This window comes from Vicugna pacos, unplaced genomic scaffold (genome assembly GCF_048564905.1).
Source record: "Vicugna pacos unplaced genomic scaffold, VicPac4 scaffold_19, whole genome shotgun sequence".
Classification (NCBI taxonomy): domain Eukaryota; kingdom Metazoa; phylum Chordata; class Mammalia; order Artiodactyla; family Camelidae; genus Vicugna; species Vicugna pacos.
Window position 1 is genome coordinate 38,414,439 of NW_027328740.1, and position 1,145,557 is coordinate 39,559,995.

The following is a 1,145,557-nucleotide window of genomic DNA, read 5'->3' on the forward strand; positions in this document are numbered from 1 at the left end:
TAATGTTTCACAGAAGCCTTAAAATATTATCACCCCAACTTGACACATCAAGAAACTGAGGTAGAGAATTTTATCACATTCTACAAGATTAGAGAGAGGCCACGTCAGACACCGTATTTAAATCCAAGTCCCTGCTCCGTTGCTCACACTAGAAAGTGTCACATACTGCCTCTTTCCTGCCCTCTCCCTGCAATAAATCTCTGAAGAGTCTTTTCTGTGTCACCTGCAATCAAAATCACATCAATTTTTCACAAAGAGCTATGTCACTCCTTGGAGGACATACCAAAATCTAAAGGGTTGGGTTGAGAGGAGATATTTGCATTTTCTGTTTCTCAAAGGAAACATGGCTTTAAAAGAAACTGAAAAGTATTTATCTAGTCTAAGCGCTCATTGTGCACAGAAAGAAACGGAGGCTCAGAGGAGAAGAGGAAAGGGCGTTATTAACAAATATTGCCTCAGTGCAGCACCAAGCCAGCCCTGGGCACTTCTGGGGGAGGATCTGGAAGGCCCAGGAGAATGAGTGTTAGAAAATAGAAAGAGAAGAAGAATATAAGGCCCCGTCTCTACACCACCATACCATGAATTTCCACCAAATTACCCAGTATGGGTGCAGCCAATAGTAAGGTTGTCTAAACAGGTTATTGAAACCTGGAATTCTCAACCATAGTGGAAATTCCAGCATTTACTGTGCTTTTTTCCCAGTTCAATCATCAATTCAGTGGGCATTCTGTACCAGGGACTACACGAGACCTGGAGTTCTCCCAAATAAAGATCTCTATTACCACGTGTGCAAACCACATAAAGGCAACCAGAAGAAAAGCGCCCACAGATAAGATGGAATTACTGAAACTGAAAGCAGCCAAAGAGCATATATTACTAGGAAAAATGGTGCTCCTATAAATGGACTCATGGACATAGAAAGCAAACTGTATTTAGCAGGCAGGAAAGGAGGGATTAACAGATACAAATTAGTAAATATAAAATAAATGACAAGGACCTGCTATATAACACAGGGAACTGTATTCAATTTCTTGTAATGAGTTATACTAAAAACAATCTAAAACATATATATATACATATGCATATGTTTATAACTGAATCTCTGCTGTACACCTGAAACTAACATTGTAAATTGACTACACTTAAATAAAAAATAATTTAAAAAATAAGTAAAAATAAAAGCAATGCCATTAAGAAAAAATAAAAGAACACTCTAATCCCCTTAGCTGTAGGTGGTGGAGAATTCTGGTTGCAAACACCAAGTCCACTGGATCACTCCAGCAATGGCTGTCACTCTTTCTGACCATCAGTGAGTCACTTGTTTCACTGAGGTTTCTTTTCTCTTCTGTGAAAGGCTACAGCTGCAACTAACGATGTATAGAATCTCATCATTCACAAGCCCAACAAGTAGTGAGGACTTCCCATGGGCCAGGCTCTGGACAGAGGAAAATATAGGGTCCGAAATATATTCATGGGTAGAAGAAGTTTGTGCCATAAAGACGTTAATTCTTCCTGTTTTGATAGACAGATTCATTGCAATTCTGATTAGAATTCCTACCAGATTTTTCTTGGAATGTAACAAGTGAATTTATGGTCAAGATTAGCCAAGAAGTTTCTTTAGAACCACCACTGGGGAGGGGTGGATAGGCCATTAATTTCCACTGCTCTTTCTGAAGTGATAAAAACGTTCTGGAATAATAATGGTTGCACAACTGTGAATATGCTAAAAGCTGCTGAATTTTACCATTTAAATGGATGGAATTCATGGTGTGTGAACTATATCACAATAACGCTGTTATATGAAAAAATATTTCTTGACAAATATTTTTCTTTTTATACCACTAGTCTGTCCCACAATTTAAGAAAAACAAAAAACCAATACAAACCAAACTGTGCCAGGAGTTCTTTAGGACTGCAATATCCCTGGGTCTCCAAGGCCTCTGGTGATGCTGTTCCTGTTAACACACACTAGCTGGGCTGGGCTAGTTAGGGACTGTAACTGTCTTTTTAAAATCGACGGTCACACGTTTCACCCTTGGAGAGGGAAGGAAGGAGGATATCACAGCTTCATGCCTTCAGCTCATTTTTAACAGAACCAAGCCCTGCTTTCACCACTGTTAATCCCTCTCACTATAAAAACACGTGACATCAACAAGCACCGCCATCATAATACCTGAAAGTGTTCAAGGTACTTACCTGCGGCAGAAACACTGAGGGAGGAGACAGAAGCTTGCTCAGCACTGATGCTCCCTTTTCCCGACTCCACCAGGTGAAGCTGGGCGCTACAGCCAGAGGCCCTCAGCCCCAGGAGCAGCACACACGCCACTGAGCTGGTCCTGAGGGAGGGTGAAAGGGAAAGGAGGGCAGCCCTAGGGGGGAGGGAAAGGGGGGGTGCGGGCTGCAGCCCCGCTCGGAGGCCAGCCCCAGCACCAGCATAAGCCGCCCGCTCCCGTCCAGGTCCGCAGACCACGCCCACCCGGGAAACAGCCCGCCCATTGGTGGGGACGGGCAGGCGGCCGAGGAGAGGAAGACCGGGAGGGGAGGACTCGCCGGCGGGAGAGGGGAAGCGGATGCCAGCCGCGGACTGAGGGGAGCCCGGCTGGGTCAAGAGGCGGCAGGGGCACACCTGGCCCTGGGCAGCTGTGGCCGGTGCGCCGGGGCAGGTGGCGCGGGCAGAGGGGTCTGGCCCGAGCAATCGAGCTGAACACACGCTGACTGGCGCCCTGGGGGGCTGTGACACGCCGACCGCCCTCCCGCAGCCGCCTCACCCCTTTCCCGATATCCCCTCACCTTGCACTTCCACAGCCAGAGGCCCCGGCCCCAGGCAGTAGCCAAAGGCCTACAGGGCGACAGAGCTGAGAAGCCATTGGGGCCGATCCCCGGCTCGGAGCTGGAGCTTCCAACCCGCGGTCCAGCTGGCAGCAACTGCGCATGCGCAGGAGGGCCAGCGATCCGCTCTGGGTCCTGAGAGGGAAGGGGAACCGAGGGAGGGAGAATAGGGGAGGAGGAGGGGAGGCGGGGAAAAGTGGAGGGAGACACATGGACAGGAGGAGCAGAGGGAAGGCAGTTATCTGGAATTGGGAGGGGAGTAACAGAGATGGGGAGAAAGCGTTTTACCTCTTGTGGCACCCCGAAGGAGGCAGCAGTCCTGCCTATACACCCTTCTCTTACCCGTTATTGCCCACAGATCATATTTTACGTCCCTGGCCCAGCCCTCCAGCTAAGGTCTCTGCAGAAACCCTACGGGTATCATACCCGTTGCCCCCACAAGGAGCTAGGTTTACTGTTGCTCAGGGAACCAAGCACCCGCAGGTGTTGTTTCTCAGAACTACCTTGGGAAGAGTACATATTCCCCTTTTACACGCTGGGAAACAGGCAGGCACGATCTCTGCCTTAGCTCCACTGTCCCAAATGTTGGGCTGGCAGGGAGCGGGAGGTAAAATGTCAGAGCCCCAGAAGGAGCAGACTGCCTGAGTGTTGGTGTAGAGTCCCCATCCCTCCTGGGTAAACCACACCCCAAACTCGGGGAATAATCAAGGGCTCACCGTAGGCCCCTGTGTGTGGGAGAGCTGCCCTCAGTCCCAGTGTCCAACTTGCTAGGTAGGTAGAAGTGTTATTGAGTCCAAATTCATTCTCCTCAGTGCAGGACAGGCCAGTAAGTTGGGAGACCAAGTGTTGGGGCATGGAATAGCAAGTTTCTGTAGACCTAGATGGCAAACTAATGTCCTGGAAAACCATCTCCCCAAGTCAGAATTCAGGCTGCTTTCCTATGTGCTTGGTTTTTGCAAACTTCTTGGTGTAGGAATTCCTTCTTGTTAGAATCCTTTGTTCTTGCAGCTATCTCCCTGGGTCAGATCCCTGTAAACCTCCAACAAAACAAACGTTATTTTCTATTCTGCAACGTGTTATCTTTATATGATTGGAAAAGTGTTAAATACCCTTAAAGGTCAGAGCCTTCAGAATAGGCTCTCCTGTATATTTTAGGCTCTAGGCAACATTGTTTTACAAGCAAGAAGAAGCCTAGGAGACAGAGCACAGGGTTAAAGTCAAAGGAACAGATCTAATATGGAGTCAGATTTCTTCTTTTCTATTACTGTGGCAGAAGCCACTTGAGGATTTAAATCCCTTAAAGTTAAAAATAAGTAAAACTTTAAAGGAATTTACATACATTGGTGGGAACTTGCATAGCATATCTGGAAAAGCACACAAAGGATTGTAAACATTGGCATCTCCAGGGAGGCATGTAAGAACAGAGGATGAGGGAAAACTTCTTTCACTTGAGTATTTTTTGCTCTGTTTGAATTTTTTTAACCATATGCATATATTTCTTTTTCAGTTAAAATAAATGTGTAATGGAGCAAAGGAGTAACTAGCTCAGCAAATACAGCAGCCATAGACTCACTGAGTCATCATTTTCGATTTAAGCCAGGAAGCATTGATTGTCTCTCTCCTATGTGCCCAGTGCTGTTTTAAAACTCTTTTATATATTTTTTTAATAAAATAATAACATGCTATCCCTCACCCCTGCTCAGGGCTGGTGGGAAACCAACTGAGTTTTTATTGAGTTGTTTTCCAAGGAGTAGAGATGAGTTATAAACAGAACACAACTTCAGGGCAAAACAGGCGGACTGGTTTTCCAGCAGGCCAGATAGCGATGACGGGTTTTCAATAGAGGCGCACAGAGGCTGAGAGAGAAAGCCTCCAGGACCCTACAGAAAGCTGCCCACAGTGCCTTCTCCATGGCACTACTGAAATAGGAAAGAACAAATCTGACTCCATATTAGATCTGTTCCTTTGACTTTAAACCTGTGCCCTGTTTCCTAGGCTTAGTCTTGCTGTTTCTGCACCTTTTGTGAAACAATGTTGCCTAGATCCTGAAATATACAGGAGACCCTATTCTCAAGGCTCTGACTTTGAAGGATATTATCACTTTTCCATTCGTATAAAGATAACAAGATACAGAATAGAAAATAACATTTGCTTGTTGGAGGTTTACACGGATCTGACCCAGGTGAAGAGCTGCAAGAACAAAGGATTCTAACAACAAAGAATTCATACACCAAGTTTGCAACAACCAAGCATTCCCGCTTCCCCTTTTTAATATAAGAAGAGCCTGAATTCTGACTTGGGATGATGGTTCTCCAGGACATTGGTCTACCATCTTCTCCGCTGGCTTTACAAATTAAAGCCGCTATTTCTTGCCCCAAATCCTTGTCTCCTGATGTGTTGGCCTATAATGCACGAGTAGAACAAGCGTGGACTCGGAAACACAAACATACATTGAAAGTACGCATTTGGTATATTAAATGACCTGCTTCCACTCGTATTCCTGAGGTTTTCTTCTCTTGACCACTCCTACTATATTTATGAAAAACCTGTCATGTGGACACATTTCCTTCTCTAGCCACTACCCTTCCATGTAAAAACTGATGCCAAGAAGGCAATGGAAGTTGCTAGAAGGTATTACCTGGCCAAAAAAGAGCAGAAGTGGGTTCTGGCTGATGTTCAGGAGCAGGCCGGGGCACCTGACAAGATGTCATAAGTACGGATAGACAGCTGGGCACCAAAGGAGAAGCTTCTAAACTTCCATGAGGGAATTGTTGGATAGGAAGGAACAGTCCCAGACTATAGCTCTGATCCCACCACGAGCTTCCTGGGCAAGGCTGGGCAAGTCATTTAAATTCTCTAGACCCGTGCTGTCCAACACGGGAGCCACCAGCCACATGCAGGATAATGATGTTATTCTGTAGCCAGACAGAATTATAAATAAACACTTTATTGCAAAGGGTCAGCAGGTATAATATTTAAAAACATTATTGGTTATCTTGCCCTAACAAGTTATTTTTGTATGTCTAGCTTTCTGTGGGTTGTAATGCCTGCAACTAATGTTTCCCTTACAGTGAGGTATTTTGAAATTATAAGTTACTGGACACAGTACACTCATATCACAGTTGAAAAAAAACTGATCTAAATAAGCAAGGTGATCTGACTTAGTAGTTATGAGCAGGGGCTCTGGGGCCAGCCTGCATAAGTATTAATTCTCACTCTCCCTCCAGGGAGTTCTGTGTGAATCTTGGACAAATTATTGTTGCTGTTGTTGTTGTTGTTGTCATTGTCATTGTTATTATTTGTGCCTCTTTTTCCTTACCTTTTAAATAGCGAGGAAAATGTAGACTCTATCCCCTACAGTGTTGGCAGGATTAAATGAGTAAACGTCTGTGCTGCCCACTTCCCTGGGTTTCAGCATTCTCCAGGCAATCAGTGCCAAACGCAGTGGCATTCTCCACTGTCTTCGTCAGTCTGGGATTCTGTAACAAATTACCGTGTGTCGGGTGGCTTAAACAACCAGCATATTCCTTATGGTTTGGAGGCTGAGGCTTTCAAGGTCAATGTATCTGGGAGAGGATTGCCAGCTCGAAGATGGCTGTCTTCCCACTATCTTCATGGCCCAGAGAGGAGAGAGAAGCAAGCACTTTGGGGCCCTGTATAAGAACACTAATACCATTCATGAGGGCAATACTCTCATGACCTCATTTTATCCTACTAATCACCTCCCAAAGGCCCCGCATCCTTATATCATCAACCTGGGAGATGAGGTTTCGACATATGGATTTTGAGGGGATGCATTCAGTCCACACATCGGCTAACTCTCCCAAACATGCAGTCATCAAACCTGTAGCTAATTTCAAAATAATGTTTATATCTCTCTGCCCATTTCCATTCCTACATCTACTAACACTGAAGCCCTGCTACATTTTATTTCTTATTTTCCTTGTAGAGGTTTAATTGATTCCTCTAACTCCAAGGATTCGCTCACTCCAGTCTGCTTGACAGCCCTGCCAGGTAGGACTTCCTTAAAACACCTTCCCACTTCACCTGGTTGTTTTTTAGGTGTAAATGTCAGAATTCTCTCCACACCCCATCCTAGACCTTTAATCCCTTACACTACCGCTCACTATGTTATTTTCCTATTACCACTGTAACAAATTCCATTAAGCTTAATAGCTTAAACCAGCACAGACTTATCAGCTTATGGCTGTGGATGTCAGAGATCCAACACAGTTCTCATTGGGATAAATTCAAGATACCAGCAGGGTTCCTTCCTTCTAGAGGGTCTAGAAGAGAATGTTTCCTTTTTTTTTTCCAGTTTACAGAGGTCACCCACCTTCCTTAGCTTGTGCCCCTCAACTTCCTCCATTTTCATGGTCAGCAGCCTTTCTGAACATTGCTCCATCGCTACACCTCCCTCTGATTTTAAACTCAGCTGGGAAATATCCTCCAATTTAAGGACCCCTGTGATTACATTCAGCCCACCTGGACAATCCAGACTACTCACCCTATTGTCTCATCTCAGGATCCCCTTGTCCCATCCCACTCAGGCAGTATGTATGTGGCTGTGACATTCACCTTGTGTAACATTTCCTCATGAGCAATTTATGGTTCAAGGCACTTATAAGTGACTTTTTGTTTTTCTTCCTTATCCTTTCTACATTCAGTTTGTCTGGTGAGATTATATGAATCCTTTTTATTTGTGCCCCTGCACTAATCTATAATAATGTATCATGGGTTTAAAGGCTAACTAATAGACAATTTAGGAGACAGAAATCCTCTAAGATTTTTAATCCTAAAATATCTGTCATCCCTTTTGCCATGTACAGTAACATGTCACAGGTGGCTACCCTGTGGCTGGGGAGGGACATGATTCTGCCATCACACTCCCCTCATTCTTACCAATGTGCTGATCAACTAACCAAGGATCTATGCTCTCCAACTCACTCACTTCCTCCTCCTTTGCATTGACTATCCTGTTCCCACCGCTTCCTTCATTCACCACATCAGGATTTCATGACCACATTCTCCCCTAAATGAAATGGGTATCTTGCATCTAATGCCTGACAGCTGTTCTTATTGTACATGCACACACTGACCTACACATAATCCCGTCCATCTCTTTATTTTCCTAGAATCTTCCAGAAGAATCAGTTCCATGATGATAATGATGATACTGACAATGATGACAGGGGCCTCTCAAGGATTCTGATAAAGAGGGAATCGATAAAGGGAGGGAATCATTGCAAAATTGCCCCAGAAACAGGCTTAAAGGTAAATAACTCTTATAGTGTTTAATGAAATTGACTAATATTTAACTATTTTTAAGACTTTATATCACTGAATTTAAAATTTTAACGGGAATTTTCATTCACCACTAACCAAGATTCAACTCTGGGACCAAAATCTAAGGATTTCTGTCTTCTAAAAAAGTGTCCACTAGCCTTTTAAACACGTGATCCTTTTAAAAAGTTTAGTGCTGGGCTGAAAATAAGCAGGATTCATATAATCTCACGAGACACAGTGAATGTGGAAAGACTAAGAAATAAAAATAAAAAGCCATTCATAACGTCTTGAACTTTACGTTGCTCACAGGGGAAAATGTTTGCCAATGTGTGTGTCACATCAACATGACGACTGAGTGGGATGGGGAAGCTGATCTTCCTCATCAGTCATTTATGCTGATTTGTTAGATGCCAAAACAGTTTCCTCATTGAAATTGCTTCTAACAAGTATGGAAGAATTTAGGTTCTACCAAAAGCAGGCTGAACATTTTCCCCTGCTTTCAGGTCTCTGGACTGAATGTCCCCACAAGAAGGACATGATTATGTTTCATAGGGAAGTCTTCCTGAGAAGCAACAGGCTTTTCTAGGGCAGAACTGCAGGGCCCCCCATGGAGGGCTGGAGGAGGTCTAGAGGGGACACTGGAAAAATAGCAGGAGTGAATTCAGATACTGCTGCTCAGGTCGCCAAAGACAGCATTGCTATCTCTAAGGATATGACATTCTCCCAAATTTTCCATGAGTGAAGGAGCCTGTGAACACTAAGCAGGTTGTTAAGACACAGCAGCACATAATTTGCGTGACAACACAATTAGAGTATGATTTGATATTTGCAAAATAACTAGCCCATTGTTCTTTGAAACTGCAGCAGTAGCAATAGAAATAAAAAAGACTGAGCCGTCTTGGAGACAACAATCAATAAACAATTCTAAATCTGCAGAATTCCTTGACAATATTCAAGCAATGAGCTAGATGTGTGCTGCAGATACCTCTTACTGCAGGGCTCACTCCTGCAAAGCATAGAACTAGTTTCTCAGCACACAGAGGGAACCAAGTCAAGATTCCTAATCTTTTGAGATTTACTAAATGGCTGGAAAGATCAGACAAGTACATACAGGCAAATATGATTAAATGGAATCAAATAATATCAAATGTGATTTGAGCACAGACGAAAGGGAAATTCCTTTCACCTGGGATCTAGAGAGACTTCTTCAGAAAATGTGGCTCTGGAGACGGCCAAAGACATGGGTGGAATTTTGGCAGAACAGGATGTAAGGAATTTAAAAACTTATTCTATAATTCATATAAAAATTCAAAGGATCCCAAAAATCCAAAACAACTTTGAACAAGAAAAACAATGTTGGAAGACTTGCACTATCTGATTTTCAAACTTTTTTTTTATAAAGCTACAGTAATCAGAAATTAGGGTGTTGGTGTAAAACAGGAAAATAGAATAATGGAACACAATAGAATGTTCAGAACTAAACCAAGACTTATACAGACAATTGATTCTCAAAAAGGATGCTGTGGAGAAAGGATCTTTTCAGCATGTAGTGCTGGAACAATTAGATAGTGATACGCAAAAAAAAAAAATGAACTTTGATTCACACCTCACAAAATATACAAAATTTACCTCAAAATGGATCATAGATCTTAATAGGAAATCTAAAACTATAAAACAGCTAGGAGAACAAGCATAGGCTTAAGCTTTATGGCCTTGGGTTTGGCAAATTTTTCTTTGCTATGACACCAAAAGTATCATCTATTTTAAAAAGAAACTGATAGAGTGAACTTTATGAACATGAAGACTCTTCAATGCTCTTCTAAACACTGCTAAGCAAATGAAAAACAAGCCATAGACAGAAGCTATTTGCAGATCATATATCTGATAATGGTCTCTCTTTGTATCTGATCCAGAATAAAGAGGTCTCAAAATTCAATAATAATTCAAACACCTGAATGAATGAGGCCAGAAAACACACTTCAGTAAAGATATCCAGATGGATAATAAGCATATGAAAAGATGCTGATTAAAGGTGTCATTAATGATTAGAGAAATACTTTTAAAAACCACAGTGAGATACTAGTTCACATACATACTAGAATGAATACAGTTAGAAAGACTGACCTTACAAGGTGCTGGCAAGGAAGTAGAGCAACCAGAACTGATACACACCACGAGGAATTTCAAATAGTACAACCATTTTGGAAAAGTCTTTAACAGATTCTTTTAAAAAGGTAAACACCTATGTACCATATAATCCAGACATTCCTCATCTGGTGCTTTAGAAAGGAAAAGCATATGTCCATACAAAGACTTATAACCAAATATTCACTGCTATTTTATTTATAATAGCACAAGTTGTAAATAACCCATGCATCCATCAAGAAGTAAATGCAGAAAGAAATGATGGTCTATACAAACACTGCTCACAATAAACTCTTCAGTAAAAACTCAGCACTAAACAATACTCTACTATAAGACAAATAAGCTATTAATACAGCAACACAGATGATTCTCAAAATAATTACACTGAATGAAAGAAGTCAGACAACATAGAGTAGATACTGCATGAATCCATTCATATAAGGATCTTGAAAATGCAAACCAATATGTTGTGATAGAAAGCAGATCAATGGTTCCCAGGGGAAGAGACGGGGAGGGAGGGAGGGACAAAAAAAGTCAGGAGAGAAGCTTTGTGGGTGATGGGTATGTTCACTGTCTTGAGTGTGGTCATGGTTCCTTGGGGATATTCTTACGTCAAAACATATTAAGCTGTACACTTTAAACGTGTGAAAATTATTTTGCCAAGTATACCTCAAAGCTGTTTTAAGAAAAAAGGCACTTTAGTCCTGATCCACCTCAGCGCCTGATTGGAGTGACATGATCAGTCGCTCACACTGTCTGCCTAACGGGAAGGTAGAAAAGCTCTCACAGAAGATAACATGGATTTTTCATTTGCAATGTCTGCCATGTAATAAAGAATTTCTAGACATGCAACATGTCCAGACTATATGACAGATAACATGAGAATAAGGAGCATTAGACAAAGGATGCAAACCCCAGGTGATGTAGGCATCAGAGTTACCAATAAAGGCTATAAAATACTTTTAATATATTCAAGAAAATAAGGAAATGATGGGAGAATAGATAACAGGGTAGAGACTTTCACCAGAGAAATATACTGGAATGTATTTTTAGGAAAAATCAAACTGATACTCTAGAACTGAAGCTTTCAGCTCTGGAAACAGGTAAACAGAGCTAATTAGGATCCCTTTTAAGTAAAACTTTCAGTAATTCTGGGTAAAATATAACAACAAAGTAACACAGAGCTAACTATGGAAAGAGAAGTTCCCTGATGACAATACAAAGAGGACACTTAAAGCCCAGAGTGGTCATCTTGTGAGCTGATGCCACCGCACCCTGGAGGGAAGGGGTTTTCATCTGCACATAAATAAGGATACAATGTCCATGTAGGAAAAAGGGTCCATACCAGATGTAGAAGACTCTTCCTCTATATCTATATAGTCAGAGACAGAGATGTAAAGTGGCAGCAGAGGTCACAGTGACACAGGGCCCTGGGCCAAGGAGTGTGAGCACCTCTGCAAGCTGGGAAAGGTAGGATGATGAATCCCTCCCAAGAGCCTAGGTGTGGAACTTAGCCTTGGCCACTCCTTGGTTTTAGCCCACTGACATTGACTTTGCACTACTGCACCCTAGAACAGTGAGAAGATGAATGTGTATTGCTTTAAGCCACTGAGTCTGTGGTCCTTTGTTACAACAGCAATAGGAAAGGAACTCAGGAACCAATATGAACTTGAACCACAGGCTGCCTTCTGTGCTGGCAGGGAGTCCTTTGTCTCTGATCCTGGGGGAGTGTCCTGTCCTCTGGCAGCATCCACAAACTACCTCATGCTAACTTGGCAGTTTGCAGAGGGTTAAATCTTATCCCTGCACAGTTCTTGATATTTAGTTAATAAAAATGATGGTGTCATCATGGGTATTTTTCCATCTTTTAAATACCCTTCAGTCTTCTAATAAAGCTACTTCTAATTAAGAGACCATGTAAATAGTTTTCAATCTTCATAATAAATAACTGTGGTTTTATCTGGTTACTTAAATTATGAATAATAATGTTCACATTTGTAAAAGTTATTAAAATCAACATTGTTTAATGAAAATATCATTTCTTTTCGCATGAACATGTATTAACTACAAGAAATGTTCCATGCTTTCTTCTACGATTTACTGTTAGAGCCTTAAAGAATAATATTTTCCTCAAAAGATATTACGGCAAAGGGATTTCTTTTGGTGGAACTGTTCCGGCATCAAATCTGGTGCATGTCTCAGGCCACTGGCAACATAGAGATGATAGAAATTAGGAGGCATTATAAACACAGAATCATTTTTAAAGGAATTAAAAAAACTGGATGTGTGTAAACAAAGAATCAGAGAATATTCTGGTGAAATAAATGTATTTTTCAGCTTAAGCAAGACATGGGGTGAATAAATCTGAAATGAAAAAACCACCCAGAGATTAGCAGCGAGTCATGCATGCAGTGTGAATGATCAAAACCAAGTTGTTTCCAAACCAGTGTGCAGGCTTGATGGCTTCATGAATCAAATCTGTGTGGCACCAGGCCACCTCGAATACATGTTGATGAGGTATTTATAAGCCCTTCACCATCCCAAATCAAAGCCCACGCACGAGCCACAAGACCATCACCTACACATTTGGAAAACACACAACATGGTGAATAGCACTTTTCTTGTTCAGTAGCCGGTGGCAGCGAACTGTCAGCAGACAGAGATACAGGGACACAGAGGCACCTCCCCTCACTCAGCTGATAAACTTCCGTGCATCCCTGGGGACAGGATTGTCATAAAATGCACCATGGATTGATCCTCCTCCTAGGAAAGGAACCGTAGTGCTGTCATTAGGTTTGAGCAGGGGTGGGTGGAGGATCTCAGAAGAGTTGTTTCAGCACACCAATAGAATTCTTGGCCACCGTGACCACGAAAGACAAGTCCCCTGCCATCCCGGTAGGCACTTGGGCTCCTGACAAAAGCTGGGCTCAGTAAAGGGTTGAGTAGAAGGCACAGACCTGAGGGATGCCCCAGCAATAGGCAGGAGGTAGGGCCTGGTTTATACTGCTCTGGGTGTATCCCAGACTCATCCGAATACGAAATCAGAAATTTGCAAAACAGCAGAGCTGGGGTGGATCATCTACTCCAGACTCCTCACCTTACAGTTAAAAGGGTGGCAACCCTGACAGGCAAAGCAACGTGCTAAAGGCAGAGCGTGGAAGTGGCAGTGCCAGGTGAAACGCAGCGTGCAACCCCCGTTCAAGGCCGCTGACTCTGACGACGGGGCCAAGGTTTCCAATGAGGAGAATAAGACAGTGTAAATACTTTGTTCCCCCTAAAACCCCAAATGTTTTTTAAAGGCACAAAAACTCACCTTAACTAGATCTCTTCTGAGGGGGCTCTCTTCTGCTTCTTCGTCTTTCTGTCTCCATTTCCCTCTCTCAGACACAAACACATTCAGTTTTGTGAAAGGGGACTTCCTTCCATACAAAGACAGACTTCACATCTTCAGAAAGATACCTGAGAAAGCACGTTTCTCAATTCAAGTCTTTGTGTGAGTTCTGGGCAACTGGCTTATTTTCTAGAACAATCGGTAGTTACAAAATCAGGAAATCATCTTCCACAAAGGCAGAGTTCTGGTCCGTGTTGATAAAGTTGGGGATGTCACATTTCATGAGTCTGTTCGGCTCCTCCTCTGGCCACCTGCTGCATCTGATGGCTTCCTGGAGCCGAATAACACTGTAAAGGGCTATGGTAGGGATACCAGCTTTGGCCTTGTCCAAGTGGTCCACTTCATTGATGTAGCAGTGAAAGAGGGACCTAGATTCGTCATTGCACTGCCAGAGAACACCTTGGGCAGCAGCGGTCTTCCAAAGTCTGACACAAAGCTGTTGAGTCTAAATCTCTTCTCGGGAGACTCTGCATTGCTACAAAGAAAACCAAAATAAAATATCGTTCACAGTGTAGCTCGGTGACCTGAAGAATCATAGTTTTTGCCATCTACTGAGAGTAAATCCCTGCACAGAGCATGCTGACATGCACTGGAATTGAAAGACATCACTTCTGAACACATACAATTAAACCCAAGGCAAAAGTCTAAAGTGAGGGCCCATGGACCATCCTAAAAAGACATCGTTCCCTGAGAATCCTCAATATTGGTGCCTCGCACACCAGTGTTTCTCCGTGGGACACTCAGATCTCTTCATCAGGATTCGTTAAAGTGCTTCTTAAAATGCAGAATCCTGGGGTGCACACCCTCAGAGTCTCCAGAGGTAGCGACTGGTAGTCTGTATTTTCATAGCCACCAGGATAACTAAACATGCTCAGGTTTAGCACCGCAGTCTACATCGGGTCACCTGAGCATCGACAATTCTGTCTCACGGGATGGGGGGTGCCATGTGTGTCAGGGTGCTGTCCTACCCATGTGTCTCCCCTGATTCTCAGAACTGACAGTGCTGCCCCATTGGGCACGAAATACCACCGTTTCACAATGCATACGCAGGGCGCCCGACTGAAAAACAATCAGTGATAGGAGAGGGGACAAAACTCAGCTTCCTGTTACCTTGTTTCACTTACTGTGGGACGAGTGATCAATTCAAGGGTAATAAATCAGTGAATGAGTGAATAACATGACTCGCGTTAGTCCCACGAGTGCCTGGAAGAGCAAGCCTGGGCACATTGAGAACCATAACAGCCCATCTACTTAAATGTCATCCTCCACAGATCTATGTAAAGGTTACTTCCACCCAGGCAGTGACTCCAGAAGGGCAAGAATCATGTATGAACACACTCTCAAATCCAGAACAGAACCTGACAACAATTAGGCTCTGGAGTCTGTGTTTAGCGAGTGTGGAATCTCAGTGATTCCAGCTCTTACACCTTGCCTTCCCATCCCACCACACACGATATGGCCCTTATGTCCAGTTCTCCCGGGGCTGGGGCCACGGAACCCATTTATAGGACTGGAAGAATCTGATCATTTAAACCATCCCCCAGATTATCATCAAGAGTCACCTGCATTTCAGGGATCAGTAATCCCAGAAGCTTTGCAGTTCAGGCAGCTGAGGGATTTTTATATCAGCTCTGTCTTCTACTGTGACTGCCTGGGTGACATCAGACAAGGAATTCTGAAAAGCCTGAACTTTTCCTTTCAGGAATAATCTAATTAACAAATCTCGTTGACCACTCAACAAATGTGATGTGAAGATCAATGATTTTACACAGGAGTACAACATTCACTAGGTCGTGGATTTAGAATCAGAGGAAAATCATTTTAGAAAGATTGACAGAATGTAGCTTTAATGCGAATTTAAGTATTCTTAGCTTTCAGTAAATCATCTTCCCCTACTTATCACTTCACCCAAGTTTAAAAGATGTCTGAGAACAGGGATGAGTGTGCCAGCAATCTGAGACCCAATAACCTAAAATGTCACCTAGGAAAAAGAGGGGAGTAACACATTTTTAAAAAGCATGGCAAGGATGGCGGGGCCATCCCCAACCCCAGACTAAGAAGCTCTGAGTAATAGCTTTCCTGCCTGCCTGGGGCATCAGCTGATGTGAAAATCCACCCAGAAACCTCACTGTCCAGCAGCTCTTCCATAACACAGGCTACACTTTCTCAGAATTAAGAATTGCGTCCAGTAACCACTTCGCTGAAGAATAAAGACAAAGGAGAACAAGAGAGTTCTGCCCCTCCCAAGGGAGAGCCCAGACCTCGGGCTGCATGCACTGCGCCCACCTCCCTGGAGAAGAATAAACTGGAGAAGGGCGTTCTGCGAAACTGGGGCAGCAAAGGTTGAGATGGGAACAAATTGACCAGCTGGCCAGGGACAGCCCCCTCCGTCGCTGCCTTGGCGGCTGCCTCAGCCCTCTCAGCCCATCCTGCCCACCTCTGGTGGCTAAGCTGTCAGGGAAATTGCTTTGCGATCTGGAGCAACAGAGGCTGCCCACAGGCCAATCTGCGGAAAAGATGGGCGCTAAACCCCCAGCTCCCGAGTGACAGGCTCCATACCCCCGCCAACACCCCGACGCCCCCGCACCCTACCGCAACCCCGGGGAAATATGACCCGAAGAAGTGTGACCTGGGAACGAGGGGCAGCAGAGGCCGCCCCCACGTCAGGCCTGCAGAGAGATTGGAGCTTATCCTCCAGCTCTCCAGGGGCAGCCCCTGTCCTCTCCACCTCCTGATCTCACCGCGCCCACCTTCCAGGAGCAATCAGACCAGGTGTGGGGTGTCAGGCGAATCTTGCGCCAGAGAGGACGTCCCCAGGCCAGGTCAGGGGAGAGGAGAAGAAGTGGCCCCATTAGGCGGGGCAGCCGGCCGTCGCAACTGCCTCTGCCCCTTGACCGCATCGGGCCCGTCTCCCAGGAGCAAGCTGACCTGGAGACGGGCATCCGGCTTCTTGGGCAGCAGAGGACGCCCCCAGGATTGGTCACGGGGAAGAGGAGAGCAAATTGACAGGCTCCGCGCTGCAGGTCTTCTACCCCCGCCATCGCCACCCCCGCACCTTAAAGGCACCGCCCAGGGCGCCCCTCCCCCAGCAGGCTGAGTGGGACAGGTGCGTCTGGTGACCTGGGGCAGGAGAGGCCACTCCCACACCAGGCCATCGGGGAGACGGGAGCCAATCCACCAGCTCCCCAAGGCAGCCCCTACCCCCGCAGCAGCCACCACTCTTGCCCATGACCTCACAGTGGCCTCCTCTAGGGAGCAGGCTGACCTGGAGATGGACGTCCGACGAACTTGGGACAACAGGGACCGCCCCCAGGGCAAACCATGGGGGGAAGTGGGAGCAAATGGACAAGTTCCATGGGAAAACCTGCCGCTGCTGCCACCACCCCCAAAGTACCAAGTCCAACTCCCGGGGTCAGGCCGACTAGGATACACGCGTCTCATAACACAGGGCAACAGCGACCGCCCCCAGGACAAGACGCGGGGAAGATGGGAGCAAATGGTCCGCTCCCCCGCTGCAGGCCCCCGACCACCGCCACCCCTGCACCCTGACTACCCTGCCTCCCGCCCCCAGCAGGCAAAGTGGGACAGGGGTGTCCCGGGACCTGGGGCAGCAGAGGCCGCCTTCAGGCCACGCGGTGCAGACATGGAGCTAATCCACAGTCTCCTCCGGGGCAGCCTCCCTATGCCTGCAGCCACCACCTTACCAGCCCCCTGACCGCACCGCACCCATCTCCCAGGAGCAAGCTCACCTGGAGTCGGACCTGAGGCAAATCTCCGGCGGCAGACGTCGCCCCCAAGCCAGGCCGTGGGGGAGAGAAGAAATGGAGCAACTCCCTGGAACACATCCCCTGCCCCTGCCGCCTCCGCCGCCGCCTCCCAGGAGCAAGTTCATCTGGAGACCCGCGTCCCGCCTCTAGGGCAGCAGAAGCCGCCCCTGGCTCCGCCTCTGGGGAGAGCGGAGCGAATTGATCGGCTCCCCCGCGGCAGCCTCCCTCCCCCCGTGGGTCCCGCACCTTAACGGCCCCGCCCCCACTCCGCACTCAGCAAGCTGAGTGGGACAGGAGTGTCCGGCGACCTGGGGAAGAAGAGGCCGCTCCCAGGCCCAGCAGCCGGGACAAGGCAGCTATTCCACCCGTTCACCAGGGGTAGACCCGCTCCGCCCCTCTGCCGCTGCCACTGCCTTCTGACCTAACCGCCCCACCTACCAGGAGCAAGCTTACCTGGAGTGCAACATCTGGCGAATCTCCGGCGGCCAAGCCCCACCCCAGGCCAGGCTGCAGGGAAGAGAAGAAATCGATCGGCTTGCCCGGGCAGCCTCCCAACCGCCACCGCCGCCGCCGCAGCCCAAAAGCATTGCAATAGCCTACCGGGGTCAGGCTGACTGCAAGGATGTGCACTTGCCTTCTTATCCTGGCCAGGTCCCTGAGCACCTCCCTGCATCCCTACACTCCCTGCACCTCTGCACCCCTGCTACTCTCTGCAATTCTGCACCCCTCCACCCCCACATCCCCTGAAATGCCTGCGCCCTCCACAGCCCCTGCACCCCTGTCACCAGTTACACTTTTGCACTGCTTACACTCCTGCACCCCTGCATGTCCCACACACCACCTCTTGGGCCTTTGGCAGAGTCTCTGCTGTTAGACCAATGCACAGTGACTCACTCTTTGCCAGTATATGATGCATCAGTGGACGTCAGGGTTTGCCTGCAGGAAGGTACATGTTCCCGGTCACTAGCCTGGGCCACTAGGGTGATCTCTGTGAGGTCACCCAGGACGGGTTCAGAGATGCTGTTCTCTGGGAAGAGAGGAGTTGAAACCGGTCTTGAGGGCAGAGCTGTGCTCACCAGGCCGTCCACGCTTCATGTTTTACACAGGGCTTCGGAGAAGTGAAATGGATCCGGCCAAGTAATACCGGCCTGCTGTGAGCCCACCTCAGTCCTGGGCTCTGAGTCAGACCGACTGGCTCCCTCAATCAGGGCCCAGTTTGGGCACCTGAATGGTCCCTTTGAGGCATCCCAACAGTTCTCAGGATGAAGTCTGGCTGCTTCCACCCCATGGCCCTCCCTCCTACTGTGCTGGCCTCAGGAAGGTTCCTTATATGGGGAAGAAGGCAGCCCACACCCTACCCCACCCCTCACCTTTCTCTAACCCAGGCTGGTGCTCTCTCTGCCCCTCAGAGTCTGGGAAGCCATCCCTCTTCAGTTATGTCCCTTCTGAGATGGACTTGCTTCCACTCAATTCTAGGCGAGGATGCACCATGGAATGCACTGGGTAAGAGAACCAAAATAAATAATTTCTTCTGTGAGGTTGTCTGTTTATCTACTGGGGCTGGGCTGTGTGTAGTTTGCTACAGCTATTGGTGTGAGAGGCTAAAACAGCCTGTGTGTCCTTGTTTTCATCTCCCCGCTGTCTTTGGGTTTTCCCTAGACACTCCTGAGACATTTACTTCTGTTAGTATTATTCCTGTTATTACACACGGGCCCTACTGACATGGAGGTAAGGTGTTGGGGGAGCGGGACAGAGCAGGGCATCTGCAGTCCTGTGATTAGTTCTCATTGAGCCTGTGCCCTGAGCTGTGACCTCCACAAGTGTGTCTCTTTCCCCCCACCCCAATTTGGGTGACACAGAAGGGATTTCCCTTCTCCCAGGTTGGTTAGGCTCTGGTAAAATAATTTCTCATTAAAAAAACAAACAAAAAACAACTTCCCCCAATGAAACAGAATGTTCTGGGTGTATTTCAATACAGTTATTTTCTCCTCTCCAGGCAGGAAGCATGAGGAGTTATCCTCTGACCTTCATTCTGAGAACAGGACACGGTCCTGGATGTAAAATACATGAAAAAGAGCATGGGGCCCCTCTGACTGGCCCCCTGGAGTTGTCACACTCTGATTTCCCCACACTGAGCCTCCTGCTGGCCTCAGGGACCTGTTAAATCTGCCTGCCCCCAGGGTTCTTACAAAAGCAGGTTCTGCCTTGGGAGCTGTGACTCTCCAAGCCTGCCCGCTGTTCCCTTTGCAACCTCTCTGGGTTGGAAGCAGCTTTCCCCCTCAGTCTTCTGGGATCTAAGAAGAGCAGTGGGTTTGCAGCTCCCTCAGATTTGGTGTTATTTTCAGGACAGGAGGAAGAACTTCTGAGCTCCACACGAGCTGGACCAGAGGCTGGAATCCTCCCTTCCTCTGCCACCGTGCAATCAGTGGCTGTGGTTCTAGCCGAGTTTCTGAAGATGTGGACTTAAACACACATATCCCAGCCCTCACAGGAGCACACAGTCCCATAAATCCCCCTAGTTTCCACTGGTAACTATGGAGCCGATGGGGACACGGGTTTCGGGACCACAGAGGCCTGACTGCACGACTTGCTCCGTGGCCTATTTACGTGGTTGCTCCGGGCCTTGTCTGAAGTGGCTTGTTTACCACACCTGGTACGTGGGAAACACAAAATAAGTACTAGAACCTTCACTTTTTCTCCCTCCAGGGCCTTCAAACATAGAAAGTAATAAGTGAACTCAGACAGCCTAGTCACCACAATGAGGTCCGTCCAGCCTGGCTCTCCTGAGTGATGGGCACTGACTTGCACCTTAACTCGGAACAGTAGGGGAACTGCCTTCCTCTAACTGGGCCTCTCCCCACACCAGGCACGCCCGCAGCTCAGACGGGGCCAGCTCCCCAACTGAGGTGTGTGCTGGTGGCTTCAGTGTGACCTGGCCCTGCCGGGACATGAACCTGCAGTGAGTGAGGTGGAGGGTCGGGTGGAGGGGGGTCCCTTCTGGGGTGGCAGGGGGCCCGGTAGCACCCCTCCCAGCCTGGTGCCTGGGGCTCCCTAACACCTCCTACAGCTCCTGGGTTGGCTCCGGTCCTGGCCACTCCACACACCCTCCCAGTATCTTTTCATTATGTCCCTTTTCTGCTTTTATCAGCGAGAAGTGGCTTCTGTTGCTTGTTCAGTGAAACAGTACATCGGGAAACCAGACTACTTCTAACATCAGTAAAATACCAACCTCGGTCAGCTCGCCGGGCAGACCGTGCAGCACAAAGGCCTGAACAGGGCTGTGCGAACGGCTTACGTGAAGGGTCCTCAGCATCTGTCTTCAGAGATACAGAAGCTGATGGTTCAGGTAAAACCTCAGGGTGGGATTGAGGAATCCAAAGCTGGTTGGTTTCAAAGGCTAACTGGTCAGACCAGACCCCTGAGCTGTGGTCAGAAGCCTGGCTCAACGTCACGCAGACTCAGCGCCCTAAGTGCCGGGTGGGGCCGGTGCTGTTCCCTTTGCAGGCTCTCGTTGGGGATTCACTGTAGCCCCTTAAATACAGCAGAAATTCCAGCCCCATTAGCCCCCACCCTGAGTGTTCCATGACACAAATCCCGGGAGTGTTTAATTTTCATCTTTGTTTAGGAGGATGAAGGTGGTTCAAGAGAAGACATAAATTCACACTTAGTGACACAAGGTCACAGCCAGTACTTCCTCCACGGAGAGCTCTGTGCTCCCACAGTGGTGGCTGGGGGCTGGGCAGAGACCCTCTGCTGGTCCCAGAGGGACTCGCTCATCTGGCCACAACTCATGGGTTGGACAGAAGATCCAGAGGGTGACAGAGCATCTTTCCTGGGAATTTGGAACTGACACATAGAAATCAAGTTCACTCATCTGGAGTTTGGCGGAGGGGAGGGGCGGTGGTTGGAAATCAAATGAAACCAGAGCATGAGAGAAACTTAGAAGTGAAAGAGCGAGAGACAGAGAGACTGAGCTTGTGAGAGCAAATAGTCAGAAAGAAGGCAAACAATCAGGGGACAGAAGAATTCCAGCTCCTGACTGTGTAGTCTGTCCCAGCCCATCAATGACCCCGCGAGATGTTTAATAACATTCCAGTTTTGCAGATTAGGAAACAGGCTGAAAGAGGTGGGGGCTGGGTTTGGGTGCACAGTTAATTCAATTGCCACTGGACCCCACACTTCCCATTGCCTGAAGGCACCCTAATCCTCACTGGGACCCCTGTGGTCCCCTGACAGCCCAGCACCCTGATCAAAGGGACCCTGCGGGAGTGGGAACCCCTCTTGAGTGTGGAGAGTTCCCTGCCCCGAGATGCCATGCATCAGCAAGCTCCCGCTCACCCCAGGTTAACATCAGCCCAGCTGTACAGTCTCCCAACCCGCTTCCCTCCCTGCCAGGCACCCCCATCCTTACCACCGAGTGTACTGCAGGAATTCAGGCACAGGGATGCCCAAATCAACACGAGCCCATCGGCAATAGAAAAAGCAGACTCCCAGGCCCACCTGGGTTGCGAGGGGACAGAAGGTGTCCTCAACTTTCATGTGTCTAAGACAATCTTCTTCAGCTGGAGGTTCTAGAGAAAAATAAAAGGTCCAAAACATAGTTCGGTGAGGAATTCCTCCAAGGACCTGACTCCAGTGTCTACAACCATGTGTACCTACCCCCGGAATTGGGGTGAAGGTGGATTATTGATCAGCACAACCCCTGGTGGCCCAGCTCCTTGGCTTGGCTGCCCAGAGGGGGCTGGGGGAATGGGTAAGGCCAGGGCACTCAGGAAAAGCACAGAGGACCTGACCTCTCCCTTCTGCACTCGTAAACCCTTCCCCAAATCTCAAGGCATTGGACAGAGATCCGCCACAATAATGAGATGCTCCCATCTCTTCACTCACTCCTGTCGGTTCACTTACATGCTGAGCATCCACTGGGTCCCAGGACAAGACACATAGGATGGCTGATGGGACAGGCTTGGTCCTTCCCCCTGGAACCTGTTCAATCTGATCAAAGAATGATCACTTATAAAGAGTTTCTCAAAATTATACAGAGACCAAAGACCAACTGCAGAGTGAACCAAATTTAAAAATATATATGAAGATCCCCCAGTCTCCCCGCCTAAGGTTAACAGCATAAAGCAAAAAGTTCTTGCCTTTAATCAGCAGGGAAGTTGTCACCCCCTCTCAGGTGGAAAGGAGAGTTATTCTTTGAGCACGTCACAGAAGTGCTCCATCGGATTGGACCAGGGCATCTACATTCATTCAGCAAATGTGTATAAGCTCCTACTACATACGGGAATCTCCTAACTAGACCGTTCCCAAGGCTCTCGGGCTTTATCAGTCAACAAAATAGACATGACTCCCCATCACTGGGGGCTCAGAATTTTAGCAGAGGAAACAGGCAGCATGTTGGGGTAGCAAGAGTTTGGAAAAATTTTTTAAAAAGAGTGATATGAGCAAACTCGGGTGATGGCGGTGGGGTGGGAGGCAGGCAGGAGAGAATAAGGCAATCCTGGCAGATCTCACGGAGTAATGAACTTGAAGCAGAATAGATCCGGAGGAAGAAGGAAGAGCCGGAGCCAGAGGCCCCCAGAGTGAGGGGGAGAGTGTGGGCAGAGAGGCAGAGCACGCCGGGTCCTGAGGCCTTTGTGACGACTTTGGCTCCTAATGACATGGTGACCCGTTTAGTGAGTTTTGAGGGGAGGGGTGATGTAGTCCAACTTATGCTTTTGTGTTTGTGTTTTTTGGGGGGAAGTAATTTATTTATTTTAATGAATGTGCTGGTGATTGAACCCAGGATCTCAAGCATGCTAAGCATGCGCCCTACCACTGAGCAACACCCACCACCCCCAATGTATGTTTTTACAGGCTCCCTCTGACTCTCTGTGGATGAGAGATTGTAGGAAAGCAAAGATGGAAACAGAAGGCTATTGGTATCCAGGAAAGGCTGAAGGTGGCTCTTAGGAGGGCGGGGAGCAGAGAGCAGGTATTTAATTAAGACAGAATATCCAGAATTTTCTAACAAGCTGGATTTGCTGTCTGTGAGTGTAAAAGAAAGAGAGAGAAAGGACATGGTTCCAACATCTGGGCCTGGACAATGGGAGGGATGTCCTCTCCGGATGGGAAAGGGGATGGGAAAAGGTGGGGCTGAGCAGGTGGAAAGGGGCTGGTATCAGCTCAGTTCTTCAATGTCATGGTTAAGGGGTGTGTTACATATTGCCACAGAAGTGCCTAATAGGTAGAGGAATCTGTTTTCTTTTTCTTTTTAACATTTAAAAAATATAATTAAACATATTAATTGTATTATGTGAATGATTTGGGAATTTTGTTTCATGCCAAGTTATATGTTATATATAGCCAAATGGAGCATATATCAAAAAGGGGAGAAATGAGGGCTTTCACATAAACTGACTGTCCGTAACGTAGGTAAAATTTCAATAAAACCAGTCTTCAGGGCAAAAACCTCATCTCGGTGTTACATAAAAATAAATGAAAAACGACTATGTTGATGTACCATTATTTCATGTTACATAATAGCCCCAAACTAACAGTGTTTAACTATGAGGCTTGTAGAAATACTATTCGCTTTATTCACATAAATACAGAAGTGCAGAAATGTTCTAAGGTAGAATTAGCATCTTAGTGGAAATAATACATATTTGAGCATTTTACATGATATATATGTACTGATTCAAAATTTGGAAAAGTAATTTCATAGTAGAACATATGTATGAATGTGAAAGCAAGATGAATGAAAGGAAAAGAATGTGATGTGAGTCTCAGGGATAAAGGCTCAGATGGAAAGGGGAAATCAGGGAATTTTGGAGAAATCGAGAAATTGATGGCATGCCAATTTCCAAGGCTGGGTTGCTTCCACCAAAGGAATAGCAGAGAGAGAGAGGAGAGGCCCAGGAACCCACCCTGGGGAACACCCACAGTATATGTTTGGAAAAAACAGGAGACATTGGCAAAGGACCAGCCAGCAGGCCAAAAGCAGAAACAGACAGAGAGATGGGCTGGGGGTTGAGTGAAGCAGGAACACGGGGTAGGAGGGATGGAAGAGCTGGGTCAAATGCTGCCGAGGGGCCAAGCATGATGAGGAGTCAAAATTGACCACTATATTTAGCAACATGGGGTCACTGATGGCCTTGACAGGGCAGTTTCCATAGAGCGAGGGATCAGGCGAAAAGCCAGAATGGGTGTAAAAGGGGATGGCTCAAGAGAAGATGCAGACAGTGAGTTTAAACAACTCCTTAAAGATTTGCTGCAAAGACACAGGGTGGCAATTGGTGGGGGTGAATTAGGGTCAAGGAGTGCTGTTGGTTTAAGAGGATGGACGTTTATATACTGATGGTGCCAACTAGCAGGAGAACAAAATAGATGAGGCAGTGAAAGAGAGGATGGTTTTGGGAGTGACAACCCAGAGAAGATGGGAGGGATGGGGCCTCGGGGACTTTTGGAGGAACTGGCTTTCGATGCCACTTTTAATAAGCGGTGGGGCACCGAGAGTGAGGTCACAGACATCAGAAGGCGAGCGGATGTGCTGGGAGTTGCTTGTGAAATTTCTCTTCTGTTGGCTTGTTTGCTTGTTCAAAGTAGAAAACTAACCTTACCAGCTGAGGAACAAGGAGGAAGAAAGAGTTACTGGAGCCATGAGCAGAAGATAAGAAAGAGCCTTCCAGGGAGAATGGGACAGTAAAAAGGGCAGGGGGAGGCGGGGGAGTGCGCTCCCAGAAAGTTACATTTTCTCTTTGACGTCCCCAAATGTGTGACGTGTTATTACCCTTCCTGCTGTCTACAAAATAAAAATTAATTATGGTTCAGAGGAAATGCTATTTCATTCTAAGAGGCTGCCTGTTTCTCAGGAATGGTCATCTTAAACTGCAAATATTACAAACAATGTTGAAAAGATGAACCTGTGTACCTAAAATCCCCTATTTTCTATTAATCTGTTTACTACTTAGTTCCCCTATCAATAACACATAACAAATACTGCCATGATGGAGGTACACCGATGCTTAAAAGGAAATGAGATCTGTATCCTTTTGCTAAATTCCATGGCTTCCTTAATATGCAGTTCCACTTGGAATTTAGGAATGTCTGGTATAAGAAGTGAGAAACAGTTTGAGAAAATCCCGGCTCAGAATTATACATCACAACCACATCTCACAAGTATATACAGCCGTAAAAAAGTTTAAAAGCAAAACTCCGTAACTACTCTTAAAGACCTTTGCAAACCTGGGCCTGCCAAGATGTTTCCAAACTGGAAAGGAACTCCAATCTCTTGCCTGGTACCGGACCAGAGGCTGGCCAGCCTTTTCTGTAAAAGCAAGAGAGTAAATATTTTCAGTTTTGCAGATCATTTTGTTGTAACCATGCAGGTAGGCAATAAGAAAGCTAAGAGCACTGGGAGATAGGAAACAAACGGGCATGCCCACACTCTCCCTTCCACTCAGGGCAGCTTCTCTGTGGTGGGGAGCTTTGCCACAATCACTTGCTTCTTTTTTCCATTGGTTTCTTTGTTTCCACCTTACTGCTCGAGCTCAGAACTTCAGGTGGGCCTGGTCCTTCAGCATCCATGCAGAGAAGGCTGAGCGGGGTTGGGAACCCCACCTGATGGAGAAGAGAGATTACCGGGAGGGACATTGTGGAGGCCACCATGACACGAGACAATCACACCTTCCGGGGTGAAAGGGAACGAAGACAAGGGAAGGACACAGTAGTGGGACCCCTAGGTCGCCTGCCAGGCTTGTTCTCCCTCCACGGCAACCATGGGGGCCTGGGGGGTGTTGGGCTTCAGCTACGGTGATTAGGATGAAGGGACTCAATATAAAGGACCCTCCAACTCCTCACTAGGTTCCAAACGCAGCCCCTCTAAGTCCACCCTCTGAGTTTCTGGAACTCTGCTGGAAGAATACATGAGCAGGCCAGAACCAGAGCCCAAGCCAAACATGACAGGGGTCTCGTGGGGCTGTAACCCCATGCTCAGTGGTCGGGGACTCCTTGCAAATCTGCAGAAATCCCTGTTCCACCTCATTCCTGGGAGAAACCCCAGATCTCCTCCTGCTCTGTCTGTTCTTCTCTTGAGGCTATTGTCCTGGAGGGATGCTGAGTCATTGAACCTGGTCCTCCAAATGTACATAAGCAGCCTGTTCAATAAAACAAATTATGCACTTTTTCACATTTGCCAGTTTTTTGATTCCAGAAAGGCTGTGGGACTCATTCTCACAGTCTCCTGTGCCCCCACCACATGGTGGCCCTCTGCTCATGTAAACACGATTTCCCACAACTGCACCCTGCCTCCCAGCTTGTCAGAGGGGAGTGTCCCACAAAGACACAGGTGTTTGTGAGGATCCTGTCCCCCAGCAGAAAACCTGCTCCTGGAGCCACGGTCAGGGATCTGGCCTCCTAAGCCGCTCAGCTCTAATTCAAAGCCTAAAGTGGGGGCCCCGAACATTGCTGAATGACTTTCTGAATCACCTGGACTGGAGGGGACTGATTTTCTTTCCAGGAATGGAGGTAGCGCAGCCTCCATTTTCAGGGCTGACCTTGACGATGGATCTAGTTCCCCCGACTGCAACACAGGAAGGAGTGGCCCTTCCATCCCACAGGTTGGAGACCCAACCCAAGGGAGTACTGAAGCAGTGCATTGCTGCCAGGTCCAGCATCCCTGCAGAGTGGCCTCTGCCCTTGAATGACCCCCTTCCCAGGGCCTTTCTTGCCCGGACACCACCACACCCCAGGCTGTGCCAGAGCTCTGGGGCTCTGCGTGTCCAGGGCACACAGGTGGCACCTGAGCCAGGTGTCCCCTGGGCCTCAAGGGAGAGAGGTCTGCTTCTGCATCAGGGGAAGGTGACCCCACAAGGCTGGCAGGACACTCTCAATATGGACCTCCAGGAGCCCTGGGAGCAGTTTCCCTGCAGGTGTTAAGAGCCATCATCAGGAGGGCAGGCCCCTCTTTGTGCAGACCATCCAGCAGTGCTGGGCCCACGTGCTGACCTCAGAAATCTACATGCCCCCACGATTCCCCAGGCAACCTCACAACTTCGTCACTTGGTGACCTGGGTACCACGAGCTCCTTGGCCATCCCATGAGGGTGGTCCTTGCAGGCATGGTCTCCAGGTTCTCCTGTTGAGAAATCCCCCTGGGTTTCTGTGGTCACAGAGCAGACACCAGAAGATTCTAGTCCTGCAGTGACCCCCACAGCAGTCAGCTCCCCTGTGCATGTCCAGGGACAAATGACAGCAATTTATTGCCAGGAACCGTGATTCCATACTAAGTTCAGGATCCTGGTAACTCACTCTGCACCCCAAAAAGCTTCCATGAGAAATGTGTGTATTGGGATGTCTGTGCCCCTAGAAGAGCTGTTCCTGAGGGTTCCTGGGACCCTCCAGCCCCTCTCAAGGTTCTCAGATCCTGGGTCTAAATTTCTATCTGCCTCTTTTGGTGTACGGCCACCTGTGTCTCGTGGTCACGGGTCACTTTATTGCATGACTTGGCATGTTCTTAGTGCTCGTCCTCCACCCCTGCACTAGACTCCCAAGATGTTCCCACTGACCCTTGGCTCCCTGGGTGGCTCAGGGGGCCCTAAGTCTGCACCCTTCACTCTCCTCCTCTACCCCCACCTCTGGGGCCACCCCTAGGTGGACTTGGAGGTGTTTGTAAATGAGTCTTACACAAGGACATATCTGGACAAAGCAGGACCCCACCCCCGGAAAACTCACCTGCTCCCTTCTCAGAAGAGGACCCCACAGCCCCACATTGCCTCCCAGGGGTCTGCTCAGGACACAGTCCCCCAGTTCTGGGCAAGGTGTCTCCCTGGAATCCTTGCTTCCAGGAAGAGTCTCTCTGTCCTTCTTCAGAGTTTAGAGGTGTTCCCATGTCCCTGACCACCAAGATGCCCAGCACAGTCCCTTCAGTGACCTGGAGAGACAAGGAACTTATGTGGCCACAGGTCTCACAGGACACACCTGCTGGGACCCCAGGCTAAAGGGCTGTCCTTCTGCCTTCTCAGGTGTGGCTCCCGTGGTATCTTTTTGCAGGGGGCCCAAACGGGGAGTGTGGCCCAAAGCAGTTCATGGGGCTCTCTGGGCAGGGAAGACTTGGGCCAGGTGGCCTTGCCTGGTTTCCCTGCTGGGCCACTCTGAAAACCCCCGCTCCTCTGGCTGTGGCTGGAGGCCCCTCAAACCTCAGGGCGGGGCTCTTTCTCTCAGCCTCCACTGACTCCAAAGCCACGCTGGTGCTGGCGAGGGGAAAGAGCTTTCTTGCCTTCTTTTGGCCAAGTTGCCACAGGTGGATGCTGCGGGGAGCTGGAGAGAGAGGTAGCACTTGCTCAGATGTGAGTGGTTAAGCAATTTGACACCCTGTCAACTAGCCTTAAACATTGGAATGAGGTCTTTCCCGGTAAAGCTGGAAGTTACTTTCAGTAACTTGTCTAAAGATTTCTTTTTTTTTTCCACTTAAAGACTCATAAAACCTCTCCCAGGTCATTCCTGGTATGGACCATTATCCAGGGATCAATCAGGAAATGCAGGAGGAGAGGGGTGGGGGTGGGGGAGAGGGGAGGCTAGATCAGAGCCCACGGAGAGGAGATGCCCCTCCCAGGAGCCTCACACTGGGCAGTGGCTTCTGGCATCCAGCTCTCCTGTTCTCAGGCCCATTCCATCTGCGGGGTTTTCCAAAAACATAATGGTGGAAGGGCCATGGAGGACACCTAGAACTTCCAGAATAGACAGGGGGAGCAGAGTTACCATGCTGGCCCTGGGTTTGGAGACAGACCTGCAGTGGAGACCACAGGCTTCTGAGAAGCCAGTTTCGAAATAAAGGCAGTATGCACTGGAATACCCGGCTCGAGAGAGTGCTTCATCATAGACATGTAATTTACATAGTTCTCACCACTAAATTCTGTGTTCCCAACACGCTACATGAATGACGGCTTCAACACACATTCATTTCTGAGATGTGAAAAAGTGTAGAGCCGCTCTTTCATCCTGCATAATGGGCATGGCTACACTTAAGAACACTTACCAAGATTTCTCAGCAAGAGCCAATTTCGAAATAAAGGCAGTTTGTGCAGGAAAACCCTGTTGGAGTGAGGGCTTCCCCATACACATGTAAGTTATAGAGTTCCCCTCACCATGAAACGCTGTTCCCAACATGCTACATGCATGAAGGCTTCGACACACATTCAGTTCTAAGCTGTTAGCATGTGGAGAGCCGCTCTTTCATTCAGCACAAAAGGCATGGTTACACCCAGGAAGATTTACCCAGATTTCTCAGCTGCTTCCTTCAGCCAGATTCAAAATAAAGGCAGTTTGTGCTGGGAAAGCCTGTTGGAGCGTGTTCAGAGCTGTTTCGGGCTCTGTCCCAGCTGGAGGGTGCAAAGCCCAACCTCCAGAAAGAGGGACCAGGACCCCACCCGCCAGGTGGTGTTGCCTTTGTAGGGGAACAGTGATCTTTGGGTAAGATATATTGCGGCTCTCTCTAAAAACTGCTTTGACTTAAGTTTGCATCCTAGTCACCAGTTCCAGGACAACAGAAAAGGCATACCCTACATCCCTTTGCACTCAACTCTTCCCAAAAGAGCAAATATTTGTCCATGAAAATACCAGCTGCTCTTCTAAGGCCCACTAAATACCCAGCAGTGTGGGCGGTGCACTCTTGATCAGGGACAGGTGGAGAGGGAACAGCGGTCCTCCAGCAGGCTTGGCCTGGTGTGGCAGCTGCGCTGTGGGTGCGTGGTGGGGAGGGAATGCAGGGAATCCTGTTTGAGGGGCCTCTGTGCACGCCTGCATTATAGTCTGAGGTTTCATACAAAGGCTCCAGGCATCCTAACTGGTCAGATACAGCCCCCACCCTTGGGCTGGAACCACCAGGAGATAAGTACCTGTAACAGGGACGGTGCCTGGTGTGGGGAGAGGTCATGGGACCCTCCGGGGGCAGGGGCGGTGGTGCTGGGGAAGGCAGGGGATGCAGTGAAGGGTGGAGGGAGCAGGGTCCTTTGCTTGGGGGTGCGAGTTCTTTGGGAGACCACAGGGAATGGCACACATCATCCCCACCCTATACCCCAAATTCCTAGCCCCGCCAACACAGGGGCTGCTCTGCACCCTCTCAACGTGGCTCTTCTGTAAGACCGCACCCAACCAGGCATCTGGCACCCTGCCCTACCTCCCCTCTTGGGACAGATCCCGTCTTCTTGGAAACTGCCTAGCAGCGCGTATTCAAGGCCGGCAGCCGGCCTGGCGGATCTGCACTTCAGGTGCCCTACCTGGCCAGCCGTGCCTGCCTGGGCTCAGTCCTCTATCTTGCCCACCGGTAGCCTGGGTCCACTTCCGGTGCAAGCGGAGGTCGCGGAGCCCAGGCTGAGCCCCGCACACAGACAGGTGAGGGTGCCCCCGCCCCGCTGCCCCGCCGCCGCGCCCACTGTTGGCAGCATTGCCCCAGCCTCCGGCCGGTGCCACCTGCAGCTGAGGACCTCCGCGCGGCCCCGCCCGCCCCGGCCCCACCCAGCTGCCCCATAAGCCTCCCCCCACCCCCGTCCTGGCCGCGCCCTTGCTCCCATTGGCTCCGAAAGTTCTGCTCTCGCACGTCTAACCTCGGGAGGACGCAGACGCAAGCGCTAGGGGAGGGCCCCGCGGCGTTGCCATGGATAAAGACGCCGCGCTCCTCGCGGGCTGGCGTGCGCTTCTGGGGCAGGCAGCGGGCTCCGGAAGTGTGCAGCTGCCCGGGGCCATGGCGGTGTTTGCTGCTGGGGATGGCGGCTTGCTTGGCCGGGCCACTAGTTCTGGCCGCGTCAGTCGGCGGCCGACATCCTTTCTGGGGCGGCGTCTCACAGACGGTAAACGTACGGCAGCGCCGTTGGCGGGGCCAGTGGACATGGACCGGGGTGGGATCCGGGTTGGTGTGGCGGCCGGGGAGGGCTGTGGTGCCGGGGAGCGGGTTGGGGCGGGGGGGACAGGGCTGGGGCACAGCCTCCGGCTTTCCTCCCCCTCGGGCTCTGGGGCTTGGACCGCGACTCCGGGTAGCCCTGCGTGGCCGCGGCCTCCCAGAACCCCTGGGAAGGGCAGGTGGAGGACCCGTCTTTTATGAAGCGGGGCCTTACCCGCGTTTTGAAGAGCCCCAGAATCAGATGTTGGAATAGGGTGGTTTATCAGCCTTGTATATCAGCAGGGAAATTTCAGTTCCATCCAGATGTTGGCTCCTTCGCTAAAACTCAGGAATAAGACAAGGGTCAGTGTCAATTAGCAGTTATCTAGGGCTTGACTCAAAATAGACTGTGCGGGGTGTAGAGATGGTAGATGGGCCCTCCCTTTCAAGGTTGGTAGTCTTCTGGGATTAGAGGCCTCAGTTGAGGATTACATCCTCATCTGCAGTAATGGAGGTTGTGGGAAACATTAACACAGAGAAGGGAGGGGTGTTGCTGCGGTAACTCATTAAAGAAGCCAGGACACTTGCCTGGCTCTTGTGTAGGAGAGTCTCGCCTAGGGTAGGGCAGCAGTTATCAAAGTGAGTCCGAGGCCCCTGAGATGCAAGACTATTTTCGTAGGAACGCCGGGAAGTCACCTGCCTTTTGCACACTCTTGCACTCCCGAGTTTCCTGTGGGGTTTTCCAGGGAAAACCTAGTCTGTGATATCACAAAACAGGTAATGTAGAGGCAGATAGAATTAAGCTCTCACCAGTCCAAAAGAGATTCTCAGAAATTAAAATCACTGCTATTCCTCTCATTAATGATTTTTGTTTAGAAAAATATACTTATTTTTTGCTTAAGAGTATTAATGGTATCATGTAGTAGGTTGTTATTATTTTTAAGTGAACTCATAAGCATTTTTTAAAGTTCTTATTTAACTTCTAACACAGGAACTATTGATAGATTTAACCCACATAAACAGCAGCCTTTTGAAGTCCTCAGTATTTAAGAGTGTACAGGGGTCTTTAGGCCAAGAAGTTTGAGATTCCCTGGAGAACGGGTGCTCAGGTACTAGTCAGGTGCTTAGCGTTGATAGACAGATGCCAAGATGTCTTCTGCATGTGCTCCCGGACTCGAAATAATTGGCCACACAGAGATCGGTGGGCAGTGCCTCCACTATACAAACCAGAAGCTGCTGAACGTGTCTTGAGTCTAGGCCATGTGCTGTGCAGAGATTCCCATTGTATCTGTTCTATCTAAGCCGGGATTCCTATGCAGAGACCTGGCTCTGAAGACCCGCTCTCCTTTGCTCCCTGCCAGGTACCTTCTGTGTTATGTCAACCCTCCGGAGGGCTTCAGCCTCCGTAGGGGCGTCTGTATCCACATCGCCTTCCTCCTGAAGACCCTGCTGAAAATGGAAGAGTCGGTGCTGGTGATACCCCCTTGGGGCCGCCTCTACCATTAGCAGAGCCTGGACATCCACCAGGTCCGGATTCCCTGGTCTGACTTTTTTGATCTCTCAAGTCTCAACAGAAACATCCCTGACAATGAGTACGAACAGTTCATTGCAGGTGAGATGGTGATCGTTTAACTGGGGCCAGACGGTGTTTGTTCTGGTTCCGATGTGAACATCGGGCCGTCTTGCTTCGGGTTTGTCAGTCTGCTTAGGGGCCGTGCTCATGTTTCCTGCACTGCAGGTGAATTTGGTCTTTCCACAGTTTTTCTCAGGAAATATATCTGAAGTGTATGAGCTCTGTGTTCCCTCCCCTCTGAAAACCCTGGCCTTCTGGTGAGATGGAGCGGTGACAAGGAGGCCACTGCCACAGAGGCCTTGTCCCAGCAGGACTCGCTCCCTGGGCAGTAAGGGCCATTCTTACCTGAAGGAAAACACGATGTATGTGTACCATGGGCCACGTGCTGGAGAAGGTATGTAACCTCTCATTCAGTATAATTTGGTCCTGCTCAAGCTTCCCATTTTACTTTTTGTAGGAGGTAAGATTTGAAGATTTTCTTTGAATACAGCTATTTAGAGCTTATCTTTTTTTTTAATTGAAATGTGGTTGATTTACAATGTTTAGTTAGTTTCAGATATACAGCTGTTTTGTTAGTTTCAGGTATACAGCATAGTGATTCAGTTGTACATATACATAGTCTATTCTTTTTCAGGTTCTTTTCCATTATAGGTTGCAAGATACTGAACATTTTCCCCTGTGTTCTACAGTGAATCCTTGCTGTTTGTCTGTTTTACATATAGTAGTTTGTAATTGTTAATCCCAAACTCCTAAGTTTGTTTCCTAAGTCTGTGAGTCTGTTTTTGTTTTGTAAATGTTTATTTGTATCTTTTTTAAAAATTCCACATATAAGTGGTATCATATGTTACTTGTCTTTCTCTGTCTGAGTTATTTCACTTTAGTGTGATAATCTCCAAGTCCATCCATGTTGCTGTAAATGGCATTATTTCCTTCTTTGTTACAACTGTGTAATATTCTTTTATATCTAAATACTACATCTTTATCCAGTCATTTGTCAGTGGGCGTTTAGGTTGCTTCTATGTCTTGGTCATTGAAAACAATGCTGCTGTGAACATTGGGGTGCAGGTATATTTTGAAATTAAGGTTCCCTCTGGATATATGCCCAGGAGTGGGATTGCTGGATCAAATGATGTCTTTTTTTAGTCTTTTGTGGTATCTCCATATTGTTTTCCACATTGGCTTCACCAAACTACATTCCCAGCAATAATGTAGGAGGGTTCCCTTTTCTCCAAGCCTCTCCAGCATCTATGGTGAGTGGATGTTTGAATGGTGGCCATTCTGAGTAGTGTGAGATGATAACTTATTGTAGTTTTGATTTGCATTTCTAAGATAATTAGCGATATTGTGCCTTTTTTTCATATGCCTATTGGCCATTTGTATATCTTCATTGGAGAATTGCTTGTTTAGTTGTTCTGCCCATTTTTGGATTGGGTTGTTTATTTTTTTTTCTTATTAAGTTGTATGAACTATTTTTATAGTCTACAAGTTAAGCCATGTTCAGTCTCATCTTTTGCAAATATTTTCTCACATTCCATAGGTTGTCTTTTCATTTTGCTTATGGTTTCTATTGCTTTGAAATAGCTGATAGGTGTAACTAGGTCCCATTTGTTTATTTTGGCTTTTATTTTCTGTTGCTTGGGTGGATTGCCCTAGGAAAACACTGCTGAGATATATGTCAAATAATGTTTTGCCTATGTTTTCTTCTGAGAGTTTTTTAGCGTCTTGTCTAATGTTTAAGTCTTTAAGCCATTTAGAGTTTGTTTCTTTTTTGGTTTTTTTTTTTCAACTCTATTATATGCTTTCGATTTGTGGTTACCCTATTTTTCAAGTATATCAACCCATTATCATATCTATTTCCTTTAGACTGATAATCACGTAGGCTCCAACACATCCTAAGAATAATGAGAAAAAGGAAAAAGAAAGAGAAAAAAATCTATCTTTTCTTGCTACCATCTCCCTTTCCCACCTTTTTGTATTTTGATATACTTTTTCTTTTTTACATCTTCATGTTTATTGTCTTGTAACTCGTTATTTCATTTCCAATGATGGTTTTCCCATTTCTATAGCATCCTGCTTCCTTTCTGTTTAGAGTAGAACCTTTTAATGTCTCTGTTTGGTTCCATAATGCTGAATTATCTCCCTAACCCCCTCCACCCTGAGCCTCTGAATACTCAGTACAGGGAAGCCAAACCATCCTAGCCTTCATCAGTCTTGGGATGCAATCTTCAGAGTGGGAAAGAAGAATCATTGAAAAATAATATTCTGTTTGTTGCTTTCTACCCTTGCCCAGAGAGTGAGAATCACCTCTGAAGGCGGAGGAAGAAAGATGGGGGCATGGGGCACAAAGTCTTTTCTCCTTTTGCTACTGAAAAAATGATTTCTTTTGTAATTAGTGATGATGCCCTTTAAATTGGTAAGATCGAGATTCCACAGCTTCAGCGCCTGTGAATAACCAGCTGGGAGAAAGCTCTCCAGGGCCCCTGCAGTGGGAAAGGCAGCCCCTCTGAGCACCTGTTGTTCTGTATTCTCCCGGCCTCCACACAGTTTCGCTAGGCACTGTGCAGGACGATGCAGTTCCCCAAGGTGGAGGACTGGGAGACCCCTGCTTGGTGGCAAGCCACAGGAGCCCACACTTGAAGGACAAAATGAAGAGTAGTGGGGCGGGCATAGGAACAGAGGATGGTTGAGACCCAGGATAGTTTCCTGGAGGCCAGCAGGTGAGACTGGCGGGGCAGATGGGGCCCTGGTGCATGGGCAGTCCTTGAGGGATCTGAAGCAAAGATATGAACCAAGATACTGGATTCGTGTGGGGGTAAATCGCCCCCTGGAGGCCACGTGGCAGTGCAGCGAGCCCAGGAGGAGAGGGCATTTCCCCAAAGTTGGGTTGACAGATCACAACCAACTCACTGGGAACCGAGAGGTACAGAGATATTGTTAACTTTTTGTCCCTCTTCCTGGAAAAAAAATTGCTTCCTGTTGAATAGCCTGTGTAGTTAGTGAGAATTAAAGACATGAAGTAACATTTCCTCAAAAGTCATCCATTGTGCAGTTGTTAATAATGGTCAAATGCAAACTTGAATAGATTAAATCAAACAGTCATCATCGTATTTTAAAATCTTTTAAAATAAAAAATCTTGCTGTCTTTGTTCTTCATTTCAGGGTTCACTTGGTGATAATAGTAACAAAAGCAACAGCAAACCTTTAAAGAATTCTGTCCTGCTGTTCAAGGAACTCTGTGTTCATGACAAACAAATGAGGTGGCACTTTACAGGAAGGACAGTCATTAATCACACAGCTAGTAAATGGCAGGGGTGGGACTTGAACCCAAGCTGTCTGACCCCAGAGCCCCCTCTCAGGCCCTTCAGTGCAGCTCATCACTTGGTATGCCCAACAGAGGCCAGCATTAAAGAGCAGCATGACCTTGGCTGCTTGGCCTCTGTTTCTTCATCTGTAGAATGGGGGTGTGGGCAGTGAACTCTGTGAGCTCAGTGGTCACTTCCTCCAGCTCTGCTATTCTACTGCTTTGAGTTAATTTAAGAAGTATCCGAGCCCCTGAATGGCCCACCCATAGGCTGGCGCTTTGCTAGGCCGTGGGTTACGGAGAAAAATAAGATCAGCCTGCTTCTCCAAGGAGCCTGTGTCCCTCCACGGCAAACGGCTTTGAGGCCCAGGCTCCCTCGCTGGCAGTCGGGGACTGGGCAGGAATGTCTGATAGAAGATGGAGGCAGAGCCCTTCCGGGAACAGTGGTGGCCACAGAGCTATCAGGAGCGGGAGCATCTGTCCAGGCTGCTGAGAGGGGGGCCCTCATGAGGCCAGTAGCCCCCCCAAACTAAGCCCTCAGGACAAAGATCCAGCCATTCCTGCAGTGTCACAACAGAGCCAGTCCATCCTCATCACTGTGCCCCTGTGCTCCTTTGTCCTGGGGCCTCTCTTCCCCCTACACCCAGAAGACTCATCTCTCTCTCTTCTCTGAGTGTCCCCTCACTTCACCCATGGTCCCTGCTTCCTAGGCCACCATCTCTGGAGTTGACGATTTGCCCCCTCACACTCTCCGTTTGATCAGGAGCCTGGGTTGACCTCCTTGTGCTCACTTTCCCCCATGAGGTGATTTCTCCTCCTCTCTTGGGAACACCTGGAAAACCCAGTCCATTCCTAGCAGTGCCTGCCACCCTGGCCTCCCTGCTCATCTGCCTCAGTCAGGAGCAGCTGGACCACCAACTCTGTATTGCCTCACCGCCTACCATCAAGACGTCAATGTTGATTCTCCCTCCACCACCCAGTATGGTCATTGTAGGGTCTTCTTCTCCGTCAGCCTGAGCCAGACACCTCCCATTCACCCTACCCCCGGGCTCATACCCGGGCGTGTCTCCACCCCAGGTCCAGCCTCTCTCCTTTATGTGCCCAACTCTAGCCATCCAGCTGCTTCTCCACCAGCCTCGTTGGCCCTCCTTCACCCTCACTGGGGCATCATGCACTGACTCCTCTGCTTTCCTACCTGTCCACGTTCCTCTTACTTCCACTTCCCCACCTTCCAGCTCTGCATCCACAGTCAGCACTCTCTTTATGACAAACAAAACTCCCTTGACCCTTGATCTTTTCATTTCCTCACCAGGATGACTTCCATCTCGGTTCACCCAGCTCTATTTGTTCTGAGCCTGCAGGCAGCAGGCTCTCCCAGCACAGATTTCTAAGACTACAAATCAATGCCCAGCATGTTGCCACTGCCAGGCAATCCTCCAGGATTTCTCTAGTGAGCACATTTCCCCACTTGCCACACAGTGGTGTCAACATTCTATGCTCTCTGCACACCTCTAAGCTTCCCTCTGTCTCTTCCCTGACTCCCAGCAGATGGCCTTGCCTCCTGCTTCAGAGAGAATGACATGTTACTTGAAGGGAACTCGCTCACCTGCAGCAAATCTGCTCACCTCACCTTTTATCTGTCCCTCTCCCACCTGGACTCTAGCTGTAGTTGTTCTTAATTTAGTGAGTTTAGTTGACATATATATACACAGTTAAAAGCTTAGCACACTATAGGCTACCTTCTTGGGCTTACTTTTTCAATTTAACATAGGGTGTATGATGCATCCACTTCGTTGCATGTACCTGCAGTTCATTTGTTTTAACTGATCTTAAATGTTGTGTGTGTGACAGTAACACAAGGCAAGTGTAAGCCAGGATTCAGGATGCTGGTTACTTCCTGTGAGAAGAGGCCTAGGGCAGGATAGGACACAGTATGTCACTGTCAATAGTCCTGTTCTGGTGCTGGGTGACAGGTTCACAACTGTTTCTTATAATATTAATTTTAATACATAAATACTTCTGACAGGCACCTAAGGTGAGAATGTGTCATGAGCCAAGATATACAATGGATAATATTACATCATTATTGTTATGTAATCTTGTTATAAAATATAATATTCATAATCCTACATTGTTATGTGTTATATATTATATAGATGCATGAATTATATATTATGTATATAAATAACTACATATGTATTATATACTATCTGATAATAAATAAACAGAACATAACATGCTAGTATATCTACTATTATGTATTATTTAATAAATAATATACTATATCCTGTTATATGACATGGCACCTAATCTTTAATCAAATAAAAATATGTCACTATATGTAATGGTAATTAATAAAATTAAATGAAAATGCCCGCAGCTTTTAACGCCAACACCGCTCCAGCTGTCACTGTCTATCTTCTTCCCTTTCATGGTCGAGGTCCTCACGGTGCTATCTGTTCCCCTTTTCGTCTCGTTATCCTGAACCTTCCTCCCCCTCCCATCCCATGCTGCCTTCTTCCCCGTGGTCCCTCTAGTCACCAGCGGCCTCTGGGGCACTGATTTCAGGGCAGTGTCTCAGGCCCAAGCTCACCCGCCTGTCCTCCACCTCTGCCACTGCTGGTGGGGACAGGGTGGGGGGCAGAGTGCACCTGTTGTCCTGGAAGAGAATACAGCACAGACTCCGTGACCAGCAGGAGGTGTGGCCGGAACCTGCAGGACTGGGGGGAGAGCCAGACTGTCTGCATCCAGACCGGGGGCACTTGGAGTGTGAAGAAGCCCAGTCCTCACTGCCCCTGAAGTGAGGAAAACACCCTCAGGTGAGTTAAAGTGCTTATGACCTAGGTCTGTTGGCTGCAAAGGACAAAGGGGTCCCTAAGGGGAGGTTAGTTGATGTTCCAGGCCCCACAAAGGCCCTAAGGGCTGGCGGGGAAGCAGGCTGGACGCTCCACTGGACCCAGTGTCCCCTCGGGGGTGGGGCCTTCCGGAACAAGCAGAAAGCCCTCAGTCTCTTGGGGAACGCGGCAGTGTGGGAGCATCCCTGCAGTGAATCAAGTGACGTCAGGGCCTGTGGGATCCGTTTTTATGGCCACATTGAGCCACAGCAGAAGCCACAGCAGGAGTGGATTCCTGTCTCTCCAGCTGACATCCTCGTGTCTGAGTGCCAGGCTTCAGACCCGATCCCCTGGGGTGCTAGGACAGTTATACACAGAGGCGGCTCGGGGAGGCCTCAAGAGGGCTGTACTGGCCTTGCTGTCGACATGATTACACAAAGATCAAACAATCCATCGATGGGAAGAAAATAAGAACCATGGTCACATCTGGACCGCAAGCTTAGATGTGGTATATGGGTGATATTTATCGACAATCTGGCGAGGATCTGGTCAAAGCTAGAGGCCAAGGCAGCAAACCGGTAGTGACACTAAGGAACATCGTGGTGCAGAGGCTGGATTGGGGGTCTGAAGGCTCCTCCCAGGAGGAGCCTCAGTGTTTGGGAGGTGGCTAATGTGCCTGCTTCATGTCACTAGCAAGTGATGCCACCTGCGGAAAATCAGCTATAATCCTGAGCCGGGTCAGCCCTGGGTGATGTGATAAAGGCTCCTACAAGAGGAGGCGCCAGACGGATAGTGAACCAACCAACAGGCTGATGAGTTTCTGGCCTGTGTTTATCGTGCTTTCGCAGCCAAGAATGAGGAGAGAGTTGAATGGTTCACCATGAAGATTTTAACAACTTAAGAGAGTTCCGTGTCTCACTGCATTTCAGTGTCACCCGGAGGAATTCAAGAGGTGTTTAGACCCAGAAGGGACTAACAGCCTCTTGGTTCCTCATCAACCTGACAAACCCACCAGCCCTCTATGGCCAGACCTTGGCAAGTGCCTTCCCTTGTTCTAACAAATCCCTTTCCACTCACGCCTGTGGTATGCTTTTATTTTTGTTTAATTAATGGGAATGAAGATACCTTACAGCCTCTTCAGACCTTTCCTTAGGCCTTCTGCTCTTAGACCCTGGCAAGGGGGCCCGCTGCCCTGGGTCCTGCACTGCAGAGGGTCCCTCTGGCCCTGACACTTCCTCTGGCCACGCCCTCCATGGGGTGGAGTCAGCAGGGCCAAGGGGGCAGGGTCATTGGCTCCATCCCATGCTCTAGAAGCCCAGGACCCCAGATGCCCTGTCTCAGCAGCCCCTGACCCATTCCTAGTGCCTGCACCGGCTCTCCCGGAAGCTCAGATTCCCAGGACTCACAGAGAGGCCAAAGGGCAGCTGTATGTATGGAGGGTATGAGCAGATCCCGAATGTGAGTTTTGAGTGTCCCCCTGTGAACATCCAAGGCCACTTGTGGCAAGGGATGGACCCAGCATTGGGAAGAAAAGGATCAGGCTAGTGGTCAGAGACTGGGAATCAGCTCTCCCCACATGCTCACTTTCTTTGCCGGACTCCCCTGTGTCTTGGAATTCTAAATTTGAACCTGGTCTTCCCCCTTATAATGAACGTATATTTGTAAAGGCAGGACTTTAGAACCTACTGCACTTAACATGTTTACATGTACAGGATGTGAGCTCCCAGGTATGCTCTGGCCTGCACTTCCAAAGGTCCAGAGCAGTTATGTTGGCTCTACTGAGACTGTAATTGGTAAAGACCATCTCCAGAGAGGAGAGCTCCTGCTTCACGTTCCAAAGTCAGGACCTTCTGAGTGGATAAAACAATGGACACTGTGACCCTCAATTGTAAATTGATTTAGAATAACGCCAAAGTGTGTAAGACGTGTGTGTGTGCACGCGCGCACCTGGGGACGTGTGTTGTACATGACTGTGTGTTTGTGTGTGCTCACGTGCACCTGGGGATGTATGTGGTTCTGTATGTTATGTGTGTGTGTGCGCCTGAGGATGTGTGTGGTTGTGCGTATGTTATGGGTGTATGAGTGGTACATGACTCCATGTGTGTGTGCCCGTGGGGATGTATGTGGACTAGAGCCAGTGTGTCTGCACGTGTGTTTGTGTGTACGTGCATGCATTACTTTTAATAGTAGAAGCTGTCCTTTAGAAATACGATGTAGTAAAAATTGTATGATGTCCTTTGCTGTATAAATCAAAATTAAAATTATCTTCAATCACCAGAAATTTAGTCCCCCTCAGATTCTGTTTTTTTTTCCATATTGATTATGTCTTCATTTTACTGATGAGGAAACTGTAGCTTAGAGATGTTGACTGACTCAACCAAGGGCATGGAGCTCGCGCGCCCAGGGCCAGGACCCAGTCCAAGCCGCACTGCTCCAGAGGCCTGGAGCCCTGCTCATGATCATGCGTGGCCTCTTGGCGGGGGAACAGATTCTGATGGGCTGTGGCCAGTGTGCAGGCTGCCCGTGCCGGGGACTCGGGAAGCCGGGTGGAGAGTACCAGACAGCAGACAAGAGTGAAGGGCTGCTCAGAAGTCAGATAGTTTCCTAGGTCTTGGATGAGGAAGGAGGCTCACTGCTCATCCTTGATCCCTTTGCTGGTGGCCAAAAGGGACCAAGGCCCACGAGAGCACTTCTGGGAGCTGCCTGCCAACACCTGGAAAAGGACTGCTCAGGACTGGCTCTGCAGTAGGAGCAGAGGAAGGAAATGTCGCCTCCTGGTGGACATCCTTTGTGATGGCAGTAGGAGGACTAGGAGCCTTGGTATTGAGGTGGCAAGGCAAGGTCCTAGTGGATGATCGTTTCCACGTGTCTTAAAAATCATTGCTTCATATATTTTATCCATTTTGTGGTTTATTTTTGGGTGGTAAATATGGTCAGTGTTACTCCATATTACCTAGATTAATTAATTTTTTTATTGTTAATTTTCTCTTCAGTGATTTGGAAGCTATATTGCCTCTTAAAGAAAATTCTCTCTAAATCTTTATAAATCATCTCTAAGTTCATAAATTTTTATGCAATTGGACCAGTATTCCTATAAGAGTCTCAAAAATGAAATAATCTATTAGATCCTGTTCCTCAATAATGATAAATTTAGCATATTTTACCTCTCTGTTGTTCTAAATTGTGTGTGTGTGTGTTTGTGTGCTCCAGTTACTACTTTTTAGACAGTTGCTTTAAGTTTGTTACATTAACAAAGAAAATATAGGTATATACATCTTGGATTTCATTGCTCACTACCACTATTTAATCCCATGTCTTTCCCACTTTTGAGTTATTTACTTATTGGGATTTCCCAATCAACTGGACACATGATTGACTAATTGTTTTTGAGTGGTGGACTTGGAACACTTACATATCTATATGCAGATTTATGTTCTCCTCGTCAACAATTCTCAGAGTGTTGTTGATGGCCCAAGCCTTGTTTTAAATTAAGGCATTGTTTTTCATCACCAAAAAAAAAATTATTAATTTAAGGTGTTGTCTTTTTATGGCTGGCTAGTCTTTTATGGTGAATGGATATTAATAGAGATTTCCTTAACCTTCCTCCTTCTTTTTGCCATAACTCGAATTCATTGAGAAACATGTTTTTACCATTTCTCAGATGGGCTTCAACTTTGACTTCTGCTTTAAACCATCACCCCACTCTTTTTCTCCATGCTTATTCCTGAAAAAGTGAGCTCTCTATTTGTTTATAGGTGGTTCCCGTCAAAGATTTGTGACTCCCTGTCCAAAGTTCCAAAGGAAGAGAAAAGGAAAGATTCCTGTTTCTGGTGGTTACATTTTGTCAGGTTAGAGATCTAGTTATCCATGTGGCTGCAGTGGAATCTGCAATATCTTGGCTCAGAGTTTCGTTTTTCTGGCTTACTAGGGGAACCGCATTAGCTGGGGTCACGTCGCTGTGGCCGTTGTCAGGATCCTGGGACTGAGGCAGCCCCTTTGCCTCCTTGTTATTTTGATCTTGCAAACTGGGTCCCAGTTATGTGAACCCTGCACCTGGTGGCCAGGATCGCCCCACACGTGACGTGTACCCAGTTCCTTGGCGTCCCTCACTGCTGTCAGCTAGTTCCAGTAAGAGTACGTGATGGCTTCCACTACTGTCCTTCCTCCATCCTCTCCAGGCAGGCCCTCCTTTCCCACTAGTTGGCCCTAAACCTTCTCTCCTGCTCTACATACGCTGACGGAATTCCTCAGGGTTTCCAGCAGGTAGATGGGTCTCTTCTATGTTTGGACCCCTTCAGTGCTTGCAGTGAAAATATAGGATGTGGGAAGGAGGAGCTTGGGGATTCTCCATATCTAGGGCCTCCCTATCCAGCAGATTCAACTAACGGTGGATTGAAAATATTGTTGAAAAAACAGAAAGTTTCAAAAAGCAACACTTGAATTTGCCATACACTGGCAACTACTTACATAACATTCATGTTGTATTAGATACCATGAGTAATCTAGAGATAACTTAAAGTACACAGGAGGACACAGTGAAAGAGAAAGTGACAACAAATATATGTGTATACTCATGTATAACTGAAAACTTGTGCTGTATGCTGGAATTTGATACAACTTTGCAAAATGACTATAACTCAATAAAAAAAGTTTGTATATATATATAAAAGTAGATGGGGGGATGTACATGAGTCCCATGCAAGTCCTATGTCATTTTATACAAGAGGCGTCAGCATCCATGGATGTTGACTTCAGGGTGAGTCCTGGAACCAGTGCCCCATGGTTACCAAGGGATTACTGGAAGTCCAGGCTCCTTATCCCAGCCTGCCATGTCCCCACATGGTCTGACTCCTACCTGTACCACACTTCCCTTGTCACTCTCCTCCAGCCCTGGCAGACTGCCCTCTGATTCTTGAACAGGCCACACTCACTGCACTTCATGTCTGGCCCTTAGAAATACCCATTACTTTCTGAGCATGGCTCTGCTTTCACAAGATGGGCTGCATTGTCACTAGAGAAGTCAGTGTGGAGGTTCCTTTAAAAACTGAAAATGGACTTAACTCATGATCCAGCCTTCCCATTCCCGGGCATATGTCAGAAGAAAACTCTAATTCAAAAAGTCACATGCACCTCAATGCTCACAGCAGCAGTATTTATAATAGCCAGGACATGGCAACAACCCAAATGTCCATTGACAGGTGACTGGATAAAGAAGTAGTAGTATATTTATACAATGGAATACTACTCAGCCATGAAAAAACAAATAATGTCATTTGCAGCAACATGGATGGACGTAGAGATAGTCATTCTAAGTGAAGTAAACCAGAAAAAGAGAAAAATGCCATATGATATCACTTATATGTGGAATCAAAAAAAGAAACATATGAACTTAAATACAGAAGATAAACAGACCCACAGACATAGAGAAACAAACTTACGGTTCACAGGGAGAGAAGGAGATGGGAAGGGATAAATATGGGGATTCGAAAAGTGCCCCTCTTGGGGAGTGATGGAAATGTTAGCTATCTTGATCGTGGTTATGGTTTTCTGGGTGTAGACATTTATCAAATTCACCAAGTAGTACATGTGAAATATGTGTATTTTATTGTACAGGTATCATACCACAATAAACGTGCCCTTAAAAAAAAACAGGAAAACACTGGCAGCATTTTGTCCTACGTTTTTATGTGTCTTAAGTGAGTGGGTCTTCAAGATTCTGGTCTGCCATATTTTCTGAACCAGAAGTGCCCTCCTTCCCTTTTCTTTGGTAAACTGTCAGTGGGTGGCATTTATTCCCATGGCTTCAACTGCCCTCTGTCCAATGATTAACTGTCAAATCTTTTCCAGCATGGACATCTCAGTTCAGTCCCAGAAATATATTTCTAATTGACAAGTAGACATTCACATTTGGTTAGCACATAAAAATCTCAAGCTCTGTTTGTCTGGATTTACACTCGCCCAGAACTAGTTTTACTTTTTCAAACAATGGCATCACTGTCCCATCTCTTTTCTGTGCCAAACATCTGGGAGTTTTCCTTTACTTTTCCACTCCCTCACCCCCATCAGTACTACAATTCTATTCCTTAATGTCCCCCAACTAAGTCCCTGCTCCTCGCTCCCCACTGCATTAATTCCCACCCCTTTCTAGTCTCCCCAGTGCTGTACTTTAGAGTGAACAATCCACTTTGCTCACTTTTAATGACTAATCTGTGTCACTCTCCTCCTTAAAACCGCAAAGAATTCCACGCTGCGTGTGTGAGGAAGTCCACGCTCTCTGATTTAACGTCACACCTTCTCATCACCTCATTGCTGCTTTTTTTCAGCCTCAGCTTCCGTTAGTTCCTCACAGCCTCTAGCCTCACTGACGTTCCTTCCCTAAGTGCAAAGTGCTCTTAGACATGACCAGGGGTCTGCACGAGACACGCAAGCTGCTGAGAATCCCGTCCCCACCATGCACTCTCCTGGTCTACAGATTTGCTGGAATCCGTCAGATGTCAGTGCAGAAAGCATTTCCTCTCTGACACCTTCCCTATCTTCTAGAACACAGCCCCAGGCAGTGCAAGAGCCCCTCTGAACATATAGTATATATGATGCAAAGTGACTCTTACCACATTGTTTTGAAAATCTATTTAAATTTGTATCTTCCACGACACACTGTGATCTCCTTGAGGGATGGGGGGCTGTGTGGTATTTGTCTAGACAGCTAATGTCTGGCATAGACCCCGGGCCATCGGAAACAGTGTGCTGACTCATCAAGAAGACTTGTCGTCTTTGCGATGTACGAAAGACTACATGCTCTCTGATCTTACACCATCCGGCAAGGGTCAAAATAATTTCACATAGAACTACAGAGGCAAAATATGTGTATTCTTTTCCTCTTTGTGAGCCCGAGATCATAGGCATCCTGGAACGGAGGTGTCACTCAAAGCTGTCTGTCCCCTAGGCTGTTACGCCCAGCTTCAACATATTTTTTGAAGTTGTAGGGATACGTGTACATCACCCCGTCTTAGAGCAAATGGTGCTTCAGCCTGACCAAGTTTAATGTCCATATAAAAATCAGAAATCTTCCAAACTGAAGCCTGAAGAAACATTTCCCTTTTCTCCTTCCAGTCTGTGTGTCATCTGCACCCCACATCCCCACTGCTCATCTGCGTCAGGCCACGTTCTATCTAGAAACATTTCCGGTGGGACACTTGGACAAGAACTAATTACAGCAGTAATGAAACTGGTCCCATGAACGTAGGCTCTGCACAACAAGGATGTTTGACGGGAGGCCTCAGCCGCGGCCTGCAGGGTCTGTTCACGTTTTCTGCCTGGCTTCCCTGCAGATGTTGTGCAGAAAATGAAGCCTGCAGTTAAAGTCATAGAAGGCCCAAGAAATCCAGAAAAAATGGAGTGAGATTCATCTCCTTGGGAATATTTTTGAAAACCATCCACTAATAAGAAGAAGAGATTTAAGAGGTACGTTTCAGACCAGATGATGTCCAACTGCAGGTGGGTCAGTTTTGTCATTGTTGCTCGCTAGTTGGCTTTCTGCTGCTTCTAACATGCCGCCTGTAAGAGAAGTGGCCTGAGTCGGCCCTCAGAGCAGAAAGGTGAGCTGGGCCTGGAGACAGCCAAGCTCCTCTGCTGTGTAGTGACCCGCTGAGAAGGAAGGGTTGGCCCAGAGCTTCCTCTGACTCTCTCCCTCAGTTATAAACTCTATGAAGGGAAAATGGAACAAAAATCTTAATTCAATATGGTATTGTCAAAGTATAAAAATAATTGTCTTTGGAGGGGATGGTATAGTTCAAGGGGTAGAGTACATGCTGGATTCAATTTGCGGTACCTCAATGTAAAAAAATAATAAAAAAAATCTTTAAAAAAAGAAAAATAACGAAGAAGAAAAGAGATCTCAAACAACCCCAGTTTAAAAAGAAAAAATTCCTTTAAAAATAGTAGTCAGCTAGGCCTTTTGCTAGACTAGGAGTTTGGGATTAACAGGTACACACTACTATGTATAAAATAAATAACCAACTCTCAGGTCCTTAATAAATTAGTTCAACCTGAATCCTTTTTCTTTTTTCCCCTAAGCAACCCGTGGAAGCCTCTGAAATTCTCATCTTATAAAAGAATTCATTTAAAGGTGGTTTGAAAGTTACTGGTTAAAACAGTTATTTGTGGTTCCATGAATATAGGTCTAGTAAGAAAGACAGACAGTAAACCAGTAAGCAAATAAATATATGATGTACTGCCAGGTACTAATAATTGCCACAAAGAAACATAAAGCATATTAGGAGAGAAAATGTTTGAATAGGAAATATGTGTGTGCTATTTTAAATAATCTGGTCAGATAAGTCCTCTCTGAGGGTAAATAATTTGAACAAAGTCCTGAATAAAGCAAAAGAATAAGCCACGTAGGTAACAGACAAGAAAAGCCTCCCAGGCCGGAAGAAGTGTAAGTACTAGACTTGGAGTTAGAAACGCAGCTGTCCTGGTGGGGACCATCGGGGCGGTGAAGATGGGCTGGAGCAGAACGGTGAGAGCTGAGGCTGCAGAGATCGGTGAGGGCCCGGATCACATAGGGCCTTGGTAGGGACTCTGGATATCCTTCTGAATACAATGGAAAATCACGAAAGTATTTTGCAATGCGGAACTACTTGATCTGATTCATACTTTAATAAGACCGTTGTGGGTAACGTATGGGGAATAAGCAATGGAAACAGGGCAAGGTAAGCTGATGGGAAGCCAGTGGGAAGAGTGCTGCTGACCTGGAGAGAGACACCGATGTTGGACTGGGATGATGGCGGGAGACGGGCAGAAAGGGGGACACGATTTAACAGTAACGGTCACAGGCCTTAATGCTCGAGTTGGACACAGACACAGAGTGGTACAGGGTGATGGGTGTGTGATATTTGGGGATGAGCCACAGTTTTTGTGCAGAGACCTGACAGGAGAATAAAGTGGGGACGTTGACGTCGGTAAGAAAGGTTGGTGGGTTTTGAATTCCCCCTAGAGTCGCGTCTGTTTCTCTGTACATGACGTCAGCAGAGCAGGGATGGGTGTTCCTACTTCTGCAGAGAATTGCGTGTCCTCCTCATCGACTAATTCGAGAGGCCGACCTGCCCATCCAATTGCAACATCTTGAATCTGCTTCTTTCTATCCAGGAGGAGATTTCCAACTAAGATGCCAATCAAAAATTCCCGTGTCCAGAGTTAGAGATTTGTGCCTTTGGGAGGGTCTCAGAGATGCCTCCACAGAGGCTCGGTGTGCTCTCTCTCCCTCAGAGAACACAGTTACCTTCAGTCCGCTGGGTCTCAGCAGAGAAGATTTCACACATAGCCCCTCTCAGGCCCTGGGGACCAACCTCCCGCTTGGCCGAGCTCTGAAAATGAGCACGAGTTCCGGGCAAAGGGCCTTCTCCAGGGGGCCATCTGGCAGATTACATGAGGACAGTGTACAAAAGGGTGGGAGGGTTGATGGTATAAATGCATTTTAATTTTTGCTCTGAAACTGATTCTGTCCTTCCGTTTTGTTAAGCAAGTGTTCTTAGGCCAGACATGATTCTCCTTTTTTCTTTATATTTGATCATCCAAGAGGTTTAGATAGGGGATTTGTTTTAGGGTAAGAATCTTTAAAAAAAAACCCTTGCAAATAGCGTCTTGTTAGGCATTTTGACAAGTGAATTCTCCAGGCAGTATTGAACCCCCTTGTTCCTCCAGGGGGTCTCCAAAGGTATACATGTTCCAAATCTGACCCAAAACCAATGAGACTTTTCTTTTTTATAAGAACTTCACCATGGACAAAAGATGTCACTAAAGAAGGTGAGAAAAGAGCAGGTCCCCATAATCCAGAGTCCCTCCCAAAGAGCCCACAGAAGTAAAGAGGAGATGAACGAGAGAAACGTTTTATTTATGCACACGCAGGAGCCAACCAGAAAAGTAACTACCATGTTAAATGGTGAAAGTTAAAGGCTTTTTTATCAACCTAACTTAATAGGGAAAAGGGAAAGGAGAGAATTGGCTTCCATGACAGCTTTTCTTCTGCATCTTTTGAATCTCAGTTATCTTCAGCTTAAAGAGGTTTTGTATTAACCGTGGGTTCCATCTGACTTTCCATTCCTCAAACTTTGTTCTTCTTTTTCAAGATTCACTCATGTATTCTGACCTCCTGGATTTTCCACGTGAATTTTAGATTGATTGTCAATTCCTGCAAAATACCACCTGGGATTTGGGTAGGCATTCTTTGAATCCTTAGATCTATTCGTGGACCTTTGTCATCTTAGTAGAATGAAGCCTTCTGCTCCATGAATATGGGATTATTCTCTTTGAATATAGGTCTTAATTTCTCTCAACACACTCTCTCATCTATTGTAGTCTTCAGTGTCCAAGTCGGGTACTTCTTGCTCACCTGTATTGGATGCTGATTCAGAAGAGACACGACCTCCTGGAGAACCTCTGCTTCCACTGAGCTGACATGGAACTGAGTCCTGAGAAGGCTTTAAATTCTTTTAAAAATAGGATTAATGTACTTTAATTACTCCATAGATGAGTAATGAATGGGTCACATTAGCATAGGATTTTAATCCTTTTAGAATTAGTAGAGTAATACAGACACAGTACAAAAAATTGAAATATTGCCTAAAAAAGAAGTGATTTGTAATTCCCACCCACAGCGGTGTCTGTCATGAATGATTTGGTGCTTATGTCTCAGTCTCTGTGTCTCTCAGTATGTCTCTCTCCATCTCTGTCTCTCACACACTCACAATCAGGTCAATTTCCATCTATATTGATTTCACACACATGTGGTCGTGCAGATGGGACCCTGGATGCAGAGAGTGGGTCTGCATACTTCCACCCTGAGGCCTCCCTTGACATTGGGTTGAGACCAGGCACCCACTTTTCCAACTGAACAGCATTCATTCATCCACATGAACCAGAATGAATGGACCCCATCCCCTCTCCATCAATATTAGTGTTGCCTTAATTCCGACTGTTTCAACCAGTGCTGTGATGGACACCCTTGAAAAGGCATCTTTGAATAGGTGTGTAAGGATTTTATTGGGATGAACTGTAAGTATCAGATCTTCTGGGGAAGAGATGCATCTGTGGCCCTTTGATGCGTCCTGCACCCTGTTCTCCTGAAGAGGAGTGTCCCTTCACTCTTCCCTCCAGGGGATCTGCTGGAGCCTCTGCCTGCTTACATTGTCACCAGGGCTGGTTGTCACCTGACTAAAGAACTGCCAGTGTGATGGTGACCGATGCTGTCTCTGCAGTGTTTCTCTCTGCCTCTGTTCTCACCTTAGAGGTCAAACATCTCTAACACACACTGGCCACCTGCATTGCCTCTCATTGGAACTGCCCATGCCTGTTCTGTTTCTGTTTAGAACACTGAGTTTCAAAAGGATTTTGGACTACAGGGATGGGAAAAATTTCTCCAACCTTTGGTTATGAGGAATGAATTTTCCAGGTTGTGGTTTGCCTTTCAAGCAATTTTTCTGGGCTTTTACTAATTTTTTTGATTCGTTTTGTTTTGTTTTTGCCACAGGAAGAGCTAAGCATCTCCCTTGTGTCTTCTGGCTGTGGTGTCACAGGGGGAACAGCAGTGTCTACCCTGAGATTATGCACAGAGTTACCAAAAGGGCTTAATTTTGTGCATCACATCTTTAATCCCCCTGGATATCCCCTGAAAATAATAAGAATGCTGTTTCAAGTGAAAACAAACAAAAATCCTCAGCCCCAGGTGAAAACATGTGGGCAGGAAGGAAAAAATCCTTTTTTAAAATTTCATTGGCAGGGAACAACCAGTAGAGGTAAAGACACGCAAAGAGAAAGAGGACTTGGGGTTGTCAGGGGCTGGGTGAGGAGGGAGGGGAGTGCATGCTCTGGATCCAAGGTTTCACTTTGAGGAAAGAAATAGTGTGAAACTAGATGGTAGTGATGGTCGCACAACATTGTGAATACCCCTAATGCTCCTGAATTGCATAATTTAAAAGGGGAAAAGTCTATATTTTATTACATGAAACTCTAAAAAGAAAAATAAAGGATGTCATAAATGATGTGAAACAAGCAAAGGAAACTAAAGAAAATGAAACAAAAACATCTCCAGTGGAAGGGACGTCAAGTTTGTGGGGGGACTGACGGTGGGATTTTGGAAAACATTTTGGAGAAGAAGGTGTGGGTGGGTGCAGAGGGGGCTCTACCCCAGGTGGTGGTGATGCCTGAACTGGTTCTCCATTGCCCAGCAGTCCAGCTGCAGATGCAGGTTCAGGAAGAGCTGCAGGAGCGGCAGGAGGTAGCTCGAGGTCTCCTGCAGGATCCAGTTCGTCCCATTTTTGGTCTCTGACATCTTCCCCTGCCCCTGCCTCCTCTGTAACTATTGGAAGTGGAGAGAGTTTTAAGTCTTGTGGAAGACCTCATGCTGTGAGAGAGGAAAATTTTACGCACCTGCCTCCCTTTCCATGTGCCTCTACAAGGACAGAAATCTTCCCAGAGCTTTCCAGACAGCTCCCACCCAGAAAGTGCCCACAGGATGTGTTCTGTGACTGAATTTTTCCAGACAGGTGGTCTGAGGCCATTCTTTTTTCTGGTCCCAACAGTAGCCTCTAGGGACACCTCCCTGTGTGGCCCAGCCTTTGCCCCACCCTCACCTACACACATACACCAGCCCTGCCTTTTTGACCTTTGGTCTCTGCTTCGGGGGCTCCTGGTCCTCCACCTGACTTGCAGCGAGGTGGGCACGGTGCTCCAGGTCAGACCAGGGTGTGCTGAGCTACCCGTCAGCCCCGGGTAGGTCCCTGGGAGAGCCCTGGGTGATGTCTGGGTCGGAGGCCTGCCCCACTGATTTGTGGGCCATGGTGGTGGGGACCCCTCCATATCCAGACCCACCAGGAGTCTGCGCTGGCCCTCAGAAGAGTGACACACCAGCCCTTCACTTGGGGAGGGGGCGTTGGTGTTCTTATTCATCAGCTTCTTTTCAATATGTGGTATCTGGCTCTGCAATGATAGTGACCAGCAGCTGACCCAGCATGGAAGTCTCAGAGTCCTTCCCGGCCAGGAACACTCCTGATTCCTTAGACTCTACCCTCTGCTGCTAGATCAGACCAGAACCTTTTTCAGCTCAGACATCCGGGAGGGAAAATACATACCCAGAGAGCATGGGCTCCACCTCGGGCAGCAGGACCCTTCCCAGCCTCTCCACATCTCAGCCAGCCAGCTTTGTCCTGGGCTGTCTATGTGACTGGGCCCCCCAGGCCTCTGTCCTTCTCTTTCTTGAGGCAGATACCCATCCCCAACTTGACTGCTCCACCTCCACCAGGCAGGATGGGGCCGTGTGGCTACCTGGATGGGATCTGAGTGGTGGCCCAGCCTGGAGGGGCCTGCCCTGGGCCTCCCTGTGTTACCTTTGGGTCTCTCTGTCCAAAAGGCCAGAGGTGCCTTGGGTGAGACCTGACCCAGTGCCGGCAGCGTTGGTAGAGACCCTCGCTGCGGGCTTTCTGGGGCCTGCGGCCTCAGGATAATGGAATGCAGCAGAACATGCCTCTGTCTCCAACCAGGTGAGCTGAGTAGGGACTTCTCTACAGAGTGGGTGCCTGGTGACTTCGGTTCCAAGTTCTGTTGGGCTCTATTGCCAGGGAAGTGAGGTCACTTCCTGGGGTCCACTTCTCCAAGCTTCCTCCTGACACAAAGCTCCTCAAGGGCCTTTCTGGGCTTCCAATCTCTCATTTCTCACTCCATGCCATGTCCACACACAGTGACACCAACTCAGGCCCCCCCCATAGCCCTGGGGAGGCCTGGATGCAACCAGTGCCGCAGCTCTGAAGACACAGCTGGGTTCAGACCTGGCTCCCCCTACTCAGCAGTGTTATCATCCTGGACAAGCCATGTGCCTCTCAGGGCCTCCCCAATCCCCCATCAGCACAGTGGGGATCATTCTGGCCCCTGCTTCCTAGAGAACCCATCCTGTCTCTAGACCTAGAAACACCTATTGCTTCTGTCACCCCCACGGGCTCGCATCACAGGGAGATCGTGCACAGACTCAGCAAAGGAAGGACCCCACAGAGGGCTGGCAGAGTTCAAAGCACACCCCACACAGGCCGGGGTCTGCCCTGGGGTCTGGAGAAAGTCACTTTCCTTGCTGCTTGCTTCCCCGCTCCCAGTCGTGAGACTGAAATTAAATACAACTCTGACATCGTCCGCTCTGGCATACAACCTCCTAGGTCATTCTGTCATGTTGACATACAGGCCCAGTGTCCCATCTCGGCCTCTGTGGTGGGCTGCCCCACAATGGATTCCTATTTTTTGCCTTCTGTTCCCACACCCTTGTGGGATCCCCACACCCTCCCCTGGAGGGTGGATCGACTTTGGGACCAGGTTCTGACACATAGACTGACTTGTGAAAATGTATGTGAGTTCCACTCATTACCAGCTCCAGTGTTCTTTCTCTCGGTCTCTGTCTCTCAGTGCCTCTCTGAGTTGTCTCTCTCTCTGTTTCTCTGTCTCCCCGTGCTTCTCTGTGTTTCAGTCTGTCTGTCTGTTTTCCTGTATGTATGTGTGTATATATTTATGTGTATATGTGTGTATTTATGTGTGTGTATTGTACGGGTCCAGGGCAGGTCACTTCTGAAAATCCCTTGATGACATATTGATTATTTTGAATTCATGTTACTGAAGAAACATTATCTTTGAAAATTGTGCAAGCACTTTGGTGGGATCTTCTCTAAGGCTCAGCACTGCTAGGGAAGGGATGCACCTGTGGCACTTTGATGTATCCTACACCTTGTTCTGCTGGAGAGGAGCGTCCATTTGCTCTTCCTTCCAGGGTACCTCCTGGGGCCTCTGCCTGCTCACATTGTCACCAGGGCTGGTTGTCACCGGGCTAAAGACCTGCCAGGGTGATGGTGGCCAATGCTGTCTCTGCAGTCTGTCTGTCTGCCTGTGTCCTCACCTGAGAGGTCGAGCATCTCCAGCACAAACCGGCCACCTGCACTGCCTCTCGTTGGAACTGACTCTGTGTGTTTTGTTTCTTTTCAGAACACTGGGCTTCAAGAGCTTTTTGGACCACAGGGATGTGAAGCTTTTTTCCGACCTTGGGTCATGAGGAAAGGTTTCTCCAGGCTGTGGTTTGTCTTTCCAGCTGTCTTTCTTGGCCTTTGTTTTCTGCTTTTGTTTGGTTTGATTTTGCCACAAGAAGAGCTAAGCATCTCCCTTCTGGCTCTGATTTCACACTTAGAACAGCAGTGCCTACCCCGAGATTATACACAGAGTTACTAAAAGGGCTTCATATGGTACGTCTCATCTTTAATCCATCTGGACTTTCCTCTCAAAATACAAAAATGCTAATTCACGTGAAAAAAAATAATTCACCCGCCCCTACTTAAGATATGTGGGCAGACAAACCAAAAAAAAGCCACCTTTTATACGATTTCATTGATAGGGAACCTCCAGGATAGGTAAAGACATAGAGAGAGAAAGGGGATTAGGGCTTGTCATGGGCTGGGGGAGGTAAGACGTGGGGTGCTCTTTGTATACAAGCTTTTACTTTGAGGAAGGAAATAGTCTGAAACAAGTGGTGCTGGTCTCACAGCACTGTGAATGCAATTAATGCTCCTTAAAATTGCACAATTTAAAATGGAAAAAGGCTAAACTTTATTCTTATATACTTAAAACAAAAATAGAATATAGTATAATAGAAAAGAAAAAATCTGACTCCATAGAAGATCTGTCCTTTTGGCTTTAACCCTTTGCCCTCTTTTCTAGGCTTAGTTTTACTAGCTCTGCACCTTTGTAAAACAATGTTGCCTTTAGCCTTAAATATACAGGAGAGCCTACTTTCAAGGCTCTGATTTTTAAGGATATTAACACTTTTGCACTTATATAAAGACAACAGGTTGTAGAATAGAAAACTACTTTTGTTTTGTTAGAGGACTTACAGAGGCCTGGTCTACATAAACAGCTGTAAACCAAGATAATGGCGGACTAATATCTTGGAGAACCATCTTCCACATGTCAACTTCAGGCTCTTATTCTGCTAAAAAGTGGAGGGGCTGTGGTTGGTTGTTGCAAACTTGTTGGTGTAGAAATTCCTTGTTCTTGGAATCCTTTGCAGCTGTCCACGTGGGTCAGATCATGGTGTTTCTGCAAAACCTGCAACAAAACTAACTTTTTCTATTCTGCAACTTGTTATCTTTATAGGAGTGCAAAGTGTTAATATCCTTAAAGCTCAGACTTTTGAGAATAGGCTCTCCTGTTTATTTCAGGCTAAAGGCAACCCTGTTTTACAAAAAGTGCAGAGCTAGCAAGTCTAAGCCTAGAAAACACTGCAGAGGGTTAAAGAAAAGGAACAGATCCAATATGGAGTCAGATTTGTTCTTCTCTATTACAGTGACTTTTGGTGAGAGCTAAGTGGATGATTCCTGGGTGGGTCCTCCACTGTCCCAGGCTGGATTTCAGGCAGGATCCTTGCCAGATTCACCATGATTTTGGACCTAATCTACCGCAGAGAAACTGACAATTATTGGATTAAAATTACCTTTCAAAATCCCTTCAATTGCCTGTAAACTATACCACAGCAGGGGATGTCTCATTGGCCAGTCAACTGCCAGTCTCCCCTGATGCAAGGGACAAGCGTCGCGGTGAGATCCATGGTGGCCTGGCCAGTGCACCTTCCTACTTTGCTCTAAAGCTTTGGATTCCTCACTTTGACACTTTAAAAACTCCCTTTCCTCTTCCCTCTGGCCTGGTGTGAATGAACAAGGTCCCTGCACCCACCTGTGCTGAGTCCATGCCATGCACACAGCCCCATGCACACAGCCCACCATCTGCTGTGTAACCCTGGGATCAAGTGCAAACTCTGAACTCCCCCACACCAAAGGTCCGCGTGCCCAGTGCCTCCGCCCTAGGGGTCCAGATCACCATCAGTACCATCAACCACCCAAAGCCCAAGGCCAGTGGCTGGCAGCCTGGGATCAACCTGACCCATCGGGTCAGTTGAGGCACAGGCTGCGGGGATCAGGGTGCCAAGGCGGGAATTGGAACCACCTTCAGCCCAGCCTGCCTCACCCTGTAGTCTCAGACATTAACTATGAAGGTGCACACTAGGCTCGATCCCCCACTGGTGGCAGTAGTCATCATTACTGGAGCACGGATTTCCCCACCCCAACCACAGGGTGGGGGTGAGTGAGTGAGCTCAGAGTAGGGGTGCACTCAGATTGAAGGGGATCCCATGGTGTGGGGGTACAGGTTGAGAGGTGTGGGGCCCGATCAGAGTGGAAATGACCTGGCTGAGAGGTGAGGGGGATAATTTCAGGTTGTTGGGTGTCCTGTGTTGAGGCATGAGGGGTAAGCTTGTGGGTGTAGGGGCCATAGGTTAGGACCTAGCAGGATGGAGTGTCAGGGCAGGGACAATGGTGTGAGGAGAAGGAGCCCTGTCTTCAAGGTCTGGTGGGAGACTGGGCCTGGCCAGTGGTGGGAGGGTAGTAACAGGGAGGGGAAGTTGATCAGGGGAAGTGGGGCTGGGTGGGTGAGGCCTAGCCTAGGGCAGTCGTGGTTCTAGTTCTGTGCCAGGACCCAGTCGGTGGCTGGGTGAAGGCTCTGGGGATGGAGACCCAGCGGGACAAGCAGGAGGGGCCCCACCTGGCTCCTCCCGGCCCCAGCGGCCAGGGCCGGTAAAGCAGGAGACCCACCCGAGCAGTTTGCGCTGCGGGCGGGAGGAGGAGGGGCGCGCACGCGCAGACGGACAGACGCGCGGACGCCGGAACCCACCCAGAACGCGTGGAAGCTGGCGGCAGCCGGTTGCTCCTGGACCAGCTCCTGGAAGAGGAACACGGCCTGGGGCCTGGGCCGCCGCTTGCCCGCGGCTCGGCTGCCGCTGCCGGACAGTTAAGAGGGCGCTGGTAGGGGCGCGCTTCTCGGGGACCCGGCGGGTGACGCCTGTGCTGTGCAGCTGAGGATGCGCCCAGGGAGGGGTGCGGAGGTGAGGTCCCGGCCGCGCGTCCCGTTAGGACCCAGAGGCGGGTCCCAGCCGCCGCTGTGGTTCGTGGTAACCCCGGTATTAGTAGTTCCTGAACACCGCGTTTTTGCCGCCGCTTCTACCCGGGTTTAGGAGAGCAGGTACAGCCCCGGGAGTTGGGAGGGCGCGTGGACGGTTCCAGAGCATCTCCGACTGGCCCTCAGACGATGGCCTGCTCCTGGCAGGCGGGTGTGGTGCGGTCGTGGGGCCTCGGATGGAATGGGGACTGCCCCATGAGAGCCCCTGGATTTGCTCCCATCTTACCCGCGGCCTGACCTTGGGGGCGGCCTCTAAAGACCCAGGTTAGTGGGACTCAGGTTACAGGTCAGTCTGCTCCTGGGAGATGGGCTCGGTGCGATCAGTGTGCTGGGATGGCTGCAGCAGCAGCGGGAAATTGTTGCAACCCCCGCTCTCACAGGGCAGCCCCAATCCCGCCATAGCAGCCGCCACCTTTCCCTGACAGCACAGCACCCGCCTTCCAGGAGCAGGCTGACCTGTAACCTGAGTTCCACGAACCTGAGGCAGCAGAGGCCAAGCTCAGGCCATGCGCTGGGGAGTTTGAAGCAAATCCAAGGGCTCCCATGGGCAGACACCATAACCCGCCACTGCCTTCGACCACACTGTGCCCTCCTCCCGAGAGCAGGCTGACCTGCGGACCGTGCCTGGAGCAGCAGAGGCCGAGCCCTTGACAGGCCGTGGGGGAGATGGGGGCAAATCTACCAGCTTGCCAGGTCGCTGCCCATCTCCCTGCCGCTGCCCCATGTTCGTGGACCACTTGTTTTCAAGTCAGTGGTTTCCTGAGAGGCAGGCGTGGTGCAGTCAGGTGGCGGGGGCTGCAGGGAGGGGTGCTGCCCCAAGGGGAGCAGGTGGACTTGCTCCCATCTCCCCTAGGGCCAGACCTGGGGACGGCCTCTGCTGCCCCAGGTTTGCAGGACGCATGTCATGTCCGCCTGTCCCTGGAAGGAAAGCTCAGTGTACTCGGGGCAGCCTCAGTGGCTGACAAGGATTTTAGAAGTCGGCTCTAGCCCAGCATAACTAACTCTCCTTTCTTCTCTTGCTTCCTCAGTTGGTGGCTGTATCGGCTTTTTCATTACAGGTTATTGCTAGATAATGAACATAGGTTTCTGTGCTATATAGAAGAAACTTAACTTAAAATCTCTTTTTATATATAGTGGCTGACATTTGTAAATCTCGAACTCCCAAATTTATCCCTTCCTATCCCCTTTCCCTGGTAACCTTGACTGTTTACTAAGTCTGCAAGTCTGTTTCTGTTCTGTAGATGAGTTCACAGTGTCTTTTTCTCTCTTTTTTTACATTGCACATATGAGTGGTATCATTTGGTATTTTTCTGTTTCTGGCTGCTTTCACTTAGAATGATGATCTCTAGCTCCATCCATGTTGCTGCAAATGGTTTTATTTTGTCCTATTCATGGTAGAGTAGTATTCCAGTGTATAAATATGCCACAACTTCTTTATCCAGTCATCTGTTGCTACATTTAGCTTTCCTCCATGTCTCGGCTATTGTATACAGTGGTGCTGTGAATACTGGTGTGCAGGTATCTTTTCACATTGGAGTTCTTTCCAGTTATATACCCAGATGTGGGATTGCTGGGTCATAGGGTAAGTCTACTTTTAGTTTTTTCAGGGATTTCCATGCTTTCCATAATGACTACACCAAACTAGATTCCCACCAGCAGTGTAAGAGGGTACCCTTCACTCTACAGCCTCTCTAGCATTTATCATTCATGAACTTCTGAGCGATGGCCATTCTGACTGATGGGAGCTGATACTTCATTATAGTTTTGATTTGAATTTCTCAGTTTATTAGTGATATCGAGCATTCTTTCATGTGCCTATTGGCCATTTGTGTCTTCATTGGAGAAATGCTTCTTTAGGTCTTCTGCCTATTTTAAGATTGAGTTGTTTGTTTTTTTGTTATTAAGTTCTATGAGCTGCTTATATATTCTGAAAATTAAGCCTCTGTTAGTCGTATCATTTGCAAATATTTTCTCCCATTAGTAGTTTGTTGTTTCCTTTTGTTTTACTTATGGTTGTCTTTGCTGTGAAGAAATTTATGAGTTTAATTACGTCCCTTTTGTTTATTTTTTTCTCTTATTTCCATTGCCTGGGTAGATTACCCTAGGAGAATGTTGCTAAGATTTATGTCAGATAATGTTTTGCCTATGTTTTCTTTTAGGAGATTTATCATGTCTTGTCCATCTGCATCTTAAGTCTGTACTCAACATCTGTGCTTCAGTTTTGAATTTTGAGCTTCTTAGAGAAAACCTACTCTTAGCTCATACGTCAGCTTCAACATGTCTAAAGCTGATTTCATAATCTTTTTTCTTGCAGCGTCTCCACTTATTCAGTGGGATAATCATTCTTCCGGTCTTGAATACACAAAGGCTTGGAGTGGTCTTTGATTTGTCTTTCTCTCACCACCCTCCACATTTTGTCAGCTTCTTGAACTGTATGTTGTTGGTTTCAAGTGTCTATTCTGATTGCTGATACTCTGATGAAGAGCTTTCATCCCTGATACACGAATTTTTCCTTCTGCTGAATTCTTGGATATTCTCTCCCCCCCTTTCAGTCAACCTAGAGTTTTGGTGCTCCAACATCTACAGTCAAGTCAAAGACTTAACACAACCAGATCTCAGCCAGGGAGTCTCGACCCTTCATCATTTTGGACTTACATTATTTTTTCCAATCATTATGTAACTTAGCCTCCTAGGGTAACCTGTGCCTTATTAAAAACCAGGAGTCACCAGCCTTTTCCTATCCAGTCCTCAGTTAAAACAGATTAGAATTGCCCTGAGAACTAGTTGGAGCCCCATCCCCTTCATAGAGTCTTCCCTATTTATTCCAAATACTTCTAGCTCTTCTTTGTATTCCTGTACTGTTTATGATCAGTAGCCTGTAATCTTGGATTTGAGTACTGACTTGGTACCATTCCTGGGTGATTTCCAATGTGTCTCCTCACTTAGCTGGTAACTGGAGAAGACTCACTTGTTCAGCCTTCATTATACCCCTCACCCTGCTTAGCATCGGGCAATAACAGGCATCCAGGCAGTGCTTGCCTTCTTTATTTATTCGCAGTGGTGGTGGTGTGGATTATAGCTAATAACTATTAATTCAGTGTTGCAGTTAAAAAAGAAAGCCAAGAAAATCCAAAAAACTTTATCTCCATGTTCAGTTTAGCGCTTTATCTCAATAGTTTTCTTAAGACTGTGTTTACATTCACATAGTGTTCAGTGCTTGTACAGTTCCCTGAGGCAAGCAGGTGAGATGTCATTATGTTTGACTTTCACGTTACATTTCATATTGGATATATTTGTGTAATGACAAAACCTTATTTTATAAGTAAACAGCCGGAAGCCCAGAGAGACTAAGAGCCTAACCCAGGATCACCTGGTTAGTGTTTGGCACAGGCCAGGACTGCAGTGCACATCTTCCAGCTGATCCTCTTCCAGTGCCTTTTCATTCCACTGCTGGGAAATGTAGCCCCATCAGCCAAACGGCCAAGTCACATTGCTGCCCCTTTACCTGCCAGTGATGGCAGTGCTACAAAAAGTGGCAAAGGAAAGGTCAGAAATAGGAGTGATAAAAGACATGGAAGTGCTGGAAATGGATCCTCAACCTCCTCCTCCCTACTTGAGCGCCTCACAAGTGTCCCACTCTGAGAGTGCTGTTCATTGTTTATAACATAGCCTTAAAATCAGACTGATCTTTTATAGGACATGCTTTTATCCTGGTCCCTTTCCTGCTAGTAGTCACCGTCATGGGCAGAAAGTGCCTGGCTGTGCTCTGTTTGTCACGTAGGTGGGAGGGAAAGTGGGAGAGGGAGTTGGTTGAACTGAAGCCGAGCTTTTTACAGCTCTGTTGTTCTAGGACCAGAGCAGTTCCACTCTTGCTTTCATCACCTCTCCACCTCCGAGTCCCAGCCACCCATTCCTGCCTGCTTCCCCACATGCCACGTCCTGGGGGAGGACAGAGTGGTGGGCAATGCCCCCTCCGCCCTCTGTTCTGGGAGGTGCAGGAGTCTGCTTTAACTTTTGAGCTGTTTTGGTAATTGGGCTTTTCCAGCTTTTCTAGACATCTCCTTTCCAGCTCTGAGAAATTGGAGATGTAACTTAACCATACATGGACTATACTAAAGTATTCAGTGACATTAGTGTCATGTTGTCTGTAATTGTGTTCTGTGACTGGATAGGAGGTTTTTTATCTCACAGGATGCTTCACATCCAATTCTAAAGGCCTAGAGGCTGCAGGTGTAATCCAAGTCCTTACATGTCTGTAAGGTAGACATGAACATTATTTGATAATATGACCATATGTTCATAGATTACGGTTAGTCCACTGGCTCTGTATCTAATGAAAGTTTAAATATCAAACGCTTGAAGAAAATTTGCGGGCCATGTCTTTTTGCCTGTAAGTAGTTGCAAAAACTGAAATCACAACTCTACCACAAGCCACAGTGTTTCCCAGTAGAGAAAGCCCTCTAATTTTACAACCTCTAAGTAATGCAGTGGTTCTTTGAGTGAGATGAGGGATGCCAGAGTATTTTTTGGGACACTAGAGTGGGATGACAAGCATTCTGGGACTGGTTACAGTTGAATCTCTACTTCCTATATCCTGGACTGATTACAGAGGCAATGTTAGTGCGGTAACCATCTTGTGGATGCAAGTGTAGCTAGGAAGACAACAGAGAAAATAGAAGGGATATAAAGTAATGGAGGGACTTCATAGCAGTACAAATGGCGACTTTGACACCACCAGCTGCTGATGTGAACTTTGCAAGAATTTGTGAGAAGTGGTGGGTGTCATTGCAAGCAGGAGAGTTCTGCAGCTTTTGGGGTGAACAGGCAAAGGGGAGAGCAGATATGGTGGCTATCCAGGGGCTACTTTTGTCCTGAATGTGAAAATGTCCAGTCCCCTGTTCAATTTTGCAGCCACAACTTCACATGACTCAGGGCGTTATTTCCACCAGAATACCATAAAAATATAAACAACCTGTTTCCCAAAGTGTTTGTTCTCGATCTGAGATGATTGTCCTGTGGTGGTAGGTAAGTGGGCGATGGGGCCTATTACATCACCCCCTTTCACTAGAAGTCTACCTCGCTACTTTTCACCCTACTCCTAGAGGTGCTGTCATTCTGTTACACCTAGGCCTGTAAGACCGTCTTGCCTGAATCCTCACGTGAAGAGGGATGGTTATGTGTAGTTTTAAAAAATTGCTTGGGTCATGTGGTCCTTTGTTCCTTCCAATGGAAATCACTATTCCAGAGCAAATAGTATGCCTCCATAGAAAGTATATTGTTTGTAAGTTGTCTTCAGAGGTTTTGCAGTTGGTTTAAATATTTGCTTGGTGATGGCATCTTGATTGATTGAAGGAGGCAACCCTCACTAGGGGCATTGTGTGCTTTCTGTCTGAGAGTTCCTTTACTGGCAGCAGAGTGTTCGTAGGCAGAGTTAGAAAGTTACCTGGTCTGAGAAGCCGAATTTGCCCGCAGCTGGGAATTGGCAGAAGAGTCTGTTATGGAAGGAAAGCTTTAGGATTATCTGGTAGCAGAGTTCTGGGATCCAAACCCCGGGAAACCTCAGCTTTTGTAGAGTATGTTCTGTAACAATAGGCTATAGGATAATTTTTACACTTGTTATAGGATGTAGAGTTGGGGAAAGGCTTAAAAGTGAAAGAACCTTAAAAGAGAATCTCCGAATATTTTAAAGAAGACAGTTCTCAGAATGAGAGCTTTTCTGGAAAAGACTAGCTCTTCACTTCACAGGGGAAGCAGGGAGCAGGTGTAACTGCACTTATGGTAACTTAAAAGGTAAACCTTACCCTCCCACTTAGCTGTTTCCTGGTGTAGGTTCATCTCCCACATCTGTAGTTTTAGACCTGATGTGTCATTTTCTGGTACTCCATTCTGCTTCTTAGTGAGAGACTGACCCAAAGTCACATAGCAATTGAAAAATTGCGCAAAGGTCTTTATTGTTAAAAATGTAGACCTGTGGCAGGGTGCTGCATTTGCAATTGACTTTCAGTACAGAGAACACTGAAAAGAATGCAGTGTTATTTCTTTTTTTATTCCTTTAAGCCTTTGAATAGAAGGTTTTCTTTGCAGAGTTTCTGGAGTACATCAGAACAAGCAGGAACTAAAATAGCTTTAAGAAATCTCCAGTATAGACGTTGCTTATAGTGTGGTATCTGTCTTATGTTAATTCTTTAAAGCAGGAAGTTGTAACTCTCAATTTCTTAAGCAAATATAAACATTCTTGACTCTTATTGACATTCTTTGTGGGGTGAAGCTGCTTTTGCTTCCATTCTGAGCATTGAAAGGCCTTCTATGATACTTCTACCAGTCCTCAGTATTTTATTTTCCCTCTGTTGTGAACTTGTTTTTAAATTTGAAGCAGATATAAATATCATTAACTTGCTACATATGTAGATATTCAGTGTTACATAGTCAGAAAGTTTGTGTACATCACACGTATCTACATAATTCCCCCCTTTCCAACTGTGTTCCTGATGAAAGGATGGTGGGAAATGGCATTATGGGCATATGTCTTACAGTACACAGTGTTTCCCCTGTTCCCTCTACCATATCTGGATGTTCTTTCATCTTTCAGCTTCTAGACTTACTTGCTCTTTTTCTTAAGCCAGGTGTATCTCATCCCCCTGCGCACACACACATGTGTACACACACACACATTCTACCGTAGGGAGTAGCGTGCACCATCCAATTCTCCCACTCCAGCTCTGGACCCACCCACTGGAGGCAGTGTCTTGCACGAATTCATTTGTAAGTTGCTTTTTAAAACTCGAGTGGTCAGGAATTAGGACTGATATCCACACCTACTAGGCAGGCCCTCAAGGACAACTTCTATGGTTAATGCCAGGTTATCTTAATGTTTGACTACCTGGGTTTCATGTCTTCCTGTGCCACCTGTGTGACCCATGATTCCCACATTTCTGTCTCCTGCTAGAATTTTTCTCTCCAACTCTGGACTCTTACAATCTTCTACTGATTTGACACCTTCAATTGAAACTCTGATATCTTAAAAGCAACATGTGTAAAAACTGAGCCCTTTGTTCTCCTACCCCCCAAACTGGTTCTTCCTGCAACCTCCCCCATTCAGTTAGTGGAAACTTAATCCATCCAGCTGCTTGGGTTAAAAAGCTTAGAGTTACTCTGACTTTCACTGACATACCACATGAATTCTGTCAATAGATCTGGTTTAACACTGCCTTTAAACCATATCCAGAACCCAGCCACTTCTCACCATGGCTCCTGCCTCGACTGCTGCTTCCCTGCCCTGAGCCACTGTCCTCTCCTCCTGCACAGCCCTTTTCAGAGGCTTCCCACCTTTCATCTCTGACCCGTTTTGACTATTCTCACCCGGCAGTCAAGTGAGCCTCGAAAACCTAAGTTAGATAGTGTCGTCCTTCTGCAGTGCCTCCCCATTTCACTCTGGGTAAAAGCCACAGTCCTTACAATGTCCTCCAAGGCCATGAAGGACCTGCACTGACCCTTCTCTGCAGCTCCAGCCGTGTCCCCATTCTGGAACATGTGAGGTGTGCGCTGCCCTTGGTGATGGTTATTCCGTCCACCTGGGACTTCTTACCTCCAAGTCTTAGTTCTAACCTCAGTCCTCAGTGTGGCCTGCTCTGGTATTTAATACAACATCACCCTCATCCCATACCCTCAACTCTCTTTACCTTGCCCTTTTTTGATTTTTCCATGGTTCCTCTTTCCTAACATGCCACCTCCTCTGCTGCTCTGTTGTGTGAATTGTCATCTCCACCCCCATCCCAGCTAGACTCCAACCAAGCTCCGTGAGGACAGGAATTTTGTTTTGTTTATTGATCTATTCCAAGTGCCTAGACTAGTCCTGGGTACATAGTAGGCAGTCAAAAATTATTTGCTGAATAAATTTAAAGACTATTTTAAAAATGAATCATCCTTTCAGGAACGGGTGAGGATCGGAAGCTGCATGAAGGAAAATGGTGCAGTAAATATTGATATTTGCCTGTTGTTCTTTGTGTGATATATATATGTGTTTTAGTCTTAATTTGGTATCCCAGTTTCTTAATTTAATAGCTGTATTAAGGTGTAATTTACAGGCCATAAAATTCACACATTATAATTGTACAAGTCAGCCATTTTATCTATTTCTAGATTTGTGCAACTTTGTCCTCATAAAGTCCCCTTGTGTCCGTCCATATGCAGTTTGCCCTCCCCTCAGTGGCACCCTGATTTTATTTCGTTTTTTCTTTTGGCAATCACATCTCAAACGGATAATTTACACAGCAGTACTAATATAGCTTTGCACTTTTTGAAATGACACACTTAAATATGAAATTAGCGGTCATTGCTGAATGTAGGTAGCAGTATCCGACATTGGTGAAAAGAATGGACTTGAGTGTCAGACTGGCTGCAGTCTTACCCAGCTCCACCATTTACCAAGTTACCCAAATTATTTTCTGCCTCAAGCTCTTTATCTGTTATATGGGGGTAATAATAGCAGCTTACAGAGTTGTTGTGAGGATTAAGCAAACAGGGAAAAAAAATTTAGTATAGTGGCCTGCTTATGTTATTACCTAAGAAATGGGCTTATGTTATTACCTAAGAAATAGCCTTGCAGGTAAAGGGCAAAATTCAAATCAGTTTCTAAAGTATATGTAAAATATAATCCAGTTCCTGCCTGGTTTGTAAACACGTATGCCTACTGAAGAATTTAAAAGCAGGCTAATTTCCAACAGAAAAGATCATTTCTCAGCATTTCTTTCAAAGATAGCTGCAAAATCACTTTTACTAAATGTTCCATGCCCAACTCTTACAGAAATTTGACACCACGGACGTAATTATCTACATTTTTGTTAAAATGATTCTGACCATCAGGAAGTGTTCTCAATTATATTTTAGCCTTTATGTTGAGAAATACTGTGAGACTTCTTCTAAATTAATGGGTGGGGGCATTCATTGTAGCTCTTGTAGCCTGATAAGCCTGCACTAAATTATCTTTTTTTAACTTTTAATTAAAGTAATAAATTAATTTTTTGCTGGGGGGTGGTAATTAGGTTTTTATTTATTTATTTTATTTTTAGAAGAAGTACTGGGAATTGAACCCAGGCCCTTGGGCATGCTAAGAACATGATCGTCCACTTGAGCTATACCCTCCCCCCTAAATTATCTTAAATAAGGTCTTTTTCTCTGTTTTGTTAATTTATGTACAGATGCACAAAGCAGGGTCATCAGAAGCCTCTCAATCACGAAGATGATAATAGTGAAAAACATTGCGCAGTGACAGTGAATCCTTGGCATATGAAGAAAGATTGTAAAGTCCTGAATGAATTAAGAAGGTATTGTTACATTAACATACGTGTAAGCATGGCTCTCTTACCTTTATTTTTCACTTTATAATGAAGATAATCCCCAACCGTCACGGTTGCTTTGTTTGATAGAGGCCATATCTAAACCCTTTTCTGCAAGTTTTTTAAATAAGAAAGAGCAGCTAATTTATCAGAAGTGTGAATGGTGTAATCTGGTCTGTCTAGTATGGTAGCCACGAGCCACATGTGGCTATTGTGAATTGAGATGTTCTATAAGTGGAAAATACATAATAGATTTTCAAGACTTCGTACAACAAAAATAATGTAAAATATTATTAATAAGTTTTAAAAGTGTCAATCACACTTTTGAAATGATAGTGTATTGGATATTTTGGGATAAATGTAATTATTACTGGAATTAATTTCACTTATTGCTTTTTATTTTCTAAATGGAATTACTAGAAAATTGTGACTTGCACTATGTTTCTATTGAGAGTGCTGGCTTCTAACTTATTGCAAATAATATGAAAAGAAAACTTTGATTAAAAATTTTGTAATTGAGTCGTTGATTTACATCATATTAGTTTCAGGTGTACAAAATAGAGGCTCAACATTTTCATAGATTATATTCCATTTAAAGTCACCATAAAATAATGGCTATATTTCCCTGTGCTGTATGATACAGCCCTGTAACCTATCCATTTTATACGTAGTACTTTTTACCTCTCAATCCCCTAACCCCTCCCTGCCTCCCCTCTTCTCCTTCTCCCCATTGGTAACCACAAGTCTGTTCTGTGTACCTGTGAGTCTATTTCTGTTTTATTATAGTCATTAATTTGTTTTATTTTTTAGATATACATATAAGTTAATACATAGAATATTTGTTTATCTTTCTCTGACTTATTTCACTTAGCATAATACCCTGTAGGTCCATCCATGTTATTGAAAATGGCATTATTTTATTTTTTAATGGCTGAACAGTATTCCATTTGTGTGTGTGTTCATGGTATGTATATATGTGTGTGTATATATATGTATACATGTATATATACATATATATATATATATAATATACCACAACTTCTTTATCCAGTCATCTGTCAGTGAACATTTGGGTTGTTTCAGTGTCTTGGCTATTTTAAATAGTGCTGCTGTGAACATTGGGGTGCATGTGTCTTTTTGAATTAAATTTTTCTCCAAACATATACCCATGAATGGGATTGCTGGATCACACGGAAGTCTATTTTCATTTTTTTATGGAACCTCTCTTCTGTCCTCCATAGAGGCTGCACCAATTTACATTCCCACCAATCGAGTAGGAGGGTTCCTTTTTCCTTAAAAGGTAAAAAATTCTCTACATTTACCTACCTTCCTTTCAGTTTAGGACACAGTTTGGCAAAAACCAGATAGAATTTAATAGGAGTAAATACAGTATTTATTTTGAATGTCCATGCATTATGGATAGATATGTTATTGATGAGTTGGTTCCCTATTTTTGTAGGTGCAGATGTTTTTATAGCTTCACAGACATTTCAGTCTTGCAGAGAGGAAAATTTCTTTTTATTTTGCTGAACTTGTCCGGGTGTCTTTATCGGACTTGGTCCAGGCCTGCAGAGGTGAATACACATCCAAACCTGAACCATTTGAATGTCTGCAAGATATTAAGAGTCTAGAATATCAGATCTGGACTGTAACTCTGGTAAATGACATCAGTGACTAGACTCAAGAAAACTCCATTTGAGGACAAAACCTTTCATAAGCCAAAAAGGCTTTGAAATTGTGGCAAAGCCAGAGACTTTTGTGCACCACTTATGGCCACAAACCCATGAGGACAACCACAGGCCTTCTGGAGTGCCAAGGAAATTCCATGTGAGGAGTCCAGCACTCACAGGAATCCAACAAGTCCCTGTCTGCCAGAACACTTTCATTGCTACTGTGCTGTTTTGAGTAAATGTCTTTTCATCAGGTTCAAATTGGTTTGTTGTTATTTTTTTGCATAAAAAAACAACTTCTTGTTCCCTGGTGAAAGTAAAAGCCTAACATTTTCTGATTTCTTTTGACAGAGAAAACATGAGCCTGTGGATCTAACCTCATCTGTGATGGTCTGCAGCTGGGAGCAACCAGATCAGTGTCAGTCCCCTTGCAGCCATTGGCTGGGAGCCTGCATGTTCCTTGGAATGGTATTTGAAACATGTCACACTAGCCGTGCCTTCGCTGTGGGCTGGGAGGCGAGTCACTCAGAATCTGCATTATGGAATGTATGTTTCAGATCTACAGTTAGGAGATCTTTTTTAATAGCCAGAGAATATAGTCATAAATATATCTATTAATGTATTTATGCAAGAACATTTTTAAAGATTTTTTTATTATAAAAAGTTTCCCCCCAAAATTGAAAATGAAAGAACAATGGAATTAAAAATCATCTGTACCTTAATTATACATAAAGAATCATAAAATCCTTCTAAACTTTTTTTGTTCAAATGAAGATATTTTTCCCTTCCAAAAAGGAAAATTATCATTTCACATTTTTTTACTTTCTCCTTTTATTATATATTCCATATCAATAAATATAAATCTTTTAAATCCCTTTTAATGGCTGTTTAACACTATATTGAACAGATATGTAAATAGTCCTAGGTTTCAGAAATTTAAAAAATTGTCATTACAATACCACTGCAAAGAATATTTTGGTGTTTCTATTTTTAGTTACTAATTTGGACTAAAAATTAACAAGTTTGCTTTTCTTCATCTAAAACATTGGTTATTTTACGAAGGAACTGTAAGGATTTTAAATAACTTTTCAGTAATTTCAACAAAGAAATTATCTTTAAGGCAAAAATGTATGATGGATTGCAAATCTATTTTTATTATATCTTCACTTTTACCAGTGTGACATATGTGTGTGTTTACACAAGTGCTTTAACTACCAGCAACGTAAGAAAAATCTGTGTACTAAAAATGTGAAAATACTTTCCCGGTTTGTGTTTTCATTCTCCCAATGTAGGTTTTGGATGACAAGCTTGTATTTGCAAAAGTACACCCACTGTGGGAGGTGTTCTGTACATACGCTGAGATACTGCACATAATATTGCCTCTGAAGCCCAATGATCTGAAAACCCGGTCCTCAGCCTTTGATAACTTGAGATGTTTTATGAAAGTCCTCCAAGTGGATGAAAGTATCAACAACCGGAACAAGAGCTTTTCTTTGCCCTATTTGAGAAGAGCTCCGTGAATGACTTTTATATTCAGCATAGAGATACATTCTCCAATCCAACCACCAGAAACCGCATTGTAAGTCTAAACCGAGTTTAGCTGCTGTCTTGGGGGTGATTTAGAACCTGCTGTTGAATTATCAGTGATTTGGTTTGGTTGGTTTGATTTGGTTTTTAAAAGCTGCCCATAAAAAGGAAAAAAGAGAAAGAAAAGAAATATGCCTACAGATTCCTGTTAGGATAGTAAACAGTGGCTGGTTAGTTACCTTGTATAAACCACAAGCTCTCTTAGAACATTTTTAGGTTTACTTCATCCTTTCTCAGATCAAGTATCAAGTAAGGGACAGTGTTAAAAAAAATTCAGGATTAACAGGTTTGTGAGCTCCAGGATTTGCAAGGCAGCTTTCCCTCCCCATGGTGTAAGTCAAATGGCAGAATTGAAATAAAGCACCTCATGTATCCTCCGGTGTTAACAGGAAAAGGCTAATCTTCTTGACCTTGTTTCTTCCTGGGTAAAATGAAGATAATATATCAGGAGGCGACAAGCTCATTTAAGGCAGGAAGCATGTTGTCTTGTTCACTGCTGAATCTCAGGCACTGGGAAGGCTGAGTTTAACGAGCGAATGAATGAACAAACTGTACTTCCCCCACAGTTACCATGTGGGACAGTGAGGATTAGAAGCTAAGAGCATAGACTCTAGAGGGGAGGGCACAGCTCAAGTGATGGGGCGCATGCTTAGCAAGCATAAGGTCCTGGGTTCAGCCCCCATCACGTCCTCTAAAATAGACATATAACCCTAATTACCTCCCCTCCCCCACCAGAATTACCTTATTATCTCCCCACCACCAAAAAAAAAAAAAGAGAAGTGGCCAAGAGCGTAGACTCAAGCTGGAACACCTGTGTTGGTTTCTCGCTGTCGACCTTGTAAATGTCATTTACCCTCTGTGTCTATCAAGTTCCTCACCAATAAAATGGGGATAATTGTAGTACCAACCTCGTAGAGATGCTATGGGGATTAATGAATCTGTGTCAGTGATACAACAGCCCTGGCTTATATTAAGTACTATGCATCTGTCAGCTCTTTTCATAATTACTGACAGATGTTATTATCGACAAAAGACGTATTAGTTCTTTGAAAGAGAAATGCATGTTAGACCATTTCATTTATCACTTTCTGTAATTCAGGCTTTTCCCTCTGAAATAACATTTTATGTCTGTGCACTAGAAAGCCACAGGGCTTTCCAAATTTCATCTGTCTGGGTTCTTGTCATGATGGCAATACTGCAGATTGCTGACATTTTTTAGGGACTCCGTCTGAGATGACAGCAACCCCTCAAATTTACGAGCGCTTCTCTAACTGATAACATCTCGCTAGAAATGAAGTTTTTATAATGTAACAGCTTCAGATGCTTAATGATGCCATAAATGCAAGGATGTTATATCTAAGCTCTTTAAATAAATCTTGTCATTGAAATAAAGGAAATACTATATTATAGCCCTCTATGACTTTGTTATCTTTGCTATCTGTTTATCTGACTCTCTAAGACCAAAGAAAGCAAATACTAAGATTGATCATTACTACTGTGTGGTACACGTATTTGTGGATGAAGACAATATTGAAATGCACTGTTTAAGATATTAAAATGGACATTAAACAGCTTCTTGATGCACATGCATGAACAGAACAGGGAGCTGGGTGCAGGGAGCAGACACTGAGCTTCCTGGATTAGAGACCCAGCTTAGCAGTCCAGCCCAGCAGTCCACATGTTTCATATTTATGTCCCAGCAAAATTAGCAGTGAGAGTCTTAAATGAACTTTGGGGACACTTGCAAACAGCTGTCATGATTACTAATGTGGGACACCAGGATTCTACAGTGTTTAGTTGGCATCTGTGCATAACCAGTTCTTTTCCACTAAAGCTTCTTGTAATTGCTGGTCCCACATCCAGGTTGAGGAATCATCTCATGTGGTGTTTGGGAGGGAGGTAAGTGGAGTCAGGACCCATGTTAAGGCTGGGTGGGTAATAATCTGGTGCTAGTACAAGAGAAAGGAAAGTAGGTCAGGTGGGAAGGAGAATGACTGGATTTAAACTTTGTTTCTTGAGTAAGCTAAATATATGACATCATGTCAAGTTACTTTGTTGTTTATATTCCATTTGCTGTCACCAAATAACTACTGAATTGTGGGGACAAAAATGCCTGGGTTTTAGAATTGACCCTGCCCCTAACCTGCCAGAGTCCAGGTTCCTCTGGGTGCCCAAAGAGGGGGCTGGACCATCAGGTGTCCCTCCACTGCAGCAGTTTGGGCACTTGGGTGGCCTAGATTTTTGCTGTGGAAGACTGGCCCGGTTGTAGGACATTAAGCATCTGCAAGGTGGTCCCAGGACTGTGACATCTAAGCGTTCCTTTCCACCCACGTTTGCAAATGACCCTCAAGGGGTTAATATTAATCCTGGGTGAGAATTATGAAAAATTATATGGTACCTCCATCCCTCCTGGCAAGTGAGGGCCCCTTATTTACAAATGACCATGAAGTATTAGCACCAGATTTTATCAACAGAACATGTGAACATTTTGTGACAGTGACACTCACCTGTTTGCTTCTGATTCCCAGTGCCACTTCAACCTCCATCAGAGGACTTCAGCTGCCCCAGCGATCAGGGCCTTCTGTACAGGGAATGGGCTCCTCCTCGAAGCACAGACAAGCAGCAGCCCTTAGGTCTCATCAGGTGAGCTGTTGTGGAGAGCACTCCAGTGGGAAGGGCTCAGGGTTGTCCTCATGGCATCTGAGTGTGACAGTCCTCCAAGAGTGTTAACAACCAGGAAGCTCACAGGAGCTCTGAACTTCGTTGCCCCAAGTTTTTACTGCAGGCTTTATTACAAAGCCATGATTTATTGGGTCACTACCGACATGGCTAACCCAAACCCTAACTGTAAGTCAAACCTTTCCTTAGCCCTAAACTTTGAGCCCCTTCCTCTCCTGGTGGCCACTCACTTGTCACAAAGCTTAAAGCCCCACTCCTCTAACCACATGGTTGGTGTCTCTGGCTGGCCAGTCCCCATCCTGAGTCATCTCATGAACACAAGCCATCCAAGGTTCCACCATGAATAGCATAGACACTCCTATCTTGGGAAATTTGGAAGCTTTAGCGGTTGCTGCCTAGGAACTGGGAAAAAAGACCTACCAAATTCTTCATTAAATAGGAGTAAATGTTATATTTCATTTAAATTATAAAATAAGAGAGAAATTCTCACTGCTTTTCTGTATCTGCTGTTCGACACCGTTTCACTACACCACGTGATTGTAATGTCGTGCTCAGCATGTGTCTTCTCAGAGCACCAGCGCTGGCTGCTCCCCGGGAGCTTATGCTGTTTGGGCAAGGCTGCTGGGGGGATACAGGCCAAGGACAACCGAGAAAACAAAAATAATCGGGCAAATAAGGAAACAATGTCAGATTGAAATGAAGAAATAACACAGTGTTGAGATGGGAGTCTTGGGGGGAAGTGAGTTAAGAAAGTTATCTTTGAGTAGGTTACATGTGAGCTGAGATGGTGAAAAGGAGGCTGGAATTTGAAGATCTGGGAAAAGTCACCCATGGAATAGAGGCAGCTTGTCTATTGGCCCTGAGGCACAAATGTGCTCAGCAGGTTTGAGGAGATACTGGAGCCAGCGCTGGTGAGAGTGATGAGACGCGAGGTTTAGAAGGGCATCAGGAGCACGGAAAGGAGTGTAGACTCTAAGCGCAGTGAGAAGCAGTCATGATAGCTTAAGCACTAAAGTAATTTTCTCTCATTCACATTTTGCAAAGATAATGTGGAGAATGTATAGCAGGGACTCAGGAAGCAGGGAGGCCAGGTAGGAAGCTCTTGGATTGGGCCAGATGAGAGATGGTGGGAGCCAATGAGGAATGCGTTTGGGGAGTGGGGCTGACAGGATGCAGTTATGGGCTGGCTGTGGATGGTTAGGAGAAGAGGAGGGTCAAGGTAGCCCCAGGTCGGTCTGGAGCCAGGTGTCTGTTCTTTCTTTTCTCAGTGCCCCATGCAGTTGCCCATCTACTTGGGCAAACCTCTTAACCTTCAAAGTGAGGGTTTTAAAACACTGAAGTCTATTTGTTGTTTCACATTTTATGGAAAGATTCAAACATGTACAGAAATAGAGAGAACAGTACAGCCAGCCTGCCTGTATCAGTCACCCAGCTCCAGAATTATAAACTCAGAGTCACTGTTGTTGCATCTTTCATCTCCATCTCCTCCCCTCCCCCACTATGGGGTCATTTTGAAGACAATCCTACATAGCTTAACCTTTCATTAGTGAAATGACAAGGTCTCTTTCAAATAAAATTGGAATATTCTTTTTTTTAGGGTTACAAAATAATTCCCTGCTTGTCACAAAAATACACTTTTAAGTAGTTTTGGGGTTGAAATCAAGATCCAGACAAGATTCAGACATTGCAGCTAGCATATCTCTCAAGTGTGTTCTAATCTATAATTTTCCTGTTTCTCATTTTCCTTGAAATTGCTGAGGGGTTTCTCTATTTCCTGTTTGGCTGATTTCATTCTCCCCTATGGTGTTAGACTTGTTTCTCCATCCTATGTATTGGCTTTAGCTAAGTGATTTAATCCTCCCCTAAAAGCTTGGTCTGATTGAGGTTCAACTTTGTGCAAAAATATTTTTTATGTGAAGTTTTGTACTCCTGTCATAAGGTACATAATATTACAGTTGACTCTCTTTTTTGTGATGACAGCAGCGAAAAATGATTGTCACCCGGGATCATTATTTCATAAGGAATTTTATTTCATGTGGTCATACTCTAATTTCCTCCCTCAATTATCAGCAGGATCAGTCACGAAGAGGCACTTTCTCCTTAACCCGGGTTATCCTTTAGAACACAGTTTTAAAGGAGGATATTTGTTAATATGTAAATATTTAAAATTGATAATTTTTTTTCTTTTTAATTTTTTTTTCTAATGGAGGTACTGAAGATTGAATCTAGGACCTTATGCATGCTGAGCACACACTCTGCCACTGAGTGTACCCAATCCCAGTTGAGATTCATATTTATTTGATATCTTCCTTCTGTTATTTTTGTTTTGTGTTATACAGAATTTGAAGGCAGGGCAATGGGTTTGACCGCTTTTTAATCATTCTTTATGGGCTTTTGGGGTTTGTGTGTGTGTTTGTGTTTGTAAAGAAAACAATTTTCCCACTATTTTAAGTATGTATTGCTAAGGCAATTATGTTGATCTTTTCCCTGCTCCTGGTCCATGTATTCCCTTGTTACTTCCCACTAGTGGCCCCTTGAGCTCTGTGACAAGACTAGCATGTCGTTAATCCATGTGGAAGGAGATCTGAAGAGATTTATTCAAGGAGATGAAATTTGTAGACAATGTATTGGAAAGTATTGTGAAAGTTGTTCGTTAAGAGAAGGTCTGAGGTTGAATTGTTAAGTGCACAGAAATCTAAGCTATGAACTACCAAGACAATTATTAACTCCAGGAAAACAAAGTAGGGAAGAAAAGGTAAGACTAGCACAAATTGCTACAGCTTTGAATAGTCTGTACAGAGTAATAATAATGTAAAGCAAGGATACTGAGCTGATGAAAATTATAATGTAACTGTATTAAAAGGTTGGAAGAAAGAAGGTTTGGGTATGTAGATGAGATGGGGTTTGAAAGAGATCTGAACCCTCATTTTCCAAAATAGAAAGTTAAATAGGTGATACATAAAGCTGAAAAAGTTATTAGGCTGTGTTACAAGGATATTAGTCAGAGAAAGGGAGTAAGTATTCCAAGAGTCAGCAGTAGGAGCTGAACGTGGTTGTTTCTGGCCAGGAAATGGGGCAGTTGTTGGGAACTGCTCCTTTTTACAATCGGTGTTCGAGAACTGTTTGACTCTTTATTGAATGTATGGCATTAGTTTGATAAAAAGAAATCAAAGCTGAATTTTGAAAAATTTATGTTAAGAATTGGGGTGCTTTTGCAGAGAGAGATAACAATCAGCAAAACTACATTTGAAGGGATCCTCATTATTCCTTGCATTTCAGCAAGGACTAGGAGGCAGACATCTGTTTAAGGTTCAAAAATTCTGTCTGACCTTCCTGCCGACTTGTAACCTTTGGAAGTAATGAACTCCCCGTCACTGTAAATATCCAGGCAGAGGCTGCCTGACCAGCTCTCTAACTGTAGCAGGGTGTGTTTACCATTGGGCAGTTAGAGCAGGCAACTTCTAACATTCTTTCAGTTTTGAATTTGGCATTTTCAGGATGGATAGTTGATAAGAATGTATTACAAAAAGCTTAACAAGAAAGTCCAAGACATCTCAAACCCATTGCCAGGGTTTTCTCTGCCAGACACCATCCTAAGCCTGCCACCAGTGAGGCAGGCCACAAAGCCCAGTCACATAAGAATGAACACACTTTGTCGCTCCTATCTGATTTGGCATCAGTCTCAGCCCTTTTCCCCATGGAATGGTCCACGCCCATGTCTCTGACGATGGAGCTGGTCTCACAGCAGCTCTATGAGCACTGGTCCAGCCCAAGGGATTCCTGCGTGAAGTTTTCCAGGATTCCAGGCTATTCTCAGAGCTGAGTCCCCCTTAGGCTAAGCCCACGGAACTCATCTTAGCTCCAGACTGAGCCGGAAGCCTCAGAGAGAACTCAGAGCTGAGGAAATCCACAGGTTTTACCCAGCACTGCCGAATCATCAGTGAGCCAGTTGAGGGAAGGATCAGCAACAGCAAGACACACCTGAGCTGCCGTCTCATTGTTCCACCTCATCCCTAAACCCTCTGTGTCTGCCTGTCTGTGTCGGTCTCCCTTTTAGGATCAGCCTGGCACCACTTCATGCCCTGCCTCCTTTCTTCTAATCTTGCCTCCCTGGCCTGTTCCATCTACTCCAGATTAACTGAGAAAAGGTTTTAAAACCTAGGAACAACAGACGTGCTAGATACAAAGAATACAGGGCAATGTCTTCCTCAGCCACATCCCTCCTGCCCTCTCCCATTCCCTCAATGTCAATGAGTTTTATAAATATTTTGTCAGACAGACATTGCACTCGCAGTTGTTATCATTATCAGCCATTTCCTTATTATCTGTGGTTTATGATGCATTTGCTCCAGGGACTTTCCCGAGATAAGGCAGGAGCAGATGACTGAGCCACTTGTTGATGTCCACTTGTGTCAAGCCTGTTAAGAATGATTTTTGGGGGGATTTGTTGAATGTGCCAGACTGTCCAGTGAGTGGTGATGATCCCCTGCATCTGCTCTCGAGTTGGCCTCATCCCCTCCTTTGCTCTGTTCTCATTTATCTCTCTTCAGCAGGTGAGCCAGTGATCTGTACTTCTATGATACATAAAACACTTCTTATTTCATGGTAGAATTTGGGGGCTGCTATGAAAACGGATATGTTTTAAGAGTGAATTGAGTCGGAGGTTTAAACTTAAAGCCCCCTTGATTTAGAATCAGAAATTAATATGATGGAGGGAGGGTATAGCTCAGTGGTAGAGTGCATGTCTAGCATGCATGAGGTCCTGGGTTCAATCCCCAATGCCTCCATTTAAAAACAAATAAATAAACCTAATTATGCCCCCCAAAAAAGAAAAAATAAATTAACATGAGGATGAAGCTACAGAGTGATTATTTGTGTCTTCTGAAACTTCCTTCTGTCTTTCTGCAGGAAATTCTAAGGAGAGAAGTTCGGAATCTACTTTGCTTGGCTGGGCTATTACACTCAGATGCTCCTCCTGGCAGCAGTCGTGAGGGTGACTTGCTTTCTGTGTGGATATTTTAATCAAAATAACTGTACCTGTGGGTAACTTGTCTTTATTCCTTCTTACCGTGCTTACTTAACTTAGAATGACATTCTCCAGGAGCATCCATGTTGCTGCAAATGGCCCTATATTGTCAGTTTATATGGCTGAGTAGTATTCCATTGTATAAATATACCACTTCTTTAGCCAGTCATCCGCTGATGGACATTTAGGCTATATCCATGTCTTGGCTACTGTAAATAGTGCTGCTATGAACATTGGGATGCAGGTGTCATCCTGAAGTAGGGTTCCTTCAGGATACATGCCCAGGAGCAGGATTCATAGGTCATATGGCAAGTCTATTCCTAGACATTTGAGGGAACTCAATACTCTTTTCCACAGTGGCTGCACCAAACTGCATTCCCACCAGAAGTGTAGGAGGTTCCCCTTTCTCCACAGCCTCTCTAGCATTTGTCATTTGTGGATTTTTGAATGATGGCCATTATGACTGGTTTGAGGTGATACCTCATTGTTGTTTTGATTTGCATTTCTCTGATAATTAGTGACATTGAGCATTTTTTCATGTGCCCATTGATCATTTGTATGTCTTCCTTGGTGAATTGCTTGTTTAGGTCTTCTGCCCATTTTTGGTTTAGGTTATTTGGTTGTTTCTTATTAAGTCATTTGAGCTGCTTATATATTCTGGAGATCAAGCCTTTGTCAGTTTCATTTGCAAAAATTTTCTCCCATTCTGTAGGTTGTCTTTTTTTTACATATGGTGTCCTTTGCTGTGCAGAAGCTTGTAAGTTTCTTTAGGTCCCATTTGTTTATTCTTGCTTTTATTTCTATTGCTTGGGTAGACTGCCCTAAGGGAACATTTCTGAGATGTATGTCAGATATTTTGCCTGTATTTTCTTCTAGGAGGTTTATTGTATCTTGTCTTATGTTTATCTTGCTGAAGAGACTGTCTTTATTCCATTGTATATTCTTCCCTCCTTTGTCGAAGATTAGTTGACCAAAAGTTTGTGGGTTCATTTCTGGGCTCTCTATTCTGTTCCATTGGTCTATATGTATGTTTTTGTACCAATACCATGCTGTCTTGATGACTGTAACTCTATAGTATTGTCTGAAGTCTGGGAGAGTTATTCCTCCAGGCTCTTTCTTTTTTTTCTTCAGTAATACCCTGGAATTTCTATGTCTTTGATGGTTCCATATAAATTTTATTGTGATTTGTTCTAGTTCTATGAAATATGTCTTGAGTAATTTTACAGGGATTGCATTAAATCTGTATATTGCCCTGGGCAGTGTGACCATTTTAACAATATTGATTCTTGCAATCCAAGAGCATGGGATACCTTTCCATTTTTTAAAGTCTTCTTCAATTACCTTCACCAATGGTTTATAGTTTTCTGTGTATAATTCTCTCACCTCTGTGGTTAGATTTATTCCTAGAAATTTTATTACTTTGGGTGCTATTTTAAAGTGTTTTATTTCTTTACTTCCTTTTTCTGTTGATTCATCATTAGTGTAAAGAAATGCAACTGATTTTTGAACATTAATCTTGTAACCTGCTACCTTGCTAAATTCTTCGATCAGCTCTAGTAGTTTTGGTGTGGACCTTTTAGGGTTTTCTATATATAGTGTCGTGTCATCTGCATGTAGTGACACTTTTACCTCTTCTTTTCCAATTTAGACCCCTTTTACTTCTCTTACTTGCCTGATTGCTATGGTCAGGACTTCCAAGCCTATGTTGAATAGGAGTGGTGATAGTGGCATCCTTGTCTTGTCCCAGAATTTAGTGAGAAGCTTTTGAGGTTTTCACCATTTAGTGCTATGCTGGCTGTAGGTTTGTCATATATAGCTTTCATGATGTTGAGTTATGTTCCCTCAATACCCACTTTGGTGAGAATTTTTATCATAAATGGGTGTTGAATTTTATCAAAAGCTTTTATGCATCTATTGAGATGATCATGTGGTTTTAGTCCTTTCTCTTGTTGATGTGAAGTATTACATTGATTGATTTGTATATGTTAAACCACCTTTGTGTCCCTGAGATGAACCCCATTTGAGCATGTTGTATAATCTTTTTTATGTGCTGTGGAATTCTATTTGCTAGTATTTTGGTAAGGACTTTTTTGCATCTGTGTTCATCAGTGATATTGGTCTGTAATTCCCTTTATTGGTGGTGTCTTTGCCTGGTTTTGGTATCAGGGTGATTGTGGCTTCATAGAATGAGTTTGGGAATATTCCTTCTTTTCAGTCTTCTGGAAGAGTTTGAGAAGGACTGGTAGGAGTACTTCTTTGTATGTGTGGCAGAATTCCCTGGTGAAGCTGTCCAGTTCTGGATTTTATTTGTAGGGATTCTTTTTTTATTGTTAATTCGATTTCATTCCTAGTGATCGGTTTGTTCAAGTGGTCAGTTTCTTCTTGATTCAGTTTTAGTGGACTGTATGTTTCCAGAAACTTGTCCATCTCCTCTAGGTTATCCCTTTTTTTATGTAGTTTTTCATGATATTCTCATATGATATTCTATATTTCTATGTTATTTGTTGTAATTTCTCCATTTTCCTTTCTTATTTTGCAAATTTGTGCTCTCTCTTTTTTCTTCTTTGTGAGTTTGGCCAGAGGTTCTCGATTTTATTTACTCTTTCAAAAAATTGCTTTTGGTTTGATTGATTATTTTCTCTATTACTTTTAATCTCTATTTTATTTATTTCCTCCCAGATCTTAATTATTTCCTTCCTTCTGCTGACTTTTGGGTGTTTTTACTCTTCAGTTTCTAGTTCTTTTAACTGGTGGGTTAGATTTTTTTTATGATATTGTTCTTCTTTTTTGAGGAAGGCCTGTATCACTCTAAACTTTCCTCTTAGCACTGCTTTTGCTTTGTCCCATAAGTTTTTTGTGGTTGTTTTCATTTTCATTTGTCTCAAGGTATTCCTTAATTTCAACTTTGATTTCATCATTGACCCATTTTTTTTTAATACCATGTTGTTTAATCTCTATGCTTTCCTTTTTTTTATGCTTTGTTTCTCTGAAGTTGTTTTCTAGTTTCAATGGCATTGTGGTCAGTAAAGATGCTTGAGATAATTTCTATCTTCTTAAAATTTTTGAGGCTTCTTTTGTGACCAAGTACATGATGAATCCTAGAAAATGTTCCACGCACACTTGAAAAGAATGTATATCCTAATTTGGGGGGTTGTAATGCTCTGAAAATATCCACTAAATCTAATTTTTCTAATGTATCATTTCATTTCTCTGTTGCCTTATTTATTTTTTGTGTGGAAGATCTGTCTAGTGATGTTAAAGTGGTGTTAAAACTTCTGACAATGATTGTATTCCCATCAATTTCCCCATTTATCTCTGTTAGTAGTTGTTTTATGTACTTAGGTGCTCATGTTGGATGCATATATATTAATGATTATAATATCCTCATCTTGTTTTGCTCCTTTAATCATTATAAAATGCCTTTATTTATCTTTCTTTATGGCCCTTGTTTTAAAGTCTATTTTGTCTGAAATCAGAACTGCTACACCTGCTTTTTTGGAGTTTCCATTTGCATGGAATATCCTTTTCCGTCCATTCACTCTCAATCTATATGTGTCCTTCTCCCTAAAGTGTGTCTCTTGTATGCAGTTTATTGAAGTTTCTTGCTTTATTATCCAGTCTGCCACTCTGTCTTTTGACTGGAGCATTTAGTCCATTATCATTTAGAGTAATTAATGATAAATGAGTGTTTATTGCTATTTGAACTTATATTTGCAGTTGATTTCATATTTCTTCTTTGTTCCTTTCTTCTTCCTTTTGTGGTATGGTAATTTTCCTTTGTGTTATCTTGGATTGTATTTAGTTTTTGTTACTCACTTGTAAGTTTTTGGCTTGTGGTTACACTTTTTTGTAAGTCTGTTAACCAATTACTGTGACTGTGTGTACTAAACAGATAGTAATGTAATCTCAAACCCATCCTACCGAGAACAAAAAATTTAAGAAAAAAGAAGAAAAAAAAGATACTCTATATTTTCTTGCTTCCCTCTCCCACTCAATGATTTAGATGTCTTCTTTTACAATTTCATGTTTATTCTATTTGTAATTCATGGTAGTATCATCTTTCCAGTTATAAGCTCTCATTTCTGTATCATCCTGCTTCTTTTTTATTTAGAGTGTACCTTACAATATTTCTTTTAGCATGGGTTTAGTGTTGCTAAAGTCTTTTAGTTTTTCTTCTCTGTGAAATTCATTACCTCTCCCTCTGTTCTAAAGGATAGCCTTGCTGCAGAAAGTATCCTAGGCTGCATCTGTTTTTTCATTCAGGACTTTGAATACATATTTCCACTCCCTTCTGGCCTGTAGTGTTTCTGTAGAGAAATCAGCTGAGAGCCATCTCTTGTAACTCACTCTTTGTTTTTCTCTTGCTGCCTTTAGGATCATTTCTTTATCCTTCAGTCTGGCCATCTTGATTTTGTTGTCTTGGTGTGAGTCTCTTTAGGCTCTTCCTGTTTGGGAACCTCTGAGCCTCCTGTACTTGGGTGTCTGATTCTTTCTTTATGTTTGGGAATTTTTCAGTTATGATTTCTTTAAATACCTTCTCCATCCCCTTTGTTCTTTCTTCCCCTTCTGGAACTCTTATGATGCATAGATTGGCATGCTTTATATTATCCCATAGGTTCCTTATATTGTTTTCATTGTGTTTTATTTTTTTCTCTCAACTGTTCTGATTGTGTGCTTTCTGTTGTCCTGTCTTCTAGGTCACTTATTCGTTCCTCTGCATTATCTAGCATGCGTTGTACTGCCTTTAGGTCAGATCTCATTTCAGCCAATGAATTTACCAATTCTACTTGGCTCTTCTTTATAGCTACTATTTTGTTTTTGACATATTTTATGTCTCTAAACACTATCTCTTTTAATTCCTTCAGTAATTCGATCACTTCTTTTTAGAAATCTTGATCTAATAGGCCATTAATATCTATTTCATTGATCGTTCTTTCAGGGGATTTCTCTTTCTCTTTTAATTGGGAATACTTCCTCTGCTTCTTCAACTGCTCATATCTCTCTGGCACTGTGGCTTAAGGAGTATCAGTTATCTATTGTGGCCCTTAAAGGGGTTTATTTCTTTATCTATCTAAGGCCTATGCTGGAATAAAACTTAAAAACAAGAGAGAGAAATAGAATTTTAAAAGAATGGAGGAAAAGAAGGTTTGAAAACAGTGCATAATCAATAATAGAAGAGCAAGTTGAAGAAGAATAGGAATCGAGTTGAGATGTCTTTTTAAAACCTTAATAAAAAGAAGAAAAAAATCAAAACACAATATTTAAAACCTGTGAATAATCAATAACAGATCAAATCCAAGAGAATTAAAAATGAAATGAAAATTGTAAACATATAGAACTGTTTAAAAAGTAAAGATTAAAAAGCTAATAGAAAATAAAACAGGTATAAAAAGATTTTAAAAACAAAGATGTGTTCTCCTAGAGACTGAACGCTCTTAATGGTTTTACTGAGAGGTCTTTGTGTCTTCGCCCTGTTTCATGAACTCAGCTTGCTCTGTTGGCCCCCTCGTCTGTGCTGCTCACAGTGTCCATTGGCAAGAAGATTGCACCCCTCCAACACTGGGTCAGGTGCTTCTCTCCTTCGCGGTGGGCGGGTGGGTCACTCCCCGTCCGGATGCCACAGTCAGTGCTGTGTCAGTTGCTCCATAGGTGGGCTCAGCTTCAAGAATAACAGGTTTATGGAGATATAATTCACATACCATAAAATGCAGCCTTTGAAAGTGTGCATTAGGGTTTTATGTACATTTCAGGGTTGTGTAGCCATCACCCCCAAAAGGAACCAGTACCCTTTAGTAAGTCAGTCCCTAACCTTCCTTTCCCTTAGCCCTCAACAGCCACCACTCTACTTTCTGCCTCTATGGGTTTGCCAGTTGTAGGCATTTCATATAAGTAGAACCATACAGTATGCTGCCTTTTTTGATTATCGTCTTTCATTTAGTGTGACGTTGTCAAGGCTCATCCATCGTGTAGCATATATCAATACCCAAATTCCTTTTTGTATTCATATAATATGCCATAGTTATAAATACACCACATTGCTTATCCATCCATCAGTTGATGATGAATAATTCTGCTGTAAATGCTCATGGACAAGTTTTTGTGTGAACACATTTTCACTTCTCTTCAGGATATATCAAAAAATGGAATTGCTGGGATGTATTCTACTTTTAAATTTTTGAGGAATTGCTAATATAGCTTTTAAAGTGACTGAAGCATTGTATATTTCCAGAAATAATGTATGAGGAGTCCAGTTTCTCCACATCCTCAACTACACTTTTTATAACTGGGTTTATAAATTCATATTTATATATCATATATCATATATATTTGTCATCCTAGTTGGTATGAAGTGGTATGTCATTGTGATTTTGATTTCTGTTTCCCTAATGCCTACTGATGTTGAACATCTTTTTATGTGCTTAGTTCCCATTCGTATGTCTGCTTTGGAGAAACACCTATTCAAATTCTTTGCCCATTTTAATTATATTTGTCTTTGTATTGTCATGTTTTAAGTCTTCTTTGTCTATTCTGGATAAAAGTCCCTTATCAGGGAAAATTTTGGAAATATTTTCATCCATCCTGTGTATTGTCTTCTTACTTTCTTCATGAAGTCCTTTGAAGCACAGAAGTTTTTAATTTTACTGAAGTCCAGTTTACTTGATTTTTTCCTTTTGTTGTTTGTGCTTTTGGTGTCATATATTACAAGTATTTGTAATCCAAAATCCTGAAGATTTTCTCATTGTTCATTTTCTAAATGTTTTATAGTTTCAGGTCTGTGATTTATTTTGAGTTAATTTCCATAAATGGTGTTAAGATAAAAGTTCAGTTTTCTTTCTTTTCAGATGTATGTACAGGTGTCCCAGCATCATTTTTGTAAAGATTATTTTTCCCCATTGGATTGTCATGGCACCTTTGTCAAAAATTATATGGCTGTGTGTAAGACTTTGTTTATGGTCTCTTAGTTCTTTTCTCTCAATCTATTTTTCTGTCCTTTCTGCAAGTATCACACTGTATGGATCACAGTTTTGTTAGTGAGTTTTGAATTTGGAAACTTCAAAACTTTGTTCTTTTTCAAGATTGTTTTGACTATTTTGGGTATCTTGCATTTCCATATTAGTTTTAGGATCAGCTTGTTCATTTCTGCCAAAAAGCCAGAGCTGCATTGAATGTATAGGTCATTTTGAGGACAATGGCCATCCTAACAATAATAAGGCTTCTGATCCATGAACACAGAAGAGCTTTCCATTTATTTTAGGTCATTTTTAAATTCTATCACTAGTATTTTAGTTTTCAATATACATGTTTCAGATATTTTTCTCAGTATTCCACATATTTTTCTTAATATTACTAATTATTTTATTCTTTTTGATGCTATTGTAAATGAAAAGGTTTCCTTCATTTTATTTTTAGATTATTCACTGCTGTTGAATAGAAATGTAATTAATTTTTATATATTCATTTGTGTCTTACAATTTTGGTCAGACTGGGTTATTAATTCTAAGAGGATTTTTTTTTCTTTTCTCTCTATTTTTACTTTGTGGATTCCTTGTGATTTCAATATATAATATCATGCCATCTGGAATCAAAACAGTTTTATTTCTTTCTTTCTAATCTAGAGGCTTTATTTTCTTTGTCTGATTGATTTGACTAGAACTTCTAGTACAATGTTGATTTTGGGAGGGAATAATTCAGTGCTTCTGCATTATGTATGATCTTTGCTTCAGGTTTTTCATAGATGTTCTCTGTCAAGTTGAGGAAGTTCTCTTCTATTCCTAGTTTTTATCCATTATTCTATTAATATGGTGTATTACATGAATTGACTTTTGTATGTTGTACTGCCTTTGCATACCTGGATACATCCCACTTAATAGTGATCTATTTTATATGTTACTGTTTTGGATTTGCTTGTATTCTGTTGAGGATTTTTGCATTTATATTCATAAGAGATAGTCTTTAGTTTTCTTGTGATGCCTTTGTCTGGTTTTCGTATCAGTGTGATACTAGTCTCATTGAATGAATTGGGAAGTGTGCCCACCTCTTTATTTTCAGACGAATTTGTGAAGCATTTTTTGTTTGTTTTTGTTTTAGTTTTTTCTTTAAGTACTTGATGGAATTCACCAGTAAAGCCATACGGGCCTAGCATTTCTTTGTGTGAATGTTTTGGATTGCTATTTCAGTCACTACTTACTGTAGGATTATTTGAGTTTTCTCTTTCTCCTTGAATTAGCTTCAGTCATTTATGTCCTTCTAGGAATTTATCCATTTCATCTAGATTATCTCATTTATTGGCTATATAATTATCCATGGTATTCCCTTATATTCCTTGTTATTTTTGTAAGGGCAGTAGTGACATCCTTCCTTTCATTTCTCATTTTAGTAATTTGAATCTTCTCTCTTTTTTTTTCAGTATTAGATAAAATTTGTCAATTTTATTGATCTTTTCAAAGAACCAACTATTCCTTTTGTTGATTATTCTCTGTTGTTCATCTATTGTCTATTCCATTTATTTCTGCCTTTAGTATTTTGATTAGAATGTTTAATTCATTTATATTAATGTAATTTCTTATCAGATTGAAGTTACAACTGCTGTCTACTTTGTATATGTCTTTTTTTCCCATTCCTCTATTACTACACATTTTTGTACATAGTAAGCATTTTCAAGTGTGCCATTTTAATTTGTTTATTTTATCTTTTTCTTCTCCTCCTCCTACTCTTCCTCCTCCTCCTTCTCTTCCATTGCCCTGGAGAGTAAAATTAACATCTTGTTTTAAAGCAATCTAGTTCACATGAATACCAACTTAATTTCAACAGTACACAAAAACTTTGCTTTGGTATCAGTCTTTTCCCTCCCCCTCCTCATGCTGTCATTTTCATACAAATTGCACCTTTATACATTTATAAGCTCATCTACACAGTTTCATAAGTATTGTTTTATGCAGTTGTCCTTTACATCAAATAGAACAAAACATTTACATGTAATGCCCGATTTATACTGTTTTATTTTTTTACTCATGTAGTAGTGCTCTTTATTTTTCAGGCGAGTGTCCTTTCATTTACACCTGCTGGACTATCCTTAGTATTTCTTGTAGGGCAGGCCTGCTAGCAATGGATTCTTTCAGATTTTGTTTTTGTAGGAGTGTCTTAATTTCTCCTTTAATTTTTTTAAAGAATCATTTTGCTGGCTATAAAATACTTGGTGACAGTCTTTTCCTTTTATCTCTTTGATGATACCATCCACTGCCTTCTGGTCTCCATGGTTTTTGATGAGAAATCAACTGTCTTACTGAGGAGCCTTTCTATATGTTGAGCCACTTTTCTCTTTCGGCTGTCAAGATACTTTATTCTTGTCTTTTGACACACTGAATCTGATGTGCCTATTTTAGATGTCTCTAAGTTTATACCACATGGAGTTTGTTGAGCTGCTGGGATGTACAAATTAATATTTTCATCAAATTTGGGAAGTTTTCAGCCATTATTTCTTTATATATTCTTTCTGCCCCTTTTTTTCTCTCCCTCCTTCTGGCGCTCCCATTATGTGTGTATTGGTATTGTTGATGGTGTCCCACCTATCTCTGACACAGTGTTCATTTTTTTTTCATTCATTTTTCTTTCTGTTCCACAGACAGGGAAATCTCAGTAGTTTTAATTTAACTGACTTTTTCTTCAACAAGTTCATATCTACAGAGAAACCACTTATTGAAGTTTTTATTTTAGTCATTATATTTGTATCTCTAGAATTTCTAGTTGGTTTTTATTATAAATTTTATTTATTGTTATTCTCTGTACAATGAGATGAGCACATAATTTAATCCTTTAGGCATGGTTTCTGTTAGTTTTTTGAACATATGTGTAATTGCTTATTTATGTCTTTGTCTAGTAAGTCCAGTGTCTGGGCTACCTCAGGGAGTTTCTGTTGACTACTTTTTCCCCGTCTGTTATGACCAAACTTTTCTGTTTCTTTGTACATCTTGTAATTTTCTGTTGAAAGCTGGACATTTAAAATATTACAATGTGGCAGATCTGAAAGCCTGATTTTCCTCATCTCCAGGGTTTATCGTTGCTTTCATTGTCATTGCTGCTGCTGCTATTTATTTAGTTACTTTCCTGAACAAATTCTGTAAAGTCTGTTTTCTTTATCATGCATGACCATGAGATCAGTGTGTGTGAAGAAAGCCTAGCTGTCATCACTGTAGTAATGATTGGACAGTGATTTCTTTCAATGCCTGGAGACAATCGTTTGAGCTGTTGCCAGGTGGCTGTGTGTCCACGTGCTGAGGGATGCCCTCAGCACCGGCATGCAGTCAGCAGCTCTTCCGTATCCTTTAGTTCTTGCTTATGCAGAACCTCAAGTTCAGCCAGAGTTGAAGGCTTAGGATTTTCTCAGATCTTTCCTTGCCATGTGCCACACATGTATATTGCCTTCTACAATTCTCAGAATTTTTTGGAGCTTTTTAACCCTACCTTCACCCCCAGAACGTCTCATTAATCAATTTTGCCTTCTAAGTTTCCTAGTCAGCACGTAGTTAGCCTCTACTGGTCCCACTGCCTCAGGCAGTTGTAATGTTAGATACTCACTGCTGATTGTTTCCCACACACACTCTGGGGACAGGCTGTTTGCACAGCATGAGTTTGTGACAGGTCACATAGTGACAGCTCTCTGGGGGCGGATTTTTTGGGTAACTTTAAATCACTTCTGCTCCTACCTTGATTGTGAGACTATTGCTTATAAAGGCCACCATTTAGGTGAGGATACAGGGATGGGGTAGATCAAGTTACAATGCCTCAAAACTCACTATCTTTATGGAGATTTAGCTGGGTTTTTTTTCTCAAATAAAGACTCCCCGAATTGCTGGAAGTGTTGGTTTAATTTCCAGAGTTCTACAGAGGTTAATTTTGACAAATTTTACAAAGCCATTGTCATTGCTTCATAGAGGAGTAAGTTTTCCAAGATGTTTACTCAGATAGTCTAGAAGTGTATCCCATTTGCATTTGTGTTTAACTGAGTTACTTGCAAGACTAACTAATTCTACAGCTCCAGCCCCATTCACATAAGAGTCCACCTGCATGGATTCTCCTACAGCAGTGTACAACCTGTTGTCAGATTGTTGTTTTTCTTATTAAAGTGTAGGGGTTTTTAAAAATATGCTCATGAATAGCCTTTTGTCATTGTTACACGTTACAAAACTTCCACTAGTCTGTAGCTATTTTTTCCCCTCACTTATCGTTGCTTTAATGAAGTTCTCACTTTTAAGGATTTTCAGTAAAGCAGTTTGTGGATGCTGATCACACGGGTGAGGCATTTAACTACTGTCTAAACCTCAGTCTTTGCTCTGATTCACTGTCTGGAACATCTGAACACATCTACTGAACCCCATATACCAATGGATGCTGACAGACCTAATTAAAAAAATGCTTTTTAAGTAAAGCAAAAAATATTAACTTTGACACTGGAAACGACAAATCTCAAATTTCCTAGCTGATCTTGCTTTCTGTGATCATGAGCTACATCATGTTTTTAGAGCCGACAGGCATATTGACCTACTGATTTTATTTCATCGGATTTTAGAATGCAGAACACATTTCAGGCCCACTTATAGTACCATATGTGTATCTTAAATGATATGTACATATGATGATGTCTTTATTATAAGTACCTTATTTTATTTTAAGTACCTACTGCTGTGCATCTCATTAAGGAAAGCTTGAAACTGCAGTACTGAAATTTTTCATACCACCATCATCCCATAGCATCTCTTTTCCACTTATATGTTGTGTGGCAGAATATTTTTCTGCTCCCTAGAAATGATCAATGTTGAAGGGGAAAAAAAACCCCTCCTCAAATAAATATACTCCAAATCACACACTTATCTGAACGATGGCCACCATTTTAGTCCATAGTCCACACCAATCCATCTAATCATACTGACTCAGAATACTCAACATAGACAATCCACCCCTGAATTCAGGGTCCTCAACACACGTTCTATCCCCTCCCCATTCCTTGTTGACTCTGACCTACTTTTGTCCAACGTGTCCTGCCAGTCTCTTTGCTACTTGACTGCACTTTTTAATTTTTACCTTTGAGTTCCAGGCTGCGCCTAGTGATTTCCAGAGAAACGCCAGACACTTGGCTCATCAGGAGGGGCGGTGAGGATTTCAGAAAGCTGTTAAACTAACTCACTTTCAGATAGTGAGTGGCTGTTGTGCGCATTCCTTCTAGATCTCTGCCATGCCGGCTGCATCCACCCCAGCAAAATAACGTAGCTCCTCCAAGCACCTCTGCCTCCATTCATCTGGGTTTCTGCTTTCAGTGACACTCAGATGCTGCTGAAGGGCAATATATATATATATTTTTTAATTGAAGTATAGTCAGTTACAATGTGTCAATTTCTGATGTACAGCGCAATGTTCCAGTCCTTCATATTCACATATATATGTATGAATTCCTTTTCATATTTTTTTACTAAAGTTTATTACAAGATATTAAATATTGTTCCCTGTGCTATACAGAAGAAATTTAGTTTTTTAGCTATTTTTATATATAGTAGTTAATATATGCAAATCTCAGTCTCTGATGGGCATTTTTAAAGCCACATCTGGAACCCTTGTTGCAGAAGTGTCTGAGAAATATATTTTCGACCTCATAGACTTTTGGTTAGGAAGTTGGAATAAAGGCTGACCTGGCTCACCTAACTTGTCTGCCTTTGTGAGTAAAGAGGTCTGGAGTTTCAAGTCCCAATGAAATGTCCCGGCCCTTCAGTAGCAAACTCTTAAAGCAACCAAAATGCTCCCGTCTACCAGAGCATGACTTGTCCTTAGACACTGCTGGACATAACCACCGATGTTGTCTAAGGCATCGTCTTCATCTGGTGCACACTTTCTTTAGATGTGTAATATCCTGATTAACAGGACAAGCTAGTTTGGATTCCCAAGGCCACAGGCAGCCTTCTGCCTGACTTTCGAGTATATATAGTCCTCTCTCAGATCAGCTAGAGCTGTCTGGTGTGTGCTTTCCCAGAGAATGTGGGTGCAGTGCTCCCCACCAGAGTCCTACCAGTTGTTTTATTGCAGGAAGAGAGAGAGTAAAGGAGACAGAACAGGAAGTTCTTGTCCAGCCTCAAACACAGTCACCCCCGTCCAGGGCTCTTGCTCTGGGACACACAGCAGTGCAGGTCAGCAGCGATGTGGCCCCGGTGTACTCCAAAACATGGTGTGGTTTTACTGGGCTATCTGTGTCTTTCATGGGCCCTGCAAAGTTCTCGGCTTTGTGAAATGGGGAACTAAGGAACTCCCACCCATGGCTGTAACTCCCAGGGTTTGCACCCTTACGGGTTTTGAGGATTTGCTGGCAACTCATTCTTTTTCACTGGGTCATTTCTCGGTTACACCTGCAATCCTGTGACTTCCTTATCAGAACTGCTCCTTACGTTCGGGATTTAGTGAAAGATGCCATTTTAGCCTGTAAGTTCATGTTCAGGGAGGAGGAGGAAGAAGCATAGATCAGAATTGCTGTTTTGCTTTTTTTTATTATTGTTTTCATAAGCCGTCTCCTGTTGTCGAATGGACACTGAGCAAATGAATGACTGTTACACTCCCATTTGAAAGATGAGAAAAACGACACTCAGGGAGAGGAGGCAAACTTCCTGAGTTTCCAAAGACCAAAAGGGATGAGCACAGAATAAGATCCCTGCAAATTTCTTGTCTGTCATTCGCCTTTAGGTCAATGACAGAGTGCCGTGTGTAGTAGTAAAGTTGTAACGTGCTTTTAAAAGGGTGCAGATGTTCTTGTTTTGTTTATAAAATCACAGTGTTTTGTCTGAGACTCTGAAAAAGAGAAATGGGTTAGTAAATGTTGGTTTCTCATCCTTGGTCCTTCCTCCCCTTCACAGATATGGACCCTTCCATCTGTAGCAGGAATAAGACAGCCCCAGCCTTGCCGTCTCATGAGATCAGTACTCATTCATTTCATTCCTGCCCACCAGTAGGTGATAAAGCACAGCGAGATTTTCATGTCCTGCTTCACTGATTCTTGTGAAATTAGGTGTTTGAAAAGGGAAGCTGCTTTTTTTTTTATATAAAGTGCAGTAATTTTCCTAGCAGAGAAGGAAATTGAGGATTTTCTTCATTGAAAATCAATAGAGATTTCAAGAGCATCTGTATTTCTGATGCATAGATTAAAATGACAAAATCTAGAGGGATTACCGAAACACAAGGAAGATACCAAAAGTGTCTTTAAAGAGCTTTTCTAAGACTGGGCTTTTAAAGAGACTGTTAGTTGACAGAGACCCTCTTCTCATCCATAGTCCCTCTCCTTAGGTTGGAAAGGGCCAGCGCTTCCCATGTGTGCAGTTCTGGTGCTTCAAGTGAGTTGTAGGGTAGGGCGGTGCACGTGGTGCTCCCTTCAGTTTGTCCATCCTAAGTAACCCCTGGCAGTCAGAGGGCGAGTGTTTTGCAACAACGTGAACCATTCACCATGCTCTCCGTGGTGTGTACTCATCTCAGCTCATCCAGGCTCAGGTGATGGCAGAGCAGAGAGTGGTGGCAAGAGGTCAGCCATGAGTAGCAGGAAGCAACTGGAGTCAGCTGGGGCCCAAGTGGCTAGGAGTTCCAGGTTGAATTCCCAGGACTTCCCACAGCTCATTCATTCAGCTAATACTTCTCCAGCACCTGTCATGTGCTGGTGCTTCATTGTGAACAGAACCAAATCCCTGTCCTCATGAAGATGACGTTCTAGTGGACATAAGAAATGATAAACGCAGAAGCAGATCCAGGTCAGGACACATGAGTGCTGTCTACTTTGGAGTGCACAAGGTGAGATCCTTTGGGAAGGAATGTATGATACAGGAAAATGTGGGGGAGAGGATGGCCGTATCCCAGGTCTTATTTGGGTCCCTGAGATGCACCTCGTGATGTGTGGGTCCTTGGTTTGCACAGGAACGAATCCAAGAGAGAGCCACAATTCAGTAAATGTAGATTTATTCAGAGAGATATATACTCCACAGACAGAGTGGGCTGTTTCAGAAGGCAACAGAAAGGCCATGAGGCGTGAGGGTTGGGTGCTCCAGTTTAAAGGAAAAGTAGATACACACTCCACAGACATAGTGTGGGCTGTCTCCCTCAGCAGAGAGAGCAGCCACGAGGTGTGGTTGTTAGTTTTTATGCACTCAGTATCTTCATATGCTAATAAGTGGGAGGAATATTCCAACCACTTTGGGGAAGGTGTTGCGATTACCAGAAATTGGGCCACCACTCACCCTTTGACCTTTCATGGTCAGCCTTGAACCTGTCCTGGCACCTGTAGGAGTGCCATTTAGCATCCTGCTGTATTTCAGTGAGTGTGTATTGAAGCTCAAGTTCTACTGGGAGTTGACTTTTCCACCGTCTCGGTGCTAATGGCTGTGCCAGTCTTTTAATGGCTGTGCCCTGCCCCCTTCCCTCCTGTCTCATGAAGGAGCTCTGGACTGATTGCACAATTGCAGAGCAGGGGACAGAGTGGAAAGAACTTTATAAGTGGAAGGTGGAAGGCAGTGTTGGTAGTAGAATTCTCAAGTCAATTATAAAGTAAGGGTCTTCTGTTTGCTGGGATTACCTGGTGTCACATTAGGGAGCTGTGAGCCTTGGGGACTTCAGTGAGTGGGTGGCTCACTGTATATACTGTGTTGCTTCTTAGGCGGCTCGAGAACAGTTGGCTTATATGTGACCCATTCACTCAAGCAGGGGTCTTTTTGGGGATTTTCTGCACTTGAGGCTAACATGGGTCACATGGGGGGGCAGGACCGGCCAGTCACAGCTTGGTCCACAGTCACCTAGTGCCCTCGTGGCTTTCATCCCATGGATGTGTCACCTCCCTCTCAATGGGGACAAGGTCAAAAGTGGTGGGGCAGCTTCTCAGTGGCGAAGGCATTGCTCTCCAGACCCAACACTCAACAGCATGGACCCCTGGTTTTGGCTACAGTCTTAGCTAGATGAGGCTGTTGAGTAGCTGAGCTCATGAGACGTGGGTGCCATGCTTCCACCCTCACCAAGAGCTCTACTTTTGAAGATTCTGATCAGACAGCCACAAATACTCCCTAGCCCATAAACAAGGAACAGTCCCTTTCACTCGGGGTAGGGCACACAGAAGGAGAACGGATCATCCCGAGAGCAGGAGAGGCCAAATCAGTCCTGCCCTCAGGGGTCTGAGAGACGAGCCAGCTCAGTTCCTCTTACTAGTGGTTTACTTGGAGGATCTGGGGTATTTTGGTGACCTGCAAGTGTCAGGAAATAGTACACGAGGGCTTTGTAGAATTTCTGGTCCGGTGTTAACTCACCCCATTGTAGCTGTCGTGCAAGGAAACAAAACTTGGTGGACAACAGGCCATGGCCTCTGCTCCCTGGTGGAGCCAGGAGATTACAATGTTAAGAACGACTGCAGGGGCATCATTTCTATGTTGAGAGGCCAGATGGCCTTACATATCTCTCATGCTGGATGCCTAAGTTGCAAAGGGAAACTGGATTTCATCCAGCTCTCCAGCCAAGGAGGAGACCACAAGTGGCCTCCCCCACCAACTGTGAGCTCTTTGCCTCCACTGACAGCAGCATGTATAGCAAAAAGCTGGGCTGCCACCTGCGTTTCCGTGTAAACATCCGAGTAGCCACAACAATGGCCTCGTGAGCGATGGTGTGCCCAAGGAAGCGCTATGTGGGGCAGAGGGAGGAGTGCCGGGGTCAGACACCGGGAGGGCAGGCAGGCAGTGAGGACATCTGTGCAGCGCAGATGCCATGGAACTGAGCCAAAGGGAGGCTGGTTTTGGAGCAGGGAGCCTGGGCAGTGCCATGTTGTTCGTAAGAAGATCCTGGGCTCTGGATCCAAGAAGTCATTGGCTTGATTCCTGACCTCAACCCTCATCTTGGGCAAATGTTTGAAGCTTTCTGTGCCTCTGTTTCTTGGTGTCCCAGTTGGGGACAATAGTAGCAATTACTTCTGAGAGTCAGGAGCGCCTTTATAGATGTCATTTCATTACGCTCACATCAGCCCACAAGCACGGTGCTTGGTCCCCCGTTTTACACGTGGCAGACGAGTAACTTTTAATCAGTAATCACGCAGCTAATAATGGTCATAATCAGCATTTGAATTTGATCCCTGTGTCCAGATAATTTCTATTCTCACTCAGTATTACTGGAAAACTAGTAAAGTCAGAACAAACACTGCTGGGAAGTGGGTGCTTGAAACATGTTTGTCATCTTTGCCATTGGGGAGTGTTGAGTTCACATTCCTCACAGCACTTCTGAGGCTCCCTGCGTCTCCGGCTGCCCCTGGTGGGGTCTACAGGGCTCTGGGCAGCTTCTCCTTGTTCTCTAACCCCAAGGCTCTCTGCTCTCTGCAGGTTGATTCTCAACCCTGACTGCTCGGTAGAGCTAGTGTCTAAAAACAAAAAAATGTGGGGAGGGTACGGCTCAGTGGTAGAGCACGTGCTTAGCATGCAAGAGGTCCTGGGTTCAATTCCCAGTACCTCCATTAAAATAAATAATGCTCAATACTCCCCACAAAAAGAAAAGAAGTATTTAAAAAATAATAAACAGTACAAAGGCCCCACTCCAGGCTGTGGTGCACTATTTTTTAAAGGCTCCCAAATGCATCCCATATGCAGGAGGGTGAGAGCTATCCCTATACACTTCTTGTGAGCTTGTCCACTCACACCCATTAGCCTCTTGAAACAGTAAAACTACTTGGCTCAGCCTAGAACTTTCTCCCGATTTCTAGAGTTTTATTTTCCTACTGCACATCTCTCCTGGAGCCCACAGGAACTCAGCCAGAACTGAATCAGTTGTCTCCTCTCATGACTTGCCCCTCTTCCTGCCCTTCTTTTTTTTTTAACATTTTTTATTCATTTATAATCATTTTACAATGTTGTGTCAAATTCCAGTGTTCAGCACAATTTTTCAGTCATTCATGGACATATACACACTCATTGGCACAATTTTTCTCTGTGATTTATCATAACATTTTGTGTATATTTCCCTGTGCTATACAGTGTAATGTCGTTTATCTAGTCTACAATTTTGAAATCCCAGTCTATCCCTTTCCACCGTCTAACCCCCTGGTAAACACAAGTCTGTATTCTCTGTCCATGAGTCTATTTCTGTCCTGTATTTATGCTTTGTTTTTGTTTGTTTGTTTGTTTTTGTTTTTTAGATTCCACATAATAGCGATCTCATATGGTATTTTTCTTTCTCTTTCTGGCTTACTTCACTTAGAATGACATTCTCCAGGAGCATCCATGTTGCTGCAAATGATATTATGTTGTCGGTTTTTATGGCTGAGTAGTATTCCATTGTATAAATATACCACATCTTCTTTATCCAGTCACCTGTTGATGGACATTTAGGCTGTTTCCATGTTTTGGCTATTGTAAATAGTGCTGCTATGAACATTGGAGTGCAGGTGTCATCCTGAAGTAGATTTCCTTCTGGATTCAAGCCCAGGAGCAGAATTCCTGGGTCATATGGTAAGTCTATTCCTAGTCTTTTGAGGAATCTCCACACTGTTTTCCACAGTGGCTGCACCAAACTGCATTCCCACCAGCAGTGTAGGAGGGTCCCCCTTTCTCCACAGCCTCTCCAGCATTTGTCATTTGTGGATTTTTGAATGACGGCCATTCTGACTGGTGTGAGGTGATACCTCATTGTAGTTTTGATTTGCATTTCTCTGATGATTAGTGATATTGAGCATTTTTTCATGTGCTTTTTGATCATTTGAATGTCTTCCTTGGAGAATTGCTTGTTTAGGTCTTCTGCCCACTTTTGGATTGGGTTGTTTATTTTTCTCTTATTGAGTTGTATGAGCTGCTTATATATTTTGGAGATCAAGCCTTTGTCGGTTTCACTTGCAAAAATTTTCTCCCATTCCGTAGGTTTTCTTCTTGTTTTATTTCTGGTTTCCTTTGCTCTGAAGAAGCTTGTAAGTTTCATTAGGTCCCATTTGTTTATTCTTGCTTTTATTTCTTCTAGGAGAAAATTTTTGAAATGTATGTCAGATAATGTTTTGCCTATGTTTTCCTCTAGGAGGTTCTTGCCCTTCTTATTTCAGGGAATGGCACTATAATTTAGACACTGCCAAAGCCAGAAAGCTGGCCGGCATCTTTGACCTCTTCCTGCCCTTCCATCACACCTGTGGCCAATCCGTCCACCTGCTGAAATGTTTTCTTCTCTCTCCTCCTGGCAGGGCCTCAGCAGGCCTTCACATGAACCTGCCAATAGTCCTCCCTGCCTCTATCTTGTCTCTTTCTAGATCACTTTGCATGTCTCCTCTACCTTGGAGGCACACAGAGTCCTTTGTGATGTGCCCCTGTGATCTCTCCACCTGGTTGCCTCACCTGCCTCCCACACCCTGTGCTCGCTTCTAGACTATTTGCAGTTCCTGGAAGGGACCTGGCTCTCTTTGGCCTCCCTCCTTTGCATGTGCAGCTCCCCAGGGAGAAATGGCCTTAACATTATAAGTTCACCTGATCAATTCTAGGGCATCTCAGAGCTCACCACAGTGGTTCTCTCCTCTGGGAGAGCCTTGGCTACAGTTCCGGCTCCCTGCCCCGAGCACCCTCTGCTGACTGTTATCCAAGCCCTCTTAACACGCCTCCTCAGCCATCATTTCACAATGAGTCCTGTGCACCTAGGAGCTCCCGGAAGCAGGGACTGTGTCTTTTTCCTCTTTATTCTCAGAGCATTGTAGAGACTCAGGTACAATGGTGGAGGACACAGTGGTTATTCTGCAATTTCTCTAGAGTTGGGGCCTAGGGGTAACAGTCTGGTGGGAAGAAGGGCTTAGGGGATTCACCCTGAAGCCACATTTTCAATTAACATTTCATGTTGTTTTTGTCTACTATTTAAAGTTACGAGTCTTAAAACACAATGACGATTTCTAAAAATTACATTACCGATGATTGAGAAAAATGGCAGTTTTCCATATTTAAGAATATTATTTTAAGTTTGTGTGACTGGGGTGGTGGAAAATAGAAATGCAGGGGCTACTAAAGCATTCTCATCCCCTTCCCCACCCTCAGGTCCTTCGGACAGAAGAGACAGAGGGATGTGAGGAGAAGGCTTGGATGGTGAACCGTGCAGTGCTTTTAAATTGTGACAGTTACTTGTGCTTTTTTTTTACTTTTTTTTTAATGGAGGTAATGGGGCTTGAACCCAGGACCTTGTACATGCTTAGCACGTGCTCTATCACTGAGCTATACCCACCCTTCCCCCCGATATTTGTGTTTTTAGTGGGCATAATGTGCTGGTAGCAGGTACTTTAGCATCAGATACAGTCACCTGCCTCTGACCATCACGTTAATACCTTTCCCTTGAGCTAGAGAGCTAGTCTGTTTCCAAACGTTCAATAAATTATCTACATTTTCTTTTTTCTTAAACAAAAGGTATTAACTCATTTTTTTCTTTAGTATCGCCTATAAATAAAATGTGATTTTATTAACCATTTACCAAAGTGTTAAGTGTAATAAATATTAAGTACAGATTTCTGAAGCATCAGGCATCACTGAAGATCCACATTCTGCTGTTCTGTCTCTCTGTTAGTCACCTTACTTTTGGAGTTCTGGAAGCGGTGCCAGGCAGAACTTGAGTACAAATGGGAGACGGTTGAGCAGGAAGAACAAGTCTGGCCAGAATAGGAGGCGAGGTGTCCCCACGTGGAGATAGATGAGATTACCCAGGAAAAGCGGGCGCTGTTTAGATGCACTTTATTCTGTTTACTTCTGGACTTGTCAGCCTTGGCTGCGTGTTGGAATCACCAGGGGACCTTAAAAAATGTTGGTGCCTGGGTTCCATCACTGCAAACTCTGATTGTACTTAGTGGCCTGGGGGCGCATTCTGGCATAGGGAAGTTTTTAAAGCTCCTCTGGTTATTCTAATGTGCAGCCAAGTTGAAGGAGCACTGCCTGGAATGGTGGACACAGAAGAGAAGTGAGGTCCTTCCTTCATAATAACAGTAAAAAGGGGGAAAAGAAAAAGACTGGTATAAGTGTATATGAAAAGAGGCATTGATTTGTATCCTTTCATGACACCAATAAAAAATGCAAAATATAAATTAGCTGCAATGACATAGATGTAGAAGGAAAGACAAATTGGTTTTTATAGTTGACTCCCATTTTTTTAAATGCGCCTTCATTATTGTGGCCTCCTTTTCATCATAGACTAGGTGCCCCTTTGTCTTGAACTAAGTCCCGGTCACTGCTCCCCCTTCCTACTGGGATGTGCACAAAGCAGCATGGCTCTCATCCTAAAGTCAGAGAAAGGGTAGAAGAAGCAGGGAAACATTTGTTGAGGTGCCATCAGTGTTTGAGCAGTGTTTGAGCTAGTCATTTTACATAACTGGAAATGTAAATTTATTGCTGCCACTCCTGCTGCAAAATTAAAAAAATAAAACTGTATATCTTTGTATCAACATTCCAGAGCTATGAAAAGATGATTTTTGAGTCATTTGTATTATTGCTTCTTTCCATCAGCTGAGATAATTTAGAGCTGATGGTGCTTGCAGTCAGCAGCAGCAGGACAGTAGGTTGTGAGAATGAATAACTCTTGGGAAAAAAATGCTTTTACTAGGAGTATCTGAAAATGTCTCCAAATATAGATTTAATAAATTGAATCACAGATCTACAGAATGTTGGCACTGAAAAGATATGGAGGGAGCAGGTCAAACTCCTCTTTTTATAAATGGAAAAAAATGAGGTTCAGCTACCAATAGAAAGTGACATTTGTCTTTTACAATGTAATAAGCTTCTAATAATCCCCATTATGAATAGTTCCCATTGTTTACAACTGAAGATGGGGGTAAAAGCATATGTTGGTGAAAGACTGTACATTCAGAGATGAAAGCTGAATCTTAGACAAAATTAGATGTTCATAATGCTTTTGAGTCCTGAAAAACAAAAACTTATCATATTGGCAGCATACAAAAAATACTGAAGAGAAGTTTTTTGGTCATTTAAACTGCCAAGTTTAAATTTAATTTTGCAAGCTAATAAGTTTAAATTTTCATTGGGACATGCTTGTTGAAAAATTGAAGATGAAGACTCATTTAACTTTATCATTCTTCCTTATTTAAAAAATTGCCTTATTTTTTTTTAGTTTTTTATTTGAAGTATTTTACTTTACTTGAGAAAGCATGCTCCATTGTTTAGAGAGGCCAGCGTTGTGGTAGTGAGATCTTGCGAATGAAGTTGCCTAAATTCATATTTGAACACAGCAGCTTGCTTCCTGAGTGATCTTGGACAACTTAACTTCTCTGTGCCATAGTTTCCTATAAAATAAGAATAAGAGAGTTGCTTCTTCATGACAGTGGTAAGGACGGGTCGAAGTAATGTATAGAATCTACTTGGAAGGCTTCCTGGCACAGAGGAAGGGCCATGTACTTAGTTACAGCTATTATTATACTATATCTGGTTTTATAATCCAGTTAAATCTTGATTCTTGCTGATTTCATCTCTTAAAAAATTCTAAATATAAACTCTAAAATGGAAACTCTTAAACTTCATAGTTGTAGCTAATTAACACATAAATCTCAACCAAGAAACACACAGTGGACACCAGTTAGCTGCAGACAACTGTGATTCTTTCTGTCCTGCACAGACCCTAAGCTGTCACTACCTTCACTTCTGAAATCAAAGGCAAGCTAAGGAATAGAGCTTTAAATCTTGGCCTCATCAGGTGCTCAGACCATGGCAGGGAAACAGTTTACTGTTCACATGTGCATTTTCAAAAAATAGTATTAAAACGAACACTGTACATATTTTGTTGTGTGTTTGACATCGTTAACAGAAAAGAAAAGGAAAAAAAACAGGAAAAAACCCATGCATTTACAAACAAGGAGGCTATGTCTGAAATTTTTTTTTATATTATGTTTAGGATTTACTGACCAGTTAGGAGAAATATCATTTCATTGGTGTAATCCCTTGATTGACTAAACTTGTTTTTTTAATTAGGAAGAAGAGCGTGTTCCCTTTACCACCTGGGGAAAGTGTATACATATAACCCTTTGCGCAAGTGCTCTTTTTCTGGGTAAGAACCTGCCACAGACTTTTAAAATCTAATGTGAAATGCTGAGAAATCTGAAAGTCAAGCTGGGAACTATGTAGTCTCATAGAGGAAACTTTTTCCAGAGAACATCTGAGCCAATGCAGGGCGCCGCTCTGGAGGTTCCACAGTCTCTTCTGCTCACAGTGCTTCCCCCAATTCTTTTCACCTCATTTGTTCAAATCAGATCAGTGGTTTAGGATTCTCCAGGGTCTGATTAAGAGACCAGATGGAGGCATTAAATTTCTAAAATTTTCCAAGTGTAACAACCTAGGTAAAATGTCTAAGAATAGCCTAACAAAAGGATAGTAGGAACTATCAAAAAATAAAAGTAAAAACTACTGAAAGATATAAAAGGTGCTTTAATCACATGATTCTAGATTAAAAGATCATATCTCCAAAATATCAGAAGTTATAAAATTGATTTGGGTTTATTGTGAATAAAATCATATTAGTAATATAAAAATTAATAAGATAATGAGAGTTTTACTAGTTCAAGAATAGCCAGATTATAAAATAAGGCAGGAAGTCCAGATATGGGCTCTGATATCAATAATAATTTAATATAAGAGATGGAAGGCATTACAAATCAGGGAGATAAATAAAGGTTATTCAGTGAATGAAACACTTGTTAGCTACTTGGGGGAAAAGAAAAGATTGAAATCATACAGTGAACCATATATTGTGATAAATTCCAGAAACATTTAAAAAGTAACACAATTAGAAAAAAAACTACAAATAAATATGGATGAGTATACAACCTCTAGATGGACAGTAAGTATCAGAGGAAATTATACAAAGATTTCCATGCATCAGAGCATCCTAATTTTAAACAAAACACCAGAGAATGTTATTTGCTTACAAATCCGACAAGGGGCTAATTCCTTCAATACATAGAGAGTTCAGATCACTTCAAAGGTAACATCAAAATATCTCAGAAGCGTAGAAGGCAGAGAAGATGAACACACATTCGCAAAAGAAAAAATAGATGTCACACTTCAATGGTAATTCACTCAGTGCACATCAAAATGAAATAGTTTTCCACTTCTCAAGTGACACAACTCTGTTTATGAGGATGAATTGCCAGTGATCACCAATCCCATGCCTAGGTTACTGGATAATTTTTGTGAAGTATGGTTGATTTACAATGCTGTGTTAATTTCTGGTGTACTCCTCAAGCCTTCTTAGAAAGCAGTCTGGCAGTTGATATCAAGAGTCAAAAATATTCATATGTTTTAATCCACTAATTCAGCTTTGAAAAACTTTTAATCAGGAATTATTTCAAAATGGCAGGGAAAAGTCAGTATGGATGCAAGTCACAGACATACTTTTATATGTGTATATATATATATAAAATCTCAGCCAAAATATTCTTCCAACTCTTCACAAAGTAGAATAGTATGCAGTCATGAAAAAGTGTGTCCATGAAAATATTTTATGACATGTCAAAGTGTTGCGCTTATGATAGATTGGAGAATTAAATTAATATATAAAATGATTTGTAATATACAAACAATGCACCATTCTGAAGGAATTATGTCTATAGGTTGAAGCATTATTCTTATTTTATTTTTTATTCATTTTCAGAGTTGGAGTCTTTTGATTGTAGGTGACAAAATCAATCTCCAATGTGTTTAAACAACAACCAAGAAATGGGGATCCATGGGATTTATTGGTTCCTGTAAATGAAAACCTCAGGTCTGAGGTCTGGCTTCAGTCAAGGAGAGATACTCTAGCCCAGATGATGTCAAGGGCTGCTTTTGTCCTGTCTTCATTCTGTGTCCAAAGATGTCTCAGCATGATGCTTCTAGGCACGCAGTATCCCAGATCATCCATCCAAACCAAGACAGGTCTCTTTTGGCAGCTTCCTCTCTTGATAGAAGAAGCTTATGTTTCACATGGGCACCAGCATGTATCTCCTCACATAATAGTGGCTCTTCCTGGGTTATTTGCCAATTCTCCAATCATGTGCAAGGCCAATACAATGAGGGGTATTATTTGTCTTAAACCAACTGAGATCTACTTCTGGTGCTTCAGAAAGAGTGGGTCAATCGAGGTTAAATCACAGGACTAAAAACAAAAGGGAGGTTATTTATCCTAAAGCAAGTTCTGGGTCCTCTTCTAAGACTGGGGACAGATCCAGGACAGCAGTTCTGTCCACTACTGAGTACTTTCAAATTTTCTTTAATGAGCAAATGTTAAATTTATGATCAGAAAAGATGATAAATAAGAAGAAACTTGAGGAAGGAGAACGGAAAGCTTTCCTGTTTCTTAAGAAATAGTGAACCCATTAAGTGCTTGGAAGAAAAATGGAAATGTGTCAAGTTTGTAAAAGTTCTGAAATGAATTAGAATTGATTTTACAGACCATGTAGGAGACAGTGCTATACAGTTAGTGTGTCTTTGGGCTCTTTGAGTATTTCAGTACTTTCACTTAATAGTTGCTTCATTTGGGGCAAATTGCAACATCTCCATGTGGCTCTATTTCCACATCTGTAAAAGAGATATAATATTACCTTCCCCACAGGGTGATTGTGAGGATTTTGAAAAATAGATGTGTGCTGAAGCAATAGTAAGTATTTACGCATTCTTAACTATTATGTTTACTTAATACATAATTAAAAAATTACTATGGAGACTTTTAAAAAATGCATACTATTTAAATGGCCTATATGAGCTGTACAAGAGAGGAAGGCTTAATATACCTTCTATAATACATTTTTCTCAGCCTTAACTAATTTTCACATTTAATCACAAACACACCAAAAAGTTATTCCTTTCACAAGCATGAAGACTTAACTGTGAAGAAAAGGATGATGAAAGAGAGTAGAGGAGAAAATAAAATGCTTTCTCTACAAACTGATGGCTTAAAAACTAAGAAAAAACACCTTTTTAAGACTTTGGTCACCATATTCATAGCTTATACTTAGGTAGAGTTTTTCACATGCCTGCGGTTAATGTTCCAATTGTTTTCACAATTAGTAAATAATTGACTCATCACAATAGTCCTATAAATTGCTATTATTATCTCCCCATTATATGGGTGAGGAGATTGAAGCCCCTAGAGGTTAAGAAATTTGCACAAGGCCCCACAGCTAGCATCAGAGCTGGGATCCAGATGCAGGAGTGTGGCTCCAGGAGGGGCTTGTAAACACTCCCTCTGCTCTCCCATGCAGGTGCAAGCCAGCCGCCTGCTATTACTGTAAATAACATGATGTGGTTCACTTAGTCCTGAAATTCACATTCTTTGTAGCTTTCTGTCTGGGGCACCCATCAGGAGCAGCCAGGGACACTGAGTACATGCTTCTGGACTATGACCAAGAAGGTAGATGGAAGGAAAACTGTTTAAAAATGGGATCTTTAATGTTCATTCTTCAGTGGCCAGAAAAAAAACCTGCCTAGTGAGGAACTGAAACCCTATTAGCCACGTGCAAATTTTGCTTCAGACACCCCCGCTGCCCTTGGGTCCACACAGTCAAAACTACTGTGGATTAGGGACATGAATCTTGTGCAAATGCAGGGAGTAGGAATACCTGCCATTTCAAGATCTCAAGGAGTATGAAAAGCATGTGAAGCTTTCATCAGCAGAGACCTGCTGTCACTCCCACTATTTCCCTCAGGGCATGTCCACAGCTTCACTGGTCCTATTCAGAATGAAGACGACAGCTAGCACCTGCTGACCCCTGAATCAGTGATAGGTTCTCCCTTGAAAGGAAGCATATCCCCTTCATGGGTTACAACTAGTTCATAACCTAAGTAATTCTACAGATGTAGAAGGGCTACTTTCATTTGTTCTGCTATCACAGACTTCCCTCCAAAAGATCATGCCACCAGTTACCCCATTTTCACCCATTAAAATATACTTAACAGGCTTCCTTCTTTAGTGCAGTTTTAGGTTTACAGAAAAATTCACAGAAAGTGGAGTTCCCATATATTCCCTATGCCCTGCACACAGCTGCTCCTGCTGCCAGCGTGTTACATTAGTGGATGCACTCATTCTTTTTGACATCTTTCATTCCTCCTCCCCTAAAATTTAACATGACTGATATTCACGTCTCTTATGGCATTTACGTGCGATTTATATCACTTCTCACGTTTATGTGAAGTTTACAACACATGCATGTTTTCTGTTTAAGCTGGGTTGGGGGCAAGTTTTCTGTGTAAAAATACGATCATTAGTGAGTCTCATGCTGCTGGGTTCTTGGGTTGTCAGGTCCTGTTAACCATTGTTTCAGTTATTGGGATCATTGTCTACGGACTTTCAGTGTTCATTGTATTTCCTGCAAAACTTCCCAAGAACCTGAATGGAACAGACCCAATCCAAAAGTACCTGACTGTGCAGGTGGGCCACGCCCATCACTGCTTCCCATATCAGTTTTATCATCATGGTGACCCTGAACGCCATATATGAGAAAGTGGCAATCATGATGACTGACTCTGGAAAGCTCCTCCTGCAGCTGAGATAATTTCTACACCAGTTTTAGAACCAGGTCAAAACAGAGACTATCTTTTAGGCACTTCAATTGCAGTACATTACAGTCTTTAGTTAACTTCAACTGCAAACCTATTTTCTCTAGCCTATATGAGAAGTGAATTAGCTCCATTTTTGCATTAGTAAAAGGGACAAAGGAAGCTTTAGAATGTCCAAGCTCTGTGTAAATATGTCAGTGCTTAATAATAATTTCAATTACATTAGATAATGTACCCTGTTGTTGAAAGTAAATAGTCTCTGTATTGCAAATAAGTGGAAGAGGGTCGTGGTTCCAGTGGCAGATTTGCTTGCGCGTTACGGAGAGGACAAGTAATCACACTGTTATGTGTCTTCCCCCCATGCTGTTCCTGTTAGTGTAACTCCATTCTCATCAGCTGCAGCTTCTATAATAAATGTTTCTTCTCTCTGGCTTGTATCCCACCCAGCGGCTTAGCGGCCTAAGTTAAGTGCTTCCAACACATTGCATGTGGCTGGGTGGTCCTCCCAGTGGTCTGCTCAGTGGTCATCTTCTGAAAATACTAAGACCAATTCAAATTCTGAACTAGGAGGATGACCCGTTTTATGTTCCCCAAATGCTTCTAGCAAGTTGCCCCGTGTTTTGTTTGTCTTCTTCAATAGTCCTACCTTACTGCCTTTCAGGGAGACAAGAGAATATTATCTAGCAGGATGTTTAGAAGTAGCTTTCTTTCAAATTACACCTAACAGAGGACAGTTCTTTCCCATTGGATACTGTTGTGCTTATAAATTTTAAGGAACAGGTGACTTTTTTTTTTTTTTGCCTTGTGGGATATCACTTTCTTAGTGGGAGAAACTCTTACAACAGTGTGTACAGTTGGAATTAACATAGTGGATATGTTAAGAAATTCAAAACAGCTGGTATGAAAACAGTGTGAATTGTGTGTGTGTATGTGTGTATATATGTATATATATATATATATATACACACACACACACATATTAAATGTGTTAACTCATGTGTCCGTGGCTTTGATTAGGGTCTCAAAGCCGTTCACAGTTTTACAGACTTACCTTTTCTTTATTCTAGCTGCAGAGCTCCCAAGGACCAGACTGACTATGAGAACAACCCAGCCATGAAGGTGTTCTTGTTCCATTTTGTCAACTACTACTCCACGTGTTTCTACATCACATTCTTTAAGGGCAGATTTGTGACTTATCCATGAGATCTGGTGTATTGGCTGTAAAAATACAGAAATGAAGAGGTGTGAATACAGCTTTGTGTTCTGACAATCTAACCTGTTTCAGGTTTTCTCTTAGTTGCCCAATGAAGAGTGTCTTTACTCTCTGCTCCTTAGATTTTTTTAGGCATAAAATAATGACTTTATTTCATGTTAGAGCTATCTAAAATTTAAATGAGATTTTCTTTCTAATATTCCAGTGTGACCCATGTGATGTCTCCTTGAACTGATGACACAGCTGACAATAATCATGGGAGGACAGCCCATCTGTAATAACATACAAGAGGTGTTAATTCCATGAGTACTCAGTCATGTGATCTTGGGTGGGTGAGAATGGCCCACCCACCCACATCATTTTCCTGCATGCCCATCTCTAGAACAGTGGAGACTCTCTGCTTATTAAATCTCTCCAGATAAGATGATCCAGCCAAAAGTATAAACGTACCTGATGTTTAATAATTATGTTTAAATACCTTCCTTTTTATGTTTAACATAAATCCCCAAGTGCTATAGTCTCTGCTTATTAGCCCACCACTGGGGACTGACTGATCAGAGCCCATTGAGAGATGGCCCTTTTTGGGGCCATGAACTTAGTTTTCCCACAATTTCCTGCAAATTTCTACTCCTTTTATATATGCATTTAAAAATCCATAACAGGAATTTGTTGAGTGCCTAGTATGTGCTAGTCACTGTATTAAATGTTGTACATATATGTATGTGTGTGTGTGTGTGTGTGTGTGTGTGTGTGTACAAGTTAATCACCCAAACAATCCTTATTCTTATCTTCCTTTTGCAAATGAAGATCCTGTGGCTTAAAGAGGGTAACTGATATGCCCAAGCTCTCATTGCCAATAAGAGACCACTGTGGGACTCAGATGTAAGACACTATCTCTCTGAATCCATGTTCTTCTAAGAAGAGACTCTCTTAGGGTCCTAAGGCACAGGGTTACATAAAGTTTTAAGAGACACTTGTCTAAAATAATAACAACAGAGGTTTTGACTTACTGTTCTCTTCCTAAAATGAGAAAAGCAGATGTTAGCAAAGGTCACACTGTCCTTTTGATTTTCACATAAGCCCAATCCCACATCAAAGTGGACAGTCCAGTGTTATCTGCAATTTCTGAACATTTCAAGGAGCTTACTCTATTCACTTTCTGTTGCTGTTGTAACAAGTATCCCCAAACGTCATGGTAGTAGGAAGAGAAAAGAAAAAGTCTCTACTAAACAACGCAAATTTAAACTTGTAGTTTTCTTGAATGCAGAAGCCTGCTGAAGTCAAAGTGTTGGCACGGCTCTTTCTGAAGGCCTCAGGGGAACCTGTATCTGACTTTTCTGGATTCCAGAGACCACCTGCGTCTCTTGGCCTGTGACCTCTTTTCTCATTCTCAAGGTCAGCATGGTTGTGTGCCTCTGACTCTGAACCTGTGGTCAGATCTCCTCTCCTCTCTCCCCTCTTCTGCCTCTTTCTTCCTCCTTTAACGACCCTGGTGATTACACTGGGCCCAAATCTATAATCCAGCTGGTCTCTCTTAGAGTCGACTGGTTAGCAACCTTAACCACATCTGCAACCATAGGCCCCCTTTGCCAGGGAATCTGACCTCTTCCTATGTTCTGGGGATAAGGACATAGACATATTGGGGGGGAACATTTTTCTGCCTACCACACTAACCATTTTAAGATAATTTCTGGCTTTGAGTTTCTGTTTTCATGAAACTGTTGAACTCTCTTCTGTCTTGCCTTCCACACCAGCATTCTGCTCCTGGCCAACCTAACTGCAGAGCTCGCCCCTCTCTGTGGTGTCCCCCAAAACCACTTACACAAGCAGGTCTTACTGTTGTTTGGAGAATGGGGGAGAAATTCAACCAACTTGAATTTTGAAATAAAAAACCTCCATCATTTTAAAATCTTCCATGCCACTATAAAAATATTTATTTTTTAACTTTGCTTTTTAATTTTTAAACTATTTTAAACTTTGTAACTTTTTTAAACTTTATTTTTTCTTATCATCCTTCATTGTAGGCTCCAGAAACCTGCTCTTCTGCCCACCGCATCCAAGTTCCCTTTCATTGTTTCTCCTCCCTTCACTAACCTTCCTTCTCTCTAGCTTATTACCAAGTTTCTGTCCATTCTCTTTATAGGGCAGTTAAATTATTTTTTCTTTCTTTCTTTCTTTCTGTTTTTGCAGAGTGAACACCTTTGCGTGTCAGTGTGTCCTTCCACATTTCTTCATAATGGCTTCATCTTTCAGCTTCAGTATGGATTACTGGGGTCTGTCTCGAAACAAAGGCATTTCCCTTGTCCCCCAGCTCACCACGCCCCTCAAAAAAAGATTCTGATCTTCGCTGTGAAATGAATCTTCTTTTTCCCTACTGTGCAGTAGACAATCCGTACCCTGAGCTCACAGTCAGATATTTCCAGAGAAGTAAAAGTAGGTCATGTGCAAATAATACTACTTTTCTCTGTGAAAAGAAATACAGCAGATAGAGGAAATACTTAACTCAGATTACTCAAAAGCATTTCCTGAAGGAAATAAGTAAATTATTTAACAATAAATTTTGTTGAATCTGGTTATCTGTGAGCTATTTTTACCAATCAAGGAGGATATATTTCCGAAACTGGTACTGAGCAATTCATGTGAAATGAAACTTGCTCACATGAACTAGTTTAAAGTAAAGGATGCATTATAGTATCTGTGGTCTGTTTATACCTTCGCTTAAATAAGCACATTGTTCTAGGTTCCAGTGAGCTGAACTTTGCCTCCATGTATTTCTACTATGGGCTAAAATATTTAGGGAATTTATTTTGAATTTTGTTTCCCTTTTTTGAAAACCAGGAATTCTGAATTGTAGCCAAGTTCAAGGGTGGCTTGTTTTTTCCTCACTGCCTCTTCTCTTTGTATAAGTGCAGTTTCCTTCTTAATTTTTCATATAAAATCCTACCATACCAAAGATCTATCAATTACTCTTGCTGCACCAAAACTATACCCATTCTCAAAAATACATAGGAAGGGAAAAGAAAACTTATCAAAATTAGCTACTATTTTCATGCTATTTGAATATGTCTAAAGGAACATAATGAAATGAATTTCACCATATCTCACCTGCCTCCACCCCCCCAATCCCATGTGGGGTTCTTGAGTAGGATTCTGGGAGCAAATGAAGGAAAGTGATGCCGTGATCCAGGCTCCCTCTGGGGTCTCCCCAGCACTTGGATTGGCACTGGTATAAAGTAGGTCTCAGTCCGAGCCAGCTGAGTGAGTGAGTGACTCACAGGCATCGAATGTGTAAAATCAGTGAATTAACAGCATTCTTTGTAGGACTCAGAGAATAAGCTGAGTGCCCTGTGGCCTTCCCAGCCTCACATACTATTTTGATGTTGGGGTCATTTCTGGGAATGTTATTCTGTACTGGACAAAAGGCTAGTACAATTCCAGGGTTAAGCAACTTTCCTAGGGAAATTTTATGATAAAATATTAAGAAAAATAGTTAAATGCCCCAAATGACATAGCATTGTCCTTTGGTGTTTAGATAATGTATGGCTGTAATTTTCTTACTTTATATGTTTTCTACATTTTCCACTATGTGTATGCACTACTATATAATAAGAAAAACAAATGTTTAAAAGAGAAAATCTCTCTTCTCCAGATATGATTTGGTTAGAGGATGAGTCAGATACATATAATAAGAGAATCTTATTTACATGTGTCCATAATTCACTCTTTAAATTCAGGAACAGGAAACTCAGGAATGAAATAGATTAAGAGAATCAAAGATACTTGTATTCAAGATTAGCAAGTAGGAGTGTCCTCAACAGAAATGGTGATAATCAATAATGCAGGGATTAAATGTGATAATGAAAGTACAAAGACAACATGAAGTAGAAAATGCCACGTGGCAAGCACAGAGTAAAGGGCAATTTACTATGATTATGCCAATATGTGTGGTCAATTCCCAAGCAAATGATTGTGTAACCCCTGCTAGAGGGAGAAAGCTTCCAGCCTTGGCTGAAGAGGGGGGAGGATCCAGTGTCTGTATTTTCTAAAATGTCTACAGTTGCTTCTCATGTGCAAATTGATATCCCTGCACGAGAACCATAACCCAACAGAAAACCCAAAAGACCGAGGACAATGATGGGTGGACGACAGCCCAAGCTTTTCTGCCACAGATGAGTGGTTCCACTCAGGAAGACTGAGCAAGAGGCTCAGAGTCTTAGCTAAGGACAAGCAAGTCGGGACTTCTAATACGACCTAATGCCATCGACAGGGGAGGGCATTTCAGCACAAGAAGGGAGCGCCAGGTGATTTAACATGGAAGTTTCACCCTGGATCCATACAGTGATGGATTTGGGTCCCGGAGGGTAAAAGCCCTGCTTCCCTGTGGCATGGACCGGATTCCACAAATGCTGAGACAGGAAGTATGAGGCAGAGAAAAATTCCCCCAGGAGAATCCCGAGTCTGGGTGCCAGGGAGGGTGATGGACGAGCGTAGTCCCAGCGCCCCCCGCACCGCAGGGCTCCGAGTGGCTGTGGAGCTGCGCGCCCCCGGCCGGACCTCAGACCTGCCTGCAGCGCTCCGGGCTGTGGCCTGGGGAGCGGCTTCAGCAGGAGGCTGGCCCCGTCATTCTCGTAGGTGCTGCAGTGACCCCCACCCCTGTGGCCACGGTGATCCCAAGCCAAGGGTCTAAGTGACTTCAACCCTATTTACAGGTGGCCACAGCCGGATAGCCAGTGCTGCTCAAAAGGAAGATCCCACATGGGGTTTTGCTGTGTCAGGGGGGTTGCTAATACCTGGCCTGCTTTGAATCGTTTCATCGTGACAGCAGTCTGGGCAGTGGAAGTTTCATCTCTCAATTTTATTTCAACTTTTTTTGTTGAAAGTATAGTTGGTTTACAATATTGTGTTAATTCTTGGTGTACAGCATAGTGGCTCATATATATATATATATTCCTTGTCATATACTTTTCCACTAAAGGCTATTAAAAGTTATTGAGTGTAGTTCCCTGTGCTATACAGAAGGATCTTGTTCTTTGAAACAAAAATTACTAAACAAAGTAACAAAGTAAGCAGACTAAACCTAGCCATGTATATGACACAGCTGAGTTTATCTAAGGATTTAAATGTGGTTTTGATCTCCAGGATCTCTTTATCCAAGTATCATATGTACAGTGCCTGTGGAACACTTCTCAGAAAAATGTTCTAAAATCATAATATATAGAGAATAAAGAAGAAAGATAATTATACTGAAAAGCAGATATCAAAATATAGAAATGGGCATTTGTGATACAGTAATATCTGAAATATTGGAAGAACGTGTTGAATAAGAGGATCCTGTGGTGAGTCTACTAACCGCAACATTCTGCCATAGCAGTGAGTGTAAATCATCTTCTGAGATCTGCAACAATTGCATTTTGAATGTAAATAAAGTTAAATAACAAATAAGCCATGAAGTGTGGATTCAGATTCAGGGGTATCTCGAGTCCATATCCCCAGCATTTCCCAGGGCTCCCTGCTCTTCCCCTAATGTCATTGAAAGAATTGGGGAACGTTTGTGAAGCGAAGGGCATGTTCCATTGCAAAGAAATCTCGTAGCAAACCTGGGAGCATGGCCAGTGAAAGGTTAATGCTGAAATTAGAGGCCGTGGGAAACCAAGCAGAGGCAGCTCTTTACAAGTCACATCATATGCTCTGTGTGTGTCTACGTGTGTATGCATACAGACGTGTGGGCATGTATGATGTATACACCTGCCTTTCGTGTGAAGCCGCCTCACTGTCCAAATTTGAAATACATCCAAACGTGCAGTGCAGTCAGCCGAAACTCAGCCAGATGCTAAGTTGTCTGTTGTTGCTCTGTCTCTTCTGCTGAACTCCACGAGTAAACCACGCGCCAGCTGTTGCTTTCAGGGACAACAGCTCTGTAGGCTACAGGTCCATGCCTTGTTTCACTGCCAACTCTGATTTCCTTTCAGGATAAATTGCCATTTGAAAAGGGGGAAGCATTCAGTTGGCCCACAAGCCTTTGAGTGAGGAAAAAACATAACTTTAGAGACAGCTCTGTGGGACAGCATCCAGAAGGGGACAGAGCATTGGGCTGGGAGTCGAGGCTGTGTTTCTTTCAAGCTCTGCACTGAATTTGAGGTGGCATGTCACTTCTTTGTCCCTTGATTTGTTCAGCTTGTATTAGGGTCTTGGACCTGTTCTATCCAACATTAGAGTATCACATTTTTGCTCGGTGACCCTCCATGGCTCCGCAATTCCTTCAAAGGGAAAAATGCCCACATCCTCACGGCAGCCTCTAAGGCTCCACCCCCAAAACCACCACTTATTTCCTATTCACTGTGGCCCACACCAGTCTCCATGCTGTCTGTCCAGCGTGAGGGACCTGCAGGCCTGTGATCACTGTTTCCTCTGCCCCTCCTCTGCCCACCCCTTTGCTTCAGTCTTTGCCTTATTCAAAGGTCACTGCCCCATCCCCACTCCTCCCTAGCACACATTCTTCGCTCTCCTTTATTTTCCTCCACAGCACTTATCACCAGCTCACAGAACCTGTATTTCTTTCTTTTACTTATTTTCTCTGACGACTTTCAGACTGGAAAGGCCATGGTGGATAATAGGAGAGAAGTGGGGGTAAAAAAGACAAATGAGGGAAGGCATCTTCTAAAAGCTAAAATGAACACCTGAAAAGGAGGTAGGAGATAAAGTAGTAGTAGTCGTTACAATTTTGGTAAACCCAAGGCACGTAGTCAGGACTAGTTTTCACAATATTTGAGGGTAGGGAGGCAGCAATAAAAAGAAATTTATCCTGAAAACAAGAAATTAAATTCTTGGGAAGATGATGTGTTCAGCTTGAGATATCAGTAATACCTTTATGACCTTGGTCTGATAATATCCTGCCTTATAATTTGATCTGTTTGACAGCTGGATCATGAATCTAATGATGCCACAGTTTTGGGAGCAGAACAGACCAACCCACGATGGGAACGGGAAAACCATCTGTATCCCATGGGCAAACTGGGGTTATTTTATGAATACCCTGAAATGAGTAAGTCATCAATGGAGATTTCTGTGCTGTCGGTTATACTAGAGTATGCTTTGGGTCTCAGAAGCATTGGTTACCGAGCCAAACAATGTCCTAGCATACTGAAACGGAGCCCGCTTCTCTCGATTAGATGCAATTATGCAGTCAGGCTTTCAAATAGGGTGCCTGTGTGTATCTTTGTCAATATTTATGTTGCACAAAGCTGAAGATTTACTGCCAAGGAATGAAATGGAATACTCATTCAGATACGTCTCCTCCATTGATTCTCAGATCCTTCTGGTCATGTCGTCTAAGGATGAACTCAGAACCGTTACTAGATGTGACTCAGCTCAGGCTGTAGCCCGTGTGGCACAGCTGTTGGCTGATATCCTTCTAAATAGAGTCATGTGAGCCAGCCAGCCTGTGCAGAAAGCCCGCAAGCACATCCTGCCTCATTGCAGCAAGGTTCACAGGGTCACCCCTTCCACATCTCACACCTGCCTTTGATATTGTTCCTATTTCTTCTGGCTGATGGTTTCTGCCTGATTCCTTGAGTGACATCATGTCACATCACTGGCTTGAATTCAGGATGAATTTGCTGATCTGGAGTATCGGTAGAACACAGATCCCCTCCTTCTCCAATGACTTTGTCCATTTCTGTACATTTGCTTGGGCTCTGTTCCTCTTTGGTTGAACTTGGTTTTGAGCTCTCAGTTGCCTTTAAATTGTTGAATCTCAAAATAGATTTCCATAGGAAACGTTATCTTTTCTATTATGCATGGCGCACTTTTATCTACTAGAAGGCTGATGATGTGCACGTTTTGTATCTGAGCCCTTTCAGCTCACCACTGCCTTGAAGTAGTTTTTTTTTAAGCTTAGGAGACAGGAAAGGATTTTTGTCAGTAGGCTTTGCATTTATGCATGCAGGTTCTTGTTGGCAAAGGCACCCCTTTGTGCTTCCTGTTTATAAGTCTACAGATGGAGTTTTCTTTTTCCTAAATTACATTCTATATATAAAATAATTGCTTTTAACAATATACATTATACATAGAAATGCATCTGGTTCCCTCGGTGAATGAAAGGTCATCTTGTGGCATCTTCAGTCAGCTATGCTTTGTGGCCTGGTGTCTGATTTGAGTTTCATCTTTGCTTTTGTTGTGTTTAGTGACCAGGTTCCATTAAGGGTGCAGCTGCTGTCCCTGGTGTAGTAATTATGTTCGTTTATTCTTCTTATTTTCAAAACGACTTTAAACCAATGACCTGTTATTCCAAAATGAGTCATAATTGTAAATATGTCTTATTGGGGCTATTATCAGTATTAATAATAACAACAACATTCTGGGGGCAGCATATCATTAGGTATTTTAACACACACAAAAAAAGCCTTGGAAAAAAGTTATTCTAATTAAGTCAAATAAATGTCATGAAAGGAAAAGTTGTACGCTTTTGGGAGAAATTGATAAGGCTTTTAGAAATTTATAGTCTCATTAAAATATCAATTAAATAATTCAGCCTAACTCTACCCTACATAACAGGATGGAGTAACAGCTATTCTAGAGAGATTGTTCAGATTTATTCGTTTTCCTATTATCTAAATAATCCCTGATGAATTAGAAAATTCAATCCATTTCTGAGAGTAGGCAGTCTGTTATTCTGTATTCAACGCTGGAGTGAAACTTATTTTGTGTTCTTTTCATTCATGGGAGATAGAATTTCCAAGTGCTTTTTGAATTATTTTTGTTCCTCTAAAATAAATTGCCTTTGGTGGTGATCTCCTGACCTCAATTTCCTCCTCCCAGTTTTCCCCATGATCATTAATGACACCCCACCTGCCTTTTTAGTTATGCCTCTTAGCTGCTGAAGGGGAACAGCTACTGACAGATGACCCTGGAGCCCTCCATCTGTGCTTCGTTAGGCCTTGCACCCAGCCACCAACCTTAGTCTCCTTCGCCTGAATTATATTTCTCTGCTTTTCTGCCTGGAAGGACACTTGCCAAGCCTTGGCAGGGACCCCTCCACTATTTAGAGATTATCTGCTCTCCTGTCTAGGCATGAATTGCACTTGATTCTTGTCTTGATGGTGTGTGATCGTGTCCATGTCCATTGTACTCCCCGACTGGACTGATCCTGTCGGAGGCAGTAGTCAGGCTTTTCATCTTCCCGTCCATGTCTGGAGCACCACAGCCTGGACCCTGGTTCTCCTACTTGTTTAAGTGACTTGAGCTTGGAGTTTCAACACACTCAAATAAAACTGTTAGATGAGGTGGCGGTAACATTGCCCCCAATGCCCCCACAAAGTTCTATATGACATATGGTTTTTTCTGAGTGAAATTTCTCTTTTATTTGTTTTCATGAATTCCCCACTGTCCTTTGAGATTATTAGAGTAACCCTGAGTTGTTAACCACAATATCTCTCCCCCCACCAGCGAATGATCCTGCTGCCTGAGAACTCAGACATGGGACATAAGAGAAATTATCTATCAGTCTTAAAATCTGGAAGCCATAAGATACCGTTTTGTACTTAGAGCACCCACAGCACAAACACCAGTCTCTCAAGAATTTGACACTGCCTTCACAGAGGGCAGGTGCCATAAGTGAAATGCTGTGAGGGATGAAGTGAGAGCTCTTCATCTCTGGTACTGCCTTTTCCACCCTTGCTTTGTTAACTTGATTTCCCCTTCATATATTATGTTCTCCATTTAATTTACTGCATTTAATATCAGTTGTTCTTCAACATCTCCTTGCACCCGCCCCCTCCATTCCCTCTCTCTCCAGTGCTCTCCCACCCACGCCTATCCTGCGCTCTCCAGGACCAGGCCTGTCTCCCCCACGCCCTCACCACTGTTCTGTCTGCCCACCACCTGCACTCACATTTCCTTAACTCCGCAGAATGAACTTCCCAAAATGGCAGCTGAGTAACTGGGGGGGATTGTAGACCTCTCATCTCTTTACTGATTCATTCATTTATCCAACCAACAAGCATTGAGCACTGCTATGCCAAACACTGTATCAACTGCTGGGGAGACCAAAACAGGTAAGACTTGGTGTCTGCATTCCCCAGGCTAGGCGAGGCATGGCGAGTAGTTGATGGATTGCTAAGCAGGTGAACACAAATTGGACTTCCTAGAGCTGGAAATATTTGAACTGAATCTTGAAAGGTGAAAGGACGTTAGCTCTCTATTTTGTGGTAGAGGGAGTGGACACTTCATGCAGAGAGGTGGAGACATATATGTGTACACAGCATGAAGCGGCTTGGCCAGACTGAAGAACAACAAGTAGGGCTAGAACAAAGGATCCATAGGTGGGAATGTCAGGTGCACAAGGCCTCTGTCACGATGGGCCTTGTGTGCTTAGACTTCAATGTATCCTTAAGGAAGCAGGGATATATTGGATTATTTGTAAGTAAGAGAATTGCATAATGTTTATGTTGCAGAATATCTGGTTATTCTGGCAGCAGAATGGAAGATACTATTTTAGGGGGAGAGGCCCATATTTTGGGGGGAAAGGATATTTCGGGGACCAACGCAGGTAACCCAGACAACAAATGGCACACGCCTGCTGAGAGGCCGTGGGCAGAAAGAGAGAGACATGGGCGGCAGAAGTGGTGACTGCTGCAGTGGGGATTGGAGGGCCGGGGCGGCGGGCCGCAGAGCTGCTGAGGTGACTTTCCAGTGACCCATACGGAGAGCAGATCTGCAGGGGGAGTGTAAGGAGAGGAGCTGGTTTCAAGGAGATGGTTCTGTGTGTGTCATTTTGAGTGCGAAGTGTCTATGGGACATATAAGGAGTGATGTCCGTTGTTAAGCTGGATTCACCAGTCAGGAGCTCAGAGGAGCTGTGGGTGAGGCCGTGGGGGCGATTCAGTCCTGCCAGGTGGAGGACTGAAGACGAGGCCCTGGGGAAAAGGGCCATGTACATGGCAAATGGGAGAAGAGAGGTCCACCAAGAGAAAGAAGAATAGCAGTGCAGTTGAGAGAAAACGATTTGAGGCAACACAGAGAAGGCTGTAACCTGGCTTAAGAGGAATTTGAACACTGACTAAAGGGAGCGAAGTGAGAAAGGGGGGGTGTGTGGGGCATAAAAGCAAGGGCTAAAGCCCACCTTTAATTGTCTAAACTGAGGAAAAGGCGGAGTTGGACTACACTAATGTAGCCTTTAAAAAACAGATCTGTGTGTATCTGTGTGTGTGCATATGTGCACACACACTTTTCTGCCTGGGCTTTTAAAATTTATTTAAGTAAAACAAAAATTAAGGGGGGAAAATGTTCCACTGAAAGGAAAATATTTGTCCACGGCAAAAGCTACCTGGTAATCAAATAAACAGGAGCTGAGAATGCCCACTGGTTTGAAACACGCAGCCACCGTCAGTGCAACTCCTGTATCAGTGCCGTGGTGGGGCTGTGGGGGATGCAGGGCTCTGAGCCCTGGAGGAGTCATCAGCGCAGGCACTTCTCCAAGAAACTGGACTTTAAAGGGAAGAAGAAAGTATAGAAAGTATCAGAGAGCAATACAGGTCCGTGAGAGAGGGTTGGGAGAGGGTCAGCTTTGTTTTACAGGGGGCGTTTCTGGCCTTGCTGAGTTGCTAGGCCTTTGCTCTTGTTGGTCTTTGTTCCAAAAGCTTTTTAGAAAGTTCTTCTCGCTTGAATATCTGAACAGATTAAATCATGTTGGGTTATTTCTAGTGTTTTATTTTTAATTAAAAATTTTCTGGAATTTATTTTAATGTCAAAATTGAGGACAGTGTACCAGGCCTTCTAATGATTTAGCTAATTACACCAGTACCTGAATCCACTGATTTTAAGTGTCAGTTTTATAATATTTCTAAAATCTCTTAAATATCCACGTCTATTCTTGAAATGTGTTCTATTTCATTCATTCTCTCAGTGCACTATTTCTATACTGTTTCCATGACCATAGATTAATATCTCCTACAGTTGGTCCTATTTTATCCTTTTCCAGAATGTCCCTAATATTACAAATTCAAACATCCCTCCTCATTATTTTATTTGTATATTTGTGTATATTTCTGGAAGAAATTTAGGATCACCTTTCAGAATTTTTTCTTAAATCCATTCAGGATTATTAACTAAATTTGCATTCAGATACTAAATTTATTTTGGAGAAAAAATGTTCAAGTCCCCCAAATTTGAGTCTGCCAACTGAAGAGGATGGTGCATTCTACTGTTCATTCAATTATCATTTTTTTCTCTTTTTAAGTCATTTATCAGAATCATTTTAACATTTTTCATTAATTTATTTCTGAATAGTCTGTGCCTTTGTTGTCATTATAAATGATATCTTTTCTGGGTTTGAAGAGGGATGATTGCTAATGAAGTCTTAATTTCTAGTTTCTCTTGAATAAGAAAGGGATCTGACAGTGTGGGGCCCTCTTTCCAATATGGTGACTGTGAGCAGTGCATTTCATTAAGATGTCCACTTGCCAATTTGCCAGTGGCTGCACCCACTCCACATATTTCTGCTACTTACCTGCCCCCTGTAGGCAGATGTGTTCATGTAGGGTTAGGTGGGTTATGGAAACATATACTGATATCACTGCTGCCACGCTGCTGACCCTGTGGCATCACTAACTCTGGTTCTTTCTCTGTGACCTCCCTGAATATGACAGCTCCTTTTAGGCTGTGGACATGAGGCTTCTTTCCAGCACTGTCGGTTTTTCTGCAACACACCCCTGCCTCTCAGGTCAGAAGCAAATGTCAGCTCCTCCTACCCATCCACCCAATCCACTGTCTTGCCATTCCTGGCCAGAGTGGTCCCTATCCCTTGACTGAGCAGTAATACTGAAGGGACTACAAACTTGCCTCTCATCCACTGTCTTAGTTACATACCTGTGCTAGTTTACTTAAAAGTCTGCCAGTTAGGGTCTAAAAGTCTTTTAGATCTCTGGCCTTATCATTTCTAACTGCTCCCCCACCCCATGGAACAGCTTACCGCAGATCTCTGCTGCCCCATCTGTAGCAATGTCCTGTAAATTACAGACAGAGAGAAAAGAACTTCTAAGCCACCACCATAACTTTGACTTCCTGTGACCACACAGACCATAGAAATATCAAGATAAAAATTCCTGAAGAAGGATATTTTGCTTAGGAAGACACTTTAATTGCATACCTTTCTGTGACTTGTAATAACTTCATAGACTCTCTGAATGTGCTGCACTCACCTTCCCAGACTCAAGGGAGCTTGCTCACTTGCCTATTTTCAGTGCATTTCCTCCAACATTCTCTATGCAGAGCTTTCCCAAAAGTACATTCCTTATTCCTTTTTAAATTCTTATATACAACCACAGTATTCTTTTTCTTAATCCTCAATGACAAATCATCTTCCAAGATTGTATTATCAACACTGAGAGTGAATAATATGCTTCAAGATTCCCAAGTTTATTACCAGCAAATAACTATGATTGGTTGAAGATTTTTAAGTATGTTATTCCTACTAAGGTTATATACGTGAAAGAAACAGTTTGTAATGAGTCTTCTTCCGAGAGATTTTATATTTGCCTTTTGTTTGGATTCTTTCACTGTTGAATAATATTATTACCATGAATGTCTTTTCTCTTTGGGATTTAGTTCACCATTTGCCCCTCTCTCTTTACAGGAGTAGAGGAATTGTTGTTGTCCTTCCATCCATCCACCACTCCATGTTGTGTGTCCATTCCTTTAACAGGTATTCAGTTTGGGTTCACCACCTTATCTGTGGCCTCTTTCCAGTGGCCCCTCCGTTGGCTCTGGAGAACAATATATTGCAAATCAGAGTGGGTATGTGGAAACTTGACTATCCAGTATAGACGCATGGTGCCAGAAAAAGCCCAGGACATTGCAGCGTGGCAGCCCACCATGCAAGGAACAGCAATTCTGGCTGTGGTGGACCAATGTGAGTAAAAAGGCTTCATGGGCTGAAGACTTTGAAAAGTCCAAACATGCATTGGCATTGCTTCCTAAGGAATCCAATGTTGGGTATTGTTTAATATGAGAGGGAGATGCTAACACTATCATTGCTATAAACAACATATTTGTTGTAACTGTAATTGTTATTATTTTAATATATTTTCTTTATAATTTTTATTTGTGACTTACAAGAGCTCTTACAGAGGCAGTTGTTAAGAAGCGTGGCCATTATACTGTTGCTGAAGTGTTAATTCAGTAGAAGCATGGTAATAGTATTAATAAGTACTCACTCATTTGATCCTCACATGGCTCTAAAGGTTACCCAGCAGTGCTTGTATAATGGAGATAGAAATCCATCCATTTAAGTGTTTGCAGAAACTAAAATAAGAGCAGTCATTCCACCGTATTTTACCATATATTCCAGACTATCATTTTAAAGTAGGAACTACCTGATGAGGCCATAAAAACCCTTTGTGAATCCCCAATCATTCATTACATTCCTGGACCCTGGGGCAGAGGTTCTTCTAGAAGGTGGTCCCATCTCTCCTCCCCACCCCACTCTTGGGCTTTGCTACCCACTGTTGGTCATTAGCTAAGCATCCTCATGTCCTGCATGTGTCTGAGCTGTGAGGGAACAGACCTCAGCTCTTTACAAACTGTAGTGACTTTGACCAGTCTGAACAGTCTTTCTCCTTCCCTGCCCACTCCCACACAGGGCAACAGGGGGCTCACAACCACAGCGATTCCCATGCCAGCCCATTAGGGAGCCTTCTTCCCTAGAAATGTTCTTACAACCAGGGCTGTTTCCTCCCTTACTTCACTGACAGTTTCACTCCCAGCTTACAGTCCCCAACAAAATTCTATCCCAGTTTGAATTCCTTAATCAAGTCATATTTATGCTAAGTCCATGGCACTTTCCCATGAACACTCATAGAAACAGAACAGGGCCTGGCAGTGGCTGTGGGCCAGGTTCCTGAGTGAGGGGACTTGCTGGGCCCTTCAGATTCTGTAGTCTGGCCCAAGCTTAGCTCCCGGCATGGCATCTTCCCATCTGTATGATTTCGGGCAAGGTTTCAACACTTTAGAGCTTCATTTTATCTCTGCTTCATATTTTAAGACTGTTATGTACCAAAAAGTGTGCTTAGGGAATTCAGTGAGTCAATGAATGGATGTCACATAAGATGGTCCTCAGGGAAGGTTAGTTATTTTCATTATGCACCATCGATAAAATTGGCTGCACAGACTTGGCCAGGTATCACAGCTACAGGCACAAGAATTTGACAGTGTGTCACTGTGGATCATAGTCACTATTTTACACAGTAAAACAGCTACCTGAGACCACCCAGCTGTCAGCCCACCCGACTCCCCACCCCACGATCCCTGAATTTATCTGATTTGCTTGCTACCCCTACTTTTTGGAGAAAGTTGGCAAATCACACACAGTCAATGACTGCTAGGTTATGTCCATTCCCATTCACTCAATTTGCCCCATTTTCAGTATCCACTGTGCTGCAAAACATAGACTAATATTCAGAATATGACAGCAAGGCCTTTCCCATTCCACAGTCAGAGAAGCATAAATCTGTCATGTTTAATATGGCATATGACACTAAGCAAGGCAGGAAAACAGGCTCCTGTGCTTTAAGAACATTTTTAATAATGACGTTTGAAACTAAAAGTGTTTTTGTTTGACCTTCAGCAAAGCAGAAAATTCAATTGACTCCTATTACCCATTCCTCAGATGTCCTGATTTGATTGTATTAGGCACTTTTTCCTCATCTCCCCAGCATGACTTTGCTCCATCAGCACAGATGGAGTGTCTCCAAGGCTGCTCCGTGTGCATGGGCGTGTGTGTGCACACATGTGCCCCCACTGGTTGGTGCCACTGATTCATATCCAGGGGTTGTTCTGTCTTATAACTCAGGCATTGCTTTATTATATCCTAGAAAACTGCTTTTAGATCTTTGATTGAACTATAGACCATCCTCTTGCCCACATTAGGAAGTGACGTCTTCCAAGACACAGGTCCTCTGTGCTTGTATTTATGTATAAATAAGAATTAAATATGCATGTCATCCCCTCATTTATTTAATTTGTGCCTTCCCAATTGAATGTGCACAGTAAGGGCTAACTCCATAACAGGAGAACTTTTAGGAAGAAAGAAGAAGGAATTAGCCACAAGGGAGAAGAGAGGACATCAAGCAGGCGTTTGGTATAAAATCATTTACTCTAAAGCTGCTCTAGCTCAATAAATAAGTGGAATTGACATTGTTGTATCATGCCAGAGCATCTGCTGTTGAAGACCGATTTTAATTTACTTTGATATAACTGGAAAATTGTGTTGGAACAACATGGGAAATGAAGCACACTGCATCAATCTGTACTCCTGAAGTGTGTCTCACAGCTACTTAGTTTTGAGGAAAAGTATCTTGTCTGGAGACAATAGAATTATTTTCATTGTTGGAATTTTTCTGGCTTCCAGAAGCACATCTGCAGGTGATTCTGTAAAAGTCTAGATTTGACTTAAATAGCAGGAAATTTTAGCCTATTGAAATCAGGAGAAGTGAAATATTTTTGCCTACCACCACCACCACCACCAGGCAAGCACGTGTACACCCAGAGAGATTTCACATCAGACAGAATGACAAAGCTGGTTCTGTTACCGAGGCCAAACTTTTTCTGCTCGCTACACAACAGTGATACAAAAATAAATCAGGAGACAAGGTTTTGGAGCAAGGTATAGTAACTTTATTCAGAAAGCTGGCAGACCAAGAAGATGGGGGACTAATGTCCTGGAGAATCATCTTGCCCAAGTCAGAATTCAGGCCCCTTTTAAGCTAAAAAGGGGAGGGAGTGTGGTTGGCTGTGCAAACTTCTTGCTGCAGGCATTCTTTGTTCTTGCAGTCATCCATGTGGGTCAGGCTGTGGTGTCCCTTTAAACCTCCAACAAAACAAAGGTTATTCTCTATTTTGCAACTTGCCATCCTTGCATAAGTGCAGAAGTGCTAACATCATTAAAGGTCAGAGCCCCGAGAATAGGCTTTCCTGTAGGTTTTAGGCTAAAGGCAACGTTGTTTTACAAAAGGTGCAGAGCCAGCAAGTTTAAGCCTGGAAAACAGGGCACAGTGCTTCAAACTAAAGGAACAGATCCAATGTGGTGTCAGATTTGTTCTCTATTACAGTTCGATTTAGGGGAAATTTTGCAGTAGAAAGTCCCCTCAGTTTTTTTTCTTGCTTTACCTGACATCTTGTTTGTTGGCTTGTGGTCTCATGGTGTCTAAACCGTATGTTCAGATGAATAATATTAAAATCATATGGTGCAGAAAACATATCTGTTCCGCTTCAAAAAATGACTAAAACATTTAGCTTTGTTTATTCCCATAGAATTTGGATTGAATCAATTCTCGACTTTCTTCTTCCTTCAAACCAGTATTTTATTGGAGGGTTTAAAGCCCAAATTAAAGAATTTTGCAGGGAAATATACACAAAATGTTATGATAACTCACAGAGAAAAAAATGTGATAATGAGTGTGTATATGTCCATGAATGACTGAAAAATTGTGCTGAACACTGGAATTAGACACAACATTGTAAAATGATTATAAATCAATAAAAAATGTTTAACAAAAGAATTTTGGAGAAGACTCATGTAATTCATAACAGCTTTACATCCGAATTTAAGGCTGACCCATATTTATACTTTTAATCAAGGAACACAATAAACTTTCTTAGTGGATCATTTATGGCGTTTTTAACTTTGTCCATGTAATCGTTTGGAAGTTAAGAGGCCTAGACAGCTGATCTAACAAAACAGGAATCATTGCTTGACTCTGTGAATGAAAGAATCCCAGTATAGTTTCCTGCAAGTATATTTTATTAAAAATAACAAGGAATTCTTGCTCTCTAATAAAGCAACAGACAGAAGAACATTCTGAGTGTTTAAAATAAATCAGACTATGGGTTAACTTATCTAAACAAGTCAAGATAGTTTAGGGAAAAAAGTATGAACTTGAAGGAAAATACATATTGTGTAATTAATATCCTATTTTTAAGAAGCAAATGATAAAATAACCCAAAATTTAATCATTTATTTAAAAAGTAGTTATATAAAGCCAACTTGTTTTCATAAGTTACATAAATAAGAGGGCTATCAAAATCTACATTATTAAAGATTAAATTATACCAAATAGATCACCAAGGTTGATTGATTTTCATGATATAAATAATTTTTGAAAATATAACTTACATATAACATATCCAAGCAGCCATTCAGTTATCCACAGTACCCTAGTCTACAGTTGTTCTTACTCTACTTAAAACAATTAATAGGCAAGGTTCAGGCCCTTTCATTTGAACTGCCGCTGGAATTCTGGATATTCCCTTAGTTTAAAGACCAAAAGCAAAGTAACAATTCTAGTTTAAAGCAGTTGCTAAAAGACTATAAAACATTCACTATCTATATCCAGTTACAGGAAAGAATTAAGTTTTCTGAACCATAAAAAAAGAAATCTGCTGAAAATGAAATTCTGTCATGTATGCTGACCATAACTATACAGGCTCTTAAATAATGCTCCCTTTACTGTTTTAATACCAACATAGGTCATTATAATCGCTTTCAAATTCCACTTATGCTAGATGAATGAACGCCTCTCCACATGCTCAATTCTGACAGCTGAGTGTGTGTGAAAGCCGTCAATCACCTAGCTAGTTGGGAACACACAGTTTCTTTTCAGTGGGAAAACACACGACATAAATATATATGGGGAGGTACTAGCTCCAACTCGGTTTAACAGAGAAAAGTGCATGAACTTGAAACTGACACTAAGAAGCATACTGAGAAATCACATTAAGTGTTTCTATGGCTCCTCAATCCCTTTATGCTACATTAATGAACGCGTCTCCACATGCTCAATTCTGAGAGTTGAATGTGCGTGTAATCAGTCAATGACCTATCTTGTTGTGAACACACAGTTTCTATAGAGTGTGGAACTAAAGTACATATATATATATGGATAGGTAGTAGCTCCAACATGGTTTTACACTGAAAACTGCATGAACTTTAAACCGGCACTAGAAAACATATGTACAAATCGCAGTAAGTGTTTCTAAAGTTACAAAATCCATTTTTGCTACATGAACGAAAGCCTCTACACATGTTCAATTCTGAGAGTTGAATGTGTGTGAAAGCCATCAAACAACTAGCTTGTTGGGAAAACACAGTTTCTTTTCTATTGGAAACTACACAATATCTATATGGTGAGATACTAGCAACAACCTGGTTTTACAGAGGAAATTGCATGAAATTCAAACCAGACTTTGGAAAAATAATGAGAAACCAGACTAAGTGTTTCTACTGCAACCCATTGCCCTCATCCTAGATGAATGAACGCCTCTCTCCATGCTCAGTTCTGAGAGATGAATGTGTTCAAAAGCCTTCTATCGGTTAGCTTGTAGGGAACACACAGATTCTTTTGAGTGGGGAAAAACAATACATACATATATATGGGAGGTAATATTTCCAAGTCGACTTTACAGTGAAAAGTGCATGAAATTCAAACCAGCACTAGGAACGAAACAGAGAAACCAGAGTAAGTGTTTCTAATGCAACCCATTCCCTTTATGGTAGATGAATGAACGTATCTTAAAATGCTCTATTCTGAGACTTAAGTGTGCGTGAAAGCCGTCAATCACCTAGCTTTTTGGGAACACACAGTTTCTTTTGAGTTGGGAATAACACTATATAAATATATATGGGGAGGTACTAGCTCCAACTCTGTTTCACAGTGAAAAATGCATGAAATTCAAACTGGCACGAGGAAATATACTGAGAAACCATAGTAAGTGTTTCTACGGCAAATCATTCCCTTCATCCTAGATGAACGAACGTCTCTCCACAGGCTCAGTTCTGAGGGTTGAATGTGTGCAAAATCATCTATCACTAGTCTTGTGGGGAACAGACAGTTTCTTTTGATTGGGGAACTACACTACATACATATATATGGGGAGGTACTAGCTCCAAGTCGATTTTACAGTGAAAACTGCATGAAATTCAAACCGGCACAAGGAAATATACTGAGAAATCAGAGTAAGTGTTTCTTATGCTACCCATTCCCTTTATGCTAGATGAACGAACCAGACTCCACATGCTCAATTCTGAGAGTTAAGTGTGTGTGAAAGCCGACAGTCAACTAGCTTGTTGGAAACAAACATATTCTTTTGAGTGGAAAACTACAATACATTCATATATATGGAGAGGTACTAGGTCCAACTGTTTCACCGTGAAACCTGCAGCAAATTTACCGACACTAGGAAACATACTAAGAAACAAGAGTAATTATTTCTAGTGCAAACCATTCCCTTTATACTAGACGAATGAAAGCCTGTCCACATGCTCTGTTCTGAGTTTAATGCTAGAGAATACCATCTATCACTTAGCTTGTAGGGAACACAGTTTCTTTTGAGTGCCGAACTAACTACATACATATATATGGGGAGGTACTAGCCCGAAGTCAATTTTACAATGAAAACTGAATGAACTTCAAACTGGCACTAGGAAACATAACTGAAAATCCAGATAAGTGTTTCAACTGCAACCCATTCCCTTCATCCTAGATGAACTAACGCTTCACCCCATGCTCAGTTCTGAGAGCTAACTCTGTGTGAAAGCCATCTATCACTTAGCTTGTAGGGAACACACAGTTACTTTTGATTGGGGAAATACACTACATACGTATAAATGAGGAGGTACTAGTTCCAAGTCGGTTCAAAAGTGAAAAATGCATGAAGTTCAGACCGGCACTAGTTAATATACTGAGAAACCAGAGTAAGTGTTTCTATTGCTAACTATTCCCTTTATGCTATATGAATGAATGTCTCTACACATGCTCAATTCTGAGAGTTAAATGAGTATAAAACCCGTTAGTAAGCTAACTTTTTGGGAACACACAAATTCTTTTCAGTGGGAAACAACACTAAATACCTATATATGGGGAGGTACTAGTTCCAAATCGGTTTTACAGTTAAAACTGCATGAACTTCAAACCCAAAATAGGAAACATACTGAGAAAACAGAGAAAATGTTTCTACTGCAAATCATTCCCTTTAAGCTAGTTGAAAGAATGCCTCTCCACATGCTCAGTTCTGAGTGTTGAATATGTTCGAATGTAAACTATAACTTAGCTTGTAGGGAAAACATAGTTTCCTTTGAGTGGGGAAATACACTACATATATCTATATTGGAAGGTAATAGCTCCAAGTCGTTTTTACACTGAAAACTGCATGAATTTCAAACCGCCACTAGGAAACATACTGAGAAATCAGAGTAGTTATTTCAAGTGTTACCTCTTCTCTTTATGCTAGATGAAAGAACGTATCTTAACATGCTCAATTCTGAGAGTAAGTGAGTGTGAAAGCCATCAAACACCTAGCTTGTTAGGGAAACACAATCTTTTTCATGGGGAAAATACATGACATGATTTTATATGGGGAGGTACTAGCCTCAACACGGTTTTACGGTGAGAACTGCATGAACTTCAAACCGGCACGAGGAAACAGACTGAGAAACCCGTGTAAGTGTTTCAACAGCAAACAATTCCCTTTATCCTAATTGAACGAAAGCCTCTACACATGCTCAGTTATGAGGGATGAATGTGTGCATATGTAAAACATAGCTTAGCTTGTAGGGAAAACATAGTTTCTAAAGAGTGCAGAACAACACTACATATATATATATGTATTGGGGTAATACCTCCAACTCGGGTTTACACTGAAAAATACATGAACTTTAACGGACACTAAGAAACATCCTGACAAACCAGGGAAGTTCTTTCTACTGCAAACCATTATCTTTTGGCTAAAAGAACGAACGTCTCTTCACATGCTCAATTCTGAGAATTAATTGTGTGTGAAAGCCGTCAATCATCTTAGCAACTTGGGAACACACACATTCTATCCAGTGGGAAACTACTCTCTTTCTATATATATATATATATATATATATATATATATATAGGGAGATACAAGCTCCAACTCGTGTCTAAAGTGAAAAGTGTATAAACTTCAAAACGGCAATAGGAAACATACTGAGAAACCAGAGTAAATGTTTCAACTGCAACACATTCCCTTCATGTTAGATGAAAAAACGTCACAACTCAAGCTCAATTCTGAGATTTAAGAGTGTGTGAAAGCCGTCAACCAACTATCTTGTTTGGAACACACACTTCCTTTACACTGGAAAACTACACCATATAAATATATATGGGGAGGTAATATTTCCAACTCGGTTTTACAGTGAAAACTGCATGAAATTCAAACCGTCACTAGGAAACATACTGAGAAACCAAGTTAGCGTTTCTACTACAAACCATTCCCTTTAGGTTAGATGAACTAAACTCTCTCCACATGCTAAATTCTGAGATTTAGGTCAGTGTAAAAGTCATCAATTACCTAGCTTTTTGGGAAAACAAAGTTTTATTGAGTGGGAAACTACACTGTATATATATATATATATATATATATATATATATATATATATATATATGGGATCATACTAGCTCCAACTCGGTTTTACAGTGAAAAATGCATCAATTTGAAACCAGAATTAGGAAACATACTCAGACCCCACAGTAAGTGTATATACAGCAATCCATTCTGTTTAGTGTAGATGAACGAATCCCTCCTCATGTAGTCAGTTTCAAAAATTGAATGTGTGTGAAAGCCGAAAATCAAAAATCTTATCGGGATCACATAGTTTGTTTACAGTGAGGAACACACTACATAAATATACATTGGCAGGTACGTTTTCCAACTAGGTTTTACAGTGAAAACATCATGAAGTTCAAACCGAAAATATTAAAAATACAGCGAAACCAGAGTATGAGTTTCTAGTGGCACCTACTCTATTTATGCTATATGAACAAATGTCTCTCCACTTGCTAAGTACTGAGAGTTCAGACGGTGTGGAAGCCATCAAAAAAATAGCATGAAGGGAACACAGACTTTCATTCAGTGGGAAAACAATCTACATACATAAATAGGGGGGTAATAGCTCAACTCGGTTTTACAGTGAAAATTGCATGAACTTCAAGTTGACACTAAATAACATACTGAGAAAACAGAGTAAATGAATCTACTGCAACCCATTCACTTTCGGTTAGATGAATGGACGACTGTTCACATACTGAACTCTGACAATAAAGTTTCTGTGAAATCCGTGATCACCTAGCTTGTTGGGAACACATAGTTGTTTCTACTGGAAAAAAACTATATACATATATATGGGGAGGTAATAGCTCGAACTCGATTTAACACTGAAAACTGCAGGAACGTCTAAGCAGCTCTAGGAAACATAATGAGAAACAAGAGTAAGTGTTATAACTGACACACATTCACTTAATGATACATAGACGAACGACACTACACATGCTCAAATATGACAGAGAAGTGTGTGTGAAAACCAACAATCACCAAGCATTTTGGGAACACAAAGATTCTTTTCATTTGGAAACCACACTACAAACATATATGTGGGGAGGTATAAGCTACAAAAATGTTTATATTCAAAATCGCAGGAAATTAAAATCGGAAATAGGAAACAGACTGAGAAACCAGGTTGAGGTTTCTAACAGAAACGAGTTTCAATTGTGCTAGATGAAAAAAAGTCTCTCCAAATGTGAAGCTTCAAACTGAAAAGAAAGATTGCGTTCCCAAAAAGTTAGTTGAAGGAAGCTTTCACACACACTTATATCTCAGAACTGAGCATGTGGAGAGACGTTCGCTCTCAAAGAACAAGGAAATGGGTTAGGAGAAACACTTACTCTGGTTTCTTAGTCTGTTTCCTAGTGCCAGTTAGAAATACCTGAACATTTCACAGTAAACAAGAGTTGGAACAAGAACTTCCCCATAAATAGATATGCAGTGGAGTTTGCAACTGAAAATGAATATTGCGTTCCCAACAAGCTAGGTGAAGGACCGCCTACACACATTATCTCTCAGAAATGGGCACGTGGATAGACGTTAATTCATCAAGCACCAAGGGAAAGGGTTGCAGGAGAGACACATACTCAGGTTTCTCAGTCAGTTTCCTACAGCCGTTTATAAGTTCCTGCAATATACAGTGTAAAAAAGGGTTAGAGATTGTACCTAGCAATAAATATGTATGCAGTGGGGTTTGATAGTGAAAAGAAACCCTGTGTTTCCAACAAGCTGGATGAAGGATGAGTTTCACATACACTTATCTCTCAGAATTGAGTATGTGGAGAGATTTTCCTTCATCTAGCACAAGGGAACGGGTTACAGGAGAAATAATTACTCTGGTTTCCCAGTATGTTTCCAGTGCAATTTGAACTTGCTGGAGATTTCACTGTAAAATACAGTTAGAGCTTGAACCTCCCGATATATAAGTATGCATTGGCGTATGCATCTAAAAAGAAACTTTCTGATCCAAACAAGCAAGATGAAGGACGGCTTTCACACACACTTATCTCTCAGAACTGACCACGAGGAGAGACGTTCATTCATCCAGCACAAAGGGAACGGATTGCAGGAGAAACACTTACTCTGGTTTCTCAGTCTGATTCCTAGTGCCGGTTTGAAGTGCCTGCGGTTTGCACTGTAAAACCGAGTTGGAGCTTATTCTTCCCCATATATATTTCTGGAGTGGAGTTTGCCACTGACAAGAAACTTTGTGCTCCCTTCAAGCTAGGTGAAGGACGGCTTTCACACACACTTATCTCTCGGAATTGAGCATGTGGAGAGACGTTCGTTCGTCCAGCACAATGGGAACGGGTTGCAAGAGAAACCTTTTCTCTAGTTTCTCAGTCTGTTTCCTAGTGCCGGTTTGAAGTGCGTGCCGTTGTCACTGTAAAACCGAGTTGGAGCTTGTACCTCCCCATATATATGTTTGGAATGGGGTTGGCAACTGAAAAGAAACTTTGTGTTCCCTTCAAGCTAGGTGAAGGACGGCTTTCACACACACTTATCTCTCAGAAATGAGCATGTGGAGAGACGTTCGTTCATCCAGCACAAAGGGAACGGGATGCAGGAGAAACAATTACTCTGGTTTCTCAGTCTCTTTCCTAGTGCCGTTTGAAGTGCCTGCTTTTTTCACTGTAAAACTGAGTTGGAGCTTCTACCTCCCCATATATATGTATGAAGTGGAGCTTGCAACTGAAAAGAAACTTTGTGTTCCCTTCAAGCTAGGTGAAGGACGGTTTCACACACACTTATCTCTCAGAATTGAGCATGTGGAGAGACGTTCGTTCATCCAGCACAAAGTGAACGGGTTGGAGGAGAAACACTTACACTGGTTTCTCAGTCTGTTTCCTAAGGCCGGTTTGAAGTGCCTGCCGTTTTTACTGAAAAACCGGGATGGAGCTTGTACCTCCACTATATAATTATGGAGTGGGTTTGCAACTGAAAATAAACTTTGTGTTCCTTTCAAGCTAGTTGAAGGATGGCTTCACACACAATTATCTCTCAGAACTTAGCATGTGAAGTGACGTTCGTTCATCCAGCACAAAGGGAACGGGTTGCAGGAGAAACACTTACTCTGGTTTCTCAGTCTGTTTCCTAGTGCCGGTTTGAAGTGCCTGCCGTTTTCACTGTTAACCCGAGTTGGAGCTTGTACCTCTCCATATATACTTATGGAGTGGAGTTTGCAACTGGAAAGAAACTTTGTGTTCCCTTCCAGCTAGGTGAAGAACGCCTTTCACACACACTTATCTCTCAGAACTGAGCATGTGGAGAGACGTTCGTTCATCCAGCACAAAGGGAATGGTTTCCAGGAGAACCAATTTCTCCGGATTGTCAGCCTGTTTCCTGGTGCCGATTTGAAGTTCCTGCCGTTTTCACTGTAAATCCGAGTTGGGGCTTGTACATCCAAATATATGTGTATAGATTGGGTTTTGAAACTAAAAGAAATTTTGGGTTCCCTTCAAGCAAGTTGAAGGGCGGCATTCACACACACTTATCTCTCCGAACTGAGTATGTGGAGAGACGTTCGTCCATCCAGCACAATGGGAACGTGTTGCTGGAGAAACATTATCTAAGTTTTCTAAGTCTGTTTCCTAGTGCCGGTTTGAAGTGACTGTTTTTTCACTGTAAAACGGAGTTGGAGCTTCTTCCTCCCCATACATATGTATGGAGAGGGGTTTGCAACGAAAAGAAACTTTGTGTTCCCATAAACCTAGTTGATGGACGGCTTTCACACACACTTATCTCTGAGAAATGAGCATGTGGAGAGACGTTCGTTCATCCAGCACAAGGGGAACGGGTTGCAGGTGAAACACTTACTCTGGTTTCTCAGCCTGTTTCTTAGTGCCAGTTTTATGTGCCAGCCTTTTTCACTGTAAAACCGAGTTGTAGCTTGTACCTCCCCATATATATGTAAGGAGTGGGATTTGCAACGAAATGAAACTATGTGTTCCCATAAATCTAGTTGATGGACGGCTTTCACACACACTTCTCTCTCAGAACTGAGCATGTGGAGAGACGTTCGTTCATCCAGTACAAAGGGAACGGTTTGCATGAAAGACAATTACTCTTGTTTGTCAGTCTGTTTCCTTGTGCTGGTTTGAAGTGCCTGCCTTTTTCACTGTAAACCCGAGTTGGTGATTATTCTTCCCCATATATATGTATGGTGTGGGGTTGGCAACTGAAAAGAAATTTTGGGTTCCCTTCAAGCTGGGTGAAGGACGGATTTCACACACACATATCTCTCAGACCTTAGCATGTGGAGAGACGTTCGTTCATGCAGCACAAACGGAACGGGTTGCAGGAGAAACACTTACTCTGGTTTCTCAGTCTGTTTCCCGGTGCAGGTTTAAAGTTCCTGCGGTTTGAACTGTAAAACCGATTTGGAGTTTGTACCTCTCCATATATATGTATGGAGTGGGGATTGCGAATTAAAAGAATCTTTGTGTTCCCTTCAAGCTAGGTGAAGGACGGGTTTCACACACACTTATCTTACAGAACTGAGCAAGTGTAAAGAAGTTCGTTCAACAAGCGCAAAAGGGACGGGTTGCAGGAGAAACACTTTCTCTGGTTTCTCAGTCTAATTCCTAGTGCCGGTTTGAAGTTCCAGCTGTTTGCACTGTAAAACCGAGTTGGAGCTTATTACTAACCATATATATTTCTAGAGTTGAGTTTGCAACTGCAACCCGTTCCCTTTGTGCTGGATGAACGAACGTCTCTCCACATGCTCACTTCTGAGAGATAAGTGTGTGTGAAAGCCGTCCTTCACCTAGCTTGAAGGGAACACAAAGTTTCTTTTCAGTTGCCAACTCCACTCCATACATATATATGGGGAGATACAAGCTGCAACTCGGTTTTACAGTGAAAACGGCAGGCACTTCAAACCGGCACTAGGAAACAGACTGAGAAACCAGAGTAAGGGTTTCTCCTGCAACCCGTTCCCTTTGTGCTGGATGAACGAACGTCTCTCCACATGCTCAGTTCTGAGAGATAAGTGTGTGTGAAAGCCGTCCTTCACCTAGCTTGAAGGGAACACAAAGTTTCTTTTCAGTTGCCAACTCCACTCCATACATATATATGGGGAGGTACAAACTCAAACTCGGTTTTACAGTGAAAACGGCAGGCACTTCAAACCGGCACTAGGAAACAGACTGAGAAAACAGAGTAAGGGTTTCTCCTGCAACCCGTTCCCTTTGTGCTGGATGAACGAAAGTCTCTCCACATGCTCAGTTCTGAGAGATAAGTGTGTGTGAAAGCCGTCCTTCACCTAGCTTGAAGGGAACACAAAGTTTCTTTTCAGTTGCCAACTCCACTCCATACATATATATGGGGAGGTACAAGCTCCAACTCGGTTTTACAGTGAAAACGGCAGGCACTTCAAACCGGCCCTAGGAAACAGACTGAGAAACCAGAGTAAGGGTTTCTCCTGCAACCCGTTCCCTTTGTGCTGGATGAACGAACGTCTCTCCACATGCTCAGTTCTGAGAGATAAGTGTGTGTGAAAGCCGTCCTTCACCTAGCTTGAAGGGAACACAAAGTTTCTTTTCAGTTGCCAACTCCACTCCATACATATATATGGGGAGGTACAAGCTCCAACTCGGTTTTACAGTGAAAACGGCAGGCACTTCAAACCGGCACTAGGAAACAGACTGAGAAACCAGAGTAAGGGTTACTCCTGCAACCCGTTCCCTTTGTGCTGGATGAACGAACGTCTCTCCACATGCTCAGTTCTGAGAGATAAGTGTGTGTGAAAGCCGTCCTTCACCTAGCTTGAAGGGAACACAAAGTTTCTTTTCAGTTGCCAACTCCTCCATACATATATATGGGGAGGTACAAGCTCCAACTCGGTTTTACAGTGAAAACGGCAGGCACTTCAAACCGGCACTAGGAAACAGACTGAGAAACCAGAGTCAGGGTTTCTCCTGCAACCCGTTCCCTTTGTGCTGGATGAACGAACGTCTCTCCACATGCTCAGTTCTGAGAGATAAGTGTGTGTGAAAGCCGTCCTTCACCTATCTTGAAGGGAACACAAAGTTCCTTTTCAGTTGCCAACTCCACTCCATACATATATATGGGGAGGTACAAGCTCCAACTCGGTTTTACAGTGAAAACGGCAGGCACTTCAAACCGGCACTAGGAAACAGACTGAGAAACCAGAGTAAGGGTTTCTCCTGCAACCCGTTCCCTTTGTGCTGGATGAACGAACGTCTCTCCACATGCTCAGTTCTGAGAGATAAGTGTGTGTGAAAGCCGTCCTTCACCTAGCTTGAAGGGAACACAAAGTTTCTTTTCAGTTGCCAACTCCACTCCATACATATATATGGGGAGGTACAAGCTGCAACTCGGTTTTACAGTGAAAACGGCAGGCACTTCAAACCGGCACTAGGAAACAGACTGAGAAACCAGAGTAAGGGTTTCTCCTGCAACCCGTTCCCTTTGTGCTGGATGAACGAACGTCTCTCCACATGCTCAGTTCTGAGAGATAAGTGTGTGTGAAAGCCGTCCTTCACCTAGCTTGAAGGGAACACAAAGTTTCTTTTCAGTTGCCAACTCCACTCCATACATATATATGGGGAGGTACAAGCTCCAACTCGGTTTTACAGTGAAAAAGGCAGGCACTTCAAACCGGCACTAGGAAACCGACTGAGAATCCAGAGTAAGGGTTTCTCCTGCAACCCGTTCCCTTTGTGCTGGATGAACGAACGTCTCTCCACATGCTCAGTTCTGAGAGATAAGTGTGTGTGAAAGCCGTCCTTCACCTAGCTTGAAGGGAACACAAAGTTTCTTTTCAGTTGCCAACTCCACTCCATACATATATATGGGGAGGTACAAGCTGCAACTCGGTTTTACAGTGAAAACGGCAGGCACTTCAAACCGGCACTAGGAAACAGACTGAGAAACCAGAGTAAGGGTTTCTCCTGCAACCCGTTTCCTTTGTGCTGGATGAACGAACGTCTCTCCACATGCTCAGTTCTGAGAGATAAGTGTGTGTGAAAGCCGTCCTTCACCTAGCTTGAAGGGAACACAAAGTTTCTTTTCAGTTGCCAACTCCACTCCATACATATATATGGGGAGGTACAAACTCCAACTCGGTTTTACAGTGAAAACGGCAGGCACTTCAAACCGGCACTAGGAAACAGACTGAGAAACCAGAGTAAGGGTTTCTCCTGCAACCCGTTCCCTTTGTGCTGGATGAACGAACGTCTCTCCACATGCTCACTTCTGAGAGATAAGTGTGTGTGAAAGCCGTCCTTCACCTAGCTTGAAGGGAACACAAAGTTTCTTTTCAGTTGCCAACTCCACTCCATACATATATATGGGGAGATACAAGCTGCAACTCGGTTTTACAGTGAAAACGGCAGGCACTTCAAACCGGCACTAGGAAACAGACTGAGAAACCAGAGTAAGGGTTTCTCCTGCAACCCGTTCCCTTTGTGCTGGATGAACGAACGTCTCTCCACATGCTCAGTTCTGAGAGATAAGTGTGTGTGAAAGCCGTCCTTCACCTAGCTTGAAGGGAACACAAAGTTTCTTTTCAGTTGCCAACTCCACTCCATACATATATATGGGGAGGTACAAGCTGCAACTCGGTTTTACAGTGAAAACGGCAGGCACTTCAAACCGGCACTAGGAAACAGACTGAGAAAACAGAGTAAGGGTTTCTCCTGCAACCCGTTCCCTTTGTGCTGGATGAACGAAAGTCTCTCCACATGCTCAGTTCTGAGAGATAAGTGTGTGTGAAAGCCGTCCTTCACCTAGCTTGAAGGGAACACAAAGTTTCTTTTCAGTTGCCAACTCCACTCCATACATATATATGGGGAGGTACAAGCTCCAACTCGGTTTTACAGTGAAAACGGCAGGCACTTCAAACCGGCCCTAGGAAACAGACTGAGAAACCAGAGTAAGGGTTTCTCCTGCAACCCGTTCCCTTTGTGCTGGATGAACGAACGTCTCTCCACATGCTCAGTTCTGAGAGATAAGTGTGTTTGAAAGCCGTCCTTCACCTAGCTTGAAGGGAACACAAAGTTTCTTTTCAGTTGCCAACTCCACTCCATACATATATATGGGGAGGTACAAGCTCCAACTCGGTTTTACAGTGAAAACGGCAGGCACTTCAAACCGGCACTAGGAAACAGACTGAGAAACCAGAGTAAGGGTTACTCCTGCAACCCGTTCCCTTTGTGCTGGATGAACGAACGTCTCTCCACATGCTCAGTTCTGAGAGATAAGTGTGTGTGAAAGCCGTCCTTCACCTAGCTTGAAGGGAACACAAAGTTTCTTTTCAGTTGCCAACTCCTCCATACATATATATGGGGAGGTACAAGCTCCAACTCGGTTTTACAGTGAAAACGGCAGGCACTTCAAACCGGCACTAGGAAACAGACTGAGAAACCAGAGTCAGGGTTTCTCCTGCAACCCGTTCCCTTTGTGCTGGATGAACGAACGTCTCTCCACATGCTCAGTTCTGAGAGATAAGTGTGTGTGAAAGCCGTCCTTCACCTATCTTGAAGGGAACACAAAGTTCCTTTTCAGTTGCAAAATCCACTCCATACATATATATGGGGAGGTACAAGCTCCAACTCGGTTTTACAGTGAAAACGGCAGGCACTTCAAACCGGCCCTAGGAAACAGACTGAGAAACCAGAGTCAGGGTTTCTCCTGCAACCCGTTCCCTTTGTGCTGGATGAACGAACGTCTCTCCACATGCTCAGTTCTGAGAGATAAGTGTGTGTGAAAGCCGTCCTTCACCTAGCTTGAAGGGAACACAAAGTTTCTATTCAGTTGCCAACTCCACTCCATACATATATATGGGGAGGTACAAGCTCCAACTCGGTTTTACAGTGAAAACGGCAGGCACTTCAAACCGGCACTAGGAAACAGACTGAGAAACCAGAGTAAGGGTTTCTCCTGCAACCCGTTCCCTTTGTGCTGGATGAACGAACGTCTCTCCACATGCTCAGTTCTGAGAGATAAGTGTGTGTGAAAGCCGTCCTTCACCTAGCTTGAAGGGAACACAAAGTTTCTTTTCAGTTGCCAACTCCACTCCATACATATATATGGGGAGGTACAAGCTCCAACTCGGTTTTACAGTGAAAACGGCAGGCACTTCAAACCGGCACTAGGAAACAGACTGAGAAACCAGAGTAAGGGTTTCTCCTGCAACCCGTTCCCTTTGTGCTGGATGAACGAACGTCTCTCCACATGCTCAGTTCTGAGAGATAAGTGTGTGTGAAAGCCGTCCTTCACCTAGCTTGAAGGGAACACAAAGTTTCTTTTCAGTTGCCAACTCCACTCCATACATATATATGGGGAGGTACAAGCTGCAACTCGGTTTTACAGTGAAAACGGCAGGCACTTCAAACCGGCACTAGGAAACAGACTGAGAAACCAGAGTAAGGGTTTCTCCTGCAACCCGTTCCCTTTGTGCTGGATGAACGAACGTCTCTCCACATGCTCAGTTCTGAGAGATAAGTGTGTGTGAAAGCCGTCCTTCACCTAGCTTGAAGGGAACACAAAGTTTCTTTTCAGTTGCCAACTCCACTCCATACATATATATGGGGAGGTACAAGCTCCAACTCGGTTTTACAGTGAAAAAGGCAGGCACTTCAAACCGGCACTAGGAAACCGACTGAGAATCCAGAGTAAGGGTTTCTCCTGCAACCCGTTCCCTTTGTGCTGGATGAACGAACGTCTCTCCACATGCTCAGTTCTGAGAGATAAGTGTGTGTGAAAGCCGTCCTTCACCTAGCTTGAAGGGAACACAAAGTTTCTTTTCAGTTGCCAACTCCACTCCATACATATATATGGGGAGGTACAAGCTGCAACTCGGTTTTACAGTGAAAACGGCAGGCACTTCAAACCGGCACTAGGAAACAGACTGAGAAACCAGAGTAAGGGTTTCTCCTGCAACCCGTTTCCTTTGTGCTGGATGAACGAACGTCTCTCCACATGCTCAGTTCTGAGAGATAAGTGTGTGTGAAAGCCGTCCTTCACCTAGCTTGAAGGGAACACAAAGTTTCTTTTCAGTTGCCAACTCCACTCCATACATATATATGGGGAGGTACAAACTCCAACTCGGTTTTACAGTGAAAACGGCAGGCACTTCAAACCGGCACTAGGAAACAGACTGAGAAACCAGAGTAAGGGTTTCTCCTGCAACCCGTTCCCTTTGTGCTGGATGAACGAACGTCTCTCCACATGCTCAGTTCTGAGAGATAAGTGTGTGTGAAAGCCGTCCTTCACCTAGCTTGAAGGGAACACAAAGTTTCTTTTCAGTGGCCAAATCCACTCCATACATATATATGGGGAGGTACAAGCTCCAACTCGGTTTTACAGTGAAAACGGCAGGCACTTCAAACCGGCACTAGGAAACAGACTGAGAAACCAGAGTAAGGGTTTCTCCTGCAACCCGTTCCCTTTGTGCTGGATGAACGAACGTCTCTCCACATGCTCAGTTCTGAGAGATAAGTGTGTGTGAAAGCCGTCCTTCACCTAGCTTGAAGGGAACACAAAGTTTCTTTTCAGTTGCCAACTCTACTCCATACATATATATGGGTAGGTACAAGCTCCAACTCGGTTTTACAGTGAAAATGGCAGGCACTTCAAACCGGCACTAGGAAACAGACTGAGAAACCAGAGTAAGGGTTTCTCCTTCAACCCGTTCCCTTTGTGCTGGATGAACGAACGTCTCTCCACATGCTCAGTTCTGAGAGATAATTGTGTGTGAAAGCCGTCCTTCACCTAGCTTGAAGGGAACACAAAGTTTCTTTTCAGTGGCCAACTCCACTCCATACATATATATGGGGAGGTACAAGCTCCAACTCGGTTTTACAGTGAAAACGGCAGGCACTTCAAACCGGCACTAGGAAGCAGACTGAGAAACCAGAGTAAGGGTTTCTCCTGCAACCCGTTCCCTTTGTGCTGGATGAACGAACGTCTCTCCACATGCTCAGGTCTGAGAGATAAGTGTGTGTGAAAGCCGTCCTTCACCTAGCTTGAAGGGAACACAAAGTTTCTTTTCAGTTGCCAACTCCACTCCATACATATATATGGGGAGGTACAAGCTCCAACTCGATTTTACAGTGAAAACGGCAGGCACTTCAAACCGGCACTAGGAAACAGACTGAGAAACCAGAGTAAGGGTTTCTCCTGCAACCCGTTCCCTTTGTGCTGGATGAACGAACGTCTCTCCACATGCTCAGTTCTGAGAGATAAGTGTGTGTGAAAGCCGTCCTTCACCTAGCTTGAAGGGAACACAAAGTTTCTTTTCAGTTGCCAACTCCACTCCATACATATATATGGGGAGGTACAAGCTCCAACTCGGTTTTACAGTGAAAACGGCAGGCACTTCATACCGGCACTAAGAAACCGACTGAGAATCCAGAGTAAGGGTTTCTCCTGCAACCCGTTCCCTTTGTGCTGGATGAACGAACGTCTCTCCACATGCTCAGTTCTGAGAGATAAGTGTGTGTGAAAGCCGTCCTTCACCTAGCTTGAAGGGAACACAAAGTTTCTTTTCAGTTGCCAACTCCACTCCATACATATATATGGGGAGGTACAAGCTCCAACTCGGTTTTACAGTGAAAACGGCAGGCACTTCAAACCGGCACTAAGAAACCGACTGAGAATCCAGAGTAAGGGTTTCTCCTGCAACCCGTTCCCTTTGTGCTGGATGAACGAACGTCTCTCCACATGCTCAGTTCTGAGAGATAAGTGTGTGTGAAAGCCGTCCTTCACCTAGCTTGAAGGGAAGACAAAGTTTCTTTTCAGTGGCCAAATCCACTCCATACTTATATATGGGGAGGTAAAAGCTCCAACTCGGTTTTACAGTGAAAACGGCAGGCACTTCAAACCGGCACTAGGAAACAGACTGAGAAACCAGAGTAAGGGTTTCTCCTGCAACCCGTTCCCTTTGTGCTGGATGAACGAACGTCTCTCCACATGCTCAGTTCTGAGAGATAAGTGTGTGTGAAAGCCGTCCTTCACCTAGCTTGAAGGGAACACAAAGTTTCTTTTCAGTTGCCAACCCCACTCCATACATATATATGGGGAGGTACAAGCTCCAACTCGGTTTTACAGTGAAAACGGCAGGCATTTCAAACCGGCACTAGGAAACAGACTGAGAAACCAGAGTAAGGGTTTCTCCTTCAACCCGTTCCCTTTGTGCTGGATGAACGAACGTCTCTCCACATGCTCAGTTCTGAGAGATAATTGTGTGTGAAAGCCGTCCTTCACCTAGCTTGAAGGGAACACAAAGTTTCTTTTCAGTTGCCAACTCCACTCCATACATATATATGGGGAGGTACAAGCTCCAACTCGGTTTTACAGTGAAAACGGCAGGCACTTCAAACCGGCACTAGGAAACAGACTGAGAAACCAGAGTAAGGGTTTCTCCTGCAACCCGTTCCCTTTGTGCTGGATGAACGAACGTCTCTCCACATGCTCAGTTCTGAGAGATAAGTGTGTGTGAAAGCCGTCCTTCACCTAGCTTGAAGGGAACACAAAGTTTCTTTTCAGTGGCCAAATCCACTCCATACATATATATGGGGAGGTACAAGCTCCAACTCGGTTTTACAGTGAAAACGGCAGGCACTTCAAACCGGCACTAGGAAACAGACTGAGAAACCAGAATAAGGGTTTCTCCTGCAACCCGTTCCCTTTGTGCTGGATGAACGAACGTCTCTCCACATGCTCAGTTCTGAGAGATAAGTGTGTGTGAAAGCCGTCCTTCACCTAGCTTGAAGGGAACACAAAGTTTCTTTTCAGTTGCCAACTCTACTCCATACATATATATGGGTAGGTACAAGCTCCAACTCGGTTTTACAGTGAAAATGGCAGGCACTTCAAACCGGCACTAGGAAACAGACTGAGAAACCAGAGTAAGGGTTTCTCCTTCAACCCGTTCCCTTTGTGCTGGATGAACGAACGTCTCTCCACATGCTCAGTTCTGAGAGATAATTGTGTGTGAAAGCCGTCCTTCACCTAGCTTGAAGGGAACACAAAGTTTCTTTTCAGTGGCCAACTCCACTCCATACATATATATGGGGAGGTACAAGCTCCAACTCGGTTTTACAGTGAAAACGGCAGGCACTTCAAACCGGTACTAGGAAACAGACTGAGAAACCAGAGTAAGGGTTTCTCCTGCAACCCGTTCCCTTTGTGCTGGATGAACGAACGTCTCTCCACATGCTCAGTTCTGAGAGATAAGTGTGTGTGAAAGCCGTCCTTCACCTAGCTTGAAGGGAACACAAAGTTTCTTTTCAGTTGCCAACTCCACTCCATACATATATATGGGGAGGTACAAGCTCCAACTCGGTTTTACAGTGAAAACGGCAGGCACTTCAAACCGGCACTAGGAAACAGACTGAGAAACCAGAGTAAGGGTTTCTCCTGCAACCCGTTCCCTTTGTGCTGGATGAACGAACGTCTCTCCACATGCTCAGGTCTGAGAGATAAGTGTGTGTGAAAGCCGTCCTTCACCTAGCTTGAAGGGAACACAAAGTTTCTTTTCAGTTGCCAACTCCACTCCATACATATATATGGGGAGGTACAAGCTCCAACTCGGTTTTACAGTGAAAACGGCAGGCACTTCAAACCGGCACTAGGAAACAGACTGAGAAACCAGAGTAAGGGTTTCTCCTGCAACCCGTTCCCTTTGTGCTGGATGAACGAACGTCTCTCCACATGCTCAGTTCTGAGAGATAAGTGTGTGTGAAAGCCGTCCTTCACCTAGCTTGAAGGGAACACAAAGTTTCTTTTCAGTGGCCAAATCCACTCCATACATATATATGGGGAGGTACAAGTTCCAACTCGGTTTTACAGTGAAAACGGCAGGCACTTCAAACCGGCACTAGGAAACAGACTGAGAAACCAGAGTAAGGGTTTCTCCTGCAACCCGTTCCCTTTGTGCTGGATGAACGAACGTCTCTCCACATGCTCAGTTCTGAGAGATAAGTGTGTGTGAAAGCCGTCCTTCACCTAGCTTGAAGGGAACACAAAGTTTCTTTTCAGTTGCCAACTCCACTCCATACATATATATGGGGAGGTACAAGCTCCAACTCGGTTTTACAGTGAAAACGGCAGGCACTTCAAACCGGCACTAGGAAACAGACTGAGAAACCAGAGTAAGGGTTTCTCCTGCAACCCGTTCCCTTTGTGCTGGATGAACGAACGTCTCTCCACATGCTCAGGTCTGAGAGATAAGTGTGTGTGAAAGCCGTCCTTCACCTAGCTTGAAGGGAACACAAAGTTTCTTTACAGTTGCCAACTCCACTCCATACATATATATGGGGAGGTACAAGCACCAACTCGGTTTTACAGTGAAAACGGCAGGCACTTCAAACCGGCACTAGGAAACAGACTGAGAAACCAGAGAAAGGGTTTCCCTGCAACCCGTTCCCTTTGTGCTGGATGAACGAACGTCTCTCCACATGCTCAGTTCTGAGAGATAAGTGTGTGTGAAAGCCGTCCTTCACCTAGCTTGAAGGGAACACAAAGTTTCTTTTCAGTTGCCAACTCCACTCCATACATATATATGGGGAGGTACAAGCTCCAACTCGGTTTTACAGTGAAAACGGCAGGCACTTCAAACCGGCACTTGGTAACAGACTGAGAAACCAGAGTAAGGGTTTCTCCTGCAACCCGTTCCCTTTGTGCTGGATGAACGAACGTCTCTCCACATGCTCAGTTCTGAGAGATAAGTGTGTGTGAAAGCCGTCCTTCACCTAGCTTGAAGGGAACACAATGTTTCTTTTCAGCTGCCAACTCTACTCCATACATATATATGGGGAGGTACAAGCTCCAACTCGGTTTTACAGTGAAAACGGCAGGCACTTCAAACCGGCACTAGGAAGCAGACTGAGAAACCAGAGTAAGGGTTTCTCCTGCAACCCGTTCCCTTTGTGCTGGATGAACGAACGTCTCTCCACATGCTCAGGTCTGAGAGATAAGTGTGTGTGAAAGCCGTCCTTCACCTAGCTTGAAGGGAACACAAAGTTTCTTTTCAGTTGCCAACTCCACTCCATACATATATATGGGGAGGTACAAGCTCCAACTCGATTTTACAGTGAAAACGGCAGGCACTTCAAACCGGCACTAGGAAACAGACTGAGAAACCAGAGTAAGGGTTTCTCCTTCAACCCGTTCCCTTTGTGCTGGATGAACGAACGTCTCTCCACATGCTCAGTTCTGAGAGATAATTGTGTGTGAAAGCCGTCCTTCACCTAGCTTGAAGGGAACACAAAGTTTCTTTTCAGTTGCCAACTCCACTCCATACATATATATGGGGAGGTACAAGCTCCAACTCGGTTTTACAGTGAAAACGGCAGGCACTTCAAACCGGCACTAGGAAACAGACTGAGAAACCAGAGTAAGGTTTCCCTGGAACCCGTTCCCTTTGTGCTGGATGAACGAACGTCTCTCCACATGCTCAGTTCTGAGAGATAAGTGTGTGTGAAAGCCGTCCTTCACCTAGCTTGAAGGGAACACAAAGTTTCTTTTCAGTTGCCAACCCCACTCCATACATATATATGGGGAGGTACAAGCACCAACTCGGTTTTACAGTGAAAACGGCAGGCACTTCAAACCGGCACTAGGAAACAGACTGAGAAACCAGAGTAAGGGTTTCTCCTGCAACCCGTTCCCTTTGTGCTGGATGAACGAACGTCTCTCCACATGCTCAGTTCTGAGAGATAAGTGTGTGTGAAAGCCGTCCTTCACCTAGCTTGAAGGGAACACAAAGTTTCTTTTCAGTTGCCAACTCCACTCCATACATATATATGGGGAGGTACAAGCTCCAACTCGGTTTTACAGTGAAAACGGCAGGCACTTCAAACCGGCACTAGGAAACAGACTGAGAAACCAGAGTAAGGGTTTCTCCTGCAATCCGTTCCCTTTGTGCTGGATGAACGAACGTCTCTCCACATGCTCAGGTCTGAGAGATAAGTGTGTGTGAAAGCCGTCCTTCACCTAGATTGAAGGGAACACAAAGTTTCTTTTCAGTTGCCAACTCCACTCCATACATATATATGGGGAGGTACAAGCTCCAACTCGGTTTTACAGTGAAAACGGCAGGCACTTCAAACCGGCACTAGGAAACAGACTGAGAAACCAGAGTAAGGGTTTCTCCTGCAACCCGTTCCCTTTGTGCTGGATGAACGAACGTCTCTCCACATGCTCAGTTCTGAGAGATAAGTGTGTGTGAAAGCCGTCCTTCACCTAGCTTGAAGGGAACACCAAGTTTCTTTTCAGTGGCCAACTCCACTCCATACATATATATGGGGAGGTACAAGCTCCAACTCGGTTTTACAGTGAAAACGGCAGGCACTTCAAACCGGCACTAGGAAACCGACTGAGAATCCAGAGTAAGGGTTTCTTCTGCAAACCGTTCCCTTTGTGCTGGATGAACGAACGTCTCTCCACATGCTCAGTTCTGAGAGATAAGTGTGTGTGAAAGCCGTCCTTCACCTAGCTTGAAGGGAACACAAAGTTTCTTTTCAGTTGCCAACTCCACTCCATACATATATATGGGGAGGTACAAGCTCCAACTCGGTTTTACAGTGAAAACGGCAGGCACTTCAAACCGGCACTAGGAAACGGACTGAGAATCCAGAGTAAGGGTTTCTCCCGCAACCCGTTCCCTTTGTGCTGGATGAACGAACGTCTCTCCACATGCTCAGTTCTGAGAGATAAGTGTGTGTGAAAGCCGTCCTTCACCTAGATTGAAGGGAACACAAAGTTTCTTTTCAGTGGCCAAATCCACTCCATACATATATATGGGGAGGTACAAGCTCCAACTCGGTTTTACAGTGAAAACGGCAGGCACTTCAAACCGGCACTAGGAAACAGACTGAGAAACCAGAGTAAGGGTTTCTCCTGCAACCCGTTCCCTTTGTGCTGGATGAACGAACGTCTCTCCACATGCTCAGTTCTGAGAGATAAGTGTGTGTGAAAGCCGTCCTTCACCTAGCTTGAAGAGAACACAAAGTTTCTTTGCAGTTGCCAACTCCACTCCATACATATATATGGGGAGGTACAAGCTCCAACTCGGTTTTACAGTGAAAACGGCAGGCACTTCAAACCGGCACTAGGAAACAGACTGAGAATCCAGAGTAAGGGTTTCTCCTGCAACCCGTTCCCTTTGTGCTGGATGAACGAACGTCTCTCCACATGCTCAGTTCTGAGAGATAAGTGTGTGTGAAAGCCGTCCTTCACCTAGCTTGAAGGGAACACAAAGTTTCTTTTCAGTTGCCAACTCCACTCCATACATATATATGGGGAGGTACAAGCTCCAACTCGGTTTTACAGTGAAAACGGCAGGCACTTCAAACCGGCACTAGGAAACAGACTGAGAAACCAGAGTAAGGGTTTCACCTGCAACCCGTTCCCTTTGTGCTGGATGAACTAACGTCTCTCCACATGCTCAGTTCTGAGAGATAAGTGTGTGTGAAAGCCGTCCTTCACCTAGCTTGAAGGGAACACAAAGTTTCTTTTCAGTTGCCAACTCCACTCCATACATATATATGGGGAGGTACAAGCTCCAACTCGGTTTTATAGTGAAAACGGCAGGCACTTCAAACCGGCACTAGGAAACCGACTGAGAAACCAGAGTAAGGGTTTCTCCTGCAACCCGTTCCCTTTGTGCTGGATGAACGAACGTCTCTCCACATGCTCAGGTCTGAGAGATAAGTGTGTGTGAAAGCCGTCCTTCACCTAGCTTGAAGGGAACACAAAGTTTCTTTTCAGTTGCCAACTCCACTCCATACATATATATGGGGAGGTACAAGTTCCAACTCGGTTTTACAGTGAAAACGGCAGGCACTTCAAACCGGCACTAGGAAACAGACAGAGAAACCAGAGTAAGGGTTTCCCTGGAACCCATTCCCTTTGTGCTGGATGAACGAACGTCTCTCCACATGCTCAGTTCTGAGAGATAAGTGTGTGTGAAAGCCGTCCTTCACCTAGCTTGAAGGGAACACAAAGTTCCTTTTCAGTTGCCAACTCCACTCCATACATATATATGGGGAGGTACAAGCTCCAACTCGGTTTTACAGTGAAAACGGCAGGCACTTCAAACCGGCACTAGGAAACAGACTGAGAAACCAGAGTAAGGGTTTCTCCTGCAACCCGTTCCCTTTGTGCTGGATGAACGAACGTCTGTTTCTCAGTCTGTTTCCTAGTGCCGGTTTGAAGTGCCTGCCGTTTTCACTGTAAAACCGAGTTGGAGCTTGTACCTCCCCATATATATGTATGGAGTGGAGTTGGCAACTGAAAAGAAACTTTGTGTTCCCTTCAAGCTAGGTGAAGGACGGCTTTCACACACACTTATCTCTCAGAACTGAGCATGTGGAGAGACGTTCGTTCATCCAGCACAAAGGGAACGGGTTGCAGGAGAAACCCTTACTCTGGTTTCTCAGTCTGCTTCCTAGTGCCGGTTTGAAGTGCCTGCCGTTTTCACTGTAAAACCGAGTTGCAGCTTGTACCTCCCCATATATATGTATGGAGTGGAGTTGGCAACTTAAAAGAAACTTTGTGTTCCCTTCAAGCTAGGTGAAGGACGGCTTTCACACACACTTATCTCTCAGAACTGAGCATGGGGAGAGACGTTCGTTCATCCAGCACAAAGGGAACGGGTTGCAGGAGAAACCCTGACTCTGGTTTCTCAGTCTGTTTCCTAGTGCCGGTTTGAAGTGCCTGCCGTTTTCACTGTAAAACCGAGTTGGAGCTTGTACCTCCCCATATATATGTATGGAGTGGAGTTGGCAACTGAAAAGGAACTTTGTGTTCCCTTCAAGCTAGGTGAAGGACGGCTTTCACACACACTTATCTCTCAGAACTGAGCATGTGGAGAGACGTTCGTTCATCCAGCACAAAGGGAACGGTTTGCAGGAGAAACCCTGACTCTGGTTTCTCAGTCTGTTTCCTAGTGCCGGTTTGAAGTGCCTGCCGTTTTCACTGTAAAACCGAGTTGGAGCTTGTACCTCCCCATATATATGTATGGAGTGGAGTTGGCAACTGAAAAGAAACTTTGTGTTCCCTTCAAGCTAGGTGAAGGACGGCTTTCACACACACTTATCTCTCAGAACTGAGCATGTGGAGAGACGTTCGTTCATCCAGCACAAAGGGAACGGGTTGCAGGAGAAACCCTTACTCTGGTTTCTCAGTCTGCTTCCTAGTGCCGGTTTGAAGTGCCTGCCTTTTTCACTGTAAAACCGAGTTGCAGCTTGTACCTCCCCATATATATGTATGGAGTGGAGTTGGCAACTTAAAAGAAACTTTGTGTTCCCTTCAAGCTAGGTGAAGGACGGCTTTCACACACACTTACCTCTCAGAACTGAGCATGGGGAGAGACGTTCGTTCATCCAGCACAAAGGGAACGGGTTGCAGGAGAAACCCTGACTCTGGTTTCTCAGTCTGTTTCCTAGTGCCGGTTTGAAGTGCCTGCCGTTTTCACTGTAAAACCGAGTTGGAGCTTGTACCTCCCCATATATATGTATGGAGTGGAGTTGGCAACTGAAAAGAAACTTTGTGTTCCCTTCAAGCTAGGTGAAGAACGGCTTTCACACACACTTATCTCTCAGAACTGAGCATGTGGAGAGACGTTCGTTCATCCAGCACAAAGGGAACGGTTTGCAGGAGAAACCCTGACTCTGGTTTCTCAGTCTGTTTCCTAGTGCCGGTTTGAAGTGCCTGCCGTTTTCACTGTAAAACCGAGTTGGAGCTTGTACCTCCCCATATATATGTATGGATTGGAGTTGGCAACTGAAAAGAAACTTTGTGTTCCCTTCAAGCTAGGTGAAGGACGGCTTTCACACACACTTATCTCTCAGAACTGAGCATGTGGAGAGACGTTCGTTCATCCAGCACAAAGGGAACGGGTTGCAGGAGAAACCCTTACTTTGGTTTCTCAGTCTGTTTCGTAGTGCCGGTTTGAAGTGCCTGCCGTTTTCACTGTAAAACCGAGTTGCAGCTTGTACCTCCCCATAAATATGTATGGAGTGGAGTTGGCAACTGAAAAGAAACTTTGTGTTCCCTTCAAGCTAGGTGAAGGACGGCTTTCACACACACTTATCTCTCAGAACTGAGCATGTGGAGAGACGTTCGTTCATCCAGCACAAAGGGAACGGGTTGCAGGAGAAACCCTTACTCTGGTTTCTCAGTCTGTTTCCTAGTGCCGGTTTGAAGTGCCTGCCGTTTTCACTGTAAAACCGAGTTGGAGCTTGTACCTCCCCATATATATGTATGGAGTGGAGTTGGCAAGTGAAAAGAAACTTTGTGTTCCCTTCAAGCTAGGTGAAGGACGGCTTTCACACACACTTATCTCTCAGACCTGAGCATGTGGAGAGACGTTCGTTCATCCAGCACAAAGGGAACGGGTTGCAGGAGAAACCCTTATTCTGGTTTCTCAGTCTGTTTCCTAGTGCCGGTTTGAAGTGCCTGCCGTTTTCACTGTAAAACCGAGTTGGAGCTTGTACCTCCCCATATATATGTATGGAGTGGAGTTGGCAACTGAAAAGAACCTTTGTGTTCCCTTCAAGCTAGGTGAAGGACGGCTTTCACACACACTTATCTCTCAGAACTGAGCATGTGGAGAGACGTTCGTTCATCCAGCACAAAGGGAACGGGTTGCAGGAGAAACCCTTACTCTGGTTTCTCAGTCTGCTTCCTAGTGCCGGTTTGAAGTGCCTGCCGTTTTCACTGTAAAACCGAGTTGGAGCTTGTACCTCCCCATATATATGTATGGAGTGGAGTTGGCAACTTAAAAGAAACTTTGTGTTCCCTTCAAGCTAGGTGAAGGACGGCTTTCACACACACTTACCTCTCAGAACTGAGCATGGGGAGAGACGTTCGTTCATCCAGCACAAAGGGAACGGGTTGCAGGAGAAACCCTGACTCTGGTTTCTCAGTCTGTTTCCTAGTGCCGGTTTGAAGTGCCTGCCGTTTTCACTGTAAAACCGAGTTGGAGCTTGTACCTCCCCATATATATGTATGGAGTGGAGTTGGCAACTGAAAAGAAACTTTGTGTTCCCTTCAAGCTAGGTGAAGAACGGCTTTCACACACACTTATCTCTCAGAACTGAGCATGTGGAGAGACGTTCGTTCATCCAGCACAAAGGGAACGGTTTGCAGGAGAAACCCTGACTCTGGTTTCTCAGTCTGTTTCCTAGTGCCGGTTTGAAGTGCCTGCCGTTTTCACTGTAAAACCGAGTTGGAGCTTGTACCTCCCCATATATATGTATGGAGTGGAGTTGGCAACTGAAAAGAAACTTTGTGTTCCCTTCAAGCTAGGTGAAGGACGGCTTTCACACACACTTATCTCTCAGGACTGAGCATGTGGAGAGACGTTCGTTCATCCAGCACAAAGGGAACGGGTTGCAGGAGAAACCCTTAATCTGGTTTCTCAGTCTGTTTCCTAGTGCCGGTTTGAAGTGCCTGCCGTTTTCACTGTAAAATCGAGTTGGAGCTTGTACCGCCCATATATATGTATGGAGTGGAGTTGGCAACTGAAAAGAAACTTTGTGTTCCCTTCAAGCTAGGTGAAGGTCGGCTTTCACACACACTTATCTCTCAGGACTGAGCATGTGGAGAGACGTTCGTTCATCCAGCACAAAGGGAACGGGTTGCAGGAGAAACCCTTACTCTGGTTTCTCAGTCTGTTTCCTAGTGCCGGTTTGAAGTGCCTGCCGTTTTCACTGTAAAACCGAGTTGGAGCTTGTACCGCCCATATATATGTATGGAGTGGAGTTGGCAACTGAAAAGAAACTTTGTGTTCCCTTCAAGCTAGGTGAAGGTCGGCTTTCACACACACTTATCTCTCAGGACTGAGCATGTGGAGAGACGTTCGTTCATCCAGCACAAAGGGAACGGGTTGCAGGAGAAACCCTTACTCTGGTTTCTCAGTCTGTTTCCTAGTGCCGGTTTGAAGTGCCTGCCGTTTTCACTGTAAAACCGAGTTGGAGCTTGTACCGCCCATATATATGTATGGAGTGGAGTTGGCAACTGAAAAGAAACTTTGTGTTCCCTTCAAGCTAGGTGAAGGACGGCTTTCACACACACTTATCTCTCAGAACTGAACATGTGGAGAGACGTTCGTTCATCCAGCACAAAGGGAACGGGTTGCAGGAGAAACCCTTATTCTGGTTTCTCAGTCTGTTTCCTAGTGCCGGTTTGAAGTGCCTGCCGTTTTCACTGTAAAACCGAGTTGGAGCTTGTACCTCCCCATATATATGTATGGAGTGGAGTTGGCAACTGAAAAGAAACTTTGTGTTCCCTTCAAGCTAGGTGAAGGACGGCTTTCACACACACTTATCTCTCAGAACTGAGCATGTGGAGAGACGTTCGTTCATCCAGCACAAAGGGAACGGGTTGCAGGAGAAACCCTTACTCTGGTTTCTCAGTCTGTTTCGTAGTGCCGGTTTGAAGTGCCTGCCGTTTTCACTGTAAAACCGAGTTGCAGCTTGTACCTCCCCATATATATGTATGGAGTGGAGTTGGCAACTGAAAAGAAACTTTGTGTTCCCTTCAAGCTAGGTGAAGGACGGCTTTCACACACACTTATCTCTCAGAACTGAGCATGTGGAGAGACGTTCGTTCATCCAGCACAAAGGGAACGGGGTGCAGGAGAAACCCTTACTCTGGTTTCTCAGTCTGTTTCCTAGTGCCGGTTTGAAGTGCCTGCCGTTTTCACTGTAAAACCGAGTTGGAGCTTGTACCTCCCCATATATATGTATGGAGTGGAGTTGGCAACTGAAAAGAAACTTTGTGTTCCCTTCAAGCTAGGTGAAGGACGGCTTTCACACACACTTATCTCTCAGAACTTAGCATGTGGAGAGACGTTCGTTCATCCAGCACAAACGGAACGGGTTGCAGGAGAAACCCTTACTCTGGTTTCTCAGTCGGTTTCCTAGTGCCGGTTTGAAGTGCCTGCCGTTTTCACTGTAAAACCGAGTTGGAGATTGTACCTCCCCATATATATGTATGGAGTGGAGTTGGCAACTGAAAAGAAACTTTGTGTTCCCTTCAAGCTAGGTGAAGGACGGCTTTCACACACACTTATCTCTCAGAACTGAGCATGTGGAGAGACGTTCGTTCATCCAGCACAAAGGGAACGGGTTGCAGGAGAAACCCTTACTCTGGTTTCTCAGTCTGTTTCCTAGTGCCGGTTTGAAGTGCCTGCCGTTTTCACTGTAAAACCGAGTTGGAGCTTGTACCTCCCCATATATATGTATGGAGTGGAGTTGGCAACTGAAAAGAAACTTTGTGTTCCCTTCAAGCTAGGTGAAGGACGGCTTTCACACACACTTATCTCTCAGAACTGAGCATGTGGAGAGACGTTCGTTCATCCAGCACAAAGGGAACGGGTTGCAGGAGAAACCCTTACTCTGGTTTCTCAGTCTGTTTCCTAGTGCCGGTTTGAAGTGCCTGCCGTTTTCACTGTAAAACCGAGTTGGAGCTTGTACCTCCCCATATATATGTATGGAGTGGAGTTGGCAAGTGAAAAGAAACTTTGTGTTCCCTTCAAGCTAGGTGAAAGACGGCTTTCACACACACTTATCTCTCAGAACTGAGCATGTGGAGAGACGTTCGTTCATCCAGCACAAAGGGAACGGGTTGCAGGAGAAACCCTTACTCTGGTTTCTCAGTCTGTTTCCTAGTGCCGGTTTGAAGTGCCTGCCGTTTTCACTGTAAAACCGAGTTGGAGCTTGTACCTCCCCATATATATATATGGAGTGGAGTTGGCAACTGAAAAGAAACTTTGTGTTCCCTTCAAGCTAGGTGAAGGACGGCTTTCACACACACTTATCTCTCAGAACTGAGCATGTGGAGAGACGTTCGTTCATCCAGCACAAAGGGAACGGGTTGCAGGAGAAACCCTTACTCTGGTTTCTCAGTCTGTTTCCTAGTGCCGGTTTGAAGTGCCTGCCGTTTTCACTGTAAAACCGAGTTGGAGCTTGTACCTCCCCATATATATGTATGGAGTGGAGTTGGCAACTGAAAAGAAACTTTGTGTTCCCTTCAAGCTAGGTGAAGGACGGCTTTCACACACACTTATCTCTCAGAACTGAGCATGTGGAGAGACGTTCGTTCATCCAGCACAAAGGGAACGGGTTGCAGGAGAAACCCTTACTCTGGTTTCTCATTCTGTTTCCTAGTGCCGTTTTGAAGTGCCTGCCGTTTTCACTGTAAAACCGAGTTGGAGCTTGTACCTCCCCATATATATGTATGGAGTGGAGTTGGCAACTGAAAAGAAACTTTGTGTTCCCTTCAAGCTAGGTGAAGGACGGCTTTCACACACACTTATCTCTCAGGACTGAGCATGTGGAGAGACGTTCGTTCATCCAGCACAAAGGGAACGGGTTGCAGGAGAAACCCTTACTCTGGTTTCTCAGTCTGTTTCCTAGTGCCGGTTTGAAGTGCCTGCCGTTTTCACTGTAAAATCGAGTTGGAGCTTGTACCGCCCATATATATGTATGGAGTGGAGTTGGCAACTGAGAAGAAACTTTGTGTTCCCTTCAAGCTAGGTGAAGGACGGCTTTCACACACACTTATCTCTCAGAACTGAACATGTGGAGAGACGTTCGTTCATCCAGCACAAAGGGAACGGGTTGCAGGAGAAACCCTTATTCTGGTTTCTCAGTCTGTTTCCTAGTGCCGGTTTGAAGTGCCTGCCGTTTTCACTGTAAAACCGAGTTGGAGCTTGTACCTCCCCATATATATGTATGGAGTGGAGTTGGCAACTGAAAAGAAACTTTGTGTTCCCTTCAAGCTAGGTGAAGGACGGCTTTCACACACACTTATCTCTCAGAACTGAGCATGTGGAGAGACGTTCGTTCATCCAGCACAAAGGGAACGGGTTGCAGGAGAAACCCTTACTCTGGTTTCTCAGTCTGCTTCCTAGTGCCGGTTTGAAGTGCCTGCCGTTTTCACTGTAAAACCGAGTTGCAGCTTGTACCTCCCCATATATATGTATGGAGTGGAGTTGGCAACTTAAAAGAAACTTTGTGTTCCCTTCAAGCTAGGTGAAGGACGGCTTTCACACACACTTACCTCTCAGAACTGAGCATGGGGAGAGACGTTCGTTCATCCAGCACAAAGGGAACGGGTTGCAGGAGAAACCCTGACTCTGGTTTCTCAGTCTGTTTCCTAGTGCCGGTTTGAAGTGCCTGCCGTTTTCACTGTAAAACCGAGTTGGAGCTTGTACCTCCCCATATATATGTATGGAGTGGAGTTGGCAACTGAAAAGAAACTTTGTGTTCCCTTCAAGCTAGGTGAAGAACGGCTTTCACACACACTTATCTCTCAGAACTGAGCATGTGGAGAGACGTTCGTTCATCCAGCACAAAGGGAACGGTTTGCAGGAGAAACCCTGACTCTGGTTTCTCAGTCTGTTTCCTAGTGCCGGTTTGAAGTGCCTGCCGTTTTCACTGTAAAACCGAGTTGGAGCTTGTACCTCCCCATATATATGTATGGAGTGGAGTTGGCAACTGAAAAGAAACTTTGTGTTCCCTTCAAGCTAGGTGAAGGACGGCTTTCACACACACTTATCTCTCAGGACTGAGCATGTGGAGAGACGTTCGTTCATCCAGCACAAAGGGAACGGGTTGCAGGAGAAACCCTTACTCTGGTTTCTCAGTCTGTTTCCTAGTGCCGGTTTGAAGTGCCTGCCGTTTTCACTGTAAAACCGAGTTGGAGCTTGTACCGCCCATATATATGTATGGAGTGGAGTTGGCAACTGAAAAGAAACTTTGTGTTCCCTTCAAGCTAGGTGAAGGACGGCTTTCACACACACTTATCTCTCAGAACTGAACATGTGGAGAGACGTTCGTTCATCCAGCACAAAGGGAACGGGTTGCAGGAGAAACCCTTACTCTGGTTTCTCAGTCTGTTTCCTAGTGCCGGTTTGAAGTGCCTGCCGTTTTCACTGTAAAACCGAGTTGGAGCTTGTACCTCCCCATATATATGTATGGAGTGGAGTTGGCAACTGAAAAGAAACTTTGTGTTCCCTTCAAGCTAGGTGAAGGACGGCTTTCACACACACTTATCTCTCAGAACTGAGCATGTGGAGAGACGTTCGTTCATCCAGCACAAAGGGAACGGGTTGCAGGAGAAACCCTTACTCTGGTTTCTCAGTCTGCTTCCTAGTGCCGGTTTGAAGTGCCTGCCGTTTTCACTGTAAAACCGAGTTGCAGCTTGTACCTCCCCATATATATGTATGGAGTGGAGTTGGCAACTTAAAAGAAACTTTGTGTTCCCTTCAAGCTAGGTGAAGGACGGCTTTCACACACACTTATCTCTCAGGACTGAGCATGTGGAGAGACGTTCGTTCATCCAGCACAAAGGGAACGGGTTGCAGGAGAAACCCTTACTCTGGTTTCTCAGTCTGTTTCCTAGTGCCGGTTTGAAGTGCCTGCCGTTTTCACTGTAAAATCGAGTTGGAGCTTGTACCGCCCATATATATGTATGGAGTGGAGTTGGCAACTGAAAAGAAACTTTGTGTTCCCTTCAAGCTAGGTGAAGGACGGCTTTCACACACACTTATCTCTCAGAACTGAACATGTGGAGAGACGTTCGTTCATCCAGCACAAAGGGAACGGGTTGCAGGAGAAACCCTTATTCTGGTTTCTCAGTCTGTTTCCTAGTGCCGGTTTGAAGTGCCTGCCGTTTTCACTGTAAAACCGAGTTGGAGCTTGTACCTCCCCATATATATGTATGGAGTGGAGTTGGCAACTGAAAAGAAACTTTGTGTTCCCTTCAAGCTAGGTGAAGGACGGCTTTCACACACACTTATCTCTCAGAACTGAGCATGTGGAGAGACGTTCGTTCATCCAGCACAAAGGGAACGGGTTGCAGGAGAAACCCTTACTCTGGTTTCTCAGTCTGTTTCCTAGTGCCGGTTTGAAGTGCCTGCCGTTTTCACTGTAAAACCGAGTTGGAGCTTGTACCTCCCCATATATATGTATGGAGTGGAGTTGGCAACTGAAAAGAAACTTTGTGTTCCCTTCAAGCTAGGTGAAGGACGGCTTTCACACACACTTATCTCTCAGGACTGAGCATGTGGAGAGACGTTCGTTCATCCAGCACAAAGGGAACGGGTTGCAGGAGAAACCCTTACTCTGGTTTCTCAGTCTGTTTCCTAGTGCCGGTTTGAAGTGCCTGCCGTTTTCACTGTAAAATCGAGTTGGAGCTTGTACCGCCCATATATATGTATGGAGTGGAGTTGGCAACTGAAAAGAAACTTTGTGTTCCCTTCAAGCTAGGTGAAGGACGGCTTTCACACACACTTATCTCTCAGAACTTAACATGTGGAGAGACGTTCGTTCATCCAGCACAAAGGGAACGGGTTGCAGGAGAAACCCTTATTCTGGTTTCTCAGTCTGTTTCCTAGTGCCGGTTTGAAGTGCCTGCCGTTTTCACTGTAAAACCGAGTTGGAGCTTGTACCTCCCCATATATATGTATGGAGTGGAGTTGGCAACTGAAAAGAAACTTTGTGTTCCCTTCAAGCTAGGTGAAGGACGGCTTTCACACACACTTATCTCTCAGAACTGAGCATGTGGAGAGACGTTCGTTCATCCAGCACAAAGGGAACGGGTTGCAGGAGAAACCCTTACTCTGGTTTCTCAGTCTGCTTCCTAGTGCCGGTTTGAAGTGCCTGCCGTTTTCACTGTAAAACCGAGTTGCAGCTTGTACCTCCCCATATATATGTATGGAGTGGAGTTGGCAACTTAAAAGAAACTTTGTGTTCCCTTCAAGCTAGGTGAAGGACGGCTTTCACACACACTTACCTCTCAGAACTGAGCATGGGGAGAGACGTTCGTTCATCCAGCACAAAGGGAACGGGTTGCAGGAGAAACCCTGACTCTGGTTTCTCAGTCTGTTTCCTAGTGCCGGTTTGAAGTGCCTGCCGTTTTCACTGTAAAACCGAGTTGGAGCTTGTACCTCCCCATATATATGTATGGAGTGGAGTTGGCAACTGAAAAGAAACTTTTTGTTCCCTTCAAGCTAGGTGAAGAACGGCTTTCACACACACTTATCTCTCAGAACTGAGCATGTGGAGAGACGTTCGTTCATCCAGCACAAAGGGAACGGTTTGCAGGAGAAACCCTGACTCTGGTTTCTCAGTCTGTTTCCTAGTGCCGGTTTGAAGTGCCTGCCATTTTCACTGTAAAACCGAGTTGGAGCTTGTACCTCCCCATATATATGTATGGATTGGAGTTGGCAACTGAAAAGAAACTTTGTGTTCCCTTCAAGCTAGGTGAAGGACGGCTTTCACACACACTTATCTCTCAGAACTGAGCATGTGGAGAGACGTTCGTTCATCCAGCACAAAGGGAACGGGTTGCAGGAGAAACCCTTACTCTGGTTTCTCAGTCTGTTTCCTAGTGCCGGTTTGAAGTGCCTGCCGTTTTCACTGTAAAACCGAGTTGGAGCTTGTACCTCCCCATATATATGTATGGAGTGGAGTTGGCAACTGAAAAGAAACTTTGTGTTCCCTTCAAGCTAGGTGAAGGACGGCTTTCACACACACTTATCTCTCAGAACTGAGCATGTGGAGAGACGTTCGTTCATCCAGCACAAAGGGAACGGGTTGCAGGAGAAACCCTTACTCTGGTTTCTCAGTCTGTTTCCTAGTGCCGGTTTGAAGTGCCTGCCGTTTTCACTGTAAAACCGAGTTGGAGCTTGTACCTCCCCATATATATGTATGGAGTGGAGTTGGCAAGTGAAAAGAAACTTTGTGTTCCCTTCAAGCTAGGTGAAAGACGGCTTTCACACACACTTATCTCTCAGAACTGAGCATGTGGAGAGACGTTCGTTCATCCAGCACAAAGGGAACGGGTTGCAGGAGAAACCCTTACTCTGGTTTCTCAGTCTGTTTCCTAGTGCCGGTTTGAAGTGCCTGCCGTTTTCACTGTAAAACCGAGTTGGAGCTTGTACCTCCCCATATATATATATGGAGTGGAGTTGGCAACTGAAAAGAAACTTTGTGTTCCCTTCAAGCTAGGTGAAGGACGGCTTTCACACACACTTATCTCTCAGAACTGAGCATGTGGAGAGACGTTCGTTCATCCAGCACAAAGGGAACGGGTTGCAGGAGAAACCCTTACTCTGGTTTCTCAGTCTGTTTCCTAGTGCCGGTTTGAAGTGCCTGCCGTTTTCACTGTAAAACCGAGTTGGAGCTTGTACCTCCCCATATATATGTATGGAGTGGAGTTGGCAACTGAAAAGAAACTTTGTGTTCCCTTCAAGCTAGGTGAAGGACGGCTTTCACACACACTTATCTCTCAGAACTGAGCATGTGGAGAGACGTTCGTTCATCCAGCACAAAGGGAACGGGTTGCAGGAGAAACAGTTACTCTGGATTCTCAGTCTGTTTCCTAGTGCCGGTTTGAAGTGCCTGCCGTTTTCACTGTAAAACCGAGTTGGAGCTTGTACCTCCCCATATATATGTATGGAGTGGAGTTGGCAAGTGAAAAGAAACTTTGTGTTCCCTTCAAGCTAGGTGAAAGACGGCTTTCACACACACTTATCTCTCAGAACTGAGCATGTGGAGAGACGTTCGTTCATCCAGCACAAAGGGAACGGGTTGCAGGAGAAACCCTTACTCTGGTTTCTCAGTCTGTTTCCTAGTGCCGGTTTGAAGTGCCTGCCGTTTTCACTGTAAAACCGAATTGGAGCTTGTACCTCCCCATATATATATATGGAGTGGAGTTGGCAACTGAAAAGAAACTTTGTGTTCCCTTCAAGCTAGGTGAAGGACGGCTTTCACACACACTTATCTCTCAGAACTGAGCATGTGGAGAGACGTTCGTTCATCCAGCACAAAGGGAACGGGTTGCAGGAGAAACCCTTACTCTGGTTTCTCAGTCTGTTTCCTAGTGCCGGTTTGAAGTGCCTGCCGTTTTCACTGTAAAACCGAGTTGGAGCTTGTACCTCCCCATATATATGTATGGAGTGGAGTTGGCAACTGAAAAGAAACTTTGTGTTCCCTTCAAGCTAGGTGAAGGACGGCTTTCACACACACTTATCTCTCAGAACTGAGCATGTGGAGAGACGTTCGTTCATCCAGCACAAAGGGAACGGGTTGCAGGAGAAACCCTTACTCTGGTTTCTCAGTCTGTTTCCTAGTGCCGGTTTGAAGTGCCTGCCGTTTTCACTGTAAAACCGAGTTGGAGCTTGTACCTCCCCATATATATGTATGGAGTGGAGTTGGCAACTGAAAAGAAACTTTGTGTTCCCTTCAAGCTAGGTGAAGGACGGCTTTCACACACACTTATTTCTCAGGACTGAGCATGTGGAGAGACGTTCGTTCATCCAGCACAAAGGGAACGGGTTGCAGGAGAAACCCTTACTCTGGTTTCTCAGTCTGTTTCCTAGTGCCGGTTTGAAGTGCCTGCCGTTTTCACTGTAAAATCGAGTTGGAGCTTGTACCGCCCATATATATGTATGGAGTGGAGTTGGCAACTGAAAAGAAACTTTGTGTTCCCTTCAAGCTAGGTGAAGGACGGCTTTCACACACACTTATCTCTCAGAACTGAACATGTGGAGAGACGTTCGTTCATCCAGCACAAAGGGAACGGGTTGCAGGAGAAACCCTTATTCTGGTTTCTCAGTCTGTTTCCTAGTGCCGGTTTGAAGTGCCTGCCGTTTTCACTGTAAAACCGAGTTGGAGCTTGTACCTCCCCATATATATGTATGGAGTGGAGTTGGCAACTGAAAAGAAACTTTGTGTTCCCTTCAAGCTAGGTGAAGGACGGCTTTCACACACACTTATCTCTCAGAACTGAGCATGTGGAGAGACGTTCGTTCATCCAGCACAAAGGGAACGGGTTGCAGGAGAAACCCTTACTCTGGTTTCTCAGTCTGCTTCCTAGTGCCGGTTTGAAGTGCCTGCCGTTTTCACTGTAAAACCGAGTTGCAGCTTGTACCTCCCCATATATATGTATGGAGTGGAGTTGGCAACTTAAAAGAAACTTTGTGTTCCCTTCAAGCTAGGTGAAGGACGGCTTTCACACACACTTACCTCTCAGAACTGAGCATGGGGAGAGACGTTCGTTCATCCAGCACAAAGGGAACGGGTTGCAGGTGAAACCCTGACTCTGGTTTCTCAGTCTGTTTCCTAGTGCCGGTTTGAAGTGCCTGCCGTTTTCACTGTAAAACCGAGTTGGAGCTTGTACCTCCCCATATATATGTATGGAGTGGAGTTGGCAACTGAAAAGAAACTTTGTGTTCCCTTCAAGCTAGGTGAAGAACGGCTTTCACACACACTTATCTCTCAGAACTGAGCATGTGGAGAGACGTTCGTTCATCCAGCACAAAGGGAACGGTTTGCAGGAGAAACCCTGACTCTGGTTTCTCAGTCTGTTTCCTAGTGCCGGTTTGAAGTGCCTGCCGTTTTCACTGTAAAACCGAGTTGGAGCTTGTACCTCCCCATATATATGTATGGATTGGAGTTGGCAACTGAAAAGAAACTTTGTGTTCCCTTCAAGCTAGGTGAAGGACGGCTTTCACACACACTTATCTCTCAGGACTGAGCATGTGGAGAGACGTTCGTTCATCCAGCACAAAGGGAACGGGTTGCAGGAGAAACCCTTACTCTGGTTTCTCAGTCTGTTTCGTAGTGCCGGTTTGAAGTGCCTGCCGTTTTCACTGTAAAACCGAGTTGCAGCTTGTACCTCCCCATATATATGTATGGAGTGGAGTTGGCAACTGAAAAGAAACTTTGTGTTCCCTTCAAGCTAGGTGAAGGACGGCTTTCACACACACTTATCTCTCAGAACTGAGCATGTGGAGAGACGTTCGTTCATCCAGCACAAAGGGAACGGGGTGCAGGAGAAACCCTTACTCTGGTTTCTCAGTCTGTTTCCTAGTGCCGGTTTGAAGTGCCTGCCGTTTTCACTGTAAAACCGAGTTGGAGCTTGTACCTCCCCATATATATGTATGGAGTGGAGTTGGCAACTGAAAAGAAACTTTGTGTTCCCTTCAAGCTAGGTGAAGGACGGCTTTCACACACACTTATCTCTCAGAACTTAGCATGTGGAGAGACGTTCGTTCATCCAGCACAAACGGAACGGGTTGCAGGAGAAACCCTTACTCTGGTTTCTCAGTCGGTTTCCTAGTGCCGGTTTGAAGTGCCTGCCGTTTTCACTGTAAAACCGAGTTGGAGCTTGTACCTCCCCATATATATGTATGGAGTGGAGTTGGCAACTGAAAAGAAACTTTGTGTTCCCTTCAAGCTAGGTGAAGGACGGCTTTCACACACACTTATCTCTCAGAACTGAGCATGTGGAGAGACGTTCGTTCATCCAGCACAAAGGGAACGGGTTGCAGGAGAAACCCTTACTCTGGTTTCTCAGTCGGTTTCCTAGTGCCGGTTTGAAGTGCCTGCCGTTTTCACTGTAAAACCGAGTTGGAGCTTGTACCTCCCCATATATATGTATGGAGTGGAGTTGGCAAGTGAAAAGAAACTTTGTGTTCCCTTCAAGCTAGGTGAAAGACGGCTTTCACACACACTTATCTCTCAGAACTGAGCATGTGGAGAGACGTTCGTTCATCCAGCACAAAGGGAACGGGTTGCAGGAGAAACCCTTACTCTGGTTTCTCAGTCTGTTTCCTAGTGCCGGTTTGAAGTGCCTGCCGTTTTCACTGTAAAACCGAGTTGGAGCTTGTACCTCCCCATATATATATATGGAGTGGAGTTGGCAACTGAAAAGAAACTTTGTGTTCCCTTCAAGCTAGGTGAAGGACGGCTTTCACACACACTTATCTCTCAGAACTGAGCATGTGGAGAGACGTTCGTTCATCCAGCACAAAGGGAACGGGTTGCAGGAGAAACCCTTACTCTGGTTTCTCAGTCTGTTTCCTAGTGCCGGTTTGAAGTGCCTGCCGTTTTCACTGTAAAACCGAGTTGGAGCTTGTACCTCCCCATATATATGTATGGAGTGGAGTTGGCAACTGAAAAGAAACTTTGTGTTCCCTTCAAGCTAGGTGAAGGACGGCTTTCACACACACTTATCTCTCAGAACTGAGCATGTGGAGAGACGTTCGTTCATCCAGCACAAAGGGAACGGGTTGCAGGAGAAACCCTTACTCTGGTTTCTCAGTCTGTTTCCTAGTGCCGGTTTGAAGTGCCTGCCGTTTTCACTGTAAAACCGAGTTGGAGCTTGTACCTCCCCATATATATGTATGGAGTGGAGTTGGCAACTGAAAAGAAACTTTGTGTTCCCTTCAAGCTAGGTGAAGGACGGCTTTCACACACACTTATCTCTCAGGACTGAGCATGTGGAGAGACGTTCGTTCATCCAGCACAAAGGGAACGGGTTGCAGGAGAAACCCTTACTCTGGTTTCTCAGTCTGTTTCCTAGTGCCGGTTTGAAGTGCCTGCCGTTTTCACTGTAAAATCGAGTTGGAGCTTGTACCGCCCATATATATGTATGGAGTGGAGTTGGCAACTGAAAAGAAACTTTGTGTTCCCTTCAAGCTAGGTGAAGGACGGCTTTCACACACACTTATCTCTCAGAACTGAACATGTGGAGAGACGTTCGTTCATCCAGCACAAAGGGAACGGGTTGCAGGAGAAACCCTTATTCTGGTTTCTCAGTCTGTTTCCTAGTGCCGGTTTGAAGTGCCTGCCGTTTTCACTGTAAAACCGAGTTGGAGCTTGTACCTCCCCATATATATGTATGGAGTGGAGTTGGCAACTGAAAAGAAACTTTGTGTTCCCTTCAAGCTAGGTGAAGGACGGCTTTCACACACACTTATCTCTCAGAACTGAGCATGTGGAGAGACGTTCGTTCATCCAGCACAAAGGGAACGGGTTGCAGGAGAAACCCTTACTCTGGTTTCTCAGTCTGCTTCCTAGTGCCGGTTTGAAGTGCCTGCCGTTTTCACTGTAAAACCGAGTTGCAGCTTGTACCTCCCCATATATATGTATGGAGTGGAGTTGGCAACTTAAAAGAAACTTTGTGTTCCCTTCAAGCTAGGTGAAGGACGGCTTTCACACACACTTACCTCTCAGAACTGAGCATGGGGAGAGACGTTCGTTCATCCAGCACAAAGGGAACGGGTTGCAGGAGAAACCCTGACTCTGGTTTCTCAGTCTGTTTCCTAGTGCCGGTTTGAAGTGCCTGCCGTTTTCACTGTAAAACCGAGTTGGAGCTTGTACCTCCCCATATATATGTATGGAGTGGAGTTGGCAACTGAAAAGAAACTTTGTGTTCCCTTCAAGCTAGGTGAAGAACGGCTTTCACACACACTTATCTCTCAGAACTGAGCATGTGGAGAGACGTTCGTTCATCCAGCACAAAGGGAACGGTTTGCAGGAGAAACCCTGACTCTGGTTTCTCAGTCTGTTTCCTAGTGCCGGTTTGAAGTGCCTGCCGTTTTCACTGTAAAACCGAGTTGGAGCTTGTACCTCCCCATATATATGTATGGATTGGAGTTGGCAACTGAAAAGAAACTTTGTGTTCCCTTCAAGCTAGGTGAAGGACGGCTTTCACACACACTTATCTCTCAGAACTGAGCATGTGGAGAGACGTTCGTTCATCCAGCACAAAGGGAACGGGTTGCAGGAGAAACCCTTACTTTGGTTTCTCAGTCTGTTTCGTAGTGCCGGTTTGAAGTGCCTGCCGTTTTCACTGTAAAACCGAGTTGCAGCTTGTACCTCCCCATAAATATGTATGGAGTGGAGTTGGCAACTGAAAAGAAACTTTGTGTTCCCTTCAAGCTAGGTGAAGGACGGCTTTCACACACACTTATCTCTCAGAACTGAGCATGTGGAGAGACGTTCGTTCATCCAGCACAAAGGGAACGGGTTGCAGGAGAAACCCTTACTCTGGTTTCTCAGTCTGTTTCCTAGTGCCGGTTTGAAGTGCCTGCCGTTTTCACTGTAAAACCGAGTTGGAGCTTGTACCTCCCCATATATATGTATGGAGTGGAGTTGGCAACTGAAAAGAAACTTTGTGTTCCCTTCAAGCTAGGTGAAGGACGGCTTTCACACACACTTATCTCTCAGAACTTAGCATGTGGAGAGACGTTCGTTCATCCAGCACAAAGGGAACGGGTTGCAGGAGAAACCCTTACTCTGGTTTCTCAGTCGGTTTCCTAGTGCCGGTTTGAAGTGCCTGCCGTTTTCACTGTAAAACCGAGTTGGAGCTTGTACCTCCCCATATATATGTATGGAGTGGAGTTGGCAACTGAAAAGAAACTTTGTGTTCCCTTCAAGCTAGGTGAAGGACGGCTTTCACACACATTTATCTCTCAGAACTGAGCATGTGGAGAGACGTTCGTTCATCCAGCACAAAGGGAACGGGTTGCAGGAGAAACCCTTACTCTGGTTTCTCAGTCTGTTTCCTAGTGCCGGTTTGAAGTGCCTGCCGTTTTCACTGTAAAACCGAGTTGGAGCTTGTACCTCCCCATATATATGTATGGAGTGGAGTTGGCAACTGAAAAGAAACTTTGTGTTCCCTTCAAGCTAGGTGAAGGACGGCTTTCACACACACTTATCTCTCAGAACTTAGCATGTGGAGAGACGTTCGTTCATCCAGCACAAAGGGAACGGGTTGCAGGAGAAACCCTTACTCTGGTTTCTCAGTCTGTTTCCTAGTGCCGGTTTGAAGTGCCTGCCGTTTTCACTGTAAAACCGAGTTGGAGCTTGTACCTCCCCATATATATGTATGGAGTGGAGTTGGCAACTGAAAAGAAACTTTGTGTTCCCTTCAAGCTAGGTGAAGGACGGCTTTCACACACACTTATCTCTCAGAACTGAGCATGTGGAGAGACGTTCGTTCATCCAGCAAAAAGGGCACGGGTTGCAGGAGAAACCCTTACTCTGGTTTCTCAGTCTGTTTCGTAGTGCCGGTTTGAAGTGCCTGCTGTTTTCACTGTAAAACCGAGTTGGAGCTTGTACCTCCCCATATATATGTATGGAGTGGAGTTGGCAACTGAAAAGAAACTTTGTGTTCCCTTCAAGCTAGGTGAAGGACGGCTTTCACACACACTTATCTCTCAGAACTGAGCATGTGGAGAGACGTTCGTTCATCCAGCACAAAGGGACGGGTTGCAGGAGAAACCCTTACTCTGGTTTCTCAGTCTGTTTCCTAGTGCCGGTTTGAAGTGCCTGCCGTTTTCACTGTAAAACCGAGTTGGAGCTTGTACCTCCCCATATATATGTATGGAGTGGAGTTGGCAACTGAAAAGAAACTTTGTGTTCCCTTCAAGCTAGGTGAAGGACGGCTTTCACACACACTTATCTCTCAGAACTGAGCATGTGGAGAGACGTTCGTTCATCCAGCACAAAGGGAACGGGTTGCAGGAGAAACCCTTACTCTGGTTTCTCAGTCTGTTTCCTAGTGCCGGTTTGAAGTGCCTGCCGTTTTCACTGTAAAACCGAGTTGGAGCTTGTACCTCCCCATATATATGTATGGAGTGGAGTTGGCAACTGAAAAGAAACTTTGTGTTCCCTTCAAGCTAGGTGAAGGACGGCTTTCACACACACTTATCTCTCAGAACTGAGCATGTGGAGACACGTTCTTTCATCCAGCACAAAGGGAACGGGTTGCAGGAGGAACCCTGACTCTGGTTTCTCAGTCTGTTTCCTAGTGCCGGTTTGAAGTGCCTGCCGTTTTCACTGTAAAACCGAGTTGGAGCTTGTACCTCCCCATATATATGTATGGAGTGGAGTTGGCAACTGAAAAGAAACTTTGTGTTCCCTTCAAGCTAGGTGAAGGACGGCTTTCACACACACTTATCTCTCAGAACTGAGCATGTGGAGAGACGTTCGTTCATCCAGCACAAAGGGAACGGGTTGCAGGAGAAACCCTTACTCTGGTTTCTCAGTCTGTTTCCTAGTGCCGGTTTGAAGTGCCTGCCGTTTTCACTGTAAAACCGAGTTGGAGCTTGTACCTCCCCATATATATGTATGGAGTGGAGTTGGCAACTGAAAAGAAACTTTGTGTTCCCTTCAAGCTAGGTGAAGGACGGCTTTCACACACACTTATCTCTCAGAACTGAGCATGTGGAGAGACGTTCGTTCATCCAGCACAAAGGGAACGGGTTGCAGGAGAAACCCTTACTCTGGTTTCTCAGTCTGTTTCCTAGTGCCGGTTTGAAGTGCCTGCCGTTTTCACTGTAAAACCGAGTTGGAGCTTGTACCTCCCCATATATATGTATGGAGTGGAGTTGGCAACTGAAAAGAAACTTTGTGTTCCCTTCAAGCTAGGTGAAGGACGGCTTTCACACACACTTATCTCTCAGACCTGAGCATGTGGAGAGACGTTCGTTCATCCAGCACAAAGGGAACGGGTTGCAGGAGAAACCCTTATTCTGGTTTCTCAGTCTGTTTCCTAGTGCCGGTTTGAAGTGCCTGCCGTTTTCACTGTAAAACCGAGTTGGAGCTTGTACCTCCCCATATATATGTATGGAGTGGAGTTGGCAACTGAAAAGAAACTTTGTGTTCCCTTCAAGCTAGGTGAAGGACGGCTTTCACACACACTTATCTCTCAGAACTGAGCATGTGGAGAGACGTTCGTTCATCCAGCACAAAGGGAACGGGTTGCAGGAGAAACCCTTACTCTGGTTTCTCAGTCTGCTTCCTAGTGCCGGTTTGAAGTGCCTGCCGTTTTCACTGTAAAACCGAGTTGCAGCTTGTACCTCCCCATATATATGTATGGAGTGGAGTTGGCAACTTAAAAGAAACTTTGTGTTCCCTTCAAGCTAGGTGAAGGACGGCTTTCACACACACTTACCTCTCAGAACTGAGCATGGGGAGAGACGTTCGTTCATCCAGCACAAAGGGAACGGGTTGCAGGAGAAACCCTGACTCTGGTTTCTCAGTCTGTTTCCTAGTGCCGGTTTGAAGTGCCTGCCGTTTTCACTGTAAAACCGAGTTGGAGCTTGTACCTCCCCATATATATGTATGGAGTGGAGTTGGCAACTGAAAAGAAACTTTGTGTTCCCTTCAAGCTAGGTGAAGAACGGCTTTCACACACACTTATCTCTCAGAACTGAGCATGTGGAGAGACGTTCGTTCATCCAGCACAAAGGGAACGGTTTGCAGGAGAAACCCTGACTCTGGTTTCTCAGTCTGTTTCCTAGTGCCGGTTTGAAGTGCCTGCCGTTTTCACTGTAAAACCGAGTTGGAGCTTGTACCTCCCCATATATATGTATGGATTGGAGTTGGCAACTGAAAAGAAACTTTGTGTTCCCTTCAAGCTAGGTGAAGGACGGCTTTCACACACACTTATCTCTCAGAACTGAGCATGTGGAGAGACGTTCGTTCATCCAGCACAAAGGGAACGGGTTGCAGGAGAAACCCTTACTTTGGTTTCTCAGTCTGTTTCGTAGTGCCGGTTTGAAGTGCCTGCCGTTTTCACTGTAAAACCGAGTTGCAGCTTGTACCTCCCCATAAATATGTATGGAGTGGAGTTGGCAACTGAAAAGAAACTTTGTGTTCCCTTCAAGCTAGGTGAAGGACGGCTTTCACACACACTTATCTCTCAGAACTGAGCATGTGGAGAGACGTTCGTTCATCCAGCACAAAGGGAACGGGTTGCAGGAGAAACCCTTACTCTGGTTTCTCAGTCTGTTTCCTAGTGCCGGTTTGAAGTGCCTGCCGTTTTCACTGTAAAACCGAGTTGGAGCTTGTACCTCCCCATATATATGTATGGAGTGGAGTTGGCAACTGAAAAGAAACTTTGTGTTCCCTTCAAGCTAGGTGAAGGACGGCTTTCACACACACTTATCTCTCAGAACTTAGCATGTGGAGAGACGTTCGTTCATCCAGCACAAAGGGAACGGGTTGCAGGAGAAACCCTTACTCTGGTTTCTCAGTCGGTTTCCTAGTGCCGGTTTGAAGTGCCTGCCGTTTTCACTGTAAAACCGAGTTGGAGCTTGTACCTCCCCATATATATGTATGGAGTGGAGTTGGCAACTGAAAAGAAACTTTGTGTTCCCTTCAAGCTAGGTGAAGGACGGCTTTCACACACATTTATCTCTCAGAACTGAGCATGTGGAGAGACGTTCGTTCATCCAGCACAAAGGGAATGGGTTGCAGGAGAAACCCTTACTCTGGTTTCTCAGTCTGTTTCCTAGTGCCGGTTTGAAGTGCCTGCCGTTTTCACTGTAAAACCGAGTTGGAGCTTGTACCTCCCCATATATATGTATGGAGTGGAGTTGGCATCTGAAAAGAAACTTTGTGTTCCCTTCAAGCTAGGTGAAGGACGGCTTTCACACACACTTATCTCTCAGAACTTAGCATGTGGAGAGACGTTCGTTCATCCAGCACAAAGGGAACGGGTTGCAGGAGAAACCCTTACTCTGGTTTCTCAGTCTGTTTCCTAGTGCCGGTTTGAAGTGCCTGCCGTTTTCACTGTAAAACCGAGTTGGAGCTTGTACCTCCCCATATATATGTATGGAGTGGAGTTGGCAACTGAAAAGAAACTTTGTGTTCCCTTCAAGCTAGGTGAAGGACGGCTTTCACACACACTTATCTCTCAGAACTGAGCATGTGGAGAGACGTTCGTTCTTCCAGCAAAAAGGGCACGGGTTGCAGGAGAAACCCTTACTCTGGTTTCTCAGTCTGTTTCGTAGTGCCGGTTTGAAGTGCCTGCTGTTTTCACTGTAAAACCGAGTTGGAGCTTGTACCTCCCCATATATATGTATGGAGTGGAGTTGGCAACTGAAAAGAAACTTTGTGTTCCCTTCAAGCTAGGTGAAGGACGGCTTTCACACACACTTATCTCTCAGAACTGAGCATGTGGAGAGACGTTCGTTCATCCAGCACAAAGGGACGGGTTGCAGGAGAAACCCTTACTCTGGTTTCTCAGTCTGTTTCCTAGTGCCGGTTTGTAGTGCCTGCCGTTTTCACTGTAAAACCGAGTTGGAGCTTGTACCTCCCCATATATATGTATGGAGTGGAGTTGGCAACTGAAAAGAAACTTTGTGTTCCCTTCAAGCTAAGTGAAGGACGGCTTTCACACACACTTATCTCTCAGAACTGAGCATGTGGAGAGACGTTCGTTCATCCAGCACAAAGGGAACGGGTTGAAGGAGAAACCCTTACTCTGGTTTCTCAGTCTGTTTCCTAGTGCCGGTTTGAAGTGCCTGCCGTTTTCACTGTAAAACCGAGTTGGAGCTTGTACCTCCCCATATATATGTATGGAGGAGTTGGCAACTGAAAAGAAACTTTGTGTTCCCTTCAAGCTAGGTGAAGGACGGCTTTCACACACACTTATCTCTCAGAACTGAACATGTGGAGAGACGTTCGTTCATCCAGCACAAAGGGAACGGGTTGCAGGAGAAACCCTTATTCTGGTTTCTCAGTCTGTTTCCTAGTGCCGGTTTGAAGTGCCTGCTGTTTTCACTGTAAAACCGAGTTAGAGCTTGTACCTCCCCATATATATGTATGGAGTGGAGTTGGCAACTGAAAAGAAACTTTGTGTTCCCTTCAAGCTAGGTGAAGGACGGCTTTCACACACACTTATCTCTCAGAACTGAGCATGTGGAGAGACGTTCGTTCATCCAGCACAAAGGGACGGGTTGCAGGAGAAACCCTTACTCTGGTTTCTCAGTCTGTTTCCTAGTGCCGGTTTGAAGTGCCTGCCGTTTTCACTGTAAAACCGAGTTGGAGCTTGTACCTCCCCATATATATGTATGGATTGGAGTTGGCAACTGAAAAGAAACTTTGTGTTCCCTTCAAGCTAGGTGAAGGACGGCTTTCACACACACTTATCTCTCAGAACTGAGCATGTGGAGAGACGTTCGTTCATCCAGCACAAAGGGAACGGGTTGAAGGAGAAACCCTTACTCTGGTTTCTCAGTCTGTTTCCTAGTGCCGGTTTGAAGTGCCTGCCGTTTTCACTGTAAAACCGAGTTGGAGCTTGTACCTCCCCATATATATGTTTGGAGGAGTTGGCAACTGAAAAGAAACTTTGTGTTCCCTTCAAGCTAGGTGAAGGACGGCTTTCACACACACTTATCTCTCAGAACTGAACATGTGGAGAGACGTTCGTTCATCCAGCACAAAGGGAACGGGTTGCAGGAGAAACCCTTATTCTGGTTTCTCAGTCTGTTTCCTAGTGCCGGTTTGAAGTGCCTGCCGTTTTCACTGTAAAACCGAGTTGGAGCTTGTACCTCCCCATATATATGTATGGAGTGGAGTTGGCAACTGAAAAGAAACTTTGTGTTCCCTTCAAGCTAGGTGAAGGACGGCTTTCACACACAGTTATCTCTCAGAACTGAGCATGTGGAGAGACGTTCGTTCATCCAGCACAAAGGGAACAGGTTGCAGGAGAAACCCTTACTCTGGTTTCTCAGTCTGTTTCCTAGTGCCGGTTTGAAGTGCCTGCCGTTTTCACTGTAAAACCGAGTTGGAGCTTGTACCTCCCCATATATATGTATGGAGTGGAGTTGGCAACTGAAAAGAAACTTTGTGTTCCCTTCAAGCTAGGTGAAGGACGGCTTTCACACACACTTATCTCTCAGAACTGAGCATGTGGAGAGACGTTCGTTCATCCAGCACAAAGGGAACGGGTTGCAGGAGGAACCCTGACTCTGGTTTCTCAGTCTGTTTCCTAGTGCCGGTTTGAAGTGCCTGCCGTTTTCACTGTAAAACCGAGTTGGAGCTTGTACCTCCCCATATATATGTATGGAGTGGAGTTGGCAACTGAAAAGAAACTTTGTGTTCCCTTCAAGCTAGGTGAAGGACGGCTTTCACACACACTTATCTCTCAGAACTGAGCATGTGGAGAGACGTTCGTTCATCCAGCACAAAGGGAACGGGTTGCAGGAGAAACCCTTACTCTGGTTTCTCAGTCTGTTTCCTAGTGCCGGTTTGAAGTGCCTGCCGTTTTCACTGTAAAACCGAGTTGGAGCTTGTACCTCCCCATATATATGTATGGAGTGGAGTTGGCAACTGAAAAGAAACTTTGTGTTCCCTTCAAGCTAGGTGAAGGACGGCTTTCACACACACTTATCTCTCAGAACTGAGCATGTGGAGAGACGTTCGTTCATCCAGCACAAAGGGAACGGGTTGCAGGAGAAACCCTTACTCTGGTTTCTCAGTCTGTTTCCTAGTGCCGGTTTGAAGTGCCTGCCGTTTTCACTGTAAAACCGAGTTGGAGCTTGTACCTCCCCATATATATGTATGGAGTGGAGTTGGCAACTGAAAAGAAACTTTGTGTTCCCTTCAAGCTAGGTGAAGGACGGCTTTCACACACACTTACCTCTCAGAACTGAGCATGTGGAGAGACGTTCGTTCATCCAGCACAAAGGGAACGGGTTGAAGGAGAAACCCTTACTCTGGTTTCTCAGTCTGTTTCCTAGTGCCGGTTTGAAGTGCCTGCCGTTTTCACTGTAAAACCGAGTTGGAGCTTGTACCTCCCCATATATATGTATGGAGGAGTTGGCAACTGAAAAGAAACTTTGTGTTCCCTTCAAGCTAGGTGAAGGACGGCTTTCACACACACTTATCTCTCAGAACTGAGCATGGGGAGAGACGTTCGTTCATCCAGCACAAAGGGAACGGGTTGCAGGAGAAACCCTGACTCTGGTTTCTCAGTCTGTTTCCTAGTGCCGGTTTGAAGTGCCTGCCGTTTTCACTGTAAAACCGAGTTGGAGCTTGTACCTCCCCATATATATGTATGGAGTGGAGTTGGCAACTGAAAAGAAACTTTGTGTTCCCTTCAAGCTAGGTGAAGAACGGCTTTCACACACACTTATCTCTCAGAACTGAGCATGTGGAGAGACGTTCGTTCATCCAGCACAAAGGGAACGGTTTGCAGGAGAAACCCTGACTCTGGTTTCTCAGTCTGTTTCCTAGTGCCGGTTTGAAGTGCCTGCCGTTTTCACTGTAAAACCGAGTTGGAGCTTGTACCTCCCCATATATATGTATGGATTGGAGTTGGCAACTGAAAAGAAACTTTGTGTTCCCTTCAAGCTAGGTGAAGGACGGCTTTCACACACACTTATCTCTCAGAACTGAGCATGTGGAGAGACGTTCGTTCATCCAGCACAAAGGGAACGGGTTGCAGGAGAAACCCTTACTTTGGTTTCTCAGTCTGTTTCGTAGTGCCGGTTTGAAGTGCCTGCCGTTTTCACTGTAAAACCGAGTTGCAGCTTGTACCTCCCCATAAATATGTATGGAGTGGAGTTGGCAACTGAAAAGAAACTTTGTGTTCCCTTCAAGCTAGGTGAAGGACGGCTTTCACACACACTTATCTCTCAGAACTGAGCATGTGGAGAGACGTTCGTTCATCCAGCACAAAGGGAACGGGTTGCAGGAGAAACCCTTACTCTGGTTTCTCAGTCTGTTTCCTAGTGCCGGTTTGAAGTGCCTGCCGTTTTCACTGTAAAACCGAGTTGGAGCTTGTACCTCCCCATATATATGTATGGAGTGGAGTTGGCAACTGAAAAGAAACTTTGTGTTCCCTTCAAGCTAGGTGAAGGACGGCTTTCACACACACTTATCTCTCAGAACTTAGCATGTGGAGAGACGTTCGTTCATCCAGCACAAAGGGAACGGGTTGCAGGAGAAACCCTTACTCTGGTTTCTCAGTCGGTTTCCTAGTGCCGGTTTGAAGTGCCTGCCGTTTTCACTGTAAAACCGAGTTGGAGCTTGTACCTCCCCATATATATGTATGGAGTGGAGTTGGCAACTGAAAAGAAACTTTGTGTTCCCTTCAAGCTAGGTGAAGGACGGCTTTCACACACATTTATCTCTCAGAACTGAGCATGTGGAGAGACGTTCGTTCATCCAGCACAAAGGGAACGGGTTGCAGGAGAAACCCTTACTCTGGTTTCTCAGTCTGTTTCCTAGTGCCGGTTTGAAGTGCCTGCCGTTTTCACTGTAAAACCGAGTTGGAGCTTGTACCTCCCCATATATATGTATGGAGTGGAGTTGGCAACTGAAAAGAAACTTTGTGTTCCCTTCAAGCTAGGTGAAGGACGGCTTTCACACACACTTATCTCTCAGAACTTAGCATGTGGAGAGACGTTCGTTCATCCAGCACAAAGGGAACGGGTTGCAGGAGAAACCCTTACTCTGGTTTCTCAGTCTGTTTCCTAGTGCCGGTTTGAAGTGCCTGCCGTTTTCACTGTAAAACCGAGTTGGAGCTTGTACCTCCCCATATATATGTATGGAGTGGAGTTGGCAACTGAAAAGAAACTTTGTGTTCCCTTCAAGCTAGGTGAAGGACGGCTTTCACACACACTTATCTCTCAGAACTGAGCATGTGGAGAGACGTTCGTTCATCCAGCAAAAAGGGCACGGGTTGCAGGAGAAACCCTTACTCTGGTTTCTCAGTCTGTTTCGTAGTGCCGGTTTGAAGTGCCTGCTGTTTTCACTGTAAAACCGAGTTGGAGCTTGTACCTCCCCATATATATGTATGGAGTGGAGTTGGCAACTGAAAAGAAACTTTGTGTTCCCTTCAAGCTAGGTGAAGGACGGCTTTCACACACACTTATCTCTCAGAACTGAGCATGTGGAGAGACGTTCGTTCATCCAGCACAAAGGGACGGGTTGCAGGAGAAACCCTTACTCTGGTTTCTCAGTCTGTTTCCTAGTGCCGGTTTGAAGTGCCTGCCGTTTTCACTGTAAAACCGAGTTGGAGCTTGTACCTCCCCATATATATGTATGGAGTGGAGTTGGCAACTGAAAAGAAACTTTGTGTTCCCTTCAAGCTAGGTGAAGGACGGCTTTCACACACACTTATCTCTCAGAACTGAGCATGTGGAGAGACGTTCGTTCATCCAGCACAAAGGGAACGGGTTGAAGGAGAAACCCTTACTCTGGTTTCTCAGTCTGTTTCCTAGTGCCGGTTTGAAGTGCCTGCCGTTTTCACTGTAAAACCGAGTTGGAGCTTGTACCTCCCCATATATATGTATGGAGGAGTTGGCAACTGAAAAGAAACTTTGTGTTCCCTTCAAGCTAGGTGAAGGACGGCTTTCACACACACTTATCTCTCAGAACTGAACATGTGGAGAGACGTTCGTTCATCCAGCACAAAGGGAACGGGTTGCAGGAGAAACCCTTATTCTGGTTTCTCAGTCTGTTTCCTAGTGCCGGTTTGAAGTGCCTGCCGTTTTCACTGTAAAACCGAGTTGGAGCTTGTACCTCCCCATATATATGTATGGAGTGGAGTTGGCAACTGAAAAGAAACTTTGTGTTCCCTTCAAGCTAGGTGAAGGACGGCTTTCACACACAGTTATCTCTCAGAACTGAGCATGTGGAGAGACGTTCGTTCATCCAGCACAAAGGGAACAGGTTGCAGGAGAAACCCTTACTCTGGTTTCTCAGTCTGTTTCCTAGTGCCGGTTTGAAGTGCCTGCCGTTTTCACTGTAAAACCGAGTTGGAGCTTGTACCTCCCCATATATATGTATGGAGTGGAGTTGGCAACTGAAAAGAAACTTTGTGTTCCCTTCAAGCTAGGTGAAGGACGGCTTTCACACACACTTATCTCTCAGAACTGAGCATGTGGAGACACGTTCTTTCATCCAGCACAAAGGGAACGGGTTGCAGGAGGAACCCTGACTCTGGTTTCTCAGTCTGTTTCCTAGTGCCGGTTTGAAGTGCCTGCCGTTTTCACTGTAAAACCGAGTTGGAGCTTGTACCTCCCCATATATATGTATGGAGTGGAGTTGGCAACTGAAAAGAAACTTTGTGTTCCCTTCAAGCTAGGTGAAGGACGGCTTTCACACACACTTATCTCTCAGAACTGAGCATGTGGAGAGACGTTCGTTCATCCAGCACAAAGGGAACGGGTTGCAGGAGAAACCCTTACTCTGGTTTCTCAGTCTGTTTCCTAGTGCCGGTTTGAAGTGCCTGCCGTTTTCACTGTAAAACCGAGTTGGAGCTTGTACCTCCCCATATATATGTATGGAGTGGAGTTGGCAACTGAAAAGAAACTTTGTGTTCCCTTCAAGCTAGGTGAAGGACGGCTTTCACACACACTTATCTCTCAGAACTGAGCATGTGGAGAGACGTTCGTTCATCCAGCACAAAGGGAACGGGTTGCAGGAGAAACCCTTACTCTGGTTTCTCAGTCTGTTTCCTAGTGCCGGTTTGAAGTGCCTGCCGTTTTCACTGTAAAACCGAGTTGGAGCTTGTACCTCCCCATATATATGTATGGAGTGGAGTTGGCAACTGAAAAGAAACTTTGTGTTCCCTTCAAGCTAGGTGAAGGACGGCTTTCACACACACTTATCTCTCAGACCTGAGCATGTGGAGAGACGTTCGTTCATCCAGCACAAAGGGAACGGGTTGCAGGAGAAACCCTTATTCTGGTTTCTCAGTCTGTTTCCTAGTGCCGGTTTGAAGTGCCTGCCGTTTTCACTGTAAAACCGAGTTGGAGCTTGTACCTCCCCATATATATGTATGGAGTGGAGTTGGCAACTGAAAAGAAACTTTGTGTTCCCTTCAAGCTAGGTGAAGGACGGCTTTCACACACACTTATCTCTCAGAACTGAGCATGTGGAGAGACGTTCGTTCATCCAGCACAAAGGGAACGGGTTGCAGGAGAAACCCTTACTCTGGTTTCTCAGTCTGCTTCCTAGTGCCGGTTTGAAGTGCCTGCCGTTTTCACTGTAAAACCGAGTTGCAGCTTGTACCTCCCCATATATATGTATGGAGTGGAGTTGGCAACTTAAAAGAAACTTTGTGTTCCCTTCAAGCTAGGTGAAGGACGGCTTTCACACACACTTACCTCTCAGAACTGAGCATGGGGAGAGACGTTCGTTCATCCAGCACAAAGGGAACGGGTTGCAGGAGAAACCCTGACTCTGGTTTCTCAGTCTGTTTCCTAGTGCCGGTTTGAAGTGCCTGCCGTTTTCACTGTAAAACCGAGTTGGAGCTTGTACCTCCCCATATATATGTATGGAGTGGAGTTGGCAACTGAAAAGAAACTTTGTGTTCCCTTCAAGCTAGGTGAAGAACGGCTTTCACACACACTTATCTCTCAGAACTGAGCATGTGGAGAGACGTTCGTTCATCCAGCACAAAGGGAACGGTTTGCAGGAGAAACCCTGACTCTGGTTTCTCAGTCTGTTTCCTAGTGCCGGTTTGAAGTGCCTGCCGTTTTCACTGTAAAACCGAGTTGGAGCTTGTACCTCCCCATATATATGTATGGATTGGAGTTGGCAACTGAAAAGAAACTTTGTGTTCCCTTCAAGCTAGGTGAAGGACGGCTTTCACACACACTTATCTCTCAGAACTGAGCATGTGGAGAGACGTTCGTTCATCCAGCACAAAGGGAACGGGTTGCAGGAGAAACCCTTACTTTGGTTTCTCAGTCTGTTTCGTAGTGCCGGTTTGAAGTGCCTGCCGTTTTCACTGTAAAACCGAGTTGCAGCTTGTACCTCCCCATAAATATGTATGGAGTGGAGTTGGCAACTGAAAAGAAACTTTGTGTTCCCTTCAAGCTAGGTGAAGGACGGCTTTCACACACACTTATCTCTCAGAACTGAGCATGTGGAGAGACGTTCGTTCATCCAGCACAAAGGGAACGGGTTGCAGGAGAAACCCTTACTCTGGTTTCTCAGTCTGTTTCCTAGTGCCGGTTTGAAGTGCCTGCCGTTTTCACTGTAAAACCGAGTTGGAGCTTGTACCTCCCCATATATATGTATGGAGTGGAGTTGGCAACTGAAAAGAAACTTTGTGTTCCCTTCAAGCTAGGTGAAGGACGGCTTTCACACACACTTATCTCTCAGAACTTAGCATGTGGAGAGACGTTCGTTCATCCAGCACAAAGGGAACGGGTTGCAGGAGAAACCCTTACTCTGGTTTCTCAGTCGGTTTCCTAGTGCCGGTTTGAAGTGCCTGCCGTTTTCACTGTAAAACCGAGTTGGAGCTTGTACCTCCCCATATATATGTATGGAGTGGAGTTGGCAACTGAAAAGAAACTTTGTGTTCCCTTCAAGCTAGGTGAAGGACGGCTTTCACACACATTTATCTCTCAGAACTGAGCATGTGGAGAGACGTTCGTTCATCCAGCACAAAGGGAATGGGTTGCAGGAGAAACCCTTACTCTGGTTTCTCAGTCTGTTTCCTAGTGCCGGTTTGAAGTGCCTGCCGTTTTCACTGTAAAACCGAGTTGGAGCTTGTACCTCCCCATATATATGTATGGAGTGGAGTTGGCAACTGAAAAGAAACTTTGTGTTCCCTTCAAGCTAGGTGAAGGACGGCTTTCACACACACTTATCTCTCAGAACTTAGCATGTGGAGAGACGTTCGTTCATCCAGCACAAAGGGAACGGGTTGCAGGAGAAACCCTTACTCTGGTTTCTCAGTCTGTTTCCTAGTGCCGGTTTGAAGTGCCTGCCGTTTTCACTGTAAAACCGAGTTGGAGCTTGTACCTCCCCATATATATGTATGGAGTGGAGTTGGCAACTGAAAAGAAACTTTGTGTTCCCTTCAAGCTAGGTGAAGGACGGCTTTCACACACACTTATCTCTCAGAACTGAGCATGTGGAGAGACGTTCGTTCTTCCAGCAAAAAGGGCACGGGTTGCAGGAGAAACCCTTACTCTGGTTTCTCAGTCTGTTTCGTAGTGCCGGTTTGAAGTGCCTGCTGTTTTCACTGTAAAACCGAGTTGGAGCTTGTACCTCCCCATATATATGTATGGAGTGGAGTTGGCAACTGAAAAGAAACTTTGTGTTCCCTTCAAGCTAGGTGAAGGACGGCTTTCACACACACTTATCTCTCAGAACTGAGCATGTGGAGAGACGTTCGTTCATCCAGCACAAAGGGACGGGTTGCAGGAGAAACCCTTACTCTGGTTTCTCAGTCTGTTTCCTAGTGCCGGTTTGTAGTGCCTGCCGTTTTCACTGTAAAACCGAGTTGGAGCTTGTACCTCCCCATATATATGTATGGAGTGGAGTTGGCAACTGAAAAGAAACTTTGTGTTCCCTTCAAGCTAAGTGAAGGACGGCTTTCACACACACTTATCTCTCAGAACTGAGCATGTGGAGAGACGTTCGTTCATCCAGCACAAAGGGAACGGGTTGAAGGAGAAACCCTTACTCTGGTTTCTCAGTCTGTTTCCTAGTGCCGGTTTGAAGTGCCTGCCGTTTTCACTGTAAAACCGAGTTGGAGCTTGTACCTCCCCATATATATGTATGGAGGAGTTGGCAACTGAAAAGAAACTTTGTGTTCCCTTCAAGCTAGGTGAAGGACGGCTTTCACACACACTTATCTCTCAGAACTGAACATGTGGAGAGACGTTCGTTCATCCAGCACAAAGGGAACGGGTTGCAGGAGAAACCCTTATTCTGGTTTCTCAGTCTGTTTCCTAGTGCCGGTTTGAAGTGCCTGCCGTTTTCACTGTAAAACCGAGTTAGAGCTTGTACCTCCCCATATATATGTATGGAGTGGAGTTGGCAACTGAAAAGAAACTTTGTGTTCCCTTCAAGCTAGGTGAAGGACGGCTTTCACACACACTTATCTCTCAGAACTGAGCATGTGGAGAGACGTTCGTTCATCCAGCACAAAGGGACGGGTTGCAGGAGAAACCCTTACTCTGGTTTCTCAGTCTGTTTCCTAGTGCCGGTTTGAAGTGCCTGCCGTTTTCACTGTAAAACCGAGTTGGAGCTTGTACCTCCCCATATATATGTATGGATTGGAGTTGGCAACTGAAAAGAAACTTTGTGTTCCCTTCAAGCTAGGTGAAGGACGGCTTTCACACACACTTATCTCTCAGAACTGAGCATGTGGAGAGACGTTCGTTCATCCAGCACAAAGGGAACGGGTTGAAGGAGAAACCCTTACTCTGGTTTCTCAGTCTGTTTCCTAGTGCCGGTTTGAAGTGCCTGCCGTTTTCACTGTAAAACCGAGTTGGAGCTTGTACCTCCCCATATATATGTATGGAGGAGTTGGCAACTGAAAAGAAACTTTGTGTTCCCTTCAAGCTAGGTGAAGGACGGCTTTCACACACACTTATCTCTCAGAACTGAACATGTGGAGAGACGTTCGTTCATCCAGCACAAAGGGAACGGGTTGCAGGAGAAACCCTTATTCTGGTTTCTCAGTCTGTTTCCTAGTGCCGGTTTGAAGTGCCTGCCGTTTTCACTGTAAAACCGAGTTGGAGCTTGTACCTCCCCATATATATGTATGGAGTGGAGTTGGCAACTGAAAAGAAACTTTGTGTTCCCTTCAAGCTAGGTGAAGGACGGCTTTCACACACAGTTATCTCTCAGAACTGAGCATGTGGAGAGACGTTCGTTCATCCAGCACAAAGGGAACAGGTTGCAGGAGAAACCCTTACTCTGGTTTCTCAGTCTGTTTCCTAGTGCCGGTTTGAAGTGCCTGCCGTTTTCACTGTAAAACCGAGTTGGAGCTTGTACCTCCCCATATATATGTATGGAGTGGAGTTGGCAACTGAAAAGAAACTTTGTGTTCCCTTCAAGCTAGGTGAAGGACGGCTTTCACACACACTTATCTCTCAGAACTGAGCATGTGGAGAGACGTTCGTTCATCCAGCACAAAGGGAACGGGTTGCAGGAGGAACCCTGACTCTGGTTTCTCAGTCTGTTTCCTAGTGCCGGTTTGAAGTGCCTGCCGTTTTCACTGTAAAACCGAGTTGGAGCTTGTACCTCCCCATATATATGTATGGAGTGGAGTTGGCAACTGAAAAGAAACTTTGTGTTCCCTTCAAGCTAGGTGAAGGACGGCTTTCACACACACTTATCTCTCAGAACTGAGCATGTGGAGAGACGTTCGTTCATCCAGCACAAAGGGAACGGGTTGCAGGAGAAACCCTTACTCTGGTTTCTCAGTCTGTTTCCTAGTGCCGGTTTGAAGTGCCTGCCGTTTTCACTGTAAAACCGAGTTGGAGCTTGTACCTCCCCATATATATGTATGGAGTGGAGTTGGCAACTGAAAAGAAACTTTGTGTTCCCTTCAAGCTAGGTGAAGGACGGCTTTCACACACACTTATCTCTCAGAACTGAGCATGTGGAGAGACGTTCGTTCATCCAGCACAAAGGGAACGGGTTGCAGGAGAAACCCTTACTCTGGTTTCTCAGTCTGTTTCCTAGTGCCGGTTTGAAGTGCCTGCCGTTTTCACTGTAAAACCGAGTTGGAGCTTGTACCTCCCCATATATATGTATGGAGTGGAGTTGGCAACTGAAAAGAAACTTTGTGTTCCCTTCAAGCTAGGTGAAGGACGGCTTTCACACACACTTACCTCTCAGAACTGAGCATGTGGAGAGACGTTCGTTCATCCAGCACAAAGGGAACGGGTTGCAGGAGAAACCCTTACTCTGGTTTCTCAGTCTGTTTCCTAGTGCCGGTTTGAAGTGCCTGCCGTTTTCACTGTAAAACCGAGTTGGAGCTTGTACCTCCCCATATATATGTATGGAGTGGAGTTGGCAACTGAAAAGAAACTTTGTGTTCCCTTCAAGCTAGGTGAAGGACGGCTTTCACACACACTTATCTCTCAGAACTGAGCATGTGGAGAGACGTTCGTTCATCCAGCACAAAGGGAACGGGTTGCAGGAGAAACCCTTACTCTGGTTTCTCAGTCTGTTTCCCAGTGCCGGTTTGAAGTGCCTGCCGTTTTCACTGTAAAACCGAGTTGGAGCTTGTACCTCCCCATATATATGTATGGAGTGGAGTTGGCAACTGAAAAGAAACTTTGTGTTCCCTTCAAGCTAGGTGAAGGACGGCTTTCACACACACTTATCTCTCAGAACTGAGCATGTGGAGAGACGTTCGTTCATCCAGCACAAAGGGAACGGGTTGCAGGGGAAACCCTTACTCTGGATTCTCAGTCTGTTTCCTAGTGCCGGTTTGAAGTGCCTGCCGTTTTCACTGTAAAACCGAGTTGGAGCTTGTACCTCCCCATATATATGTATGGAGGAGTTGGCAACTGAAAAGAAACTTTGTGTTCCCTTCAAGCTAGGTGAAGGACGGCTTTCACACACACTTATCTCTCAGAACTGAACATGTGGAGAGACGTTCGTTCATCCAGCACAAAGGGAACGGGTTGCAGGAGAAACCCTTATTCTGGTTTCTCAGTCTGTTTCCTAGTGCCGGTTTGAAGTGCCTGCCGTTTTCACTGTAAAACCGAGTTGGAGCTTGTACCTCCCCATATATATGTATGGAGTGGAGTTGGCAACTGAAAAGAAACTTTGTGTTCCCTTCAAGCTAGGTGAAGGACGGCTTTCACACACACTTATCTCTCAGAACTGAGCATGTGGAGAGACGTTCGTTCATCCAGCACAAAGGGAACGGGTTGCAGGAGAAACCCTTACTCTGGTTTCTCAGTCTGTTTCCTAGTGCCGGTTTGAAGTGCCTGCCGTTTTCACTGTAAAACCGAGTTGGAGCTTGTACCTCCCCATATATATGTATGGAGTGGAGTTGGCAACTGAAAAGAAACTTTGTGTTCCCTTCAAGCTAGGTGAAGGACGGCTTTCACACACACTTATCTCTCAGAACTGAGCATGTGGAGAGACGTTCGTTCATCCAGCACAAAGGGAACGGGTTGCAGGAGAAACCCTGACTCTGGTTTCTCAGTCTTTTTCCTAGTGCCGGTTTGAAGTGCCTGCCGTTTTCACTGTAAAACCGAGTTGGAGCTTGTACCTCCCCATATATATGTATGGAGTGGAGTTGGCAACTGAAAAGAAACTTTGTGTTCCCTTCAAGCTAGGTGAAGGACGGCTTTCACACACACTTATCTCTCAGAACTGAGCATGTGGAGAGACGTTCGTTCATCCAGCACAAAGGGAACGGGTTGCAGGAGAAACCCTTACTCTGGTTTCTCAGTCTGTTTCCTAGTGCCGGTTTGAAGTGCCTGCCGTTTTCACTGTAAAACCGAGTTGGAGCTTGTACCTCCCCATATATATGTATGGAGTGGAGTTGGCAACTGAAAAGAAACTTTGTGTTCCCTTCAAGCTAGGTGAAGGACGGCTTTCACACACACTTATCTCTCAGAACTGAGCATGTGGAGAGACGTTCGTTCATCCAGCACAAAGGGAACGGGTTGCAGGAGAAACCCTTACTCTGGTTTCTCAGTCTGTTTCCTAGTGCCGGTTTGAAGTGCCTGCCGTTTTCACTGTAAAACCGAGTTGGAGCTTGTACCTCCCCATATATATGTATGGAGTGGAGTTGGCAACTGAAAAGAAACTTTGTGTTCCCTTCAAGCTAGGTGAAGGACGGCTTTCACACACACTTATCTCTCAGAACTGAGCATGTGGAGAGACGTTCGTTCATCCAGCACAAAGGGAACGGGTTGCAGGAGAAACCCTTACTCTGGTTTCTCAGTCTGTTTCCTAGTGCCGGTTTGAAGTGCCTGCCGTTTTCACTGTAAAACCGAGTTGGAGCTTGTACCTCCCCATATATATGTATGGAGTGGAGTTGGCAACTGAAAAGAAACTTTGTGTTCCCTTCAAGCTAGGTGAAGGTCGGCATTCACACTCATTTATCTCTCAGACCTGAGTATGTGGAGAGACCTTCGTTCATCCAGCACAAAGGCAACGGGTTGCAGGAGAAACCCTTACTCTGGTTTCTCAGTCTGTTTCCTAGCGCCGGTTTGAAGTGCCTGCCGTTTTCACTGTAAAATCGAGTTGGAGCTTGTACCTCCCCATATATATGTATGGAGGAGTTGGCAACTGAAAAGAAACTTTGTGTTCCCTTCAAGCTAGGTGAAGGACGGCTTTCACACACACTTATCTCTCAGAACTGAGCATGTGGAGAGACGTTCGTTCATCCAGCACAAAGGGAACGGGTTGCAGGAGAAACCCTTACTCTGGTTTCTCAGTCTGTTTCCTAGTGCCGGTTTGAAGTGCCTGCTGTTTTCACTGTAAAACAGAGTTGGAGCTTGTACCTCCCCATATATATGTATGGAGTGGAGTTGGCAACTGAAAAGAAACTTTGTGTTCCCTTCAAGCTAGGTGAAGGACGGCTTTCACACACACTTATCTCTCAGAACTGAGCATGTGGAGAGACGTTCGTTCATCCAGCACAAAGGGAACGGGTTGCAGGAGAAACCCTTACTCTGGATTCTCAGTCTGTTTCCCAGTGCCGGTTTGAAGTGCCTGCCGTTTTCACTGTAAAACCGAGTTGGAGCTTGTACCTCCCCATATATATGTATGGAGTGGAGTTGGCAACTGAAAAGAAACTTTGTGTTCCCTTCAAGCTAGGTGAAGGACGGCTTTCACACACACTTATCTCTCAGAACTGAGCATGTGGAGAGACGTTCGTTCATCCAGCACAAAGGGAACGGGTTGCAGGAGAAACCCTTACTCTGGTTTCTCAGTCTGTTTCCTAGTGCCGGTTTGAAGTGCCTGCCGTTTTCACTGTAAAATCGAGTTGGAGCTTGTACCTCCCCATATATATGTATGGAGGAGTTGGCAACTGAAAAGAAACTTTGTGTTCCCTTCAAGCTAGGTGGAGGACGGCTTTCACACACACTTATCTCTCAGAACTGGACATGTGGAGAGACGTTCGTTCATCCAGCACAAAGGGAACGGGTTGCAGGAGAAACCCTTATTCTGGTTTCTCAGTCTGTTTCCTAGTGCCGGTTTGAAGTGCCTGCCGTTTTCACTGTAAAACCGAGTTGGAGCTTGTACCTCCCCATATATATGTATGGAGTGGAGTTGGCAACTGAAAAGAAACTTTGTGTTCCCTTCAAGCTAGGTGAAGGACGGCTTTCACACACACTTATCTCTCAGAACTGAGCATGTGGAGAGACGTTCGTTCATCCAGCACAAAGGGAACGGGTTGCAGGAGAAACCCTTACTCTGGTTTCTCAGTCTGTTTCCTAGTGCCGGTTTGAAGTGCCTGCCGTTTTCACTGTAAAACCGAGTTGGAGCTTGTACCTCCCCATATATATGTATGGAGTGGAGTTGGCAACTGAAAAGAAACTTTGTGTTCCCTTCAAGCTAGGTGAAGGACGGCTTTCACACACACTTATCTCTCAGAACTGAGCATGGGGAGAGACGTTCGTTCATCCAGCACAAAGGGAACGGGTTGCAGGAGAAACCCGGACTCTGGTTTCTCAGTCTGTTTCCTAGTGCCGGTTTGAAGTGCCTGCCGTTTTCACTGTAAAACCGAGTTGGAGCTTGTACCTCCCCATATATATGTATGGAGTGGAGTTGGCAACTGAAAAGAAACTTTGTGTTCCCTTCAAGCTAGGTGAAGGACGGCTTTCACACACACTTATCTCTCAGAACTGAGCATGTGGAGAGACGTTCGTTCATCCAGCACAAAGGGAACGGGTTGCAGGAGAAACCCTTACTCTGGTTTCTCAGTCTGTTTCCTAGTGCCGGTTTGAAGTGCCTGCCGTTTTCACTGTAAAACCGAGTTGCAGCTTGAACCTCCCCATATATATGTATGGAGTGGAGTTGGCAACTGAAAAGAAACTTTGTGTTCCCTTCAAGCTAGGTGAAGGACGGCTTTCACACACACTTATCTCTCAGAACTGAGCATGTGGAGAGACGTTCGTTCATCCAGCACAAAGGGAACGGGTTGCAGGAGAAACCCTTACTCTGGTTTCTTAGTCTGTTTCCTAGTGCCGGTTTGAAGTGCCTGCCGTTTTCACTGTAAAACCGAGTTGCAGCTTGTACCTCCCCATATATATGTATGGAGTGGAGTTGGCAACTGAAAAGAAACTTTGTGTTCCCTTCAAGCTAGGTGAAGGACGGCTTTCACACACACTTATCTCTCAGAACTGAGCATGTGGAGAGACGTTCGTTCATCCAGCACAAAGGGAACGGGTTGCAGGAGAAACCCTTACTCTGGTTTCTCAGTCTGTTTCCTAGTGCCGGTTTGAAGTGCCTGCCGTTTTCACTGTAAAACCGAGTTGGAGCTTGTACCTCCCCATATATATGTATGGAGTGGAGTTGGCAACTGAAAAGAAACTTTGTGTTCCCTTCAAGCTAGGTGAAGGACGGCTTTCACACACACTTATCTCTCAGAACTGAGCATGTGGAGAGACGTTCGTTCATCCAGCACAAAGGGAACGGGTTGCAGGAAAAACCCTTACTCTGGATTCTCAGTCTGTTTCCCAGTGCCGGTTTGAAGTGCCTGCCGTTTTCACTGTAAAACCGAGTTGGAGCTTGTACCTCCCCATATATATGTATGGAGTGGAGTTGGCAACTGAAAAGAAACTTTGTGTTCCCTTCAAGCTAGGTGAAGGACGGCTTTCACACACACTTATCTCTCAGAACTGAGCATGTGGAGAGACGTTCGTTCATCCAGCACAAAGGGAACGGGTTGCAGGAGAAACCCTTACTCTGGTTTCTCAGTCTGTTTCCTAGTGCCGGTTTGAAGTGCCTGCCGTTTTCACTGTAAAATCGAGTTGGAGCTTGGACCTCCCCATATATATGTATGGAGGAGTTGGCAACTGAAAAGAAACTTTGTGTTCCCTTCAAGCTAGGTGGAGGACGGCTTTCACACACACTTATCTCTCAGAACTGAACATGTGGAGAGACGTTCGTTCATCCAGCACAAAGGGAACGGGTTGCAGGAGAAACCCTTTTTCTGGTTTCTCAGTCTGTTTCCTAGTGCCGGTTTGAAGTGCCTGCCGTTTTCACTGTAAAACCGAGTTGGAGCTTGTACCTCCCCATATATATGTATGGAGTGGAGTTGGCAACTGAAAAGAAACTTTGTGTTCCCTTCAAGCTAGGTGAAGGACGGCTTTCACACACACTTATCTCTCAGAACTGAGCATGTGGAGAGACGTTCGTTCATCCAGCACAAAGGGAACGGGTTGCAGGAGAAACCCTTACTCTGGTTTCTCAGTCTGTTTCCTAGTGCCGGTTTGAAGTGCCTGCCGTTTTCACTGTAAAACCGAGTTGGAGCTTGTACCTCCCCATATATATGTATGGAGTGGAGTTGGCAACTGAAAAGAAACTTTGTGTTCCCTTCAAGCTAGGTGAAGGACGGCTTTCACACACACTTATCTCTCAGAACTGAGCATGGGGAGAGACGTTCGTTCATCCAGCACAAAGGGAACGGGTTGCAGGAGAAACCCTTACTCTGGTTTCTCAGTCTGTTTCCTAGTGCCGGTTTGAAGTGCCTGCCGTTTTCACTGTAAAACCGAGTTGGAGCTTGTACCTCCCCATATATATGTATGGAGTGGAGTTGGCAACTGAAAAGAAACTTTGTGTTCCCTTCAAGCTAGGTGAAGGACGGCTTTCACACACACTTATCTCTCAGAACTGAGCATGTGGAGAGACGTTCGTTCATCCAGCACAAAGGGAACGGGTTGCAGGAGAAACCCTTACTCTGGTTTCTCAGTCTGTTTCCTAGTGCCGGTTTGAAGTGCCTGCCGTTTTCACTGTAAAACCGAGTTGCAGCTTGAACCTCCCCATATATATGTATGGAGTGGAGTTGGCAACTGAAAAGAAACTTTGTGTTCCCTTCAAGCTAGGTGAAGGACGGCTTTCACACACACTTATCTCTCAGAACTGAGCATGTGGAGAGACGTTCGTTCATCCAGCACAAAGGGAACGGGTTGCAGGAGAAACCCTTACTCTGGTTTCTTAGTCTGTTTCCTAGTGCCGGTTTGAAGTGCCTGCCGTTTTCACTGTAAAACCGAGTTGCAGCTTGTACCTCCCCATATATATGTATGGAGTGGAGTTGGCAACTGAAAAGAAACTTTGTGTTCCCTTCAAGCTAGGTGAAGGACGGCTTTCACACACACTTATCTCTCAGAACTTAGCATGTGGAGAGACGTTCGTTCATCCAGCACAAAAGGAACGGGTTGCAGGAGAAACCCTTACTCTGGTTTCTCAGTCTGTTTCCTAGTGCCGGTTTGAAGTGCCTGCCGTTTTCACTGTAAAACAGAGTTGCAGCTTGTACCTCCCCATATATATGTATGGAGTGGAGTTGGCAACTGAAAAGAAACTTTGTGTTCCCTTCAAGCTAGGTGAAGGACGGCTTTCACACACACTTATCTCTCAGAACTGAGCATGTGGAGAGACGTTCGTTCATCCAGCACAAAGGGACGGGTTGCAGGAGAAACCCTTACTCTGGTTTCTCAGTCTGTTTCCTAGTGCCGGTTTGAAGTGCCTGCCGTTTTCACTGTAAAACCGAGTTGGAGCTTGTACCTCCCCATATATATGTATGGAGTGGAGTTGGCAACTGAAAAGAAACTTTGTGTTCCCTTCAAGCTAGGTGAAGGACGGCTTTCACACACACTTATCTCTCAGAACTGAGCATGTGGAGAGACGTTCGTTCATCCAGCACAAAGGGAACGGGTTGAAGGAGAAACCCTTACTCTGGTTTCTCAGTCTGTTTCCTAGTGCCGGTTTGAAGTGCCTGCCGTTTTCACTGTAAAACCGAGTTGGAGCTTGTACCTCCCCATATATATGTATGGAGGAGTTGGCAACTGAAAAGAAACTTTGTGTTCCCTTCAAGCTAGGTGAAGGACGGCTTTCACACACACTTATCTCTCAGAACTGAACATGTGGAGAGACGTTCGTTCATCCAGCACAAAGGGAACGGGTTGCAGGAGAAACCCTTATTCTGGTTTCTCAGTCTGTTTCCTAGTGCCGGTTTGAAGTGCCTGCCGTTTTCACTGTAAAACCGAGTTGGAGCTTGTACCTCCCCATATATATGTATGGAGTGGAGTTGGCAACTGAAAAGAAACTTTGTGTTCCCTTCAAGCTAGGTGAAGGACGGCTTTCACACACAGTTATCTCTCAGAACTGAGCATGTGGAGAGACGTTCGTTCATCCAGCACAAAGGGAACAGGTTGCAGGAGAAACCCTTACTCTGGTTTCTCAGTCTGTTTCCTAGTGCCGGTTTGAAGTGCCTGCCGTTTTCACTGTAAAACCGAGTTGGAGCTTGTACCTCCCCATATATATGTATGGAGTGGAGTTGGCAACTGAAAAGAAACTTTGTGTTCCCTTCAAGCTAGGTGAAGGACGGCTTTCACACACACTTATCTCTCAGAACTGAGCATGTGGAGAGACGTTCGTTCATCCAGCACAAAGGGAACGGGTTGCAGGAGGAACCCTGACTCTGTTTTCTCAGTCTGTTTCCTAGTGCCGGTTTGAAGTGCCTGCCGTTTTCACTGTAAAACCGAGTTGGAGCTTGTACCTCCCCATATATATGTATGGAGTGGAGTTGGCAACTGAAAAGAAACTTTGTGTTCCCTTCAAGCTAGGTGAAGGACGGCTTTCACACACACTTATCTCTCAGAACTGAGCATGTGGAGAGACGTTCGTTCATCCAGCACAAAGGGAACGGGTTGCAGGAGAAACCCTTACTCTGGTTTCTCAGTCTGTTTCCTAGTGCCGGTTTGAAGTGCCTGCCGTTTTCACTGTAAAACCGAGTTGGAGCTTGTACCTCCCCATATATATGTATGGAGTGGAGTTGGCAACTGAAAAGAAACTTTGTGTTCCCTTCAAGCTAGGTGAAGGACGGCTTTCACACACACTTATCTCTCAGAACTGAGCATGTGGAGAGACGTTCGTTCATCCAGCACAAAGGGAACGGGTTGCAGGAGAAACCCTTACTCTGGTTTCTCAGTCTGTTTCCTAGTGCCGGTTTGAAGTGCCTGCCGTTTTCACTGTAAAACCGAGTTGGAGCTTGTACCTCCCCATATATATGTATGGAGTGGAGTTGGCAACTGAAAAGAAACTTTGTGTTCCCTTCAAGCTAGGTGAAGGACGGCTTTCACACACAGTTATCTCTCAGAACTGAGCATGTGGAGAGACGTTCGTTCATCCAGCACAAAGGGAACAGGTTGCAGGAGAAACCCTTACTCTGGTTTCTCAGTCTGTTTCCTAGTGCCGGTTTGAAGTGCCTGCCGTTTTCACTGTAAAACCGAGTTGGAGCTTGTACCTCCCCATATATATGTATGGAGTGGAGTTGGCAACTGAAAAGAAACTTTGTGTTCCCTTCAAGCTAGGTGAAGGACGGCTTTCACACACACTTATCTCTCAGAACTGAGCATGTGGAGAGACGTTCGTTCATCCAGCACAAAGGGAACGGGTTGCAGGAGGAACCCTGACTCTGTTTTCTCAGTCTGTTTCCTAGTGCCGGTTTGAAGTGCCTGCCGTTTTCACTGTAAAACCGAGTTGGAGCTTGTACCTCCCCATATATATGTATGGAGTGGAGTTGGCAACTGAAAAGAAACTTTGTGTTCCCTTCAAGCTAGGTGAAGGACGGCTTTCACACACACTTATCTCTCAGAACTGAGCATGTGGAGAGACGTTCGTTCATCCAGCACAAAGGGAACGGGTTGCAGGAGAAACCCTTACTCTGGTTTCTCAGTCTGTTTCCTAGTGCCGGTTTGAAGTGCCTGTCGTTTTCACTGTAAAACCGAGTTGGAGCTTGTACCTCCCCATATATATGTATGGAGTGGAGTTGGCAACTGAAAAGAAACTTTGTGTTCCCTTCAAGCTAGGTGAAGGACGGCTTTCACACACACTTATCTCTCAGAACTGAGCATGTGGAGAGACGTTCGTTCATCCAGCACAAAGGGAACGGGTTGCAGGAGAAACCCTTACTCTGGTTTCTCAGTCTGTTTCCTAGTGCCGGTTTGAAGTGCCTGCCGTTTTCACTGTAAAACCGAGTTGGAGCTTGTACCTCCCCATATATATGTATGGAGTGGAGTTGGCAACTGAAAAGAAACTTTGTGTTCCCTTCAAGCTAGGTGAAGGACGGCTTTCACACACACTTACCTCTCAGAACTGAGCATGTGGAGAGACGTTCGTTCATCCAGCACAAAGGGAACGGGTTGAAGGAGAAACCCTTACTCTGGTTTCTCAGTCTGTTTCCTAGTGCCGGTTTGAAGTGCCTGCCGTTTTCACTGTAAAACCGAGTTGGAGCTTGTACCTCCCCATATATATGTATGGAGTGGAGTTGGCAACTGAAAAGAAACTTTGTGTTCCCTTCAAGCTAGGTGAAGGACGGCTTTCACACACACTTATCTCTCAGAACTGAGCATGTGGAGAGACGTTCGTTCATCCAGCACAAAGGGAACGGGTTGCAGGAGAAACCCTTACTCTGGTTTCTCAGTCTGTTTCCCAGTGCCGGTTTGAAGTGCCTGCCGTTTTCACTGTAAAACCGAGTTGGAGCTTGTACCTCCCCATATATATGTATGGAGTGGAGTTGGCAACTGAAAAGAAACTTTGTGTTCCCTTCAAGCTAGGTGAAGGACGGCTTTCACACACACTTATCTCTCAGAACTGAGCATGTGGAGAGACGTTCGTTCATCCAGCACAAAGGGAACGGGTTGCAGGAGAAACCTTTACTCTGGATTCTCAGTCTGTTTCCTAGTGCCGGTTTGAAGTGCCTGCCGTTTTCACTGTAAAACCGAGTTGGAGCTTGTACCTCCCCATATATATGTATGGAGGAGTTGGCAACTGAAAAGAAACTTTGTGTTCCCTTCAAGCTAGGTGAAGGACGGCTTTCACACACACTTATCTCTCAGAACTGAACATGTGGAGAGACGTTCGTTCATCCAGCACAAAGGGAACGGGTTGCAGGAGAAACCCTTATTCTGGTTTCTCAGTCTGTTTCCTAGTGCCGGTTTGAAGTGCCTGCCGTTTTCACTGTAAAACCGAGTTGGAGCTTGTACCTCCCCATATATATGTATGGAGTGGAGTTGGCAACTGAAAAGAAACTTTGTGTTCCCTTCAAGCTAGGTGAAGGACGGCTTTCACACACACTTATCTCTCAGAACTGAGCATGTGGAGAGACGTTCGTTCATCCAGCACAAAGGGAACGGGTTGCAGGAGAAACCCTTAGTCTGGTTTCTCAGTCTGTTTCCTAGTGCCGGTTTGAAGTGCCTGCCGTTTTCACTGTAAAACCGAGTTGGAGCTTGTACCTCCCCATATATATGTATGGAGTGGAGTTGGCAACTGAAAAGAAACTTTGTGTTCCCTTCAAGCTAGGTGAAGGACGGCTTTCACACACACTTATCTCTCAGAACTGAGCATGTGGAGAGACGTTCGTTCATCCAGCACAAAGGGAACGGGTTGCAGGAGAAACCCTGACTCTGGTTTCTCAGTCTTTTTCCTAGTGCCGGTTTGAAGTGCCTGCCGTTTTCACTGTAAAACCGAGTTGGAGCTTGTACCTCCCCATATATATGTATGGAGTGGAGTTGGCAACTGAAAAGAAACTTTGTGTTCCCTTCAAGCTAGGTGAAGGACGGCTTTCACACACACTTATCTCTCAGAACTGAGCATGTGGAGAGACGTTCGTTCATCCAGCACAAAGGGAACGGGTTGCAGGAGAAACCCTTACTCTGGTTTCTCAGTCTGTTTCCTAGTGCCGGTTTGAAGTGCCTGCCGTTTTCACTGTAAAACCGAGTTGGAGCTTGTACCTCCCCATATATATGTATGGAGTGGAGTTGGCAACTGAAAAGAAACTTTGTGTTCCCTTCAAGCTAGGTGAAGGACGGCTTTCACACACACTTATCTCTCAGAACTGAGCATGTGGAGAGACGTTCGTTCATCCAGCACAAAGGGAACGGGTTGCAGGAGAAACCCTTACTCTGGTTTCTCAGTCTGTTTCCTAGTGCCGGTTTGAAGTGCCTGCCGTTTTCACTGTAAAACCGAGTTGGAGCTTGTACCTCCCCATATATATGTATGGAGTGGAGTTGGCAACTGAAAAGAAACTTTGTGTTCCCTTCAAGCTAGGTGAAGGACGGCTTTCACACACACTTATCTCTCAGAACTGAGCATGTGGAGAGACGTTCGTTCATCCAGCACAAAGGGAACGGGTTGCAGGAGAAACCCTTACTCTGGTTTCTCAGTCTGTTTCCTAGTGCCGGTTTGAAGTGCCTGCCGTTTTCACTGTAAAACCGAGTTGGAGCTTGTACCTCCCCATATATATGTATGGAGTGGAGTTGGCAACTGAAAAGAAACTTTGTGTTCCCTTCAAGCTAGGTGAAGGTCGGCATTCACACTCATTTATCTCTCAGACCTGAGTATGTGGAGAGACCTTCGTTCATCCAGCACAAAGGCAACGGGTTGCAGGAGAAACCCTTACTCTGGTTTCTCAGTCTGTTTCCTAGCGCCGGTTTGAAGTGCCTGCCGTTTTCACTGTAAAATCGAGTTGGAGCTTGTACCTCCCCATATATATGTATGGAGGAGTTGGCAACTGAAAAGAAACTTTCTGTTCCCTTCAAGCTAGGTGAAGGACGGCTTTCACACACACTTATCTCTCAGAACTGAGCATGTGGAGAGACGTTCGTTCATCCAGCACAAAGGGAACGGGTTGCAGGAGAAACCCTTACTCTGGTTTCTCAGTCTGTTTCCTAGTGCCGGTTTGAAGTGCCTGCCGTTTTCACTGTAAAACCGAGTTGGAGCTTGTACCTCCCCATATATATGTATGGAGTGGAGTTGGCAACTGAAAAGAAACTTTGTGTTCCCTTCAAGCTAGGTGAAGGACGGCTTTCACACACACTTATCTCTCAGAACTGAGCATGTGGAGAGACGTTCGTTCATCCAGCACAAAGGGAACGGGTTGCAGGAGAAACCCTTACTCTGGATTCTCAGTCTGTTTCCCAGTGCCGGTTTGAATTGCCTGCCGTTTTCACTGTAAAGCCGAGTTGGAGCTTGTACCTCCCCATATATATGTATGGAGTGGAGTTGGCAACTGAAAAGAAACTTTGTGTTCCCTTCAAGCTAGGTGAAGGACGGCTTTCACACACACTTATCTCTCAGAACTGAGCATGTGGAGAGACGTTCGTTCATCCAGCACAAAGGGAACGGGTTGCAGGAGAAACCCTTACTCTGGTTTCTCAGTCTGTTTCCTAGTGCCGGTTTGAAGTGCCTGCCGTTTTCACTGTAAAATCGAGTTGGAGCTTGTACCTCCCCATATATATGTATGGAGGAGTTGGCAACTGAAAAGAAACTTTGTGTTCCCTTCAAGCTAGGTGGAGGACGGCTTTCACACACACTTATCTCTCAGAACTGGACATGTGGAGAGACGTTCGTTCATCCAGCACAAAGGGAACGGGTTGCAGGAGAAACCCTTATTCTGGTTTCTCAGTCTGTTTCCTAGTGCCGGTTTGAAGTGCCTGCCGTTTTCACTGTAAAACCGAGTTGGAGCTTGTACCTCCCCATATATATGTATGGAGTGGAGTTGGCAACTGAAAAGAAACTTTGTGTTCCCTTCAAGCTAGGTGAAGGACGGCTTTCACACACACTTATCTCTCAGAACTGAGCATGTGGAGAGACGTTCGTTCATCCAGCACAAAGGGAACGGGTTGCAGGAGAAACCCTTACTCTGGTTTCTCAGTCTGTTTCCTAGTGCCGGTTTGAAGTGCCTGCCGTTTTCACTGTAAAACCGAGTTGCAGCTTGAACCTCCCCATATATATGTATGGAGTGGAGTTGGCAACTGAAAAGAAACTTTGTGTTCCCTTCAAGCTAGGTGAAGGACGGCTTTCACACACACTTATCTCTCAGAACTGAGCATGTGGAGAGACGTTCGTTCATCCAGCACAAAGGGAACGGGTTGCAGGAGAAACCCTTACTCTGGTTTCTTAGTCTGTTTCCTAGTGCCGGTTTGAAGTGCCTGCCGTTTTCACTGTAAAACCGAGTTGCAGCTTGTACCTCCCCATATATATGTATGGAGTGGAGTTGGCAACTGAAAAGAAACTTTGTGTTCCCTTCAAGCTAGGTGAAGGACGGCTTTCACACACACTTATCTCTCAGAACTGAGCATGTGGAGAGACGTTCGTTCATCCAGCACAAAGGGAACGGGTTGCAGGAGAAACCCTTACTCTGGTTTCTCAGTCTGTTTCCTAGTGCCGGTTTGAAGTGCCTGCCGTTTTCACTGTAAAACCGAGTTGGAGCTTGTACCTCCCCATATATATGTATGGAGTGGAGTTGGCAACTGAAAAGAAACTTTGTGTTCCCTTCAGCTAGGTGAAGGACGGCTTTCACACACACTTATCTCTCAGAACTGAGCATGTGGAGAGACGTTCGTTCATCCAGCACAAAGGGAACGGGTTGCAGGAGAAACCCTTACTCTGGATTCTCAGTCTGTTTCCCAGTGCCGGTTTGAAGTGCCTGCCGTTTTCACTGTAAAACCGAGTTGGAGCTTGTACCTCCCCATATATATGTATGGAGTGGAGTTGGCAACTGAAAAGAAACTTTGTGTTCCCTTCAAGCTAGGTGAAGGACGGCTTTCACACACACTTATCTCTCAGAACTGAGCATGTGGAGAGACGTTCGTTCATCCAGCACAAAGGGAACGGGTTGCAGGAGAAACCCTTACTCTGGTTTCTCAGTCTGTTTCCTAGTGCCGGTTTGAAGTGCCTGCCGTTTTCACTGTAAAATCGAGTTGGAGCTTGGACCTCCCCATATATATGTATGGAGGAGTTGGCAACTGAAAAGAAACTTTGTGTTCCCTTCAAGCTAGGTGAAGGACGGCTTTCACACACACTTATCTCTCAGAACTGAACATGTGGAGAGACGTTCGTTCATCCAGCACAAAGGGAACGGGTTGCAGGAGAAACCCTTTTTCTGGTTTCTCAGTCTGTTTCCTAGTGCCGGTTTGAAGTGCCTGCCGTTTTCACTGTAAAACCGAGTTGGAGCTTGTACCTCCCCATATATATGTATGGAGTGGAGTTGGCAACTGAAAAGAAACTTTGTGTTCCCTTCAAGCTAGGTGAAGGACGGCTTTCACACACACTTATCTCTCAGAACTGAGCATGTGGAGAGACGTTCGTTCATCCAGCACAAAGGGAACGGGTTGCAGGAGAAACCCTTACTCTGGTTTCTCAGTCTGTTTCCTAGTGCCGGTTTGAAGTGCCTGCCGTTTTCACTGTAAAACCGAGTTGGAGCTTGTACCTCCCCATATATATGTATGGAGTGGAGTTGGCAACTGAAAAGAAACTTTGTGTTCCCTTCAAGCTAGGTGAAGGACGGCTTTCACACACACTTATCTCTCAGAACTGAGCATGGGGAGAGACGTTCGTTCATCCAGCACAAAGGGAACGGGTTGCAGGAGAAACCCTTACTCTGGTTTCTCAGTCTGTTTCCTAGTGCCGGTTTGAAGTGCCTGCCGTTTTCACTGTAAAACCGAGTTGGAGCTTGTACCTCCCCATATATATGTATGGAGTGGAGTTGGCAACTGAAAAGAAACTTTGTGTTCCCTTCAAGCTAGGTGAAGGACGGCTTTCACACACACTTATCTCTCAGAACTGAGCATGTGGAGAGACGTTCGTTCATCCAGCACAAAGGGAACGGGTTGCAGGAGAAACCCTTACTCTGGTTTCTCAGTCTGTTTCCTAGTGCCGGTTTGAAGTGCCTGCCGTTTTCACTGTAAAACCGAGTTGCAGCTTGAACCTCCCCATATATATGTATAGAGTGGAGTTGGCAACTGAAAAGAAACTTTGTGTTCCCTTCAAGCTAGGTGAAGGACGGCTTTCACACACACTTATCTCTCAGAACTGAGCATGTGGAGAGACGTTCGTTCATCCAGCACAAAGGGAACGGGTTGCAGGAGAAACCCTTACTCTGGTTTCTTAGTCTGTTTCCTAGTGCCGGTTTGAAGTGCCTGCCGTTTTCACTGTAAAACCGAGTTGCAGCTTGTACCTCCCCATATATATGTATGGAGTGGAGTTGGCAACTGAAAAGAAACTTTGTGTTCCCTTCAAGCTAGGTGAAGGACGGCTTTCACACACACTTATCTCTCAGAACTTAGCATGTGGAGAGACGTTCGTTCATCCAGCACAAAAGGAACGGGTTGCAGGAGAAACCCTTACTCTGGTTTCTCAGTCTGTTTCCTAGTGCCGGTTTGAAGTGCCTGCCGTTTTCACTGTAAAACAGAGTTGCAGCTTGTACCTCCCCATATATATGTATGGAGTGGAGTTGGCAACTGAAAAGAAACTTTGTGTTCCCTTCAAGCTAGGTGAAGGACGGCTTTCACACACACTTATCTCTCAGAACTGAGCATGTGGAGAGACGTTCGTTCATCCAGCACAAAGGGAACGGGTTGCAGGAGAAACCCTTACTCTGGTTTCTCAGTCTGTTTCCTAGTGCCGGTTTGAAGTGCCTGCCGTTTTCACTGTAAAACGGAGTTGGAGCTTGTACCTCCCCATATATATGTATGGAGTGGAGTTGGCAACTGAAAAGAAACTTTGTGTTCCCTTCAAGCTAGGTGAAGGACGGCTTTCACACACACTTATCTCTCAGAACTGAGCATGTGGAGAGACGTTCGTTCATCCAGCACAAAGGGAACGGGTTGCAGGAGAAACCGTTACTCTGGTTTCTCAGTCTGTTTCCTAGTGCCGGTTTGAAGTGCCTGCCGTTTTCACTGTAAAACCGAGTTGGAGCTTGTACCTCCCCATATATATGTATGGAGTGGAGTTGGCCACAGAAAAGGAACTTTGTGTTCCCTTCAAGCTAGGTGAAGGACGGCTTTCACACACACTTATCTCTCAGAACTGAGCATGTGGAGAGACGTTCGTTCATCCAGCACAAAGGGAACGGGTTGAAGGAGAAACCCTTACTCTGGTTTCTCAGTCTGTTTCCTAGTGCCGGTTTGAAGTGCCTGCCGTTTTCACTGTAAAACTGAGTTGGAGCTTGTACCTCCCCATATATATGTATGGAGTGGAGTTGGCAACTGAAAAGAAACTTTGTGTTCCCTTCAAGCTAGGTGAAGGACGGCTTTCACACACACTTATCTCTCAGAACTTAGCATGTGGAGAGACGTTCGTTCATCCAGCACAAAGGGAACGGGTTGCAGGGGAAACCGTTACTCTGGTTTCTCAGTCTGTTTCCTAGTGCCGGTTTGAAGTGCCTGCCGTTTTCACTGTAAAACCGAGTTGGAGCTTGTACCTCCCCATATATATGTATGGAGTGAAGTTGGCAACTGAAAAGAAACTTTGTGTTCCCTTCAATCTAGGTGAAGGACGGCTTTCACACACACTTATGTCTCAGAACTGAGCATGTGGAGAGACGTTCGTTCATCTAGCAAAAAGGGCACGGGTTGCAGGAGAAACCCTTACTCTGGATTCTCAGTCTGTTTCCTAGTGCCGGTTTGAAGTGCCTGCCGTTTTCACTGTAAAACCGAGTTGGAGCTTGTACCTCCCCATATATATGTATGGAGTGGAGTTGGCAACTGAAAAGAAACTTTGTGTTCCCTTCAAGCTAGGTGAAGGACGGCTTTCACACACACTTATCTCTCAGAACTGAGCATGTGGAGAGACGTTCGTTCATCCAGCACAAAGGGAACGGGTTGCAGGAGAAACCCTTACTCTGGTTTCTCAGTCTGTTTCCTAGTGCCGGTTTGAAGTGCCTGCCGTTTTCACTGTAAAACCGAGTTGGAGCTTGTACCTCCCCATATATATGTATGGAGTGGAGTTGGCAACTGAAAAGAAACTTTGTGTTCCCTTCAAGCTAGGTGAAGGACGGCTTTCACACACACTTATCTCTCAGAACTGAGCATGTGGAGAGACGTTCGTTCATCCAGCACAAAGGGAACGGGTTGAAGGAGAAACCCTTACTCTGGTTTCTCAGTCTGTTTCCTAGTGCCGGTTTGAAGTGCCTGCCGTTTTCACTGTAAAACTGAGCTGGAGCTTGTACCTCCCCATATATATGTATGGAGTGGAGTTGGCAACTGAAAAGAAACTTTGTGTTCCCTTCAAGCTAGGTGAAGGACGGCTTTCACACACACTTATCTCCAGGAACTGAGCATGTGGAGAGACGTTCGTTCATCCAGCACAAAGGGAACGGGTTGCAGGAGAAACCCTTACTCTGGTTTCTCAGTCTGTTTCCTAGTGCCGGTTTGAAGTGCCTGCCGTTTTCACTGTAAAACCGAGTTGGAGCTTGTACCTCCCCATATATATGTATGGAGTGGAGTTGGCAACTGAAAAGAAACTTTGTGTTCCCTTCAAGCTAGGTGAAGGACGGCTTTCACACACACTTATCTCTCAGAACTGAGCATGTGGAGAGACGTTCGTTCATCCAGCACAAAGGGAACGGGTTGCAGGAGAAACCCTTATTCTGGTTTCTCAGTCTGTTTCCTAGTGCCGGTTTGAAGTGCCTGCCGTTTTCACTGTAAAACCGAGTTGGAGCTTGTACCTCCCCATATATATGTATGGAGTGGAGTTGGCAACTGAAAAGAAACTTTGTGTTCCCTTCAAGCTAGGTGAAGGACGGCTTTCACACACACTTATCTCTCAGAATTGAGCATGTGGAGAGACGTTCATTCATCCAGCACAAAGGGAACGGGTTGCAGGAGAAACCCTGACTCTGGATTCTCAGTCTGTTTCCTAGTGCCGGTTTGAAGTGCCTGCCGTTTTCACTGTAAAACCGAGTTGGAGCTTGTACCTCCCCATATATATGTATGGAGTGGAGTTGGCAACTGAAAAGAAACTTTGTGTTCCCTTCAAGCTAGGTGAAGGACGGCTTTCACACACACTTATCTCTCAGAACTGAGCATGTGGAGAGACGTTCGTTCATCCAGCACAAAGGGAACGGGTTGCAGGAGAAACCCTTACTCTGGTTTCTCAGTCTGTTTCGTAGTGCCGGTTTGAAGTGCCTGCCGTTTTCACTGTAAAACCGAGTTGGAGCTTGTACCTCCCCATATATATGTATGGAGTGGAGTTGGCAACTGAAAAGAAACTTTGTGTTCCCTTCAAGCTAGGTGAAGGACGGCTTTCACACACACTTATCTCTCAGAACTGAGCATGTGGAAAGACGTTCGTTCATCCAGCACAAAGGGAACGGGTTGCAGGAGAAACCCTGACTATGGTTTCTCAGTCTGTTTCCTAGTGCCGGTTTGAAGTGCCTGCCGTTTTCACTGTAAAACCGAGTTGGAGCTTGTACCTCCCCATATATATGTATGGAGTGGAGTTGGCAACTGAAAAGAAACTTTGTGTTCCCTTCAAGCTAGGTGAAGGACGGCTTTCACACACACTTATCTCTCAGAACTGAGCATGTGGAGAGACGTTCGTTCATCCAGCACAAAGGGAACGGGTTGCAGGAGAAACCCTTACTCTGGTTTCTCAGTCTGTTTCCTAGTGCCGGTTTGAAGTGCCTGCCGTTTTCACTGTAAAACCGAGTTGGAGCTTGTACCTCCCCATATATATGTATGGAGTGGAGTTGGCAACTGAAAAGAAACTTTGTGTTCCCTTCAAGCTAGGTGAAGGACGGCTTTCACACACACTTATCTCTCAGAACTGAGCATGTGGAGAGACGTTCGTTCATCCAGCACAAAGGGAACGGGCTGCAGGAGAAACCCTTACTCTGGTTTCTCAGTCTGTTTCCCAGTGCCGGTTTGAAGTGCCTGCCGTTTTCACTGTAAAACCGAGTTGGAGCTTGTACCTCCCCATATATATGTATGGAGTGGAGTTGGCAACTGAAAAGAAACTTTGTGTTCCCTTCAAGCTAGGTGAAGGACGGCTTTCACACACACTTATCTCTCAGAACTGAGCATGTGGAGAGACGTTCGTTCATCCAGCACAAAGGGAACGGGTTGCAGGAGAAACCCTGACTCTGGTTTCTCAGTCTGTTTCCTAGTGCCGGTTTGAAGTGCCTGCCGATTTCACTGTAAAACCGAGTTGGAGCTTGTACCTCCCCATATATATGTATGGAGTGGAGTTGGCAACTGAAAAGAAACTTTGTGTTCCCTTCAAGCTAGGTGAAGGACGGCTTTCACACACACTTATCTCTCAGAACTGAGCATGTGGAGAGACGTTCGTTCATCCAGCACAAAGGGAACGGGTTGCGGGAGAAACCCTTACTCTGGATTCTCAGTCCGTTTCCAAGTGCCGGTTTGAAGTGCCTGCCGTTTTCACTGTAAAACCGAGTTGGAGCTTGTACCTCCCCATATATATGTATGGAGTGGAGTTGGCAACTGAAAAGAAACTTTGTGTTCCCTTCAAGCTAGGTGAAGGACGGCTTTCACACACACTTATCTCTCAGAACTGAGCATGTGGAGAGACGTTCGTTCATCCAGCACAAAGGGAACGGGTTGAAGGAGAATCCCTTACTCTGGTTTCTCAGTCTGTTTCCTAGTGCCGGTTTGAAGTGCCTGCCGTTTTCACTGTAAAACCGAGTTGCAGCTTGTACCTCCCCATATATATGTATGGAGTGGAGTTGGCAACTGAAAAGAAACTTTGTGTTCCCTTCAAGCTTGGTGAAGGACGGCTTTCACACACACTTATCTCTCAGAACTGAGCATGTGGAGAGACGTTCGTTCATCCAGCACAAAGGGAACGGGTTGCAGGAGAAACACTTACTGTAGATTCTCAGTCGGTTTCTTAGTGCCGGTTTGAAGTGCCTGCCGTTTTCACTGTAAAACCGAGTTGGAGCTTGTACCTCCCCATATATATGTATGGAGTGGAGTTGGCAACTGAAAAGAAACTTTGTGTTCCCTTCAAGCTAGGTGAAGGACGGCTTTCACACACACTTATCTCTCAGAACTGAGCATGTGGAGAGACGTTCGTTCATCCAGCACAAAGGGAACGGGTTGCAGGAGAAACCCTTACTCTGGTTTCTCAGTCTGTTTCCTAGTGCCGGTTTGAAGTGCCTGCCGTTTTCACTGTAAAACCGAGTTGGAGCTTGTACCTCCCCATATATATGTATGGAGTGGAGTTGGCAACTGAAAAGAAACTTTGTGTTCCCTTCAAGCTAGGTGAAGGACGGCTTTCACACACACTTATCTCTCAGAACTGAGCATGTGGAGAGACGTTCGTTCATCCAGCACAAAGGGAACGGGCTGCAGGAGAAACCCTTACTCTGGTTTCTCAGTCTGTTTCCCAGTGCCGGTTTGAAGTGCCTGCCGTTTTCACTGTAAAACCGAGTTGGAGCTTGTACCTCCCCATATATATGTATGGAGTGGAGTTGGCAACTGAAAAGAAACTTTGTGTTCCCTTCAAGCTAGGTGAAGGACGGCTTTCACACACACTTATCTCTCAGAACTGAGCATGTGGAGAGACGTTCGTTCATCCAGCACAAAGGGAACGGGTTGCAGGAGAAACCCTGACTCTGGTTTCTCAGTCTGTTTCCTAGTGCCGGTTTGAAGTGCCTGCCGTTTTCACTGTAAAACCGAGTTGGAGCTTGTACCTCCCCATATATATGTATGGAGTGGAGTTGGCAACTGAAAAGAAACTTTGTGTTCCCTTCAAGCTAGGTGAAGGACGGCTTTCACACACACTTATCTCTCAGAACTGAGCATGTGGAGAGACGTTCGTTCATCCAGCACAAAGGGAACGGGTTGCGGGAGAAACCCTTACTCTGGATTCTCAGTCCGTTTCCAAGTGCCGGTTTGAAGTGCCTGCCGTTTTCACTGTAAAACCGAGTTGGAGCTTGTACCTCCCCATATATATGTATGGAGTGGAGTTGGCAACTGAAAAGAAACTTTGTGTTCCCTTCAAGCTAGGTGAAGGACGGCTTTCACACACACTTATCTCTCAGAACTGAGCATGTGGAGAGACGTTCGTTCATCCAGCACAAAGGGAACGGGTTGAAGGAGAATCCCTTACTCTGGTTTCTCAGTCTGTTTCCTAGTGCCGGTTTGAAGTGCCTGCCGTTTTCACTGTAAAACCGAGTTGCAGCTTGTACCTCCCCATATATATGTATGGAGTGGAGTTGGCAACTGAAAAGAAACTTTGTGTTCCCTTCAAGCTAGGTGAAGGACGGCTTTCACACACACTTATCTCTCAGAACTGAACATGTGGAGAGACGTTCGTTCATCCAGCACAAAGGGAACGGTTTGCAGGAGAAACCCTTATTCTGGTTTCTCAGTCTGTTTCCTCGTGCCGGTTTGAAGTGCCTGCCGTTTTCACTGTAAAACCGAGTTGGAGCTTGTACCTCCCCATATATATGTATGGAGTGGATTTGGCAACTGAAAAGAAACTTTGTGTTCCCTTCAAGCTTGGTGAAGGACGGCTTTCACACACACTTATCTCTCAGAACTGAGCATGTGGAGAGACGTTCGTTCATCCAGCACAAAGGGAACGGGTTGCAGGAGAAACCCTTACTCTGGTTTCTCAGTCTGTTTCCTAGTGCCGGTTTGAAGTGCCTGCCGTTTTCACTGTAAAACCGAGTTGGAGCTTGTACCTCCCCATATATATGTATGGAGTGGAGTTGGCAACTGAAAGGAAACTTTGTGTTCCCTTCAAGCTAGGTGAAGGACGGCTTTCACACACACTTATCTCTCAGAACTGAGCATGTGGAGAGACGTTCGTTCATCCAGCACAAAGGGAACGGGTTGCAGGAGAAACCCTGACTCTGGTTTCTCAGTCTGTTTCCTAGTGCCGGTTTGAAGTGCCTGCCGTTTTCACTGTAAAACCGAGTTGGAGCTTGTACCTCCCCATATATATGTATGGAGTGGAGTTGGCAACTGAAAAGAAACTTTGTGTTCCCTTCAAGCTAGGTGAAGGACGGCTTTCACACACACTTATCTCTCAGAACTGAGCATGTGGAGAGACGTTCGTTCATCCAGCACAAAGGGAACGGGTTGCAGGAGAAACCGTTACTCTGGTTTCTCAGTCTGTTTCCTAGTGCCGGTTTGAAGTGCCTGCCGTTTTCATTGTAAAACCGAGTTGCAGCTTGTACCTCCCCATATATATGTATGGAGTGGAGTTGGCAACTGAAAAGAAACTTTGTGTTCCCTTCAAGCTAGGTGAAGGACGGCTTTCACACACACTTATCTCTCAGAACTGAGCATGTGGAGAGACGTTCGTTCATCCAGCACAAAGGGAACGGGTTGCAGGAGAAACCCTTACTCTGGTTTCTCAGTCTGTTTCCTAGTGCCGGTTTGAAGTGCCTGCCGTTTACACTGTAAAACCGAGTTGGAGCTTGTACCTCCCCATATATATGTATGGAGTGGAGTTGGCAACTGAAAAGAAACTTTGTGTTCCCTTCAAGCTAGGTGAAGGACGGCTTTCACACACACTTATCTCTCAGAACTGAGCATGTGGAGAGACGTTCGTTCATCCAGCACAAAGGGAACGGGTTGCAGGAGAAACCCTTATTCTGGTTTCTCAGTCTGTTTCCTAGTGCCGGTTTGAAGTGCCTGCCGTTTTCACTGTAAAACCGAGTTGGAGCTTGTACCTCCCCATATATATGTATGGAGTGGAGTTGACAACTGAAAAGAAACTTTGTGTTCCCTTCAAGCTAGGTGAAGGACGGCTTTCACACACACTTATCTCTCAGAACTGAGCATGTGGAGAGACGTTCGTTCATCCAGCACAAAGGGAACTGGTTGCAGGAGAAAACCTTACTGTAGATTCTCAGTCGGTTTCTTAGTGCCGGTTTCAAGTGCCTGCCGTTTTCACTGTAAAACCGATTTGGAGCTTGTACCTCCCCATATAAATGTATGGTGTGGAGTTGGCAACTGAAAAGAAACTTTGTGTTCCCTTCAAGCTAGGTGAAGGACGGCTTTCACACACACTTATCTCTCAGAACTGAGCATGTGGAGAGACGTTCGTTCATCCAGCACAAAGGGAACGGGCTGCATGAGAAACCCTTACTCTTGTTTCTCAGTCTGTTTCCCAGTGCCGGTTAGAAGTGCCTGCCGTTTTCACTGTAAAACCGAGTTGGAGCTTGTACCTCCCCATATATATGTATGGAGTGGAGTTGGCAACTGAAAAGAAACTTTGTGTTCCCTTCAAACTAGGTGAAGGACGGCTTTCACACACACTTATCTCTCAGAACTGAGCATGTGGAGAGACGTTCGTTCATCCAGCACAAAGGGAACGGGTTGAAGGAGAAACCCTTTCTCTGGTTCTCAGTCTGTTTCCTAGTGCCGGTTTGAAGTGCCTGCCGTTTTCACTGTAAAACCGAGTTGGAGCTTGTACCTCCCCATATATATGTATGGAGTGGAGTTGGCAACTGAAAAGAAACTTTGTGTTCCCTTCAAGCTAGGTGAAGGACGGCTTTCACACACACTTATCTCTCAGAACTGAACATGTGGAGAGACGTTCGTTCATCCAGCACAAAGGGAACGGGTTGCAGGAGAAACCCTTATTCTGGTTTCTCAGTCTGTTTCCTCGTGCCGGTTTGAAGTGCCTGCCGTTTTCACTGTAAAACCGAGTTGGAGCTTGTACCTCCCCATATATATGTATGGAGTGGAGTTGGCAACTGAAAAGAAACTTTGTGTTCCCTTCAAGCTAGGTGAAGGACGGCTTTCACACACACTTATCTCTCAGAACTGAGCATGTGGAGAGACGTTCGTTCATCCAGCACAAAGGGAACGGGTTGCAGGAGAAACCCTTACTCTGGTTTCTCAGTCTGTTTCCTAGTGCCGGTTTGAAGTGCCTGCCGTTTTCACTGTAAAACAGAGTTGGAGCTTGTACCTCCCCATATATATGTATGGAGTGGAGGTGGCAACTGAAAAGAAACTTTGTGTTCCCTTCAAGCTAGGTGAAGGACGGCTTTCACACACACTTATCTCTCAGAACTGAGCATGTGGAGAGACGTTCGTTCATCCAGCACAAAGGGAACGGGTTGAAGGAGAAACCCTTACTCTGGTTTCTCAGTGTGTTTCCTAGTGCCGGTTTGAAGTGCCTGCCGTTTTCACTGTAAAACCGAGTTGGAGCTTGTACCTCCCCATATATATGTATGGAGGAGTTGGCAACTGAAAAGAAACTTTGTGTTCCCTTCAAGCTAGGTGAAGGACGGCTTTCACACACACTTATCTCTCAGAACTGAGCATGTGGAGAGACGTTCGTTCATCCAGCACAAAGGGAACGGGTTGCAGGAGAAACCCTTATTCTGGTTTCTCAGTCTGTTTCCTAGTGCCGGTTTGAAGTGCCTGCCGTTTTCACTGTAAAACCGAGTTGGAGCTTGTACCTCCCCATATATATGTATGGAGGAGTTGGCAACTGAAAAGAAACTTTGGGTTCCCTTCAAGCTAGGTGAAGGACGGCTTTCACACACACTTATCTCTCAGAACTGAGCATGTGGAGAGACGTTCGTTCATCCAGCCCAAAGGGAACGGGTTGCAGGAGAAACCCTTACTCTGGTTTCTCAGTCTGTTTCCTAGTGCCGGTTTGAAGTGCCTACCGTTTTCACTGTAAAAGCGAGTTGCAGCTTGTACCTCCCCATATATATGTATGGAGTGGAGTTGGCAACTGAAAAGAAACTTTGTGTTCCCTTCAAGATAGGTGAAGGACGGCTTTCACACACACTTATCTCTCAGAACTGAGCATGTGGAGAGACGTTCGTTCATCCAGCACAAAGGGAACGGGTTGCAGGAGAAACCGTTACTCTGGTTTCTCAGTCTGTTTCCTAGTGCCGGTTTGAAGTGCCTGCCGTTTTCACAGTAAAACAGAGTTGGAGCTTGTACCTCCCCATATATATGTATGGAGTGGAGGTGGCAACTGAAAAGAAACTTTGTGTTCCCTTCAAGATAGGTGAAGGACGGCTTTCACACACACTTATCTCTCAGAACTGAGCATGTGGAGAGACATTCGTTCATCCAGCACAAAGGGAACGGGTTGAAGGAGAAACCCTTACTCTGGTTTCTCAGTGTGTTTCCTAGTGCCGGTTTGAAGTGCCTGCCGTTTTCACTGTAAAACCGAGTTGGAGCTTGTACCTCCCCATATATATGTATGGAGGAGTTGGCAACTGAAAAGAAACTTTGTGTTCCCTTCAAGCTAGGTGAAGGACGGCTTTCACACACACTTATCTCTCAGAACTGAGCATGTGGAGAGACGTTCGTTCATCCAGCACTAAGGGAACGGGTTGCAGGAGAAACCCTTATTCTGGTTTCTCAGTCTGTTTCCTAGTGCCGGTTTGAAGTGCCTGCCGTTTTCACTGTAAAACCGAGTTGGAGCTTGTACCTCCCCATATATATGTATGGAGGAGTTGGCAACTGAAAAGAAACTTTGGGTTCCCTTCAAGCTAGGTGAAGGACGGCTTTCACACACACTTATCTCTCAGAACTGAGCATGTGGAGAGACGTTCGTTCATCCAGCCCAAAGGGAACGGGTTGCAGGAGAAACCCTTACTCTGGTTTCTCAGTCTGTTTCCTAGTGCCGGTTTGAAGTGCCTACCGTTTTCACTGTAAAAGCGAGTTGCAGCTTGTACCTCCCCATATATATGTATGGAGTGGAGTTGGCAACTGAAAAGAAACTTTGTGTTCCCTTCAAGCTAGGTGAAGGACGGCTTTCACACACACTTATCTCTCAGAACTGAGCATGTGGAGAGACGTTCGTTCATCCAGCACAAAGGGAACGGGTTGCAGGAGAAACCCTTACTCTGGTTTCTCAGTCTGTTTCCTAGTGCCGGTTTGAAGTGCCTGCCGTTTTCACTGTAAAACCGAGTTGCAGCTTGTACCTCCCCATATATATGTATGGAGTGGAGTTGGCAACTGAAAAGAAACTTTGTGTTCCCTTCAAGCTAGGTGAAGGACGGCTTTCACACACACTTATCTCTCAGAACTGAGCATGTGGAGAGACGTTCGTTCATCCAGCACAAAGGGAACGGGTTGCAGGAGAAACCGTTACTCTGGTTTCTCAGTCTGTTTCCTAGTGCCGGTTTGAAGTGCCTGCCGTTTTCACTGTAAAATCGAGTTGGAGCTTGTACCTCCCCATATATATGTATGGAGTGGAGTTGGCAACTGAAAAGAAACTTTGTGTTCCCTTCAAGCTAGGTGAAGGACGGCTTTCACACACACTTATCTCTCAGAACTGAGCATGTGGAGAGACGTTCGTTCATCCAGCACAAAGAGAACGGGTTGCAGGAGAAACCCTTACTCTGGTTTCTCAGTCTGTTTCCTAGTGCCGGTTTGAAGTGCCTGCCGTTTTCACTGTAAAACCGAGTTGGAGCTTGTACCTCCCCATATATATGTATGGAGTGGAGTTGGCAACTGAAAAGAAACTTTGTGTTCCCTTCAAGCTAGGTGAAGGACGGCTTTCACACACACTTATCTCTCAGAACTGAGCATGTGGAGAGACGTTCGTTCATCCAGCACAAAGGGAACGGGTTGCAGGAGAAACCCTGACTCTGGTTTCTCAGTCTGTTTCCTAGTGCCGGTTTGAAGTGCCTGCCGTTTTCACTGTAAAACCGAGTTGCAGCTTGTACATCCCCATATATATGTATGGAGTGGAGTTGGCAACTGAAAAGAAACTTTGTGTTCCCTTCAAGCTAGGTGAAGGACGGCTTTCACACACACTTATCTCTCAGAACTGAGCATGTGGAGAGACGTTCGTTCATCCAGCACAAAGGGAACGGGTTGCAGGAGAAACCCTTACTCTGGTTTCTCAGTCTGTTTCCTAGTGCCGGTTTGAATTGCCTGCCGTTTTCACTGTAAAACCGAGTTGGAGCTTGTACCTCCCCATATATATGTATGGAGTGGAGTTGGCAACTGAAAAGAAACTTTGTGTTCCCTTCAAGCTAGGTGAAGGACGGCTTTCACACACACTTATCTCTCAGAACTGAGCATGTGGAGAGACGTTCGTTCATCCAGCACAAAGGGAACGGGTTGCAGGAGAAACCCTTACTCTGGTTTCTCAGTCTGTTTCCTAGTGCCGGTTTGAAGTGCCTGCCGTTTTCACTGTAAAACCGAGTTGCAGCTTGTACCTCCCCATATATATGTATGGAGTGGAGTTGGCAACTGAAAAGAAACTTTGTGTTCCCTTCAAGCTAGGTGAAGGACGGCTTTCACACACACTTATCTCTCAGAACTGAGCATGTGGAGAGACGTTCGTTCATCCAGCACAAAGGGAACGGGTTGCAGGAGAAACCCTTACTCTGGTTTCTCAGTCTGTTTCCTAGTGCCGGTTTGAAGTGCCTGCCGTTTTCACTGTAAAACCGAGTTGCAGCTTGTACCTCCCCATATATATGTATGGAGTGGAGTTGGCAACTGAAAAGAAACTTTGTGTTCCCTTCAAGCTAGGTGAAGGACGGCTTTCACACACACTTATCTCTCAGAACTGAGCATGTGGAGAGACGTTCGTTCATCCAGCACAAAGGGAACGGGTTGCAGGAGAAACCCTTACTCTGGTTTCTCAGTCTGTTTCCTAGTGCCGGGTTGAAGTGCCTGCCGTTTTCACTGTAAAACCGAGTTGGAGCTTGTACATCCCCATATATATTATGGAGTGGAGTTGGCAACTGAAAAGAAACTTTGTGTTCCCTTCAAGCTAGGTGAAGGACGGCTTTCACACACACTTATCTCTCAGAACTGAGCATGTGGAGAGACGTTCGTTCATCCAGCACAAAGGGAACGGGTTGCAGGAGAAACCCTTACTCTGGATTCTCAGTCTGTTTCCTAGTGCCGGTTTGAAGTGCCTGTGGTTTTCACTGTAAAACCGAGTTGCAGCTTGTACCTCCCCATATATATGTATGGAGTGGAGTTGGCAACTGAAAAGAAACTTTGTGTTCCCTTCAAGCTAGGTGAAGGACGGCTTTCACACACACTTATCTCTCAGAACTGAGCATGTGGAGAGACGTTCGTTCATCCAGCACAAAGGGAACGGGCTGCAGGAGAAACCCTTACTCTTGTTTCTCAGTCTGTTTCCCAGTGCCGGTTAGAAGTGCCTGCCGTTTTCACTGTAAAACCGAGTTGGAGCTTGTACCTCCCCATATATATGTATGGAGTGGAGTTGGCAACTGAAAAGAAACTTTGTGTTCCCTTCAAACTAGGTGAAGGACGGCTTTCACACACACTTATCTCTCAGAACTGAGCATGTGGAGAGACGTTCGTTCATCCAGCACAAAGGGAACGGGTTGAAGGAGAAACCCTTACTCTGGTTCTCAGTCTGTTTCCTAGTGCCGGTTTGAAGTGCCTGCCGTTTTCACTGTAAAACCGAGTTGGAGCTTGTACCTCCCCATATATATGTATGGAGTGGAGTTGGCAACTGAAAAGAAACTTTGTGTTCCCTTCAAGCTAGGTGAAGGACGGCTTTCACACACACTTATCTCTCAGAACTGAACATGTGGAGAGACGTTCGTTCATCCAGCCCAATGGGAACGGGTTGCAGGAGAAACAATTACTCTGGTTTCTCAGTCTGTTTCCTAGTGCCGGTTTGAAGTGCCTACCGTTTTCACTGTAAAAGCGAGTTGCAGCTTGTACCTCCCCATATATATGTATGGAGTGGAGTTGGCAACTGAAAAGAAACTTTGTGTTCCCTTCAAGATAGGTGAAGGACGGCTTTCACACACACTTATCTCTCAGAACTGAGCATGTGGAGAGACGTTCGTTCATCCAGCACAAAGGGAACGGGTTGCAGGAGAAACCCTTACTCTGGTTTCTCAGTCTGTTTCCTAGTGCCGGTTTGAAGTGCCTGCCGTTTTCACTGTAAAACCGAGTTGCAGCTTGTACCTCCCCATATATATGTATGGAGTGGAGTTGGCAACTGAAAAGAAACTTTGTGTTCCCTTCAAGCTAGGTGAAGGACGGCTTTCACACACACTTATCTCTCAGAACTGAGCATGTGGAGAGACATTCGTTCATCCAGCACAAAGGGAACGGGTTGAAGGAGAAACCCTTACTCTGGTTTCTCAGTGTGTTTCCTAGTGCCGGTTTGAAGTGCCTGCCGTTTTCACTGTAAAACCGAGTTGGAGCTTGTACCTCCCCATATATATGTATGGAGGAGTTGGCAACTGAAAAGAAACTTTGTGTTCCCTTCAAGCTAGGTGAAGGACGGCTTTCACACACACTTATCTCTCAGAACTGAGCATGTGGAGAGACGTTCGTTCATCCAGCACTAAGGGAACGGGTTGCAGGAGAAACCCTTATTCTGGTTTCTCAGTCTGTTTCCTAGTGCCGGTTTGAAGTGCCTGCCGTTTTCACTGTAAAACCGAGTTGGAGCTTGTACCTCCCCATATATATGTATGGAGGAGTTGGCAACTGAAAAGAAACTTTGGGTTCCCTTCAAGCTAGGTGAAGGACGGCTTTCACACACACTTATCTCTCAGAACTGAGCATGTGGAGAGACGTTCGTTCATCCAGCCCAAAGGGAACGGGTTGCAGGAGAAACCCTTACTCTGGTTTCTCAGTCTGTTTCCTAGTGCCGGTTTGAAGTGCCTACCGTTTTCACTGTAAAAGCGAGTTGCAGCTTGTACCTCCCCATATATATGTATGGAGTGGAGTTGGCAACTGAAAAGAAACTTTGTGTTCCCTTCAAGCTAGGTGAAGGACGGCTTTCACACACACTTATCTCTCAGAACTGAGCATGTGGAGAGACGTTCGTTCATCCAGCACAAAGGGAACGGGTTGCAGGAGAAACCCTTACTCTGGTTTCTCAGTCTGTTTCCTAGTGCCGGTTTGAAGTGCCTGCCGTTTTCACTGTAAAACCGAGTTGCAGCTTGTACCTCCCCATATATATGTATGGAGTGGAGTTGGCAACTGAAAAGAAACTTTGTGTTCCCTTCAAGCTAGGTGAAGGACGGCTTTCACACACACTTATCTCTCAGAACTGAGCATGTGGAGAGACGTTCGTTCATCCAGCACAAAGGGAACGGGTTGCAGGAGAAACCGTTACTCTGGTTTCTCAGTCTGTTTCCTAGTGCCGGTTTGAAGTGCCTGCCGTTTTCACTGTAAAACCGAGTTGGAGCTTGTACCTCCCCATATATATGTATGGAGGAGTTGGCAACTGAAAAGAAACTTTGGGTTCCCTTCAAGCTAGGTGAAGGACGGCTTTCACACACACTTATCTCTCAGAACTGAGCATGTGGAGAGACGTTCGTTCATCCAGCCCAAAGGGAACGGGTTGCAGGAGAAACCCTTATTCTGGTTTCTCAGTCTGTTTCCTAGTGCCGGTTTGAAGTGCCTACCGTTTTCACTGTAAAAGCGAGTTGCAGCTTGTACCTCCCCATATATATGTATGGAGTGGAGTTGGCAACTGAAAAGAAACTTTGTGTTCCCTTCAAGCTAGGTGAAGGACGGCTTTCACACACACTTATCTCTCAGAACTGAGCATGTGGAGAGACGTTCGTTCATCCAGCACAAAGGGAACGGGTTGCAGGAGAAACCCTTACTCTGGTTTCTCAGTCTGTTTCCTAGTGCCGGTTTGAAGTGCCTGCCGTTTTCACTGTAAAACCGAGTTGCAGCTTGTACCTCCCCATATATATGTATGGAGTGGAGTTGGCAACTGAAAAGAAACTTTGTGTTCCCTTCAAGCTAGGTGAAGGACGGCTTTCACACACACTTATCTCTCAGAACTGAGCATGTGGAGAGACGTTCGTTCATCCAGCACAAAGGGAACGGGTTGCAGGAGAAACCGTTACTCTGGTTTCTCAGTCTGTTTCCTAGTGCCGGTTTGAAGTGCCTGCCGTTTTCACTGTAAAATCGAGTTGGAGCTTGTACCTCCCCATATATATGTATGGAGTGGAGTTGGCAACTGAAAAGAAACTTTGTGTTCCCTTCAAGCTAGGTGAAGGACGGCTTTCACACACACTTATCTCTCAGAACTGAGCATGTGGAGAGACGTTCGTTCATCCAGCACAAAGAGAACGGGTTGCAGGAGAAACCCTTACTCTGGTTTCTCAGTCTGTTTCCTAGTGCCGGTTTGAAGTGCCTGCCGTTTTCACTGTAAAACCGAGTTGGAGCTTGTACCTCCCCATATATATGTATGGAGTGGAGTTGGCAACTGAAAAGAAACTTTGTGTTCCCTTCAAGCTAGGTGAAGGACGGCTTTCACACACACTTATCTCTCAGAACTGAGCATGTGGAGAGACGTTCGTTCATCCAGCACAAAGGGAACGGGTTGCAGGAGAAACCCTGACTCTGGTTTCTCAGTCTGTTTCCTAGTGCCGGTTTGAAGTGCCTGCCGTTTTCACTGTAAAACCGAGTTGCAGCTTGTACATCCCCATATATATGTATGGAGTGGAGTTGGCAACTGAAAAGAAACTTTGTGTTCCCTTCAAGCTAGGTGAAGGACGGCTTTCACACACACTTATCTCTCAGAACTGAGCATGTGGAGAGACGTTCGTTCATCCAGCACAAAGGGAACGGGTTGCAGGAGAAACCCTTACTCTGGTTTCTCAGTCTGTTTCCTAGTGCCGGTTTGAATTGCCTGCCGTTTTCACTGTAAAACCGAGTTGGAGCTTGTACCTCCCCATATATATGTATGGAGTGGAGTTGGCAACTGAAAAGAAACTTTGTGTTCCCTTCAAGCTAGGTGAAGGACGGCTTTCACACACACTTATCTCTCAGAACTGAGCATGTGGAGAGACGTTCGTTCATCCAGCACAAAGGGAACGGGTTGCAGGAGAAACCCTTACTCTGGTTTCTCAGTCTGTTTCCTAGTGCCGGTTTGAAGTGCCTGCCGTTTTCACTGTAAAACCGAGTTGCAGCTTGTACCTCCCCATATATATGTATGGAGTGGAGTTGGCAACTGAAAAGAAACTTTGTGTTCCCTTCAAGCTAGGTGAAGGACGGCTTTCACACACACTTATCTCTCAGAACTGAGCATGTGGAGAGACGTTCGTTCATCCAGCACAAAGGGAACGGGTTGCAGGAGAAACCCTTACTCTGGTTTCTCAGTCTGTTTCCTAGTGCCGGTTTGAAGTGCCTGCCGTTTTCACTGTAAAACCGAGTTGCAGCTTGTACCTCCCCATATATATGTATGGAGTGGAGTTGGCAACTGAAAAGAAACTTTGTGTTCCCTTCAAGCTAGGTGAAGGACGGCTTTCACACACACTTATCTCTCAGAACTGAGCATGTGGAGAGACGTTCGTTCATCCAGCACAAAGGGAACGGGTTGCAGGAGAAACCCTTACTCTGGTTTCTCAGTCTGTTTCCTAGTGCCGGGTTGAAGTGCCTGCCGTTTTCACTGTAAAACCGAGTTGGAGCTTGTACATCCCCATATATATTATGGAGTGGAGTTGGCAACTGAAAAGAAACTTTGTGTTCCCTTCAAGCTAGGTGAAGGACGGCTTTCACACACACTTATCTCTCAGAACTGAGCATGTGGAGAGACGTTCGTTCATCCAGCACAAAGGGAACGGGTTGCAGGAGAAACCCTTACTCTGGATTCTCAGTCTGTTTCCTAGTGCCGGTTTGAAGTGCCTGTGGTTTTCACTGTAAAACCGAGTTGCAGCTTGTACCTCCCCATATATATGTATGGAGTGGAGTTGGCAACTGAAAAGAAACTTTGTGTTCCCTTCAAGCTAGGTGAAGGACGGCTTTCACACACACTTATCTCTCAGAACTGAGCATGTGGAGAGACGTTCGTTCATCCAGCACAAAGGGAACGGGCTGCAGGAGAAACCCTTACTCTTGTTTCTCAGTCTGTTTCCCAGTGCCGGTTAGAAGTGCCTGCCGTTTTCACTGTAAAACCGAGTTGGAGCTTGTACCTCCCCATATATATGTATGGAGTGGAGTTGGCAACTGAAAAGAAACTTTGTGTTCCCTTCAAACTAGGTGAAGGACGGCTTTCACACACACTTATCTCTCAGAACTGAGCATGTGGAGAGACGTTCGTTCATCCAGCACAAAGGGAACGGGTTGAAGGAGAAACCCTTACTCTGGTTCTCAGTCTGTTTCCTAGTGCCGGTTTGAAGTGCCTGCCGTTTTCACTGTAAAACCGAGTTGGAGCTTGTACCTCCCCATATATATGTATGGAGTGGAGTTGGCAACTGAAAAGAAACTTTGTGTTCCCTTCAAGCTAGGTGAAGGACGGCTTTCACACACACTTATCTCTCAGAACTGAGCATGTGGAGAGACGTTCGTTCATCCAGCACAAAGGGAACGGGTTGCAGGAGAAACCCTTACTCTGGTTTCTCAGTCTGTTTCCTAGTGCCGGTTTGAAGTGCCTGCCGTTTTCACTGTAAAACCGAGTTGGAGCTTGTACCTCCCCATATATATGTATGGATTGGAGTTGGCAACTGAAAAGAAACTTTGTGTTCCCTTCAAGCTAGGTGAAGGACGGCTTTCACACACACTTATCTCTCAGAACTGAGCATGTGGAGAGACGTTCGTTCATCCAGCACAAAGGGAACGGGTTGCAGGAGAAACCCTTACTCTGGTTTCTCAGTCTGTTTCCTAGTGCCGGTTTGAAGTGCCTGCCGTTTTCACTGTAAAACCGAGTTGGAGCTTGTACCTCCCCATATATATGTATGGAGTGGAGTTGGCAACTGAAAAGAAACTTTGTGTTCCCTTCAAGCTAGGTGAAGGACGGCTTTCACACACACTTATCTCTCAGAACTGAGCATGTGGAGAGACGTTCGTTCATCCAGCACAAAGGGAACGGGTTGCAGGAGAAACCCTTACTCTGGTTTCTCAGTCTGTTTCCTAGTGCCGGTTTGAAGTGCCTGCCGTTTTCACTGTAAAACCGAGTTGCAGCTTGTACCTCCCCATATATATGTATGGAGTGGAGTTGGCAACTGAAAAGAAACTTTGTGTTCCCTTCAAGCTAGGTGAAGGACGGCTTTCACACACACTTATCTCTCAGAACTGAGCATGTGGAGAGACGTTCGTTCATCCAGCACAAAGGGAACGGGTTGCAGGAGAAACCCTGACTCTGGTTTCTCAGTCTGTTTCCTAGTGCCGGTTTGAAGTGCCTGCCGTTTTCACTGTAAAACCGAGTTGCAGCTTGTACATCCCCATATATATGTATGGAGTGGAGTTGGCAACTGAAAAGAAACTTTGTGTTCCCTTCAAGCTAGGTGAAGGACGGCTTTCACACACACTTATCTCTCAGAACTGAGCATGTGGAGAGACGTTCGTTCATCCAGCACAAAGGGAACGGGTTGCAGGAGAAACCCTTACTCTGGTTTCTCAGTCTGTTTCCTAGTGCCGGTTTGAATTGCCTGCCGTTTTCACTGTAAAACCGAGTTGGAGCTTGTACCTCCCCATATATATGTATGGAGTGGAGTTGGCAACTGAAAAGAAACTTTGTGTTCCCTTCAAGCTAGGTGAAGGACGGCTTTCACACACACTTATCTCTCAGAACTGAGCATGTGGAGAGACGTTCGTTCATCCAGCACAAAGGGAACGGGTTGCAGGAGAAACCCTTACTCTGGTTTCTCAGTCTGTTTCCTAGTGCCGGTTTGAAGTGCCTGCCGTTTTCACTGTAAAACCGAGTTGCAGCTTGTACCTCCCCATATATATGTATGGAGTGGAGTTGGCAACTGAAAAGAAACTTTGTGTTCCCTTCAAGCTAGGTGAAGGACGGCTTTCACACACACTTATCTCTCAGAACTGAGCATGTGGAGAGACGTTCGTTCATCCAGCACAAAGGGAACGGGTTGCAGGAGAAACCCTTACTCTGGTTTCTCAGTCTGTTTCCTAGTGCCGGTTTGAAGTGCCTGCCGTTTTCACTGTAAAACCGAGTTGCAGCTTGTACCTCCCCATATATATGTATGGAGTGGAGTTGGCAACTGAAAAGAAACTTTGTGTTCCCTTCAAGCTAGGTGAAGGACGGCTTTCACACACACTTATCTCTCAGAACTGAGCATGTGGAGAGACGTTCGTTCATCCAGCACAAAGGGAACGGGTTGCAGGAGAAACCCTTACTCTGGTTTCTCAGTCTGTTTCCTAGTGCCGGGTTGAAGTGCCTGCCGTTTTCACTGTAAAACCGAGTTGGAGCTTGTACATCCCCATATATATTATGGAGTGGAGTTGGCAACTGAAAAGAAACTTTGTGTTCCCTTCAAGCTAGGTGAAGGACGGCTTTCACACACACTTATCTCTCAGAACTGAGCATGTGGAGAGACGTTCGTTCATCCAGCACAAAGGGAACGGGTTGCAGGAGAAACCCTTACTCTGGATTCTCAGTCTGTTTCCTAGTGCCGGTTTGAAGTGCCTGTGGTTTTCACTGTAAAACCGAGTTGCAGCTTGTACCTCCCCATATATATGTATGGAGTGGAGTTGGCAACTGAAAAGAAACTTTGTGTTCCCTTCAAGCTAGGTGAAGGACGGCTTTCACACACACTTATCTCTCAGAACTGAGCATGTGGAGAGACGTTCGTTCATCCAGCACAAAGGGAACGGGCTGCAGGAGAAACCCTTACTCTTGTTTCTCAGTCTGTTTCCCAGTGCCGGTTAGAAGTGCCTGCCGTTTTCACTGTAAAACCGAGTTGGAGCTTGTACCTCCCCATATATATGTATGGAGTGGAGTTGGCAACTGAAAAGAAACTTTGTGTTCCCTTCAAACTAGGTGAAGGACGGCTTTCACACACACTTATCTCTCAGAACTGAGCATGTGGAGAGACGTTCGTTCATCCAGCACAAAGGGAACGGGTTGAAGGAGAAACCCTTACTCTGGTTCTCAGTCTGTTTCCTAGTGCCGGTTTGAAGTGCCTGCCGTTTTCACTGTAAAACCGAGTTGGAGCTTGTACCTCCCCATATATATGTATGGAGTGGAGTTGGCAACTGAAAAGAAACTTTGTGTTCCCTTCAAGCTAGGTGAAGGACGGCTTTCACACACACTTATCTCTCAGAACTGAACATGTGGAGAGACGTTCGTTCATCCAGCCCAATGGGAACGGGTTGCAGGAGAAACAATTACTCTGGTTTCTCAGTCTGTTTCCTAGTGCCGGTTTGAAGTGCCTACCGTTTTCACTGTAAAAGCGAGTTGCAGCTTGTACCTCCCCATATATATGTATGGAGTGGAGTTGGCAACTGAAAAGAAACTTTGTGTTCCCTTCAAGATAGGTGAAGGACGGCTTTCACACACACTTATCTCTCAGAACTGAGCATGTGGAGAGACGTTCGTTCATCCAGCACAAAGGGAACGGGTTGCAGGAGAAACCCTTACTCTGGTTTCTCAGTCTGTTTCCTAGTGCCGGTTTGAAGTGCCTGCCGTTTTCACTGTAAAACCGAGTTGCAGCTTGTACCTCCCCATATATATGTATGGAGTGGAGTTGGCAACTGAAAAGAAACTTTGTGTTCCCTTCAAGCTAGGTGAAGGACGGCTTTCACACACACTTATCTCTCAGAACTGAGCATGTGGAGAGACATTCGTTCATCCAGCACAAAGGGAACGGGTTGAAGGAGAAACCCTTACTCTGGTTTCTCAGTGTGTTTCCTAGTGCCGGTTTGAAGTGCCTGCCGTTTTCACTGTAAAACCGAGTTGGAGCTTGTACCTCCCCATATATATGTATGGAGGAGTTGGCAACTGAAAAGAAACTTTGTGTTCCCTTCAAGCTAGGTGAAGGACGGCTTTCACACACACTTATCTCTCAGAACTGAGCATGTGGAGAGACGTTCGTTCATCCAGCACTAAGGGAACGGGTTGCAGGAGAAACCCTTATTCTGGTTTCTCAGTCTGTTTCCTAGTGCCGGTTTGAAGTGCCTGCCGTTTTCACTGTAAAACCGAGTTGGAGCTTGTACCTCCCCATATATATGTATGGAGGAGTTGGCAACTGAAAAGAAACTTTGGGTTCCCTTCAAGCTAGGTGAAGGACGGCTTTCACACACACTTATCTCTCAGAACTGAGCATGTGGAGAGACGTTCGTTCATCCAGCCCAAAGGGAACGGGTTGCAGGAGAAACCCTTACTCTGGTTTCTCAGTCTGTTTCCTAGTGCCGGTTTGAAGTGCCTACCGTTTTCACTGTAAAAGCGAGTTGCAGCTTGTACCTCCCCATATATATGTATGGAGTGGAGTTGGCAACTGAAAAGAAACTTTGTGTTCCCTTCAAGCTAGGTGAAGGACGGCTTTCACACACACTTATCTCTCAGAACTGAGCATGTGGAGAGACGTTCGTTCATCCAGCACAAAGGGAACGGGTTGCAGGAGAAACCCTTACTCTGGTTTCTCAGTCTGTTTCCTAGTGCCGGTTTGAAGTGCCTGCCGTTTTCACTGTAAAACCGAGTTGCAGCTTGTACCTCCCCATATATATGTATGGAGTGGAGTTGGCAACTGAAAAGAAACTTTGTGTTCCCTTCAAGCTAGGTGAAGGACGGCTTTCACACACACTTATCTCTCAGAACTGAGCATGTGGAGAGACGTTCGTTCATCCAGCACAAAGGGAACGGGTTGCAGGAGAAACCGTTACTCTGGTTTCTCAGTCTGTTTCCTAGTGCCGGTTTGAAGTGCCTGCCGTTTTCACTGTAAAACCGAGTTGGAGCTTGTACCTCCCCATATATATGTATGGAGGAGTTGGCAACTGAAAAGAAACTTTGGGTTCCCTTCAAGCTAGGTGAAGGACGGCTTTCACACACACTTATCTCTCAGAACTGAGCATGTGGAGAGACGTTCGTTCATCCAGCCCAAAGGGAACGGGTTGCAGGAGAAACCCTTATTCTGGTTTCTCAGTCTGTTTCCTAGTGCCGGTTTGAAGTGCCTACCGTTTTCACTGTAAAAGCGAGTTGCAGCTTGTACCTCCCCATATATATGTATGGAGTGGAGTTGGCAACTGAAAAGAAACTTTGTGTTCCCTTCAAGCTAGGTGAAGGACGGCTTTCACACACACTTATCTCTCAGAACTGAGCATGTGGAGAGACGTTCGTTCATCCAGCACAAAGGGAACGGGTTGCAGGAGAAACCCTTACTCTGGTTTCTCAGTCTGTTTCCTAGTGCCGGTTTGAAGTGCCTGCCGTTTTCACTGTAAAACCGAGTTGCAGCTTGTACCTCCCCATATATATGTATGGAGTGGAGTTGGCAACTGAAAAGAAACTTTGTGTTCCCTTCAAGCTAGGTGAAGGACGGCTTTCACACACACTTATCTCTCAGAACTGAGCATGTGGAGAGACGTTCGTTCATCCAGCACAAAGGGAACGGGTTGCAGGAGAAACCGTTACTCTGGTTTCTCAGTCTGTTTCCTAGTGCCGGTTTGAAGTGCCTGCCGTTTTCACTGTAAAATCGAGTTGGAGCTTGTACCTCCCCATATATATGTATGGAGTGGAGTTGGCAACTGAAAAGAAACTTTGTGTTCCCTTCAAGCTAGGTGAAGGACGGCTTTCACACACACTTATCTCTCAGAACTGAGCATGTGGAGAGACGTTCGTTCATCCAGCACAAAGAGAACGGGTTGCAGGAGAAACCCTTACTCTGGTTTCTCAGTCTGTTTCCTAGTGCCGGTTTGAAGTGCCTGCCGTTTTCACTGTAAAACCGAGTTGGAGCTTGTACCTCCCCATATATATGTATGGAGTGGAGTTGGCAACTGAAAAGAAACTTTGTGTTCCCTTCAAGCTAGGTGAAGGACGGCTTTCACACACACTTATCTCTCAGAACTGAGCATGTGGAGAGACGTTCGTTCATCCAGCACAAAGGGAACGGGTTGCAGGAGAAACCCTGACTCTGGTTTCTCAGTCTGTTTCCTAGTGCCGGATTGAAGTGCCTGCCGTTTTCACTGTAAAACCGAGTTGCAGCTTGTACATCCCCATATATATGTATGGAGTGGAGTTGGCAACTGAAAAGAAACTTTGTGTTCCCTTCAAGCTAGGTGAAGGACGGCTTTCACACACACTTATCTCTCAGAACTGAGCATGTGGAGAGACGTTCGTTCATCCAGCACAAAGGGAACGGGTTGCAGGAGAAACCCTTACTCTGGTTTCTCAGTCTGTTTCCTAGTGCCGGTTTGAATTGCCTGCCGTTTTCACTGTAAAACCGAGTTGGAGCTTGTACCTCCCCATATATATGTATGGAGTGGAGTTGGCAACTGAAAAGAAACTTTGTGTTCCCTTCAAGCTAGGTGAAGGACGGCTTTCACACACACTTATCTCTCAGAACTGAGCATGTGGAGAGACGTTCGTTCATCCAGCACAAAGGGAACGGGTTGCAGGAGAAACCCTTACTCTGGTTTCTCAGTCTGTTTCCTAGTGCCGGTTTGAAGTGCCTGCCGTTTTCACTGTAAAACCGAGTTGCAGCTTGTACCTCCCCATATATATGTATGGAGTGGAGTTGGCAACTGAAAAGAAACTTTGTGTTCCCTTCAAGCTAGGTGAAGGACGGCTTTCACACACACTTATCTCTCAGAACTGAGCATGTGGAGAGACGTTCGTTCATCCAGCACAAAGGGAACGGGTTGCAGGAGAAACCCTTACTCTGGTTTCTCAGTCTGTTTCCTAGTGCCGGTTTGAAGTGCCTGCCGTTTTCACTGTAAAACCGAGTTGCAGCTTGTACCTCCCCATATATATGTATGGAGTGGAGTTGGCAACTGAAAAGAAACTTTGTGTTCCCTTCAAGCTAGGTGAAGGACGGCTTTCACACACACTTATCTCTCAGAACTGAGCATGTGGAGAGACGTTCGTTCATCCAGCACAAAGGGAACGGGTTGCAGGAGAAACCCTTACTCTGGTTTCTCAGTCTGTTTCCTAGTGCCGGGTTGAAGTGCCTGCCGTTTTCACTGTAAAACCGAGTTGGAGCTTGTACATCCCCATATATATTATGGAGTGGAGTTGGCAACTGAAAAGAAACTTTGTGTTCCCTTCAAGCTAGGTGAAGGACGGCTTTCACACACACTTATCTCTCAGAACTGAGCATGTGGAGAGACGTTCGTTCATCCAGCACAAAGGGAACGGGTTGCAGGAGAAACCCTTACTCTGGATTCTCAGTCTGTTTCCTAGTGCCGGTTTGAAGTGCCTGTGGTTTTCACTGTAAAACCGAGTTGCAGCTTGTACCTCCCCATATATATGTATGGAGTGGAGTTGGCAACTGAAAAGAAACTTTGTGTTCCCTTCAAGCTAGGTGAAGGACGGCTTTCACACACACTTATCTCTCAGAACTGAGCATGTGGAGAGACGTTCGTTCATCCAGCACAAAGGGAACGGGCTGCAGGAGAAACCCTTACTCTTGTTTCTCAGTCTGTTTCCCAGTGCCGGTTAGAAGTGCCTGCCGTTTTCACTGTAAAACCGAGTTGGAGCTTGTACCTCCCCATATATATGTATGGAGTGGAGTTGGCAACTGAAAAGAAACTTTGTGTTCCCTTCAAACTAGGTGAAGGACGGCTTTCACACACACTTATCTCTCAGAACTGAGCATGTGGAGAGACGTTCGTTCATCCAGCACAAAGGGAACGGGTTGAAGGAGAAACCCTTACTCTGGTTCTCAGTCTGTTTCCTAGTGCCGGTTTGAAGTGCCTGCCGTTTTCACTGTAAAACCGAGTTGGAGCTTGTACCTCCCCATATATATGTATGGAGTGGAGTTGGCAACTGAAAAGAAACTTTGTGTTCCCTTCAAGCTAGGTGAAGGACGGCTTTCACACACACTTATCTCTCAGAACTGAGCATGTGGAGAGACGTTCGTTCATCCAGCACAAAGGGAACGGGTTGCAGGAGAAACCCTTACTCTGGTTTCTCAGTCTGTTTCCTAGTGCCGGTTTGAAGTGCCTGCCGTTTTCACTGTAAAACCGAGTTGGAGCTTGTACCTCCCCATATATATGTATGGATTGGAGTTGGCAACTGAAAAGAAACTTTGTGTTCCCTTCAAGCTAGGTGAAGGACGGCTTTCACACACACTTATCTCTCAGAACTGAGCATGTGGAGAGACGTTCGTTCATCCAGCACAAAGGGAACGGGTTGCAGGAGAAACCCTTACTCTGGTTTCTCAGTCTGTTTCCTAGTGCCGGTTTGAAGTGCCTGCCGTTTTCACTGTAAAACCGAGTTGGAGCTTGTACCTCCCCATATATATGTATGGAGTGGAGTTGGCAACTGAAAAGAAACTTTGTGTTCCCTTCAAGCTAGGTGAAGGACGGCTTTCACACACACTTATCTCTCAGAACTGAGCATGTGGAGAGACGTTCGTTCATCCAGCACAAAGGGAACGGGTTGCAGGAGAAACCCTTACTCTGGTTTCTCAGTCTGTTTCCTAGTGCCGGTTTGAAGTGCCTGCCGTTTTCACTGTAAAACCGAGTTGCAGCTTGTACCTCCCCATATATATGTATGGAGTGGAGTTGGCAACTGAAAAGAAACTTAGTGTTCCCTTCAAGCTAGGTGAAGGACGGCTTTCACACACACTTATCTCTCAGAACTGAGCATGTGGAGAGACGTTCGTTCATCCAGCACAAAGGGAACGGGTTGCAGGAGAAACCCTGACTCTGGTTTCTCAGTCTGTTTCCTAGTGCCGGTTTGAAGTGCCTGCCGTTTTCACTGTAAAACCGAGTTGCAGCTTGTACATCCCCATATATATGTATGGAGTGGAGTTGGCAACTGAAAAGAAACTTTGTGTTCCCTTCAAGCTAGGTGAAGGACGGCTTTCACACACACTTATCTCTCAGAACTGAGCATGTGGAGAGACGTTCGTTCATCCAGCACAAAGGGAACGGGTTGCAGGAGAAACCCTTACTCTGGTTTCTCAGTCTGTTTCCTAGTGCCGGTTTGAAGTGCCTGCCGTTTTCACTGTAAAACCGAGTTGGAGCTTGTACCTCCCCATATATATGTATGGAGTGGAGTTGGCAACTGAAAAGAAACTTTGTGTTCCCTTCAAGCTAGGTGAAGGACGGCTTTCACACACACTTATCTCTCAGAACTGAGCATGTGGAGAGACGTTCGTTCATCCAGCACAAAGGGAACGGGTTGCAGGAGAAACCCTTACTCTGGTTTCTCAGTCTGTTTCCTAGTGCCGTTTTGAAGTGCCTGCCGTTTTCACTGTAAAACCGAGTTGCAGCTTGTACCTCCCCATATATATGTATGGAGTGGAGTGGCAACTGAAAAGAAACTTTGTGTTCCCTTCAAGCTAGGTGAAGGACGGCTTTCACACACACTTATCTCTCAGAACTGAGCATGTGGAGAGACGTTCGTTCATCCAGCACAAAGGGAACGGTTTGCAGGAGAAACCCTTACTCTGGTTTCTCAGTCTGTTTCCTAGTGCCGGTTTGAAGTGCCTGCCGTTTTCACTGTAAAACCGAGTTGGAGCTTGTACCTCCCCATATATATGTATGGAGTGGAGTTGGCAACTGAAAAGAAACTTTGTGTTCCCTTCAAGCTAGGTGAAGGACGGCTTTCACACACACTTATCTCTCAGAACTGAGCATGTGGAGAGACGTTCGTTCATCCAGCACAAAGGGAACGGGTTGCAGGAGAAACCCTTACTCTGGTTTCTCAGTCTGTTTCCTAGTGCCGGTTTGAAGTGCCTGCCGTTTTCACTGTAAAACCGAGTTGGAGCTTGTACATCCCCATATATATTATGGAGTGGAGTTGGCAACTGAAAAGAAACTTTGTGTTCCCTTCAAGCTAGGTGAAGGACGGCTTTCACACACACTTATCTCTCAGAACTGAGCATGTGGAGAGACGTTCGTTCATCCAGCACAAAGGGAACGGGTTGCAGGAGAAACCCTTACTCTGGTTTCTCAGTCTGTTTCCTAGTGCCGGTTTGAAGTGCCTGCCGTTTTCACTGTAAAACCGAGTTGCAGCTTGTACCTCCCCATATATATGTATGGAGTGGAGTTGGCAACTGAAAAGAAACTTTGTGTTCCCTTCAAGCTAGGTGAAGGACGGCTTTCACACACACTTATCTCTCAGAACTGAGCATGTGGAGAGACGTTCGTTCATCCAGCACAAAGGGAACGGGTTGCAGGAGAAACCCTTACTCTGGTTTCTCAGTCTGTTTCCTAGTGCCGGTTTGAAGTGCCTGCCGTTTTCACTGTAAAACCGAGTTGCAGCTTGTACCTCCCCATATATATGTATGGAGTGGAGTTGGCAACTGAAAAGAAACTTTGTGTTCCCTTCAAGCTAGGTGAAGGACGGCTTTCACACACACTTATCTCTCAGAACTGAGCATGTGGAGAGACGTTCGTTCATCCAGCACAAAGGGAACGGGTTGCAGGAGAAACCCTTACTCTGGTTTCTCAGACTGTTTCCTAGTGCCGGTTTGAAGTGCCTGCCGTTTTCACTGTAAAACCGAGTTGGAGCTTGTACCTCCCCATATATATGTATGGAGTGGAGTTGGCAACTGAAAAGAAACTTTGTGTTCCCTTCAAGCTAGGTGAAGGACGGCTTTCACACACACTTATCTCTCAGAACTGAGCATGTGGAGAGACGTTCGTTCATCCAGCACAAAGGGAACGGGTTGCAGGAGAAACCCTTACTCTGGTTTCTCAGTCTGTTTCCTAGTGCCGGTTTGAAGTGCCTGCCGTTTTCACTGTAAAACCGAGTTGGAGCTTGTACCTCCCCATATATATGTATGGAGTGGAGTTGGCAACTGAAAAGAAACTTTGTGTTCCCTTCAAGCTAGGTGAAGGACGGCTTTCACACACACTTATCTCTCAGCACTGAGCATCTGGAGAGACGTTCGTTCATCCAGCACAAAGGGAACGGGTTGCAGGAGAAACCCTTACTCTGGATTCTCAGTCGGTTTCCTAGTGCCGGTTTGAAGTGCCTGCCGTTTTCACTGTAAAACCGAGTTGGAGCTTGTACCTCCCCATATATATGTATGGAGTGGAGTTGGCAACTGAAAAGAAACTTTGTGTTCCCTTCAAGCTAGGTGAAGGACGGCTTTCACACACACTTATCTCTCAGAACTGAGCATGTGGAGAGACGTTCATTCATCCAGCACAAAGGGAACGGGTTGAAGGAGAAACCCTTACTATGGTTTCTCAGTCTGTTTCCTAGTGCCGGTTTGAAGTGCCTGCCGTTTTCACTGTAAAACCGAGTTGCAGCTTGTACCTCCCCATATATATGTATGGAGTGGAGTTGGCAACTGAAAAGAAACTTTGTGTTCCCTTCAAGCTAGGTGAAGGACGGCTTTCACACACACTTATCTCTCAGAACTGAGCATGTGGAGAGACGTTCGTTCATCCAGCACAAAGGGAACGGGTTGCAGGAGAAACCCTTACTCTGGTTTCTCAGACTGTTTCCTAGTGCCGGTTTGAAGTGCCTGCCGTTTTCACTGTAAAACCGAGTTGGAGCTTGTACCTCCCCATATATATGTATGGAGTGGAGTTGGCAACTGAAAAGAAACTTTGTGTTCCCTTCAAGCTAGGTGAAGGACGGCTTTCACACACACTTATCTCTCAGAACTGAGCATGTGGAGAGACGTTCGTTCATCCAGCACAAAGGGAACGGGTTGCAGGAGAAACCCTTACTCTGGTTTCTCACTCTGTTTCCTAGTGCCGGTTTGAAGTGCCTGCCGTTTTCACTGTAAAACCGAGTTGGAGCTTGTACCTCCCCATATATATGTATGGAGTGGAGTTGGCAACTGAAAAGAAACTTTGTGTTCCCTTCAAGCTAGGTGAAGGACGGCTTTCACACACACTTATCTCTCAGAACTGAGCATCTGGAGAGACGTTCGTTCATCCAGCACAAAGGGAACGGGTTGCAGGAGAAACCCTTACTCTGGATTCTCAGTCGGTTTCCTAGTGCCGGTTTGAAGTGCCTGCCGTTTTCACTGTAAAACCGAGTTGGAGCTTGTACCTCCCCATATATATGTATGGAGTGGAGTTGGCAACTGAAAAGAAACTTTGTGTTCCCTTCAAGCTAGGTGAAGGACGGCTTTCACACACACTTATCTCTCAGAACTGAGCATGTGGAGAGACGTTCGTTCATCCAGCACAAAGGGAACGGGTTGCAGGAGAAACCCTTACTCTGGTTTCTCTGTCTGTTTCCTAGTGCCGGTTTGAAGTGCCTGCCGTTTTCACTGTAAAACCGAGTTGGAGCTTGTACCTCCCCATATATATGTATGGAGTGGAGTTGGCAACTGAAAAGAAACTTTGTGTTCCCTTCAAGCTAGGTGAAGGACGGCTTTCACACACACTTATCTCTCAGAAATGAGCATGTGGAGAGACGTTCGTTCATCCAGCACAAAGGGAACGGTTTGCAGGAGAAACCCTTACTCTGGTTTCTCTGTCTGTTTCCTAGTGCCGGTTTGAAGTGCCTGCCGTTTTCACTGTAAAACCGAGTTGGAGCTTGTACCTCCCCATATATATGTATGGAGTGGAGTTGGCAACTGAAAAGAAACTTTGTGTTCCCTTCAAGCTAGGTGAAGGACGGCTTTCACACACACTTATCTCTCAGAACTGAGCATGTGGAGAGACGTTCGTTCATCCAGCACAAAGGGAACGGGTTGCAGGAGAAACCCTTACTCTGGTTTCTCAGTCTGTTTCCTAGTGCCGGTTTGAAGTGCCTGCCGTTTTCACTGTAAAACCGAGTTGGAGCTTGTACCTCCCCATATATATGTATGGAGTGGAGTTGGCAACTGAAAAGAAACTTTGTGTTCCCTTCAAGCTAGGTGAAGGACGGCTTTCACACACACTTATCTCTCAGAACTGAGCATGTGGAGAGACGTTCGTTCATCCAGCACAAAGGGAACGGGTTGCAGGAGAAACCCTTACTCTGGTTTCTCAGTCTGTTTCCTAGTGCCGGTTTGAAGTGCCTGCCGTTTTCACTGTAAAACCGAGTTGGTGCTTGTACCTCCCCATATATATGTATGGAGTGGAGTTGGCAACTGAAAAGAAACTTTGTGTTCCCTTCAAGCTAGGTGAAGTACGGCTTTCACACACACTTATCTCTCAGAACTGAGCATGTGGAGAGACGTTCGTTCATCCAGCACAAAGGGAACGGGTTGCAGGAGAAACCCTTACTCTGGTTTCTCAGTCTGTTTCCTAGTGCCGGTTTGAAGTGCCTGCCGTTTTCACTGTAAAACCGAGTTGGAGCTTGTACCTCCCCATATATATGTATGGAGTGGATTTGGCAACTGAAAAGAAACTTTGTGTTCCCTTCAAGCTAGGTGAAGGACGGCTTTCACACACACTTATCTCTCAGAACTGAGCATGTGGGGAGACGTTCGTTCATCCAGCACAAAGGGATCCGGTTGCAGGAGAAACCCTTACTCTGGTTTCTCAGTCTGTTTCCTAGTGCCGGTTTGAAGTGCCTGCCGTTTTCACTGTAAAACCGAGTTGGAGCTTGTACCTCCCCATATATATGTATGGAGTGGAGTTGGCAACTGAAAAGAAACTTTGTGTTCCCTTCAAGCTAGGTGAAGGACGGCTTTCACACACACTTATCTCTCAGAACTGAGCATGTGGAGAGACGTTCGTTCATCCAGCACAAAGGGAACGGGTTGCAGGAGAAACCCTTACTCTGGTTTCTCAGTCTGTTTCCTAGTGCCGGTTTGAAGTGCCTGCCGTTTTCACTGTAAAACCTAGTTGCAGCTTGTACCTCCCCATATATATGTATGGAGTGGAGTTGGCAACTGAAAAGAAACTTTGTGTTCCCTTCAAGCTAGGTGAAGGACGGCTTTCACACACACTTATCTCTCAGAACTGAGCATGTGGAGAGACGTTCATTCATCCAGCACAAAGGGAACGGGTTGAAGGAGAAACCCTTACTCTGGTTTCTCAGTCTGTTTCCTAGTGCCGGTTTGAAGTGCCTGCCGTTTTCACTGTAAAACCGAGTTGCAGCTTGTACCTCCCCATATATATGTATGGAGTGGAGTTGGCAACTGAAAAGAAACTTTGTGTTCCCTTCAAGCTAGGTGAAGGACGGCTTTCACACACACTTATCTCTCAGAACTGAGCATGTGGAGAGACGTTCGTTCATCCAGCACAAAGGGAACGGGTTGCAGGAGAAACCCTTACTCTGGTTTCTCAGACTGTTTCCTAGTGCCGGTTTGAAGTGCCTGCCGTTTTCACTGTAAAACCGAGTTGGAGCTTGTACCTCCCCATATATATGTATGGAGTGGAGTTGGCAACTGAAAAGAAACTTTGTGTTCCCTTCAAGCTAGGTGAAGGACGGCTTTCACACACACTTATCTCTCAGAACTGAGCATGTGGAGAGACGTTCGTTCATCCAGCACAAAGGGAACGGGTTGCAGGAGAAACCCTTACTCTGGTTTCTCACTCTGTTTCCTAGTGCCGGTTTGAAGTGCCTGCCGTTTTCACTGTAAAACCGAGTTGGAGCTTGTACCTCCCCATATATATGTATGGAGTGGAGTTGGCAACTGAAAAGAAACTTTGTGTTCCCTTCAAGCTAGGTGAAGGACGGCTTTCACACACACTTATCTCTCAGAACTGAGCATCTGGAGAGACGTTCGTTCATCCAGCACAAAGGGAACGGGTTGCAGGAGAAACCCTTACTCTGGATTCTCAGTCGGTTTCCTAGTGCCGGTTTGAAGTGCCTGCCGTTTTCACTGTAAAACCGAGTTGGAGCTTGTACCTCCCCATATATATGTATGGAGTGGAGTTGGCAACTGAAAAGAAACTTTGTGTTCCCTTCAAGCTAGGTGAAGGACGGCTTTCACACACACTTATCTCTCAGAACTGAGCATGTGGAGAGACGTTCGTTCATCCAGCACAAAGGGAACGGGTTGCAGGAGAAACCCTTACTCTGGTTTCTCTGTCTGTTTCCTAGTGCCGGTTTGAAGTGCCTGCCGTTTTCACTGTAAAACCGAGTTGGAGCTTGTACCTCCCCATATATATGTATGGAGTGGAGTTGGCAACTGAAAAGAAATTTTGTGTTCCCTTCAAGCTAGGTGAAGGACGGCTTTCACACACACTTATCTCTCAGAAATGAGCATGTGGAGAGACGTTCGTTCATCCAGCACAAAGGGAACGGTTTGCAGGAGAAACCCTTACTCTGGTTTCTCAGTCTGTTTCCTAGTGCCGGTTTGAAGTGCCTGCCGTTTTCACTGTAAAACCGAGTTGGAGCTTGTACCTCCCCATATATATGTATGGAGTGGAGTTGGCAACTGAAAAGAAACTTTGTGTTCCCTTCAAGCTAGGTGAAGGACGGCTTTCACACACACTTATCTCTCAGAACTGAGCATGTGGAGAGACGTTCGTTCATCCAGCACAAAGGGAACGGGTTGCAGGAGAAACCCTTACTCTGGTTTCTCAGTCTGTTTCCTAGTGCCGGTTTGAAGTGCCTGCCGTTTTCACTGTAAAACCGAGTTGGAGCTTGTACCTCCCCATATATATGTATGGAGTGGAGTTGGCAACTGAAAAGAAACTTTGTGTTCCCTTCAAGCTAGGTGAAGGACGGCTTTCACACACACTTATCTCTCAGAACTGAGCATGTGGAGAGACGTTCGTTCATCCAGCACAAAGGGAACGGGTTGCAGGAGAAACCCTTACTCTGGTTTCTCAGTCTGTTTCCTAGTGCCGGTTTGAAGTGCCTGCCGTTTTCACTGTAAAACCGAGTTGGAGCTTGTACCTCCCCATATATATGTATGGAGTGGAGTTGGCAACTGAAAAGAAACTTTGTGTTCCCTTCAAGCTAGGTGAAGTACGGCTTTCACACACACTTATCTCTCAGAACTGAGCATGTGGAGAGACGTTCGTTCATCCAGCACAAAGGGAACGGGTTGCAGGAGAAACCCTTACTCTGGTTTCTCAGTCTGTTTCCTAGTGCCGGTTTGAAGTGCCTGCCGTTTTCACTGTAAAACCGAGTTGCAGCTTGTACCTCCCCATATATATATATGGAGTGGAGTTGGCAACTGAAAAGAAACTTTGTGTTCCCTTCAAGCTAGGTGAAGGACGGCTTTCACACACACTTATCTCTCAGAACTGAGCATGTGGAGAGACGTTCATTCATCCAGCACAAAGGGAACGGGTTGAAGGAGAAACCCTTACTCTGGTTTCTCAGTCTGTTTCCTAGTGCCGGTTTGAAGTGCCTGCCGTTTTCACTGTAAAACCGAGTTGGAGCTTGTACCTCCCCATATATATGTATGGAGTGGATTTGGCAACTGAAAAGAAACTTTGTGTTCCCTTCAAGCTAGGTGAAGGACGGCTTTCACACACACTTATCTCTCAGAACTGAGCATGTGGGGAGACGTTCGTTCATCCAGCACAAAGGGATCCGGTTGCAGGAGAAACCCTTACTCTGGTTTCTCAGTCTGTTTCCTAGTGCCGGTTTGAAGTGCCTGCCGTTTTCACTGTAAAACCGAGTTGGAGCTTGTACCTCCCCATATATATGTATGGAGTGGAGTTGGCAACTGAAAAGAAACTTTGTGTTCCCTTCAAGCTAGGTGAAGGACGGCTTTCACACACACTTATCTCTCAGAACTGAGCATGTGGAGAGACGTTCGTTCATCCAGCACAAAGGGAACGGGTTGCAGGAGAAACCCTTACTCTGGATTCTCAGTCGGTTTCCTAGTGCCGGTTTGAAGTGCCTGCCGTTTTCACTGTAAAACCGAGTTGGAGCTTGTACCTCCCCATATATATGTATGGAGTGGAGTTGGCAACTGAAAAGAAACTTTGTGTTCCCTTCAAGCTAGGTGAAGGACGGCTTTCACACACACTTATCTCTCAGAACTGAGCATGTGGAGAGACGTTCGTTCATCCAGCACAAAGGGAACGGGTTGCAGGAGAAACCCTTACTCTGGTTTCTCAGTCTGTTTCCTAGTGCCGGTTTGAAGTGCCTGCCGTTTTCACTGTAAAACCGAGTTGGAGCTTGTACCTCCCCATATATATGTATTGAGTGGAGTTGGCAACTGAAAAGAAACTTTGTGTTCCCTTCAAGCTAGGTGAAGGACGGCTTTCACACACACTTATCTCTCAGAACTGAGCATGTGGAGAGACGTTCGTTCATCCAGCACAAAGGGAACGGGTTGCAGGAGAAACCCTTACTCTGGTTTCTCAGTCTGTTTCCTAGTGTCGGTTTGAAGTGCCTGCCGTTTTCACTGTAAAACCGAGTTGCAGCTTGTACCTCCCCATATATATGTATGGAGTGGAGTTGGCAACTGAAAAGAAACTTTGTGTTCCCTTCAAGCTAGGTGAAGGACGGCTTTCACACACACTTATCTCTCAGAACTGAGCATGTGGAGAGACGTTCATTCATTCAGCACAAAGGGAACGGTTTGAAGGAGAAACCCTTATTCTGGTTTCTCAGTCTGTTTCCTAGTGCCGGTTTGAAGTGCCTGCCGTTTTCACTGTAAAACCGAGTTGGAGCTTGTACCTCCCCATATATATGTATGGAGTGGAGTTGGCAACTGAAAAGAAACTTTGTGTTCCCTTCAAGCTAGGTGAAGGACGGCTTTCACACACACTTATCTCTCAGAACTGAACATGTGGAGAGACGTTCGTTCATCCAGCACAAAGGGAACGGGTTGCAGGGGAAACCTTTATTCTGGTTTCTCAGTCTGTTTCCTAGTGCCGGTTTGAAGTGCCTGCCGTTTTCACTGTAAAACCGAGTTGGAGCTTGTACCTCCCCATATATATGTATGGAGTGGAGTTGGCAACTGAAAAGAAACATTGTGTTCCTTTCAAGCTAGGTGAAGGACGGCTTTCACACACACTTATCTCTCAGAACTGAGCATGTGGAGAGACGTTCGTTCATCCAGCACAAAGGGAACGGGTTGCAGGAGAAACCCTTACTCTGGTTTCTCAGTCTGTTTCCTAGTGCCGGTTTGAAGTGCCTGCCGTTTTCACTGTAAAACCGAGTTGGAGCTTATACCTCCCCATATATATGTATGGAGTGGAGTTGGCAACTGAAAAGAAACTTTGTGTTCCCTTCAAGCTAGGTGAAGGACGGCTTTCACACACACTTATCTCTCAGAACTGAGCATGTGGAGAGACGTTCGTTCATCCAGCACAAAGGGAACGGATTGCAGGAGAAACCCTTACTCTGGTTTCTCTGTCTGTTTCCTAGTGCCGGTTTGAAGTGCCTGCCGTTTTCACTGTAAAACCGAGTTGGAGCTTGTACCTCCCCATATATATGTATGGAGTGGAGTTGGCAACTGAAAAGAAACTTTGTGTTCCCTTCAAGCTAGGTGAAGGACGGCTTTCACACACACTTATCTCTCAGAACTGAGCATCTGGAGAGACGTTCGTTCATCCAGCACAAAGGGAACGGGTTGCAGGAGAAACCCATACTCTGGATTCTCAGTCGGTTTCCTAGTGCCGGTTTGAAGTGCCTGCCGTTTTCACTGTAAAACCGAGTTGGAGCTTGTACCTCCCCATATATATGTATGGAGTGGAGTTGGCAACTGAAAAGAAACTTTGTGTTCCCTTCAAGCTAGGTGAAGGACGGCTTTCACACACACTTATCTCTCAGAACTGAGCATGTGGAGAGACGTTCGTTCATCCAGCACAAAGGGAACGGGTTGCAGGGAAACCCTTACTCTGGTTTCTCTGTCTGTTTCCTAGTGCCGGTTTGAAGTGCCTGCCGTTTTCACTGTAAAACCGAGTTGGAGCTTGTACCTCCCCATATATATGTATGGAGTGGAGTTGGCAACTGAAAAGAAACTTTGTGTTCCCTTCAAGCTAGGTGAAGGACGGCTTTCACACACACTTATCTCTCAGAACTGAGCATGTGGAGAGACGTTCGTTCATCCAGCACAAAGGGAACGGTTTGCAGGAGAAACCCTTACTCTGGTTTCTCTGTCTGTTTCCTAGTGCCGGTTTGAAGTGCCTGCCGTTTTCACTGTAAAACCGAGTTGGAGCTTGTACCTCCCCATATATATGTATGGAGTGGAGTTGGCAACTGAAAAGAAACTTTGTGTTCCCTTCAAGCTAGGTGAAGGACGGCTTTCACACACACTTATCTCTCAGAACTGAGCATGTGGAGAGACGTTCGTTCATCCAGCACAAAGGGAACGGGTTGCAGGAGAAACCCTTACTCTGGTTTCTCAGTCTGTTTCCTAGTGCCGGTTTGAAGTGCCTGCCGTTTTCACTGTAAAACCGAGTTGGAGCTTGTACCTCCCCATATATATGTATGGAGTGGAGTTGGCAACTGAAAAGAAACTTTGTGTTCCCTTCAAGCTAGGTGAAGTACGGCTTTCACACACACTTATCTCTCAGAACTGAGCATGTGGAGAGACGTTCGTTCATCCAGCACAAAGGGAACGGGTTGCAGGAGAAACCCTTACTCTGGTTTCTCAGTCTGTTTCCTAGTGCCGGTTTGAAGTGCCTGCCGTTTTCACTGTAAAACCGAGTTGCAGCTTGTACCTCCCCATATATATATATGGAGTGGAGTTGGCAACTGAAAAGAAACTTTGTGTTCCCTTCAAGCTAGGTGAAGGACGGCTTTCACACACACTTATCTCTCAGAACTGAGCATGTGGAGAGACGTTCATTCATCCAGCACAAAGGGAACGGGTTGAAGGAGAAACCCTTACTCTGGTTTCTCAGTCTGTTTCCTAGTGCCGGTTTGAAGTGCCTGCCGTTTTCACTGTAAAACCGAGTTGGAGCTTGTACCTCCCCATATATATGTATGGAGTGGATTTGGCAACTGAAAAGAAACTTTGTGTTCCCTTCAAGCTAGGTGAAGGACGGCTTTCACACACACTTATCTCTCAGAACTGAGCATGTGGGGAGACGTTCGTTCATCCAGCACAAAGGGATCCGGTTGCAGGAGAAACCCTTACTCTGGTTTCTCAGTCTGTTTCCTAGTGCCGGTTTGAAGTGCCTGCCGTTTTCACTGTAAAACCGAGTTGGAGCTTGTACCTCCCCATATATATGTATGGAGTGGAGTTGGCAACTGAAAAGAAACTTTGTGTTCCCTTCAAGCTAGGTGAAGGACGGCTTTCACACACACTTATCTCTCAGAACTGAGCATGTGGAGAGACGTTCGTTCATCCAGCACAAAGGGAACGGGTTGCAGGAGAAACCCTTACTCTGGATTCTCAGTCGGTTTCCTAGTGCCGGTTTGAAGTGCCTGCCGTTTTCACTGTAAAACCGAGTTGGAGCTTGTACCTCCCCATATATATGTATGGAGTGGAGTTGGCAACTGAAAAGAAACTTTGTGTTCCCTTCAAGCTAGGTGAAGGACGGCTTTCACACACACTTATCTCTCAGAACTGAGCATGTGGAGAGACGTTCGTTCATCCAGCACAAAGGGAACGGGTTGCAGGAGAAACCCTTACTCTGGTTTCTCAGTCTGTTTCCTAGTGCCGGTTTGAAGTGCCTGCCGTTTTCACTGTAAAACCGAGTTGGAGCTTGTACCTCCCCATATATATGTATTGAGTGGAGTTGGCAACTGAAAAGAAACTTTGTGTTCCCTTCAAGCTAGGTGAAGGACGGCTTTCACACACACTTATCTCTCAGAACTGAGCATGTGGAGAGACGTTCGTTCATCCAGCACAAAGGGAACGGGTTGCAGGAGAAACCCTTACTCTGGTTTCTCAGTCTGTTTCCTAGTGTCGGTTTGAAGTGCCTGCCGTTTTCACTGTAAAACCGAGTTGCAGCTTGTACCTCCCCATATATATGTATGGAGTGGAGTTGGCAACTGAAAAGAAACTTTGTGTTCCCTTCAAGCTAGGTGAAGGACGGCTTTCACACACACTTATCTCTCAGAACTGAGCATGTGGAGAGACGTTCATTCATTCAGCACAAAGGGAACGGTTTGAAGGAGAAACCCTTATTCTGGTTTCTCAGTCTGTTTCCTAGTGCCGGTTTGAAGTGCCTGCCGTTTTCACTGTAAAACCGAGTTGGAGCTTGTACCTCCCCATATATATGTATGGAGTGGAGTTGGCAACTGAAAAGAAACTTTGTGTTCCCTTCAAGCTAGGTGAAGGACGGCTTTCACACACACTTATCTCTCAGAACTGAACATGTGGAGAGACGTTCGTTCATCCAGCACAAAGGGAACGGGTTGCAGGGGAAACCTTTATTCTGGTTTCTCAGTCTGTTTCCTAGTGCCGGTTTGAAGTGCCTGCCGTTTTCACTGTAAAACCGAGTTGGAGCTTGTACCTCCCCATATATATGTATGGAGTGGAGTTGGCAACTGAAAAGAAACATTGTGTTCCTTTCAAGCTAGGTGAAGGACGGCTTTCACACACACTTATCTCTCAGAACTGAGCATGTGGAGAGACGTTCGTTCATCCAGCACAAAGGGAACGGGTTGCAGGAGAAACCCTTACTCTGGTTTCTCAGTCTGTTTCCTAGTGCCGGTTTGAAGTGCCTGCCGTTTTCACTGTAAAACCGAGTTGGAGCTTATACCTCCCCATATATATGTATGGAGTGGAGTTGGCAACTGAAAAGAAACTTTGTGTTCCCTTCAAGCTAGGTGAAGGACGGCTTTCACACACACTTATCTCTCAGAACTGAGCATGTGGAGAGACGTTCGTTCATCCAGCACAAAGGGAACGGATTGCAGGAGAAACCCTTACTCTGGTTTCTCTGTCTGTTTCCTAGTGCCGGTTTGAAGTGCCTGCCGTTTTCACTGTAAAACCGAGTTGGAGCTTGTACCTCCCCATATATATGTATGGAGTGGAGTTGGCAACTGAAAAGAAACTTTGTGTTCCCTTCAAGCTAGGTGAAGGACGGCTTTCACACACACTTATCTCTCAGAACTGAGCATCTGGAGAGACGTTCGTTCATCCAGCACAAAGGGAACGGGTTGCAGGAGAAACCCATACTCTGGATTCTCAGTCGGTTTCCTAGTGCCGGTTTGAAGTGCCTGCCGTTTTCACTGTAAAACCGAGTTGGAGCTTGTACCTCCCCATATATATGTATGGAGTGGAGTTGGCAACTGAAAAGAAACTTTGTGTTCCCTTCAAGCTAGGTGAAGGACGGCTTTCACACACACTTATCTCTCAGAACTGAGCATGTGGAGAGACGTTCGTTCATCCAGCACAAAGGGAACGGGTTGCAGGGAAACCCTTACTCTGGTTTCTCTGTCTGTTTCCTAGTGCCGGTTTGAAGTGCCTGCCGTTTTCACTGTAAAACCGAGTTGGAGCTTGTACCTCCCCATATATATGTATGGAGTGGAGTTGGCAACTGAAAAGAAACTTTGTGTTCCCTTCAAGCTAGGTGAAGGACGGCTTTCACACACACTTATCTCTCAGAACTGAGCATGTGGAGAGACGTTCGTTCATCCAGCACAAAGGGAACGGTTTGCAGGAGAAACCCTTACTCTGGTTTCTCTGTCTGTTTCCTAGTGCCGGTTTGAAGTGCCTGCCGTTTTCACTGTAAAACCGAGTTGGAGCTTGTACCTCCCCATATATATGTATGGAGTGGAGTTGGCAACTGAAAAGAAACTTTGTGTTCCCTTCAAGCTAGGTGAAGGACGGCTTTCACACACACTTATCTCTCAGAACTGAGCATGTGGAGAGACGTTCGTTCATCCAGCACAAAGGGAACGGGTTGCAGGAGAAACCCTTACTCTGGTTTCTCAGTCTGTTTCCTAGTGCCGGTTTGAAGTGCCTGCCGTTTTCACTGTAAAACCGAGTTGGAGCTTGTACCTCCCCATATATATGTATGGAGTGGAGTTGGCAACTGAAAAGAAACTTTGTGTTCCCTTCAAGCTAGGTGAAGGACGGCTTTCACACACACTTATCTCTCAGAACTGAGCATGTGGAGAGACGTTCGTTCATCCAGCACAAAGGGAACGGGTTGCAGGAGAAACCCTTACTCTGGTTTCTCAGTCTGTTTCCTAGTGCCGGTTTGAAGTGCCTGCCGTTTTCACTGTAAAACCGAGTTGGAGCTTGTACCTCCCCATATATATGTATGGAGTGGAGTTGGCAACTGAAAAGAAACTTTGTGTTCCCTTCAAGCTAGGTGAAGTACGGCTTTCACACACACTTATCTCTCAGAACTGAGCATGTGGAGAGACGTTCGTTCATCCAGCACAAAGGGAACGGGTTGCAGGAGAAACCCTTACTCTGGTTTCTCAGTCTGTTTCCTAGTGCCGGTTTGAAGTGCCTGCCGTTTTCACTGTAAAACCGAGTTGCAGCTTGTACCTCCCCATATATATGTATGGAGTGGAGTTGGCAACTGAAAAGAAACTTTGTGTTCCCTTCAAGCTAGGTGAAGGACGGCTTTCACACACACTTATCTCTCAGAACTGAGCATGTGGAGAGACGTTCATTCATCCAGCACAAAGGGAACGGGTTGAAGGAGAAACCCTTACTCTGGTTTCTCAGTCTGTTTCCTAGTGCCGGTTTGAAGTGCCTGCCGTTTTCACTGTAAAACCGAGTTGGAGCTTGTACCTCCCCATATATATGTATGGAGTGGAGTTGGCAACTGAAAAGAAACTTTGTGTTCCCTTCAAGCTAGGTGAAGGACGGCTTTCACACACACTTATCTCTCAGAACTGAGCATGTGGGGAGACGTTCGTTCATCCAGCACAAAGGGATCCGGTTGCAGGAGAAACCCTTACTCTGGTTTCTCAGTCTGTTTCCTAGTGCCGGTTTGAAGTGCCTGCCGTTTTCACTGTAAAACCGAGTTGGAGCTTGTACCTCCCCATATATATGTATGGAGTGGAGTTGGCAACTGAAAAGAAACTTTGTGTTCCCTTCAAGCTAGGTGAAGGACGGCTTTCACACACACTTATCTCTCAGAACTGAGCATGTGGAGAGACGTTCGTTCATCCAGCACAAAGGGAACGGGTTGCAGGAGAAACCCTTACTCTGGATTCTCAGTCGGTTTCCTAGTGCCGGTTTGAAGTGCCTGCCGTTTTCACTGTAAAACCGAGTTGGAGCTTGTACCTCCCCATATATATGTATGGAGTGGAGTTGGCAACTGAAAAGAAACTTTGTGTTCCCTTCAAGCTAGGTGAAGGACGGCTTTCACACACACTTATCTCTCAGAACTGAGCATGTGGAGAGACGTTCGTTCATCCAGCACAAAGGGAACGGGTTGCAGGAGAAACCCTTACTCTGGTTTCTCAGTCTGTTTCCTAGTGCCGGTTTGAAGTGCCTGCCGTTTTCACTGTAAAACCGATTTGGAGCTTGTACCTCCCCATATATATGTATGGAGTGGAGTTGGCAACTGAAAAGAAACTTTGTGTTCCCTTCAAGCTAGGTGAAGGACGGCTTTCACACACACTTATCTCTCAGAACTGAGCATGTGGAGAGACGTTCGTTCATCCAGCACAAAGGGAACGGATTGCAGGAGAAACCCTTACTCTGGTTTCTCTGTCTGTTTCCTAGTGCCGGTTTGAAGTGCCTGCCGTTTTCACTGTAAAACCGAGTTGGAGCTTGTACCTCCCCATATATATGTATGGAGTGGAGTTGGCAACTGAAAAGAAACTTTGTGTTCCCTTCAAGCTAGGTGAAGGACGGCTTTCACACACACTTATCTCTCAGAACTGAGCATGTGGAGAGACGTTCATTCATCCAGCACACAGGGAACGGGTTGAAGGAGAAACCCTTACTCTGGTTTCTCAGTCTGTTTCCTAGTGCCGGTTTGAAGTGCCTGCCGTTTTCACTGTAAAACCGAGTTGGAGCTTGTACCTCCCCATATATATGTATGGAGTGGAGTTGGCAACTGAAAAGAAACTTTGTGTTCCCTTCAAGCTAGGTGAAGGACGGCTTTCACACACACTTATCTCTCAGAACTGAGCATGTGGGGAGACGTTCGTTCATCCAGCACAAAGGGATCGGGTTGCAGGAGAAACCCTTACTCTGGTTTCTCAGTCTGTTTCCTAGTGCCGGTTTGAAGTGCCTGCCGTTTTCACTGTAAAACCGAGTTGGAGCTTGTACCTCCCCATATATATGTATGGAGTGGAGTTGGCAACTGAAAAGAAACTTTGTGTTCCCTTCAAGCTAGGTGAAGGACGGCTTTCACACACACTTATCTCTCAGAACTGAGCATGTGGAGAGACGTTCGTTCATCCAGCACAAAGGGAACGGTTTGCAGGAGAAACCCTTACTCTGGATTCTCAGTCGGTTTCCTAGTGCCGGTTTGAAGTGCCTGCCGTTTTCACTGTAAAACCGAGTTGGAGCTTGTACCTCCCCATATATATGTATGGAGTGGAGTTGGCAACTGAATAGAAACTTTGTGTTCCCTTCAAGCTAGGTGAAGGACGGCTTTCACACACACTTATCTCTCAGAACTGAGCATGTGGAGAGACGTTCGTTCATCCAGCACAAAGGGAACGGGTTGCAGGAGAAACCCTTACTCTGGTTTCTCAGTCTGTTTCCTAGTGCCGGTTTGAAGTGCCTGCCGTTTTCACTGTAAAACCGAGTTGGAGCTTGTACCTCCCCATATATATGTATTGAGTGGAGTTGGCAACTGAAAAGAAACTTTGTGTTCCCTTCAAGCTAGGTGAAGGACGGCTTTCACACACACTTATCTCTCAGAACTGAGCATGTGGAGAGACGTTCGTTCATCCAGCACAAAGGGAACGGGTTGCAGGAGAAACCCTTACTCTGGTTTCTCAGTCTGTTTCCTAGTGCCGGTTTGAAGTGCCTGCCGTTTTCACTGTAAAACCGAGTTGCAGCTTGTACCTCCCCATATATATGTATGGAGTGGAGTTGGCAACTGAAAAGAAACTTTGTGTTCCCTTCAAGCTAGGTGAAGGACGGCTTTCACACACACTTATCTCTCAGAACTGAGCATGTGGAGAGACGTTCATTCATTCAGCACAAAGGGAACGGTTTGAAGGAGAAACCCTTACTCTGGTTTCTCAGTCTGTTTCCTAGTGCCGGTTTGAAGTGCCTGCCGTTTTCACTGTAAAACCGAGTTGGAGCTTGTACCTCCCCATATATATGTATGGAGTGGAGTTGGCAACTGAAAAGAAACTTTGTGTTCCCTTCAAGCTAGGTGAAGGACGGCTTTCACACACACTTATCTCTCAGAACTGAACATGTGGAGAGACGTTCGTTCATCCAGCACAAAGGGAACGGGTTGCAGGGGAAACCTTTATTCTGGTTTCTCAGTCTGTTTCCTAGTGCCGGTTTGAAGTGCCTGACGTTTTCACTGTAAAACCGAGTTGGAGCTTGTACCTCCCCATATATATGTATGGAGTGGAGTTGGCAACTGAAAAGAAACTTTGTGTTCCTTTCAAGCTAGGTGAAGGACGGCTTTCACACACACTTATCTCTCAGAACTGAGCATGTGGAGAGACGTTCGTTCATCCAGCACAAAGGGAACGGGTTGCAGGAGAAACCCTTACTCTGGTTTCTCAGTCTGTTTCCTAGTGCCGGTTTGAAGTGCCTGCCGTTTTCACTGTAAAACCGAGTTGGAGCTTGTACCTCCCCATATATATGTATGGAGTGGAGTTGGCAACTGAAAAGAAACTTTGTGTTCCCTTCAAGCTAGGTGAAGGACGGCTTTCACACACACTTATCTCTCAGAACTGAGCATGTGGAGAGACGTTCGTTCATCCAGCACAAAGGGAACGGTTTGCAGGAGAAACCCTTACTCTGGTTTCTCTGTCTGTTTCCTAGTGCCGGTTTGAAGTGCCTGCCGTTTTCACTGTAAAACCGAGTTGGAGCTTGTACCTCCCCATATATATGTATGGAGTGGAGTTGGCAACTGAAAAGAAACTTTGTGTTCCCTTCAAGCTAGGTGAAGGACGGCTTTCACACACACTTATCTCTCAGAACTAAGCATGTGGAGAGACGTTCGTTCATCCAGCCCAAAGGGAACGGGTTGCAGGAGAAACCCTTACTCTGGTTTCTCAGTCTGTTTCCTAGTGCCGGTTTGAAGTGCCTGCCGTTTTCACTGTAAAACCGAGTTGCAGCTTGTACCTCCCCATATATATGTATGGAGTGGAGTTGGCAACTGAAAAGAAACTTTGTGTTCCCTTCAAGCTAGGTGAAGGACGGCTTTCACACACACTTATCTCTCAGAACTGAGCATGTGGAGAGACGTTCGTTCATCCAGCACAAAGGGAACGGGTTGCAGGAGAAACCCTTACTCTGGTTTCTCAGTCTGTTTCCTAGTGCCGGTTTGAAGTGCCTGCCGTTTTCACTGTAAAACCGAGTTGGAGCTTGTACATCCCCATATATATGTATGGAGTGGAGTTGGCCACTGAAAAGAAACTTTGTGTTCCCTTCAAGCTAGGTGAAGGACGGCTTTCACACACACTTATCTCTCAGAACTGAGCATGTGGAGAGACGTTCGTTCATCCAGCACAAAGGGAACGGGTTGCAGGAGAAACCCTTACTCTGGTTTCTCAGTCTGTTTCCTAGTGCCGGTTTGAAGTGCCTGCCGTTTTCACTGTAAAACCGAGTTGGAGCTTGTACCTCCCCATATATATGTATGGAGTGGAGTTGGCAACTGAAAAGAAACTTTGTGTTCCCTTCAAGCTAGGTGAAGGACGGCTTTCACACACACTTATCTCTCAGAACTGAGCATGTGGAGAGACGTTCGTTCATCCAGCACAAAGGGAACGGGTTGCAGGAGAAACCCTTACTCTGGTTTCTCAGTCTGTTTCCTAGGGCCGGTTTGAAGTGCCTGCCGTTTTCACTGTAAAACCGAGTTGGAGCTTGTACCTCCCCATATATATGTATGGAGTGGAGTTGGCAACTGAAAAGAAACTTTGTGTTCCCTTCAAGCTAGGTGAAGGACGGCTTTCACACACACTTATCTCTCAGAACTGAGCATGTGGAGAGACGTTCATTCATCCAGCACAAAGGGAACGGGTTGAAGGAGAAACCCTTACTCTGGTTTCTCAGTCTGTTTCCTAGTGCCGGTTTGAAGTGCCTGCCGTTTTCACTGTAAAACCGAGTTGGAGCTTGTACCTCCCCATATATATGTATGGAGTGGAGTTGGCAACTGAAAAGAAACTTTGTGTTCCCTTCAAGCTAGGTGAAGGACGGCTTTCACACACACTTATCTCTCAGAACTGAGCATGTGGGGAGACGTTCGTTCATCCAGCACAAAGGGATCGGGTTGCAGGAGAAACCCTTACTCTGGTTTCTCAGTCTGTTTCCTAGTGCCGGTTTGAAGTGCCTGCCGTTTTCACTGTAAAACCGAGTTGGAGCTTGTACCTCCCCATATATATGTATGGAGTGGAGTTGGCAACTGAAAAGAAACTTTGTGTTCCCTTCAAGCTAGGTGAAGGACGGCTTTCACACACACTTATCTCTCAGAACTGAGCATGTGGAGAGACGTTCGTTCATCCAGCACAAAGGGAACGGGTTGCAGGAGAAACCCTTACTCTGGATTCTCAGTCGGTTTCCTAGTGCCGGTTTGAAGTGCCTGCCGTTTTCACTGTAAAACCGAGTTGGAGCTTGTACCTCCCCATATATATGTATGGAGTGGAGTTGGCAACTGAAAAGAAACTTTGTGTTCCCTTCAAGCTAGGTGAAGGACGGCTTTCACACACACTTATCTCTCAGAACTGAGCATGTGGAGAGACGTTCGTTCATCCAGCACAAAGGGAACGGGTTGCAGGAGAAACCCTTACTCTGGTTTCTCAGTCTGTTTCCTAGTGCCGGTTTGAAGTGCCTGCCGTTTTCACTGTAAAACCGAGTTGGAGCTTGTACCTCCCCATATATATGTATTGAGTGGAGTTGGCAACTGAAAAGAAACTTTGTGTTCCCTTCAAGCTAGGTGAAGGACGGCTTTCACACACACTTATCTCTCAGAACTGAGCATGTGGAGAGACGTTCGTTCATCCAGCACAAAGGGAACGGGTTGCAGGAGAAACCCTTACTCTGGTTTCTCAGTCTGTTTCCTAGTGCCGGTTTGAAGTGCCTGCCGTTTTCACTGTAAAACCGAGTTGCAGCTTGTACCTCCCCATATATATGTATGGAGTGGAGTTGGCAACTGAAAAGAAACTTTGTGTTCCCTTCAAGCTAGGTGAAGGACGGCTTTCACACACACTTATCTCTCAGAACTGAGCATGTGGAGAGACGTTCGTTCATCCAGCACAAAGGGAACGGGTTGCAGGGGAAACCTTTATTCTGGTTTCTCAGTCTGTTTCCTAGTGCCGGTTTGAAGTGCCTGACGTTTTCACTGTAAAACCGAGTTGGAGCTTGTACCTCCCCATATATATGTATGGAGTGGAGTTGGCAACTGAAAAGAAACTTTGTGTTCCTTTCAAGCTAGGTGAAGGACGGCTTTCACACACACTTATCTCTCAGAACTGAGCATGTGGAGAGACGTTCGTTCATCCAGCACAAAGGGAACGGGTTGCAGGAGAAACCCTTACTCTGGTTTCTCAGTCTGTTTCCTAGTGCCGGTTTGAAGTGCCTGCCGTTTTCACTGTAAAACCGAGTTGGAGCTTGTACCTCCCCATATATATGTATGGAGTGGAGTTGGCAACTGAAAAGAAACTTTGTGTTCCCTTCAAGCTAGGTGAAGGACGGCTTTAACACACACTTATCTCTCAGAACTGAGCATGTGGAGAGACGTTCGTTCATCCAGCACAAAGGGAACGGTTTGCAGGAGAAACCCTTACTCTGGTTTCTCTGTCTGTTTCCTAGTGCCGGTTTGAAGTGCCTGCCGTTTTCACTGTAAAACCGAGTTGGAGCTTGTACCTCCCCATATATATGTATGGAGTGGAGTTGGCAACTGAAAAGAAACTTTGTGTTCCCTTCAAGCTAGGTGAAGGACGGCTTTCACACACACTTATCTCTCAGAACTGAGCATGTGGAGAGACGTTCGTTCATCCAGCTCAAAGGGAACGGGTTGCAGGAGAAACCCTTACTCTGGTTTCTCAGTCTGTTTCCTAGTGCCGGTTTGAAGTGCCTGCCGTTTTCACTGTAAAACCGAGTTGCAGCTTGTACCTCCCCATATATATGTATGGAGTGGAGTTGGCAACTGAAAAGAAACTTTGTGTTCCCTTCAAGCTAGGTGAAGGACGGCTTTCACACACACTTATCTCTCAGAACTGAGCATGTGGAGAGACGTTCGTTCATCCAGCACAAAGGGAACGGGTTGCAGGAGAAACCCTTACTCTGGTTTCTCAGTCTGTTTCCTAGTGCCGGTTTGAAGTGCCTGCCGTTTTCACTGTAAAACCGAGTTGGAGCTTGTACCTCCCCATATATATGTATGGAGTGGAGTTGGCAACTGAAAAGAAACTTTGTGTTCCCTTCAAGCTAGGTGAAGGACGGCTTTCACACACACTTATCTCTCAGAACTGAGCATGTGGAGAGACGTTCGTTCACCCAGCACAAAGGGAACGGGTTGCAGGAGAAACCCTTACTCTGGTTTCTCAGTCGGTTTCCTAGGGCCGGTTTGAAGTGCCTGCCGTTTTCACTGTAAAACCGAGTTGGAGCTTGTACCTCCCCATATATATGTATGGAGTGGAGTTGGCAACTGAAAAGAAACTTTGTGTTCCCTTCAAGCTAGGTGAAGGACGGCTTTCACACACACTTATCTCTCAGAACTGAGCATGTGGAGAGACGTTCGTTCATCCAGCACAAAGGGAACGGGTTGCAGGAGAAACCCTTACTCTGGTTTCTCAGTCTGTTTCCTAGTGCCGGTTTGAAGTGCCTGCCGTTTTCACTGTAAAACCGAGTTGGAGCTTGTACATCCCCATATATATTATGGAGTGGAGTTGGCAACTGAAAAGAAACTTTGTGTTCCCTTCAAGCTAGGTGAAGGACGGCTTTCACACACACTTATCTCTCAGAACTGAGCATGTGGAGAGACGTTCGTTCATCCAGCACAAAGGGAACGGGTTGCAGGAGAAACCCTTACTCTGGTTTCTCAGTCTGTTTCCTAGTGCCGGTTTGAAGTGCCTGCCGTTTTCACTGTAAAATCGAGTTGCAGCTTGTACCTCCCCATATATATGTATGGAGCGGAGTTGGCAACTGAAAAGAAACTTTGTGTTCCCTTCAAGCTAGGTGAAGGACGGCTTTCACACACACTTATCTCTCAGAACTGAGCATGTGGAGAGACGTTCGTTCATCCAGCACAAAGGGAACGGGTTGCAGGAGAAACCCTTACTCTGGTTTCTCAGTCTGTTTCCTAGTGCCGGTTTGAAGTGCCTGCCGTTTTCACTGTAAAACCGAGTTGGAGCTTGTACCTCCCCATATATATGTATGGAGTGCAGTTGGCAACTGAAAAGAAACTTTGTGTTCCCTTCAAGGTAGGTGAAGGACGGCTTTCACACACACTTATCTCTCAGCACTGAGCATGTGGAGAGAAATTCGTTCATCCAGCACAAAGGGAACGCGTTGCAGGAGAAACCCTTACTCTGGTTTCTCAGTCTGTTTCCTAGTGCCGGTTTGAAGTGCCTGCCGTTTTCACTGTAAAACCGAGTTGGAGCTTGTACATCCCCATATATATGTATGGAGTGGAGTTGGCCACTGAAAAGAAACTTTGTGTTCCCTTCAAGCTAGGTGAAGGACGGCTTTCACACACACTTATCTCTCAGAACTGAGCATGTGGAGAGACGTTCGTTCATCCAGCACAAAGGGAACGGGTTGCAGGTGAAACCCTTACTCTGGTTTCTCAGTCTGTTTCCTAGTGCCGGTTTGAAGTGCCTGCCATTTTCACTGTAAAACCGAGTTGGAGCTTGTACCTCCCCATATATATGTATGGAGTGGAGTTGGCAACTGAAAAGAAACTTTGTGTTCCCTTCAAGCTAGGTGAAGGACGGCTTTCACACACACTTATCTCTCAGAACTGAGCATGTGGAGAGACGTTCGTTCATCCAGCACAAAGGGAACGGGTTGCAGGAGAAACCCTTACTCTGGTTTCTCAGTCTGTTTCCTAGGGCCGGTTTGAAGTGCCTGCCGTTTTCACTGTAAAACCGAGTTGGAGCTTGTACCTCCCCATATATATGTATGGAGTGGAGTTGGCAACTGAAAAGAAACTTTGTGTTCCCTTCAAGCTAGGTGAAGGACGGCTTTCACACACACTTATCTCTCAGAACTGAGCATGTGGAGAGACGTTCGTTCACCCAACACAAAGGGAACGGGTTGCAGGAGAAACCCTTACTCTGGTTTCTCTGTCTGTTTCCTAGTGCCGGTTTGAAGTGCCTGCCGTTTTCACTGTAAAACCGAGTTGGAGCTTGTACCTCCCCATATATATGTATGGAGGAGTTGGCAACTGAAAAGAAACTTTGTGTTCCCTTCAAGCTAGGTGAAGGACGGCTTTCACACACACTTATCTCTCAGAACTGAGCATGTGGAGAGACGTTCGTTCATCCAGCACAAAGGGAACGGGTTGCAGGAGAAACCCTTACTCTGGTTTCTCAGTCGGTTTCCTAGTGCCGGTTTGAAGTGCCTGCCGTTTTCACTGTAAAACCGAGTTGGAGCTTGTACCTCCCCATATATATGTATGGAGTGGATTTGGCAACTGAAAAAAAACTATGTGTTCCCTTGAAGCTAGGTGAAGGACGGCTTTCACACACACTTATCTCTCAGAACTGAGCATGTGGAGAGACGTTCGTTCATCCAGCACAAAGGGAACGGGTTGCAGGAGAAACCCTGACTCTGGTTTCTCAGTCTGTTTCCTAGGGCCGGTTTGAAGTGCCTGCCGTTTTCACTGTAAAACCGAGTTGGAGCTTGTACCTCCCCATATATATGTATGGAGTGGAGTTGGCAACTGAAAAGAAACTTTGTGTTCCCTTCAAGCTAGGTGAAGGACGGCTTTCACACACACTTATCTCTCAGAACTGAGCATGTGGAGAGACGTTCGTTCATCCAGCACAAAGGGAACGGTTTGCAGGAGAAACCCTTACTCTGGTTTCTCAGTCTGTTTCCTAGTGCCGGTTTGAAGTGCCTGCCGTTTTCACTGTAAAACCGAGTTGGAGCTTGTACCTCCCCATATATATGTATGGAGTGGAGTTGGCAACTGAAAAGAAACTTTGTGTTCCCTTCAAGCTAGGTGAAGGACGGCTTTCACACACACTTATCTCTCAGATCTGAGCATGTGGAGAGACGTTCGTTCATCCAGCACAAAGGGAACGGGTTGCAGGAGAAACCCTTACTCTGGATTCTCAGTCTGCTTCCTAGTGCCGGTTTGAAGTGCCTGCCGTTTTCACTGTAAAACCGAGTTGGAGCTTGTACCTCCCCATATATATGTATGGAGTGGAGTTGGCAACTGAAAAGAAACTTTGTGTTCCCTTCAAGCTAGGTGAAGGACGGCTTTCACACACACTTATCTCTCAGAACTGAGCATGTGGAGAGACGTTCGTTCATCCAGCACAAAGGGAACGGGTTGCAGGAGAAACCCTTACTCTGGTTTCTCAGTCTGTTTCCTAGTGCCGGTTTGAAGTGCCTGCCGTTTTCACTGTAAAACCGAGTTGGAGCTTGTACCTCCCCATATATATGTATGGAGTGGAGTTGGCAACTGAAAAGAAACTTTGTGTTCCCTTCAAGCTAGGTGAAGGACGGCTTTCACACACACTTATCTCTCAGAACTGAGCATGTGGAGACGTTCGTTCATCCAGCACAAAGGGAGCGGGTTGAAGGAGAAACCCTTACTCTGGTTTCTCAGTCTGTTTCCTAGTGCCGGTTTGAAGTGCCTGCCGTTTTCACTGTAAAACCGAGTTGGAGCTTGTACATCCCCATATATATTATGGAGTGGGGTTGGCAACTGAAAAGAAACTTTGTGTTCCCTTCAAGCTAGGTGAAGGACGGCTTTCACACACACTTATCTCTCAGAACTGAGCATGTGGAGAGACGTTCGTTCATCCAGCACAAAGGGAACGGGTTGCAGGAGAAACCCTTACTCTGGTTTCTCAGTCTGTTTCCTAGTGCCGGTTTGAAGTGCCTGCCGTTTTCACTGTAAAACCGAGTTGCAGCTTGTACCTCCCCATATATATGTATGGAGTGGAGTTGGCAACTGAAAAGAAACTTTGTGTTCCCTTCAAGCTAGGTGAAGGACGGCTTTCACACACACTTATCTCTCAGAACTGAGCATGTGGAGAGACGTTCGTTCATCCAGCACAAAGGGAACGGGTTGCAGGAGAAACCCTTACTCTGGTTTCTCAGTCTGTTTCCTAGTGCCGGTTTGAAGTGCCTGCCGTTTTCACTGTAAAACCGAGTTGGAGCTTGTACCTCCCCATATATATGTATGGAGTGGAGTTGGCAACTGAAAAGAAACTTTGTGTTCCCTTCAAGCTAGGTGAAGGACGGCTTTCACACACACTTATCTCTCAGAACTGAGCATGTGGAGAGACGTTCGTTCATCCAGCACAAAGGGAACGGTTTGCAGGAGAAACCCTTACTCTGGTTTCTCAGTCTGTTTCCTAGTGCCGGTTTGAAGTGCCTGCCGTTTTCACTGTAAAACCGAGTTGGAGCTTGTACCTCCCCATATATATGTATGGAGTGGAGTTGGCAACTGAAAAGAAACTTTGTGTTCCCTTCAAGCTAGGTGAAGGACGGCTTTCACACACACTTATCTCTCAGAACTGAGCATGTGGAGAGACGTTCGTTCATCCAGCACAAAGGGAACGGGTTGCAGGAGAAACCCTTACTCTGGATTCTCAGTCTGCTTCTTAGTGCCGGTTTGAAGTGCCTGCCGTTTTCACTGTAAAACCGAGTTGGAACTTGTACCTCCCCATATATATGTATGGAGTGGAGTTGGCAACTGAAAAGAAACTTTGTGTTCCCTTCAAGCTAGGTGAAGGACGGCTTTCACACACACTTATCTCTCAGAACTGAGCATGTGGAGAGACGTTCGTTCATCCAGCACAAAGGGAACGGGTTGCAGGAGAAACCCTTACTCTGGTTTCTCAGTCTGTTTCCTAGTGCCGGTTTGAAGTGCCTGCCGTTTTCACTGTAAAACCGAGTTGGAGCTTGTACCTCCCCATATATATGTATGGAGTGGAGTTGGCAACTGAAAAGAAACTTTGTGTTCCCTTCAAGCTAGGTGAAGGACGGCTTTCACACACATTTATCTCTCAGAACTGAGCATGGGGAGAGACGTTCGTTCATCCAGCACAAAGGGAACGGGTTGCAGGAGAAACCCTGACTCTGGTTTCTCAGTCTGTTTCCTAGTGCCGGTTTGAAGTGCCTGCCGTTTTCACTGTAAAACCGAGTTGGAGCTTGTACCTCCCCATATATATGTATGGAGTGGATTTGGCAACTGAAAAGAAACTTTGTGTTCCCTTCAAGCTAGGTGAAGGACGGCTTTCACACACACTTATCTCTCAGAACTGAGCATGTGGAGAGACGTTCGTTCATCCAGCACAAAGGGAACGGGTTGCAGGAGAAACCCTTACTCTGGTTTCTCAGTCTGTTTCCTAGTGCCGGTTTGAAGTGCCTGCCGTTTTCACTGTAAAACCGAGTTGGAGCTTGTACCTCCCCATATATATGTATGGAGTGGGGTTGGCAACTGAAAAGAAACTTTGTGTTCCCTTCAAGCTAGGTGAAGGACGGCTTTCACACACACTTATCTCTCAGAACTGAGCATGTGGAGACGTTCGTTCATCCAGCACAAAGGGAGCGGGTTGCAGGAGAAACCCTTACTCTGGTTTCTCAGTCTGTTTCCTAGTGCCGGTTTGAAGTGCCTGCCGTTTTCACTGTAAAACCGAGTTGGAGCTTGTACCTCCCCATATATATGTATGGAGTGGAGTTGGCAACTGAAAAGAAACTTTGTGTTCCCTTCAAGCTAGGTGAAGGACGGCTTTCACACACACTTATCTCTCAGAACTGAGCATGTGGAGAGACGTTCGTTCATCCAGCACAAAGGGAACGGGTTGCAGGAGAAACCCTTACTCTGGTTTCTCAGTCTGTTTCCTAGTGCCGGTTTGAAGTGCCTGCCGTTTTCACTGTAAAACCGAGTTGGAGCTTGTACATCCCCATATATATTATGGAGTGGAGTTGGCAACTGAAAAGAAACTTTGTGTTCCCTTCAAGCTAGGTGAAGGACGGCTTTCACACACACTTATCTCTCAGAACTGAGCATGTGGAGAGACGTTCGTTCATCCAGCACAAAGGGAACGGGTTGCAGGAGAAACCCTTACTCTGGTTTCTCAGTCTGTTTCCTAGTGCCGGTTTGAAGTGCCTGCCGTTTTCACTGTAAAACCGAGTTGCAGCTTGTACCTCCCCATATATATGTATGGAGTGCAGTTGGCAACTGAAAAGAAACTTTGTGTTCCCTTCAAGGTAGGTGAAGGACGGCTTTCACACACACTTATCTCTCAGAACTGAGCATGTGGAGAGAAATTCGTTCATCCAGCATAAAGGGAACGCGTTGCAGGAGAAACCCTTACTCTGGTTTCTCAGTCTGTTTCCTAGTGCCGGTTTGAAGTGCCTGCCGTTTTCACTGTAAAACCGAGTTGGAGCTTGTACATCCCCATATATATGTATGGAGTGGAGTTGGCCACTGAAAAGAAACTTTGTGTTCCCTTCAAGCTAGGTGAAGGACGGCTTTCACACACACTTATCTCTCAGAACTGAGCATGTGGAGAGACGTTCGTTCATCCAGCACAAAGGAAACGGGTTGCAGGAGAAACCCTTACTCTGGTTTCTCAGTCTGTTTCCTAGTGCCGGTTTGAAGTGCCTGCCGTTTTCACTGTAAAACCGAGTTGGAGCTTGTACCTCCCCATATATATGTATGGAGTGGAGTTGGCAACTGAAAAGAAACTTGGTGTTCCCTTCAAGCTAGGTGAAGGACGGCTTTCACACACACTTATCTCTCAGAACTGAGCATGTGGAGAGACGTTCGTTCATCCAGCACAAAGGGAACGGGTTGCAGGAGAAACCCTTACTCTGGTTTCTCAGTCTGTTTCCTAGGGCCGGTTTGAAGTGCCTGCCTTTTTCACTGTAAAACCGAGTTGGAGCTTGTACCTCCCCATATATATGTATGGAGTGGAGTTGGCAACTGAAAAGAAACTTTGTGTTCCCTTCAAGCTAGGTGAAGGACGGCTTTCACACACACTTATCTCTCAGAACTGAGCATGTGGAGAGACGTTCGTTCACCCAACACAAAGGGAACGGGTTGCAGGAGAAACCCTTACTCTGGTTTCTCTGTCTGTTTCCTAGTGCCGGTTTGAAGTGCCTGCCGTTTTCACTGTAAAACCGAGTTGGAGCTTGTACCTCCCCATATATATGTATGGAGGAGTTGGCAACTGAAAAGAAACTTTGTGTTCCCTTCAAGCTAGGTGAAGGACGGCTTTCACACACACTTATCTCTCAGAACTGAGCATGTGGAGAGACGTTCGTTCATCCAGCACAAAGGGAACGGGTTGCAGGAGAAACCCTTACTCTGGTTTCTCAGTCGGTTTCCTAGTGCCGGTTTGAAGTGCCTGCCGTTTTCACTGTAAAACCGAGTTGGAGCTTGTACCTCCCCATATATATGTATGGAGTGGATTTGGCAACTGAAAAAAAACTATGTGTTCCCTTGAAGCTAGGTGAAGGACGGCTTTCACACACACTTATCTCTCAGAACTGAGCATGTGGAGAGACGTTCGTTCATCCAGCACAAAGGGAACGGGTTGCAGGAGAAACCCTTACTCTGGTTTCTCAGTCTGTTTCCTAGGGCCGGTTTGAAGTGCCTGCCGTTTTCACTGTAAAACCGAGTTGGAGCTTGTACCTCCCCATATATATGTATGGAGTGGAGTTGGCAACTGAAAAGAAACTTTGTGTTCCCTTCAAGCTAGGTGAAGGACGGCTTTCACACACACTTATCTCTCAGAACTGAGCATGTGGAGAGACGTTCGTTCATCCAGCACAAAGGGAACGGTTTGCAGGAGAAACCCTTACTCTGGTTTCTCAGTCTGTTTCCTAGTGCCGGTTTGAAGTGCCTGCCGTTTTCACTGTAAAACCGAGTTGGAGCTTGTACCTCCCCATATATATGTATGGAGTGGAGTTGGCAACTGAAAAGAAACTTTGTGTTCCCTTCAAGCTAGGTGAAGGACGGCTTTCACACACACTTATCTCTCAGAACTGAGCATGTGGAGAGACGTTCGTTCATCCAGCACAAAGGGAACGGGTTGCAGGAGAAACCCTTACTCTGGATTCTCAGTCTGCTTCCTAGTGCCGGTTTGAAGTGCCTGCCGTTTTCACTGTAAAACCGAGTTGGAACTTGTACCTCCCCATATATATGTATGGAGTGGAGTTGGCAACTGAAAAGAAACTTTGTGTTCCCTTCAAGCTAGGTGAAGGACGGCTTTCACACACACTTATCTCTCAGAACTGAGCATGTGGAGAGACGTTCGTTCATCCAGCACAAAGGGAACGGGTTGCAGGAGAAACCCTTACTCTGGTTTCTCAGTCTGTTTCCTAGTGCCGGTTTGAAGTGCCTGCCGTTTTCACTGTAAAACCGAGTTGGAGCTTGTACCTCCCCATATATATGTATGGAGTGGAGTTGGCAACTGAAAAGAAACTTTGTGTTCCCTTCAAGCTAGGTGAAGGACGGCTTTCACACACACTTATCTCTCAGAACTGAGCATGGGGAGAGACGTTCGTTCATCCAGCACAAAGGGAACGGGTTGCAGGAGAAACCCTGACTCTGGTTTCTCAGTCTGTTTCCTAGTGCCGGTTTGAAGTGCCTGCCGTTTTCACTGTAAAACCGAGTTGGAGCTTGTACCTCCCCATATATATGTATGGAGTGGAGTTGGCAACTGAAAAGAAACTTTGTGTTCCCTTCAAGCTAGGTGAAGGACGGCTTTCACACACACTTATCTCTCAGAACTGAGCATGTGGAGACGTTCGTTCATCCAGCACAAAGGGAATGGGTTGCAGGAGAAACCCTTACTCTGGTTTCTCAGTCGGTTTCCTAGTGCCGGTTTGAAGTGCCTGCCGTTTTCACTGTAAAACCGAGTTGGAGCTTGTACCTCCCCATATATATGTATGGAGTGGATTTGGCAACTGAAAAGAAACTTTGTGTTCCCTTCAAGCTAGGTGAAGGACGGCTTTCACACACACTTATCTCTCAGAACTGAGCATGTGGAGAGACGTTCGTTCATCCAGCACAAAGGGAACGGGTTGCAGGAGAAACCCTTACTCTGGTTTCTCAGTCTGTTTCCTAGGGCCGGTTTGAAGTGCCTGCCGTTTTCACTGTAAAACCGAGTTGGAGCTTGTACCTCCCCATATATATGTATGGAGTGGAGTTGGCAACTGAAAAGAAACTTTGTGTTCCCTTCAAGCTAGGTGAAGGACGGCTTTCACACACACTTATCTCTCAGAACTGAGCATGTGGAGAGACGTTCGTTCATCCAGCACAAAGGGAACGGGTTGCAGGAGAAACCCTTACTCTGGTTTCTCAGTCTGTTTCCTAGTGCCGGTTTGAAGTGCCTGCCGTTTTCACTGTAAAACCGAGTTGGAGCTTGTACCTCCCCATATATATGTATGGAGTGGAGTTGGCAACTGAAAAGAAACTTTGTGTTCCCTTCAAGCTAGGTGAAGGACGGCTTTCACACACACTTATCTCTCAGAACTGAGCATGTGGAGAGACGTTCGTTCATCCAGCACAAAGGGAACGGGTTGCAGGAGAAACCCTTACTCTGGTTTCTCAGTCTGTTTCCTAGTGCCGATTTGAAGTGCCTGCCGTTTTCACTGTAAAACCGAGTTGGAGCTTTTACCTCCCCATATATATGTATGGAGGAGTTGGCAACTGAAAAGAAACTTTGTGTTCCCTTCAAGCTAGTTGAAGGACGGCTTTCACACACTCTTATCTCTCAGAACTGAGCATGTGGAGAGACGTTCGTTCATCCAGCACAAAGGGAACGGGTTGCAGGAGAAACCCTTACTCTGGTTTCTCAGTCTGTTTCCTAGTGCCGGTTTGAAGTGCCTGCCGTTTTCACTGTAAAACCGAGTTGCAGCTTGTACCTCCCCATATATATGTATGGAGTGGAGTTGGCAACTGAAAAGAAACTTTGTGTTCCCTTCAAGCTAGTTGAAGGACGGCTTTCACACACACTTATCTCTCAGAACTGAGCATGTGGAGAGACGTTCGTTCATCCAGCACAAAGGGAACGGGTTGCAGGAGAAACCCTTACTCTGGTTTCTCAGTCTGTTTCCTAGTGCCGGTTTGAAGTGCCTGCCGTTTTCACTGTAAAACCGAGTTGGAGCTTGTACCTCCCCATATATATGTATGGAGTGGAGTTGGCAACTGAAAAGAAACTTTGTGTTCCCTTCAAGCTAGGTGAAGGACGGCTTTCACACACACTTATCTCTCAGAACTGAGCATGTGGAGAGACGTTCGTTCATCCAGCACAAAGGGAACGGGTTGCAGGAGAAACCCTTACTCTGGTTTCTCAGTCTGTTTCCTAGTGCCGGTTTGAAGTGCCTGCCGTTTTCACTGTAAAACCGAGTTGGAGCTTGTACCTCCCCATATATATGTATGGAGTGGAGTTGGCAACTGAAAAGAAACTTTGTGTTCCCTTCAAGCTAGGTGAAGGACGGCTTTCACACACACTTATCTCTCAGAACTGAGCATGTGGAGAGACGTTCGTTCATCCAGCACAAAGGGAACGGGTTGCAGGAGAAACCCTTACTCTGGTTTCTCAGTCTGTTTCCGAGTGCCGATTTGAAGTGCCTGCCGTTTTCACTGTAAAACCGAGTTGGAGCTTGTACCTCCCCATATATATGTATGGAGGAGTTGGCAACTGAAAAGAAACTTGTGTTCCCTTCAAGCTAGGTGAAGGACGGCTTTCACACACACTTATCTCTCAGAACTGAGCATGTGGAGAGACGTTCGTTCATCCAGCACAAAGGGAACGGGTTGCAGGAGAAACCCTTACTCTGGTTTCTCAGTCTGTTTCCTAGTGCCGGTTTGAAGTGCCTGCCGTTTTCACTGTAAAACCGAGTTGCAGCTTGTACCTCCCCATATATATGTATGGAGTGGAGTTGGCAACTGAAAAGAAACTTTGTGTTCCCTTCAAGGTAGGTGAAGGACGGCTTTCACACACACTTATCTCTCAGAACTGAGCATGTGGAGAGAAATTCGTTCATCCAGCATAAAGGGAACGCGTTGCAGGAGAAACCCTTACTCTGGTTTCTCAGTCTGTTTCCTAGTGCCGGTTTGAAGTGCCTGCCGTTTTCACTGTAAAACCGAGTTGGAGCTTGTACATCCCCATATATATGTATGGAGTGGAGTTGGCCACTGAAAAGAAACTTTGTGTTCCCTTCAAGCTAGGTGAAGGACGGCTTTCACACACACTTATCTCTCAGAACTGAGCATGTGGAGAGACGTTCGTTCATCCAGCACAAAGGAAACGGGTTGCAGGAGAAACCCTTACTCTGGTTTCTCAGTCTGTTTCCTAGTGCCGGTTTGAAGTGCCTGCCGTTTTCACTGTAAAACCGAGTTGGAGCTTGTACCTCCCCATATATATGTATGGAGTGGAGTTGGCAACTGAAAAGAAACTTTGTGTTCCCTTCAAGCTAGGTGAAGGACGGCTTTCACACACACTTATCTCTCAGAACTGAGCATGTGGAGAGACGTTCGTTCATCCAGCACAAAGGGAACGGGTTGCAGGAGAAACCCTTACTCTGGTTTCTCAGTCTGTTTCCTAGGGCCGGTTTGAAGTGCCTGCCTTTTTCACTGTAAAACCGAGTTGGAGCTTGTACCTCCCCATATATATGTATGGAGTGGAGTTGGCAACTGAAAAGAAACTTTGTGTTCCCTTCAAGCTAGGTGAAGGACGGCTTTCACACACACTTATCTCTCAGAACTGAGCATGTGGAGAGACGTTCGTTCACCCAACACAAAGGGAACGGGTTGCAGGAGAAACCCTTACTCTGGTTTCTCTGTCTGTTTCCTAGTGCCGGTTTGAAGTGCCTGCCGTTTTCACTGTAAAACCGAGTTGGAGCTTGTACCTCCCCATATATATGTATGGAGGAGTTGGCAACTGAAAAGAAACTTTGTGTTCCCTTCAAGCTAGGTGAAGGACGGCTTTCACACACACTTATCTCTCAGAACTGAGCATGTGGAGAGACGTTCGTTCATCCAGCACAAAGGGAACGGGTTGCAGGAGAAACCCTTACTCTGGTTTCTCAGTCGGTTTCCTAGTGCCGGTTTGAAGTGCCTGCCGTTTTCACTGTAAAACCGAGTTGGAGCTTGTACCTCCCCATATATATGTATGGAGTGGAGTTGGCAACTGAAAAAAAACTATGTGTTCCCTTGAAGCTAGGTGAAGGACGGCTTTCACACACACTTATCTCTCAGAACTGAGCATGTGGAGAGACGTTCGTTCATCCAGCACAAAGGGAACGGGTTGCAGGAGAAACCCTTACTCTGGTTTCTCAGTCTGTTTCCTAGGGCCAGTTTGAAGTGCCTGCCGTTTTCACTGTAAAACCGAGTTGGAGCTTGTACCTCCCCATATATATGTATGGAGTGGAGTTGGCAACTGAAAAGAAACTTTGTGTTCCCTTCAAGCTAGGTGAAGGACGGCTTTCACACACACTTATCTCTCAGAACTGAGCATGTGGAGAGACGTTCGTTCATCCAGCACAAAGGGAACGGTTTGCAGGAGAAACCCTTACTCTGGTTTCTCAGTCTGTTTCCTAGTGCCGGTTTGAAGTGCCTGCCGTTTTCACTGTAAAACCGAGTTGGAGCTTGTACCTCCCCATATATATGTATGGAGTGGAGTTGGCAACTGAAAAGAAACTTTGTGTTCCCTTCAAGCTAGGTGAAGGACGGCTTTCACACACACTTATCTCTCAGAACTGAGCATGTGGAGAGACGTTCGTTCATCCAGCACAAAGGGAACGGGTTGCAGGAGAAACCCTTACTCTGGATTCTCAGTCTGCTTCCTAGTGCCGGTTTGAAGTGCCTGCCGTTTTCACTGTAAAACCGAGTTGGAACTTGTACCTCCCCATATATATGTATGGAGTGGAGTTGGCAACTGAAAAGAAACTTTGTGTTCCCTTCAAGCTAGGTGAAGGACGGCTTTCACACACACTTATCTCTCAGAACTGAGCATGTGGAGAGACGTTCGTTCATCCAGCACAAAGGGAACGGGTTGCAGGAGAAACCCTTACTCTGGTTTCTCAGTCTGTTTCCTAGTGCCGGTTTGAAGTGCCTGCCGTTTTCACTGTAAAACCGAGTTGGAGCTTGTACCTCCCCATATATATGTATGGAGTGGAGTTGGCAACTGAAAAGAAACTTTGTGTTCCCTTCAAGCTAGGTGAAGGACGGCTTTCACACACACTTATCTCTCAGAACTGAGCATGGGGAGAGACGTTCGTTCATCCAGCACAAAGGGAACGGGTTGCAGGAGAAACCCTGACTCTGGTTTCTCAGTCTGTTTCCTAGTGCCGGTTTGAAGTGCCTGCCGTTTTCACTGTAAAACCGAGTTGGAGCTTGTACCTCCCCATATATATGTATGGAGTGGATTTGGCAACTGAAAATAAACTTTGTGTTCCCTTCAAGCTAGGTGAAGGACGGCTTTCACACACACTTATCTCTCAGAACTGAGCATGTGGAGACGTTCGTTCATCCAGCACAAAGGGAATGGGTTGCAGGAGAAACCCTTACTCTGGTTTCTCAGTCGGTTTCCTAGTGCCGGTTTGAAGTGCCTGCCGTTTTCACTGTAAAACCGAGTTGGAGCTTGTACCTCCCCATATATATGTATGGAGTGGATTTGGCAACTGAAAAGAAACTTTGTGTTCCCTTCAAGCTAGGTGAAGGACGGCTTTCACACACACTTATCTCTCAGAACTGAGCATGTGGAGAGACGTTCGTTCATCCAGCACAAAGGGAACGGGTTGCAGGAGAAACCCTTACTCTGGTTTCTCAGTCTGTTTCCTAGGGCCGGTTTGAAGTGCCTGCCGTTTTCACTGTAAAACCGAGTTGGAGCTTGTACCTCCCCATATATATGTATGGAGTGGAGTTGGCAACTGAAAAGAAACTTTGTGTTCCCTTCAAGCTAGGTGAAGGACGGCTTTCACACACACTTATCTCTCAGAACTGAGCATGTGGAGAGACGTTCGTTCATCCAGCACAAAGGGAACGGGTTGCAGGAGAAACCCTTACTCTGGTTTCTCAGTCTGTTTCCTAGTGCCGGTTTGAAGTGCCTGCCGTTTTCACTGTAAAACCGAGTTGGAGCTTGTACCTCCCCATATATATGTATGGAGTGGAGTTGGCAACTGAAAAGAAACTTTGTGTTCCCTTCAAGCTAGGTGAAGGACGGCTTTCACACACACTTATCTCTCAGAACTGAGCATGTGGAGAGACGTTCGTTCATCCAGCACAAAGGGAACGGGTTGCAGGAGAAACCCTTACTCTGGTTTCTCAGTCTGTTTCCTAGTGCCGATTTGAAGTGCCTGCCGTTTTCACTGTAAAACCGAGTTGGAGCTTTTACCTCCCCATATATATGTATGGAGGAGTTGGCAACTGAAAAGAAACTTTGTGTTCCCTTCAAGCTAGTTGAAGGACGGCTTTCACACACACTTATCTCTCAGAACTGAGCATGTGGAGAGACGTTCGTTCATCCAGCACAAAGGGAACGGGTTGCAGGAGAAACCCTTACTCTGGTTTCTCAGTCTGTTTCCTAGTGCCGGTTTGAAGTGCCTGCCGTTTTCACTGTAAAACCGAGTTGCAGCTTGTACCTCCCCATATATATGTATGGAGTGGAGTTGGCAACTGAAAAGAAACTTTGTGTTCCCTTCAAGCTAGTTGAAGGACGGCTTTCACACACACTTATCTCTCAGAACTGAGCATGTGGAGAGACGTTCGTTCATCCAGCACAAAGGGAACGGGTTGCAGGAGAAACCCTTACTCTGGTTTCTCAGTCTGTTTCCTAGTGCCGGTTTGAAGTGCCTGCCGTTTTCACTGTAAAACCGAGTTGGAGCTTGTACCTCCCCATATATATGTATGGAGTGGAGTTGGCAACTGAAAAGAAACTTTGTGTTCCCTTCAAGCTAGGTGAAGGACGGCTTTCACACACACTTATCTCTCAGAACTGAGCATGTGGAGAGACGTTCGTTCATCCAGCACAAAGGGAACGGGTTGCAGGGGAAACCCTTACTCTGGTTTCTCAGTCTGTTTCCTAGTGCCGGTTTGAAGTGCCTGCCGTTTTCACTGTAAAACCGAGTTGGAGCTTGTACCTCCCCATATATATGTATGGAGTGGAGTTGGCAACTGAAAAGAAACTTTGTGTTCCCTTCAAGCTAGGTGAAGGACGGCTTTCACACACACTTATCTCTCAGAACTGAGCATGTGGAGAGACGTTCGTTCATCCAGCACAAAGGGAACGGGTTGCAGGAGAAACCCTTACTCTGGTTTCTCAGTCTGTTTCCTAGTGCCGATTTGAAGTGCCTGCCGTTTTCACTGTAAAACCGAGTTGGAGCTTGTACCTCCCCATATATATGTATGGAGGAGTTGGCAACTGAAAAGAAACTTGTGTTCCCTTCAAGCTAGGTGAAGGACGGCTTTCACACACACTTATCTCTCAGAACTGAGCATGTGGAGAGACGTTCGTTCATCCAGCACAAAGGGAACGGGTTGCAGGAGAAACCCTTACTCTGGTTTCTCAGTCTGTTTCCTAGTGCCGGTTTGAAGTGCCTGCCGTTTTCACTGTAAAACCGAGTTGCAGCTTGTACCTCCCCATATATATGTATGGAGTGGAGTTGGCAACTGAAAAGAAACTTTGTGTTCCCTTCAAGCTAGTTGAAGGACGGCTTTCACACACACTTATCTCTCAGAACTGAGCATGTGGAGAGACGTTCGTTCATCCAGCACAAAGGGAACGGGTTGCAGGAGAAACCCTTACTCTGGTTTCTCAGTCTGTTTCCTAGTGCCGGTTTGAAGTGCCTGCCGTTTTCACTGTAAAACCGAGTTGGAGCTTGTACCTCCCCATATATATGTATGGAGTGGAGTTGGCAACTGAAAAGAAACTTTGTGTTCCCTTCAAGCTAGGTGAAGGACGGCTTTCACACACACTTATCTCTCAGAACTGAGCATGTGGAGAGACGTTCGTTCATCCAGCACAAAGGGAACGGGTTGCAGGAGAAACCCTTACTCTGGTTTCTCAGTCTGTTTCCTAGTGCCGGTTTGAAGTGCCTGCCGTTTTCACTGTAAAACCGAGTTGGAGCTTGTACCTCCCCATATATATGTATGGAGTGGAGTTGGCAACTGAAAAGAAACTTTGTGTTCCCTTCAAGCTAGGTGAAGGACGGCTTTCACACACACTTATCTCTCAGAACTGAGCATGTGGAGAGACGTTCGTTCATCCAGCACAAAGGGAACGGGTTGCAGGAGAAACCCTTACTCTGGTTTCTCAGTCTGTTTCCTAGTGCCGATTTGAAGTGCCTGCCGTTTTCACTGTAAAACCGAGTTGGAGCTTGTACCTCCCCATATATATGTATGGAGGAGTTGGCAACTGAAAAGAAACTTTGTGTTCCCTTCAAGCTAGGTGAAGGACGGCTTTCACACACACTTATCTCTCAGAACTGAGCATGTGGAGAGACGTTCGTTCATCCAGCACAAAGGGAACGGGTTGCAGGAGAAACCCTTACTCTGGTTTCTCAGTCTGTTTCCTAGTGCCGGTTTGAAGTGCCTGCCGTTTTCACTGTAAAACCGAGTTGGAGCTTGTACCTCCCCATATATATGTATGGAGTGGAGTTGGCAACTGAAAAGAAACTTTGTGTTCCCTTCAAGCTAGGTGAAGGACGGCTTTCACACACACTTATCTCTCAGAACTGAGCATGTGGAGAGACGTTCGTTCATCCAGCACAAAGGGAACGGGCTGCAGGAGAAACCCTTACTCTTGTTTCTCAGTCTGTTTCCCAGTGCCGGTTAGAAGTGCCTGCCGTTTTCACTGTAAAACCGAGTTGGAGCTTGTACCTCCCCATATATATGTATGGAGTGGAGTTGGCAACTGAAAAGAAACTTTGTGTTCCCTTCAAGCTAGGTGAAGGACGGCTTTCACACACACTTATCTCTCAGAACTGAGCATGTGGAGAGACGTTCGTTCATCCAGCACAAAGGGAACGGGTTGAAGGAGAAACCCTTACTCTGGTTTCTCAGTCTGTTTCCTAGTGCCGGTTTGAAGTGCCTGCCGTTTTCACTGTAAATCCGAGTTGGAGCTTGTACCTCCCCATATATATGTATGGAGTGGAGTTGGCAACTGAAAAGAAACTTTGTGTTCCCTTCAAGCTAGGTGAAGGACGGCTTTCACACACACTTATCTCTCAGAACTGAAAATGTGGAGAGACGTTCGTTCATCCAGCACAAAGGGAACGGGTTGCAGGAGAAACCCTTATTCTGGTTTCTCAGTCTGTTTCCTCGTGCCGGTTTGAAGTGCCTGCCGTTTTCACTGTAAAACCGAGTTGGAGCTTGTACCTCCCCATATATATGTATGGAGTGGAGGTGGCAACTGAAAAGAAACTTTGTGTTCCCTTCAAGCTAGGTGAAGGACGGCTTTCACACACACTTATCTCTCAGAACTAAGCATGTGGAGAGACGTTCGTTCATCCAGCACAAAGGGAACGGGTTGAACGAGAAACCCTGACTCTGGTTTCTCAGTCTGTTTCCTAGTGCCGGTTTGAAGTGCCTGCCGTTTTCACTGTAAAACCGAGTTGGAGCTTGTACCTCCCCATATATTTGTATGGAGGAGTTGGCAACTGAAAAGAAACTTTGTGTTCCCTTCAAGCTAGGTGAAGGACGGCTTTCACACACACTTATCTCTCAGAACTTAGCATGTGGAGAGACGTTCGTTCATCCAGCACAAAGGGAACGGGTTGCAGGAGAAACCTTTATTCTGGTTTCTCAGTGTGTTTCCTAGTGCCGGTTTGAAGTGCCTGCCGTTTTCACTGTAAAACCGAGTTGGAGCTTGTACCTCCCCATATATATGTATGGAGGAGTTGGCAACTGAAAAGAAACTTTGGGTTCCCTTCAAGCTAGGTGAAGGACGGCTTTCACACACACTTATCTCTCAGAACTGAGCATGTGGAGAGACGTTCGTTCATCCAGCCCAAAGGGAACGGGTTGCAGGAGAAACAATTACTCTGGTTTCTCAGTCTGTTTCCTAGTGCCGGTTTGAAGTGCCTACCGTTTTCACTGTAAAACCGAGTTGCAGCTTGTACCTCCCCATATATATGTATGGAGTGGAGTTGGCAACTGAAAAGAAACTTTGTGTTCCCTTCAAGATAGGTGAAGGACGGCTTTCACACACACTTATCTCTCAGAACTGAGCATGTGGAGAGACGTTCGTTCATCCAGCACAAAGGGAACGGGTTGCAGGAGAAACCCTTACTCTGGTTTCTCAGTCTGTTTCCTAGTGCCGGTTTGAAGTGCCTGCCGTTTTCACTGTAAAACCGAGTTGCAGCTTGTACCTCCCCATATATATGTATGGAGTGGAGTTGGCAACTGAAAAGAAACTTTGTGTTCCCTTCAAGCTAGGTGAAGGACGGCTTTCACACACACTTATCTCTCAGAACTGAGCATGTGGAGAGACGTTCGTTCATCCAGCACAAAGGGAACGGGTTGCAGGAGAAACCCTTACTCTGGTTTCTCAGTCTGTTTCCTAGTGCCGGTTTGAAGTGCCTGCCGTTTTCACTGTAAAATCGAGTTGGAGCTTGTACCTCCCCATATATATGTATGGAGTGGAGTTGGCAACTGAAAAGAAACTTTGTGTTCCCTTCAAGCTAGGTGAAGGACGGCTTTCACACACACTTATCTCTCAGAACTGAGCATGTGGAGAGACGTTCGTTCATCCAGCACAAAGGGAACGGGTTGCAGGAGAAACCCTTACTCTGGTTTCTCAGTCTGTTTCCTAGTGCCGGTTTGAAGTGCCTGCCGTTTTCACTGTAAAACCGAGTTGCAGCTTGTACCTCCCCATATATATGTATGGAGTGGAGTTGGCAACTGAAAAGAAACTTTGTGTTCCCTTCAAGCTAGGTGAAGGACGGCTTTCACACACACTTATCTCTCAGAACTGAGCATGTGGAGAGACGTTCGTTCATCCAGCACAAAGGGAACGGGTTGCAGGAGAAACCCTGACTCTGGTTTCTCAGTCTGTTTCCTAGTGCCGGTTTGAAGTGCCTGCCGTTTTCACTGTAAAACCGAGTTGCAGCTTGTACATCCCCATATATATGTATGGAGTGGAGTTGGCAACTGAAAAGAAACTTTGTGTTCCCTTCAAGCTAGGTGAAGGACGGCTTTCACACACACTTATCTCTCAGAACTGAGCATGTGGAGAGACGTTCGTTCATCCAGCACAAAGGGAACGGGTTGCAGGAGAAACCCTTACTCTGGTTTCTCAGTCTGTTTCCTAGTGCCGGTTTGAAGTGCCTGACGTTTTCACTGTAAAACCGAGTTGGAGCTTGTACCTCCCCATATATATGTATGGAGTGGAGTTGGCAACTGAAAAGAAACTTTGTGTTCCCTTCAAGCTAGGTGAAGGACGGCTTTCACACACACTTATCTCTCAGAACTGAGCATGTGGAGAGACGTTCGTTCATCCAGCACAAAGGGAACGGGTTGCAGGAGAAACCCTTACTCTGGTTTCTCAGTCTGTTTCCTAGTGCCGGTTTGAAGTGCCTGCCGTTTTCACTGTAAAACCGAGTTGGAGCTTGTACCTCCCCATATATATGTATGGAGTGGAGTTGGCAACTGAAAAGAAACTTTGTGTTCCCTTCAAGCTAGGTGAAGGACGGCTTTCACACACACTTATCTCTCAGAACTGAGCATGTGGAGAGACGTTCGTTCATCCAGCACAAAGGGAACGGGTTGCAGGAGAAACCCTTACTCTGGTTTCTCAGTCTGTTTCCTAGTGCCGGTTTGAAGTGCCTGCCGTTTTCACTGTAAAACCGAGTTGGAGCTTGTACCTCCCCATATATATGTATGGAGTGGAGTTGGCAACTGAAAAGAAACTTTGTGTTCCCTTCAAGCTAGGTGAAGGACGGCTTTCACACACACTTATCTCTCAGAACTGAGCATGTGGAGAGACGTTCGTTCATCCAGCACAAAGGGAACGGGTTGCAGGAGAAACCCTTACTCTGGTTTCTCAGTCTGTTTCCTAGTGCCGGTTTGAAGTGCCTGCCGTTTTCACTGTAAAACCGAGTTGGAGCTTGTACATCCCCATATATATTATGGAGTTGAGTTGGCAACTGAAAAGAAACTTTGTGTTCCCTTCAAGCTAGGTGAAGGACGGCTTTCACACACACTTACCTCTCAGAACTGAGCATGTGGAGAGACGTTCGTTCATCCAGCACAAAGGGAACGGGTTGCAGGAGAAACCCTTACTCTGGTTTCTCAGTCTGTTTCCTAGTGCCGGTTTGAAGTGCCTGCCGTTTTCACTGTAAAACCGAGTTGCAGCTTGTACCTCCCCATATATATGTATGGAGTGGAGTTGGCAACTGAAAAGAAACTTTGTGTTCCCTTCAAGCTAGGTGAAGGACGGCTTTCACACACACTTATCTCTCAGAACTGAGCATGTGGAGAGACGTTCGTTCATCCAGCACAAAGGGAACGGGTTGCAGGAGAAACCCTTACTCTGGTTTCTCAGACTGTTTCCTAGTGCCGGTTTGAAGTGCCTGCCGTTTTCACTGTAAAACCGAGTTGGAGCTTGTACCTCCCCATATATATGTATGGAGTGGAGTTGGCAACTGAAAAGAAACTTTGTGTTCCCTTCAAGCTAGGTGAAGGACGGCTTTCACACACACTTATCTCTCAGACCTGAGCATGTGGAGAGACGTTCGTTCATCCAGCACAAAGGGAACGGGTTGCAGGAGAAACCCTTACTCTGGTTTCTCAGTCTGTTTCCTAGTGCCGGTTTGAAGTGCCTGCCGTTTTCACTGTAAAACCGAGTTGGAGCTTGTACCTCCCCATATATATGTATGGAGTGGAGTTGGCAACTGAAAAGAAACTTTGTGTTCCCTTCAAGCTAGGTGAAGGACGGCTTTCACACACACTTATCTCTCAGAACTGAGCATGTGGAGAGACGTTCGTTCATCCAGCACAAAGGGAACGGGTTGCAGGAGAAACCCTTACTCTGGTTTCTCAGTCTGTTTCCTAGTGCCGGTTTGAAGTGCCTGCCGTTTTCACTGTAAAACCGAGTTGCAGCTTGTACCTCCCCATATATATGTATGGAGTGGAGTTGGCAACTGAAAAGAAACTTTGTGTTCCCTTCAAGCTAGGTGAAGGACGGCTTTCACACACACTTATCTCTCAGAACTGAGCATGTGGAGAGACGTTCATTCATCCAGCACAAAGGGAACGGGTTGAAGGAGAAACCCTTACTCTGGTTTCTCAGTCTGTTTCGTACTGCCGGTTTGAAGTGCCTGCCGTTTTCACTGTAAAACCGAGTTGGAGCTTGTACCACCCCATATATATGTATGGAGTGGAGTTGGCAACTGAAAAGAAACTTTGTGTTCCCTTCAAGCTAGGTGAAGGACGGCTTTCACACACACTTATCTCTCAGAACTGAGCATGTGGGGAGACGTTCGTTCATCCAGCACAAAGGAATCGGGTTGCAGGAGAAACCCTTACTCTGGTTTCTCAGTCTGTTTCCTAGTGCCGGTTTGAAGTGCCTGCCGTTTTCACTGTAAAACCGAGTTGGAGCTTGTACCTCCCCATATATATGTATGGAGTGGAGTTGGCAACTGAAAAGAAACTTTGTGTTCCCTTCAAGCTAGGTGAAGGACGGCTTTCACACACACTTATCTCTCAGAACTGAGCATGTGGAGAGACGTTCGTTCATCCAGCACAAAGGGAACGGGTTGTAGGAGAAACCCTTACTCTGGATTCTCAGTCGGTTTCCTAGTGCCGGTTTGAAGTGCCTGCCGTTTTCACTGTAAAACCGAGTTGGAGCTTGTACCTCCCCATATATATGTATGGAGTGGAGTTGGCAACTGAAAAGAAACTTTGTGTTCCCTTCAATCTAGGTGAAGGACGGCTTTCACACACACTTATCTCTCAGAACTGAGCATGTGGAGAGACGTTCGTTCATCCAGCACAAAGGGAACGGGTTGCAGGAGAAACCCTTACTCTGGTTTCTCAGTCTGTTTCCTAGTGCCGGTTTGAAGTGCCTGCCGTTTTCACTGTAAAACCGAGTTGGAGCTTGTACCTCCCCATATATATGTATGGAGTGGAGTTGGCAACTGAAAAGAAACTTTGTGTTCCCTTCAAGCTAGGTGAAGGACGGCTTTCACACACACTTATCTCTCAGAACTGAGCATGTGGAGAGACGTTCGTTCATCCAGCACAAAGGGAACGGGTTGCAGGAGAAACCCTGACTCTGGTTTCTCAGTCTGTTTCCTAGTGCCGGTTTGAAGTGCCTGCCGTTTTCACTGTAAAACCGAGTTGCAGCTTGTACCTCCCCATATATATGTATGGAGTGGAGTTGGAAACTGAAAAGAAACTTTGTGTTCCCTTCAAGCTAGGTGAAGGACGGCTTTCACACACACTTATCTCTCAGAACTGAGCATGTGGAGAGACGTTCATTCATTCAGCACAAAGGGAAAGGGTTGAAGGAGAAACCCTTACTCTGGTTTCTCAGTCTGTTTCCTAGTGCCGGTTTGAAGTGCCTGCCGTTTTCACTGTAAAACCGAGTTGGAGCTTGTACCTCCCCATATATATGTATGGAGTGGAGTTGGCAACTGAAAAGAAACTTTGTGTTCCCTTCAAGCTAGGTGAAGGACGGCTTTCACACACACTTATCTCTCAGAACTGAGCATGTGGAGAGACGTTCGTTCATCCAGCACAAAGGGAACGGGTTGCAGGAGAAACCCTTACTCTGGTTTCTCAGTCTGTTTCCTAGTGCCGGTTTAAAGAGCCTGCCGTTTTCACTGTAAAACCGAGTTGGAGCTTGTACCTCCCCATATATTTGTATGGAGGAGTTGGCAACTGAAAAGAAACTTTGTGTTCCCTTCAAGCTAGGTGAAGGACGGCTTTCACACACACTTATCTCTCAGAACTTAGCATGTGGAGAGACGTTCGTTCATCCAGCACAAAGGGAACGGGTTGCAGGAGAAACCCTTATTCTGGTTTCTCAGTGTGTTTCCTAGTGCCGGTTTGAAGTGCCTGCCGTTTTCACTGTAAAACCGAGTTGGAGCTTGTACCTCCCCATATATATGTATGGAGGAGTTGGCAACTGAAAAGAAACTTTGGGTTCCCTTCAAGCTAGGTGAAGGACGGCTTTCACACACACTTATCTCTCAGAACTGAGCATGTGGAGAGACGTTCGTTCATCCAGCCCAAAGGGAACGGGTTGCAGGAGAAACAATTACTCTGGTTTCTCAGTCTGTTTCCTAGTGCCGGTTTGAAGTGCCTACCGTTTTCACTGTAAAACCGAGTTGCAGATTGTACCTCCCCATATATATGTATGGAGTGGAGTTGGCAACTGAAAAGAAACTTTGTGTTCCCTTCAAGCTAGGTGAAGGACGGCTTTCACACACACTTATCTCTCAGAACTGAACATGTGGAGAGACGTTCGTTCATCCAGCACAAAGGGAACGGGTTGCAGGAGAAACCCTTATTCTGGTTTCTCAGTCTGTTTCCTCGTGCCGGTTTGAAGTGCCTGCCGTTTTCACTGTAAAACCGAGTTGGAGCTTGTACCTCCCCATATATATGTATGGAGTGGAGTTGGCAACTGAAAAGAAACTTTGTGTTCCCTTCAAGCTAGGTGAAGGACGGCTTTCACACACACTTATCTCTCAGAACTGAGCATGTGGAGAGACGTTCGTTCATCCAGCACAAAGGGAACGGGTTGCAGGAGAAACCCTGACTCTGGTTTCTCAGTCTGTTTCCTAGTGCCGGTTTAAAGAGCCTGCCGTTTTCACTGTAAAACCGAGTTGCAGCTTGTACCTCCCCATATATATGTATGGAGTGGAGTTGGAAACTGAAAAGAAACTTTGTGTTCCCTTCAAGCTAGGTGAAGGACGGCTTTCACACACACTTATCTCTCAGAACTGAGCATGTGGAGAGACGTTCATTCATTCAGCACAAAGGGAAAGGGTTGAAGGAGAAACCCTTACTCTGGTTTCTCAGTCTGTTTCCTAGTGCCGGTTTGAAGTGCCTGCCGTTTTCACTGTAAAACCGAGTTGGAGCTTGTACCTCCCCATATATATGTATGGAGTGGAGTTGGCAACTGAAAAGAAACTTTGTGTTCCCTTCAAGCTAGGTGAAGGACGGCTTTCACACACACTTATCTCTCAGAACTGAACATGTGGAGAGACGTTCGTTCATCCAGCACAAAGGGAACGGGTTGCAGGAGAAACCCTTATTCTGGTTTCTCAGTCTGTTTCCTCGTGCCGGTTTGAAGTGCCTGCCGTTTTCACTGTAAAACCGAGTTGGAGCTTGTACCTCCCCATATATATGTATGGAGTGGAGTTGGCAACTGAAAAGAAACTTTGTGTTCCCTTCAAGCTAGGTGAAGGACGGCTTTCACACACACTTATCTCTCAGAACTGAGCATGTGGAGAGACGTTCGTTCATCCAGCACAAAGGGAACGGGTTGCAGGAGAAACCCTTACTCTGGTTTCTCAGTCTGTTTCCTAGTGCCGGTTTGAAGTGCCTGCCGTTTTCACTGTAAAACCGAGTTGGAGCTTGTACCTCCCCATATATATGTATGGATTGGAGTTGGCAACTGAAAAGAAACTTTGTGTTCCCTTCAAGCTAGGTGAAGGACGGCTTTCACACACACTTATCTCTCAGAACTGAGCATGTGGAGAGACGTTCGTTCATCCAGCACAAAGGGAACGGGTTGCAGGAGAAACCCTTACTCTGGTTTCTCAGTCTGTTTCCTAGTGCCGGTTTGAAGTGCCTGCCGTTTTCACTGTAAAACCGAGTTGGAGCTTGTACCTCCCCATATATATGTATGGAGTGGAGTTGGCAACTGAAAAGAAACTTTGTGTTCCCTTCAAGCTAGGTGAAGGACGGCTTTCACACACACTTATCTCTCAGAACTGAGCATGTGGAGAGACGTTCGTTCATCCAGCACAAAGGGAACGGGTTGCAGGAGAAACCCTTACTCTGGTTTCTCAGTCTGTTTCCTAGTGCCGGTTTGAAGTGCCTGCCGTTTTCACTGTAAAACCGAGTTGCAGCTTGTACCTCCCCATATATATGTATGGAGTGGAGTTGGCAACTGAAAAGAAACTTTGTGTTCCCTTCAAGCTAGGTGAAGGACGGCTTTCACACACACTTATCTCTCAGAACTGAGCATGTGGAGAGACGTTCGTTCATCCAGCACAAAGGGAACGGGTTGCAGGAGAAACCCTGACTCTGGTTTCTCAGTCTGTTTCCTAGTGCCGGTTTGAAGTGCCTGCCGTTTTCACTGTAAAACCGAGTTGCAGCTTGTTCATCCCCATATATATGTATGGAGTGGAGTTGGCAACTGAAAAGAAACTTTGTGTTCCCTTCAAGCTAGGTGAAGGACGGCTTTCACACACACTTATCTCTCAGAACTGAGCATGTGGAGAGACGTTCGTTCATCCAGCACAAAGGGAACGGGTTGTAGGAGAAACCCTTACTCTGGTTTCTCAGTCTGTTTCCTAGTGCCGGTTTGAAGTGCCTGCCGTTTTCACTGTAAAACCGAGTTGGAGCTTGTACCTCCCCATATATATGTATGGAGTGGAGTTGGCAACTGAAAAGAAACTTTGTGTTCCCTTCAAGCTAGGTGAAGGACGGCTTTCACACACACTTATCTCTCAGAACTGAGCATGTGGAGACGTTCGTTCATCCAGCACAAAGGGAGCGGGTTGAAGGAGAAACCCTTACTCTGGTTTCTCAGTCTGTTTCCTAGTGCCGGTTTGAAGTGCCTGCCGTTTTCACTGTAAAACCGAGTTGGAGCTTGTACCTCCCCATATATATGTATGGAGTGGAGTTGGCAACTGAAAAGAAACTTTGTGTTCCCTTCAAGCTAGGTGAAGGACGGCTTTCACACACACTTACCTCTCAGAACTGAGCATGTGGAGAGACGTTCGTTCATCCAGCACAAAGGGAACGGGTTGCAGGAGAAACCCTTACTCTGGTTTCTCAGTCTGTTTCCTAGTGCCGGTTTGAAGTGCCTGCCGTTTTCACTGTAAAACCGAGTTGCAGCTTGTACCTCCCCATATATATGTATGGAGTGGAGTTGGCAACTGAAAAGAAACTTTGTGTTCCCTTCAAGCTAGGTGAAGGACGGCTTTCACACACACTTATCTCTCAGAACTGAGCATGTGGAGAGACGTTCGTTCATCCAGCACAAAGGGAACGGGTTGCAGGAGAAACCCTTACTCTGGTTTCTCAGACTGTTTCCTAGTGCCGGTTTGAAGTGCCTGCCGTTTTCACTGTAAAACCGAGTTGGAGCTTGTACCTCCCCATATATATGTATGGAGTGGAGTTGGCAACTGAAAAGAAACTTTGTGTTCCCTTCAAGCTAGGTGAAGGACGGCTTTCACACACACTTATCTCTCAGACCTGAGCATGTGGAGAGACGTTCGTTCATCCAGCACAAAGGGAACGGGTTGCAGGAGAAACCCTTACTCTGGTTTCTCAGTCTGTTTCCTAGTGCCGGTTTGAAGTGCCTGCCGTTTTCACTGTAAAACCGAGTTGGAGCTTGTACCTCCCCATATATATGTATGGAGTGGAGTTGGCAACTGAAAAGAAACTTTGTGTTCCCTTCAAGCTAGGTGAAGGACGGCTTTCACACACACTTATCTCTCAGAACTGAGCATGTGGAGAGACGTTCGTTCATCCAGCACAAAGGGAACGGGTTGCAGGAGAAACCCTTACTCTGGTTTCTCAGTCTGTTTCCTAGTGCCGGTTTGAAGTGCCTGCCGTTTTCACTGTAAAACCGAGTTGCAGCTTGTACCTCCCCATATATATGTATGGAGTGGAGTTGGCAACTGAAAAGAAACTTTGTGTTCCCTTCAAGCTAGGTGAAGGACGGCTTTCACACACACTTATCTCTCAGAACTGAGCATGTGGAGAGACGTTCATTCATCCAGCACAAAGGGAACGGGTTGAAGGAGAAACCCTTACTCTGGTTTCTCAGTCTGTTTCGTACTGCCGGTTTGAAGTGCCTGCCGTTTTCACTGTAAAACCGAGTTGGAGCTTGTACCACCCCATATATATGTATGGAGTGGAGTTGGCAACTGAAAAGAAACTTTGTGTTCCCTTCAAGCTAGGTGAAGGACGGCTTTCACACACACTTATCTCTCAGAACTGAGCATGTGGGGAGACGTTCGTTCATCCAGCACAAAGGAATCGGGTTGCAGGAGAAACCCTTACTCTGGTTTCTCAGTCTGTTTCCTAGTGCCGGTTTGAAGTGCCTGCCGTTTTCACTGTAAAACCGAGTTGGAGCTTGTACCTCCCCATATATATGTATGGAGTGGAGTTGGCAACTGAAAAGAAACTTTGTGTTCCCTTCAAGCTAGGTGAAGGACGGCTTTCACACACACTTATCTCTCAGAACTGAGCATGTGGAGAGACGTTCGTTCATCCAGCACAAAGGGAACGGGTTGTAGGAGAAACCCTTACTCTGGATTCTCAGTCGGTTTCCTAGTGCCGGTTTGAAGTGCCTGCCGTTTTCACTGTAAAACCGAGTTGGAGCTTGTACCTCCCCATATATATGTATGGAGTGGAGTTGGCAACTGAAAAGAAACTTTGTGTTCCCTTCAATCTAGGTGAAGGACGGCTTTCACACACACTTATCTCTCAGAACTGAGCATGTGGAGAGACGTTCGTTCATCCAGCACAAAGGGAACGGGTTGCAGGAGAAACCCTTACTCTGGTTTCTCAGTCTGTTTCCTAGTGCCGGTTTGAAGTGCCTGCCGTTTTCACTGTAAAACCGAGTTGGAGCTTGTACCTCCCCATATATATGTATGGAGTGGAGTTGGCAACTGAAAAGAAACTTTGTGTTCCCTTCAAGCTAGGTGAAGGACGGCTTTCACACACACTTATCTCTCAGAACTGAGCATGTGGAGAGACGTTCGTTCATCCAGCACAAAGGGAACGGGTTGCAGGAGAAACCCTGACTCTGGTTTCTCAGTCTGTTTCCTAGTGCCGGTTTGAAGTGCCTGCCGTTTTCACTGTAAAACCGAGTTGCAGCTTGTACCTCCCCATATATATGTATGGAGTGGAGTTGGAAACTGAAAAGAAACTTTGTGTTCCCTTCAAGCTAGGTGAAGGACGGCTTTCACACACACTTATCTCTCAGAACTGAGCATGTGGAGAGACGTTCATTCATTCAGCACAAAGGGAAAGGGTTGAAGGAGAAACCCTTACTCTGGTTTCTCAGTCTGTTTCCTAGTGCCGGTTTGAAGTGCCTGCCGTTTTCACTGTAAAACCGAGTTGGAGCTTGTACCTCCCCATATATATGTATGGAGTGGAGTTGGCAACTGAAAAGAAACTTTGTGTTCCCTTCAAGCTAGGTGAAGGACGGCTTTCACACACACTTATCTCTCAGAACTGAGCATGTGGAGAGACGTTCGTTCATCCAGCACAAAGGGAACGGGTTGCAGGAGAAACCCTTACTCTGGTTTCTCAGTCTGTTTCCTAGTGCCGGTTTAAAGAGCCTGCCGTTTTCACTGTAAAACCGAGTTGGAGCTTGTACCTCCCCATATATTTGTATGGAGGAGTTGGCAACTGAAAAGAAACTTTGTGTTCCCTTCAAGCTAGGTGAAGGACGGCTTTCACACACACTTACCTCTCAGAACTGAGCATGTGGAGAGACGTTCGTTCATCCAGCACAAAGGGAACGGGTTGCAGGAGAAACCCTTATTCTGGTTTCTCAGTGTGTTTCCTAGTGCCGGTTTGAAGTGCCTGCCGTTTTCACTGTAAAACCGAGTTGGAGCTTGTACCTCCCCATATATATGTATGGAGGAGTTGGCAACTGAAAAGAAACTTTGGGTTCCCTTCAAGCTAGGTGAAGGACGGCTTTCACACACACTTATCTCTCAGAACTGAGCATGTGGAGAGACGTTCGTTCATCCAGCCCAAAGGGAACGGGTTGCAGGAGAAACAATTACTCTGGTTTCTCAGTCTGTTTCCTAGTGCCGGTTTGAAGTGCCTACCGTTTTCACTGTAAAACCGAGTTGCAGATTGTACCTCCCCATATATATGTATGGAGTGGAGTTGGCAACTGAAAAGAAACTTTGTGTTCCCTTCAAGCTAGGTGAAGGACGGCTTTCACACACACTTATCTCTCAGAACTGAACATGTGGAGAGACGTTCGTTCATCCAGCACAAAGGGAACGGGTTGCAGGAGAAACCCTTATTCTGGTTTCTCAGTCTGTTTCCTCGTGCCGGTTTGAAGTGCCTGCCGTTTTCACTGTAAAACCGAGTTGGAGCTTGTACCTCCCCATATATATGTATGGAGTGGAGTTGGCAACTGAAAAGAAACTTTGTGTTCCCTTCAAGCTAGGTGAAGGACGGCTTTCACACACACTTATCTCTCAGAACTGAGCATGTGGAGAGACGTTCGTTCATCCAGCACAAAGGGAACGGGTTGCAGGAGAAACCCTGACTCTGGTTTCTCAGTCTGTTTCCTAGTGCCGGTTTAAAGAGCCTGCCGTTTTCACTGTAAAACCGAGTTGCAGCTTGTACCTCCCCATATATATGTATGGAGTGGAGTTGGAAACTGAAAAGAAACTTTGTGTTCCCTTCAAGCTAGGTGAAGGACGGCTTTCACACACACTTATCTCTCAGAACTGAGCATGTGGAGAGACGTTCATTCATTCAGCACAAAGGGAAAGGGTTGAAGGAGAAACCCTTACTCTGGTTTCTCAGTCTGTTTCCTAGTGCCGGTTTGAAGTGCCTGCCGTTTTCACTGTAAAACCGAGTTGGAGCTTGTACCTCCCCATATATATGTATGGAGTGGAGTTGGCAACTGAAAAGAAACTTTGTGTTCCCTTCAAGCTAGGTGAAGGACGGCTTTCACACACACTTATCTCTCAGAACTGAACATGTGGAGAGACGTTCGTTCATCCAGCACAAAGGGAACGGGTTGCAGGAGAAACCCTTATTCTGGTTTCTCAGTCTGTTTCCTCGTGCCGGTTTGAAGTGCCTGCCGTTTTCACTGTAAAACCGAGTTGGAGCTTGTACCTCCCCATATATATGTATGGAGTGGAGTTGGCAACTGAAAAGAAACTTTGTGTTCCCTTCAAGCTAGGTGAAGGACGGCTTTCACACACACTTATCTCTCAGAACTGAGCATGTGGAGAGACGTTCGTTCATCCAGCACAAAGGGAACGGGTTGCAGGAGAAACCCTTACTCTGGTTTCTCAGTCTGTTTCCTAGTGCCGGTTTGAAGTGCCTGCCGTTTTCACTGTAAAACCGAGTTGGAGCTTGTACCTCCCCATATATATGTATGGATTGGAGTTGGCAACTGAAAAGAAACTTTGTGTTCCCTTCAAGCTAGGTGAAGGACGGCTTTCACACACACTTATCTCTCAGAACTGAGCATGTGGAGAGACGTTCGTTCATCCAGCACAAAGGGAACGGGTTGCAGGAGAAACCCTTACTCTGGTTTCTCAGTCTGTTTCCTAGTGCCGGTTTGAAGTGCCTGCCGTTTTCACTGTAAAACCGAGTTGGAGCTTGTACCTCCCCATATATATGTATGGAGTGGAGTTGGCAACTGAAAAGAAACTTTGTGTTCCCTTCAAGCTAGGTGAAGGACGGCTTTCACACACACTTATCTCTCAGAACTGAGCATGTGGAGAGACGTTCGTTCATCCAGCACAAAGGGAACGGGTTGCAGGAGAAACCCTTACTCTGGTTTCTCAGTCTGTTTCCTAGTGCCGGTTTGAAGTGCCTGCCGTTTTCACTGTAAAACCGAGTTGCAGCTTGTACCTCCCCATATATATGTATGGAGTGGAGTTGGCAACTGAAAAGAAACTTTGTGTTCCCTTCAAGCTAGGTGAAGGACGGCTTTCACACACACTTATCTCTCAGAACTGAGCATGTGGAGAGACGTTCGTTCATCCAGCACAAAGGGAACGGGTTGCAGGAGAAACCCTGACTCTGGTTTCTCAGTCTGTTTCCTAGTGCCGGTTTGAAGTGCCTGCCGTTTTCACTGTAAAACCGAGTTGCAGCTTGTTCATCCCCATATATATGTATGGAGTGGAGTTGGCAACTGAAAAGAAACTTTGTGTTCCCTTCAAGCTAGGTGAAGGACGGCTTTCACACACACTTATCTCTCAGAACTGAGCATGTGGAGAGACGTTCGTTCATCCAGCACAAAGGGAACGGGTTGTAGGAGAAACCCTTACTCTGGTTTCTCAGTCTGTTTCCTAGTGCCGGTTTGAAGTGCCTGCCGTTTTCACTGTAAAACCGAGTTGGAGCTTGTACCTCCCCATATATATGTATGGAGTGGAGTTGGCAACTGAAAAGAAACTTTGTGTTCCCTTCAAGCTAGGTGAAGGACGGCTTTCACACACACTTATCTCTCAGAACTGAGCATGTGGAGAGACGTTCGTTCATCCAGCACAAAGGGAACGGGTTGCAGGAGAAACCCTTACTCTGGTTTCTCTGTCTGTTTCCTAGTGCCGGTTTGAAGTGCCTGCCGTTTTCACTGTAAAACCGAGTTGGAGCTTGTACCTCCCCATATATATGTATGGAGTGGAGTTGGCAACTGAAAAGAAACTTTGTGTTCCCTTCAAGCTAGGTGAAGGACGGCTTTCACACACACTTATCTCTCAGAACTGAGCATGTGGAGAGACGTTCGTTCATCCAGCACAAAGGGAACGGGTTGCAGGAGAAACCCTTACTCTGGTTTCTCAGTCTGTTTCCTAGTGCCGGTTTGAAGTGCCTGCCGTTTTCACTGTAAAATCGAGTTTTAGCTTGTACCTCCCCATATATATGTATGGAGTGGAGTTGGCAACTGAAAAGAAACTTTGTGTTCCCTTCAAGCTAGGTGAAGGACGGCTTTCACACACACTTATCTCTCAGAACTGAGCATGTGGAGAGACGTTCGTTCATCCAGCACAAAGGGAACGGGTTGCAGGAGAAACCCTTACTCTGGTTTCTCAGTCTGTTTCCTAGTGCCGGTTTGAAGTGCCTGCCGTTTTCACTGTAAAATCGAGTTGGAGCTTGTACATCCCCATATATATTATGGAGTGGAGTTGGCAACTGAAAAGAAACTTTGTGTTCCCTTCAAGCTAGGTGAAGGACGGCTTTCACACACACTTATCTCTCAGAACTGAGCATGTGGAGAGACGTTCGTTCATCCAGCACAAAGGGAACGGGTTGCAGGAGAAACCCTTACTCTGGTTTCTCAGTCTGTTTCCTAGTGCCGGTTTGAAGTGCCTGCCGTTTTCACTGTAAAACCGAGTTGCAGCTTGTACCTCCCCATATATATGTATGGAGTGGAGTTGGCAACTGAAAAGAAACTTTGTGTTCCCTTCAAGCTAGGTGAAGGACGGCTTTCACACACACTTATCTCTCAGAACTGAGCATGTGGAGAGACGTTCGTTCATCCAGCACAAAGGGAACGGGTTGCAGGAGAAACCCTTACTCTGGTTTCTCAGTCTGTTTCCTAGTGCCGGTTTGAAGTGCCTGCCGTTTTCACTGTAAAACCGAGTTGCAGCTTGTACCTCCCCATATATATGTATGGAGTGGAGTTGGCAACTGAAAAGAAACTTTGTGTTCCCTTCAAGCTAGGTGAAGGACGGCTTTCACACACACTTATCTCTCAGAACTGAGCATGTGGAGAGACGTTCGTTCATCCAGCACAAAGGGAACGGGTTGCAGGAGAAACCCTTACTCTGGTTTCTCAGACTGTTTCCTAGTGCCGGTTTGAAGTGCCTGCCGTTTTCACTGTAAAACCGAGTTGGAGCTTGTACCTCCCCATATATATGTATGGAGTGGAGTTGGCAACTGAAAAGAAACTTTGTGTTCCCTTCAAGCTAGTTGAAGGACGGCTTTCACACACACTTATCTCTCAGAACTGAGCATGTGGAGAGACGTTCGTTCATCCAGCACAAAGGGAACGGGTTGCAGGAGAAACCCTTACTCTGGTTTCTCAGTCTGTTTCCTAGTGCCGGTTTGAAGTGCCTGCCGTTTTCACTGTAAAACCGAGTTGGAGTTTGTACCTCCCCATATATATGTATGGAGTGGAGTTGGCAACTGAAAAGAAACTTTGTGTTCCCTTCAAGCTAGGTGAAGGACGGCTTTCACACACACTTATCTCTCAGAACTGAGCATGTGGAGAGACGTTCGTTCATCCAGCACAAAGGGAACGGGTTGCAGGAGAAACCCTTACTCTGGTTTCTCTGTCTGTTTCCTAGTGCCGGTTTGAAGTGCCTGCCGTTTTCACTGTAAAACCGAGTTGGAGCTTGTACCTCCCCATATATATGTATGGAGTGGAGTTGGCAACTGAAAAGAAACTTTGTGTTCCCTTCAAGCTAGGTGAAGGACGGCTTTCACACACACTTATCTCTCAGAACTGAGCATGTGGAGAGACGTTCGTTCATCCAGCACAAAGGGAACGGTTTGCAGGAGAAACCCTTACTCTGGTTTCTCTGTCTGTTTCCTAGTGCCGGTTTGAAGTGCCTGCCGTTTTCACTGTAAAACCGAGTTGGAGCTTGTACCTCCCCATATATATGTATGGAGTGGAGTTGGCAACTGAAAAGAAACTTTGTGTTCCCTTCAAGCTAGGTGAAGGACGGCTTTCACACACACTTATCTCTCAGAACTGAGCATGTGGAGAGACGTTCGTTCATCCAGCACAAAGGGAACGGGTTACAGGAGAAACCCTTACTCTGGTTTCTCAGTCTGTTTCCTAGTGCCGGTTTGAAGTGCCTGCCGTTTTCACTGTAAAACCGAGTTGGAGCTTGTACCTCCCCATATATATGTATGGAGTGGAGTTGGCAACTGAAAAGAAACTTTGTGTTCCCTTCAAGCTAGGTGAAGGACGGCTTTCACACACACTTATCTCTCAGAACTGAGCATGTGGAGAGACGTTCGTTCATCCAGCACAAAGGGAACGGGTTGCAGGAGAAACCCTTACTCTGGTTTCTCAGTCTGTTTCCTAGTGCCGGTTTGAAGTGCCTGCCGTTTTCACTGTAAAACCGAGTTGGAGCTTGTACTTCCCCATATATATGTATGGAGTGGAGTTGGCAACTGAAAAGAAACTTTGTGTTCCCTTCAAGCTAGGTGAAGGACGGCTTTCACACACACTTATCTCTCAGAACTGAGCATGTGGAGAGACGTTCGTTCATCCAGCACAAAGGGAACGGGTTGCAGGAGAAACCCTTACTCTGGTTTCTCAGTCTGTTTCCTAGTGCCGGTTTGAAGTGCCTGCCGTTTTCACTGTAAAACCGAGTTGCAGCTTGTACCTCCCCATATATATGTATGGAGTGGAGTTGGCAACTGAAAAGAAACTTTGTGTTCCCTTCAAGCTAGGTGAAGGTCGGCTTTCACACACACTTATCTCTCAGAACTGAGCATGTGGAGAGACGTTCATTCATCCAGCACAATGGGAACGGGTTGAAGGAGAAACCCTTACTCTGGTTTCTCAGTCTGTTTCCTAGTGCCGGTTTGAAGTGCCTGCCGTTTTCACTGTAAAACCGAGTTGGAGCTTGTACCTCCCCATATATATGTATGGAGTGGAGTTGGCAACTGAAAAGAAACTTTGTGTTCCCTTCAAGTTAGGTGAAGGACGGCTTTCACACACACTTATCTCTCAGAACTGAGCATGTGGGGAGACGTTCGTTCATCCAGCACAAAGGAATCGGGTTGCAGGAGAAACCCTTACTCTGGTTTCTCAGTCTGTTTCCTAGTGCCGGTTTGAAGTGCCTGCCGTTTTCACTGTAAAACCGAGTTGGAGCTTGTACCTCCCCATATATATGTATGGAGTGGAGTTGGCAACTGAAAAGAAACTTTGTGTTCCCTTCAAGCTAGGTGAAGGACGGCTTTCACACACACTTATCTCTCAGAACTGAGCATGTGGAGAGACGTTCGTTCATCCAGCACAAAGGGAACGGGTTGTAGGAGAAACCCTTACTCTGGATTCTCAGTCGGTTTCCTAGTGCCGGTTTGAAGTGCCTGCCGTTTTCACTGTAAAACCGAGTTGGAGCTTGTACCTCCCCATATATATGTATGGAGTGGAGTTGGCAACTGAAAAGAAACTTTGTGTTCCCTTCAATCTAGGTGAAGGACGGCTTTCACACACACTTATCTCTCAGAACTGAGCATGTGGAGAGACGTTCGTTCATCCAGCACAAAGGGAACGGGTTGCAGGAGAAACCCTTACTCTGGTTTCTCAGTCTGTTTCCTAGTGCCGGTTTGAAGTGCCTGCCGTTTTCACTGTAAAACCGAGTTGGAGCTTGTACCTCCCCATATATATGTATGGAGTGGAGTTGGCAACTGAAAAGAAACTTTGTGTTCCCTTCAAGCTAGGTGAAGGACGGCTTTCACACACACTTATCTCTCAGAACTGAGCATGTGGAGAGACGTTCGTTCATCCAGCACAAAGGGAACGGGTTGCAGGAGAAACCCTTACTCTGGTTTCTCAGTCTGTTTCCTAGTGCCGGTTTGAAGTGCCTGCCGTTTTCACTGTAAAACCGAGTTGCAGCTTGTACCTCCCCATATATATGTATGGAGTGGAGTTGGAAACTGAAAAGAAACTTTGTGTTCCCTTCAAGCTAGGTGAAGGACGGCTTTCACACACACTTATCTCTCAGAACTGAGCATGTGGAGAGACGTTCATTCATTCAGCACAAAGGGAAAGGTTTGAAGGAGAAACCCTTACTCTGGTTTCTCAGTCTGTTTCCTAGTGCCGGTTTGAAGTGCCTGCCGTTTTCACTGTAAAACCGAGTTGGAGCTTGTACCTCCCCATATATATGTATGGAGTGGAGTTGGCAACTGAAAAGAAACTTTGTGTTCCCTTCAAGCTAGGTGAAGGACGGCTTTCACACACACTTATCTCTCAGAACTGAACATGTGGAGAGACGTTCGTTCATCCAGCACAAAGGGAACGGGTTGCAGGGGAAACCTTTATTCTGGTTTCTCAGTCTGTTTCCTAGTGCCGGTTTGAAGTGCCTGACGTTTTCACTGTAAAACCGAGTTGGAGCTTGTACCTCCCCATATATATGTATGGAGTGGAGTTGGCAACTGAAAAGAAACTTTGTGTTCCCTTCAAGCTAGGTGAAGGACGGCTTTCACACACACTTATCTCTCAGAACTGAGCATGTGGAGAGACGTTCGTTCATCCAGCACAAAGGGAACGGGTTGCAGGAGAAACCCTTACTCTGGTTTCTCAGTCTGTTTCCTAGTGCCGGTTTGAAGTGCCTGCCGTTTTCACTGTAAAACCGAGTTGGAGCTTGTACATCCCCATATATATTATGGAGTGGAGTTGGCAATTGAAAAGAAACTTTGTGTTCCCTTCAAGCTAGGTGAAGGACGGCTTTCACACACACTTATCTCTCAGAACTGAGCATGTGGAGAGACGTTCGTTCATCCAGCACAAAGGGAACGGGTTGCAGGAGAAACCCTTACTCTGGTTTCTCAGTCTGTTTCCTAGGGCCGGTTTGAAGTGCCTGCCGTTTTCACTGTAAAACCGAGTTGGAGCTTGTACCTCCCCATATATATGTATGGAGTGGAGTTGGCAACTGAAAAGAAACTTTGTGTTCCCTTCAAGCTAGGTGAAGGACGGCTTTCACACACACTTATCTCTCAGAACTGAGCATGTGGAGAGACGTTCGTTCATCCAGCACAAAGGGAACGGGTTGCAGGAGAAACCCTTACTCTGGTTTCTCAGTCTGTTTCCTAGTGCCGGTTTGAAGTGCCTGCCGTTTTCACTGTAAAACCGAGTTGCAGCTTGTACCTCCCCATATATATGTATGGAGTGGAGTTGGCAACTGAAAAGAAACTTTGTGTTCCCTTCAAGCTAGGTGAAGGACGGCTTTCACACACACTTATCTCTCAGAACTGAGCATGTGGAGAGACGTTCGTTCATCCAGCACAAAGGGAACGGGTTGCAGGAGAAACCCTTACTCTGGTTTCTCAGACTGTTTCCTAGTGCCGGTTTGAAGTGCCTGCCGTTTTCACTGTAAAACCGAGTTGGAGCTTGTACCTCCCCATATATATGTATGGAGTGGAGTTGGCAACTGAAAAGAAACTTTGTGTTCCCTTCAAGCTAGGTGAAGGACGGCTTTCACACACACTTATCTCTCAGAACTGAGCATGTGGAGAGACGTTCGTTCATCCAGCACAAAGGGAACGGGTTGCAGGAGAAACCCTTACTCTGGTTTCTCAGTCTGTTTCCTAGTGCCGGTTTGAAGTGCCTGCCGTTTTCACTGTAAAACCGAGTTGGAGCTTGTACCTCCCCATATATATTTATGGAGTGGAGTTGGCAACTGAAAAGAAACTTTGTGTTCCCTTCAAGCTAGGTGAAGGACGGCTTTCACACACACTTATCTCTCAGAACTGAGCATGTGGAGAGACGTTCGTTCATCCAGCACAAAGGGAACGGGTTGCAGGAGAAACCCTTACTCTGGATTCTCAGTCGGTTTCCTAGTGCCGGTTTGAAGTGCCTGCCGTTTTCACTGTAAAACCGAGTTGGAGCTTGTACCTCCCCATATATATGTATGGAGTGGAGTTGGCAACTGAAAAGAAACTTTGTGTTCCCTTCAAGCTAGGTGAAGGACGGCTTTCACACACACTTATCTCTCAGAACTGAGCATGTGGAGAGACGTTCGTTCATCCAGCACAAAGGGAACGGGTTGCAGGAGAAACCCTTACTCTGGTTTCTCTGTCTGTTTCCTAGTGCCGGTTTGAAGTGCCTGCCGTTTTCACTGTAAAACCGAGTTGGAGCTTGTACCTCCCCATATATATGTATGGAGTGGAGTTGGCAACTGAAAAGAAACTTTGTGTTCCCTTCAAGCTAGGTGAAGGACGGCTTTCACACACACTTATCTCTCAGAACTGAGCATGTGGAGAGACGTTCGTTCATCCAGCACAAAGGGAACGGTTTGCAGGAGAAACCCTTACTCTGGTTTCTCTGTCTGTTTCCTAGTGCCGGTTTGAAGTGCCTGCCGTTTTCACTGTAAAACCGAGTTGGAGCTTGTACCTCCCCATATATATGTATGGAGTGGAGTTGGCAACTGAAAAGAAACTTTGTGTTCCCTTCAAGCTAGGTGAAGGACGGCTTTCACACACACTTATCTCTCAGAACTGAGCATGTGGAGAGACGTTCGTTCATCCAGCACAAAGGGAACGGGTTGCAGGAGAAACCCTTACTCTGGTTTCTCAGTCTGTTTCCTAGTGCCGGTTAGAAGTGCCTTCCGTTTTCACTGTAAAACCGAGTTGGAGCTTGTACCTCCCCATATATATGTATGGAGTGGAGTTGGCAACTGAAAAGAAACTTTGTGTTCCCTTCAAGCTAGGTGAAGGACGGCTTTCACACACACTTATCTCTCAGAACTGAGCATGTGGAGAGACGTTCGTTCATCCAGCACAAAGGGAACGGGTTGCAGGAGAAACCCTTACTCTGGTTTCTCAGTCTGTTTCCTAGTGCCGGTTTGAAGTGCCTGCCGTTTTCACTGTAAAACCGAGTTGGAGCTTGTACCTCCCCATATATAGGTATGGAGTGGAGTTGGCAACTGAAAAGAAACTTTGTGTTCCCTTCAAGCTAGGTGAAGGACGGCTTTCACACACACTTATCTCTCAGAACTGAGCATGTGGAGAGACGTTCGTTCATCCAGCACAAAGGGAACGGGTTGCAGGAGAAACCCTTACTCTGGTTTCTCAGTCTGTTTCCTAGTGCCGGTTTGAAGTGCCTGCCGTTTTCACTGTAAAACCGAGTTGGAGCTTGTACATCCCCATATATATTATGGAGTGGAGTTGGCAACTGAAAAGAAACTTTGTGTTCCCTTCAAGCTAGGTGAAGGACGGCTTTCACACACACTTATCTCTCAGAACTGAGCATGTGGAGAGACGTTCGTTCATCCAGCACAAAGGGAACGGGTTGCAGGAGAAACCCTTACTCTGGTTTCTCAGTCTGTTTCCTAGTGCCGGTTTGAAGTGCCTGCCGTTTTCACTGTAAAACCGAGTTGCAGCTTGTACCTCCCCATATATATGTATGGAGTGGAGTTGGCAACTGAAAAGAAACTTTGTGTTCCCTTCAAGCTAGGTGAAGGACGGCTTTCACACACACTTATCTCTCAGAACTGAGCATGTGGAGAGACGTTCGTTCATCCAGCACAAAGGGAACGGGTTGCAGGAGAAACCCTTACTCTGGTTTCTCAGTCTGTTTCCTAGTGCCGGTTTGAAGTGCCTGCCGTTTTCACTGTAAAACCGAGTTGCAGCTTGTACCTCCCCATATATATGTATGGAGTGGAGTTGGCAACTGAAAAGAAACTTTGTGTTCCCTTCAAGCTAGGTGAAGGACGGCTTTCACACACACTTATCTCTCAGAACTGAGCATGTGGAGAGACGTTCGTTCATCCAGCACAAAGGGAACGGGTTGCAGGAGAAACCCTTACTCTGGTTTCTCAGTCTGTTTCCTAGGGCCGGTTTGAAGTGCCTGCCGTTTTCACTGTAAAACCGAGTTGGAGCTTGTACCTCCCCATATATATGTATGGAGTGGAGTTGGCAACTGAAAAGAAACTTTGTGTTCCCTTCAAGCTAGGTGAAGGACGGCTTTCACACACACTTATCTCTCAGAACTGAGCATGTGGAGAGACGTTCGTTCATCCAGCACAAAGGGAACGGGTTGCAGGAGAAACCCTTACTCTGGTTTCTCAGTCTGTTTCCTAGTGCCGGTTTGAAGTGCCTGCCGTTTTCACTGTAAAACCGAGTTGGAGCTTGTACCTCCCCATATATATGTATGGAGTGGAGTTGGCAACTGAAAAGAAACTTTGTGTTCCCTTCAAGCTAGGTGAAGGACGGCTTTCACACACACTTATCTCTCAGAACTGAGCATGTGGAGAGACGTTCGTTCATCCAGCACAAAGGGAACGGGTTGCAGGAGAAACCCTTACTCTGGTTTCTCAGTCTGTTTCCTAGTGCCGGTTTGAAGTGCCTGCCGTTTTCACTGTAAAACCGAGTTGGAGCTTGTACCTCCCCATATATATGTATGGAGTGGAGTTGGCAACTGAAAAGAAACTTTGTGTTCCCTTCAAGCTAGGTGAAGGACGGCTTTCACACACACTTATCTCTCAGAACTGAGCATGTGGAGAGACGTTCGTTCATCCAGCACAAAGGGAACGGGTTGCAGGAGAAACCCTTACTCTGGTTTCTCAGTCTGTTTCCTAGTGCCGGTTTGAAGTGCCTGCCGTTTTCACTGTAAAACCGAGTTGGAGCTTGTACATCCCCATATATATTATGGAGTGGAGTTGGCAACTGAAAAGAAACTTTGTGTTCCCTTCAAGCTAGGTGAAGGACGGCTTTCACACACACTTATCTCTCAGAACTGAGCATGTGGAGAGACGTTCGTTCATCCAGCACAAAGGGAACGGGTTGCAGGAGAAAACCTTACTCTGGTTTCTCAGTCTGTTTCCTAGTGCCGGTTTGAAGTGCCTGCCGTTTTCACTGTAAAACCGAGTTGCAGCTTGTACCTCCCCATATATATGTATGGAGTGGAGTTGGCAACTGAAAAGAAACTTTGTGTTCCCTTCAAGCTAGGTGAAGGACGGCTTTCACACACACTTATCTCTCAGAACTGAGCATGTGGAGAGACGTTCGTTCATCCAGCACAAAGGGAACGGGTTGCAGGAGAAACCCTTACTCTGGTTTCTCAGTCTGTTTCCTAGTGCCGGTTTGAAGTGCCTGCCGTTTTCACTGTAAAACCGAGTTGCAGCTTGTACCTCCCCATATATATGTATGGAGTGGAGTTGGCAACTGAAAAGAAACTTTGTGTTCCCTTCAAGCTAGGTGAAGGACGGCTTTCACACACACTTATCTCTCAGAACTGAGCATGTGGAGAGACGTTCGTTCATCCAGCACAAAGGGAACGGGTTGCAGGAGAAACCCTTACTCTGGTTTCTCAGTCTGTTTCCTAGGGCCGGTTTGAAGTGCCTGCCGTTTTCACTGTAAAACCGAGTTGGAGCTTGTACCTCCCCATATATATGTATGGAGTGGAGTTGGCAACTGAAAAGAAACTTTGTGTTCCCTTCAAGCTAGGTGAAGGACGGCTTTCACACACACTTATCTCTCAGAACTGAGCATGTGGAGAGACGTTCGTTCATCCAGCACAAAGGGAACGGGTTGCAGGAGAAACCCTTACTCTGGTTTCTCAGTCTGTTTCCTAGTGCCGGTTTGAAGTGCCTGCCGTTTTCACTGTAAAACCGAGTTGGAGCTTGTACCTCCCCATATATATTTATGGAGTGGAGTTGGCAACTGAAAAGAAACTTTGTGTTCCCTTCAAGCTAGGTGAAGGACGGCTTTCACACACACTTATCTCTCAGAACTGAGCATGTGGAGAGACGTTCGTTCATCCAGCACAAAGGGAACGGGTTGCAGGAGAAACCCTTACTCTGGTTTCTCAGTCTGTTTCCTAGGGCCGGTTTGAAGTGCCTGCCGTTTTCACTGTAAAACCGAGTTGGAGCTTGTACCTCCCCATATATATGTATGGAGTGGAGTTGGCAACTGAAAAGAAACTTTGTGTTCCCTTCAAGCTAGGTGAAGGACGGCTTTCACACACACTTATCTCTCAGAACTGAGCATGTGGAGAGACGTTCGTTCATCCAGCACAAAGGGAACGGGTTGCAGGAGAAACCCTTACTCTGGTTTCTCAGTCTGTTTCCTAGTGCCGGTTTGAAGTGCCTGCCGTTTTCACTGTAAAACCGAGTTGGAGCTTGTACCTCCCCATATATATGTATGGAGTGGAGTTGGCAACTGAAAAGAAACTTTGTGTTCCCTTCAATCTAGGTGAAGGACGGCTTTCACACACACTTATCTCTCAGAACTGAGCATGTGGAGAGACGTTCGTTCATCCAGCACAAAGGGAACGGGTTGCAGGAGAAACCCTTACTCTGGTTTCTCAGTCTGTTTCCTAGTGCCGGTTTGAAGTGCCTGCCGTTTTCACTGTAAAACCGAGTTGGAGCTTGTACCTCCCCATATATATGTATGGAGTGGAGTTGGCAACTGAAAAGAAACTTTGTGTTCCCTTCAAGCTAGGTGAAGGACGGCTTTCACACACACTTATCTCTCAGAACTGAGCATGTGGAGAGACGTTCGTTCATCCAGCACAAAGGGAACGGGTTGCAGGAGAAACCCTTACTCTGGTTTCTCAGTCTGTTTCCTAGTGCCGGTTTGAAGTGCCTGCCGTTTTCACTGTAAAACCGAGTTGGAGCTTGTACCTCCCCATATATATGTATGGAGTGGAGTTGGCAACTGAAAAGAAACTTTGTGTTCCCTTCAAGCTAGGTGAAGGACGGCTTTCACACACACTTATCTCTCAGAACTGAGCATGTGGAGAGACGTTCATTCATTCAGCACAAATGGAACGGGTTGAAGGAGAAACCCTTACTCTGGTTTCTCAGTCTGTTTCCTAGTGCCGGTTTGAAGTGCCTGCCGTTTTCACTGTAAAACCGAGTTGGAGCTTGTACCTCCCCATATATATGTATGGAGTGGAGTTGGCAACTGAAAAGAAACTTTGTGTTCCCTTCAAGCTAGGTGAAGGACGGCTTTCACACACACTTATCTCTCAGAACTGAACATGTGGAGAGACGTTCGTTCATCCAGCACAAAGGGAACGGGTTGCAGGGGAAACCTTTATTCTGGTTTCTCAGTCTGTTTCCTAGTGCCGGTTTGAACTGCCTGACGTTTTCACTGTAAAACCGAGTTGGAGCTTGTACCTCCCCATATATATGTATGGAGTGGAGTTGGCAACTGAAAAGAAACTTTGTGTTCCTTTCAAGCTAGGTGAAGGACGGCTTTCACACACACTTATCTCTCAGAACTGAGCATGTGGAGAGACGTTCGTTCATCCAGCACAAAGGGAACGTGTTGCAGGAGAAAACCTTACTCTGGTTTCTCAGTCTGTTTCCTAGTGCCGGTTTGAAGTGCCTGCCGTTTTCACTGTAAAACCGAGTTGGAGCTTGTACCTCCCCATATATATGTATGGAGTGGAGTTGGCAACTGAAAAGAAACTTTGTGTTCCCTTCAAGCTAGGTGAAGGACGGCTTTCACACACACTTATCTCTCAGAACTGAGCATGTGGAGAGACGTTCGTTCATCCAGCACAAAGGGAACGGGTTGCAGGAGAAACCCTTACTCTGGTTTCTCAGTCGGTTTCCTAGGGCCGGTTTGAAGTGCCTGCCGTTTTCACTGTAAAACCGAGTTGGAGGTTGTACCTCCCCATATATATGTATGGAGTGGAGTTGGCAACTGAAAAGAAACTTTGTGTTCCCTTCAAGCTAGGTGAAGGACGGCTTTCACACACACTTATCTCTCAGAACTGAGCATGTGGAGAGACGTTCGTTCACCCAGCACAAAGGGAACGGGTTGCAGGAGAAACCCTTACTCTGGTTTCTCAGTCGGTTTCCTAGGGCCGATTTGAAGTGCCTGCCGTTTTCACTGTAAAACCGAGTTGGAGCTTGTACCTCCCCATATATATGTATGGAGTGGAGTTGGCAACTGAAAAGAAATTTTGTGTTCCCTTCAAGCTAGGTGAAGGACGGCTTTCACACACACTTATCTCTCAGAACTGAGCATGTGGAGAGACGTTCGTTCATCCAGCACAAAGGGAACGGGTTGCAGGAGAAACCCTTACACTGGTTTCTCAGTCTGTTTCCTAGGGCCGGTTTGAAGTGCCTGCCGTTTTCACTGTAAAACCGAGTTGGAGCTTGTACCTCCCCATATATATGTATGGAGTGGAGTTGGCAACTGAAAAGAAACTTTGTGTTCCCTTCAAGCTAGGTGAAGGACGGCTTTCACACACACTTATCTCTCAGAACTGAGCATGTGGAGAGACGTTCGTTCATCCAGCACAAAGGGAACGGGTTGCAGGAGAAACCCTTACTCTGGTTTCTCAGTCTGTTTCCTAGTGCCGATTTGAAGTGCCTGCCGTTTTCACTGTAAAACAGAGTTGGAGCTTGTACCTCACCATATATATGTATGGAGGAGTTGGCAACTGAAAAGAAACTTTGTGTTCCCTTCAAGCTAGTTGAAGGACGGCTTTCACACACACTTATCTCTCAGAACTGAGCATGTGGAGAGACGTTCGTTCATCCAGCACAAAGGGAACGGGTTGCAGGAGAAACCCTTACTCTGGTTTCTCAGTCTGTTTCCTAGTGCCGGTTTGAAGTGCCTGCCGTTTTCACTGTAAAACCGAGTTGCAGCTTGTACCTCCCCATATATATGTATGGAGTGGAGTTGGCAACTGAAAAGAAACTTTGTGTTCCCTTCAAGCTAGTTGAAGGACGGCTTTCACACACACTTATCTCTCAGAACTGAGCATGTGGAGAGACGTTCGTTCATCCAGCACAAAGGGAACGGGTTGCAGGAGAAACCCTTACTCTGGTTTCTCAGTCTGTTTCCTAGTGCCGGTTTGAAGTGCCTGCCGTTTTCACTGTAAAACCGAGTTGGAGCTTGTACCTCCCCATATATTTGTATGGAGTGGAGTTGGCAACTGAAAAGAAACTTTGTGTTCCCTTCAAGCTAGGTGAAGGACGGCTTTCACACACACTTATCTCTCAGAACTGAGCATGTGGAGAGACGTTCGTTCATCCAGCACAAAGGGAACGGGTTGCAGGAGAAACCCTTACTCTGGTTTCTCAGTCGGTTTCCTAGTGCCGGTTTGAAGTGCCTGCCGTTTTCACTGTAAAACCGAGTTGGAGCTTGTACCTCCCCATATATATGTATGGAGTGGAGTTGGCAACTGAAAAGAAACTTTGTGTTCCCTTCAAGCTAGGTGAAGGACGGCTTTCACACACACTTATCTCTCAGAACTGAGCATGTGGATAGACGTTCATTCATTCAGCACAAATGGAACGGGTTGAAGGAGAAACCCTTACTCTGGTTTCTCAGTCTGTTTCCTAGTGCCGGTTTGAAGTGCCTGCCGTTTTCACTGTAAAACCGAGTTGGAGCTTGTACCTCCCCATATATATGTATGGAGTGGAGTTGGCAACTGAAAAGAAACTTTGTGTTCCCTTCAAGCTAGGTGAAGGACGGCTTTCACACACACTTATCTCTCAGAACTGAACATGTGGAGAGACGTTCGTTCATCCAGCACAAAGGGAACGGGTTGCAGGGGAAACCTTTATTCTGGTTTCTCAGTCTGTTTCCTAGTGCCGGTTTGAACTGCCTGACGTTTTCACTGTAAAACCGAGTTGGAGCTTGTACCTCCCCATATATATGTAGGGAGTGGAGTTGGCAACTGAAAAGAAACTTTGTGTTCCTTTCAAGCTAGGTGAAGGACGGCTTTCACACACACTTATCTCTCAGAACTGAGCATGTGGAGAGACGTTCGTTCATCCAGCACAAAGGGAACGTGTTGCAGGAGAAAACCTTACTCTGGTTTCTCAGTCTGTTTCCTAGTGCCGGTTTGAAGTGCCTGCCGTTTTCACTGTAAAACCGAGTTGGAGCTTGTACCTCCCCATATATATGTATGGAGTGGAGTTGGCAACTGAAAAGAAACTTTGTGTTCCCTTCAAGCTAGGTGAAGGACGGCTTTCACACACACTTATCTCTCAGAACTGAGCATGTGGAGAGACGTTCGTTCATCCAGCACAAAGGGAACGGGTTGCAGGAGAAACCCTTACTCTGGTTTCTCAGTCGGTTTCCTAGGGCCGGTTTGAAGTGCCTGCCGTTTTCACTGTAAAACCGAGTTGGAGGTTGTACCTCCCCATATATATGTATGGAGTGGAGTTGGCAACTGAAAAGAAACTTTGTGTTCCCTTCAAGCTAGGTGAAGGACGGCTTTCACACACACTTATCTCTCAGAACTGAGCATGTGGAGAGACGTTCGTTCATCCAGCACAAAGGGAACGGGTTGCAGGAGAAACCCTTACTCTGGATTCTCAGTCGGTTTCCTAGTGCCGGTTTGAAGTGCCTGCCGTTTTCACTGTAAAACCGAGTTGGAGCTTGTACCTCCCCATATATATGTATGGAGTGGAGTTGGCAACTGAAAAGAAACTTTGTGTTCCCTTCAAGCTAGGTGAAGGACGGCTTACACACACACTTATCTCTCAGAACTGAGCATGTGGAGACGTTCGTTCATCCAGCACAAAGGGAACGGGTTGCAGGAGAAACCCTTACTCTGGTTTCTCAGTCGGTTTCCTAGTGCCGGTTTGAAGTGCCTGCCGTTTTCACTGTAAAGCCGAGTTGGAGCTTGTACCTCCCCATATATATTTATGGAGTGGATTTGGCAACTGAAAAGAAACTTTGTGTTCCCTTCAAGCTAGGTGAAGGACGGCTTTCACACACACTTATCTCTCAGAACTGAGCATGTGGAGAGACGTTCGTTCATCCAGCACAAAGGGAACGGGTTGCAGGAGAAACCCTGACTCTGGTTTCTCAGTCTGTTTCCTAGTGCCGGTTTGAAGTGCCTGCCGTTTTCACTGTAAAACCGAGTTGGAGCTTGTACCTCCCCATATATATGTATGGAGTGGATTTTGCAACTGAAAAGAAACTTTGTGTTCCCTTCAAGATAGGTGAAGGACGGCTTTCACACACACTTATCTCTCAGAACTGAGCATGTGGAGAGACGTTCGTTCATCCAGCACAAAGGGAACGGGTTGCAGGAGAAACCCTTACTCTGGATTCTCAGTCGGTTTCCTAGTGCCGGTTTGAAGTGCCTGCCGTTTTCACTGTAAAACCGAGTTGGAGCTTGTACCTCCCCATATATATGTATGGAGTGGAGTTGGCAACTGAAAAGAAACTTTGTGTTCCCTTCAAGCTAGGTGAAGGACGGATTTCACACACACTTATCTCTCAGAACTGAGCATGTGGAGAGACGTTCGTTCATCCAGCACAAAGGGAACGGGTTGCAGGAGAAACCCTTACTCTGGTTTCTCAGTCTGTTTCCTAGTGCCGGTTTGAAGTGCCTGCAGTTTTCACTGTAAAACCGAGTTGGAGCTTGTACCTCCCCATATATATGTATGGAGTGGAGTTGGCAACTGAAAAGAATCTTTGTGTTCCCTTCAAGCTAGGTGAAGGACGGCTTTCACACACACTTATCTCTCAGAACTGAGCATGTGGAGAGACGTTCGTTCATCCAGCACAAAGGGAACGGGTTGCAGGAGAAACCCTTACTCTGGTTTCTCAGTCTGTTTCCTAGTGCCGGTTTGAAGTGCCTGCCGTTTTCACTGTAAAACCGAGTTGGAGCTTGTACCTCCCCATATATATGTATGGAGTGGAGTTGGCAACTGAAAAGAAACTTTGTGTTCCCTTCAAGCTAGGTGAAGGGCGGCTTTCACACACACTTATCTCTCAGAACTGAGCATGTGGAGAGACGTTCGTTCATCCAGCACAAAGGGAACGAGTTGCAGGAGAAACCTTTACTCTGGATTCTCAGTCGGTTTCCTAGTGCCGGTTTGAAGTGCCTGCCGTTTTCACTGTAAAACCGAGTTGGAGCTTGTACCTCCCCATATATATGTATGGAGTGGAGTTGGCAACTGAAAAGAAACTTTGTGTTCCCTTCAAGCTAGGTGAAGGACGGCTTTCACACACACTTATCTCTCAGAACTGAGCGTGTGGAGACGTTCGTTCATCCAGCACAAAGGGAACGGGTTGCAGGAGAAACCCTTACTCTGGTTTCTCAGTCGGTTTCCTAGTGCCGGTTTGAAGTGCCTGCCGTTTTCACTGTAAAACCGAGTTGGAGCTTGTACCTCCCCATATATATGTATGGAGTGGATTTGGCAACTGAAAAGAAACTTTGTGTTCCCTTCAAGCTAGGTGAAGGACGGCTTTCACACACACTTATCTCTCAGAACTGAGCATGTGGAGAGACGTTCGTTCATCCAGCACAAAGGGAACGGGTTGCAGGAGAAACCCTTACTCTGGTTTCTCAGTCTGTTTCCTAGGGCCGGTTTGAAGTGCCTGCCGTTTTCACTGTAAAACCGAGTTGGAGCTTGTACCTCCCCATATATATGTATGGAGTGGAGTTGGCAACTGAAAAGAAACTTTGTGTTCCCTTCAAGCTAGGTGAAGGACGGCTTTCACACACACTTATCTCTCAGACCTGAGCATGTGGAGAGACGTTCGTTCATCCAGCACAAAGGGAACGGGTTGCAGGAGAAACCCTTACTCTGGTTTCTCAGTCTGTTTCGTAGGGCCGGTTTGAAGTGCCTGCCGTTTTCACTGTAAAACCGAGTTGGAGCTTGTACCTCCCCATATATATGTATGGAGTGGAGTTGGCAACTCAAAGAAACTTTGTGTTCCCTTCAAGCTAGGTGAAGGACGGCTTTCACACACACTTATCTCTCAGAACTGAGCATGTGGAGAGACGTTCGTTCATCCAGCACAAAGGGAACGGGTTGCAGGAGAAACCCTTACTCTGGTTTCTCAGTCTGTTTCCTAGGGCCGGTTTGAAGTGCCTGCCGTTTTCACTGTAAAACCGAGTTGGACCTTGTACCTCCCCATATATATGTATGGAGTGGAGTTGGCAACTGAAAAGAAACTTTGTGTTCCCTTCAAGCTAGGTGAAGGACGGCTTTCACACACACTTATCTCTCAGAAATGAGCATGTGGAGAGACGTTCGTTCATCCAGCACAAAGGGAACAGGTTGCAGGAGAAACCCTTACTCTGGTTTCTCAGTCTGTTTCCTAGTGCCGGTTTGAAGTGCCTGCCGTTTTCACTGTAAAACCGAGTTGGAGCTTGTACCTCCCCATATATATGTATGGAGTGGAGTTGGCAACTGAAAAGAAACTTTGTGTTCCCTTCAAGCTAGGTGAAGGACGGCTTTCACACACACTTATCTCTCAGAACTGAGCATGTGGAGAGACGTTCGTTCATCCAGCACAAAGGGAACGGGTTGCAGGAGAAACCCTTACTCTGGTTTCTCAGTCTGTTTCCTAGTGCCGGTTTGAAGTGCCTGCCGTTTTCACTGTAAAACCGAGTTGGAGCTTGTACCTCCCCATATATATGTATGGAGTGGAGTTGGCAACTGAAAAGAAACTTTGTGTTCCCTTCAAGCTAGGTGAAGGACGGCTTTCACACACACTTATCTCTCAGAACTGAGCATGTGGAGAGACGTTCGTTCATCCAGCACAAAGGGAACGGGTTGCAGGAGAAACCCTTACTCTGGTTTCTCAGTCTGTTTCCTAGTGCCGATTTGAAGTGCCTGCCGTTTTCACTGTAAAACCGAGTTGGAGCTTGTACCTCCCCATATATATGTATGGAGGAGTTGGCAACCTAAAAGAAACTTTGTGTTCCCTTCAAGCTAGGTGAAGGACGGCTTTCACACACACTTATCTCTCAGAACTGAGCATGTGGAGAGACGTTCGTTCATCCAGCACAAAGGGAACGGGTTGCAGGAGAAACCCTTACTCTGGTTTCTCAGTCTGTTTCCTAGTGCCGGTTTGAAGGGCCTGCAGTTTTCACTGTAAAACCGAGTTGCAGCTTGTACCTCCCCATATATATGTATGGAGTGGAGTTGGCAACTGAAAAGAAACTTTGTGTTCCCTTCAAGCTAGGTGAAGGACGGCTTTCACACACACTTATCTCTCAGAACTGAGCATGTGGAGAGACGTTCGTTCATCCAGCACAAAGGGAACGCGTTGCAGGGGAAACCCTTACTCTGGTTTCTCAGTCTGTTTCCTAGTGCCGGTTTGAAGTGCCTGCCGTTTTCACTGTAAAACCGAGTTGGAGCTTGTACCTCCCCATATATATGTATGGAGTGGAGTTGGCAACTGAAAAGAAACTTTGTGTTCCCTTCAAGCTAGGTGAAGGACGGCTTTCACACACACTTATCTCTCAGAACTGAGCATGTGGAGAGACGTTCGTTCATCCAGCACAAAGGGAACGGGTTGCAGGAGAAACCCTTACTCTGGTTTCTCAGTCGGTTTCCTAGTGCCGGTTTGAAGTGCCTGCCGTTTTCACTGTAAAACCGAGTTGGAGCTTGTACCTCCCCATATATATGTATGGAGTGGAGTTGGCAACTGAAAAGAAACTTTGTGTTCCCTTCAAGCTAGGTGAAGGACGGCTTTCACACACACTTATCTCTCAGAACTGAGCATGTGGAGAGACGTTCGTTCATCCAGCACAAAGGGAACGGGTTGCAGGAGAAACCCTTACTCTGGTTTCTCAGTCTGTTTCCTAGGGCCGGTTTGAAGTGCCTGCCGTTTTCACTGTAAAACCGAGTTGGAGCTTGTACCTCCCCATATATATGTATGGAGTGGAGTTGGCAACTGAAAAGAAACTTTGTGTTCCCTTCAAGCTAGGTGAAGGACGGCTTTCACACACACTTATCTCTCAGAACTGAGCATGTGGAGAGACGTTCGTTCATCCAGCACAAAGGGAACGGGTTGCAGGAGAAACCCTTACTCTGGTTTCTCAGTCTGTTTCCTAGTGCCGGTTTGAAGTGCCTGCCGTTTTCACTGTAAAACCGAGTTGGAGCTTGTACCTCCCCATATATATGTAAGGAGTGGAGTTGGCAACTGAAAAGAAACTTTGTGTTCCCTTCAAGCTAGGTGAAGGACGGCTTTCAACACACTTATCTCTCAGAACTGAGCATGTGGAGAGACGTTCGTTCATCCAGCACAAAGGGAACGGGTTGCAGGAGAAACCCTTACTCTGGATTCTCAGTCGGTTTCCTAGTGCCGGTTTGAAGTGCCTGCCGTTTTCACTGTAAAACCGAGTTGGAGCTTGTACCTCCCCATATATATGTATGGAGTGGTGTTGGCAACTGAAAAGAAACTTTGTGTTCCCTTCAAGCTAGGTGAAGGACGGCTTTCACACACACTTATCTCTCAGAACTGAGCATGTGGAGACGTTCGTTCATCCAGCACAAAGGGAACGGGTTGCAGGAGAAACCCTTACTCTGGTTTCTCAGTCGGTTTCCTAGTGCCGGTTTGAAGTGCCTGAAGTTTTCACTGTAAAACCGAGTTGGAGCTTGTACCTCCCCATATATATGTATGGAGTGGATTTGGCAACTGAAAAGAAACTTTGTGTTCCCTTCAAGCTAGGTGAAGGACGGCTTTCACACACACTTATCTCTCAGAACTGAGCATGTGGAGAGACGTTCGTTCATCCAGCACAAAGGGAACGGGTTGCAGGAGAAACCCTTACTCTGGTTTCTCAGTCTGTTTCCTAGTGCCGGTTTGAAGTGCCTGCCGTTTTCACTGTAAAACCGAGTTGGAGCTTGTACCTCCCCATATATATGTATGGAGTGGAGTTGGCAACTGAAAAGAAACTTTGTGTTCCCTTCAAGCTAGGTGAAGGACGGCTTTCACACACACTTATCTCTCAGAACTGAGCATGTGGAGAGACGTTCGTTCATCCAGCACAAAGGGAACGGGTTGCAGGAGAAACCCTTACTCTGGTTTCTCAGTCTGTTTCCTAGGGTCGGTTTGAAGTGCCTGCCGTTTTCACTATAAAACCGAGTTGGAGCTTGTACCTCCCCATATATATGTATGGAGTGGAGTTGGCAACTGAAAAGAAACTTTGTGTTCCCTTCAAGCTAGGTGAAGGACGGCTTTCACACACACTTATCTCTCAGAACTGAGCATGTGGAGAGACGTTCGTTCATCCAGCACAAAGGGAACGGGTTGCAGGAGAAACCCTTACTCTGGTTTCTCAGTCTGTTTCGTAGGGCCGGTTTGAAGTGCCTGCCGTTTTCACTGTAAAACCGAGTTGGAGCTTGTACCTCCCCATATATATGTATGGAGTGGAGTTGGCAACTCAAAGAAACTTTGTGTTCCCTTCAAGCTAGGTGAAGGACGGCTTTCACACACACTTATCTCTCAGAACTGAGCATGTGGAGAGACGTTCGTTCATCCAGCACAAAGGGAACGGGTTGCAGGAGAAACCCTTACTCTGGTTTCTCAGTCTGTTTCCTAGGGCCGGTTTGAAGTGCCTGCCGTTTTCACTGTAAAACCGAGTTGGAGCTTGTACCTCCCCATATATATGTATGGAGTGGAGTTGGCAACCTAAAAGAAACTTTGTGTTCCCTTCAAGCTAGGTGAAGGACGGCTTTCACACACACTTATCTCTCAGAAATGAGCATGTGGAGAGACGTTCGTTCATCCAGCACAAAGGGAACAGGTTGCAGGAGAAACCCTTACTCTGGTTTCTCAGTCTGTTTCCTAGTGCCGGTTTGAAGGGCCTGCAGTTTTCACTGTAAAACCGAGTTGCAGCTTGTACCTCCCCATATATATGTATGGAGTGGAGTTGGCAACTGAAAAGAAACTTTGTGTTCCCTTCAAGCTAGGTGAAGGACGGCTTTCACACACACTTATCTCTCAGAACTGAGCATGTGGAGAGACGTTCGTTCATCCAGCACAAAGGGAACGCGTTGCAGGGGAAACCCTTACTCTGGTTTCTCAGTCTGTTTCCTAGTGCCGGTTTGAAGTGCCTGCCGTTTTCACTGTAAAACCGAGTTGGAGCTTGTACCTCCCCATATATATGTATGGAGTGGAGTTGGCAACTGAAAAGAAACTTTGTGTTCCCTTCAAGCTAGGTGAAGGACGGCTTTCACACACACTTATCTCTCAGAACTGAGCATGTGGAGAGACGTTCGTTCATCCAGCACAAAGGGAACGGGTTGCAGGAGAAACCCTTACTCTGGTTTCTCAGTCGGTTTCCTAGTGCCGGTTTGAAGTGCCTGCCGTTTTCACTGTAAAACCGAGTTGGAGCTTGTACCTCCCCATATATATGTATGGAGTGGAGTTGGCAACTGAAAAGAAACTTTGTGTTCCCTTCAAGCTAGGTGAAGGACGGCTTTCACACACACTTATCTCTCAGAACTGAGCATGTGGAGAGACGTTCGTTCATCCAGCACAAAGGGAACGGGTTGCAGGAGAAACCCTTACTCTGGTTTCTCAGTCTGTTTCCTAGGGCCGGTTTGAAGTGCCTGCCGTTTTCACTGTAAAACCGAGTTGGAGCTTGTACCTCCCCATATATATGTATGGAGTGGAGTTGGCAACTGAAAAGAAACTTTGTGTTCCCTTCAAGCTAGGTGAAGGACGGCTTTCACACACACTTATCTCTCAGAACTGAGCATGTGGAGAGACGTTCGTTCATCCAGCACAAAGGGAACGGGTTGCAGGAGAAACCCTTACTCTGGTTTCTCAGTCTCTTTCCTAGTGCCGGTTTGAAGTGCCTGCCGTTTTCACTGTAAAACCGAGTTGGAGCTTGTACCTCCCCATATATATGTAAGGAGTGGAGTTGGCAACTGAAAAGAAACTTTGTGTTCCCTTCAAGCTAGGTGAAGGACGGCTTTCAACACACTTATCTCTCAGAACTGAGCATGTGGAGAGACGTTCGTTCATCCAGCACAAAGGGAACGGGTTGCAGGAGAAACCCTTACTCTGGATTCTCAGTCGGTTTCCTAGTGCCGGTTTGAAGTGCCTGCCGTTTTCACTGTAAAACCGAGTTGGAGCTTGTACCTCCCCATATATATGTATGGATTGGTGTTGGCAACTGAAAAGAAACTTTGTGTTCCCTTCAAGCTAGGTGAAGGACGGCTTTCACACACACTTATCTCTCAGAACTGAGCATGTGGAGACGTTCGTTCATCCAGCACAAAGGGAACGGGTTGCAGGAGGAACCCTTACTCTGGTTTCTCAGTCGGTTTCCTAGTGCCGGTTTGAAGTGCCTGAAGTTTTCACTGTAAAACCGAGTTGGAGCTTGTACCTCCCCATATATATGTATGGAGTGGATTTGGCAACTGAAAAGAAACTTTGTGTTCCCTTCAAGCTAGGTGAAGGACGGCTTTCACACACACTTATCTCTCAGAACTGAGCATGTGGAGAGACGTTCGTTCATCCAGCACAAAGGGAACGGGTTGCAGGAGAAACCCTTACTCTGGTTTCTCAGTCTGTTTCCTAGTGCCGGTTTGAAGTGCCTGCCGTTTTCACTGTAAAACCGAGTTGGAGCTTGTACCTCCCCATATATATGTATGGAGTGGAGTTGGCAACTGAAAAGAAACTTTGTGTTCCCTTCAAGCTAGGTGAAGGACGGCTTTCACACACAATTATCTCTCAGAACTGAGCATGTGGAGAGACGTTCGTTCACCCAGCACAAAGGGAACGGGTTGCAGGAGAAACCCTTACTCTGGTTTCTCAGTCTGTTTCCTAGTGCCGGTTTGAAGTGCCTGCCGTTTTCACTGTAAAACCGAGTTGGAGCTTGTACCTCCCCATATATATGTATGTAGGAGTTGGCAACTGAAAAGAAACTTTGTGTTCCCTTCAAGCTAGGTGAAGGACGGCTTTCACACACACTTATCGCTCAGAACTGAGCATGTGGAGAGACGTTCGTTCATCCAGCACAAAGGGAACAGGTTGCAGGAGAAACCCTTACTCTGGTTTCTCAGTCTGTTTCCTAGTGCCGGTTTGAAGTGCCTGCCGTTTTCACTGTAAAACCGAGTTGGAGCTTGTACCTCCCCATATATATGTATGGAGTGGAGTTGGCAACTGAAAAGAAACTTTGTGTTCCCTTCAAGCTAGGTGAAGGACGGCTTTCACACACACTTATCTCTCAGAACTGAGCATGTGGAGAGACGTTCGTTCATCCAGCACAAAGGGAACGGGTTGCAGGAGAAACCCTTATTCTGGTTTCTAAGTCTGTTTCCTAGTGCCGGTTTGAAGTGCCTGCCGTTTTCACTGTAAAACCGAGTTGGAGCTTTTACCTCCCCATATATATGTATGGAGTGGAGTAGGCAACTGAAAAGAAACTTTGTGTTCCCTTCAAGCTAGGTGAAGGACGGCTTTCACACACACTTATCTCTCAGAACTGAGCATGTGGAGAGACGTTCGTTCATCCAGCACAAAGGGAACGGGTTGCAGGAGAAACCCTTACTCTGGTTTCTCAGTCTGTTTCCTAGTGCCGGTTTGAAGTGCCTGCCGTTTTCACTGTAAAACCGAGTTGGAGCTTGTACCTCCCCATATATATGTATGGAGTGGAGTTGGCAACTGAAAAGAAACTTTGTGTTCCCTTCAAGCTAGGTGAAGGACGGCTTTCACACACACTTATCTCTCAGAACTGAGCATGTGGAGAGACGTTCGTTCATCCAGCACAAAGGGAACGGGTTGCAGGAGAAACCCTTACTCTGGTTTCTCAGTCTGTTTCCTAGTGCCGATTTGAACTGCCTGCCTTTTTCACTGTAAAACCGAGTTGGATCTTGTACCTCCCCATATATATGTATGGAGGAGTTGGCAACCTAAAAGAAACTTTGTGTTCCCTTCAAGCTAGGTGAAGGACGGCTTTCACACACACTTATCTCTCAGAACTGAGCATGTGGAGAGACGTTCGTTCATCCAGCACAAAGGGAACGGGTTGCAGGAGAAACCCTTACTCTGGTTTCTCAGTCTGTTTCCTAGTGCCGATTTGAAGTGCCTGCCTTTTTCACTGTAAAACCGAGTTGGAGCTTGTACCTCCCCATATATATGTATGGAGGAGTTGGCAACCTAAAAGAAACTTTGTGTTCCCTTCAAGCTAGGTGAAGGACGGCTTTCACACACACTTATCTCTCAGAACTGAGCATGTGGAGAGACGTTCGTTCATTGAGCACAAAGGGAACGCGTTGCAGGGGAAACCCTTACTCTGGTTTCTCAGTCTGTTTCCTAGTGCCGGTTTGAAGTGCCTGCCGTTTTCACTGTAAAACCGAGTTGGAGCTTGTAACTCCCCATATATATGTATGGAGTGGAGTTGGCAACTGAAAAGAAACTTTGTGTTCCCTTCAAGCTAGGTGAAGGACGGCTTTCACACACACTTATCTCTCAGAACTGAGCATGTGGAGAGACGTTCGTTCATCCAGCACAAAAGGAACGCGTTGCAGGAGAAACCCTTACTCTGGTTTCTCAGTCTGTTTCCTAGTGCCGGTTTGAAATGCCTGCCGTTTTCACTGTAAAACCGAGTTGGAGCTTGTACCTCCCCATATATATGTATGGAGTGGAGTTGGCCACTGAAAAGAAACTTTGTGTTCCCTTCAAGCTAGGTGAAGGACGGCTTTCACACACACTTATCTCTCAGAACTGAGCATGTGGAGAGACGTTCGTTCATCCAGCACAAAGGGAACGGGTTGCAGGAGAAACCCTTACTCTGGTTTCTCAGTCTGTTTCCTAGTGCCGGTTTGAAGTGCCTGCCGTTTTCACTGTAAAACCGAGTTGGAGCTTGTACCTCCCCATATATATGTATGGAGTGGAGTTGGCAACTGAAAAGAAACTTTGTGTTCCCTTCAAGCTAGGTGAAGGACGGCTTTCACACACACTTATCTCTCAGAACTGAGCATGTGGAGAGACGTTCGTTCATCCAGCACAAAGGGAACGGGTTGCAGGAGAAACCCTTACTCTGGTTTCTCAGTCGGTTTCCTAGTGCCGGTTTGAAGTGCCTGCCGTTTTCACTGTAAAACCGAGTTGGAGCTTGTACCTCCCCATATATATGTATGGAGTGGATTTGGCAACTGAAAAAAAACTATGTGTTCCCTTCAAGCTAGGTGAAGGACGGCTTTCACACACACTTATCTCTCAGAACTGAGCATGTGGAGAGACGTTCGTTCATCCAGCACAAAGGGAGCGGGTTGCAGGAGAAACCCTGACTCTGGTTTCTCAGTCTGTTTCCTAGGGTCGGTTTGAAGTGCCTGCCGTTTTCACTGTGAAACCGAGTTGGAGCTTGTACCTCCCCATATATATGTATGGAGTGGTGTTGGCAACTGAAAAGAAACTTTGTGTTCCCTTCAAGCTAGGTGAAGGACGGCTTTCACACACACTTATCTCTCAGAACTGAGCATGTGGAGAGACGTTCGTTCATCCAGCACAAAGGGAACGGGTTGCAGGAGAAACCCTTACTCTGGTTTCTCAGTCTGTTTCCTAGTGCCGGTTTGAAGTGCCTGCCGTTTTCACTGTAAAACCGAGTTGGAACTTGTACCTCCCCATATATATGTATGGAGTGGAGTTGGCAACTGAAAAGAAACTTTGTGTTCCCTTCAAGCTAGGTGAAGGACGGCTTTCAACACACTTATCTCTCAGAACTGAGCATGTGGAGAGACGTTCGTTCATCCAGCACAAAGGGAACGGGTTGCAGGAGAAACCCTTACTCTGGATTCTCAGTCGGTTTCCTAGTGCCGGTTTGAAGTGCCTGCCGTTTTCACTGTAAAACCGAGTTGGAGCTTGTACCTCCCCATATATATGTATGGAGTGGATTTGGCAACTGAAAAGAAACTTTGTGTTCCCTTCAAGCTAGTTGAAGGACGGCTTTCACACACACTTATCTCTCAGAACTGAGCATGTGGAGAGACGTTCGTTCATCCAGCACAAAGGTAACGGGTTGCAGGAGAAACCCTTACTCTGGTTTCTCAGTCTGTTTCCTAGTGCCGGTTTGAAGTGCCTGCCGTTTTCACTGTAAAACCGAGTTGCAGCTTGTACCTCCCCATATATATGTATGGAGTGGAGTTGGCAACTGAAAAGAAACTTTGTGTTCCCTTCAAGCTAGTTGAAGGACGGCTTTCACACACACTTATCTCTCAGAACTGAGCATGTGGAGAGACGTTCGTTCATCCAGCACAAAGGGAACGGGTTGCAGGAGAAACCCTTACTCTGGTTTCTCAGTCTGTTTCCTAGTGCCGGTTTGAAGTGCCTGCCGTTTTCACTGTAAAACCGAGTTGGAGCTTGTACCTCCCCATATATATGTATGGAGTGGAGTTGGCAACTGAAAAGAAACTTTGTGTTCCCTTCAAGCTAGGTGAAGGACGGCTTTCACACACACTTATCTCTCAGAACTGAGCATGTGGAGAGACGTTCGTTCATCCAGCACAAAGGGAACGGGTTGCAGGAGAAACCCTTACTCTGGATTCTCAGTCGGTTTCCTAGTGCCGGTTTGAAGTGCCTGCCGTTTTCACTGTAAAACCGAGTTGGAGCTTGTACCTCCCCATATATATGTATGGAGTGGAGTTGGCAACTGAAAAGAAACTTTGTGTTCCCTTCAAGCTAGGTGAAGGACGGCTTTCACACACACTTATCTCTCAGAACTGAGCATGTGGAGACGTTCGTTCATCCAGCACAAGGGGAACGGGTTGCAGGAGAAACCCTTACTCTGGTTTCTCAGTCGGTTTCCTAGTGCCGGTTTGAAGTGCCTGCCGTTTTCACTGTAAAACCGAGTTGGAGCTTGTACTTCCCCATATATATATATGGAGTGGATTTGGCAACTGAAAAGAAACTTTGTGTTCCCTTCAAGCTAGGTGAAGGACGGCTTTCACACACACTTATCTCTCAGAACTGAGCATGTGGAGAGACGTTCGTTCATCCAGCACAAAGGGAACGGGTTGCAGGAGAAACCCTTATTCTGGTTTCTAAGTCTGTTTCCTAGTGCCGGTTTGAAGTGCCTGCCGTTTTCACTGTAAAACCGAGTTGGAGCTTTTACCTCCCCATATATATGTATGGAGTGGAGTAGGCAACTGAAAAGAAACTTTGTGTTCCCTTCAAGCTAGGTGAAGGACGGCTTTCACACACACTTATCTCTCAGAACTGAGCATGTGGAGAGACGTTCGTTCATCCAGCACAAAGGGAACGGGTTGCAGGAGAAACCCTTACTCTGGTTTCTCAGTCTGTTTCCTAGTGCCGGTTTGAAGTGCCTGCCGTTTTCACTGTAAAACCGAGTTGGAGCTTGTACCTCCCCATATATATGTATGGAGTGGAGTTGGCAACTGAAAAGAAACTTTGTGTTCCCTTCAAGCTAGGTGAAGGACGGCTTTCACACACACTTATCTCTCAGAACTGAGCATGTGGAGAGACGTTCGTTCATCCAGCACAAAGGGAACGGGTTGCAGGAGAAACCCTTACTCTGGTTTCTCAGTCTGTTTCCTAGTGCCGATTTGAACTGCCTGCCTTTTTCACTGTAAAACCGAGTTGGATCTTGTACCTCCCCATATATATGTATGGAGGAGTTGGCAACCTAAAAGAAACTTTGTGTTCCCTTCAAGCTAGGTGAAGGACGGCTTTCACACACACTTATCTCTCAGAACTGAGCATGTGGAGAGACGTTCGTTCATCCAGCACAAAGGGAACGGGTTGCAGGAGAAACCCTTACTCTGGTTTCTCAGTCTGTTTCCTAGTGCCGATTTGAAGTGCCTGCCTTTTTCACTGTAAAACCGAGTTGGAGCTTGTACCTCCCCATATATATGTATGGAGGAGTTGGCAACCTAAAAGAAACTTTGTGTTCCCTTCAAGCTAGGTGAAGGACGGCTTTCACACACACTTATCTCTCAGAACTGAGCATGTGGAGAGACGTTCGTTCATTGAGCACAAAGGGAACGCGTTGCAGGGGAAACCCTTACTCTGGTTTCTCAGTCTGTTTCCTAGTGCCGGTTTGAAGTGCCTGCCGTTTTCACTGTAAAACCGAGTTGGAGCTTGTAACTCCCCATATATATGTATGGAGTGGAGTTGGCAACTGAAAAGAAACTTTGTGTTCCCTTCAAGCTAGGTGAAGGACGGCTTTCACACACACTTATCTCTCAGAACTGAGCATGTGGAGAGACGTTCGTTCATCCAGCACAAAAGGAACGCGTTGCAGGAGAAACCCTTACTCTGGTTTCTCAGTCTGTTTCCTAGTGCCGGTTTGAAATGCCTGCCGTTTTCACTGTAAAACCGAGTTGGAGCTTGTACCTCCCCATATATATGTATGGAGTGGAGTTGGCCACTGAAAAGAAACTTTGTGTTCCCTTCAAGCTAGGTGAAGGACGGCTTTCACACACACTTATCTCTCAGAACTGAGCATGTGGAGAGACGTTCGTTCATCCAGCACAAAGGAAACGGGTTGCAGGAGAAACCCTTACTCTGGTTTCTCAGTCTGTTTCCTAGTGCCGGTTTGAAGTGCCTGCCGTTTTCACTGTAAAACCGAGTTGGAGCTTGTACCTCCCCATATATATGTATGGAGTGGAGTTGGCAACTGAAAAGAAACTTTGTGTTCCCTTCAAGCTAGGTGAAGGACGGCTTTCACACACACTTATCTCTCAGAACTGAGCATGTGGAGAGACGTTCGTTCATCCAGCACAAAGGGAACGGGTTGCAGGAGAAACCCTTACTCTGGTTTCTCAGTCGGTTTCCTAGTGCCGGTTTGAAGTGCCTGCCGTTTTCACTGTAAAACCGAGTTGGAGCTTGTACCTCCCCATATATATGTATGGAGTGGATTTGGCAACTGAAAAAAAACTATGTGTTCCCTTCAAGCTAGGTGAAGGACGGCTTTCACACACACTTATCTCTCAGAACTGAGCATGTGGAGAGACGTTCGTTCATCCAGCACAAAGGGAGCGGGTTGCAGGAGAAACCCTGACTCTGGTTTCTCAGTCTGTTTCCTAGGGTCGGTTTGAAGTGCCTGCCGTTTTCACTGTAAAACCGAGTTGGAGCTTGTACCTCCCCATATATATGTATGGAGTGGTGTTGGCAACTGAAAAGAAACTTTGTGTTCCCTTCAAGCTAGGTGAAGGACGGCTTTCACACACACTTATCTCTCAGAACTGAGCATGTGGAGAGACGTTCGTTCATCCAGCACAAAGGGAACGGGTTGCAGGAGAAACCCTTACTCTGGTTTCTCAGTCTGTTTCCTAGTGCCGGTTTGAAGTGCCTGCCGTTTTCACTGTAAATCCGAGTTGCAGCTTGTACCTCCCCATATATATGTATGGAGTGGAGTTGGCAACTGAAAAGAAACTTTGTGTTCCCTTCAAGCTAGTTGAAGGACGGCTTTCACACACACTTATCTCTCAGAACTGAGCATGTGGAGAGACGTTCGTTCATCCAGCACAAAGGGAACGGGTTGCAGGAGAAACCCTTACTCTGGTTTCTCAGTCTGTTTCCTAGTGCCGGTTTGAAGTGCCTGCCGTTTTCACTGTAAAACCGAGTTGGAGCTTGTACCTCCCCATATATATGTATGGAGTGGAGTTGGCAACTGAAAAGAAACTTTGTGTTCCCTTCAAGCTAGTTGAAGGACGGCTTTCACACACACTTATCTCTCAGAACTGAACATGTGGAGAGACGTTCGTTCATCCAGCACAAAGGGAACGGGTTGCAGGAGAAACCCTTACTCTGGTTTCTCAGTCTGTTTCCTAGTGCCGGTTTGAAGTGCATGCCGTTTTCACTGTAAAACCGAGTTGGAGCTTGTACCTCCCCATATATATGTATGGAGTGGAGTTGGCAACTGAAAAGAAACTTTGTGTTCCCTTCAAGCTAGGTGAAGGACGGCTTTCACACACACTTATCTCTCAGAACTGAGCATGTGGAGAGACGTTCGTTCATCCAGCACAAAGGGAACGGGTTGCAGGAGAAACCCTTACTCTGGATTCTCAGTCGGTTTCCTAGTGCCGGTTTGAAGTGCCTGCCGTTTTCACTGTAAAACCGAGTTGGAGCTTGTACCTCCCCATATATATGTATGGAGTGGAGTTGGCAACTGAAAAGAAACTTTGTGTTCCCTTCAAGCTAGGTGAAGGACGGCTTTCACACACACTTATCTCTCAGAACTGAGCATGTGGAGACGTTCGTTCATCCAGCACAAGGGGAACGGGTTGCAGGAGAAACCCTTACTCTGGTTTCTCAGTCGGTTTCCTAGTGCCGGTTTGAAGTGCCTGCCGTTTTCACTGTAAAACCGAGTTGGAGCTTGTACTTCCCCATATATATGTATGGAGTGGATTTGGCAACTGAAAAGAAACTTTGTGTTCCCTTCAAGCTAGGTGAAGGACGGCTTTCACACACACTTATCTCTCAGAACTGAGCATGTGTAGAGACGTTCGTTCATCCAGCACAAAGGGAACGGGTTGCAGGAGAAACCCTGACTCTGGTTTCTCAGTCTGTTTCCTAGGGCCGGTTTGAAGTGCCTGCCGTTTTCACTGTAAAACCGAGTTGGAGCTTGTACCTCCCCATATATATGTATGGAGTGGAGTTGGCAACTGAAAAGAAACTTTGTGTTCCCTTCAAGCTAGGTGAAGGACGGCTTTCACACACACTTATCTCTCAGAACTGAGCATGTGGAGAGACGTTCGTTCATCCAGCACAAAGGGAACGGGTTGCAGGAGAAACCCTTACTCTGGTTTCTCAGTCTGTTTCCTAGTGCCGGTTTGAAGTGCCTGCCGTTTTCACTGTAAAACAGAGTTGCAGCTTGTACCTCCCCATATATATGTATGGAGGAGTTGGCAACCTAAAAGAAACTTTGTGTTCCCTTCAAGCTAGGTGAAGGACGGCTTTCACACACACTTATCTCTCAGAACTGAGCATGTGGAGAGACGTTCGTTCATCCAGCACAAAGGGAACGGGTTGCAGGAGAAACCCTTACTCTGGTTTCTCAGTCTGTTTCCTAGTGCCGATTTGAAGTGCCTGCCTTTTTCACTGTAAAACCGAGTTGGAGCTTGTACCTCCCCATATATATGTATGGAGGAGTTGGCAACCTAAAAGAAACTTTGTGTTCCCTTCAAGCTAGGTGAAGGACGGCTTTCACACACACTTATCTCTCAGAACTGAGCATGTGGAGAGACGTTCGTTCATTGAGCACAAAGGGAACGCGTTGCAGGGGAAACCCTTACTCTGGTTTCTCAGTCTGTTTCCTAGTGCCGGTTTGAAGTGCCTGCCGTTTTCACTGTAAAACCGAGTTGGAGCTTGTAACTCCCCATATATATGTATGGAGTGGAGTTGGCAACTGAAAAGAAACTTTGTGTTCCCTTCAAGCTAGGTGAAGGACGGCTTTCACACACACTTATCTCTCAGAACTGAGCATGTGGAGAGACGTTCGTTCATCCAGCACAAAAGGAACGCGTTGCAGGAGAAACCCTTACTCTGGTTTCTCAGTCTGTTTCCTAGTGCCGGTTTGAAATGCCTGCCGTTTTCACTGTAAAACCGAGTTGGAGCTTGTACCTCCCCATATATATGTATGGAGTGGAGTTGGCCACTGAAAAGAAACTTTGTGTTCCCTTCAAGCTAGGTGAAGGACGGCTTTCACACACACTTATCTCTCAGAACTGAGCATGTGGAGAGACGTTCGTTCATCCAGCACAAAGGAAACGGGTTGCAGGAGAAACCCTTACTCTGGTTTCTCAGTCTGTTTCCTAGTGCCGGTTTGAAGTGCCTGCCGTTTTCACTGTAAAACCGAGTTGGAGCTTGTACCTCCCCATATATATGTATGGAGTGGAGTTGGCAACTGAAAAGAAACTTTGTGTTCCCTTCAAGCTAGGTGAAGGACGGCTTTCACACACACTTATCTCTCAGAACTGAGCATGTGGAGAGACGTTCGTTCATCCAGCACAAAGGGAACGGGTTGCAGGAGAAACCCTTACTCTGGTTTCTCAGTCGGTTTCCTAGTGCCGGTTTGAAGTGCCTGCCGTTTTCACTGTAAAACCGAGTTGGAGCTTGTACCTCCCCATATATATGTATGGAGTGGATTTGGCAACTGAAAAAAAACTATGTGTTCCCTTCAAGCTAGGTGAAGGACGGCTTTCACACACACTTATCTCTCAGAACTGAGCATGTGGAGAGACGTTCGTTCATCCAGCACAAAGGGAGCGGGTTGCAGGAGAAACCCTGACTCTGGTTTCTCAGTCTGTTTCCTAGGGTCGGTTTGAAGTGCCTGCCGTTTTCACTGTAAAACCGAGTTGGAGCTTGTACCTCCCCATATATATGTATGGAGTGGTGTTGGCAACTGAAAAGAAACTTTGTGTTCCCTTCAAGCTAGGTGAAGGACGGCTTTCACACACACTTATCTCTCAGAACTGAGCATGTGGAGAGACGTTCGTTCATCCAGCACAAAGGGAACGGGTTGCAGGAGAAACCCTTACTCTGGTTTCTCAGTCTGTTTCCTAGTGCCGGTTTGAAGTGCCTGCCGTTTTCACTGTAAAACCGAGTTGGAACTTGTACCTCCCCATATATATGTATGGAGTGGAGTTGGCAACTGAAAAGAAACTTTGTGTTCCCTTCAAGCTAGGTGAAGGACGGCTTTCAACACACTTATCTCTCAGAACTGAGCATGTGGAGAGACGTTCGTTCATCCAGCACAAAGGGAACGGGTTGCAGGAGAAACCCTTACTCTGGATTCTCAGTCGGTTTCCTAGTGCCGGTTTGAAGTGCCTGCCGTTTTCACTGTAAAACCGAGTTGGAGCTTGTACCTCCCCATATATATGTATGGAGTGGATTTGGCAACTGAAAAGAAACTTTGTGTTCCCTTCAAGCTAGTTGAAGGACGGCTTTCACACACACTTATCTCTCAGAACTGAGCATGTGGAGAGACGTTCGTTCATCCAGCACAAAGGTAACGGGTTGCAGGAGAAACCCTTACTCTGGTTTCTCAGTCTGTTTCCTAGTGCCGGTTTGAAGTGCCTGCCGTTTTCACTGTAAAACCGAGTTGCAGCTTGTACCTCCCCATATATATGTATGGAGTGGAGTTGGCAACTGAAAAGAAACTTTGTGTTCCCTTCAAGCTAGTTGAAGGACGGCTTTCACACACACTTATCTCTCAGAACTGAGCATGTGGAGAGACGTTCGTTCATCCAGCACAAAGGGAACGGGTTGCAGGAGAAACCCTTACTCTGGTTTCTCAGTCTGTTTCCTAGTGCCGGTTTGAAGTGCCTGCCGTTTTCACTGTAAAACCGAGTTGGAGCTTGTACCTCCCCATATATATGTATGGAGTGGAGTTGGCAACTGAAAAGAAACTTTGTGTTCCCTTCAAGCTAGTTGAAGGACGGCTTTCACACACACTTATCTCTCAGAACTGAACATGTGGAGAGACGTTCGTTCATCCAGCACAAAGGGAACGGGTTGCAGGAGAAACCCTTACTCTGGTTTCTCAGTCTGTTTCCTAGTGCCGGTTTGAAGTGCATGCCGTTTTCACTGTAAAACCGAGTTGGAGCTTGTACCTCCCCATATATATGTATGGAGTGGAGTTGGCAACTGAAAAGAAACTTTGTGTTCCCTTCAAGCTAGGTGAAGGACGGCTTTCACACACACTTATCTCTCAGAACTGAGCATGTGGAGAGACGTTCGTTCATCCAGCACAAAGGGAACGGGTTGCAGGAGAAACCCTTACTCTGGATTCTCAGTCGGTTTCCTAGTGCCGGTTTGAAGTGCCTGCCGTTTTCACTGTAAAACCGAGTTGGAGCTTGTACCTCCCCATATATATGTATGGAGTGGAGTTGGCAACTGAAAAGAAACTTTGTGTTCCCTTCAAGCTAGGTGAAGGACGGCTTTCACACACACTTATCTCTCAGAACTGAGCATGTGGAGACGTTCGTTCATCCAGCACAAGGGGAACGGGTTGCAGGAGAAACCCTTACTCTGGTTTCTCAGTCGGTTTCCTAGTGCCGGTTTGAAGTGCCTGCCGTTTTCACTGTAAAACCGAGTTGGAGCTTGTACTTCCCCATATATATGTATGGAGTGGATTTGGCAACTGAAAAGAAACTTTGTGTTCCCTTCAAGCTAGGTGAAGGACGGCTTTCACACACACTTATCTCTCAGAACTGAGCATGTGTAGAGACGTTCGTTCATCCAGCACAAAGGGAACGGGTTGCAGGAGAAACCCTGACTCTGGTTTCTCAGTCTGTTTCCTAGGGCCGGTTTGAAGTGCCTGCCGTTTTCACTGTAAAACCGAGTTGGAGCTTGTACCTCCCCATATATATGTATGGAGTGGAGTTGGCAACTGAAAAGAAACTTTGTGTTCCCTTCAAGCTAGGTGAAGGACGGCTTTCACACACACTTATCTCTCAGAACTGAGCATGTGGAGAGACGTTCGTTCATCCAGCACAAAGGGAACGGGTTGCAGGAGAAACCCTTACTCTGGTTTCTCAGTCTGTTTCCTAGTGCCGGTTTGAAGTGCCTGCCGTTTTCACTGTAAAACCGAGTTGCAGCTTGTACCTCCCCATATATATGTATGGAGGAGTTGGCAACCTAAAAGAAACTTTGTGTTCCCTTCAAGCTAGGTGAAGGACGGCTTTCACACACACTTATCTCTCAGAACTGAGCATGTGGAGAGACGTTCGTTCATCCAGCACAAAGGGAACGGGTTGCAGGAGAAACCCTTACTCTGTTCTCTCAGTCTGTTTCCTAGTGCCGGTTTGAAGTGCCTGCAGTTTTCACTGTAAAACCGAGTTGCAGCTTGTACCTCCCCATATATATGTATGGAGTGGAGTTGGCAACTGAAAAGAAACTTTGTGTTCCCTTCAAGCTAGGTGAAGGACGGCTTTCACACACACTTATCTCTCAGAACTGAGCATGTGGAGAGACGTTCGTTCATCCAGCACAAAGGGAACGCGTTGCAGGGGAAGCCCTTACTCTGGTTTCTCAGTCTGTTTCCTAGTGCCGGTTTGAAGTGCCTGCCGTTTTCACTGTAAAACCGAGTTGGAGCTTGTACCTCCCCATATATATGTATGGAGTGGAGTTGGAAACTGAAAAGAAACTTTGTGTTCCCTTCAAGCTAGGTGAAGGACGGCTTTCACACACACTTATCTCTCAGAACTGAGCATGTGGAGAGACGTTCGTTCATCCAGCACAAAGGGAACGCGTTGCAGGAGAAACCCTTACTCTGGTTTCTCAGTCTGTTTCCTAGTGCCGGTTTGAAGTGCCTGCCGTTTTCACTGTAAAACCGAGTTGGAGCTTGTACCTCCCCATATATATGTATGGAGTGGAGTTGGCCACTGAAAAGAAACTTTGTGTTCCCTTCAAGCTAGGTGAAGGACGGCTTTCACACACACTTATCTCTCAGAACTGAGCATGTGGAGAGACGTTCGTTCATCCAGCACAAAGGAAACGGGTTGCAGGAGAAACCCTTACTCTGGTTTCTCAGTCTGTTTCCTAGTGCCGGTTTGAAGTGCCTGCCGTTTTCACTGTAAAACCGAGTTGGAGCTTGTACCTCCCCATATATATGTATGGAGTGGAGTTGGCAACTGAAAAGAAACTTTGTGTTCCCTTCAAGCTAGGTGAAGGACGGCTTTCACACACACTTATCTCTCAGAACTGAGCATGTGGAGAGACGTTCGTTCACCCAACACAAAGGGAACGGGTTGCAGGAGAAACCCTTACTCTGGTTTCTCTGTCTGTTTCCTAGTGCCGGTTTGAAGTGCCTGCCCTTTTCACTGTAAAACCGAGTTGGAGCTTGTAACTCCCCATATATATGTATGGAGGAGTTGGCAACTGAAAAGAAACTTTGTGTTCCCTTCAAGCTAGGTGAAGGACGGCTTTCACACACACTTATCTCTCAGAACTGAGCATGTGGAGAGACGTTCGTTCATCCAGCACAAAGGTAAAGGGTTGCAGGAGAAACCCTTACTCTGGTTTCTCAGTCGGTTTCCTAGTGCCGGTTTGAAGTGCCTGCCGTTTTCACTGTAAAACCGAGTTGGAGCTTGTACCTCCCCATATATATGTATGGAGTGGATTTGGCAACTGAAAAAAAACTATGTGTTCCCTTCAAGCTAGGTGAAGGACGGCTTTCACACACACTTATCTCTCAGAACTTAGCATGTGGAGAGACGTTCGTTCATCCAGCACAAAGGGAACGGGTTGCAGGAGAAACCCTGACTCTGGTTTCTCAGTCTGTTTCCTAGGGCCGGTTTGAAGTGCCTGCCGTTTTCACTGTAAAACCGAGTTGGAGCTTGTACCTCCCCATATATATGTATGGAGTGGAGTTGGCAACTGAAAAGAAACTTTGTGTTCCCTTCAAGCTAGGTGAAGGACGGCTTTCACACACACTTATCTCTCAGAACTGAGCATGTGGAGAGACGTTCGTTCATCCAGCACAAAGGGAACGGGTTGCAGGAGAAACCCTTACTCTGGTTTCTCAGTCTGTTTCCTAGTGCCGGTTTGAAGTGCCTGCCGTTTTCACTGTAAAACCGAGTTGGAGCTTGTACCTCCCCATATATATGTATGGAGTGGAGTTGGCAACTGAAAAGAAACTTTGTGTTCCCTTCAAGCTAGGTGAAGGACGGCTTTCAACACACTTATCTCTCAGAACTGAGCATGTGGAGAGACGTTCGTTCATCCAGCACAAAGGGAACGGGTTGCAGGAGAAACCCTTACTCTGGATTCTCAGTCGGTTTCCTAGTGCCGGTTTGAAGTGCCTGCCGTTTTCACTGTAAAACCGAGTTGGAGCTTGTACCTCCCCATATATATGTATGGAGGAGTTGGCAACTGAAAAGAAACTTTGTGTTCCCTTCAAGCTAGGTGAAGGACGGCTTTCACACACACTTATCTCTCAGAACTGAGCATGTGGAGAGACGTTCGTTCATCCAGCACAAAGGGAACGGGTTGCAGGTGAAACCCTTACTCTGGTTTCTCAGTCGGTTTCCTAGTGCCGGTTTGAAGTGCCTGCCGTTTTCACTGTAAAACCGAGTTGCAGCTTGTACCTCCCCATATATATGTATGGAGTGGAGTTGGCAACTGAAAAGAAACTTTGTGTTCCCTTCAAGCTAGTTGAAGGACGGCTTTCACACACACTTATCTCTCAGAACTGAGCATGTGGAGAGACGTTCGTTCATCCAGCACAAAGGGAACGGGTTGCAGGAGAAACCCTTACTCTGGTTTCTCAGTCTGTTTCCTAGTGCCGGTTTGAAGTGCCTGCCGTTTTCACTGTAAAACCGAGTTGGAGCTTGTACCTCCCCATATATATGTATGGAGTGGAGTTGGCAACTGAAAAGAAACTTTGTGTTCCCTTCATGCTAGGTGAAAGACGGCTTTCACACACACTTAGCTCTCAGAACTGAGCATGTGGAGAGACGTTCGTTCATCCAGCACAAAGGGAACGGGTTGCAGGGGAAACCCTTACTCTGGATTCTCAGTCGGTTTCCTAGTGCCGGTTTGAAGTGCCTGCCGTTTTCACTGTAAAACCGAGTTGGAGCTTGTACCTCCCCATATATATGTATGGAGTGGAGTTGGAAACTGAAAAGAAACTTTGTGTTCCCTTCAAGCTAGGTGAAGGACGGCTTTCACACACACTTATCTCTCAGAACTGAGCATGTGGAGACGTTCGTTCATCCAGCACAAAGGGAACGGGTTGCAGGAGAAACCCTTACTCTGGTTTCTCAGTCGGTTTCCTAGTGCCGGTTTGAAGTGCCTGCCGTTTTCACTGTAAAACCGAGTTGGAGCTTGTACCTCCCCATATATATGTATGGAGTGGATTTGGCAACTGAAAAGAAACTTTGTGTTCCCTTCAAGCTAGGTGAAGGACGGCTTTCACACACACTTGTCTCTCAGAACTGAGCATGTGGAGAGACGTTCGTTCATCCAGCACAAAGGGAACGGGTTGCAGGAGAAACCCTGACTCTGGTTTCTCAGTCTGTTTCCTAGTGCCGGTTTGAAGTGCCTGCCGTTTTCACTGTAAAACCGAGTTGGAGCTTGTACCTCCCCATATATATGTATGGAGTGGAGTTGGCAACTGAAAAGAAACTTTGTGTTCCCTTCAAGATAGGTGAAGGACGGCTTTCACACACACTTATCTCTCAGAACTGAGCATGTGGAGAGACGTTCGTTCATCCAGCACAAAGGGAACGGGTTGCAGGAGAAACCCTTACTCTGGTTTCTCAGTCTGTTTCCTAGTGCCGGTTTGAAGTGCCTGCCGTTTTCACTGTAAAACCGAGTTGCAGCTTGTACCTCCCCATATATATGTATGGAGTGGAGTTGGCAACTGAAAAGAAACTTTGTGTTCCCTTCAAGCTAGGTGAAGGACGGCTTTCACACACAATTATCTCTCAGAACTGAGCATGTGGAGAGACGTTCGTTCATCCAGCACAAAGGGAACGGGTTGCAGGAGAAACCCTTACTCTGGATTCTCAGTCGGTTTCCTAGTGCCGGTTTGAATTGCCTGCCGTTTTCACTGTAAAACCGAGTTGGAACTTGTACCTCCCCATATATATGTATGGAGTGGAGTTGGCAACTGAAAAGAAACTTTGTGTTCCCTTCAAGCTAGGTGAAGGACGGCTTTCACACACACTTATCTCTCAGAACTGAGCATGTGGAGAGACGTTCGTTCATCCAGCACAAAGGGAACGGGTTGCAGGAGAAACCCTTACTCTGGTTTCTCAGTCTGTTTCCTAGTGCCGGTTTGAAGTGCCTGCCGTTTTCACTGTAAAACCGAGTTGGAGCTTGTACCTCCCCATATATATGTATGGAGTGGCGTTGGCAACTGAAAAGAAACTTTGTGTTCCCTTCAAGCTAGGTGAAGGACGGCTTTCACACACACTTATCTCTCAGAACTGAGCATGTGGAGAGACGTTCGTTCATCCAGCACAAAGGGAACGGGTTGCAGGAGAAACCCTTACTCTGGTTTCTCAGTCTGTTTCCTAGGGCCGGTTTGAAGTGCCTGCCGTTTTCACTGTAAAACCGAGTTGGAGCTTGTACCTCCCCATATATATGTATGGAGTGGAGTTGGCAACTGAAAAGAAACTTTGTGTTCCCTTTAAGCTAGGTGAAGGACGGCTTTCACACACACTTATCTCTCAGAACTGAGCATGTGGAGAGACGTTCGTTCATCCAGCACAAAGGGAACGGGTTGCAGGAGAAACCCTTACTCTGGATTCTCAGTCGGTTTCCTAGTGCCGGTTTGAAGTGCCTGCCGTTTTCACTGTAAAACCGAGTTGGAGCTTGTACCTCCCCATATATATGTATGGAGTGGAGTTGGCAACTGAAAAGAAACTTTGTGTTCCCTTCAAGCTAGATGAAGGACGGCTTTCACACACACTTATCTCTCAGAACTGAGCATGTGGAGACGTTCGTTCATCCAGCACAAAGGGAACGGGTTGCAGGAGAAACCCTTACTCTGGTTTCTCAGTCGGTTTCCTAGTGCCGGTTTGAAGTGCCTGACGTTTTCACTGTAAAACCGAGTTGGAGCTTGTACCTCCCCATATATATGTATGGAGTGGATTTGGCAACTGAAAAGAAACTTTGTGTTCCCTTCAAGCTAGGTGAAGGACGGCTTTCACACACACTTATCTCTCAGAACTGAGCATGTGGAGAGACGTTCGTTCATCCAGCACAAAGCGAAAGGGTTGCAGGAGAAACCCTTACTCTGGTTTCTCAGTCTGTTTCCTAGGGCCGGTTTGAAGTGCCTGCCGTTTTCACTGTAAAACCGAGTTGGAGCTTGTACCTCCCCATATATATGTATGGAGTGGAGTTGGCAACTGAAAAGAAACTTTGTGTTCCCTTCAAGCTAGGTGAAGGACGGCTTTCACACACACTTATCTCTCAGAACTGAGCATGTGGAGAGACGTTCGTTCATCCAGCACAAAGGGAACGGGTTGCAGGAGAAACCCTTACTCTGGTTTCTCAGTCTGTTTCCTAGTGCCGATTTGAAGTGCCTGCCGTTTTCACTGTAAAACCGAGTTGGAGCTTGTACCTCCCCATATATATGTATGGAGGAGTTGGCAACTGAAAAGAAACTTTGTGTTCCCTTCAAGCTAGGTGAAGGACGGCTTTCACACACACTTATCTCTCAGAACTGAGCATGTGGAGAGACGTTCGTTCATCCAGCACAAAGGGAACGGGTTGCAGGAGAAACCCTTACTCTGGTTTCTCAGTCTGTTTCCTAGTGCCGGTTTGAAGTGCCTGCCGTTTTCACTGTAAAACCGAGTTGCAGCTTGTACCTCCCCATATATATGTATGGAGTGGAGTTGGCAACTGAAAAGAAACTTTGTGTTCCCTTCAAGCTAGTTGAAGGACGGCTTTCACACACACTTATCTCTCAGAACTGAGCATGTGGAGAGACGTTCGTTCATCCAGCACAAAGGGAACGGGTTGCAGGAGAAACCCTTACTCTGGTTTCTCAGTCTGTTTCCTAGTGCCGGTTTGAAGTGCCTGCCGTTTTCACTGTAAAACCGAGTTTGAGCTTGTACCTCCCCATATATATGTATGGAGTGGAGTTGGCAACTGAAAAGAAACTTTGTGTTCCCTTCAAGCTAGGTGAAGGACGGCTTTCACACACACTTATCTCTCAGAACTGAGCATGTGGAGACGTTCGTTCATCCAGCACAAGGGGAACGGGTTGCAGGAGAAACCCTTACTCTGGTTTCTCAGTCGGTTTCCTAGTGCCGGTTTGAAGTGCCTGCCGTTTTCACTGTAAAACCGAGTTGGAGCTTGTACCTCCCCATATATATGTATGGAGTGGATTTGGCAACTGAAAAGAAACTTTGTGTTCCCTTCAAGCTAGGTGAAGGACGGCTTTCACACACACTTATCTCTCAGAACTGAGCATGTGGAGAGACGTTCGTTCATCCAGCACAAAGGGAACGGGTTGCAGGAGAAACCCTGACTCTGGTTTCTCAGTCTGTTTCCTAGGGCCGGTTTGAAGTGCCTGCCGTTTTCACTGTAAAACCGAGTTGGAGCTTGTACCTCCCCATATATATGTATGGAGTGGAGTTGGCAACTGAAAAGAAACTTTGTGTTCCCTTCAAGCTAGGTGAAGGACGGCTTTCACACACACTTATCTCTCAGAACTGAGCATGTGGAGAGACGTTCGTTCATCCAGCACAAAGGGAACGGGTTGCAGGAGAAACCCTTACTCTGGTTTCTCAGTCTGTTTCCTAGTGCCGGTTTGAAGTGCCTGCCGTTTTCACTGTAAAACCGAGTTGCAGCTTGTACCTCCCCATATATATGTATGGAGGAGTTGGCAACCTAAAAGAAACTTTGTGTTCCCTTCAAGCTAGGTGAAGGACGGCTTTCACACACACTTATCTCTCAGAACTGAGCATGTGGAGAGACGTTCGTTCATCCAGCACAAAGGGAACGGGTTGCAGGAGAAACCCTTACTCTGTTTTCTCAGTCTGTTTCCTAGTGCCGGTTTGAAGTGCCTGCAGTTTTCACTGTAAAACCGAGTTGCAGCTTGTACATCCCCATATATATGTATGGAGTGGAGTTGGCAACTGAAAAGAAACTTTGTGTTCCCTTCAAGCTAGGTGAAGGACGGCTTTCACACACACTTATCTCTCAGAACTGAGCATGTGGAGAGACGTTCGTTCATCCAGCACAAAGGGAACGCGTTGCAGGGGAAGCCCTTACTCTGGTTTCTCAGTCTGTTTCCTAGTGCCGGTTTGAAGTGCCTGCCGTTTTCACTGTAAAACCGAGTTGGAGCTTGTACCTCCCCATATATATGTATGGAGTGGAGTTGGAAACTGAAAAGAAACTTTGTGTTCCCTTCAAGCTAGGTGAAGGACGGCTTTCACACACACTTATCTCTCAGAACTGAGCATGTGGAGAGACGTTCGTTCATCCAGCACAAAGGGAACGCGTTGCAGGAGAAACCCTTACTCTGGTTTCTCAGTCTGTTTCCTAGTGCCGGTTTGAAGTGCCTGCCGTTTTCACTGTAAAACCGAGTTGGAGCTTGTACCTCCCCATATATATGTATGGAGTGGAGTTGGCCACTGAAAAGAAACTTTGTGTTCCCTTCAAGCTAGGTGAAGGACGGCTTTCACACACACTTATCTCTCAGAACTGAGCATGTGGAGAGACGTTCGTTCATCCAGCACAAAGGAAACGGGTTGCAGGAGAAACCCTTACTCTGGTTTCTCAGTCTGTTTCCTAGTGCCGGTTTGAAGTGCCTGCCGTTTTCACTGTAAAACCGAGTTGGAGCTTGTACCTCCCCATATATATGTATGGAGTGGAGTTGGCAACTGAAAAGAAACTTTGTGTTCCCTTCAAGCTAGGTGAAGGACGGCTTTCACACACACTTATCTCTCAGAACTGAGCATGTGGAGAGACGTTCGTTCACCCAACACAAAGGGAACGGGTTGCAGGAGAAACCCTTACTCTGGTTTCTCTGTCTGTTTCCTAGTGCCGGTTTGAAGTGCCTGCCCTTTTCACTGTAAAACCGAGTTGGAGCTTGTAACTCCCCATATATATGTATGGAGGAGTTGGCAACTGAAAAGAAACTTTGTGTTCCCTTCAAGCTAGGTGAAGGACGGCTTTCACACACACTTATCTCTCAGAACTGAGCATGTGGAGAGACGTTCGTTCATCCAGCACAAAGGTAAAGGGTTGCAGGAGAAACCCTTACTCTGGTTTCTCAGTCGGTTTCCTAGTGCCGGTTTGAAGTGCCTGCCGTTTTCACTGTAAAACCGAGTTGGAGCTTGTACCTCCCCATATATATGTATGGAGTGGATTTGGCAACTGAAAAAAAACTATGTGTTCCCTTCAAGCTAGGTGAAGGACGGCTTTCACACACACTTATCTCTCAGAACTTAGCATGTGGAGAGACGTTCGTTCATCCAGCACAAAGGGAACGGGTTGCAGGAGAAACCCTGACTCTGGTTTCTCAGTCTGTTTCCTAGGGCCGGTTTGAAGTGCCTGCCGTTTTCACTGTAAAACCGAGTTGGAGCTTGTACCTCCCCATATATATGTATGGAGTGGAGTTGGCAACTGAAAAGAAACTTTGTGTTCCCTTCAAGCTAGGTGAAGGACGGCTTTCACACACACTTATCTCTCAGAACTGAGCATGTGGAGAGACGTTCGTTCATCCAGCACAAAGGGAACGGGTTGCAGGAAAAACCCTTACTCTGGTTTCTCAGTCTGTTTCCTAGTGCCGGTTTGAAGTGCCTGCCGTTTTCACTGTAAAACCGAGTTGGAGCTTGTACCTCCCCATATATATGTATGGAGTGGAGTTGGCAACTGAAAAGAAACTTTGTGTTCCCTTCAAGCTAGGTGAAGGACGGCTTTCAACACACTTATCTCTCAGAACTGAGCATGTGGAGAGACGTTCGTTCATCCAGCACAAAGGGAACGGGTTGCAGGAGAAACCCTTACTCTGGTTTCTCAGTCTGTTTCCTAGTGCCGGTTTGAAGTGCCTGCCGTTTTCACTGTAAAACCGAGTTTGAGCTTGTACCTCCCCATATATATGTATGGAGTGGAGTTGGCAACTGAAAAGAAACTTTGTGTTCCCTTCAAGCTAGTTGAAGGACGGCTTTCACACACACTTATCTCTCAGAACTGAGCATGTGGAGAGACGTTCGTTCATCCAGCACAAAGGGAACGGGTTGCAGGAGAAACCCTTACTCTGGTTTCTCAGTCTGTTTCCTAGTGCCGGTTTGAAGTGCCTGCCGTTTTCACTGTAAAACCGAGTTTGAGCTTGTACCTCCCCATATATATGTATGGAGTGGAGTTGGCAACTGAAAAGAAACTTTGTGTTCCCTTCAAGCTAGGTGAAGGACGGCTTTCACACACACTTATCTCTCAGAACTGAGCATGTGGAGACGTTCGTTCATCCAGCACAAGGGGAACGGGTTGCAGGAGAATCCCTTACTCTGGTTTCTCAGTCGGTTTCCTAGTGCCGGTTTGAAGTGCCTGCCGTTTTCACTGTAAAACCGAGTTGGAGCTTGTACCTCCCCATATATATGTATGGAGTGGATTTGGCAACTGAAAAGAAACTTTGTGTTCCCTTCAAGCTAGGTGAAGGACGGCTTTCACACACACTTATCTCTCAGAACTGAGCATGTGGAGAGACGTTCGTTCATCCAGCACAAAGGGAACGGGTTGCAGGAGAAACCCTGACTCTGGTTTCTCAGTCTGTTTCCTAGGGCCGGTTTGAAGTGCCTGCCGTTTTCACTGTAAAACCGAGTTGGAGCTTGTACCTCCCCATATATATGTATGGAGTGGAGTTGGCAACTGAAAAGAAACTTTGTGTTCCCTTCAAGCTAGGTGAAGGACGGCTTTCACACACACTTATCTCTCAGAACTGAGCATGTGGAGAGACGTTCGTTCATCCAGCACAAAGGGAACGGGTTGCAGGAGAAACCCTTACTCTGGTTTCTCAGTCTGTTTCCTAGTGCCGGTTTGAAGTGCCTGCCGTTTTCACTGTAAAACCGAGTTGCAGCTTGTACCTCCCCATATATATGTATGGAGGAGTTGGCAACCTAAAAGAAACTTTGTGTTCCCTTCAAGCTAGGTGAAGGACGGCTTTCACACACACTTATCTCTCAGAACTGAGCATGTGGAGAGACGTTCGTTCATCCAGCACAAAGGGAACGGGTTGCAGGAGAAACCCTTACTCTGTTTTCTCAGTCTGTTTCCTAGTGCCGGTTTGAAGTGCCTGCAGTTTTCACTGTAAAACCGAGTTGCAGCTTGTACCTCCCCATATATATGTATGGAGTGGAGTTGGCAACTGAAAAGAAACTTTGTGTTCCCTTCAAGCTAGGTGAAGGACGGCTTTCACACACACTTATCTCTCAGAACTGAGCATGTGGAGAGACGTTCGTTCATCCAGCACAAAGGGAACGCGTTGCAGGGGAAGCCCTTACTCTGGTTTCTCAGTCTGTTTCCTAGTGCCGGTTTGAAGTGCCTGCCGTTTTCACTGTAAAACCGAGTTGGAGCTTGTACCTCCCCATATATATGTATGGAGTGGAGTTGGAAACTGAAAAGAAACTTTGTGTTCCCTTCAAGCTAGGTGAAGGACGGCTTTCACACACACTTATCTCTCAGAACTGAGCATGTGGAGAGACGTTCGTTCATCCAGCACAAAGGGAACGCGTTGCAGGAGAAACCCTTACTCTGGTTTCTCAGTCTGTTTCCTAGTGCCGGTTTGAAGTGCCTGCCGTTTTCACTGTAAAACCGAGTTGGAGCTTGTACCTCCCCATATATATGTATGGAGTGGAGTTGGCCACTGAAAAGAAACTTTGTGTTCCCTTCAAGCTAGGTGAAGGACGGCTTTCACACACACTTATCTCTCAGAACTGAGCATGTGGAGAGACGTTCGTTCATCCAGCACAAAGGAAACGGGTTGCAGGAGAAACCCTTACTCTGGTTTCTCAGTCTGTTTCCTAGTGCCGGTTTGAAGTGCCTGCCGTTTTCACTGTAAAACCGAGTTGGAGCTTGTACCTCCCCATATATATGTATGGAGTGGAGTTGGCAACTGAAAAGAAACTTTGTGTTCCCTTCAAGCTAGGTGAAGGACGGCTTTCACACACACTTATCTCTCAGAACTGAGCATGTGGAGAGACGTTCGTTCACCCAACACAAAGGGAACGGGTTGCAGGAGAAACCCTTACTCTGGTTTCTCTGTCTGTTTCCTAGTGCCGGTTTGAAGTGCCTGCCCTTTTCACTGTAAAACCGAGTTGGAGCTTGTAACTCCCCATATATATGTATGGAGGAGTTGGCAACTGAAAAGAAACTTTGTGTTCCCTTCAAGCTAGGTGAAGGACGGCTTTCACACACACTTATCTCTCAGAACTGAGCATGTGGAGAGACGTTCGTTCATCCAGCACAAAGGTAAAGGGTTGCAGGAGAAACCCTTACTCTGGTTTCTCAGTCGGTTTCCTAGTGCCGGTTTGAAGTGCCTGCCGTTTTCACTGTAAAACCGAGTTGGAGCTTGTACCTCCCCATATATATGTATGGAGTGGATTTGGCAACTGAAAAAAAACTATGTGTTCCCTTCAAGCTAGGTGAAGGACGGCTTTCACACACACTTATCTCTCAGAACTTAGCATGTGGAGAGACGTTCGTTCATCCAGCACAAAGGGAACGGGTTGCAGGAGAAACCCTGACTCTGGTTTCTCAGTCTGTTTCCTAGGGCCGGTTTGAAGTGCCTGCCGTTTTCACTGTAAAACCGAGTTGGAGCTTGTACCTCCCCATATATATGTATGGAGTGGAGTTGGCAACTGAAAAGAAACTTTGTGTTCCCTTCAAGCTAGGTGAAGGACGGCTTTCACACACACTTATCTCTCAGAACTGAGCATGTGGAGAGACGTTCGTTCATCCAGCACAAAGGGAACGGGTTGCAGGAGAAACCCTTACTCTGGTTTCTCAGTCTGTTTCCTAGTGCCGGTTTGAAGTGCCTGCCGTTTTCACTGTAAAACCGAGTTGGAGCTTGTACCTCCCCATATATATGTATGGAGTGGAGTTGGCAACTGAAAAGAAACTTTGTGTTCCCTTCAAGCTAGGTGAAGGACGGCTTTCAACACACTTATCTCTCAGAACTGAGCATGTGGAGAGACGTTCGTTCATCCAGCACAAAGGGAACGGGTTGCAGGAGAAACCCTTACTCTGGATTCTCAGTCGGTTTCCTAGTGCCGGTTTGAAGTGCCTGCCGTTTTCACTGTAAAACCGAGTTGGAGCTTGTACCTCCCCATATATATGTATGGAGGAGTTGGCAACTGAAAAGAAACTTTGTGTTCCCTTCAAGCTAGGTGAAGGACGGCTTTCACACACACTTATCTCTCAGAACTGAGCATGTGGAGAGACGTTCGTTCATCCAGCACAAAGGGAACGGGTTGCAGGTGAAACCCTTACTCTGGTTTCTCAGTCGGTTTCCTAGTGCCGGTTTGAAGTGCCTGCCGTTTTCACTGTAAAACCGAGTTGCAGCTTGTACCTCCCCATATATATGTATGGAGTGGAGTTGGCAACTGAAAAGAAACTTTGTGTTCCCTTCAAGCTAGTTGAAGGACGGCTTTCACACACACTTATCTCTCAGAACTGAGCATGTGGAGAGACGTTCGTTCATCCAGCACAAAGGGAACGGGTTGCAGGAGAAACCCTTACTCTGGTTTCTCAGTCTGTTTCCTAGTGCCGGTTTGAAGTGCCTGCCGTTTTCACTGTAAAACCGAGTTGGAGCTTGTACCTCCCCATATATATGTATGGAGTGGAGTTGGCAACTGAAAAGAAACTTTGTGTTCCCTTCAAGCTAGGTGAAGGACGGCTTTCACACACACTTAGCTCTCAGAACTGAGCATGTGGAGAGACGTTCGTTCATCCAGCACAAAGGGAACGGGTTGCAGGAGAAACCCTTACTCTGGATTCTCAGTCGGTTTCCTAGTGCCGGTTTGAAGTGCCTGCCGTTTTCACTGTAAAACCGAGTTGGAGCTTGTACCTCCCCATATATATGTATGGAGTGGAGTTGGCAAATGAAAAGAAACTTTGTGTTCCCTTCAAGCTAGGTGAAGGACGGCTTTCACACACACTTATCTCTCAGAACTGAGCATGTGGAGACGTTCGTTCATCCAGCACAAAGGGAACGGGTTGCAGGAGAAACCCTTACTCTGGTTTCTCAGTCGGTTTCCTAGTGCCGGTTTGAAGTGCCTGCCGTTTTCACTGTAAAACCGAGTTGGAGCTTGTACCTCCCCATATATATGTATGGAGTGGATTTGGCAACTGAAAAGAAACTTTGTGTTCCCTTCAAGCTAGGTGAAGGACGGCTTTCACACACACTTGTCTCTCAGAACTGAGCATGTGGAGAGACGTTCGTTCATCCAGCACAAAGGGAACGGGTTGCAGGAGAAACCCTGACTCTGGTTTCTCAGTCTGTTTCCTAGTGCCGGTTTGAAGTGCCTGCCGTTTTCACTGTAAAACCGAGTTGGAGCTTGTACCTCCCCATATATATGTATGGAGTGGAGTTGGCAACTGAAAAGAAACTTTGTGTTCCCTTCAAGATAGGTGAAGGACGGCTTTCACACACACTTATCTCTCAGAACTGAGCATGTGGAGAGACGTTCGTTCATCCAGCACAAAGGGAACGGGTTGCAGGAGAAACCCTTACTCTGGTTTCTCAGTCTGTTTCCTAGTGCCGGTTTGAAGTGCCTGCCGTTTTCACTGTAAAACCGAGTTGCAGCTTGTACCTCCCCATATATATGTATGGAGTGGAGTTGGCAACTGAAAAGAAACTTTGTGTTCCCTTCAAGCTAGGTGAAGGACGGCTTTCACACACAATTATCTCTCAGAACTGAGCATGTGGAGAGACGTTCGTTCATCCAGCACAAAGGGAACGGGTTGCAGGAGAAACCCTTACTCTGGATTCTCAGTCGGTTTCCTAGTGCCGGTTTGAATTGCCTGCCGTTTTCACTGTAAAACCGAGTTGGAACTTGTACCTCCCCATATATATGTATGGAGTGGAGTTGGCAACTGAAAAGAAACTTTGTGTTCCCTTCAAGCTAGGTGAAGGACGGCTTTCACACACACTTATCTCTCAGAACTGAGCATGTGGAGAGACGTTCGTTCATCCAGCACAAAGGGAACGGGTTGCAGGAGAAACCCTTACTCTGGTTTCTCAGTCTGTTTCCTAGTGCCGGTTTGAAGTGCCTGCCGTTTTCACTGTAAAACCGAGTTGGAGCTTGTACCTCCCCATATATATGTATGGAGTGGCGTTGGCAACTGAAAAGAAACTTTGTGTTCCCTTCAAGCTAGGTGAAGGACGGCTTTCACACACACTTATCTCTCAGAACTGAGCATGTGGAGAGACGTTCGTTCATCCAGCACAAAGGGAACGGGTTGCAGGAGAAACCCTTACTCTGGTTTCTCAGTCTGTTTCCTAGGGCCGGTTTGAAGTGCCTGCCGTTTTCACTGTAAAACCGAGTTGGAGCTTGTACCTCCCCATATATATGTATGGAGTGGAGTTGGCAACTGAAAAGAAACTTTGTGTTCCCTTTAAGCTAGGTGAAGGACGGCTTTCACACACACTTATCTCTCAGAACTGAGCATGTGGAGAGACGTTCGTTCATCCAGCACAAAGGGAACGGGTTGCAGGAGAAACCCTTACTCTGGATTCTCAGTCGGTTTCCTAGTGCCGGTTTGAAGTGCCTGCCGTTTTCACTGTAAAACCGAGTTGGAGCTTGTACCTCCCCATATATATGTATGGAGTGGAGTTGGCAACTGAAAAGAAACTTTGTGTTCCCTTCAAGCTAGATGAAGGACGGCTTTCACACACACTTATCTCTCAGAACTGAGCATGTGGAGACGTTCGTTTATCCAGCACAAAGGGAACGGGTTGCAGGAGAAACCCTTACTCTGGTTTCTCAGTCGGTTTCCTAGTGCCGGTTTGAAGTGCCTGACGTTTTCACTGTAAAACCGAGTTGGAGCTTGTACCTCCCCATATATATGTATGGAGTGGATTTGGCAACTGAAAAGAAACTTTGTGTTCCCTTCAAGCTAGGTGAAGGACGGCTTTCACACACACTTATCTCTCAGAACTGAGCATGTGGAGAGACGTTCGTTCATCCAGCACAAAGGGAACGGGTTGCAGGAGAAACCCTTACTCTGGTTTCTCAGTCTGTTTCCTAGTGCCGGTTTGAAGTGCCTGCCGTTTTCACTGTAAAACCGAGTTGGAGCTTGTACCTCCCCATATATATGTATGGAGTGGAGTTGGCAACTGAAAAGAAACTTTGTGTTCCCTTCAAGCTAGGTGAAGGACGGCTTTCACACACACTTATCTCTCAGACCTCAGCATGTGGAGAGACGTTCGTTCATCCAGCACAAAGGGAACGGGTTGCAGGAGAAACCCTTACTCTGGTTTCTCAGTCTGTTTCCTAGTGCCGGTTTGAAGTGCCTGCCGTTTTCACTGTAAAACCGAGTTGGAGCTTGTACCTCCCCATATATATGTATGGAGTGGAGTTGGCAACTGAAAAGAAACTTTGTGTTCCCTTCAAGCTAGGTGAAGGACGGCTTTCACACACACTTATCTCTCAGAACTGAGCATGTGGAGAGACGTTCGTTCATCCAGCACAAAGGGAACGGGTTGCAGGAGAAACCCTTACTCTGGTTTCTCAGTCTGTTTCCTAGTACCGGTTTGAAGTGCCTGCCGTTTTCACTGTAAAACCGAGTTGGAGCTTGTACCTCCCCATATATATGTATGGAGTGGAGTTGGCCACTGAAAAGAAACTTTGTGTTCCCTTCAAGCTAGGTGAAGGACGGCTTTCACACACAATTATCTCTCAGAACTGAGCATGTGGAGAGACGTTCGTTCATCCAGCACAAAGGGAACGGGTTGAAGGAGAAACCCTTACTCTGGTTTCTCAGTCTGTTTCCTAGTGCCGGTTTGAAGTGCCTGCCATTTTCACTGTAAAACCGAGTTGGAGCTTGTACCTACCCATATATATGTATGGAGTAGAGTTGGCAACTGAAAAGAAACTTTGTGTTCCCTTCAAGCTAGGTGAAGGACGGTTTCACACACACTTATCTCTCAGAACTGAGCATGTGGAGAGACGTTCGTTCATCCAGCACAAAGGGAACGGGTTGCAGGAGAAACCCTTATTCTGGTTTCTCAGTCTGTTTCCTAGTGCCGGTTTGAAGTGCCTGCCGTTTTCACTGTAAAACCGAGTTGGAGCTTGTACCTCCCCATATATATGTATGGAGTGGATTTGGCCACTGAAAAGAAACTTTGTGTTCCCTTCAAGCTAGGTGAAGGACGGCTTTCACACACACTTATCTCTCAGAACTGAGCATGTGGAGAGACGTTCGTTCATCCAGCACAAAGGGAACGGGTTGCAGGAGAAACCCTTACTCTGGTTTCTCAGTCTGTTTCCTAGTGCCGGTTTGAAGTGCCTGCCGTTTTCACTGTAAAACCGAGTTGGAGCTTGTACCTCCCCATATATATGTATGGAGTGGAGTTGGCAACTGAAAAGAAACTTTGTGTTCCCTTCAAGCTAGGTGAAGGACGGCTTTCACACACAATTATCTCTCAGAACTGAGCATGTGGAGAGACGTTCGTTCATCCAGCACAAAGGGAACGGGTTGAAGGAGAAACCCTTACTCTGGTTTCTCAGTCTGTTTCCTAGTGCCGGTTTGAAATGCCTGCCGTTTTCACTGTAAAACCGAGTTGGAGCTTGTACCTCCCCATATATATGTATGGAGTGGGGTTGGCAACTGAAAAGAAACTTTGTGTTCCCTTCAAGCTAGGTGAAGGACGGCTTTCACACACACTTATCTCTCAGAACTGAGCATGTGGAGAGACGTTCGTTCATCCAGCACAAAGGGAACGGGTTGCAGGAGAAACCCTTACTCTGGTTTCTCTGTCTGTTTCCTAGTGCCGGTTTGAAGTGCCTGCCGTTTTCACTGTAAAACCGAGTTGGAGCTTGTACCTCCCCATATATAAGTATGGAGTGGATTTGGCCACTGAAAAGAAACTTTGTCTTCCCTTCAAGCTAGGTGAAGGACGGCTTTCACACACACTTATCTCTCAGAACTGAGCATGTGGAGAGACGTTCGTTCATCCAGCACAAAGGGAACGGGTTGCAGGAGAAACCCTTACTCTGGATTCTCAGTCGGTTTCTTAGTGCCGGTTTGAAGTGCCTGCCGTTTTCACTGTAAAACCGAGTTGGAGCTTGTACCTCCCCATATATATGTATGGAGTGGAGTTGGCAACTGAAAAGAAACTTTGTGTTCCCTTCAAGCTAGGTGAAGGACGGCTTTCACACACACTTATCTCTCAGAACTGAGCATGTGGAGAGACGTTCGTTCATCCAGCACAAAGGGAACGGGTTGCAGGAGAAACCCTTACTCTGGATTCTCAGTCGGTTTCTTAGTGCCGGTATGAAGTGCCTGCCGTTTTCACTGTAAAACCGAGTTGGAGCTTGTACCTCCCCATATATATGTATGGAGTGGAGTTGGCAACTGAAAAGAAACTTTGTGTTCCCTTCAAGCTAGGTGAAGGACGGCTTTCACACACACTTATCTCTCAGAACTGAGCATGTGGAGAGACGTTCGTTCATCCAGCACAAAGGGAACGGGTTGCAGGAGAAACCCTTACTCTGGTTTCTCAGTCTGTTTCCTAGTGCCGGTTTGAAGTGCCTGCCGTTTTCACTGTAAAATCGAGTTGGAGCTTGTACCTCCCCATATATATGTATGGAGTGGAGTTGGCAACTGAAAAGAAACTTTGTGTTCCCTTCAAGCTAGGTGAAGGACGGCTTTCACACACACTTATCTCTCAGACCTGAGCATGTGGAGAGACGTTCGTTCATCCAGCACAAAGGGAACGGGTTGCAGGAGAAACCCTTACTCTGGTTTCTCAGTCTGCTTCCTAGTGCCGGTTTGAAGTGCCTGCCGTTTTCACTGTAAAACCGAGTTGGAGCTTGTACCTCCCCATATATATGTATGGAGTGGAGTTGGCCACTGAAAAGAAACTTTGTGTTCCCTTCAAGCTAGGTGAAGGACGGCTTTCACACACAATTATCTCTCAGAACTGAGCATGTGGAGAGACGTTCGTTCATCCAGCACAAAGGGAACGGGTTGAAGGAGAAACCCTTACTCTGGTTTCTCAGTCTGTTTCCTAGTGCCGGTTTGAAGTGCCTGCCATTTTCACTGTAAAACCGAGTTGGAGCTTGTACCTACCCATATATATGTATGGAGTAGAGTTGGCAACTGAAAAGAAACTTTGTGTTCCCTTCAAGCTAGGTGAAGGACGGCTTTCACACACACTTATCTCTCAGAACTGAGCATGTGGAGAGACGTTCGTTCATCCAGCACAAAGGGAACGGGTTGCAGGAGAAACCCTTACTCTGGTTTCTCAGTCTGTTTCCTAGTGCCGGTTTGAAGTGCCTGCCGTTTTCACTGTAAAACCGAGTTGGAGCTTGTACCTCCCCATATATATGTATGGAGTGGATTTGGCCACTGAAAAGAAACTTTGTGTTCCCTTCAAGCTAGGTGAAGGACGGCTTTCACACACACTTATCTCTCAGAACTGAGCATGTGGAGAGACGTTCGTTCATCCAGCACAAAGGGAACGGGTTGCAGGAGAAACCCTTACTCTGGTTTCTCAGTCTGTTTCCTAGTGCCGGTTTGAAGTGCCTGCCGTTTTCACTGTAAAACCGAGTTGGAGCTTGTACCTCCCCATATATATGTATGGAGTGGAGTTGGCAACTGAAAAGAAACTTTGTGTTCCCTTCAAGCTAGGTGAAGGACGGCTTTCACACACAATTATCTCTCAGAACTGAGCATGTGGAGAGACGTTCGTTCATCCAGCACAAAGGGAACGGGTTGAACTAGAAACCCTTACTCTGGTTTCTCAGTCTGTTTCCTAGTGCCGGTTTGAAATGCCTGCCGTTTTCACTGTAAAACCGAGTTGGAGGTTGTACCTCCCCATATATATGTATGGAGTGGGGTTGGCAACTGAAAAGAAACTTTGTGTTCCCTTCAAGCTAGGTGAAGGACGGCTTTCACACACACTTATCTCTCAGAACTGAGCATGTGGAGAGACGTTCGTTCATCCAGCACAAAGGGAACGGGTTCCAGGGAAACCTTACTCTGGTTTCTCAGTCTGTTTCCAAGTGCCGGTTTGAAGTGCCTGCCGTTTTCACTGTAAAACCGAGTTGGAGCTTGTACCTCCCCATATATATGTATGGAGTGGAGTTGGCAACTGAAAAGAAACTTTGTGTTCCCTTCAAGCTAGGTGAAGGACGGCTTTCACACACACTTATCTCTCAGAACTGAGCATGTGGAGAGACGTTCGTTCATCCAGCACAAAGGGAACGGGTTGCAGGAGAAACCCTTACTCTGGTTTCTCAGTCTGTTTCCTAGTGCCGGTTTGAAGTGCCTGCCGTTTTCACTGTAAAACCGAGTTGGAGCTTGTACCTCCCCATATATATGTATGGAGTGGAGTTGGCAACTGAAAAGAAACTTTGTGTTCCCTTCAAGCTAGGTGAAGGACGGCTTTCACACACACTTATCTCTCAGAACTGAGCATGTGGAGAGACGTTCGTTCATCAAGCACAAAGGGAACGGGTTGCAGGAGAAACCCTTACTCTGGTTTCTCAGTCTGTTTCCTAGTGCCGGTTTGATGTGCCTGCCGTTTTCACTGTAAAACCGAGTTGGAGCTTGTACCTCCCCATATATATGTATGGAGTGGAGTTGGCCACTGAAAAGAAACTTTGTGGTCCCTTCAAGCTAGGTGAAGGACGGCTTTCACACACACTTATCTCTCAGAACTGAGCATGTGGAGAGACGTTCGTTCATCCAGCACAAAAGGAACGGGTTGCAGGAGAAACCCTTACTCTGGTTTCTCAGTCTGTTTCCTAGTGCCGGTTTGAAGTGCCTGCCGTTTTCACTGTAAAACCGAGTTGGAGCTTGTACCTCCCCATATATAAGTATGGAGTGGATTTGGCCACTGAAAAGAAACTTTGTCTTCCCTTCATGCTAGGTGAAGGACGGCTTTCACACACACTTATCTCTCAGAACTGAGCATGTGGAGAGACGTTCGTTCATCCAGCACAAAGGGAACGGGTTGCAGGAGAAACCCTTACTCTGGTTTCTCAGTCTGTTTCCTAGTGCCGGTTTGAAGTGCCTGCCGTTTTCACTGTAAAACCGAGTTGGAGCTTGTACCTCCCCATATATATGTATGGAGTGGAGTTGGCAACTGAAAAGAAACTTTGTGTTCCCTTCAAGCTAGGTGAAGGACGGCTTTCACACACACTTATCTCTCAGAACTGAGCATGTGGAGAGACGTTCGTTCATCCAGCACAAAGGGAACGGGTTGCAGGAGAAACCCTTACTCTGGATTCTCAGTCGGTTTCTTAGTGCCGGTATGAAGTGCCTGCCGTTTTCACTGTAAAACCGAGTTGGAGCTTGTACCTCCCCATATATATGTATGGAGTGGAGTTGGCAACTGAAAAGAAACTTTGTGTTCCCTTCAAGCTAGGTGAAGGACGGCTTTCACACACACTTATCTCTCAGAACTGAGCATGTGGAGAGACGTTCGTTCATCCAGCACAAAGGGAACGGGTTGCAGGAGAAACCCTTACTCTGGTTTCTCAGTCTGTTTCCTAGTGCCGGTTTGAAGTGCCTGCCGTTTTCACTGTAAAATCGAGTTGGAGCTTGTACCTCCCCATATATATGTATGGAGTGGAGTTGGCAACTGAAAAGAAACTTTGTGTTCCCTTCAAGCTAGGTGAAGGACGGCTTTCACACACACTTATCTCTCAGACCTGAGCATGTGGAGAGACGTTCGTTCATCCAGCACAAAGGGAACGGGTTGCAGGAGAAACCCTTACTCTGGTTTCTCAGTCTGCTTCCTATTGCCGGTTTGAAGTGCCTGCCGTTTTCACTGTAAAACCGAGTTGGCGCTTGTACCTCCCCATATATATGTATGGAGTAGAGTTGGCAACTGAAAAGAAACTTTGTGTTCCCTTCAAGCTAGGTGAAGGACGGCTTTCACACACACTTATCTCTCAGAACTGAGCATGTGGAGAGACGTTCTTTCATCCAGCACAAAGGGAACGGGTTGCAGGAGAAACCCTTACTCTGGTTTCTCATTCTGTTTCCTAGTGCCGGTTTGAAGTGCCTGCCGTTTTCACTGTAAAACCGAGTTGGAGCTTGTACCTCCCCATATATATGTATGGAGTGGAGTTGGCAACTGAAAAGAAACTTTGTGTTCCCTTCAAGCTAGGTGAAGGACGGCTTTCACACACACTTATCTCTCAGAACTGAGCATGTGGAGAGACGTTCGTTCATCCAGCACAAAGGGAACGGGTTGCAGGAGAAACCCTTACTCTGGTTTCTCAGTCTGTTTCCTAGTGCCGGTTTGAAGTGCCTGCCGTTTTCACTGTAAAACCGAGTTGGAGCTTGTTCCTCCCCATATATATGTATGGAGTGGATTTGGCCACTGAAAAGAAACTTTGTCTTCCCTTCAAGCTAGGTGAAGGATGGCTTTCACACACACTTATCTCTCAGAACTGAGCATGTGGAGAGACGTTCGTTCATCCAGCACAAAGGGAACGGGTTGCAGGAGAAACCCTTACTCTGGTTTCTCAGTCTGTTTCCTAGTGCCGGTTTGAAGTGCCTGCCGTTTTCACTGTAAAACCGAGTTGGAGCTTGTACCTCCCCATATATATGTATGGAGTAGAGTTGGCAACTGAAAAGAAACTTTGTGTTCCCTTCAAGCTAGGTGAAGGACGGCTTTCACACACACTTATCTCTCAGAACTGAGCATGTGGAGAGACGTTCGTTCATCCAGCACAAAGGGAACGGGTTGCAGGAGAAACCCTTACTCTGGTTTCTCAGTCTGTTTCCTAGTGCCGGTTTGAAGTGCCTGCCTTTTTCACTGTAAAACCGAGTTGGAGCTTGTACCTCCCCATATATATGTATGGAGTGGATTTGGCCACTGAAAAGAAACTTTGTGTTCCCTTCAAGCTAGGTGAAGGACGGCTTTCACACACACTTATCTCTCAGAACTGAGCATGTGGAGAGACGTTCGTTCATCCAGCACAAAGGGAACGGGTTGCAGGAGAAACCCTTACTCTGGTTTCTCAGTCTGTTTCCTAGTGCCGGTTTGAAGTGCCTGCCGTTTTCACTGTAAAACCGAGTTGGAGCTTGTACCTCCCCATATATATGTATGGAGTGGAGTTGGCAACTGAAAAGAAACTTTGTGTTCCCTTCAAGCTAGGTGAAGGACGGCTTTCACACACACTTATCTCTCAGAACTGAGCATGTGGAGAGACGTTCGTTCATCCAGCACAAAGGGAACGGGTTGCAGGAGAAACCCTTACTCTGGATTCTCAGTCGGTTTCTTAGTGCCGGTATGAAGTGCCTGCCGTTTTCACTGTAAAACCGAGTTGGAGCTTGTACCTCCCCATATATATGTATGGAGTGGAGTTGGCAACTGAAAAGAAACTTTGTGTTCCCTTCAAGCTAGGTGAAGGACGGCTTTCACACACACTTATCTCTCAGAACTGAGCATGTGGAGAGACGTTCGTTCATCCAGCACAAAGGGAACGGGTTGCAGGAGAAACCCTTACTCTGGTTTCTCAGTCTGTTTCCTAGTGCCGGTTTGAAGTGCCTGCCGTTTTCACTGTAAAACCGAGTTGGAGCTTGTACCTCCCCATATATAAGTATGGAGTGGATTTGGCCACTGAAAAGAAACTTTGTCTTCCCTTCAAGCTAGGTGAAGGACGGCTTTCACACACACTTATCTCTCAGACCTGAGCATGTGGAGAGACGTTCGTTCATCCAGCACAAAGGGAACGGGTTGCAGGAGAAACCCTTACTCTGGTTTCTCAGTCTGTTTCCTAGTGCCGGTTTGAAGTGCCTGCCGTTTTCACTGTAAAACCGAGTTGGAGCTTGTACCTCCCCATATATATGTATGGAGTGGAGTTGGCAACTGAAAAGAAACTTTGTGTTCCCTTCAAGCTAGGTGAAGGACGGCTTTCACACACACTTATCTCTCAGAACTGAGCATGTGGAGAGACGTTCGTTCATCCAGCACAAAGGGAACGGGTTGCAGGAGAAACCCTTACTCTGGTTTCTCAGTCTGTTTCCTAGTGCCGGTTTGAAGTGCCTGCCGTTTTCACTGTAAAACCGAGTTGGAGCTTGTACCTCCCCATATATATGTATGGAGTGCAGTTGGCCGCTGAAAAGAAACTTTGTGTTCCCTTCAAGCTAGGTGAAGGACGGCTTTCACACACACTTATCTCTCAGAACTGAGCATGTGGAGAGACGTTCGTTCATCCAGCACAAAGGGAACGGGTTGCAGGAGAAACCCTTACTCTGGTTTCTCAGTCTGTTTCCTAGTGCCGGTTTGAAGTGCCTGCCGTTTTCACTGTAAAACCGAGTTGGAGCTTGTACCTCCCCATATATAAGTATGGAGTGGATTTGGCCACTGAAAAGAAACTTTGTCTTCCCTTCATGCTAGGTGAAGGACGGCTTTCACACACACTTATCTCTCAGAACTGAGCATGTGGAGAGACGTTCGTTCATCCAGCACAAAGGGAACGGGTTGCAGGAGAAACCCTTACTCTGGTTTCTCAGTCTGTTTCCTAGTGCCGGTTTGAAGTGCCTGCCGTTTTCACTGTAAAACCGAGTTGGAGCTTGTACCTCCCCATATATATGTATGGAGTGGAGTTGGCAACTGAAAAGAAACTTTGTGTTCCCTTCAAGCTAGGTGAAGGACGGCTTTCACACACACTTATCTCTCAGAACTGAGCATGTGGAGAGACGTTCGTTCATCCAGCACAAAGGGAACGGGTTGCAGGAGAAACCCTTACTCTGGATTCTCAGTCGGTTTCTTAGTGCCGGTATGAAGTGCCTGCCGTTTTCACTGTAAAACCGAGTTGGAGCTTGTACCTCCCCATATATATGTATGGAGTGGAGTTGGCAACTGAAAAGAAACTTTGTGTTCCCTTCAAGCTAGGTGAAGGACGGCTTTCACACACACTTATCTCTCAGAACTGAGCATGTGGAGAGACGTTCGTTCATCCAGCACAAAGGGAACGGGTTGCAGGAGAAACCCTTACTCTGGTTTCTCAGTCTGTTTCCTAGTGCCGGTTTGAAGTGCCTGCCTTTTTCACTGTAAAACCGAGTTGGAGCTTGTACCTCCCCATATATATGTATGGAGTGGATTTGGCCACTGAAAAGAAACTTTGTGTTCCCTTCAAGCTAGGTGAAGGACGGCTTTCACACACACTTATCTCTCAGAACTGAGCATGTGGAGAGACGTTCGTTCATCCAGCACAAAGGGAACGGGTTGCAGGAGAAACCCTTACTCTGGTTTCTCAGTCTGTTTCCTAGTGCCGGTTTGAAGTGCCTGCCGTTTTCACTGTAAAACCGAGTTGGAGCTTGTACCTCCCCATATATATGTATGGAGTGGAGTTGGCAACTGAAAAGAAACTTTGTGTTCCCTTCAAGCTAGGTGAAGGACGGCTTTCACACACACTTATCTCTCAGACCTGAGCATGTGGAGAGACGTTCGTTCATCCAGCACAAAGGGAACGGGTTGCAGGAGAAACCCTTACTCTGGATTCTCAGTCGGTTTCTTAGTGCCGGTATGAAGTGCCTGCCGTTTTCACTGTAAAACCGAGTTGGAGCTTGTACCTCCCCATATATATGTATGGAGTGGAGTTGGCAACTGAAAAGAAACTTTGTGTTCCCTTCAAGCTAGGTGAAGGACGGCTTTCACACACACTTATCTCTCAGAACTGAGCATGTGGAGAGACGTTCGTTCATCCAGCACAAAGGGAACGGGTTGCAGGAGAAACCCTTACTCTGGTTTCTCAGTCTGTTTCCTAGTGCCGGTTTGAAGTGCCTGCCGTTTTCACTGTAAAACCGAGTTGGAGCTTGTACCTCCCCATATATAAGTATGGAGTGGATTTGGCCACTGAAAAGAAACTTTGTCTTCCCTTCAAGCTAGGTGAAGGACGGCTTTCACACACACTTATCTCTCAGAACTGAGCATGTGGAGAGACGTTCGTTCATCCAGCACAAAGGGAACGGGTTGCAGGAGAAACCCTTACTCTGGTTTCTCAGTCTGTTTCCTAGTGCCGGTTTGAAGTGCCTGCCGTTTTCACTGTAAAACCGAGTTGGAGCTTGTACCTCCCCATATATATGTATGGAGTGGAGTTGGCAACTGAAAAGAAACTTTGTGTTCCCTTCAAGCTAGGTGAAGGACGGCTTTCACACACACTTATCTCTCAGAACTGAGCATGTGGAGAGACGTTCGTTCATCCAGCACAAAGGGAACGGGTTGCAGGAGAAACCCTTACTCTGGTTTCTCAGTCTGTTTCCTAGTGCCGGTTTGAAGTGCCTGCCGTTTTCACTGTAAAACCGAGTTGGAGCTTGTACCTCCCCATATATATGTATGGAGTGGAGTTGGCCACTGAAAAGAAACTTTGTGTTCCCTTCAAGCTAGGTGAAGGACGGCTTTCACACACACTTATCTCTCAGAACTGAGCATGTGGAGAGACGTTCGTTCATCCAGCACAAAGGGAACGGGTTGCAGGAGAAACCCTTACTCTGGTTTCTCAGTCTGTTTCCTAGTGCCGGTTTGAAGTGCCTGCCGTTTTCACTGTAAAACCGAGTTGGAGCTTGTACCTCCCCATATATAAGTATGGAGTGGATTTGGCCACTGAAAAGAAACTTTGTCTTCCCTTCATGCAAGGTGAAGGACGGCTTTCACACACACTTATCTCTCAGAACTGAGCATGTGGAGAGACGTTCGTTCATCCAGCACAAAGGGAACGGGTTGCAGGAGAAACCCTTACTCTGGTTTCTCAGTCTGTTTCCTAGTGCCGGTTTGAAGTGCCTGCCGTTTTCACTGTAAAACCGAGTTGGAGCTTGTACCTCCCCATATATATGTATGGAGTGGAGTTGGCAACTGAAAAGAAACTTTGTGTTCCCTTCAAGCTAGGTGAAGGACGGCTTTCACACACACTTATCTCTCAGAACTGAGCATGTGGAGAGACGTTCGTTCATCCAGCACAAAGGGAACGGGTTGCAGGAGAAACCCTTACTCTGGATTCTCAGTCGGTTTCTTAGTGCCGGTATGAAGTGCCTGCCGTTTTCACTGTAAAACCGAGTTGGAGCTTGTACCTCCCCATATATATGTATGGAGTGGAGTTGGCAACTGAAAAGAAACTTTGTGTTCCCTTCAAGCTAGGTGAAGGACGGCTTTCACACACACTTATCTATCAGAACTGAGCATGTGGAGAGACGTTCGTTCATCCAGCACAAAGGGAACGGGTTGCAGGAGAAACCCTTACTCTGGTTTCTCAGTCTGTTTCCTAGTGCCGGTTTGAAGTGCCTGCCGTTTTCACTGTAAAATCGAGTTGGAGCTTGTACCTCCCCATATATATGTATGGAGTGGAGTTGGCAACTGAAAAGAAACTTTGTGTTCCCTTCAAGCTAGGTGAAGGACGGCTTTCACACACACTTATCTCTCAGACCTGAGCATGTGGAGAGACGTTCGTTCATCCAGCACAAAGGGAACGGGTTGCAGGAGAAACCCTTACTCTGGTTTCTCAGTCTGCTTCCTAGTGCCGGTTTGAAGTGCCTGCCGTTTTCACTGTAAAACCGAGTTGGCGCTTGTACCTCCCCATATATATGTATGGAGTAGAGTTGGCAACTGAAAAGAAAATTTGTGTTCCCTTCAAGCTAGGTGAAGGACGGCTTTCACACACACTTATCTCTCAGAACTGAGCATGTGGAGAGACGTTCTTTCATCCAGCACAAAGGGAACGGGTTGCAGGAGAAACCCTTACTCTGGTTTCTCATTCTGTTTCCTAGTGCCGGTTTGAAGTGCCTGCCGTTTTCACTGTAAAACCGAGTTGGAGCTTGTACCTCCCCATATATATGTATGGAGTGGAGTTGGCAACTGAAAAGAAACTTTGTGTTCCCTTCAAGCTAGGTGAAGGACGGCTTTCACACACACTTATCTCTCAGAACTGAGCATGTGGAAAGACGTTCGTTCATCCAGCACAAAGGGAACGGGTTGCAGGAGAAACCCTTACTCTGGTTTCTCAGTCTGTTTCCTAGTGCCGGTTTGAAGTGCCTGCCGTTTTCACTGTAAAATCGAGTTGGAGCTTGTACCTCCCCATATATATGTATGGAGTGGAGTTGGCAACTGAAAAGAAACTTTGTGTTCCCTTCAAGCTAGGTGAAGGACGGCTTTCACACACACTTATCTCTCAGACCTGAGCATGTGGAGAGACGTTCGTTCATCCAGCACAAAGGGAACGGGTTGCAGGAGAAACCCTTACTGTGGTTTCTCAGTCTGTTTTTCAAGTGCCGGTTTGAAGTGCCTGCCGTTTTCACTGTAAAACCGAGTTGGAGCTTGTACCTCCCCATATATATGTATGGAGTGGAGTTGGCAACTGAAAAGAAACTTTGTGTTCCCTTCAAGCTAGGTGAAGAACGGCTTTCACACACACTTATCTCTCAGAACTGAGCATGTGGAGAGACGATCATTCATCCAGCACAAAGGGAACGCGTTGCAGGAGAAACCCTTACTCTGGTTTCTCAGTCTGCTTCCTAGTGCCGGTTTGAAGTGCCTGCCGTTTTCACTGTAAAACCGAGTTGGAGCTTGTACCTCCCCATATATATGTATGGAGTAGAGTTGGCAACTGAAAAGAAACTTTGTGTTCCCTTCAAGCTAGGTGAAGGACGGCTTTCACACACACTTATCTCTCAGAACTGAGCATGTGGAGAGACGTTCGTTCATCCAGCACAAAGGGAACGGGTTGCAGGAGAAACCCTTACTCTGGTTTCTCAGTCTGTTTCCTAGTGCCGGTTTGAAGTGCCTGCCTTTTTCACTGTAAAACCGAGTTGGAGCTTGTACCTCCCCATATATATGTATGGAGTGGATTTGGCCACTGAAAAGAAACTTTGTGTTCCCTTCAAGCTAGGTGAAGGACGGCTTTCACACACACTTATCTCTCAGAACTGAGCATGTGGAGAGACGTTCGTTCATCCAGCACAAAGGGAACGGGTTGCAGGAGAAACCCTTACTCTGGTTTCTCAGTCTGTTTCCTAGTGCCGGTTTGAAGTGCCTGCCGTTTTCACTGTAAAACCGAGTTGGAGCTTGTACCTCCCCATATATATGTATGGAGTGGAGTTGGCAACTGAAAAGAAACTTTGTGTTCCCTTCAAGCTATGTGAAGGACGGCTTTCACACACACTTATCTCTCAGACCTGAGCATGTGGAGAGACGTTCGTTCATCCAGCACAAAGGGAACGGGTTGCAGGAGAAACCCTTACTCTGGATTCTCAGTCGGTTTCTTAGTGCCGGTATGAAGTGCCTGCCGTTTTCACTGTAAAACCGAGTTGGAGCTTGTACCTCCCCATATATATGTATGGAGTGGAGTTGGCAACTGAAAAGAAACTTTGTGTTCCCTTCAAGCTAGGTGAAGGACGGCTTTCACACACACTTATCTCTCAGAACTGAGCATGTGGAGAGACGTTCGTTCATCCAGCACAAAGGGAACGGGTTGCAGGAGAAACCCTTACTCTGGTTTCTCAGTCTGTTTCCTAGTGCCGGTTTGAAGTGCCTGCCGTTTTCACTGTAAAACCGAGTTGGAGCTTGTACCTCCCCATATATATGTATGGAGTGGATTTGGCCACTGAAAAGAAACTTTGTGTTCCCTTCAAGCTAGGTGAAGGACGGCTTTCACACACACTTATCTCTCAGAACTGAGCATGTGGAGAGACGTTCGTTCATCCAGCACAAAAGGAACGGGTTGCAGGAGAAACCCTTACTCTGGTTTCTCAGTCTGTTTCCTAGTGCCGGTTTGAAGTGCCTGCCGTTTTCACTGTAAAACCGAGTTGGAGCTTGTACCTCCCCATATATATGTATGGAGTGGAGTTGGCAACTGAAAAGAAACTTTGTGTTCCCTTCAAGCTAGGTGAAGGACGGCTTTCACACACACTTATCTCTCAGACCTGAGCATGTGGAGAGACGTTCGTTCATCCAGCACAAAGGGAACGGGTTGCAGGAGAAACCCTTACTCTGGTTTCTCAGTCTGTTTCCTAGTGCCGGTTTGAAGTGCCTGCCGTTTTCACTGTAAAACCGAGTTGGAGCTTGTACCTCCCCATATATATGTATGGAGTGGAGTTGGCAACTGAAAAGAAACTTTGTGTTCCCTTCAAGCTAGGTGAAGGACGGCTTTCACACACACTTATCTCTCAGAACTGAGCATGTGGAGAGACGTTCGTTCATCCAGCACAAAGGGAACGGGTTGCAGGAGAAACCCTTACTCTGGTTTCTCAGTCTGTTTCCTAGTGCCGGTTTGAAGTGCCTGCCGTTTTCACTGTAAAACCGAGTTGGAGCTTGTACCACCCCATATATATGTATGGAGTGGAGTTGGCAACTGAAAAGAAACTTTGTGTTCCCTTCAAGCTAGGTGAAGGACGGCTTTCACACACACTTATCTCTCAGACCTGAGCATGTGGAGAGACGTTCGTTCATCCAGCACAAAGGGAACGGGTTGCAGGAGAAACCCTTACTGTGGTTTCTCAGTCTGTTTTTCAAGTGCCGGTTTGAAGTGGCTGCCGTTTTCACTGTAAAACAGAGTTGGAGCTTGTACCTCCCCATATATATGTATGGAGTGGAGTTGGCAACTGAAAAGAAACTTTGTGTTCCCTTCAAGCTAGGTGAAGGACGGCTTTCACACACACTTATCTCTGAGAACTGAGCATGGGGAGAGACGTTCGTTCATCCAGCACAAAGGGAACGGGTTGCAGGAGAAACCCTTACTCTGGATGCTCAGTCTGTTTCCTAGTGCCGGTTTGAAGTGCCTGCCGTTTTCACTGTAAAACCGAGTTGGAGCTTGTACCTCCCCATAAATATGTATGGAGTGGAGTTGGCAACTGAAAAGAAACTTTGTGTTCCCTTCAAGCTAGGTGAAGGACGGCATTCACACACACTTATCTCTCAGAACTGAGCATGGGGAGAGACGTTCGTTCATCCAGCACAAAGGGAACGGGTTGCAGGAGAAACCCTTACTCTGGATTCTCAGTCTGTTTCCTAGTGCCGGTTTGAAGTGCCTGCCGTTTTCACTGTAAAACCAATTTGGAGCTTGTACCTCCCCATATATATGTATGGAGTGGAGTTGGCAACTGAAAAGAAACTTTGTGTTCCCTTCAAGCTAGGTGAAGGACGGCTTTCACACACACTTATCTCTCAGAACTGAGCATGTGGAGAGACGTTCGTTCATCCAGCACAAAGGGAACGGGTTGCAGGAGAAACCCTTACTCTGGTTTCTCATTCTGTTTCCTAGTGCCGGTTTAAAGTGCCTGCCGTTTTCACTGTAAAACCGAGTTGGAGCTTGTACCTCCCCATATATATGTATGGAGTGGAGTTGGCAACTGAAAAGAAACTTTGTGTTCCCTTCAAGCTAGGTGAAGGACGGCTTTCACACACACTTATCTCTCAGATCTGAGCATGTGGAGAGACGTTCGTTCATCCAGCACAAAGGAACGGTTTGCAGGGAAACCCTTTCTCTGGTTTCTCAGTCTGTTTCCTAGTGCCGGTTTGAAGTGCCTGCCGTTTTCACTGTAAAACCGAGTTGGAGCTTGTACCTCCCCATATATATGTATGGAGTGGAGTTGGCAACTGAAAAGAAACTTTGTGTTCCCTTCAAGCTAGGTGAAGGACGGCTTTCACACACACTTATCTCTCAGACCTGAGCATGTGGAGAGACGTTCGTTCATCCAGCACAAAGGGAACGGGTTGCAGGAGAAACCCTTACTCTGGTTTCTCAGTCTGTTTCCTAGTGCCGGTTTGAAGTGCCTGCCGTTTTCACTGTAAAACCGAGTTGGTGCTTGTACCTCCCCATATATATGTATGGAGTGGAGTTGGCAACTGGAAAGAAACTTTGTGTTCCCTTCAAGCTAGGTGAAGGACGGCTTTCACACACACTTATCTCTCAGAACTGAGCATGTGGAGAGACGTTCGTTCATCCAGCACAAATGGAACGGGTTGCAGGAGAAACCCTTACTCTGGTTTCTCAGTCGGTTTCCTAGTGCCGGTTTGAAGTGCCTGCCATTTTCACTGTAAAACCGAGTTGGAGCTTGTACCTCCCCATATATATGTATGGAGTGGAGTTGGCAACTGAAAAGAAACTTTGTGTTCCCTTCAAGCTAGGTGAAGGACGGCTTTCACACACACTTGTCTCTCAGACCTGAGCATGTGGAGAGACGTTCATTCATCCAGCACAAAGGGAACGGGTTGCAGGAGAAACCCTTACTCTGGTTTCTCAGTCTGTTTCCTAGTGCCGGTTTGAAGTGCCTGCCGTTTTCACTGTAAAACCGAGTTGGAGCTTGTACCTCCCCATATATATGTATGGAGTGGAGTTGGCAACTGAAAAGAAACTTTGTGTTCCCTTCAAGCTAGGTGAAGGACGGCTTTCACACACACTTATTTCTCAGAACTGAGCATGTGGAGAGACGTTCGTTCATCCAGCACAAAGGGAACGGGTTGCAGGAGAAACCCTTACTCTGGTTTCTCAGTCGGTTTCCTAGTGCCGGTTTGAAGTGCCTGCCGTTTTCACTGTAAAACGGAGTTGGAGCTTGTACCTCCCCATATATATGTATGGAGTGGAGTTGGCAAGTGAAAAGAAACTTTGTGTTCCCTTCAAGCTAGGTGAAGGACGGCTTTCACACACACTTATCTCTCAGAACTGAGTATGTGGAGAGACGTTCGTTCATCCAGCACAAAGGGAACGGGTTGCAGGAGAAACCCTTACTCTGGTTTCTCAGTCTGTTTCCTAGTGCCGGTTTGAAGTGCCTGCCGTTTTCACTGTAAAATCGAGTTGGAGCTTGTACCTCCCCATATATATGTATGGAGTGGAGTTGGCAACTGAAAAGAAACTTTGTGTTCCCTTCAAGCTAGGTGAAGGACGGCTTTCACACACACTTATCTCTCAGAACTGAGCATGTGGAGAGACGTTCGTTCATCCAGCACAAAGGGAACGGGTTGCAGGAGAAACCCTTACTCTGGTTTCTCAGTCTGTTTCCTAGTGCCGGTTTGAAGTGCCTGCCGTTTTCACTGTAAAACCGAGTTGGAGCTTGTACCTCCCCATATATATGTATGGAGTGGAGTTGGCAACTGAAAAGAAACTTTGTGTTCCCTTCAAGCTAGGTGAAGGACGGCTTTCACACACACTTATCTCTCAGAACTGAGCATGTGGAGAGACGTTCGTTCATCCAGCACAAAGGGAACGGGTTGCAGGAGAAACCCTTACTCTGGTTTCTCAGTCTGTTTCCTAGTGCCGGTTTGAAGTGCCTGCCGTTTTCACTGTAAAACCGAGTTGGTGCTTGTACCTCCCCATATATATGTATGGAGTGGAGTTGGCAACTGTAAAGAAACTTTGTGTTCCCTTCAAGCTAGGTGAAGGACGGCTTTCACACACACTTATCTCTCAGAACTGAGCATGTGGGGAGACGTTCGTTCATCCAGCACAAAGGGAACGGGTTGCAGGAGAAACCCTTACTGTGGTTTCTCAGTCTGTTTCCTAGTGCCGGTTTGAAGTGCCTGCCGTTTTCACTGTAAAACCGAGTTGGAGCTTGTACCTCCCCATATATATGTATGGAGTGGAGTTGGCAACTGAAAAGAAACTTTGTGTTCCCTTCAAGCTAGGTGAAGGACGGCTTTCACACACACTTATCTCTCAGAACTGAGCATGTGGAGAGACGTTCGTTCATCCAGGCCAAAGGGAACGGGTTGCAGGAGAAACCCTTACTCTGGATTCTCAGTCGGTTTCTTAGTGCCGGTTTGAAGTGCCTGCCGTTTTCACTGTAAAACCGAGTTGGAGCTTGTACCTCCCCATATATATGTATGGAGTGGAGTTGGCAACTGAAAAGAAACTTTGTGTTCCCTTCAAGCTAGGTGAAGGACGGCTTTCACACACACTTATCTCTCAGAACTGAGCATGTGGAGAGACGTTCGTTCATCCAGGACAAAGGGAACGTGTTGCAGGAGAAACCCTTACTCTGGATTCTCAGTCGGTTTCCTAGTGCCGGTTTGAAGTGCCTGCCGTTTTCACTGTAAAACCGAGTTGCAGCTTGTACCTCCCCATATATATGTATGGAATAGAGTTGGCACCTGAAAAGAAACTTTGTGTTCCCTTCAAGCTAGGTGAAGGACGGCTTTCACACACACTTATCTCTCAGAACTGAGCATGTGGAGAGACGTTCGTTCATCCAGCACAAAGGGAACGGGTTGCAGGAGAAACCCTTACTCTGGTTTCTCAGTCTGTTTCCTAGTGCCGGTTTGAAGTGCCTGCCGTTTTCACTGTAAAACCGAGTTGGAGCTTGTACCTCCCCATATATATGTATGGAGTGGAGTTGGCAACTGAAAAGAAACTTTGTGTTCCCTTCAAGCTAGGTGAAGGACGGCTTTCACACACACTTATCTCTCAGAACTGAGCATGTGGAGAGACGTTCGTTCATCCAGCACAAAGGGAACGGGTTGCAGGAGAAACCCTTACTCTGGTTTCTCATTCTGTTTCCTAGTGCCGGTTTGAAGTGCCTGCCGTTTTCACTGTAAAACCGAGTTGGAGCTTGTACCTCCCCATATATATGTATGGAGTGGAGTTGGCAACTGAAAAGAAACTTTGTGTTCCCTTCAAGCTAGGTGAAGGACGGCTTTCACACACACTTATCTCTCAGAACTGAGCATGTGGAGAGACGTTCGTTCATCCAGCACAAAGGGAACGGGTTGCAGGAGAAACCCTTACTCTGGTTTCTCAGTCTGTTTCCTAGTGCCGGTTTGAAGTGCCTGCCGTTTTCACTGTAAAACCGAGTTGGAGCTTGTACCTCACCATATATATGTATGGAGTGGAGTTGGCAACTGAAAAGAAACTTTGTGTTCCCTTCAAGCTAGGTGAAGGACGGCTTTCACACACACTTATCTCTCAGAACTGAGCATGTGGAGAGACGTTCGTTCATCCAGCACAAAGTGAACGGGTTGCAGGAGAAACCCTTACTCTGGTTTCTCAGTCGGTTTCCTAGTGCCGGTTTGAAGTGCCTGCCGTTTTCACTGTAAAACCGAGTTGGAGCTTGTACCTCCCCATATATATGTATGGAGTGGAGTTGGCAACTGAAAAGAAACTTTGTGTTCCCTTCAAGCTAGGTGAAGGACGGCTTTCACACACACTTATCTCTCAGAACTGAGCATGTGGAGAGACGTTCGTTCATCTAGCACAAAGGGAACGGGTTGCAGGAGAAACCCTTACTCTGGTTTCTCAGTCTGTTTCCTAGTGCCGGTTTGAAGTGCCTGCCGTTTTCACTGTAAAACCGAGTTGGAGCTTGTACCTCCCCATATATATGTATGGAGTGGAGTTGCCAACTGAAAAGAAACTTTGTGTTCCCTTCAAGCTAGGTGAAGGACGGCTTTCACACACACTTATCTCTCAGACCTGAGCATGTGGAGAGACGTTCGTTCATCCAGCACAAAGGGAACGGGTTGCAGGAGAAACCCTTACTGTGGTTTCTCAGTCTGTTTTTCAAGTGCCGGTTTGAAGTGCCTGCCGTTTTCACTGTAAAACAGAGTTGGAGCTTGTACCTCCCCATATATATGTATGGAGTGGAGTTGGCAACTGAAAAGAAACTTTGTGTTCCCTTCAAGCTAGGTGAAGGACGGCATTCACACACACTTATCTCTCAGAACTGAGCATGTGGAGAGACGTTCGTTCATCCAGCACAAAGGGAACGGGTTGCAGGAGAAACCCTTACTCTGGATTCTCAGTCTGTTTCCTAGTGCCGGTTTGAAGTGCCTGCCGTTTTCACTGTAAAACCGGGTTGGAGCTTGTACCTCCCCATATATATGTATGGAGTGGAGTTGGCAACTGAAAAGAAACTTTGTGTTCCCTTCAAGCTAGGTGAAGGACGGCTTTCACACACACTTATCTCTCAGACCTGAGCATGTGGAGAGACGTTCGTTCATCCAGCACAAAGGGAACGGGTTGCAGGAGAAACCCTTACTCTGTTTTCTCAGTCTGTTTCCTAGTGCCGGTTTGAAGTGCCTGCCGTTTTCACTGTAAAACCGAGTTGGTGCTTGTACCTCCCCATATATATGTATGGAGTGGAGTTGGCAACTGGAAAGAAACTTTGTGTTCCCTTCAAGCTAGGTGAAGGACGGCTTTCACACACACTTATCTCTCAGAACTGAGCATGTGGAGAGACGTTCGTTCATCCAGCACAAAGGGAACGGGTTGCAGGAGAAACCCTTACTCTGGTTTCTCAGTCTGTTTCCTAGTGCCGGTTTGAAGTGCCTGCCGTTTTCACTGTAAAACCGAGTTGGAGCTTGTACCTCCCCATATATATGTATGGACCAGAGTTGGCAACTGAAAAGAAACTTTGTGTTCCCTTCAAGCTAGGTGAAGGACGGCTTTCACACACACTTATCTCTCAGAACTGAGCATGTGGAGAGACGTTCGTTCATCCAGCACAAAGGGAACGGGTTGCAGGAGAAACCCTTACTCTGGTTTCTAAGTCTGTTTCCTAGTGCCGGTTTGAAGTGCCTGCGTTTTCACTGTAAAACCGAGTTGGAGCTTGTACCTCCCCATATATATATATGGAGTGGGGTTTGCAAATGAAAAGAAACTTTGTGTTCCCTTCAAGCTAGGTGAAGGTCGGCTTTCACACTCATTTATCTCTCAGACCTGAGTATGTGGAGAGACCTTCGTTCATCCAGCACAAAGGCAACGGGTTGCAGGAGAAACCCTTACTCTGGATTCTCAGTCTGTTTCCTAGCGCCGGTTTGAAGTGCCTGCCGTTTTCACTGTAAAACCGAGTTGGAGCTTGTACCTCCCCATATATATGTATGGAGTGGAGTTGGCAACTGAAAAGAAACTTTGTGTTCCCTTCAAGCTAGGTGAAGGACGGCTTTCACACACACTTATCTCTCAGAACTGAGCATGTGGAGAGACGTTCGTTCATCCAGCACAAAGGGAACGGGTTGCAGGAGAAACCCTTACTGTGGTTTCTCAGTCTGTTTCCTAGTGCCGGTTTGAAGTGCCTGCCGTTTTCACTGTAAAACCGAGTTGGAGCTTGTACCTCCCCATATATATGTATGGAGTGGAGTTGGCAACTGAAAAGAAACTTTGTGTTCCCTTCAAGCTAGGTGAAGGACGGCTTTCACACACACTTATCTCTCAGAACTGAGCATGTGGAGAGACGTTCGTTCATCCAGGCCAAAGGGAACGGGTTGCAGGAGAAACCCTTACTCTGGATTCTCAGTCGGTTTCTTAGTGCCGGTTTGAAGTGCCTGCCGTTTTCACTGTAAAACCGAGTTGGAGCTTGTACCTCCCCATATATATGTATGGAGTGGAGTTGGCAACTGAAAAGAAACTTTGTGTTCCCTTCAAGCTAGGTGAAGGACGGCTTTCACACACACTTATCTCTCAGAACTGAGCATGTGGAGAGACGTTCGTTCATCCAGCACAAAGGGAACGTGTTGCAAGAGAAACCCTTACTCTGGATTCTCAGTCGGTTTCCTAGTGCCGGTTTGAAGTGCCTGCCGTTTTCACTGTAAAACCGAGTTGCAGCTTGTACCTCCCCATATATATGTATGGAATAGAGTTGGCACCTGAAAAGAAACTTTGTGTTCCCTTCAAGCTAGGTGAAGGACGGCTTTCACACACACTTATCTCTCAGAACTGAGCATGTGGAGAGACGTTCGTTCATCCAGCACAAAGGGAACGGGTTGCAGGAGAAACCCTTACTCTGGTTTCTCAGTCTGTTTCCTAGTGCCGGTTTGAAGTGCCTGCCGTTTTCACTGTAAAACCGAGTTGGAGCTTGTACCTCCCCATATATATGTATGGAGTGGAGTTGGCAACTGAAAAGAAACTTTGTGTTCCCTTCAAGCTAGGTGAAGGACGGCTTTCACACACACTTATCTCTCAGAACTGAGCATGTGGAGAGACGTTCGTTCATCCAGCACAAAGGGAACGGGTTGCAGGAGAAACCCTTACTCTGGTTTCTCATTCTGTTTCCTAGTGCCGGTTTGAAGTGCCTGCCGTTTTCACTGTAAATCCGAGTTGGAGCTTGTACCTCCCCATATATATGTATGGAGTGGAGTTGGCAACTGAAAAGAAACTTTGTGTTCCCTTCAAGCTAGGTGAAGGACGGCTTTCACACACACTTATCTCTCAGAACTGAGCATGTGGAGAGACGTTCGTTCATCCAGCACAAAGGGAACGGGTTGCAGGAGAAACCCTTACTCTGGTTTCTCAGTCTGTTTCCTAGTGCCGGTTTGAAGTGCCTGCCGTTTTCACTGTAAAACCGAGTTGGAGCTTGTACCTCACCATATATATGTATGGAGTGGAGTTGGCAACTGAAAAGAAACTTTGTGTTCCCTTCAAGCTAGGTGAAGGACGGCTTTCACACACACTTATCTCTCAGAACTGAGCATGTGGAGAGACGTTCGTTCATCCAGCACAAAGTGAACGGGTTGCAGGAGAAACCCTTACTCTGGTTTCTCAGTCGGTTTCCTAGTGCCGGTTTGAAGTGCCTGCCGTTTTCACTGTAAAACCGAGTTGGAGCTTGTACCTCCCCATATATATGTATGGAGTGGAGTTGCCAACTGAAAAGAAACTTTGTGTTCCCTTCAAGCTAGGTGAAGGACGGCTTTCACACACACTTATCTCTCAGAACTGAGCATGTGGAGAGACGTTCGTTCATCCAGCACAAAGGGAACGGGTTGCAGGAGAAACCCTTACTCTGGTTTCTCAGTCTGTTTCCTAGTGCCGGTTTGAAGTGCCTGCCGTTTTCACTGTAAAACCGAGTTGGAGCTTGTACCTCCCCATATATATGTATGGAGTGGAGTTGCCAACTGAAAAGAAACTTTGTGTTCCCTTCAAGCTAGGTGAAGGACGGCTTTCACACACACTTATCTCTCAGACCTGAGCATGTGGAGAGACGTTCGTTCATCCAGCACAAAGGGAACGGGTTGCAGGAGAAACCCTTACTGTGGTTTCTCAGTCTGTTTTTCAAGTGCCGGTTTGAAGTGCCTGCCGTTTTCACTGTAAAACACAGTTGGAGCTTGTACCTCCCCATATATATGTATGGAGTGGAGTTGGCAACTGAAAAGAAACTTTGTGTTCCCTTCAAGCTAGGTGAAGGACGGCATTCACACACACTTATCTCTCAGAACTGAGCATGGGGAGAGACGTTCGTTCATCCAGCACAAAGGGAACGGGTTGCAGGAGAAACCCTTACTCTGGATTCTCAGTCTGTTTCCTAGTGCCGGTTTGAAGTGCCTGCCGTTTTCACTGTAAAACCGGGTTGGAGCTTGTACCTCCCCATATATATGTATGGAGTGGAGTTGGCAACTGAAAAGAAACTTTGTGTTCCCTTCAAGCTAGGTGAAGGACGGCTTTCACACACACTTATCTCTCAGACCTGAGCATGTGGAGAGACGTTCGTTCATCCAGCACAAAGGGAACGGGTTGCAGGAGAAACCCTTACTCTGTTTTCTCAGTCTGTTTCCTAGTGCCGGTTTGAAGTGCCTGCCGTATTCACTGTAAAACCGAGTTGGTGCTTGTACCTCCCCATATATATGTATGGAGTGGAGTTGGCAACTGGAAAGAAACTTTGTGTTCCCTTCAAGCTAGGTGAAGGACGGCTTTCACACACACTTATCTCTCAGAACTGAGCATGTGGAGAGACGTTCGTTCATCCAGCACAAAGGGAACGGGTTGCAGGAGAAACCCTTACTCTGGTTTCTCAGTCTGTTTCCTAGTGCCGATTTGAAGTGCCTGCCGTTTTCACTGTAAAACCGAGTTGGAGCTTGTACCTCCCCATATATATGTATGGAGTGGAGTTGGCAACTGAAAAGAAACTTTGTGTTCCCTTCAAGCTAGGTGAAGGACGGCTTTCACACACACTTATCTCTCAGAACTGAGCATGTGGAGAGACGTTCGTTCATCCAGCACAAAGGGAACGGGTTGCAGGAGAAACCCTTACTCTGGTTTCTCAGTCTGTTTCCTAGTGCCGGTTTGAAGTGCCTGCCGTTTTCACTGTAAAACCGAGTTGGAGCTTGTACCTCCCCATATATATGTATGGAGTGGAGTTGGCAACTGAAAAGAAACTTTGTGTTCCCTTCAAGCTAGGTGAAGGACGGCTTTCACACACACTTATCTCTCAGAACTGAGCATGTGGAGAGACGTTCGTTCATCCAGCACAAAGGGAACGGGTTGCAGGAGAAACCCTTACTCTGGTTTCTCAGTCTGTTTCCTAGTGCCGGTTTGAAGTGCCTGCCGTTTTCACTGTAAAACCGAGTTGCAGCTTGTACCTCCCCATATATATGTATGGAGTGGAGTTGGCAACTGAAAAGAAACTTTGTGTTCCCTTCAAGCTGGGTGAAGGACGGCTTTCACACACACTTATCTCTCAGAACTGAGCATGTGGAGAGACGTTCGTTCATCCAGCACAAAGGGAACGGGTTGCAGGAGAAACCCTTACTGTGGTTTCTCAGTCTGTTTCCTAGTGCCGGTTTGAAGTGCCTGCCGTTTTCACTGTAAAACCGAGTTGGAGCTTGTACCTCCCCATATATATGTATGGAATAGAGTTGGCACCTGAAAAGAAACTTTGTGTTCCCTTCAAGCTAGGTGAAGGACGGCTTTCACACACACTTATCTCTCAGAACTGAGCATGTGGAGAGACGTTCGTTCATCCAGCACAAAGGGAACGGGTTGCAGGAGAAACCCTTACTCTGGTTTCTCATTCTGTTTCCTAGTGCCGGTTTGAAGTGCCTGCCGTTTTCACTGTAAAACCGAGTTGGAGCTTGTACCTCCCCATATATATGTATGGAGTGGAGTTGGCAACTGAAAAGAAACTTTGTGTTCCCTTCAAGCTAGGTGAAGGACGGCTTTCACACACACTTATCTCTCAGAACTGAGCATGTGGAGAGACGTTCGTTCATCCAGCACAAAGGGAACGGGTTGCAGGAGAAACCCTTACTCTGGTTTCTCAGTCTGTTTCCTAGTGCCGGTTTGAAGTGCCTGCCGTTTTCACTGTAAAACCGAGTTGGAGCTTGTACCTCACCATATATATGTATGGAGTGGAGTTGGCAACTGAAAAGAAACTTTGTGTTCCCTTCAAGCTAGGTGAAGGACGGCTTTCACACACACTTATCTCTCAGAACTGAGCATGTGGAGAGACGTTCGTTCATCCAGCACAAAGTGAACGGGTTGCAGGAGAAACCCTTACTCTGGTTTCTCAGTCGGTTTCCTAGTGCCGGTTTGAAGTGCCTGCCGTTTTCACTGTAAAACCGAGTTGGAGCTTGTACCTCCCCATATATATGTATGGAGTGGAGTTGGCAACTGAAAAGAAACTTTGTGTTCCCTTCAAGCTAGGTGAAGGACGGCTTTCACACACACTTATCTCTCAGAACTGAGCATGTGGAGAGACGTTCGTTCATCCAGCACAAAGGGAACGGGTTGCAGGAGAAACCCTTACTCTGGTTTCTCAGTCTGTTTCCTAGTGCCGGTTTGAAGTGCCTGCCGTTTTCACTGTAAAACCGAGTTGGAGCTTGTACCTCCCCATATATATGTATGGAGTGGAGTTGCCAACTGAAAAGAAACTTTGTGTTCCCTTCAAGCTAGGTGAAGGACGGCTTTCACACACACTTATCTCTCAGACCTGAGCATGTGGAGAGACGTTCGTTCATCCAGCACAAAGGGAACGGGTTGCAGGAGAAACCCTTACTGTGGTTTCTCAGTCTGTTTTTCAAGTGCCGGTTTGAAGTGCCTGCCGTTTTCACTGTAAAACAGAGTTGGAGCTTGTACCTCCCCATATATATGTATGGAGTGGAGTTGGCAACTGAAAAGAAACTTTGTGTTCCCTTCAAGCTAGGTGAAGGACGGCTTTCACACACACTTATCTCTCAGAACTGAGCATGGGGAGAGACGTTCGTTCATCCAGCACAAAGGGAACGGGTTGCAGGAGAAACCCTTACTCTGGATTCTCAGTCTGTTTCCTAGTGCCGGTTTGAAGTGCCTGCCGTTTTCACTGTAAAACCGAGTTGGAGCTTGTACCTCCCCATATATATGTATGGAGTGGAGTTGGCAACTGAAAAGAAACTTTGTGTTCCCTTCAAGCTAGGTGAAGGACGGCTTTCACACACACTTATCTCTCAGACCTGAGCATGTGGAGAGACGTTCGTTCATCCAGCACAAAGGGAACGGGTTGCAGGAGAAACCCTTACTCTGGTTTCTCAGTCTGTTTCCTAGTGCCGGTTTGAAGTGCCTGCCGTTTTCACTGTAAAACCGAGTTGGTGCTTGTACCTCCCCATATATATGTATGGAGTGGAGTTGGCAACTGGAAAGAAACTTTGTGTTCCCTTCAAGCTAGGTGAAGGACGGCTTTCACACACACTTATCTCTCAGAACTGAGCATGTGGAGAGACGTTCGTTCATCCAGCACAAAGGGAACGGGTTGCAGGAGAAACCCTTACTCTGGTTTCTCAGTCTGTTTCCTAGTGCCGATTTGAAGTGCCTGCCGTTTTCACTGTAAAACCGAGTTGGAGCTTGTACCTCCCCATATATATGTATGGAGTGGAGTTGGCAACTGAAAAGAAACTTTGTGTTCCCTTCAAGCTAGGTGAAGGCGGCTTTCACACACACTTATCTCTCAGAACTGAGCATGTGGAGAGACGTTCGTTCATCCAGCACAAAGGGAACGGTTTGCAGGAGAAACCCTTACTCTGGTTTCTCAGTCTGTTTCCTAGTGCCGGTTTGAAGTGCCTGCCGTTTTCACTGTAAAACCGAGTTGCAGCTTGTACCTCCCCATATATATGTATGGAGTGGAGTTGGCAACTGAAAAGAAACTTTGTGTTCCCTTCAAGCTGTGTGAAGGACGGCTTTCACACACACTTATCTCTCAGAACTGAGCATGTGGAGAGACTTTCGTTCATCCAGCACAAAGGGAACGGGTTGCAGGAGAAACCCTTACTCTGGTTTCTCAGTCGGTTTCCTAGTGCCGGTTTGAAGTGCCTGCCGTTTTCACTGTAAAACCGAGTTGGAGCTTGTACCTCCCCATATATATGTATGGAGTGGAGATGGCAAATGAAAAGAAACTTTGTGTTCCCTTCAAGCTAGGTGAAGGACGGCTTTCACACACACTTATCTCTCAGACCTGAGCATGTGGAGAGACTTTCGTTCATCCAGCACAAAGGGAACGGGTTGCAGGCGAAACCATTACTCTGGTTTCTCAGTCTGTTTCCTAGTGCCGGTTTGAAGTGCCTGCCGTTTTCACTGTAAAACCGAGTTGGAGCTTGTACCTCCCCATATATATGTATGGAGTGGAGTTGGCAACTGAAAAGAAACTTTGTGTTCCCTTCAAGCTAGGTGAAGGACGGCTTTCACACACACTTATCTCTCAGAACTGAGCATGTGGAGAGACGTTCGTTCATCTAGCACAAAGGGAACGGGTTGCAGGAGAAACCCTTACTCTGGTATCTCAGTCGGTTTCCTAGTGCCGGTTTGAAGTGCCTGCCGTTTTCACTGTAAAACCGAGTTGGAGCTTGTACCTCCCCATATATATGTATGGAGTGGAGTTGGCAACTGAAAAGAAACTTTGTGTTCCCTTCAAGCTAGGTGAAGGACGGCTTTCACACACACTTATCTCTCAGAACTGAGCATGTGGAGAGACGTTCGTTCATCCAGCACAAAGGGAACGGGTTGCAGGAGAAACCCTTACTGTGGTTTCTCAGTCTGTTTTTCTAATGCCGGTTTGAAGTGCCTGCCGTTTTCACTGTAAAACCGAGTTGGAGCTTGTACCTCCCCATAAATATATATGGAGTGGGGTTTGCAAATGAAAAGAAACTTTGTGTTCCCTTCAAGCTAGGTGAAGGTCGGCTTTCATACTCATTTATCTCTCAGACCTGAGTATGTGGAGAGACCTTCGTTCATCCAGCACAAAGGCAGCGGGTTGCAGGAGAAACCCTTACTCTGGTTTCTCAGTCTGTTTCCTAGCGCCGGTTTGAAGTGCCTGCCGTTTTCACTGTAAAACCGAGTTGGAGCTTGTACCTCCCCATATATATGTATGGAGTGGAGTTGGCAACTGAAAAGAAACTTTGTGTTCCCTTCAAGCTAGGTGAAGGACGGCTTTCACACACACTTATCTCTCAGAACTGAGCATGTGGAGAGACGTTCGTTCATCCAGCACAAAGGGAACGGGTTGCAGGAGAAACCCTTACTCTGGTTTCTCATTCTGTTTCCTAGTGCCGGTTTGAAGTGCCTGCCGTTTTCACTGTAAAACCGAGTTGGAGCTTGTACCTCCCCATATATATGTATGGAGTGGAGTTGGCAACTGAAAAGAAACTTTGTGTTCCCTTCAAGCTAGGTGAAGGACGGCTTTCACACACACTTATCTCTCAGAACTGAGCATGTGGAGAGACGTTCGTTCATCCAGCACAAAGGGAACGGGTTGCAGGGAAACCCTTTCTCTGGTTTCTCATTCGGTTTCCTAGTGCCGGTTTGAAGTGCCTGCCGTTTTCACTGTAAAACCGAGTTGGAGCTTGTACCTCCCCATATATATGTATGGAGTGGAGTTGGCAACTGAAAAGAAACTTTGTGTTCCCTTCAAGCTAGGTGAAGGACGGCTTTCACACACACTTATCTCTCAGACCTGAGCATGTGGAGAGACGTTCGTTCATCCAGCACAAAGGGAACGGGTTGCAGGAGAAACCCTTACTCTGGTTTCTCAGTCTGTTTCCTAGTGCCGGTTTGAAGTGCCTGCCGTTTTCACTGTAAAACCGAGTTGGACTTTGTACCTCCCCATATATATGTATGGAGTGGTGTTGGCAACTGAAAAGAAACTTTGTGTTCCCTTCAAGCTAGGTGAAGGACGGCTTTCACACACACTTATCTCTCAGACCTGAGCATGTGGAGAGACGTTCGTTCATCCAGCACAAAGGGAACGGGTTGCAGGAGAAACCCTTACTCTGGTTTCTCAGTCTGTTTCCTAGTGCCGGTTTGAAGTGCCTGCCGTTTTCACTGTAAAACCGAGTTGGAGCTTGTACCTCCCCATATATATGTATGGACCAGAGTTGGCAACTGAAAAGAAACTTTGTGTTCCCTTCAAGCTAGGTGAAGGACGGCTTTCACACACACTTATCTCTCAGAACTGAGCATGTGGAGAGACGTTCGTTCATCCAGCACAAAGGGAACGGGTTGCAGGAGAAACCCTTACTCTGGTTTCTCAGTCTGTTTCCTAGTGCCGGTTTGAAGTGCCTGCCGTTTTCACTGTAAAACCGAGTTGGAGCTTGTACCTCCCCATATATATATATGGAGTGGGGTTTGCAAATGAAAAGAAACTTTGTGTTCCCTTCAAGCTAGGTGAAGGTCGGCTTTCACACTCATTTATCTCTCAGACCTGAGTAAGTGGAGAGACCTTCGTTCATCCAGCACAAAGGCAACGGGTTGCAGGAGAAACCCTTACTCTGGATTCTCAGTCTGTTTCCTAGCGCCGGTTTGAAGTGCCTGCCGTTTTCACTGTAAAACCGAGTTGGAGCTTGTACCTCCCCATATATATGTATGGAGTGGAGTTGGCAACTGAAAAGAAACTTTGTGTTCCCTTCAAGCTAGGTGAAGGACGGCTTTCACACACACTTATCTCTCAGAACTGAGCATGTGGAGAGACGTTCGTTCATCCAGCACAAAGGCAGCGGGTTGCAGGAGAAACCCTTACTCTGGTTTCTCAGTCTGTTTCCTAGCGCCGGTTTGAAGTGCCTGCCGTTTTCACTGTAAAACCGAGTTGGAGCTTGTACCTCCCCATATATATGTATGGAGTGGAGTTGGCAACTGAAAAGAAACTTTGTGTTCCCTTCAAGCTAGGTGAAGGACGGCTTTCACACACACTTATCTCTCAGAACTGAGCATGTGGAGAGACGTTCGTTCATCCAGCACAAAGGGAACGGGTTGCAGGAGAAACCCTTACTCTGGTTTCTCATTCTGTTTCCTAGTGCCGGTTTGAAGTGCCTGCCGTTTTCACTGTAAAACCGAGTTGGAGCTTGTACTTCCCCATATATATTTATGGAGTGGAGTTGGCAACTGAAAAGAAACTTTGTGTTCCCTTCAAGCTAGGTGAAGGACGGCTTTCACACACACTTATCTCTCAGAACTGAGCATGTGGAGAGACGTTCGTTCATCCAGCACAAAGGGAACGGGTTGCAGGGAAACCCTTTCTCTGGTTTCTCATTCGGTTTCCTAGTGCCGGTTTGAAGTGCCTGCCGTTTTCACTGTAAAACCGAGTTGGAGCTTGTACCTCCCCATATATATGTATGGAGTGGAGTTGGCAACTGAAAAGAAACTTTGTGTTCCCTTCAAGCTAGGTGAAGGACGGCTTTCACACACACTTATCTCTCAGACCTGAGCATGTGGAGAGACGTTCGTTCATCCAGCACAAAAGGAACGGGTTGCAGGAGAAACCCTTACTCTGGTTTCTCAGTCTGTTTCCTAGTGCCGGTTTGAAGTGCCTGCCGTTTTCACTGTAAAACCGAGTTGGACTTTGTACCTCCCCATATATATGTATGGAGTGGTGTTGGCAACTGAAAAGAAACTTTGTGTTCCCTTCAAGCTAGGTGAAGGACGGCTTTCACACACACTTATCTCTCAGACCTGAGCATGTGGAGAGACGTTCGTTCATCCAGCACAAAGGGAACGGGTTGCAGGAGAAACCCTTACTCTGGTTTCTCAGTCTGTTTCCTAGTGCCGGTTTGAAGTGCCTGCCGTTTTCACTGTAAAACCGAGTTGGAGCTTGTACCTCCCCATATATATGTATGGACCAGAGTTGGCAACTGAAAAGAAACTTTGTGTTCCCTTCAAGCTAGGTGAAGGACGGCTTTCACACACACTTATCTCTCAGAACTGAGCATGTGGAGAGACGTTCGTTCATCCAGCACAAAGGGAACGGGTTGCAGGAGAAACCCTTACTCTGTTTTCTCAGTCTGTTTCCTAGTGCCGGTTTGAAGTGCCTGCGTTTTCACTGTAAAATCGAGTTGGAGCTTGTACCTCCCCATATATATATATGGAGTGGGGTTTGCAAATGAAAAGAAACTTTGTGTTCCCTTCAAGCTAGGTGAAGGTCGGCTTTCACACTCATTTATCTCTCAGACCTGAGTAAGTGGAGAGACCTTCGTTCATCCAGCACAAAGGCAACGGGTTGCAGGAGAAACCCTTACTCTGGATTCTCAGTCTGTTTCCTAGCGCCGGTTTGAAGTGCCTGCCGTTTTCACTGTAAAACCGAGTTGGAGCTTGTACCTCCCCATATATATGTATGGAGTGGAGTTGGCAACTGAAAAGAAACTTTGTGTTCCCTTCAAGCTAGGTGAAGGACGGCTTTCACACACACTTATCTCTCAGAACTGAGCATGTGGAGAGACGTTCGTTCATCCAGCACAAAGGGAACGGGTTGCAGGAGAAACCCTTACTCTGGTTTCTCAGTCTGTTTCCTAGTGCCGGTTTGAAGTGCCTGCCGTTTTCACTGTAAAACCGAGTTGGAGCTTGTACCTCCCCATATATATGTATGGAGTGGAGTTGGCAACTGAAAAGAAACTTTGTGTTCCCTTCAAGCTAGGTGAAGGACGGCTTTCACACACACTTATCTCTCAGAACTGAGCATGTGGAGAGACGTTCGTTCATCCAGCACAAAGGGAACGGGTTGCAGGATAAACCCTTACTCTGGTTTCTCAGTCGGTTTCCTAGTGCCGGTTTGAAGTGCCTGCCGTTTTCACTGTAAAACCGAGTTGGAGCTTGTACCTCCCCATATATATGTATGGAGTGGAGTTGGCAACTGAAAAGAAACTTTGTGTTCCCTTCAAGCTGGGTGAAGGACGGCTTTCACACACACTTATCTCTCAGACCTGAGCATGTGGAGAGACGTTCGTTCATCCAGCACAAAGGGAACGGGTTGCAGGAGAAACCCTTACTCTGGTTTCTCAGTCTGTTTCCTAGTGCCGGTTTGAAGTGCCTGCCGTTTTCACTGTAAAACCGAGTTGGAGCTTGTACCTCCCCATATATATGTATGGACCAGAGTTGGCAACTGAAAAGAAACTTTGTGTTCCCTTCAAGCTGGGTGAAGGACGGCTTTCACACACACTTATCTCTCAGAACTGAGCATGTGGAGAGACGTTCGTTCATCCAGCACAAAGTGAACGGGTTGCAGGAGAAACCCTTACTCTGGTTTCTCAGTCGGTTTCCTAGTGCCGGTTTGAAGTGCCTGCCGTTTTCACTGTAAAACCGAGTTGGAGCTTGTACCTCCCCATATATATGTATGGAGTGGAGTTGGCAACTGAAAAGAAACTTTGTGTTCCCTTCAAGCTAGGTGAAGGACGGCTTTCACACACACTTATCTCTCAGAACTGAGCATGTGGAGAGACGTTCGTTCATCCAGCACAAAGGGAACGGGTTGCAGGAGAAACCCTTACTCTGGTTTCTCAGTCTGTTTCCTAGTGCCGGTTTGAAGTGCCTGCCGTTTTCACTGTAAAACCGAGTTGGAGCTTGTACCTCCCCATATATATGTATGGAGTGGAGTTGCCAACGGAAAAGAAACTTTGTGTTCCCTTCAAGCTAGGTGAAGGACGGCTTTCACACACACTTATCTCTCAGACCTGAGCATGTGGAGAGACGTTCGTTCATCCAGCACAAAGGGAACGGGTTGCAGGAGAAACCCTTACTGTGGTTTCTCAGTCTGTATTTCAAGTGCCGGTTTGAAGTGCCTGCCGTTTTCACTGTAAAACCGAGTTGGAGCTTGTACCTCCCCATATATATGTATGGAGTGGAGTTGGCAACTGAAAAGAAACTTTGTGTTCCCTTCAAGCTAGGTGAAGGACGGCATTCACACACACTTATCTCTCAGAACTGAGCATGTGGAGAGACGTTCGTTCATCCAGCACAAAGGGAACGGGTTGCAGGAGAAACCCTTACTCTGGATTCTCAGTCTGTTTCCTAGTGCCGGTTTGAAGTGCCTGCCGTTTTCACTGTAAAACCGAGTTGGAGCTTGTACCTCCCCATATATATGTATGGAGTGGAGTTGGCAACTGAAAAGAAACTTTGTGTTCCCTTCAAGCTAGGTGAAGGACGGCTTTCACACACACTTATCTCTCAGACCTGAGCATGTGGAGAGACGTTCGTTCATCCAGCACAAAGGGAACGGGTTGCAGGAGAAACCCTTACTCTGGTTTCTCAGTCTGTTTCCTAGTGCCGGTTTGAAGTGCCTGCCGTTTTCACTGTAAAACCGAGTTGGTGCTTGTACCTCCCCATATATATGTATGGAGTGGAGTTGGCAACTGGAAAGAAACTTTGTGTTCCCTTCAAGCTAGGTGAAGGACGGCTTTCACACACACTTATCTCTCAGAACTGAGCATGTGGAGAGACGTTCGTTCATCCAGCACAAAGGGAACGGGTTGCAGGAGAAACCCTTACTCTGGTTTCTCAGTCTGTTTCCTAGTGCCGATTTGAAGTGCCTGCCGTTTTCACTGTAAAACCGAGTTGGAGCTTGTACCTCCCCATATATATGTATGGAGTGGAGTTGGCAACTGAAAAGAAACTTTGTGTTCCCTTCAAGCTAGGTGAAGGACGGCTTTCACACACACTTATCTCTCAGAACTGAGCATGTGGAGAGACGTTCGTTCATCCAGCACAAAGGGAACGGGTTGCAGGAGAAACCCTTACTCTGGTTTCTCAGTCTGTTTCCTAGTGCCGGTTTGAAGTGCCTGCCGTTTTCACTGTAAAACCGAGTTGCAGCTTGTACCTCCCCATATATATGTATGGAGTGGAGTTGGCAACTGAAAAGAAACTTTGTGTTCCCTTCAAGCTGGGTGAAGGACGGCTTTCACACACACTTATCTCTCAGAACTGAGCATGTGGAGAGACGTTCGTTCATCCAGCACAAAGGGAACGGGTTGCAGGAGAAACCCTTACTCTGGTTTCTCAGTCGGTTTCCTAGTGCCGGTTTGAAGTGCCTGCCGTTTTCACTGTAAAACCGAGTTGGAGCTTGTACCTCCCCATATATATGTATGGAGTGGAGATGGCAACTGAAAAGAAACTTTGTGTTCCCTTCAAGCTAGGTGAAGGACGGCTTTCACACACACTTATCTCTCAGACCTGAGCATGTGGAGAGACGTTCGTTCATCCAGCACAAAGGGAACGGGTTGCAGGAGAAACCCTTACTCTGGTTTCTCAATCGGTTTCCTAGTGCCGGTTTGAAGTGCCTGCCGTTTTCACTGTAAAACCGAGTTGGAGCTTGTACCTCCCCATATATATGTATGGAGTGGAGTTGGCAACTGAAAAGAAACTTTGTGTTCCCTTCAAGCTAGGTGAAGGACGGCTTTCACACACACTTATCTCTCAGAACTGAGCATGTGGAGAGACGTTCGTTCATCCAGCACAAAGGGAACGGGTTGCAGGAGAAACCCTTACTGTGGTTTCTCAGTCTGTTTTTCTAGTGCCGGTTTGAAGTGCCTGCCGTTTTCACTGTAAAACCGAGTTGGAGCTTGTACCTCCCCATAAATATATATGGAGTGGGGTTTGCAAATGAAAAGAAACTTTGTGTTCCCTTCAAGCTAGGTGAAGGTCGGCTTTCATACTCATTTATCTCTCAGACCTGAGTATGTGGAGAGACCTTCGTTCATCCAGTACAAAGGCAGCGGGTTGCAGGAGAAACCCTTACTCTGGTTTCTCAGTCTGTTTCCTAGCGCCGGTTTGAAGTGCCTGCCGTTTTCACTGTAAAACCGAGTTGGAGCTTGTACCTCCCCATATATATGTATGGAGTGGAGTTGGCAACTGAAAAGAAACTTTGTGTTCCCTTCAAGCGAGGTGAAGGACGGCTTTCACAGACACTTATCTCTCAGACCTGAGCATGTGGAGAGACGTTCGTTCATCCAGCACAAAGGGAACGGGTTGCAGGAGAAACCCTTACTCTGGTTTCTCAGTCTGTTTCCTAGTGCCGGTTTGAAGTGCCTGCCGTTTTCACTGTAAAACCGAGTTGGAGCTTGTACCTCCCCATATATATGTATGGAGTGGAGTTGCCAACTGAAAAGAAACTTTGTGTTCCCTTCAAGCTAGGAGAAGGACGGCTTTCACACACACTTATCTCTCAGACCTGAGCATGTGGAGAGACGTTCGTTCATCCAGCACAAAGGGAACGGGTTGCAGGAGAAACCCTTACTGTGGTTTCTCAGTCTGTTTTTCAAGTGCCGGTTTGAAGTGCCTGCCGTTTTCACTGTAAAACAGAGTTGGAGCTTGTACCTCCCCATATATATGTATGGAGTGGAGTTGGCAACTGAAAAGAAACTTTGTGTTCCCTTCAAGCTAGGTGAAGGACGGCATTCACACACACTTATCTCTCAGAACTGAGCATGGGGAGAGACGTTCGTTCATCCAGCACAAAGGGAACGGGTTGCAGGAGAAACCCTTACTCTGGATTCTCAGTCTGTTTCCTAGTGCCGGTTTGAAGTGCCTGCCGTTTTCACTGTAAAACCGAGTTGGAGCTTGTACCTCCCCATATATATGTATGGAGTGGAGTTGGCAACTGAAAAGAAACTTTGTGTTCCCTTCAAGCTAGGTGAAGGACGGCTTTCACACACACTTATCTCTCAGAACTGAGCATGTGGAGAGACGTTCGTTCATCCAGCACAAAGGGAACGGGTTGCAGGAGAAACCCTTACTCTGGTTTCTCAGTCTGTTTCCTAGTGCCGGTTTGATGTGCCTGCCGTTTTCACTGTAAAACCGAGTTGGAGCTTGTACCTCCCCATATATATGTATGGAGTGGAGTTGGCAACTGAAAAGAAACTTTGTGTTCCCTTCAAGCTAGGTGAAGGACGGCTTTCACACACACTTATCTCTCAGAACTGAGCATGTGGAGAGACGTTCGTTCATCCAGCACAAAGGGAACGGGTTGCAGGGAAACCCTTACTCTGGTTTCTCAGTCTGTTTCCTAGTGCCGGTTTGAAGTGCCTGCCGTTTTCACTGTAAAACCGAGTTGGAGCTTGTACCTCCCCATATATATGTATGGAGTGGAGTTGGCAACTGAAAAGAAACTTTGTGTTCCCTTCAAGCTAGGTGAAGGACGGCTTTCACACACACTTATCTCTCAGACCTGAGCATGTGGAGAGACGTTCGTTCATCCAGCACAAAGGGAACGGTTTGCAGGAGAAACCCTTACTCTGGTTTCTCAGTCTGTTTCCTAGTGCCGGTTTGAAGTGCCTGCCGTTTTCACTGTAAAACCGAGTTGGTGCTTGTACCTCCCCATATATATGTATGGAGTGGAGTTGGCAACTGGAAAGAAACTTTGTGTTCCCTTCAAGCTAGGTGAAGGACGGCTTTCACACACACTTATTTCTCAGAACTGAGCATGTGGAGAGACGTTCGTTCATCCAGCACAAAGGGAACGGGTTGCAGGAGAAACCCTGAGTCTGGTTTCTAAGTCTGTTTCCTAGTGCCGGTTTGAAGTGCCTGCCGTTTTCACTGTAAAACCGAGTTGGAGCTTGTACCTCCCCATATATATGTATGGAGTGGAGTTGGCAACTGAAAAGAAACTTTGTGTTCCCTTCAAGCTAGGTGAAGGACGGCTTTCACACACACTTATGTCTCAGAACTGAGCATGTGGAGAGACGTTCGTTCATCCAGCACAAAGGGAACGGGTTGCAGGAGAAACCCTTACTCTGGATTCTCAGTCGGTTTCTTAGTGCCGGTATGAAGTGCCTGCCGTTTTCACTGTAAAACCGAGTTGGAGCTTGTACCTCCCCATATATATGTATGGAGTGGAGTTGGCAACTGAAAAGAAACTTTGTGTTCCCTTCAAGCTAGGTGAAGGACGGCTTTCACACACACTTATCTCTCAGAACTGAGCATGTGGAGAGACGTTCGTTCATCCAGCACAAAGTGAACGGGTTGCAGGAGAAACCCTTACTCTGGTTTCTCAGTCGGTTTCCTAGTGCCGGTTTGAAGTGCCTGCCGTTTTCACTGTAAAATCGAGTTGGAGCTTGTACCTCCCCATATATATGTATGGAGTGGAGTTGGCAACTGAAAAGAAACTTTGTGTTCCCTTCAAGCTAGGTGAAGGACGGCTTTCACACACACTTATCTCTCAGACCTGAGCATGTGGAGAGACGTTCGTTCATCCAGCACAAAGGGAACGGGTTGCAGGAGAAACCCTTACTGTGGTTTCTCAGTCTGTTTTTCAAGTGCCGGTTTGAAGTGCCTGCCGTTTTCACTGTAAAACCGAGTTGGAGCTTGTACCTCCCCATATATATGTATGGAGTGGAGTTGGCAACTGAAAAGAAACTTTGTGTTCCCTTCAAGCTAGGTGAAGGACGGCTTTCACACACACTTATCTCTCAGAACTGAGCATGTGGAGAGACGTTCATTCATCCAGCACAAAGGGAACGGGTTGAAGGAGAAACCCTTACTCTGGTTTCTCAGTCTGTTTCCTAGTGCCGGTTTGAAGTGCCTGCCGTTTTCACTGTAAAACCGAGTTGGAGCTTGTACCTCCCCATATATATGTATGGAGTAGAGTTGGCAACTGAAAAGAAACTTTGTGTTCCCTTCAAGCTAGGTGAAGGACGGCTTTCACACACACTTATCTCTCAGAACTGAGCATGTGGAGAGACGTTCGTTCATCCAGCACAAAGGGAACGGGTTGCAGGAGAAACCCTTACTCTGGTTTCTCAGTCTGTTTCCTAGTGCCGGTTTGAAGTGCCTGCCGTTTTCACTGTAAAACCGAGTTGGAGCTTGTACCTCCCCATATATATGTATGGAGTGGAGTTGGCAACTGAAAAGAAACTTTGTGTTCCCTTCAAGCTAGGTGAAGGACGGCTTTCACACACACTTATCTCTCAGAACTGAGCATGTGGAGAGACGTTCGTTCATCCAGCACAAAGGGAACGGGTTGCAGGAGAAACCCTTACTGTGGTTTCTCAGTCTGTTTTTCTAGTGCCGGTTTGAAGTGCCTGCCGTTTTCACTGTAAAACCGAGTTGGAGCTTGTACCTCCCCATAAATATATATGGAGTGGGGTTTGCAAATGAAAAGAAACTTTGTGTTCCCTTCAAGCTAGGTGAAGGTCGGCTTTCATACTCATTTATCTCTCAGACCTGAGTATGTGGAGAGACCTTCGTTCATCCAGCACAAAGGCAGCGGGTTGCAGGAGAAACCCTTACTCTGGTTTCTCAGTCTGTTTCCTAGCGCCGGTTTGAAGTGCCTGCCGTTTTCACTGTAAAACCGAGTTGGAGCTTGTACCTCCCCATATATATGTATGGAGTGGAGTTGGCAACTGAAAAGAAACTTTGTGTTCCCTTCAAGCTAGGTGAAGGACGGCTTTCACACACACTTATCTCTCAGACCTGAGCATGTGGAGAGACGTTCGTTCATCCAGCACAAAGGGAACGGGTTGCAGGAGAAACCCTTACTCTGGTTTCTCAGTCTGTTTCCTAGTGCCGGTTTGAAGTGCCTGCCGTTTTCACTGTAAAACCGAGTTGGTGCTTGTACCTCCACATATATGTGTATGGAGTGGAGTTGGCAACTGGAAAGAAACTTTGTGTTCCCTTCAAGCTATGTGATGGACGGCTTTCACACACACTTATCTCTCAGAACTGAGCATGTGGAGAGACGTTCGTTCATCCAGCACAAAGGGAACGGGTTGCAGGAGAAACCCTTACACTGGTTTCTCAGTCTGTTTCCTAGTGCCGGTTTGAAGTGCCTGCCGTTTTCACTGTAAAACCGAGTTGGAGCTTGTACCTCCCCATATATATGTATGGAGTGGAGTTGGCAACTGAAAAGAAACTTTGTGTTCCCTTCAAGCTAGGTGAAAGACGGCTTTCACACACACTTATCTCTCAGAACTGAGCATGTGGAGAGACGTTCGTTCATCCAGCACAAAGGGAACGGGTTGCAGGAGAAACCCTTACTCTGGTTTCTCAGTCTGTTTCCTAGTGCCGGTTTGAAGTGCCTGCCGTTTTCACTGAAAAACCGAGTTGCAGCTTGTTCCTCCCCATATATATGTATGGAGTGGAGTTGGCAACTGAAAAGAAACTTTGTGTTCCCTTCAAGCTGGGTGAAGGACGGCTTTCACACACACTTATCTCTCAGAACTGAGCATGTGGAGAGACGTTCTTTCATCCAGCACAAAGGGAACGGGTTGCAGGAGAAACCCTTACTCTGGTTTCTCAGTCGGTTTCCTAGTGCCGGTTTGAAGTGCCTGCCGTTTTCAATGTAAAACCGAGTTGGAGATTGTAACTCCCCATATATATGTATGGAGTGGAGTTGGCAAATGAAAAGAAACTTTGTGTTCCCTTCAAGCTAGGTGAAGGACGGCTTTCACACACACTTATCTCTCAGACCTGAGCATGTGGAGAGACGTTCGTTCATCCAGCACAAAGGGAACGGGTTGCAGGAGAAACCCTTACTCTGGTTTCTCAGTCTGTTTCCTAGTGCCGGTTTGAAGTGCCTGCCGTTTTCACTGTAAAACCGAGTTGGAGCTTGTACCTCCCCATATATATGTATGGACCAGAGTTGGCAACTGAAAAGAAACTTTGTGTTCCCTTCAAGCTAGGTGAAGGACGGCATTCGCACACACTTACCTCTCAGAACTGAGCATGTGGAGAGACGTTCGTTCATCCAGCACAAAGGGAACGGGTTGCAGGAGAAACCCTTACTCTGGATTCTAAGTCTGTTTCCTAGTGCCGGTTTGAAGTGCCTGCCGTTTTCACTGTAAAACCGAGTTGGAGCTTGTACCTCCCCATATATATATATGGAGTGGGGTTTGCAAATGAAAAGAAACTTTGTGTTCCCTTCAAGCTAGGTGAAGGTCGGCTTTCACACTCATTTATCTCTCAGACCTGAGTATGTGGAGAGACCTTCGTTCATCCAGCACAAAGGCAACGGGTTGCAGGAGAAACCCTTATTCTGGATTCTCAGTCTGTTTCCTAGCGCCGGTTTGAAGTGCCTGCCGTTTTCACTGTAAAACCGAGTTGGAGCTTGTACCTCCCCATATATATGTATGGAGTGGAGTTGGCAACTGAAAAGAAACTTTGTGTTCCCTTCAAGCTAGGTGAAGGACGGCTTTCACACACACTTATCTCTCAGAACTGAGCATGTGGAGAGACGTTCGTTCATCCAGCACAAAGGGAACGGGTTGCAGGAGAAACCCTTACTCTGGTTTCTCAGTCTGTTTCCTAGTGCCGGTTTGAAGTGCCTGCCGTTTTCACTGTAAAACCGAGTTGGAGCTTGTACCTCCCCATATATATGTATGGAGTGGAGTTGGCAACTGAAAAGAAACTTTGTGTTCCCTTCAAGCTAGGTGAAGGACGGCTTTCACACACACTTATCTCTCAGAACTGAGCATGTGGAGAGACGTTCGTTCATCCAGCACAAAGGGAACGGGTTGCAGGAGAAACCCTTACTCTGGTTTCTCAGTCTGTTTCCTAGTGCCGGTTTGAAGTGCCTGCCGTTTTCACTGTAAAACCGAGTTGGAGCTTGTACCTCCCCATATATATGTATGGAGTGGAGTTGGCAACTGAAAAGAAACTTTGTGTTCCCTTCAAGCTAGGTGAAGGACGGCTTTCACACACACTTATCTCTCAGAACTGAGCATGTGGAGAGACGTTCGTTCATCCAGGCCAAAGGGAACGGGTTGCAGGAGAAACCCTTACTCTGGTTTCTCAGTCTGTTTCCTAGTGCCGGTTTGAAGTGCCTGCCGTTTTCACTGTAAAACCGAGTTGGAGCTTGTACCTCCCCATATATATGTATGGAGTGGAGTTGGCAACTGAAAAGAAACTTTGTGTTCCCTTCAAGCTAGGTGAAGGACGGCTTTCACACACACTTATCTCTCAGAACTGAGCATGTGGAGAGACGTTCGTTCATCCAGCACAAAGGGAACGGGTTGCAGGAGAAACCCTTACTCTGGTTTCTCAGTCTGTTTCCTAGTGCCGGTTTGAAGTGCCTGCCGTTTTCACTGTAAAACCGAGTTGGAGCTTGTACCTCCCCATATATATGTATGGAGTGGAGTTGGCAACTGAAAAGAAACTTTGTGTTCCCTTCAAGCTAGGTGAAGGACGGCTTTCACACACACTTATCTCTCAGACCTGAGCATGTGGAGAGACGTTCGTTCATCCAGCACAAAGGGAACGGGTTGCAGGAGAAACCCTTACTGTGGTTTCTCAGTCTGTTTTTCAAGTGCCGGTTTGAAGTGCCTGCCGTTTTCACTGTAAAACAGAGTTGGAGCTTGTACCTCCCCATATATATGTATGGAGTGGAGTTGGCAACTGAAAAGAAACTTTGTGTTCCCTTCAAGCTAGGTGAAGGACGGCATTCACACACACTTATCTCTCAGAACTGAGCATGGGGAGAGACGTTCGTTCATCCAGCACAAAGGGAACGGGTTGCAGGAGAAACCCTTACTCTGGATTCTCAGTCTGTTTCCTAGTGCCGGTTTGAAGTGCCTGCCGTTTTCACTGTAAAACCGAGTTGGAGCTTGTACCTCCCCATATATATGTATGGAGTGGAGTTGGCAACTGAAAAGAAACTTTGTGTTCCCTTCAAGCTAGGTGAAGGACGGCTTTCACACACACTTATCTCTCAGAACTGAGCATGTGGAGAGACGTTCGTTCATCCAGCACAAAGGGAACGGGTTGCAGGAGAAACCCTTACTCTGGTTTCTCAGTCTGTTTCCTAGTGCCGGTTTGAAGTGCCTGCCGTTTTCACTGTAAAACCGAGTTGGAGCTTGTACCTCCCCATATATATGTATGGAGTGGAGTTGGCAACTGAAAAGAAACTTTGTGTTCCCTTCAAGCTAGGTGAAGGACGGCTTTCACACACACTTATCTCTCAGAACTGAGCATGTGGAGAGACGTTCGTTCATCCAGCACAAAGGGAACGGGTTGCAGGGAAACCCTTACTCTGGTTTCTCAGTCTGTTTCCTAGTGCCGGTTTGAAGTGCCTGCCGTTTTCACTGTAAAACCGAGTTGGTGCTTGAACCTCCCCATATATATGTATGGAGTGGAGTTGGCAACTGGAAAGAAACTTTGTGTTCCCTTCAAGCTAGGTGAAGGACGGCTTTCACACACACTTATTTCTCAGAACTGAGCATGTGGAGAGACGTTCGTTCATCCAGCACAAAGGGAACGGGTTGCAGGAGAAACCCTGACTCTGGTTTCTAAGTCTGTTTCCTAGTGCCGGTTTGAAGTGCCTGCCGTTTTCACTGTAAAACCGAGTTGGAGCTTGTACCTCCCCATATATATGTATGGAGTGGAGTTGGCAACTGAAAAGAAACTTTGTGTTCCCTTCAAGCTAGGTGAAGGACGGCTTTCACACACACTTATCTCTCAGAACTGAGCATGTGGAGAGACGTTCGTTCATCCAGTACAAAGGGAACGGGTTGCAGGAGAAACCCTTACTCTGGATTCTCAGTCGGTTTCTTAGTGCCGGTATGAAGTGCCTGCCGTTTTCACTGTAAAACCGAGTTGGAGCTTGTACCTCCCCATATATATGTATGGAGTGGAGTTGGCAACTGAAAAGAAACTTTGTGTTCCCTTCAAGCTAGGTGAAGGACGGCTTTCACACACACTTATCTCTCAGAACTGAGCATGTGGAGAGACGTTCGTTCATCCAGCACAAAGGGAACGGGTTGCAGGAGAAACCCTTACTCTGGTTTCTCAGTCTGTTTCCTAGTGCCGGTTTGAAGTGCCTGCCGTTTTCACTGTAAAATCGAGTTGGAGCTTGTACCTCCCCATATATATGTATGGAGTGGAGTTGGCAACTGAAAAGAAACTTTGTGTTCCCTTCAAGCTAGGTGAAGGACGGCTTTCACACACACTTATCTCTCAGACCTGAGCATGTGGAGAGACGTTCGTTCATCCAGCACAAAGGGAACGGGTTGCAGGAGAAACCCTTACTGTGGTTTCTCAGTCTGTTTTTCAAGTGCCGGTTTGAAGTGCCTGCCGTTTTCACTGTAAAACCGAGTTGGAGCTTGTACCTCCCCATATATATGTATGGAGTGGAGTTGGCAACTGAAAAGAAACTTTGTGTTCCCTTCAAGCTAGGTGAAGGACGGCTTTCACACACACTTATCTCTCAGAACTGAGCATGTGGAGAGACGTTCATTCATCCAGCACAAAGGGAACGGGTTGAAGGAGAAACCCTTACTCTGGTTTCTCAGTCTGTTTCCTAGTGCCGGTTTGAAGTGCCTGCCGTTTTCACTGTAAAACCGAGTTGGAGCTTGTACCTCCCCATATATATGTATGGAGTAGAGTTGGCAACTGAAAAGAAACTTTGTGTTCCCTTCAAGCTAGGTGAAGGACGGCTTTCACACACACTTATCTCTCAGAACTGAGCATGTGGAGAGACGTTCGTTCATCCAGCACAAAGGGAACGGGTTGCAGGAGAAACCCTTACTCTGGTTTCTCAGTCTGTTTCCTAGTGCCGGTTTGAAGTGCCTGCCGTTTTCACTGTAAAACCGAGTTGGAGCTTGTACCTCCCCATATATATGTATGGAGTGGATTTTGCCACTGAAAAGAAACTTTGTGTTCCCTTCAAGCTAGGTGAAGGACGGCTTTCACACACACTTATCTCTCAGAACTGAGCATGTGGAGAGACGTTCGTTCATCCAGCACAAAGGGAACGGGTTGCAGGAGAAACCCTTACTCTGGTTTCTCAGTCTGTTTCCTAGTGCCGGTTTGAAGTGCCTGCCGTTTTCACTGTAAAACCGAGTTGGAGCTTGTACCTCCCCATATATATGTATGGAGTGGGGTTGGCAACTGAAAAGAAACTTTGTGTTCCCTTCAAGCTAGGTGAAGGACGGCTTTCACACACACTTATCTCTCAGAACTGAGCATGTGGAGAGACGTTCGTTCATCCAGCACAAAGGGAACGGGTTGCAGGAGAAACCATTACTCTGGATTCTCAGTCGGTTTCTTAGTGCCGGTATGAAGTGCCTGCCGTTTTCACTGTAAAACCGAGTTGGAGCTTGTACCTCCCCATATATATGTATGGAGTGGAGTTGGCAACTGAAAAGAAACTTTGTGTTCCCTTCAAGCTAGGTGAAGGACGGCTTTCACACACACTTATCTCTCAGAACTGAGCATGTGGAGAGACGTTCGTTCATCCAGCACAAAGGGAACGGGTTGCAGGAGAAACCCTTACTCTGGTTTCTCAGTCTGTTTCCTAGTGCCGGTTTGAAGTGCCTGCCGTTTTCACTGTAAAACCGAGTTGGAGCTTGTACCTCCCCATATATATGTATGGAGTGGAGTTGGCAACTGAAAAGAAACTTTGTGTTCCCTTCAAGCTAGGTGAAGGACGGCTTTCACACACACTTATCTCTGAGAACTGAGCATGGGGAGAGACGTTCGTTCATCCAGCACAAAGGGAACGGGTTGCAGGAGAAACCCTTACTCTGGATGCTCAGTCTGTTTCCTAGTGCCGGTTTGAAGTGCCTGCCTTTTTCACTGTAAAACCGAGTTGGAGCTTATACCTCCCCATATATATGTATGGAGTGGAGTTGGCAACTGAAAAGAAACTTTGTGTTCCCTTCAAGCTAGGTGAAGGACGGCATTCACACACACTTATCTCTCAGAACTGAGCATGGGGAGAGACGTTCGTTCATCCAGCACAAAGGGAACGGGTTGCAGGAGAAACCCTTACTCTGGATTCTCAGTCTGTTTCCTAGTGCCGGTTTGAAGTGCCTGCCGTTTTCACTGTAAAACCGAGTTGGAGCTTGTACCTCCCCATATATATGTATGGACCAGAGTTGGCAACTGAAAAGAAACTTTGTGTTCCCTTCAAGCTAGGTGAAGGACGGCATTCGCACACACTTACCTCTCAGAACTGAGCATGTGGAGAGACGTTCGTTCATCCAGCACAAAGGGAACGGGTTGCAGGAGAAACCCTTACTCTGGATTCTAAGTCTGTTTCCTAGTGCCGGTTTGAAGTGCCTGCCGTTTTCACTGTAAAACCGAGTTGGAGCTTGTACCTCCCCATATATATATATGGAGTGGGGTTTGCAAATGAAAAGAAACTTTGTGTTCCCTTCAAGCTAGGTGAAGGTCGGCTTTCACACTCATTTATCTCTCAGACCTGAGTATGTGGAGAGACCTTCGTTCATCCAGCACAAAGGCAACGGGTTGCAGGAGATACCCTTATTCTGGATTCTCAGTCTGTTTCCTAGCGCCGGTTTGAAGTGCCTGCCGTTTTCACTGTAAAACCGAGTTGGAGCTTGTACCTCCCCATATATATGTATGGAGTGGAGTTGGCAACTGAAAAGAAACTTTGTGTTCCCTTCAAGCTAGGTGAAGGACGGCTTTCACACACACTTATCTCTCAGAACTGAGCATGTGGAGAGACGTTCGTTCATCCAGCACAAAGGGAACGGGTTGCAGGAGAAACCCTTACTCTGGTTTCTCAGTCTGTTTCCTAGTGCCGGTTTGAAGTGCCTGCCGTTTTCACTGTAAAACCGAGTTGGAGCTTGTACCTCCCCATATATATGTATGGAGTGGAGTTGGCAACTGAAAAGAAACTTTGTGTTCCCTTCAAGCTAGGTGAAGGACGGCTTTCACACACACTTATCTCTCAGAACTGAGCATGTGGAGAGACGTTCGTTCATCCAGCACAAAGGGAACGGGTTGCAGGAGAAACCCTTACTCTGGTTTCTCAGTCTGTTTCCTAGTGCCGGTTTGAAGTGCCTGCCGTTTTCACTGTAAAACCGAGTTGGAGCTTGTACCTCCCCATATATATGTATGGAGTGGAGTTGGCAACTGAAAAGAAACTTTGTGTTCCCTTCAAGCTAGGTGAAGGACGGCTTTCACACACACTTATCTCTCAGAACTGAGCATGTGGAGAGACGTTCGTTCATCCAGGCCAAAGGGAACGGGTTGCAGGAGAAACCCTTACTCTGGTTTCTCAGTCTGTTTCCTAGTGCCGGTTTGAAGTGCCTGCCGTTTTCACTGTAAAACCGAGTTGGAGCTTGTACCTCCCCATATATATGTATGGAGTGGAGTTGGCAACTGAAAAGAAACTTTGTGTTCCCTTCAAGCTAGGTGAAGGACGGCTTTCACACACACTTATCTCTCAGAACTGAGCATGTGGAGAGACGTTCGTTCATCCAGCACAAAGGGAACGGGTTGCAGGAGAAACCCTTACTCTGGTTTCTCAGTCTGTTTCCTAGTGCCGGTTTGAAGTGCCTGCCGTTTTCACTGTAAAACCGAGTTGGAGCTTGTACCTCCCCATATATATGTATGGAGTGGAGTTGGCAACTGAAAAGAAACTTTGTGTTCCCTTCAAGCTAGGTGAAGGACGGCTTTCACACACACTTATCTCTCAGACCTGAGCATGTGGAGAGACGTTCGTTCATCCAGCACAAAGGGAACGGGTTGCAGGAGAAACCCTTACTGTGGTTTCTCAGTCTGTTTTTCAAGTGCCGGTTTGAAGTGCCTGCCGTTTTCACTGTAAAACAGAGTTGGAGCTTGTACCTCCCCATATATATGTATGGAGTGGAGTTGGCAACTGAAAAGAAACTTTGTGTTCCCTTCAAGCTAGGTGAAGGACGGCATTCACACACACTTATCTCTCAGAACTGAGCATGGGGAGAGACGTTCGTTCATCCAGCACAAAGGGAACGGGTTGCAGGAGAAACCCTTACTCTGGATTCTCAGTCTGTTTCCTAGTGCCGGTTTGAAGTGCCTGCCGTTTTCACTGTAAAACCGAGTTGGAGCTTGTACCTCCCCATATATATGTATGGAGTGGAGTTGGCAACTGAAAAGAAACTTTGTGTTCCCTTCAAGCTAGGTGAAGGACGGCTTTCACACACACTTATCTCTCAGAACTGAGCATGTGGAGAGACGTTCGTTCATCCAGCACAAAGGGAACGGGTTGCAGGAGAAACCCTTACTCTGGTTTCTCAGTCTGTTTCCTAGTGCCGGTTTGAAGTGCCTGCCGTTTTCACTGTAAAACCGAGTTGGAGCTTGTACCTCCCCATATATATGTATGGAGTGGAGTTGGCAACTGAAAAGAAACTTTGTGTTCCCTTCAAGCTAGGTGAAGGACGGCTTTCACACACACTTATCTCTCAGAACTGAGCATGTGGAGAGACGTTCGTTCATCCAGCACAAAGGGAACGGGTTGCAGGGAAACCCTTACTCTGGTTTCTCAGTCTGTTTCCTAGTGCCGGTTTGAAGTGCCTGCCGTTTTCACTGTAAAACCGAGTTGGAGCTTGTACCTCCCCATATATATGTATGGAGTGGAGTTGGCAACTGAAAAGAAACTTTGTGTTCCCTTCAAGCTAGGTGAAGGACGGCTTTCACACACACTTATCTCTCAGACCTGAGCATGTGGAGAGACGTTCGTTCATCCAGCACAAAGGGAACGGGTTGCAGGAGAAACCCTTACTCTGGTTTCTCAGTCTGTTTCCTAGTGCCGGTTTGAAGTGCCTGCCGTTTTCACTGTAAAACCGAGTTGGTGCTTGAACCTCCCCATATATATGTATGGAGTGGAGTTGGCAACTGGAAAGAAACTTTGTGTTCCCTTCAAGCTAGGTGAAGGACGGCTTTCACACACACTTATTTCTCAGAACTGAGCATGTGGAGAGACGTTCGTTCATCCAGCACAAAGGGAACGGGTTGCAGGAGAAACCCTGACTCTGGTTTCTAAGTCTGTTTCCTAGTGCCGGTTTGAAGTGCCTGCCGTTTTCACTGTAAAACCGAGTTGGAGCTTGTACCTCCCCATATATATGTATGGAGTGGAGTTGGCAACTGAAAAGAAACTTTGTGTTCCCTTCAAGCTAGGTGAAGGACGGCTTTCACACACACTTATCTCTCAGAACTGAGCATGTGGAGAGACGTTCATTCATCCAGCACAAAGGGAACGGGTTGAAGGAGAAACCCTTACTCTGGTTTCTCAGTCTGTTTCCTAGTGCCGGTTTGAAGTGCCTGCCGTTTTCACTGTAAAACCGAGTTGGAGCTTGTACCTCCCCATATATATGTATGGAGTAGAGTTGGCAACTGAAAAGAAACTTTGTGTTCCCTTCAAGCTAGGTGAAGGACGGCTTTCACACACACTTATCTCTCAGAACTGAGCATGTGGAGAGACGTTCGTTCATCCAGCACAAAGGGAACGGGTTGCAGGAGAAACCCTTACTCTGGTTTCTCAGTCTGTTTCCTAGTGCCGGTTTGAAGTGCCTGCCGTTTTCACTGTAAAACCGAGTTGGAGCTTGTACCTCCCCATATATATGTATGGAGTGGATTTTGCCACTGAAAAGAAACTTTGTGTTCCCTTCAAGCTAGGTGAAGGACGGCTTTCACACACACTTATCTCTCAGAACTGAGCATGTGGAGAGACGTTCGTTCATCCAGCACAAAGGGAACGGGTTGCAGGGAAACCCTTACTCTGGTTTCTCAGTCTGTTTCCTAGTGCCGGTTTGAAGTGCCTGCCGTTTTCACTGTAAAACCGAGTTGGAGCTTGTACCTCCCCATATATATGTATGGAGTGGAGTTGGCAACTGAAAAGAAACTTTGTGTTCCCTTCAAGCTAGGTGAAGGACGGCTTTCACACACACTTATCTCTCAGACCTGAGCATGTGGAGAGACGTTCGTTCATCCAGCACAAAGGGAACGGGTTGCAGGAGAAACCCTTACTCTGGTTTCTCAGTCTGTTTCCTAGTGCCGGTTTGAAGTGCCTGCCGTTTTCACTGTAAAACCGAGTTGGTGCTTGAACCTCCCCATATATATGTATGGAGTGGAGTTGGCAACTGGAAAGAAACTTTGTGTTCCCTTCAAGCTAGGTGAAGGACGGCTTTCACACACACTTATTTCTCAGAACTGAGCATGTGGAGAGACGTTCGTTCATCCAGCACAAAGGGAACGGGTTGCAGGAGAAACCCTGACTCTGGTTTCTAAGTCTGTTTCCTAGTGCCGGTTTGAAGTGCCTGCCGTTTTCACTGTAAAACCGAGTTGGAGCTTGTACCTCCCCATATATATGTATGGAGTGGAGTTGGCAACTGAAAAGAAACTTTGTGTTCCCTTCAAGCTAGGTGAAGGACGGCTTTCACACACACTTATCTCTCAGAACTGAGCATGTGGAGAGACGTTCATTCATCCAGCACAAAGGGAACGGGTTGAAGGAGAAACCCTTACTCTGGTTTCTCAGTCTGTTTCCTAGTGCCGGTTTGAAGTGCCTGCCGTTTTCACTGTAAAACCGAGTTGGAGCTTGTACCTCCCCATATATATGTATGGAGTAGAGTTGGCAACTGAAAAGAAACTTTGTGTTCCCTTCAAGCTAGGTGAAGGACGGCTTTCACACACACTTATCTCTCAGAACTGAGCATGTGGAGAGACGTTCGTTCATCCAGCACAAAGGGAACGGGTTGCAGGAGAAACCCTTACTCTGGTTTCTCAGTCTGTTTCCTAGTGCCGGTTTGAAGTGCCTGCCGTTTTCACTGTAAAACCGAGTTGGAGCTTGTACCTCCCCATATATATGTATGGAGTGGATTTTGCCACTGAAAAGAAACTTTGTGTTCCCTTCAAGCTAGGTGAAGGACGGCTTTCACACACACTTATCTCTCAGAACTGAGCATGTGGAGAGACGTTCGTTCATCCAGCACAAAGGGAACGGGTTGCAGGAGAAACCCTTACTCTGGTTTCTCAGTCTGTTTCCTAGTGCCGGTTTGAAGTGCCTGCCGTTTTCACTGTAAAACCGAGTTGGAGCTTGTACCTCCCCATATATATGTATGGAGTGGGGTTGGCAACTGAAAAGAAACTTTGTGTTCCCTTCAAGCTAGGTGAAGGACGGCTTTCACACACACTTATCTCTCAGAACTGAGCATGTGGAGAGACGTTCGTTCATCCAGCACAAAGGGAACGGGTTGCAGGAGAAACCATTACTCTGGATTCTCAGTCGGTTTCTTAGTGCCGGTATGAAGTGCCTGCCGTTTTCACTGTAAAACCGAGTTGGAGCTTGTACCTCCCCATATATATGTATGGAGTGGAGTTGGCAACTGAAAAGAAACTTTGTGTTCCCTTCAAGCTAGGTGAAGGACGGCTTTCACACACACTTATCTCTCAGAACTGAGCATGTGGAGAGACGTTCGTTCATCCAGCACAAAGGGAACGGGTTGCAGGAGAAACCCTTACTCTGGTTTCTCAGTCTGTTTCCTAGTGCCGGTTTGAAGTGCCTGCCGTTTTCACTGTAAAACCGAGTTGGAGCTTGTACCTCCCCATATATATGTATGGAGTGGAGTTGGCAACTGAAAAGAAACTTTGTGTTCCCTTCAAGATAGGTGAAGGACGGCTTTCACACACACTTATCTCTCAGACCTGAGCATGTGGAGAGACGTTCGTTCATCCAGCACAAAGGGAACGGGTTGCAGGAGAAACCCTTACTGTGGTATCTCAGTCTGTTTTTCAAGTGCCGGTTTGAAGTGCCTGCCGTTTTCACTGTAAAACCGAGTTGGAGCTTGTACCTCCCCATATATATGTATGGAGTGGAGTTGGCAACTGAAAAGAAACTTTGTGTTCCCTTCAAGCTAGGTGAAGGACGGCTTTCACACACACTTATCTCTGAGAACTGAGCATGGGGAGAGACGTTCGTTCATCCAGCACAAAGGGAACGGGTTGCAGGAGAAACCCTTACTCTGGATGCTCAGTCTGTTTCCTAGTGCCGGTTTGAAGTGCCTGCCGTTTTCACTGTAAAACCGAGTTGGAGCTTATACCTCCCCATATATATGTATGGAGTGGAGTTGGCAACTGAAAAGAAACTTTGTGTTCCCTTCAAGCTAGGTGAAGGACGGCATTCACACACACTTATCTCTCAGAACTGAGCATGGGGAGAGACGTTCGTTCATCCAGCACAAAGGGAACGGGTTGCAGGAGAAACCCTTACTCTGGATTCTCAGTCTGTTTCCTAGTGCCGGTTTGAAGTGCCTGCCGTTTTCACTGTAAAACCGAGTTGGAGCTTGTACCTCCCCATATATATGTATGGAGTGGAGTTGGCAACTGAAAAGAAACTTTGAGTTCCCTTCAAGCTAGGTGAAGGACGGCTTTCACACACACTTATCTCTCAGAACTGAGCATGTGGAGAGACGTTCGTTCATCCAGCACAAAGGGAACGGGTTGCAGGAGAAACCCTTACTCTGGTTTCTCAGTCTGTTTCCTAGTGCCGGTTTGAAGTGCCTGCCGTTTTCACTGTAAAACCGAGTTGGAGCTTGTACCTCCCCATATATATGTATGGAGTGCAGTTGGCAACTGAAAAGAAACTTTGTGTTCCCTTCAAGCTAGGTGAAGGACGGCTTTCACACACACTTATCTCTCAGAAATGAGCATGTGGAGAGACGTTCGTTCATCCAGCACAAAGGGAACGGGTTGCAGGAGAAACCCTTACTCTGGTTTCTCAGTCTGTTTCCTAGTGCCGGTTTGAAGTGCCTGCCGTTTTCACTGTAAAACCGAGTTGCAGCTTGTACCTCCCCATATATATGTATGGAGTGGAGTTGGCAACTGAAAAGAAACTTTGTGTTCCCTTCAAGCTGGGTGAAGGACGGCTTTCACACACACTTATCTCTCAGAACTGAGCATGTGGAGAGACGTTCGTTCATCCAGCACAAAGGGAACGGGTTGCAGGAGAAACCCTTACTCTGGTTTCTCAGTCTGTTTCCTAGTGCCGGTTTGAAGTGCCTGCCGTTTTCACTGTAAAACCGAGTTGGAGCTTGTACCTCCCCATATATATGTATGGACCAGAGTTGGCAACTGAAAAGAAACTTTGTGTTCCCTTCAAGCTAGGTGAAGGACGGCTTTCACACACACTTATCTCTCAGAACTGAGCATGTGGAGAGACGTTCGTTCATCCAGCACAAAGGGAACGGGTTGCAGGAGAAACCCTTACTCTGGTTTCTCAGTCGGTTTCCTAGTGCCGGTTTGAAGTGCCTGCCGTTTTCACTGTAAAACCGAGTTGGAGCTTGTACCTCCCCATATATATGTATGGAGTGGAGTTGGCAACTGAAAAGAAACTTTGTGTTCCCTTCAAGCAAGGTGAAGGACGGCTTTCACACACACTTATCTCTCAGACCTGAGCATGTGGAGAGACGTTCGTTCATCCAGCACAAAGGGAACGGGTTGCAGGAGAAACCCTTACTCTGGTTTCTCAGTCTGTTTCCTAGTGCCGGTTTGAAGTGCCTACCGTTTTCACTGTATAACCGAGTTGGAGCTTGTACCTCCCCATATATATGTATGGAGTGGAGTTGGCAACTGAAAAGAAACTTTGTGTTCCCTTCAAGCTAGGTGAAGGACGGCATTCACACACACTTATCTCTCAGAACTGAGCATGGGGAGAGACGTTCGTTCATCCAGCACAAAGGGAACGGGTTGCAGGAGAAACCCTTACTCTGGATTCTCAGTCTGTTTCCTAGTGCCGGTTTGAAGTGCCTGCCGTTTTCACTGTAAAACCGAGTTGGAGCTTGTACCTCCCCATATATATGTATGGAGTGGAGTTGGCAACTGAAAAGAAACTTTGTGTTCCCTTCAAGCTAGGTGAAGGACGGCTTTCACACACACTTATCTCTCAGAACTGAGCATGTGGAGAGACGTTCGTTCATCCAGCACAAAGGGAACGGGTTGCAGGAGAAACCCTTACTCTGGTTTCTCAGTCTGTTTCCTAGTGCCGGTTTGAAGTGCCTGCCGTTTTCACTGTAAAACCGAGTTGGAGCTTGTACCTCCCCATATATATGTATGGAGTGGAGTTGGCAACTGAAAAGAAACTTTGTGTTCCCTTCAAGCTAGGTGAAGGACGGCTTTCACACACACTTATCTCTCAGACCTGAGCATGTGGAGAGACGTTCGTTCATCCAGCACAAAGGGAACGGGTTGCAGGAGAAACCCTTACTCTGGTTTCTCAGTCTGTTTCCTAGTGCCGGTTTAAAGTGCCTGCCGTTTTCACTGTAAAACCGAGTTGGTGCTTGTACCTCCCCATATATATGTATGGAGTGGAGTTGGCAACTGGAAAGAAACTTTGTGTTCCCTTCAAGCTAGGTGAAGGACGGCTTTCACACACACTTATCTCTCAGAACTGAGCATGTGGAGAGACGTTCGTTCATCCAGCACAAAGGGAACGGGTTGCAGGAGAAACCCTTACTCTGGTTTCTCAGTCTGTTTCCTAGTGCCGGTTTGAAGTGCCTGCCGTTTTCACTGTAAAACCGAGTTGGAGCTTGTACCTCCCCATATATATGTATGGAGTGGAGTTGGCAACTGAAAAGAAACTTTGTGTTCCCTTCAAGCTAGGTGAAGGACGGCTTTCACACACACTTATCTCTCAGAACTGAGCATGTGGAGAGACGTTCGTTCATCCAGCACAAAGGGAACGGGTTGCAGGAGAAACCCTTACTCTGGTTTCTCAGTCTGTTTCCTAGTGCCGGTTTGAAGTGCCTGCCGTTTTCACTGTAAAACCGAGTTGCAGCTTGTACCTCCCCATATATATGTATGGAGTGGAGTTGGCAACTGAAAAGAAACTTTGTGTTCCCTTCAAGCTGGGTGAAGGACGGCTTTCACACACACTTATCTCTCAGAACTGAGCATGTGGAGAGACGTTCGTTCATCCAGCACAAAGGGAACGGGTTGCAGGAGAAACCCTTACTCTGGTTTCTCAGTCGGTTTCCTAGTGCCGGTTTGAAGTGCCTGCCGTTTTCACTGTAAAACCGAGTTGGAGCTTGTACCTCCCCATATATATGTATGGAGTGGAGTTGGCAACTGAAAAGAAACTTTGTGTTCCCTTCAAGCTAGGTGAAGGACGGCTTTCACACACACTTATCTCTCAGACCTGAGCATGTGGAGAGACGTTCGTACATCCAGCACAAAGGGAACGGGTTGCAGGAGAAACCCTTACTCTGGTTTCTCAGTCTGTTTCCTAGTGCCGGTTTGAAGTGCCTGCCGTTTTCACTGTAAAACCGAGTTGGAGCTTGTACCTTCCCATATAAATGTATGGACCAGAGTTGGCAACTGAAAAGAAACTTTGTGTTCCATTCAAGCTAGCTGAAGGACGGCTTTCACACACACTTATCTCTCAGAGCTGAGCATGTGGAGAGCCGTTCGTTCATCCAGCACAAAGGGAACGGGTTGCAGGAGAAACCCTTACTCTGGTTTCTCAGTCGGTTTCCTAGTGCCGGTTTGAAGTGCCTGCCGTTTTCAATGTAAAACCGAGTTGGAGCTTGTACCTCCCCATATATATGTATGGAGTGGAGTTGGCAACTGAAAAGAAACTTTGTGTTCCCTTCAAGCTAGGTGAAGGACGGCTTTCACACACACTTATCTCTCAGACCAGAGCATGTGGAGAGACGTTCGTTCATCCAGCACAAAGGAAACGGGTTGCAGGAGAAACCCTTACTCTGGTTTCTCAGTCTGTTTCCTAGTGCCGGTTTGAAGTGCCTGCTGTTTTCACTGTAAAACCGAGTTGGAGCTTGTACCTCCCCATATATATGTATGGAGTGGAGTTGGCAACTGAAAAGAAACTTTGTGTTCCCTTCAAGCTAGGTGAAGGACGGCTTTCACACACACTTATCTCTCAGAACTGAGCATGTGGAGAGACGTTCGTTCATCCAGCACAAAGGGAACGGGTTGCAGGAGAAACCCTTACTCTGGTTTCTAAGTCTGTTTCCTAGTGCCGGTTTGAAGTGCCTGCCGTTTTCACTGTAAAACCGAGTTGGAGCTTGTACCTCCCCATATATATATATGGAGTGGGGTTTGCAAATGAAAAGAAACTTTGTGTTCCCTTCAAGCTAGGTGAAGGTCGGCTTTCACACTCATTTATCTCTCAGACCTGAGTATGTGGAGAGACCTTCGTTCATCCAGCACAAAGGGAACGGGTTGCAGGAGAAACCCTTACTCTGGTTTCTCAGTCTGTTTCCTAGCGCCGGTTTGAAGTGCCTGCCGTTTTCACTGTAAAACCGATTTGGAGCTTGTACCTCCCCATATATATGTATGGAGTGGAGTTGGCAACTGAAAAGAAACTTTGTGTTCCCTTCAAGCTAGGTGAAGGACGGCTTTCACACACACTTATCTCTCAGAACTGAGCATGTGGAGAGACGTTCGTTCATCCAGCACAAAGGGAACGGGTTGCAGGAGAAACCCTTACTCTGGTTTCTCCGTCTGTTTCCTAGTGCCGGTTTAAAGAGCCTGCCGTTTTCACTGTAAAACCGAGTTGGAGCTTGTAGCTCCCCATATATATGTATGGAGTGGAGTTGGCAACTGAAAAGAAACTTTGTGTTCCCTTCAAGCTAGGTGAAGGACGGCTTTCACACACACTTATCTCTCAGAACTGAGCATGTGGAGAGACGTTCGTTCATCCAGCACAAAGGGAACGGGTTGCAGGAGAAACCCTTACTCTGGTTTCTCAGTCTGTTTCCTAGTGCCGGTTTGAAGTGCCTGCCGTTTTCACTGTAATACCGAGTTGGAGCTTGTACCTCCCCATATATATGTATGGAGTGGAGTTGGCAACTGAAAAGAAACTTTGTGTTCCCTTCAAGCTAGGTGAAGGACGGCTTTCACACACACTTATCTCTCAGACCTGAGCATGTGGAGAGCCGTTCGTTCATCCAGCACAAAGGGAACGGGTTGCAGGAGAAACCCTTACTCTCGTTTCTCAGTCTGTTTCCTAATGCCGCTTTGAAGTGCCTGCCGTTTTCACTGTAAAACCGAGTTGGAGCTTGTACCTCCCCATATATATGTATGGAGTGGAGTTGGCAACTGAAAAGAAACTTTGTGTTCCCTTCAAGCTAGGTGACGGACGGCTTTCACACACACTTATCTCTCAGAACTGAGCATGTGGAGAGACCTTCGTTCATCCAGCACAAAGGCAGCGGGTTGCAGGAGAAACCCTTACTCTGGTTTCTCAGTCTGTTTCCTAGCGCCGGTTTGAAGTGCCTGCCGTTTTCACTGTAAAACCGAGTTGGAGCTTGTACCTCCCCATATATATGTATGGAGTGGAGTTGGCAACTGAAAAGAAACTTTGTGTTCCCTTCAAGCTAGGTGAAGGATGGCTTTCACACACACTTATCTCTCAGACCTGAGCATGTGGAGAGACGTTCGTTCATCCAGCACAAAGGGAACGGGTTGCAGGAGAAACCCTTACTCTGGTTTCTCAGTCTGTTTCCTAGTGCCGGTTTGAAGTGCCTGCCGTTTTCACTGTAAAACCGAGTTGGTGCTTGTACCTCCCCATATATATGTATGGAGTGGAGTTGGCAACTGGAAAGAAACTTTGTGTTCCCTTCAAGCTAGGTGAAGGACGGCTTTCACACACACTTATCTCTCAGAACTGAGCATGTGGAGAGACGTTCGTTCATCCAGCACAAAGGGAACGGGTTGCAGGAGAAACCCTTACTCTGGTTTCTCAGTCTGTTTCCTAGTGCCGGTTTGAAGTGCCTGCCGTTTTCACTGTAAAACCGAGTTGGAGCTTGTACCTCCCCATATATATGTATGGAGTGGAGTTGGCAACTGAAAAGAAACTTTGTGTTCCCTTCAAGCTAGGTGAAGGACGGCTTTCACACACACTTATCTCTCAGAACTGAGCATGTGGAGAGACGTTCGTTCATCCAGCACAAAGGGAACGGGTTGCAGGAGAAACCCTTACTCTGGTTTCTCTGTCTGTTTCCTAGCGCCGGTTTGAAGTGCCTGCCGTTTTCACTGAAAAACCGAGTTGCAGCTGGTACCTCCCCATATATATGTATGGAGTGGAGTTGGCAACTGAAAAGAAACTTTGTGTTCCCTTCAAGCTGGGTGAAGGACGGCTTTCACACACACTTATCTCTCAGACCTGAGCATGTGGAGAGACGTTCGTTCATCCAGCACAAAGGGAACGGGTTGCAGGAGAAACCCTTACTCTGGTTTCTCAGTCTGTTTCCTAGTGCCGGTTTGAAGTGTCTGCCGTTTTCACTGTAAAACCGAGTTGGAGCTTGTACCTCCCCATATATATGTATGGAGTGGAGTTGGCAACTGAAAAGAAACTTTGTGTTCCCTTCAAGCTAGGTGAAGGACGGATTTCACACACACTTATCTCTCAGACCTGAGCATGTGGAGAGACGTTCGTTCATCCAGCACAAAGGGAACGGGTTGCAGGAGAAACCCTTACTCTGGTTTCTCAGTCTGTTTCCTAGTGCCGGTTTGAAGTGCCTGCCGTTTTCACTGTAAAACCGAGTTGGAGCTTGTACCTCCCCATATATATGTATGGACCAGAGTTGGCAACTGAAAAGAAACTTTGTGTTCCCTTCAAGCTAGGTGAAGGACGGCTTTCACACACACTTATCTCTCAGAACTGAGCATGTGGAGAGACGTTCGTTCATCCAGCACAAAGGGAACGGGTTGCAGGAGAACCCTTACTCTGGTTTCTAAGTCTGTTTCCTAGTGCCGGTTTGAAGTGCCTGCCGTTTTCACTGTAAAACCGAGTTGGAGCTTGTACCTCCCCATATATATATATGGAGTGGGGTTTGCAAATGAAAAGAAACTTTGTGTTCCCTTCAAGCTAGGTGAAGGTCGGCTTTCACACTCATTTATCTCTCAGACCTGAGTATGTGGAGAGACCTTCGTTCATCCAGCACAAAGGCAACGGGTTGCAGGAGAAACCCTTACTCTGGATTCTCAGTCTGTTTCCTAGCGCCGGTTTGAAGTGCCTGCCGTTTTCACTGTAAAACCGAGTTGGAGCTTGTACCTCCCCATATATATGTATGGAGTGGAGTTGGCAACTGAAAAGAAACTTTGTGTTCCCTTCAAGCTAGGTGAAGGACGGCTTTCACACACACTTATCTCTCAGAACTGAGCATGTGGAGAGACGTTCGTTCATCCAGCACAAAGGGAACGGGTTGCAGGAGAAACCCTTACTCTGGTTTCTCAGTCTGTTTCCTAGTGCCGGTTTGAAGTGCCTGCCGTTTTCACTGTAAAACCGAGTTGGAGCTTGTACCTCCCCATATATATGTATGGAGTGGAGTTGGCAACTGAAAAGAAACTTTGTGTTCCCTTCAAGCTAGGTGAAGGACGGCTTTCACACACACTTATCTCTCAGAACTGAGCATGTGGAGAGACGTTCGTTCATCCAGCACAAAGGGAACGGGTTGCAGGAGAAACCCTTACTGTGGTTTCTCAGTCTGTTTCCTAGTGCCGGTTTGAAGTGCCTGCCGTTTTCACTGTAAAACCGAGTTGGAGCTTGTACCTTCCCATATATATGTATGGAGTGGAGTTGGCAACTGAAAAGAAACTTTGTGTTCCCTTCAAGCTAGGTGAAGGACGGCTTTCACACACACTTATCTCTCAGAACTGAGCATGTGGAGAGACGTTCGTTCATCCAGGCCAAAGGGAACGGGTTGCAGGAGAAACCCTTACTCTGGATTCTCAGTCGGTTTCTTAGTGCCGGTTTGAAGTGCCTGCCGTTTTCACTGTAAAACCGAGTTGGAGCTTGTACCTCCCCATATATATGTATGGAGTGGAGTTGGCAACTGGAAAGAAACTTTGTGTTCCCTTCAAGCTAGGTGAAGGACGGCTTTCACACACACTTATCTCTCAGAACTGAGCATGTGGAGAGACGTTCGTTCATCCAGCACAAAGGGAACGGGTTGCAGGAGAAACCCTTACTCTGGTTTCTCAGTCTGTTTCCTAGTGCCGGTTTGAAGTGCCTGCCGTTTTCACTGTAAAACCGAGTTGGAGCTTGTACCTCCCCATATATATGTATGGAGTGGAGTTGGCAACTGAAAAGAAACTTTGTGTTCCCTTCAAGCTAGGTGAAGGACGGCTTTCACACCCACTTATCTCTCAGACCTGAGCATGTGGAGAGACGTTCGTTCATCCAGCACAAAGGGAACGGGTTGCAGGAGAAACCCTTACTCTGGTTTCTCAGTCTGTTTCCTAGTGCCGGTTTGAAGTGCCTGCCGTTTTCACTGTAAAACCGAGTTGGAGCTTGTACCTCCCCATATATATATATGGAGTGGGGTTTGCAAATGAAAAGAAACTTTGTGTTCCCTTCAAGCTAGGTGAAGGTCGGCTTTCACACTCATTTATCTCTCAGACCTGAGTATGTGGAGAGACCTTCGTTCATCCAGCACAAAGGGAACGGGTTGCAGGAGAAACCCTTACTCTGGTTTCTCAGTCTGTTTCCTAGTGCCGGTTTGAAGTGCCTGCCGTTTTCACTGTAAAACCGAGTTGGAGCTTGTACCTCCCCATATATATGTATGGAGTGGAGTTGGCAACTGAAAAGAAACTTTGTGTTCCCTTCAAGCTAGGTGAAGGACGGCTTTCACACACACTTATCTCTCAGAACTGAGCATGTGGAGAGACGTTCGTTCATCCAGCACAAAGGGAACGGGTTGCAGGAGAAACCCTTACTCTGGTTTCTCAGTCTGTTTCCTAGTGCCGGTTTGAAGTGCCTGCCGTTTTCACTGTAAAACCGAGTTGGAGCTTGTACCTCCCCATATATATGTATGGAGTGGAGTTGGCAACTGAAAAGAAACTTTGTGTTCCCTTCAAGCTAGGTGAAGGACGGCTTTCACACACACTTATCTCTCAGAACTGAGCATGTGGAGAGACGTTCGTTCATCCAGGCCAAAGGGAACGGGTTGCAGGAGAAACCCTTACTCTGGATTCTCAGTCGGTTTCTTAGTGCCGGTTTGAAGTGCCTGCCGTTTTCACTGTAAAACCGAGTTGGAGCTTGTACCTCCCCATATATATGTATGGAGTGGAGTTGGCAACTGGAAAGAAACTTTGTGTTCCCTTCAAGCTAGGTGAAGGACGGCTTTCACACACACTTATCTCTCAGAACTGAGCATGTGGAGAGACGTTCGTTCATCCAGCACAAAGGGAACGGGTTGCAGGAGAAACCCTTACTCTGGTTTCTCAGTCTGTTTCCTAGTGCCGGTTTGAAGTGCCTGCCGTTTTCACTGTAAAACCGAGTTGGAGCTTGTACCTCCCCATATATATGTATGGAGTGGAGTTGGCAACTGAAAAGAAACTTTGTGTTCCCTTCAAGCTAGGTGAAGGACGGCTTTCACACCCACTTATCTCTCAGACCTGAGCATGTGGAGAGACGTTCGTTCATCCAGCACAAAGGGAACGGGTTGCAGGAGAAACCCTTACTCTGGTTTCTCAGTCTGTTTCCTAGTGCCGGTTTGAAGTGCCTGCCGTTTTCACTGTAAAACCGAGTTGGAGCTTGTACCTCCCCATATATATATATGGAGTGGGGTTTGCAAATGAAAAGAAACTTTGTGTTCCCTTCAAGCTAGGTGAAGGTCGGCTTTCACACTCATTTATCTCTCAGACCTGAGTATGTGGAGAGACCTTCGTTCATCCAGCACAAAGGGAACGGGTTGCAGGAGAAACCCTTACTCTGGTTTCTCAGTCTGTTTCCTAGCGCCGGTTTGAAGTGCCTGCCGTTTTCACTCTAAAACCGATTTGGAGCTTGTACCTCCCCATATATATGTATGGAGTGGAGTTGGCAACTGAAAAGAAACTTTGTGTTCCCTTCAAGCTAGGTGAAGGACGGCTTTCACACACACTTATCTCTCAGAACTGAGCATGTGGAGAGACGTTCGTTCATCCAGCACAAAGGGAAAGGTTTGCAGGAGAAACCCTTACTGTGGTTTCTCAGTCTGTTTCCTAGTGCCGGTTTGAAGTGCCTGCCGTTTTCACTGAAAAACCGAGTTGCAGCTTGTACCTCCCCATATATATGTATGGAGTGGAGTTGGCAACTGAAAAGAAACTTTGTGTTCCCTTCAAGCTGGGTGAAGGACGGCTTTCACACACACTTATCTCTCAGAACTGAGCATGTGGAGAGACGTTCGTTCATCCAGCACAAAGGGAACGGGTTGCAGGAGAAACCCTTACTCTGGTTTCTCAGTCTGTTTCCTAGTGCCGGTTTGAAGTGCCTGCCGTTTTCACTGTAAAACCGAGTTGGAGCTTGTACCTCCCCATATATATGTATGGAGTGGAGTTGGCAACTGAAAAGAAACTTTGTGTTCCCTTCAAGCTAGGTGAAGGACGGCTTTCACACACACTTATCTCTCAGAACTGAGCATGTGGAGAGCCGTTCGTTCATCCAGCACAAAGGGAACGGGTTGCAGGAGAAACCCTTACTCTGGATTCTCAGTCGGTTTCCTAGTGCCGGTTTGAAGTGCCTGCCGTTTTCACTGTAAAACCGAGTTGGAGCTTGTACCTCCCCATATATATGTATGGAGTAGAGTTGGCAACTGAAAAGAAACTTTGTGTTCCCTTCAAGCTAGGTGAAGGACGGCTTTCACACACACTTATCTCTTAGAACTGAGCATGTGGAGAGACGTTCGTTCATCCAGCACAAAGGGAACGGGTTGCAGGAGAAACCCTTACTCTCGTTTCTCAGTCTGTTTCCTAGTGCCGCTTTGAAGTGCCTGCCGTTTTCACTGTAAAACCGAGTTGGAGCTTGTACCTCCCCATATATATGTATGGAGTGGAGTTGGCAACTGAAAAGAAACTTTGTGTTCCCTTCAAGCTAGGTGAAGGACGGCTTTCACACACACTTATCTCTCAGAACTGAGCATGTGGAGAGACGTTCGTTCATCCAGCACAAAGGGAACGGGTTGCAGGAGAAACCCTTACTCTGGTTTCTCAGTCGGTTTCCTAGTGCCGGTTTGAAGTGCCTGCCGTTTTCACTGTAAAACCGAGTTGGAGCTTGTACCTCCCCATATATATGTATGGAGTGGAGTTGGCAACTGAAAAGAAACTTTGTGTTCCCTTCAAGCTAGGTGAAGGACGGCTTTCACACACACTTATCTCTCAGAACTGAGCATGTGGAGAGACGTTCGTTCATCCAGCACAAAGGGAACGGGTTGCAGGAGAAACCCTTACTGTGGTTTCTCAGTCTGTTTTTCTAGTGCCGGTTTGAAGTGCCTGCCGTTTTCACTGTAAAACAGAGTTGGAGCTTGTACCTCCCCATAAATATATATGGAGTGGGGTTTGCAAATGAAAAGAAACTTTGTGTTCCCTTCAAGCTATGTGATGGTCGGCTTTCATACTCATTTATCTCTCAGACCTGAGTATGTGGAGAGACCTTCGTTCATCCAGCAAAAAGCAGCGGGTTGCAGGAGAAACCCTTACTCTGGTTTCTCAGTCTGTTTCCTAGCGCCGGTTTGAAGTGCCTGCCGTTTTCACTGTAAAACCGAGTTGGAGCTTGTACCTCCCCATATATATGTATGGAGTGGAGTTGGCAACTGAAAAGAAACTTTGTGTTCCCTTCAAGCTAGGTGAAGGACGGCTTTCACACACACTTATCTCTCAGAACTGAGCATGTGGAGAGACGTTCGTTCATCCAGCACAAAGGGAAAGGTTTGCAGGAGAAACCCTTACTGTGGTTTCTCAGTCTGTTTCCTAGTGCCGGTTTGAAGAGCCTGCCGTTTTCACTGTAAAACCGAGTTGGGGCTTGTAGCTCCCCATATATATGTATGGAGTGGAGTTGGCAACTGAAAAGAAACTTTGTGTTCCCTTCAAGCTAGGTGAAGGACGGCTTTCACACACACTTATCTCTCAGAACTGAGCATGTGGAGAGACGTTCGTTCATCCAGCACAAAGGGAACGGGTTGCAGGAGAAACCCTTACTCTGGTTTCTCAGTCTGTTTCCTAGTGCCGGTTTGAAGTGCCTGCCGTTTTCACTGTAAAACCGAGTTGGAGCTTGTACCTCCCCATATATATGTATGGAGTGGAGTTGGCAACTGAAAAGAAACTTTGTGTTCCCTTCAAGCTAGGTGAAGGACGGCTTTCACACACACTTATCTCTCAGAACTGAGCATGTGGAGAGACGTTCGTTCATCCAGCACAAAGGGAACGGGTTGCAGGAGAAACCCTTACTCTGGTTTCTCTGTCTGTTTCCTAGCGCCGGTTTGAAGTGCCTGCCGTTTTCACTGAAAAACCGAGTTGCAGCTGGTACCTCCCCATATATATGTATGGAGTGGAGTTGGCAACTGAAAAGAAACTTTGTGTTCCCTTCAAGCTGGGTGAAGGACGGCTTTCACACACACTTATCTCTCAGACCTGAGCATGTGGAGAGACGTTCGTTCATCCAGCACAAAGGGAACGGGTTGCAGGAGAAACCCTTACTCTGGTTTCTCAGTCTGTTTCCTAGTGCCGGTTTGAAGTGTCTGCCGTTTTCACTGTAAAACCGAGTTGGAGCTTGTACCTCCCCATATATATGTATGGACCAGAGTTGGCAACTGAAAAGAAACTTTGTGTTCCCTTCAAGCTAGGTGAAGGACGGCTTTCACACACACTTATCTCTCAGAACTGAGCATGTGGAGAGACGTTCGTTCATCCAGCACAAAGGGAACGGGTTGCAGGAGAAACCCTTACTCTGGTTTCTAAGTCTGTTTCCTAGTGCCGGTTTGAAGTGCCTGCCGTTTTCACTGTAAAACCGAGTTGGAGCTTGTACCTCCCCATATATATATATGGAGTGGGGTTTGCAAATGAAAAGAAACTTTGTGTTCCCTTCAAGCTAGGTGAAGGTCGGCTTTCACACTCATTTATCTCTCAGACCTGAGTATGTGGAGAGACCTTCGTTCATCCAGCACAAAGGCAACGGGTTGCAGGAGAAACCCTTACTCTGGATTCTCAGTCTGTTTCCTAGCGCCGGTTTGAAGTGCCTGCCGTTTTCACTGTAAAACCGAGTTGGAGCTTGTACCTCCCCATATATATGTATGGAGTGGAGTTGGCAACTGAAAAGAAACTTTGTGTTCCCTTCAAGCTAGGTGAAGGACGGCTTTCACACACACTTATCTCTCAGAACTGAGCATGTGGAGAGACGTTCGTTCATCCAGCACAAAGGGAACGGGTTGCAGGAGAAACCCTTACTCTGGTTTCTCAGTCTGTTTCCTAGTGCCGGTTTGAAGTGCCTGCCGTTTTCACTGTAAAACCGAGTTGGAGCTTGTACCTCCCCATATATATGTATGGAGTGGAGTTGGCAACTGAAAAGAAACTTTGTGTTCCCTTCAAGCTAGGTGAAGGACGGCTTTCACACACACTTATCTCTCAGAACTGAGCATGTGGAGAGACGTTCGTTCATCCAGCACAAAGGGAACGGGTTGCAGGAGAAACCCTTACTGTGGTTTCTCAGTCTGTTTCCTAGTGCCGGTTTGAAGTGCCTGCCGTTTTCACTGTAAAACCGAGTTGGAGCTTGTACCTTCCCATATATATGTATGGAGTGGAGTTGGCAACTGAAAAGAAACTTTGTGTTCCCTTCAAGCTAGGTGAAGGACGGCTTTCACACACACTTATCTCTCAGAACTGAGCATGTGGAGAGACGTTCGTTCATCCAGGCCAAAGGGAACGGGTTGCAGGAGAAACCCTTACTCTGGATTCTCAGTCGGTTTCTTAGTGCCGGTTTGAAGTGCCTGCCGTTTTCACTGTAAAACCGAGTTGGAGCTTGTACCTCCCCATATATATGTATGGAGTGGAGTTGGCAACTTGAAAGAAACTTTGTGTTCCCTTCAAGCTAGGTGAAGGACGGCTTTCACACACACTTATCTCTCAGAACTGAGCATGTGGAGAGACGTTCGTTCATCCAGCACAAAGGGAACGGGTTGCAGGAGAAACCCTTACTCTGGTTTCTCAGTCTGTTTCCTAGTGCCGGTTTGAAGTGCCTGCCGTTTTCACTGTAAAACCGAGTTGGAGCTTGTACCTCCCCATATATATGTATGGAGTGGAGTTGGCAACTGAAAAGAAACTTTGTGTTCCCTTCAAGCTAGGTGAAGGACGGCTTTCACACCCACTTATCTCTCAGACCTGAGCATGTGGAGAGACGTTCGTTCATCCAGCACAAAGGGAACGGGTTGCAGGAGAAACCCTTACTCTGGTTTCTCAGTCTGTTTCCTAGTGCCGGTTTGAAGTGCCTGCCGTTTTCACTGTAAAACCGAGTTGGAGCTTGTACCTCCCCATATATATATATGGAGTGGGGTTTGCAAATGAAAAGAAACTTTGTGTTCCCTTCAAGCTAGGTGAAGGTCGGCTTTCACACTCATTTATCTCTCAGACCTGAGTATGTGGAGAGACCTTCGTTCATCCAGCACAAAGGGAACGGGTTGCAGGAGAAACCCTTACTCTGGTTTCTCAGTCTGTTTCCTAGTGCCGGTTTGAAGTGCCTGCCGTTTTCACTGTAAAACCGAGTTGGAGCTTGTACCTCCCCATATATATGTATGGAGTGGAGTTGGCAACTGAAAAGAAACTTTGTGTTCCCTTCAAGCTAGGTGAAGGACGGCTTTCACACACACTTATCTCTCAGAACTGAGCATGTGGAGAGCCGTTCGTTCATCCAGCACAAAGGGAACGGGTTGCAGGAGAAACCCTTACTCTGGATTCTCAGTCGGTTTCCTAGTGCCGGTTTGAAGTGCCTGCCGTTTTCACTGTAAAACCGAGTTGGAGCTTGTACCTCCCCATATATATGTATGGAGTAGAGTTGGCAACTGAAAAGAAACTTTGTGTTCCCTTCAAGCTAGGTGAAGGACGGCTTTCACACACACTTATCTCTTAGAACTGAGCATGTGGAGAGACGTTCGTTCATCCAGCACAAAGGGAACGGGTTGCAGGAGAAACCCTTACTCTCGTTTCTCAGTCTGTTTCCTAGTGCCGCTTTGAAGTGCCTGCCGTTTTCACTGTAAAACCGAGTTGGAGCTTGTACCTTCCCATATATATGTATGGAGTGGAGTTGGCAACTGAAAAGAAACTTTGTGTTCCCTTCAAGCTAGGTGAAGGACGGCTTTCACACACACTTATCTCTCAGAACTGAGCATGTGGAGAGACGTTCGTTCATCCAGGCCAAAGGGAACGGGTTGCAGGAGAAACCCTTACTCTGGATTCTCAGTCGGTTTCTTAGTGCCGGTTTGAAGTGCCTGCCGTTTTCACTGTAAAACCGAGTTGGAGCTTGTACCTCCCCATATATATGTATGGAGTGGAGTTGGCAACTGGAAAGAAACTTTGTGTTCCCTTCAAGCTAGGTGAAGGACGGCTTTCACACACACTTATCTCTCAGAACTGAGCATGTGGAGAGACGTTCGTTCATCCAGCACAAAGGGAACGGGTTGCAGGAGAAACCCTTACTCTGGTTTCTCAGTCTGTTTCCTAGTGCCGGTTTGAAGTGCCTGCCGTTTTCACTGTAAAACCGAGTTGGAGCTTGTACCTCCCCATATATATGTATGGAGTGGAGTTGGCAACTGAAAAGAAACTTTGTGTTCCCTTCAAGCTAGGTGAAGGACGGCTTTCACACCCACTTATCTCTCAGACCTGAGCATGTGGAGAGACGTTCGTTCATCCAGCACAAAGGGAACGGGTTGCAGGAGAAACCCTTACTCTGGTTTCTCAGTCTGTTTCCTAGTGCCGGTTTGAAGTGCCTGCCGTTTTCACTGTAAAACCGAGTTGGAGCTTGTACCTCCCCATATATATATATGGAGTGGGGTTTGCAAATGAAAAGAAACTTTGTGTTCCCTTCAAGCTAGGTGAAGGTCGGCTTTCACACTCATTTATCTCTCAGACCTGAGTATGTGGAGAGACCTTCGTTCATCCAGCACAAAGGGAACGGGTTGCAGGAGAAACCCTTACTCTGGTTTCTCAGTCTGTTTCCTAGCGCCGGTTTGAAGTGCCTGCCGTTTTCACTCTAAAACCGATTTGGAGCTTGTACCTCCCCATATATATGTATGGAGTGGAGTTGGCAACTGAAAAGAAACTTTGTGTTCCCTTCAAGCTAGGTGAAGGACGGCTTTCACACACACTTATCTCTCAGAACTGAGCATGTGGAGAGACGTTCGTTCATCCAGCACAAAGGGAAAGGTTTGCAGGAGAAACCCTTACTGTGGTTTCTCAGTCTGTTTCCTAGTGCCGGTTTGAAGTGCCTGCCGTTTTCACTGAAAAACCGAGTTGCAGCTTGTACCTCCCCATATATATGTATGGAGTGGAGTTGGCAACTGAAAAGAAACTTTGTGTTCCCTTCAAGCTGGGTGAAGGACGGCTTTCACACACACTTATCTCTCAGAACTGAGCATGTGGAGAGACGTTCGTTCATCCAGCACAAAGGGAACGGGTTGCAGGAGAAACCCTTACTCTGGTTTCTCAGTCTGTTTCCTAGTGCCGGTTTGAAGTGCCTGCCGTTTTCACTGTAAAACCGAGTTGGAGCTTGTACCTCCCCATATATATGTATGGAGTGGAGTTGGCAACTGAAAAGAAACTTTGTGTTCCCTTCAAGCTAGGTGAAGGACGGCTTTCACACACACTTATCTCTCAGAACTGAGCATGTGGAGAGCCGTTCGTTCATCCAGCACAAAGGGAACGGGTTGCAGGAGAAACCCTTACTCTGGATTCTCAGTCGGTTTCCTAGTGCCGGTTTGAAGTGCCTGCCGTTTTCACTGTAAAACCGAGTTGGAGCTTGTACCTCCCCATATATATGTATGGAGTAGAGTTGGCAACTGAAAAGAAACTTTGTGTTCCCTTCAAGCTAGGTGAAGGACGGCTTTCACACACACTTATCTCTTAGAACTGAGCATGTGGAGAGACGTTCGTTCATCCAGCACAAAGGGAACGGGTTGCAGGAGAAACCCTTACTCTCGTTTCTCAGTCTGTTTCCTAGTGCCGCTTTGAAGTGCCTGCCGTTTTCACTGTAAAACCGAGTTGGAGCTTGTACCTCCCCATATATATGTATGGAGTGGAGTTGGCAACTGAAAAGAAACTTTGTGTTCCCTTCAAGCTAGGTGAAGGACGGCTTTCACACACACTTATCTCTCAGAACTGAGCATGTGGAGAGACGTTCGTTCATCCAGCACAAAGGGAACGGGTTGCAGGAGAAACCCTTACTCTGGTTTCTCAGTCGGTTTCCTAGTGCCGGTTTGAAGTGCCTGCCGTTTTCACTGTAAAACCGAGTTGGAGCTTGTACCTCCCCATATATATGTATGGAGTGGAGTTGGCAACTGAAAAGAAACTTTGTGTTCCCTTCAAGCTAGGTGAAGGACGGCTTTCACACACACTTATCTCTCAGAACTGAGCATGTGGAGAGACGTTCGTTCATCCAGCACAAAGGGAACGGGTTGCAGGAGAAACCCTTACTGTGGTTTCTCAGTCTGTTTTTCTAGTGCCGGTTTGAAGTGCCTGCCGTTTTCACTGTAAAACAGAGTTGGAGCTTGTACCTCCCCATAAATATATATGGAGTGGGGTTTGCAAATGAAAAGAAACTTTGTGTTCCCTTCAAGCTATGTGATGGTCGGCTTTCATACTCATTTATCTCTCAGACCTGAGTATGTGGAGAGACCTTCGTTCATCCAGCACAAAGCAGCGGGTTGCAGGAGAAACCCTTACTCTGGTTTCTCAGTCTGTTTCCTAGCGCCGGTTTGAAGTGCCTGCCGTTTTCACTGTAAAACCGAGTTGGAGCTTGTACCTCCCCATATATATGTATGGAGTGGAGTTGGCAACTGAAAAGAAACTTTGTGTTCCCTTCAAGCTAGGTGAAGGACGGCTTTCACACACACTTATCTCTCAGAACTGAGCATGTGGAGAGACGTTCGTTCATCCAGCACAAAGGGAAAGGTTTGCAGGAGAAACCCTTACTGTGGTTTCTCAGTCTGTTTCCTAGTGCCGGTTTGAAGAGCCTGCCGTTTTCACTGTAAAACCGAGTTGGGGCTTGTAGCTCCCCATATATATGTATGGAGTGGAGTTGGCAACTGAAAAGAAACTTTGTGTTCCCTTCAAGCTAGGTGAAGGACGGCTTTCACACACACTTATCTCTCAGAACTGAGCATGTGGAGAGACGTTCGTTCATCCAGCACAAAGGGAACGGGTTGCAGGAGAAACCCTTACTCTGGTTTCTCAGTCTGTTTCCTAGTGCCGGTTTGAAGTGCCTGCCGTTTTCACTGTAAAACCGAGTTGGAGCTTGTACCTCCCCATATATATGTATGGAGTGGAGTTGGCAACTGAAAAGAAACTTTGTGTTCCCTTCAAGCTAGGTGAAGGACGGCTTTCACACACACTTATCTCTCAGAACTGAGCATGTGGAGAGACGTTCGTTCATCCAGCACAAAGGGAACGGGTTGCAGGAGAAACCCTTACTCTGGTTTCTCTGTCTGTTTCCTAGCGCCGGTTTGAAGTGCCTGCCGTTTTCACTGAAAAACCGAGTTGCAGCTGGTACCTCCCCATATATATGTATGGAGTGGAGTTGGCAACTGAAAAGAAACTTTGTGTTCCCTTCAAGCTGGGTGAAGGACGGCTTTCACACACACTTATCTCTCAGACCTGAGCATGTGGAGAGACGTTCGTTCATCCAGCACAAAGGGAACGGGTTGCAGGAGAAACCCTTACTCTGGTTTCTCAGTCTGTTTCCTAGTGCCGGTTTGAAGTGCCTGCCGTTTTCACTGTAAAACCGAGTTGGAGCTTGTACCTCCCCATATATATGTATGGAGTGGAGTTGGCAACTGAAAAGAAACTTTGTGTTCCCTTCAAGCTAGGTGAAGGACGGATTTCACACACACTTATCTCTCAGACCTGAGCATGTGGAGAGACGTTCGTTCATCCAGCACAAAGGGAACGGGTTGCAGGAGAAACCCTTACTCTGGTTTCTCAGTCTGTTTCCTAGTGCCGGTTTGAAGTGCCTGCCGTTTTCACTGTAAAACCGAGTTGGAGCTTGTACCTCCCCATATATATGTATGGACCAGAGTTGGCAACTGAAAAGAAACTTTGTGTTCCCTTCAAGCTAGGTGAAGGACGGCTTTCACACACACTTATCTCTCAGAACTGAGCATGTGGAGAGACGTTCGTTCATCCAGCACAAAGGGAACGGGTTGCAGGAGAAACCCTTACTCTGGTTTCTCAGTCTGTTTCCTAGTGCCGGTTTGAAGTGCCTGCCGTTTTCACTGTAAAACCGAGTTGGAGCTTGTACCTCCCCATATATATATATGGAGTGGGGTTTGCAAATGAAAAGAAACTTTGTGTTCCCTTCAAGCTAGGTGAAGGTCGGCTTTCACACTCATTTATCTCTCAGACCTGAGTATGTGGAGAGACCTTCGTTCATCCAGCACAAAGGGAACGGGTTGCAGGAGAAACCCTTACTCTGGTTTCTCAGTCTGTTTCCTAGCGCCGGTTTGAAGTGCCTGCCGTTTTCACTCTAAAACCGATTTGGAGCTTGTACCTCCCCATATATATGTATGGAGTGGAGTTGGCAACTGAAAAGAAACTTTGTGTTCCCTTCAAGCTAGGTGAAGGACGGCTTTCACACACACTTATCTCTCAGAACTGAGCATGTGGAGAGACGTTCGTTCATCCAGCACAAAGGGAAAGGTTTGCAGGAGAAACCCTTACTGTGGTTTCTCAGTCTGTTTCCTAGTGCCGGTTTGAAGTGCCTGCCGTTTTCACTGAAAAACCGAGTTGCAGCTTGTACCTCCCCATATATATGTATGGAGTGGAGTTGGCAACTGAAAAGAAACTTTGTGTTCCCTTCAAGCTGGGTGAAGGACGGCTTTCACACACACTTATCTCTCAGAACTGAGCATGTGGAGAGACGTTCGTTCATCCAGCACAAAGGGAACGGGTTGCAGGAGAAACCCTTACTCTGGTTTCTCAGTCTGTTTCCTAGTGCCGGTTTGAAGTGCCTGCCGTTTTCACTGTAAAACCGAGTTGGAGCTTGTACCTCCCCATATATATGTATGGAGTGGAGTTGGCAACTGAAAAGAAACTTTGTGTTCCCTTCAAGCTAGGTGAAGGACGGCTTTCACACACACTTATCTCTCAGAACTGAGCATGTGGAGAGCCGTTCGTTCATCCAGCACAAAGGGAACGGGTTGCAGGAGAAACCCTTACTCTGGATTCTCAGTCGGTTTCCTAGTGCCGGTTTGAAGTGCCTGCCGTTTTCACTGTAAAACCGAGTTGGAGCTTGTACCTCCCCATATATATGTATGGAGTAGAGTTGGCAACTGAAAAGAAACTTTGTGTTCCCTTCAAGCTAGGTGAAGGACGGCTTTCACACACACTTATCTCTTAGAACTGAGCATGTGGAGAGACGTTCGTTCATCCAGCACAAAGGGAACGGGTTGCAGGAGAAACCCTTACTCTCGTTTCTCAGTCTGTTTCCTAGTGCCGCTTTGAAGTGCCTGCCGTTTTCACTGTAAAACCGAGTTGGAGCTTGTACCTCCCCATATATATGTATGGAGTGGAGTTGGCAACTGAAAAGAAACTTTGTGTTCCCTTCAAGCTAGGTGAAGGACGGCTTTCACACACACTTATCTCTCAGAACTGAGCATGTGGAGAGACGTTCGTTCATCCAGCACAAAGGGAACGGGTTGCAGGAGAAACCCTTACTCTGGTTTCTCAGTCGGTTTCCTAGTGCCGGTTTGAAGTGCCTGCCGTTTTCACTGTAAAACCGAGTTGGAGCTTGTACCTCCCCATATATATGTATGGAGTGGAGTTGGCAACTGAAAAGAAACTTTGTGTTCCCTTCAAGCTAGGTGAAGGACGGCTTTCACACACACTTATCTCTCAGAACTGAGCATGTGGAGAGACGTTCGTTCATCCAGCACAAAGGGAACGGGTTGCAGGAGAAACCCTTACTGTGGTTTCTCAGTCTGTTTTTCTAGTGCCGGTTTGAAGTGCCTGCCGTTTTCACTGTAAAACAGAGTTGGAGCTTGTACCTCCCCATAAATATATATGGAGTGGGGTTTGCAAATGAAAAGAAACTTTGTGTTCCCTTCAAGCTATGTGATGGTCGGCTTTCATACTCATTTATCTCTCAGACCTGAGTATGTGGAGAGACCTTCGTTCATCCAGCACAAAGCAGCGGGTTGCAGGAGAAACCCTTACTCTGGTTTCTCAGTCTGTTTCCTAGCGCCGGTTTGAAGTGCCTGCCGTTTTCACTGTAAAACCGAGTTGGAGCTTGTACCTCCCCATATATATGTATGGAGTGGAGTTGGCAACTGAAAAGAAACTTTGTGTTCCCTTCAAGCTAGGTGAAGGACGGCTTTCACACACACTTATCTCTCAGAACTGAGCATGTGGAGAGACGTTCGTTCATCCAGCACAAAGGGAAAGGTTTGCAGGAGAAACCCTTACTGTGGTTTCTCAGTCTGTTTCCTAGTGCCGGTTTGAAGAGCCTGCCGTTTTCACTGTAAAACCGAGTTGGGGCTTGTAGCTCCCCATATATATGTATGGAGTGGAGTTGGCAACTGAAAAGAAACTTTGTGTTCCCTTCAAGCTAGGTGAAGGACGGCTTTCACACACACTTATCTCTCAGAACTGAGCATGTGGAGAGACGTTCGTTCATCCAGCACAAAGGGAACGGGTTGCAGGAGAAACCCTTACTCTGGTTTCTCAGTCTGTTTCCTAGTGCCGGTTTGAAGTGCCTGCCGTTTTCACTGTAAAACCGAGTTGGAGCTTGTACCTCCCCATATATATGTATGGAGTGGAGTTGGCAACTGAAAAGAAACTTTGTGTTCCCTTCAAGCTAGGTGAAGGACGGCTTTCACACACACTTATCTCTCAGAACTGAGCATGTGGAGAGACGTTCGTTCATCCAGCACAAAGGGAACGGGTTGCAGGAGAAACCCTTACTCTGGTTTCTCTGTCTGTTTCCTAGCGCCGGTTTGAAGTGCCTGCCGTTTTCACTGAAAAACCGAGTTGCAGCTGGTACCTCCCCATATATATGTATGGAGTGGAGTTGGCAACTGAAAAGAAACTTTGTGTTCCCTTCAAGCTGGGTGAAGGACGGCTTTCACACACACTTATCTCTCAGACCTGAGCATGTGGAGAGACGTTCGTTCATCCAGCACAAAGGGAACGGGTTGCAGGAGAAACCCTTACTCTGGTTTCTCAGTCTGTTTCCTAGTGCCGGTTTGAAGTGCCTGCCGTTTTCACTGTAAAACCGAGTTGGAGCTTGTACCTCCCCATATATATGTATGGAGTGGAGTTGGCAACTGAAAAGAAACTTTGTGTTCCCTTCAAGCTAGGTGAAGGACGGATTTCACACACACTTATCTCTCAGACCTGAGCATGTGGAGAGACGTTCGTTCATCCAGCACAAAGGGAACGGGTTGCAGGAGAAACCCTTACTCTGGTTTCTCAGTCTGTTTCCTAGTGCCGGTTTGAAGTGCCTGCCGTTTTCACTGTAAAACCGAGTTGGAGCTTGTACCTCCCCATATATATGTATGGACCAGAGTTGGCAACTTAAAAGAAACTTTGTGTTCCCTTCAAGCTAGGTGAAGGACGGCTTTCACACACACTTATCTCTCAGAACTGAGCATGTGGAGAGACGTTCGTTCATCCAGCACAAAGGGAACGGGTTGCAGGAGAAACCCTTACTCTGGTTTCTAAGTCTGTTTCCTAGTGCCGGTTTGAAGTGCCTGCCGTTTTCACTGTAAAACCGAGTTGGAGCTTGTACCTCCCCATATATATATATGGAGTGGGGTTTGCAAATGAAAAGAAACTTTGTGTTCCCTTCAAGCTAGGTGAAGGTCGGCTTTCACACTCATTTATCTCTCAGACCTGAGTATGTGGAGAGACCTTCGTTCATCCAGCACAAAGGCAACGGGTTGCAGGAGAAACCCTTACTCTGGATTCTCAGTCTGTTTCCTAGCGCCGGTTTGAAGTGCCTGCCGTTTTCACTGTAAAACCGAGTTGGAGCTTGTACCTCCCCATATATATGTATGGAGTGGAGTTGGCAACTGAAAAGAAACTTTGTGTTCCCTTCAAGCTAGGTGAAGGACGGCTTTCACACACACTTATCTCTCAGAACTGAGCATGTGGAGAGACGTTCGTTCATCCAGCACAAAGGGAACGGGTTGCAGGAGAAACCCTTACTCTGGTTTCTCAGTCTGTTTCCTAGTGCCGGTTTGAAGTGCCTGCCGTTTTCACTGTAAAACCGAGTTGGAGCTTGTACCTCCCCATATATATGTATGGAGTGGAGTTGGCAACTGAAAAGAAACTTTGTGTTCCCTTCAAGCTAGGTGAAGGACGGCTTTCACACACACTTATCTCTCAGAACTGAGCATGTGGAGAGACGTTCGTTCATCCAGCACAAAGGGAACGGGTTGCAGGAGAAACCCTTACTGTGGTTTCTCAGTCTGTTTCCTAGTGCCGGTTTGAAGTGCCTGCCGTTTTCACTGTAAAACCGAGTTGGAGCTTGTACCTTCCCATATATATGTATGGAGTGGAGTTGGCAACTGAAAAGAAACTTTGTGTTCCCTTCAAGCTAGGTGAAGGACGGCTTTCACACACACTTATCTCTCAGAACTGAGCATGTGGAGAGACGTTCGTTCATCCAGGCCAAAGGGAACGGGTTGCAGGAGAAACCCTTACTCTGGATTCTCAGTCGGTTTCTTAGTGCCGGTTTGAAGTGCCTGCCGTTTTCACTGTAAAACCGAGTTGGAGCTTGTACCTCCCCATATATATGTATGGAGTGGAGTTGGCAACTGGAAAGAAACTTTGTGTTCCCTTCAAGCTAGGTGAAGGACGGCTTTCACACACACTTATCTCTCAGAACTGAGCATGTGGAGAGACGTTCGTTCATCCAGCACAAAGGGAACGGGTTGCAGGAGAAACCCTTACTCTGGTTTCTCAGTCTGTTTCCTAGTGCCGGTTTGAAGTGCCTGCCGTTTTCACTGTAAAACCGAGTTGGAGCTTGTACCTCCCCATATATATGTATGGAGTGGAGTTGGCAACTGAAAAGAAACTTTGTGTTCCCTTCAAGCTAGGTGAAGGACGGCTTTCACACCCACTTATCTCTCAGACCTGAGCATGTGGAGAGACGTTCGTTCATCCAGCACAAAGGGAACGGGTTGCAGGAGAAACCCTTACTCTGGTTTCTCAGTCTGTTTCCTAGTGCCGGTTTGAAGTGCCTGCCGTTTTCACTGTAAAACCGAGTTGGAGCTTGTACCTCCCCATATATATATATGGAGTGGGGTTTGCAAATGAAAAGAAACTTTGTGTTCCCTTCAAGCTAGGTGAAGGTCGGCTTTCACACTCATTTATCTCTCAGACCTGAGTATGTGGAGAGACCTTCGTTCATCCAGCACAAAGGGAACGGGTTGCAGGAGAAACCCTTACTCTGGTTTCTCAGTCTGTTTCCTAGTGCCGGTTTGAAGTGCCTGCCGTTTTCACTGTAAAACCGAGTTGGAGCTTGTACCTCCCCATATATATGTATGGAGTGGAGTTGGCAACTGAAAAGAAACTTTGTGTTCCCTTCAAGCTAGGTGAAGGACGGCTTTCACACACACTTATCTCTCAGAACTGAGCATGTGGAGAGCCGTTCGTTCATCCAGCACAAAGGGAACGGGTTGCAGGAGAAACCCTTACTCTGGATTCTCAGTCGGTTTCCTAGTGCCGGTTTGAAGTGCCTGCCGTTTTCACTGTAAAACCGAGTTGGAGCTTGTACCTCCCCATATATATGTATGGAGTAGAGTTGGCAACTGAAAAGAAACTTTGTGTTCCCTTCAAGCTAGGTGAAGGACGGCTTTCACACACACTTATCTCTTAGAACTGAGCATGTGGAGAGACGTTCGTTCATCCAGCACAAAGGGAACGGGTTGCAGGAGAAACCCTTACTCTCGTTTCTCAGTCTGTTTCCTAGTGCCGCTTTGAAGTGCCTGCCGTTTTCACTGTAAAACCGAGTTGGAGCTTGTACCTTCCCATATATATGTATGGAGTGGAGTTGGCAACTGAAAAGAAACTTTGTGTTCCCTTCAAGCTAGGTGAAGGACGGCTTTCACACACACTTATCTCTCAGAACTGAGCATGTGGAGAGACGTTCGTTCATCCAGGCCAAAGGGAACGGGTTGCAGGAGAAACCCTTACTCTGGATTCTCAGTCGGTTTCTTAGTGCCGGTTTGAAGTGCCTGCCGTTTTCACTGTAAAACCGAGTTGGAGCTTGTACCTCCCCATATATATGTATGGAGTGGAGTTGGCAACTGGAAAGAAACTTTGTGTTCCCTTCAAGCTAGGTGAAGGACGGCTTTCACACACACTTATCTCTCAGAACTGAGCATGTGGAGAGACGTTCGTTCATCCAGCACAAAGGGAACGGGTTGCAGGAGAAACCCTTACTCTGGTTTCTCAGTCTGTTTCCTAGTGCCGGTTTGAAGTGCCTGCCGTTTTCACTGTAAAACCGAGTTGGAGCTTGTACCTCCCCATATATATGTATGGAGTGGAGTTGGCAACTGAAAAGAAACTTTGTGTTCCCTTCAAGCTAGGTGAAGGACGGCTTTCACACCCACTTATCTCTCAGACCTGAGCATGTGGAGAGACGTTCGTTCATCCAGCACAAAGGGAACGGGTTGCAGGAGAAACCCTTACTCTGGTTTCTCAGTCTGTTTCCTAGTGCCGGTTTGAAGTGCCTGCCGTTTTCACTGTAAAACCGAGTTGGAGCTTGTACCTCCCCATATATATATATGGAGTGGGGTTTGCAAATGAAAACAAACTTTGTGTTCCCTTCAAGCTAGGTGAAGGTCGGCTTTCACACTCATTTATCTCTCAGACCTGAGTATGTGGAGAGACCTTCGTTCATCCAGCACAAAGGGAACGGGTTGCAGGAGAAACCCTTACTCTGGTTTCTCAGTCTGTTTCCTAGCGCCGGTTTGAAGTGCCTGCCGTTTTCACTCTAAAACCGATTTGGAGCTTGTACCTCCCCATATATATGTATGGAGTGGAGTTGGCAACTGAAAAGAAACTTTGTGTTCCCTTCAAGCTAGGTGAAGGACGGCTTTCACACACACTTATCTCTCAGAACTGAGCATGTGGAGAGACGTTCGTTAATCCAGCACAAAGGGAAAGGTTTGCAGGAGAAACCCTTACTGTGGTTTCTCAGTCTGTTTCCTAGTGCCGGTTTGAAGTGCCTGCCGTTTTCACTGAAAAACCGAGTTGCAGCTTGTACCTCCCCATATATATGTATGGAGTGGAGTTGGCAACTGAAAAGAAACTTTGTGTTCCCTTCAAGCTGGGTGAAGGACGGCTTTCACACACACTTATCTCTCAGAACTGAGCATGTGGAGAGACGTTCGTTCATCCAGCACAAAGGGAACGGGTTGCAGGAGAAACCCTTACTCTGGTTTCTCAGTCTGTTTCCTAGTGCCGGTTTGAAGTGCCTGCCGTTTTCACTGTAAAACCGAGTTGGAGCTTGTACCTCCCCATATATATGTATGGAGTGGAGTTGGCAACTGAAAAGAAACTTTGTGTTCCCTTCAAGCTAGGTGAAGGACGGCTTTCACACACACTTATCTCTCAGAACTGAGCATGTGGAGAGCCGTTCGTTCATCCAGCACAAAGGGAACGGGTTGCAGGAGAAACCCTTACTCTGGATTCTCAGTCGGTTTCCTAGTGCCGGTTTGAAGTGCCTGCCGTTTTCACTGTAAAACCGAGTTGGAGCTTGTACCTCCCCATATATATGTATGGAGTAGAGTTGGCAACTGAAAAGAAACTTTGTGTTCCCTTCAAGCTAGGTGAAGGACGGCTTTCACACACACTTATCTCTTAGAACTGAGCATGTGGAGAGACGTTCGTTCATCCAGCACAAAGGGAACGGGTTGCAGGAGAAACCCTTACTCTCGTTTCTCAGTCTGTTTCCTAGTGCCGCTTTGAAGTGCCTGCCGTTTTCACTGTAAAACCGAGTTGGAGCTTGTACCTCCCCATATATATGTATGGAGTGGAGTTGGCAACTGAAAAGAAACTTTGTGTTCCCTTCAAGCTAGGTGAAGGACGGCTTTCACACACACTTATCTCTCAGAACTGAGCATGTGGAGAGACGTTCGTTCATCCAGCACAAAGGGAACGGGTTGCAGGAGAAACCCTTACTCTGGTTTCTCAGTCGGTTTCCTAGTGCCGGTTTGAAGTGCCTGCCGTTTTCACTGTAAAACCGAGTTGGAGCTTGTACCTCCCCATATATATGTATGGAGTGGAGTTGGCAACTGAAAAGAAACTTTGTGTTCCCTTCAAGCTAGGTGAAGGACGGCTTTCACACACACTTATCTCTCAGAACTGAGCATGTGGAGAGACGTTCGTTCATCCAGCACAAAGGGAACGGGTTGCAGGAGAAACCCTTACTGTGGTTTCTCAGTCTGTTTTTCTAGTGCCGGTTTGAAGTGCCTGCCGTTTTCACTGTAAAACAGAGTTGGAGCTTGTACCTCCCCATAAATATATATGGAGTGGGGTTTGCAAATGAAAAGAAACTTTGTGTTCCCTTCAAGCTATGTGATGGTCGGCTTTCATACTCATTTATCTCTCAGACCTGAGTATGTGGAGAGACCTTCGTTCATCCAGCACAAAGCAGCGGGTTGCAGGAGAAACCCTTACTCTGGTTTCTCAGTCTGTTTCCTAGCGCCGGTTTGAAGTGCCTGCCGTTTTCACTGTAAAACCGAGTTGGAGCTTGTACCTCCCCATATATATGTATGGAGTGGAGTTGGCAACTGAAAAGAAACTTTGTGTTCCCTTCAAGCTAGGTGAAGGACGGCTTTCACACACACTTATCTCTCAGAACTGAGCATGTGGAGAGACGTTCGTTCATCCAGCACAAAGGGAAAGGTTTGCAGGAGAAACCCTTACTGTGGTTTCTCAGTCTGTTTCCTAGTGCCGGTTTGAAGAGCCTGCCGTTTTCACTGTAAAACCGAGTTGGGGCTTGTAGCTCCCCATATATATGTATGGAGTGGAGTTGGCAACTGAAAAGAAACTTTGTGTTCCCTTCAAGCTAGGTGAAGGACGGCTTTCACACACACTTATCTCTCAGAACTGAGCATGTGGAGAGACGTTCGTTCATCCAGCACAAAGGGAACGGGTTGCAGGAGAAACCCTTACTCTGGTTTCTCAGTCTGTTTCCTAGTGCCGGTTTGAAGTGCCTGCCGTTTTCACTGTAAAACCGAGTTGGAGCTTGTACCTCCCCATATATATGTATGGAGTGGAGTTGGCAACTGAAAAGAAACTTTGTGTTCCCTTCAAGCTAGGTGAAGGACGGCTTTCACACACACTTATCTCTCAGAACTGAGCATGTGGAGAGCCGTTCGTTCATCCAGCACAAAGGGAACGGGTTGCAGGAGAAACCCTTACTCTGGATTCTCAGTCGGTTTCCTAGTGCCGGTTTGAAGTGCCTGCCGTTTTCACTGTAAAACCGAGTTGGAGCTTGTACCTCCCCATATATATGTATGGAGTAGAGTTGGCAACTGAAAAGAAACTTTGTGTTCCCTTCAAGCTAGGTGAAGGACGGCTTTCACACACACTTATCTCTTAGAACTGAGCATGTGGAGAGACGTTCGTTCATCCAGCACAAAGGGAACGGGTTGCAGGAGAAACCCTTACTCTCGTTTCTCAGTCTGTTTCCTAGTGCCGCTTTGAAGTGCCTGCCGTTTTCACTGTAAAACCGAGTTGGAGCTTGTACCTCCCCATATATATGTATGGAGTGGAGTTGGCAACTGAAAAGAAACTTTGTGTTCCCTTCAAGCTAGGTGAAGGACGGCTTTCACACACACTTATCTCTCAGAACTGAGCATGTGGAGAGACGTTCGTTCATCCAGCACAAAGGGAACGGGTTGCAGGAGAAACCCTTACTCTGGTTTCTCAGTCGGTTTCCTAGTGCCGGTTTGAAGTGCCTGCCGTTTTCACTGTAAAACCGAGTTGGAGCTTGTACCTCCCCATATATATGTATGGAGTGGAGTTGGCAACTGAAAAGAAACTTTGTGTTCCCTTCAAGCTAGGTGAAGGACGGCTTTCACACACACTTATCTCTCAGAACTGAGCATGTGGAGAGACGTTCGTTCATCCAGCACAAAGGGAACGGGTTGCAGGAGAAACCTTTACTGTGGTTTCTCAGTCTGTTTTTCTAGTGCCGGTTTGAAGTGCCTGCCGTTTTCACTGTAAAACAGAGTTGGAGCTTGTACCTCCCCATAAATATATATGGAGTGGGGTTTGCAAATGAAAAGAAACTTTGTGTTCCCTTCAAGCTATGTGATGGTCGGCTTTCATACTCATTTATCTCTCAGACCTGAGTATGTGGAGAGACCTTCGTTCATCCAGCACAAAGCAGCGGGTTGCAGGAGAAACCCTTACTCTGGTTTCTCAGTCTGTTTCCTAGCGCCGGTTTGAAGTGCCTGCCGTTTTCACTGTAAAACCGAGTTGGAGCTTGTACCTCCCCATATATATGTATGGAGTGGAGTTGGCAACTGAAAAGAAACTTTGTGTTCCCTTCAAGCTAGGTGAAGGACGGCTTTCACACACACTTATCTCTCAGACCTGAGCATGTGGAGAGACGTTCGTTCATCCAGCACAAAGGGAACGGGTTGCAGGAGAAACCCTTACTCTGGTTTCTCAGTCTGTTTCCTAGTGCCGGTTTGAAGTGCCTGCCGTTTTCACTGTAAAACCGAGTTGGTGCTTGTACCTCCCCATATATATGTATGGAGTCGAGTTGGCAACTGGAAAGAAACTTTGTGTTCCCTTCAAGCTAGGTGAAGGACGGCTTTCACACACACTTATCTCTCAGAACTGAGCATGTGGAGAGACGTTCGTTCATCCAGCACAAAGGGAACGGGTTGCAGGAGAAACCCTTACTCTGGTTTCTCAGTCTGTTTCCTAGTGCCGGTTTGAAGTGCCTGCCGTTTTCACTGTAAAACCGAGTTGGAGCTTGTACCTCCCCATATATATGTATGGAGTGGAGTTGGCAACTGAAAAGAAACTTTGTGTTCCCTTCAAGCTAGGTGAAGGACGGCTTTCACACACACTTATCTCTCAGAACTGAGCATGTGGAGAGACGTTCGTTCATCCAGCACAAAGGGAACGGGTTGCAGGAGAAACCCTTACTGTGGTTTCTCAGTCTGTTTTTCTAGTGCCGGTTTGAAGTGCCTGCCGTTTTCACTGTAAAACAGAGTTGGAGCTTGTACCTCCCCATAAATATATATGGAGTGGGGTTTGCAAATGAAAAGAAACTTTGTGTTCCCTTCAAGCTATGTGATGGTCGGCTTTCATACTCATTTATCTCTCAGACCTGAGTATGTGGAGAGACCTTCGTTCATCCAGCACAAAGCAGCGGGTTGCAGGAGAAACCCTTACTCTGGTTTCTCAGTCTGTTTCCTAGCGCCGGTTTGAAGTGCCTGCCGTTTTCACTGTAAAACCGAGTTGGAGCTTGTACCTCCCCATATATATGTATGGAGTGGAGTTGGCAACTGAAAAGAAACTTTGTGTTCCCTTCAAGCTAGGTGAAGGACGGCTTTCACACACACTTATCTCTCAGAACTGAGCATGTGGAGAGACGTTCGTTCATCCAGCACAAAGGGAAAGGTTTGCAGGAGAAACCCTTACTGTGGTTTCTCAGTCTGTTTCCTAGTGCCGGTTTGAAGAGCCTGCCGTTTTCACTGTAAAACCGAGTTGGGGCTTGTAGCTCCCCATATATATGTATGGAGTGGAGTTGGCAACTGAAAAGAAACTTTGTGTTCCCTTCAAGCTAGGTGAAGGACGGCTTTCACACACACTTATCTCTCAGAACTGAGCATGTGGAGAGACGTTCGTTCATCCAGCACAAAGGGAACGGGTTGCAGGAGAAACCCTTACTCTGGTTTCTCAGTCTGTTTCCTAGTGCCGGTTTGAAGTGCCTGCCGTTTTCACTGTAAAACCGAGTTGGAGCTTGTACCTCCCCATATATATGTATGGAGTGGAGTTGGCAACTGAAAAGAAACTTTGTGTTCCCTTCAAGCTAGGTGAAGGACGGCTTTCACACACACTTATCTCTCAGAACTGAGCATGTGGAGAGCCGTTCGTTCATCCAGCACAAAGGGAACGGGTTGCAGGAGAAACCCTTACTCTGGATTCTCAGTCGGTTTCCTAGTGCCGGTTTGAAGTGCCTGCCGTTTTCACTGTAAAACCGAGTTGGAGCTTGTACCTCCCCATATATATGTATGGAGTAGAGTTGGCAACTGAAAAGAAACTTTGTGTTCCCTTCAAGCTAGGTGAAGGACGGCTTTCACACACACTTATCTCTTAGAACTGAGCATGTGGAGAGACGTTCGTTCATCCAGCACAAAGGGAACGGGTTGCAGGAGAAACCCTTACTCTCGTTTCTCAGTCTGTTTCCTAGTGCCGCTTTGAAGTGCCTGCCGTTTTCACTGTAAAACCGAGTTGGAGCTTGTACCTCCCCATATATATGTATGGAGTGGAGTTGGCAACTGAAAAGAAACTTTGTGTTCCCTTCAAGCTAGGTGAAGGACGGCTTTCACACACACTTATCTCTCAGAACTGAGCATGTGGAGAGACGTTCGTTCATCCAGCACAAAGGGAACGGGTTGCAGGAGAAACCCTTACTCTGGTTTCTCAGTCGGTTTCCTAGTGCCGGTTTGAAGTGCCTGCCGTTTTCACTGTAAAACCGAGTTGGAGCTTGTACCTCCCCATATATATGTATGGAGTGGAGTTGGCAACTGAAAAGAAACTTTGTGTTCCCTTCAAGCTAGGTGAAGGACGGCTTTCACACACACTTATCTCTCAGAACTGAGCATGTGGAGAGACGTTCGTTCATCCAGCACAAAGGGAACGGGTTGCAGGAGAAACCTTTACTGTGGTTTCTCAGTCTGTTTTTCTAGTGCCGGTTTGAAGTGCCTGCCGTTTTCACTGTAAAACAGAGTTGGAGCTTGTACCTCCCCATAAATATATATGGAGTGGGGTTTGCAAATGAAAAGAAACTTTGTGTTCCCTTCAAGCTATGTGATGGTCGGCTTTCATACTCATTTATCTCTCAGACCTGAGTATGTGGAGAGACCTTCGTTCATCCAGCACAAAGCAGCGGGTTGCAGGAGAAACCCTTACTCTGGTTTCTCAGTCTGTTTCCTAGCGCCGGTTTGAAGTGCCTGCCGTTTTCACTGTAAAACCGAGTTGGAGCTTGTACCTCCCCATATATATGTATGGAGTGGAGTTGGCAACTGAAAAGAAACTTTGTGTTCCCTTCAAGCTAGGTGAAGGACGGCTTTCACACACACTTATCTCTCAGACCTGAGCATGTGGAGAGACGTTCGTTCATCCAGCACAAAGGGAACGGGTTGCAGGAGAAACCCTTACTCTGGTTTCTCAGTCTGTTTCCTAGTGCCGGTTTGAAGTGCCTGCCGTTTTCACTGTAAAACCGAGTTGGTGCTTGTACCTCCCCATATATATGTATGGAGTCGAGTTGGCAACTGGAAAGAAACTTTGTGTTCCCTTCAAGCTAGGTGAAGGACGGCTTTCACACACACTTATCTCTCAGAACTGAGCATGTGGAGAGACGTTCGTTCATCCAGCACAAAGGGAACGGGTTGCAGGAGAAACCCTTACTCTGGTTTCTCAGTCTGTTTCCTAGTGCCGGTTTGAAGTGCCTGCCGTTTTCACTGTAAAACCGAGTTGGAGCTTGTACCTCCCCATATATATGTATGGAGTGGAGTTGGCAACTGAAAAGAAACTTTGTGTTCCCTTCAAGCTAGGTGAAGGACGGCTTTCACACACACTTATCTCTCAGAACTGAGCATGTGGAGAGACGTTCGTTCATCCAGCACAAAGGGAACGGGTTGCAGGAGAAACCCTTACTCTGGTTTCTCAGTCTGTTTCCTAGTGCCGGTTTGAAGTGCCTGCCGTTTTCACTGAAAAACCGAGTTGCAGCTTGTACCTCCCCATATATATGTATGGAGTGGAGTTGGCAACTGAAAAGAAACTTTGTGTTCCCTTCAAGCTGGGTGAAGGACGGCTTTCACACACACTTATCTCTCAGAACTGAGCATGTGGAGAGACGTTCGTTCATCCAGCACAAAGGGAACGGGTTGCAGGAGAAACCCTTACTCTGGTTTCTCAGTCGGTTTCCTAGTGCCGGTTTGAAGTGCCTGCCGTTTTCACTGTAAACCCGAGTTGGAGCTTGTACCTCCCCATATATATGTATGGAATGGAGTTGGCAACTGAAAAGAAACTTTGTGTTCCCTTCAAGCTAGGTGAAGGACGGCTTTCACACACACTTATCTCTCAGACCTGAGCATGTGGAGAGACGTTCGTTCATCCAGCACAAAGGGAACGTGTTGCAGGAGAAACCCTTACTCTGGTTTCTCAGTCTGTTTCCTAGTGCCGGTTTGAAGTGCCTGCCGTTTTCACTGTAAAACCGAGTTGGAGCTTGTACCTCCCCATATATATGTATGGACCAGAGTTGGCAACTGAAAAGAAACTTTGTGTTCCCTTCAAGCTAGGTGAAGGACGGCTTTCACACACACTTATCTCTCAGAACTGAGCATGTGGAGAGACGTTCGTTCATCCAGCACAAAGGGAACGGGTTGCAGGAGAAACCCTTACTCTGGTTTCTAAGTCTGTTTCCTAGTGCCGGTTTGAAGTGAATGCCGTTTTCACTGTAAAACCGAGTTGGAGCTTGTACCTCCCCATATATATATATGGAGTGGGGTTTGCAAATGAAAAGAAACTTTGTGTTCCCTTCAAGCTAGGTGTAGGTCGGCTTTCACACTCATTTATCTCTCAGACCTGAGTATGTGGAGAGACCTTCGTTCATCCAGCACAAAGGCAACGGGTTGCAGGAGAAACCCTTACTCTGGATTCTCAGTCTGTTTCCTAGCGCCGGTTTGAAGTGCCTGCCGTTTTCACTGTAAAACCGAGTTGGAGCTTGTACCTCCCCATATATATGTATGGAGTGGAGTTGGCAACTGAAAAGAAACTTTGTGTTCCCTTCAAGCTAGGTGAAGGACGGCTTTCACACACACTTATCTCTCAGAACTGAGCATGTGGAGAGACGTTCGTTCATCCAGCACAAAGGGAACGGGTTGCAGGAGAAACCCTTACTCTGGTTTCTCAGTCTGTTTCCTAGTGCCGGTTTGAAGTGCCTGCCGTTTTCACTGTAAAACCGAGTTGGAGCTTGTACCTCCCCATATATATGTATGGAGTGGAGTTGGCAACTGAAAAGAAACTTTGTGTTCCCTTCAAGCTAGGTGAAGGACGGCTTTCACACACACTTATCTCTCAGACCTGAGCATGTGGAGAGACGTTCGTTCATCCAGCACAAAGGGAACGGGTTGCAGGAGAAACCCTTACTGTGGTTTCTCAGTCTGTTTCCTAGTGCCGGTTTGAATTGCCTGACGTTTTCACTGTAAAACCGAGTTGGAGCTTGTACCTCCCCATATATATGTATGGAGTGGAGTTGGCAACTGAAAAGAAACTTTGTGTTCCCTTCAAGCTAGGTGAAGGACGGCTTTCACACACACTTATCTCTCAGAACTGAGCATGTGGAGAGACGTTCGTTCATCCAGGCCAAAGGGAACGGGTTGCAGGAGAAACCCTTACTCTGGATTCTCAGTCGGTTTCTTAGTGCCGGTTTGAAGTGCCTGCCGTTTTCACTGTAAAACCGAGTTGGAGCTTGTACCTCCCCATATATATGTATGGAGTGGAGTTGGCAACTGGAAAGAAACTTTGTGTTCCCTTCAAGCTAGGTGAAGGACGGCTTTCACACACACTTATCTCTCAGAACTGAGCATGTGGAGAGACGTTCGTTCATCCAGCACAAAGGGAACGGGTTGCAGGAGAAACCCTTACTCTGGATTCTCAGTCTGTTTCCTAGTGCCGGTTTGAAGTGCCTGCCGTTTTCACTGTAAAACCGAGTTGGAGCTTGTACCTCCTCATATATATGTATGGAGTGGAGTTGGCAACTGAAAAGAAACTTTGTGTTCCCTTCAAGCTAGGTGAAGGACGGCTTTCACACACACTTATCTCTCAGAACTGAGCATGTGGAGAGACGTTCGTTCATCCAGCACAAAGGGAACGGGTTGCAGGAGAAACCCTTACTCTGGTTTCTCAGTCTGTTTCCTAGTGCCGGTTTGAAGTGCCTGCCGTTTTCACTGAAAAACCGAGTTGCAGCTTGTACCTCCCCATATATATGTATGGAGTGGAGTTGGCAACTGAAAAGAAACTTTGTGTTCCCTTCAAGCTGGGTGAAGGACGGCTTTCACACACACTTATCTCTCAGAACTGAGCATGTGGAGAGACGTTCGTTCATCCAGCACAAAGGGAACGGGTTGCAGGAGAAACCCTTACTCTGGTTTCTCAGTCTGTTTCCTAGTGCCGGTTTGAAGTGCCTGCCGTTTTCACTGTAAAACCGAGTTGGAGCTTGTACCTCCCCATATATATGTATGGAGTGGAGTTGGCAACTGAAAAGAAACTTTGTGTTCCCTTCAAGCTAGGTGAAGGACGGCTTTCACACACACTTATCTCTCAGACCTGAGCATGTGGAGAGACGTTCGTTCATCCAGCACAAAGGGAACGGGTTGCAGGAGAAACCCTTACTCTGGTTTCTCAGTCTGTTTCCTAGTGCCGGTATGAAGTGCCTGCCGTTTTCACTGTAAAACCGAGTTGGAGCTTGTACCTCCCCATATATATGTATGGACCAGTGTTGGCAACTGAAAAGAAACTTTGTGTTCCCTTCAAGCTAGGTGAAGGACGGCTTTCACACACACTTATCTCTCAGAACTGAGCATGTGGAGAGACGTTCGTTCATCCAGCACAAAGGGAACGGGTTGCAGGAGAAACCCTTACTCTGGTTTCTAAGTCTCTTTCTTAGTGCCGGTTTGAAGTGCCTGCCGTTTTCACTGTAAAACCGAGTTGGAGCTTGTACCTCCCCATATATATATATGGAGTGGGGTTTGCAAATGAAAAGAAACTTTGTGTTCCCTTCAAGCTAGGTGAAGGTCGGCTTTCACACTCATTTATCTCTCAGACCTGAGTATGTGGAGAGACCTTCGTTCATCCAGCACAAAGGCAACGGGTTGCAGGAGAAACCCTTACTCTGGATTCTCAGTCTGTTTCCTAGCGCCGGTTTGAAGTGCCTGCCGTTTTCACTGTAAAACCGAGTTGGAGCTTGTACCTCCCCATATATATGTATGGAGTGGAGTTGGCAACTGAAAAGAAACTTTGTGTTCCCTTCAAGCTAGGTGAAGGACGGCTTTCACACACACTTATCTCTCAGAACTGAGCATGTGGAGAGACGTTCGTTCATCCAGCACAAATGGAACGGGTTGCAGGAGAAACCATTACTCTGGTTTCTCAGTCTGTTTCCTAGTGCCGGTTTGAAGTGCCTGCCGTTTTCACTGTAAAACCGAGTTGGAGCTTGTACCTCCCCATATATATGTATGGAGTGGAGTTGGCAACTGAAAAGAAACTTTGTGTTCCCTTCAAGCTAGGTGAAGGACGGCTTTCACACACACTTATCTCTCAGAACTGAGCATGTGGAGAGACGTTCGTTCATCCAGCACAAAGGGAACGGGTTGCAGGAGAAACCCTTACTGTGGTTTCTCAGTATGTTTCCTAGTGCCGGTTTGAAGTGCCTGCCGTTTTCACTGTAAAACCGAGTTGGAGCTTGTACCTCCCCATATATATGTATGGAGTGGAGTTGGCAACTGAAAAGAAACTTTGTGTTCCCTTCAAGCTAGGTGAAGGACGGCTTTCACACACACTTATCTCTCAGAACTGAGCATGTGGAGAGACGTTCGTTCATCCAGCACAAAGGGAACGGGTTGCAGGAGAAACCCTTACTCTGGATTCTCAGTCGGTTTCTTAGTGCCGGTATGAAGTGCCTGCCGTTTTCACTGTAAAACCGAGTTGGAGCTTGTACCTCCCCATATATATGTATGGAGTGGAGTTGGCAACTGAAAAGAAACTTTGTGTTCCCTTCAAGCTAGGTGAAGGACGGCTTTCACACACACTTATCTCTCAGAACTGAGCATGTGGAGAGACGTTCGTTCATCCAGCACAAAGGGAACGTGTTGCAGGAGAAACCCTTACTCTGGATTCTCAGTCGGTTTCCTAGTGCCGGTTTGAAGTGCCTGCCGTTTTCACTGTAAAACCGAGTTGGAGCTTGTACCTCCCCATATATATGTATGGAGTGGAGTTGGCAACTGAAAAGAAACTTTGTGTTCCCTTCAAGCTAGGTGAAGGACGGCTTTCACACACACTTATCTCTCAGAACTGAGCATGTGGAGAGACGTTCGTTCATCCAGCACAAAGGGAACGGGTTGCAGGAGAAACCCTGACTCTGGTTTCTCAGTCTGTTTCCTAGTGCCGGTTTGAAGTGCCTGCCGTTTTCACTGTAAAACCGAGTTGGAGCTTGTACCTCCCCATATATATGTATGGAGTGGAGTTGGCAACTGAAAAGAAACTTTGTGTTCCCTTCAAGCTAGGTGAAGGGCGGCTTTCACACACACTTATCTCTCAGAACTGAGCATGTGGAGAGACGTTCGTTCATCCAGCACAAAGGGAACGGGTTGCAGGAGAAACCCTTACTCTGGTTTCTCAGTCTGTTTCCTAGTGCCGGTTTGAAGTGCCTGCCGTATTCACTGTAAAACCGAGTTGGAGCTTGTACCTCCCCATATATATGTATGGAGTGGAGTTGGCAACTGAAAAGAAACTTTGTGTTCCCTTCAAGCTAGGTGAAGGACGGCTTTCACAGACACTTATCTCTCAGAACTGAGCATGTGGAGAGACGTTCGTTCATCCAGCACAAAGGGAACGGGTTGCAGGAGAAACCCTTACTCTGGTTTCTCAGTCTGTTTCCTAGTGCCGGTTTGAAGTGCCTACCGTTTTCACTGTAAAACCGAGTTGTAGCTTGTACCTCACCATATATATGTATGGAGTGGAGTTGGCAACTGAAAAGAAACTTTCGTTCATCCAGCACAAAGGGAACGGGTTGCAGGAGAAACCCTTACTCTGGTTTCTCAGTCGGTTTCTTGTGCCGGTTTGAAGTGCCTGCCGTTTTCACTGTAAAACCGAGTTGGAGCTTGTACCTCCCCATATATATGTATGGAGTGGAGTTGGCAACTGAAAAGAAACTTTGTGTTCCCTTCAAGCTAGGTGAAGGACGGCTTTCACACACACTTATCTCTGAGAACTGAGCATGGGGAGAGACGTTCGTTCATCCAGCACAAAGGGAACGGGTTGCAGGAGAAACCCTTACTCTGGATGCTCAGTCTGTTTCCTAGTGCCGGTTTGAAGTGCCTGCCGTTTTCACTGTAAAACCGAGTTGGAGCTTGTACCTCCCCATATATATGTATGGAGTGGAGTTGGCAACTGAAAAGAAACTTTGTGTTCCCTTCAAGCTAGGTGAAGGACGGCATTCACACACACTTATCTCTCAGAACTGAGCATGGGGAGAGACGTTCGTTCATCCAGCACAAAGGGAACGGGTTGCAGGAGAAACCCTTACTCTGGATTCTCAGTCTGTTTCCTAGTGCCGGTTTGAAGTGCCTGCCGTTTTCACTGTAAAACCGAGTTGGAGCTTGTACCTCCCCATATATATGTATGGAGTGGAGTTGGCAACTGAAAAGAAACTTTGTGTTCCCTTCAAGCTAGGTGAAGGACGGCTTTCACACACACTTATCTCTCAGAACTGAGCATGTGGAGAGACGTTCGTTCATCCAGCACAAAGGGAACGGGTTGCAGGAGAAACCCTTACTCTGGTTTCTCAGTCTGTTTCCTAGTGCCGGTTTGAAGTGCCTGCCGTTTTCACTGTAAAACCGAGTTGGAGCTTGTACCTCCCCATATATATGTATGGAGTGGAGTTGGCAACTGAAAAGAAACTTTGTGTTCCCTTCAAGCTAGGTGAAGGACGGCTTTCACACACACTTATCTCTCAGAACTGAGCATGTGGAGAGACGTTCGTTCATCCAGCACAAAGGGAACGGGTTGCAGGGAAACCCTTACTCTGGTTTCTCAGTCTGTTTCCTAGTGCCGGTTTGAAGTGCCTGCCGTTTTCACTGTAAAACCGAGTTGGAGCTTGTACCTCCCCATATATATGTATGGAGTGGAGTTGGCAACTGAAAAGAAACTTTGTGTTCCCTTCAAGCTAGGTGAAGGACGGCTTTCACACACACTTATCTCTCAGAACTGAGCATGTGGAGAGACGTTCGTTCATCCAGCACAAAGGGAACGGGTTGCAGGAGAAACCCTTACTCTGGTTTCTCAGTCTGTTTCCTAGTGCCGGTTTGAAGTGCCTGCCGTTTTCACTGTAAAACCGAGTTGGTGCTTGTACCTCCCCATATATATGTATGGAGTGGAGTTGGCAACTGGAAAGAAACTTTGTGTTCCCTTCAAGCTAGGTGAAGGACGGCTTTCACACACACTTATCTCTCAGAACTGAGCATGTGGAGAGACGTTCGTTCATCCAGCACAAAGGGAACGGGTTGCAGGAGAAACCCTTACTCTGGTTTCTCAGTCTGTTTCCTAGTGCCGGTTTGAAGTGCCTGTCGTTTTCACTGTAAAACCGAGTTGGAGCTTGTACCTCCCCATATATATGTATGGAGTGGAGTTGGCAACTGAAAAGAAACTTTGTGTTCCCTTCAAGCTAGGTGAAGGACGGCTTTCACACACACTTATCTCTCAGAACTGAGCATGTGGAGAGACGTTCGTTCATCCAGCACAAAGGGAACGGGTTGCAGGAGAAACCCTTACTCTGGGTTCTCAGTCTGTTTCCTAGTGCCGGTTTGAAGTGCCTGCCGTTTTCACTGTAAAACCGAGTTGCAGCTTGTACCTCCCCATATATATGTATGGAGTGGAGTTGGCAACTGAAAAGAAACTTTGTGTTCCCTTCAAGCTGGGTGAAGGACGGCTTTCACACACACTTATCTCTCAGACCTGAGCATGTGGAGAGACGTTCGTTCATCCAGCACAAAGGGAACGGGTTGCAGGAGAAACCCTTACTCTGGTTTCTCAGTCTGTTTCCTAGTGCCGGTTTGAAGTGCCTGCCGTTTTCACTGTAAACCCGAGTTGGAGCTTGTACCTCCCCATATATACGTATGGACCAGAGTTGGCAACTGAAAAGAAACTTTGTGTTCCCTTCAAGCTAGGTGAAGGACGGCTTTCACACACACTTATCTCTCAGAACTGAGCATGTGGAGAGACGTTCGTTCATCCAGCACAAAGGGAACGGTTTGCAGGAGAAACCCTTACTCTGGTTTCTAAGTCTGTTTCCTAGTGCCGGTTTGAAGTGCCTGCCGTTTTCACTGTAAAACCGAGTTGGAGCTTGTACCTCCCCATATATATATATGGAGTGGGGTTTGCAAACGAAAAGAAACTTTGTGTTCCCTTCAAGCTAGTTGAAGGTCGGCTTTCACACTCATTTATCTCTCAGACCTGAGTATGTGGAGAGACCTTCGTTCATCCAGCACAAAGGCAACGGGTTGCAGGAGAAACCCTTACTCTGGTTTCTCAGTCTGTTTCCTAGCGCCGGTTTGAAGTGCCTGCCGTTTTCACTCTAAAACCGATTTGGAGCTTGTACCTCCCCATATATATGTATGGAGTGGAGTTGGCAACTGAAAAGAAACTTTGTGTTCCCTTCAAGCTAGGTGAAGGACGGCTTTCACACACACTTATCTCTCAGAACTGAGCATGTGGAGAGACGTTCGTTCATCCAGCACAAAGGGAACGGGTTGCAGGAGAAACCCTTACTCTGGTTTCTCCGTCTGTTTCCTAGTGCCGGTTTGAAGTGTCTGCCGTTTTCACTGTAAAACCGAGTTGGAGCTTGTACCTCCCCATATATATGTATGGAGTGGATTTGGCAACTGAAAAGAAACTTTGTGTTCCCTTCAAGCTAGGTGAAGGACGGCTTTCACACACACTTATCTCTCAGAACTGAGCATGTGGAGAGACGTTCGTTCATCCAGCACAAAGGGAACGGGTTGCAGGAGAAACCCTTACTGTGGTATCTCAGTCTGTTTCCTAGTGCCGGTTTGAAGTGCCTGCCGTTTTCACTGTAAAACCGAGTTGGAGCTTGTACCTCCCCATATATATGTATGGAGTGGAGTTGGCAACTGAAAAGAAACTTTGTGTTCCCTTCAAGCTAGGTGAAGGACGGCTTTCACACACACTTATCTCTGAGAACTGAGCATGGGGAGAGACGTTCGGTCATCCAGCACAAAGGGAACGGGTTGCAGGAGAAACCCTTACTCTGGATGCTCAGTCTGTTTCCTAGTGCCGGTTTGAAGTGCCTGCCGTTTTCACTGTAAAACCGAGTTGGAGCTTATACCTCCCCATATATATGTATGGAGTGGAGTTGGCAACTGAAAAGAAACTTTGTGTTCCCTTCAAGCTAGGTGAAGGACGGCATTCACACACACTTATCTCTCAGAACTGAGCATGGGGAGAGACGTTCGTTCATCCAGCACAAAGGGAACGGGTTGCAGGAGAAACCCTTACTCTGGATTCTCAGTCTGTTTCCTAGTGCCGGTTTGAAGTGCCTGCCGTTTTCACTGTAAAACCGAGTTGGAGCTTGTACCTCCCCATATATATGTATGGAGTGGAGTTGGCAACTGAAAAGAAACTTTGTGTTCCCTTCAAGCTAGGTGAAGGACGGCTTTCACACACACTTATCTCTCAGAACTGAGCATGTGGAGAGACGTTCGTTCATCCAGCACAAAGGGAACGGGTTGCAGGAGAAACCCTTACTCTGGTTTCTCAGTCTGTTTCCTAGTGCCGGTTTGAAGTGCCTGCCGTTTTCACTGTAAAACCGAGTTGGAGCTTGTACCTCCCCATATATATTTATAGAGTGCAGTTGGCAACTGAAAAGAAACTTTGTGTTCCCTTCAAGCTAGGTGAAGGACGGCTTTCACACACACTTATCTCTCAGAACTGAGCATGTGGAGAGACGTTCGTTCATCCAGCACAAAGGGAACGGGTTGCAGGGAAACCCTTACTCTGGTTTCTCAGTCTGTTTCCTAGTGCCGGTTTGAAGTGCCTGCCGTTTTCACTGAAAAACCGAGTTGCAGCTTGTACCTCCCCATATATATGTATGGAGTGGAGTTGGCAACTGAAAAGAAACTTTGTGTTCCCTTCAAGCTGGGTGAAGGGCGGCTTTCACACACACTTATCTCTCAGAACTGAGCATGTGGAGAGACGTTCGTTCATCCAGCACAAAGGGAACGGGTTGCAGGAGAAACCCATACTCTGGTTTCTCAGTCGGTTTCCTAGTGCCGGTTTGAAGTGCCTGCCGTTTTCACTGTAAAACCGTGTTGGAGCTTGTACCTCCCCATATATATGTATGGAGTGGAGTTGGCAACTGAAAAGAAACTTTGTGTTCCCTTCAAGCTAGGTGAAGGACGGCTTTCACACACACTTATCTCTCAGACCTGAGCATGTGGAGAGACGTTCGTTCATCCAGCACAAAGGGAACGGGTTGCAGGAGAAACCCTTACTCTGGTTTCTCAGTCTGTTTCCTAGTGCCGGTATGAAGTGCCTGCCGTTTTCACTGTAAAACCGAGTTGGAGCTTGTACCTCCCCATATATATGTATGGACCAGTGTTGGCAACTGAAAAGAAACTTTGTGTTCCCTTCAAGCTAGGTGAAGGACGGCTTTCACACACACTTATCTCTCAGAACTGACCATGTGGAGAGACGTTCGTTCATCCAGCACAAAGGGAACGGGTTGCAGGAGAAACCCTTACTCTGGTTTCTAAGTCTGTTTCTTAGTGCCGGTTTGAAGTGCCTGCCGTTTTCACTGTAAAACCGAGTTGGAGCTTGTACCTCCCCATATATATATATGGAGTGGGGTTTGCAAATGAAAAGAAACTTTGTGTTCCCTTCAAGCTAGGTGAAGGTCGGCTTTCACACTCATTTATCTCTCAGACCTGAGTATGTGGAGAGACCTTCGTTCATCCAGCACAAAGGCAACGGGTTGCAGGAGAAACCCTTACTCTGGATTCTCAGTCTGTTTCCTAGCGCCGGTTTGAAGTGCCTGCCGTTTTCACTGTAAAACCGAGTTGGAGCTTGTACCTCCCCATATATATGTATGGAGTGGAGTTGGCAACTGAAAAGAAACTTTGTGTTCCCTTCAAGCTAGGTGAAGGACGGCTTTCACACACACTTATCTCTGAGAACTGAGCATGGGGAGAGACGTTCGGTCATCCAGCACAAAGGGAACGGGTTGCAGGAGAAACCCTTACTCTGGATGCTCAGTCTGTTTCCTAGTGCCGGTTTGAAGTGCCTGCCGTTTTCACTGTAAAACCGAGTTGGAGCTTATACCTCCCCATATATATGTATGGAGTGGAGTTGGCAACTGAAAAGAAACTTTGTGTTCCCTTCAAGCTAGGTGAAGGACGGCATTCACACACACTTATCTCTCAGAACTGAGCATGGGGAGAGACGTTCGTTCATCCAGCACAAAGGGAACGGGTTGCAGGAGAAACCCTTACTCTGGATTCTCAGTCTGTTTCCTAGTGCCGGTTTGAAGTGCCTGCCGTTTTCACTGTAAAACCGAGTTGGAGCTTGTACCTCCCCATATATATGTATGGAGTGGAGTTGGCAACTGAAAAGAAACTTTGTGTTCCCTTCAAGCTAGGTGAAGGACGGCTTTCACACACACTTATCTCTCAGAACTGAGCATGTGGAGAGACGTTCGTTCATCCAGCACAAAGGGAACGGGTTGCAGGAGAAACCCTTACTCTGGTTTCTCAGTCTGTTTCCTAGTGCCGGTTTGAAGTGCCTGCCGTTTTCACTGTAAAACCGAGTTGGAGCTTGTACCTCCCCATATATATTTATAGAGTGCAGTTGGCAACTGAAAAGAAACTTTGTGTTCCCTTCAAGCTAGGTGAAGGACGGCTTTCACACACACTTATCTCTCAGAACTGAGCATGTGGAGAGACGTTCGTTCATCCAGCACAAAGGGAACGGGTTGCAGGGAAACCCTTACTCTGGTTTCTCAGTCTGTTTCCTAGTGCCGGTTTGAAGTGCCTGCCGTTTTCACTGAAAAACCGAGTTGCAGCTTGTACCTCCCCATATATATGTATGGAGTGGAGTTGGCAACTGAAAAGAAACTTTGTGTTCCCTTCAAGCTGGGTGAAGGGCGGCTTTCACACACACTTATCTCTCAGAACTGAGCATGTGGAGAGACGTTCGTTCATCCAGCACAAAGGGAACGGGTTGCAGGAGAAACCCATACTCTGGTTTCTCAGTCGGTTTCCTAGTGCCGGTTTGAAGTGCCTGCCGTTTTCACTGTAAAACCGTGTTGGAGCTTGTACCTCCCCATATATATGTATGGAGTGGAGTTGGCAACTGAAAAGAAACTTTGTGTTCCCTTCAAGCTAGGTGAAGGACGGCTTTCACACACACTTATCTCTCAGACCTGAGCATGTGGAGAGACGTTCGTTCATCCAGCACAAAGGGAACGGGTTGCAGGAGAAACCCTTACTCTGGTTTCTCAGTCTGTTTCCTAGTGCCGGTATGAAGTGCCTGCCGTTTTCACTGTAAAACCGAGTTGGAGCTTGTACCTCCCCATATATATGTATGGACCAGTGTTGGCAACTGAAAAGAAACTTTGTGTTCCCTTCAAGCTAGGTGAAGGACGGCTTTCACACACACTTATCTCTCAGAACTGAGCATGTGGAGAGACGTTCGTTCATCCAGCACAAAGGGAACGGGTTGCAGGAGAAACCCTTACTCTGGTTTCTAAGTCTGTTTCTTAGTGCCGGTTTGAAGTGCCTGCCGTTTTCACTGTAAAACCGAGTTGGAGCTTGTACCTCCCCATATATATATATGGAGTGGGGTTTGCAAATGAAAAGAAACTTTGTGTTCCCTTCAAGCTAGGTGAAGGTCGGCTTTCACACTCATTTATCTCTCAGACCTGAGTATGTGGAGAGACCTTCGTTCATCCAGCACAAAGGCAACGGGTTGCAGGAGAAACCCTTACTCTGGATTCTCAGTCTGTTTCCTAGCGCCGGTTTGAAGTGCCTGCCGTTTTCACTGTAAAACCGAGTTGGAGCTTGTACCTCCCCATATATATGTATGGAGTGGAGTTGGCAACTGAAAAGAAACTTTGTGTTCCCTTCAAGCTAGGTGAAGGACGGCTTTCACACACACTTATCTCTCAGAACTGAGCATGTGGAGAGACGTTCGTTCATCCAGCACAAATGGAACGGGTTGCAGGAGAAACCATTACTCTGGTTTCTCAGTCTGTTTCCTAGTGCCGGTTTGAAGTGCCTGCCGTTTTCACTGTAAAACCGAGTTGGAGCTTGTACCTCCCCATATATATGTATGGAGTGGAGTTGGCAACTGAAAAGAAACTTTGTGTTCCCTTCAAGCTAGGTGAAGGACGGATTTCACACACACTTATCTCTCAGAACTGAGCATGTGGAGAGACGTTCGTTCATCCAGCACAAAGGGAACGTGTTGCAGGAGAAACCCTTACTCTGGATTCTCAGTCGGTTTCCTAGTGCCGGTTTGAAGTGCCTGCCGTTTTCACTGTAAAACCGAGTTGGAGCTTGTACCTCCCCATATATATGTATGGAGTGGAGTTGGCAACTGAAAAGAAACTTTGTGTTCCCTTCAAGCTAGGTGAAGGACGGCTTTCACACACACTTATCTCTCAGAACTGAGCATGTGGAGAGACGTTCGTTCATCCAGCACAAAGGGAACGGGTTGCAGGAGAAACCCTGACTCTGGATTCTCAGTCGGTTTCCTAGTGCCGGTTTGAAGTGCCTGCCGTTTTCACTGTAAAACCGAGTTGGAGCTTGTACCTCCCCATATATATGTATGGAGTGGAGTTGGCAACTGAAAAGAAACTTTGTGTTCCCTTCAAGCTAGGTGAAGGACGGCTTTCACACACACTTATCTCTCAGAACTGAGCATGTGGAGAGACGTTCGTTCATCCAGCACAAAGGGAACGGGTTGCAGGAGAAACCCTGACTCTGGATTCTCAGTCGGTTTCCTAGTGCCGGTTTGAAGTGCCTGCCGTTTTCACTGTAAAACCGAGTTGGAGCTTGTACCTCCCCATATATATGTATGGAGTGGAGTTGGCAACTGAAAAGAAACTTTGTGTTCCCTTCAAGCTAGGTGAAGGACGGCTTTCACACACACTTATCTCTCAGAACTGAGCATGTGGAGAGACGTTCGTTCATCCAGCACAAAGGGAACGGGTTGCAGGAGAAACCCTGACTCTGGTTTCTCAGTCTGTTTCCTAGTGCCGGTTTGAAGTGCCTGCCGTTTTCACTGTAAAACCGAGTTGGAGCTTGTACCTCCCCATATATATGTATGGAGTGGAGTTGGCAACTGAAAAGAAACTTTGTGTTCCCTTCAAGCTAGGTGAAGGGCGGCTTTCACACACACTTATCTCTCAGAACTGAGCATGTGGAGAGACGTTCGTTCATCCAGCACAAAGGGAACGGGTTGCAGGAGAAACCCTTACTCTGGTTTCTCAGTCTGTTTCCTAGTGCCGGTTTGAAGTGCCTGCCGTTTTCACTGTAAAACCGAGTTGGAGCTTGTACCTCCCCATATATATGTATGGAGTGGAGTTGGCAACTGAAAAGAAACTTTGTGTTCCCTTCAAGCTAGGTGAAGGACGGCTTTCACACACACTTATCTCTCAGAACTGAGCATGTGGAGAGACGTTCGTTCATCCAGCACAAAGGGAACGGGTTGCAGGAGAAACCCTTACTCTGGTTTCTCAGTCTGTTTCCTAGTGCCGGTATGAAGTGCCTGCCGTTTTCACTGTAAAACCGAGTTGGAGCTTGTACCTCCCCATATATATGTATGGACCAGTGTTGGCAACTGAAAAGAAACTTTGTGTTCCCTTCAAGCTAGGTGAAGGACGGCTTTCACACACACTTATCTCTCAGAACTGAGCATGTGGAGAGACGTTCGTTCATCCAGCACAAAGGGAACGGGTTGCAGGAGAAACCCTTACTCTGGTTTCTAAGTCTGTTTCTTAGTGCCGGTTTGAAGTGCCTGCCGTTTTCACTGTAAAACCGAGTTGGACCTTGTACCTCCCCATATATATATATGGAGTGGGGTTTGCAAATGAAAAGAAACTTTGTGTTCCCTTCAAGCTAGGTGAAGGTCGGCTTTCACACTCATTTATCTCTCAGACCTGAGTATGTGGAGAGACCTTCGTTCATCCAGCACAAAGGCAACGGGTTGCAGGAGAAACCCTTACTCTGGATTCTCAGTCTGTTTCCTAGCGCCGGTTTGAAGTGCCTGCCGTTTTCACTGTAAAACCGAGTTGGTGCTTGTACCTCCCCATATATATGTATGGAGTGGAGTTGGCAACTGGAAAGAAACTTTGTGTTCCCTTCAAGCTAGGTGAAGGACGGCTTTCACACACACTTATCTCTCAGAACTGAGCATGTGGAGAGACGTTCGTTCATCCAGCACAAAGGGAACGGGTTGCAGGAGAAACCCTTACTCTGGTTTCTCAGTCTGTTTCCTAGTGCCGGTTTGAAGTGCCTGTCGTTTTCACTGTAAAACCGAGTTGGAGCTTGTACCTCCCCATATATATGTATGGAGTGGAGTTGGCAACTGAAAAGAAACTTTGTGTTCCCTTCAAGCTAGGTGAAGGACGGCTTTCACACACACTTATCTCTCAGAACTGAGCATGTGGAGAGACGTTCGTTCATCCAGCACAAAGGGAACGGGTTGCAGGAGAAACCCTTACTCTGGGTTCTCAGTCTGTTTCCTAGTGCCGGTTTGAAGTGCCTGCCGTTTTCACTGTAAAACCGAGTTGCAGCTTGTACCTCCCCATATATATGTATGGAGTGGAGTTGGCAACTGAAAAGAAACTTTGTGTTCCCTTCAAGCTGGGTGAAGGACGGCTTTCACACACACTTATCTCTCAGACCTGAGCATGTGGAGAGACGTTCGTTCATCCAGCACAAAGGGAACGGGTTGCAGGAGAAACCCTTACTCTGGTTTCTCAGTCTGTTTCCTAGTGCCGGTTTGAAGTGCCTGCCGTTTTCACTGTAAACCCGAGTTGGAGCTTGTACCTCCCCATATATACGTATGGACCAGAGTTGGCAACTGAAAAGAAACTTTGTGTTCCCTTCAAGCTAGGTGAAGGACGGCTTTCACACACACTTATCTCTCAGAACTGAGCATGTGGAGAGACGTTCGTTCATCCAGCACAAAGGGAACGGTTTGCAGGAGAAACCCTTACTCTGGTTTCTAAGTCTGTTTCCTAGTGCCGGTTTGAAGTGCCTGCCGTTTTCACTGTAAAACCGAGTTGGAGCTTGTACCTCCCCATATATATATATGGAGTGGGGTTTGCAAACGAAAAGAAACTTTGTGTTCCCTTCAAGCTAGTTGAAGGTCGGCTTTCACACTCATTTATCTCTCAGACCTGAGTATGTGGAGAGACCTTCGTTCATCCAGCACAAAGGCAACGGGTTGCAGGAGAAACCCTTACTCTGGTTTCTCAGTCTGTTTCCTAGCGCCGGTTTGAAGTGCCTGCCGTTTTCACTCTAAAACCGATTTGGAGCTTGTACCTCCCCATATATATGTATGGAGTGGAGTTGGCAACTGAAAAGAAACTTTGTGTTCCCTTCAAGCTAGGTGAAGGACGGCTTTCACACACACTTATCTCTCAGAACTGAGCATGTGGAGAGACGTTCGTTCATCCAGCACAAAGGGAACGGGTTGCAGGAGAAACCCTTACTCTGGTTTCTCCGTCTGTTTCCTAGTGCCGGTTTGAAGTGTCTGCCGTTTTCACTGTAAAACCGAGTTGGAGCTTGTACCTCCCCATATATATGTATGGAGTGGATTTGGCAACTGAAAAGAAACTTTGTGTTCCCTTCAAGCTAGGTGAAGGACGGCTTTCACACACACTTATCTCTCAGAACTGAGCATGTGGAGAGACGTTCGTTCATCCAGCACAAAGGGAACGGGTTGCAGGAGAAACCCTTACTGTGGTATCTCAGTCTGTTTCCTAGTGCCGGTTTGAAGTGCCTGCCGTTTTCACTGTAAAACCGAGTTGGAGCTTGTACCTCCCCATATATATGTATGGAGTGGAGTTGGCAACTGAAAAGAAACTTTGTGTTCCCTTCAAGCTAGGTGAAGGACGGCTTTCACACACACTTATCTCTGAGAACTGAGCATGGGGAGAGACGTTCGGTCATCCAGCACAAAGGGAACGGGTTGCAGGAGAAACCCTTACTCTGGATGCTCAGTCTGTTTCCTAGTGCCGGTTTGAAGTGCCTGCCGTTTTCACTGTAAAACCGAGTTGGAGCTTATACCTCCCCATATATATGTATGGAGTGGAGTTGGCAACTGAAAAGAAACTTTGTGTTCCCTTCAAGCTAGGTGAAGGACGGCATTCACACACACTTATCTCTCAGAACTGAGCATGGGGAGAGACGTTCGTTCATCCAGCACAAAGGGAACGGGTTGCAGGAGAAACCCTTACTCTGGATTCTCAGTCTGTTTCCTAGTGCCGGTTTGAAGTGCCTGCCGTTTTCACTGTAAAACCGAGTTGGAGCTTGTACCTCCCCATATATATGTATGGAGTGGAGTTGGCAACTGAAAAGAAACTTTGTGTTCCCTTCAAGCTAGGTGAAGGACGGCTTTCACACACACTTATCTCTCAGAACTGAGCATGTGGAGAGACGTTCGTTCATCCAGCACAAAGGGAACGGGTTGCAGGAGAAACCCTTACTCTGGTTTCTCAGTCTGTTTCCTAGTGCCGGTTTGAAGTGCCTGCCGTTTTCACTGTAAAACCGAGTTGGAGCTTGTACCTCCCCATATATATTTATAGAGTGCAGTTGGCAACTGAAAAGAAACTTTGTGTTCCCTTCAAGCTAGGTGAAGGACGGCTTTCACACACACTTATCTCTCAGAACTGAGCATGTGGAGAGACGTTCGTTCATCCAGCACAAAGGGAACGGGTTGCAGGGAAACCCTTACTCTGGTTTCTCAGTCTGTTTCCTAGTGCCGGTTTGAAGTGCCTGCCGTTTTCACTGAAAAACCGAGTTGCAGCTTGTACCTCCCCATATATATGTATGGAGTGGAGTTGGCAACTGAAAAGAAACTTTGTGTTCCCTTCAAGCTGGGTGAAGGGCGGCTTTCACACACACTTATCTCTCAGAACTGAGCATGTGGAGAGACGTTCGTTCATCCAGCACAAAGGGAACGGGTTGCAGGAGAAACCCATACTCTGGTTTCTCAGTCGGTTTCCTAGTGCCGGTTTGAAGTGCCTGCCGTTTTCACTGTAAAACCGTGTTGGAGCTTGTACCTCCCCATATATATGTATGGAGTGGAGTTGGCAACTGAAAAGAAACTTTGTGTTCCCTTCAAGCTAGGTGAAGGACGGCTTTCACACACACTTATCTCTCAGACCTGAGCATGTGGAGAGACGTTCGTTCATCCAGCACAAAGGGAACGGGTTGCAGGAGAAACCCTTACTCTGGTTTCTCAGTCTGTTTCCTAGTGCCGGTATGAAGTGCCTGCCGTTTTCACTGTAAAACCGAGTTGGAGCTTGTACCTCCCCATATATATGTATGGACCAGTGTTGGCAACTGAAAAGAAACTTTGTGTTCCCTTCAAGCTAGGTGAAGGACGGCTTTCACACACACTTATCTCTCAGAACTGAGCATGTGGAGAGACGTTCGTTCATCCAGCACAAAGGGAACGGGTTGCAGGAGAAACCCTTACTCTGGTTTCTAAGTCTGTTTCTTAGTGCCGGTTTGAAGTGCCTGCCGTTTTCACTGTAAAACCGAGTTGGAGCTTGTACCTCCCCATATATATATATGGAGTGGGGTTTGCAAATGAAAAGAAACTTTGTGTTCCCTTCAAGCTAGGTGAAGGTCGGCTTTCACACTCATTTATCTCTCAGACCTGAGTATGTGGAGAGACCTTCGTTCATCCAGCACAAAGGCAACGGGTTGCAGGAGAAACCCTTACTCTGGATTCTCAGTCTGTTTCCTAGCGCCGGTTTGAAGTGCCTGCCGTTTTCACTGTAAAACCGAGTTGGAGCTTGTACCTCCCCATATATATGTATGGAGTGGAGTTGGCAACTGAAAAGAAACTTTGTGTTCCCTTCAAGCTAGGTGAAGGACGGCTTTCACACACACTTATCTCTCAGAACTGAGCATGTGGAGAGACGTTCGTTCATCCAGCACAAATGGAACGGGTTGCAGGAGAAACCATTACTCTGGTTTCTCAGTCTGTTTCCTAGTGCCGGTTTGAAGTGCCTGCCGTTTTCACTGTAAAACCGAGTTGGAGCTTGTACCTCCCCATATATATGTATGGAGTGGAGTTGGCAACTGAAAAGAAACTTTGTGTTCCCTTCAAGCTAGGTGAAGGACGGCTTTCACACACACTTATCTCTCAGAACTGAGCATGTGGAGAGACGTTCGTTCATCCAGCACAAAGGGAACGTGTTGCAGGAGAAACCCTTACTCTGGATTCTCAGTCGGTTTCCTAGTGCCGGTTTGAAGTGCCTGCCGTTTTCACTGTAAAACCGAGTTGGAGCTTGTACCTCCCCATATATATGTATGGAGTGGAGTTGGCAACTGAAAAGAAACTTTGTGTTCCCTTCAAGCTAGGTGAAGGACGGCTTTCACACACACTTATCTCTCAGAACTGAGCATGTGGAGAGACGTTCGTTCATCCAGCACAAAGGGAACGGGTTGCAGGAGAAACCCTGACTCTGGATTCTCAGTCGGTTTCCTAGTGCCGGTTTGAAGTGCCTGCCGTTTTCACTGTAAAACCGAGTTGGAGCTTGTACCTCCCCATATATATGTATGGAGTGGAGTTGGCAACTGAAAAGAAACTTTGTGTTCCCTTCAAGCTAGGTGAAGGACGGCTTTCACACACACTTATCTCTCAGAACTGAGCATGTGGAGAGACGTTCGTTCATCCAGCACAAAGGGAACGGGTTGCAGGAGAAACCCTGACTCTGGATTCTCAGTCGGTTTCCTAGTGCCGGTTTGAAGTGCCTGCCGTTTTCACTGTAAAACCGAGTTGGAGCTTGTACCTCCCCATATATATGTATGGAGTGGAGTTGGCAACTGAAAAGAAACTTTGTGTTCCCTTCAAGCTAGGTGAAGGACGGCTTTCACACACACTTATCTCTCAGAACTGAGCATGTGGAGAGACGTTCGTTCATCCAGCACAAAGGGAACGGGTTGCAGGAGAAACCCTGACTCTGGTTTCTCAGTCTGTTTCCTAGTGCCGGTTTGAAGTGCCTGCCGTTTTCACTGTAAAACCGAGTTGGAGCTTGTACCTCCCCATATATATGTATGGAGTGGAGTTGGCAACTGAAAAGAAACTTTGTGTTCCCTTCAAGCTAGGTGAAGGGCGGCTTTCACACACACTTATCTCTCAGAACTGAGCATGTGGAGAGACGTTCGTTCATCCAGCACAAAGGGAACGGGTTGCAGGAGAAACCCTTACTCTGGTTTCTCAGTCTGTTTCCTAGTGCCGGTTTGAAGTGCCTGCCGTTTTCACTGTAAAACCGAGTTGGAGCTTGTACCTCCCCATATATATGTATGGAGTGGAGTTGGCAACTGAAAAGAAACTTTGTGTTCCCTTCAAGCTAGGTGAAGGACGGCTTTCACACACACTTATCTCTCAGAACTGAGCATGTGGAGAGACGTTCGTTCATCCAGCACAAAGGGAACGGGTTGCAGGAGAAACCCTTACTCTGGTTTCTCAGTCTGTTTCCTAGTGCCGGTATGAAGTGCCTGCCGTTTTCACTGTAAAACCGAGTTGGAGCTTGTACCTCCCCATATATATGTATGGACCAGTGTTGGCAACTGAAAAGAAACTTTGTGTTCCCTTCAAGCTAGGTGAAGGACGGCTTTCACACACACTTATCTCTCAGAACTGAGCATGTGGAGAGACGTTCGTTCATCCAGCACAAAGGGAACGGGTTGCAGGAGAAACCCTTACTCTGGTTTCTAAGTCTGTTTCTTAGTGCCGGTTTGAAGTGCCTGCCGTTTTCACTGTAAAACCGAGTTGGACCTTGTACCTCCCCATATATATATATGGAGTGGGGTTTGCAAATGAAAAGAAACTTTGTGTTCCCTTCAAGCTAGGTGAAGGTCGGCTTTCACACTCATTTATCTCTCAGACCTGAGTATGTGGAGAGACCTTCGTTCATCCAGCACAAAGGCAACGGGTTGCAGGAGAAACCCTTACTCTGGATTCTCAGTCTGTTTCCTAGCGCCGGTTTGAAGTGCCTGCCGTTTTCACTGTAAAACCGAGTTGGAGCTTGTACCTCCCCATATATATGTATGGAGTGGAGTTGGCAACTGAAAAGAAACTTTGTGTTCCCTTCAAGCTAGGTGAAGGACGGCTTTCACACACACTTATCTCTCAGAACTGAGCATGTGGAGAGACGTTCGTTCATCCAGCACAAATGGAACGGGTTGCAGGAGAAACCATTACTCTGGTTTCTCAGTCTGTTTCCTAGTGCCGGTTTGAAGTGCCTGCCGTTTTCACTGTAAAACCGAGTTGGAGCTTGTACCTCCCCATATATATGTATGGAGTGGAGTTGGCAACTGAAAAGAAACTTTGTGTTCCCTTCAAGCTAGGTGAAGGACGGCTTTCACACACACTTATCTCTCAGAACTGAGCATGTGGAGAGACGTTCGTTCATCCAGCACAAAGGGAACGGGTTGCAGGAGAAACCCTTACTGTGGTTTCTCAGTCTGTTTCCTAGTGCCGGTTTGAAGTGCCTGCCGTTTTCACTGTAAAACCGAGTTGGAGCTTGTACCTCCCCATATATATGTATGGAGTGGAGTTGGCAACTGAAAAGAAACTTTGTGTTCCCTTCAAGCTAGGTGAAGGACGGCTTTCACACACACTTATCTCTCAGAACTGAGCATGTGGAGAGACGTTCGTTCATCCAGCACAAAGGGAACGGGTTGCAGGAGAAACCCTTACTCTGGATTCTCAGTCGGTTTCTTAGTGCCGGTTTGAAGTGCCTGCCGTTTTCACTGTAAAACCGAGTTGGAGCTTGTACCTCCCCATATATATGTATGGAGTGGAGTTGGCAACTGAAAAGAAACTTTGTGTTCCCTTCAAGCTAGGTGAAGGACGGCTTTCACACACACTTATCTCTCAGAACTGAGCATGTGGAGAGACGTTCGTTCATCCAGCACAAAGGGAACGTGTTGCAGGAGAAACCCTTACTCTGGATTCTCAGTCGGTTTCCTAGTGCCGGTTTGAAGTGCCTGCCGTTTTCACTGTAAAACCGAGTTGGAGCTTGTACCTCCCCATATATATGTATGGAGTGGAGTTGGCAACTGAAAAGAAACTTTGTGTTCCCTTCAAGCTAGGTGAAGGACGGCTTTCACACACACTTATCTCTCAGAACTGAGCATGTGGAGAGACGTTCGTTCATCCAGCACAAAGGGAACGGGTTGCAGGAGAAACCCTGACTCTGGTTTCTCAGTCTGTTTCCTAGTGCCGGTTTGAAGTGCCTGCCGTTTTCACTGTAAAACCGAGTTGGAGCTTGTACCTCCCCATATATATGTATGGAGTGGAGTTGGCAACTGAAAAGAAACTTTGTGTTCCCTTCAAGCTAGGTGAAGGGCGGCTTTCACACACACTTATCTCTCAGAACTGAGCATGTGGAGAGACGTTCGTTCATCCAGCACAAAGGGAACGGGTTGCAGGAGAAACCCTTACTCTGGTTTCTCAGTCTGTTTCCTAGTGCCGGTTTGAAGTGCCTGCCGTTTTCACTGTAAAACCGAGTTGGAGCTTGTACCTCCCCATATATATGTATGGAGTGGAGTTGGCAACTGAAAAGAAACTTTGTGTTCCCTTCAAGCTAGGTGAAGGACGGCTTTCACACACACTTATCTCTCAGAACTGAGCATGTGGAGAGACGTTCGTTCATCCAGCACAAAGGGAACGGGTTGCAGGAGAAACCCTTACTCTGGTTTCTCAGTCTGTTTCCTAGTGCCGGTATGAAGTGCCTGCCGTTTTCACTGTAAAACCGAGTTGGAGCTTGTACCTCCCCATATATATGTATGGACCAGTGTTGGCAACTGAAAAGAAACTTTGTGTTCCCTTCAAGCTAGGTGAAGGACGGCTTTCACACACACTTATCTCTCAGAACTGAGCATGTGGAGAGACGTTCGTTCATCCAGCACAAAGGGAACGGGTTGCAGGAGAAACCCTTACTCTGGTTTCTAAGTCTGTTTCTTAGTGCCGGTTTGAAGTGCCTGCCGTTTTCACTGTAAAACCGAGTTGGAGCTTGTACCTCCCCATATATATATATGGAGTGGGGTTTGCAAATGAAAAGAAACTTTGTGTTCCCTTCAAGCTAGGTGAAGGTCGGCATTCACACTCATTTATCTCTCAGACCTGAGTATGTGGAGAGACCTTCGTTCATCCAGCACAAAGGCAACGGGTTGCAGGAGAAACCCTTACTCTGGATTCTCAGTCTGTTTCCTAGCGCCGGTTTGAAGTGCCTGCCGTTTTCACTGTAAAACCGAGTTGGAGCTTGTACCTCCCCATATATATGTATGGAGTGGAGTTGGCAACTGAAAAGAAACTTTGTGTTCCCTTCAAGCTAGGTGAAGGACGGCTTTCACACACACTTATCTCTCAGAACTGAGCATGTGGAGAGACGTTCGTTCATCCAGCACAAATGGAACGGGTTGCAGGAGAAACCATTACTCTGGTTTCTCAGTCTGTTTCCTAGTGCCGGTTTGAAGTGCCTGCCGTTTTCACTGTAAAACCGAGTTGGAGCTTGTACCTCCCCATATATATGTATGGAGTGGAGTTGGCAACTGAAAAGAAACTTTGTGTTCCCTTCAAGCTAGGTGAAGGACGGCTTTCACACACACTTATCTCTCAGAACTGAGCATGTGGAGAGACGTTCGTTCATCCAGCACAAAGGGAACGGGTTGCAGGAGAAACCCTTACTGTGGTTTCTCAGTCTGTTTCCTAGTGCCGGTTTGAAGTGCCTGCCGTTTTCACTGTAAAACCGAGTTGGAGCTTGTACCTCCCCATATATATGTATGGAGTGGAGTTGGCAACTGAAAAGAAACTTTGTGTTCCCTTCAAGCTAGGTGAAGGACGGCTTTCACACACACTTATCTCTCAGAACTGAGCATGTGGAGAGACGTTCGTTCATCCAGCACAAAGGGAACGGGTTGCAGGAGAAACCCTTACTCTGGATTCTCAGTCGGTTTCTTAGTGCCGGTTTGAAGTGCCTGCCGTTTTCACTGTAAAACCGAGTTGGAGCTTGTACCTCCCCATATATATGTATGGAGTGGAGTTGGCAACTGAAAAGAAACTTTGTGTTCCCTTCAAGCTAGGTGAAGGACGGCTTTCACACACACTTATCTCTCAGAACTGAGCATGTGGAGAGACGTTCGTTCATCCAGCACAAAGGGAACGTGTTGCAGGAGAAACCCTTACTCTGGATTCTCAGTCGGTTTCCTAGTGCCGGTTTGAAGTGCCTGCCGTTTTCACTGTAAAACCGAGTTGGAGCTTGTACCTCCCCATATATATGTATGGAGTGGAGTTGGCAACTGAAAAGAAACTTTGTGTTCCCTTCAAGCTAGGTGAAGGACGGCTTTCACACACACTTATCTCTCAGAACTGAGCATGTGGAGAGACGTTCGTTCATCCAGCACAAAGGGAACGGGTTGCAGGAGAAACCCTGACTCTGGTTTCTCAGTCTGTTTCCTAGTGCCGGTTTGAAGTGCCTGCCGTTTTCACTGTAAAACCGAGTTGGAGCTTGTACCTCCCCATATATATGTATGGAGTGGAGTTGGCAACTGAAAAGAAACTTTGTGTTCCCTTCAAGCTAGGTGAAGGGCGGCTTTCACACACACTTATCTCTCAGAACTGAGCATGTGGAGAGACGTTCGTTCATCCAGCACAAAGGGAACGGGTTGCAGGAGAAACCCTTACTCTGGTTTCTCAGTCTGTTTCCTAGTGCCGGTTTGAAGTGCCTGCCGTTTTCACTGTAAAACCGAGTTGGAGCTTGTACCTCCCCATATATATGTATGGAGTGGAGTTGGCAACTGAAAAGAAACTTTGTGTTCCCTTCAAGCTAGGTGAAGGACGGCTTTCACACACACTTATCTCTCAGAACTGAGCATGTGGAGAGACGTTCGTTCATCCAGCACAAAGGGAACGGGTTGCAGGAGAAACCCTTACTCTGGTTTCTCAGTCTGTTTCCTAGTGCCGGTTTGAAGTGCCTACCGTTTTCACTGTAAAACCGAGTTGGAGCTTGTACCTCACCATATATATGTATGGAGTGGAGTTGGCAACTGAAAAGAAACTTTGTGTTCCCTTCAAGCTAGGTGAAGGACGGCTTTCACACACACTTATCTCTCAGAACTGAGCATGTGGAGAGACGTTCGTTCATCCAGCACAAAGTGAACGGTTTGCAGGAGAAACCCTTACTCTGGTTTCTCAGTCGGTTTCCTAGTGCCGGTTTGAAGTGCCTGCCGTTTTCACTGTAAAACCGAGTTGGAGCTTGTACCTCCCCATATATATGTATGGAGTGGAGTTGGCAACTGAAAAGAAACTTTGTGTTCCCTTCAAGCTAGGTGAAGGACGGCTTTCACACACACTTATCTCTCAGAACTGAGCATGTGGAGAGACGTTCGTTCATCCAGCACAAAGGGAACGGGTTGCAGGAGAAACCCTTACTCTCGTTTCTCAGTCTGTTTCCTAGTGCCGGGTTGAAGTGCCTGCCGTTTTCACTGTAAAACAGAGTTGGAGCTTGTACCTCCCCATATATATATATGGAGTGGGGTTTGCAAATGAAAAGAAACTTTGTGTTCCCTTCAAGCTAAGTGAAGGTCGGCTTTCACAATCATTTATCTCTCAGACCTGAGTATGTGGAGAGACATTCGTTCATCCAGCACAAAGGGAACGGGTTGCAGGAGAAACCCTTACTCTGGTTTCTCAGTCTGTTTCCTAGTGCCGGTTTGAAGTGCCTGCCGTTTTCACTGTAAAACCGAGTTGCAGCTTGTACCTCCCCATATATATGTATGGAGTGGAGTTGGCAACTGAAAAGAAACTTTGTGTTCCCTTCAAGCTAGGTGAAGGACGGCTTTCACACACACTTATCTCTCAGAACTGAGCATGTGGAGAGACGTTCGTTCATCCAGCACAAAGGTAACGGGTTGCAGGAGAATCCCTTACTCTGGTTTCTCAGTCTGTTTCCTAGTGCCGGTTTGAAGTGCCTGCCGTTTTCACTGTAAAACCGAGTTGGACCTTGTACCTCCCCATATATATGTATGGAGTGGAGTTGGCAACTGAAAAGAAACTTTGTGTTCCCTTCAAGCTAGGTGAAGGACGGCTTTCACACACACTTATCTCTCAGAACTGAGCATGTGGAGAGACGTTCGTTCATCCAGCACAAAGGGAACGGGTTGCAGGAGAAACCCTTACTCTGGTTTCTCACTCTGTTTCCTAGTGCCGGTTTGAAGTGCCTGCCGTTTTCACTGTAAAACCGAGTTGGAGCTTGTACCTCCCCATATATATGTATGGAGTGGAGTTGGCAACTGAAAAGAAACTTTGTGTTCCCTTCAAGCTAGGTGAAGGACGGCTTTCACACACACTTATCTCTCAGACCTGAGCATGTGGAGAGACGTTCGTTCATCCAGCACAAAGGGAACGGGTTGCAGGAGAAACCCTTACTGTGGTTTCTCAGTCTGTTTTTCAAGTGCCGGTTTGAAGTGCCTGCCGTTTTCACTGTAAAACAGAGTTGGAGCTTGTACCTCCCCATATATATGTATGGAGTGGAGTTGGCAACTGAAAAAAAACTTTGTGTTCCCTTCAAGCTAGGTGAAGGACGGCTTTCACACACACTTATCTCTGAGAACTGAGCATGGGGAGAGACGTTCGTTCATCCAGCACAAAGGGAACGGGTTGCAGGAGAAACCCTTACTCTGGATGCTCAGTCTGTTTCCTAGTGCCGGTTTGAAGTGCCTGCCGTTTTCACTGTAAAACCGAGTTGGAGCTTGTACCTCCCCATATATATGTATGGAGTGGAGTTGGCAACTGAAAAGAAACTTTGTGTTCCCTTCAAGCTAGGTGAAGGACGGCATTCACACACACTTATCTCTCAGAACTGAGCATGGGGAGAGACGTTCGTTCATCCAGCACAAAGGGAACGGGTTGCAGGAGAAACCCTTACTCTGGATTCTCAGTCTGTTTCCTAGTGCCGGTTTGAAGTGCCTGCCGTTTTCACTGTAAAACCGAGTTGGAGCTTGTACCTCCCCATATATATGTATGGAGTGGGGTTGGCAACTGAAAAGAAACTTTGTGTTCCCTTCAAGCTAGGTGAAGGACGGCTTTCACACACACTTATCTCTCAGAACTGAGCATGTGGAGAGACGTTCGTTCATCCAGCACAAAGGGAACGGGTTGCAGGAGAAACCCTTACTCTGGTTTCTCAGTCTGTTTCCTAGTGCCGGTTTGAAGTGCCTGCCGTTTTCACTGTAAAACCGAGTTGGAGCTTGTACCTCCCCATATATATGTATGGAGTGGAGTTGGCAACTGAAAAGAAACTTTGTGTTCCCTTCAAGCTAGGTGAAGGACGGCTTTCACACACACTTATCTCTCAGAACTGAGCATGTGGAGAGACGTTCGTTCATCCAGCACAAAGGGAACGGGTTGCAGGGAAACCCTTACTCTGGTTTCTCAGTCTGTTTCCTAGTGCCGGTTTGAAGTGCCTGCCGTTTTCACTGTAAAACCGAGTTGGAGCTTGTACCTCCCCATATATATGTATGGAGTGGAGTTGGCAACTGAAAAGAAACTTTGTGTTCCCTTCAAGCTAGGTGAAGGACGGCTTTCACACACACTTATCTCTCAGAACTGAGCATGTGGAGAGACGTTCGTTCATCCAGCACAAAGGGAACGGGTTGCAGGAGAAACCCTTACTCTGGTTTCTCAGTCTGTTTCCTAGTGCCGGTTTGAAGTGCCTGCCGTTTTCACTGTAAAACCGAGTTGGTGCTTGTACCTCCCCATATATATGTATGGAGTGGAGTTGGCAACTGGAAAGAAACTTTGTGTTCCCTTCAAGCTAGGTGAAGGACGGCTTTCACACACACTTATCTCTCAGAACTGAGCATGTGGAGAGACGTTCGTTCATCCAGCACAAAGGGAACGGGTTGCAGGAGAAACCCTTACTCTGGTTTCTCAGTCTGTTTCCTAGTGCCGGTTTGAAGTGCCTGTCGTTTTCACTGTAAAACCGAGTTGGAGCTTGTACCTCCCCATATATATGTATGGAGTGGAGTTGGCAACTGAAAAGAAACTTTGTGTTCCCTTCAAGCTAGGTGAAGGACGGCTTTCACACACACTTATCTCTCAGAACTGAGCATGTGGAGAGACGTTCGTTCATCCAGCACAAAGGGAACGGGTTGCAGGAGAAACCCTTACTCTGGGTTCTCAGTCTGTTTCCTAGTGCCGGTTTGAAGTGCCTGCCGTTTTCACTGTAAAACCGAGTTGCAGCTTGTACCTCCCCATATATATGTATGGAGTGGAGTTGGCAACTGAAAAGAAACTTTGTGTTCCCTTCAAGCTGTGTGAAGGACGGCTTTCACACACACTTATCTCTCAGAACTGAGCATGTGGAGAGACGTTCGTTCATCCAGCACAAAGGGAACGGGTTGCAGGAGAAACCCTTACTCTGGTTTCTCAGTCGGTTTCCTAGTGCCGGTTTGAAGTGCCTTTCGTTTTCACTGTAAAACCGAGTTGGAGCTTGTACCTCCCCATATATATGTATGGAGTGGAGTTGGCAACTGAAAAGAAACTTTGTGTTCCCTTCAAGCTAGGTGAAGGACGGCTTTCACACACACTTATCTCTCAGACCTGAGCATGTGGAGAGACGTTCGTTCATCCAGCACAAAGGGAACGGGTTGCAGGAGAAACCCTTACTCTGGTTTCTCAGTCTGTTTCCTAGTGCCGGTTTGAAGTGCCTGCCGTTTTCACTGTAAACCCGAGTTGGAGCTTGTACCTCCCCATATATATGTATGGACCAGAGGTGGCAACTGAAAAGAAACTTTGTGTTCCCTTCAAGCTAGGTGAAGGACGGCTTTCACACACACTTATCTCTCAGAACTGAGCATGTGGAGAGACGTTCGTTCATCCAGCACAAAGGGAACGGTTTGCAGGAGAAACCCTTACTCTGGTTTCTAAGTCTGTTTCCTAGTGCCGGTTTGAAGTGCCTGCCGTTTTCACTGTAAAACCGAGTTGGAGCTTGTACCTCCCCATATATATATATGGAGTGGGGTTTGCAAATGAAAAGAAACTTTGTGTTCCCTTCAAGCTAGTTGAAGATCGGCTTTCACACTCATTTATCTCTCAGACCTGAGTATGTGGAGAGACTTTCGTTCATCCAGCACAAAGGCAACGGGTTGCAGGAGAAACCCTTACTCTGGTTTCTCAGTCTGTTTCCTAGCGCCGGTTTGAAGTGCCTGCCGTTTTCACTCTAAAACCGATTTGGAGCTTGTACCTCCCCATATATATGTATGGAGTGGAGTTGGCAACTGAAAAGAAACTTTGTGTTCCCTTCAAGCTAGGTGAAGGACGGCTTTCACACACACTTATCTCTCAGAACTGAGCATGTGGAGAGACGTTCGTTCATCCAGCACAAAGGTAACGGGTTGCAGGAGAATCCCTTACTCTGGTTTCTCAGTCTGTTTCCTAGTGCCGGTTTGAAGTGCCTGCCGTTTTCACTGTAAAACCGAGTTGGAGCTTGTACCTCCCCATATATATGTATGGAGTGGAGTTGGCAACTGAAAAGAAACTTTGTGTTCCCTTCAAGCTAGGTGAAGGACGGCTTTCACACACACTTATCTCTCAGAACTGAGCATGTGGAGAGACGTTCGTTCATCCAGCACAAAGGGAACGGGTTGCAGGAGAAACCCTTACTCTGGTTTCTCACTCTGTTTCCTAGTGCCGGTTTGAAGTGCCTGCCGTTTTCACTGTAAAACCGAGTTGGAGCTTGTACCTCCCCATATATATGTATGGAGTGGAGTTGGCAACTGAAAAGAAACTTTGTGTTCCCTTCAAGCTAGGTGAAGGACGGCTTTCACACACACTTATCTCTCAGACCTGAGCATGTGGAGAGACGTTCGTTCATCCAGCACAAAGGGAACGGGTTGCAGGAGAAACCCTTACTGTGGTTTCTCAGTCTGTTTTTCAAGTGCCGGTTTGAAGTGCCTGCCGTTTTCACTGTAAAACAGAGTTGGAGCTTGTACCTCCCCATATATATGTATGGAGTGGAGTTGGCAACTGAAAAGAAACTTTGTGTTCCCTTCAAGCTAGGTGAAGGACGGCTTTCACACACACTTATCTCTGAGAACTGAGCATGGGGAGAGACGTTCGTTCATCCAGCACAAAGGGAACGGGTTGCAGGAGAAACCCTTACTCTGGATGCTCAGTCTGTTTCCTAGTGCCGGTTTGAAGTGCCTGCCGTTTTCACTGTAAAACCGAGTTGGAGCTTGTACCTCCCCATATATATGTATGGAGTGGAGTTGGCAACTGAAAAGAAACTTTGTGTTCCCTTCAAGCTAGGTGAAGGACGGCATTCACACACACTTATCTCTCAGAACTGAGCATGGGGAGAGACGTTCGTTCATCCAGCACAAAGGGAACGGGTTGCAGGAGAAACCCTTACTCTGGATTCTCAGTCTGTTTCCTAGTGCCGGTTTGAAGTGCCTGCCGTTTTCACTGTAAAACCGAGTTGGAGCTTGTACCTCCCCATATATATGTATGGAGTGGGGTTGGCAACTGAAAAGAAACTTTGTGTTCCCTTCAAGCTAGGTGAAGGACGGCTTTCACACACACTTATCTCTCAGAACTGAGCATGTGGAGAGACGTTCGTTCATCCAGCACAAAGGGAACGGGTTGCAGGAGAAACCCTTACTCTGGTTTCTCAGTCTGTTTCCTAGTGCCGGTTTGAAGTGCCTGCCGTTTTCACTGTAAAACCGAGTTGGAGCTTGTACCTCCCCATATATATGTATGGAGTGGAGTTGGCAACTGAAAAGAAACTTTGTGTTCCCTTCAAGCTAGGTGAAGGACGGCTTTCACACACACTTATCTCTCAGAACTGAGCATGTGGAGAGACGTTCGTTCATCCAGCACAAAGGGAACGGGTTGCAGGGAAACCCTTACTCTGGTTTCTCAGTCTGTTTCCTAGTGCCGGTTTGAAGTGCCTGCCGTTTTCACTGTAAAACCGAGTTGGAGCTTGTACCTCCCCATATATATGTATGGAGTGGAGTTGGCAACTGAAAAGAAACTTTGTGTTCCCTTCAAGCTAGGTGAAGGACGGCTTTCACACACACTTATCTCTCAGAACTGAGCATGTGGAGAGACGTTCGTTCATCCAGCACAAAGGGAACGGGTTGCAGGAGAAACCCTTACTCTGGTTTCTCAGTCTGTTTCCTAGTGCCGGTTTGAAGTGCCTGCCGTTTTCACTGTAAAACCGAGTTGGTGCTTGTACCTCCCCATATATATGTATGGAGTGGAGTTGGCAACTGGAAAGAAACTTTGTGTTCCCTTCAAGCTAGGTGAAGGACGGCTTTCACACACACTTATCTCTCAGAACTGAGCATGTGGAGAGACGTTCGTTCATCCAGCACAAAGGGAACGGGTTGCAGGAGAAACCCTTACTCTGGTTTCTCAGTCTGTTTCCTAGTGCCGGTTTGAAGTGCCTGTCGTTTTCACTGTAAAACCGAGTTGGAGCTTGTACCTCCCCATATATATGTATGGAGTGGAGTTGGCAACTGAAAAGAAACTTTGTGTTCCCTTCAAGCTAGGTGAAGGACGGCTTTCACACACACTTATCTCTCAGAACTGAGCATGTGGAGAGACGTTCGTTCATCCAGCACAAAGGGAACGGGTTGCAGGAGAAACCCTTACTCTGGGTTCTCAGTCTGTTTCCTAGTGCCGGTTTGAAGTGCCTGCCGTTTTCACTGTAAAACCGAGTTGCAGCTTGTACCTCCCCATATATATGTATGGAGTGGAGTTGGCAACTGAAAAGAAACTTTGTGTTCCCTTCAAGCTGTGTGAAGGACGGCTTTCACACACACTTATCTCTCAGAACTGAGCATGTGGAGAGACGTTCGTTCATCCAGCACAAAGGGAACGGGTTGCAGGAGAAACCCTTACTCTGGTTTCTCAGTCGGTTTCCTAGTGCCGGTTTGAAGTGCCTGCCGTTTTCACTGTAAAACCGAGTTGGAGCTTGTACCTCCCCATATATATGTATGGAGTGGAGTTGGCAACTGAAAAGAAACTTTGTGTTCCCTTCAAGCTAGGTGAAGGACGGCTTTCACACACACTTATCTCTCAGACCTGAGCATGTGGAGAGACGTTCGTTCATCCAGCACAAAGGGAACGGGTTGCAGGAGAAACCCTTACTCTGGTTTCTCAGTCTGTTTCCTAGTGCCGGTTTGAAGTGCCTGCCGTTTTCACTGTAAACCCGAGTTGGAGCTTGTACCTCCCCATATATATGTATGGACCAGAGTTGGCAACTGAAAAGAAACTTTGTGTTCCCTTCAAGCTAGGTGAAGGACGGCTTTCACACACACTTATCTCTCAGAACTGAGCATGTGGAGAGACGTTCGTTCATCCAGCACAAAGGGAACGGTTTGCAGGAGAAACCCTTACTCTGGTTTCTAAGTCTGTTTCCTAGTGCCGGTTTGAAGTGCCTGCCGTTTTCACTGTAAAACCGAGTTGGAGCTTGTACCTCCCCATATATATATATGGAGTGGGGTTTGCAAATGAAAAGAAACTTTGTGTTCCCTTCAAGCTAGTTGAAGGTCGGCTTTCACACTCATTTATCTCTCAGACCTGAGTATGTGGAGAGACCTTCGTTCATCCAGCACAAAGGCAACGGGTTGCAGGAGAAACCCTTACTCTGGTTTCTCAGTCTGTTTCCTAGCGCCGGTTTGAAGTGCCTGCCGTTTTCACTCTAAAACCGATTTGGAGCTTGTACCTCCCCATATATATGTATGGAGTGGAGTTGGCAACTGAAAAGAAACTTTGTGTTCCCTTCAAGCTAGGTGAAGGACGGCTTTCACACACACTTATCTCTCAGAACTGAGCATGTGGAGAGACGTTCGTTCATCCAGCACAAAGGGAACGGGTTGCAGGAGAAACCCTTACTCTGGTTTCTCCGTCTGTTTCCTAGTGCCGGTTTGAAGTGTCTGCCGTTTTCACTGTAAAACCGAGTTGGAGCTTGTACCTCCCCATATATATGTATGGAGTGGATTTGGCAACTGAAAAGAAACTTTGTGTTCCCTTCAAGCTAGGTGAAGGACGGATTTCACACACACTTATCTCTCAGAACTGAGCATGTGGAGAGACGTTCGTTCATCCAGCACAAAGGGAACGGTTTGCAGGAGAAACCCTTACTGTGGTTTCTCAGTCTGTTTCCTAGTGCCGGTTTGAAGTGCCTGCCGTTTTCACTGTAAAACCGAGTTGGAGCTTGTACCTCCCCATATATATGTATGGAGTGGAGTTGGCAACTGAAAAGAAACTTTGTGTTCCCTTCAAGCTAGGTGAAGGACGGCTTTCACACACACTTATCTCTGAGAACTGAGCATGGGGAGAGACGTTCGGTCATCCAGCACAAAGGGAACGGGTTGCAGGAGAAACCCTTACTCTGGATGCTCAGTCTGTTTCCTAGTGCCGGTTTGAAGTGCCTGCCGTTTTCACTGTAAAACCGAGTTGGAGCTTATACCTCCCCATATATATGTATGGAGTGGAGTTGGCAACTGAAAAGAAACTTTGTGTTCCCTTCAAGCTAGGTGAAGGACGGCATTCACACACACTTATCTCTCAGAACTGAGCATGGGGAGAGACGTTCGTTCATCCAGCACAAAGGGAACGGGTTGCAGGAGAAACCCTTACTCTGGATTCTCAGTCTGTTTCCTACTGCCGGTTTGAAGTGCCTGCCGTTTTCACTGTAAAACCGAGTTGGAGCTTGTACCTCCCCATATATATGTATGGAGTGGAGTTGGCAACTGAAAAGAAACTTTGTGTTCCCTTCAAGCTAGGTGAAGGACGGCTTTCACACACACTTATCTCTCAGAACTGAGCATGTGGAGAGACGTTCGTTCATCCAGCACAAAGGGAACGGGTTGCAGGAGAAACCCTTACTCTGGTTTCTCAGTCTGTTTCCTAGTGCCGGTTTGAAGTGCCTGCCGTTTTCACTGTAAAACCGAGTTGGAGCTTGTACCTCCCCATATATATGTATGGAGTGCAGTTGGCAACTGAAAAGAAACTTTGTGTTCCCTTCAAGCTAGGTGAAGGACGGCTTTCACACACACTTATCTCTCAGATCTGAGCATGTGGAGAGACGTTCGTTCATCCAGCACAAAGGGAACGGGTTGCAGGGAAACCCTTACTCTGGTTTCTCAGTCTGTTTCCTAGTGCCGGTTTGAAGTGCCTGCCGTTTTCACTGTAAAACCGAGTTGGAGCTTGTACCTCCCCATATATATGTATGGAGTGGAGTTGGCAACTGAAAAGAAACTTTGTGTTCCCTTCAAGCTAGGTGAAGGACGGCTTTCACACACACTTATCTCTCAGACCTGAGCATGTGGAGAGACGTTCGTTCATCCAGCACAAAGGGAACGGGTTGCAGGAGAAACCCTTACTCTGGTTTCTCAGTCTGTTTCCTAGTGCCGGTTTAAAGTGCCTGCCGTTTTCACTGTAAAACCGAGTTGGTGCTTGTACCTCCCCATATATATGTATGGAGTGGAGTTGGCAACTGGAAAGAAACTTTGTGTTCCCTTCAAGCTAGGTGAAGGACGGCTTTCACACACACTTATCTCTCAGAACTGAGCATGTGGAGAGACGTTCGTTCATCCAGCACAAAGGGAACGGGTTGCAGGTGAAACCCTTACTCTGGTTTCTCAGTCTGTTTCCTAGTGCCGGATTGAAGTGCCTGCCGTTTTCACTGTAAAACCGAGTTGCAGCTTGTACCTCCCCATATATATGTATGGAGTGGAGTTGGCAACTGAAAAGAAACTTTGTGTTCCCTTCAAGCTGGGTGAAGGACGGCTTTCACACACACTTATCTCTCAGAACTGAGCATGTGGAGAGACGTTCGTTCATCCAGCACAAAGGGAACGGGTTGCAGGAGAAACCCTTACTCTGGTTTCTCAGTCTGTTTCCTAGTGCCGGTTTGAAGTGCCTGCCGTTTTCACTGTAAAACCGAGTTGGAGCTTGTACCTCCCCATATATATGTATGGACCAGAGTTGGCAACTGAAAAGAAACTTTGTGTTCCCTTCAAGCTAGGTGAAGGACGGCTTTCACACACACTTATCTCTCAGAACTGAGCATGTGGAGAGACGTTCGTTCATCCAGCACAAAGGGAACGGGTTGCAGGAGAAACCCTTACTCTGGTTTCTCAGTCGGTTTCCTAGTGCCGGTTTGAAGTGCCTGCCGTTTTCACTGTAAAACCGAGTTGGAGCTTGTACCTCCCCATATATATGTATGGAGTGGAGTTGGCAACTGAAAAGAAACTTTGTGTTCCCTTCAAGCTAGGTGAAGGACGGCTTTCACACACACTTAACTCTCAGACCTGAGCACGTGGAGAGACGTTCGTTCATCCAGCACAAAGGGAACGGGTTGCCGGAGAAACCCTTACTCTGGTTTCTCAGTCTGTTTCCTAGTGCCGGTTTGAAGTGCCTGCAGTTTTCACTGTAAAACCGAGTTGGAGCTTGTACCTCCCCATATATATGTATGGAGTGGAGTTGGCAACTGAAAAGAAACTTTGTGTTCCCTTCAAGCTAGGTGAAGGACGGCATTCACACACACTTATCTCTCAGAACTGAGCATGGGGAGAGACGTTCGTTCATCCAGCACAAAGGGAACGGGTTGCAGGAGAAACCCTTACTCTGGATTCTCAGTCTGTTTCCTAGTGCCGGTTTGAAGTGCCTGCCGTTTTCACTGTAAAACCGAGTTGGAGCTTGTACCTCCCCATATATATGTATGGAGTGGAGTTGGCAACTGAAAAGAAACTTTGTGTTCCCTTCAAGCTAGGTGAAGGACGGCTTTCACACACACTTATCTCTCAGAACTGAGCATGTGGAGAGACGTTCGTTCATCCAGCACAAAGGGAACGGGTTGCAGGGAAACACTTACTCTGGTTTCTCAGTCTGTTTCCTAGTGCCGGTTTGAAGTGCCTGCCGTTTTCACTGTAAAACCGAGTTGGAGCTTGTACCTCCCCATATATATGTATGGAGTGGAGTTGGCAACTGAAAAGAAACTTTGTGTTCCCTTCAAGCTAGGTGAAGTACGGCTTTCACACACACTTATCTCTCAGACCTGAGCATGTGGAGAGACGTTCGTTCATCCAGCACAAAGGGAACGGGTTGCAGGAGAAACCCTTACTCTGGTTTCTCAGTCGGTTTCCTAGTGCCGGTTTGAAGTGCCTGCCGTTTTCACTGTAAAACCGAGTTGGAGCTTGTACCTCCCCATATATATGTATGGAGTGGAGTTGGCAACTGAAAAGAAACTTTGTGTTCCCTTCAAGCTAGGTGAAGTACGGCTTTCACACACACTTATCTCTCAGACCTGAGCATGTGGAGAGACGTTCGTACATCCAGCACAAAAGGAACGGGTTGCAGGAGAAACCATTACTCTGGTTTCTCAGTCTGTTTCCTAGTGCCGGTTTGAAGTGCCTGCCGTTTTCACTGTAAAACCGAGTTGGAGCTTGTACCTTCCCATATATATGTATGGACCAGAGTTGGCAACTGAAAAGAAACTTTGTGTTCCATTCAAGCTAGGTGAAGGGCGGCTTTCACACACACTTATCTCTCAGAGCTGAGCATGTGGAGAGACGTTCGTTCATCCAGCACAAAGGGAACGGGTTGAAGGAGAAACCCTTACTCTGGTTTCTCAGTCGGTTTCCTAGTGCCGGTTTGAAGTGCCTGCCGTTTTCAATGTAAAACCGAGTTGGAGCTTGTACCTCCCCATATATATGTATGGAGTGGAGTTGGCAACTGAAAAGAAACTTTGTGTTCCCTTCAAGCTAGGTGAAGGACGGCTTTCACACACACTTATCTCTCAGACCTGAGCATGTGGAGAGACGTTCGTTCATCCAGCACAAAGGAAACGGGTTGCAGGAGAAACCCTTACTCTGGTTTCTCAGTCTGTTTCCTAGTGCCGGTTTGAAGAGCCTGCCGTTTTCACTGTAAAACCGAGTTGGAGCTTGTAGCTCCCCATATATATGTATGGAGTGGAGTTGGCAACTGAAAAGAAACTTTGTGTTCCCTTCAAGCTAGGTGAAGGACGGCTTTCACACACACTTATCTCTCAGAACTGAGCATGTGGAGAGACGTTCGTTCATCCAGCACAAAGGGAACGGGTTGCAGGAGAAACCCTTATTCTGGTTTCTCAGTCTGTTTCCTAGTGCCGGTTTGAAGTGCCTGCCGTTTTCACTGTAAAACCGAGTTGGAGCTTGTACCTCCCCATATATATGTATGGAGTGGAGTTGGCAACTGAAAAGAAACTTTGTGTTCCCTTCAAGCCAGGTGAAGGACGGCTTTCACACACACTTATCTCTCAGAACTGAGCATGTGGAGAGCCGTTCGTTCATCCAGCACAAAGGGAACGGGTTGCAGGAGAAACCCTTACTCTGGATTCTCAGTCGGTTTCCTAGTGCCGGTTTGAAGTGCCTGCCGTTTTCACTGTAAAACCGAGTTGGAGCTTGTACCTCCCCATATATATGTATGGAGTAGAGTTGGCAACTGAAAAGAAACTTTGTGTTCCCTTCAAGCTAGGTGAAGGACGGCTTTCACACACACTTATCTCTTAGAACTGAGCATGTGGAGAGACGTTCGTTCATCCAGCACAAAGGGAACGGGTTGCAGGAGAAACCCTTACTGTGGTTTCTCAGTCTGTTTTTCTAGTGCCGGTTTGAAGTGCCTGCCGTTTTCACTGTAAAACAGATTTGGAGCTTGTACCTCCCCATAAATATATATGGAGTGGGGTTTGCAAATGAAAAGAAACTTTGTGTTCCCTTCAAGCTAGGTGATGGTCGGCTTTCATACTCATTTATCTCTCAGACCTGAGTATGTGGAGAGACCTTCGTTCATCCAGCACAAAGGCAACGGGTTGCAGGAGAAACCCTTACTCTGGTTTCTCAGTCTGTTTCCTAGCGCCGGTTTGAAGTGCCTGCCGTTTTCACTGTAAAACCGAGTTGGAGCTTGTACCTCCCCATATATATGTATGGAGTGGAGTTGGCAACTGAAAAGAAACTTTGTGTTCCCTTCAAGCTAGGTGAAGGACGGCTTTCACACACACTTATCTCTCAGACCTGAGCATGTGGAGAGACGTTCGTTCATCCAGCACAAAGGGAACGGTTTGCAGGAGAAACCCTTACTCTGGTTTCTCAGTCTGTTTCCTAGTGCCGGTTTGAAGTGCCTGCCGTTTTCACTGTAAAACCGAGTTGGTGCTTGTACCTCCCCATATATATGTATGGAGTGGAGTTGGCAACTGGAAAGAAACTTTGTGTTCCCTTCAAGCTAGGTGAAGGACGGCTTTCACACACACTTATCTCTCAGAACTGAGCATGTGGAGAGACGTTCGTTCATCCAGCACAAAGGGAACGGGTTGCAGGAGAAACCCTTACTCTGGTTTCTCAGTCTGTTTCCTAGTGCCGGTTTGAAGTGCCTGCCGTTTTCACTGTAAAACCGAGTTGGAGCTTGTACCTCCCCATATATATGTATGGAGTGGAGTTGGCAACTGAAAAGAAACTTTGTGTTCCCTTCAAGCTAGGTGAAGGACGGCTTTCACACACACTTATCTCTCAGAACTGAGCATGTGGAGAGACGTTCGTTCATCCAGCACAAAGGGAACGGGTTGCAGGAGAAACCCTTACTCTGGTTTCTCAGTCTGTTTCCTAGTGCCGGTTTGAAGTGCCTGCCGTTTTCACTGAAAAACCGAGTTGCAGCTGGTACCTCCCCATATATATGTATGGAGTGGAGTTGGCAACTGAAAAGAAACTTTGTGTTCCCTTCAAGCTGGGTGAAGGACGGCTTTCACACACACTTATCTCTCAGAACTGAGCATGTGGAGAGACGTTCGTTCATCCAGCACAAAGGGAACGGGTTGCAGGAGAAACCCTTACTCTGGTTTCTCAGTCTGTTTCCTAGTGCCGGTTTGAAGTGCCTGCCGTTTTCACTGTAAAACCGAGTTGGAGCTTGTACCTCCCCATATATATGTATGGAGTGGAGTTGGCAACTGAAAAGAAACTTTGTGTTCCCTTCAAGCTAGGTGAAGGACGGCTTTCACACACACTTATCTCTCAGACCTGAGCATGTGGAGAGACGTTCGTTCATCCAGCACAAAGGGAACGGGTTGCAGGAGAAACCCTTACTCTGGTTTCTCAGTCTGTTTCCTAGTGCCGGTTTGAAGTGCCTGCCGTTTTCACTGTAAAACCGAGTTGGAGCTTGTACCTCCCCATATATATGTATGGACCAGAGTTGGCAACTGAAAAGAAACTTTGTGTTCCCTTCAAGCTAGGTGAAGGACGGCTTTCACACACACTTATCTCTCAGAACTGAGCATGTGGAGAGACGTTCGTTCATCCAGCACAAAGGGAACGGGTTGCAGGAGAAACCCTTACTCTGGTTTCTAAGTCTGTTTCCTAGTGCCGGTTTGAAGTGCCTGCCGTTTTCACTGTAAAACCGAGTTGGAGCTTGTACCTCCCCATATATATATATGGAGTGGGGTTTGCAAATGAAAAGAAACTTTGTGTTCCCTTCAAGCTAGGTGAAGGTCGGCTTTCACACTCATTTATCTCTCAGACCTGAGTATGTGGAGAGACCTTCGTTCATCCAGCACAAAGGCAACGGGTTGCAGGAGAAACCCTTACTCTGGATTCTCAGTCTGTTTCCTAGCGCCGGTTTGAAGTGCCTGCCGTTTTCACTGTAAAACCGAGTTGGAGCTTGTACCTCCCCATATATATGTATGGAGTGGAGTTGGCAACTGAAAAGAAACTTTGTGTTCCCTTCAAGCTAGGTGAAGGACGGCTTTCACACACACTTATCTCTCAGAACTGAGCATGTGGAGAGACGTTCGTTCATCCAGCACAAAGGGAACGGGTTGCAGGAGAAACCCTTACTCTGGTTTCTCAGTCTGTTTCCTAGCGCCGGTTTGAAGTGCCTGCCGTTTTCACTGTAAAACCGAGTTGGAGCTTGTACATCCCCATATATATGTATGGAGTGGAGTTGGCAACTGAAAAGAAACTTTGTGTTCCCTTCAAGCTAGGTGAAGGACGGCTTTCACACACACTTATCTCTCAGAACTGAGCATGTGGAGAGACGTTCGTTCATCCAGCACAAAGGGAACGGGTTGCAGGAGAAACCCTTACTGTGGTTTCTCAGTCTGTTTCCTAGTGCCGGTTTGAAGTGCCTGCCGTTTTCACTGTAAAACCGAGTTGGAGCATGTACCTCCCCATATATATGTATGGAGTGGAGTTGGCAACTGAAAAGAAACTTTGTGTTCCCTTCAAGCTAGGTGAAGGACGGCTTTCACACACACTTATCTCTCAGAACTGAGCATGTGGAGAGACGTTCGTTCATCCAGGCCAAAGGGAACGGGTTGCAGGAGAAACCCTTACTCTGGATTCTCAGTCGGTTTCTTAGTGCCGGTTTGAAGTACCTGCCGTTTTCACTGTAAAACCGAGTTGGAGCTTGTACCTCCCCATATATATGTATGGAGTGGAGTTGGCAACTGGAAAGAAACTTTGTGTTCCCTTCAAGCTAGGTGAAGGACGGCTTTCACACACACTTATCTCTCAGAACTGAGCATGTGGAGAGACGTTCGTTCATCCAGCACAAAGGGAACGGGTTGCAGGAGAAACCCTTACTCTGGTTTCTCAGTCTGTTTCCTAGTGCCGGTTTGAAGTGCCTGCCGTTTTCACTGTAAAACCGAGTTGGAGCTTGTACCTCCCCATATATATGTATGGAGTGGAGTTGGCAACTGAAAAGAAACTTTGTGTTCCCTTCAAGCTAGGTGAAGGACGGCTTTCACACACACTTATCTCTCAGACCTGAGCATGTGGAGAGACGTTCGTTCATCCAGCACAAAGGGAACGGGTTGCAGGAGAAACCCTTACTCTGGTTTCTAAGTCTGTTTCCTAGTGCCGGTTTGAAGTGCCTGCCGTTTTCACTATAAAACCGAGTTGGAGCTTGTACCTCCCCATATATATATATGGAGTGGGGTTTGCAAATGAAAAGAAACTTTGTGTTCCCTTCAAGCTAGGTGAAGGTCGGCTTTCACACTCATTTATCTCTCAGACCTGAGTATGTGGAGAGACCTTCGTTCATCCAGCACAAAGGGAACGGGTTGCAGGAGAAACCCTTACTCTGGTTTCTCAGTCTGTTTCCTAGCGCCGGTTTGAAGTGCCTGCCGTTTTCACTCTAAAACCGATTTGGAGCTTGTACCTCCCCATATATATGTATGGAGTGGAGTTGGCAACTGAAAAGAAACTTTGTGTTCCCTTCAAGCTAGGTGAAGGACGGCATTCACACACACTTATCTCTCAGAACTGAGCATGTGGAGAGACGTTCGTTCATCCAGCACAAAGGGAACGGGTTGCAGGAGAAACCCTTACTCTGGTTTCTCCGTCTGTTTCCTAGTGCCGGTTTGAAGTGCCTGCCGTTTTCACTGTAAAACCGAGTTGGAGCTTGTACCTCCCCATATATATGTATGGAGTGGATTTGGCAACTGAAAAGAAACTTTGTGTTCCCTTCAAGCTAGGTGAAGGACGGCTTTCACACACACTTATCTCTCAGACCTGAGCATGTGGAGAGACTTTCGTTCATCCAGCACAAAGGGAACGGGTTGCAGGAGAAACCCTTACTGTGGTTTCTCAGTCTGTTTTTCTAGTGCCGGTTTGAAGTGCCTGCCGTTTTCACTGTAAAACAGAGTTGGAGCTTGTACCTCCCCATAAATATATATGGAGTGGGGTTTGCAAATGAAAAGAAACTTTGTGTTCCCTTCAAGCTAGGTGATGGTCGGCTTTCATACTCATTTATCTCTCAGACCTGAGTATGTGGAGAGACCTTCGTTCATCCAGCACAAAGCAGCGGGTTGCAGGAGAAACCCTTACTCTGGTTTCTCAGTCTGTTTCCTAGCGCCGGTTTGAAGTGCCTGCCGTTTTCACTGTAAAACCGAGTTGGAGCTTGTACCTCCCCATATATATGTATGGAGTGGAGTTGGCAACTGAAAAGAAACTTTGTGTTCCCTTCAAGCTAGGTGAAGGACGGCTTTCACACACACTTATCTCTCAGACCTGAGCATGTGGAGAGACGTTCGTTCATCCAGCACAAAGGGAACGGGTTGCAGGAGAAACCCTTACTCTGGTTTCTCAGTCTGTTTCCTAGTGCCGGTTTGAAGTGCCTGCCGTTTTCACTGTAAAACCGAGTTGGTGCTTGTACCTCCCCATATATATGTATGGAGTGGGGTTGGCAACTGGAAAGAAACTTTGTGTTCCCTTCAAGCTAGGTGAAGGACGGCTTTCACACACACTTATCTCTCAGAACTGAGCATGTGGAGAGACGTTCGTTCATCCAGCACAAAGGGAACGGGTTGCAGGATAAACCCTTACTCTGGTTTCTCAGTCGGTTTCCTAGTGCCGGTTTGAAGTGCCTGCCGTTTTCACTGTAAAACCGAGTTGGAGCTTGTACCTCCCCATATATATGTATGGAGTGGAGTTGGCAACTGAAAAGAAACTTTGTGTTCCCTTCAAGCTAGGTGAAGGACGGCTTTCACACACACTTATCTCTCAGAACTGAGCATGTGGAGAGACGTTCGTTCATCCAGCACAAAGGGAACGGGTTGCAGGAGAAACCCTTACTGTGGTTTCTCAGTCTGTTTTTCTAGTGCCGGTTTGAAGTGCCTGCCGTTTTCACTGTAAAACAGAGTTGGAGCTTGTACCTCCCCATAAATATATATGGAGTGGGGTTTGCAAATGAAAAGAAACTTTGTGTTCCCTTCAAGCTAGGTGATGGTCGGCTTTCATACTCATTTATCTCTCAGACCTGAGTATGTGGAGAGACCTTCGTTCATCCAGCACAAAGCAGCGGGTTGCAGGAGAAACCCTTACTCTGGTTTCTCAGTCTGTTTCCTAGCGCCGGTTTGAAGTGCCTGCCGTTTTCACTGTAAAACCGAGTTGGAGCTTGTACCTCCCCATATATATGTATGGAGTGGAGTTGGCAACTGAAAAGAAACTTTGTGTTCCCTTCAAGCTAGGTGAAGGACGGCTTTCACACACACTTATCTCTCAGACCTTAGCATGTGGAGAGACGTTCGTTCATCCAGCACAAAGGGAACGGGTTGCAGGAGAAACCCTTACTCTGGTTTCTCAGTCTGTTTCCTAGTGCCGGTTTGAAGTGCCTGCCGTTTTCACTGTAAAACCGAGTTGGTGCTTGTACCTCCCCATATATATGTATGGAGTGGAGTTGGCAACTGGAAAGAAACTTTGTGTTCCCTTCAAGCTAGGTGAAGGACGGCTTTCACACACACTTATCTCTCAGAACTGAGCATGTGGAGAGACGTTCGTTCATCCAGCACAAAGGGAACGGGTTGCAGGAGAAACCCTTACTCTGGTTTCTCAGTCTGTTTCCTAGTGCCGGTTTGAAGTGCCTGCCGTTTTCACTGTAAAACCGAGTTGGAGCTTGTACCTCCCCATATATATGTATGGAGTGGAGTTGGCAACTGAAAAGAAACTTTGTGTTCCCTTCAAGCTAGGTGAAGGACGGCTTTCACACACACTTATCTCTCAGAACTGAGCATGTGGAGAGACGTTCGTTCATCCAGCACAAAGGGAACGGGTTGCAGGAGAAACCCTTACTCTGGTTTCTCAGTCTGTTTCCTAGTGCCGGTTTGAAGTGCCTGCCGTTTTCACTGAAAAACCGAGTTGCAGCTTGTACCTCCCCATATATATGTATGGAGTGGAGTTGGCAACTGAAAAGAAACTTTGTGTTCCCTTCAAGCTGGGTGAAGGACGGCTTTCACACACACTTATCTCTCAGAACTGAGCATGTGGAGAGACGTTCGTTCATCCAGCACAAAGGGAACGGGTTGCAGGAGAAACCCTTACTCTGGTTTCTCAGTCGGTTTCCTAGTGCCGGTTTGAAGTGCCTGCCGTTTTCACTGTAAAACCGAGTTGGAGCTTGTACCTCCCCATATATATGTATGGAGTGGAGTTGGCAACTGAAAAGAAACTTTGTGTTCCCTTCAAGCTAGGTGAAGGACGGCTTTCACACACACTTATCTCTCAGACCTGAGCATGTGGAGAGACGTTCGTTCATCCAGCACAAAGGGAACGGGTTGCAGGAGAAACCCTTACTCTGGATTCTCAGTCTGTTTCCTAGTGCCGGTTTGAAGTGCCTGCCGTTTTCACTGTAAAACCGAGTTGGAGCTTGTACCTCCCCATATATATGTATGGAGTGGAGTTGGCAACTGAAAAGAAACTTTGTGTTCCCTTCAAGCTAGGTGAAGGACGGCTTTCACACACACTTATCTCTCAGAACTGAGCATGTGGAGAGACGTTCGTTCATCCAGCACAAAGGGAACGGGTTGCAGGAGAAACCCTTACTCTGGTTTCTCAGTCTGTTTCCTAGTGCCGGTTTGAAGTGCCTGCCGTTTTCACTGTAAAACCGAGTTGGAGCTTGTACCTCCCCATATATATGTATGGAGTGGAGTTGGCAACTGAAAAGAAACTTTGTGTTCCCTTCAAGCTAGGTGAAGGACGGCTTTCACACACACTTATCTCTCAGAACTGAGCATGTGGAGAGACGTTCGTTCATCCAGCACAAAGGGAACGGGTTGCAGGGAAACCCTTACTCTGGTTTCTCAGTCTGTTTCCTAGTGCCGGTTTGAAGTGCCTGCCGTTTTCACTGTAAAACCGAGTTGGAGCTTGTACCTCCCCATATATATGTATGGAGTGGAGTTGGCAACTGAAAAGAAACTTTGTGTTCCCTTCAAGCTAGGTGAAGGACGGCTTTCACACACACTTATCTCTCAGACCTGAGCATGTGGAGAGACGTTCGTTCATCCAGCACAAAGGGAACGGGTTGCAGGAGAAACCCTTACTCTGGTTTCTCAGTCTGTTTCCTAGTGCCGGTTTAAAGTGCCTGCCGTTTTCACTGTAAAACCGAGTTGGTGCTTGTACCTCCCCATATATATGTATGGAGTGGAGTTGGCAACTGGAAAGAAACTTTGTGTTCCCTTCAAGCTAGGTGAAGGACGGCTTTCACACACACTTATCTCTCAGAACTGAGCATGTGGAGAGACGTTCGTTCATCCAGCACAAAGGGAACGGGTTGCAGGAGAAACCCTTACTCTGGTTTCTCAGTCTGTTTCCTAGTGCCGGTTTGAAGTGCCTGCCGTTTTCACTGTAAAACCGAGTTGGAGCTTGTACCTCCCCATATATATGTATGGAGTGGAGTTGGCAACTGAAAAGAAACTTTGTGTTCCCTTCAAGCTAGGTGAAGGACGGCTTTCACACACACTTATCTCTCAGAACTGAGCATGTGGAGAGACGTTCGTTCATCCAGCACAAAGGGAACGGGTTGCAGGAGAAACCCTTACTCTGGTTTCTCAGTCTGTTTCCTAGTGCCGGTTTGAAGTGCCTGCCGTTTTCACTGTAAAACCGAGTTGCAGCTTGTACCTCCCCATATATATGTATGGAGTGGAGTTGGCAACTGAAAAGAAACTTTGTGTTCCCTTCAAGCTGGGTGAAGGACGGCTTTCACACACACTTATCTCTCAGAACTGAGCATGTGGAGAGACGTTCGTTCATCCAGCACAAAGGGAACGGGTTGCAGGAGAAACCCTTACTCTGGTTTCTCAGTCTGTTTCCTAGTGCCGGTTTGAAGTGCCTGCCGTTTTCACTGTAAAACCGAGTTGGAGCTTGTACCTCCCCATATATATGTATGGACCAGAGTTGGCAACTGAAAAGAAACTTTGTGTTCCCTTCAAGCTAGGTGAAGGACGGCTTTCACACACACTTATCTCTCAGAACTGAGCATGTGGAGAGACGTTCGTTCATCCAGCACAAAGGGAACGGGTTGCAGGAGAAACCCTTACTCTGGTTTCTCAGTCGGTTTCCTAGTGCCGGTTTGAAGTGCCTGCCGTTTTCACTGTAAAACCGAGTTGGAGCTTGTACCTCCCCATATATATGTATGGAGTGGAGTTGGCAACTGAAAAGAAACTTTGTGTTCCCTTCAAGCTAGGTGAAGGACGGCTTTCACACACACTTATCTCTCAGACCTGAGCATGTGGAGAGACGTTCGTTCATCCAGCACAAAGGGAACGGGTTGCAGGAGAAACCCTTACTCTGGTTTCTCAGTCTGTTTCCTAGTGCCGGTTTGAAGTGCATGCCGTTTTCACTGTAAAACCGAGTTGGAGCTTGTACCTCCCCATATATATGTATGGAGTGGAGTTGGCAACTGAAAAGAAACTTTGTGTTCCCTTCAAGCTCGGTGAAGGACGGCATTCACACACACTTATCTCTCAGAACTGAGCATGGGGAGAGACGTTCGTTCATCCAGCACAAAGGGAACGGGTTGCAGGAGAAACCCTTACTCTGGATTCTCAGTCTGTTTCCTAGTGCCGGTTTGAAGTGCCTGCCGTTTTCACTGTAAAACCGAGTTGGAGCTTGTACCTCCCCATATATATGTATGGAGTGGAGTTGGCAACTGAAAAGAAACTTTGTGTTCCCTTCAAGCTAGGTGAAGGACGGCTTTCACACACACTTATCTCTCAGAACTGAGCATGTGGAGAGACGTTCGTTCATCCAGCACAAAGGGAACGGGTTGCAGGAGAAACCCTTACTCTGGTTTCTCAGTCTGTTTCCTAGTGCCGGTTTGAAGTGCCTGCCGTTTTCACTGTAAAACCGAGTTGGAGCTTGTACCTCCCCATATATATGTATGGAGTGCAGTTGGCAACTGAAAAGAAACTTTGTGTTCCCTTCAAGCTAGGTGAAGGACGGCTTTCAAACACACTTATCTCTCAGAATTGAGCATGTGGAGAGACGTTCGTTCATCCAGCACAAAGGGAACGGGTTGCAGGGAAACCCTTACTCTGGTTTCTCAGTCTGTTTCCTAGTGCCGGTTTGAAGTGCCTGCCGTTTTCACTGTAAAACCGAGTTGGAGCTTGTACCTCCCCATATATATGTATGGAGTGGAGTTGGCAACTGAAAAGAAACTTTGTGTTCCCTTCAAGCTAGGTGAAGGACGGCTTTCACACACACTTATCTCTCAGACCTAAGCATGTGGAGAGACGTTCGTTCATCCAGCACAAAGGGAACGGGTTGCAGGAGAAACCCTTACTCTGGTTTCTCAGTCTGTTTCCTAGTGCCGGTTTAAAGTGCCTGCCGTTTTCACTGTAAAACCGAGTTGGTGCTTGTACCTCCCCATATATATGTATGGAGTGGAGTTGGCAACTGGAAAGAAACTTTGTGTTCCCTTCAAGCTAGGTGAAGGACGGCTTTCACACACACTTATCTCTCAGAACTGAGCATGTGGAGAGACGTTCGTTCATCCAGCACAAAGGGAACGGGTTGCAGGAGAAACCCTTACTCTGGTTTCTCAGTCTGTTTCCTAGTGCCGGTTTGAAGTGCCTGCCGTTTTCACTGTAAAACCGAGTTGGAGCTTGTACCTCCCCATATATATGTATGGAGTGGAGTTGGCAACTGAAAAGAAACTTTGTGTTCCCTTCAAGCTAGGTGAAGGACGGCTTTCACACACACTTATCTCTCAGACCTGAGCATGTGGAGAGACGTTCGTTCATCCAGCACAAAGGGAACGGGTTGCAGGAGAAACCCTTACTCTGGTTTCTCAGTCTGTTTCCTAGTGCCGATTTGAAGTGCCTGCCGTTTTCACTGTAAAACCGAGTTGCAGCTTGTACCTCCCCATATATATGTATGGAGTGGAGTTGGCAACTGAAAAGAAACTTTGTGTTCCCTTCAAGCTGGGTGAAGGACGGCTTTCACACACACTTATCTCTCAGAACTGAGCATGTGGAGAGACGTTCGTTCATCCAGCACAAAGGGAACGGGTTGCAGGAGAAACCCTTACTCTGGTTTCTCAGTCGGTTTCCTAGTGCCGGTTTGAAGTGCCTGCCGTTTTCAATGTAAAACCGAGTTGGAGCTTGTACCTCCCCATATATATGTATGGAGTGGAGTTGGCAACTGAAAAGAAACTTTGTGTTCCCTTCAAGCTAGATGAAGGACGGCTTTCACACACACTTATCTCTCAGACCTGAGCATGTGGAGAGACGTTCGTTCATCCAGCACAAAGGAAACGGGTTGCAGGAGAAACCCTTACTCTGGTTTCTCAGTCTGTTTCCTAGTGCCGGTTTGAAGTGCCTGCCGTTTTCACTGTAAAACCGAGTTGGAGCTTGTACCTCCCCGTATATATGTATGGAGTGGAGTTGGCAACTGAAAAGAAACTTTGTGTTCCCTTCAAGCTAGGTGAAGGACGGCTTTCACACACACTTATCTCTCAGACCTGAGCATGTGGAGAGACGTTCGTTCATCCAGCACAAAGGGAACGGGTTGCAGGAGAAACCCTTACTCTGGTTTCTAAGACTGTTTCCTAGTGCCGGTTTGAAGTGCCTGCCGTTTTCACTGTAAAACCGAGTTGGAGCTTGTACCTCCCCATATATATATATGGAGTGGGGTTTGCAAATGAAAAGAAACTTTGTGTTCCCTTCAAGCTAGGTGAAGGTCGGCTTTCACACTCATTTATCTCTCAGACCTGAGTATGTGGAGAGACCTTCGTTCATCCAGCACAAAGGGAACGGGTTGCAGGAGAAACCCTTACTCTGGTTTCTCAGTCTGTTTCCTAGCGCCGGTTTGAAGTGCCTGCCGTTTTCACTGTAAAACCGATTTGGAGCTTGTACCTCCCCATATATATGTATGGAGTGGAGTTGGCAACTGAAAAGAAACTTTGTGTTCCCTTCAAGCTAGGTGAAGGACGGCTTTCACACACACTTATCTCTCAGAACTGAGCATGTGGAGAGACGTTCGTTCATCCAGCACAAAGGGAACGGGTTGCAGGAGAAACCCTTACTCTAGTTTCTCCGTCTGTTTCCTAGTGCCGGTTTAAAGAGCCTGCCGTTTTCACTGTAAAACCGAATTGGAGCTTGTAGCTCCCCATATATATGTATGGAGTGGAGTTGGCAACTGAAAAGAAACTTTGTGTTCCCTTCAAGCTAGGTGAAGGACGGCTTTCACACACACTTATCTCTCAGAACTGAGCATGTGGAGAGACGTTCGTTCATCCAGCACAAAGGGAACGGGTTGCAGGAGAAACCCTTACTCTGGTTTCTCAGTCTGTTTCCTAGTGCCGGTTTGAAGTGCCTGCCGTTTTCACTGTAAAACCGAGTTGGAGCTTGTACCTCCCCATATATATGTATGGAGTGGAGTTGGCAACTGAAAAGAAACTTTGTGTTCCCTTCAAGCTAGGTGAAGGACGGCTTTCACACACACTTATCTCTCAGAACTGAGCATGTGGAGAGCCGTTCGTTCATCCAGCACAAAGGGAACGAGTTGCAGGAGAAACCCTTACTCTCGTTTCTCAGTCTGTTTCCTAGTGCCGCTTTGAAGTGCCTGCCGTTTTCACTGTAAAACCGAGTTGGAGCTTGTACCTCCCCATATATATGTATGGAGTGGAGTTGGCAACTGAAAAGAAACTTTGTGTTCCCTTCAAGCTAGGTGAAGGACGGCTTTCACACACACTTATCTCTCAGAACTGAGCATGTGGAGAGACGTTCGTTCATCCAGCACAAAGGGAACGGGTTGCAGGAGAAACCCTTACTCTGGTTTCTCAGTCGGTTTCCTAGTGCCGGTTTGAAGTGCCTGCCGTTTTCACTGTAAAACCGAGTTGGAGCTTGTACCTCCCCATATATATGTATGGAGTGGAGTTGGCAACTGAAAAGAAACTTTGTGTTCCCTTCAAGCTAGGTGAAGGACGGCTTTCACACACACTTATCTCTCAGAACTGAGCATGTGGAGAGACGTTCGTTCATCCAGCACAAAGGGAACGGGTTGCAGGAGAAACCCTTACTGTGGTTTCTCAGTCTGTTTTTCTAGTGCCGGTTTGAAGTGCCTGCCGTTTTCACTGTAAAACAGAGTTGGAGCTTGTACCTCCCCATAAATATATATGGAGTGGGGTTTGCAAATGAAAAGAAACTTTGTGTTCCTTTCAAGCTAGGTGATGGTCGGCTTTCATACTCATTTATCTCTCAGACCTGAGTATGTGGAGAGACCTTCGTTCATCCAGCACAAAGGCAGCGGGTTGCAGGAGAAACCCTTACTCTGGTTTCTCAGTCTGTTTCCTACCGCCGGTTTGAAGTGCCTGCCGTTTTCACTGTAAAACCGAGTTGGAGCTTGTACCTCCCCATATATATGTATGGAGTGGAGTTGGCAACTGAAAAGAAACTTTGTGTTCCCTTCAAGCTAGGTGAAGGATGGCTTTCACACACACTTATCTCTCAGACCTGAGCATGTGGAGAGACGTTCGTTCATCCAGCACAAAGGGAACGGGTTGCAGGAGAAACCCTTACTCTGGTTTCTCAGTCTGTTTCCTAGTGCCGGTTTGAAGTGCCTGCCGTTTTCACTGTAAAACCGAGTTGGTGCTTGTACCTCCCCATATATATGTATGGAGTGGAGTTGGCAACTGGAAAGAAACTTTGTGTTCCCTTCAAGCTAGGTGAAGGACGGCTTTCACACACACTTATCTCTCAGAACTGAGCATGTGGAGAGACGTTCGTTCATCCAGCACAAAGGGAACGGGTTGCAGGAGAAACCCTTACTCTGGTTTCTCAGTCTGTTTCCTAGTGCCGGTTTGAAGTGCCTGCCGTTTTCACTGAAAAACCGAGTTGCAGCTGGTACCTCCCCATATATATGTATGGAGTGGAGTTGGCAACTGAAAAGAAACTTTGTGTTCCCTTCAAGCTGGGTGAAGGACGGCTTTCACACACACTTATCTCTCAGAACTGAGCATGTGGAGAGACGTTCGTTCATCCAGCACAAAGGGAACGGGTTGCAGGAGAAACCCTTACTCTGGTTTCTCAGTCTGTTTCCTAGTGCCGGTTTGAAGTGCCTGCCGTTTTCACTGTAAAACCGAGTTGGAGCTTGTACCTCCCCATATATATGTATGGAGTGGAGTTGGCAACTGAAAAGAAACTTTGTGTTCCCTTCAAGCTAGGTGAAGGACGGCTTTCACACACACTTATCTCTCAGACCTGAGCATGTGGAGAGACGTTCGTTCATCCAGCACAAAGGGAACGGGTTGCAGGAGAAACCCTTACTCTGGTTTCTAAGTCTGTTTCCTAGTGCCGGTTTGAAGTGCCTGCCGTTTTCACTGTAAAACCGAGTTGGAGCTTGTACCTCCCCATATATATGTATGGAGTGGAGTTGGCAACTGAAAAGAAACTTTGTGTTCCCTTCAAGCTAGGTGAAGGACGGCTTTCACACACACTTATCTCTCAGAACTGAGCATGTGGAGAGACGTTCGTTCATCCAGCACAAAGGGAACGGGTTGCAGGAGAAACCCTTACTCTGGTTTCTAAGTCTGTTTCCTAGTGCCGGTTTGAAGTGCCTGCCGTTTTCACTGTAAAACCGAGTTGGAGCTTGTACCTCCCCATATATATATATGGAGTGGGGTTTGCAAATGAAAAGAAACTTTGTGTTCCCTTCAAGCTAGGTGAAGGTCGGCTTTCACACTCATTTATCTCTCAGACCTGAGTATGTGGAGAGACCTTCGTTCATCCAGCACAAAGGCAACGGGTTGCAGGAGAAACCATTACTCTGGATTCTCAGTCTGTTTCCTAGCGCCGGTTTGAAGTGCCTGCCGTTTTCACTGTAAAACCGAGTTGGAGCTTGTACCTCCCCATATATATGTATGGAGTGGAGTTGGCAACTGAAAAGAAACTTTGTGTTCCCTTCAAGCTAGGTGAAGGACGGCTTTCACACACACTTATCTCTCAGAACTGAGCATGTGGAGAGACGTTCGTTCATCCAGCACAAAGGGAACGGGTTGCAGGAGAAACCCTTACTCTGGTTTCTCAGTCTGTTTCCTAGTGCCGGTTTGAAGTGCCTGCCGTTTTCACTGTAAAACCGAGTTGGAGCTTGTACCTCCCCATATATATGTATGGAGTGGAGTTGGCAACTGAAAAGAAACTTTGTGTTCCCTTCAAGCTAGGTGAAGGACGGCTTTCACACACACTTATCTCTCAGAACTGAGCATGTGGAGAGACGTTCGTTCATCCAGCACAAAGGGAACGGGTTGCAGGAGAAACCCTTACTGTGGTTTCTCAGTCTGTTTCCTAGTGCCGGTTTGAAGTGCCTGCCGTTTTCACTGTAAATCCGAGTTGGAGCTTGTACCTCCCCATATATATGTATGGAGTGGAGTTGGCAACTGAAAAGAAACTTTGTGTTCCCTTCAAGCTAGGTGAAGGACGGCTTTCACACACACTTATCTCTCAGAACTGAGCATGTGGAGAGACGTTCGTTCATCCAGGCCAAAGGGAACGGGTTGCAGGAGAAACCCTTACTCTGGATTCTCAGTCGGTTTCTTAGTGCCGGTTTGAAGTGCCTGCCGTTTTCACTGTAAAACCGAGTTGGAGCTTGTACCTCCCCATATATATGTATGGAGTGGAGTTGGCAACTGGAAAGAAACTTTGTGTTCCCTTCAAGCTAGGTGAAGGACGGCTTTCACACACACTTATCTCTCAGAACTGAGCATGTGGAGAGACGTTCGTTCATCCAGCACAAAGGGAACGGGTTGCAGGAGAAACCCTTACTCTGGTTTCTCAGTCGGTTTCCTAGTGCCGGTTTGAAGTGCCTGCCGTTTTCACTGTAAAACCGAGTTGGAGCTTGTACCTCCCCATATATATGTATGGAGTGGAGTTGGCAACTGAAAAGAAACTTTGTGTTCCCTTCAAGCTAGGTGAAGGACGGCTTTCACACACACTTATCTCTCAGACCTGAGCATGTGGAGAGACGTTCGTTCATCCAGCACAAAGGGAACGGGTTGCAGGAGAAACCCTTACTCTGGTTTCTCAGTCTGTTTCCTAGTGCCGGTTTGAAGTGCCTGCCGTTTTCACTGTAAAACCGAGTTGGAGCTTGTACCTCCCCATATATATATATGGAGTGGGGTTTGCAAATGAAAAGAAACTTTGTGTTCCCTTCAAGCTAGGTGAAGGTCGGCTTTCACACTCATTTATCTCTCAGACCTGAGTATGTGGAGAGACCTTCGTTCATCCAGCACAAAGGGAACGGGTTGCAGGAGAAACCCTTACTCTGGTTTCTCAGTCTGTTTCCTAGCGCCGGTTTGAAGTGCCTGCCGTTTTCACTCTAAAACCGATTTGGAGCTTGTACCTCCCCATATATATGTATGGAGTGGAGTTGGCAACTGAAAAGAAACTTTCTGTTCCCTTCAAGCTAGGTGAAGGACGGCTTTCACACACACTTATCTCTCAGAACTGAGCATGTGGAGAGACGTTCGTTCATCCAGCACAAAGGGAACGGGTTGCAGGAGAAACCCTTACTCTGGTTTCTCCGTCTGTTTCCTAGTGCCGGTTTGAAGTGCCTGCCGTTTTCACTGTAAAACCGAGTTGGAGCTTGTACCTCCCCATATATATGTATGGAGTGGAGTTGGCAACTGAAAAGAAACTTTGTGTTCCCTTCAAGCTAGGTGAAGGACGGCTTTCACACACACTTATCTCTCAGAACTGAGCATGTGGAGAGACGTTCGTTCATCCAGCACAAAGGGAAAGGTTTGCAGGAGAAACCCTTACTGTGGTTTCTCAGTCTGTTTCCTAGTGCCGGTTTGAAGAGCCTGCCGTTTTCACTGTAAAACCGAGTTGGAGCTTGTAGCTCCCCATATATATGTATGGAGTGGAGTTGGCAACTGAAAAGAAACTTTGTGTTCCCTTCAAGCTAGGTGAAGGACGGCTTTCACACACACTTATCTCTCAGAACTGAGCATGTGGAGAGACGTTCGTTCATCCAGCACAAAGGGAACGGGTTGCAGGAGAAACCCTTACTCTGGTTTCTCAGTCTGTTTCCTAGTGCCGGTTTGAAGTGCCTGCCGTTTTCACTGTAAAACCGAGTTGGAGCTTGTACCTCCCCATATATATGTATGGAGTGGAGTTGGCAACTGAAAAGAAACTTTGTGTTCCCTTCAAGCTAGGTGAAGGACGGCTTTCACACACACTTATCTCTCAGAACTGAGCATGTGGAGAGCCGTTCGTTCATCCAGCACAAAGGGAACGGGTTGCAGGAGAAACCCTTACTCTGGATTCTCAGTCGGTTTCCTAGTGCCGGTTTGAAGTGCCTGCCGTTTTCACTGTAAAACCGAGTTGGAGCTTGTACCTCCCCATATATATGTATGGAGTAGAGTTGGCAACAGAAAAGAAACTTTGTGTTCCCTTCAAGCTAGGTGAAGGACGGCTTTCACACACACTTATCTCTTAGAACTGAGCATGTGGAGAGACGTTCGTTCATCCAGCACAAAGGGAACGGGTTGCAGGAGAAACCCTTACTGTGGTTTCTCAGTCTGTTTTTCTAGTGCCGGTTTGAAGTGCCTGCCGTTTTCACTGTAAAACAGATTTGGAGCTTGTACCTCCCCATAAATATATATGGAGTGGGGTTTGCAAATGAAAAGAAACTTTGTGTTCCCTTCAAGCTAGGTGATGGTCGGCTTTCATACTCATTTATCTCTCAGACCTGAGTATGTGGAGAGACCTTCGTTCATCCAGCACAAAGGCAGCGGGTTGCAGGAGAAACCCTTACTCTGGTTTCTCAGTCTGTTTCCTAGCGCCGGTTTGAAGTGCCTGCCGTTTTCACTGTAAAACCGAGTTGGAGCTTGTACCTCCCCATATATATGTATGGAGTGGAGTTGGCAACTGAAAAGAAACTTTGTGTTCCCTTCAAGCTAGGTGAAGGACGGCTTTCACACACACTTATCTCTCAGACCTGAGCATGTGGAGAGACGTTCGTTCATCCAGCACAAAGGGAACGGTTTGCAGGAGAAACCCTTACTCTGGTTTCTCAGTCTGTTTCCTAGTGCCGGTTTGAAGTGCCTGCCGTTTTCACTGTAAAACCGAGTTGGTGCTTGTACCTCCCCATATATATGTATGGAGTGGAGTTGGCAACTGGAAAGAAACTTTGTGTTCCCTTCAAGCTAGGTGAAGGACGGCTTTCACACACACTTATCTCTCCGAACTGAGCATGTGGAGAGACGTTCGTTCATCCAGCACAAAGGGAACGGGTTGCAGGAGAAACCCTTACTCTGGTTTCTCAGTCTGTTTCCTAGTGCCGGTTTGAAGTGCCTGCCGTTTTCACTGTAAAACCGAGTTGGAGCTTGTACCTCCCCATATATATGTATGGAGTGGAGTTGGCAACTGAAAAGAAACTTTGTGTTCCCTTCAAGCTAGGTGAAGGACGGCTTTCACACACACTTATCTCTCAGAACTGAGCATGTGGAGAGCCGTTCGTTCATCCAGCACAAAGGGAACGGGTTGCAGGAGAAACCCTTACTCTCGTTTCTCAGTCTGTTTCCTAGTGCCGCTTTGAAGTGCCTGCCGTTTTCACTGTAAAACCGAGTTGGAGCTTGTACCTCCCCATATATATGTATGGAGTGGAGTTGGCAACTGAAAAGAAACTTTGTGTTCCCTTCAAGCTAGGTGAAGGACGGCTTTCACACACACTTATCTCTCAGAACTGAGCATGTGGAGAGACCTTCGTTCATCCAGCACAAAGGCAGCGGGTTGCAGGAGAAACCCTTACTCTGGTTTCTCAGTCTGTTTCCTAGCGCCGGTTTGAAGTGCCTGCCGTTTTCACTGTAAAACCGAGTTGGAGCTTGTACCTCCCCATATATATGTATGGACCAGAGTTGGCAACTGAAAAGAAACTTTGTGTTCCCTTCAAGCTAGGTGAAGGACGGCTTTCACACACACTTATCTCTCAGAACTGAGCATGTGGAGAGACGTTCGTTCATCCAGCACAAAGGGAACGGTTTGCAGGAGAAACCCTTACTCTGGTTTCTAAGTCTGTTTCCTAGTGCCGGTTTGAAGTGCCTGCCGTTTTCACTGTAAAACCGAGTTGGAGCTTGTACCTCCCCATATATATATATGGAGTGGGGTTTGCAAATGAAAAGAAACTTTGTGTTCCCTTCAAGCTAGGTGAAGGTCGGCTTTCACACTCATTTATCTCTCAGACCTGAGTATGTGGAGAGACCTTCGTTCATCCAGCACAAAGGCAACGGGTTGCAGGAGAAACCCTTACTCTGGATTCTCAGTCTGTTTCCTAGCGCCGGTTTGAAGTGCCTGCCGTTTTCAATGTAAAACCGAGTTGGAGCTTGTACCTCCCCATATATATGTATGGAGTGGAGTTGGCAACTGAAAAGAAACTTTGTGTTCCCTTCAAGCTAGGTGAAGGACGGCTTTCACACACACTTATCTCTCAGAACTGAGCATGTGGAGAGACGTTCGTTCATCCAGCACAAAGGGAACGGGTTGCAGGAGAAACCCTTACTCTGGTTTCTCAGTCTGTTTCCTAGCGCCGGTTTGAAGTGCCTGCCGTTTTCACTGTAAAACCGAGTTGGAGCTTGTACCTCCCCATATATATGTATGGAGTGGAGTTGGCAACTGAAAAGAAACTTTGTGTTCCCTTCAAGCTAGGTGAAGGACGGCTTTCACACACACTTATCTCTCAGACCTGAGCATGTGGAGAGACGTTCGTTCATCCAGCACAAAGGGAACGGTTTGCAGGAGAAACCCTTACTCTGGTTTCTCAGTCTGTTTCCTAGTGCCGGTTTGAAGTGCCTGCCGTTTTCACTGTAAAACCGAGTTGGTGCTTGTACCTCCCCATATATATGTATGGAGTGGAGTTGGCAACTGGAAAGAAACTTTGTGTTCCCTTCAAGCTAGGTGAAGGACGGCTTTCACACACACTTATCTCTCCGAACTGAGCATGTGGAGAGACGTTCGTTCATCCAGCACAAAGGGAACGGGTTGCAGGAGAAACCCTTACTCTGGTTTCTCAGTCTGTTTCCTAGTGCCGGTTTGAAGTGCCTGCCGTTTTCACTGTAAAACCGAGTTGGAGCTTGTACCTCCCCATATATATGTATGGAGTGGAGTTGGCAACTGAAAAGAAACTTTGTGTTCCCTTCAAGCTAGGTGAAGGACGGCTTTCACACACACTTATCTCTCAGAACTGAGCATGTGGAGAGCCGTTCGTTCATCCAGCACAAAGGGAACGGGTTGCAGGAGAAACCCTTACTCTCGTTTCTCAGTCTGTTTCCTAGTGCCGCTTTGAAGTGCCTGCCGTTTTCACTGTAAAACCGAGTTGGAGCTTGTACCTCCCCATATATATGTATGGAGTGGAGTTGGCAACTGAAAAGAAACTTTGTGTTCCCTTCAAGCTAGGTGAAGGACGGCTTTCACACACACTTATCTCTCAGAACTGAGCATGTGGAGAGACCTTCGTTCATCCAGCACAAAGGCAGCGGGTTGCAGGAGAAACCCTTACTCTGGTTTCTCAGTCTGTTTCCTAGCGCCGGTTTGAAGTGCCTGCCGTTTTCACTGTAAAACCGAGTTGGAGCTTGTACCTCCCCATATATATGTATGGACCAGAGTTGGCAACTGAAAAGAAACTTTGTGTTCCCTTCAAGCTAGGTGAAGGACGGCTTTCACACACACTTATCTCTCAGAACTGAGCATGTGGAGAGACGTTCGTTCATCCAGCACAAAGGGAACGGGTTGCAGGAGAAACCCTTACTCTGGTTTCTAAGTCTGTTTCCTAGTGCCGGTTTGAAGTGCCTGCCGTTTTCACTGTAAAACCGAGTTGGAGCTTGTACCTCCCCATATATATATATGGAGTGGGGTTTGCAAATGAAAAGAAACTTTGTGTTCCCTTCAAGCTAGGTGAAGGTCGGCTTTCACACTCATTTATCTCTCAGACCTGAGTATGTGGAGAGACCTTCGTTCATCCAGCACAAAGGCAACGGGTTGCAGGAGAAACCCTTACTCTGGATTCTCAGTCTGTTTCCTAGCGCCGGTTTGAAGTGCCTGCCGTTTTCAATGTAAAACCGAGTTGGAGCTTGTACCTCCCCATATATATGTATGGAGTGGAGTTGGCAACTGAAAAGAAACTTTGTGTTCCCTTCAAGCTAGGTGAAGGACGGCTTTCACACACACTTATCTCTCAGAACTGAGCATGTGGAGAGACGTTCGTTCATCCAGCACAAAGGGAACGGGTTGCAGGAGAAACCCTTACTCTGGTTTCTCAGTCTGTTTCCTAGTGCCGGTTTGAAGTGCCTGCCGTTTTCACTGTAAAACCGAGTTGGAGCTTGTACCTCCCCATATATATGTATGGAGTGGAGTTGGCAACTGAAAAGAAACTTTGTGTTCCCTTCAAGCTAGGTGAAGGACGGCTTTCACACACACTTATCTCTCAGAACTGAGCATGTGGAGAGACGTTCGTTCATCCAGCACAAAGGGAACGGGTTGCAGGAGAAACCCTTACTGTGGTTTCTCAGTCTGTTTCCTAGTGCCGGTTTGAAGTGCCTGCCGTTTTCACTGTAAAACCGAGTTGGAGCTTGTACCTTCCCATATATATGTATGGAGTGGAGTTGGCAACTGAAAAGAAACTTTGTGTTCCCTTCAAGCTAGGTGAAGGACGGCTTTCACACACACTTATCTCTCAGAACTGAGCATGTGGAGAGACGTTCGTTCATCCAGGCCAAAGGGAACGGGTTGCAGGAGAAACCCTTACTCTGGATTCTCAGTCGGTTTCTTAGTGCCGGTTTGAAGTGCCTGCCGTTTTCACTGTAAAACCGAGTTGGAGCTTGTACCTCCCCATATATATGTATGGAGTGGAGTTGGCAACTGGAAAGAAACTTTGTGTTCCCTTCAAGCTAGGTGAAGGACGGCTTTCACACACACTTATCTCTCAGAACTGAGCATGTGGAGAGACGTTCGTTCATCCAGCACAAAGGGAACGGGTTGCAGGAGAAACCCTTACTCTGGTTTCTCAGTCTGTTTCCTAGGGCCGGTTTGAAGTGCCTGCCGTTTTCACTGTAAAACCGAGTTGGAGCTTGTACCTCCCCATATATATGTATGGAGTGGAGTTGGCAACTGAAAAGAAACTTTGTGTTCCCTTCAAGCTAGGTGAAGGACGGCTTTCACACACACTTATCTCTCAGACCTGAGCATGTGGAGAGACGTTCGTTCATCCAGCACAAAGGGAACGGGTTGCAGGAGAAACCCTTACTCTGGTTTCTCAGTCTGTTTCCTAGTGCCGGTTTGAAGTGCCTGCCGTTTTCACTGTAAAACCGAGTTGGAGCTTGTACCTCCCCATATATATATATGGAGTGGGGTTTGCAAATGAAAAGAAACTTTGTGTTCCCTTCAAGCTAGGTGAAGGTCGGCTTTCACACTCATTTATCTCTCAGACCTGAGTATGTGGAGAGACCTTCGTTCATCCAGCACAAAGGGAACGGGTTGCAGGAGAAACCCTTACTCTGGTTTCTCAGTCTGTTTCCTAGCGCCGGTTTGAAGTGCCTGCCGTTTTCACTCTAAAACCGATTTGGAGCTTGTACCTCCCCATATATATGTATGGAGTGGAGTTGGCAACTGAAAAGAAACTTTGTGTTCCCTTCAAGCTATGTGAAGGACGGCTTTCACACACACTTATCTCTCAGAACTGAGCATGTGGAGAGACGTTCGTTCATCCAGCACAAAGGGAAAGGTTTGCAGGAGAAACCCTTACTGTGGTTTCTCAGTCTGTTTCCTAGTGCCGGTTTGAAGAGCCTGCCGTTTTCACTGTAAAACCGAGTTGGAGCTTGTAGCTCCCCATATATATGTATGGAGTGGAGTTGGCAACTGAAAAGAAACTTCGTGTTCCCTTCAAGCTAGGTGAAGGACGGCTTTCACACACACTTATCTCTCAGAACTGAGCATGTGGAGAGACGTTCGTTCATCCAGCACAAAGGGAACGGGTTGCAGGAGAAACCCTTACTCTGGTTTCTCAGTCTGTTTCCTAGTGCCGGTTTGAAGTGCCTGCCGTTTTCACTGTAAAACCGAGTTGGAGCTTGTACCTCCCCATATATATGTATGGAGTGGAGTTGGCAACTGAAAAGAAACTTTGTGTTCCCTTCAAGCTAGGTGAAGGACGGCTTTCACACACACTTATCTCTCAGAACTGAGCATGTGGAGAGCCGTTCGTTCATCCAGCACAAAGGGAACGGGTTGCAGGAGAAACCCTTACTCTGGATTCTCAGTCGGTTTCCTAGTGCCGGTTTGAAGTGCCTGCCGTTTTCACTGTAAAACCGAGTTGGAGCTTGTACCTCCCCATATATATGTATGGAGTAGAGTTGGCAACTGAAAAGAAACTTTGTGTTCCCTTCAAGCTAGGTGAAGGACGGCTTTCACACACACTTATCTCTTAGAACTGAGCATGTGGAGAGACGTTCGTTCATCCAGCACAAAGGGAACGGGTTGCAGGAGAAACCCTTACTCTCGTTTCTCAGTCTGTTTCCTAGTGCCGCTTTGAAGTGCCTGCCGTTTTCACTGTAAAACCGAGTTGGAGCTTGTACCTCCCCATATATATGTATGGAGTAGAGTTGGCAACTGAAAAGAAACTTTGTGTTCCCTTCAAGCTAGGTGAAGGACGGCTTTCACACACACTTATCTCTCAGAACTGAGCATGTGGAGAGACGTTCGTTCATCCAGCACAAAGGGAACGGGTTGCAGGAGAAACCCTTACTCTGGTTTCTCAGTCGGTTTCCTAGTGCCGGTTTGAAGTGCCTGCCGTTTTCACTGTAAAACCGAGTTGGAGCTTGTACCTCCCCATATATATGTATGGAGTGGAGTTGGCAACTGAAAAGAAACTTTGTGTTCCCTTCAAGCTAGGTGAAGGACGGCTTTCACACACACTTATCTCTCAGAACTGAGCATGTGGAGAGACGTTCGTTCATCCAGCACAAAGGGAACGGGTTGCAGGAGAAACCCTTACTCTGGTTTCTCAGTCTGTTTCCTAGTGCCGGTTTGAAGTGCCTGCCGTTTTCACTGTAAAACCGAGTTGGAGCTTGTACCTCCCCATATATATGTATGGAGTGGAGTTGGCAACTGAAAAGAAACTTTGTGTTCCCTTCAAGCTAGGTGAAGGACGGCTTTCACACACACTTATCTCTCAGAACTGAGCATGTGGAGAGACGTTCGTTCATCCAGCACAAAGGGAACGGGTTGCAGGAGAAACCCTTACTCTGGTTTCTCAGTCTGTTTCCTAGTGCCGGTTTGAAGTGCCTGCCGTTTTCACTGAAAAACCGAGTTACAGCTGGTACCTCCCCATATATATGTATGGAGTGGAGTTGGCAACTGAAAAGAAACTTTGTGTTCCCTTCAAGCTGGGTGAAGGACGGCTTTCACACACACTTATCTCTCAGACCTGAGCATGTGGAGAGACGTTCGTTCATCCAGCACAAAGGGAACGGGTTGCAGGAGAAACCCTTACTCTGGTTTCTCAGTCTGTTTCCTAGTGCCGGTTTGAAGTGCCTGCCGTTTTCACTGTAAAACCGAGTTGGAGCTTGTACCTCCCCATATATATGTATGGAGTGGAGTTGGCAACTGAAAAGAAACTTTGTGTTCCCTTCAAGCTAGGTGAAGGACGGCTTTCACACACACTTATCTCTCAGACCTGAGCATGTGGAGAGACGTTCGTTCATCCAGCACAAAGGGAACGGGTTGCAGGAGAAACCCTTACTCTGGTTTCTCAGTCTGTTTCCTAGTGCCGGTTTGAAGTGCCTGCCGTTTTCACTGTAAAACCGAGTTGGAGCTTGTACCTCCCCATATATATGTATGGAGTGGAGTTGGCAACTGAAAAGAAACTTTGTGTTCCCTTCAAGCTAGGTGAAGGACGGCTTTCACACACACTTATCTCTCAGAACTGAGCATGTGGAGAGACGTTCGTTCATCCAGCACAAAGGGAACGGGTTGCAGGAGAAACCCTTACTCTGGTTTCTCAGTCTGTTTCCTAGTGCCGGTTTGAAGTGCCTGCCGTTTTCACTGAAAAACCGAGTTGCAGCTGGTACCTCCCCATATATATGTATGGACTGGAGTTGGCAACTGAAAAGAAACTTTGTGTTCCCTTCAAGCTGGGTGAAGGACGGCTTTCACACACACTTATCTCTCAGACCTGAGCATGTGGAGAGACGTTCGTTCATCCAGCACAAAGGGAACGGGTTGCAGGAGAAACCCTTACTCTGGTTTCTCAGTCTGTTTCCTAGTGCCGGTTTGAAGTGCCTGCCGTTTTCACTGTAAAACCGAGTTGGAGCTTGTACCTCCCCATATATATGTATGGAGTGGAGTTGGCAACTGAAAAGAAACTTTGTGTTCCCTTCAAGCTAGGTGAAGGACGGCTTTCACACACACTTATCTCTCAGACCTGAGCATGTGGAGAGACGTTCGTTCATCCAGCACAAAGGGAACGGGTTGCAGGAGAAACCCTTACTCTGGTTTCTCAGTCTGTTTCCTAGTGCCGGTTTGAAGTGCCTGCCGTTTTCACTGTAAAACCGAGTTGGAGCTTGTACCTCCCCATATATATGTATGGAGTGGAGTTGGCAACTGAAAAGAAACTTTGTGTTCCCTTCAAGCTAGGTGAAGGACGGCTTTCACACACACTTATCTCTCAGAACTGAGCATGTGGAGAGACGTTCGTTCATCCAGCACAAAGGGAACGGGTTGCAGGAGAAACCCTTACTCTGGTTTCTCAGTCTGTTTCCTAGTGCCGGTTTGAAGTGCCTGCCGTTTTCACTGAAAAACCGAGTTACAGCTGGTACCTCCCCATATATATGTATGGAGTGGAGTTGGCAACTGAAAAGAAACTTTGTGTTCCCTTCAAGCTGGGTGAAGGACGGCTTTCACACACACTTATCTCTCAGACCTGAGCATGTGGAGAGACGTTCGTTCATCCAGGCCAAAGGGAACGGGTTGCAGGAGAAACCCTTACTCTGGATTCTCAGTCGGTTTCTTAGTGCCGGTTTGAAGTGCCTGCCGTTTTCACTGTAAAACCGAGTTGGAGCTTGTACCTCCCCATATATATGTATGGAGTGGAGTTGGCAACTGGAAAGAAACTTTGTGTTCCCTTCAAGCTAGGTGAAGGACGGCTTTCACACACACTTATCTCTCAGAACTGAGCATGTGGAGAGACGTTCGTTCATCCAGCACAAAGGGAACGGGTTGCAGGAGAAACCCTTACTCTGGTTTCTCAGTCTGTTTCCTAGTGCCGGTTTGAAGTGCCTGCCGTTTTCACTGTAAAACCGAGTTGGAGCTTGTACCTCCCCATATATATGTATGGAGTGGAGTTGGCAACTGAAAAGAAACTTTGTGTTCCCTTCAAGCTAGGTGAAGGACGGCTTTCACACACACTTATCTCTCAGACCTGAGCATGTGGAGAGACGTTCGTTCATCCAGCACAAAGGGAACGGGTTGCAGGAGAAACCCTTACTCTGGTTTCTCAGTCTGTTTCCTAGTGCCGGTTTGAAGTGCCTGCCGTTTTCACTGTAAAACCGAGTTGGAGCTTGTACCTCCCCATATATATATATGGAGTGGGGTTTGCAAATGAAAAGAAACTTTGTGTTCCCTTCAAGCTAGGTGAAGGTCGGCTTTCACACTCATTTATCTCTCAGACCTGAGTATGTGGAGAGACCTTCGTTCATCCAGCACAAAGGCAACGGGTTGCAGGAGAAACCATTACTCTGGATTCTCAGTCTGTTTCCTAGCGCCGGTTTGAAGTGCCTGCCGTTTTCACTGTAAAACCGAGTTGGAGCTTGTACCTCCCCATATATATGTATGGAGTGGAGTTGGCAACTGAAAAGAAACTTTGTGTTCCCTTCAAGCTAGGTGAAGGACGGCTTTCACACACACTTATCTCTCAGAACTGAGCATGTGGAGAGACGTTCGTTCATCCAGCACAAAGGGAACGGGTTGCAGGAGAAACCCTTACTCTGGTTTCTCAGTCTGTTTCCTAGTGCCGGTTTGAAGTGCCTGCCGTTTTCACTGTAAAACCGAGTTGGAGCTTGTACCTCCCCATATATATGTATGGAGTGGAGTTGGCAACTGAAAAGAAACTTTGTGTTCCCTTCAAGCTAGGTGAAGGACGGCTTTCACACACACTTATCTCTCAGAACTGAGCATGTGGAGAGACGTTCGTTCATCCAGCACAAAGGGAACGGGTTGCAGGAGAAACCCTTACTGTGGTTTCTCAGTCTGTTTCCTAGTGCCGGTTTGAAGTGCCTGCCGTTTTCACTGTAAATCCGAGTTGGAGCTTGTACCTCCCCATATATATGTATGGAGTGGAGTTGGCAACTGAAAAGAAACTTTGTGTTCCCTTCAAGCTAGGTGAAGGACGGCTTTCACACACACTTATCTCTCAGAACTGAGCATGTGGAGAGACGTTCGTTCATCCAGGCCAAAGGGAACGGGTTGCAGGAGAAACCCTTACTCTGGATTCTCAGTCGGTTTCTTAGTGCCGGTTTGAAGTGCCTGCCGTTTTCACTGTAAAACCGAGTTGGAGCTTGTACCTCCCCATATATATGTATGGAGTGGAGTTGGCAACTGGAAAGAAACTTTGTGTTCCCTTCAAGCTAGGTGAAGGACGGCTTTCACACACACTTATCTCTCAGAACTGAGCATGTGGAGAGACGTTCGTTCATCCAGCACAAAGGGAACGGGTTGCAGGAGAAACCCTTACTCTGGTTTCTCAGTCGGTTTCCTAGTGCCGGTTTGAAGTGCCTGCCGTTTTCACTGTAAAACCGAGTTGGAGCTTGTACCTCCCCATATATATGTATGGAGTGGAGTTGGCAACTGAAAAGAAACTTTGTGTTCCCTTCAAGCTAGGTGAAGGACGGCTTTCACACACACTTATCTCTCAGACCTGAGCATGTGGAGAGACGTTCGTTCATCCAGCACAAAGGGAACGGGTTGCAGGAGAAACCCTTACTCTGGTTTCTCAGTCTGTTTCCTAGTGCCGGTTTGAAGTGCCTGCCGTTTTCACTGTAAAACCGAGTTGGAGCTTGTACCTCCCCATATATATATATGGAGTGGGTTTGCAAATGAAAAGAAACTTTGTGTTCCCTTCAAGCTAGGTGAAGGTCGGCTTTCACACTCATTTATCTCTCAGACCTGAGTATGTGGAGAGACCTTCGTTCATCCAGCACAAAGGGAACGGGTTGCAGGAGAAACCCTTACTCTGGTTTCTCAGTCTGTTTCCTAGCGCCGGTTTGAAGTGCCTGCCGTTTTCACTCTAAAACCGATTTGGAGCTTGTACCTCCCCATATATATGTATGGAGTGGAGTTGGCAACTGAAAAGAAACTTTCTGTTCCCTTCAAGCTAGGTGAAGGACGGCTTTCACACACACTTATCTCTCAGAACTGAGCATGTGGAGAGACGTTCGTTCATCCAGCACAAAGGGAACGGGTTGCAGGAGAAACCCTTACTCTGGTTTCTCCGTCTGTTTCCTAGTGCCGGTTTGAAGTGCCTGCCGTTTTCACTGTAAAACCGAGTTGGAGCTTGTACCTCCCCATATATATGTATGGAGTGGAGTTGGCAACTGAAAAGAAACTTTGTGTTCCCTTCAAGCTAGGTGAAGGACGGCTTTCACACACACTTATCTCTCAGAACTGAGCATGTGGAGAGACGTTCGTTCATCCAGCACAAAGGGAAAGGTTTGCAGGAGAAACCCTTACTGTGGTTTCTCAGTCTGTTTCCTAGTGCCGGTTTGAAGAGCCTGCCGTTTTCACTGTAAAACCGAGTTGGAGCTTGTAGCTCCCCATATATATGTATGGAGTGGAGTTGGCAACTGAAAAGAAACTTTGTGTTCCCTTCAAGCTAGGTGAAGGACGGCTTTCACACACACTTATCTCTCAGAACTGAGCATGTGGAGAGACGTTCGTTCATCCAGCACAAAGGGAACGGGTTGCAGGAGAAACCCTTACTCTGGTTTCTCAGTCTGTTTCCTAGTGCCGGTTTGAAGTGCCTGCCGTTTTCACTGTAAAACCGAGTTGGAGCTTGTACCTCCCCATATATATGTATGGAGTGGAGTTGGCAACTGAAAAGAAACTTTGTGTTCCCTTCAAGCTAGGTGAAGGACGGCTTTCACACACACTTATCTCTCAGAACTGAGCATGTGGAGAGCCGTTCGTTCATCCAGCACAAAGGGAACGGGTTGCAGGAGAAACCCTTACTCTGGATTCTCAGTCGGTTTCCTAGTGCCGGTTTGAAGTGCCTGCCGTTTTCACTGTAAAACCGAGTTGGAGCTTGTACCTCCCCATATATATGTATGGAGTAGAGTTGGCAACAGAAAAGAAACTTTGTGTTCCCTTCAAGCTAGGTGAAGGACGGCTTTCACACACACTTATCTCTTAGAACTGAGCATGTGGAGAGACGTTCGTTCATCCAGCACAAAGGGAACGGGTTGCAGGAGAAACCCTTACTGTGGTTTCTCAGTCTGTTTTTCTAGTGCCGGTTTGAAGTGCCTGCCGTTTTCACTGTAAAACAGATTTGGAGCTTGTACCTCCCCATAAATATATATGGAGTGGGGTTTGCAAATGAAAAGAAACTTTGTGTTCCCTTCAAGCTAGGTGATGGTCGGCTTTCATACTCATTTATCTCTCAGACCTGAGTATGTGGAGAGACCTTCGTTCATCCAGCACAAAGGCAGCGGGTTGCAGGAGAAACCCTTACTCTGGTTTCTCAGTCTGTTTCCTAGCGCCGGTTTGAAGTGCCTGCCGTTTTCACTGTAAAACCGAGTTGGAGCTTGTACCTCCCCATATATATGTATGGAGTGGAGTTGGCAACTGAAAAGAAACTTTGTGTTCCCTTCAAGCTAGGTGAAGGACGGCTTTCACACACACTTATCTCTCAGACCTGAGCATGTGGAGAGACGTTCGTTCATCCAGCACAAAGGGAACGGTTTGCAGGAGAAACCCTTACTCTGGTTTCTCAGTCTGTTTCCTAGTGCCGGTTTGAAGTGCCTGCCGTTTTCACTGTAAAACCGAGTTGGTGCTTGTACCTCCCCATATATATGTATGGAGTGGAGTTGGCAACTGGAAAGAAACTTTGTGTTCCCTTCAAGCTAGGTGAAGGACGGCTTTCACACACACTTATCTCTCCGAACTGAGCATGTGGAGAGACGTTCGTTCATCCAGCACAAAGGGAACGGGTTGCAGGAGAAACCCTTACTCTGGTTTCTCAGTCTGTTTCCTAGTGCCGGTTTGAAGTGCCTGCCGTTTTCACTGTAAAACCGAGTTGGAGCTTGTACCTCCCCATATATATGTATGGAGTGGAGTTGGCAACTGAAAAGAAACTTTGTGTTCCCTTCAAGCTAGGTGAAGGACGGCTTTCACACACACTTATCTCTCAGAACTGAGCATGTGGAGAGCCGTTCGTTCATCCAGCACAAAGGGAACGGGTTGCAGGAGAAACCCTTACTCTCGTTTCTCAGTCTGTTTCCTAGTGCCGCTTTGAAGTGCCTGCCGTTTTCACTGTAAAACCGAGTTGGAGCTTGTACCTCCCCATATATATGTATGGAGTGGAGTTGGCAACTGAAAAGGAACTTTGTGTTCCCTTCAAGCTAGGTGAAGGACGGCTTTCACACACACTTATCTCTCAGAACTGAGCATGTGGAGAGACCTTCGTTCATCCAGCACAAAGGCAGCGGGTTGCAGGAGAAACCCTTACTCTGGTTTCTCAGTCTGTTTCCTAGCGCCGGTTTGAAGTGCCTGCCGTTTTCACTGTAAAACCGAGTTGGAGCTTGTACCTCCCCATATATATGTATGGACCAGAGTTGGCAACTGAAAAGAAACTTTGTGTTCCCTTCAAGCTAGGTGAAGGACGGCTTTCACACACACTTATCTCTCAGAACTGAGCATGTGGAGAGACGTTCGTTCATCCAGCACAAAGGGAACGGGTTGCAGGAGAAACCCTTACTCTGGTTTCTAAGTCTGTTTCCTAGTGCCGGTTTGAAGTGCCTGCCGTTTTCACTGTAAAACCGAGTTGGAGCTTGTACCTCCCCATATATATATATGGAGTGGGGTTTGCAAATGAAAAGAAACTTTGTGTTCCCTTCAAGCTAGGTGAAGGTCGGCTTTCACACTCATTTATCTCTCAGACCTGAGTATGTGGAGAGACCTTCGTTCATCCAGCACAAAGGCAACGGGTTGCAGGAGAAACCCTTACTCTGGATTCTCAGTCTGTTTCCTAGCGCCGGTTTGAAGTGCCTGCCGTTTTCAATGTAAAACCGAGTTGGAGCTTGTACCTCCCCATATATATGTATGGAGTGGAGTTGGCAACTGAAAAGAAACTTTGTGTTCCCTTCAAGCTAGGTGAAGGACGGCTTTCACACACACTTATCTCTCAGAACTGAGCATGTGGAGAGACGTTCGTTCATCCAGCACAAAGGGAACGGGTTGCAGGAGCAACCCTTACTCTGGTTTCTCAGTCTGTTTCCTAGTGCCGGTTTGAAGTGCCTGCCGTTTTCACTGTAAAACCGAGTTGGAGCTTGTACCTCCCCATATATATGTATGGAGTGGAGTTGGCAACTGAAAAGAAACTTTGTGTTCCCTTCAAGCTAGGTGAAGGACGGCTTTCACACACACTTATCTCTCAGAACTGAGCATGTGGAGAGACGTTCGTTCATCCAGCACAAAGGGAACGGGTTGCAGGAGAAACCCTTACTGTGGTTTCTCAGTCTGTTTCCTAGTGCCGCTTTGAAGTGCCTGCCGTTTTCACTGTAAAACCGAGTTGGAGCTTGTACCTTCCCATATATATGTATGGAGTGGAGTTGGCAACTGAAAAGAAACTTTGTGTTCCCTTCAAGCTAGGTGAAGGACGGCTTTCACACACACTTATCTCTCAGAACTGAGCATGTGGAGAGACGTTCGTTCATCCAGGCCAAAGGGAACGGGTTGCAGGAGAAACCCTTACTCTGGATTCTCAGTCGGTTTCTTAGTGCCGGTTTGAAGTGCCTGCCGTTTTCACTGTAAAACCGAGTTGGAGCTTGTACCTCCCCATATATATGTATGGAGTGGAGTTGGCAACTGGAAAGAAACTTTGTGTTCCCTTCAAGCTAGGTGAAGGACGGCTTTCACACACACTTATCTCTCAGAACTGAGCATGTGGAGAGACGTTCGTTCATCCAGCACAAAGGGAACGGGTTGCAGGAGAAACCCTTACTCTGGTTTCTCAGTCTGTTTCCTAGGGCCGGTTTGAAGTGCCTGCCGTTTTCACTGTAAAACCGAGTTGGAGCTTGTACCTCCCCATATATATGTATGGAGTGGAGTTGGCAACTGAAAAGAAACTTTGTGTTCCCTTCAAGCTAGGTGAAGGACGGCTTTCACACACACTTATCTCTCAGACCTGAGCATGTGGAGAGACGTTCGTTCATCCAGCACAAAGGGAACGGGTTGCAGGAGAAACCCTTCCTCTGGTTTCTCAGTCTGTTTCCTAGTGCCGGTTTGAAGTGCCTGCCGTTTTCACTGTAAAACCGAGTTGGAGCTTGTACCTCCCCATATATATATATGGAGTGGGGTTTGCAAATGAAAAGAAACTTTGTGTTCCCTTCAAGCTAGGTGAAGGTCGGCTTTCACACTCATTTATCTCTCAGACCTGAGTATGTGGAGAGACCTTCGTTCATCCAGCACAAAGGGAACGGGTTGCAGGAGAAACCCTTACTCTGGTTTCTCAGTCTGTTTCCTAGCGCCGGTTTGAAGTGCCTGCCGTTTTCACTCTAAAACCGATTTGGAGCTTGTACCTCCCCATATATATGTATGGAGTGGAGTTGGCAACTGAAAAGAAACTTTGTGTTCCTTCAAGCTATGTGAAGGACGGCTTTCACACACACTTATCTCTCAGAACTGAGCATGTGGAGAGACGTTCGTTCATCCAGCACAAAGGGAAAGGTTTGCAGGAGAAACCCTTACTGTGGTTTCTCAGTCTGTTTCCTAGTGCCGGTTTGAAGAGCCTGCCGTTTTCACTGTAAAACCGAGTTGGAGCTTGTAGCTCCCCATATATATGTATGGAGTGGAGTTGGCAACTGAAAAGAAACTTTGTGTTCCCTTCAAGCTAGGTGAAGGACGGCTTTCACACACACTTATCTCTCAGAACTGAGCATGTGGAGAGACGTTCGTTCATCCAGCACAAAGGGAACGGGTTGCAGGAGAAACCCTTACTCTGGTTTCTCAGTCTGTTTCCTAGTGCCGGTTTGAAGTGCCTGCCGTTTTCACTGTAAAACCGAGTTGGAGCTTGTACCTCCCCATATATATGTATGGAGTGGAGTTGGCAACTGAAAAGAAACTTTGTGTTCCCTTCAAGCTAGGTGAAGGACGGCTTTCACACACACTTATCTCTCAGAACTGAGCATGTGGAGAGCCGTTCGTTCATCCAGCACAAAGGGAACGGGTTGCAGGAGAAACCCTTACTCTGGATTCTCAGTCGGTTTCCTAGTGCCGGTTTGAAGTGCCTGCCGTTTTCACTGTAAAACCGAGTTGGAGCTTGTACCTCCCCATATATATGTATGGAGTAGAGTTGGCAACTGAAAAGAAACTTTGTGTTCCCTTCAAGCTAGGTGAAGGACGGCTTTCACACACACTTATCTCTTAGAACTGAGCATGTGGAGAGACGTTCGTTCATCCAGCACAAAGGGAACGGGTTGCAGGAGAAACCCTTACTCTCGTTTCTCAGTCTGTTTCCTAGTGCCGCTTTGAAGTGCCTGCCGTTTTCACTGTAAAACCGAGTTGGAGCTTGTACCTCCCCATATATATGTATGGAGTAGAGTTGGCAACTGAAAAGAAACTTTGTGTTCCCTTCAAGCTAGGTGAAGGACGGCTTTCACACACACTTATCTCTCAGAACTGAGCATGTGGAGAGACGTTCGTTCATCCAGCACAAAGGGAACGGGTTGCAGGAGAAACCCTTACTCTGGTTTCTCAGTCGGTTTCCTAGTGCCGGTTTGAAGTGCCTGCCGTTTTCACTGTAAAACCGAGTTGGAGCTTGTACCTCCCCATATATATGTATGGAGTGGAGTTGGCAACTGAAAAGAAACTTTGTGTTCCCTTCAAGCTAGGTGAAGGACGGCTTTCACACACACTTATCTCTCAGAACTGAGCATGTGGAGAGACGTTCGTTCATCCAGGCCAAAGGGAACGGGTTGCAGGAGAAACCCTTACTCTGGATTCTCAGTCGGTTTCTTAGTGCCGGTTTGAAGTGCCTGCCGTTTTCACTGTAAAACCGAGTTGGAGCTTGTACCTCCCCATATATATGTATGGAGTGGAGTTGGCAACTGGAAAGAAACTTTGTGTTCCCTTCAAGCTAGGTGAAGGACGGCTTTCACACACACTTATCTCTCAGAACTGAGCATGTGGAGAGACGTTCGTTCATCCAGCACAAAGGGAACGGGTTGCAGGAGAAACCCTTACTCTGGTTTCTCAGTCTGTTTCCTAGGGCCGGTTTGAAGTGCCTGCCGTTTTCACTGTAAAACCGAGTTGGAGCTTGTACCTCCCCATATATATGTATGGAGTGGAGTTGGCAACTGAAAAGAAACTTTGTGTTCCCTTCAAGCTAGGTGAAGGACGGCTTTCACACACACTTATCTCTCAGACCTGAGCATGTGGAGAGACGTTCGTTCATCCAGCACAAAGGGAACGGGTTGCAGGAGAAACCCTTACTCTGGTTTCTCAGTCTGTTTCCTAGTGCCGGTTTGAAGTGCCTGCCGTTTTCACTGTAAAACCGAGTTGGAGCTTGTACCTCCCCATATATATATATGGAGTGGGGTTTGCAAATGAAAAGAAACTTTGTGTTCCCTTCAAGCTAGGTGAAGGTCGGCTTTCACACTCATTTATCTCTCAGACCTGAGTATGTGGAGAGACCTTCGTTCATCCAGCACAAAGGGAACGGGTTGCAGGAGAAACCCTTACTCTGGTTTCTCAGTCTGTTTCCTAGCGCCGGTTTGAAGTGCCTGCCGTTTTCACTCTAAAACCGATTTGGAGCTTGTACCTCCCCATATATATGTATGGAGTGGAGTTGGCAACTGAAAAGAAACTTTGTGTTCCTTCAAGCTATGTGAAGGACGGCTTTCACACACACTTATCTCTCAGAACTGAGCATGTGGAGAGACGTTCGTTCATCCAGCACAAAGGGAAAGGTTTGCAGGAGAAACCCTTACTGTGGTTTCTCAGTCTGTTTCCTAGTGCCGGTTTGAAGAGCCTGCCGTTTTCACTGTAAAACCGAGTTGGAGCTTGTAGCTCCCCATATATATGTATGGAGTGGAGTTGGCAACTGAAAAGAAACTTTGTGTTCCCTTCAAGCTAGGTGAAGGACGGCTTTCACACACACTTATCTCTCAGAACTGAGCATGTGGAGAGACGTTCGTTCATCCAGCACAAAGGGAACGGGTTGCAGGAGAAACCCTTACTCTGGTTTCTCAGTCTGTTTCCTAGTGCCGGTTTGAAGTGCCTGCCGTTTTCACTGTAAAACCGAGTTGGAGCTTGTACCTCCCCATATATATGTATGGAGTGGAGTTGGCAACTGAAAAGAAACTTTGTGTTCCCTTCAAGCTAGGTGAAGGACGGCTTTCACACACACTTATCTCTCAGAACTGAGCATGTGGAGAGCCGTTCGTTCATCCAGCACAAAGGGAACGGGTTGCAGGAGAAACCCTTACTCTGGATTCTCAGTCGGTTTCCTAGTGCCGGTTTGAAGTGCCTGCCGTTTTCACTGTAAAACCGAGTTGGAGCTTGTACCTCCCCATATATATGTATGGAGTAGAGTTGGCAACTGAAAAGAAACTTTGTGTTCCCTTCAAGCTAGGTGAAGGACGGCTTTCACACACACTTATCTCTTAGAACTGAGCATGTGGAGAGACGTTCGTTCATCCAGCACAAAGGGAACGGGTTGCAGGAGAAACCCTTACTCTCGTTTCTCAGTCTGTTTCCTAGTGCCGCTTTGAAGTGCCTGCCGTTTTCACTGTAAAACCGAGTTGGAGCTTGTACCTCCCCATATATATGTATGGAGTAGAGTTGGCAACTGAAAAGAAACTTTGTGTTCCCTTCAAGCTAGGTGAAGGACGGCTTTCACACACACTTATCTCTCAGAACTGAGCATGTGGAGAGACGTTCGTTCATCCAGCACAAAGGGAACGGGTTGCAGGAGAAACCCTTACTCTGGTTTCTCAGTCGGTTTCCTAGTGCCGGTTTGAAGTGCCTGCCGTTTTCACTGTAAAACCGAGTTGGAGCTTGTACCTCCCCATATATATGTATGGAGTGGAGTTGGCAACTGAAAAGAAACTTTGTGTTCCCTTCAAGCTAGGTGAAGGACGGCTTTCACACACACTTATCTCTCAGAACTGAGCATGTGGAGAGACGTTCGTTCATCCAGCACAAAGGGAACGGGTTGCAGGAGAAACCCTTACTCTGGTTTCTCAGTCTGTTTCCTAGTGCCGGTTTGAAGTGCCTGCCGTTTTCACTGTAAAACCGAGTTGGAGCTTGTACCTCCCCATATATATGTATGGAGTGGAGTTGGCAACTGAAAAGAAACTTTGTGTTCCCTTCAAGCTAGGTGAAGGACGGCTTTCACACACACTTATCTCTCAGAACTGAGCATGTGGAGAGACGTTCGTTCATCCAGCACAAAGGGAACGGGTTGCAGGAGAAACCCTTACTCTGGTTTCTCAGTCTGTTTCCTAGTGCCGGTTTGAAGTGCCTGCCGTTTTCACTGAAAAACCGAGTTACAGCTGGTACCTCCCCATATATATGTATGGAGTGGAGTTGGCAACTGAAAAGAAACTTTGTGTTCCCTTCAAGCTGGGTGAAGGACGGCTTTCACACACACTTATCTCTCAGACCTGAGCATGTGGAGAGACGTTCGTTCATCCAGCACAAAGGGAACGGGTTGCAGGAGAAACCCTTACTCTGGTTTCTCAGTCTGTTTCCTAGTGCCGGTTTGAAGTGCCTGCCGTTTTCACTGTAAAACCGAGTTGGAGCTTGTACCTCCCCATATATATGTATGGAGTGGAGTTGGCAACTGAAAAGAAACTTTGTGTTCCCTTCAAGCTAGGTGAAGGACGGCTTTCACACACACTTATCTCTCAGACCTGAGCATGTGGAGAGACGTTCGTTCATCCAGCACAAAGGGAACGGGTTGCAGGAGAAACCCTTACTCTGGTTTCTCAGTCTGTTTCCTAGTGCCGGTTTGAAGTGCCTGCCGTTTTCACTGTAAAACCGAGTTGGAGCTTGTACCTCCCCATATATATGTATGGAGTGGAGTTGGCAACTGAAAAGAAACTTTGTGTTCCCTTCAAGCTAGGTGAAGGACGGCTTTCACACACACTTATCTCTCAGAACTGAGCATGTGGAGAGACGTTCGTTCATCCAGCACAAAGGGAACGGGTTGCAGGAGAAACCCTTACTCTGGTTTCTCAGTCTGTTTCCTAGTGCCGGTTTGAAGTGCCTGCCGTTTTCACTGAAAAACCGAGTTGCAGCTGGTACCTCCCCATATATATGTATGGACTGGAGTTGGCAACTGAAAAGAAACTTTGTGTTCCCTTCAAGCTGGGTGAAGGACGGCTTTCACACACACTTATCTCTCAGACCTGAGCATGTGGAGAGACGTTCGTTCATCCAGCACAAAGGGAACGGGTTGCAGGAGAAACCCTTACTCTGGTTTCTCAGTCTGTTTCCTAGTGCCGGTTTGAAGTGCCTGCCGTTTTCACTGTAAAACCGAGTTGGAGCTTGTACCTCCCCATATATATGTATGGAGTGGAGTTGGCAACTGAAAAGAAACTTTGTGTTCCCTTCAAGCTAGGTGAAGGACGGCTTTCACACACACTTATCTCTCAGACCTGAGCATGTGGAGAGACGTTCGTTCATCCAGCACAAAGGGAACGGGTTGCAGGAGAAACCCTTACTCTGGTTTCTCAGTCTGTTTCCTAGTGCCGGTTTGAAGTGCCTGCCGTTTTCACTGTAAAACCGAGTTGGAGCTTGTACCTCCCCATATATATGTATGGACCAGAGTTGGCAACTGAAAAGAAACTTTGTGTTCCCTTCAAGCTAGGTGAAGGACGGCTTTCACACACACTTATCTCTCAGAACTGAGCATGTGGAGAGACGTTCGTTCATCCAGCACAAAGGGAACGGGTTGCAGGAGAAACCCTTACTCTGGTTTCTAAGTCTGTTTCCTAGTGCCGGTTTGAAGTGCCTGCCGTTTTCACTGTAAAACCGAGTTGGAGCTTGTACCTCCCCATATATATATATGGAGTGGGGTTTGCAAATGAAAAGAAACTTTGTGTTCCCTTCAAGCTAGGTGAAGGTCGGCTTTCACACTCATTTATCTCTCAGACCTGAGTATGTGGAGAGACCTTCGTTCATCCAGCACAAAGGCAACGGGTTGCAGGAGAAACCCTTACTCTGGATTCTCAGTCTGTTTCCTAGCGCCGGTTTGAAGTGCCTGCCGTTTTCAATGTAAAACCGAGTTGGAGCTTGTACCTCCCCATATATATGTATGGAGTGGAGTTGGCAACTGAAAAGAAACTTTGTGTTCCCTTCAAGCTAGGTGAAGGACGGCTTTCACACACACTTATCTCTCAGAACTGAGCATGTGGAGAGACGTTCGTTCATCCAGCACAAAGGGAACGGGTTGCAGGAGAAACCCTTACTCTGGTTTCTCAGTCTGTTTCCTAGTGCCGGTTTGAAGTGCCTGCCGTTTTCACTGTAAAACCGAGTTGGAGCTTGTACCTCCCCATATATATGTATGGAGTGGAGTTGGCAACTGAAAAGAAACTTTGTGTTCCCTTCAAGCTAGGTGAAGGACGGCTTTCACACACACTTATCTCTCAGAACTGAGCATGTGGAGAGACGTTCGTTCATCCAGCACAAAGGGAACGGGTTGCAGGAGAAACCCTTACTGTGGTTTCTCAGTCTGTTTCCTAGTGCCGGTTTGAAGTGCCTGCCGTTTTCACTGTAAAACCGAGTTGGAGCTTGTACCTTCCCATATATATGTATGGAGTGGAGTTGGCAACTGAAAAGAAACTTTGTGTTCCCTTCAAGCTAGGTGAAGGACGGCTTTCACACACACTTATCTCTCAGAACTGAGCATGTGGAGAGACGTTCGTTCATCCAGGCCAAAGGGAACGGGTTGCAGGAGAAACCCTTACTCTGGATTCTCAGTCGGTTTCTTAGTGCCGGTTTGAAGTGCCTGCCGTTTTCACTGTAAAACCGAGTTGGAGCTTGTACCTCCCCATATATATGTATGGAGTGGAGTTGGCAACTGGAAAGAAACTTTGTGTTCCCTTCAAGCTAGGTGAAGGACGGCTTTCACACACACTTATCTCTCAGAACTGAGCATGTGGAGAGACGTTCGTTCATCCAGCACAAAGGGAACGGGTTGCAGGAGAAACCCTTACTCTGGTTTCTCAGTCTGTTTCCTAGTGCCGGTTTGAAGTGCCTGCCGTTTTCACTGTAAAACCGAGTTGGAGCTTGTACCTCCCCATATATATGTATGGAGTGGAGTTGGCAACTGAAAAGAAACTTTGTGTTCCCTTCAAGCTAGGTGAAGGACGGCTTTCACACACACTTATCTCTCAGACCTGAGCATGTGGAGAGACGTTCGTTCATCCAGCACAAAGGGAACGGGTTGCAGGAGAAACCCTTACTCTTGTTTCTCAGTCTGTTTCCTAGTGCCGGTTTGAAGTGCCTGCCGTTTTCACTGTAAAACCGAGTTGGAGCTTGTACCTCCCCATATATATATATGGAGTGGGGTTTGCAAATGAAAAGAAACTTTGTGTTCCCTTCAAGCTAGGTGAAGGTCGGCTTTCACACTCATTTATCTCTCAGACCTGAGTATGTGGAGAGACCTTCGTTCATCCAGCACAAAGGGAACGGGTTGCAGGAGAAACCCTTACTCTGGTTTCTCAGTCTGTTTCCTAGCGCCGGTTTGAAGTGCCTGCCGTTTTCACTCTAAAACCGATTTGGAGCTTGTACCTCCCCATATATATGTATGGAGTGGAGTTGGCAACTGAAAAGAAACTTTGTGTTCCCTTCAAGCTAGGTGAAGGACGGCTTTCACACACACTTATCTCTCAGAACTGAGCATGTGGAGAGACGTTCGTTCATCCAGCACAAAGGGAAAGGTTTGCAGGAGAAACCCTTACTGTGGTTTCTCAGTCTGTTTCCTAGTGCCGGTTTGAAGAGCCTGCCGTTTTCACTGTAAAACCGAGTTGGAGCTTGTAGCTCCCCATATATATGTATGGAGTGGAGTTGGCAACTGAAAAGAAACTTTGTGTTCCCTTCAAGCTAGGTGAAGGACGGCTTTCACACACACTTATCTCTCAGAACTGAGCATGTGGAGAGACGTTCGTTCATCCAGCACAAAGGGAACGGGTTGCAGGAGAAACCCTTACTCTGGTTTCTCAGTCTGTTTCCTAGTGCCGGTTTGAAGTGCCTGCCGTTTTCACTGTAAAACCGAGTTGGAGCTTGTACCTCCCCATATATATGTATGGAGTGGAGTTGGCAACTGAAAAGAAACTTTGTGTTCCCTTCAAGCTAGGTGAAGGACGGCTTTCACACACACTTATCTCTCAGAACTGAGCATGTGTAGAGCCGTTCGTTCATCCAGCACAAAGGGAACGGGTTGCAGGAGAAACCCTTACTCTGGATTCTCAGTCGGTTTCCTAGTGCCGGTTTGAAGTGCCTGCCGTTTTCACTGTAAAACCGAGTTGGAGCTTGTACCTCCCCATATATATGTATGGAGTAGAGTTGGCAACTGAAAAGAAACTTTGTGTTCCCTTCAAGCTAGGTGAAGGACGGCTTTCACACACACTTATCTCTTAGAACTGAGCATGTGGAGAGACGTTCGTTCATCCAGCACAAAGGGAACGGGTTGCAGGAGAAACCCTTACTCTCGTTTCTCAGTCTGTTTCCTAGTGCCGCTTTGAAGTGCCTGCCGTTTTCACTGTAAAACCGAGTTGGAGCTTGTACCTCCCCATATATATGTATGGAGTGGAGTTGGCAACTGAAAAGAAACTTTGTGTTCCCTTCAAGCTAGGTGAAGGACGGCTTTCACACACACTTATCTCTCAGAACTGAGCATGTGGAGAGACGTTCGTTCATCCAGCACAAAGGGAACGGGTTGCAGGAGAAACCCTTACTCTGGTTTCTCAGTCGGTTTCCTAGTGCCGGTTTGAAGTGCCTGCCGTTTTCACTGTAAAACCGAGTTGGAGCTTGTACCTCCCCATATATATGTATGGAGTGGAGTTGGCAACTGAAAAGAAACTTTGTGTTCCCTTCAAGCTAGGTGAAGGACGGCTTTCACACACACTTATCTCTCAGAACTGAGCATGTGGAGAGACGTTCGTTCATCCAGCACAAAGGGAACGGGTTGCAGGAGAAACCCTTACTGTGGTTTCTCAGTCTGTTTTTCTAGTGCCGGTTTGAAGTGCCTGCCGTTTTCACTGTAAAACAGAGTTGGAGCTTGTACCTCCCCATAAATATATATGGAGTGGGGTTTGCAAATGAAAAGAAACTTTTTGTTCCCTTCAAGCTAGGTGATGGTCGGCTTTCATACTCATTTATCTCTCAGACCTGAGTATGTGGAGAGACCTTCGTTCATCCAGCACAAAGCAGCGGGTTGCAGGAGAAACCCTTACTCTGGTTTCTCAGTCTGTTTCCTAGCGCCGGTTTGAAGTGCCTGCCGTTTTCACTGTAAAACCGAGTTGGAGCTTGTACCTCCCCATATATATGTATGGAGTGGAGTTGGCAACTGAAAAGAAACTTTGTGTTCCCTTCAAGCTAGGTGAAGGACGGCTTTCACACACACTTATCTCTCAGACCTGAGCATGTGGAGAGACGTTCGTTCATCCAGCACAAAGGGAACGGGTTGCAGGGGAAACCCTTACTCTGGTTTCTCAGTCTGTTTCCAAGTGCCGGTTTGAAGTGCCTGCCGTTTTCACTGTAAAACCGAGTTGGTGCTTGTACCTCCCCATATATATGTATGGAGTGGAGTTGGCAACTGGAAAGAAACTTTGTGTTCCCTTCAAGCTAGGTGAAGGACGGCTTTCACACACACTTATCTCTCAGAACTGAGCATGTGGAGAGACGTTCGTTCATCCAGCACAAAGGGAACGGGTTGCAGGAGAAACCCTTACTCTGGTTTCTCAGTCTGTTTCCTAGTGCCGGTTTGAAGTGCCTGCCGTTTTCACTGTAAAACCGAGTTGGAGCTTGTACCTCCCCATATATATGTATGGAGTGGAGTTGGCAACTGAAAAGAAACTTTGTGTTCCCTTCAAGCTAGGTGAAGGACGGCTTTCACACACACTTATCTCTCAGAACTGAGCATGTGGAGAGACGTTCGTTCATCCAGCACAAAGGGAACGGGTTGCAGGAGAAACCCTTACTCTGGTTTCTCAGTCTGTTTCCTAGTGCCGGTTTGAAGTGCCTGCCGTTTTCACTGAAAAACCGAGTTGCAGCTTGTACCTCCCCATATATATGTATGGAGTGGAGTTGGCAACTGAAAAGAAACTTTGTGTTCCCTTCAAGCTGGGTGAAGGACGGCTTTCACACACACTTATCTCTCAGAACTGAGCATGTGGAGAGACGTTCGTTCATCCAGCACAAAGGGAACTGGTTGCAGGAGAAACCCTTACTCTGGTTTCTCAGTCGGTTTCCTAGTGCCGGTTTGAAGTGCCTGCCGTTTTCACTGTAAAACCGAGTTGGAGCTTGTACCTCCCCATATATATGTATGGAGTGGAGTTGGCAACTGAAAAGAAACTTTGTGTTCCCTTCAAGCTAGGTGAAGGACGGCTTTCACACACACTTATCTCTCAGACCTGAGCATGTGGAGAGACGTTCGTTCATCCAGCACAAAGGGAACGTGTTGCAGGAGAAACCCTTACTCTGGTTTCTCAGTCTGTTTCCTAGTGCCGGTTTGAAGTGCCTGCCGTTTTCACTGTAAAACCGAGTTGGAGCTTGTACCTCCCCATATATATGTATGGACCAGAGTTGGCAACTGAAAAGAAACTTTGTGTTCCCTTCAAGCTAGGTGAAGGACGGCTTTCACACACACTTATCTCTCAGAACTGAGCATGTGGAGAGACGTTCGTTCATCCAGCACAAAGGGAACGGGTTGCAGGAGAAACCCTTACTCTGGTTTCTAAGTCTGTTTCCTAGTGCCGGTTTGAAGTGAATGCCGTTTTCACTGTAAAACCGAGTTGGAGCTTGTACCTCCCCATATATATATATGGAGTGGGGTTTGCAAATGAAAAGAAACTTTGTGTTCCCTTCAAGCTAGGTGAAGGTCGGCTTTCACACTCATTTATCTCTCAGACCTGAGTATGTGGAGAGACCTTCGTTCATCCAGCACAAAGGCAACGGGTTGCAGGAGAAACCCTTACTCTGGATTCTCAGTCGGTTTCTTAGTGCCGGTTTGAAGTGCCTGCCGTTTTCACTGTAAAACCGAGTTGGAGCTTGTACCTCCCCATATATATGTATGGAGTGGAGTTGGCAACTGAAAAGAAACTTTGTGTTCCCTTCAAGCTAGGTGAAGGACGGCTTTCACACACACTTATCTCTCAGAACTGAGCATGTGGAGAGCCGTTCGTTCATCCAGCACAAAGGGAACGGGTTGCAGGAGAAACCCTTACTCTGGATTCTCAGTCGGTTTCCTAGTGCCGGTTTGAAGTGCCTGCCGTTTTCACTGTAAAACCGAGTTGGAGCTTGTACCTCCCCATATATATGTATGGAGTAGAGTTGGCAACTGAAAAGAAACTTTGTGTTCCCTTCAAGCTAGGTGAAGGACGGCTTTCACACACACTTATCTCTTAGAACTGAGCATGTGGAGAGACGTTCGTTCATCCAGCACAAAGGGAACGGGTTGCAGGAGAAACCCTTACTCTCGTTTCTCAGTCTGTTTCCTAGTGCCGCTTTGAAGTGCCTGCCGTTTTCACTGTAAAACCGAGTTGGAGCTTGTACCTCCCCATATATATGTATGGAGTAGAGTTGGCAACTGAAAAGAAACTTTGTGTTCCCTTCAAGCTAGGTGAAGGACGGCTTTCACACACACTTATCTCTCAGAACTGAGCATGTGGAGAGACGTTCGTTCATCCAGCACAAAGGGAACGGGTTGCAGGAGAAACCCTTACTCTGGTTTCTCAGTCGGTTTCCTAGTGCCGGTTTGAAGTGCCTGCCGTTTTCACTGTAAAACCGAGTTGGAGCTTGTACCTCCCCATATATATGTATGGAGTGGAGTTGGCAACTGAAAAGAAACTTTGTGTTCCCTTCAAGCTAGGTGAAGGACGGCTTTCACACACACTTATCTCTCAGAACTGAGCATGTGGAGAGACGTTCGTTCATCCAGCACAAAGGGAACGGGTTGCAGGAGAAACCCTTACTCTGGTTTCTCAGTCTGTTTCCTAGTGCCGGTTTGAAGTGCCTGCCGTTTTCACTGTAAAACCGAGTTGGAGCTTGTACCTCCCCATATATATGTATGGAGTGGAGTTGGCAACTGAAAAGAAACTTTGTGTTCCCTTCAAGCTAGGTGAAGGACGGCTTTCACACACACTTATCTCTCAGAACTGAGCATGTGGAGAGACGTTCGTTCATCCAGCACAAAGGGAACGGGTTGCAGGAGAAACCCTTACTCTGGTTTCTCAGTCTGTTTCCTAGTGCCGGTTTGAAGTGCCTGCCGTTTTCACTGAAAAACCGAGTTACAGCTGGTACCTCCCCATATATATGTATGGAGTGGAGTTGGCAACTGAAAAGAAACTTTGTGTTCCCTTCAAGCTGGGTGAAGGACGGCTTTCACACACACTTATCTCTCAGACCTGAGCATGTGGAGAGACGTTCGTTCATCCAGCACAAAGGGAACGGGTTGCAGGAGAAACCCTTACTCTGGTTTCTCAGTCTGTTTCCTAGTGCCGGTTTGAAGTGCCTGCCGTTTTCACTGTAAAACCGAGTTGGAGCTTGTACCTCCCCATATATATGTATGGAGTGGAGTTGGCAACTGAAAAGAAACTTTGTGTTCCCTTCAAGCTAGGTGAAGGACGGCTTTCACACACACTTATCTCTCAGACCTGAGCATGTGGAGAGACCTTCGTTCATCCAGCACAAAGGGAACGGGTTGCAGGAGAAACCCTTACTCTGGTTTCTCAGTCTGTTTCCTAGTGCCGGTTTGAAGTGCCTGCCGTTTTCACTGTAAAACCGAGTTGGAGCTTGTACCTCCCCATATATATGTATGGAGTGGAGTTGGCAACTGAAAAGAAACTTTGTGTTCCCTTCAAGCTAGGTGAAGGACGGCTTTCACACACACTTATCTCTCAGAACTGAGCATGTGGAGAGACGTTCGTTCATCCAGCACAAAGGGAACGGGTTGCAGGAGAAACCCTTACTCTGGTTTCTCAGTCTGTTTCCTAGTGCCGGTTTGAAGTGCCTGCCGTTTTCACTGAAAAACCGAGTTGCAGCTGGTACCTCCCCATATATATGTATGGACTGGAGTTGGCAACTGAAAAGAAACTTTGTGTTCCCTTCAAGCTGGGTGAAGGACGGCTTTCACACACACTTATCTCTCAGACCTGAGCATGTGGAGAGACGTTCGTTCATCCAGCACAAAGGGAACGGGTTGCAGGAGAAACCCTTACTCTGGTTTCTCAGTCTGTTTCCTAGTGCCGGTTTGAAGTGCCTGCCGTTTTCACTGTAAAACCGAGTTGGAGCTTGTACCTCCCCATATATATGTATGGAGTGGAGTTGGCAACTGAAAAGAAACTTTGTGTTCCCTTCAAGCTAGGTGAAGGACGGCTTTCACACACACTTATCTCTCAGACCTGAGCATGTGGAGAGACGTTCGTTCATCCAGCACAAAGGGAACGGGTTGCAGGAGAAACCCTTACTCTGGTTTCTCAGTCTGTTTCCTAGTGCCGGTTTGAAGTGCCTGCCGTTTTCACTGTAAAACCGAGTTGGAGCTTGTACCTCCCCATATATATGTATGGACCAGAGTTGGCAACTGAAAAGAAACTTTGTGTTCCCTTCAAGCTAGGTGAAGGACGGCTTTCACACACACTTATCTCTCAGAACTGAGCATGTGGAGAGACGTTCGTTCATCCAGCACAAAGGGAACGGGTTGCAGGAGAAACCCTTACTCTGGTTTCTAAGTCTGTTTCCTAGTGCCGGTTTGAAGTGCCTGCCGTTTTCACTGTAAAACCGAGTTGGAGCTTGTACCTCCCCATATATATATATGGAGTGGGGTTTGCAAATGAAAAGAAACTTTGTGTTCCCTTCAAGCTAGGTGAAGGTCGGCTTTCACACTCATTTATCTCTCAGACCTGAGTATGTGGAGAGACCTTCGTTCATCCAGCACAAAGGCAACGGGTTGCAGGAGAAACCCTTACTCTGGATTCTCAGTCTGTTTCCTAGCGCCGGTTTGAAGTGCCTGCCGTTTTCAATGTAAAACCGAGTTGGAGCTTGTACCTCCCCATATATATGTATGGAGTGGAGTTGGCAACTGAAAAGAAACTTTGTGTTCCCTTCAAGCTAGGTGAAGGACGGCTTTCACACACACTTATCTCTCAGAACTGAGCATGTGGAGAGACGTTCGTTCATCCAGCACAAAGGGAACGGGTTGCAGGAGAAACCCTTACTCTGGTTTCTCAGTCTGTTTCCTAGTGCCGGTTTGAAGTGCCTGCCGTTTTCACTGTAAAACCGAGTTGGAGCTTGTACCTCCCCATATATATGTATGGAGTGGAGTTGGCAACTGAAAAGAAACTTTGTGTTCCCTTCAAGCTAGGTGAAGGACGGCTTTCACACACACTTATCTCTCAGAACTGAGCATGTGGAGAGACGTTCGTTCATCCAGCACAAAGGGAACGGGTTGCAGGAGAAACCCTTACTGTGGTTTCTCAGTCTGTTTCCTAGTGCCGGTTTGAAGTGCCTGCCGTTTTCACTGTAAAACCGAGTTGGAGCTTGTACCTTCCCATATATATGTATGGAGTGGAGTTGGCAACTGAAAAGAAACTTTGTGTTCCCTTCAAGCTAGGTGAAGGACGGCTTTCACACACACTTATCTCTCAGAACTGAGCATGTGGAGAGACGTTCGTTCATCCAGGCCAAAGGGAACGGGTTGCAGGAGAAACCCTTACTCTGGATTCTCAGTCGGTTTCTTAGTGCCGGTTTGAAGTGCCTGCCGTTTTCACTGTAAAACCGAGTTGGAGCTTGTACCTCCCCATATATATGTATGGAGTGGAGTTGGCAACTGGAAAGAAACTTTGTGTTCCCTTCAAGCTAGGTGAAGGACGGCTTTCACACACACTTATCTCTCAGAACTGAGCATGTGGAGAGACGTTCATTCATCCAGCACAAAGGGAACGGGTTGCAGGAGAAACCCTTACTCTGGTTTCTCAGTCTGTTTCCTAGTGCCGGTTTGAAGTGCCTGCCGTTTTCACTGTAAAACCGAGTTGGAGCTTGTACCTCCCCATATATATGTATGGAGTGGAGTTGGCAACTGAAAAGAAACTTTGTGTTCCCTTCAAGCTAGGTGAAGGACGGCTTTCACACACACTTATCTCTCAGACCTGAGCATGTGGAGAGACGTTCGTTCATCCAGCACAAAGGGAACGGGTTGCAGGAGAAACCCTTACTCTGGTTTCTCAGTCTGTTTCCTAGTGCCGGTTTGAAGTGCCTGCCGTTTTCACTGTAAAACCGAGTTGGAGCTTGTACCTCCCCATATATATATATGGAGTGGGGTTTGCAAATGAAAAGAAACTTTGTGTTCCCTTCAAGCTAGGTGAAGGTCGGCTTTCACACTCATTTATCTCTCAGACCTGAGTATGTGGAGAGACCTTCGTTCATCCAGCACAAAGGGAACGGGTTGCAGGAGAAACCCTTACTCTGGTTTCTCAGTCTGTTTCCTAGCGCCGGTTTGAAGTGCCTGCCGTTTTCACTCTAAAACCGATTTGGAGCTTGTACCTCCCCATATATATGTATGGAGTGGAGTTGGCAACTGAAAAGAAACTTTGTGTTCCCTTCAAGCTAGGTGAAGGACGGCTTTCACACACACTTATCTCTCAGAACTGAGCATGTGGAGAGACGTTCGTTCATCCAGCACAAAGGGAAAGGTTTGCAGGAGAAACCCTTACTGTGGTTTCTCAGTCTGTTTCCTAGTGCCGGTTTGAAGAGCCTGCCGTTTTCACTGTAAAACCGAGTTGGAGCTTGTAGCTCCCCATATATATGTATGGAGTAGAGTTGGCAACTGAAAAGAAACTTTGTGTTCCCTTCAAGCTAGGTGAAGGACGGCTTTCACACACACTTATCTCTCAGAACTGAGCATGTGGAGAGAAGTTCGTTCATCCAGCACAAAGGGAACGGGTTGCAGGAGAAACCCTTACTCTGGTTTCTCAGTCTGTTTCCTAGTGCCGGTTTGAAGTGCCTGCCGTTTTCACTGTAAAACCGAGTTGGAGCTTGTACCTCCCCATATATATGTATGGAGTGGAGTTGGCAACTGAAAAGAAACTTTGTGTTCCCTTCAAGCTAGGTGAAGGACGGCTTTCACACACACTTATCTCTCAGAACTGAGCATGTGGAGAGCCGTTCGTTCATCCAGCACAAAGGGAACGGGTTGCAGGAGAAACCCTTACTCTGGATTCTCAGTCGGTTTCCTAGTGCCGGTTTGAAGTGCCTGCCGTTTTCACTGTAAAACCGAGTTGGAGCTTGTACCTCCCCATATATATGTATGGAGTAGAGTTGGCAACTGAAAAGAAACTTTGTGTTCCCTTCAAGCTAGGTGAAGGACGGCTTTCACACACACTTATCTCTTAGAACTGAGCATGTGGAGAGACGTTCGTTCATCCAGCACAAAGGGAACGGGTTGCAGGAGAAACCCTTACTCTCGTTTCTCAGTCTGTTTCCTAGTGCCGCTTTGAAGTGCCTGCCGTTTTCACTGTAAAACCGAGTTGGAGCTTGTACCTCCCCATATATATGTATGGAGTGGAGTTGGCAACTGAAAAGAAACTTTGTGTTCCCTTCAAGCTAGGTGAAGGACGGCTTTCACACACACTTATCTCTCAGAACTGAGCATGTGGAGAGACGTTCGTTCATCCAGCACAAAGGGAACGGGTTGCAGGAGAAACCCTTACTCTGGTTTCTCAGTCGGTTTCCTAGTGCCGGTTTGAAGTGCCTGCCGTTTTCACTGTAAAACCGAGTTGGAGCTTGTACCTCCCCATATATATGTATGGAGTGGAGTTGGCAACTGAAAAGAAACTTTGTGTTCCCTTCAAGCTAGGTGAAGGACGGCTTTCACACACACTTATCTCTCAGAACTGAGCATGTGGAGAGACGTTCGTTCATCCAGCACAAAGGGAACGGGTTGCAGGAGAAACCCTTACTGTGGTTTCTCAGTCTGTTTTTCTAGTGCCGGTTTGAAGTGCCTGGCGTTTTCACTGTAAAACAGAGTTGGAGCTTGTACCTCCCCATAAATATATATGGAGTGGGGTTTGCAAATGAAAAGAAACTTTGTGTTCCCTTCAAGCTAGGTGATGGTTGGCTTTCATACTCATTTATCTCTCAGACCTGAGCATGTGGAGAGACGTTCGTTCATCCAGCACAAAGGGAACGGGTTGCAGGAGAAACCCTTACTCTGGTTTCTCAGTCTGTTTCCTAGTGCCGGTTTGAAGTGCCTGCCGTTTTCACTGTAAAACCGAGTTGGAGCTTGTACCTCCCCATATATATGTATGGAGTGGAGTTGGCAACTGAAAAGAAACTTTGTGTTCCCTTCAAGCTAGGTGAAGGACGGCTTTCACACACACTTATCTCTCAGAACTGAGCATGTGGAGAGCCGTTCGTTCATCCAGCACAAAGGGAACGGGTTGCAGGAGAAACCCTTACTCTGGATTCTCAGTCGGTTTCCTAGTGCCGGTTTGAAGTGCCTGCCGTTTTCACTGTAAAACCGAGTTGGAGCTTGTACCTCCCCATATATATGTATGGAGTAGAGTTGGCAACTGAAAAGAAACTTTGTGTTCCCTTCAAGCTAGGTGAAGGACGGCTTTCACACACACTTATCTCTTAGAACTGAGCATGTGGAGAGACGTTCGTTCATCCAGCACAAAGGGAACGGGTTGCAGGAGAAACCCTTACTCTCGTTTCTCAGTCTGTTTCCTAGTGCCGCTTTGAAGTGCCTGCCGTTTTCACTGTAAAACCGAGTTGGAGCTTGTACCTCCCCATATATATGTATGGAGTGGAGTTGGCAACTGAAAAGAAACTTTGTGTTCCCTTCAAGCTAGGTGAAGGACGGCTTTCACACACACTTATCTCTCAGAACTGAGCATGTGGAGAGACGTTCGTTCATCCAGCACAAAGGGAACGGGTTGCAGGAGAAACCCTTACTCTGGTTTCTCAGTCGGTTTCCTAGTGCCGGTTTGAAGTGCCTGCCGTTTTCACTGTAAAACCGAGTTGGAGCTTGTACCTCCCCATATATATGTATGGAGTGGAGTTGGCAACTGAAAAGAAACTTTGTGTTCCCTTCAAGCTAGGTGAAGGACGGCTTTCACACACACTTATCTCTCAGAACTGAGCATGTGGAGAGACGTTCGTTCATCCAGCACAAAGGGAACGGGTTGCAGGAGAAACCCTTACTGTGGTTTCTCAGTCTGTTTTTCTAGTGCCGGTTTGAAGTGCCTGCCGTTTTCACTGTAAAACAGAGTTGGAGCTTGTACCTCCCCATAAATATATATGGAGTGGGGTTTGCAAATGAAAAGAAACTTTGTGTTCCCTTCAAGCTAGGTGATGGTCGGCTTTCATACTCATTTATCTCTCAGACCTGAGTATGTGGAGAGACCTTCGTTCATCCAGCACAAAGCAGCGGGTTGCAGGAGAAACCCTTACTCTGGTTTCTCAGTCTGTTTCCTAGCGCCGGTTTGAAGTGCCTGCCGTTTTCACTGTAAAACCGAGTTGGAGCTTGTACCTCCCCATATATATGTATGGAGTGGAGTTGGCAACTGAAAAGAAACTTTGTGTTCCCTTCAAGCTAGGTGAAGGACGGCTTTCACACACACTTATCTCTCAGACCTGAGCATGTGGAGAGACGTTCGTTCATCCAGCACAAAGGGAACGGGTTGCAGGGGAAACCCTTACTCTGGTTTCTCAGTCTGTTTCCAAGTGCCGGTTTGAAGTGCCTGCCGTTTTCACTGTAAAACCGAGTTGGTGCTTGTACCTCCCCATATATATGTATGGAGTGGAGTTGGCAACTGGAAAGAAACTTTGTGTTCCCTTCAAGCTAGGTGAAGGACGGCTTTCACACACACTTATCTCTCAGAACTGAGCATGTGGAGAGACGTTCGTTCATCCAGCACAAAGGGAACGGGTTGCAGGAGAAACCCTTACTCTGGTTTCTCAGTCTGTTTCCTAGTGCCGGTTTGAAGTGCCTGCCGTTTTCACTGTAAAACCGAGTTGGAGCTTGTACCTCCCCATATATATGTATGGAGTGGAGTTGGCAACTGAAAAGAAACTTTGTGTTCCCTTCAAGCTAGGTGAAGGACGGCTTTCACACACACTTATCTCTCAGAACTGAGCATGTGGAGAGACGTTCGTTCATCCAGCACAAAGGGAACGGGTTGCAGGAGAAACCCTTACTCTGGTTTCTCAGTCTGTTTCCTAGTGCCGGTTTGAAGTGCCTGCCGTTTTCACTGAAAAACCGAGTTGCAGCTTGTACCTCCCCATATATATGTATGGAGTGGAGTTGGCAACTGAAAAGAAACTTTGTGTTCCCTTCAAGCTGGGTGAAGGACGGCTTTCACACACACTTATCTCTCAGAACTGAGCATGTGGAGAGACGTTCGTTCATCCAGCACAAAGGGAACTGGTTGCAGGAGAAACCCTTACTCTGGTTTCTCAGTCGGTTTCCTAGTGCCGGTTTGAAGTGCCTGCCGTTTTCACTGTAAAACCGAGTTGGAGCTTGTACCTCCCCATATATATGTATGGAGTGGAGTTGGCAACTGAAAAGAAACTTTGTGTTCCCTTCAAGCTAGGTGAAGGACGGCTTTCACACACACTTATCTCTCAGACCTGAGCATGTGGAGAGACGTTCGTTCATCCAGCACAAAGGGAACGTGTTGCAGGAGAAACCCTTACTCTGGTTTCTCAGTCTGTTTCCTAGTGCCGGTTTGAAGTGCCTGCCGTTTTCACTGTAAAACCGAGTTGGAGCTTGTACCTCCCCATATATATGTATGGACCAGAGTTGGCAACTGAAAAGAAACTTTGTGTTCCCTTCAAGCTAGGTGAAGGACGGCTTTCACACACACTTATCTCTCAGAACTGAGCATGTGGAGAGACGTTCGTTCATCCAGCACAAAGGGAACGGGTTGCAGGAGAAACCCTTACTCTGGTTTCTAAGTCTGTTTCCTAGTGCCGGTTTGAAGTGAATGCCGTTTTCACTGTAAAACCGAGTTGGAGCTTGTACCTCCCCATATATATATATGGAGTGGGGTTTGCAAATGAAAAGAAACTTTGTGTTCCCTTCAAGCTAGGTGAAGGTCGGCTTTCACACTCATTTATCTCTCAGACCTGAGTATGTGGAGAGACCTTCGTTCATCCAGCACAAAGGCAACGGGTTGCAGGAGAAACCCTTACTCTGGATTCTCAGTCGGTTTCTTAGTGCCGGTTTGAAGTGCCTGCCGTTTTCACTGTAAAACCGAGTTGGAGCTTGTACCTCCCCATATATATGTATGGAGTGGAGTTGGCAACTGAAAAGAAACTTTGTGTTCCCTTCAAGCTAGGTGAAGGACGGCTTTCACACACACTTATCTCTCAGAACTGAGCATGTGGAGAGACGTTCGTTCATCCAGCACAAAGGGAACGGGTTGCAGGAGAAACCCTTACTCTGGTTTCTCAGTCGGTTTCCTAGTGCCGGTTTGAAGTGCCTGCCGTTTTCACTGTAAAACCGAGTTGGAGCTTGTACCTCCCCATATATATGTATGGAGTGGAGTTGGCAACTGAAAAGAAACTTTGTGTTCCCTTCAAGCTAGGTGAAGGACGGCTTTCACACACACTTATCTCTCAGAACTGAGCATGTGGAGAGACGTTCGTTCATCCAGCACAAAGGGAACGGGTTGCAGGAGAAACCCTTACTGTGGTTTCTCAGTCTGTTTTTCTAGTGCCGGTTTGAAGTGCCTGGCGTTTTCACTGTAAAACAGAGTTGGAGCTTGTACCTCCCCATAAATATATATGGAGTGGGGTTTGCAAATGAAAAGAAACTTTGTGTTCCCTTCAAGCTAGGTGATGGTCGGCTTTCATACTCATTTATCTCTCAGACCTGAGCATGTGGAGAGACGTTCGTTCATCCAGCACAAAGGGAACGGGTTGCAGGAGAAACCCTTACTCTGGTTTCTCAGTCTGTTTCCTAGTGCCGGTTTGAAGTGCCTGCCGTTTTCACTGTAAAACCGAGTTGGAGCTTGTACCTCCCCATATATATGTATGGAGTGGAGTTGGCAACTGAAAAGAAACTTTGTGTTCCCTTCAAGCTAGGTGAAGGACGGCTTTCACACACACTTATCTCTCAGAACTGAGCATGTGGAGAGCCGTTCGTTCATCCAGCACAAAGGGAACGGGTTGCAGGAGAAACCCTTACTCTGGATTCTCAGTCGGTTTCCTAGTGCCGGTTTGAAGTGCCTGCCGTTTTCACTGTAAAACCGAGTTGGAGCTTGTACCTCCCCATATATATGTATGGAGTAGAGTTGGCAACTGAAAAGAAACTTTGTGTTCCCTTCAAGCTAGGTGAAGGACGGCTTTCACACACACTTATCTCTTAGAACTGAGCATGTGGAGAGACGTTCGTTCATCCAGCACAAAGGGAACGGGTTGCAGGAGAAACCCTTACTCTCGTTTCTCAGTCTGTTTCCTAGTGCCGCTTTGAAGTGCCTGCCGTTTTCACTGTAAAACCGAGTTGGAGCTTGTACCTCCCCATATATATGTATGGAGTGGAGTTGGCAACTGAAAAGAAACTTTGTGTTCCCTTCAAGCTAGGTGAAGGACGGCTTTCACACACACTTATCTCTCAGAACTGAGCATGTGGAGAGACGTTCGTTCATCCAGCACAAAGGGAACGGGTTGCAGGAGAAACCCTTACTCTGGTTTCTCAGTCGGTTTCCTAGTGCCGGTTTGAAGTGCCTGCCGTTTTCACTGTAAAACCGAGTTGGAGCTTGTACCTCCCCATATATATGTATGGAGTGGAGTTGGCAACTGAAAAGAAACTTTGTGTTCCCTTCAAGCTAGGTGAAGGACGGCTTTCACACACACTTATCTCTCAGAACTGAGCATGTGGAGAGACGTTCGTTCATCCAGCACAAAGGGAACGGGTTGCAGGAGAAACCCTTACTGTGGTTTCTCAGTCTGTTTTTCTAGTGCCGGTTTGAAGTGCCTGCCGTTTTCACTGTAAAACAGAGTTGGAGCTTGTACCTCCCCATAAATATATATGGAGTGGGGTTTGCAAATGAAAAGAAACTTTGTGTTCCCTTCAAGCTAGGTGATGGTCGGCTTTCATACTCATTTATCTCTCAGACCTGAGTATGTGGAGAGACCTTCGTTCATCCAGCACAAAGCAGCGGGTTGCAGGAGAAACCCTTACTCTGGTTTCTCAGTCTGTTTCCTAGCGCCGGTTTGAAGTGCCTGCCGTTTTCACTGTAAAACCGAGTTGGAGCTTGTACCTCCCCATATATATGTATGGAGTGGAGTTGGCAACTGAAAAGAAACTTTGTGTTCCCTTCAAGCTAGGTGAAGGACGGCTTTCACACACACTTATCTCTCAGACCTGAGCATGTGGAGAGACGTTCGTTCATCCAGCACAAAGGGAACGGGTTGCAGGGGAAACCCTTACTCTGGTTTCTCAGTCTGTTTCCAAGTGCCGGTTTGAAGTGCCTGCCGTTTTCACTGTAAAACCGAGTTGGTGCTTGTACCTCCCCATATATATGTATGGAGTGGAGTTGGCAACTGGAAAGAAACTTTGTGTTCCCTTCAAGCTAGGTGAAGGACGGCTTTCACACACACTTATCTCTCAGAACTGAGCATGTGGAGAGACGTTCGTTCATCCAGCACAAAGGGAACGGGTTGCAGGAGAAACCCTTACTCTGGTTTCTCAGTCTGTTTCCTAGTGCCGGTTTGAAGTGCCTGCCGTTTTCACTGTAAAACCGAGTTGGAGCTTGTACCTCCCCATATATATGTATGGAGTGGAGTTGGCAACTGAAAAGAAACTTTGTGTTCCCTTCAAGCTAGGTGAAGGACGGCTTTCACACACACTTATCTCTCAGAACTGAGCATGTGGAGAGACGTTCGTTCATCCAGCACAAAGGGAACGGGTTGCAGGAGAAACCCTTACTCTGGTTTCTCAGTCTGTTTCCTAGTGCCGGTTTGAAGTGCCTGCCGTTTTCACTGAAAAACCGAGTTGCAGCTTGTACCTCCCCATATATATGTATGGAGTGGAGTTGGCAACTGAAAAGAAACTTTGTGTTCCCTTCAAGCTGGGTGAAGGACGGCTTTCACACACACTTATCTCTCAGAACTGAGCATGTGGAGAGACGTTCGTTCATCCAGCACAAAGGGAACTGGTTGCAGGAGAAACCCTTACTCTGGTTTCTCAGTCGGTTTCCTAGTGCCGGTTTGAAGTGCCTGCCGTTTTCACTGTAAAACCGAGTTGGAGCTTGTACCTCCCCATATATATGTATGGAGTGGAGTTGGCAACTGAAAAGAAACTTTGTGTTCCCTTCAAGCTAGGTGAAGGACGGCTTTCACACACACTTATCTCTCAGACCTGAGCATGTGGAGAGACGTTCGTTCATCCAGCACAAAGGGAACGTGTTGCAGGAGAAACCCTTACTCTGGTTTCTCAGTCTGTTTCCTAGTGCCGGTTTGAAGTGCCTGCCGTTTTCACTGTAAAACCGAGTTGGAGCTTGTACCTCCCCATATATATGTATGGACCAGAGTTGGCAACTGAAAAGAAACTTTGTGTTCCCTTCAAGCTAGGTGAAGGACGGCTTTCACACACACTTATCTCTCAGAACTGAGCATGTGGAGAGACGTTCGTTCATCCAGCACAAAGGGAACGGGTTGCAGGAGAAACCCTTACTCTGGTTTCTAAGTCTGTTTCCTAGTGCCGGTTTGAAGTGAATGCCGTTTTCACTGTAAAACCGAGTTGGAGCTTGTACCTCCCCATATATATATATGGAGTGGGGTTTGCAAATGAAAAGAAACTTTGTGTTCCCTTCAAGCTAGGTGAAGGTCGGCTTTCACACTCATTTATCTCTCAGACCTGAGTATGTGGAGAGACCTTCGTTCATCCAGCACAAAGGCAACGGGTTGCAGGAGAAACCCTTACTCTGGATTCTCAGTCGGTTTCTTAGTGCCGGTTTGAAGTGCCTGCCGTTTTCACTGTAAAACCGAGTTGGAGCTTGTACCTCCCCATATATATGTATGGAGTGGAGTTGGCAACTGAAAAGAAACTTTGTGTTCCCTTCAAGCTAGGTGAAGGACGGCTTTCACACACACTTATCTCTCAGACCTGAGCATGTGGAGAGACGTTCGTTCATCCAGCACAAAGGGAACGGGTTGCAGGAGAAACCCTTACTGTGGTTTCTCAGTCTGTTTCCTAGTGCCGGTTTGAATTGCCTGCCGTTTTCACTGTAAAACCGAGTTGGAGCTTGTACCTCCCCATATATATGTATGGAGTGGAGTTGGCAACTGAAAAGAAACTTTGTGTTCCCTTCAAGCTAGGTGAAGGACGGCTTTCACACACACTTATCTCTCAGAACTGAGCATGTGGAGAGACGTTCGTTCATCCAGGCCAAAGGGAACGGGTTGCAGGAGAAACCCTTACTCTGGATTCTCAGTCGGTTTCTTAGTGCCGGTTTGAAGTGCCTGCCGTTTTCACTGTAAAACCGAGTTGGAGCTTGTACCTCCCCATATATATGTATGGAGTGGAGTTGGCAACTGGAAAGAAACTTTGTGTTCCCTTCAAGCTAGGTGAAGGACGGCTTTCACACACACTTATCTCTCAGAACTGAGCATGTGGAGAGACGTTCGTTCATCCAGCACAAAGGGAACGGGTTGCAGGAGAAACCCTTACTCTGGTTTCTCAGTCTGTTTCCTAGTGCCGGTTTGAAGTGCCTGCCGTTTTCACTGTAAAACCGAGTTGGAGCTTGTACCTCCCCATATATATGTATGGAGTGGAGTTGGCAACTGAAAAGAAACTTTGTGTTCCCTTCAAGCTAGGTGAAGGACGGCTTTCACACACACTTATCTCTCAGAACTGAGCATGTGGAGAGACGTTCGTTCATCCAGCACAAAGGGAACGGGTTGCAGGAGAAACCCTTACTCTGGTTTCTCAGTCTGTTTCCTAGTGCCGGTTTGAAGTGCCTGCCGTTTTCACTGAAAAACCGAGTTGCAGCTTGTACCTCCCCATATATATGTATGGAGTGGAGTTGGCAACTGAAAAGAAACTTTGTGTTCCCTTCAAGCTGGGTGAAGGACGGCTTTCACACACACTTATCTCTCAGAACTGAGCATGTGGAGAGACGTTCGTTCATCCAGCACAAAGGGAACGGGTTGCAGGAGAAACCCATACTCTGGTTTCTCAGTCGGTTTCCTAGTGCCGGTTTGAAGTGCCTGCCGTTTTCACTGTAAAACCGAGTTGGAGCTTGTACCTCCCCATATATATGTATGGAGTGGAGTTGGCAACTGAAAAGAAACTTTGTGTTCCCTTCAAGCTAGGTGAAGGACGGCTTTCACACACACTTATCTCTCAGACCTGAGCATGTGGAGAGACGTTCGTTCATCCAGCACAAAGGGAACGGGTTGCAGGAGAAACCCTTACTCTGGTTTCTCAGTCTGTTTCCTAGTGCCGGTTTGAAGTGCCTGCCGTTTTCACTGAAAAACCGAGTTGCAGCTTGTACCTCCCCATATATATGTATGGAGTGGAGTTGGCAACTGAAAAGAAACTTTGTGTTCCCTTCAAGCTGGGTGAAGGACGGCTTTCACACACACTTATCTCTCAGAACTGAGCATGTGGAGAGACGTTCGTTCATCCAGCACAAAGGGAACGGGTTGCAGGAGAAACCCTTACTCTGGTTTCTCAGTCGGTTTCCTAGTGCCGGTTTGAAGTGCCTGCCGTTTTCACTGTAAAACCGAGTTGGAGCTTGTACCTCCCCATATATATGTATGGAGTGGAGTTGGCAACTGAAAAGAAACTTTGTGTTCCCTTCAAGCTAGGTGAAGGACGGCTTTCACACACACTTATCTCTCAGACCTGAGCATGTGGAGAGACGTTCGTTCATCCAGCACAAAGGGAACGTGTTGCAGGAGAAACCCTTACTCTGGTTTCTCAGTCTGTTTCCTAGTGCCGGTTTGAAGTGCCTGCCGTTTTCACTGTAAAACCGAGTTGGAGCTTGTACCTCCCCATATATATGTATGGACCAGAGTTGGCAACTGAAAAGAAACTTTGTGTTCCCTTCAAGCTAGGTGAAGGACGGCTTTCACACACACTTATCTCTCAGAACTGAGCATGTGGAGAGACGTTCGTTCATCCAGCACAAAGGGAACGGGTTGCAGGAGAAACCCTTACTCTGGTTTCTAAGTCTGTTTCCTAGTGCCGGTTTGAAGTGAATGCCGTTTTCACTGTAAAACCGAGTTGGAGCTTGTACCTCCCCATATATATATATGGAGTGGGGTTTGCAAATGAAAAGAAACTTTGTGTTCCCTTCAAGCTAGGTGAAGGTCGGCTTTCACACTCATTTATCTCTCAGACCTGAGTATGTGGAGAGACCTTCGTTCATCCAGCACAAAGGCAACGGGTTGCAGGAGAAACCCTTACTCTGGATTCTCAGTCGGTTTCTTAGTGCCGGTTTGAAGTGCCTGCCGTTTTCACTGTAAAACCGAGTTGGAGCTTGTACCTCCCCATATATATGTATGGAGTGGAGTTGGCAACTGAAAAGAAACTTTGTGTTCCCTTCAAGCTAGGTGAAGGACGGCTTTCACACACACTTATCTCTCAGACCTGAGCATGTGGAGAGACGTTCGTTCATCCAGCACAAAGGGAACGGGTTGCAGGAGAAACCCTTACTCTGGTTTCTCAGTCTGTTTCCTAGTGCCGGTTTGAAGTGCCTGCCGTTTTCACTGTAAAACCGAGTTGGAGCTTGTACCTCCCCATATATATGTATGGAGTGGAGTTGGCAACTGAAAAGAAACTTTGTGTTCCCTTCAAGCTAGGTGAAGGACGGCTTTCACACACACTTATCTCTCAGAACTGAGCATGTGGAGAGACGTTCGTTCATCCAGCACAAAGGGAACGGGTTGCAGGAGAAACCCTTACTCTGGATTCTCAGTCGGTTTCTTAGTGCCGGTTTGAAGTGCCTGCCGTTTTCACTGTAAAACCGAGTTGGAGCTTGTACCTCCCCATATATATGTATGGAGTGGAGTTGGCAACTGGAAAGAAACTTTGTGTTCCCTTCAAGCTAGGTGAAGAACGGCTTTCACACACACTTATCTCTCAGAACTGAGCATGTGGAGAGACGTTCGTTCATCCAGCACAAAGGGAACGGGTTGCAGGAGAAACCCTTACTCTGGTTTCTCAGTCTGTTTCCTAGTGCCGGTTTGAAGTGCCTGCCGTTTTCACTGTAAAACCGAGTTGGAGCTTGTACCTCCCCATATATATGTATGGAGTGGAGTTGGCAACTGAAAAGAAACTTTGTGTTCCCTTCAAGCTAGGTGAAGGACGGCTTTCACACACACTTATCTCTCAGAACTGAGCATGTGGAGAGACGTTCGTTCATCCAGCACAAAGGGAACGGGTTGCAGGAGAAACCCTTACTCTGGTTTCTCAGTCTGTTTCCTAGTGCCGGTTTGAAGTGCCTGCCGTTTTCACTGAAAAACCGAGTTGCAGCTTGTACCTCCCCATATATATGTATGGAGTGGAGTTGGCAACTGAAAAGAAACTTTGTGTTCCCTTCAAGCTGGGTGAAGGACGGCTTTCACACACACTTATCTCTCAGAACTGAGCATGGGGAGAGACGTTCGTTCATCCAGCACAAAGGGAACGGGTTGCAGGAGAAACCCTTACTCTGGATTCTCAGTCGGTTTCCTAGTGCCGGTTTGAAGTGCCTGCCGTTTTCACTGTAAAACCGAGTTGGAGCTTGTACCTCCCCATATATATGTATGGAGTAGAGTTGGCAACTGAAAAGAAACTTTGTGTTCCCTTCAAGCAAGGTGAAGGACGGCTTTCACACACACTTATCTCTTAGAACTGAGCATGTGGAGAGACGTTCGTTCATCCAGCACAAAGGGAACGGGTTGCAGGAGAAACCCTTACTCTCGTTTCTCAGTCTGTTTCCTAGTGCCGCTTTGAAGTGCCTGCCGTTTTCACTGTAAAACCGAGTTGGAGCTTGTACCTCCCCATATATATGTATGGAGTGGAGTTGGCAACTGAAAAGAAACTTTGTGTTCCCTTCAAGCTAGGTGAAGGACGGCTTTCACACACACTTATCTCTCAGAACTGAGCATGTGGAGAGACGTTCGTTCATCCAGCACAAAGGGAACGGGTTGCAGGAGAAACCCTTACTCTGGTTTCTCAGTCGGTTTCCTAGTGCCGGTTTGAAGTGCCTGCCGTTTTCACTGTAAAACCGAGTTGGAGCTTGTACCTCCCCATATATATGTATGGAGTGGAGTTGGCAACTGAAAAGAAACTTTGTGTTCCCTTCAAGCTAGGTGAAGGACGGCTTTCACACACACTTATCTCTCAGAACTGAGCATGTGGAGAGACGTTCGTTCATCCAGCACAAAGGGAACGGGTTGCAGGAGAAACCCTTACTGTGGTTTCTCAGTCTGTTTTTCTAGTGCCGGTTTGAAGTGCCTGCCGTTTTCACTGTAAAACAGAGTTGGAGCTTGTACCTCCCCATAAATATATATGGAGTGGGGTTTGCAAATGAAAAGAAACTTTGTGTTCCCTTCAAGCTAGGTGATGGTCGGCTTTCATACTCATTTATCTCTCAGACCTGAGTATGTGGAGAGACCTTCGTTCATCCAGCACAAAGCAGCGGGTTGCAGGAGAAACCCTTACTCTGGTTTCTCAGTCTGTTTCCTAGCGCCGGTTTGAAGTGCCTGCCGTTTTCACTGTAAAACCGAGTTGGAGCTTGTACCTCCCCATATATATGTATGGAGTGGAGTTGGCAACTGAAAAGAAACTTTGTGTTCCCTTCAAGCTAGGTGAAGGACGGCTTTCACACACACTTATCTCTCAGACCTGAGCATGTGGAGAGACGTTCGTTCATCCAGCACAAAGGGAACGGGTTGCAGGAGAAACCCTTACTCTGGTTTCTCAGTCTGTTTCCTAGTGCCGGTTTGAAGTGCCTGCCGTTTTCACTGTAAAACCGAGTTGGTGCTTGTACCTCCCCATATATATGTATGGAGTGGAGTTGGCAACTGGAAAGAAACTTTGTGTTCCCTTCAAGCTAGGTGAAGGACGGCTTTCACACACACTTATCTCTCAGAACTGAGCATGTGGAGAGACGTTCGTTCATCCAGCACAAAGGGAACGGGTTGCAGGAGAAACCCTTACTCTGGTTTCTCAGTCTGTTTCCTAGTGCCGGTTTGAAGTGCCTGCCGTTTTCACTGTAAAACCGAGTTGGAGCTTGTACCTCCCCATATATATGTATGGAGTGGAGTTGGCAACTGAAAAGAAACTTTGTGTTCCCTTCAAGCTAGGTGAAGGACGGCTTTCACACACACTTATCTCTCAGAACTGAGCATGTGGAGAGACGTTCGTTCATCCAGCACAAAGGGAACGGGTTGCAGGAGAAACCCTTACTCTGGTTTCTCAGTCTGTTTCCTAGTGCCGGTTTGAAGTGCCTGCCGTTTTCACTGAAAAACCGAGTTGCAGCTTGTACCTCCCCATATATATGTATGGAGTGGAGTTGGCAACTGAAAAGAAACTTTGTGTTCCCTTCAAGCTGGGTGAAGGACGGCTTTCACACACACTTATCTCTCAGAACTGAGCATGTGGAGAGACGTTCGTTCATCCAGCACAAAGGGAACGGGTTGCAGGAGAAACCCTTACTCTGGTTTCTCAGTCGGTTTCCTAGTGCCGGTTTGAAGTGCCTGCCGTTTTCACTGTAAAACCGAGTTGGAGCTTGTACCTCCCCATATATATGTATGGAGTGGAGTTGGCAACTGAAAAGAAACTTTGTGTTCCCTTCAAGCTAGGTGAAGGACGGCTTTCACACACACTTATCTCTCAGACCTGAGCATGTGGAGAGACGTTCGTTCATCCAGCACACAGGGAACGTGTTGCAGGAGAAACCCTTACTCTGGTTTCTCAGTCTGTTTCCTAGTGCCGGTTTGAAGTGCCTGCCGTTTTCACTGTAAAACCGAGTTGGAGCTTGTACCTCCCCATATATATGTATGGACCAGAGTTGGCAACTGAAAAGAAACTTTGTGTTCCCTTCAAGCTAGGTGAAGGACGGCTTTCACACACACTTATCTCTCAGAACTGAGCATGTGGAGAGACGTTCGTTCATCCAGCACAAAGGGAACGGGTTGCAGGAGAAACCCTTACTCTGGTTTCTAAGTCTGTTTCCTAGTGCCGGTTTGAAGTGAATGCCGTTTTCACTGTAAAACCGAGTTGGAGCTTGTACCTCCCCATATATATATATGGAGTGGGGTTTGCAAATGAAAAGAAACTTTGTGTTCCCTTCAAGCTAGGTGAAGGTCGGCTTTCACACTCATTTATCTCTCAGACCTGAGTATGTGGAGAGACCTTCGTTCATCCAGCACAAAGGCAACGGGTTGCAGGAGAAACCCTTACTCTGGATTCTCAGTCGGTTTCTTAGTGCCGGTTTGAAGTGCCTGCCGTTTTCACTGTAAAACCGAGTTGGAGCTTGTACCTCCCCATATATATGTATGGAGTGGAGTTGGCAACTGAAAAGAAACTTTGTGTTCCCTTCAAGCTAGGTGAAGGACGGCATTCACACACACTTATCTCTCAGACCTGAGCATGTGGAGAGACGTTCGTTCATCCAGCACAAAGGGAACGGGTTGCAGGAGAAACCCTTACTGTGGTTTCTCAGTCTGTTTCCTAGTGCCGGTTTGAATTGCCTGCCGTTTTCACTGTAAAACCGAGTTGGAGCTTGTACCTCCCCATATATATGTATGGAGTGGAGTTGGCAACTGAAAAGAAACTTTGTGTTCCCTTCAAGCTAGGTGAAGGACGGCTTTCACACACACTTATCTCTCAGAACTGAGCATGTGGAGAGACGTTCGTTCATCCAGGCCAAAGGGAACGGGTTGCAGGAGAAACCCTTACTCTGGATTCTCAGTCAGTTTCTTAGTGCCGGTTTGAAGTGCCTGCCGTTTTCACTGTAAAACCGAGTTGGAGCTTGTACCTCCCCATATATATGTATGGAGTGGAGTTGGCAACTGGAAAGAAACTTTGTGTTCCCTTCAAGCTAGGTGAAGGACGGCTTTCACACACACTTATCTCTCAGAACTGAGCATGTGGAGAGACGTTCGTTCATCCAGCACAAAGGGAACGGGTTGCAGGAGAAACCCTTACTGTGGTTTCTCAGTCTGTTTCCTAGTGCCGGTTTGAAGTGCCTGCCGTTTTCACTGTAAAACCGAGTTGGAGCTTGTACCTCCCCATATATATGTATGGAGTGGAGTTGGCAACTGAAAAGAAACTTTGTGTTCCCTTCAAGCTAGGTGAAGGACGGCTTTCACACACACTTATCTCTCAGAACTGAGCATGTGGAAAGACGTTCGTTCATCCAGGCCAAAGGGAACGGGTTGCAGGAGAAACCCTTACTCTGGATTCTCAGTCGGTTTCTTAGTGCCGGTTTGAAGTGCCTGCCGTTTTGACTGTAAAACCGAGTTGGAGCTTGTACCTCCCCATATATATGTATGGAGTGGAGTTGGCAACTGAAAAGAAACTTTGTGTTCCCTTCAAGCTAGGTGAAGGACGGCTTTCACACACACTTATCTCTCAGAACTGAGCATGTGGAGAGACGTTCGTTCATCCAGCACAAAGGGAACGTGTTGCAGGAGAAACCCTTACTCTGGATTCTCAGTCGGTTTCCTAGTGCCGGTTTGAAGTGCCTGCCGTTTTCACTGTAAAACCGAGTTGGAGCTTGTACCTCCCCATATATATGTATGGAGTGGAGTTGGCAACTGAAAAGAAACTTTGTGTTCCCTTCAAGCTAGGTGAAGGACGGCTTTCACACACACTTATCTCTCAGAACTGAGCATGTGGAGAGACGTTCGTTCATCCAGCACAAAGGGAACGGGTTGCAGGAGAAACCCTGACTCTGGTTTCTCAGTCTGTTTCCTAGTGCCGGTTTGAAATGCCTGCCGTTTTCACTGTAAAACCGAGTTGGAGCTTGTACCTCCCCATATATATGTATGGAGTGGAGTTGGCAACTGAAAAGAAACTTTGTGTTCCCTTCAAGCTAGGTGAAGGGCGGCTTTCACACACACTTATCTCTCAGAACTGAGCATGTGGAGAGACGTTCGTTCATCCAGCACAAAGGGAACGGGTTGCAGGAGAAACCCTTACTCTGGTTTCTCAGTCTGTTTCCTAGTGCCGGTTTGAAGTGCCTGCCGTTTTCACTGTAAAACCGAGTTGGAGCTTGTACCTCCCCATATATATGTATGGAGTGGAGTTGGCAACTGAAAAGAAACTTTGTGTTCCCTTCAAGCTAGGTGAAGGACGGCTTTCACACACACTTATCTCTCAGAACTGAGCATGTGGAGAGCCGTTCGTTCATCCAGCACAAAGGGAACGGGTTGCAGGAGAAACCCTTACTCTGGATTCTCAGTCGGTTTCCTAGTGCCGGTTTGAAGTGCCTGCCGTTTTCACTGTAAAACCGAGTTGGAGCTTGTACCTCCCCATATATATGTATGGAGTAGAGTTGGCAACTGAAAAGAAACTTTGTGTTCCCTTCAAGCTAGGTGAAGGACGGCTTTCACACACACTTATCTCTTAGAACTGAGCATGTGGAGAGACGTTCGTTCATCCAGCACAAAGGGAACGGGTTGCAGGAGAAACCCTTACTCTCGTTTCTCAGTCTGTTTCCTAGTGCCGCTTTGAAGTGCCTGCCGTTTTCACTGTAAAACCGAGTTGGAGCTTGTACCTCCCCATATATATGTATGGAGTGGAGTTGGCAACTGAAAAGAAACTTTGTGTTCCCTTCAAGCTAGGTGAAGGACGGCTTTCACACACACTTATCTCTCAGAACTGAGCATGTGGAGAGACGTTCGTTCATCCAGCACAAAGGGAACGGGTTGCAGGAGAAACCCTTACTCTGGTTTCTCAGTCGGTTTCCTAGTGCCGGTTTGAAGTGCCTGCCGTTTTCACTGTAAAACCGAGTTGGAGCTTGTACCTCCCCATATATATGTATGGAGTGGAGTTGGCAACTGAAAAGAAACTTTGTGTTCCCTTCAAGCTAGGTGAAGGACGGCTTTCACACACACTTATCTCTCAGAACTGAGCATGTGGAGAGACGTTCGTTCATCCAGCACAAAGGGAACGGGTTGCAGGAGAAACCCTTACTGTGGTTTCTCAGTCTGTTTTTCTAGTGCCGGTTTGAAGTGCCTGCCGTTTTCACTGTAAAACAGAGTTGGAGCTTGTACCTCCCCATAAATATATATGGAGTGGGGTTTGCAAATGAAAAGAAACTTTGTGTTCCCTTCAAGCTAGGTGATGGTCGGCTTTCATACTCATTTATCTCTCAGACCTGAGTATGTGGAGAGACCTTCGTTCATCCAGCACAAAGCAGCGGGTTGCAGGAGAAACCCTTACTCTGGTTTCTCAGTCTGTTTCCTAGCGCCGGTTTGAAGTGCCTGCCGTTTTCACTGTAAAACCGAGTTGGAGCTTGTACCTCCCCATATATATGTATGGAGTGGAGTTGGCAACTGAAAAGAAACTTTGTGTTCCCTTCAAGCTAGGTGAAGGACGGCTTTCACACACACTTATCTCTCAGAACTGAGCATGTGGAGAGACGTTCGTTCATCCAGCACAAAGGGAACGGGTTGCAGGAGAAACCCTTACTCTGGTTTCTCAGTCTGTTTCCTAGTGCCGGTTTGAAGTGCCTGCCGTTTTCACTGTAAAACCGAGTTGGTGCTTGTACCTCCCCATATATATGTATGGAGTGGAGTTGGCAACTGGAAAGAAACTTTGTGTTCCCTTCAAGCTAGGTGAAGGACGGCTTTCACACACACATATCTCTCAGAACTGAGCATGTGGAGAGACGTTCGTTCATCCAGCACAAAGGGAACGGGTTGCAGGAGAAACCCTTACTCTGGTTTCTCAGTCTGTTTCCTAGTGCCGGTTTGAAGTGCCTGCCGTTTTCACTGTAAAACCGAGTTGGAGCTTGTACCTCCCCATATATATGTATGGAGTGGAGTTGGCAACTGAAAAGAAACTTTGTGTTCCCTTCAAGCTAGGTGAAGGACGGCTTTCACACACACTTATCTCTCAGAACTGAGCATGTGGAGAGACGTTCGTTCATCCAGCACAAAGGGAACGGGTTGCAGGAGAAACCCTTACTCTGGTTTCTCAGTCTGTTTCCTAGTGCCGGTTTGAAGTGCCTGCCGTTTTCACTGAAAAACCGAGTTGCAGCTTGTACCTCCCCATATATATGTATGGAGTGGAGTTGGCAACTGAAAAGAAACTTTGTGTTCCCTTCAAGCTGGGTGAAGGACGGCTTTCACACACACTTATCTCTCAGAACTGAGCATGTGGAGAGACGTTCGTTCATCCAGCACAAAGGGAACGGGTTGCAGGAGAAACCCTTACTCTGGTTTCTCAGTCGGTTTCCTAGTGCCGGTTTGAAGTGCCTGCCGTTTTCACTGTAAAACCGAGTTGGAGCTTGTACCTCCCCATATATATGTATGGAGTGGAGTTGGCAACTGAAAAGAAACTTTGTGTTCCCTTCAAGCTAGGTGAAGGACGGCTTTCACACACACTTATCTCTCAGACCTGAGCATGTGGAGAGACGTTCGTTCATCCAGCACAAAGGGAACGTGTTGCAGGAGAAACCCTTACTCTGGTTTCTCAGTCTGTTTCCTAGTGCCGGTTTGAAGTGCCTGCCGTTTTCACTGTAAAACCGAGTTGGAGCTTGTACCTCCCCATATATATGTATGGACCAGAGTTGGCAACTGAAAAGAAACTTTGTGTTCCCTTCAAGCTAGGTGAAGGACGGCTTTCACACACACTTATCTCTCAGAACTGAGCATGTGGAGAGACGTTCGTTCATCCAGCACAAAGGGAACGGGTTGCAGGAGAAACCCTTACTCTGGTTTCTAAGTCTGTTTCCTAGTGCCGGTTTGAAGTGAATGCCGTTTTCACTGTAAAACCGAGTTGGAGCTTGTACCTCCCCATATATATATATGGAGTGGGGTTTGCAAATGAAAAGAAACTTTGTGTTCCCTTCAAGCTAGGTGAAGGTCGGCTTTCACACTCATTTATCTCTCAGACCTGAGTATGTGGAGAGACCTTCGTTCATCCAGCACAAAGGCAACGGGTTGCAGGAGAAACCCTTACTCTGGATTCTCAGTCGGTTTCTTAGTGCCGGTTTGAAGTGCCTGCCGTTTTCACTGTAAAACCGAGTTGGAGCTTGTACCTCCCCATATATATGTATGGAGTGGAGTTGGCAACTGAAAAGAAACTTTGTGTTCCCTTCAAGCTAGGTGAAGGACGGCTTTCACACACACTTATCTCTCAGACCTGAGCATGTGGAGAGACGTTCGTTCATCCAGCACAAAGGGAACGGGTTGCAGGAGAAACCCTTACTCTGGTTTCTCAGTCTGTTTCCTAGTGCCGGTTTGAAGTGCCTGCCGTTTTCACTGTAAAACCGAGTTGGAGCTTGTACCTCCCCATATATATGTATGGAGTGGAGTTGGCAACTGAAAAGAAACTTTGTGTTCCCTTCAAGCTAGGTGAAGGACGGCTTTCACACACACTTATCTCTCAGAACTGAGCATGTGGAGAGACGTTCGTTCATCCAGCACAAAGGGAACGGGTTGCAGGAGAAACCCTTACTCTGGATTCTCAGTCGGTTTCTTAGTGCCGGTTTGAAGTGCCTGCCGTTTTCACTGTAAAACCGAGTTGGAGCTTGTACCTCCCCATATATATGTATGGAGTGGAGTTGGCAACTGGAAAGAAACTTTGTGTTCCCTTCAAGCTAGGTGAAGAACGGCTTTCACACACACTTATCTCTCAGAACTGAGCATGTGGAGAGACGTTCGTTCATCCAGCACAAAGGGAACGGGTTGCAGGAGAAACCCTTACTCTGGTTTCTCAGTCTGTTTCCTAGTGCCGGTTTGAAGTGCCTGCCGTTTTCACTGTAAAACCGAGTTGGAGCTTGTACCTCCCCATATATATGTATGGAGTGGAGTTGGCAACTGAAAAGAAACTTTGTGTTCCCTTCAAGCTAGGTGAAGGACGGCTTTCACACACACTTATCTCTCAGAACTGAGCATGTGGAGAGACGTTCGTTCATCCAGCACAAAGGGAACGGGTTGCAGGAGAAACCCTTACTCTGGTTTCTCAGTCTGTTTCCTAGTGCCGGTTTGAAGTGCCTGCCGTTTTCACTGAAAAACCGAGTTGCAGCTTGTACCTCCCCATATATATGTATGGAGTGGAGTTGGCAACTGAAAAGAAACTTTGTGTTCCCTTCAAGCTGGGTGAAGGACGGCTTTCACACACACTTATCTCTCAGAACTGAGCATGGGGAGAGACGTTCGTTCATCCAGCACAAAGGGAACGGGTTGCAGGAGAAACCCTTACTCTGGATTCTCAGTCGGTTTCCTAGTGCCGGTTTGAAGTGCCTGCCGTTTTCACTGTAAAACCGAGTTGGAGCTTGTACCTCCCCATATATATGTATGGAGTAGAGTTGGCAACTGAAAAGAAACTTTGTGTTCCCTTCAAGCAAGGTGAAGGACGGCTTTCACACACACTTATCTCTTAGAACTGAGCATGTGGAGAGACGTTCGTTCATCCAGCACAAAGGGAACGGGTTGCAGGAGAAACCCTTACTCTCGTTTCTCAGTCTGTTTCCTAGTGCCGCTTTGAAGTGCCTGCCGTTTTCACTGTAAAACCGAGTTGGAGCTTGTACCTCCCCATATATATGTATGGAGTGGAGTTGGCAACTGAAAAGAAACTTTGTGTTCCCTTCAAGCTAGGTGAAGGACGGCTTTCACACACACTTATCTCTCAGAACTGAGCATGTGGAGAGACGTTCGTTCATCCAGCACAAAGGGAACGGGTTGCAGGAGAAACCCTTACTCTGGTTTCTCAGTCGGTTTCCTAGTGCCGGTTTGAAGTGCCTGCCGTTTTCACTGTAAAACCGAGTTGGAGCTTGTACCTCCCCATATATATGTATGGAGTGGAGTTGGCAACTGAAAAGAAACTTTGTGTTCCCTTCAAGCTAGGTGAAGGACGGCTTTCACACACACTTATCTCTCAGAACTGAGCATGTGGAGAGACGTTCGTTCATCCAGCACAAAGGGAACGGGTTGCAGGAGAAACCCTTACTGTGGTTTCTCAGTCTGTTTTTCTAGTGCCGGTTTGAAGTGCCTGCCGTTTTCACTGTAAAACAGAGTTGGAGCTTGTACCTCCCCATAAATATATATGGAGTGGGGTTTGCAAATGAAAAGAAACTTTGTGTTCCCTTCAAGCTAGGTGATGGTCGGCTTTCATACTCATTTATCTCTCAGACCTGAGTATGTGGAGAGACCTTCGTTCATCCAGCACAAAGCAGCGGGTTGCAGGAGAAACCCTTACTCTGGTTTCTCAGTCTGTTTCCTAGCGCCGGTTTGAAGTGCCTGCCGTTTTCACTGTAAAACCGAGTTGGAGCTTGTACCTCCCCATATATATGTATGGAGTGGAGTTGGCAACTGAAAAGAAACTTTGTGTTCCCTTCAAGCTAGGTGAAGGACGGCTTTCACACACACTTATCTCTCAGACCTGAGCATGTGGAGAGACGTTCGTTCATCCAGCACAAAGGGAACGGGTTGCAGGAGAAACCCTTACTCTGGTTTCTCAGTCTGTTTCCTAGTGCCGGTTTGAAGTGCCTGCCGTTTTCACTGTAAAACCGAGTTGGTGCTTGTACCTCCCCATATATATGTATGGAGTGGAGTTGGCAACTGGAAAGAAACTTTGTGTTCCCTTCAAGCTAGGTGAAGGACGGCTTTCACACACACTTATCTCTCAGAACTGAGCATGTGGAGAGACGTTCGTTCATCCAGCACAAAGGGAACGGGTTGCAGGAGAAACCCTTACTCTGGTTTCTCAGTCTGTTTCCTAGTGCCGGTTTGAAGTGCCTGCCGTTTTCACTGTAAAACCGAGTTGGAGCTTGTACCTCCCCATATATATGTATGGAGTGGAGTTGGCAACTGAAAAGAAACTTTGTGTTCCCTTCAAGCTAGGTGAAGGACGGCTTTCACACACACTTATCTCTCAGAACTGAGCATGTGGAGAGACGTTCGTTCATCCAGCACAAAGGGAACGGGTTGCAGGAGAAACCCTTACTCTGGTTTCTCAGTCTGTTTCCTAGTGCCGGTTTGAAGTGCCTGCCGTTTTCACTGAAAAACCGAGTTGCAGCTTGTACCTCCCCATATATATGTATGGAGTGGAGTTGGCAACTGAAAAGAAACTTTGTGTTCCCTTCAAGCTGGGTGAAGGACGGCTTTCACACACACTTATCTCTCAGAACTGAGCATGTGGAGAGACGTTCGTTCATCCAGCACAAAGGGAACGGGTTGCAGGAGAAACCCTTACTCTGGTTTCTCAGTCGGTTTCCTAGTGCCGGTTTGAAGTGCCTGCCGTTTTCACTGTAAAACCGAGTTGGAGCTTGTACCTCCCCATATATATGTATGGAGTGGAGTTGGCAACTGAAAAGAAACTTTGTGTTCCCTTCAAGCTAGGTGAAGGACGGCTTTCACACACACTTATCTCTCAGACCTGAGCATGTGGAGAGACGTTCGTTCATCCAGCACACAGGGAACGTGTTGCAGGAGAAACCCTTACTCTGGTTTCTCAGTCTGTTTCCTAGTGCCGGTTTGAAGTGCCTGCCGTTTTCACTGTAAAACCGAGTTGGAGCTTGTACCTCCCCATATATATGTATGGACCAGAGTTGGCAACTGAAAAGAAACTTTGTGTTCCCTTCAAGCTAGGTGAAGGACGGCTTTCACACACACTTATCTCTCAGAACTGAGCATGTGGAGAGACGTTCGTTCATCCAGCACAAAGGGAACGGGTTGCAGGAGAAACCCTTACTCTGGTTTCTAAGTCTGTTTCCTAGTGCCGGTTTGAAGTGAATGCCGTTTTCACTGTAAAACCGAGTTGGAGCTTGTACCTCCCCATATATATATATGGAGTGGGGTTTGCAAATGAAAAGAAACTTTGTGTTCCCTTCAAGCTAGGTGAAGGTCGGCTTTCACACTCATTTATCTCTCAGACCTGAGTATGTGGAGAGACCTTCGTTCATCCAGCACAAAGGCAACGGGTTGCAGGAGAAACCCTTACTCTGGATTCTCAGTCGGTTTCTTAGTGCCGGTTTGAAGTGCCTGCCGTTTTCACTGTAAAACCGAGTTGGAGCTTGTACCTCCCCATATATATGTATGGAGTGGAGTTGGCAACTGAAAAGAAACTTTGTGTTCCCTTCAAGCTAGGTGAAGGACGGCATTCACACACACTTATCTCTCAGACCTGAGCATGTGGAGAGACGTTCGTTCATCCAGCACAAAGGGAACGGGTTGCAGGAGAAACCCTTACTGTGGTTTCTCAGTCTGTTTCCTAGTGCCGGTTTGAATTGCCTGCCGTTTTCACTGTAAAACCGAGTTGGAGCTTGTACCTCCCCATATATATGTATGGAGTGGAGTTGGCAACTGAAAAGAAACTTTGTGTTCCCTTCAAGCTAGGTGAAGGACGGCTTTCACACACACTTATCTCTCAGAACTGAGCATGTGGAGAGACGTTCGTTCATCCAGGCCAAAGGGAACGGGTTGCAGGAGAAACCCTTACTCTGGATTCTCAGTCAGTTTCTTAGTGCCGGTTTGAAGTGCCTGCCGTTTTCACTGTAAAACCGAGTTGGAGCTTGTACCTCCCCATATATATGTATGGAGTGGAGTTGGCAACTGGAAAGAAACTTTGTGTTCCCTTCAAGCTAGGTGAAGGACGGCTTTCACACACACTTATCTCTCAGAACTGAGCATGTGGAGAGACGTTCGTTCATCCAGCACAAAGGGAACGGGTTGCAGGAGAAACCCTTACTGTGGTTTCTCAGTCTGTTTCCTAGTGCCGGTTTGAAGTGCCTGCCGTTTTCACTGTAAAACCGAGTTGGAGCTTGTACCTCCCCATATATATGTATGGAGTGGAGTTGGCAACTGAAAAGAAACTTTGTGTTCCCTTCAAGCTAGGTGAAGGACGGCTTTCACACACACTTATCTCTCAGAACTGAGCATGTGGAAAGACGTTCGTTCATCCAGGCCAAAGGGAACGGGTTGCAGGAGAAACCCTTACTCTGGATTCTCAGTCGGTTTCTTAGTGCCGGTTTGAAGTGCCTGCCGTTTTGACTGTAAAACCGAGTTGGAGCTTGTACCTCCCCATATATATGTATGGAGTGGAGTTGGCAACTGAAAAGAAACTTTGTGTTCCCTTCAAGCTAGGTGAAGGACGGCTTTCACACACACTTATCTCTCAGAACTGAGCATGTGGAGAGACGTTCGTTCATCCAGCACAAAGGGAACGTGTTGCAGGAGAAACCCTTACTCTGGATTCTCAGTCGGTTTCCTAGTGCCGGTTTGAAGTGCCTGCCGTTTTCACTGTAAAACCGAGTTGGAGCTTGTACCTCCCCATATATATGTATGGAGTGGAGTTGGCAACTGAAAAGAAACTTTGTGTTCCCTTCAAGCTAGGTGAAGGACGGCTTTCACACACACTTATCTCTCAGAACTGAGCATGTGGAGAGACGTTCGTTCATCCAGCACAAAGGGAACGGGTTGCAGGAGAAACCCTGACTCTGGTTTCTCAGTCTGTTTCCTAGTGCCGGTTTGAAATGCCTGCCGTTTTCACTGTAAAACCGAGTTGGAGCTTGTACCTCCCCATATATATGTATGGAGTGGAGTTGGCAACTGAAAAGAAACTTTGTGTTCCCTTCAAGCTAGGTGAAGGGCGGCTTTCACACACACTTATCTCTCAGAACTGAGCATGTGGAGAGACGTTCGTTCATCCAGCACAAAGGGAACGGGTTGCAGGAGAAACCCTTACTCTGGTTTCTCAGTCTGTTTCCTAGTGCCGGTTTGAAGTGCCTGCCGTTTTCACTGTAAAACCGAGTTGGAGCTTGTACCTCCCCATATATATGTATGGAGTGGAGTTGGCAACTGAAAAGAAACTTTGTGTTCCCTTCAAGCTAGGTGAAGGACGGCTTTCACACACACTTATCTCTCAGAACTGAGCATGTGGAGAGCCGTTCGTTCATCCAGCACAAAGGGAACGGGTTGCAGGAGAAACCCTTACTCTGGATTCTCAGTCGGTTTCCTAGTGCCGGTTTGAAGTGCCTGCCGTTTTCACTGTAAAACCGAGTTGGAGCTTGTACCTCCCCATATATATGTATGGAGTAGAGTTGGCAACTGAAAAGAAACTTTGTGTTCCCTTCAAGCTAGGTGAAGGACGGCTTTCACACACACTTATCTCTTAGAACTGAGCATGTGGAGAGACGTTCGTTCATCCAGCACAAAGGGAACGGGTTGCAGGAGAAACCCTTACTCTCGTTTCTCAGTCTGTTTCCTAGTGCCGCTTTGAAGTGCCTGCCGTTTTCACTGTAAAACCGAGTTGGAGCTTGTACCTCCCCATATATATGTATGGAGTGGAGTTGGCAACTGAAAAGAAACTTTGTGTTCCCTTCAAGCTAGGTGAAGGACGGCTTTCACACACACTTATCTCTCAGAACTGAGCATGTGGAGAGACGTTCGTTCATCCAGCACAAAGGGAACGGGTTGCAGGAGAAACCCTTACTCTGGTTTCTCAGTCGGTTTCCTAGTGCCGGTTTGAAGTGCCTGCCGTTTTCACTGTAAAACCGAGTTGGAGCTTGTACCTCCCCATATATATGTATGGAGTGGAGTTGGCAACTGAAAAGAAACTTTGTGTTCCCTTCAAGCTAGGTGAAGGACGGCTTTCACACACACTTATCTCTCAGAACTGAGCATGTGGAGAGACGTTCGTTCATCCAGCACAAAGGGAACGGGTTGCAGGAGAAACCCTTACTGTGGTTTCTCAGTCTGTTTTTCTAGTGCCGGTTTGAAGTGCCTGCCGTTTTCACTGTAAAACAGAGTTGGAGCTTGTACCTCCCCATAAATATATATGGAGTGGGGTTTGCAAATGAAAAGAAACTTTGTGTTCCCTTCAAGCTAGGTGATGGTCGGCTTTCATACTCATTTATCTCTCAGACCTGAGTATGTGGAGAGACCTTCGTTCATCCAGCACAAAGCAGCGGGTTGCAGGAGAAACCCTTACTCTGGTTTCTCAGTCTGTTTCCTAGCGCCGGTTTGAAGTGCCTGCCGTTTTCACTGTAAAACCGAGTTGGAGCTTGTACCTCCCCATATATATGTATGGAGTGGAGTTGGCAACTGAAAAGAAACTTTGTGTTCCCTTCAAGCTAGGTGAAGGACGGCTTTCACACACACTTATCTCTCAGAACTGAGCATGTGGAGAGACGTTCGTTCATCCAGCACAAAGGGAACGGGTTGCAGGAGAAACCCTTACTCTGGTTTCTCAGTCTGTTTCCTAGTGCCGGTTTGAAGTGCCTGCCGTTTTCACTGTAAAACCGAGTTGGTGCTTGTACCTCCCCATATATATGTATGGAGTGGAGTTGGCAACTGGAAAGAAACTTTGTGTTCCCTTCAAGCTAGGTGAAGGACGGCTTTCACACACACATATCTCTCAGAACTGAGCATGTGGAGAGACGTTCGTTCATCCAGCACAAAGGGAACGGGTTGCAGGAGAAACCCTTACTCTGGTTTCTCAGTCTGTTTCCTAGTGCCGGTTTGAAGTGCCTGCCGTTTTCACTGTAAAACCGAGTTGGAGCTTGTACCTCCCCATATATATGTATGGAGTGGAGTTGGCAACTGAAAAGAAACTTTGTGTTCCCTTCAAGCTAGGTGAAGGACGGCTTTCACACACACTTATCTCTCAGAACTGAGCATGTGGAGAGACGTTCGTTCATCCAGCACAAAGGGAACGGGTTGCAGGAGAAACCCTTACTCTGGTTTCTCAGTCTGTTTCCTAGTGCCGGTTTGAAGTGCCTGCCGTTTTCACTGAAAAACCGAGTTGCAGCTTGTACCTCCCCATATATATGTATGGAGTGGAGTTGGCAACTGAAAAGAAACTTTGTGTTCCCTTCAAGCTGGGTGAAGGACGGCTTTCACACACACTTATCTCTCAGAACTGAGCATGTGGAGAGACGTTCGTTCATCCAGCACAAAGGGAACGGGTTGCAGGAGAAACCCTTACTCTGGTTTCTCAGTCGGTTTCCTAGTGCCGGTTTGAAGTGCCTGCCGTTTTCACTGTAAAACCGAGTTGGAGCTTGTACCTCCCCATATATATGTATGGAGTGGAGTTGGCAACTGAAAAGAAACTTTGTGTTCCCTTCAAGCTAGGTGAAGGACGGCTTTCACACACACTTATCTCTCAGACCTGAGCATGTGGAGAGACGTTCGTTCATCCAGCACAAAGGGAACGTGTTGCAGGAGAAACCCTTACTCTGGTTTCTCAGTCTGTTTCCTAGTGCCGGTTTGAAGTGCCTGCCGTTTTCACTGTAAAACCGAGTTGGAGCTTGTACCTCCCCATATATATGTATGGACCAGAGTTGGCAACTGAAAAGAAACTTTGTGTTCCCTTCAAGCTAGGTGAAGGACGGCTTTCACACACACTTATCTCTCAGAACTGAGCATGTGGAGAGACGTTCGTTCATCCAGCACAAAGGGAACGGGTTGCAGGAGAAACCCTTACTCTGGTTTCTAAGTCTGTTTCCTAGTGCCGGTTTGAAGTGAATGCCGTTTTCACTGTAAAACCGAGTTGGAGCTTGTACCTCCCCATATATATATATGGAGTGGGGTTTGCAAATGAAAAGAAACTTTGTGTTCCCTTCAAGCTAGGTGAAGGTCGGCTTTCACACTCATTTATCTCTCAGACCTGAGTATGTGGAGAGACCTTCGTTCATCCAGCACAAAGGCAACGGGTTGCAGGAGAAACCCTTACTCTGGATTCTCAGTCGGTTTCTTAGTGCCGGTTTGAAGTGCCTGCCGTTTTCACTGTAAAACCGAGTTGGAGCTTGTACCTCCCCATATATATGTATGGAGTGGAGTTGGCAACTGAAAAGAAACTTTGTGTTCCCTTCAAGCTAGGTGAAGGACGGCTTTCACACACACTTATCTCTCAGACCTGAGCATGTGGAGAGACGTTCGTTCATCCAGCACAAAGGGAACGGGTTGCAGGAGAAACCCTTACTCTGGTTTCTCAGTCTGTTTCCTAGTGCCGGTTTGAAGTGCCTGCCGTTTTCACTGTAAAACCGAGTTGGAGCTTGTACCTCCCCATATATATGTATGGAGTGGAGTTGGCAACTGAAAAGAAACTTTGTGTTCCCTTCAAGCTAGGTGAAGGACGGCTTTCACACACACTTATCTCTCAGAACTGAGCATGTGGAGAGACGTTCGTTCATCCAGCACAAAGGGAACGGGTTGCAGGAGAAACCCTTACTCTGGATTCTCAGTCGGTTTCTTAGTGCCGGTTTGAAGTGCCTGCCGTTTTCACTGTAAAACCGAGTTGGAGCTTGTACCTCCCCATATATATGTATGGAGTGGAGTTGGCAACTGGAAAGAAACTTTGTGTTCCCTTCAAGCTAGGTGAAGAACGGCTTTCACACACACTTATCTCTCAGAACTGAGCATGTGGAGAGACGTTCGTTCATCCAGCACAAAGGGAACGGGTTGCAGGAGAAACCCTTACTCTGGTTTCTCAGTCTGTTTCCTAGTGCCGGTTTGAAGTGCCTGCCGTTTTCACTGTAAAACCGAGTTGGAGCTTGTACCTCCCCATATATATGTATGGAGTGGAGTTGGCAACTGAAAAGAAACTTTGTGTTCCCTTCAAGCTAGGTGAAGGACGGCTTTCACACACACTTATCTCTCAGAACTGAGCATGTGGAGAGACGTTCGTTCATCCAGCACAAAGGGAACGGGTTGCAGGAGAAACCCTTACTCTGGTTTCTCAGTCTGTTTCCTAGTGCCGGTTTGAAGTGCCTGCCGTTTTCACTGAAAAACCGAGTTGCAGCTTGTACCTCCCCATATATATGTATGGAGTGGAGTTGGCAACTGAAAAGAAACTTTGTGTTCCCTTCAAGCTGGGTGAAGGACGGCTTTCACACACACTTATCTCTCAGAACTGAGCATGGGGAGAGACGTTCGTTCATCCAGCACAAAGGGAACGGGTTGCAGGAGAAAACCATACTCTGGTTTCTCAGTCGGTTTCCTAGTGCCGGTTTGAAGTGCCTGCCGTTTTCACTGTAAAACCGAGTTGGAGCTTGTACCTCCCCATATATATGTATGGAGTGGAGTTGGCAACTGAAAAGAAACTTTGTGTTCCCTTCAAGCTAGGTGAAGGACGGCTTTCACACACACTTATCTCTCAGACCTGAGCATGTGGAGAGACGTTCGTTCATCCAGCACAAAGGGAACGGGTTGCAGGAGAAACCCTTACTCTGGTTTCTCAGTCTGTTTCCTAGTGCCGGTTTGAAGTGCCTGCCGTTTTCACTGTAAAACCGAGTTGGAGCTTGTACCTCCCCATATATATGTATGGACCAGTGTTGGCAACTGAAAAGAAACTTTGTGTTCCCTTCAAGCTAGGTGAAGGACGGCTTTCACACACACTTATCTCTCAGAACTGAGCATGTGGAGAGACGTTCGTTCATCCAGCACAAAGGGAACGGGTTGCAGGAGAAACCCTTACTCTGGTTTCTAAGTCTGTTTCTTAGTGCCGGTTTGAAGTGCCTGCCGTTTTCACTGTAAAACCGAGTTGGAGCTTGTACCTCCCCATATATATATATGGAGTGGGGTTTGCAAATGAAAAGAAACTTTGTGTTCCCTTCAAGCTAGGTGAAGGTCGGCTTTCACACTCATTTATCTCTCAGACCTGAGTATGTGGAGAGACCTTCGTTCATCCAGCACAAAGGCAACGGGTTGCAGGAGAAACCCTTACTCTGGATTCTCAGTCTGTTTCCTAGCGCCGGTTTGAAGTGCCTGCCGTTTTCACTGTAAAACCGAGTTGGAGCTTGTACCTCCCCATATATATATATGGAGTGGGGTTTGCAAATGAAAAGAAACTTTGTGTTCCCTTCAAGCTAGGTGAAGGTCGGCTTTCACACTCATTTATCTCTCAGACCTGAGTATGTGGAGAGACCTTCGTTCATCCAGCACAAAGGGAACGGGTTGCAGGAGAAACCCTTACTCTGGATTCTCAGTCTGTTTCCTAGCGCCGGTTTGAAGTGCCTGCCGTTTTCACTGTAAAACCGAGTTGGAGCTTGTACCTCCCCATATATATGTATGGAGTGGAGTTGGCAACTGAAAAGAAACTTTGTGTTCCCTTCAAGCTAGGTGAAGGACGGCTTTCACACACACTTATCTCTCAGAACTGAGCATGTGGAGAGACGTTCGTTCATTTAGCACAAATGGAACGGGTTGCAGGAGAAACCATTACTCTGGTTTCTCAGTCTGTTTCCTAGTGCCGGTTTGAAGTGCCTGCCGTTTTCACTGTAAAACCGAGTTGGAGCTTGTACCTCCCCATATATATGTATGGAGTGGAGTTGGCAACTGAAAAGAAACTTTGTGTTCCCTTCAAGCTAGGTGAAGGACGGCTTTCACACACACTTATCTCTCAGAACTGAGCATGTGGAGAGACGTTCGTTCATCCAGCACAAAGGGAACGGGTTGCAGGAGAAACCCTTACTGTGGTTTCTCAGTCTGTTTCCTAGTGCCGGTTTGAAGTGCCTGCCGTTTTCACTGTAAAACCGAGTTGGAGCTTGTACCTCCCCATATATATGTATGGAGTGGAGTTGGCAACTGAAAAGAAACTTTGTGTTCCCTTCAAGCTAGGTGAAGGACGGCTTTCACACACACTTATCTCTCAGAACTGAGCATGTGGAGAGACGTTCGTTCATCCAGGCCAAAGGGAACGGGTTGCAGGAGAAACCCTTACTCTGGATTCTCAGTCGGTTTCTTAGTGCCGGTTTGAAGTGCCTGCCGTTTTCACTGTATAACCGAGTTGGAGCTTGTACCTCCCCATATATATGTATGGAGTGGAGTTGGCAACTGAAAAGAAACTTTGTGTTCCCTTCAAGCTAGGTGAAGGACGGCTTTCACACACACTTATCTCTCAGAACTGAGCATGTGGAGAGACGTTCGTTCATCCAGCACAAAGGGAACGTGTTGCAGGAGAAACCCTTACTCTGGATTCTCAGTCGGTTTCCTAGTGCCGGTTTGAAGTGCCTGCCGTTTTCACTGTAAAACCGAGTTGGAGCTTGTACCTCCCCATATATATGTATGGAGTGGAGTTGGCAACTGAAAAGAAACTTTGTGTTCCCTTCAAGCTAGGTGAAGGACGGCTTTCACACACACTTATCTCTCAGAACTGAGCATGTGGAGAGACGTTCGTTCATCCAGCACAAAGGGAACGGGTTGCAGGAGAAACCCTGACTCTGGTTTCTCAGTCTGTTTAGTAGTGCCGGTTTAAAGTGCCTGCCGTTTTCACTGTAAAACCGAGTTGGAGCTTGTACCTCCCCATATATATGTATGGAGTGGAGTTGGCAACTGAAAAGAAACTTTGTGTTCCCTTCAAGCTAGGTGAAGGGCGGCTTTCACACACACTTATCTCTCAGAACTGAGCATGTGGAGAGACGTTCGTTCATCCAGCACAAAGGGAACGGGTTGCAGGAGAAACCCTTACTCTGGTTTCTCAGTCTGTTTCCTAGTGCCGGTTTGAAGTGCCTGCCGTTTTCACTGTAAAACCGAGTTGGAGCTTGTACCTCACCATATATATGTATGGAGTGGAGTTGGCAACTGAAAAGAAACTTTGTGTTCCCTTCAAGCTAGGTGAAGGACGGCTTTCACACACACTTATCTCTCAGAACTGAGCATGTGGAGAGACGTTCGTTCATCCAGCACAAAGGGAACGGGTTGCAGGAGAAACCCTTATTCTGGTTTCTCAGTCGGTTTCCTAGTGCCGGTTTGAAGTGCCTGCCGTTTTCACTGTAAAACCGAGTTGGAGCTTGTACCTCCCCATATATATGTATGGAGTGGAGTTGGCAACTGAAAAGAAACTTTGTGTTCCCTTCAAGCTAGGTGAAGGACGGCTTTCACACACACTTATCTCTCAGAACTGAGCATGTGGAGAGACGTTCGTTCATCCAGCACAAAGGGAACGGGTTGCAGGAGAAACCCTTACTCTCGTTTCTCAGACTGTTTCCTAGTGCCGGGTTGAAGTGCCTGCCGTTTTCACTGTAAAACAGAGTTGCAGCTTGTACCTCCCCATATATATATATGGAGTGGGGTTTGCAAATGAAAAGAAACTTTGTGTTCCCTTCAAGCTAAGTGAAGGTCGGCTTTCACAATCATTTATCTCTCAGACCTGAGTATGTGGAGAGACATTCGTTCATCCAGCACAAAGGGAACGGGTTGCAGGAGAAACCCTTACTCTGGTTTCTCAGTCTGTTTCCTAGTGCCAGTTTGAAGTGCCTGCCGTTTTCACTGTAAAACCGAGTTGCAGCTTGTACCTCCCCATATATATGTATGGAGTGGAGTTGGCAACTGAAAAGAAACTTTGTGTTCCCTTCAAGCTAGGTGAAGGACGGCTTTCACACACACTTATCTCTCAGAACTGAGCATGTGGAGAGACGTTCGTTCATCCAGCACAAAGGTAACGGTTTGCAGGAGAATCCCTTACTCTGGTTTCTCAGTCTGTTTCCTAGTGCCGGTTTGAAGTGCCTGCCGTTTTCACTGTAAAACCGAGTTGGAGCTTGTACCTCCCCATATATATGTATGGAGTGGAGTTGGCAACTGAAAAGAAACTTTGTGTTCCCTTCAAGCTAGGTGAAGGACGGCTTTCACACACACTTATCTCTCAGACCTGAGCATGTGGAGAGACGTTCGTTCATCCAGCACAAAGGGAACGGGTTGCAGGAGAAACCCTTACTCTGGTTTCTCACTCTGTTTCCTAGTGCCGGTTTGAAGTGCCTGCCGTTTTCACTGTAAAACCGAGTTGGAGCTTGTACCTCCCCATATATATGTATGGAGTGGAGTTGGCAACTGAAAAGAAACTTTGTGTTCCCTTCAAGCTAGGTGAAGGACGGCTTTCACACACACTTATCTCTCAGACCTGAGCATGTGGAGAGACGTTCGTTCATCCAGCACAAAGGGAACGGGTTGCAGGAGAAACCCTTACTGTGGTTTCTCAGTCTGTTTTTCAAGTGCCGGTTTGAAGTGCCTGCCGTTTTCACTGTAAAACAGGGTTGGAGCTTGTACCTCCCCATATATATGTATGGAGTGGAGTTGGCAACTGAAAAGAAACTTTGTGTTCCCTTCAAGCTAGGTGAAGGACGGCTTTCACACACACTTATCTCTGAGAACTGAGCATGGGGAGAGACGTTCGTTCATCCAGCACAAAGGGAACGGGTTGCAGGAGAAACCCTTACTCTGGATGCTCAGTCTGTTTCCTAGTGCCGGTTTGAAGTGCCTGCCGTTTTCACTGTAAAACCGAGTTGGAGCTTGTACCTCCCCATATATATGTATGGAGTGGAGTTGGCAACTGAAAAGAAACTTTGTGTTCCCTTCAAGCTAGGTGAAGGACGGCATTCACACACACTTATCTCTCAGAACTGAGCATGGGGAGAGACGTTCGTTCATCCAGCACAAAGGGAACGGGTTGCAGGAGAAACCCTTACTCTGGATTCTCAGTCTGTTTCCTAGTGCCGGTTTGAAGTGCCTGCCGTTTTCACTGTAAAACCGAGTTGGAGCTTGTACCTCCCCATATATATGTATGGAGTGGAGTTGGCAACTGAAAAGAAACTTTGTGTTCCCTTCAAGCTAGGTGAAGGACGGCTTTCACACACACTTATCTCTCAGAACTGAGCATGTGGAGAGACGTTCGTTCATCCAGCACAAAGGGAACGGGTTGCAGGAGAAACCCTTACTCTGGTTTCACATTCTGTTTCCTAGTGCCGGTTTGAAGTGCCTGCCGTTTTCACTGTAAAACCGAGTTGGAGCTTGTACCTCCCCATATATATGTATGGAGTGGAGTTGGCAACTGAAAAGAAACTTTGTGTTCCCTTCAAGCTAGGTGAAGGACGGCTTTCACACACACTTATCTCTCAGAACTGAGCATGTGGAGAGACGTTCGTTCATCCAGCACAAAGGGAACGGGTTGCAGGGAAACCCTTACTCTGGTTTCTCAGTCTGTTTCCTAGTGCCGGTTTGAAGTGCCTGCCGTTTTCACTGTAAAACCGAGTTGGAGCTTGTACCTCCCCATATATATGTATGGAGTGGAGTTGGCAACTGAAAAGAAACTTTGTGTTCCCTTCAAGCTAGGTGAAGGACGGCTTTCACACACACTTATCTCTCAGAACTGAGCATGTGGAGAGACGTTCGTTCATCCAGCACAAAGGGAACGGGTTGCAGGAGAAACCCTTACTCTGGTTTCTCAGTCTGTTTCCTAGTGCCGGTTTGAAGTGCCTGCCGTTTTCACTGTAAAACCGAGTTGGTGCTTGTACCTCCCCATATATATGTATGGAGTGGAGTTGGCAACTGGAAAGAAACTTTGTGTTCCCTTCAAGCTAGGTGAAGGACGGCTTTCACACACACTTATCTCTCAGAACTGAGCATGTGGAGAGACGTTCGTTCATCCAGCACAAAGGGAACGGGTTGCAGGAGAAACCCTTACTCTGGTTTCTCTGTCTGTTTCCTAGTGCCGGTTTGAAGTGCCTGTCGTTTTCACTGTAAAACCGAGTTGGAGCTTGTACCTCCCCATATATATGTATGGAGTGGAGTTGGCAACTGAAAAGAAACTTTGTGTTCCCTTCAAGCTAGGTGAAGGACGGCTTTCACACACACTTATCTCTCAGAACTGAGCATGTGGAGAGACGTTCGTTCATCCAGCACAAAGGGAACGGGTTGCAGGAGAAACCCTTACTCTGGTTTCTCAGTCTGTTTCCTAGTGCCGGTTTGAAGTGCCTGCCGTTTTCACTGTAAACCCGAGTTGGAGCTTGTACCTCCCCATATATATGTATGGACCAGAGTTGGCAACTGAAAAGAAACTTTGTGTTCCCTTCAAGCTAGGTGAAGGACGGCTTTCACACACACTTATCTCTCAGACCTGAGCATGTGGAGAGACGTTCGTTCATCCAGCACAAAGGGAACGGGTTGCAGGAGAAACCCTTACTCTGGTTTCTAAGTCTGTTTCCTAGTGCCGGTTTGAAGTGCCTGCCGTTTTCACTGTAAAACCGAGTTGGAGCTTGTACCTCCCCATATATATATATGGAGTGGGGTTTGCAAATGAAAAGAAACTTTGTGTTCCCTTCAAGCTAGTTGAAGGTCGGCTTTCACACTCATTTATCTCTCAGACCTGAGTATGTGGAGAGACCTTCGTTCATCCAGCACAAAGGCAACGGGTTGCAGGAGAAACACTTACTCTGGTTTCTCAGTCTGTTTCCTAGCGCCGGTTTGAAGTGCCTGCCGTTTTCACTCTAAAACCGATTTGGAGCTTGTACCTCCCCATATATATGTATGGAGTGGAGTTGGCAACTGAAAAGAAACTTTGTGTTCCCTTCAAGCTAGGTGAAGGACGGCTTTCACACACACTTATCTCTCAGAACTGAGCATGTGGAGAGACGTTCGTTCATCCAGCACAAAGGGAACGGGTTGCAGGAGAAACCCTTACTGTGGTTTCTCAGTCTGTTTCCTAGTGCCGGTTTGAAGTGCCTGCCGTTTTCACTGTAAAACCGAGTTGGAGCTTGTACCTCCCCATATATATGTATGGAGTGGAGTTGGCAACTGAAAAGAAACTTTGTGTTCCCTTCAAGCTAGGTGAAGGACGGCTTCCACACACACTTATCTCTGAGAACTGAGCATGGGGAGAGACGTTCGTTCATCCAGCACAAAGGGAACGGGTTGCAGGAGAAACCCTTACTCTGGATGCTCAGTCTGTTTCCTAGTGCCGGTTTGAAGTGCCTGCCGTTTTCACTGTAAAACCGAGTTGGAGCTTGTACCTCCCCATATATATGTATGGAGTGCAGTTGGCAACTGAAAAGAAACTTTGTGTTCCCTTCAAGCTAGGTGAAGGACGGCTTTCACACACACTTATCTCTCAGAACTGAGCATGTGGTGAGACGTTCGTTCATCCAGCACAAAGGGAACGGGTTGCAGGGAAACCCTTACTCTGGTTTCTCAGTCTGTTTCCTAGTGCCGGTTTGAAGTGCCTGCCGTTTTCACTGTAAAACAGAGTTGGAGCTTGTACCTCCCCATATATATGTATGGAGTGGAGTTGGCAACTGAAAAGAAACTTTGTGTTCCCTTCAAGCTAGGTGAAGGACGGCTTTCACACACACTTATCTCTCAGACCTGAGCATGTGGAGAGACGTTCGTTCATCCAGCACAAAGGGAACGGGTTGCAGGAGAAACCCTTACTCTGGTTTCTCAGTCTGTTTCCTAGTGCCGGTTTAAAGTGCCTGCCGTTTTCACTGTAAAACCGAGTTGGTGCTTGTACCTCCCCATATATATGTATGGAGTGGAGTTGGCAACTGGAAAGAAACTTTGTGTTCCCTTCAAGCTAGGTGAAGAACGGCTTTCACACACACTTATCTCTCAGAACTGAGCATGTGGAGAGACGTTCGTTCATCCAGCACAAAGGGAACGGGTTGCAGGAGAAACCCTTACTCTGGTTTCTCAGTCTGTTTCCTAGTGCCGGTTTGAAGTGCCTGCCGTTTTCACTGTAAAACCGAGTTGGAGCTTGTACCTCCCCATATATATGTATGGAGTGGAGTTGGCAACTGAAAAGAAACTTTGTGTTCCCTTCAAGCTAGGTGAAGGACGGCTTTCACACACACTTATCTCTCAGAACTGAGCATGTGGAGAGACGTTCGTTCATCCAGCACAAAGGGAACGGGTTGCAGGAGAAACCCTTACTCTGGTTTCTCAGTCTGTTTCCTAGTGCCGGTTTGAAGTGCCTGCCGTTTTCACTGTAAAACCGAGTTGGAGCTTGTACCTCCCCATATATATGTATGGAGTGGAGTTGGCAACTGAAAAGAAACTTTGTGTTCCCTTCAAGCTGGGTGAAGGACGGCTTTCACACACACTTATCTCTCAGAACTGAGCATGTGGAGAGACGTTCGTTCATCCAGCACAAAGGGAACGGGTTGCAGGAGAAACCCTTACTCTGGTTTCTCAGTCTGTTTCCTAGTGCCGGTTTGAAGTGCCTGCCGTTTTCACTGTAAAACCGAGTTGGAGCTTGTACCTCCCCATATATATGTATGGACCAGAGTTGGCAACTGAAAAGAAACTTTGTGTTCCCTTCAAGCTAGGTGAAGGACGGCTTTCACACACACTTATCTCTCAGAACTGAGCATGTGGAGAGACGTTCGTTCATCCAGCACAAAGGGAACGGGTTGCAGGAGAAACCCTTACTCTGGTTTCTCAGTCGGTTTCCTAGTGCCGGTTTGAAGTGCCTGCCGTTTTCACTGTAAAACCGAGTTGGAGCTTGTACCTCCCCATATATATGTATGGAGTGGAGTTGGCAACTGAAAAGAAACTTTGTGTTCCCTTCAAGCTAGGTGAAGGACGGCATTCACACACACTTATCTCTCAGAACTGAGCATGGGGAGAGACGTTCGTTCATCCAGCACAAAGGGAACGGGTTGCAGGTGAAACCCTTACTCTGGATTCTCAGTCTGTTTCCTAGTGCCGGTTTGAAGTGCCTGCCGTTTTCACTGTAAAACCGAGTTGGAGCTTTTACCTCCCCATATATATGTATGGAGTGGAGTTGGCAACTGAAAAGAAACTTTGTGTTCCCTTCAAGCTAGGTGAAGGACGGCTTTCACACACACTTATCTCTCAGAACTGAGCATGTGGAGAGACGTTCGTTCATCCAGCACAAAGGGAACGGGTTGCAGGAGAAACCCTTACTCTGGTTTCTCAGTCTGTTTCCTAGTGCCGGTTTGAAGTGCCTGCCGTTTTCACTGTAAAACCGAGTTGGAGCTTGTACCTCCCCATATATATGTATGGAGTGCAGTTGGCAACTGAAAAGAAACTTTGTGTTCCCTTCAAGCTAGGTGAAGGACGGCTTTCACACACACTTATCTCTCAGAACTGAGCATGTGGAGAGACGTTCGTTCATCCAGCACAAAGGGAACGGGTTGCAGGGAAACCCTTACTCTGGTTTCTCAGTCTGTTTCCTAGTGCCGGTTTGAAGTGCCTGCCGTTTTCACTGTAAAACCGAGTTGGAGCTTGTACCTCCCCATATATATGTATGGAGTGGAGTTGGCAACTGAAAAGAAACTTTGTGTTCCCTTCAAGCTAGGTGAAGGACGGCTTTCACACACACTTATCTCTCAGACCTGAGCATGTGGAGAGACGTTCGTTCATCCAGCACAAAGGGAACGGGTTGCAGGAGAAACCCTTACTCTGGTTTCTCAGTCTGTTTCCTAGTGCCGGTTTAAAGTGCCTGCCGTTTTCACTGTAAAACCGAGTTGGTGCTTGTACCTCCCCATATATATGTATGGAGTGGAGTTGGCAACTGGAAAGAAACTTTGTGTTCCCTTCAAGCTAGGTGAAGGACGGCTTTCACACACACTTATCTCTCAGAACTGAGCATGTGGAGAGACGTTCGTTCATCCAGCACAAAGGGAACGGGTTGCAGGAGAAACCCTTACTCTGGTTTCTCAGTCTGTTTCCTAGTGCCGGTTTGAAGTGCCTGCCGTTTTCACTGTAAAACCGAGTTGGAGCTTGTACCTCCCCATATATATATATGGAGTGGAGTTGGCAACTGAAAAGAAACTTTGTGTTCCCTTCAAGCTAGGTGAAGGACGGCTTTCACACACACTTATCTGTCAGAACTGAGCATGTGGAGAGACGTTCGTTCATCCAGCACAAAGGGAACGGGTTGCAAGAGAAACCCTTACTCTGGTTTCTCAGTCTGTTTCCTAGTGCCGGTTTGAAGTGCCTGCCGTTTTCACTGTAAAACCGAGTTGCAGCTTGTACCTCCCCATATATATGTATGGAGTGGAGTTGGCAACTGAAAAGAAACTTTGTGTTCCCTTCAAGCTGGGTGAAGGACGGCTTTCACACACACTTATCTCTCAGAACTGAGCATGTGGAGAGACGTTCGTTCATCCAGCACAAAGGGAACGGGTTGCAGGAGAAACCCTTACTCTGGTTTCTCAGTCGGTTTCCTAGTGCCGGTTTGAAGTGCCTGCCGTTTTCACTGTAAAACCGAGTTGGAGCTTGTACCTCCCCATATATATGTATGGAGTGGAGTTGGCAACTGAAAAGAAACTTTGTGTTCCCTTCAAGCTAGGTGAAGTACGGCTTTCACACACACTTATCTCTCAGACCTGAGCATGTGGAGAGACGTTCGTACATCCAGCACAAAGGGAACGGGTTGCAGGAGAAACCCTTACTCTGGTTTCTCAGTCTGTTTCCTAGTGCCGGTTTGAAGTGCCTGCCGTTTTCACTGTAAAACCGAGTTGGAGCTTGTACCTTCCCATATATATGTATGGACCAGAGTTGGCAACTGAAAAGAAACTTTGTGTTCCATTCAAGCTAGGTGAAGGGCGGCTTTCACACACACTTATCTCTCAGAGCTGAGCATGTGGAGAGACGTTCGTTCATCCAGCACAAAGGGAACGGGTTGCAGGAGAAACCCTTACTCTGGTTTCTCAGTCGGTTTCCTAGTGCCGGTTTGAAGTGCCTGCCGTTTTCAATGTAAAACCGAGTTGGAGCTTGTACCTCCCCATATATATGTATGGAGTGGAGTTGGCAACTGAAAAGAAACTTTGTGTTCCCTTCAAGCTAGGTGAAGGACGGCTTTCACACACACTTATCTCTCAGACCTGAGCATGTGGAGAGACGTTCGTTCATCCAGCACAAAGGAAACGGGTTGCAGGAGAAACCCTTACTCTGGTTTCTCAGTCTGTTTCCTAGTGCCGGTTTGAAGTGCCTGCCGTTTTCACTGTAAAACCGAGTTGGAGCTTGTACCTCCCCATATATATGTATGGAGTGGAGTTGGCAACTGAAAAGAAACTTTGTGTTCCCTTCAAGCTAGGTGAAGGACGGCTTTCACACACACTTATCTCTCAGAACTGAGCATGTGGAGAGACGTTCGTTCATCCAGCACAAAGGGAACGGGTTGCAGGAGAAACCCTTACTCTGGTTTCTAAGTCTGTTTCCTAGTGCCGGTTTGAAGTGCCTGCCGTTTTCACTGTAAAACCGAGTTGGAGCTTGTACCTCCCCATATATATATATGGAGTGGGGTTTGCAAATGAAAAGAAACTTTGTGTTCCCTTCAAGCTAGGTGAAGGTCGGCTTTCACACTCATTTATCTCTCAGACCTGAGTATGTGGAGAGACCTTCGTTCATCCAGCACAAAGGGAACGGGTTGCAGGAGAAACCCTTACTCTGGTTTCTCAGTCTGTTTCCTAGCCCCGGTTTGAAGTGCCTGCCGTTTTCACTGTAAAACCGGTTTGGAGCTTGTACCTCCCCATATATATGTATGGAGTGGAGTTGGCAACTGAAAAGAAACTTTGTGTTCCCTTCAAGCTAGGTGAAGGACGGCTTTCACACACACTTATCTCTCAGAACTGAGCACGTGGAGAGACGTTCGTTCATCCAGCACAAAGGGAACGGGTTGCAGGAGAAACCCTTACTCTGGTTTCTCCGTCTGTTTCCTAGTGCCGGTTTAAAGAGCCTGCCGTTTTCACTGTAAAACCGAGTTGGAGCTTGTAGCTCCCCATATATATGTATGGAGTGGAGTTGGCAACTGAAAAGAAACTTTGTGTTCCCTTCAAGCTAGGTGAAAGACGGCTTTCACACACACTTATCTCTCAGAACTGAGCATGTGGAGAGACGTTCGTTCATCCAGCACAAAGGGAACGGGTTGCAGGAGAAACCCTTACTCTGGTTTCTCAGTCTGTTTCCTAGTGCCGGTTTGAAGTGCCTGCCGTTTTCACTGTAAAACCGAGTTGGAGCTTGTACCTCCCCATATATATATATGGAGTGGAGTTGGCAACTGAAAAGAAACTTTGTGTTCCCTTCAAGCTGGGTGAAGGACGGCTTTCACACACAGTTATCTGTCAGAACTGAGCATGTGGAGAGACGTTCGTTCATCCAGCACAAAGGGAACGGGTTGCAAGAGAAACCCTTACTCTGGTTTCTCAGTCTGTTTCCTAGTGCCGGTTTGAAGTGCCTGCCGTTTTCACTGTAAAACCGAGTTGCAGCTTGTACCTCCCCATATATATGTATGGAGTGGAGTTGGCAACTGAAAAGAAACTTTGTGTTCCCTTCAAGCTGGGTGAAGGACGGCTTTCACACACACTTATCTCTCAGAACTGAGCATGTGGAGAGACGTTCGTTCATCCAGCACAAAGGGAACGGGTTGCAGGAGAAACCCTTACTCTGGTTTCTCAGTCGGTTTCCTAGTGCCGGTTTGAAGTGCCTGCCGTTTTCACTGTAAAACCGAGTTGGAGCTTGTACCTCCCCATATATATGTATGGAGTGGAGTTGGCAACTGAAAAGAAACTTTGTGTTCCCTTCAAGCTAGGTGAAGTACGGCTTTCACACACACTTATCTCTCAGACCTGAGCATGTGGAGAGACGTTCGTACATCCAGCACAAAGGGAACGGGTTGCAGGAGAAACCCTTACTCTGGTTTCTCAGTCTGTTTCCTAGTGCCGGTTTGAAGTGCCTGCCGTTTTCACTGTAAAACCGAGTTGGAGCTTGTACCTTCCCATATATATGTATGGTCCAGAGTTGGCAACTGAAAAGAAACTTTGTGTTCCATTCAAGCTAGGTGAAGGGCGGCTTTCACACACACTTATCTCTCAGAGCTGAGCATGTGGAGAGACGTTCGTTCATCCAGCACAAAGGGAACGGGTTGCAGGAGAAACCCTTACTCTGGTTTCTCAGTCGGTTTCCTAGTGCCGGTTTGAAGTGCCTGCCGTTTTCAATGTAAAACCGAGTTGGAGCTTGTACCTCCCCATATATATATATGGAGTGGAGTTGGCAACTGAAAAGAAACTTTGTGTTCCCTTCAAGCTAGGTGAAGGACGGCTTTCACACACACTTATCTCTCAGACCTGAGCATGTGGAGAGACGTTCGTTCATCCAGCACAAAGGAAACGGGTTGCAGGAGAAACCCTTACTCTGGTTTCTCAGTCTGTTTCCTAGTGCCGGTTTGAAGTGCCTGCCGTTTTCACTGTAAAACCGAGTTGGAGCTTGTACCTCCCCATATATATGTATGGAGTGGAGTTGGCAACTGAAAAGAAACTTTGTGTTCCCTTCAAGCTAGGTGAAGGACGGCTTTCACACACACTTATCTCTCAGACCTGAGCATGTGGAGAGACGTTCGTTCATCCAGCACAAAGGGAACGGGTTGCAGGAGAAACCCTTACTCTGGTTTCTAAGTCTGTTTCCTAGTGCCGGTTTGAAGTGCCTGCCGTTTTCACTGTAAAACCGAGTTGGAGATTGTACCTCCCCATATATATATATGGAGTGGGGTTTGCAAATGAAAAGAAACTTTGTGTTCCCTTCAAGCTAGGTGAAGGTCGGCTTTCACACTCATTTATCTCTCAGACCTGAGTATGTGGAGAGACCTTCGTTCATCCAGCACAAAGGGAACGGGTTGCAGGAGAAACCCTTACTCTGATTTCTCAGTCTGTTTCCTAGCGCCGGTTTGAAGTGCCTGCCGTTTTCACTGTAAAACCGATTTGGAGCTTGTACCTCCCCATATATATGTATGGAGTGGATTTGGCAACTGAAAAGAAACTTTGTGTTCCCTTCAAGCTAGGTGAAGGACGGCTTTCACACACACTTATCTCTCAGAACTGAGCATGTGGAGAGACGTTCGTTCATCCAGCACAAAACGAACGGGTTGCAGGAGAAACCCTTACTCTGGTTTCTCCGTCTGTTTCCTAGTGCCGGTTTAAAGAGCCTGCCGTTTTCACTGTAAAACCGAGTTGGAGCTTGTAGCTCCCCATATATATGTATGGAGTGGAGTTGGCAACTGAAAAGAAACTTTGTGTTCCCTTCAAGCTAGGTGAAGGACGGCTTTCACACACACTTATCTCTCAGAACTGAGCATGTGGAGAGACGTTCGTTCATCCAGCACAAAGGGAACGGGTTGCAGGAGAAACCCTTACTCTGGTTTCTCAGTCTGTTTCCTAGTGCCGGTTTGAAGTGCCTGCCGTTTTCACTGTAAAACCGAGTTGGAGCTTGTACCTCCCCATATATATGTATGGAGTGGAGTTGGCAACTGAAAAGAAACTTTGTGTTCCCTTCAAGCTAGGTGAAGGACGGCTTTCACACACACTTATCTCTCAGAACTGAGCATGTGGAGAGCCGTTCGTTCATCCAGCACAAAGGGAACGGGTTGCAGGAGAAACCCTTACTCTCGTTTCTCAGTCTGTTTCCTAGTGCCGCTTTGAAGTGCCTGCCGTTTTCACTGTAAAACCGAGTTGGAGCTTGTACCTCCCCATATATATGTATGGAGTGGAGTTGGCAACTGAAAAGAAACTTTGTGTTCCCTTCAAACTAGGTGAAGGACGGCTTTCACACACACTTATCTCTCAGAACTGAGCATGTGGAGAGACGTTCGTTCATCCAGCACAAAGGGAACGGGTTGCAGGAGAAACCCTTACTCTGGTTTCTCAGTCGGTTTCCTAGTGCCGGTTTGAAGTGCCTGCCGTTTTCACTGTAAAACCGAGTTGGAGCTTGTACCTCCCCATATATATGTATGGAGTGGAGTTGGCAACTGAAAAGAAACTTTGTGTTCCCTTCAAGCTAGGTGAAGGACGGCTTTCACACACACTTATCTCTCAGAACTGAGCATGTGGAGAGACGTTCGTTCATCCAGCACAAAGGGAACGGGTTGCAGGAGAAACCCTTACTGTGGTTTCTCAGTCTGTTTTTCTAGTGCCGGTTTGAAGTGCCTGCCGTTTTCACTGTAAAACAGAGTTGGAGCTTGTACCTCCCCATAAATATATATGGAGTGGGGTTTGCAAATGAAAAGAAACTTTGTGTTCCCTTCAAGCTAGGTGATGGTCGGCTTTCATTCTCATTTATCTCTCAGACCTGAGTATGTGGAGAGACCTTCGTTCATCCAGCACAAAGGCAGCGGGTTGCAGGAGAAACCCTTACTCTGGTTTCTCAGTCTGTTTCCTAGCGCCGGTTTGAAGTGCCTGCCGTTTTCACTGTAAAACCGAGTTGGAGCTTGTACCTCCCCATATATATGTATGGAGTGGAGTTGGCAACTGAAAAGAAACTTTGTGTTCCCTTCAAGCTAGGTGAAGGATGGCTTTCACACACACTTATCTCTCAGACCTGAGCATGTGGAGAGACGTTCGTTCATCCAGCACAAAGGGAACGGGTTGCAGGAGAAACCCTTACTCTGGTTTCTCAGTCTGTTTCCTAGTGCCGGTTTGAAGTGCCTGCCGTTTTCACTGTAAAACCGAGTTGGTGCTTGTACCTCCCCATATATATGTATGGAGTGGAGTTGGCAACTGGAAAGAAACTTTGTGTTCCCTTCAAGCTAGGTGAAGGACGGCTTTCACACACACTTATCTCTCAGAACTGAGCATGTGGAGAGACGTTCGTTCATCCAGCACAAAGGGAACGGGTTGCAGGAGAAACCCTTACTCTGGTTTCTCAGTCTGTTTCCTAGTGCCGGTTTGAAGTGCCTGCCGTTTTCACTGTAAAACCGAGTTGGAGCTTGTACCTCCCCATATATATGTATGGAGTGGAGTTGGCAACTGAAAAGAAACTTTGTGTTCCCTTCAAGCTAGGTGAAGGACGGCTTTCACACACACTTATCTCTCAGACCTGAGCATGTGGAGAGACGTTCGTTCATCCAGCACAAAGGGAACGGGTTGCAGGAGAAACCCTTACTCTGGTTTCTCAGTCTGTTTCCTAGTGCCGGTTTGAAGTGCCTGCCGTTTTCACTGAAAAACCGAGTTGCAGCTTGTACCTCCCCATATATATGTATGGAGTGGAGTTGGCAACTGAAAAGAAACTTTGTGTTCCCTTCAAGCTGGGTGAAGGACGGCTTTCACACACACTTATCTCTCAGAACTGAGCATGTGGAGAGACGTTCGTTCATCCAGCACAAAGGGAACGGGTTGCAGGAGAAACCCTTACTCTGGTTTCTCAGTCTGTTTCCTAGTGCCGGTTTGAAGTGCCTGCCGTTTTCACTGTAAAACCGAGTTGGAGCTTGTACCTCCCCATATATATGTATGGAGTGGAGTTGGCAACTGAAAAGAAACTTTGTGTTCCCTTCAAGCTAGGTGAAGGACGGCTTTCACACACACTTATCTCTCAGACCTGAGCATGTGGAGAGACGTTCGTTCATCCAGCACAAAGGGAACGGGTTGCAGGAGAAACCCTTACTCTGGTTTCTCAGTCTGTTTCCTAGTGCCGGTTTGAAGTGCCTGCCGTTTTCACTGTAAAACCGAGTTGGAGCTTGTACCTCCCCATATATATGTATGGACAGAGTTGGCAACTGAAAAGAAACTTTGTGTTCCCTTCAAGCTAGGTGAAGGACGGCTTTCACACACACTTATCTCTCAGAACTGAGCATGTGGAGAGACGTTCGTTCATCCAGCACAAAGGGAACGGGTTGCAGGAGAAACCCTTACTCTGGTTTCTAAGTCTGTTTCCTAGTGCCGGTTTGAAGTGCCTGCCGTTTTCACTGTAAAACCGAGTTGGAGCTTGTACCTCCCCATATATATATATGGAGTGGGGTTTGCAAATGAAAAGAAACTTTGTGTTCCCTTCAAGCTAGGTGAAGGTCGGCTTTCACACTCATTTATCTCTCAGACCTGAGTATGTGGAGAGACCTTCGTTCATCCAGCACAAAGGCAACGGGTTGCAGGAGAAACCCTTACTCTGGATTCTCAGTCTGTTTCATAGCGCCGGTTTGAAGTGCCTGCCGTTTTCACTGTAAAACCGAGTTGGAGCTTGTACCTCCCCATATATATGTATGGAGTGGAGTTGGCAACTGAAAAGAAACTTTGTGTTCCCTTCAAGCTAGGTGAAGGACGGCTTTCACACACACTTATCTCTCAGAACTGAGCATGTGGAGAGACGTTCGTTCATCCAGCACAAAGGGAACGGGGTGCAGGAGAAACCCTTACTCTGGTTTCTCAGTCTGTTTCCTAGTGCCGGTTTGAAGTGCCTGCCGTTTTCACTGTAAAACCGAGTTGGAGCTTGTACCTCCCCATATATATGTATGGAGTGGAGTTGGCAACTGAAAAGAAACTTTGTGTTCCCTTCAAGCTAGGTGAAGGACGGCTTTCACACACACTTATCTCTCAGAACTGAGCATGTGGAGAGACGTTCGTTCATCCAGCACAAAGGGAACGGGTTGCAGGAGAAACCCTTACTGTGGTTTCTCAGTCTGTTTCCTAGTGCCGGTTTGAAGTGCCTGCCGTTTTCACTGTAAATCCGAGTTGGAGCTTGTACCTCCCCATATATATGTATGGAGTGGAGTTGGCAACTGAAAAGAAACTTTGTGTTCCCTTCAAGCTAGGTGAAGGACGGCTTTCACACACACTTATCTCTCAGAACTGAGCATGTGGAGAGACGTTCGTTCATCCAGGCCAAAGGGAACGGTTTGCAGGAGAAACCCTTACTCTGGATTCTCAGTCGGTTTCTTAGTGCCGGTTTGAAGTGCCTGCCGTTTTCACTGTAAAACCGAGTTGGAGCTTGTACCTCCCCATATATATGTATGGAGTGGAGTTGGCAACTGAAAAGAAACTTTGTGTTCCCTTCAAGCTAGGTGAAGGACGGCTTTCACACACACTTATCTCTCAGACCTGAGCATGTGGAGAGACGTTCGTTCATCCAGCACAAAGGGAACGGGTTGCAGGAGAAACCCTTACTCTGGTTTCTCAGTCTGTTTCCTAGTGCCGGTTTGAAGTGCCTGCCGTTTTCACTGTAAAACCGAGTTGGAGCTTGTGCCTCCCCATATATATATATGGAGTGGGGTTTGCAAATGAAAAGAAACTTTGTGTTCCCTTCAAGCTAGGTGAAGGTCGGCTTTCACACTCATTTATCTCTCAGACCTGAGTATGTGGAGAGACCTTCGTTCATCCAGCACAAAGGGAACGGGTTGCAGGAGAAACCCTTACTCTGGTTTCTCAGTCTGTTTCCTAGCGCCGGTTTGAAGTGCCTGCCGTTTTCACTGTAAAACCGAGTTGGAGCTTGTACCTCCCCATATATATGTATGGAGTGGAGTTGGCAACTGAAAAGAAACTTTGTGTTCCCTTCAAGCTAGGTGAAGGACGGCTTTCACACACACTTATCTCTCAGACCTGAGCACGTGGAGAGACGTTCGTTCATCCAGCACAAAGGGAACGGGTTGCAGGAGAAACCCTTACTCTGGTTTCTCAGTCTGTTTCCTAGTGCCGGTTTGAAGTGCCTGCCGTTTTCACTGTAAAACCGAGTTGGAGCTTGTACCTCCCCATATATATGTATGGAGTGGAGTTGGCAACTGAAAAGAAACTTTGTGTTCCCTTCAAGCTAGGTGAAGGACGGCATTCACACACACTTATCTCTCAGAACTGAGCATGGGGAGAGACGTTCGTTCATCCAGCACAAAGGGAACGGGTTGCAGGTGAAACCCTTACTCTGGATTCTCAGTCTGTTTCCTAGTGCCGGTTTGAAGTGCCTGCCGTTTTCACTGTAAAACCGAGTTGGAGCTTGTACCTCCCCATATATATGTATGGAGTGGAGTTGGCAACTGAAAAGAAACTTTGTGTTCCCTTCAAGCTAGGTGAAGGACGGCTTTCACACACACTTATCTCTCAGAACTGAGCATGTGGAGAGACGTTCGTTCATCCAGCACAAAGGGAACGGGTTGCAGGAGAAACCCTTACTCTGGTTTCTCAGTCTGTTTCCTAGTGCCGGTTTGAAGTGCCTGCCGTTTTCACTGTAAAACCGAGTTGGAGCTTGTACCTCCCCATATATATGTATGGAGTGCAGTTGGCAACTGAAAAGAAACTTTGTGTTCCCTTCAAGCTAGGTGAAGGACGGCTTTCACACACACTTATCTCTCAGAACTGAGCATGTGGAGAGACGTTCGTTCATCCAGCACAAAGGGAACGGGTTGCAGGGAAACCCTTACTCTGGTTTCTCAGTCTGTTTCCTAGTGCCGGTTTGAAGTGCCTGCCGTTTTCACTGTAAAACCGAGTTGGAGCTTGTACCTCCCCATATATATGTATGGAGTGGAGTTGGCAACTGAAAAGAAACTTTGTGTTCCCTTCAAGCTAGGTGAAGGACGGCTTTCACACACAATTATCTCTCAGACCTGAGCATGTGGAGAGACGTTCGTTCATCCAGCACAAAGGGAACGGGTTGCAGGAGAAACCCTTACTCTGGTTTCTCAGTCTGTTTCCTAGTGCCGGTTTAAAGTGCCTGCCGTTTTCACTGTAAAACCGAGTTGGTGCTTGTACCTCCCCATATATATGTATGGAGTGGAGTTGGCAACTGGAAAGAAACTTTGTGTTCCCTTCAAGCTAGGTGAAGGACGGCTTTCACACACACTTATCTCTCAGAACTGAGCATGTGGAGAGACGTTCGTTCATCCAGCACAAAGGGAACGGGTTGCAGGAGAAACCCTTACTCTGGTTTCTCAGTCTGTTTCCTAGTGCCGGTTTGAAGTGCCTGCCGTTTTCACTGTAAAACCGAGTTGGAGCTTGTACCTCCCCATATATATATATGGAGTGGAGTTGGCAACTGAAAAGAAACTTTGTGTTCCCTTCAAGCTAGGTGAAGGACGGCTTTCACACACACTTATCTGTCAGAACTGAGCATGTGGAGAGACGTTCGTTCATCCAGCACAAAGGGAACGGGTTGCAAGAGAAACCCTTACTCTGGTTTCTCAGTCTGTTTCCTAGTGCCGGTTTGAAGTGCCTGCCGTTTTCACTGTAAAACCGAGTTGCAGCTTGTACCTCCCCATATATATGTATGGAGTGGAGTTGGCAACTGAAAAGAAACTTTGTGTTCCCTTCAAGCTGGGTGAAGGACGGCTTTCACACACACTTATCTCTCAGAACTGAGCATGTGGAGAGACGTTCGTTCATCCAGCACAAAGGGAACGGGTTGCAGGAGAAACCCTTACTCTGGTTTCTCAGTCGGTTTCCTAGTGCCGGTTTGAAGTGCCTGCCGTTTTCACTGTAAAACCGAGTTGGAGCTTGTACCTCCCCATATATATGTATGGAGTGGAGTTGGCAACTGAAAAGAAACTTTGTGTTCCCTTCAAGCTAGGTGAAGTACGGCTTTCACACACACTTATCTCTCAGACCTGAGCATGTGGAGAGACGTTCGTACATCCAGCACAAAGGGAACGGGTTGCAGGAGAAACCCTTACTCTGGTTTCTCAGTCTGTTTCCTAGTGCCGGTTTGAAGTGCCTGCCGTTTTCACTGTAAAACCGAGTTGGAGCTTGTACCTTCCCATATATATGTATGGACCAGAGTTGGCAACTGAAAAGAAACTTTGTGTTCCATTCAAGCTAGGTGAAGGGCGGCTTTCACACACACTTATCTCTCAGAGCTGAGCATGTGGAGAGACGTTCGTTCATCCAGCACAAAGGGAACGGGTTGCAGGAGAAACCCTTACTCTGGTTTCTCAGTCGGTTTCCTAGTGCCGGTTTGAAGTGCCTGCCGTTTTCAATGTAAAACCGAGTTGGAGCTTGTACCTCCCCATATATATGTATGGAGTGGAGTTGGCAACTGAAAAGAAACTTTGTGTTCCCTTCAAGCTAGGTGAAGGACGGCTTTCACACACACTTATCTCTCAGACCTGAGCATGTGGAGAGACGTTCGTTCATCCAGCACAAAGGAAACGGGTTGCAGGAGAAACCCTTACTCTGGTTTCTCAGTCTGTTTCCTAGTGCCGGTTTGAAGTGCCTGCCGTTTTCACTGTAAAACCGAGTTGGAGCTTGTACCTCCCCATATATATGTATGGAGTGGAGTTGGCAACTGAAAAGAAACTTTGTGTTCCCTTCAAGCTAGGTGAAGGACGGCTTTCACACACACTTATCTCTCAGAACTGAGCATGTGGAGAGACGTTCGTTCATCCAGCACAAAGGGAACGGGTTGCAGGAGAAACCCTTACTCTGGTTTCTAAGTCTGTTTCCTAGTGCCGGTTTGAAGTGCCTGCCGTTTTCACTGTAAAACCGAGTTGGAGCTTGTACCTCCCCATATATATATATGGAGTGGGGTTTGCAAATGAAAAGAAACTTTGTGTTCCCTTCAAGCTAGGTGAAGGTCGGCTTTCACACTCATTTATCTCTCAGACCTGAGTATGTGGAGAGACCTTCGTTCATCCAGCACAAAGGGAACGGGTTGCAGGAGAAACCCTTACTCTGGTTTCTCAGTCTGTTTCCTAGCCCCGGTTTGAAGTGCCTGCCGTTTTCACTGTAAAACCGGTTTGGAGCTTGTACCTCCCCATATATATGTATGGAGTGGAGTTGGCAACTGAAAAGAAACTTTGTGTTCCCTTCAAGCTAGGTGAAGGACGGCTTTCACACACACTTATCTCTCAGAACTGAGCACGTGGAGAGACGTTCGTTCATCCAGCACAAAGGGAACGGGTTGCAGGAGAAACCCTTACTCTGGTTTCTCCGTCTGTTTCCTAGTGCCGGTTTAAAGAGCCTGCCGTTTTCACTGTAAAACCGAGTTGGAGCTTGTAGCTCCCCATATATATGTATGGAGTGGAGTTGGCAACTGAAAAGAAACTTTGTGTTCCCTTCAAGCTAGGTGAAAGACGGCTTTCACACACACTTATCTCTCAGAACTGAGCATGTGGAGAGACGTTCGTTCATCCAGCACAAAGGGAACGGGTTGCAGGAGAAACCCTTACTCTGGTTTCTCAGTCTGTTTCCTAGTGCCGGTTTGAAGTGCCTGCCGTTTTCACTGTAAAACCGAGTTGGAGCTTGTACCTCCCCATATATATATATGGAGTGGAGTTGGCAACTGAAAAGAAACTTTGTGTTCCCTTCAAGCTGGGTGAAGGACGGCTTTCACACACAGTTATCTGTCAGAACTGAGCATGTGGAGAGACGTTCGTTCATCCAGCACAAAGGGAACGGGTTGCAAGAGAAACCCTTACTCTGGTTTCTCAGTCTGTTTCCTAGTGCCGGTTTGAAGTGCCTGCCGTTTTCACTGTAAAACCGAGTTGCAGCTTGTACCTCCCCATATATATGTATGGAGTGGAGTTGGCAACTGAAAAGAAACTTTGTGTTCCCTTCAAGCTGGGTGAAGGACGGCTTTCACACACACTTATCTCTCAGAACTGAGCATGTGGAGAGACGTTCGTTCATCCAGCACAAAGGGAACGGGTTGCAGGAGAAACCCTTACTCTGGTTTCTCAGTCGGTTTCCTAGTGCCGGTTTGAAGTGCCTGCCGTTTTCACTGTAAAACCGAGTTGGAGCTTGTACCTCCCCATATATATGTATGGAGTGGAGTTGGCAACTGAAAAGAAACTTTGTGTTCCCTTCAAGCTAGGTGAAGTACGGCTTTCACACACACTTATCTCTCAGACCTGAGCATGTGGAGAGACGTTCGTACATCCAGCACAAAGGGAACGGGTTGCAGGAGAAACCCTTACTCTGGTTTCTCAGTCTGTTTCCTAGTGCCGGTTTGAAGTGCCTGCCGTTTTCACTGTAAAACCGAGTTGGAGCTTGTACCTTCCCATATATATGTATGGTCCAGAGTTGGCAACTGAAAAGAAACTTTGTGTTCCATTCAAGCTAGGTGAAGGGCGGCTTTCACACACACTTATCTCTCAGAGCTGAGCATGTGGAGAGACGTTCGTTCATCCAGCACAAAGGGAACGGGTTGCAGGAGAAACCCTTACTCTGGTTTCTCAGTCGGTTTCCTAGTGCCGGTTTGAAGTGCCTGCCGTTTTCAATGTAAAACCGAGTTGGAGCTTGTACCTCCCCATATATATGTATGGAGTGGAGTTGGCAACTGAAAAGAAACTTTGTGTTCCCTTCAAGCTAGGTGAAGGACGGCTTTCACACACACTTATCTCTCAGACCTGAGCATGTGGAGAGACGTTCGTTCATCCAGCACAAAGGAAACGGGTTGCAGGAGAAACCCTTACTCTGGTTTCTCAGTCTGTTTCCTAGTGCCGGTTTGAAGTGCCTGCCGTTTTCACTGTAAAACCGAGTTGGAGCTTGTACCTCCCCATATATATGTATGGAGTGGAGTTGGCAACTGAAAAGAAACTTTGTGTTCCCTTCAAGCTAGGTGAAGGACGGCTTTCACACACACTTATCTCTCAGACCTGAGCATGTGGAGAGACGTTCGTTCATCCAGCACAAAGGGAACGGGTTGCAGGAGAAACCCTTACTCTGGTTTCTAAGTCTGTTTCCTAGTGCCGGTTTGAAGTGCCTGCCGTTTTCACTGTAAAACCGAGTTGGAGCTTGTACCTCCCCATATATATATATGGATTGGGGTTTGCAAATGAAAAGAAACTTTGTGTTCCCTTCAAGCTAGGTGAAGGTCGGCTTTCACACTCATTTATCTCTCAGACCTGAGTATGTGGAGAGACCTTCGTTCATCCAGCACAAAGGGAACGGGTTGCAGGAGAAACCCTTACTCTGGTTTCTCAGTCTGTTTCCTAGCGCCGGTTTGAAGTGCCTGCCGTTTTCACTGTAAAACCGATTTGGAGCTTGTACCTCCCCATATATATGTATGGAGTGGATTTGGCAACTGAAAAGAAACTTTGTGTTCCCTTCAAGCTAGGTGAAGGACGGCTTTCACACACACTTATCTCTCAGAACTGAGCATGTGGAGAGACGTTCGTTCATCCAGCACAAAGGGAACGGGTTGCAGGAGAAACCCTTACTCTGGTTTCTCCGTCTGTTTCCTAGTGCCGGTTTAAAGAGCCTGCCGTTTTCACTGTAAAACCGAGTTGGAGCTTGTAGCTCCCCATATATATGTATGGAGTGGAGTTGGCAACTGAAAAGAAACTTTGTGTTCCCTTCAAGCTAGGTGAAGGACGGCTTTCACACACACTTATCTCTCAGAACTGAGCATGTGGAGAGACGTTCGTTCATCCAGCACAAAGGGAACGGGTTGCAGGAGAAACCCTTACTCTGGTTTCTCAGTCTGTTTCCTAGTGCCGGTTTGAAGTGCCTGCCGTTTTCACTGTAAAACCGAGTTGGAGCTTGTACCTCCCCATATATATGTATGGAGTGGAGTTGGCAACTGAAAAGAAACTTTGTGTTCCCTTCAAGCTAGGTGAAGGACGGCTTTCACACACACTTATCTCTCAGAACTGAGCATGTGGAGAGCCGTTCGTTCATCCAGCACAAAGGGAACGGGTTGCAGGAGAAACCCTTACTCTCGTTTCTCAGTCTGTTTCCTAGTGCCGCTTTGAAGTGCCTGCCGTTTTCACTGTAAAACCGAGTTGGAGCTTGTACCTCCCCATATATATGTATGGAGTGGAGTTGGCAACTGAAAAGAAACTTTGTGTTCCCTTCAAGCTAGGTGAAGGACGGCTTTCACACACACTTATCTCTCAGAACTGAGCATGTGGAGAGACGTTCGTTCATCCAGCACAAAGGGAACGGGTTGCAGGAGAAACCCTTACTCTGGTTTCTCAGTCGGTTTCCTAGTGCCGGTTTGAAGTGCCTGCCGTTTTCACTGTAAAACCGAGTTGGAGCTTGTACCTCCCCATATATATGTATGGAGTGGAGTTGGCAACTGAAAAGAAACTTTGTGTTCCCTTCAAGCTAGGTGAAGGACGGCTTTCACACACACTTATCTCTCAGAACTGAGCATGTGGAGAGACGTTCGTTCATCCAGCACAAAGGGAACGGGTTGCAGGAGAAACCCTTACTGTGGTTTCTCAGTCTGTTTTTCTAGTGCCGGTTTGAAGTGCCTGCCGTTTTCACTGTAAAACAGAGTTGGAGCTTGTACCTCCCCATAAATATATATGGAGTGGGGTTTGCAAATGAAAAGAAACTTTGTGTTCCCTTCAAGCTAGGTGATGGTCGGCTTTCATTCTCATTTATCTCTCAGACCTGAGTATGTGGAGAGACCTTCGTTCATCCAGCACAAAGGCAGCGGGTTGCAGGAGAAACCCTTACTCTGGTTTCTCAGTCTGTTTCCTAGCGCCGGTTTGAAGTGCCTGCCGTTTTCACTGTAAAACCGAGTTGGAGCTTGTACCTCCCCATATATATGTATGGAGTGGAGTTGGCAACTGAAAAGAAACTTTGTGTTCCCTTCAAGCTAGGTGAAGGATGGCTTTCACACACACTTATCTCTCAGACCTGAGCATGTGGAGAGACGTTCGTTCATCCAGCACAAAGGGAACGGGTTGCAGGAGAAACCCTTACTCTGGTTTCTCAGTCTGTTTCCTAGTGCCGGTTTGAAGTGCCTGCCGTTTTCACTGTAAAACCGAGTTGGTGCTTGTACCTCCCCATATATATGTATGGAGTGGAGTTGGCAACTGGAAAGAAACTTTGTGTTCCCTTCAAGCTAGGTGAAGGACGGCTTTCACACACACTTATCTCTCAGAACTGAGCATGTGGAGAGACGTTCGTTCATCCAGCACAAAGGGAACGGGTTGCAGGAGAAACCCTTACTCTGGTTTCTCAGTCTGTTTCCTAGTGCCGGTTTGAAGTGCCTGCCGTTTTCACTGTAAAACCGAGTTGGAGCTTGTACCTCCCCATATATATGTATGGAGTGGAGTTGGCAACTGAAAAGAAACTTTGTGTTCCCTTCAAGCTAGGTGAAGGACGGCTTTCACACACACTTATCTCTCAGAACTGAGCATGTGGAGAGACGTTCGTTCATCCAGCACAAAGGGAACGGGTTGCAGGAGAAACCCTTACTCTGGTTTCTCAGTCTGTTTCCTAGTGCCGGTTTGAAGTGCCTGCCGTTTTCACTGAAAAACCGAGTTGCAGCTTGTACCTCCCCATATATATGTATGGAGTGGAGTTGGCAACTGAAAAGAAACTTTGTGTTCCCTTCAAGCTGGGTGAAGGACGGCTTTCACACACACTTATCTCTCAGAACTGAGCATGTGGAGAGACGTTCGTTCATCCAGCACAAAGGGAACGGGTTGCAGGAGAAACCCTTACTCTGGTTTCTCAGTCTGTTTCCTAGTGCCGGTTTGAAGTGCCTGCCGTTTTCACTGTAAAACCGAGTTGGAGCTTGTACCTCCCCATATATATGTATGGAGTGGAGTTGGCAACTGAAAAGAAACTTTGTGTTCCCTTCAAGCTAGGTGAAGGACGGCTTTCACACACACTTATCTCTCAGACCTGAGCATGTGGAGAGACGTTCGTTCATCCAGCACAAAGGGAACGGGTTGCAGGAGAAACCCTTACTCTGGTTTCTCAGTCTGTTTCCTAGTGCCGGTTTGAAGTGCCTGCCGTTTTCACAGTAAAACCGAGTTGGAGCTTGTACCTCCCCATATATATGTATGGACAGAGTTGGCAACTGAAAAGAAACTTTGTGTTCCCTTCAAGCTAGGTGAAGGACGGCTTTCACACACACTTATCTCTCAGAACTGAGCATGTGGAGAGACGTTCGTTCATCCAGCACAAAGGGAACGGGTTGCAGGAGAAACCCTTACTCTGGTTTCTAAGTCTGTTTCCTAGTGCCGGTTTGAAGTGCCTGCCGTTTTCACTGTAAAACCGAGTTGGAGCTTGTACCTCCCCATATATATATATGGAGTGGGGTTTGCAAATGAAAAGAAACTTTGTGTTCCCTTCAAGCTAGGTGAAGGTCGGCTTTCACACTCATTTATCTCTCAGACCTGAGTATGTGGAGAGACCTTCGTTCATCCAGCACAAAGGCAACGGGTTGCAGGAGAAACCCTTACTCTGGATTCTCAGTCTGTTTCATAGCGCCGGTTTGAAGTGCCTGCCGTTTTCACTGTAAAACCGAGTTGGAGCTTGTACCTCCCCATATATATGTATGGAGTGGAGTTGGCAACTGAAAAGAAACTTTGTGTTCCCTTCAAGCTAGGTGAAGGACGGCTTTCACACACACTTATCTCTCAGAACTGAGCATGTGGAGAGACGTTCGTTCATCCAGCACAAAGGGAACGAGTTGCAGGAGAAACCCTTACTCTGGTTTCTCAGTCTGTTTCCTAGTGCCGGTTTGAAGTGCCTGCCGTTTTCACTGTAAAACCGAGTTGGAGCTTGTACCTCCCCATATATATGTATGGAGTGGAGTTGGCAACTGAAAAGAAACTTTGTGTTCCCTTCAAGCTAGGTGAAGGACGGCTTTCACACACACTTATCTCTCAGAACTGAGCATGTGGAGAGACGTTCGTTCATCCAGCACAAAGGGAACGGGTTGCAGGAGAAACCCTTACTGTGGTTTCTCAGTCTGTTTCCTAGTGCCGGTTTGAAGTGCCTGCCGTTTTCACTGTAAATCCGAGTTGGAGCTTGTACCTCCCCATATATATGTATGGAGTGGAGTTGGCAACTGAAAAGAAACTTTGTGTTCCCTTCAAGCTAGGTGAAGGACGGCTTTCACACACACTTATCTCTCAGAACTGAGCATGTGGAGAGACGTTCGTTCATCCAGGCCAAAGGGAACGGTTTGCAGGAGAAACCCTTACTCTGGATTCTCAGTCAGTTTCTTAGTGCCGGTTTGAAGTGCCTGCCGTTTTCACTGTAAAACCGAGTTGGAGCTTGTACCTCCCCATATATATGTATGGAGTGGAGTTGGCAACTGAAAAGAAACTTTGTGTTCCCTTCAAGCTAGGTGAAGGACGGCTTTCACACACACTTATCTCTCAGACCTGAGCATGTGGAGAGACGTTCGTTCATCCAGCACAAAGGGAACGGGTTGCAGGAGAAACCCTTACTCTGGTTTCTCAGTCTGTTTCCTAGTGCCGGTTTGAAGTGCCTGCCGTTTTCACTGTAAAACCGAGTTGGAGCTTGTGCCTCCCCATATATATATATGGAGTGGGGTTTGCAAATGAAAAGAAACTTTGTGTTCCCTTCAAGCTAGGTGAAGGTCGGCTTTCACACTCATTTATCTCTCAGACCTGAGTATGTGGAGAGACCTTCGTTCATCCAGCACAAAGGGAACGGGTTGCAGGAGAAACCCTTACTCTGGTTTCTCAGTCTGTTTCCTAGCGCCGGTTTGAAGTGCCTGCCGTTTTCACTCTAAAACCGATTTGGAGCTTGTACCTCCCCATATATATGTATGGAGTGGAGTTGGCAACTGAAAAGAAACTTTGTGTTCCCTTCAAGCTAGGTGAAGGACGGCTTTCACACACACTTATCTCTCAGAACTGAGCATGTGGAGAGACGTTCGTTCATCCAGCACAAAGGGAACGGGTTGCAGGAGAAACCCTTACTCTGGTTTCTCCGTCTGTTTCCTAGTGCCGGTTTGAAGTGCCTGCCGTTTTCACTGTAAAACCGAGTTGGAGCTTGTACCTCCCCATATATATGTATGGAGTGGAGTTGGCAACTGAAAAGAAACTTTGTGTTCCCTTCAAGCTAGGTGAAGGACGGCTTTCACACACACTTATCTCTCAGAACTGAGCATGTGGAGAGACGTTCGTTCATCCAGCACAAAGGGAACGGGTTGCAGGAGAAACCCTTACTCTGGTTTCTCATTCTGTTTCCTAGTGCCGGTTTGAAGTGCCTGCCGTTTTCACTGTAAAACCGAGTTGGAGCTTGTACCTCCCCATATATATGTATGGAGTGGAGTTGGCAACTGAAAAGAAACTTTGTGTTCCCTTCAAGCTAGGTGAAGGACGGCTTTCACGCACACTTATATCTCAGAACTGAGCATGTGGAGAGCCGTTCGTTCATCCAGCACAAAGGGAACGGGTTGCAGGAGAAACCCTTACTCTGGATTCTCAGTCGGTTTCCTAGTGCCGGTTTGAAGTGCCTGCCGTTTTCACTGTAAAACCGAGTTGGAGCTTGTACCTCCCCATATATATGTATGGAGTAGAGTTGGCAACTGAAAAGAAACTTTCTGTTCCCTTCAAGCTAGGTGAAGGACGGCTTTCACACACACTTATCTCTTAGAACTGAGCATGTGGAGAGACGTTCGTTCATCCAGCACAAAGGGAACGGGTTGCAGGAGAAACCCTTACTGTGGTTTCTCAGTCTGTTTTTCTAGTGCCGGTTTGAAGTGCCTGCCGTTTTCACTGTAAAACAGATTTGGAGCTTGTACCTCCCCATAAATATATATGGAGTGGGGTTTGCAAATGAAAAGAAACTTTGTGTTCCCTTCAAGCTAGGTGATGGTCGGCTTTCATACTCATTTATCTCTCAGACCTGAGTATGTGGAGAGACCTTCGTTCATCCAGCACAAAGGCAGCGGGTTGCAGGAGAAACCCTTACTCTGGTTTCTCAGTCTGTTTCCTAGCGCCGGTTTGAAGTGCCTGCCGTTTTCACTGTAAAACCGAGTTGGAGCTTGTACCTCCCCATATATATGTATGGAGTGGAGTTGGCAACTGAAAAGAAACTTTGTGTTCCCTTCAAGCTAGGTGAAGGACGGCTTTCACACACACTTATCTCTCAGACCTGAGCATGTGGAGAGACGTTCGTTCATCCAGCACAAAGGGAACGGTTTGCAGGAGAAACCCTTACTCTGGTTTCTCAGTCTGTTTCCTAGTGCCGGTTTGAAGTGCCTGCCGTTTTCACTGTAAAACCGAGTTGGTGCTTGTACCTCCCCATATATATGTATGGAGTGGAGTTGGCAACTGGAAAGAAACTTTGTGTTCCCTTCAAGCTAGGTGAAGGACGGCTTTCACACACACTTATCTCTCAGAACTGAGCATGTGGAGAGACGTTCGTTCATCCAGCACAAAGGGAACGGGTTGCAGGAGAAACCCTTACTCTGGTTTCTCAGTCTGTTTCCTAGTGCCGGTTTGAATTGCCTGCCGTTTTCACTGTAAAACCGAGTTGGAGCTTGTACCTCCCCATATATATGTATGGAGTGGAGTTGGCAACTGAAAAGAAACTTTGTGTTCCCTTCAAGCTAGGTGAAGGACGGCTTTCACACACACTTATCTCTCAGAACTGAGCATGTGGAGAGACGTTCGTTCATCCAGCACAAAGGGAACGGGTTGCAGGAGAAACCCTTACTCTGGTTTCTCAGTCTGTTTCCTAGTGCCGGTTTGAAGTGCCTGCCGTTTTCACTGAAAAACCGAGTTGCAGCTGGTACCTCCCCATATATATGTATGGAGTGGAGTTGGCAACTGAAAAGAAACTTTGTGTTCCCTTCAAGCTGGGTGAAGGACGGCTTTCACACACACTTATCTCTCAGAACTGAACATGTGGAGAGACGTTCGTTCATCCAGCACAAAGGGAACGGGTTGCAGGAGAAACCATTACTCTGGTTTCTCAGTCGGTTTCCTAGTGCCGGTTTGAAGTGCCTGCCGTTTTCACTGTAAAACCGAGTTGGAGCTTGTACCTCCCCATATATATGTATGGAGTGGAGTTGGCAACTGAAAAGAAACTTTGTGTTCCCTTCAAGCTAGGTGAAGGACGGCTTTCACACACACTTATCTCTCAGACCTGAGCATGTGGAGAGACGTTCGTTCATCCAGCACAAAGGGAACGGGTTGCAGGAGAAACCCTTACTCTGGTTTCTCAGTCTGTTTCCTAGTGCCGGTTTGAAGTGCCTGCCGTTTTCACTGTAAAACCGAGTTGGAGCTTGTACCTCCCCATATATATGTATGGAGTGGAGTTGGCAACTGAAAAGAAACTTTGTGTTCCCTTCAAGCTAGGTGAAGGACGGCATTCACACACACTTATCTCTCAGAACTGAGCATGGGGAGAGACGTTCGTTCATCCAGCACAAAGGGAACGGGTTGCAGGAGAAACCCTTACTCTGGATTCTCAGTCTGTTTCCTAGTGCCGGTTTGAAGTGCCTGCCGTTTTCACTGTAAAACCGAGTTGGAGCTTGTACCTCCCCATATATATGTATGGAGTGGAGTTGGCAACTGAAAAGAAACTTTGTGTTCCCTTCAAGCTAGGTGAAGGACGGCTTTCACACACACTTATCTCTCAGAACTGAGCATGTGGAGAGACGTTCGTTCATCCAGCACAAAGGGAACGGGTTGCAGGAGAAACCCTTACTCTGGTTTCTCAGTCTGTTTCCTAGTGCCGGTTTGAAGTGCCTGCCGTTTTCACTGTAAAACCGAGTTGGAGCTTGTACCTCCCCATATATATGTATGGAGTGCAGTTGGCAACTGAAAAGAAACTTTGTGTTCCCTTCAAGCTAGGTGAAGGACGGCTTTCACACACACTTATCTCTCAGAACTGAGCATGTGGAGAGACGTTCGTTCATCCAGCACAAAGGGAACGGGTTGCAGGGAAACCCTTACTCTGGTTTCTCAGTCTGTTTCCTAGTGCCGGTTTGAAGTGCCTGCCGTTTTCACTGTAAAACCGAGTTGGAGCTTGTACCTCCCCATATATATGTATGGAGTGGAGTTGGCAACTGAAAAGAAACTTTGTGTTCCCTTCAAGCTAGGTGAAGGACGGCTTTCACACACACTTATCTCTCAGACCTGAGCATGTGGAGAGACGTTCGTTCATCCAGCACAAAGGGAACGGGTTGCAGGAGAAACCCTTACTCTGGTTTCTCAGTCTGTTTCCTAGTGCCGGTTTAAAGTGCCTGCCGTTTTCACTGTAAAACCGAGTTGGTGCTTGTACCTCCCCATATATATGTATGGAGTGGAGTTGGCAACTGGAAAGAAACTTTGTGTTCCCTTCAAGCTAGGTGAAGGACGGCTTTCACACACACTTATCTCTCAGAACTGAGCATGTGGAGAGACGTTCGTTCATCCAGCACAAAGGGAACGGGTTGCAGGAGAAACCCTTACTCTGGTTTCTCAGTCTGTTTCCTAGTGCCGGTTTGAAGTGCCTGCCGTTTTCACTGTAAAACCGAGTTGGAGCTTGTACCTCCCCATATATATGTATGGAGTGGAGTTGGCAACTGAAAAGAAACTTTGTGTTCCCTTCAAGCTAGGTGAAGGACGGCTTTCACACACACTTATCTCTCAGAACTGAGCATGTGGAGAGACGTTCGTTCATCCAGCACAAAGGGAACGGGTTGCAGGAGAAACCCTTACACTGGTTTCTCAGTCTGTTTCCTAGTGCCGGTTTGAAGTGCCTGCCGTTTTCACTGTAAAACCGAGTTGCAGCTTGTACCTCCCCATATATATGTATGGAGTGGAGTTGGCAACTGAAAAGAAACTTTGTGTTCCCTTCAAGCTGGGTGAAGGACGGCTTTCACACACACTTATCTCTCAGAACTGAGCATGTGGAGAGACGTTCGTTCATCCAGCACAAAGGGAACGGGTTGCAGGAGAAACCCTTACTCTGGTTTCTCAGTCGGTTTCCTAGTGCCGGTTTGAAGTGCCTGCCGTTTTCACTGTAAAACCGAGTTGGAGCTTGTACCTCCCCATATATATGTATGGAGTGGAGTTGGCAACTGAAAAGAAACTTTGTGTTCCCTTCAAGCTAGGTGAAGTACGGCTTTCACACACACTTATCTCTCAGACCTGAGCATGTGGAGAGACGTTCGTACATCCAGCACAAAGGGAACGGGTTGCAGGAGAAACCCTTACTCTGGTTTCTCAGTCTGTTTCCTAGTGCCGGTTTGAAGTGCCTGCCGTTTTCACTGTAAAACCGAGTTGGAGCTTGTACCTCCCCATATATATGTATGGAGTGGAGGTGGCAACTGAAAAGAAACTTTGTGTTCCCTTCAAGCTAGGTGAAGGACGGCTTTCACACACACTTATCTCTCAGAGCTGAGCATGTGGAGAGACGTTCGTTCATCCAGCACAAAGGGAACGGGTTGCAGGAGAAACCCTTACTCTGGTTTCTCAGTCGGTTTCCTAGTGCCGGTTTGAAGTGCCTGCCGTTTTCAATGTAAAACCGAGTTGGAGCTTGTACCTCCCCATATATATGTATGGAGTGGAGTTGGCAACTGAAAAGAAACTTTGTGTTCCCTTCAAGCTAGGTGAAGGACGGCTTTCACACACACTTATCTCTCAGACCTGAGCATGTGGAGAGACGTTCGTTCATCCAGCACAAAGGAAACGGGTTGCAGGAGAAACCCTTACTCTGGTTTCTCAGTCTGTTTCCTAGTGCCGGTTTGAAGTGCCTGCCGTTTTCACTGTAAAACCGAGTTGGAGCTTGTACCTCCCCATATATATGTATGGAGTGGAGTTGGCAACTGAAAAGAAACTTTGTGTTCCCTTCAAGCTAGGTGAAGGACGGCTTTCACACACACTTATCTCTCAGAACTGAGCATGTGGAGAGACGTTCGTTCATCCAGCACAAAGGGAACGGGTTGCAGGAGAAACCCTTACTCTGGTTTCTCAGTCTGTTTCCTAGTGCCGGTTTGAAGTGCCTGCCGTTTTCACTGTAAAACCGAGTTGCAGCTTGTACCTCCCCATATATATGTATGGAGTGGAGTTGGCAACTGAAAAGAAACTTTGTGTTCCCTTCAAGCTGGGTGAAGGACGGCTTTCACACACACTTATCTCTCAGACCTGAGCATGTGGAGAGACGTTCGTTCATCCAGCACAAAGGGAACGGGTTGCAGGAGAAACCCTTACTCTGGTTTCTCAGTCGGTTTCCTAGTGCCGGTTTGAAGTGCCTGCCGTTTTCACTGTAAAACCGAGTTGGAGCTTGTACCTCCCCATATATATGTATGGAGTGGAGTTGGCAACTGAAAAGAAACTTTGTGTTCCCTTCAAGCTAGGTGAAGTACGGCTTTCACACACACTTATCTCTCAGACCTGAGCATGTGGAGAGACGTTCGTACATCCAGCACAAAGGGAACGGGTTGCAGGAGAAACCCTTACTCTGGTTTCTCAGTCTGTTTCCTAGTGCCGGTTTGAAGTGCCTGCCGTTTTCACTGTAAAACCGAGTTGGAGCTTGTACCTCCCCATATATATGTATGGAGTGGAGGTGGCAACTGAAAAGAAACTTTGTGTTCCCTTCAAGCTAGGTGAAGGATGGCTTTCACACACACTTATCTCTCAGAGCTGAGCATGTGGAGAGACCTTCGTTCATCCAGCACAAAGGGAACGGGTTGCAGGAGAAACCCTTACTCTGGTTTCTCAGTCGGTTTCCTAGTGCCGGTTTGAAGTGCCTGCCGTTTTCAATGTAAAACCGAGTTGGAGCTTGTACCTCCCCATATATATGTATGGAGTGGAGTTGGCAACTGAAAAGAAACTTTGTGTTCCCTTCAAGCTAGGTGAAGGACGGCTTTCACACACACTTATCTCTCAGACCTGAGCATGTGGAGAGACGTTCGTTCATCCAGCACAAAGGAAACGGGTTGCAGGAGAAACCCTTACTCTGGTTTCTCAGTCTGTTTCCTAGTGCCGGTTTGAAGTGCCTGCCGTTTTCACTGTAAAACCGAGTTGGAGCTTGTACCTCCCCATATATATGTATGGAGTGGAGTTGGCAACTGAAAAGAAACTTTGTGTTCCCTTCAAGCTAGGTGAAGGACGGCTTTCACACACACTTATCTCTCAGACCTGAGCATGTGGAGAGACGTTCGTTCATCCAGCACAAAGGGAACGGGTTGCAGGAGAAACCCTTACTCTGGTTTCTAAGTCTGTTTCCTAGTGCCGGTTTGAAGTGCCTGCCGTTTTCACTGTAAAACCGAGTTGGAGCTTGTACCTCCCCATATATATATATGGAGTGGGGTTTGCAAATGAAAAGAAACTTTGTGTTCCCTTCAAGCTAGGTGAAGGTCGGCTTTCACACTCATTTATCTCTCAGACCTGAGTATGTGGAGAGACGTTCGTTCATCCAGCACAAAGGGAACGGGTTGCAGGAGAAACCCTTACTCTGGTTTCTAAGTCTGTTTCCTAGTGCCGGTTTGAAGTGCCTGCCGTTTTCACTGTAAAACCGATTTGGAGCTTGTACCTCCCCATATATATGTATGGAGTGGAGTTGGCAACTGAAAAGAAACTTTGTGTTCCCTTCAAGCTAGGTGAAGGACGGCTTTCACACACACTTATCTCTCAGAACTGAGCATGTGGAGAGACGTTCGTTCATCCAGCACAAAGGGAACGGGTTGCAGGAGAAACCCTTTCTCTGGTTTCTCCGTCTGTTTCCGAGTGCCGGTTTAAAGAGCCTGCCGTTTTCACTGTAAAACCGAGTTGGAGCTTGTAGCTCCCCATATATATGTATGGAGTGGAGTTGGCAACTGAAAAGAAACTTTGTGTTCCCTTCAAGCTAGGTGAAGGACGGCTTTCACACACACTTATCTCTCAGAACTGAGCATGTGGAGAGACGTTCGTTCATCCAGCACAAAGGGAACGGGTTGCAGGAGAAACCCTTACTCTGGTTTCTCAGTCTGTTTCCTAGTGCCGATTTGAAGTGCCTGCCGTTTTCACTGTAAAACCGAGTTGGAGCTTGTACCTCCCCATATATATGTATGGAGTGGAGTTGGCAACTGAAAAGAAACTTTGTGTTCCCTTCAAGCTAGGTGAAGGACGGCTTTCACACACACTTATCTCTCAGAACTGAGCATGTGGAGAGCCGTTCGTTCATCCAGCACAAAGGGAACGGGTTGCAGGAGAAACCCTTACTCTCGTTTCTCAGTCTGTTTCCTAGTGCCGCTTTGAAGTGCCTGCCGTTTTCACTGTAAAACCGAGTTGGAGCTTGTACCTCCCCATATATATGTATGGAGTGGAGTTGGCAACTGAAAAGAAACTTTGTGTTCCCTTCAAGCTAGGTGAAGGACGGCTTTCACACACACTTATCTCTCAGAACTGAGCATGTGGAGAGACGTTCGTTCATCCAGCACAAAGGGAACGGGTTGCAGGAGAAACCCTTACTCTGGTTTCTCAGTCGGTTTCCTAGTGCCGGTTTGAAGTGCCTGCCGTTTTCACTGTAAAACCGAGTTGGAGCTTGTACCTCCCCATATATATGTATGGAGTGGAGTTGGCAACTGAAAAGAAACTTTGTGTTCCCTTCAAGCTAGGTGAAGGACGGCTTTCACACACACTTATCTCTCAGAACTGAGCATGTGGAGAGACGTTCGTTCATCCAGCACAAAGGGAACGGGTTGCAGGAGAAACCCTTACTGTGGTTTCTCAGTCTGTTTTTCTAGTGCCGGTTTGAAGTGCCTGCCGTTTTCACTGTAAAACAGAGTTGGAGCTTGTACCTCCCCATAAATATATATGGAGTGGGGTTTGCAAATGAAAAGAAACTTTGTGTTCCCTTCAAGCTAGGTGATGGTCGGCTTTCATACTCTTTTATCTCTCAGACCTGAGTATGTGGAGAGACCTTCGTTCATCCAGCACAAAGGCAGCGGGTTGCAGGAGAAACCCTTACTCTGGTTTCTCAGTCTGTTTCCTAGCGCCGGTTTGAAGTGCCTGCCGTTTTCACTGTAAAACCGAGTTGGAGCTTGTACCTCCCCATATATATGTATGGAGTGGAGTTGGCAACTGAAAAGAAACTTTGTGTTCCCTTCAAGCTAGGTGAAGGATGGCTTTCACACACACTTATCTCTCAGACCTGAGCATGTGGAGAGACGTTCGTTCATCCAGCACAAAGGGAACGGGTTGCAGGAGAAACCCTTACTCTGGTTTCTCAGTCTGTTTCCTAGTGCCGGTTTGAAGTGCCTGCCGTTTTCACTGTAAAACCGAGTTGGTGCTTGTACCTCCCCATATATATGTATGGAGTGGAGTTGGCAACTGGAAAGAAACTTTGTGTTCCCTTCAAGCTAGGTGAAGGACGGCTTTCACACACACTTATCTCTCAGAACTGAGCATGTGGAGAGACGTTCGTTCATCCAGCACAAAGGGAACGGGTTGCAGGAGAAACCCTTACTCTGGTTTCTCAGTCTGTTTCCTAGTGCCGGTTTGAAGTGCCTGCCGTTTTCACTGTAAAACCGAGTTGGAGCTTGTACCTCCCCATATATATGTATGGAGTGGAGTTGGCAACTGAAAAGAAACTTTGTGTTCCCTTCAAGCTAGGTGAAGGACGGCTTTCACACACACTTATCTCTCAGACCTGAGCATGTGGAGAGACGTTCGTTCATCCAGCACAAAGGAAACGGTTTGCAGGAGAAACCCTTACTCTGGTTTCTCAGTCTGTTTCCTAGTGCCGGTTTGAAGTGCCTGCCGTTTTCACTGTAAAACCGAGTTGGAGCTTGTACCTCCCCATATATATGTATGGAGTGGAGTTGGCAACTGAAAAGAAACTTTGTGTTCCCTTCAAGCTAGGTGAAGGACGGCTTTCACACACACTTAACTCTCAGAACTGAGCATGTGGAGAGACGTTCGTTCATCCAGCACAAAGGGAACGGGTTGCAGGAGAAACCCTTACTCTGGTTTCTCAGTCTGTTTCCTAGTGCCGGTTTGAAGTGCCTGCCGTTTTCACTGTAAAACCGAGTTGCAGCTTGTACCTCCCCATATATATGTATGGAGTGGAGTTGGCAACTGAAAAGAAACTTTGTGTTCCCTTCAAGCTGGGTGAAGGACGGCTTTCACACACACTTATCTCTCAGACCTGAGCATGTGGAGAGACGTTCGTTCATCCAGCACAAAGGGAACGGGTTGCAGGAGAAACCCTTACTCTGGTTTCTCAGTCGGTTTCCTAGTGCCGGTTTGAAGTGCCTGCCGTTTTCACTGTAAAACCGAGTTGGAGCTTGTACCTCCCCATATATATGTATGGAGTGGAGTTGGCAACTGAAAAGAAACTTTGTGTTCCCTTCAAGCTAGGTGAAGTACGGCTTTCACACACACTTATCTCTCAGACCTGAGCATGTGGAGAGACGTTCGTACATCCAGCACAAAGGGAACGGGTTGCAGGAGAAACCCTTACTCTGGTTTCTCAGTCTGTTTCCTAGTGCCGGTTTGAAGTGCCTGCCGTTTTCACTGTAAAACCGAGTTGGAGCTTGTACCTCCCCATATATATGTATGGAGTGGAGGTGGCAACTGAAAAGAAACTTTGTGTTCCCTTCAAGCTAGGTGAAGGATGGCTTTCACACACACTTATCTCTCAGAGCTGAGCATGTGGAGAGACCTTCGTTCATCCAGCACAAAGGGAACGGGTTGCAGGAGAAACCCTTACTCTGGTTTCTCAGTCGGTTTCCTAGTGCCGGTTTGAAGTGCCTGCCGTTTTCAATGTAAAACCGAGTTGGAGCTTGTACCTCCCCATATATATGTATGGAGTGGAGTTGGCAACTGAAAAGAAACTTTGTGTTCCCTTCAAGCTAGGTGAAGGACGGCTTTCACACACACTTATCTCTCAGACCTGAGCATGTGGAGAGACGTTCGTTCATCCAGCACAAAGGAAACGGGTTGCAGGAGAAACCCTTACTCTGGTTTCTCAGTCTGTTTCCTAGTGCCGGTTTGAAGTGCCTGCCGTTTTCACTGTAAAACCGAGTTGGAGCTTGTACCTCCCCATATATATGTATGGAGTGGAGTTGGCAACTGAAAAGAAACTTTGTGTTCCCTTCAAGCTAGGTGAAGGACGGCTTTCACACACACTTATCTCTCAGACCTGAGCATGTGGAGAGACGTTCGTTCATCCAGCACAAAGGGAACGGGTTGCAGGAGAAACCCTTACTCTGGTTTCTAAGTCTGTTTCCTAGTGCCGGTTTGAAGTGCCTGCCGTTTTCACTGTAAAACCGAGTTGGAGCTTGTACCTCCCCATATATATATATGGAGTGGGGTTTGCAAATGAAAAGAAACTTTGTGTTCCCTTCAAGCTAGGTGAAGGTCGGCTTTCACACTCAATTATCTCTCAGACCTGAGTATGTGGAGAGACCTTCGTTCATCCAGCACAAAGGGAACGGGTTGCAGGAGAAACCCTTACTCTGGTTTCTAAGTCTGTTTCCTAGTGCCGGTTTGAAGTGCCTGCCGTTTTCACTGTAAAACCGATTTGGAGCTTGTACCTCCCCATATATATGTATGGAGTGGAGTTGGCAACTGAAAAGAAACTTTGTGTTCCCTTCAAGCTAGGTGAAGGACGGCTTTCACACACACTTATCTCTCAGAACTGAGCATGTGGAGAGACGTTCGTTCATCCAGCACAAAGGGAACGGGTTGCAGGAGAAACCCTTTCTCTGGTTTCTCCGTCTGTTTCCGAGTGCCGGTTTAAAGAGCCTGCCGTTTTCACTGTAAAACCGAGTTGGAGCTTGTAGCTCCCCATATATATGTATGGAGTGGAGTTGGCAACTGAAAAGAAACTTTGTGTTCCCTTCAAGCTAGGTGAAGGACGGCTTTCACACACACTTATCTCTCAGAACTGAGCATGTGGAGAGACGTTCGTTCATCCAGCACAAAGGGAACGGGTTGCAGGAGAAACCCTTACTCTGGTTTCTCAGTCTGTTTCCTAGTGCCGATTTGAAGTGCCTGCCGTTTTCACTGTAAAACCGAGTTGGAGCTTGTACCTCCCCATATATATGTATGGAGTGGAGTTGGCAACTGAAAAGAAACTTTGTGTTCCCTTCAAGCTAGGTGAAGGACGGCTTTCACACACACTTATCTCTCAGAACTGAGCATGTGGAGAGCCGTTCGTTCATCCAGCACAAAGGGAACGGGTTGCAGGAGAAACCCTTACTCTCGTTTCTCAGTCTGTTTCCTAGTGCCGCTTTGAAGTGCCTGCCGTTTTCACTGTAAAACCGAGTTGGAGCTTGTACCTCCCCATATATATGTATGGAGTGGAGTTGGCAACTGAAAAGAAACTTTGTGTTCCCTTCAAGCTAGGTGAAGGACGGCTTTCACACACACTTATCTCTCAGAACTGAGCATGTGGAGAGACGTTCGTTCATCCAGCACAAAGGGAACGGGTTGCAGGAGAAACCCTTACTCTGGTTTCTCAGTCGGTTTCCTAGTGCCGGTTTGAAGTGCCTGCCGTTTTCACTGTAAAACCGAGTTGGAGCTTGTACCTCCCCATATATATGTATGGAGTGGAGTTGGCAACTGAAAAGAAACTTTGTGTTCCCTTCAAGCTAGGTGAAGGACGGCTTTCACACACACTTATCTCTCAGAACTGAGCATGTGGAGAGACGTTCGTTCATCCAGCACAAAGGGAACGGGTTGCAGGAGAAACCCTTACTGTGGTTTCTCAGTCTGTTTTTCTAGTGCCGGTTTGAAGTGCCTGCCGTTTTCACTGTAAAACAGAGTTGGAGCTTGTACCTCCCCATAAATATATATGGAGTGGGGTTTGCAAATGAAAAGAAACTTTGTGTTCCCTTCAAGCTAGGTGATGGTCGGCTTTCATACTCTTTTATCTCTCAGACCTGAGTATGTGGAGAGACCTTCGTTCATCCAGCACAAAGGCAGCGGGTTGCAGGAGAAACCCTTACTCTGGTTTCTCAGTCTGTTTCCTAGCGCCGGTTTGAAGTGCCTGCCGTTTTCACTGTAAAACCGAGTTGGAGCTTGTACCTCCCCATATATATGTATGGAGTGGAGTTGGCAACTGAAAAGAAACTTTGTGTTCCCTTCAAGCTAGGTGAAGGATGGCTTTCACACACACTTATCTCTCAGACCTGAGCATGTGGAGAGACGTTCGTTCATCCAGCACAAAGGGAACGGGTTGCAGGAGAAACCCTTACTCTGGTTTCTCAGTCTGTTTCCTAGTGCCGGTTTGAAGTGCCTGCCGTTTTCACTGTAAAACCGAGTTGGTGCTTGTACCTCCCCATATATATGTATGGAGTGGAGTTGGCAACTGGAAAGAAACTTTGTGTTCCCTTCAAGCTAGGTGAAGGACGGCTTTCACACACACTTATCTCTCAGAACTGAGCATGTGGAGAGACGTTCGTTCATCCAGCACAAAGGGAACGGGTTGCAGGAGAAACCCTTACTCTGGTTTCTCAGTCTGTTTCCTAGTGCCGGTTTGAAGTGCCTGCCGTTTTCACTGTAAAACCGAGTTGGAGCTTGTACCTCCCCATATATATGTATGGAGTGGAGTTGGCAACTGAAAAGAAACTTTGTGTTCCCTTCAAGCTAGGTGAAGGACGGCTTTCACACACACTTATCTCTCAGAACTGAGCATGTGGAGAGACGTTCGTTCATCCAGCACAAAGGGAACGGGTTGCAGGAGAAACCCTTACTCTGGTTTCTCAGTCTGTTTCCTAGTGCCGGTTTGAAGTGCCTGCCGTTTTCACTGTAAAACCGAGTTGGAGCTTGTACCTCCCCATATATATGTATGGAGTGGAGTTGGCAACTGAAAAGAAACTTTGTGTTCCCTTCAAGCTAGGTGAAGGACGGCTTTCACACACACTTATCTCTCAGACCTGAGCATGTGGAGAGACGTTCGTTCATCCAGCACAAAGGGAACGGGTTGCAGGAGAAACCCTTACTCTGGTTTCTCAGTCTGTTTCCTAGTGCCGGTTTGAAGTGCCTGCCGTTTTCACTGTAAAACCGAGTTGGAGCTTATACCTCCCCATATATGTGTATGGACCAGAGTTGGCAACTGAAAAGAAACTTTGTGTTCCCTTCAAGCTAGGTGAAGGACGGCTTTCACACACACTTATCTCTCAGAACTGAGCATGTGGAGAGACGTTCGTTCATCCAGCACAAAGGGAACGGGTTGCAGGAGAAACCCTTACTCTGGTTTCTAAGTCTGTTTCCTAGTGCCGGTTTGAAGTGCCTGCCGTTTTCACTGTAAAACCGAGTTGGAGCTTGTACCTCCCCATATATATATATGGAGTGGGGTTTGCAAATGAAAAGAAACTTTGTGTTCCCTTCAAGCTAGGTGAAGGTCGGCTTTCACACTCATTTATCTCTCAGATCTGAGTATGTGGAGAGACGTTCGTTCATCCAGCACAAAGGCAACGGGTTGCAGGAGAAACCCTTACTCTGGATTCTCAGTCTGTTTCCTAGCGCCGGTTTGAAGTGCCTGCCGTTTTCACTGTAAAACCGAGTTGGAGCTTGTACCTCCCCATATATATGTATGGAGTGGAGTTGGCAACTGAAAAGAAACTTTGTGTTCCCTTCAAGCTAGGTGAAGGACGGCTTTCACACACACTTATCTCTCAGAACTGAGCATGTGGAGAGACGTTCTTTCATCCAGCACAAAGGGAACGGGTTGCAGGAGAAACCCTTACTCTGGTTTCTCAGTCTGTTTCCTAGTGCCGGTTTGAAGTGCCTGCCGTTTTCACTATAAAACCGAGTTGGAGCTTGTACCTCCCCATATATATGTATGGAGTGGAGTTGGCAACTGAAAAGAAACTTTGTGTTCCCTTCAAGCTAGGTGAAGGACGGCTTTCACACACACTTATCTCTCAGAACTGAGCATGTGGAGAGACGTTCGTTCATCCAGCACAAAGGGAACGGGTTGCAGGAGAAACCCTTACTGTGGTTTCTCAGTCTGTTTCCTGGTGCCGGTTTGAAGTGCCTGCCGTTTTCACTGTAAATCCGAGTTGGAGCTTGTACCTCCCCATATATATGTATGGAGTGGAGTTGGCAACTGAAAAGAAACTTTGTGTTCCCTTCAAGCTAGGTGAAGGACGGCTTTCACACACACTTATCTCTCAGAACTGAGCATGTGGAGAGACGTTCGTTCATCCAGGCCAAAGGGAACGGGTTGCAGGAGAAACCCTTACTCTGGATTCTCAGTCGGTTTCTTAGTGCCGGTTTGAAGTGCCTGCCGTTTTCACTGTAAAATCGAGTTGGAGCTTGTACCTCCCCATATATATGTATTGAGTGGAGTTGGCAACTGGAAAGAAACTTTGTGTTCCCTTCAAGCTAGGTGAAGGACGGCTTTCACACACACTTATCTCTCAGAACTGAGCATGTGGAGAGACGTTCGTTCATCCAGCACAAAGGGAACGGGTTGCAGGAGAAACCCTTACTCTGGTTTCTCAGTCTGTTTCCTAGTGCCGGTTTGAAGTGCCTGCCGTTTTCACTGTAAAACCGAGTTGGAGCTTGTACCTCCCCATATATATGTATGGAGTGGAGTTGGCAACTGAAAAGAAACTTTGTGTTCCCTTCAAGCTAGGTGAAGGACGGCTTTCACACACACTTATCTCTCAGACCTGAGCATGTGGAGAGACGTTCGTTCATCCAGCACAAAGGGAACGGGTTGCAGGAGAAACCCTTACTCTGGTTTCTCAGTCTGTTTCCTAGTGCCGGTTTGAAGTGCCTGCCGTTTTCACTGTAAAACCGAGTTGGAGCTTGTACCTCCCCATATATATATATGGAGTGGGGTTTGCAAATGAAAAGAAACTTTGTGTTCCCTTCAAGCTAGGTGAAGGTCGGCTTTCACACTCATTTATCTCTCAGACCTGAGTATGTGGAGAGACCTTCGTTCATCCAGCACAAAGGGAACGGGTTGCAGGAGAAACCCTTACTCTGGTTTCTCAGTCTGTTTCCTAGTGCCGGTTTGAAGTGCCTGCCGTTTTCACTCTAAAACCGATTTGGAGCTTGTACCTCCCCATATATATGTATGGAGTGGAGTTGGCAACTGAAAAGAAACTTTGTGTTCCCTTCAAGCTAGGTGAAGGACGGCTTTCACACACACTTATCTCTCAGAACTGAGCATGTGGAGAGACGTTCGTTCATCCAGCACAAAGGGAACGGGTTGCAGGAGAAACCCTTACTCTGGTTTCTCAGTCTGTTTCCTAGTGCCGGTTTGAAGTGCCTGCCGTTTTCACTGTAAAACCGAGTTGGAGCTTGTACCTCCCCATATATATGTATGGAGTGGAGTTGGCAACTGAAAAGAAACTTTGTGTTCCCTTCAAGCTAGGTGAAGGACGGCTTTCACACACACTTATCTCTCAGAACTGAGCATGTGGAGAGCCGTTCGTTCATCCAGCACAAAGGGAACGGGTTGCAGGAGAAACCCTTACTCTGGATTCTCAGTCGGTTTCCTAGTGCCGGTTTGAAGTGCCTGCCGTTTTCACTGTAAAACCGAGTTGGAGCTTGTACCTCCCCATATATATGTATGGAGTGGAGTTGGCAAATGAAAAGAAACTTTGTGTTCCCTTCAAGCTAGGTGAAGGACGGCTTTCACACACACTTATCTCTCAGAACTGAGCATGTGGAGAGACGTTCGTTCATCCAGCACAAAGGGAACGGGTTGCAGGAGAAACCCTTACTCTGGTTTCTCAGTCGGTTTCCTAGTGCCGGTTTGAAGTGCCTGCCGTTTTCACTGTAAAACCGAGTTGGAGCTTGTACCTCCCCATATATATGTATGGAGTGGAGTTGGCAACTGAAAAGAAACTTTGTGTTCCCTTCAAGCTAGGTGAAGGACGGCTTTCACACACACTTATCTCTCAGAACTGAGCATGTGGAGAGACGTTCGTTCATCCAGCACAAAGGGAACGGGTTGCAGGAGAAACCCTTACTGTGGTTTCTCAGTCTGTTTTTCTAGTGCCGGTTTGAAGTGCCTGCCGTTTTCACTGTAAAACAGAGTTGGAGCTTGTACCTCCCCATAAATATATATGGAGTGGGGTTTGCAAATGAAAAGAAACTTTGTGTTCCCTTCAAGCTAGGTGATGGTCGGCTTTCATACTCTTTTATCTCTCAGACCTGAGTATGTGGAGAGACCTTCGTTCATCCAGCACAAAGGCAGCGGGTTGCAGGAGAAACCCTTACTCTGGTTTCTCAGTCTGTTTCCTAGCGCCGGTTTGAAGTGCCTGCCGTTTTCACTGTAAAACCGAGTTGGAGCTTGTACCTCCCCATATATATGTATGGAGTGGAGTTGGCAACTGAAAAGAAACTTTGTGTTCCCTTCAAGCTAGGTGAAGGATGGCTTTCACACACACTTATCTCTCAGACCTGAGCATGTGGAGAGACGTTCGTTCATCCAGCACAAAGGGAACGGGTTGCAGGAGAAACCCTTACTCTGGTTTCTCAGTCTGTTTCCTAGTGCCGGTTTGAAGTGCCTGCCGTTTTCACTGTAAAACCGAGTTGGTGCTTGTACCTCCCCATATATATGTATGGAGTGGAGTTGGCAACTGGAAAGAAACTTTGTGTTCCCTTCAAGCTAGGTGAAGGACGGCTTTCACACACACTTATCTCTCAGAACTGAGCATGTGGAGAGACGTTCGTTCATCCAGCACAAAGGGAACGGGTTGCAGGAGAAACCCTTACTCTGGTTTCTCAGTCTGTTTCCTAGTGCCGGTTTGAAGTGCCTGCCGTTTTCACTGTAAAACCGAGTTGGAGCTTGTACCTCCCCATATATATGTATGGAGTGGAGTTGGCAACTGAAAAGAAACTTTGTGTTCCCTTCAAGCTAGGTGAAGGACGGCTTTCACACACACTTATCTCTCAGAACTGAGCATGTGGAGAGACGTTCGTTCATCCAGCACAAAGGGAACGGGTTGCAGGAGAAACCCTTACTCTGGTTTCTCAGTCTGTTTCCTAGTGCCGGTTTGAAGTGCCTGCCGTTTTCACTGTAAAACCGAGTTGGAGCTTGTACCTCCCCATATATATGTATGGAGTGGAGTTGGCAACTGAAAAGAAACTTTGTGTTCCCTTCAAGCTAGGTGAAGGACGGCTTTCACACACACTTATCTCTCAGACCTGAGCATGTGGAGAGACGTTCGTTCATCCAGCACAAAGGGAACGGGTTGCAGGAGAAACCCTTACTCTGGTTTCTCAGTCTGTTTCCTAGTGCCGGTTTGAAGTGCCTGCCGTTTTCACTGTAAAACCGAGTTGGAGCTTATACCTCCCCATATATATGTATGGACCAGAGTTGGCAACTGAAAAGAAACTTTGTGTTCCCTTCAAGCTAGGTGAAGGACGGCTTTCACACACACTTATCTCTCAGAACTGAGCATGTGGAGAGACGTTCGTTCATCCAGCACAAAGGGAACGGGTTGCAGGAGAAACCCTTACTCTGGTTTCTAAGTCTGTTTCCTAGTGCCGGTTTGAAGTGCCTGCCGTTTTCACTGTAAAACCGAGTTGGAGCTTGTACCTCCCCATATATATATATGGAGTGGGGTTTGCAAATGAAAAGAAACTTTGTGTTCCCTTCAAGCTAGGTGAAGGTCGGCTTTCACACTCATTTATCTCTCAGATCTGAGTATGTGGAGAGACGTTCGTTCATCCAGCACAAAGGCAACGGGTTGCAGGAGAAACCCTTACTCTGGATTCTCAGTCTGTTTCCTAGCGCCGGTTTGAAGTGCCTGCCGTTTTCACTGTAAAACCGAGTTGGAGCTTGTACCTCCCCATATATATGTATGGAGTGGAGTTGGCAACTGAAAAGAAACTTTGTGTTCCCTTCAAGCTAGGTGAAGGACGGCTTTCACACACACTTATCTCTCAGAACTGAGCATGTGGAGAGACGTTCTTTCATCCAGCACAAAGGGAACGGGTTGCAGGAGAAACCCTTACTCTGGTTTCTCAGTCTGTTTCCTAGTGCCGGTTTGAAGTGCCTGCCGTTTTCACTATAAAACCGAGTTGGAGCTTGTACCTCCCCATATATATGTATGGAGTGGAGTTGGCAACTGAAAAGAAACTTTGTGTTCCCTTCAAGCTAGGTGAAGGACGGCTTTCACACACACTTATCTCTCAGAACTGAGCATGTGGAGAGACGTTCGTTCATCCAGCACAAAGGGAACGGGTTGCAGGAGAAACCCTTACTGTGGTTTCTCAGTCTGTTTCCTGGTGCCGGTTTGAAGTGCCTGCCGTTTTCACTGTAAATCCGAGTTGGAGCTTGTACCTCCCCATATATATGTATGGAGTGGAGTTGGCAACTGAAAAGAAACTTTGTGTTCCCTTCAAGCTAGGTGAAGGACGGCTTTCACACACACTTATCTCTCAGAACTGAGCATGTGGAGAGACGTTCGTTCATCCAGGCCAAAGGGAACGGGTTGCAGGAGAAACCCTTACTCTGGATTCTCAGTCGGTTTCTTAGTGCCGGTTTGAAGTGCCTGCCGTTTTCACTGTAAAATCGAGTTGGAGCTTGTACCTCCCCATATATATGTATTGAGTGGAGTTGGCAACTGGAAAGAAACTTTGTGTTCCCTTCAAGCTAGGTGAAGGACGGCTTTCACACACACTTATCTCTCAGAACTGAGCATGTGGAGAGACGTTCGTTCATCCAGCACAAAGGGAACGGGTTGCAGGAGAAACCCTTACTCTGGTTTCTCAGTCTGTTTCCTAGTGCCGGTTTGAAGTGCCTGCCGTTTTCACTGTAAAACCGAGTTGGAGCTTGTACCTCCCCATATATATGTATGGAGTGGAGTTGGCAACTGAAAAGAAACTTTGTGTTCCCTTCAAGCTAGGTGAAGGACGGCTTTCACACACACTTATCTCTCAGACCTGAGCATGTGGAGAGACGTTCGTTCATCCAGCACAAAGGGAACGGGTTGCAGGAGAAACCCTTACTCTGGTTTCTCAGTCTGTTTCCTAGTGCCGGTTTGAAGTGCCTGCCGTTTTCACTGTAAAACCGAGTTGGAGCTTGTACCTCCCCATATATATATATGGAGTGGGGTTTGCAAATGAAAAGAAACTTTGTGTTCCCTTCAAGCTAGGTGAAGGTCGGCTTTCACACTCATTTATCTCTCAGACCTGAGTATGTGGAGAGACCTTCGTTCATCCAGCACAAAGGGAACGGGTTGCAGGAGAAACCCTTACTCTGGTTTCTCAGTCTGTTTCCTAGCGCCGGTTTGAAGTGCCTGCCGTTTTCACTCTAAAACCGATTTGGAGCTTGTACCTCCCCATATATATGTATGGAGTGGAGTTGGCAACTGAAAAGAAACTTTGTGTTCCCTTCAAGCTAGGTGAAGGACGGCTTTCACACACACTTATCTCTCAGAACTGAGCATGTGGAGAGACGTTCGTTCATCCAGCACAAAGGGAACGGGTTGCAGGAGAAACCCTTACTCTGGTTTCTCCGTCTGTTTCCTAGTGCCGGTTTGAAGTGCCTGCCGTTTTCACTGTAAAACCGAGTTGGAGCTTGTACCTCCCCATATATATGTATGGAGTGGAGTTGGCAACTGAAAAGAAACTTTGTGTTCCCTTCAAGCTAGGTGAAGGACGGCTTTCACACACACTTATCTCTCAGAACTGAGCATGTGGAGAGACGTTCGTTCATCCAGCACAAAGGGAAAGGTTTGCAGGAGAAACCCTTACTGTGGTTTCTCAGTCTGTTTCCTAGTGCCGGTTTGAAGAGCCTGCCGTTTTCACTGTAAAACCGAGTTGGAGCTTGTAGCTCCCCATATATATGTATGGAGTGGAGTTGGCAACTGAAAAGAAACTTTGTGTTCCCTTCAAGCTAGGTGAAGGACGGCTTTCACACACACTTATCTCTCAGAACTGAGCATGTGGAGAGACGTTCGTTCATCCAGCACAAAGGGAACGGGTTGCAGGAGAAACCCTTACTCTGGTTTCTCAGTCTGTTTCCTAGTGCCGGTTTGAAGTGCCTGCCGTTTTCACTGTAAAACCGAGTTGGAGCTTGTACCTCCCCATATATATGTATGGAGTGGAGTTGGCAACTGAAAAGAAACTTTGTGTTCCCTTCAAGCTAGGTGAAGGACGGCTTTCACACACACTTATCTCTCAGAACTGAGCATGTGGAGAGCCGTTCGTTCATCCAGCACAAAGGGAACGGGTTGCAGGAGAAACCCTTACTCTGGATTCTCAGTCGGTTTCCTAGTGCCGGTTTGAAGTGCCTGCCGTTTTCACTGTAAAACCGAGTTGGAGCTTGTACCTCCCCATATATATGTATGGAGTGGAGTTGGCAACTGAAAAGAAACTTTGTGTTCCCTTCAAGCTAGGTGAAGGACGGCTTTCACACACACTTATCTCTCAGACCTGAGCATGTGGAGAGACGTTCGTTCATCCAGCACAAATGGAACGGGTTGCAGGAGAAACCCTTACTCTGGTTTCTAAGTCTGTTTCCTAGTGCCGGTTTGAAGTGCCTGCCGTTTTCACTGTAAAACCGAGTTGGAGCTTGTACCTCCCCATATATATATATGGAGTGGGGTTTGCAAATGAAAAGAAACTTTGTGTTCCCTTCAAGCTAGGTGAAGTTCGGCTTTCACACTCATTTATCTCTCAGACCTGAGTATGTGGAGAGACCTTCGTTCATCCAGCACAAAGGGAACGGGTTGCAGGAGAAACCCTTACTCTGGTTTCTCAGTCTGTTTCCTAGCGCCGGTTTGAAGTGCCTGCCGTTTTCACTCTAAAACCGATTTGGAGCTTGTACCTCCCCATATATATGTATGGAGTGGAGTTGGCAACTGAAAAGAAACTTTGTGTTCCCTTCAAGCTAGGTGAAGGACGGCTTTCACACACACTTATCTCTCAGACCTGAGCATGTGGAGAGACGTTCGTTCATCCAGCACAAAGGGAACGGGTTGCAGGAGAAACCCTTACTCTGGTTTCTCAGTCTGTTTCCTAGTGCCGGTTTGAAGTGCCTGCCGTTTTCACTGTAAAACCGAGTTGGAGCTTATACCTCCCCATATATATGTATGGACCAGAGTTGGCAACTGAAAAGAAACTTTGTGTTCCCTTCAAGCTAGGTGAAGGACGGCTTTCACACACACTTATCTCTCAGAACTGAGCATGTGGAGAGACGTTCGTTCATCCAGCACAAAGGGAACGGGTTGCAGGAGAAACCCTTACTCTGGTTTCTAAGTCTGTTTCCTAGTGCCGGTTTGAAGTGCCTGCCGTTTTCACTGTAAAACCGAGTTGGAGCTTGTACCTCCCCATATATATATATGGAGTGGGGTTTGCAAATGAAAAGAAACTTTGTGTTCCCTTCAAGCTAGGTGAAGGTCGGCTTTCACACTCATTTATCTCTCAGATCTGAGTATGTGGAGAGACGTTCGTTCATCCAGCACAAAGGCAACGGGTTGCAGGAGAAACCCTTACTCTGGATTCTCAGTCTGTTTCCTAGCGCCGGTTTGAAGTGCCTGCCGTTTTCACTGTAAAACCGAGTTGGAGCTTGTACCTCCCCATATATATGTATGGAGTGGAGTTGGCAACTGAAAAGAAACTTTGTGTTCCCTTCAAGCTAGGTGAAGGACGGCTTTCACACACACTTATCTCTCAGAACTGAGCATGTGGAGAGACGTTCTTTCATCCAGCACAAAGGGAACGGGTTGCAGGAGAAACCCTTACTCTGGTTTCTCAGTCTGTTTCCTAGTGCCGGTTTGAAGTGCCTGCCGTTTTCACTATAAAACCGAGTTGGAGCTTGTACCTCCCCATATATATGTATGGAGTGGAGTTGGCAACTGAAAAGAAACTTTGTGTTCCCTTCAAGCTAGGTGAAGGACGGCTTTCACACACACTTATCTCTCAGAACTGAGCATGTGGAGAGACGTTCGTTCATCCAGCACAAAGGGAACGGGTTGCAGGAGAAACCCTTACTGTGGTTTCTCAGTCTGTTTCCTGGTGCCGGTTTGAAGTGCCTGCCGTTTTCACTGTAAATCCGAGTTGGAGCTTGTACCTCCCCATATATATGTATGGAGTGGAGTTGGCAACTGAAAAGAAACTTTGTGTTCCCTTCAAGCTAGGTGAAGGACGGCTTTCACACACACTTATCTCTCAGAACTGAGCATGTGGAGAGACGTTCGTTCATCCAGGCCAAAGGGAACGGGTTGCAGGAGAAACCCTTACTCTGGATTCTCAGTCGGTTTCTTAGTGCCGGTTTGAAGTGCCTGCCGTTTTCACTGTAAAATCGAGTTGGAGCTTGTACCTCCCCATATATATGTATTGAGTGGAGTTGGCAACTGGAAAGAAACTTTGTGTTCCCTTCAAGCTAGGTGAAGGACGGCTTTCACACACACTTATCTCTCAGAACTGAGCATGTGGAGAGACGTTCGTTCATCCAGCACAAAGGGAACGGGTTGCAGGAGAAACCCTTACTCTGGTTTCTCAGTCTGTTTCCTAGTGCCGGTTTGAAGTGCCTGCCGTTTTCACTGTAAAACCGAGTTGGAGCTTGTACCTCCCCATATATATGTATGGAGTGGAGTTGGCAACTGAAAAGAAACTTTGTGTTCCCTTCAAGCTAGGTGAAGGACGGCTTTCACACACACTTATCTCTCAGACCTGAGCATGTGGAGAGACGTTCGTTCATCCAGCACAAAGGGAACGGGTTGCAGGAGAAACCCTTACTCTGGTTTCTCAGTCTGTTTCCTAGCGCCGGTTTGAAGTGCCTGCCGTTTTCACTGTAAAACCGAGTTGGAGCTTGTACCTCCCCATATATATGTATGGAGTGGAGTTGGCAACTGAAAAGAAACTTTGTGTTCCCTTCAAGCTAGGTGAAGGACGGCTTTCACACACACTTATCTCTCAGAACTGAGCATGTGGAGAGACGTTCGTTCATCCAGCACAAAGGGAAAGGTTTGCAGGAGAAACCCTTACTGTGGTTTCTCAGTCTGTTTCCTAGTGCCGGTTTGAAGAGCCTGCCGTTTTCACTGTAAAACCGAGTTGGAGCTTGTAGCTCCCCATATATATGTATGGAGTGGAGTTGGCAACTGAAAAGAAACTTTGTGTTCCCTTCAAGCTAGGTGAAGGACGGCTTTCACACACACTTATCTCTCAGAACTGAGCATGTGGAGAGACGTTCGTTCATCCAGCACAAAGGGAACGGGTTGCAGGAGAAACCCTTACTCTGGTTTCTCAGTCTGTTTCCTAGTGCCGGTTTGAAGTGCCTGCCGTTTTCACTGTAAAACCGAGTTGGAGCTTGTACCTCCCCATATATATGTATGGAGTGGAGTTGGCAACTGAAAAGAAACTTTGTGTTCCCTTCAAGCTAGGTGAAGGACGGCTTTCACACACACTTATCTCTCAGAACTGAGCATGTGGAGAGCCGTTCGTTCATCCAGCACAAAGGGAACGGGTTGCAGGAGAAACCCTTACTCTGGATTCTCAGTCGGTTTCCTAGTGCCGGTTTGAAGTGCCTGCCGTTTTCACTGTAAAACCGAGTTGGAGCTTGTACCTCCCCATATATATGTATGGAGTGGAGTTGGCAACTGAAAAGAAACTTTGTGTTCCCTTCAAGCTAGGTGAAGGACGGCTTTCACACACACTTATCTCTCAGACCTGAGCATGTGGAGAGACGTTCGTTCATCCAGCACAAATGGAACGGGTTGCAGGAGAAACCCTTACTCTGGTTTCTAAGTCTGTTTCCTAGTGCCGGTTTGAAGTGCCTGCCGTTTTCACTGTAAAACCGAGTTGGAGCTTGTACCTCCCCATATATATATATGGAGTGGGGTTTGCAAATGAAAAGAAACTTTGTGTTCCCTTCAAGCTAGGTGAAGGTCGGCTTTCACACTCATTTATCTCTCAGACCTGAGTATGTGGAGAGACCTTCGTTCATCCAGCACAAAGGGAACGGGTTGCAGGAGAAACCCTTACTCTGGTTTCTCAGTCTGTTTCCTAGCGCCGGTTTGAAGTGCCTGCCGTTTTCACTCTAAAACCGATTTGGAGCTTGTACCTCCCCATATATATGTATGGAGTGGAGTTGGCAACTGAAAAGAAACTTTGTGATCCCTTCAAGCTAGGTGAAGGACGGCTTTCACACACACTTATCTCTCAGAACTGAGCATGTGGAGAGACGTTCGTTCATCCAGCACAAAGGGAAAGGTTTGCAGGAGAAACCCTTACTGTGGTTTCTCAGTCTGTTTCCTAGTGCCGGTTTGAAGAGCCTGCCGTTTTCACTGTAAAACCGAGTTGGAGCTTGTAGCTCCCCATATATATGTATGGAGTGGAGTTGGCAACTGAAAAGAAACTTTGTGTTCCCTTCAAGCTAGGTGAAGGACGGCTTTCACACACACTTATCTCTCAGAACTGAGCATGTGGAGAGACGTTCGTTCATCCAGCACAAAGGGAACGGGTTGCAGGAGAAACCCTTACTCTGGTTTCTCAGTCTGTTTCCTAGTGCCGGTTTGAAGTGCCTGCCGTTTTCACTGTAAAACCGAGTTGGAGCTTGTACCTCCCCATATATATGTATGGAGTGGAGTTGGCAACTGAAAAGAAACTTTGTGTTCCCTTCAAGCTAGGTGAAGGACGGCTTTCACACACACTTATCTCTCAGAACTGAGCATGTGGAGAGCCGTTCGTTCATCCAGCACAAAGGGAACGTGTTGCAGGAGAAACCCTTACTCTGGATTCTCAGTCGGTTTCCTAGTGCCGGTTTGAAGTGCCTGCCGTTTTCACTGTAAAACCGAGTTGGAGCTTGTACCTCCCCATATATATGTATGGAGTAGAGTTGGCAACTGAAAAGAAACTTTGTGTTCCCTTCAAGCTAGGTGAAGGACGGCTTTCACACACACTTATCTCTTAGAACTGAGCATGTGGAGAGACGTTCGTTCATCCAGCACAAAGGGAACGGGTTGCAGGAGAAACCCTTACTCTCGTTTCTCAGTCTGTTTCCTAGTGCCGCTTTGAAGTGCCTGCCGTTTTCACTGTAAAACCGAGTTGGAGCTTGTACCTCCCCATATATATGTATGGAGTGGAGTTGGCAACTGAAAAGAAACTTTGTGTTCCCTTCAAGCTAGGTGAAGGACGGCTTTCACACACACTTATCTCTCAGAACTGAGCATGTGGAGAGACGTTCGTTCATCCAGCACAAAGGGAACGGGTTGCAGGATAAACCATTACTCTGGTTTCTCAGTCGGTTTCCTAGTGCCGGTTTGAAGTGCCTGCCGTTTTCACTGTAAAACCGAGTTGGAGCTTGTACCTCCCCATATATATGTATGGAGTGGAGTTGGCAACTGAAAAGAAACTTTGTGTTCCCTTCAAGCTAGGTGAAGGACGGCTTTCACACACACTTATCTCTCAGAACTGAGCATGTGGAGAGACGTTCGTTCATCCAGCACAAAGGGAACGGGTTGCAGGAGAAACCCTTACTGTGGTTTCTCAGTCTGTTTTTCTAGTGCCGGTTTGAAGTGCCTGCCGTTTTCACTGTAAAACAGAGTTGGAGCTTGTACCTCCCCATAAATACATATGGAGTGGGGTTTGCAAATGAAAAGAAACTTTGTGTTCCCTTCAAGCTAGGTGATGGTCGGCTTTCATACTCATTTATCTCTCAGACCTGAGTATGTGGAGAGACCTTCGTTCATCCAGCACAAAGCAGCGGGTTGCAGGAGAAACCCTTACTCTGGTTTCTCAGTCTGTTTCCTAGCGCCGGTTTGAAGTGCCTGCCGTTTTCACTGTAAAACCGAGTTGGAGCTTGTACCTCCCCATATATATGTATGGAGTGGAGTTGGCAACTGAAAAGAAACTTTGTGTTCCCTTCAAGCTAGGTGAAGGACGGCTTTCACACACACTTATCTCTCAGACCTGAGCATGTGGAGAGACGTTCGTTCATCCAGCACAAAGGGAACGGGTTGCAGGAGAAACCCTTACTCTGGTTTCTCAGTCTGTTTCCTAGTGCCGGTTTGAAGTGCCTGCCGTTTTCACTGTAAAACCGAGTTGGTGCTTGTACCTCCCCATATATATGTATGGTATGGAGTTGGCAACTGGAAAGAAACTTTGTGTTCCCTTCAAGCTAGGTGAAGGACGGCTTTCACACACACTTATCTCTCAGAACTGAGCATGTGGAGAGACGTTCGTTCATCCAGCACAAAGGGAACGGGTTGCAGGAGAAACCCTTACTCTGGTTTCTCAGTCTGTTTCCTAGTGCCGGTTTGAAGTGCCTGCCGTTTTCACTGTAAAACCGAGTTGGAGCTTGTACCTCCCCATATATATGTATGGAGTGGAGTTGGCAACTGAAAAGAAACTTTGTGTTCCCTTCAAGCTAGGTGAAGGACGGCTTTCACACACACTTATCTCTCAGAACTGAGCATGTGGAGAGACGTTCGTTCATCCAGCACAAAGGGAACGGGTTGCAGGAGAAACCCTTACTCTGGTTTCTAAGTCTGTTTCCTAGTGCCGGTTTGAAGTGCCTGCCGTTTTCACTGAAAAACCGAGTTGCAGCTTGTACCTCCCCATATATATGTATGGAGTGGAGTTGGCAACTGAAAAGAAACTTTGTGTTCCCTTCAAGCTGGGTGAAGGACGGCTTTCACACACACTTATCTCTCAGAACTGAGCATGTGGAGAGACGTTCGTTCATCCAGCACAAAGGGAACGGGTTGCAGGAGAAACCCTTACTCTGGTTTCTCAGTCGGTTTCCTAGTGCCGGTTTGAAGTGCCTGCCGTTTTCACTGTAAAACCGAGTTGGAGCTTGTACCTCCCCATATATATGTATGGAGTGGAGTTGGCAACTGAAAAGAAACTTTGTGTTCCCTTCAAGCTAGGTGAAGGACGGCTTTCACACACACTTATCTCTCAGACCTGAGCATGTGGAGAGACGTTCGTTCATCCAGCACAAAGGGAACGTGTTGCAGGAGAAACCCTTACTCTGGTTTCTCAGTCTGTTTCCTAGTGCCGGTTTGAAGTGCCTGCCGTTTTCACTGTAAAACCGAGTTGGAGCTTGTACCTCCCCATATATATGTATGGACCAGAGTTGGCAACTGAAAAGAAACTTTGTGTTCCCTTCAAGCTAGGTGAAGGACGGCTTTCACACACACTTATCTCTCAGAACTGAGCATGTGGAGAGACGTTCGTTCATCCAGCACAAAGGGAACGGGTTGCAGGAGAAACCCTTACTCTGGTTTCTCAGTCGGTTTCCTAGTGCCGGTTTGAAGTGCCTGCCGTTTTCACTGTAAAACCGAGTTGGAGCTTGTACCTCCCCATATATATGTATGGAGTGGAGTTGGCAACTGAAAAGAAACTTTGTGTTCCCTTCAAGCTAGGTGAAGGACGGCTTTCACACACACTTATCTCTCAGACCTGAGCATGTGGAGAGACGTTCGTTCATCCAGCACAAAGGGAACGTGTTGCAGGAGAAACCCTTACTCTGGTTTCTCAGTCTGTTTCCTAGTGCCGGTTTGAAGTGCCTGCCGTTTTCACTGTAAAACCGAGTTGGAGCTTGTACCTCCCCATATATATGTATGGACCAGAGTTGGCAACTGAAAAGAAACTTTGTGTTCCCTTCAAGCTAGGTGAAGGACGGCTTTCACACACACTTATCTCTCAGAACTGAGCATGTGGAGAGACGTTCGTTCATCCAGCACAAAGGGAACGGGTTGCAGGAGAAACCCTTACTCTGGTTTCTAAGTCTGTTTCCTAGTGCCGGTTTGAAGTGCCTGCCGTTTTCACTGTAAAACCGAGTTGGAGCTTGTACCTCCCCATATATATATATGGAGTGGGGTTTGCAACTGAAAAGAAACTTTGTGTTCCCTTCAAGCTAGGTGAAGGTCGGCTTTCACACTCATTTATCTCTCAGACCTGAGTATGTGGAGAGACCTTCGTTCATCCAGCACAAAGGCAACGGGTTGCAGGAGAAACCCTTACTCTGGATTCTCAGTCTGTTTCCTAGCGCCGGTTTGAAGTGCCTGCCGTTTTCACTGTAAAACCGAGTTGGAGCTTGTACCTCCCCATATATATGTATGGAGTGGAGTTGGCAACTGAAAAGAAACTTTGTGTTCCCTTCAAGCTAGGTGAAGGACGGCTTTCACACACACTTATCTCTCAGAACTGAGCATGTGGAGAGACGTTCGTTCATCCAGCACAAAGGGAACGGGTTGCAGGAGAAACCCTTACTCTGGTTTCTCAGTCTGTTTCCTAGTGCCGGTTTGAAGTGCCTGCCGTTTTCACTGTAAAACCGAGTTGGAGCTTGTACCTCCCCATATATATGTATGGAGTGGAGTTGGCAACTGAAAAGAAACTTTGTGTTCCCTTCAAGCTAGGTGAAGGACGGCTTTCACACACACTTATCTCTCAGACCTGAGCATGTGGAGAGACGTTCGTTCATCCAGCACAAAGGGAACGGGTTGCAGGAGAAACCCTTACTCTGGTTTCTCAGTCTGTTTCCTAGTGCCGGTTTGAAGTGCCTGCCGTTTTCACTGTAAAACCGAGTTGGAGCTTGTACCTCCCCATATATATGTATGGAGTGGAGTTGGCAACTGAAAAGAAACTTTGTGTTCCCTTCAAGCTAGGTGAAGGACGGCTTTCACACACACTTATCTCTCAGAACTGAGCATGTGGAGAGACGTTCGTTCATCCAGGCCAAAGGGAACGGGTTGCAGGAGAAACCCTTACTCTGGATTCTCAGTCGGTTTCTTATTGCCGGTTTGAAGTGCCTGCCGTTTTCACTGTAAAACCGAGTTGGAGCTTGTACCTCCCCATATATATGTATGGAGTGGAGTTGGCAACTGGAAAGAAACTTTGTGTTCCATTCAAGCTAGGTGAAGGACGGCTTTCACACACACTTATCTCTCAGAACTGAGCATGTGGAGAGACGTTCGTTCATCCAGCACAAAGGGAACGGGTTGCAGGAGAAACCCTTACTCTCGTTTCTCAGTCTGTTTCCTAGTGCCGGTTTGAAGTGCCTGCCGTTTTCACTGTAAAACCGAGTTGGAGCTTGTACCTCCCCATATATATGTATGGAGTGGAGTTGGCAACTGAAAAGAAACTTTGTGTTCCCTTCAAGCTAGGTGAAGGACGGCTTTCACACACACTTATCTCTCAGAACTGAGCATGTGGAGAGACGTTCGTTCATCCAGCACAAAGGGAACGGGTTGCAGGAGAAACCCTTACTCTGGTTTCTCAGTCTGTTTCCTAGTGCCGGTTTGAAGTGCCTGCCGTTTTCACTGAAAAACCGAGTTGCAGCTTGTACCTCCCCATATATATGTATGGAGTGGAGTTGGCAACTGAAAAGAAACTTTGTGTTCCCTTCAAGCTAGGTGAAGGACGGCTTTCACACACACTTATCTCTCAGAACTGAGCATGTGGAGAGACGTTCGTTCATCCAGCACAAAGGGAACGGGTTGCAGGAGAAACCCTTACTCTGGTTTCTAAGTCTGTTTCCTAGTGCCGGTTTGAAGTGCCTGCCGTTTTCACTGTAAAACCGAGTTGGAGCTTGTACCTCCCCATATATATATATGGAGTGGGGTTTGCAAATGAAAAGAAACTTTGTGTTCCCTTCAAGCTAGGTGAAGGTCGGCTTTCACACTCATTTATCTCTAAGACCTGAGTATGTGGAGAGACCTTCGTTCATCCAGCACAAAGGCAACGGGTTGCAGGAGAAACCCTTACTCTGGATTCTCAGTCTGTTTCCTAGCGCCGGTTTGAAGTGCCTGCCATTTTCACTGTAAAACCGAGTTGGAGCTTGTACCTCCCCATATATATGTATGGAGTGGAGTTGGCAACTGAAAAGAAACTTTGTGTTCCCTTCAAGCTAGGTGAAGGACGGCTTTCACACACACTTATCTCTCAGAACTGAGCATGTGGAGAGACGTTCGTTCATCCAGCACAAAGGGAACGGGTTGCAGGAGAAACCCTTACTCTGGTTTCTCAGTCTGTTTCCTAGTGCCGGTTTGAAGTGCCTGCCGTTTTCACTGTAAAACCGAGTTGGAGCTTGTACCTCCCCATATATATGTATGGAGTGGAGTTGGCAACTGAAAAGAAACTTTGTGTTCCCTTCAATCTAGGTGAAGGACGGCTTTCACACACACTTATCTCTCAGAACTGAGCATGTGGAGAGCCGTTCGTTCATCCAGCACAAAGGGAACGGGTTGCAGGAGAAACCCTTACTGTGGTTTCTCAGTCTGTTTCCTAGTGCCGGTTTGAAGTGCCTGCCGTTTTCACTGTAAAACCGAGTTGGAGCTTGTACCTCCCCATATATATGTATGGAGTGGAGTTGGCAACTGAAAAGAAACTTTGTGTTCCCTTCAAGCTAGGTGAAGGACGGCTTTCACACACACTTATCTCTCAGAACTGAGCATGTGGAGAGACGTTCGTTCATCCAGGCCAAAGGGAACGGGTTGCAGGAGAAACCCTTACTCTGGATTCTCAGTCGGTTTCTTAGTGCCGGTTTGAAGTGCCTGCCGTTTTCACTGTAAAACCGAGTTGGAGCTTGTACCTCCCCATATATATGTATGGAGTGGAGTTGGCAACTGGAAAGAAACTTTGTGTTCCCTTCAAGCTAGGTGAAGGACGGTTTTCACACACACTTATCTCTCAGAACTGAGCATGTGGAGAGACGTTCGTTCATCCAGCACAAAGGGAACGGGTTGCAGGAGAAACCCTTACTCTGGTTTCTCAGTCTGTTTCCTAGTGCCGGTTTGAAGTGCCTGCCGTTTTCACTGTAAAACCGAGTTGGAGCTTGTACCTCCCCATATATATGTATGGAGTGGAGTTGGCAACTGAAAAGAAACTTTGTGTTCCCTTCAAGCTAGGTGAAGGACGGCTTTCACACACACTTATCTCTCAGAACTGAGCATGTGGAGAGACGTTCGTTCATCCAGCACAAAGGGAACGGGTTGCAGGAGAAACCCTTACTCTGGTTTCTCAGTCTGTTTCCTAGTGCCGGTTTGAAGTGCCTGCCGTTTTCACTGAAAAACCGAGTTGCAGCTTGTACCTCCCCATATATATGTATGGAGTGGAGTTGGCAACTGAAAAGAAACTTTGTGTTCCCTTCAAGCTGGGTGAAGGACGGCTTTCACACACACTTATCTCTCAGAACTGAGCATGTGGAGAGACGTTCGTTCATCCAGCACAAAGGGAACGGGTTGCAGGAGAAACCCTTACTCTGGTTTCTCAGTCGGTTTCCTAGTGCCGGTTTGAAGTGCCTGCCGTTTTCACTGTAAAACCGAGTTGGAGCTTGTACCTCCCCATATATATGTATGGAGTGGAGTTGGCAACTGAAAAGAAACTTTGTGTTCCCTTCAAGCTAGGTGAAGGACGGCTTTCACACACACTTATCTCTCAGACCTGAGCATGTGGAGAGACGTTCTTTCATCCAGCACAAAGGGAACGGGTTGCAGGAGAAACCCTTACTCTGGTTTCTCAGTCTGTTTCCTAGTGCCGGTTTGAAGTGCCTGCCGTTTTCACTGTAAAACCGAGTTGGAGCTTGTACCTCCCCATATATATGTATGGACCAGAGTTGGCAACTGAAAAGAAACTTTGTGTTCCCTTCAAGCTAGGTGAAGGACGGCTTTCACACACACTTATCTCTCAGAACTGAGCATGTGGAGAGACGTTCGTTCATCCAGCACAAAGGGAACGGGTTGCAGGAGAAACCCTTACTCTGGTTTCTAAGTCTGTTTCTTAGTGCCGGTTTGAAGTGCCTGCCGTTTTCACTGTAAAACCGAGTTGGAGATTGTACCTCCCCATATATATATATGGAGTGGGGTTTGCAAATGAAAAGAAACTTTGTGTTCCCTTCAAGCTAGGTGAAGGTCGGCTTTCACACTCATTTATCTCTCAGACCTGAGTATGTGGAGAGACCTTCGTTCATCCAGCACAAAGGCAACGGGTTGCAGGAGAAACCCTTACTCGGGATTCTCAGTCTGTTTCCTAGCGCCGGTTTGAAGTGCCTGCCGTTTTCACTGTAAAACCGAGTTGGAGCTTGTACCTCCCCATATATATGTATGGAGTGGAGTTGGCAACTGAAAAGAAACTTTGTGTTCCCTTCAAGCTAGGTGAAGGACGGCTTTCACACACACTTATCTCTCAGAACTGAGCATGTGGAGAGACGTTCGTTCATCCAGCACAAAGGGAACGGGTTGCAGGAGAAACCCTTACTGTGGTTTCTCAGTCTGTTTCCTAGTGCCGGTTTGAAGTGCCTGCCGTTTTCACTGTAAAACCGAGTTGGAGCTTGTACCTCCCCATATATATGTATGGAGTGGAGTTGGCAACTGAAAAGAAACTTTGTGTTCCCTTCAAGCTAGGTGAAGGACGGCTTTCACACACACTTATCTCTCAGAACTGAGCATGTGGAGAGACGTTCGTTCATCCAGGCCAAAGGGAACGGGTTGCAGGAGAAACCCTTACTCTGGATTCTCGGTCGGTTTCTTAGTGCCGGTTTGAAGTGCCTGCCGTTTTCACTGTAAAACCGAGTTGGAGCTTGTACCTCCCCATATATATGTATGGAGTGGAGTTGGCAACTGAAAAGAAACTTTGTGTTCCCTTCAAGCTAGGTGAAGGACGGATTTCACACACACTTATCTCTCAGAACTGAGCATGTGGAGAGACGTTCGTTCATCCAGCACAAAGGGAACGGGTTGCAGGAGAAACCCTTACTCTGGATTCTCAGTCGGTTTCCTAGTGCCGGTTTGAAGTGCCTGCCGTTTTCACTGTAAAACCGAGTTGGAGCTTGTACCTCCCCATATATATGTATGGAGTGGAGTTGACAACTGAAAAGAAACTTTGTGTTCCCTTCAAGCTAGGTGAAGGACGGCTTTCACACACACTTATCTCTCAGAACTGAGCATGTGGAGAGACGTTCGTTCATCCAGCACAAAGGGAACGGGTTGCAGGAGAAACCCTGACTCTGGTTTCTCAGTCTGTTTCCTAGTGCCGGTTTGAAGTGCCTGCCGTTTTCACTGTAAAACCGAGTTGGAGCTTGTACCTCCCCATATATATGTATGGAGTGGAGTTGGCAACTGAAAAGAAACTTTGTGTTCCCTTCAAGCTAGGTGAAGGGCGGCTTTCACACACACTTATCTCTCAGAACTGAGCATGTGGAGAGACGTTCGTTCATCCAGCACAAAGGGAACGGGTTGCAGGAGAAACCCTTACTCTGGTTTCTCAGTCTGTTTCCTAGTGCCGGTTTGAAGTGCCTGCCGTTTTCACTGTAAAACCGAGTTGGAGCTTGTACCTCCCCATATATATGTATGGAGTGGAGTTGGCAACTGAAAAGAAACTTTGTGTTCCCTTCAAGCTAGGTGAAGGACGGCTTTCACACACACTTATCTCTCAGAACTGAGCATGTGGAGAGACGTTCGTTCATCCAGCACAAAGGGAACGGGTTGCAGGAGAAACCCTTACTCTGGTTTCTCAGTCTGTTTCCTAGTGCCGGTTTGAAGTGCCTACCGTTTTCACTGTAAAACCGAGTTGGAGCTTGTACCTCACCATATATATGTATGGAGTGGAGTTGGCAACTGAAAAGAAACTTTGTGTTCCCTTCAAGCTAGGTGAAGGACGGCTTTCACACACACTTATCTCTCAGAACTGAGCATGTGGAGAGACGTTCGTTCATCCAGCACAAAGTGAACGGTTTGCAGGAGAAACCCTTACTCTTGTTTCTCAGTCGGTTTCCTAGTGCCGGTTTGAAGTGCCTGCCGTTTTCACTGTAAAACCGAGTTGGAGCTTGTACCTCCCCATATATATGTATGGAGTGGAGTTCGCAACTGAAAAGAAACTTTGTGTTCCCTTCAAGCTAGGTGAAGGACGGCTTTCACACACACTTATCTCTCAGAACTGAGCATGTGGAGAGACGTTCGTTCATCCAGCACAAAGGGAACGGGTTGCAGGAGAAACCCTTACTCTCGTTTCTCAGTCTGTTTCCTAGTGCCGGGTTGAAGTGCCTGCCGTTTTCACTGTAAAACAGAGTTGGAGCTTGTACCTCCCCATATATATATATGGAGTGGGGTTTGCAAATGAAAAGAAACTTTGTGTTCCCTTCAAGCTAAGTGAAGTTCGGCTTTCACAATCATTTATCTCTCAGACCTGAGTATGTGGAGAGACATTCGTTCATCCAGCACAAAGGGAACGGGCTGCAGGAGAAACCCTTACTCTGGTTTCTCAGTCTGTTTCCTAGTGCCGGTTTGAAGTGCCTGCCGTTTTCACTGTAAAACCGAGTTGCAGCTTGTACCTCCCCATATATATGTATGGAGTGGAGTTGGCAACTGAAAAGAAACTTTGTGTTCCCTTCAAGCTAGGTGAAGGACGGCTTTCACACACACTTATCTCTCAGAACTGAGCATGTGGAGAGACGTTCGTTCATCCAGCACAAAGGTAACGGGTTGCAGGAGAATCCCTTACTCTGGTTTCTCAGTCTGTTTCCTAGTGCCGGTTTGAAGTGCCTGCCGTTTTCACTGTAAAACCGAGTTGGAGCTTGTACCTCCCCATATATATGTATGGAGTGGAGTTGGCAACTGAAAAGAAACTTTGTGTTCCCTTCAAGCTAGGTGAAGGACGGCTTTCACACACACTTATCTCTCAGAACTGAGCATGTGGAGAGACGTTCGTTCATCCAGCACAAAGGGAACGGGTTGCAGGAGAAACCCTTACTCTGGTTTCTCACTCTGTTTCCTAGTGCCGGTTTGAAGTGCCTGCCGTTTTCACTGTAAAACCGAGTTGGAGCTTGTACCTCCCCATATATATGTATGGAGTGGAGTTGGCAACTGAAAAGAAACTTTGTGTTCCCTTCAAGCTAGGTGAAGGACGGCTTTCACACACACTTATCTCTCAGAACTGAGCATGTGGAGAGACGTTCGTTCATCCAGGCCAAAGGGAACGGGTTGCAGGAGAAACCCTTACTCTGGATTCTCAGTCGGTTTCTTAGTGCCGGTTTGAAGTGCCTGCCGTTTTCACTGTAAAACCGAGTTGGAGCTTGTACCTCCCCATATATATGTATGGAGTGGAGTTGGCAACTGGAAAGAAACTTTGTGTTCCCTTCAAGCTAGGTGAAGGACGGTTTTCACACACACTTATCTCTCAGAACTGAGCATGTGGAGAGACGTTCGTTCATCCAGCACAAAGGGAACGGGTTGCAGGAGAAACCCTTACTCTGGTTTCTCAGTCTGTTTCCTAGTGCCGGTTTGAAGTGCCTGCCGTTTTCACTGTAAAACCGAGTTGGAGCTTGTACCTCCCCATATATATGTATGGAGTGGAGTTGGCAACTGAAAAGAAACTTTGTGTTCCCTTCAAGCTAGGTGAAGGACGGCTTTCACACACACTTATCTCTCAGAACTGAGCATGTGGAGAGACGTTCGTTCATCCAGCACAAAGGGAACGGGTTGCAGGAGAAACCCTTACTCTGGTTTCTCAGTCTGTTTCCTAGTGCCGGTTTGAAGTGCCTGCCGTTTTCACTGAAAAACCGAGTTGCAGCTTGTACCTCCCCATATATATGTATGGAGTGGAGTTGGCAACTGAAAAGAAACTTTGTGTTCCCTTCAAGCTGGGTGAAGGACGGCTTTCACACACACTTATCTCTCAGAACTGAGCATGTGGAGAGACGTTCGTTCATCCAGCACAAAGGGAACGGGTTGCAGGAGAAACCCTTACTCTGGTTTCTCAGTCGGTTTCCTAGTGCCGGTTTGAAGTGCCTGCCGTTTTCACTGTAAAACCGAGTTGGAGCTTGTACCTCCCCATATATATGTATGGAGTGGAGTTGGCAACTGAAAAGAAACTTTGTGTTCCCTTCAAGCTAGGTGAAGGACGGCTTTCACACACACTTATCTCTCAGACCTGAGCATGTGGAGAGACGTTCTTTCATCCAGCACAAAGGGAACGGGTTGCAGGAGAAACCCTTACTCTGGTTTCTCAGTCTGTTTCCTAGTGCCGGTTTGAAGTGCCTGCCGTTTTCACTGTAAAACCGAGTTGGAGCTTGTACCTCCCCATATATATGTATGGACCAGAGTTGGCAACTGAAAAGAAACTTTGTGTTCCCTTCAAGCTAGGTGAAGGACGGCTTTCACACACACTTATCTCTCAGAACTGAGCATGTGGAGAGACGTTCGTTCATCCAGCACAAAGGGAACGGGTTGCAGGAGAAACCCTTACTCTGGTTTCTAAGTCTGTTTCTTAGTGCCGGTTTGAAGTGCCTGCCGTTTTCACTGTAAAACCGAGTTGGAGATTGTACCTCCCCATATATATATATGGAGTGGGGTTTGCAAATGAAAAGAAACTTTGTGTTCCCTTCAAGCTAGGTGAAGGTCGGCTTTCACACTCATTTATCTCTCAGACCTGAGTATGTGGAGAGACCTTCGTTCATCCAGCACAAAGGCAACGGGTTGCAGGAGAAACCCTTACTCGGGATTCTCAGTCTGTTTCCTAGCGCCGGTTTGAAGTGCCTGCCGTTTTCACTGTAAAACCGAGTTGGAGCTTGTACCTCCCCATATATATGTATGGAGTGGAGTTGGCAACTGAAAAGAAACTTTGTGTTCCCTTCAAGCTAGGTGAAGGACGGCTTTCACACACACTTATCTCTCAGAACTGAGCATGTGGAGAGACGTTCGTTCATCCAGCACAAAGGGAACGGGTTGCAGGAGAAACCCTTACTGTGGTTTCTCAGTCTGTTTCCTAGTGCCGGTTTGAAGTGCCTGCCGTTTTCACTGTAAAACCGAGTTGGAGCTTGTACCTCCCCATATATATGTATGGAGTGGAGTTGGCAACTGAAAAGAAACTTTGTGTTCCCTTCAAGCTAGGTGAAGGACGGCTTTCACACACACTTATCTCTCAGAACTGAGCATGTGGAGAGACGTTCGTTCATCCAGGCCAAAGGGAACGGGTTGCAGGAGAAACCCTTACTCTGGATTCTCGGTCGGTTTCTTAGTGCCGGTTTGAAGTGCCTGCCGTTTTCACTGTAAAACCGAGTTGGAGCTTGTACCTCCCCATATATATGTATGGAGTGGAGTTGGCAACTGAAAAGAAACTTTGTGTTCCCTTCAAGCTAGGTGAAGGACGGATTTCACACACACTTATCTCTCAGAACTGAGCATGTGGAGAGACGTTCGTTCATCCAGCACAAAGGGAACGGGTTGCAGGAGAAACCCTTACTCTGGATTCTCAGTCGGTTTCCTAGTGCCGGTTTGAAGTGCCTGCCGTTTTCACTGTAAAACCGAGTTGGAGCTTGTACCTCCCCATATATATGTATGGAGTGGAGTTGACAACTGAAAAGAAACTTTGTGTTCCCTTCAAGCTAGGTGAAGGACGGCTTTCACACACACTTATCTCTCAGAACTGAGCATGTGGAGAGACGTTCGTTCATCCAGCACAAAGGGAACGGGTTGCAGGAGAAACCCTGACTCTGGTTTCTCAGTCTGTTTCCTAGTGCCGGTTTGAAGTGCCTGCCGTTTTCACTGTAAAACCGAGTTGGAGCTTGTACCTCCCCATATATATGTATGGAGTGGAGTTGGCAACTGAAAAGAAACTTTGTGTTCCCTTCAAGCTAGGTGAAGGGCGGCTTTCACACACACTTATCTCTCAGAACTGAGCATGTGGAGAGACGTTCGTTCATCCAGCACAAAGGGAACGGGTTGCAGGAGAAACCCTTACTCTGGTTTCTCAGTCTGTTTCCTAGTGCCGGTTTGAAGTGCCTGCCGTTTTCACTGTAAAACCGAGTTGGAGCTTGTACCTCCCCATATATATGTATGGAGTGGAGTTGGCAACTGAAAAGAAACTTTGTGTTCCCTTCAAGCTAGGTGAAGGACGGCTTTCACACACACTTATCTCTCAGAACTGAGCATGTGGAGAGACGTTCGTTCATCCAGCACAAAGGGAACGGGTTGCAGGAGAAACCCTTACTCTGGTTTCTCAGTCTGTTTCCTAGTGCCGGTTTGAAGTGCCTACCGTTTTCACTGTAAAACCGAGTTGGAGCTTGTACCTCACCATATATATGTATGGAGTGGAGTTGGCAACTGAAAAGAAACTTTGTGTTCCCTTCAAGCTAGGTGAAGGACGGCTTTCACACACACTTATCTCTCAGAACTGAGCATGTGGAGAGACGTTCGTTCATCCAGCACAAAGTGAACGGTTTGCAGGAGAAACCCTTACTCTTGTTTCTCAGTCGGTTTCCTAGTGCCGGTTTGAAGTGCCTGCCGTTTTCACTGTAAAACCGAGTTGGAGCTTGTACCTCCCCATATATATGTATGGAGTGGAGTTCGCAACTGAAAAGAAACTTTGTGTTCCCTTCAAGCTAGGTGAAGGACGGCTTTCACACACACTTATCTCTCAGAACTGAGCATGTGGAGAGACGTTCGTTCATCCAGCACAAAGGGAACGGGTTGCAGGAGAAACCCTTACTCTCGTTTCTCAGTCTGTTTCCTAGTGCCGGGTTGAAGTGCCTGCCGTTTTCACTGTAAAACAGAGTTGGAGCTTGTACCTCCCCATATATATATATGGAGTGGGGTTTGCAAATGAAAAGAAACTTTGTGTTCCCTTCAAGCTAAGTGAAGTTCGGCTTTCACAATCATTTATCTCTCAGACCTGAGTATGTGGAGAGACATTCGTTCATCCAGCACAAAGGGAACGGGCTGCAGGAGAAACCCTTACTCTGGTTTCTCAGTCTGTTTCCTAGTGCCGGTTTGAAGTGCCTGCCGTTTTCACTGTAAAACCGAGTTGCAGCTTGTACCTCCCCATATATATGTATGGAGTGGAGTTGGCAACTGAAAAGAAACTTTGTGTTCCCTTCAAGCTAGGTGAAGGACGGCTTTCACACACACTTATCTCTCAGAACTGAGCATGTGGAGAGACGTTCGTTCATCCAGCACAAAGGTAACGGGTTGCAGGAGAATCCCTTACTCTGGTTTCTCAGTCTGTTTCCTAGTGCCGGTTTGAAGTGCCTGCCGTTTTCACTGTAAAACCGAGTTGGAGCTTGTACCTCCCCATATATATGTATGGAGTGGAGTTGGCAACTGAAAAGAAACTTTGTGTTCCCTTCAAGCTAGGTGAAGGACGGCTTTCACACACACTTATCTCTCAGAACTGAGCATGTGGAGAGACGTTCGTTCATCCAGCACAAAGGGAACGGGTTGCAGGAGAAACCCTTACTCTGGTTTCTCACTCTGTTTCCTAGTGCCGGTTTGAAGTGCCTGCCGTTTTCACTGTAAAACCGAGTTGGAGCTTGTACCTCCCCATATATATGTATGGAGTGGAGTTGGCAACTGAAAAGAAACTTTGTGTTCCCTTCAAGCTAGGTGAAGGACGGCTTTCACACACACTTATATCTCAGACCTGAGCATGTGGAGAGACGTTCGTTCATCCAGCACAAAGGGAACGGGTTGCAGGAGAAACCCTTACTGTGGTTTCTCAGTCTGTTTTTCAAGTGCCGGTTTGAAGTGCCTGCCGTTTTCACTGTAAAACAGAGTTGGAGCTTGTACCTCCCCATATATATGTATGGAGTGGAGTTGGCAACTGAAAAGAAACTTTGTGTTCCCTTCAAGCTAGGTGAAGGACGGCTTTCACACACACTTATCTCTGAGAACTGAGCATGGGGAGAGACGTTCGTTCATCCAGCACAAAGGGAACGGGTTGCAGGAGAAACCCTTACTCTGGATGCTCAGTCTGTTTCCTAGTGCCGGTTTGAAGTGCCTGCCGTTTTCACTGTAAAACCGAGTTGCAGCTTGTACCTCCCCATATATATGTATGGAGTGGAGTTGGCAACTGAAAAGAAACTTTGTGTTCCCTTCAAGCTAGGTGAAGGACGGCATTCACACACACTTATCTCTCAGAACTGAGCATGGGGAGAGACGTTCGTTCATCCAGCACAAAGGGAACGGGTTGCAGGAGAAACCCTTACTCTGGATTCTCAGTCTGTTTCCTAGTGCCGGTTTGAAGTGCCTGCCGTTTTCACTGTAAAACCGAGTTGGAGCTTGTACCTCCCCATATATATGTATGGAGTGGAGTTGGCAACTGAAAAGAAACTTTGTGTTCCCTTCAAGCTAGGTGAAGGACGGCTTTCACACACACTTATCTCTCAGAACTGAGCATGTGGAGAGACGTTCGTTCATCCAGCACAAAGGGAACGGGTTGCAGGAGAAACCCTTACTCTGGTTTCTCATTCTGTTTCCTAGTGCCGGTTTGAAGTGCCTGCCGTTTTCACTGTAAAACCGAGTTGGAGCTTGTACCTCCCCATATATATGTATGGAGTGGAGTTGGCAACTGAAAAGAAACTTTGTGTTCCCTTCAAGCTAGGTGAAGGACGGCTTTCACACACACTTATCTCTCAGAACTGAGCATGTGGAGAGACGTTCGTTCATCCAGCACAAAGGGAACGGGTTGCAGGGAAACCCTTACTCTGGTTTCTCAGTCTGTTTCCTAGTGCCGGTTTGAAGTGCCTGCCGTTTTCACTGTAAAACCGAGTTGGAGCTTGTACCTCCCCATATATATGTATGGAGTGGAGTTGGCAACTGAAAAGAAACTTTGTGTTCCCTTCAAGCTAGGTGAAGGACGGCTTTCACACACACTTATCTCTCAGAACTGAGCATGTGGAGAGACGTTCGTTCATCCAGCACAAAGGGAACGGGTTGCAGGAGAAACCCTTACTCTGGTTTCTCAGTCTGTTTCCTAGTGCCGGTTTGAAGTGCCTGCCGTTTTCACTGTAAAACCGAGTTGGTGCTTGTACCTCCCCATATATATGTATGGAGTGGAGTTGGCAACTGGAAAGAAACTTTGTGTTCCCTTCAAGCTAGGTGAAGGACGGCTTTCACACACACTTATCTCTCAGAACTGAGCATGTGGAGAGACGTTCGTTCATCCAGCACAAAGGGAACGGGTTGCAGGAGAAACCCTTACTCTGGTTTCTCAGTCTGTTTCCTAGTGCCGGTTTGAAGTGCCTGTCGTTTTCACTGTAAAACCGAGTTGGAGCTTGTACCTCCCCATATATATGTATGGAGTGGAGTTGGCAACTGAAAAGAAACTTTGTGTTCCCTTCAAGCTAGGTGAAGGACGGCTTTCACACACACTTATCTCTCAGAACTGAGCATGTGGAGAGACGTTCGTTCATCCAGCACAAAGGGAACGGGTTGCAGGAGAAACCCTTACTCTGGGTTCTCAGTCTGTTTCCTAGTGCCGGTTTGAAGTGCCTGCCGTTTTCACTGTAAAACCGAGTTGCAGCTTGTACCTCCCCATATATATGTATGGAGTGGAGTTGGCAACTGAAAAGAAACTTTGTGTTCCCTTCAAGCTGGGTGAAGGACGGCTTTCACACACACTTATCTCTCAGAACTGAGCATGTGGAGAGACGTTCGTTCATCCAGCACAAAGGGAACGGGTTGCAGGAGAAACCCTTACTCTGGTTTCTCAGTCGGTTTCCTAGTGCCGGTTTGAAGTGCCTGCCGTTTTCACTGTAAAACCGAGTTGGAGCTTGTACCTCCCCATATATATGTATGGAGTGGAGTTGGCAACTGAAAAGAAACTTTGTGTTCCCTTCAAGCTAGGTGAAGGACGGCTTTCACACACACTTATCTCTCAGACCTGAGCATGTGGAGAGACGTTCGTTCATCCAGCACAAAGGGAACGGGTTGCAGGAGAAACCCTTACTCTGGTTTCTCAGTCTGTTTCCTAGTGACGGTTTGAAGTGCCTGCCGTTTTCACTGTAAACCCGAGTTGGAGCTTGTACCTCCCCATATATATGTATGGACCAGAGTTGGCAACTGAAAAGAAACTTTGTGTTCCCTTCAAGCTAGGTGAAGGACGGCTTTCACACACACTTATCTCTCAGACCTGAGCATGTGGAGAGACGTTCGTTCATCCAGCACAAAGGGAACGGGTTGCAGGAGAAACCCTTACTCTGGTTTCTAAGTCTGTTTCCTAGTGCCGGTTTGAAGTGCCTGCCGTTTTCACTGTAAAACCGAGTTGGAGCTTGTACCTCCCCATATATATATATGGAGTGGGGTTTGCAAATGAAAAGAAACTTTGTGTTCCCTTCAAGCTAGTTGAAGGTCGGCTTTCACACTCATTTATCTCTGAGACCTGAGTATGTGGAGAGACCTTCGTTCATCCAGCACAAAGGCAACGGGTTGCAGGAGAAACCCTTACTCTGGTTTCTCAGTCTGTTTCCTAGCGCCGGTTTGAAGTGCCTGCCGTTTTCACTCTAAAACCGATTTGGAGCTTGTACCTCCCCATATATATGTATGGAGTGGAGTTGGCAACTGAAAAGAAACTTTGTGTTCCCTTCAAGCTAGGTGAAGGACGGCTTTCACACACACTTATCTCTCAGAACTGAGCATGTGGAGAGACGTTCGTTCATCCAGCACAAAGGGAACGGGTTGCAGGAGAAACCCTTACTCTGGTTTCTCAGTCTGTTTCCTAGTGCCGGTTTGAAGTGCCTGCCGTTTTCACTGTAAAACCGAGTTGGAGCTTGTACCTCCCCATATATATGTATGGAGTGGATTTGGCAACTGAAAAGAAACTTTGTGTTCCCTTCAAGCTAGGTGAAGGACGGATTTCACACACACTTATCTCTCAGACCTGAGCATGTGGAGAGACGTTCGTTCATCCAGCACAAAGGGAACGGTTTGCAGGAGAAACCCTTACTGTGGTTTCTCAGTCTGTTTCCTAGTGCCGGTTTGAAGTGCCTGCCGTTTTCACTGTAAAACCGAGTTGGAGCTTGTACCTCCCCATATATATGTATGGAGTGGAGTTGGCAACTGAAAAGAAACTTTGTGTTCCCTTCAAGCTAGGTGAAGGACGGCTTTCACACACACTTATCTCTCAGAACTGAGCATGTGGAGAGACGTTCGTTCATCCAGCACAAAGGGAACGGGTTGCAGGAGAAACCCTTACTCTGGTTTCTCAGTCGGTTTCCTAGTGCCGGTTTGAAGTGCCTGCCGTTTTCACTGTAAAACCGAGTTGGAGCTTGTACCTCCCCATATATATGTATGGAGTGGAGTTGGCAACTGAAAAGAAACTTTGTGTTCCCTTCAAGCTAGGTGAAGGACGGCTTTCACACACACTTATCTCTCAGAACTGAGCATGTGGAGAGACGTTTGTTCATCCAGGCCAAAGGGAACGGGTTGCAGGAGAAACCCTTACTCTGGATTCTCAGTCGGTTTCTTAGTGCCGGTTTGAAGTGCCTGCCGTTTTCACTGTAAAACCGAGTTGGAGCTTGTACCTCCCCATATATATGTATGGAGTGGAGTTGGCAACTGAAAAGAAACTTTGTGTTCCCTTCAAGCTAGGTGAAGGACGGCTTTCACACACACTTATCTCTCAGAACTGAGCATGTGGAGAGACGTTCGTTCATCCAGCACAAATGGAACGGGTTGCAGGAGAAACCCTTACTCTGGTTTCTCAGTCTGTTTCCTAGTGCCGGTTTGAAGTGCCTGCCGTTTTCACTGTAAAACCGAGTTGGAGCTTGTACCTCCCCATATATATGTATGGAGTGGAGTTGGCAACTGAAAAGAAACTTTGTGTTCCCTTCAAGCTAGGTGAAGGACGGCTTTCACACACACTTATCTCTCAGAACTGAGCATGTGGAGAGACGTTCGTTCATCCAGCACAAAGGGAAAGGGTTGCAGGAGAAACCCTTACTCTGGTTTCTCAGTCTGTTTCCTAGTGCCGGTTTGAAGTGCCTGCCGTTTTCACTGAAAAACCGAGTTGCAGCTTGTACCTCCCCATATATATGTATGGAGTGGAGTTGGCAACTGAAAAGAAACTTTGTGTTCCCTTCAAGGTGGGTGAAGGACGGCTTTCACACACACGTATCTCTCAGAACTGAGCATGTGGAGAGACGTTCGTTCATCCAGCACAAAGGGAACGGTTTGCAGGAGAAACCCTTACTCTGGTTTCTCAGTCTGTTTCCTAGTGCCGGTTTGAAGTGCCTGCCGTTTTCACTGTAAAACCGAGTTGGAGCTTGTACCTCCCCATATATATGTATGGAGTGGAGTTGGCAACTGAAAAGAAACTTTGTGTTCCCTTCAAGCTAGGTGAAGGACGGCTTTCACACACACTTATCTCTCAGACCTGAGCATGTGGAGAGACGTTCGTTCATCCAGCACAAAGGGAACGGGTTGCAGGAGAAACCATTACTCTGGTTTCTCAGTCTGTTTCCTAGTGCCGGTTTGAAGTGCCTGCCGTTTTCACTGTAAAACCGAGTTGGAGCTTGTACCTCCCCATATATATGTATGGAGTGGAGTTGGCAACTGAAAAGAAACTTTGAGTTCCCTTCAAGCTAGGTAAAGGACGGCTTTCACACACACTTATCTCTCAGACCTGAGCATGTGGAGAGACGTTCGTTCATCCAGCACAAAGGGAACGGGTTGCAGGAGAAACCCTTACTGTGGTTTCTCAGTCTGTTTCCTAGTGCCGGTTTGAAGTGCCTGCCTTTTTCACTGTAAAACCGAGTTGGAGCTTGTACCTCCCCATATATATGTATGGACCAGAGTTGGCAACTGAAAAGAAACTTTGTGTTCCCTTCAAGCTAGGTGAAGGACGGCTTTCACACACACTTATCTCTCAGAACTGAGCATGTGGAGAGACGTTCGTTCATCCAGCACAAAGGGAACGGGTTGCAGGAGAAACCCTTACTCTGGTTTCTAAGTCTGTTTCCTAGTGCCGGTTTGAAGTGCCTGCCGTTTTCACTGTAAAACCGAGTTGGAGCTTGTACCTCCCCATATATATATATGGAGTGGGGTTTGCAAACGAAAAGAAACTTTGTGTTCCCTTCAAGCTAGGTGAAGGTCGGCTTTCACACTCATTTATCTCTCAGACCTGAGTATGTGGAGAGACCTTCGTTCATCCAGCAAAAAGGCAACGGGTTGCAGGAGAAACCCTTACTCTGGTTTCTCAGTCTGTTCCTAGCGCCGGTTTGAAGTGCCTGCCGTTTTCACTGTAAAACCGAGTTGGAGCTTGTACCTCCCCATATATATGTATGGAGTGGAGTTGGCAACTGAAAAGAAACTTTGTGTTCCCTTCAAGCTAGGTGAAGGACGGCTTTCACACACACTTATCTCTCAGAACTGAGCATGTGGAGAGACGTTCGTTCATCCAGCACAAAGGGAACGGGTTGCAGGAGAAACCCTTACTGTGGTTTCTCAGTCTGTTTCCTAGTGCCGGTTTGAAGTGCCTGCCGTTTTCACTGTAAAACCGAGTTGGAGCTTGTACCTCCCCATATATATGTATGGAGTGGAGTTGGCAACTGAAAAGAAACTTTGTGTTCCCTTCAAGCTAGGTGAAGGACGGCTTTCACACACACTTATCTCTCAGAACTGAGCATGTGGAGAGACGTTCGTTCATCCAGCACAAAGGGAACGGGTTGCAGGAGAAACCCTTACTCTGGTTTCTCAGTCTGTTTCCTAGTGCCGGTTTGAAGTGCCTGCCGTTTTCACTGTAAAACCGAGTTGGAGCTTGTACCTCCCCATATATATGTATGGAGTGGAGTTGGCAACTGAAAAGAAACTTTGTGTTCCCTTCAAGCTAGGTGAAGGACGGCTTTCACACACACTTATCTCTCAGAACTGAGCATGTGGAGAGACGTTCGTTCATCCAGCACAAAGTGAACGGGTTGCAGGAGAAACCCTTACTCTGGTTTCTCAGTCGGTTTCCTAGTGCCGGTTTGAAGTGCCTGCCGTTTTCACTGTAAAACCGAGTTGGAGCTTGTACCTCCCCATATATATGTATGGAGTGGAGTTGGCAACTGAAAAGAAACTTTGTGTTCCCTTCAAGCTAGGTGAAGGACGGCTTTCACACACACTTATCTCTCAGAACTGAGCATGTGGAGAGACGTTCGTTCATCCAGCACAAAGGGAACGGGTTGCAGGAGAAACCCTTACTCTCGTTTCTCAGTCTGTTTCCTAGTGCCGGGTTGAAGTGCCTGCCGTTTTCACTGTAAAACAGAGTTGGAGCTTGTAACTCCCCATATATATATTTGGAGTGGGGTTTGCAAATGAAAAGAAACTTTGTGTTCCCTTCAAGCTAGGTGAAGGTCGGCTTTCACACTCATTTATCTCTCAGACCTGAGTATGTGGAGAGACCTTCGTTCATCCAGCACAAAGGGAACGGGTTGCAGGAGAAACCCTTACTCTGGTTTCTCAGTCTGTTTCCTAGTGCCGGTTTGAAGTGCCTGCCGTTTTCACTGTAAAACCGAGTTGCAGCTTGTACCTCCCCATATATATGTATGGAGTGGAGTTGGCAACTGAAAAGAAACTTTGTGTTCCCTTCAAGCTAGGTGAAGGACGGCTTTCACACACACTTATCTCTCAGACCTGAGCATGTGGAGAGACGTTCGTTCATCCAGCACAAAGGGAACGGTTTGCAGGAGAAACCCTTACTCTGGTTTCTCAGTCTGTTTCCTAGTGCCGGTTTGAAGTGCCTGCCGTTTTCACTGTAAAACCGAGTTGCAGCTTGTACCTCCCCATATATATGTATGGAGTGGAGTTGGCAACTGAAAAGAAACTTTGTGTTCCCTTCAAGCTAGGTGAAGGACGGCTTTCACACACACTTATCTCTCAGAACTGAGCATGTGGAGAGACGTTCGTTCATCCAGCACAAAGGGAACGGGTTGCAGGAGAAACCCTTACTCTGGTTTCTCAGTCTGTTTCCTAGTGCCGGTTTGAAGTGCCTGCCGTTTTCACTGTAAAACCGAGTTGGAGCTTGTACCTCCCCATATATATGTATGGAGTGGAGTTGGCAACTGAAAAGAAACTTTGTGTTCCCTTCAATCTAGGTGAAGGACGGCTTTCACACACACTTATCTCTCAGAACTGAGCATGTGGAGAGACGTTCGTTCATCCAGCACAAAGGGAACGGGTTGCAGGAGAAACCCTTACTCTGGTTTCTAAGTCTGTTTCCTAGTGCCGGTTTGAAGTGCCTGCCGTTTTCACTGTAAAACCGAGTTGGAGCTTGTACCTCCCCATATATATGTATGGAGTGGAGTTGGCAACTGAAAAGAAACTTTGTGTTCCCTTCAAGCTAGGTGAAGGACGGCTTTCACACACACTTATCTCTCAGAACTGAGCATGTGGAGAGACGTTCGTTCATCCAGCACAAAGGGAACGGGTTGCAGGAGAAACCCTTACTGTGGTTTCTCAGTCTGTTTTTCTAGTGCCGGTTTGAAGTGCCTGCCGTTTTCACTGTAAAACCGAGTTGGAGCTTGTACCTCCCCATATATATGTATGGAGTGGAGTTGGCAACTGAAAAGAAACTTTGTGTTCCCTTCAAGCTAGGTGAAGGACGGCTTTCACACACACTTATCTCTCAGAACTGAGCATGTGGAGAGACGTTCGTTCATCCAGCACAAAGGGAACGGGTTGCAGGAGAAACCCTTACTCTGGTTTCTCAGTCTGTTTCCTAGTGCCGGTTTGAAGTGCCTGCCGTTTTCACTGTAAAACCGAGTTGGAGCTTGTACCTCCCCATATATATGTATGGAGTGGATTTGGCCACTGAAAAGAAACTTTGTGTTCCCTTCAATCTAGGTGAAGGACGGCTTTCACACACACTTATCTCTCAGAACTGAGCATGTGGAGAGACGTTCGTTCATCCAGCACAAAGGGAACGGGTTGCAGGAGAAACCCTTACTGTGGTTTCTCAGTCTGTTTCCTAGTGCCGGTTTGAAGTGCCTGCCGTTTTCACTGTAAAACCGAGTTGGAGCTTGTACCTCCCCATATATATGTATAGAGTGGAGTTGGCAACTGAAAAGAAACTTTGTGTTCCCTTCAAGCTAGGTGAAGGACGGCTTTCACACACACTTATCTCTCAGAACTGAGCATGTGGAGAGACGTTCGTTCATCCAGCACAAAGGGAACGGGTTGCAGGAGAAACCCTTACTGTGGTTTCTCAGTCTGTTTTTCTAGTGCCGGTTTGAAGTGCCTGCCGTTTTCACTGTAAAACCGAGTTGGAGCTTGTACCTCCCCATATATATGTATGGAGTGGAGTTGGCAACTGAAAAGAAACTTTGTGTTCCCTTCAAGCTAGGTGAAGGACGGCTTTCACACACACTTATCTCTCAGAACTGAGCATGTGGAGAGACGTTCGTTCATCCAGCACAAAGGGAACGGGTTGCAGGAGAAACCCTTACTCTGGTTTCTCAGTCTGTTTCCTAGTGCCGGTTTGAAGTGCCTGCCGTTTTCACTGTAAAACCGAGTTGGAGCTTGTACCTCCCCATATATATGTATGGAGTGGAGTTGGCAACTGAAAAGAAACTTTGTGTTCCCTTCAATCTAGGTGAAGGACGGCTTTCACACACACTTATCTCTCAGAACTGAGCATGTGGAGAGACGTTCGTTCATCCAGCACAAAGGGAACGGGTTGCAGGTGAAACCCTTACTGTGGTTTCTCAGTCTGTTTCCTAGTGCCGGTTTGAAGTGCCTGCCGTTTTCACTGTAAAACCGAGTTGGAGCTTGTACCTCCCCATATATATGTATAGAGTGGAGTTGGCAACTGAAAAGAAACTTTGTGTTCCCTTCAAGCTAGGTGAAGGACGGCTTTCACACACACTTATCTCTCAGAACTGAGCATGTGGAGAGACGTTCGTTCATCCAGCACAAAGGGAACGGGTTGCAGGAGAAACCCTTACTGTGGTTTCTCAGTCTGTTTTTCTAGTGCCGGTTTGAAGTGCCTGCCGTTTTCACTGTAAAACCGAGTTGGAGCTTGTACCTCCCCATATATATGTATGGAGTGGAGTTGGCAACTGAAAAGAAACTTTGTGTTCCCTTCAAGCTAGGTGAAGGACGGCTTTCACACACACTTATCTCTCAGAACTGAGCATGTGGAGAGACGTTCGTTCATCCAGCACAAAGGGAACGGTTTGCAGGAGAAACACTTACTCTGGTTTCTCACTCGGTTTCCTAGTGCCGGTTTGAAGTGCCTGCCGTTTTCACTGTAAAACCGAGTTGGAGCTTGTACCTCCCCATATATATGTATGGAGTGGAGTTGGCAACTGAAAAGAAACTTTGTGTTCCCTTCAAGCTAGGTGAAGGACGGCTTTCACACACACTTATCTCTCAGAACTTAGCATGTGGAGAGACGTTCTTTCATCCAGCACAAAGGGAACGGGTTGCAGGAGAAACCCTTACTGTGGTTTCTCAGTCTGTTTTTCTAGTGCCGGTTTGAAGTGCCTGCCGTTTTCACTGTAAAACCGAGTTGGAGCTTGTACCTCCCCATATATATGTATGGAGTGGAGTTGGCAACTGAAAAGAAACTTTGTGTTCCCTTCAAGCTAGGTGAAGGACGGCTTTCACACACACTTATCTCTCAGAACTGAGCATGTGGAGAGACGTTCGTTCATCCAGCACAAAGGGAACGGGTTGCAGGAGAAACCCTTACTCTGGATTCTCAGTCGGTTTCCTAGTGCCGGTTTGAAGTGCCTGCCGTTTTCACTGTAAAACCGAGTTGGAGCTTGTACCTTCCCATATATATGTATGGAGTAGAGTTGGCAACTGAAAAGAAACTTTGTGTTCCCTTCAAGCTAGGTGAAGGACGGCTTTCACACACACTTATCTCTCAGAACTGAGCATGTGGAGAGACGTTCGTTCATCCAGCACAAAGGGAACGGGTTGCAGGAGAAACCCTTACTCTGGATTCTCAGTCTGTTTCCTAGTGCCGGTTTGAAGTGCCTGCCGTTTTCACTGTAAAACCGAGTTGGAGCTTGTACCTCCCCATATATATGTATGGAGTGGCGTTGGCAACTGAAAAGAAACTTTGTGTTCCCTTCAAGCTAGGTGAAGGACGGCTTTCACACACACTTATCTCTCAGAACTGAGCATGTGGAGAGACGTTCGTTCATCCAGCACAAAGGGAACGGGTTGCAGGAGAAACCCTTACTCTGGTTTCTCAGTCAGTTTCCTAGTGTCGGTTTGAAGTGCCTGCCGTTTTCACTGTAAAACCGAGTTGGAGCTTGTACCTCCCCATATATATGTATGGAGTGGATTTGGCCACTGAAAAGAAACTTTGTGTTCCCTTCAATCTAGGTGAAGGACGGCTTTCACACACACTTATCTCTCAGAACTGAGCATGTGGAGAGACGTTCGTTCATCCAGCACAAAGGGAACGGGTTGCAGGAGAAACCCTTACTCTGGTTTCTCAGTCTGTTTCCTAGTGCCGGTTTGAAGTGCCTGCCGTTTTCACTGTAAAACCGAGTTGGAGCTTGTACCTCCCCATATATATGTATGGAGTGGAGTTGGCAACTGAAAAGAAACTTTGTGTTCCCTTCAAGCTAGGTGAAGGACGGCTTTCACACACACTTATCTCTCAGACCTGAGCATGTGGAGAGACATTCATTCATCCAGCACAAAGGGAACGGGTTGCAGGAGAAACCCTTACTCTGGTTTCTCAGTCTGTTTCCTAGTGCTCATTTGAAGTGCCTGCCGTTTTCACTGTAAAACAGAGTTGGAGCTTGTACCTCCCCAAATATATATATGGAGTGGGGTTTGCAACTGAAAAGAAACTTTGTGTTCCCTTCAAGCTAGGTAAAGGTCGGCTTTCACACTCATTTATCTCTCAGACCTGAGTATGTGGAGAGACCTTCGTTCATCCAGCACAAAGGCAACGGGTTGCAGGAGAAACCCTTACTCTGGTTTCTCAGTCGGTTTCCTAGTGCCGGTTTGAAGTGCCTGCCGTTTTCACTGTAAAACCGAGTTGGAGCTTGTACCTCCCCATATATATGTATGGAGTGGAGTTGGCAACTGAAAAGAAACTTTGTGTTCCCTTCAAGCTAGGTGAAGGACGGCTTTCACACACACTTATCTCTCAGAACTGAGCATGTGGAGAGACTTTCGTTCATCCAGCACAAAGGGAACGGGTTGCAGGAGAAACCCTTACTCTCGTTTCTCAGTCTGTTTCCTAGTGCCGGGTTGAAGTGCCTGCCGTTTTCACTGTAAAACAGAGTTGGAGCTTGTACCTCCCCATATATATATTTGGAGTGGGGTTTGCAAATGAAAAGAAACTTTGTGTTCCCTTCAAGCTAGGTGAAGGTCGGCATTCACACTCATTTATCTCTCAGACCTGAGTATGTGGAGAGACCTTCGTTCATCCAGCACAAAGGGAACGGGTTGCAGGAGAAACCCTTACTCTGGTTTCTCAGTCTGTTTCCTAGTGCCGGTTTGAAGTGCCTGCCGTTTTCACTGTAAAACCGAGTTGCAGCTTGTACCTCCCCATATATATATATGGAGTGGAGTTGGCAACTGAAAAGAAACTTTGTGTTCCCTTCAAGCTAGGTGAAGGACGGCTTTCACACACACTTATCTCTCAGAACTGAGCATGTGGAGAGACGTTCGTTCATCCAGCACAAAGGGAACGGGTTGCAGGAGAAACCCTTACTCTGGTTTCTCAGTCTGTTTCCTAGTGCCGGTTTGAAGTGCCTGCCGTTTTCACTGTAAAACCGAGTTGGAGCTTGTACCTCCCCATATATATGTATGGAGTGGAGTTGGCAACTGAAAAGAAACTTTGTGTTCCCTTCAAGCTAGGTGAAGGACGGCTTTCACACACACTTATCTCTCAGAACTGAGCATGTGGAGAGACGTTCGTTCATCCAGCACAAAGGGAACGGGTTGCAGGAGAAACCCTTATTCTGGTTTCTCAGTCTGTTTCCTAGTGCCGGTTTGAAGTGCCTGCCGTTTTCACTGTAAAACCGAGTTGGAGCTTGTACCTCCCCATATATATGTATGGAGTGGAGTTGGCAACTGAAAAGAAACTTTGTGTTCCCTTCAAGCTAGGTGAAGGACGGCTTTCACACACACTTATCTCTCAGAACTGAGCATGTGGAGAGACGTTCGTTCATCCAGCACAAAGGGAACGGGTTGCAGGAGAAACCCTTACTCTGGTTTCTCAGTCTGTTTCCTAGTGCCGGTTTGAAGTGCCTGCCGTTTTCACTGTAAAACCGAGTTGGAGCTTGTACCTCCCCATATATATGTATGGAGTGGAGTTGGCAACTGAAAAGAAACTTTGTGTTCCCTTCAAGCTAGGTGAAGGACGGCTTTCACACACACTTATCTCTCAGAACTGAGCATGTGGAGAGACGTTCGTTCATCCAGCACAAAGGGAACGGTTTGCAGGAGAAACCCTTACTCTGGTTTCTCAGTCTGTTTTTCTAGTGCCGGTTTGAAGTGCCTGCCGTTTTCACTGTAAAACCGAGTTGGAGCTTGTACCTCCCCATATATATGTATGGAGTGGAGTTGGCAACTGAAAAGAAACTTTGTGTTCCCTTCAAGCTAGGTGAAGGACGGTTTTCACACACACTTATCTCTCAGAACTGAGCATGTGGAGAGACGTTCGTTCATCCAGCACAAAGGGAACGGGTTGCAGGAGAAACCCTTATTCTGGTTTCTCAGTCTGTTTCCTAGTGCCGGTTTGAAGTGCCTGCCGTTTTCACTGTAAAACCGAGTTGGAGCTTGTACCTCCCCATATATATGTATGGAGTGGATTTGGCCACTGAAAAGAAACTTTGTGTTCCCTTCAATCTAGGTGAAGGACGGCTTTCACACACACTTATCTCTCAGAACTGAGCATGTGGAGAGACGTTCGTTCATCCAGCACAAAGGGAACGGGTTGCAGGAGAAACCCTTACTGTGGTTTCTCAGTCTGTTTCCTAGTGCCGGTTTGAAGTGCCTGCCGTTTTCACTGTAAAACCGAGTTGGAGCTTGTACCTCCCCATATATATGTATAGAGTGGAGTTGGCAACTGAAAAGAAACTTTGTGTTCCCTTCAAGCTAGGTGAAGGACGGCTTTCACACACACTTATCTCTCAGAACTGAGCATGTGGAGAGACGTTCGTTCATCCAGCACAAAGGGAACGGTTTGCAGGAGAAACACTTACTCTGGTTTCTCACTCGGTTTCCTAGTGCCGGTTTGAAGTGCCTGCCGTTTTCACTGTAAAACCGAGTTGGAGCTTGTACCTCCCCATATATATGTATGGAGTGGATTTGGCAACTGAAAAGAAACTTTGTGTTCCCTTCAAGCTAGGTGAAGGACGGCTTTCACACACACTTATCTCTCAGAACTTAGCATGTGGAGAGACGTTCTTTCATCCAGCACAAAGGGAACGGGTTGCAGGAGAAACCCTTACTGTGGTTTCTCAGTCTGTTTTTCTAGTGCCGGTTTGAAGTGCCTGCCGTTTTCACTGTAAAACCGAGTTGGAGCTTGTACCTCCCCATATATATGTATGGAGTGGAGTTGGCAACTGAAAAGAAACTTTGTGTTCCCTTCAAGCTAGGTGAAGGACGGCTTTCACACACACTTATCTCTCAGAACTGAGCATGTGGAGAGACGTTCGTTCATCCAGCACAAAGGGAACGGGATGCAGGAGAAACCCTTACTCTGGTTTCTCAGTCTGTTTCCTAGTGTCGGTTTGAAGTGCCTGCCGTTTTCACTGTAAAACCGAGTTGGAGCTTGTACCTCCCCATATATATGTATGGAGTGGATTTGGCCACTGAAAAGAAACTTTGTGTTCCCTTCAATCTAGGTGAAGGACGGCTTTCACACACACTTATCTCTCAGAACTGAGCATGTGGAGAGACGTTCGTTCATCCAGCACAAAGGGAACGGGTTGCAGGAGAAACCCTTACTCTGGTTTCTCAGTCTGTTTCCTAGTGCCGGTTTGAAGTGCCTGCCGTTTTCACTGTAAAACCGAGTTGGAGCTTGTACCTCCCCATATATATGTATGGAGTGGAGTTGGCAACTGAAAAGAATCTTTGTGTTCCCTTTAAGCTAGGTGAAGGACGGCTTTCACACACACTTATCTCTCAGACCTGAGCATGTGGAGAGACGTTCGTTCATCCAGCACAAAGGGAACGGGTTGCAGGAGAAACCCTCACTGTGGTTTCTCAGTTTGTTTCCTAGTGCAGGTTTGAATTTCCTGCGGTTTGCACTCTAAAACCGAGTTGGAGGTTGTTCCTCCCCATATTTATGTATGGACCATATGCCGACACAAAAGAAGAGATTGTAGTTAATATAAAGTGGCTGAAATCAATGTCCGGAAAACCTAGCTAAGTTTCCTAAATGTCCCAACTTAACTAACCACAGGACTGCCGCATCAAGAATGGGGCAAATAGCACCTTGTGAATTTTTTTTAATAAATAAATAATGATCCACTTCCTACCACCGGCAATTATGATAAGACTGAGTATAAGTTCTTACAACAAATTGTGTAGTAATCATAATTTCTACTTGATTCAAACCACTTCTTCTATAAAATTTGAATCTTTTTTCTTCAGACGGATTTGTGCCATTTGACCTAGTGATAAAATTTTCAACTTGCTTTTATTAAAAATATTCACCATAGTGAGAGTTTATTATATCAACTATTCCTTTATGGGAAACCCTTGTGCCTTGTCACTCTGTTTCATAATATTTCCTGTGGAAAATTCAATCCTTCATTTAGGAAAATCTGAGCAATATTTCTCATGGAAATCCGTCCTAAACTGCAACCCAAGAAAATGAAATTGACACTGAGCAGCCCGTGAAGCCGGCAGACACATGCAGTGCACTGTTGTGTTCCCGCCTCGTATTTCTGTAACCAGCAGGGAAATTTGTATCTCAAGAAATAGACATAAACAATTTTCAGGACCTGAGCCCACAGTTTCCCTTTCAGGGTTTAGTGGGCTTCCTTTTAATTCTATGAGAAATGTTTAAAACAACAGGACAACAGCTGAGATAGGGTTTAAAATAACTTTTATTTCAGTGAAAATAAAGCCAACTGACTGTTATCATTTTTACTTTATTTGATCTCACTCTCTTACTTTACCTTCCCAACCTCCTCCACAAAATGATGGTGAACATCCCCTCCTGGGTCAGAAATCTAAGTAGAAATTACCAATCACATTGAGGTGTGCTTTGTTGTTTTATTTTTCAAAACAACCAAGTTTCATTCATATGATTTAATAATTAAGATCAGAAACAAAGTCTACTCAATAAATGGTAGACAACACATGTCGTCATAGCTGCTCATCAGGTTTGGCCCCACGTTACACACTTTTACATGGACATGTGCCATGTGCTGTCATGGGAAACGGTGAGTGGGGACAGGGCCTCTGCTCTCACAGGGCACACAGCCTGGTGGGGCAGTCGGTGTTCAATCATTGCCCTTTTGTCTTTAATATACTTACAAATTATGGGAAATGCTATTTAAAAAGAACAAAATGAGTCACTGATAGTGAAAAATACAAGGACAGTATTTAGGCTGAGGGAAGACAGGGAATCTCTTTGAAGATCTGACACTCCACTGAGACCCAAAGGACAACTCTGGCACTGAAGGTGAAGGGCAGGGACACACTGATAAAGGGCTGAAATCCAGAATATACCAAAATTTCTTTACACTCAACAAGAAGGATGAATAACCTGATTAAAAAATGAGCAAAATGCCTGAACACACACCTCATCAAAGAAGAAATCTGGATGCCAAAGAAGCCTTTGGAAAGATGCTCCACAGCACCTGTCATCAAGGGGATGCAGACTGAAACAGCGAGATACCACTGCACACCTGTCAGAACTGCCAAAATGCAGAACACTGACAGCACCGAATGCTGGTGAGGATGTGGAGCACCAGAAATTATAATGCATTGTTGGTGGGAATGAAAAATGGCCCAGGTACTTTGGAAGACGGTCTGGCAATTTTTTACAGAGCTAGACGTAATTCTAACATATGATCCGGCAACTGTGCTCCTTGGTGTTTACTCGATGAAATGGAAACTTATGTTCACACACAAATCTGCATACAGATGTTAATAGCAGCTTTATTCATACTCAACAGGATTCAGAAGCAACTAAGCTCTTCTTCAGTAGGTGAATGGATAAATAAACTGTGGTCCCGCCAGAAAATGGACTATTATTTGGTGCTAAAATGAAATGAGTTATCAAGGAATGAAAAGACATGGAGGAACCTTAAATGCATATTACCAAGTGAAAGAAGCCAATCTGGGAAGTTTCAGCAACTGTCTGATTCCAACTGTATGGTGTTCTGGGAAAGGGAAAAACACAGAGACTGAAAGATCAGTGGCTGCCAGAGGCTAGAGGGGAAAGAGCAATGAATGAGGTGCAGCACGGAGCATTTTAAGGTCACTAAGACACACGACTCTGTATGATGCTGTGATGGTGGATACATGTCATTGTACATCTGTCCAAACCCACAGAGTGCACAACACAATGTGTAAATCCTAGTGTCAACTATGGGCTATGGGTGATGATGACATGTCAGTGTAGGTTCACCCATTGTCACAAATGTACACTCTGGTGCAGGTGTCAATATTGAGGAGGCTGTGGGGGCAAACTGCAGTTCATACACCCAATCCAGCCCCAGCCACCGCTGTTAATAAAGCTCTATGGGTGTGTGGACTATCTGGCTGTTCTGGCATCTAAACAGTAGAGCTGAGCAGCTGCACCAGAGATCAGGAGGTTTTCAGACCCTGAAATATTTACCCCCAAGCCCTTGAAAGGAAAAGTCTGCTGAGCCCTGTTCTAAATGAATCAAGATTCACCCTGATGAGGCAGGACAGCAGGGCCCAAACCAGGCATGGTTAATGGGGCTGAAGCAATGTTTTAGTTCCAACACATTTGCTGAAGTCCTGCAAGTCCAGTGACAGACTGTAGCCAGGAAGCGTCTGCAGGAGGAGTCGGGAGCAGGCCTTCCCGCCAGGCTCCGGGATGCCGGGGGCCGCGTGCCGCACGGGGGCCACCCGCTTGAAGAAGGTGGACTTGCAGTGGAAGCCGATCAACTCGTAGAGCTCGGAGAGGATGCTGCACGGCTGAATTTTCTCCTCGGAACGCTGAAGCACAGGGAGAAAAGCAACAAGCATCTGAATGAAACACGTAAGTGAAAAAAGACCCATAAAAATGGTTTTCCCTTAAAACAGAGACCCGATGACACAGGAAGGAAGAGGAAGGCTGACTTAGTGCACTGATGGGACCGGATGCAGAAACGCAGGGAAGCAGCACTGTGCAGACACTCCAGACCCCCTCTGGGCCCCACCTCTCCGCATTCCACCTGTCCCTTTACTAGAAAAGCCCGTATTCCCTGAAATAGAGGAATCTGCTACCTAAACATGGGACACAGAGAAGGGAAAGAGGAAAAGGAAGGGAAAGTAAAGGAACAACAGTTCATCTAGACCCTAGGGTCTGGGCGGGACTTTCACCAAACACACAACTTCTCAAAGCACAGAGCGCACAGGGAGAGGCTGACAGAGTGATTGCGACTTCTGCTCCTAAAGCACCCAGCTACCTGTCAGCACACGCTGCGCCCATTACTGAATCATTACAATCATCTCAGAAACAACTACTACCCCGGCTCACAGGCAAGGAAATCTGAAACTCGGGGAGGAATTATTATCATCCTGGACATAGTCCCACAGCCCAGTATTCTCAGAGCCTCCGGCAGACCCTGGGCTAAAATGCTCCTCATCACCACGGGCCCTGAGACTCAGGCTGAGGCCACGTCAGGTCTGCACGGGCCCAGAGCACAGTCTGTGGGACAGGGAATGCTCCCACTCGAAGTGCCAGGTCAAGGCCCTCAGGAACTTGTGTAATGAAACCAAATCCCCAAACTCATTTCCAACCCACTGCCCTGTCCGGGAGGACTGCTCGGCACAACTGCTCTGTCACCTGTGCACAGGCTGAGCAAGGGGCCCAGACAGTGATGTGACATCCCAGTGGAAGTGGCTCGGAGACCACTTCATCACAGGACAGATTCTCCCGGCTTCCAACGTTAACTCTCCATTCCATTTCCAACTGGAAAGTAAGTTTAGACTTGTTTTCCTCTCTTAGAAACAAAGAGAGCGGTAACATCAGAGGGAAACTCAAGACAGAGGAAGAGTCTCCTGGTCATTTGCAAGGATAGGCCGGGGAGGGAACAGAGACAGGGATCAGAAAGACCCGTGTTCCAGTCCAAAGTCTGCACGTCACTCGCTTTGACAGTTTCCTTTTTAATACAGGTGATAAAATCTAATTATGATTTTTGGGAAAACTAAATGAAATAACGTATTCCACTAGCATAGGTGTAAAATCCTCCATGAGTGTTCCAGAAATGGACGTGATCGTGGTTAGTTACTGTCTGCCAATTCTTGTGTTCTCAGCTCACATCACCCAACCAGAGATGTGCGAGAGATTGCCTCACCAGCCAGCAGCCTTCTCCAACTTGGAAACTTACAGTGTCCGAAGAGCAGGCAGTGTTGGATGCTTTGCGGCACTCTGGAGGTAGCACTCCAGTGATGACTTTAAAAAGCTGGGGAGAATTTAGGGGACCATACAGTTCAAATACAGAGTACTCATTCCATGTCTACAAATATTCATCTCTAGCCATGATGAGTAAGAGAGGAAATACATATTCAAACATACATCATTTTCCCACATAAGTGCATCAAAACAATTTGGAAAGAGTGTAACTTTCTTCTCTAGATCACACAGCGGGGATTACAAGGTTTGTACTGACAGCCCTACTTGTAAATCATCTGCAAACGTAACTGGGTCCACTATCAGTCATCATAATTTGAAGGGAATGTTAGAAAAGAAAAAAGCCAAGCTAATACTCTCCAATCTTTTGTTTGGTTACGATGTCACAGAGGAGATGGACAGCTCAATAAGGAACCACTCTGCCGTGATCACGGAGCCGGGGAGCGGGATGTGCGGCAAGATGTATGACGCAGCCGCAACTGTGCCCATGATTCTAGGCAGGTACCCAAAGTCACCTTGACAAGGTGTGAAACGTTTATGCCCACGTCCTCATAACCTGACATGTATTAAGGAGAAATGGAAACTTATAAACGGCCAATACCCTTGGTGGATACACCGTCCAAAGAGCAAAGTCACAGTTTGACAACTGGCCATCCCGGTACCTTGGGATTCATTCTTGAAGAACCTTAAAAACCACTCCTCTGTCCTCAAGAAGTGCTGCCTACTAGTCCTATCTTTGGCTCATGGATACCACATGTTGAAGTGAACTTCAATGTCTGCACAGATTTGACTGTCTTTCTCCAGGTTCACTTGTCCATTCTGAAGAGGCCTGAGCTAAGTCCAAATACCTTAAGATTAATTCCCTCCAGTGACAACTCAACGAGCCTGTAATTACAAGCCAACTGAACAGGACTGTCCTCAGCGAAAAATGTCACCAACCCTTCACTGCTTTCTTAAACTCCTCTCCTGGTTAATTGCAACATACTAACACCACCCTCCACCAAGTTCCCCAACTATGTCAAATAGAAAGTAAGGTCCATAAAAGAGGAGACAACTCCATAGTCACCTTTGAATTCCTAGCATAAAGTAATGTCAATAAATAGAACTATGATTATGGCTTCTTTCCTTTAAAACCTTTCTGGTTATTTAAATGAGACCATGGAAGGGAGGTGTTTGAGTCCAGTATCTTGATCCAGAAGACTCTGGAGGCCTTTTTCAGAATGGCTGTCCACTGATTCATTCAAAACACACCTTCTCTTTCCGGGAGGAGCTGTGATTTTCTGCCATGGGTTTGTGGTCACTCTCATGCCAGAACAGCTTTAAACTAAATCCTTACTTTGGATATGTTATTTTTCCCGCTTCCAAAAAATTTTACTTTCCTTACTTCCTTGCCTTGAGGAATGCTTTTATTCTTTTCTTTCTAATTCAACCTTTTATAAAGCAGGATTCTCAGGATGTGTTTGGCCTTATATAAGAACAGCCATCCAACTCCCAGTGTGAGAGGCCACAGGCTCACCTCCTGCCCTCCTGCCAGGGCAACTGAAACTCAGTTCAGGAGCCAACTGGCACCCCAGGGCTTCTAAGGCTCACGTATCTCCCAGAATCCCTGCTTTCTGGTTTGTCTTGGCTTCTGAGAATTTCCCCTCACTTTCTTGACAATTAGCTGTGCAGCTTGAAAGATGAGGAAGGAAGGTTTTATTTCTTAATCAGAATTTAAAGGAACTTATGTAATGAAGCTTTTCACGAGTTTCTAGAACCCTCCATTGCTGAGACAGAAAACACACAAGATATTTTCTAAATTTAGCTATCATGTGCATTTTTTCTTTGCTTTGTTTTGTTAACTGCTAATAGACATTTTTTAATTAAAAAATAAAATAAGGTCCCAAATAAGATAGAAAATTGAAGGGGCAAACAAAATTAAAGAGCAAAGACAGAAAAATGATAAGTACTCTACAAAGTTAATAGAATAAATACACTATGGATCAGACCAGCAATTCTCAGTAACAGCTAATTGAAACCTGACCATGAGGTAAAACGTCTCTCCTGTCAGGAGATGACCAACAGAAAATAGAATTAAATCAACAACCTAAAATTCTAAGTCTGGCGAGGTATAGAAGTCTACCAGCTAAGTGTGTCTTCTTCTGGAAAAGAGGGAGACTCACCAGCTCTTTTCTGTGGAGCCTGAGCCCAGGGGAGGACAGTGAAGTGTGTTCTGTAAGTACCCAATTAGCAAAGTGAGTGATGAATAAAGAGATGTGAGCTTTGATGAGAGATGATACTACTATTCACTTGTCCTGTAAAGTATGTCTTCGCGTTCAGAGATCAATATCTCAGCAGGAAAATGCACAGCCCGGGATCAGACCACTTCTGTGATTGTGACACTGCACTTAGATGTCTCAAGGGCACCTCCAACTCCACCTGCAAAGAGCTAACTTCACGGTGTTCCTCCCATAGCCATCCTGCCCAGGGCCCTTGGTCGGGGGCAAGGTCTCCCTGCCTCTCCCAGCTCAGGCCAATCACTCACAGATGTGACAAGACCCCTCCTTCAGGGGCAAATTTCCTCAGTCAACGAGATCCACCACCCACACCTGTCCTACCAGGTACTCACTGGCACTCCCTCAGCACTGACTCTGTGCTGGGGACCATGCTGCACACTGTGCACACGTTATCTCACTGGATCTACACAGCAGTCCTGGGAGTTCGGTACATCACTGCTTCTATTGATTAGATAAATTGTTTCACTTCCTTGGGTGTGTCATCCAAAGTGACACGGCTACTGAGCCACAAACCTGGGACTGAAAATCACTTGAAAATTGAACACTGCTACACCTCGCAGCCACCCTACTCTGACTCATCACATCACCTCCTGCCGAGCCTTCTAAATGTTTCTAAGCATTCTACAAGACAAAAGTGATCTACGAGAGCATCGCACTAGCCTACTTAAAATCTGTCAATGACGGTCCACTGCTCTTAGGAGAAAGCCCCACCGGGCCTGAGCACAGCCCAACGGCCCGGCATCCGCTTTCCCTGCGTGGCCGCGCCGCCTCACCCACCACGCAGCTCTACACGTGCAGCGTCCAGGACAGGGATGCTGACTCCGTACAACCCGGGGCTCGTCTCACTCAAACAATGATCACCCTCTTCAGTGGTTACCTTCTTCAATACTGAATCTCAGAAAAATATTTTCTCTGGATGAATCAATATCTTTTTCCTTACAACTTCCCATCATTGATAATGAGCTCCCCCCAAAAGAGAGAAGACCTAATCCTCAGTCTCCTTATCTGTAAAGTGCAAATAACAGGGAAATATGAGAGGTTTTATTAGAAGTAATATTCATGTGAGGCTGAGGGACAATTCCCAACATACAGTAAGTACTCAATATGTGCTTACTTAATATTAATAAGAATAGATTACATTCCAGCAACCTTAAATCAATGCTTTATGGCTTTGTCTAAAAGACTACCGACAAACTGTTGGACGAACTGTTTTGAGCAGATCAGCACAAGTGTACTGGGCGAGGTAAGCGCTGACTCCAGTTACAGCTGCAACCAACCAGCACTACGGGGCGGGAGCAGTTTGCTCAAACTCTTACATGTTGCTTGAGCATTTAGTTGTAGTTATTGAATAAAGACAGGTATTATTTACTCAAAGCTCCTGAAACATAAATCTTCAAAGATTGATGCAAATTATGTTTCAAGTACAACACTCTCACTAGAAATTACTTGAAAATTATAGTCTTAGCTCCTCCGCACATCAAAACAGCATTTTCCTAATGTATCTGACTATGTACTCTGAAAGGATTGTTTAAAAGAAATTAAGATGAAGCCATCCTGAATAAGATCTCAGTATCATCTACACAAACCCCACCCAAAGTCTCATTTCTCACTTCCACATAGGTGTTCAGATGGCTTAAGCTGGGTCTTGGTTTCTTATGACACGGGGGTGGGAAGAATTGTGGATAGATCAATGTAGCAAATATAAACCTAGTGTATTTGCTATGTAGGAATCCTAGAAATAAATAAATTGATATATATAGTCCCACCCTTATGAAGCTAAGCCGTTCCATTTACAACTGCATAAAAAATAAAATGAGAGATACATTTAACAAAAGTTTACAAGATTTGTACATTGAATATTTTGAAGTATCACCAAAAAATTTTTAAAATATCTTCATATATGGAAGGCATCCCATGATCATGCAATGGTAGAAAATATTGTTAAAAATGTTAAGACTTCCCAAAGTAATCTACATATTTAATGGAATCCCTATCAAAATTCCAGCTGACTTCTTTGCAAAAATTGAAAAACTGATCCCAAAATTCATATTGAAAGCAAGGGACCCAGGTCAGCCAAAACAATCTTGAAAAAGAAGAGCAAATTTGGAGGACTCACTCAAAGGTTACAGCAAATCTATAGCACTCAAGTCATTATGCTTCTGTCATAAGTTTGGATGCAGAAATCTATGAGACACAATAAAAAATCCTGGGGGGAAACTTACATTTACAGTCAGTTTTCCAGAAATGTGCCAACAACACTCCATTGAAAGTATAGTCTATCCAACAAATGGAGCAGAGACACCTGGGTATCTGAAGGCAAAAGAATGAATCTGGAATCTGGACCCCGTATTTTATATAACAAATATTAATTCAAAATGGATCACAGACAGAAACGTAAAAACTAAATATATGAACTTTCTTAAAGAAGACATAGTATGAATCTTTGTGGTCATAGGATAGGCTATGGCTTCCTAGATACAATACCAAGAGCACAAGTGATAAAACAAAATAGATAAAATGGACTTCATCAAATTAAAATCATTTGTTACAAAGGACAACTTCAAGAGTGTGAAATGAAAGGGGAAAGGGGTAGCTCAAATGATAGAGTGCGTGCTAAGGAAGAAAAACAAAATGAATAAATCTAATTACCTCCCCTATAAAGAAATTGTTTTAATGTTTAAAAAAATTAAAGTGAAATGACAATCTGCAGAATAGGAGAAAAATCTTGCAAAGCATATATCTAATAAGAGACTAGTATCCAGGATATAAAACAAATGCTTACAACTGAACAATACAAAGAAAATCGACCCAATTTTTTAATTTGCCAAGGATTTAAATAGATACACAATTGGCCAATAAGCATCTGAAAAGATGGTCAGCATCACTAGCGAAATCAAAATCAAAATGAGATCTCATTTTAAACTCACTAGGATGGTTATAATCAAAACATGGACAATAACAAGTGTCAATCAGGAGGCAGAGAAATGGATACCCTCAATATGCAGCCGTTGGAAAGGGGCAATGGTGCAGCTTCTTTGGAAGAGCCCGATGTTTCCTCAAAAGGTTAGAGTTATGTGGCTGAGCAATTCCACTCCTACATGTAGAGTCATCCTTCAGTGTCCTCGGGGGGTTGGTTTCAGGAACCCCCACCCTGGATACCATAATCCAAGGATGATCAAGTCCCTTTGCAATCAGCCATCTGGATCCATGAAGTGGAAACTACAGATATTGTGAGCCAACTGTACAGCCAACAGAATGGAAATGTATTCTCACAAAAACTTGCACATCAATATTCATAGCAGTATCATTCAGAGTAGCTAAAAGTCACTAAAAATATCCATCCATCAATGAATGGATAAACAAAATTACCAAGAATAGTCCCACAAACTTTTGGTAATTGAATCTTTGACAAAGGAGGTGAGAACATACAATTGAGCAAAGACAGCCTCTTCAGCAAATGGTGCAGGGAAAACTGCACAGCTGCATGTAAATCAATGAAGTTAGACTACCCCCTCACAACATACAAAAAAATGAATTCAAAATGGCTTAAAGACTAAAAATTGTAGACAAGACACTATAAACCTCTTAGAAGAAGACATAGGCAAAACATCTGACATATATCTCAACAATATTTTCCAAGAGCAGTCTACTATAGCAATAGAAATACAAGCAAAAATATACAAGTGGGTTCTAATTAAACTTACAAGCTTTTGCACAGAAAAGAAAACAAAAATTAAAGCAAAAAGACAACCTATGGAGTGGGAGAAAATAGTTGCATTAAATGAAAGTGACAAGGGCTTAATTCCCAGAATATGTAAACAGCTTTTACACTTGATAAAAAAGAAAAACAAACAATTCAATCCAAAAATGGGCAGAAGACCTAAAGAAACATTTCTCCAATGAAGACATACAAATGGCCAATAGGCACATGAAAAAATGCTCAATATCATTATCAGAGAAATGCAAATCAAAACTGCAAACAAGTATCACCTTTCACCAGTCAGAATAGCCATCATTCAGAAGTTCATAGACACTAAATGCTGGAGAGGCTGTGGAGAATTGGGAACACTCCTACACTGTGGTGGGAATGCAGTTTGGTGGAGCCATTGTGGAAAACTGTATAGAGGTTCCTCAAAAGACAAAACCTTGCGGGCCCAGATGACACAGCAATCCCACTCCAGGGCATATATCCGAAAGGAAACGTAATTCAAAAAGACAGTTTCACCCCAATGTTCACAGCAGCATTATTTACAATATCAAGACATGGAAACAACCTAAATGTCCACTGACAGACGACTGGATAAAGAGGTTGTAGTATATATGTCCAATAGACTACTATTCAGCAATAAAATAATAATAAAATAATGCCATTTGCAGCAATATGAATGGACCAGGAGAATGACATTCTAAGTGAAATAAGCCAGAAAGAGAAAGAAAAATACCATATGAGATCGCTCACATGTGGAATCTAAAACAAAAAAACAAACAAAAACAAAGGAACAAAAAGATAAACTTATCTACAGAACAGAAACAGACACAGAGACATAGAAACCAAACTATGGTTACCAGAGGGGAGAGGGTGTGGAATGAATAAATTGGGAGTTCAAGATTTGCAGATGCTGAGTATGTATACAATAAACAGCAAGTATATACTGTATAGCACAGGAGAATATATTTAATAACTTATAGTAACTTATGTTTAAAAAGAATATGAAAATGAATGCAGGTATGTTCCTATTTAACTGAAGTTTTGTGCTGTACACAAGAAACTGATGCAACACTATAAACTGACTAGACTTCAATGAAAATATTTTTAAATAGACCAAAAACGAAAAAAAAGGAAAAGGATATTATCAAACAAAAAGAATAATGTACTGATTCAGGCTACAATATGAATGAACTTTGAAAATTTATGCTAAAATAAGCCCGTCACAAAAGGGCAAATAGTGCCCTTTAAGGTGAACTGTATCTAAGCATTTATTGTACTACTCCTGTAAATTTTCCGGAGTTTTGAAGTCTATCAATATCAAAATAAAATGTATTATTCATTAAAAACTTAAAACCCTTCCTCACAGGAGGGCTTTAATTATTAAATGCAGAAAAGCATGTAAAACTCTTGGAACAACAATTTTCACGTCCACACACAGTCACTGCTGTCACTGCCACTCAGAGTGTGGTGCCAGCGCTGATGAGAGCTGCCTCCACTCGCTCCCCTGCAGAAAGGAGTGAAGGCCTGAGCTCTGACAGGCAGGGTGAGCGTGAACCTGAGTCATACACAGCCACGTTCCAGACTCTGCGTTACCCAACTTTCTTATACAAACTGCAACATGTAATGTAAACAATCTAGAGGGATGTATCTTACAACACAGGGAAAACAGACAATGTTTTACAGTAACTATAAATGGAGCATCTATTGTACACCTGAAACATATATTTTAAATCAGCTATGTCTTTATAAAAAATTAAAAAATAATTTAAAAATGTTATCCCTTTAATATTCAATTTGGTTTTTAATTAACTACTAAACAGCTTAGAATATATAAAAGCATTTAAGTGTGATGTTTGTTTACATATTTATTTACTTCAGCCTCCTGCTAAAAGAGAAATTAAACAATTTTTTAAACACAGCTTAACAACCATAACAACAAAAAGGCAAAACTGAGAGTGAAGAGAAAATGGAGATTCAATACTTAAATGAAACCAGGGGGAGGTAAACTCATAAAAATGGATTCCATGAAGTCAGGGCAAGTGTTAAAGGCGGACTAGAAATTCAGCTGTAAGATTCTTGGCAGCTAAAGCAAAAAGAAAAAGATGATGGGGCAGGTGGTAGAGCGTGTGCTTAGTGTGAACAGGGTCCTGGGTTCAAGCCCCAGGGCCTCCACTAAGAGATAAATATACCTAATTACCTACCCCCCAAAAGAGCCCCAAAGAAAAGAAAAAGAGAAATTTCTTTCCAAAAAAATCCTGATATTAAATTTGGATTAAATACTTTAAAAATAAAAGGAAAATAGAAAAGATGAGTGACACTGTGAACAAAAACCCCAGCTGGGCTAACAAGCTAAGTCACAAATCTAAGTGTGATAAGTGTCGGTTTACTGATTTAAGTTTTGCTGGGCTAACTCGTAAATCTGAAGTTCAGTGTCAGTTTACTGGGCTAACAAGCTAACTCGTAAATCCAAGGTCAACAATTGTCAGTAACGTGATCTGTTCCAAATTGATAAGCTTCAGTGTACTGATTCCTTGCTTTTTGTTGTTCGAGCCTTATTGGCTAAAAGCCCCATACTTGTAATTAACCCTATAAAACCTCATGTGCACGTCTTGGATGTGCTCAGGGCTTGGGAACAGAAGCCCCTCTGAGCCCGCTGGCATAATAAATCTCAGTACTCCCACCCTCTGAGTGCTGCTTATTTCTTGGCTGGCCTGTTGTTTCCGTAACAACACAAGCGATAATGCCCGTGAGATAAATCTGCAATGGCTGCTAGCAGGTCCCCATGTCTCATGTGGGAAAATCTGAAACATATTTCTCACCACTCAGAGTCATCCTCAGCCCACCCCACATCTCCCGCTGTTAAATGCAGGAACACACGCAGGGCCCGGCCTTTGCTCTCTCTGTGTCATCACAGTGAGACAGGATGGAAGGGGGCAGAGCAAGCCATTCAAGAAAGACCACAGCAATTAACATCAAAATGGTGGAGAATTCAACCCCCAATAGGTCTTGAGGCTCAGGATGAAGAGATTTAACTTCTAGTGTGAAGGAAAAGCCCAGCTGGGCTAACAAGCTAAGTCACAAATCTAAGTGTGATAAGTGTCGGTTTACTGATATAAGTTCTGCCGGGCTAACTTGTAAATCTAAAGTTTAGTGTCAGTTTACTGGGCTAACAAGCTAACTCGTAAATCCAAGCTCAACAAGTGTCAGTAACGTGATCTGTTCCAAATTGATAAGCTCCAGTGTACTGATTCCTTGCTTTTTGTTGTTTGAACCTTATTGGCTAATAGCCCCATACTTGTAATTAACCCTATAAAACCTCATGTGCACGTCTTGGAGGTGCTCAGAGCTTCGGAGCAGAAGCCCCTCTGAGCCCGCCGGCGTAATAAATCTGAGTACTCCAACCCTCCGAGTGGTGCTTGTTTCTTGGCTGGCCTGTCATTTCCGTAACATTTCTGGAGGCCCCAGCGAGATACAACCACGCCGGCCCCTTGAGCCGCTGGACTGGTGGCTCCGGCCGACCGGGGGACGGGACTCCGGCAGCGAACGAGGTGGCGCCACCCGACGGTATTCCGGGTTCTCTTTCGTGACGGCAACTCGGCCCCCCGGGTGGCTGGGCTACAACCAGAGCCAGACTCCGTGGAGGGACGGACAGACTCACCAGGTGGCCGTCCAGACAAGGTAGGATCCCCCGGGAGGAATCAGGTCCTGTCCCATTGGACAGAAGAGGAGGCTGATCACCTCCTACAGGCTCTCCGTCTGATGGTAACTCAGACGGGGAAATCAGGAATCAGGTCAGGAATCAGGTCCTGTCCCAGTGGACAGAAGAGGAGGCTGATCCCCTCCTACAGGAAATAGGATATTGGTATTGGTGGGAGGAATGTTGTTAACCTCTGTGTATGTGTGTATGTGTGAGTGAATGAGCGGCCTGTGAAGCATGCGATCAGGCTCGAGTTTGTAGCTCCACGGCATTCTGCTACGGAGTTCGAGTGAGTCCCAACCTGCGGTTCCGTGGTGACCTCATACGGCTCAGGGCGGTATCGGTCCCTCAGGGTCCCGATCGGAGTCAGCGGCTTATACTGACCCGCCAAAGCTAAGAGGCACCTTCGTCCCCGCGAGGGGAGCGGCCAGGCGGACGCAACGAAAACCCTCCCTTGTCTTGTCTGCGACACCGGCACAGGGTGGCTACACTGGGAGGGAAAAGGACATAGCCAATGAGTCAACGCCCCTGTGCCCTTGGAGGCTAGGATGCTATTTCTTTGAGAAAGTCTCCTACCTGACTCTGTCACAGAACACCCGAGACTTATTGTTCCCCTACTGAACTGACCCAAGTAGTGCCCCTTTTGCCTAGCCCCAGACACCCAGGACGTAAGTTTAGAAGATGAATTCCTTCAGGACCGGGCTTGCCCAGCCCTGGAGGTCCCTTTTCTAGTCCATTTGTTTTGCCATCTGCCGTCAGTCCCACGCCCCTGATACGTTAGTTCAGAATATAGAGAGGATTTAATGAAGAAAGTCCCTGAAACTGCTTGAGGCCTTGAGATCCAGAGACATCAGCTGAGACTGGAACCCAGAGTCCCTGACCAAGTTAGCCTTAAAACAACTCATAGACCCAGCAAGAGAGCAGTCTCTCTGGGAACTCCGGTGTTTTGAAGAGTGAAGAAGAAAAAGATATAAAGGCTACCTTCCCAAACATCTAAAGCAACAGAACTATTATCCTTAAATATCTAAAAGAATGGGAGGCTCTAAGTCAAAACCCACCACTCTAGACTGCATGATTAAGAATTTCAAAAAGGGGTTCTCAGGAGACTATGGAATTCGAATGACCCCTGGCAGGCTGCGCACTTTGTGTGAGCTTGAATGGACTGCCTTTGGAGTCGGGTGGCCCTCAGGAGGAACTCTGGACCTAGCAACAGTGCGAGCAGTCTATCAAATAATCACTGGAACCCCAGGCCACCCAGATCAATTCCCTTACATTGACTCCTGGCTGAATATCGCCCAGACTCTACCCCCATGGATTCGGTTTTGCTCGAATGGACCTGGGCAATGCAAGATATTAGCAGCTCAGCCAGTCCAAGCCAAAAAGACAGAAAAAAAACCGATTTTCCAGGGAGACGCAGAAGACGAGATATGCCTGCCCCCTCCATATGCCCCCAAGGCACAAACACCTCCAGTCCCATTGGAGACACCACCACCCTCTGTGTCACCACCTCCCCAACCTGAGGACCCAGAGGCAGAACTCAGCCCCCAGCCTGAGCCGGTAGGAAGGAGACTCCGCTCAGCACAAGCCGTGAAGCCAGCACCACCGGCCCTCCAAATGCCGCTGCGGGAGACACAAGGGCCACAGCAAGTTGGGGAAGACGGGACTGTTCAGCCTGGGCACCCCGTACTCTACTACCAACCCTTTAGCACCACAGACCTTCTCAATTGGCGCCATCACACTCCTTCCTACTCTGAAAAGCCACAGGCTATGATTGACCTCATAGAGTCTATCTTCCATTCTCACCGGCCCACCTGGGAAGATGTCCGCCAGCTGCTTCTGACTCTTTTCAATACAGAGGAGAGGAGACGCATTCTCACTGAAGCACGAAAATGGCTGCAGGGCCGAGCCCCTGGGGACACAATGGATGTTGAGGCGTGGGCCATGACACGTGCCCCTGACACCAGACCAGATTGGGACTTTAACACTCAAGAAGGAAGAGAAGCACTACGTGAGTACCGGGAGGCCATCCTACAAGGGCTAAAAGCAGGAGCCAAGAAGCCAACTAACATGTCTAAAACGACCACAGTGACCCAGAGGCCAGACGAAACCCCCACTGACTTCTATGAGAGACTGTGTGAAGCATTCCGAGTCTACACTCCTTTTGATCCTGAGGCCCAAGAAAACCAACGGATGGTCAACGCTGCCTTCGTAGCCCAATCATACCCAGATATACGCCGGAAACTCCAAAAACTGGATGGATTCGCAGGGATGAACGCTACACAGCTGCTGGAAGTAGCAAACAAAGTTTTTGTAAACCGAGAACGGGAAGCCCAACGAGAAGCAGACCAGCGAATGAAGCAGAAAGCCGCGCTCCTTGCAGCAGCCCTGGGGAAAACAGGCTTCAGCCAGAACCCTGCACCACCCCGGAAGAGGGGACCCCAACCATGGATGCCCCTGGGCCGAGACCAATGTGCATACTGCCGGGAGACTGGGCACTGGAAGAGCGAGTGCCCAAACAGAAAGGATGGAAAGAGAGCACTCCCTAAAAGGCCTACTTATCAGCTGGAGCCACCAGCCAGTAATCACATCGGACTGGCTGGGGTTAACTCAGAATAGGAGAGACCGGGCTCCCTGCCCCTGGGCCCCCGGGAGCCCAAGGTCAAGATGTTTATAGGGGGCCAACCAATGACTTTTATGGTAGACACAGGAGCAGAGTATTCTGTGGTGACCCAACCTGTAGCCCCCCTGACCAAAAAAAAGGCGACTATTATTGGGGCTACTGGGGACTCAACTGCCCGCCATTTCTGCCAACCACGATCCTGTCAAGTAGGGGGCCATCTAGTGACACATGAATTTTTATATTTGCCTGAATGCCCAATACCATTGCTTGGAAGAGACCTTCTGTCTAAATTGGGGGCACAAATTACCTTTGTCCCCGGGAAACAGGCACATCTGACCCTACAGGGAGAGTCTATGATTCTAGCCATCTCAGTTCCCCGAGAAGAAGAGTGGCGTCTGTATGAGAGCAGAGAACTCCAGGAAAATCCTTGCAAACTCCTGGAAGAGTTTCCATTAGTCTGGGCTGAAAATGGACCACCAGGCTTGGCACATAATCAGGCACCACTGGTGATTGACCTCAAACCTGGAGCCAGCCCAGTCAGACAGAAGCAATATCCCATGCCTCGAGAGGCCCACCTAGGAATCCAGAAGCATATACAGCGCCTCAGACAAGAGGGAATCCTAACTGAGTGCAGATCTCCCTGGAACACACCGTTGCTCCCAGTGAAGAAAGCAGAAGGAACAGATTATAGGCCAGTGCAGGACTTACGAAAAGTAAATGAAGTAGTCACTACAATACATTCAGCAGTGCCAAATCCATACACTCTTCTGGGCCTCATTCCGGCAGATGCCAAATGGTTTACATGCCTAGACCTTAAAGATGCTTTCTTCTGTCTTCGACTCTCACCTGTGAGCCAGCCCATATTCGCATTTGAATGGGAGGATCCCCATACAGGAGGAAAAACTCAACTGACATGGACACGTCTCCCCCAAGGCTTTAAAAACTTGCCCACCTTGTTCGGAGAGGCACTAGCCACAGACCTTGTAAAATTCCCTGGGGAAACATTGAACTGTACTCTGCTCCAGTATGTGGATGACTTGCTGTTAGCCAGCCCCAGTGAAGAGGACTGTTGGAAAGGAACTCGAGCCCTCCTAGGGCTACTCCAAACAACTGGGTACAAGGTCTCATGGAAAAAGGCCCAGATCTGCAAAAAGACAGTCAAATACTTGGGATTTATTATCTCAGAGGGACACCGAGCCCTAGGACCAGAACGAAAACAAGTTATTTGTGTCATACCCAGACCGGAAACAAAAAGGAAACTGAGAGAGTTCCTGGGCGCAGCTGGGTTTTGCCGGATCTGGATCCCCGGATTTTCAAGAATAGCCAAGCCCCTCTACGAAGCAACTGCTGGATCAGGAAAAGAAACCCTCAAATGGGAAACTAAACAAGAAAATGCCTTTAGGCAATTAAAGGAACTACTAACCCAAGCCCCAGCACTAGGCTTACCAGATGTAACACGAGAGTTTAATCTGTTTCTACATGAAAGAGACCAAACTGCTCTTGGAGTCCTAACTCAGAATGTGGGGCCATGGCAGCGCCCTGTGGCTTATTTATCTAAAAGACTGGACCCTGTAGCATCAGGATGGCCACCCTGTTTACGGGCCCTCGCTGCCACAGCCCTCCTGGTCAATGAGGCAGACAAACTCACACTGGGACAGACTTTAAATGTAAAAGTGCCCCATTCTGTGGTGGCCCTGATGAATGGCCCAGGTTACAAATGGATAACTAACACAAGGATGACCCACTACCAGGGGCTTCTATGTGAAAATCCAAGAGTCCGTCTAGAGACTGTGCAAACCTTAAACCCAGCCACATATTTGCCTGAAGGGGAAGGGCAACCTGACCACAACTGCGAAGAAATCATTGAAGAGGTGTATGCAAGCAGGCCTGATCTAACCGACAAGCCCCTGCAAAACCCAGACCTGGAACTTTTCACAGACGGCAGCAGTTACATGCAAGATGGACAACGGCGAGCAGGTTACGCTGTAACAACAACCCGAGAGGTAATAAAGGCAGAGTCCCTTCCCCCAGGATGGTCTGCTCAGCGAGCAGAGATCTGGGCACTGGTCCAGGCACTAAGGGAAGGGAAAGGAAAACGAGTCAATATATACACTGATTCCAAATATGCATTTGCAACCTTGCATGTACATGGAGCCATCTATAAGGAGAGAGGACTTTTGACTGCTGGGGGAAAAGAAATCAAAAACAAAGAAGAAATTTTACAGTTACTGGAGGCAGTATGGGATCCAAAGGAAGTGGCCATTATTCACTGTAAGGGACATCAAAGAGGAAATGACCCTGTGAGCCAGGGGAACAGGCTAGCTGATCAAAAGGCAAGAGAAGCAACCGCCTGGGAACACTCAGTAATTAAAGTTATGGCAGCGCCAGAGCTACCCACTGCCCCAGAATATAGTCATGATGAAAACAAGTGGGCACAGGCTGAACGAGGAGAGAAAAGAAAGGACGGATGGTGGATCATGACGGATGGAAGGGTTTTCATCCCAGAACGACTAGCTTATCGTTTAGTCCAACAACAGCACGAAGCCACACATATGGGAAAAACAGCTTTAGAGGCCCTCTTAAAGCGATATTTCCTAATTTCTCGTCTCCCTACTCTATGTGCATCAGTTTCCCAACGCTGCTTGCTCTGTGCACAAAACAATCCAAAACAAGGGCTCACTGGGCCAATGGGAATACAACGATGTGGATTGGCTCCCTTTGAAGATTTAGAAGTGGACTTTACTGAACTTGGGCCCAATAAGGGATATAAGTACCTGCTGGTTTTTGTCTGCACCTTCACAGGGTGGGTAGAGGCCTACCCCACCAGGACAGAGAAAGCAAGGGAAGTGACAAAGGCTCTTCTCAGGGATGTTATCCCTCGATTTGGAATGCCTACCTCCATCGGGTCTGACAATGGACCCGCCTTTGTGTCAGAAATTGTACAGCAAGTGGCAAAGGCACTGAGCATTCGCTGGAACCTACACACAGCATACCGGCCTCAAAGCTCAGGGAAAGTAGAACGAATGAACAGAACTCTAAAACAAATTATAGCTAAAATCAGCCAAGAAACCCAGCTTCCCTGGGTGGACATTCTACCCCTGGCTCTGTTGCGAATTAGATGCACCCCAAGATTTAATATTGGGTACTCTCCCTTTGAAATCCTCTATGGGCGACCGCCACCTTTAGTCAGGATGAGAAACCCCACCCCAGAAATAGGAAATCTAGGGCTCCACCAACAACTGTTGGGACTAGGAAAAGTACTACGAGAAGTTTGGGGTTGGGTGATAGAGAAAACCCCCATTTCATTAGGGGTTCAAGTGCATCCCCATAAACCAGGTGACCAGGTATGGGTGAAGGATTGGAAAAAGGAACCTCTCAAACCAACATGGAAGGGACCATATTTAGTGGTATTAACTACTCCTACAGCTGTTAAAGTTGCAGGAATCGTCCCTTGGATCCACCACTCCAGAGTCAAGAGAGCAACTGCACCTCAGACAGAGGGTCCCTGGAAAATTGAGAGTGTCCCGGGAGACCCGCTCAAGATCAAGATCAAGAGGGACCAGAAAAGGATCGACGAGCCCTGCTCTAGCCACACCCGGAAGCTGGCTAGTCAACGCACGGCCGAAGCCTGAGGATCAACGAGCCCTGCTCTAGCCACACCCGGAAGCTGGCTAGTCAACGCACGGCCGAAGCTTGAGGAAAGCCCAACGCAGCTGTTAAATATATTTCTTTTGTGCTCCCTTGCCTCTTTCCTTGTTTTCTATACCAGTCTGCGTATTAGCAGTGGGGCTAGCTAGCGCCACCCCACCTGACTGGAACATAGGCCATAAAATCCTGATAGCTATTTTATATCTTCTTATAATTAGTGCCATCACTGCAGCATCATGTCTAAGATAATCATAAGGCTGATGTTACTAATGCTAATGTCCTCACTCTCCTTGGCTGTACAGTGCACCTGCATGGAACCGGGTGACAGGTGGTCCATATACCGGCCTGTATTTTCAGCTTATACTTATCAGCCGAGTCAATGCTATGACTCCGCTTCAGAGTGCACATATCAGGGAAAATCCTACTGGATTGGCACAATTAAGGCTTATTATGTATCTAGCATCAAATGCTATGGCACACCCGGCAAGCTGGTGTGCTGGACCAAGCAAACACATTATGGGATGAGTGATGGAGGGGGCGTACAGGACCAGGCACGCCGGCAAGCAGTCCAACAAGCTGTCCAGAGGCAACACCGGAAGTTATTACCTACCCGGAAGCCAATAAAACTTCCATCTTTAGCCGAGCCTCGGGATCTGGATCCACAAATAAATGGGCTGTTAGCCGCAGTCCATGGGATTCTCAATCATTCCAATCCAGACCTGGCTAAAGATTGCTGGCTATGCTTGCGTCCTGGCCCCATCCAGCACCTGGCTTTACCTCTGACAAACCTCACTAAGACTTTCACCACAACTCATAGCGATGCCGTTTCTACCACTAGGAGTTCCAGGCTGAACTGGGTACAGCTCGCCTACAAGGCACCAGAATGTTATTTCAACAATGGAACTAATCCTTTAGAGGGCAATCTAACTATAAATCAATGTATTAAAATCTCTCACTGTATGGGTCTAGGGTGCCAACCCACACAAAGATGGTGTTCTAATAAAGGGACTTATTTTGTATGTGGTGAATTTGCCTACCGGTGCCTCCCTGCCAGATGGGCAGGGTTATGTGCTTTGGCTTATCTCACTCCCCGAATGGACATTATGCCTAATAATCAAAGTCTGCCCATCCCTGTCATAACTCACCAGCATCCACGGAGAATAAAACGAGCTATACAATTGATCCCCTTGCTAGTGGGGCTCGGAGTGGCAGCAGGGGTAGGCACAGGAATCGGGGGCATCGCCTCTTCCTCTTATTACTATTATCAGCTTACAGGTGAATTCAGCCACGATCTCCAACAAATAGCAGAAACCCTGGGAACTCTGCAGAATCAGATTGACTCTCTCGCCGAGGTGGTCTTACAAAACAGGAGGGGTCTGGACTTACTCACGGCCAAAGAGGGGGGACTATGCCTCTTTCTAAATGAAGAGTGTTGTTTTTATGCCAATCAATCAGGGATTGTCAGAGGGATGGTTCAAGAGTTACAAGACCGAGTGGAAAAAAGAAAACATATTTTAGATAAGAGCCCATGGACAGGCCCCTGGGGCTGGACCTCCTGGCTGGCACCGTTCATAGGTCCCTTACTCCTGATTTTTGCAGTTCTGCTGTTTGGGCCCTGTGTCCTAAACTTCCTGACCCGCTTTGTCAGTGAGCGGATAGAGGCTATAAAACTTCAGTTGTTAGCCTCCAATTATGAGCCCCTGCAACAGGTAAATGATGATGCTTACTCCAACAAGGGTTGTGAAAGCATCAAGAGGGGGGAATGTGAAGGAAAAGCCCAGCTGGGCTAACAAGCTAAGTCACAAATCTAAGTGTGATAAGTGTCGGTTTACTGATATAAGTTCTGCCGGGCTAACTTGTAAATCTAAAGTTTAGTGTCAGTTTACTGGGCTAACAAGCTAACTCGTAAATCCAAGCTCAACAAGTGTCAGTAACGTGATCTGTTCCAAATTGATAAGCTCCAGTGTACTGATTCCTTGCTTTTTGTTGTTTGAACCTTATTGGCTAATAGCCCCATACTTGTAATTTACCCTATAAAACCTCATGTGCACGTCTTGGAGGTGCTCAGAGCTTCGGAGCAGAAGCCCCTCTGAGCCCGCCGGCGTAATAAATCTGAGTACTCCAACCCTCCGAGTGGTGCTTGTTTCTTGGCTGGCCTGTCATTTCCGTAACACTAGTAGATCCTGAGCTTCATTATACACCCATTGTAATAGTAACATGGTGAATAACACGGCCCCAGGCACCATGGCCGTCACAAGGCTAGCCACAAAAGGTCAAAGGGTGGAAAATGGCCAACTCCCTGGAATCCCAGCCCCTTGCCCTAAGGCTGGTCCTTCTACTTATTAGCATATGAAACCACGAAGCCCAAGAAAAGGAGCAACACAGAGCCACATCCCAGGAACCCCTCTCTCTACCTCTTCGGAGAAGGCCCACACTATTTCTGTGGAGTGTGTGCCTACTTTTAATCTGAGCATCAAACCCCCATACTTCGTGACGTTTCTCATGCCTGTCAATGTATCTCTCTGAATAAATCTACCTTTACTCAACACTGGCTTGTTCTTGAATTCTTTACTGCATGAAGCCAAGGAACAAAATCTGGTGGGGCACATCCCAGGGGCTCAACGGAAGCCTGGGACACAGCCCTTCTCATGCCCCACATATTTTTTCTTGTATCAACAGGACTGGGATGTGAAGTGAGGTCTGAGGCCCCAGCTAAGGGACAGAAGCAGCCTCCAGGTCTCCAATTGGTGGGCAGCCTCTCCCCCATCAGGGGCCATGGGGTCTGCCTGGTTCTGTGTGTTTTTTTGTTGTGCTGACTCCCCAGTCAGAGAGATTTCTCCTTAGGCCTGGCTCCACAAAACCCTTCTCTCCAAAATACAAGCACATCATGTCACAATCCTCTTGTTCAACCATGAATTGTTCAGCCAACTTTTTCCTTCCCCAGTTAAGTACCTAAATGTCCTCCCTGCCATCCCACCACTTCTTTCTTTTTGAGAACTCTGCACTCCCCACACACCATCCTGAACGCAGGTGCCTTGCTGGCTGGGACCGAGATGTTTCAGTCTCAAACATCCTGAGTCCTTTCTCTTTCCACTTGCTAACTTAAAAAGGCCTTCCTGTGTCTCCCACCGCTCTGATTCTGAACGTCAAAAAATGCTCAGGTTACATTCACTCTGTGAATACCTCCCAGGTTTTGGCTAGGTTTCCTTCCCAAGATCTTCATTAAGGAGCTGCATCAAGAAGTTTAAAGGGGCTATTCTTACATTTGAGTGGAGGAGCCTGCAAGAAATTTAAATGGCTTTGAAGAGAGAGTAAACCAGGGACAGAGAGGTCGCAGGTCCTAGTCAACAGTGTCATGAGGCAAAATGTTCTTCAAAGGCTCAGAGTGGCTTCTGAACACGGAGTCGGCAGGGAGGAGGTGACAGGCAGTGAGTGGGGTGAGAGACACAGGGTACGGTCCCCCAGCAGGGGAAGAATTGGTTATTTTCTAGTTTTCCAATTTCTTACTACCTTTTTCTCTTATTGCCACATACCATTTCCTACGAATTAAGCATATCAATGTCAGTCATTTGGGCCACTTGGGAGAAGCTGCACGATGCCATTCACAGGGCTGGGACATGACAGCCACACCAGTCTAGGTTGAAAGACCAGTGGGGGTATTTCCATGGTAATCACGGGCATGCAGCAAACTCCCCAGCTTCAATGACCTCCTCTCAAAGTTGGCGCCAATAAAACTACCAAGCAAAATGCGTGATGATTCTGGCCAACATCTGTTTATTAGTTAAGTGCCTGTGACACCTGCCACTTAATAGGGAATGAGTACGATCAACGAGGCCCTGTCTACCTGGCCACACGCGCCCTGCCTTCCTGCCTTGGTGCAGCAGCACAGCTTGTTTAGCTGAGATGAGCGCCCCCAGAGCAGCCCCGATGGGAAAGCTCCCAGCTCTGCACGGCCAGACGTGTTCCTTTCCTTCTCAGAGCTGATCACAATTTGCTGTCGTCTGTTTTTATGTTTATCCCTTTTGTAACTGCCTCTCCTCCGGAGATTTTGCTCAAGCAGCACAGGACCAGGTGTGTCTTGTGGCCTGCCGGATATACTGGGCTGGGAAACAGCCGAGCCCACATCTGGCTCTGGTGCTGAACGGAGAGAGCAGAAGGCCCAGGAGCCCATGCTGAACCGAGGCCCCTGCACACAAAATTATGGTCTGACTTTGGGCAAATTACACAGTCTTTTTTACCCTGAGATTCCTCATCTGTCCATAAAAATAACTGCCCATGGCACACAGAGTTACAAGTATTAAAGGAAATCACCAAATTCACAAAGTAGCCAAGGGGCTACCAGTGCATCCTAAACAGACACATGCTGCCTTTAAGGCTCTGACACACACCAAGCGTGGTGGTCGAACAAAGTGTACACTGCTAAGTGTCAGTGTGTTAAGTGCTTCATGTGTGCTATAATAATCTTCAGAACTTACAACAAGCCCAGGAAGTAACGAATATTATTATGCCCATTTCACAGACTCACCATCAGTTTAAGAGAGGTTACATTCAAGTCCAAGGCGCTATGGTGAGTAAATGGCGATTTCAACCTGAATATGGGCCCAGGCCTGGGCTCCATCTCTGTCCCATCCACCTGACCACTGCCTATGAATTCCACCTGTCCAATACCCAAGTTGAAGCCAGCCAGCTCTTAAATGCAATGTGTGTCACCGTTTGTCAATGTTGGTTCATTACCATAAACAGTTCTCAGAAAGCACTTCAGAAAGGAAAGTTGGACTCACATACCTGCCCACAAAGAAGAAGAATTCTGCCTTGCCTTCTCCTGTAACGTGCAGAAACCCTTCCCATTCACCACCGAATCCTTTTGTATGCTTCCTCCGTGTTCATGTTTACACATGGCTTATTAAAGTAGAAGTTACCTGCAGTAATTCCATCTCGGTTCCATTCCAAGCTTCCAGATTATCCATAATCAGGGTAATACCATAATTTTCTGTGAATGAAAACACTACAAATTGAATGAAAATATTGCAACCATGTCACTAAACAAAGAATGCTGAAAACAAGTCATCAGCGGCTGCCGCCACCCCCCAGTGAAGACAGGCCTGCAGCCATTCACAACGGTGCCCTCTGAGCAGACTCAGAATAAGAAAGGACAGATTACTGGCCCTAGATAGCTAGGTGCTTGTCTAAAGTATATATTCAGTCAGCCCAAATGTTGGCTTCCTCCCATATATTGAAAAGCATTAAATTCATGAACTTGAGATACCTGGCTTTCTTTAGATAACAAGCAATGTTTTATTGTTCTGACTACCTGGTCTTTGTTGTAAAGCTCCTATATAATCCTAGCTTCTCCCCTACTCTTGCGAGCAGTCCCTCAGAGTGTTCTGAGAGGCGGTCATCCTGGCTTGAGTCCTTCTGACAAATAAAACATAACTCTTAATATTCAGGCTGCACGTTTATTTCAATCAAGTCCCAGAATAGACACAACTCATCAATTGTGTAATGGGACACACTGGATCAGGAACCAAAAGAGTGTAGTAGTCCCTAAGAACTACGGCTCCCTCTTTCTTCCTGTCATTATACAATCCCACCAGAACTCATTACTTTGCTGTCTGCTCCTCTGGCAACCAAACTCAGAGAAGAGTCAACTCAGCAGAGCGTCCTGCTGGGGAGAACCCCTGCAGCAGCACTGCAGGCTGCCTGCCCTCCCGCACGCTCTGACGACTGCTAGTGTCCTCCGTGGAAACCAGGCCAACAGAGCTGTTCCCTACAGCTACAAAGTCCCAAATATTAAATAAAACCTTTCATTTTATACTATATGTTACATATATACCCATCTCTGAAAACAGCTTTGCCAGAAGCCCAAATCTTCAACATTAATCTGCAAAGGCAAATCAGGTCCCCAAGGGAAAACAAGTCTTAAGACGATGCTAAGACCTCCAAAGTCCTCTCCACGACCATAAACCAAACTGCCTGTAGGTCTGCAGCTGCAGGAGGCTACATGTCTGCTTTTAAAGCAACCCCTTCCTGCCCTCGGGTGCTACAATGCCCTTCTACGCCCTCCCATCTCAGGGTAAGAGCACCCACTGCAGAACCTTGCAGGGCAGCACTGACAGGACTGGACAATGAGGATCAGAGCTAAACTAAGCCTTCTGATGACACGAGTTGTCACACTGTCACTTTACAGATGAAGATATATATAGAGAGAGGTGGGGTGTTATTGTTCAAAGTCACACAGATAAAAAGTGACAAAGTCTATAACTCTGCTCCTCCCTCTGGTGTGACGCCCCAACTGGGACAACCACAGGGTTCTTTCGTGCCTGCCTGACCAGTTCTTTCCTATCACTCATGACCCACCACAGGGTCTGAAATTAGCCTGCATTTGCAGCATCTTTTCCCTCCAGTTTCTCAGGAACAAGGCTGTTCGGGCCACTTTATGACTTCCAGGTCCCCGAAATCTCCGTGCTCAGGCTGCTCTTGCCTGTGCATCCGGCCCGCTGCTCAGAGGCTCTTCCTCCCCTGCAGGAGGACGTTTCTACTCTTCACAGGGACACCCCCTTAGGGGATCCCTCCTCTCGCCCTCAGCATGGCAGGTGTCCCAGGCCACATCGCGAGATGCCCCAATAGGACTGCATCTGCCCAGGTCTGCTAGTCAGACCAGCAGCCTCAGAGCCAGGGATTATGCCCAGGTCACACTGCAAACCTACTGCCCGCCTCACAGACCCCAGCCAGCAGGTCACCTGGAAGTCACAGCAAGTGCCCCACCCAATCCAGAAGCCTCTTCATTTCCCAGCACAACTGATGACTGGTTTCCAAACTTTGGTCAGTTTCGCACAAAACAACACCTTCTACTGTGTAGCGGGTGGTTTTTGCTTCTGCACCCCATTCTTACTGAAAACGTTAAGGGAAACCAAAAAGCCTCTTCTCAACCCTTTTCTGATGATACCCTCCCACCCACAATATACATATGCTCAAGAGATTTGGATCCACGTGATTTTGTTTCCCTTACGATAAGTGGCTCAAAACACTGCGGGATTATTTTTCCTTTGAGGGTATTAGGACTCAGTTTCTCGGCTTTAATCTGTTTTTGTCTTTGTCTTCTTTGTTCCTAGCAGTTGCCACCTCTTACTCCCTTCAGCAGCCTCCCTCCCAACTTCTAGTCTAGGAAATCAGCTGTGATGAGGGGCACGGGGGCATTCACAGAAGATGCAACAAAGGCAAAAAGAGGCTATATAATTTGCCAAAGATATCACCTTCAACCCCCAACAGAGTGTGTCATGTCCCTGTGTTTAACTCTTATTCTAAGCAAGTTAACTTTTTGTAGATTATGTTTATAAAGATGAGAAATCAAAATACATACAAGGACACACATCAACTCTAAGATATTCATTAACTCCACTATTTTGTTTCTATTTATTTTATTTGTATTAAAAAATTAAGAACCCCTGCAACCAATATAACAAAATGTTACTGGGTTTTAAATACAGAATATAGAGGGGTTAAGTGTGTCATTACTCATCCTTATATGTATGTTCACAAGATAAAATTATTTGAAAGTCTCTCTCCCCTCTCCCTACTCACTACTGGCTCTCACCTGAGATCCCAGACCACACATCTAACAACCTTTCACTTTACCCACAGCTGAACTCATCAGTTTTCCCCCAGAAATCCCTCTGCAGCTTTCCCTCCTCAGAACACAGCAGGACCATCATTTAACTCATTAATCCACCCAGAAACCTGGGCCTTACTCCATCCTACCTTCACAGACAGCTTTAAATCTTTCTTTTTACCATCTAAACATGCCTTCAATCTGTTCGCTTTTACCCACTATCCTACCGCTCAAGTGGAAGCCACCAACACAGCCCACCTGGACTCACGAGTCTCCCAAGTGGCCCCACAGCCACTCTCCCCTACTTGAGACAAATGGGATTGTGTCACTCCCATGCTTTTTGGGCTCTTTTCAGACCCACTGTTCATAGAAGAAACCCCAATTTCTTCACCTTGTGAAGGTGTTTGCCATGAAACTGTCAGCTCATGGAGGGCAGGGCACGCCCTCTCCCCTCAACCCCACTCTCTGGCAGAGCATCAGCTTGGGAGGACCCGCTGAGCTACATCAGCCTGTATCCTAAACCTGGTCTTGGGTTCTTAGCAAACTGCTTCACTTATCCATACATATCCAAGGTAGATAAGAAAGATTTTAGATGTTGAGCTAGACTATTCATTTGGGGATTTTGCACTGGCAACCTGCAAGTATATGTTCTAATGTTTGTGTCTTGTTAAAACCACACCCAGATTAAAGGAGTATTTGTGGAATGTCTTCGGAGTAAAAGGGTTCTGTACTTTTACAGATTTTATGTTTTATAACATGAATAACCCGGACAGGGTCACAAATGGAACCGCCTCACAAGTGACAGAAGACAGGTGAGATGCATATAGCAACAGGTCACAAAGATGGTAAGAGCAAAGTTGTTTCTCCAAACCCCAAAAAAATTCCTCCAAGAACAGAAAACTCAGAATTTTGAAAGTAAAATACTATCATATAAGGAAAGAAAATAAATAATCCTCTTCATCAGGGGTTCAAGATCTGACTGCAGAGTTATTAGCAGGCTATACTGAATCCTAGCACAGAAAATTCAGATGGACTAGTGGTGAGTAAGTTCCAGGAAAACGGCAGTAATTCCTCCACTTGAAAGAGGACACACACTCACTTGTTCAAGGTGATTGCAAACAACATTCTGCAGAAATTCAGAATATTCAGGCACCGCTTCTAGATGGTGATGACACGGAAGGATGGCTTGGATGCATGCTTCTAACTGAGTCACCGGCATTCTTACACTGCAGGGGGAAACGGAGGCCCTCAGCCAAGAGCAGAGATGTTCCTGTCATGTATCCCAGGTCGTGCCTCGGGGACTCAGTGTCCTGTAGCAGTCCGGCCCCAGGCGAGGACCAGCAGCATGGCCCACCCAAGCAGGAAGGGCACTGTGCTTGAGAAAGCCCACACCAGATGGGAGCAAGAGTGGCTGGTGGGGTTTTGTGAACCTATGAATGCTCATAGAAAAACACCTGCATACATTCAAGTGATACAATTAACAGTAGCATTCTTTTTAACAAAATTTCAAATGTCAGTGGTAATTTTACCATTCCTTTTCTCTTGTCCCCTGCACTCTGAGACAGGCTTAGGTTCTCTCACACTTGCAGCTCTGATGCAATAGTTGTGAAGTTATTTTACTTTACTGCAAGTGTCTTCGCTCCACGTGTCACTGTGACTGTCGTCTCTTAACACAGTCAGATATCTTCCTGGATCTCTCCATGAGTTCCTTGCTCCTGCTTCTCAGATCCTGAGATAAAGAACAGGTGAAGGCACATGACTGGAAAAGTCAATGTGGACTTGAGCAAAGTCCTCAGTGACCCCCTAGGTGAGTGTTGACCACCCCTTAGCTTCGATTCTCAAAGTTCTGCCCAGGGTGACACCCAGACAGGAGGGAGTCCTGGGCCCAATTAAAAGCTGTGTGGCTTGGGTGCGGGGAAAGGTGCAGGAGCTAGTTCCGTAGCCGGGACCCTCCACACCTCTGCTCCTCTCTCTCCCGAGGCCCCGCTGCCAAGCCCCCACGTTCCCTGATATTCTGTCCTTCTCTTCTACTCTACTTCAAGCCCTTTTCCTCTTCCTTTATTCCCTGATTATCTGCAGCTGGAGAGATTTTTCCATCACAAAATCTGAAAAAATTTCCTGCAGCTGAAAAAGAGGTCTCCAGAGGTCAATGCCCATATGGTGGTTCCCGAAGAGAGCCCCTGGTTAGGGGGACCCTCACCAACACTCATGGGACATCCGGTATGTTACAGGGTCGACCACCCCCAACAAGAGTTTGCTGTGACACCAAGGCACGCACAGCATCCCTGCTCACTAAAGTGTAGTTGTAATCCGTTATTAAGAAGCAAAAATAAAAAAAAATTTCTCATGTTTCTTACTAAAATTATTTATGAGTTAGAAAAAGAAATTGTAAAAGAAAAGAACAAATTTGACTCCATGTTAGATGTGTTCGTTTGGCTTTAAACCTGTACCTTGTTTTCTAGGCTCCGACTTGCTATTTCTGCACCTTTTGTAAAAAAAAGTTGCCTTTAGCCTGAAATATCCAGGACAGCCTATTCTCCGGGCTCTGATCTTTAAGGATATTAGCTCTTCTACACTTATGTACAGATGGCAAGTTGCAAAATAGATAATAACCTTTCTTTCATTTGGAGGTTTTACGGGGGCACCTTAATTTGACCCACCATGGACAGCTGCAGGAACAAAGGATTCCAAGGACAAACAATTCGTACAGCGAGAAGTTTGCAACAACCAACCACATCCCCGCCGCTTTTTAGTATAAAAGGAGACTGAATTCTGCTTTGGGGAAGAGAGTTCTACTGGATATCAATATGCCATTTTCTGGGTCTGCCAGATTTTCAAATGAAGTCACTATTCCTTACTCCAACATCTCATCTCCCCATTTATTGGCCTGTCATGCAGCAAGCAGAACGAGTTTGGACTTGGTAACAAAATGACTGCATTAGAGGTAGTATGTCTCCACTGTTTCCTCATTTCCAGTATGTCACAACCTATCAATTTTATATGCTGTTTAACAACATGACAAAGACCTATTATACGGAATTGATTCCACAGAAATAAAATTATTTCTACTCCCTCAAGACTTTTTTCTTTTCTATTTTATTTTGTTTTGCTTATTGAAAAGAAAATAAAAGTCAAATCATTTTATTTCATGTATTTTTATAGCTACATAATGTAAATACTACAAAAATATTTAAATTGCAATAAAACTTGTTAATATATTTGTATAAAGATATATAAACAATCAATGCAGATTAGGAAAGGAGTAGATATTTACTAAAAATCTACTGCACATCCAGTCTTTTACAAGCATATCCTGGAATATAAGCTCTATTATCCAGGGGTCCCCCACCCCCATTCTCACTGCCGATTCCCTTAGTAATCAACTACCAAGGCACCAGCATAGAACCATGCGATAGCTATTTTAGGTATAAATGAATGAATTAGCTCATTCAATTCTAAAACAGAAACCTTAAAATAAATACTGAACTTATTTACAGATAAACAAATTTGGACACAAAAAAGTACAGTTTCTCCCCCAAGACACAAAGATAATAATTGGTAAAGGCAAGATTTGAACTAATCTGCCTGATTATAAAGCTAAGGTGGAAATCCCCTTCGACTGTGTAGGTCCAGCAGCACAGCCCATCACCCTATCTTTGTTCAGATCTGGCTTTAGACAGCCTGAGACAGCACCCCATTCCTATGGAACTCGAGGGGAAACGATAACAATAAGGATTTTATATTCAGTAGTTTCTTAGGTCTCAATTATATAAAGTGTCAGCAGGTCAGCAGAAAACTCTGGGAAATATGAGTGGGTCCAGAGCTTTTCGCTGATAAGAAACTCAATCTATCAGGACAGAGTGACCTTCCCATGAGTGGCCTCATGAACATAAACTAAAGGCAGCTGAAATGAAAACTAGCAAGAACATGGAAGTGAAGCAGGAAGGATCCCTACTATCCCCTGCCCAGTTGCCTCTTCACCCGCGTGGACAAGATGGCAGAAGACCCAGGTTCTTGTCTAAGTTACAACATCATGGATTCTCACCCATAAAATGTTGCGACTCTATGCTGTCTTAAGTCCTTTACAACTAAAATATGATGACACCAATATCTCAGCGGAATGTCTATGTCTCCACTTTCTCTCTTCTATTAGGAGACTATATCTATGGCCACAAACAGAAATTCAATTAAAAACACCATGCACGAAGCCTGGTGAAAGTCTGTGTAAGAGACATTGTTCTCACTCTCTGTGAATGAAAACTCAGAAAAAGTGGACCTTCTCCCTCTGTAAGTGGGAGGTAGACTGATTTTGTGTGTGTGTGTGTTTGCACGCACATGTGTGTGTGTAAATCATATAAAATATATTCTGGGATTTGCACAGTTTTTTTTATGATACTATCATTTCATGAGGATGAGCCAACCTTTAAAGTAATTTGAATCTATTTTTCTGAGAGGCTCTTTTGGTGGAGGATGGGAAAGGGGAAAGGAAAGGAGGAAAGAAGTAAATGAAGCAAAGCTGTAAGAATACTGCTAGGGAAAGGCAAGACATTAATTTTGTTCCTACTTGCATCACACACAAATTAGGGACTGGCTTTCCCCCATGTCTTGTCAAGCACTGAGCTGCAGAAGAACAGGCGACAGCCCATTTCTCACTGAGCTTGTGACTGTATGTGACATCTTATAGACACAAATTATTTAACCTGATCAAACACTCTAGCAGCAGGATGTAATTCTCCTAATTTGAGAGACAAGAAAACAGGAAGTGAAAGACGGTATATAGCTTGACAAAAGTCAGAGGACAAGTAAACTAAAGAGGATGAATTCAAACTCAGATCTGAATGCAGAGTCTGATATTCCCACTCCCAGGGCTGGAAAATCCTTAACACAAGGTTCCCCAGCTCCTCTGCATTGTTCCTGGCACCAAGCATTTCCCATGGCGATGGTCTCCAATTCTCAGACACAGTGCTCTGTGCAGCCAATAACCTCCATTCGACCTTGATCATCTACCTGCCACGCCTACCAGGCTTCACCATACAGGCAGGAAAGCTGGATTTCAAGTGCATACAAAGCCACCCTGGTTTAAGCTGGACTGTTTATCAGCTTTTCCAGCATAAAGGCAGCCATGAAAGTGCTCACAGTTTGTACATGAGCCACACTACCTCTCTCCATCTGTCTCCCCACCTATACTACTTAGCTATGACCATTTTGAGAATCTTGGAAACAAATTTTTAAAAACAGAAAAGAAAGGATTCTGTAACAAGTACTTAATACTTACAATTTTAAATGAGAAGTTACAAAGTGAGTATTTACAAACCGAATCTGCCTTCCTAGGTGTCAGTTTTAACAGTTAAAAAATATAATAGCAAACATTTCTCACTTAAAAAATTAACAAAAACATCAACAATAATCTGGAATAAACTCAAAAACAATGAACATGTTGTACATGGAGAAAGTACAGGACTGTACTGAGGGGTAAAGTAAAAGTGTGAAAGTAGAGACATCAACCTTTTGTATGGAGGAAAGCAGTTTTAAAGATGTACGTTCTCCTAAAGATAATTCAAAATTACTAAAAAATCCCATGACAACACTTATCATTTTTTTTAACTTGAAAAAATTATATTAGAATTCTTCAGGAATAATAAAGTCATAATACAAGCCAAGAAATTTAGGGATCAAAAAAAGAATCAAAAAATTCAGACTGTAATATATTAAATAAATTTTTACAATATGTAAGATATAGTGCTAGAGTAAGAAAGTAAGATTGACAGAAATAGATCATGAGCTCAAAAAGAGACTCTAGTATACATAAGTATTTTTTACAGGTGGGATTTCAAATTAAAAAGCAAAGTATGAATTTAATAATTGTCTTGTTACAATCAGAGAATACCTGGAAAAAACAAATTCTATTCCCGTCAAAATGACCACAAGAAAAATTACAGAAAATGATGTAAATATTAGAAAGTACTAATAAGAGCAAATACAACTCTTTGCTCATATCAATTCAGCTTCTCCTCACTGTAACAAGTACCATTATCATCTCCATCTTAGAGATTAAAAAAACCTACAGAAGAAATTTATACCATTATAAGAAAGCATTTCTAAGAATAAAACCCAAAAAGAAGACATTTACTATCTTAAGATTATTTTGGGCCACAACAATAATGAACCTACTGAACAAAATGAAAGGCAAGAAATGACAAGTAAAAGCTCTCTGATACATGTTGATGAAGACAAGGGGTTAATGTTCATAATACACATTGAGCTGTCACAAAGCAGCAAGAAGCTCCCCCACTTAAATGTTTGCAAAGGACAAAAGGGATCATTCACTTTTTAAAAGTCAGATGGCTAATGAGTGAAAAATGCTCAAAACCTCACTGGTCATCAAGTGCAAACTAAAATAATGAAAATCATTTTGCTCGTCATATTGGCAAATATGTTTAAAAGATATTATAGCTAGTGTCCATCTTTGAGACAACAAACTGTGAGCGATCTTTTGGAGGATGACATGTCAATGGATATGTAAACTCTGAAAAACGTGTGTGCACACAGGCTGAACTCCACTTTTAGGAATCGTTACATTTAGAAAAAATCAGTTCAAAAAGATGTACTCATCAGAACATTTGCACAGCACTGTTTACAATGGTGGGAAGAAATGCTGAAGTGAAATCATATCCAGCGATAGAGAATTGGTTACATAAGTTATTCTACATCTTTTCATGCCCCACAGGAGAAGGAATTTCAAGATTCACTTGAAAGCATTCTGTGATGTATGAAGTTGTCACATCCAAGGACTAAATTTCCAGAAACCTTAGCTAAAGGAATACTCATACAAGATCACAGGAATGTTTGTACAAGAAGGATGCCAGTCAAACACCCTTTCTGACAGTGGAAAATGGAGAAAACTTAAGTGTTCACCATCAAGACAATGATGCGGTAAATCACGGAGAGCTGTGGGCACTAAAGTTGCAGCGTTTCAGCGTGGTCCAAGGCCTTGTCCACAGTACTCTCCCACGAAAGGTGTCGTTACACAAGAGACCAAACCTGCACATCAGGAGACCCCTTTACTCTATCTGAAAGGACCGAGTGAGTCTGGAGTGGGAGGAGGTCTATGATATATACGTTAGTGAATAAACCGAGCTACAGAAAACGTATAGTATGGCCTTATTTTTCAATAAAGCATATATACACACACATATACATAGATTTCTCATATACGTGTATGTATGTGTGTATATATATATGACAAAGGCATAAAGGTCATGAAATATATACTCCACATTGTCAGCAGCTTTTACTCTCAGGAAAAAAGGGGAAGGGAAGTAGGGGACTTTCGGTACCACAACAGATCTCTTTTCAGAATTTCAGTTAAGTATACTTGGAATTTAAAAGTTTACTTAAGTACAAAGTAAAATGGACGATGCCTCCACAAAACAGAATGCTATACTGGTCATTAAAAATCATGTCAGGGGAGATAGAATATTGTAGAAAAATGTGTAATAAGCCGAATGGAAAATGGAGGTCTCCACACAGTAAACAGGCACACAGTGCTCACTGGTTTTTATGACAGAGCTGATACACACTGATGAAAAGAACAGAAAATAGATGTTAAAGTGTTAATTATTATCTTTGAGTACTGGGACCAGGATAGACCCTTTTGACTCTTTTTTCAGACTTTTATATTAAATACACATTATTTTTCATCTGAAAAATGCATTTTTAGATGTCTAGTACCACACATTGGAAAAAATACATGAGTAGTTACAGAAACAAATAACTAGGAGTCACCGCAGCACCGTCACACAGTGTAGAAAGGGCGATCCTGAATAACACCACGCAGTTACATAAGGACCCACAAAGTGAGAGCACCTGCTGTAACAGGACGCGGCTCCCTTCCATTTGTCAGTTGTGTCTTCAGGGCTGAGGCATTTCTGAGCACGGCCAGTGTCAGTGCTGGTGTCTGGATGGATGCCACTGGAGGTGAGGGCACCTGCAAGCCGAGAGGAAGAACAGAAGTAATCCTCTGCTTTTTCTGTCTTGTTTCTTTGTTACTTTTAAAGAGAGGCGTAAATAAGATAAACTGAATCTTCCTTACTGAAATTTCACTAATGAAGCCATTTTTAAAGTGTTCACAACTTATATTCTGCCTATAACTGTCTTTTCAAAAAAGCCTCATATTTATTAAATGTTAATTAACTCAGTTAATTAACTACATGTTGAAACCTTTTAAAAAACATGAAATGCACTACGTGAAAGCACCACACATGCAGTGACTAGCTCAGCTGTCTTTACGGCAGTGCAGTCAGCCCCCACCATCCCGAGACCCTGAACTCCTGATGCTGGGAAGAGAGCACGCTGCTTCCTCAGATGGAGAGAAACGGTAAAAGCATTTTCTGAAATCTACAGCACTGACAAAACATAACTGCTTAATCCCAGGCTCCTTGGAGGCTGTCATTTTCCGTTTCTGGCCAACACCCGTCAATGAGCAGAACCACCCCATTCCCGAGTCATGGGACTCACGTGGGCAGCAGTTTTGGAGAAATTTCCAGTTATAGAATGTTAACCAACTATACATAAAACTCTGAAAAAGAAAAGATGCAATACTCAGATTTTGGAAGACACTCAAAATATTCTCCTAAGTCTTAGTATTTGGAAAGGCTGGGCTTCTCCTAAGCCACTTATTTATTTCACAGCCAGTGAGCATCTCCCACAAACCCTGCTTCCCTGTGTGTGCTGGGAGCCTCAGGAACATTGATGCTGTCTATCTTATAAGTCACAAGGCAGAGGCGTGTGTCTCACGCCTGCAACTCTCACACAGGCTCAACTCCGAGCCTCAATTTGTGAACTTGGTCCCATTTTCTCACCTGTTTATTTGGTATCTGTTCTTCTGTAAGCTGCCTGAAGTGCTTCTTGGAACAAGTCAGAAGAATGAGTGGGTAGAGAAATGGACAGATGGACAGGTGAGAGATGGGCAGACAAACAGGGAGACTCCAAGAGAAGGGGAGCAAACAAAATTTCCTATGCAAAACCCTCTTCTAGTCAAGGAAGAAAACCATCACGAAGAAGTGTGAAGAGGCAGGTGGCTTAGGACTGTTTCCTGGATTCCATCAAAAGTCACACCACGTGATGAGAGGGTAGAAGTATAAATAATAAAAGAAAAAAAGCATGCATGTTTGAAAAATATATCTACATTATGTACTTTCTAAAGAATAGATTTATATCAGCAAGGCTCAATAACACAATCTTTGGGTATTTACAGAAGTGAGAATCCCATCTCCAATCCGCAAGACATCCCTTCGGAGCACTGAGGGTCTACACGGTGCGATCATAAAGCCGTAACCGCAAAAGCTGTGCTATCCTGCACTTACGAGGAACGAGCAGCTGTGCTTGGCCTGCCCACGTGCGTCGTTTACAACCCACAGCACCTCTACGGGGGAGGGATGACTAGCGAGCCCTGTCTCTGCAGGAAAGAAAAAAGTCCGGGAGAGGCTAAGCCGACCTACAAGTTCTCCATTTCACAGGACTTGTCACTCCAGAGCAGGAATCGAACTCGGCCCACGTTTGTAACCACAGTACTACTGTAATTTATGTGCTTTTTGTGTGTATAATACATTTGTTTCTGGCATGAAAGTGTATTTAATAAATGATCGGTTGTCTTGTATACTTCATTAGCTCACAATCTTTATATTTTTGAATTGTACTCTTCCCCTGGAGAAATGAACGGAAAGAGCAGTGGTCAGAATGAGGTGGGGCTTCATTCTTTATCTGTTACCTCATCTCATCCAAGTCCCCAAGCAGGGAGAAGGAGCAAATGTTCTCTTCATCTTTTAAAGAGAGGGCTCCAGTGATGGTGATTTACTCAACTCCAAAACTAAGTCTGGGGGAAGGGCACATGCAGCAACGAGAGCAGTATCACCTGTAGGAAGGCAAAAAGAGCTCAGGGGATGGCTCAATGGGTCAGCCTGATTTAATTTCAATTGATAATTCAATAACACACTCTAAAAATACTAGCATGCAATGGATTTGCTCTTTCTTGACATCTAGCAAGTTTCCACAGCCGACATGTAACATTATCATGAACTAGTGAAAAGAAGAGTCCACAGACAAGGAAAATCAATGCCACAGGCAGGCTGAAACCCAGGCTGGAGGAAAGGAAGAGAAAGGGCATATTTAAGAAGAGGGGAAAGTCTGGGAAAAAGACATCATCACAAGGACTCTCAAGCGTCATCCAGCAATCATATAATCATTCTTTCAAGAGAGAGTTACTTAGGTCCTATTTTGTGCTAGATTTTACAAAGGGCAAAGAGAGACCACAGCGTCCATGGTGGCAGCAAGTTGAGGGGCTATAATACAATTCTAATCTTGGTACCTTGCACAATTGTCCTCAGTATAAAGGCAAAAATTAAAGTAAAATAATACTATGTAAACCATACACATTGCTGAAATAAATTAAAGAAGACCTAAATACCTGGAAAGACAAACCACACAAATTCCTGGATCACATGACAATATTCTTGGGATGGCAATGCTCCCCAGAGTGAAGCACACATACAACGTGGTCTTGATCACAATCCCAGCGGGCTCCTCAGCAATAACTGACTAGCTTCTGCTACAATTCATATGGGAATTCGAGGGTCTCAGTAACCAAAACGTACCTGAAAGAGTAGAACAAAGTGAGAGGACTTGTAATTCTCAATTTCAAACATTACAACTGTATCTACAAGTGAGATTAGAGGCCATTTTTAAGGTATTATTGTGTTTATCCTTATTTTCTAAATTCTGTACAACGAATATACCTGTTAGAATAAGAAAAATAAAAACTAAAGTATCTTTTAAAACATGCACACCGATTCATTCATTGGGGAAAATTATTTTAACTATAAAGAGGTAAACAAATATCTAGTGAAAAAGGACCACTTAAAAATAAGTCTGCATTTACAATTTTCATAAATTGAAAACTGAAAAGCACAAACACATCAAATTTCTAGGAAGACTGGTGAAACATATTAATAATTATTTTCAAAAATTCTAATTGCACAATGAAAACACAAGAAAGAGAAAATCGTGATTGACAGGAAACTGCGAACACGTGGAGAGCAAAGGCCTTGAAATCACTGTTCCTTTAACTCTGCTACTAGCTCAATAGGAGAGGAAATTCCTCACTGAGGGGACAGTGGAATCCCATGCATAAGATAGGATACACAGTACAAACTGCAGTAGTATCGGGAGTGAATATGTTAGAAGAATTCTGAAGTTACAACATTGCTGAAAAACTATAAAAACACTGACAGACAGATTAAAACACACAGTCATACATATTATATAGAAACATGAACTCTGCTCCCATGTTGCATAGAAATACAAACATATTTGTTCATTTATGGGCACTGATTACTTTATCCCAGGTAGAATATTTCAACTAAAACAAATAATCAATATTACACTCCTATTGTCAAATGTACTTGATAACTTACTCTGCTATGTAACCATATGTGTCTAAGATAGATCTAAAATTAGTGAAAAAGAGCTTTGTATGGTTTCTTGAATTCTTCTCAAAATTCCAAGCTTAATTTTAAAATAGATCTGAGCAGTATTTCTATATTATCTTTTCCCTTGTGAAATGAACAACACAGTCTGTTGTCAAAATTCTGTCCTTACAATGATTCACGAGCACCATATCCTCACAAAACTGCTGGACAGCAAGTCACTATCCAGACACTGTGACCAAATAAATGAAACAGAAGGAAGACAGTGATCCTATTCTGGAGGGCTTATAGTCTGTGTCAACACTGGGGTTTTTACTTGATTGGTTTGATTGGGTAGCAAAATAAAATCAATCAAGTACTTTCTTTGAGCATTCTATAAGTCATGACTGTTTTTAGTGTCATTAGCAGGAAAGACTTAAGCATGACTTGGTTAGGTCAACTAGCAACAATCATCACTGGAGAGTGAGTAATAAAGAAGTTAACTGATAGCAATGCTTCTGCCTACATGAGACCTAAAATAAATCTACACTGATATCCGAAAGGAAAATAAGGAGATGAGGTCCCCAATGAGAAAACAAACTAACAAGAAATCAAAAAATGAAAGTCATTTTCATTAACGATTCCAGGCAGTAGTGGAGCATGGTGGTGAAGATCACAAATGCTGGGGACAAACATGAGGGTCTGAAATCCCACAGCACTAGGTAGATGTGACACTGATATTTCAGTGAAATTTTCTGCATCTCAGTCTCCTATCCATAGACTGGGGACAACAACTGCACCCATCTCCTATAACGGTCCTAAGAATTAAGTTATTTTATATATAAAAGCTTAAATAAAATACCTCAGAGTTTAAATAATACCCCAAAAGCACAAGAAACAAAGAAAACAGAGACAAATTGCAGTTCATCAAAATTTAAAACTTTGCTTCAAAGGGCACCATCCAGAAAGTGAAACAACAACACAGAGGAGAAAATTTTTTCAAATCACTTATCTGGTAAGGAATTTGTATCTCAAAATGAAGAAAAAAAACCCCTACAACTCAACAATAAAAAGGCAACTCAATTAAAAGGTTAATAAAGTATCTGAAAAGGTATTTTTCAAGGAAAATATACAAATGTCCATAAAACACAATGTAATGATGTTCAATAGCATTAGCTGTAAGGGAAATCAAGTCAAAACCACTAGGAGAAACCGCTTCACACTCACTACAATAGGGTATAATAAAAAAAAAAGCGTAACAAGCACTAAAGAGGACACAGAGGAAGCGGAGCACGCAGCCCTTGCTGGTGAGGATGTAACACAGCGTGGCCACTTTGGAAAACAGCCTGGCAGGGCCTCAGAGAGTTGAACATTTCGTTTCTGACTTACCCAGCAATTCTGCTCTCTGGGCACACACGTAAGAGAACTGAAAACAAATATCCACATAAATAATACCACATGAGTGTTCACGGCGACATTACTCATCACAGCCAAAAACAGAAACAACCCAAATGCGTATCACCTGATGAATGGGTAAACAGTGGGGCCCAGCCATAGAGTGGAATGTTATTCAGCAATAGCATAGCATAGAATAGTGACTAAGGCCACAACATGAGCAAATATTGAAAACGTTACTCAGTGTGAAAGAAGTCAGTCACAATAGACGTTTCCACTTATATGAAGTGACTCGATTTACATGAAATGTCCAGCACAGGCAAATCCACAGAGAGAAAAGTGGCTCCTTGGGGCTGGGGGAGGATGGGGAAGATGAGAATGTCTGTTTATGCATACAGGGCTTCCTGTTGGGGGGATGAAAATATTCTAAGATTGAATGGGACGCACAATTCTGGGCATAGAGTAAAAACCGATGTACATTTTAATGGGTGAATTGTATTAAAACTCTTAAGAACAAAAGGACCTTGGGCCAGTATCTTCCATAGTAAATGCAAATTGCTAACTTTTATTAGAGGAAAAAGAAACTGCTCTCAGCATGAAAGCAGGAGATCAGCAAATGTGAGTTAACCGAAATTGGACAAGAGCATTTCACTTGAAACAGTTGCTGAGTGTACACGAAATATTCAGAAATAGGAAAATCACCTTGACATCACGAGGAAGCATTCTGTTTCAAATACAGATCAAGGATTCGGCAAGCCCAGCTGCCAGAAATGACCAGAGAAGAAACCTGGTTTATAAAACTAGCACCAGAGACAACAAGGAATGGTGATGAGGAAAGCAGGCGGCAAATATCTGGAACAGTTCACTACAAATAATTTCTCCACCAAAAATTGAAAAATAAAATGAAAGTGATGAAATGCTCTGTTGACATCTCGAGAATGGGCTTCCTTCTGTGCTCGACTGTTCTGTAACCCCGATTGAGAGACTAAGGAGAATCAGCATGGCTCCTGGGGGTCCCCAAAGGACTGCCCACCAGCACGCTGACCACCATCACATCTGCCAGGTTTGAATTGCAGAGAAGAGACCAAGTTCTGAAAGGCACAGGAAATATTGACAAGGGAAGAAAACGCTGAGGTCAGTCCTGGGACAGAGGCCCTCTGAGCAGAGGCCAGAAGGCTGCAGGTGAACTGCAGTAGACCTGGGGCAGGAAGGGATCACGGGGGAGCATATCTCAATTCTCTTCTGTCTCTGCCTCCGGTAGGAGAGATAAAGCCTGCATCCTTCTCACCTGGAACTGTGGGTTCTGGCTGGAAGAAGTCTTACTGACAAGGAATGATTATTCAAGACTCTGTGGAAAAAGTCAAGAAATCGAGAGGGATTAGGGAGCCATCTCCATAAGCCTCTCAAATGCTCCCATATTTATAGGGTATAATCAAAGGAAAACTTCGTTAACAGTTGTGAGATAGTAAGGAGGAAATTCGGGAAAGACAGGATGAGGCAGAGATTGTAGAATACACAATGAGTACAAAGGATTAGTGTATCTTTAGGGAAGTCATGGGGTGAGGGGAACAAGATACATTTTTAGATATGTTCATTAAAAAGCAGACCACCAGACCAGCCAGGTCCTTGTTTTGGGGATAATACATTATCTAACAACACACAAGCCCAGCGTTTATAGCTGAGGGTCTCGGTCCTTGCTTTACAACCAGCAGAGTGCTATCTAAAACCTCAACTACACAAGCAAAGCATTGTCTCTGCTTTTTAAGGCAAGGCGTCTGGAGTGAGGATGCACAGGAACTTGCTTGTAAAGCAGTATCAAAGCATATTTTTTCTTCTTAAAATTCAGAGGCGACTGGGGTGTGTTACAATTTGTTAACCCAATCATCTGCTTCCACATGGAACCATTATGGAGGACACCCTAGGATGAAAATCCTGGATGTGGGTCTCTTCCTGCCATCTTCAGCCACTCTATCAGGGTCTAGGCACATCCGTGAATAACGATCCTACAGTACCACTCACTCTCTTAACTCCTGGTGATTGAAACTTAATTTTAGCTCTACACAACTTAACGTAGAAAAGTTTCAGCAATAAAAGATATAATATTCCATTTATATCTCATCATATTACTGATTTTCTGATTGCTCTAAGCTGCTTCTACTTGGTAAAGCACCTCATTCTGAAGCTGAATTCAGTAATTTCCATTGTGCATTTCTAGCCAGTTTGGGCTCGCTAACTTCTTTTGGTCAAATATCGATATACTTAATTGATTTCTTTGTTTATCAATTTCAACCAGGAGGAGAGGGAGTGTCACTCTTTTCCTCAGCCCACCCTCAACTCTTTTCCCATCAACTCAGGCCTCCTGAAAACAAAACAAAGTATTTTTTTCCCTTCTACTCTTTCCACAAACCCAACAGGAAACATCAGCCTGGAGAAAGAATTCAACACAAATGTTAAAACAAAAATCTATAAACCTGAAACAATACCATCTCCGAATCATGATACACAATGACATGAGATTAAGTGTGTCAGGCACAAAGCATGAGGGAGCCTGACTACCTGATTTCTATTCTTCAAAGGAAGGAAGGTTTTCGTATTTTTTATTATCATTCTTGGTCATTGTTTCTGATTATGCCAAAAAATAATTTATGAAATATTTATGCACTGCAATAACTGATTTTTATTGTATCAATTTTAGAAGGCATTCAGAGGGGATAGGAAAACCCACCTCTGTAAAAAATGCAAAATTTCTTCCCCTGTAAAGAACACGTATACAAAATGCAACAGAGAATTCAAATTCTTGTGGAGAGGAGCAAAAGACACAGAATCAAATCAAAGTCATTACAATGAGTCAATTTAAAATTCACTGGACAAACATGCTCAATGCATACAAATAATTTTAAAGGCACACTGCAAACCATTCACTTAATGATCTGCAGGCTAGAGGAAGAATTTCACTCTTTAACAGACAACAGAAATCAATAGGGTGCCCCACCAAACAAAGAGCAGTGAACAATCAGGTTTTTAACAGTTCTGAGAAATCAGCATGTTCTAAAGATCAAAATCCAGAAATTTTAAACATTCATTCAAACCACAATGAAAAAAGCACTTAAAGAAAAAAAAAAAAAAGAAAGTAAGCACATAGATCATTGCAACAGAACAATGAGAATTTCTTGTACCGCTAGAAGAAAGAACAGGCTATAGCCTTTTACTTGAAAAGAGACTACTTTTAAAAATAACTGCTAAAACACATTTCATCATTCATGTTGCATTTAAAAATCTGAGGTACATGTATCTGATCAGAAAAGCAATTCTGAGTAATAGTATGTTACAATTCAGTGCCAGTTTGCTTTAGAAGAAAAGAGAAAAGTTACTGTTTCTAATTCTGCACAAAGTTTAAAGAACCTCCCTGCCTCTATCTCCTCCCATTTCCTAAGCTCATGCTCCCTAATCCTTCTGAAACAAGTATGAGAAAGTCTTATTCCCAATATGCCAAATGACAACTGAATATCAATTTATTAGTGTAAATATATGCCAACACCTTGAAATGGAGGAGAAAGGTATCAGAAGTCTATATGGAATTTCTTTCTACCTTCCTGAAATCACACACACCAACGTTCACACAGACACAGACACAGACACAGACACATACCCCCTGGATTACTGGGCACTTCACAAGCTTAGTACTTACAACTTGTAGAAGGTAACTTTGTAGTTACTTTAAAATACAAAACTGTCAGCTTTTGAAAGCCTTCATCATCTGCTAAACCATCTAAATATCAAAGAGACCCAATTAGCCTTCTCTGTAGAATGTAATTTCCCTTGATGGCAAAACAGTCTCTAAGAAGTACTGGATCAAAGATTCGTGTTTATCACTACCTATGATCGTTTTTAAGCACATTAACAGATTCAGAAATGTATGTCTCAAAAACATTTATTCCTATTGAAATAGTATACGTGTTCAATTGTCTATACAGTGACTAGGTCCCATGATGGTGTTTAAGAGCTATTTTGTGTATAGCAATATTTACCTTCAAGTGCAGAAAAGGAGGGTGTGTATTACTCAGTTGTAGAGCACCTGCTTAGCATGCACAATGTCCTGGCTTCAGTCCCCAGTACCTCCAAAAAAAATAAATAAAAATAAGTGCATATTTAAAAATAAGAATAAAGTTATAAAAAATGCAGACTAAAAACCACTGCAATCTAGGTGCTACAATTATACTAAAAAAACAAGTGTTTCTATCAAATATTAACTATATGCCAATCACAGAGACAACCAAAAGTCACACCTGAAGCATCACGTGTGATTCTCAGCAACCCTACTAAGTAGACACGGATGAGAAACCCGGCTCTGCGGATGAGGAGACGGAGCTCGGAGGAGCCGGGGACGCTGACTGTCCTGCTCCCCGTGACACCGCGTCAGCCCAGGGCAAGCGCTGACAGAGCTGCACTGAGGGGACACCCAGCTGCATGGAACCTTGGGGCACTGGGGAGTCCCAGAAAACACTAAAAACTTTTCAGTGAAAAACCAGCTAAAATATATTACACTGTGCTGCATCCTTTAAACAGGGAAAGTGACTGAGACCTTTTTGATGCCTCCGTGTCCTTTCTGCCATTATCAGTTACTTGCCCTCACAGTGCGACCAGTGATGATCTGGACCCCATATGAAGTGCACTCAGATGGAAGAGCTTTTAAAGCTGGTTTATGAAGTTTGTAAGACTGTCTATGACTCACAAAGGCGGTCATTCATCACTTCTCACCGGTGTGGACGTACCACCTGAAATCACTCCTTTCTGCTTTTTAAAATCCCTTCATCTACTCCAGACTTTTCAACAGCAAAGAAGTAGCTCAACCACAGACAGTGGACAGCTTTTCACCAAATGGACTCGAACAGCCCATCTGACAACCTGGAAGCCCTTGTCTTCTATTAAACCCACTTCCAGGTACTTCATCATTTTCTGATTGGTGGACTCGGCCTCTGACTGGCCTACTCAGAGAGCTCCCAACCTCACATCCAGGGGTGGGAGAGGACCATGCTGTTGGGGGAAATCAGTGAGGAAGCTGGACATCCTCCAGCCACGTCTGCACGGGTAGAAGTGCCTCAACGTGCTCAGAAATTATACCGTCATCATCCCTGGGCTCCCATGGACTGGTTTCACATTAACCAAGCTCATGAGACACTGATGCAAGGAAACCAGAAACTTAAATTTTTAATGTAACAGAAGACGTGAATCTATGAACCAGACTGAAATATCAGAGTTCAACCATGAGTACATTTTCTCCTCCACGGCCCAATCACGGGCAGGCAGTCACATGGCAAGCATGGACAGAAATGGAGCAGGAAGGGTTTCTAGACTAATTCAATGGACTATATTTCTATTATACGAACAGATCTACTGCCCAGAAGTCAATTAACGCCAATCACGGTGCACTCTCCGTGGACAGCGGCCAAGAAATGACTATGAGCTCCTGTGTAACACTCCTTTCCCTGTCCTTTCTAGGCTAACTGATGCACAGAGGTATAAAGATTCAGGGATGTCGATAATGCTAAACACCCAAAGCCCATCTCTGGGAACCTCAAAACCAGACAGCCAGGGTTTAAATACCAGCTCTGCCAATTACTAGTTCTGTGATTTTGCCAACTTAATTACCCTCTGTGTGCCTCAATTTCCACACTGTAAAACTGGGATAACAATCAAACCTTCCTTACTCGCTTGTTGAGAAGATTGAAGGATTCATTTCTGTAAAATGCTCAGAAAAGAATGTAGCACATTTTGGGTGTTCAACAAATGTCAACTTAATATCAAATTGTTTTACAAGTGTCCCCTCTAATCATCTTATCTGTTTCCTGGCTAGCCTAAGTCCCAAATGAAATCCTTATTTCTCCTTTTACACACTCTTGGGGAGCACCCTTATGTTCCATCCAACCACCTGTTTAAACTGAGGGAGTGGATGTCTCCTAACCACTCCTCTGGGCCATGGAGGGTGCTTCTCCCTTCACACCCCTGGCCCCTGGCCCACAGCTAGCACTCATTACACTAACAGAGTGAGGTGTGAGTCCGGGGAGACAAGCAGGGCATGTGAAACCCTTCCTTTCACTCCAGTGTTGGTCACCATTGGGAAGCACGCGGGATGCTCAGCTCCATGTCAGGAAAGCCCTGTGCATGAAAGGGCAGGTCTTCTCAAGGGAAGGCTCGCTGTGGCCCAGAGCTACATGGGACAGGGTGAGTCTGTATTTCTGGGACACAGTATCATGACACGCATTTTCCCACAGCCTTGAAGTTCATGGAGAACGTGGCTTCATCAGTAACAAAGAAGACATTTATTGCCTGTCTACTCTTTTGTGTCATCTCTCAGTAGGCTGCTGGAGACAACATAAGTATAAGTATTGGATCTCCTTAAACCCCAAAATATATGAAGTAACAAATAATTCTGTGGCTTAACGTTGGTTTAGGGCGACTGTGTAACAGTTCTGACTCTGCTGATGCTAAATTATGGGTATAGGAACTATGGAACCTCCTCAAATATCTTTCATCATAAAACCATCTCTTCTTATTTTCCTGTTTCTTAGTAATTGCCAAAGACTCTCAAATGATGGCTTCACACAAAACAGCAGCTAAAGTTTAAGAGCCCTCTTGACATACACACTGTGGTAAACACTGCACATAATTTCTAATTCTCACAATTCTACAAATCAGATACAAATGTCCCCATCTCACAGACGAGGGAAAAACTCAAAACGAACTGACTCAGGCTCAAGTGGCTCAGTGGCAGCGCGTGCAGGCAAACCATATCAAAAACTACACCCCTTCGTATATGTACCAAATCTCCTACCACCAATTAACACACAGCGGCGGGGTCAAAACTCAGGGAACTCAATACACTTTTCACCTTTAAGGTCCTCCAGATGCCGCTTCTAGCTGTTTTATAAAATCCCGGCTCACTGGTTTCTAACACTAGAAGAAAAGCCCGATTTTGCTATTGTTTGCACAGCAAGTCTGAAATGTTCACAGTGAGATGACAGAATAAATCTAAGATATAAGCAGAATAACTTTTCCAGTTAGACAGACATAATGGACATTGGGCTATTCTGAAGCATTAAGTAAAGTAATCAAAATAAAATAACGTTGTTTAAGCCTCCTTTTACAAACAGGAAAGTTAAGACTGTAAGTAGGTGCAACAGTGCCACCTATGGGTAAAATGACCTTCCAGGTTACCAGGAAAGATGCAACACAAAAATTGCCTGTAGGATCAGTAACGAGAATCAGATAAATAAAACTTATATAGCACATGCTGCACTTTGATTCGGGGGAAAGGAGGGATATTCAGTATTTAATCTGATATTGCTAATACTCCTGAATATAAACAGAAGATATAGGCTCATGGAAACTCATCTTAGAAGAGGAAAGAATCCAGTTCAGCCACTTCATTTTACAGGAGGGGAAACTGAGACATGGGATCTGTCCTCCTGGCAATCAGCAGCAAAGTTCTCCTATGCCTCATGTCTTGCACTGTAGCAAAAACCAACAGATCTGTACTAGGCCTATATTCATAAAATTCACGTTTGTATTTTTCCAACAGTAGGTTATCTAAGTATCTTGCAAAATACTAAAAGAGCCAGGATATCATACAATTTTGTTGCCATACAAAAACATTTATTTACATAATAAAACAGCATGAGCTTTATTCTCTCTATTAAAAAAGTGACATGTCAAATCAATGTTTTGATATTTTAAACCTGTTAAGAATGTAGAAAAAAATCAAAATTTTCTTTAATCACAAAATAGAGGAGCTTATTCCCTGAAAATGATCAATATGGATTTTACTAAACTTAACGGATCTGGTCAGAATCCCACGAATTTAAATGTCTGAGTGGATGGTTACACGGCAACATAAATTCTGATTTGTAACAATACATATTCTGTGTAAATAATCTTCAAGGTCATCTGATTAAGGCAATTTAACTAGTCCCTGTCTCACTAGAATGATACAGATTTCATTAAAACTTCATACTACACCAAAAAAAAAAAATGAATCCTTGTTACTTTAAACCATATTCAAATATATCATACAAATACATATTGAATATGTATCAGAAATAAGCGACACTCTTTAGTATTCAGAGTTGATCCTTCTAAAATATCTGTCATTGTGACAGCACACTTTTATTAAGCACCTCTTGGGTTCTTTGTATACAAGGCATCTACCTCTCACAGTCAGACAAATTAAACGATATTACTCAAATTTCACAAATGAGGAAATGTACATAAGCCATGAAAATAAAGTACATATTCATCAACAGGAAAGAAAAGAGTAAAGACTTTTCTTACAATATTCACTGACAATCTTTTCTTCCATATTAAAACTACATAAAACCAATTCAGTCTTTGTAAGTGTTTCTGTCAAAAAGGGCCACAAGAGAAAAACAAGCAACATCATTAGCAGTGGTTGGACTTTAAGAGCTCACTTCTCTTTTGCACTATAATTATTTTTAATGTTTTGTTTTTAGTGCTTACAGAGCACTAAAATAAAAAAAATAACTTTTTATGTAATTACCTGAGAATTAAAAATTTGTGAAAATGAACAATTTTAATTTCTGCCACTCTGTCTCAACTTCTCAATGGTGTCTCTCCTTTCAAGGCCTCATCAGTCTGAGGTCACTAAACTCGGCCGTTTATGGAGTCACAGGTGTTCGGGTAACCACTTAACGGGAGGCTGATAAGAGGAGCAATTAAGAATGCATTCTGTGCAGCCTGGGTTCCAGCACCGAGCTAGCCACAGCCTGCTGCGTGTAATTGGGACAAGCTGCTCCATCTCTCAATCCCTCAGCTGCAAAAAAGGAGACACTGATACCTACAATCAAACACCTGCTATGAATTAAAACATGAGGAAAACATTTTAGCCTTAGGTAGGTGTCCACTCACAGTGAGTTTGGTCATTATGATGATGAGGATGGCTGTTAACAAATTAAGCTAGACCAAACAGGAGAAATCCCCTTAAAGGAGAAACATTTTAAGTCAATGAGCATTTCTTTTTGGATGAATTGCAGAATATTCTAATGATTTTTTAATAAACCAAATTTTGTCCATTAATTATAGATTTACAGGTTCATGGACAAGTCTCCAGAAAAAGAATTAGAGGCCTCTTACCTCTGTAAACTAAGAAAGTAAATTTTAACAAAAATCACGGAGGAGATTATACCTCATTTGGGAGAGTAAGTGCTTAACATGCATGAGGCACTCAGTTCAGTCCCCATTAACTCCATTTAAAAACATGGTTTTTTAGGAAATGGAAAATTAAAGCAAAAAGATGGAGGAATACAGAATTTTTTAGAGACTCATCTCAGATTTAAGATGGGGAAGAAACCATCCATTTCTCAGAAGAAATCTTGAGGACTATGTAAACTGGATCTGAGATGTCTAGTCCTTTAACATTATTCAAGAATTCATATTACCAAGTCTTAAAATTACCTGATAACGCACAGTGGTGATACTGATCATAACAGCTTCCATCACGGATCGAGCTCCGGCTAGGACTGCTCTGTTCTGACATCTCTGCCCCTCAGGCCTCACCAGGCTGAGAGCACTAAATTCGGTCATTCAAGAGCATCTTTTGTAAGTCCTCCATTTGTGCTTCTGACTCTCCCCTCACCAGCTCCTCTGAGGGAAGCACTGTTATCATCTTTCCCACTCACAGATAAGGCCACTGAGGCACAGAGACTAAACTCATTCCAGGTCACATTGGCATTAAAGGAATTCTGTATTTCTGCTGTTTGCTTTTGACAAAGGAATCTGAGATATCAATTCAAGGCAGACTGTTAAATAATCAAGTCTGTCAGGTCTTCACCTCAAAGAGCAGATAGTATAAATTCCTGATGTAGGATGAGGCTGCCGCCACAAACTGACTCAGCTTGAAATTAATGTCCAAGATGAAGCAGCGGATACACGTAAATATTCACGATTGTCAAGTCTGCTCACGGGTCTGGGCCCTTCACTGCCTGAACGGGGGTGAAATCCCCACCCGTGTCTGGGAGAGATGCATGGTGCTTCCCAGGCTCAAACAGGCTTCACGGGCTATTTCCTCCCACAGACTGGCCTCAACGATTAAAAGCTCTCAAGGTTTTTACACCATGCAAAACAAAAAGACATTTCTGCAGATGGAGCACTTTCTTAGGCTTAAATCTTTTTTTGCCTACACTCACCCAGGGGGAAAAAAGAAACATGACTCTGCAAAGTCTCTGACCCTCACCACTCACAGGAGTAGAACAGCCACAGCAGAAGATGGCTCTTCACATTGCAGGATGAGAACAAAATAAAGATGTCCCAACAACAGGCACTCCCAGACACAGCGCTCAGCAGTCTTCTGCAAACTCACGGTTGTGTAGCACCCATCACCTTCTATTTCCAGAACACTTCATCACCCCTAAAGAATCCGCCTATCACTAACAGTCACTCCCTAATCCCCCTCCAACCAGCCCCTTCCAGCCATCACCTGCTCTCTGCCTCTGCATGTGCCTTTTCTGGGCATTTCAGATCACTGAAATCAACAATATTTGACCGTTTGTGTCTGCTTCCTTTCAATTAACAAGCTGTTATCAAGGCTTGTATATTTTGAAGTGGTATCAGCATCTCTTTCTTTTTTTTTTTTGAAAACGTTAAAGATTATTAGAAGGTGGTAAGCACTATCAAAAAGAGTAGAGTGGAGCATAAGTGATTGGGTTTCAAAGGGAAAAGTGTGGGTTGAACAGTCAGGGTGGACTTCCAAAAACAGGTGGCCTTTTTCATTTTCCTCTTTTTTTTTTCTTTTTTATTCACTCTTACGTGTGAATAATCTTCCACTACATGGAGATACTACATTCTGTTCATCCATTCAGCAGCTATTTATGGACGAGTTCCAGAAAACTGAGTGTAAGAGTTGACTAGCATGGATGGCATTTAAGCAAAGGGCAAAATGTGCTTTCAAAAAAAAGCCAACAAACAGAGGCACAAGGAAATTCAGTGCGTTTCTGAGCAAAGTGCTTGCTTGCTTCGGCAGGACTACCGTGCAGGACTGTGGCGGATATTGGCAGGAGTCACGGTGTGGGAGAAACATGAGAAGACTCCCCACTGCAAGTAGCTCAGACAATTCTCCTCCCTCATCCTGTATTGTTAGAGCAATGTTTCTAGGTTACTCTTATTTCAAGTAATAGCACTTTAACTGCACATCTGATCATCTCCATCAGACCACCTTTCCTCCAAGCAACAGAAAAGCATTCAATGACCTGAGCAGCTCCAGGACATAATGGTGATGGATTAGGGAGTCCTGCAGCATTCCAGCCTGCAGGCACAAACCCCACATGTGCCCTGGTGATGTCCAGAAAATAAAATGCATGGAAATATCTCACTGTTTTTACACGACATCTGCCCTCAATTTGCCCCAAAATCATGCTCGCAAAGCACTAATCAACCCTCTCAATACAAAAATAAAAAAGCTAAGAAGGCAAATTTAGGCTCTTTCATTGAAAACCAGCAACCATCACTGCCAGTATCTGAGCTGGAATGCTCCTGACTTTGAAAACCACTGCGCAGTTACTTTTCAAGCGTAAAACTCATATATGTATTCCATGTAGATGATATTGCAGTAGGATTTTTCTTTTCAAAATTTCCACTTGCAACATTAGCACAAGAAAGTTTATGTATAGGCTTTAAAAAACTCAATTATCCTCCACTTTCTTAATTTTGAACTAATTATTATTTTATAAATGTGGCTATGCTGCGTATTATAAACCGTTTGATTTCTGAAAACAAGACCTTTATGACCTCACTATTTCAGAGAAAACTTTAACGATTCTTTGAGAGGTGGGGCCTGGGGCGCCCACTATCAGCTCTTTAAATACTGACAAGGATGTGCTATGAAGTAATGCAAAGGCTCTAACTCCACATTAGCTCAGAAAGCAAAGAAACTACACCAAAGACTTCCTTAAATATTTTATATATTTCTATTCTTTTGAATATTAAAGTTCTTAAATGATATGATTTTTTTGAAAAAGACAACAGCTGTATTAAATTTCCTCTCACCAAGAAAGCAATCTTTATGAAGTAAAAACCCCCTATGGAAATCGAAATGACAGGACGTTTCTAGCTAAGTGAACATCCAGATCTGAACACAAACCTAAATCCGATCAGATCTCACTCGAAGGAGCTCTACAAAGTCCTGGGCAACCCTGGAAATTAGCTCTTTTGTTCCAAATGTTGGCTGAGCTAAGATCATCACACTAGGCAGGGAAGGAGAGAAGAGGAAAATCCACCTGGCGGCCTCCATCAGTTTTCTTCCAGCCACAAAATGCCTCTAGGTCGGCCCGCTAACAAGTCCCCCAATAAGGAAAGCCGGCATCCACACTGCCCCTGCCATCCCCAAGTAGCCCCGATGCCCATATCCCAGCCTGTGAATGGTCTTCTAATGATCCCCCAGTTGGTGGCACCCACCCCCTCTTCCCCGCTATACAAACACAGAGAGCCACGGCAGCCTTCCCAAATCACAAATTTGATTACATCAACCCCCACTTCAAACCCTTTAGAGGCTCCCTGTTAGAGTTCTAGCCCCACCCCAGACCCTGCTCGCCCATCCTCACCTAAGTACACAGGTCCCCAGTGACCACAGGGGCCCCTGACCTGCTCCTACTTCCCACTTGCTCCAGTCTCATTTTGACTGTTTCCCAAGGAAGCCTTCCCTCCCTCCAACCTCCACAATTTGTTCCTCTCTTCCTAGAACATTCTAGGCTAAGTCAACTTCTGACAATGCTAAGCTCTCAAGAATCAAATACATTTTGCTTACTAAAGTGGCTACACGCTCTCTCCCCTAGACTCACAGAAGTGCACGTGTAATGTATAAATGAATGACCGGTTGGGTCTCAAAGGGACAGACATACCTGCTCTCGCCCGTCCCGATCCTTCGGTCTGTAGAATATCAGAAGCAAAACCAGAAGTACCTTTCCTGAGGGTCACTTCTGTTGACACCCTTCACTGCCTACTGTGTCAGTTCTAGTAAAACTCAACTTCTTCCAAAGCCCTACATCCCGGACTCTCTCCAGTGTCCTCCCCAGCAGGGGCTCCCTCCACCCTGGACTGCACAGGGCACTCTCCCCGGGTGCCCACGCCAAAAGCCTCCAGGCCTCTGCCCGGGCTGCACCTGCGATCTGAGACACATTCTTGACTCCTTCTCCTGGCTGACTCTTACTCTGTCCTCACAACTGAATGTAGAGCCCATTTCTTCCAGGAATTCCTCTCCGATAATGTCCTTTAGGTCTTGTCTGGTCTCTATCTATAGCAGCAGTACATGGTGACCAACTGGGTGTTTGCCCGCTCCTTTGAGACCACGAACACTTGGGAACCACGTGGGAAGGAGTGAGAGATTACAAGACGGTTGAGGGAAGCAAAAAGCAGAAATCACAGTCCAAGTCCCAAATTCAAGGATACTTTCTCAGAAAAAAGTATAAACTATTTCACACGTGTGCAATTTGGCTACTATTTTTGTGGCTTGGGGACAGCAAGAACTTGGTGTTCTAGTCCAAAACCTAGGTTACATGCAAAGAAATGTATATATTCATATCCAAAGGAAACAAGAGCTGCTCAACAACAGTTTGCAGTTAGAACTGAAAGGAACTTTGATAAAGGCAATCTCTCTCTCTCTGTCTTCTTTCTTTTCTGGCATCATATAATTTTAGAAGTATTTGCGTGACTAACAGACGTCTACAGCCCGTGATTCTGCACTGAAGTGTTTGGGGCTGAGGAAGCCCAGATTACATTCACTCTGTAAATGCAATCACACCAACACACTGATAGGTGCCGTGTGGTGAAACTGATGTTCCAAAGCAGGCAACCTTATTCGGTAAGAGAACTCTGAATAGAAAGGAAGAAATGCAATGTCCTATACTGAATTTCATTTGCTATATGGGCCATTAACTGATAGTATATCTTGACTAATGAAACCCAAAAATAAATTGTCAATGTCGGTTTTCTTCATCTGACCATTTTATGCTAACTTCGGATATTAAATCCTCACTCCATACGGAAGCTCAGGCCTATGCTGCAGCACAGTTACACCCCGTGGAAGAAAGCCGACCAAGGGAGAATTGGAGAGTTTCCCTTTAGAAGCTGCGAAGTGTGGTTTTACACCTGTATATCATTTGCAACCACATCATCGACAATGGAGTTAGACGTTACCTCTGTGGGGCGAAAAGCACTGCATGCTTCAGAACCATCAAAGAACGCCGAGCTTTGTGAAACAGTCCTGAGGCACTTAAATCATACTTTTTCTGAAAGGCTCCAAATCTGACCCACTTCACCATTCCAGGTATAACAGGGAAGTACTGGAAACAGTAGAGAGAACATGCCCTTGAAGTCTGACAAGGCTCTGCTTGAATCCTGCTACAGCATTTATCAACCGCTAAACAAACCAATTCCTTAACCCCTCTGAGAAGGCTTCCCAATCCCCAAAAGGGGGCTGTCAGCGCCCACCTGGGAGTCATGGATGTGAATGAAACACGCAAGTAGGGCGGCCGACTGCTACCTGACACGGGGCCTGGCTAGTTTCGCTCCGCTGCCCTTCTGCCCCTTTAAACTTGCACTGATCCCCCTGGTAAGGATCAAGTCCCCGGAACAGACTGCCCGTATCTTCTGTGTATCCCTGGATACATGACTTACACTTAGGAGGCCAGAAAAACAACTGCCTCCTCCCAAGTCACTAACAATATTCTTAAGAGTCTGGGTATTTTTAACTCTATTTTTCAGGGAGACTATTCCAGAACTTTCCAAGCACCATTCTCCAGGTTGGCTCCCCTCCCAGTGCCCATCCTTCTTACCTCAGATCCTCTGTCTGACTGCCTCCTGTTCATGGGAAAGCGAGTCCGGTAGTGTGGGGACTCCCTAGGCCTCCCTCCCTCCCTCACAGGTGACTGTGAATACCTTCTCCCCACTCCAACTCCAGCTTCTGAGGATTCTAACCTTCCGTATCCTGCAGCCTCTGCACCTTCCTAAGACGCACACGTGGCCAAGACTCTCCCTTTGGATTTCTTTCTGGCTGGCCCTGCTGACCCCCAGGCCCCTTAAGGATAAATGGGATTGCTCTGAAAATGATAAACGCCGCTGGCTGACACACCAAAGCTGCGTGGTCTGGGCTTACCTCCAACCGAGGCACAGCCCTCCCCTCCCTCAGCCTCAGTCTGCAGCTCTCGAGATGATCTAATTCACATGCAAGGCTGTGAACACCAGCTAAGAATGACGACTCCCAACGTGTATCTCTAGTCCAGCTCCTTCAACTGAGCCCCAGTCTCATAGAGCCGAGTGCCTCTTTGAAGTCCTAACTTGGATGAAAAATGGCATCTTAAAAATGCCTCATGTCCACCATTTACTCTGGAATTCGATTCCTGGCAGGTACCTCCCAGACTCCCCATTTTAGTAACAGGCTCAGCACCCACCTAGTTGTCTCAGCTCACATTCAATTTCCACTGTTCCCTCCCCCCGGCCCTGCCCTGGAATCAGTCCTTTTATTTTCGCCAATAAGCTGATCTCAAGTGTGGTTTTGCAGGGACCATGGCCGGAAACACACAAGCTCACAGCATGGTTCACTAACAGTCCGCCGTAGGGTGCTCCCTGGAGGGGGAGGCATCTCCTGCCGCTGGTCACCTCAGAAGGCACTGGATTCTCACACAGGAGGCCCAGGAGAAGGGACTCAAGATTTTCCCGTGGTCTGAGCTTTGAAGGGCCCGAGGTCTGGGGGAGCTCCTAATTAGCAGACACACTTGCCAGTGAGCAGATGAGGATGGGGGAACCCACGCAAGGCTGTTATCACTCCAACTCCTGGGCTCTCGGGAGCCACGGGAAAGACCTGTGTCCAGTGTACAGCCCAGCCATCACAGATCCCAGCCTGCATTTACCAACCCGGACAGCCTAGACTCCATCTACTTGCGACACTTACTTCTGTTCTGTTCCCCACCCAGAATGTGATGGACTCATTCAGATATTCTGGCCTGTCTCAAGCGAGACAGATTCAGTGAAAAATGAAGTGTCCACATTTGGACCAGAGCATGAAAGGAGAAACAAGGCCTCATGGTCAGCATGATGGTGGTGGCCACACCCTTCCACCGGGTGAGATGAACCATGGTGAGGGTGAGAATCCAGGGTCCTAGGTCGGCCAAATCATCTTCCTTCACGGTTGTCTGGGGTGTTGGAGACTGACTACCACAAACTAACGACACGGCTGTCAGTGGTGGATGTCAGCTGCAACAGAAACGGATTCAACTCTTTACTGCCAACATGGGTTAAAAGTAAAGGCCGGGGCAGGGAGGTCTGCACGGCTGCTGAGGCAAACCACAGACCCAGCTCTGAATGCCCACTGGCTGGAGCAGAGAGGAAGCTACGGCCCTTTTAGCAGTCCCTGTGTCCAACAGATCCAGGTGAGCCAGCTACTTAGGAGAAGGTCATGTTGTCCTGATACCCAGAAAAACCAGCCTCGTAAAGGGAACAAATAGTGTCATGGATTTTAGACCCAATTCTGCCCCTTTATGAAGGCAAAGTAAAGTAAATGGCACGGGGAAGTTGAATGCAAAAAAAAAAAAATTAAAGAACCAAACGGTGACCGCTTCCTCCAACAGCGTCCCCTGCAGCTGTCACCCCCGAGCCAGCCACTTCCTCACCAGTGACCGCTGGCCAGGAAGCGCTGTCACGCACGTCACACAGCGACAGCCAGGAACCGCGTGCCGAGCACGTTTGTGTAAAAGCAGGAATCGAGCAAAATGCTGCAGAGTTTGAGCTTACAAGTTTAAATACTCCATGAAAAGAATCCCTGAGCAGCCGACTAAATCAATTCGCATCTTACTTCTTCAAAACAATCAAACAAATTTAATAAGGACGCATTTGTCACCAAATAAAAGGAGGACCAAACAGGTCCCTCAAAGCAAGGATTTTAACAGGTATCTAACACCAGTGGGTAATGTGCTAACAAAGCAAATATTCCAAAACATTAGAAAATACAAAATGACTAGGATAATACATGGATCAAGACAGATATTAAGATTTTGCTTTTTAAAGCGATGGAGACAGTATGGAGGGCAATCTGGCTATTTCCAATGCAGGGTGTGCACAGCCCACATTTTCAGATGCAACAACATGCTCACTGGGCAGTACAAATGAAAAAGGAATAAAGAAAAAGGAAAAGAGGAACAAGAGAAAATTAGAAACACACAAGAACAAAAATGATTTTGACAGCATGTACAAGAATTTACGTGAGTGTGTGAGGCCAGGGACGAGGGGATGGTGAGACCCACCCTCACCCCCTGCTCCAGGGAAAGCAGGGACCTAAGGGGAGCGGCGCTGCCGGGGGACCCCAACGTGGTCAGCGCCCCTAACCATAATTCCACCTACAAGCTTCAAGGCAGCTTTTGAGCTACAAATTGTGGTCGCATTTCAGTCTGGACCGTTTTACTCACTTCCACCAAGAGTAGCAGGAGAGAATTAGGCTCTGCTCCTGTACCAAAGAATTGTTTAAATAATTAATGACTGTGGAATACTAAAAGCAACAATGGGGTAAAAGTTACTGGAGGAGAATGTGCTTGACCCGAGCTCACTGGCCGCGTTATCTCACTGACGTTCAGAAGCTGGCTGAGCCCTTATGGTACCAGAACAGACAGACCCAAAAGGAGGGAGGTTTAATGCGCTGCTGTGTTTCGATACTGGGAGCCATGCCTGGTACACGAGGTTCTGGGTAAACAATGGGGACAGTGTCAACCACTGTGGGCTAATTACACATCCGGATACTCCGCCAAGTCCCAAGGGCAGACTTCAAAAGACAAAAACAAGCTGGCATTCTCTGGTGGGGCTGCAGACTCAGAGACAAGCATTTGTTGAGCAAAAATATCACCAGTGCCTCCTATGACAAAAGAGGAGGCACTGGCGTGGGGGCTGGGGCAGGGCTCCAGGCTTCCACTGCTCACTCACCAGTCTGTCCAGGGGGAGAAGTGGTCCCTGCTTATGTTGCACTGATGCACCTACCTTGACTAATGCCTGGGGCCTCAGCAGGTGTTGACAGGAGAGGTGAACGGAGCCAGACTTGGTGTAGCACGGTGCTGGCAGCTATGCCCTCAGCAGTGCCCAGGCTCCTATACATGCCAGCTCATCTTAAGAAGCAGATGGGGAGTGCGGGCATGTAGATCACAGGGCCCTGAGAGGACAAGTACAGATCATGGCTACAGCATGCCTCTCCCCTTCCTTAAGTCATAGAGGTATGTCTGGGAGGAACAGAAAATTCATCCAGAGCCCGCTACATTATCTCTCGCAGGTGGGACTCGTGTCCCCTGTGCTTCTCACTCACAGGGCTGGTCTAGACATTCTTTTTATCAATTCTCTAGCATCTTCTCCTCCAACTTACCAACAACCAGAGAGTAGGATCTGATCTTAGCTAAGTTCAAGAGTCACAGAGCACTTCCTTCACAGCGGGCCCAGAAACATGTGCCAGGTTCTCCGACCGTCACCTGTGGGACCACCATGAGCCCTCTCCAGACTCAAGGACAGAGGCCGTAGGCCGGGGGAACACAGCTTCCCTCACTCTCCCCAGCAAAGGTTTCCACGTCTCGGAAAAGGCATCTCACCCTCTTCTGCCTGAGGGACAGCACAACAGATACACCGGGAAACAGAGCTGAAGTTGGGGGGGTAGGCAGCCCAGAAGAGCTCGTCTGTACTTCCGAGGCAATGTGGGGCCGTTGACTTAATCACAGGGAAAAAGTGAGAATGAACATTTCCCTGCTCTGTCCCATACACCGTGATACGCCTTTCCCTGCATAAGGAGTTCATTCGGAAGTCCCCGGCGGTGTTTCTGATGTCCTAACTTGGCATGGAGGCTGTCGGGCAAGAAGAGAGGGCCTGAGCAGAATAGGTGCTGGGCCTGGGAGGCAGGAGACACCGGCTCCAGCCCCAGCTCAACCAGCTCCTCGTTCCGCCTCTCGGGGTTCAGCATCTCATCTATAAGCAAAGGGATGAGACTGTCCCAGGACAGGCTGCCCAACAGAAATGAAATGAGAGCCATGTAAATAACGTTTCCCATTTGCCACGTTTAAAATGGTAAACAAAGAAACAAACCAACAAACAAAAAACAAATACTAGAAACTGATTTTAAGAACAGATCTTACTTAATCTACTGTATGTAAAATACTATCATTTTGACATGTAATCAATATAGGAAGTAAAGAGACAGTTTATATACTTTTACTAGACAAGCCTCAGTGTCTGATGTGCATTTGACCTAGAGCACATCTCAGCTCAGTCCAGCCTCCTCCCCAGTGCTCCTAGCATCAGTGGCTTTGGCTACTTTATTGGACAGCAACCCCAGGGGTCCCACCATGGTCATGGCTGTAAAGCGGGAGTAAGTGTCCACACTAACCCTAAAAGGATCTCTCTGAAACAAAGGCGGATTCACTTTGAAATGTCTGGAAACCGGCGGGCTGCATCTCCATCCCCCCTTGGCTACAAGACAGACTTCTTCCTTGCTGATCCCTTTCTGGATGTAGGGAAGCAATCCGGCACAAAGCCAGGGTGGACTGGCCTCCAGGTAAACTTACCTGCTGTCTGTGTCCAGTCCCATGAAGTCCTCCTTCTCAAACGGGATGCAGGGGAGGGGGATCTTGTCCCCAGAATTCTTGGGGCCACCATCCAGCCACTTGGAATTGAGCAAGATGAAGAGTGACTCAGTGAAGTCCTCGATCCTCTTCTCCACCACCCTGCAGTCCTCTAAATTTGAAGGCAACGTCGGTGCGCGGCTGCTCGACTTCCTCCACATGCAGTACAAAGACAAAGAGCTGAGAGTCATTATCGAGGTGCCATACAGCTCCTCTGCACGTGGAGCTTCTCCAAGGCCTTGGCAGAGAGACAGTCGGTAATGGTGACAAGGCCCACGACCTTGCAGTGTTTCTGGAAGACGCTCCACCCATTCTCGGGCACATAGCGGTGCCTGTAGTGGATACAGAGTGTCCACTGGGAGCCACATGGGCTGATATGGCTCACCGAGGTGAGTAGCTGATAGATGCAAAAGAAATTCTCCTCTGAGATGATCTCCATGGTTTGGACTACAACGGGAAGAGTCTGGTGGTCCTCAGCACACTGCACGTAGTCAGGGATGCTCATGTTGCAGGCCCTGCCGAGACAGGAGAGGAGATCGAGGTACATACTCTGCTGTGTGCTATGGGCCCATCTGGGTTGCGGTGACCTGGTGTGTACCAGACAGAAGGCAAGGGAAGCCAAAGCAAATCCGGGGGTACAGTTTGTCCTCATAGTCTGCACATGGCTACTGTAGCTCGGATCACATTACCCAGCTTTTGGTCTAGGCTTCCTGCCTCTGCAGAGAAAGGTCATTTCTTATTTTCTATTTCCAAGCACCTAGCAAGGCCCTGATGCAAAGTCACTGCTCAAAAATGCTGAATAAAGAAATGAACAAAGGAAATGCTTCCCCAACCCCCTTCAGCAGAATATAAAGAGAAGGACCACAGTAGGATCAAAAGATCTGGATTCCTATTCAATTTATTTGAACCCCTTAGCTTCATAGTAATGGATAAGAAAACTTGCCTTGGGGTAGAGGGTACTGTTCATTGGTGGAGCACATGCTTAGCATGTACGAGGTCCTGGGTTCAAACCCCAGTACCTCATTTTAAAAAATCAAACAAATAAATACACCTAATTTCCCTCCTGAAAAAGTATTTTTTAATTCAAAAGTCAAAAAACACCTTGCAATTGACACAACATTGTAAACTTGACTATACATCAATTAAAAAAAATCCATGCCTTGCAAGAATATATCTGGATTACGGATGTTTGCAAATGTAAAATGCCTAGGGTACCACCTGCATAAAAAGTGGTGACTGTACAATTGTACTATCCCCCCTTTATGAGCTATTCTTCCTTTGGGGGAGTTATAACCTCTCAGAGCTAATTTTCTCAGTTTAAAAAATATAAATATTTCCTGGTTCTCAGTACTGCTGAAGAATCAGATAACCCTAAGAAAGCATCTGACCCACAGAATTTACTCAATAAATGTTTCTTGAATGAATGAATAAACAAGCAAAGTGAATGCTGCTCCCTGCCAAAGACCATCATAATGATACTTCCTGGGAATCCCAAGCCCACGTTCACCAGACTCTGCACTAACAATGTGGGTGACCTGGGCAGGCCTGTGTGCTTCTCTAAGCCCCAATTTAATCGTGGATAGAAATGAGGGCAATAACACAAACCTCAAATTGTTAGTGAGTCAGTAATGAATTGTACCCCAATATTGCAAGATGGAACCATTAAGGAAAACTGGGCAAAGAGTCCATAGGCTCTCTCCATATTATCTCTTACTACCACATGGGAATCTACATTACATCTCAAAATAAAAAGTCTAATTTTTTAAAGAGGTTTTCGAGGTTAGGTGAGCTCACTGTCTCAAATAAGGAACACACAGTACAAATAGGACAATGCCCAGCCCATGAGATACACTCAGTTAACATTCCCACTGAGCCCACTAGTCCCTCCAACTTCTAATGGTGTCCACTTCCAAGAGCCCATGTGACCATCCTTGTTCTAATTTTCTATTTGTAATTTTTTTCTTTTCATTAAATAGAAACACCCAATTCCATAGAATTCTTACCAGATATCATGATGGCAGCCCTTCAAAACCTGACCACAGAGATCATGATGGCAGCCCTTCTTGGTGAAACAATAAAATGAATAGCCATTTTCACAAGACCTCTGAGTAAATCTACTAGGGAACTTCATCCTGGACTGAGGAAGAGGACTGGGGAGGAGGGGGCATTCAGGGGCACAGAGAATCATGGGCCACCTGTCCCACGATGGACTTTAGACTCACCCTCACCCTTCAGGAACTACTAAATACACACAGACAGAGTGCTATGGACAAGAATTTTTTTTTTAAACAAATCCCTGAATCCCTAGCAGGTCTTGTTTCTACCCATACACAAATGGCTTATTTGCATAATGTTTCACAAAAGCCTTAAAATATTATCACCCCAACTTGACACATCAAGAAACTGAGGTAGAGTAGTTTATCACATTCTACAAGATTAGAGAGAGGCCACGTCAGACACCGTATTTAAATCCAAGCCCCTGCTCCAGTGCTCACACTAGAAAGTGTGACATACTGCCCCTTTCCTGCCCTCTCCCTGCAATCAATCTCTGAAGAGTCTTTTCTGTGTCACCTGGAATCACAATCACATTCATTTTCCACAAAGAGCTATGTCACTCCTTGGAGGACTTTTCAAAATCTAAAGGGTTGGTTTGAGAGGAGAGATTTGCATTTTCTGTTTCTCAAAGGAAACATGGCTTTAAAAGAAACTGAAAAGTAGTTATCTAGTCTAAGCCCTCATTGTGCAGAGAAAGAACCGGAGGCTCAGAAGAGATGAGGAAAGGGCCTTATTAACAAATATTGCCTCAGCGCAGCACCAAGCCAGACCTGGCACTTCTAGGGGAGGATCTGGAAGGCCCAGGAGAATGAGTGTTAGAAAACAGAAAGAGAAGAAGCATACAAGGCCCCGTCTCTTCACCACCATAACATGAATTTCCACCAAATTACCCAGAATGGGTGCAGCCAATATTAAGTTTGTCAAAAGAGGTTATAGAATTCTCAACCATAGTGGAAATTCCAACATTTACTGTGCTTTTTTCCCAGTTCAAGCATCAATTCAGTGGGCACTCTGTACCAGGGACTACACGAGGCCTGGGGTTCTCCCAAATACAGATCTCTATTACCACGTGTGCAAACCACATTAAGGCCACCAGAAGAAAAGCGCCCACAGATAAGATGGAATTACTGAAACTGAAAGCAGCAAAAGAGCATATATTACTAGGAAAAACGGTGCTCCTAGTAATGGACTCATGGACATAGAAAGCAAACTGTGTTTAGCAGGCAGGAAAGGGGGGATTAACAGATACAAATTAGTAAATATAAAATAAATGACAAGGACCTGCTACATAACACAGGGAACTATATTCAATTTCTTGTAGTGATTTATACTAAAAACAATCTAAAACATATATATATACATATGCATATGTTTATAACTGAATCTCTGCTGTACACTTGAAACTAACATTGTAAATTGAATACACTAAAATAAAAAATAATTTTAAAAAATAAGTAAAAATAAATGCAATGCCATTAAGAAAAAATAAAAGAACTCTCTAATCCCCTTAACTGTAGGTGGTCGAGAAATCTAGCTGCAAACACCAAGTCCACTGGATCACTCCAGCACTGGCTGTCACTCTTTCTGACCATCAGAGAGTCACTTGCTTCACTGAGGTTACTTTTCTCTTCTGTGAAAGGCTACAGTTGCAACTAATGATGTATAGAATCTCATCATTCACAAGCCCAAAAAGTAGTGAGGACTTCACATGGGCCAGGCTCTGGTCAGATGAAAAGATAGGGTCCCAGATATATTCATGGGTAGAAGAAGTTTATGCCATAAAGGTATAAATTCTTCCTGTTTTGATAGACAGATTCATTTCAATTCTGGTTAGAATTCCTACCAGATTTTTCTTGGAATATAACAAGTTAATTTATGGTCAGGAATAGCCAAGAAATTTCTTTAGAACCACCACTTGGGAGGGGTGGATAGGTCATTCATTTCCACTGCTCTTTCTGAAGTGATGAAAACGTTCTGGAATAATAATGCATGCACCACTGTGAATATGCAAAAAGCTGCTGAATTGTACCATTTAAATGGATGGAATTCATGGTGTGTGAACTATATCACAATAAAACTGTCCTATGAAAATTATTTCTTGACAATTATTTTTCAGTTTATACACTAGTCTGTCCCACAATTTAAGAAAAACAAAAAACCTAAACAAGCCAAACTATGCCAGGAGCACTTTAGGGCTGCAATATGCCTGGGTCTCCAAGGCCTCTGGTGGTGCTGTTCCTGTTAACGCACAATAGCTGGGCTGGGCTAGTTAGGGACTGTAACTATCTTTTGAAAATCGAGGATCACTCCTTTCACCCTGGGAGAGGGAAGGAAGGAGGATGTCACAGCCTCATGCCTTCAGCACATTTTTAACAGAACCAAGCCCTGCTTTCACCACTGCAATCCCTCTCACTATAAAAACACGTGACATCAACAAGCACCGCCATCATAACACCTGAAAGTGTTCAAGGTACTTACCTGAGGCAGAAACATGGAGGGGGGAGACAGAACCTCGCTTAGCAGTGACGCTCCCTTTTCCCGACTCCACCAGGAGAAGCTGGGCGTTAGAGCCGGAGGCTTTCAGCCCAGGTAGCAGCGCCCACGCCACAGAGCTGGTCCTCAGGGAGCGGGAAAGGGAGAGCAGGGCAGCCCCGGGGTCGCGGGGCAGGGAAAGCGGGGAGGGGGACGCGGGCTGCAGCCTCGCTCGGAGGACAGCCCCAGCCCCAGTCCCAGGCGCCCGCCCCCGTCCGGGTCCGCAGACCCCGCCCGCCCGGGACACAGCCCGCCCAGGGGCGGGGACGGGCCGCCGGACGAGAAGAGGAAGCCCGGGAGGAGAGGACTAGCGGGAGGGAGAGGGGAAGGGGACGCCAGCCGCGGACTGAGGGGATCCCGGCTGGGTGAGAGATGGCAGGTGCACACCAGGCCCTGGACACTGTGGCCGGGACGCCGGGGCAGGTGGCGCTGGCAGAGGGGTCTGGCCTGAGCAATTCATCTGAACACGGGCTGACTAGCGCCCTTGGGGTCTGTGACAGGCGGACCGCCCTCCCGCAGCCGCCTGACCCCTTTCCCAGGAGCCCCCCACCTTGCACTTCCACAGTCAGAGGCCCCGACCCCAGGCAGGAACCAAAGGCCTACCGGGCGACGTAGTTGAGAAGCCTTTGGGCCCGATCCCCGGCTCGGATATGGAGCTCCCAACCAGCGGACCACTTGGCACTGACTGCGCATGCGCAGGAGGGCCAGCGATCCTCTCTGGGTTCTGTGAGAGAAGGTGGGACAGCGAGGGAGGGAGAAGATGGGAGCGGGTGGAGAGGACGGGAAAATTGGAGGGATACAGATGGACAGGATGAGCAGAGAGAAGGAAGGGATCTGGAGAAGGGAGGGTCTTAGAGGAGTTGGAGAAAAAAAGCTTTACCTCTGGGGCACCCCTAGGCGGCAGACCTGCCTCTGTACCCTTCTGTTACCCTTCAAGCCCCGCAGCTCAATTTTACCACCGTGATCCAACCCTCCGTCCGATGCTTCTGCAGAAACCCTAGGGAGATCACACCCGTTGCCCCCACGCGGAGCTGGGTTTTCTGTTGCTCTGAGAACCAAGCACCCGCAGGTGTTGTCGCTCAGAACTACCTTGGGAAGAGCACATATTCCCCTTTTACACGCTGGGAAACAGGCAGGCAGGATCTCTGCCTTAGCTCCACTGTCCCAGGTGTTGGGCTGGCGGGGAGCGGGATGGTACAAGATCAGAGCCCCAGACAGAGCAGACTGCCTGAGTGTTGGTGCATAGTCCCCATCCCTCCTGGGTAAACCATACCCCACCCTAGTGGAAACATCAAGGGCTCACAGTAGTTCCCTGGGTGTGGGAGAGCTGTCCTCATGTGAAGGAAAAGTCCAGCTGGGCTAACAAGCTAAGTCACAAATCTAAGTGTGATAAGTGTCAGTTTACTGATCTAAATTATGCTGGGCTATCTCGTAAATCTGAAGTTTAGTGTCAGTTTATTGGCCTAACAACCTAACTCGTAATTCCAAGCTCAACAAGTGTCAGTAATGTGATCTGTTACAAATTGATAAGCTCCAGTGTACTTATTCCTTGCTTTTTGTTCTTTGAGCCTTATTGGCTAATGCCCCCTTACTTGTAACTAAGCCTTTAAAACCTCATGTGCACGTCTTGGAGGTACTCAAAACTTCGGAGCCGAAGCCCCTCTGAGCCCACCGGCATAATAATTCTGAGTACTCCAACACTCCGATTGGTGCTTTTGTCTTGGCTGGCCTGTTTCCATAACACTCAGCTCCAGTGCCCAGCTTTCTAGGTAGATAGGAGTGTTACCAAGTCGAAATTAATTCTCCTCAGTGCAGGACAGGCCAATAAGTTGGGAGACCAGATGTTGGGGCATGGAATAGCAAGTTTCTGTAGACCTAGATGGCAAACTAATGTCCTGGAAAACCATCTCCCCAAGTCACAATTCAGGCTCCTTTCCTATGTGCTTGGTTAGTGCAAACTTCTTGGTGTAGGAATTCCTTCTTGTTAGAATCCTTTCTTCTTGCAGCTATCTGCGTGGGTCAGATCCCTGTAAACCTCCAACAAAAGAAACGTTATTTTCTATTCTGCAATTTGCTATCTTTTAATGAATGAAAAAGTGTTAAATATCCTTAAAGGTCAGAGCCTTCAGAATAGGGTCTCCTGTTTATTTCAGGCTCTAGGCAACATTGTTTTACAAGCAAGGTGAAGCCTAGGTGACAGAGCATAGGGTTAAATTCAAAGGAACAAATCTAATATGGAGTCAGATTTGTTCTGTTATATTACCCGGCCAGATGCCACTTGAGGATTTAAACCCCTTTAAGTTAAAAATAACTAAAATTTTAAAGGAATTTACATACATAGGTGGGAATGTGCAAAGCATATCTGGAAAAGCACCCAAAGGATAGTAAACAGAGGCATCTCCAGAGAGGGCTGAAAGAACAGAGGATGAGGGAAAACTTCTTTCACTTGTGTATTTTTGTTCTCTGAGTTTTTTTTAAACCATTTCCTTGTATTTCTTTTTCAGATAAAAGAAATGTGTAATGGAGCAAAGGAGTAATTAGCTTAGCAAATACAGCAGCCATGGAATCATTAGTCATCACTTTTGATTTAAGCCAGAAAGCATTTTTTGACTCTCTCCAATGTGCTCTGTCCTGTTTTAAGACTTCTATTAATATTATTATTATTATTATTATTATTATTATTATTATTATTATTACTATTACTACAAGTACTACTACTATGACTATTACTATTATTACTATTATTTTATGAAATAATAACACGGTTTACCTCACCCCTGCCCATGGCTGGTGGAAAACCAACTGAGTTTTTCTTGAGTTGTTTTCCAAGGAGTAGAGATGAGTTTATAAACAGAACACATCTTCAGGGCAAAACAGGCAGTGTGCATTACCAGCAGGCCAGACAGCAATGAAGGGTTTTCAATAGAGGCACCCAGAAGCTGAGAGAGAAAGCCTCCAGGACACTACAAAAAGCTGCCCAAACTGCCATCTCCATGGTACTACTGAAATAGGAAAGAACAAATCTGACTCCATATTTGATCTGTTTCTTTGACTTTAACAAAGCCAAGTTAATATGCTCCGGTCTTTTCATGGGTTATGATGTCACAGAGGAAACGGACAGGTCAACAAGGAACCACTCTGCCGTGATCACGGAGCCGGGGAAAGGGATGGGCTGCAAGATGTATGAAGCAGCCACAACTGTGCCCGTGCTTCTAGGCAGGTATCCAAAATCGCCTCGACAAGGTGTCAAACATTTGTGCCCATGTCCTCATCAACAGACATGTATTAAAGACAAATGGAAACATATAAAAGGCCAATACCCTTGCTGGGTACACCGTCCAAAGAACAAAGTCTCAGTTTGACAACTGGCCATCTCGGTTCCATGGGATTCATTCTTGGAGAACCTTAAAAACCACTCTTCTGTCCTCAAGAATTGCTGCATATTTGTCCTATCTTTGGCTCAGGGATGCAGCACGTTCAAGTGAACTTTAATGTCTGCACAGATTTGACTGTCTTTTTCCAGGTTCACTTGTCAATTCAAAAGAGGCCTGAGCTAAGTCCATCCTCCGTAAGATCTATTCCCCCCAGTGACAGCTCATTGAGCCTGCAATTAAAAGCCAAGTGAACAAGACTGTCCTCAGCTAAAAAGTTCACCGATCTTTCACTGTTTTCTTAATCTCCTCTCCTGGCTAATTGCAACAGACTAACACCTCCCTCCACCAAGATACCCAACTATGTCATTTTTCTCCCCAAAGAGAAAATAAGGTCCATAAAATAGGAGACAACTCCATAGTCACCTCTGAATTCTTAGCATATAGTAATGTCAATAAATACAACTCAGATTATTGTTAGTTTCCTTTAAAACCTTTCTGGTTATTTGAATGAGACCTTGGAAGAGAGGTGTTTGCTGTCCAGTATCTTGATCCACAAGACTCTGGAGGCCTTTTTCGGAATAGCTGTTCACTGATTCATTCAAAATACAACTTATCAATCAAGGAGTAGCTGTGCTTTTCTGCCAGGAGTTTGTGGTCACTCTCATGCCAGAACAGCTTTAAACTATATCCTTACTTTGGATTTGTTATTTTTCCCCTCTTCCAACAAAATTGACTTTTCTTACTTTCTTGTTTTGAGGAATTTTTTTTTCCTATTTCACCCTTTAGTAAAGCAAGATTCTCAGGATGGGCTTGGCCCATTATATGATCACCCATCCAACTCCTAGTGTGAGAGGTCTGGGGCTCACATCCCTCCCTCCTGTCAAGGCAACTGAAAATCAGTTCAGGAGCCAACCAGCACACCACGGCTTCTAACGCTCACGTATCTCTCAGAAACCCTGCTTTCTCGTTTGTCTTGGCTTCTGAGAATTTTCCCTCACTTTCTTGACAATGAGTTGTGCAGCTTGAAAGATGAGGAAGGAAGGTTTTATTTCTCAATCAGCATTTTAAGGAACTTGTGTAATGAAGGTTTTCAGGAGTTTCTAGTACCCTCCATTGCCGAGACAGAAAACACACTAGACATTTTCTAAATTTAGTTCTCATGTGCATTTTTTCTGTGCTTTTTTTTTCTTAACTGCTAACAGACATTTTTTAATTAAAAAAAAATAAGGCCCCAAAAAGAATAGAACACTGAAGGGGCAAACAAAATTAAAGGGCAAAGACAGAAAAATGATAACTACTCTACAAAGTTAATGTAATACATACACTATGTATCAGATCAGCAATTCTCAGTAACAGCTAATTGAAACATGACCATGAGGTAAAATTTCTCTCCTGTCAGGACATGGCCAACAGAAAATACAATTAAACCAACAAACTAATTTCCTAAGTCTGGCGAGGTACAGAAGTCTACAAGCTAAATGTGTCTTATTCTAGAAAAGAGGGAGTCTCACCAGCTCTTTTCTGTGGAGCCTGAGCCCACGGGAGGACGGTGAAGTGAGCTCTGTAAGTACCCAATTAGCAAAGTGAGTGATGAATAAATAGACGTGAGCTTTGATGACAGAGATAATACTACTATTCGTTTGTCCTTTAAAGTATGACTTCACGTTCAGTGATCAATACTTCGGCGTCCTTAGGAGTTGAGATTTTAGGAAAATGCACAACCTGGGCCCAGATCTCCTCTTTAAGCTCGTGACACTGCAGTTAGTTGTCTCAAAGGCAGCTCCAACTCCACATGCAAAGAGCTGACTTCACGGTGTTCCTCCCATAGCCGTCCTTACCAGGGCCCCTGGTCGGAGGGTAAGGTCTCCCTGCGTCTCCCAACTCAGGCCCATCACTCACAGATGTGAATGGACCCCTCCTTCAGGGACCAGATATCCTCAGACACCGAGTCCCACTACCCTCAACTGACCTACCAGATACTCACTGGCACTCACTCAGCACTGACCCTCTGCTGGAGACCACGCTGCACACTGCACAGTGTATCTCACTGGATCTCCACAATAGTCCTGGGAATTGGGTACATCACTGCTTCAATTGATTAGATAAATTGTTTCACTTCCCTGCGTGCGTCATTCAAACTGACACGGCTACTAAGCCACAAGCCTGGGCCTGAAAACCACTTGAAAATTGGACACTGCTACACCTCGCAGCCACCCTACTCTGACTCATCACATCATCTCCTGCCAAGCCTTCTAAATGTTTCCAAACATTCTAGAAGACAAATATGAACTATGAGAGCACCCCACTCTCCTACTTAAAATCTGTCAATGATGGTTCACTCCCCTTAGGAGAAAGCCCAACCAGGCCTGAGCACAGCCTAAGGCCCCAGCATCCGCTTTCCCTGCACGGCCGCGCCGCCTCACCCACCACGCAGCTCTATACGTGCCGTGTCTAGGACAGGGATGCTGACTCCGCACAACCCAGGGCTTGTCTCACTCGAACAATGATCACCTTCTTCAGTGTTCATCTTCTTCATTGCTGACTCTCACAAAAATGTTTTCTCATGATGAATCAATATCTTTTTCCTTACAACTGCCCATCATTAATAATGAGCTCCCCCCAAAGAGAGAAGACCTAATTCTCAGTCTCCTTATCTGTAAATTGAGAATTACAAGGAAATATGTGAGGTTTCAAGAGAAATAATATTCATGTGAGGCTGAGGGACAATTCCATCATACAGTAAGCATTCAATATGTGCTTACTTAATATTAATAAGAATATATTGCATTCTAGCAACCTTCAATCAATGTTTTATGACTTTGTCCAACAGACTACTGACAAACTGTTGGACGAACCACTTTGAGCAGATCAGCACAAGCATACTGGGAGAGGTAAGTGCTGACTCCAGTTACAGCTGCAGCCACCCAGCACTACGGGGCGGGGGCAGTTTGCTCAAACTCTTACATGTTGCTTGAGCATTTAGTTCTCATTATAGAATAAAGACAGTTGTTCTTTAGTCAAAGCTCCTGAAACATAAATCTTCAAAGATTGATGCAAATTAGGTTTCAAGTACAACACTCTCACTAGAATTTATTTGAAAATTATAGTCTTAGCTACTCCGCACATCAAAAGGGCATAATCTTAATGTATCTGACTAAATACACTGAAAGGGTTGTTTAAAAGTAATTAAGAAGAAGCCATTCAGAATAAGCTCTCAGTATCATCTGCACAAAGACCCACCCAAGGGTCTCATTTCTCACTTCCACATAGGTGTTTTCAAGTAGCTTACCTTGGGTCTTGGTTTCTTATAACACGGGGCGGGGAATAGTTGTGGATAGATTTATGTAGCAAATATATACCAAGGGTATTTGTTGTGAAGGAATTCTACAAATAAGAAGATTGATACATAGTCCCACCCATAAGAAATTCAGCCTTTCCATTTACAACAGCATTAAAAATAAAGTGAGAGATACATTTAACAAAAATTTACAAGATTTGTACATTGAACTTTTTGAAGTATCACCAGAATAAATTTTAAAAGATCTACATATATGGAAGACATCCCATTTTCATGGAATGATTGACAATATTATTAAAAATGTTAAGAATCCTCAAAGTGAACTATATATTCAGTGGAATCCCTATCAAAATTCCAGCTGACTTCTATGCAAAATTGAAAAACTGATCCCAAAATTCACATGGACGTGCAAGGGGCCCAGGACAGCAAAAACAACCTTGAAAAAGAAGAGTAAAGTTGGAGGACTCACTTTAAAGTGTACTAAAATGCTATAGTACTAAGTCAGTATGATACTGGCATAAGTTTGGATAAATAAGTCTAAGAGACACAATAAAAACCCACGGGGAAAAACTTACATTTACAGACACTTTTCCACTAGGGGGCCAAAAACACTCCATTGAAAGAATAGTCTATTCAACTAATGGTTCAGGGACAGCTGGGTATCTGCAGGCAAAAGAATCAATCTGGAATCTGAACACCCATATTTTATATAACAAATAAAATTAATTGAAAATAGATCACAGACAGAAATGTAAAAATTAAACCTATAAACTTTCTAAAAGAAGACACAGTATAAATCTTTGTGGGCCTAGGATAGGCTTTGGTTTCCTAGATACAAAACCAAGAGCACAAGTGATAGAAGGAAAAAGCAGATAAACTGGACTTCATCAAAACTAAAACCTTTTTCTTACAAAGGACATCATCAAGAAAGTGAAATGACAGGGGAAAAGGGTATCTCAAGTCAGAGAGTGCGTGCTTTGCAAAAAAATAAAATAAATCTTTACATCAAACTACCTCCCTTGTAAAGAAATTGTTTTAATGTTTAAAAAAATATAGTTAAAGGACAATGTGCAGAAAAGAAGAAAAATTTTGCAAAGCATGTATCTAATAAGAGAGTAGTATCCAGGATATATAACGAATGCTTACAACTGAACAATACAAAAAAATACACCCAATTTTTAAATTTACCACGAATTTAAATAGATATACAAATGGCCAATAATCATATGAAAAGATGCTCAGCATCACTAGGGAAGTCAAAAACAAAATGAGATCTCATTTTACACCCACTAGGATGGTTATAACCAAAACATGGACAATAACAAATGTCGTTCAGGAGGCAGAGAAACCTCATATGCGGCCAGGGGAAAGGAACAATGTTGCAGCTTCTTTGGAGAAGTCTGGTATTTCCTCAAAAGCTTAGAGTTATATGTCTCAGCAATTCCACTCCTACATATAGAGTCATCTCTCAATATCCTTGGGGGGTTGGTTTCAGGAACCCCACACCCTGGATACCATAATCCAAGGATGTTCGAGTCCCTTTACAATCAACCATCTGGATTCATGTAGTGGAAACTACAGATATGGCGGGGCAAATGTACAGCCAACAGAATGAAAACATATTCTCATAAAAAATTTCACATCAATATTCATAGCAGTATCATTCAGAGTAGCCAAAAGTTACTAACAATATCCATCCATCAATGAACGGATAAACACATTTACCAAGAATAGGCCCACAAACTTTTGGTCATTGAAACTTTGACAAAGGAGGTGAGAACATACAATGGAGTAAAGACAGCCTCTTCAGCAAATGGTGTAGGGAAAACTTAACAGCTGCATGTAAATCATTGAAGTTAGACTACTCCCTCACAGAATATACAAAAATGAATACAAAATGTGTTAAAGACTTAAACATGTAGACAAGACACTATAAACCTCTTAGAAGCAACCATAGGCAAAACATCTGACATACATCTCAGCAATGTTTTCCTAGAGCAGTCTACTCAAGCAATAGAAAAACAACCAAAAATATACAAGAGGGATCTAATTAAACTTACAAGCTTTTGCACAGCTATGGAAACAGTAAGCAAAACAAAAAGACAACCAACCTATGGAATGGGAGAAAATATTTACAATAAATGAAACTGCTAGGGGCTTAATTCCCAGAATATGTAAACAGCTTTTACACTTAATAAGAAAGAAAAACAAACAATTCAATTCAAAAATTGGCAGAAGTCCTAAAGAAACATTTCTCCAATGAAGACGTACAAATGGCCAGTAGCCACATAAAAAAATATTCAATATCATTATCAGAGAAATGCAAATCAAAACTGCAATCAAGTATCACCTCTCACCAGTCAGAATAGCCATCATTCAGAAGTTCACTGACAATAAATACTGGAAAGTCTGCGGAGAATTGGGAACACACCTGCACTGTGGTGGGGATACAGTTTGGTGGAGCCATTGTGGAAAAGTGTATAGATGTTCCTCTAAAGACATAAAATTGACCTCCCAGATGACCCAGCAATCCCACTCCTGGGCATATATCCAGAAGGAACCCTAATTGAAAAAGACACCTACACCCCAATGTACACAGCAGCACTATTTACAATATCAAGACATGGAAGCAACTGAAATGTCCACTGAGAGATGACTGGATTAAGAGGTTGTAGCATATTTGTCCAATAGACTACTATTCAGCCATAAAATAATAATAAAATAATGACATTGGCAGCAACATCAATGGACCTGGAGAATGTCATTCTAAGTGAAGTAAGCCAGAAAGAGAAAGGAAAATACCATATGAGATTGCTCACATGTGGACTCTAAAAAAAAAAAATAGAAAGAAACAAAAAAATAAACTTATCTACAGAACAGAAACAGACACAGAGACATAGAAACCAAACTATGGTTACCAGTGGGGAGAGGGTGTGGGAAGGAATAAACTGGGAGTTCAAGATTTGCAGATACTGAGTATGTAAAGAATAAACAGCAAGTTTATACTGTATAGCACAGGAGAATATATTTAATATCTTATAGTAACTTATGTTTAAAAAGAGGATGAAAATGAATACAGGTAGGTTCCTATTTAGCTGAAGTGTTGTGCTGTACACAAGAAACTAACACAAAATTATAAACTAACAAGACTTCAATGAAAATATTTTTAAATAGACCAAAAACGAAAACAAAGGAAAAGGATATTATCAAGCAAAAAGAATAAAGTACTGATTCAGGCTACAATTATGGATGAACCTTGAAACTTTATGCTAAAATAAGCCAGACACAGAAAGCCAAATAGTGCCCTTTAAAGTGAACTGTATCTAAGCGTTTATTGTACTACTCCTGTAAATTTTCCAGAGGTTTGAAATCTATCAATATCAAAATAAAATGTATTATGCATTAAAAACTTAAAACGCTTCCTCACAGGAGGGCTTTAATTATTAAATGCAGAAACGCATATAAAGCTCTTGGAAAAACAATTTGCACGTCCACACACAGTCACTGCTGTCACTGCCACTCAGAGGGTGGTGACAGCGCTGATGAGAGCTGCCTCCACTCGCTCCCCTGCAGAAAGGAGTGAAGGCCTGAGCTCTGACAGGCAGGGTGAGCGTGAACCTGAGTCATACACAGCCACGTTCCAGACTCTGCGTTACCCAACTTTCTTATACAAACTGCAACATGTAATGTAAACACGCTAGAGGGATGTATCTTACAACACAGGGAATACAGACAATGTTTTGCAGTAACTATAAATGGAGCATCTATTGTACACCTGAAACTAATATCATATTTTAAATCAGCTATATTTTTATGAAAAATTAAAAAATATTTTTAAAATGCTATCACTTTAATATTCAATTCGGTTTTTAAGTTACTACTAAACAGCTCAGAATGTATAAAAGCATTTAATTGTGCTGTTTGCTTACATATTTATTTACATTCAGCCTCTTGCTAAAAGAGAATTTAAACAATTCTGTTAAACACAGCTTAACAACCATAACAACAAAAGGCAAAACGGAGAGTGAAGAGAAAATGGAGATTCAATACTTAAATGAAACCAGGGGGAAGTAAACTCATAAAAATGGATTCCATGAAGTCAGGGCAAGTGTTAAGGCTGACTAGAAATTCAGCTGTAGGATTCTTGGCAGCGAAACCAAAAAGAAAAGATGATGGGGCGGGTGGTAGAGCGTGTGCTTAGCGTGCACGGGGTCCTGGGTTGAAGCCCCAGGGCTTCCACTAACAGGTAAATACATCTAATTAACTGCCCCCCTAAAAGATCACCAAAGAAAAGAAAAAGAGAAATTTCTTTCCCAAAGAACCCTGATATTAAATTTGGATTAAATATTAAAAAAAAGAAAAAAAGAAAAATTCAAAAGATAAGTGACACTGAAGGAAAACCACAGCTGGCCTAACAAGCTAAGTCACAAATCAAAGTGTGATAAGTGTCGGTTTCCTGATCTAAGTTTTGCTGGGCTACCTGGTAAATCTGAAGTTTAGTGTCAGTTTACTGGGCTAATAAGCTAACCCGAAAATCCAAGGTCAACAGTTGTCAGTAACGTGATCTGTTCCAAATTGATAAGCTTCAGTGTACTGATTCCTTGCTTTTTGTTGTTTGAGCCTTATTGGGTATTAGCCCCATACTTGTAATTAACCCTATAAAACCTCATGTGCACGTCTTGGAGGTGCTCAGAGCTTTGGAAAAGAAACCCCTCTGAGCCCGCCAGCGTAATAAATCTCAGTACTCCAACCCTCTGTGTGATTCTTATTTCTTGGCTGGCCTTTTGTTTCCATAACAACACAAGCGATAATGCCCGTGAGATAAATCTGGGGAGGCTGCTGGTAAGTCGCCATGTCTCACGTGGGAAAATCTGAAACATCCTTCTCACCACTCAGAGTCATCATAAGCCCACACCACACCTCCTGCCGTTAAATGCAGGAGCACGGTTAGGGCCCGGCCTTTGCTGTCTTTGTGTCATCACAGTGATACAGGATGGAAGGGGGAAGAGCACAGCCATTCAAGGAAGGCCGCAGCAATTGACATCAAAATGGTGAAGGATTCAACCCCCAATAGGCCTTGAGGCTCAGGATGAAGAGATTTAACTTCTAGCAGATCTTGAGATTCAGTAAACATCCATTGTAATAGTAACCTGGTGAATAACATGCCCCAGGCACCATGGCAGTCCCAATGATAGCCACAAAAGGTCAAAGGGTGGGAAATGGCCAACTCCCTGGGAATCCTAGCCCCTTGCCCTAAGGCTGGTCCTTCTACTTATTAGCATATGAAACCACCAAGCCCAAGAAAACAAGCAACACAGCGCCACCTCGCGGTCACCACTCTCTGTCCCTCTTTGGAGAAGACAGACCTTCTGTCTGTGGGGTGTGTACCTACTTCTAATCTGTGCATGAAACCCCCACACCTCGTGACGTTTCTCTTGCATTTCAATGTATCTGTCTGAATATATATACCTTTACTCAACACTGGGTTGCTCTTGAATTCTTTACTGCATGAAGTCAAAGAACAAAATCTGGTGGGGCACATCCCAGGGGCTCAACGAAAGCCTGGGACACAGCCCTTCTCATGCCCAACGTTTTTTATTCTTGTATCAACAGGACTGGGCTGTGAAGTGACGTCTGAGGCCCCAGCTAAGGGACAGAACCAGCTTCCAGGGTTCCAATTTGCGGGCAGCCTCTCCCCCAGCTTGGGCCTTGGGGTCTGCCCGGTTCTCTGTGTTTCTCTGTTGTGCTGACTCCCCAGCCATACAGCGTACTCCTAGGCCTGTCCCCACAAAACCCTTCTCTCCAAAATACAAGCACGTCATGTCACAATCCTCTTGTTCAACCAGGAAATGTTCAGCCCACTTTTTTCCTCCCCAATAAATTACCCAACTCTCCTCCCTCCCATCACATCACTTCTTTCTTTGTGAGAACTCTGCACTCGCCACACCCCATCATGAACACAGGTGTCTTGCTGGCTGTGACCGAGATGTTTCTTTCTCACACAGCAAGCGTCCTTTCACTTTCCCCTTGTTACCTTAAAAAAGCCTTTCCTGAGTCACCCACCCCTCTGATTATGAACTCACAATGTGCTGAAGTTGCAGTCACTATGTGCATACATCCCAGTTTTGGCTAGGTTTCCATCACAAGATCTTCATTAAGGAGCTGCATCAAGAAGTTATACAGGGTATTCTTACATCAGAGTGGAGGAACCTGCAAAAAATTTAAACGGCTTTGAAGAGAGTGTTAACCAGGGACAGAGATGTCGCGGGTCCTAGTCAAAAGTGTCATGAGGAAAAATGTTCTCCCAAGGCTCAGAGTGGCTTCTGAACACAGAATCCTCAGGGAGGAGGTGACAGGCAGTGATTAGGGTGGGTGATACAGGTTACGCTCCCCCAGCTGGGGAAGAATAGGTTTTTTTCTTGTTTTCCAAACAATTTCTTACTATCTTTTTCTCTTATTGCCACATACCATTTCCTACGAATTAAGCATATCAATGTCAGTCATTTGGGCCACTTGGGAGAAGCTACACGATGCCATTCACAGGGATGGGGCATGACAGCCACACCAGTCTAGGTTGAAAGACCAGTGGGGGTATTTGCAAGGTAATCACGGGCATGCAACAAACTCCCCAGCTTCAATGACCTCATCTCAAAGCTGGGGTCAATAAAACTACCAAGCAAATTGCGTGAAGATTATGGCCAATGTTTACTAGGTAAGTGCCCGTGAAAGCTGCCGCTTAATGGGGAATGAGTACGATCAATGAGGCCCTGTCTACCTGCCCACATGCGCCCTGCCTTCCTGCCTTGCTGCAACAGCAGAACTTGTTTAGCTGAGATGAACACCCCCAGAGCAGCCCAGACGGGAAAGCTCCCAGCTCTGCACGGCGAGACGTGTTCCTTTCCTTCTCAGAGCTGATCACAGTTTGCTGTCGTCTGTTTTTATGTTTATCCCTTTTGTAACTCCCTCTCCTCCGGAGTTTTTGCTCAAGCAGCACAGGGCCAGGTGTGTCTTGGGTCCTGCCGGATATTCTGGGCAGGGAAACAGCCAACTCCATATCTGGCTCTGGTGCTGAACGGAGAGAGCAGAAGGCCCAGGGGCCCATGCTGAACTGAGGCCCCTGCACCCAAAATTATGGTCTGACCTTGGGCAAATTACACAGTCTTCTTTACCCTGAGATTCCTCATCTGTCCATGAAAATAACTGCCCATGTCACACAGAGTTACAAGTATTAAAGGAAATCAACAAATTCACAACCTAGCCAAGGGGCTACAAGTGCATCCTCAACAGACAAATGCTGCCTTTACGGCTCTGACGCACGCTAAGCGGGGCAGCCCCACACAGTGAACACTGCTAAGTGCCAGGGTGTTAAATGCTTCATGTGTGCTATAATACTCTTTAGATCTTACAACAATCCCAGGAAGAAATGAATATTATCATGCCCATTTCACAGATTCACCAACAGGTTGAGAGTATGCATTCTATTCCAAGGCCCTATGGTGAAGAAATGGCAATTTAAACCGGAATCTGGGCCCAGGCCTTGGCTCCATCTCTCTCCCATCCACCTGACCACTTGCCTATGAATTCCACCTGTCCAATATAAAAGTTTGCAGCCGGCCATCTCTTAAAAGCAATGTGTGCCACCGTTTGTCAATGTTGTTTAATTACCATAAACTGTTCTCAGAAACCACTACAGTAAAGAAAGTTGGACTTAAGGAATTCTGCATTGCGTTCTCCTGCAATGTGCAGGATCCCTTTCCTACACCTCCAAATCCAAGTGTATGCTTCCTCCGTGTTTATGTTTGCACACGGCTTATTAAAGCAGAAGGTATCTGCAGTAATTCCATCTCGGTTGCTTTCCAAGTTTGCAGATGATCCATATTCGGTCTGTGAACGAAAATACTACAATGTGAATGAGAATACTGCAACCATGTCAGTAAACAAAGAATACTGATACCAAGTCATTAAAGGCTTCCGCCACTCCCCGGCGAGGACAGGCTTGCAGCCCAGCCACTGCAGCAACTCACAATGGTGCCCTCTGAGCAGACTCAGAATAAGAAAGGACGGGCTACTGGCCCGAGATAGCTAGGTGCTTGTCTAAAAAATGAATTCAGTGAGTCCTAATATTTGCTTCCTCCCATTCATACAAAATCACTAAATTCTTGAACTTGAGATACCTGGCTTTCTTTAGATAACAAGTAATCTTTTATTGTTCCAACAACCTGGTCTTTGTTGTAAAGCTCCTATATATCCTAGCTCTTCCTCAACCTCTTGGGAGCAGTCCCTCAGAGAGTTCTGAGAGACGGTCATCCTGGCTCGAGTCCTCCCGCCAAATGAAACATAACTCTTAACTTTTAGGCTGCACGTTTATTTCAGTCAACAGTTTTGGACACCATGAAGCACCACAGCAGATTTCTCTCCACCTGAACTCTCCAAGTAACCAGAGCCTTGGTACCAGCAGTGGCCCTTTGTGCTCATCCGCCTCCTCGGGGGGTCCAGATGAATTTGGCTGAGTCTCTCCTGGTTCTCAGATCTCACATATTGGTTGATGATCCTAAGTTTTATCTGGCAGTGTATCCAGGTACGTGGCCCTCCAGTTGAAAGAAACTGAGGTGAATTACCCACCCAGTGGAGACATCCCGAGTGGGTCCAAGTTGAAAGACACTGGGTTCAGGACTGAGTGGTTAGGTAAGAGGCTGGTCTAATGTTTTCCTCAATTTGGTTACCTCCATTGAATTTTTCAGGATAAAAGTAAAACTCTTATGAGGAAACTTTCAACTCCAAATTTTGGACCATCCTCCTGGCTGGTAACAGCATTCTCGGGTGACAGGGAATCTTCCAGGAGTGGTAGACACAAAGACTTCATGCCACAGAGTTGTCCCTCTGGGAAATCTTACTAGCAAATTTATTCTGAGAACCCGACCTTACAATGGGGAATAGAACTTTCAAAAAAAAAAATAAAGAACAGAAAAGAAAAGAAAAAGAAATGACAGATTGCCAGTCTCCAAGTAAAACCCCAGCCAGATTTATGTACATACAAAACTTACAACATTAATCGGGAATAAGAAAAAAAAAAAACTCACTCTGGAAATAACCAGGCCTGATAAAAACATTTTTTGGCATTCTGAACTTGTAAAAACAAAATCCCCTTTAGTGGGAACTTGGATTTCTCTTCCTGTGTCCTTGAAATGTAAACGTTTTATCTTTCTCTGGATGTTTTAAGTGTGTGCATGTAAGTATATATATGTTTAGTTTAGTTTTTAAAGGAAACCTTGGACTCTGCCATACAAAAGTTCAAGTATTGTGTACATATGGTGGCCACGCAAATAAATTGGGATTCTAAGCAATTCTTTGATTGTACCAATTTTCAGATATTTTGCCATCTTAAACTTTGTTGCATCAGCCTGGACCACGAAGGCTTTAAGCTTTTGGAGAGTAAACCTTTGAATTTTATTTAGGCAACACCCCGACTCTCATGTGGAAGGGCCTCTTCATCTTATTGGTTTAAAATCACTATATATATATATATATATATATATATATATATATATATTTATTTATATATATATAAATTGATGGCCATATGATGGATTTTTTAATTTGGAAAAACTTTTTAATTGGTGAAAGTTTAAAGAGATCTCATTATAAACGGCTGTTTTATTGGTACCTATTAAAATAAAGTTTAAATGCAGAAAAATATATCTAATGGTTAACCTAAGAACTCAGATATAAAAATATAACTGGTTTGAAAAGCTACATTTTTGTTTTTCCTTTCTGATAAATGTTTCTAGAGATGCTAATAAAAACTTAGTATAATTAATGTTAATTAGGTTGAATAACTGGAAAAAGGATTGTAAAAATGTCAAAAAAACAGATAAGTGGCTTATCCCAAAAGGATAAATATTTTTATATGGTTATTTTGAATGAGATAAATAAAATGGACATTTTTGGATTTACATACAGGGTTTTGATACTACACTACGTAAAGTTAAAAAAAAAGGGCCAAAGAGTTCACCTACTCCCCCCCAACATTAAAGTTCAAACAAGTCTGTTTTATTTACCACAGTTTAACATATATTTATATGTAGACTGAAATACTTGATCAAGGATTGGGACAACAGACCAATTAATGAAATTAAAAATCGAGAAGGGCCTAAGCTCTTTGGCTGAAACTTGGGCATCCTAGAGACTTCTATAAAATTATATACAATGTACACCCACAAAAAAAAGGTTTCTGTCACTCCTTCTAGAAATAAGAATTATTGATTAAACTTAATAAATATAAAAATTAAAGGTATAAGATTTAATAAAATTGAGATAAAAGTTTGTGAAATTGGTATATTTAGATGGTCTTTATATAAACCTTTTGCTTATGTTGTGGGATAGATATGTTTCAGTGGAAAAACGCTTCCCCTTCTTGGTATTATAAGGCTGGGCACATGTCTATCCCTTTGAAAATATTAATTGAACAAATTAAAGGAAACCAATATAGTTACTTGAGACGTCCAATATAACGTAAATCTAAAAAGTAATTTGAGTAGCTAAAAAAAAAAAATAGGTTTACCCTGGGTTTAACTTATAACTCAAGGAAAAGAGACCTTAATAAATGTCTTATGCAAGCTTTGGAAGACAAAATAAAGAAAACCTTAGTTTTAAAACATGGAATTCTTTGTTTACAGCTCTTCTCACTGATACAAAAATGCCAATTAAGGAGATAAAATTGGGTCTGGGTGACAGAGCATTTATCTGGGGACCTGGAAGAGAGTGTCTTTGTCTTGCAGATCAGAAATATAAATACAACAAACAGTGACCTAGGACTGAGCCTAATTAGCTCAACGAAATAAAACTTGAGGCCATGAAATTTTTGGCATTTTAGAACTCAGAACTCTGACGGGTCCTTCAGACTTTGTGAGGAAATCTTAATTATCTGTTTCATAAATAGTAAGCCTTAGTGATTTGAGCAAGCAAATTCAGCTTACTCCAAGTATTATTATAAATATAAGTAAGTTTTAAAGTGAAGCTATGAGATCTCTAGCTTTTGTCTGTTTATAAGCCTGCATACAGATTATAGAAGTGAGATATTTCTACTGCTAAAAAAAAAAAAATTTCGAAGTCAAAGAGCTCTGCTTAATTGATGTAAAAATATAAGAGCTTAAAAATTAAGTATTTTTAAAATAAAAACTTAACAAATTGACTTTCAGTGTCATGTGAATTGGAAAATATTCAATATTAAGGTAATATTTGATATTGTTTAGTTTAAGTATGTTGTAATAAATATAGACATCTTTAAAATCATCCATCTTAACTATAATACCTTTACTGTACCTAGGTTTAATGAAAGTCAAATAAGATCCTGTTATATCTGTTGCAGATTTGTCAAAAAAAAAATAACAGTAATGTGCTGTGGTAAAATTTTAAGTAAATTAAATGCAAATGAGATGAGAGCTTTGGGTAAATATTTAAAATATATTTTTAAAATGTATGCTTAAAATAATCTCTAAATGTTTGATATCTTTAAATTCTAGAGTTGTGCTAAATTAAGTTAAATGACAAGATTTTATTAAATATCTATGCCATTTTCAGATAAAATAAGATTGAAATATGAATTACTTAACATTTAACTTCCTCTTACAGTGAAATTACGGTGTTTAGAAATATTAATAAATGGTTGGTGTCACACAGAAATAGTCTCTATTAGTAAGGGAATGATCTCAGTATCCTAGGAAAGTAATATAAATGCGTAAAGGAAGATGTAAGAATGGAATAATACTTTGTTAATGAAAAATAGTGACTTTCTCCTGAAGCTGGTTACCTCTGAATGGAAGACAAAATAAGGGACACACTAATATAAGTATAGAAAGCTGTGGAAGGCTTGTGGAAAAGGAACCCTGAGGAAAGTTTTGTACGTGGTCAGAATTGGCTAAGTTTAGAATCAAATTGGGCAACGTAAATGAATCTTAGAAGTTAGCTGGAACAAGATTAGATTTGGTTTTCTCTCTGTTAAGAGGAAAAAATTTTCTTAAAATATTAATCCACCTTCAGTAACAGATTGTAAAACTTCTTATACCACTTAGCTGATCTGTTCTGCCTTTACATTTGACATATTTTCTTGTTAATGAATTAGTACTACTTTACAGTGATCTATATGTTTATCTGATCAAGTGTTCTGAAATCTTTCACAAAGCTCCCCAAATATAAAATTCTAATTAATTAAATAAAAATTAATTTAATTAATTAAAATTCTTTTAATCTCCAGTTAAGTTTGGGATGCTACAGAAGGCCCCTGAAACATCCCAAAGAGAGATTTTTAACTATAAAGTTTCATTTGGCATTTTAAATAACATGGAATTGTCAAATGAATCATAAAACTTCTAAGGTTATATTGAATGAGAAATATTATTAATATAGGTATTGTAGAAATTATATGGACTCCCTAAAATTCTGGCATATCTGAAATGTTACCAGTGATAATTATGGGTATAGTGAACAGGTTTCTTTATTGATTATAGTGTAACGGTGTTTAACCATGCTTTTAAATCTTTTGTCATTTATAGACAGTTAATAGTTTTCTTCTGATGGTTTTGCAAAATGCTTTCTCTTCAAGGAGATTTACTGATTTCTAATAAATTTCAAACTACAGCACTGAACTAAACTGGGTAAGACATTTTAAAGTTCTAATGAAAACTCTCATTAAAAGAATTAGTTACATGGGACTGATTAACCAGCTGAATATGGTTATAATTTTTGATATTGTTTGAAATACTACTGCCTTTTAACCTGTTTCCCAGACATAAAGAATCTCTTCTCCTTAAGCTAGTTATGGTTCACAGCAATTTGATAAATTATAACTATGTATACAGACTTGGAACAGTTATCTTTTCTCTCTATCTGATCCCTCAAAAGACTAAAAATACTTAGGTCCCCAGTGGCTCTATCAGACAAATTAGGGAGATCATCTCCTAAGAGATATAGGAGTATAAAGGTATTTTAAGGATTTTAAAGAGAAAAGAATTTACCTAAATCTGTAAGGCAAAAATCCATGAAAAGCCTTGACGTGGCTTTCTTGGCCTTAGAAAACCTTATTAACATTCTACCCTGAGACTCCGTATTAAAACTTCCAACACAGTCAATTTAAAAAGCCTATATGATCAAATAATCAGATTTAATTTGTAAAGAAATTAATCTTGATTTGGCTATATTTGAGAAAACTGAGGGTAACTTTAGAGAGAAAAAAATTATATTTTAGTCGATATTAAATTCTAGTTTTGTTAATTGAGGACCATATTTACTAAGACACTTCCCAGATCATTCCTTGCTGTTATGTCACACTGCTGTACAGTTTAATTGAATTATGAAAAGAATACTCTAGGTTTGATTCTGAAGCTCACTAATCTATCCTTGGGTAAAATTCCAATGCCCCATGACCTGCAGCCAGGGGATTATACATACTGCAACAGGCATGACTTAAAGAACTGTCTCCAACCTGAATGGAAAGACCCTTTTTCAGATACTCTTAACTAGACCATACACACCAAAGCTGAAGGAAACGGAGTCTCGGATTCATTTCCTATCTGAAACAGCCCCTGCAGTGCACTGGCCTATAGAGCCATGCTCACCTTAAAACAATGCCCAAATGGAGAAAAAGCTTCCATACCAGGATGAGAAGAAGATGACATCTGAGCTAGACTGCTGACCCAAGACACCGGACCAGGACTGTATACCAATTACTTTGATAATTTCTCCAACCTTTGATTATGAACTACTCCAATTGTTAAGTTTATGATAAATTACCTATGTCTAGTACTTCTGTGTTACCTTGGTGGGTTTCCCTACTCCAAGGCTCTAACTAGATAGCCCTCAGAAACGTTATTCTAAAAAGAATTTATAGTTCTGTTTAGGCCACTGTTGATCTTACAAGGTGGGAGATTTCAACTGGCCAATTAATACCTGCCCTGACCCTGACCATAAATATGAACTTTCTCATAGGATCAAACTCAGAAACACAAGCAAAATTTTAACCCAAAAATACAACTTCTCGACTATTAAATTCTTACTCGTGACTTTATTAACGTTACTAGCTGTATTACTTATATCCTGTCTATTTTATAAAATTGTTGTCTGTTACATTTCCCAATGTGTAACTAGGCCCACAAGATGGATGATGGCTAAACATCTTGAAGAAACAGATAAAATTTATAACCCTGAATAAAATAAATATAATAGTGTGATTCTAGGTATGGGAATGAGCAAAGATGGGTAAACACTTCCTGGATCATAATAGAGTAGTAAGACAGGTGATCCAGAGAACTTTTAGTATCAACAGGGCCTGATAAAAAAAACTAACACCTTGAATGGCAACTCAGAAGATTCTTCACCTGAACTAGGAATGAGCCATCCTAGCACCGTGGGACAAAATTGGTCATGAAATGTCTCTCAAAATATTGGTCGAATTTAGGACCAAGGGGGAACACTGTGAATGAAAATACTACAATGTGCATGAAAATACTGCAACCATGTCAGTAAACAAAGAATGCTGAATCCAAATCATCAGCGGCTGCTGCCAACCCCCAGCGAGGACACGCCTGCAGCCCAGCCTCTCAACAACTCACAGTGGTGCCCTCTGAGCAGACTCAGAGTAAGAAAGGACAGGATACTGGCCCTAGATAGCCAGGGGATTGCCAAAGGAATGAATTCAATGACCCAAATGTTTGCTTCCCACCATACATAGAAAACCACTAAATACTTGAACTTGAGATATCTGGTTTTCTTTAGATAACAAGCAATATTTTATTGTTCCAATTACCTGATCTTTGTTGTAAAGATTCTATTTATCCTAGCTCCTCCACTACCTCTTGGGAGCAGTCCCTCAGAGTGATCTGAGAGGCTGTCATCCCGGCTCGAGTCCTCCAGCCAAATAAATCAAAGCCCTTAACATTTAGGCTGAACGTTTATTTCAATGACGTTCCAGAATAGACACAACTCATCAATTCTGTAATGGAACACACTGAATCAGGAACCAAAAGCGTGTTTTAGTCCAGAAAATCTCCAGGTTCCTATTTCTTCCTGTCATTATACAATCCCTCCAGAACTCATTACTTTGCTGTCTGCTCCTCTGGCAACCAAACTCAGAGAAGAGACAACTCAGCAGAGCGCCCTGCTGGGGAGAACACCCCACAGAAGCACTGCAGGCTGCCTTCCCTCCCGCACGCTCTGCTGACCCTTGGTGTCCCCCGTGGAGACCAGGCCAACACAGCTCTTCCCAACAGCTGCAAAGTCGCACACGTTAAATAAATCATTTTATTTTATATGATATTTTACGTATATACCCATCTCTGAAAACAGCTTTGCCAGAAGCCCAAATCTTCAACATTAATCTGCAAAGGCAAATCAGGTCCCCAAGGGAAAACAAGTCTTAAGACGACGCTAAGGCCTCCAAAGTCCTCTCCACGACCATGAACCAAACTGCCTGCAGGTCTGCAGCTGCAGGAGGCTACATGTCTGCTTTTAAAGCAACCCCTTTCTGCCCTCGGGTGCTACAATGCCCTTTTATGCCCTCCCATCACAGGGCAAGAGCAGCCGCTGCAGAGCCTTGCAGGGTAGCACTGACAGGACTGGACAAAGGGGATCAGAGCTAAACAAAGCATTCTGATGACACGAGCTTGTCACTGTGTCTCTTTACAGATGTAGATATATATAGAGAGAAGTGGGGTGATATTGCTCAAAGTCACACAGCTAATAAGTGGCAAAGTATATAACTCTGCTCCTCCCTCCTGTGTGACGCCCAACTGGGACAACCACAGGGTTCTCTCGTGGCTGCCTGAACAGTCTTTTCCTATCACTCATGACACACAATAGTGTCTGAACTTAGCCTGCATTTGCAGCATCTTTTCCCTCCAGTTTCTCAGGAACAAGGCTGTTCGGGCCTGTATGAATTCCGGCTTCCTGAAATCTCCGTGCTCAGGCTGGTCTTGCCTGTGCATCCGGCCCGCTGCTCAGAGGCTCTTCCTCCCCTGCAGGAGGACGTTTCTAATCTTCACAGGGACACAACTTCAGGGGAGCTCTCCTCTCGCCCTCAGCATGGCAGGTGTCCCAGGCCTCATCCCGAGCAGCCCCGTTAGGACGGTGTCTGCCCAGCTCTGCTAGTCAGATCAGCAGCCTCAATGCCAGGGATTATACCCAGGTCACACTGCAAACCTACTGCCCGCCTCACAGCCCCCAGCCAGCAGGTCACCTGGAAGTCACAGCAAGTGCCCCACCCAATCCAGAAGTCTCTTCTTTTGCCAGCACCACTGATGAATGGTTTCCAACCTTCGGTCAGTTTCGCACAAAACAGCACCTTCAACTGTGAAACGGGTGGTTTTTCTTCTGCACCTCATCCTTACTGGAAACGTAAAGGGAAACCAAAAGGCCTTTTCTCAACCCTTTTCTGATGAAACCCTCCCACCCACAATACTCATATGCTCAAGAGCTTTGGATCCACATGATTTTCTTTCTGTTAGGCTAAGTGGCTCAAAAAACTAAGGGATTCTTTCTCCTTTGAGGGTATTAGCACTCAGTTTCTCGGCTTTAATCTGTTTTTGTCTCTCTCTTCAGTGACCCTAGCAGTTGCCACCTCTTACTCCCTTCAGCAGCCTCCCTCCCAACTTCTAGTCTAGGAAATCAGCTGTGATGAGGGGCATGGGGGCAGTCACAGAAGATGCAACTAAGGCACAGAGAGGCTACATAATTTGCCCAAGAAATCACCTTGAACCACCAACAGAGTGTGTCACGTCCCTCTGTTTAACTCTAATGCTAAGCAAGTTAACTTTTTGTAGATTATGTTTATAAACAGATGAGGTATGAAAATACATACAAGGACACACATCAACTCTAAGATATTCATTAACTCCACTATTTTGTTTCTATTTATTTTATTTCTATTAAAAAATTAAGAACCCCTGCAGTCAATATAGCAAAATGTTACTGGGTTTTAAATCCAGAATATACAGGGGTTGTGTCATTACTCATTCTTGTATGTATTTTCACAAGACAAAATGATTTGAAAGTCTCTCTCCCCGCCCCCTACTCACTACTGGCTCTCACCAGAGCTCCCAGACCACACATCTAACAGCCTTTCACTTTACCCACAGCTGAACTCATCAGTTTTCCCCCAGAACTCCCTCTGCTGCTTTCCCTCCTCAGAACACAGCAGGACCATTATTTAACTCATTAATCCACCCAGAAACCTGGGCCTTACTCCATCCTACCTTCACAGACAGCATTGATCCTTTCCTCTTTACCATCTAAACATGCCTTCAATCTGTTCGCTTTTACCCACTGACCGTCCCACCGCTCAATTGGAAGCCAACAACACTGCCCACCTGGACTCATGAGTCTCCCAGGTGGCCCCACAGCCACTCTCCCCTACTTGAGACAAATGTGATTGTGTCACTCCCACGCTTTTGGACTCATTTCAGACCCACTGTTCTTAGAAGAAACTTCAATTTCTTCACCTGGTGAAGGTCCTTGCCATGAAACTGTCAGCTCAGTAAGGGCAGGACACACCCTCGTCCCTCGGCTCCACCATCTGGCAGAGCATCAGCTTGGGAGGATTGAGTTCTTAGCAAACTACTTCACTTATCCATACAAATCCATGGTAGATTAGAAAGATTTTAGATGTTGAGCTCGACTATTAATTTGGGGATTTTGCACTGGCAACCTGCAAGTATATATTCCAATTATTGTGTCTTCTTAAAACCATACCCAGATTAAAGGAGTATTTGTGGAATGTCTTCAGAGTAAAAGGGACTGTACTTTTACAGATTTTATGTTTTAAAATATGAACAACCCGGACAGGGTCAAAAATAGAACCGCCTCACAAGTGACAGAAGACAGGTGAGACGCATATAGCAACAGGTCACAAAGATGGTAAGAGCAAAATTGTTTCTCCAACCCCCAAAACATTCCTCCAAGAACTGAAAACTCAGAAATTTGAAAGTAAAATACCATCATATAAAGAAAGAAAATAAATAATCCTCTTCATCAGGGTTTCTAGATCTGACTGCAGAGTTATTAGCAGGCCATACTGAATCCTAGCACAGAAAAATCAGATGGACTAGTGGTGAGTAAGTTCCAGGAAAATGGCAGTAACTCCTCCAATTGAAAGAGGACACACACTCACTTGTTCAAGGTGATTGTAAACCACATTCTGCAGAAATTCAGAAGATTCAGGCACCGCTTCTAGATGGTGATGACACGGAAGGACGGCTTGGATGCATGCTTCTAACTGAGTCACTGGCATTCTTACACTGCAGGGGGAAATGGAGGCCCTCAGCCAAGAGCACAGTTGTTCCTGTCATGTATCCCAGGCCGTGCCTCGGGGACTCAGTGTACTGTAGCAGTCCGGCCCCAGGTGAGGACCCGCAGCGTGGCCCAAGCAAGCAGGAGGGGCACTGTGCTTGAGAAATCCCATCCCCCATGGGGGCAAGAGGGGCTGGTGGGGTTGTGTGAACCTATAAATGCTCATAGAAATACACCTGCATACAGTGAAGTGATAAAATTAAAAGTAGCAGGCTATTTAACAAAATTTCAATTGTCAGTGTTAATTTTACCATTCCATTCCGCTTGTCCCCTGCACTCTGAGACAGGCTTAGGCTCTCTCACACATGCAGCTCTGATGCAATGGTTGTGAAGTTATTTTACTTTGCTGCAAGTGTCTTCGCTCCCAGTGTCACTGTGACTGTCGTCTCTTAACACAGTCAGATATCTTCCTGCATCTCTCCCTGAGTTCCTTGCTCCTGCTTCTCAGATCCTGAGATAAAGAACAGGTGAAGGCACATGACTGGAAAAGTCAATGTGGACTTGACCAAAGTCCTCAGTGACCCCCTCGGTGAGTGCTGCCCACCCCTTACCTTCGATTCTCAAGGTTCTGCCCAGGGTGACATCCAGCCAGGAGAGAGTCCTGGGCCCTATTAAAAGCTGTGTGGCTTGGGTTCAGGGAAAGCTGCAGGAGCTGGTTCCGTAGCCGGTCCCATCCACACCTCTGCTCCTCTCTCTCCTGAGGCAGCGCTGCCAAGCCCCCAGGCTCCCTGAGCTTCTGTCTTTCTCTTCTACTCTACTTCAAGCCCTTTTCCTCTTCCTTGACTCCCTGATTATCCCTAGCTGGAGTGATTTTTCTATCATAGAATCTGAAAAAATTTCCTGCAGCTGAAAAAGAGGTGCCAGAGGTCAACGCGCATATGGTGGTTCCTGAATAGAGCCCCTGGTTAGGGGGACCCTCACCAACACTCACGGGGCATCAGGCATGTTGCAGGGTCGACCACCACCAACAAGAGTTTGCTGTGACACCAAGGCACGCACAGCATCCCTGCTCACTAAATTGTAGTTGTAGTCCTTTATTAAGAAGCAAAAATAAAAAAATTGCTCATGTTTCTTACTAAAATTATTTATGAGGGAGAAAAAGAAATTGTAATAGAAAGAACAAATTTCACTCCATGTTAGATGTGTTCATTTGGCTTTAATCCTGTACCTTGTTTTCTAGGCTCAGACTTGCTATCTCTGCACCTTTTGTAAAAGAAAGTTGCCTTTAGCCTGAAATATCCAGGAGGGCCTATTCTCCGGGCTCTGATCTTTAAGGATATTTGCTCTTCTACACTTATGTATAGATGGCAAGTTGTAAAATAGTGAATAACCTTTCTTTTTTTTTGGAGGTTTTACAGGGGCACCATAATTTGACCCACATGGACAGCTGCAGGAACAAAGGATTTCAAGGACAAACAATTCATACAGCAAGAAGTTTGCAACAACCAGCCACATCCCTGCCGCTTTTTAGTATAAAAGGAGACTGAATTCTGCCCTGGGGAAGAGAGTTCTACTGGATAACAATATGCCATTTTCTGGGTCTGCCAGCTTTACAAATAAAGTCTCTTTTCCTTACTCCAACATCTCATCTCCCGATTAATCGGCCTGTCATGCAGCAAGCAGAACGAGTTTGGACTTGGTAACAAATTGACTGCCTTAGAGGTAGTATGTCTCCACTGTTTCCTCATTTCCAGTATTTCACCACCTATCAATTTTATATGCTTTTTAACAACATGAACAAAAAACCTATTACAAGGAATTGATTCCACAGAAATAAAATTATTTCTACTCCTTCAAAACTTTTTTCTTTTCTATTTTATTTTGTTTTGCTTATTGAAAAGAAAATAAATTCAAATCTTTTTATTTCACGTATTTTTATAACTAGATATTGTAAATACTACAAAGATATTTAAATTGCAATAAAAATTGTTCATATATTAGTATAAAGATATATACACAATCAATGCAGATTAGGAAAGGAGTAGATATTTACTAAAAATCCACTGCACATTCGGTCTTTTACAAGCATATCCTGGAATATAAGCTCTATTATCCAGGGTCCCCCACCCCCAATCTCACTGCGGAGTCCCTTAGTAATCAACTACCAAGGCACCAGCATAGAACCATGAGATCACTAGTTTAGGTATAAATGAGAGTATTAGCTCATTCAATTCTAAAACAGAAACCTTAAAATAAATACTGAACTTACTTACAGATAAACAAATTTGGACACAAAAAAGTACAGTTTCTCCCCAAATTCACAAAGATAATAACTGGTAAAGGCAAGATTTGAACTCATCTGCCTTGAATATAAAGCTAAGTTGGAAATCCCCTTCAACTGTGGAGGACCAGCAGCACAGCCTGTCACCCTATCTTTGTTCAGATCTGGCTTTAGACAGCCTGAGACAGCACCCCTTCCTATGGAACTCGAGGGCAAACAATAACAATAAGGATTTTATATTCTGTAGTTTCTTAGGTCTCAATTATATAAAGTGTCAGCAGGTCAGCAGAAAACTCTGGGAAATATGAGTGGGTCCAGAGCTTTTTGCTGATAAGAAACTCAATCTATCAGGACAGAGTGACCTTCCCATGAGAGGCCTCATGGACATAAACTAAAGGCAACTGAGCAATGAAAACTAGCAAGAACATGGAACTCAAGCAAGAAGGATCCCTACCATCCCCTGCCCAGTTGCCTCTTCACCTTTGTGGACAAGACGGCAGAAGGTCCATGTTCTTGTCCAAGTTACAACATCATGGATTCTCACCCATATAATATTACGACTCTATGCTGTCTTAAGTCCTTTCCAACTAAAATATGATGACACCAATATCTCAGCGGAATGTCTATGTCTCCACTTTCTCTCTTCTATTAGGAGACTATATCTATGGCCACAAAGCCGAAATTCAATTAAAAACACCATGCACGAAGCCTGGTGAAAGTCTGTGTAAGAGACATTGTTCTCAAGCTCAGTGAGTGAAAACTCAGAAAAAGTGGTCCTTATCCCTCTGCAAGTGGAAGGTAGCCTGATTGTGTGTGTGTATGTGTGCACACGTGTGTGTGTAAATCAAATACAATGTATTGTGGGATGTGCACAGATTTTTTTTATGTTACTATCATTTCATGAGGATGAGCCAACCTTTAAAGTAATTTGAATCTACTATTCTGAGAGAGTCTCAGGATCTTTTGGTGGAGGATGGGAAAGGGGAAAGGAAAGGAGGAAAGAAGTAAATGAAGCAAAGCTGTAAGTATACTGCTAGGGAAAGGCAAGACATTAATTTTGTTCCTACTTGCATCACACACAAATTAGGGACTGGCTTTCCCACATGTCTTGTCAAGCACTGAGTTGCAGAAGAACAGGTGACAGCCCATTTCTCACTGAGCTTGTGACTGTACGTGGCATCTTATAGACACTAATTATTTAACCTGATCAAACAATCTGGCAGCAGGCTGTAATTCTCCTATTTTGAGAGATAAGAAAACAGGAAGTGAAATAGGGTATATAGCTTGACCAAAGTCAGAGGACAAGTAAACTAAAGAGGATGAATTCAAACTCAGATCTGAATGCAGAGTCTGATCTTCCCACTCCGAGGGCTGGAAATTCCTTAACACACAGGGTCCCCAGCTCCTCTGCTTTGTTCCTGGCACCAAGCATTTCCCATGGCGATATTCTCCAGTTCTCAGACACAGCGCTCTGTGCAGCCAATAACCTCCATTCGACCTTGATCATCTACCTGTCACGCCCACCAGGCTTCACCAGGCAAGAAAGCTGGCTTTCAACTGCATACAAAGCCACCCCTGTTTTATCCTGGACTCTTCAGCGGCTTTTCCAGCGTAAACACAGCCATGAAAGTGCTCACAGTTTGTACATGAGCCACACTACCTCTCTCCATCTCTGTCCCCACCTATACTACTTTGCTATGACCATTTTGAGAATCTTGGAAACAAATTTTTAAAAACAGAAAAGAAAGGATTCTGTAACAAGTACTTAATACTTACAATTTTAAATGAGAAGTTACAAAGTGAGTATTTACAAACCGAATCTGCCTTCCTAGGTGTCAGTTTTAACAGTTAAAATATACAATAGCAAAAAATTCTGACTTAAATAATTAACAAAAACATCAACAATAATCTGGAATAAACTCAAAAACAATGCCCATGTTGTACATGGAGGAAGTACAGGACTGTACTGTGGGGTAAAGTAAGAGGTGTGAAAGTAGAGACATCAACATTTTGTATGCAGGAAAGCAGTTTTGTAAAAATGTACGTTCTCCTAAAGATAATTCAAAAGTACTAAAAAATCCCACGAGAGCACTTCTTTTTTTTTTTAACTTGAAAAATTATATTAGAATTCTTCAGGAATAATAAAGTCATAATACTAACCAAGAAAATTTGGGATCGAAAAGAGAATCAAAAAATCGCACTGTCAGATATTAAATAAATGTTTACAATATGTAAGATATAGTGCTAGTGTAAGAAAGTAAGATTGATAAAAATAAACCATGAGCTCAAAAAGAGACTCTAGTGTACATAAGTATTCTTTACAGGTGGGATTTCAAGTTAAAAAGCAAAGTAGGAATTCAATAATTGTCTTGGGACAATCAGAGAATCCCCTGGAAAAAACAAATTCTATTCCAGTCATAATGACCACAAGAAAAATTACAGAATGTGATGTGAATATTAGAAAGTACTAATAACAGCGAATATAATTCTTTGCTCATATTAATTCAACTTCTCTTCACTATAACAAGTACCATCATCATCTCCATCTTAGAGATTAAAAAAACCTACAGAAGAAATTTATACCATTATAAGAAAGTATTTCTAAGAATAATATCAGGAATAAAACCCAAAAAGAAGACATTTACAATCTTAAGATTATTTTGGGCCACAACAAAAATGAACCTACTGAACAAAATGAAAGGCAAAATATGACAAGGAAAAGCTCTCTGATACATGTTGATGAAGACAAGGGGTTAATGTTCATAATATACATAGAGCTGTCACAAAGCAACAAGAAGCTGCCTCACTTAAATGTGTGCAAAGGACAAAAGAGATCATTCACTTTTTAAAAGTCAGATGGCTAATGAGTGAAAAATGCTCAATACCTCACTGGTCATCAAGTGCAAATTAAAACAATGAAAAAGTACTTTTGCTCATCATATTGGCACATATTTTTAAAAGATATTCTAGCTAGTGTCCATCTTTGAGAGAACAAACTGTGAGCGATCTTTTGGAGGATGACATGTCAATGGATATGTAAACTCTGAAAAACGTGTGTACACACAGGCTGAACTCCACATTTTGGAATCGTTTCATTTAGAAAAATTCAGTTCAAAAAGATGTACTTATCAGAGCATTTACACAGCACTGTTTACAATGGTGAGAAGAAAAGCTGAAGTGAAATCATATCCAGTGATAGAGAATTGGTTACATAAGTTATTCTACATCTTTTCATGCCCCACAGGAGAAGGAATTTCTTGATTCACTTGAAAGGAGCCTGTGATTTATGTAGTTGTCACATCCAAGGACTAAATTTCCAGAAACCTTAACGAAAATAATACTCATACAAGATCACAGGAATGTTTGTATAAGAAGTATGCCAGTCAAACACCCTTTCTGACAGTGGAAAATGGAGAAAACTTAAGTGTCCACCATCAAGACAATGATGCGGTAAATCACGGTGAGCTGTGGGCACTAAAGTTCCGGTGTTTCGGCGTGGTCCAAGGCCTTGTCCACAGTACGCCCCCACGAAAGGTGTCCTTACACAAGAGACCAAACCTGCATATCAGGAAAACCCTCTACTCTATCTGAAAGGACCGGGTGAGTCTGGAGAGAGAGGACGTCTGTGATATATACCTGAGTGAATAAACCGAGCTGCAGAAAACATATAGTATGGCCTTATTTTTCAATAAAGCATATATACACACACATAGACATAGATTTCTCATATACGTGTATGTATGAGTTTATTTATATGACATAGGCATAAAGGTCATGAAATATATACTCCACATTGTCAGCAGTTTTTACTCTCAGGAAAAAAGGGGAAGGGATGTAGGGGACTTTCGGTACCACAACAGATCTCTTTTCAGAATTTCAGTTAAGTATACTTGGAATTTAAAAGTTTATTTAAGTCCAAAGTAAAATGGACGAGGACTCCACAAGACAGAATGCTATACTAGTCATTAAAAATCATGCCAGGGGAGATAGAATATTGTAGAAAAATGTGTAATAAGCCGAATGGAAAATGGAGGTCTCCACACAGTATACAGGCACACATTGCTCGCTGGTTTTTATGACAGAGGTAATACACACTGATGAAAAGAACAGAAAATAGATGTTAATGTGTTAATTATTATCTCTGAGTACTGGCACCAGGATAGATCCATTTGACCCTTTTTTCATACATTTATATTAAATACACACTATTTTTCATCTGAAAAATGCATTTTTAGATGTCTAGTACCACACATTGGAAAATTACACGAGTACTTACAGAAACAAATAACTAGGAGACACCGCAGCAGCGTCACAAAGTGTAGAAAGGGCGATCCTGAATAACACCGCGCAGTTACATAAGGACCCACAAAGTGAGAGCACCTGCTGTAACAGGGCGCGGCCCCCTTCCATTTGTCAGATGTGTCTTCAGGGCTGAGGCAGTTCTGAGCACGGCCAGTGTCAGTGCTGGTGTCTGGATGGATGCCACTGGAGGTGAGGGCACCTGCAAGCCGAGAGGAAGAACAGAAATCATCCTCTGCTTTTTCTGTCTTGTTTCTTTGTTACTTTTAAAGAGAGGCGGAAATAAGATAAACTGGATCTTTCCTACTGAAATTTCAGTAATGAAACCATTTTTAAAGTGATCACAACTTATATTCTGCCTATGACTGTCTTTTCAACAAAGCATCATATTTATAAAATGTTAATTAACTCAGTTAATTAACTCCCTGTTGAAACATTCTAGTAAAGAGCATGAACTGCAGTATGTAAAAGAACCACACCTGCAGTGACTAGCTCAGCTGTCTTGACGGCAGTGCAGTCAGCCCCCACCATCCCGTGGCCCTGAGCTCCTGATGCTGGTAAGAGAGCGCGCTGCTGCCTCAGATGGAAAGAAAAGGTGAAAGCATTTTCTGAAATCTACAGCACTGACAAAACATAACTGATAAATCCCAGGCTCCTTTGAGGCTGTCATTTTCCGTTTCTGGCCAACACCCGTCAATGAGCAGAACCACCCCATTCCCGAGTCATGGGACTCACGTGGGCAGAAGTTTTGGAGAAATTTCCAGGTATAGAATGTAAACCAACTATACATAAAACTCTGAAAAAGAAAAGATGCAATAATCTGGTTTTGGAAGACACTAAAATATTCTCCTAAGCCTTAGTACTTGGAAAGGCTGGGCTTCTACTAAGCCACTTATTTATTTCACAGCCAATGAGCATCTCCCACAAACCCTGTTTCCCTGTGTCTGCTGGGAGCTTCAGGCACATTGATGTTGTCTATCTTATAAGTCACAAGGCAGAGGCGTGTGTCTCACGCTGGCAACTCTCACACTGGCTCAACTCCTAGCCTCACTGTATGAACTTGGCCCCATTTTCTCACCTGTTTATTTGGTACCTGTTCTTCTGTAAGCTGCCTGAAATGCTTATTGAAACAAGTCAGAAGAATGAGTGGGTAGAGAAATGGACAGATGGACAGGTGAGAGATGGGCAGAAAAACAGAGAGTCTCCAAGAGAAGGGGAGCAATCAAAATTACCTATGCAAAACCCTCTTCTAGTCAGGGAAGGAAACCACCACGGAGAAGTGTGAAGAGGCAGGTTGCTTAGGACTGTTTCCTGGATTCCATGAAAAGTCACACCAAGAGATGAGAGGGTAGAACTATAAATAATAAAAGAAAAAATCATGCATGTTTGAAAAATATATCTACATTATGTACTTTCTAAAGAATAGAGTCAAATTAGCAAGGCCCAATAACACAATCCTTGGGTATATACAGAAGTGAGAATCCCATCTCCAATCTGCAAGGCATCCCTTTGGAGCACTGAGAGTCTACACGGTGCAGTCATAAAGCCATCACCGCAAAAGCGATGCTATCCTGCACTTACGAGGAAAGAGCAGCTGTGCTCGGTCTGCCTACACGTGTCTTTTACACCCCTCAGCACCTCTACGGGGGAGGGACGCCTAGCGAGCCCCATCTCTGCAGGACAGAAAACAAGTCCAAGAGAGGCTAAGCCGACCTACCAATTCTCCATCTCACAGGACTTGTCACTCCAGACCAGGACTCGAACTCGGACCCACGTTTGTAACCACAGTACTACCGTATTTTATGTGCTTTTTGTGTGTATAATACATTTGTTTCTGGCATGAAAGGGTATTTAATAAATGATCGGTTGTCTTGTCTATCTCATTAGTTCACAATCTTTATATTTTTGAATTGTACTCTTCCCCTGGAGAAAGGAACGGAAAGAGCGGGGGTCAGAATGAGGTGGGGCTCCATTCTTTATCTGTTGCCTCATCTCATCCAAGTCCCCAAACAGGGAGAAAGAGCAAATGTTCTCTTCATCATTTAAAGAGAGGGCTCCAGTGACGGTGACTTACTCAACCCCAAAACCAAGTCTGGGGGAAGGGCACATGCAGCAACGAGAGCAGTATCACCTGTAGGAAGGCAAAAAGAGCTCAGGGGATGGCTCAATGGGTCAGCCTGATTTCATTTCAATCGATAATACAATAGCACACTCTAAAAAAACTAGAATGCAATGGATTTCCTCTTTCTTGACATCTAGCAAGTTTCCACATCTCACATGTAACATTATCACGAACTAGTGAAAGGAAGAGTCCACAGACAAGGAAAATCAATGCCACAGGCAGGCTGAAACACAGGCTGGAGGAAAGGAAGGGAAAGGGCATAGTAAAGAAGAGGGGAAATTCTGGGAAAAAGACATCATCACAAGGACTCTCAAGCATCATCCAGCAATCATATAATCATTCTTTCAAGAGAGAGTTACTTAGGTCCTATTTTGTGCAACATTGTACAGTGGGCGAAGCAAGAGCACAGCGTCCATGGTGGCAGCAAGCTGCGGAGCTCCAATACACTTCTGATCCCGGTACCTTGCACACTTGTCCTCAGTATAAAGGCAAAATATATAGTAAAATAATCCAATGTAAACTCTATGCAATGCTGAAAAAAATTAAAGAATACCTAAATACCTGGACAGACACACCACGCACATTCCTGAATCAAATGACAGCATTCTTGGGATGGCAGTGCTCCCCAGAGCGATCCATATATTCAACGTGGACTCGATCACAATCCCAGTGGGTTCCTCTGCAGAAACTGACTATCTGCTGCTACAATTCATATGGGAATTCGAGGATCTCAGTAACCAAACCGTACTTGAAATAGAAGAACAGTTTGAGAGGACTTGTAATTCTCAATTTCAAACCTTACAACTGTATCTCCAGGTGAGATTAGAGGCCATTTTTAAGTTATAATTGTGTTTATCCTTATTTTCTAAATTCTGTACAACGAATATACCTGTTAGAATAAGAAATTTAAAAAGTAAGGTATCTTTTAAAACATGCAAACCTATTCATTCATTGGGAAAAAAATATTTTGACTATAAAGAAGTAAACAAATATCTAGTGAAAAAGGACTATTTAAAAACAAGAGTGCATTTACATTTTTTGTAAATTGGAAACGGAAAAGCACAAACACATCAAGTTTCTAGGGAGAGTGTTGCAACATATTAATTGTTATTTCCAAAATTCTAATTGAACAATGAAAACTCAAGAAAGAGAAAATCTTGATTGACAGCCAACTGCAAACACATGGAGAGCAAAGGCCTAGAAATCACAGTTCCTTTAACTCTGCTACTAACTCAATAGGAGAGGAAATTCCTCAGTGAGGGGACAGTGGAATCCCATGCATAAGACAGGATACACAGTACAAACTGCACTAGAATTGGGGGTGATTTCCATAGAAGAATTCTAAAGTTACAACATTGATGAAAAACTATAAAAACACTGACAGACAGATTAAAACACACAGTCATATATATTATATAAAAACATATGAAGTCTGCCCCCATGTTGCATAGAAATACAAACATATTTGTTCATTTATGGGCACTGATTACTTTATCCCAGGTAGAATATTTCAACTAAAATAGATAATCAATAATACACTCCTCTTGTCAAAACTAGTTGATAAGTTACTCTGCTATGTATGCATAATGTGTCTAAGATAGATTTAAAATTAGTGAAAAAGATTTTTGTATGGTTTCTTGAACCCTTCTCAAAACACCAAGCTTAATTTTAAAATAAATCTGAGCAGTATTTCTATATGATCTTTTCCCTTGTGAAATGAACAACACAGTCTGTTGTCAAAATTCTTTCCTTACAATGATTCACGAGCACCGTATACTCACAAAACTGCTGGACAGCAAGGCACTATCCAGACACTGTGACAAATCAAATGAAACACAAGGAAGACAGTGACCCTATTCTGCAGGGCTTATAATCTGTTCCAACACCGGGTTTTTATTTGATTTGTTTGATTGGTTAGAAAAATAAAATCACTCAAGTACATTCTTCTTTGAGCATTATGTAAATCATGACTCTCTTTTTAGTGTCATGAGCAGGAAAGACTTGAGTATGAATTGATTAGATCAACTAGGCACAATCATCGCTGGAGCCTGTGTAATAAATAAGTACATGAGATCTAAAATAAACCTACACAGATCTCTGCAAGGAAAATGAAGAGGTGAGTTCCCCAATGAGAAAACAAACAATCAAGAAATCAAAAAAGGAAAACTTTTTCATTAATGATTCCAGGCAGTAGTGGAGCATGGTGGTGAAGATCACAAATGCTGGGGACAAACATGAGGGTCTGAAATCCCACAGCACTGGGTAGCTGTGACACTGATATTTCAGTGAAATTTTCTGCACCTCAGTCTCCTATCCATAGACTGGGGACAGCCACAGCACCCATCTCCTAGAACAGTCTTAAGAATTAAGTTATTTTTTATATAAAAGTTTAAATAAAATACCTCAGATTTTAAATATTACCCCAAAAGCTCAAGGAACAAAGAAAACAGTGATAAATTGGAGTTCATCAAATGTTAAAAATTTGCTTCAAAGGACACCATCCAGAAGGTGAAAAAACATCTGAGAGGAGAAAATTTTTTTCAAATTATTTATCTGATTAAGTATTTGTATCTTCAAATAAAAGAAAAAACTCCTACAACTCAACAAGAAAAAGAGAACTCAATTAAAATGTGTATAAAGTATCTGAAAATGTATTTTTCAAAGAAAATATACAAATGGCCAATAAGCACAATCAAACGATGTTCAATATCATTAGCTGTAAAAGAAATCAAGTCAAAACCACTAGGAGAAACCGCTTCACACTTACTACAATAGGTTATAATAAAAAAAAATGTGTAACAAGCACTAATGAAGACACAGAGGAAGCGGAGCGCGCAGCCCTTGCTTTTGAGGATGTAACACAGGGTGGCCACTTTAGAAAACAGCCTGGCAGGTCCTCAGAGAGTTGAACATTTGGTTTATGAATGACCCAGCATTTCTGCTCTCTGGTCACACAAGTAAGAGAACTGAAAACAAATGTCCACATAAAAATTCCTACAGGAGTATTCACGGCGCCATTACTCTTCACAAACAAAAAGCAGACACAACACAAACGACTATCACCTGATGAATGGGTAAACAGTAGGGCCCAGATATACAGTAGAATATAATTCAGCAATAGCAAAGCATAGAGTACTGACCCAGGCCACAACCTGGAAATACATTGAAAAAGTTACTCAGTGTGAAAGAAGTCAGTCACAATAGACAGTTCCATTTACATGAAATAACTTGTTTTACATGAAATGTCCAGCACAGGCAAATCCATAGAGAGAGAACAATGGCTGCCTGGGGCTGGGGGAGGATGAGGAAGATGGGAATGACTGCTTGTGCATACAGGGCTTCCTGTTGGGGGATGAAAATATTCTAAGATTGACTGCGATGCACAATTCTGGGCTTTGAGTAAAAACCGCTGCACATTTTAATGGGTGAATTGTATTAAAACTGTTAAGGACAAAAGCACCTAGGGCCAGAACCTTCAAATAGTAAATGCAAATTGCTAACTTTTATTACAGGAAGAAGAAACTGCCCTCAGCATGAAAGCAGGAGATCGGCAAATATGGGTTAACAGAATTGGACAAGAGCATTTCACTTGAAAGAGTTGCTGAGTGTACACGAAATATTCAGAAATAGGAAAATCAGCTTGACATCACGAAGAAGCATTCTGCTTCAAATGCAGATCAAGGATTCGGCAAGCCCAGCTGCTAGAAATAACCAGAGAAGAAACCTGGTTCTTACAACAAGCACCAGAGCCAACAAGGAAATGGTGGTGAGGAAAGCAGGCAGCCAAAAATCTGGAACAGTTTGCTACAAATAATTTCTCCACTGAAAATTCAAAAATAAAATGAAAGTGATGCAATGCTGAGCTGGCCTCACGTTAAAGGGCTTCCTCTGCTGCTCGACAGTTCTGTAACCCCGAATGAGAGACTCAGGAGAATCAGCATGGCTCCTGGCAGTCCCCAAGTGACTGCCCTCCAGCACGTTTACCACCATCACATCTGCCAGGGTTGTATTGCAGAGAAGAGACCAACTTCTAAAAGGCACAGGAAATGTTTACCAGGGAAGAAAAGGCTGCTGTCAGTCCTGGGACAGAGGCAGTGTGAGCAGAGGCCAGAAGGCTGCAGGTGAACTGGAGCAGACCTGGGGCAGGAAGGGACCACGGAAGAGCAGATCTCAATTTTCTACTCTCTCTCCCTCGGGTAGGAGAGATAAAGCCTGCATCCTTCTCACCTGGAACTGTGGGTTCTGGCTGGCAGAAGTCTTACGTACAGGGAATGAATACTCAAGACTCTGTGGAAAAAGTCACGAAAGAGAGAGGGCGTAGGGACCCAACTCCACGAGCCTCTCAAATGATCCCATATTTATTGTGTATAATCAAAGGAAAACGTCATTAACAGTTGTGTGATAGTAAGCAGGAACTTGGGGAAAGAAGGATGAGACAGAGATTGTAGAATCCACCATGAGTACAAAGGCTTAGTGTATCTTTAGGTAAGTCATGGGGTGAGGGGAATAAGATACATCCTTTAGACATGTGAATTACAAAGCAGACCACCAGACCAGCTAGGTCCTTGCTTGGGGGATAATAGAGTATCTAACTGCACACAAGCCCAGCCTTTATAGCTGTGGGCCTGGGTCATTGCTTTGCGATGAGCAGAGTGCTATCTAAAACATCATCTACGCAAGCAAAGCATTATCTCTGCTTTTTAAGGCAAGGAGACAGGAGTGAGGATGCACAGGCACTTGCTTGCAAAGCAGTTACTAAGCATACGTTTTCTTCTTAAATTTGACAGGCGGCTGGGGTCTGTTACAATTTGTTAACCCAATCATGGGCTCCCACATGGAACCATTATGGAGGACACCCTAAGGTGACAAATCCTGGCTCTGGGTCTTTTCCTGCCAGCTTCAGCCACTCTAGCAGAGTCTAGGCACATTCCTGAATAATGATCATACAGAACCACCCACACTGTTAACTCCTGGTGCTTGAAACTTAATTTTAGCTCTACACAACTTAACGTAGAAAAGTTTCAGAAATAAAAGATATTATATTTACTTTATATCTCATCATAGGACTGATTTTTCTGATTGCTCTAAGCTGCTTCTTCTTGGTAAAGCACCTAATTCTGCAGGTGAATTCAGTACTTTCTTTGGGCATAACTAGCCAGTTTGGGCTCGCTAACTTCTATTGGTCAAATACCGATACACTTAATTGATTTCATTGTTCATCAATTTCAGCTGGGAGCAGAGGGAGTGTCACTCTGTTCCTCAGCCCACCCTCAACCCTTATCATCAGCAACTCAGGCCTCCGGAAACCAAAAAAAGCTTTTGTTTCCCTTCTACAGTTTCAACAAACCCAACAGGATACATAAGCCTGGAGAAAGAATTCAACACAAATGTTAAAACAAAAATCAATAAACCTGAAGCAACTCCATCTCCGAATCATGATACACAATGACATGAGATTAAGTGTGTCAGGCCCAAAGCATGGGTGAGCCTGACCACCTGATTTCTATTCTTCAAAGGAAGGAAAGTTTTCCTATTTTTTATTATCACTCTGTCATTGTTTCTGATTAAGCCAAAAACTAGTTTATGAAATAATTAAGCATTGAAATAACAGATTTTTGTTGTATCAATTACAGAAGGCATTCAGAGGTGTTAGGAAAAACCACCTCTGTAAAAAATGCAAAATTTCTTCCACTGTGAAGAACACGTATACAAAATGCAACAGAGAATTCAAGCTCTTGTGGAGAGGAGCAAAAGCCACAGAATCAAAGCAAAGTCATTACTATGAGTCAACTCAAAATTCACTGGACAATCATGTTCAATGCATTCAATGAAATTTAAAGGCATACTGCAAACCATACACTTAATGATCTGCAGGCTAGAGGAAGAATTTCTCTCTTTAACAGACAAGAGTAATCAATAGGGTGCCCCACCAAACAAGGACCAAAGAACAATCAGGTTTTTAACAGTTCTGATATATCAGCATTTTCTAAAGATCAAAATCCAGAAATTTTAAACATTGATTCACACCACAATGAAACAAGCACTTAAAAAAAAAGAAAAGAAAATAAGCACATAGAACATGTACATAGATCAATGAGAATTTCTTGAGACGCTGGAAGAAACAGGCTATAGTCTTTTACTTGAGAAATAAAACTACTTTTAAAGATAAATGCTAAAACACATTTCATCATTCATGTTGCCTTGAAAAATCTGAGGCACTTGTATCTGATTAGAAAAGCAATTCTGAGTAATAGTGTGTTACAATTCAGAGCCAGTTTGCTTTAGAAGAAAAGAGAAAAGAAAAGCTACCGTTTCTCATATACTGCACAAAGTGTGAAGTGTCTCCCTGCCTCTTTCTCCTCCCGTTTTCTAAGCTCATGCTTCCCAACCCTTCTGAAACAAGTATGAGAACCTCTTATTCCCGCCAATATGCCAAATGACAAAAGAAAATCAATTTATTTGTGTAAGTATATGCTTAAACCTTGAACTGGAAGAGAAAGATATCAGAAGTCTATATGGAACTTATTTCTACATTCCTGAAATCACACACACAAACGTTCACACAGACACAGACACAGACACAGACACATACCCCCTGGATTACTGGGAAATTCACAAGCTTAGGATTTCCATCTTCTAGAAGATAACTTTGTAGTTAGTTTAAAATACAAAACTGTCAGCTTTGGAAAGCCTTGATCACCTGCTAAACCATCCAAATATCAAAGAGACCCAATTAGCCTTCTCGGTAGAATGTAATTTCCCATGATGGCAAAACATACCCTAAAAAGTCCTTGATCTAAGTCTCGTGTTTATCACTAGCTATGATCGTTTTTAAGCACATTAACAGATTCAGAAACTTATGTCTCAACAGCATTTATTCTTATTGAAATAGTATACGTGTTCATTTGCCTATACAGAGACCAGGTCCCATGATGGAGTTTAAGAGCTATTTTGTGTATTGCAATATTTATTTTTAAGTGCAGAAAAGGAGGGTGGGTATTACTCAGTTGTAGAGCACCTGCATAGCATGCACAATGTCCTGGCTTCAGTCCCCAGTACCTCAAAAAAAAAAATAAATAAAATAAGGGCATATTTAAAAATGAGTAAAGTTATAAAAAAATGCAGACTAAAAACCACTGCAATCTAGGAGACACAATTACAATAAAAAAAACAAGAGTTTCTATCAATTATTGGCTATTTGCCAATCGCAGAGACAACCAGAAATCACACCTGATAACCATCACGTGTGATTCTCAGCAACCCTACTAAGTAGACACGGATGGGAAACCAGGCTCTGCAGATGAGGAGACGGAGCTCAGAGGAGCCGGGGACGCTGACCGTCCTGCTTCCCGTGACACCACATCAGCCCAGGGCAAGCGCTGACGGAGCTGCAATGAGGGGACACCCAGCTGCATGGAACCTTGGGGCACTGGGGAGTCCCAGAAAACACTAAAAACTGTTCAGTGAAAAACCAGCTCAAATATAATACACTGTGCCACATTCTTTAAACAGGGAACATGAGTGAGACCTTTTTGATGCCTCCGTGTCCTTTCTGCCATCGTCAGTTACTTGCCCTCACAGCGTGACCAGTGATGAACTGGACCCCATATGAAGCGCACTCAGATGGCAGAGCATTTGAAGCTGTTTTATGAAGTTTGTAAGACTCTGTCTGTGCCTCACACAGGCGGTCATCCATCACTTCTCACCGGTGTGGATGTACCACCTGAAATCACTCCTTTCTGCTTTTTAAAATCCCTTCATCTACTCCAGACTTTTCAATAGCAAAGAAGCAGCTAAACCACAGACAGTGGACAGCTTTTCACCAAATTTCTTGAACAGCCCATCGGACTACCTGGAAGCCCACTTCCAGGTACTTCATCATTTTCGGATTGGTGGACTTGGCCTCTGACTGAGCTACTCAGAGAGCTCCCAGCCTCACATCCGTGAGAGGACCCTGCTGTTGGGAGAAATCAGTGAGAAAGGCGTACATCCCCCAGTCATGTCTGCATGGCTAGAAGTGCCACAACGTGCTAAAAATTTATACCATCATAACCCCTGGGCTCCCATGGACTGGTTTCACATTAACCAAACTCATGAGACACTGATGCAAGAAAACCAGAAATTTAACTTATTAATGTAACAGAAGATGTGAAACTATGAACCAGACTGCAATATCAGAGTTCAACCATGAGTATATGTTCTCCTCCACGGCCCAAACACGGGCAGGCAGTCACATGGCAAGTGTGGACAGAAGCAGAGCAGGAAGGATTTCTAGATGAATTCAATGGACTAAATTTCTGTTATACCAACAGATCTGCTGCCTGGAAAACAATTAATTCTAATCACGGTGCACTCTTCGTGGACAGTTGCCGAGACACGACTGTGAGCACCTGTGTAACTCTCCTTTCCCTGTCCTTTCTGGGCTAATTGATGCACAGACGTACAGAAATCGAGGGATGCAGATACATCTAAACACCCAAAGCCCATTCTGGGAGCCACAATACCATACAGCCAGGGTTAAAATACTTGCTCTGCCACTTACTAGTTCTGTGACCTTGGTCAACTTACCCTCTGTGTGCCTCAATTTCCACACTGTGAAACTGGGATAACAATCAAACCTTCCTTACTCGCTTGTTGAGAAGATTGAAGGATTCATTTCTGTAAAACGCTCAGAAAAGAATGTAGCACATTTTGGGTGCTCAACAAATGTCAAATTAATATTACAGTGGTTTACAAGTCTCCTTCCTAATCATCTTCTGTGTTTCCTGGCTAGACTAATACCCAAAGGAAATTCTTATTTCTCCTTTTATAAACTCATGGGATGAACCCTTCTGTTCCATCCCACCACCTGTTTAAACTGATGGAAGGGATACCTCCTCCCCACTCCTCTGGGCCATGCAGAGTGCTACTCCCTTCACAGCCCTGACCCCTGGCCCACAGCTAGCCCTCCTCACATTAACAGATTGAGTTGTGATTCCGGGGAGACAAGCAGGGCATGTGAAACCCTTCCTTTCCCTCCAGTGTTGACTACCCTAGGGAAGCACCCTGGATGCTCAGCTCCATTGCAGAACAGCCCTGTGCATGATGGGGCTCATTCTCTCAAGGGAAGGCTTGCTGTGGCCCAGAGATACCTGGGACAGGGTGAGTCTCTACTTCTGGGACACAGTATCATGACACTCATTTATCCACAGCCCTGAAGTTCATGGAGAACGTGGCTTCATCAGTAACAAAGAAGACATTTATCGCCTGCCTACTCTTTTGTGTCATCTCTCAGTTGGCTGCTGGAGACAACATGTGTATAAGTATTGGTTCCCCTTAGGCCCCAACATATATGAAGTAACAAAAATTTCTGTGGCTTAACGTTGGTCCAGGGCGACTGTGTAACAGTTCTGACTCTGCTGATGCTAAATTATGGGTGTAGGAATTATGGAACGTCCTCAAATATCTTTCATCATAAAATCAGCTTTTCTTATTTTCTTGTTTCTTTGTAATTACCAAAGACTATAAAATGATGGCTGCACACAAAACAGCAGCTAAAGTTTATGAGCTCTCTTGACATACCCACTGTGGTAAACATGTTACATAATTACTAATTCTCACAATTCTACAAAGCAGATATGAGTGTCCCCTTCTCACAGACGAGGGGAAAACTCAGAACGAGCTGACTCAGGATCACATGGTTCAGTGTCAGCACGTGCAGGCAAACCCAAGTCAAGAAACTACACCCCATCATATATGTACCAAATCAACTCCCACCAATTAACACACAGCGGCGGGGTCAATACTCAGGGAACTCAACACACCTTTCAGCTTTATGGTGCTCCAGAGGCAGCTTCTAGCTGTTTTATAATATCCCGGCTCACTGGTTTCTAACACTAGAAGAAAAGCCCGATTTTGCCATTGTTTGCACAGCAAGTCTGAAATGTTCACAGCGAGATAAAAGAATAAAACTATGATATAAGCAGAAAAAATTTTCCAGGTAGAAAGACATAATGGACGTTGTGCTATTCTGAAGCATTAAGCAAAGGAATCAAAATAAAATCACATTGTTTAAGCCTTATTTTACAAACAGAAAAATTAAGACTGTAAAAAGTTGCAACAGCGCCACCTATGGCTAAAAAGACCTTCCAGGTTGCCGGGAAACATGCAACACAAAAATTGACTGTAAGATGAGAAACGAGAATCAGATAACTAGAAGCTTATGTAGCATATACTGCACTTTGCTTCGGGGGGATGGAGGGGTATTCAGTATTTAATCTGATATTGCTAATACTCCTAAATATAAACAAAAGACATAGGCTCATGGAAGCTCATCTTAGAAGAGGAAAGAATCCAGTCCAGCCACTTCATTTTACACGAGGGGAGACTGAGACCTGAGATCTGTCCTCCTGGCAATCAGCAGCAAAGCTCTCCTAGGTCTCATGTCTTGCACTGTAGTAAAAACCAACAGAACTGTACTACGCCTATATTCATAAAAGTCACGTCTGTATTTTTCCAACAGTAGGTAATCTAAGTATCTTGCAAAATACTTCTCAAAGAGCCAGGAAATCATAGAAGGGTATTGAAATACAAAAACATTTATTTACATATTAAAACAGCATGAGCTTTATTCTCTCTATTAAAAAAGTGACATGTCAAATCAAAATTTTGAAATTTTAAAACCTGAAAAGAGTGCAGAAAAAAATCAAAATTTTCTTTAGTCACAAAAGAGAGAAGCTTATTCCCTGATAATAATCAATGTGGATTTTTCTAAACTTAATGGTTCTGGTCAGAATCCCGAGAAATTAAATGTCTGATGGATGGTTACACGGCAACATGAATTCTGAGCTTACATTCTGTGTAAATAATCTTCAAGGTCGTCTGCTTAAGGCAATTTAAGTAGTCCCTGTCTCACTAGAATGACACAGATTTCATTAAAGCTTCATACTGCACTTAAAAAAAACAATCCTAGTTACTTTAAGCCATATTAATGTATATCATATATACACATATTGAATATGCATCAGAAATAAGCTACCCTTTTTAGTATTCAGAGTTGATACTTCTAAACTATCAGTCACTGTGAAAGCACATTTTTATTAAGCACCTCTATGGTGCTTTGTATACAAGGCGTCCAGCTCTCACAGTCAGACAAGGTAAACCATATTACTCAAATTTCACAAATGACGAAATATACTTAAGCCATGTAAACAACTAAGATATTCATCATCAGGAAAGAAAAGAGTAAGGATTTTACTTACAATACTCACTGACAAAGTTTTCTTTCATACTAAGACTACATAAAACAAATTCAGTGTTTGGAAATTTTTCAGTAAATAAGCACCACTAGAAAAAACAAGTAACATCATTAGCAACAGTTGGACTTTCAAAGACCACTTCTCTCTTGCACAATAGTTATTTTAAATGTTTTGTTTTTAGTTCTCACAAAGCACTAAATTAAAAAACTATTTCCTTTACAGTCATTACCTGAGAATAAAACATTTGTGAAAATGTACAATTTTAATTTATGCCACTCTGCCTCTCATTCTCACTGGTGTCTCTCCTTTGAAGACCTCATCAGGCTGAGATAGCTAAAATCGGTCATTTATGGGCTCACAGGAGTTCGGGAAAACACTCAACGGGAAGCTGATTAGAGGAGCAATTGAGAATTCATCCTGTGCAGCCTGGATTCCAGCATCGAGCTAGCCACCGCCAGCTGCGTGTCATTTGGGGCAAGCTGACCCATCTCTCAATCCCTCAGCTACAAAAAAGGAGACACTGATACCTACAATCAAACACTTGCTATGAAGTAAAATATGAGCAAAGCATTTTAGCCTCAGTTAGGCGTCCACTCACAGCGAGTTTGGTCATTATGATGATGAGGATGGCTGTTAACAAATTAAGCTCGACCAAACAGGAGAAATCACCTTAAAGGAGAAACATTTTAAGTCCATGAGTATTTCCTTTTGGGTGGACTGTAGAATATTCTATAGATTTTTTTTTAATAAACCAAATTTTGTCCATTAATTGTAGATTTACAGGTTCATGGACAAGTCTCCAGAAAAATAATTAGAGGCCTCTAACCTCTGAAAATTAAGATGTAAATTTAAAAAAAAAAATCAGGGAAGAGATTATACCTCATTTGGGAGAGTATGTGCTTAGCATGCATGAGGCCCTCAATTCAGTCCCCAGTAACTCCATCTAAAAACTTTGTTTTTTAAGAAATAGAGAATTAAAGCAAAAGGATGGAGGAATACGGAAATTTTTAGAGACTCATCTCAGATTTAAGATAGGGAAGAAACCATCCAATTCTCAGAAGAAATCTTGAGGACTATGTAAACTGGATCTGAGATGTCTAGTCTTTTAACATTATTCATGAAATCATATTACCAAGTCTTAAAACTACCTGATAACCCACAGTGGTGATACTGATCATAACAGCTACCATCACGTATCGAGCTCCGGCTAGGACTGCTCTGTTCTGACATCTCTACCCCTAAGGCCTCACCAGGCGGAGAGCACTAAATTCGGTCATTTATGAGCATCTCGTGTAAGTCCTCCATTTGTGCTTCTCACTCTCCCCTCACCAGCTCCTCTGAGGGAAGCACTGTTATCATCTTCCCCACCCGCAGATAAGGCCACTGAGGCACAGACACTAAACCCGTTCCAGGCCACATTGGAATTAAAGGACGTCTGTATTTCTGCTGTTTTGCTTTTGACAAAGGAATCTGAGATATCAATTCAAAGCAGACTGTTAAATAATCAAGTCTGTCAGGTCTTCACCTCAAAGAGCAGATACTATAAATTCCTGCTGTAGGATGAGGCTGCCGTCACAAACTGACTCAGCTTGAAATTAATATCCAAGATGAAGCAGCGGATACACGTAAATATTCACGATTGTCAAGTCTGCCCACGGGTCTGGGCCCTTCACTGCCTGAAAGGGGGTGAAATCCCCACCCGTGTCTGGGAGGGAAGCGCGGCTCTTCCCGGGCTCACCCAGGCTTCATAGGCTATTTACCCCCACAGACTAGCCTCAACGGTTAAAAGCTCTCAAGATTTTTACACCAGGCAAAACTGAAAGACATTTCTGTAGATGGAGCACTTTCTCAGGCTTAAATTTTTTTGCCTACACTCAGCCAGAGGGAGAAAAGAAACAGGACTCTACAAAGTCCTGACCCTCACCACTCACAGGAGTAGAATGACCACAGCAGAAGATGGCCCTTCACATTGCAGGATGTGAACAAAATAAAGATGCCCCAACAACAGGCACTCCCAGACACAGCGCTCAGCAGTCTTCTGCACAATCACAGTTGTGCAGCCCTCAACACCTTCTATTTCCAGAACACTTCATCAGCCCAAAAGAATCCCCCTATCACTAGCATTCACTCCGTAATCCCCCTCCACCCAGCCCCTTCCAACCATCACCTGCTCTCTGCCTCTGCATGTGCCTTTTCTGGGCTTTTCCGATCACTGAAATCAACAATATCTGGCCGTTTGTGTCTGCTTCCTTTCAATTAACATGCTGTTAGCAAGGCTTGTATATTTTGAAGTGGCATCAGCATCTCTTTATTTTTTATTTTTTTTGGAAACGTTAAAGATTATTAGAAGGTGGTAAGTACTATCAAAAAGAGTAGAGTGGAGCATAAGTGATTGTGTTTCAAAGGGAAAAGTGTGGGTTGAACAGTCAGGGTGGACTTCCCAAAACAGGTGGCATTTTTCATTTTCCTCTTTTTTTTTTCTTTTTTATTCACTCTTACGTGTGAATAATGTTCCACTACATGGAGATACTACATTCTGTTCATCCATTCAGCAGCTATGTATGGACGAGGTCCAGAAGAATGAGTGTAAGGGGTGACTAGCATGGATGGCATTTAAGCAAAGGGCAAAATGTGTTTTCAAAAAAAAGCCAACAAACAGAGGCGCAAGGAAATTCAGTGCGTTTCTGAGCAAAGTGCTTGCTTGCTTCGGCAGGACTACCGTGCAGGGCTGGGGCGGATATTGGCAGGAATCACGGTGAGGGAGTCACCTGAGAAGACATCCCACTGCAAGCAGCTCAGCCAATCCTCCTCCCTCATCCTGTATTGTTAGAGCAATGTTTCTAGGTTACTCTTATTTCAATTAATAGCATTTAACTGCACGTCTGATCATCACCATCAGACCACATTACCTCCAAGTCACAGAAAATCATTCACTGACCGGAGCAGCACCAGGACATAATGGTGATGGATTAGGGAGTCCTGCAGCATTCCAGCCTGCAGGCACAAACCCCACATGTGCCCTGGTGATGTCCAGAAAATAAAATGCATGGAAATATCTCACTGCTGGAACACGACATCTGCCCTCAAATTGCCCGAAAATCATGCTGGCAAAGCACTACTCAACCTTCTCAGTACAAAAAAAAAAAAAAAGCTAAGAAGGCAAATTTAGGCTCTTCCATTGAAAACCAGCAGCCACCACTGCCAGTATTTGAGCTGGAATGCTCCTGACTTTGAAAACCACTGCGCAGTTACATTTCAAACGTGAAACTCATATATATATACCACGTAGATGATATTGCAGTAGGATTTTTCTTTTCAAAATTTCCAGTTGCAAAATTAGCACAAGAAAGTTTATGTTTAGGCTTTAAAAAAAAATCAATTATCCTCCATTTTCTTAATTTTGAACTTATTATTATTTTATAAATGGAGCTATGGTGCGTATTTAAAACCTTTTGATTTCTGAAAACAAGACGTTTATGACCTCACTATTTCAGAGCAAACTTTAACGATTCTTTGAGAGGTGGGGCCTGGGGTGCTCACTAACAGCTCTTTAAATACTGACAAGGATGTGCTATTAAGTAATACAAAGGCTCTAAGTCCACATTAGCTCAGAAAGCAAAGAAACCACACCAAAGACTTCCTTAAATATTTTATATATTCCTATTCTTTTGAATATTAAAGCTCTTAAAACATATGATTTTTTTTGAAAAAGACAACAGCTGTAATAATTTTCCTCTCACCAAGAAAGCAATCTTTATCAGGAATAAAAACCCCTATGGAAATCGAAATGACAGGACGTTTCTAGCTAAGTGAACATCCAGATCTGAACACAAACCTAAATCCTATCAGATCTCACTCAAAGGAGCTCTACAAAGGCCTGGGCAACCCTGGAGATTAGCTCTTTTGTTCCAAATGTTGGCTGAGCTAAGATAATCACACTAGGCATGGAAAGAGAGAAGAGGAATGTCCCCCTGGCAGCCTCCATCAGTTTTCTTCCAGCCACAAGGTGCCTCTAGGGCAGCCCCGCTAACAAGTCCCCCATAAGAAAAGCCGGCATCCACACTGCCCCTGCCGTCCCCAAGTAGCCCCGAAGCCCATATCCCAGCCTGTGAATGGTCTTCAAATGATCCCCCAGTTGGTGGCACCCTCCACCTCTTCCCCGCTACACACACACACAAAGCCACGACAGCCTTCCCAAAGCACAAATTTGATTACATCAACCCCACTTCAAACAGTTCAGAGGCTCCCTGGTAGAGTTCTAGCCCCACCCCAGACCCTGCTCGCCCAGCCTCATCTCAGTACATAGGTCCCCAGTGACCTCAGGAGCCCCCTGACCTGCTCCTACTTCCCACTTGCCTCCAGGTTCATTTTGACTGTTTCCCAAGGAAGCCTTCCCTCCCTCCAACCTCCACAATTTGTTCCTCTCTTCCTAGAACATTCTAGGCTAACTGACAACGCTAAGCTCTCAAGAAGCAAATACATTTTGCTTATTTATGTGGCTACACTCTCTCTCCCCTAGACTCACTGAAGTGCACGTGTTATGAATAAATGAATGACGGGTTGGATCTCAAAGGGACAGACATACCTGCTCTCACCCGTCCCGACCCTTTTGTCTGTAGTATATCAGAAGCAAAACCAGAAGTACCTTCCCTGAGGGTCACTTCTGTTGACACCCTTCACTGCCTACTGTGTCAGTTCTAGTAAAACTCAACTTCTTCCAAAGCCCTACACCCCGGACTCTCTCCAGTGTCCTCCCCAGCAGGGGCTCCCTCCACCCTGGACCGCACAGGGCACTCTCCCCGGGTCCCCACGCCAAAAGCCTCCAGGCCTCTGCCCGGGCTGCACCTGCGACCTGAGCCACATTCTTGACTCCTTCTCTTGGCTGACTCTTACTCTGTCCTCACAACTGAATGTACAGCCCATTTCTTCCAGGAAGTCCTCTCTGATAATGTCCTTTAGGTCTTGTCTGGGCTCTATCTATAGCAGCAGTACATGGTGACCAACTGGGTGTTTGCCCGCTCCTTTGAGACCACGAACACTTGGGAACCACGTGGGAAGGAGTGAGAGATTACAAGACAGGTGGGGGAATCAAAAAGCAGAAATCACAGCCCAAGTCCCAAATTCAAGGATACTTTCTCAGAAAAAAGTATAAACTATTTCACACGTGTGCCATTTGGCTACTATTTTTGTGGCTTGTGGACAGCAAGAACTTGGTGTTCTAGCCCAAAACCCAGGTTACATGCAAAGAAATGTATATATTCTTATCCAAAGGAAACCAGAGCTGCTCAACAACAGTTTTCATTTAGAACTGAAAGGAAATTTATAAAGGCAATCTCTCTCTCTTCTTTCTTTTCTGGAATCATATAATTTTAGAAGTATTTGCGTGACTAACAGACGGCTACAGCCCGTGATTCTGCACTGAAGTGTTTGAGGCTGAGGAAGCCTAGATTACATTCACTCTGTAAATGCAATCACACCAACACACTGATAGGTGCCGTGAGTGGTGGAGCTGATGTTCCAAAGCAGGCAACATTATTCTGTAAGAGAACTCTAAATAGAAAGTAAGAAATGCAATGTCCTGTACTCAATTTCATTTGCTATATGGGCCATTAACTGATAGTATATCTTGACTAATGAAACCCAAAAATAAATTGTCAACTTCGATTTTCTTCATCTGACCGTTTTATGCTAACATCGGATATTAAACTCTCACTCCATATGGAAAGCTCAGGCCTACGCTGCAGCACAGTTACATCCCGTGGAAGAAAGCCGACCAAGGGAGAACTGGAGAGTTTCCCTTCAGAAGCTGCAAAGTCTGGTTTTGCACCTGTACACCATTTGCAACCACGTCATCATCAAAGGAGTTAGACGTTACCTCTCTGGGACGAAAATCACTGCGTGCTTCAGAACCATCAAAGAAGGCTGAGCTTTGTGAAACAGTCCAGAGGCGCTTAAATCATACTTTTTCTGAAAGGCTCCAAAACTGACCCACTTCACCATTCCAGGTATAACAGGGAAGTACTGGAAACAGTAGAGAGAACATGCCCTTTAATTCTGACAAGGCCCTGCTTGAATCCTGCTACAGCATTTACTAGTCGCTAAATGGACCAATTCTTTAACCCCTCTGAGAAGGCTTCCCAATCCCCAAAAGGGGGCTGCCACCGCCCACCTGGGAGGCATGGATGTGAATGAAACACGCAAGTAGGGCGGCCGACTGGTACCTGACACGGGGCCTGGCTAGTTTCGCTCCGCTGCCCTTCTCCCCCTTTAAACTTGCACTGTTCCCCCGGTAACGATCAAGCCCCCGGAACAGACTGCCCGTATCTTCTGTGTATCCCTGGATACATGCCTTACCCTTAGGAGGCCAGAAAAACAACTGCCTCCTCCCAAGTCACTAACAATGTTCTTAAGAGTCTGGGTATTTTTAACTCTATTTTTCAGGGAGACTATTCCAGAATTTTGCAAGCACCATTCTCCAGGTTGGCTCCCCTCCCAGTGCCCATCCCTTCTCACCTCAGATCCTCTGTCTGACTGCCTTCTGTTCATGGGAAAGCGAGTCCGGTAAGGTGGGGCTCCCTAGGCCTCCCTCCCTCCCTCACAGGTGATTGTGACTAACTTCTCCCCACTCCTGACTGCAACTCTAGCTTCTGAGGAGTCTACCCTCCCGTACCCTGCAGCCTCTGCACCTTCCCAAGACGCACACGTGGCCACGACCCTCCCTTCAGATTTCTTCCTGGCTGGCCCTGCCCAGCCCCTGGCCCCTTAAGGATAACTGGAATTGCTTTGAAAATGGCAAACGCCACTGACTGACACACCAGAGCTGTATGGTCTGGGCTTTCCTCCAACCAAGACACAGCCCTGCCCCCCTCAGTCTCAGTCTGCAGCTCTCGAGATGATCTAATTCACATGCAAGGCTGTGAACACCAGCTAAGAATGACGACTCCCAACGTGTATCTCTAGTCCGGCTCCTTCACCTGAGCCCCAGGCTCATCGACCCGAGTGCCTCTTTGAAGTCCTAATTTGGATGACAAATGGCATCTTAAAAATGCCTCATGTCCACCATTTACTCTGGAATTCCATTCCTGTCAGGTATCTCCCAGACTCCCCATTTTTGTAACAGCCCCAGCACCCACCGAGGTGTCTGAGGTCACATTCAATTTCCACTGTTCCCTCCCCCAGGCCCTGCCCTGGAATCAGTCCTGTTATCTCCATCAATAAGCCCATCTCAAGTGTAGTTCTGTAGGGACCATGGCCGGAAACACACAAGCTCACAGCATGGTGCACTAACAGTCCTCTGTAGGGTGCTCCCTGGATGGGGAGGCATCTCCTGCCGCTGTTCACCTCAGAAGGCAGTGGATTCTCACACAGGAGGCCCAGGAGAAGGGACTCAAGGTTCTCCCATGGTCTGAGCTTTGAAGGGCCCGAGGTCTGGGGGAGCTCCTAATTAGCAGACACACTTGCCAATGAGCATATGAGGATGGGGGAACCCACGCAAGGCTGTTATCACTTCAACTCATGGGCTCTCAGGAGCCATGGGAAAGGCCTGTGTCCAGTGTACAGCCCAGCCATCACAGATCCCAGCCTGCATTTGCCAACCCGGACAGCCTAGACTCCATCTACTTGCGACACTTACTTCTGTTCTGTTCCCCACCCAGAATGTGATGGACTCATTCAGATATTCTGGCCTGTCTCAAGCGAGACAAATTCAGTGAAAAATGAAGTGTCCACATTTGGACCAGAGCATGAAAGGAGAAACAAGGCCTCATGGTCAGCATGATGGTGGTGGCCAAACAATTCCACCAGGTGAGATGAACCATGGTAGGGTTGAGAATCCAAGGTCCTGGGTTGGACAAATCATCTTCCTTCATTGTTGACTGGGGTGTTGGGGACTGACTACCACAAACTAACGACACGTTAGGGGGCCCACGTGGTGGGCGTCAGCTGCAACAGAAACGGATTCAGCTCTTTACTGCCAACATGGGTTAAAAGTAAAGGCCGAGGCAGGAAGGTCTGCACGGCTGCTGAGGCAAACCACAGACCCAGCTCTGAATGCCCACTGGCTGGAGCAGAGAGGAAGCTACGGCCCTTTTAGCAGTCCCTTTGCCCAACAGATCCAGGTAAGCCAGCTACTTAGGAGAAGGCCATGTTGTCCTGATACTCAGAAAAACCAGCCTCGTAAAGGGAAAAAATAGTGGCATGGATTTTAGACCCAATTCTGCCCCTTTATGAAGGCAAAGTAAAGTAAATGGCACGGGGAAGTTGAATGCAAAAAAAAAAAATTAAAGAACCAAACGGTGACCGCTTCCTCCAACAGCGTCCCCTGCAGCTGTCACCTCCGTGGCGGCCACACCCTCACCAGTGACCGCCGGCCAGGAAGCGACGTCACGCACGTCACACAGCGACAGCCAGGAACCGCGTGCTGAGCACGTTTGTGTAAAAGCAGGAATCGAGCAAAATGCTGCAGAGTTTGACCTTACAAGTTTAAATACTCCATGAAAAGAATCCCTGAGCAGCCGACTAAATCAATTCACATCTTACTTCTTCAAAACAATGAAACAAATTTAATAAGGGCGCATTTGTCACCAAATAAAAGGAGGACCAAACATGTTCCTCAAAAGCAAGGATTTCAACAGGTATCAAACACCAGTGGGTGATGAGCTAACAAAGCAAATATTCCAAATAATTAGAAAATAAAAAATGACTAAGATAATAGATGGATCAAAACAGCTGTTAAGTTGTTGCTTTTTAAAGCGATGGAGACTGTACGGAGGGCAATCTGGCTATTTCCAATGCAGGGTGTGCACAGCCCACATTTTCAGAAGCAACAACATGCTCACTGGGCAGTACAAGTGAAAAAGGAGTAAAGAAAAAGGAAAAGAGGAACAAGAGAAAATTAGAATCACACAAGAACAAAAATAATTTTGACTGCATGTACAAGAATTTATGTGAGTGTGTGAGGCCAGGGACGCGGGGATGGTGAGGCCCAACTTCACCTCCTGCTCAAGGGAAAGCAGGGGCCTGAGGGGAGCGGCGCTGCCGGGGGACCACAACGTGTTCAGCTCCCCTAAACAAAATTCGACCTACAAGCGACTAGGCAGCTTTTGAGCTACAAATTATTGTCGCATTTCAGTCTGGACCGTTTTACTCACTTCCACCAAGAGTAGCAGGAGAGAATGAGGCTCTGCTCCTGCACCAAAGCATTGTTTAAAAAATTAATGACTGTGGAATAGTAAAAGAAACAATGGAGTAAAAGTGACTGGAGGAGAATGTGCTTGACCCGAGCTCACTGGCCGCGTTATCTCAATGACGTTCAGATGCTGGCTGAGCCCTTATGGTACCAGAATAGACAGACCCACAAGGAGGCAGGTTTAATGCGCTGAACCACTGTGGGCTAAGTACACATCCGGCTACTCCGCCAAGTCCCAAGAGCAGACTTCAAAAGGCAAAAACAAGCTGGCATCCTCTGGTGGGTCTGCAGACTCAGAGACAAGCATTTGTTGAGCAAAAATGTCACCAGTGCCTCCTATGACAAAAGAAGTGGCACTGGCGTGGGGGCTGGGGCAGGGCTCCAGGCTTCCACTGCTCACTCACCAGTCTGTCCAGGGGGAGAAGGTGGTCCCTGCTTAGGTTTCGCTGATGCACCTACTTGACTAATGTCTGGGGCCTCAGCAGGAGTTGACAGATGAGGTGAACGGAGCGAGACTCTGTGTAGCACGGTGCTGGGAGCTATGCCCTCAGCAGTGCCCAGGCTCCTAAACATGCCAGCTCATCTCCAAGAAGCAGATGGGGAGTGCGGGCATGTAGATCACAGGGCCCTGTGAGGACAAGTACAGATCATGGCCACGACATGCCTCTCCTCTTCCTTAAGCCATAGAGGTATTTCTGGGGAGGAACAGAAAATTCATCCAGAGCCTGCTAGGTGGGCTCTCGCAGGTGGGACTAGTGTCCCCTGTGCTTCTCACTCACAGGGCTGGTCTAGACATTCTTTTTATTAATTCCCTAGCATCTTCTCCTCCAACTTACCAACAACCAGATAGTAGGATCTGATCTTAGGTAAGTTCAAGAATCACAGAGCACCACCTCCAAAGCGGGCCCGGTAGCACATGCCAGGTCTTCTGACCGCCACCTGTGGGACCACCATGAGCCCTCTCCAGACTCAAGGACCGAGGCCGTAGGCCGGGGGGACACAGCTTCCCTCACTCACCCCAGCAAAGGGGAACCACGTCTCGGCAAAGGCATCTCACCCTCTTCAGCCCGAGGGAAAACATGATAGATATACGGGGAAACAGAGCAGAAGGTGGGGGGTAGGCAGCCCAGAAGAGCTCATCTGTACTTCCGAGGCAAAGTGGGGCCATTGACTTAATCACAGGGACAAAGTGGGAATGAACATTTCCCTGCTCTGTCCCATACACCGTGATACGTCTTTCCCTGCATAAGGAGTTCATTAGGAAGTCCCTGGCGGTGTTTCTGATGTCCTAACTTGGCATGGTGGCTGTCGGGCAGGAAGAGACGGCCTGAGCTGAAAAGGTGCTGGGCCTGGGAGGCAGGTGACAGCGGCTCCAGCCGCAGCTCAACCAGCGCCTCGTTCTGCCTCTCGGGGCTCAGCATCTCATCTATAAGCAAAGGGATGAGCATGTACCAGGACAGGCTGCGCAACAGAAATGAAATGAGAGCCATGTAAAGAAAGTTTCCCAGTTCCCACGTTTAAAATGGTAAACAAAGAAACAAACCAACAAACAAAAAACAAATACTAGAATGTGATTTTAAGAACAGATCTTACTTAATCTACTGTATGTAAAATACTATTATTTTGACATGTAATCAATATAGGAAGTAGAGAGATAGTTTATGTACTTTTACTAGACAAGCCTCAGCGTCTGATGTGCATTTGACCTACAGTACATCTCAGCTGAGTCCAGCCTCCTCCCCAGTGCTCCTAGCATCAGTGGCTTTGGCTACTTTATTGGACAGCAACTCCAAGGGTCCCACCATGTTCCTGGCTGTAAAGCGGGAGTAAGTGTCCACACTAACCCTAAAAGGATCTTTCTGAAATAATGGCGGATTCACTTTGAAATGTCTGGAAACCGGCGGGCTGCACCTCCCTCCCCCCTTGGCTACAAGATTGACTTCTTCCTTGCTGATCCCTTTCTGGATGTAGGGAAGCAATCCAGCACACAGCCAAGGTGGACTGGCTTCCAGGTTAACTTACCTGCTGTCTGTGTCCATTCCCATGAAGTCCTCCATCTCAAACGGGATGCAGGGGAGGGGGATCTTGTCCCCAGAATTCTTGGGGCCACCATCCAGCCACTTGGACTTGAGCAAGATGAAGAGTGACTCAGTGAAGTCCTCGATCCTCTTCTCCACCACCCTGCAGTACTCTTAGATTGAAGGCAACGTCGGTGCGCGTCTGCTCGGCTACCTCCCCATGCTGCACAAAGACAAAAAGCTGAGAGTCATTAAGCGATGTGCCATACAGCTCCTCTGCATGTGGAGCTTCTCGAAGGCCTTGGCAGAGAGACATTCGGTAATGGTGACAAGGCCCACGACCTTGGGGTGTTTCTGGAAGACGCTCCACCGATTCTCGGGCACATAGCGGTGCCTGTAGTGGATACAGAGTGTCCACTGGGAGCCACAAGGGCTGATATGGCTAACCGAGGTGAGTAGCTGATAGATGCAAAAGAAATTCTCCTCTGAGATGATCTCTATGGATTGGACCACAACGGGACGAGTCTGGTGGTCCTCAGCACACTGCACGTAGTCAGGGATGCTCATGTTGCAGGCCCTGCCGAGAGGGGAGAGGAGATCGAGGTACATTCTCTGCTGTGTGCTACGGGCCCATCTGGGTTGCGGTGACCTGGTGTGTACCAGCCAGAAGACAAGGGAAGCCAAAGCAAATCCAAGGGTACAGTTTGTCCTCAGAGTCTGCATATGGCTACTGTAGCTCGGATCACATTACCCAGCTTTTGGTCTAGGCTTCCTGCCTCTGCAGAGAAAGGTCATTTCTTATTTTCTATTTCCAAGCACCTAGCAAGGCCCTGATGCAAAGTCACTGCTCAAAAATGCTGAATAAAGAAATGAACAAAGGAAATGCTTCCCCAACCCCCTTCAGCAGAATATAAAGAGAAGGACCACAGTAGGATCAAAAGATCTGGATTCCTATTCAATTTATTTGAACTCCTAAGCTTCATAATAATGGATAAGAAAACTTGCCTTGGGGTAGAGGGTACTGTTCATTGGTGGAGCACATGCTTAGCATGTACGAGGTCCTGGGTTCAAACCCCAGTACCTCATTTTAAAAAATCAAACAAATAAATACACCTAATTTCCCTCCTGAAAAAGTATTTTTTAATTCAAAAGTCAAAAAACACCTTGCAATTGACACAACATTGTAAACTTGACTATACTTCAATTAAAAAAAAAGCCTTGCCTTACAAGAATATATCTGGATTACGGATGTTTGAAAATGTAAAATGCATAGGGTACCACCTGCATAAAAGGAGGTGACTGTACACATGTTCTATCCCTCTTTTATGAGTTATACTTCCTTTGGGGGGGTTATAACCTCTCAGAGCTAATTTTCTCAGATTAAAAAATATAAACATTACTTGATTCTCAGTACTGCTGAAGAATCAGATAACTCTATGAAAGCATCTGACCCACAGAGTTTACTCAATAAATGTTTGTTGAATGAATGAATAAACAAGCAAAGTGAATGCTGCTCCCTGCCACAAACCATCATAATGGTACTGCCTGGAAATCCCAAGTCCACGTTCACCCGACTCTGCATTAACAATGTGGGTGACCTGGACAGGCCTGCGTGCTTCACGAAGCCCCAGTTTAATCGTGAATAGAAATAAGGGCAATAACACAAACCTCAAATTGTTAGTGAGTCAGTAATGAATTGTACCCCAACACTGCAAGATGGAACCATTAAGAAAACTGGGCAAAGGGCCCATAGGCCCTCTCCATATAATCTCTTACTACCACATGGGAATCTACATTACATCTCAAAATTAAAAGTCTAATATTTTAAAGAGGTTATCGAGGTTAGGTGAGCTCACTGTCTCAAATAAGGAACACACAGTACAAATAGGACAATGCCCAGCCCATGAGATACACTCAGTTAACATTCCCACTGAGCCCACTAGTCCCTCCAACTTCAGAGCAAGAGGATGAGTCCTCGTGGCAACAGGCCACAGCACCTGAAGCTAACAAAGCTAATGGTGTCCACTTAAAAGAGCCCCTGTCACCACCCTTGTTCTAATTTTCTATTTGTAATTTTTTTCTTTTCATTAAATTGGAACTCCAAATTGCATAGAATTCTTACCAGATATCATGATGGCAGCCCTTCAAAACCTGACCACAGAGATCATGATGGCAGCCCTTCTTGGTGAAACAATAAAATGAAAAGCCATTTCCACAAGACCTCTGTGTAAATCTACTAGGGAACTTCATCCTGGACTGAGGAAGAGGACTGGGGAGTAGGGGGTAAACTGGGACACGGAGAAATATGGGCCACCTGTCCCACAATGGACTTTAGACTCACCCTCACCCTCCAGGAACGTCTAAATACACACAGACAGAGTGCTATGGACAACAATTTTTTTTAAACAAATCCCTGAATCCCTAGCAGATCTTGTTTCTACCGAGACACAAAAGTCTTATTTGTATAATGTTTCACAGAAGCCTTAAAATATTATCACCCCAACTTGACACATCAAGAAACTGAGGTAGAGAAGTTTATCACATTCTACAAGATTAGAGAGAGGCCACGTCAGACACCGTATTTAAATCCAAGTCCCTGCTCCGTTGCTCACACTAGAAAGTGTCACATACTGCCTCTTTCCTGCTCTCTCCCTGCAATAAATCTCTGAAGAGTCTTTTCTGTGTCACCTGCAATCAAAATCACATCAATTTTTCACAAAGAGCTATGTCACTCCTTGGAGGACATACCAAAATCTAAAGGGTTGGGTTGAGAGGAGATATTTGCATTTTCTGTTTCTCAAAGGAAACATGGCTTTAAAAGAAACTGAAAAGTATTTATCTAGTCTAAGCGCTCATTGTGCACAGAAAGAAACGGAGGCTCAGAGGAGAAGAGGAAAGGGCGTTATTAACAAATATTGCCTCAGCGCAGCACTAAGCCAGCCCTGGGCACTTCTGGGGGAGGATCTGGAAGGCCCAGGAAAATGAGTGTTAGAAAATAGAAAGAGAAGAAGAATATAAGGTCCCGTCTCTACACCACCATACCATGAATTTCCACCAAATTACCCAGTATGGGTGCAGCCAATAGTAAGGTTGTCTAAACAGGTTATTGAAACCTGGAATTCTCAACCATAGTGGAAATTCCAGCATTTACTGTGCTTTTTTCCCAGTTCAATCATCAATTCAGTGGGCATTCTGTACCAGGGACTACACGAGACCTGGAGTTCTCCCAAATAAAGATCTCTATTACCACGTGTGCAAACCACATAAAGGCAACCAGAAGAAAAGCGCCCACAGATAAGATGGAATTACTGAAACTGAAAGCAGCCAAAGAGCATATATTACTAGGAAAAATGGTGCTCCTATAAATGGACTCATGGACATAGAAAGCAAACTGTATTTAGCAGGCAGGAAAGGAGGGATTAACAGATACAAATTAGTAAATATAAAATAAATGACAAGGACCTGCTATATAACACAGGGAACTATATTCAATTTCTTGTAATGAGTTATACTAAAAACAATCTAAAACATATGTATATACATATGCATATGTTTATAACTGAATCTCTGCTGTACACCTGAAACTAACATTGTAAATTGACTACACTTAAATAAAAAATAATTTAAAAAATAAGTAAAAATAAAAGCAACGCCATTAAGAAAAAATAAAAGAACACTCTAATCCCCTTAGCTGTAGGTGGTGGAGAATTCTGGTTGTAAACACCAAGTCCACTGGATCACTCCAGCAATGGCTGTCACTCTTTCTGACCATCAGAGAGTCACTTGCTTCACTGAGGTTTCTTTTCTCTTCTGTGAAAGGCTACAGCTGCAACTAACGATGTATAGAATCTCATCATTCACAAGCCCAACAAGTAGTGAGGACTTCCCATGGGCCAGGCTCTGGACAAAGGAAAATATAGGGTCCGAAATATATTCATGGGTAGAAGAAGTTTGTGCCATAAAGACGTTAATTCTTCCTGTTTTGATAGACAGATTCATTGCAATTCTGATTAGAATTCCTACCAGATTTTTCTTGGAATGTAACAAGTGAATTTATGGTCAAGATTAGCCAAGAAATTTCTTTAGAACCACCACTGGGGAGGGGTGGATAGGTCATTAATTTCCACTGCTCTTTCTGAAGTGATAAAAACGTTCTGGAATAATAATGGTTGCACAACTGTGAATATGCTAAAAGCTGCTGAATTTTACCATTTAAATGGATGTACTTCATGGTGTGTGAACTATATCACAATAACGCTGTTATATGAAAAAATATTTCTTGACAAATATTTTTCTTTTTATACCACTAGTCTGTCCCACAATTTAAGAAAAACAAAAAACCAATACAAACCAAACTGTGCCAGGAGTTCTTTAGGACTGCAATATCCCTGGGTCTCCAAGGCCTCTGGTGATGCTGTTCCTGTTAACACACACTAGCTGGGCTGGGCTAGCTAGGGACTGTAACTATCTTTTTAAAATTGACTGTCACACGTTTCACCCTTGGAGAGGGAAGGAAGGAGGATATCACAGCTTCATGCCTTCAGCTCATTTTTAACAGAACCAAGCCCTGCTTTCACCACTGTTAATCCCTCTCACTATAAAAACACGTGACATCAACAAGCACCGCCATCATAACACCTGAAAGTGTTCAAGATACTTACCTGCGGCAGAAACACTGAGGGAGGAGACAGAAGCTTGCTCAGCACTGATGCTCCCTTTTCCCGACTCCACCAGGTGAAGCTGGGCGCTACAGCCAGAGGCTCAGTCCGGGGAGCAGCACACACGCCACTGAGCTGGTCCTGAGGGAGGGTGAAAGGGAAAGGAGGGCAGCCCTAGGGGGGAGGGAAAGGGGGGGTGCGGGCTGCAGCCCCGCTCGGAGGCCAGCCCCAGCACCAGCATAAGCCGCCCGCTCCCGTCCAGGTCCGCAGACCACGCCCGCCCGGGAAACAGCCCGCCCATTGGTGGGGACGGGCAGGCGGCCGAGGAGAGGAAGCCCGGGAGGAGAGGACTCGCGGGCGGGAGAGGGGAAGGGGACGCCAGCCGTGGACTGAGGGGATCCCGGCTGCGTGAGAGGTGGCAGGCGCACACCTGGACCTGGACAGCTGTGGCCGGGGCGCCGGGGCAGGTGGTGCTGTCAGAAGGGTCTGGCCAGAGAAATTCAGCTGAACACGGGCTGACTGGCGCCCTTGGGGGCTGTGAAAGGCGGATCACCCTCCCGAAGCCGCCTGAACCCTTTCCCTGGAGCCCCCCACCTTGCACTTCCACAGCCAGAAGCCCCGGCCCCAGGCAGGAACCAAAGGCCTAACGGGCGACAGAGTTGAGAAGCATTTGGGGCCAATCCCCGGCTCGGACATGGAGCTTTGAACCAGGGGACCACCAGGCACCGACAGCGCATGCGCAGGAGGGACATGGATCCTCTCTGGATTCTGTGAGAGAAGGTGGGACAGCGAGGGAGGGAGAAGATGGGAGCGGGTGGAGAAGAGGGGAAAAGTGGAGGGATACAGATGGACAGGAAGAGCAGAGAAGGGATGGGTCTGGATAGGGGAGTGTCGTAGCGAAGTTGGAGAGAAAAAGCTTTACCTCTAGGGCACCCTGAGATGGCAGACCTACCTCTGTACCCTTCTGTAACCATTCAAGTCCCGCAGCTCATGTTTTACCTCCCTGATCCAGCCCTCCATCAGATGCTTCTGCAGAAACACTACGGGGATCACACCCGTTGCCCCCATGCGGAGCTGGGTTTTCTGTTGCTCTGAGAACCAAGCACCCGCAGGTGTTGTCGCTCAGAACTTCCTTGGGAAGAGTACATATTCCCCTTTTACACGCTGGGAAACAGGCAGGAAGGATCACTGCCTTAGCTCCACTGTCCCAGGTGTTGGGCTGGCGGGGAGTGGTGTGGTACAAGATCAGAGCCCCAGACAGAGCAGACTGCCTGAGTGTTGGTGCATAGTCCCCATCCCTCCTGGGTAAACCATACCCCACCCTAGTGGAAACATCAAGGGCTCACAGTGGTTTCCTGGGGGTGGGAGAGCTGTCCTCATGTGAAGGAAAAGTCCAGCTGGGCTAACAAGCTAAGTCACAAATCTAAGTGTGATAAGTGTCGGTTTACTGATCTAAGTTCTGCTGGGCTATCTCGTAAATCTGAAGTTTAGTGTCAGTTTATTGGGCTAACAACCTAACTCGTAATTCCAAGCTCAACAAGTGTCAGTAATGTGAACTATTACAAATTGATAAGCTGCAGTGTACTGATTCCTTGCATTTTGTTCTTTGAGTCTTATTGGCTAATATCCCCTTACTTGTATTGAAGTCTTTAAAACCTCATGTGCACGTCTTGGAGGTGCTCAGAAATTCGGAGCAGAAGCCCCTCTGAGCCCGCCGGCATAATAATTCTGAGTACTCCAGCACTCCGATTGGTGCTTGTTTCTTGGCTGGCCTGTTTCCATAACACTCAGCTCCAGTGCCCTGCTTTCTAGGTAGATAGGAGTGTTACCAAGTCCAAATTCATACTCCTCAGTGCAGGACAGGCCAATAAGTTTGGAAACCAGATGTTGGGGCTTGGAATAGCAAGTTTCTGTAGACCTAGTTGGCAAACTAATGTTCTGGAAAACCATCTCCCCAAGTCACAATTCAGGCTCCTTTCCTACGCGCTTGGTTGTTGCAAACTTCTTAGTGTAGGAATTCCTTCTTGTTAGAATCCTTTGTTCTTACAGCTATCTGCGTGGGTCAGATCCCTGTAAATCTCCAACAAAACAAACGTTATTTTCTATTCTGCAATTTGCTATCTTTTAATGAATGAAAAAATGTTAAATATCCTTAAAGGTCAGAGCTTCAGAATAAGCTCTCCTGTGTATTTCAGGCTCTAGGCAACAATTTTTTACAAGCAAGATGAAGCCTAGGAGACAGAGCATAGGGTTAAATTCAAAGGAACAGATCTAATATGGAGTCAGATTTGTTCTATTCTATTACCCGGGCAGAAGCCACTTGAGGATTTAAATCTCTTTAAGTTAAAAATAACTAAAATTTTAAAGGAATTTACATACATAGGTGGGAATGTGCAAAGCATATCTGGAAAAGCACCCAAAAGATAGTAAACAGTGGCATCTCCAGACAGGGCTGAAAGAACAGAGGATGAGGGAAAACTTCTTTCACTTGTGTATTTTTGTGCTCTGTTTGAGTTTTTTTTTTTAACCTTTTGCTTGCATTTCTTTTTCAGTTAAAATAATGTGTAATGGAGCAAAGGAGTAACTAGCTTAGCAAATACAGCAGCCATGGAATCACTAAGTCATCACTTTTGATTTAAGCCAGAAACATTTATTGACTCTCTCCAATGTGCTCAGTCCTGTTTTAAGACTTCTTTTATTATAATAATAAAATAATAATTTTATTTTATTATAATAATAAAATAATAATAATTATTATTATTATTATTATACTATTATTATTTCTAGTACTATTACTATTACTATTATTACTATTATTTTATGAAATAATAACATGGTATACCTCACCCCTGCCCATGACTGGTGGAAAACCAACTGAGTTTTTCTTGTGTTGTTTTCCAAGGAGTAGAGATGAGTTTATAAACAGAACACATCTTCAGGGCAAAACAGGCAGTGTGCATTACCAGCAGGCCAGACAGCAATGAAGGGTTTTCAATTGAGGCGCAAAGAAGCTGAGAGAGAAAGCCTCAAGGACACTACAAAAAGCTGCCCAAACTGCCATCTCCATGGTACTACTGAAATAGGAAAGAACAAATCTGACTCCACATTTGATCTGTTTCTTTGACTTTAACAAAGCCAAGTTAATATGCTCCGGTCTTTTCATGGGTTATGATGTCACAGAGGAAACGGACAGGTCAACAAGGAACCACTCTGCCGTGATCACGGAGCCGGGGAAAGGGATGGGTTGCAAGATGTATGAAGCAGCCGCAACTGTGCCCGTGCTTCTAGGCAGGTATCCAAAATCGCCTCGACAAGGTGTCAAACATTTGTGCCCACGTCCTCATCAACAGACATGTATTAAAGACAAATGGAAACATATAAAAGGCCAATACCCTTGCTGGGTACACCGTCCAAAGAACAAAGTCTCAGTTTGACAACTGGCCATCTCGGTTCCATGGGATTCATTCTTGGAGAACCTTAAAAACCACTCTTCTGTCCTCAAGAATTGCTGCATATTTGTCCTATCTTTGGCTCAGGGATGCAGCACGTTCAAGTGAACTTTAATGTCTGCACAGATTTGACTGTCTTTCTCCAGGTTCATTTGTCCTTTCCAATGAGGCCTGAGCTAAGTCCATCCTCCGTAAGATCTATTCCCTCCAGTGACAGTTCATTGAGCCTGCAATTAAAAGCCAAGTGAACAAGACTGTCCTCAGCTAAAAAGTTCACCCACCCTTCACTGTTTTCTTAATCTCCTCTCCTGGCTAATTGCAACAGACTAACACCTCCCTCCACCAAGATTAAAAACTATGTCATTTTGTCTCCCCAAAGAGAAAGTAAGGTCCATAATAGAGGAGACAACTACATAGTCACCTCTGAATTCGTAGCATATAGAACTGTTAATAAATAGATCTATGATTATGGCTTCTTTCCTTTAAAACCTTTCTGGTTATTTGAATGAGACCTTGGAAGGGAGGTGTTTGCTGTCCAGTATCTTGATCCACAAGACTCTGGAGGCCTTTTTCAGAATGGCTGTTCACTGATTCATTCAAAACACAACTTATCAATCAAGGAGTATCTGTGCTTTTCTGCCAGGTGTTTGTGGTCACTCTAATGCCAGAACAACTTTAAATTATATCCTTACTTTGGATTTGTTATTTTTCCCCTCTTCCAACAAAATTGACTTTCCTTAATTTCTTGCCTTGAGGAATTTTTTTTTTCCTATTTCACCCTTTAGTAAACCAAGATCCTCAGGATGGGCTTGGCCCATAATATGATCCCCCATCCAACTCCTAGTGTCAGAGGCCTGGGGCTCACATCCTGCCCTCCTGTCAAGGCAACTGAAAATCAGTTCAGGATCAAACCAGCACCCCAGGGATTCTAAGGCTCGCATATCTCCCAGAAACCCTGCTTTCTCATTTGTCTTGGCTTCTGAGAATTTTCCCTCACTTTCTTGACAATTAGTTGTGCAGCTTGAAAGATGAGGAAGGAAGGTTTTATTTCTTAATCAGCATTTTAAGGAACTTGTGTAATGAAAGTTTTCACGAGTTTCTAGAACCCTCCATTGCCGAGAAAGAAAACACACTAGACATTTTCTAAATTTAGTTCTCATGTGCATTTTTTCTTTGTTTTTGTTTTCTTAACTGTTAACAGACATTTTTTAATAAAAAAAAAATAAGGCCCCTAAAAGGATAGAACACTGAAGGGGCAAACAAATTAACGGGCAAAGACAGAAAAATGATAACTACTCTACAAAGTTAATATAATACATACACTATGTATCAGATCAGCAATTCTCAGTAACAGCTAATTGAAAAATGACCATGAGGTAAAATTTCTCTCCTGTCAGGACATGGCCAACAGAAAATACAATTAAACCAACAAACTAATATCCTAAGTCTGGCGAGGTACAGAAGTCTACAAGCTAAATGTGTCTTCTTCTGGAAAAGAGGAAGACACACCAGCTCTTTTCTGTGGAGCCTGAGCCCACGGGAGGACGGTGAAGTGAGCTCTGTAAGTACCCAATTAGCAAACTGAGTGATGAATAAATAGACGTGAGCTTTGATGACAGAGGTGATACTACTATTCATTTGTCCTGTAAAGTATGACTTCCGTTCAGTGATCAATACTTCGGTGTCCTCAGGAGTTGACATTATTCGAAAATGCACAGCCTGGGCGCAGACCTCCACTTTCAGCTCGTGACACTGCACTTAGATGTCACAAGGGCACCTCCAACTCCACCTGCAAAGAGCTGACTTCACGGTGCTCCTCCAATAGCCGTCCTGCCCAGGGCCTCTGGTCGGGGGCTAAGTTCTCCGTGCCTCTCCCAACTCAGACCCATCACTCACAGATGTGAATGGACCCCTCCTTCAGGGCCCAGATATCCTCAGACACCGAGTCCCACCACCCACACCTGACCTACCAGATACTGGCACTCACTCAGCACTGACTCTGTGCTGGGACCATGCTGCACACTGCAAACGTTATCTCACTGGATCTCCACAACAGTCCTGGGAATTGGGTACATCGCTGCTTCAATTGATTAGATAAATTGTTTCACTTCCTTGAGTGCGTCATTCAAACTGACACGGCTACTGAGCCACAAGCCTGGGCCTGAAAACCACTTGAAAATTGAACACTGCTACACCTCGCAGCCACCCTACTCTGACTCATCACATCACCTCCTGCCAAGCCTTCTAAATGTTTCCAAGCATTCTACAAGACAAAAGTGAACTACGAGAGCACCCCACTCTCCAACATAAAATCTGTCAATGATGGTCCGCTGCCCTTAGGAGAAAGCCCCACCAGGCCTGAGCACAGCCCAACGGCCCAGCATCCGCGTTCCCTGCACAGCCACGCCGCCTCACCCAGTACGCAGCTCTACACGTGCCTTCTCTAGGACAGGGATGCAGACTCCGCACAACCCAGGGCTTGTCTCACTTGAACAATGATCACCTTCTTCAGTGTTCATCTTCTTCTTTGCTGACCCTCAGAAAAATGTTTTCTCATGATGAATCAATATCTTTTTCCTTATAACTTCCCATCATTGATAATGAGCTCCCCCGAAAGAGAGAAGACCTAATTGTCAGTCTCCTTATCTGTAAAGTGAGATTAACAAGGAAATATGTGAGGTTTTATGAGAAATAATATTCATGTGAGGCTGAGGGACAATTCCATCATACAATAAGCACTCAATATGTGCTTAATTAATATTAATAAGAATATATTGCATTCCAGCAACCTTCAATCAATTTTTAATGACTTTGTCCAACAGACTACTGACAAACTGTTGGACGAACCACTTTGAGCAGATCAGCACAAGCGTACTGGGATAGGTAAGCGCTGACTCCAGTTGCAGCTGCAGCCACCCAGCACTACGGGGTGGGGGCAGTTTGCTCAAGCTCTTACATGTTGCTTGAGCATTTAGTTGTCGTTATTGATTAAAGACAGGTGGGGGTTCTTTAGTCAAAGCACCTGAAACATAAATCTTCAAAGATTGATGCAAATTAGGTTTCAAGAACAACACTCTCACTAGAAATTATTTGAAAATCATAGTCTTAGCTACTCCGCACATCAAAAGGGCATGTTCTTAATGTATCTGACTAAATACACCGGAAGGGTTGTTTAAAAGAAATTACGATGAAGCCATCCTGAATAAGCTCCAGTATCATCTGCACAAAGCCCCACCCAAGGGTCTCATTTCACATTTCCACATAGGTGTTCAGGTAGCTTAACTTGGGTCTTGGTTTCTTATAACACGGGGCGGGGAATAGTTGTAGATAGATTTCAGTAGCAAATATATAACTAGGGTAATTGCTGTTAAGGAATTCTAGAAATAAGAAGATTGATATATAGTCCCACCCATAAGAAACTCAGCATGTCCAATTACAGCAGCATTAAAAATAAAATGAGGGATGCATTTAACAAAAGTTTACAAGATTTGTACATTGAACTTTTTGAAGTATCACCAAAATAAATTTTAAAAGATCTACATATATGGAAGACATCCCATTTCCATGGAATGATAGACAGTATTATTAAAAATATTAAGACTCCTCAAAATGATCTACATATACAGTGGAATCCCTATCAAAATTCCAGCTGACTTCTTGCAAAAATTGAAAAACTGATCCCAAAATTAATATGGACGTGCAAGTGGCCCAGGATAGGCAAAACAACCTTGCAAAAGAAGAGTAAAGTTGGAGGACTCACTTTAAAAGGTACTAAAATGCTATAGTAATAAGTCAGTATGATGCTGGCATAAGTTTGGATAAATAAATCTATGAGACACAATAAAAACCCACGGGGAAAAACTTACATTTACAGACAGTTTTCCACTACGGGGCCAAAAACACCCCATTGAAAGAATAGTCTATTCAACAAATTGTGCAGGGACAGCTGGGTGTCTGCAGGCAAAAGAATCAATCTGGAATCTGAACACCCATATTTTATATAACAAATAAAAATTAAAACAAAGTAGATCACAGACAGAAATGTAAAAATTAAACCTATAAACTTTCTAAAAGAAGACACAGTATAAATCTTTGTGGTCCTAGGATAGGCTTTGGTTTCCTGGATACAATACCAAGAGCACAAGTGATAGAAGAAAAAAGCAGATAAACTGGACTTCATCAAAATTAAAACCCTTTTCTTACAAAAGACATCATCAAGAAAGTCAAATGACAGGGGAAATGGGTATCTCAAGTCAGAGAGTGCGTGCTTAGCAAGAAAAATAAAATAAATCATTACATCTAACTACCTCCCCTGTAAAGAAATTGTTTTAATGTTTAAAAAAAATAAAGTGAAAGACAATGTGCAGAATAGAAGAACAATTTTGCAAAACATTTATCTAATAAGAGAGTAGCATCCAGGATATATAACGAATTCTTACAACTGAACAATACAATAAAACAGACCCAATTTTTAAATTTACCACGAATTTAGATACATATACAAATGGCCAATAAGCATATGAAAAGATGCTCAACATCACTAGACAAATCAAAATTAAAATGAGATCTCATTTTACACCCACTAGGATGGTTATTACCAAATCATGGACAATAACAAATGTCATTCAGGAGGCAGAGAAACCTCATATGCGGCCAGGGGAAAGGGACAATTGTGCAACTTCTTTGGAGAAGTCTGGTATTTCCTCAAAAGCTTAGAGTTATATGGCTCAGCAATTCCACTCCTATATGTAGAGTCATCCCTCAATACCCTTGGGTGGTTGGTTTCAGGAACCCCACACCCTGGATACCATAATCCAAGGATGTTCGAGTCCCTTTACAATCAGCCATCTGGATCCATGTAGTGGAAACTACAGATATGGAGGGCCAACTGTACAGCCAACAGAATGAAAACATATTCTCATAAAAATTTCACATCAATATTCATAGCAGTATCATTCAGAGTAGCCAAAAGTTACTAACAATATCCATCCATCAATGAACGGATAAACACATTTACCAAGAATAGGCCCACAAACTTTTGGTCATTGAAACTTTGACAAAGGAGGTGAGAACATACAATGGATTAAAGACAGCCTCTTCAGCAAATGGTGCAGGGAAAACTGCACAGCTGCATGTAAATCAATGAAGTTAGACTACTCCCTCACAGCATACACAAAAATGAATTCAAAATGTGTTAAAGAATTAAACATGTAGACAAGACACTATAAACCTCTTAGAAGCAACCATAGGCAAAACATGTGACATACATCTCAGCAATGTTTTCCTAGAGCAGTCTACTCAAGCAATAGAAAAACAACCAAAAATATACAAGAGGGCTCTAATTAAACTTACAAACATTTGCACAGCTATGGAAACAGTAAGCAAAACAAAAAGACAACCAACCTATGGAATGGGAGAAAATATTTGCAATAAATGAAACTGCTAGGGGCTTAATTCCCAGAATATGTAAACAGCTTTTACACTTAATAAGAAAGAAAAACAAACAATTCAATTCAAAAATTGGCAGAAGTCCTAAAGAAACATTTCTCCAATGAAGACGCACAAATGACCAGTAGGCACATGAAAAAATGTTCAATATCATTATCAGAGAAATGCAAATCAAAACTGCAATCAAATATCACCTCTCACCAGTCAGAATAGCCATCATTCAGAAGTTCACAGACAATAAATACTGGAGAGGCTGCGGAGAATTGGGAACCCTCCTACACTGTGGTGGGAATGCAGTTTGGTGGAGCCATTGTGGAAAAATTATACAGGTTCATCAAAGACAAAACCTTGACCTCCCAGATGACCCAGCAATCCCACTCCTGGGCATATATCCAGAAGGAACCCTAATTAAAAAAGACACCTACACCCCAATGTTCACAGCAGCACTATTTACAATAGCAAGACATGGAAACAACCGAAATGTCCACTGACAGATGGCTGGATAAAGAGGTTGTAGCATATTTGTCCAATAGACTACTATTCAGCCATAAAATAATAATAAAATAATGCCATTTGCAGCAACATCAATGGACCTGGAGAATGTCATTCTAAGTGAAGTAAGCCAGAAAGAGAAAGGAAAATACCACATGAGATTGCTGACATGTGGAATCACAAAAAAAAAAAAAAAAGAAAGAAACAAAAAGATAAATTTCTCTACAGAACAGAAACAGACAGAGTCACAGGAACCAAACTCTGGTTACCAGAGGGGGGAGGGTGTGGGAAGGAATAAATTGGGAGTTCAAGATTTGCAGTTACTGAGTATGTAAAGAATAAACAGCAAGTTTATACTGTATAGCACAGGAGAATATATTTAATATCTTATAGTAACTTATGTTTAAAAACAGTATGAAAATGAATGCCGGTATGTTCCTTTTTAACTGAAGTCTTGTGCTGTAGACAAGAAACTGACACAACATTATAAACTGACTAGACTTCAATGAAAATATTTTTAAATAGACTAAAACCAAAAAAAATGGAAAAGGATATTATCAAACAAAAAGAATAAAGTACTGATTCAGGCTACAATATGGATGAACCTTGAAATTTTATGCTAAAATAAGCCAGACACAGAAAGCCAAATAGTGCCCTTTAAGGTGAACTGTATCTAAGCGTTTATTGTACTACTCCTGTAAATTTTCCAGAGGTTTGAAATCTATCAATATCAAAATAAAATGTATTATGCATTAAAAACTTAAAACGCTTCCTCACAGGAGGGCTTTAATTATTAAATGCAGAAACGCATATAAAGCTCTTGGAAAAACAATTTGCACGTCCACACACAGTCACTGCTGTCACTGCCACTCAGAGGGTGGTGCCAGGGCTGATGAGAGCTGCCTCCACTCGCTCCCCTGCAGAAAGGAGTGAAGGCCTGAGCTCTGCCATGCAGGGTGAGCGTGAACCTGAGTCATACACAGCCACGTTCCAGACTCTGCGTTACCCAACTTTCTTATACAAACTGCAACATGTAATGTAAACACGCTAGAGGGATGTATCTTACAACACAGGGAATACAGACAATGTTTTACAGTAACTATAAATGGAGCATCTATTGTACACCTGAAACTAATATCATATTTTAAATCAGCTATATCTCTATAAAAAATTAAAAAATATTTTTAAAATGTTATCACTTTAATATTCAAATCGGTTTTTAAGTAAATACTAAACAGCTTAGAATATATAAAAGCATTTAATTGTGCTGTTTGTTTGCATATTTACATTCAGCCTCTTGCTAAAAGAGAATTTAAACAATTTTTTTAAACACAGCTTAACAACCATAACAACAAAAAGGCAAAACGGAGAGTGAAGAGAAAATGGAGATTCAATACTTAAATGAAACCAGGGGGAGATAAACTCATAAAAATGGATTCCATGAAGTCAGGGCAAGTGTTAAAGGCCGACTACAAATTCAGCTGTAAGATTCTTGGCAGCTAAAGCAAAAAGAAAATGATGAAGGGGCGGGTGGTAGAGCATGTGCTTAGCGTGCACGGGGTCCTGGGTTCAAGCCCCAGGGCCTCCACTAACAGATAAATACATCTAATTACCTTCCCACCAAAAGAACCCCAAAGAAAAGAAAAAGAGAAATTTCTTTCCCAAAAAACCCTGATATTAAATTTGGGTTAAATACTTAAAAACAGATAAAAAGAAAAATAAAAAAGATAAGTGACACTGTGAAGGAAAACCCCAGCTGGGCTAACAAGCTAAGTCACAAATCTAAGTGTGATAATGTCGGTTTACTGATCTAAGTTTTGCTGAGCTACTTGGTAAACCTGAAGTTTAGTGTCAGTTTAATGGGCTAATAAGCTAACACGTAAATCCAAGGACAACAATTGTCAGTAACGGGATCTGTTCCAAATTGATAAGCTTCAGTGTACTGATTCCTTGCTTTTTGTTGTTTGAGCCTTATTGGCTAATAGCCCCATACTTGTAATTAACCCTATAAAACCTCATGTGCACGTCTTGGAGGTGCTCAGAGCTTTGGAAAAGAAGCCCCTCTGAGCGTGTCAGCATAATAAATCTCAGTACTACAACCCTGTGAGTTATACTTGTTTCTTGGCTTGCCTGTTGTTTCTATAACAACACAAGCGATAATGCCCATGAGATAAATCTGCGGAGGTTGCTGTCAGGTTCCCATGTCTCACGTAGGAAAATCTGAAACATTTTTCTCACCATTCAGGGTCATCATAAGCCCACCTCACACCTCCCGCAGTTAAATGCAAGAGCACAGGTAGGGCCAGACCTTTGCTGTCTCTGTGTCATCACAGTGAGACAGGATGGAAGGGGGAAGAGCACAGCCATTCAAGGAAGGCCACAGCAATTAACATCAAAATGTTAAAGGATTCAACCCCCAATAGGCCTTGAGGCTCAGGATGAAGAGATTTAACTTCTAGCAGATCTTGAGCTTCAGTAAACATCCATTGTATTAGTAACTTGGTCAATAACATGCCCCAGGCAACATGGCAGTCCCAATGATAGCCACAAAAGGTCAAAGGGTGGGAAATGGCCAACTCCCTGGGAATCCCAGCGCCTTACCCTAAGGCTGGTCCTTCTACTTATTAGCATATGAAACCACCAAGCCCAAGAAAACAAGCAACACAGTGCCACCTCGCGGTCACCACTCTCTCTCCCTCTTTGGGGAAGGCCCTCAATCTGTGGAGTGTGTACCTACTTCTAATATGAGCATCAAACCCCCACACCTCGTGACGTTTCTCTTGCATTTCAATGTATCTCTCTGAATAAATCTACCTTTACTCAACACTGGCTTGCTCTTGAATTCTTTACTGCATGAAGTTAAGGAACAAAATCTGGTGGGGCACATCCCAGGGGCTCAATGAAAGCCAGGGACACAGCCCTTCTCATGCCCAACGTTTTTTATTCTTGTATCAACAGGACTGGGCTGTGAAGGGAGGTCTGAGGCCACAGCTAAGGGACAGAAGCAGCCTCCAGGGCTCCAATTGGTGGGCAGTCTCTCCCCCAGCATGGGTCTTGGGGTCTGCCCGGTTCTCTGTGTTTCTCTGTTGTGCTGACTCCCCAGACATACAGCGTACTCCTAGGCTTGTCCCCACAAAACCCTTCTCTCCAAAATACAAGCACATCATGTCACAATCCTCTTGTTCAACAAGGAAATGTTCAGCCCACTTTTTTTCCTCCCCAATAAAGTACCCAACTGTCCTCGCTCCCATCACACCACTATTTTTTGTGAGAACTCTGCACTCGCCACACCCCATCCTGAACACAGGTGCCTTACTGGCTGTGATTGAGATGTTTCTTTCTCACACAGCCTGCGTCCTTTCACTTTCCCCTTGTTACCTTAAAAAAGCATTTCCTGAGTCACTCACCCCTCTGATTCTGAATTAACAAAGTGCTGAGTTTGCAGTCACTATATGCATACATCCCAGTTTTGGCTAGGTTTCCATCACAAGATCTTCATTAAGGAGCTGCATCAAGAAGTTTAAAGAGGCTATTCTTACATCTGAGTGGAGGAGCCTGCAAAAAGTTGAATGGCTTTGAAGAGAGAGTTAACTAGGGACAAAGAAGTTGCAGGTCCTAGTCAAAAGTGTCATGAGGCAAAATGTTCTCCCAAGGCTCAGTGTGGCTTATGAACACGGAGTCGGCGGGGAGGAGGTGACAGGCAGTGAGTAGGGTGAGTGATACGGGTTACGCTCCCCCAGCTGGGGAAGAAAAGGTTTTTTCCAGTTTTCCAAACAATTTCTTACTACCTTTTTCTATTATTGTCACATACTATTTCCAACGAATTAAGCATATCAATGTCAGTCATTTGGGCCACTTGGGAGAAGCTACACGATGCCATTCACAGGGCTGGGACATGACAGCCACACCAGTCTAGATTGAAAGAACAGTCGGGGTATTTGCAAGGTAATCACGGGCATGCAGCAAACTCCCCAGCTTCAATGACCTCATCTCAATGCTGGGGCCAAGAAAACTACCAAGCAAAGTGCGTGATGATTATGGCCAACATCTGTTTACTAGGTAAGTGCCCGTGAAAGCTGCCGCTTAATGGGGAATGAGTACGATCAACGAGGCCCTGTCTACCTGGCCACACGCGCCCTGCCTTCCTGCCTTGGTGCAGCAGCAGAAATTGTTTAGCTGAGATGAACACCCCCAGAGCAGCCCAGACGGGAAAGCTCCCAGCTCTGCACGGCGAGACGTGTTCCTTTCCTTCTCAGAGCTGATCACAATTTGCTGTCGTTTGTTTTTATGTTTATCCCTTTTGTAACTGTCTCTCCTTCGGAGTTTTTGCTCAAGCAGAACAGGGCCAGATGTGTCTTGCGGCCTGCCGGATATTCTGGGCAGGGAAACAGCCGACTCCATATCTGGCTCTGGTGCTGAACAGAGAGGGCAGAAGGCCCAGGGGGCCATGCTGAACCGAGGCCTCTGCACCCAAAATTATGGTCTGATTTTGGGCAAATTATACAGTCTTTTTACCATGAGATTCCTCATCTGTCCATGAAAATAACTGTCCATGGCACATAGAATTACAAGGATTATAGGAAATCACCAAATTCATAACCTAGCCAAGGGGCTACAAGTGCATCCTCAACAGACAAATGCTGCCTTTACGGCTCTGACACATGCTAAGCGGGGCGGCCCCACACAGTGAACACTGCTAAGTGCCAGTGGGTTAAGTGCTTCATGTGTGCTATAATACTCTTTAGATCTTACAACAATCCCAGGGTGAAACGAATGTTATGCCCATTTCACAGATTCACCAACAGGTTAAGAGATTTTGAATTCTATTTCAAGGCCCTATGGTGAAGAAATGGCAATTTAAACCGGAATCTGGGCCCAGGCCTTGGCTCCATCTCTCTCCAATCCACCTGACCACTTGCCTTTGAATTCCACCTCTCCAATACACAAGTTTCAGCCGGCCAGATCTTAAATGCAATTTGTGCAGTTTGTCAATGTTGGTTAATTACCATAAACTGTTCTCAGAAACCACTACAGTAAAGAAAGGTGGACTTAAGGAATTCTGCATTGCGTTCTCCTGCAATGTGCAGGATCCCTTTCCTACACCTCCAAATCCAAGTGTATGCTTCCTCCCTGTTTATGTTTGCACACGGCTTATTAAAGCAGAAGGTACCTGCAGTAATTCCATCTCGGTTGCTTTCCAAGATTGCAGATTATCCATAATCAGTCTGTGAACGAAAATACTACAATGTGAATGAGAATACTGCAACCATGACAGTAAACAAAGAATACTGAAACCAAGTCATTAAAGGCTGCCGCCACCCCCCAGCTAGGACAGGCCTGCAGCCCAGCTGCTACAGCAACTCACAATGGTGTCGTCTGAGCAGACTCAGAATAAGAAAGGACAGGCTACTGGCCCGAGATAGCTAGGTGCTTGTCTAAAAAATGAATTCAGTGAGTCCAAATATTTGCTTCCTCTCACACATACAAAAGTACTAAATTCTTGAACTTGAGATACCTGGCTTTCTTTAGATAACAAGCAATCTTTTATTGTTCCAACAACCTGGTCTTTGTTGTAAAGCTCCTATATATCCTAGCTCTGCCTGAACCTCTTGGGAGCAGTCCCTCAGAGAGTTCTGACAGGCTGTCATCCCGGCTCGAGTCCTCCCGCCAAATGAAACATAACTCTTAACTTTTAGGCTGCACATGTATTTCAGTCAACAGTTTTGGACACCATGAAGCACCACAGCAGATTTCTCTCCACCTGAACTCTCCAAGTAACCGGAGCCTTGGTACCAGCAGTGGCCCTTTGTGCCCATCCACCTCCTCGGGGAGTCCAGATGAATTTGGGTGAGTCTCTCGTGGTTCTCGGATCTCACATATTGGTTGATGATCCTAAGTTTATCTGGCGGTGTATCCAGGTACGTGGCCCTCCAGTTGAAAGAACCTGAGGTGAATTACCCACCCAGTGGAGACATATTGGGTGGGGCCTGGTTGAAAGATAACAGGAAATATCCACCTTGAGGATATGTCCAAAGTGGGGCTGGTGGAAACATATGAGGAAAATACTCACCCAGTGGAGACATCCTGAGTGAGTCCAAGTTGAAAGACACTGGGTTCAGGACTGAGTGGTTAGGTAAGAGTCTGGTCTAATATTTTCCTCAATTTGGTTACCTACATTGAATTTTTCAGGATAAAAGTAAAACTCTTATGAGGAAACTTTCAACTCCAAAATTCGGACCATCCTCCTGGCTGGTAACAGCTTTCTCGGGTGACAGGGAATCTTCCAGGAGTGGTAGACACAAAGACTTCATGACACAGAGTTGTCCCTGTGGGAAATCTTACTAGCAAATTTATTCTGAGAACCCGACCTTACAATGGGGAATAGAACTTTCAAAAAAAAAATAAAGAACAGAAAAGAAAAGAAAAAGAAATGACAGATTGCCAGTCTCCAACTATTACCCCAGCCAGGTTTATGTACATACAAAATTTACAACATTAATTGGGAATAAGAAAAAAAAAACTCACTCTGAAAATAACTAACCAGGCCTGATAAAAACATTTTTTGGCATTCTGAACTTATAAAAACAAAATCCCCTTTAGGGGTAACTTGGATTTCTCTTCCTGTGTCCTTGAAATGTAAATGTTTTATCTTTCTCTGGGTGTTTTAAGTGTGTGTATGTATGTATATGTATGTTTAGTTTATTTTTTAAAGGAAACCTTGGACTCCACCATACAAAAGTTTCAAGTATGGTGTACATATGGTGGCCACGCAAATAAATTGGGATTCTAAGCAATTCTTTGATAGTACCAATTTTCAGATATTTTGCCATCTTAAACTTTGTTGCATCAGCCTGGACCACAAAGGCTTTTAGCTTTTGGAGAGTAAACCTTTGAATTTTATTTAGGCAACACCCCGACTCTCATGTGGAAGGGCCTCTTCATCTTATTGGTTTAAAATCACTATATATATATTATATTTGTATATAAATTGACGGCCATATGATGGATTTTTTAATTTGGAAATCTTTTTAATTGGTGAAAGTTTAAAGAGATCTCATTATAAACAGTTGTTTTATGGTTTCTATTAAAATCAAGTTTAAATGTAGAAAAATATATCTAATGGTTAACCTAAGAACTTAGTTAAAAAAATAAAACTGGTTTGAAAAGCTACGTTTGTGTTTTTCCTTTCTAATAAATGTTTCTAGATATGCTAATAAAAACTTAGAATTATTAATGTTAATTAGGTTGAATAACTGGAAAAATGATTGTAAAAATGTCGAAAAAAAAATTAAGTGGCTTATCCCAAAAGGATAAATATTTTTATATGGTTATTTTGAATCAAATACATAAAATGGACATTTTTGGATTTACATACAGGGTTTTGATACTACACAACGTAAAGTTAAAAAAAAAAGGGCCAAAGAGTTCACCTACTCCCCCCCAAGACTAAAGTTCAAACAAGCCCATTTTACTTACCACAGTTTGAAATATATGTATATATAGACTGAAATACTTGATCAATAATTGGGATAACAGACCAATTAATGAAATTAAAAACTGAGAAATGCCTAAGCTCTTTGGCTGAAACTTGGGCATCTTAGAGACTTCTATAAAATTATATACAATGCACACACACACAAAAAAAGGTTTCTGGCACTCCTTCTAGAAATAAGAATTATTGATTAAACTTAATAAATATAAAAATTAAAGGTATAAGATTTAATAAAATTGAGATAAAAGTTTGTGAAATTGGTATATTTAAATGGTCTTTATACAAAACTTTTGCTTATGTTGTGGGATACATATGTTTAAGAGGAAAAACACTTCCCCTTCTTGGTATTATAAGGCTAGGCACATATCTGTCCCTCTGAAAATATTAATTGAACAAATTAAAATAAACCAATATAGTTACATAAGCCGTCCAATATAATGTAAAACTAAAAACTAATTTGAGTGGCTAATAAAAAAATACAGGTTTACCCTGGGTTTAACTTATAACACAAGGAAAAGAGATCTTACTAAATGCCTTATGCAAGTTTTGGAAGACATATTTAAGTAAGCCTTAATGTTTGAAAACATGGAATTCTTTGTTTACAGCTCTTCACACTGATACAAAAATGCCATTTAAGGAGATAAAATACGGCATGGGTGAGAGAGCAGTTCTCTGGGGACCTGGAAGACAGTGTCTTTGTCTTGCACATCAGAAATATAAATACAACAAACAGTGACCTAGGACTGAGTCTAATTAGCTCAACGAAATAAACCTTAAGGCCAAGAAATTTTTGGCATATTAGAACTCAGAACTTTGAAGGGTCCTTCAGCCTTTGTGAAGAAATTTTAACTGTCTGTTTCATAAATAGTAAGCCTTAGTGATTTGAGCAAGCAAATTCAGCTTACTCCAACTATTATTATACCTATCTTATAAGTAAGTTTTAAAGTGAAGCTATGAGATCTCTAGCTTTTTTCTGATTATAAGCCTGTGTACACATTATAGAAGTGAGATATTTCTACTGCTAAAGAAAAAAAATTCAAAGTCATAGAGCTCTGCTTAATTGACGTAAAAATATAAGAGCTTAAACATTAAGTATTTTTAAAATAACAACTGAACAAATTGACTTTCAGCGTCATGTGAAATGGAAAATATTCAATATTAAGATAATATTTGATATTGTTTAGTTTAAGTATGTTCTAATTAATATAGACATCTTTAAAGTCATCAATATTATGTATAATACCTTTACTGTACCTAGGTTTAATGAAAGTCAAATAAGATCCTGTTATATATGTTGCAGATTTGTCAAAAAAAAAAATAAAAGTAATGTGCTGTGGTAAAATTTTAAGTAAATTAAATGCAAATGAGATGAGAGCTTTGGGTAAATATTTAAAATATATTTTTAAAATGTATGTTTAAGATAATCTCTAAGTGTTTGGTATCTTTAAATTCTAGTGGTGTGCTAAATTAAGTTAAATGACAAGATTTTATTAAATAGCTATGCCATTTTCAGATAAAATAACATTGAAATACGAATTACTTAACATTTGACTTCCTCTTACAGTGAAACTAAAGGTATATAGAAATATTAATAAATGGTTGGTGCCACACTGAAATAGTCTCTATTAGTAAGGGAATGATCTCAGTATCCTAGGAAAGTAATATAAATGCGTAAAGGAAGATGTAAGAATGGAATAATACTTTGTTAATGAAAAATAGTGACTTTCTCCTGAAGCTGGTTACCTCTGAATGGAAGACAAAATAAGGGACACACTAATATAAGTATAGAAAGCTGTGGAATTCTTGTGGAAAAGGAACCCAGAGGGAAGAGTTTTGTACATGGTCAGAATTGGCTAAGTTTAGAATCAAATTGGGCAACGTAAATGAATCTTAGAAGTTAGCTGGAACAAGATTAGATTTGGTTTTCTCTCTGTTAAGAGGAAAAAATTTTCTTAAAATATTAATCCACCTTCAGTAACAGATTGTAAAACTTCTTATACCACTTAGCTGATCTGTTCTGCCTTTACATTTGACATATTTTCTTGTTAATGAATTAGTACTACTTTACAGTGATCTATATGTTTATCTGATCAAGTGTTCTGAAATCTTTCACAAAGCTCCCCAAATATAAAATTCTAATTAATTAAATAAAAATTAATTTAATTAATTAAAATTCTTTTAATCTCCAGTTAAGTTTGGGATGCTACAGAAGGCCCCTGAAACATCCCAAAGAGAGATTTTTAACTATAAAGTTTCATTTGGCATTTTAAATAACATGGAATTGTCAAATGAATCATAAAACTTCTAAGGTTATATTGAATGAGAAATATTATTAATATAGGTATTGTAGAAATTACATGGACTCCCTAAAATTCTGGCATATCTGAAATGTTACCAGTGATAATTATGGGTATAGTGAACAGGTTTCTTTATTGATTATAGTGTAACGGTTTTTAACCATGCTTTTAAATTTTTGTCATTTATAGACAGTTAATTGTTTTCTTCTGATGGTTTTGCAAAATGCTTTCTCTTCAAGGAGATTTACTGATTTCTAATAAATTTCAAACTACAGCACTGAACTAAACTGGGTAAGACATTTTAAAGTTCTAATGAAAACTCTCATTAAAAGAATTAGTTACATGGGACTGGTTAACCTGCTGAATATGGTTATAATTTTTGATATTGTTTGAAATACTACTGGCTTTTAACCTGTTTCCCAGACGTAAAGAATCTCGTCTCCTTAAGCTAGTTATGGTTCACAGCAATTTGATAAATTATACCTATGTAATCACACTTGGAACACTTATCTTTTCTCTCTATCTGATCCCTCAATAGACTAAAAACACTTAGGTCCCCAGTGGCTCTATCAAACAAATTAGGGAGATCATCTCCTAACAGATATAGGAGTATAAAGATATTTTAAGGATTTTAAAGAGAAAAGAATTTACCTATATCTGTAAGGCAGAAACCCATGAAAAGCCTTGACGTGGCTTTCTTGGCCTTAGCAAACCTTAACATTCTACCCTGAGACTCCGTATTAAAACTTCCAACACAGCCAATTTAAAAAAGCCTATATGATCAAATAATCAGACCTAAGTTGTAAAAAATTAATCTTGATTTGGCTATATTTGAGAAAACTGAGGGTAACTTAAGAGAGAAAATAAATTATATTTTAGTGGATATTAAATTCTAGTTTTGTTAATTGAGGTCCATATTTACTAAGACACTTCCCAGATCATTCCTTGCTGTTATGTCACATTACTGTACGGTTTAATTGAATTATGAAAAAGATACTCTAGGTTTGTTTCTGAAGCTCAGAAATCTATCCTTGGGTAAAGTTCCAATGCCCCATGACCTGCAGCCAGGGGTTATACATACTGCAACAGGCATGACTTAAAGAACTGTCTCCAACCTGAATGGAAGGACCCTTTTTCAGGTACTCTTTACCAGACCATACACACCAAAGCTGAAGGAAACGGAGTCTCCGATTCATTTCCTATCTGAAACATCCCCTGCACTGCACTGGCCTATCGAGTGCTGCTCCCCTGAAAACAATGCCCAAATGGAGAAAAAGCTACCAGACCAGGATGAGAAGAAGATGACATCTGAGCTAGACAGCTGACCCAAGACACCGGACCAGGACTGTATACCAATTACATTGATAATTTCTCCAACCTTTGATTATGAACTACTCCACTTGTTAAGTTTATGATAAATTACCTATGTCTAGTACTTCTGTGTTACCTTGGTGGGTTTCCCTACTCCAAGGCTCTAATTAGATAGCCCTCAGAAACGTTATTCTAAAAAGAATTTATAGTTCTGTTTAGGCCACTGTTGATCTTACAAGGTGGGAGATTTCAACTGGCCAATTAATACCTGCTCTGACCCTGACCATAAATATGAACTTTCTCATAGGATCAAACTCAGAAACACAAGCAAAATTTTAACCCAAAAATACAACTTCTCGACTATTAAATTCTTACTCGTGACTTTATTAACGTTACTAGCTGTATTACTTATATCCTGTCTATTTTATAAATTTGTTGTCTGTTACAATTCCCAATGTGTAACTAGGCCCACAAGATTGATGATGGCTAAACATCTTGAAGAAACAGATAAAATTTATAACCCTGAATAAAATAAATATAATAGTGTGATTCTAGGTATGGGAATGAGCAAAGATGGGTAAACACTTTCTGTATCATAATAGACTAGTAAGACAGGTGATCCAGAGAACTTTTAGTATCAACAGGGCCTGACAAAAAAAACCTAACACCTTGAATGGCAACTCAGAAGATTCTTCACCTGAACTAGGAATGAGCCATCCTAGCACCGTGGGACAAAATTGGTCATGAAATTTCTCTCAAAATATTGGTCGAATTTAGGACCAAGTGGGAGCACTGTGAATGAAAATACTACAATGTGCATGAAAATACTGCAACCATGACAGTAAACAAAGAATGCTGAATCCGAGTCATCAGCGGCTGCTGCCAACCCCCAGCGAGTACATGCCTACAGCCCGGCCTCTCAGCCACTCACAGTGGTGCCCTCTGAGCAGACTCAGAGTAAGAAAGGACAGGATACTGGCCCTAGATAGCCAGGGGATTGCCAAAGGAATGAATTCAATGACCCAAATGTTTGCTTTTCACCATACATAGAAAAGCAGTAAATACTTGAACTTGAGATATCTGGTTTTCTTTAGATAACAAGCAATGTTTTATTGTTCCAATTACCTGGTCTTTGTTGTAAGCTTCTATATATCCTAGCTCCTCCCCTACCTCTTGGGAGCAGTCCCTCAGAGTGATCTGAGAGGCTGTCATCCCGGCTCGAGTCCTCCAGCCAAATAAAACAAAGCCCTTAACATATAGGCTGAACGTTTATTTCAATGACGTTCCAGAATAGACACAACTCATCAATTCTGTAATGGAACACAGTGAATCAGGAACCAAAGTGTGTTTTAGTCCGGAAAATCTCCGGGTTCCTATTTCTTCCTGTCATTATACAATCCCTCTAGAACTCATTAATTTGCTGTCTGCTCCTCTGGCAACAAAACTCGTAGAAGACTCAACTCAGCAGAGCGCCCTGCTGGGGAGAACACCCCGCAGAAGCACTGCAGGCTGCCTGCCCTCCTGCACGCTCTGCTGACCCTTGGTGTCCCCCGTGGAGACCAGGCCAACAGAGCTGTTCCTAACAGCTACAAATTCGCACTCGTTAAATAAATCATTTTATTTTATATGATATTTTACGTATATACCCATCTCTGAAAACAGCTTTGCAGAAGCTCAAATCTTCAACATCAATCCCCAAAGGCAAATCCGGTCCCCAAGGGGAAACAAGACTTAAGACGACCCTAAGGCCTCCAAAGTCCTCTCAAGGACCGTCAACCAAACTGCCTGCAGGTCTGCAGCTGCAGGCTGTTACATGTCTGATTTAAAGCAACCCCTTCCTGCCCTCGGGTATTACAGTGTCCCTCTACGCCCTCCTGTCTCAGAGTAAAAGCAGCCATTGCAGAACCTTGCAGGGAAGCACTGACAGGATTCGACAAAGAGGATCAGAGCTAAGCTAATACTTCTGATGACACGACCTTGTCACTGTGTCACTTTACAGATGAAGATATATATAGAGAGAGGTGGGGTGATATTGCTTAAAGTCACACAGCTAATAAGTGGCAAAGTCTATAACTCTGCTCTTCCCTTCGGCGTGACGCCCCAGCTGGGACGCCCACAGGGTTGTCTCATGCCTGCCTGAACAATCCTCTCCTGTCACTCATAACCCACCACAGGGTCTGACCCTAGCCTGCCTTTTCAGCATCTATTCCCTCCAGTCTCTCAGGAACAAGGCCGTTTGGGCCACTGTATGACTTCCGGCTCCCGGAAACATCAGTGCTCATGCTGGTCTTGCCTGTGCATCCGACCCGCTGCTCAGAGGCTCTTCCTCCCCTGCAGGAGTACATTTCCACTCTCCGCAGGGACACCTCCTCAGGGGAGCCCTCTTCTCGCTCTCAGCACGGCAGGGCCACATCCCGAGCTGCCCCATTAGGACAGTGTGCGCCCAGGTCTGTTAATCAGACCAGCAGCATCAGAGCCAGGGATTATGCCCGGGCTACCCTGCAAAACTACTGCCCGCCACACAGTCCCCAGCCAGCAGGTCACCTGGAAGTCACAGCAAGTGCCCCACCCAATCCAGAAGCCTCTTCATTTGCCAGCATCGCTGATGACTGGTTTCCAAACTTTGGTCAGTTTCACACAAAACAGCACCTTCAACTGTGAAGCAGAGGGTTTCGCTTCTGCTCCCCATCCTTACTGGTAATGTCAAGGAAAACAAAGAGGCCTTTTCTCAACACTTTTATAATGACACCCTCCCACCCACAATATTCATATGCTCAAGAGCTTTGGATCCACGTGATTTTCTTTCCCTTATGATAAGCGGCTCAAAACACTGCGGGATTCCTTCTATTTAGAGGGTATTTGTACTCAGTTTATCGGCTTTAATCTGTTTTTGTCTCTCTTCAATATCCCTAGCAGTTGCCACCTCTTACTCCCTTCAGCAGCCTCCCTCCCAACATCTACTCTAGGAAATCAGCTGTGATGAGGGGCCCTGGGGCAGTCACAGACGATGCAACTAAGGCAAAGAGAGGGTCCATAATTTGCCCGAGAAGATCAGCTTCAACCCCCAACAATGTGTGTCACGTCCCTGTGTTTAACTCTTATGCTAAGCAAGATAACTTTTTGTAGATTATGGTTATAAACAGATGAGGTATAAAAATACATACAAGGACACACATCTACTCTAAGATGCTCACTAACTCCACTATTTTGTTTCTACTTATTTCTATTAAAAAATATTAACAACCTCTGCAGTCAGTATAGCAAAATGTTACTGGGCTTTAAATCCAGAATATAGAGGTGTTAAATGTGTCATTACTCATACTTATTTGTATGTTCACAATACAAAATTATTTGAAAGTCCCTCTCACCTCCCCCTACTCACTACTGGCTCTCACCTGAGCTCCCAGACCACACATCTAACAACCTTTCACTTTACCCACAGCTGAACTCATCAGTTTTCCGCAGAACTCCCTCTGCAGCTTTCCCTCCTCAGAGCACAGAAGGACCATCATTTACCTCATTAATCCACCCAGAAACCTGGGCCTTACTCCATCCTACATTCACAGACAGCCTTCATCCTTTCCTTTTTACCATCTAAACATGCCTTCAATATGTTCGCTTTTAAACACTGACCGTCCCACCGCTCAAGTGGAAGCCACCAACACTGCCCACCTGGACACATGAGTCTCCTACGTGGCCCCACAGCCACTCTCCCCTACTTGAGACAAATGGGACTTTGTCACTCCCGCGCTTTTTGGACTCTTTTCAGACCCACTCTTCTTAGAAGAAACTCCAAGTTCTTCACCAGGTGAAAGTCTTTGCCATGAAATTGTCACCTCAGGGAGGGCAGGACCCGCCCTCTCCCCTCGGCCCCGCCCTCTCCCCTCGGCCCCGCCCTCTGGCAGAGCATCAGCTTGGGAGGACCTGCTGAGCTACACCAGCCTGTATTCTAAACCTGGTCTGAGTTCTTAGCAAACTGCTTCAATTATCCATACAATTCCAAGGTAAATTAGAAAGATTTTAGATGTTGAGCTAGACTATTGATTTTGGGATTTTGCACTAGCAACCTGCAAGGACATGTTCTAAAGATTCTGTCTTCTTAAAACCACACCCAGGTTAAAGGAGTATTTGTGGAATGTCTTCGGAGGAAAAGGGACTGTACTTTTACAGGCTTTATGTTTTATAACATGAACAACCCGGACAGGGTCACAAATGGAACCGCCTCACAAGTGACAGAAGACAGGTGAGAGGCACAAAGCAACAGGTTGCAAAGATGGTAAGAGCAAACATGATTCTCCAACCCCCCCAAAAATTTTTGAAACAACCAAAAATTCTGAATTTTAAAAGTAAAAGAGTATCATATAGAGAAGTGAAATAAATAATGCTCTTCATCAGGGTTTCAAGATCTCACTCCAGAGTTTTTAGCAGGCCATACTGAATCCTAGCACAGAAAAATCAAATGGACTTGTAGTGAGAAAGTTCCAGGAAAACTGCAGTAATTCCTCCACTTGTGTAAGGACATACACTCACCTGCTGAAGGTGAATGTAAACCGCATTCTGGATAAATTCGAAAGCTTCCAGGCTCCGCTTCTGGATGCCAAGGACATGGACAGCTTGGAAGCATGCTTCTAACTCAGTCATCGGCATTTTTACACTGCAGGGGAAATGGAGGCACCCAGTCAAGAGCAGAGATGTTCCTGTCGTGTCTCACAGGCCGTGCCTTGGGGATTCAGTGCCCTGCAGCAGCCCGGCCCCAGGCAAGGACCAGCAGCGTTTTCCACCCAAGTAGGAGGGGCACTGTGCTTGAGAAAGCCCATCTCCGATGGGGGCAAGAGGGGCTGGTGGGGTTCAGTGAACCTATAAATGCCCACAGAAATATGCCTGCATTCATTCAAGTGATGCAAACAACTGTAGCAGGCTATTTAACAAAATTTCAATTGTCAGTGGAAATTTTGCCATTCCTTTCCGCTTGTCCCCTGCACTCTGAGACAGGCTTAGGCTCTCTTACACCTGCAGCTCTGTGCAATAGTTGTGAAGTCATTTTACTTTACAGATACCACGGTTCTGCCCAGGGTGATATCCAGCCCAGAGAGGTGGCCCAGGCCAATTTAAAGCTATGTGGCTTGCGTGCGGGGGCAATTACAGGAGCTGGTTCTGGAGCCAGGCCCCTCCCTACCTCTGCTCCCCTCTCTCCCGAGGCCCCGCTGCCAAGCACTCAGGCTCCGTGATCTTATGTCCTACTCTTCTACTCTACTCCAAACCCTTTTCCTTTTGTTTTTTTCCCTAATTATTCCCAGCTGGAGTGATTTTTCAATCTCAATATCTGAAAAAATTCCTGCAGCCGAAAAAGAGGTCTCCAGAGGTCAATGCCCATATGCTGGTTCCTGAAGAGAGCCCCTGGCTACGGGGACCCTCACCAACACTCACGGGGCATCAGAGATGTTGCAGGGTCGGCCACCCCCTACAAGAGTTTGCTGTCACCCCAATGCCTGCACAGCATCCCTGCTCACAAAATATAGTTGGTACACTTATCGGTTATTAAGAAGCAAAAATACAAAATTGCTCGTATTTCTTACTAATATTATCTATGAAGCTGGAAACGGAATTGTAATAAAATGTACAGTTTTTACCCTATGTTAAATCTGTTCCTTTGAGTTTAAACCTGTGCCCTGTTTCCTAGGCTCAGACTTGGTAGCTCTGCACCATTTGAAAAAGAAAGTTGCCTTTAGCCTGAAATCTGCAGGAAAGCCTATTCTCCTGGCCCTGATCTTTAAAAATGTTAGCTCATCTGCACTTCTGTAGAGATGGCAAGTTGCATAATAGAGAATAGCCTTTGTTTTTTTGGAGGTTTTACAGGGGTACCATGATTTGATCCACATGGACAGCTGCAAGAACAGCGGATTCAAAGGACAAACAATTCATAAAGCAAGAAGTATGCAACAACCAACCACAACCCCGCCCCTTTTTAGTATAAAAGGAGACTGAATTCTTACTTGGGGAAGATAGTTCTCCAGGACATCAGTCTGCCGTCTTCTGGGTCTGCCAGCATTGCAAGTGAAGTCACTATTCCTTGCTCCAACACCTCATCTCCCGGTTTATTGGCCTGTCATGTGGCGAGCAGAACGAGTTTGGACTCAGTAACAAAATGACTGCATTGGAGGTAGTATGTCTCCAATGTTTCCTCATTTCCAATATGTAACATGCACATCATTTATGATCTAGTGCAAATAATTCATCAAAGACAACCACAAAAAGAAGCTATACTCACCTAGCTATCAACACTGAAGTCACAACCTGTCAATTTTATATGATGTTGAACAACACAATGGAAAAACCTAACATAGGGAGTTGATTCCACGGAAATAAAATTATTTCTACTCCTTCAATACTTTTTCTTTTCTTTTCTATTTTATTTTGTTTTGCTTATTGAAAGGAAAATAAAAGTCAAGTCATTTTATTTCACATATTTTTGTTATAGCTACATTCTTTAAATACTACAAAGAGATTTAAACTGCAAAAAATTGTTCATATATTAGTATAAAGATATATACACAATCAATGGGGATTAGGAAAGGAATGGACATTTACTAAAAATCCACTGCAATCTTGTCTTTTACAAGCATATCCTGGAATATAAGCTGTATGATCCAGGGGGCTCCACCCCCATTCTCACTGTTGAGTCCCTTAGCAATCAACTACTAAGGCACCAGCATAGAACCATGTGATCAGTATTTTAGGAATAAATTAGGGAATTAGCACATTCAATTCTAAAAAAAAACCCTAAAATAAATACTGAACTTATTTACAGATAAAGAAAATTGGAACCAAAACAGTAGTTATTTCCCCAAGGTCACAAAGCTAATAACTGGTAAAGACAAGATTTGAACTCATCTGCCTGATTCTAAAAACTAAGGTGGAAATCCCATTTGACTGGGGAGGGTCCAGCAGCAGAGCCTATCACCCTATCTTTGTTCAGATCTAGCCTTAGACAGCCTGAGACAGCACCCCATTCCTATGGAACTCGAGGGCAAATGATAACAATAAGGATTTTATATCCAGTAGTTTGTTAGGTCTCATTTATATAAAGTGTCAGCAGGTCAGCAGAAAAACTCTGGAAAATATGAGTGGGTCCAGAGCTTTCTGCTGATTAGTAACTCAGTCTCTCAGGACATAGTGACCTTCCCATGAGAGACCTCATGGACATAAACTAAAGGCAGCTGAGCAATGAAAACTAACAAGAACCTGGAACTCAAGCAAGAAGGTTCCCTGCCATCCCCCACCCAGTTGCCTCTTCACCCGCGTGGACACGATGGCAGGAGACCCAGATTCTTGTCTAAGTTACATCATCATTGATTCTCATCCATAATAATGTATGACTCTATGCCGCCTTATGTCCATTAAAACTCAAATATGATAACACCAATATCTCAGCAGAATATCTATGTCTCCACTTCCTGTCTTCTAATAGGAGAATATTTTTATGGACAAAAAGCAGAAATCCAATTTAAAAAACCATGCACGAAGCCAGGTGAAATTCTGCTTAAGAGACTGCTCTCACGCTGAGTAAATGAAAACTCAGAAAAAGTGGCCCTTCTCCCTCAGCAAATGGGAGGTAGCCTGATGTGTGTGTGTGTGTGTGTGTGCACGTGTGTGTGTGTGTAAATCAAATACAATGAATTCTGGGATGTGTACAGTTTTTTTAAGTCACTGTCATTTCATGGGAATGAGCCACAATTTAAATAATTTGAATCTAGTGTTCTGAGAGAGTCTCAGGCTCTTGGTGGAGGAGGTGAAAGGGGAGAGTGAAGGAGGAAAGAGGTACATGAAGCAAAGAACTAAGAATACTGCCAGGGAAAGGCAAGACGTTAGTTTTGTTCTTCCTTGCACCACATACAAATTAGGGACTCGCTTTCTGCTGATGACTTATCGAGCACTGATTTGCAGGAGAAGAGGGGACAGCTCATTGCTCACTGAGCTTGTGACTGTACATGGCATCTTATAGACACAAATCATTTACCCTGATCAAACACTCTAGCAGCAGGCTGTAATTCTTCTGTTTTGAGAGACAACAAAGCAGGAGTTCAAACAGGATGCATAACTTGACAAAAGTCAGAGGTCCAGTAAACTAAAGAGGATTAATTCAAACTCAGATCTGAATGCAGAGTCTGATCTTCCCACTCCCAGGACTGGAAAATCCTTAACACAGGCTCCCCAGCTCCTCTGCATTGTTCCTGGCACCAAGCATTTGCCATGGCAATGGTCACCATTTCTCACAGACACAGCGCTCTGTGCAGCAAATGACCTTGATCAGACCTTGATCATCTACCTGCCACGCCCACCAGGCTTCACCATACAGGCAGGAAAGCTGGCTTTCAAGTGCATACAAAGCCATTCCTTGTCTAACCTGGGCTCTTCTGTGGTTTCTCCAGCCTAAAGGCAGCCATGAAACTGCTCACAGTTTGTACATGAGCCACACTACCTCTCTCCATCTGTCTCCCCACCTATACTACTTAGCTATGAACATTTTGAGAATCTTCGACACAAATTTTTAAAAACAAAAAAGAAAGGATTCTGGAACAACTACTTAATACTTACAATTTTAAATGACAAAATACAAAGTGAGTATTTACAAACTGAATCTTCCTTTCTAAATTTCAGTTTTAAGCGTTTAAAAATATAATAGCAAAAAATTTTCACTTACAAAATTGACAAAAACATAAACAATAATCTGGAATAAGTTAAAAAATAATGCCCATGTTCTAAATGGAGAAACTTCAGGGCTGTACTGAGGGGTAAAGTAAGAGGTGAGAATGTAGAGACATCAACAAATTGCATGGAGGAAAGCAGTTTTGTAAAGATGTAAGTTCTCATCAGAATAATTCAAAACTTACTGAAAACTCCCATGGCAACTCCAATCTGATTTTTTTTAACTTGAACAAAATATTTTGGAATTCTTCAGGAATAATAAAATCATAATACTAGACAAGAAAATTTGGGATGGAAGAAAAGAATGGAAAAAATTCAGACTGCCAATTATTAAATAAATTTTTACAATATGTAAGTTATGGTGCTGGAGTAAGAAAGGCAGATTGACAGAAGGGAACCATGAGCTCAAAAAGAGACTCTAGTGTACACAAGTATTTTGTAAAGGTGGGATTTCAAATCAAAGAGAAAAGTATGACTTCAGTAATTGTCCTGAGACAATCAGACAATCACCTAGAAAGAATAAATACTATTCCTCTCATAAGGACCACAAGATAATTTACAGACAGTGATGTAAATATAAAAAAGTACTAATAACAGCAAATACAACACTTTGCTCTTATTAACTCAACTAACCCTTACATTAACAAGTACTATTATCATCTCCATCTTAGAGATTAAAAAAAACCTACAGAGGAGATTTATTCCAGTATAAGAAATTATTTTTAAGAATAATTTCAAAGATAAAACACATAAGGAATACATTTATTATCATAAGAATATTTTGAGACACTACCAAAATAAAAATCCTCCTAAACAAAATGAAAGGAAAGAAATGACAAGAAAAAGCTCTGTGATACATGTTGTTGAAGACAAGAAGTTAATGTTCATAACATACAAAGAGCTGTCACAAACCAACAAGAAGCTCCCCCACTTAAATGTGTGCAAAGGATAAAAGGAATCATTCATTTTAAAAAAGTCAAATGGCTAATGAGTGAAAAATGCTCAATACCTCACTGGTCATCAAATGCAAACTAAAACAATGAAAAAGCACTTTTGCTCATCATATTGGCAAATATTTTTAAAAGATATTCTATCTAGTGTCCATCTGTGGGAGAAGAAACCATGAGCGACATTTTCAGAGGACGACATGTCAATGGATATGTAAACTCTGAAAAACGTACGTACACAATGACTCAACACCACTTCTAGGAATCGTTTCCTTTAGGAAAAAACAAATTAGGTCCAAAAAGATGTACCCATCAGGGCATTTACACAGCACTGTTTACAATGGTGGGAAGAAAAACTGAAGTGAAATCATATCCAGCAATAGAGAATTGGTTACATAAGTAATTGTGCATCTTTTCATTCCCCTATGGAAGGAATTTCTAGAGTTACTTGAATGGAGTCTGTGATGAATGTAAATGTCACATCCAGGGACTAAATTTCCAGAAGCCTTAACTAAGGGAATACTCATAAAAGATCACAGGAATGTCTGTACAAGAAGGATGCCAGTCAAATATCCTTTCTGACAGTGGAAAATGGAGAAAATTTAACTGTCCACCATCAAGACAATGATGCGGTAAATCACGACGAGCTGCGAGCAATGAGGGAGCCAGCGTTTCACCGTGGTCCAGGGCCTTGTCCACAGCATTCTCTCACCAAAGGTGTGCGTGGGAAAGAGACCACACCCGCAAATCAGGAGACCCCTCCACTCTATCTGAAAGGACCGGGTGAGTCTGGAGTGGGAGGACGTCTATGATATACACCTGAGTGATTAAAGCGAGCTGCAGAAAAACATATAGTATGGTCTCATTTTTAAATAAAGCATATATACACACACGTATACATGGAATTCTCATATGTGTGTATATATGTATGTCATAGGCATAAAGGTCATGAAATATATATATCAAATTTTCAACAGTTTTTACTCTTCGGAAATAAGGGGAAGGGAGGTAGGGCCTTCCTGTACCACCACAGTTCTCTTTTCAGTATTTCAGTTAAGTATACTTGGAATTTAAAAGTTTATTTAAGTCCGAAGTAAAATTGACAATGCCTCCACAAGACAGAATGCTATACTGGTCATCAAAAATCATGCCAGAGGAGATAGAATATTGTAGAAAAACATATAAAAAGCCAAATGGAAAATGGAGGTGTCCACACAGTAAACAGTCACAGAGTGCTCTCTGGTTTTTTATGACAGAGGTGATCCACACTGATGAAAATATACGTTAACGTCTTAATTATTATCTTTGAATAGCGGGACAAGGATAGCCTCTTTTGCCCCACTTTTCAGAGTTATTATTTTAAATGCACATTCTTTTTCATCTGAAAAAAGCATTTTTGGGTGTGTAGTACTATGCATTGGAGAATAATACAAGAATACTTAGAGAAACAAGTAACTAGGAGACAAAGCAGCAGCATCACACAATGTAGGACGGGCGATCCTGATTAACACCGCGCAGTTACATAAGGACCCAGAAAGTGAGAGCACCTGCTGTAACAGGGCGTGGCCCCCTTCTATTTGTCAGCAGTGTCTTCAGGGCTGAGGCAGTTCTGAGCACGGCCAGTGTCAGTGCTGGTGTCTTGATTGATGCTACTGGGGGTGAGGGCACCTGCAAGCCGAGAGGAAGAACAGAAATCATCCTCTGCCTTTTCTGTCTTGTTTCTTTGTTACTTTAAAAGAGAGCCATATATAAGATAAACCGTGTATCTCCCCAAATGAAATTTCAGTAATGAAACCGTTTTTAAAGACTTCACAGCTTATATTCTGCCTATAACTGTCTTTTCAACAAAGATCATATTTATTAAATGTTAATTAACTCAGTTAATTAACTCCCTGTTGAAACATTCTAGTAAAGAGCATGAACTGCAGTATGTAAAAGAACCACACCTGCAGTGACTATCTCAGCTGTCTTGACGGCAGTGCAGTCAGCCCCCACCATCCCGTGGCCCTGAGCTCCTGATGCTGGTAAGAGATTACGCTGCCGCCTCAGATGGAGAGAAACGGTGAAAGCATTTCTTGAACCCTACAGCACTGACAAAACATAACTGACAAATCCCAGGCCGCTTTGAGGCTCTCATTTTCTGTTTCTGGCCAACCCCCATCAATGAGCAGAACCACCCAATCCCCGAGCCATGGGACTCACGTGGGAAGCAGTTTTGGAGAAATTTCCAGGTATAGAATGTAACCAACTATACATAGAACTCTGAAAAAGAAAAGATGCCATACTCTGATTTTGGAAGACACTCAAAATATTCTCCTAAGCCTTAGTAGCTGGAAAGGCTGGGCTTCTCCTAAGTCACTTATTTATTTCACAGCCAGTAAGCATCTCCCTCAAATCCTGCTTCCCTGTGTCTGCTGGGAGCTTGAAGCACACTGCTGCTGTCGATCTTATAAGTCACATGGCAGAGACATGTGTCTCACGCCTGCAATCCTCACACAGGCTCGCCTCCTAGCCTCACTGTCTGAACTGGGCCCCATTTTCTCACCTGTTTATTTGGTATCTGTTCTTCTGTAAGCTACCTGAAATGCGTTTTGGAACATGTCAGAAGAAGCAGTGGGTTGAGAAATGGACAGATTGAGAGGTGAGAGATGGGCAGACAGAGAGAGAGACTCCAAGAAAAGGGGAACAAATAAAATTTCCTATGCAAAACCCTCTTCTAATCAGGGAAGGAAACCACCACGGAAAAGTGTGAAGAGGCAGGTAGCTTAGGACTGTTTCCTGGATTCCATGAAAAGTAATACCAAGAGATGAGAGGGTAGAACTTTAAATAGTAAAAGAAAAAGAGCACGCATGCTTGAAAAATATATCTACAATATGTACTTTCTAAAGAATAGACTGAAATCAGCAGGGCCCAATAACACTACACTTGGGTATTTACAGAAGTGAGAATCCCATCTCCAAACCACAAGGCATCCCTTCAGAGCACTGACAGTCTACAGGGGGCGGTCATAAAGCCATCACCGCAAAAGCTATGCTACCCTGCACTTACAAGGAATGAGCAGCTGTGCTCAGGCTGCCCATGCGCATCATTTACACCCCACAGCACCTCTACGGGGGGGACGCCTAGCGAGCCCCGTCTCTGCAGGACAGAAAACCAGTTCTGGAGAGGCTAAGCCGACTTACCAGTTCTCCATCTCACAGGACTGGTCTCTCCAGAGCAGGACACGAACTCGGACCCACGATTGTAACCATGGTACTACAGTGCTTTGTGTGCTGTTTGTGTGTATAATACATTTGTTTCTATCATGAAAGGTTATTTAATAAATGATCGGTTGTCTTGTCTATCTCATTAGCTCACAATCAATCTTTATACTGTTGAATTGTACTCTTTTCCCCTGAAGAAAGGAACGGAAACAGCGGGGGTCAGAAAGAGGTGGGGCTCCATTCTTTATCTGGGATCTCATCTCATCGAAGTCTCCAAACAGTGAAAAGGAGCAAATGTTCTCTTTATCTTTTAAAGAGAGGGCTCCAGTGATGGTGACTTATTCAATTACAAAATCAAGGCTGGGGAAAGGGCACATGCAGCAACTAGAGCAGTATCAGCTGTAGGAAGGTCAAAAGTGCTCACGGGAGGGCTCAGGGGGCAGCCTCATTTAATTTCAATCAATAAAACAATAACAAACTCTAAAAATACTGGCCTACAATGGATTAGCTCTTTCTTGACATCTAGCAAGTTTCCACAGCCCACATGTAACATTATCGGGAACCAGTGAAAGGAAGAGTCCACAGACAAGGAAAATCAATGCCACAGGCAGGCTGAAACCCAGGCTGGAGTTTAGGAAGAGAAAGGGCATAGTTAAGAACTGGGGAAAGGCTGGGGAAAAAAATCATCACAAGGACTCTCAAGCATCATCCAACAATCATATAATCATTCATTCAAGAGAGAGTTACTGAGGTCGTATTCTGTGCAAGATTGTACAGCGGGTGAAGCAAGAGCGCAGCGTCCATGGTGGCAGCAAGTTGCGGGGCTCAAATACACTTCTGATCCCAGTACCTTGCACACTTGTCCTCAATATAAAGGCAAAGATAATTAAAGTAAAATAATACTCTGTAAACTCAAAGCATTGTTGAAAAAAAAAGTTAAAGAAGACCTAAATACCAGGACAGACACTCCACACAAATTCCCCTATCAAAAGAAAGTGCTCTTGGAATGGCAGTGCTCCCCAGAGCGATCCGTATATTCAATGTGGTCTCGATCACAATCCCAGCGGGCTCCTCTGCAGAAACTGACTATCTGCTGCTACAATTCATATGGGAATTCGAGGATCTCAGTAACCAATACGTACTTGAAAAAGAAAAATTTGAGAGGACTTATAATTCTCAATTTCAAACCTTACAACTGTATCTCCAGGTGAGATTAGAGGCCATTGTGAAGTTATTACTGTGTTAATCCTTATTTACTAAATTCTCTACAATGAATATTACTGTTACAATAAGAAAAATAAAAAGTAAGTTATCCTTTAAAACATGCACACCGATTCATTCATTGGGAAAAAATTATTCTATCAATTAAGAGATAAATATCTATTGAAAAAGGACAACTTAAAAACAAGAGTGCATTTGCATTTTTCATAAATTGAAAACTGAAAAGCACAAAGACGTCAAGTTTCTAGGGAGACCAATGCAACATATTAATAGTTATTTTCAGAAATTCTAATTTAACAATAAAAACTCTGGAAAGGGAAAATCGTGACTGAGAGCCAACTGCAAACACATGGAGAGCAAAGGCCTAGAAATCACAGTTCCTTTAACTCTGCTCCTAACACAATAGGAGAGGAAATTCCTCACTGAGGGGACAGTGGAATCCCATGCATAAGACAGGATACACAGTACAAACTGCACTAGAATTGGGGGTGATTTCCATAGAAGAATTCTAAAGTTACAAAATTGCTGAAAAACTATTAAAACACTGACAGAAAGATTAAAACACACAGTCATATATATTATATAGAAACATATGTAGTCTGCTCCCATGTTGCATTTAAATACAAATATATTTGTTCATTTATGGGCACTTATGACTTTATCCCTGGTAGAATATTTCAACTAAAACAAATAATCAATATAACACTCCTTTTGTCAAATCTACTTGATAAGTTACTCTGCTATGTAAACATAATATGTCTAAGATAGATCTAAAATTAGTGAAAAAGACCTTTGTATGGCTTCTTGAACTATTCTCAAAATTCAAAGCTTAATTTTAAAACAGATCTGAACAGTAATTCTATATTACCTTTCCCGTCGTGAAATGAACAACACAGTCTGTTGTCAAAATTCTGTCCTTACAATGATTCACGAGCACCGTATCCTCACAAAACTGCTGGACAGCAAGGCACTATCCAGACACTGTGACCCAACAAATGAAACACAATGAAGACAGTGACCCTATTCTGGAGGGTTTATAGTCTGTGTCAACACCAGGGTTTTATCTGATTGGTTTGATTTGTTGGCAAAATAAAATCAATCAAGTACTTTCTTCTTTGAGCATTCTATAAGTCATGACTCTGCTGTTAGTGTCATGAGCAGGAAAGACTTAAGCATGACTTGATTAGATCAACTAGCAACAATCATCACTGGAGAGTGAGTAATAAAGAAGTTAACTGATAGCAATGCTTCTCCCTACATGAGACCTAAAATAAATCGACACTGATATCCGAAAAGAAAATGAGAATTTGAGGTCCCCAATAAGAAAAAAATCTAACAAGAAATCAAAAAAGTAAAGATTTTTTCATTAACGTTTCCTGGAAAGATTGGAGCATGGTGGTGTTGAGCTCAGATGCTAGGGAAAAACATGAGGGTCTGAATTCCCACAGCACTGGGTAGCTTTGACACTAATATGTCAGTCAAATTCTCTGCATCTCAGTCTCCGATGCATAGACTGGGGACAACAACCGCACCCATCTCCTAGAACGGTCCTAAGAATTAAGTTATTTTATATATACAAGTTTTAATAAAATACATCAGATATTAAATATTACCCCAAAAGCACAAGGAAAAATGAAAACAGAGATAAATTGGAGTTCATTAAACTTTAAAACTTTGCTTCAAAAGACACCATCCAGAAAGTGAAAAAACAACACTCAGGAGAAAATTTTTTCAAATCATTTATCTGATAAGGAATTTGTGTATCAAAAAAAAATTCCACAGCTCAACAATAAAAAGGCAACTCAATTAAAAAATGAAAAAATAATCTGAAAAGATATTTTTCAAGGAAAATATACAAATGGCCAATAAGCACAATGAAACGGTGTTCAATAACATTAGCTCTAAAGGAAATCAAGTCAAAACAACTAGGAGAAACCGCTTCACATTCACTACAATAGGTTAAAATCAAAAAAAGATTAACAAGCACTAATGAGGACACAGAGGAAGCAGAGCCCGCAGCCATTGCTGGTGAGGATGTAACACAGTGTGACCACTTTGGAAAACATCCTGGCACGTCCTCAGAGAGTTGAACATTTGGCTTCTGAATGATCCAGCAATTCTGCTTCCTGGGCACACAAGTAAGAGAACTGAAAACAAATGTTAACATAAAAACTCCTACAGGAATATTCACCATTACTTTTCGCCATTAATTTTCAGAGCCAAAAAACAGAAACAACCCAAATGACTATCACGTGATGAATGGGTAAATAAAGGGGCCCAGCCATACAGTGAAATATTATTCAGCAATAGCAAAGCATAGAGTACTGACTCAGGCCACAACATGGACAAACATTGAAAAAGTTACTCAGTGTGAAAGAAGTCAGTCAAAATAGACGGTTCCACTTCCATGAAGTGACTCGATTTGCATGAAATGTTCAGCACAGGCAAATGCACAGAGACAGAAGAGTGGCTCCCTGGGGCTTGGGGAGGATGGGGAAGTTGATAATGTCTGCTTATGCGTACTGGGTTTCCTGTTGGGGGGAAGAAAATATTCTAAGATTGACTGGGATGCACATTTCTGGGCATAGAGTAAAATCCGCTGTACATTTTAATGGGTGATTTGTATTAAAACTGTTAAGAACAAAAGCACCTCGGATTAGTACCTTCCATAGTAAATGCAAATTGCTAACATTTATTACAGGAAGAAGAAACTGCCCTCAGCATGAAAGCAGGAGATCAGCAAATATTAGTTAACCGAAATTGGACAAGAGCATTTCACTTGAAACTGTTGCTGAGTGTACAAGAAATATTCAGACATGACAAGGAAAATCAGTTTGACATCACGAAGAAGCATTCTGCTTCAAATGCAAATCAAGGATTCGGCAAGCCCAGCTGCTACAAATGACCAGAGAAGAAACCTGGTTCTTAAAACAAGCACCAGAGCCAACAAGGAAATGGTGGTGAGGAAAGCAGGCGGCCTAAAATCTGGAACAGTGTGCTACAAATAATTTCTCCACTGAAAATTCAAAAATAAAATGAAAGTGATGTAATGCTGTGTTGAACTCACGTGAATGGGCTTCCTGCAGTGCTTGACAGTTCTGTAACCCCGAATGACTCAGGAGAATCAGCATGGCTCCTGGGAGTCCCCAAGTAACTGCCCATCAGCATGCTGACCACCATCACATCTGCCAGGGTTGAATTGCAGAGAAGAGAGCAACCTCTGAAAGGCACAGGGAATGTTGACAAGGGAATAAAAGGCTGCGGTCAATCCTGGGACAGAGGCCCTGTGAGCAGAGGCCAGAAGGCTGCAGGTGAACTGGAGTGGCCCTGGGGCAGGAAGGGACCACAGGGGAGCATATCTCAATTATCTCCTCTCTCTCCCTCGGGTAGGAGGGATAAAGCCTGCATCCTTCTCACCTGGAACTGTGGGTTCTGGCTGGCGGAAGTCTTACCGACACGGAATGAATTTCTCAAGACTGTGGAAAAAGGAAAGAAAGCGAGAGGGATTAGGGAGCCAAATCCACGAGTCTCTCAAATGCTCCCATATTTATTGTGTATAATCAAAGTAAAAAGTCAATAACAGTTGTGAGATAGTAGGCAGGAACTTGGGGAAAGAAGGGATGAGACAGAGATTGTAGACTCCACCATGAGTACTAAGGCTTAGTTTACCTTTAGGGAAGTCATGGGCTGAGGGGAACAAGATACATTTTTTAGACATGTTCATTACAAAGCAGACCACCAGACCAGCCTGGTCCCTGTTTTGGGGATAATAGACTATCTAACACCACGCAGGCCTGGCGTTTATAGCTGAGGGCCTGGGTCATTGCTCTGCAATAAGCAGTGTGCTATCTATAACCTCAAATATGCAAGCAAGGCATTGTCTCTGTTTTTTATGGCAAGGAGACAGGAGTGAGGATGCACAGGTGTTTGCTTTAAAGCAGTTAATAAGCACATTTTTTTTCTTAAAGTTGACAGGCGGCTGCGATGTGTTACAACTTGTTAACTCAATCATGGGCTCCCACATGGAACCATTATGGAGGACATCCTAGGATGAAAAATCCTGGCTCTGGATCTTTTCCTGCCAGCTTCGGCCACTCCAGCAGGGTCTAGACACATCCCTGAATAACGATCCCACAGAACCACCTAAACTCTTAACTCCTGGTGCTTGAAACTTAATTTTAGCTCTACACAACTTAATGTAGAAAAGTTTCAGAAATAAAAGATATTATATTCTTTTTATATCTCATCATAAGACTGATTTTTCTGATTGCTCTAAGCTGCTTCTACATGGTAAAGCACCTAATTCTGCAGGTGAATTCAGTACTTTCCTTTGGGCATAACTAGACAGTCTGGGCTGTCTGACTTCTATTAGTCAAATACCAATACACTTAATTGATTTCTTTGTTCATCAATTTCAGCCTGGAGGTGAGGGTCTATCACTATTTTCCTCAGCCCACCCTCTACTCTTTTCTCATCAGCATCTCAGGCCTCCTGAAAACAAAACAAAGCATTTGTTTCCCTTCATCTACACTTTCCACAAAGGCAACAGGAATCATCATGCCTAGAGAATGAATTCAACACAAATGTTAAAACAAAAATCTATAAACCTGAAGCAACTCCATCTCCGACTCATGATACACAATGACATGAGAGTAAGTGTGTCAGGTACAAAGCATGCGTGAGCCTGACCACCTCATTTCTATTCTTCAAAGGAAGGAAGGTTTTCGTATTTTTTATTATCATTCTTTGTCATTGTTTCTGATTAAGCCAAAAAATTTTTTATGAAATAATTAAGCACTGCAATAACAGATTTTCGCTGTATCAATTACAGAAGGAATTCAGAGGGGATAGGAAAATCCACCTCTGTAAAAAATGCAAAATTCCTTCCCCTGTTAAGAACACGAATACAAAATGCAACAGAATTCAAATTCTTGTGGAGAGGACAAAAGCCACAGAATCAAAGCAAAGTCATTATTATGACTCAATCCAAAATTCACTGGACAAACATGCTCAATGCATTCAAATAATTTTTAAGGCACACTGCAAACCATTCACTTAATTATCTACAGGCTAGAGGAAGAATTTCCCTCTATAACAGACAACATAAATCAATAGGTTGCCCCACCAAACAAGGAACAAACATCAGGTTTTTTGCAGTTCTGATAAATCAGCAAGTTTTAAAGATCAAAATCCAGAAATTTTAAACATTCATTCACACCAGAATGAATCAAGCACTTAAAAAAAATAAATAACCCAAAGAAACTAAACACATTGATCACGTACCTGGATCAATGAGAAATTCTTGTACAGCTGGAAAAAAAGAACAGTCTATAGACTTATACTTGAAAAATAAAACTACTTTTAAAGATAACTGCTAAAACACATTTCATCATTCATGTTGCCTTGAAAAATCTGAGGCACTTGTCTCTGATCAGAAAAGCAATTCTGAGTATTAGTATGTTACAATTCAGTGCCAGTTTGCTTTAGAAGAAAAAAGAAAAGCTACTGTTTCTCATCTTGCACAAAGTTTAAAGAACCTCCCTGCCTCTATCTCCTCCCATTTTCTAAGCTCATGCTCCCCAACCCTTCTGAAACAATTATGAGAACCTCTTATTCCCACCAATATGCCAAATCACAAAAGAGTATCAATTTATTTGTGTAAATATATACCTACACCTTGAACTGGAGGAGAAAGATTTCAGAAGGCTATATGGAACTTATTGCTACATTCCTGAAATCACACACATACACGTTCACAGAGACACAGACATATACAAACTGAATTACTGGGCACTTCACAAGCTAAGGACTTACAACTTCTAGAAGATAACTTTGTAGTTAGTTTAAAATACAAAACGGTCAGCTTTTGAAAGCCTTGAACATTGCAAAATCATCCAAATATCAATGAGATCCAATTAGCCTTCTCTGTAGAATGTAATTCCCCATGATGGCAAAGCAGACCCTAAGAAGTAGTGGATCCAAGACTCGTGTTTTTCACTAGCTATGATCGTTTTAAAACATGTAAACAGATTTAGAAAGGTATGTCCCTATGACATTTATTCTTATTGAGATGGCATATGTATTCAATTGTCTATGCAGAAAATAGGACCCATGATGGTGTTTAAGAAATATTTTGTGTATTGAAATATTTATTTTTAAGTGCAGACAAGGAGGGTGGGTATTACTCCATTGTAGAGCACCTGTTGTGCACGCACATGTTCCTGGCTTCAATCCCCAGTACCTTCATGAAAATAAATAAATACAAGTGCTTACTTAAAAATAAGAATAAATTTATATAAAAAATAAATGCAGACTAAAAAGCACTGCAATCTAGGAGCCACAATTATAATAAAAAACAAGTGTTTCTATCAAATATTGACTATACGCCAATCACAGAGACAACCACAAATCACACCTGACAACCATCACGTGTGATTCTCAGCAATCCTACTAAGTAGACACGGATGAGAAACCCGGCTCTGCGGATGAGGAGACGGAGCTCGGAGGAGCCGGGGACACTGACCGTCCTGCTCCCCGTGACACCGCGTCAGCCCAGGGCAAGCGCTGACAGAGCTGCACTGAGGGGACACCCAGCTGCATGGAACCATGGGGGATTGGGGAGTCCTAGAAAATACTCAAAAGTGTTCAATGAAAAACCATCTCAAATATATTACTCTGTGCCCCATCCTCTAAACACAGAACATGTCTGGGACCTTTTTGATGCCTCCGTGTCCTTTCTGCCATCATCAGTTACGTGCCCTCTCAGCGCGACCAGTCATGAACTGGACCCCATACGAAGTGCACTCAGATGGAAGAGCTTTAAAAGCTGTTTTATGAAGTTTGTAAGACTCTGTCTATTCCTCACACAGGCGGTCATCCAGCACTACTCACCGGTGCGGATGTACCACCTGAAATCACACCTTTCTGCTTTTTAAAATCCCTTCATGTAATACAGACTTTTAAACAGCAAAGAAGCAGCTCAACCACAGACAGTGGACAGCTTTTCACCAAATGGACTCGAACAGCACATCTGACAACCTGGAAGCCCTTGTCTTCTATTAAACCCACTTCCAGGTACTTCATCATTTTCGGATTGGTGGACTCGGCCTCTGAATGGCCTACTCAGAGAGATCCCATCCTCACATCCGGGGGTGGGAGAGGACCCTGCTGCTGGGAGAAATCAGTGAGGAAGGTGGACATCCTCCAGCCATTTCTGCACGGGTAGAAATGCCACATGCTCAGAAATTATACCGTCAGCACCCCTGGGCTCCCATGGACTGGTTTCACATTAAGCAAACTTATGACACACTGATGCAAGAAAACCAGAAATTTAATTTATTAATGTAACAGGAGATGTGAAACTACAAACCAGATTGAAATATCAGAGTTCAACCATGAGTACAGATTCTCCTCCACGGCCCAATCTCGGGCAGGCAGTCACATGGCAAGCGTGGACAGAAGCAGAGCAGGAAGGGTTTCTAGATTAACTCAATGGACTAAATTTCTGTTATAAGAACAGATCTACTGCCTGGAAAACAATTAATGCCAATCACGGGGCACACTCCATGGACAGTGGCTGAGACACGACTGTGAGCACCTGTATAACTCCACTTTCCCTGTCCTTTCTGGTCTAACTGATGCAGAGGTACAGAGATCCAGGGATGCAGATACCTGTAAACACCCAAAGCCCATCCCTGGGAGCCTGGAAACCAGATAGCCAGGATTTAAATCCCAGCTCTGCCACTTACTAGCTCTGTTACCTTGGCCAAATTACTTACCCTCTGTGTGCCTCAATTTCCACACTGTAAACCTGGGATAACAATCAAATCTTTCTTACTCACTTGTTGTGAAAATTGGAGGATTCATTTCTGTAAAACTCTCAGAAAAGAATGTAGCACATTTTTGGTGCCCAACAAATTTCAATTTAATAAGAAAGTGATTTACAAGTCTCCCATCTAATCATCTTCTGTGTTTCATGACTATTCTGAGTCCCAAAGGAAATCCTTATTTCCCCTCTTATAAACTCTTGAGGAGCACCCTTCTGTTTCAAGCCACCACCTGTTTAAACTGAGGGGGGATTCCCTCCTCCCCACTCCTCTGGTCCATGGGAGACTGCTTCTCCCTTCACACTCCTGACCACTGGCCCACGGCTAGCCCTCCTCACACTAACAGATTGAGGTGTGAGACCGGGGAGACAAGCAGGGCATATGAAAGCTTTCCTTCCCCTCCAGTGTTGGCCACCCTTAGGAAGCAGCCGGGATGCTCAGTTCCATGGCAAGACAGTCCTGTGCATTATGGGTCAGAATCTCTCAAGGGAATGCTCGCTGTGGACCAGAGTTACCTGGGACTGCGTAAGTCTCTAATTCTGGGACATAGTGTCATGACACTCACTCTCCCACAGCCCTGAATTTCATGGAGAACGTGGCTTCATCAGTAATAAAGGAGACATTTATCGCCTGCCTGTTCTTCTTTGTCATCTCTCAGTTGGCTGCTGGACACAACATGTGTATAAGTATTGGGTCCCCTTAAGCCCCAACATATATGAAGTAACAAAAATTCTGTGGCTTAACATTGGTTCAGGGCGACTGTGTAACTGTCCTGACTCTGCTGATGCTAAATTATGTGTATAGGAACTATGGAACCTCCTCAAATATCTTTCATCATAAAACCAGCTTTTCTTATTTTCCTGTTTCTCAGTAATTGCCAAAGACTATCAAATGATGGCTTCACACCAAATAGCAGTTAAGATTATGAGCCCTCTTGTCATACACACTGTGCTAAACACTTTACATAATTTCTAATTCTCACAATTCTACAAAGCAGAAATGAGTGTCCCCATCTCACAGACGAGGGAAAAACTCAGAACGAACTGACTCAGGATCACGTAGCTCAGTGGCAGCGCGTGCACACAAACCCAAGTCAAAACACCACACCCCTTTGTATATGTACCAAATCTCCTACCACCCATTGACACACAGCGGTGGGGATAATACTTAGGGAACTCAGTACACTTTTCAGCTTTAAGGTGCTCCAGAGGCCGCTTCTAGCTCTTTTATAAAATCCCGGCTCACTGGTTTCTAACACTGCAAGAAAAGTCCGATGTTGCAACTGTTTGCACAGGAAGTCTGAAATGTTCACAGCGAGATGATAGAATAAAACTAAGACATAAGCAGAATAATAGTTCCAGGTAGTCAGACATAATGGACATTGTGCTACCCTGAAGCATTAAGCAAAGGAATCAAAAAAAAAAAAAACGTTTAAGACTTCCTTTACAAACAGGAAAGTTAAGACTGTAAGAAGGTGCAACAGCGCCACCTATGGCTTAAAAGGCCTTCCTGGTTGCCTGGAAAGGTGCAACACAAAAATTGCCTGTGGATCAGAAACAAGAATCAGATAACTAAAAGCTTATGTAGTACATACTGCTCTCCTAGTCTTCATGTCTTGCACTGTAGCAAAAACCAACAGACCTGTACTAGGCCTATATTCATAAAAGTCATGTCTGTATTTTTCCAACAGGAGGTAATCTAAGTATCTTGCAAAATACTTCTCAAAGAGCCAGGAAATCATAGAAGTGTATTGAAATACAAAAACATTTATTTACATATTAAAACAGCATGAGCTTTTTTCTATTAAAAAAGCTGACATGTCAAATCAATGTTTTGATATTTTAAAACCTATTAAGAGTGCAGAAAAATAAATCAAAATTTTCTTTAATCACAAAAGAGAGAAGCTTATTCCCTGAAAATGATCAATGTGGATTTTTCTAAACTTAATGCTTCTGGTCAGAGTCCTACGAATTTAAATGTCTGAGTGTATAGTTACACGGCAGCATGAACACTGAGTTGTAACAATACACATTCTGTGTAAATAATCTTCAAGGTCGTCTGCTTAAGTCAATTTAACTAGTCCCTGTCTCAATAGAATGATACAGATTTCATTAAAACTTCATACTGCACGCACACACACACACAAAACCCTGAATCCTTGTTACTTTAAGCCATATTCATATATATCCATATTGAATATGCATCAGAAACAAGCCACCCTCTTTAGTATTCACAGTTGATCCTTCTAAACTATCTGTCATTGTGACAGCACATTTTTACTAAGCAGCTCTTGGATGCTTTGTATACAAGGCGTCTACCTCTCACAGTCAGACATGGTAAACGGCATCACTCAAATTTCACAAATGAGGAAATATACTTAAGCCATGGAAACAACGTACATATTTATCATCAGGAAAGAAAAGAGTAAAGATTTTACTTTCAATATGCACTGACAAACTTTTCCTCCATACTAAGACTACATACATAAAACAAATTCAGTCATTGTAAATTATTCTGTCAATAAACACCACTAGAGAAAAACAAGCAACATCATTAGCAATCATTGGACTTTCAAAGCCCACTCCTATTTTGCACTATAATCATTTTTAATGTTTTGTTTTTAGTGCTTACATAGCACTAATATAAAGAAAACATAAACTATTTAAGTCATTACCTGAGAATGCAACATTTGTGAAAATGTACAATTTTAATTTATGCCGCTCTGTCTCACATTCTCACTGGTGTCTCTCCTTTGAAGGCCTCATCAGGCTGAGATCGCCAAAATTGGTCATTTATGGACTCACAGGAGTTCGGGAAACCACTCAACGGGAGGCTGATCAGAGGAGAAATTGAGAATGCATCCTGTGCAGCCTGGGTTCCAGCACCGAGCTAGGCACCGCCAGCTGCGTTTGATTTGGGAAAAGCTGCCCACCTCTCAATCCCTCAGCTGCAAAAAGGAGACATTGATACCTACCGTCAAACACCTGCTTTGAAGTAAAACATGAGAAAAACAGTTTAGCCTTTGGTAGGTGTCCACTCACAGCAAGCTTGGTCATTATGATGATGAGGATTACTTTTAATAAGTTAAGCTAGACCAAAAATTAGAAATCACCATAAAGGAGAAACATTTTAACTCAATAAGCATTTCCTTTTGAATGGATTGATAAAAGTTCTAATGATTTTTTTAATAAACCAAATTTTGTCCATTAATTTTAGATTTACCGGTTTATGGACAAGTCTCCAAAAAAAGAATTAGAGGCCTCTAACCTCTGAATACTAAGAAAGTAAAGTTTAAAAAAATTATGGGGGAGAGTATACCTCAGTTGAGAGAGTATGTGCTCAGCACGCATGAGGCCCTCAGTTCAGTCCCCAGTAACTCCATTTAAAAACTTTTATTTAAAAAAAAGGAGAATTAAAAGAAAAAGATGGAGGACTACAGAATTTTTTTAGAGAATCCACTCAGATTTAAGATGGGGAAAAAATATCCATTTCTCACAGGAAATCTTGAGAACTATGTAAACCGGATCTGAGTTGTCTAGTCTTTAACATTATTCATGAATTCATATTACCAAGTCTTAAAACTACCTGATAACCCACAGTGGTGATAGTGATCATAAAACCTGACAATGCGGATCGAACTCCGGCTAGGACTGCTCTGTTCTGACATCTCTGCCCCTGAGGCCTCACCAGGCTGAGAGCACTAAATTTTGTCATTCATGAGCATCTCGTGTAAGTCTTCCATTTATGCTTCTCAGTCTCCTCTCACCAGCCCCTCTGAGGGAAGCACTGTTATCATCTTCCCCACATGCAGATAAGGTCACTGAGGTACAGAAACTAAACCTGCTCCAGATCACATCGGCATTAAAGGACGTCTGTATTTCTGCTGTTTTGCGATTGACAAAGGAATCTGAGATATCAATACAAGATAGACTGTTAAATAATCAAGTCTGTCAGCTCTTCACCTCAAAGAGCAGATACTATAAATTCCTGATGTAGGATGAGGCTGCCGCCACAAAATGACTCAGCTAGAAATTAATATCCAAGATGAAGCAGCGGATACACATAAATATTCATGACTGTCAACTCCTCTCACGGGTCTTGGCCCTTCACTGCCTGAATGGGGGTGAAATCCCCACCCGTGTCTGGGAGGGTAGCGCGGCTCTTCCAAGTCTCACCCAGGCTTCACAGGCTGTTTCCCCCTACAGACTGTCCTAAATGATTAAAAAGCTCACAAGATTTTTACACCAGCCAAAACTGAAAGACATTTCTGCATATGGAGCACTTTCTCAGGCTTAAACCATTTTTGCCTACACTCAGCAAGGGGGAAAAAAGAAACATGACTCTGCAAAGTCTCTTAGCCTTACCACTCACAGGAGTTGAATGGTCTCAGCACAAGATGACCCTTCACATTACAGGATGAGAACAAAATAAAGCCGCCCCAACAACAAGCACTCCCAGAGACAGCGCTCAGCAGTCTTCTGCACACTCACGGTTGTGCAGCCCTCACCACCATCTATTTCCAGAACACTTCATCACCCCAATAGAACACCCCTGTCACTAGCAGTCACTCCACAACCCCCCTCCACCCAGCCCCTTGCAACCATCATCTGCTCTCTGCCACTGCATGAGCCAATTCTGGGCATTTCTAAGATCACTGAAATCAACAATATGTGGCTGTTTGTGTCTGGTTCCTTTCAGTTAACGTGCTGTTATCAAGGCTTTCCCATGTTGAAGTGGTATCAGCATGTCTCTTTTTTTTTGAAAATGTTAAACTTTATTAGAAGGTGGTAAATACTATCAAAAATAGTAGAGTGGGGTATAAGGGATGGGGTTTCAAAGGGAAAAGGCCGGGTTGAGCAGTCAGGGTGGACTACCCAGAGCAGATGGCTTTTTTCATATTCCCCTTTATTTATTTTTTCTTTTTTATTCACTCTTATGTCTGAATAATATTCCACTAAATGGAGATACTACATTTTGTTCTTTCATTCAGCAGCTATATATGGATGAGGTCCAGAAGAATGAGTGTAAGTGGTGGCTAGCAGGGATGGCATTTAAGCAAAGGGCAAGATGTGCTTTCAAAAAAAAAAGTGAACAATCAGAGGCACAAGGAAATTCAGCGCGTTTCTGAGAAAGTGCATGGTTGCTTCAGTAGGACTGCCATGCAGGGCTGTGGGGGATAGTGACAGGAGACACAGTGAGGGAGTCACCTAAGAATATCCCCACTGCAAGCAGCTCAGCCAATTCTCCTCCCTCATCCTGTATTTTAGAGACATTTTTGCTAGCTTTTCTCTTATTTCAAGTAACAGTACTTTAGTTACACATCTGATCATCTGCATCAGACCACATTAGCTCCAAGCCACAGAAAATCATTCACTGACCGGAGCAGCTCCAAGACATAACATTGATGGACCAGGGAGTCCTGCAGCATCCCATCCTGCAGGCACAAACCACACATGTTCCCTGGTGATGTCCGGAAAGTAAAATGCATGGAAATATCTCACTGCTGCTGCACGACATCTGCCCACAAATTGCCCCCAAATCATGCTGGCACAGCACTACTCAACCCTCGCACTACCCCCCCAAAAAAAAAAAAAAGAGAGAGAGAGAGAAAAGAAAAGAAAAGAGAAGAAAAGAAAAGAAAAGAAAATATAAGAAAAGAAAAGAATAAAGCTAAGAAAGCAAATTTAGGCTCTTCCATTGAAAACCAGCAACCATCACTGCCAGTATCTGAGCTGGAATGATCCTGACTTCAAAAACCACTGTGCAGTTACTATTCAAATGTGACAGACATATATGTATTTCACTTAGATGATATTACAATAGGATTTTTCTTTTCAAAATTTCCAGTTGCAACAATAGCACAAGAAAGTTTATGTTTCATTTTTTAAAAAAAATCAATTATTTTCCACTTTGTTAATTTTGAATCTATTATTATTTTATAAAGGGAGCTATGCTGCAGATTATAAACCAAATATCTGGCTTCTGCAAACAAGACCTATATGACTTCACTATTTCAGAGCAAGCTTTAATGATGCTTTCAAATTGGGGGCGCTCACTAACAGCTCTTTAAATACTGTCAAAGATGTGCTATTATGTAATGCAAAGGGTCTACCTACACATCAACTCAGAAACCAAAGAAACTACACGAAAGCCTTAGTTTATCATTTTAAAATATTCCTATTATTTTGAATATTAAATTTCTTAAAGATAAGATATTTTTTGAGAAAGACATCAGTTGTATTAAATTTCCTCTCACCAAGAAAGCAATCTTTATCAAGAATTACTACCCCTATGAAAATCCAAAAGACAGGACGTTTCTAGCTAAGTTAACTTACAGATCTCAACACAAGCCTAAATCCTATCTGCTCTCACTTGAACGAGCCCAGCAAAGTCCTGGGCTACTCTGGAACTTAGCTCTTCTGTTCCATATGTTGGCAGAGCTAAGATCATCACACAAGGCAGGGAAGGAGAGAAGAGGTAAGTCCACCTGGCGGCCTCCATCTGTTTACTTCCAGCCACAAGGTGTCGCTAGAGCGACCCCGCTAACAAGCCCTCCACACAAGGAAACCCGGCATCCACTCTGCCCCTGCGGTCCCCAAGCAGTCCCGACGCCCCTCTCCCACTGGTGGCCTCCGAGCCTGTGAATGGTCTTCTAATGACCCTCCCAGTTGGTCACACCCTCCCCCTCTTCCCCGCTACACACACACACACACACACACACACACACAGCCAAGGCAGCCTTCCCAAAGCACAAATTTGATTACATCTCCCCCACTTCAAACCCATCAGAGGCTCCCTGGTAGAGTTCTAGCCCCACCCCCGACCCTGCTTGTCCATCCTCACCTCAGTACCAGGTCCCCAGTGACCTCAGGGGCCCCGTGACCTGCTGCTACTTCCCACTAGCCTCCAGGCTCATTTTAACTGTTTGTCAAGGAAGTCTTCCTTCCCTCCAACCTCCGCACTTTGGATTAGGTGCCCTGCTGTGTTAATAAAACATTTTAATCTAAGTCAACTTCTGACACTGCTAAGCTCTCAAGAAGCAAGTACATTTTGCTTACTACTGTAGGTCCACCCCGTCTTCCCTAGACACTCAGAATTGCGTGTGTTGTGAATAAAAGAATGAAGGGGTGGGACTCAAAAGGACAGGCAGAGCTGCTCTCCTAAGGGTCACTTCCTGCTGACACCCTTCACTGCCTCTTCTGTGTCAGTTCTAGTAAAAACCAAGCTCCTCCAAAGCCCTCCACCCCTAGGCCCTCTCCAGTGTCCTTCAAAGCAGGGTCACCCACCACCCTGGACCACACAGGGCAGTCTCCCCGAGTCCTCACCCCACAAGCCTCCAGGCCTCTACCCAGGCTGCTCCTGCCACCTGAGTCACCCTCTTGATTCCTTCCCCTGGCTGACTCTTACTCTGTCCTCAGAACTGAATGTAGAGCCAATTTCTTCCAGGAAGTCCTCCCTGATGATGTCCTTTAGCTCTTGGCTGGCTCCATCTACAGCAACACTGCTTGGCGACCAACTGGTATTTGTCCACCTGCTCCTATGAGACCATGACCTCTTGGAGGCCACGTGGGAAAAAGGAGTGAGGTGACAAGAGGGGTGGGAAGAGCAAACAGGAAAGTCGCAGCTCAAGTCCCAAATTCAAGGATTCTGTCTCAGATAAAAAGAATAAACTGTTTCATACGTGTGTCATTTGGCTATGATTTTTGTGGCTCATGGAAAACAAGAGCTTGGTGTTCAAGCCTGAAATCCAAGTTACATGCAAAGAAATGTATATATTCATATCCAAAGGAAACCAGAGCTGCTCAACAACACTTTGCAGTTAAAATCCAAAGGAACTTTGATAAAGGCAATCTCCCTCTCTCTCTTTATTTTTATTTATTTATTTTTTTTGGTATCATATAGTTTTAGAAGTATTTGTATAACTAAGTGATGGCTACAGCCTATGATTCTGCACTGGAGTGTTTGGGGCTAAGGAAGCCCAGATTACATGCACTGTGTAAATGCAATCACACCAACACAATGACAGGCGCCCTAGTGGCTGAGCTGAAGTTCCAAAGCAGAGAACCTTATGTTGGAAGACAGCTCTCAGTAGAAAGTAAGAAATGAAATGTTCTGTACTCAATCTCATTAGCTTTATGAGCCATTAACAGATAGTATGTCTTGTCTAATGAAACCCCAAAATATATTGTCATCTTCGATTTTCTCCATCTGACTGTTTTATGCTAAATTTGGATATCAAACCCTCACTCCATACGGAAAGCTCAGGCCTTAGCTGCAGCACAGTTACATCCCGTGGAAGAAAGCCGATCAAGGGAGAACAGGAGAGTTTCCCTTCAGAAGCTGCTAAGTGTGGTTTTGCACCTGTATGTCATTTACAACCACGCCATCGTCAAAGGAGTAAGACCTTACATCTGTGGGGCAAAAAGCACTGCGGTGGTTCCGAACCATGAAAGAACACTGAGCTTTGTGCAACAGTCCTGAGGCACTTAAAGCGTACTTTCTCTGAAAGGCTCCGAAACTGACTCACTTCACCATTTCAGGTACAACCGGAATTAGTAGAGAGAACATGCCCTTGAAGTCTGACAAGGCCCTGCTGGAATCCTGCTACAGCATTTACTAGCTGCTAAATGAACCAATTCCTTAAACCTCTGAGGAGGCTTCCCAATCTTCAAAACGGGGCTGCCACCGCCCACTTGGGAGGCATGGATGTGAATGCAACACGCAAGTAGGGCGGCCGACTGGTACGTGACACGGGGCCTGGCTAGTTTCCCTCCGCTGCCCTTCTCCCCCTTTAAACTTGCACTGTTCCCCCTGGTAAGGGTGAAGCCCCAGGAACAGACTGCCCGATTCTTCTGTATATCCCCGGATACATACCTTACCCTTAGGAGGTCAGAAAAACAACTGCCTCCTCCCCAGTCACTATCAATATTCTTAAGAGTCTGGGTTTTTTTAACTCTATGTTTCAGGGAGACTATTCAAGAATTGTTCAACCACCGTTCTCCAGGTTGGCTCCTCTCCCAACGCCCATCCCTTCTTACCTCAAATCTTCTGTCTGATTGCCTTTTGTTCGTGGGAAAGAGAGTCCGCTAGGGTGCGGACTCCCTAGGCCTCCCTCCCTTCATCACAGGAGAGTGTGACTACATTCTCCCAACTCCCCACTCCGACTCCAGCTTCTGAGGAGTTTCCCCTTCTGGACCCTGCAGCCTCTGGATCGTCCCAAGACGCGCACACGTGGCCAAAACCCTCTCTTCAGATTTCTTCCTGGGTGGGCCTGCCTACCCCCCAGAACCTTAAGGATAAATGCCATTGCTCTGAAAATCACAAACGCCGCTGTCTGACACACCAAAGCTGCATGGTCCGGGCTTTCCTCCAAACCAGACACAGCCCTGCCCCCCCTCAGACACAGTCTGCACCTCTTGAGATGAGCTGATCCACTTGCACGGCTGTGAACACCAGCTAAGAATGACGAATCCCAATGTGTATCTCTAGTCCAGCTCCTTCACCTGAGCCCCAGGCTCATAGACACGAGTGCCTCTTGGAAGTCCTAACTTGGATGACAAATGGCATCTTAAAAATGCCATATGTCAAAAAAAAAAGGCCTTATGTCCACCATTTACTCTAGACTTCGATTCCTGGCAGGTACCTCCCAGGCTCCCCATTTTAGTAACAGCCCCAGCACCCACCTAGGTGTTTGAGGTCACATTCAATTTCCACTGTTCCCTCCACCTGGCCCTGCCCTGGAATCAGTCTTGTTATTTCTGTCGCTAAGCCAGTCTCAATTCTGGTACTGCAGGGAGCACGATGGAAACCCACAAGCTCACAGCAAGGTGCACTGAGTCACAGTCCTCCGAAGGGAGTTCCCTGGAGGGGGAGGCATCTCCTGCTGCCAGTCACCTCAGAAGGCACTGGATTCTCACAAAGAAGGACCAGAAAAAGGACTCAAGGATCTCCCGTGATCTGAGGTTTGAAGGGCCCGAGGTCTGGGGGAGCTCCTAGTTAGCTGACACTCCTGTCAGTGAGCAGATGAGGATGGTAGGAACCCAGGCAAGTCTGTTCTCGCTCCGACCCCTTTTCTCTCGGGAGCCACGGGAAAGGCCAGTTTCCAGGGCACAGACCGGCCATCACAGATCCCAGCCTGCATTTGCCAACCCAGACAGCCTAGACTCCTACTTGCGACTCTTACTTCTGTTCTGTTCCCCCCCAGAATGTGATGGACTCTTTCAGAAAGTCTGGACTGTCTCAAGCGAGACCAAGTCAGTGAAGGATGAAGTGTCCACATTTGGACCAGAGCATGAAAGGAGAAACAAGGCCTCATGTCCAGCATGACGGTGGTGGCCAAGCCCTTTCCCTGGGTGAGATGAACCAGGGTCGGGGTGAGAATGCAAGGTCCCTTCACGGCTGACAGGGGTGTTGGAGACTCACTACCGCAAAATAACCACACGGCCGTCAGTGGTGGACATCAGCTGCAACAGACACAGAGTCAGCTATTTACTGCCAAAAAGGGGTAAAAGTAAAGGCCGGTGCAGGGAGGCCTGCACGGCTGCTGAGGCAAACCACAGACCTGGCTCTGAATGCCCACTGGCTGAAGCAGAGAGGAAGCTACGGTCCCCTTTAGCAGTCCCTGTGTCCACCAGATCCAAGTGAACCAGTTACTTAGGACAAGGCAATGTTTTCCTGATACTTAGAAAAACCAGCCTCATAAAGGGAACAAAAGAGTGGCATGGTTTTAGGCCCGCTCCTGCCCCTCTATGAATGCAAAGTAAAGTAAATGGCACTGGGAAGGTGAATGCAAAAAAAAAAACCAAAAAACAAAAAACCGGTGACTGCTTCCTCCAACAGCGTCCCCTGCAGCTGCTCACCCCCGAGCCGGCCACTTCCTCACCAGTGACCGCCGGCCAGGAAGCGCCGTCACGCACGTCACACAGCGACAGCCAGGAACCTCGTGCCGAGCACGTTTGTGTAAAAGCCAGAATCAAGCAAGGTGCTGCAGAATTTGACTTTCCAAGTTTAAATACTCCATGAAAAAAATCCCTCAGCAGCCGCCTAAATCAATTCGCATCTCACTTCTTCAAAACAAATAAACAAAATTAGTAAGAGAGCATTTGTTACCAAATATAAGGACGAACTAACAGGTTCCTCAAAGCAAGGACTTTAACATATATCAAACTCCAGTGGGTGATGTGCTAACATAGCAAAAATTCCAAAAAAGTAGAAAATAAGATGACTAGGATAATATACGAATCATGGCAACTGTTAAGTTTTTGCTTTTTATAGCGATGGAGACGGCACAGAGGGCGATCTGGCTATTCCAATGCAGGGTGTGCACAGCCCACATTTTCAGACCCAACAACATGCTCAAGGGGTGGTATAAGGGAAAAAGGAAAATAGAAAAAGGAATAGAGGAACAGCCAAAATTAGAAACACACGAGAACAAAAATGACTTTGACAGCATTTACAAGAAATTACGTCAGTGTGATGAGGACAGGGACGCAGGGACGGTGAGACCCACCCTCACCTCCTGATCCAGGGAAGGCAGGGGCCTGAGGGGAGCGATGCTGCCGGGGGACCCCAACGTGGTCAGCGCCCCAAACCAAAACTTCACCTAGATGCGTGTAGACAGCTTTTGAGCTACAAAATGTGGTCGCATTTCAAGCTGGACAACTTTACTCACTCCCACCAAGAGGAACAGGGGAGAATTAGGTTCTGCTCCTGAACCAAAGCATTGTTTAAAAAATTAATGACTGTGTAATAGTAAAAGCAACAATGGAGTAAAAGTCACTGGCGGAGAACGTGCTTGACCCGAGCTCATTGGCCACGTTATCTCACTGACGTTCAGATGCTGGCTGAGCCCTTATGGTACCAGAACAGACAGACCCACCAGGAGGGAGGTTTAATGCGCTGCTGTATTTTGATGCCGGCAGCCATGCCTGGTACACGAGGTTCTGGGTAAACAATGGTGACAGTGTCAACCACTATGGGCTAAGCACACATCCAGCTACTCCGCCAAATCCCAAGGGCAGACTTCAAAAGGCAAAAACAAGCTGGCATTCTCTGTTGGCTCTGCAGAATCAGAGCCAAGCAGTTGCTGAGCAAAAATGTCACCAGTGCCTCCTATGACAAAATAGGAGGCACTGGCGTGGGGCTGGGGCAGGGCTCCAGGCTTCCACTGATCACCCACCAGTCTGTCCAGGGGGTGAAGGAGGTCCCTGCTTTCATTGCACCGATGCACCTACCTTGAATGACGCCTTAGGACTCAACAGGAGGTGACAGGTGAGGTGAACGGAGCCAGCCTTGGTGTAGCACGGTTCTGGCAGCTATGCCCTCAGCAGTGCCCAGTTTCCTAAACCTGACACCTCATCTCCAAGGAGCAGAAGTGTAGTGTGGGCATGTAGATCACAGGGCCCTGTGAGGACAAGTACAGATCATGGCCACGATATGCCTCTCCCCTTCCTTAAGCCATAGAGGAATGTCCGGGGAGGAAGTGAAAATTATTCCAGAGCCTGCCAGGCACCACACGCAGGTGGGACACGGATCCCCTGTGTCTGTCATTCACAGGACTGGTGTGGATTTTCTTTTTATCAATTCTCTGGCATCTTCTCCTCCATCTTACCAACAACAAGAAAGTAGAATCTGACCTTAGAATCACAGAGAATCACAGAGCCCCTCCTGCACAGCGGGCCCGGCAGCACGTGCCATGTCCTCCGACCGTCACCTGTGGGACCGCCATGAGCGCTCTCCAGACTCAAGGCCCGAGGCCGTAGGCCGGGGGGACACAGCCCACCTCACTCTCCCCAGTAAAGGGGGACCACCTCTCGGCAAAGACGTCTCATCCTCTTCTGCCCGAGGGACAGCTTGAAAGATACACAGGGAAACATAGTAGAGGGTGAGGGGTTAGGCAGCCCAGAAGTGATCGTCTGCACTTCCAAGGCAGAGTGGGGCCTTTGACCTAATCACAGGGACAAAATGAGGACGAATTTTTCCCTGCTGTGTCCCATACACCGTGACACGCCTTTCCCTGCGTAAGGAGCTAATTCGGAAGCCCCTGGCAGTGTTTCTGATGTCCTAACTTGGCATGGTGGCTGTCAGGCAGGGGAGAGGGCCTGAGCCGTGCTGGTGCTGGGCCTGGGAGGCAGGAGACATCGGCTCCACCCTGAGCTCAACCAGCACCTCGTTCTGCGTCTCGGGATTCAGAGTCTCATTTATAAGCAAAGGGATGAAACTGTCCCAGGACAGGCTGTCCAACAGGAATGAAATGAGAGTCATGTAAATAACGTTTCCCAGTTGCCACGTTTAAAATGTAACAAAAAAAAACCAAGTAACTGATTTTAAGAACAGACCTTACTTATTCTACTGTATGTAAAATACTATCATTTTGACGTGTAATCAATATAGAAAGTAACAAGATAGTTTATATTCTTTTTACTAGACAAGTTTCAGCGTCTGATGTGCATTTGACTTACAGCACATCTCAGCTCAGACCGGCCTCCTCCCCAGCACTACTAACATCAGTAGCTGTGGCTACTCTATTGGACAGCAACTCCAGGGGTCCCCCCAAGTGTCCTGGCTGAAAAGGGGGAGTAAGTGTCCACACTAACCCTAAAAGGATCTCTCTGAAACAAAGGCGGATTTAGTTTTAAACGTCTGAAAACCGGCGGGCTACACCTCCTTCCCGCCTTGGCTACAAGAAAGCCCTCCTCCTTGATGATCCCATTCTGGATGTAGGGAAGCAATCTGTCACACAGCCAGGGTGGCCCGGCCTTCAGGTTGACTTGCCTGCTGTCTGTGTCCAGTCCCACGAAGTCCTCCTTCTCAAATAGGATGTAGAGGAGGGGGGTCTTCTCCCCAGAATTTTCGGGGTCCCCATCCAGCCACTTGGACTTGGGCAAGATGAAGAGTGACTCAGTGAAGTCGTCGATCCTCTTCTCCACCACCCGCAGTCCTCGTAGATTGAAGGCCACGTCGGTGTGCGGCTGCTCGGCCACCTCCCCATACAGCACAAAGACAAAGAGCTGAGAGTCGTAGAGCGTGGTGCCATACAGCTCCTCTGTGCATGGAGCTTCTAGAAGGTCTTGGCCAAGAGGCAGTCAGTAATGGTGACAAGGCCCATGACATTGCGGTGGGTCTGGAAGTCACTCCATCCATTCTCGGGTGCATAGAGATACCTATAGTAGATACAGAGTGCCCACTGGGAGCCGCACGGTCTGATCTGGCTCACCAAGGAGATTCCATTATAGATGCAAAAGAAATTCTCTAAGATGATCCCCACGGGTTGGACCACAATCGGGAGAGTCTGGTGTTCCTCAGCGCACTGCACGTAGTCAGGGGCGTTCATGTTGCAGGCCCTGCCGAGAAGGGAGGGTAAATCGATGTACACACTGTGCTGTGGGCTGCGGGCCTCACTGGGATAAGGCGACCTGGTGTGCACCAGCCAGAAGGCAAGGGAAGTCCAAGCAAATCGGGGATAATTTTGTCCTCAGCGTCTGCACATGGCTACTGAAGCTCAGATCACATTACCCAGCTTTTGGTCTAGGCTTCCATCCCCTGCAGAAAAGGATCATTTCTTGTTTTCTGTTTCCAAGCACCTAGGCAGGCCCTGATGCAAAGTCGGTGCTCAAAACTGCTGAATAAATGAATGAATAAAGGAACTGCTTCCCCACCCCTCAGCAGGATATAATGAAAAGAACCATAGTAGGATCAAAATATCTGGATTTCAACGCCAATTTATTTGAACTCCTAAGGTGCAGAATAATGGGTAAGAAAACTTGCTTTGGGGAGGAGGGTACAGTTCAGTGGTAGAGCACGTGCTTAGCATGTTCAAGGACCTAGGCTCAATCCTCAGTACCTCATTTTAGAAAAATGAAACAAATAAATAAACTTAATTAACCCCCTCAAAAAATATTTTCTCCATTCAAAATTCAAAAAAAACCACCTTGCAATTGACACAACATTGTAAACTTGACTATACTTCAATTAAAAAAAAACTTCTTGCCTTACAAGAATATATCTGGATTATGGAAGTTTGCAAATGTAAAATGCCTAGGGTACCATTTGCATAAGAAGAAGGAACTGTACAAATGTACTATCCCTCATTTATGAGCTATTTTTCCTTTGGGGAGATTATAACCTCTCAGAGATATTTTTCTCATATTAAAAAAAAAAAAAAGAAAACATTACCTGATTCTCCATACTGCTGAAGAATCAGATAACCCTATGAAAGCATCTGACCCACAGAGTTTATTCAATAAATGTTTGTTGAATGAATGAATAAACAAGCAAAGTGAATGCTGCTCCCTGCCACAGACCATCATAATGGTACTGCTTGGAAATGCCATGCCCACGTTCCACCCAAATCTTCACTAACCACGTGGGTGACCTGGGCAGACCTGTGTGCTTCTCTCAACACCAGTTTATTCATAAATAGAAATGAGGGCAATAACACAAACCTAAAAGGGTTAGTGAGTCACGAATGAATAGTACCCCAACTTTGCAAGATGGAACTATTAAAGAAAATTGGGCAAAGAGTCCATAGGCCCTCTCCATATTATCTCTTACAACTACATGGGAATCTACATTACATCTAAAAATAAAAAGTCTATTATTTTAAAGAGGCTATTGAGTTTAAATCAGCTCACCGTCTCAAATAAGGAACACACAGTACAAATAAGAGAATGCGCAGCCCATGAGATGCACTCAGTAAATATTCCCACTGAACCCACTGGTCCCTCCAAATTCAGAGCATGAGGATGTGTCCTCGTGGCCAGAGGCCACTGCACCTGAAGCTAAAAAAGCTAATGGTCCCCACTTTCAAAAGCCCCTGCCACCAACCTAGGTCTAATTTTGTATTTGTAATTTTTTTTCTTTTTATTAAATAGAAATCCCCAATTGCATAGCCTTCAGGTCACCAAAACCTGACCACAGAGATCATGATGGCAACCCTCCTTGGTGAAACAATAAAATGAAGAGCCATTTCCACAAGACCTCTGTGTAAATCTACTAGGGAACTTCATCCTGGACTGAGAGGAAGAGGACTGGGGAGGAGGGGGCAATCTGAGGCACACAGACCCATGGGCCACCTGTCCCACGATGGACATTACACTCAACCCTCACCCTCCAGGAACTTCAAAATACACACAGACAGAGTGATGTGGACAATATATATGTATTTTTAAAGAAATTCCGACTCTCTAGCAGGTCTTGTATCTACCGAGACACAAATGGCTTATGTGTATAATGTTTCACAAAAGCCTTAAAACATTACCACCCCAACTTGACACATTAAGGAACTAGGGATAGAGGTTTATCACATTGTGCAAGATTAGAGAGAAGCCACATCAGACACTGTATTTAAACCCAAGCCTTTGCTCCAGTGCTCACACAAGAAAGTGTGACATACTGCCCCTTTCCTGCCCTCTCCCTGCAATAAATCTCTGAAGAGTCTTTTCTGTGCCACGTGCAATCACAATCACGTCAATTTACCACAAAGAGCTATGTGACTCTTTGGAGGACGTGTCAAAATCTAAAGGGTTGTGATGGGAGGAGAGATTTGAATTTTCTGTTTCTCAAAGGAAGCATGGCTTTAAAAGAAACTGAAAAGCACTTATCTAGTCTAAGCCTTCATTGTGCAGAGAAGGAAATGGAGGCTCAGAAGAGATGAGGAAAGGGACTTGTTAACAAATATTGCCTCAGTGCAACACCAAGCCAGCCCTGGGCCCTTCTGGGGGAGTACCTGGAAGGCCCAGGAAAATGATTGTTAGAAAAAGGAAAGAGAAGAAGCATACAAGGCCCTGTCTCTACACCACCATACCATGAAGTTCCACCAAATTATCCAGTATTGGGTGCAGCCAAAATTTAGGTGGGCTAAAGAGGTTATAGAAACCTGGAAGTCTCAACCATTGTGGAAATTCCAACATTTACTGTTTTTTTCCAAGTTCAAGCATCAGTTCAGTGGGCGCTCCATATGAGGGACTACATGAGGCCTGGAGTTCTCCCAAATACAGATCTCTATTATCATGTGTGCAAACCACACACAGGCCCACCAGAAGAAAAACGCCCACACATAAGATGGAACTACTGAAACAGAAAAGAGCCAACCAGCATATATTGCTAGCAAAAACGGTGCTGCTAGAAATAGACTCATGGACATAGAAAGCAAACTGTTGTTAGCAGGCAGGAAAGGGAGGATTAACAGATACACATTAATAAATATAAAATAAATGACAAGGACCTACTATATAGCACAGGGTACTATTTTCAATTCCTTGTAATGAGTTGTACTAAAAACAATCTGAAAAACATTTATATACATATGCATAAGCTTATAACTGAATCTCTGCTGTACATCTGAAGCTAACATGGTAAATTTACAACACTTCAATAAAAAATAATTTTATATAATAAGTAAAAATAAAAGCAACGCCATAAAAAAAAAGTAAAAGAACACGGTAATCCCCTTAGCTGTAGGTGGTGGAGAACTCTTCAAGCACCAAGTCCACTCGAATACTCCAGCAATGGCGGTCACTCATTCTAACCATCAGAGAATCACTTGGCTTCTACGAGGTTACTTTTCTCTTCAGTGAAAGGCTACAGTTGCATCTAATGATGTATTGAATCTCATCATTCACAAACCCAAGGATTAATGAGGATTTCCCATAGGCCTGGCTCTGGACAGATGAAAAGATAGGGTCCCAGATATATTCATGTGTAGAAGTTTATGCCATAAAGACATTAATTCTTCCTGCTTTGATAGACAGATTCATTGCAATTCTGATTAGAATTCCTCCCAGATATTTCATGGAATGTAACAAGTTAATTTATGGTCAGGAACAGCCAAGAAACTTCTTTAGAACCACCACTGGGAAGGGGTGGATAGGTCATGCATTTCAACTGGTCTTTCTGATGTGATGAAAACGTTCTGGAATAATAATGGTTGCACAAATGTGAATATGCTAAAAGCTGCTGAATTGTAACATTCAAGTGGGTGGACTTCATGGTGTGTGAACAATATCACAATAAAGCTGTTATATGAAAAAATCCTTCTTGCCAATTATTTTTCCCTCTATACTACTAGTCTGTCCCACAATTTAAGTAAAACAAACAAACAAAAAAAAACAAAACAAACCAGATTTTGCCAGGAGCTCTTTAGGAGTGCAATGTCCCTGGGTCTCCAACGCCTCAGGTTGTGCTGTTCCTGTTAACACACAATAGCTGGGCTGGACTAGTTAGGGACTATAAGTATCTTTTTAAGATCGACGGTCTCACGTTTCACCCTGGGAGAGTGAATGATGGAGGATGAGACAGCCTCATGCCTTCAGCTCATTTTTAACTGAACCAAGACCTGCTTTCACCACTGTAATCCCTCTCAGTATAAAAACATGTGACATCAACAAGCACCGCCATCATAACACCTGAAAGTGTTCAAGGTACTTACCTGGGGCAGAAATCCTGATCAAGGAGACAGAAGCTCCCTCAGCACTGCCGCTCCCTTTTCCCGACTCCACCAGGAGAAGCTGGGAGTTACAGCCGCGGGCTCTCAGCCTGGGGAGCAGCGCCCACGCCGCTAATCTGGACCTCAGGGATCGGGAAAGGGAGAGGAAGGCAGCCCCGGGGTCGCGGGGCAGGGAGAGCGGGGTGGGGGACGCGGGCTGCAGCCCCGCTAGGAGGCCAGCCCCAGCCCCAGCCCAAGCCGCCCGCCCCGTCCGGGTGTGCAGACCCCGCCCGCCCGGGACACAGCCCGCCCAGTGGTGGGGACGGGTCGGCGGCCAAGGAGAGGAAGACCGGGAGGGGAGGACTCGCCGGCGGGAGAGGGGAAGCGGACGCCAGCCGCGGACTGAGGGGAGCCCGGCTGGGTCAAGAGGCGGCAGGGGCACACCTGGCCCTGGGCAGCTGTGGCCGGTGCGCCGGGGCAGGTGGCGCGGGCAGAGGGGTCTGGCCCGAGCAATCCAGCTGAACACACGCTGACTGGCGCCCTGGGGGGCTGTGACACGCCGACCGCCCTCCCGCAGCCGCCTCACCCCTTTCCCGATATCCCCTCACCTTGCACTTCCACAGCCAGAGGCCCCGGCCCCAGGCAGTAGCCAAAGGCCTACAGGGCGACAGAGCTGAGAAGCCATTGGGGCCGATCCCCGGCTCGGAGCTGGAGCTTCCAACCCGCGGTCCAGCTGGCAGCAACTGCGCATGCGCAGGAGGGCCAGCGATCCGCTCTGGGTCCTGAGAGAGAAGGGGAGCCGAGGGAGGGAGAATAGGGGAGGAGGAGGGGAGGCGGGGAAAAGTGGAGGGAGACACATGGACAGGAGGAGCAGAGGGAAGGCAGTTATCTGGAATTGGGAGGGGAGTAACAGAGATGGGGAGAAAGCGTTTTACCTCTTGTGGCACCCCGAAGGAGGCAGCAGTCCTGCCTATACACCCTTCTCTTACCCGTCATTGCCCACAGCTCATATTTTACGTCCCTGGCCCAGCCCTCCAGCTAAGGTCTCTGCAGAAACCCTACGGGTATCATACCCGTTGCCCCCACAAGGAGCTAGGTTTACTGTTGCTCAGGGAACCAAGCACCCGCAGGTGTTGTTTCTCAGAACTACCTTGGGAAGAGTACATATTCCCCTTTTACACGCTGGGAAACAGGCAGGCACGATCTCTGCCTTAGCTCCACTGTCCCAAATGTTGGGCTGGCAGGGAGCGGGAGGTAAAATGTCAGAGCCCCAGAAGGAGCAGACTGCCTGAGTGTTGGTGTAGAGTCCCCATCCCTCCTGGGTAAACCACACCCCAACCTCGGGGAATAATCAAGGGCTCACCGTAGGCCCCTGTGTGTGGGAGAGCTGCCCTCAGTCCCAGTGTCCAACTTGCTAGGTAGGTAGAAGTGTTATTGAGTCCAAATTCATTCTCCTCAGTGCAGGACAGGCCAGTAAGTTGGGAGACCAAGTGTTGGGGCATGGAATAGCAAGTTTCTGTAGACCTAGATGGCAAACTAATGTCCTGGAAAACCATCTCCCCAAGTCAGAATTCAGGCTGCTTTCCTATGTGCTTGGTTTTTGCAAACTTCTTGGTGTAGGAATTCCTTCTTGTTAGAATCCTTTGTTCTTGCAGCTATCTCCCTGGGTCAGATCCCTGTAAACCTCCAACAAAACAAACGTTATTTTCTATTCTGCAACGTGTTATCTTTATATGATTGGAAAAGTGTTAAATACCCTTAAAGGTCAGAGCCTTCAGAATAGGCTCTCCTGTATATTTTAGGCTCTAGGCAACATTGTTTTACAAGCAAGAAGAAGCCTAGGAGACAGAGCACAGGGTTAAAGTCAAAGGAACAGATCTAATATGGAGTCAGATTTCTTCTTTTCTATTACTGTGGCAGAAGCCACTTGAGGATTTAAATCCCTTAAAGTTAAAAATAAGTAAAACTTTAAAGGAATTTACATACATTGGTGGGAACTTGCATAGCATATCTGGAAAAGCACACAAAGGATTGTAAACATTGGCATCTCCAGGGAGGCGTGTAAGAACAGAGGATGAGGGAAAACTTCTTTCACTTGAGTATTTTTTGCTCTGTTTGAATTTTTTTAACCATATGCATATATTTCTTTTTCAGTTAAAATAAATGTGTAATGGAGCAAAGGAGTAACTAGTTCAGCAAATACAGCAGCCATAGACTCACTGAGTCATCATTTTCGATTTAAGCCAGGAAGCATTGATTGTCTCTCTCCTATGTGCCCAGTGCTGTTTTAAAACATTTTTATATATTTTTTTTATAAAATAATAACATGCTATCCCTCACCCCTGCTCAGGGCTGGTGGGAAACCAACTGAGTTTTTATTGAGTTGTTTTCCAAGGAGTAGAGATGAGTTATAAACAGAACACAACTTCAGGGCAAAACAGGCGGACTGGTTTTCCAGCAGGCCAGATAGCGATGACGGGTTTTCAATAGAGGCGCACAGAGGCTGAGAGAGAAAGCCTCCAGGACCCTACAGAAAGCTGCCCACAGTGCCTTCTCCATGGCACTACTGAAATAGGAAAGAACAAATCTGACTCCATATTAGATCTGTTCCTTTGACTTTAAACCTGTGCCCTGTTTCCTAGGCTTAGTCTTGCTGTTTCTGCACCTTTTGTGAAACAATGTTGCCTAGATCCTGAAATATACAGGAGACCCTATTCTCAAGGCTCTGACTTTGAAGGATATTATCACTTTTCCATTCGTATAAAGATAACAAGATACAGAATAGAAAATAACATTTGCTTGTTGGAGGTTTACACGGATCTGACCCAGGTGAAGAGCTGCAAGAACAAAGGATTCTAACAACAAAGAATTCATACACCAAGTTTGCAACAACCAAGCATTCCCGCTTCCCCTTTTTAATATAAGAAGAGCCTGAATTCTGACTTGGGATGATGGTTCTCCAGGACATTGGTCTACCATCTTCTCCGGTGGCTTTACAAATTAAAGCCGCTATTTCTTGCCCCAAATCCTTGTCTCCTGATGTGTTGGCCTATAATGCACGAGTAGAACAAGCGTGGACTCGGAAACACAAACATACATTGAAAGTACGCATTTGGTATATTAAATGACCTGCTTCCACTCGTATTCCTGAGGTTTTCTTCTCTTGACCACTCCTACTATATTTATGAAAAACCTGTCATGTGGACACATTTCCTTCTCTAGCCACTACCCTTCCATGTAAAAACTGATGCCAAGAAGGCAATGGAAGTTGCTAGAAGGTATTACCTGGCCAAAAAAGAGCAGAAGTGGGTTCTGGCTGATGTTCAGGAGCAGGCCGTGGCACCTGACAAGATGTCATAAGTACGGATAGACAGCTGGGCACCAAAGGAGAAGCTTCTAAACTTCCATGAGGGAATTGTTGGATAGGAAGGAACAGTCCCAGACTATAGCTCTGATCCCACCACGAGCTTCCTGGGCAAGGCTGGGCAAGTCATTTTAATTCTCTAGACCCTTGCTGTCCAACACGGGAGCCACCAGCCACATGCAGGATTATGATGTTATTCTGTAGCCAGACAGAATTATAAATAAACACTTTATTGCAAAGGGTCAGCAGGTATAATATTTAAAAACATTATTGGTTATCTTGCCCTAACAAGTTATTTTTGTATGTCTAGCTTTCTGTGGGTTGTAATGCCTGCAACTAATGTTTCCCTTACAGTGAGGTATTTTGAAATTATAACTTACTGGACACAGTACACTCATATCACAGTTGAAAAAAAACTGATCTAAATAAGCAAGGTGATCTGACTTAGTGGTTATGAGCAGGGGCTCTGGGGCCAGCCTGCATAAGTATTAATTCTCACTCTCCCTCCAGGGAGTTCTGTGTGAATCTTGGACAAATTATTGTTGCTGTTGTTGTTGTTGTTGTCATTGTCATTGTTATTATTTGTGCCTCTTTTTCCTTACCTTTTAAATAGCCAGGAAAATGTAGACTCTATCCCCTACAGTGTTGGCAGGATTAAATGAGTAAACGTCTGTGCTGCCCACTTCCCTGGGTTTCAGCATTCTCCAGGCAATCAGTGCCAAACGCAGTGGCATTCTCCACTGTCTTCGTCAGTCTGGGATTCTGTAACAAATTACCGTGTGTCGGGTGGCTTAAACAACCAGCATATTCCTTATGGTTTGGAGGCTGAGGCTTTCAAGGTCAATGTATCTGGGAGAGGATTGCCAGCTCGAAGATGGCTGTCTTCCCACTATCTTCATGGCCCAGAGAGGAGAGAGAAGCAAGCACTTTGGGGCCCTGTATAAGAACACTAATACCATTCATGAGGGCAATACTCTCATGACCTCATTTTATCCTACTAATCACCTCCCAAAGGCCCCATATCCTTATATCATCAACCTGGGAGATGAGGTTTCGACATATGGATTTTGAGGGGATGCATTCAGTCCACACATCGGCTAACTCTCCCAAACATGCAGTCATCAAACCTGTAGCTAATTTCAAAATAATGTTTATATCTCTCTGCCCATTTCCATTCCTACATCTACTAACACTGAAGCCCTGCTACATTTTATTTCTTATTTTCCTTGTAGAGGTTTAACTGATTCCTCTAACTCCAAGGATTCGCTCACTCCAGTCTGCTTGACAGCCCTGCCAGGTAGGACTTCCTTAAAACACCTTCCCACTTCACCTGGTTGTTTTTTAGGTGTAAATGTCAGAATTCTCTCCACACCCCATCCTAGACCTTTAATCCCTTACACTACCGCTCACTATGTTATTTTCCTATTACCACTGTAACAAATTCCATTAAGCTTAATAGCTTAAACCAGCACAGACTTATCAGCTTATGGCTGTGGATGTCAGAGATCCAACACAGTTCTCATTGGGATAAATTCAAGATACCAGCAGGGTTCCTTCCTTCTAGAGGGTCTAGAAGAGAATGTTTCCTTTTTTTTTCCAGTTTACAGAGGTCACCCACCTTCCTTAGCTTGTGCCCCTCAACTTCCTCCATTTTCATGGTCAGCAGCCTTTCTGAACATTGCTCCATCGCTACACCTCCCTCTGATTTTAAACTCAGCTGGGAAATATCCTCCATTTTAAGGACCCCTGTGATTACATTCAGCCCACCTGGACAATCCAGACTACTCACCCTATTGTCTCATCTCAGGATCCCCTTGTCCCATCCCACTCAGGCAGTATGTATGTGGCTGTGACATTCACCTTGTGTAACATTTCCTCATGAGCAATTTATGGTTCAAGGCACTTATAAGTGACTTTTTGTTTTTCTTCCTTATCCTTTCTACATTCAGTTTGTCTGGTGAAATTATATGAATCCTTTTTATTTGTGCCCCTGCACTAATCTATAATAATGTATCATGGGTTTAAAGGCTAACTAATAGACAATTTAGGAGACAGAAATCCTCTAAGATTTTTAATCCTAAAATATCTGTCATCCCTTTTGCCATGTACAGTAACATGTCACAGGTGGCTACCCTGTGGCCGGGGAGGGACATGATTCTGCCATCACACTCCCCTCATTCTTACCAATGTGCTGATCAACTAACCAAGGATCTATGCTCTCCAACTCACTCACTTCCTCCTCCTTTGCATTGACTATCCTGTTCCCACCGCTTCCTTCATTCACCACATCAGGATTTCATGACCACATTCTCCCCTAAATGAAATGGGTATCTTGCATCTAATGCCTGACAGCTGTTCTTATTGTACATGCACGCACTGACCTACACATAATCCCGTCCATCTCTTTATTTTCCTAGAATCTTCCAGAAGAATCAGTTCCATGATGATAATGATGATACTGACAATGATGACAGGGGCCTCTCAAGGATTCTGATAAAGAGGGAATCGATAAAGGGAGGGAATCATTGCAAAATTGCCCCAGAAACAGGCTTAAAGGTAAATAACTCTTATAGTGTTTAATGAAATTGACTAATATTTAACTATTTTTAAGACTTTATATCACTGAATTTAAAATTTTAACGGGAATTTTCATTCACCACTAACCAAGATTCAACTCTGGGACCAAAATCTAAGGATTTCTGTCTTCTAAAAAATTGTCCACTAGCCTTTTAAACACGTGATCCTTTTAAAAAGTTTAGTGCTGGGCTGAAAATAAGCAGGATTCATATAATCTCACGAGACACAGTGAATGTGGAAAGACTAAGAAATAAAAATAAAAAGCCATTCATAACGTCTTGAACTTTACGTTGCTCACAGGGGAAAATGTTTGCCAATGTGTGTGTCACATCAACATGACGACTGAGTGGGATGGGGAAGCTGATCTTCCTCATCAGTCATTTATGCTGATTTGTTAGATGCCAAAACAGTTTCCTCATTGAAATTGCTTCTAACAAGTATGGAAGAATTTAGGTTCTACCAAAAGCAGGCTGAACATTTTCCCCTGCTTTCAGGTCTCTGGACTGAATGTCCCCACAAGAAGGACATGATTATGTTTCATAGGGAAGTCTTCCTGAGAAGCAACAGGCTTTTCTAGGGCAGAACTGCAGGGCCCCCCATGGAGGGCTGGAGGAGGTCTAGAGGGGACACTGGAAAAATAGCAGGAGTGAATTCAGATACTGCTGCTCAGGTCGCCAAAGACAGCATTGCTATCTCTAAGGATATGACATTCTCCCAAATTTTCCATGAGTGAAGGAGCCTGTGAACACTAAGCAGGTTGTTAAGACACAGCAGCACATAATTTGCGTGACAACACAATTAGAGTATGATTTGATATTTGGAAAATAACTAGCCCATTGTTCTTTGAAACTGCAGCAGTAGCAATAGAAATAAAAAAGACTGAGCCGTCTTGGAGACAACAATCAATAAACAATTCTAAATCTGCAGAATTCCTTGACAATATTCAAGCAATGAGCTAGATGTGTGCTGCAGATACCTCTTACTGCAGGGCTCACTCCTGCAAAGCATAGAACTAGTTTCTCAGCACACAGAGGGAACCAAGTCAAGATTCCTAATCTTTTGAGATTTACTAAATGGCTGGAAAGATCAGACAAGTACATACAGGCAAATATGATTAAATGGAATCAAATAATATCAAATGTGATTTGAGCACAGACGAAAGAGAAATTCCTTTCACCTGGGATCTAGAGAGACTTCTTCAGAAAATGTGGCTCTGGAGACGGCCAAAGACATGGGTGGAATTTTGGCAGAACAGGATGTAAGGAATTTAAAAACTTATTCTATAATTCATATAAAAATTCAAAGGATCCCAAAAATCCAAAACAACTTTGAACAAGAAAAACAATGTTGGAAGACTTGCACTATCTGATTTTCAAACTTTTTTTTTATAAAGCTACAGTAATCAGAAATTAGGGTGTTGGTGTAAAACAGGAAAATAGAATAATGGAACACAATAGAATGTTCAGAACTAAACCAAGACTTATACAGACAATTGATTCTCAAAAAGGATGCTGTGGAGAAAGGATCTTTTCAGCATGTAGTGCTGGAACAATTAGATAGTGATACGCAAAAAAAAAAATGAACTTTGATTCACACCTCACAAAATATACAAAATTTACCTCAAAATGGATCATAGATCTTAATAGGAAATCTAAAACTATAAAACAGCTAGGAGAACAAGCATAGGCTTAAGCTTTATGGCCTTGGGTTTGGCAAATTTTTCTTTGCTATGACACCAAAAGTATCATCTATTTTAAAAAGAAACTGATAGAGTGAACTTTATGAACATGAAGACTCTTCAATGCTCTTCTAAACACTGCTAAGCAAATGAAAAGACAAGCCATAGACAGAAGCTATTTGCAGATCATATATCTGATAATGGTCTCTCTTTGTATCTGATCCAGAATAAAGAGGTCTCAAAATTCAATAATAATTCAAACACCTGAATGAATGAGGCCAGAAAACACACTTCAGTAAAGATATCCAGATGGATAATAAGCATATGAAAAGATGCTGATTAAAGGTGTCATTAATGATTAGAGAAATACTTTTAAAAACCACAGTGAGATACTAGTTCACATACATACTAGAATGAATACAGTTAGAAAGACTGACCTTACAAGGTGCTGGCAAGGAAGTAGAGCAACCAGAACTGATACACACCACGAGGAATTTACAATAGTACAACCATTTTGGAAAAGTCTTTAACAGATTCTTTTAAAAAGGTAAACACCTATGTACCATATAATCCAGACATTCCTCATCTGGTGCTTTAGAAAGGAAAAGCATATGTCCATACAAAGACTTATAACCAAATATTCACTGCTATTTTATTTATAATAGCACAAGTTGTAAATAACCCATGCATCCATCAAGAAGTAAATGCAGAAAGAAATGATGGTCTATACAAACACTGCTCACAATAAACTCTTCAGTAAAAACTCAGCACTAAACAATACTCTACTATAAGACAAATAAGCTATTAATACAGCAACACAGATGATTCTCAAAATAATTACACTGAATGAAAGAAGTCAGACAACATAGAGTAGATACTGCATGAATCCATTCATATAAGGATCTTGAAAATGCAAACCAATATGTTGTGATAGAAAGCAGATCAATGGTTCCCAGGGGAAGAGACGGGGAGGGAGGGAGGGACAAAAAAAGTCAGGAGAGAAGCTTTGTGGGTGATGGGTATGTTCACTGTCTTGAGTGTGGTCATGGTTCCTTGGGGATATTCTTACGTCAAAACATATTAAGCTGTACACTTTAAACGTGTGAAAATTATTTTGCCAAGTATACCTCAAAGCTGTTTTAAGAAAAAAGGCACTTTAGTCCTGATCCACCTCAGCGCCTGATTGGAGTGACATGATCAGTCGCTCACACTGTCTGCCTAACGGGAAGGTAGAAAAGCTCTCACAGAAGATAACATGGATTTTTCATTTGCAATGTCTGCCATGTAATAAAGAATTTCTAGACATGCAACATGTCCAGACTATATGACAGATAACATGAGAATAAGGAGCATTAGACAAAGGATGCAAACCCCAGGTGATGTAGGCATCAGAGTTACCAATAAAGGCTATAAAATACTTTTAATATATTCAAGAAAATAAGGAAATGATGGGAGAATAGATAACAGGGTAGAGACTTTCACCAGAGAAATATACTGGAATGTATTTTTAGGAAAAATCAAACTGATACTCTAGAACTGAAGCTTTCAGCTCTGGAAACAGGTAAACAGAGCTAATTAGGATCCCTTTTAAGTAAAACTTTCAGTAATTCTGGGTAAAATATAACAACAAAGTAACACAGAGCTAACTATGGAAAGAGAAGTTCCCTGATGACAATACAAAGAGGACACTTAAAGCCCAGAGTGGTCATCTTGTGAGCTGATGCCACCGCACCCTGGAGGGAAGGGGTTTTCATCTGCACATAAATAAGGATACAATGTCCATGTAGGAAAAAGGGTCCATACCAGATGTAGAAGACTCTTCCTCTATATCTATATAGTCAGAGACAGAGATGTAAAGTGGCAGCAGAGGTCACAGTGACACAGGGCCCTGGGCCAAGGAGTGTGAGCACCTCTGCAAGCTGGGAAAGGTAGGATGATGAATCCCTCCCAAGAGCCTAGGTGTGGAACTTAGCCTTGGCCACTCCTTGGTTTTAGCCCACTGACATTGACTTTGCACTACTGCACCCTAGAACAGTGAGAAGATGAATGTGTATTGCTTTAAGCCACTGAGTCTGTGGTCCTTTGTTACAACAGCAATAGGAAAGGAACTCAGGAACCAATATGAACTTGAACCACAGGCTGCCTTCTGTGCTGGCAGGGAGTCCTTTGTCTCTGATCCTGGGGGAGTGTCCTGTCCTCTGGCAGCATCCACAAACTACCTCATGCTAACTTGGCAGTTTGCAGAGGGTTAAATCTTATCCCTGCACAGTTCTTGATATTTAGTTAATAAAAATGATGGTGTCATCATGGGTATTTTTCCATCTTTTAAATACCCTTCAGTCTTCTAATAAAGCTACTTCTAATTAAGAGACCATGTAAATAGTTTTCAATCTTCATAATAAATAACTGTGGTTTTATCTGGTTACTTAAATTATGAATAATAATGTTCACATTTGTAAAAGTTATTAAAATCAACATTGTTTAATGAAAATATCATTTCTTTTCGCATGAACATGTATTAACTACAAGAAATGTTCCATGCTTTCTTCTACGATTTACTGTTAGAGCCTTAAAGAATAATATTTTCCTCAAAAGATATTACGGCAAAGGGATTTCTTTTGGTGGAACTGTTCCGGCATCAAATCTGGTGCATGTCTCAGGCCACTGGCAACATAGAGATGATAGAAATTAGGAGGCATTATAAACACAGAATCATTTTTAAAGGAATTAAAAAAACTGGATGTGTGTAAACAAAGAATCAGAGAATATTCTGGTGAAATAAATGTATTTTTCAGCTTAAGCAAGACATGGGGTGAATAAATCTGAAATGAAAAAACCACCCAGAGATTAGCAGCGAGTCATGCATGCAGTGTGAATGATCAAAACCAAGTTGTTTCCAAACCAGTGTGCAGGCTTGATGGCTTCATGAATCAAATCTGTGTGGCACCAGGCCACCTCGAATACATGTTGATGAGGTATTTATAAGCCCTTCACCATCCCAAATCAAAGCCCACGCACGAGCCACAAGACCATCACCTACACATTTGGAAAACACACAACATGGTGAATAGCACTTTTCTTGTTCAGTAGCCGGTGGCAGCGAACTGTCAGCAGACAGAGATACAGGGACACAGAGGCACCTCCCCTCACTCAGCTGATAAACTTCCGTGCATCCCTGGGGACAGGATTGTCATAAAATGCACCATGGATTGATCCTCCTCCTAGGAAAGGAACCGTAGTGCTGTCATTAGGTTTGAGCAGCGGTGGGTGGAGGATCTCAGAAGAGTTGTTTCAGCACACCAATAGAATTCTTGGCCACCGTGACCACGAAAGACAAGTCCCCTGCCATCCCGGTAGGCACTTGGGCTCCTGACAAAAGCTGGGCTCAGTAAAGGGTTGAGTAGAAGGCACAGACCTGAGGGATGCCCCAGCAATAGGCAGGAGGTAGGGCCTGGTTTATACTGCTCTGGGTGTATCCCAGACTCATCCGAATACGAAATCAGAAATTTGCAAAACAGCAGAGCTGGGGTGGATCATCTACTCCAGACTCCTCACCTTACAGTTAAAAGGGTGGCAACCCTGACAGGCAAAGCAACGTGCTAAAGGCAGAGCGTGGAAGTGGCAGTGCCAGGTGAAACGCAGCGTGCAACCCCCGTTCAAGGCCGCTGACTCTGACGACGGGGCCAAGGTTTCCAATGAGGAGAATAAGACAGTGTAAATACTTTGTTCCCCCTAAAACCCCAAATGTTTTTTAAAGGCACAAAAACTCACCTTAACTAGATCTCTTCTGAGGGGGCTCTCTTCTGCTTCTTCGTCTTTCTGTCTCCATTTCCCTCTCTCAGACACAAACACATTCAGTTTTGTGAAAGGGGACTTCCTTCCATACAAAGACAGACTTCACATCTTCAGAAAGATACCTGAGAAAGCACGTTTCTCAATTCAAGTCTTTGTGTGAGTTCTGGGCAACTGGCTTATTTTCTAGAACAATCGGTAGTTACAAAATCAGGAAATCATCTTCCACAAAGGCAGAGTTCTGGTCCGTGTTGATAAAGTTGGGGATGTCACATTTCATGAGTCTGTTCGGCTCCTCCTCTGGCCACCTGCTGCATCTGATGGCTTCCTGGAGCCGAATAACACTGTAAAGGGCTATGGTAGGGATACCAGCTTTGGCCTTGTCCAAGTGGTCCACTTCATTGATGTAGCAGTGAAAGAGGGACCTAGATTCGTCATTGCACTGCCAGAGAACACCTTGGGCAGCAGCGGTCTTCCAAAGTCTGACACAAAGCTGTTGAGTCTAAATCTCTTCTCGGGAGACTCTGCATTGCTACAAAGAAAACCAAAATAAAATATCGTTCACAGTGTAGCTCGGTGACCTGAAGAATCATAGTTTTTGCCATCTACTGAGAGTAAATCCCTGCACAGAGCATGCTGACATGCACTGGAATTGAAAGACATCACTTCTGAACACATACAATTAAACCCAAGGCAAAAGTCTAAAGTGAGGGCCCATGGACCATCCTAAAAAGACATCGTTCCCTGAGAATCCTCAATATTGGTGCCTCGCACACCAGTGTTTCTCCGTGGGACACTCAGATCTCTTCATCAGGATTCGTTAAAGTGCTTCTTAAAATGCAGAATCCTGGGGTGCACACCCTCAGAGTCTCCAGAGGTAGCGACTGGTAGTCTGTATTTTCATAGCCACCAGGATAACTAAACATGCTCAGGTTTAGCACCGCAGTCTACATCGGGTCACCTGAGCATCGACAATTCTGTCTCACGGGATGGGGGGTGCCATGTGTGTCAGGGTGCTGTCCTACCCATGTGTCTCCCCTGATTCTCAGAACTGACAGTGCTGCCCCATTGGGCACGAAATACCACCGTTTCACAATGCATACGCAGGGCGCCCGACTGAAAAACAATCAGTGATAGGAGAGGGGACAAAACTCAGCTTCCTGTTACCTTGTTTCACTTACTGTGGGACGAGTGATCAATTCAAGGGTAATAAATCAGTGAATGAGTGAATAACATGACTCGCGTTAGTCCCACGAGTGCCTGGAAGAGCAAGCCTGGGCACATTGAGAACCATAACAGCCCATCTACTTAAATGTCATCCTCCACAGATCTATGTAAAGGTTACTTCCACCCAGGCAGTGACTCCAGAAGGGCAAGAATCATGTATGAACACACTCTCAAATCCAGAACAGAACCTGACAACAATTAGGCTCTGGAGTCTGTGTTTAGCGAGTGTGGAATCTCAGTGATTCCAGCTCTTACACCTTGCCTTCCCATCCCACCACACACGATATGGCCCTTATGTCCAGTTCTCCCGGGGCTGGGGCCACGGAACCCATTTATAGGACTGGAAGAATCTGATCATTTAAACCATCCCCCAGATTATCATCAAGAGTCACCTGCATTTCAGGGATCAGTAATCCCAGAAGCTTTGCAGTTCAGGCAGCTGAGGGATTTTTATATCAGCTCTGTCTTCTACTGTGACTGCCTGGGTGACATCAGACAAGGAATTCTGAAAAGCCTGAACTTTTCCTTTCAGGAATAATCTAATTAACAAATCTCGTTGACCACTCAACAAATGTGATGTGAAGATCAATGATTTTACACAGGAGTACAACATTCACTAGGTCGTGGATTTAGAATCAGAGGAAAATCATTTTAGAAAGATTGACAGAATGTAGCTTTAATGCGAATTTAAGTATTCTTACCTTTCAGTAAATCATCTTCCCCTACTTATCACTTCACCCAAGTTTAAAAGATGTCTGAGAACAGGGATGAGTGTGCCAGCAATCTGAGACCCAATAACCTAAAATGTCACCTAGGAAAAAGAGGGGAGTAACACATTTTTAAAAAGCATGGCAAGGATGGCGGGGCCATCCCCAACCCCAGACTAAGAAGCTCTGAGTAATAGCTTTCCTGCCTGCCTGGGGCATCAGCTGATGTGAAAATCCACCCAGAAACCTCACTGTCCAGCAGCTCTTCCATAACACAGGCTACACTTTCTCAGAATTAAGAATTGCGTCCAGTAACCACTTCGCTGAAGAATAAAGACAAAGGAGAACAAGAGAGTTCTGCCCCTCCCAAGGGAGAGCCCAGACCTCGGGCTGCATGCACTGCGCCCACCTCCCTGGAGAAGAATAAACTGGAGAAGGGCGTTCTGCGAAACTGGGGCAGCAAAGGTTGAGATGGGAACAAATTGACCAGCTGGCCAGGGACAGCCCCCTCCGTCGCTGCCTTGGCGGCTGCCTCAGCCCTCTCAGCCCATCCTGCCCACCTCTGGTGGCTAAGCTGTCAGGGAAATTGCTTTGCGATCTGGAGCAACAGAGGCTGCCCACAGGCCAATCTGCGGAAAAGATGGGCGCTAAACCCCCAGCTCCCGAGTGACAGGCTCCATACCCCCGCCAACACCCCGACGCCCCCGCACCCTACCGCAACCCCGGGGAAATATGACCCGAAGAAGTGTGACCTGGGAACGAGGGGCAGCAGAGGCCGCCCCCACGTCAGGCCTGCAGAGAGATTGGAGCTTATCCTCCAGCTCTCCAGGGGCAGCCCCTGTCCTCTCCACCTCCTGATCTCACCGCGCCCACCTTCCAGGAGCAATCAGACCAGGTGTGGGGTGTCAGGCGAATCTTGCGCCAGAGAGGACGTCCCCAGGCCAGGTCAGGGGAGAGGAGAAGAAGTGGCCCCATTAGGCGGGGCAGCCGGCCGTCGCAACTGCCTCTGCCCCTTGACCGCATCGGGCCCGTCTCCCAGGAGCAAGCTGACCTGGAGACGGGCATCCGGCTTCTTGGGCAGCAGAGGACGCCCCCAGGATTGGTCACGGGGAAGAGGAGAGCAAATTGACAGGCTCCGCGCTGCAGGTCTTCTACCCCCGCCATCGCCACCCCCGCACCTTAAAGGCACCGCCCAGGGCGCCCCTCCCCCAGCAGGCTGAGTGGGACAGGTGCGTCTGGTGACCTGGGGCAGGAGAGGCCACTCCCACACCAGGCCATCGGGGAGACGGGAGCCAATCCACCAGCTCCCCAAGGCAGCCCCTACCCCCGCAGCAGCCACCACTCTTGCCCATGACCTCACAGTGGCCTCCTCTAGGGAGCAGGCTGACCTGGAGATGGACGTCCGACGAACTTGGGACAACAGGGACCGCCCCCAGGGCAAACCATGGGGGGAAGTGGGAGCAAATGGACAAGTTCCATGGGAAAACCTGCCGCTGCTGCCACCACCCCCAAAGTACCAAGTCCAACTCCCGGGGTCAGGCCGACTAGGATACACGCGTCTCATAACACAGGGCAACAGCGACCGCCCCCAGGACAAGACGCGGGGAAGATGGGAGCAAATGGTCCGCTCCCCCGCTGCAGGCCCCCGACCACCGCCACCCCTGCACCCTGACTACCCTGCCTCCCGCCCCCAGCAGGCAAAGTGGGACAGGGGTGTCCCGGGACCTGGGGCAGCAGAGGCCGCCTTCAGGCCACGCGGTGCAGACATGGAGCTAATCCACAGTCTCCTCCGGGGCAGCCTCCCTATGCCTGCAGCCACCACCTTACCAGCCCCCTGACCGCACCGCACCCATCTCCCAGGAGCAAGCTCACCTGGAGTCGGACCTGAGGCAAATCTCCGGCGGCAGACGTCGCCCCCAAGCCAGGCCGTGGGGGAGAGAAGAAATGGAGCAACTCCCTGGAACACATCCCCTGCCCCTGCCGCCTCCGCCGCCGCCTCCCAGGAGCAAGCTCATCTGGAGACCCGCGTCCCACCTCTAGGACAGCAGAAGCTGCCCCTGGCTCCGCCTCTGGGGAGAGCGGAGCGAATTGATCGGCTCCCCCGCGGCAGCCTCCCTCCCCCCGTGGGTCCCGCACCTTAACGGCCCCGCCCCCACTCCGCACTCAGCAAGCTGAGTGGGACAGGAGTGTCCGGCGACCTGGGGAAGAAGAGGCCGCTCCCAGGCCCAGCAGCCGGGACAAGGCAGCTATTCCACCCGTTCACCAGGGGTAGACCCGCTCCGCCCCTCTGCCGCTGCCACTGCCTTCTGACCTAACCGCCCCACCTACCAGGAGCAAGCTTACCTGGAGTGCAACATCTGGCGAATCTCCGGCGGCCAAGCCCCACCCCAGGCCAGGCTGCAGGGAAGAGAAGAAATCGATCGGCTTGCCCGGGCAGCCTCCCAACCGCCACCGCCGCCGCCGCAGCCCAAAAGCATTGCAATAGCCTACCGGGGTCAGGCTGACTGCAAGGATGTGCACTTGCCTTCTTATCCTGGCCAGGTCCCTGAGCACCTCCCTGCATCCCTACACTCCCTGCACCTCTGCACCCCTGCTACTCTCTGCAATTCTGCACCCCTCCACCCCCACATCCCCTGAAATGCCTGCGCCCTCCACAGCCCCTGCACCCCTGTCACCAGTTACACTTTTGCACTGCTTACACTCCTGCACCCCTGCATGTCCCACACACCACCTCTTGGGCCTTTGGCAGAGTCTCTGCTGTTAGACCAATGCACAGTGACTCACTCTTTGCCAGTATATGATGCATCAGTGGACGTCAGGGTTTGCCTGCAGGAAGGTACATGTTCCCGGTCACTAGCCTGGGCCACTAGGGTGATCTCTGTGAGGTCACCCAGGACGGGTTCAGAGATGCTGTTCTCTGGGAAGAGAGGAGTTGAAACCGGTCTTGAGGGCAGAGCTGTGCTCACCAGGCCGTCCACGCTTCATGTTTTACACAGGGCTTCGGAGAAGTGAAATGGATCCGGCCAAGTAATACCGGCCTGCTGTGAGCCCACCTCAGTCCTGGGCTCTGAGTCAGACCGACTGGCTCCCTCAATCAGGGCCCAGTTTGGGCACCTGAATGGTCCCTTTGAGGCATCCCAACAGTTCTCAGGATGAAGTCTGGCTGCTTCCACCCCATGGCCCTCCCTCCTACTGTGCTGGCCTCAGGAAGGTTCCTTATATGGGGAAGAAGGCAGCCCACACCCTACCCCACCCCTCACCTTTCTCTAACCCAGGCTGGTGCTCTCTCTGCCCCTCAGAGTCTGGGAAGCCATCCCTCTTCAGTTATGTCCCTTCTGAGATGGACTTGCTTCCACTCAATTCTAGGCGAGGATGCACCATGGAATGCACTGGGTAAGAGAACCAAAATAAATAATTTCTTCTGTGAGGTTGTCTGTTTATCTACTGGGGCTGGGCTGTGTGTAGTTTGCTACAGCTATTGGTGTGAGAGGCTAAAACAGCCTGTGTGTCCTTGTTTTCATCTCCCCGCTGTCTTTGGGTTTTCCCTAGACACTCCTGAGACATTTACTTCTGTTAGTATTATTCCTGTTATTACACACGGGCCCTACTGACATGGAGGTAAGGTGTTGGGGGAGCGGGACAGAGCAGGGCATCTGCAGTCCTGTGATTAGTTCTCATTGAGCCTGTGCCCTGAGCTGTGACCTCCACAAGTGTGTCTCTTTCCCCCCACCCCAATTTGGGTGACACAGAAGGGATTTCCCTTCTCCCAGGTTGGTTAGGCTCTGGTAAAATAATTTCTCATTAAAAAAACAAACAAAAAACAACTTCCCCCAATGAAACAGAATGTTCTGGGTGTATTTCAATACAGTTATTTTCTCCTCTCCAGGCAGGAAGCATGAGGAGTTATCCTCTGACCTTCATTCTGAGAACAGGACATGGTCCTGGATGTAAAATACATGAAAAAGAGCATGGGGCCCCTCTGACTGGCCCCCTGGACTTGTCACACTCTGATTTCCCCACACTGAGCCTCCTGCTGGCCTCAGGGACCTGTTAAATCTGCCTGCCCCCAGGGTTCTTACAAAAGCAGGTTCTGCCTTGGGAGCTGTGACTCTCCAAGCCTGCCCGCTGTTCCCTTTGCAACCTCTCTGAGTTGGGAGCAGCTTTCCCTCTCAGTCTTCTGGGATCTAAGAAGAGCAGTGGGTTTGCAGCTCCCTCAGATCTGGTGTTATTTTCAGGACAGGAGGAAGAACTTCTGAGCTCCACACGAGCTGGACCAGAGGCTGGAATCCTCCCTTCCTCTGCCACCGTGCAATCAGTGGCTGTGGTTCTAGCCGAGTTTCTGAAGATGTGGACTTAAACACACATATCCCAGCCCCCACAGGAGCACACAGTCCCATAAATCCCCCTAGTTTCCACTGGTAACTATGGAGCGGATGGGGACACGGGTTTCGGGACCACAGAGGCCTGACTGCACGACTTGCTCCATGGCCTATTTACGTGGTTGCTCTGGGCCTTGTCTGAAGTGGCTTGCTTACCACACCTGGTACGTGGGAAACACAAAATAAGTACTAGAACCTTCACTTTTTCTCCCTCCAGGGCCTTCAAACGTAGAAAGTAATAAGTGAACTCAGACAGCCTAGTCACCACAATGAGGTCCGTCCAGCCTGGCTCTCCTGAGTGATGGGCACTGACTTGCACCTTAACTCAGAACAGTAGGGGAACTGCCTTCCTCTAACTGGGCTTCTCCCCACACCAGGCACGCCCGCAGCTCAGACGGGGCCAGCTCCCCAACTGAGGTGTGTGCTGGTGGCTTCAGTGTGACCTGGCCCTGCCGGGACATGAACCTGCAGTGAGTGAGGTGGAGGGTCGGGTGGAGGGGGGTCCCTTCTGGGGTGGCAGGGGGCCCGGTAGCACCCCTCCCAGCCTGGTGCCTGGGGCTCCCTAACACCTCCTACAGCTCCTGGGTTGGCTCCGGTCCTGGCCACTCCACACACCCTCCCAGTATCTTTACATTATGTCCCTTTTCTGCTTTTATCAGCGAGAAGTGGCTTCTGTTGCTTGTTCAGTGAAACAGTACATCGGGAAACCAGACTACTTCTAACATCAGTAAAATACCAACCTCGGTCAGCTCGCCGGGCAGACCGTGCAGCACAAAGGCCTGAACAGGGCTGTGCGAACGGCTTACGTGAAGGGTCCTCAGCATCTGTCTTCAGAGATACAGAAGCTGATGGTTCAGGTAAAACCTCAGGGTGGGATTGAGGAATCCAAAGCTGGTTGGTTTCAAAGGCTAACTGGTCAGACCAGACCCCTGAGCTGTGGTCAGAAGCCTGGCTCAACGTCACGCAGACTCAGCGCCCTAAGTGCCGGGTGGGGCTGGTGCTGTTCCCTTTGCAGGCTCTCGTTGGGGATTCACTGTAGCCCCTTAAATACAGCAGAAATTCCAGCCCCATTAGCCCCCACCCTGAGTGTTCCATGACACAAATCCCGGGAGTGTTTAATTTTCATCTTTGTTTAGGAGGATGAAGGTGGTTCAAGAGAAGACATAAATTCACACTTAGTGACACAAGGTCACAGCCAGTACTTCCTCCACGGAGAGCTATGTGCTCCCACAGTGGTGGCTGGGGGCTGGGCAGAGACCCTCTGCTGGTCCCAGAGGGACTCGCTCATCTGGCCACAACTCATGGGTTGGACAGAAGATCCAGAGGGTGACAGAGCATCTTTCCTGGGAATTTGGAACTGACACATAGAAATCAAGTTCACTCATCTGGAGTTTGGCGGAGGGGAGGGGCGGTGGTTGGAAATCAAATGAAACCAGAGCATGAGAGAAACTTAGAAGTGAAAGAGCGAGAGACAGAGAGACTGAGCTTGTGAGAGCAAATAGTCAGAAAGAAGGCAAACAATCAGGGGACAGAAGAATTCCAGCTCCTGACTGTGTAGTCTGTCCCAGCCCATCAATGACCCCGCGAGATGTTTAATAACATTCCAGTTTTGCAGATTAGGAAACAGGCTGAAAGAGGTGGGGGCTGGGTTTGGGTGCACAGTTAATTCAATTGCCACTGGACCCCACACTTCCCATTGCCTGAAGGCACCCTAATCCTCACTGGGACCCCTGTGGTCCCCTGACAGCCCAGCACCCTGATCAAAGGGACCCTGCGGGAGTGGGAACCCCTCTTGAGTGTGGAGAGTTCCCTGCCCCGAGATGCCATGCATCAGCAAGCTCCCGCTCACCCCAGGTTAACATCAGCCCAGCTGTACAGTCTCCCAACCCGCTTCCCTCCCTGTCAGGCACCCCCATCCTTACCACCGAGTGTACTGCAGGAATTCAGGCACAGGGATGCCCAAATCAACACGAGCCCATCGGCTATAGAAAAAGCAGACTCCCAGGCCCACCTGGGTTGCGAGGGGACAGAAGGTGTCCTCAACTTTCATGTGTCTAAGACAATCTTCTTCAGCTGGAGGTTCTAGAGAAAAATAAAAGGTCCAAAACATAGTTCGGTGAGGAATTCCTCCAAGGACCTGACTCCAGTGTCTACAACCATGTGTACCTACCCCCGGAATTGGGGTGAAGGTGGATTATTGATCAGCACAACCCCTGGTGGCCCAGCTCCTTGGCTTGGCTGCCCAGAGGGGGCTGGGGGAATGGGTAAGGCCAGGGCACTCAGGAAAAGCACAGAGGACCTGACCTCTCCCTTCTGCACTCGTAAACCCTTCCCCAAATCTCAAGGCATTGGACAGAGATCCGCCACAATAATGAGATGCTCCCATCTCTTCACTCACTCCTGTCGGTTCACTTACATGCTGAGCATCCACTGGGTCCCAGGACAAGACACATAGGATGGCTGATGGGACAGGCTTGGTCCTTCCCCCTGGAACCTGTTCAATCAGATCAAAGAATGATCACTCATAAAGAGTTTCTCAAAATTATACAGAGACCAAAGACCAACTGCAGAGTGAACCAAATTTAAAAATATATATGAAGATCCCCCAGTCTCCCCGCCTAAGGTTAACAGCATAAAGCAAAAAGTTCTTGCCTTTAATCAGCAGGGAAGTTGTCACCCCCTCTCAGGTGGAAAGGAGAGTTATTCTTTGAGCACGTCACAGAAGTGCTCCATCGGATTGGACCAGGGCATCTACATTCATTCAGCAAATGTGTATAAGCTCCTACTACATACGGGAATCTCCTAACTAGACCGTTCCCAAGGCTCTCGGGCTTTATCAGTCAACAAAATAGACATGACTCCCCATCACTGGGGGCTCAGAATTTTAGCAGAGGAAACAGGCAGCATGTTGGGGTAGCAAGAGTTTGGAAAAATTTTTAAAAAAGAGTGATATGAGCAAACTCGGGTGATGGCGGTGGGGTGGGAGGCAGGCAGGAGAGAATAAGGCAATCCTGGCAGATCTCACGGAGTAATGAACTTGAAGCAGAATAGATCCGGAGGAAGAAGGAAGAGCCGGAGCCAGAGGCCCCCAGAGTGAGGGGGAGAGTGTGGGCAGAGAGGCAGAGCATGCCGGGTCCTGAGGCCTTTGTGACGACTTTGGCTCCTAATGACATGGTGACCCGTTTAGTGAGTTTTGAGGGGAGGGGTGATGTAGTCCAACTTATGCTTTTGTGTTTGTGTTTTTTGGGGGGAAGTAATTTATTTATTTTAATGAATGTGCTGGTGATTGAACCCAGGATCTCAAGCATGCTAAGCATGCGCCCTACCACTGAGCAACACCCACCACCCCCAATGTATGTTTTTACAGGCTCCCTCTGACTCTGTGTGGATGAGAGATTGTAGGAAAGCAAAGATGGAAACAGAAGGCTATTGGTATCCAGGAAAGGCTGAAGGTGGCTCTTAGGAGGGCGGGGAGCAGAGAGCAGGTATTTAATTAATACAGAATATCCAGAATTTTCTAACAAGCTGGATTTGCTGTCTGTGAGTGTAAAAGAAAGAGAGAGAAAGGACATGGTTCCAACATCTGGGCCTGGACAATGGGAGGGATGTCCTCTCCGGATGGGAAAGGGGATGGGAAAAGGTGGGGCTGAGCAGGTGGAAAGGGGCTGGTATCAGCTCAGTTCTTCAATGTCATGGTTAAGTGGTGTGTTACATATTGCCACAGAAGTGCCTAATAGGTAGAGGAATCTGTTTTCTTTTTCTTTTTAACATTTAAAAAATATAATTAAACATATTAATTGTATTATGTGAATGATTTGGGAATTTTGCTTCATGCCAAGTTATATGTTATATATAGCCAAATGGAACATATATCAAAAAAGGGGAGAAATGAGGGCTTTCACATAAACTGACTGTCCGTAACGTAGGTAAAATTTCAATAAAACCAGTCTTCAGGGCAAAAACCTCATCTCAGTGTTACATAAAAATAAATGAAAAACGACTATGTTCATGTACCATTATTTCATGTTACATAATAGCCCCAAACTAACACAGTGTTTAACTATGAGGCTTGTAGAAATACTATTCCCTTTATTCAAATAAATACAGAAGTGCAGAAATGTTCTAAGGTAGAATTAGCATCTTAGTGGAAATAATACATATTTGAGCATTTTACATGATATATATGTACTGATTCAAAATTTGGAAAAGTAATTACATAGTAGAACATATGTATGAATGAGAAAGCAAGATGAATGAAAGGAAAAGAATGTGATGTGAGTCTCAGGGATAAAGGCTCAGATAGAAAGGGGAAATCAGGGAATTTTGGAGAAATCGAGAAATTGATGGCATGCCAATTTCCAAGGCTGGGTTGCTTCCACCAAAGGAATAGCAGAGAGAGAGAGGAGAGGCCCAGGAACAAACCCTGGGGAACACCCACAGTATATGTTTGGAAAAAACAGGAGACATTGGCAAAGGACCAGCCAGCAGGCCAAAAGCAGAAACAGACAGAGTGATGGGCTGGAGGTTGAGTGAAGCAGGAACACGGGGTAGGAAGGATGGAAGAGCTGGGTCAAATGCTACCGAGGGACCAAGCATGATGAGGAGTCAAAATTGACCACTATATTTAGCAACATGGGGTCACTGATGGCCTTGACGGGGCAGTTTCCATAGAGCGAGGGATCAGGCGAAAAGCCAGAGTGGGTGTAAAAGGGGATGGCTCAAGAGAAGATGCAGATAGTGAGTTTAAACAACTCCTTAAAGATTTGCTGCAAAGACACAGGGTGGCAATTGCTGGGGGTGAATTAGGGTCAAGGAGAGCTGTTTGTTTAAGAGGATGGACGTTTATATACTGATGGTGCCAACTAGCAGGAGAACAAAATAGATGAGGCAGTGAAAGAGAGGATGGTTTTGGGAGTGACAACCCAGAGAAGATGGGAGGGATGGGGCCTCGGGGACTTTTGGAGGAACTGGCTTTCGATGCCACTTTTAATAAGCAGTGGGGCACCGAGAGTGAAGGTCACAGACATCAGAAGGCGAGCGGATGTGCTGGGAGTTGCTTGTGAAATTTCTCTTCTGTTGGTTTGTTTGCTTGTTCAAAGTATAAAACTAACGTTACCAGCTGAGGAACAAGGAGGAAGAAAGAGTTACTGGAGCCATGAGCAGAAGATAAGAAAGAGCCTTCCAGGGAGAATGGAACAGTAAAAAGGCAGGGGGAGGCAGGGGATTGCGCTCCCAGAAAGTTACATTTTCTCTTTGACGTCCCCAAATGTTTGATGCGTTATTACCCTTCCTGCTGTCTACAAAATAAAAATTAATTATGGTTCAGAGGAAATGCTATTTCATTCTAAGAGGCTGCCTGTTCCTCAGGAATGGTCATCTTAAACTGCAAATATTACAAACAATGTTGAAAAGATGAACCTGTGTACCTAAAATCCCCTATTTTCTATTAATCTGTTTACTACTTAGTTCCCCTATCAATAACACATAACAAATACTGCCATGATGGAGGTACATCGATGCTTAAAAGGAAATGAGATCTGTATCCTTTTGCTAAATTCCATGGCTTCCTTAATATGCAGTTCCACTTGGAATTTAGGAATGTCTGGTGTAAGAAGTGAGAAACAGTTTGAGAAAATCCCGGCTCAGAATTACACAACACAACCACATCTCACAAGTATACACAGCAGTAAAAAAGTTTAAAAGCAAAACTCCGTAACTACTCTTACAGACCTTTACAAACCTGGGCCTGCCAAAATGTTTCCAAACTGGAAAGGAACTCCAATTTCTTGCCTGGTACCGGACCAGAGGCTGGCCATCCTTTCCTGTAAAAGTGAGAGAGTAAATAATTTCAGTTTTGCAGATCATTTATTGTAACCATGCAGGTAGGCAATAAGAAAGCTAAGAGCACTGGGAGACAGGAAGCAAACGGGCATGCCCACACTCTCCCTTCCACTCACGGAAGCTTCTCTGTGGTGGGGAGGTTTGCCACAATCACTTGCTTCTTTGTTTCCATTGGTTTCTTTGTTTCCACCTTACTGCTCAAGCTCAGAACTTCAGGTGGGCCTGATCCTTCAGCATCCATGAAGAGAAGGCTGAGCGGGGTTGGGAACCCCACCTGATGGAGAAGAGAAATTACTGGGAGGGACATTGTGGAGGCCACCATGACACGAGACAATCACACCTTCCGGGGTGAAAGGGAACGAAGACAAGAGAAGGACACAGTAGTGGGACCCCTAGGTCGCCTGCCAGGCTTGTTCTCCCTCCACGGCAACCATGGGTGCCTGGGGGGTGTTGGGCTTCAGCTACGGTGATTAGGATGAAGGGACTCAATATAAAGGACCCTCCACCTCCTCACTAGGTTCCAAACGCAGCCCCTCTAAGTCCACCCTCTGAGTTTCTGGAAGTCTGCTGGAAGAATACATGAGCAGGCCAGAGCCAGAGCCCAAGCCAAACATGACAGGGGTCTGTTGGGGCTGTAACCCCATGCTCAGTGGTCGGGGACTCCTTGCAAATCTGCAGAAATCCCTGTTCCACCTCATTCCTGGGAGAAACCCCAGATCTCCTCCTGCTCTGTCTGTTCTTCTCTTGAGGCTATTGTCCTGGAGGGATGCTGAGTCCTTGAACCTGGTCCTCCAAACTTACATAAGCAGCCTGTTCAATAAAACAAATTATGCACTTTTTCACATTTGCCAGTTTTTTGATTCCAGAAAGGCTGTGGGACTCATTCTCACAGTCTCCTGTGCCGCCACCACATGGTGGCCCTCTGCTCATGTAAACACGATTTCCCACAACCGCACCCTGCCTCCCAGCTTGTCAGAGGGGAGTGTCCCACAAAGACACAGGTGTTTGTGAGGATCCTGTCCCCCAGCAGAAAGCCTGCTCCTGGAGCCACGGACAGGGATCTGGCCTCCTAAGCCGCTCAGCTCTAATTCAAAGCCTAAAGTGGGGGCCCCGAACATTGCTGAATGACTTTCTGAATCACCTGGACTGGAGGGGACTGATTTTCTTTCCAGGAATGGAGGTAGCGCAGCCTCCATTTTCAGGGCTGACCTTGACGATGGATCTAGTTCCCCCGACTGCACCGCAGGAAGGAGAGGCCCTTCCATCCCACAGCTTGGAAACCCAAACCAATGGAGTACTGAAGCAGTGCATTGCTGCCAGGTCCAGCATCCCTGCAGAGTGGCCTCTGCCCTTGAATGAGCCCCTTCCCAGGGCCTTTTTTGCCCGGACACGACCACAACCCAGTCTGTGCCAGAGCTCTGGGGCTCTGCGTGTCCAGGGCACACAGGTGGGACCTGAACCAGGTGTCCCCTGGGCTTCAAGGGAGAGAGGTCTGCTTCTGCATCAGGGGAAGGTGACCCCACAAGGCTGGCAGGACACTCTCAATATGGACCTCCAGGAGCCCTGAGAGCAGTTTCCCTGCAGGTGTTAAGAGCCATCATCAGGAGGGCAGGACCCTCTTTGTGCAGACCATCCAGCAGTGCTGGGCCCACGTGCTGACCTCAGAAATCTACATGCCCCAGGATACCCCAGGCAACCTCACAACTTCGTCACTTGGTGACCTGGGTACCACGAGCTCCTTGGCCATCCCATGAGGGTGGTCCTAGCAGGCATGGTCTCCAGGTTCTCCCGTTGAGAAATCCCCCTGGGTTTCTGTGGTCACAGAGCACACACCAGAAGATTCTAGTCCTGCAGTGACCCCCACAGCAGTCAGCTCCCCTGTGCATGTCCAGGGACAAATGACAGCAATTTATTGCCAGGAACCGTGATGAACAAGGGGGTGGGATTCCATACTAAGTTCAGGATCCTGGTAACTCACTTTGCACCCCAAATAGCTTCCATGAGAAATGTGTGTATTGGGATGTCTGTGCCCCTAGAAGAGCTGTTCCTGAGGGTTCCTGGGACCCTCCAGCCCCTCTCAAGGTTCTCAGATCCTGGGTCTAAATTTCTATCTGCCTCTTTTGGTGTACGGCCACCTGTGTCTCGTGGTCACAGGTCACTTTATTGCATGACTTGGCATGTTCTTAGTGCTCGTCCTCCACCCCTGCACTAGACTCCCAAGATGTTCCCACTGACCCTTGGCTCCCTGGGTGGCTCGGGGGGCCCTAAGTCTGCACCCTTCACTCTCCTCCTCTACCCACACCTCTGGGGCCACCCCTAGGTGGACTTGGAGGTGTTTGTAAGTGAGTCTTACACAAGGACATGTCTGGACAAAGCAGGACCCCACCCCCGGAAAACACACCTGCTCCCTTCTCAGAAGAGGACCCCACAGCCCCACATTGCCTCCCAGGGGTCTACTCAGGACACAGTCCCCCAGTTCTGGGCAAGGTGTCTCCCTGGAATCCTTGCTTCCAGGAAGAGTCTCTCTGTCCTTCTTCAGAGTTTAGAGGTGTTCCCATGTCCCTGACCACCAAGATGCCCAGCACAGTCCCTTCAGTGACCTGGAGAGACAAGGAACTTATGTGGCCACAGGTCTCACAGGACACACCTGCTGGGACCCCAGGCTAAAGGGCTGTCCCTCTGCCTTCTCAGGTGTGGCTCCCGTGGTACCTTTTTGCAGGGGGCCCAAACGGGGAGTGTGGCCCAAGCAGTTCATGAGGCTCTCTGGGCAGGGAAGACTTGGGCCAGGTGGCCTTGCCTGGTTTCCCTGCTGGGCCACTCTGAAAACCCCCGCTCCTCTGGCTGTGGCTGGAGGCCCCCGAAACCTCAGGGCGGGGCCCTTTCTCTCAGCCTCCACTGACTCCAAAGCCACGCTGGTGCTAGCGAGGGTAAAGAGCTTTCTTGCCTTCTTTTGGCCAAGTTGCCACAGGTGGATGCTGCAGGGAGCTGGAGAGAGAGGTAGCACTTGCTCAGCTGTGAGTGGTTAAGCAATTTGACACCCTGTCAACTAGCCTTAAACATTGGAATGAGGACTTTCCCGGTAAAGCTGGAAGTTACTTTCAGTAACTTGTCTAAAGATTTCTTTTTTTTTTTCCACTTAAAGACTCATAAAACCTCTCCCAGGTCATTCCTGGTATGGACCATTATCCAGGGATCAATCAGGAAATGCAGGAGGAGAGGGGTGGGGGTGGGGGAGTGGGGAGGTTAGATCAGAGCCCACGGAGAGGAGATGCCCCTCCCAGGAGCCACACACTGGGCAGTGACTTCTGGCATCCAGCTCTCCTGTTCTCAGGCCCATTCCATCTGCGGAATTTTCCAAAAAAAACAATGGTGGAAGGGCCATGGAGGACACCTAGATCTTCCAGAATAGACAGGGGGAGCAGAGTCACCATGCTGGCCCTGGGTTTGGAGACAGACCTGCAGTGGAGACCACAGGCTTCTGAGAAGCCAGTTTCGAAATAAAGGCAGTATGCGCTGGAATACCCGGTTCTAGCGAGTTCTTCATCATAGACATGTAATTTACATAGTTCTCACCACGAAATTCTGTGTTCCCAACACGCTACATGAATGACGGCTTCAACACACATTCACTTCTGAGATGTGAACAAGTGTAGAGCCGCTCTTTCATCCAGCATAATGGGCATGGCTACACCTAAGAACACTTACCAAGATTTCTCAGCAAGAGCCAATTTCGAAATAAAGGCAGTTTGTGCAGGAAAAGCCTGTTGGAGTGAGGGCTTCCCCATACACATGTAAGTTATATAGTTCCCCTCACCATGAAACGCTGTTCCCAACATGCTACATGCATGAAGGCTTCGACACACATTCAGTTCTAAGATGTAAGCATTTGGAGAGCCGCTCTTTCATTCAGCACAAAAGGCATGGTTACACCCAGGAAGATTTACCCAGATTTCTCAGCTGCTTCCTTCAGCCAGATTCAAAATAAAGGCAGTTTGTGCTGGGAAAGCCTGTTGGAGCGTGTTCAGAGCTGTTTCGGGCTCTGTCCCAGCTGGAGGGTGCAAAGCCCAACCTCCAGAAAGAGGGACCAGGACCCCACCCGCCAGGTGGTGTTGCCTTTGTTGGGGAACAGTGATCTTTGGGTAAGATATTTTGCGGCTCTCTCTAAAAACTGCTTTGACTTAAGTTTGCATCCTTGTCACCAGTTCCAGGACAACAGAAAAGGCATACCCTACATCCCTTTGCACTCAACTCTTCCCAAAAGAGCAAATATTTGTCCATGAAAATACCAGCTGCTCTTCTAAGGCCCACTAAATACCCAGCAGTGTGGGCGGTGCACTCTTGATCAGGGACAGGAGGAGAGGGAACAGAGGTCCTCCGGCAGGCTTGGCCTGGTGTGGCAGCTGCGCTGTGGGTGCGTGGTGGGGAGGGAATGCAGGGAATCCTGTTTGAGGGGCCTCTGTGCACGCCTGCATTATAGTCTGAGGTTTCATACAAAGGCTCCAGGCATCCTAACTGATCACATACAGCCCCCACCCTTGGGCTGGAACCACCAGGAGATAAGTACCTGTAACAGGGACAGTGCCTGGTGTGGGGAGAGGTCATGGGACACTCCGGGGGCAGGGGCGGTGGTGCTGGGGGAGGCAGGGGATGCAGTGAAGGGTGGAGGGAGCAGGGTCCTTTGCGTGGGGGTGCGAGTTCTTTGGGAGACCACAGGGCATGGCACACATCATCCCCACCCTATACCCCAAATTCCTAGCCCCGCCAACACAGGGGCTGCTGTGCACCCTCTCAGTGTGGCTCTCCTGTAAGACCGCACCCAACCAGGCATCTGGCACCCTGCCCTACCTCCCCTCTTGGAACAGATCCCGTCTTCTTGGAAACTGCCTAGCAGCGCGTATTCAAGGCCGGCAGCCGGCCTGGCGGATCTGCACTTCAGGTGCCTTACCTGGCCAGCCGTGCCTGCCTGGGCTCAGTCCTCTATCTTGCCCACCGGTAGCCTGGGTCCACTTCCGGTGCAAGCGGAGGCCCCGGAGCCCAGGCTGAGCCCCGCACACAGACAGGTGAGGGTGCCCCCGCCCCGCTGCACCGTCGCCCCGCCCACTGGTGGCAGCACTGCCCCAGCCTCCGGCCGGTGCCACCTGCTGGTGAGGACGTCCGCGCGGCCCCGCCCGCCCCGGCCCCGCCCAGCTGCCCCATAAGCCTCCCCCCACCCCCGTCCTGGCCGCGCCCTGGCTCCCATTGGCTCCGAAAGTTCTGCCCTCGCACGTCTAGCCTCGGGAGGACGCAGACGCAAGCGCTAGGGGAGGGCCCCGCGGCGTTGCCATGGATACAGACGCCGCGCTCCTCGCGGGCTGGCGTGCGCTTCTGGGGCAGGCAGCGGGCTCCGGAAGTGTGCAGCTGCCTGGAGCCATGGCGGTGTTTGCTGCTGGGGATGGCGGCTTGCTTGGCCGGGCCACTAGTTCTGGCCGCGTCAGTCGGCGGCCGACATCCTTTCTGGGGCGGCGTCTCACAGACGGTAAACGTACGGCCGTGCCGTTGGCGGGGCCAGTGGACATGGACCGCTGTGGGATCCCGGTTGGTGTGGCGGCCGGGGAGGGCTGTGGTGCTGGGGAGCGGGTTGGGGCGGGGGGGACAGGGCTGGGGCACAGCCTCCGGCTTTCCTCCCCCTCGGGCTCTGGGGCTTGAACCGCGAGTCCGGGTAGCCCTGCGTGGCCGCGGCCTCCCAGAACCCCTGGGAAGGGCAGGTGGAGGACCCGTCTTTTATGAAGCGGGGCCTTACCCGGGTTTTGAAGAGCCCCAGAATCAGATGTTGGAATAGGGTGGTTTATCAGCCTTGTATATCAGCAGGGAAATTTCAGTTCCATCCAGATGTTGGCTCCTTCGATAAAACTCAGGAGTAAGACAAGGGTCAGTGTCAAGTAGCAGTTATCTAGGGCTTGACTCAAAATAGACTGTGCGGGGTGTAGAGATGGTAGATGGGCCCTCCCTTTCAAGGTTGGTAGTCTTCTGGGATTAGAGGCCTCAGTTGAGGATTACATCCTCATCTGCAGTAATGGAGGTTGTGGGAAACATTAACACAGAGAAGGGAGGGGTGTTGCTGCGGTAACTCATTAAAGAAGCCAGGACACTTGCCTGGCTCTTGTGTAGGAGAGTCTCGCCTAGGGTAGGGCAGCAGTTATCAAAGTGAGTCCGAGGCCCCTGAGATGCAAGACTATTTTCGTAGGAACGCCGGGAAGTCACCTGCCTTTTGCACACTCTTGCACTCCCGAGTTTCCTGTGGGGTTTTCCAGGGAAAACCTGGTCTGTGATATCACAAAACAGGTAATGTAGAGACAGATAGAATTAAGCTCTCACCAGTCCAAAAGAGATTTTCAGAAATTAAAATCACTGCTATTCCTCTCATTAATGATTTTTGTTTAGAAAAATATACTTATTTTTTGCTTAAGAGTATTAATGGTAACATATAGTAGGTTGTTATTATTTTTAAGTGAACTCATAAGCATTTTTTAAAGTTCTTATTTAACTTCTAACACAGGAACTATTGATAGATTTAACCTACATAAACAGCAGCCTTTTGAAGTCCTCAGTAATTAAGAGTGTACAGGGGTCTTTAGGCCAAGAAGTTTGAGGGCCCCTGGAGAACGGGTGCTCAGGTACTAGTCAGGTGCTTAGCGTTGATAGACAGATGCCAAGATGTCTTCTGCATGTGCTCCCGGACTCGAAATAATTGGCCACACAGAGATCGGTGGGCAGTGCCTCCACTATACAAACCAGAAGCTGCTGAACGTGTCTTGAGTCTAGGCCATGTGCTGTGCAGAGATTCCCATTGTATCTGTTCTATCTAAGCCGGGATTCCTGTGCAGAGACCTGGCCCTGAAGACCCGCTCTCCTTTGCTCCCTCCCAGGTACCTTCTGTGTTATGTCAACCCTCCGGAGGGCTTCAGCCTCCGTAGGGGCGTCTGTATCCATATCGCCTTCCTCCTGAAGACCCTGCTGAAAATGGAGGAGTCGGTGCTGGTGATACCCCCTTGGGGCCGCCTCTACCATTGGTAGAGCCTGGATATCCACCAGGTCCGGATTCCCTGGTCTGACTTTTTTGATCTCTGAAGTCTCAACAGAAACATCCCTGACACTGAGTACGAACAGTTCATTGCAGGTGAGATGGTGATCGTTTAACTGGGGCCAGACGGTTTTTGTTCTGGTTCCGATGTGAACATCGGGCCGTCTTGCTTCGGGCTTGTCAGTCTGCTTAGGGGCCGTGCTCATGTTTCCTGCACTGCAGGTGAATTTGGTCTTTCCACAATTTTTCTCAGGAAATATATCTGAAGTGTATGAGCTCTGTGTTCCCTCCCCTCTGAAAACCCTGGCCTTCTGGTGAGATGGAGCGGTGACAAGGAGGCCACTGCCACAGAGGCTTTGTCCCAGCAGGACTCGCTCCCAGGGCATAAAGGGCCATTCTTACCTGAAGGAAAACACGATGAATGTGTACCATGGGCCACGTGCTGGAGAAGGTATGTAACCTCTCATTCAGTATAATTTGGTCCTGCTCAAGCTTCCCATTTTACTTTTTGTAAGAGGTAAGAGTTGAAGATTTTCTTTGAATACAGCTATTTAGAGCTTATCTTTTTTTTTAATTGAAATGTGGTTGATTTACAATGTTTTGTTAGTTTCAGATATACAGCTGTTTTGTTAGTTTCAGGTATACAGCATAGTGATTCAGTTGTACATATACATAGTCTATTCTTTTTCAGGTTCTTTTCCATTATAGGTTGCAAGATACTGAACATTTTCCCCTGTGTTCTACAGTGAATCCTTGCTGTTTGTCTGTTTTACATATAGTAGTTTGTAATTGTTAATCCCAAACTCCTAAGTTTGTTTTCGAAGTCTGTGAGTCTGTTTTTGTTTTGTAAATAAGTTTATTTGTATCTTTTTTAAAAATTCCACATATAAGTGATATCATATGTTACTTGTCTTTCTCTGTCTGAGTTATTTCACTTTAGTGTGATAATCTCCAAGTCCATCCATGTTGCTGTAAATGGCATTATTTCCTTCTTTGTTACAACTGAGTAATATTCTTTTATATATAAATACTACATCTTTATCCAGTCATTTGTCAGTGGGCGTTTAGGTTGCTTCTATGTCTTGGCCATTGAAAACAATGCTGCTGTGAACATTGGGGTGAAGGTATATTTTGAAATTAAGGTTCCCTCTGGATATATGCCCAGGAGTGGGATTGCTGGATCAAATGATGTCTTTTTTTAGTCTTTTGTGGTATCTCCATATTGTTTTCCACATTGGCTTCACCAAACTACATTCCGAGCAATAATGTAGGAGGGTTCCCTTTTCTCCAAGCCTCTCCAGCATCTATGGTGAGTGGATGTTTGAATGGTGGCCATTCTGAGTAGTGTGAGATGATAACTTATTGTAGTTTTGATTTGCATTTCTCTGATAATTAGTGATATTGTGCCTTTTTTTCATATGACTATTGGCCATTTGTATATCTTCATTGGAGAATTGCTTGTTTAGTTTTTCCGCCCATTTTTGGATTGGGTTGTTTTTTTTTTCTTATTAAGTTGTATGAACTATTTTTATAGTCTACAAGTTAAGCCATGTTCAGTCTCATCTTTTGCAAATATTTTCTCCCAATCCATAGGTTGTCTTTTCGTTTTGCTTATGGTTTCTATTGCTTTGAAATAGCTGATAGGTGTAACTAGGTCCCATTTGTTTATTTTGGCTTTTATTTTCTGTTGCTTGGGTGGATTGCCCTAGGAAAACCCTGCTGAGATATATGTCAAAAAATGTTTTGCCTATGTTTTCTTCTGAGAGTTTTTTAGCGTCTTGTCTGTTTAAGTCTTTAAGCCATTTAGAGTTTGTTTCTTTTTTGGTTTTTTTTTTTAACTCTATTATATCCTTTCGATTTGTGGTTACCCTATTTTTCAAGTATATCAACCCATTACCATATCTATTTCCTTTAGAGTGATAATCACGTAGGCTCCAACACATCCTAAGAATAATGAGAAAAAGGAAAAAGAAAGAGAAAAAAATCTATCTTTTCTTGCTACCGTCTCCCTTTCCCACCATTTTGTATTTTGATGTACTTTTTCTTTTTTACATCTTCATGTTTATTGTCTTGTAACTCGTTATGTCATTTCCAATGATGGTTTTCCCATTTCTATAGCATCCTGCTTCCTTTCTGTTTAGAGTAGAACTTTTTAATGTCTCTGTTTGGTTCCATATTGCTGAATTATCTCCCTAACCCCCTCCCCCCTGAGCCTCTGAATACTCAGTACAGGGAAGCCAAACCATCCTAGCCTTCATCGGTCCTGGGATGCAATCTTCAGAGTGGGAAAGAAGAATTATTGAAAAATAATATTCTGTTTGTTGCTTTCTACCCTTGCCCAGAGAGTGAGAATCACCTCTGTAGGCGGAGGAAGAAAGATGGGGGCACGGGGCACAAAGTCTTTTCTCCTTTTGCTACTGAAAAAATGATTTCTTTTGTAATTAGTGATGATGCCCTTTAAATTGGTAAGATCGAGATTCCACAGCGTCAGCGCCTGTGAATAACCAGCTGGGAGAAAGCCCTCCAGGGCCCCTGTAGTGGGAAAGGCAGCCCCTCTGAGCACCTGTTGTTCTGTATTCTTCCTGCCTCCACACAGGTTCGCTAGGCACCATGCAGGACGATGCAGTTCCCCAAGGTGGAGGACTGGGAGACCCCTGCTTGGTGGCGAGCCACAGGAGCCCACACTTGAAGGACAAAGTGAAGAGTAGTGGGACAGGCATAGGAACAGAGGATGGTTGAGACCCAGGATAGTTTCCTGGAGGCCAGCAGGTGAGACTGGCGGGGCAGATGGGGCCCTGGTGCATGGGCAGTCCTTGAGGGATCTGAAGCAAAGATATGAACCAAGATACTGGATTCGTGTGGGGGTAAATCGCCCCCTGGAGGCCGCTGGGCAGTGCAGCTGGCCCAGGAGGAGCGGGCACTTCCCCAAATTTGGGTTGACAGATCACAACCAACTCACTGGGAACCGAGAGGTACAGAGATATTGTTAACTTTTTGTCCCTCTTCCTGGAAAAAAATTGCTTTCTGTTGAATAGCCTGTGTAGTTAGTGAGAAATAAAGACATGAAGTAACATTTCCTCAAAAGTCATCCATTGTGTAGTTGTTAATAAGTGTCAAATGCAAACTTGAATAGATTAAATCAAACAGTCATCATCATATTTTAAAATCTTTTAAAATAAAAAATCTTGCTGTCTTTGTTCTTCATTTCAGGGTTCACTTGGTGATAATAGTAACAAAAGCAACAGCAAACCTTTAAAGAATTCTGTCCTGCTGTTCCAGGAACTCTGTGTTCATGACAAACCAATGAGGTGGCACTTTACAGGAAGGATAGTCATTAATCACACAGCTAGTAAATGGCAGGGGTGGGACTTGAACCCAAGCTGTCTGGCCCCAGAGCCCCCTCTCAGGCCCTTCAGTGCAGCTTGACACTTGGTATGCCCAACACAGGCCAGCATTAAAGAGCAGCGTGACCTTGGCCAAGGCTGCTTCACTGCTTGGCCTCTGTTTCTTCATCTGTAGAATGGGGGTGTGGGCAGTGAACTCTGTGAGCTCAGTGGTCACTTCCTCCAGCTCTGCTATTCTACTGCTTTGAGTTAATTTAAGAAGTATCCGAGCCCCTGAATGGCCCAACCATAGGATGGCACTTTGCTAGGCCGTGGGTTACGGAGAAAAATAAGATCAGCCTGCTTCTCCGAGGAGCCTGTGTCCCTCCACGGCAAACGGCTTTGAGGCCCAGGCTCCCTCGCTGGCAGTCGGGGACTGGGCAGGAATGTCTGATAGAAGATGGAGGCAGAGCCCTTCCGGGAACAGTGGTGGCCACAGAGCTATCAGGAGCGGGAGCATCTGTCCAGGCTGCTGAGAGGGGGGCCCTCATGAGGCCAGTAGCCCCCCAAACTAAGCCGTCAGGACAAAGATCCAGCCATTCCTGCAGTGTCACAACAGAGCCAGTCCATCCTCATCACTGTGCCCATGTGCTCCTTTGTCCTGGGGCCTTTCTTTCCCCTACACCCAGAAGACTCTTCTCCCTCTCTTCTCTGAGTGTCCCCTCACTTCACCCATGGTCCCTGCTTCCTGGGCCACCATCTCTGGAGTTGACGATTTGCCCCATCACACCCTCCGTTTGATCAGGAGCCTGGGTTGACCTCCTTGTGCTCACTTTCCCCCATGAGGTGATTTCTCCTCCTCTCTTGGGAGCACCTGGAAAACCCAGTCCATTCCTAGCAGTGCCTGCCACCCTGGCCTCCCTGCTCATCTGCCTCAGTCAGGAGCAGCTGGACCACCAACTCTGTATTGCCTCACCGCCTACCATCAAGACGTCAATGTTGATTCTCCCTCCACCACCCAGTATGGTCATTATAGGGTCTTCTTCTCCGTCAGCCTGAGCCAGACACCTCCCATTCACCCTACCCCGGGGCTCATACCCGGGCGTGTCTCCACCCCAGGTCCAGCCTCTCTCCTTTATGTGCCCAACTCTAGCCATCCAGCTGCTTCTCCACCAGCCTCCTTGGCCCTCCTTCACCCTCACTGGGGCATCATGCACTGACTCCTCTGCTTTCCTACCTGTCCACGTTCCTCTTACTTCCACTTCCCCACCTTCCAGCTCTGCATCCACTGTCAGCACTCTCTTTATGACAAACAAAACTCCCTTGAACCTTGATCTTTTCATTTCCTCACCAGGACGACTTCCATCTCGGTTCACCCAGCTCTATTTGTTCTGAGCCTGCAGGCAGCAGGCTCTCCCAGCACAGATTACTAAGACTACAAATCAATGCCCAGCATGTTGCCACTGCCAGGCAATCCTCCAGGATTTCTCTAGTGAGCACATTTCCCCACTTGCCACACAGTGGTGTCAACATTCTGTGCTCTCTGCACACCTCTAAGCTTCCCTCTGTCTCTTCCCTGACTCCCAGCAGATGGCCTTGCCTCCTGCTTCAGAGAGAATGACATCTTACTGGAAAGGAACTTGCTCACCTGCAGCAAATCTGCTCACCTCACCTTTTATCTGTCCCTCTCCCACCTGGACTCTAGCTGTAGTGGTTCTTAATTTAGTGAGTTTAGTTGACATATATATACACAGTTAAAAGCTTAGCACACTATAGGCTACCTTCTTGGGCTTACTTTTTCAATTTAACATAGAGTGTATGATGCATCCACTTCGTTGCATGTACCTGCAGTTCATTTGTTTTAACTGATCTTAAATATTGTGTGTGAAAGTAACACAAGGCAAGTGTAAGCCAGGATTCAGGATGCTGGTTGCTTCCTGTGAGAAGAGGCCTAGGGCAGGATAGGACACAGTATGTCACTGTCAATAGTCCTGTTCTGATGTTGGGTGATAGGTTCACAACTGTTTCTTATAATATTAATTTTAATAAATAAATACTTCTGACAGGCACCTTAGGTGAGAATGTGTCATGAACCAAGGTATACAATGGATAATATTACATCATTATTGTTATGTAATCTTGTTATAAAACATATTAATCATAATCCTACATTGTTATGTGTTATATATTATATAGATACATGAATTATATATTATGTATATAAATAACTACATATGTATTGTATACTATCTGATAATAAATAAACAGAACATAACATGCTAGTATATCTACTATTATGTATTATTTAATAAATAATATACTATATCCTGTTATATGACATGGCACCTAATCTTTAATCAAATAAAAATATGTCACTATATGTAATGGTAATTAATAAAATTAAATGAAAAAGCCCGCAGCTTTTAACGCCAACACTGCTCCAGCTGCCACTGTCTATCTTCTTCCCTTTCATGGTCGAGGTCCTCACGGTGCTATCTGTTCCCACTTTCATCTCGTTATCCTGAACTTTCCTCCGCCTCCCATCCCATGCTGCCTTCTGCCCCGGGGTCCCTCTAGTCACCAGCGGCCTCTGGGGCACTGGTTTCCGGGCATTGTCTCAGGCCCAAGCTCACCCGCCTGTCCGCCGCCTCTGCCACCGCTGATGGGGACGGGGCGGGGGGCAGAGTGCACCTGTTGTCCTGGAAGAGAATACAGCACAGACTCCGTGACCAACAGGAGGTGTGGCCGGGACCTGCAGGACTGGCGGCAGAGCCAGACTGCATCCAGACCTGGGGCACTAGGAGTGTGAAGAAGCCCAGTCCTCACTGCCCCTGAAGTGAGGAAAACACCCTCAGGTGAGTTAAGGTGCTTATGACCTAGGTCTGTTGGCTGGAAAGGACAAAGGAGTCCCTAAGGGGAGGGTAGTTGATGTTCCAGGCCCCACAAAGGCCCTAAGGGCTGGCGGGGAAGCAGGCTGGACGCTCCACTGGACCCAGTGTCCCCTCGGGGGTGGGGCCTTCCAGAACAAGCCAAAAGCCCTCGGTCTCTGGGGGGAACGCGGCAGTGTGGGAGCATCCCTGCAGTGAGTCAAGTGACGTCAGGGCCTGTGGGATCCGTTTTTATGGCCACATTGAGCCACAGCAGAAGCCACGGCAGGAGTGGATTCCTGTCTCTCCAGCTGACATCCTCGTGTCTGAGTGCCAGGCTTCAGACCCGATCCCCTGGGGCGCTAGGACAGTTATACACAGAGGCGGCTCGGGGAGGCCTCAAGAGGGCGGTACTGGCCTTCCTGCCGACACGATTACATGAAGATCAAACAATCCATCGATGGGAAGAAAATAAGAACCATGGTCACATCTGGACCGCAAGCTTAGATGTGGTATATGGGTGATATTTATCGACAATCTGGCGAGGATCTGGTCAAAGCTAGAGGCCAAGGCAGCAAACCGGTAGTGACACTAAGGAACATCGTGGTGCAGAGGCTGGACTGGGGGTCTGCAGGCTCCTCCCAGGAGGAGCCTCAGTGTTTGGGAGGTGGCTAACGTGCCTGCTTCATGTCACTAGCAAGTGATGCCACCTGTGGAAAATCAGCTATAATCCTGAGCCGGGTCAGCCCTGGGTGATGTGATAAAGGCTCCTACAAGAGGAGGCGCCAGACGGATAGTGAACCAACCAACAGGCTGATGAGTTTCTGGCCTGTGTTTATCGTGCTTTCGTTGCCAAGAATGAGGAGAGAGTTGAATGGCTCACCATGAAGATTTTAACAACTTAAGAGAGTTCCATGTCTCACTGCATTTCAGTGTTACCCGGAGGAATTCAGGAGGTGTTTAGACCCAGAGGGGACTAACGGCCTCTTGGTTCCTCATCAACCTGGCAAGCCCACCAGCCCTCTATGGCCAGACCTTGGCAAGTGCCTTCCCTTGTTCTAACAAATCCCTTTCCACTCTCGCCTGTGGTATGCTTTTATTTTTGTTTAATTAATGGGAATGAAGATACCTTACAGCCTCTTCAGACCTTTCCTTAGGCCTTCTGCTCTTAGGCCCCGGCAAGGGGGCCCGCTGCACTGGGTCCTGCACTGCAGAGGGTCCCTCTGGCCCTGACACTTCCTCTGGCCACGCCCTCCATGGGGTGGAGTCAGCAGGGCCAAGGGGACAGGGTCATTGGCTCCATCCCGTGCTCTAGAAACCCAGGACCCCAGATGCCCTGTCTCAGCAGCCCCTGACCAATTCCTAGTGCCTGCATCGGCTCTCCTGGAAGTTCAGATTCCCAGTACTCACAGAGAGGCCAAAGGGCAGCTGTATGTATGGAGGGTATGAGCAGATCCCGGATGTGAGTTCTGAGTGTCCCCCTGTGAACATCCAAGGCCACTTGTGGCAAGGGATGGACCCAGCATTGGGAAGAAAAGGGTCAGGCAAGTGGTCAGAGACTGGGAATCAGCTCTCACCACACGCTCACTTTCTTTGCCGGACTCCCCTGTGTCTTGGAATTCTAAATTTGAACCTGGCCTTCCACCTTATAATGAACGTCTATTTGTAAAGGCAGGACTTTAGAACCTACTGCACTTAACATGTTTACATGTATAGGATGTGAGCTCCCAGGTATGCTCTGGCCCTGCACTTCCAAAGGTCCAGAGCAGTTATGTTGGCTCTACTGAGATTGTAATTGGTAAAGACCATCTCCAGAGAGGAGGGGCTCCTGCTTCACGCTCCAAAGTCAGGATCTTCTGAGTGGATAAAACAAGGGACACTGTGACCCTCATTGTAAATTGATTTAGAATAACGCCATAGTGTGTAAGACGTGTGTGTGTGCACGCATGCACCTGGGGATGTGTGTGGTACATGACTGTGTGTGTGTGTGCTCACTTGCACCTGGGGATGTATGTGGTTCTCTATGTTATGTGTGTGTGTGCGCCTGAGGACGTGTGTGGTTGTGTGTATGTTGTGGGTGTGTGTGTGGTACAAGACTCCATGTGTGTGTGCTCGTGGGGATGTATGTGGACCAGAGCCAGTGTGTCTGCACGTGTGTTTGTGTGTACGTGCATGCATTACTTTTAATAGTAGAAGCTGTCCTTTAGAAATACGAAGTAGTAAAAATTGTATGATGTCTTTTGCTGTATAAATCAAAATTAAAATTATCAATCACCAGAAATTTAGTCCCTCTCAGATTCTGGTTTTTTTCCATATTGATTATGTCCTCATTTTACTGATGAGGAAACTGTAGCTTAGAGATGTTAACTGACTCAACCAAGGGCATGGAGCTCGTGCGCCCAGGGCCAGGACCCAGTCCAAGCCGCGCTGCTCCAGAGGCCTGGAGCCCTGCTCACAATCATGCGTGGCCTCTTGGCGGGGGAACAGATTCTGATGGGCTGTGTCCAGCGTGCAGGCTGCCCATGCCGGGGACTCGGGAAGCCAGGTGGAGAGTACCAGACAGCAGACAAGAGTGAAGGGCTGCTCAGAAGTCAGATAGTTTCCTAGGTCTTGGATGAGGAAGGAGGCTCACTGCTCATCCTTGATCCCTTTGCTGGTGGCCAAAAGGGACCAAGGCCCATGAGAGCACTTCTGGGAGCTGCCTGCCAACACCTGGAAAAGGACTGCTCAGGACTGGCTCTGCAGTAGGAGCAGAGGAAGGAAATGTCGCCTCCTGGTGGACATCCTTTGTGATGGCAGTAGGAGGCCTAGGAGCCTTAGTATCGAGGTGGCAAGGCAAGGTCCTAGTGGATGATCGTTTCCACGTGTCTTAAAAATCATTGCTTCATATATTTTATCCATTTTGTGGTTTACTTTAGGGTGGTAAATATGGTCAGTGTTACTCCATATTACCTGGATTAATTAATTTTTTTATTGTTAATTTTCTCTTCAGTGATTTGGAAGCTATATTGCCTCTTAAAGAAAATTCTCTCTGAATCTTTATAAATCATCTCTAAGTTTATAAATTTATATTCAATTGGACCAGTAATCCTATAAGAGTCTCAAAAATGAAATAATCTATTAGATCCTGTTCCTCAATAATGATAAATTTAGCATATTTTACCTCTCTGTTGTTCTAAACTGTGTGTGTGTGTTTGTGTGCTCCAGTTACTACTTTTTAGACAGTTGCTTTAAGTTTGTTACATTAACAAAGAAAATATAGGTATATACATCTTGGATTTCATTGCTCACTACCAATATTTAATCCCATGTCTTTCCCACTTTTGAGTTATTTACTTATTGGGATTTCCCAATCAACTGGACACATGATTGACTAATTTTTTTCGAGCGGTGGACTTGGAAAACTTACATATCTATATGCAGATTTATGTTCTCCTCATCAACATCTCTCAGAGTGTTGTTGATGGCCCAAGCCTTGTTTTAAATTAAGGCACTGTTTTTCACCACCAAAAAAAAAACATTATTAATTTAAGGTGCTGTCTTTTTATGGCTGGCTATTCTTTTTTGGTGAATGGATATTAATAGAGATTTCCTTAACCTTCCTCCTTCTTTTTGCCATAACTCGAATTCATTGAGTAGCATGTTTTTACCATTACTCAGATTGGCTTCAACTTTGACTTCTGCTTTAAACCATCACCCCACTCTTTTTCTCCATGCTTATTCCTGAAAAAGTGAGCTCTCTATTTGTTTATAGGTGGTTCCCCTCAAAGATGTGTGACTCCCTGTCCAAAGTTCCAAAGGAAGAGAAAAGGAAAGATTCCTGTTTCTGGTGGTTACATTTTGTCAGGTTAGAGATCTAGTTATCCGTGTGGCTGTGGTGGAATCTGCAATATCTTGGCTCAGAATTTCCTTTTACTGGCTCACTAGGGGAACCGCATTAGCTGGGTTCACGGCGCTGTGGCCGTTGTCAGGATCCTGGGACTGAGGCAGCCCCTTTCCCTCCTTGTTATTTTGATCTTGCAAACTGGGTCCCAGCTATGTGAACCCTGCACCTGGTGGCCAGGATCGCCCCACACGTGACGTGTACCCACTTCCTTGGCGTCCCTCACTGCTATCAGCTAGTTCCAGTAAGAGTACGTGATGGCTTCCACTACTGTCCTTCCTCCATCCTCTCCAGGCAGGCCCTCCTTTCCCACTAGTTGGCCCTAAGCCTTCTCTCCTGCGCTACATACGCTGACGGAATTTCTCAGGGTTTCCAGCAGGTAGATGGGTCTCTTTTATGTTTGGACCCCTTCAGTGCTTGCAGTGAAAATATAGGATGTGGGAAGGAGGAGCTTGGGGATTCTCCGTATCTATGGGCTCCCTATCCAGCAGATTCAACTAACGGTGGATTGAAAATATTGTTGAAAAAACAGAAAGTTTCAAAAAGCAACACTTGAATTTGCCATACACTGGCAACTACTTACATAGCATTCTTGTTGTATTAGATACCACGAGTAATCTAGAGATAATTTAAAGTACACAGGAGGACACAGTGAAAGAGAAAGTGACAACAAATATATGTGTATATTCATGTATAACTGAAAACTTGTGCTGTATGCTGGAATTTGATACAACTTTGCAAAGTGAATATAACTCAATAAAAAATAGTTTGTATATATATATAAAAGTAGATGGGAGGATGTACATGAGTCCCATGCAAGTCCTATGTCATTCTATACAAGAGGCGTCAGCATCCATGGATGTTGACTTCAGGGTGAGTCCTGAAACCAGTGCCCCATGGTTACCAAGGGATTACTGGAAGTCCAGGCTCCTTATCCCAGCCTGCCATGTCCCCACATGGTCTGACTCCTACCTGTACCACACTTCCCTTGTCACTCTCCTCCAGCCCTGGCAGACTGCCCTCTGATTCTTGAACAGGCCACACTCACTGCGCATCATGTCTGGCCCTTAGAAATACCCGTTACTTTCTGAGCATGGCTCTGCTTTCACAAGATGGGCTGCATTGTCACTAGAGAAGTCAGTGTGGAGGTTCCTTTAAAAACTGAAAATGGACTTAACTCATGATCCAGCCTTCCCACTCCCGGGCATATGTCAGGAGAAAACTTTAATTCAAAAAGTCACATGCACCTCAATGCTCACAGCAGCAGTATTTATAATAGCCAGGATATGGCAACAACCCAAATGTCCATTGACAGGTGACTGGATAAAGAAGTAGTAGTATATTTATACAATGGAATACTACTCAGCCATGAAAAAACAAATAATGTCATTTGCAGCAACATGGATGGACGTAGAGATAGTCATTCTAAGTGAAGTAAACAAGAAAAAGGGAAAAATGCCATATGATATCACTTATATGTGGAATCAAAAAAAGACACAAATGAACTTAAATACAGAAGAGAAACAGATCCACAGACATAGAGAAACAAACTTATGGTTCTCAGGGAGAGAAGGGGATGGGAAGGGATAAATATGGGGAATCGAAAAGTGCCCCTCTTGGGGAGTGATGGACATGTTAGCTATCTTGATCATGGTTATGGTTTTCTGGGTGTAGACATTTATCAAATTCACCAAGTAGTACATGTGAAATATGTGTATTTTATTGTACAGGTATCATACCACAATAAAGGTGCCCTTAAAAAAAACAGAAAAACACTGGCGGCATTTTGTCCTACGTTTTTATGTGTCTTAAGTGAGTGGGTCTACAAGATTCTGGTCTGCCATATTTTCTGAACCAGAAGTGCCCTCCTTCCCTTTTCTTTGGTAAACTGTCAGTGGGTGGCATTTATTCCCGTGGCTTCAACTGCTCTCTGTCCACTGATTAACTGTCAAATCTTTTCCAGCATGGACATCTCAGTTCAGTCCCAGAAGTATACTTCTAATTGATAAGTAGACATTCCCATTTGATTAGCCCATAAAAACCTCAAGCTCTGTTTGTCTGGATTTACACTCTCTCAGAACTAGTTTTACTTTTTCAAACAATGGCATCACTACCCCATCTCTTTTCTGTGCCAAACATCTGGGAGTTTTCCTTTACTTTTCCACTCCCTCACCCCCGTCAGTACTACAATTCTATTACTTAATGTCCCCCAACTATGTCCCTGCTTCTTGCTTCCCACTGTATTAAATCACACCCCTTGCTAGTCTCCCCAGTGCTGTTCTTTAGAGTGAACAATCCACTTTGCTCACTTATAATGACTAATCTGTGTCACTGTCCTCCTTAAAACCCCAAAGAATTCCACGCTGCGTGTGTGAGGAAGTCCATGCTCCCTGATTTAACGTCACACCTTCTCATCACCTAGTTGCTGCTTTTTTTCAGCCTCAGATTCCGTTAGTTCCTCACAGCCTCTAGCCTCACTGACGTTCCTTCCCTATGTGCAAAGTGCTCTTAGACATGACCAGGGGTCTGCACGAGACAGGCAAGCTGCTGACAATCCCGTCCCCACCACGCACTCTCCTGGTCTAGAGATTTGCTGGAATCCGTCAGATGTCAGTGCAGAAAGCATTTCCTCTCTGACACCTTCCCTACCTTCTAGAACACAGCCCTAGGCAGTGCAAGAGCACCTCTGAACATATAGTATATATGATGCCAAGTGACTCTTACCACATTGTTTTGAAAATCTATTTAAATTTGTATCTTCCACGACACACTGTGATCTCCTTGAGGGATGGGGGGCTGTGTGGTATTTGTCTAGACAGCTAATGTCTGGCACAGACCCCGGGCCATCGGAAACAGTGTGCTGACTCATCAAGAAGAATTGTCGTCTTTGCAACGTAAGAAAGACTACATGCTCTCTGATCTTACACCATCAGGCAAGGGTCAAAATAATTTCACATAGAACTACAGAGGCAAAATATGTGTATTCTTTTCCTCTTTGTGAGCCCGAGACCATAGGCATCCTGGAATGGAGGTGTCACTCAAAGCTGTCTGTCCCCTAGGCTGTCACGCCCAGCTTCAACATATTTTTTAGAAGTTGTAGGGATATGTGTACATCACCCCGTCTTAGAGCAAACGGTGCTTCAGCCTGACCAAGTTTAATGTTCATATAAAAATCAGAAATCTTCCAAACTGAAGCCTGAAGACACATTTCCATTTTCTCCTTCTAGTCTCTCTGCCATCTGCACCCCACATCCCCACTGCTCATCTGCGTCAGGCCACGTTCTATCTAGAAACATTTCCGGTGGGACACTTGGATAAGAACTAATTATAGCAGTAATGAAACTGGTCCCATGAACGTAGGCTCTGCACAACAAGGATGCTTTGACCGGAGGCCTCAGCCGCGGCCTGCAGGGTCTGTTCACGTGGTCTGCCTGGCTTGCCTGCAGATGTTGTGCAGAAAATCAAACCTGCAGTTAAAGTCATAGAAGACCCAAGAAATCCAGAAAAATGCAGTGAGATTCATCTCCTTGGGAATATTTTTGAAAACCATCGAGTAATATGAAGAAGAGATTTAAGAGGTTCGTTTCAAAGCAGATGATGTCCAACTGCAGGTGGGTCAGTTTTGCCATTGTTGCTCGCTAGTTGGCTTTCTGCTGCTTCTAACACGCCACTTTTAAGAGAAGTGGCCTGAGTCAGCCCTCAGAGCAGAAAGGTGAGCTGGGCCTGGAGACAGCCAAGCTCCTCTGCTGTGTAGTGACCCGCTGAGAAGGAAGGGTTGGCCCAGGGCTTCCTCTGACTCTCTCCCTCAGTTATAAACTCTATGAAGGGAAAATGGAACAAAAATCTTAATTCAATATGGTATTGTCAAATTATTGTCAAATTCATCCCCTTTGGAGGGGATGGTATATTTCAAGGGGTAGAGTACATGCTGGATTCAATTTGCGGTACCTCAATGTAAAAAAATAATAAGAAAAAATCTTTAAAAAAAGAAAAATAATGAAGAAGAAAAGAGATCTCAAACAACCCCAGTTTAAAAAGAAAAAAACTCTTTTAAAAATAGTAGTCAGCTAGGACTTTTGCTAGATTAGGAGTTTGGGATTAACAGCTACACACTACTATGTATAAAATAAATAACCAACTCCCAGGTCCTTAATAAATTAGTTCAACCTGAATCCTTTTTCTTTTTTCCCCTAAGCAACCCGTGGAAGCCTCTGAAATTCTCATCTTATAAAAGAATTCATTTAAAGGTGGTTTGAAAGTTACTGGTTAAAACAGTTATTTGTGGTTCCATGAATATAGGTCTAGTAAGAAAGACAGACAGTAAACCAGTAAGCAAATAAATATATGATGTACTGCCAGGTACTAATAATTGCCACAAAGAAACATAAAGCATATTAGGAGAGAAAATGTTTGAATAGGAAATATGTGCGTGCTATTTTAAATAATCTGGTCAGGTAAGTCCTCTCTGAGGGTAAATAATTTGAACAAAGTCCTGAATAAAGCAAAAGAATAAGCCACGTAGGTAACAGACAAGAAAAGCCTCCCAGGCTGGAAGAAGTGTAAGTACTAGACTTGGAGTTAGAAACGCAGCTGTCCTGGTGGGGACCATCGGGGCGGTGAAGATGGGCTGGAGCAGAACGGTGAGAGCTGAGGCTGCAGAGATCGGTGAGGGCCCGGATCACATAGGGCCTTGGTAGGGACTCTGGATATCCTTCTGAATACAATGGAAAATCACGAAAGTATTTTGCAAAGCGGAACAACTTGATCTGATTCATACTTTAATAAGACCGTTGTGGGTAACGTATGGGGAATAAGCAATAGAAGCAGGGCAAGGTAAACTGATGGGAAGCAAGTGGGAAGAGTGCTGCTGACCTGGAGAGAGACACTGAGGTTGGGCTGGGATGATGGTGGGAGACGGGCTGAAAGGGGGACACGATTTAACAGTAACGGTCACAGGCCTTAATGCTCGAGTTGGACACAGACACAGAGTGGTACAGGGTGATGGGTATGTGATATTTGGGGATGAGCCACAGTTTTTGTGCAGAGACCTGACAGGAGAATAAAGTGTGGACGTTGACGTCGGTAAGAAAGGTTGGTGGGTTTTGAATTCCCCCTAGAGTCGTGTCTCTGTTTCTCTGTACATGACGTCAGCCGAGCAGGGATGGGTGTTCCTACTTCTGCAGAGAATTGCGTGTCCTCCTCATCGACTAATTCGAGAGGCCGACCTGCCCATCCAATTGCAACATCTTGAATCTGCTTCTTTCTATCCAGGAGGAGATTTCCAACTAAGATGCCAATCAAAAATTCCCGTGTCCAGAGTTAGAGCTGTGTGCCTTTGGGAGGATCTCAGAGATGCATCCACAGAGGCTCGGTGTGCTCTCTCTCCCTCAGAGAACACAGTTCCCTTCAGCCCACTGGGTCTCAGCAGAGAAGATTTCACACATAGCCCCTCTCAGGCCCTGGGGACCAACCTCCCGCTTGGCCGAGCTCTGAAATTGAGCACGAGTTCCGGGCAAAGGGCCTTCTCCAGGGGGCCATCTGGCAGATTACATGAGGACAGTGTACAAAAGAGTGGGAGGGTTGATGGTATAAATGCATTTTTAGTTTTGGTCTGAAACTGATTCTGTCCTTCCGTTTCGTTAAGCAAGTGTTAGGCCAGACATGATTCTCCTTTTTCTTTATATTTGATCATCCAAAAGGTTTAGATAGGGGATTTGTTTTAGGATAAGAATCTTTTAAAAAAAACCTTGCAAATAGCATCTTGTTAGGCATTTTGACAAGTCAATTCTCCAGGCAGTATTGAACCCCCTTGTTCCTCCAGGTGGTCTCCAAAGGTATACATTTTCCAAATCTGACCCAAAGCCAATGAGACTTTTGTTTTTTTTAAGAACTTCACCATGGACAAAAGATCTCACTAAAGAAGGTGAGAAAAGAGCAGGTCCCCATAATCCAGAGTCCCTCCCAAAGAGCCCACAGAAGTAAAGAGGAGATGAACGAGAGAAACGTTTTATTTATGCACACGCAGGAGCCAACCAGAAAAGTACCTACCATGTTAAATGGTGAAAGTTAAAGCCTTTTTTATCAACCTAACTTAATAGGGAAAGGGGAAAGGAGAGAATTGGCTTCCATGACAGGTTTTCTTCTGCATCTTTTGAATCTCAGTTATCTTCAGCTTAAAGAGGTTTTGTATTAACCGTGGGTTCCATCTGACTTTCCATTCCTCGAACTTTGTTCTTCTTCTTCAAGATTCAGTCATGTATTCTGACCCCCTGGATTTTCCACGTGAATTTTAGATTGATTGTCAATTCCTGCAAAATACCACCTGGGATTTGGGTAGGCATTCTTTGAATCCTTAGATCTATTCGTGGACATTTGTCATCTTAGTAGAATGAAGCCTTCTGCTCCATGAATATGGGATTATTCTCTTTGAATATAGGTCTTCATTTCTCTCAACAGACTCTCTCATCTATTGTAGTCTTCAGTGTCCAAGTCGGGTACTTCTTGCTCACCTCTATTGGATGCTGATTCAGAAGAGACACGACCTCCTGGACAACCTCTGCTTCCACTGAGCTGACATGGAACTGAGTCCTGAGAAGGCTTTAAATTCCTTTAAAAATAGGATTAATGTACTTTAAGTACTCCATAGATGAGTAATGAATGGGTCACATTAGCATAGGATTTTAATCCTTTTAGAATTAGTAGAGTAATACAGACACAGTACAAAAAATTGAAATATTGCCTAAAAAAGAAGTGATTTGTAATTCCCACCCACAGCGGTGTCTGTCATGAATGATTTGGTGCTTATGTCTCAGTCTCTGTGTCTCTCAGTATGTCTCTCTCCATCTCTGTATCTCACACACTCACAATCAGATCAATTTCCATCTATATTGATTTCACACACATGTGGTCGTGCAGATGGGACACTGGATGCAGAGAGTGGGTCTGCATACTTCCACCCTGAGGCCTCCTTGACGTTGGGTTTAGACCGGGCACCCAATTTTCCAACTGAACAGCATTCATTCATCCACATGAACCAGAACGAATGGACCCCATCCCCTCTCCATCAATATTAGTGTTGCCTTAATTCCGACTGTTTCAACCAGTGCTGTGATGAACACCCTTGAAAAGGCATCTTTGAATAGGTGTGTAAGGATTTTAATGGGATGAACTGTAAGTATCAGATCTTCTGAGGAAGAGATGCATCTGTGGCCCTTTGATGCGTCCTGCACCCTGTTCTCCTGAAGAGGAGCGTCCCTTCGCTCTTCCCTCCAGGGGATCTGCTGGAGCCTCTGCCTGCTTACATTGTCACCAGGGCTGGTTGTCACCTGACTAAAGAACCGCCAGTGTGATGGTGACCGATGCTGTCTCTGCAGTGTTTCTCTCTGCCTCTGTTCTCACCTGAGAGGTCAAGCATCTCTAACACACACTGGCCACCTGCATTGCCTCTCATTGGAACTGCCCATGCCTGTTCTGTTTCTGTTTAGAACACTGAGTTTCAAAAGGATTTTGGAATACAGGGATGGGAAAAATTTCTCCAACCTTGGGTTATGAGGAATGAATTTTTCAGGTTGTGGTTTGCCTTTCAAGCAATTTTTCTGGGTTTTTACTAATTTCTTTGATTCGTTTGGTTTTGTTTTTGCCACAGGAAGAGCTAAGCATCTCCCTTGTGTCTTCTGGCTGTGGTGTCACAGGGGGAACAGCAGTGTCTACCCTGAGATTATGCACAGAGTTACCAAAAGGGCTTCATTTAGTGCATCACATCTTTAATCCCTCTGGATATCCCCTGAAAATAATAAAAATGCTGTTTCAAGTGAAAACAAACAAAAATCCTCAGCCCCAGTTGAAAACATGTGGGCAGGAAGGAAAAAATCCTTTTTTAAAATTTCATTGGCAGGGAACAACCAGTAGAGGTAAAGACACACAAAGAGAAAGAGGACTTGGGGTTGTCAGGGGCTGGGTGAGGAGGGAGGGGAGTGCATGCTCTGGATCCAAGGTTTCACTTTGAGGAAAGAAATAGTGTGAAACTAGATGGTGGTGATGGTCGCACAACATTGTGAATGCCCCTAATGCTCCTGAATTGCATAATTTAAAAGGGGAAAAGTCTACATTTTATTACATGAAACTCTAAAAAGAAAAATAAAGGATGTCATAAATGATGTGAAACAAGCAAAGGAAACTAAAGAAAATGAAACAAAAACATCTCCAGCGGAAGGGACGTCAAGTTTGTGGGGGGACTGACGGTGGAATTTTGGAGAACATTTTGGAGAAGAAGGTGTGGGTGGGTGCAGAGGGGGCTCTACCCCAGGTGGTGGTGATGCCTGAACTGTTTCTCCGTTGCCCAGCAGTCCAGCTGCAGACGCAGGTTCAGGAGGAGCTGCAGGAGCGGCAGGAGGGAGCTCGAGGTCTCCTCCTGGATCCAGTTCGTCCCATTTTTGGTCTCTGACATCTTCCCCTGCCCCTGCCTCCTCTGTAACTATTGGAAGTGGAGAGAGTTTTAAGTCTTGTGGAAGATCTCATGCTGTGAGAGAGGAAAAATTTACTCACCTGCCTCCCTTTCCATGTGCCTCTACAAGGACAGAAATCTTCCCAGAGCTTTCCAGACAGCTCCCACCCAGAAAGTGGCCACAGGATGTATTCTGTGACTGAATTTTTCCAGACAGGTGTTCTGAGGCCATTCTTTTTTCTGGTCCCAACAGTAGCCTCTAGGGACACCTCCCTGTGTGGCCCAGCCTTCGCCCCACCCTCACCTACACACATACACCAGCCCTGCTTTTATGACCTTTGGTCTCTGCTTCGGGGGCTCCTGGTCCTCCACCTGACTTGCAGCGAGGTGGGCACGGTGCTCCAGGTCAGACCAGGGTGTGCTGAGCTACCCGTCAGCCCCGGGTAGGTCCCTGGGAGAGCCCTGGGTGATGTCTGGGTCGGAGGCCTGCCCCACTGATTTGTGGGCCATGGTGGTGGGGACCCCTCCATATCCAGACCCACCAGGAGCCTGCGCTGGCCCTCAGAAGAGTGACACACCAGCCCTTCACTTGGGGAGGGGGCGTTGGTGTTCTTATTCATCAGCTTCTTTTCAATATGTGGTATCTGGCTCTGCAATGATAGTGACCAGCAGCTGACCCAGCATGGAATCTCAGAGTCCTTCCCGGCCAGGAACACTCCTGATTCTGTAGACTCTACCCTCTGCTGCTAGATCAGACCAGAACCTTGTTCAGCTCAGACATCCGGGAGGGAATATACATACCCAGAGAGCATGGGCTCCACCTCGGGCAGCAGGACCCTTCCCGGGCTCTCCACATTCCAGCCAGCCAGCTTTGTCCTGGGCTGTCTATGTGACCGGGCCCCCCAGGCCTCTGTCCTGCTCTTTCTTGAGGCAGATACCCATCCCCAACTTGACTGCTCCACCTCCACCAGGCAGGATGGGGCCGTGTGGCTACCTGGATGGGATCTGAGAGGTGGCCCAGCCTGGAGGGGCCTGCCCTGGGCCTCCCTGTGTTACCTTTGGGTCTCTCTGTCCAAAAGGCCAGAGGTGCCTTGGGTGAGACCTGACCCAGTGCCGGCAGCGTTGGTAGAGACCCTCGCTGCGGGCTTTCTGGGGCCTGCGGCCTCAGGATAATGGAATGCAGCAGAACATGCCTCTGTCTCCAACCAGGTGAGCTGAGTAGGGACTTCTCTACAGAGTGGGTGCCTGGTGACTTCGGTTCCAAGTTCTGTTGGGCTCTATTGCCAGGGAAGTGAGGTCACTTCCTGGGGTCCACTTCTCCAAGCTTCCTCCTGACACAAAGCTCCTCAAGGGCCTTTCTGGGCTTCCAATCTCTCATTTCTCACTCCATGCCATGTCCACACACAGTGACACCAACTCAGGCCCCCCCCATAGCCCTGGGGAGGCCTGGATGCAACCAGTGCCGCAGCTCTGAAGACACAGCTGGGTTCAGACCTGGCTCCCCCTACTCAGCAGTGTTATCATCCTGGACAAGCCATGTGCCTCTCAGGGCCTCCCCAATCCCCCATCAGCACAGTGGGGATCATTCTGGCCCCTGCTTCCTAGAGAAGCCATCCTGTCTCTAGACCTAGAAACACCTATTGCTTCTGTCACCCCCACGGGCTGGCATCACAGGGAGATCGTGCACAGACTCAGCAAAGGAAGGACCCCACAGAGGGCTGGCAGAGTTCAAAGCACACCCCACACAGGCCGGGGTCTGCCCTGGGGTCTGGAGAAAGTCACTTTCCTTGCTGCTTGCTTCCCCGCTCCCAGTCGTGAGACTGAAATTAAATACAACTCTGACATCGTCCGCTCTGGCATACAACCTCCTAGGTCATTCTGTCATGTTGACATACAGGCCCAGTGTCCCATCTCGGCCTCTGTGGTGGGCTGCCCCACAATGGCTTCCTATTTTTTGCCTTCTGTTCCCACACCCTTGTGGGATCCCCACACCATCCCCTGGAGGGTGGATCGACTTTGGGACCAGGTTCTGACACATAGACTGACTTGTGAAAATGTATGTGAGTTCCACTCATTACCAGCTCCAGTGTTCTTTCTCTCTGTCTCTGTCTCTCAGTGCCTCTCTGAGTTGTCTCTCTCTCTGTTTCTTTGTCTCCCCCTGCTTCTCTGTGTTTCAGTCTCTCTGTCTCTTTTCCTGTATGTATGTGTGTATATATTTATGTCTATATGTGTGTATTTATGTGTGTGTATTGTACGGGTCCAGGGCAGGTCACTTCTGAAAATCCCTTGATGACATATTGATTATTTTGAATTCATGTTACTGAAGAAACATTATCTTTGAAAATTGTGCAAGCACTTTGGTGGGATCTTCTCTAAGGCTCAGCACTGCTAGGGAAGGGATGCACCTGTGGCACTTTGATGTATCCTACACCTTGTTCTGCTGGAGAGGAGCGTCCATTTGCTCTTCCTTCCAGGGTACCTCCTGGGGCCTCTGCCTGCTCACGTTGTCACCATGGCTGGTTGTCACCGGGGTAAAGACCTGCCAGGGTGATGGTGGCCAATGCTGTCTCTGCAGTCTGTCTGTCTGCCTGTGTCCTCACCTGAGAGGTCGAGCATCTCCAGCACAAACCGGCCACCTGCACTGCCTCTCGTTGGAACTGACTCTGTGTGTTTTGTTTCTTTTCAGAACACTGGGCTTCAAGAGCTTTTTGGACCACAGGGATGTGAAGCTTTTTTCCGACCTTGGGTCATGAGGAAATGTTTTTCCAGGCTGTGGTTTGTCTTTCCAGCTGTCTTTCTTGGCCTTTGTTTTCTGCTTTTGTTTGGTTTGATTTTGCCACAAGAAGAGCTAAGCATCTCCCTTCTGGCTCTGATTTCACACTTAGAACAGCAGTGCCTACCCCGAGATTATACACAGAGTTACTAAAAGGGCTTCATATGGTACGTCTCATCTTTAATCCATCTGGACTTTCCTCTCAAAATACAAAAATGCTAATTCAGGTGAAAAAAAAATAATTCACCCGTCCCTACTTAAGATATGTGGGCAGACAAACCAAAAAAAAGCCACCTTTTATATGATTTCACTGATAGGGAACCTCCAGGATACGTAAAGACATAGAGAGAGAAAGGGGATTAGGGCTTGTCATGGGCTAGGGGAGGTAGGACGTGGGGTGCTCTTTGTATACAAGCTTTTACTTTGAGGAAGAAAATAGTCTGAAACAAGTGGTGCTGGTCTCACAGCACTGTGAATGCAATTAATGCTCCTTAAAATTGCACAATTTAAAATGGGAAAAGGCTAAACTTTATTCTTATATACTTAAAACAAAAATAGAATATAGTATAATAGAAAAGAAAAAATCTGACTCCATAGAAGATCTGTCCTTTTGGCTTTAACCCTTTGCCCTCTTTTCTAGGCTTAGTTTTACTAGCTCTGCACCTTTGTAAAACAATGTTGCCTTTAGCCTTAAATATACAGGAGAGCCTACTTTCAAGGCTCTGATTTTTAAGGATATTAACACTTTTGCACTTGTATAAAGACAACAGGTTGTAGAATAGAAAACTACTTTTGTTTTGTTAGAGGATTTACAGAGGCACTATGACCTGGTCTACGTAAACAGCTGCAAAACAAGATAATGGCGGACTAATATCTTGGAGAACCATCTTCCCCATGTCAACTTCAGGCTCCTTTTCTACTAAAAAGGGGAGGGGCTGTGGTTGGTTGTTGCAAACTTGTTGGTGTAGGAATTCTTTGTTCTTGGAATCCTTTGCAGCTGTCCACGTGGGTCAGATCATGGTGTTTCTGCAAAACCTGCAACAAAACAAACTTTTTCTATTCTGCCACTTGTTATCTTTATAGGAGTGCAAAGTATTTATATCCTTAAAGCTCAGAGTTTTGGGAATAGGCTCTCCTGTTTATTTCAGGCTAAAGGCAACATTGTTTTACAAAAGGTGCATAACTAGCAAGTCTAAGCCTAGAAAACACGGCAGAGTGTTAAAGGAAAAGGAACAGATCCAATATGGAGTCAGATTTGTTCTTCTCTATTACAGTGACTTTTGGTGAGAGCTAAGTGGATGATTCCTGGGTGGGTCCTCCACTGTCCAAGGCTGGAGTTCAGGCAGGATCCCTGCCAGATTCACCATGACTTTGGACCTAATCTACTGCAGAGAAAGTGACAATTATTGGATTAAAATTACCTCTCAAAATCCCTTCAATTGCCTGTAAACTATACCACAGCAGGGGATGTCTCATCGGCCAGTCAACTGCCAGTCTCCCCTGATGCAAGGGACCAGCGTCGCGGTGAGATCCATGGTGGCCTGGCCAGTGCACCTTCCTACTTTGCTCTAAAACATTGGCTTCCTCACTTTGACGCCTTGACAGCTTCCTTCCCTCTTCCCTCTGGCCTGGTGTGAATGAACAAGGTCCCTGCACCCACCTGGGCTGAGACCAGGCCATGCACACAGCCCCATGCACACAGCCCACCATCTGCTGTCTACCCCTGGGCTCAAGTGCAAACTCTGAACTCCCCCACCCCAAAGGTCCGCGTGCCCAATGCCTCCGCCTTAGGGGTCCAGATCACCATCAGTACCATCAACTACCCAAATCCCAAGGCCAGTGCCTGGCAGCCTGGGATCAACCTGACCCATCGGGTCAGTTGAGGCACAGGCTGTGGGAATCAGGGTGCCAAGGCGGGAATTGGAACCACCTTCAGCCCAGCCTGCCTCACCCTGTAGCCTCAGACATTAACTATGAATGTGCACACTAGGCTGGATCCCCCACTGGTGGCAGTAGTAATCATTACTGGAGCACGTATTTCCCCACCTCAACCACAGGGTGAGGGGTGGGGGAGTGAGCTCAGGGTAGGGGTGCACTCAGAATGAAGGGGATCCCATGGTGAGGGGGTACAGGTTGAGAGGTGTGGGGCCCGATCAGATTGGAACTGACCTGGTTGAGAGGTGAGGGGGACAATTTCAGGATGTTGGGTGTCCTGTGCTGAGATATGAGGGGTAAGCTTGTGGGTGTAGGGGCCATAGGTTAGGACCTAGCAGGATGGAGTGTCAGGGCAGGGACCTCGGTGTGAGGAGAAGGAGCAGTGTCTTCAAGGTCTGGTGGGAGACTGGGCCTGGCCAGGGGTGGGAAGGTAGTAACAGGGAGGAAAAGGTGTGCAGGGGAAGTGGGGCTGGCGGGGTGTGGCCTGGCCCAGGGCAGTCGTGGTTCTAGTTCAGTGCCAGGACCCAGTCAGTGGCTGGGTGAAGGCTCTGGGGATGGAGACCCGGCGGGACAAGCAGGAGGGGCCCCACCTGGCTCCTCCCGGCCCCAGCGGCCAGGGCCGGTAAAGCAGGAGACCCACCCGAGCAGTTTGCGCTGCGGGCGGGAGGAGGAGGGGCGCGCACGAGCAGACGGGCAGACGCGCGGACGCCAGAACCCACCCAGAATGCGTGGAAGCTGGCGGCAGCCGGTTGCTCCTGGACCAGCTCCTGGAAGAGGAACACAGCCTGGGGCCTGGGCCGCCACTTGCCCGCGGCTCGGCTGCCGCTGCCGGACAGTTAAGAGGGCGCTGGTGGGGGCGCGCTGCTCGGGGAGCCGGCGGGTGACGCCTGGGCTGTGCGGCTGAAGAGACGCCCAGGGAGGGGTGCGGAGGTGAGGTCCCGGCTGCGCGTCCCGTTAGGACCCTGAGGCGGGTCCCAGCCGCCGCTGTGGTTCGTGGTAACCCCGCTATTAGTAGTTCCTGGACCTCGCGTTTGTGCCGCAGCTTAAACCCGGGTTTAGGAGATCAGGTACAGCCCCGGGAGGTGGGAGGGCGCCGGACGGCTCCGGAGCATCTCCTATTGGCCCTCAGATCATGGCCTGCTCCTGGGAGGCGGGTGCGGTGCGGTCGCGGGGCCTCGGATGGAATGGGGGCTGCCCCATGAGAGCCCCTGGATTTGCTCCCATCTTACCCGCGGCCTGACCTTGGGGGCGGCCTCTAAAGACCCAGGTTCGTGGGAGTCAGGTTACAGGTCAGTCTGCTCCTGGGAGGTGGGCTCGGTGTGATCAGTGTGCTGGGATGGCTGCAGCGGCAGCGGGAAATGGTCGCAAACCCCGCGCTCTCATAGGGCAGCCCCAATCCCGCCATAGCAGCCGCCACCTTTCCCTGACAGCACAGCACCCGCCTTCCAGGAGCAGGCTGACCTGTAACCTGAGTTCCACGAACCTGAGGCAGCAGAGGCCAAGCTCAGGCCATGCGCTGGGGAGTTTGAAGCAAATCCACGGGCCCCCATGGTCAGACTCCATAACCCGCCACTCCCTTCGACCACACCGCGCCCTCTTCCCGGGAGCAGGCTGACCTGGGGACCGTGCCTGGAGCAGCAGAGGCCGAGCCCTTGACAGGCCGTGGGGAAGATGGGGGCAGGTCGACCAGTTGCCAGGTCGCTGCCCATCTCCCTGCCGCTGCCCCAGGTTCGTGGATCACTTGTTTTCAAGCCAGTGGTTTCCTGAGAGGCAGGCGCGGTGCAGTCAGGTGGCGGAGGCTGCGGGGAGGGATGCTGCCCCAAGGGAAGCAGGTGGACTTGCTCCCATCTCCCCCAGGGCCAGACCTGTGGACGGCCTCTGCTGCCCCAGGTTTGCAGGACACATGTCATGTCAGCCTGTCCCTGGGAGGAAGGCTCAGTGTACTCGGGGCAGCATCAGTGGCTGACAAGAATTTTAGAAGTGGGCTCTAGCCCAGCATAACTAACTCTCCTTTCTTCTCTTGCTTCCTCAGTTGGTGGCTGTATCGGCTTTTTCATTATAGGTTATTGCTGGATAATGAACATAGGTTTCTGTGCTATATAGAAGAAACTTTATTTAAAATCTCTTTTTATATGTAGTGGCTAACATTTGTAAATCTCGAACTCCCCTTTCCCTAGTAACCTTAAGATTGTTTACTAAGTCTGCAAGTCTGTTTCTGTTCTGCAGATGAGTTCACATTGTCTTTTTCTCTCTTTTTTTAGATTGCACATATGAGTTGTATCATTTGGTATTTTTCTGTTTCTGGCTGATTTCACTTAGAATGACCATCTCTAGCTCCATCCATGTTGCTGCAAATGGTTTTATTTTGTCCTATTCATGGTAGAGTAGTATTCCAGTGTATAAATATGCAGCAACTTCTTTACCCAGTCATCTGTTGCTACATTTAGCTTTCCTCCATGTCTCGGCTATTGTATACAGTGGTGCTGTGAATACTGGTGTGCAGGTATCTTTTCACATTGGAGTTCTTTCCAGTTATATACCCAGATGTGGGATTGCTGGGTCATAGGGTAAGTCTACTTTTAGTTTTTTCAGGGATTTCCATGCTTTCCATAATGACTACACCAAACTAGATTTCTACCAGCAGTGTAAGAGGGTACCCTTCACTCTACAGCCTCTCTAGCATTTATCATTCATGAACTTCTGAGCGATGGCCATTCTGACTAGTGTGAGCTGATTCTTCATTGTAGTTTTGATTTGAATTCCTCGGTTTATTAGTGATATCGAGCATTTTTTCCTGTGCCTATTGGTCAACTGTGTCTTCATTGGAGAAATGCTTGTTTAGGTCTTTTGCCTATTTTAGGATTGAGCTGTTTGTTTTTTTGTTATTAAGTTGTATGAGCTGTTTATATATTCTGAAAATTAAGCCTTTGTTAGTCGTATAATTTGCAAATATTTTCTCCCATTCGTAGGTTGTTGTTTACTTTTGTTTTACTTATGGTTGTCTTTGTTGTGAAGAAATTTATGAGTTTAATTACGTCCCTTTTGTTTATTTTTTTCTCTTATTTCCATTGCCTTGGTAGATTACCCTAGGAGAATGTTGCTAAGATTTATGTCAGATAATGTTTTGCCTATGTTTTCTTTTAGGAGATTTATCATGTCTTGTCCATCTGCATCTTTAAGCCTGTACTCTACATCTGTGCTTCAGTTTTGAATTTTGAGCTTCTTAGAGAAAACCTACTCTTAGCTCATACGTCAGATTCAACATGTCTAAAGCTGATTTCATAATCTTTCTTCTTGCAGCGTCTCCACTTATTCAGTGGGATAATCATTCTTCCGGTCTTAAATACCCAAAGGCTTGGAGTGGTCTTTGATTTATCTTTTTCTCACCACCCTCCATATTTTGTCAGCTTCTTGAACTGTATGTTTTTGGTTTCAAGTGTCTATTCTGATTGCTGATACTCTGATGAAGAGCTTTCATCCCTGATACGTTATTGTTTCCTTCTGCTGAATTCTTGGATATTCTCTCCCCCCCTTTCAGTCAACCTACAGTTTTGGCTCTCCAACATCTAGAGTCAAGTCAAAGAGTTAACACAACCAGATCTCAGTCAGGTAGTCTCGACCCATCATCATTTTGTACTTAGCTTATGTGTTCCAATTATTATGTAACTTAGCCTCCTATGGTAACATGTGCCTTATTAAAAACCAGGAGTCACCAGCCTTTTCCTATCCAGTCCTCAGTTAAAACAGCTTAGAATTGCCCTGAGAACTAGTTGGAGCCCCATCCCCTTCATAGAGTCTTCCCTATTTATTCCAATTACTTCTAGCTCCTCTTTTTATTCCTGCACTGTTTATGATCAGTAGCCTGTAATCTTGGCTTTGAGTACTGACTTGGTACCATCCCTGGGTGGTTTCCAATGTTTTTCCTCACTTAGCTGGTAACTGGAGAAGACTACCTTGTTCAGCCTCCTTTATACCCCTCACCCTGCTTAGCATCGGACAAAACATGCATCCAGGCAGTGCTTACCTACTTTATTTATTCGCAGGGTGGTGGTGTGGATTATAGCTAATAACTATTAATTCAGTGTTGCAATTAAAAAAGAAAGGCAAGAAAATCCATAAAACTTTATCTCCATGTTCAGTTTAGCGCTTTACCTCAATAGTTTTCTTAAGTCTGTATTTACATTCACATAGTGTTCAGTGCTTGTACAGTTTCCTGAGGCAAGCAGGTGAATTGTCATTATGTTTGACTTTCACGTTACATTTCATATTGGATATATTTGTGCAATGACAAAACCTTCTTTTATAAGTAAACAGCCGGAAGCCCAGAGAGACTAAGAGCCTAACCCAGGGTCACCTGGTTAGTGTTTGGCACAGGCCAGGACCACAGTTCACATCATCCAGCTGATCGTCTTCCAGTGCCTTTTCATTCCAGTGCTGGGAAATGTAGCCCCATCAGCCAAACGGCCAAGTCACATTGCTGCCCCTTTACCTGCCAGTGATGGCAGTGCTACAAATAGTGGCAAAGGAAAGGTCAGAAATAGGAGTGATAAAACACATTTAAGTGCTGGAAATGGATCCTCAACCTCCTCCTCCCTACTTGAGCGCCTCACAAGTGTCCCACTGTGACAGTGCTGATCATTGTTTATAACATAGCCTTAAAATCAGACATCTTTTATAAGACATGCTTTTATCTTGGTCCCTTTCCTGCTAGTAGTCACCATCATGGGCAGAAAGTGCTTGGTTATGTTCTGTTTGTCACATAGGTGGGAGGGAAAGTGGGAAAGGGAGTGGGTTGTACTGAAGCCGAGCATTTTACAGCTCTGTTGTTCTAGGACCAGAGCAGTTCCACTCTTGCTTTCATCACCTCTCCACCTCCGAGTACCAGCCACCCATTCATGCCTGCTTCCCCACATGCCACGTCCTGGGGAAGGACAGAGTGGTGGGCAATGCCCCCTCCGCCCTCTGCTCTGGGAGGTGTAGGAGTCTGCATTAACTTTTGAGCTGTTTTAGTAATTGGGCTTTTCCAGCTTTTCTAGACATCTCCTTTCCATCTCTGAGAAATTGGATTTGTAACTTAACCATACATGGACTATACTAATGTATTCAGTGACATTAGTGTGATGTTGCCTCTAAGGTGTTCTGTGACTGGATAGGAGGTTTTTATTTCACAGGATGCTTCACATCCAATTCTAAAGGCCTAGAGGCTGCAGGTGTAATCCAAGTCCTTACATGTCTGTAAGGTAGACATGAACATTATTTGATAATATGACCATATGTTCATAGATTACGGTTAGTCCTCCGGCTCTGTATCTAATGAAAGTTTAAATTCCAAACACTTGAAGAAATTTTGTGGACCATGTCTTTTTGCCTGTAACCAGTTGCCAAAACTGAAATCACAACTCTACCACAAGCCACAGTGTTTCCCAGTAGAGAAAGCCCTCTAATTTTACAACCTCTAAGTAGTGCAGTGGTTGTTTGTGTGAGATGAGGGATGCCAGAGTATTTTTTGGGACACTAGAGTGGCATGACAAGTATTCTGGGACTGGTTACAGTTGAATCTCTACTTCCTATATCCTGGATTGATTACAGAGGCAATGTTAGTGCAGTAACCATCTTGTGTATGCAAGTGTAGGTAGGAAGACAAGAGAGAAAATAGAAGGGATATAAAGTAATGGAGGGACTTCATAGCAGTACAAATAGTGACTTTGACACCACCAGCTGATGACGTGAACTTGTCAAGAATTTGTGAGAATTGGTGGGTGTCATTGCAAGCAGGAGAGTCCTGCAGCTCTTGGGGTGAACAGGCAAAGGGGAGAGCAGATATGGTGGCTATCTGGGGGCTATTTTTGTCCTGAATGTGAAAATGTCCAGTCCCCTGTTCAATTTGGCAGCCACAACTTCACATGACTCAGGGCATTATTTCCACCAGAAATCCATAAAAATATAAACAACCTCTGTTTCCCAAAGTGTTTGTTCTCGATCTGAGATGATTGTCCTGTGGTGGGAGGTAAGTGGGCGATGGGCCCTGTTACATCACCCCCTTTCACTAGAAGTCTACCTCGATGCTTTTCATCCTACTCCTAGAGGTGCTGTCATTCTGTTACACCTAGGCCTGTAAGACGGGCTTGCCTGAATCCTCACGTGAAGAGGGATAGTTATGTGCAGTTTTAAAAAATTGCTTGGGTCATGTGGTCCTTTGTTCCTTCCATTGGAAATCACTATTCCAGAGCAAATAGTATGCCTCCATAGAAAGTATATTGTTTGTAAGTTGTCTTCAGAGGTTTTGCAGTTGGTTTAAATATTTGCTTGGTGATGGCATCTTGATTGATTGAAGGAGGCAACCCTCACTAGGGGCTTTGTGTGCTTTCTGTCTGAGAGTTCCTTTCCTGGCAGCAGAGTGTTCGTAGGCAGAGTTAGAAAGTTACCTGGTCTGAGAAGCCGAATTTGCCCGCAGCTGGGAATTTGCGGAAGAGTCTGTTATGGAAGGAAAGCTTTAGGATTATCTGGTAGCAGAGTTCTGGGATCCAAACCCTGGGAAACCTCAGCTTTTGTAGAGTATGTTCTGTAACAATAGGCTATAGGATAATTTTTACACTTGTTATGGGATGTAGAGTTGGGGAAAGACTTAAAAATGAAAGAACTTTAAAAGAGAATCTTCGAATATTTTAAAGAAGACAGTTCTCAGAATGAGAGCTTTTCTAGAAAAGACTAGTTCTTCACTTCACAGGGGAAGCAGGGAGCAGGTGTAACTGCACTTACGGTAACTTAAAAGGTAAACCTTACCCTCCCACTTAGCTGTTTCCTGGTGTAAGTTCATCTCGCACATCTGTAGTTATAGACCTGATGTGTCATTTTCTGGTACTCCATTCTGCTTCTTAGTGAGAGACTGACACAAAGCCACATAGCAATTGAAAAATTGCACAAACGACTTTATTGTTAAAAATGTAGACCTGTGGCTGGGTGCTTCATTTGCAAGTGTCTTTCAGTACATGGAACACTTAAAAGAATGCAGTGTTATTTCTTTTTTTATTCCTTTAAGCCTTTGAAAAGAAGGTTTTCTTTGCAGAGTGTCTGGAGTACATCAGAACAAGCAGAAACTAAAAATAGCTTTAAGGAAGCTCCAGTATAGACGTTGCTTATAGTATGGTATCTGTCTTAAAGTTAATTCTTTAAAGCAGGAAGCTGTAACTCTCAATTTCTTAAGCAAATATAAACATTCTTGACACTTAATGACATTCTTTGTGGGGTGAAGCTGATTTTGCTTCCATTCTGAGCGTTGAAAGTCCTTCTATGATACTCCTACCAGTCCTCAATATTTTATTTTCCCTCTGTTGTGAACTTGTTATTAAACTTGAAGCAGATATAAATATCATTAACTTGCTACATATGTAGATGTTCAGTGTTACATAGTCAGAAAGTTTGTGTACATCACACGTATCTACATAATTCCCCCCTTTCCAACTGTGTTCCTGATAGGATGGTGGGAAATGGCAGTATGGGGATATGTCTTTCAGTACACAGTGTTTCCCCTCTTCCCTCTACCAGATCTGGATTTTCTTTCATCTTTCGGCTTCTAGACTTACTAGCTCTTTTTCTTAAGCCAGGTGTATCTCATCCCCCTGTGCACACAAACATGCGTACACACACACACACACACACACACACATATATTCTGCCGTAAGGAGTAGCGTGCAGCATCCCATTCTCCCACTCCTTCTCTGGATCCACCCACTGGAGGCAGTGTCTTGCACGAATTCATTTGTAAGTTCCTTTATAAAATTCGAGTGGTTGGGAAATAGGACTGATATCCACACCTAGTAGGCAGGCCCTCAAGGACAACTTCTATGGTTAATGCCAGGTTATCTTAATGTTTGAGTATCTGGGTTTCATGTCTTCCTCTACCACCTGTGTGACCCATGATTCCCACATTTCTGCCTCCCTCTAGAATTTTTCTCTCCAACTCTGAACTCTTACAATGTTCTGCTGATTTGACATCTTCACTTGGAACTCTGATATCTTAAAATCAACATGTGTAAAAACTGAGCTCTTTGTCGTCCAACCCCCCAAACTGGTCCTTTCTGCAACATCCCCCATTCAGTTAGTGGAAACTTAATCCTTCCAGCTGTTTGGGTCAAAAAACTTGGAGTTATTCTGATTTTCACTGACATACCACATGAATTCTGTCAATAGATCTGGTTTAACACTGCCTTTAAAACAGATCCAGAACCCAGCCACTTCTCACCATGGCTCCTGCCTCCACTGCTGCTTCCCTGCCCTGAGCCACTGTCCTCTCCTCCTGCACAGCCCTTCTCAGAGGCTTCCCTCCTTTCATCTCTGACCCGTTTTGACTATTCTCACCCGGCAGTCAAGTGAGCCTTGAAAACCTAAGTTAGATTGTGTCGTCATTCTGCAGTGCCTCCCAATTTCACTCCGGGTAAAAGCCACAGTCCTTGCAACGTCCTCCAAGGCCATACAGGATCTGCACTGACCCTTCTCCGCAGCTCCAGCAGTGCCCCCATTCTGGAACATGCGAGGTGCACGCTGGCCTCGGTGATGGTTATTCCGTCTACCTGGGACTTCTCACCTCCTAGTCTTATTTCTAACCTCAGTCCTCAGTGTGGCCTGCTCTGGTATTTAATACAACATCACCATAATCCCATACCCTAAACTCTCTTTACCTTGCCCTTTTTTTATTTTTTCCATGGTTCCTCTTTCTTAACATGCCACTTCCTCTGCCTCTCTGTCGTGTGAATTGTCATCTCCACCCCCCACCCCAGCTAGACTCCAACCCAGCTCCGTGAGGACAGGAATTTTGTTTTGTTTATTGATCTATTCCAAGTGCCTAGATTAGTCCTGGGTACATAGTAGCCTGTCAAAAATTATTTGCTAAATAATTTAAAATATTATAAAATGAGTCATCCTTTCAGGAACGGGTGAGGAAAGGAAGCTGCATGAAAGAATGGTGCAGTAAATAATGATATTTGCCTGTTGTTCTTTGTGTGATATATATATATGTGTTTTAGTCTTAATTTGGTATCCAGTTTCTTAATTTAATAGCTGTATTAAGGTGTAATTTACAGGCCATAAAATTCACAAATTATAATTGCACAAATCAGCCATTTTAGATATTTCTAGAGTTGTGCAACTGTGTCCTCACAAAGTCCCCTTTTTTCCATCCATATGCAGTTCGCCCCCCCCTCAGTGGCACCCTGATTTTATTTGTTTTTGTTTTTTTGGCAATCACATCTCAAAAGAATAATTTACACAGCAGTACTAATAGAGCTTTGGCTTTTAGAAATGACACACTTAAATATGAATTCAGCTGTCATTGCTGAATGTAGGTAGCAGTATCAGACATCGGTGAGAAGAATGGACTTGAGTGTCAGACTGGGTGCAGTCTTACCCAGCTCCACCAGTTACCAAGTTACCCAAATTATTTTCTGCCTCAAGTTCTTTATCTGTTATATGGGGGTAATAATAGCAGCTTATAGAGTTGTTGTGAGGATTAAGCAAATAGTGAAACAAAATTTAGTATAGTGGCCAGCTTATGTAATTACGTAAGAAATAGCCTTGCAGGTAGAGAGCAAAATTCAAATCAGTTTCTAAAGTATGTGTAAAATATGATCCAGTTCCTGCCTGGTTTGTAAACACGTATGCCTACTGCAGAATGTAAAAGCAGGCTAATTTCCAACAGAAAAGATCATTTCTTAGCATTTCTTTCAAAGATATATGCAAAATCATTTTTACTAAATTTCGGGTGCCCACCTCTGAAAGAGCTTTGACACCAGGGAGGTAATTATCTACTTTTTTGTTAAAATCATGCTGACCATCACAAAGTGTTCTGAATTATATTTTAGCCTTTATGTTGGGAAATACTGTGAGACTTCTTCTAAATTAATGGGGGGGCATTCACTGTAGCTCTTGTAGCTGTTTTGTTGTTTTCTTTTATGTACAGATGCACAAAGCAGGTTCATCAGAAGCCTCTCAATTCCAAAGATAATAACAGTGAAAAATATTGTACAGTGACAGTGAATCCTTGGCATATGAAGAAAGATTGTAAAGCCCTGAATGAATTAAGAAGGTATTGTTACATTAACATACATGTAACCATGGCTCTCTTACCTTTATTTTTCACTTTATAATGAAGATACTCCCCACCCGTCAAGGTTGCTTTGTTTGATATAGGGAATATCTAAAGCCTTTTCTGCAAGTTTTTAAAATAAGTAACAGAAGGTAATTTATCAGAAGTGTGAATGGTGTAATCTGCTCTGTCTAGTATAGTAGCCACTAGCCACATGTGGCTATTTTGAATTGAGATGTTCTATAAGTGGAAAATATATAATAGATTTTTAAGACTTCATACAACAAAACTAATGTAAAATATTTATTAATAAGTTTTAAAAGTGTCAATCACACTTTTGAAATGATAGTATATTGGATATTTTGGGATAAATATAATTATTACTGAAATTAATTTCACTTGTTCCTTTTTATTTTCTAAATGGTATTACTGGAAAATTGTGACTTACACTATGTTTCTATTGACAATTCTGGCTTCTAACTTATTGCAAATAATATGAAAAGAAAACTTTGATGAAAAATTTTGTAATTGAATAGTTGATTTACATCATAATATTTTCAGGTGTGCAATACAGAGGCTCAACATTTTTATAGATTATATTCCATTTAAAGTCACCATAAAATAATGGCTATATTTCCCTGTGCTGTATGATACAGCCCTGTAAGCTATCCAATTTATACATAGTAATTTTTACCTCTCAATACCCTACACCTTCCCTGCCTCCCCTCTCCTCCTTCTCCCCATTGGTAACCACCAGTCTGTTCTATGTACCTGTGAGTCTATTTCTGTTTTATTATAGTAATTAATTTGTTCAATTTTTTATATATACATATAAGTTAATACATAGAATATTTGTTTTTCTTCCTCTGACTTATTTCACTATGCATAATAACCTGTAGGTCCATCCATGATATTGCAAATGGCATTATTTTATTTTTTATGGCTGATCAGTATTCCATTGTGTGTGTGTGTTCATGTGTGTATATCTGTGTGTATATACATGCATATATGTATGTGTATATATATATATATATATATATATATATATATATATATATATATATATATATATATAATATACCACAACTTCTTTATCCAGTCATCTGTCAGTGAACACTTGGGTTGTTTCAGTGTTTTGGCTATTGTAAATAGTGCTGCTGTGAACATTGGGGTTCATGTGTCTTTTTGAATTATATTTTTCTCCAGAAATATACGCATGAATGGGATTGCTGGATCACACGGAAGTCTATTTTCAGTTTTTTATGGAAACTCTATACTGTCCTCCAAAGTGGCTGTGCAATTTACATTCCCACCAACCGAGTAGGAGGGTTCCTTTCTCTCTTAAAAGGTCAAAAATTCTCTAAATTTATATACTTTCCTTACAGTTTAGGACACAATTTGGCAAAAGCCAGAAAGAATTTGATAGGAGTAAATACAGTATTTTTTTAAATGTCCATGCATTACGGATAGATATGTTATTGATGAGTTGGTTCCCTACATTTGTAGATGCAGAAGTTTTTATACCTTCATAGACATTTCAGTCTAGCAGAGAGAAAAATTTCTTTGCATTTTGCTGAACTTGTCCGGGTGGCTTTATCGAATATGGTCCAGGCCTCCAGAGGTGAATACACATCCAAACCTGAAACATTTGAATGTCTGCAAGATTTTAAGAGTCCAGAATGTCAGATCTGGACTATAAATCTGGTAAATGACATCAGTGAGTAGACTCAAGAAAACTCCATTTGAGTGCAAAACCTTTCATAAGCCAAAAAAGGCATTGAAATTGTGGCAAAGCCAGAGACTTGTGTGTGACACATATGGCCACAAACCCATGGGGACAACCACAGGCGTCCTGGAGTGCCAAGGGAATTCCATGTGAGGAGTCCAGCACTCACAGGAATCCAATAAGTCCCTGCCAGCCAGAGCAACTTCATTGCTACCGTGCTGTTTTGAGCAAAAGTCTTTTCAACAGGTTCAAATTGGTTTGTATTTTTTTTTACATTTTTTATTAATTCATACTCATTTTACAGTGTTGTGTCAAATTCCAGTGTTCAGCACAATTTTTCAGTCATTCATGGACATATACACACTCATTGTCATATTTTTTTCTCTGTGATTTATCATAACATTTTGTGTATATTTCCCTGTGCTATACAGTGTAATCTTGTTTATCTATTCTACAATTTTGAAATCCCAGTCTATCCCTTCCCACCCTCTACCCCCCTGGTAACCACAAGTCTCTATTCTCTGTCCATGAGTCTATTTCTGTCCTGTATTTATGCTTTGTTTTTGTTTGTTTTTTTTTTTAGATTCCACATATGAGTGATCTCATATGGTATTTTTCTTTCTCTTTCTGGCTTACTTCACTTAGAATGACATTCTCTAGGATCATCCATGTTGCTGCAAATGGCATTATGTTGTCGGTTTTTATGGCTGAGTAGTATTCCATTGTATAAATATACCACATCTTCTTTATCCAGTCACCTGTTGATGGACATTTAGGTTGTTTCCATGTTTTGGCTATTGTAAATAGTGCTGCTATGAACATTGGGGTGCAGGTGGCACCCTGAAGTAGATTTCCTTCTGGGTACAAGCCCAGGAGTGGGATTCCTGGGTCATATGGTAAGTCTATTCCTAGTCTTTTGAGGAATCTCCACACTGTTTTCCATAGTGGCTGCACCAAACTGCATTCCCACCAGCAGTGTAGGAGGGTTCCCCTTTCTCCACAGCCTGTCCAGCATTTGTCATTTGTGGATTTTTGAATGACGGCCATTCTGACTGGTGTGAGGTGATACCTCATTGTAGTTTTGATTTGCATTTCTCTGATAATTAGTGATATTGAACATTTTTTCATGTGCTTTTTGATCATTTCTATGTCTTCCTTGGAGAGTTTCTTATTTAGGTCCTCTGCCCATTTTTGGATTGGGTTGTTTATTTTTTACTTATTGAGTCATATGAGCTGCTTATATATTTTGGAGATCAAGCCTTTGTCGGTTTCACTTGCAAAAATTTTCTCCCATTCCATAGGTTTTCTTCTTGATTTATTTCTGGTTTCCTTTGCTCTGCAGAAGCTTGTAAGTTTCATTAGGTCCCATTTGTTTATTCTTGCTTTTATTTCTTCTAGGAGAAAATTTTTGAAATGTATGTCAGATAATGTTTTGCCTATGTTTTCCGCTAGGAGGTTCTTGCCCTTCTTATTTCAGGGAATGGCACTATAATTTAGACACTGCCAAAGACATAAAAGAGACAGAGGGATGTGAGGAGAAGGCTTGGAGGGTGCACCGTTCAGTGCTTTTAAATTGTGACAGTTACTTGTGCTTTTTTTTACTTTTTTTTAATGGAGGTAATGGGGCTTGAACCCAGGACCTTGTACATGCTTAGCACGTGCTCTACCACTGGCCGGCATCTTTGACTTCTTCCTGCCCTTCCATCACACCTGTGGCCAATCCGTCCACCTGCTGAAATATTTTCTTCTCTCCCCTCCTGAGAGGGCCTCAGCAGGCCTCCACATGAACCTGCCAATAGTCCTCCCTGCCTCTATCTTGTCTCTTTCTAGATCACTTTGCATGTCTCCTCTACCTTGGAGGCACACAGAGTCCTTTGAGATGTGCACCTGTGATCTCTCCACCTGGTTGCTCATCTGCCTCCCGCACCCTGTGCTCGCTTGTAGACTATTTGCAGTTCCTGGAAGGGACCTGGCTCTCTTTGGCCTCCCTCCTTTGCATGCGCAGCTCCCCAGGGAGAAATGGCCTTAACATTATACGTTCACCTGATCACTTCTAGGGCATCTCAGAGCTCACCACAGTGGTTCCCTTCTCTGGGAGAGCCTTGGCTACAGTTCCGGCTCTCTGCCCTGAGCACCCTCTGCTGACTGTTATCCAAGCCCTCTTAACACGCCTCCTCAGCCATCACTTCACTATGAGTCCTGTGCACCTAGGAGCTCCCGGAAGCAGGGACTGTGTCTTTTTCCTCTTTATTCTCAGAGCATTGTACAGACTCAGGTACAATGGTGGAGGGCACAGTGGTTATTCTGCAATTTCTCTAGAGTTGGGGCCTAAGGGTAACAGTCTGGTGGGAAGAAGGGCTTAGGGGATTTCCCCTGAAGCTACATTTTCAATTACCATTTCATGTTGTTTTTGTCTGCTATTTAAAGTTACGATTCTTAAAACAGAATGACGATTTCTAAAAATTACTTCACCGATGATTGAGGAAAATGGCAGTTTTCCATATTTAAGAATATTATTTAAAGTTTGTGTGACTGTGGTGGTGGAAAATAGAAATGCAGGGGCTACTAAAGCATTCTCATCCCCTTCCCCACCCTCAGGTCCTTTGGACAGAAGAGACAGAGGGATGTGAGGAGAAGGCTTGGAGGGTGCACCGTTCAGTGCTTTTAAATTGTGACAGTTACTTGTGCTTTTTTTTACTTTTTTTTTAATGGAGGTAATGGGGCTTGAACCCAGGACCTTGTACATGCTTAGCACGTGCTCTACCACTGAGCTATACCCACCCTTCCCCCCGATATTTGTGTTTTTAGTGGGCATAATGTGCTGGTAGCAGGTACTTTAGCATCAGACACAGTCACCTGCCTCTGACCATCACGTTAATACCTTTCCCCTGAGCTAGAGAGCTAGTCTGTTTCCAAAAGTTCAATAAATTATCTACATTTTCTTTTTTCTTAAACAAAAGGTATTAACTCATTTTTTTAGTATCGCCTATAAATATAATGTGATTTTATTAACCATTTACCAAAGTGTTAAGTGTAATAAATATTAAGTACAGATTTCTGAAGCATCAGTCATCACTGAAGATCCACATTCTGCTGTTCTCTCTCGATGTTAGTCACCTTACTATTGGAGTTCTGAAAGCAGCGCCAGGCAGAACTTGAGTACAAATGGGACACGGTTGAGCAGGAAGAACAAGTCCGACCAGAATAGGAGGCGCGGTGTCCCCACGTGGAGATAGATGAGATTACCCAGGAAGAGCGGGTGCTGTTTAGATGCACTTTAGTCTGTTTACTTCTGGACTTGTCAGCCTTGGCTGCATGTTGGAATCACCAGGGGACCTTAAAAAATGTTGGTGCCTGGATTCCATCACTGCAAACTCTGATGGTACTTAGTGGCCTGGGGTGCATTCTGGCATAGGGAAGTTTTTAAAGCTCCTCTGGTTATTCTAATGTGCAGCCAAGGTGAAGGAGCACTGCCTGGAATGGTGGACACAGAAGAGAAGTGAGGCCCTTCCTTCATAATAACAGTAAAAAGGGGGAAAAGAAAAAGACTGGTATAAGTGTATAAGAGGCATTGATTTGTATCCTTTCATAACACCAAAAAAAAATGCAAAATATAAATTAGCTACAATGACATAGTTGTAGAAGGAAAGACAAATTGGTTTTTATAGTTGACTCCCATTTTTTCACATGCGGCCTCGTTTTCATCGTAGACTAAGTGCCCCTTTGTCTTGAACTAAGTCCCAGTCACTGCTACCCCTTCCTGTTGGGATGTGCACAAAGAAGCATGGCTCTCATCCTAAAGTCAGAGAAAGGGTAGAATAAGCAGGGAAACATTTGTTGAGGTGCCATCAGTGTTTGAGCAGTGTTTGAGCTAGTCATGTTACATAATTGGAAATGTAAATTTATTGCTGCCACTCCTGCTGCAAAATTAAAAAAATAAAACTGTATATCTTTGTATCAACATTCTAGAGCTATGAAAAGATGATTTTTGAGTCATTTGTATTATTGCTTCTTTCCATCAGCTGAGATAATTTAGAGCTGTTTGTTCTTGCAGTCAGCAGCAGCAGGACAGAAGGTTATGAGCATGAATAACACTTGGAAAAAATGCTTTTATTAGGAGCATCTGAAAATGTCTCCAAATATAGATTTAATAAATGAATCACAGATCTACATAATGTTGGCATTGAAAAGATATGGAGAAAGCAGGTCAAAATCCTCTTTTATAAATGGAAAAAAATGAGGTTCAGCTACCAATAGAAAGTGACATTTGTCTTTTACAATGTAATAAGCTTCTAATAATCCCCATTATGAATTGTTCCCATTGTTTACAACTGAAGATGGGGGTAAAAGCATATGTTGGTGAAAGACTGTACATTCAGAGATGAAAGCTGAATCTTAGACAAAATTAGATGTTCATAATGCTTTTGAGTCCTGAAAAACAAAAAACTTATCATATTGGCAGCATACAAAAAATACTGAAGAAAAGTTTTTTGGTCATTTAAACTACCAAGTTTAAATTTAAAATTGCCAGCTAATTAGTTTAAATTTTCATTGGAACATGCTTGTTGAAAAATTGAAGACGAAGACTCATTTAACTTTATAGTTCTTCCTTATTTAAAAAATTGCCTTTTTTTTTTTTTAGTTTTGTATTTGAAGTATTTTACTTTACTTGTGAAAGCATGCTCCATTGTTTAGAGAGGCCAGCGTTGTGGTAGTGAGATCTTGGGAATGAAGTTGCCTAAATTCATATTTGAACACAGCAGCTTGCTTCCTGAGTGATCTTGGACAACTTAACTTCTCTGTGCCATAGTTTCCTATAAAATAAGAATAAGAGAGTTGCTTCTTCATGACAGTGGTAAGGACGGGTCGAAGTAATGTACAGAATCTACTTGGAAGGCTTCCTGGCACAGAGGAAGGGCCATGTACTTAGTTACAGCTATTATTATACTATATCTGGTTTTATAATCCAGTTAAATCTTGAGTCTAACTGATTTCATCTGTTAAAAAATTCTAAATATAAACTCTAAAATGGAAACTCTTAAACTTCATAGTTGTAGCTAATTAACACATAAAGCTCAACGAAGAAACACACAGTGGAGACCATTTAGCTGCAGACACCTGTGATACTTTCTGTCCTGCACAGACTCTAAGCTGTCACTACCTTCACTTCTGAAATCAAAGGCAAGCTAAGGAATAGAGCTTTACAGCTTGGCCTCGTCAGGTGCTCAGACCATGGCAGGGACAGTTTACTGTTCACATGTGCATTTTCAAAAAATAGTATTAAAACGAACACTGTACATATTTTGTTGTGTGTTTGACATCGTTAACAGAAAAGAAAAGGAAAAAAAAAACAGGAAAAAAACCCATGCATTTACAAACAAGGAGGCATTGTCTGAAAATTATTATTATTCTTTTTATGTTTAGGATTTAGTGACCAGTAAGGAGAAATAGCATTTTATTGGTGTAATCCCTTGATTGACTAAATTTGTTTTTTTAATAAGGAAGAAGAGCGTGTTCCATTTACCACCTGGGGAAAGTGTATACATATAACCCTTTGTGCAAGTGCTCTTTTTCTTGGTAAGAACCTACCACAGACTTTTAAAATCTAATGTGAAATGCTGAGAAAACTGAAAGTCAAGCTGGGAACTATGTAGTCTCATAGAGAAAACTTTTTCCAGAGAAAATCTGAGCCAACGCAGGGCGCCACTCTGGAGGTTCCACAGTCTCTTCTGCTCACAGTGCTTCCCCCAATTCTTTTCACCTCATTTGTTCAAATCAGATCAGTTTTTTAGGATTCTCCAGGGTCTGATTAAGAGACCAGATGGAGGCATTAAGATTTCTAAAATTTTCCAAGTGTAACAACCTAGGTAAAATGTCTAAGAATAGCCTAACAAAAGAATAGTAGGAACTATCAAAAAATAAAAGTAAACTACTGAAAGATATAAAAGATGCTTTAATCACATGATTCTAGATTAAAAGATCATATCTCCAAAATATCAGAAGTTATAAAATTCATTTGGGTTTATTGTGAATAAAATCATATTAGTAATATAATAATTAATAAGATAATGAGAGTTTTACTAGTTCAAGAATAGCCAGATTAGAAAGTAGGGCAGGAAGTCCAGATATGGGCTCTGATATCAATAATAATTTACTATAAGAGATGGAAGGCATTACAAATCAGGGAGATAAATAAAGGTTATTCAGTGAATGGAACACTTGTTAGCTACTTGGGGGGAAAAGAAAAGATTGAAATCATACAGTGAACCATATATTATGATAAATTCCAGAAACATTTAAAAAGTAACACAACTAGAAAAAAAACTAGAAATAAATATGGATGAGTATACAACCTCTAGATGAACAGTAAGTTTCAGAGGAAATTATACAAAGATTTCCATGCATCATAAGCATCCTAATTTTAAACAAAACACCAGAGGTTGTTATTTGTTTACAAATCCGACAAGGGGCTAATTCCTTCAATACATAGAGAGTTCAGATCACTTCAAATGTAACATCAAAATATCTCAGGAGCGTAGAAGGCAGAGAAGATGAACACACATTCACAAAGGAAAAAATAGATGTCACACTTCAATGGTAATTCACTCAGTGCACATCAAAATGAAATAGTTTTCCACCTCTCAAGTGACACAGCTCTGTTTATGAGGATGAAATGTCAGTGATCACCAATCCCATGCCTAGGTTACTGGATAATTTTTGTGAAGTATGGTTGATTTACAATGCTGTGTTAATTTCTGGTGTACTCCTCAAGCCTTCTTAGAAAGCAGTCTGACAGTTGATATCAAGAGTCAAAAATATTCATATGTTTTAATCCACTAATTCAGCTTTGAAAAACTTTAATCAGGAATTATTTCAAAATGACAGGGAAAATTCATTATGGATGCAAGTCACAGACATATATAAAATCTCAGCCAAAATATTCTTCCAACTATTCACAAAGTAGAATAGTATGCAACCATGAAAAAGTGTGTCCATGAAAATATTTTATGACATGTCAAAGTGTTATGCTTATGATAGATTTGAGAATAAAATTAATATATAAAATGATTTGTAATATACAAACAATGCACCGTTCTGAAGAAATTATGTCTATAGGTCAAAGCATTATTCTTATTTTTTTTTTATTCATTTTCAGATTTGGAGTCTTTTGATTGTAGGTGACAAAATCAATCTCCAATGTGTTTAAACAACAACCAAAAAATGGGGCTGCATGGGATTTATTGGTTCCTGTAAATGAAAACCTCAGGTCTGTGGTCTGGCTTCAGTCAAGGAGAGATACTCTAGCCCAGATGATGTCAAGGGCTACTTTTGTCCTGTCTTCATTCTGTGTCCAAAGATGTCTCAGCATGTTGCTTCTAGGCACGCAGCATCCCAGATCATCCATCCAAACCAAGACAGGTCTCTTTTGGCAGCTTCCTCTCTTAATAGAGGAAGCTTATGGTTCACATGGGCACCAGTAAGTATCTCCTCACATAATAGTGGCTCTTCCTGGGTTATTTGCCAATTCTCCAATCATGTGCGAGGCCAATACTATGAGGGGTATTATTTGTCTTAAACCAACTATATCTACTTCTGGTGCTTCAGAAAGAGTGGGTCAATCGAGGTTAAATCACAGGACTATAAACAAAATAGAGGTTACTTATCCTATAGCAAGTTCTGGGTCCTCTTCTAAGACTGGGGACAGATCCAGGACAGCAATTCTGTCCACTACTGAGTACTTTCAAATTTTCTTTAATGAACAAATGTTAAATTTATGATCAGAAAATGTGATAAATAAGAAGAAACTTGAGGAAGGAGAATGGAAAGCTTTCCTGTTTCTTAAGAAATAGTGAACCCATTAAGTGCTTGGAAGAAAAATGGAAATGTGTCAAGTTTGTAAAAGTTCTGAAATGAATTAGAATTGATTTTACAGACCATGTAGGAGACAGTGCTATACAGTTAGTGTGTCTTTGGGCTCTTTGAGTATTTCAGTACTTTCACTGAATAGTTGCTTGATTTGGGGCAAATTGCATCATCTCCACGTGGCTCTATTTCCTCATCTGTAAAAGATATAATATTACCTTCCCCACAGGGTGATTGTGAGGATTTTGAAAAATAGATGTGTGCTGAAGCAATAGTAAGCATTTAAGGATTCTTAACTATTATGTTTACTTCATATATAATTAAAAAATTATTATGCAGACTTCTAAAAATGCATACTATTTAAATTGCCTTTATGTGCTGTACAAGAGAGGAAGGCTTAATATACCTTCTATAATACATTTTTCTCAGCCTTAACTAATTTTCACATTTAATCACACACACACCAAAAAGTTATTCCTTTCACAAGCATGAAGACTTAACTGTGAAGAAAAGGATGATGAAAGAGAGTAGAGGAGAAAATAAAATGCTTTCTCTACAAACTGATGGCTTAAAAACTAAGAAAAACACCTTTTTAAGACTTTGGTCACCATATTCATAGCTTATACTTAGGTAGAGTTTTTCACATGCCTGTGGTTAATGTTCCAAATTTTTTCACAATCAGTAAATAATTGATTCATCACAATAGTCCTATAAATTGCTATTGTTATTCCCCCATTATATGGGTGAGGAGATTGAAGCCCCTTGAGGTTAAGAAATTTACACAAGGCCCCACAGCTAGCTTCGGAGCTGGGATCCAGATGCAGGAGTGTGGCTCCGGGAGGTGCTTGTAAACACTCCCACTGCTCTCCCCTGCAGGTGCAAGCCTGCGGCCCACTGTTACTATAAATAACATGATGTGGTTCACTTAGTCCTGAAATTCACATTCTTTGTAGCTTTCTCTCTGGGGCTGCCATCAGGAGCAGCCAGGGACACTGAGTACATGCTTCTGGACTATGACCAAGAAGGTAGATGGAAGGAAAACAGTTTAAAAATGGGATCTTTAATGCGCATTCTTCAGTGGCCAGAAAAAAACCTGCCTAGTGAGGAACTGAAACCCTATTAGCCACGTGCAAATTATGCTTCAGACACCCCCGCTGCCCTTGGGTCCACACAGTCAGAACTACAGTGGATCAGGGACATGAATCTTGTGCAAATGCAGGGAGTAGGGATACCTGCCATTTTAAGATCTCAAGGAGTGTGAAAAGCATGTGAAGCTTTCATCAGCAGAGACCTGCTGTCACTTCTACTGTTTCCCTCAGGGCATGTCCACAGCTTCACTGGTTCTATTCAGAATGAAGACGACAGCTAGCACCTGCTGAACCCTGAATCAGTGATAGGTTCCCCCTTGAAAGGAAGCATATCCCCTTCATGGGTTACAACTAGTTCATAACATAAGTAATTCTACAGATGTAGAAGGGATACTTTCATTTGTTCTGCTATCACAGACTTCCCTCCAAAAGAACATGCCACCAGTTGCCCCATTTTGACCCATTAAAATATACTTAATAGGCTTTCTTCTTTAGTGCAGTTTTAGGTTTACAGAAAAATTCACAGAAAGTGGAGTTCCCATATATTCCCTATGCCCTGCACACAGCTGCTCCTGCTGCCAGCGTGTTACATTAGTGGATGCACTCATTCTTTTTGACATCTTTCATTCCTCCTCCACTAAAATTTAACATGCCTGATATTCACGTCTCTTATGGCATTTACGTGCGATTTATATCACTTCTCACGTTTATGTGAAGTTTACAACACATGCATGTTTTCTGTTTAAGCTGGGTTGGGGGCAAGTTTTCTGTGTAAAAATACGATCATTAGTGAGTCTCATGCTGCTGGGTTTTTGGTTTGTCAGGTCCTGTTGACCATTGCTTCAGTTATTGGGATCATTGTCTACGGACTTTCAGTGTTCATTGTATTTTCTGCAAAACTTCCCAAGAACCTGAGTGGAACAGACCCAATCCAAAAGTACCTGACTGTGCAGGTGGGCCACGCCCATCACTGCTTCCCTCATCAGTTTTATCATCTTCATGACCCTGAACGCCATATATGAGAACGTGTCAGTCATGATGACTGACTCTGGTAAGCTCCTCCTGCAGCTGAGATAATTTCTACACAAGTTTTAGAACCAGGTCAAAACAGAGACTATCTTTTAGGAACTTGAATTGCAGTACATTACAGTCTTTAGTTAACTTCAACTGCAAACCTATTTTCTCTAGCCTATATGAGAAGTGAATTAGCTCCATTTTTGCATTAGTAAAAGGGACAAAGGACGCTTTAGAATGTCCAAGCTCTGTGTAAATATGTCAGTGTTTAATAATAATTTCAATTACATTAGATAATGTACCCTATTGTTGAAAGTAAATAGTCTCTGTATTGCAAATAAGTGGAAGAGGGTCGTGGTTCCAGTGGCAGATTTGCTTGCGCGTTACGGAGAGGACAATTAATCACACTGTTATGTGTCTTCCCCCCATGCTGTTCCTGTTAGTGTAGCTCCATTCTCATCAGCTGCGGCTTCTATAATAAATATTTCTTCTCTCTGGCTTGTATCCCACCCAGCGGCTTAGCGGCCTAAGTTAAGTGCTTCCCACACGTTGCATGTGGCTGGGTGGTTCTCCCAGTGGTCTGCTCAGTGGTCATCTTCTGAAAATACTAAGACCAATTCAAATTCTGAACTAGGAGGATGATCGTTTTATGTTCCCCAAATGTTTCTAGCAAGTTGCCCCGTGTTTTGTTTGTCTTCTTCAATAGTCCTACCTTACTGCCGTTCAGGGAGACAAGAGAATTTTATTTAGCAGGATGTTGAGAAGTAGCTTTCTTTCAAATTACACCTGACAGAGGACAGTTCTTGACCATTGGATACTGTTGTGCTTATAAATTTTAAGGAACGGGTGACTTTTTTTTTTTTTGCCTTGTGGGATATTGCGTTCTTAGTGGGAGAAACTCTTACAACATTGTGTACAGTTGGAAATAACATAGTGGATAAGTTAAGAAATTCAAAACAGCTGATATAAAACAGTGTGAATTGTGTATATATATATATATATATATATATATATATATATATATATACATATACACACACATACATATTTAGCGTGTTAACTCATGTGTCCGTGGCTTTGATTAGGGTTTCAAAGCCGTTCACAGATTTACAGACTTACCTTTTCTTTATTCTAGCTGCAGAGCTCCCAAGGACCAGACTGACTATGAGAATAACCCAGCCATGAAGGTGTTCTTGTTCCAGTTTGTCAACTACTACTCCTCGTGTTTCTACATCACATTCTTTAAGGGCAGATTTGTGACTTATCCGTGAGATCTGGTGTATTGGCTGTAAAAATACAGAAATGAAGAGGTGTGAATACAGCTTTGTGTTCTGACAGTCTAACCTGTTTCAGGTTTTCTCTTAGTTGCCCAAAGAAAAGTGTCTTTACTCTCTGATCCTTTGATTTTTTTAGGCATAAAATAATGACTTTATTTCATGTTAGAGCTATCTAAAATTTAAATGAGATTTTCTTTCTAATATTCCAGTGTGACCCAAGTGGCTGTCTCCTTGAACTGATGACACAGCTGACAATAATCATGGGAGGACAGTCCATCTGGAATAACATACAAGAGGTGTTGCTTCCGTGAGTACTCAGTCATGTGTTCTTGGGGTGAGAACGGCCCACCCACCCACATCATTTTCCTGCGTGGCCATCTCTAGAACAGGGGAGACTCTCTGCTTATTAAAGCTCTCCAGATAAGATGATCCAGCCAACAGTATAAACGTACCTGCTGTTTAATAATTATGTTTAAATGCCTTCCTTTTTATGTTTAACATAAATCCTCAAGTGCTATAGTCTCTGCTTATTAGCCCACCACTGGGGACTGACGGATCAGAGCCCATTGAGAGATGGCCATTTTTTGGGGCCATGAACTAAGCTTTCCCACAACTTCCTGCAAATTTCTCCTCCTTTTATATATGCATTTAAAAATCCATAACAGAAATTTGTTGAGTGCCTAGTATGTGCTAGTCACTGTATTTAATGTTGTATATATATGTATGTGTGCGTGTATCTGTGTTCAATTTAATCACCCAAACAATCCTTATTCTTATCTTCCTTTTGCAAATGAAGATCCTGTGGCTTAAAGAGGGTAACTGATTTCCCCAAGCTCTCATTGCCAATAAGAGACCACTGTGGGACTCAGATGTAAGACCCTATCTCTCTGAATCCATGTTCTTCTAAGAACAGAGACTCCCTTGGGGTCCTAAGGCACAGGGTTACATAATGTTTTAAGAGACACTTGTCTAAAATAATAACAACAGAAGTTTTGACTTACTGTTCTCTTCCTAAAAATGAGAAAAGCAGATGTTAGCAAAGGTCACACTGTCTTTTTGATTTTCACATAAGCCCAATCCCACATCAGAGTGGACAGTCCAGTGTTATCTGCAATTTCTGAACATTTCAAGGAGCTTACTGTATTCGCTTTCTGTTGCTGTTTTAACTAGTATCCCCAAATATCATGGTAGTAGGAAGAAAAAAGAAAAAGTCTCCTCTAAACAACACAAATATAACCTTGTATTTTTCTTGAACGCAGAAGCCTGCTGAAGTCAAAGTGTTGGCACGTCTGTTTCTGAAGGCCCCAGTGGAACCTGTATCTTTGACTTCTGTGGCTTCCAGAGGCCACCTGCGTCTCTTGGCCTGTGACCACTTTTCTCTATCTCAAGGTCAGCATGGTTGTGTGCCTCTGACCCTGATCCTGTGGTCACATCTCCTCTCCTCTCCCCCCTCTTCTGCCTCCTTCTTCCTCCTTTAACGGCCCTGGTGATTACACTGGGCCCACATCTATAATCCAGATGGTCTCTCTTAGAGTCGACTGGTTAGCAACCTTAACCACATCTGCAACCATAGGCCCCCTTTCCCAGGGAATCTGACCTCTTCCAATGTTCTGGGGATAAGGACATAGACATATTGTGGCGGAACATTTTTCTGCCTACCACACTAAAGTTTTTAAGATAATTTCTGGCTTTGAGTTTCTGTTCTCATGAAACTGTTGATCTCTCTTCTGTCTTGCCTTCCACACCAGCATTCTGTTCCTGGCCAACGTAACTGCAGAGCTCGCCCCTCTCTGTGGTGTCCCCCAAAACCACTTACACAAGCAGATCTTACTGTTGTTTGGAGCATGGGGGAGAAACTCAAACAACTTGAATTTTGAAATAATAAACCTCCATCATTTTAAAATCTTCCATGTCACGATAAAAAATTTATTTTTTTTACTTCGTTTTTTAATTTTTAAACTATTTTAAACTTTGTAACTTTTTTAAACTTTACTTTTTTTCTTATCATCCTTCATTGTAGGCTCCAGAAACCTGCTATTTTGCCCACCGCATCCAAGTTCCCTTTCATTGTTTCTCCTCCCTTCCCTAACCTTCCTTCTCTCTCCCTTATTACCAAGTTTCTGTCCATTCTCTTTATAGGGCAGTTAAATTAATTATTCTTTCTTTCTTTCTTTCTTCCTTTCTTCCTTCCTTCCTTCCTTCCTTCCTTCCTTCCTTCCTTCCTTCCTTCCTTTCTTTATTTCTTTCTTTCTCTTTCTTTCTTTCTTTCTTTCTTTCTTTCTTTCTTTCTTTCTTTCTTTCTTTCTTTCTTTCTTTCTTTCTTTCTTTCTATCTTTCTTTCTTTCTTTCTGTTTTTGCAGAGTGAACCCCTTTGCGTGTCAGTGTGTCCTTCCACATTTCTTCATAATGGCTTCAACTTTCAGCTTCAGTATGGATAACTGGGGTCTGTCTCGAAACAGGCATTTCCCTTGTCCCCCAGCTCACCACGCCCCTCAAGAAAAGATTCTGATCTTCGCTGTGAAATGAATCTTTTTTTCCCTACTGTGCAGTAGACAACCCTTGCCCTGAGCTCACAGTCAGATATTTACAGAGAAGTAAAAGTAGGTCATGTGCAAATAATTGTCGGAGCCAGCCGAAAATCGATCACGTCCAGAAAACCTGTGCTGCAGGACTGAGAAAGAAAGACAAGACTAAAAGGTGGGGTTGAGAGGGTCTCACTCTAGCCCGCAAGACGCTAGGTCAAGAGTGGACGCCGAGTTTATTTCCAGCAGTTAATTTATATGATTTTAACCCATTAGCTCATACATTCCTGCATGTAGGCAAAGGTATTGTTTTAAGGCACATTAACAACGTGTACTAAAATCATTAACTTGTATATTGTTACAGACATCATTATTGTTTACAGTTCTCGTAAAACTAAGATTAAGAGTTCCTGGAACCAAGATAAACTAAGGCATTGTTCCTCTAAGCTAACATCATGACTCCTGTGCTATTATCTCAGGTGATTGTTCTTCAGGCTAAGATTACTAACTTGCATGCCGATTGCATCTCTCCTTCCAAAGGTCCTTAGTGACTTGATAGCTCAGGATGTTCCTTCAGGCCTTAATGCATCTGGCACATTCCTCAAAGGGGTGGCGGGACAGAGATTGTCCATGAGAGATCAACCTCAGAGCCTGATTCCCTGCACTGTGGGAGTTTAGGTCCAACCTCTGTGCTCGGCAGTCCTCAGGTCATGAGTGGCCCCCCACAAATAATACTACTTTTCTCTGTGAAAAGAAATAGATCAGATAGAGGAAATACTTAACTCAGATTACTCAAAAGCATTTCCTGAAGGAAATAAGTAAATTATTGAACACTAAATTTTGTTGAATCTGGTTATCCGTGAGCTATTTATACCAATCAAGAAGGATATATTTCCTAAACTGGTACTGAGCAATTCATGTGAAATGAAACTTGCTCACATGAACTAGTTTAAAGTAAAGGATGCATTATAGTATCTGTGGTCTGTTTATACCTTTGCTTAAGTAAGCACACTGTTCTAGGTTCCAGTGAGCTGAACTTTGCCTCCATGTATTTCTACTATGGGTTAAAATATTTAGGGAATTTATTTTGAATTATGATTCCCTTTTTTGAAAACCAGGAATTCTGAATTGTAGCCAAGTTCGAGGGTGGCTTCTTTTTTCCTCACTGCCTCTTCTCTTTGTATAAGTGCAGTTTCCTTCTTAGTTTTTCATATAAAATCCTAACATACCAAAGATCTATCAATTACTCTTGCTGCACCAAAACTATACACTTCCTCAAAAATACATAGGAAGGGAAAAGAAAACTTATCAAAATTAGCGACTATTTTCATGCTATTTAAATATGTCTAAAGGAACATAATGAAATGAATTTCACTATATCTCACCTGCCTCCACCCCCCCAATCCCATGTGGGGTTCTTGAGTAGGATTCTGGGAGCAAAAGAAGAAGGAGAGTGATGCCGTGATCCAGGCTCCCTCTGGGGCCTCCCCAGCACTTGGATCTGCTCCTGGTATAAAGTAGGTCTCAGTCCGAGCCAGCTGAGTGAGTGAGTGACTCACAGGCATCGAATGCGTAAAATCAGTGAATTAACAGCATTCTTTGTAGGACTCAGAGAATAAGCTGAGTGCCCTGTGGCCTTCCCAGCCTCACATACTATTTTGATGTTGGGGTCATTTCTGGGAATGTTATTCTGTACTGGACAAAAGGCTAGTACAATTCCAGGGTTAAGCAACTTTCCTAGGGAAATTTTATGATAAAATATTAAGAAAAATAGTTAAATGCCCAAAATGACATAGCATTGTCCTTTGGTGTTTAGATAATGTATGGCTGTAATTTTCTTACTTTATATGTTTTCTACATTTTCCACTGTGTGTATGCACTACTATATAATAAGAAAAAGCAAATGTTTAAAAGAGAACATCTCTCTTCTCCAGATATGATTTGGTTAGAGGATGAGTCAGAGAAATATAATAAGAGAATCTTAAATACATGTGTCCATAATTCACTCTTTAAATTCAGGAACAGGAAACTCAGGAATGAAATAGATTAAGAGAATCAAAGATACTTGTATTCAAGATTAGCAAGTAGGGGTGTCCTCAACAGAAATGGTGATAATCTATAATTCAGGGATTAAATGTGATAATGAAAGTACAAAGACAACATGAAGTAGAAAATGCCACGTGGCAAGCACAGAGTAAAGGGCAATTTACTATGATTATGCCAATATGTGTGATCAATTCCCAAGCAAATGATTATGTAACCCCTGCTAGAGGGAGAAAGCTTCCAGCCTTGGCTGGAGAGTGGGGAGGATCCAGTGTCTGTATTTTTTAAAATGTCAAAAGGTGCTTCTCATGTGCAAATTGATATCCCTGCACGAGAACCTTAAACCAACAGAAAACCCAAAGACCGTTGACAATGATGGGTAGACGACAGCCCAAGCTTTTCTGCCACAGATGAGTGGTTCCACTCAGGAAGACTGAGCAAGAGGCTCAGGGTCTTAGCTAAGGACAAGCAAGTCGGGACTTCTAATATTACCTAATGCCATTGACGGGGGAGGGCAGTTCAGCACAAGAAGGGAGCGCCAGGTGAGTTAACATGGAAGTTTCATTCTGGATCCAAACTGTGATGGATTTGGGTCCCGGAGGGTAAAAGCCCTTCTTCCCTGGGGCATGGACCGGATTCCACAAGAGGCTGAGACAGGAAGTATGAGGCAGAGAAAAATTCCCGCAGGAGAATCCCGAGTCTGGGTGCCAGGGAGGGTGATGGACGAGTGTGGTCCCAGCGCCACCCGCACCGCAGGGCCCCGAGTGGCTGTGGAGCTGCGCGCCCCCGGCCGGACCTCAGACCTGCCTGCAGTGCTCTGGGCTGCGGCCTGGGGAGCGGCTTTAGCAGCAGGCTGGCCGCATCATTCTCGTAGGTGCCGCAGTGACCCCCAACCCTGTGGCCACGGTGATCCCAAGCCAAGGGTCTAAGTGACTTCAACCCTATTTACAGGTGACCACAGCCGGTTAGCCTGTGCTGCTCAAAAGGAAGATCCCACATGGGGTTTTGCTGTGTCAGGGTGGTTGCTGATACCTGGCATGCTTTGAATCGTTTCATCCTGACAGCACCCTGGGCAGTGGAAGTTTCATCTCTTAATTTTATTTCAACTTTTTCTGTTGAAAGTATAGTTGGTTTACAATATTGTGTTAATTCTTGGTGTACAGCATAGTGATATATATAGATATATATATATATATTCCTTGTCATATACTTTTCCACTATAGGGTATTAAAAGTTATTGAGTGTAGTCTTGTTGTTTCAAACAAAAATTACTAAACAAAGTAACAAAGTAAGCAGACTAAACCTAGCCATGTATATGACACAGCTGAGTATATCTCAGGATTTAAATGTGGTTTTGATCTCCAGGATCACTTTATCAACTTTTCATATGTAAAGTGCCTATGGAACACTTCTCAGAAAAATGTTTTAAAAGCATAAGGTTTAGAGAATAAAGAAGGAAGATAATTATACTGAAAAGCAGATATCAAAAATATAGAAATGGGCATTTGTGATACAGTAATATCTGAAATATTGTAAGAACGTGTTGAATAAGAGGATCCAGTGGTGGGTCTACTAACTGCAACATTCTGCCATAGCAGTGAGTGTAAATCATCTTCTGAGATCTGCAACAATTGCATTTTGAATGTAAATAAAGTTAACTAACAAATAAGCCATGAACTGTGGAATCAGATTCAGAGTTATCTCGAGTCCCTATCCCCAGCACTTCCCAGAGCTCCCTGCTGTTCCCCTAATGTCATTGAAAGAAGTGGGGAAAGTTTGTGAAGCGAAGGGCATGTTCCATTGCAAAGAAATCTCAAAGCAAACCTGGGAGCATGGCCAGTGAAAGGTTAATGCTGAGATTAGAGGCTGTGGGAAACCAAGCAGAGGCAGCTCTTTACAAGTCACATCATATGCTCTGTGTGTGTCTACGTGTGTATGCATACAGACGTGTGGGCATGTATGATGTATACACCTGCCTTTCGTGAGAAGCCGCCACACTGTCCAAATTTGAAATCCATCCAAACGTGCAGTGCAGTCAGCTGAAGCTCAGCCAGACGCTAAGTTGTCTGTTGTTGCTCTGTCTCTTCTGTTGAACTCCACGAGTAAACCACGCGCCAGCTGTTGCTTTCAGGGACAACAGCTCTGTAGGCTACAGGTCCATACCTTGTTTCACTGCCAACTCTGATTTCCTTTCAGGACAAATTGCCACTTGAAAAAGGGGGAAGCATTCCTTTGTCCCACAAGCCTCTGAGTGAGGTAAAAACATAACCTTAGAGACAGCTCTGTGGGACAGCATTCAGAAGGGGGCAGAGCACTGGGCTGCGAGTCGAGGCTGTGTTTCTTTCAAGCTCTGCACTGAATTTGAGGTGACATATCACTTCTTTGTCCCTTGATTTGTTCAGCTTATATTAGGGTTTTGGACCTGTTCTATCCAATGTTAGAGTATCAGTTTTTTGCTCGGTGACCCTCCAGGGCTCTGCAATTCCTTCAAAGGGAAAAATGCCCACATCCTCATGGCAGCCTCTAAGGCTCCACCCCCAAAACCACCACTTATTTCCTATTCACTGTGGCCCACACCAGTCTCCATGCTGTCTGTCCAGCTTGAGGGACCTCCAGGCCTATGATCACTGTTCCCTCTGCCCCTCCTCTGCCCACCCCTTTGCTTCCGTCTTTGCCTTATTCAAAGGTCACTGCCCCATCCCCACTCCTCCCTAGCACACATTCCTCGCCCTCCTTTATTTTCCTCCACAGCACTTATCACCAGCTCACAGACCCTGTATTACTTTCTTTTAATTATTTTCTCTGACGATTTTCAGACTGGAAAGGCCATGGTGGATAATAACCGAGAAATGGGGGTAAAAAAGACAAATGAGGGACGGCATCTTCTAAAAGCTAAAATGCCCACCTGAAAAGGAGGTAGGAGATAAAGTAGTAATAGTGGTTACAATTTTGGTAAAACCAAGGCACGTAGTCAGGACTAGTTTTCACAATATTTGAGGGTAGGGAGGCAGCAATAAAAAGAAATTTATCCTGAAAACAAGAAATTAAATCCTTGGGACGATGATGTGTTCAGCTTGAGATGTCAGGAATACTTTTATGACCTTGGTCTGATAATATCCTGCCTTATAATTTGATCTGTTTGACAGCTGGGTCATGAATCTAATGGTGCCACAGTTTCGGGAGCAGAACAGACCACCCCACGATGGGAACGGGACAACCATCTGTATCCCATGGGCAAACTGGCGTTACTTTATGAATACCCTGAAATGAGTAAGTCATCAGTGGAGATTTCTGTGCTGTCGGTTATACTAGACTATGCTTTGGGTCTCAGAAGCATCGGTTACCGAGCCAAACAATGACCTAGCATACCGACACGGAGCCCGCTTTTCTCCATTAGATGCAATTATGCTGTCAGGCTTTCAAATAGGGTGCCTGTGTGTATCTTTGTCAATATTTATGTTGTACAAAGCTGAAGATTTACTGTCAAGGAATGAAATGGAATACTCATTCAGATACGTCTCCAACATTGATTCTCAAATCCTTCTGGTCATGTCGTCTAAGGATGAACTCAGAACCGTTACTAGATATGACTCAGCTCGGGCTGTAGCCCTTGTGGCACAGCTGTTGGCTGATATCCTTCTAAACAGAGTCATGTGAGCCAGCCAGCCGGTGCAGAAAGCCCGCAAGAGCATCCTGCCTCATGGCAGCAAGGTTCACAGGGTCACCCCTTCCACATCTCACACCTACCTTTGATATTGTTCCTATTTCTTCTGGCCGATGGTTTCTGCCTGATTCCTTGAGTGACCTCATGGCACATCACTGGCTTGAATTCAGAATGAATTTGCTGATCTGGAGTATCGGTAGAACACAGATCTCCTCCTTCTCCAATGTCTTTGTCCATTTCTGTACATTTGCTTGGGCTCTGTTTCTCTTTGGTTGAACTTGGTTTTGAGCTCTCAGTTGCCTTTTAATTGTTGCATCTCAAAATAGATTTCCATAGGAAACGTTATCTTTTCTATTATGCATGGCGCACTTTTATCTGCTAGAAGGCTGATGATGTGCACGTTTTGTATCTGAGCCCTTTCAGCTCACCACTGCCTTGAAGTAGTTTTATTTTTTTTTTAAGCATAGGAGACAGGAAAAGATTTTTGTTAATAGGCTTCGCATTTATGCTTGCAGATTCATGTCTGCAAAGGCACCACTTTGTGCTTCCTGTTTATAAGTCTACAGATAGAGGGAGTTTTCTTTTTCCTAAATTACATTCTATATATAAAATAATTGCTTTTAAAAATATACATTATACATAGAAACACATCTGGTTCCCTCGGTGAATGAAAGGTTACCTTGTGGCATCTTCAGTCAGCTATGCTTTGTGATCTGGTGTCTGATTTGAGTTTCATCTTTGCTTTTGTTGTGTTTAGTGACCAGGTGCCATTAAGGGTGCAGCTTCTGTCCCTGGTGTAGAAATTATGTTCGTTTATTCTTCTTATTTTCAAAAGGACTTTAAGCCAATGACCTGTTAATCCAAAATGAGTCATAATGGTAAATATGTCTTATTGGGGCTATTACCAGCATTAATAATAACAACAACATTCTGGGGGCAGCATATCATTTGGTATTTTAACACACACAAAAAAAGCCTTGGAAAAAAGTTATTGTTCTACTTAAGTCAAATAAAGTTCATGAAAGGAAAAGTTGTATGCTTTTGGGAAAAATTGATAGGGCTTTTAGAACTTTATAGTCTAATTAAAATACAAATTAAATAATTCAGCCTAACTCTACCCTACAAAACAGGGTGGAGTAACAGCTATTCTAGAGAGATTGTTCAGATTTATTCATTTTCGTATTATCTAAAAAATCCCTGACTAATTAGATAATTCAATCCATTTCTGAAAGTAGGCCGTCTGTTATTCTGTATTCAATGCTGGAGTGAAACTTATTTTGGGTTCTTTTCGTTCATGGGAGATAGAATTTCCTAGTGCTTTTGAAATATTTTTGTTCTTCTAAAATAAAGTGCCTTTGGTGGTGATCTCCTGACCTCAGTTTCCTCCTCCCAGTTTTCCTCGTGATCATTAATGACACCCCACCTGCCTTTTTAGTTACGCCTCTTAGCTGCTGAAGGGGAATAGCTTGTGACAGATGACCCTGGAGCCCTTTACCTGTGCTTCGTTAGGCCTCGCTCTCAGCCACCAACACTAGTCTCCTTCGCCTGAAGTACTTTTATCTGTTTTTCTGCCAGGAAGGACACTTGCCATGCCTTGGCAGGGACCCCTCCACTTTTTAGAGATTTTCTACTCTCCTTTCTAGGCATGAATTGCACTTGATTCTTGTCTTGATGGTGCGTGATCGTGTCCGTGTGCATTGTGCTCCCTGGCTGCACTGATCCTGTCAGAGGCAGTAGTCAGGCTTTTCATCTTCCCGTCCATGTCTGGAGCACCACAGCCTGGACCCTGGTTCTCATACGTGTTTAAGTGACTTGAGCTTGGATTTTCAGCACACTCACATAAAACTGTTAGATGAGGTGGCGGTAACATTGCCCCCAATGCCCCCACAAGGTTCTATATGACATATGGTTTTCTCTGAGTGAAATTTCTCTTTTATTTGTTTTATTGAATTCCCCACTGTCCTTTGAGATTATTAGAGTAACTCTGAGTTGTTTACCACAATAGCTCTCCCCCCACCAGCGAATGATCCTGCTGCCTGAGAACTCAGACATGGGACATAAGAGAAATAATCTATTAGTCTTAAAATCTGGAAGCCATAAGATACCGTTTTGTACTTAGAGCACCCACAGCACAAACACCAGTCTCTCAAGAATTTGACGCTGCCTTCCCAGAGGGCGGGTGCCATAAGTGAAATGCTGTGAGGGATTAAGTGAGAGCTTTTCGTCTCTGGTACTGCCTTTTCCACCCTTGCTGTGTTAACTTGATCTTCCCTTCATATATTATGTTCTCCATTTAATTTACTGCATTTAATATCAGTTGCTCTTCAACATCTCCTTTCACCCGCCCCCTCCATTCCCTCTCTCTCCAGTGCTATCTCACCCACGCCTTCCTGCACTCTCCAGGACCAGGCCTGTCTCCCCCACACCCTCACCTCTGTTCCGTCTGCCCAACACCTGCACTGACATTTCCTTAACTCCGAAGAATGAACTTTCCAAAATGGCAGCTGAGTAACTGGGGGGAATTGTAGACCTCTCATCTCTTTACTGATTCATTTATTTACCCAACCAACAGACATTGAGCACTGCTATGCCAAACACTGTATCAACTGCTGGGGAGACCAAGACAGGTAAGACGTGGTGTCTGCACTCCCCAGGCCAGGCGAGGCATGGCGAGTAGTTGATGGATTGCTAAACAGGTGAACACAAATTGGACTTCCTAGAGCTGGAAATATTTGAACTGAATCCTGAAAGGTGAAAGGAATTTAGCTCTCTATTTTGTGGTAGAGGGAGTGGACACTTCATGCAGAGAGGAAGAGACATATAAGAGTACATGGCATGAAGCGGCTTGGCCAGACTGAAGAACAACAAGTAGGGCTAGAACAAAGGATCCATAGGTGGGAATATCAGGTGCAGAAGGCCTCTGTCACAATGGGCCTTGTGTGCTTATACTTCAATGTATCCTTAAGGAAACAGGGATATATTGGAATATTTGTAAGTAAGAAAATTGCATAATGTTTATGTTGCAGAATATCTGGTTATTCTGGAAGCAGAGTGGAAGATACTATTTTTTGGGGGAGGCCCATATTTTGGGGGGAAAGGATTTTTCGGGGACCACCCCAGGTAACCCAGACAACAAGTGGCACACGCCTGCAGAGAGGCCTTGGGCAGAAGGAGAGAGACATGGGCGGCAGAAGTGGTGACTGCTGCAGGGGGGACTGCAGGGCTGGGGCGGCAGGCCACAGAGATGCTAGGGTGACTTTCCAGTGACCCATCCGTGGAGCGGATCTGCAGGGGGAGTGTAAGGGGAGGAGCTGGTTTCGAGGAGATGGTTCTGTGTGTGGCATTTTCAGTGCGAAGTGTCTACAGGACATCTGAGGGGTGATGTCCATTGTTAAGCTGGATTCACCAGTCAGGAACTCAGAGGAGCTGTGGGTGAGGCCGTGGGGGCGATTCAGTCCTGCCCGGCAGAGGACTGAAGACGAGGCCCTGGGGAAAGTGCCATGTACATGGCAAATGGGAGGAGAGAAATCCACCAAGAGAGAGAAGAATAGCAGAGCAGTTGAGAGAAAACTAGATGAGGCAACACAGAGAAGGCTGTAACCTTGCTAAAGAGTGATTTGAACACTGACTAAAAGGAGTATAGTGAGAAAGAGTGGTGTGTGGGGCAAAAAAACAAGGGCTAAAGCCCACCTTTAATTGTCTAAACTGAGGAAAAGGTGGAGGAGGACTACACTTAGGTAGCCTTTATAAAACAGATCTGTTTGTATCTGAGTATGTGCATATGTGCACACACACCTTTCTGCCTGGGCTTTTAAAATTTATTTAAGTAAAACAAAAATTAAGGGGGGAAAATATTCCACTGAGAGGAAAATATTTGTCCATGGCAAAAGCTACCTGGTAATCAAATAAACAGGAGCTGAAAATGCCCACTGGTTTGAAACACGCAGCCACCGGCAGTGCAACTCCTGTCTCAGTGCCGCGGTGAGGGCCGTGGGGGATGCAGGGCTCTGAGCCCTGGAGGAGTCATCAGCGCAGGCACTTCTCCAAGAAACTGGACTTTAAATGGAAGAAGAGAGTATAGAAAGTATCAGAGAGCAATACAGGGCCGTGAGAGAGGGTTGGGCGAGGGTCAGTTTTGTTTTACAGGGGGCGTTTCTGGCCTTGCTGAGTTGCTAGGCCTTTGCTCTTGTTGGTCTTTGTTCCAAAAGCTTTTTAGAAAGTTCTTCTCGCTTGAATATCTGAATAGATTAAATCATGTTGGGTTATTTCTAGTGTTTTATTTTTTAATTAAAAAATTATCTGGAATTTATTTTAATGTCAAAAGTGAGGACAATGTACCAGGCCTTCTAATGATTTAGCAAATTACACCAGTACTTGAATCCACTGATTTTAAGTGTCAGTTTTATAATATTACTAAAATCTCTTAAATATCCACGTCTATTCTTGAAATGTATTCTATTTCATTCATACTCTCAGTGCACTATTTCTATACTGTTTCCATGACCATAGATTAATATCTCCTACAGTTGGTCCTATTTTATCCTTTTCCAGAATGTCCCTAATACTACAATTTCAAACATCCCTCCTCATTATTTTATTTGTACATTTGTGTATATTTCTGGAAGAAATTTAGGATCACCTTTCAGAATTTTTTCTTAAATCCATTCGGGATTATTAACTAAATTTGCATTCAGATACTAGATTGATTTTGGAGAAAAAATGTTTTATGTTCCCCAAATTTGAATCTGTCAACTGAAGAGGGTGGTGCATTCTACTGTTCATTCAATCATCATTTTTTTCTTTTTTAAAGTCATTTATCAGAATCATTTTAACATTTTTCATTAATTTATTTCTGAATAGCCTGTGCCTTTGTTGTCATTATAAATGATATCTTTTCTGGATTTGAACTGGGATGATTGCTAATGAAGTCTTAATTTCTAATTTCTCTTGAATAAGAAGGGGATCTGACAGTGTGGGGGCTCTCTTTCCAATATGGTGACTGTGAGCAGTGCTTTTCATTAGGATGTCCACTTGCCAATTTGCCAGTGGCTGCACCCACTCCCCACATTTCTGCTACTAACCTGCCCCCTGTAGGCAGATGAGTTCATGTAGGGTTAGGTGGGTTTTGGACACAGATACTGACATCACTGCTGCCACGTTGCTGACACTCTGGCGTCACTAACTCTGGTTCTTGCTCTCTGACCTCCCTGAATATGACAGCTCCTTTTGGGCTGTGGACATGAGGCATCTTTCCAGCACTGTCGGCTTTTCTGCAACACACCCCTGCCTCTCAGGTCAGAAGCAAATGTCAGCTCCTCCTACCCATCCACCCCATCCACGGTCTTGCCGTTCCTGGCCAGAGTGGTCCCTATCCCTTGACTGAGCAGTAACACTAAAGGGACTACAAACTTGCCTCTCATCCACTGTCTTAGTTACATACCTGTGCTAGTTTAATTAAAAGTCTGTCAGTTAGGGTCTAAAAGTCTTATAGATCTCTGGCCTTATCATTTCTAACTGCTCCCCCACCCCATGGAAGAGCTTATGCAGATCTCTGCTGCCCCATCTGTAGCAATGCCCTGTAAACTACAGACAGAGAGAAAAGAACTTCTAAGCCACCACCATAGCTTTGACTTCCTGTGACCACACAGACCATAGAAATATCAAGATAAAAATTCATGCAGAAGGATATTTTGCTTTGGAAGACACTTTAATTGCATACCTTTCTGTGACTTGTAATAACTTCATAGACACTCTGAATGTGCTGCACTCACCTTCCCAGACTCAAGGGAGCTTGCTCACTTGCCTGTTTTCAGTGCATTTCCTCCAACATTCTCTATGCAGAGCTTTCCCAAAAGTACATTCCTTATTCCTATTTAAATTCTTATATACAACCACAATATTCTTTTTCTTAATCCTCAATGACAAATCATCTTCCAAGATTGTATTATTTCAACACTGAGAGTGAATAATATGCTTCAAGATTCCCAAGTTTATTACGAGCAAACAACTATGGTTGGTTGAAGATTTTTAAGTATGTTATTCCTACTAAGGGTATATACGTGAAAGAAACAGGTTGTAATGAGTCTTCTTCCGAGAGATTTTTTATTTGCCTTTTGTTTGGATTCTTTCACTGTTGAACATTATTATTACCATGAATGTCTTTTCTCTTTGGGATTTAGTTCACCATTTGCCCCTCTCTCTTTACTGGAGTAGAGGAATTGTTGTTGTCCTTCCATCCATCCACCACTCCATGTTGTGTGTCCATTCCTTCAACAGGTATTCAGTTTGGGTTCACCACCTTATCTGTGGCCTCTTTCCATTGGCCCCTCTGTTGGCTCTGGAGAACAATATATTGCAAATCAGAGTGGGTATGTGGAAACTTGACTACCCAGTATAGACGCATGGTGCCAGAAAAAGCTCAGGACATCACAGCGTGGCAGCCCACCATACAAGGAACAGCAATTCTGGCTGTGGTGAACCAATGTGAGTAAAATGGCTTCATGGGCTGAAGACTTTGAAAAGTCCAAACGTGTATTGGCATTGCTTCCTAAGGAATCCAGTGTTGGGTATTGTTTAATATGAGAGGGAGATGCTAACACTATCATCGTTATAAACAACATATTTGTTGTAAATGTAATTGTTATTATTTTAATATATTTTCTTTATAATTATTATTTGTGACTTACAAGAGATCTTACAGAGGCAGTTGTTAAGAAGCATGGCCATTATACTGTTGCTGAAGTGTTAATTCAGTAGAAGCATGATAATAATATTAATAAGTATTCACTCGTTTGATCCTCACATGGCTCTAAAGGTTACCCAGCAGTGCTTGTATAATGGAGATAGAAATCCATCCGTTTAAGAGATTGTAGAAACTAAAATAAGAGCAGTCATTCCACCGTATTTTACCATATATTCCAGACTATCAGTTTAAAGTAGGAACTACCTGATGAGGCCATACAAACCCTTTGTGCATCCCCAAACATTAATTACATTCCTGGACCCCTGGGGCAGAAGTTCTTCCAGAAGGTGGTCCCATCTCTCCTCCCCACCGCACTCTTGGCCTTTGCTACCCACTGTTGGTCATTAGCTAAGCATCCTCATGTCCTGCATGTGTCTGAGCTGTGAGGAAACAGAACTCAGCTGTTTACAAACTGTAATGACTATGACCAGTCTGAACAGCCTCTCTCCTTCCCTGCCCACACCTCCACAGGGCAACGGGGGGCTCACAACCACAGCGATTCCCATGCCAGCCCATCAGGGAACCTTCTTCCCTAGAAATATTCTTACAACCAGGGCTGTTTCCTCCCTTACTTCACTGCCAGTTTCACTCCCAGGTTACAGTCCCCAACAAAAGGCTATCCCAGTTTGAATAACTTAATCAAGTCATATTTACGCTAAGTCCCTGGCACTTTCCCATGAGCACTCATAGAAACAGAACAGGGCCTGGAAGTGGCTGTGGGCCAGGTTCCTGGGTGAGGGGACTTGCTGGGCCCTTCAGGTTCTGTAGTCTGGCCCGAGCTTAGCTCCCAGCACGGCGTCTTCCCATCTGCATGATTTCGGGCAAGGCTTCAACACTTCAGAGCTTCATTTTATCCCTGCTTCATTTTTTAAGACTGTTATGCAGCAAAAAGTGTGCTTAGGGAACTCAGTGAGTCAATGAATGGATGTCACATAAGATGGTCCTCAGGGAAAGGGAATGTTAGTTATCTTCATTATTCACCATTGATAAAATTGGCTTCACAGACTTGGCCAGGTATCACAGCTACAGGCACAAGAATTTGACAATGTGTCACTGTGGATCATAGTCACTATTTTACACAGTAAAACAGCTGTCTGAGACCACCCAGCTGTCAGCCCACCAGACTCCCCACCCCAAGAGCCCTGAATTTATCTGATTTGCTTGCTACCATTACTTTTTGGAGAAAGTTGGCAAATCACACACAGTCAGTGACTGCTAGGTTATGTCCATTCCCATTCACTCAAGTTGCCCCATTTTCAGTATCCACTGTGCTGCAAAACATAGACTAATATTCAGAATAGGACAGCAAGGCCTTTCCCGATCCACAGTCAGAGAAGCATGAATTTGTCATGTTTAATATGGCATATGACACTAAGCAAGGCAGGAAAACAGGCTCCTGTGCTTTAGGGAAATTTTTAGTAATGATGTTTGAAACTAAAAGTGTTTTTGTTTGACCTTCAGCTAATCAGAAAATTCAATTGACTCCTATTACCCATTCCTCTGGTGTCGTGGTTTGATTGTATTAGGCACTTTTTCCTCATCTCCCCAGTATGACTTTGCTCCATCAGCACAGATGGAGTGTCTCCAAGGCTGCTCCGTGTGCATGGGTGTGTGTGTGCACACATGTGCCCCCACTGATTGGTGCCACTGATTCATATCCAGGGGTTGTTCTGTCTTATAACTCAGGCATGGCTTCATTATATCCTACAAAACTGCTTTTAGATCATTGATTGAACTATAGACAATCCTCTTGCCCACATTAGGAAGTGACATCTTCCAAGACACAGGTCCTGTGTGTTTGTATTTATGTATAAGTAAGAATTAAATATGCATGTCATCCCCTCACATATTTAATTTGTGCCTTCCCAATTGAATGTGCACAGTAAGGGCTAACTTACCATAACAGGAGAACTTGTAGGAAGAAAGAAGGAGGAATTGGCCACAAGGGAGAAGACAGGACATCAAGCAGGAGTTTGGTATAAAATCATTTACTCTAAAGCTGCTCTGGCTCAATAAATAAGTGGAATTGGCATTGTTGTATCATGCCAGAGCATCTGGTATTGAAGACCGATTTTAATTTATTTTGATATAACTGGAAAATTGTGTTGGAACAACATGGGAAATGAAGCACACTGCATCTATCTGTACTCCTGAAGTGTGTCTCACAGCTACTCAGTTTTGAGGAAAATTATCTTGTCTGGAGACAATACAATTATTTTCATTGTTGGAATTTTTCTAGCTTCCAGAAGCACATCTGCAGGTGATTCTGTAAAAGTCTAGAGTTGATTTAAATAGCAGGAAATTTTTGCCTTTTGAAATCAGGAGAAGTGAAATAATTTTGCCTACCACCACCACCACCAACAACACCACCACCAGGCAAGCACATGTACACCCAGAAAGATTTCACATCAGACGGAATGGCAAAGCTGAGTCTGTTACCGAGGCCAAAGTTGTTCTGCTCGCTGCACAACAGTGATAAAAAAATAAATCAGGAGACAATGTTTTGGAGCAAGGTATAGTAACTTTATTCAGAAAGCTGGCAGACCAAGAAGATGGGGGACTAATGTCCTGGAGAATCATCTTGCCCAAGTCAGAATTCAGGCCCCTTTTAAGCTGAAAAGGGGAGGGGGTGTGGTTGGCTGTGCAAACTTCTTGCTGCAGGCATTCTTTATTCTTGCAGTCATCCATGTGGGTCAGGATGTGGTGTCCCTGTAAACCTCCAACAAAACAAAGGTTATTCTCTATTTTACAAATTGCCATCCGTGCATAAGTGCAGAAGTGCTAACATCATTAAAGGTCAGAGCCCCGAGAATTGGCTTTCCTGTAGGTTTTAGGCTAAAGGCTAAAGTTGTTTTACAAAAGGTGCAGAGCCAGCAAGATTAAGCCTGGAAAACAGGGCACAGTGCTTCAAACTAAAGGAACAGATCCAATGTGGCGTCAGATTTGTTCTCTATTACAGTTCGAGTTAGGGGAAATTTTGCAGTAGAAAATTCCATCAGTTTTTTTTCTTGCTTTACCTGACATCTTGTTTGTTGGCTTATGGTCTCATGGTGTCTAAACCGTATGTTCAGATGAATACTATTAAAATCATATGGTGCAGAAAATATATCTGTTTTGCTTCAAAAAATGAAACATTTAGCTTTGTTTATTCCCATAGAATTTGGATTGAATCATTTCTCGACTTTCTTCTTCCTTCACACCAGTATTTTATTGGAGGGTTTAAAGCCCAAATTGAAGAGTTTTGCAGGAAAATATACACAAAATGTTATGATAACTCACAGAGAAAAAAATGTGATAATGAGTGTGTATATATCCATGAATGACTGAAAAATTGTGCTGAACACTGGAATTTGACACAACATTGTAAAATGATTATAAATCAATAAAAAATGTTTTAAAAAAAGAATTTTGGAGAAGACTCATGTAATTCATAATAGCTTTACATCCGAATTTAAGGGTGATCCATATTTATACTTTTAATCAAGGAACACAATAAACTTTCTTAGTCGATCATTTATGGCGTTTTTAACTTTGTCCATGTAATCTTTTGGAAGTTGAGAGGCTTAGACACCTGATCTAACAAAACAGGAATCATTGCTTGACTCTGTGAATGAAAGAATCCCAGTATAGTTTCCTGCAATTATATTTTATTAAAAATAATAAGGAATTCTTACTCTCTAATAAAGCAACAGACAGAAGAACATACTGAGTTTTTAAAATCAGACTATGGATTAACTTATCTAAACAAGTCAAGATAGTTTAGGGAAAAAAGTATGAACTTGAAGGAAAATACATATTGTGTAATTAATATCCTATTTTTAAGAAGCAAATGATAAAAAACCCCAAAAATTTAATCATTTATCTAGATAGTAGTTATATAAAGCCAACTTATTTTCATAAGTTACATAAATAAAAGGGCTATCAAAATCTACATTATTAAAGATTAAATTATACCAAATAGATCACCAAGGTTGATTGATTTTCATGTTATTAATAATTTTTGAAAATATAACTTACATATAACATATCCAAGCAGCCCTTCAGTTATCCACAGTACCCTAGTCTACAGTTATTCTTACTGTACTTTAAACAAGTAATAGGCAAGGTTCAGGCCCTTGCTTTTGAACTGCCACTGGAATTCTGGATATTCTCTTAGGTTAAAGACCAAAAGCAAAGTAAGAATTCTGGTTTAAAGCAGTTGCTCAAAGACTTCAAAACATTCACTATCTATATCCAGGTACAGGAAAGAATTAAGTTTTCTGAACATTAAAATAAAGAAATCTTCTGCTGAAAACTAAATTCTGTCATATATGCTGACCATAACTATACAGGCTCTAAATTAATGCTCCCTTTACTGTTTTCCTACCAACATAGATCATTATAATTGCTTTCAAGTTCCATTTATGCTAGATGAACGAACGCCTCTCCACATGCTCAATTCTGATAGTTGTGTGTGAAAGCCGTCAATCACCTAGCTTGTTGGGAACACACAGTTTCTTATCAGTGGGAAAATACATGACATAAATATATATGGGGAGGTACTAGCTCCAACTCGGTTTTACAGAGAAAAGTGCCTGTACTTGAAACTGACACTAAGAAGCATACTGAGAAATCACATTAAGTGTTTCTATGGCTCCTCAATCCCTTTATGCTACATTAATGAACGCGTCTCCACATGCTCAATTCTGAGAGTTGAATGTGCGTGTCATCGGTCAATGACGTATCTTGATGTGAACACACAGTTTCTTTAGAGTTTGGAACTAAACTACATATATATATATATGGATAGGTAGTAGCTCCAACACGGTTTTACATTGAAAACTGCATGAACTTCAAACCGGCACTAGAAAACATACTTACAAATCGCAGTAAGTGTTTCTAAAGTTACAAAATCCATTTATGCTACATCAACGAACACCTCTACACATGTTCAATTCTGAGATTTGAATGTGTGTGAAAGGCATCAAACAACTAGCTTGTTGGGAAAATACAGTTTCTTTTCTATTGTAAACTACACGATATCTATATGGTGAGATACTAGCACCAACCTGGTTTTACAGAGGAAATTGCATGAAATTCAAACCGGACCTAGGAAAAATAATGAGAAACCAGACTAAGTGTTTCTACTGCAACCCATTGCCCTCTTCCTAGATGAATGAACGCCTCTCTCCATGCTCAGTTCTGAGAGTTGAATGTGTGCAAAAGCCATCAATCAGTTAGCTTGTAGGGAACACACAGTTTCTTTTGAGTGGGGAAAAACAATACATACATATATATAGGAGGTAATATTTCCAAGTCGACTTTACAGTGAAAACTGTATGAAATTCAAACCAGCACTAGGAACGAAACTGAGAAACCAGAGTAAGTTTTTCTAATGCAACCCATTCCCTTTATGCTAGATGAATGAACGTATCTTAAAATGCTCTATTCTGAGACTTAAGTGTGTGTGAAAGCCGTCAATCACCTAGCTTTTTGGGAACACAGTTTCTTTTGAGTTGGGAATAACACTATATAAATATATATGGGGAGGTACAAGCTCCAACTCTGTTTTACAGTGAAAAATGCATGAAATTCAAACCGGCACGAGGAAACATACTGAGAAACCATAGTAAATGTTTATATGGCAACTCATTCCCTTCATCCTAGATGAACGAACGGCTCTCCACAGGCTTAGTTCTGAGAGTTGAATGTGTGTGAAATCATCTATCACTAGTCTTGTAGGGAACACACAGTTTCTTTTGACTGGGGAATTACACTACATACATATATATATGGGGAAGTACTAGCTCCAAGTCGATTTTACAGTGAAAACTGCATGAAATTCAAACCCGAAATAGGAAACATACTGAGAAAACAGAGTAAGTGTTTCTACTGCAAATCATTCCCTTTATGCTAGATGAATGAACCAGACTCCACATGCTCAATTCTGAGAGTTAAGTGTGTGTGAAAGCCGACAATCACCTAGCTTGTTGGAAACAAACATATTCTTTTGAGTGGAAAACTACAATACATTCATATATATGGAGAGGTACTAGCTCTTACACTGTTTTACCGTGAAACCTGCAGCAAATTTACCGACACTAGGAAACATACTAAGAAACAAGAGTAATTATTTCTAGTGCAACCCATTCCCTTTATGCTAGACAAACGAAAGCCTGTCCACATGCTCTTTTCTGAGTTTAATGCTAGCGAATATGATCAATCACTTAGCTTGTATGGAACACAGTTTCTTTGAGTGCCAAACTAACTACATACATATATACGGGGAGGTACTAGACCCAAGTCGATTTTACAGTGAAAACTGAATGAACTTCAAACCGGCACTAGGAAACATAACTGAGAAACCAGATAAGTGTTTCAACTGCAACCCATTCCCTTCATCCTAGATGAACTAACGCTTCACCCCATGCTCAGTTCTGAGAGATGACTCTGTGCAAGAGCCTTCTATCACTTAGCTTGTAGGGAACACACAGTTACTTTTGATTGGGGAAATACACTACATATGTATAAATGAGGAGGTACTAGTTCTAAGTCGGTTCATAAGTGGAAAATGCATGAAGATCAGACTGGCACTAGTTAATATACTGAGAAATCAGAGTAAGTGTTTCAATTGCTAACTATTCCCTTTATGCTATATGAATGAACGTCTCTACACATGCTCAATTCTGAGAGTTAAATGAGTGTGAAACCCGTTAGTAAGCTAACTTTTTGGGAACACACAAATTCTTTTCAGTGGGAAACAACACTAAATAACTATATATGGGGAGGTACTAATTCCAACTCGGTTTTACAGTGAAAACTGCATGAACTACAAACCCGAAATAGGAAACATACTGAGAAAACAGTGTAAGTGTTTCTACTGCAAATCATTCCCTTTATGCTAGTTGAAAGAACGTCTCTCCTCCACATGCTCAGTTCTGAGTATTGAATATGTGCGAATGTAAACTATAACTAAGCTTGTATGGAAAACATAGTTTCCTTACAGTGGGGAAATGCACTGTATACATCTATATTGGAAGGTAATTGCTCCAAGTCATTTTTACACTGAAAACTGCATGAATTTCAAACCGCCACTAGGAAACATACTGAGAAACCAGAGTAATTATTTCAAGTGCTACCTCTTCTCTTTATGCAAGATGAAAGAACATATCTTAACATGCTCAATTCTGAGAGTGAGTGTGAAAGACATCAATCACCTAGCTTGTTGGGGAAAAACAATTTTTTTCATGGGGAAAATACATGACACAATTTTATATGGGGAGGAACTAGCCCCAACACGGTTTTACAGTGAAAACTGCAAGAACTTCAAACCGGCACTAGGAAACAGACTGAGAAACCAGTGTAAGAGTTTCAACTGCAAAGAATTCCCTTCATCCTAATTGAACGAAAGCCTCTACACATGCTCAGTTATGAGGGATGAATTTTTGCAAATGTAAAACATCACTTAGCTTGAAGGGAAAACATAGTTTCTTAAGAGTGCAGAAAAACACTACATATATATATATGGGGATACTACCTCCAAATCGGTTTTACACTGAAAAATACACGAACTTTAAACGGACACTGGGAAACATTCTGAGAAACCAGAGAAGATCTTTCTACTGCAAACCATTGTCTTTTTGATAAAAGAACGAACGTCTCTCCACATGCTCAACTCTGAGAATTAATTGTGTGTGAAAGCCGTCAATCACCTAGCACCTTGGGAACACACAGAATCTTTTCAGTGGGAAACTACTGTATATACATATATATAGGGAGGTACAAGCTCCAACTCGTGTCTAAAGTGAAAAGTGTATCAACATCAAAACGGCACTAGAAAACATACAGAGAAACCAGAGTAAATGTTACAACTGCAACACATTCCCTTCATGTTAGATGAAAAAAGTCTCACCTCATGCTCAATTCTGAGAGTTAAGTGTGTGTGAAAGCCGTCAACCAGCTAGCTTGTTTGGAACACACACTTTCTTTACACTGGAAAACTATACTATATAAATATATATGGGGAGGTAATATTTCCAACTCGGTTTACAGTGAAAACTGCATGAAATTCAAACAGGCACTAGGAAACCTACTGAGAACCCAAGTTAGCGTTTCTATTGCAAACCATTCCTTTTAGGTTAGATGAACGAAAATCTCTCCACATGCTAAATTCTGAGATTTAGGTCAGTGTAAAAGCCATCAGTTACCTAGCTTGTTGGGAAAACAAAGTTTTATTGAGCAGGAAACTACACTGTATATATATTTATGGGATGGTACTAGCTCCAACTCGGTTTTACAGAGAAAAATGCATCAATTTCAAACCGGAATTAGGAAACATAATCAGACCCCACAGTAAGTGTATCTACAGCAATCCATTCTGTTTAGGTAGATGAACGAATCCATCCTCATATACTCAGTTTCAAAAATTGAATGTGTGTGAAAGCCGAAAATCACAAATCTTCTCGGGATTACATGGTTTGTTTACAGTGAGGAACACACTACATAAATATGCATCGGCAGGTACAGTTTCCAACTAGGTTTTACAGTGAAAACATCATGAAGTTCAAACCGAAAATATTAAAAATACTGTGAAAACAGAGTATGAGATTCTAGTGGTACCTATTCTCTTTATGCTATAAGAACAAACGTCTCTCAATTTGCTCAGTACTGAGAGTTAAGACTGTGTGGAAGCCATCAATAAACAAGCTTGAAGGGAACACAGAGTTTCATTCAGTGAGAAAACAATCTACATACATATATATGGGGGTAATAGCTCAACACGGTTGTACAGTGAAAATTGCATGAACTTCAAACAGACACTAAAAAACATACTGAGAAACCAGAGTAAGTGTACCTACTCCAACCCATTCACTTTCTGCTAGATGAATGGACGTCTGTCCACATGCTGAACTCTGAGAATAAAGTTTGTGTGAAATCCGTGAATCACCTAGCTTGTTGTGAACACATAGTTTTTTTCTACTGAAAAAAATATATACATATATACTGGGAGGTAATAGCTCAAACTCGACGTAACAGTGAAAAATGCATGAACGTCTAAGTGGCTCTAGGAAATATAATGAGAAACAAGAGTAAGTGTTATAACTGCCACCCATCCACTTAATGCTAGATACACGAAAGACACTACACATGCTCAATTATTAGAGAGAAGTGTGTGTGAAAACCAACAATCACCCACCTTTTTGGGAATGCAAAGATGCTTTTCAGCTGGAAACTACAGTACAAATATATATATGGGGAGGTACAAGCTCCAAATCAGTTTTACACTGAAAATTGCAGGAAATTAAAAACGGCACTAAGAAACAGACTGAGAAAAAAGGGTGAGGGTTCCTCCAGAAACACGTTTCCATTGTGCTACATGAAAGAAAGTCTCTCCACATGTGTAGCTTTCAACCGAAAAGAAAGCTGGTTTTCCCAACAAGCTAGGTGAAGGACGGCTTTCACACACACTTATCTCTCAGAAATGCGCATGTGGAGAGATGTCATTTCATTTGGCACAAAGAGACAGGATTGTAGGAGAAACAATTACTCTGGTTTTTCAGTCTATATCATAGGGCCGATTTGAAGTTCCTGCAGTTTTCAGTGTAAAACCTAGTTCAACTTGTACCTACCCATATATATGTATGTAGCGGGGTTTGCAACTGGAAGAATCTTTGTGATCCCAACAAGCTAGGTGAAGGACGGCGTTCACACACAATTATCTCTCAGAACTGAGCATGCGGAGAGACGTTCGTTCATCCAGCACAAAGGGAATGTGTTGAAAAGGAAACACTTACTCTGGATTCCCATTCTAATTCCTAGGACCGGTTGGAATTTCATGCAGTTTTCACTGAAAAACCGAGTTGGAACTTGAACCTTCGCATATATATATATGTAGTGGATTTTGCAACTGAAAAGAAACTTTGTGTTCCCAAGAAGCTAGTTGAAGGACAGCTTTCACACACACTTATCTCTCAGAACTAAGCATGTAGACAGACGTTCATTCATGTAGCACAAAGGAACGGGTTGCAGTTAAGCACTTACTATGGTTTCTCAGTCTAATTCCTAGTGCCGTTTTGAAGTTCCTGCAGTTTTCACTGTAAAACCGAGTTGGAATTTTACCTCCCCATATATATGTATGGAGTGGAGTTTGCAACTGAAAAGAATCTATGTGTTCCCACCAACCTAGGTGAAGGAAAGCTTTCACACACATTTATCTCTCAGAACTGATCATGTGGAGACACGTTCATTAATCTAGTACAAATGGAAATGTTTGCAGTTCAAACAATGTCTCTGGATTCTCAGTCGGTTTCCTAGTGCCGGCTAGGTGAACCTGCATTTTTCACCGTAAAACCGAGTTGGAGCTTGTACCTCCCCATATATATGTAAATAGTGGAGGTTGCAACTGAAAAGAATCTTTGTGTTCCCACAAAGCTAGGTGAAGTATGGCTTTCACACACAATTATCTCTCAGAAATGAGCATGTGGACAGAAGTTCGTTCATATTGCACAGAGGGAACGGGTTGCAAGAGAAACACTTACTCTGGTTTCTCAGGCTGTTTCCTAGTACCGGTGCGATTTTCCTACATTTTTCGCTATAAAACCGAGCTTGAACTTGTACATTCCATTATAAATGTATGTATCGAGTTTGCACCTGAAAAGAAACTTTGTGTTCCAAACAAGGTAGGTGAAGGACGGCTTTCACACACACTTTTCTCTCATACCTGAACTTGTGGACAGACTTTCGTTCATGTAGCACAAAGTGAACGGGTTGCAGGAGAAACACTTACTCTGGTCTCTCAGTCTGTTTCCTAGTGCCTGTTTGAAGTTCCTGCAGTTTTCACTGTAAATCCGTGTTTGAGCTACCACTTCTCTATAAATATGTATGTAGTGTACTTTGCAATTGAAAAGAAACTTGGTGTTCCCAAGAAGCTAGGTGAAGGACGGCTTTCACACACACTTATCTCTCAGAACTGAGCATGTGGAGAGACGTTCGTTCATCTAGCTCAAACGGAACGGTTTTCAGGAGAAACACTTACTCTGTTTTCTCAGAATGTTTCCAAGTACCGGTTTGAATTTCCTGCACTTTTCAGTGTAAAAGCGTGTTCGAGATTGTACATCCCCTTATATATTTATTTAGTGGAGTTTGCAACTGTAAAGAATCTCTGTGTTTCCAAATAGCTAGGAGAAGGAAGTCTTTCACACACACTTCTCTCTCAGAACTGAGCATGTGGAGAGACGTTCCTTTATCCAGCACAAAGGGAACGGGTTGCAGGAGAAACATTTACGCTGGTTTCTCGGGCTGTTTCTTATTGCCGGTTTGAAGTTCCTGTAGTTTTCACTGTAAACCGATCTGGAACTTCTACCTACCCTTATATATGCATGTTTGGAGTTGGCAACTGGAAAGAAACTTTGTGTTTGAAACTAGCTAGGTGAAGGAAGGCTTTCTCACACACTTATCTATCAGAAATGAGAATGTGGAGAGACATTCGTTCATCTAGCACAAAGGGAACGTGTTGCAATAGAAACACTTACTCTGCTTTCTCAGTCTATTTCCTAGTGCCGGTTACAAGTTCCATCATTTTTCACTGTAAAATCGCGTTGGAACTTTAACCACCCCATATATATGTATGTAGTGGAGTTTGCAACTGAAAAGAAACTTTGTGCTCCCAACAAGCTAGGTTTAGGACGGCTTTCACACGCACGCATCACTCAGAACTGACCGTGTCAAAAACTTTCGTTCATCTAGCACAAATGGAACGGGTTGCAGTAAAAATACTTTCTCTGGTTTCTTAGTCAGTTTCCTATAGCCGTATTGAATTTCCTGTAAGTTTCACTGTAGCACAGAGTTGGAGAGTGTACATCCCCATATATATGTATGTAGTGGTGTTTACAAAAGATAAGAAATTTTTTTGTTCCCAACAAGCTAGTTGAGAGACGTCTTTCACACACACTTATCTCTCTAAACTGAGCATGTGGAGAGACATTGGTTCATCTCGCACAAAGGGAACGCATTGCAGTGTAAACACTTTCCCTGGTTTGTCAGTTTTGTTTCCTTTTGCCGGTTTGAAGTTCCTGTACTTTTCACTATAAAACCGAGTTGGAGCTTGAACCACACATATATATTTATGCATTGGAATTTCAAATTGGAAAGAATCTATTTGTTCCCAACAAACTATATGAAGAATGACTTTCACACACAATTATCTCTCAGAATTGAGCATGTGAAGAGACGTTCGTTCATCTTGCAAAAAGGGAACGGGTTGCAGAGGAAACACTTACTCTGGTTTCTCAGGCTGATTTCTAGTGCCGGTTTGAAGTTCCTGCAGTTTTCACTGTAAAACCGAGTTGGAGCTTATACCTCCCCATATATATGTATGTAGTGGAGTTTGCAACTTAAATATAATTTTGTGTTCCCAACAAGCTAGGTGAAGAACGTCTTTCACACACACTTATCTCCTGGAACTGAGCATGTGGAGACACGTTCATTCATCTAGCACATGTGGACCGGGTTGCAGGGAAACACAGACTCTTGTTTCTCAGTGTGTTTCCTTGTGCAGTTTTGAAATTCCTGTAGTTCTCACTATAGACCGGAGTTGGAACTTGTACCTACCCATATATATGTATGTAGTGGAGTATGAAACTGAAAAGAAACTTTATGTTCCCAACAAGCTAGTTGAGAGACGTCTTTCACACACACTTATCTCTCTAAACTGAGCATGTGGAGAGACGTTGGTTCATCTTGCACAAAGGGAACGCGTTGCTGGGTAAACACTTACACTGGTTTGTCAGATTTGTTTCCTTTTGCCGGTATGAAGTTCCTGCAGTTTTCACTGTAAACCCGAGTTGGAGTTTGTAACTCCCCATACATATGTATGTATTGGAGTTTGTAACTGAAAAGAAGCTTTGGGTTCCCAACTAGTTAGGTGAAGGGCGGCTTTCACACACACTTAACGCTCTAAATTGATCATGTGGAGTGACGTTCGTTCACCTAGCACAAAGGGAATGGTTTACAGGAGAAACACTTACTCTGGATTCTCAGTCTTTTTCCCAGTACCTGTTTAAATTTCCTGTATTTTTCACTGTAAAACCGATTTGGACTTTGTACCACCCCATATATATGTATGTAGTGGGGTTTGCAACTGAAACTAATCTATGTGTTCCCAGCAAGCTAGTTGAAGATCGGCTTTCACACACACTTATGTCTCAGAACTGAGCATGTGGAGAGACGTTCGTTCATCTAGCACAAAGTGAATGGTTTACAGGAGAAACACTTACTCTTGTTTCTCAGTTTCCTAGTAGCTGTTTAAATTTCCTGCAGTTTTCTCTGTAAAACCGAGTTGGAACTTCAACCTCACAATATATATGTATGTAGTGAAGTTTGCAAATGATAAGAACCTTTGTGTTCCCAACAAGCTAGCGTTAGTACGGCTTTTACACACAAGCATCTCTCAGAACTGAACATGTGGAAAAACCTTCGTTCATCTAGCACAAATGGAACGGGTTGCTGTAGAAACACTTACTCTGGTTGCTCTGTCATTTTCCTAGTGCCGGATTGAATTTCCTGTACGTTTCACTGTAAAACCGAATTGTAGAGTTTACCTCCCCATATATATGTATGTAGTGGTGTTTGCAAGTGATAATAAACTTTTTGTTCCTAACGAGCTTAGTGAAGGATTGCTTTCACACACACTTATCTCTCAGAACTGAACATGTGGAGAGACGTTCGTTCATCTTGCACAAAGGGATCGTGTTGCATTGGAAACCCTTACTCTGGTTTCTCATTCTGTTTCTGTGTGCCGTTTTGAAGTTCCAGCCGTTTTCTCTGTAAAACCGAGTTGGAGCTAGTACCTCCACGTATATATGTATGTCCTGTTGTTTCCCACTGAAAAGAATCTCTGTGTTTTTCATAATCTAGGTGATTAACTGCTTTCACACACAGTTAACTCTCAAAATTTTGGTCATGTATAAACTTTCGTTCATTTGACTTAAATGAATGGGTTGCAATAATAACACTTTCTCTAGTTTCTCAGTATGTTTCCTAGTGCCCGTTTGAAATTTATGACATTTTGTTTTAAACTGAGTTGAAGCTTGTACCTCCCCGTATATCTATCTGTAAATCAAAGTCAACTGTGTGTTCCGAACAAGCTTTTTTATTGTAGTTATTTTAGTGTTTCACAAATATTCATCTCTCAGATTTGATCATGTTCAGAGGCTATAGTTCATGTAGCATTAGTGTAATGTGGAGCAATTCAAACACTCTGATTTCTCAGTATGTTTCCTAGTGCCTGTTTCAATTTCATTCTTTTTCCCCTGTAAAACATTGTTTTAGCAAGTACCTTCCCATATATATTTATATAGTGTGTTTCACCAGTCGAAAGATACATTATGTTCCATGAAGTGAAATTATTGTCGTCTTTCACATACATTCAACTCTCAGAATTGATCATGTGGAGATGCGTTCGTTCATCTAACATTAAACGAGTGGGGAACAGTAGAAACAGTCTGATTTCTCAGTATGTTTCCTTGTGCCTTTTTGAAGTTTATGAAATTTTCACTGTAAAAACGAATTGTAGCTAGTCCTCCCCTTATATATATGTTTTGTGATTCCCCACACAAGAGAGGTTGTGTTTTCCTGACAAAAGAGGTAATTGTTTGCTTTCACACACATTCAACCCTCAGAAATTAGCTGTGGGTAAACGTTCGTTAATCTAGCATAAAAGAAATGGATTGCAGTAGAAAGTCTTACTCTGGTTTCTTGTATGGTTTCTTAGTGCCTGTATAAAGTTCACATAATTTTCACTCTTAAACTGAGTTACAATGAACACCTCCCCTTATATATGTATGTATTCTAGTTTTCCACCCAAAAGAAACTGTGTCTTCCCAACAAGCTAATCGTTTGGCGGTATTCACACACATTCAACCCTCAGAATTCAGCATGTGTTGAGGCGTTCTTTTATCCAGCATAAAAGGTAGAGTGAATTGTAGTAAGACATTCTCTGATTTCTCTGTATGTTTTCAAGGGCTGGTTTCAATGTAAAAGTTGATTGCCCTGGAAAATACAATTGCTGTGATTGCTTCCCCTTCGATATGTAAGTAACGTAGTTCCTCTAGACCAGAAACTATGGCTTTCCAAATAGTTATGTGAAGGACGTCTCCAACAGACGTACTGATGTCAGAAGTGACCATGTGGAGAGGCGTTCTTTCATTCAGCATAAAATGTAGAGTGACATGTAGAAATAATTACTCTGATTTCTCAGCATGATTCTTAAAGCCGGTCTCAAGTAAAAGCAGTTTGCAACGGAAAAGAGCCCTGGAGTTTTTGCTTCCCCTTAGATATGTATCTAGCCTAATTCCCCGTGGCCAGAAACTCTGGGTTTCCAAAAACCTAAGTGAAGGAGGCTGCAACACAGATTCCATTTCCAAAATGGTACATGTGAGGACGCATTCCTTTATGTAACGTAAACAGCAAGGCTTACGTCAAGCACTTACCATGATTTCTCAGCATGTTTTCTAGAGTAGGTTTAAAGTTAAAAGCATTTTTTGCTCAAAAACCTTATTAGAGCTTGTACCTTCTCTTATATTTATAGGTCAGGCAGTGCCCCTAACACGAAAATTCTGTGTTCCAACAGGGTTGGTGAAGGATGGTTTTCGCACACTTTCAGTTTTCTCTCCCCCACCCTCTTTTGCTAAGGGAATCATGCAGGTTGTCTATTATGGAAGCCAAGGAATTTTTTTTCATTTAGGATCAAGCTCGGAGAAAACTGAGACTTGCTTCTCCTTCATTTCACTGCTAGATTTCCTCTTGATGCATTTCCAAAACCTCAAGTGTGTTTTCCTGTAACCAAGAAATTATTTCAAAGAAAATGAGCAGGTTTCTATAAGGCCACTACTTCTTTTATATTCTTGCTTTTTAATACCTCTTTTCCATCTATCTCCAGTTATCTTATTTGTATGTACTTTGGTTGTGGCTGAAGGCTAATCAGCAATAGTGTAGAAATTATTGTTTGATATTACTAATCTACTTTCTTTCCATGGATATTTGAATTATCATTGGATTTTAGGGAAGATAATTTCTTTTAAAAAATTCTGGTAAGTATCTTGTGGGTGATTCTGAATCTCTTCTTTAAGAATTATAATGCTTAATTTCTGAATAAGTGATATTTTCATAGAGCTCAAAATTCCAAAGGTTTGAGTGCCACCACTCTCCCAAAGCCTTTCAAACTTTTCCTTGGGGGCACTCAGAACTGCGTGTGTGTGTGTGTGTCCTTCTGGACTTAGTTTAGCCTGAAATGAGCAAAGGGAAGTACCCCCCTTTTTACACAAACTGCAGAAGACTTTCACAAATTTATAAATTTCAAAAATATATGAACTGTAATGTTGTAGAATTTTACAAGAGGCAGTGACCTTCAGAGCTGTCAACAATGGAAGCAGAACAGTTGGAGGAACAGCAGGTGCTCGTGCTCAGTGGCTGAAGTCACATAACATCCACGGCCACCTCTGGTTAATCTTATAGAGTTGGTGCTGTCTGCAGGCTTTCAGGGCTGTGCCCCCCTCCCCACCAAATATATATATTAGGAAAAGTGGTGAGCCTCAGTATGAGAAACAATAAAGAATTAAAAGGGGAAATTGAGTTTATTGTTTTTAAAAAGAAAAATTAGCATCCAGGTAGTTTAATTTCAGCTCCGAATAGACTGATGTAATAACACTGACAAGGATGCGTAAACACCTGTAAGATCATGGGGCAGGACTGAAGACTCTGAAACAGCAATACCCACACACAACCTTCACTGCTGTCCTTGACAACCTTATTGAATTACTTGATTTAAAAAAGACCATAGATATTAAATATCATCATTTTGAGAAAGCAGTTCTTTTGAAATCTTATATACTAATGTAACTGAATTGGATAAAGATATGCTAAATTTGTGATAAAGTATCCAAACAGGTAACGATTACTGAAAACACCACAAATTGAAGATGACCACAGGATAATGTGCATATATACTTTAATGATCTGGAAGAATCAGCTCACCATTGTATTCAAGACATCTAGAGATGATGTCAAATTTGGTTGTCCTTGGATACCTTTTTGTGAATGTTAGAATGAAGTCAGGGTCAAGCACACAAATTTAGTTTAAAAGCAAAAGGTGAAACAGACTTCTTTTCAAAAAGCTATTGTGTCTGGCTAGAAATCATCGAATCCATGGGTCAAGGGAAGAAAAAATACCTAGTGACCACGTGACTGTTTCAGGAGCTGGTGGTAAAATGACAGTTGACAATTATTTAAATTAGATATGATATTGATGTCCAACTGACCCAATGATTTTTAGTCCATGTGCAAAAAATATATCAAGGAATACATACTGATTTATGTTTTCTCAGCTGTGTTGCCCCCCTTCAAGCCTGCATTCTGATTGGGAATCTAATAACTTCTACTGCAGGGAGGAGGATTTTCAGAAAAGGAGTGTCCCCCAACTGAGAAAATGAAGAAAAATTAGATGTACACTGTAGAGACACAGGGAGATCTGTTGAGCCAGACGACACTTGCTTTACTGTCAATTAGTAGGAGGCGCAGCTTTTTGATGAGTTGGGTAACATATTGCTGCTTTTCTCAAGGTATTGCCCACGGCTCTTGAGAAGTGATGAAGTGGGGCCAAGAAATTAGCCTCCGAATGCCCTCTGCCATGGATGTTGTCTCTATTTTCCACTTTTAAGATTTAGCTTAGACATGTTGCAGTGTCTTACCAAGTGAGCTACAGACAGTAAGTGCATCTTGAAGCACACGACTCTTTCCTTCTCACTGCAGCAGAGAACCTCTGCATTGGAGCATCCTGAGATGGCATCCGTGGTCATTTTTCATGTTAGGAATCAGTAAAGATGCTATGTCCACATGGATGAGGAGGGTAAGGTTTCAGTCTCTAAAGTGGTAATGATGGGTTGACCTTTTCACTTAATGAGTCTCACATCAACAAATGCATGTCTGTTCTGGACCAAGAAGAAACAAATGTTTCAAAAATAATAGCTTGAAAGGTCAGTGGGACAAGTCAGGCATCTTCTTCATGTCTTCAAGTTCGGATATCAAACATGGGTTTCCTATCCTGAGTGATACTGACAATTTGTCATGCTCTGCGCCTCATGTATACCAAAGGCTTTCCTAGATAAAATGTCTAGAAATGGTAACATTCTTGATATCTGTTAAACAGGGGAAGATGAAGGAATTAAAATTAGTCCCTAATGTGCATTGATTTTTTTAAAGACATCAATTTTACAGAAATTTTGAAGAATTAAAGTGACAGAAAATTTCAAAGCACCTTCTCCTTCTGGTAGAAAACTGTTCTGTTTTCCTTTTTTGATGAATGTGACATAGAACCAGTACTACTATTGTTTGTATTGTACTTAGGGTTTACAGAGTAATTCACCGCTATCCTCCTATTTCATCTGTGCAATGACCTCTGGAAGATAAGGTTTCCTAGTTATGCTTTTTAATGTCTATTTTTTAACTCTGTCTAAAAGCAGATTGATTGAGCTCCATTTGCTCAATTTAGACGGCTGGACTGATTAATTGTGTCAGAACATTCCAGGAGGCAGATGAAAGGAAGAGACAGGGGTTCTACATGATGGAAACTGTTCCTGAAATGATTTGGCCAACAGCCTTATCCATTTTTCCCATGGCTGGAAACAAAACACAACCCAAGGCAAGGAAAACAGGGAGTCCATGTGACTCCAACCTTGGCACGTAGAGTCACGGCTGTCCTCCTGTGCCTTGGAGAAGAGGATGCTTTGGGTCTCTGTTCTACAATCTCTGTTTTGCTTTTCCTCCACAGTGTCTTATTTTACTAGCATATGCTGTAACTTGACTTACATTTCATAACATTAAAACAAAAATCAGGAACTCTTTATCATTTATTAACTAATTGGTAAATAGTTTTTCATGAATTTTTAACTTTATTATTAGGACTTACCGTGGCAATGTACAACAGCTAGTTCCCCAGATAACAGCAGTAGCTTACACATGCTAAACTTGTATTTCCCTCTTACATAAAGAAGTCAAGCAATTGGTACCGCAAGGCTGGTTTGCATGAAGGCCCCAGGGTCAGAGAACCAGATGCTTGTTATTTTCAGCCCGTCAACTTGATGGCCCAAAGTGGCTGCCTGAGGGTCAACCATCAAGTCCACATTCCAGGCAGCAGAGAGGAGGGAAGAAAGGTGCTTCAGTTCCCTTTTGGGATGGTTCTGTAAAGTCCCAGGTAGCTTTCCTGCTTTTATCTTGTTTAGACAGAGGGCTGAGAGACAGCTTGCTATGAGGTAAGCTCAGCTGAGGACCAGGCATCTCCCTCGAGGGGAGGAGAGGGAGGGGGCAAGGGGGCACCTCTCATCCTGCACGTGGTGTAAGGCACCACGATGAGCCGCCAGGGGCCTCCGCAGTCCGTCCATTGCTTCGGGCTGCACTGAGCGGCTGGTAACGGTTGAGATTTTCATGTAGAGCTGTGTGTATGCTGGAACAATTGCTCAGTTCATTTAAACTAGTGGCTAGCAGAGCACGTTGGAGAACACATTTGTTCTCACCTTCTAGCCAGGGACCCTCCCGCCAGGTTTCTGTCCTGCTGTTCATTTCCACATTATTTCCCAAGACTTCCGGAACAAATGTAAGAAGCCTGATGTTCAAATGCTTTTCCGTGTGATTCCCCCCTTGTTATTTGTAGGAACAGCAAATTGCCTAGAGAACATTGGACAAAATGCCAACACCCCATTTTTTTAAGTGTCTGAGATTTGGTGTTAGGAAATAAAAGAAATTTCCAGGAACACCCTTAAGAAACATTATTTCTTTCAAATGTGATTTGGAAAAGCAAAGGAAAATACATTTTATAGCACAGCTTTTAAGACAGCTGAAGAGGCAGTAAGTTCCCATAATGTAACTTCCAACAATTCTTTATATTTCTCTTAGAATTTCCTTGGTTCTTGATGTAAATTTTTAATAATTAATATCAGCTTTCTATTCTTTCTCTTCCTGTAGTTGTAGAATTAATGTGAAAATAGCTCTTTGTGTCACTGATGAAGCCTCCTGGTCAGACTTCTAGCTAAACAGCTTGTGTACGTTTTGGTGGCAGGTGTGCTAAATAGTAGTTTTCAGGCACATGAGGGATACCCATCACACCAGCACTGCGGGAGCCTATTTCTCACCCACGACCAGGTGAGAACCTCCTTTCTTCCGCCGCCTCACCCAGGCCCCCATATTCTGATTCTTTCTCACGACCCATTTTCATAAATTTCAGCCCTGCACAAGCAGAGGAAGTCTTGGTTTCTCAAAAACCAGGAAATTAGTTCTAGGTTTTCTGTTAAAGGACAGTGTATAAAATCAGGCACTTTGATATGTCTTTTGAGGTCTCAGGATCCCTGCATTTAAAACAAGAACTTGAGTTACAATACTATTCTCTTCCACTTTTGAAATTCTAAAGCTCCACACAATAGCTTTTTTTAATTGCTAAAATTTTTCTAGACTATATTTTTCGAAGATTCACAAATATCTGTTAATTTATATTTAAAAATGTTATATTTAAGAAATGGAATATTTACATTTAAATAGGAATTTAAGTCAAGAAATGTTTGATACTGAATGTTTACTATGAATTCAAGTATGTAAGCTTGATGTCTGTGGTACTGTCGATAAACCACAAAATTTGAGAGTTGTTGGTTAAAGTTTATCTGGGGCAAAATGAGGACCAGATTCCAGGTGACAGCATCTCAGAGAGCTTGCAGGAACTGCTCTGAAGATGAGGGGGAGCTCAGAATTATATAAGATTTCAGTGAAGGGGGACGTGCGGTCCAGTACACGGTTAGGCAGAGGCTGCTACTAGTCAAGGAGCAGGTGTCTCTGTTAATGATTTTAGTGCTTTTCTAGATAGGAAGAGATGCAAGAATTTGGGCTCATAAAATTTCCTGAAAATGTCTAACTATCTGAAGACTTTTCTGCCCATTTTCCCAGAGCACAGAGCGCCCCATTCCTGATGTTTAGAGGGTGTTGGAGGTCAGCAGCTGCAGTGGCTCATGACTAAAGCAAATCAGAGGCAGATGACAAGTGCCAATTTTTAGTTGACAATATGTATATATTGTAGGAAAAAATGTTACTTTCCAACCCTACCCGTACTCTAGTTTTAGTTAGAGATCAACGGATTACTGTGTTAGATGACTTAGGTCAGACGAGAGGGCGACGGATTCGTCTCGTGAGCCGGCCGGTGCTCTATGTCAGCCTCCTTGATCACATTCAATTTCCTTTCTCTTCAAACAGCATGCTTCTGATTTTGTGAAGTATGGAGCCTGTCCTGAGCACATGGGGTCTGGAGATGGCCCTGTTCCTGTGGTCTTTGTTTATTCTGTGAATTATGGTGTGAAACTTTATGTGCCCAAGCTTCATCATAACTTCAAATTTAAAGGATTTAAATATGGGAGATGGATGCCAAGTTCTGGGAATAGATTTTCAGGATAACAGCCAGGATTGGTAAAAAGTAGGGAGAATGGATACAGCCTTCAAAAAAGAAATGCTATTTTACAATTTCTGGCAGAAAAATTAAAAGGCTTGTTGGGATTCTATCAGGAATGTTTAATTGGTAGACTTGTCTCCCATTTTCACGAAACAAAATAATTTTATTATTTGTTCAGGGCCTACTATCTGGCAATGAGGTAGCCCCTTTGCATTTAGTTTTATCATTTAATCTCTACAAAGAATCCTAGGAGAACACACGTGTCACAGGTGAGGGAACCAAGAACATCCAGGGTATGTGACAGGAAGGCAGATGGGCTGGAGGGCTTACCCTCCTTCAGGCTGAGACAGAGACACCAAGGCTTATTGACAAGCATGTTGCTGAAGTGGTTTACTTAGTACTTTGCTTCCTTCATGAAGTGGACCCCTTGAAATTGTTTATGTCTGGCTTATCTTCCCCTCTCTCCTCTACCTCAGGACTTCTCATAAGTAGAATGAATTCGGCCTCAACTTATTCAGTAAAACCAGAAAATATAAAATTAGGCCACACAAATGTCTGATTAGTCCTTGTAATTCAGTAATTCCTAAAATTCCTAGAAACGCAAGGAAGGTGTGTTACCTCGGGGACTGAGTGCATTTGAAGAGTGAGAAATGTAGTGTGATCTGGTAAAGGCATAGGCTGTATAGACAAAGATCCGGGTTTGGATCCTGGCTCCACCATGTACTGGAAACATGACCATCCAGAGCCTCAGTTTCTTCATGTGTTGAATGGGCTGATGGAGCTCACCTCCAAGCAGTCAGGTCAAAATGAGATGGTACAAGTGACTCTCAGGCAGAATGCTTGACATAGTGCTAGTTACTCTTGCTGCTTTATAATGTCTTCTTAGGTAATTCTGTTGTCCATTGGCTTGCGAATACCTCCTCATTTGGTTTAAGAAAAATAGCATGCCTTCAGAATTTTAAAATAAGGAATGAAGATTTGCTGAATACTGCTGGGTGTATTCTTATAGTTCATTTATTAAAAAAAAAGTAGGAGTTCTCTAAACAGAATTTATTCAGTGTGCCTTGAATATGATTCAGTTAAATATGATTTTCCTTTAAATTCTTTTCAGAAATTTTCTGTGATATTTTTATTGAATAGTAGTTGAAGTTTTCTGAGGAGGGGTTACATTTTAAAAAGTTTATTCTAGTAACAATTGATACATTAAATAAATGATTCATATCCCTGGACAGCGTAAAGCCCTGTTTTTTTTTTAATATATAAAATTTTGGGGGATAGTTCTATGACATTTTATTGGGCAGAAGTATTTCCCATTTCCATTTTACAGGCAGAGAAGATGAGTCACACGATACTCATTATACAAGAGCAGCAGAGGTTGATTAATTTGGGCAGAAGAGGAAAAGTGTGTGGAGAAAAAATCCTTGCTTCTCAAACTGGACACATTCTGTGGTGCTGTGCAGCTGAAACGGTTTTGAATTTGTTTCTGGGTTGTCCTAGATTTCGGCCCATGTGCCTGGAAAGGTCTCTCAGGCAAACATGCTAATTTAAGAAGTTTGTCATTCTAAATGCTCTTAAGAGGATTAAACAAATTCCACAGCAAATAAATCAACATGTTTGGAAGGTTTCCCACCCTCATATAATTTCCAGAAAACAGACATTATTCACTTGCTAAACCAAACACACAGGTATATAAATGAGCCTGACTCACATGACTGGACAGCAAGGAGGGAGCCTCATCTATTGGGTGAGTTCTGCTGCAAGAACCGCACCTGAAGGTTTAATTAGTATTTATTTCCAGCGAGTGCTGCTCCAGCCTTTTTCTCCCCAATGTAAGAAAGCGCCCTCCTTGCCTGGCCGTTAGTGTGCAGAGCCCCGCGGCTACAACACTCCCCTGATCATCAGGAGGCTGATGGAGCCAGTTTGGTTAGAAACGTTTAGCTACACTCGCAGCGGGGATCATCAGTCACTTCTGTGTGTTGACCTCCATGTGCAGGGGAGAAAATCGAGTTTTGCTGGCGACAAACGCTAATTGACCACCAGTTGTTTCAGAGGGACTGTGATGTTGAAAACTGGAGTCCCTTTCATTTTTATATGTTGGATGCAGACAAACTGCACGGCGACACCCCCACTGTAAGTACACCCACCAGGGAGGGGGTCGGAATTTGGATCTGCACGTATTCAGATCCTGGCACTGGTCAGCTTACTGTGTTCTCGCTGGGTTTGGGAGACTGTTTCCGTAGTGATTGATTTGGTTTCCAATAAATTTGCACAGCCGTCTCCTTCAGTCGAGTTCTGATGAGTTCAGTTGGGAGGGGCATGTGAAATTGGGGCAGGCAGAGAGGTGCAATGAAGACTAGACACCATCTGGTTACCTCTCATTTTTTATGGGCCCAAAAATGGTTGTCTTGTTTTCTTTTCCCCTCCATCCACCCCTTCAGGTCAGGGAGTCGTCTTCAAGAATATCTTCTTAAAATATAAAGTAATGAAGAAGGCAGTGTGTCCCTTTGGTTGATTTCGTTTGAGTTGGGTTCATTATTAAAGATTTTCTGGTGAGGATTTTATGAGCTCTTAAAAGCTGGAAGAGCAGCACAACCAAGGAGAGAAAGTCAGAGAAACGAGTCAGCGGCCCCTGTGAGGTCTGGGGGACGAGGGCAGGAGGTGGTGCAGAGGCAGCACCGTGGCCTCCCCTGCAGCCCTGAGGGCAACGTGCGCATGTAAAGCCAGCGTCTCTTGTCACCATGTGTTCTAACAGGACTCCCACTAAAAGAATGCTTGGAGATTTGGGGAGGCCTTACCCTTTACCCTCTTGTCAAACATCTTTAATGCTGACTGTATTTATTCAAGATGACACAGAGATCACCTGCAGAGCTTGAGGGAGCGGTGCTTGCTTCCTGTCTTGCCCGCCCCAGGCTCACTCATCAGACTCCTGATTCTTGCAGGCACTGCAGTGCCCGTGGGGAGACCTCTGCTCCTGGGGGTCTCTGCTCCTGTGGTGGGAGCTCTGCTCCTCGGGGAGGTGGGCACGGGAGTGCTCACATTGGTGCCGGTCACACCAGCGCTGATCCCTCTCCACGTGATGAGCCCTTTGTGTAAGTAGTAGAGGTGGGATCCAGAGTCTTCCTCTGTCTACAGAGTTCTCCAGTAAAGCCAACTTGGAGGAAAGAAAGAAAATGCCTACTGTTCCATGACTGTGTCCTAAGGGTTTAAAGCTCACTGTGGAGCACACGTGAGATCTCATCCAGTAAATACTCTGGGGTCTTGACACTGACTTGTCATGAATTTGGCATTCTCATAATGTTATTTCTCTTATAATATGTCTAAGCAATCATTTTTGTGTGATGGTTATATGTGCATAAATGTCCTGAAGAAACTGTTGTTGATGGAAGTGTGGGCATCAGTGATACCACAAGGGCTGGTGGTCCTGGGGGCTGTCCGAGCCCCACACCATTTGTTACCAGCAGTCTTTCAGATTGCATCTTATTCCAGAGCTCACCGGGGCTCCCATCTCTCACTATGTGTCTTGAGAGGATATTTGTTCAGGGGGGAGGGGACAGGATGCTTCCAAGTCTGGGTTCTGGGGCTCCCTGTCTAAAGGTGGCACTGGCACAAATCCTTTATTCATGGAGTAATGAAGCCCCACAGTCTCGTGGCTAATTGGGCCTCCCTGTCCTTCTTCATGTGAGGAGCCGGAGGGTTTGGGTTAGGCCCCCAAACCTGTTATTGGTGAGCTTTCAGCCCTATCACACCACCTGGGTTGTCCCGTTTCAGTCACATGACTTTGATATTTGCAGATAGGTGTGACTCCTGGACAGTGCCTGGGACATCCAGGTTTCCCCTACAGTAGGGACAGTGAAGAAATTTCAACCCATAAGGTGTGTTTGGGGGCCTCGAGGACAAGTAGGGACCCACAGACAGATATCTGGGTGGGTGGCGATCAGGCCCGAGTCTTGGAAAGACAGAGATTCCATTACTGTTGTAACAGTGAACTTAAGGGAGGAATTCGGGAAGGTCTGATGCATTTGAGATTAAAAGTATTATCTGGCTTTTATTGTTAGAAGTAGTGGTTTTTAACCCTTAAACTCATTCCAGCTTTTTATAAGAAATATTTTGTAGCCTTTCTTTTTTGGTGCCCGGAATTGAACATCATAGAAAGTGTAACCTAAGTATAAATATGATAAACAAATAGACAGGTAGATGGAAAGATGCGGTACCTCAATTCTTATATTATGGGGTATTTTATATTTATGCTAATTAGTGACCTCTCAGGACAAAAAGCACATGCAAAGGAAGTCACTTCTAATAAACTATTTTTCCAAGCCTTACCTAACTGGGAAACAAGTGGCTTCACAATGTTAGAGCACCTTCCAGGCCCCGGGGAAATCTCCTTGTCACAGTTACACTTGCTGATGGTGTCTTGTGCCAAGTGCAAGCACATGCGGTTTGGAAGCTGCCCGGAGGCGGACTCCGGGGATTCCTTCTCCGTCGCAGCTGTGAGGGAGCCTTGCCTTTCCTGACTACAACCACAGAGGCGATTTTAAGTCTCTGAAAACTGCCATACCAGTGTATATCACAACCCCCACAAGATATGTTGAATAAAGTAGAAAACTTTAAGTGCCTCCTTTAAAATAGAAATAAGATATAAAATAAATCATGATTTAAAAAATTCTAGTGCCCGAATTAGTGCTACATTACACTGGATGCATTATTTGGTTAGACAACTTCATTACTGCTTTCCATACCATATCTTCTAGTTAGATTTTATTTATCTGTTTTTTCCCTAAAGAAAAAAATCATATGAATCATTCTTGTGTCAGAGGTGATGAGCAGAGAGCAAGTGCAAAACCAGAAATCGTGATGCTGGTCAGTCTAATATCAGCTTCGTCACTGCACAGATCATGTTAACTCATTTTACTGCACTTTTTGGAATTACCTTCTTACTTGGAAAAACCTCTGTGTCAGTTAGATTTGTTAGTAAAACAATTCTTTTTCTTACTTAGTGCATCAGTGATGTTTTCAAGATGATAAAAAATTTGCCCATGGCATTTAAACAGTTGCTTGTTCTCGTAATTCATGGCTCACGGTCTCGTACTTGTCACAACTGGAGAACTGTGTTTTCTGTGTGCAAATTCTCATTGCTTTGGGGACACAGGGACACGTGTCCTTACTGGATGGAGTATGATAGTAGTTGTTTGCATTCTCTCCCTAAATCCTGTGTTATGATTCCTGTTAACTTACAAAATATGAATATTGTTATTTACCTAAATAGCTAACATCGCACCAGTGATGAATATCAAATTGGCCCAACTAGGAATTCCAATATTAAGTGAGATAGTAATTTCACAACCCACACTTCCAAAAATTTGGATTGATGGTTCAATTATACCAGGGACATTACCTGTTTTAATTGAATCAATCACTGCTTTCTTCAATAAAATTTCCATTCCATCTGCTCTTTTGGTTTATTGTTCTTCAGTGTTTTGTTTGCTTTCTTTCCCAAATATATGTGATTTTGGCTTTTGTCATTGAAAATCCTTGCTGGTTTTGCTACCTCATGCTGGAGAGGAAGCCTTGTGACTGTTTTATAGTCAGTGGTTTCATGGTTGTATGAGTGCTTAATGCCACCTTGCAGGGGTGTACAGACCTAATGAAGTGTGTACATAAAAGGCTTAGTCTACACTGAGTGCAGGGTTAGTGTGAGCAGCTCATGTCATCAGTAACATAGTTAATCCATTACAATCATCCTCTGTTAATCAGTGTTATCCTTCTAACGTCTCCAGGAGAGGAAATGTAGTATTCTAAATGCAAATTTTTGCCACTCTTTTAGTCATTTCAACACCTTTAAAGCTTTGCATAATAGGACTGTGTGCCTGCTATTCCTACTTCTGCTCCTGACCCAGGACGCGGTCCCCACGGCTGATGATCCACAAGACACTGGATTCTTGGTCCCATGGCTCTGTGTGTTCTGGGACATCTGGGGACTTCAGCACTGTTTTAGGGGCTTTGGGTCCCACCTCTTCATAGCATTGCTGAGATGAGATCTGTGGTTTCACCCTCTTTCTTGAGTGTACGGTTCATTTTTTCTAGAACCAACACACACCACCGTGGCAACACTGCTTTGACCATGTGCTGGGCCAGCGAATGCTTGTCAGTTCTTGGGTTTAAATTTTCTGTTCTAATTTCTAAAATGGGGTATATTGACAGACACTCTCCATGTAAACAGAAGCTCTGTGGGGTTTTCAGCAACTTCTAAGAGCATAAATATTCCTGAAGCAGCTAAACTTCCTCCCAACAAGTGAGGAGCAAGCAGGCAAGTCCTGGGTGCCTGTGGCGGCCAAGCTGTGCAGCCCAGGCTGCTCACTGAGGAGCAAGGAGAAAATCTTAAAAACCTACTTTCATGCTGTCTTTCACAGAATCTCAGAAATGAAAGGTTTAATATCTAAAGAGGGGTGATTTTTTTAAATAAATTTTTTATTTTTTTCCTTTTTCAGTTTTATTAGGTAGAATTATTACAGTTCAACTTAACATACACAAATTGCATGTAAATACATGTATAGAGTATACTGCATTTTTTAGTTTACATATATGTACTAATTACTCTTTCTAAGAACAGATTAGAAATTTAGATTTTTAAAATTACAGTTACCAGAGGAATAAGGACATCTGCAAAAGAATAATAAACAGAATATGGTAATCCAATCACAAAGGACAGTCAGATGTGCTTACATATATTCAAGAAATCAAAATATTTAGTTCATTTGTGGTCTTATCATTATTGCTATTAATTTTAGATTTCCCATAAATGAAGTCATGTGGCATTTTTCTTTCTCTTTCAACCCCAGTTCACTTAGAATGACGGTCTTCAGGTCCATCCATGTTGCTGCAAATGGCATCTTTTATGGCTGAGTAGTATTCCATTGTATCTACTTATCAGCTCGTCTTTATCCAGTCATGTGCTGATGGACATTTCTGTTGTTTACATGTTCCTTGTTCTATGTCCCTTCTGGCAACAATTACGGATTTTAAATATTTTCCACTTTAAAATCCTTCCTGAAGGAGATGTGGTAACTGGAATCAAAAACAGTTACAGCACAGGGTGGTGTGTGATGGGCCCTGGGGGCTTGGTAGAAAGGTTGGCAGTAAGGATTTCAGATTCTTATCAAATGATTCCACCTCTTGTAGCCCTGCTGACTGCCTCTCTCACGGCCTGCCCTACAAGTCTGACCAGTCCCTTCTATGAATCCTACTGTATTGTGCACAAATTTGTCCAAATGGTGTCATCCAGCAGGGACCTTAAGTGAGGCACCCAAGCTCCTGTGTTGGTTTCTTTCATCAGCCCTTAAACTTCCTTGGGAGCCAGGACTGTCTCATTGCCCCAAGGATCCCTAATGTCTAGTGAGATGCCTGATACAGCTGGTACTTAACGAGCACATCGGTCAAATGGAAAAACCTGATTAAAGAAAAGGCCCTCATTTTTCAGACATGCCTACCTGAGTACATAGGGTAAAATGACATGTCTTCTTGGATTTGCTGTCAAATACCTCAACAAAGGACAAATAAAAGAATGAAGGTCTGAATAAAGGAAATATGGAAAAGTTTGTGAATTCCTTAATCTGGGTGATGGGCTTACTCTACTATACTTACTGATGTATACTTAAGTTAGTTTATAATTTTACTGTCATTAGCGGAATAGCAAGTATTAATACTTATTAATTGAAATCCTTAGAACTGACCAAAGTTACCCCACACAAAATCCTTAATATCCAAGTAGTCTGTCTTACAGAAATCTTTTCCCACAAAGACAGGAAAAAAGGGAAAGGCAGATCCGTGCAGTATTTCCACATTGTCAAAAGACCAAAGGCCGACATAAAAGAAGAGGTTGCAGAAAAGATAAAGAGGCTGAAATCAATGTCCGGAAAACCTAGCTAAGAATCCTAAATAGCCGAACTTAACTAACCTCAGCACTGCCGCATCAAGAATGGAGCAAATAGCACCTAGTGGATTTTATTTTTAATAAATAAATAATGATCCAGTTCCTACCACAGGCAATTATGATAAGACTGAGTATAAGTTCCACCAACAAATAGTGTACAAATCATAATTTCTACTTGATTCAAACTGCTTCTTCTATAAAATTTGGATCTTTTTATTCTTAAGACAGATTTGTGGCATATGACCTAGTGATAAAATTTTCAACTGGCTTGTATTAAAAAAGTTCACCATAGTGAGGGTTTATTACATCAGCTATTCCTTTTTGGGAAACCCATGTGCCTTGTCACTCTCTTTCATAAGATTTTCTGTGGAAAATTCCATCCTTCATTCAGGAAAAGGCTGAACAATATATCTTATGGAAAACCGTCATAAACTGCAACCCAAGAAAATGAAAATGACACTGAGCATCCCGTGAAGCAGGCAGACACACACAGCGCACGGCTGTGTTCCCGCCTAGACTTTCTGTAACCAGCAGGGAAAATTTGCATTTAAAGAACTAAACATAAACACTTTTCAGGACCTGAGCACACAATTTTCATTTCAGGGTTTAATGGGCTTCCATTTAATTCTATGAGAAATGTATAAAACAACAGAACAACAGCTGAGATAGGGTTTAAAGTAACTTTTATGTCTTAGTGAAAATAAAGCCAACTGATAGTTATCATTTTTACTTTATTTGATCTCACTCTCTTACTTTACCTCCCCAACCTCCTCCACAAAATGATGGTGAACATCCCCTCCTGGTTCAGAAGGCGAAGTAGAAAGTACCAATCACATGGAGGTGAGATTTGTTGTTTTGTTTTTCAAAACGAACAAGTTTCATTCATGTGATTTAATAATTAAAATCAGAAACAAAGTCTACTCAATAAATGGCAGCCAACACATGTCGTTATAGCTGCTCATCAGGTTTGGCCCCACGTTACACACTTTTACATGGACATGTGCCTTGTGCTTTCATGGGAAACTGTGAGTGGGGACAGGGCCTCTGCTCTCACAGGGCACACAGCCTGGTGGGGGAGGCGGTGTTCAATCATTGCCCTTTTGTCTTTAATATACTTACAAATTATGGGAAATGCTATTTAAAAAGAACAAAATGAGTCAATGAAAGTGAAAAATACAAGGACAGTATTTAGGCTGAGGGAAGACAGGGAATCTCTTTGAAGATCTGACACTCCACTGAGACCCAAAGGACAACTCCGGTGCTACAGGTGAAGGGAAGGGACACACTGATAAAGGGCTGACATCCAGAATATACCAAAATTTCTTTAAACTCAACAAGAAGGATGAATAACCTGATTAAAAAATGACCAAAATGCCTGAACACACACCTCATCAAAGAAGAAATCTAGATGCCAAAGAAGTCTATGGAAAGATGCTCCACAGCATCTGTCATCAAGGGGATGCAGACTGAAACAGCGAGGTATCACTGCACACCTGTCAGAACTGCCAAAACGCAGAACACTGACAGCACCAAATGCTGGTGAGGCTGTGGAGCGACAGGAATTCTCATACATTGTTGGTGGGAATGTAAAATATCCCAGATACTTTGGAAGACGGTCTGGCAATTTTTTACAAAATTAAACGTACTCCTAACATATGATCCGGCAAATGTGCTCCTTGGTGTTTACTCGACGAAATGGAAACTTATGTCCACACACAAATCTGCATACAGATGTAAATAGCAGCTTTATTCATAATCACCAGAACTCAGAAGCATCTAAGCTGTTCTTCAGTAGGTGAATGGATAAGCTGTGGTCCATGCAGAAAATGGACTATTATTGGGTGCTAAAATGAAATGAGTTATCAAGGCATGGAAAGACACAGAGGAACCTTATATGCATATTACTAAGTGAAAGAAGCCAATCTGGGAAGGTCCTGCAACTGTCTGATTGCAACTGTATGGTGTTCTGGGAAAGGGAAAACCACAGAGACTTAAAGATCAGTGGCTGTCAGAGGCTAGAGGGGAAGGAGCAATGAATGAGGTGCAGCACGGAGCATTTTAAGGTCACTAAGACAGACGACTCTGTATGATGATGTGATGGTGGATACATGTCATTGCACATCTGTCCAAACCCACAGAGTGCGCACCACCAAGTGTAAATCCGAGTGTCAAGTATGGGCTCTGGGTGATGATGACTTGTCAGTGTAGGTTCAACCATTGTCACAAATGCACGCTCTGGTGTAGGTGTCAATAGTGAGGAGGCTGTGGGGACAAACTACAGTTCATACACCCTATCCAGCCCCAGCCACTGCTGTTAATAAAGCTCTGTGGGTGTGTGGACTGTCCGGCTGCTCTGGCGTCTGAACAGCAGAGCTGAGCAGCTGCACCAGAGATCGGGAGGTTTGCAGACCCTGAAATATTTACTCCCAAGCCCTTGACAGAAAAAGTCTGCTGAGCCCTGTTCTAAACGAATCAAAATTCACCCTGATGAGACAGGACAGCAGGGCCCAAACCAGGCATGGTTAATGAGACTGAAGCAATGTTTTAGTTCCAACACCTTTGCTGAAGTCCTGCAGGTCCAGCGACAGAATTTAGCCAGGAACCGTCTGCAGGAGGAGGCGGGAGCAGGCCTTCCCGCCAGGCTCCGGGATGCCGGGGGCCGCGCGCCGCAAGGGGGCCACCCGCTTGAAGGAGGCGGACTTGCAGTGGAAGCCGATCAACTCATAGAGCTCGGAGAGGAGGCTGCACTGCTGAATTCTCTCCTCGGAACGCTGAAGCACAGGGAGAAAAGCAACAAGCTTCTGAAAGAAACATGTCAGTGAAAAAAGACACGTAAAAAGATTTTCCCATAAAACAGAGACCCGATGACACAGGAAGGAAGAGGAAGGCTGACTCAGTGCCCTGACGGGACCGGATGCAGAAATGCAGGGAAGCAGCGCTGTGCAGAAGCTCCAGACCCCTCCGGGCCCCACCTCTCCGTGTTCCGCCTGTCCTTTTACTAGAAAGGCCCGTATTCCCTGAAATAGAGGAATCTCCTACCTAAACATGGGACACCGAGAAGGGAAAGAGGAAAAGGAAGGGAAAGAAAAGGAACAACAGTTCATCTAGACCCTAGGGTTTGGGCGGGACTTTCACCAAACACACAACCTCTCAAAGCACAGAGCGCACAGTGAGAAGCTGACAGTGTGACTGCGACTTCTTCTCCTTAAGCACCAGCTACCTGCCAGCACACGCTGCACCCGTTACTGAATCATTACAATCATCTCAGAAACTATTACTACCCGGCTCACAGGCAAGGAAATCTGAAACTCGGGGAGGAATTATTATCATCCTGGACAAATTCCCACAGACCAGAAGTGTCAGAGCCTCTGGCAGACCATGGACTAAAATGCTCCTCATCACCACGGGCCCTGAGCCTCAGGCTGAGGCCACGTCAGGTCTGCACGGACCCAGAGCACAAGTCTGTGGGACAGGGAATGCTCCCACTCGAAGTGCCAGGCGAAGACCCTCAGGAAGCTATCTAATGAAACCAAATCCCCAAACTCATTTCCAACCCACTGCTCTGTCCGGGAGGACTGCTCAGCCCATCTGTGCTGTCACCTGTGCACAGGCTGAGCAAGGGGCCCAGACAGGGACGTGACGTCCCAGTGGACGTGCCTCGGAGAGCGCTTCTTCACAGGACAGACTCTCCCGGCTTCCAACGCTAACTCTTCGTTCCATTTCCAACTGGAAAGGAAGTTTAGACTTGCTTTCCTCTCCAGAAACAAAGAGAGTGTTAACATCAGCGGGAAACTCAAGACTGAGGAAGAGTCTCCAGGCCATTTGGAAGGATAGGCCGGGGAGGGAACAGAGACAGGGATCAGAAAGACCCGTGTTCCAGTCCAAAGTCTGCACGTCACTCGCTTTGACAGTTTCCTTTTTAATGCAGGTGATAAAGTCTAATTATGATTGTTGGGAAAACTAAATGAAATAACGTATTCCACTAGCATAGGTGTAAAATCCTCCATGAGTGTTCCAGAAATGGACGTGATCGTGGTTAGTTACTGTCTGCCAAGTCTTGTGTTCTAAGCTCACATCACCCAACCAGAGATGTGCCAGAGAATGCCTTACCAGCCAGCAGCCTTCTCCAACTTGGAAACTCACAGTGTCCGAAGAGCAGGCAGTGGTGGATACTTTGGGGCACTCTGGAGGTAGCACTCCAGTGATGACTTTAAAAAGCTGGGGAGAATTTAGGGGACCATACAGTTCAAATACAGAAAACTCATTCCGTGTCTACAAATATTCATCTCTAGCCATGATGATTCAGAGAGGAAATACACATTCAAACGTACATCATTTTCCCACATAAGTGCATCAAAACAATTTGGAAAGAATGTAACTTTCTTCTCTAGATCACACAGTGGGGATTACAAGGTTTGTACTGACAGCCCTACTTGTAAGTCATCTGCAAACGTAACTGGGTCCACTACCAGTCATCATCATTAGAAGAGAAGAATGGAAAAGAGCAAAGCCAAGCTAATACGCTCCAGCCTTTTGTTTGGTTACGATGTCACAGAGGAGACGGACAGCTCAATAAGGAACCACTCTGCCGTGATCACGGAGCCTGGGAGCGGGATGGGCGGCAAGATGTATGATGCACCAGTAGCTGAGCCGCGCTTCTAGGCAGCTACCAAGACTCACCTCGACAAGATATCAAACCTTTATGCCCACGTCCTCATCACCTGACATGTATTAAAGAGAAATGAAAACATATAAAAGGCCAATACCCTTGGTTGGTACACCGTCCAAAGAGCAAAGTCACAGTTTGACAACTGGCCATCACGGTTCCCTGGGATTCATTCTTGGAGAACCTTAAAAGCCTCTCCTCTGTCCTCAAGAAGTGCTGCATACTTGTCCTATCTTTGGCTCAGGGATACAGCACGTTCACGTGGACTTTAATGCCTGCACAGATTTGACTGTCTTTCTCCAGGTTCACTTGTCCATTCTGAAGAGGCCTGAGTTAAGTCCATCTTCCATAAGATCAACTCCCTCCAGTGAGAACTCAACGAGCCTGCAATTACAAGCCAACTGAACAGGACTGTCCTCAGCTAAAAATATCACCCACCCTTCATTGCTTTCATAATCTCCTCTCCTGGCTAATTGCAACAGACCAACAACACCCTCCACCAAGTTTCCAAACTATGTCAAATAGAAAGTAAGGTCCATAAAAGAGGAGACAACTCCAAAGTCACCTCTGAATTCCTAGCATATAATAATGTCAATAAATAGAACTATGATTATTGCTTCTTTCCTTTAAAACCTTTCTGGTTATTTAAGTGAGACCATGGAAGGGAGGTATTTGGGTCCAGTATCTTGATATAGAAGACTCTGGAGGCCTTTTTCGGAATGGCGGTCCACTGAATCTTCAAAACACAACTTCTCTTTCCGGGAGGAGCTGAGATTTTCTATCAGGAGTTTGTGGTCACTCTCATGCCATAACAGCTTTAAACTAAATCCTTACTTTGTATATGTTATTTTTCCCCTCTTCGAAAAAAATTGACTTTCCTTATTTCCTTGCCTTGAGGAATGTATTTTTTCTTTTATTTCAAATTCACCCTTTTGTAAAGCAGGATTCTCAGGATGTACTTGGCCTTACATAAGAACAGCCATCCAACACCCAGTGTGAGAGGCCTCGGGCTCACCTCCTGCCCTCCTGCCAGGGCAACTGAATCTCAGTTCAGGAGCCAACCTGCACCCCAGGGCTTCTAAGGCACACATATCTCCCAGAATCCCTACTTTCTGGTTTGTCTTGGCTTCTGAGGATTTCCCCTCATTTTCTTGACAATTAGCCTTGCAGCTTGAAAGATGAAGAAGGAAGGTTTTATTTCTTAATATGCATTTTAAGGAACTTATGTAATGAAGGTTTTCACGAGTTTTTAGAACCCTCCATCCCCGAGACAGAAAGCATACTAGATATTTTCTAAATTTAGCTATCATGTGCATCTTTTCTTTGCTTTTATTTTCTTAACTGCTAACAGACATTTTTTAATTAAAAAATAAATTAAGGCCCCAAATAGGATAGAAAATTGAAGGGGCAAACAATATTAAAGGGCAAAGACAGAAAAATGATAAGTACTCTACAAAGTTAATAGAATACATACACTATGGATCAGATCAGCAATTCTCAGTAACAGCTAATTGAAACCTGACCATGAGGTAAAACGTCTCTCCTGTCAGGAGATGGCCAACAGAAAATAGAATTAAGCCAACAAACTAAAATTCTAAGTCTGGCGAGGTATAGAAGTCTACCAGCTAAATGTGTCCTCTTCTGGAAAAGAGGGAGAATCACCAGCTCTTTTCTGTGGAGCCTGATCCCAGGGAAGGGTAGTGAAGTGAGCTCTGTAAGTTCCCAATTAGCAAAGTGAGTGATGAATAAAGAGACGTGAGCTTTGATGACAGAGATGATACTACTATTCACTTGTCCTATCAAGTATGACTTCATACTCAGTGATCAATACCTGGGCGTCCTCAGGGATTGAGATTATAGGAAAATGCACAGCCTGGGCCCAGACCTCCTCTGTGAGCTCGTGACACTGCACTTAGATATCTCAAGGGTACCTCCAACTCCACCTGTAAAGAGCTGACTTCACGGTGCTCCTCCAATAGCCGTCCTGCCCAAGGCCCCTGGTCTGGGGGCAAGATCTCCCTGCCTCTCCCAGCTCAGGCCCATCACTCACAGTTGTGACTGGACCCCTCTTTCAGGGCCCAGATATCCTCAGTCACCAAGTCCCACCACCCACAACTGACCTACCATGTACTCACTGGCACTCACTCAGCACTGACTCTGTGCTGTGGACCACACTGCACACTGTGCACACGTTATCTCACTGGATTTCCACAGCAGTCCTGGGAAGTCGGTACATCATTGCTTCAATTGATTAGGTAAATTGTTTCACTTCCTTGAGTGCGTCATCCAAAGTTTCACGGCTATTGAGCCACAAACCTGGGACTGAATATCACTTGAAAACTGAACACTGCTACACCTCACAGCCACCGTACTCTGACTCATCACATCATCTCCTGCCGAGCCTTCTAAATGTTTCTAAGCATTCTACAAGACAAAAGTGACCTACGAGAGCACCCCACTCCCCTACATAAAATCTGTCAATACGGTCCACTGCCCTTAGGAGAATGCCCCACTGGGCCTGAGCATAGCCCAACGGCCCGGCATCTGCTTTCCCTGCTCAGCCATGCCACCTCACCCACCACGTAGTTCTACATGTGCCGTGTGCAGACAGGGATGCTGATTCTGTTCAACCCGGGGCTCGTCTCACTCAAACAGTGGTCACCCTCTTCAATGCTGACTCTCAGAAAAATGTTTTCTCAGGATGAATCAATATCTTTTTCTTTACAACCTTCCATCATTGATAATGAGCTCCCCACAAAAGAGAGAAGACTTAATCCTCAGTCTCCTTATCTGTAAAGTGCGAAGAACAAGGAACTATGAGAGTTTTTAAGAGAAATAATTTTCATGTGAGGCTGCGGGACAATTCCCAACATACAGTAAGCACTCAATATGTGCTTTCTTAATATTAATAAAAATAGATTCCATTCTAGCAACCTTCAATCACTGCTTTATGGCTTTGTCCATAAGACCACCAACAAACTGTTGGGAGAACCGCTTTGAGCAGATCAGCATAAGCGTACTGGGAGAGGTAAACGCTGACTCCATTTACAGCTGCAGCCAACCAGCACTACGGGGTGGGGGCAGTTTGCTCAAACTCTTACATGTTGCTTGAGCATTTAGTTGTAGCTATTGAATAAAGACAGGTATTATTTAGTCAAAGCTCCTGAAACATAAATCTTCAAAGATTGATGCAAATTAGGTTTCAAGTACAACACACACACTAGAAATTATTTGAAAATTTTACTCTTAGATCCTCTGCACATCAAAAGGGCATGTTCTTAATGTATCTGACTAAATACACTGAAAGGATTATTTAAAAGTAATTAAGATGAACCACCCTGAATAACCTCAGTATCATCTGCACAAAGCCCCACCCAAGGGTCTCATTTCTCACGTCCACATAGGTGTTCAGGCAGCTTAACCTAGGTCTTGGTTTCTTATAACACAGGGATGGGAAGAATTGTGGATAGATTTATGTAGCAAATACAAACCTAGGGTATTTGCTGTGAAGGAATCCTAGAAATAAATAAATTGATATATAGTCCCACCCTTAGGAAGCTCAGCCTTTCCATTTACAACAGCATTAAAAATAAAATGAGAGATACATTAAACAAAATTTTACAAGATTTGTACATTGAAAATTTTGAAGTATCACCAAAAAATATTTAAAAGATCTACATATATTGAAGGCATCCCATGTTCATGGAATGGTATACAATATTGTCAAAAATGTTAAGACTCCTCAAAGTGATCTACAAATTTAATGGAATCTCTATCAAAATTCCAGCTGACTTCTTTCTAAAAATTGAAAAATTGTTCCCAAAATTCATATGGAAATGCAAGGCGCCCAGGTCAGCCAAAACTATCTTGAAAAAGAAGAGCAAATTTGGAGGACTCACTCAAAGGTTACTACAAATCTATAGTACTCAAGTCATTATGGTACTGGCATAAGTTTGGAAGCATAAATCAATGAGACTCAATAAAATATCCAGGGGGAATACTTACATTTACAGTCAGTTTTCCACAAATTTGCCAACAACACTCCATTGAAAGAATAGTCTATTCAACAGATGGTGCAGAGACACCTGGGTATCTGCAGGCAAAAGAATGAATCTGGAATCTGGACCCCTGTATTTTATATAACAAATAAATATTAATTCAAAATGGATCACAGACAGAAACGTAAAAACTAAATGTATAAATTTTCTAAAAGAAGACATAGTATAAATCTTTCTGGTCGTAGTATAGGCTATGGCTTCCTGGATACAATACCAAGGGCACAAGTAATTAAAAAAAAAAGCAGATAAAATTGACTTCATCAAAATTAAAACCATTTGTTACAAAGGACATAATCAAGAAAGTGAAATGAAAGAGGAAGGGGGTAGCTCAAGTGATAGAGTGCGTTCTAGACAAAAATAAGAACAAAGAAAAAATCTAATTACCTTCCCTATAAAGAAATTGTTTTAAAGTTTAAAAAAATTACAGTGAAACGACAGTCTGCAGAATAGGAGAAAAATTTTGCAAAGCATATATCTAATAATAGGCTAGTATCCGGGATATAAAACAAATGCTTACAACTGAGCAATACAAAGAAAATCGACCCAATTTTTAAATTTGCCAAGGATTTAAATAGATACACAATTGGCCAATAAGCATATGAAAAGATGCTCAGCATCAATAGCGAAATCTAAATCAAAATGAGATCTCATTTTACACACACTAGGATGGTTATAATCAAATCTTGGACAATAACAAGTGTCGGTCAGGAGGCAGAGAAATGGGAACCCTCAATACACAGCCGTTGGAAAGCGGCAATGGTGCAGCTTCTTTGGAAAAGCCTGGTGTTTCCTCAAAAGATTAGAGTTATATGGCTCAGCAATTCCACTCCTACATATAGAGTCATCCCTCAGTATCCTCGGGGGGTTGCTTTCAGGAACACCCCACCCTGGAAACCATAATCCAAGGATGTTCGAGTCCCTTTACAATCAGCCATCTGGATCCATGAAGAGGAAACTACAGAAGTGGCGGGCCAACTGTACAGCCAACAGAATGAAAACATATTCTCGCAAAATCTTTCACATCAATATTCATAGCAGTATCATTCAGAGTAGCCAAAAGTTACTAACAATATCCATCCATCAATGAACGGATAAACAAAATTACCAAGAATAGGCCCACAAACTTTTGGTCATTGAATCTTTGCCAAAGGAGGTGAGAACATACAATGGAGTAAAGGCAGTCTCTTCAGCAAATGGTGTAGGGAAAACTGAACAGCTGCATGTAAATCAATGAAGTTAGACTACTCCCTCACAGCATACACAAATATGAATTCAAAATGGATAAAGACTTAAACATGTAGACAAGAGACTATAAAACTTTTAGAAGAAAACATAGGCAAACATGTGACATATATCTCAGCAATGTTTTCCTACAGCAGTCTACTCAAGCAATAGAAATACAAGCAAAAATATACAAGTGGGATCTAATTAAACATACAAGCTTTTGCACAGCTAAGGAAACAGTAAGCAAAACTAAAAGACAACCTATGGAATGGGAGAAAATATTTGCAATAAATGAAACTGACAAGGGCTTAATTTCCAGAATATGTAAATAGCTTTTATACTTAATAAGAAAGAAAAACAAACAATTCAATTCAAAAATGGGCAGAAGTCCTAAAGAAACATTTCTCCAATGAGACATACATATGGCCAATAGGTACATGAAAAAATGTTCAATATCATTATCAGCGAAATGCAAAACAAAAGTGCAATCAAGTACCAACTCTCACCAGTCAGAATAGCCATCATTCCGAAGTTCACAGAGAATAAATACTGGAGAGGCTGCGGAGAATTGGGAACCCTCCTACACTGTGGTGGGAATGCAGTTTGGTGGAGCCATTGTGGAAAACTGTATAGAGGTTCCTCAAAAGACAAAAAATTGACCTCCCATATAACCCAGCAATCCCACTCCTGGGCATATATCCAAAAGGATCTGTAATTCAAAAAGACACCTTCACCCCAATGTTCATAGCAGCACTGTTTACAATAGCAAGACATGGAAACAACCTAAATGTCCAGTGACAGATGACTGGATAAAGAGGTTGCAGTATATTTGTCCAATAGACTACTATTCACCGATAAAATAATAATAAAATAATGCCATTTGCAGCAACAAGAATGGACCTAGAGAATGTCATTCTAAGTGAAGTAAGCCAGAAAGAGAAAGAAAATTACCATATGAGATCGCTCACATGTGGAATCTAAAACAAAACAAAACAAAACAAAACAAAACAAAAAAACCAAAGAAACAATAAGATAAACTTATCTACAGGACAGAAACAGACACAGAGACACAGGAACCAAACTATGGTTACCAGAGGGGAGAGGGTGTGGGAAGGAATAAATTGGGAGTTCAAGATTTGCAGATGCTGAGTATGTATACAATAAACAGCAAGTTTACACTGTATAGCACAGGAGAATATATTTAATATCTTGTAGTAACTTATGTTCAAAAAGAATATGAAAATGAATACACGAATATTCCTATTTAACTGAAGTGTTATGCTGTACAGAAGAAACTGACACATTATAAACTGGCTAGACTTCAATGAAAACATTTTTAAATAGACCAAAAACGAAAAAAAAGAAAAAGGATATTATCAAACAAAAAGAATAAAGTACTGATTCAGGCTGCAATATGGATGAACCTTGAAACTTTATACTAAAATAAGCCAGACACAAAAGGCCAAATAGTGCCCTTTAAGGTGAACAGTATCTAAGTGTTTATTGTACTACTCCTGTAAATTTTCCGTAGGTTTGGATTCTATCAATATCAAAATAAAATGTATTATTCATTAAAAACATAAAACACTTCCTCACAGGAGGGCTTTAATTGTTAAATGCAGAAATGCATGTAAAGCTTTGGAACAACATTTTGCACGTCCTCAGACAGTCAGTATTGTCACTGCCACTCAGAGGGTGGTGCCAGCGCTGATGAGAGCTGCCTCCACTCGCTCCCCTGCAGACAGTTGTGAGGGCTTGAGCTCTGACAGGCAGGGTTTGCGTGAACCTGGGTCAGACACATCCACGTCCCAGACTCTGCGTTACCCAAATTTCTTATACAAACTGCAACATGAAATGTAAACACGCTAGAGGGATGTATCATACAACACAGGGAATACAGCCAATATTTTTCAGTAACTGTAAATGTAGCATCTATTGTACAGCTGAAACATATATCATATATTAAATCAGCTATATAATTATAAATAATTAAAAACTATTTTAAAAATTTTATCACTGTAATAGCCAATTCGGTTTTTAAATAACTACTAAACAGCTTAGAATGTATAAAACCATTTAAGTGTGCTGTTTGTTTACATATTATTTACTTAGAGCCTCCTGCTAAAAGAGAAATTAATCAAATATTTTCAACACAGCTTAACAACCATAACAACAAAAAGGCAAAACTGAGTGAAGAGAAAATGGAGATTCAATGCTTTAATGATACCAGGGGGAGATAAAGTCATAAAAATGGATTCCATGAAGTCAGGGCAAGTGTTATAGGCCGACTAGAAATTCACCTGTAAAATTCTTGGCAGCTAAAGAAAAAAGAAAAAGATGATAGGGCTGGTGGTAGAGCATGTGCTTAGCGTGCACGGGGTCCTGGGTTTAAGCCCCAGGGCCTCCACTAACAGATAAATACACCTAATTACCTACCACCCCAAAAGAGCCCCAAAGAAAAGAAAGAGAAATTCTTTTCCAAAAAACCTTGATATTAAATTTGGATTAAATACTTAAAGAAGAAAAATAGGAAAGATAAGTGACACAGTGAAGGAAAAGCCCAGCTGGGCTAACAAGCTAAGTCACATATCCAAGTGTGATAAGTGTCGGTTTACTGACCTAAGTTTTGCTGGGCTAACTCGTAAATCCAAGGTCAACAATTGTCAGTAACGAGATCTGTTCCAAATTGATAAGCTTCAGTGCACTGATTCCTTGCTTATTCTTGTTTGAGCCTTATTGGCTAAGAGCCCCATACTTGTAATTAAGCCTATAAAACCTCATGTGCAGGTCTTGGAGGTGCTCAGACCTTCAGAACAGAAGCCGCTCTGAGCCCGCTGGCGTTGTAAATCTCAGTACTCCAACCCTCCGAGTGGTGCTTGTGTCTTGGCTGGTCTGTTTTTTCCACAACAACACAAGCGATAATGCCCGTGACATAAATCTGCGGTGGCTGCTGGCAGGTCCCCATGTCTCACGTGGGAAAATCTGAAACATCCTTCTCACCACTCAGAGTCATCATAAGCCAACCCCACACCTCCAACTGTTAAATGCAGGAGAACAGGCAGGGCCCGGACTTTGCTCTCTCTGTGTCATCACAGTGAGACAGGATGGAAGGGGGCAGAGAACAGCCATTCAAGGAAGGCCACAGCAATTAACAACAAAATGGTGAAGGATTCAACCCCCCAATAGGCCTTGAGGCTCAGGATGAAGAGATTTAACTTCTAGCAGAGCTTGAGCTTCATTAAACACCCATTGTAATAGTAACATTGTGAATAACCCGGCCCCAGGCACCAGGGCAATTGCAAGGCTAGCCACAAAAGGTCACAGGGTGGGAAATGGCTTACTCACTGGGAATCCCGGCCCCTTGCCCTAAGGCTGGTCCTTCTACTTATTAGCATATGAAGCCACCAAGCCCAAGAAAATGAGCAACACAGCGCCACCTCGCGGGCACCCATCTCTCTCCCTCTTCGGAGAAGGCCCACACTCAGTCTGTGGAGTGTGTACACACTTTTAATCTGAGCATCAAACCCCCACACGTCGTGACGTTTCTCTTGCATTTCAATGTATCTCTCTGAATAAATCTACCTTTACTCAACACTGGCTTGCTCTTGAATACTTAACTGCATGAAGCCAAGGAACAAAATCTGGTTGGGCACATCCCAGGGGCTCAATCAAAGCCTGGAACACAGCCCTTCTCATGCCCTACTTTTTTTTCTTGTATCAAAAGGACTGGGTTGTGAAGGGAGCTCTCAGGCCCCAGCTAAGGGACAGAAGCAGCCAACAGGGCTCCAATTGGCGGGAAGCCTCTCCCCCAGCAGGGGACTTGGGGGTCGGCCCGGTTCTCTGTGTTTGTTGTGATGACACCCCAGCCAGAGAGCGTTCTCCTAGGCCTGTCCTCACAAAACCCTTTTCTCCAAAATACAAGCATATCATGTCACAATCCTTTTGTTCAACCAGGAAATGTTCAACCCACTTTTTCCCTCCCCAGTAAAGTACCCAACTGTCCTCCCTCCCATCCCACCACTTCTTTCTTTGTGAGAATTCTGCACTCTCCAAACACCATCCTGAACGCAGGTGCCTTGCTAGCTGGACCCGAGATGCTTCATTCTCACACACCCTGTGTCCTTTCACTTTCCCCTTTCTACCTTAAAAAAGCCTTTCCTGAGTCACCCACTCCTCTGATTTGACTTTCACAAAATACTGAGGTTGCAGTCACTTTGTAAATACCTCCCAGGTTTTGGCTGGGTTTCCTTCCCAAGATCTTCATTAAGGAGCTGCATGAAGAAGTTTAAAGAGGCTAGTCTTACATCTGAGCGGAGGAGCCTGCATAAAATTAAAATGGCTTTGAAGAGAGAGTTAACCAGGAACAGAGAGGTCGCAGGTCGTTGTCAACAGTGTCATGAGGCAAAATGTTCTTCAAACGCTCAGAGTGGTTTCTGAACGCGGAGTTGGCAGGGAGGAGATGCCAGGAAGTGAGTAGGGTGAGGGACACAGGGTAAGCTCCCCCAGCTGGGGAAGAATTGGATTTTTTTCTAGCTTTCAAAACAATTTCTTACTACCTTTTTCTCTTATTGTCACATACCATTTCCTACGAATTAAGAATATCAATGTCAGTCATTTGGGCCGCTTCGGAGAAGCTACACGATGCCATTCACATGGCTGGGATATGACAGCCACACCAGTCTAGGTGGAAAGACCAGTGGGGTATTTCCAAGGAAATCACGGGCATGCAGCAAACTCCCCATTTTCAATTACCTCATCTCAAAAGTGGGGCCAATAAAACTACCAAGCAAAGTGCGTGATGATTATGGCCGACATGTGTTTACTAGGTAATTGCCCGTGACAGCTGCAGCTGAATGGGGAGTGATTATGATTAACAAGGCCCTGTCTACCTGGCCACATGCGCCCTGCCTTCCTGCCTTGGTGCAGCAGCAGAACTTGTTTAGCTGAGATGAACGCCCCCAGAGCAGCCCTGACGGGAAAACCCCCAGCTCTGCACGGCAAGGCCTGTTTCTTTCCTTCTCAGAGTTGATCACAGTTTGCAGTCGTCTGTTTTTATGTTAATCCCTTTTCTAACTGCCTCTCCTCCGGAGTTTTTGCTCAAACAGCGCAGGGCAAGGTGTTTCTTGTGACCTGCCGGATATTCTGGGCTGGGAGACAGCTGAACCCACATCTGGCTCTGGTGCTGAACGGAGAGGGCAGAAGGCCCAGGGACCCATGCTGAACTGAGGCCCCTGCACCCCAAATTATGGTCTGACTTTGGACAAATACTACAGTGTTTTTACCCTGAGATTCCTCATCAGTCCATGAAAATAACTGCCCATGGCACGTAGAGTTTCAAGGATTAAAGGAAATCACCAAATTCACAACCTAGCCAAGGGGCTGCCAGTGCGTCCTCAAAAGACAAATGCTGCCTTTCGGCTCTGACACACGCCAAGCGTGGCGGCCGCACACAGTAAACACTGCTAAGTGCCAGTTTGTTAAGTGCTTCATGTGTGCTATAATACTCTTTAGAATTTACAACAATCCCAGGAAGAAACGAATATTATCACGCCCATTTCACATATTCACCAACAGGTTAAGAGAGGTTACATTCTAGTCCAAGGCCCTATGTTGGTGAAATGGCGATTTAAACTGGAATCTGGGCCCAGGCCTTGGCTCCAACTCTCTCCCATCCACCTGACCACTTGCCTATGAATTCCACCTGTCCAACACACAAGTTTGCAGCCAGCCAGCTCTTAAATGCAATGTGTGCCAACGTTTCTCAATGTTGGTTAATTACCATAAACTGTTCTCAGAAACCACTACAGAAAAGAAAGGTGGACTTAAGGAATTCTGCATTGCGTTCTCCTGTAATGTGCAGAAACCCTTCCCTACACCACTAAATCCTTTTGTATGCTTCCTCCATGTTTATGTATGCACACGGCTTACTAAAGTAGAAGGTACCTGCAGTAATTCCATCTCGGTTGCTTTCCAAGTTTGCAGATTATCCATAATCAGCCTGTGAACGAAAATACCACAATGTGAATGAAAATACTGCAACCATGTCAGTAAACAAAGAATGCTGAAACCAACTCATTAGCGGCTGCCACCACCCCCAACGAGGACAGGCCTGCAGCCCAGCCTCTCAGCCACTCACAATGGTGCCCTCTGGGCAGACTCAGAATAAGAAAGGACAGGATACTTGCCCTAGATAGCTAGGTGCTCGTCTAAAGTATGAATTCAGTGAGTCCAAAATATTTGCTTCCTCCCATACATAGAAAAGCACTAAAGTCCTGAACTTGAGATACCTGGCTTTCTTTAGATAACAAGCAATCTTTTATTGTTCCAACAACCTGGTCTTTGTTGTAAAGCCCCTATATATACTAGCTCCTCCGCAACCCATTTGGAGTAGTCCCTCAGAGAGATCTGACAGGCTGTCATCCCGTCTCGAGTCCTCCCACCAAATAAAACATAACTCTTAACTTTTAGGCTGCACATGTATTTCAGTCAACAGTTTTGGACACCATGAAGGGACCCACGGCAGACTTCTCTCCACCTGGACTCTCCGAGTAACTGAAGCCTTGGTACCAGCAGTGGCCCTTTGTGCCCATCAGCCTCCTCGGGGAGTCCAGATGAATTTGGGTGAGTCTCTCCTGTTTCTCAGATCTCACATACTGGCTGATGATCCTGAGTTTCATCTGGCGGTGTATCCAGGTACATGGCCCTCCAGTTGAAAGAAACTGGGGTGAATTACCCACCCAGTGGAGACATACTGGGTGGGCCCTGGTTGTACAATAACGGGAAAAACCCACCTTGAGGAGACGTCCGAAGTGGGGTTTTGGAAACTTATGAGGAAAATACTCACCAAGTGGAGACATCCCGAGTGGGTCCAAGTTGAAAGACACTGGGTTCAGGACTGAGTGGTCAGGTAAGAGCCTGGTCTAATATTTTCCTCAATTTGGTTACATCCATTGAATTTTTCAGGATAAAAATAAAACTCTTATGAGGAACATTTCAACTCCAAAAATGAGGCCCTCCTCCTGGCTGGTAACAGCTTTCTCGGGTGACAGAGAACCTTGCAGGAGTGGTATATGCAAAGACTTCATGCCATTAGAGTTGTCCCTGTGGGAAATCTTACTAGCAAATTTATTCTGAGAACCCGACCTTACAATGGGGAATAGAACATTCAAAAAGAAAAAAAAAAGAAGAACAGAAAAGTAATTAAAAGAAATGACAGATTGCCAGGCTCCAACTGTTACCCCAGCCAGGTTTATATACGTACAAAACTTACAACATTAATTGGGAATTAGAAAAAATAAAAACTCACTCTGAATGTACCTAACCAGGCCCGATAAAAACATTTTTCGCAATTCTGAACTTATAAAAACCAAATCCCCTTTAGGGGGAACTTGGATTTCTCTTCCTGTGTCCTTGAAATGTAAATGTTGTATCTTTCTCTGGGTGTTTTAAGTGTGTGTATGTATGTGTATATATGTGTACTTTTTTTTTAAAGGAAACCTTGGACTCTGCCATACAAAACGTAGAAGTATATTGTACATATGGTGGCCACGCAAATAAATTGGATTCTAAGCAATTCTTTGTACCAGTATTCAGATATTTTACCATCAGCCTGGACCACAAAGGCCTTTAGCTTTTGGAGAGTAAACCTTTGAAATTTATTTAGGCAACACCCCACTCTCATGTGGAAGGGCCTCTTCAACTGATTTTAAAACAATCACTACATATATATATTCTATATATATAGAAAAAAATATATATATATAAAAATATTTATATATATATATTATATATATATAAATTGATGGCCATATGATGATCCTTTAATTTGGAAAAACTTTTCAATTTGTGAAAGTTGAAATGAGATCTCATTATAAACAGCTGTTTTATTGGTACCTATTAAATCAAGTTTAAAGGTAGAAAATTATATCTAATGGTTAACCTAAGAACTTAGTTAAAAAAATAAACCTGGTTTGAAAAGCTACATTTATGTTTTTCCTTTCCGATAAATGGTTCTAGAGATGCTAATAAAAACTTAGAATAATTAATGTTAATTAGTTTGAATAACTGGAAAAAGGATCGTAAAAATTTTGAAAAAAAAAAAGAACAGGGCTTATCCCAAATGGATAAATATTTTTATATGGTTACTTTGAATGAGGTAAATAAATTGCATATTTTTGGATTTAGATACAAAGTTTTGATACTACACTATTTAAAGCTAAAAAAAAAAGGGACAAAGAGATCAACTACTGCCCCCCAACATTAAAGTTTAAACAAGTCCGTTTTATTTACCACAGTTTAAAATATATGTATATATAGACTGACATACTTGATCAATGATTGGGACAACAGACCAATTAACCAAATTAAAAATTGAGAAGGGCCTAAGCTCTTTGGCTGAAACTTGGGCATCCTAGAGACTGTTCTATAAAATTAGATACAATGCACAAAAAAACAATGCTTCTGGCACTCCTTCTAGAAATAAGAATTATTGATTAAACCTAATAAATATAAAAATTAAAGGTATAAGATTTAATAAAATTGAGATAAATTTTGTAAAATTGGTATATTTAAACAGTCTTTATATAAAACTTTTGCTTAATTATGTTGTGGGATAGATATATTTCAATGGAAATATGCCTCCCCTTCTTGGTATTATAAGGCTGGGCACATACCTGTCCCTCAGAAAATATTAATTGAACAAAGTAAAGGAAACCAGTAGAGTTACATGAGCCATTCAATATAACATAAAACTGAAATCTAATATTCAGTGGCTAATAAAAAATATAATAAATGTTTTAACCTGGGTTTAACTTACAACTCAAGGAAAAGAGACCTTACTAAATGCCTTATGCAAGCTTTGGAAGACATGATAAAGTAAACCTTAAAGTTTTAAAACATGGAATTCTTCGTTTACTGCTCTTCTCACTGATACTAAAATGCCAATTAAGGAGATAAAATTGGGTATGGGTGACAGCAGTTCTCTGGGGACCTGGACGCGTGTGTCTTTGTCTTGCAGATCAGAAATATAAATACAACAAACAGTGACCTAGGATTGAGCCTAATTAGCTCAACAAAATAAAACTTAAGGCCAAGAAACTTTTGGCATTTGAGAACTCAGAACTCTGACGGGTCCTTCAGACTTTGTGAAGCAATCTTAACTGTCTATTTCATAAATAGTAAGCCTTAGTGATTTGAGCCAGCAAATTCAGCTTACTCCAACTATTATTACACCTATCTTATAAGTAAGTTTAATAGTTAAGCTATGAGATCTCTTGCTTTGTCTGTTTATAAGCCTGTGTACACATTATGGATGTGAGATATTTCTACTGCTAAAAAAGAAAAATCAAAGTCAAAGAGCTCTGCTTAATTGATGTAAAAAATAAGAGCTTAAAAATTAAGTATTTTTAAAATAAAAACTGAACAAATTCACTTTCAGCATCACGTGAAATGGAAAATATTCAATATTAAGGTAATATTTAATATTGTTTAGTTTAAGTATGTTCTAATTAATATAGACATCTTTAAAGTCATCAATATTAAGTATAATAACTTTACTGTACCTAGGTTAAATGAAAGTCAAATAAGATCCTGTTATATCTGTTGCAGATTTGTCAAAAAAAAAATAACAGTAATGGGGTGTGGTAAAATTTTAAGGAAATTAAATGCAAATGAGATGAGAGTTTTGGGTAAATTTTTAAAATATATCATTAAAATGTATGCTTAAGATAATCTGTAAATGTTTGGTATCTTTAAATTCTAGATTTGTGCTAAATTAAGTTAAATGATAGGATTTTATTAAATAGCTATGCCATTTTCAGATAAAATAAAATTGAAAGATGAATTACTTAACATTTAACTTCCTCTTACAGTGAAACTAAAGGTGTTTAGAAATATTAATAAATGGTTGGTGCCACCCTGAAATAGTCTCTATTAGTAAGGGAATGATCTCAGTTTCCTACCAAAGTAATGTAAATGTGTAAAGGAAGACATAACAATGGAATTATATTTTGTTAATGAAACATAGTGAATTTCTCCTGAAGCTGGTTATTTCTGAATGGAAGAGAAAATAAGGGACACACTAATATGAGTATAGAAATCTGTGGAAGGCTTGTGGAAGAGGAAACCTGAGGAAAGAGTTTTGTACGTGGTTAGAATTGGCTAAGTTTAGAATCAAATTGGGCAAAGTAAATGAATCTTAGAAGTAAGCTGGTACAAGAATAGATTTGGTTTTCTCTCTGTTAAGAGGAAAAATTTTTCTTAAAATGTTAATCCACCTTCAATAACAGATTGTAAAACTTCTTATACCACTTAGCTGGTATGTTCTGCCTTTACCTTTGACGTATTTTCTTGTTAATGAATAAGTACTACTTTACAGTGATCTATATGTTTATCTGACCAAGTGTTCTGAAGTCTTTAAAAAGATCCCCAAGTATCAATTTCTAATTAAAGTTCTTTTAATCTCCAGTTAAGTTTGGGATGCTACAGAGGGCCCCTGAAACATCCCAAGGAGAGATTTTGACCTAGTAAGTTTCATTTGCCATGTTAAATATCATGGTATTGTCAAATGAATCATAAATCTTCTAAAGTTATATTGAATGAGAAAATATTATTAATATAAATACTGTAGAAATTATATGGACTCCCTAAAATTCAGGTATATCTGAAATGTTAAAAGTGATATTTCTGGGTATAGTGACGAGGTTTCTTTATTGTGTAACGGTGTTTAACCATGCTTTTAAATCTTTTGTCATATATAGACAGCTAATTGTTTTCTTCTCATGATTTTGAAAATGCTTGCTCTTCATGGAGATTTACTGATTTCTAATAAATTTCAAACTATAGCACTGAACTAAACAGGGTAAGAAATTTTTAATATGCAATGAAAACTATGATTAAAAGGATTACTTTTGTGGGACTGAGTAAACTGATGAATATGGTTACAGTTTTTGATTTTGTTTGAAATACTACTGGTTTTAACTTGTTTCCCATTCATAAAGAAACTCTTCCTCTTAGGCTAGTTATGAATCACAGAAATTTGATAAATTATACCTATGTAAGCAGACTTGAAACAGTTATCTTTTCTCTCTATATGATCCCTCAAGAGACTAAAAACTCTTAGGTCCCCAGTGGCTCTATGAGACAAATGAGGAAGATCATCTCCTAACAGATATAGGAATCTCAAGTTATTTTAAGGATTTTAAAGAGGAAAGAATTTACCTAAATCTGTAAGGCAGAAATCCATGACAAGCACTTGACATGGCTTTCCTGGCCTTAGCAAATCTTATTAACATTCTACCCTGAGACACCGTATTAAAACTTCCAACACAGCCAATTTTAAAAACCCTATATGATCAAATAATCAGACTTTACATGTAAAGAAATTAATCTTGATTTAGCTGTATTTGAGAAAAATGAGTGTAACTTTAGAGAGAGAAAAAGACTTTATTTTAGTGAATATTAAATTCTAGTTCTGTTAATCGAGGCCTATATTTACTAAGACACTTCCCAAATCATTCCTTGCTGTTATGTCACATTGCTGTACAGTTTAATTGAATTATGAAAAGGATACACTAGGTTTGTTTCTGAAGCTCAGTAATCTATCCTTGGGTTAAGTTCCAATGCCTCATGACCTGCAGCCAGGGGATTATACACACTGGAACAGGCATGACTTAAAGAACTGTCTCCAACCTAAACGGAAGGACACTTTTTCAGGTACTCTTAACTAGACCATACACACCAAAGCTGAAGGAAACGGACTTTCGGATTCATTTCCTATCAGAAACAGCCCCTGCAGTGCACTGGCCTATAGAGCACTGCTCACCTTAAAACAATGCCCAAATGGAGAAAAAGCTACCAGGCCAGGATCAGTAGGAGACGAGATCTGAGGTAGAAAGCTGACCCAAGACACCAGACCAAGTTTGTATAACAATTACTTTGACAATTTCTCCTAAGTTTGTTTATGAACTACTCCAATTGTTAAGTTTATGGTAAATTACCTATCTATAGTACTTCTGTGTTACCTTGGTGGGTTTCCTTACTCCAGCGCTCCAACTAGATAGCCCTCAGAAACGTTATTTTAAAAGAAATTATAGTTATGTTTAGGCAACTGTTGATCTTACAAGGTGAGAGACCTCATCTGGCCAATTAATACCTGCTCTGACCCTGACCATAAATATGAAATTTCTCATAAGAGCACTCAAACTCAATCAGAAATACAAGCAAAATTTTAACCCAAAAATATAGCTTCTAGACTATTAAATTCTTACTCGTGACTTCATTAACGTTACTAGCTGTATTACTTATATACTGTCTATTTTATAAAATTGTTGTCTCTTACATTTCCCAATGTGTAACTAGGCCTACAAGATTGATGATGGCTAAACATCTTGAAGAAATAGATAAAATTTATAACCCTGCATAAAATAACAGTAATAGTGTGATTCTGGGTATGGGAATTAGCAACGAAGGGTAAACATTTCCTGGATCAGAAGAGACTAGTAAGACAGGCGATCCAGAGAACTTTTAGTATCAACAGGGCCTGATAAAAAACCTAACACCTTGAATGGCAGCTCAGAAAATTCTTCACCTGTAGTAGGAATGAGCCATCCTAGCACCGTGGGACAAAATTCGTCATGAAATGTCTCTCAAAATATTGGTCGAATTTAGGAAAAAGGGGGAGCACTGTGAATGAAAATACTACAATGTGAATGAAAGTACTACAACAATGTCAGTAAACAAAGAATGCTGAAACCAAGTCATCAGCGGCTGCTGTCAACCCGCAGCGAGGACACGCCTGCAGCCCAGCCTCTCAACAACTCACAGTGGTGCCCTCTGAGTGGACTCAGAATAAGGAAGGACAGGATAATGTCCCTAGACAGCTAGGTGTTTGCCAGAGAAATGAATTCAATGACCCATATGTTTGCTTCATCCCATACATAGAAAAGCACTAAATACTTGAACTTGAGATATCTGGCTTTCTTTAGATAACAAGCAATCTTTTATTGTTCGAAGTACCTGGTCTTTGTTGTAAAGCTACTATTTATCCTAGCTCCTCCCATACCTCTTGGAGCATTCCCCCAGAGTGATCTGAGGGGCTGCCTTCCAGGCTCGAGCCCTCCCGCCAAATAAAACATAACTATTAAATTTTAGTCTGAAAGATTATTTCAATGAACTGCCAGAATAGACACAACTCAGCAATTCTGTAATGGAACGCACTGAATCAAGAACCAAACGCGTGTTCTAGTCCAGAAAAACTACGGTTTCCTCTTTCTTCCTGTCATTGTACAATCTCACCAGAAGTCATTAATTTGCTGTCTGCTCAGTTGGCAACCAAACTCAGAGAAGAGTCAACTCAACAGAGCGCCCTGCTGGGAAGAACCCCCCGCAGCAGCACGGCGGGCTGCCTGCCTCCCGCACGCTCTGCTGACCCCTAGTGTCCTCCGTGGAGACCAGTCCAACAGAATTGCTCCAACAGCTGCAAAGCCCCACACATTAAATAAAAACATTTTATTTTATACTATGTTACGTATATACTCATTTCGGAAAACAGCCTTGCCAGAAGCCCAAATCTTCAACATTAATCTGCAAAGTCAAATCAGGTCCCCAAGGGAAAACAAGTCTTAAGACGACGCTAAGGCCTCCAATGTCCTCTCCACGACCGTCAACAAAACTGACTGCAGGTCTGCAGATGCAGGCGGTTACATGTCCATTTTTAAAGCACCCCCCCTGCCCTCAGGTGCTATAATGTCCCTCTACGCCCTCCCATCTCAGGGTAAGAGCAGCCGCAGCAGAACCTTGCAGGGCAGCACTGACGGGACTAGACAAAAGGATCATAGCTAAACTAAGCCTCTGATGACATGAGCTTGTCACTCTATCACTTTACAGATGAAGATATATATATAGAGATGTGGGGTGACGGTGATATTGCTCAAAGTCACACAGCTAATAATTGGCAAAGTCTATAACTCTGCTCCTCCCTCTGGCGTGATGCCCCAGCTGGGAGGCCTAAAGATTTATCTCCTGCCTGCCTGACCAGTCCTTCCCTGTCACTCATAACCCACCACAGTGTCTGATCCTAGCCTGACTTTTCGGCACCTTTTCCCTCCAGTCTGGCAGGAAGAAGGCTGCTCGGGCCACTGTATGACTTCCGGCTTCCCAAAACCTCTGTGCTCAGGCTGGTCTTGCCTGTGCATCCGGCCTCCTGCTCAGAGTCTCTTCCTCCCCTGCAGGGGGACGTTTCCACTCTCTGCAGGGACACCCCCTCAGGGAAGCCCTCTTCTCGCCCACAGCAGGGCAGGTGTCCCACGCCACATCCCGAGCTGCCCCATTAGGACTGCAGGTGCCCAGGTCTGTTAGTCAGACCAGCAGCCTCAGACCCAGGGATTATGCCCGGGCCACCGTTCAAACCTACTGCCCGCCTCACAGCCCCCAGCCAGCAGGTCACCTAGAAGTCACAGCAAGTGCCCCACCCAATCAGAAGCCTCTTCATTTGCCAGCACCGCTGATGACTGGTCTCCAAACTTTGGTCAGTTTTGCAAAAAACAGCACCTTCTACTGTGAACCGGGGGTTTTCGCTTCTGCTCCCCATCCTTACTGGAAACATCGAGGGAAACCAAAAGTCCTTTTCTCAACACTTTTCTAATGACATCCTCCCACCCACAATATTCACATGCTCAAGAGATTTGCGTCCACGTGATTTTGTTTCCGTAACGGTAAGTGGCTCAAAGCACTGCAGGATTTTTTCTTTTTTGAGGGTATTTGTACTCAGTTTATCGGCTTTAATCTGTTTTTGTCTCTCTCTTCAGTATCCCTAGCAGTTACCTATTCTTACTCCCTTCAGCAGCCTCCCTCCCAACATCTAGTCTAGGAAATCAGCTGTGATAAGGGGGCCTGGGGCAGTCACAGAAGATGCAACTAAGGCACAGAGAGGCTACATAATTTGCCCAAGAAGATCAGCTTCAACCCCCAACAGTGTGTGTCACTTCCCTCTGTTTAACACTTATGATAAGCAAGGTAACTTTTTGTAGATTATGGTTATAAACAGATGAGGTATCAAAATAAATATAAGGACACACATCAACTCTAAGATGTTCATTAAATCCACTATTTTGTTTCTATTTATTTTATTTCTATTAAAAAATAATTAAGAACCTCTGCAGTCAATATAGCAAAATGTTACTGGGTTTTAATCCAAAATATAGAAATGTTAAGTGTGTCATTACTCATCCTTATTTGTATGTTCACAAGACAAAATGATTTGAAGGTCTCTCTCCCCTCCCCCTACTCACTACTGGCTCTTACCAGAGCTCCCAGAGCACACATCTAACAACCTTTCAATTCACCCACAGCTGAACTCATCAGTTTTCCCCCAGAAATCCCTCTGCAGTTTTCCCTCCTCAGAGCACAGCAGGACCATCATTTACCTCATTAATCCACCCAGAAACCTGGGTCTTACTCCATCCTACCTTCAGACACAGCATTCATTCTTTCCTTTTTACCATCTAAACATGCCTTCAATCTGTTCGCTTTTACCCACTGACCATCCCACCGCTGTAGTGGAAGCCACCAACACTGCCCACCTGGACTCACGAGTCTCCCAAGTGGCCCCACAGCCACTCTCCCCTACTTGACACAAATGGGATTGTGTCACTCCCGCGCTTTTTGGTGTCTTTCCAAACCCACTCTTCTTAGAAGAAACTCCAATTTCTTTACCTGGTGAAGGTCTTTGCTATGAAACTGTCAGCTCAGGGAGGGCAGGACACACCCTCTTCCCTCGGACCCACCCTCTGGCAGAGCATCAGCTTGGGAGGACCTGCTGAGCTACACCTGCCTGTATTCTAAACCTGGTTTTGAGTTCTTAGCAAACTGCTTCACTTATCCATACAAATCCAAGGTAGATTAGAAAGATTTTAGATGTTGAGCTAGACTATTGATTTGAGGATTTTGCACTAGCAACCTGCAAGGATATGTTCTAATGATTCTGTCTTCTTAAAACCACACCCAGATTTAGGTAGTATTTGTGGAATATCTTCCAAGTAAAGGGAATGTACTTTTACAAACTTTATGTTTTATAACATGAATATCCCGGACAGGGTCACAAATGGAACAGCCTCACAAGTGACGGAAGACAGGTGAGAGGCATACAGAAACAGGTCACAAACATGGTAAGAAAAAAGTTGTTTCTCCAACCCCCGAAAAAATTCCTCCAAGAACCGAAAACTCTGAATTTTGAAAGTAAAATTCTATCATATAAAGACATGAAATAAATAATCCTCTTCATCAGGGTTTCAAGATCTGACTGAAGAATTTTTAGCATGCCATACTGAATCCTAGCACAGAAAAATCAGAAGGACTAGTGGTGAGTATTTTCCAGGGAAACGGCAGTAATTCCTCTACTTGTAAGGGGACACACACTCACTTGAAGAAGGTGATTGTAAACCACATTCTGGAGAAATTCAAAAGATTCTGTCACCACTTCAAGATGGTGATGACATGGTAGGACGGCTTGGATGCATGCTTCTAACTGACTCACCGGCATTCTTGCACTGCAGGGGGAAAAGGAGGCCCCCATTCAACAGCAGAGATGTTCCTGTCATGTCTCCCAGGCCGTGCCTCGGGGAGTCAGTGCCCTGTAGCAGCCTGGCACCAGGCGAGGACCCGCAGCCTGGCCCACCCAAGCAGGAGGGGCACTGTGTTTGAGAAATCCCATCTCCGATGGGAGCAACAGGGGCTGGTGTGGTTGTGTGAACATATAAATGCTCATTGAAATACACCTGCATACATTCAAGTGATACAATTAACAGTAGCAGGCTATTAAACAAAATTTCAATTGTCAGTGTTAATTTTACCATTCCTTTCCTCTTGTCCCCTGCACTCTGAGACAGGCTTAGGCTCTCTCACACCTGCAGCTGTGATGCAATATTTGTGAAGTTATTTTAGTTTGCTGCAAGTGTCTTCACTCCCCGTGTCGCTGTGACTGTCGACTCTTAACACAGTCAGATGTCTTCCTAGATCTCTCCATGAGTTCCTTGTTCCTGCTTCTCAGATGCTGAGATAAAGAACCGGTGAAGGCACATGACTAGAAAAGGCACTGTGGACTTGACCAAAGTCCTCAGTGACCCCCTAGATGAGTGCCTCTCACGCCTTACCTTCGATTCTCAAGGTTCTGCCCAGGGTGACATCCAGACCGGGAGAGAGTCTTGGGCCCAATTAATGCCTGTGTGGTTTGGGTGCGGGGACAGGTGCAGGAGCTGGTTCCGGAGCCGGGCCCCTCCCCACCTATGCTCCTCTCTCTCCCGAGGCCCCGCTCCCAGGTCCCCAGGCTCCCTGATCTTCTGTCTTTCTCATCTACTCTACTCCCAGCCCTTTTCCTCTTCCTTTTTTCCCTGATTATCCCCAGCTGGAGTGATTTTTCCATCACAGTATCTGAAAAAATTTCCTGCAGCTGAAAAAGAGGTCTCCAGAGGGCAATGCCTATATGCTGGTACCTGAAGAGAGCCCTTGGCTAGGGGGACCCTCACCAACACTCATCGGGCATCAGACATGTTGCAGGGTAGGCCACCCCCAAGAAGAGTTTGCTGTGACCCCAAGGCACGCACAGAATCCCTGCTCATAAAACTGTAGTTGGCCCACATATCCGTAATTAAGTAACAAAAACAAAAAAATTGCTCATGTTTCTTACTAAAATTATTTATGAGGTGGAAAAAGAAGTTGTAATACAAAAGAACAAATTTGACTCCATGTTAGATATGTTCGTTTGGCTTTAGACCTGTACCCTGTTTTCTAGGCTCAGACTTGCTATCTCTGAACCTTTTGTAAAAGATAGTTGCCTTTAGCCTGAAATATCCAGGGGAGCCTATTCTCCGGGCTCTGATCTTTAAGGATCTTAGCTCTTCTACACTTACGTAGAGATGAAAAGTTGCAAAATAGAGAATAACCTATTTTTTTTTTAGAGGTAATACGGGGACACCATGATTTGACCCACATGGACAGCTGCAAGATCAAAGGATTTCAAGGACAAACAATTGGTACAGCAAGAAGTTTGCAACAACCGACCACAACCCCGCTGCTTTTTACTATAAAATGAGACTGAATTCTGACTTGGGGAAGAGAGTTCTCCTGGATATCAGTATGCCATTTTCTGGGTCTGCCAGCTTTTCAAATAAAGTCACTATTCCTAACTCCAACATCTTAACTCCCGATTTATTGGCCTGTCATGCAGCAAGCAGAACGAGTTTGGACTTGGTAACAAAATGACTGCATTGGAGGTAGTATGTCTCCATTGTTTCCTCATTTCCAGTATGTCACACCCTATCAATTTTACATGCTGTTTAACAACACGACCAAAAAACCTATTATACGGAATTGATTCCACGGAAATAAAATTATTTCTACTCCTTCAAAACTAATTTTTTCTATTTTATTTTGTTGCTTATTGAAAAGAAAATAAAAGACAAATCATTTTATTTCACATATTTTTATAGCTACATATTTAAATACTGATAAGGTTTAAATTACAATAAAAATTGTTCATATATTAGTATAAAGATATATACACAATCAATGCAGACTAGGAAATGAGTGGATATTTACTAAAAATCCACTGCACATCCAGTCTTTTACAAGCATATTCTGGAATATAAGCTCTATTATCCAGGGGTCCCCCACCCCCATTCTCACTGCCGAGTCCCTTAGTAATCAACTACCAAATCACCAGCATAGAACCACACGATCACTATTTCAGGTATAAATGAGGGAATTAGCTCATTCAATTCTAAACGAGAAACCTTAAAATACATACAGAACTTATTTACAGATAAAGAAAATTGGACACAAAAAAGAACAGTTTCTCCCCCACGTCACAAAGATAATAACTGGTAAAGGCAAGATTTGAGCTCATCTGCCTGATTCTAAAAACTAAGGTGGAAAACCCTTCGACTGGAGAGGTCCAGCAGCACAGCCTATCACCCTATCTTTGTTCAGATCTAGCTTTAGACAGCCTAAGACAGCACCTCATTCCTATGGAACTCGAGGGCAAATGATAACAATAAGGATTTTATATTCAGTAGTTTCTTAGTTCTCATTTATTTAAAGTGTCAGCAGGTCAGCAGAAAACTCTGGGAAATATGAGTGGGTCCAGAGCTTTTTGTTGATAACAAACTCATTCTATCAGGACAGAGTGACCTTCCCATGAGAGGTCTCATGGACATAAACTAAAGGCAGCTGAGCAATAAAAAGTAGCATGACCCTGGAACTCAAGCAAGAAGGAACCCTGCCATCCCCTGCCCAGTTGCCTCTTCAACTACGTGGACACAATGGCAGAAGACCCAAGTTCTTGTCAAAGTTACACCATCATAGATACTCACCCATAAATAGTTACGACTCCATGCTCTCTTAAGCCCTTTCCAAGTCAAATATGATGACACCAATATCTCACCAGAATCTCTATGTCTCCACTTTCTCTCTTCTATTAGGAGACTATATCTATGGCGACAAAGCAGAAATCCAATTAAAAACACCATGCACGAAGCCTGGTGAATGTCTGCGTAAGAGACTTTGTCCTCATGCTCAGTGAATGAAAACTCAGAAAAAGTAGTCCTTCTCCCTCTGCAAGTGGAATGTAGCCTGATTGTGTGTGTGTGTGTGTGTGTGTGTGTGTAAATCAAATACAATCAAGTCTGGAATGTGTACAGGTTTTTTTTTAATGTCACTGTCATTTCATGGGGATGAGCCAACATTTAAAGTAATTTGAATCTAGTGTTCTGAGAGTCTCATTCTCTTTTGGTGGAGGAGGGGAACGGGGAAAGGAGAAAAGGAAAGAGGTAAATGAAGCAAAGGAGTAAGAATATTGCTAGGGAAAGGCAAGACGTTAATTTTGTTCCTACTTGCATCACACAAAATTTAGGGGCTGGCTTCCCCCATGTCTTGTCAAGCACTAACTTGCAGAAGAAGAGGCGACAGCCCATTTCTCACTGAGATTGTGACTGTACGTGGCATCTTATAGAAACAAATTATTTACCCTGATCAAACACTTTAGCAGCAGGCGGTAATTCTCCTATTTTGAGAGACAAGAAAACAGGAATTGAAAGAGGGTATATAACTTGACAAAAGTCAGAGGACCAGTAAACTAAAGAGGATGAATTCATACTCAGATCTGAATGCAGAGTCTGAACTTCCCACTCCCAGGGCTCGAAAATCCTTAACACACAGGCTCCCCAGCTCCCCTGCATTGTTTCCAGCACCAAGCATTTCCCATGGCGATGGTCTCCAGTTCTCAGACACAGCACATTTTGCAGCCAATAACCTCCATTCGACCTTGATCATCTACCAGCCTCGCCCACCAGGCTTCACCATACATGCAGGAATGCTGGCTTTCAAGTGCATACAAAACCACGCCTGGTCTGACCTGGGATCTTCCGTGGCTTTTCCAGCGAAAAGACAGCCATAAAACTGCTCACAGTTTGTACATGAGCCCCACTACCTCGCTCCATCTCTTTCCCCACCTATACTACTTAGCTAAGACCATTTTGAGAATCTTGGAAACAAATTTTTAAAAACAGAAAAGAAAGGATTCTGTAACAATTACTTAATATTTGCAATTTTAAAGTACAAGTTACAAAGTGAGTATTTACAAACCGATTCTGCCTTCCTATGTGTCAGTTTTAACATTTACAAAATATAATAGCAAAAAATTCTCACTTACAAAATTAACAAAAACATCAACAATAATCTGGAATACACCCAAAAACAATGCCCATGTTGTACATGGAGAAAGTACAGGACTGTACTGCGGGGTAAAGAAAGATGTGTGAATTTAGAGACATCAACATATTTTGTGGAGGAAAGCAGTTTTGTAAAGATGTACGTTCTCCTAAAGATAATTCAAAACTTACTAAAATATCCTATGATAACCCTTATCCTTTTTTTTTAGCTTGAAAAAAGTATTTTAGAATTCTTCAGGAATAATAAAGTCATAATACTAGCCAAGAAAATTAGGGATGGAAGAAAGAATTGAAAAAAATCACACTGTCAGATATTAATTAAATTTTTACAATATGTGAGATATAAAACTGGAGTAAGAAAGTAAGATTGACAGAAATAAACCATGACCTCAAAAAGAGACTGTAGTATGCATAAGTATTTTTTACAGGTGGGATTTCAAATCAAAGAGCAAAGTATGAATTCAATAATTGTCTTGGGACAATCAGAGAATCACCTGGAAAAAGCAAATTCTATTCCAGTCATAATGACCACTAGAAAAATTACAGATATTGATGTAAATATTAGAAAGTATTTCTAAGAATACTATCAAGGATAAAACCAAAAAGAAGACATTTACTAGCTTAAGATTATTTTGGGCCACAACAGAAATAAACCTACTGAACAAAATGAAAGGCAAGAAATGACAAGGAAAATCTCTGTGATACATGTTGATGAAGACAAGTGGTTAATGTTGATAACACACAAAGAGCTGTCACAAAGCAACCAGAAGCTCCCTCACTTAAATGTTTGCAAAGGACAAAAGGGATCATTCACTTTTTAAAAGTCAGAAGGCTAATGAGTGAAAAATGCTCAATAATTCACTGGTCATCAAATGCAAACTAAATCAATGAAAAAGCACTTTGGCTCACCATATTGCCAAACATTTTTCAAACATATTCTAGCTAGTGTCCATCTGTGGGAGAAAAAACTGTGTGAGATCTTTTTAGAGGATGACATGTCAATGGATATGTAAACTCTGAAAAACGTGTGTACACACAGACACAACTCCACTTTTAGGAATCGTTTCGTTTAGAAAAAAATCAGTTCAAAAGATGTACTCATCAGAGCATTTACACAGCACTGTATACAATGGTGGGAAGAAAAGCTGAAGTGAAATCATATCCAGCAATAGAGAATTGGTTACATAAGTTATTTTACATCTTTTCATTCCCCACTGGAGAAGGAATTTCTAGAGTCACTTGAAAGAAGCCTGTGATGTATGTAATTGTCACATCCAGGGACTAAATTTTCAGAATCCTTAACTAAACGAATACTCATACAATATCACAGGAATGTTTGTACGAGAATGGTGCCAGTCAAACATACTTTCTGACAGTGGAAATTGGAGAAACCTTAAGTGTCCACCATAAAGAAAATCATGTGGCAAATAAAGGCGAGCTGTGGGCACTAAGGGGCCGGCGTTTCGGCGTGGCCCAAGGCCTTGTCCACAGCACTCTCCCACCAAAGTTGTCCTTGCAGAAGAGACCAAACCTGTACATCAGGAGACCCCTCTATCTGAAAGGACCGGGTGAGTCTGGAGTGGGAGGACGTTTATGATATACACCTGAGTGAATAAACCGAGCTTCAGAAAACATATAGTATGGCTTTATTTTTCAATAAAGTATATATACACACACATATACATAGATTTCTCATATACGTGTCTGTATGTATGTGTATATATATATGACATTGGCATAAAGGTCATGAAATATATACTCCACATTGTCAGCAGTTTTTACTCTCAGGAAAAAAGGGGAAGGGATGTAGGGGCCTTTCGGTACAACCACATTTCTCTTTTCAGTATATCAGTTAAGTATACTTGGAATTTAAAAGTTTATTTAGTCCGAAGTAAAATGGACGATGCCTCCACAAGACAGAATGCTATACTTGTCATTAAAAATCATGCCAGGGGAGATAGAATATTGTAGAAAAACGTGTAATAAGCCGAATGGAAAATGGAGGTCTCCACATAGTAATCAGGCATAGAGTGCTCGCTGGTTTTTATGACAGAGGTATTACACATTGATGAAAAGAACAGAAAATAGATGTTAAACTGTTAATTATTATCTCTGAGTAGTGGGACCAGGATAGACACTTTTGCCCCTTTTTTCAGACTTTTATATTAAATACACATTATTTTTCATCTGAAAAAAGCATTTTTAGATGTCTAGTAAAACACATTGATAAACATGCACGAGTACTTACGGAAACAAATAACTAGGAGACACCACAGCAGCGTCACACAATGTAGAACGGGCGATCCTGAATAACACCACACAGTTACATAAGGACCCACAAAGTAAGAGCACCTGCTGTAACAGGGCGTGGCCCCCTTCTAGTTGTCAGTTGTGTCTTCAGGGCTGAGGCAGTTCTGAGCACGGCCAGTGTCAGTGCTGGTATCTGGATGGATGCCACTGGAGGTGAGGGCACCTTCAAGCCGAGAGGAAGAACAGAAATCATCCTCTGCTTTTCCTGTCTTGTTTCTTTGTTACTTTAAAAGAGAGGCTTAAATAAGATAAAGAATCTTCCCTACTGAAATTTCAGTAATGAAACAGTTTTTAAACTGTCTTTTCAACAAAGCATCATATTTATTAAATGTTAATTAACTCAGTTAATTAACTATCTGTTGAAACCCATTAAAGAACATGAAATGCACTATGTAAAACCACCGCGCCTGCAGTGACTAGCTCAGCTGTCTTGACGGCAGTGCAGGCATCCCCCATCATCCCGTGGCCCTGAGCTCCTGATGCTGGTAAGAGAGCACGCTGCCTCCTCAGATGGAGAGAAACAGTGAAAGCATTTTCTGAAATCTACAGCACTGACAAAACATAACTGACAAATCCCAGGCTCCTTGGAGGCTGTCATTTTCTGCTTCTGGCCAACACCCGTCAATGAGCAGAACCACCCCATTCCTGAGCCATGGGACTCACGTGGGAAGCAGTTTTGGAGAAATTTCCAGGTATAGAATGTAACCAACTATACATAGAACTCTCACAAAAGAAAAGATGCAATACTCTGGTATTGGAACACAGTCAAAATATTCTCCTAAGCCTTAGTAGATGGAAAGGCTGGGCTTCTCCTCAGCCACTTATTAATTTCACAGCCAGTGAGCGTCTCCCACAAACCCTGTTTCCCTGTGTCTGCTGGGAGGCTGAGGCACACTGCTGCTGTCGATCTTATAAGTCACAGGGCAGAGGCGAGTGTCTCATGCCTGCAACCCTCACACAGGCTCGCCTCCTAGCCTCACTGTCTGAACTTGGCCACATTTTTACACCTGTTTATTTTGGTATCTGTTTTTCTGTAAGCTACCTGAAATGTGTTTTGGAACAAGTCAGAAGAATCAGTGGGTAGGTAAATGGACTGAAGGAAAGGTCAACAGAAAGAAGAAAGGAAAGGGGAACAAAGAAAATTTCCTATGCAAAACCCTCTTCTAGTCAGGGAAGGAAACCACCATGGAGAATTGTGAAGAGGCAGGTAGCTTAGGACTGTTTCCTGGATTCCATGAAAAGTCACACCAAGAGATGAGAGGGTAGAATTATAAATAATAAAAGAAAAATAGCATGCATGGTTGAAAAATATACCTACAATATGTACTTTATAATGAATAGATTAAAATCAGCAGGGCCCAATAACACAATCATTGGGTATTCACAGAAATGAGAATCCCATCTCCAAACCACAAGGCATCCCTTTGGAGCAGAGAGTCAACATGGGACGGTCACAAAGCCGTCACCACAAAAGCTATGCTATCCTGCACTTACGAGGAACGAGCAGGTGTGCTCGGGCTGCCAACGCGCGTTATTTATCACACACAGCACCTCTACGGGGGTGGGGGGGACGCCTAGCGAGCCCCGTCTCTGCAGGACAGAAAACAAGTCCGTGAGAGGCTAAGCCGACCTACCAGTTCTCCATCTCACAGGACTGGTCAATTCAGAGCAGGACTAGAACTCGGACCCACATTTGTATCCACAGTACTACCGTACATTATGTCCTTTTTGTGTGTATAATACATTTGTTTCTGGCATGAAAGGATATGTAATAAATGTTCGGTTGTTTTGTCTATCTCATTAGCTCACAATCATTATATTTTTGAACTGCACTCTTTTCCCCTGGAGAAAGAATGGAAAGAGCACGTGTCAGAATGAGTTTGGGCTCCATTCTTTATCTGTTACCTCATCTCATCCAAGTCCCCAACCTTGGAGAAGGAGCAAGTATTCTCTTCATTTTAAAGAGAGGGCTCCAGTGATGGTGACTTACTCAACTCGAAAATGAAGGCTGGGGAAAGGCACATGCAGCAACCAGAGCAGTATCATCTGTAGGAAGGCAAAAAGAGCTCAGGGGAGGGCTCAGGGGGTCAGGTTTATTTAATTTCATTCGATAAAAGAATACCAAATTCTAAAAATACTAGCATGCAATGTATTTGCTCTTTCTTGATATCTAAATATTTCCACAGCCCACATGTAACATTATCGTGAACTAGTGAAAGGAAGAGTCCTCAGGCAGGGAAAATCAATGCCACAGGCAGGCTGAAACCCAGGCTGGAGGAAAGGAAGATAAAGGGCATAGTTAAGAAGAGGGGAAATTTTGGGAAAAAGACATTATCACAAGGACTCTCAAGCATCATCCAACAATCATATAATCATTCATTCAAGAGAGAGTTACTGACATCCTATTTTGTGCAAGATTTTACAGACGGCAAAGAAAGACCGCAGCGTCCATGGTGGCAGCAAGTGGTGGGACAATAATACAATTCTGATCCCGGTACCTTGCACACTTGTACTCAGTATAAAGGTAAAAAAATAAAGTAAAATAATACTATGTAAACTCTATGCATTTTTGAAACAAAATTAAAGAAGACCTAAATACCTGGACAGACACACCACACACATTCATGGATCAAATGACAGAGCTCTTGGCATGGCAGTGCTCCCCAGAACGATCCGTATACTCAACGTGGTCTCGATCACAATCCCAGTGGGCTCCTCTGCAGTAAATGACTAGCTGCTGCTACAATTCATATGGGAATTCGAGGGTCTCAGTAACAAAACAAGAACAATGTGAGAGGACTTGTAATTTTCAATTTCAAACCTTACAACTGTATCTCCAGGTGAGATTAGAGGCCATTTTTAAGTTATTACTGTGTTTATCCTTATTTTCTAAATTCTGTACCATGAATATACCTGTTAGAATAAGAAAAATAAAAAGTAAGATATATTTTAAAACATGCACAACAATTGATTCATTGGGAAAAAAATTATTTTAACTATAAAGAGGTAAATAAATATCAAGTGAAAAAGGACTACTTAAAAACTAGTGTGCATATACAATTTTCATAATTTGAAAACTGAAAAGCACAAACACATCAAGTTTCTAGGGAGACCAGTGAAACATACTAATAGTTATTTTCAAAAATTCTAATTGAACAATGAAATCTCAAGAAAGGCAAAATCCTAATTGGCAGCCAACTGCAAACACATGGAGAGCAAAGGCCTAGAAATCACAGCTCCTTTAACTCTGCTACTAACTCAATAGGAGAGGAAATTCCTCACAGAGGGGACAGTGGAATCCCATTCATAAGGCAGGATACACAGTACAAACTGCTGTATTAGGGGAGTGTATTTCTTAGGAGAATTCTAAAGTTACAACATTGCTTAAAAACTATAAAAACACTGTCAGACAGATTAAAACACACAATCATATATATTATATACAAACATATGAAGCCTTCTCTCATGTTGCATAGAAATACAAACATATTTGTTCATTTATAGGCACTGATTAAATTATCCCAGTTGGAATATTTCAACTAAAACAAATAATCAATACTACACTCCTCTTGTCAAATCTACTTGATAAGTTATTCTGCTATATAACCACAAATTGTCTAAGATAGATCTAAAATTATTGAAAAAGATCTTTGTATGGTTCCTTGAATTCTTCTCAAAATTCCAAGCTTAATTTTAAAATAGATCTGAGCAGTATTTCTATATTATCTATTCCCTTATAAAATAAACAACACAGTCTATTGTCAAAATTCTGTCCTTACAATGATTCACGAGCACCGTATCCTCACAAAATTGCTGGACTGAAATGCACTATCCAGACACTGTGACCGAACCAATGAAACACAAGGAAGACAGTGACCCTATTCTGGAGGGCTTATAATCTGTGTCAACACCGGGGTTTTTATTTGATTGGTTTGATTGGGTAGCAAAATAAAATCAATCAAATACTTCCTTCTTTGAGCATTCTGTAAGTCATGACTGTTTTTAGTGTCATGAGCAGGAAAGACTTAAGCATGACTTGATTAGATCAACTAGCAACAATCATCACTGGAGAGTGAATAATAAAGAAGTTAACTGATAGCAATGCTTCTGCCTACATGAGACCTAAAATAAACCTACACTGGTTTCCGAAAGGAAAATGAGGAGATGAGGTCCCCAATGAGAAAAGAAACTAACAAGAAATCAAAAAAGGAAAGACGTTTTCATTCACGATTCCAGGCAGTAGTGGAGCATGGTGGTGAAGAGCACAGTTGCTGGGGACAAACATGAGGGTCTGAACTCCCACAGCACTGGGTAGCTGTGACACTGATATTTCAGTGAAATTTTCTGCATCTCAGTCTTCTATCCATAGACTGGGGAGAACAACCACACCCATCTCCTAGAACGGTCCTACGAATTAAGTCATTTTAGATATACAAGTTTAAATAAAATAATTCAGATTTTAAATAATACCCCAAAAGCACAAGGAACAAAGAAAACAGAGATAAATTGGAGTTCATCAAAATTTAGAACTTTGCTTCAAAGGGCACCATCCAGAAAGTGAAAAAACAACACACAGGAGAAAACTTTTTCAAATCATTTATCTGATTAGGAATTTGTATCTCCAAATGTAAGGAAAAAAAAAAAAACTCCTACAACTCAACACTAAAAAGGCAACTCAATTCAAATGTGAATAAAGGATCTGAAAAGGTATTTTTCAAGGAAAATATACAAATGTTCAATAAGCACAATGAAACGATATTCAATATCATTAGCTGTAAAGGAAATGAAGTCAAAACCACTAGGAGAAACCGCTTCACACTCACTACAATAGGTTATAATAAAAAAAAGAATAACAAGCACCAATGAGGACACAGAGGAAGCGGAACGCGCAGCCCTTGCTGGTGAGGACGTAACACAGCGTGGCCACTTTGGAAAACAGCCTGGCAGGTCCTCAGAGAGTTGAACATTTGGTTTCTGAATGAACCAGAATTCTGATGTCTGGGCACACACGTAAGAGAACTGAAAACAAATGTCCACATAAAAACTCCTAAAGGAATGTTAACGGCAACACTACTCATCACAGCCAAAAAGCAGCAACAACCCAAATGCCTATCACGTGATGAATGGGTAAACAGTGGGGCCCAGCCATACAGTGGAATACTATTCAGCAATAGCGAAGCACAGAGCACTGACCCAGGCCACAACCTGGACAAACATTGAAAACGCTACTCAGTGTGAAAGAAGTCAGTCACAATAGACGGCTCCACTTACAAGAAGTGACTCGATTTACATGAAATGTCCAGCTCAGGCAAACCCACAGAGAGAGAAGAGTGGCTCCTTGGGGCTGGGGGAGGATGGGAAGATGGGAATGACTGCTTATGCATATGGGGCTTCCTGTTGGGGGATGAAAATATTCTAAGATTGACTGCGATACACAATTCTGGGCATACAGTAAAAACCGCTGTACATTTTAATGGGTGAATTGTATTAAAACTGTTAAGAAAAAAAGCACCTCTGGCCAGTACCTTCCCTAGTAAATGCAAATTGCTAACTTTTGTTAGAGGAAGAAGAAACTGTCCTCAGCATGATAGCAGGAGATCAGCAAATGTGAGCTAACCGGAGTTGGACAAGAGCATTTCACTTGAAACAGTAGCTGAGTGTACATGAAATATTCAGAAATACGAAAATCAGTTTGACATTACGAAGAAACATTCTGCTTCAAATGCAGATCAAGTATTAGGCAAGCCCAGCAGCTACAAAAGTACAGAGAAGAAACTTGGTTCTTAAAACAAGCACCAGAGCCATCAAGGAAATCGTGGTGAGGAAAGCAGGCGGCCGAAAATCTGGAACAGTTTGCTACAAATAATTTCTCCACTGAAAATTTAAAAATAAAATGAAACTGATGAAATTCTCTGTTGACCTCACGTGAATGGGCTTCCTCTGGTGCTAGACTCTTCTGTAACCCCGATTGAAAGACTCAGGAAAATCAGCATGGCTCCTGCGAGTCCCCAAAGGACTGCCCATCAGCACGCTGACCACCATCAAATCTGCCAGCGTTGTATTACAGAGAAGAGACCAACTTCTGAAAGGCACAGGAAATGTTGAAAAGGGAAGAAAAGGCTGCAGTCAGTCCTGGGACAGAGGCCCTCTGAGCAGAGGCCAGAAGGCTGAAGGTGAACTGCAGTGGCCCTGGGGCAGGAAGGGACCACGAGGGAACAGATCTCAATTCTCTTCTCTGTCTTCATCTGGTAGGAGAGATAAAGCCTGCATCGTTCTCACCTGGAACTGTGGGTTCTGGCTGGCAGAAGTCTTACCGATATGGAATGATAATTCAAGACTCTGTGGAAAAAGTCAAGAAATCGAGAGGGAGTAGGGAGTCAACTCCAAGAGACTCTCAAATGCTCCCATATTTATTGTGTATAATCAAAGGAAAATTCATTAGCAGTTGTGTGATAGTAAGGAGGAACTTCGGGAAAGACAGGGTGAGGCAGAGATTGTAGAATACACAATGAGTACAAAGGATTAGTTTAATTTTAAGGAAGTAATGGGGTGAAGGGAACAAGATACATTTTTAGATATGTGAATTACAAAGCAGACCACCAGACCAGCCAGGTCCTTGTTTTGGGGATAATTGACTTTCTAACAGCACACAAGCCCAGCGTTTATAGCTGAGGGCCTCGGTCCTTGCTTTGCAACCAGCAGAGTGCTATCTAAAACCTCAGCTATTCAAGCAAAGCATTGTCTCTGCTTTTTAAGGCAAGGAGACTGCAGTGAGGATGCACATGTACTTGCTTACTAAGCAGTTTCTAAGCATACTTTTCTCTTCTTAAAGTTCACAGGCGGCTGGGGTGTGTTACAATTTGTTAACGCAATCATGGGCTCTCACATGGAACCATTATGGAGGACAGCCTAGGATGACAAATCCTGGCTGTCAGTCTTTTTCTGCCAGCTGCAGCCACTCTAGCAGGGACTAGACACATCCGTGAATAACGATCCTACATAACCACCGACACTCTTAACTCCTGGTGCTTGAAACTTAATAGTAGCTCTACACAACTTACCGAAGAAAAGTTTCAGAAATAAAAGTTATTATAATCCCATTATATCTCATCATATTACTGATTTTTCTGATTGCTCTAAGCTGTTTCTACTTAGTAAAGCACCTAATTCTGCAGGTGAATTCAGTAATTCCCATTGGGCAAATCTAGCCAGCTTGGGCTCGCTAACTCCTATTAGTCAAATTCCGATAAACGTAACTGATTTCTTTGTTTATCAATTTCAGCCGGGAGGAGAGGAAGTGTCACTCTCTTCCTCAGCCCACCCTCAAATCTTTTCTCATCAACTCAGGCCTCCTGAAAACATAACAAAGAATTTTTTTCCCTTCTACTCTTTCCACAAACCCAACAGGAAACATTAGCTTGGAGAAATAATTAAACACAAATGTTAAAACAAAAATCTATAAACCTGAAGCAACCCCATCTCCGAATCATGATACACAATGACATGAGAGTAAGTGTGTCAGGCACAAAGCATGCATGCGGGAGCCTGACCACCTGATTTCTATTCTTCAAAGGAAGGAAGGTTTTCATATTTTTTATTATAATTCTTTGTCATTGCTTCTGATTATGCCAAAAAGTAGTTTATGAAATAATTATGCACTGCAATAACAGACATTTATTGTATAAATTAAAGAAGGCATTCAGAGGGGTAGGAAAACCCACCTCTGTAAAAAATGCAAAATTTCTTCCCTTGTTAAGAACACGTATACAAAATACAACAGAGAATTCAAATTCTTGTGGAGAAGAGCAAAAGTCACAGAACCAAAGCAAAGTCATTATAATGAGTCAATTCAAAATTCACTGGACAAACATGCTCAATGCATTCAAATAATATTAAAGGCACACTGCTAACCATTCACTTAATGATCTGCAGGCTACAGGAAGAATTTCCCTCTATAACAGACAAAAGAAATCAATAGGTTGCCCCAACAAACAAGGACCAAATAACAATCAGGTTTTTAACAGTTCTGATAAATCAGCATGTTCTAAAGGTCAAAATCCAGAAATTTTAAACATTCATTCAAACCACAATGAAACAAGCCCTTAAAAAAAAAGCCATAGAAACTAAGCACATAGATCATGTACATAGATCAATGAGAATTTCTTGTGCTGCTGGAAGAAAGAACAGGCAATAGCCTTTTACTTGAAAAATAAAACTACTTTTAAAGATAACTGCTAAAACACATTTCATCATTCATGTTGCCTTGAAAAATCTGAGGCACTTGTATCTGATCAGAAAAGCAATTCTGTGTAATACTAGGTTACAATTCAGTACCAATTTGCTTTAGAAGAAAAGAGAAATGAAAAGCTACTGTTTCTCATATCCTGCACAAAGTGTGTAGTGCCTCCTTGACTCTTTCTCCTCCCATTTTCTAAGCTCATTCTCCCCAAACATTCTGAAACAAGTATGAGAAGCTCTTATTCCCAATAATATGCCAAATGACAAACAATATCAATTTATTTGTGTATATATATGCCTAAACCTTGAACTGGAGGAGAAAGGTATCCGAAGCCTATATGGAACTTATTTCTACCTTCCTGAAATCACACACACAAACGTTCACACAGACACAGACACTTACCCCTGGATTACTGGGCACTTCACAAGCTTAGTACTTACAACTTCTAGAAGATAACTTTTTAGTTAGTTTAAAATACAAAACTGTCAGCTTTTGAAAGACTTGATCATCTGCTAAACCATCCAAATACCAAAGAGACCCAACTAGCCTTCTCTGTAGAATGTAATTTCCCTTGATGGCAAAACAGACCCTAAGAATTACTGGATCAAAGATTCGTGTTTATCACTACCTATGATCGTTTTTAAGCACATTAACAGATTCAGAAATTATTTCTCAACAACAATTATTCTTATTAAAATAGCATACATGTTCAATTGTCTATACCGAGACTAGGTACCTTGATGGTGTTTAAGAGCTATTTTGTTTATTGCAATAGTTATTTTCAAGTGCAGACAAGGAGGGTGTGTATTACTCAGTTGTAAAACACCTGCTTAGCATGCACAATATCCTGGCTTCATTCTGCATTACCTCCAAAAAATAAATAAAAATAAGTGCATATTTAAAAATAATAAAGTTATAAAAAAATGCAGACTAAAAACCACTGCAATCTATGGGCTACAATTATACAAAAAAAGTGTTTGTATCAAATATTGACTATATGCCAATCACAGAGACAACCACATATCACACCTGACCACCATCACGTGTGATTCTCAGCAACCCTACTAAGTAGACACGGATGAGGAACCCGGCTCCGCGGATGAGGAGATGGAGCTCGGAGGAGCCGGGGACGCTGACCGTCCTGCTCCCCGTGACGCCGCGTCAGCCCAGGGCAAGCGCTGACAGAGCTGCACTGAGGGGACACCCAGCTGCACGGAAGTTTGGGGCACTGGGGGGCCCCAGAAAACACTAAAAATTGTTCAGTGGAAAACCAGCTCAAATATATTACACTCTGCCGCATCCTTTAAAAAGGGAAAATGACTGAGACCTTTTTGATGCCTCCGTGTCCTTTCTGCCATCATCAATTATTTGCCCTCTCAGCATCACAAGTGATGAACTGGACCCCATATGAAGTGCACTCAGATAGAAGAGCTTTTAAAGTTATTTTATGAAGTTTGTAAGACTCTGTCTATGCCTCACACAGGCGGTCATCCAGCACTTCTCACCTGTGTGGACGTAAGACCTGAAATCACTCCTTTCTGCTTTTTAAAATCCCTTCATCTAATCGAGAGTTTTCAACAGCAAAGAAGCAGCTCAACCACAGACAGTGGACAGCTTTTCACCAAACGGACTCGAACATCCCATCAGACAACCTGGAAGCCCTTTTCTTCTATTAAACCCACTTCTAGGTACTTCATCATTTTCTGATTGGTGGACTTGGCCTCTGACTGGCTTACTCAGAGAGCACCCAGCCTCACATCCGGGGGTGGGAGAGGACCCCGCTGTTGGGGGAAATCAGTGCGGTTGGTGAAAATCCTCCAGCCAGGTCTGCTCGAGTTGAAGTGACACACGTTCTCAGAAATTATACCGTCAGCACCCCTGGGCTCCAATGGACTGATTTCACATTAACCAAACTCATCACACACTGATGAAAGAAAACCAGAAACTTAAATTACTAATGTAACAGAAGATGTGAAACTATGAACCAGACTGAAATATCAGAGTTCAACCATGAGTACATTTTCTCCTCCACCGCCCAATCACGGGCAGGCAGTCACATGGCAAACATGGACAGAAGCAGAGCAGGAAGGGATTCTAGATTAACTCAATGGACTAGATTTCTGTTATAAGAACTGATATACTGCCTGGAAAACAATTAACGCTAATCACAGTGCACTTTCCGTGGACAGTGGCCAAGATACGACTATGAGCACCTGTGTAACTCTCCTTTCCCTGTCCTTTCTGGGCTAACTTATGCACAGGGGTACATAGATTCAGGGATACAGATAACGCTAAACACCCAAAGCCCATCTCTGGTAGCCTCAAAACAAGACAGCCAGGGTTTGAATACCAGCTCTGCCACTTACTAGTTCTGTGACTTTGGCCAACTTACTTACCCTCTGTATGCCTCAATTTTCACATTGTAAACCTGGGACAACAATCAAATCTTCCTTACTCGCTCGTTGAGAAGATTGAAGGATTCATTTCTGTAAAACTCTCAGAAAAGAATGTGGCACACTTTTGGTGCTCAACAAATGTTAAATTAATATCAAAGTGATTTACCAGTCTCACTTCTAATCATTTATGTGTTTCCTGGTTAGTCTAAGTCACAAAGAAAATCCTTATTTCTACTTTTATAAACTCTTGGGGAGCACCTTTTTCTTCTATCTCACCACCTGTTAAAACCGTGTGAGGGGATGCCTCCTAACCACTCCTCTGGGCTATGGAGAGTGCTTCTCCCTTCACACCCCTGGCCCCTGGCCCACAGCTAGCCTTCATCACAGTAACAGAGTGAGGTGTGAGTCTGGGAAGACAAGCAGAGCATTTGAAACCCTTCCTTTCCCTCCAGTGTTTGTTACCATTGGGAAGCACCCGGGATGCTCAGTTCCATGGCAGTAAAGCCCTGTGCATGAAGGGGCAGGTCCTCTCAAGGAAAGGCTCGCTGTGGCCCAGAGATATCTGGGACAGCGTGAGTCTCTAATTCTGGGACACAGTGTCATGACATGCATTTCCCACAGCCCTGAAGTTCATGGAGAATGTGGCTTCATCAGTAACAAAGAAGACATTTATAGCATGCCTACTTTTTTGTGTCATCTCTCAGTTGGCTGCTGGAGAGAACATGTGTATAAGTATTGGATCTCCTTAGGCCCCAACATATATGAAGTAACAAATAATTCTGTGGCTTAACGTTGGTTCAGGACGACTGTGTAACATTTCTTACTATGCTGATGCTTAATTATGGGTATAGGAACTATGGAACCTCCTCAAATATCTCTCATCATAAAACCAGCTTTTCTTATTTTCCTGTTTCTTAGTAATTGCCAAAGACTCTCAAATGATGGCTTCACACAAAACAGCAGCTAAAGTTTTTGAGCCCTCTTGACATACCAACTGTGGTAAACACTTTACAAAATTTCTAATTCTCACAATTCTACAAAGCAGATATGAATGTCCCCATCTCACAGATGAGGGAAAATCTCAAAATGAACTGACTCAGGCTCACGTGGCTCAGTGGCAGCGCGTGCACGCAAACCCAAGTCAAAAACTACACCCCTTCGTAAATGCACCAAATCTCCTACCACCAATTAACACACAGGGGCGGAGTCAATACTCAGGGAACTCAGTACACTTTTCAGCTTTAACGTGCTCCAGAGGCCGCTTCTAGCTGCTTTATAAAATCCCAGCTCACTGGTTTCTAACACTGGAAGACAAGACGAATTTTGCCATTGTTTGCAAAGCAAGTCTGAAATGTTCACAGTGACATGACAGAATAAAACTAAGATATAAGCAGAATAATTTTTCCAGGTAGACAGACATAATGGACATTGGGCTATTCTGAAACATTAAGCAAAGAAATCAAAATAAAATAACGTTGTTTAAGCCTTCTTTTACAAACAGGAAAATCAAGACTGTAAGAAAGTGCAACAGCGCCACCTATGGCTAAAAAGACCTTCCAGGTTGCCGGGAAAGATGCAACAAAAAAATTGCCTGTAGGATCAGAAACGAGAATCAGATAACTAAAAGCTTATGTAGCACATACTGCACTTTGCTTCCGGGGAAGGGAGGGGTATTCAGTATTTAATCTGATATTGCTAATACTCCTGAATATAAACAAAAGACATAGGCTCATGGAAACTCATCTTAGAAAAGGAAAGAATCCAGTCCAGCCACTTCATTTTACAGGAGGGGAAACTGAGACATGGGATCTGTCCTCCTGGCAATCGGCAGCAAAGCTCTCCTAGGCCTCATGTCTTGCACTGTAGCAAAAGCACTGTACTAGGCACTATATTCATAAGTCACGTTTGTATTTTTCCAACAGTAGGTTATCTAAGTATTTTGCAAAACACTTCTGAAAGAGCCAGGATATCATACAAGTTTATTGACATACAGAAACATTTATTTGCATAATAAAACAGCATGAGCTTTATTCTCTCTATTAGAAAAGTGACATGTCAAATCAATATTTTGATATTTTAAACCTGTTAAGAGTGCAGGAAATAAAATCAAAATTTAATCGCAAAAGAGAGAAGCTTATTCCCTAAAAATGATCAATGTGGATTTTACTAAACTTAATGGATCTGGTCAGAATCCCACGAATTTAAATGTCTGAGTGGATGGTTACACGGCAACATAATTTCTCAGTTGTAACAATACATATTCAGTGTAATTAATCTTCAAGGTCATCTGATTAAGGTAATTTAACTAGTCCCTGTCTCACTAGAATGATACAGATTTCATTAAAACTTCATACTACACTAAAAAAAACTGAATCCTTGTTACTTTAAACCATATTCAAATATATCATATATACATATTGAATATGCATCAGAAATAAGGAAAACTCTTTAGTATTCAGAGTTGATCCTTCTAAAATATCTGTCATTGTGACAGCAAACTTTTATTAATCACCTCTTAGGTTCTTTGTATACAAGGCTCCTAACTCTCACAGTCAGACAATTTAAAAGATATTACTCAAATTTCACAAATGAGGAAATGTACTTAAGCCATGAAAACAATTTACATTTTCATCAACAGGAAAGAGAAGAGTAAAGATTTTACTTACAATATTCACTGACAATCTTTTCTTCCATATTAAGACTACATAAAGCAACTCAGTCTTTGTAAGTATTTCTGTCAATAAGGGCCACTAGAGAAAAACAATTAACATCCTTAGCACTGGTTGGACTTTCAAAGCCCTCTTCTCTTTTTCACTATAAGTATTTTTAATGTTGGGTTTTTAGTGCTTACAGAGCACTAAAAAAAAAATAATTAACTTTTTATATAATTACCTGAGAACTAAACATTTGTGAAAATGTACAATTTTAATTTATGCCACTCTGTCTCACATTCTCAATGGTGTCTCTCCTTTGAAGTCCTCATCTGGCTAAGATAACTAAAATCGGCCATTTATGGAGCCACAGGAATAAGGGTAACCACTTAATGGGAGGCTGATTAGAGGAGCAGTTGAGAATGCATAGTGTGCAGCCTGGATTCCAGCACCGAGCTAGCCACTGCCAGCTGCGCGTGATTCGGGACAAACTGCTCCATCTCTCAATCCCTCAGCTGCAAAAAAGGAGACACTGATACCTACCGTCAAATACCTGCTAGGAAGTAAAACACGAGGAAAGCATTTTAGACTTAGGTAGGTGTCCACTCAGAGCGAGTTTGGTCATTATGATGATGAGGATGGCTGTTAGTAAATTAAGCTAGGCCAAAAAGGAGAAATCACCTTAAAGGAGAAACATTTTATGTCAATGAGCATTTCTTTTTGGATGGATTGCAGAATATTCTATTGATTTTTTTAATAAAACAAGTTTTGTCCATTAATTATAGATTTACAGGTTCATGACAAGTCCCCAGAAAAAGAATTAGAGGCCTCTAACCTCTGAATACTAAGAAAATAAAGTTTAAAAAAAATTACGGGGGAGATTATACCTCATTTTGGAGAGTATGTGCTTAGCATGCATGAGGCCCTCAGATCAGTCCCCATTAACTCCATTTAAAAACTACGTTTTTTAAGAAATGGAGAATTAAAGCAAAAAGATGGAGGATTACAGAATTTTTAGAGACTCATCTCAGATTTTAGATTGGGAAGAAACAATCCATTTCTCAGAAGAAATCTTGAGAACTATGTAACCTGGATCTGAGATGTCTAGTCTTCTAACATTATTCATGAATTCATATTATCAAGTCTTAAAACTACCTGATAACCCACAGTGGTGATACTGATCATAAAAGCTGCCAATGCGGATCGAGCTCCGGCTAGGACTGCTCTGTTCTGACATCTCTGCCCCTGAGGCCTCACCAGGCTGAGAGCACTAAATTCGGTCATACATGAGCATCTCATGTAAGTCCTCCATTTGCGTTTCTCACTCTCCCCTCACCACTCCCTCTAAGGGAAGCACTGTTATCATCTTCCCCACCCGCATACAAGGCCACTGAGGCACAGAGACTAAACCCGTTCCAGGTCACATTGGCATTGAAGGACGTCTGTATTTCTGCTGTTTTGCTTTTGACAAAGGAACCTGAGATATCAATTCAAGGGAGACTGTTAAATAATCAAGTCTGTCAGGTCTTCACCTCAAAGAGCAGATGCTATAAATTCCTGATGTAGGATGAGGCTGCCGCCACAAAATGACTCAGCTAGAAATTAATATCCAAGATGAAGCAGCGGATACACGTAAATATTCACGACTGTCAACTCCGCTCATGGGTCTGGGCCCTTCACTGTCTGAACGGGGGTGAAATCCCCACCCGTGTCCGGGAGGGAAGCGTGGCTCTTCCCGGTCTCACCCAGGATTCACGGGCTATTTCCCCACACACACTGGCCTCAACGATTAAAAGCTGTCAAGATTTTTACACCATGCAAAACTAAAAGACATTTCTGCAGATGGAGCACTTCCTCAGACTTAAATCTTTTTTGCCTACACTCAGCAAGGGGGAAAAATGAAACATGATTCTACAAAGTCTCTGGCCCTCACCACTCACAGGAGTAGAACGGCCACAGCACAAGATGACTCTTGACATGGCAGGATGAGAACAAATTAAAGCCGCCCTACAACAGGCACAACCAGACACAGCGCTCAGCAGTCTTCTGCACACTCACGGTTGTGCAGCCCTCACCACCATCTATTTCCAGAACACTTCATCACCCCAAAAGAATCCCCCTTTCACTAGCAGACACTTCCTAATCCCCCTCCACCAAGCCCCTTGCAACCATCACCTGCTCTCTGCCTCTGCATGTGCCTATTCCGGGCATTTCAGATCACTGAATTCAACAGTATGTGGCCGTTTGTGTCTGGTTCCTTTCACTTAATGTGCTGTTATCAAGGCTTGTCAACTTTGAAGTGGTATCAGCGTCTCTCTCTCTTTTTTTTTTTGGAAAACGTTAAAGATTATTAGAAGGTGGTAAGTACTATCAAAAAGAGTAGAGTGGAGCATAAGTGATTGGGTTTCAAAGGGAAAAGGGTGGGTTGAACAGTCAGGGTGGACTTTCCAAAACAGGTGGCCCTTTTCATTTTCCTCTTTTTTTTTCATTTTTATTCACTCTTATGTGTGAATAATGTTCCACTACATGGAGATACTACATTCTGTTCATCCATTCAACAGCTATGTATGGACGAGGTTCAGAAGAATGAGTGTAAGTGGTGACTAGCAGGGATGGCATTTAAGCAAAGGGCAAAATGTGCTTTCAAAAAAAAAGCCAACCAACAGAGGCACAAGGAAATTCACTGCGTTTCTGAGCAAAGTGCATGCTTGCTTCGGCAGGACTACCGTGCAGGGCTGGGGCGGATATTGGCAGGAATCATGGTGTGGGAGTCACCTGAGAAGACTCCTCACTGCAAGCAGCTCAACCAATTCTCCTCCCTCATCCTGTATTGTTAGAGCAATGTTTCTAGGTTACTCTTATTTCAAGTAATAGCAATTTACTGCACATCTGAACATCTCCATCAGACCGCATTACCTCCAAGCCACAGAAAATCATTCACTAACCAGAGCAGCTCCAGGATATAACGGTGATGGATCAGGGAGTCTTGCAGCATTCCAGCATGCAGGCACAAACCCCATATGTGCCCTGGTGATGTCCGGAAAATAAAATGCATGGAAATATCTCACTGCTGATACACGACATCTGCCCTCAAATTGCCCCAAAATCATGCTGGCAAAGCAGTACTCAACCCTCTCAGTACAAAAAAAAAAAAGGTAAGAAGGAAAATTAAGGCTCTTCCATTGAAAACCAGCAACCATCACTGCCAGTATCTGAGCTGGAATGCTCCTGACTTCGAAAACCACTGCGCATTTACTATTCAAACGTGAAACTCATATATGTATTTCACGTAGATGATATTGCAGTAGGATTTTTCTTTTCAAAATTTCCAGTTGCAAAATTAGCACAAGAAAGTTTATGCTTCAGGTTTAAAAAAAGTCAATTATCCTCCACTTTCTTAATTTTGAACTTACTATTATTTTATAAATGGGGCTATGCTGCGGATTTTAAACAAACTGTTTGATTTCTGCAAACAAGACCTTTATGATCTCACTATTTCAGAGCAAACTTTAACGATTCTTTGAGAGGTGAGGCCTGGGGGGCTCACTGACAGCTCTTTAAATACTGACAAGGATGTGCTATTAAGTAATGCAAAGGCTCTAACTCCACAGTAGCTCAGAAAGCAAAGAAACTACACCAAAAACTTACTTAAACAATTTTATATATTCCTATTCTTTTGAATATTAAATTTCTTAAAAGATATGATTTTTTTTGAAAAAGACAACAGCTGTATTAAATTTCCTCTCACCAAGCAATCTTTATCAAGAATAAAAACCCCTTTGGAAATCAAAATGACAGGACGTTTCTAGCTAAGTGAACATCCAGAACTGAACACAAACTTAGATCCTATCAGATCTCACTCGAACGAGCTCAACAGCATCCTGGGCTACCCTGGAAATTAGCTCTTCCAAATTTCCAAATGGAAATTATCAGTTCCAAATGTTGGCTGAGCTAAGATCATCAAACAAGGCAGGGAAAGAGAGAAGAGGGAAGTCCAGCTGGCGGCCTCCATCAGTTTTCTTGCAGCCACAAGGTTCCTCTAGGGCGGCCCCGCTAACAAGGCCCCCCATAAGGAAATCCGGCATCCACACTGCCCCTGACGTCCCCAAGCAGCCCCGACGCCCTTCTCCGAGCCTGTGAATGGTCTTCTAATGATCCCCCAGTTGGTGGCACCCTCCACCTCTTCCCCGCTACACACACACACAAAGCCAAGGCAGCCTTCCCAAATCACAAATTTGATTACATCACCCCACTTCAAACCATTCAGAGGCTCCCTGGTGGAATTCTATCCCCACTCCAGACCTTGCTCGCCCAGCCTCACCTCAGTACCCAGGTCCCCAGTGACCTCAGGGGCCCCCTGACCTGCTCCTACTTCCCACTTGCCTCCAGGCTCATTTTGACTGTTTCCCAAGGAAGCCTTCCCTCCCTCCAAAATCCACAATTTGTTCCTCTGTTCCTAGAATATTATAGGCTTAAGTAAACTTCTGACAATGCTAAGCTCTCAAGAAGCAAATACATTTTGCTTACTAATGTGGCTACATCCTCTCTCCCCTAGACTCAGAGAAGTGCGTGTGTTATGAATAAATAAATGACGGGGTGAGTCTCAAAGTGACAGACATAGCTACTCTCGCCCGTCCCGACCCTTCTGTCTGTAGAATATCAGAAGCAAAACCAGAAGTACCTTTCCTGAGGGTCACTTTCTGATGACACCCTTCACTGTATACTGTGTCAGTTCTAGTAAAACCCAACCTCTTCCAAAGCCCTCCACCCCAGACTCTCTCCAGTGTCCTCCCCAGCAGGGGAACCCTCCACTCTGGACCACACAGGGCACTCTCCCCAGGTCCCCACGCCAAAAGCCTCCAAGCGCCTGCCCGGGCTGCACCTGCGACCTGAGCCACATTCTTGACTCCTTCTCCTGGCTGATTCTTACTCTGTCATCACAACTGAATGTAGAGCACATTTCTTCCAGGAAGTCCTCTCTGATAATGTCCTTTAGGTCTTGGCTGGGCTCCGTCTACAGCAGCAGTACATGGTGACCAACTGGGTAGTTGCCCCCTCCTTTGAGACCACGAAATCTTGGGGGCCACGTGGGAAGGAGTGAGAGATTGCAAGAGGGCTGGGGGAAGCAAAAAGCAAAAATCACAGCGCAAGTCCCAAATTCAAGGACAATTTCTCAGAAAAAATATAAACTATTTCACACGTGTGCAATTTGGCTAATATTTTTGTGGCTTGTGGACAGCAAGAACTTGGTGTTCTAGTCCAGAACCAAGGTTTCATGCAAAGAAATGTATACATTCATATCCAAAGGAAACCAGAGCTGCTCAAAAACAGTTTGCAGTTAGAATTGAAAGGAACTTTGATAAAGACAATCTCTCTCTCTTCTTTCTTTTCTGGCATCATATAATTTTAGAAGTATTTGCGAGACTAAGAGATGGCTACAGCCCGTGATTATGCACTGGAGTTTTTGAGGCTGAGGAAGCCCAGATTACATGCACTGTGTAAATGCAATCACACCAACACACTGATAGGTGCCGTGGTGGCGGAGCTGATGTTCCAAAGCAGGCAGCCTTATGCTGTAAGAGAACACTAAATAGAAAGGAAGAAATGCAATGTCCTGTACTCAATTTCATTTGCTATATGGGCCATTAACTGATAGTATATCTTGACTAATGAAACCCAAAAATAAATTGTCATGTCGATTTTCTTCATCTGATCGTTTTATGCTAAATTTGGATATTAAACCCTCACTCCATAAGTAAAGCTCAGGCTTATGCTGCAGCACAGCTACAGCCCGTGGAATAAAGCCAATCAAGGGAGAACTGGAGAGTTTCCCTTCAGAAGCTGCTAAGTGTGGTTTTGCACCTGTAGGTCATTTGCAACCACGTCATCGACCTAGGAGTAAGACCTAACCTAACATCTGTGGGGAGAAAAGCACTGCGGTGCTTCCGAACCAACAGAGAACACTGAGCTTTGTGAAACAGTCCTGAGGCACTTAAATCATACTTTTTCTGAAAGGCTCCAAAACTGACCCACTTCACCATTCCAGGTTCAACAGGGAGGTACCGGAATTAATAGAGAGTACATGCTCTTGAAGTCTGACAAGGCCATGCTTGAATTCGGCTACAGCACTTACTAGCCACTAAATGGACAAATTTCTGAACCCTTCTGAGAAGGCTTCCCAATCCGCAAAAGGGGGCTGCCACCGCCACCTGGGAGGCATGGATGTGAATGCAACACGCAAGTAGGGCGGCCGACTGGTACCTGACACGGGGCCTGGCTAGTTGCCTTCCGCTGCCCTTCTCCCCCTTTGAACTTACACTGTTCCCCCGGTAAGGATCAAGCCCCCGGTACAGACTGCCCGTATCTTCTGTGTATCCCCGGATACATGCTTTACCCTTAGGAGCCAAGAAAAACAACTGCCTCCTCCCAAGACACTATCAATGTTCTTAAGGGTCTGGGTATTTTTTACTCTATTTTGCAGGGAGAGTATTCGAGAACTTTCCAAGCACCATTCTCCAGGTTGGCTCCCCTCACAGCGCCCATCCCTTCTCACCTCAGATACTTTGTATGATTGCCTTCTGTTCATGGGAAAGCAAGTCCGGTAGGGTGGGACTCCATAGGCCTCCCTCCCTCCCTCACAGGTGAGTGTGACTACATTGTCCCCACTCCAAATCCAGCTTCTAAGAAGTCTACCCTCCCGGACCCTGCAGCCTCTGCACCTTCCCAAGACACACACACAGCCACGACCCTCCCTTCAGATTTCTTCCTGGCTGGCCCTGCCCACCGCCCGGCCCATTAAGGATAAACGCCATTAGTCGAAAAATCGCAAACGCCGCTGACTGACACACCAAAGCTGCATGGTCTGGGCTTTCCTCCAAACCAGGCACAGCCCTGCCCCCCACAGCCTAATTCTGCACCTCTCGAGATGATCTAATTCACATGCAAGGCTGTGAACACCAGCTAAGAATGACGACCCCCAAAGTGTGTCTCTAGTCCGGCTCCTTCACCTGAGCCCCAGTCTCATAGACACCAGTGTCTCTTTGAAGTCCTAACTTGGATGACAAATGGCACCTTAAAAATGCCTCATGTCCACCATTTACTCTGGAATTTGATTCCTGGCATGTACCTCCCAGACTCCCCATTTTAGTAACAGCCCCAGTACCCATCTATGTGTTTGAGGTCACATTCAATTTCCCCTGTTCCCTCCCCCCGGCCCTGCCCTGGAATCTGTCATGTAATTTCCTTCACTAAGCCCATCTCAAGTCTAGTTCTGCAGGGACCATGGCCGGAACCCCACAAGCTCACAGCATGGTGCAGTGAGTCACAGTCCTCCGTAGGTTACTCCCTGGAGGGGGAGGCATCTCCTGGCACGGGTCACCTCAGAAGGCACTGGATTCTCATAAAGGAGGCCCAGGAAAAGTTCTCACGTGGTCTGAGCTTTGAAGGGCCCGAGGTCCGGGGGAGCTCCTAATTAGCAGACACATTTGCCAGTGAGCAGGTGAGGATGCAGGAACTTAGGCAAGACTGTTCTCACTCCGACCCCTGGGCTCTCGGGAGCCACGGGAAGTGCCTGTGTCCAGGGTAGTACAGCCCGGCCATCACAGATACCAGTCTGCATTTGCCAACCTGGACAGCATAGACTCCATCTACTTGCGACACTTACTTCTGTTCTGTTCCCCACCCAGAATGTGATGGACTCATTCAGATAATCTGTCCTGACCCAAGCGAGACAAATTCAGTGAAAAATGAAGTGTCCACATTTGGACCAGAGCATGAAAGGAGCAACAATGTCTCATGGTCAGCATGATGGTGGTGGCCAAACCCTTCCACCAGGTGAGAAGAACCATGGTGGGGGTGAGAATCCAAGGTACTAGGTCGGCCAAAGCATCTTCCTTCACGGTTGACTGGGGTGTTGGAGACTGACTACCACAAACTAAAAGAAGCCGTCAGTGGTGGACGCCAACTGCAACAGACACGGATTCAGCTCTTTACTGCCAACATGGGTTAAAAGTAAAGGCCGGGGCAGGGAGGTCTGCACGGCTGCTGAGGCAAACCACAGACCCAGCTGTGAATGCCCACTGGCTGGAGCAGAGAGGAAGCTACGGCCCTTTTTGCAGTCCCTGTGTCCAAAAGATCCAGGTGAGCCAGGTACTTAGGAGAAGGTCATGTTGTCCTGATACTCAGAAAAGCCAGCCTCATAAAGGGAACAAAAGAGTGGCATGGATTTTAGACCCACTTCTGCCCCTTTATGAAGGCAAAGTAAGGTAAATGGCACGGGGAAGTTGAATGCAAAGGAAAAAAAAACTGACTGCTTCCTCCAACAGCGTCCCCTGCAGCTGTTCCATCCCGAGCCTGCCACTTCCTCATCAGTGACCGCCGGCCAGGAAGCGCCGTCACGCACGTCACACAGCGACAGCCAGGAACCGCGTGCCGAGCACGTTTGTGTAAAAGCAGGAATCGAGCAAAATGCTGCAGAGTTTGACCTTACAAGTTTAAATTCTCCATGAAAAGAATCCCTCAGCAGCCGCCTTAATCAATTCGCATCTCACTTCTTCAAAACAATCAAACAAGTTTAATAAGGGCGCATTTGTCACCAAATATAAGGAGGACCAAACATGTCCCTAAAAGCAAGGATTTTAACAGGTATCAAACACCAGTGGGTGATGTGCTAACAAAGCAAATATTCCAAAAAATTAGAAATTAAAAAGATGACTAGGATAATACACGGATCAAGGCATCTGTTAAGTTTTTGCTTTTTAAAGCGATGGAGACAGCACGGAGGGCGATCTGGCTATTCCCAATGCAGCGTGTGCACAGCCCACATTTTCAGAAGCAACATCATGCTCACTGGGCAGTACAAGAGAAAAATGAATGAAGAAAAAGGAGAAGAGGAACAAGAGATAATTAAAAACACACAAGAAGAAAAATGATTTTTACAGCATGTACATGAATTTACGAGAGTGTGTGAGGCCAGGGACGCGGGGACGGTGAGACCCACCCTCACCTCCTGCTCCAGGGGAGGCAGGGGCCTGAGGGGAGCGGCGCTGCCGGGGGACCCCAGTGTGGTCAGCGCCCCTAACCAAAACTCCACCTACATGCATCTAGGCAGCTTTTGAGCTACAAATTGTGGTCACATTTCAGGCTCACTTCCACCACGAGTAGCAGGAGAGAATTAGGCTCTTCTCCTGAACCAAAGCATTGCTTTATAAATTAATGACTGTGGAATAGAAAAAGCAACAATGGAATAAAATGACTGGAAGAGAATGTGCTTGACCCGAGCTCACTGGTCGCGTTAACTCACTGACATTAAGATGCTGGCTGAGCCCTTATGGTACCAGAACAGAAAGACCCACAAGGAGGGAGGTTTAATGCGCTGCTGTATTTGATGCCTGGAGCCATGCGTGGTACACGAGGTTCTGGGTAAACAATGGTGACAGTGTCTTCCACTATGGGCTAAGCACATATCCAGGTACTCCGCCAAATCCCAAGGGCAGACTTCAAAAGTCAAAATCAAGCTGACATTCTCTGGTGTGTTTTTAGACTCAGAGCGAAGCAGTTGCTGAGCAAAAATGTCACCAGTGCCTCCTATGACAAAAGAGGAGGCACTGGCCTGGGGGCTGGGGAAGGGCTCCGGGCTTCGACTGCTCACCCACCAGTCTGTCCAGGGGGAGAAGGTGGTCCCTGCTTATGTTGCACCGATGCACCTACCTTGACTGACGCCTTGGGACTCAGCAGGTGGTGACAGGTGAGGTGAACGGAGCCAGCCTTGGTGTACCATGGTGCTGGCAGCTATGCTCTCAGCAGTGCCCAGGTTCCTAAACCTGACACCTCATCTCCAAGGAGAAGAAGGGGAGTGCGGGCATGTAGATCACAGGGCCCTGTGAGGACAAGCACAGATCATGGACACGAAATGACTTGCCCCTTCCTTAAGCCATAGAGGTATGTTCGGGAGGAACAGAAAATTCATCCAGAGCCCAATAGGCACCTCACGCAGGTGGGACTCGGGTCCCCTCTGCCTATCACTCACAGGGCTGGTCTCGACATTCTTTTTATCAATTATCTGGCATCTTCTCCAACTTACCAACAACCAGAAAGTAGAATCTGATCTTAGTTAAGTTCAAGAATCACAGAGCACCGCCTCCACAGCGGGCCCGGCAGCATGTACCAGGTCCTCCGACCGTCACCTGTGGGACCGCCATGAGCGATCTCCAGACTCAAGGACCGAGGCCGTAGGCTGGGGGGACACAGCTTCTCTCACTCTCCCCAGCAAAGGGGGACCACCTCTCGGCAAAGGCATCTCACCCTCTTCTGCATGAGGGACAGCACGATAGATACACGGGGAAACAGAGCAGAAGGTGGGAAGCCCAGAAGAGCTCGTCTGCACTTCCAAGGCAAAGTGGGGCCGTTGACTTAATCACAGTGACAAAGTGAGAATGAGCATTTCTCTGTTCTCTACCATACTCCGTGATACGCCTTTCCCTGCATTAGGAGTTAATTCGGAAGTCCCTGGCAGTGTTTCTGATATCCAAACCTGGCATGGTGGCTGTCGGGCAGGAAGAGAGGGCCTGAGCCTAACAGGTGCTGGGCCTGGGGGGCAGGAGACACTGGCTCCAGCCCCAGCTCAACCAGCGCCTCATTCTGCCTCTCGGGATTCAGCATCTCATCTATAAACAAAGGGTTGACACTGTCTCAGGACAGGCTTCCCAACAAAAATGAAATGAGAGCCATGTAAAGAAAGTTTCCCAGTTGCCACATTTAAAACGGTAAACAAAGAAACAAACCAACAAACAAAAAACAAATACTAGAAACAGATTTTAAGAACAGATCTTACTTAATCTACTGTATTTAAAATACTAACATTTTGACATGTAATCAATATAGGAAGTAACATGATAGTTAATATTCTTTTACTAGACAAGCCTCAGCGTCTGATGTGCATTTGACCTACAGCACATCTCAACACAGACCAGCCTCCTCCCCAGTGCTCCTAGCATCAGTGACTGTGGCTAGTATATTGGACAGCAACTCCAGGGGTCCCACCAGTGGTCCTGGCTGAAAAGCGGGAGTAAGTGTCCACACTAACCCTAAAAGGATCTCTCTGAAACAAAGGCAGATTCACTTTTAAATGTCTGTAAACCGGCGGGCTGTCCCTCCCTCCCCCCTTGGCTACAAGACAGTCTTCTTCTTTACTGATCACTTTCTGGATGTAGGGAAGAAACCTGGCACACAGCCAGGGTGGACTGGTCTCCAGGGAAACTTACCTGCTGTCTGTCTTCAGTCCCATGACGTCCTCCTTCTCAAACGGGATGCAGAGGAGGGTGATCTTGTTCCCAGATATGTCGGGGGCCCCATCCAGCTACTTGGACTTGGGCAAGATGAGGAGTGACTCTGTGAAGTCCTCGATCCTCTTCTCCACCACCCTGCAGTCCTCGTAGATTGAAGGCCACGTTGGTGAGCGACTGCTCGGCTACCTCCCCATGCAACACAAAGACAAAGAGCTGAGAGTCATTAAGCGTGGTGTCATTCAGCTCCTCTGCATGTGGAGCTTCTCGAAGCCCTTGGCCGAGAGGCAGTCAGTAATGGTGACAAGGCCCACGACCTTGCAGTGGGTCTGGAAGTCGCTCCACCCATTCTCGGGCGCATAGTGGTGCCTGTAGTGGATACAGAGTGCCCACTGGGAGCCGCACGGGCTGGTCTGGCTCACCGAGGAGATTCGCTTATAGATGCAAAAGAAATTCTCCTCTGAGATGATCCCCACGGGTTGGAACACCACGGGAAGAGTCTCATAGTCCTCAGCACACTGCACGTAGTCAGGGATGCTGATGTTGCAGGCCCTGCTGAGAGGGGAGAGGAGATCGAGGTACATACTGTGCTGTGGGCTGTGGGCCCATCTGGGTTGCGGTGACCTGGTGTGTACCAGTCACAAGGCAAGGGAAGCCAAAGCAAATCCGGGGGTAGAGTTTGTCCTCAGAGTCTGCACATAGCTACCGTAGCTCGGATCACATTACCCAGCTTTTGGTCCAGGCTTCCTGCCCCTGCAGTGTAGGGTCATTTCTTGTTTTCTGTTTCCAAGCACCTAGCAAGGCCCTGATGGAAAATCACTGCTCAAAAATGCTGAATAAATAAATGAACAAAGGAACTGCTTTCCCCAACCCCCTTCAGCAGAATATAAAGAAATATAAAGATCAAAAGATCTGGATTTCTATCCAAATTATTTGAACTCCTAAGCTGCAGAATAATGGATAAGAAAACTCTCTTTGGGGAGGAAGGTACAGTTCAGTGATAGAGCACAAGCTTAACATGTACGAGATCCTGGGGTCAAAGCCCAGAACCTCATTTTAAAAAATTAAACAAATAAATAAACCTAATTATCCTTCTCAAAAAAATTTTTTAATTAAAAATTCAAAAAACACCTTCAATTGACACATCATTGTAAACTTGAATAAACTTCAATTAAAAAAAACTCCTTGACTTACAAGAATATATCTGGATTACACAAGTTTGCAAATGTAAAATGCCTAGGGTACCACCTTCATAAAAAGGAGGGACTGTACAAATTTACTATCTCTCCTTTATGAGCTATATTTCCTTTTGGGGGGATTATAACCTCTCAGAGTTAATTTTCTCAGATTAAAAAACAAACATTACCTGATTCTCAGTACTGCTGAAGAATCAGATAACCCTAAGAAAGCATCTGACCCACAGAGGTTACTCAATAAATGTTTGTTGAATGAATGAATAAACAAACAAAGTGAATGCTGCTCCCTGCCACAGACCATCATAATGGTAATACCTGGAAATCCCAGGCCCACGTTCCACCCGACTCTACACTAACCCTGTGTGCTTCTCGAAGCCCCAGTTTAATCGTGAATAGAAATGAGGGCAATAACACAAACCTCAAATTGTTACTGAGTCAGTAATGAATTGTACCCCAACATTGCAAGATGGAACCATTAAGGAAAACTGGGCAAAGTGTCCATAGGCCCTTTTCATATAATCTCTTAGAATCACATGGGAATCTACATTACATCTCAAATAAAAAGTATAATTTTTTAAAGAGGTTATTGAGGTTAAGTGAGCTCACTGTCTCAAAAAATGAACACACAGTACAAATAGGACAATGCCCAGCCCATGAGATACACTCGGTTAACATTCCCACTGAACCCACTGGTCCCTTCAACTTCAGAGCACAAGGATGGGTCCTCGTGGCAATAGGCCACTGCACCTGAAGCTAAGAAAGCTAATGGTGCCCACTACCAAGAGCCCCTGTCACCACCCTTGTTCTAATTTTCTATTTGTAATTTTTTTTATTAAATAGAAACTCCCAATTGCATAGCCTTCACCTGACCAGATATCATGATTGCAGCCCTTCAAAACCTGACCACAGAGAACATGATGGCAGCCCTTCTTGGTGAAACAATAAAATGAAAAGCCATTTCCACAAGATCTCTGTGTAAATCTACTAGGGAACTTCATCCTGGACTGAGGAAGAGGACTGGGGAGGAGGGGGCATTCAGGGGCACAGAGAACCATGGGCCACCTGTCCCACGATGGACTTTAGACTCAACCCTCACCCTCCAGGAACTTCAAAATACACACCGACAGAGTGCTATGGACAAGATTATTTTTTTTAAACAAATCCCTGGATCCCTAGCAGGTCTTTTTTCTATCAAGACACAAATGGCTTATGTGTATAATGTTTCAAAAAAGCTCTAAAAAATTATCACCCCAACTTGACACATCAAGAAACAGAGGTAGAGAACTTTATCTCATTGTACAAGATTAGAAAGAGGCCATGTCAGACACCGTATTTAAATCGAAGCCCCTGCTCCAGTGCTCAAACTAGAAAGTGTGACATACTGCCCCTTTCCTGCCCTCTCCCTGCAATAAATCTCTGAAGAGTCTTTTCTGTGCCACCTGGAATCACAATCACATCAATTTTCCACAAAGAGCTATGTCACCCCTTGGAGGAATTATCAAAATCTAAAGAGTTGGTTTGAGAGAAGAGATTTGCATTTTCTTTTTCTCAAAGGAAACATGGCTTTAAAAGAAACTGAAAAGCACTTATCTAGTCTAAGCCCTCATTGTGCAGAGAAAGAAACAGAGTCTCAGAAGAGATGAGGAAAGGGCCTTATTAACAAATATAGCCACATTGCAGCACCAAGCCAGCACTGGGCACTTCTGGAGGAGAATCTGGGAGGCCCAGGAGAATGAGTGTTAGAAATAGGAAAGAGAAGAAGCATACAAAGTCCTGTCTCTACACCACCATACCATGAATTTCCACCAAATTACCCAGTATGGGTGCACCAAATATTAAGGTGGGCTAAACAGGTTATAGAAACCTGGAATTCTCAACCATAGTGGAAATTCCAACATTTACTATGCTTTTTCCCCAGTTCAAGCATCAACTCAGTGGACGCTCTGTACCAGGGACTACATGAGGCCTGGAGTTCTCCCAAATACAGATCTCTATTACCACGTGTGCAAACCACATAAAGGCCACCAGAAGAAAAGTGCCCACAGATAAGATGGAATTACTGAAACTGAAAACTGTTAACCAGCATATATTACTAGCAAAAGCGGTGCTGCTAGAAATCGACTCATGGACATAGAAAGCAAACTGTGGTTAGCAGGCAGGAAAGGGAGGATTAATGGATACACATTAATAAATATAAAATAAATGACAAGGACCTACTATATTGCACAGGGAACTATATTCAATTTCTTGTAATGAGTTTCACTAAAAACACTCTAAAACAAATGTATATACATATGCATATGTTTATAACTGAATCTCTGCTGTACACCTGAAACTAACATTGTAAATTGACTACACTTCAAAAAAATAATTTTATATAATAAGTAAAAATAAAAGCAACTCCATTAAGAAAAAATAAAAGAACACTCTATTCCCCTTAGCTGTAGGTGGTGGAGAATTCTGGTTGCAAGCACCAACTCCGCTGGATCATTCCAGCAGTGGCTGTCACTCTTTCTGACCCTCAACGAGACACTTGGCTTCACTGAGGTTACTTTTCTTTTCTGTGAAGGCTACAGTTGCAACTAACAATGTATAGAATCTCATCATTCACAAGCCCAACAAATAGCGAGGACTTCCCATGGGCCAGGCTCTGGACAAATGAAAAGATAGGGTCCCAGATATATTCATGGGTAGAAGAATTTTATTCCATAAAGACATTAATTCTTCCTGTTTTCATAGGCAGATTCATTGCAATTCTGATTAGAATTCCTACCAGATTTTTCATGGAATATAACAAGTTAGTTTATGGTCAGGAATAGCCAAGAAACTTCTTTAGAAACACCACTGGGGAGGGGTGGATAGGTCATTCATGTCCACTGGTCTTTCTGAAGTGATGAAAACGTTCTGGAATAATAATGGTTGCACAAATGTGAATATGGTAAAAGCTGCTGAATTGTACCATTTAAATGGATGGACTTCATGGTGTGTGAACTATATCACAATAACGCTGTTATATGAAAAAATATTTCCTGACAATTATTTTTCTGTTTATACCACTAGTCTGCCTCACAATTTAAGAAAAACAAAAAACCAAAACAAAACAAACTGTGCCAGGAGCTCTTTAGGACTGCAATGTCCCTGGGTCTCCAATGCCTCTGGTGGTGCTGTTCCTGTTAAAACACACTAGCTGGGCTGGGCTAGTTAGAGACTGTAACTATCTTTTTAAGATCTACGGTCTCACGTTTCACCCTGGGAGAGGGAAGGAAGGAGGATGTCACAGCCTCATGCCTTCAGCTCATTTTTAAATGAACCAAGCCTTGCTTTCAACACTGTAAACCCTCGCAATATAAAAACACGTGACATCAACAAGCACCGCCATCATAACATCTGAAAGTGTTCAAGGTACTTACCTGGGGCAGAAACACTAAGGGAAGAGACCGAAGCTCGCTCAGCACTGACACTCCCTTTTCTGGACTCCAACTGGAGAAGCTGGGCGTCACAGCCTGAGGCTCTCAGCCCAGGGAGCAGCGCCCACGCCGCTGATCTGGTCCTCGGGGAGCGGGAAAGGGAAAGCAGAGGCGGTGGAAACGCTGTCTGCAGCCCCGCTCGGAGGCCAGCCCAAGCCCCAGCCCCAGCCGCCCGCCCCAGTCCATGTCCGCAGACACTGCCCGCCCGGGACACAGCCGGCCCAGGGGCGGGGACGGGCCGGCGGCCGAGGAGAGGCAGCCCGGGAGGAGAGGACTCGCGGGTGGGAGAGGGGAAGGGGACGCCAGCCGCGGACTGAGGGGAGCCCGGCTGGGTGAGAGACGGCAGGGGCACACCTGGCCCTGGACAGGTGTGACCGAGGCGCCGGGGCAGGTGGCGCGGGCAAAGTGGTCTGGCCTGAGCAATTCAGCTGAACACAGGCTAACAGGCGCCCTGGGGGGCTGTGACAGGCGGACCGCCCTCCCGCAGCCTCCTGACCCCTTTCCCGGGGGCCCCCCAACTTGCAGTTCCACAGCCAGAGTCCCCGGCCCCAGGCAGGAGACAAAGGCCTTCCGGGTGACACAGCTGAGAAGCCTTTGGGCAGATCCCTGGCTTGGAGATGGAGCTTCCAACCAGCAGACCAGATAGCACCGACTGCGCATGCGCAGGAGGGCCAGCAATGTGCTCTTGGTTCTGTGAGAGAAGGTGGGACAGCGAGGGAGGGAGAAGATGAGAGCGGGTGGAGAGGAGGGTAACAGTGGGGGGAGACAGATGGACAGGAGGAGCAGAGAGAAGGGAGGACTCTGGAGAGGGGAGGGTCATAGCGGAGATGGAGAGAAAAAGATTTACCTCTGGGGCACCCCGAAGGAGGCAGCAAACCTGCCTCTGTACCCTTCTGTAACCCTTCAAGACCCGCAGCTGAAGTTTTACCTCCCTGATCCAGCCCTCCATCCGATGCTTCTGCAGAACAGCTACGGGTATCACTCCCGTTGCCCCCACGGGGAGCTAGGTTTCCTGTTGCTCTGGGAACCAAGCACCCGCAGGTGTTGTCACTCAGAACTACCTTGGGAAGAGTACATATTCCCCTTTTACACGCTGGGAAACAGGCAGGCACGATCTCTGCCTTAGCTCCACTGTCCCCGGTGTTGGGCTGGCGGGGAGCGGGGTGGTACAAGATCAGAGCCCCAGACAGAGCAGACTGCCTGAGTGTTGGTGCAGAGTCCCCATCCCTCCTGGATAAACCACACCCCACACTAGTGGAAACATCAAGGGCTCACAGTAGTTCCCTGGGTGTGGGAGAGCTGTCCTCATGTGAAGGAAAAGTCCAGCTGGACTAACAAGCTAAGTCACAAATCTAAGTGTGATAAGTGTCAGTTTACTGATCTAAATTCTGCTGGGTTAACTCGTAAATCTGAAGTTTATTGTCAGTTTATTGGGCTTACAACCTAACTCGTAAATCCAAGCTCAACAAGTGTCAGTAACTTGATCTATTACAAATTGATAAGCTCCAGTGTACTGATTCCTTGCTTTTTGTTGTTTGAGCCTTATTGGCTAATACCCCCTTACTTGTAATTAAGCCTTTAAAACTTCATGTGCACGTCTTGGAAGTGCTCAGAACTTCGGAGCAGAAGCCCCTCTGAGCCCGCCGGCATAATAATTCTGAGTACTCCAACACTCCGATTCGTGCTTGTTTCTTGGCTGGCCTGTTTCCATAACACTCAGCTCCAGTGCCCAGCTTTCAAGGTAGATAGGAGTGTTACCATGTCCAAATTCATTCTCCTCAGTGCAGAACAGGCCAGTAAGTTGGGAGACCAGATGTTGGGGCATGGAATAGCAAGTTTCTGTAGACTTAGACGGCAAACTAATGTCCTGGAAAACCATCTCCCCAAGTCACAATTCAGGATCTTTTCCTACGTGCTTGGTTGTTACAAACTTCTTAGTGTAGGAATCCCTTCTTGTTAGAATCCTTTGTTCTTGCAGCTATCTGCCTGGGTCAGATACCTGTCAACCTCCAACAAAACAAACTTTATTTTCTTTTCTGCAATTTGTTATCTTTTCATGAATGAAAAAGTGTTAAATATCCTTAAAGGTCAGAGCCTTCAGAATAGGCTCTTCTGTATATTTCAGGCTCTAGGCAACATTGTTTTAGAAGCAAAATGAAGCCTAGGAGACAGAGCATAGGGTTAAACTCAAAGGAACAGATCTAATATGGGGTCAGATTTGTTCTGTTTTATTACCCGGGCAGAAGCCACTTGAGGATTTAAATCACTTTAAGTTAAAAATAAGTAAAAGTTTAAAGGAATTTACACACATAGGTGGGAATGTGCAAAGCATACCTGGAAAAGCACCCAAAGGATAGTAAACAGTGGCATCTCCAGAGAGGGCTGAAAGAACAGAGGATGAGGGAAAACTTCTTTCACTTGTGTATTTTTGTGCTCTATTTGAGTTTTTTTTTTAACCATTTGCTTGTATTTCTTTTTCAGTTAAAAAAATGTGTAATGGAGCAAAGGAGTAACTAGCTTAGCAAATACAGTAGCCATGGAATCACTGAGTCATCCCTTTTGATTTAAGCCAGAAAGCATTTATTGACTCTCTCCAATGTGCTCATTCCTGTTTTAAGACTTCTTTTATTATTATTATTATTATTATTATTATTATTATTATTATTATTACTACTATTACTATTATTACTTTTATTTTATGAAATAATAACATGGAATACCTCACCCCTGCCCATGGCTGGTGGAAAACCAACTGGGTTTTAATTGAGTTGTTTTCCAAGGAGTAGAGATGTGTTATAAACAGAACACATCTTCAGGGCAAAACAGGCAGAGTGCTTCTCCAGCAGGCCAGATAGCTATGAAGGGTTTTCAACAGAGGCGCCCAGAAGCTGAGAGAGAAAGCCTCCAAGACACTACAAAAAGCTGCCCAAAATGCCTTCTCCATGGCACTACTGAACTAGGAAAGAACAAATCTGTCTCCATATTTGATCTGTTCCTTTGATTTTAACAAAGACAAGTTAATATACTCTGGTCTTTTCATGGGTTATGATGTCACAGAGGAGATGGACAGGTCAACAAGGAATCACTCTGCCGTGATCACGGAGCCGGGGAAAGGGATGGGCTGCAAGATGTATGATGCAGCCGCAAGTGTGCCCATACTTCTAGGCAGGTATCCAAAGTCGCCTCGACAAGGTGTCAAACACTTGGGCCCACGTCCTCATCAACAGACATGTATTAAAGAGAAACGGAAACATATAAAAGGCCAATACCCTTGCTGAGTACACCGTCCAAAGTGCAAAGTCTCAGTTTGACAACTGGCCATCTCTGTTCCCTGGGATTTATTCTTGGAGAACCTTAAAAACCACTCCTCTCTCCTCAAGAAGTGCTGCATATTTGTCCTATCTTTGGCTCAGGGATGGAGCACGTTCAAGTGAACTTTAATGTCTGCACAGATTTGACTGTCTTTCTCCAGGTTCACTTGTCCATTCCAAAGAGGCCTGAGCTAAGTCCATCCTCCATAAGATCAATTCCCTCCAGTGACAGATCATTGAGCCAGCAATTAAAAGCCAATTAAACAAGAATGTCCTCAGCTAAAAAGTTCACCCACCCTTCACTGTTTCTTAATCTCTTCTCCTGGCTAATTGCAAAAGACTAACACCTCCCTCCACCAAGCTAACCAACTATGTCATTTTGTCTCCCCAAAGAGAAAGTAAGGTCCATAAAAGAGGAGACAACTGCATAGTCACCTCTGAATTCCTAGCATATAGTAATGTCAATAAATAGAACTATGATTATTGCTACTTTCCTTTAAAAGCTTTCTGGTTATTTGAATGAGACCTTGGATGAGAGGTGTTTGCTGTCCAGTATCTTGATCCACAAGATTCTGGAGGCCTTTTTTGGAATGGCTGTTCACTGATTCATTCAAAACACAAGTTATCAGTCAAGGAGAAGCTGTGATTTTCTGCCAGGAGTTTGTGGTCCCTCTCATGCCAGAACAGCTTTAACCTATATCCTTACTTTGGATTTGTTATTTTTCCCGTCTTCCAGCAAAAGTGACTTTCCTTACTTTCTTGCCTTGAGGAATTTTTTTTTCCAATTTCACCCTTTAGTAAAGCAAGATTCTCGGGATGGGCTTGGCCCATAATATGATCACCCATCCAACTCCTAGTGTGAGAGGCCTGGGGCTCACCCCCTGCCCTCCTGTCAAGGCAACTGAAAATCAGTTTAGGAGCCAACCAGCACCCCAGGGCTTCTAAGGCTCGTGTATCTCCGAGAATCTCTGCTTTCTCGTTTGTCTTGGCTTCTGAAAATTTCCCCTCACTTTCTTGACAATTAGTTGTGCAGCTTGAAAGATGAGGAAGGAAGGTTTTATTTCTTAATCAGCAGTTTAAGGAACTTGTGTAATGAAGGTTTCCACGAGTTTCTAGAACCCTCCATTGCTGAGACAGAAAACACACTAGACATTTTCTAAATTTAGCTCTCATGTGCATTTTTTCTTTGCTTTTGTTTTCTTATCTGTTAACAGACATTTTTTAATTAAAAAAAAATAAGGCCCCAAATAGGATAGAACATTGAAGGGGCAAACAAAATTAAAGGGCAAAGACAGAAAAATGATAACTACTCAACAAAGTTAATAAAATACATACCCTATGTATCAGAACAGCAATTCTCAGTAACAGCTAATTGAAACATGATGATGAGGTAAAATTTCTCTCCTGTCAGGACATGGCCAACAGAAAATACAATTAAACCAACAAACTAATATCTTAATTCTGGCGAGGTACAGAAGCCTACAAGCTAAATGTGTCTTCTTCTGGAAAAGAGGGAGACTCATCAGCTATTTTCTGTGGAGCCTGAGCCCACGGGGAGGACGGTGAAGTGAGCTCTGTAAGTACCCAGTTAGCAACGTGATTGATGAATAAATAGACGTGAGCTTTGATGACAGAGGTGATACTAATATTCATTTCTCCTGTAAAGTATGATTTCAAGTTCAGTGATCAATACTTCGGCGTCCTCACGTGTTGAGATAATAGGAAAATGCACAGCCTGGGCCCAGACTTCCTCTTTCAGCTCGTGACAATGCACTTAGATGTCTCAAGGTCACCTCCAACTCCACCTGCAAAGAGCTGACTTCATGGTGCTCCTCCCATAGCCGTCCCGCCCAGGGCACCTGGTCGGGGGGTAAGATCTCCCTGCCTCTCCCAACTCAGTCCCATCACTCACAGATGTGAATGGACTCCTCCTTCAGGGCCCAGATATCCTCAGTCACCAAGTCCCACCAACATCACCTGACCTACCTGGTACTCACTGGCACTCACTCAGCACTGACACTGTGATGGAGACCACGCTGCATACTGTGCACACGTCATCTCACTGGATCTCCACAACAGTCCTGGGAATTGGGTACATCACTGCTTCAATTGATTAGATAAATTGTTTCACTTCCTTGAGTGCGTCATCCAAAGTGACACGGCGACTGAGCCACAAGCCTGGGCCTGAAAACCACTTGAAAATTGAACACTGCTACACCTCGCAGACACTCTACTATGACTCATCACATCATCTCCTGCCGAGCCTTCTAAATGTTTCCAAGCATTCTACGAGACAAAAGTGAACTATGAGAGCACCCCACTCCCCTACTTAAAATCTGTCAATGACGGTCCACTGCCCTTAGGAGAAAGCCCCACCTGGCCTGAGCACAGCCCAACAGCTCAGCATCTGCATTCCCTGCGCGGCAGCGCCGCCTCACCCACCACGCAACTCTACCCGTACCGTGTCCAGGACAGGGATGCTGACTCCGTACAACCAAGGACTTGTCTCACTCGAACAATGAACACCTTCTTCAGTGTTCATCTTCTTCATTGCTGACACTCAGAAAAATGTTTTCTTAGGATGAATCAATATCTTTTTCCTTACAATTTCCTATCATTGATAATGAGCCCCCACCAAAAGAGAGAAGACTTAATTCTCAGTCTCCTTATCAGTACAGTGAGAATAACAGGGAAATATGTGAGGTTTTAAGAGAAATAATATTCATGTGAGGCTGAGGGACAATTCCATCATACAGTAAGCACTCAATATGTGCTTACTTAATATTAATAAGAATATATTGCATTCTAGCAACTTTCAATCAATGTTTTATGACTTTGTCCAACCGACTACTGATAAACTGTTGGACGAGCCCCTTTGAGCAGATCAGCACAAGGGTACTAGGAGAGGTAAGCGCGGAATCCAGTTACAGCTGCAGCCACCCAGCAGTACGGGGAGGGGACAGTTTGCTCAAACTCTTACATGTTGCTTGAGCATTTAGTTGTCATTATTGAATAAAGACAGGTGTTCTTTAGTCAAAGCTCCTGAAACATAAATCTTCAAAGATTGATGCAAATTAGGTTTCAAGTACAACATTCTCACTAGAAATTATTTGAAAACTTTAGTCTTAGCTACTCTGCACATCAAAAGGGAATGTTCTTAATGTATCTGACTAAATACAACGAAAGGGTTGTTTAAAAGAAATTAAGAAGAAGCCATCCTGAATAAGCTCTCAGTATCATCTGCAAAAAGCCCCACCCAAGGGTCTCATTTCTCACTTCCACATAGGGGTTCAGGTAGCTTAATTGGGTCTTGGTTTCTTATAACACGGGGCAGGGAATAGTTGTGGATAGATATATGTAGCAAGTATATAGCTAGGGTATTTGCTGTAAAGGGATTCTAGAAATAAGAAGATTGATAATATAGTCCCACCCATAAGAAACTCAGCCTTTCCATTTACAACAGCATTAAAAACAAAATGAGAGATTCATTTAACAAAAATTTACAAGATACGTACATTGAAATATTTGAAGTATTACCAAAATAAATTTTAAAAGATCTACATATATGGAAGACATCCCAATTTCATGGAATCATAGACAATATTATTAAAAATGTTAAGACTCCTCAAAGTGATCTACATATTCAGTGGAATTCCTATCAAATTTCCAGCTGACTTCTTTGTAAAAATTGAAAAACTGATCCCAAAATTCATATGGACGTTCAAGGGGCAAAGGGCAGCCAAAACAACCATGAAAAAGAAGAGTAAGTCGGAGGACTCACTTTAAAGGGTAATAAAATGCTATAGTACTAAGTCAGTATGGTACTGGCATAGTTTGGATAAATAAATCTATGAGACACAATAAAAACCCAAGGGGAAAAAACTTACATTTACAGAGAGTTTTCCACAAGGGGGCCAACAACACTCCATTAAAGAATAGTCTATTCAACAAATGGTGCAGGGACAGCTGGGTATCTGCAGGCAAAAGAATCAATCTGGAATCTGAACACTCATATTTTATATAACAAACAAAAATTAATTCAAAATAGATCACAGGCAGAAATGTAAAAGTTAAACCTATAAACTTTCTGAAAGAAGACACAGCATAAATATTTGTGGTCCTAGGATAGGCTTTGGTTTCCTAGATACAATACCAAGAGCACAAGTGATAGAAGAAAAAAGCAGGTAAACTGGACTTCATCAAAATTAAAACCCTTTTCTTATAAAGGACATCATCAAGAAAGTGAAATGACAGGGGAAATGGTTATCTCAAGTGATAGAGTGTGTGCTTAGCAAGAAAAATAAAATAAATCAAGACATCTAATTATCACCCCTGTAAAGAAATTGTTTTAAAGTTTAAAAAAAATATAGTGAAAGGACAATGTGCAGAATAGAAGAAAAATTTTGCAAAGCATGTATCTAATAAGAGAGCAGCATCCAGGATATATAACAAATGCTTACAACTGAGCAATACAAGAAAATAGACCCAAATTTTAAATTTACCACGAATTTAAATAGATATACAAATGGCCAATAAGCATATGAAATGATGCTCAGCATCACTAGCCAAATCAAAATTAAAATGAGATCTCATTTTACACACACTAGGATGGTTATAACCAAAACACGGACAATAACAAATGTCATTCAGGAGGCAGAGAAACCGCATTTGCGGCCAGAGGAAAGGGACAATGGTGCAGCTTCTTTGGAGAAGTCTGGTATTTCCTCAAAAGCTTAGAGTTATATGGCTCAGCAATTCCACTCCTACATATAGAGTCATCCATCAGTATCCTCGGGGGGTTGGTTTCAGGAACCCCACACCCTGGAAACCATAATCCAAGGATGTTCGAGTCCCTTTACAATCAGCCATCTGGATCCATGTAGTGGAAACTACAGGTATGGCGGGCCAAATGTACAGCCAACAGAATGAAAACAAATTCTCATAAAAAATTTCACATCAATATTCATAGCAGTATCATTCAGAGTAGCCAAAAGTTACTAACAATATCCATCCATCAATGAACGGATAAACAAAATTACCAAGAATAGGCCCACAAACTTTTGGTCATTGAATCTTTGCCAAAGGAGGTGAGAACATACAATGGAGTAAAGGCAGCCTCTTCAGCAAATGGTGTAGGGAAAACTGCACAGCTGCATGTAAATCAATGAAGTTAGACTACTCCCTCACAGCATACAGAAATATGAATTCAAAATGTGTTAAAGACTTAACCATGCAGACAAGACACTATAAACCTCTTAGAAGCAACCATAGGCAAAACATCTGACATACATCTAAGCAATGTTCTCCTAGAGCAGGCTACTCAAGCAATAGAAAAACAAACAGAAATATACAAGTGGGATCAAATTAAACTTACAAACTTTTTCATAGCTAAGGAAAGAGTAAGCAAAACAAAAAGACAACCAACCTATGGAATGGGAGAAAATAGTTGCAATAAATGAAACTGATAGGGGCTTAATTCCCAGAATATGTAAACAGCTTTTACACTTAATAAGAAAGAAAAACAAACAATTCAATTCAAAAATGGGCAGAAGTCCTAAAGAAACATTTCTCCAATGAAGACGTACAAATGGCCAGTAGGCACATGAAAAAATGTTCAATATCATTCTCAGAGAAATGCAAATCAAAACTGCAATCAAGTATCACCTCTAACCAGTCAGAATAGCCATCATTCAGAAGTTCACAGACAATAAATACTGGAGAGGCTGCGGAGAAATGTGAACACTCCTACACTGTGGTGGGAATGCAGTTTGGTGGAGCCATTGTGGAAAAATGTATAGAGGTTCCTCTAAAGGCAAAAACTTGGCCTCCCATATGAATCAGCAATCCCACTCCTGGGCATATATCTAGAAGGAACCCTAATTCAAAAAGACACCTACACCCCAATATTCACAGCAGCACTATTTACAATAGCAAGACATGGAAACAACCTAAATGTCCACTGACAGATGACTGGATAAAGAGGATGTAGCATATTTGTCCAATAGACTACTATTCAGACATAAAATAATAATAAAATAATGCCATTTGTAGCAACATCAATGGACATGGAGAATGCCATTCTAAGTGAAGTAAGCCAGAAAGAGAAAGAAAAATACCATATGAGATCGCTCATATGTGGAATCTTAAAAAAAAAAAAGAAAGAAACAAAAAGATAAACTTATCTACAGAACAGAAACAAACACAGAGTCATAGAAACCAAACAATGGTTACCAGATGGGAGAGGGTGTGGGAAGGAATAAATTGGGAGTTCAAGATTTGCAGATACTGAGTATGTAAAGAATAAACAACAAGTTTATACTATATAGCACAGGAGAATATATTTAATTTCTTATAGTAACGTATGATTAAAAAGAGTATGAAAATGAATACATGTATGTTCCTATTTAACTGAAGTGTTGTGCTGTACACAAGAAACTGACACAACATTATAAACTGACTAGACTTCAATGAAAATATATTTAAATAGACCAAAAATGAAAACAAAGAAAAAGGATACTATCAATCAAAAAGAATAAAGTAGTGATTCAGGCTACAATATGGAAGAACCTCGAAACATTATGCTAAAATAAGCCAGACACAAAAAGGCAAATAATGACCTTTAAGGTGAACTGTATCTAAGCGTTTATTGTACTACTCCTGTAAATTTTCCGGAGGTTTGAAATCTATCAATATCAAAATAAAATGTATTATACTTTAAAAACTTAAAACGCTTCCTCACAGGAGGGCTTTAATTATTAAATGCAGAAACGCACGCAAACCTCTTGGAACAACACTTTGCATGTCCACACACAATCACTGCTGTCACTGCCACTCAGAGGGTGGTGCCAGTGCTGATGAGAGCTGCCTCCACTCGCTCCCCTGCAGACAGTTGTGAGGGCTTGAGCTCTGACAGGCAGGGTGAGCGTGAACCTGGGTCAGACACAGCCACGTCCCAGACTCTGTGTTACCCAAATTTCTTATACAAACTGCAACATGTAATGTAAACACGCTAGAGGGATGTATCATACAACACAGGGAATACAGCAATGTTTTAGAGTAATCATAAATGGAGCATCTATTGCACACCTGAAACTACTATCATATTTTAACTCAGCTATAACTTTATAAAAAATTAAAAAATAATTTTAAAATGTTATCACTTTAATATTCAATTCGGTTTTTAAGTAACTACTAAACAGCTTAGAAAATATAAAAGCATTTAATTGTGCTGTTGGTTTACATATTTATTTACATTCAGACTCTTGCTTAAAGAGAATTTAAACAATTTTTTTAAACACAGCTTAACAACCAAAACAACAAAAAGGCAAAACTGAGAGTGAAGAGAAAATTGAGATTCAATAGTTAAATGAAACCTTGGGGAGATAAACTCATAAAAATGGATTCCATGAAGTCAGGGCAAATGTTAAAGGCCGACTAGGAATTCAGCTGTAAGATTCTTGGCAGCTAAAGTAAAAAGAAAAAGATGATGGGGCGGGAGGTAGAGCGTGTGCTTAGCGTGCAAGGGGTGCTGGATTTAAGACCCAGGGCCTCCACTAACAGATAAATACATCTAATTAACTCCCCACCAAAACAGCCCCAAAGAAAAGAAAAAGAGAAATTTCTTTCCCAAAAAACCCTGATATTTAATTTGGTTTAAATACTTAAGAAAAGTAAAAAAGAAAAATAGAAAAGATAAGTGACACTGTGAAGAAAAAGCCCAGCTGGGCTAACAAGATAAGTCACAAATCTAAGTGTGATAAGTGTCGGTTTACTGATCTAAGTTTTGCTGAGCTACCTGGTAAACCTGAAGTTTAGTGTCAGTTTACTGGGTTAATAAGCTTACTGGTAAATCCAAGGTCAACAATTGTCAATAACGTGATCTTTTCCAAGTTGATAAGCTTCAGTGTACTGATTCCTTCCTTTTTGTTGTTTGAGCCTTATTGGCTAAGAGCACCATACTTGTAATTAAGCCTATAAAACTTCATGTGCAGGTCATGGAGGTGCTCAGAGCTTCAGAACAGAAGCCCCTCTGAGCCCGCCAGCGTAATAAATCTCATTACTCCCACCCTCTGAGTGGTGCCTGTTTCTTGGCTGGCCTGTTGTTTCAATAACAACACAAGCAATAATACCCGTGAGATAAGTCTGTGGTAGCTGCTGGCAGGTCCCCATGTCTCACGTGGGAAAATCTGAAACATCATTCTCAACACTCAGAGTCATCATAAGCCCACCCCACCCATCCTGCTGTTAAATGCAGGAGCACAGGCAGGGCCCGGCCTTTGCTGTCTCTGTGTCAACACAGTGAGACAGGATGGAAGGGGGCAGAGCACAGCCATTTAAGTAAGGCCACAGCAATTAACACCAAAATGGTGAAGGATTCAACCCCCAATAGGCCTTGAGTCTCAGGATGAAGAGATTTAACTTCTAGCAGAGCTTGAGATTCAGTAAACACCCATTGTAATAGTAACATGGTGAATAACATGCCCCAGGCACCATGGCGGTCCAAAAGCTAGCCACAAAATGTCACAGGGTGGGAAAAGGCCAACTCCCTGGGAATCCCAACCCCTTGCCCTAAGGCTGGTCCTTCTACTTATTAGCATATGAAACCACCAAGCTCAAGAAAACAAGCAACACAGCGCCACCTCGCGGTCACCACTCTCTCACCCTCTTCGGAGAAGACCCACACTGTCTGTGGAGTGTGTACCTACTTTTAATCTGAGCATCAAACCCCCACACCTCGTGACGTTTCTCTTGCATTTCAATGTATCTCTCTGAATAAATCTACCTTTAATCAACACTGGTTTGCTCTTGAAATTTTTACTGCACGAAGCCAAGGAACAAAATCCGATGGGGCACATCTCAGGGGCTCAACCAAAGCATGGGACACAGCCCTTCTCATGCCCCACTTTTTTTATTCTTGTATCAACAGGACTGGGCTGTAAAGGGAAGTCTGAAGCCCCAGCTAAGGGACAGAAGCAGCCTCCAGAGCTCCAACTGGCGGCCAGCCTCTCCCCCAACATGGGCCTTGGCGTCTGCCCGGTTTTCTGTGTTTCTCTGTTGTGCTGACTCCCCAGCCTGACAGCGTACTCCTAGGCCTGTCCCCACAAAACCCTTCTCTCCAAAATACAAGCACATCATGTCAGAATCCTCTTGTTCAACCAGTAAATTTTCAGCCCATTTTTTTCCTCCCCAATAAAGTATCCAACTGTCCTCCCTCCCATCTCACCACTTCTTTCTTTGTGAGAAATCTGTACTCGCCAAACTCCATCCTGAACGAAGGTGCCTTGCTGGTTGGGACCGGGATGTTTCTTTCTCACACAGCCTGCGTCCTTTCACTTTCCCCTTGTTACCTTTAAAAAGCCTTTCCTGAGTCACCCACCCCTCTGATTCTGAACTTCACAAAGTGCTGAGTTTGCAGTCACTGTGTGCATACCTCCCAGGTTTTGACTAGGTTTCCTACGCAAGATCTTCATTAAGGAGCTGCATCAAGAAGTTTAAAGAGGTTATTCATACATCTGAGCGGAGGAGCCTGCAAAAAATTAAATGGCTTTGAAGAGAGAGTTAACCAGGGACAGAGAATTCGCAGGTCCTAGTCAAAAGTGTCATGAGGCAAAATGTTCCTCAAAGGCTCAGAGTGGCTCCTGGACATGGAGTCGGCAGGGAGGAGGTGACAGGCATTGAGTGGGGTGAGTGATACAGGGCACACTCCCCCAGCTGGGGAAGAATAGGTTTTTTTCTAGTTTTCCAAACAATTTCTTACTACCTATTTCTCCTATTGTCACATACTATTTCCTACGAATTAAGCATATCAATGTCAGTCATTTGGGCCACTTGGGAGAAGCTACACGATGCCATTCACAAGGCTGGGTATGACAGCCACACCAGTCTAGGTTGAAAGACCAGTGGGGGTATTTCCATGGTATAAAAGGGCATGCAGCAAACTCCGCAGCTTCAATGACCTCATCTCAAAGGTGGGGCCAATAAAACTACCAAGCAAAGTGCGTGGTGATTATGGCCGACATCTTTTTACTAGGTAATTGCCCGAGACAGCTGCCGCTTAATGAGGAATGAGTACGAACATTGAGGCCCTGTCTACCTGGCCACACGCGCCCTGCCTTCCTGCTTTGGTGCAGCAGCAGAGCTTGTTTAGCTGAGATGAACGCCCCCAGAGTAGCCCCGAAGGGAAAGTTCCCAGCTCTACACGGCGAGGCCTGTTCCTTCCTTTCTCAGAGCTGATCACTGTTTGCAGTCGTCTCTTTTTATGTTTATCCCTTTTGTAACTGCCTTTCCTCCAGAGTTTTTCCTCAAGCAGCACAGGGCCAGGTGTGTCTTGCGGCCTGCCGGATATTCTGGGCTGAGAAACAGCCGATCCCAGATCTGGCTTTGGTGCTGAACGGAGAGGGCAGAAGGCCCAGGGGACCATGCTGAACCGAGGCCCCTGAACCCAATATTATGGTCTGACTTTGGGCAAATTACACAGTCTTCTTTACCCTGAGATTCCTCATCTGTCCATGAAAATAACTGTCCATGGCACACAGATTTACAAGGATTAAAGTAAATCACCGAATTCACAACCTAGCCAAGGGGCTACCAGTGTATCCTCATCAGACAAATACAGCCTTTACGGCTCTGACACAAGCCAAGCGTCGTGGCAGCACAAATTGTACACTGCTAAGTTCCAGTGTTTTAAGTGCTTCATGAGTGCTATAATACTCTTTAGAACATACAAAATTCCCAGGAAGAAACGGATATTATCATGCCCATTTCACAGATTCTCCAACAGGTTAAGAGAGTTTACATTCTAGTCCAAGGCCCAATGGTGAGGAAATGGCGATTTAAACCAGAATCTGGGCCCAGGCCTTCGCTCCATCTCTATCCCATCCACCTGACCACTTTCCTATGAATTCCACCTGTCCAATACCGAAGTTTGCAGCCGGCCAGCTCTTAAATGCAATGTGTGCCACCGTTTGTCAATGTTGGTTAATAACCATAAACACTTCTCAGAAAGCACTTCAGAAAGAAAAGTTGGACTCACGTCCCTGCCCACAAAGAAGAGGAACTCTGCCTTGCCTTCTCCTGTAACGTGCAGAAACCCTTCCCATTCACCACTGAATCCTTTTGTATGCCTCCTCCGTGTTTACGTTTGCACACGTCTTATTAAAGTAAAAGGTACCTGTAGTAATTCCATCTCGGTTCCTTTCCAAGATTCCAGATTATCCATAATCAGTGTAATATCATAATTTCCTGTGAAAAAAATACTACAATGTGAATGAAAATACTGCAACCATGTCACTAAACAAAGAATGCTGAAACCAAGTCATCAGCGCTGCCGCCACCCCCCAGTGAAGACAGGCCTGCAGCCACTCACAACGGTGCCCTCTGAGCAGACTCAGAATAAGAAAAGACAGATTACTGGCCTTAGATATCTAGGTGCTTGTCTAAAGAATATATTCAGTGAGCCCAAATGTTTGCTTCCTCCCATATATTGAAAAGCACTAAATTCTTGAACTTGAGATAACTGGCTTTCTTTAGATAACAAGCAATGTTTTATTGTTCCAATTACCTGGTCTCTGTTGTAAAGCTCCTATATATCCTAGCTCTTCTCAACCTCTTCTGAGCAGTCCGTCAGAGTGATCTGAGTGGCTGTCATCCCGGCTAGAGTCCTCCCGCCAAATAAAACATAACTCTAAACTTTTAGGCTGAACATGTATTTCAGTCAACAGTTTTGACCACCATGAAGGGACCCAGAGCAGACTTCTCTCCACCTGGACTCTCCGAGTAACCGGAGCCTTGGTACCAGCAGTGGCCCTTTGTGCCCATCCGCCTCCTCGGGGAGTCCAGATGAATTTGTGTGAGTCTGTCCTGGTTCTCGGATCTCCCATATTGATTGATGGTCCTGAGTTTTATTTGGCAGTGTATCCAGGTACCTGGCCCCCCAGTTGAAAGAGTGGGGGGAATTACCCACCCAGTGGAGACATGCTGGGTGGGGCCTTGTTGAAAGGTAACAGGAAATACCCACCTTGAAGAGACGCCCGATGTGGAGCTGGTGGAAATATACATGGAAAATACTCACCCAGTGGAGATGTCCTGAGTGGGTCCAAGCTGAAAGACACTGGGGTCAGGACTGGGTGTTTAGGTAAGAGGCTGGTCTAATGCTTTCTTCAATTTGGTTACCTGCATTGAATTTTTCAGTATAAAAGTAAAAGTCTTATGAAGAACCTTTCAATTCCAAAAATGGGACCCTCTTCCTGGCTGATAACAGCTTTCTTGGGTGAGAAAGAAACTTGAAGGAGTGGTAGAGGCAAAGACATCATGCCACAGAGTTGTCCCTGTGGGAAATCTTACTAGCAATTTTATTATGACAACCTTGCCTTAGAATGGGGCATAGAACTTTCAAAAAAAAAAAAGAAAAGGAATGAAAAGAAAAAGAAATGACAGATTGCCAGCCTCCAACTATTATCCCAGCCAGGTTTATATACGTAGAAAACTTATAACTTTAATTGGGAACTAGAAAAAAAAACTCACTGTGAAAGTAACTAACCAGGCCTGATAAAAACATTTTTTGGAATTCTGAACTCATAAAAACAAAATCCCCTTTAGGGGGAACTTGGATTTCTCTTCCTGTGTCCTTGTAATATAAACGTTTTATATTTCTCTGGGTATTTTATGTGTGTGTATGTATGTATGTATGTGTTTCCTTTTTTTTAAAGGAAATCTTGGACTCTGCCATGCAAAAGGTACAAATATTGTGCACATATGGTGGCCATGCAAGTAAATTGGGATTCTCAACAATCCTTTGATTGTACCATTTTTCAGACATTTTGCCATCTTAACCTTTTATGCATCAGCCTGGACCACAAAGGCCTTTAGCTTCTGCAGAGTAAACTTTTGAATTTTATTTAGGCAACACCCCCACCCTCATGTGGAAAATCCTCTTCATCTTTTTGGTTTAGATATATATATATATATATATATATATATATATATATATATATATATATATATATATATATATATATAAGTTGATGGCCATATGATGGATCCTTTAATTTGGAAAAGCTTTTAAATTGGTGAAAGTTGAAAGAGCTCTCAATATAAACAGCTGTTTTCTTGGTACCTATTAAAATCAAGTTTAAAGATAGAAAAATATATCTAATGGTTAATCTAAGAACTTAGGTAAAAAAAAAACTGGTTTGAAAAGCTACATTTGTGTTTTTCCTTTCCCATCAATGGTTTTAGGGATGCTAATAAAAACTTTGAACAATTAATGTTAATTAGGTTGAATAACTGGAAAATAGATTGTAAAAATTTCGATTTTTTCTTAATGAAAAAAAAAAAGTTAAGGGGCTTATCCCAAATGGATAATTATTTTTATATTGTTATTTTGAATGAGATAAATAAAATGGACAATTTTGGATTTAGATGCATGATTTTGATACTACACTACGTAAAATTAAAAAAAAGGCCAAAGGGATCACCTACTGCCCCCCAACATTCAAGTTCAAACAAGTCTGTTTTATTTACCACAGTTTAATATGTATGTATGTATAGGGCTAAAATATACATACATATATATATATATATTTATATACTGAGATACTTCATCAATGATTGGGACAACAGACCAATTAATCATATTAAAAATTGGGAAGGGTGTAAGCTCTTTGGCTCAAACTTGGGGATCCCAGAGAGTTTTCTATAAAATTAGATACAATGCACAAAAACAAACAAAAGAAAGTGATATTGTTTTGTTTAAGTATGTTCTAATTAATATAGACATCTTTAAAGTCATCAATATTATGTATAATACCTTTACTGTACCTAGGTTTAATGAAAGTCAAATAAGATCCTGTTACATTCATTGCAGATTTGTCAAAAAAAGTATTAATATGGTGTGGTAAAAATTTAAGTAAATTTAATGCAAATGAGATGAGAACTTTGGGTAAATTCTTTCAAATACATTTTTAAAATGTATGCATAAGATAATCTCTAAATCTTTGGTATCTTTAAATTCTAGAGTTGTGCTAAATTAAGTTAAATGATAGGATTTTATTAAATAGCTATGCCATTTTCAGATAAAATAAGATTGAAATATGAATTACATAACATTTAACTTCCTCTTACAGAGAAACTAAAGGTGTTTAGAAATATTAATAAATGGTTGGTGCCACACTGAAATAGTCTCTATTATTAAGGGAAAGATCTCATTATCCTAGGAAAGTAAGATAAATCTGTAAGGGAAGATACAAGAAATGGAATTATATTTTGTTAATGAAAAATGGTGACATTGTACTGAAGCTGGTTACTTCTGAATGGAAGAGAAAATAAGGGACACACTAATATGAATATAGAAAGCTGTGGAAGGCTTGTGGAAGAGGAAACCTGAGGAAAGGGTTTTGTACGTGGTCGAAATTGGCTAAGTTTAGAATCAACTTGGTCAATGTAAATGAATCTCAGAGGTAAGCTGGTACAAGAATAGAATTGGTTTTCTCGCTGTTAAGAGGACGAAATTTTCTTAAAATGATAATCCACCCTCAGAAACAAATTGTAAAACTTCTTATACCACTTAACTGATCTGTTCTGCCTTTACCTTTGACGAATTATCTTGTTAATGAATAAGTACTACTTTACAGTGATCTATATGTTTATCTGACCAAGTGTTTGAAATCTTTCAAAAAGCTCCCCAAATATCAATTTTTAATTAAAGTTCTTTTAATCTCCAGTTAAGTTTGGGATGCTACAGAGGGCCCCTGAAACATCCCAAAGAGAGATTTTAAACTAGTAAATTTCATTTGGCATGTTAAATAACATGGTATTGTCAAATGAATAATAAGTCTTCCTAGGTTATATTGTATGAGAAAATATTAATATAGATATTACAGAAATTTTATGGACTCCCTAAAATTCTGGTATATCTGAAATGTTACCAGTCATAATTCTGGTTATTGTGACCAGGTTACATTACCAATTATAGTGTAATGGTGTTTTACCATGCTTTTAAATCTTTTGTCATTTATAGACAGTTAATTGTTTTCTTCTGATGATTTTGCAAAATGCTTGCTCTTCAAGAAGATTTACTGGTTTCGAATAAACTTCAAACTATACCACTGAACTAAACTGGGGAAGAAATTTTAAAGGTCTAAAGAAAACTCTGATTAAAAGAATTAGTTACATGGGACTGAGTAAACTGATGAATATGGTTATAATTTTTGATTTTGTCTGAAATACTACTCGCTTTAAACCTGTTTCCCAGACATAAAGAATCTCTTCTCCTTAAGCTAGTTATGATTCACAGCAATTTGATAAATTATACCTATGTAAGCAGCCTTGGAACAGTTATATTTTCTATCTGATCCCTCAAGAGACTAAAAACTCTTAGGTCCCCAGTGGCTCTATCAGACAAATTAGGAAGATCATCTCCTAACAGATATAGGAATCTCAATGCACTTTAAGGAATTTAACTAGAAAATAATTTACCTAAATCTGTACGGCAGAAATCCATGTCAAGCCATTGACGTGGCTTTCCTGGCCTTAGAAAACCTTATTAACATTCTACCCTGAGACTCCTTATTTAAAGTTCCAACACAGCCAATTTAAAAAAGCCTATATGATCAAATAATCAGAATTAACTTGTAAACAAATAAATCTTTATTTGGCTATGTTTGAGAAAAATGAGGGTAACTTTATAGAGAAAAAAGTTTATATTTTAGTGGATATTAAATTCTAGTTTTGTTAATTGAAGTCTTTATTTAGTAAGACACTTCCCAGATCATTCCTTTCTGTTATGTGAAATTGCTGAAAAGTTTAATTGAATTATTAAAAGGATACCCTAGCTTTGTTTCTGAACCTCAGTAATCTAACTTTGGGTAAAGTTCCAATGCCCCATGACCTACAGCCAGGGGATTATACATCCTGGAACAGGCATGACTTAAAGAACTGTCTCCAACCTGAATGGAAGGACCCTTTATCATGTATGCTTAACTAGACCATACACACCAAAGCTGAAGGAAACGGACTTTCAGATTCATTTCCTATAAGAAACATTCCCTGCAGTGCAATGGCCTATAGAGCACTGCCCACCTTAAAGCAATGCCCAACTGGAGAAAAAGCTACCATGTCAGGATGAGAAGACGACATCTGAGGTAGACAGCTAACCCAAGACATTGGACCAGGCCTGTATACTAATTACTTTGACAATTTCTCCAACCTTTGATTATGAACTACAACAATTGTTAAGTTTATGGTAAATTAACTATGTCTATTACTTCTGTTTTACCTTGGTGGGTTTCCCTACTCCAGGTATCTAACTAGATAGCCCTGAGAAACGTTATTCTAAAAAGAAATTATAGTTCTATTTAGGCCACTGTTCATCTTACATGGTGGGAGACATCACCTGGCCAATTAATAACTTCCCTGAGCCTGATCATAAATATGAACTTCCTCATAAGATCATTCAGACTCAATCAGAAACACAAGCAAAATTTTAACCCAAAATATAACTTCTCGAGTATTAAATTCTTACTCGTGACATTATTAACGTTACTAGCTGTATTACTTATATACTGTCTATTTTATAAAATTGTTGTCTCTTACATTTCCCAATGCGTAACTAGGCCTACAAGATTGATGATGGCTAAGCATCTTGAAGAAATAGATTAAACTTAGAACCCTGCATAAAATAAATTTAATAGTGTGATTCTAGGTATGGGAATAAGCAACGAAGGGCAAACATTTCCTGGATCAAAATAGACTAGTAAGACAGGCGACCCAGAGAACTTTCAGTATCAACAGGGCCTGAAAAAAAAACCAAACACCTTGAATGGCAGCTCCGAAGATTCTTCACCTGAACTAGGAATGAGCCATTCTAGCACCGTGGGACAAAATTGGTCATGAAATGTCTCTCAAAATATTGGTCGAATTTAGGACCATGGGGGAGCACTGTGAATGAAAATACTACAATGTGAATGAAAATACTGCAACCATGTCTGTAAACAAAGAATGCTGAAACCAAGTCATCAGCGGGTGCTGCCAGCCCCAGTGAGGACAGGATTGCAGCCCAGCCTCTCAGCCACTCACAGGGGTGCCCTCTGAGCGGACTCAAATAAGAAACAACAGGATACTGGCCCTAGACAGCTAGGTGCTTGTCAAATGTGTGGATTCAAAGACCCAAATGATTGCTTTATCCCATAAATGGCTAAGCACTAAACACTTGAACTTGAGATACCTGGCTTTCTTTAGATAACAAGCAATCTTTTATTGTTCCAACTACCTGGTCTTTGTTGTAAAGCTCCTATGTAATCCTAGCTTCTCCCCTACTCTTGGGAGCAGTCTCTCAGAGTGTTGTGAGAGGCGGTCATCCTGGCTCGAGTCCTCCCGACAAATAAAACATAACTCTTAAATTTTAGGCTGCATGTTTATTTCAATCAAGTCCCAGAATAGACACAAATCGTCAATTCTGTAAAGGGACACACAGGAACCAAAAGCGTGTATTAGTCACGAAAATCTACGGCTCCCTCTTTCTTCCTGTCATTATACAATCCCACCAGAACTCATTATTTTGCTGTTTGCTCATCTGGGAACAAAACTCAGACAAGAGTCAACTCTGCAGAGTGCCCTGCTGGGGAGAACCCCCCGCAGAAGCAGGGCTGGCTGCCTGCCCTCCCGCACGCTCTGCTGACCCCTAGTGTCCACCGAGGAGACCAGGCCATCAGAGCTGTTCCCAACAGCTGCAAAGCCTCACATATTAAATAAAAACATTTTATTTTATACGCTGTGTTACGTATATACCCATCTCTGAAAACAGCTTTGCCAGAAGCCCAAATCTTCAGCATTAATCTGCGAAGACAATTCCGGTCCCCAAGGGAAAACAAGTCTTAAGACGATGCTAAGGCCTCCAAAGACCTCTCCACGACCATCAGCCAAACTGCCTGTAGGTCTGCTGCTGCAGGCGGCTGCATGTCTGTTTTTAAAGCAACTCCTTTTGCCCTCGGGTGCTACAGTTTCCTTCTATGCCCTCCCATCTCAGGGTAAGAGCAGCCGCTGCAGAACCTTGCAGGGCAGCACTGACAAGACAGGACACAGAGGATCAGAGCTAAACTAAGCCTTCTGATGACACGAGCTTGTCACTGTGTCATCTTTAGAGATGAAGATATATATAGAGAGAGGTAGGGTGATATTGCTCAAAGTCACACAGATAATAAGTGACAAAGTCTATAACTCTGCTCCTCCCTCCAGCGTGACGCCCCAGCTGGGACGCCCACAGAGTTCTCTCGTGCCTGCCTGAACAGTCCTTTATTGTCACTCATGACTCACCACAGGGTCTGTACCTAGCCTGCCTTTTCAGCATGTTTTCCCTCCAGTCTCTTAGAAACAAGGCTGCTCGGGCCACTGTATGACTTCCGTCTCCCCGAAACCTCTGTTCTCTGGCTGGTCTTGCCTGTGCATCCGGCCTCCTGCTCAGAGGCTCTTCCCCCCTGCAGGAGGACGTTTCTACTCTCTGCAGGGACACCCCTTCAGGGGAGCCCTCTTCTCGCCATCAGCACGGCAGGTGTCCCAGGCCACACCCCGAACTGCCCCATTAGGACTGGGGGTGCCCAGGTCTGCTAGTCAGACCAGCAGACTCAGAGCCAGGGATTATGCCCGGGTCACCCTGCAAACCTACTGCCCGCCTCACAGCCCCCAGCCAGCAGGTCAGCTGGAAGTCACAGTAGGTGCCCCACCCAATCCAGAAGCCTCTTCATTTGCCAGCACCGCTGATGACTGGTCTCCAATCTTTGGTCATTTTCGCACAAAACAGCACCATCTACTGTGAAGCGGGTGGTTTTCGCTTCTGCGCACCATCCTTACTGGAAATGTTATGGGAAACCAAAACGCCTTTTTCTCAACACTTTTCTGATGACACCCTCCCACCCACAATAATCTCATGCTCAAGAGCTTTGGATCCACGTGATTTTGTTTCCCTTACGCTAAGTGGCTCAAAACACTGCGGGATTTTTTCTCTTTTGAGGGTATTTGTACTCAGTTTCTCGCCTTCAATCTGTTTTTGTCTCTCTCTTCAGTATCCCTAGGAGTTGCCACCTCTTACTCCCTTCAGCAGCCTCCCTCCCAACAACTAGTCTAGGAAATCAGCTGTGATGAGGGGCCCGGGGTCCGTCACAGAAGATGCAACTAAGACAGAGAGGCTACATAATTTGCCGAAGAAATCAGCTTCAACCCCCAACAGTGTGTGTCACGTCTCTGTTTAATTTTTATGCTAAGAAAGTTAACGTTTTGTAGATTATGTTTATAAACAGATGAAGTATGAAAATACATACAATGACACACATCAACGCTAAGATGTTCACTTACTCCACTATTTTGTTTCTATTAAAAAATTAAAAACTCCTGCAGTCAATATAGCAAATTGTTACTGGGTTTTAAATCCAGAATATAGATGGGTTAAGTGTGTCATTACTCATACTTATTTGTATGTTCACAAGACAAAAAGATTTGAAAGCCTCTCCCCCCCCCGACACACTACGGGCTCTCACCTGAGCTCCAAGGCCACACATCTAACAGCCTTTCACTTTACCCACAGCTGAAATCATCAGATTTCCCCCAGAGCTCCCGCTGCAGCTTTCCCTCCTCAGAGCACAGCAGGACCATCATTTACCTCATTAATCCACCCAGAAACCTGGGCCTTACTCCATCCTACCTTCACAGACAGCATTCATCCTTTCCTTTTTACCATCAAAACATGCCTTCAATCTGTTCGCTTTTACCCAGTGACCGTCCCACCGCTCAAGATGAAGCCACCAACACTGCCCACCTGGACTCACGAGTCTCCAAAGTGGCCCCTCAGCCACTCTCCCCTACTTGAGACAAATGGGATTGTGTCACTCCCAACCTTTTTGGACACTTTTCAAACCCACTGTTCTTAGAAGAAACTCCAATTTCTTCACCTGGTGAAGGTCTTTGCAATCAAACTGTCAGCTCAGGGAGGGCAGGACCCGCCGTCTCCCCTCGGCCCCACCCTCTGGCAGAGCATCATCTTGGGAGGACCTGCTGAGCTACACCAGCCTGTGTTCTAAACCTGGTCTTGAGTTCTTAGGAAACTGCTTCACTTATCCACACAAATCCAAGGTAGATTAGAAAGATTTTAGTTATTGAGCGAGACTATTGATTTGGGGATTTTGCACTAGCAACCTGCAAGGACATGTTCTAATGATTCTGTCTTCTTACAACAACACCCAGATTTAAGTAGTATTTGTGGAATGTCTTCAGAGTAAAAGGGACTGTACTTTTACAGTTTATGAAATTGTAACATGAACAACCCTGACAGGGTCACAAATGGAACCGCTTCACAAGTGACAGAAGACAGGTGAGAGGCATATAGCAACAGTTCACAAAGAAGGTATGAGTAAAGTTGTTTCTCCAACCCCCGAAAAATTTCCTCCAAGAACCGAAAACTCTGAATTTTGAAAGTAAAATACTATCATATAAAGAAATAAAATAAATAATCCTCTTCATCAGGGTGTTAAGATCTGACTGCAGAGTTTTCAGCAGGCCACACTGAATCCTAGCACAGAAAAATCTGATGGACTAGTGGTGAGTAAGTTCCAGGAAAACGGCAGCAATTCCTCCACTTGTAAGAGGACACACACTCACTTGTTGAAGGTGATTGTAAACCACATGCTGAAGAAATTCAGAAGATTCAGGCACCGCTTCTAGATGGTGATGACACGGAAGGACGGCTTGGATGCATGCTTCTAACTGAGTCACCGGCATTCTTACACTGCAGGGGGAAAAGGAGGCCCTCAGCCAAGAGCAGAGATTTTCCTGTCATGCCTCCCAGGCCATGCCTCGGGGACTCAGTGTCCTGTATCCGTCCGGCCCCAGGCAAGGACCCGCAGCGTGGCCCACCCAAGCAGGAGGGGCACTGTGCTTGAGAAAGCCCATCCCAGATGGGAGCAAGAGTGGCTGGTGGGGTTGTGTTAACCCATAAATGCTCATAGAAATACACCTGCATACATTCAAGTGATAAAATTAAGGGTAGCAGGCTATTTAACAAAATTTCAATTGTCAGTTTTAATGTTACCATTCCTTTTCTCTTGCCCCCTGCACTCTGAGACAGGCTTACGCTCTCTCACACCTGCAGCTCTGATGCAATAGTTGTGAAATCATTTTACTTTGCTGCAAGTGTCTTTGCTCCCCGTGTCGCTGTGACTGTCGTCTCTTAACACAGTCAGGTGTCTTCCTGGATCTCTCCCTGATTTCCTTCCTCCTGCTTCTCAGATCCTGAGATAAAGAACAGGTGAAGGCACATGACTAGAAAAGGCACTGTGGACTTGACCAAAGTCCTCAGTGACCCCCTAGGTGAGTGCTGCCCTTACCTTCGATTCTCAAGGTTCTGCCCAGGGTGACATCCAGACCGGAGAGAGTCTTGGGCCCATTTAAAAGCTGTGTGGCTTGGGTGCGGGAAAAAGTGCAGGAGCTGGTTCTGTAGCCGGGCCCCTCCCCACCTCTGCTCATCTCTTACCCGAGGCCCCGCTGCCAAGCCCCCAGGCTCCCTGAACTTCTGTCCTTCTCTTCTACTCTACTCCAAGCCCTTTTCCTCTTCCTTTATTCCCTGGTTATCCCCAGCTGGAGTGATTTTTCCATCAGAGTATCTGAAAAAATTTTCTGCAGCTGAAAAAGAGGTCTGACGAGGTCAATGCACCTATGCTGGTTCCTGAAGAGAGCCCCTGTTTAGGGGCACTCTCACCAACAGTCACGGGACATCAGACATGTTGCAGGGTCGGCCACCCCCAACAAGAGTTTGCTGTGACACCAAGGAATGCACAGCATCCCTGTCACAAAGGTGTATTTGACACACTTATCCGTTATTAAGAAGCAAAAGTAAAAAAAATTTGCTCATGTTTCTTACTAAAATTATTTATGAGGTAGAAAAAGAGATTGCAATACAAAAGAACAAATTTGACTCCATGTTAGATGTGTTCAATTATTTTTAAACCTGTACCCTGTTTTCTAGGCTCAGACTTGATATCTCTGCACCTTTTGTAAAAGAAAGTTGCCTTTAGCTTGAAATATCCAGGCTAGGCTATTGTCCGGGCTCTGATCTTTAAGGATGTTAGCTCTTCTACACTTATGTAGAGATGGCAAGTTGCAAAATAGAGAATAACCTTTGTTTTATTTTGGAGGGTTTACGGGGGCACCATAATTTGACCGACATGGACAGCTGCAAGTACACAGGATTACAAGGAGAAACAATTTGTACAGCAAGAAGTTTGCAACAACCAACCACATCCCCAGCGCTTTTTAGTATAAAAGGAGACTGAATTCTGACTTGGGGTAGAGAGTTCTCCTGGATATCAGTATGCCATTTTCTGGGTATGCCAGCTTTTCAAATAAAGTCACTATTCCTTACTCCAACATCTCATCTCCCGATTTATTGGCCTGTCATGCAGCAAGCAGAACGAGTTTGGACTTGGTAACAAAATGACTGCATTAGAGGTAGTATGTCTCCACTGTTTCCTCATTTCCAGTATGTCACAGCCTATCAATTTTATATGCTGTTTAACAACACAACCAAAATACCTATTATACGGAATTGATTCCACGGAAATAAAATTATTTCTACTCCTTCAAAACTTTTTTCTTTTCTATTTTATTTTGTTTTGCTTATTGAAAAGAAAATTCAAATCATTTATTTCACGTATTTTTATAGCTACATATTGTAAATACTACAAAGATATTTAAATTGCAATAAAAATTGTCCGTATATTAGTATAAAGATATATACACAATCAATGCAGATTAGGAAAGGAGTGGATATTTACTGAATATCCACTGCACATCCAGTCTTTTACAAGCATATCCTGGAATATAAGCTCTGTTATTCATGGGCCCCCCACCCCCATTCTCACTGCCAAGACCCTTAGTAATCAACTACCAAGGCATAAGCATAGAACAACGCGATCATTATTTTAGGTATAAATGAGGGAATTAGCTCATTCAATTCTAGAACAGAAACCTTAAAATAAATACTGAACTTATTTACAGATAAAGACAATTGGACACAAAGAAGTACAGCTTCTCCCCCCAAGTCACAAAGATAATAACTAGTAAAGGCAAGATATGAACTCATCTGCCTGATTCTAAAAACTAACGTGGAAATCCCATTCGACTCTGGAGGGTCCAGCAGCACAGCCTATCACCGTATCTTTGTTCAGATCTAGCTTTAGACAACCTGAGACAGCACACCATTCCTATGGAACTCGAGGGCAAATGATAACAAAAAGGATTTTATATTCAGTAGTTACTTAGGTCTCATTTATATAAAGTGTCAGCAGGTCAGCAGAAAACTCTGGAAAATATGAGTGGGTCCAGAGTTTTTGCTGATAAGAAACTCAATCTATCAGGATAGAGTGACCTTCCCATGAGAGGTCTCATGAACATAAACTAAAGGCAGCTGAGCAATGAAAAGTAGCAAGACCATGGAACTCAAGAAACAACGATCCCTGCCATCCCCTTCCCAGTTGCCTCCTCACCCTTGTGGACAAGATGGCAGAAGACCCAGGTTCTTGTCCAAGTTACACCAACATGGATTCTCACCCATAAAATGTTACAACTCTATGCTGCCTTAAGCCTTTTCCAACTCAAATATGATGACACCAATATCTCAGAAGGATGTCTATGTCTCCACTTTCTCTCTTCTATTAGGAGACTATATCTATGTCCAAAAAGCAGAAATCCAATTAAAAGCACCATGCACAAAGCCTGGTGAAAGTCTACATAACAGACTTTGTCCTCACGCTCAGTGAATGAAAACTCATAAAAAGTGGTCCTTCTCCCTCTGCAAGTGGGAGGTAGCCTGATTGTGTGTTTGTGTGTGTGTGTGTGCGCGCGCGCGCATGTGTGTGTGTAAGTCAAATACAATGTATTCTGGGATGTGTACAGATTTTTTTATGTTACTCTCATTTCATGAGGATGAGACAACCTTTAAAGTAATTTGAATCTAGTGTTCTGAGAGAGTCTCAGGCTGTTTTGGTGGAGGAGGGGAAAGGGGAAAGTAAAGGAGGAAAGAAGTAAATGAAGCAAAGGAGTAAGAATACTGCTAAGGAAAGGCAAGACATTAATTTTGTTCCTACTTGCATCACACACAAATTAGGGACCAACTTTCCCCCATGTCTTGTCAAGCACTGAGTTGTAGAAGAAGAGGCGACAGCCCATTTCTCACTGAGCTTGTGACTGTACGTGGCATCTTATAGACATAAATTATTTACCCTGATCAAACACTCTAGCAGCAGGCCGTAATTCTCCTATTTTGAGAGACAGGAAAACAAGAATTGAAAGAGGGTATATAACTTGACAAAAGTCAGAGGACCAGTAAACTAAAGAGGATGATTTCAAACTCAGATCTGAATGCAGAGTCTGATCTTCCCACTCCCATGTTTCGAAAATCCTTAACACAGGCTCCCCAGCTCCTCTGCATTGATCCTGGCACCAAGCATTTCCCATGGCGATGGTCTCCACTTCACACAGACACAGCGTTCTGTGCAGCCAATAACCTCCAATCGACCTTGATAATCTACCTGCCACGCCCACCAGTCTTCACCATACAGGCAGGAAAGCTGGCTTTTAAGTGCATCCAAAGCCATCCCTGGTTTATCCTGGACTCTTCAGCGGCTTTTCCAGTGTAAAGGCAGCCATGAAAGTGCTCACAGTTTGTACATGAGCCACACTACCTCTCTCCATCTGTCTCCCCACCTATACTACTTAGCTATGACCATTTTGAGAATATTACAAATTTTTAAAAACAGAAAAGAAAGGATTCTGTAACAAGTATTTAATACTTACAAGTTTAAATGAGAAGTTACAAAGTGAGTATTCACAAACCGAATCTGCCTTCCTAGGTGTCAGTTTTAACAGTTAAAAAACATAAGAGCAAAAAATTCTCACTTACAAAATTAACAAAAACATCAACAATAATATGGAATAAACTCAAAAACAATGCCCATGTTGTACATGCAGAAAGTACAGGAATGTACTGAGGGGTGAAGTAAGAGGTGTGAATGTAGAGACATCAACATATTGTATGGAGGAAAGCAGTTTTGTAAAGATGTACGTTCTCCTAAAGATAATTCAAAACTTACTAAATAATCCCATGACAACGCTTATCTGTTTTTTTTTTTAACTAGAAAAAAGTAGTTTAGAATTCTTCAGGAATAATAAAGTCATAATACTAGCCAAGAAAATTAGGGATGGAAAAAAAATCAAAAAAATTGTGCTGTCAGATATTAAATAAGTTTTTACAATATGTAAGATATAGTGCTGGAGTAAGAACGTAAGATTGACAGAAATTAACCGCGTTCTCAAAAAGAGACTCTAGTGTACATAAGTATTTTTTACAGGTGGGATTTCAAATCAAAGAGCAAAGTATGAATTCAATAATTGTCTTGGGACAATCAGAGAATCCCCTGGAAAAAACAAATTCTATTCCAGTCATTATGACAACAAGAAAAATTCCAGATAGTGATGTAAATATTAGAAAGTACTAGTAACAGCAAATACAATCCTTTGCTCATATTAATTCAACTTCTCCTCAGTATAACAAGTACCATTATCATCTCCAACTTACAGATTAAAAATATCTACACAAGAGCTTTATAACATTATAAGAAAGTATTTCTAAGAATAATATCAAGGATAAAACCCAAAAAGAAGACAATTACTACCTTAAGATTAGTTTGGGCCACAATAAAAATGAACCTACTGAACAAAATGAAAGGCTAGAAATTACAAGAAAAAGCTCTGTGATACATGTTGATGAAGACATGGGGTTAATGTTCATAACAAACAAAGAGCTGTCACAAAGCAACAAGAAGCTCCCTCACTTAAATGTGTGCAAAGGACAAAAGGGATCATTCACTTTTTAAAAGTCAAATGGCTAATGAGTGAAAAATGCTTAATACATCACTGGCGATCAAGTGCAAACTAAAACAATGAAAAAGCAATTTTGCTCATCATATTGGCAAATATTTTTAAAAGATATTCTAGCTAGTGTCCATCTTTGAGAGAACAAACTGTGAGCGATCTTTTTGGAGGACGACATGTCAATGGATATGTAAACTCTGAAAAACTTTTGTACACACAGACTGATCTCCACTTTTAGGAATCATTTCATTTAGAAAAAAATCAGTTCAAAAAGATGTACTCATCAGAGCATTTACACAGCACTGTTTACAATGGTGAGAAGAAAAGCTGAAGTGAAATCATATCCAGCAATAGAGAATTGGTTCCATAAGTTATTCTACATCATTACATTCCCCACTGGAGAAGGAATTCCTAGTCAATTGAAAGGGCCTGTGATGCATGTAATTGTCACATCCAGGGACTAAATTTCCAGAAACCTTAACTAAAGGAATACTTATACAAGATCACAGGAATATTTGTACAAGAAGTATGCCAGTCAAACACCCTTTCTGACAGTGGAAGATGGAGAAAACTTAAGTGTCCACCATCAAGACAATGATGTGGTAAATCACGGCGAGCTTTCGGCACTAAAGTTCTGGTGTTTCGGCGTGGTCCAAGGCCTTGTCCACAGTACTCTCCCACGAAAGGTGTCCTTGCACAAGAGACCAAACCTGCACATCAGGAGACCCCTCCACTCTATCTGAAAGGACCGGGTGAGTCTGGAGGGGGAGGACGTCTATGAAATACCCCTGAGTGAATAAAGCGAGCTGCAGAAAACATATAGTATGGTCTTATTTTTCAATAAAGCATATATATACACACACATATACATAGATTTCTCATATACGTGTATGTATGTATGTGTATATATATATGACATTGGCATAAAGGTCATGAAATATATTCACCACATTGTCAGCAGTTTTTACTCTCAGGAAAAAAGGGGAAGGGATGTAGGGGCCTTTCGGTACAACCACAGTTCTCTTTTCAGTATTTCAGTTACATATACATGGAATTTAAAAGTTTATTTACTCCGAAGTAAAATGGACGATGCCTCCACAAGACAGAATGCTATACTGGTCATTAAAAATCATGCCATGGGAGACAGAATATTGTAGAAAAACGTGTAATAAGCCGAATGGAAAATGGAGGTCTCCACACAGTTAACAGGCACAGAGTGCTTGCTCGTTTTTATGACAGAGGTAATACACACTGATGAAAAGAACAGAAAAAAGATATTAAAGTGTTAATTATAATCTCTGAGTAGTGGAACTAGGATAGACACTTTTGCCCCTTTTTTCAGACTTTTATATTAAATACACATTATTTTTCATCTGAAAAAAGCATTTTTAGACGTCTAGTACCACACATAGAAAAAAATACACGAGTACTTACAGAAACAAATAACTAGGAGACACCGTAGCAACGTCACACATTGTAGAACGGGCGATCCTGAATAACACCACACAGTTACATAAGGACCCACAAAGTGAGAGCACCTGCTGTAACAGGGCGTGGCCCCCTTCTATTTGTCAGTTGTGTCTTCAGGGCTGAGGCAGTTCTCAGCACGGCCAGTGTCAGTGCTGGTGTCTGGATGGATGCCACTGAAGGTGAGGGCACCTGCAAGCCGAGAGGAAGAACAGAAATCATCCTCTGCTTTTTCTGTCTTGTTTCTTTGTTACTTTTAAAGAGAAGCGTAAATAAGATAAACTGAATCTTCCCTACTGAAATTTCAGTAATGAAACCGTTTTTAAAGTGTTCACAACTTATATTCTGCCTATGACTGTCTTTTCAACAAAGCATCATATTTATTAAATGTTAATTAACTCAGTTAATTAACTACCTGTTGAAACCTATTAAAGAGCATGAAATGCACTATGTAAAACTACCACGCCTGTGGTGACTACCTTATTTGTCTTGACAGCAGTGCAGTCAGCCCCCACCATCCCGTGGCCCTGAGCTCCTGATGCTGGAAAGAGATCACGCTGCCGCCTCAGATGGAGAGAAAAGGTGAAAGCATTTTCTGAAATCTACAGCACTGATAAAACATGACTGACAAATCCCAGGTTCCTTTGACGCTATCATTTTCTGTTTCTGGCCAACACCTGTCAATGAGCAGAATCACCCTATTCCCGAGCCATGGGACTCACGTGGGAAGCAATTTTGGAGAAATTTCCAGGAATAGAATGTAACCAACTATACATAGAACTCTGAAAAAGAAAAGATGCAATACTCTGATTTTGGAAGACACCCAAAATATTCTCCTAAACATTAGTAGCTGGAAAAGCTGGGCTTCTCCTAAGCCACTTATTTATTTCACAGCCAGTGAGCATCTCCCACAAATCCTGCTTCACTGTGTATGCTGGGAGCCACAGGCATACTGCTGCTGTCGATCTTATCAGTCACAAGGCAGAGGAGTGTTTCTCACTCCTGCAACCCTCACACAGGCTCACCTCCTAACCTCACTGTCTGAACTTGACCCCATTTTCTCACCTGTTTATTTGGTATCTGTTCTTCTGTAAGCTGCTTGAAATGCTATTTGGAACAAGTCAGAAGAATGAGTGGGTAGATAAATGGACAGATGGACAACTGAGAGATTGGAAGACAAACAGAGAGACTCCAAGAAAAGGGGAACAAAGAAAATTTCCTATTGCAAAACCCTCTTCTAGTCAGGGAAGAAAACCACCACTGAGAAATGTGAAGAGGCAGGTAGCTTAGGACTGTTTCCTGGATTCCATGAAAAGTCACACCAAGAGATGAGAGGGTAGAACTATAAATAATAAAAGAAAAAGAACATGCATGCTTGAAAAATATATCTACACTATGTACTTTCTAAAGAATAGATTCAAATCAGCACGGCCCAATAACACAATCCTTGGGTATTTACAGAAGTGAGAACCCCATCTCCAAACCACAAGGCATCCCTTTGGAGCACTGAGAGTCTACACGGGGCAGTCATAAAGCTGTCACCGCAAAAGCTATGTGATCCTGCAAATAGGAGGAACGAGCAGCTGTGCTCGGGCTGCCCACGCACTTCATTTACACCCCACAGCACCTCTACGGGTGGGGGACGCCTAGGGAGCCCAGTCTCTGCAGGACAGAAAACTAGTCCTGGAGAGGCTAAGCCGACCTACCAGTTCTCCATCTCACATGACTGGTCACTCCAGAGCAGGGCTTGAACTCGGACCCACGTTTTTAACCACAGTACTACCGAGCTTTATGTGCTTTTTATGTGTATAATACATTTGTTTCTGGCATGAAAGTGTATTTAATAAATGATTGGTTGTCTTGTCTATCTCATTAGCACAAAATCTTAATACTGTTGAATTTTACTCTTTTCCCCTGGAGAAAGGAACTGAAAGAGTGGTGGTCAGAATGAGGTGGGGCTCCATTCTTTATCTGTTACCTCATCTCATCCAAGTCCCCAAACAGGGAGAAGGAGCAAATGTTCTCTTCATCTTTTAAAGAGAGAGCTCCACTGATGGTGACTTACTCAACTCCAAAACCAAGTCTGGGGGAAGAGCACATGCAGCAACGAAAGCAGTATCACCTGTAGGAAGGCGAAAAGAGCTCAGGGGATGGCTCAGGGTTCAGCCTAATTTAATTTCAATCGATAAAAGAATAACACAATCTAAAAATACTAGCATGCAATGGATTTTCTCTTTCTTGATATCTAGCAAGTTTCCACAGCCCACATGTAACATTATCATGAAATAGTGAAAGGTAGAGTCCACAGACAAGGAAAATCAATGCCACAGGCAGGCTGAAACCCAGGCTGGAGGAAAGGAAGATAAAGGGCATAGTTAAGAAGAGGGGAAAGTCTGGGAAAAAGAAATCATCACAAGGACTCTCAAGCATCATCCAACAATCATAAAATCATTCATTCAAGACAGAGTTATTTAGGTCCTATTTTGTGCAAGATTTTACAGCGGGCAAAGAAAGACCGCAGCATAAATGGTGTCAGCAAGTGGCGGGGCTATAATACAATTCGAATCCCGGTACCTTGCACACTTGTCCTTAGTGTAAATGCAAAAAAATAAAGTAAAATAATACTATGTAAACTCTACGCAATCTTGAAAAAAAATAAATAAGACCTAAATAGCTGGACAGACATACCACACAGATTCCTGGATCAGATGACAGCGCTCTTGGGATGGCAGTGCTCCCCAGAGCGATCCTTATACCCAACGTGTTCTCGATCACAATCCCAGCGGGCTCCTCTGCAGTAACTGACTAGCTGCTGCTACAATTCAAATGGGAATTCGAGGGTCTCAGTAATCAGAACGTACTTGAAAAAGAAGAACAAAGTGAGAGGACTTGTAATTCTCAATTTCAAACCTTACAACTGTATCTCCAGGTGAGATTAGGGGCCATTTTTAAGTTATTACTGTGTTTATCCTTATTTTCTAAATTCTGTACAATGAATATACCTGTTAGAATAAGAAAAATTTAAAGTAAGGTATCTTTTAAAGCATGCACAACGATTCATTCATTGGGAAGAAAATTATTTTAACTATAAAGAGGTAAGCAAATATCTAGTGAAAAAGGACAACTTAAAAACAAGTGTGCATTTACAATTTTCATAAATTGAAAACTGAAAAGCACAAACACATCAAGTTTCTAGGGAGACTGGTGAAATACATTAACAGTTATTTTCAAAAATTCTAATTGAACAATGAAAACTCAAAGGGAAAATCCTGATTGACAGCCAACTGCAAACACGTGGATAGCAAAGGCCTAGAAATCACAGTTCCTTTAAATCTGCTACTAACTCAAAAGGAGAGGAGATTCCTCACTGAGGGGACAGTGGAATCCCTCGCATAAGACAGGATACACAGTACAAACGGCACAAGATACGGGGGTGATTTTCTTAGAAGAATTCTAAAGTTACAAAATTGCCAAAAAACTATATAAACACTGACAGACAGATTAAAACACACAGTCATGTATATTACATGTAAACATATGAAGTCTGCTCCCATGTTGCATAGGAATACAATCATATTTGTTCAATAATGGGCACTGATTAATTTATCCCAGGTAGAATATTTCAACTAAAACAAATAATCAATATAACACTCATTTTGTCAAATCTACTTGATAAGTTACTCTGCTATGTAACCATATATCTAAGATATATCTAAAATCAGTGAAAAAAATCTTTGTATGGTATTTGAATTCTTCTCAAAATTCCAAGCTTAATTTTAAAATAGATCTGAGCAGTATTTCTATATTATCTTTTCCCTTGTGAAATGAACAACAGAGTCTGTTGTCAAAATTCTGTCCTACAATGATTCATGAGCACTGTATCCTCAGAAAACTGCTAGACAGCAAGGCACGATCCAGACACTGTGACCAAACAAATGAAACACAAGGAAGACAGTGACCCTATTCTGGAGAGCTTATATTATGTGCCAACACAGGGGTTTATATTTGATTGGTTTGATTGGGTAGCAAAATAAAATCAATCAAGTACTTTCTTCTTTGAGCATTCTGTAAGTCATGACTGTTTTTAGTTTCATGAGCAGGAAAGACTTAAGCATGACTTGATTAGGTCAACTAGCAACAATCATCACTGGAGAGTGAGTAATAAAGAAGTTAACTGACAGCAATGCTTCTGCCTACATGAGACCTAAAATAAATCTACACTGATATCTGAAAGGAAAATGAGGAGATGAGGTTCCCAATGAGAAAAGAAACTAACAAGGAATCAGAAAAGAAAGACATTTTCATTAACGATTCCAGGCAGTAGTGGAGCATGGTGGTGAAGAGCACAGATGCTGGGGACAAACATGAGGGTCTGAACTCCCACAGCACTTGGTAGCTGTGACACTGATATGTCAGTGAAATTCTCCGCATCTCAGTCTTCTATCCATAGACTGGGGACAACAACAGCACCCGTCTCCTAGAACGGTCCTACGAATTAAGTTATTTTATATATACAAGTTTAAATAAAATACCTCAGATTTTAAGTAATACCCCAAAAACACAAGGAACAAAGAAAACAGAGATAATTTGGAGTTCATCAAAATTTAGAACTTTGCTTCAAAGGGCACCATCCAGAAAGTGAAAAAACAACAGAGAGGAGAAAATTTTTTCAAATCATTTATCTGATTAAGAATTTGTATCTCCAAATTAAAAGAAAAACAAACCTACAACTCAACAATAAAAAGGCAACTCAATTAAAAGAAGGATAAAGGATCCGAAAAGGTATTTTTCTAGGAAAATATACAAATGGCCAATAAGCACAATGAAACGATGTTCAATATCATTAGCTGTAATGGAAATCAAGTCAAAACCACTAGGAGAAACCGCTTCACACTCACTACAATGGGTTATAATCAAAAAAACTGTAAAAAGCACTAATGAGAACACAGAGGAAGCGGAGCACGCAGCCCTTTCTGGTGAGGACGTAACACAGCGTGGCCACTTTGGAAAACGTCCTGGCACGTCCTCAGAGATTTGAACATTTGGTTTATGAAAGACCCAGCATTTCTGCTCTCTGGTCACACACGTAAGAGAAGTGAAAACAAATGTCCACATAAAAACTTCTAAAGAAATATTCACGGCGCCATTACTCATCACAGCCAAAAAGCAGAAACAACACAAATGACTATCACCTGATGAATGGGTAAACAGTGGGGCCCATGTAGTCAGTAGAATATAATTCAGCAATAGCAAAGCATAGAGTACTGACCCAGGCCACAACGTGGACAAACATTGAAAACGTTACCCAGTGTGAAAGAAGTCAGTCACAATAGACGGTTCCATTTACATGAAATGACTCATTTTACATGAAATGTCCAGCACAGGTAAATCCACAGAGAGAGAAGAGTGGCTGCCTGGGGCTGGGGGAAGATGGGGAAGTTGGGAATGACTGCTTGTGCATGCTTGGGCTTCCTGTTGGGAGATGAAAATGTTCTAAGATTGACTGGGATGCACAATTCTGGGCATAGAGTAAAAACCACTGGTGAATTGTATTAAAACTGTTAAGAACAAAAGCACCTCGGGCCAGTACCTTCAAATAGTAAATGCAAATTGCTAACTTTTATTAGAGGAAGAAGAAACTGCCCTCAGCATGAAAGCAGGAGATCAGCAAATGGGGGTTAACTGAAATTGGACAAGAGCATTTCATTTGAAACAGTTGCTGAGTGTACACGAAATATTCAGAAATAGGAAAATCAGCTTGACATCACGAAGAAGCATTCTGCTTCAAATGCAGATCAAGGATTTGGCAATTCCAGCTGCTACAAATGACAGAGAAGAAACCTGGTTTTAAAAACAAGCACCAGAGCCAACAATGAGATGGTGGTGAGGAAAACAGGCGGCCAGATATCTGGAAAAGTTTTCTACAAATAATTACTTCACTGAAAATTAAAAAAAAAAAATGACAGTGATGCAATGCTGTGCTGGCCTCACGTGAATGGAATTCCTCCGGTGCTCGACAGTTCTGTAACCCCGAATGCGAGACTCAGGAGAATCAGCATGGCTCCTGGGAGTCCCCAAGTGACTGCCCACCAGCACGCTGACCACCATCACATCTGCCAGTGTTGTATTGTAGAGAAGAGATCAACTTCTAAAAAGCCCAGGAAATGTTGACAAGTGAAGAAAAGATTGCGGTCAGTCCTGGGACAGAGGCCCTGAGAGCAGAGGCCAGAAGGCTGCAGGTGAACTGGAGTGGCCCTGGGGCAGGAAAGGACCACGGAGGAGCAGATCTTAATCCTCTACTCTCACTCCCTCAGGTAGGAGAGATAAAGTCTGCATCCTTCTCACATGGAACTGTGGGTTCCGGCGGGCAGGAGTCTTACCTAAAGGGAATGATTACTCAAGACTCTGTGAGAAAAGCCGAGAAAGCGAGAGGTATTAGGGAGCCAACTCTACGAGCCTCTCAATTGCTCCCATATTTATTGTGTATAATCAAAGGAAAAATTCATTAACAGCTCTGTGATAGTAAGCAGGAACTTGGGGAAAGAAGGGATGAGACAGAGATTGTTGAATCCACAATGAGTAAAAAGGCTTAGTGTATCTTTAGGGAAGTCATGGGGTGAGGGGAATAAGGTACAGTTTTTAGATATGTGAATTACAAAGCAGACCACCAGACCAGCTGGGTCCTTGTTTTGGGGATAATAGACAATCTAACTGCACACTAACCCAGAGTTTATAGCTGAGGGCCAGGGTCATTGCTTTTCAATGAGCAGAGTGCTATCTAAAACCTCAATTATGAAAGCAAAGCATTGTCTCTGCTTTTTAAGGAAAGGAGAAAGGAGTGAGAATGCACAGGCACTTGCCTGCAAAGCAGATACTAAGCATATATTTTTCTTCTTAAATTTGACAGGCGGCTGGGGTCTGTTAAAATTTGTTAACATAATCATGGGCTCCCACATGGAACCATTATGGAGGACAACCTAGGGTGACAAATCCTGGCTCTGGGCCTTTTCCTGCCAACTTCAGCCACTCTAGCAGGGTCTAGTCACATCCCTGAATAACGATCCTACAGAACCACACGCACTCTTAATTCCTGGTGCTTGAAATTTAATTTTAGCTCTACACAACTTAAAGTAGAAAAGTTTCATAAGAAAAAGGTATTATATTCACTTTATATCTCATCATAGGACTGATTTTTCTGATTCCTCTAAGCTGCTTCTTCTTGGTAATGCACCTAATTCTGCAGGTGAATTCAGTACTTTCCTTTAGGCATAACTAGCCTGTTTGGTCTCGTTAACTTCTATTGGTCAAATACCGATACACTTCATTGATATCATTGTTCATCAATTTCAGCTGGGAGTAGAGGGAGTATCACTTTGTTCCTCAGCCAACCCTCAACTCTTTATCATCAGCAACTCAGGCCTCCGGAAAACAGAAAAAAAGCATTTGTTTCCCTTCTACACTTTCAAGAAACCCAACAGGATACATCAGCCTGGAGAAAGACTTCATCACAAATGTTAAAACAAAAATCTATAAACCTGAAGCAACTGCATCTCCGAATCATGACACACAATGACATGAGAGTATGGGTGTCAGGCACAAAGCATGCATGAGCCTGACCACCTCATTTCTATTTTTCAAAGGAATGAAGGTTTTCCTATTTTTTATTATCACTCTGTCATTGTTTCTGATTAAGCCAAAAACTAGTTTATGAAATAATTAAGCACTGCAACAAAAGATTTTTGTTGTATCAATGACAGAAGGCATTCAGAGGGGTTAGGAAAACCCACCTCTCTAAAAAATGCAAAATTTCCTCCCCTGTGAAGAACACATATACAAAATGCAACAGAGAATTCAGACTCTTGTGGAGAGGAGCAAAAGCCACAGAAACAAAGCAAAGTCATTACTATGAGTCAATTCAAAATTCACTGGACAATCATGTTCAATGCATTCAATGAAATTTAAGGGCACACTGCAAACCATTCACTTAATGATCTGCAGGCTAGGGGAAGAATTTCTCTCTTTAACAGACAACAGTAATCAATAGGGTGCCCCACCAAACAAGGACCAAAGAACAATCAGGTTTTTAACAGTTCTGATAAATCAGCATGTTCTAAAGATCAAAATCCAGAAATTTTAAACATTCATTCACACCACAATGAAACAAGCACTTAAAAAAACAAAAAAAAAACCCGCAGAAACTAAGCACATAAATCATGTACCTGGATAAATGTGAACATCATGCACTGCTTGAAGAAAGAACAGGCTATAGCCTTTTACTTGAAAAAAAAAAACTACATTTAAAGTTAAATGCTAAAATACATTTCATCATTCATGTTGCCTTGAAAAATCTGAGGCACTTGTCTCTAATCAGAAAAGCAATTCTATGTAATAGTATGTTACAATTCAGTGTCAGTTTGCTTTAGAAGAAAAGAGAAAAGAAAAGCTACTGTTTCTCATATCCTGCATTAAGTGTGAAGTGCCTCCCTGCCTTTCTCCTCCCATTTCCTAAGCTCACGCTCCCCAACCCTTCTGAAACAAGTATTAGAATGACTTATTCCCACCAATATGCCAAATGACAAAAGAATATCAATTTATTTGTGTAAATATATGCCTACATCTTAAAGTAGAGGAGAAATATATCAGAAGTCTATATGGAACTTCTTTCTACCTTCCTGAAATCACACACACAAACGTTCACACAGACACAGACATATTCCCCCTGGATTACTGGGCACTTCACAAGCTTAGGACCTAAAACTTTTACAAGATAACTTTGTAGTTAGTTTAAAATACAAAACTGTCAGCTTTTGAAAGCCTAGATCATCTGCTAAACCATCCAAATATCAAAGAGACCCAATTAGCCTTCTCTGTAGAATGTAATTTTCCATGATGGCAAAACAGACCATAAGAATTACTGGATCCAAGTCTCATGTTTATCACTAGCTATGATCGTTCTTCAGCACATTAACAGATTCAGAATTGTATGTCCCAACAAAATTTATTCTTATTGAAATAGCATACGTGTTCAATTGCCTATACAGAGACTAGGTCCCATGATGGTGTTTAAGAGCTATTTTGTTTATTGCAATATTTATTTTTAAGTGCAGAGAAGGAGGGCGGGTGTTGCTCAGTTGAAGACCACCTGCTTAGCATGCACAATGTCCTGGCTTCAGTCCCCAGTACCTCCAAAAAAATAAATAAAAATAAGTGCATATTTAAAAATAAAAGTTAAGGTATAAAAAAATGCAGACTAAAATCACTGCAATCTAGGACCCACAATTACAATAAAAAACAAGTGTTTCTATCAAATATTGACTATATGCCAATCACAGACACAATCACAAATCACACCTGACAACCATCACGTGTGATTCTCAGCAACCCTACTAAGTAGACACGGATGAGGAACCCGGCTCTGCGGATGAGGAGACGGAGCTCGGAGGAGCCGGGGACACTGACCGTCCTGCTCCCCGTGACACCGCGTCAGCCCAGGGCAAGCGCTGACGGAGCTGCTCTGAGGGGACACCCAGCTGCATGGAACCTTGGGGCACTGACGGCTCCCAGAAAACACTAAAAATTGTTCAGTGAGAAACCAGCTCAAATATATTACACTGTGCCGCATCCTTTAAACAGGGAAAATGACTGAGACCTTTTTGATGCCTCCGTGTCCTTTCTGCCATCATCTGTTACTTGCCCTCACAGCACGACCAGTGATGAACTGGACCCCATACGAAGTGCACTCAGATGGCAAAGCTTTTAAAGCTGTTTTATGAAGTTTGTAAGACTCTGTCTATCCCTCACACGGGCGGTCAACCATCACTTCTCACCGGTGTGGACGTACAACCTTAAATCACTCCTTTCTGCTTTTTAAAATCCCTTCATCTAATCCAGACTTTTCAACAGCAAAGTAGCAGCTCAACCACAGACACTGGACAGTTTTTCACCAAATGGATTCGGACAGCCCATCTGACTACCTGGAAGCCCTTGTCTTCTATTAAACCCACTTCCAGGTACTTCATCAATTTATGATTGGTGGACTCGGCCTCTGACTGGCCTACTCAGAGAGCTCCCAACCTCACATCCGGGTGTGGGAGCGGGCCCTGCTGTTGGGGGAAATCAGTGAGGAAGGCAGAAATCCTCCAGCCAGGTCTGCACGGCTAAATTTGCCACAACGTGCTCAGAAATTATACCGTCAGCACCCCTGGGCTCCGATGGAGTGGTTTCACATTAACCAAACTTATGACACACTGATGCAAGAAAACCAGAAACTTAACTTATTAATGTAACAGAAGACGTGAATCTATGAACCAGACTGAAATATTAGAGTTCAACCATGAGTACATTTTCTCCTCCATGGCCCAATCACGGGCAGGCAGTCACATGGCAAGCATGGATAGAAACAGAGCAGGAAGGGTTTCTAGATTAACTCAATGGACAAAATTTCTGTTATACGAACAGATCTACTGCCCAGAAGACAAAGAATGCCAATCACGGTGCACTCTCCGTGGACAGTCGCCGAGACACGACTATGAGCACCTGTGTAACTCTCCTTTCCCTGTCCTTTCTGGGCTAACTGATGCACAGTGGTATAAAGATTCAGGGATGCTGATAACAATAAACACCCAAAGCCCATTTCTGGGAGTCTCAAAACAAGACAACCAGGGTTTAAATACCAGCTCTGCCACTTACTAGTTCTGTGATTTTGCCAACTTACTTACCCTCTGTGTGCCTCAATTTCCACACTGTAAAACTGGGATAACAATCAAACCTTCCTTACTCGCTTGTTGAGAAGATTGAAGAATTCATTTCTGTAAAATTCTCAGAAAAGAATGTAGCACATTTTGGGTGTTCAACAAATGTCAACTTAATAGGAAAGTGATTTACAAGTCTCTTTTCTAATCATCTTATGTGTTTACTGGCTAGTCTAAGTCCTTAAAAAAAATCCTTATTTCTCCTTTTATAAACTCTTGGGTAGCACATTTCTCTTCCATCCCACCACCTGGTTAAACCGAGGAAGGGGATGCCTCCTAACCACTCCTCTGGGCCATGGAGAGTGCTTCTCCCTTCACAACCCTGGCCCCTGGCCCACAATTAGCCCTCCTCACACTAACAGAGTGAGGTGTGAGTCCGGGGAGACAAGCAGGGCATTTGAAACCCTTCCTTTCACTCCAGTGTTGATCACCATTGGGAAGCACCTGGGATGCTCACCTCCATGGCAGGTCAGCCCTGTGCATGAAGGGGCAGGTCCCCTCAAGGGAAGGCTCGCTGTGGCCCAGAGCTACATGGGACGGTGTGAGTCTCCACTTCTGGGACACAATATCATGACACGCATTTTTCCACAGCCCTGAAGTTCATGGAGAACGTGGCTTCATCAGTAACAAAGAAGACATTTATCGCCTGTCTACCCTTTTCTTTCATCTCTCAGTTGGCTGCTGGAAACAACATGTGTATAAGTATTGCATCCCCTTAAGCCCCAACATATATGAAGTAACAAATAATTCTGTGGCTTAATGTTGGTTCAGGGCGACTGTGTAACAGTTCTTACTCTGCTGATGCTTAATTATGGGTTTGTGAACTATGGAACCTCCTCAAGTATCTCTCATCATAAAACCATCTTTTCTTATTTTCCTGTTTCTTAGTAATTGCCAAAGACTCTCAAATGATGGCTTCACACAAAACAGCAGCTAAAGTTTTTGAGCCCTCTTGACATACCCACTGTGGTAAACATTTTACATAATTTCTAATTCTCATAATTCTACGAAGCAGATACGAATGTCCCCATGTCACAGATGAGGGAAAAACTCAAAACGAACTGACTCAGGTTCAAGTGGCTCAGTGGCAGCGCGTGCACGCAAACCCAAGTCAAATCACTACACCCCTTCGTATATGTACCAAATCTCCTACCACCAATTAACACACAGCGGCGGAGTCAGTACTCAGGGAACTCAATACACTTTTCAGCTTTAAGGTGCTCCAGAGGCCGCTTCTAGCTGTTTTATAAAATCCCGGCTCACTGGTTTCTAACACTGGAAGAAAAGTCCGATTTTGTCACTGTTTGCACAGCAAGTCTGAAATGTTCACAACGAGATGATAGAATAAAACTAAAATATAAGCAGAATAATTTTTCCAGGTAGACAGACATAATGGACATTGGGCTATTCTGAAGCATTAAGCAAAGAAATTAAAATAACGTTGTTTAAGCCTTCCGTTACAAACAGGAAAGTTAAGACTGTAAGAAGGTGCAACAGCGCCACCTATGGGTAAAAAGACCTTCCAGGTTGCTGGGAAACATGCAGCACAAAAATTGCCTGTAGGATCAGAAACGGAAATCAGATAACTAAATGCTTATGTAGCACATACTGCACTTTACTTCGGGGGAAGGGAGGGGTATTCAGTATTTAATCTGATATTGATAGTACTCCTGAATATAAACAGAAGACATAGGCTCATGGCAACTCATCTTAGAAGAGGAAAGAATCCGGTCCAGCCACTTCATTTTACAGGAGTGGAAACTGAGACATGGGATCTGTCCCCCTGGCAATCAGCAGCAAAGCTCTCCTAGGCCTCATCTCTTGCACTGTAGCAAAAGCACTGTACTAGGCACTATATTCATAAAAGTCACGTTTGTATTTTTCCAACAGTAGGTTATCTAAGTATATTGCAAAATACTTCTCAAAGAGCCAGGAAATCGTACAACCTTGTTGAAATACAAAAACATTTATTTACATAATAAAACAACATGAGCTTTATTCTCTCTATTAAAAAAGTGACATGTCAAATCAATGTTTTGATGTTTTAAACCTGTTAAGAGTGCAGAAAAAATCAAAATTTTCTTTAATCACAAAGAGAGAAGCTTATTCCCTGAAAATGATCAATGTGGATTTTACTTATCTTAATGGATCTGGTCAGAATCCCATGAATTTAAATTTCTGAGTGGATGGTTACACGGCAACATGAATTCTGAGTTGTAACAATACATATTCTGTGTAATTAATCTTCAAGGTCGTCTGCTTAAGGCAATTTACCTAGTCCCTGTCTCACTAGAATTATACAGATTTCATTAAAATATCATACTGCCCTAAAAAGTAATAAATCCTTGTTACTTTATACCATATTCAAATATATCATATATATACATATTGAATATGCATCAGAAATAAGCAACACTCTTTAGTATTCAGAGTTGATCATTCTAAAATATCTGTCATTGTGACAGTACATTTTTATTAAGCACCTCTTCAGTTCTTTGTATACAAGGCATCTAACTCTCACAGTCAGACAAGGTAAACAATATTACTCAAATTTCACAAATGAGGAAATGTACTTAAGCCATGATAACAACTTACATATTCATCAACAGGAAAGAAAAGAGTCAAGATTTTACTTAGATTGCTCACTGACAATCTTTTCTTCCATATTAAGACTGCCGTGCAGGGCTGGGGCGGATATTGGCAGGAATCACGGTTAGGGAGTCACCTGAGAAGACTCCCCACTGCAAGCAGCTCAGCCACTTCTCCTCCCTCATCCTGTATTGTTAGAGCCATGTTTCTAGGTTACTCTTATTTCAAGTAATAGCACTTTAACTGCACATCTGATCATCTACATCAGACCACCTTATATCCAAGCCACAGAAAATCATTCACTGACTGTACCAGCACCAAGACATAATGGTGATGGATTAGGGAGCCCTGCAGCATCCCAGCCTGCAGGCACAAACCCACATGTGCCCTGGTGATGTTCAAAAAATAAAATGCATGGAAATATCTCACTGCTGGTACACATCTGCCCTCAAATTCCCCCAAAATCATGCTGGCAAAGCACTACTTAACCCTCTCACTACAAAAAAAAAAAAGCTAAGAAGGCAAATTTAGGCTCTTCCATTGAAAACCAGCAACCACCACTGCCAGTAACTGAGCTGGAATGCTCCTGACTTCAAAAACCACTGCACAGTTACCTTTCAAACGTGAAAGTCATATATGTATTCCACATAGATGATATTACAGTAGGATTTTTCTTTTCAAAATTTCCAGTTGCAACGTTAGCACAAGAAACTTTATGTTTCAGGTTTAAAAAAATTAATTATCCTCCACTTTCTTAATTTTGAACCTATTATTATTTTATAAAAGTAGCTATGCTGCTTATTGTAAACCAACTTTTTGATTTCTGCAAAAAAGACCTTTATGACCTCACTATTTCAGAGCAAACTTTAATGATGTTTTGAGAGGTGGGGCCTGGGGCGCTCACTAACAGCTTTTTAAATACTGACAAGGATGTGCTATTAAGTAATGCAAAGACCCTAAATCCACTTTAACTCAGAAAGCAAAGAAACTACACCAAAGAATTACTTTAACATTTTTATACATTCCTATTCTTTTGAATATTAAAGTTCTTAAAAGATATGATTTATTTTGAGAAAGACAACAGCTGTATTAAATTTCCTCTCACCAATAAAGCAATCTTAATGAAGAATAAAAACCCCTATGGAAATCGAAATGACGGGATGTTTCTTGCTAAGTGAACATGCAGATCTCAACACAAGCTTAAATCCTATCAGATCTCACTTGAACGAGCTCAACTAACTCCTGGGCTACCCTGGAACTTAGCTCTTCTGTTCCAAAGTTAGCTGAGCTAGGATCATCACACAAGGCAGAGAAGGAGAGAAAAGGAATGTCCAGCTGGCGGCCTCCATCTGTTTTCTTCCAGCCACAAGGTGCCGCTAGAGCGACCCCGCTATCAAGCCCTCCCCATAAGGAAATTCGGCTTCCACACTGCCCCTGCCGTCCTCAAGCAATCCCGACGCCCCTCTCCCAGCCTGTGAATGGTCTTCTAATGACCCCCCAGTTGGCGGTATCCTTCCCCTCTTCCCCGCTATACACACACACACACACACACACACACACACACACACACACACAGAGCCACGGCAGCTTTCCCAAATCACAAATTTGATTACATCACCCCCACTTCAAACCCTTCAGAGGCTCCCTGGTGGAATTCTAGCCCCACCCCAGACACTGCTTGCCCAGCCTCATCTCAGTACCCAGGTCCCCAGTGAACAAAGTGGCCCCCTGACCTGCTCCTACTTGCCACTTGCCTCCAGGCTCATTTTGACTGTTTCCCAAGGAAGCCTTCCGTCCCTCCAACCTCCCAAATTTTTTCCTCTGTTCCTAGAACATTCTAGGGTAATTCAACTTCTGACAATGTAAGCTCACAAGAACCAAATACATTTTGCTTAATAATGTGGCTGAAACTTTTCTCCCCTTGACACTCAGAAGTGCGCGTGTTATGAATAAATGAATGATGGAATGGGTCTCAAAGGGACAGACATACCTGCTCTCTCTCGTCCCGACCCTTCTGTCTGTACAATATCAGAAGCAAAACCAGAAGTACCTTTCCTGGCGGTCACTTACTGATGACGCTCTTCACTGCCTACTGTGTCAGTTCTAGTAAAACCCAACCTCTTCCAAAGCCCTCCACTCCATACACTCTCCAGTGTCCTCCCCAGCAGGGGCACCCTCCACCCTGGATCACACAGGGCACTCTCCACGGGTCCCCACACAAAAAGCCTCCAGGCCTCTGCCCGGGCTGCACCTGCCACCTGAGCCACATTCTTGACTCCTTCTCCTGGCTGACACTTACTCTGTCCTCACAACTGAATGTAGGGCCCATTTCTTCAAGGAAGTCCTCTCAGATAATGTCCTTTAGGTCTTCGCTGGGCTCCATCTATAGCAGCAGTACATGGTGACCAACTGGTTGTTTGCCCACTCCTTTGAGACCACGAAATCTTGGGGGCCACGTGGGAAAGAGTGAGAGATTAAAAGAGGGGTGGGGGAAGCAAAAAGCAAAAATCACAGTCCAAGTCCCAAATTCAAGGATACTTTCTCAGAAAAAAGTATAAACCATTTCACACGTGTGCAATTTGGCTACTATTTTTGTGGCTTGTGGACAGCAAGAGCTTGGTGTTCTAGTCCAAAGCCCAGATTACATGCAAAAAAATGTATATATTCATATCCAAAGGAAACCAGAGCTGCTCAAAAACAGTTTGCAGTTAGAACTGAAAGGAATTTTGATAAAGGCAAACTCTCTCTCTCCCTTCTTTCATTTCTGGCATCCTATAATTTTAGAAGCATTTGCGTGACTAAGAGATGGCTACAGCCTGTGATTATGCACTGGAGTGTTTGAGGCTGAGGAAGCCCATATTATATTCACGGTGTACATGCAATCACACCTACACACTGATAGGTGCCGTGGTGGTGGAGCTGATGTTACAAAGCAGACAACCTTATTCTGTAAGAGAACTCTAAATAGAAAGTAAGAAATGCAATGTTGTGTACTCAATTTCATTTGTTATATGGGCCATTGACTGATAGTATACCTTGACTAATGAAACCCAAAAATAAATTGTCAACGTCGATTTTCTTCACCTGACCGTTTTATGCTAACTTTGGATATCAAACCCTCACTCCATAAGTAAACCTCAGGCCTACGCTGCAGCACAGTTACATCCCGCGTAAGATAGCCGAACAAGGGAGAACTGGAGAGTTTCCCTTCAGAAGTTGCTAAGTGTGGTTTTGCACCTGCACGTCATTTGTAATCAAGTAATCAACAAAGACGTAAGATTTAACAACTGTGGGGCGAAAAGCACTGCGGTGCTTCAGAACCATCAAAGAACGCTGAGTTTTGTGAAACAGTCCTGAGGCACTTAAATCATACTTTTTCTGAAAGGCTCCAAAACTGACCCACTTCACCATTCCAGGTATAACAGGGAAGTACTGGAAACAGTAGAGAGAACATGCTCTTGAAGTCTGACAAGGCCCTGCTTGAATCCTGCTACAGCATTTACTAGCCGCTAAAGGAACCAATTCCTTAACCCCTCTGAGAAGGCTTCCCAATCTTCAAAAGGGGGCTGCCACCGCCAACCTGGGAGGCATGGGTGTGAATGCAACATGCAAGTAGGTCGGCCGACTAGTACCTGACATTGGGCCTGGCTAGTTTCCCTCCGCTGCCCTTCTCCCCCTTTAAACATGCACTGTTCCCCCAGTAAGGATCAAGCCCCAGGAACAGACTGCCCATATCATCTGTGTATCTCCGGATACATGCCTTACCCTTAGGAGGCCAGAGAAACAACTGCCCTCTCCCAAGTCACTATCAATGTTCTTAAGAGTCTGGGTATTTTTAACTCTATTTTGCAGGGAGACTATTCCAGAACTGTCCAAACACCATTCTCCAGGTTGGCTCCCCTCCCAGCGCCCATCCTTTCTCACCTCAGATACTCTGTATGATTGCCTTCTGTTCATGGGAAAGTGAGTCCGGTAGGTTGGGGACTCCCCAGGCCTCCCTCCCTCCCTCACAGGTGAGTGTGACTACCTTCTCCCCACTTCCCACTCCAACTCAAGCTTCAAAAAATTCTACCCTCCGGCACCCTGCAGACTCTGCATCTTCCCAAGACACACACGTGGCTAAGACCCTCCCTTCAGATTTCTTCCTGGCTGGCCCTGCACACCGCCCGGCCCCTTAAGGATAAATGGCATTATTCGAAAAATCCCAAACGCCGCTGACTGACACACCAAAGCTGCATGGTCTGGGATTTCCTCCAAACCAGGCACAGCCCTGCCCCCCCAGCCAATGTCTGCACCTCTCGAGATGATCTAATTCACATGCAAGGCTGTGAACACCAGCTAAGAATGACGACTCCCTACGTGTATCTATAGTCCGGCTCCTTCAGGTGAGCCCCAGGGTCACATACCAGAGTGCCTCTTTGAAGTCCTAACTTGGATGACAAATGGCATCTTAAAAATGCCTCATGTCCACTATTTACTCTGGAATTCGATTCCTGGCAGGTACCTCCCAGGCTCCCCATTTTAGTAACAGTCCCAGCACCCACCTATGTGTTTGAGGTCACATTCAATTTCCACTGTTCCCTCCCACAATCCCTGCCCCGGAATCAGTCCTATTATTTCTGTCACTAAGCCCATCTCAAGTCTGGTTCTGCAGGCACCATGGCTGTAACCCCACAAGCTCACAGCATGGTGCACTGAGTCACAGTCCTCTGTAGGTTGCTCCCTGGAGGGGGAGGCATCTTCTGGCATGGGTCACCTCAGAAGGCACTGGATTCTCACAATGGAGGCCCAGGAGAAGGGACTCAAATTACTCCCGTGGTCTGAACTTTGAAAGGCCCGAGGTCTGGGGGAGCTCCTAATTAGCAGACACACTTTCCAGTGAGCAGATGAGGCTGGAGGATCCCAGGCAAGGCTGTTCTCACTCCGACATCTGGGCTCTCGGGAGCCACGGGAAAGGCCTTTTTCCAGGGCACAGCTCGGCCATCACAAATCCCAGCCTGCATTTGCCAAGCCGGACAGCCTAGACTCCTACTTGCGACACTTATTTCAGTTCTGTTCCCCACCCAGAATGTGATAGATTCATTCAGATATTCTGGCCTGTCTCAATCGAGACAAATTTAGTGAAAAATGTAGTGTCCACATTTGGACCAGAGCATGAAAGGACAAACATGGCCTCATGGTCAGCATGATGGTGGTAGCCAAACCCTCCCACCGGGTGAGATGAACCAGGGTGGGGGTGAGAATCCAAGGTCCTAGGTCTGCCAAAGCATCTTCCTTCACGGCTGACTGAGGTGTCGGAGACTCACTACTGCAAACCTACGACAAGGCCGTCAGTGGTGGACGTCAGCTGCAACAGACACGGAGTCAGCTATTTACTGCCACCATGGGTTACAAGTAAAGGCCGCGGCAGGGAGGCCTGCACGGCTGCTGAGGCAAACCACAGACCCGGCTCTGAATGCCCACTGGCTGAAGCAGACAGGAAGTTACGGTCCCCTTTAGCGGTCCCTGTGTCCACGAGATCCAGGTGAGCCAGTTACTGAGGAGAAGGCCATGTTATCCTGATATTCAGAAAAACCAGCCTCGTAAAGGGAACAAAAGAGTGGCATGGATTTTAGACCCACTTCTGCCCCTTTATGAAGGCAAAGCAAAGTAAATGGCACGGGGAATTTGAATGCAAAAACAAAACAAAACAAAACAAAACAAAACAAAACGGTGAATGTTTCCTCCAACAGCGTCCCCTGCAGCAGCTCACCCCAGAGCAGGCCACTTTCTCACCAGTGACTGCCGGTCAGGAAGCGCCGTCACGCATGTCACACAGCGACAGCCAAGAACGGCGTGCCGAGCACGTTTGTGTAAAAGCAGGAATCGAGAAAGATCCTGCAGAATTTGACTTTACAAGGTTAAATACTCCATGAAAATAATCCCTCAGCAGCAGCCCAAATCAATTCGCATCTTACTTCTTCAAAACAATCAAACAAATTTAATAAAGGCATATTTGTCACCAAATATAAGGAGGACCAAACAGGTTCCTCAAAGCACGGATTTTAACAGGTATCAAACACCAGTGGGTGATGTAGTAACAAAGCAAATATTCCAAAAAATTAGAAATAAAAAAGATGACTAGGATAATACAGGGATCAAGACAGCTGTTAAGTTTTTGGTTTTTAAAGCGATGGAGACAGTACGGAGGGCGATCTGGCTATTTCAAATTCAGGGTGTGCACAGCCCACATTTTCAGACGCAACAAGATGCTAACGTGGCAGTACAAGAGAAAAAGGAATAAAGAAAAAGGAAAAGAGGAACAAGAGAAAATTAGAAAAACACAAGAACAAAAATGATTTTGACAGCATGTACAAGAATTTACGTGAGTGTGTGAGGCCAGGGACGCGGGAACGGTGAGAACCACCCTCACCTCCTGATCCAGGGAAGACAGGGGCCTGAGGGGAGCGACGCTGCCAGGGTACCCCAATGTGGTTAGCGCCCCTAACCAAAACTCCACCTACATGCGTCTAGGAAGCTTTTGAGCTATAAACTGTGGACGCATTTCAGGCTGGACAATTTTACTCACTTCCAACAAGAGTAGCAGGAGAGAATTAGGCTCTGCTCCTGCACCAAAGCATTGTTTAAAAAATTAATGACTGTGGAATAGTAAAAGCAACAATGGATTAAAAGTGACTGGAAGAGAATGTGCTTGACCCTAGCTCACTGGCCGCGATATTTCACTGACGTTCAGATGCTGGCTGAGCCCTTATGGTACCAGAACCGACAGACCCACCAGGAGGGAGGTTTAATGCGCTGCTGTATTTTCATGCCGAGGGCCATGGCTGGTACACGAGGTTCTGGGTAAACAATGGTGACAGTGTCTTCCACTATGGGCTAAGCACACATCCAGCTACTCCGCCAAATCCCAAGGGCAAACTTCAAAAGGCAAAAACAAGCTGGCATTCTCTGGTGGCTCTGCAGACTCAGAGCCAAGTAATTGGTGAGAAAAATGTCACCAGTGCCTCCTATGACAAAAGAGGCACTGGCGTGGGCCTGGGGCAGGGCTCCAGGCTTCCACTGCTCACCTACCAGTCTGTGCAGGGTGAGAAGGTGGTCCCTGCTTACGTTGCACCGATGCACCTACCTTGACTGACGCCTGGGGGCTCAGCAGGTGGTGACAAGTGAGGTGAACGGAGCCAGCCTCGGTGTAGCACAGTGCTGGCAGCTATGCCCACAACAGTGTCCAGGCTCCTAAACCTGACACTTCAACTCCAAGGAGCAGAAGGGGAGTGCGGGCATGTAGATCACAGGGCCCCGTGGGACAAGTACAGTTCATGGCCACGACATTACTTGCCCCTTCCTTAAGCCATAGAGGTATGTTCGGGAGGAACAGAAAATTCATCCAGAGCCCGCTAGGCACCTCACGCAGGTGGGACTTGGGTCCCCTGTTCCTATAACTCACAGGGCTGGTCTGGACATTCTTTTTATCAATTCTCTGGCATCTTCTCCTCCAACTTACCAACAACCAGAAAGTAGAATCTGAGATTAGTAAAGTTCAAGAATCACAGAGCACCGCCCCACAGCGGGCCCGGCAGCACGTGCCAGGTCCTCCGACCGACACCTGTGGGACCACCATGAGCGCTCTCCAGACTCATGGCCCAAGTCCACAGGCCAGGACGACACAGATTCCCTCAATCTCCCCAGCAAACAGGGACCACCTCTCGGCAAAGGCATCTCACCATCCTCTGCACGAGGAACAGCACGATAGATACACGGGGAAACAGAGAAGAAGGTGGGGGGGTAGGCAGCTCAGAAGAGCTCGTCTGCACTTTCGAGGCAAAGTGGGGCCCTTGACTTAATCACAGGGACAAGGTGAGAATGAACATTTATCTGCTCTTTCCCATACTCCGTGATACGCTTTTCCCTGCATAAGGAGTTCATTCGGAAGTCCTTGGCGGTGTTTCTGATGTCCTAACATGGCATGCTGGCTGTCGGGCAGGAAGAGAGGGCCTGAGCCGAATAGGTGCTGGGCCTGGAAGGCAGGAGACACCGGCTCCAGCCCCAGCTCAACCAGCGCCTCTTTCTGCCTCTCGGGATTCGGCATCTCATCTATAAACAAAGGGATGAGACTGTCTCAGGACAGGCTGCCCAACAGAAATGAAATGAGAGCCATGTAAAGAAAGTCTCCCAGTTGCCACATTTAAAATGGTAAACAAAGAAACAAACTATCAAACAAAAACAAATACTAGAAACTAATTTTAAGAACAGATCTTACTTAATCTACTGCATGTAAAATACTATCATTTTGACATGTAATCAATATAGGAAGTAACAAGATAGTTTATATTCTTTTACTAGACAAACCTCAGCGTCTAATATGTATTTGACCTACAGCACATCTCAACACAGACCAGCCTCCTCCCCAGTGCTCCTAGCATCAGTGGCTGTGGCTACTCTATTGGACAGTGACTCAAGGGGTCCCACCATGGTCCTGGCTGAAAAGCGGGAGGAAGTGTCCACATTAACCCTAAAAGGATCTCTCTGAAACAGAGGCAGATTCACTTTTAAATGTCTGTAAACCGGCGGGTTTCACCTCCCTCCACCTTAGCTACAACACAGTCCTCTTCCTTGCTGATCCCTTTCTGGATGTAGGGAAGAAACCCGGAACACAGCCAGGGTGGACTGGCCTCCAGGGAAACTTACCTGCTGTCTGTGTCCAGTCCCATGATGTCCTCCTTCTCAAACGGGATGCAGCGGAGGGTGATCTTGTTCCCAGAATTGTTGGGGGCTGCATCCAGCCACTTGGACATGGGCAAGATGAAGAATGACTCAGTGAAGTCCTCAATCCTCTTCTCCACCACCCTGCAGTCCTCTTAGATTAAAGGACACGTCGCTGCCCGGCTGCTCGTCTACCACCCCATGCACCACAAAGACAAAGAGCTGAGAGTCATTAAGCGTGGTGCCATACAGCTCCTCTGCACATGAAGCTTCTAGGAGGCCTTGGCAGAGAGGAAGTCAGTAATGGTGACAGGGCCCACGAACTTGCGGTGGCTCTGGAAGCTGCTCCACCCACTCTCGGGTGCATATTGGTGCCTGTAGTGGATACAGTGTGCCCACTGGAAGCCGCACGGGCTGATCTGGCTCACTGAGGAGGTTCGCTTATAGATGCAAAAGAAATTCTCCTCTGAGATGATCCCCTCTGAGATGATGGTTGGACCACAACGGGAAGAGTCTCATAGTCTTCAGCACACTGCACGTAGTCAGGGATGCTCATGTTGCAGGCCCTGCGGAGAGGGGAGAGGAGATCGAGGTACATACTGTGCTGTGGGCTGCGGGAGCATTTGGGATGCAGTGATCTGGTGTGTACCAGCCAGAAGGCAAGGGAAGCCAAAGCAAATCCGGGGGTACAGTTTGTCCTCAGCGTCTGCACATAGCTCGGATCACATTACCCAGCTTTTGGTCTATGCTTCCTGCCCCTGCAGAGAAGGGTCATTTCTTGATTTCTGTTTCCAAGCACCTAGCAAGGTCCTGAAGAGAAGTCACTGCACAAAAATGCTGAATAAAGAAATGAACAAAGGAACAGCTTTCCCCAACCCCCTTCAGCAGAATATAAAGAAAAGGACCACAGTAGGATCAAAAGATCTGGATTTCTATCCAATTTATTTGAACTCCTAAGCTGCAGAATAATGGATGAGGAAACTTACCTTGGGGAGGACTGTACAGTTCAGTGGTAGAGCACGAGCTTATCATGTACGAGATCCTGGGGTCAAACCCCAGTACCTTATTTTAAATAATGAAACAAATAAATAAACTTAATTACCTTCCTCAAAAAATATTTTTAATTCAAAATTAAAAAAACATCTTGCAATTGACACAACATTGTACACTTGACTATAATTCAATTAAAAACAAAATCCTTGCCTTACAAGAATATATCTGGATTACGGATGTTTGCAAATGTAAAATGCCTAGGGTAACACCTGCATAAAAAGGGTGGAATGTACAAATTTACTATTGCTCCTTTATGAGCTATATTTCCTTTGGGGGTTTATAACGTCTCAGAGCTAATTTTCTCAGATTAAAAAAAAGAAAACATTACCTGTTTCACCATACTGTTGAAGAATCAGATAACCCTATGAAAGCATCTGACCCACAGAGGTTACTAAATAAATGTCTGTTGAATGAATGACTAAACAAGCAAAGTGAATGCTGCTCCCTGCCACAGACCATCATATTGGTACTGCCTGGAAATCCCAAGCCCAAGTTCCACCCGTCTCTACACTAACCATGTGGGTGACATGGGCAGGCCTGTGTGATTCTCTAAGTCCCAGTTTAATCGTGAATAGAAGTGAGGGCAATAACACAAACTTAAAATTGTTAGTGAGTCAGTATGAATTGTACCCCAACTTTGCAAGATGGAACCATTAAGGAAAACTGGGCAAAGAGTCCATAGGCCATCTCCATACTGTCTTTTACAACTAACTACATGGGAATCTACATTATATCTCAAAATAAAAAGTCTAATTTTTTAATGAGCTTATTGAGGTTAAGTGAGCTCACTGTCTCAAATAAGGAACACACAGTACAAATAGGACAATGCCCAGCCCATGAGATACTCTCAGTTAACATTCCCACTGAACCCACTGGTCCCTCAAACTTCAGAGCAAGAAGATGGGTTGTCGTGGCAGGAGGCCACCGCACCTGAAGCTAAGAAAGCTAATGGTGCCCACTTCCAAGAGCCCCTGTCACCACCCTTGTTCTAATTTTATATTTGTAATTTTTTTTATTAAATAGAAACTCCCAATTGCATAGCCTTAACCTGACCAGACATCATGATGGCAGTCCTTCAATACCTGACAACACAGATCATTAAGGCAGCCCTTCTAGGTGAAACAATAAAATGAAAAGCCATTTCCACAAGACTTCTGTGTAAATTTACTAGGGAAATTCATCCTGGACTGAGGAAGAGGACTGGGGAGGAGGGGGCAATCTGGGGCACAGAGAACTATGGGCCACCTGCCCCACGATGGAATTCAGACTCAGCCCTCACCCTCCAGGAAATTCAAAATACACACCGACAGACTGCTATGGACAAGGTTTTTCTTTTTTAAACAAATCCCTGAATCCCTAGCAGGTCTTGTTTCTACCGAGACACAAATGAATTATGTGTATAATGTTTCACGAAAGCCTAAAATATTATCACCCCAACTTGACACATCAAGAAACTGAGGTAGAGAAATTTATCACATTGTACAAGATTAGAAGAGGCCACGTCAGTCTCTGTACTTAAATCCATGCCCCTGCTCCAGTGCTCACACTAGAAAGTGTGACATACTGCCCCTTTCCTGCCCTCTCCCTGCAATAAGTCTCTGAAGAGTCTTTTCTGTGCCACCTAGAATCACAATCACTTCAGTTTTCCACAAAGAGCTATGTCACTCTTTGGAGGATGTGTCAAAATCTAAAGGGTTGCGATGGGAGGAGAGATTTGCATTTTCTGCTTCTCAAAGGAAACATGGCTTTAAAACAAACTGAAAAGCACTTATCTAGTCCAAGCCCTTATTGTGCAGAGGAAGAAACGGAGGCTCAGAACAGATGAAGAAAGGGCCTTATTAATAAATATTGCCTCAGAGCAGCACCAAGCCAGCCCTGGGCCCTTCTGGGGGAGTACATGGGAGGCCCAGGAGAATGAGTGTTAGAAAACGGAAAGAGAAGAAGCATACAACTCCCTGTCTCTACACCACCATAACATGAAGTTCCACCAAATTACCCAGTATGGGTGCAGCCAACATTAAGGTGGGCTAAACAGGTTATGGAAACCTGGAAGCCTCAACCATAGTGGAAATTCCAACGTTTACTATGTTTGTTCCCCTTTTCCCGACTCCACCAGGAGAAGCTGGGCGTCACAGCCGGTGGCTGTCAGCCCAGAGAGCAGCGCCCACGCCACTGAGCTGGTCCTCAGGGAGCAGGAAAGGGAGAGGAAGGCAGCCTGGGGGTCGCGGGGCAGGGAAAGGGGGGCGGGGTTGGAAACGCGGTCTGCAGCCCCGCTCGGAGGCCAGCCCCAGCCCCAGCTACCCCGTCCATGTCCGCAGACCCTGCCCGCCCGGGACACAGCCCGCCCAGGGGCGGGGACGGGCCGACGGCCCAGGAGAGGAAGCCCGGGAGGAGAGGACTCTCGGGCGGGAGAGGAGAAATGCACACCAGCCGCGGACTGAGGGGAGCCCGGCTGGGTGGGAGGCGGCAGGTGCACACCTCGCCCTGGACAGGTGTGCCTGGGGCGCCGAGGCAGGTGGCGTGGGCACAGGGGTCTGTCCCGAGCAATTCAGCTGGACACAGGCTGACTGGCTCCCTGAGGGCTGTGACACGCGGACCGCCTTCCTGCAGCCGCCACTTTCCCGGGGGCTCCCCACCTTGCACTTCCACAGCCAGAGGCCCCGGCCCCAGGCAGGAGTCAAAGGCTTACCGGGCTACAGAGCTGAGGAGACTTTGGGGCCGATCCCCGGCTCGGAGCTGGAGCTTCCAAACCGCGGTCCAGCTGGCACCCACTGCGCATGCGCAGGAAGGCCAGCGATCCTCTCTGTGTTCTGCTAGAGAAGGTGGGGCAGCGAGGAAGAAAGAAGATGGGAGGGGGAGGAGAGGAGGGGAAAAGTGGAGGGAGACAGATGGACAGGAAGAGCGGAGAGAAGAGAGGGATCTGGATAGGGGAGGGTCTTAGCGAAGAGAAAAAGCTTTACCTCTGGGGGCACCCCAAAGGAGGCAGCAACACTGCCTCTGTACCCTTCTGTAACCCTTCAAGACCCGCAGCTGAAGTTCTACCTCGCTGGTCCAGCCCTCCACCCGATGCCCCCACGCGGAGCTTGGTTTTCTGTTGCTCTGGGAACCAAGCACCCGCAGGTGTTGTCGCTCAGAACTAACTTGGGAAGAGTACATATTCCCCTTTTACATGCTGGGAAACAAGCAGGCACGATTTCTGCCTTAGTCCCACTGTCCCAGCTGTCGGGCTGGAGGGGAGCGGGGTGGTACAAGTTCAGCGCCCCAGACAGAGCAGACTGCCTGAGTGTTGGTGCATAGTCCCCATCCCTCCTGGGTAAACCACACCCCACACTTGTAGAAACATCAAGGGCTAACAGTAGGTCCCTGGGTGTAGGAGGTGTCCTCATGTGAAGGAAAAGCCCAGCTGGCTAACAAGCTAAGTCATAAATCTAAGTGTGATAAGTGTCGGTTTACTTCTCTAAGTTTTGCCAGGCTAAATCTTAAGTTTAGTGTCAGTTTACCTGGCTAACAAGCTAACTCGTAAATCCAAGCTCAACATGTGTCAGTAACGTGATCTATTACAAGTTGATAAGCTCCACTGTACTGATTCCTTGCTTTTTGTTGTTTGAGCCTTATTGGCTAATACCCCCTTATTTGTAATTAACCCTTTAAAACCTCATGTGCACGTCTTGGAACTGCTCAGAACTTCGGAGCAGAAGCCCCTCTAAGCCCGCCGGCATAATAAATCTGAGTACTCCAACACTCCGATTGGTGCTTGTATCTTGGCTGGCCTGTTATTTCCGAAACTCTCAGTTCCAGTGCCCAGCTTGCTAGGTAGATAGGAGTGTTACCGAGTCCAAATTCATTCTCAGTGCAGGACAGGCCAATAAGTTGGGAGACCAGCTGTTCGGTCATGGAATAGCAAGTTTCTGTAGACCTAAATGGCAAAATAATGTCTTGAAAAACCATCTCCCCAAATCACAATTCAGGCTCCTTTCCTACATGCTTGGTTGTTGCAATCTTCTTGGTGTAGAATTCCTTCTTGTTAGAATCCTTTGTCCTTGCAGCTATCTGCCTGGGTCAAATCTTTGTAAACGACCAACAAAGCAAATGTTATTTTCTATTCTACAATTTGTTATCTTTTTATGAATGAAAAGTGTTAAATATCCTTAAAAGTCAGAGCCTCCAGAAAAGGCTCTCCTGTATATTTCAGGCTCTAAGCAATATTGTTTTACAAGCAAGATGAAGCCTAGGAGACAGAGCATAAACTTAAATTCAAAGGATCAGATCTAATATGGAGTCACACTTGTTCTGTTCTATTACCCGGGTAGAAGCCACTTGAGGATTTAAATCCCTTTAAGTTAAAAATAACTAAAACCTTAATGGAATTTACATACATAGTTGGGAATGTGCATAGCATATATGGAAAATCACCCAAAGGATAGTAAACAGTGGCATTACCAGGGAGGGCAGACAGAACAGAGAATGAGGGAAAACTTCTTTCACTTGTGTATATTTGTGCTCTGTTTGAATTTTTTGAACCATTTGCTTGTATTTCTTTTTCAGTTAAAAAAATATGTGTAATGGAGCAAAGGAATAACTAGCTCAGCAAATACAGCAGCCATGGAATCACTGAGTCATCACTTTTGATTTAAGCCACGAAGCATTGATTGACTCTCTCCAATGTGCCCAGTGCTGTTTTAAGACTTCTTTTATAATTATTATTATTATTATTACTACTACTACTATTGCTATTACTATTTATTATTATTATTATTTTATGAAATAATAAGAAGGTACCCCTCACCCCTGCCCATGGCTGGTGGAAAACCAACTGAGTTTTTTTGAGTTGTTTTCCAAGGAGTAGATATGAGTTATAAACTGAAAACATATTCAGGGCATAATAGGCAGAGTGTTTTTCCAGCAGGCCAGACAGCTATGAAGGGTTTTCAATAGAGGCGCCCAGAGGCTGAGAGGGAAAGCCACCAGGATCCTACAGAAAGCTGCCCAAACTGCCTACTCCATGGCACTACTGAAATAGGAAAGAACAAATCTGACTCCATATTTGATCTGTTCCTTTGACTTTAACAAAGCCAAGTTAATACGTTCCGGTCTTTTCATGGGTTATGATGTCACAGAGGAGACGGACATGTCAACAAGGAACCACTCTGCCGTGATCACGGAGCCGGGGAACGGGATGGGCTGCAAGATGTATGACACAGCCGCAACTGTGCCCGTGCTAGGCAGGTACTCAAAGCCGACTCAACAAGGTGTCAAACACCTGTGCCCACGTCCTCATCACCTGACATGTAATAAAGAGAAATGAAAACCTATAAAAGGCCAATAACCTTGGTGGATATACCGTCCAAAGGGGAAAGTCACAGTTTGACAACTGGCCTTCCCGTTTCCCTGGGTTTTATTCTTGGAGAACCTTAAAAACCACTCCTCTCTCCTCAAGAAGTCCTGCATATTTGTCCTATCTTTGGCTCAGGGATGGAGCACGTTCAGGTGAACTTTAATGTCTGCACAGATTTGACTGTCTTTCTCCAGGTTCACTTGTCCATTCTAAAGGGGCCTGAGCTAAGTCCATCCTCCATAATTTATATTCCCTACATTGACAGCTCATTGAGTCTGCAATTAAAAGCCAGCAGAACAAGACCGTCCTCAACTAAAAAGTTCACCCACCCTTCACTGCTTTCTTAATCTCCTCTCCTGGCTAATTGTAACAGACGAACACCTCCCTCCACCAAGCTACCCAACTATGTCATTTAGTCTCCCCAAAGAGAAAGTAAGGTCCATAAAAGAGGAGACAACTGCATAGTCACCTCTGAATTCCTAGCATATAGTAATGTCAATAAATAGAACTATGATTATTGCTACTTTCCTTTAAAACCTTTCTGGTTATTTGAATGAGACCTTGGAAGAGAGGTGTTTGTGGTCCAGTATCTTGATCCACAAGAATCTGGAGGCCTTTTTCGGAATGGATTTTCACTGATTCATTCAAAACACATCTTCTTAATCAAGGAGTAGCTGTGCTTTTCTGCCAGGAGTTTGTGGTCACTCTCATGCCAGAAGAGCTTTAAAATATATCCTTACTTTGGATTTGTTATTTTTCCCCTCTTCCAACAAAATTGACTTTCCTTACTTTCTTGCCTTGAGGAATTTTTTTTCCAATTTCACCCTTTAGTTAACCAAGATTCTCGGGATGGGCTTGGTCGATAATATGATCAGCCATCCAACTCCCAGTGTGAGGGGCCTCGGGCTCACCTCCTGCACTCCTGCCAAGGCAACTGAAAATCAGTTCGGGAGCCAACCGGCATCCCAGGGTTTCTAAGGCTCGTGTATCTCCCAGAATCCCTGCTTTCTCGTTTGTCTTGGCTTCTGAGGATTCCCACTCTCTTTCTTGACAATTAGTTGTGCAGTTTGAAAGATGAGGAAGGAAGGTTTTATTTCTTAATCAGCATTTTAAGGAACTTGTGTAATGAAGGTTTTCATGAGTTTCTAGAAACCTCCATTGCCGAGACAGAAAACACACTATACATTTTCTAAATTTAGCTCTCATGTGCATTTTTTCTTTGGTTTTCTTAACTGTTAAATGATATTTTTTAATTAAAAAAAAATAAGGCCCCAAATAAGATAGAACATTGAAGGGGCAAACAAAATTAAAGGGCAAAGACAGAAAAATGATAACTACTCTACAAAGCTAATATAATCCATGCACTATGTATCAGATCAGCAATTCTCAGTAACAGCTAATTGAAACATGATCATGAGGTAAAACGTCTCTCCTGTCAGGAGATGGCCATAAGAAAATAGAATTAAAACAACAAACTAATATCCTAAGTCTGACGAGGTACAGAAGTCTACCAGCTAAATGTGTCTGCTTCTGGAAAAGAGGGAGAGTCACCAGCTCTTTTCTGTTGAGCTTGAGCCCAGGGGAGGACGGTGAAGTGAGGTCAGTACGCACCCATTTAGCAAAGTGACTGATGAATAAAGAGACCTAAGCTTGGATGACAGACATGATACTACTATTCATTTGTCCTGTAAAGTATGCCTTCAGTTTAAGTGATCAATACTTCGGGGTCCTCAGGGATTGAGATTATAGGAAAATGCACAGCCCGGGCCCAGATCTCCACTATGAGCTCGTGACACTGCACTTAGATGTCTCAAGGGCACCTCCAACTCCACCTGCAAAGAGCTGACTTCACGGTGCTCCTCCCAAAGTCGTCCTGCCCAGGGCACCTGTTCGGGGGGTAAGGTCTCCCTGCATCTCCCAGCTCAGGCCCATCACTCACAGATGTGAATGGACCCCTCCTTCAGGGCCCAGATATCCTCAGTCACCGAGTCCCACCACCCTCACCTGACCTACCAGGTACTCACTGGCACTCCCTCAGCAGTGACTGTGTGCTGGGGACCACGCTGCACACTGTGCACACGTTACCTCACTGGATCTCCATAGCAGTCCTGGGAGGTCGGTGCATCATTGCTTCAATTGATTAGATAAATTGTTTCTCTTCCTTGAGTGCGTGACCCAAAGTGACACGGCTTCTGAGCCACAAGCCTGGGACTGAAAACAACTTGAAAATTGAACACTGATACACGTCGCAGCCACCCTACAGACTCATCACATCACCTCCTGCCGAGCCTTTTAAATGTTTCCAAGCATTCTGTAAGACAGAAGTGATCTACGAGAGCACCCCACTCCCCTACTTAAAATCTGTCAATGACGGTCCACTGCCCTTTGGAGAAAGCCCCACCGTGCCTGAGCACAGCCCAATGGCTCAGCATCCGCGTTCCCTGAGCAGCCGTGCCGCCTCATCCACCACGCAGCTCTACACGTGCCTTGTCCAGGACAGGGATGTTGACACCGTACAACCCGGGGCTTGTCTCACTCGAACAATCATCACCTTCAGTGTTCAACTTCTTCATTGCTGACACTTAGAAAAATGTTTTCTTAGGATGAATCGATATCTTTTTCCTTACAACTTCCCATCATTGATAATGATCTTCCTCCAAAATAGAGAAGACCTAATTCTCAGTCTCCTTATCTGTAAAGTGAGAATAACAAGGAAATATGAGAAGTTTTAAGAGAAATAATATTCATGTGAGGCTGAGGGACAATTCCATCATACAGTAAGCACTCAATATGTGCTTACTTAATATTAATAAGGGTATATTGCATTCCAGCAACTTTCAATCAATGTTTTATGACTTTGTCCAACAGACTACTGACAAAATTTAGACGAAACCCTTTGAGCAGATCAGCACAAGCTTACTGGGAGAGGTAAGCGCTGACTCCAGTTACAGCTGCAGCCACCCAGCACTACGGGGCGGGGGCAGTTTGCTCAAACTCTTACATGTTGCTTGAGCATTTAGTTGTCATTATTGAATAAAGACAGGTGTTCTATAGTCAAAGCTCCTGAAACATAAATCTTCAAAGATAGATGCAAATTAGGTTTCAAGTACAAAACTCTCACTAGAATTTATTTGAAAATCATAGTCTTAGCTACTCCGCACATCAAAAGGGCATGTTCTCAATGTATCTGACTAAATACACTGAAAGGGTTGTTTAAAAGAAATTAAGAAGAAGCCATCCTGAATAAGCTCTCAGTATCATCTGCAAAAAGCCCCACCCAAGGGTCTCATTTCTCACTTCCACATAGGGGTTCAGGTAGCTTAACTTGGGTCTTGGTTTCTTATAACACGGGGTGGGGAATAGTTGTGGATAGATTTATGTAGCAAATATAAACCTAGGGTATTTGCTGTGAAGGAATTCTAGAAATAAGAAGATGGATATATAGTCCGACCCATAAGAAACTCAGCCTTTCCATTTACAACAGCATTAAAAATAAAATGAGAGATACATTTAACAAAAATTTACAAGATTTGTACATTGAAATCTTTGAAGTATCACTAAAATAAATTTTAAAAGATCTACATATATGGAAGATATCCCATTTTCAAGGAATGATAGAAAATATTATTAAATACGTTAAGACTCCTCAAAGTGATCTACATATTCAGTGGAATCCCTATCCAAATTCCAGCTGACTTCTTTGCAAAAATTGAAAAACTAATCCCAGAATTCATATGGACGTGCAAGGGGCCCAGGACAGTCAAAACAACCTTGAAAAAGAAGAGTAAAGTAGGAGGACTCACTTTAAAGTGTACTAAAATGCTATAGTACTAAGTCAGCATGGTACTGGCATAAGGTTGGATAAATCAATCTATGAGACACAATAAAAACCAAGGGGAAAAAACTTACATTTACAGACAGTTTTCCACAAGGGGGACAAGAACACTCCATTGAAAGAATAGTCTATGCAACAAATGGTACAGGGACAGCTGGGTGTCTGCAGGCAAAAGAATCAATCTGGAATCTGAACACTCATATTTTATATAACAAATAAAAATTAATTCAAAATAGATCACAGACAGAAATGTAAAAATTAAACCTATAAACTTTCTAAAAGAAGACACAGTATAAATCTTTGTGGTCTTAGGATAGGCTTTGGTTTCCTAGATACAATACCAAGAGCACAAGTGATAGAAGAAAAAGCAGATAAACTGGACTTTATCAAAATTAAAACCTTTTTCTTACAAAGGACATCATCAAGAAAGTGAAATGACAGTGGAAATGGGTATCTCAAGTGATAGAGTGTGTGCTTAGCAAGAAAAATAAAATAAATCAAAATATCTAATTACCTCCCCTGTAAAGAAATTGTTTTAATGTTTAAAAAAATATAGTGAAAGGACAATGTGCAGAGTAGAAGAAAAATTTTGCAAAGCATGTATCTAATAAGAGAGTAGCATCCAGGATATATAACAAATGCTTACAACTGAGCAATACAAGAAAATAGACCCAAATTTTAAATTTACCACGAATTTAAATAGATATACAAATGGTCAATAAGCATATGAAATGATGCTCAGCATCACTAGTCAAATCAAAATCAAAATGAGATCTCATTTTACACCCACTAGGATGGTTATAACCAAAACATGGACAATGACAAATATCGTTCAGGAGGCAGAGAAATCTCATATGAGGCCAGTGGAAAGGCACAATGGTGCAGCTTCTTTGGAGAAGTCTGGTATTTCCTCAAATGCTTATAGTTATATGGCTCAGCAATTCCACACCTACATATAGAGTCATCCCTCAGAATTCTCGGGGGGGTGGTTTCAGGAACCCCACACCCTGGATACCATAATCCAAGGATGTTCGAGTCCCTTTATAATCAGCCATCTGAATCCATGTAGTGGAAAATACAGATATGGTGGGCCAACTGTACAGCCAACAGAATGATAATATATTCTCATAAAAAATTTCACATCAATATTCATAGCAGTTTCATTCAGAGTAGCCAAAAGTTACTAACAATATCCATCCATCAATGAACGGATAAACAAAATTACCAAGAATAGGCTCACAAACTTTTGGTCATTGAAACTTTGCCAAAGGAGGTGAGAACATACAATGGAGTAAAGGCAGCCTCTTCAGCAAATGGTGTAGGGAAAACTCAACAGCTGCATGTAAATCATTGAAGTTAGACTACTCCCTCACAGCATACACAAAAATGAATTCAAAATGTGTTAAAGACTTAAACATGAAGACAAGACACTATAAATCTCTTAGAAGCAACCATAGGTAAAACATCTGACACATCTAAACAATGTTCTCCAAGAGCAGTCTACTCAAGCAATAGAAAAACAAACAAAAATATACAAATGGGATCTAATTAAACTTACAAACTTTTTCATAGCTAAGGAAAGAGTAAGCAAAACAAAAACACAACCTACCTATGGAATGGGAGAAAATATTTGCAATAAATGGAACTGATAGGGGCTTAATTCCCAGAATATGTAAACAGCTTTTACACTTAATAAGAAAGAAAAACAAACAATTCAATTCAAAAATGGACAGAAGTCCTAAAGAAACATTTCTCCAATGAAGACATACAAATGGCCAGTAGGCACATGAAAAAATGTTCAATATCATTCTCAGAGAAATGCAAATCAAAACTGCAATCAAGTATCACCTCTAACCAGTCAGAATAGCCATCATTCAGAAGTTCACAGACAATAAATACTGGAGAGGCTGCGGAGAATTGGAAACACTCCTACACTGTGGTGGGAATGTAGTTTGGTGGAGCCAATGTGGAAAACTGCATAGATGTTCCTCTAAAGAAAAAAATTGACCTCCCATATGAACCAGCAATCCCACTCCTGGGCATATATCTAGAAGGAACCCTAATTCAAAAAGACACCTACACCCCAATATTCACAGCAGCACTATTTACAATAGCAAGACATGGAAACAACCTAAATGTCCACTGACAGATGACTGGATAAAGAGGATGTAGCATATTTGTCCAATAGACTACTATTCAGACATAAAATAATAATAAAATAATGCCATTTGTAGCAACATCAATGGACCTGGGGAATGTCATTCTAAGTGAAGTAAGCCAGAAAGAGAAAGGAAAAAACCATGTGAGATCGCTCACATGTGGAATCTAAAAAGAAAAAAATAAAACAAAGAAACAAAAAGATAAACTTATCTACAGAACAGAAACAGACACAGAGTCATAGAAATCAAACTATGGTTACCAGAGGGGAAAGGGTGTGGGAAGCAATAGTTCAAGATTTGCAGATACTGAGTATGTAAAGAATAAACAGCAAGTTTATTCTGTATACCACAGGAGAATATATTTATTATCTTATTGTAACGTATGTTTAAAAAGTGTATGAAAATGAATACATGTATGTTCCTATTTAACTGAAGTGTTGTGCTGTACACAAGAAACTAACACAACATTATAAACTGACTAGACTTCAATGAAAATATATTTAAATAGACCAAAAACGAAAACAAAGAAAAAGGATATTATCAAACAAATACTACAAAGTACTGATTCAGGTTACAATATGGAAGAACCTTGAAACTTTATGCTAAAATAAGCCAGACCCAAAAAGCCAAATAGTGACCTTTAAGGTGAGCTGTATCTAAGCGTTTATTGTACTACTCCTGTAAATTTTCCTGAGGTTTGAAATCTATCAGTATCAAAATAAAATGTATTATACATTAAAAACTTAAAACGCTTCCTCACAGGAGGGCTTTAATTATTAAATGCTGAAACGCATGTAAAGCGCTTGAAACAACACTTTGCACGTCCACACACAATCACTGCTGTCACTACCACTCAGAGGGTGGTGCCAGCGCTGATGAGAGCTGCCTCCACTCGAATCCCTGCAGACAGAAGTGAGGGCCTGAGATCTGACAGGCAGGGTGAGCGTGAACCTGGGTAAGACCCAGCCACGTCCCAGACTCTGCATTACCCGACTTTCTTATACAAACTGCAACATGTGTAATGTAAACATGCTTGAGGGACGTATCTTACAACACAGGGAATACAGACAATGTTTTACAGTAAATATAAATGGAGCATCTATTGTACACCTGAAACTAATATCATATTTTAACTCAGCTATACCTTTATAAAAAATTAAAAAATAATTTTAAAATGTTATCACTTTAATATTCAATTCGGTTTTTAAGTAACTACTAAACAGCTTAGAATATATAAAAGCATTTAATTGTGCTGTTGGTTTACATATTTATTTACATTCAGACTCTTGCTTACAGAGAATTTAAACAATTTTATTAAACACAGCTTAACAACCATAATAAAAAAATGGCAAAACTGAGAATGAAGAGAAAATGGAGATTCAATACTTAAATGAAACCAGGGGGAGATAAACTCATAAAAATGGATTCCATGAAGTCAGGGCAAGTGTTAAAGGCTGACTAGGAATTAAGCTGTAAGATTCTTGGCAGCTAAAGCAAAAAGAAAAAGATGATGGGGCGGGTGGTAGAGCGTGTGCTTAGGGTGCACGGGGTCCTGAAAGTAAGCCCCAGGGCCTCCACTAACAGATAAATACATCTAATTACCTCACCCCCCAAAAGAGTTCCAAAGAAAGAAAAAGAGATATTTCTTTCCCAAAAAACCCTGATATTAAATTTAGATTAAATACATAAAAAATGAAAAAAAGAAAAATAGAAAAGATAAGTGACACTGTGAAGGAAAATCCCAGCTGGGCTAACAAGCTAAGTTACAAATCTAAGTGTGATAAGTGTCGGTTTACTGATCTAAGTTTTGCCGGGCTAACTCGTAAATCTGAAATTTAGCGTCAGTTTACTGGGTTAATAAGCTAAATCGTAAATCTAAGGTCAACAATTGTCAGTAACGTGATCTTTCCAAATTGATAAGCTTCAGTGCACTGATTCCTTGCTATTTGTTGTTTGAGCCTTATTGGCTAATAGCCCCATGCTTGTAATTAACCCTATAAAACCTCATGTGCAGGTCTTGAAGGTGCTCAGAGCTTCGGAACAGAAGCCCCTCTGAGCCCACCAGCATAATAAATCTCAGTACCCCAACCCTCTGAGTGATTCTTGTTTCTTGGCTGGCCTGTTGTTTCTGTAACAACAAAAGCGATGATGCCCGTGAAATAAATCTGCGGTGACTGCTGTCAGGTCCCCATGTCTCACGTGGGAAAATCTGAAACATCCTTCTCACCACTCAGAGTCATCATAAGGCAACCCCACCACTCCCGCCATTAAATGCAGGAGCACAGGCAGGGCCCAGCCTTTGCTGTCTCTGTGTCATCACAGTGAGATAGGATGGAAGGGGGCAGAGCACAGCCATTCTAGGAAGGCCACAGCAATTAACATCAAAATGGTGAAGGATTCAAACCCCAATAGGCCTTGAGTCTCAGGATGAAGAGATTTAACTTCTAGCAGGTCTTAAGCTTCAGTAAACACCCATTGTAATAGTAACATGGTGAATAACATGCCCCAGGCACCATGGCAGTCCCAATGTTAGCTACCAAATGTCACATTGTGGGAAATGGCCAACTCCCTGGGAATCCCAGCCCCTTGCCCTAAGGCTGGTCCTTCTACTTATTAGCATATGAAACCACCAAGCCCAAGAAAACAAGCAACACAGCGCCACCTCGCGGTCACCACTCTCTCACCCTCTTTGGAGAAGACCCACACTCTGTCTGTGGAGTGTGCACCTACTTTTAAACTGAGCATCAAACCCCCACACCTCGTGAAGTTTCTCTTGCATTTCAATGTATCTCTCTGAATAAATCTACTTTTACTCAACACTGGCTTGCTCTTGAATACTTTACTGCATGAAGCCAAGGAACAAAATCTGGTGGGGCACATCCCAGGGGCTCAACCAAAGCCTGGGACACAGCCCTTCTCATGCCCAACGTTTTTTATTCTTGTATCAACAGGACTGGGCTGTGAAGGGAAGTCTGAAGCCCCAGCTAAGGAACAGAAGCAGCCTCCAGTGCTCCAATTGGCGGGCAGCCTCTCCCCCAGCATGGGCCTTGGCGTCTGCCCAGTTCTCTGTGTTTCTCTTTTGTGCTGACTCCCCAGCCAGACAGCATAATCCTAGGCCTGCCCCACAAAACCCTTCTCTCCAAAATACAAGCACATCATGTCACAATCCTTTTGTTCAACCAGGAAATGTTCTGCCCACTTTTTCCTCCCCAATAAGGTACCCAACTGTCCTCCCTCCCATCACACCACTTCTTTCTTTGTACTCTGCACTCGCCAGACTCCATCCTGAACCCAGGTGCCTTGCTGGCTTGGACTGAGACGTTTCTTTCTCACACAGCCTGCGTCCTTTCACTTTCCCTTTGTTACCTTAAAAAAGCCTTTCCTGAGTGACCCACCCCTCTGATTCTGAACTTCACAAAACGCTGAGGTTGAAGTCACTATGTCCATACCTCCCAGGTTTGGCTAGGTTTCCTTCCCAAGATCTTCATTAAGGAGCTGCATCAAGAAATTTAAAGAGGCTATTCTTACATCTGAGCGGAGGAACCTGCAAGAAATTTAAATGGCATTGAAGAGAGAGTTAACCAGGACAGAGAATTCGCAGGTCCTAGTCAAAAGTGTCATGAGGCAAAATGTTCCCCAAAGGCTCAGAGTGGCTTCTGAACACGGAGTCTGCAGGGAGGATGTGACAGGCAGTGAGTGGGGTGAGTGATAAAGGGTACACTCCCCCAGCTGGGGAAGAATAGGTTTTTTTCTAGTTTTCCAAACTATTTCTTACTACCTTTTACTCTTATTGTCACATACAATTTCCTACGAATTAAGCATATCAATGTCAGTAATTTGGGCCACTTGGGAAAAGCTACACGATGCCATTCACAGGACTGGGGCATGACAGCCACACCAGTCTAAGTTGAAAGACCAGTGGGGGTATTTCCAAGGAAATCACTGGCATGCAGCAAACTCCCCAGCTTCAATGACCTCATCTCAAAGCTGGGGCAAATAAAACTACCAAGGAAAGTGCGTGATGATTATGGCCGACACCTTTTTGCTAGGTAAGTGCCCGTGACACCTGCTGCTTAATGGGGAATGAGTACGATCAATGAGGCCCTGTCTACCTGGCCACATGCGCCCTGCCTTCCTGCCTTGGTGCAGCAGCAGAGCTTGTTTAGCTGAGATGAACGCCCCCAGAGCAGCCCCGACGGGAAAGCTCCCAGCTCTGCACGACGAGACGTGTTCCTTTCCTTCTCAGAGCTGATCACAATTTGCTGTCGTCTATTTTTATGTTTATCCCTTTTGTAACTGCCTCTCCTCCGGAGATTTTGCTCAAGCAGCACAGGACCAGGTGTGTCTTGTGGCCTGCCGGATATCCTGGGCAGGGAAACAGCCAACCCCACATCTGGCTCTGGTGCTGAAAAGAGAGGGCACAAGGCCCAGGGGCCCATGCTGAACAGAGGCCCCTGCACCCAAAATTATGGTCTGACTGGGCAAATTACACAGTCTTCTTTATCATGAGATTCCTCATCTGTCCATGAAAATAACTGCCCATGGCACACAGAGTTACAAGGATTAAAGGAAATCACCAAATTTACAACCTAGCCAAGGGGCTACCAGTGCATCCTCAAGAGACAAATGCTGCCTTTACGGCTCTGACACACGCTTAGCGGGGCGGCGCCACACAGTGAACACTACTAAGTGCCAGTGTGTTAAGTGCTTCATGTGTGCTATAATACTCTTTAAAACTTACAACAATCCCAGGAAGAAACGAATATTATCATGCCCATTTCACAGATTCTCCAACAGTTTAAGAGAGTTTACATTCTAGTCCAAGGCCCTATGGTGAAAAAATGGCAATTTAAACTGGAATCTGGGCCCAGGCCTTGGCTCCATCTCTATCCCATCCACCTGACCACTTGCTTATGAATTCCACCGGTCCAATACACAAGTTTGCAGCCGGCCATCTCTTAAATGCAATGTGTGCCACCGTTTGTCAGTGTTGGTTAATTACCATAAACAGTTCTCAGAAACCACTACAGTAAAGAAAAGTGGACTTAAGGAATTCTGCACTGTGTTGTCCTGTAATGTGCAGAAACCCTTCCCTGCACCACCAAATCCAAGTGTATGCTTCCTCCATGTATATGTTTGCACACGGCTTATTAAAGTAGAAGGTACCTGCAGTAATTCCATCTCGGTTGCTTTCCAAGTTTGCAGATTATCCATAATCAGTCTGTGAACGAACATAGTACAATGTGAATGAGAATACTGCAACCATGACAGTAAACAAAGAATACTGAAACCAAGTCATTAAAGGCTGCCACCACCCCCCAGCTAGGACAAGCCTGCAGCCCAGCCGCTACAGCAACTCACAATGGTGTCCTCTGAGCAGAATCAGAATAAGAAAAGACAGGCTACTTACTGGTCCTAGATAGCTAGGTGCTTGTCTAAAAACTGAATTCAGTGAGTCCAAATATTTGCTTCCTCTCATACATACAAAAGTACTAAATTCTTGAACTTGAGATACCTGGCTTTCTTTAGATAACAAGCAATCCTTTATTGTTCCAACAATCTGGTCTTTGTTGTAAAGCTCCTATATATCCTAGCTCCTCCGCAACCTCTTTGGAGTAGTCCCTCAGAGAGATCTGGCAGGCTGTCATCCCGGCTCGAGCCCTCCCGCCAAATAAAACATAACTCTTAACTTTTAGGCTGCACATGTATTTCACTCAACAGTTTTGGACACCTTGAAGGGACCCACGGCAGACTTCTCTCCACCTGGACTCTCCGAGTAACCGGAGCCTTGGTACCAGCAGTGGCCCTTTGTGCCATCCGCCTCCTCGGGGAGTCCAGATGAATTTGGGTGAGTCTCTCCTGGTTCTCAGATCTCACATACTGGCTGATGATCCTGAGTTTTATCTGGCGGTGTATCCAGGTACGTGGCCCTCCAGTTGAAAGAAATTGGGGTGAATTACCCACCCAGTGGAGACATACTGGGTGGGGCCTGGTTGAAAGTTAACAGGAAATACCCACCTTGAGGAGATGTCCAAAGTGGGGCTGGTGGAAATATATGAGGAAAATACTCACCCAGGGGAGACATCCCGAGTGGGTCCAAGTTGAAAGACACTGGGTTCAGGACTGAGTGGTTAGGTAAGAGGCTGGTCTAATATTTTCATCAATTTGGTTACAACCATTGAATTTTTCAGGATAAAAGTAAAACTCTTATGAGGAACCTTTCAACTCGAGAACTCGGACCATCCTCCTGGCTCGTAACAGCTTTCTCGGGTGACAGAGAATCTTCCAGCAGTGGTAGTGACAAAGACTTCATGCCACCAAGTTGTCCCTGTGGGAAATCTTACCAACAAATTTATTCTGGGAACCCGATCTTACAATGGGGAATAGAACATTCAAAAAAAAATAAAGAAAAGAAAAGGAAAGAAAAGAAAAAGAAATGACAGATTGCCTGTCTCCAACTATTACCCCAGCCAGGTTTATGTACATACAAAACTTACAACATTAACTGGGAGTAAGAAAAAAAACTCACTCTGAAAGTAATTGACAGGCCTGATAAAAATATTTTTTGGAATTCTGAACTTATAAAAACAAAATCCCCTTTAGGAGGAACTTGGATTTCTCTTCCTGTGTCCTTGAAATGTAAATTTTTTATCTTTCTCTGGGTGTATTAAGTGTGTGTATGTATGTATATATATATATTTACTTTATTTTTTAAAGGAAACCTTGGACTCTGTCATACAAAAGGTTCAACAATTGTGTACATATGGTGGCCATGCAAATAAATTGGGATTCTAAGCAATTTTTTGATTGTACCAATTTTCAGATATTTTGACATCTTAAACTTTGCTGCATCAGCCTGGACCACAATGGCCTTTAGCTTTTGGAGAGAAAACCTTTGAATTTTATTTAGGCAACACCCCGACAATCATGTGGAAGAGCCGCTTCATTTATTGGTTTAAAATCACTATATATATATATATATATATATATAATTTATATATATATTTATATATATATAAATTGATGGCCATATGATGGATCTTTTAATTTGGAAAAACTTTTAAATTGGGGAAAGTTTTAAGAGATCTCATTATAAACAGCTGTTTTATTGGTACCTATTAAAATCAAGTTTAAATGTAGAAAAATATATCTAATGGTTAACCTAAGAACTTAGTTAAAAAAATAAAACTGGTTTGAAAAGCTACATTTGTGTTTTTCCTTCCCAATAAATGGTTCTAGAGATGCTAATAAAAACTTAGAATAATTAATGTTAATTAAATTGAATAACTGGAAAAAAGATTGTAAAAATGTCGAAAAAAAAGAACGATAAGAATCTTATCCCAAATGGATAAATATTTTTATATGGTTATTTTGAATGAGATAAATAAAATGGACATTTTTGGATTTACATACAAGGTTTTGATACTACGCTACGTAAAGTTAAAAAAAAAGGACCAAAAAATCACCTACTCCCCCCCAACATTAAAGTTCAAACAAGTCAGTTTTATTTACCACAGTTTAAAATATATGTATATATAGACTGAAATACTTGATCAATGATTGCGACAACAGACCAATTAATGAAATTAAAAATTGAGAAGGGCCTAAGCTCTTTGGCTGAAACTTGGGCATCCTAGAGACTTCTATAAAATTATATACAATGCACAAAAAAAAAAAAAATGCTTCTGGCACTCCTTCTAGAAATAAGAATTATTGATTAAACCTAATAAATATAAAAATTAAAGGTATAAGATTTAATAAAATTGAGATAAAAGATTGTGAAATTGGTATATTTAAATGGTCTTTATACAATCCTTTTGCTTATGTTGTGGGATAGATATGTTTCAGTGGAAAAACGCTTCCCCTTCTAGGTATTATAAGGCTGGGCACATATCTGTCCCTCTGAAAATATTAATTGAACAAAGTAAAGGATACCAGTAGAGTTACATGAGCAGTCCAATATAACGTAAATCTAAAAACTAATATTGAGTGGCTAATAAAAAAATATTATTAGTTTTACCCTGGGTTTAACTTATAACTCAAGGAAAAGAGACCTTACTAAATGCCTTATGCAAGCTTTGGAAGACATGATTCAGTAAACCTTAAAGTTTTAAAACATGGAATTCTTTGTTTACAGCTTTTCTCACTGACACAAAAATTAAGGAGATAAAATTGGGTCTGGTTGACAGAGCAGTTCTCTGGGGACCTGGAAGAGAGTGTCTTTGTCTTGCAGATCAGAAATATAAATACAACAAACAGTGACCTAGGACTGAGCCTAATTCCCTCAACGAAATAGAACTTAAGGCCAAGAAATTTTTGGCATTTTAAAACTCAGAACTCTGACGGGCCCTTCAGAGGTTGTGAAGAAATCTTAACTGTCTGTTTCATAAATAGTATGCCTTAGTGATTTGAGCAAGCAAATTCAGCTTACTGCAACTTTTATTATACCTATCTTATAAGTAAGTTTTAAAGTGAAGCTATGAGATCTCTAGCTTTTGTCTGATTATAAGCCAGTGTACACATTATAGTGGTGAGATATTTCTACTGCTAAAAAGAAAAGTCAAAGTGAAAGAGCTCTGCTTAATTGACGTAAAAAAATAAGAACTTAAAAATTAAGTATTAAGATAAAAACTGAACAAATTGACATTCAGCATCGCGTGAAATGGAAAATATTCAATATTAAGATAATATATGACATTGTTTAGTTTAAGTATGTTCTAATTAATATAGACATCTTTAAAGTCATCAATATTAAGTATAATACCTTTACTGTACCTAGGTTTAATGAATGTCAAATAAAATCCTGTTATATCTGTTGCAGATTTGTCAAAAAAAAGACAGTATTAATGTGGTGTGGTAAAATTTTAAGTAAATTAAATGCAAATGAGATGAGAGCTTTGGGTAAATATTTAATATATATTTTTAAAATGTATGCTTAAGATAATCTCTAAACGTTTGGTATCTTTAAATTCTAGAGTTGTGCAAAATTAAGTTAAATGATGGGATTTATTAAATAGCTATGCCATTTTGAGATAAAATAAGATTGAAATATGAATTACTTAATATTTAACTTCCTCTTACAGTGAAACTAAAGGTGTTTAGAAATATTAATAAATGGTTTGTGCCACACTGAAAAAATCTCTATTATTAAGGGAATGATCTCAGTATCCAAGGAAAGTAATATAAATGTGTAAAGGAAGATGTAAGAATGGAATTATATTTTGTTAATGAAAAATAGTGACTTTCTCCTGAAGCTGGTTACTTCTGAATGGAAGAGAAAATAAGGGACACACTAATATGAGTATAGAAATCTGTGGAAGGCTTGTGGAAAAGGAAACCTGAGGAAAGTGTTTTGTACGTGGTCAGAATTGGCTAAGTTTAGAATCAAATTGGGCAACGTAAGTGAATCTTAGAAGTAAGCTGGTACAAGAATAGATTTGGTTTTCTCTCTGTTAAGAGGAAAAAATTTTCTTAAAATGTTAATCCACATTCAGTAACAGATTGTAAAACTTCTTATACCACTTAGCTGATCTGTTCTGCCTTTACTTTTGATGTATTTTCTTGTTAATGAATTAGTACTACTTTACAGTGTTCTATATGTTTATCTGAGCAAGTGTTCTGAAATCTTTTAACAAGCTCTACAAATATCAAATTCTAATTAAAGTTCTTTTAATCTCCTGTTAAGTTTGGGATGCTACAGAGGGCCCCTGAAACATCCCAAAGAGAGATTTTAAACTAGTAAGATTCATTTGGCATGTTAAATAACATGGTATTTTCAAATGAATCATAAAACTTTTAAGGTTATACTGAATGAGAAAATATTATTAATATAGATATTATAGAAATTATATGGACTCCCTAAAATTCTGGTATATCTGAAATGTTACCAGTGATAATTATGGTTATAGTGAACAGGTTTCTTTATCGATTATAGTGTACCGGTGTTTAACCATGCTTTTAAAACTTTTGTCATTTATAGACAGTTAATTGTTTTTTTCTGCTGGTTTTGCAAAATGCTTTCTCTTCAAGGAGATTTACTGTTTTCTAATAAATTTCAAACTATAGCACTGAACTAAACTTGGTAAGAAATTTTAAAGTTCTAATGAAAACTCTCATTAAAAGAATTAGTTACATGGGACTGAGTAAACTGGTGAATATGATTATAATTTTTGATATTGTTTGAAATACTACTGGCTTTTAACCTGTTTCCCAGACATAAAGAACCTCTTCTCCTTAAGCTAGTTATGGTTCACAGCAATTTGATAAATTATACCTATGTAATCACACTTGGAACAGTTATCTTTTCCCTCTATCTGATCCCTCAAGAGACTAAAAACACTTAGGTCCCCAGTGGCTCTATCAGACAAATTAGGAAGTTCATCTCCTAATAGATATAGGACTATAAAGGTATTTTAAGGATTTTAAAGAGAAAAGAATTTACCTAAATCTGTAAGGCAGAAACCCATGAAAAGCCTTGACGTGGCTTTCTTGGCCTTAGCAAACCTTAGCATTCTACCCTGAGACTCCGTATTAAAACTTCCAACACAGCCAATTTAAAATAGCCTATATTATCAAATAATCAGACTTCACTTGTAAAGAAATTAATCTTCATTTGGTTTTATTTGAGAAAACTAAGGGTAACCTTAGAGAGAAAAAAAGATTATATTTTAGTGGATACTAATTCTAGTTTTGTTAATTGAGGTCCATATTTACTAAGACACTTCCCAGATCATTCCTTGCTGTTATGTCACATTGCTCTACAGTTTAATTGAATTATGAAAAGGATACTCTAGGTTTGTTTCTGAAGCTCAGTAATCTATCCTTGGGTAAAGTTCCAATGCCCCATGACCTGCAGCCAGGGAATTATACATACTGGAAGAGGGATGACTTAAATTACTGTCTCCAACTTGAATGGAAGGGCCCTTTATCAGGCACTCTTAACTAGACCATACACACCAAAGCTGAAGGAAACAGACTTTCGGATTCATTTCCTATCAGAAACAGCCCCTGCAGTGCACTGGCCAATAGAGCACTGCTCACGTTAAAGCAGTGCCCAATTGGAGAAAAAGCTACCAGGCCAGGATGAGAAGAAGACGACATCTGAACTAGACAGCTGACCGAAGGCACCGGACCAGGCCTGTATAACAATTACTTTGATAATTTCTCCAACCTTTGATTATGAACTACTCCAATTGTTAAGCTTATGATAAATTACCTATGTCTAGTATTTCTGTGTTACCTTGGTGGGTTTCCCTACTACAAGGCTCTAACTAGATAGCCCTCAGAAACATTATTCTCAAAAGAAATTATAGTTCTGCTTAGGCCACTGTTGATCTTACAAGGTGGGAGACTTCACCTGGCCAATTAATACCTGCTGTGAGCCTGACAATAAATATGAACTTTCTCATAAGATCAAACTCAATGAGAAACACAAAATTTTAACCCAAAAATACAACTTCTCAACTATTAAATTCTTACTCGTGACCTTATTAACGTTACCAGTTGTATTACTTATATCCTATTTTATAAAATTGTTGTCTGTTACATTTCCCAATGTGTAACTAGGCCTACAAGATTGATGATTGCCAAACATCTTGAAGAAACAGATAGAATTTATAACTTTGAATAAAATAAATATAATAGTGTGATTCTAGGTATGGGAATGAGCAATGAAGTGTAAACACTTCCTGGATCATAATAGACTAGTAAGACAGGTGATCCAGAGAACTTTTAGTATCAACAAGGCCTAATAAAAAAATCTAACACCTTGAATGGCATTTCAGAAGATTCTTCACCTGAACTAGGAATGAGCCATCGTAGCACCGTGGGACAAAACTGGTCATGAAATGTCTCTCAAAATATTGGTCGAATTAAGGACCAAGGGGGAGCACTGTGAATGAAAATACTGCAACCATGTCAGTAAAAAAAGAATGCTGAATCCAAGTCATCAGCGGCTGCTGCCAAACTCCAGCGAGGAGAGGCCTGAAACCCGGCCTCTCAGCCACTCACAGAGATGCCCTCTGAGCGGACTCAGTGTAGAAAGTACAGGATACTGGCCCTAGATAGCCAAGGGCTTGCCAAAGGAATGAATTCAATAACCCAAATGTTTGCTTCCCACCATACATAGAAAAGCACTTAATACTTGAACTTGAGATATCTGGTTTTCTTTAGATGACAAGCAATTTTTTTATTGTTCCAATTACCAATTAGCTTCTATATATCCTAGCTCCTCCCCTACCTCTTGGGAGCAGTCCCTCAGAGTGATCTGAGAGGCTTTCATCCCGGCTCGAGTCCTCCAGCCAAATAAATCAAATCCCTTAACATTTAGGCTGAACGTTTATTTCAATGAAGTCCCAGAATAGACACAACTCATCAATTCTGTAATGGAACACACTGAATCAGGAACCAAAAGCGTGTTCTAGTCCCGAAACTCTACGGTTTCCTCATTCTTCCTGTCATTATACAATCCCTCCAGAACTCATTAACTTTCTGTCTACTCCTCTGGCATCCAAACTCATAGAAGAGTCGACTCAGCAGAGCGCCTTGCTGGGGAGAAACCCCGCAGCAGCTCTGCAGGCTACCTGCCCTCCCGAATGCTCTGCTGACCCTTGGTGTCCTCCGTGGAGACCAGGCCAACAGAGCTCTTCCCAACAGCTGCAAAGTCGCACAAGTTAAATAAATCACTTTATTTTATACGATATTTTACGTATATATCCATCTCTGAAAACAGCTTTGCCAGAAGCCCAAAGCTTCAACATCAATCTGCAAAGGCAAATCCGGACCCCAAGGGAAAACAAGACTTAAGATGACGCTAAGGCCTCCAAAGTCCTCTCAAGGACCGTCAACCAAACTGCCTGCAGGTCTGCAGCTGCAGGCGGTTACATGACTGGTTTTAAAGCACCCCCCTCCTGCCCTCGGGCGCTACAATGTCCCTCTACGCCCTCCCTTCTCAGGGTAAGAGCAGCCGCTGCAGAACTTTGCAGGGCAGCACTGAGAGGATTGGACAAAGAGGATCAGAGCTAAACTAAGCCTTCTGATGACACGAGCTTGTCACTCTGTCACTTTACAGATGAAGATATATAGAGAGAGGTGGGGTGATATTACTCAAAGTCACACCGCTAATAAGTGGCAAAGTCTATATCTCTGTTCTTCCCTTCGGCGTGACGCCCCAGCTGGGGAGCCCACAGGGTTTTCTCGTGTCTGCCTGAACAGTCCTTTCCTGTCACTCATAATCCAATACAGGGTCTGACTCTAGCCTGTCTTTTCAGCATCTTTTCCCTCCAGTCTCGCAGGAACAAGGCCGTTTGGGCCACTGTATGACTTCTGGCTCCCAGAAAACTCAGTGCTTAGGCTGGTCTTGCCTGTGCATCCGGCCCCCTGCTCAGAGGCTCTTCCTTCCCTGCAGGAAGACGTTCACACTCTCCACAGGGACACCCCCTCAGGGGAGCCCTCTTCTCGCCCTCAGCACGGCAGGTGTCCCAGGCCACATCCCGAGCTGCCCCATTAGGACTGCGGGTGCCCAGGTCTGCTAATCAGACCAGCAGCATCAGAGCCAGGGAGTATGCCCGGGCCACCCTGTAAACCTACTGCCCTCCTCACAGCCCCCAGTCAACAGGTCACCTGAAAGTCACAGCAAGTGCCCCACCCAATCCAAAGCCTCTTCATTTGCCACCACTGCTGATGACTGGTCTCCAAACGTTGGTCAGTCTCGCACAAAACAGCACCTTCAACTGTGAAGCAGGGGGTTTTCACTTCTGCTCCCCATCCTTACTGGAAACGTCAAGGGAAACGAAGAGGCCTTTTCTCAAAACTTTTCTGATGACACCCTCCCACCCACAATACTCATATGCTCAAGAGCTTTGGCTCCACGTGATTTTGTTTCTCTGACGCTAAGTGGCTCAAAACACTGCGGGATTCTTTCACTTTTGAGGGTATTTTTACTCAATATATCGGCTTTAACCTGTTTTTGTCTCTGTCTTCAGTATCCCTAGCAGTTGCCACTTCTTATTCCCTTCAGCAGCCTCCCTCCCAACATCTAGTCTAGGAAATCTGCTGTGATGAGGGGCCCGGGGGCAGTCACAGAAGATGCAACTAAGGCACAGAGAGGCTACATAATTTGCCCAAGAAGATCAGCTTCAACCCCAAACAGTGTGTGTCAAGGCCCTCTGTTAAACTCTTATGCTAAGCAAGCTAACTTTTTGTAGATTATGGTTATAAACAGATGAGGTATAAAAATACAAACAAGGACACACATCAATTCTAAGATGTTCCTTAACTCCAATATTTTGTTTCTATTTATTTCTATTAAAAAAAATTAAGAACCTCTGCAGTCTGAATAGCAAAATGTTACTGGGCTTTAAATCCAGAATATAGAGGTGTTAAGTGAGTCATTACTCATATTTATTTGTATGTTCACAAGACAAAATGATTTGAAAGTCCCTCTCCCCTCCCCCTACTCACTACTGGCTCTCTCCTGAGCTCCCAGACCACACATTTAACAGCCTTTAAATTTACCCACAGCTGAACTCCTCAGTTTTCCCCCAGAACTCCCTCTGCAGCTTTCCTCCTCAGATCACCGCAGGAGCATCATTTACCTCATTAATTCACACAGAACCCTGGGCCTTACTCCATCCTACATTCACAGACAGAATTAATCATTTACTTTTTACCATCTAAACGTGCCTTCAATCTGTTCGGTTTTACCCAATGACCGTCCCACCGCTGAAGTGGAAGCCACCAACACTGCCCACCTGGACTCACGAGTCTCCCAAGTGGCCCCACAGCCACTCTCCCCTACTTGAGACAAATGGGATTGTGCCACTCCCGTGCTTTTGGGACTCTTTTCAAACTCACTGTTCTTAGAAGAAACCCCAATTTCTTCACCTGCTGAAGGTCTTTGCTATAAAATTGTCAGCTCAGGGAGGGCAGGACACCCCCTTTTCCCTCGGCCCCACCCTCTGGCAGAGCATCAGCTTGGGAGGACCTGCTGAGCTACACCAGCCTGTATTCTAAACCTGGTCTTGTGTTCTTAGCAAACTGCTTCACTTATCCATACAAATCCAAGGTAGATTAGAAAGATTTTAGATGTTTAGCTAGACTATTGATTTGGGGATTTTGCACTAGCAACTTGCAATTATATGTTCTAATGATTCTGTCTTCTTAAAACCACACCCAGATTAAAGGAGTATTTGTGGAATGTCTTCGGAGTAAAAGAGACTGTACTTTTATAGAATTTATATTTTATAACATGAACAACCCGGGCAGAATCACAAATGAAACTGCCTCACAAGTGACAGAAGACAGGTGAGAGGCATAAAGCAACAGGTAGCAAAGATGTTAACAGCAAAGTTGATTCTCCAACCCCACCAAAATTTCCTGAAAGAATCATTCTGAATTTTAAAAGTAAAAGACTATCATATAGAGAAATGAAATAAATAATCCTCTTCATCAGGGTTTCATGATCTCACTCCAGATTCTTTAGCAGGCCATACTGAATCCTAGCAGAGATAAATCAGATGGATTAGTGGTGAGAAATTTCCAGGAAAAGTGCAGTAATTCCTCCACTTGTGTAAGGACATGCACTCACCTGCCGAAGGTGAAAGTAGACCGCATCCTGGAGAAACTCGGAAGCTTCCAGGCTCCGCTTCTGGATGCCGAGGACATGGACAGCTTGGAAGCATGCTTCTAACTCAGTCACCGGCATTCTTACACTGCAGGGGAAACGGAGGCCCCCAGTCAAGAGCAGAGATGTTCCAGTCGTGTATCACAGGCCGTGCCTCGGGGACTCAGTGCCCTGCAGCAGCCCGGCCCCAGGCGAGGACACGCAGCGTTTTCCACCCAAGCAGGAGGGGCACTGTGCTTGAGAAAGCCCATCCGTGATGGGGGCAAGAGGGGCTGGTGGGTTTGAGTGAACTTGTAATTGTCCAAAGAAATATGCCTGCATTCATTCAAGTGATGCAAACAACAGTATCAGGCTATTTAACAAAATTTCAATTGTCAGTGGAAATTTTGCCATTCCTTTCCGCTTGTCCTCTGCACTCTGAGACAGGCTTAGGCTCTCTTACACCTGCAGCTCTGAAGTAATAGTTGTGAAGTCATTTTACTTTGCTGCAAGTGTCCTCACTCCCCGTTTCACATTTTCTGTCCTCTCTTAACACAGTCGGATATCTTCCTGGATCCTTCCCTGAGTTCCTTGTTCCTCCTCCTCAGATCCTGAGATAAAGGACAAGTGAAGACACATGACCAGAAAGGCACTGTGGACTTGAACGAAGTCCTCAGTGGCCCCCTAGGTGAGTGCTGCCCACCCCTTACCTTCGATTCTCAAGGTTCTGCCCAGGGTGACATCCAGCCCAGAGAGGTGGCCCAGGTCAATTAAAACCTATGTGTCTTGGGCGCGGGGACAGGTACAGGAGCTGGTTCCGGAGCCAGGCCCCTCACCACCTGTGCTCCCCTCTCTCCCGAGGTCCCGCTGCCAAGTACTCAGGATCCGTGATCTTATGTCCTACTCTTCTACTCTACTCAAACACTTTTCCTTTTCCTTTTTCCCCTAACTATCCCCAGCTGGAGTGATTTTTCAATCACAGTATCTGAAAAAATTTCCTGCAGCCGAAAAAGAAGTCTCCAGAGGACAATGCCCATATGCTGGTTCCTGAAGAGAGCCCCTGTCTAGGGGGACCCTCACCAACACTCACGGGGCATCAGACATGTTGCAGGGTTGGCCACCCCAACAAGAGTTTGCTGTCACACCAGGGCCCGCACAGCATCCCTGCTCACAAAAATATTGTTGGCCCACTTATCGGTTATTAAGAAGCAAAAATACAAAATTGCTCATGTTTCTTACTAAAATTATCTATGAAGCTGAAAAGGGAATTGTAATAAAAAAGAACAATTTTGACCCTATGTTTGATCTATTCCTTTGGCTTTAAACCTGTGCCCTGTTTTCTAGGCTCAGACTTGGTAGATCTGCACCATTTGTAAAAGAAAGTTGCCTTTAGCCTGAAATCTACAGGAAAGCCTATTCTCCTGGCCCTGATCTTTAAAAATGTTAGCTCATCTGCACTTCTGTAGAGATGACATGTTGCAAAATAGAGAATAACCTTTGTTTTTTTGGAGGTTTTATAGGGGCACCATGATTTGATCCACATGGACACCTGCAAGAACAGCGGATTCAGAGGACAAACAATTCATGCAGCAAGAAGTATGCAACAATCAACCACAACCCAGCCCCTTTTTATTATAAAAGGAGATTGAATTCTGACTTGGGGAAGATGGATCTCGAGGATATAAGTCTGCCGTTTTCTGGGTCTGCCAGCGTTGCAAGTAAAGTCACTATTCCTTGCTCCAACTCCTCATCTCCCAGTTTATTGGCCTGTCATGTGGCAAGCAGAACGAGTTTGGACTCGGTAACAAAATGAGTGCATTGGAGGTAGTATTTATCCACTGTTTCCTTGTTTCCAATATGTAACATGTACATCATTTATGATCTAGTGCAAATAATTCATCAAAGACAACCACAAAAAGAAAGTTTACTCACCTAGCTATCAACACTGAAGTCACAACCTGTCAATTTTATATGCTGTTTAACAACACAACGGAAAAATATAATATAGGGAGTTAATTCCACGGAAATAAAATTATTTCTACTCCTTCAATACTTTTTCTTTTCTTTTCTATTTTATTTTGTTTTGCCTATTGAAAGGAAAATAATAGTCAAATCATTTTATTTCACGTATTTTTGTTATAGTTACATTCTTTAAATACTACAAAGATTTAAATTACAAAAACAAATTGTTCGTAAATTAGTATAAAGATATATACACAATCAATGGGGATTAGGAAAGGAATGGACATTTACTAAAAATCCACTGCAATCCAGTCTTTTACAACCATATCCTGGAATATAAGCTCTTTGATCCAGGGGGCCCCACCCCCTTTCTCACTGCCGAGTGCCTTAGTAATCAACTACCAAGGAACCATCATACAACCACGCGATAAGTACTTTAGGTATAAATGAGGGAATTAGCTCATCAATTCTAAAACAAAAACCATAAAATAAATACAGAACTTATTTACAGATAAAGAAAATTGGAACTCAAAAAAGTAAAGTTACTTCTCCAAGGTCACAAAGCTAATAACTGGTAAAGACAAGATTTGTACTCATCTGCCTCATTCTAAAAACTAAGGTGGAAAACCAATTCGACTGGGGAGGGTCCAGCAGCACAGCCTATCACCCTATATTTGTTCAGATCTAGCCTTAGACAGCCTGAGACAGCACCCCATTCCTATGGAACTTGAGGGAAAACAATAACAATAAGGATTTTATATCCAGTGGTTTGTTAGGTCTCATTTATATAAAGTGTCAGCAGGTCAGAAGAAAAACTCTGGAAAATATGAGTAGGTCCAGAGCTTTTTGCTGATTAGAAACTCAGTCTATCAGTACAGAGTGACCTTTCCATGAGAGGGCACATGAACATAAACTAAAGGCAGCTGAGCAATGAAAACTAACAAGACCCTGGAACTCAAGCAAGAAGGATCCCTGCCATCCCCCAACCAGTTGCCTCTTCACCCGCGTGGACACGATGGCAGGAGACCCAGGTTCTTGTCCAAGTTACACCATCATGGATTCTCACCCATAAAAAGTTACGACTCTATGCTGTCTTAAGTCCCTTAAAACTCAAATATGATGACACCAATATCTCAGCAGAATATCTATGTCTCCACTTCCTCTCTTCTAAGAGGAGAATATTTCTATGGACACAAAGCAGAAATCCAATTTAAAAAACCATGCACGAAGCCAGGCGAAATTCTGCTCAAGAGACTTTGCTCTCACGCTCAGTAAATGAAAACTCAGAAAAAGTGGTCCTTCTCCCTCAGCAAATGGGAGGTAGCCTGATGTGTGTGTGTGTGTGTGTGTGTACGTGTGTGTGTGTAAATCAAATACAATCAAGTCTGGGATGTGTACAGCTTTTTTTGTCACTGTCATTTCATGGGGATGAGCCAACATTTAAAGTAATTTGGATCTGGTGTTCTGAGAGATTCTCAGGAACTTGGTGGAGGAGGTGAAAGAGAAGAGTAAAGGAGGAAAGAGGTACATGAAGCAAAGAAGTAAGAATACTGCCAGGGAAAGGCAAGACGTTAGTTTTGTTCTTCCTTGCACCACATATAAATTAGGGACTCGCTTTCCCCTGATGACTTATCGAGCACTGAGTTGCAGAAGAAGAAGTGACAGCCCAATTCTTACTGAGCTTGTGACTGTACGTGGCATCTTATAGACACAAATCATTTACCCTGATCAAACACTCTAGCAGCAGGCCGTAATTCTCCTGTTTTGAGAGACAGGAGTTCAAACAGGATGTATAACTTGACAAAAGTCAGAGGACCAGTAAACTAAAGAGGATGAATTCAAACTCAGATCTGAATGCAGTCTGAGCTTCCCACTCCCAGGACTGGAAAATCCTTAACACACAGGCTCCCCAGCTCCTCTGCAGTGTTCCTGGCACCAAGCATTTCCCATGGCAATGGTCACCAGTTCTCACAGACACAGCGCTCTGTGCAGCCAATGACCTTGATCAGACCTTGATCATCTACCTGCCACGCCCACCAGGCTTCACCATACAGGCAGGAAAGCTGGCTTTCAAGTGCATACAAAGCCATCCCTGGTCTAATCTGGTCTCTTCTGTGGCTTCTCCAGCCTAAAGGTAGCCATGAAACTGCTCACAGTTTGTACATGAGCCTCACAACCTCTCTCCATTTGTCTCCCCACCTATACCACTTAGCTAAGACCATTTTGAGAACCTTGGACACAAATTTTTAAAAACAAAAAAGAAAGGATTCTGGAACAAGTACTTAATACTTACAATTTTAAATGACAAGTTACAAAGTGAGTATTTACAAATCTAATCTTCCTTTCTAAATGTCAGATTTAAGCATTTAAAAATATAATAGCAAAAAATTCTCACAAAATTGACAAAAACATAAACAATAATCTGGAATAAATTCAAAAATAATGGCCATGTTCTAAATGGAGAAACTTCAGGATTCTACTGAGGGGTAAAGTAAGAGGTGTGAATGTAGAGACATCAACAAATTGCATGGAGGAAGGCAGTTTTGTAAAGATGTAAGTTCTCATTAGAATAATTCAAAACTTACTAAAAATTCCCATGAAAACGCCATTCTGATTTTTTTTTAACTTGAACAAAATATTTTGGAATTCTTCAGGAATAATAAAGTCATAATTCTAGACAAGAAAATTTAGGATGGAATAAAATAATCAAAAAAAATTCAGACTGCCAATTATTAAATAAATTTTTACAATATATAACATATGGTGCTGGAGTAAGAAAGGCAGATTGACAGAAAGGAACCATGAGCTCAAAAAGAGACTCTAGTGTACATAAGTATTTTGTACAGGTGGGATTTCAAATCAAAGAGAAAAGTATGACTTCAATAATTGTCCTGGGACAATCAGAGATTCACCTGGAAAGAATAAATCCTATTCCTGTCATAAGGAGCAGAAGATAAATTACAGACAGTGATATAAATATTAAAAAGTACTAATAACAGCAAATACAACACTTTGCTCTTATCAATTCAACTTACCCTTACATTAACAAGTACTATTATCATCTCCATGTTAGAGATTAAAAAAAACCTACAGAAGAAATTTATTCCATTATAAGAAATTATTTCTAAGAATAATGTCAAAGATAAAACCCATAAGGAAGACATTTACTATCATATGAATATTTTGAGACACAACCAAAATAAAAAACCTCCTGAACAAAATGAAAGGCAAGAAATGATAAGAAAAAGCTCTGTGATACATGTTGATGAAGACAAGGGGTTAATGTTCATAACATACAGAGAGCTGTCACAAAGCAACAAGAAGCTCCTTCACTTAAATGTGTGCAATGGAAAAAAAGGTATCATTAATTTTAAAAAAGTCAAATGGCTAATGAGTAAAAAATGCTCAATACCTCATTGGTCATCAAATGCAAACTAAAACAATGAAAAAGCACTTTTGCTCATCATATTGGCAAATATTTTTAATACATATTCTAGCTAGTGTCCATTTGTGGGAGAACAAACCATGAGTAACATTTCCGGAGGACGACATGTCAATGGATATGTAAACTCTGAAAAACTTACGTACACACTGACTCAACACCACTTCTAGGAATTGTTTCCTTTAGGAAAAAAAAAATTCAGTCAAAAAAGATGTACCCATCAGGGCATTTACACAGCACTGTTTACAATGGTGGGAAGAAAAACTGAAGTGAAATCATATCCAGCAATAGAGAATTGGTTACATAAGTAATTGTACATCTTTTCATCCCCCACTGGAGAAGGAATTTCTAGAGTCACTTGAAAGGAGTCTGTGATGAATGTAAATGTCACATCCAGGGACTAAATTTCCAGAAGCCTTAACTAAAGGAATACACATACAAAATCATAGGAATGTCTGTACAAGAAGGATGCCAGTCAAACATCCTTTCTGACAGTGGAAAATGGAGAAAACTTAAGTGCCCACCATCAAGACAATGATGAGGTAAATCACAGCGACCTGCGAGCACTGAGGGAGCCAGCGTTTCGCCGTGGTCCAGGGCCTTGTCCACAGCATTCTCCCACCAAAGGTGTCCGTGGACAAGAGACCACACCCGCACTTCAGGAGAACCCTCCACTCTTTCTGAAAGGACTGGGTGAGTCTGGAGTGGGAGGACGTGTATGATATACACCTGAGTGAATAAAGCGAGCAGCAGAAAAACATATAGTATGGTCTCATTTTTAAATAAAGCATATATACACACACGTATATATAGAATTCTCATATGTGTGTATATATGTATGTCATAGGCATAAGGGTCATGAAATATATATACCAAATTTTCAACAGCTTTTACTCTCAGGAAATAAGGGGAAGGGAGGTAGGGGCCTTCCTGTACCACCACAGTTCTCTTTTTAGTATTTCAGTTAAGTATACTTGGAATTTAAAAGTTTATTTAAGTCCGAAGTAAAATGGACGATGACTCCACAAGACAGAATGCTATACTGGTCATCAAAAATCATTCCACTGGAGATAGAATATTGTAGAAAAACATATAATAAGCCAAATGGAAAATGGAGGTGTCCACACATTAAACAGGCACAGAGTGCTCTCTGGTTTTTTATGACAGAGGTGATACACACTGAAGAAAATAACAGAAAAAAGACGTTAACGTGTTAATTATTATCTTTGAATAGTGGGACCAGGATACCAACTTTGCCCCCTTTTTCAGACTTATTATTTTAAATGCACATTCTTTTTCATCTGAAAAAAGCATTTTCAGGTGTGTAGTACCACGCATTGGAGAATAATACATGAATACTTAGAGAAACAAGTAAGTAGGAGACAAGACAGCAGCGTCACACAATGTACAACGGGCGATCCTGATTAACACTACACAGTTACATAAGGACCCACAGAGTGACAGCACCAGCTCTAACAGGGCGCTGCCCCCTTCTATTTGTCAGCAGTGTCTTCAGGGCTGAGGTAGTTCTGAGCACGGCCAGTGTCAGTGCTGGTGTCTGGATTGATGCTACTGGGCGTGAGGGCACCTGCAAGCCGAGAGGAAGAACAGAAACCATCCTCTGTCTTTCCTGTCTGGTTTCTTTGTTACTTTAAGAGAGGCATGTATAAGATAAACTGTGTATCTTCCCAAATGAAATTTCAGTAATGAAATGGTTTTTAAAGTCTACACAGCTTATATTCTGCCTATAAATGTCTTTTCAACAAAGATCATATTTATTTAATGTTAATTAACTCAGTTAATTAACTTCCTGTTGAAAAATTCTAGTAAAGAACATGAAATGCCGTATGTAAAAGAACCACACCTGCAGTGACTAGCTCAGCTGTCTTGACGGCAGTGCAGTCAGCCCCCACCATCCCGTGGCCCTGAGCTCCTGATGCTGGGAAGAGAGCGCGCTGCTGCCTCAGATGGAAAGAAAAGGTGAAAGCATTTTCTGAAATCTACAGCACTGACAAAACATAACTGATAAATCCCAGGCTCCTTTGAGGCTCTCATTTTCTGTTTCTGGCCAACCCCCGTCAATGAGCAGAACCACCCCATTCCCGAGCCATGGGACTCACGTGGGAAGCAGTTTTGGAGAAACTTCCAGGTATAGAATGTAGCCAACTATATGTAGAACTCTCACAAAAGAAAAGATGCAATACTCTGATTTTGGAAGATATTCAAAATATTCTTCTAAGCCTAAGTAGCTCAGCCACTTCTTTATTTCACGGTCAATGAGCATCTCCCACAAACCCTGTTTCCCTGTGTCTGCTGGGAGCCTTAGGCACACTCTTGCTGTCCATCTTGTAAGTCACAGGGAAGAGGCGTGTGTCTCACGCCTACAACCGTCATAAAGACTCGCCTCCTAGCTTCACTGTATGAACTTGACCTCATTTTCTCACCTGTTTATTTGGTATCTGTTCTTCTGTAAGCTGCCTGAAACGTGTTTTGGAACATGTCAGAAGAATCAGTGGGTCGATAAATGGACAGATTGAGAGGTGAGAGATGGGCAGACAGACAGAGAGTCTCCAAGAAAAGGGAACAAATAAAATTTCCTATGCAAAAGCCTCTTCTAGTCAGGGAAGGAAACCACCACGGAGAAGTGTGAAGAGGCAGGTAGCTTAGGGCTGTTTCCTGGATTCCATGAAAAGTCACACCAAGAGATGAGAGGGTAGAATTTTAAATAGTAAAAGAAAAAAAGCACGTATGCTTGAAAAATATATCTACATTATGTATTTTCTAAAGAAGAGATTCAAATCAGCGGGGCCCAATAACACTATCCTTGGGTATTTACAGAAGTGAGAATCCCATCTCCAAACCACAAGGCATCCCTTCGGAGCACTGAGAGTCTACACGGGGCAGTCATAAAGCCATCACAGCAAAAGCTATGCGATCCTACACTTACGAGGAACGAGCAGCTGTGCTCGGGCTGCCCACGCGCATCATTTACACCCCACAGCACCTCTACGGGGGGGGACGCCTAGTGAGCCCCGTCTCTGCAGGACAGAAAACCAGTCCTGTAGAGGCTAAGCCAACCTACCATTTCTCCATCCCCCAGGACTGGTCACTCCAGAGCAGGACTCGAACTCGGACCCACGTTTGTAACCACGGTACTACCGTACTTTGTGTGCTGTTTGTGTGTATAATACATTTGTTTCTAGCATGAAAGGATATTTAATAAATGATCGGTTGTCTTGTCTATCTCATTAGCTCACAATCAATCTTTATACTGTTGAATTGTACTCTTTTCCCCTGGAGAAAAGAACGGAAAGAGCGGGGTTCAGAATGAGGTGGGGCCCATTCTTTATCTGGTAACTCATTTCATCCAAGTCCCCAATGAGAGAGAAGGAGCAAATATTCTCTTCAACTTTTAAAGAGAGGGCTCCAGTGATGGTGACTTACTCAACACCAAAACCAAGGCTGGGGGCAGGGAACATGCAACAACAAGAGCAGTATCACTTGTAGGAAGGTGGAAAGAGCTCATGGGAGGGCTCAGGGGGTCAGCCTGATTTAATTTCAATCGAAAAAAGAATAACACAATCTAAAAATACTAGCATGAAATGGACTTGCTCTTTCTTGTCATCTAGCATGTTTCTACAGCCCATATGTAACATTATCCTGAACCAGTGAAAGGAAGAATCTTCAGGGAGGGAAAATCAATGCCACAGGCAGGCTGAAAACCAGGCTGGAGGAAAGGAAGAGAAAGGGCATAGTTCAGAAGAGGGGAAAGGCTGGGAAAAAGACATCATCACAAGGACCCTCAATCATCAATCAACAATCATATTATCATTCATTCGAGAGAGTTACTGACGTCCTATTTTGTGCAAGATTTTACAGAGGGCCAAGCAAGAGTGCAGCGTTCATCGTGGCAGCAAGTCACGGGGCTGAAATACACTTCTGATCCCGGTACCTTGCACACTTGTCCTCAGTATAAAGGCAAAGAAAAATAAAGTAAAATAATGCTCTGTAAACTCAAAACATTGTTGAAAAAAATTAAAGAAGACCTAAATACCTGGACAGAGACACCACGCACATTCATGGATCAGAAGACAGCGCTCTTGGGATGGCAATGCTCCCCAGAGCGATTCATACATACAACGTGGTTTCGATCACAATCCCAGCGGGCTCCACTGCAGAAACTGTCTAGTTCTGCTACAATTCATATGGGAATTCTAGGGTTTCAGTAACCAAAATATACTTGAAAAAGAAGAACAAGTTGAGAGGACTTGTAATTCTCAATTTCAAATCTTACAACAGTATCTCCAGGTGAGGTTAGATGCCATTTTTAAGTTATTATTGTGCTTATCCTTATTTTCTAAATTCTCTAAAATGAATATAACTGTTACAATAAGAACAATAAAAAGTAAGGTATCTTTTAAAACATGCACACTGATTCATTCATTGGGAAAAAATATTTTAACTATTAAGAGATAAACAAATATCTAGTGAAAAAGTACTACTTAAAAACAAGAGAGCATTTACACGTTTCATAAATTGAAAACTGAAAAGCACAAACAAATCAAGTTTCTAGGGAGACCGATGCAACATATTAATAGTTATTTTAAAAAATTCTAATGGAACAATGAAAACTCAAGAAAGGGAAAATCGTGATTGACAGCCAAAGGCAAACACATGGAAAGCGAAGGCCTAGAAATCACAGTTCCTTTAACTCTGCTACTAACTCAATAGGAGAGGAAAGTCCTCACTGAGGGGACAGTGGAATCCCATGCAAAAGACAGGATGCACTGTACAAACTGCACTAGAATCGCGGGTGATTTTCTCAGAAGAATTCTAAAGTTACAACATTGCTGAAAAACTATGAAAACACTGACAGACAGATTAAAATACACAGTCATATATATTATATAGAAACATAGGAAGTCTGGTCCTATGTTGCAAAATAATACAAACATATTTGTTCATTTATGGGCACTGATTACTTTATGAAAGTTAGAATATTTCAACTAAAACAAATAATCAATAATACACTCCTCTTGTCAAATCTAGTTGATAAGTTACTCTGCTAAGTAAACATAATGTATCAAAGACAGATCTAAAATTTGGGAAAAAGAGCTGTGTATGTTTTCTTGAACTCTTCTCAAAATTCCAAGCTTAATTTTAAAATGGATCTGAGCAGTATTTCTATATGATCTTTTCCCTCGTGAAATGAACAACACAGTCTGTTGTCAAAATTCTGTCCTTACAATGATTTATGAGCACCATATCCTAACAAAACTGCTGGACAGCATGGCACTATCCAGACACTGTGACCAAACAAATGAAACCCAAGGAAGACAGTGACCGTATTCTGGAAAGCTTGTAATCTGTGTCAACACCGTGGTTTTTATTTGATTGGTTAGAAAAATAAAATCACTCAAGTACTTTTATCTTTGAGCATTCTGTAAGTCATGACTCTGTTTTTAGTGTCATGAGCAGGAAAGACTTAAGGATGACTTGATTAAGTCAATTAGCAACAATCATCACTGGAGAGTGAGTAATAAAGAAGTTAAATGTCAGCAATGCTTCTGCCTACATGAGACCTAAAATAAACCTACACTGATATCCGAAAGGAAAATGAGGTGATGAGGTCCCCAATGAGAAAACAAACTAACAAGAAATCAAAAAAGGAAAGACTTTTTCAATAACGATTCCAAGAAGAAGTGGAGCATGGTGGTGAAGAGCACAGATGCTGGGGACAAACATGAGGGTCTGAGCTCCCTGTCACTGAGCTGTGACACTGATATGTCAGTGAAATTTTCTGCATCACAGTCTCTTATCCATAGACTGGGGACAAAAACAGGACCTGTCTGCTAGAATGGGTCCTAAGAATTAAGTTATTTTATACATAAAAGTTTAAATAAAATACCTCAGATTTTATATAATACCCCAAAAGCAAAAGGAACAAAGAAAACAGAGATAAATTGGAGTTCATCAAAATGTAAAACTTTGCTTCAAAGGACACCATCCAGAAAGTGAAAAAACAATAGACAGGAGAAAACTTTTTAGAATCATTTATCTGATTAGGAATTTGTATCTTCAAATAAAAAAAAATCCCTAGAACTCAACAATAAAAAGGAAACTCAGTTAAAAAGTGAATAAAGGATCTGAAAATGTATTTTTCAAAGAAAATTTACAAATGGCCAATAAGCACAATCAAATGGTGTTCAATATCATTAGCTGTAAAGGAAATCAAGTCAAAACCACTAGGGGAAACTGCTTCACACTCACTACAATAGGTTATAAAAAAAAAAAGTGTAACAAGCACTAATGAGGACACAGAGGAAGCGGAGCACGCAGCCCTTGCTGGTGAGGATGTAACACAGTGTGGCCACTTTAGAAAACAGCCTGGCAGGTCCTCAGAGAGTTGAACATTTGGTTTATGAATGACCCAGCAATTCTGCTCTCTGGGCACACACGTAAGAAAACTGAAAACAAATGTCCACATAAAAACTCCTACAGGAATATTCACGGCGCCATTACTAGTCAGAGTCAAAAAACAGAAACAACCCAAATGTCTATCACGTGATGAATGGGTAAACAGAGGGTCTCAGCCATACAGTGGAATATTATTCAGCAATAGCAAAGCATAGAGTACTGACCCAGGCCACAACGTGGTCAAACATTGAACACGTTACTCAGTGTGAAAGAAGTCAGTCACAATAGACTGTTCCACTTACATGAAGTGACTCGATTTACATTAAATGTTCAGCACAGGTAAATCCACAGAGAGAGAAAAGTGGCTCCCTGGGGCTGGGGGAGGGTGGGGAAAATGGGAATGACTGCTTGTGCATATGGGGCTTCCTGTTGGGGGATGAAAATGTTCTGAGATTGACTTAGATGCATAATTCTGGGCATAGAGTAAAAAGTGCTGCACATGTTAATGGATGAATTGTATTAAAACTGTTAAGGAAAAAGAACCTATGGCCAGTACCTTCAAATAGTAAATGCAAATTGCTAACTTTTAATACAGGAAGAAGAAACTGCCCTCAGCATGAAAGCAGGAGATCAGCAAATGTGTGTTAACCGAAATTGGACAAGAGAAATTCACTTGAAACTGTTGCTGAGTGTTCACGAAATATTCAGAAATAGGAAAATCAGTTTGACATCACCAAGAAGCCTTCTGCTTCAAATGCAGATCAAGGTTTTAGCAAGCCCAGCTGCTAGAAATGATCAGAGAAGAAACCTGGTTCTTAAAACAAGCATCAGAGGCAACAAGGAAAAGGTGGTGAGGAAAGCAGGCGGCCGAATACCTGGAACAGTTTGCTACAAATTATTTCTCCACTGAAAATTTAAAAATAAAATGAAAGTGATGAAATACTCTGTTGACCTCACGTGAATGGGCTTCCTTCGGGGCTCGACTGTTCTGTAACCCTGAATGAGAGACTGAGGAAACAGCATGGCTCCTGGAAGTCCCCATGTGACTGCCCACCAGCACGCTGACCACCATCACATCTGCCAGGGTTGAATTGTAGAGAAGAGACCAACTTCGGAAAGGCACAGGAAATGTTGACAAAGGAAGAAAAGGCTGCGGTCAGTCCTGGGACAGAGGCCCTCTGAGCAGAGGCCAGAAGGCTGCAGGTGAACTGTAGTGTCCCTGGGGCAGGAAGGGACCACTAGGGGAGCATATCTCAATTCTCTTCTCTCTCTCCCTCGGGTAGGAGAGATAAAGCCTTCATCGTTCTCACCTGGAACTGTGGGTTCTGGCTGGCAGAAGCCTTACCGACACGGAATGATTACTCAAGACTCTGTGGAAATAGTCAAGAAATAGAGAGGGAGTAGGGAGCCAAATCCACGAACATCTCAAATGCTCCCATATTTATTGTGTATAATCAAAGTAAAAAGTCATTAACAGCTACAGTGTTGATAGTAAACAGAAACCTGGGGAAAGAAGGGATCAGACAGAGATTGTAGAATCCAACATGAGTACAAAGGCTTAGTGTATCTTTAGGGAAGTCATGGGGTGAGGGGAGTAAGATATATTCTTTAGATATGTCAATTACACAGCAGACCACCAGAGCAGCTAGGTCCTTGTTTTGGGGATAATAGACTATCTAACTGTACACAAGCCCAGCGTTTATAGCTGAGGGCCTAGGTCATTGCTTTGCAATAAGCTGAGGGCTATCTAAAACCTCAACTTCGCAAGCAAAGCATTGTCTCTGCTTTTTAAGGCAAGGAGACAGCAGTGAGGATGCACAGGCGCTTGTTTGAAAAGCAGTTACTAAGCATATTTTTTTCTTCTTAAAGTTGACAGGAGGCTGGTGTCTGTTAAAATTTCTTAACCCAATCATGGGCTCCCACATGGAACCATTTTGGAGGACACCCTAGGATGACAAATCCTGGCTCTAGGCCTTTTCCTGCCAGCTTCAGCCACTCTAGCAGGGTCTAGGCACATCCCTGAATAACGATCATACAGAACCACCCACATTCTTAATTCCTGGTGCTTGAAACTTAATTTTAGCTCCACACAACTTAACGTAGAAACGTTTCAGAAATAAAAGATATTATAATCATTTTATATCTCATCATTTTACTGATTTTTCTGATTGCTCTAAGCTGCTGCTTCTTGGTAAAGCACTTAATTCTGCAGGTGAATTCAGTACTATCTTTGGGCATAACTAGCCAGTTTGGTCTCGCTAACTTCTATTGGTCAAATACCGATACACTTAATTGATTTCATTGTTCATCAATTTCATCTGGGAGGAGAGGGAGTATCACTTTGTTTCCCAGCCCACACTCAGCTTTTTATCATGAGCAACTCAGACCTCCGGAAACCAAAAAAACGCATTTGTTTCCCTTCTAAACTTTCAACAAACCCAACAGGATACATCAGCCTCGAGAAAGAATTCAACACAAATGTTTAAAGAAAAATCTATAAACCTGAAGCAACTCCATATCCGAATCATGATACACAATGACATGAGAGTAAGTGTGTCTGGCACAAAGCATGGGTGAGCCTCACCACCTGATTTTTATTCTTCAAAGGAAGGAAGGTTTTCCTATTTTTTATTATCACTCTGTCATTGTTTCTTATTAAGCCAAAAACTAGTTTATCAAATAATTAAGCACCGCAATAACAGATTTTTGTTGTATCAATTACAGAATGCATTCAGAGGGGTAACGAAAACCCACCTCTGTAAAAAATGCAAAATTTCTTCCCCTGTGAAGAACACGTATACAAAATGCAACAGAGAATTCAAACTCTTGTGGAGAGGAGCAAAAGCCAAAGAAACAAAGTCATTAATGTGAGTCAATTCAAAATTCACTGGACAATCATGTTCAACGCACTCAATGAAATTTAAAGGCACACTGCAAACCATTCACTTAATGATCTGCAGGCTAGAGGAAGAATTTCGCTCTTTAACAGACAACAGTAACCAATAGGGTGCCCCACCAAACAAGGATGAAAGAACAATCAGGTTTTTAACAGTTCTGATAAATCAGCATGTTCTAAAGATCAAAATCCAGAAATTTTAAACATTCATTCACACCACAATGAAACAAGCACTGAAAAAAAAAAAAACAAAAAACCCGCAGAAACTAAGCACATAAATCATGTACCTGGATCAATGAGAACTTCGTGTAACGCTGGAAGAAAAAACAGGCTATAGCCTTTTACTTGAAAAAATAAAACTACTTTTAAAGATAACTGCTAAAACACATTTCATCATTCATGTTGCCTTGAAAAATCTGAGGCACTTGTATCTGATCAGAAAAGCAATTCTGAGTAATAGCAGGTTACAATTCAGTGCCAGTTTGCTTTAGAAGAAAAGAGAAAAGTTACTGTTTCTCATATTATGCATGAAGTGTGAAGTGCCTCCCTGCCTCTTTCTCCTCCCGTTTTCTTAGCTCATGCTTCCCAACCCTTCTGAAATAAGTATGAGAACGACTTATTTCCACCAATATGCCAAATGACAAAAGAATATCAAGTTATTTGTGTAAATATAAGCCTCCATCTTAAAGTAGAGGAGAAATATATCAGAAGTCTATATGGAACTTCTTTCTACCTTCCTGAAATCACACACACAGTCATTCACACAGACACAGACATATTCCCCCTGGATTACTGGGCACTTCACAAGCTTAGGACTTACAACTTCTAGAAGATAACTTTGTAGTTTGTTTAAAATACAAAACTGTCAGCTTTTGAAAGCCTTGATCATCTGCTAAACCATCCAAATATCAAAGAGACCCAATTAGCCTTCTCTGTAGAATGTAATTTTCCTTGATGGCAAAACAGACCCTAAGAAGTACTGGATCCAAGTCTCGTGTTTATCACTAGCTGTGATCATCTTTAAGCACATTAACAGATTCACAAATGTATGTCCAAACAACATATATTCTTATTGATATAGTATACGTGTTCAATTGCCTATACAGAGACTAGGTCCCATGATGGTGTTTAAGATCTATTTTGTGTATTGCAATATTTATTTTTAAGTGCAGACAAGGAGGGTGGGTGTTACTCACTTATAGACCACCTGCTTAGCATGCACAATGTCCTGGCTTCAGTCCCCAGTACCTCCAAAAAAATAAATAGACATAAGGTCATATTTAAAATAAGAATATAGTTATAAAAAAATAGACTAAAAACCACTGCAATCGAGGAGCTGTAATTACAATAAAAAAACTAGTGTTTCTATCAAATATTGACTATATACCAATCACAGAGACAACCACAAATCACACCTGATAACCATCACGTGTGATTCTCATCAACCCTGCTAAGTAGACACGGATGAGAAACCCGGCACTGCAGATGAGGAGACAGAGCTCGGAGGAGCAGGGGACGCTGACTGCCCTGCTCCCTGTGACACCACGTCACCCCAGGGCAAGCGCTGACAGAGCTGCACTTAGGGGACACCCAGCTGCATGGAACCTTGGGGAACTGGGGAGTCCCAGAAAACACTAAAAATTGTTCAGTGAAAAACCAGCTCAAATATATTACACTGTGCCCCATCCTTTAAAGAGGGAACATGACTGAGACCTTTTTGATGCCTCCATATTCTTTCTGCCATCATCAGTTACTTGCCCTCACAGCACGACCAGTGATGAACTGGACCCCATATGAAGTGCACTCAGATGGCAGAGCTTTTAAAACTGTTTTATGAAGTTTGTAAGATTCTCTATATGCCTCACACAGGCGGTCACCAATCACATCTGCCCGGTGTGGATGTACCACCTGAAATCACTCCTTTCTGCTTTTTAAAATCCCTTCATCTAATCCAGACTTTTCAACAGCAAAGAAGCAGCTAAACCACAGACAGTGGACAGCTTTTCACCAAATTATTCGAACAACACATCAGACTACCTGGAAGCCCCTTACTTCTATTAAACCCACTTCCAGGTACTTCATCATTTTCTGATTGCTGGACTTGGACTCTGACTGGCCTACTCAGAGAGCTCCCAGCCTCATATCCGGGGGTTGGAGACGACCGTTTTCTTGCGGGAAATCAGTGAGGAAGGCGGACATCCTCCAGTCAGGTCTGCACGGCTAGAAGTGCCACAACGTTCTAAGAAATTATACCGTCATTACCACTGGGCTCCCATGGACTGGTTTCACATTAACCAAACTCATGGGACATTGATGCAAGAAAACCAGAAACTTAACTTAATGTAACAGAAGACGTGAAACTATGAACCAGCCTGCGATATCAGAGTTCAACCATGAGTACATTTTCTCCTCAACGGCAAAACCCGGGCAGTCACATGGCAAGCGTGGACAGAAGCAGAGCAGGAAGGGTTTCTAGATTAACTTAATGGACTAAATTTCTGTTATACAAACAGATCTTCTGCCTGGAAAACAATTAACGGCAATCACGGTGCACTATTCTTGGACAGTGGCCGAGACACGACTTTGAGCACCTGTGTAACTCTCCCTTCTCTGTCCTTTCTGGGCTGATGCACAGACGTACAGAAATCCAGGGATGTAGATACATCTAAACACCCAAAGCCCATCTCTGGGAGCCTCAAAACCAAAGAGCCAGGGTTTAAATACCAGCTCTGCCAGTTACAAACTCTGTGACCATGGCAAACTTACTTACCCTCTGTGTGCCTCAATTTCCACACTGTAAACCTGGGATAACAATCAAACCTTCCTTACTCGCTTGTTGAGAAGATTGAACGATTCATTTCTGTAAAACCCTCAGAAAAGAATGTAGCACATTTTTGGTTCTCAACAAATGTCAACGTAAAAATACAGTGGTTTACAAGTCTCCTTTCTAATCGTCTTCTGTGTTTCCTGGCTAGATTAAGTCCCAAATAAAATCCTTATTTCTCCTTTTACAAACACTTGGGGTGCACCCTTCTTTTCCATCCAACCACCTGTTTAAACTGAAGGAGGGGATGCCTCTTCCCACTCCTCTGGGCCATAGAGAGTACTTCTCCCTTCACACCCTGACCTCTGGCCCACGGCTAGACCTCATCACACTAACAGAGTGATGTGTGAGTCCGGGGAGACAAGCAGGGCATGTGAAACCCTTCCTTTCCCTCCAGTGTTGACCACCATTTGGAAGCACCCAGGATGCTCAGATCCATGGCAGGACAGCCCTGTGCATGAAGGGGCAGGTCCTCTCAAGGGAAGGCTCGCTGTGGCCCAGAGAAAGCTGGGACAGGGTGAGTCTCTAATTCTGTGACACAGTATCATGACACGCATTTTCCCACAGCCCTGAAGTTCATGGAGAATGTGGCTTCATCAGTAACAAAGAAGACATTTATCACCTGCCTTGTCTTTTGTGTCATCTCTCAGTTGGCTGCTGGAGACAACATGTGTATAACTTGGATCCCCTGAGGCCCCAACATATATGAAGTAACAAAAAATTCTGTGGCTTAACGTTGGTTCATGGCGACTGTGTAACAGTTCTGACTCTGGTGATGCTAAATTATAGGTACAGGAATTATGAAACCTCCTCAAATATCTTTCATCATAAAACCAGCTTTTCTTATTTTCCTGTTTCTTAGTTGCCAAAGACTCTCAAATGATGGCTTCACACAAAACAGTAGCTATAAGTTTAAGAGCCCTCTTGACAAACCCACTGTGGTAAACACTTTACATAATTACTAATTCTCACAATTCTACAAAGCAGATACGAGCATCCCCAAATCACATGCAAGGGGAAAACTCAGAAGAAACTGACTCAGGCTCACGTGGCTCAGTGGCAGCGCGTGCACCCAAACCCAAGTCAAAGCACTTCACCCCTTCGTATATGCACCAAATCTCCTACCACCAATTAACACACAGCGGCAGGGTCAATACTCAGTGAACTCAACACACTTTTTACCTTTAAGTTTCTCCAGAGGGCGCTTCTAGCTGTTTTATAAAATCCCGGCTCACTGGTTTCTAACACTGGAAGAAAAGTCCGATTTTGCCATTCTTTGCACAGCAAGTCTAAAATGTTCACAGCGAGATGACAGAATAAAACTAAGATATAAGCAGAATAATTTTTCCAGGTAGACAGACATAATGGACATTGGGCTATTCTGAAGCATTAAGCAAAGAAATCAAAATAAAATAAATTTGTTTAAGCCTTGTTTTACAAACAGGAAAATTAAGACCGTTAGAAAGTGCAATAGAGCCACCTATCGCTAAAGAGACCTTCCAGGTTGCCTGGAATGGTGCAACACAAAAATTGCCTGTAGGGTGAGAAAGGAGAATCAGATAACTAAAAGCTTATTTAGCACACACTACACTTTGCTTCGGGGGGAAGGGAGGGGTATTCAGTATTTAATATGATATTGCTAATACTCCTGAATATAAAAAAAAGACATAGGCTCATGGAAACTCATCTTAGAAGAGGAAAGAATTCAGTCCAGCTACTTAATTTAACAGGAGGGGAGACTGAGATCTTCCTCCTGGCAATCAGCAGCAAATCTCTCCTAGGCCTCATGTCTTGCACTGTAGAAAAAACCAACAGATCTGTACTATGCCAATATTCATAAAAGTCAAGTCTGTATTTTTCCAACAGTAGGTAATCTAAGTATCTTGCAAAATATTTCTCAAAGAGCCAGGAAATAACACGTTTGTTGAAATACAAAAACATTTATTTACATATTAAAACAGCATGAACTTAATTCTCTCTATTAAAAAAGTGACATTTCAAATAAAAATTTTATATTTTAAAACCTGTTAAGAGTGCAGAAAAAAAATCAAAATTTTCTTTAATCACTAAATAGAGAAGCTTATTCCCTGAAAATGATCAATGTGGATTTTTCTAAACTTAATGGTTCTGGTCAGAATCCCACGAATTTAAAAGTCTGAGTGGATGGTTACACGGCAACATGAATTCGGAGTTGTAACAATACACATTCTGTGTAAATAATCTTCAAGGTCGTCTGCTTAAGGCAATTTAACTAGTCCCTGTCTCACTAGAATGATACAGATTTCATTAAAACTTCATACTGCACTAAAAAAAACTGAATCCTTGTTAGTTTAAGGCATATTCACATATATCATATATATACATATTGAATATGCATCAGAAATAAGCGACACTATTTAGTATTCAGAGTTGATCCCTCTAAAATATCTGTCATTGTGACAGCACAGTTTTATTAAGCACCTCTTGGGTGCTTTGTATACAAGGCGTCTAACTCTCACAGTCAGACAAGGTAAACGATATTACTCAAATTTCACAAATGACGAAATGTACTTAAGCCATGAAAACAACTAACATATTCATCATCAGGAAAGAAAAGAGTCAGGATTTTATTTACAATACTCACTGACAATCTTTTCTTCCATATTAAGACTACATAAAACCATTTCAGTCTTTGTAAATTTTTCAGTCAATAAGCACCACTAGAGAAAAACAAGCAATATCATTAGCAATGATTGGACTTTCAAAGCCCACTCCTATTTTGCACTATAATCATTTTTAATGTCTTTTTTAGTGCTTACATAGCACTAAAATAAAGAAAACATAAAGTATTTAAGTCATTACTTGAGAATAAAACATTTGTGAAATGTACAATTTTAATTTATGCCACTCTATCTCACATTCTCACTGGTGTCTCTCCTTTGAAGGCCTCATCAGGCTGAGATCGCTAAAATCGATCATTTATGGACTCACAGGGGTTCGGGTAACCACTCAACGGGAGGCTGATTAGAGGAGAAATTGAGAATGCATCCTGGGCAGCCTGGATTCCAGCACCGAGCTAGCCACCGCCAGCTGCGTGTGATTTGGGACAAGCTGGCCCATCTCTCAATCCCTCAGCTGCAAAAAAGGAGACACTGATACCTACAATCAAACACCTGCTATGAAGGAAAACATGAGGAAAGCATTTTAGCCTTAGATAGGTGTCCACTCACAGCGAGTTTGGTCATTATGATGATGAGGATGGCTGTTAATAAACTAAGATAGACCAAAAAGGAGAAATCACCTTAAAGGAGAAACATTTTAAGTCAATCAGCGTTTCCTTTTGGGTGGATTGCAGAATATTCTATGGATTTTTTAAATAAACTAAGTTTTGTCCATTAATTATAGATTTACTGGTTCATGGACAAGTCTCCAGATAAAGAATTAGAGGCCTCTGACCTCTGAATACGAAGAAAGTAAATTTTAAAAAAAAATCAGGAGGAAGATTATACTTCATTTGGGAGAGTATGTGCTTAGCAAGAATGAGGCCCTCAGTTCAGTCCCCATTAACTCCATTTAAAAACTTTGTTTTTAAGAAATGGAGAATTAAAGCAAAAAGATGGAGGAATACAGAATTTTTTAGAGACTCATCTCAGATTTAAGATGGGGAAGAAACCATCCATTTCTCAGAGGAAATCTTAAGAACTATGTTAATTGGATCTGAGATGTCTAGTCTTCTAACATTATTCATGAATTCATATTACCAAGTCTTAAAACTACCTGAAAACCCACAGTGGTGATACTGATCGTAACAGCTGCCAACGTGGATCGAGCTCCGGCTAGGACTGCTCTGTTCTGACATCTCTGCCCCTGAGACCTCACCAGGCTGAGAGCACTAAATTCGGTCATTCATGAGCATCTCGTGAAAGGACTCCATTGTGCTTCTCACTCCCCCCTCACCATCTGAGGGAAGCAGTGTTATCATCTCCACCCGCAGATAAGGCCACTGAGGCATAGAGACTAAACCCGTTTCACGTTACATTGTTATTAAAGGATGTCTGTATTTCTGCTGTTTTGCTTTTGACAAAGAAATCTGAGATATCAATTCGAGACTGTTAAATAATCAAGTCTGTCAGATCTTCACCTCAAAGAGCAGATACTATAAATTCCTGACGTAGGATGAGGCTGCCGCCACAAACTGACTCAGCTTGAAATTAATATCCAAGATGAAGCAGCGGATACACGTAAATATTCACGATTGTCAACTCTGCTCACGGGTCTGGGCCCTTCACTGCCTGAACGGGGGTGAAATCCCCACCCATGTCACGGAGGGAAGCACAGATTTTCAAGGTCTCACCCAGGCTTCACGGGCTGTTTCCCCCCACAGACTGTCCTCAAAGATTAAAAAGCTCTCAAGATTTTTACACCATACAAACTCGAAAGACATATCTGCAGATGGAGCACTTTCTCAGGCTTAAACTTTTTTTGCCTACACTCAGCAAGGGGGAAAAAAGAAACATGACTCTGCAAAGTCTCTGAGCCTCACCACTCACAGGAGTAGAACGGCCACAGCAGAAGATGACCCTTCACATTGCAGGATGAGAACAAAATAAAGCCGCCCCAAAAACAGGCACTCCCAGAGACAGCGCTCAGCTGCCTTCTGCGCACTCACGGTTGTGCAGCCCTCTCCACCATCTATTTCCAGAACACTTCATCACCCCAGAAGAAACCACCTGTCACTAACAGTCACTCCCTAACACCCCTCCACCCAGCCCCGTGCAACCATCACCTGCTCTCTGCCTCTGCACGTGCCTTTTCTTGGCATTTCAGATCACTGAAATCAACAATATGTGGCCGTTTGTGTCTGGTTCCTTTCACTTATCATGCTGTTATAAAGACTCGTCCATGTTGAAGTGGTATCAGCATCTCTGTCTTTTTTTTATTTTGAAAACGTTAAAGTTTATTTGAAGGTGGTAAGTACTATCAAAAAGAGTAGAGTGGAGTATAAGGGATTGGGTTTCAAAAGGAAAAGGGCGGGTTGAACAGTCAGGGTGGACTTCCCAGAGCAGGAGGCCTTTTTCATCTTCGCTTTTATTATTTTTTTTAATTCACTCTTACGTCTGAGTAATGTTCCACTACATGGAGATACTACATTCTGTTCATCCATTCAGCAGCTATGTATGTTCCAGGTCCAGAAGAATGAGTGTAAGAGGTGACTGGCAGGGATGGCACTTAAACAAAGGCAAAGATGTGCTTTAAAAAAAAAAAAGACAACCAACAGAGGCACAAGGAAATTCACTGCGTTTCTGAGCAAAGTGCTTGCTTGCTTCAGCAGGTCTACCGCGCAGGGCTGGGGCAGATATTGAAAGGGATCACTGTGAGGAAGTCACCTGAGAAGACTCCCCACTTCAAGCAGCTCAGACAATTCTCCCTTATCCTTTATTGTTAGAGCCATTTTTCTAGGTTTCTCTTATTTCAAGTAATAGTACTTTAAGTACACATCTGATCATCTGCATCAGACCACCTTACCTCCAAGACACAGAAAACAATTCACTGACCGCAGCAGCTCCAGGACATAACGGTGATGGATCAGGGAGTCCTGCAGCATCCCAGCCTGCAGGTACCAACCCCAGATGTGCCCTGTTGATGTCCAGAAAGTAAAATGCATGGAAATATATCACTGCTGGTGCATGACTTATGCCCCCAAATTGCCCCAAAATCATACTGACAAAGCACTACTCAACCCACTCACTACAAAAAAATTAAAAAGCTAAGAAGGCAAATTTATGTTCTTCCATTGAAAACCAGCAACCGTCACTGCCAGTATCTGTGGTGTAATGGTCCTGACTTCAAAAACCACTGCGCAGTTACTTTACAAACGTGAAAGGCATATATGTATTCCATGTAGATGTTATTAGAGTAGGATTTTTCTTTTCAAAATTTCCAGTTGCAACATTAGCACAAGAAAGTTTATGTTTCAGCTTTAAAAGAAAATCAATTATCTTCCACTTTCTTAATGTTGATCCTATTATTATTTTATAAGGGGAGCTATGCTGCAGATTATAAACCAACTGTTTGGCTTCTGCAAATAATAGCTTTATGACTTCACTATTTCAGAGCAAACTTTAGCGATTCTTTGAGAGGTGGGGCCTGGTGCGCCCACTAACAGCTATTTAAATACTGACAAGTATGTGCTATTAAGTAATGCAAAGGCTCTAACTCCACATTAACTCAGAAACCAAAGAAACTACACCAAAACCTTACTTTATCATTTTTAAATATTCCGATTCTTTTGAATATTATATTTCTTAAAAGGTATGATTTCTTTTTGAGAAAAACCACAGCTGTATTAAATTTCCTCTCACCAAGAAAGCAATTTTTATCAAGAATAAAAACCCCTATGGAAATCCAAAACACGGGACGTTTCTAGCTAAGTGAACATGCAGATATGAACACAAACTTATGTCCTATCTGATCTCACTCGAACGAGTGCAATAAAATCCTGGGCTACCCTGGAACTTAGCTTTTCTGTTCCATATGTTGGCTGAGCTAAGATCATCACACAAGGCAGGGAAGGAGAGAAGAAAGTCCACCTGGCGGCCTCCATCTGTTTTCTTCCAGCCACAAGGTATCGCTAGAGTGGCCCCGCTAACAAGCCCGCCCCATAAGGAAATCTGGCATACACACTGCCCCTGCCGTCCCCAAGCAGCCCAGACACACCTCTCCCACTGGTCGTCTCCCAGCCTGAGAATAGTCTTCTAATGACCCCTCCAGTTGGTGGCACCCTCCTCCTCTTCCCCGCTACACACACACACACAGAGAGCCAGGGCAGCCTTCCCATAGCACAAAATTGATTACATCAACCCCACTTCAAACCCTTCAGAGGCTCCCTGGTAGAGTTCTAGCCCCACCCCTGACCCTGCTTGCCCAGCCTCACCTCAGTACCCAGGTCCCCAGTGACCTCAGGGGCCCCCTGACCTGCTCCTAATTCCCACTTGCCTCCAGGCTCATTTTGACTGTTTGTCAAGGAAGCCTTCCCTCCCTCCAACCTCCCCACTTTGTTCCTCTGTTCCTAGAACATTCTAGGCTAAGTCAACTTCTGACACTGCTAAGCTCCCAAGAAGCTAATGCATTTTGCTTACTAATGTGGGTCCACCCTCTCTACCCTAGACACTCAGAAGTGCACGTGCTATAAATAAATGAATGATGGAGTGGGTCTCAAAGGGAGAGACATACCTGCTTTCACCCATCCCGGCCCTTCTTTCTGTAGAATATCAGAAGCAAAACCAGAAGTACCTTTCCTGAGGGTCACTTCCTGCTGACAGCCTTCACTGCTCCCTGTGTCAGTTTTAGTAAAACCCAAGATCCTCCAAAGCCCTCCTCCCAGGCCCTTTCCAGTGTCCTCCCCAGCAGGGCACCCTCCACCCTGGACCACAGATGGCAGTCTCCACGAGTCCCCAACCACAAGCCTCCAGGCCTCTGCCCGGGCTACACTTGCCACATGAGCCACATTCTTGACTCCTTCTCCTGGCTGACTCTTAGTCTGTCCTCAGAACTGAATGTAGAGCCCATTTCTTCCAGGAAGTCCTCTCTGATAATACCCTTTAGCTTGTGGCTGGGCTTCTTCTACAGCAGCACTGCATGGCAACCAACTGGTGTTTGTCCACCCACTCCTTTGAGACCATGACATCTTGGAGGCCACGTGGGAAAAAGGAGTGAGATGATGAGGGGTGGGAAGAGCAAAAAGCAAAATCAGAGCCCAAGTCCCAAATTTAAGGATCCTTTCTCAGAAAAAAAGAATAAAATGTTTCATACATGTGTCATTTGGCTACGATTTTTGTGGCTCATGGAAAGCAAGAGCTTGGTGTTTTAGTCCAAGAACCAAGTTACATGCAAAGAAATGTATATATTCATATATAAAGCAAGCCAGAGCTGCTCAACAACAGTATGCTGTTAAATTCCAAAGGAACTTTGATAAAGGCAATCTCTCTCTCTCTCTTTTTTTTTTTTTTTGGAATCATATAGTTTCAGAAGTATTTGCGTAACTAAGTGATTGCTACAGCCCATGATTCTGCACTGCAGTGTTTGGGGCTGTGGAAGCCCAGATTACATGCACTGTGTAAATGCAATCACACCAACACACTGACAGGGGCCCTAGTGTCTGAGCTGAATTTTCAAAGCAGACAACCTTACAATAGAACACATTTGTAAGTAGAAAGTAAGAAATGCAATGTTCTGTACTCAATTTCATACGTTATATGGGCTATTAACCAACAATGCATCTTTTCTAATGAAACCCAAAAATAAATTGCCAACGTCGATTTTCTCCATCTGATCGTTTTATGTTAACATTGGTTATCAAACCCTCACTCCATACGAAAACCTCAGGCCTAAGCTGCAGCAGAGTTACATCCCGCGGAAGACAGCCTATCAAGGGAGAACTGGAGAGTTTCCCTTCAGAAGCTGCTAAGTCTGGTTTTGCACCTGTACGTCATTTGCAACCACGTTATCGTCAAAGGAGTAAAACCTTACATCTGTAGGGTGTAAAGCACTGCAGTGCTTCCAAACCATCAAAGAACGCTGAGCTTTGTGAAACAGTCCTGAGGCACTTAAATCGTACTTTTTCTGAAAGGCTCCGAAACTGACTCACTTCACCATTCCAGGTACAACAGGAATTAGTAGAGAGAACATGCCCTTGAAGTCTGACAAGGCCATGCTTGAATCCTGCTACAGCATTTACTAGCCACTAAACGGAACAATTCCTTAACCCCTCTGAGAAGGCTTCCCAATCTGCAAAACGGGGCTGCCACCGCACACCTGGGAGGCATGGATTTGAATGCAACACGAAAGTAGGGCGGCTGCCTGGTACCTGAAACGGGGCCTGGCTAGTTTCCCTCCGCTGCCCTTGTCTCCCTTTAAACTTGCACTGTTGCCTCTGGTAAGGATCAAGCCCCAGCAAGAAACTGCCCGTTTCTTCTGTGTATCCCCAGATATATAACTTACCCTTAGGAGGCCAGAAAAACTGCCTCCTCCCCAGTTACTATCAATATTCTTTAGAGTCTGGGTTGTTTTAACTCTATTATACAGGGAGACTATTCTAGAACAGTCCAAGCACCATTCTCCACTTTGGCTCCCCTCCCAGCATCCATCCCTTTTCATTTCAGATCCTGTATGATTGCCTTCTGCTCATGGGAAATCGAGTCCGGTAGGGTGGGGACTCCCTAGGCCTCCCTCCCTCCCTCAAAAGTTAAGTGTGACTACCTTCTCCCCACTCCCCACTCCAAGTCCAGCTTCTGAGTAGTCTACCCTCCCGGACCCTGCAGACTCTGCAACGTCCCAAGACACACACGTGGCCACGAACCTCCCTTCAGATTTCTTCCTGGCTGGCCCTGCCCACCACCCGGCCCCTTAAGGATAAATGGCATTGCTGTGAAAATCCCAAACGCCGCTGACTGACACACCAAAGCTGCATGGTCTGGGCTTTCCTCCAACCGAGGCACAGCCCTGCCCTCCCCCACCCTCAGTCTGCACCGCTGGAGAAGTGCTAACCCACATGTAAGGCTGTGAACACCAGCTAAGAAGGACGAATCCCAACGTGTATCGCTATTCTGGCACCTTCACCTGATCCCCAGGCTCATAGACCCGAGTGCCTCTTTGAAGTCCTAACTTGGATGACAAATGGCATCTAAAAAATGCCTCATGTCCACCATTTACTCTGGAATTCGATTCCTGGCAGGTATCTCCCAGGCTTCCCAATTTAGTAACAGCCCCAGCACACATCTAGGTGTTTGAGGTCACATTAAATTTCCCCTGTTCCCTCCCCCCGGCCCTGCCCTGGAATCAGTCTTGTTATTTCCGTCGCTAAGCCCATCTCAAGTCTGGTTCTGCAGGGACCACGGCCGGAACCCCACAACCTCACAGCATTGTGCAGTGAGTCACAGTCCTCTGAAGGGTGCTCCCTGGAGGGGGAGGCATCTCCTGGCAAAGGTCACCTCAGAAGGCACTGGATTCTCACAAAGGAGGCCCAGGAGAAGGGACTCAAGGTTTGTCCGTGGTCTGAGCTTTGAAGGGCCCGAGGTCTTGGGGAGCTCCTAGTGAGCAGACACAGCTGCCAGTGAGCAAAAGAGGATGGAGGAGCCCAGGCAAGGATGTTCTCACTCCGACCCCTGGGCTCTCAGGAGCCACAGGAAAGGCCTGTGTCCAGGGCACAGCCCAGTCATCACAGATCCCAGCCTGCATTTGCCAACCCAGACAGCCTAAACTCATTCAACTTGTGACACTTACTTCTGTTCTGTTCCCCACCCAGAATGTGATGGACCCATTCAGATATTCTGTCCTGACCCAAGCAAGACAAATTCAGTGAAAAATGAAGTGTCCACATTTGGACCAGAGCATGAAAGGAGAAACAATGTCTCATGGTCAGCATGATGGTGGTGGCCAAACCCTTCCCCCGGGTGAGATGAACCATGGTGGGGGTGAGAATGCAACGTCCTAGGTCGGCCAAAGCATCTTCCTCCACGGCTGACTGAGGTGTTGGTGTCTCACTACCACAAACTAACGACACGGCCGTCAGTGGTGGACGTCAGCTGCAACAGACACGGAGTCAGCTATTTACTGCCAACATGGGTTAAAATAAAGGCCGGTGCAGGGAGGCCAGCACGGCTGCTGAGGCAAACCACAGATCCGGCTCTGAATGCCCACTGGCTGAAACAGAGTGGAGCCTTCGATCCCCTTTAGCGCTCCATTTGTCCACCAGGTGAGCCAGCCTCTTCGGAGAAGGCTATGTAGTCCTGATACTCAGAGAAACCAGCCTCCTAAAGGGAACAAAAGAGTGGCATGGATTTTAGACACGATACTGCTCCTTTATGAAGGCAAAGTTAACTAAATGGCACGGGGTAGTTGAATGCAAAAAAAAAAGTGACTGCTTCCTCAAACAGCGTCCCCTGCAGCTGCTCACCCCCGAGCCGGCCACTTCCTCACCAGTGACCGCCGGCCTGGAAACGCCGTCACGCACGTCACACAGCGACAGCCAGGAACCACATGCCGAGCACGTTTGTGTAAAAGCCGAATCAAGCAAGATGCTGCAGACTTTGACTTTCCAATTTAAATACTCCATGAAAAGAATCCCTCAGCAGCAGCCTAAATCAATTCACATCTCACTTCTTGAAAACAAACAAATTGAATAAGGGCGCATTTGTCACCAAATATAAGGAGGACTAAACAGGTTCCTCAAAGCAAGGATTTTAACAGGTATCAAACACCAGTGGGTAATGTGCTAAGAAAGCAAATATTCCAAAAAATTACAAAATAAATAGATGACTAGGATAATACATGAATCAAGTCAGCTGTTAAGTTTTTGCTTTTTAAAGCGATGTAGACAGTACGGTGGGCGATCTGGCTATTTCCAATGCAGGGTGTGCACAGCCCACCTTTTTCAGACGTAACAACATCCTCACTGGGCAGTACAAGAGAAGAAGGAAAAAAAGAAAAAGGAAAAGAGGAACAAGCGAAAATTAGAAACACAGAAGAACAAAAATGACTTTGACAGCCTGTACAAGAGCTTAGTTGAGCGTGTGAGGCCAGGGACGCGGGGACGGTGAGACCCACGCTAACCTCCTGCTCCAGGGAAGGCAGGAGACTGTGGGGAGCGGCGCTGCCGGGGACACCAACGTGATCAGCTCCCCTAACCTAAACTCCACCTACATGCATCTAGATAGCTTTTGAGCTACAAAATGTTGTCGCATTTCAGGCTGGACAGTTTTATTCACTGCCACCAAGAGTAGCAGGAGAGAATTAGGCTCTGATCCTGCACCAAAGCATTGCTATATAAATTAATGACTGTGGAATAGTAAAAGCAACAATGGAGTAAAACTGACTGGAGAAGAACGTGCTTGACCCGAGCTCACTGGCCGCGTTATCTCACTGACGTTCAGATGCTGGCTGGGCGCTTATTGTACCAAAACAGAGAGACCCACCTGGAGGGAGGTTTAATGCGCTGCTGTATTTTGATGCCGAGAGCCATGCCTGGTACACGAGGTTCTGGGTAAACAATGGGGATAGTGTCAACCACTATGGGCTAAGCACACATCCAGCTACTCCGCCAAATCCCAAGGGCAGACTTCAAAATGCAAAAACAACTGGCATTCTCTGGTGGGTCTACAGACTCAGAGCCAAGCAGTTGCTGAGCAAAAATGTCACCAGTGCCTCTTATGACAAAAGAGGAAGCACTGTCCAGGGGGCTGGGGCAGGGCTCCAGGCTTCCACTGCTCACCCACCAGTGTGTGCAGGGGGATAAGGTGGTCCCTGCTTACGTTGCACCGATGTACCTACCTTGACTTATGCCTGGGGGCTCAGCAGGAGGTGACAGGTGAGGTGAACGGAGTCAGTCTGGGAGAAGCCCGGTGCTGGCAGCTGTGCCTTCAGCAGTGCCCAGGCTCCTAAACCTGCCACCTAATCTCCAAGGAGCAGAAGGGGAGTGCGGACATGTAGATCACAGGGCCCTGTGAGGACAAGTACAGATCATGGCCACGACATGCCTTGCCCCTTCCTTAAGCCACAGAGGCATGTCCGGGGAGGAACTGAAAATTCATCCAGAGTTCGCCAGACACCACACGCAGGTGGGACTCGGGTCCCCTGTGCCTCTCACACACAGGGCTGGTCTGGACATTCTTTTTATCAATTCTCTGGAATCTTCTCCTCCAACTGACCAACAACCAGAAAGTAGGATCTGATCTTAGGTATGATCAAGAATCACAGAGCACCGCCTCCACAGCGGGCCCAGCAGTACGTGCCAGGTTCTCCGACCGTCACCTTTGGGACCGCCATGAGCGCTCCCCAAACTCAAAGCCCGAGGCCGTAGGCCGGGGGGATACAACTTCCCTCACTCTCCCCAGCAAAGTGGAACCACCTCTCGGCAAAGGCATCTCAACCTTTACTGCCCGAGGGACAACACGATAGACACATGGGAAACAGAGCAGAGGGTGAGGGGGTAGGCTGCCCAGAAGAGCTCGTCTGCACTTCCGAGGCAAAGTGAGGCCTTTGACCTAATCACAGGGGCAAAGTGAGCAGGAACCTTTCCCTGCTCTGTCCTATACTCCGTGACACAACTTTCCCTGCATAAGGAGTTCATTCGGAAGTCCCTGGCGGTGTTTCTGATGTCCTAACCTGGCATGGTGGCTGTCGGGCAGGGAGAGAGGGCCTGAGCCTTGCAGGTGCTGGGCCTGGGAGGCAGCAGACACTGGCTCCAGCTGCAGCTCAACCAGCGCCTCGTTCTGCGTCTCGGGATTCAGCATCTCATCTATAAGCAAAGGGATGAGACTGTCCCAGGACAGGCTGCCCAACAGAAATGAGATGAGATCCATGTAAAGAAAGTTTCCCAGTTGCCACATTTAAAAATTAAACAAACAAACAAAAAAACAAATATTAGAAACTGATTTTAAGAACAGATCTTACTTATTCTACTGTATGTAAAATACTATTATTTTGACATGTAATCAATATAGAAAGTAACAAGATAGAATACATTCCTTTTTCTAGACAAGCCTCAGCGTCTGATGTGCATTTGACCTACAGCACATGTCAGCTCAGACCAGCCTCCTCCTCAGCGCTCCTAGCATCAGTGGCTGTTGCTACTCTATTGGACAGAAACTCCAGGGGTCCCACAGTGGTCCTGGCTGAAAAACGGAAGGAAGTGTCCACACTAACCCTAAAAGGATCTCTCTGAAACAAAGGTGGATTCACTTTGAAATGTCTGTAAATCGGCGGGCTGCACCTTCCTCCACCCTTGGCTACAAGACAGCCTTCTTCCTTGCTGATCCCTTCCTGGATGTAGGGAAGCAATCCGGCACACAGCCAGGGCGGCCGGTCCTACAGGTAGGCTTACCTGCTCTCTGTGTCCAGTCCCATGAAGTCCTCCTTCTCCAACAAGGTGCAGAGGAGGGGGATCTTGTCTCCAGACTTGTTGGGGGCCCTATCCAGCCACTTGGACTTCAGAATGATGAAGAGTGACTCAGTGAAGTCCTCGATCCTCTTCTCCACCAGCCTGCAGGCCTCGTAGATTGAAGGCCACGTCGGTGCACGTCTGCTCGGCCACCTCCCCATACAGCACAAAGACAAAGAGCTGAGAGTCATTAACGAGGTGCCATACAGCTCCTCTGCACGTGGAGCTTCTCGAAGGCCTTGGCCGAGAGGCAGTCGGTAATGGTGACAAGGCCTACGACCTTGCAATGTGTCTGGAAGTTTCTCCACTCATTCTCGGGCGCATAGTGGTGCCTATAGTGGATACAGAGTGCCCACTGGGAGCCGCACGGGCTGATCTGGCTCACCAAGGAGATTCGCTTATAGATGCAAAAAAATTTTCCTCTGAGATGATCCCAACGGCTTTTACCATCACGGGGAGAATCTGTTCGTTCTCAGCGCACTGCACGTAGTCAGGGATGCTCATGTTGCAGTCCCTGCAGAGAGGTGAGAAGAGATCGATATACATACTCTTCTGTGGGCTGTGCGCCCCTCTGGGTTGCAGTGACCTCGTGTGTACCAGCCAGAAGGCAAGGGAAGCCCAAGCAAAGCCGGGGGTACAGTTTGTTCTCAGCGTCTGCACATGGCTATTGTAGCTCGGATCACATTACCCAGCTTTTGGTCTAGGCTTGCTGTGCCTGCACAGCAGTGTCATTTCTTGTTTTCTGTTTCCAAGTACCTAGCCAGACCCTGATGCAAAGTCAGTGCTCAAAACTGCTGGATAAAGAAATGAACAAAGGAACAGCTTTCCAAACCCCTTTAAGTAGAATATAGAGAAAAGAACCACAGTGGAATCTAAACATCAGGATTTCAATTCCAATTTGTTTGAACTCCTAAGCTGCAGAATAATGGGTAAGAAAACTTGCCTTGGGGAGGAGGGTACAGTTCAGTGGTAGAGCACGTGCTTACCATGTACGAGGTCCTGGGTTCAAACCCCAGTACCTCATTTTCAAAAATGAAACTAATAAACAATCATACTTACCCTCCTCAAAAAATATTTTTAATTCAAATTTCAAAAAACATCTTGCAATTGACACAACATTGTAAACTTGACTATACTTCAATTAAAAAAAAATCCTTGCCTTACAAGAATATATCTGGATTACGCAAGTTTGCAAATTAAAATGCCTAGGGTACCACCTGCATAAAAAGGGGGGACTGTAGAAATTTACTATCGCTCCTTTATGAGCTATATTACCTTTGGTGGGGGTTATATCTTCTCACTTTCTTTAAAAAAAAGAAAACTTAACCTGATTCTCATTACTGCTGAGGAATCAGATAACCCTATGAAAGCATCTGACCCACAGAGGTTACTCAATAAATGTTTGTTGAATGAATGAATAAACAAGCAAAGTGAATGGTGCTCCCTGCTATAGACCATCATAGTGCTACTGCCTAGAAATCCCAAGCCCAAGTTCACCCAACTCTGCACTAACCATGTGGGTGACCTGGGCAGGCCTGTGTGCTTCATTAAGTCCCAGTTTAATCGTGAATAGAAATGAAGACAATAACACAAACTTCAAAGGGTTAGTGAGTCAGTAATGAATTGTACCCGAATTTTGCAAGATGGAACCATTAAGGAAAACTGGGCAAAGAGTTCATAGGCCCTCTCCATATTATCTCTTACAACTACATGGGAATCTACATTACATCACAAAATTAAAAGTCTAATATTTTAAAGAGGATATTGAGGTTAAATGAGCTCACTGTCTCAAATAAGGAACACACAGCACAAATAGAACAATCCCTAGACCATGAGATACACTCAGTTAAATTTCCCACTGAATCCACCGGTCCCTCCAAATTCAGAGCACGAGGATGGGTCCTCGTGGCCAGAGGCCACTGCAACTGAAGCTAACAAATCTAGTGGTCCCCACTTCCAAGAGCCCTTCTCACCAACCTAGGTCTAAGTTTGTATTTGTAATTTATTTTTCTTTTTATTAAATAGAAACCCCCAATTGCATAGCCTTCAGTTCACCAAAACCTGACCACAGAGATCATGATGGCAGCCCTCCTTTGTGAAACAATAAAATGAAAAGCCATTTCCACAAGACCTCTGTGTAAATCTACAAGGGAACTTCATCCTGGAATGAGAGGAAGAGGACTGGGGAGGAGGGGGCAATCTGGGGCACAGAGAACCAAGGGCCACCTGTCCGACGATGGACTTTAGTTTCAACACTCACCTTCCAGGAACTTCAAAATACAAACAGACAGAGTGTTATGGACAAGATTTTTTTTTTTCAAAGAAATCACTGACGCCCTAGCAGCTCTTGTTTCTAAAGAGACACAAATGGATTATGTGTATAATGTTTCACAAAAACCCTAAAATACTATCACCCCAACTTGACACATGAATAAACTGAGGGAGAGAAGTTTATCACATTGTGAAAGATTAGAAAGAGGCCACATCAGACACTGTATTTAAACCCAATCCCCTTCTCCACTGCTCACACTAGAAAGTGTGACATACAGCCCCTTTCCTGCCCTTTCCCTGCAATAAATCTCTGAAGAGTCTTTTCTGTGCCACCTGGAATCACAATCACATCAGTTTTCCACAAAGAACTTTGTCACTCCTTGGAGGACGTATCAAAATCTGAACAGTTGGGATGGGAGGAGAGATTTGCATTTTCTGTTTCTCAAAGGAAACATGGCTTTAAAAGAAACTGAAAAGCACTTACCTAGTCTACGGTCTCATTGTGCAGAGAAGGAAACGGACGCTGAGAAGAGATGAGGAAAGGGCCTTATTAACAAATATTGCCTGAGTGCAGCACCAAGCCAGCCCTGGGCACCACTGTGGGAAGATCTGGGAGGCCCAGGAGAATGAGTGTTAAAAAAAGGAAAGAGAAGAAGCATACAAGGCCCTGTCTCTACACCACCATACCATGAAGTTCCACCAAATTATCCAGTATTGGGTGCAGCCAAAATTTAGGTGGGCTAAAGAGGTTATAGAAACCTGGAAGTCTCAATCATAGTGGAAATTCTAACATTTACTGTGTTTTTTTCCCAGTTCAAGCATCAGCTCAGTGGGTGCTCTGTACCAGGGACTACACGAGGCCTGGAGTTCTCCCAAATACAGATCTCTGTTACCACGTGTGAAAACCACATACAGGCCCACCAGAAGTAAAGCGCCCACAGATAAGATGGAATTACTGAAACTGAAAGCCGCCAAGCAGCATATATTAACTAGGAAAAACGATGCTGATAGAAATGGACTCATGGACATAGAAACAAACTGTGTTTAGCAGGCAGGAAAGGGGGGATTAACAGATACACATTAATAAATATAAAATAAATGACAAGGACCTGCTATATAGCACAGGGAACTATATTCAAGTTCTTGTAATGAGTTGTACTAAAAACAATCTAAAACTTATGTATATACATATGCATCTGTTTATAACTGAATCTCTCCTGTACACCTGAAACTAACATTGTAAGTTAACTACACTTCAATAAAAAATAATTAGAAAAATAAAAGCAAGTCATTAAAAAAATAAAAGAACACTGTAATCCCCTTAGCTGTAGGTGGTGGAGAATTCTGGTGGCAAACACCAAGTCCACTGGATCACTCCAGCACTGACTGTCACCCTTTCTGACCATCAGAGTGTCACTTGGCTTCACTGAGGTTACTTTTCTCTTCTGTGAAAAGCTACAGTTGCAACTAAGAATGTATAGAATCTCATCATTCACAAGCCCAACAATTTGTGAGGACTTCCCATGGGCCAGGCTCTGGACAGATGAAAATTTAGGGTCTCAGATATATTCATCGATAGAAGAAGTTTATGCCATAAAGACATTAATTATTCCTGTTTTTATAGACAGATTCAATGTAATTCTTATTAGAATTCCTACCAGATTTTTCATGGAATGTAACGAGTTAACTTATGGTCAGGAACAGCCAAGAAACTTCTTTAGAAACACCACTGGGGAAGGGTGGATAGGTCATTGATTTCCACTGTTCTTTCTGAAGTGATAAAAAACGTTCTGGAATAATAATGGTTGCAGCACTGTGAATATGCTAAAAGCTGCTGAATTGTACCATTTAAATGGATGGACTTCATGGTGTGTGAACAAAATCACAATAAAGCTGTTATATGAAAAAAAATATTTCTTGACAATTATTTTCCCCTCTATACAACTAGTCTGCTGCACAATTTAAGAAAAACAAAAAGCCAAAACAAACCAAACTGTGCCAGGAGCTCTTTAGGACTGCAATGTCCCTGGGACTCCAACGCCTCTGGTGGTGCTGTTCCTGTTAACACACACTAGCTGGGCTGGACTAGTTAGGGACTGTAACTATCTTTCTAAAATCTACGGTCACACGTTTCACCCTTGGAGAGGGAAGCCTGGAGGATGTCACAGCCTCATGCCTTCAGCTCACTTTTAGCTGAGCCAAGCCCTGCTTTCACCACTATAATCACTCGCACTATAAAAACACGTGACATCATCAAGCACCGCCATCATAACACCTGAAATTGTTCAAGGAAATTACCTGGGGCAGAAACACTGAGGGAGGAGACGGAAGCTCCCTTAGCACTGACGCTCCCTTTTGCCAACTCCACCAGGAGAGGCTGGTATTTACAACCTGAGGCTCTCAGCCCAGGGAGCAGCGCCCACGCCACTGACCTGGTCCGCAGGGAGCGGGAAAGGGAGAGGAGGGCAGCCCCGGGGTCGTGGGGCAGGGAGAGCTGGGTGGGGGACGCGTCCGGCAGCCCGGCTCGGAGGCCAGCCCCAGCCGCCCGCCCCCGTCCGGGTCCGCAGACCCCGCCCGCGCGGGACACAGCCCGCACAGGTGTGGGGACGGGTCGGCGGCCGAGGAGAGGAAGCCCGGGAGGAGAGTTCTCGCAGGCGGAAGAGGGGAAGGGGACGCCAGCCGCGGACTGAGGGGAGCCCGGCTGGGGCGAGAGGCGGCAGGTGCACACCTGGCCCTGGACAGGTGTGACCGAGGCGCTGGGGCAGAGGGGCCTGGCCCGAGCAATTCAGCTGAACACACGTTGATTCGCGCCCTCGCGGGCTCTGACACGCGGACCACCCTCCCCCAGCAGACTGAACATTTCCCGGGAGCCCCTACCTTGCACTTCCACAGCCGGAGGTCCCGGCCCCGGGCAGAAGCCAAAGGCCTAACGGGCCACAGAACTGAGGAGCCTTTGGGGCCGATCCCCGGCTCTGAGCTGGAGCTTCCAACCCGCGGTCCAGCTGGCACCGACTACGCATGCACAGTCGTGCCAGCGACACTCTGGTTTCTGCGAGAGAAGCTGGGGAAGTGAGGGAGGGAGAAAATGGGAGGGGGAAGGGAGGAGGGGAAAAGTGGAGGGAGATAGATGGGCAGGAGTTGCAGAGAGAACGGAGGGATCTGGAGAGGGGAGGGGAGTAGCAGAGATGGAGAGAATAAGCTTTACCTCCGGCGGCACCCCGAAACAGGCAGCAGTCCTGCCTCTGCACCCTTCTCTAACACTTCAAGGCCCGCAGCTCAAATTTTATCTCCCTGGTCCAGCCCTTCAGTCGAGGCCTCTGCAGAACCCCTATGGGATCACGTCCGTTGCCCCCACGCGGAGAAGTGTTTCCTGTTGCTCTGGGAACCAAGCACCCGAGGGTGTTGTCGCTCAGAACTACCTTGGGAAGAGTACATATTCCCCTTTTACACGCTGGGAAACAGGCAGGCAAGATCTCTGCCTTAGCTCCACTATCCCAGGTTTTGAGCTGGTGGGGAGCGGGAGGTATAAAATCAGAGCCCCAAAGGGAGCATACTGCCTGAGTGTTGGTGCATAGTCCCCATCCCGCCTGATTAAACCACACCCCACCCTAGGGGAACCATCAAGGGCTCACAGTAGGTCCCTGGGTGTGGGAGAGCTGTCCTCATTTCCAGTGCCCAGCTTGCTGGGTAGATAGGAGTGTTACTGAGTCCAAATTCATTCTCCTCAGTGCAGGACAGGCCAGTAAGTTGGGAGACCAGGTGTTGGGGCATGGAACACCAAGTTTCTCTAGACCTTGATGGCAAAGTAATGTCCTGGAAAACCATCTCCCCAAGTCAGAATTCAGGCTCCTTTCCTACGTGCTTGGTTGTAGCAAATTCTTGGTGTAGGAATTCTTTTTTGTTAAAATCCTTTGTTCTTGCAGCTATCCGCCTGAGTCAAATCTCTGTAAACCTCCAGCAAAACAAACGTTATTTTCTATTCTGCAACTTGTTATCTTTTTATGAATGAAAAAGTGTTAAATATACTTAAAGGTCAGAGCCTTCAGAATAGGCTCTCCTGTATATTTCAGGCTCTAGGCAACATTGTTTCACAAGCAAGATGAAGCCTAGGAGACAGAGTACAGGGTTAAAGTCAAAGGAAAAGTTCTAGTATGGAGTCAGATTTGTTCTTTTCTATTACCCGGGCAGAAGGCACTTGAGGATTTAAACCCCTATAAGTTAAAAATAAGTAAACGTTTAAAGGAATTTGCATACATAGGTGGGACTATGCAAAGCATATCTGGAAAAGCACAAAAAGGATAGTAAACAGTGGCATCTCCAGGGAGGGCTGAAAGAACAGAGGATGAGGGAAAACTTCTTTCACTTGTTTGACTTTAAACCTGTGCCCTTTTTCCTAGGTTTAGTCTTGTTCGTTCTGCACCTTTTGTAAAACAATGTTGCCTAAAGCCTGAAATATACAGGAGACCCTATCCTTAAGGCTCTGACTTTAAAGGAAATTAACACTTTTCCATTCGTATAAAGATAACAAGTTACAAAATAGAAATAACATTTGTTTGTTGGAGGTTTACACGGATCTGACCCAGGTGAAGAGCTGCAAGAACAAAAGATTCTAACAACAAAGAATTCATAAACGAAGTTTGCAACAACCAAGCATTCCTGCTTCCCCTTTTTAATATAAAAAGATCCTGAATTCTGACTTTGGGAGATGGTTTTCCAGGACATTTGACTTCCATCTTCTCATCTGGCTTTCCAAATTATAGTTGCTATTTCTTGCCGCAAAACCTGCTCTCCCGATTTACTGGCCTGTAATGCACAAGCAGAACAAGTATGGACTTGGAAAGACAAACATACATTGAAAGTACCCATTTGGTATTTTAAATGACCTGCTTCCACTCGTCTTCCTGACGTTTTCTTCTCTTGACAACTCCTGCTATGTGTATGAAAACCCTGCCATGTGGACACATTTACATCTCTAGCCACTACCCTTCCAGGTAAGAACTGATGCCAAGAAGTCAATGGAAGTTGCTAGAATGTATTACCTGGCCAGAAAAGAGCAGAAGTGGGTTCTGGCTGATGTTCAGGAGCAGGCTGGGACACCTGACAAGATGTCATATGTACGGATAGACAGCTGAGCACCAAAGGAGAAGCTTCTAAGCCTCCATAAGGGACTTGTTGGATAGGAAGGAAAAGTCCCAGCCTATAGCTCTGATCCCACCACAAGCTTCCTGGGCGAGGCTGCACAAGCTACTTAAATTCTCTAGGCCCGTGCTGCCCACCATGGGAGCCACCAGCCACATTCAGGATTATGAAGTTATTCTGTAGCCAGACAGAATTATAAATACACATTTTATTGCAAAAGTTCAGCAAGTATAATATTTAAAAACATTATTGGTTATCTTGCCCTAACGAGTTATTTTTGTATGTCTAGCTTTCTGTGGTTTGCAAAGCCTGCGACTAATGTTTCCCTTACAGTGAGGTATTTTGAAATTATAAGTTACTGGACACAGTACCCTCATATCACACTTGAAAAAAATTGATCCACATAAGCAATGTGATCTGACTTAGTAGTTATGAGCAGGGGCTCTGGGGTCAGCCTGCCTGAGTATAAATTCTCACTCTGCCTCCAGGGGGTTCTGTGTGAATCTTGGAAAAATTATTGTTGTTGTTGTTGTTGTTGTTGTTGTTATTTGTGCCTCTTTTTCCTTCCCTTTTAAATAGCGAGAAATATGTAGACTCTATCTCGTACCGCGTTGCCAGGATTAAATGGGTAAACGTCTGTGCTGCCCACTTCCCTGGGTTTCAGCATTCTCCAGGCAATCAGTGCCAAACTCAGAGGCATTCTCCCCTGTCTTCGTCAGTCTGGGATGCTGTAACAAATTACCGTGGGTCGGGTGGCTTAAACAACCAGCATGTTCCTTAAGTTTTGGAGGCTGAGGTCAATGTATCTGGGAGAGAATAGCCTTCATGGCTCGAAGATGGCTGTCTTCCCTCTATCTTCATGGGCCAGAGAGCAGAGAGAAGCAAGCAATCTGGGACCCTTTATAACGGCACTAATCCCATTCATGAGGGCTCTACTCTCATGATTTCACTTTATCCTAGTAATCACCTCCCAAAGGCCCCGCCTCCCATACCATCACCCTGGGAGATGGGGTTTTGACATATGGATTTTGAGGGGATGCATTCAGCCCACACATCGGCTAACTCTCCCCAACATGCAGTCATCAAACCTGTAGCTAATATCAAAGTAATGTTTATATCCCTCTGCACATTTCCATTCCTGCATCCACTAACACTGAAGCCCTGTTATTTTATTCCTTATTTTTCTGGTAGAGATTTAATTGATTCCTCTAATCCAATGCTCTCCTCACTCCAAACAGTCATCTTAACAGCCCTGCCAGGTAGGTCTTCCTTAAGACACCTTCCCACTGCACCTGGTTGTTTTTCAGTATAAATGTCAGAATCCTCTCCACACCCCAGCCTAGACCTTTAATCCCTTGCACTACCGCCCACTATGTTATTTTTCTATTACCACTGTAACAAATTTCCATAAGCTTAACAACTTAAACCAGCACAGATTTATCGCCTTATGGCTGTGGAGGTCAGAGATCCAACACAGTTCTCATTGAGCTAAATTCAACTTAACAGCAGGGTTCCTTCCTTCTAGAGGATCTAGAAGAGAATGTTTCCTTGTTTTTGGTTTTTTTTCTAGCTTCCAGAGGTTACCCAACTTCCTTAGCTTGTGCCCCACGACTTCCTCCATTTTCATGGCCAGCAGCCTTTCTGAACACTGCTCCATGGCTACACCTCCCTCTGAGTTTAAATTCAGCTGGGCTATGTCCTCCATTTTAAGGACCCCTGTGATTACATTGGGCCCACCTGGACAATCCAGGCTACTCACCCTATTGTCTCATCTCAGGATCCCCTTCTCCCCTCCCATTCAGGCATTATGTATGTGGCTGTGACATTCACCTTGTGTGACATTTCCTCTCATGAGCAATTTAAGGTTCAAGGCACTTATGAATGACTTTTTGTTTTTCTTTCTTAGTATTTCTACATTCAGTATGTGTGGTGAGATTATATGAATCCTTTTAATTTGTGGCCCTCCACTAATCTTTAATAATGTATCACGGGTTTAAAAGGCTAATAGACAATTTAGAAGACAGAAATCCTCTAAGATTTTTCTCCTAATATAATCTGTCATCCCTTTTACCATGTACAGAAACATGTCACAGTTGGCTAACCTGTGGCGGGGGAGGGACATGATTCTGCCAACACACTCCCCTCATTCTCACCAATTTGATGATCGGCTAACCAAGGATCTATGCTCCCCACTTCGCTCACTCCCTCCTTTCCACTGACTATTCTGTTCCCACTGCTACCTTCATTCACCACATTAGGATTTCATGACCAAATTCTTCTCTAAATAAAGTGGATTTCTTGCATCTAATGTCTGATAACTGTTCTTATTGTATATTCACACACTGACCTACAAATAACTCCACCGATCTCTTTATTTTCCTAGAATCGTCCAGAGGAATCAGTTCCATGATGATGATGATGATGATACTGACAGTGATGACAAGGGCCTCTCAAGGATTCTGATAAAGAGGGAATCAATAAAGAGAGGGAATCATTAAAAAAATTGCCCCAGAAACAGGCTTAAAAGTAAATAACTGCTAAAGTGTTTAATGAAATTGACTAATATTTAACTATTTTTAAAACTTTGTAACACTGAATTTAAAATTTTAATGGGAATTTTCATTCACCCCTAACCAAGATTCAACTCCAGGACCAAAATCTAAGGAATTCTATCTTCTAACAAATTGTCCACTAGCCTTTTAAACACGTGATCCTTTAAAAGGGGTAATTGCTGGGCTGAAAATAAGCAGGATTCATATAATCTCACCAGACACAGTGAATGTGGAAAGACCAAGGAAGAAAAACAAAAAGCCATTCATAATGTCTTGAAACTTACGTTGCACAGAGGAGAAAATTTTAGCCAAGTTGTGTGTCACATCAACATGACGCCTGAGTGGGATGGGGAAGCTGATCTGCCTCATCAGACATTTATGCTGATTTGTTAGATGCCAACACAGTTTCCTCATTGGATTTGCTTCTAATAATTATGGAAGAGTTTAGGCTCTACCAAAAGCAGACTAAACATTTTTCCCTGCCGCCAAATCTCTGGACTGAATGTCCCCACAAGAAGGACATGATTATGTTTCATAGGGAAGTCTTCTTGAGAAGCAACAGGCTTTTCAAGGGCAGAACTGCATGTCCCCCCATGGAGGGCTGGAGGAGGGCTAGATGGGACACTAGAAAAACAGCAGGAGTGAGTTCAGATACTGCTGCTCAGGTCGCCAAAGTCAGCAGTGCTATCTCTAAGGATATGTCATTCTCCCAAAATTTCCATGAGTGAAGGAGCCTGTGAACACTAAGGAGGTTTTTAAGACACAGCAGCACATAATTTACATCACAACTCAATTACAGTATGTTTTGATATTTGGAAAATAAGTAGCCATTGCTCTTTGAAACTGCAGCAGTAACAATAGAAATAAAAAAGACTGAGACGTCTTGGAGACAATAATCAATAAACAATTCTAAATCTGCAGGATTTCTTGACAATATGCAAGCAATGAGCTAGATGTGTGCTGCAGATACCTCTTACTGCAGGGCTCACTGCTGCAAAGCATAGAATTAGTTTTCTCAGCAAATATAGGGAACCAAGTCAAGATTCCTAATTTTGAGAGATTTACCATATGGCTGGAAAGATCAGACAAGTACATACAGCCAAATATGAATAAATGTAATCAAATAATATGAAATGTGAATGGAGCCAGAAAAAAGACAAATTCCTTTCACCTGGGAACTAGAGAGACTTCTGAAAATGCGGCTTTGGAGATGGCCAAAGACATGGGTGGAATTTTGGTAGAACAGGATGTAAGGAAATTAGAAACTGATTGTAAAATTCATATAAAAATGCAAAGGATCCCAAATATCCAAAACAACTTTGAACAAGAAAAACAAAGTTGGAAGACTTACACTATCTAATTTTCAGACTTTTTTTATAAAGCTACAGTAATCAGAATGTATGCTGTTGGTGTAAAACAGGAAAATAGAATAATGGAACAGAATAGAAAGTTCAGAACTAAACAAACACTTATATAGACAATTGATTCTCAAAAAGGATGCAGTGGAGAAAAGGATCTTTTCAACAAGTAGTGCTGGAATTATTAGACAGTGATACGCAAAAAAAAAAAATGAACTTTGATCCACACCTCACAAAATATACAAAAATTAACTCAAAGTGGATCATAGATTTTAATAAGAAATCTAAAACTATAAAACAGCTAGTAGAAAAAGCATAGGCTTAAGCTTTATGGCCTTGGGTTTGGCAAATATTTCTTTGCTATGACACCAAAAGTATCATCTATTTTAAAAAGTAACTGATAGAGTGAACTTTACAGAAATGAAGACTCTTCAAAGCTCTTCTAAACACTGCTAAGCAAATGAAAAGACAAGCTATAGACAGAACCTATTTGCAGATCATATGTCTGGTAAAGGTCTCTCTTTGTGTCTGATCCAGAATAAAAACATTTCAAAACACAATAATAATGCAAACACCTGAATGAATGAATGAGGCCAGAAAACACACTTCAATAAAGATATCTATATGGATAATAAGCATATGAAAAGATGCTGATTAAAGATGCCATTAGTCATTATAGAAATGCTTTTAAAAATCACAGTGAGATACTAGTTCACATATATACTAGAATGTATACGATTAGAAAGATCGACCTTACAAAGTGCTGGCAAGGAAGTAGAGCAACCAGAACTGATACATACCACGAGGAATTTACAATAGCACAACCATTTTGGAAAACTGTTTAACAGTTTCTTTAAAAAAGGTAAACACCTATCTACCATATAACCCAGATATTTCTCATCTGATGCTTTAGAAAATAAAAGTGTATGTCCATAAAAAGACTTGTAACCAAATATTTACTGCAATATTATTTATAATAGCTCAAGTTGGAAATAACCCACGCATCCATCAAGAAGTAAATGGAGAAACAAAGGATGGTCTAACCAAACACTGTTCGCAATAAACTATTCAGGAAAAACTCAGCATTAAGCAATACTCTGCTATGAGAAAAATAAGCTATTAATACAGCAACACAGATGACTCTCAAAATAATTACACTGAATGAAAGAAGTTAGACAACATAGAGTAGATACTGCATGAATCCATTCATACAATGATCTTGAGAATGCAAACCAGTATGTTGTGATAGAAAGCAGATCAATGGTTTCCAGGGGAATAGACGGGGAGGGAGGGAGGGACAACAAAATGCAGGAGAAGAGTTTTGTGGGTGATGGGTATGTTCACTGTCTTAAATGTGGTCATGGTTCCTTGGGGATATACTTATGTCAAAACGCATTAAGTTGTACACTTTAAATCTGTGAAAATTATTTTGCCAAGTATACCTCAAAGCTGTGTTAAGAAAAAAGGCACTTTTGTCGACGCAACTCAGGGCCTTATTGGAGTGAGATGATCAGTCTCTCACCCTGTCTGCCTAACGGGAAGGTAGAAAACCTCTTAAGGAAGATAAGATATGGATTTTTCATTTGCAGTGTCTGCCATGTAATAAAGAATTTCTAGACATGCAACATGTCAAGACTATATGATGGATAAAATGAGAATAAGAAATATTAGACAAAGGATGCAAACCCCCAGGTGATGTAGGCATCAGAGTTACCAATAAAGGCTATAAAACACTTTTAATATAATCAAGAAAATAAGGAAATGATGGGAGAACAGATAACAGGGTCAAGACTTTCACCAGAGAAATATATTGGAATGTATTTTTAAGAAAAATCAAACAGATACTCTAGAACTGAAGCTTTCAGCTCTGGAAACAGGTAAACAGAGCTAATTAGGATCCCTTTTAAGTAAAACTTTCAGTAATGCCGGATAAAATACAACAACAAAAGTAACACAGAGATAACTATGGAGAGAGAAGTTCCCAGGTGACAATAAAAAGAGGACACTTAACGCAAAAATGGTAATCTTGTGAGCTGATGCCACAGCACCCTGGAGGGAAGGGGTTTTCATCTGCACATAAATAGGGATACAATGTCCATTAAGAAAAAGGGTCCATACCAGATGTAGAAGTCTTCCTTTATAGAAACCTCTGCATAAGACGTATTGGACGACTTGATTCTTCACTGAAAGGAAGACTCAAAGTTCTCCACCTGTGCACGCAGGAAAGGGGTGAAACAGCCGGTTCTCTAGGGAAAAACAAAATCTCCCTTAAAAAAATATAATCTCCACGCCCCTGCTTTATTCGAATGTGGAATCCATATTGATACTCCACTTAAGATTCCGGAATTCCCAAACTGAAAAATATAATTCAACGTTGATCATATCACCTGGAGCCTTAGGATAAGCAACACAAAATTGTTCTCTAGGGAAACTTTATAAACCAGGATGTAAGGGACAATCATAGGAAAAAAATTGTACTCACTATAGAGAAACTCCCACAACTCTACACACACACAGACACACAACTATAAACAGAAGAAAATAAATGCCACAGGGAAGAAAGAGCTCACCGTAAAACACAGGATGATTAATATTCCAGAGCCTAAAATTATGAAACAATCTAAGAGAGAGCATAAAATAAGTATGACTGAATCATTAAAAGATAAAATGAATCTTATGTAACATAATGAACAATCAGGACATCATGTAAAAGAAAGCAGATCAATTTTTTTATAGAGCTAAACAGAACTTATGGAAACAAAATACAGATATCATTTGGTATATAAAATTCAACGTATGGGTTAAGTAACATTTTAATCTTCAATATCTAGGGTGTTCATTAAAATTCAACAGTAATCTCTAAAGTAATTGTTTAAAAAGAGAATAAAAATAAACAAGTCAAAATGAAGAATGCAAAATAGGCCGGTCACTATTCTAAGTTCTCCATCCATTTTATCACTTAATGCTCACAGTCTTTGAGGTGGATAGTACCACTTTTTGTATATGAAGAAAGTGAGTCTCAAAGGGATTACGTATCCTGGTTACATGGTTAGCAAGGGAGGGAACCAAGCCCGGATAGGCTGCCTCTACACGCCATGCTCTTAACCATGACCGCAAGGGATATAACCGGCAGGAGAAAAGCAGCGCAAAGCAAATAGAAATCACAAAACAAGAGGCCAGAAATACAACATCATCACTAATCACACTGTATTTAGATGAAATAATGAGTTAAAAGATTTACAGATTTCATTTGTTTACCTGAGACAAAGCAGAATTAAAACTTAAAACTGGTTGAAAGCTTAGAAGAATACCAGAAAGAAGTCAAAAGTTAGAGCCAGAAAAAGAGACACCTGAGAAATACTAATCAATGGAAAGGGAATCACTCAAGACTCCCACATGTTCATAGGTACCTGAAACCCCCCTTGGCCTGACACTTACCAGCTCTGTGCCTGAGCAAAACACTCAATCCCCCGGAATCTTCGTTCACTCACCTGTGAATGTAAGGAACGATCCCTCCTTCCATCCGGCCAATTTGTATTGACTGCTGTGCCACGGGTACTGGTCAAGCCACCTGAGGTCCGTCAGTGAACAAATAAGGATCCTTGTCCCTGTAGGACTGAGGAAGAGCAGAACATAAACTACAGTCGTGACAGTCATGTGAAATATATGGTATTCTAGAAGGTGATAGAAATAATATGATCAGGGAGAGGGGGTTTCTGGGTCACAGACAAGGGGAAGGCAGTCTCCAGTTTAAAATGAGATGGCCAGAGCAGGCCTCACTGAGGACCTTGAGAAGGGGGCGCTAGTTGCTGAGCTTCCTCTGACACAGCACCGCACACTGGGTGATGGGAACTACAGAGGCTCACTGTCTCACAGCCCTGGGGGCGGGGAGTCTGCAGGCAGGGTGTCAGCAGGGCTGGTTCCTCCTGAGGGCTGGGAGGGAGAGGCTGGTCCAGGCCTCTCTCCTTGGCTTGGAGACGACCGTCTTCTCTCCACATTTCATCACGTCATCTCCCATGTACACGTATCTCTGTGTCCACATTGCCCCTTTTTATCAGGACACAAGTCATACTGGATTAAGGCCCACCCTAATGACCTCTTCTTAACCAATGACCTCTGCAACAACCCTATTACCAAATGGGGTCATGTTCTGTAGTCCTGGCGGTTAGGACTTCAGCATATGAGTTTGACAGAGACCGGCCAGGGCAACAGGCCTGTGGGTGCAAGTCTGATGTCCCCAAGGGCCAGCAGGGAGGCCCGTGTTGCTGGAGCAGAGTGAGCCAGGGAGAAAACCGGAGATGAGCTCAGCTTGGGGAGGGGGAGGAAACCTGTAAGGTCACCATAAGGACTCTCGCTTCTTCACTGTGTGAAATGAGAAGCCATTGCAGGATTTTGAGCAGAGAAGATCACACCCAGGGTCTCACTCATGCCTGACTTAGGCGATGAGGATGAAAATATTTAGGCTTTTGAGCTGATAATACTTAGACTACATGTTGGACTTTGAGTTGATGGTGTAGTAAATGAGACTCTGGAGGGTGTTGGGATGAGGTGGATGCATTTTGCATGTGGGATGGACAAGAACCAGTGGAGCCAAAGGGAAGAACTTTGTAGAATAATGGCCCCCAATATGTCCATGGTCTGATCCCTAGAACGTGGGAATATGTCACTGTGCATGGCAAAAGGGACTCTGCAGGTGTGACTGTCAAGGACCTTGGGATGGCAGATCACTGTGGGAAAGCAAACGTCATCACGGAGGTCCTTAGAGGAGAGAGGCAGATTGGTCAGAGACAGAGATGTGAAGTGGCAGCAGAAGTCACAGTGACACAGGGCCCTGGGCCAAGAAGTATGAGCACCTATGCAAGCTGGGAAAGGTAGGAAGATGAATCCCTCCGAAGAGCCTCGGTGTGGAACGTAGCCTTGGCCACACATTGGTTTTAGTCCACTGACATTGACTTTGCACTTCTGCACCCTAGAACAGTGAGAAGATGAATGTGTATTGCTTTAAACCACTGAGTCTGTGGTCCTTTGTTACAACAGCAATAGGAAAGGAACTCAGGAACCAACATGAACATGAACCACTGGCTGCCTGCTGTGCTGGCAGGAAGTCCTTAGTCTCTGATCCTGGGGGAGTGTCCTGTCCTCTGGCAGCATCCACAAACTACCTCATGCTAACTTGACAGCTTGCAGGTGGTCAAATCATAACCCTGCACAGTTCTTGATATTTAGTTAATAAAAAAGATGGTGTCATCATGGGTATTTTTCCATTTTTAAATACACTTCAGTCTTCTAATTGAGAGACCATGTAAATAGTTTTTAATCTTAATAATAAATAACTGTGGTTTTATTTGGTTACTTAAATTATGAATAATAATATTCACATTAGTAAAAGTTATTAAAATCAACATTCTTCAATGAAAATATCAAGTTTCTTTTTGCATGAACATGTATTAACTACAAGAAATGTTCCATGCTTTGTTCTACGAATTAGTGTTACGGTCTTAAAGAATAATACTTTCCTCAAAAGATATTATAGCGAGGGGATTCCTTCTGGTGGAACAGTTCCTACATAAAATCTGGTGCATGGCTCAGGCCACAGGGAAACTAGAAATGATAGAAATCAGGAGGCATTATAAACACAGAACAATTTTTAAAGGAATTAAAAAACTGGATGTGTGAAAACAAAGAATCAGAGAATATTCTGGTGAAATAAAAGTATTTTTCAGCTTAAGCAAGACACTGGGTGAATAAATCTAAAATGAAAAAACCACCCAGAGATTAGCAGCGAGTCATGCATGCAGTGTGACTGATCAAAACCAAGTTGTTTCCAAACCAGTGTTTAGGCTTGCTGCCTTCATGAATCAAGTCTGTGTGGCACCAGGCCACCTTGAATACATGTTGATGAGGTATTTATAAGCCCTTCAACATCCCAGCTCCAAGCCCACACACACGAGCCAGACGACCATCACCTACACATCTGCAAAACACACAGCATGGTGAATAGCACTTTTCTTGCTCAGTAGCCGGTGGCAGGGTAGTGTGAGCAGACAGATATACAGGGACACAGGGACACAGAGGCACCTCCCCTCACTCAGCTGAAAAACTTCCGTGCATTCCTGGGGACAGGATTGTCATAAAGTGCACCATGCATTGATCCTCCTCCTAGGAAAGAAACGACAGTGTTGTCCTCAGGTTTGAGCAAGGGTGGCCAGGGGATCTCAGAAGAGCTGTTTCAGCACAACCAATGGAAATGTCGGCCACCGTGACCACGAGAGACAAGTCCCCTTCCATCCCGGTAGGCACTTGGGCTCCTGATAAAACTGGGCTCAGTAAAGGGTTGAGTAGAAGGCACAGACCTGAGGGGTGCCCCAGCAAGAGACAGGAGGTAGGGCCTGGTTTATGCTGCCATCAGGAATTTTCAAAACAGCAGAGCTGAGATGGATCATCTACCCCAGACTCCTAGCCTTAAGGTTAAAAGGGTGGCAGCCCTGACAGGCAAAGCAACATGCTAAAGGCAGAGCGTGGTAGTGACAGCGCCAGATGAAACGCACCGTGCCAACCCCATTCAAGGCCACTGACACTGAGGATGGGGCCAGGTTTCCAAGTAGGAGAATGAAACAGTGTAAATACTTTGTTCCCCCCAAAACCCCAAATTTTTTTTAAAGGCACAAAAACTCACCTTAACTAGCTCTCTTCTGAGGGGGCTCTCTTCTGTCTCTGTCTTTCTGTCTGTCTCCACTTCCCTCTCTCAGACACAAACACATACAATTTTGTGAAAGGGCAATTCCTGCCATACAAAGACAGACTTCACATCTTCAGAAAGACACTTGACAAAGCACGTTTCTCAATTCAAGTCTTTGTGTGAGGTCTGAGCAAATGGCTTATTTTCTAGAACAATCGGTGGTTCCAAAATCAGGAGATCATCTTCCCCAACGGAAGAGTTCTGGTCTGTATTGATGAAGTTGGGGATGTCACATTTCATGAGCCTGTTCAGCTCCTCCTCTGGCCACCTGCTGCATCTGAAGGTTTCCTGGAGCCGAATATCACTGTCAAGGGCAATGGTTGAGATACCAGCTTTGGCCTTGTCCAAGTGGTCCACTTCATTGATGTAGCAGGGAAAGAGGGACCTAGATTCATCATTGTCCTGCCAGAGAACACCTTGGGCACCAGCGGTCTTCCAAAGTCTGACACAAAGCTGTTAAGTCTGAATCTCTTCTCGGGAGACTCTGCATTGCTATAAAGAACACCAAAATAAAAGATCGCTCACACTCTAGCTCGGTGACCTGAAGAATCATAGTTTTTGCCATCTACTGAGAGTAAATCCCTGCACAGATCACGCTTACAAGCACTGGAAGTGAGAGACATCACTTCTGAACACATACAATTAAACCCAAGGCAAAAGTCTCAAGTGAGGGCCCTAGGACCATCCTGAAAAGACATCGCTCCCTGAGAATCCTCAATATTGGTGCCTCGAACACCAGTGTTTCTCAGTGGGACACTCAGATCATCTTCACCAGAATTAAAGTCCTTTTAAAAATGCAGAATTCTGGGGTACACACCCTCAGAGCCTCCAGAGGTAGGGACCGGTAGTCTGTATTTTCATAGCCACCAAGATCACTAACCATGCTCAGGTTTAGCAGCGCGGTCTACATCGGGTCACCTGAGCATCGACAATGCTGTCTCACGGGGTGGGGGGGCCATGTGTGTCAGGGTGCTTTCCTACCCACGTGTCTCCCCTGATTCTCAGAACTGACAGTGCAGCCCCATTGGGCAAGAAATACCACCATTTCACAATGCATACGCAGGGCGCCCGACTGACAGATACAATCAGTGATAGGAGAGGGGACAAAACTCAGGTTCCTGATCCCTTGTTTCACTTACTGTGGGACAAATGATCAGTTCAAGGGTAATAAATCAGTGAATGAGTGAATAACATGACTCTCGTTAGTCCAATGAGTGCCTGGAAGAGCGAGCCTAGGCACACTGAGAACCATAACAGCCCATCTACTTAATTTCCATCCTCCTCAGATTTATGTAAAGGTTACTTCCACCCAGGCAGTGACTCCTTAAAGGCAAGAATCATGTCTGAACAAACTCTCAAATCCAGAACAGAACAACTAGGCTCTGGAGCCTGGGAACCCATTTACAGGACTGGAAGAATCTGATCATATAAACCATCCCCCAGATTATCATCAAGAGTCACCTGCATTTCAGGAATCGGTAATCCCAGAAGCTTTGCAGTTCAGGCAGGTGAGGGACTTTTATATCAGCTGTGTTTTCTACTGTGACTGCCTGGGTAACATCAGACAAGGAATTATCAAAAGCCTGTGCTTTTCCTTTCAGGAATAATCTACTAAACAAATCTCGTTGACCACTCAACAAATGTGATGTAAAGATCAATGATTTACACAAGAGTACAACATTCACTAGGTCGTTGATTTTGAATCCGACAAAAATCATTTGAGAAAGATTGACAGAAGGTAGCTTTAATGCAAATTTACGTATTCTTACCTTTCAGTAAATCATCTTCCCCTACTTATCACTTCACCCAAGTTTAAAAGATGTTTGAGAACAGGGATGGGTGTGCCAGCAATCTGTGACCCAATAACCTAAAATGTCACCTAGGAAAAAGAGGGAAGTAACATATTTTTAAAAAGTATGGTGAGGACAGCAGGGCCATCCCCCAACTCCACACTAAGAAGCTCTGAGTAATAGCTTTCCTGTCTGCCTGGGGCATCAGCTGATGTGAAAACCCACCTAGAAACACACTGTCCAGCAGCTCTTCCATAACACAGGCTACACTTTCTCAGGATTAAGAATTGGGCCAAGTAACCCCTTCACTGAAGAATAAAGACAAAGGAGAACAAGAGAGTTCTTCCCCTCCCAAGGGGAGAGCCCAGACCTTGGGCTGCATGCACTGAGCCCACCTCCCAGGAGAAGGATAAACTGGAGAAGGACGTCCTGCGAAACTAGGGAAGCAAAGGTAGAGATGGGAACAAATTGACCAGCTTGCCAGGGACAGCCCCCTCCGTTGCTGCATTGGTGGCTGCCTCAGTCCCCTCAGCACATCCTGCCCACCTCCGGTGGCTAAGCTCTCAGAGAAACTGTGCTTTGCAACCTGGGGCAACAGAGGCTGCCCCCAGGCCAAGCTGCTGGGGAGATGGGAGCTAAACCACTAGCTCCCAAGAGGCAGACCCCATACTCTCACCATCACCCCGCCGCCCCCCAACTTAACGCACCCCCGTGACAATATGACCCTGAGATTTGTGACCTGGGAACGAGAGGCAGCAGAGGCCGCCCCCACATCAGGCCTCCAGAGAGATGGGAGGTTATCCTCCAGCTCGCAATAGGCAGTAACCCTCTCCTCTCCACCCCCTGATCTCACCGCACCCACCTCCCAGGAGCAACCTGACCTGGTGTGGTGTGTCAGGCGAATCTTGGGCAGGAGAGGCCGTCCCCAGGCCAGGTCAGGGGAAAGAAGAAGTGGCCCCATTAGGCAGCTGCGACGGCTGGCTGCCCCTTCCCCTCGACTTCATCGCGCCCGCCTCCCAGGAGAAAGCTGACCTGGAGATGGGCATCGGGCTTCTTGGGCAGCAGAGGACGCCCCCAGGATTGGCCGCGGGGAAGAGAAGGGCAAATTGACAAGCTCCGCCCTGCAGGCCCTCTACCCTCGACGTCGCCACCCTCGCACCTTAACGGCACCGCCCAGGGAGCCCCTCCCCAGCAGGCTGAATGGGACAGGTGTGTCTGCTGATCTGGGTCAGGAGAGGCCACTCCCACACCAGGCCATCGCGCAGATGGGAGCCAATCTACCAACTCCCCAATACATCCCCATCCCCCCGCATCAGCCACCGCTCCTGCCCCCTGACCTCACAGTGGCCTCCTCTAGGGAGCAGGCTGACCTGGAGATGGACGTCCGGCGAACTTGGAGCATCAGGGACCGCCCCCAGGGCAAACCATGAGGAGAAATGGGAGCAAATGGACCGGCTTCGTGGGAAAACGCGCCGTTGCTTCCACCACCTCAAACGTATCACGCCCGCCTCCCGGGGTCAAGCTGACTAGGATACACGTGTCCCGTAACCCAGGGCAACAGAGACCGCCCCCAGGACGAGCCGCGGGGAAGATGGGAGTAAATGGGCCCGCTCCACCGCTGCAGGCCTCCGACCCCCGCCACCCTTGCACTATGACTACCCTGCCTCCCGCCCCCAGCAGGCAAAGTGGGACAGGGGTGTCCCGGGACCTGGGGCAGCAGAAGCCGCCTGCAGGCCACGTGGTGCAGACATGGAGCTAATCCACAAGCTACCCCGGGGCAGCCTCCCTATCCCCGCAGCCACCAACTTACCAGATCCCTGACCGCACCGCACCCATCTCCCAGGAGCAAGCTCACCTGGAGTCGGACCTCAGGCAAATCTCCGGCGGCAGAGGTCGCCCCCAAGCCAGGCCGAGGGGAGAGAAGTAATGGAGCAGCTCCCTGGAACACATGCCCTGCCCTTGCCGCCTCCGCCGCCGCCTCCCAGGAGCAAGCTCATCTGGAGACCCGCGTCCCGCCTCTAGGGCAGTAGAAGCCGCCCCTGGCTCTGCCGCCGGGAAGAGCGGAGCGAATTGACCGGCTCCCACGCGGCAGCCCCTCTCCCCCCGTGGGCCCCGCACCTTAACGGCCCCGCCCCACTCCGCACTCAGCAAGCTGAGTGGGACAGGAGTGTCCGGCGACCTGGGGAAGCAGAGGCCGCTCCCAGGCCCAGCAGCCAGGACAAAGCAGCTATTCCACCCGTTCGCCAGGGGTAGCCCCGCTCCGCCCCTCTGCCGCTGCCGCCGCCCGCTGACCTAACCGCCCCACCTATCAGGAGCAAGCTTACCTGGAGTCCAACATCTGGCGAATCTCCGGCGGCCAATCCCCACCCCAGGCCAGGATGCAGGGAAGAGAAGAAATCGACCGGCTTGCCCGGGCAGCCTCCCAACGGCCACCCCCACCGCCGCTGCCGCCGCCCTAAAGCATTGCAATAGCCTGCCTGGGTCAGGCTGACTGCAAGGATGTGCACTTGCCTTCTAATCCTGGCCACGTCCCTGAGCACCTCCCTGCATCCCTACACTCCCTGCACCTCTGAACCCCTGCTACACTCTGCAATTCTGCATCCCTCCACCCCCACATCCCCTGAAATGCCTGCGCCCTCCACAGCCCCTGCACCCCTGTCAGCAGTTACACTTTTGCACTGCTTACACTCCTGCACCCCTGCATGACCCACACACCACCTCTTGGGCCTTTGGCAGAGTCTCTGCTGTTAGACCAATGCACAGTGACTCACTCTTTGCCAGTATATGATGCATCAGTGGACGTCAGGGGTTGCCTGCAGGAAGGTACATGTTCCCGGTCACTAGCCTGGGCCACTAGGGTGATCTCTGTGAGGTCACCCAGGACGAGTTCAGAGATGCTGTTCTCTGGGAAGAGAGGAGTTGAAACCGGTCTTGAGGTCAGAGCTGTGCTCACCAGGCCGTCCACGCTTCATGTTTTACACAGGGCTTCGGAGAAGTGAAATGGATCCGGCCAAGTAAGACCGGCCTGCTGTGCGCCCACCTCAGTCCTGGGCTCTGAGTCAGACCGACTGGCTCCCACACTCAGGGCCCAGTTTGGGCACCTGAATTGTCCCTTTGAGGCATCCCATCAGTTCTCAGGATGAAGTCTGGCTGCTTCCACCCCATGGCCCTCCCTCCTACTGTGCTGGCCTCAGGAAGGTTCCTTATTTGGGTAGGAAGGCAGCCCACACCCTACCCCACCCCTCACCTTTCTCTAACCAAGGCTGGTGCTGTCTCTGTCCCTCAGAGTCTGGGAAGCCATCCCTCTTCAGTTATGTCCCTTCTGAGATGGACTTGTTTCCACTCAATTCTAGGCGAGGATGCACCATGGAATGCACTGGGTAAGAGAACCAAAATAAATAATTTCTTCTGTGAGGTTGTCTGTTTATCTACTGGGGCTGGGCTGTGTGTAGTTTGCTACAGCTAATTGTGTGAGAGGCTAAAACAGCCTGTGTGTCCTTGTTTTCATCTCCCCGCTGTCTTTGGGTTTTCCCTAGACACTCCTGAGACATTTACTTCTTTTAGTTTTATTCCTGTTATTACACACGGGCCCTACTGACATGGAGGTAAGGTGTTGGGGGAGCGGGACAGAGCAGGGCATCTGCAGTCCTGTGATTAGTTCTCATTGAGCCTGTGCCCTGAGCTGTGACCTCTACAAGTTTGTCTCTTTTCCCCCACCCCAATTTGGGTGACACAGAAGGGATTTCCCTTCTCCCAGGTTGGTTAGGCTCTGGTAAAATTATTTCTCATTAAACAAACAAACAAACAAAAAACAGCTTCCCCCAATGAAACAGAATGTTCTGGGTGTATTTCAATACAGTTATTTTCTCCTTTCCAAGCAGGAAGCATGAGGAGTTATCCTTTGACCTTCATTCTGAGAACAGGACACGGTCCTGGATGTAAAATACATGAAAAAGAGCATGGGGCCCCTCTGATTGGCCCCCTGGAGTTGTCACACTCTGATATCCCCACACTGAGCCTCCTGCTGGCCTCAGGGACCTGTTAAATCTGCCTGCCCCCGGGGTTCTTACAAAATCTGGTTCTGCCTTGGGAGCTGTGACTCTCCAAGCCTGCCCGCTGTTCCCTTTGCAACCTCTCTGGGTTGGGAGCAGCTTTCCCCCTCAGTTTTCTGGGATCTAAGAAGAGCAGTGGGTTTGCAGCTCCCTCAGATCTGGTGTTATTTTCAGGACAGGAGGAAGAAATTCTGAGCTCCACACGAGCTGGACCAAAGGCTGGAATCCTCCCTTCCTCTGCCTCTGTGCAATCAGTGTCTGTGGTTCTAGCCGAGTTTCTGAAGATGTGGACTTAAACACACATATCCCAGCCCCCACAGGAGCACACAGTCCCATAAATCCGCCTAGTTTCCACTGGTAACTATGGAGCCGATGGGGACACGGGTTTCGGGACCACAGAGGCCTGACTGCACGACTTGCTCCGTGGCCTATTTACGTGGTTGCTCCGGGCCTTGTCTGAAGTGGCTTGCTTACCACACCTGGTACGTGGGAAACACAAAATAAGTACTAGAACCTTCACTTTTTCTCCCTCCAGGGCCTTCAAACGTAGAAAGTAATAAGTGAACTCAGACAGCCTAGTCACCACAATGAGGTCCGTCCAGCCTGGCTCTCCTGAGTGATGGGCACTGACTTGCACCTTAACTCGGAACAGTAGGGGAACTGCCTTCCTCTAACTGGGCCTCTCCCCACACCAGGCACGCCCGCAGCTCAGACGGGGCCAGCTCCCCAACTGAGGTGTGTGCTGGTGGCTTCAGTGTGACCTGGCCCTGCCGGGACATGAACCTGCAGTGAGTGAGGTGGAGGGTCGGGTGGAGGGGGGTCCCTTCTGGGGTGGCAGGGGGCCCGGTAGCACCCCTCCCAGCCTGGTGCCTGGGGCTCCCTAACACCTCCTACAGCTCCTGGGTTGGCTCCGGTCCTGGCCACTCCACACACCCTCCCAGTATCTTTACATTATGTCCCTTTTCTGCTTTTATCAGCGAGAAGTGGCTTCTGTTGCTTGCTCAGTGAAACAGTACATCGGGAAACCAGACTACTTCTAACATCAGTAAAATACCAACCTCGGTCAGCTCGCCGGGCAGACCGTGCAGCACAAAGGCCTGAACAGGGCTGTGCGAACGGCTTACGTGAAGGGTCCTCATCATCTGTCTTCAGAGATACAGAAGCCGATGGTTCAGGTAAAACCTCAGGGTGGGATTGAGGAATCCAAAGCTGGTTGGTTTCAAAGGCTAATTGGTCAGACCAGACCCCTGAGTTGTGGTCAGAAGCCTGGCTCATCGTCACGCAGACTCAGCGCCCTAAGTGCCGGGTGGGGCCGGTGCTGTTCCCTTTGCAGGCTCTCGTTGGGGATTCAGTGTAGCCCCTTAAATACAGCAGAAATTCCAGCCCCATTAGCCCCCACCCTGAGTGTTCCATGACACAAATCCCGGGAGTGTTTAATTTTCATCTTTGTTTAGGAGGATGAAGGTGGTTCAAGAGAAGACATAAATTCACACTTAGTGACACAAGGTCACAGCCAGTACTTCCTCCACGGAGAGCTATGTGCTCCCACAGTGGTGGCTGCAGGCTGGGCAGAGACCCTCTGCAGGTCCCAGAGGGACTCGCTCCTCTGGCCACAACTCATGGGTTGGACAACAGATCCAGAGGGTGACAGAGCATCTTTCCTGGGAATTTGGAACTGACACATAGAAATCAAGTTCACTCATCTGGGGATTGGCGGAGGGGAGGGGCGGTGGTTGAAAATCAAATGAAACCAGAGCATGAGAGAGTTAGAAGTGAAAGAGCGAGAGACAGAGAGACTGAGCTTGTGAGAGCAAATAGTCAGAAAGAAGGCAAACAATCAGGGGACAGAGGAATTCCAGCTCCTGACAGTCTAGTCTGTCCCAGCCCATCAACGACTCCGCGAGATGTTTAATAACATTCCAGTTTTGCAGATTAGGAAATAGGCTGAAAGAGGTGGGGGCTGGGTTTGGGTGCACAGTTAATTCAATTGCCGCTGGACCCCACACTTCCCATTGCCTGAAGGCACCCTAATCCTCACTGGGACCCCTGTGGTCCCCTGACAGCCCAGCACCCTGATCAAAGGGCCCCTGCGGGAGTGGGAACCCCTCTTGAGTGTGGAGAGTTCCCTGCCCCGAGATGCCATGCATCAGCAGGCTCCCGCTCACCCCAGGTTAACATCAGCCCAGCACAGTCTCCCGACCCGCTTCCCTCCCTGCCAGGCACCCCCATCCTTACCACCGAGTGTACTGCAGGAATTCAGGCACAGGGATGCCCAAATCAACACGAGCCCACCGGCTATAGAAACAGCAGACTCCCAGCCCCACCTGGGTTGCGAGGGGACAGAAGGTGTCCTCAACTTTCATGTGTCTAAGACAATCTTCTTCAGCTGGAGGTTCTAGAGAAAAATAAAAGGTCCAAAACATAGTTCGGTGAGGAATTCCTCCAAGGACCTGACTCCAGTGTCTACAACAATGTGTACCTACCCCCGGACTTGGGTGAAGGTGGATTATTGATCAGCACAACCACTGGTGGCCCAGCTCCTTGGCTTGGCTGCCCAGAGGGGGCTGGGGGAATGGGTAAGGCCAGGGCACTCAGGAAAAGCACAGAGGACCTGACCTCTCCCTTCTGCACTTGTAAACCCTTCCCCAAATCTCAAGGCATTGGACAGAGAGCCGCCACAATAATGAGATGCTCCCATCTCTTCACTCACTCCTGTCGGTTCACTTACATGCTGAGCATCCACTGGGTCCCAGGACATGACACATAGGATGGCTGATGGGACAGGCTTGGTCCTTCCCCCTGGAACCTGTTCAATATGATCAAAGAATGATCACTCATAAAGAGTTTCTCAAAATTATACAGAGACCAAAGACCAACTGCAGAGTGAACCAAATTTAAAAATATATATGAAGGTCCCCCAGACTCCCCGCCTAAGGTTAACAGCATAAAGCAAAAAATTCTTGCCTTTAATCACCAAGGAAGTTGTCACTCCCTCTCAGGTGGAAAGGAGAGTTATTCTTTGAGCACGTCACAGAAGTGCTCCATCGGATTGGACCAGGGCATCTACATTCATTCAGCAAATGTGTATAAGCTCCTACTACATACGGGAATCTCCTAACTAGACCGTTCCCAAGGCACTCGGGCTTTATCAGTCAACAAAGTAGACATGACTCCCCATCACTGGGGGCTCAGAATTTTAGCAGAGGAAACAGGCAGCATGTTGGGGTAGCAAGAGTTTGGAAAAATTTTTAAAAAAGAGTGATATGAGCAAACTCGGGTGATGGCGGTCGGGTGGGAGGCAGGCAGGAGGGAATAAGGCAATCCTGGCAGATCTCACGGAGTAATGAACTTGAAGCAGAATAGATCCGGAGGAAGAAGGAAGAGCCGGAGCCAGAGGCCCCCAGAGTGAGGGGGAGAGTGTGGGCAGAGAGGCAGAGCACGCCGGGTCCTGAGGCCTTTGTGACGACTTTGGCTCCTAATGACATGGTGACCCGTTTAGTGAGTTTTGAGGGAAGGGGTGATGTAGTCCAACTTATGCTTTTGTGTTTGTGTTTTTTGGGGGGAAGTAATTTATTTATTTTAATGAATGTGCTGGTGATTGAACCCAGGATCTCAAGCATGCTAAGCATGCGCCCTACCACTGAGCAACACCCACCACCCCCAATGTATGTTTATTCAGGCTCCCTCTGACTCTGTGTGGATGAGAGATTGTAGGAAAGCAAAGATGGAAACAGAAGGCTATTGGTATCCAGGAAAGGCTGAAGGTGGCTCTTAGGAGGGCGGGGAGCAGAGAGCAGGAATTTAATTAAGACAGAATATCCAGAATTTTCTAACAAGCTGGATTTGCTGTCTGTGAGTGTAAAAGAAAGAGAGAGAAAGGACATGGTTCCAACATCTGGCCTGGACAATGGGAGGGATGTCCTCTCCGGATGGGAAAGGGGATGGGAAAAGGTGGGGCTGAGCAGGTGGAAAGGGGCTGGTATCAGCTCAGTTCTTCAATGTCATGGTTAAGGGGTGTATTACATATTGCCACAGAAGTGCCTAATAGGTAGAGGAATCTGTTTTCTTTTTCTTTTTAACATCTAAAAAATATAATTTAAACATATTAATTGTATTATGTGAATGATTTGGGAATTTTGCTTCATGCCAAGTTATATGTTATATATATCCAAATGGAACATATATCAAAAAAGGGGAGAAATGAGGGCTTTCACATAAACTGACTGTCCGTAACGTAGGTAAAATTTCAATAAAACCAGTCTTCAGGGCAAAAACCTCATCTCGGTGTTACATAAAAATAAATGAAAAACGACTATGTTCATGTACCATTATTTCATGTTACATAATAGCCCCAAACTAACACAGTGTTTAACTATGAGGCTTGTAGAAATACTATTCCCTTTATTCAAATAAATACAGAAGTGCAGAAATGTTCTAAGGTAGAATTAGCATCTTAGTGGAAATAATACATATTTGAGCATTTTACATGATATATATGTACTGATTCAAAATTTGGAAAAGTAATTACATAGTAGAACATATGTATGAATGAGAAAGCAAGATGAATGAAAGGAAAAGAATGTGATGTGAGTCTCAGGGATAAAGGCTCAGATAGAAAGGGGAAATCAGGGAATTTTGGAGAAATCGAGAAATTGATGGCATGCCAATTTCCAAGGCTGGGTTGCTTCCACCAAAGGAATAGCAGAGAGAGAGAGGAGAGGCCCAGGAACAAACCCTGGGGAACACCCACAGTATATGTTTGGAAAAAACAGGAGACATTGGCAAAGGACCAGCCAGCAGGCCAAAAGCAGAAACAGACAGAGTGATGGGCTGGAGGTTGAGTGAAGCAGGAACACGGGGTAGGAAGGATGGAAGAGCTGGGTCAAATGCTACCGAGGGACCAAGCATGATGAGGAGTCAAAATTGACCACTATATTTAGCAACATGGGGTCACTGATGGCCTTGACGGGGCAGTTTCCATAGAGCGAGGGATCAGGCGAAAAGCCAGAGTGGGTGTAAAAGGGGATGGCTCAAGAGAAGATGCAGATAGTGAGTTTAAACAACTCCTTAAAATTTGCTGCAAAGACACAGGGTGGCAATTGGTGGGGGTGAATTAGGGTCAAGGAGAGCTGTTTGTTTAAGAGGATGGACGTTTATATACTGATGGGTGCCAACTAGCAGGAGAACAAAATAGATGAGGCAGTGAAAGAGAGGATGGTTTTGGGAGTGACAACCCAGAGAAGATGGGAGGGATGGGGCCTCGGGGACTTTTGGAGGAACTGGCTTTCGATGCCACTTTTAATAAGCAGTGGGGCACCGAGAGTGAAGGTCACAGACATCAGAAGGCGAGCGGATGTGCTGGGAGTTGCTTGTGAAATTTCTCTTCTGTTGGCTTGTTTGCTTGTTCAAAGTATAAAACTAACGTTACCAGCTGAGGAACAAGGAGGAAGAAAGAGTTACTGGAGCCATGAGCAGAAGATAAGAAAGAGCCTTCCAGAGAGAATGGGACAGTAAAAAGGGCAGGGGGAGGCGGGGGATTGCGCTCCCAGAAAGTTACATTTTCTCTTTGACGTCCCCAAATGTTTGATGTGTTATTACCCTTCCTGCTGTCTACAAAATAAAAATTAATTATGGTTCAGAGGAAATGCTATTTCATTCTAAGAGGCTGCCTGTTCCTCAGGAATGGTCACCTTAAACTGCAAATATTACAAACAATGTTGAAAAGATGAACCTGTGTACCTAAAATCCCCTATTTTCTATTAATCTGTTTACTACTTAGTTCCCCTATCAATAACACATAACAAATACTGCCATGATGGAGGTACATCGATGCTTAAAAGGAAATGAGATCTGTATCCTTTTGCTAAATTCCATGGCTTCCTTAATATGCAGTTCCACTTGGAATTTAGGAATGTCTGGTATAAGAAGTGAGAAACAGTTTGAGAAAATCCCGGCTCAGAATTACACATCACAACCACATCTCACAAGTATACACAGCCGTAAAAAAGTTTAAAAGCAAAACTCCGTAACTACTCTTACAGACCTTTGCAAACCTGGGCCTGCCAAAATGTTTCCAAACTGGAAAGGAACTCCAATTTCTTGCCTGGTACCGGACCAGAGGCTGGCCATCCTTTCCTGTAAAAGTGAGAGAGTAAATAATTTCAGTTTTGCAGATCATTTTGTTGTAACCATGCAGGTAGGCAATAAGAAAGCTAAGAGCACTGGGAGACAGGAAGCAAACGGGCATGCCCACACTCTCCCTTCCACTCACGGAAGCTTCTCTGTGGTGGGGAGGTTTGCCACAATCACTTGCTTCTTTGTTTCCATTGGTTTCTTTGTTTCCACCTTACTGCTCAAGCTCAGAACTTCAGGTGGGCCTGATCCTTCAGCATCCATGAAGAGAAGGCTGAGCGGGGTTGGGAACCCCACCTGATGGAGAAGAGAGATTACTGGGAGGGACATTGTGGAGGCCACCATGACACGAGACAATCACACCTTCCGGGGTGAAAGGGAACGAAGACAAGAGAAGGACACAGTAGTGGGAACCCTAGGTCGCCTGCCAGGCTTGTTCTCCCTCCACGGCAACCATGGGGGCCTGGGGGGTGTTGGGCTTCAGCTACGGTGATTAGGATGAAGGGACTCAATATAATGGACCCTCCACCTCCTCACTAGGTTCCAAACGCAGCCCCTCTAAGTCCACCCTCTGAGTTTCTGGAACTCTGCTGGAAGAATACATGAGCAGGCCAGAGCCAGAGCCCAAGCCAAACATGACAGGGGTCTCGTGGGGCTGTAACCCCATGCTCAGTGGTCGGGGACTCCTTGCAAATCTGCAGAAATCCCTGTTCCACCTCATTCCTGGGAGAAACCCCAGATCTCCTCCTGCTCTTTCTGTTCTTCTCTTGAGGCTATTGTCCTGGAGGGATGCTGAGTCCTTGAACCTGGTCCTCCAAACGTACATAAGCAGCCTGTTCAATAAAACAAATTATGCACTTTTTCACATTTGCCAGTTTTTTGATTCCAGAAAGGCTGTGGGACTCATTCTCACAGTCTCCTGTGCCGCCACCACATGGTGGCCCTCTGCTCATGTAAACACGATTTCCCACAACCGCACCCTGCCTCCCAGCTTGTCAGAGGGGAGTGTCCCACAAAGACACAGGTGTTTGTGAGGATCCTGTCCCCCAGCAGAAAGCCTGCTCCTAGAGCCACGGACAGGGATCTGGCCTCCTAAGCCGCTCAGCTCTAATTCAAAGCCTAAAATGGGGGCCCCGAACATTGCTGAATGACTTTCTGAATCACCTGGACTGGAGGGGACTGATTTTCTTTCCAGGAATGGAGGTAGCGCAGCCTCCATTTTCAGGGCTGACCTTGACGATGGATCTAGTTCCCCCGACTGCACCGCAGGAAGGAGAGGCCCTTCCATCCCACAGCTTGGAAACCCAACCCAATGGAGTACTGAAGCAGTGCATTGCTGCCAGGTCCAGCATCCCAGCAGAGTGGCCTCTGCCCTTGAATGAGCCCCTTCCCAGGGCCTTTTTTGCCCGGACACGACCACAACCCAGTCTGTGCCAGTGCTCTGGGGCTCTGCGTGTCCAGGGCACACAGGTGGGACCTGAACCAGGTGTCCCCTGGGCCTCAAGGGAGAGAGGTCTGCTTCTGCATCAGGGGAAGGTGACCCCAAAGGCTGGCAGGACACTCTCAATATGGACCTCCAGGAGCCCTGAGAGCAGTTTCCCTGCAGGTGTTAAGAGCCATCATCAGGAGGGCAGGCCCCTCTTTGTGCAGACCATCCAGCAGTGCTGGGCCCACGTGCTGACCTCAGAAATCTACATGCCCCAGGATACCCCAGGCAACCTCACAACTTCTTCACTTGGTGACCTGGGTACCACGAGCTCCTTGGCCATCCCATGAGGGTGGTCCTAGCAGGCATGGTCTCCAGGTTCTCCCGTTGAGAAATCCCCCTGGGTTTCTGTGGTCACAGAGCACACACCAGAAGATTCTAGTCCTGCAGTGACCCCCACAGCAGTCAGCTCCCCTGTGCATGTCCAGGGACAAATGACAGCAATTTATTGCCAGGAACCGTGATGAACAAGGGGGTGGGATTCCATACTAAGTTCAGGATCCTGGTAACTCACTTTGCACCCCAAAAAGCTTCCATGAGAAATGTGTGTATTGGGATGTCTGTGCCCCTAGAAAAGCTGTTCCTGAGGGTTCCTGGGACCCTCCAGCCCCTCTCAAGGTTCTCAGATCCTGGGTCTAAATTTCTATCTGCCTCTTTTGGTGTATGGCCACCTGTGTCTCGTGGTCACAGGTCACTTTATTGCATGACTTGGCATGTTCTTAGTGCTCGTCCTCCACCCCTGCACTAGACTCCCAAGATGTTCCCACTGACCCTTGGCTCCCTGGGTGGCTCGGGGGGCCCTAAGTCTGCACCCTTCACTCTCCTCCTCTACCCCCACCTCTGGGGCCACCCCTAGGTGGACTTGGAGGTGTTTGTGAGTCTTACACAAGGACATGTCTGGACAAAGCAGGACCCCACCCCCGGAAAACACACCTGCTCCCTTCTCAGAAGAGGACCCCACAGCCCCACATTGCCTCCCAGGGGTCTACTCAGGACACAGTCCCCCAGTTCTGGGCAAGGTGTCTCCCTGGAATCCTTGCTTCCAGGAAGAGTCTCTCTGTCCTTCTTCAGAGTTTAGAGGTGTTCCCATGTCCCTGACCACCAAGATGCCCAGCACAGTCCCTTCACTGACCTGGAGAGACAAGGAACTTATGTGGCCACAGGTCTCACAGGACACACCTGCAGGGACCCCAGGCTAAAGGGCTGTCCTTCTGCCTTCTCAGGTGTGGCTCCCGTGGTACCTTTTTGCAGGGGGCCCAAACGGGGAGTGTGGCCCAAAGCAGTTCATGAGGCTCTCTGGGCAGGGAAGACTTGGGCCAGGTGGCCTTGCCTGGTTTCCCTGCTGGGCCACTCTGAAAACCCCCGCTCCTCTGGCTGTGGCTGGAGGCCCCCCAAACCTCAGGGCGGGGCCCTTTCTCTCAGCCTCCACTGACTCCAAAGCCACGCTGGTGCTAACGAGGGTAAAGAGCTTTCTTGCCTTCTTTGGGCCAAGTTGCCACAGGTGGATGCTGCAGGGAGCTGGAGAGAGAGGTAGCACTTGCTCAGCTGTGAGTGGTTAAGCAATTTGACACCCTGTCAACTAGCCTTAAACACTGGAATGAGGACTTTCCCGGTAAAGCTGGAAGTTACTTTCAGTAACTTGTCTAAAGATTTCTTTTTTTTTTCCACTTAAAGACTCATAAAACCTCTCCCAGGTCATTCCTGGTATGGACCATTATCCAGGGATCAATCAGGAAATGCAGGAGGAGAGGGGTGGGGGTGGGGGAGTGGGGAGGTTAGATCAGAGCCCACGGAGAGGAGATGCCCCTCCCAGGAGCCACACACTGGGCAGTGACTTCTGGCATCCAGCTCTCCTGTTCTCAGGCCCATTCCATCTGCGGGGTTTTCCAAAAACATAATGGTGGAAGGGCCATGGAGGACACCTAGAACTTCCAGAATAGACAGGGGGAGCAGAGTTACCATGCTGGCCCTGGGTTTGGAGACAGACCTGCAGTGGAGACCACAGGCTTCTGAGAAGCCAGTTTCGAAATAAAGGCAGTATGCACTGGAATACCCGGCTCGAGAGAGTGCTTCATCATAGACATGTAATTTACATAGTTCTCACCACTAAATTCTGTGTTCCCAACACGCTACATGAATGACGGCTTCAACACACATTCATTTCTGAGATGTGAACAAGTGTAGAGCCGCTCTTTCATCCAGCATAATGGGCATGGCTACACCTAAGAACACTTACCAAGATTTCTCAGCAAGAGCCAATTTCGAAATAAAGGCAGTTTGTGCAGGAAAACCCTGTTGGAGTGAGGGCTTCCCCATACACATGTAAGTTATAGAGTTCCCCTCACCATGAAACGCTGTTCCCAACATGCTACATGCATGAAGGCTTCGACACACATTCAGTTCTAAGCTGTTAGCATGTGGAGAGCCGCTCTTTCATTCAGCACAAAAGGCATGGTTACACCCAGGAAGATTTACCCAGATTTCTCAGCTGCTTCCTTCAGCCAGATTCAAAATAAAGGCAGTTTGTGCTGGGAAAGCCTGTTGGAGCGTGTTCAGAGCTGTTTCGGGCTCTGTCCCAGCTGGAGGGTGCAAAGCCCAACCTCCAGAAAGAGGGACCAGGACCCCACCCGCCAGGTGGTGTTGCCTTTTTTGGGGAACAGTGATCTTTGGGTAAGATATTTTGCGGCTCTCTCTAAAAACTGCTTTGACTTAAGTTTGCATCCTTGTCACCAGTTCCAGGACAACAGAAAAGGCATACCCTACATCCCTTTGCACTCAACTCTTCCCAAAAGAGCAAATATTTGTCCATGAAAATACCAGCTGCTCTTCTAAGGCCCACTAAATACCCAGCAGTGTGGGCGGTGCACTCTTGATCAGGGACAGGAGGAGAGGGAACAGAGGTCCTCCGGCAGGCTTGGCCTGGTGTGGCAGCTGCGCTGTGGGTGCGTGGTGGGGAGGGAATGCAGGGAATCCTGTTTGAGGGGCCTCTGTGCACGCCTGCATTATAGTCTGAGGTTTCATACAAAGGCTCCAGGCATCCTAACTGATCACATACAGCCCCCACCCTTGGGCTGGAACCACCAGGAGATAAGTACCTGTAACAGGGACAGTGCCTGGTGTGGGGAGAGGTCATGGGACACTCCGGGGGCAGGGGCGGTGGTGCTGGGGAAGGCAGGGGATGCAGTGAAGGGTGGAGGGAGCAGGGTCCTTTGCTTGGGGGTGCGAGTTCTTTGGGAGACCACAGGGCATGGCACACATCATCCCCACCCTATACCCCAAATTCCTAGCCCCGCCAACACAGGGGCTGCTGTGCACCCTCTCAATGTGGCTCTCCTGTAAGACCGCACCCAACCAGGCATCTGGCACCCTGCCCTACCTCCCCTCTTGGAACAGATCCCGTCTTCTTGGAAACTGCCTAGCAGCGCGTATTCAAGGCCGGCAGCCGGCCTGGCGGATCTGCACTTCAGGTGCCCTACCTGGCCAGCCGTGCCTGCCTGGGCTCAGTCCTCTATCTTGTCCACCGGTAGCCTGGGTCCACTTCCGGTTCAAGCGGAGGCCCCGGAGCCCAGGCTGAGCCCGGCACACAAACAGGTGAGGGTGCCCCCGCCCCGCTGCCCCGCCGCCCCGCCCACTGGTGGCAGCACTGCCCCAGCCTCCGGCCAGTGCCACCTGCAGGTGAGGACGTCCGCGCGGCCCCGCCCGCCCCGGCCCCTCCCAGCTGCCCCATAAGCCTCCCCCCACCCCCGTCCTGGCCGCGCCCTTGCTCCCATTGGCTCCGAAAGTTCTGCCCTCGCACGTCTAGCCTCGGGAGGACGCAGACGCAAGCGCTAGGGGAGGGCCCCGCGGCGTTGCCATGGATACAGACGCCGCGCTCCTCGCGGGCCGGCGTGCGCTTCTGGGGCAGGCAGCGGGCTCCGGAAGTGTGCAGCTGCCCGGGGCCATGGCGGTGTTTGCTGCTGGGGATGGCGGCTTGCTTGGCCGGGCCACTAGTTCTGGCCGCGTCAGTCGGCGGCCGACATCCTTTCTGGGGCGGCGTCTCACAGACGGTAAACGTACGGCAGCGCCGTTGGCGGGGCCAGTGGACATGGACCGGGGTGGGATCCGGGTTGGTGTGGCGGCCGGGGAGGGCTGTGGTGCCGGGGAGCGGGTTGGGGCGGGGGGGACAGGGCTGGGGCACAGCCTCCGGCTTTCCTCCCCCTCGGGCTCTGGGGCTTGGACCGCGAGTCCGGGTAGCCCTGCGTGGCCGCGGCCTCCCAGAACCCCTGGGAAGGGCAGGTGGAGGACCCGTCTTTTATGAAGCGGGGCCTTACCCGGGTTTTGAAGAGCCCCAGAATCAGATGTTGGAATAGGGTGGTTTATCAGCCTTGTATATCAGCAGGGAAATTTCAGTTCCATCCAGATGCTGGCTCCTTCGATAAAACTCAGGAGTAAGACAAGGGTCAGTGTCAATTAGCAGTTATCTAGGGCTTGACTCAAAATAGACTGTGCGGGGTGTAGAGATGGTAGATGGGCCCTCCCTTTCAAGGTTGGTAGTCTTCTGGGATTAGAGGCCTCAGTTGAGGATTACATCCTCATCTGCAGTAATGGAGGTTGTGGGAAACATTAACACAGAGAAGGGAGGGGTGTTGCTGCGGTAACTCATTAAAGAAGCCAGGACACTTGCCTGGCTCTTGTGTAGGAGAGTCTCACCTAGGGTAGGGCAGCAGTTATCAAAGTGAGTCCGAGGCCCCTGAGATGCAAGACTATTTTCGTAGGAACGCCGGGAAGTCACCTGCCTTTTGCACACTCTTGCACTCCCGAGTTTCCTGTGGGGTTTTCCAGGGAAAACCTGGTCTGTGATATCACAAAACAGGTAATGTAGAGACAGATAGAATTAAGCTCTCACCAGTCCAAAAGAGATTTTCAGAAATTAAAATCACTACTATTCCTCTCATTAATGATTTTTGTTTAGAAAAATATACTTATTTTTTGCTTAAGAGTATTAATGGTAACATATAGTAGGTTGTTATTATTTTTAAGTGAACTCATAAGCATTTTTTAAAGTTCTTATTTAACTTCTAACACAGGAACTATTGATAGATTTAACCTACATAAACAGCAGCCTTTTGAAGTCCTCAGTAATTAAGAGTGTACAGGGGTCTTTAGGCCAAGAAGTTTGAGGGCCCCTGGAGAACGGGTGCTCAGGTACTAGTCAGGTGCTTAGCGTTGATAGACAGATGCCAAGATGTCTTCTGCATGTGCTCCCGGACTCGAAATAATTGGCCACACAGAGATCGGTGGGCAGTGCCTCCACTATACAAACCAGAAGCTGCTGAACGTGTCTTGAGTCTAGGCCATGTGCTGTGCAGAGCTTCCCATTGTATCTGTTCTATCTAAGCTGGGATTCCTGTGCAGAGACCTGGCCCTGAAGACCCGCTCTCCTTTGCTCCCTCCCAGGTACCTTCTGTGTTATGTCAACCCTCCGGAGGGCTTCAGCCTCCGTAGGGGCGTCTGTATCCATATCGCCTTCCTCCTGAAGACCCTGCTGAAAATGGAAGAGTCGGTGCTGGTGATACCCCCTTGGGGCCGCCTCTACCATTGGTAGAGCCTGGACATCCACCAGGTCCGGATTCCCTGGTCTGACTTTTTTGATCTCTGAAGTCTCAACAGAAACATCCCTGACACTGAGTACGAACAGTTCATTGCAGGTGAGATGGTGATCGTTTAACTGGGGCCAGACGGTTTTTGTTCTGGTTCCGATGTGAACATCGGGCCGTCTTGCTTCGGGCTTGTCAGTCTGCTTAGGGGCCGTGCTCATGTTTCCTGCACTGCAGGTGAATTTGGTCTTTCCACAATTTTTCTCAGGAAATATATCTGAAGTGTATGAGCTCTGTGTTCCCTCCCCTCTGAAAACCCTGGCCTTCTGGTGAGATGGAGCGGTGACAAGGAGGCCACTGCCACAGAGGCTTTGTCCCAGCAGGACTCGCTCCCAGGGCATTAAGGGCCATTCTTACCTGAAGGAAAACACGATGTATGTGTACCATGGGCCACGTGCTGGAGAAGGTATGTAACCTCTCATTCAGTATAATTTGGTCCTGCTCAAGCTTCCCATTTTACTTTTTGTAGGAGGTAAGATTTGAAGATTTTCTTTGAATACAGCTATTTAGAGCTTATCTTTTTTTTTAATTGAAATGTGGTTGATTTACAATGTTTAGTTAGTTTCAGATATACAGCTGTTTTGTTAGTTTCAGGTATACAGCATAGTGATTCAGTTGTACATATACATAGTCTATTCTTTTTCAGGTTCTTTTCCATTATAGGTTGCAAGATACTGAACATTTTCCCCTGTGTTCTACAGTGAATCCTTGCTGTTTGTCTGTTTTACATATAGTAGTTTGTAATTGTTAATCCCAAACTCCTAAGTTTGTTTTCTAAGTCTGTGAGTCTGTTTTTGTTTTGTAAATAAGTTTATTTGTATCTTTTTTAAAAATTCCACATATAAGTGATATCATATGTTACTTGTCTTTCTCTGTCTGAGTTATTTCACTTTAGTGTGATAATCTCCAAGTCCATCCATGTTGCTGTAAATGGCATTATTTCCTTCTTTGTTACAACTGAGTAATATTCTTTTATATCTAAATACTACATCTTTATCCAGTCATTTGTCAGTGGGCGTTTAGGTTGCTTCTATGTCTTGGCCATTGAAAACAATGCTGCTGTGAACATTGGGGTGCAGGTATATTTTGAAATTAAGGTTCCCTCTGGATATATGCCCAGGAGTGGGATTGCTGGATCAAATGATGTCTTTTTTTAGTCTTTTGAGGAATCTCCATAATGTTTTCCACATTGGCTTCACCAAACTACATTCCAAGCAATAATGTAGGAGGGTTCCCTTTTCTCCAAGCCTCTCCAGCATCTATGGTGAGTGGATGTTTGAATGGTGGCCATTCTGAGTAGTGTGAGATGATAACTTATTGTAGTTTTGATTTGCATTTCTCTGATAATTAGTGATATTGTGCCTTTTTTTCATATGACTATTGGCCATTTGTATATCTTCATTGGAGAATTGCTTGTTTAGTTTTTCTGCCCATTTTTGGATTGGGTTGTTTTTTTTTTCTTATTAAGTTGTATGAACTATTTTTATAGTCTACAAGTTAAGCCATGTTCAGTCTCATCTTTTGCAAATATTTTCTCCCAATCCATAGGTTGTCTTTTCGTTTTGCTTATGGTTTCTATTGCTTTGAAATAGCTGATAGGTGTAACTAGGTCCCATTTGTTTATTTTGGCTTTTATTTTCTGTTGCTTGGGTGGATTGCCCTAGGAAAACCCTGCTGAGATATATGTCAAAAAATGTTTTGCCTATGTTTTCTTCTGAGAGTTTTTTAGCGTCTTGTCTGTTTAAGTCTTTAAGCCATTTAGAGTTTGTTTCTTTTTTGGTTTTTTTTTTTAACTCTATTATATCCTTTCGATTTGTGGTTACCCTATTTTTCAAGTATATCAACCCATTACCATATCTATTTCCTTTAGACTGATAATCACGTAGGCTCCAACACATCCTAAGAATAATGAGAAAAAGGAAAAAGAAAGAAAAAAAATCTATCTTTTCTTGCTACCGTCTCCCTTTCCCACCATTTTGTATTTTGATGTACTTTTTCTTTTTTACATCTTCATGTTTATTGTCTTGTAATTCGTTATGTCATTTCCAATGATGGTTTTCCCATTTCTATAGCATCCTGCTTCCTTTCTGTTTAGAGTAGAACTTTTTAATGTCTCTGTTTGGTTCCATAATGCTGAATTATCTCCCTAACCCCCTCCCCCCTGAGCCTCTGAATACTCAGTACAGGGAAGCCAAACCATCCTAGCCTTCATCGGTCCTGGGATGCAATCTTCAGAGTGGGAAAGAAGAATCATTGAAAAATAATATTCTGTTTGTTGCTTTCTACCCTTGCCCAGAGAGTGAGAATCACCTCTGAAGGCGGAGGAAGAAAGATGGGGGCACGGGGCACAAAGTCTTTTCTCCTTTTGCTACTGAAAAAATGATTTCTTTTGTAATTAGTGATGATGCCCTTTAAATTGGTAAGATCGAGATTCCACAGCGTCAGCGCCTGTGAATAACCAGCTGGGAGAAAGCCCTCCAGGGCCCCTGTAGTGGGAAAGGCAGCCCCTCTGAGCACCTGTTGTTCTGTATTCTTCCTGCCTCCACACAGGTTCGCTAGGCACCATGCAGGACGATGCAGTTCCCCAAGGTGGAGGACTGGGAGACCCCTGCTTGGTGGCGAGCCACAGGGGCCCACACTTGAAGGACAAAGTGAAGAGTAGTGGGACAGGCATAGGAACAGAGGATGGTTGAGACCCAGGATAGTTTCCTGGAGGCCAGCAGGTGAGACTGGCGGGGCAGATGGGGCCCTGGTGCATGGGCAGTCCTTGAGGGATCTGAAGCAAAGATATGAACCAAGATACTGGATTCGTATGGGGGTAAATCGCCCCCTGGAGGCCGCTGGGCAGTGCAGCTGGCCCAGGAGGAGCGGGCACTTCCCCAAATTTGGGTTGACAGATCACAACCAACTCACTGGGAACCGAGAGGTACAGAGATATTGTTAACTTTTTGTCCCTCTTCCTGGAAAAAAATTGCTTTCTGTTGAATAGCCTGTGTAGTTAGTGAGAAATAAAGACATGAAGTAACATTTCCTCAAAAGTCATCCATTGTGTAGTTGTTAATAAGTGTCAAATGCAAACTTGAATAGATTAAATCAAACAGTCATCATCATATTTTAAAATCTTTTAAAATAAAAAATCTTGCTGCCTTTGTTCTTCATTTCAGGGTTCACTTGGTGATAATAGTAACAAAAGCAACAGCAAACCTTTAAAGAATTCTGTCCTGCTGTTCCAGGAACTCTGTGTTCATGACAAACCAATGAGGTGGCACTTTACAGGAAGGACAGTCATTAATCACACAGCTAGTAAATGGCAGGGGTGTGACTTGAACCCAAGCTGTCTGGCCCAAGAGCCCCCTCTCAGGCCCTTCAGTGCAGCTTATCACTTGGTATGCCCAACACAGGCCAGCATTAAAGAGCAGCGTGACCTTGGCCAAGGCTGCTTCACTGCTTGGCCTCTGTTTCTTCATCTGTAGAATGGGGGTGTGGGCAGTGAACTCTGTGAGCTCAGTGGTCACTTCCTCCAGCTCTGCTATTCTACTGCTTTGAGTTAATTTAAGAAGTATCCGAGCCCCTGAATGGCCCACCCATAGGCTGGCGCTTTGCTAGGCCGTGGGTTACGGAGAAAAATAAGATCAGCCTGCTTCTCCAAGGAGCCTGTGTCCCTCCACGGCAAACGGCTTTGAGGCCCAGGCTCCCTCGCTGGCAGTCGGGGACTGGGCAGGAATGTCTGATAGAAGATGGAGGCAGAGCCCTTCCGGGAACAGTGGTGGCCACAGAGCTATCAGGAGCGGGAGCATCTGTCCAGGCTGCTGAGAGGGGGGCCCTCATGAGGCCAGTAGCCCCCCCAAACTAAGCCCTCAGGACAAAGATCCAGCCATTCCTGCAGTGTCACAACAGAGCCAGTCCATCCTCATCACTGTGCCCCTGTGCTCCTTTGTCCTGGGGCCTCTCTTCCCCCTACACCCAGAAGACTCATCTCTCTCTCTTCTCTGAGTGTCCCCTCACTTCACCCATGGTCCCTGCTTCCTAGGCCACCATCTCTGGAGTTGACGATTTGCCCCCTCACACTCTCCGTTTGATCAGGAGCCTGGGTTGACCTCCTTGTGCTCACTTTCCCCCATGAGGTGATTTCTCCTCCTCTCTTGGGAACACCTGGAAAACCCAGTCCATTCCTAGCAGTGCCTGCCACCCTGGCCTCCCTGCTCATCTGCCTCAGTCAGGAGCAGCTGGACCACCAACTCTGTATTGCCTCACCGCCTACCATCAAGACGTCAATGTTGATTCTCCCTCCACCACCCAGTATGGTCATTGTAGGGTCTTCTTCTCCGTCAGCCTGAGCCAGACACCTCCCATTCACCCTACCCCCGGGCTCATACCCGGGCGTGTCTCCACCCCAGGTCCAGCCTCTCTCCTTTATGTGCCCAACTCTAGCCATCCAGCTGCTTCTCCACCAGCCTCGTTGGCCCTCCTTCACCCTCACTGGGGCATCATGCACTGACTCCTCTGCTTTCCTACCTGTCCACGTTCCTCTTACTTCCACTTCCCCACCTTCCAGCTCTGCATCCACAGTCAGCACTCTCTTTATGACAAACAAAACTCCCTTGAACCTTGATCTTTTCATTTCCTCACCAGGACGACCTCCATCTCAGTTCACCCAGCTCTATTTGTTCTGAGCCTGCAGGCAGCAGGCTCTCCCAGCACAGATTACTAAGACTACAAATCAATGCCCAGCATGTTGCCACTGCCAGGCAATCCTCCAGGATTTCTCTAGTGAGCACATTTCACCACTTGCCACACAGTGGTGTCAACATTCTGTGCTCTCTGCACACCTCTAAGCTTCCCTCTGTCTCTTCCCTGACTCCCAGCAGATGGCCTTGCCTCCTGCTTCAGAGAGAATGACATCTTACTGGAAAGGAACTCGCTCACCTGCAGCAAATCTGCTCACCTCACCTTTTATCTGTCCCTCTCCCACCTGGACTCTAGCTGTAGTGGTTCTTAATTTAGTGAGTTTAGTTGACATATATATACACAGTTAAAAGCTTAGCACACTATAGGCTACCTTCTTGGGCTTACTTTTTCAATTTAACATAGAGTGTATGATGCATCCACTTCGTTGCATGTACCTGCAGTTCATTTGTTTTAACTGATCTTAAATATTGTGTGTGAAAGTAACACAAGGCAAGTGTAAGCCAGGATTCAGGATGCTGGTTGCTTCCTGTGAGAAGAGGCCTAGGGCAGGATAGGACACAGTATGTCACTGTCAATAGTCCTGTTCTGGTGCTGGGTGATAGGTTCACAACTGTTTCTTATAATATTAATTTTAATAAATAAATACTTCTGACAGGCACCTTAGGTGAGAATGTGTCATGAACCAAGGTATACAATGGATAATATTACATCATTATTGTTATGTAATCTTGTTATAAAACATATTAATCATAATCCTACATTGTTATGTGTTATATATTATATAGATACATGAATTATATATTATGTATATAAATAACTACATATGTATTGTATACTATCTGATAATAAATAAACAGAACATAACATGCTAGTATATCTACTATTATGTATTATTTAATAAATAATATACTATATCCTGTTATATGACATGGCACCTAATCTTTAATCAAATAAAAATATGTCACTATATGTAATGGTAATTAATAAAATTAAATGAAAAAGCCCGCAGCTTTTAACGCCAACACCGCTCCAGCTGCCACTGTCTATCTTCTTCCCTTTCATGGTCGAGGTCCTCACGGTGCTATCTGTTCCCACTTTCATCTCGTTATCCTGAACTTTCCTCCGCCTCCCATCCCATGCTGCCTTCTGCCCTGGGGTCCCTCTACTCACCAGCGGCCTCTGGGGCACTGGTTTCCGGGCATTGTCTCAGGCCCAAGCTCACCCGCCTGTCCGCCGCCTCTGCCACCGCTGATGGGGACGGGGCGGGGGGGCAGAGTGCACCTGTTGTCCTGGAAGAGAATACAGCACAGACTCCGTGACCAGCAGGAGGTGTGGCCGGGACCTGCAGGACTGGCGGCAGAGCCAGACTGCATCCAGACCTGGGGCACTAGGAGTGTGAAGAAGCCCAGTCCTCACTGCCCCTGAAGTGAGGAAAACACCCTCAGGTGAGTTAAGGTGCTTATGACCTAGGTCTGTTGGCTGGAAAGGACAAAGGAGTCCCTAAGGGGAGGGTAGTTGATGTTCCAGGCCCCACCAAGGCCCTAAGGGCTGGCGGGGAAGCAGGCTGGACGCTCCACTGGACCCAGTGTCCCCTCGGGGGTGGGGCCTTCCAGAACAAGCCAAAAGCCCTCGGTCTCTGGGGGGAACGCGGCAGTGTGGGAGCATCCCTGCAGTGAGTCAAGTGACGTCAGGGCCTGTGGGATCCGTATTTATGGCCACATTGAGCCACAGCAGAAGCCACGGCAGGAGTGGATTCCTGTCTCTCCAGCTGACATCCTCGTGTCTGAGTGCCAGGCTTCAGACCCGATCCCCTGGGGCGCTAGGACAGTTATACACAGAGGCGGCTCGGGGAGGCCTCAAGAGGGCGGTACTGGCCTTCCTGCCGACACGATTACATGAAGATCAAACAATCCATCGATGGGAAGAAAATAAGAACCATGGTCACATCTGGACCGCAAGCTTAGATGTGGTATATGGGTGATATTTATCGACAATCTGGCGAGGATCTGGTCAAAGCTAGAGGCCAAGGCAGCAAACCGGTAGTGACACTAAGGAACATCGTGGTGCAGAGGCTGGACTGGGGGTCTGCAGGCTCCTCCCAGGAGGAGCCTCAGTGTTTGGGACGTGGCTAACGTGCCTGCTTCATGTCACTAGCAAGTGATGCCACCTGTGGAAAATCAGCTATAATCCTGAGCCGGGTCAGCCCTGGGTGATGTGATAAAGGCTCCTACAAGAGGAGGCGCCAGACGGATAGTGAACCAACCAACAGGCTGATGAGTTTCTGGCCTGTGTTTATCGTGCTTTCGTTGCCAAGAATGAGGAGAGAGTTGAATGGCTCACCATGAAGATTTTAACAACTTAAGAGAGTTCCATGTCTCACTGCATTTCAGTGTTACCCGGAGGAATTCAGGAGGTGTTTAGACCCAGAGGGGACTAACGGCCTCTTGGTTCCTCATCAACCTGGCAAGCCCACCAGCCCTCTATGGCCAGACCTTGGCAAGTGCCTTCCCTTGTTCTAACAAATCCCTTTCCACTCTCGCCTGTGGTATGCTTTTATTTTTGTTTAATTAATGGGAATGAAGATACCTTACAGCCTCTTCAGACCTTTCCTTAGGCCTTCTGCTCTTAGGCCCCGGCAAGGGGGCCTGCTGCCCTGGGTCCTGCACTGCAGAGGGTCCCTCTGGCCCTGACACTTCCTCTGGCCACGCCCTCCATGGGGTGGAGTCAGCAGGGCCAAGGGGACAGGGTCATTGGCTCCTTCCCGTGCTCTAGAAACCCAGGACCCCAGACGCCCTGTCTCAGCAGCCCCTGACCAATTCCTAGTGCCTGCATCGGCTCTCCTGGAAGTTCAGATTCCCAGGACTCACAGAGAGGCCAAAGGGCAGCTGTATGTATGGAGGGTATGAGCAGATCCCGGATGTGAGTTCTGAGTGTCCCCCTGTGAACATCCAAGGCCACTTGTGGCAAGGGATGGACCCAGCATTGGGAAGAAAAAGGTCAGGCAAGTGGTCAGAGACTGGGAATCAGCTCTCACCACACGCTCACTTTCTTTGCTGGACTCCCCTGTGTCTTGGAATTCTAAATTTGAACCTGGCTTTCCACCTTATAATGAACGTCTATTTGTAAAGGCAGGACTTTAGAACCTACTGCACTTAACATGTTTACATGTATAGGATGTGAGCTCCCAGGTATGCTCTGGCCCTGCACTTCCAAAGGTCCAGAGCAGTTATGTTGGCTCTACTGAGACTGTAATTGGTAAAGACCATCTCCAGAGAGGAGGGGCTCCTGCTTCACGCTCCAAAGTCAGGATCTTCTGAGTGGATAAAACAAGGGACACTGTGACCCTCATTGTAAATGGATTTAGAATAACACCATAGTGTCTAAGACTTGTGTGTGTGCACGCGTGCACCTGGGGATGTGTGTGGTACATGACTGTGTGTGTGTGTGCTCACTTGCACCTGGGGATGTATGTGGTTCTGTATGTTATGTGTGTGTGTGTACCTGAGGACGTGTGTCGCTGTGTGTATGTTATGGGTGTGTGGGTGGTACAAGACTCCATGTGTGTGTGCTCGTGGGGATGTATGTGGACCAGAGCCAGTGTGTCTGCACGTGTGTTTGTGTGTACGTGCATGCATTACTTTTAATAGTAGAAGCTGTCCTTTAGAAATACGATGTAGTAAAAATTGTATGATGTCCTTTGCTGTATAAATCAAAATTAAAATTATCTTCAATCACCAGAAATTTAATCCCCCTCAGATTCTGTTTTTTTTCCATATTGATTATGTCCTCATTTTACTGATGAGGAAACTGTAGCTTAGAGATGTTGACTGACTCAACCAAGGGCATGGAGCTCGCGCGCCCAGGGCCAGGACCCAGTCCAAGCCGCACTGCTCCAGAGGCCTGGAGCCCTGCTCATGATCATGCGTGGCCTCTTGGCGGGGGAACAGATTCTGATGGGCTGTGGCCAGTGTGCAGGCTGCCCGTGCCGGGGACTCGGGAAGCCGGGTGGAGAGTACCAGACAGCAGACAAGAGTGAAGGGCTGCTCAGAAGTCAGATAGTTTCCTAGGTCTTGGATGAGGAAGGAGGCTCACTGCTCATCCTTGATCCCTTTGCTGGTGGCCAAAAGGGACCAAGGCCCACGAGAGCACTTCTGGGAGCTGCCTGCCAACACCTGGAAAAGGACTGCTCAGGACTGGCTCTGCAGTAGGAGCAGAGGAAGGAAATGTCGCCTCCTGGTGGACATCCTTTGTGATGGCAGTAGGAGGCCTAGGAGCCTTGGTATTGAGGTGGCAAGGCAAGGTCCTAGTGGATGATCGTTTCCACGTGTCTTAAAAATCATTGCTTCATATATTTTATCCATTTTGTGGTTTATTTTAGGGTGGTAAATATGGTCAGTGTTACTCCATATTACCTAGATTAATTAATTTTTTTATTGTTAATTTTCTCTTCAGTGATTTGGAAGCTATATTGCCTCTTAAAGAAAATTCTCTCTAAATCTTTATAAATCACCTCTAAGTTCATAAATTTTTATGCAATTGGACCAGTATTCCTATAAGAGTCTCAAAAATGAAATAATCTATTAGATCCTGTTCCTCAATAATGATAAATTTAGCATATTTTACCTCTCTGTTGTTCTAAACTGTGTGTGTGTGTTTGTGTGCTCCAGTTACTACTTTTTAGACAGTTGCTTTAAGTTTGTTACATTAACAAAGAAAATATAGGTATATACATCTTGGATTTCATTGCTCACTACCAATATTTAATACCATGTCTTTCCCACTTTTGAGTTATTTACTTATTGGGATTTCCCAATCAACTGGACACATGATTGACTAATTTTTTTCGAGCGGTGGACTTGGAAAACTTACATATCTATATGCAGATTTATGTTCTCCTCATCAACATCTCTCAGAGTGTTGTTGATGGCCCAAGCCTTGTTTTAAATTAAGGCACTGTTTTTCACCACCAAAAAAAAAACATTATTAATTTAAGGTGCTGTCTTTTTATGGCTGGCTATTCTTTTTTGGTGAATGGATATTAATAGAGATTTCCTTAACCTTCCTCCTTCTTTTTGCCATAACTCGAATTCATTGAGTAGCATGTTTTTACCATTACTCAGATTGGCTTCAACTTTGACTTCTGCTTTAAACCATCACCCCACTCTTTTTCTCCATGCTTATTCCTGAAAAAGTGAGCTCTCTATTTGTTTATAGGTGGTTCCCGTCAAAGATTTGTGACTCCCTGTCCAAAGTTCCAAAGGAAGAGAAAAGGAAAGATTCCTGTTTCTGGTGGTTACATTTTGTCAGGTTAGAGATCTAGTTATCCGTGTGGCTGCAGTGGAATCTGCAATATCTTGGCTCAGAGTTTCGTTTTTCTGGCTTACTAGGGGAACCGCATTAGCTGGGGTCACGTCGCTGTGGCCGTTGTCAGGATCCTGGGACTGAGGCAGCCCCTTTGCCTCCTTGTTATTTTGATCTTGCAAACTGGGTCCCAGTTATGTGAACCCTGCACCTGGTGGCCAGGATCGCCCCACACGTGACGTGTACCCAGTTCCTTGGCGTCCCTCACTGCTGTCAGCTAGTTCCAGTAAGAGTACGTGATGGCTTCCACTACTGTCCTTCCTCCATCCTCTCCAGGCAGGCCCTCCTTTCCCACTAGTTGGCCCTAAGCCTTCTCTCCTGCGCTACATACGCTGACGGAATTTCTCAGGGTTTCCAGCAGGTAGATGGGTCTCTTTTATGTTTGGACCCCTTCAGTGCTTGCAGTGAAAATATAGGATGTGGGAAGGAGGAGCTTGGGGATTCTCCGTATCTAGGGGCTCCCTATCCAGCAGATTCAACTAACGGTGGATTGAAAATATTGTTGAAAAAACAGAAAGTTTCAAAAAGCAACACTTGAATTTGCCATACACTGGCAACTACTTACATAGCATTCTTGTTGTATTAGATACCACGAGTAATCTGGAGATAATTTAAAGTACACAGGAGGACACAGTGAAAGAGAAAGTGACAACAAATATATGTGTATATTCATGTATAACTGAAAACTTGTGCTGTATGCTGGAATTTGATACAACTTTGCAAAATGACTATAACTCAATAAAAAATAGTTTGTATATATATATAAAAGTAGATGGGAGGATGTACATGAGTCCCATGCAAGTCCTATGTCATTTTATACAAGAGGCATCAGCATCCATGGATGTTGACTTCAGGGTGAGTCCTGGAACCAGTGCCCCATGGTTACCAAGGGATTACTCGAAGTCCAGGCTCCTTATCCCAGCCTGCCATGTCCCCACATGGTCTGACTCCTACCTGTACCACACTTCCCTTGTCACTCTCCTCCAGCCCTGGCAGACTGCTCTCTGATTCTTGAACAGGCCACACTCACTGCGCATCATGTCTGGCTCTTAGAAATACCCGTTACTTTCTGAGCATGGCTCTGCTTTCACAAGATGGGCTGCATTGTCACTAGAGAAGTCAGTGTGGAGGTTCCTTTAAAAACTGAAAATGGACTTAACTCATGATCCAGCCTTCCCACTCCCGGGCATATGTCAGGAGAAAACTTTAATTCAAAAAGTCACATGCACCTCAATGTCACAGCAGCAGTATTTATAATAGCCAGGATATGGCAACAACCCAAATGTCCATTGACAGGTGACTGGATAAAGAAGTAGTAGTATATTTATACAATGGAATACTACTCAGCCATGAAAAAACAAATAATGTCATTTGCAGCAACATGGATGGACGTAGAGATAGTCATTCTAAGTGAAGTAAACAAGAAAAAGGGAAAAATGCCATATGATATCACTTATATGTGGAATCAAAAAAAGACACACATGAACTTAAATACAGAAGAGAAACAGATCCACAGACATAGAGAAACAAACTTATGGTTCACAGGGAGAGAAGGGGATGGGAAGGGATAAATATGGGGATTCGAAAAGTGCCCCTCTTGGGGAGTGATGGAAATGTTAGCTATCTTGATCATGGTGATAGTTTTCTGGGTGTAGACATTTATCAAATTCACCAAGTAGTACATGTGAAATATGTGTATTTTATTGTACAGGTATCATACCACAATAAAGGTGCCCTTAAAAAAAAACAGAAAAACACTGGCGGCATTTTGTCCTACGTTTTTATGTGTCTTAAGTGAGTGGGTCTACAAGATTCTGGTCTGCCATATTTTCTGAACCAGAAGTGCCCTCCTTCCTTTTTCTTTGGTAAACTGTCAGTGGGTGGCATTTATTCCCGTGGCTTCAACTGCTCTCTGTCCACTGATTAACTGTCAAATCTTTTCCAGCATGGACATCTCAGTTCAGTCCCAGAAATATACTTCTAATTGACAAGTAGACATTCCCATTTGATTAGCCCATAAAAACCTCAAGCTCTGTTTGTCTGGATTTACACTCTCTCAGAACTAGTTTTACTTTTTCAAACAATGGCATCACTGTCCCATCTCTTTTCTGTGCCAAACATCTGGGAGTTTTCCTTTACTTTTCCACTCCCTCACCCCCATAAGTACTACAATTCTATTACTTAATGTCCCCCAACTATGTCCCTGCTTCTTGCTTCCCACTGTATTAAATCACACCCCTTGCTAGTCTCCCCAGTGCTGTTCTTTAGAGTGAACAATCCACTTTGCTCACTTATAATGACTAATCTGTGTCACTGTCCTCCTTAAAACCCCAAAGAATTCCACTCTGCGTGTGTGAGGAAGTCCATGCTCCCTGATTTAACGTCACACCTTCTCATCACCTAGTTGCTGCTTTTTTTCAGCCTCAGATTCCGTTAGTTCCTCACAGCCTCTAGCCTCACTGACGTTCCTTCCCTATGTGCAAAGTGCTCTTAGACATGACCAGGGGTCTGCACGAGACAGGCAAGCTGCTGAGAATCCCGTCCCCACCACGAACTCTCCTGGTCTAGAGATTTGCTGGAATCCGTCAGATGTCAGTGCAGAAAGCATTTCCTCTCTGACACCTTCCCTACCTTCTAGAACACAGCCCTAGGCAGTGCAAGAGCACCTCTGAACATATAGTATATATGATGCCAAGTGACTCTTACCACATTGTTTTGAAAATCTATTTAAATTTGTATCTTCCACGACACACTGTGATCTCCTTGAGGGATGGGGGGCTGTGTGGTATTTGTCTAGACAGCTAATGTCTGGCACAGACCCCGGGCCATCGGAAACAGTGTGCTGACTCATCAAGAAGAATTGTCGTCTTTGCAACGTAAGAAAGACTACATGCTCTCTGATCTTACACCATCAGGCAAGGGTCAAAATAATTTCACATAGAACTACAGAGGCAAAATATGTGTATTCTTTTCCTCTTTGTGAGCCCGAGACCATAGGCATCCTGGAACGGAGGTGTCACTCAAAGCTGTCTGTCCCCTAGGCTGTTACGCCCAGCTTCAACATATTTTTTGAAGTTGTAGGGATACGTGTACATCACCCCGTCTTAGAGCAAATGGTGCTTCAGCCTGACCAAGTTTAATGTCCATATAAAAATCAGAAATCTTCCAAACTGAAGCCTGAAGAAACATTTCCCTTTTCTCCTTCCAGTCTGTGTGTCATCTGCACCCCACATCCCCACTGCTCATCTGCGTCAGGCCACGTTCTATCTAGAAACATTTCCGGTGGGACACTTGGACAAGAACTAATTACAGCAGTAATGAAACTGGTCCCATGAACGTAGGCTCTGCACAACAAGGATGTTTGACGGGAGGCCTCAGCCGCGGCCTGCAGGGTCTGTTCACGTTTTCTGCCTGGCTTCCCTGCAGATGTTGTGCAGAAAATGAAGCCTGCAGTTAAAGTCATAGAAGACCCAAGAAATCCAGAAAAATGCAGTGAGATTCATCTCCTTGGGAATATTTTTGAAAACCATCGAGTAATATGAAGAAGAGATTTAAGAGGTTCGTTTCAAAGCAGATGATGTCCAACTGCAGGTGGGTCAGTTTTGCCATTGTTGCTCGCTAGTTGGCTTTCTGCTGCTTCTAACACGCCACTTTTAAGAGAAGTGGCCTGAGTCAGCCCTCAGAGCAGAAAGGTGAGCTGGGCCTGGAGACAGCCAAGCTCCTCTGCTGTGTAGTGACCCGCTGAGAAGGAAGGGTTGGCCCAGGGCTTCCTCTGACTCTCTCCCTCAGTTATAAACTCTATGAAGGGAAAATGGAACAAAAATCTTAATTCAATATGGTATTGTCAAATTATTGTCAAATTCATCCCCTTTGGAGGGGATGGTATATTTCAAGGGGTAGAGTACATGCTGGATTCAATTTGCGGTACCTCAATGTAAAAAAATAATAAGAAAAAATCTTTAAAAAAAGAAAAATAACGAAGAAGAAAAGAGATCTCAAACAACCCCAGTTTAAAAAGAAAAAAACTCTTTTAAAAATAGTAGTCAGCTAGGACTTTTGCTAGATTAGGAGTTTGGGATTAACAGCTACACACTACTATGTATAAAATAAATAACCAACTCCCAGGTCCTTAATAAATTAGTTCAACCTGAATCCTTTTTCTTTTTTCCCCTAAGCAACCCGTGGAAGCCGCTGAAATTCTCATCTTATAAAAGAATTCATTTAAAGGTGGTTTGAAAGTTACTGGTTAAAACAGTTATTTGTGGTTCCATGAATATAGGTCTAGTAAGAAAGACAGACAGTAAACCAGTAAGGAAATAAATATATGATGTACTGCCAGGTACTAATAATTGCCACAAAGAAACATAAAGCATATTAGGAGAGAAAATGTTTGAATAGGAAATATGTGCGTGCTATTTTAAATAATCTGGTCAGGTAAGTCCTCTCTGAGGGTAAATAATTTGAACAAAGTCCTGAATAAAGCAAAAGAATAAGCCACGTAGGTAACAGACAAGAAAAACCTCCCAGGCTGGAAGAAGTGTAAGTACTAGACTTGGAGTTAGAAACGCAGCTGTCCTGGTGGGGACCATCGGGGCGGTGAAGATGGGTTGGAGCAGAACGGTGAGAGCTGAGGCTGCAGAGATCGGTGAGGGCCCGGATCACATAGGGCCTTGGTAGGGACTCTGGATATCCTTCTGAATACAATGGAAAATCACGAAAGTATTTTGCAAAGCGGAACAACTTGATCTGATTCATACTTTAATAAGACCGTTGTGGGTAACGTATGGGGAATAAGCAATGGAAGCAGGGCAAGGTAAACTGATGGGAAGCAAGTGGGAAGAGTGCTGCTGACCTGGAGAGAGACACTGAGGTTGGGCTGGGATGATGGTGGGAGACGGGCTGAAAGGGGGACACGATTTAACAGTAACGGTCACAGGCCTTAATGCTCGAGTTGGACACAGACACAGAGTGGTACAGGGTGATGGGTATGTGATATTTGGGGATGAGCCACAGTTTTTGTGCAGAGACCTGACAGGAGAATAAAGTGTGGACGTTGACGTCGGTAAGAAAGGTTGGTGGGTTTTGAATTCCCCCTAGAGTCGTGTCTCTGTTTCTCTGTACATGACGTCAGCCGAGCAGGGATGGGTGTTCCTACTTCTGCAGAGAATTGCGTGTCCTCCTCATCGACTAATTCGAGAGGCCGACCTGCCCATCCAATTGCAACATCTTGAATCTGCTTCTTTCTATCCAGGAGGAGATTTCCAACTAAGATGCCAATCAAAAATTCCCGTGTCCAGAGTTAGAGCTGTGTGCCTTTGGGAGGATCTCAGAGATGCATCCACAGAGGCTCGGTGTGCTCTCTCTCCCTCAGAGAACACAGTTCCCTTCAGCCCACTGGGTCTCAGCAGAGAAGATTTCACACATAGCCCCTCTCAGGCCCTGGGGACCAACCTCCCGCTTGGCCGAGCTCTGAAATTGAGCACGAGTTCCGGGCAAAGGGCCTTCTCCAGGGGGCCATCTGGCAGATTACATGAGGACAGTGTACAAAAGAGTGGGAGGGTTGATGGTATAAATGCATTTTTAGTTTAGGTCTGAAACTGATTCTGTCCTTCCGTTTCGTTAAGCAAGTGTTAGGCCAGACATGATTCTCCTTTTTCTTTATATTTGATCATCCAAGAGGTTTAGATAGGGGATTTGTTTTAGGATAAGAATCTTTAAAAAAAAACCTTGCAAATAGCGTCTTGTTAGGCATTTTGACAAGTGAATTCTCCAGGCAGTATTGAACCCCCTTGTTCCTCCAGGGGGTCTCCAAAGGTATATATTTTCCAAATCTGACCCAAAGCCAATGAGTCTTTTCTTTTTTTTTAAGAACTTCACCATGGACAAAAGATGTCACTAAAGAAGGTGAAAAAAGAGCAGGTCCCCATAATCCAGAGTCCCTCCCAAAGAGCCCACAGAAGTAAAGAGGAGATGAACGAGAGAAACGTTTTATTTATGCACACGCAGGAGCCAACCAGAAAAGTACCTACCACGTTAAGTGGTGAAAGTTAAAGGCTTTTTTATCAACCTAACTTAATAGGGAAAGGGGAAAGGAGAGAATTGGCTTCCATGACAGGTTTTCTTCTGCATCTTTTGAATCTCAGTTATCTTCAGCTTAAAGAGGTTTTGTATTAACCGTGGGTTCCATCTGACTTTCCATTCCTCGAACTTTGTTCTTCTTTTTCAAGATTCACTCATGTATTCTGACCCCCTGGATTTTCCACGTGAATTTTAGATTGATTGTCAATTCCTGCAAAATACCACCTGGGATTTGGGTAGGCATTCTTTGAATCCTTAGATCTATTCGTGGACATTTGTCATCTTAGTAGAATGAACCCTTGTGCTCCATGAATATGGGATTATTCTCTTTGAATATAGGTCTTCATTTCTCTCAACAGACTCTCTCATCTATTGTAGTCTTCAGTGTCCAAGTCGGGTACTTCTTGCTCACCTCTATTGGATGCTGATTCAGAAGAGACACGACCTCCTGGAGAACCTCTGCTTCCACTGAGCTGACATGGAACTGAGTCCTGAGAAGGCTTTAAATTCCTTTAAAAATAGGATTAATGTACTTTAAGTACTCCATAGATGAGTAATGAATGGGTCACATTAGCATAGGATTTTAATCCTTTTAGAATTAGTAGAGTAATACAGACACAGTACAAAAAATTGAAATATTGCCTAAAAAAGAAGTGATTTGTAATTCCCACCCACAGCGGTGTCTGTCATGAATGATTTGGTGCTTATGTCTCAGTCTCTGTGTCTCTCAGTATGTCTCTCTCCATCTCTGTATCTCACACACTCACAATCAGATCAATTTCCATCTATATTGATTTCACACACATGTGGTCGTGCAGATGGGACCCTGGATGCAGAGATTGGGTCTGCATACTTCCACCCTGAGGCCTCCTTGACGTTGGGTTTAGACCGGGCACCCAATTTTCCAACTGAACAGCATTCATTCATCCACATGAACCAGAACGAATGGACCCCATCCCCTCTACATCAATATTAGTGTTGCCTTAATTCCGACTGTTTCAACCAGTGCTGTGATGAACACCCTTGAAAAGGCATCTTTGAATAGGTGTGTAAGGATTTTAATGGGATGAACTGTAAGTATCAGATCTTCTGAGGAAGAGATGCATCTGTGGCCCTTTGATGCGTCCTGCACCCTGTTCTCCTGAAGAGGAGCGTCCCTTCGCTCTTCCCTCCAGGGGATCTGCTGGAGCCTCTGCCTGCTTACATTGTCACCAGGGCTGGTTGTCACCTGACTAAAGAACCACCAGTGTGATGGTGACCAATGCTGTCTCTGCAATGTTTCCGTCTGCCTCTGTTCTCACCTGAGAGGTCAAGCATCTCTAACACACACTGGCCACCTGCATTGCCTCTCATTGGAACTGCCCATGCCTGTTCTGTTTCTGTTTAGAACACTGAGTTTCAAAAGGATTTTGGAATACAAGGATGGGAAAAATTTCTCCAACCTTGGGTTATGAGGAATGAATTTTCCAGGTTGTGGTTTGCCTTTCAAGCAATTTTTCTGGGCTTTTACTAATTTTTTTTATTCGTTTGGTTTTGTTTTTGCCACAGGAAGAGCTAAGCATCTCCCTTGTGTCTTCTGGCTGTGGTGTCACAGGGGGAACAGCAGTGTCTACCCTGAGATTATGCACAGAGTTACCAAAAGGGCTTCATTTAGTGCATCACATCTTTAATCCCTCTGGATATCCCCTGAAAATAATAAAAATGCTGTTTCAAGTGAAAACAAACAAAAATCCTCAGCCCCAGGTGAAAACATGTGGGCAGGAAGGAAAAAATCCTTTTTTAAAATTTCATTGGCAGGGAACAACCAGTAGAGGTAAAGACACGCAAAGAGAAAGAGGACTTGGGGTTGCCAGGGGCTGGGTGAGGAGGGAGGGGAGTGCATGCTCTGGATCCAAGGTTTCAATTTGAGGAAAGAAATAGTGTGAAACTAGATGGTAGTGATGGTCGCACAACATTGTGAATGCCCCTAATGCTCCTGAATTGCACAATTTAAAAGGGGAAAAGTCTATATTTTATTACATGAAACTCTAAAAAGAAAAATCAAGGATGTCATAAATGATGTGAAACAAGCAAAGGAAACTAAAGAAAATGAAACAAAAACATCTCCAGCGGAAGGGACGTCAAGTTTGTGGGGGGACTGACGGTGGGATTTTGGAGAACATTTTGGAGAAGAAGGTGTGGGTGGGTGCAGAGGGGGCTCTACCCCAGGTGGTGGTGATGCCTGAACTGTTTCTCCGTTGCCCAGCAGTCCAGCTGCAGATGCAGGTTCAGGAGGAGCTTCAGGAGCGGCAGGAGGGAGCTCGAGGTCTCCTGCTGGATCCAATTCGTCCCATTTTTGGTCTCTGACATCTTCCCCTGCCCCTGCCTCCTCTGTAACTATTGGAAGTGGAGAGAGTTTTAAGTCTTGTGGAAGACCTCATGCTGTGAGAGAGGAAAAATTTACGCACCTGCCTCCCTTTCCATGTGCCTCTACAAGGACAGAAATCTTCCCAGAGCTTTCCAGACAGCTCCCACCCAGAAAGTGCCCACAGGATGTGTTCTGTGACTGAATTTTTCCAGACAGGTGGTCTGAGGCCATTCTTTTTTCTGGTCCCAACAGTAGCCTCTAGGGACACCTCCCTGTGTGGCCCAGCCTTCGTCCCACCCTCACCTACACACATACACCGGCCCTGCCTTTTTGACCTTTGGTCTCTGCTTCAGGGGCTCCTGGTCCTCCACCTGACTTGCAGCGAGGTGGGCACGGTGCTCCAGGTCAGACCAGGGTGTGCTGAGCTACCCGTCAGCCCCGGGTAGGTCCCTGGGAGAGCCCTGGGTGATGTCTGGGTCGGAGGCCTGCCCCACTGATTTGTGGGCCATGGTGGTGGGGACCCCTCCATATCCAGACCCACCAGGAGCCTGCGCTGGCCCTCAGAAGAGTGACACACCAGCCCTTCACTTGGGGAGGGGGCGTTGGTGTTCTTATTCATCAGCTTCTTTTCAATATGTGGTATCTGGCTCTGCAATGATAGTGACCAGCAGCTGACCCAGCATGGAAACTCAGAGTCCTTCCCGGCCAGGAACACTCCTGATTCTGTAGACTCTACCCTCTGCTGCTAGATCAGACCAGAACCTTGTTCAGCTCAGACATCCGGGAGGGAATATACATACCCAGAGAGCATGGGCTCCACCTCGGGCAGCAGGACCCTTCCCGGGCTCTCCACATTCCAGCCAGCCAGCTTTGTCCTGGGCTGTCTATGTGACCGGGCCCCCCAGGCCTCTGTCCTGCTCTTTCTTGAGGCAGATACCCATCCCCAACATGACTGCTCCACCTTCACCAGGCAGGATGGGGCCGTGTGGCTACCTGGATGGGATCTGAGAGGTGGCCCAGCCTGGAGGGGCCTGCCCTGGGCCTCCCTGGGTTACCTTTGGGTCTCTCTGGCCAAAAGGCCAGAGGTGCCTTGGGTGAGACCTGACCCAGTGCCGGCAGCGTTGGTAGAGGCCCTCGCTGCGGGCTTTCCGGGGCCTGCGGCCTCAGGATAATGGGATGCAGCAGAACATGCCTCTGTCTCCAACCAGGTGAGCTGAGTAGGGACTTCTCTACAGAGTGGATGCCTGGTGACTTCGGTTCCAAGTTCTGTTGGGCTCTATTGCCAGGGAAGTGAGGTCACTTCCTGGGGTCCACTTCTCCAAGCTTCCTCCTGACACAAAGCTCCTCAAGGGCCTTTCTGGGCTTCCAATCTCTCATTTCTCACTCCATGCCATGCCCACACACAGTGACACCAACTCAGGCCCCCCCCCATAGCCCTGGGGAGGCCTGGATGCAACCAGTGCCGCAGCTCTGAAGACACAGCTGGGTTCAGACCTGGCTCCCCCTACTCAGCAGTGTTATCATCCTGGACAAGCCATGTGCCTCTCAGGGCCTCCCCAATCCCCCATCAGCACAGTGGGGATCATTCTGGCCCCTGCTTCCTAGAGAACCCATCCTGTCTCTAGACCTAGAAACACCTATTGCTTCTGTCACCCCCACGGGCTGGCATCACAGGGAGATCGTGCACAGACTCAGCAAAGGAAGGACCCCACAGAGGGCTGGCAGAGTTCAAAGCACACCCCACACAGGCCGGGGTCTGCCCTGGGGTCTGGAGAAAGTCACTTTCCTTGCTGCTTGCTTCCCCGCTCCCAGTCGTGAGACTGAAATTAAATACAACTCTGACATCGTCCGCTCTGGCATACAACCTCCTAGGTCATTCTGTCATGTTGACATACAGGCCCAGTGTCCCATCTCGGCCTCTGTGGTGGGCTGCCCCACAATGGCTTCCTATTTTTTGCCTTCTGTTCCCACACCCTTGTGGGATCCCCACACCATCCCCTGGAGGGTGGATCGACTTTGGGACCAGGTTCTGACACATAGACTGACTTGTGAAAATGTATGTGAGTTCCACTCATTACCAGCTCCAGTGTTCCTTCTCTCTGTCTCTGTCTCTCAGTGCCTCTCTGAGTTGTCTCTCTCTCTGTTTCTCTGTCTCCCCCTGCTTCTCTGTGTTTCAGTCTCTCTGTCTCTTTTCCTGTATGTATGTGTGTATATATTTATGTGTATATGTGTGTATTTATGTGTGTGTATTGTACGGGTCCAGGGCAGGTCACTTCTGAAAATCCCTTGATGATATATTGATTATTTTGAATTCATGTTACTGAAGAAACATTATCTTTGAAAATTGTGCAAGCACTTTGGTGGGATCTTCTCTAAGGCTCAGCACTGCTAGGGAAGGGATGCACCTGTGGCACTTTGATGTATCCTACACCTTGTTCTGCCGGAGAGGAGCGTCCATTTGCTCTTCCTTCCAGGGTACCTCCTGGGGCCTCTGCCTGCTCACGTTGTCACCAGGGCTGGTTGTCACCGGGGTAAAGACCTGCCAGGGTGATGGTGGCCAATGCTGTCTCTGCAGTCTGTCTGTCTGCCTGTGTCCTCACCTGAGAGGTCGAGCATCTCCAGCACAAACCGGCCACCTGCACTGCCTCTCGTTGGAACTGACTCTGTGTGTTTTGTTTCTTTTCAGAACACTGGGCTTCAAGAGCTTTTTGGACCACAGGGATGTGAAGCTTTTTTCCGACCTTGGGTCATGAGGAAAGGTATTTCCAGGCTGTGGTTTGTCTTTCCAGCTGTCTTTCTTGGCCTTTGTTTTCTGCTTTTGTTTGGTTTGATTTTGCCACAAGAAGAGCTAAGCATCTCCCTTCTGGCTCTGATTTCACACTTAGAACAGCAGTGCCTACCCCGAGATTATACACAGAGTTACTAAAAGGGCTTCATTTGGTACGTCTCATCTTTAATCCATCTGGACTCTCCTCTCAAAATACAAAAATGCTAATTCACGTGAAAAAAAAATAATTCACCCGTCCCTACTTAAGATATGTGGGCAGACAAACCAAAAAAAAAAGCCACCTTTTATACGATTTCACTGATAGGGAACCTCCAGGATACGTAAAGACATAGAGAGAGAAAGGGGATTAGGGCTTGTCATGGGCTGGGCGAGGTAGGACGTGGGGTGCTCTTTGTATACAAGCTTTTACTTTGAGGAAGAAAATAGTCTGAAACAAGTGGTGCTGGTCTCACAGCACTGTGAATGCAATTAATGCTCCTTAAAATTGCACAATTTAAAATGGGAAAAGGCTAAACTTTATTCTTATATACTTAAAACAAAAATAGAATATAGTATAATAGAAAAGAAAAAATCTGACTCCATAGAAGATCTGTCCTTTTGGCTTTAACCCTTTGCCCTCTTTTCTAGGCTTAGTTTTACTAGCTCTGCACCTTTTGTAAAACAATGTTGCCTTTAGCCTTAAATATACAGAAGAGCCTACTTTCAAGGCTCTGATTTTTTAAGGATATTAACACTTTTGCACTTGTATAAAGACAACAGGTTGTAGAATAGAAAACTACTTTTGTTTTGTTAGAGGATTTACAGAGGCACTATGACCTGGTCTACGTAAACAGCTGCAAAACAAGATAATGGCGGACTAATATCTTGGAGAACCATCTTCCCCATGTCAACTTCAGGCTCCTTTTCTACTAAAAAGGGGAGGGGCTGTGGTTGGTTGTTGCAAACTTGTTGGTGTAGAAATTCTTTGTTCTTGGAATCCTTTGCAGCTGTCCACGTGGGTCAGATCATGGTGTTTCTGCAAAACCTGCAACAAAACAAACTTTTTCTATTCTGCCACTTGTTATCTTTATAGGAGTGCAAAGTATTTATATCCTTAAAGCTCAGAGTTTTGGGAATAGGCTCTCCTGTTTATTTCAGGCTAAAGGCAACATTGTTTTACAAAAGGTGCATAACTAGCAAGTCTAAGCCTAGAAAACACGGCAGAGTGTTAAAGGAAAAGGAACAGATCCAATATGGAGTCAGATTTGTTCTTCTCTATTACAGTGACTTTTGGTGAGAGCTAAGTGGATGATTCCTGGGTGGGTCCTCCACTGTCCAAGGCTGGAGTTCAGGCAGGATCCCTGCCAGATTCACCATGACTTTGGACCTAATCTACTGCAGAGAAAGTGACAATTATTGGATTAAAATTACCTCTCAAAATCCCTTCAATTGCCTGTAAACTATACCACAGCAGGGGATGTCTCATTGGCCAGTCAACTGCCAGTCTCCCTTGATGCAAGGGACCAGCGTCGCGGTGAGATCCATGGTGGCCTGGCCAGTGCACCTTCCTACTTTGCTCTAAAACATTGGCTTCCTCACTTTGACGCCTTGACAGCTTCCTTCCCTCTTCCCTCTGGACTGGTGTGAATGAACAAGGTCCCTGCACCCACCTGGGCTGAGACCAGGCCATGCACACAGCCCCATGCACACAGCCCACCATCTGCTGTCTACCCCTGGGCTCAAGTGCAAACTCTGAACTCCCCCACCCCAAAGGTCCGCGTGCCCAATGCCTCCGCCTTAGGGGTCCAGATCACCATCAGTACCATCAACCACCCAAATCCCAAGGCCAGTGCCTGGCAGCCTGGGATCAACCTGACCCATCGGGTCAGTTGAGGCACAGGCTGTGGGAATCAGGGTGCCAAGGCGGGAATTGGAACCACCTTCAGCCCAGCCTGCCTCACCCTGTAGCCTCAGACATTAACTATGAATGTGCACACTAGGCTGGATCCCCCACTGGTGGCAGTAGTAATCATTACTGGAGCACGGATTTCCCCACCTCAACCACAGGGTGAGGGGTGGGGGAGTGAGCTCAGGGTAGGGGTGCACTCAGAATGAAGGGGATCCCATGGTGAGGGGGTACAGGTTGAGAGGTGTGGGGCCCGATCAGATTGGAACTGACCTGGTTGAGAGGTGAGGGGGACAATTTCAGGATGTTGGGTGTCCTGTGCTGAGATATGAGGGGTAAGCTTGTGGGTGTAGGGGCCATAGGTTAGGACCTAGCAGGATGGAGTGTCAGGGCAGGGACCTCGGTATGAGGAGAAGGAGCAGTGTCTTCAAGGTCTGGTGGGAGACTGGGCCTGGCCAGGGGTGGGAAGGTAGTAACAGGGAGGAAAAGGTGTGCAGGGGAAGTGGGGCTGGCGGGGTGTGGCCTGGCCCAGGGCAGTCGTGGTTCTAGTTCAGTGCCAGGACCCAGTCAGTGGCTGGGTGAAGGCTC

General features: G+C 44.9%; 5 protein-coding genes and 8 long non-coding RNA genes across 16 annotated transcripts; 4 read left to right on the forward strand and 9 right to left on the reverse strand.

The window, feature by feature from the left end:
• Positions 1-2,804: 2,804 nt before the first annotated feature.
• LOC140693418 (uncharacterized) lies at positions 2,805-13,850 on the reverse strand. Of its 2 annotated transcripts, none has more exons than XR_012069181.1 (3): positions 13,574-13,850; positions 6,149-6,308; positions 2,805-3,071 (listed from the first exon to the last, which is right to left on the reverse strand). It is a non-coding gene; the product is annotated as an uncharacterized lncRNA (long non-coding RNA). The 2 variants fall into 2 exon arrangements; XR_012069182.1 differs by lacking the exon at positions 2,805-3,071 and adding an exon at positions 5,482-5,744.
• Positions 13,851-15,521: 1,671 nt separating this feature from the next.
• LOC140693406 (uncharacterized) lies at positions 15,522-28,851 on the reverse strand. The gene is made up of 10 exons (XM_072957285.1): positions 28,595-28,851; positions 28,131-28,329; positions 25,845-26,019; positions 25,645-25,726; positions 22,324-22,410; positions 21,919-21,989; positions 20,648-20,735; positions 18,313-18,445; positions 17,872-17,925; positions 15,522-15,632 (listed from the first exon to the last, which is right to left on the reverse strand). Exons 6-10 carry the CDS (start codon positions 21,955-21,957, stop codon positions 15,629-15,631), a joined length of 318 nt encoding a protein of 105 aa, XP_072813386.1. The 5' UTR covers positions 21,958-21,989; positions 22,324-22,410; positions 25,645-25,726; positions 25,845-26,019; positions 28,131-28,329; positions 28,595-28,851; the 3' UTR covers positions 15,522-15,628.
• A 3,782-nt stretch (positions 28,852-32,633) lies between these two features.
• LOC140693431 (uncharacterized) lies at positions 32,634-36,234 on the forward strand. Its single transcript, XR_012069199.1, has 3 exons — positions 32,634-32,884; positions 33,032-33,239; positions 36,005-36,234. It is a non-coding gene; the product is annotated as an uncharacterized lncRNA (long non-coding RNA).
• Positions 36,235-56,708: 20,474 nt separating this feature from the next.
• On the forward strand, positions 56,709-880,613 carry LOC140693421 (uncharacterized). Its single transcript, XR_012069185.1, has 7 exons — positions 56,709-56,933; positions 852,838-852,963; positions 865,790-865,964; positions 866,141-866,238; positions 867,191-867,320; positions 873,643-873,766; positions 880,437-880,613. It is a non-coding gene; the product is annotated as an uncharacterized lncRNA (long non-coding RNA).
• Positions 69,334-100,344, forward strand: LOC140693427 (uncharacterized). Its single transcript, XR_012069195.1, has 4 exons — positions 69,334-69,591; positions 72,128-72,242; positions 77,187-77,271; positions 100,269-100,344. It is a non-coding gene; the product is annotated as an uncharacterized lncRNA (long non-coding RNA).
• Positions 605,150-722,193, reverse strand: LOC140693407 (trafficking protein particle complex subunit 9-like). Its single transcript, XM_072957286.1, has 12 exons — positions 721,945-722,193; positions 700,227-700,348; positions 699,730-699,790; positions 699,474-699,567; positions 699,076-699,196; positions 662,823-663,394; positions 647,265-647,352; positions 640,845-641,031; positions 638,246-638,366; positions 631,909-632,108; positions 631,479-631,605; positions 605,150-605,421 (listed from the first exon to the last, which is right to left on the reverse strand). Exons 4-6 carry the CDS (start codon positions 699,523-699,525, stop codon positions 663,070-663,072), a joined length of 498 nt encoding a protein of 165 aa, XP_072813387.1. The 5' UTR covers positions 699,526-699,567; positions 699,730-699,790; positions 700,227-700,348; positions 721,945-722,193; the 3' UTR covers positions 605,150-605,421; positions 631,479-631,605; positions 631,909-632,108; positions 638,246-638,366; positions 640,845-641,031; positions 647,265-647,352; positions 662,823-663,069.
• LOC140693405 (uncharacterized) lies at positions 765,120-790,798 on the reverse strand. Its single transcript, XM_072957284.1, has 7 exons — positions 790,397-790,798; positions 789,642-789,922; positions 789,037-789,115; positions 768,067-768,093; positions 766,201-766,259; positions 765,851-766,003; positions 765,120-765,314 (listed from the first exon to the last, which is right to left on the reverse strand). The coding sequence occupies exons 1-6, from the start codon at positions 790,587-790,589 to the stop codon at positions 765,908-765,910; spliced, it is 735 nt and encodes a 244-aa protein (XP_072813385.1). The 5' UTR covers positions 790,590-790,798; the 3' UTR covers positions 765,120-765,314; positions 765,851-765,907.
• On the reverse strand, positions 812,497-813,385 carry LOC140692956 (uncharacterized). Its single transcript, XR_012068597.1, has 3 exons — positions 813,292-813,385; positions 812,715-812,872; positions 812,497-812,579 (listed from the first exon to the last, which is right to left on the reverse strand). It is a non-coding gene; the product is annotated as an uncharacterized lncRNA (long non-coding RNA).
• A 32,179-nt stretch (positions 880,614-912,792) lies between the features above and the next one.
• LOC140693409 (trafficking protein particle complex subunit 9-like) lies at positions 912,793-1,025,417 on the reverse strand. Of its 3 annotated transcripts, XM_072957288.1 has the most exons (6): positions 972,442-972,633; positions 968,562-968,640; positions 968,153-968,390; positions 967,815-968,020; positions 966,262-966,431; positions 912,793-913,060 (listed from the first exon to the last, which is right to left on the reverse strand). In XM_072957288.1, exons 2-4 carry the CDS (start codon positions 968,603-968,605, stop codon positions 967,910-967,912), a joined length of 393 nt encoding a protein of 130 aa, XP_072813389.1. In that variant the 5' UTR covers positions 968,606-968,640; positions 972,442-972,633; the 3' UTR covers positions 912,793-913,060; positions 966,262-966,431; positions 967,815-967,909. The 3 variants fall into 3 exon arrangements, 1 of the variants encoding a protein (XP_072813389.1); XR_012069144.1 differs by lacking the exons at positions 912,793-913,060; positions 966,262-966,431; positions 967,815-968,020; ... (1 more) ...; positions 968,562-968,640; positions 972,442-972,633 and adding exons at positions 1,002,334-1,002,526; positions 1,003,155-1,003,379; XR_012069145.1 differs by lacking the exons at positions 912,793-913,060; positions 966,262-966,431; positions 967,815-968,020; ... (1 more) ...; positions 968,562-968,640; positions 972,442-972,633 and adding exons at positions 1,024,354-1,024,618; positions 1,025,213-1,025,417.
• A 67,196-nt stretch (positions 1,025,418-1,092,613) lies between these two features.
• Positions 1,092,614-1,102,918, reverse strand: LOC140693423 (uncharacterized). Its single transcript, XR_012069191.1, has 6 exons — positions 1,102,663-1,102,918; positions 1,101,957-1,102,145; positions 1,099,478-1,099,602; positions 1,098,105-1,098,232; positions 1,094,424-1,094,535; positions 1,092,614-1,092,804 (listed from the first exon to the last, which is right to left on the reverse strand). It is a non-coding gene; the product is annotated as an uncharacterized lncRNA (long non-coding RNA).
• Positions 1,102,919-1,102,974: 56 nt separating this feature from the next.
• LOC140693436 (uncharacterized) lies at positions 1,102,975-1,113,475 on the reverse strand. The gene is made up of 9 exons (XM_072957304.1): positions 1,113,461-1,113,475; positions 1,109,626-1,109,749; positions 1,107,287-1,107,419; positions 1,106,840-1,106,970; positions 1,106,371-1,106,560; positions 1,105,853-1,105,907; positions 1,105,397-1,105,568; positions 1,104,495-1,104,604; positions 1,102,975-1,103,217 (listed from the first exon to the last, which is right to left on the reverse strand). Exons 1-7 carry the CDS (start codon positions 1,113,473-1,113,475, stop codon positions 1,105,476-1,105,478), a joined length of 741 nt encoding a protein of 246 aa, XP_072813405.1. The 3' UTR covers positions 1,102,975-1,103,217; positions 1,104,495-1,104,604; positions 1,105,397-1,105,475.
• A 261-nt stretch (positions 1,113,476-1,113,736) lies between these two features.
• Positions 1,113,737-1,115,110, reverse strand: LOC140693428 (uncharacterized). The gene is made up of 3 exons (XR_012069196.1): positions 1,114,839-1,115,110; positions 1,114,611-1,114,702; positions 1,113,737-1,113,998 (listed from the first exon to the last, which is right to left on the reverse strand). It is a non-coding gene; the product is annotated as an uncharacterized lncRNA (long non-coding RNA).
• A 6,544-nt stretch (positions 1,115,111-1,121,654) lies between these two features.
• On the forward strand, positions 1,121,655-1,124,640 carry LOC140693417 (uncharacterized). Its single transcript, XR_012069180.1, has 3 exons — positions 1,121,655-1,121,872; positions 1,122,030-1,122,227; positions 1,124,372-1,124,640. It is a non-coding gene; the product is annotated as an uncharacterized lncRNA (long non-coding RNA).
• Positions 1,124,641-1,145,557: the final 20,917 nt, after the last annotated feature.

Excerpts from the sequence above, each read along its gene's own strand:
- LOC140693407 (XM_072957286.1), bottom strand. The coding sequence starts at position 699,525 with ATGGTGGGGGCTGACTGCACTGCCGTCAAGACAGCTGAGCTAGTCACT. Across the intron at positions 699,197-699,473 it reads AGCTGAGCTAGTCACTGCAG|GTGCCCTCACCTCCAGTGGC; the intron begins GTGTGGTTCTTT and ends CTCGGCTTGCAG. Across the intron at positions 663,395-699,075 it reads GCCGCGCCCTGTTACAGCAG|GGCCTGCAACATGAGCATCC; the intron begins GTGCTCTCACTT and ends CTGTCTCGGCAG.
- LOC140693436 (XM_072957304.1), bottom strand. Across the intron at positions 1,107,420-1,109,625 it reads TGCCCGGCGAGCTGACCGAG|AGAACAGCATCTCTGAACTC; the intron begins GTTGGTATTTTA and ends CTCTCTTCCCAG. Across the intron at positions 1,105,908-1,106,370 it reads TGCCTGAGGTCCGACTCCAG|TTCGCCGGACGTCCATCTCC; the intron begins GTGAGCTTGCTC and ends TGATGCTCCAAG.
- LOC140693409 (XM_072957288.1), bottom strand. The coding sequence starts at position 968,605 with ATGACCCTACACTGCAGGGGCAGGAAGCCTGGACCAAAAGCTGG. Across the intron at positions 968,391-968,561 it reads AAGCCTGGACCAAAAGCTGG|CAGGGCCTGCAACATCAGCA; the intron begins GTAATGTGATCC and ends CTCCCCTCTCAG. Across the intron at positions 968,021-968,152 it reads ACTTCCAGACCCACTGCAAG|CCGAGCAGTCGCTCACCAAC; the intron begins GTCGTGGGCCTT and ends ATGGGGAGGTAG.
- LOC140693406 (XM_072957285.1), bottom strand. The coding sequence starts at position 21,957 with ATGAAAGTTGAGGACACCTTCTGTCCCCTCGCAACCCAG. Across the intron at positions 20,736-21,918 it reads TCTGTCCCCTCGCAACCCAG|ACAGATGCTGAGGACCCTTC; the intron begins GTGGGCCTGGGA and ends GTATCTCTGAAG. Across the intron at positions 18,446-20,647 it reads TGCCCGGCGAGCTGACCGAG|AGAACAGCATCTCTGAACCC; the intron begins GTTGGTATTTTA and ends CTCTCTTCCCAG.
- LOC140693405 (XM_072957284.1), bottom strand. The coding sequence starts at position 790,589 with ATGGTTTTCCAGGACATTAGTTTGCCATCTAGGTCTACAGAAACTTGC. Across the intron at positions 766,260-768,066 it reads AGAATTTCTCATTGATCCAG|TCTTGAGAAATTCATTCCGT; the intron begins GTACGTGATCAA and ends CTTTTTCCACAG. Across the intron at positions 766,004-766,200 it reads GCCAGAACCCACAGTTCCAG|AGGTTGCTCTCTTCTCTGCA; the intron begins GTGAGAAGGATG and ends TGTGCCTTTCAG.